The following is a 993,481-nucleotide window of genomic DNA, read 5'->3' as shown; positions in this document are numbered from 1 at the left end:
GAATGAATGAATGAATGAATACGATTGAGTGAATGAATGAATGACTGAGAGCCCACTGTTGGGTGGGGACCGTGTCTAGATAGGGCCCATTTTCCCTTCCCAAGCGCTTAGTCCAGTGCTCTGCACACAGTAAGCGCTCAATAAGTACGATTGAGTGAATGAGTGAATGAATGAATGAGTGAGAGCCTGTTGGTGGGTGGGGACTGTGTCTAAATGGTGCCCATTCGTCCTTCCCAAGCATTTAGTCCAGTGCTCTTCACACAGTAAGCGCTCAATAAATACGATTGATTGAATGGATGAATCAGTGAGAGCCCGTTGTTGGGTGTGGGGCCCGTGTCTACATGGGGCCCATTCGTCCTCTCCCAAGCGCTTAGTCCAGCGCTCTGCACACACTAAGCGCTCAATAAATACGATTGAGTGAATGAATGAATGAGTGAGAGCCCGTTGTTGGGTGGGGCCCGTGTCTAGACGGGGCCCATTCGTCCTCTCCCAAGAGCTTAGTCCAGCGCTCTGCACACAGTAAGTGCTCAATAAATACGACTGAATGAATGAATGAATAAATACGATTGAGTGAATGAATGAATGAGTGAGAGCCCGTTGTTGGGTGTGGGGACCGTGTCTAGATGGGGCCCATTTGTCCTCTCCCAAGCGCTTAGTCCAGTGTTCTGCACACAGTAAGCTCTCAATAAATACCATTGAGTGAATGAATGAATGAATGAATGAATGAGTGAGAGCCCGTTGTTGGGTGGGGACCGTGTCCAGATGGTGCCTATTTTCCCTTCCCGAGCGCTTAGTCCAGTGCTCTGCACACAGTAAGCGCTCATCAATACATACGATTGAGTGAATGAGTGAATGAATGAATGAGTGAGAGCCCGTTGTTGGGTGGGGACCGTGTCTAGATGGTGCCTATTTTCCCTTCCCAAGCGCTTTGTCCAGTGCTCTGCACACAGTAAGCGCTCAATACATACGATTGAGTGAATGAGTGAATGAATGAATGAGTGAGAGCCCGTTGTTGGGTGGGGACCGTGTCTAGATGGGGCCTATTTTCCCTTCCCAAGCGCTTAGTCCAGTGCTCTGCACACAGTAAGCGCTCAATAAATACGATTGAGTGAATGAATGAGTGAGAGCCCGTTGTTGGGTGGGGACCGTGTCTAGATGGGGCCTATTTTCCCTTCCCAATTGCTCAGTCCAGTGTTCTGCACACAGTAAGCGCTCAATAATAATAATAATAATAATAATAATGGCATTTATTAAGCGCTTACTATGTGCAAAGCACCGTTCTAAGCGCTGGGGAGTTTACAAGGTGATTTGGTTGTCCCACGTGGGGCTCCCAGTCTTCATCCCCATTTTACAGATGAGGGAACCGAGGGCCAGAGAAGTTAAGTGACTTGCCCAAGGTCACACAGCTGATAAGTGGCAGAATCGGGATTTGAACCCATAACCTCTGACTCCAAAGCCCGGGCTCTTTCCACTGAGCCACGCTGCTTCTCAAGACATACGATTGCGTGAATGAGTGAATGAGTGAATGAATGAATGAGTGAGAGCCCGTTGTTGGGTGGGGACCGTGTCCTGATGGTGCCCATTTTCCCTTCCCAAGCGTTTAGTCCAGTGCTCTGCACACAGTAAGCGCTCAATAAGTACGATTGAGTGAATGAATGAATGAGTGAGAGCCCGTTGTTGGGTGTGGGGCCCGTGTCTAGAGGGGGCCCACTCGTCCTCTCCCAAGCGCTTAGTCCAGTGTTCTGCACACAGTAAGTGCTCAGTACATGCGACTGAGTGAAAATGAATGAATGATTGAGTGAGAGCCCGTTGTTGGGTGTGGGGCCCGTGTGTAGATGGGGCCCATTCGTCCTCTCCCAAGCGCTTAGTGCAGCGCTCTGCACACAGTAAACGCTCAATAAATACGATTGAGTGAATGAATGAATGAATGAATGAATGAATAAGAGCCCGTTGTTGGGTGGGGACCGTGTCTAGAGGGGGCCCATTCGTCCTCTCCCAAGCGTTTAGTGCAGTGCTCTGCACAGGGTAAGCGCTCCATAAATACGATTGAGTGAATGAATGAATGAGTGAGAGGCCGTTGTTGGGTGGGGGCTGTGTCTGGATGGGGCCCATTCGCCCTCTCCCAAGCGCTTAGTGCAGCGTTCTGCACACAGTAAGCGCTCACTAAATACGATTGAGTGAATGAATGAGTGAGTGAGAGCCCCTTGTTGGGTGTGGGGCCCGTGTGTAGATGGGGCCCATTCGTCCTCTCCCAAGCGCTTCGTCCAGTGCTCTGCACACAGTAAGCTCTCAATAAATACTATTGAGTGAATGAATGAATGAATGAATGAATGAATGAGAGCCCGTTGTTGGGTGGGGACCGTGTCTAGAGGGGGCCCATTCATCCTCTCCCAAGCGCTTAGTCCAGCGCTCTGCACACAGTAAGCGCTCAATAAATACGACTGAGTGAATGAATGAATGAATGAGTGAAAGCCCGTTGTTGGGTGGAGACCCTGTCTAGATGGGGCCCATTCGTCCTTCCCAAGCACTTAGTGCAGCGCTCTGCACACAGTAAGTGCTCAATAAAAACGACTGAGTGAATGAATGAATGAGTGAGAGCCTGTTGTTGGGTGTGGGGACCGTGTCTAGACGGGGCCCATTTGTCCTTCCCAAGCGCTTAGTCCAGTGTTCTGCACACAGTAAGCGCTCAATAAATACTATTGAATGAATGAATGCATGCATGAATGAATGAATGAGAGCCCGTTGTTGGGTGGGGACCGTGTCTGGTTGGGGCCCATTCGTCCTCTCCCAAGCGCTTTGTCCAGTGTTCTGTACACAGTAAGTGTTCATTAAATACAATTGAGTGAATGAACAAGTGAGTGAGAGCCCGTTGTTGGGTGTGGGGCCCGTGTGTAGATGGGGCCCATTTGTCCTCTCCCAAGCGCTTAGTCCAGTGCTCTGCACACAGTAAGCGCTCAATAAATACTATTGAATGAATGCATGCATGCATGAATGAATGAATGAATGAATGAATGAGAGCCCGTTGTTGGGTGGGGCCCGTGTCTAGAGGGGGCCCACTCGTCCTCTCCCAAGCGCTTAGTCCAGTGTTCTGCACACAGTAAGCTCTCAATAAATACTATTGAGTGAATGAATGAATGAATGACTGAGTGAGAGCCCGTTGTTGGGTGGTGACCGTGTGTAGATGGGGCCCATTTGTCCTCTCCCAAGCGCTTCGTCCAGTGTTCTGCACACAGTAAGCTCTCAATAAGTACTATTGAGTGAATGAATGAATGAATGAATGAATGAATGAGTGAGAGCCCGTTGTTGGGTGGGGCCCGTGTCTAGAGGGGGCCCATTCGTCCTCTCCCAAGCGCTTAGTGCAGTGCTCTGCACACAGTAAGCTCTCACTGAATACTATTGAGTGAATGAATGAATGAATGAATGAATGAATGAATGAATGAGAGCCCGTTGTTGGGTGGGGACCGTGTCTAGAGGGGGCCCATTCGTCCTCTCTTCCAAGCGTTTAGTGCAGTGCTCTGCACACAGTAAGCACTCAATAAATACTATTGAGTGAATGAATGAATGAATGAATGAGTGAGAGCCCGTAGTTGGGTGGGGGCCGTGTCTGGATGGGGCCCATTCGTCCTCTCCCAAGCGCTTAGTCCAGTGCTCTGCACACAGTAAGCGCTCAATAAATACTATTGAGTGAATGAATGAATGAATGAATGAATGAGAGCCCGTTGTTGGGTGGGGACCGTGTCTAGAGGGGGCCCATTCGTCCTCTCCCAAGCGCTTAGTGCAGTGCTCTGCACACAGTAAGCGCTCACTAAATACGATTGAGTGAATGAATGAATGAGTGAGTGGGAGCCCGTTGTTGGCTGTGGGGCCCGTGTGTAGATGGGGCCCATTCGTCCTTTCCCAAGCGCTTAGTCCAGCGCTCTGCACACAGTAAATGCTCAATAAATACGATTGAGTGAATGAATGAATGAATGAATGAATGAATGAATGAAGAGTGAGAGCCCGTTGTTGGGTGGGGCCCGTGTCTAGAGGGGGCCCACTCGTCCTCTCCCAAGCGCTTAGTGCAGCGCTCTGCACACAGTAAGCGCTCAATAAATACGACTGAGTGAATGAATGAATGAATGAATGAATGAATGAATGAGTGAGAGCCCGTTGTTGGGTGTGGGGACCGTGTCTGGTTGGGGCCCATTTGTCCTTCCCAAGCGCTTCGTCCAGTGCTCTGCACGCGGTAAGCGCTCAGTACATACTATTGAATGAATGCATGCATGAATGCATGAATGCATGCATGCATGAATGAGTGAGAGCCCGTTGTTGGGTGGGGACCGTGTCTGGTTGGGGCCCATTCGTCCTCTCCTAAGCGCTTCGTCCAGTGTTCTGCACACAGTAAGCGCTCAATAAATAGTATTAAGTGAATGAATGAATGAATGAATGAATGAATGAATGAATGAATGAAAGCCCGTTGTTGGGTGGGGACCGTGTCTAGAGGGGGCCCATTCGTCCTCTCCCAAGCGCTTAGTCCAGTGTTCTGCACACAGTAAGCGCTCGATAAATACTATTGAGTGAATGAATGAATGAATGAATGAATGAATGAATGAGAGCCCGTTGTTGGGTGGGGACCGTGTCTAGAGGGGGCCCATTCGTCCTCTCCCAAGCGCTTAGTGCAGTGCTCTGCACACAGTAAGCGCTCAATAAATACGACTGAGTGAATGAATGAATGAATGAATGACTGAGTGAGAGCCCGTTGTTGGGTGTGGGGACCGTGTCTGGTTGGGGCCCATTTGTCCTTCCCAAGCGCTTAGTCCAGTGTTCTGCACACAGTAAGCGCTCCATAAATACGATTGAGTGAATGAATGAATGAATGAATGAATGAATGAAGAGTGAGAGCCCGTTGTTGGGTGGGGCCCGTGTCTAGAGGGGGCCCACTCGTCCTCTCCCAAGCGCCTAGTGCAGCGCTCTGCACACAGTAAGCGCTCAATAAATACGACTGAGTGAATGAATGAATGAATGAATGAATGAATGAATGTGAATGAGAGCCCGTTGTTGGGTGGGGACCGTGTCTGGTTGGGGCCCATTCGTCCTCTCCCAAGCGCTTAGTCCAGTGCTCTGCACACAGTAAGCGCTCAATAAACACTATTGAGTGAATGAATGAATGAATGAGTGAGAGCCCGTTGTTGGGTGTGGGGACCGTGTCTGGTTGGGGCCCATTTGTCCTTCCCAAGCGCTTCGTCCAGTGCTCTGCACGCGGTAAGCGCTCAGTACATACTATTGAATGAATGCATGCATGCATGAATGACTGAGAGCCCGTTGTTGGGTGGGGACCGTGTCTGGTTGGGGCCCGTTCGTCCTCTCCCAAGCGCTTAGTGCAGGGCTGTGCACACAGTAAGCGCTCACTAAGTAGGATTGAGTGAATGAATGAGTGAGTGAGAGCCCGTTGCTGGGGGTGGGGCCCGGGTGCAGAGGGGGCCCCCTCGTCCTCTCCGAAGCGCTTAGTGCAGCGCCGTGCACTTGGGGAGCGCCCAATACATCGGCTCGAAGGGCTAGTCTGCGTGCAGGGGCCGGGCCAAGCACAGGCGCGCGCACAGATGCGCGCACCCACACCGCCCGCCCGGCAGAGCCCCCCCCCATCCCATCCCATCCCATCCCATCCCATCCCATCCCGTCCCGTCCCATCCCATCCCGTCCCGTCCCATCCCATCCCATCCCGGCTGACCTGGGCCGGACGGCCGGGACCTCCCCTCCTCCCGCCGCCGACAACGCTCTGCCAAGGGCCCGGGCTGCGGCGCCCTCACACACACACACACACACACCACACACACCACACACACCACACACACACATTCATTCATTCAGTGGAAAGAGCCCGGGCTTTGCAGTCAGAGGTCATGGGTTCAAATCCCGCTTCTGCCAACTGTCAGCTGGGTGACTCCGGGCAAGGCACTTCACTTCTCTGGGCCTCAGTTCCCTCAACTGTCAAACGGGGACGAAGACTGTGAGCCCCCCGTGGGACAACCTGATCACCTTGTAAACTCCCCAGCGCTTAGAACAGTGCTTCGCACATAGTAAGCGCTTAATAAACGCCACCATTATTATTATTATTATTATTGTTATTATGGGTTCAAATCCCAGCTCCACCGCTTGTCAGCTAGGTGACTCTGGACAACTCACTTCACTTCTCTGGGCCTATTACCGCATCTGGAAAATGGGGATGAAGACTGTGAGCCCCCCGTGGGACAACCTGATCACCTTGTAAACTCCCCAGCGCTTAGAACAGTGCTTCACACATAGTAAGCGCTTAATAAACGCCATCATTATTATTATTATTATTATTATTGTTATTATGGGTTCAAATCCCGGCTCTGCCAGCTGTCAGCTGGGTGACTGTGGACAACTCACCTCACTTCTCTGGGCCTCAGTTCCCTCACCTGTCAAATGAGGACGAAGACTGTGAGCCCCCCGTGGGACCACCTCATCACCTTGTGACCTCCCCAGCGCTTGGAACAGTGCTTTGCACATGGTTAGCGCTTAATAAATGCCATCATCATCATTATTATTATTATTATGAGTTCAAATCCCGGCTCTGCCACTTGTCAGCTGGGTGACTTCGGGCAAGTCACTTAACTTCTCTGGGCCTGCTACCTCATCTGTAAAATGGGGATTAAGGCTGTGTGCCCCCCATGGGACAACCTGATCACCTTGGAACATCCACAGCCCTTAGAACTGTGCTTTGCACATAGAAAGTGCTTAGTAAATGTATTATTATTATTATTATTATTATTATTATTATTATTATTATTTTATTAGTTCAAATCCCGGCTCCACCACTTGTCAGCTGGGTGACTCTGGGCACTGCTGCCAACTTGTACTTCCCAAGCGCGTAGTGCAGTGCTCTGCACACAGTAAGCACTCAATAAATACGGTTGAATGAATGAATGAATGAACTTCTCTGTGCCTGTTACCTCATCTGTAAAATGGGGATTAAGGCTGTGAGCCCCCCGTGAGACAACCTGATCACCTTGGAACCTCCCCAGTGCTTAGAACAGTGCTTTGCATGTAGTAAGCACTTAATAAATGCCATCATCATTATTATTATTGTTATTATTATTATTATCATGGGTTCAAATCCCCACCACTTGTCAGCTGGGTGACTCTGGGCAAGTCACTTCACTTCTCTGGGCCTCAGTTGCCTCATCTGTAAAATGGGGATTAAGATTGTGAGCCCCCCGTGGGACAACCTGATCACCTTGGAACCTCCCCAGCACTTAGAACAGTGCTTTGCACATACTAAGCGCTTAATAAATGCCATTATTGTTATTATTAGGGATTAAGACTGTGAGCCCCCCATGGGACAACCTCATCACCTTGTAACCTCCCCAGCACTTAGAACAGTCTCGTCTAGTCTAGTCTAGTTATTCCCCTGGCCTGGAATGCCCTCCCTCCGCACATCTGCCAAGCTAGCTCTCTTCCTCCCTTCAAAGCCCTCCTGAGAGCTCACCTCCTCCAGGAGGCCTTCCCAGACTGAGCCCCTCCTTCCTCTCCCCCTCCTCCGCCTCCCCATCCACCCCACCTTACCTCCTTCCCTTTCCCACAGCACCTGTATATATGTATATACGTTTGTACATATTTATTACTCCATTTATTTTATTTGTACATATTTATTCTATTTATTTTATTTTGTTAATATGTTTGGTTTTGTTCTCTGTCTCCCCCTTCTAGACCGTGAGCCCACTGTTGGGTAGGGACCGTCTCTATATGCTGCCAACTTGGACTCCCCAAGTGCTTAGTCCAGTGCTCTGCACACAGTAAGCGCTCAATAAATATGATTGAATGAATGAATGAATAGAAGGGGGAGACAGACGATGAAACAAAACATGGAGACAGGGGTCAAAACCGTCAGAACTAATAGAATTAAAGCTAGATTCAGTCATTCAATCATATTTATTGAGCACTGACTGTGCGCACAGCACTGCACTAAGGGTTTGGGAAGGACAAATCATGAACGTATAGAGCCGGTCCCGACCCAACAACGGGCTCCCAGTCTAGAAGGGAGAGACAGACGGCAAAACAAAACATGGAGACAGGTGTCAAAACTGCCAGAATAAATGGAATTATAGCTACATTCGTTAATTCATGCAATCGTATTTATTTAGCACTTACTGTGTGCAGAGCACTGTACTAAGCACTTGGGAAGTACAAGTTGGCAACATATAGAGACGGTCCCTACCCAACAGCGGGCTCACAGTCTAGAAGGGGGAGACAGACAACAAAACAAAACATGGAGACAGGTGTCAAAACTGCCAGAATAAATAGAATTATAGCTATATGCACATCATTAATAAAATTAATAGAGTCGGCAACATCTAGAGACAGTCCCGACCCAACCACGGGCTCACAGTCTAGAAGGGGGAGAGAGACAACAAAACAAAACATGGAGACAGGTGTCAAAACTGCCAGAATAAATAGAATTATAGCTATATGCACATCATTAATAAAATTAATAGAATAGTAAGTATTCATTCATTCATTCAGTCGTATTTATTGAGCGCTTACAATATGCAGAGCACTGCATTGAGCGCTTACAGTGTGCAGAGCACTGCACTAAGCGCTTGGGAAGGACAAGTCGGCAACAGATAGAGACGGTCCCTACCCAACAACTGGCTCCCAGTCTAGAAGGGGGAGACAGATGAAAAAACAAAACATGGAGACACGTGTCAAAATCAATCAGAACAAATAGAATTAAAGCTAGATTCTATCATTCAATCATATTTACTGAGCGCTGACTATGTGCAGAGCACTGGACTAAGTGCTTAGGAAGTGCAAATCATAAAGACTGTGAGCCCCATGTGGGACAACCTGATCACCATGTATCCTCCCCAGCTCTTAGAACAGTGCTTGGCATATAGTAAGCGCTTAACAAATGCCATTATTTATTATTATTATTATTATTATTATTATTATTATTATCAATGTATGGAGCTGGTCCCTACCCAACAACGGGCTCACAGTCTAGAAGGGGGAGACAGACTAACAAAACAAAGCATGGAGACAGGTGTCAAACTGCCAGAATAAATAGAATTATAGCTATATGCACATTATTAATAAAATTAATAGAGTCGGCAACATCTAGAGACTGGTCCCTACCCAACCACAGGCTCACAGTCTAGAAGGGGGAGAGAGACAACAAAACAAAACATGGAGACAGGTGTCAAAACTGCCAGAATAAATAGAATTATAGCTATATGCACATCATTAATAAAATTAATAGAATAGTAAGTATTCATTCATTCATTCAGTCGTATTTATTGAGCGCTTACAGTTTGCAGAGCACTGCACTAAGCGCTTGGGAAGGACAAGTTGGCCACAGATAGAGACAGTCCCTACCCAACAACTGGCTCCCAGTCTAGAAGGGGGAGACAGATGAAAAAACAAAACATGGAGACACGTGTCAAAATCAATCAGAACAAATAGAATTAAAGCTAGATTCTATCATTCAATCATATTTACTGAGCGCTGACTGTGTGCAGAGCACTGGACTAAGCGCTTAGGAAGTGCAAATCATAAAGACTGTGAGCCCCATGTGGGACAACCTGATCACCTTGTATCCTCCCCAGCTCTTAGAACAGTGCTTGGCATATAGTAAGCGCTTAACAAATGCCATTATTATTATTATTATTATTATTATTATTATTATTATCAATGTATGGAGCTGGTCCCTACCCAACAACGGGCTCACAGTCTAGAAGGGGGAGACAGACTAACAAAACAAAGCATGGAGACAGGTGTCAAACTGCCAGAATAAATAGAATTATAGCTATATGCACATTATTAATAAAATTAATAGAGTCGGCAACATCTAGAGACTGGTCCCTACCCAACCACAGGCTCACAGTCTAGAAGCGGGAGAGAGACAACAAAACAAAACATGGAGACAGGTGTCTAAACTGCTAGAATAAATAGAATTATAGCTATATGCACATCATTAATAAAATTAATAGAATAGTAAGTATTCACTCATTCTATCGTATTTATTGAGCACTTACTGTGTGCAGAGCACTGCACTAAGCGCTTGGGAAGGACAAGTTGGCAACAGATAGAGACAGTCCCTACCCAACAACTGGCTCCCAGTCTAGAAGGGGGAGACAGACGAAAAAACAAAACATGGAGACACATGTCAGAATCGTCAGAACAAATAGAATTAAAGCTAGATTCAATCGTTCAATCGTATTTATTGAGCGCTGACTGTGTGCAGATCACTGGACTAAGTGCTTGGGAAGTGCAAATCATAAAGACTGTGAGCCCCATGTGGGACAACCTGATCACCTTGTATCCTCCCCAGCGCTTAGAACAATGCTTGGCACATAGTAAGCGCTTAACAAATGCCATTATTATTATTATTATTATCCATGTATGGAGCGGGTCCCTACCCAACAACGTGCTCACAGTCTAGAAGGGGGAGACAGACAACAAAACGAATCATGGAGACAGGTGTCAAAACTGCCAGAATAAATAGAATTATAGCTATATGCACATCATTAATAAAATTAATAGAGTAGTAAGTATTCATTCACTCACTCAATCATATTTATTGAGTGCTTACAGTGTGAAGAGCACTGCACTAAGAGCTTGGGAAGGAAAAGTCAGCAACAGAGATGGTCCCTACCCAACAACTGGCTCACAGTCTAGAAGGGGGAGATGGACAACAAAACAAAACATGGAGACAGGGGTCAAAATCGTCAGAACAAATAGAATTAAAACTATACTCAATCGTTCAATCGTATTTATTGAGCGCTGACTGTGCAGAGCACTGGACTAAGCACTTGGGAAGTGCAAATCATAAAGACTGTGAGCCCCATGTGGGACAAGCTGATCACCTTGTATCCTCCCCAGCGCTTAGAACCGTGCTTTGCACATAGTAAGCACTTAACAAATGCCATCATTATTATTATTATTATCAATGTATAATTGATAATGGAGACATGGAGACAGGTGTCAAAACTGTCAATAAATAGAATTAGAGCTATATTCAATCGTTCAGTTGTCTCCCCCTTCTAGACTGTGAGCCCACGGTTGGGTAGGGACTGTCTCTATATGTTGCCAACTTGTACTTCCCAAGCGCTTAGTACAGTGCTCTGCACACAGTAAGTGCTCAATAAATACGATTGATGATGATGATGATTTATTGAGCGCTTACTGTGTGCAGAGCATTGGACAAAGGGCTTGGGAAGTACAAGTTGGCAACAGCTAGAGCCGGTCCCTACCCAACAACGGGCTCACAATCTAGAAGGGGGAGACAGACAGCAAAACAAAACATGGAGACAGGTGTCAAAACTGTCCAAATAAATAAAATTATCATTAATAAACTAGAGTAGTAAGTATTCATTCATTCAATCGTATTTATTGAGCACTTACAGTGTGCAGAGCACTGCACTAAGCACTTGGGAAGGACAACAGAGACAGTCCCGACCCAACAACGGGCTCACAGTCTAGAAGGGGGAGACAGAACACAAAACAAATCATGGAGACAGGTGTCAGAACTGTCAATAAATAGAATTAAAGCTATATTCAATCGTTCAATTGTATTTATTGAGCGCTTACTGTGTGCAGAGCATTGGACGAAGGGCTTGGGAAGTACAAGTCGGCAGCAGATAGAGCCGGTCCCTACCCAACATGGGGCTCACAGTCTAGAAGGGGGAGACAGACAGCAAAACAAAACATGGAGACAGGTGTCAAAACCATCCGAATAAATAGAATTATCATTAATAAAATGAATAGAGTAGTAAGTATTCATTCATTCATTCATTCAATCGTATTTATTGAGCGCTTACAGTGTGCAGAGCACTGCACTAAGCACTTGGGAAGGACAACAGAGACAGTCCCGACCCAACAACGGCCTCACAGTCTAGAAGGGGGAGACAGAACACAAAACAAAACATGGAGACAGGTGTCAGAACTGTCAATAAATAGAATTAAAGCTATATTCAATCGTTCAGTTGTATTTATTGAGCGCTTACTGTGTGCAGAGCATTGGACGAAGGGCTTGGGAAGTACAAGTCGGCAGCAGATAGAGCCGGTCCCTACCCAACATGGGGCTCACAGTCTAGAAGGGGGAGACAGACAGCAAAACAAAACATGGAGACAGGTGTCAAAACCATCCGAATAAATAGAATTATCATTAATAAAATGAATAGAGTAGTAAGTATTCATTCATTCATTCATTCAATCGTATTTATTGAGCGCTTACAGTGTGCAGAGCACTGCACTAAGCACTTGGGAAGGACAACAGAGACAGTCCCGACCCAACAACGGCCTCACAGTCTAGAAGGGGGAGACAGAACACAAAACAAAACATGGAGACAGGTGTCAGAACTGTCAATAAATAGAATTAAAGCTATATTCAATCGTTCAGTTGTATTTATTGAGCGCTTACTGTGTGCAGAGCATTGGACGAAGGGCTTGGGAAGTTCAAGTCGGCAACAAATAGAGACGGTCCCTACCCAACAAGGGGCTCACAGTCTATAAGGGGGAGACAGACAACAAAACAAAGCATGCGGACAGGTGTCAAGTCATCAGAATAAATAGAAATAAAGCTAGATGCACATCATTAACAAAATAAATAGAATAGTAAATATGTACAAGTAAAATAAATAGAGTGATAAATCTGTACAAATATATATACCAGTGCTGTGGGTTGGGTAGGGACTGTCTCTATATGTTGCCGACTTGTGCTTCCTAAGTGCTTAGTACAGTGCTCTGCACACAGTAAGCGCTCAATAAATATGATTGAATGAATGAAACGAATGAGGGCAAGGAGGTAGGGCCGGGGGGAGGGAGGAGAGGAAAGTGGGGACACACACTCACATTCATTCATTCATTCAATTGTATTTACTGAGCGCTTACTGTGTGCAGAGCACTGTACTAAGCGCTTGGAGAAGCAGTGTGGCTCAGTGGAAAGAGCCCGGGCTTTGGAGTCAAAGGTCATGGGTTCAAATCCCAGCTTCGCCAATTGTCAGCTGTGTGACTTCGGGCAAGTCACTTCACTTCTCTGGGCCTCAGTTCCCTCAACTGTAAAATGGGGATTAAAACTCTGAGCCCCCCGTGGGACAACCTGATCACCTTGTAACCTCCCCAGCGCTTAGAACAGTGCTTCGCACATAGTAAGCGCTTAACAAATACCATCATCATTATTATTATTATTGGGAAGTCCAAGTTGGCAACACATAGAGACGGTCCCTACCCAACAGCGGGCTCACAGTCTAGAAGGGGGGAGACAGACAACAAAACATAGTAACAAATTAAAATAAATATGGACAAGTAAAATAGACTGTGAGCCCGCTGTGGGGTAGGGACCGTCTCTATATGTTGCCAACTTGGACTTCCCAAGCGCTTAGTACAGTGCTCTGCACACAGTAAGTGCTCAATAAATACGATTGATAATATGTACAAACATATATACATATATGCAGGTGCACCCCCTCTCCCCCCCACACACACCCCACACCAGCGGTGGCAGTGCCCTGACCTACGCCACCTTTGCCCACCCCATCCCCACGGCTGGACTCCCCCCCGCCGCTTAGAAGAGAAGCAAAGTGGCTCAGTGGAAAGAGCAAGGGCTTGGGAGTCGGAGGTCATGGGTTCGAATCCCTCCAGCTGGGTGACCTTGGGCAAGCCACTTCACTTCTCTGGGCCTCAGGGACCTCCTCTGGAAAATGGGGATTAAAAGTGTGAGCCCCACGTGGGACAACCTGATCACCTCGTATCCCCTGCCAGGGCTTAGAACAGTGCTTCGCACAGAGTAAATGCCATTATTATTATTCTTATATCAGAACCCTAATAACAATGATGGTATTATCCGCTCAATAAATACGACTGATGATTTGTGAAGCGCTTACTATGTGCAAAGCACTGTCGTAAGCGCTGGGGAGGTTACAAGGTGATCAGGTGGTCCCACGGGGGGCTCACAGTCTTAATCCCCATTTTACAGCTGAGGTCACTGAGGCCTAGAGAAGTGAAGTGACTTGCCCAAAGTCACACAGCTGACAATCGGTGGAGCCGGGATTTGAACCCATGACCTCTGACTCCCAAGCCCGGGCTCTTTCCACGGAGGCACGCTGCTTCTGATCCCACCTCTGCCACTTGTCAGCCGGGTGACTTGGGGCCACTCCACTTCTCTGGGCCTCAGTGACCTCATCTGTCAAATGGGGATGAAGACTGTGAGCCCCCCGTGGGACAACCTGATCACCTTGTATTCCCCCAGCGCTTAGAACAGTGCTTCACACATAGTAAGCACTTAACAAATGCCATTATTATTATTATTATTATTATTAGGGTTCTGATCCCACCTCCAGCACTTGTCAGCCGGGTGACTTGGGGCCACTGGGCTTCTCTGGGCCTCAGTGACCTCATCTGGAAAATGGGGATGAAGACTGGGAGCCCCACCGGGGACAACCTAATCACCTTGTATACCCCCCCAGCGCTTAGAACAGTGCTTTGCACATAGAAAGTGCTTAACAAACACCATCATTATTATTATTATTATTAGGGTTCTGATCCCACCTCCGCCACTTGTCAGCCGGGTGACCTGGGGCCAGTCACTTCGCTTCTCTGGGCCTCAGGGACCTCATCTGGAAAATGGGCATCCCCATTGTGTTGTATCCCCCCACCAGCGCTTAGAACAGTGCCTGGCACATAGTAAGCGCTTCACAAATACCATTATTATTATTATTACAGTATATATGTTGCCGATTTGTACTTCATCATCATCATCATCATCAATCGTATTTATTGAGCGCTTACTGTGTGCAGAGCACTGTGCTAAGCGCTTGGGAAGTACAAGTTGGCAACATATAGAGACGGTCCCTACCCAACAGTGGGCTCACAGTCTAGAAGGGGGAGACAGAGAACAAAACCAAACATACTAACAAAATAAAATAAATAGAATAGATATGTACAAAATAAATAAATAAATAAATAAATAAATAGAGTAACAAATATGTACAAACATATATACATATATATCCCAAGCGCTTCGCCTAGTGCTCTGCACACAGTAAGCGCTCAGTTAATACAATTGAATGAATGAATGAATGCTCCACACATAGGAAGCGCTCCATAATACCGTGGGATTGGGTGGATCAATGCACCCTCGCTGCCTGGGTTCCTTCTAATAATAACGATAATAATGATGGGATTTGGTAAGCGACTACTATGTGCCAAGCTCTGTGCTAAGAGCCTGTTGTTAGGCAGCGGTGGTCTCTGTTGCCGAATTGGACTTTCCAAGCGCTTAGTACAGTGCTCCGCACACAGGAAGTGCTCCATAAATACCATGGGATGATCAAAGGACTCCAGCGGCGGCATCCCGCCGCCTAGGTTCCTTCTAATAATAACAATAATAATGATGGTATTTGGTAAGCGCTCACTCTGTGCCAAGCACTGTTCTAAGAGCCCATTGTTAGGTAGGGGTGGTCTCTATTTGTTGCCGAATTGGACTTTCCAAGCGCTTAGTAGAGTGCTCTCTGCGCACAGGAAGAGCTCCAAAAGTACAACTGAGAAAATGAATGAATCCGGAGGGCTGCTGGACCCATTCGGGCCTGGGAATCAGAAGGTCATGGGTTCTAATCCTCCCTCCGCCGCTCAGAGTTCAAGTCACTTTACTCATTCATTCACTCCTATTTATGGAATGCTTACTGTGTGCAGAGCACTGTACCGAACGCTTGGAAAGCACAATTCGGCAACAGAGACAATCCCTACCCAACAACGGGCTCACATTTGTACATATCTATTCTATTTATTTTATTTTGTTAGCATGTTTGGTTTTGTTCTCTGTCTCCCCCTTTAAGACTGTGCCCACTGTTGGGTAGGGACTGTCTCTATGTGTTGCCAACTTGTACTTCTCAAGCGCTTAGTACAGTGCTCTGCACACAGTAAGCACTCAATAAATACGATTGATGATGATGATGATGATGCTTCACACATAGTAAGCGCTTAACAAATGCCATCATATATGTATATTTATTGTATATATATATATATAGGAGCTAATCCAATCCATGTTCCCCTTGGGGCTCCTAGTTTTCACCCCCATTTTTCAGATGCGGGAGGCATGGAGGAGTTACCCAAGATCACACAGGAGATACGTGGCGGAGCCGGGATTAGAACCCAGATCCTCTGAGACCCAGGCCTGGGCTCTTCCCACAGGGCCACGCTGCTTCTTCTCCTGCCAAGGGAGACCACCTGGAGAGGGCAAATGCAAGGGAGGAAAGGCTGGCCCTCCTCATGAATGATTATGGTATTTGTTAAGTGTTGCCTGTGTGCCAGGCACTGTTCTAAGCGCTGGGGTGGATACAAGCAAATCGGGTTGGACCCAGTCCCTTGTCTCACGTGGGACTGTGAGCCCATTGTGGGGTAGGGATTGTCTCTATTTGTTGCTGAATTGTACTTTCCGAGCATTTACTACAGTGCTCTGCACACAGTAAGTGCTCAATAAATATGATTGAATGAATGAATGAATGAATGAATGAATGGGGCTCCCAGTCTTGATCCCCATTTTCCAGATGAGGTCACTGAGGCCCAGAGAGGGCATGTCACTCCCCTCCTCAAAAATCTCCAGTGGCTGCCTGTCAACCTACGAATCAAGCAAAAACTCCTCACTCTCGGCTTCAAGGCTGTCCATCACCTTGCCCCCTCCTACCTCACCTCTCTTCTCTCCTTTCTTTTTTTACTGACATTTATTAAGTGCTTACTACGTGCAAAGCACTGTTCTAAGCGCTGGGTTGGTTCCAAGGTGATCAGGTTGTCCCACAGGGGGCTCACAGTCTTAATCCCCATTTTACAGATGAGGTACCTGAGGCACAGCAAAGTGAAGTGACTTGCCCAAAGTCACACAGATGACAGTTGGCGGAGCGGGGATTTGAACCCATGACCTCTGACTCCAGAGCCCGGGCTCTTTCCACTGAGCCACGCTGCTTCTCATGCTGCCCACTGCTCTCCTTCTCCAGCCCGGCCCGCACCCTCCGCTCCTCTGCCGCTCACCTCCTCACCGGGCCTCATTCTCGCCCGTCCCGCCGTCGACCCCCGGCCCATGTCCTACTTCTGTCATCATCATCATCATCATCAATCATATTTATTGAGCGCTTACTGTGTGCAGAGCACTGTACTAAGCGCTTGGGAAGTACAAGTTGGCAACATATAGAGACAGTCCCTACCCAACAGTGGGCTCACAGTCTAAAAGGGGGAGTCAGAGAACAAAACCAAACATACTAATAAAACAAATTCTGTCCTGGTATGCCCTCCGTCCTCACATCCTCCCAACTAGCTCTTTTCCTCCCTCCAAAGCCCTACTGAGAGCTCACCTCCTCCAGGAGGCCTTCCCACATTGAGCCCCCCTTTTCCTCTGCTCCTCCTCCCCTCCCCATCGTCTCGACTCCCTCCCACTGCTCTTCCCCCTTCACCTCCCCACGGCACTTGGGTATATTTGTACGTATTTATTATTCTATTTATTTTATTAATGATGTGTATACATCTATAATTTTATGTATTTATTTTGTTGCTATTGACACCTGTCTGCTTCTTTTGTTGTCTGCCTTCCCCTTCTAGACTGTGAGCCCGTTCTTCTTCATCATCATCATCATCATCATCAATCGTATTTATTGAGCGCTTACTGTGTGCAGAGCACTGTACTAAGTGCTTGGGAAGTACAAGTTGGCAACATATAGAGACAGTCCCTACCCAACAGTGGGCTCACAGTCTAAAAGGGGGAGACAGTAATAAATAAATAAATAAATAGAAGCACTGTTCTAAGCTCTGGGGTGGATACAAGGTGATCAGGTTGTCCCATGTGGAGCTCACAGTCTTAATCCCCATTTTACAGATGGGGTAACTGAGGCCCAGATTAGTTAAGTGACTTGCCCAAAGTCACACAGCTGACAAGCGGCGGAGCTGGGATTTGAACCCTTGGCCTCTGACACCCAAGTCCAGGCTCTTTCCACTGAGCCACGCTGCTTCTCTGTACTAAGCGCTTCCATCTACCGCAGCGCTCAGTATAGTGCCTGGCATTTGTTTAGCGCTTACTGTGGGCATAGCACCATACTAAACGTTGGGGAGAGTACAGCATAACTAGAGTTGGTTGACACATTCCCTACCTACAACACATAGTAATCGATTAATCAATCAACCAGTTATATTTATTGAGCACTTACTACATGCATTCATTCATTCATTCATTCAATCACATTTATTGAGCGCTTACTGTGTGCAGAGCACTGTACTAAGCGCTTGGGAAGTACAAGTTGGTAACATATAGAGACGGTCCCTACCCAACAGCAGGCCCCCAGTCTAGAAGGGGGAGACAGCCAATAAAACATGGAGACAGGTGTCAAAATCGTCAGAACAGATAGAATTATAGCTATATGCACATCATTAACAAAATAAATAGAATAGTAAATATGTACAAGTAAAATAAATGCAGTAATAAATCTGTTCAAATATATACAAGTGCTGCGGGGAGGGGAAGGAGGTAGGGCAGAAGGGGGGAAGGGGAGGAGGAGGAGAAGAACAAGGGGGCTCAGTCTGGGAAGGCCTCCTGGAGGAGGTGAGCTCTCAGTAGGGCTTTGAAGGGAGGAAGAGAGCTAGTTTGGCGGATGTGTGCAGAGCACTGTACTAAGCGTTTGGGAGAGTACAACCAGAATTAGCAGACAGGTTGACAAGTTCTTAGCGTGCTTAAAAAATATTATTTGAAAAAAGGCAGGGAATGAAGGGGCAGAGCTTAGAGAGGGGAAGCTTCTCAGATTCAGATCAAAAATGGGATAAATGCAGCTCGAGTCTAGCAAGGAAACAAATACTGTGAAGGAGCCGGGGGCCAGGACGTTGGCTCGGCCTCCCCTTCAACATTCAGGTTTCTCAAGCCCCTCTTAGAAGTCTGGTCGTTTACTTCAGTGTCTTCTGATTCTCCTTCCCCTGCCCTTAGGGACAACTAATAATAATAATGGTGGTATTTGTTAAGCGCTTACTATGTGCGAGCACTGTTCTAAGCTCTGGGGGGATACAAGGTGATCAGGTTGTTCCACGTGGGGCTCCCAGTCTTAATCCCCATTTTACAGATGAGGAAACTGAGGCACAGAGAAGTTAAGTGGCTTGCTCAAGGTCACACAGCTGAAAAGTGGCTGAGCCGGGATTCAAACCCATGACCTCTGACTCCCAAGCCCAAGCCCTTTCCACTGAGCCAACTACCTGAGCAGCAGCGTGACTCAGTGGAAAAGATCCCGGGCTTTGGAGTCGGTGGTCATGGGTTCAAATCCCGGCTCTGCCAACTGTCAGCTGTGTGACTTTGGGCAAGTCACTTCACTTCTCTGGGCCTCAGTTCCCTCATCTGTAAAATGGGGATTGACTGTGAGCCCCACCGTGGGACAACCTGATCACCTTGTATCCCCCCAGTGCTTAGAACAGTGCTTTGCACATAGTAAGCACTTAATAAATGCTATTATTATTATTATTATTATTATTATTATTATTATTATTACTTTCCCAGGGTGGGCCCCCCAAAGTAAGGTTAAAGTGAGGAATGGCTTTTGGAAGGAAAAGTCCCCTGAGAGAGAAAGTTCCTTCCCTGGAGTGTGGATTCCCAGCCGAAAAAGCGTGGCTTAGTGGAAAGAGCCCGGGCTCGGGAGTCAGAGGACGTGGGTTCTATTCCTGGCTCTGCCACTTGTCTGCTGGGTGACGTTGGGCAAGCCGCTTAACCTCTCTGGGCCTCATGTACCTCATCTGTAAAACGAGGATTAAGACTGTGAGCCCCACGTGGGACAACCTGATTACCTTGTATCTACCCCCAGTGCTTAGAATAGTGCTTGGTACATAGTAAGTGTGTAACAAATTATTATTATTATAAATAAAAGACGGAGGTCAGGGTATACTACCTGTAATATATCCGAGATACAGAACAGTTTGGGGAGCTGATCAGAGTATGTGGGTTAAGTGGAGGGGAAATGTGAGGAAAGACATTGAGAGAGCAATAAACTTTAACCTGTTCATATGGCTAGAATGTCCCCTGTTGGAGTTTATAGCCACTCCAGGTAAGGAAGTACTACCTACCTTCAAAGTCTAACCCCATCAATCATATTTATTGAGCGCTTACTAAGCGCTTGGGAGAGAACAGTATAACAGAGTTGGTAGACAAATTCCCTGCCCACAACGAATTTACAGTCTAGCAACCACCCTATTGCACAGGATCGGCATCATGTTGCAATCGCTTTGTCCATAAATTTCTTGCATTGTGCTGAACTACTGTGCTGTGCTGTGCTGAACTACTGACTGCGACTCACTTCTTTCCACTTAGAGAAGCAGCGTGGCTCAGTGGAAAGAGCACCGGCTTGGGAGTTAGAGATCATGGGTTCTAATCCCAGCTCTGCTGCTTGTCAGCTGTGTGACTTTGGGCAAGTCACTTAACTTCTCTGGGCCTCATCTGTAAAATGGAAATTAAGACTGTGCGCCCCACATGGAACAACCTGATCATCTTTTCATTCATTCATTCATTCAATCATATTTATTGAGTGCTTACTAATAATAATAATGGCATTTACTAAGCGCTTTGACTGCGACTCACTTCTTTCTACTTAGGGAAGCAGCGTGGCTCAGTGGAAAGAGCACCGGCTTGGGAGTTAGAGATCATGGGTTCTAATCCCAGCTCTGCTGCTTGTCAGCTGTGTGACTTTGGGCAAGTCACTTAACTTCTCTGTGCCTCATCTGTAAAATGGAAATTAAGACTGTGCACCCCACGTGGAACAACCTGATCATCTTTTCAGTCATTCATTCAATCATATTTATTGAGTGCTTACTAATAATAACAATGGCATTTACTAAGCGCTTACTATGTGTAAAGCACTGTTCTAAGCACTGGGGAAGTTACAAGGTGATCAGGTTGTCCCACAGGGGGCTCACAGTCTTAATCTCCATTTTACAGATGAGGTAACTGAGGCCCAGAGAAGTGAAGTGACTTGCCCAAAGTCACACAGCTGACAATTGGTGGAGCTGGGATTTGAACCCATGATCTCTGACTCCCAAGCCCGTGCTCTTTCCACTGAGCCACGCTGCTTACTGTGTGCAGAGCACTGTATTAAGCACTCGGCAACATATAGAGATGGTCCCTACCCAACAACGGGCTCTCAGTCTAGAAGGGGGAGACGGACAACAAAAGAAAACATGTAGACAGGGGTCAAAATCATCAGAACAAATAGAATTATAGCTATATGCACATTATTAACAAAATAAATAGAATAGTGAATATGTACAAGTAAAATAAATAGAGTACTAAATCTGTACAAATATATACAAGTGTTGTGGGGAGGGGAAGGAGGTAGGGCAGAAGGGGGGTGGGGAAGAGAGGAAAAAGGGGGCTCAGTCTGGGAAGGCCTGCTGGAGGAGGTGAGCTCTCAGTAGGGCTTTGAAGGGAGGAAGAGAGCTAGCTTGGCGGATGTGTGGAGGGAGGGCATTCGGGGCCAGGGGAAGGACGTGGGCCGGGGGTCGACGGCGGGACGGGCGAGAATGAGGCCCAGTGAGGAGGTTAGCGGCAGAGGAGTGGAGGGTGCGGGCTGGGCTGGAGAAAGAGAGAAGGGAGGTGAGGTAGGAGGGGGCGAGGGGATGGACAGCCTTAAAGCCCAGGGTGAGGAGTTTCTGCCTGATGCGCAGATTGATTGGCAGCCACTGGAGATTTTTGAGGAGGGAGTGACATGCCCAGAGCATTTCTGTACAAAGATAATCCGGGCAGCAGAGTGAAGTATAGACTGAAGCGGGGAGAGACAAGAGGATGGGAGATCCAAGAGGAGGCTGATGCAGTAATCTTTTATCCCCCACAGCGCTTAGAACAGTGCTTCACACATAGTAACCACTTAACAAAAACCATCATTGTTATTATTATTATTATTATTGTTATTATTATTGTTATTGTTACATCCACTGTCCCACCAGGAACTTATCTGGCAGGGATGAAAGAGAAACAGTGGGACCATAAACGTCTTGTAGGCAGGCATCACATTTACCAACTCTTATTACTTTGCAGCATGGCTTAGCAGAAGGAACATGGACTTGGAAGTCGGAGGATGTGGGTTCTAATCCCGCCTCCGCCACTTGTCTGCTGTGTGACCTTGGGCAAGTCACTTAACTTCTCTGGGCCTCAGTTACCTCAGCTGTAAAATGGGGATTAAAAATGTGAGCCCCATGTGGGACAACCTGATCACCCTGTATCTACCCCAGCGCTTAGAACAGTGCTTGCTTGGCACATAGTAAATGCCTAACAAATACCATCATTATTATTATTATTACTACTTCCCCAAGTGCTAGTACGGAGCTCTGCCCCCAATAAGCGCTCAATCAATCAATCAATCGTATTTATTGAGCGCTTACTGTGGGCAGAGCACTGTACTAAGCGCTTGGGAAGTACAAGTTGGCAACATATAGAGACAGACCCTACCCAATAAATAGCATTGATCGAGTGGTGCTACACAGCCCCCTCACACTAAAATCCCTATAATCGCTTTCTTTGTTCTTCGTCCCAGAGTCTTCTTGGCAGGACTGAGCCCTTTCTGTCACTGTCAGGGCGAGACTCCTTAATCATCCTCACTGCCCTCAATTTCATGTATAGAGCCTCCTTCGTGTACAACGAAGTCTCTCCAGAATCGTGACCTGCCTAAGCGTTTCAATCTAATGGACCGTCTTCTGGCTTAGTCCTACATCTTTCAGTCCAGTCACCGACTCGCAGTTTTTGTTTTCCCTCTCCATCTGCTTCTCAGTTTGGTGTTCAGCACACTGTAAGCGCTCAGTGAATTCCATTGATGGACTGATTGATTACTTCTACATCCTTAATATCTGTCTCCCCCTCTATCAATTCAGTTACATTGCCCTCTCCTAAGAGCTTAGTACAGTGTTCTGCACAGTAAATGCTCAATAAATACCATTGACTGACTGACTCCCTCTCTTGACTATAAGCTCAATGTGGGCAGGGAACGTGTCTACCAACTCTGTTGTATTGTACCTCTCCCAAGCACTTAGCACAGTGCTGTGCACGCTGATACAATGCAGGCCAGCCCGCATCCTCTGCTCCTCTGCCGCTAATCTGCTCACCGTGCCTTGTTATCGCCCATCCCGCCGTCGACCCCCGGCCCACGTCATCCCCCTGGCCTGGAATGTCCTCCCTCTGCCCATCCGCCAAGCTAGCTCTCTTCCTCCCTTCAAGACCCTACTGAGAGCTCACCTCCTCCAGGAGGCCTTCCCAGTCTGAGCCCCCTCCTTCCTCTCCCCATCGTCCCCCTCTCCATCCCCCCCGTCTTACCTCCTTCCCTTCCCCACAGCACCTGTATATATGTATATATGTTTGTACATATTTATTACTCTATTTTACTTGTACATATCTATTCTATTTATTTTATTTTGTTAATATGTTTGGTTTTGTTCTGTCTCCCCCTTCTAGACTGTGAGCCCACTGTTGGGTAGGGACTGTCTCTATATGTTGCCAACTTGTATTTCCCAAGCGCTTAGTACAGTGCTCTGCACACAGTAAGCGCTCAATAAATATGATTGATTGATTGATTGATTGATTCTCAGTTTCCCCTGCTGGCTCTTCCACCTCCCATCTCCTTTAACTGTGGGGATCCCGTGAGATTCATTTCTGGGCCTTGAACTCAGTCTCTCACTCTCTTGGGAAGCTTATCCCTCCCATAGTTGTAGCTACCATCTGCGGTAGGGAACTCCCAAATCCAAACCTCCAACTCCGACTTTCAGATTCACTTTTCCTCCTGCCCTCAGGACTCTGTCGCAATGATGCACTGATCAACAAAGTCAACACATCTTCCTTTCTAAACATTCTCCACCCATTTGTTTTATTTTGTTAGTATGTTTGGTTTTGTTCTCTGTCTCCCCCTTTTAGACTGTGAGCCCACTGTTGGGTAGGGACTGTCTCTATATGTTGCCAATTTGTACTTCCCAAGCGCTTAGTACAGTGCTCTGCACATAGTAAGAGCTCAATAAATACGATTGATGATGATCCAGGAGGACACCACCATCCTCCTTGCTATGGGATTTGTACAGATTTATTACTCTATTTATTTTACTTGTACATATTTACTACGCTATTTTGTTAATGATGTGCATATAGCTGTAATTCTATTTATTCTGATGGTTTTGACACCTGTCTACATATTTTGTTTTGTTGTCTCCCCTTCTAGACTGTGAGCCCGTTGTTGGGTAGGGACTGTCTCTATATGTTGCCAACTTGTATTTCCCAAGCATTTAGTACAGTGCTCTGCACACAGTAAGCGCTCAGTAAATACGATTGAATGAATTTTTTTCTTCTTTTTTTTCTTCTTGCTCATACTGAGAAGTTTCTTGGCCTGGTTGGAAAGAACCTGGTTCTGGGAGTCAGAAGGACCTGGGTTCTAATTCCAGCTCTGCAGTCTGTCTGCTGTGTGACCTTGGGCAAGTCACTTCACTTCTCTGGGCCTCTGTTACCTCATCTGGAAAAATGGGGGTTGAGACTGTGAACCCCAAGTGGGACAGGGACTGTGCCCAACCCGATTTGTTTGTATTCACCCAGCGCTTAGTACGGTGCCTGGCATATAGTAAGCACTTAACAAATACTACAGTTATTATTATTATTATTTCATTCATTCATTCATTCAATCGTATTTATTGAGCGCTTACTGTGCCCAGAGCACTGGACTAAGCGCTTGGAAAGTACAATTTGGCAACAGATAGAGACAATCCCTACCCAACAACGGGCTTAAGCTCACCGCCTCAAATGTCATTATTCAGTCTTTCTAAATGCTACTGGAGCTTCCTCTTAAATATGTTATCAATACACCCTTGCACCCACCACCCTAGGATATGCTCTCAATCAGTCGATGGTATTTACTGAATGCTTGTTGTGTGAGAAGCACTGTACTAAGCTCTCCTGTCTGTATATTTATCTCCCTGCCTCTGGCTTCTCCCCTTTTCAGTCCATTTAATAGTAATAATAATAATGATAATATTGGTATTTGTTAAGTGCTATGTGCAAAGCACTATTCTAAGCGCTGGGGTAGATACAAGGTTATCAGGTTGTCCCACGTGGGGCTCACAGTCTTCATCCCCATTTTACAGATGAGGGAACTGAGGCCTTGAGAAGTTAAATGACTTGCCCAAAGTCACACAGCAGACAAGTGGCGGAGCCGGGATTAGAACCCATGACTTCTGACTCCCAAGCCCGGGCTCTTTCCACTGAGCCACGCTGCTTCTCTTTCTAATATTCATCTTTCTAAAATTCATCTTTCTAAAATACTAGAACCTGGTAAAACTGTTTGCCTTGTAATTACTCCAGTACTCCACTACTGTAATTACTCCAGAGAAGCAGCGTGGCTCAGTGGAAAGAGCCCAGGCTCGGGAGTCAGAGGTCATGGGTTCAAATCCTGGCTCCACCAATTGTCAGCTGTGTGACTTTGGGCAAGTCACTTCACTTCTCTGGGCCTCAGTTACCTCATCTGGAAAATGGGGAATAAGACTGTGAGCCCCCCGTGGGACAACCTGATCACCTTGTATCCTCCCCAGCGCTTAGAACAGTGCTTTGCACATAGTAAGCGCTTAACAAATACCATCATTATTATTATTATTATTACTCAGCTCGCTACTTCACACACAGTAAGTAATCGATCAATCATACCTATTGAGTGCTTATCGTGTGCAGAGCACTGTACTAAGTGCTTAGGAGAGTACGATATAACAGAGTTAGTACACATGTACCCTGCCTACAAGGAGCTAATTCATTCATTCGATCATATTTATTGAGCGCTTACTTTGTGCACAGCACTGTACTAAGCAGTACAATACTAAGTGGAAAGAGCCCGGGCTTGGGAGTCAGAAGTCATGGGTTCTAATCCCGGCTCCGCCACTTGTCTGCTGTGTGACTTTGGGCAAGTCATTTAACTTCTCAAGGCCTCAGTTCCCTCATCTGTAAAATGGGGATGAAGACTGTGGGCCCCACGTGGGACAACCTGATAACCTTGTATCTACCCCAGCGCTTAGAATGGTGCTTTGCACATAGCACTTAACAAATACCAATACCAATTCAATACCTAAGAAAGTACAATACAGCAGTAAAGAGTGAAAATCCCTGCACACAATGAGCTCACAGTCTGGGGTGGGGGGAGACAGACATCAGTACAAATAAACGGATGTCAATATAAATAAATAAAATTACAGATCTATATATAAGTGCTAAGGAGTAGGGGTAGGGGGGAAGACCAAAGGGAAGGAGAAAGGGTGACGCAGAAGGGAGTGGGAGATGAGGTAAAGGGGGGTTTAGTCTGGGAAGGCCTCTTGGAGGAGAAGTGCCTTCGGTAAGGCTTTGAAGGTGGGGAGCATAATTGTCTGGTGGATTTGAGCGCTTAGAACAGTGCTCAGTGCTTAGAACAGTGCTTTGCACATAGTAAGCGCTTACTGAGAGCTCACCTCCTCCAGGAGGCCTTCCCAGACTGAGCCCCTTCCTTCCTCTCCCCCTCGTCCCCCTCTCCATCCCCCCATCTTACCTCCTTCCCTTCCCCACAGCACCTGTTTATATGTATATATGTTTGCACGGATTTGTTACTCCATATATTTATTTATTTTACTTGTACATATCTATTCTATTTATTTTATTTTGTTAGTATGTTTGGTTTTGTTCTCCGTCTCCCCCTTTTAGACTGTGAGCCCACTGTTGGGTAGGGACTGTCTCTATATGTTGCCAACTTGTACTTCCCAAGCGCTTAATACAGTGTTCTGCACACAGTAAGCGCTCAATAAATACGATTGACGATGATGATGAACATTTCGGTAAAGAGATGATCCAGGCAGCAGAGTGAAGTTTGGACTGGAGTGGGGAGAGGCAGGAGGTTGGGAGGTCAGCAAGGAGGCTGATGCTGTAATCTAGGTGGGATAGGATGAGTGATTGTATTAATGTGGTAGCCATTTGGGTGGAGAGGGAAGGGCGAATTTTAACGATGTTGTGAAGGTAAGACCGACAGGATTTGGTGATGGATTGAATGTGTGGATTGATCACTAAATCCTTGGGAGAGTACAATATAATGGAGTTAGTAATAATAATAATAATATTGGTATTTGTTAAGCATTTACTATGGGCCAAGCAGTGTTCTAAGGTCTGGTGGGTGGAGGGGTGGAGGGGATACAAGGTAATAATAATAATAATAATAATAATAATGGCATTTATTAAGCGCTTACTATGTGCAAAGCACTGTTCTAAGCGCTGGGGAGGTTACAAGGTGATCAGGTTGTCCCACGTGGGGCTCACAGTCTTAACCCCCATTTTACAGATGAGGTAACTGAGACTCAGAGAAGTTAAGTGACTTGCCCAAAGTCACACAGCTGACAGGTAATCAAGGCTGTCCCACGTGGGGCTCACAGTCTTAATCCCCATTTTCAGAGGAGGGAACTGAGGCACAGGGAAGTTAAGGGACTTGCCCAAAGTCACACAGCTGACAGGTGGCGGAGTCAGGATTAGAGCCCATGACCTCTGACTCCCGAGCCCGGGCTCTTTCCACTGAGCCCCGCTGTTCCCTGCCTTCGAAGAGCTTACAGTCTAGAGGGGGAGACAGATATGAACATATATGAATAAATTACGGATGTGCACATAAGTGCTGGGTGGCTGGAGGGGTGGCGGTGATTAAAGGGAGCAAATCCAAGTAGAAGGGGTTGGCAGCGGGGTAGACGAGATGAAGGTACAGAGAGTAGGTTGGTGTTAGAGGAGTAAAGTGTGCGGGCTGGGTCGGAGGAGGAGAGCAGCAAGTATAAGTGGGAGCAGGGGAGCTGACTGAGCGCTTCGTCCCAGCTCTGGCACTGGCCTGCTTCGTGACCTTCGTGCCTTAGTTCCTTCATCTAGAAAATGGGAACGAAACCCTTGTCCTCCCTCTCTTTTAGACTGTGAATCTCATGTGGGATAGGGACTGTGTCCCATCTGAGGGACTTGGGTTCTTAATCCTGGCTCCACCACTTGTCTGCTGTGTGACCTTGGCCAGGTCACTTGGCTTCCTTGGGTCTCACTTGCCTCATCTGTAAAATGGGGATTAAGACTGTGAGCCTCATGGCTCCCAGTGACTGTGACTGTGACTGTGAGCTTCTCATAGAGAAGCAGTGTGGCTCAGTGGAAAGAGCCCAGGCTTTGGAGTCAGAGGTCATGGGTTCAAATCCCGACTCCGCCACTTGTCAGCTGTGTGACTTCGGGCAAGTCACTTCACTTCTCTGGGCCTCAGTTACCTCATCTGTAAAATGGGAATTAAGACTATGAGCCCCCCATGGGACAGCTTGATCACCTTGTAACCTCCCCAGCGCTTAGAACAGTGCTTTGCACATAGTAAGCACTTAATAAATGCCATTATTATTATTATTATTATTATTATGGGGGACAGGGACTTGGTCCAACCCAATCTGCTTGTTGTAATAATAATGATGGCATTTGTTAAGCGCTTAAGAAGCAGCGTGGCTCAGTGGAAGAAGCAGCGTGGCTCAGTGGAAAGAGCCCGGGCTTTGGAGTCAGAGGTCATGGGTTCGAATCCCGGCTCTGCCACGCGTCTGCTGTGTGACCTTGGGTAAGTCACTTAACATCTCTGAGCCTCAGTGACCTCATCTGTAAAATGGGGATTATGACTGTGAGCCCCACGTGGGACAACCTGATCACCTTGTATCCCCCCCAGTGCTTAGAACAGTGCTTTGCACATAGTAAGCGCTTAACAAATGCCGTCGTTATTATTATTACTATGTGCAAAGTACTGTTCTAAGCACTGGGGAGGATACAAGGTGATCAGGTTGTCCCATGTGGCACTCGCAGTCTTCATCCCCCTTTTCCAGACGAGGGAACTGAGGCACAGGGAAGTTAAATGGCTTGCCCAAAGTCACACAGCTGACAAGTGGTGGAGCCGGGATTAGAACCCATGACCCCTGACTCCCAAGCCTGGGCTCTTTCCACTGAGCCACACTGCTTCTCTTGTATCACTCCAACGTTTGGCACAGTGTCTGGCACATAGTAAGAGCTTAACAAATACCACAATCATTATTATCATTATACATTCAATCATATTTATTGAGCACTTACTGTGTGCAGAGCACTATTCTAAGAGCTCGGGAGAGTACGATACAGCAGTAAACAGTCCCATTCCCTGCCCACAATGAGCTTACAATCTAGAGGATAAAACTTGAAGGGGGGAGGACAGAGAAAATTGCTTAATAAATAGTACAATTCTTCTTTTTCTTCTGTATGCTTCCCAAGCATCTGGTACATTGTTCAGCACAATGGAGATCTGTTTCTTCCCATCACCTTAATAACTGCTGTCTCCTTGGTCAACACTCTAAATGTAGACAAGCCTTCCCACACTGATAATAATAATAATAATGGCATTTATTAAGTGCTTACCATGTGCCAAGCACTGTTCTAAGCACTGGGGAGGTTACAAGGTGATCAGGTTGTCCCACGGGGGGCTCAAAGTCTTAATCCCCATTTTCCAGATGAGGTAACTGAGGCACAGCGAAGTGAAGTGACTTGCCCAAGGTCACACAGCAGAGGGGTGGCGGACCCGGGATTTGAACCCACGACCTCTGACTCCAAAACCCGGGCTCTTTCCACTGAGCCACGCTGCTTCTCTTAATAACTGCTGTCTCCTTGGTCAACACTCTAAATATAGACAAGCCTTCCCGCACTGATAATAATAATAATAATGGCATTTATTAAGTGCTTACTATGTGCCAAGCACTGTTCTAAGCACTGGGGAGGTTACAAGGTAATCAGGTTGTCCCACGGGGGGCTCAAAAGTCTTAATCCCCATTTTCCAGATGAGGTAACTGAGGCACAAAGAAGTGAAGTGACTTGCCCAAAGTCACACAGCTGACAGTTGGCGGAGCCGGGATTTGAACCCATGACCTCTGACTCCAAAGCCCGGGCTCTTTCCACTGAGCCACACTGCTTCTCCACCTCACCCATTTTGAATATCTGAAATCCTTATGATTCTCATCACCACCATTGCCTTCCTTTACAGAGGCTAAGGGACAGTTGACCCGACCGACTCGAGAACCTGGTGCTTTGCAAGGGTCTTTAAAAATGAAGCTTTCGTGACAAAAAATCCCAGTTCTTCCATTATTAAAATTGGACTGCAGCGTGAGTTGCAACATTATACTGACTTTGGTCACAGTTTCCATTGTAAACCCCCTTTTTATAAACAGTTTATTACTTGGTGGTTGAGGAAGGAACTCAAATCTGTTTCGCCTGAAAACTTGCTGCGGTTGAAGGTCTCAGTCCGGGAAACGAAAGCGCTGAGGGAAAACTCAAAAATCTGTTGGATTTCTTTTTAAGCTTCGAGAGCGTTAAAACAAAGAGTAGGTTAGGTATCTTTGGATATTTATTTTCCCATTCTCTTTTATTATTTTGGAATCAGGGGAGCCTGGTGGAAATAGCAGAGGCCTGGGGATCAGAGGCCCTGGGTTCTAATTCTGATTCTTCCATTTACCTGCCATGTGTGAACTTGGGCAACTCACTTGACTTCTCTATGCCTCAGTTCCCTCATCTGCAAAATGGGAAGGCAATGTCTGTTCTTCCTCCTACTTCGACTGCGAGCCCTGCGTGGGACCTGATTATCTTGTATCAACCTGAGTGCTTAATACAGTGCTAAGAATATAGTAAGCATTTAACAAATACCATCATTACTATTATTATCATCATCATCATCGATCGTATTTATTGAGCGCTTACTGTGTGCAGAGCACTGTACTAAGAGCTTGGGAAGTACAAGTTGGCAACATATAGAGACAGTCCCTAACCAACAGTGGGCTCACAGTCTAAAAGGGGGAGACAGAGAACAAAACCAAACATACTAACAAAATAAAATAAATAGAATAGATATGTACAAGTAAAATAAAATAAATAAATAAATAGAGTAATAACTATTTACCTTCCTAAAACACTTGTGTAAGATGAAGTTTAGCTGTTTTTTGTCCACCAGACGGGCTAAATAATTTAAATAGTTGAAAGGGAGAACATAGGTGGCGGATTGGAGGAGGATTTGTGAGTGCAAGTGCCCAAACATTTTAGCTCCTGAACCACATTTGAGTCCTACTAGCAGGACTATAAATCAATCAGTCAACCAATACTATTTATTGGTCACCTTCTATAATAATAATGATGGCATTTGTTAAGCACTTACTATGTGCAAAGCACTGTTCTAAGCACTGAGGAGGGTGCAAGGTGATCAGATGGTCCCACATGGGGCTCACAGTCTTCACCCCCATTTTACAGATGAGGTAACTGAGGTACAGCACTGCATTTACAGCTTTGGAAAATACAATAAAGGTAAAAGGCACAGTCACTGCCCTCCAGTTGCTTAAAATCTAACCTAAAGCAACATAGAAAGCTTAAATAGTAGAGGATGTGATTGAAATGTAGAGACATGATTCAGGTGGCTCTGAGTAGCTTAAATTATAAATACCTGGAAGACAGGGATCATGTTTTCTTAATTATGGTAGTCTCCCGGGCGTTTATTACAACACTCTGCCCACCACGGACACTCAAAAAATGATTTTGACTTACTATTCTAATTTATTTTGTTAATGTGGCGCATCTAGCTTTATTTCTATTTGTCCTGATGACTTGACACCTGTCCATATGTTTTGTTTTATTGTCCGCCTCCCCCCTTCTAGACTGTGAGCCCGTTGTTGGGTAGGGACCGTCTCTACATGTTGCCGACTTGTACTTCCCAAGCGCTTAGTACAGTGCTCAGCACACAGTAAGCGCTCAATAAATACGATTGAATGAATGAATGAGTGAATGAATGAGTCTCCAAGTACCGAGGCGATAGCAGGGAAGCTATGAGCTGGGGAGAAGGAAACGAATGGAGGAACGCTTCCTGGAAGAGGTGGGAATTTCAGAAGGAATTTTGAAGATGGGTAAAGATGGGTCTGGCCGATCTGAAGAGGGACGGGGCTCCGGACAAAGCGGGAGGGAATGAGCAAGGTGGGAAAGGTGGAAAGAGTCCACAACTGGGAGGCAGAATAACTTGAGTTCTAATCCCAGCTCCGCCACTTTTCTGCTGGGTGACCTTGGACAAGTCCCTTAACGTCTCTGGGCCTCATTTACCTCATCCGTAAAGTGGGGATTAAGACTGGAGCCCCACGTGGATCACGGACTGGGTCCAACCTGATTAGCTTGTATCTATCCCAACAGTTAGTACAGTGTCTGGCACATAGGAAGTGCTTCACAAATGCTATTAAAAAGAAAAAACAAAGGAGTGAGAGCAAGGTGCAGTAAGAATCAATCAATCAATCGTATTTATTGAGCGCTTACTATGTGCAGAGCACTGTACAACCTTCCTGCCAAGAAGGTTTGCTTGGCAGGAAGAGAGATGGTGGGACTGCGGAGTAGTTGGTAGAGGGGTAGGGACCGTCTCTATATGTTGCCGACTTGTACTTCCCAAGCGCTTAGTACAGTGCTCTGCACACAGTAAGCTCTCAATAGATACGATTGAATGAATGAATGAGGGGCCAGAATTGAAGGAGAGAGCTGGTGGAAAGCCTTGAAGCCAATGATCAAAAAATGTTGTTGGGTGCAGGAGGAAATTCATTCATTCATTCATTCAGTCGCATTTATTGAGCGCTTACTGTGTGCAGAGCACTCATTAAAAGTTTTTGAGGAAGGGAGAGGTGAGAGCGGATTTCCATTTTAGGAAGATAATCTAGACAGTGGAGGATGGAGAGGACAGGGAGGAGGCTGACATAGTAATCTAATTGAAAGATGATGAGACTGTGAGCCCGCTGGTGGGTAGGGACTGTCTCTAAATGTTGCCAACTTGTACTTCCCAAGCGCTTAGTACAGTGCTCTGCACACAGTAAGCGCTCAATAGATACGATTGAATGAATGAATGAGGGGCCAGAATTGAAGGAGAGAGCTGGTGGAAAGCCTTGAAGCCAATGATCAGAAAATGTTGTTGGGTGCAGGAGGAAATTCATTCATTCATTCATTCAATCGCATTTATTGAGCGCTTACTGTGTGCAGAGCACTCATTAAAAGTTTTTGAGGAAGGGAGAGGTGAGAGCGGATTTCCATTTTAGGAAGATAATCTAGACAGTGGAGGATGGAAGGGACAGGGAGGAGGCTGACATAGTAATCTAATTGAAAGATGATGAGACTGTGAGCCCGCTGGTGGGTAGGGACCGTCTCTAAATGTTGCCAACTTGTACTTCCCAAGCGCTTAGTACAGTGCTCTGCACAGAGTAAGCGCTCAATAGATACGATTGAATGAATAAATGAGGGGCCAGAATTGAAGGAGAGAGCTGGTGGAAAGCCTTGAAGCCAATGATCAGAAAATGTTGTTGGGTGCAGGAGGAAATTCATTCATTCATTCATTCAATCGCATTTATTGAGCGCTTACTGTGTGCAGAGCACTCATTAAAAGTTTTTGAGGAAGGGAGAGGTGAGAGCGGATTTCCATTTTAGGAAGATAATCTAGACAGTGGAGGATGGAGGGGACAGGGAGGAGGCTGACATAGTAATCTAATTGAAAGATGATGAGACTGTGAGCCCGCTGTTGGGTAGGGACTGTCTTTAAATGTTGCCAACTTGTACTTCCCAAGCGCTTAGTACAGTGCTCTGCACATAGTAAGCGCTCAATAAATACGATTGAATGAATGAATGAATGAGAGCTTGGACCAGGGAGGGGGTCATTTGCTTTGGCTGATCCAAGAACAATAATAACTCTATTTATTTATTTATTTTATTTATTTTTACATATCTATTCTATTTATTTTATTTTGTTAGTATGTTTGGTTTTGTTCTCTGTCTCCCCATTTTTAGACTGTGAGCCCACTGTTGGGTAGGACTGTATATGTTGCCAATTTGTACTTCCCAAGTGCTTAGTACAGTGCTCTGCACATAGTAAGCGCTCAATAAATACGATTGATGATGATGATGATGATGATGATAATAACGATGAGAACTACGGTATATGTTAAGCACTGTTTGAAGCTGATAGAAGATCATCAGGTGGGACACAGTCCCTGTCCTTCATAGGGCTCACGGTCTAAGTAGGAGGGAGAGCAGGAATTGAAACCCCACTTTACAGATGAGGAAACTGAGGCACAGAGAAATAAAGTGACTTGCCCAAGGTCACACAGCAGACAAGTGATGGAACTTGGATGAGAATTCAGGTCCTCTGACTCCCAGGGTCACTTGGTCTGGCATAGTGAATAGAGCACCAGCCTGGGAGTCTGAAGGTCTTGGGTTCAAACATGACTACACCACTAGTTTGCTGTGTGACTTGGGCATGTCACTTTACTTCTCTGGGCCTCAGTTACTTCATCTGTAACATTGGGATTTAGACTGTGAACCCCATTTGGGACAGAGACTGTGTCCAACCCGATTTGCTCGTATCCACACCAGTGCTTAGTACAGTGGCTGGCACGTAGTAAGCATTTAACAAATACCAGAAATAATTAATTGATTAATTAATTTCCACTAGGCCATGCTGTTCCTAAGAATTATCTGGCAGAATTTAGTGTTACTGACTGAAGGTGAGGGTTAGAATATGGGAGTCAGAGACACCGAGGTTTTGAGTTTCTGGGACAAGGAAGGTGGTGGAAAACGAATCACATCTTAAATAAAAATGGCTTTTAATATCCCAAATCTGTTGCATTTAAAGGTGCAACAGAGACAAATCAAATCAACTGATATTTTAGAATGTGGGGATTTATGTGCCTTTTACACACATCCGCTCAAACTGTAAGCCCATTATGGGCAGGGAACGTGTCTGCTAATTGTATTGTACTGCTTAGTACAGTGCTCTGCACATAAGAAGTGCTCAATAAATATCATTTTTTGATTGACTGATCACTATCATCATCATCATCATCAATCGTATTTATTGAGTGCTTACTATGTGCAGAGCACTGTACTAAGCGCTTGGGAAGTACAAATTGGCAACATATAGAGATAGTCCCTACCCAACAGTGGGCTCACAGTCTAAAAGGGGGAGACAGAGAACAGAACCAAACATACTAACAAAATAAAATAAATAGGATAGATATGTACAAGTAAAATAAATAAATAGAGTAATAAATATCACTAGTATCCCACATGGATTCCTAATGCAATAAGAAGTAAATAGACTTCTTAGGGTATAATAGGTCTATTAGTAATTGTATTCAGAGATAATAATAATAATGAAGGCATTTATTAAGCACTTACTATGTGCAAAGCACTGTTCTAAGCGCTGGGGAGGTTACAAGGTGATCAGGTTGTCCCACGGGGGGCTCACAGTCTTCATCCCCGTTTTACAGATGAGGGAACTGAGGCCCAGAGAAGTGAAGCGACTTGTCCAAAGTCACACACCTGACAAGTGGCGGAGCCGGGATTTGAACCCATGACCTCTGACTCCAAAGCCCGGGCTCTTTCCACTGAGTCACACTGCTTCTCTAATTGCTAATTGTATTGTACTGCTTAGTACAGTGCTCTGCACATAATAAGTGCTCAATCAATATCATTTTTTGATTGACTGATCACTAGTATTTCACATGGATTCCTAATGCAACAAGAAGTAAATAGACCTCTTAGGGTATAATAGGTCTATTAGTAATTGTATTCAGAGATAATAATGATAATAATAATGAAGGCATTTATTAAGCACTTACTATGTGCAAAGCACCATTCTAAGCGCTGGGGAGGTTACAAGGTGATCAGGTTGTCGCACGGGGGGCTCACAGTCTTCATCCTCATTTTACAGATGAGGGAACTGAGGCCCAGAGAAGTGAAGCGACTTACCCAAAGTCACACAGCTGACAAGTGGCGGAGCCGGGATTTGAACCCATGACCTCTGACTCCAAAGCCCGGGCTGTTTCCACTCAGCCACGTTGCTTCTCTACCGTGTCAGAGATCATCATCAATCGTATTTATTGAACGCTTACTGTGTGCAGAGCACTGTACTAAGCGCTTGGGAAGTACAAATTGGCAACATATAGAGACAGTCCCTACCCAACAGTGGGCTCACAGTCTAAAAGATGACACGGTCTGATTGAAGGAACAAATTGTGAGAGTTGTTAAGAGGCAGCCTTAAGCCAACTAGCACATTGTGTCCACAAAAATATAGTAGGGCATGTGTTGCCCCTCGGACCGAGTACTGCTTCCCCAAGAATGCAGTTGCAAACCCTGCTGCCTCTCCCTCAATAATAATAATAATAATGGCATTTGTTAAGCGCTTACTATGTGCAGAGCACTGTTCTAAGCGCTTGGGGGGATACAAGGTGATCAGGTTGTCCCACGTGGGGCTCCCAGTCTTCATCCCCATTTTACAGATGAGGTAACTGAGGCTCAGAGAAGTGAAGTGACTTGCCCAAGGTCACACAGCAGACATGTGGCGGAGCCGGGATTCGAACCCATGACCTCTGACTCCAAAGCCCGGGCTCTTTTCCACTGAGCCACGCTGCTTCTCAATAAGAGATCTGACCGATGCTGGCCGAGCTTCCTAACACAGTTCATTCATTTAGTCGCTTAGTACAGTGCTCTGCACATAGTAAGCGCTCAATAAATACAATTGATGATGATGATTTAGTCGTATTTATTGAGCGTTTCCTGGGTAATAATAATAATAATAATGGCATTTATTAAGCGCTTACTATGTGCAAAGCACCGTTCTAAGCGCTGGGGAGGTTACGAGGTGATCAGGTCCCACATGGGGCTCACAGTCTCAATCCCCATTTTACAGATGAGGTCACTGAGGCACAGAGAAGTGAAGTGACTTGCCCCAAGTTTGGGAGAGTACACTGCAACAATAGACAAACACATTCCCTGCCCTCGGTGAGTTGCCCTCGGTGAGTGACTTTTAGACTGTGAGTCCACTGTTGGGTAGGGACTGTCTCTATGTGTTGCCAATTTGTACTTCCCAAGCGCTTAGTACAGTGCTCTGCACATAGTAAGCGCTCAATAAATACGATTGATTGATTTCAGGTCACTGGCAGGGCTGGCAGGCAAAGCCTGTGGATCTGGAAACAGCATCTTAAAAAAAAAAAAAGATGGTATTTGTTAAGCGCTTACTATGTGCAAAGCACTGTCCTAAGCGCCGGGGAGGTTACAAGGTGCTCAAGTTGTCCCACGGGGAGCTCAAAGTCTAAATACCACCATTATCATTATTAATCCCCCCATTTTACAGTTGAGGTAACTGAGGCCCAGAGAAGTGACTTGCCCAAGGTCACCCAGCTGACAATTGGGGGAGCCGGGGATTTGAACCCATGACCTCTGACTCCAAAGCCCAGGCTCTTTCTTTTATCAATCAATCAATCGTATTTATTGAGCGCTTACTATGTGCAGAGCACTGTACTAAGCGCTTGGGAAGTACAAATTGGCAACACATAGAGACAGTCCCTACCCAACAGTGGGCTCACAGTCTAAAAAGTGGGCTCACAGTCTAAAACACGGTCACAGTTGTACCTATTTATTACTCTATTTATTTATTTATTTATTTATTTATTTTACTTGTACATTTCTATCCTATTTATTTTATTTTGTTGGTATGTTTGGTTTTGTTCTCTGTCTCCCCCTTTTAGACTGTGAGCCCACTGTTGGGTAGGGACTGTCTCTATATGTTGCCAACTTGGACTTCCCAAGCGCTTAGTACAGTGCTCTGCACACAGTAAGCGCTCAATAAATACGATTGATTGATTGATTGATTTCCACCGAGCCACGCTGCTTCTCGAGATTTTACGAGACTTCGTCAGCAGTGGGCACCAATTGGTGGTCCTTCACCAATTTTTTGGGGGTCTTTGTTAAGTGCCTACTCTGTGCCAGGCACTGTACTAAGTGCTGGGGTAGATACAAGCTAATCAGTTTGGACAAAGTCCCACGTGGGGATCATACAGTCTTAATCCCCATTTTACAGATGAGGTAACTGAGGCATAGAGAAGTGAAGTGGTAATGGGGTAGAAGGTTTTGAAAGCCGAATAGCTTTTGCGTTAGAGATAGTGCCTGGCGCATAATAAGTGTTCAATAATAATGACTGTGGTATTTGTTCAGCGCTTACTATGTGCCGGGCACTGTCAGTCGAGCAATCATATGTACTGAGCACTCACTGTGTGCAGAGCACTGTACTAAACACTTGGGAGGGTACAATATAACAATATAACAGAAACACTCCCCGCTCACAACAAGCTTACATCATCATCATCATCAATCGTATTTATTGAGCGCTTACTGTGTGCAGAGCACTGTACTGAGCGCTTGGGAAGTCCAAGTTGGCGACATATAGAGACAGTCCCTACCCAACAGTGGGCTCACAGTCTAAAAGGGGGAGACAGAGAACAAAACCAAACATACTAACAAAATAAAATAAATAGTTGTCATTTGGTTGGAGAAGGTCATTCATTCATTCATTCATTCAATCGTATTTATTGAGCTCTTACTGTGTGCAGAGCACTGTACTGAGCACTTGGGAAGTCCAAGTTGGCGACATATAGAGACAGTCCCCACCCAACAGTGGGCTCACAGTCTAAAAGGGGGAGACAGAGAACAAAACCAAACATACTAACAAAATAAAATAAATAGAATAGATAGGTACGAGTAAAATACAGTTTAGAGAGGTAGACTGCCCTAAAGGCTGGGGTAGATACAGGCAAATCAGGTTGGACACAATCCCCGACCCACATGGGGTTCACGGTCTTAATCTTCATTTTTCAGATGAGGTAACTGAGGCACAGAGAAGTCAGGTGATTTGCCCAAGGTCACACAGCAGACAAGTGGCAGAGCTGGAATTAAAACCCAGTTCCTTCTGACTCCCGGGCCTGTGCTCTATCCACTACGCTTCTTCTCTCCTAACCATAAGGCCAGTGGAGGCCGAAAAGATACTGAACCTCACTAAACAGAGATGGCTTCCCTCTAGACTGTAAGCCCATTAAGGGCAGGGAACATGTTGGCTAATTCTGTTGTGTCGTACTCTTCTAAGCACTTAGTACAGTACAGTAAGCACTCAATAAATACGATTGAATGAATGAATGAATGTTGTGCACATAGTAAGTGCTCAATAAATACCACTGATTGATTGATTGGTTGATTACACTACTTGGTGCTTTCCCATTGCCTGGCTCTCCCATCACACTTAACTGGATCATTACTCTACTGTAGGAATAATAATAATAATGATAATAATAATAATAATGGCATTTCTTAAGCACTTACTATGTGCAAAGCACTGTTCTCTTTCAGGATAGGCTGCTATGCCTACAACATTAGCACCACAATCAATTATTTTGCAGAGATTCTTGGCCCCCAAATTTTCGTGACTGGACTAAAGCTTAAGCCTCTGCTGGCCTTCATTTTGGGGACAGTAATCAATCAATCAATCAGTGGTATTTATCGAATGCTTGCAGTGTACAGGGCACTGTACTAAGCACTTGGAAGAGGACAATACAACAGAGTTGGTAGACGCATTCCCTGCCCACAAGGAATGTACCGTAATGAGAGAATCCATTCACTTTGAATTTTGAGTTTCCTCAATTGGGTCATAAACCCAATATTCAGTTACAGTGGTTTAGAGGAGAACAGGAATGTGTTGTTTTCCATCTATTTTCATTCATTCAATCGTATTTATTTAGTGCTTGCACTGTACTTAGAGAAGCAACGTGGCTCAGTGGAAAGAGCATGGGCTTGGGAGTCAGAGGACGTGGGTTCTAATCCTGCTCTGCCACTAGTCTGCTGTCCAACCTTGGGCAAGCCACTTAACTTCTCGGTGCCTCAGTTACCTCATCTGTAAAATGGGGATTAAGACTGTGAACCCCATGTGGGACAACCTGATTACCTTGTATTTATCCCAGCGTTTGGAACAGTGCTCGGCACACAATAAGCGCTTAACAAATACCATAATTATTATTACAATAGAACAATAAACAGACTCATTCCCTGCCCACAACAAGCTTCCCAATTCCTTGTCCATATTATGTATGGGGCTTTCTTCTGGAGGAATAATCTCACTGGGGGCAGGGAACGTATCCACCAACTCTGTTACCTCCTCCTCTCCCAAGAGCTTAATACTGCTCAGCAAACAGTAAGCACCCTATAAAAATGACGGATTGATTGATTGATTGGAGATGGAAAAACAAAGCAGGTGCTCTGTAAATGCAAATAGTTGGTGATAAAAAAGCAAACACCCAGGATTTCAGTGTTTTTCATTCATTCGTTCATTTGATCACATTTATTAAGCGCTTACCCTGTGCAGAGCACTGTACTAAGCAGTTGGGGAAGTACAATACAACAATTAACAATAACAATAAAGTTAGTAAAGTAAGGAGATTTTTTTGGAAGAACAGCTGTGTCCTTGCCACTACGGAATAGCCATTCCCCATCTCCCTGGCTCCAGTTTCTCAGACCAACTTCACTGAGGAGCCTCTCTCCTCCTCTTTTTTCTCCCCGTCTTTCCCTTCGTCTCATAACCAGGATCAGGCCCAGGCATCAGTAGTTCTCCTTATTTGTGAGTGTGTGCATCTGTAAAGACATATAAACATTTCCATATGCATGTGCCCACAATGTTGCTTAGAGATACAAAGGTCACCCCAGAATCAATCAATCAATCAATCGTATTTATTGAGCGCTTACTATGTGCACAGCACTGTACAAAGCGCTTGGGAAGTACAAGTTGGCAACATATAGAGACGGTCCCTACCCAACAGTGGGCTCACAGTCTAAAAGGGGGAGACAGAGAACAAAACCAAACATACTAACAAAATAAAATAAATAGTTGTCATTTGGTTTGAGAAGGTCATTCATTCATTCAATTGTATTTATTGAGCACTTACTGTGTGCAGAGCACTGTACTAAGCGCTTGGGAAGTCCAAGTTGGCAACATATAGAGCCGGTCCCTACCCAACAACGGGCTCACAGTCTAGACGGGGGAGACAGACAACAAAACAAAACATGTGTCAAGTCGTCAGAACAAATAGAACTAAAGCTAGATGCACATCATTAAGAAAATAAATAGAATAGTAAATATGTACAAGTAAAATCAATAGAGTAATAAATCTGCACAAACATATATACAGGTGCTGTGGGGAGGGGGAGGAGGAGAGGAAAAAGGGGCCTCAGTCTGGGAAGGCCTCCTGGAGGAGGTGAGCTCTCAGTAGGGCTTTGAAGGGAGGAAGAGAGTTAGCTTGGCAGGTGTGTGGAGGGAGGATGTTCCAGGCCAGGGGGAGGACGTGGGCCGGGGGTCGATGGCGGGACAGGCAAGAACGAGGTATAGGCGAGAACGAGGTAATTTAGGACATTGCCTCTCTAGCAGTTAAGGATTAATTTATATCCATCCTCGGCACTTTCATAATCGCTTCTAGACTGTGAGCCCACTGTTGGGTAGGGACCGTCTCTATACGTTGCCAACTTGTACTTCCCAAGCGCTTAGTACAGTGCTCTGCACACAGTAAGCGCTCAATAAATACGATTGAATGAATGAATGAATATTTTTTCTAGTTACACAACCCTCTCAAGCTCAACCTCATCTATCTTGCTGCCAATCTCTCACCCATGTCCTGCCTCTGGTCCAGGATCCTACTAATAATAATTGTATTTTCCAAGTGCTTAGTATGTGCCAAGCACTATTCTAAGCACTGGGGTAGATACAGAGTAATCAGGTTGTCCCACGTGGGCTCACAGTTTTAATCCCCATTTTACAGATGAGGTAACTGAAGCACAGAGAAGTTAAGTGGCCTGCCCAAGGTCACCCAGCACACAAGCGGCGGGTTGCCCTCCCTCCTCAAATCCGACAGACAATTATTCTCTCCACCTTCAAAGGTTTATTGAAGGCACATCTCCTCCAAGAGGCCTTCCTTGACTAAGCCCTCCTTTCCCCTTCTCCCACTCCCTCCTGGTTCACCCTTTCACTTGGATTTGCTCCCTTATTCACCCCTCCCTCCATCCCACAGTTCTTATGTACATATTTTTATTTAATTTATTTACACTGTTGTCTGTCTCCCCTACTAGACTGTAAGCTTTTTGTGGACAGGGAACATATCTACCAACTCTGTTCTATCGTACTCTCCCAAGCACTTGTTATAGTCATTCATTCATTCAATCGTATTTATTGAGCACTTACTGTGTGCGGAGCACTGTACTAAGCGCTTGGGAAGTACAATCAATCAATCAATCATATTTATTGAGCACTTACTGTGTGCAGAGCACTGTACTAAGTGCTTGGGAAGTACAAGCTGGCAACATATAGAGATGGTCCCTACCCAACAGCGGGCTCAATCAATCAATCACTCAATCGTATTTATTGAGCGCTTACTGGGTGCAGAGCACTGTACTAAGCACTTGGGAAGTACAAGTTGGTAACATATAGAGACGGTCCCTACCCAACAGTGGGCTCACAGTCTAGAAGATTGTCAGCTGTGTGACTTTGGGCAAGTCACTTCACTTCTCTGTGCCTCAATTACCTCATCTGTAAAATGGGGATTGACTGTGAGCCACCCGTGGGACAAGCTGATCACCTTGTAGCCTCCCCAGCACTTAGAACAGTGCTTTGCACATAACAAGCACTTAATGAATGCCATCATTATTATTAGTATTACCTCAGTGCTTAGAATAGTGCTTGGCACATAGTAAGCACTTAACAAATACCATTATTATTATTATTATTATTACTACTATTACTCCATAAGTATTCCCTCATCCTATGATGCGCATATAGCTTTAGTTCTCTTCCTCCCTTCAAGGCCCTACTGAGAGCTCACCTCCTCCAGGAGGCCTTCCCAGACTGAGCCCCCTCCTTCCTCTCCCCCTCGTCCCCCTCTCCACCCCCCCCGCCTTACCTCCTTCCCTTCCCCACAGCACCTGTATATATGTATATATGTTTGTACATATTTATTACTCTATTTATTCATTTACTTTACTTGTACATATCTATTCTATTTATTTTATTTTGTTAATATGTTTGGTTTTGTTCTCTGTCTCCCCCTTCTAGACTGTGAGCCCACTGTTGGGTAGGGACCGTCTCTATATGTTGCCAACTTGTACTTCCCAAGCGCTTAGTGCAGTGCTCTGCACACAGTAAGCGCTCCATAAATACGATTGATTGATTGATATTGATTGATTCTATTTGTTCTGCTGATTCTGACCCCTGTCTCCATGTTTTGTTTTCTTGTCTGTCTCCCCCTTCTAGACTGTGAGCCCGCTGTTGGGTAGGGACTGTCTCTAGATGTTGCCGACTTGTACTTCCCAAGCGCTTAGTACAGTGCTCTGCACACAGTAAGTGCTCAATAAATACAACTGAAAGAATGAATCCTTATCAGTTACATCTCAATTTCTTTACTTAGGTGAATTGCACAATGTTGAAGTTACCATTAGAAACGCGCTTGCGATTGTCTGTGCCCTGCGACACGGATCAGTAACCTGTTCACGAACACAGGCCACACATAACCTTTCACGGTTGGTCGGGAGCTGAATAGCCAGAGGCAGTCCTGCCTTCATCATCATCATCAATCGTATTTATTGAGCGCTTACTGTGTGCAGAGCACTGTACTAAGCGCTTGTCCTCTGCGGCTGCCGGTCACCCAAATCCCCAAATCCTTCATCCGGTGCAAGGCACACACTTTTGGCTGCTCAGCCCACCCAACTGAAAATGGATTTTCTTCCGTCTCTAAGGTTTTGATCTCTAGCTTCCAGCCCATGGGCTCAAGGCCTGTGTGTCCTACCCTTGGGTTGCAGCTGAATTGTCCATTCATTCATTCATTCGATCGTATTTATTGAGCACTTACTGTGTGCAGGGCACTGTACTAAGCGCTTGGGAAGTCCAAGTTGGCAACATATAGAGATGGTCCCTACCCAACAGTGGGCTCACAGTCTAGAAGGGGGAGACAGACAACAAAACAAAACATATTAACAAAATAAAATAAATAGAATAACTGTGTGTCCTACCCTTGGGTTGCAGCTGAATTGTCCATTCATTCATTCATTCGATTGTATTTATTGAGCACTTACTGTGTGCAGGGCACTGTACTAAGCGCTTGGGAAGTCCAAGTTGGCAACATATAGAGACGGTCCCTACCCAACATCGGGCTCACAGACTAGAAGGGGGAGACAGACAACAAAACAAAACATATTAACAAAATAAAATAAATAGAATAAATATGTACAAGTAAAATAAATAGAGTAATAAATATGTACAAACATATATACATATATACAGGTGCAGTGGGGAGGGGAAGGAGGTAAGGCGAGGGGGATGGGGAGAGAGGAGGGGGAGAGGAAGGAGGGGGTTCAGTCTCGGAAGGCCTCCTGGAGGAGATGAGCTCTCAGTAGGGCTTTGAAGGGAGGAAGAGAGCTAGCTTGGCGGATGTGTGGAGAGAGGGCATTCCAGGCCAGGGGGAGGACGTGGGCCGGGGGTCGACAGTGGGATAGGAGAGAACGAGGCACGGTTAGGAGATTATTTTGTTAGTATGTTTGGTTTTGTTCTCTGTCTCCCCCTTTTAGACTGTGAGCCCACTGTTGGGTAGGGACTGTCTCTATATGTTGCCAACTTGTACTTCCCAAGCGCTTATTACAGTGCTCTGCACACAGTAAGCGCTCAATAAATACGATTGATGATGATGATGATTAGCGGCAGAGGAGTGGAGGGTGCGGGCTGGGCTGGAGATAGAGAGAAGGGAGGTGAGGTAGGAGGGGGCGAGGGGATGGACAGCCTGGAAGCCCAGGGTGAGGAGTTTCTGCCTGATGCTCAGATTGATCGGTAGCCACTGGAGATTTTTGAGGAGGGGAGTAATATGCCCAGAGCGTTTCTGGACAAAGACAATCCGGGCAGCGGCATGAAGTATAGACTGAAGTGGGAAGAGACAGAAGGATGGGAGATCAGAGAGGAGGCTGATGCAGTAATCCAGTCGGGATAGGATGAGAGCTTGAACGAGCAGGGTAGCGGTTTGGATGGAGAGGAAAGGGCGGATCTTGGCAATGTTGCGGAGGTGAGACTGGCAGGTTTTGGTGACGGATTGGATGTGAGGGGTGAACGAGAGAGCTGAGTCGAGGATGATACCACGGTTGCGGGTTTGTGAGATGGGAAGGATGGTAGTGCCGTCAATAGTGATGGGAAAGTCAGGGAGAGGGCAGGGTTTGGGAGGGAAGATAAGGAGGTCAGTCTTGGACATATTGAGTTTTAGATGGCGGGCAGACATCCAGATGGAGATGTCCATTCCTGTTAACACCAGGGTACTCAAGCAGCGTGGCTCAGTGGAAAAGAGCCTGGGCTTTGGAGTCAGAGGTCATGGGTTCAAATCCCGTTTCCTCCACTTGTCAGCTGTGTGACTTTGGGCAAGTCACTTCACTTCTCTGGGCCTCAGTTCCCTCATCTGTAAAATGGGGATGAAGACTGTGAGTCCCACATGGGACAATCTCATGACCTTGTATCCCCCCAGCGCTTAGAACAGTGCTTTGCACATACTAAGCGCTTAATAAATGCCATCATCATCATCAATCAATCAATCATATTTATTGAGCACTTACTGTGTGCAGAACACTGTACTAAGTGCTTGGGAAGTACAAGTCAGCAACACATAGAGACAGTCCCTACCCAACAGTGGGCTCACAGTCTAGAAGGGGGAGACATAGAACAAAACCAAACATACTAACCAAATAAAATAAATAGAATAGATAGGTACAAGTATGATAGATAAATAGAGTAATAAATATGTACAAACATATATACATATATACAGGTGCTGTGCGGAAGGGAAGGAGGTAAGATGGGGGGGATGGAGAGGGGGACGAGGGGGCGAGGAAGGAAGGGGCTCAGTCTGGGAAGGCCTCCTGGAGGAGGTGAGCTCTCAGCAGGGCCTTGAAGGGAGGAAGAGAGCTAGCTTGGCGGATGGGCAGAAGGAGGGCATTCCAGGCCCAGGGGATGACGTGGGCCGGGGGTCGAGGCGAGAACGAGGCACGGGAGCGGAGGGTGCGGGCTGGGCTGGAGAAGGACAGGAGGGAGGTGAGGTAGGAGGGAGCGAGGGGATGGACAGCCTGGAAGCCCAGGGTGAGGAGTTTCTGCCTGATGCGCAGATTGATTGGGAGCCACTGGAGATTTTTGAGGAGGGGAGTAATATGTCCAGAGCGTTTCTGGACAAAGACAATCCGGGCAGCAGCATGAAGTATGGATTGAAGTGGGGAGAGACACGAGGATGGGATTGTCTCTATTTGTTGCTGAATTGTACTTTCCAAGCGCCTAGTACAGTGCTCTGCACACAGTAAGTGCTCAATAATAGTAATAATAATTATGGTATTTGTTAAGCGCTTACTTACTATGCGCTGAGCACCATTTTAAGCGCTGGGGAGGATACAAGGTGATCAGGTTGTCCCACGTGGGGCTCACAATCTTAATCGCCATTTTTCAGATGAGGTAACTGAGGCCCAGAGAAGCTAAGTGACATACCCAAAGTCACAGAACTGACAATGATAATAATAATAATAATAATAATAATAATAATAATGGCATTTGTTAAGTGCTTACTATGTGCAAAGCACTGTTCTAAGCACTGGGGGGGGGGGATAAAAAGTGATCAGGTTGTCCCACATGGGGTTCACAGTCTTAATCTCCATTTCACAGATGAGGTAACTGAGGCACAGAGAAGTTAAGTGACGTGCCCAAAGTCACACAGCTGACAAGTGGCGGAGCCAGGATAAATATGACTTAATGAATTGAGAAGCAGCATAGCCTGGTGGAAAGAGCATGGTCCTGGGGGGCAGAGGATCTGGGTTCCAATCCCACCTTCGCCACTTGTCTGCTGCGTGACCTTGGGCAAGTCACTTCGCTTCTCTGTTGCCTCATCTGCAAAATGGGGACGCAATACCCGTTCTCCCTCCTGCTTAGACTGTGAGCTCTATGTGGGACCTGTTGATTTTGTATCTACCCCAGCGTTTAGTGCAAGAGTGATTGCAGATGGAGGTGGAGCGTTCTGGGAGAAACGTGTCCACGGCGAAGCTATGGGGCAGAGATTCATTCATTCAATCGTATTTATTGAGCGCTTATTGAGTGCAGAGCACTGTACTAAGCGCTTGGGAAGTACAAGTCAGCAACATATAGAGACGGTCCCTACCCAACGACGGGCTCACAGTCTAGAAGGGGGAGACAGACAACAAAACAAAACATGTGGACAGGCGTCAAGTCGTCAGAACAAATAGAATTAAAGCTAAATGCACATCATTAACAAAATAAATAGAATAGTAAATATGTACAAGTAAAATAGAGTAATGAATCTGTACAAACATATATACAGGTGCTGTGGGGAGGGGAAGGAAGTAGGGCTGGGGGGATGGGGAGGAGGAGAGGAAAAAGGGGGCTCAGTCCGGGAAGGCCTCTTGGAGGAGGTGAGCTTTCAGTAGGGCTTTGAAGGGAGGAAGAGAGCTAGTTTGGTGGATGTGTGGACGGAGGGCATGCCAGGACAGGGGAAGGACGTGGGCCGGGGGTCGATGGTGGGACAGGGGAGAACGAGGCCCAGTGAGGAGGTTAGCAGCAGAGAAGCGGAGGGTGCGGGCTGGGCTGGAGAAGGACAGAAGGGAGGTGAGATGACCAAACAGTTTAGCAAATACCACAATTCGTAGTCAAAAGGGTGGATTTAGGGGATAGTTCAGCGTTTCATTCTCACTGGGGCGTTTCAGGCAAGCAGTCATCTGACAAGCCTTCCCACATTAGCAAATCCATAAATTATGTATTGTCTAAAACTCTCCCCTTGGGTGGAAAATTTGCCTCTCAAGTAGGATTGTAAACCCTTAGAGGGTAACAGCCATTTCTGTTTACATTGATGTGTAAAACATCACCTGTAGGGCCACATGCCGATGGGGACTTGATTAGAATGTACAGTAGTTTTACTTAGAGGGCAGTTTCCACCAATTAGTTTGTTTACCCCTTTTTTATGGTACTAAGCGCTTATTATATGCTTGGCACTCTTCTGAGCACTGAGGTGGATACAAGCTAATTAGGTGGGACTCCCTGTAACAATAATAATAATAATAATAATATTAATGGCATTTGTTAAGCACTTACTATGTGCAAAGCACTGTTCTAAGCGCTGGGAGGATACAAGGTGATCAGGTTATCCCACGTGGGGCTCACAGTCTTAATCCCCATTTTACAGATGAGGGAACTGAGGCCCAGAGAAGTGAAGTGACTTGCCCAAAGTCACACAGCTGACAATTGGTGGAGTTGGGATTTGAACCCATGACCTCTGACTCCAAAGCCCGCACTCTTTCCACTGAGCCATGCTGCTTCTCTAATGGGGCTCAAAGTCTTAATCCCCATTTTACAGATGAGGGAACTGAGGCACAGAGAAGTGAAGTGGTTTGCCCAAGGTCACACAACAGACAAGTGGAAGAGGTGGGATTAGAACCCAGGTCCTTCTGACTTCCAGGCCCAGACTCTGTCTACTAGGCCATGATCAATCAATCAATCAATCAATCAATCATATTTATTGAGCGCTTACTGTGTGCAGAGCACTGTACTAAGAGCTTGGGAAGTCCAAGTTGGCAACATATAGAGACAGTCCCTACCCAACAGTGGGCTCACAGTCTAGAAGGGGGAGACAGAGAACAAAACCAAACATACTAGCAAAATAAAATAAATAAAATAAATAGAATAGATATGTACAAGTAAAATAAACAAATAAATAGAGTAATAAATATGTACAAACATATATACATATATACAGGTGCTGTGGGGAAGAGAAGGAGGTAAGAGAGGGGGACGAGGGGGAGAGGAAGGAAGGGGCTCAGTCTGGGAAGGCCTCCTGGAGGAGGTGAGCTCTCAGTAGGGCCTTGAAGGGAGGAAGAGAGCTTCTCATAGACTTTGCCCCCTCACAGACTTTGGGTGTTACCTTGGTTCATCTGGGGTAACAATTCCAGAAAGATGGCCATTTAGTAGGCAGGAACATTTCATTGGTTGAAAAAGATCTGGGCTGCGACATGTAAATCAAGAAGTTGTGATAGCTAGAGGAAAAGAGGCCTGCCTCATAAAAGCCTGCACATTCCTGTTCCACAGGGCAGGGAGAAGCACTTCTCCTCCCCAGTAATAATAATAATAATAATCAATCAATCGTATTTATTGAGCGCTTTCTGTGTGCAGAGCACTGTACTAAGCACTTGGGAAGTACAAGTTGGCAACATATAGAGACAGTCCCTACCCAACAGTGGGCTCACAATCTAATAATGGCATTTATTAAGCACTTACTATGTGCAAAGCACTGTTCTAAGCCCTGGGGAGGTTACAAGGTGATCAGGTTGTCTCACAGAAGGCGCACAGTCTTCATTCCCATTTTACAGATGAGGTAACTGAGGCCCAGAGAAGTTAAGTGACTTGCCCAAAGTCACACAGCTGACACTTGGCAGAGCCAGGACTTGAACCCATGACCTCCGACTCCAAAGCCCGTGCTCTTTCCACTGAGCCACGCTGCTTCTCACTAGTGAGTACTCACCAGTACTCACTTCTTTCTGGAACCAAGGCACCAAACCTAAATTTGGAAACCGAAGAGGTCAGAACAGGGGAATAGGGACAGTTAAGATGGAAGAAGAAGCGATTCACCAAGAAGAATAAAGGAACGAGGAGCAGCATGGCCTAGTGGAAAGAGCACATACCCGGGAGTCGAAGGATCTGAGTTCTACTCCTGGTTCTGCCCAGTGCCTGTCACGTATCCTCGAGCAAATCATTTAACTTCTCCGTGATTCAGTTACCTCATCTGTAAAATATGGATTGTTAGACTGTGATTGTGATGCTAGACTGTGGGCTCATTGTGGCCAGGGACTGTCACTGTATATTGTTGTATTCATTCATTCATTCATTCAATTGTATTTATTGAGCGCTTACTGTGTGCAGAGCGCTTGGGAAGTACAAGTTGGCAACATATAGAGATGGTCCCTACCCAACAATGGGATCACAATCTAGAAGGGGGAGACAGACAACAAAACAAAGCAAGTAGACAGGTGTCAAAACCACCAGAATATGTTGTATTGTACTTTCCCAAGTGCTTAGTACAGTGCTCTTCACACAGTAAGAGCTTAATAAATACGATTGAATGAATGAAGAAATGATTCCAAGATTGGATACTTATATTGTGAGCCCTGTGGGAGCCTGGGACTGTTTCTGACCTGATTATCTTCTATCTTCTCCAGGGCTTAGAACAGTGCTTGACACATAGTAAGTGCTTAACAAATACCACAGTTATTATTATTAGGAGTTGCTTGCTCAGTCATTAGCTTGACTGGGTCATTAACCAACGGAAACACATAACAATCCACAGTCAGTCAGTCAGTCAATCAATCAACACTTAATGAACACCCACTCTACTAGGCCTTGAGCCAAGAATAAGGAAACTTTCCTTAACCCAAGGAGAAGAGGAAGAATTGGAGTGAAGACAGTTGGATTGATGTCAGGATCACTTCCAAGCATAAGGACCTAAAAGACAATAAAGGAGTCAATCCCAAGGGAGGCAGTATTACATGAGCTTTTTCAAACTAATAGGTGAAATTTCCTTCCCTGGAAACATATAAGGACACTAGAGAATCCAGCTCTAGTTTTAGCTTCAGCCCTACTTAGAGGAAAGGGGTTGTGTGAGATAAGCCCTGTAGTGTCCTACCAGTTCTATAATTCTTGTCTAATGCCATCAAGTCGTTTCTGACCCATAGAGACACCATGGACATTTCTACCAGAAAGCCCCATTCTCCATCTGCAATCGTTCTGGTAGTGTATCCATAGAGTTTTCCTGGTAAAAATACGGAATTGGTTTACCATAGCCTCCTTCCGCTCAGTAAATTCGAGTCTCTGCCCTCGACTTGCATGCCCAGCATGCGTGAGTTTTGACTTGCAGCAGATTGCCTTCCACTCGCTAGCCACTGGCCAAGCTAGGAATGGAATGGGTAGGCCTCCTTCCCGAAGCCAAGACTGGTAGAGTACTGGAAAACTCTCCTGATGCGACCCTGAGAGGGGTCTATCATTCTTACTATCCTTTATTTTCAATGAGTCCAGAACATTCTTCAATTAACTTAAATTCATTCAATGGTCTTTATTGAGTGCTTACTGTCTGCCGAGCACTGTACTAAGCTCTTGGAAAGCAAATTGCTACATTACGTTCCCTTAGGGCCCCTGAAGCAGGACTCACTTTCTCAGGTAGTGGAATGACTAAGCCCTCATTTCCTTTTAATAATAATAATGGTATTTATTAAATGTCTGCTATGTGCCATTCATTCATACAATCGTATTTATTGAGCGCTTACTATGTGCAGAGCACTGTATTAAGTACTTGGGAAGTACAAGTTGGCAACAGATAGAGACGGTCCCTACCCAACAGATGACATTTATTAAGCGCTTACTATGTGCCAAGCACTGTCCAAAGGGCTGGGGTAGATACAAGGTAATTGTGTTATTCCACGTGGGGCTCACAGTTTTAATCGCCATTTTACTGATGAGGTAATTGAGGCACAGAGAAGCCAAGTGACTTTCCCAAAGTCATACAACTAAGAGGCAGAGCCAGGATTAGAACCCATGACCTTCTGAAGCTCAGGCCCGTGCTCTATCCACTATGCTCTAGACTGTGAGCTCCTTGTAGGTGGGGAATGTCACTGTTAATTGTTGTATGGTACTTTCCCAAGCGCTTAGTACAGTGCTCTGCACACAGTAAGTGCTCAATAAATATGATCAAATGAAGGAATGAACTATAGGCTCCACATTAGCCTTTCCAGTCAAGCACACGCTACTCACGGATTAATACCACCTTCAGTATCATCTTCCAGTATAAAGGACAGTTATACATATTTAACTACTGCCACAGTTAGAAAGTTCTTTAATCTATGTTACCTAACTCTCCTCTGCTACAATTTAAGGCCATTTTCTTCAGTTCTCTGTAAAAATAGAGAACATCTGGTTAACCCCCTCAAAATGATAACTTCTCATATTTGAAGAAAATTATATAGCCACCTTTCAGTTTTCTTCAGGGGAAATAATCCCAGTTCCTTTCATTTTTCTTCACAGGAACGATTGTTCAACCAACTCTCTATTCAATTCTCTGGGCCTCAGTTACCTCATCTATAAAATGGGGATTAAGACTGTGATCCCCCTGTGGGACAACCTGATCACCTTGTAACCTCCCCAGCACTTAGAACAGTGCTTTGCACATAGTAAGCGCTTAATAAATGCCATTATTATTATTATTTTTATGGCATTTGTTAAGTGCTTACTATGTGTATGTGCGAGGCAACATGTGTAAATAATGATAATAATAATGATGGTATTTTTCAAGTGCTTACTATGTGCCAAGCACTGTTCTAAGTGTTGGGGAAGATACAAGGTAATCAGGTTGTCCTACGTGGGGCTCACAGTCATCATCATCATCATCAATCGTATTTATTGAGTGCTTACTATGTGCAGAGCACTGTACTAAGCGCTTGGGAAGTACAAATTGGCAACATATAGAGACAGTCCTTCATCCCCATTATACAGATGAGGTAACTGAGGCACAGAGAAGTTAAGTGACTTGCCCAAAGTCACTCAACTGACAAGTGGCAGGACCGGGATTAGAACCCATGACCTCTGGCTCTCAAGCCCAGGCACTTTCCACTAAGCCATGCTGCTTCTCACTGGGGTATTCATTCATTCATTCACTTGTATTTATTTTTTTAAATGGCATTTATTAAGCATTTACTACGTGCAAAGCACTGTTCTAAGCGCTGCAGGGCACTGTACTAAGCACTTGGGAAGTACAAGTCAGCAACATATAGAGACGGTCCTTACCCAACAACGATCTCACAGTCTAGGAGGGGTAGATACAAACTAGTCATGAATCTCACAGTCTTAATCCCGAGTTTACAGGTGAGTTAACAGAGGCACATAGAAGTAAAGTGACTTGCCCAAGGTCTCACAGCAGATAAGCGGCAGAGCCGGGATCTGACTCCCAAGCCCCTGCTCTATCCACTAAGCCACACTGCTTCTCATTGACCCTCTCTCCTTCTCTTGTGGACCTCACTGGTTCACATGAGTTCACATGGAGAAACAGCGTGGCTCAGTGGAAAGAGCACGGACTTTGGAGTCAGAGGTCATGGGTTCGAATACCAGCTCCACCACTTGTCAGCTGTGGGGCCTTGGGCAAGCCACTTAACTTCTCGGAGCCTCAGTTACCTCATCTGTAAGATGGGATTAAGACTGTGAGCCCCACGTGGGACAACCTGATCACCTTGTATCCCCCAGTGCTTAGAACAGTGCTTTGCACATAGTAAGCGCTTAATAAATGCCATTATTATTATGAGTTCTCAAAAATGGTTAACTGGTGGCCGGTTCTTTGAGTGCCCCAGAGTGAAAGCCAGCACTGAAACAGAAAGTGGAACATATCCAGGTTAGTTATGCCTTACATCATGAGTTCTTTCCTCCTTGACTTCCTGCTCTTCCATTTGGTGAAAAGTCTGTTCTATTTTTATTTTATAGTTGACATTTTCTGGAAAGGCTGAGCTCTAAAACGACAATAACAAAAAACCCTTAAAGCCTCAGTCTTTCCGTGGTTATCTGTTATTTGCTTTCCATCCCATATTAATAAGATTTTCTCTATCTTCTTCTTGTGCTTAATGTAGTTCAAGATCTTAATCTCTCGATGTGCTTTAAAAGCACTTAGCCCTCAGCATCTCAGTTATGATCTAGAGTGGAGAATTGTATTATCATCTTTCAATCATAGGTATCTATTGAGGATAAAGCCATGTAGGAAGTGCCAGGGAGAGTATAACAGAAGAAAAACATATGTCCCCTGACCTCAAGGAGTTTTCAATCCCTATTTTATTGCCAGCTCACCTTCAGCAAGGAATTTTCTACTAGCTAATCATTTCTGAGAACTCATGGGGAACTGGTGAGGTCCATAAGAGCAGTGAAAATGCCTATTTCACAGGCAAGCAGACTGAAAGCCGGAGAGATCATTCTGTAGAGTTCATGACAGAACTAGGATTAGAACTCAGAGCTCTGATGGCCTCAAATCTTCCTTCTCCCACTCAGCTGGTCTGCATTATGTGAGAACTTTGCAAGAGTAGAACTTTGTGGAGGAAACATTTGAAACCCTTTCAAGTGTCTGAAGTTGGCTTGATATACTACTAGCTGGATCAACTAAGACAGAATTGCTCTTTTTAATCCTTCTGGTGTCCTGGCTAGCCTGCCCCGCCTCCACTTATTTGCTGATTTCTTTTTTTTTTTACAGCAGTTAAGCACTTACTGTGTACCAGGCACTATACTAAGCACTGGGGTAGATTCATTCATTCATTCATTCAGTTGTATTTATTGAGCTCTTATTGGGGTGTAGACCACTGTACTAAGCGCTTGGAAAGTACAATTTAGCAATAAAGAGAGACAGTCCCTGTACACACCAAGTTTACAGTCTAGAAGGGAGGAGACATCAAAACAAGTAAACAGGTATCAGTATAAATAAATAGAATTATACACATATGCACGTGGTGTGGGGAGGGGAGTGGGGGATAAAGGGAGTGAGTTGAGGCGACGTGGAGAGGAGGGGGAACTGAGGAAAAGAGGGGCTTAGTCTGGAAAGGCCTCTTGAAGGAGGTGAGCCTTCAGTAGGACTTTGAAGTGGGGAAGAGTGATTGTTTGGCGGATTTGTAGAGGGAGGGTGTTCCAGGCCAGAGGTAGGATCTGGGTAAGGGACTGATGGTGGGACAGGTGAGAATGAGGCACAGTGAGAAGGTTAGTACCAGAGGAGAGGAGTGTGCGGGCTTGGATGTAGAAGGAGAGAAAGGAGGTGAGGTAAGAAGGGGCAAGGTGATGGAGAGCTTTGAAGCCAATAATAAGGAGTTTATTTGATATGGAGGTTGATAGACAACCCCTGGAGATTTTTGAGGAGAGGGGTGACACGTCCAGAACATCTCTGTAGAAAGATAATCCAGGCAGCAACGTGAAGCATAGACTGAAGTGGGGAGAGACAGGAGGTAGGGAGGTCAGAGAGGAGATGGATGCAGTAATCCAGTCAGGATAGGATGAGTGATTGTACTAACATGGTAACGGTTTGGATGGAGAGGAAAGGGAGGATCTTGGTGATGTGATGAAGTTGAGACCAGCAGGCTTTGGTGACGGACTGGATAAGTGAGGTGAATGAAAGAGTGGAGTCAAGGTTGCGGGTTTGTGTGATACGAAGATTGGTTGTGCCGTCCACAATTGGGGAAAAGTTCGGGAGAGGACAGGGTATGGGAGGGAAGATAAGGAGCTCTGTCTTGGACATGTTGAGTTTTAGGTGGTGGGAGGGCATCCAAGTAGAGATGTCTTGAAGGCAGGACGAGATGCAAGCCTGGAGGAAGGGACAGGCCAAGCATATTGGACACAGTCCCTGTCCCGCCTGACCCTCACAGTCTTAATTTTACAGATGAGATAACTGAGGACCAGAACTGTTAAGTGACTTGCCCAAGGTCACACAGCAAACAAGTGGCGGAACCCGGATTAGAACTCAGATCCTTCTGATTCCTAGGCCCATGCTCTAACCCCTAGGCCATGCTACTTCTAAACTCTAGTCTCAGGGATAGAGATTTTGTTTATCTCTCAATATCTTTTAGTGGTTTCTTTTCCCTTTCTCCTTGCAATCTGTAAATGTGATTTTGCAGTGAAACTTGGTTTTAGGCTGTAGAGTGATAATATCCACCAGTCAAAGAGACAAAAGATTAAACAGCACCAAGCACTACAAGTATTAAACATAAAATCACAAAGGACAACTTTTTTGTGTGCACGATGTGGCCGGGACTGGTTCCTGAGTTAGCCTTGTCAAACGCACACACAGATTAATTTCAGTCAATGATGTCTTCTAATACAAATCAGTTAATCATATTTGAGTGCTCGCTGTGTACAGCACTGTAACTAAATGCTTGGGAGAGTACAATATGACAGAGATGGTAGACACATGCCCTGCCCATAATGAGTTTACAGTCTAGACGGGGTTACAGTCATTAATATAAATTATGGATATGTACATAGGGGCTGTGGGGCTGAAGAGGGCTTATTAATTCATTCAGTTGTATTTATTGAGCACTTACTGTGTGCAGAACACTGTACTGAACACTTGGGAGTGCACAATACGACAACAGACACATTCCCTGCCCACAACAAGGGTGCCAATCCAAATACAAGTGCAATACAAAGGACAACTATATGCTTTCTACTTTGATTTTTTTTCATTTTATGGTATGTGTTAAACATTTAATATTGGCCAGGCACTGTACTAAATTCTAGGATAGATAATAATAATAATAACAATGGTGCTTATTAAGCGCTTACTATGTGCTAAGCACTGTTCTAAGTGCTGGGGAGGTTACAAGGTGATCAGGTTGTCCCATGGGGGGCTCACAGTTTTAATCCCCATTTTACAGATTTTACTGAGGTACAGAGAAGTTAAGTGACTTGCCCAAGGTCAAACAGCCCCTGCTCACCCAGGTGCATTCATTCATTCAGTCGTAGGTGTGGAGCGCGCACTGTTCGTGGAGCACTGGGCTAAGTGCTCGGGAGAGGACATTCATTCATTCAGTCGTATTTATGGAGTGCTTACTGTGCGCAGAGCACTGGACTAAGCGCTCGGTAGAGGACATTCATTTATTTATTCAACCATATTTGTGGAGCACGCACTGTGCACGGAGCACTGGGCTAAGCACTCGGGAGAGGACATTCATTCATTCATTCAACCGTATTTGTGGAGCGCGCACTGTGTCACTCCACTGACAGCTGGCGGAGCTGGGATTTGAACTAATCAGGTTGGACAGAGTCCATGTCCCAAATGGGGCTCCCAGTCTTAATCCCCATTTTCCAGATGAGGTCACTGAGGCACGGAGAAGTTAAATGTCTTGCCCCAGGTTCCACAGCAGACATGTGGTTGAGCTGGGATAAGAACCCAGGTCTTTCTGACTCCCAAGACCATGCTCTATCCATTAGACGATGCTGGGCTCCGTCAAGAAGAATGAACAAACTCGACATCTCATTTTTTCTTTTTCTCAGCACATTCACCATGCTATTGTACTACCTTTACTGACACAATGAAGAATGGCATTGAAAAATGCGAAAGGATCAGTTTATCCAAGTCAGTAAAACAGCTGTAATCAGTGGAGTATCTCAGCTCCTTCCTGCTAAAATCCTGCTGAGTTTTGGTAGAGGAGGAGAGAAGGTAGAAGAAACCATTTTAACACCTCAGCTTGGCTTTGTTAGCTTTCAAGTAATTAACTCTCCACTCACTATCAGATGACTGTTTCTTCAGGTTCAGGTTTCCTTCCTGCTGTTCTTTTAGGTATATTGGGTTGTCAGTCTTGAAGGGAGGGAATTACACTCAAAGGGCAAGTAAATCTTGTTTCACTGCTCCCTAGTACTGTTTCCTGAGTTCTGAAGGAAGGCCAGAGTGGAGTTCATTCGTAAAATAAACATGGCACTTGTTTCTTTCCCCATGCTGAGCTGAGAACATGGAGATTTTCTGTCCCCTTTATCATCTTGAACTATCATGCCATCTTGGGTAATGTCTGGGTGGTCTTACCAAATGGGTGGGGGCACGGTGGTGTCTGTTACTGCTGCTGACGTCTTAGAGATATTCCGTTCTGGATCACAGACTGTACCCATTCTCCTGACCAGCCACCTTGCAATATGTAAGGCTGGGCAGGAGAGAGTGAATGGTTCAGCACAAACCATCACCGCTACGGAAAAGAGCAAAACAAACAAACAAAAAACAACTGAAGCACACTTCCAGTTGATGTTAGGTCAGATTTTTCCCCTCTTTACCATTGGCATTGAGAAATGTTGATCCTAATGGCAAGGAACAAGAAAGGGGAGAGTGGGGGTACTACTGTATTTCAATGCACAAAGAAGCAGTGTGGCCGAGGGGATAGAGTTCGAGCCTGATAATCAGAAGGATCTGGGTTCTATTCCTGCTTCTGCCACTTGTCTGCTGTGTGATCTTGGGCAAGTCACTTATCCCCCCGCTAAGTTACCTCATTAATCAATCAATTGCATTTATTGAGCGCTTACTGTGTGCAGAGTGTTCTACTAAGAACTTGGGAGAATACAACATAACAGAGTTGGTAAATATGTTCCCTGGCCACAACGAGCTTGCAGTCTAGAGGGAGAGACAGACATTAATATAAATACATAAATTACGGATCCGTACCAAAGTGCTGTGGGGCTGAGGAGAGGGGTAGGGCTGTGTGAATATATGAAGACTGAGAGTCCCATGTAGGACATGGACTGTGTCCAACCTATCTTGTCTCTACCCCATATCTATTCTATTTATTTTATTTTGTTAGTATGTTTGGTTTTGTTCTCTGTCTCCCCCTTCTAGACTGTGAGCCCACTGTTGGGTAGGGACTGTCTCTATATGTTGCCAACTTGTACTTCCCAAGCGCTTAGTACAGTGCTCTGCACACAGTAAGCGCTCAATAAATACGATTGATTGATTGATTGATTGATTGATTGATTGATACCCCAGCACTTAGTACAGTGTCTGGCACAAAGTATGTAACAAATACAATTAATTAAATAAATAGGTAAAAAATCTCCTCTACCCTGGACATTCACACTTACAAATGCAGTCTCATTTTTGGCAGCTTCATCTTCAAGTTGAAGGATGACTCAACTACAGCTTTGCCAGTCAACCTTTAGAACCAAATCCACAGGTTGAGGTTAGGTTGCCACTCACTAACTAATTTAGCCAGATAACTCTCAGAAAGCTCTCTGGTCAACTACCACCTAGCTTACTCTCTGATGAATCCTTCCCCTCTAATTACAATCACATCCACATCTCCCCCATCCTAAAAACCAAAAACCAAAAAACCAAAACTTTCTCCAGATCCCACTACTCCATCCAGCTGTCACCATTTATCCCTCTTTCCATTCCTATCCAAACTCCTTGAATGGGTCATACACTTTCTCACCTTCAATTCCTTATTGACCTTTTACAATCCAGTTTCTGCTCTCTTCACCTCACTGAGACTGTTCTGTTGTTTCAGTCACCAATGACTTCCTTCTTGCTGAATCTAACAGACTTTACTATTCAGCCTTTCTCAGCTTCCTTCTACTGGGAACCTTAATTTTGGTTTTTCTGATACAGTCCCTGAGGGATTCTCTCTCCTCTCTGGCTAATCCTTCTCATTTTCTTTTGCTGATTTTTCCTCCCACGCCCTAACTGCGGGTGTCCTTCAGGGCTTCGTCTTGGGTCCCCTTCTCTTCTCATTCCCTAGGGGAGCTCATCTGCTCCCACGATTTCAACCACTATCCCTCTGCAGATGACTCCTAATTCTACCTCGGAAGCTCTTGATCGCTCTCCTCAGCAAACTCAAAATTCCCCCTGCCACCAGGACATCTACACAAAGATGTCCCTCCTGCGCCTCAAGCTCCGCATGGCCAAAACTGAACTGAACTTTCCTCCCAAATCCTCTCCTTCAGCTGACTTCTGTATTACAGTAGACAACACTACCAACCTTCCTGTTTCTCTAACCCGCAACCTCAGCATTATCCTTGACTCTTACCCTCTTCTTTCAACCCCTATAATTAATCTGTCCCCGAATCCTGCCCATTCATTCATTCATTCATATTCATTGAGCGCTTACTGTGTGCAGAGCTTGGAAAGTGCAATTTAGCAATAAATGGGGACAATCCCTGCCCACAACGGGCTTAAAGTCTAGAAGTTCTACCTCAACAACATTTCCAGAATCCACCATCACTCTACCACTAACCGGGTTGGTTTAGGCACTTCTGGTATCCCAATTTGACTTCAGGATCAGCCTCTCTCTTGATCTACCTGCCTCCAGTTCATGCTTTAGACTCTATTACTTCCTCCTAATTGTAATTTATTTTAGCCTCCATCTTCCCTGGTAGAACTCCTTGAGAGCAGGAATCCTGACTAAAAATTCTATAGTACACTCCCAAGCATTTAGTGCAGTGCTCTGCACACAGTCGGTGCTCAATAAATGCTTTTGATCAAACCAGAACTCCTCACCACTGGCTTTAAAGCATTTGATCACCTTGCCCGCTCTTACTCCACCTTGCTACTCTCCTACTACAATGCTAACCTTCTCACTGTACCTCGATCTAATCTATCTCGCTGCCAACCTCTCTCCCACATCCTGCTACTGGTCTGGAATGCCCTCCCTCTTCAGATCAGACAGGTAATTTCTCTCCCTCATTTCAAAGCCTTATTGAAAACACATCTCCTCCATGAAGCCTTCCCTGGCTAAACCCTTCTCACCTCTCTGCCCACCGTCTTCTGTGTCACCCTGACTTTCTCCCTTCCTTCATCGTCCCTCCTCCCTCCCAGCTCCACAGCACATATGCATTTTCATTTATATATTTGTTCATTCATTCAATCGTATTTATTGAGCGCTTACTGTGTGCAGATCACCGTACTAAGTGCTTGGAAAGTACAATTCAGCAATAAGGAGAGACAATCCCTGCCCACAACAGGCTCACAGTCTAGAAGGGGGGAGACAGACATCAACACAAGTAGACAGGCATCCATTCATTCATTCAATCATATTTATTGAGCACTTACTGTGTGTGGAGCACTGTACTAAGCACTTGGGAAGTACAAGTCAGCAACATATAGAGATGGTCCCTACCCCAAAACGGGCTCACAGTCTAGAAATAGCATCAATATTAATAAATAGAATTATAGACACAGGAGGTGAGCCTTCAATAGGGCTTTGAAGGGAGAAAGTGTGATTGTTGCTGGATTTGAGGAGGGAGGGCATTCCAGGCCAGAGGTAGGATGTGGGCCAGGGCTCGACGATGGTATAGGCGAGAACGAGGCACAGTGAGAAGGTTAGCCCTAGAGAAGCAGAGTGTGTGGGCTGGGCTGCTGAAGGAGAGAAGGGAGGTGACGTAGGAGGGGACAAGGTGATGGAGAGCTTTGAAGCCAATAGTGAGGAGTTTTTACTTGATACGAGGTTGATAGGCAACCATTGGAGATTTTTGAGGTAGGGGGTGACATGCCCAGGGTGTTTCTATAGAAAGATAAACCAGGCAGCACAGTGAAGTACAGATTGAAGTGGGGAGAGACAGGAGGTTGGGAGGTCAGAAAGGAGGCTGATGCAGTAATCCAGTCGGTATAGGATGAGAGATCATACTAATGTGGTAGCGGTTTGGATGGAGAGGAAAGGGCGGATCTTGGCCGTGTCATGAAAGTGAGACAGGCAGGCTTGGTAACGGATTGGATATGTGAGGTGAATGAGAGAGTGGAGTCAAGGATAACACCAAGGTTGCAGACCTGTGATATGGGAAGGATGGTAGTACCATCCACAGTGACGGGAAAGTCAGGGAGCGGACAGGGTTTGGGAGGGAAGATAAGGAGCTCATTTATTTATTTATGTAAGTATGTAGATTAATGTCAGTCTCCCTTTCTAGGACTGTGACTTCACTGTGGGCAGGGAATGTGTCTGTTGTTCTATTGTAATAATAATAATAGTAATAAATTATGGCATTTGTTAAGCGATTACTATGTGCCAGGCACTGTTCTAAGCGCTGGGGCAAATACAAGATAATCGGGTTGTCCCACATGGGGCTCACAGTCTCAATCCCCATTTTACAGATGAGGTACCTGTGGCACAGAGAAGTTAAGTGACTTGCCTAAGGTCACACAGCAGACAAATAGCGATTAGAACCCATGACCTCTGACTCTTGCCACTAGGCCATGCTGCTCCTCTACTCTCCCAAACGCTTAGTACAGTGCTTTGCACCAAGTAGCACTCAATAAATACAACTGAATGAATAAATGAATGATGGATAACCCAAAGTGAAGCAGGCCATACTAAAAGTGGCCCATAGCTCACTTCTCGAGAGGAGGGCACTAGAGCAATCGTCTCCGGATTTCTGGTCCCTACTCTCCACCACACCAACTCCCGGGATGTGAGTTCTGGGCCATTACTAGTTTGGCTTCATTTGCTGGTGCCCCCATTGCTGATACTGAACTAAGCTGGGTAGGACCAGGAAGATGTCAATCCTGGACAGGAAATGGACAATGGAAATGGAACCAAGCCAAGCCTTGGATATCAACAAATCAGCTCGTCTTTAGACCGTAAGCTCATCGTGGGCAGGGAATTAATCAAAGCTGGGGTGTTTGTTAAGCGCTTACTGTGTGCCAGGCACAGACTAAGTGCTGGAGTGGATACAAGCCAATAATAATGATGGCATTTATTAAGTGCTTACTATGTGCAAAGCACTGTTCTAAGCGCTGGGGAGGTTACAAGGCAATCAGGTTGTCCCACAGGGGGCTCACAGGCTTAATCCCCATTTTACAGATGAGGTAACTGAGGCCCAGAGAAGTTAAGTGACTCGCCCAAAGTCACACAGCTGACAATTGGTGGAACTGGGATTTGAACCCATGACCTCTGACTCCAAAGCCCGGGCTCTTTCCACTGAGCCACACTGCTTCCCAAGCAAATCAGGTTGGACACAGTCCCTGTCCCACGTGGGGCTCAATCAATCAATCAATCAATTGTATTTATTGAGCGCTTACTGTGTGCAAAGCACTGTACTAAGCGCTTGGTAAGTACAAGTTGGCAACATATAGAGACAGTCCCTACCCAACAGTGGGCTCACAGTCTAAAAGGGGGAGACAGAGAACAAAACCAAACATGCTAACAAAATAAAATAAATAGAATAGATAATGTACAAGTAAAATAAATAATAGAGTAATAAATATGTACAACCATATATACATATATACAGGTGCTGTGGGGAAGGGAAGGAGGTAAGATGGGGGGATGGAGAGGGGGACGAGGGGGAGAGGAAGGAAGGGGCTCAATCTGGGAAGGCCTCCTGGAGGAGGTGAGCTCTCAGTAGGGCCTTGAAGGGAGGAAGAGAGCTAGCTTGGCGGATGGGCAGAGGGAGGGCATTCCAGGCCCGGGGGATGACGTGGGCCGGGGGTCGATGGCGGGACAGGCGAGAACGAGGCCTAACGGTGAGGAGATTAACGGCGGAGGAGCGGTGGGTGCGGGCTGAGCTGGAGAAAGAGAGAAGGGAGGTGAGGTAGGAGGGGGACTGGGGGGCTCCCAGTCTCAATCCCCATTTTACAGTTAGGGTAACTGAGGCACCAAGAAGTGAAGCGACTTGCCCAAGGTCACACAGCAGACAAGTGGCAGAGCCAGGTTTAGTACTCCCCAGCCCATGATCTATCTGCCACACCACACTGTTTACTCTTCTATTGTACTCTCCCAAGCACATAATACAGAGCTCTGCACACAGTAAGCATTCATTAAATACAATTGAACTGAATGAATAATATTTACTGAGCACTTGCCATGTGCTATGTACACTATGTACTATGTGCTAGTACTATGTGCTATGTACACTTGCCATGTGTATATATGTATATATGGTTGTACATATTTATTACTCTATTTGTTTATCTTGTACATATCTATTCTTCTATTTATTTTATTTTGTTAGTATGTTTGGTTTTGTTCTCTGTCTCCCCCTTCTAGACTGTGAGCCCGCTGTTGGGTAGGGACTTTCTCTATGTGTTGCCAACTTGTACTTCCCAAGCGCTTAGTACAGTGCTCTGCACACAGTAAGTGCTCAATAAATACAATTGATTGATTGATTGATTATTAAACACTTAGGAGAACACACTACAAAAAACTTGGCAGACATTCCCTGACCACAACAAGCTTACCGTCTACAGCGGGGATATCCAGTCCATGCAGGATGGTCTTCACTAATAATAATAATGATGGCATTTATTAAGCACTATGTGCAAAGCACTGTTCTAAGCGCTGGGGTAGGTTCAAGGTGATCAGGTTGTCCCACGGGGGGCTCGCAGTCTTAACCCCCCTTTTACAGATGAGGGAACTGAGGCCCAGAGAAGTTAAGTGACTTGCCCAAAGTCACACAGCTGACAATTGGCAGAGCCGGGATGGGGGAGCCTCGTTCGTAAGGGGAGCCTGGATGCTTGGTATCGGAATGGTGGTGTTCCGGGGAAGAGGCAGACAGAGCCTATCATCATGATGGGCCGATTCTGGATCAGGAAAGCATTCAAGTGCCTGTGGCATTTGACTTCCAGTACGTACCACAATGAGATTTTTCCATGAGAAAAAGACAACCCTCTCCAAAGCAGTAGTATGGGGGTGTTGGAAGAGAGAAGGCATACCTCCTTCCCTTCCCCACAGCACCTGTATATATGTTTGTACATATACATTACTCTATTTATTTTACTTGTACATATCTATTCTATTTATTTTATTTTGTTAATATGTTTGGTTTTTTTCTCTGTCTCCCCCTTCTAGACTGTGAGCCTACTGACTGTCTCTATATGTTGCCAACTTGTACTTCCCAAGCACTTAGTACAGTGCTCTGCACACAGTAAGTGCTCAATAAATAAAATTGATTGATTTGATTTGGCTGACAAAGTAAACATAGACTCATGTGGAAAGTGGGCCCTTGGCCAGTAGCTTTTTGGTGTTACTGACTTTGGGCTCTGGCCCTGGGCCCAGGCCAACCTTTCTCCCGGCCACCTTGAGCCCACCACCAGGAAAGGGGAAGGGAGTAAAAATGCATACCTCAAGCAAAGCCCTGCCTTGCCTCTGCCCTCCTCATCTAAGTGCAGCCCAAATCGAAGCATTTCTCATCGAGCCTCTCCAAGCGTTTAATAAGCCTCAATTAATTGTTCCCGGCCACTGCCTGGGAGATAGGTGTGATTAGCCATTAATTACAGGTGGGTTTACTAAGTGACTTGAGACTGAACCCAAGCCCATCCGCTGGGTAACCCAGCCTGCTGCTTCTGCTCCCGAAAGGCAGGCTGGATGCGTTTGACCGGTTTTATAGAGGAGTGGCGGGGGTAAGCGCATGAAAAAATTGTTATAAATAGGAGGAAACACCCTGGTGCTGAAAGCACAAGGCCATTCTCTCCCCGCTATTCAATAGCCCACTTGAACAGTAAAATCCAGTGGCACCAGAGACCTCTCGTCTCTTTTTAAGGCTGGCAGGCTCCGAGTGGCTCACAGGGACACGAGGGAGAGACCCGTTCTGGCACACAGAAGCCTTTTGTTTAATTCCTAGTGAAATTATTTTTTAAAAAAATGTTCTCAATCCCGGGGCCGCTCCAACCGCTGGCAGGCCCACAACTCTCCCCGCTGCTGTTCTGTGTGAGTCCCCCACCCCGGCCTGACTCCCCTCGCCAGCCTGATGCTTTCCGCCTTTGTTATTCTGTATCCCACAGTGCCAGCTAAGTCAGTCGGTTGTCACAATCAGCGCCGGTGCTGCAGGATACAGAATAGCTACGGAAAAGAAAAAAAAACACGGGAAAGGTTGGGGGCGGGGAGGTGAAGGGGCCTGCCGATGGGGGAAGTGGGCCAATTTTTGTGAAAACAGTAGCACCAGCTGCATCTTGCAAGTTGCTAAATTAGCCAGGCTGTTGTTTTTCTTTGAATTTTCGGGTGAATTCAAGAATAGGTCGGAGATGTCTTGGCAGCTTGTGAATAAGGCCCTTTATGAAAGAATTCACCTTGCAGAAGGGCCGCTGTCAAGCACACCAGCTTCACTCGATGAATTAGGCTTTCACCGAGGGTCCCTTCTCCTGTTTTCCCTCCTCGTCACCCTGGCTAATCATAGCATGGATTTTTCCCTCTACCTCCACGTGTGCCTAAGTCTCTTGGCGAGTGATTTCAGAGGACCTCCCTGATTCAGGGCTACCATTTCACCTCCTTATTAAAGCACCAGGTTCTTCTAACAGCTGCTAGCCCTCCTCACTCTCTTTGGGCCCAGAGGATGGGAGAGGAGCATTTTTTCTCAGGAAGGTGAGTGGGTTCTTCGCCAAAAGTGTCCTATCAGTACAGTCATGCTGCTGGACTCCTCTTTCCCCCAACCCCTGTCCCTGTCTCTGTCTGACACACACACAAACACGCAAAAAAACAACAACCCACAGACCCCACCACTGTCACCTCTGGGACACTCTCAGGATCTCTGGAAGCTTAGAGTGACCACTCTGCCAGCCCAGTCTCCCATTCCCCCAACGGCCAGGTTCCTCTAAGATGTGGTATTTATTCCTCTTCCTTCCCACACCATGGAAAGATCTAAACATTGCAGGAAGCGAATTCATCCCATTTGGAGAGGTGTCCTGCGGTGAAATAGCTAACCATGGAAGGAAAAAGTCAGTTAGTCAATTGTATTTACTGAGAGCTTCCTGTGTGCAGAGCACTGTACTGAGCGCTTGGAGCTTGGAGGCCTTCCCAGACTGAGCCCCTTCCTTCCTCTCCCCCTCGTCCCCCTCTCCATCCCCCCCATCTTACCTCCTTCCCTTCCCCACAGCACCTGTATATATGTATATATGTTTGGACATATTTATTACTCTATTTATTTATTTATTTTATTTGTACATATCTATTCTATTTATTTTATTTTGTTAGTATGTTTGGTTTTGTTCTCTGTCTCCCCCTTTTAGACTGTGAGCCCACTGTTGGGTAGGGACTGTCTCTGTATGTTGCCAATTTGTACTTCCCAAGCGCTTAGTACAGTGCTCTGCACATAGTAAGCGCTCAATAAATACGATTGATGATGATGATGATGGAGCTTATTTGATAGAGCATGGGCCTGGAGGGTAGAAGGTCATGGGTTCTAATCCCAGCTCCGCCACTTGTCTGCTGCGTGGCCTTGGGGAAGTCACTTCACTTCTCTGTGCCTCAGTTACCTCATCTGTAAAATGGGGAGTGAGACTGTGAGCCCTACATGGCTCAGGGAAGGTGTCCAACCCAACAAACTTGTATGTACTCTAGTGCTTAGAACAGTGCTTGACATATAGTAAGCGCTTAACAAATACCAAAAACCAAGCAACCAATTTGCTTGTATCCACCTCAGTGCTTAGTACAATGCCATGCGCATAATAAGCACTTAACAAATACCATAATTATTCTCACAATATAACAGACCACATCCCCTGCCCGTGAATAGTCTCAAAAGAGAAGCAGCGTGGCTCAGTGGAAAGAGCCCGGGCTTTGGAGTCAGAGGTCATGGGTTCAAATCCCGGCTCTGCCAATTGTCAGCTGTGTGACTTTGGGCGAGTCACTTAACTTCTCTGTGCCTCAGTTACCTCGTCTGTAAAATGGGGATTAAGACTGTGAGCCCCCTGAGGGACAACCTGATCGCCTTGTAACTTCCCCGGTGCTTAGAACAGTGCTTTGCACATAGTAAGCACTTAATAAATGCCATCATCATTATTATTATTAAAACAAATGGTGCCACTGTCCTAGGTAATTGCTTTATTCAGATACTTCCAGTTTCTCAGACACCTCAGCATGGGGATTCCAAAATAATAATAATGATTAGGGTATTTGTTAAGCAACTACTATGCACCAAACACTATGCTAAGCACTGAGGTAGATACCATACAATCCGATCAGGCACAGTCCCTGTCCCACATGGGGCTCAGAGTCTAAAGGCGGTGAGGTGGGGGCAGGGAAGATAATAGGTATTATTTAATCCCCATTTTACAGAGGATGGAACTGAGGCTCGGAGAAACTATGTGATTTTCCAAGATGACACAAGTAGGAAAGTGGTGGACTTGACATTAGAACCCAAGACTCCTGACTCCTAAATCCATGCTCTTTCCACTAGCTGCTTCTCCGCACTTTACAACCAACTCCCAAATGGATGAAACAGAAGAAAAAGTTCATTCAGATGGCTTCAAATTGCTATGATAGTACTTGGTGAATGTTGTTTTTTGAAAAACTCGTCACAGCTCTCTTTTGGCTGGCTTTCCCCCATTTAAATGCAGAACAGTTTCCCTGAAGCTCCCAAAACCCACTGTTGCTCTGCAGGATGGAGTAGGTGGGGGGTGAGAGGGGAAAGGGGAGGAGGGCTTGAGGACTGAAAAACCCTTCTCGGGGCTGCTTGTTTTTCCACTTGAACAGTCCCTTTCCTGACACTTCTATATGACTCTGCCCTTAGAAATTACATAGAATGACTAATTGCCTTTTAAAGATCTACAGTCCCCTTTTTGTTGGAAACTTGGAAATCCTTTACAGCTAGCCATACCGGCAAGCCAACTGGGGGTTCTGTAAGTATGTTGCACAATAAACATGAAAATGGTCTCATTTGATATTCGATTAATCCATAAACCAGCCATGCTTCAAGTGTAGCTTAAGCCCAGAAAAATCAAGGAGATTTACAATTCAGACGGACATGGCCACTTCAGTTTGGGTGGCAGAAGACCACCTATGGCAGAGCTCCATCCCGCTGCCCACCAAACCCCAGAATTTAGGGATGGCAGCTGGGAGGGCTGCATTTATCTTGCCTTCTAATTGTTCACCACTGCTGGCTTAGAAACAGTATTTTCATTTCTCTGAAATGACTTCAATTAAAAAGCACTGCAATACTAATCTATAGGAATTAGAGACAAATGTCCCGAGAAGAGCCATTTTGGGCATTGAAGGCTCAAATCTCAGTCTCATTCCAGAATGTTCCCAAGAACTCTGCCAACCTGGTTCCAATGAGTCAACAAGAGTTTATTGCCTGCCCCTAGGCTGGGTAGCACTGGACTCAACTTCAATCATCCCAAGTGGCCCTGGCCTGCTCCTTGCTTTATTAACATTGTCCCAGTTTTTCAAATGGGGAAACTGGGGGGAGGAGATTGCTGCAAGTCGGGAAAAGCCTCTTGTAAAATGTAATTTTTCCCTCCCAGGAACAGGAACTTACTAACATGGAAGACTTATTTATAGCTTTAGTCATTACTCTGCTTGGAAATTGGACTAGAATACTTTGGAATTTGATTTTTCCACTTTTTCCCGGAGTTAAAGCATTGGCCAGTTACATTAAAATCACTCAGGTGTAGAAGACTGAGAGATGATTTAGACACTTAGAAGGGAATCTCACTTGCACCTGTGATGCTGGAACTGGTCTGCTTGTTTTGTGTTGGTGGCTAACTGGACTGCTCCATAGCTTGTAATAATAATAATAATAATTAATATCAATAATTGTAGTATTTGTAAAGTACTTACTATGTGCCAGGCATTGTACTAAAAGCTGGGGTACATACAAGGAAATCAAGTTGGACCCAGTCCCTTTCCCACAAAGGGCTCACAGTCTTAATCCCCATTATACAGATAAGGTAACTAAAGGATAGAGAATCGACTTGCCCAAGGTCACATACCAGGCAAGTGGAGGAGCCAGGATTAGAACCCAGGTCCCTTGACTCCTGCTGCTTGGGAAAGCAGAACATCTTCTGAAGATTGTGTTTGCTGGTGATGGTTTATTTCCCTAACACAAATATTATGGTTATCACTAGACTATCGTCTGAGGGAGTTCCATGCCAGGAAAATCCAGAACCCTGGTGTTTAGGCACTCTTGGGTTTTGTTTCGATTTTTTAATGGTATTTGTTAAACGTTTACTATGTACCAGGCACTGTACCAAGCGGTGGGGTGGATACGAGCAAATGGAAGGAGTACGGGCTTTGGAGTCAGAGGTCATGGGTTCAAATCCCAGCTCCACCAATTGTCAGCTGTGTGACTTTGGGCAAGTCACTTCACTTCTCTGGGCCTCAGTGATCTCATCTGTAAAATGGGGATTGAGACTGTGAGCCCCCCGAGGGACAACCTGATCACCTTGTAACCTCCCCAGTGCTTAGAACAGTGCTTTGCACATAGTAAGCACTTAATAGATGCCATTATTATGATGATGATTATTATACAGTCCCTGTCCCACACAGGGTTCACAGTCATATTCCCCATTTTACAGAGGCGGTAATTGATGCCTAAAGAAGTGAAGTGACTTGCCTAAGGTCGCACAGCAGAGAAGTGGCGGAGCAGGATTAGAACCCATGACCTTCTGACTCCCAAGCCCATGATCTATCCACTATGCGATGCTGCTTCTCTTACTATAGATTGAGAAACCTACAGTATTTAACTGCCATGCCTTTAGGGTTTGTTCCAGCATTCATTCATTCATTCATTCAATCGTATTTATTGAGCGCTTACTGTGTGCAGAGCACTGTACTAAGCGCTTGAGAAGTACAAGTCGGCAACATATAGAGACGGTCCCTACCCACCAACGGGCTCACGGTCTAGAAGGGGGAGACAGACAACAAGACAAAACATGTGGTCAGGTACCAAGTCATCAGAATAAATAGAGATAAAGCTAGATGCACATCATTGACAAAATAAATAGAATAGTAAATATGTACAAGTAAAATCAATAGAGTAATAAATCTGTACAAACATATATACAGGTGCTGTGGGGAGGGGAAGGAGGTAGGGCGGGGGAGATGGAGGGGGGAGAGGAAAAAGGGGGCTCAGTCTGGGGCCCCTGTACTCTGTTCTCTTGGAAATTCGGATGAAGAGGAGCTTCCTTCTTCTATCTCAGGCTCAATAATAGTAATAATAATAATGATGGCATTTGTTAAGTGCTTACTATGTGCAAAACACTATTCTAAGCTCTGAGGGGGAAACAAGGTGATCAGGTTGTCCCACGTGGGGCTCACAGTTTTAATCCCCATTTTACAGATGAGGTAACTGAGGCTCACAGAAGTTGTGACTTGTCCAAGGTCACACAGCAGACATGTGGCGGAGTCAGGATTAGAACCCATGACCTCTGACTCCTAAGCCTGTGCTCTTTCCACTAAGCCACGCTGCTTCTGCTCAAGAAATCTGCTACTCTGGTTTGATCAATTTTAAGCCTTCAGTCTATTCAAGCAGTAGTATTTATTGAGTACTTACTATGTGCAGAGCACTGTACTATCAATCAATCAATCAATCGTATTTATTGAGCGCTTACTATGTGCAGAGCACTGTACTAAGCGCTTGGGAAGTACAAATTGGCATCACATAGAGACAGTCCCTACCCAACAGTGGGCTCACAGTCTAAAAGGGGGAGACAGAGAACAGAACCAAACATACCAACAAAATAAAATAAGTAGGATAGAAATGTACAAGTAAAATAAATAAATAAATAAATAAATAGAGTAATAAATATGTACAACCATATATACATATATACAGGTGCTGTGGGGAAGGGAAGGAGGTAAGACGGGGGGATGGAGAGGGGGACGAGGGGAGAGGAAAGAAGGGGCTCAGTCTGGGAAGGCCTCCTGGAGGAGGTGAGCTCTCAGCAGGGCCTTGGTACTAAGTACTAAGTGCTTGAGGGAGTAAACTACAGTATCTTGAGAACTGATGTTTTTTCCCTCAGGGTTTTCTTTGAAAGCATTTTAAAATTTATGAAATCACATTTGCTGTTAAAGGACAATGAAGTATTTCCTTTTCTCCTTAAATAAACAGTCTAACTCAAGGGGACAGAAAGCTTCACGTTTTCTGCCTGTGTGTGACCTTGGCAAGTCACTTGACTGCTCAGTTTCCTCATCTGTAAAATGAAGATTCATATCTCTTCTCTCTTTCTCTTAGGCTGGGAAGTCCACTTGGGACAAGGACTGTGTCCAATCTGCTTATCTTGCACTTAGTAGGGTGCTTGGCCCACAGTAAGCATTTAACAAATACCCCAATTATTATTATTATTGTTTCATCCAATTGCTAGTTACAGAGCCATCAGTAGTTTTTAAAAGTGTCTAAAGTGAGAACGCGAACTGTTTATTTCCACCCTTCTCTCAGCCTAGAATGTGTGGGAATTAGTTTTGTTTTAAAAGAGTGGCAGATGCTATATCTGAGGCTAACGAAGAGATCTTGCAGGATAAGAGGGGGGAGGTTAGAAAAGTTCCACCCCTCTCTGGCTGGCTCCCAAAAGCCCCGTATTGCTTCTTCTGTCCTATCAATCAATCAATCAATCGTATTTATTGAGCGCTTACTATGTGCAGAGCACTGTACTAAGCGCTTGGCACTGTACTAAGCGCTTGAGCCAGCTCTCCGATGTCTTTCATCCTCACCTATAATTATCAGGGAAGAACACTTCACATTAACATTACGGAGAGGAAATGTCTTCCCCTTAGACTAAAAGCTGTATGTGGGCAGCGATTGTCTTTACCCACTCTACTGTATTACTGATGTGATGTCAGTGATGTCAATCAGTGATTTTTATTGAGCACTTGCTATGTGCAAAGCACTATACTCGGGCTTAGTGGGTAGAGCATGGGCCTGGGAAGTCAGAAGGTCATGCATTCTAATCCCTACTCCCCCACTTGTCTGCTGTGTGCCCTTGGGCAAGATACTTCGCTTCTCTGTGCCGCAGTTACTTCATCTATAAAATGGAGATTGAGACTGTGAGCCCCACGTGAGACAGGGATTGGGTCCAGCCAGATTTGCTTGATTCCACCCCAGCACTTAGTATGCCTGACACATCATCATCATCATCATCAATCGTATTTATTGAGCGCTTACTATGTGCAGAGCACTGTACTAAGCGCTTGGGAAGTACAAATTGACACATAGTAAGCGCTTAACAAATACCTCAATTAGTATTATCATTTTTCTCACTAAGTGTTTGGGAGAGTACAATATGAAACAGAGTTGGTAGACGCATCCCCTGACAACAGTGAGCTCACAGTCTAGACCTTAATATAAATAAATAAATTAGGGATATGTGTGTGTATGTGTTTCCCTAGTCATTGGGAAGAAACTCGTCTCCTGAGAGGTACACAGATCCCTTAGGCCACACAGAAACTTGAACCTTAGAGGGAGGTGGAAGGGAAGGGTGACGATGATGACGGTTTCTGTTAAGCGCTTACTATGTGCCAAGCACTGTTCGAAGTGCTGGGGTAGATACAACGTAATCAGATTGTCCCACGTGGGGCTCACAGTCTTAATCCCCATTTTACAGATGAGGTAACTGAGGCACAGGGAAGGGAAGTGACTTGCCCAAGGTCACACAGCTGATGAGTGGTGGAGCCGGGATTAGAACCCACAACCTCTGACTCCCAAGCCTGTGCTCTTTCCACTAAGCCACGCTGCTTCTGGAGGCTCTCTGGGGCCTTTCCTCATCTGCTGCAACCTGTGGCAGTGGAGACTATGTCTCCGTAACACATGAGGCAGTTCCCCGGCCCAGGCCCTGGTCTAAATCATCATCTTGACTCCTCATTTCACCGACTTGACTTTCTCCCAAGTCTGCTCCCTGCTCTCATGCTGGTTGTGTGGTCAGCTGAAAGATCCGTTCACACCGTGGGAAGGGAATGTGTCCATTTACTGTTCTATTGTACTTCCCAAGTGCTTAGTACAGTGGTCTGCACAAAGTAAGTGCTCAGTAAATATGACTGAATGAATATGGACTGTTTCAACCAATTGCCTTTAAGATGGTCCTGATCCTGACTGTCCAACAACCTGCCTAACATAGACTTAGTGAAGTGCATGTCAAGATCTATCAATCAATCAATCAATCAATCAATCGTATTTATTGAGCACTTACTGTGTGCAGAGCACTGTACTAAGCGCTTGGGAAGTACAAGATGGCAACATATAGAGACAGTCCCTACCCAACAGTGGGCTCACAGTCTAAAAGGGGGAGACAGAGAACAAAACCAAACATACTAACAAAATAAAATAGAATAGATATGTACAAGTAAAATAAATAAATAGAGTAATAAATATGTACAGACATATATACATATATACAGTTGCACAGGCATTGACATAGATCTAGTTAGAACTCAATCAATCCATGGTATTTATAATAATTATTATTATCACATTTGTTCAGCACTTACTATGTGCCAGGCACTGTTCTCAACTCTGGAGTGGATACCAGCAAATTGGGTAGGACACAGTCCTTGCCCCATGTGGGGCTCACAGTCTCAATCACCATTTTACAGGTGAAGTAACTGAGGCCCAGAGAAGTGAAGTGACTTGCTCGAGGTCACACAGCAGATGAGTGGCGGAGCCGGGTCTAGAACACGTGGTCTTTTGACTCCCAGTCCTGTGCTCTATCTGCTACATTATGCTGCTTCATAGTTATTGAGTGCTAACTGTGTGCAGGGAACTGGATTAATCGCTTAGGAGAGTACAGGTGCAGCAGAGATAGTAGACATGCTGCCTGACCGCAATGAGCTTATGGTCTAGAGGGGGAGACAGGCATTAATATAAATAAATAAATTACGGATACGTTGTTGACTCTTATTGATCACTCTGATTACGGCCTAGAGGGAGAGCCAGACATTAATATCAATTTAAAAATTACGGATATGTTGTTGACTCTAGTTGACCATTCCCATTTCAAGTCGGTGAGCCATTTGTATCTGGGAGCCCAGTTATCCAAGGGTTATTGTAGTAAAAGACTTCATGGCCTTCTAGTCAGAACTCGACTTGTACTTTCCAAGCACTTAGTACAGTGCTCTGCACACCGTAAGCGCTCAATAAATACGATTGAATGAATGAGTGAATGATTGAATGAAATGAATGAATGAATTGGGCCTTTTATAGATGAAGGGGACTCAAGCCATTCATCCTTCAAAGATCTTTAAACCTTCCCCAGGAAAAGGCGAGGAGGAGGGATGCCATTAGTGTGCCTTCCAAATGGAGCCATGTTTGGCAAGATAATCTGCCTCTGAGGCTCCATTACTTCTTCCATTACTTCTATTACTTCTGTAGGAGCAATCCAGGAAACAGGAGGGTAAGACACCTCTCTCTTTATTTTGGAAATTTTTTTTTACTTCCCCTGGCTTGGCCCAGAAAGGAAGGTGGAGAAGGGAGAAGCACTGGAAAATATAATTCTCCTATTCTACGTGTGTTTTACTTTTTCTTTCCCACTTCTTCACTCTCTACAGAAATTTTGGGGGGACATTTTGTCAGTTGTCTGTGTGGTAGATGCAAATATCTCAATCATCAACTGCATATAAACCATTGCACTTAGAACAGTGCTTGGCACATAGTAAGCGCTTAACAAATACCAAAATTATTATTATTATTGAGAACACCACAGGGTCTCCTCCTGACAATGGCACACAGAGAAATTTTGTTTTAGGGGTGCAAAACTATGATTCCTTGGGGAAAACCTCCATAAAGGATAAAGCATTTAACAACATTTGTAGACTCAATCTCCAGAAATTGACTAGGAAATCTGACTGTCTAGAAAAGACAATCAGAAAATGGATGTGTGGAAGAATAAGTGCTTAAATAGAAGAGTACGCAAGTCTTTAAGTATAGAAGCAGTATGGCCTAGTGGATAGATCACCAGCCTGGGAGTCAGAAGGACCAGGATTCTAACCGCGATTCCGTCACTTGTTTGCTGTGTGACTTTGGGCAAACAGGTCACTTAACTTCTCTGTGTCAGTTACTTCATCTATAAAATGGAAGACCGTGAGCCCCATGTGTCCAACCTGATTATCTTGTATCTAGCCCAGTGCTTAGTACAGTTCCTCGCACATAGTGAGCACTTAACAAACGCCATAGAAGAAAAGTGATTGCTTATATGTGGAGTGGCCCCAAGGTGCTAAGCGGAGTCATTGGGAGGATATGCCTTGGGAAGAAGAAAAATTAAGCAGGGAAGAGCTGTCTCCCCTCTAGACTGTAAGCTCCTTGTGAGCAGCGAACTCTGTTGTATTGTACTCTCCCAAACTCTTAGTACAACACTCTGCACACAGTAAGCATTCAATAAATACCATTGATTGATTGATTGGCTGGTTGATAGATCGAGGAGGGACTTAAGTGCTTAGAAAATGGGGAGAACCATGCTCTGAAAGATTGAAAAAGGGAGGGGCAGGAGGAAGGGCATGAAGGTCAAAGGTGGAAGAGTCGAGAATGAGGCACAGTAAGAAGGTAGCTTCAGTGGAACAAAAACTGCAAACTGGGGTGTATGGGAGGAGCAAGAGGATAAGTAAGAGGGAGAGAGTGGTAGTAATAGTATTTATTAAGCACTTACTGCGTGCAGAGTGCCGTACCAAGTGCTGGAAAAGAATACACATATGGGCATTAGACAGTCCCCATCTCTTAGGGGGCTTACTATCTAAATAGTTGGTAGTGTACGTTGAAGTCAGGATCTTGAAGTTTCAACTCAACAGTCTATGAGCATCATTCTAGAAACTGTTAGAGATGGTCATTCAAGAATTGCTGTAAGCAAACAGCTGGAACCTAGTGGAACACACCCAAGAAGATATGCAAATGGTGGTAAACCCCTTTCAGAATCAGCCAGACACTATGGACTGATGAAAAGTCTAAGGAAAACCCAAGTTATTATTAGCTTGAAGTAGGGGAAAACTATACCCAAATAAAGCTCTTCATCGCCAACCTGAAACTAAATATTGTCATAGTATTTGGCTACTGTGTCAATACACTGTATAACAATTGAACTGCTAGTAGAAAATCACATCAAAAAAGCCAGTGCATTCCTGGGAGACTGTCAGATAAAATAAGGCAGCAGCGGGGAATCTAATTTCAGATCAAACTGAAAATCTACAGACTTACAATGCTTTCCAACTTTCTAATAATAACCATAGCACTAATAACTCCTCTCAGAGTCTCACCTGGAGAGTTTCCAGTACTCTACCAGTCTCCGCTATGGGAGGGGAGTCAAGCCTCTAGAGGCATACCCGTTCCCTTCCTAGTTTGAACGGTGGTTAGCGAGTGGAAGGTAATCTACTACAAGTCAAAACTCACCTGTGCTAGGCAGCAGCGGCATGGGGCAGAGTCAAAAGCGGAGACTCAAGTTTACTGCGCGGAAGAAGGCAATGCTAAACCACTTCCGTATTTTTACCAAGAAAACTCTATGGATACACTACCAGAACGATTGCAGGTGGAGGTGGGGCATTCTTGGAGAGATGTGTCCATCCATGGCAACGCTATGGATCCGAGATGACTCGCCAGCACAAGACAAAAGCAATAATAATAATAATGGCATTCAGTACTTACATTATGCTAAGCCCTTGTGTTAAGTGACAAAGTATGCAAAATAGCTAGGATCCGATCTCTGTCCCACCTGGGGATTAGAATTTAAGAAGGAGGAAGAATAGGTGTTTTATCCCCCAGTTTGCAGATGAGGGAATTGAGGCACAGGGAGGTTAAATGCTTTGCCCAGGGTCATCCAGGAGTCAGGTGGAAGAGCCAGGACTAGAACCTGCATTTTCTTATTCTTAGGCCCAGGCTCTTTCCATTAGACCATGTCAGAAGTGATTCATTCAATGGTATTTATTGAGTTTACTGCATGCAGAGCACTGTACTAAGTGATTGCCAACAGACACCCTAGCCGACCCCTTGAGCAATTTCATCAGCATCACTTTTGGGTCAACTCAATTAACATAGTCACCTGACTGCCCCTTAAGCTCTGCTCACTTCAACATAATTCCCCTGGGTGAGACACATGCTGACCATAGGAAGCCCAAATAGCTGCCTTATGATGAGCTGAAATGGAGCACCTCAAAACTAGGGGAATTAGAAGAAAGGAAAGGGAAGAGAATAATGGCATGGAGTCAAAAACTGGAAACAACTGCAGCAGACAGGTTTCTCAAATGCTTAGTACAGTGCTCTGCACACAGTAAGTGCTCAATAAATACAATTGAATGAATATGATGCACTGCAGTCAGAAAAAGAGTGTCTCTCTGAGAATCAGAATACAACCAACGTACCAGTGCATTGAAGGCTGGTGTTTGTTTTCGTACAGTGTAGTCAGGATTGCAGGTCCCAAATCAGCCTTTTCAGCCACTCAGAGGTTGTACTTCACTGACAAGTAGCATCTTTTTTGCGTATAAAGGACACTTGCAGACACTGACTAATCTAGTTTTTTTCTTACCCTTCTATTCTGACCCCTTCTTGGAGTTGTTTTTTAGGTTGGTTCCTGAAACGTTAGCTTTTTGGTTCTTCATTGGAGGGACTTGCTTTTTATTTTTTTCCTTTGTCCCCTTTAATTGTCTTTCAATTATTGGATAGGATGATTGGCTCACCTTGTAAAGCTCAGTATTTTCTGCCTCTCTTCTTAGTTTCTCACTCTAAATTTCTAGAGTTGAATTTTCTTGGGTAACCCCGCCTAACCATGACTGCTATAAACAATCAATCAATAGCATTTATTGAGCACTTACTGTGGCAGAGCACTGTATTAAGCGTTTGGGACAGTAGACTACCAGAGTTGGTAGATTAGTTCCCTGCCCACAAGAAGTTTACAAAACCATGTTGTACTAGTCTTGGAATGACCTCCTTCTTGCCAAATCCAATGGCTTGTACTGTATCCTAATCCTCCTCGACCTCTCAGCTGCCTTCGACACTGTGGACCATCCCCTTCTCCTCAACACATTATCCAACCTTGGCTTCAAGACTCCGTCCTCTCCTGGTTCTCCTCTTATCTCTCTGGCTGTACATTCTCAGTCTCCTTCGAGAGCCCCTCCTCCCCCTCCCATCTCCTTACTGTAGGGGTTCCTCAAGGGTCAGTTCTTGATCCCCTTCTGTTCTCCATCTATACTCACTCCATTGGTGAACACATTCGCTCGCACGGCTTCAACTATCATCTCTAGGTAGATGACATCCAAATCTACATCTCCTTCCCTGTTCTCTCTCCCTCCCTCCAGACTCGTATCTCCTCCTGCCTTCAGGACATTTCCACCTGGATGTCCACCTGCCACCTAAAGCTCAACATGTCCAAGACTGAGCTCCTTATCTTTCCTCCTAAACCCTTTCCACTCCTTCACTTTCTCATCACTGTGGATGGCACTACCATCCTTACCATCTCACAAGCCCGCAACCTTGGTATCATCCTTGACTCCTCTCTCTCATTCACCTCTCACAACCAATCTGTTACCAAAATGTGTTGGTCTCACCTTTGCAACATCACCAAGATCCGTCATTTCCAAACCGCTTCCTTGTTGGTTCAATCTCTCATCCTATCCCGACTGGATTACTACATCAGCCTCCTCTCTGATCTCCCATCCTCCTGTCTCTCTCCACTTCAGTCTATATTTCTCTCTGCTGCCCAGATTATCTTTGTTCAGAAACGCTCTGGGCCTGTCACTCCCCTCCTCAAAAATCCCCAGTGGTTGTCTATCAACCTTCACATGAAGCTTGAACACATGAACTCCTCACTCTCGGCTTCAAGGCTGTCCATCACCTCACCCCCTCCTACCTCACCTCCCTTCTCTCTTTCTACGGCCCAGCCCGCACACTCTGCTTCTTTACTGCTAACCTCCTCACTGGGACTCGTTCTCACCTGTCCTACCGTAGACTCCCAGCCCACATCCTACCTCTGGCCTGGAATGCCCTCCCTCCACACATCCGCCAAACTAGCTCTCTTCCTCCCTTCAAAGCCCTACTGAGAGCTCACCTCCTGCAGGATGTCTTCCCAGACTGAGTTCCCCCTTTTCCTCTGCTCCTCCTTCCCTCCCCATCACCCCCACTCCCTCCCTCTGCCCTGCCCCTTTCCCCTCCCCACAGCACTTGTGTTTATTTGTACATATTTATTACCCTATTTTATTAATGATGTGTATATAGCTATAATTCTATTTATTCTGATGGTTTTTGACACCTGTCCACTTGTTTTGTTTTGTTGTCTGTCTCCCCCTTCTAGACTGTAAGCCCATTGTTGGCTAGAGACCATCTCTATAGGTTGCTGATTTGTACTTCCCAAGTGCTTAGTACAGTGCTCTGCACACAGTAAGCACTCAATAAATATGATTGAATGAATGAATGAAATCCCTTTATGACACTGGCTCTTTATCAATTCTCCTATATTCACTATTCCTATGGCATGACTATTCATATTATTTTATGTTTATATGCATACTTGTCTTTGAGTGGTGAGTGTTTATATGGTTCCCCCTTACATTTCACTTTCTTAGTTATTAATTTTCTTCATCATTTAACATCAAAATGATAAATTTTTATGGCACTTATTAAGCGCTTGCTATGTGTCAGGCGCTGTACTAAACCCTGGAGTAGATACAAACTAATCAGATTGGACACAGTCCATATCCCACCTGGGGTTTATAGTCTTAATCCCCATTTTACAAATGAGGGAACTGAGGCCCAGAGAAGTGAAGTGACTTGCCCAAGGTCACACAGCAGACAAGTGGCAGAGCTTGGATTTAGAACCCAGGTCCTTCTTACTCCCAGGCCTGTGCCCTATCCACTAGGCCATGCTGCTTCTCTAATGTCATTATGAGTCTTTTTCCCCTGTTGTCTGGAATTTTTGTGAATTAGGATTGCTCTTTATTCTCTTGGAATTGGTCACATCTGGCCAAATACAGCAAGTTGACAGCCACTTGCTATTAGCGATTCCCGATTGTGTGGATTTGTTGAGAGTCCTGGATGAAGCCTATAGCTTTGAAGAAGAAGCTCTAGTGGATTAATGGAGACAGGGAACAGCCCAAGCAATGGAACCATGGAATTAATATGCAGACCCTAGTCTCCAAATGGAATATCAGATTAAGGAAAGGCCCAGTTGACAACTTGATTCCATCTGGTAAGGGAAACATCTAATTATTCCCAATTAGTTCAGGATCTGGTTTTTATGCTGCAGATACCAAAGTATCTGTAAAAGGCTCTAGTAGAAATTTTTCATGGGAAATATATTTCATAATTATGTCATTGCTGCTGATTTTCAATTTCCATTATAAACAACTTTTCTGAGTGGTTCATAACTTGTCTTCTTAAATTCTAATAAAACTGCTACTTAGGAAATAAGTTGTTAGCCTAGTTGCAAATTCTCTCTCCAGACGAAGAGATTGTTCTATTGCAGCTGAAAAGAATAAGGAAAACAGACCAAAAACTAGGTTGTTTTTTCAGGGTCCTGGTGAGTTTTTCGTTGGTGTTGTTGCTCTGCTAAAGCAAAAGGCTCACACAGGATGAAACTTGGTTTTCATTCTTTCAAAATACGGATGAGAGCCTCCTGAAAACCAGCTCACGCTATCCTACCTATTACCCCTGAATTTTCTGTTTCAAGATTTGCCTGGACCATAGAAGCCCTCTCAAAATAAATAGAAGCAGTGTGAGTGCCCCCTAAATACGTTGTGATTTAGGCTTTCCAGCCCCATTACATTCACACCCCAGAAGAGATTGCACCACTCACTAACAGGATCCAGTGGATAATGGGTTCTTTTCACCTGAAAGGTAACCTTTCCACGGGTCTTCAGAGTTCACCTTCATTGCAGGGAGTTCTTGCATCCCTGGCTCAACCCTGCTCCCTTCGATCTTGTTGCTTGGCCAGGGATTAGTCAGAAAAATGCGATGAGCCCCCAAGTGTGGCTTTTAGGGGACTTTCAGTCATTCGATCGTATTTATTGAGCACTTACTGTGTGCAGAGCACTATACTAAGCACTTGGAAAGTATAATTCAGCAATAAAGAGAGATAATCCCTGCCCACAACAGGCTCACAGTCTAAAGGCGGGGAGACAGACGTCAATACAAGTAAACAGGCAACAATATAAATAAGTAGAATTATATATACATATACGTCTATATACATATGTATATAACTTGGGCAGAAGGTGACCTCTACGTTAGCAATCAGGTCTGTAAGCTCTGGTGACCTTAAATAAGCAATATGAGCAGGGTGGCCTAGTGGAAAGAGCACCGGCTTGGTAGTCAGAGGACCTGGGTTCTAATCAAGTATTATTATTATTAGTATCCCAGGTCTGCCACTCATTTGCTGTGGGAACTGGGCTTTGGTTTCCTCCTCTGTAAAATGGGGATTCAATACCTAAATAATAATAATAATAACTGTGGTATTTGTTAAGTACTTACTATGTGCCAGGCACTATACTAAGCTCTATTCACTATGCCATAACCTCTCTTCTACTTTAGCCTGGGAATATGATGTATCTGCCTATTAACTAATTAACTTTTATCTGCCCATGCTGCTTCTCTAATAACTGTGGTATTTGTTAAGCGCTTACTATGTGCCAGGCACTATACTAAGCTCTATTCACTACACCATAACCTCTCTTCTACTTTAGCCTGGGAATACGATATATCTGCCTATTAACTAATTAACTTTTATCTGCCCATGCTGCTTCTCTGAATAAAGAAAAGTCTTTTCTAGTGGTTAAAGCATGGGCCTGAGAGTCAGAGGGACCTGGGTTCTAATCCTGCCTTTACCACTCATCTGCTGTGTGACCCTAGACAAGTCACTTCACTCCTCTGTGCCTCAGTTCCCTCATCCGTAAAATGGGGATTGAGACTATGAGCCCCATGTGGATCAGGGACTGAACCCAACCCAATTTGTTTGCATCTATCCCAGCACTTAGTACAGTGCCTAGCCTAGTGCATATTAGAGAAGCAGCGTGGCTCAGTGGAAAGAGCACGGGCTTTGGAGTCAGAGGTCATGGGTTCAAATCCCTGCTCCACCAATTGTCAGCTGTGTGACTTTGGGCAAGTCTTCTCTGTGCCTTAGTTACCTCATCTGGAAAATGGGGATTAAGACTGTGAGCCCCCCCGTGGGACAACCTGATCACCTTGTAACTGCCCAGAGCTTAGAACAGTGCTTTGCATATAGTAAGCGCTTAATAAATGCCATCATTATTATTATTATTATATTGAACACTTAACAAATACCATATAGTATTTGGTGATTTTGACAAGGTTCTTATCCCTCACTCTTCCGTTTGCTTTCTCTACCACTGCTAAAGGAAAATGCCAATGCCTCAGTGAAGCTGCAAGCCCCACACTAACTGGAGAACATCTGTAGGCTTGGTGAGGTCTTAGGAGAGATTTCACTGCAACATCCTAATATATGTCGCCAACTTGTACTTCCCAAGCGCTTAGTACAGTGCTCTGCACACAGTAAGCGCTCAATAAATACGATTGATTGATTGATTGATTCCTCACCTCTTATCTCACTTGAGATCTTCTTTTACCACAATCCCAATGAAGGTTAGCTTTCCTGAAGAACATTTTCTTGAAGCTACCTAGATGAGAAAGATCCTCGGGAGAAGGGATCATGTCTACCAACTTTTTTGCATTGTAGTCTCACTCTTTTACATTTTCCTCTCTCAACCGCTTAGTCCAGTGCTCCATACACGATAAGCGCTCAGTAAATACCAGACATTGATCAGAAGGGGGTTTGGTATTCAGTCTGTTGAATCCCAAAACATGACCTGACTGGCAGGAATCTAAGCTGTGAGAATTTACTCCAACTTGATACTCTGAGAGTCCAAAGTGGTCAGCTAGGAGACATCCCCTTAGGTGAACAGGGCATGATTTGTTAATCTCTGAAATCAGTAATTTGGAAATCCTTTTAAAAATGGAGTTGCCCAGTTGACTGTGTTAAAAGGATGGGCAGGGTTCATACCCAGGGCAGAACTTTGGCACTTTTTAAAGATCTATCTATTTCAGCCTATATGGCATTCAGTTTTAAATCCATGTGTCCCCTTCTGGGCTGGGATCCTGTTTTGAGAGACGTCCGCCTTGTAGGTAGTAATTGGGAGAGTGGTTTGCTATCCTTGAGTGAAGGAATTGAGTGACGCTTAGAATACTGGGAAGCAGAGATAGAAAACACAGGTGGTCTCTGTATGGACTAGGCACAGCAAGGCAGTTAGAAAACTGTCTTTATGTGCCCCAAATGAGAAAGCCTGTTTTAATCAAGTAAAAGTCCTTTCAGCTGCACAAATATATGAATATATAGAGAGAGAGGGAGAGAGGGGGACAGAGAGACAGAAAGGGAGAGGGAGGGTCCCTTGTTCTTGAAGAAATGTCAATGACAGTAAAATTCACCTATGAGTTGGTGTGACTGAAAAAGTTATTGTGGGGCCCACAATCCCAAGATCACTTTTTTATGGTATTTCAGCGGGGAATCCAGGTCTCACACCTGTAGAGAAAGTTGGCCATCACTATAGCTCGTTAGACCTTTAGTTTGATCTAGAACCTACAGCCATGCTCCTGCTACACCGTGACAGTCTCCCAGACTACTTAAGGAACAGAACTTGTGACAACATTAAGCTTTTACTTGTACATACTTAGTACTCTATTTTATTAATGATGCATATATAGCCATAATTCTATTTATTCTGATGGTTCTGAAACCTGTCTACTTGTTTTGTTTTGTTGTCCGTCTCCCCCTTCTAGACTGTGATCCCATTGTTGGGTAGGGACTGTCTCTATATGTTGCCAACTTGTACTTCCCAAGCGCTCTGCACACAGTAAGGGCTCAATAAATACAATTGAATGAATGAATTTAGCTATGTGGTGCCTATATATATATAGATATATATCTATATATATATTGGCACCACATAGCTAAATTCATTCATTCAATTGTATATATATGTACATAATTCATTCAATTATATATATATGTGTGTGTGTGTGTAAATGTACATATATATACATAGATGTATACATACATATATATGTATACACACATATATTATATATATACATATTGTGTGTACAGCTTCCCTGGTGCAGGCTAAGTTACCTTTAGCTTTATCATCAATTTGTCATGCCTCACTGATTTGGCGAAAAGATTTACAGTCACTGGTGACAGAAGAATACTGAAATGCTGCCACCATCTCGTCAGCATTTTTTCTCTGTAATAAGGCTGGAACCACCTACACCCTTTGGAGATGCCGTGAAGGAAATTATACTGTCATTCCCCTAGGAGACAGGGACTGTGGGCCTAATTAACTTCTTTCTACCATAGAGCTTACAACAGTGCTTGAAACGTAATAGGTGCTTAACACATGCAACAATAATAATGGTGAAATTATTTCTGATATGACTGACTGGGAGAAAACTGTGAATTGGTATAAGGAGATGGTGACACTAGTACAAATTTACCTTTTCTGTAAAATGAGGATTAAGAGTGTGAGCCTCATGTGGGACAGGGACTCTGTCCAACCTGATTCACCTGTATCAACCCCAGCACTTAGAACAGTGCTTGGAACATAGTAAGAACTTAACAAGTACCATTATTATTATTATTATTACAAAGTTGAATGCTCTTTGTGGACAATTTGAGGCAAACTGGTCACTGTGGAGGAGAAAATAGGGAAATGATTTCCAGGAAAAAGTGCAATTTAGGTTTGTTTTGAGATGGCTATTGGCTGCACAGTGACCATTCTGCTAAATCTGTTGTATTGTACTCTCCCAAGCGCTTAGTACAGTGCTCTGCACATAGTAAGTATTCAGTAAATAAGATTTGATTGGTATTTCAGATGGCCCAAGTTTAGAGGTGAACTTCTCAAAATCCAGCCATCTCCCAGGAAGGGGTGCCTAGTTGATTAGGAAAGAAATTCAAATCCAACTAAATTCTTAGCACCTATGATTACTTGGCATCAGACCACTCCCTGGTGTTTCGAAATTTAACTCTGCGTTTGGCACTTTGCAAACAACTGAAATTGTAGGAGAGGATGTTTTTATACTTTGGACAATCAATCCATCAGTGGTATTTATTGAGGATTTCCTGTGAGCAGAGCACTGTACTAAGCACTGGGGAGGGTACAATACAAAAGAGTGGTAGACATGTTCCCTGCCCACAAGGAGCTTACAATCCAGGGACAAGCTCACAGTCTAACTTGATTGAGAGGACTCTGCAGTTGAAACTCATCTGAATGACTCCTTCCATCATGCTCACCATCTTGTTGACAATAGCAATGACTTTTTGAGTTTGCTCTATAAGATTGATAAAGTTTGTATTGACGAGACAAACTGACATCATCTACAGATCTACAGCACACATATAGGGAAGAGTTTAGAATAATAATGATGGCATTTGTTAAGCGCTTAGTATGTGCAAGCACTATTCTTAGAGAGGCAGCATGGCTCAGTGGAAAGAGCCTGGGCTTTGGAGTCAGAAGTCGTGGGTTCAAATCCCGGCTCCGCCACTTGTCAGCTGTGTGACTTTGGGCAAGTCACTTCACTTCTCTGGGCCTCAGTGACCTCATCTGTAAAATGGGGATGAAGACTGTGAGCCCCACATGGGACAACCTGATTACCTTGTATCTACCCCAGCGCTTAGAACAGTGCTTTGCACATAGTAAGCGCTTAACAAATACCAACATTATTATTATTATTATTATTATTCTAAGTGCTGGGGAGGATACAAGGTGATCAGGTTGCCCCTTGTGGGGCTCACAGTATTAATCCCCATTTTATAGATAAGGTAACTGAGGCCCAGAGAAGTTAAGCGACTTGCCCAAGGTCACACAGCTGACAAACGGCAGAGCCGGAATTAGAACCCACAACCTCTGACTCCCAAGCCCAGGCTCTTATGGCTGAGCCACACTGCCTCTCTAATAATTAGAAGGGAGATATGGCTAGAGGAGCAGAACTTCTCCTTGCGATTCAGAATCCACAGCATTGGCTACCACAGCCACTAGCTTTACTGAGGTTATATGAGGTCTCATGAGGCAGATATTGTTCTCCTTCCCTATGAGGTGGTGAAATGCAGGACAGGATGGGGTCTCCTCGAGGATGTGAAGGAAAGCTGGTGACAGTTGTGGTTGGGTAGGGACCGTCTCTATATGTTGCCAACTTGTACTTCCTGAGCGCTTAGTACAGTGCTCTGCACACAGTAAGCGCTCAATAAATATGATTGAATTGATTGTGGGGAAGGAAGGCCGTTGGCTAGGCCTTGGTGAGGGGGGCCAAAAGCATGCAGATAAGTGAGGCGGCAAATGCTGGATGGGTCATTTGGCTCCTGAGGTAAAGAGGGGCTGAGAAAGGACAGCGATTCATTCATTCATTCATTCATTCATTCATTCATTCATTCATTCATTCAATCGTATTTATTGAGCGCTTACTGTGTGCAGAGCACTGTACTAAGCGCTCGGTAAGTACAAGTTGGCAACATATAGAGATGGTCCCTACCGAACAACATGCTCACAGTCTAGAGGAGGGGAGTCAGACAACAAAACAAAACATGTGGACTGGTGTCAAGTCATCAGAATAAATAGAAAGAAAGCTTAGGTGCACGTCGTTCACAAAATAAGTAGAATAGTAAATATGTACAAGTACAGAGATGACTTTTCTACCTGGCCTGGTGTGCACAGAGCATGCCGTGGGCAGGCAGAGCGCTCCTCGGCCTCGGTGGGAGGATCAAGGGCACACAAGGACCACCTTTTGCTCAGTTGCAATGAAAGAAAGGAGTTGAAGAAGCATGGCACTGCCTTTTTACTCCGATCCCAGTCCTCACGGAGTATGCTGGAGACAAACTGGGTATTTCCTTAGGGTCCACTGCCCTCAGGGCCGGGGTCTGGGTGGGGAGGAGGGGTGGTCCCCTGTGACCATCGGGAAGGCCCACTGCTGCCAACTCCCAAGTACGTTAACTGCTCTGCTCCACTTATTCATTCATTCATTCATTCAATCATATTTATTGAGCGCTTACTGTGTGCAGAGCACTGTACTAAGCGCTTTGGAAGTACAAGTCGACAACATATAGAGACGGTCCCTACTTACTGTGCTTTCTGAAATTTTGTTGGGGATGGAAGGATGGGGGAGAAGGTGTGCTCTCTGAAGCCTCCGATTTCCACTGCCCAGGTCCCTCAGTCTGAAACTAGCCTGCCCTACTATTCTGTGGCCTCTTCAATATACCCCCAACCCCCCACCAAAAAAAAAAAAAAAAATCCATAGTATTATTTAGGGAGAGGCTGTCTTTATCTGGATACTTTTCCTGGACTATTAAAAACAATTAGCAGAGCCATAGAAGAGCCTAAACATTTTTTCAGGAGATCCTCAGCAAACGAGCAGTATGAGAAGTTGCTCTACTACCCCTCCTCGTCTGATAGTGAGAAATGACTAACTACCATGTCTTCAGACTAAGCGAATGCTACATTTAACAGGATAAAGACAAAGCAAAAGAAAAAAATGGCCTAGCACAGTGCCGAGAGACATCAAACAATTCCTCAGATGGGGTAGCGGCAGGGCTGAGAGAATGCTGAGGTTGTTTCTGGTAGCAACGGTGAGCAGTAGTGATCGGTGGTGAGAAGGTGTTTCATGGTTTAAGGTGTTGGAAGGGGTGGGCTCGGGTCAGGCCCCGGCAGGGCAGTCGAACAGTCTGCTCGGCCCTCAGAGAGCTTGGAGTGGAAGTTGCCACCATGGTTCCACCTCTAAGCCCTTCCCCTTCCGGCATCATTTTTTCAACGGTATTTGTTAATCAATCGATCAATCAATCAATCGTATTTATTGAGCGCTTACTGTGTGCAGAGCACTGTACTTATGTGCCAGGCACTGTACTACGTACCGGGGTAGATACAGGTTAATTGGGTTAGACACCATCCATTTGCCATATGCTCAGTGGCTCTGAGTGCTCTGGCTTTGGAGTCAGAGGCCATGGGTTCAAATCCCGGCTCCGCCACTTGTCAGCTGTGTGACTTTGGGCAAGTCGCTTCACTTCTCTGTGCCTCAGTTCCCTCATCTGTAAAATGGAGATTAAGACTGTGAGCCCTCCGTGGGACGACCTGATCACCTTGTAACCTCCCCGATGCTTAGAACAGTGTTTTGCACATAGTAAGCACTTAATAAATTCCATCATCGTTATTATTATTATATGGGGCTTCCTTCCTCTCTATCGCCCCCCATCTTACCTCCTTCCCTTCCCCACAGCACCTGTATATATGTATATATGTTTGTACATATTTATTACTCTATTTATTTATTTATTTATTTTACTTGTACATATCTATTCTATTTATTTTATTTTGCTAGTATGTTTGGTTTTGTTCTCTGTCTCCCCCTTTTAGACCGTGAGCCCACTGTTGGGTAGGGACTGTCTCTATATGTTGCCAACTTGTACTTCCCAAGCGCTTAGTACAGTGCTCTGCACACAGTAAGCGCTCAATAAGAGAAGCAGCGTGGCTCAGTGGAAAAAGCCCGGGCTTTGGAGTCAGAGGTCATGGGTTCAAATCCCGGCTCCACCACTTGTCAACGGTGTGACTTTGGGCAAGTCACTTAACTTCTCTGGGCCTCAGTTCCCTCATCTGTAAAATGGGGATGAAGACTGTGAGCCCCACGTGGGACAACCTGATCACCTTGTAAATTCCCCAGCGCTTAGAACGGTGCTCTGCACATAGTAAGCGCTTAATAAATGCCATTAAAAAAATAAATAAATATGATTGATGATGATGGGGCTCACAGTTTTAATCCCCATTTTACAGACGACAGAACTGAGGCACGGGGAAGCGAAGTGACTTGCCCAAGGTCACAGAGGAGACGAGTGGCGGAGTCAGGATTAGAACCCAGGTCCTTCTGGCTTCCAGGCCCGTTCTCTATCCACGAGGCCTCAGTGCTTCCTAAGGGCTTCCCACTCCTTTCAACTTTCCATCCCCTCTGCTAGCAGCCAAGCGATAGAGAGGCATGGCGGGCTTTCCCTCATCCAGGCTCTCGTGGAGGCCGGAGGACACCTCGCCTGCTGACCACCCCCTGCCAGTTCGCTGAGATGGAACAAAACAATTTTCACACTGGAACAATCATTCCAGGAGACTTTCCTTCACTAGAGCCGAGTTCCAGCCCGCTCCGTTTTTTTTTCCGGCACCATGTAGCGGTGACTATATAGGCCATCCGTTGGTACGATTGTCCGTCTCCAGAGACTCATTAACACTGTTTAAGTGTTCTCGCACTTCAGCAGGGAAAGAGTCTACTTCTGTGCAGCTGAAGGTAACACTATACCATCTCCTCTCCGCACAGCCATCCCAAATTATTCACAAGGAAGATCTTGTTTACCCCCTTAGACTTTAATTCTTTCAACAGGATCGTCTCATCATTCACCAGCGATTCATGCGCCTGCAAACCCAAACTGCAAGGCTCTGTTTGTCGGAAATTCAGGCTGATTGGCTTGGAGGGTTATTTTGTTGTGTGTTTGGCTTCTGCTTGTCAGTTGGAGCCTTGCTCTGGCAATTTCCAGCAGAATATTCTGATGGAAAGTGATAAAACGGATCTGGCTGCAGAACTTAAATGAGAAAAGACTTTGGAGTAGTATGGCTATAATTATGTTTTTCTTGACTTTTTTTAAAATTTTCTATCTGATAAAAGTAAACAACTGGGGGTGGAAAGAGTGAGTGCTCCAAAACAACATTTAGACTTTAGTGAGATAATTAACTCAGCAATTAGCCATATTTTGTATTCTGGGTTTGTCCTTCGTAACATGCAGCATATGTGGCATTCTGTTCCTTCCTTCAGAATCTTGACTCGGGCTGCCGTTCCTTGGCCAGGCAACAGCTGTGGGTCCCACTGGAAGCTCTCGTTCTCCCGGACAGTGATTCTAAAACTTTTCACCTCGAATCCTCTGGCAAGTCTGGGCGGTGTGGGCCTGCAGGATCTGAAGGAGAGGAGGAATCAAATCAATCAATCAATCACTTGTATTTATTGAGCACTTACTGTGTGCAGAGCACTGTACTAAGCACTTGGGAAGTACAAGTTGGCAACATATAGAGACCGTCCCTACCCAACAGTGGGCTCACAGTCTAAAAGGGGGAGACAGAGAACAAAACCAAACACACTAACAAAATAAAATAAATAGAATAGATATGTACAAGTAAAATAAATAAATAGAGTAATAAATATGTACAAACATATATACATATATACAGGTGCTTTGGGGAAGGGCAGGAGGTAAGATGAGGGGGATGGAGAGTGGGAACCCACGGTCTAACCCTGGCAGTGGCTGGTGGTTTGAGTTCCCATCCGGTTCTGCAACTCTCTTTTCGGTGACATTATCATCATCATCAATCGTATTTATTGAGCGCTTACTGTGTACAGAGCACTGTACTAAGCGCTTGGGAAGTACAAATTGGCAACATATAGAGACAGTCCCTACCCAACAGTGGGCTCACAGTCTAACGTTTCACAAATAATGATAATAATAATGGCATTTATTAAGTGCTTACTATGTGGAAAGCACTGTTTTAAGCGCTGGGCACAGTTCTAAGCACTGGAGCACTGACTGCTCAGATGTGATTTTAGGGAGCTGATAAAGAAGGCTCTGGATGATGACGCTCATACACCGTGACCTGGTGGATAGAGCACCAGCCTGGGAATCAGAACGACCTGAGTTCCCAGCTCTGCCACTTGTCTGCTGTGCGACCTCGGGAAAGTCACTTTATTTCCCTCATCGTAAAATGGGGATTAAGACTCTGCACCCTGCGTAGGACAGGGACTGTATACAACCTGAATACCTTGTATCTACCCCCAAGAGCTTACTTAGCACAGAGTAAGTCTTTAATAAATACCATAAACAAAAAAGCAAGCTGGGTGAGGAGGCAGAAACCTGCTGTCACGGCCTGAAGAGCCCAGGACCTTTTCCCGGTGCGGCAAAATAATAATAATAATGGCATTTATTAAGCGCTTACTATGTGCAAAGCACTGTTCTAAGCACCGGGGAGGTTACAAGGTGATCAGGTTGTCCCACAGGGGGCTCACAGTCTTAATCCCCATTTTACAGATGAGGTAACCGAGGCACAGAGAAGTTAAGTGACTTGCCCAAAGTCCCACAGCTGACAATTGGCAGAGCCAGGATTTGAACCCATGACCTCTGACTCCAAATTCCATGTACTTTCCACTGAGCCATGCTGCTTCTCCAAAAGAGCACAAGAGGCCACACTCCTTGGAGTTTTGCATTTAAGTGTATGTCCTTTGGGATCTAGCTGCCAGATCTGCAGATCATGACACAGAGGAATAGGTGAACTCAGCTGTATGACAGAGAAGTGGGGAGCAACCAGATTTAACCATTACTAGTTTGTTGGGATTGGTCAAGAAATCAATCAGTGGTATTTATTTAGCACTTTTGATGACATTTAAGCACTTACTATGTACCAGGCACAATACTAAGCGCTGGGGTAGATATAAACTAATCAGGTTGGACCCAATCCATGTCCCACATGGGCTCACAGTATTAATCGCCATTTTACAGATGAGGCACAGAGAAATTAAATGACTTCTAAACACACGGTTAGATACATGTTAATCAGAGCGGACACAGTCCCTGCCCCACAAAGGTCTCAGAGTCTAAGTACAGGTGAGGAACTTGGGCTACAGAGAAGTTAAGCGACTTGCCCAAGGTCACACAATAGAATAGTGGTGGGGCTGGGATTAGAACCCAAGTCCTGTGCTCTTTCATTCACTCATTCAATTGTATTTATTGAGCGCTTACTGTGTGCAGAGCACTGTATTAAGCGCTTGGGAAGTACAAGTTGGCAACATATAGAGACGGTCCCTACCCAACAGTGGGCTCACAGTCTAGAAGGGGGAGACAGAGAACAAAACAAAACATATTAACAGAATAAAATAAATAGAATAAATATGTACTAGTAAAATAAATAATAGAGTAGTAAATACGTACAAACATATATACATATATACAGGTGCTGTGGGGAAGGGAAGGAGGTAAGGCAGGGGGGATGGAGAGGGGGACGAGGGGGAGAGGAAGGAGGGGGCTCAGTCTGGGAAGGCCTCTTGGAGGAGGTGAGCTCTCAGTAGGGCCTTGAAGGGAGGAAGAGAGCTAGTTTGGTGGATGGGCAGAGGGAGGGCATTCCAGGCCAGGAGGATGATGTGGGCTGGGGGGTCGACGGTGGGACAGGCGAGAACGAGGCCCAGTGAGGAGAATAGCGGCAGAGGAGCAGAGGGTGCGGGCTGGGCTGGAGAAGGACAGAAGGGAGGTGAGGTAGGAGGGGGCGAGGTGATTGACAGCCTTGAAGCCCAGGGTGAGGATTTTCTGCCTGATGCGTAGGTTGATTGGTAGACACTGGAGATTTTTGAGGAGGGAGTAACATGCCCAGAGAGTTTCTGGACAAAGACAATCCGGGCAGCGGCGTGAAGTATGGATTGAAGTGGGGAGAGACAGGAGGATGGGAGATCGGAGAGGAGGCTGCCAGCTTAGGTACCAGCCCCCATCTCCCACCTTCACCTTTAATACACCTACCCCCACCTTTAATCCAGGCTGGACAATGGCCAAACCCAAAGTTGCGTTTTTTTAGTGACTGCTCCCACAGATGGCCAGTTCCCGCCTGCATCCAGCCAAGGGAGAACCTACCTGTGGTTTTGCCTCACCCCCTGCATGGCTCATGGTCTGCTCACCACACTGATCTCAGAGAAAGTCAGGAGTCACCGGTTGTCATCACTGGACACCCTTCACTGGACATTCATCCCCCAGGCCGCATGACGTCCACTAAGCCCTGCAGGAGATGGTTTGGCTGGCTCAGGACCCAGAATTGAGGTCCACTGGCAGGGGCTGCTCTTCCCAGTGGGGAGCAGAGGCCCGGAGCTGAGCCTCATCGAATCCCCACTCTGTGCCTTGTGTGCAATTCTTCATCCACATCACACCTTGGGCCGGGGGAATTGGGACCGGGAAGAGAGACAGAGAGAGAATAGGGATGTGGTGTTGGGGAGATCATGGTGAAGTTCTTCAGCTTCCAAGCCCTGGTCCTGTCACAATTCGGCTTCCAATTTCTCCTTGTGGCTTATAATACCAGGAATAATTGTGGTACTAAGGGCTTACTATGTCCCAAACAATATACTAAGTGCTGGGCAGATACAGTAGAATCTAATCAGGTGAGTCTCTCAAGGGACTCATAGTCTGAGGGAGCAGAGAACAGGTAACTGAGGAAACTGAAGCAGAGAAAAGTTAAATGACTCACCCAGGGTCATACCGCAGGTAAGCAGCAGAGCCAAGACTAGAACTCAGGAGCTCTCCCTCTCAGGCTCATTCTCTTGTAGGTCTTTCATGCGTCCGGTAGTCTGTAGGCTGATTCATTCATTCAATCGTATTTATTGAGCGCTTACTGTGTGCAGAGCACTGTACTAAGCGCTTGGGAAGTACAAGTTGGCAACATATAGAGACGGTCCCTACCCAACAATGGGCTCACAGTCTAGAAGGGGGAGACAGAGAACAAAACAAAAGATATTAACAAAATGAAAGAAGTAGAATAAATATGTTCAAGTAAAATAACTAGAGTAATAAATACATACAAACATATATACATATATACAGGTGCTGTCTGATGTTAGGGGAGAGCGAGGCAGTGGCCGGGGGTGGTTTGCAGGGGCTTGTGGGGAGGGATTGTTCTTCCATATCCTACTGCTGATGTGTTCTTCGGTGTTGTGTGGCTGATTCTGAGTGTGGCGATGGTGTGCGGTGGCTTTTAAAGTAATCAATCAATCAATCGTATTTATTGAGCACTTACTATGTACAGAGCACTGTACTAAGCACATGGGAGAGTACAACAGATTTGGTTGTACTCTCACAAAAGGCACGCAGGCTCATATCAAATACCTAAAGAAACCTTAAATGTAGCCTATATTGGATGTTTCTGTGGCTTTCCTGAAGCACCCATGAGGAGGAAATGAAAATAGGACAGAGGCAGACATCATCTTTGTTCCTGAGCTAAAGATGGCGGCTGCTGCCCTTAGTTTCCTAAACCCTGTCATCCCTGCCCCTAATAATAATAATAATAGTAACTGTGGTACTTATTAAGTGTATACTACCTGCCAAGCACTGGACTAAGGGCTGGGGTGGATACAAGCAAAGCAAATCAGGTTGAACACAGTCCCTGTCCCACGTGGGGCTCACAGTCTCAATCCCCATTTTACAGATGAGGTAACTGAGGACAGAAAAGTGAAGTGACTTGTCTAAGGTCACACAGCAGACATGTGGCAGAGCCAGTATTAGATAGAACCCATGACCTTGACTCCCAAGCCCCTGCTCTATCCACTGAGCCACGCTGCTCCTCTTCCCTCTCTTCCTTGCAGCTATAAAGACAATTAACTATTACCCTAAATTCAGGCTTGGACACTCAACCTGTTGAAATTACCTGTTCTAATAATTCCTCTGTTTAGCTAATGAACTACTTACACAAATACAGTAGCAAACAATGTGATCAGAGTGCTAGAGGTAAGGCCTGCTCTGGAGGTTGGGAAAACTGGTTGTTCAAAACCATAGACTGTAGTAGCCAAAATGGTATGAAGGATATCAAGTGCTGGAAATCATTTCTGCGGTCTTGTGCATTTTCATTACATCATTTGCACACATGGATTGTGAAAATAGGGGAAGCGTAGTTACTGTAAAATGTGACTGTAAGTCAACTGTAACATGATGGGGCTCTGGCGAGAATGCCGTTTCAGGGAGGGGACAGGGTCATTTGGAAATCCTGTTATCGATCTTTCATTAGCATATTATAGGGAACACATCTGCAGGTATTTCCAACTTCTTGTTTCATAGAAACTGATTTTAAATGTTAAGTTTAGAAAACTGATTTTAGGCAGTGCAAATTAGTTCCCTGTGAGGTTCTATTGACCACTGATAAGTACAGAGAATGTCAGAGGAACAAGCTTTATAAGGATGAAACCTGAAGTGAGACAAATTCCATAAAATTCTTTTCATCTTTTTCAACGTTCTTGAATTTCACACTTTGAACCATCTCCCCACTAACAACAGCTTGTTTCCTATTGAAACCACTGCTGACATAAAATGATTCTTGGGTTCCTGCACTTTGCAGGAGCACCAATACCGTGTTCAGGATTAATACCTGAGCTTAAAACTGGTTGGCTAAGGAAAATCACTCTAACAGAGGTATTTCTTGAGCATTTACTGTGTGCAGAGCACTCTACCTAAGTGCTTGGGAAAGCACAATATAGCAGAGTCAGTAGACGCTTCGAGACTGTGTACCACCCTCTTCTCGAAACATCCAACCCTGGCTTCGCTGACAAAGTCCTCTCCTGGTTCTCCTCCTAGCTTTCAGACCACTCCCTCTCAGTCTCTTTTGCCAGTTCATTCATTCATTTTATTCATTCAATCGTATTTATTGAGCACTTACTGTGTGCAGAACACTGTACTAAGCGCTTGGGAAGTACAAGTTGGCAATATATAGAGATGGTCCCTACGCAACAGTGGGCTCACAGTCTAGAAGGGGGAGACAGAGAACAAAACAAAACATATTAACAAAATGAAAGAAGTAGAATAAATATGTACAAGTAAAATAACTAGAGTAATAAATATGTACAAACATATATACATCATCATCATCATCATCATCAATTGTATTTATTGAGTGCTTACTGTGTGCAGAGCACTGTACTAAGCACTTGGGAAGGACAAGTTGGCAACATATAGAGACAGTCCCTACCCAACAGTGGGCTCACAGTCTAAAAGGGGGAGACAGAGAACAAAACCATACTAACAAAATAAAATAAATAGAATAGATATGTACAAGTAAAATAAATACATAAATAAATAGAGTAATAAATATGTACAAACATATATGCTTATATACAGGTGCTGTGGGGAAGGGAAGGAGGTAAGGCGGGGGGGATGGTGAGGGAGAGGAGGGGGAGAGGAAGGAGGGGGCTCAGTCTGGGAAGGCCTCCTGGAGGAGGTGAGCTCTCAGTAGGGTCTTGAAGGGAGGAAGAGAGCTAGCTTGGTGGATGGGCAGAGGGAGGGCATTCCAGGCCCAGGGGGATGATGTGGGCCGGGGGTCGACGGCGGGACGGGTGAGAACGAGGCACGGGGAGGAGATTAGCGGCAGAGGAGCGGAGGGTGTGGGCTGGGCTGGAGAAGGAGAGAAGGCCTCCTGCCCTCTGACAGTGGGTTCCCTCCAGGCTCAGTTCTGGATCTCCTTCTAGTCTCCATCTACAACCACTCCCTTGGAGAACTCATTTGCTCCCATTGCTTGAACTACCATCTTTTTTTTTAAAAATGATACTTATTGAGTGCTGTGTGTGGAACACTGTACTAAGCGCTTGGGAGAGTAGAATAGAACAATAGAACAGACACATTCCCTGCCCACAATGAGCTTACAGTCTGAAAGGGGAGACAGACATTAATAGAAATAAAATGACAGATATGGACATAGATGTTGTGGGGCTGGGAGGGAGGATGTCCCGGCTCTGCCACTTGTCTGCTGTGTGACCTTGGGCAAGTCACTTCACTTCCCTGGGCCTCAGCCACCTCATCTGTAAAATGGGGACTATGACTGTGAGCTGTGGGACAGCTGTGGATGAGGTATTTCTCTGACACCGTGTAGATGGAGATAACTCCGGACCCATTATCCGGGAAAATCCCAATCTGGTGGATGGGAAGTAGCATGGCTCAGCGGAAAACAGCCCGGGCTTTGGAGTCAGAGGTCATGGGTTCAAGTCCCGGCTCTGCCACTTGTCAGCTGTGTGACTTTGGGTAAGTCACTTCACTTCTCTGTGCCTCAGTTGCCTCATCTGTAAAATGGGGTTTAAGACTGTGAGCCCCCCGTGGGACAACCTGATCACCTTGTAACCTCCCCAGCACTTAGAACAGTGCTTTGCACATAGTAAGCGCTTAACAAATGCCATTATTATTATTATTATTATTATTATTATTATTATTATTATTATTATTGTGAGTTGGCTGAAGGGGGCGATCCAGAAACTGTCCCCACTTCTAGACTGGAAGGCCATTCAGTGAAAAGGTGTCCCCTGGGGCAACTGGCACGTTGTTCTTCCTGCTCATCGACTGGTAACACACGGCCACCTCCCACTCCAGTTTGTCTCCCACCTCCACCTCCCAGGAGTGCCGCCCTTAGGTGAACACCGGGGAGCCCAGAACGCTGCCACAATTGTCGAATTAGTCCTGGTGGTCGGGCACATCCTGCGGGGCCTCCACGAATGTCACACCCCTCTGATCCTGTGACATGATGAGACGAGATCATCTTCACGCAGATGATTTCCAAATTTGCCTCTCCAGGCCTGACCTCTCTCCTTTGCAGTTTCACATTTCCTCCTGCCTTCAGGACATCTCTACCTGGATGTCCCACTGACACCTCAAACTAAATATGTCCAAAACAGAACTCCTTATCTTCCCACCCAAACCCTGTCCTCCCCTGACTTTCCCATCACTGTAGACGGCACCGCCATCCTCCCTGTGTCAGAAGCCCATAACCTTCGCATTATCCTAGACTCGACTCTCTCATTCAACCCGCACATTCGATCTGCCACCAAATTCGATCAGTTCAGCCGAAATCCACCTTTTCCTTTCCATTCAAACTGCTAGTATGCTGAGCCAAGCACTTATCACATCCCACTTTGACTATTGCATCTGCATGTTTGCTGGCTTCCCTGCCATCTGTCTCTCCTGACTCCATCTCACATCAGGCAGAAACTCCTCACCCTGGGCTTCAAGGCTGTCCATCACCTCGCCCCCTCCTACCTCACCTCCCTTCTCTCCCTCTATAGCCCAGCCCGCACCCTCCGCTCCTCTGCTGCTAATCTCCTCACCGTTAGGCCTCGTTCTCGCCTGTCCCGCCATCGACCCCCGGCCCATGCCATCCCCTGGGCCTGGAACGCCCTCCCTCTGCCCATCCGCCAAGCTAGCTCTCTTCCTCCCTTCAAGGCCCTACTGAGAGCTCACCTCCTCCAGGAGGCCTTCCCAGACTGAGCCCCTTCCTTCCTCTCCCGCTCGTCCCCCTCTCCATCCCCCCATCTTACCTCCTTCCCTTCCCCACAGCACCTGTATATGTTTGTACATATTTATTACTCTATTTATTTTACTTGTACATATCTATTCTATTTATATTATTTTGTTAGTATGTTTGGTTTTGTTCTCTGTCTCTCCCTTTTAGACTGTAAGCTCACTGTTGGGCAGGGACTGTCTCTATCTGTTGCCAATTTGTACTTCCCAAGTGCTTAGTACAGTGCTCTGCACACAGTAAGCGCTCAATAAATACGATTGATGATGATGATGATGATGCCCAGAATGTTTTTCTAAAAAAACAATTCATTCATTCATTCAATCGTATTTATTGAGCGCTTACTGTGTGCAGAGCAGTATACTAAGCACTTAATTCAGTCATCATCTCTCCACTCTCAAGAACCTCCAGTGATTGCCCATCCACCTCCACATCAAACAGAAACTCCTTACTACCGGATGTAAACCCATCAATCTCGCACCCTCTCCTACCTTGCCTCACTGATGTTCTACTATAATCCAGCCCTCACACTTCACTCCTCTGGCACCAGCTTGCTCACTGGGCCTTGATCTCATCAATCTCGCCGCCAATCCCTTTCCCACGTCTTCCCTCTGGCCTGGAACTCCCTGGCCCTCCATAAATGCCAGACCACCACTCTCCACCTTCAAAGCCTTATTAAGGTCACATCTCCAAGAAGCCTTCCCCCACTAAGCTCTCTTTTCTCCAATTTCTGTGCCGTCTATGCACTTGGATCTGTACTTGCTATATTCATCCCACCCTCAATCCCACAGATCCACATAACTGTAATTTATTTATATTAATATCTGTCTTCCCCACCGGACTGTAAGCTCCTTGAAGGCAGGGAATGTGTCTACTGACACCTCTGTCGTATTGTACCCTCATTCATTCATTCAATCGTATTTATTGAGCGGGTACTGTGTGCAGAGTACTGTACTAAGCGCTTGCCCAAATGCTTAGTAATAATAATAATGGTATGTGTTAAGCACTTACTATGTGTGAAGCACTGTTCTAAGCACTTGCCCAAATGCTTAGTAATAATAATTATGTTATTTGTTAAGCACTTACTATGTGTCAAGCACTGTTCTAAGCACTTGCCCAAATGCTTAGTAATAATAATTATGTTATTTGTTAAGCACTTACTATGTGCCAAGCACTGTTCTAAGCGCTAAGCACTGGGAACTGTTCTAAGCGCTGAGCACTGTTCTAGTACAGTGATCAGCACATGGTTAGTGCTCAATAAATACCACTAATTGGTTGATTGTGTGCTTTGGCCATCCAATACACCGAAAAGACTCTGTCTTTTCAAAGGAATCGATAAAGACAGATTTGTTTGTACATTCAAGAAGTTTCCACCAAACAGATTTGCTCAGTTTTCCTTCCACTTATCCTATTTGTATCACCGTTCAGAAAAAAATGAAATAATTATAGCCTGAGGATTGACTTTTGATTCCATGATTCCCAACACCTTTCGGGCCTGAGAGCATCCTTATCCTCACTTCTTAAATGGAGACATTCGAGCCAGAGAGAAGGGAACCGGCATCAACCACATTCAATGCAGAACTTTGCCTTCCTCAAACCAAAACTGTTTCTATCCTTTTTGATCAAAACAGTGGTGATTATATGCATTATTCAATAGACACAAAAGTAATGCCCAGTAATAACCTCTACTTCTTGTAATAATAATAATGATGATGGTATTTGTTAAGTGCTTAGTATGTGTTAAGCACTGTTCTAAGCAGTGGGAAGGTTACAAGGTGATCAGGTTGTCCCACGGGGGGCTCACAGTCTTAATCCCCATTTTACAGATGAGGTAACTGAGGGCCAGAGAAGTTGAGTGACTTGCCCAAAGTCACACAGCTGACAATTGGCGGAGCCAGGATTTGAACCCATGACCTCTGACTCCAAAGCCTGGGCTCTTTCCACTGTGCCACGCTGCTTCTCTGGAAGCTCTTCATGCACGAGCTTTCAGCCACAAAGATAATAAGAAGCGGTTTTGGCTTTTTTTTTAAATTGTTAAGCACTTATACATGCTAAGCCACTCATGAAGCACTGGGGTGGTTACAAGGTTGGGCACAGTTTGTGCCCCCCATGGGGCTCACGGTTTTAACCCCCATTTTATAGTTGTGGAAACAGGCATGGAGAAGTGAAGGGACTTGACCAAAATCTCAGGGCAGACAAGTAGAGGAACCAGAATGCCACTGTTAATTGTCACTGTAGACAGCACTACCATCCTTCCCGTCTCACAAACCTGCAACCTTGGGGTCATCCAACTCCACTCTCTCATTCACCCCACACATCCAATCCGTCACCAAAACCTGCCAGTCTCAGCTCTGCAACATTGCCAAAATCCACCCTTTCCTCTTCATCCAAACCGCTACCTTGCTGGTTCAATCTCTTATCCTATCCGAACTGGATTACCGCAATGGCCTTCTCTCTGATCTCCCATCCTCCTGCCTCTCCCCACTTCAGTCTATACTTCACACTGCTGCCTGGATTATCTTTGTGCAGAAATGCTCTGGGCATGTCACATCCCTCCTCAAAAATCTCCAGTGGCTGCCTGTCAACCTATGATTCAAGCAAAAACTCCTCACTCTCGGCTTCAAGGCTGTCCATCACCTCACCCCCTCCTACCTCAGCTCCCTTCTCGCCTTCCACAGCCCAGCCCGCACCCTCCGCTCCTCTGCCACCACTAACCTCCTCACTGTACCTCGTTCTCGCCTGTCCCGCCATCGACCCCCAGCCCATGTCCTTCCCCTGGCCTGGAATGCCCTCCCTCCACACATCAATCAATCAATCGTATTTATTGAGCGCTTACTGTGTGCAGAGCACTGTACTAAGCACTTGGGAAGTACAAGTTGGCAACATATGCTCTGCACATAGTAAGCGCTCAATAAATACGATTGATTGATATAGAGACAGTCCCTACCCAACAGTGGGCTCACAGTCTAGCAGGGGGAGACAGAGAACAAAACCAAACATACTAACAAAATAAAATAAATAGATAAATAAATAAATAAAGTTGGCAACATGCTCTGCACATAGTAAGCGCTCAATAAATACGATTGATTGATATAGAGACAGTCCCTACCCAACAGTGGGCTCACAGTCTAGCAGGGGGAGACAGAGAACAAAACCAAACATACTAACAAAATAAAATAAATAGAATAGATATGTACAAGTAAGATAAATAAATAAATAAATAAAAAACACATCCGCCAAGCTAGCTCTCTTCCTCCCTTCAAAGCCCTACTGAGAGCTCACCTCCTCCAGGAGGCCTTCCCAGACTGAGCCCCCTCTTTCCTCTCCCCACAGCACCTGTATATATACATGTACAGATTTATTATTCTATTTTACTTGTACATATTTACTATTCTATTTATTTTGCTAATGATGTGCATCTAGCTTTAATTCTATTTGTTCTGACGATTTTGACCCCTGTCTACATGTTTCGTTTTGTTGTCTGTCTCCCCCTTCTAGACTGTGAGCCCGGTGTTGGGTAGGGACCGTCTCTATATGTTGCTGACTTGTACTTCCCAAGCGCTTAGTACAGTGCTCTGCATACAGTAAGCGCTCACTAAATATGATCGAATGAATAAGTGCATTTCTTGTACACCAGAAGCTATCGAATGGCAAATGCCATCCGTTTCCATCAGATTGGACTCATAAAAAATGTGGTTCACCAGAAGGCCTTATTACAAGAAGCTTCAGAGACTTGATCCTTCTCATCACTTCTTTAGGCGACAAAACTGCAAGAGATGAGCATGCAAATTATTTACCTAGTACAAGTGTTTGAATTCCTAGGGCTGACAGATCTCATTCATAATTCTTGTTACTTCTGGGATTAGAATTGGCATTGTGAATAATACCTAATCACATACTTTAAATATAACTAGAGATCAGAATGTCCCATGGCATCCAAAGCCAAGAACCAAAATGCAAATTTCATCTTCGGGAGCACTCTCTGAATTTACCTGTCCCATTTCCAACACTGTGAAATCAAGGGCTGGGTTTCAGGAGCAGCTGAAATACTCTTCCTAGAATTACTGAGAGAAAGCCAAGGACACCTAATTCCTGTATGACAATATTTTATTTTCAGTAACAAATTACATAGTACCATAAGGAAGTGTCGGATTCATTCTTGAATACTGTAATACAACCTAAAACTTGGCAAGTTTTTTAATTATCCAAAACATACTACAGGTTTTACGTGTGCATTGAAATTATTTGGCATACCTTGGCAAGATGTTTAGCATAAATATTTCTGTACCTCCTTTTATATATATATATATATATACATATATATATATATATGATATATATACGCACCTAAATTAACTATATCATATAAAAATCTTAAATTGAAGTTAGAATTAAGATATATTCATATCTATTAAATCATTAAATTGTCTCTGTATCCAAAGCGAAGTTTTTTTTTTATTTGTTGAATCAGTCAGTTTGATAGATGCGTATGATTTTACAAATTAATTGGCCTGCCTGGCTAAAGGGTTGCTACAGAAATGAAATAACACTGTGAATCAACTGCATTTAAATGGGGACAACTGTAAAGTATTGTAAGTGGTGTAAATAATAACACCTTTTCAGGTTGATGAGACAGTAAGTGGTCTATTTAGTACTGTTTCCCTTAAATTAAGAAGAATATCACCAGAATAGGAAAAGGTTGCGGATGTGTTGTTTTTTTTTTTTCTATAATTAAATGAGCATGGAAGCCTCAGTGTAAATAACTGGCAGGAATTGATTTAGGCAGCAATCTGTTCACACAGGGTTTTCTCTCCGACTCTCTCAGTGAAAGTCTGGTTTCTCTGGGAAGGTGCAGCCAGAGCGTTTAATGATGACACTGGCAGCGTAGTGGCCGGCCCGGATGCACTCGGTCAGGGGACGGTCGTAAACCAGCTGGGACAGAAAACCTGTAGCACAAAAAGGAAAGGAGAAAAGGTGAGCTTGGGGCAGCCAGCTCAGGAATCCTGCCCATTTTCTTACTCCACGCTGTCAAGAAACCACCCAAATGAGCTTAATTGAGCCAATCCTCTCTCTCCTTACCTGCCTGTAAGGGTGCAGAGAAAGATGCACACTTAGCCTGGCAATATGGCTCTAATTCTAGCCACCCCCGCCTCCCTCTCTCCTTCCCCCCTCCACCGATTATTACCCAGGCTAGTACTATTAACAGCAGGCCAGTGTCCTTTGAACTGAATTCCACCATAGTCTTGATGCTTCTTCAGATGTGCCAGTGTTCCCCCCCTCAACCCTAAACCACCTCCCCTCCAGGGCCTAGAAGAGAACAGCTTGTTTTTTTGAACTGTGATAGAATTTCTAGGAATTTCAGGGCCACTGGAAATTCTTGGGAATTATGAAGAAGTGGAAAGAAATGTGGGATTACGAACAAGAGGTCAAGGATGGAGAGATCCGGGACTCACTCGAGGAGTTCTGCTATGATCTGAGATATGACTGGCCCCTGCAGATCTGCCTAGGACAGATGACAATGAGAAATGGTTTTCCAGGGTCCCCTGGGGCACCTTTATCATTGTGAACCACATAGGTGAAGGTTAAGTGAGAAATGGTGTTAAAATGACCTAGAGATGTCTACACAGGAGTTACAGCCACCGCCCCCCCCCCCGCCCCCCCAACCCATCTACCACTACTGATCGCCAGGGATTTTCTCTGCCAGACTTGGAAAGCAGCCTGTGGGTCTGGCAGAGTTGAGTGAGAGCTCTCGGTTGAATGATTCAAAGGAGCCGATTTATTTTTAGATTGAGTCATTTCTTAGAAGAAATATTCCAGGGAATTTAAATCGTTCTCTCCCCCTGTCAACCAGTTTGCCACTGAATCTCCAGGTGGTAAAACTCAATGGTTATTGCAGAGTTAATATCAAATTGGGGGATTAAAAATATCCAATCTTACATTACCTGAAGGATGTTTTTAAGTACGCCTTCATTCATTCATTCAATCATATTTATTGAGCACTTACTGTGTGCAAAGCACTGTACTAACTGCTTGGAAGAGTACAGTACAACACTAAACAGACACGTTCCCTGCCCACAATGAGCTTACAGTCTAGAGGACGGAAGATAGACATTAATACAAATAGATAAATTACAGATATGTACATAAGATATGTGGAGCTGGGAGGGGGGAAGAACAAAGGGAGCAAGACAGGGCAGTGCAGAAGGGAGTGGAAGACGAAAGGGGGGGCTTAATCAGGGAAGGCTTCCTAGAGTAGGGTGATATGTCCTGAGCATCAGAACACAACCCCAAAAATCTAGCAATATGAAGGAGCACATAAACAGTTTTTAATCCTCCTCGACCTCTCAGCTGCCTTCGACACTGTGGACCACCTCCTTCTCCTCAACACGCTACCCAACCTTGCCTTCACTGACTCCGTCCTCTCCTGGTTCTCCTCTTATCTCTCTGGCCGTTCATTCTCAGTCTCTTTTGCAGGCTCCTCCTCCCCCTCCCATGCCCTTACTGTAGGGGTTCCTCAAGGGTCAGTTCTTGGTCCCCTTCTGTTCTCTAACTACACTCACTCCCTTGGTTAACTCATTCGCTCCCATGGCTTCAACTATCATCTCTATGCGGATGACACCCAAATCTACATCTCTGCCCCTGCTCTCTCTTCCTCCCTTCAGGCTCATGTCTCCTTCTGCTTTCAAGATATCTCCATCTGGATGTCCGCCCGCCATCTAAAACTCAATATGTCCAAGACTGAACTCCTTATCTTCCTTCCCAAACCCTGCCTTCTCCCTGACTTTCCCATCACTATTGATGGTACTACCATCCCTCCCATCTCACAAGCCCACAACCTTGGTGCCATCCTCGACTCCGCTCTCTTGTTCACCCCTCACATCCAATCCGTCACCAAAACCTGCTGGTCTCACCTCCGCAACATCGCCAAGATCCGCCCTTTCCTCTCCATCCAAACCGCTACCCTGCTGGTTCAATCTCTCATCCAATCCTGACTGAATTACTGCATCAGCCTCCTCTCTGATCTCCCAACCTCCTGTCTCTCCCCACTTCAATCTATACTTCACGCTGCTGCCCGGATCATCTTTGTGCAGAAACACTCTGGGCATGTTACTCCCCTCCTCAAAAATCTCCAGTGGCTACCAATCAACCTACGCACCAAGCAAAAATTCCTCACCCTGGGCTTCAAGGCTGTCCATCACCTTGCCCCCTCCTACCTCACCTCCCTTCTCTCCTTCTCCAGTCCAGCCCACACCCTCCACTCTTCAGCCACTAAACTCCTCACCGGGACTCATTATCACCTGTCCCGCCGTCGACCCCCAGCCCGCGTCCTCCCCCTGGCCTGGAATGCCCTCCCTCTGCACATCCGCCAAGCTAGCTCTCTTCCTCCCTTCAAAGCCCTACTGAGAGCTCACCTTCTCCAGGAGGCCTTCCCAGACTGAGCCCCCTCCTTCCTTTCCCCCTCCTCCCCCTCCCCACCCCCCCACCTTACCTCCTTCCCCTCCCCACAGCACCTCTGTATATATGTTTGTACATATTTATTACTCTATTTATTTTACTTGTACATATTTATTACATTTATTTTATTTTGTTAATATGTTTTGCTTTGTTGTCTGTCTCCCCCTTCTAGATTGTGAGCCCGCTGTTGGGTAGGGACCGTCTCTATATGTTGCCAACTTGCACTTCCCAAGCACTTAGTACAGTGCTCTGCACACAGTAAGCGCTCAATAAATACGACTGAATGAATGAATGAATGAAGCATATATTTTCTCCCTGGACTCAACTCTGATTATAAGAAGAATGTGAGACAACCCATCTCCACCAACCACCAACTCTGCCTCCCTTCCCCCGCCATCCGTATTATCTTCTGCTAAATTGGCACTGTCCTCCAATACCTTCTACTAGGGAAATGACTGAGGTGGAATACAGATAGTGTTATGAAGACTTTACAGCCATAGTTCTGAAATTTCTGATATTGACTATGGATACTAAAAGATGCCAGCTAAAAGTCTGCTCTAGGTCATTTCATAGGAACTGAAAACAAGAAAAATGACATTATCAAGTGAAGAAACACCATTTTGCGCAAGTCTCCCCGTCTTCTCAACATCTTCCAATGGTTGCCCAGTCCTCTCCGCATAATAATAATAATTATGGTTTTTGTTAAGTGCTTACTATGTGCCAGACACTGTACACAGTGGAAACAAGCAAATCATGTTGGACACAGTCCCTGTCCCATGTGGGGCTCCCAGTCTCAATCCCCATTTTATAGATGAGGTAACAGGCCCAGAGAAGTGAAGTGACTTGCCATGGTTACACAGCAGACAAGTGGCAGAGCTGGGATTAGAACCCATGACCTTCGGAGTCCCAGGCCCGTGCTCTAGCCATTGTTCCAGGCTGCTTCAAGTAGAAACTCCTGACCATTGGTATTTCGACTCTTAATCAGCTCATTACCTGCTATCCTTGCTCTTCTCCCACTACAACCTGCCACCCACACTCCAAATCATCTCAGAGGTGGGCTGGCGATTAGCTTCTGCTTTTAATAGGGGAACTATTTTAAAGATGGCTAAATTACGTGCCCTTTCCCAAACCACCACCACCACCACCATCAGTATCACCAAATCATCATCACCAGTCATCAGTGGGATTTACTGAGTGTTCAATGAGTATGATAACCCGTGTAGCCTAGTGGAAAGAGCACAGGCCTAGGAGTCAGAGGGCTTTGGTTTTAACTCATTCGTTCAATCATATTTATTGAGCGCTTACTGTGTGCAGAGCACTGTACTAAGCGCTTGGGAAGTACAAATTGGCAACATATAGACATGGTCCCTACCCAACAATGGGCTCACGGTCTAGAAGGGGGAGACAGACAACAAAACAAAACAAGTGGACAGGTGTCAAGACGTCAGAACAAAATTCTGGCTCTGCCCCTTGCCTCCTGTGGGACTTGCGCAAATCACAACTTCTCTGTGCTTCTGTTTTCTCATCTGTGGAATGGGGATTCAAAAGCTTTTCTCTCTTCTGCTTAGACGAGGAATCCCATGTAGCACAGGGACTGTGTCTAATCTGATTATCTTGTATCTACCCTAGCGCTTAATGCAATGCTTGGCATGTAATGAAACTTTAACAGATTCCAAAATTATTATTATTATTATTATGAAGCACTGTACCAAGCACTTAGGAGAGAATAACAGGCAAACACTGAAAACCAGGAGTTTCAGACATTCATTATGGGTTTTCCATTCCGTTCTACTTGGAAGTGACATTTTCCCTTGTCCTCCTTTTTGGCTAATATTACTGAATAATTTTTTTGGTTATCTTTTACATCTTGTGCTGGCGGCACCTCCTTTGCAGTCTTTCTTTTTCCAACTTTGTCCTGACGTAAATGTGCTATTTCTTTGAGTTCTATTCCTGTTTCTAATTTGGTCCAATTTCTGCTTTTTGAAGCTTTTCCCATTTGCCTTTCAGATCCCTCGAGAGTTCTTGGCAAACTTGGCACCTGGTTCTCCTCCTTGACCCTCCTTTGCACTGGTGTCATTTGTTCCTGAACCTGCAGAAGTGACTTTGTAAATGGCAGACGGTTTTTCCTTGGTGTTCTCGGCCAATTAGGTTTTCCTCCCTTCCCATTAAAATTTACTTTCTTCCCGTTTGTATCTGTCAGACCATGTCTCTCCCAACCTTCAAACAGCCACCTCCTCCGAGAGGGATTCTCCATTGAATTCTCACTTCCTCTGATCCTATCATCCCATCAGTTGGCTTGTACGCTGCCCAGATAACAGAATTCCATAAAGGCACTTATCTCTGGGCAGGCCACAAACCCCTTCAGTTGTACGTTTTCCTGGTGCAGGCACATATCATCATCATCATCATCAATCGTATTTATTGAGCGATTACTGTGTGCAGAGCACTGTACTAAGCGCTTGGGAAGTCCAAGTTGGCAACATATAGAGACAGTCCCTACCCAACAGTGGGCTCACAGTCTAAAAGGGGGAGATAGAGAACAAAACCAAACATACTAACAAAATAAAATAAATGGTGGCTCCAAAGTGACAGGTAGTTTCAATAATAATAATAATAATAATTTGGGCATTTGTTAAGCGCTGATTATAAACCAAGCACTGCATGTAGATGCAAGATAACCAGGTCTCACATGGGGCTCAACTCTAAGTAGGAGGGAGATCAGGTTTTGAATCCCCATTTTACAGAGGAGGGAACTGAGGCACAGATTAGTGAAGTGACTTGCCCAGGATCACACAGAACATAAGTGATGGAGTCAGGATTAGAGCCTAGGCCCAATGTTCTTTCCACTGGGCAACACTGTTTTCCTGTTTCAACAAAGCAGCTTACAATTGTTTGCATATTTTCTCAAGTGTGGGCCTCCAGAGCAGTTACCTGGCACAATCAATCAATCAGTCGTATTTATTGAGCGCTTACTGTGTGCAGAGCACTGTACTAAGCGCTTGGGAAGTACAAGTTGGCAACATATAGAGACAGTCCCCACCCAGCAGTGGGCTCACAGTCTAAAAAGGAGGAGACAGAGAACAAAACCAAACATACTAACAAAATAAAATAAATAGAATAGATATGTACAAGTAAAATAAATAAATAAATAGAGTAATAAATATGTGCAAACATATATACATATATATAGGCACAGGGCAACCTCTGATGGGCTCTCTGTAGGACTTGTAGTTTGTTGAGTTGGAAGAGTTTTCCCCAAGGGTTTATAATAAAAAGTTGAAGATTACAAAGGTTTTATAATAAAAAGCCATTTTTACCGATAATAATAATAATGATGGCATTTGTTGGGTGCTTACTATGTGCAAAGCACTGCTCTAAGCGCTGGGGGGGATACAAGGCGATCAGGTTGTTCCACGTGGGGCTCACAGTCTTAATCCCCATTTTACAGATGAGGTAACTGAGGCCCAGAGAAACTAAGTGACTTGCCCAAAGTCACACAGCTGACAAGTGGAGGAGCCGGGATTAGAACCCATGACCTCTGACTCCCAAGCCCGGGCTCTTTCCACTGAGCCACGCTGCTTCTCTAATAGCGATGTAGTTTTTTATAAGGTTAATCCATCCCCCCGTCTTACCTCCTTCCCTTCCCCACAGCACCTGTATATATGTATATATGGTTGTACATATTTATTACTCTATTTATTTATTTATTTTACTTGTACATTTCTATCCTACTTATTTTATTTTGTTGGTATGTTTGGTTCTGTTCTCTGTCTCCCCCTTTTAGACTGTGAGCCCACTGTTGGGTAGGGACTGTCTCTATGTGATGCCAATTTGTACTTCCCAAGCGCTTAGTACAGTGCTCTGCACATAGTAAGCGCTCAATAAATACGATTGATTGATTGATTGATTGATTAATTGGAAATATTTAGAGATTCTCAATTTATTCAAACCTAAATTCCTAAAAAAGTGGTTTGAAAAGTTACTTTGCAATTATGAATTTCACGTTGTTTTGCTTAACCCGGAAATTCTAAAAAGCAATGAAGAGTTGAGGGAGGATTCTAAACGGCTTGATTTCAAGTTAAAAGACGAAAGAAAATAAGAGTTCGCCAGCTACCCACTGGCGTTTGCTAATTAGGTCCATTGAAAGCTCAATCATCAATTGGCCATAATTACCCGTCAGCAGAGGTACAATGAAATTTGTTGCTCTTCAGGGATGATGCCTTAAGAACAAAGCCTTTAAAAAACTTTAATATGCTCCAGTCACTGTAAAGTCCCGAATTCAAGGACAGCTCTCCCTCAGTCTGAGTTCAATAGCTGCCATCAGGGGGAAGGAAGATGGCCCAACCTCTCACAGTACAATTTTCATAGCAACAATTACCTTTAAATCCCTGGGCAAAATCTCAACTGGGCTTTATCAATAAAGAGTAGGTGTGTAACCCTCATTCTGCCAGTATCTCTGTGTCTCCTAGCACCTCCCACATCTTTCCCATTCCAGCCAACACCGCTCACCAACCTCCCTGTCCCAGAAAGCCCACGACTTTGGCATTCTTGACGCTTCACCACCATTCAACAATCACATTCAGTCTGCTGCCAAATCCTGCCAGTCTCTTCCTTTTCCTAATGGTATTTTCTTCCCATCTGACCCTGCTCTAGCCTGGGAAAGATTAAGAAACACCAGCAATAATAATAATAATAATGATGGCATTTATTAAGTGCTTACTATGTGCAAAGCACTGTTCTAAGCGCTGGGGAGGTTACAAGGTGATCAGGTTGTCCCACTGGGGGCTCACAGTCTTAATCCTCATTTTACAGATGAGGTAACTGAGGCCCAGAGAAGTGAAGTGACTTGCCCAAAGTCACACAGCTGACAATTGGCGGAGCCGGGATTTGAACCCATGACCTCTGACTCCAAAGCCAGACACGGTCTCTGTCCCACAGAGGGCTTACTGTCCTAATCCCCATTTTTCAGATGAGGCCCAGAGAAGTAAAGTGACTTGACCAAAGTCACCTGGCAGACAACTGGCGGAGCTTGGATTAGAACCTCCTCCAGGAAGCCTTCCCAGACTAAGCCCCCCTTTTCCTCTGCTCCTCCTTCCCTCCCCCTTACCCCGACTCCCTCCCTCTGCTCTACCCGCCCCCCCCCACACTTGTGTATATATGTACATATTTATTATTCTATTTATTTTATTAAAGGTGTGTATATATAAATAATTCTATTTATTTAAAATAATAATTATTATTATGGTATTTGTTAAGTGCTTACTATGTGCCAAGCACTGTTCAAAGCACTGGGGTAGATACAAGGTAATCAGGTTGTCCCATGTGGGGCTCACAGTCTTAATCCCCATTTTCCAGATGAGGTAACTGAGGCACGTTAAGTGACTTGTCTAAGGTCACACGGCAGACAAGTAATGGAGCCGGGATTAGAACCCACATCCTCTGACTCCCAAGCCCGGGCTCTTTCCACTAGACCATGCTGCTTCTTATGTGGATTCTACTGATGCCTGTTTACTTGTTTTGATGTCTGTCTCCCCGCTTCTAGACTGTGGGTAGGGATTGTCTCTCTTTGAATTGTACTTTCCAAGTGCTTAGTACAGTGCTCTGCACACAGTAAGTGCTGAATAAATACGACTGAATGAATGAATGAACCCAGGTCCTCTGACTCTCAGGCCGGTGCTCTTTCCACTAGGCTACGCTGTGGTATTTGTTAAGCGTTTACTATGTGCCTGACACTACACTAAACACTGAGGTAAGTATGAGATAATCAGTTCAGACACAGCCCCTGTCCCCCATGAGGTTCACAGTCTAAGCAGGAAGGAGAACAGCTATTCAATTCCCATTTTACGGAGGAGGACACTGAGGAACAGAGAAGTCAAACGATTTTGCCCAAGGTCACTCAGCAGGCAGGTGGAGGAGCTAGGATTAGAACCCAGGTCTTCAGATTCCCAGGTCCCTTGCTCATTCCACTAAACTATGTTGCTTCGACTTTTCTCTTGCAGTCATTCATAAAAGCTTCAAAATCCACACTGAAGATCCTTCTAACACTCTTGCCTCACAATTTTTCACTCCCCTGACTTTTTCTGACCCGGGTGGGCTAATCATTCATTCATTCATTCAATCGTATTTATTGAGCGCTTACTGTGTGCAGAGCACTGTACTAAGCGCTTGGGAAGTCCAAGTTGGCAACATATAGAGACGGTCCCTATCCAACCGTGGGCTCACAGTCTAGAAGGGGGAGACAGAGAACAAAACAAAACATGTTAACAAAATAAAATAAATAGAATAAACATGTACAAATAAAATAGAGTAATAAACATGAACAAACGTATATACATATATACAGGTGCTGTGGGGAGGGGAAGGAGGTATGGAGGGGGGGATGGGAGGGGGAGAAGGGCTTCAAATCCACCATGCGCTTCATAATCCACCATGGGCTTCAAAATCACAAAGTGATGCTCTGTTTCTGAGTTCATAAATGAAGCTCGCTGTATGTCCAACTCTGAGCCTTTTGTCTGTGCTCACCATCTCCAAACTTGCTTCTCGGTCCACTCTCCCCTCCCCACCACCACCGATTTTAGTGTATTTTTTGTCCCAACGATATTTTCAGTCTCAACCATTTCCCAGGTAAAGCCTCTTCCTCCTCCATAGACCTGGCGGGGCACATGGACATCACTACTGCTCTCAACTCTCTTGTCCCCTCACGCTGAAGGTGTGTAGAAGCTAAGATGGCTCTGAGTTTTAGGCATGGCCAGTTATAACCAGTTGTCTCCTCCAACGCTGCTGCTGCTGCTGCTGCTTCAAAGGTGCTCTGGGAGGGAAAGCTGAGGTTCACTGGATTGTAAGCTTCTGCTAAGCGATACTCTACGGCACTCTCACAAGTGCTCTGCAGTGCGTGGCACACTATAAGTGCTCAGTAAATGCAACTGACTAATTGTCTCTCACAGTTCCAGTGCAAAAACTATTGTCACGCTGTGAAAGTAGTAGTAGCTGCACCACAATGAGGAAACTGAAGGTAGGATTCGGAGTTGAGAAGGGCCATCCTGATTCAAGGTTCTTACCCCAACGGGCTTCATCCGATCGTGACCGCTTTTAGCCCTTGTCTCCCTTTTGTCCCGGGCCATGGATAGCCCACCTCCCCCCCAGGCCCACCAACAGTCCAATCTAGACCATGTCCCTCACCCTACAATCAGCCCAATTACCCCAATCCCACTGAGGCAACTGACTTGAGCCCACTGTTGGGTAGGGACTGTCTCTATATGTTGCTAACTTGTACTTCCCAAGTGCTTAGTACAGTGCTCTACACACAGTAAGCGCTCAATAAATACAATTGATTGATTGATTGACTTATCAAACCCTAGCCTTGCCTGCATTCCTCCAACCATGTCTGTCCTTCAAGCCTGTACAGGAAGCATGCCTGATTTTAAGAGGAGGGCTAAAAAGCTGCTATTTTGCATCTTTATAACCATGACTGGAAATTGTCAGGTTTTATCAGAGACTCTTAAGAGGGAATGTAACCTACTCTGTTGCAGTGTACTCTCCCATTCATTCATTATTGAGTGTTTACTGTGTGCAAAGCACTGTACTAAGCGCTTGCTTAGTATAATGGTCTGCAAATAGTAAGTGCTCAATAGGTATGATTAACTGGGATACGCAAGGCTTGGAGTCCAGCTACGAAAGGAATCAGGGACAGTCACCCCCATCGCCCCCAAGGAGTCAGCACCAATAGTTTCTACTAAGAATCTGAAGGATGGGAGAGCTAAGCATTTAATACAGTGCTTTGCACACAGTAAGCTCTCAATAACTACGACTGAATAAATGGATTTGTGATGAAGGAACCACAGGTGCAAGGGCATGTCATGCCAAGCTTTCAAAAGAGTTTTTTTCTAAACGGATTTATTTCAGTATCTCAAAGACTCATCCGGTTCAGGCTCAGGGATGCTCGATGCAATGATCAGATATATTTTTTTCCATCCCTAATTGCTAAGATTTTGTGAGAGTCCTTCTTCTGAAGGCTTGTCCAGGTTCAATACACAGGAATACTACAAAAAGCCTTATCAGTATACAGTCGTGGCAAGTTAATTACATAGTACTGAGAGATAAAGAAGAGATGATAATGTCAATTAATAATTACCATTGTTCTTAGAGGAGTTATTGTGTAATTAAAGTAAAGCCCATGTAATATTTCACTACAACTCTGTCATTAACTGCATTTCCTTAATCAAAAAATTTGAACTGCAGTCCAACCTTTGCTCACAGCCTCTTTTCAGGTCACCAATCTAACTTTTCACATCATCCAGAGTTTACCATCATTCTCGCATTCACCTATATTTTAGTGACATGCAGTCAGGGCACTAAGTTATGTGGTGTATGCCAAACCAGAAATTCAAAAACACTAGGATAAAAAGCCTAGTTTTTTTATTATGATGTACATGCACTGCAATTACTTTTTTCGGGTCAGCTAAACTCGTGAGCTCAGCACATATTCAAAGCCCTACTAGAATCCTATCTCCTCTAAGAAGTCTTCCATGATTAACCTCTCATTTCCCCACCCTATTCGCCCTCCCAACTGTGTCACCTAGGCACTTAGGTCTGTACCCTTTAAAGCATTTTGATACTCACCATCCCCAGTACTTATATCCATATCCCTACACTCTGCCGATTCCCATATCTGCAATTTATTTCCAATGTCTGTCTCTATCACCGGATTGCACTGATCCCCCACTGGATCACGTTTACCAACTCTACTGCAGAGCAACTCTCCCAAGCGCTTAGTACAATGCCTTGTACTCAGTTAGCACTCAGTATTTATTGAATGCTTACTGTGTACAGAGCAGCACTGCACTAAGCTCTTGGGAGAGTACGATACAACAGAGTCGGTAGAACCGCTCCCTGCCCGCGATGAGCTTACAGTCTAGAGGGGGAATCTTTGCACAACTTGGGTTCTTCATAGGATGTCAAAGCCACATCTTCTAAATACAACTTAGAAAGTCGAACTGCGTTAAAATAATTTACTGCATGTGCAGAAATTATGAAGGCAGTCCAGGGACCCAGGGTGGGGGGAAGGACTGAGCCTAGAGAAAGAGGGACAGGGCAAGAGGTAAGATTAGCAGGGAAGGAAAATAGGACACAAGCAACTAGTCATCGTTTTTGCTTATCTAATGATTAATGGCTATTGCTGCTGGTGTCCTATTTTCCCTTCTGTCGAGGGGTGCGACGGAGGAGTCGGGAAAGCCCCTCGTGTGGGCTAGTCTCTTTTTTAAGATTTGCTACGCTGTCGTCCTGCCCGATGCCTTTCAAAATCCCCTGCGTACATTTCCTAAATTGTACTGACTGCTCTCCTCAAACGGCTATTTGTCTCCTGTAATAGACTTTTCAGACCTCTCACCCTCTCTATCGATGGCAACCTCCACTGCACCCATACTATGCTTCCTCCACAGAAGTGTGGCAGCCAACTGGCGGGTTCCCGATGCTGTTCCCGTCGCTGTCTGGAATAGCAGGCCCAGGCAGGGGATGGGATAGTAAAAGCCACCTCTTCCACCGGGTCACATCTGCTCCTTCCAGAGCCACCTCTGTTTATGGTTGTGGCAGTGGAGGAAATGTGGTTGTAAACCCAACTGCTTTATTATCGGCTTAGCCATGTGTAAATGACAGCTTGGGTTAGAATCTCAGCAAATGACCCTGGAACTAGATTACATTCTGGGCCCCACGAGCATCAGTGTCACAGGTGTCTCGGCTATTCAGTCGGACAGCCGTTATCTCCGAAATACCGCCCGCGTTCGGGCCCCAGTGGGGCTTTGAAATTGGGTGATGCTTTCGCGAGGACGGTTTAATTTTGTTATTAAAAATACATTTCATTGGGAGAAATGTGATTTCTCCCTTGAACTTTAATACAGCAAAAGGAACTAAACACACCCACTTCAGACCCATGTCCCGCTCTGCCTCCTGAAAAATTAAATGAAACGTCTCTGCCCTCTCAGGCAACTTACAACCCGACGCTAGCTGGGGAACTCAAATATTCATGACTTGAGGTGCAACAGCGTGTACCGCAGAATTTGTCAACTGTCTTTCTGAGAACCTTGAAAGGGCATTTCTAAGGCAGAGAACACGCCCAACCCGGCACCTTTTTATGGTTTTCCTGTCACATCCCAGCTGCTAAGAACCTGTCACCGGGCAGCCAGTCATAAGCTCCCTCGCTAGCTATTCAGGCTGGGCTCTGGCTGAATTGCGAAAGGGTTAGGGGAAAGAGGGAGGAAGAGGGAAGTGATGCATTTGAAAGCAATACAGAGCTATTAGAGAGTTGGGGGAAGGGGAGGATGGGGAGGGGTGTCAAATCCTCTATGGCCAAACTTTAGAACTTATTTAAAAAACCATCAACACACAAAACACAATACCACCCACCCACATTTGCTTTCTCTCAGGATTAGTCGTCTCCAGGACCGCTGACCTCAGGCCAGGGCAACTAATAATAGAGTTGCTTAGTGGAAAGAGCACAGCCTTGGGAGTCAGAGGTTGTGGGTTCTACTCTCAGCTCCCTCCACTTATAATAATAATAATGGCATTTATTAAGTGCTTACTATGTGCAAAGCACTGTTCTAAGCGCTGGGGAGGTTACAAGAAGATCGGGTTGGCCCACGGGGGGCTCACAGTCTTAACCCCCATTTTACAGATGAGATAACTGAGGCACAGAGAAGTTAAGTGACTTGCCCAAAGTCACACAGCTGACAATTGGCAGAGCCAGGATTTGAACCCATAACCCATAACCCATAACCTTTGGCCGTGCCACGGCCACGTGCGCTCATCATCATCATCATCATCAATCGTATTTATTGAGCGCTTACTGTGTGCAGAGCACTGTACTAAGCGCTTGGGAAGTACAAGTTGGCAACATATAGAGACAGTCCCTACCCAACAGCTCGTTCTGGGGTTATGATGAGGCCGTGAGGGTAACAACTCTGAACCCCAAATCCCAAAGAGCCCAGGGCCAAACCCAAGACACCTCTGCTTGTAATGTTCCGCTGGTTCTTTGGACCAGGTGAGGTTGGGTGGCCACACTTATTCATTCAGTCGTATCTATGGAGTGCTTTCTATGTGCAGAGCACTGTACTAAACACTTGAAAGAGTACAATATGGCAAGAAACAGATACATTCTCTGCCCACAATGAGCACAGTCATTTAGCAGCTGTGAAAAACAAACTCTCCTTAAAATAAAAATACAACTCTGTCCACTCCCTCCTTATCTTTCAGGAAAAACCAGCATCTCTGCTATACAAGAACATTCCGATAGCTCTCTGTTGAATTAGACTTTGCTCTAATTGTGTTCTAGTGCTAGCCTAATTACCATGGAAATAAAGAGTCTAAAAAACCCACAGTCATTAAATTCATATATCTAACAAGTCACAACCTTGAAATCTTGCTCTAGCTGAAAGCACAGTTAAAAGCGCCTGACTTTATTAGTAGAGGAAAGTTTTAATAAAAACTAATTAAGCTACAAAAATCCCAAGTGGTTAACTGATTTTAGGGGCTAAATTTCTGGCACTTCTAATTACCCTCTAGTGGCTTTACTTAGTGTTTCACAACCATGACAGATGACAATGAAAAACTGCAGTTGAATTCATCCATCCTGACACCGTGCTAAGCACTGGCTTCTCCTTCTCCAAGTAAAATCAATACTGTGTTTCAGTAAACACGTTACAGCTTTATTAGGATGCCTTGCTTGTTCTCAAACAGCTACTTGAAGCCGAGGTAACAAATCGACTCGACTCAGTTAAACCTAGAGAGCTGGGTAAGAGGCCCGTCGATAAGATTGTTATAAAAATAAACTGCAGGAGATCAGAAGGCTGGAGCCAACAGTTGGGTAAATGTCAATATTTTTCCTTCCCAAGTATGATAGGACAGTGAGATCACTAATAAGAGGGTTGGAAAGAGCATTTTTCCTTCCTCAAAAAATGATTCTTGGTCCAGCCAGGGGCAGTTTTCTTATTTTCAGAGCATTCTTTCATTTCCAACAGCTATATGAAGGCTGCATAAAACATGCACTCAAGCAAAGTAGCTTTTGCTTTTACTGCCATCACCAACGCATCGTCTGCCTTCCTGTTCATGGACCCACTTTGCATCTGGACAGTTTCTTCAACTCTTGGTGTGTGACGTGTGTGTGTGTGTGTGTGTGTGTGTGTGTGTGTGTGTGTGTGTTGTGTGTGATTGGTCATTTTGTGTGTGTGACTGGTCATTTCTTAGCCTTGTTTTGTGACCTGCCTTCGGGAAGTTCATGCTTACTGCGTTTTGCCAAAAAGAAAGATTTTACACTGAGGAGGTATTTCCTGTGTCGGATTGCAGATATTGAGACATAGAGCTTCTCCGTGCTATGAAGTCTAGCTGTAAACCAAATCGATTCTCAGGACATCCAAGACTGTCAAAAGTGAGATAGTTATAGGCTACGTGGATTCTCAGTAAGTCAGCCAGGCAAGTGGGTTTGGGCCCCAAAGGCCCATGGACTGAAAGAAATGGAGCTTCAAAAGTAGAGTCAGTTGCAAGCAGAATCGAAAATTGGCCCTTCAGCCCTGAGTCATGCTCTCTTTGCCATCAGATATTTTAGTGTGGGAGGAAAGCGTGTTAAGGCGTGGGGAACATTTTTGTGGGCTGATAGATTCAACAGTATCTGCTGAGCTGTGATAGTGAATTCAACCTGCAAACATTTCACATCTTAAACACAGACGAGGGCACCTGCAGACTGAACCCCAAATGTCATAAGTGTAGCCCGTGCCCTACCTCAGGCTGAAATCATTGTCAAAATAAACACATTTTTGTCTGTCTGTCTCTTCCCTGGCTTTGGAAGTAGATAAATAAGGCTAGTCCTTGCCAGCCTCTTATTTCATCTTGGTGGAAACCAAGTCTTTCGGTAAGTTTGAAACATTTTAAGGACGTTGTTTACATTTCCGTGCCAAAACTATGCAATAGGATTTGGGAGCAGATGTTATATCTCATTAAAAAGGGAGAGAAAGAGCGTCCCATCCCCCATTGTCATGCAAGATGGAACTGGTCTGTATGGAAAGGTGTGCTAGACTGTAAGCTAGTTATGGCCAGGGAACGTGTCGGTTAATTGACCGTGTTGTACTGCCCCAAGCTCTTTTTCATTGCTCTGTGCATAGTAAGTGCTCTCATCTTGTCTTATGCCACCCAGTCATCTCCAACCCATAGCGACTCCATGGATACATCACTCCCAGAATGGCCCGCCTCCACCTGCAATCGTTCTAGTAGTTTATCTACACTTTTCTTGGTAAAAACTGATTGATTGATTGAGGAAACATCCCTCACTTTCAAATTCTTTGGGTGATGCCATTCCCTTTGGATGACTAAATCCATTAAGTTAGATTTTTTGGAGCCTAAAGTTTTGCACTGGGCCAACATCTGGAAGGAAATTCCTTTATGCACTTTAGTCTCTCCAGATGAGGAAAAAGTGTTGGTTTTCCCCAGCAAAGAGATTTTTTTTCTTTTCTTTTTTTGTTTGTTCTCTCTGCAGATTTTGGGTAATTTGTTTTCATTTCTGATTGGTCGTGGACTACCCGAAAAGTGTTGTTCAAGTTCTCCAGCCCACCCATTTTTTGCAAGAAATCAACAAGAATTAGCATAATATAATTTAAAAATGATCTTTTAACCAAGGTCAGACGTGTGACTGCAGGTACGTGCACAAGGAAATCACAAGCAAAAATGGTGTGTCACAGTGCTGCAACCGCTGCGACTTTACAGACAGAAGCAGGAAGTTAACTCATAGTAAAGGTTACCTCAGTAACCATAACTCAGCCACAGCACACAAATAGTCTGAGGCATGGCTGTGAGAACTTTAACTTTGAATTTCCTGTCTTTTATGGGTTTCGATTCTCAACCATACAGTTCCTTTAACACGGCCTGCGGTGCTAAATATGTAAAATGAGAATTAAAATAAAAATCCAAACCATACCTATACTAGACAAGAGGGGGACAAAAAAAACTTCTGACAAACACTAGGCTGGGGCAAATGGGTAAAATATCCCTCTCTCTGGGCCCTGACGACTCCTCTTTACCAAAATCATGTATTTTGTACAAAATCGCGTAGAGAAGCAGCGTGTCTTAGTGGAAAGAGCCTAGGCTTGGGAATCAGAGGACATGGGTTCTAATCTCGGCTCCGCCGCTTGTCTGCTGTGTGATCTTGGGCAAGACACTTAACTTCACTGTGCCTCAGTTACCTCATCTGTAAAATGGGGATTACGACTGTGAGCCCCACGTGGGACAGCCTGATGACCTTGTATCTACTCCAGTGCTTAGAATAGTGGTTGGCACATAGTAAGTGCTTAACAAATACCATTATTATTATTATTGTTTTCACTGAAGATGAACTATTCGAGGACAATTAGCTCTGGCTGGGTTTGACTATTCCAAGTGTAGCATATTGGTTTAGTGGGCTTGCCAACATTCAGTTCTTACGGACGCTTTTGTTGACCGATCAGAAGTACATCCGACAATCCCTGAAATATCTGCTCCCCTGAGAAAACAACTTGAAGGGCAGCTATAGACAACAGCTGATGCACAGCCCTTATTAAGCCCGGGATTCGGAGTCAGAGGTCATGGGTTCTAATCCCAGCTCCGCCACTTGTCAGCTGTGTGACTTTGGGCAAGTCGCTTGACTTCTCTGTGTCTCAGTTCCCTCATCTGTAAAATGGGGATTGAGACTGTGAGCCCCACATGGGACAACTGGATGACCTTGTATCTACCCCAGCGCTTAGAACAGTGCCTGGCACAGAGTAAGTGCTAAACAAATGCCATAATTATTTATTAGCATTATTACTGAGAAGTCCCAATGTGAAAATCTGGAAATCTGTTTGATTTCCTCCATACTGTATGCTCCTGGTGGATAGGGAACGGTTCTACTGACTTTTTTTACTTTTAATGGCAATTGTTAATTTCCTCCCATGTGCCAGGCACTGTTCGAAGATTTGGGGTAAAGACAAGCGAATCGGGTTGGATACAGTCCCCATCCCACGTGGGGCTCCTAGTCTTAATCCCCATTTTACAGCTGACGTAACTGAGGCCCAGAGAAGTGAAGTGACTTGGCCAAGGTCACGGAATAGATCAATCAATCGTATTTATTGAGTGCTTACTGTGTGCAGAGCACTGTACTAAGCGCTTGGGAAGTACAAGTTGGCAACATATAGAGACAGTCCCTACCCAACAGTGGGCTCACAGTCTAAAAGGGGGAGACAGAGAACAAAACCAAACATACTAACAAAATAAAAAAAATAGAATAGATATGCACAAGCAAAATAAATAAATAAATAAATAGGGTAATAAATATGTACAAACATATATACATATATACAGGTGCTGTGGGGAAGGGAAGGAGGTAAGATGGGGGGGATGGAGAGGGGGATGAGGGGGAGAGGAAGGAAGGGGCTCAGTTTGGGAAGGCCTCCTGGAGGAGGTGAGCTCTCAGTAGGGCCTTGATGAATAGCGGAGCCGGCATTAGAACTCAAGCCCTCCGACTCTGTAGTGCTGGACACGCCCAAGAGCTTAGTACAGTGCTCTGCACTCAGTAAGTGCTCAAGAAATCCTATGGACTGATTGATTGATTTCACATTTGATTTTGATGTGGTTCTTCTAGGTCCAGGACCGGGGAGTGGTGCAAGGAGAATCAAAAATATGTCAGTTTTCTACTTGCCATTTATCTCTCAGTGGGATGATAGGTTACAGCAGTGACGTCGCCAGAAGTGTGCTGAGAATCCCTGCCACCTCATCCACCTGGCAGGCAAAGGCTGTTGACAGCTCAGCTGCTACCAGCACCGTGTATACCCAACAGTATGTAAAATGGGGAAACAGACTGCCAGTTCAAACGCTTATGATGTTATCAAAGTGCAATTATCTTAACACTTAGTGCATCAAAAGCCATAATTTCACTGATGCCATAAAACCAGCAGGATTTGTTGAGATAATTATTATCCAGGTATAAATATTATACGAGTGAAAAATAGATAACAGATCGCTTCTGTTGTTTCTCTCCAGGCATATGGGAAGACAAAATGTATTTACAGAGTACGTCTATTAGGTTGTTGGAAAAAAAAGTCTACCGCTAGATAACCTAACGTTTGGCACTGTTACGAGAGAGCAGTATTAATTGCTGGGAATATTACAGGCCAGAGGCATGGTTTAAAGTAACCATTTGGCGAGGCGACTGGCAAGCGTACTGTTTATCTCATGTTTCAACTCCATTCCCAACAATGAATTTTTCACAGCTGTTTGGGAAACATGACTTGTTTAAAGGATATTTTACCTGTGTTTTCACTAAGTAAATCTTCTGCAAACAAATAAGCAATAAAATGGGGGATCGGTTTTCCCAACATTTTCTTAGAATGTAAAAATAGTAGTTAATTACAGCAATGTGGGAATATCTGATGATTCAGATGTTAAGGGTCTAATGTCCAAACTTCATTTTCGTGCTTCCAAACCACCCAAATTCCAGCATCGGAGATCCTTTGATCTCGCTTAACTATTTATGTTCCCTTAAAATGTAAACACCAGGGAATCACTGGAGTGTTATTCCTCTGAGAAATTCTTCAGGGTACTGCACTTCTAGGACAAGGGAGAGAAACCCTTTGATAACCTCAGTCTCTTTGGGAGAGCTTAACCAGCACCAAGGGAATTGGGTAATTCCCAGAGGTACACACATTTATCCTCACAGACATTTCCTACGTTTAGGAAAACGTAGAGGGAAATCACCCACAACCAATTTGAATCTTTTCAACTTCAGCTTATTGGAGTTTTTGTTGGGGCCTCGGTAATTAGGTGTCGTGTCAGTTTTCTAGGCCACTGAGAATGTCGGAGGAAGCCTGAGATAGAAAGAACCTCTTTTTTTTTATATTGATTATTTCATATACACTGTGACTATCGCAACAATGCAAACTCCTGCTTGTAGGGCATGTCCTCTGCCTTGTTGGTCTTAAGAAAATTCCTCTTGAGACAGGAAAGGTGGAAAAGTCTTATAGATTTTTTTCCCCCTGGGGTGTGGCTAGTGGAAAAAGAAAAGATAAACAGAGTGGTACTGAAATATTATCGGTAACTAGTCAGCAAGTTCAAATGGAGGATTTGGCTTTGTGGTTCCAAACTTAAATTAGGATAGACTAAAACAAACCACAGACACACATGAATTGAAATTTGAACAGGAAAAAGGGGGGTGTTCTGCCCTTCCATTCTGATAATGGGGGAGAGGAGGAAGAGGGGCCACCAATCTGCACTAGCAGAAATGTGGCACCTGAAAAGAATAAGGAAAATCAATGGGTGCAAATCAACCAGATATGTACAATCCATGACTTAGTGGAAAGAGCATGGGCTTGAGAGTCAGAGGACGTGGGTTCTAATCCCACCTCTGCCACTTGTTTGCTGTGTGACCCTCTGCAAGTCACTTAATTTCTCTGTGCCTCTGTTACCTCATCTATAAAATGGGGACGATGACTGTGGGCTCCACTTGGGACAACCTGATAACCTTGTATCCACCCCAGTGCTTAGAACAGTGCTTGGCACATAGTAAACACTTAGCAAATACCATTATTATTATTATTAGAAATAAGAAATGACTATCAGAGATATATTTAGGTGCAAAAAGATGACAATGGATCATTTTGTTCTCTAAAATGCCACTTTTTAACCCAAATTATTTTCTGAAAATGGATAGCTTCCCAAGAGTTAGATTAATTAATTAATTGATTAAATGAGAAGTAGATAGAGCATGAGCCTGTCAGGAGGATTTGGGTTCTAATCCTGGCTCCTCTACTTTTCTGCTGTGTGTGTGTGTGTGCGTGTGTGTGCGACCTTGGGCAAATCACTTAACTTCTTCATGCCTCAGTTACTTCATCTGTAAAATGGGGAATCAGATTGTGAGTCCCATTAGGGCTACGGACTGTGTCAAACAATAATAATAATAATGATGGCATTCTTTAAGAGTTTACTATGTGCAAAGCACTGTTCTAAGTGCTGGGGAGGATACAAGGTGATCAGGTTGTCCTACATGGGGCTCACAGTCTTAATCCCCATTTTACAGATGAGGTAACTGAGGCACAGAGAAGTTAAGTGACTTGCCCGAAGTCACACAGCTGATAAGTGGCAGAGCCGGGATTAGAACCCATGACCTCTGGCTCCCAAGCCCAGGCTCCTTCCACTGAGCCACGCTGCTTCCCTAGCCTGATTAGCTTGAATCTAACCCAGCAGTTAGTACAGTAAACACTTAACAAACACCATTAAAAAAAAGGCTTTTTATTAAGGGAGGGAATAACTGGGGTAATTGTTTATCACGTCAGGGCCAAGGAATAATAATAATAATAATGGCATTTATTAAGCGCTTACTATGTGCTAAGCACTGTTCTAAGCGCTGGGGAGGTTACAAGGTGATCAGGTTGTCCCACGGGGGGCTCACAGTCTTAATCCCCATTTTACAGATGAGGGAACTGAGGCGCAGAGAAGTGACTTGCCCAAAGTCACACAGCTGACAATTGGCGGAGCCGGGATTTGAACCCATGACCTCTGACTTCAGAGCCCGCGCTCTTTTCCACTGAGCCACGCGGCTTCTCTTAAAGGACCTTAAAGGAAGCTCATTTAAGATCCATTTTTATTCTGTGGTTAATATGGAGGGCTCCCTCTCTCTGCTAAAGCTCCGGCTGGGATCTTGAAAATAAGAGTTTTGAGTGTTCCTTTGATATTGGCCAGAGGAAAGTGTGCTGAGATGAGCTTTGGCACCTAATGGCACTTAATGAAGTTGCTTTCATCTCAAGAATTCTGGCCCTGGGGATTTTCAGCCCTAGGACTAGGAACATGATACCCGGGCAATGATCTGTCAGCGGTGCATTTCCTACTAACAATGATTCTAGTCCATACCCTAACAGTTGCTCTATAACATACAACTAAATCGTATTAGATTAACACAGACCAGTATTGACAGCCCTGTGGGAACTTATTGATTGGGGCCCTTTTCTTGCTATTTGTTATGATTTTTCTTCCTAGTTCCATTTACTGGACAGACACCGGGGGAGAGATTCACAGGCAACAATGACAGAGCCTGTCACAAAATGTTCTCAATGTTTTCATTTGTTACTATGGCGGTGACAAAGAGGGTTCCAAGTGAAAAGGCAGGCCTGCTGTGACAAAGCACAGCAGGACAACAGCAAGGAATCGTCTTCTGACCTGGGAAATTAGGAAATCACATTGAGTTTAGATTATAGAATTGTCTCCATTTCCCAGTGCACGGTCCTATTATTGGAGCTCTCAAGCAGAGATGGCTGGGAGGATGGTTCAGTCAAGGTGGCGAGAGAAAAATAAAGTGCAAAAATTAGGACTGGGGTATGATTTTGTTCACTTTAAAAATTAATACAAGTGGGAAGAGGCAATGAGAAGATTTGATTTGTGTTTTTTTTTAAATCCAGGTCAAAATCGAGTTTAGATTTCACCTTTTATTTTAGCTTTCGTTTTTATGATTCATGGAAAACATTTCTAATAGATGCCCCTTCTCCTCCATCCAAATGGTCACCATGCCTGTCCACGCAGGAACTTCTCATAACCTGGCTTGATTATCACATCAGCCTCTTTGCTGATCGCCCTGCCTCCACTCCTTCTCTTCTCCAAGACATATTTCCCTCTACCTCTGAAATGTATTGCACACAACTTCCGTTTTCTCAAAAACCTCCAATTTCCTTTTAATGGTATTTGCTAAGCACTTACTATGTGCCAGGCCCTGTTCTAAGTGCACGGGTAAGTACATGCTAATCAGGTTGGACACAGTCCATGTCCCACATGGAGCTCATGATCTTAATCCCCATTTTACAGATGAGGTAACTGAGGCACAGAGAAGTGAAGTGACTTGCTCAAGGTCAGAGAGTAGACAAGGATTAAAACCCAGGTCCTCTGACTACAAGGCCCGTGGTCTAGCGACTAGGCTATGCTGCTTTTCAATGGTTGCCTCGTTCTCTCTGAATTGAGCAGAAACTCCTGGCCCCTGGCAAATCAACTTCTACATGCCTCAGTTTTCTCATATGTAAAATGGGCCCTGAGTTCCTGTTCTTGCTCCCCCTTGGACTGTGAACCCTATGTGTGACAGGGACTGTGTCTGCTCTGACTGCATTGTATCTACCCCAGTGCCTAGTACCAAACTCGGCACATAGAAAGGTCTTAACGCATACCACAGTTATGATTATTAGTCAGTGCTTAACTATAAAACCATCAAAGTAATGGCAGCATTTTATGAATGGCGATACTGATCATGAAATCAACCATATCAAACCAAAGCCGTCACAAGCTATCTTTTTCATCTCCCTTTGATATTTATAAGCCTGTTTCTCCTCAATATTCATAGGAAGAAGGATCCCTTAGAATTACCTTCAAAGCCCTACTGAGAGCTCACCTCCTCCAGGAGGCCTTCCCAGACTGAGCCCCATTTTTCCTCTCCTCCCCACCTCCCCTCCCCTAATTCCTTCCCCTCCCCACAGCACTTGCATATATTTGTACAGATTTATTACTCTATTTATTTTACTTGTACATATTTATGATTCTTTTGTTAATGATGTGCATATAGCTATAATTCTATTTGTTTTGACAATTTTGACACCTGTCTACATGTTTTGTTTTGTTGTCTGTCTCCCCCTTCTAGACTGTGAGCCCGTTGTTGGGTAGGGACCATCTCTATATGTTGCCGAGTGCTTAGTACAGTGCTCTGCACACAGTAAGCACTCAATAAATATGATTGAATGAATGAATGAATGAACTACCACATAGCCCCTTTTAAGAAACCATGACATATCCTACACTTGACCAGAGTTTCAGTAATCAAAACACTTCTGAAATAACTTAGATGAACCTAAAGTCCATCAAACCCTCCCAGCCTCATCTTTCAGCACTTTCTCCCAAACAGTTAACTCTATGAATGGCTACTAGGCTTGCATTTGTTTTAGTTTAAATAAGGCTAAATTTAACCCTTTCTCCTATGGAAAAGGCCAAATACTTAATCAAGAAACAGACGCTCTGCCAAAATTCCATTATCGGGATATTACCCTCAGCTACTGGCATCCTGCTAAATATCCACTACAACCTGCTTTAAAGAACAACAATGTATTAACATTTAAGCCTGAAGGGCCTTGATTACATTCTATATTGTATTGGATGCAGCTTGTTCATGCACTATTCTGACAGATTCAATTCATCTCATGAAAATGACCAAGACGGATCTGTACATATCATCTTTTAAGTCACACGGCACATTCTCCTCCTTCAATAATAAACACCTCATAAAAGACGGAGCAGACGCTGATGTAAAGAACATTAAAGGTTACTTTCAAAGGCAGTTTTAATCTCAGGTCTGCAAAACGCCTGAGATTTCAAAGCAGGAATGTCCAGGATTAAGGGAAAAGTTTTGTATTCGAATAAGGGTGAGATAATTAATTATGTACCTCCAACAAAGGCATCTCCGGCTCCATTGGTGTCAACGATTTCACTCTGGTCCTGATCCAAGACTTGGAAAGTGTTTACTTCATTGGCTGGAATGAAGCAAAAAAAAAAACAATCAAAACTTACTGACCCATTTAACATAGCATAATACCAACAGGTATGTCCCAAAGTAAGGGTTCAAAGAGATCAAGATGTCAAGCAACAACACTGACTGGTTGTGAAGACGTTATAAGCAAAAATAAAAATGTGTTTGAATGGACTCATTCCCTAGTCCTCCTAAACTCCAAGCTAGGTTCCCCTAGTATGATTGTTTCCCACAGAATGATATTTGCCAGAAAGTTTTGTTAGGATTTTAATGCTGAAAATGAAACATGTTTTGTTTTGTTGTCTGTCTCCCCCCTTCTAGACTGTGAGCCTGTTGTTGGGTAGGGACTGTCTCTATATGTTGCCAACTTGTACTTCCCAAGCGCTTAGTCCAGTGCTCTGCACACAGTAAGCGCTCAATAAATATGATTGAATGAATGACAGCCTGTGTCCAACCTGATTTGCTTGTATCCACCGTAGTGCTTGGCTCATAGTAAGCTCTTAATATTTATTACTTCTATTTTATTTTTACATCATCATCAATTGTATTTATTGAGCGCTTACTATGTGCAGAGCACTGTACTAAGCGCTTGGGAAGTACAAATTGGCAACATATATTTATTCTATTTATTTTATTTGTTAATATGTTTTGTTTCGTTCTCCGGCCCCCACTTCTAGACTGTGAGCCCGCTGTTGGGTGGGGACCGTCTCTGTTGCCAACTTGTACTTCCCAAGCGCTTAGTCCAGTGCTCTGCACACAGTAAGCGCTCAATAAATACGATTGAATGAATGAATGATTGAAATATGAAAACAGTGAGTTCTCTCAGAGAGGGCAGAAGGCCACTTCGAGTCTTTTCCTAACCCGTTAAGGGCAGCCCACATAACGTTCCCGGAGGTCACGCTGAAGAGTGGTGGAGAGGGGGAGTTGAGAGGTAGAAGTGCCTGGGCCTGCGCCTGCCATGGCCCAAAAACGGACCCTGAGTCTGTTGCAGATCTAGTCAGCAACCCCCAACTGCTGTAGCCATCCCAGCTCCTGGCTGTGAGGGCTGATGCTCAGATCCAGTCTGTGGGCCCCAGGGAACCAATTTGGTAGCCAAATCTGACCCACGGGCCCGATTTTTGACCCATGGCGATGAGCTGCCAAATTAGCTCACTTCCTCCCTTCAGAGCCCTACTGAGAGCTCCCAGACTGAGTCTCCCCTTCTCTTCTGCTCCTCCTCCCCTCCCCATCACCCTCTCTCTGCCCTACCCCTTCCCCACCCCACAGCACTTGTGTATATTTGTACATACTTATTACTTTATTTTATTAATGACGTGTATGTAGCTATAATTCTATTTATTCTGATGGAATTGACACCTATCTACTTGTTTTGTCGTCTGTCTCCCCCTTCTAGACTGAGCCCGTTGTTGGGTAGGGACCGTCTCTATATAATGATAATGACGGCATTTGTTAAGGGCTTACTATGTGCAAAGCACTGTTCTGAGCGCTGGGGAGGATACAAGGTGATCAGGTTGTCCCACGTGGGGCACACAGTCTTAATCCCCATTTTACAGAAGAGGTAACTGAGGCACAGAGAAGTTAAGTGACTTGCCCAAGGTCACACAGCTGACAATTGGCAGAGCCGGGATTTGAACCCATGACCTCTGACTCCTAAGCCCATGCTCTTTCCATTGAGCCATGCTGCTTCACAAATACCATTAAAAAAAAAAAAAATGACCAGCCCTGCTCTAGAACTTTCCTTCAGCGAATATCAAGATGGCAGGAGAGTAACTGCTACTTTATCACAGTGCATTTTATTGGACTAAATTACCCTGACCACAAAGCTTTTGAAAGTCTAACTAGAGCTGAAAGGTATCCTTAAAGTGGTTCATCCCAAATACTAACCAACAATAATAAAATAATCTAGTAAGCTATTAACAGAGTATCTATTAGAAAAATAAATTAACTGCTGGTGAAATGGAATGCATTTTCCTTTAAAATATGACGTGAATAGAAGCAGCTTGGTCTAGTGGATAGAGCATGGGCCTGGGAGTTAGAAGGACCTGGGTTCTAATCCCAGCTCTGCCAATTGTCTGGTGTGTGACCTTGGGCAAGTCACTTCACTTCTCTGGGCCTCAGTTACCTCATCTGTGAAATGGGGATTAAGATTCAAAAATCTCCAGTGGCTACCAATCAACTTACGCATCAGGCAGAAACTCCTCACCCTGAGCTTCAAGGTTGTCCATCCCCTCGCCCCCTCCTACCTCACCTCCCTTCTGTCCTTCTCCAGCCCAGCCCGCACCCTCCGCTCCTCTGCTGCTAATCTCCTCACTGTGCCTCCTTCTCGCCTGTCCTGCCGTCGACCCCCGGCCCACGTCCTCCCCCGGCCTGGAATGCCCTCCCTCCGCACATCCGCCAAGCTAGCTCTCTTCCTCCCTTCAAGGCCCTACTGAGAGCTCACCTCCTCCAGGAGGCCTTCCCAGACTGAGCCCCCTCCTTCCTCACCCCCTCTTCCCCCCTCCACCTTACCTCCTTCCCCTCCCCATAGCACCTGTATTTATGTATATATGTTTGTGTGTATTCATTACTCTATTTATGTATTTATTTTATTTGTACATATTTATTCTCTTTATTTTATTTAGTTAATATGTTTTGTTTTGTTCTCTGTCTCCCCCTTCTACACTGTGAGCCCACTGTTGGGTAGGGACTGTCTCTATATGTTGCCAGCTTGTACTTCCCAAGTGCTTAGTACAGTGGTCTGCACACAGTAAGCGCTCAATAAACATGATTGAATGAATGAATGAATGACTGTGTCCAAACTGATTAGCTTGTACCTAGTCCAGCTCTCAGTACAGTGGCTGTCCATCCACTTCCAAATCAAACAGAAACTCCTCGCTATTGACTTTAAATCACTCCATCAGCTCAACCCCTCCTACCTCACCTCACTAATCTACTGCAGCCCAGCCCGCACACTCTGCTCCTCTGGTGCCAGTTTACTCACTGTGTGCCAATCTCGTCTCTCTCGACGCTAACCCCTTTCACACATCCTCCCCATAGCCTCTGACTCCCTCCCCCTCCAATCATGCCAGACCACCACTCTCTCCACCTTCAGAGTATTACTGAGGTCACATCTCCTCCAAGAGGCCTTCTCCGATTAAGCCCTCTTTTCCCTGGCTCGCTCTCATTCATTCATTCAATCGCATTTATTGAGCTAGAACTAGATGAGAGAATCTTCTTCCAACGATGTGAGCCTGTTTGGGCTTGGCATATCAAGAAAACTGGGCATACTTCTTTGTTGTATTTACTAAGTGCTCACTACATGCCAGGCACTGTATTAAGTGCTGTGGTAGATACAAGCTAACCAGGTTGGACACAGTCCATGTCCCTCATGGGGCTCACAGTCCTAATCCTTAATTTAAAATGAGGTAACTGAGGCACAGAAAAGTTAAATGACTTGCCAAGGTCACAGAGAGGACAAGTGGCAGAGTCAGGATTAATAATAATAACAATAATTATAATGATGGTATTTGTTAAGCGCTTACTTAGAACAGTGCTTTGCACATAGTAAGCGCTTAACAAATGCTATCATTATTACTATTATTATGCGCCAAACACTGTTCTAAGTGCTGGGGTAGATACAAGGTAATCAGGTTGTCCCACATGGGGCTCAGAGTTTTCATCCCCATTTTACAGATGAGGGAACTGAGGCACAGATAAATTAAGTGACTTGCCTCAAGTCACACAGCTGGTAAGTGGCGGAGTTGGGATTAGAACCCACAACCTCTGGCTCCATGCTCTTTCCACTAAGCCACGCTGATTATTATTATTATTCTATAATAATACATTATAATAATTGTATGATATTATAATTATATAGTATAATAGCGATGGGATTTGTTAGGCGTTTACTACGTGCCAGGCACTGTACTAAGCACTGGGATGGATACAAGCAAATCAAGTTGGTCACAGTCCCTGCCTCACATGGGGCTCACAGTTTCAATCCTCATTTTACAGGTGAGGTAACTGAGGCCCAGAGAAGTAAAGTGACTTGCCCAAGCTCTCCCAGCAGACAAGTGGTGGAGCTGAGATTAGAACCCACGACCTTCTGACACCCAGACCCGAGCTCTATCCACCACGTCACGCTGCTTCTCACACTGATTCCTACTGATACTGATGCTATGGGCTATAATTAGGCTCCTTGGATCCAACCCAATAAGGTTTCCCAAGGATCGATTGAAGAATACACTGTCACAATTTTCCCTTTAATTTGCAAGCAGTACTTTACAGGTGAGGGTCCCTGCTACCACTGCAGTCAATCAATCCATCAATCAATCAATCAACTGTATTTATTGAGCGCTTACTGTGTGCAGAGCACTGTACTAAGCGCTTGGGAAGTACAAGTTGGCAACACGTAGAGACAGTCCCTACCCAACAGTGGGCTCACAGTCTAGAAGGGGGAGACAGAGAACAAAACCAAACATATTAACAAAATAAAATAAATAGAATAGATATGCACAAGATAAATAAATAGAGTAATAAATATGTACAAACTTTTATACAGGTGCTGTGGGGAAGGGAAGGAGGTAAGATGGGGGGGGAATGGAGAGGGGGACGAGGGGGAGAGGAAGGAAGGGGCTCAGTCTGGGAAGGCCTCCTGGAGGAGGTGAGATCTCAGTAGGGCCTTGAAGGGAGGAAGAGGGCTAGCTTGGCGGATGGGCCGAGTGAAAGCCGCCCTTCCCTAGGGAGAAGGCTGTTTTAGACTGTGAGCCCACTGTTGGGTAGGGACTGTCTCTATATGTTGCCAACTTGTACTTCCCCACGGTAGTTAAACTACTTACTTAGCAGAGACTCCTATTATAAAATGGTTGAAAAGAAAACGTTCAGTGGTAGCCCATCTGGTGGCTTGCTTTAGGGCGGTTAATGTAATTTAAGTGTTCTGGGTGTAGGGGCAACATAAATACCACTCACCTCCTGAGCCCAGACCAAGTAACAGGGAAGCAGCTAGTTTAGTGGATAGAGCACAGGCCTGGAGGTCAGATGGGCTGGGGTTGTAATCCCGGCTCTGCCACTTGTCTTCTGAGTGACAAGTGCACAGTGCTTTGCACATAGTAAGTGCTTAATAAATGCCATCAAAAAAAAGTGCAAGTCATTCCCTTCTTTGTGCCTCAGTTAGCTCATCTGTAAAATGGGAATTAAGACTGTGAGCCTCACGTGGGACAACCTGATTACCTTGTATCTCCCTAGTGCTTAGAACAGTGCTTGGCACATTCATTCATTCAATCATATTTACTGAGCACTTACTGTGTGCAGAGCACTGTACTAAGCGCTTGGGAAGTGCAGGTGGTGACATACAGAGACAGTCCCTACCCAACAACAGGCTCACAGTCTAGAAGGGGGAGACAGACAACAAAACAAACATGTGGACAGGAGTCAAGTAAGCACTTAACAAATATTATTATTATTACATTATTATTATTACACATTCCCACTTTTGTTTCAGCATGGCCACAAGTGGAACGAGGTGTAGGCTGATATGAAGTCAGGGGTCGGGCTTGAGGTTCCGTGGTGGTCCGCTCCAACCTGAAGAATGAATCCTATGTACCGATAGACCCCGCCTTAGTGGTTGCCTGGTCTCCCCTTCATATTTTCACAGAGCCACAAGATTCCCGGAAACGAGGCGAGGGCTCCCTAAACCTCAAATGGCTTTGGAGCCCCAGAACAATCCCAAAGAGTCTGGTTGGCCTTGAGACACCTGCGGTCACTTCCCAACTTATCACACATCAATAAATACCACTGACGGATTGATTGATGGAAGTTGCGAACCCAGTGCCGGGAGAATTAGGAGAGACAAATATTGGGGAATTTGCTTCTGTGTTGATGTATTTTTACACTATGAATCTTGACTAGGGCACCGTTAGGTAATTAGAGAATGATCCTCTGCTGTTGTGAGCCCTTTTTTCGCTAGGTGCATCGGGTCAAAACCAAGGAGTTCTAGAATACTAGTCTTCCTTTAACGCGGGGTTTGGCGAGACGGCCACCCGGGCATTAAAGTAGAACTACAAGGACTCAGAGATGGACCCCTAGCTGATCTGTTCCCAGGGGCTGCAAGTGGTGAGCGATGAGATGCGATGAAAGGAAATCCACAGACAAGGAGAGATTGACCCCATTAAAAGCTAATTTTCTAATACTGTATTGGCCTGAAAGATCCTGCTGGATCAATCACTCAATCGATGGTATTTATTGAGAGCTTACTTGCGCAGAGTATTCTATTAAGCATTTGGGAATGAACAATACAGCAGAGTTGGTAGCCACGTTCCCTGCCCACTTAGTGTTTGGGTGATCACTAGATAGCTAGTATGATACTGATGTATGGGATGCTCCTAGGAAATGGCACCCGGCATGGCTACAGATTCAGGGCTCAATTCCATATGGGATATGGTGGCCAAAGGAATGATCATTCAAGCCTGCTTAATAGGTTTTGGTCTCCTTCTTGACTCTCTACAACCATCAAACTCCACATGGAAGTTGTGAGCCCAGTCACAGGAGAATTAGGAGAGGTAAATATTGGGGAATTGGGTCCAAGGTATTGGGGTTGTGGGATCAACTGAGAGGCACTTGATATTCACGCCACCCTCTGCCCCTCAGCAATATGTACATATCCCTACACTCTGCCATTTCCCCTATCTATAATTGATTTTAATGTCTGCCTGCCCCTCTAGATGCTAAGCTCTTTGTGGCCAGAGATTGGGGCTACCAATTCTATTGTACTGTATGTAGCCTCCCAAGTGCTTAGTACAGTGCTCTGGGCACAGGCAATGCTCAATAAATACCACTGACTGACTGGTTGATAAATGTTCTTACTCTAGATTGTGTATTAGGGACTTGGTTTAAAAATTCACTCTTGGGAAACTGGGTGGCCATTACCAGGGAGGTTAGGTATGTGGAGAGAGGCAGACCTTCTGTTTGGGCAAAAGCCCTTTTAAAACACTGAACATGCTTGGACTGTGGAATCCATATTTTATTATCCCCATTATAATGGTTTTTCCTGGGGTTCAGGTTCAGAACAGAGTGGGCCCAAAGGACTACTTCTGCCCCACATCAGGTTACTCACTTCCTAAGTGGGCTGATCCTTCCTTGCCTAGAGACATCATATTTGACTCATACAGGTTTCTGATTGGATTTGGGAGGGTTTCTGAGAACTGCAAGGTCTCCAGAATGACCTTGCAGTCCCCTTTTCCTCTCCTCCTCCCCATCGCCCCCCCCGCCCTACCTCCTTCCCCTCCCCACAGCGCTTGTATATATTAGCACATATTTATTACTCTACATTTTACTTGTACATATTTATTACTCTAATTAATGATGTGTATATAGTTATTCTATTTATTCTGATGGTATTGACACCTGTCTACTTGTTTTGTTTTGTTGTCTGTCTCCCCCTTCTAGACTGTGAGCCCATTGTTGGGTAGGGACCATCTCTATATGTTGCTGACTTGTACTTCCTAAACATTTAGTACAGTGCTCTGCACACAGTAAGCGCTCAATAAATACAATTGAATGAATGAATGAATGAATGACCCTGAGAAAAGGGAAAATGCTGGACACCAAGCTACCACTTGCCACTGACTCATAGATGCTGCTACTGACAGAGCTACCTCCTGTACTGAGGAGCCCCCAGCTAAACATTTGCTTAAGCACTTTATAGTAAGAATGACAAATGGGTTTGAACTTGCATCAAGAAAGTCACACTAGACACTAGTGTAGCTAGAGTGCTATTTAATTTTTTTTTTTTAATGGAGCGGACAGGACCTTGGGACAAAAAAGAATTACAGCAAGACTCATCCGCATGGTTGTGAAGCCTTTCATTCCATTTCCAGAATGTTCTACCGATACTTAGGGCAATTTTAGTTGAAATGGTGCCTAGACCTAATCCTGTAGAGCAATTCTGGGAGATAAGCAATCTTTCTTTTGGCTCTGGATAGAACGATGAAATTAAACTTCCCAAATTAAGGGAACCAATTTCATGGGACACCTTGACATAATCAAATACTGATGATAGTTATGAGTGATATACATCATCCGATAACATAAATGACATTCACAGACTACTTGTCTACTTGGAGTCAGTAATAAACACCAGCAAACAACCATTACATCCAATTACGCTGAGCACATTTCTTTACTGGGTCATTTACCAATCACTCTTGCTCTTTAGAGTAGATTAAATGTGTAAACTTACAGCTAATTACCGGTAACAAAACTCTTAAGTAGAACATTTTATATTGCCTTTAAAGGGTGGTTATATTTCTCACCACATTTTGCAAATCAAATCCCAGGATTTCAACAAAAGTTTGGTGAAAAATAATACCTGGAGGATTATTTTTTTGTCTCTTACCTGAAAAAGGATCTGCATTTGATGTGGGAGAGGTTAGGTTTATTTGATTCTTGACTAAAAATCAAATGTCAATGGTGTCAAAAGGAATTTCTAATAAAATTTAGCACCTGGCAGACCTCTGCCCCCAGCAGAGAGGAGGTGCTTTAACTCAGAGCCACTCTCAGGTTTGTCATTCCGTTTGGATTGATGGGTTTAAAGGGCTGTTTTAAGCACTGCTTTTCTTTTAATTGTTGCTGTGAAAGAGTCAAACTTCAAGGGGGAACAGGAAGGATAGCTGTAACGTGTTAGGATTACGGTCCATTAGTTTCTTCATCAGTAGCTTTTGTTGAGTGTCTCCTATGTGCAGAATACTGATCTAAATGCTTGGGAAAGTTCAATCAATCAATGGTACTTATTGAGTGCTTACTGTGTGCAGAGTGCTCTACTAAGCCTTTAGGAGAGGTTAGTATAACAGTTAATCTAAGGCATCTCTGCCCTCAAGAAGCAGAGGAAAGAGAGGGAAAGGAAAGAAGAAAGAGTCTTTCGAACTGTGCGAGAGTTTGGAAGAGCTGTGGGAACGCCCTTCAGGATCATACGTTTTATAATGGCACAAACACCATCTCCCCTCCAAATTTTCTTCCTCTTTCTTCCAGATGTTTAGGAGCGAGCAACAGAGAGACCATCTCTTGTTGCAATTATTACCCCCAAATTCATTAAATAGAAGTAACTTGCCCCACATATCAGTGACGAGTGACCAGAATAAGCCTAGCTCTTAGAGCCTTACTCTCATCCACCAAACTACAAGCAGGTTTGGTGGGTTTAAGAGGGTTTCTGTCATAACTGTATATTTATCTGTCATAACTGTATATTTATCTCTGCTATCTGTTACTTCAGTCACTGCTCGGGCAAATTGATTTCAAAGGCTCAATGAAATATTATGTTGTCTTGCATATATTTCAGCGTGAAAATGAAGCTGAATTCAAGCAGCTTGGTAAGTAGCAGATCTTTGGCCAGCCCCTTGCCACTTACTTATAAAATTTTAATAACACTTTACACTTATCAGTGCCTTTCTTCCCCAGGTTCCAAGGTCAAGCCCATTGAAAGCATCTGAACTGAATAACCAACGTGAGTTACATACCCAGATAAGCATTCTTTTCAGCAGTCACCAACCATAAACACTGAACGGCTTCAAAAGGCAATTTTAGTTGCTCTAAGCTTTCAGAAATCCAAATGGGATTTTTTTTTCCCACTGAATTGAGGCCTGAAGGAATTCATTTGCAGGACTTCATACCCAAACCTGGACAAGAAAATAAGGATATGTGCCCCCAAATCCTGGTCTTTCAGACACTGTGGATTTGACTCCAAATCCAAACATTTGATTAACTTCAATCATAATCAAAGGGAAAGATGAAAGAAGCACTAAATTTGGGTTTTAGTTTTATAGCTCACAACGGAAAACAGCTTCCACCAAATTAACTAGAAATATTGTTTTCAGATCCACAGAAACGTTTAAAGTTTCAATCTGCAGTGACCTAGGGAGGCAAGCCCCTCCCTCCCCCTAAGAACACCCCCTTTGCAACTGGGATGGCTTCTCAGAAGACCCTCAGCATATTTCAGAATCAAACAGTAGTAGTTACTGAGCATTTACTCTGTGCAGAGCACTATACTAAGCATTTGGAAGAGTACCATACAACAGAATTAGTGGACACACTCACAGCCCTTAATGAGCTTATAGTCTAGAGGGGACATTTTCAATCAATCAATGACATTTATTGAGCACTTACAGTGTGCTGAGCACTATGCTAAGCGCTTGTGAGAATACAACAGAGTTAGCAGATACCACGAGTCTACAGTCTAGAGGGGGCTCGCATGACTGCTTGAGGGGGAAGAAAGCACTGAATCCAACTCTGTCTTCACCCAGAGAGCAAGAAAGATTCTGAGGTTTGAGAGTCAAACTGGAATAGAATAATAAGTCATGGGAGAGAACCATACAGGCCTACTGTGAAAATGGGATTTTCTTTCTGGGATGACGGTAATAAAAACACCACTATTCAAAAAGCTTCTCACTGAGAGCTCAGGACAGCAATTTACAGTGAATCAAAAACTCTCTCATGGACACCGAGTGTACCTTCACTTCTAATCAAGCCCTGTCACTGCATGTTTCATTAAACCACAAATCATATTTATTTATAAGATTAAACCATGTTCAAGTGAACTTCTCTTATATTCACCCCTACAATTCTCTGTTCTGTCTCCCACCAAATACCTCTTTGTCCTTTTCTGGAATTTTTCCCCTTAAAATTTTGGTAGCATAACAATTGTTCATTCGAAAACAAATATATTCGATATTCTAAAATTAACAAACCGATTCCCATTTAATCCTCTGAACTCTCTTTTCACTGTAGTTGACCGTAAAAAAATATTCTTTCCCCTTTCTTCTCAATATTGCCATTATTCTCCTGTACTCCAGCACTGTCGAGAAGGAGGGTTTTCAGTATGTTTTACCTGCCGTGCCTTGCATGCCCAGCTAGCTCTGTCATTTTTTTTCCAAGTTTGCACCATGCAGTTAGGCTAGAACGATGTTAAGGGATTAGGGGATGTTCGTCAGAAAATGTGAACCTGTTTGGATACAGTATATGTACATATACACATGCAGTTGTGTAACAGGTGAATAACGCAGTATGAGTATACTCTTCTTAAAGCACAGTTTGGCAAGACCGAGACTCCCAGAGAATTATCTAGCCCACTGTTGGGTAGGGACTGTCTCTATATGTTGCCAACTTGTACTTCCCAAGCGCTTAGTACAGTGCTCTGCACACAGTAAGCGCTCAATAAATACGGTTGATGATGATCTAGCATTTCTCTGCGCCCCCCAGCAAGACACACACACCCTCTCCAGTCCTCTTTCTTCTCCCTAACAAATCCTGAATACTGCCTCTTCCCCCTTGACATCATATACTTACTTTCTTTATAACAACGCCCGTTTTCTTCCCACATCCTTTTCTTTTTGTTTTTCCATCATCCTATTACCATTCAAGGATATTTCCTTTATTAGCTTTACTCTCAAATATAAAATTTTAAATTACTCCCTCAAACTTCATAGGTGACCAGTGGAGATCTCAATCCTAAGTGTGATTCAAGATTTTAGGAGTGTCAAACATACAATCTTTCCAGAATCTGTCTATGGGAATATTCACCTATCAATTTCACTGGGGCTAGCCTGCTTGGGAAGTATAGTTCATAAATAATATTTTATTGCCCGTTCTCTGGTACAAAATGATCTATCTTGACAAAATAGACTTAATACAAGTTGACTGAAAATTCAATATTTCCTGAATCAGTATGATTGGAAGCCTATGATATGACCATCACGAGATTTCAATTTTCTCAATCACTATTAATCTCTGGCCAATTCCGAACATCACCTTCTCTTCTTTGGCATTTCTCCTTATCCAAGTGGTCCTCATGTATTCATGCTGATGTAGCTTATCTTAGGGTAGAGGCACTTACTATGTGTCAAGCACTGTGTTCGCTGGGGAAATTGACCCCAGATGGGCAAGTGTCTTGCTCAAGGACAAGATGGAGATGATATTAGAACCTTTATCGCTTAACTCCCCAATCCTCTGCTCTATCCATGCACCTTCTACTACCTACTTATTGGACATGCCCCATTTAAATCATCATCATATTGCTAATAATTGTGGTATTTGTTAAGTGCTTATATTATGTGCCTAACACTGTACTAAGCACTGGGATAGATACAAGATCATCAGGTCCCACATGGGGCACACAGCCTAAGTAGGAGGGAGAACAGGTATCGATCGAACCCCCACTTTACAGATGAAGGATCAGAGGCACAGAGAAGCGACCTGCCCAAGGTCACTTAATCATGACTATTTAATCGTATTTATTAATACGATTATTAAGAGAAGCAGCGTGGCTCAGTGGAAAGAGCACGGGCTTGGGAGCCAGGTCATGGGTTCTAATCCCAGCTCTGCCACTTGTCAGCTGTGTGACTTTGGGCAAGTCACTTAACTTCTCTGGGCCTCACGTACCTCATCTGTAAAATGGGGATTAAGACTGTGAGCCATCTGTGGGACAACCTGATCACCTTGTAACCTCCCCAGCGCTTAGAACAGTGCTTTGCACAGAGTAAGCACTTAATAAATGCCATCATTATTATTATCATTCTCTGTGCCTCAGTTCCCTCATCTGGAAAATGGGGATTAAGACTGTGAGCCCCACGAGGGACAACCTGATCGCCCTGTATCCTCCCCAGAGCTTAGAACAGTGCTTTGCATATAGTAAGTGCTTAACAAATGCCATTATTATTATTATTATTATTATTAAGTGCACACTGTGTGCAGAGCACTGTATTAAGCACCTGGGAGTGTACAAAGTAACAATAAACAGACACATTCCCTGACTACAATGAGTTTACGAGCTAAACTAACAACTTAATGGCATAAAATTCTCATTGGGATATATTCCAACTTAACCTCATCCGTCATTTTTTTTCACTGCATTGTTTTGATGATAACGGTTTCAGAAAAAAGTCCACATTTTAGTTATCATTTCAAACTACATTTACACCTATGATATCCAAATTGAGTTTTCAAATCTGCATACTTTCATCATATGCAAATAAGTGATCTCTCTAGGGTAAAAAAACAGCTTCATGAGGTTGACAAAATAGCCTTTGCAATTGTTAAAGCAGAACAAAATTTTTCTCCTGTTGTTTACTGATGATTTCTGACTAGTTTCTGCAAATATGACCTTCCATGCAAAGGCAAGTGCTAAAGCCGCTATCTGAGCAAAATGTCTCTTTGTCAGAGGTAGTGTGTGTCGGGGGAGCGGGGGGATGAGGTCTCTACTTGGACTCAAATTTCTATGGAAGCACTGGTTACTGTTTACTAATTAGAAATGGAGTGATTTTCTTAGAGGGAATGTTTTGAGAATATTGTAACACCTAGAAATATGAACATGAGGCCAGGAATTGAGGGTAGCAAAAGTGATAGTACAGCAAAGGATATTACATACAGACAGTTTGAGGAAGGGATTACTGGCCACATACAGGTTTTATCAGCTATGCTTGATCAAATCATACAGCAAGTAGTGCTATCTTCTAACCCCAAAGTGTGGACACGCATACACAAACACACACACACATCCAGAAACTGCAGCGATTTTGCTAGACTTAGCTGTTAAGTAAATATTTAACAACAGATTTGAAACAGGTTAAAATTTAAACCGATTGGCAGTGTGTCTGACTTACCAGGTGCTGAGTGGTAAATAATCCTAACTGACCTTTTCCACATTGCTGTTGGAATGAAGCAAGGCCACGCAGTAGATCCAGTCCTATTCAACTGATTCTATGCTATCCTGCTTCAGGATTCAATAAGAATAATTGTGGTATTTGTTAAGCTGTACTAAGCGCTGGGGTGAAGACAAGCCAATCAAGTTGGACAAAGTCCCTGTCCCCTGTGGGGCTCACTGTCCTGAACCCCATTTTACAGATGAGGTAACTGAGACCCGGAGAAGTGAAGTGACTTGCCCAAGATCACACACAGATAAGTGGCGGAGCTGGGATTAGAACCCATGACCCACGGCCCAGTACACCATGCTCTTCTCTAAGAGCTCTGAGTGCTAGCATTAGACTACTTTTCCTCAATGGGCAAGGAGCATCGTTAAAAGTTTTGAGAAGGTGGCTTGAGAAAGCGGATTGAGAACGGTTACATACAAATGACTATGCTCTATAGGCACACACAATAAGACGTGCCCATAATTATGAATTTCTTGGCAAATCCAATGCAGGGCTTTATACGGACAATAAACTTGAAGAAAACTCAAGTGATGCTTCAACCTACGCACCCTACAATCAAAAGGAAAACTGCTGCATAAAAAGATTTTCATTAACAATACAGCACTTAATGACTTCGGCAAGTCCTAAATGGTTTCCTACCCGGTGATGCCAGCTTGACTGAGTACAAAACACCGTCAAAAAGTACAGCTTGGCTTGAAGCAGAGCATAAAAAAGAGTTCATTGGCAATGAGCATCAAGCTTCATAACACGGTGAATGTGTATTAAGCCCATTACTCATTTAATCATTCAGTCGTATTTATTGAGAAGCAGCATGGCTCAACGGAAAGAGCCCGGGCTTTGGAGTCAGAGGTCACGGGTTCAAATCCCGGCTCCTCCAACTGTCAGCTGAGTGACTTTGGGCAAGTCACTTCACTTCTCTGTGCCTCAGTTCCCTCATCTGTAAAATGGGGATTAAGACTGTGGGACAACCTGATCACCTTGTAACCTCCCCAGTGCTTAGAACAGTGCTTTGCACATAGTAAGCGCTTAACAAATACCATCATTATCATTGAGTGCTTACTGTGTGCAAAACACTGCACTATGAGCTTGGGAGAGTACATTATAACAATAAACAAATATATTCCCTGCCCACAAAGAGCTTACATGACGTCCAATTGATGTCCAGTTGTTTATTTTGCTGCAGACCTCTAGCCCACATTCTGCCTCCAGCCTGGAACGCCATCCCTTCTCATATCCGACAGACAATTACTCTCCGCCCCTGCAAGGCCTTACTGAAGGCACATCTCCTCCAAGAGGTCTTCCCTGACTAAGTCCTCATTTCCTCTTTTCCCACCCTCTTCTGCGTTCCCCTGACTTGCTCCCTTTATTCACCACCCCGGCCCCAGCACAGCGCTTATGTACATATCCATAATTTATTTATTTATTTTACTGTCTGTCTCCCACTCTAGACTGTAAACTCGTTATGGGCAGGGAATGTGTCTGTTGCATTATTGTTTGTACTCTCCCAAGTGCTTTATACAGTGCCCTGCACATAATAAGTGCTCAATAAATATGACTGAAAGATACTGCTACAGAAAAAGCAGCATAATGGGTGGCAATCCAGAAAGGCTGATTGTGTGCGCTCTCTCTTTCTCCTCCACTTCCCCTTTCTCTCTCATTAGTCATGAGAACTGACACTAAACTGATAAAGATAGTACTGACTTGTTACCTTTTTTCAAAAATAGAACAGTGCTTAGCAGATAGTAATGAGCCAGGCACTGTACTGGGAAGCAGCGTGGCTCAGTGGAAAGAGCCTGGGCTTTGGAGCCAGAGGTCATGGGTTCAAATCCCAGCTCCGCCAACTGTCAGCTGCGTGACTTTGGGCAAGTCACTTTTAACTTCTCTTTGCCTCAGTTACCTCATCTGTAAAATGGGGATTAAGACTGTGAGCCCCCCGTGGGGCAACTTGATCGCCTTGTAACCTCCCCAGCGCTAGGAACAGTGCTTTGCACATAGTAAGCGCTTAATAAATACCATTAGTATTATTATTATTACTAAGCCCAGGGGTAGACACAAGCTAATCAGGTCGGACTCAGACCTGTCCTACATTGGGTCACAGTCTTCATCCCCATTTTACAGATGAGGTAACTGAAGCACAGGGAAGTTAAGTGACTAGCCCAAGGTCACACAGCAGACAACCAGGGGAACCGGGATTAGGACCGAGGCCCTTCTCACTCCCAGGCCCACGCTCTATCCACCAGGCAACACTGCCTTTCCTGAAGCAAAGCCTTCATGAAGATAGGGACACTAAAAGACTGCTCAAAAACAGAGACAGGCCCTTTATGGGACAAACCCATTAGCGCAGAAATAATTTATCCGTGTGAGAAATAGGTGACAATTAGGCTAATTGTCAATCCATACATCTTTACTCATTCCGTAAAGTGGTTCACACTCAATCCTCTGCATGTCCTCTCTTGTTTGAGACTTGTACAGAGACAGTCCCATACGACTGTTTTGAGGTAATTTTAAAGATGCTCAGCCTACATTTGGAAAAATGGTTGGGTCATTGAAATCATATTTTTACACCAGTTCACAGCTTCCTTTATGGAACTCTGAGTACTGCTGCATAGTACAGGTTGAACGAAACTAAGTTTATACATACCCCTACTTCACTCCTGTTGTTGGTCAGTCAATCAATTGAATTTATTAAGTGTCTTTTGGGTGTGCAGAACACTGTACTAAATGCTGGGAACATTACAGTGGGCCCAGTATGGGACACGGACTGTGTCCAACCAGTTTGACTTCTATCTTCCCCAGCACTTAGTAGAGTGGCTGGCGCATAGTAAGACCTTAACAAATACCATTAAACAACAACAACAGTAGAATTACTAGATATGATTCCTATTGTTGAGGAACTTACCAATTAGTAGGACAGAAAGAGAGAAGGAAGAATGGGGGTGTAAGTGCTACTATTATTATTATTAATAAATAAATAAATTATGGATATGTACATAAGTTACTTTGAGATTACAGGAGGGGTGAATAAAGGGTGCATAACCAAATGGAAGGGTGAGGCACAAGGGAGTGGAAGAATTAGGAAGGAGAGATAGAAATCTTAAAATATAGCCAACGACAGCGAAGAGCATGTTTGTTAGTAAGGCGAATGTCAGCCGGGTCACGGCACTAAGAGACAGCGTTGACGCTATGCTGAAATACTTGGGGAAATAAATGAGATCTCCACGTAAACAACCTTGCCATAGACCTTGCATCACGCTGCACCCCTGTCTGCCTTCTTGCCTACTTGTCCCTTCTGTCCCAGTGGGAAAACAACTAGCAGAGAAGAGAGAGTAGCCCACTAACGTTACAATCAATTCCTCCAGGCTTTCGGGAGACTCTACCCACTCCGACATTTCATATTAGCCTCCCATGCCAATTGGAACTGCTTTCATTCATTTTTATATTTCTTTTCTGTTTATATAAATTGGCAGCGATGATCTTCTGGTTCACCGTTAGCTGCTCCAGAGTGCTTGCACCGTTTGGTCATGGGTTCTAATCCAACCCCTGCCACCTGTCTGCTGTGTGACCTTGGGCAAGTTACTTCACTTCTCTGGGTCTCGGTTACCTCATCTGGAAAATGGGGACTGAGACTGTGAACCCCCACACGGGACAGGGACTGTGTCCAACCCCCTTTGCTTGTCTGCACCCCAGTGCTTAGAACAATGCCTGGCACAGACCAAGCTTTTAACAAATGCCATCATTATTATTATTATTTACTCTTATTTTTTGGTTCTGATCTTCCCATGGCTATTAAAAATGAAGTCAAAATAATTTTTTCAAATTGCCAGGGACAGGATTTTCTAAATGCAGAGCCTAGAGCATAGTTAATGGTGGCAAGCCATGTCATTCCTATATTCAATGTTCTATCACGTTTTTGTATTTATTCCTTCTTAGCCAAATTGTGGTTATCCTCTGCCCATAACTCTGTCCACTGATGCCTCTCATCAATTACATATGCTTTAAATTCAACTGCCAGACAAGATTATGTTTTTGTTTAAATTCAGTTCTTTCACTTGAGCTGATTTTTCTGTTTCTTATTCCAGTCCTTCTGTGATAAGGAATCTATAGAATTCCAAAATTCCAAAATCTGACAAATTCTTTAGCACTATTGGGTAAGTTCCAAAAGTGACATCTTTCCCCAAATAGCATACAGAATTTCAATCTGTAAAAGTGATTCTGAAACCTCCGAATGATCACGTTATAACTATTTTTCTCAGGCTCTCATAGATTAAGGCCACTGACAGCTCCTCTGTCATTACATTACAAATAGTACAACTGCTTTTAGGTTCATTCTGCTTCTTCTTGACAAGTCAAAATCCCTTTTAAAAGGTTTCTGGTACTGAGCAGAGAGAACCAACTTTAGTGTTAAGTCCTTTTAGCTATTTCATCCCTAAAGAGTCCTCTTTGTTAATTTACCAATCTGCATTTTCTTTTCAATTTTCTGGTATGGCAATGATAATAATAATAATAATTGTGGTATTTGTTAAGCACTTTGTGCCAGGCACTGTTCTATGCGCTGGGGTAGATACAAGGTAATTGGGTTGGACACAGTCCCTGTCCCATATTAGGCTCACTGTCTTAATTCCCATTTTACAGATGAGGTAACTGAGGCACAGAGAAGTGAAATGACTTGCCCAAGGTCACACAGCAGACAAGTGGAAGCATCAGGATTAGAACCCAGGTCCTTCTGACTCCCAGCCCCATGCTCTATCAACTAGGCCATGCTGGGACTTCATTTATAATCAGGTCAATAAGGGCATATTTATTAAGCAACAAATACTTTGTTCATTCAAATTATATAACTACATGAAACTGAGCAGTGCTCTTGCTCACTTCTTCGGTTTGCAGCTTGCTCCCCTAGAATTTCTCTCCCTCTCTAAAATTTACAATTTTAATCAGTCAATCAACAGTTTGTAGGGTACTATACAATGAGCTTAGGAGAATACAAGAGAAGACAAGATCCTGCCCACGAAGAACTTGCAACCTGGCTGGAAAGAAAATCAAGAAATAATTTACCCAGAGGAGGAAGTGCTCAAGTAGTATAGTATTATAAAATAATATGTACTAAAGTACAACGCAAAGTAATGAGTACAAAAGTCCCAAGGTAGGGCCAAAGTATGGGGCTGGCAGAATAGAGGATGTGATCTGGGAAGAAGAAAAATTAACCAGGAAAATCCCCACCCCATGAAAACCACCAATGCTTGTCCATTCACCTCTGTATCATTCATTCATTCAATCGTATTTATTGAGCGCTTACTGTGTGCAGAGCACTGTACTAAGCGCTTGGGAAGTCCAAGTTGGCAACATATAGAGATGGTCCCTACCCAACAGTGGGCTCACAGTCTAGAAGGGGAAGACAGAGAACAAAACAAAACATATTAACAAAACAAAATAAATAGAATAAATATGTACAGATAAAGTAAATGAATAAATAGAGTAATAAATATGTACAGACATATATACATATATACAGGTGCTGTGGGGAGGGGAAGGCGGTAAGGCGGGGGGGGGATGGGGAGGGGGAGGAGGGGGAAGAGGGGGAGAGGAAGGAGGGGACTCAGCCTGGGAAGGCCCCCTGGAGGAGGTGAGCTCTCAGTAGGGCTTTGAAGGGAGGAAGAGAGCTAGCTTGGCAGATGTGAGGAGGGAGGGCATTTCAGGCCAGGGAGAGGATGTGGGCCGGGGGTCGACGGTGGGACAGATGAGAACGAGGCCCGGTAAGGAGATTAGCGGCAGAGGAGCAGAGGGTGCGGGCTGGGCTGGAGAAGGAAAGAAGGGAGGTGAGGTAGGAGGGGGCGAGGTGATGGACAGCCTTGAGGGTGAGGGTGAGGAGTTTTTGCCTGATGCGTAGGTTGATTGGAAGCCACTGGAGATCAGAACAGAACAGAAACTCCTAACCACTGGTGTTAAAGTCACTTAATCAGCTCTCCCCAACCTATCTTAACTTGCGGGACTCCCCCTGTAAACTATAAGCTCCTTGAGGACAACGATCACATCTACCAATTTCACTGTATTGTACTTTTCTAAATTCTTAGTCCAGTGCTTTATAAATACTATTGATTGACTGATTGATTGATTACTACAACCCAGCCCATACACTTCACTCCTCTAACACCAACCTAGTCAGTGTACCTCAATCTCATCTGTCTTGCCGCTGACCCCTTGCCCACGTTCTCCCTCTGGCCTGGAACTCCCTTCCCCTTATCGAGTCACTTATTAAAATCACATCTCCACTAAGAGGCTTCCCCTAAGACCTCATTTTCCCAACCTCCCCTCCCCTCTGTGTTGCCTATACAATTGGAGCTGCATTCCTTAAGTGACTGATATTCACCTCATCCCTCACTGCACTTATGCATATATCTGCTTCTCATGTCTATATCTGTAATTTCTTCATTTATATTAGTATCTGTCTGCTCCTCTAGACTGCAAGACGTTTCAAGGATTAATCAATCAATCAATCATATTTACTGACTGCATACCATGTGCAGAGCACTGCACTAAGTGCTTGGGAGAGTACAATGTAACAACATAACAGAGTTGTTAGTCATGTTCCCCGTCCACAGTGAGCTTGCAGTCTAGAGCGGGAGACAGACATTATATAAATAAATTACAGATATGGCACGGAATGTGTCTGTTTATTGTTATATTGTACTTTCCCTAGCACATAGTACACTGCTCTGCACACAGTAAGTGCTCAATAAATACGACTGAATGATTTAACTGAATGAATTCAACCCACGTATTCAATCTGTAATAAAATCCTGTCAGTTCTACCTTCAGAACAATGTTAAAATCTTCCCTTGCCTCTCGCCCCCACCCCGCTTCAAAAAACCCAAAAGATGGTACTATGTTACCGCTACTATGCTGATGCAGGCATTTAATCTATCCCTTATCCTCCAGACCGTAAGCTCGTTGTGGGCAAGGAATGTGTCTATCGACTCTGTTATACTGTACTCTCCCAAGCGCTTTGGACAGTGTTCTGCACACAGTAAGCACTCACTCAGTACAATTGATTGATCCCACCTTGACTATGATATCAGCTGCGGCCCTGACCCCCCTGCCTCCTATCTCTCCCCACCCCAGTCCTAACTTCACTTGGCTGCCTAGAACATTTTTTTTTTTTAAAGTTCAGGCCAAAACTTTCCAGTCCTCAAGAACCTCCTGTGGTTGCTCACATGGCTCCCAACAGAAATTCCCTATCATTGGCTATAAAGCACTCAATCGACTTGCCCGCTCCTACCTCACCTCACTAATTTCCTACTATCTCCCAGCCCGCTTTGCTTCTCCCACGCCAACTGACAATCTGTACCTCAATCTCGTCTACACATATTCACCTGTGTCCTGCCTCTGGCCTGGAATTCCCCCTTCCATTTTATATGGCCGACCACCCCTCTGGCCACCTTCATAGTCTTATTAAAACCACATCTCTTCCAAGAGGCCTTCCCCGACCAAGTCCTAATTTTTCCTACTCCCTCTCCCTCTGCATCACTCTTGCACTTGGATTTGCACCCTTTAAGCCCTTGACATTCATCACATCCTCAGCCCTATGGCAATGATGTACATATATTCATTCAATAGTATTTATTGAGCACTTACTGTGTGCAGAGCACTGTACTAAGTGCTTGGAAAGTACAATTCAGCAATAAAGAGAGACAATCCTTGCCCACAATGGGCTTATACTCTGGGGGGGATGGGGAGACAGACATCAAAACTAGTAAACAGGCATCGATATGAATAAATAGAATTTATTTATTTAAAATTTAAAATATTAATATATAATATTCATATGTATTTACATCAATATACTAATGTCTGTCTCCCTGGCTAGACTGTAAACTCCTTGTGGCCCAGGAAAGTGTCTACCAACTCTGTTATACAGTCCTCTCCCAAGCATGTAGTACAGTGCTCTACATACAGTAAGTGCTCAATACATACAGTTGATTGAGCTTATAAGAGGTCACTCTGGATAATGAAAAACTGTGTTCACAAGCACTTAGTACAGTATTAAGCATTCAATAAATACAATAAATTGGTCCAAGTAAGATGAGGAAGAAAAGATGAATATTAATGGCTGCTACATTAGGCATTAGGAATCGATTTTTCAATTTTTACTCCACGACTTTATTCTAGAAGAAAATCCCATTATATAGGGGATGGCATTTATGCTATATGCAAGGTAAGGCATTTTTCCGCGAAAAAAAGGATAAGGATATGCTGATTGGCTCTAGGACAAATAATTACACAAACCTATGCGCTTTGGAATCACCTAAATCATATCAAATGATTCTAATTAGAAAGAAATTAAATGCATAAGATTCTTCGCTTCTCAAGATAATTACGTGGGCATTGTAACGTAAATTATGGAACATGAATTTGTACTTTATTGATTACTCCCAAAACACTGCACGGGGACTCATTAGGACAGTATTTATAATAACAGTTCTGAGAAACAATTCCTAGCGAGGAGTAGTGTGGCCTAGTGGAGAGAGTACGGGCCTAGGAGGCAGAGGGTCTGGGTTCTAATTCTGGCTCTGCCAAATTGCTTGATGTGGGACCATGGGCAAGTCACTTAACTTCTCTGTGCCTCAATTTCCTCAACTGTAAAATGTGGATACCTGTTTTCCCTCCTACTCAGACTGTGTGCGACCTAACTTGTACCTTCCCCAGCACTTAGAACAGTGTTTGACACATAGTAAATGCTTAGTTAAATGAGAAGCAGTGTGGCTTACTGGCTTAGTGGAAAGAGTATGGACTTGAAAGTCAGAGGTTGTGGGTTCTGCTGTTAGGCTCTGCCACTTGTCAGCTGTGTGACTTTGGGCAATTTCACTTAACTTCTCTGAGCCTCAGTTACCTCATCTGTAAAATGGGGATTAAAACTGTGAGCCCCATCTGGGACAACCTGATTACCTTGTATCCCCCCCAGCGCTTAGAACAATGCTTGGCACATAGTAAGCGCTTAACAAATACCATTATTATTATTAATAACCAATACCATAAAAGAGAGGCCCTGAATTTTTGTTTGCCCAGCTCTTTATAACAATCAATTGGCATTTACTGAATGCTATCAGGCTTGGAAAAGTACAATACAATAAAGTTGATGGACGTGATCCTTGCTCTCAAGGAGTTTACAGTCTACAGGCATGGTAGAACAGACGCACTCAGAAAGGTAGCTCATCAGATTTCAGAGTGCATAGGTCATCACAATTACAGGAAACCCTGAGGCTCTAAGCACTGGCTGCTTGATGCCAAGCAGAGGAGAATGAAAATGAACACCCACCCCATCCTCTGCAAATCAGCAACTTGGTCAACTTTCTGCTACAGACTGTCATTTTTAATTACTCTTCTTTCAAGGATTTATTCCTATTCTATTAACTACAGCTTAGCGTTTTACACAGTACTATCAATCAATCAATCAATCGTATTTATTGAGTGCTTACTGTGTGCAGAGCACTGTACTAAGCGCTTGGGAAGTACAAGTTGGCAACATATAGAGACAGTCCCTACCCAACAGTGGGCTCACAGTCTAGAAGGGGGAGACAGAGAACAAAACTGAACACATTAACAAAATAAAATAAATAGAATAGATATGCACAAGATAAATAAATAAATAGAGTAATAAATATGTACAAACATATATACATATACACAGGTGCTGTGAGGAAGGGAAGGAGATAAGACGGGGGGATGGAAAGGGGGACGAGGGGGAGAGGAAGGAGAGGGCTTAGTCTGCGAAGGCCTCCTGGAGGAGGTGAGCTCTCAGTAGGGCCTTGAAGGGAGGAAGAGAGCTAGCTTGGCGGATGGGCAGAGGGAGGGCATTCCAGGCCCGGGGGATGACGTGGGCCGGGGGTCGACGGCGGGACAGGTGAGAACGAGGCCTGGTGAGGAGATTAGCGGCACAAGAGCAGAGGGTGCGGGCTGGGCAGGGAGGTGAGGTAGGAGGAGGTGAGGTGATGGACAGCCGTGAAGCCCAGAGTGAGGAGTTTCTGCCTGATGTGCAGACTGATTGGTAGCCACTGGAGATTTTTGAGGAGGGGAGTAACATGCCCAGAGCGTTTCTGGACAAAGATAATCCGGGCAGCAGCATTAAGTATGGATTGAAGTGGGGAGAGACACGAGGATGGGAGATCAGAGAGAAGGCTGATGCAGTAGTCCAGACGGGATAGGATGAGAGCTTGAACAAGCAGGGTAGCGGTATGGATGGAGAGGAAAGGGCGGATCTTGGCAATGTTGCGGAGCTGAGACCAGCAGGTTTTGGTGACGGCTTGGATGTGGGGGTGAATGAGGGAGCGGAGTCGAGGATGACACCAAGGTTGCGGGCTTGTGAGACGGGAAGGATGGTAGTGCCGTCAACAGTGATGGCTACCTTTGATAGCCCATTTCTTGGCTTTTAAAAATGGGAGAAAATCAAAGTTTAACTAGCAAATTAAGAAGGCTCAAGCTGTGCTCACTATGCCAAAAAAAGATCATACTAAGGAAACACTCTGTATCATCTTCTGGTCTATGGACACTTTGCTACTGCAGCTGCTAGCAATTTATTATACAAAGTCAGACATAGGAGAAGCAAAATCTGCTGTTAAAGCACAAATAAAGTATTATTAAATGCATAAATACAGATGTTTCAAACCTGTGCATGAGAAAAACTTCTATTACCTTGGAATAAGTCAGGATGGGGAGGGTTGAAATGGCTGTTCAAAGTTTAAAGTAAAAAAGTCTGATTCGGGCGAGGTTGCTGAAATTCAGGTTCCTATGACACTTTCCAGAGGAACACAATTCACATTCTGAAATACTGCAAGTGTACTTTTATGGTACTTCTAGACTGTGAGCCCGTTGTTGGGTAGGGACCGTCTCTATATGTTGCCAATTTGTACTTCCCAAGCGCTTAATACAGTGTTCTGCACACAGTAAGTGCTCAATAAATACGATTGAATGAATGAATGGTACCATTACACATTTGGCGCTAAAAGATGTTGACTGAATACAAGAGAAAAGGTTGGATTTCCAAATTCATGTTTCCTCCTTTTAGATCACCCCCACTCCTTAACTTTCCCTCTTTGCTAGCAAACAAATCCTCTGAGTGCATGAATAAAGGCTATTGCGGTCAATGTTCTGTGGAAAGTTTCCCATCAGCCTGAATGTTCCCGGGATAACCCTGCCAAGAGAAAATCTCCCTCCTCAAAAGAAGCTCTTCTAAGGAACCCTTTGGCTGCTGAGAAAAACTTGAGAGTAGTTCAAGACTACTCTGGGTTTTACTGTGCTAAGGACAGAAAGAAAGGTGAGGCAGATAGGCACCGGTTCTCAACACTGCATCCTGGGTTTTTTAATCTTCCTCCAATCTCGACCGCATTGATACTCACTTGCTGGTTATTTCTTTACTTTTCCTGCTTCAATCTGAAGCCCCCTCGGCATATTTTTTTCCCTTTCACTCACTAACTCTGTCCCTGGCAACCATCTGAATATCTATTTTTTTTAAATTGTATTTTAAGGAGCACACCCTCCTTTTCCTACCCATCTGCCTCCCGTCTGCCTCCAGCTGATAGCTGCCCTCCCCCTCCCCCAACGATCCTGTGGGAAAGCCTAAATGAGATCTCCGGATCCAACCTTCTCCAGGAGACTCCTGAACTCAATTGGCTCTAATCTGAAACCCACAGAGCGAATGGGGTATCATCCAAGTGTCTACATTAGAGTACCTGAATATCTGCACTGTGCGAGTAATGTTACCGGGAATTGTATGTGCAAATACAGATCACAATTTAGAGCCTTGTAATAACTTGACACAGCATATTAGGCATTCTAATCTAGTCAGGTCTCATTACCGAAATTATGGATGAGGTTGCTGGCGATAAATAAGTCGAGCATTAGGATATTAATATTTTACTCTTAAATGACTGAGAAGGCTGTTGATTGCCTTCCGCTGTATCCTCAGCTAATAAGATCGACGTTGCAGATGTTCATGTATGCGGCATTGATGTTTAATGGTGCATATGATGCTCTTAGGTGGTTCCCATAACCTTGCTTTGTCTGCTATGAGCTGACTCAATTGATATGATAATAGAGAAAAGAGGCCTGAAACAAGCTGGGCTGTACTGGCACAATTTGCATAGCCTTTAAATTTGCCATTATCGGATAGCCAACTGCTCCTAAACATTCTTGCTCAGTTGTCACTGACGACACTGTGTTAGGCTGGGGAAGAGGAACAATATTTTGAAACCGGCCACGATGGTGGGGGTATCACTTCCTGCAGGGTTTTGTTTTCTCTCCATCAAACGAGGGGCTCTCCAAGCGCGCTTGGAAAGCCAATGCTTGGAAGTTTTACAATGCCCCTTGTGATCAATTGCTATAAGCAAAACTACGGAGTGGGCAGACATCGTTTAAAAGGGCCAAAGCTATGGAGTAGGCAGACATCATTTAAAAGGGCCACAGTCCAATGATTGCAGCTGCAGCTTTTTACTGAGATTATATTTGGGCGAAATTCAGATTCCCTATCTGGAACATCAGAAATGAATCTGTTAATTCTGAGCCACCTTGCTAATTCTGAATTTTCAGTGCATTCCTAGCTGAAGGGTATCCTCCTTTGGGATTTAGCTGCTCATATATTGGTTAGATGACAGATGTATAGAGATATTCTGTAGATATTTTTGTACCATCAAAGAAGTTTCTACTGCACAGCTTTGAAATAAATAAAACAGAGACTCCATCAAAAAGAAAGCAAGCTGTTCTAGAAAATTAGAAGAAGAACTGGTTAAGGATACGAAAAGGGGGTTGTTCAGTGGCACCTCAATGATGCACAGAAATAAATTTGTACTTCCAATTTGTACTTCCCAAGCGCTTAGTACAGTGCTCTGCACACAGTAAGCGCTCAATAAATACGATTGATGATGATGATGATAAATTCTAAAGCAAATCTTGGGCAGTTGCTGGTCCTGAACAAAAATGAGAAGCATTTGGGAAAACAGGAAATCATACAAGTACTAAGACTCTTTGAGGGTGGAATAGTTGGGAGTAGCCTAGAACATTGGGATGAAAGGTCAGCAAATTACCACTTTCCAAAAAACGAAGTGAGAGGAGCAAGAAATAGCACCCTGTCAAACAGGGAAGCAAGAAAAAACAAGTTGCTAACAAATTGGATGGGAAAAGGAATTTAAAATCCGAAAGTGGACGATATGCTGTGAATTCATTTTTTCAATTAAGAAAAACCATGAGCAACCCAGTAGAATGCAAGGCCTTGTAATTACACTGTAATACCTTGTAATTAGAACAGCAAACCTTGGAAAAAGACTTGGTTCAAAGGCATCTAAGGGAATATTTGGCATGCTAAAGTTAATGGAATTTTTGAACCCATTCACTGGCAGGTCCAGACCAGATATAACCCTTGTTTGACAACTAATTTAGAAGAAGGATGAACTAACCTACTTAATGAAACTAGAGAAATATCAGAAGGCTGGTAATATGCAAATGCAGAACTTCAAAAACCGTTAGAAAATGATCCTAAAGACGGTTTGTAAACGTGGTCATCGACATTAACATAAATTCCATGGATTTGTAAGTGTTTTTTCAAACTAACTTCAAAACTGTTGAAAGAAGGTGAGAAAAACGGCATACTTGGATTTGACACTCTCTCCCATTTAGCCTGAATTTTGTATAGACAATCTGATGGGAAAGGTTTAAAAAAACATAAAAGATGAATGCTGACACACCCAGACGGAAAGAAGATCAGTGTGGCTGCCAGTGACCTGCCAGTGAGCGTGGAGTCAGAGGTCATGGGTTCAAATCCCGGCTCCACCACTTGTCAGCTGTGTGACTTTGGGCAAGTCACTTCACTTCTCTGTGCCTCAGTTACCTCTCTGTAAAATGGGAATTAAGACTGTGAGCCCCACATGGGACAACCTGATCACCTTGTAAATTCCCCAGCGCTTAGAACAGTGCTTTGCACATAGTAAGCACTTAATAAATGCCATTATCATTATTATTAAGATGCCTAGCAGGATGAAGCTAAGAGCTAATTTTATTTTACAGGTTTCTTAATAGCTAGAAGAGGGAATGAGCAGCCTCGCTACTGGAATTTCAATTAAGCACATTCATTGAGCACTTACTGTGTGCACAGCACTGCACTAATAATAATAATGATGGCATTTATTAAGCGCTTACTATGTGCAAAGCACTGTTCTAAGCACTGGGGAGGTTACAAGGTGATCAGGTTGTCCCATGGGGGGCTCACAGTCTTACTCCCCATTTTACAGATGAGGTAACTGAGGCACACAGAGAAGTAAAATCATCATCAATCGTATTTATTGAGCGCTTAGTATGTGCAGAGCACTGTATTAAGTGCTTGGGAAGTACAAATTGGCAACATATAGAGACAGTCCCTACCCAACAGTGGGCTCACAGTCTAAAAGTTAAATGACTTGTCCAAAGTCACACAGCTGACACTTGGCAGAGCCGGGATTTGAACCCATGATCTCTGATTCTAAAGCCCGTGCTCTTTCCACTGAGCCATGCTGCTTCTCCACTAAATACTTGGGAGAGTACAACATGACAGAGTTGGTAGATACGTTCCCTGCCCACAGTGAGTTTAGTCTTACACCTGTTACCTGCACTTCCTCGCCTTCAATTCTCTCTGTGACCCCCTCTGGTGTGGCTTCCACCCCCTTCATTCTGTGGAAACTGCCCTCTCTCAAAGTCACCAGTGATATCCTTCTTCCAAATCCAATGGCCTTTACTCCAATCTAACCCCTCCTCTGAATTTTTACCAAGAAAACTCTCTGGACACACTACCAGAACGACTGCAGATGGAAGTGGGGTGTTCCAGGATAGAGGTGTCCATGGTGTCTCTATGGGTCGGACATGACTCAACAGCATAAAACAACAACAATCCCTCCTCAATCTCTCAGCTGCCTTTGACACTGTGGCCCACCCCCTTCTCCTAAAACACATTATCAATCAATCAAAGTATTTATTGAGCACTTACTGTGTGCAGAGCACTGTACTAAGCGCTTGGGAAGTACAAGTTGGCAACATATAGAGACAGTCCCTACCCAACAGTGGGCTCACTGTCTAGAAGACATTATCTAAATTTGGCTTCATTGACACTGTCCTTTCCTGATTCTCAGAGAAGCAGTATGGCCTAGTTGCAAGAGCACAGGCTTGGGAGCCAGAAGTTGTGGGTTCTAATCCCGGCTCCGCCGCTAGTCTGCTGTGTGACTTTGGGCCAGTCACTTAACTTCTCTGTGGCTCAGTTACCTCATCTGTAAAATGGGGATTAAGACTGAGAGCCCCATGTAGTACAGCCTGATGACTGTGTATCTACCCCAGCACTTAGAATAGTGCTTGGCACATAGTAAGCGCTTAACAAATGCCATTATTATTATTAGTATATTATTATAGAGATGATCCTTTTTTAAAAAAATGGTATATAAGCTAACCAGATTGGAAAAGGCCATTTCCCACACGGGGCTCCCTCTTACTCCCCATTTTCCAAATGAGGTAACTGAGGCACCGAGAAGTTAAGTGACTTGCCCAAGGTCATGCAGCTGGTGAGTGGTGAAGCCAGGATACTTGCTTTTCCCTATCTCACAGAAATTTTGTGAGGACAAAAATGAGATAAATAATGTAGAGAGGTTTATATATATCACTTTTATTCCCAAATCTCTCTACATTATTTACCTCATTTATATGTATTATATATAATATACATATATATAAAATCAGGGTTCTTAGACATCAAATCCCCAAAACAAGCACTATTGGTGGCAATGGAACTAGCCATCCTCCTTTTTTTTCTTGGATCTTAGTTTTAGTGTGAAATGTTTCTTGCAGAGTTCTGATTTATAGTCTGTCTAAGCCTAACCAATAGACTTAATCACTGAGTAACTAGAGTTATAAGTTCACATTTTTCTCAACCTTGGCCTGGAGGACATTATCAGAAAGCCATTAACAGGTTGGAATGAAAAGAAAAGCTAATTTATAAAAGCAAAAGGGTAAAAAGGTAAAAAAGGAAGTTTTATGAATAGTATTGATTATGACCTAGGGCACCAGAGGCATTAATTTCTCTGCAGCCCTCCTACGACAAAATGTTAATGCCAACATTTAACTGATCTTCTATGAAACCTGTTTAATACTCAATTTAGAAATGTTATACACTGAAAGCAACCACAAAGAATTAGCCCAATACAAATATCAATCGATGATAATAATAATAACTATGGCATTTGTTAAGCACTTACTTTGTGCCAGACACTGTACTAAGTGCTGGGGTAGATATAAGCAAATCGGGTTGGACACAGTCCCTGTCCCACGTGGGGCTCACAGTCTCGATCCCCATTTTACGGATGAGATAACTGAGGTATGGAGAAGCGAAGTGATGTGCCCAAGGTCACACAGCAGATAAGTGGCAGCGCCGGAATCAGAATCCATGACCTTCTGACTCGCAGCCCCATGCTCTATCCACTGTCCGCTGCTTCTCATGATGTTTATTGAGTGCTTAATATGAGCAGAACACTATTCTAAGAACTTGGAGAGTACAATAAAACAGAATTAGCAGACATGTTCCCTGAACAAAACGAGCTCAGTATAGTTTTTAAAGCTCTGCAAGCAAATTCTCCTTAAGAAGATGAGTCCAAGCTGCAGACTGTGAACCCATTGTTGGGTAGGGACCGTCTCTATATGTTGCCAACTTGTACTTCCCAAGCGCTTAGTACAGTGCTCTGCACACAGTAAGCGCTCATTAAATATGATTGAATGAATGAATACTACCAAACATGATTCATCCTGACTTGGGTGGCAGAGTGCTGCTTCTCCAAAAGCAAACTGGCTGTATAAGAAAAGTGATTCAGTGATTACTGCATTTTCTAAGGCTATGGCTAGAGGATTTGAAAGACTCCATAATTGCATTTAGGTTAACTTCATCTTTAATGTGAACCTATACTGATTAGTGTATTAAGGTTTTCAGAGAGTTGGCCTGGCGTTAAAGACAGAATATCCTGAGAGTGGCTAGGGAAATCCCTGCAGTAATACTATTCCAACTCTGATTTCAGGAACCATTTCTATACACAGAGGGGCTTTTGAAAGCTTTAGGGTCTGTTGTAAGATTTTTTTTTTCCCTCAGCCACAACAAAAACCTTTCCAGGTCTATTGCACCTTTAGTGGAATGGACTTATATTTCTTATAGAATATTACTCTTCTAAAGTATCTTTCCTTGGCCTGTGTTTCTGTATTCACTTCAGGGATTTAACAGAACAGCTGCAGCTCGGCTTCTCCCAAGAACGCTACCAGTGTGAATTTCCTAAACACCACACCAATCTCTAGTTTAATGGGCCCCATTTGGGTGTGATGGACTTCAAAGTCAAGCAGAAAATGCCTATGTCATGTTGCCATACATACCTCAGAAAACTTCCCAAATTTGGCCTACACTAGCCTCCTTTTAATGACCATTAGTAGGCAACAAAAACTGGACACTAGCAACAACAGCCATTATCTTAGCTGTTGATCTAAAAATAATGGCCGTTCTGCAAGCGAACTACATCCTATTTCATTCCCTACATATTTCCCCCCCCGGTCTCCCCCCAACTAAAACCACATCAGCCACAAGGCTGCAGGATTCGCCCTTTCTTCAGGGAAGGGAGCCGGCCCTCTGTCTTGTTTTGACAATCCACATAAGCCGTTTCTGCACACGCATGTAACATCTTGAGCCGGGCTGAATTTCCAAGGCGTGAATTTGACAAGACTGTATTGGGAGTATGGGAAAATTCTGTAGAGTTCACACAGAATATCATGAACTTAGAAAAGCATACTTGTGTCATCTCAGTCTAAATCAGGAAGTTGGCTCATAAGTAATGTCTGGCTCAGCTTGTGAGTACAGGCTTTCCCCCTCTTGCCCCCGATGCTTTTCTCGCAGAGCTTTGGGGGCAGGAATTAGCCGGCCAGTTCCACTCAGCCCCTTTGAGCCGGAGAGGGGCCAAGCTAGAACCAAGAGAGCCGCTCCAATCTTTGTTCTCTTTGGGTCGGAGGCGGACTCATCCAGCCTGACGGCTGGTGGGAATACCGTCCTCCTCAAAGACAGGCAGAGCGAGTTGGAGCTGCTCTCATCCTTTCCCCCACCCCTCAGTCCCCTGCCAAGATGGAGAGCTGCCTCCTTGTCCCGCTCCGACTCCGCGCTGGCGGCCCACCTGCCCTCAGCAACTGGTAACAGGGCAAAGATGGACCAGCCACGGGTCCATGGGTGCCCCATGGTAGGCGGAAAGAGCAGCCCTAGAAAAGAGGAAGATTTATTGTCTGAAACACGCCAGGTCTGGAGCAGCTAAGTTACATGGCAGCAGCGGCACAGAAGGAGTAGGAGGAGGGCCAGAGTGAGACGGCAATAATTTAACAGGCAAGGAACTTTACAACTCTGGAAACTTCCCTCCCCACTTCCCAAAAGAAAACAAGAATAAGTTAATTCTCCCTCTTTCCCGCTACAATCTTTCTTTTTCTCCTCTCCTTCCTCCCCCTCTCTTTTTTTTTAATGGCATTTATTAAGCGCTTACTACGTGCAAAGCACTGTTCTAAGTGCTGGAGAGGTTACAAGGTGATCAGGTTGTCCCACGGAGGGCTCACAGTCTTAATCCCCATTTTCCAGATGAGGTAACTGAGGCCCAGAGAAGTGAAGTGACTTGCCCAAAGTCACACAGCTGACAATTGGCGGAGCCGGGATTTGAACCCATGACCTCTGACTCCAAAGCCCGCGCTCTTTCCATTGAGCCACGCTGCTTCTCCTCTCTTCCTCTTCATCCTCCTTTATCCCTCACCCTTTCCCTCTCTTTCCTGCTCTCTACCTCTCTGTCCTTTCTAAATTCCATCGGAAATGGCAACGAATGTATAATATTAACTTTAGATTCTTCTTAGCAGTATTATCTCATAATTAGGCTCCCACAGTAAAATCAGCTACATTAATGTGTTTAAATTGCGTGATTGGTACTTTGGGAGGCAACTGCTCAAAGCTTTATTGAGTTTAGCTCTTCGGAAAGAAAAGGTTGCCCACCTTTGGTTTAAAGAATCTAAGCAAAGTGAATGGAAAGAGCTAGCATTGGGGCATGGAAGATGTGCTCTTTTCCCCTTGACATGGACCTGTTTCATTCTATTTCACTCCAGGGTGACTATTATAATGGTATTTATTGAGCAGCAGCATGGCCTAGTGAAAAGAGCACAAGCCTGGGAGTCAGAGGTCCTGGGTTCTAATTCTGGTTCTGCTACCTGTCTGCTGTGTGACCTTTGGAAAGTTACTTGGCTTTTATGTGCCTCAGTTTCCTCATCTGTCAAATTAAGATTAAATCCTAATCCCTCCTACTTAGCCTGGGAGCCCCGTGTGAACAGGGACTCTGTCCACCCTGATTATTTTGTTTCCACCTTAGTGCTTAGTACAGTGCTTGGCACACAGTAAGCACTCGACTACCACCATCATTTATTAAATGCTTACTAAGTACCAAGCACTGTGCTAAATACTGGGGCAGATGCAACATAATCATATTGGATACAGTAGAGGCTCACCACCTAAGAGGAAGGGAGAGCAAGTATCCTAAACTCTCTGTGCCTCAGTTTCTTCACCTGCAAAAAGGGGACATGACCTGCCCTTGGCTCTTCAGCAGACCAGTGGTGATGGGCTGGGTGACTAGAACCCAGGTGTTCGAATTCCTCATCAATGCTCTTTCCCCTTGGCCATCCTGCCTAACAAATCATCTTTAACAATCCAAAAACATCATTACCATCATCACTGGTCCATTGATTGCAAACCGGCATGTGCGTGGCCCACGAAATGATACTGTAATGCGACAACAATGTATGCTCCTCAACAACATCTCTAAATTGCATATCCAAAGAGTAACAGCAGAGCCAGTGAGCATCTGATGGGTGCCAGCCCTCTGTTGATACTGCCAGCCTTGTCATTCAGAAATGCGTAATTACACACTTTCGTCATTAACTGCTGCTTGGGAGTTCCTCAAACAAAAATATTTGAAACCAATTGAACAATAAATGATTTTCAATGATTATACACCCAGTTCTCCTATGACCCACGGTTGCATTCTTGAAAAACTCACATTCTAGTATTCATCCTGATGCTACACGTAGGCACACAAACCATGTGGGCTGAATCTGATCAGGCTGCCTTGTGGGATGAACATTTCCTGGTTTTCTAAGAACATTCCAGCCAAAATACAAGGTGAAAACACAGGCTATGGCCCACCTGGCCATAATAGGGTTGCTGGAGCATTTAGATCTTCTCTCTAATTATTTCACATGTGCTCAATGATGTTTGTTTTTAAAGAACAAATCATTCCTTCTCTCTCACAGCCCACACATTTATAACAACCAGTCCCTATGCCAGTCCACGGTAGTAAATTTGGTCACTGAATCTAATCTAGCTTTTTCCAATTTTTAGACTGTTTTGTGTAATATAAGCCTTGTATGGTTGTCTCATTCACAAAAAACAGCCTCAACTGGTATGTCAATTTTGCCCTAGATGTATGACAGCCTTTCCTAGAGCTTCGGACCTCTATGACATTTTGAGAGCATAATTCAGTTTCTTTCTTGAACATGCCATTTTCCATCCCCGCCTTCCTCTCAAACTTCCAAGCTCCCAGACCATTTGGAAACCCTCTTTTGTCTGCATGGAGTTGTGAGGAGACGGCAGGGTGGGTGACACTGTATTATGGTAAGCTCACTGTGGGCAGCGAATGTAACTGCTAATTTTGTTGTATCGTGCTCTTCCAAGTGCTTAGCACAGGGCCCTGCACAACGCAAATGCTCAATAAATACCGCTGATTGACTAATTGTTTGATTGGGGAAGGTGAGTCCCACCCGAAGGCTTGAGGGAAGTCAGAAGTCCAGGGCAAATAGCCTTGCAGCTCTTCCTCTGACGGAGTGTGGGTGTCTATTGGGAGTCGCCTGGTGTGTGTGTAAGTGGGAGGGTGGGGGGGAAGCCACTTCCTATCCTGCCATCTATCATCATGGCAGATATTACTATTATCATTATTATTGTATTATTATTATTATTATTATTATATCAAGCACGTTCTAAGTGCTGGGGTAGATACATGGGGCTCACAGTCTGAGTAGGAAGGAGAACAGGTATTTAATCCCCATTTTACAGTTGCGGGAACTGAAGCACAGAGAAGAGACTTGCCCAAGGTCACTCAGCAAGCAATTAGCAGAGCCAGGATTAGAACTCAGGTCATCTAACTCCCAGGCCCTGGCTCTTCCCACACGGCCTCTCTAGTCTGTGAGCTCTTTGTGGGCAGGGAATGTGTATTTACCAACTCTGTTAAATTGTAACCCTCCCAATCAGTCAATCAATCAATCGGTTCATCAATGGTATTCACTGAGTACTTACTATGTGCACAGCACTGTACTAAGTGGATGGGAGAGTACAATACCATGGAATTAGTGGACATGTTCCCTGCCCATAATGCACGTACAGACCAAGCATTTAATACACTGCTCTGCATACAGTAATCACTCAATAAATACGGCTGATTGAATGAGTTTCCCAAGGTCACTTAGCAAGGAATTGGCAGAGCAGGGATTAGAACCCAAATCCTTTGATTTTACTAGGTCTGTGCTCTTTCTACTAGGTCATGCTGCTCTCTGAGATAAGCCTCGTTCCCTGCTGGGGAGCAGACAGAGGCTACCTTCCGGACCTTTGAAAACTGGGGGAAGGTAGGGGTACTTTCACACTAAGGACTGCCTGTCTCGAGTGCTGAGCTATTTGAAGGATGTTTTGTTTTGTTGTCTGTCACCCTCTTCTAGACTGTGAGCCCGTTGTTGGGTAGGGATCATCTCTACATGTTGCCGATTTGTACTTCCCAAGCGCTTAGTACAGTGCTGTGCGCACAGTAAGCACTCAATAAATACGATTGAATTAATACCATCTCTCCCCCCGCCCTGTTTTGAGTGTTGATTTTTTCTGCAACTGCCCTAGGCTTAGTGCATTGCCCAGTTGCACAGAGGCAATTAGTAAATGTGGTGATGATAATAATCATAAAAATAATGACAGTGACCAAAATATAGCCTACATTCCCCCCTGAAAAATAATGATATAATAACAATAATGATAATAATAGTAATAATACTTTTGTTATTTGTTGTGCCCTTACCATAAACCATGCACTGTAATAATAATAATAATGATGGCATTTGTTAAGCGCTATGTGCAAAGCACTGTTCTAAGCGCTGGAGGAAATACAAGGTGATCAGGTTGTCCCACGTGGGGCTCAAAGTCTTAATCCCCATTGTACAGATGAGGCTCACAGATGAGGTAACTGAGGCTCCGAGAAGTTAAGCGACTTGCCCAAGGTCACACAGCAGACATGTGGCAGAGCCAGGATTCGAACCCATGACCTCTGACTCCAAAGCCTGTGCTCTTTTCACTGAGCCACTGTACTAAGCGCTTGGGTGAATACAAGCAAATCGGGATGGACACAGTCCCTGTCCCACATAGGGCTCAGAGTCTCAATCCCCATTTTACAAATGAGGTAACTAGGCTCAGAGAAATGAAGTGACTTGCCCAAGGTCACACAGCAGACAAGTGGAAGAGCTGGGATTAGAACCCATGACCTTTTGACTTCCAGGCCTGTAATCTATCCACTACACTACGCCGCTTCTCTAAAAAGAGTATAATTAGAACAATTTTATTCCTTATGGATAAAGACTGAATTAAGACCATTAAATGCACAATCACCTAAGGAAAGGTCTGTTGAAAACACATCCAAGTTTAAATGTCAGTTTGGTTGATATTATGGCATTTATTTTTATTATGGTATTTGTTAATAATAATATTAACAACAATAATAATAATTGCCATACTTGTTAAGTACTTACTATGTGCCAGGCAATGTACTAAGCGCTGGGGTGGATACAAGGTTGGACATAGTACCTGCCCCATGTGGGGCTCACAGACTGAATCCTCATTTTACAGATGAGGTAACAGGCACAGAGAAGTGACTTGCCCAAGGTCACCCAGCAGACAAGTGTCAGAGGCAGGATTAGAACCCATGACCTTCTAACTCCCAAGCCTGTACCCTATCCACTATGCCATGTTAAGCCCTTACTATGTGCCAGGCACTTTTCTAAGTACTGGAGTACAAGCTAATCAATTTAGATGCAGTCCATGTCCTATACAGTCTTAATCCCCATTTTACAGGTGATGTAATAATAATAATAATGATAATATGATAATATTGCTATTTGTTAAGCGCTTACTATGTGACAAGCACTGTTCTAAGCACTGAGGTAAACACAGTTATCAGGTTGTTCCACGGTGGCTCTGTCTTAACCTGCATTTTACAGATGAGGTAACTGAGGCACAAAGAAGTGAGTGACTTGCCCAAGGTCACACAATAGACAAGCGGTGGTGCCGGGATTAAAACCCAGGTCCTTCGGACTCCCTGGACCGTCTTCTGCCCCCAAAATTTAAAGATAAGTTTACAAACAGCAGCCCGTCAAAGAGAGCCCTATGACCTCTATTAAGAAATACTTCAGATGCTAATACACGAAAACTATGCTCCCAAAGGCTTACTGAGACAACTGTTCAGTTGAGTGAAAAATGATTAATTTCTTTAACTTTCATAACTTCAGTGAGCACTTTAAAAAAACACACACCTGACTATAGATATATCAAAATGATATTATGGCACAATCCAGCAAACACAAAGCAATTTTGGATGAAAGTCTTTTGACTCTTCCTATTGTGACTCAGTACCCAAAGGGTCTTGATAAAAAAAAAAAAAGCCAAAGAGAAGAAGGATTTGCAAAGCTTACATATGGATTTGACATAAGGGCTTCAGGTCCCAAATCCCTCACAGAATCCAGAATAATGATGACTGAAATATTCCTGTTTATTGGATCGTAATAAATCACAATCCCGCTCTTTCCTACAGGGCATCCACACACTGAACCGAATTAACGATGAGAAGTCAGTGATGAAACAAAATAAGAGGCGACTGAACTAGATAGAGTAAGATAAATCACATAATTCCTTCCAGGAAATACTGTCATGTGAAGAATAGGTTCTGTAGGTAATGAGATTTTTCTTTTTAACCAAGGCCAAAGTACACATAACACTAGCTAGAAGCTTCACTGAATACACCTTTTAAACATCCTCCAGCAAATAGCTTGTCCTCTCGTCTAGTTATTCTTTCTATTTATTCTTTCCAGAGGTAGAGTCCAAAAAGGATACTTGACTATGTAGTGTTAGTCGCAAACTGTGGTGAAGGGGTGGTGATCAGTGGCAATTCTAGATCGCGTTTGGAGTGGACTCCGGTCAGGTTAGACATTATCAGCTTGTGTGTCCTCTACAAACATCAGAGAGGTTCAGCATTGAACTGAGCCTTCCCAGACTGAGCCCCCTCCTTCCTCTCCCCCTCCCCATCCCCCCACCTTACCTCCTTCCCCTCCCCACAGCACCTGTATATATGTTTATACATATTTATTGCTCTATTTTACGTGTACATATTTCTTATTCTATTTATTTTATTTTGTTAATAAGGTTTGTTTTGTTGTCTGTCTCCCCCTTCTAGACTGTGAGCCCGCTGTTGGGTAGGGACCGCCTCTATATGTTGCCAACTTAGACTTCCCAAGCGCTTAGTACAGTGCTCTGCACACAGTAAGCGCTCAATAAATACGATTGAATGAATGAATGAATACATATTCATGGCTAGTACATACGGACAAGAACCTTTCAGGTCACTCTCAGAATTTGGTAGGGGGCTGGTTGCTAGATATGCCCAATCAATCAATCAATCATATTTATTGAGCGCTTACTGTGTGCAGAGCACTGTACTAAGCGCTTGGGAAGTACAAGTTGGCAACATATAGAGATGGTCCCTACCCAACAGTGGGCTCCCAATGTGTCACTTGGCCCTAACCAACCTCTCTCTGATCATAAAAACCCCATTTTACACCTGGAGCTCTCCCCTGAGTGCAGACGGTTGCCTTGCAAAGATTATATGGTTCAAGAAGCATAATTACCATGAGCTAATTCGTAAATCAAACTGAGAGGTTTACCTAGACTTTTAAAAAAATCTCAGCGTTCAGAAATTAGAAAATAAACATACATAGCTATATATCTATAGGTGTATATAACTATCCCTCTATATAGATAACTATATATACACAGAATGTTTCCCAAAATTAAAGTACTTTCACATCAGCCTGCTAGATTGCACAATTCCCTAGGCCCCATACGCTGTTCATTTTGCAATGATGTCTGACATTACACTTTGGAAGCTCTAGTTCCTTACCCTTTTTGCCTCTTGGCAATGAAAACATTTCTGCCTACACAGGTACTAATTTCATAGACTGATGCTATGTTTGGATGGCAGAAACAAAGGATATCTAATTTTATTTTTTCTTGACACTATTTCTAATCTCTCCGGATCCATCAGCATTATGTCTGGGTCCTCACTGGGGATTTTGCAATACCTCCCATAAAATGTCACTACCACAATACTTTCTTTTCTTGACCATAACGAAAGGTAATGAAAGGTGTTTAATAAGATCCAATCACTTTGCTACAAACTTCTCCCGCACCTGGATGTTCACCTTTTATAGATGACTCTTTATGTACAGCCCTTAATGCATGTAACAGGGTTTATAATCTAGTCAATTATTAAAATCGAGGCAAAATACATTCTTGCCTCCAGTACCCTCCTGAAGGTCAAGCACATAGTGGGAAGCAGTGTGACCTAGTGGAAAGAGCACAGACCTCGGAGTCAGAGGACTGGGTTCTAATCCCAGCTCCACCACTTCTCTGCTGTATGACCTTGGCCAAGTCACTTCACTTTTCTGTGCTTCAGTTTGCTCATCTATAAAATGGAAATTCAATACCTGTTCTCCCTTCCAATTAATCTGAGAGATCCATGTGGGCCCTGATTATCTTGTATCTACCTTAGTGCTTAGTACAGTGCTTGGCACGTACAAAGCAATCAACTATTATTATTATTATTTATGATAATAACTTTGATACATTAATAATAATAAGCACCAGAGTATCTCCTTCATTTCATTATTTCTAGCAAGTATTATTCACACTACCCCTTCAACACAGATATCTCTTTACCTCCAGGCGATGGTTAGATTCCAAAAAGTGGTCCCCCGGCTCTGTGGCCAAATTCGTTAGAACTTAATTTGCAACAGATTTTAGAAGAAAAAACCCCCTCCACAAATCAGTACTAATTATACTGCCTAAAGTTAATAGGAAGGTAGAAACAAAGTAAGAAATTTCCATGTATGTGACATAATGACAAAGGCTGACAGCATTTCCAGTGCTTTTTAGGAGGGGCACATTTGACAGGCATTTTATGAACAATAATGCCATTTTCTGTCCAAAGCAATCACCCTGAAATAAGTTGTTTAATGGAACAGATGGGCTGAAGAGGATAAGGTGCTTCTCCCATCTCTCCACCAAAAAACATCTAGACTGTGCTCATTTCCCTTCGACACATCTCCCTGCACATTTTAGCAGCATCTCTGACCCGCAAATCTGAGGATCCAAACATACTTTAGGCAAGGATAAACTATGGAAGGTGGCAGGATCATTGATTTCCTTTTACTTGGGAGGGATTAAGTCATTCTCTGCTGAACTCTGCAAATTATGAGAGGGGCAAGAGGAACCACTACCCCTACATCAAATTATGTCTCATAGCTACCATATTCAAGTGCTGTAGCAAAAATTGTTCATATCATAGACCTTACCTCCTCTCTGCTCTGCTGATCTTTTCATTTTTGAGTAAACGGAAAGTGTTGACTTCAGACTAGACTGTAGGCTCCTTATGGAAAGGGATTGTGTCTACCAATACTATCATACTGTACTCTCCCAAGCGCTTAGTACACTGGTAGGGACCATCTCTATATGTTGCCAACTTGTACTTCCCAAGTGCCTAGTACAGTGCTCTGCACACAGTAAGCTCTCAATAAATACGATTGAATGAATGAATGAATGAATGCTCTGCATACAGTGGGCATTTAATGAACACGACTGACTGATTGACTTGTTACTAACCTATCATCTCCCCCAATAAAGACTTTAAACTCCTCAAAGAGGAGGACTAAGTCCTTTAGCACTGGCACATAAAAATAAAAATAATTATTATTTATAATAATAACAATAATAATAATGATAGTTATTAAAGCACTTTGTGTCAAGCACTGCTGTAAGCACCGGTGAAGATACAAGGTGATCGAGTTGGACACAGTCCCCGTCCCACAAGAAGCTCAGAGTAAATCTGAGGGAAGGGGATTTAATCCTTATTTTGTTCATTCATTCAACGTATTTATTGAGCACTTACCGTGCGCAGAGCACTGTACTAAGCACTTGAAAAGTACAATTCAGCAACAGAGACAATCCCTCCCCACAATGGGCTCACAGACTAAGCACTTGGAAAGTACAATTCAGCAACAAAGAGAGACAATCCCTGCCCACAATGGGCTCACAGTCTAGAAGGGGGAGAAAGACATCGAGACATGTAAACAGGCATCGATAGCATCAATATAAATAGAATCAAAGATATATATACACATCAAAACAACAGACATTAATATAAATAAATAGAATTATAGATATGTACATATATACGCAGATGAGGTAACAGGCATAGAAGCTAAGTGTCTTGCCCAAGGTCATACACCAGGCAAGTAGTGGAGGCTGGATTAGAATCCAGGTCCTCCATTTCCCAGGCCCGGGCTCTTTCCACTATGCTACGCTGCTTCCCTAGTGCCTAGAACAAAATATATTTGCTTTTATTTATAGCTGTTTTTCCAGCTTGAAGAAGTTGCCGCTGAGAATGAAATTCACCTATGGTGGTGGAAGCCCCTCTAGGGTAGGGACCATGTCTTCTTCATTTATTGCATTGTCCCAAGTACTTAGTACAGTGCTCTGCACACAGTGGGCACTCAATAAATACCGATAATGATGATGTTTATCAGCTCATAGCGATTCCCAGTCATCGATGAGGTGGAATCAAAACTGAAATCTGGGCTTCAAGACTCTCTATCATCTGATCTCTCACTAAGCTACTCCCCTTCATCTCTCCAACATGTTGGCTTCTGCTCTGTCACCCAGGTTCAATCAATTGATCAATCAATTGTATTTATTGAGTGCTTACTTTGTGCAGAGCACTGTACTAAGCACCTGGGAGAGGACAACAGCATTGGTAGACTCGTTCCCTAGCCATAACAGATTTGCAATCTAAAGGGGTGGACAGACATTAATAGGAATGAATAATTTATACTATATAATTTATAGATATATACGTAAGAGCTGTGGGGCTGAGGGTGGCTAGGAGAGTCTGCTAAAGGGCCCATTTCTGAACCTTGGTTTATAACTATTTCCATTTCCATCTTGTCAAACCACACCTAACCCATTCTTCAAAATTCCACTGAAGTCTCAGAGACTCATGCGGTTTTCTGGAATTAATGTCTCCTGGCTGTGGGCATTTCAATGGCAGCTTCCTGCAGCACTTAATCATCTCTAGAAAGTAATCATATGTTCATGTTGACTCCCATCCCCACTGCCCACAGCAGCAGCTGATTCAGACTTTAAGCATCTTCCGCAAACTCCCTCTTCCCCTGCCTTCCCCATCTCTACTCCCCAGTGACCTAGACATACACTTTGTTGATAAAACTGAATCCTTTAGACATGGCCTCCCTAAAATCTCCCCTGCTCTTCTCCAAGTCTCTTTCTCTTCTTGCCCACTCTTTGACTCTTCCGTCCTTCCCGGCAGTACCTCAAGAGGAGATCTTTCTCCTCTAAAAGTCTACCCCCACAACCCATTCTCATTGTCAGTCCCTTTTGTGGGTTCCTCTTCTGCCTCCCAACCTCTAACTGTGGGAGTCCCTCAAGGCTCAGTTCTGGGTCCCCTTCTATTCTCCATTACCCTCATTCCTGGGGGAATTCATTCACTTCGCTTAGTACAGTGCTTTGCACACAGTAAGCGCTCAATAAATACGATTGATGACTTCCAGATGGAAGTGATGCAGATGATTCCAAATCTAACTTTCCAGACCTGACCTCTCTCCTTCTCTGCAGGCTCACATTTCCTCCTGCTTTCAGGACACCGCTACTTGGATGTTCCACCGATACCTCAAATTTGACATGTCCAAAACAAAACTCCTCGTTTTCCTACCCAAATCCTGTCCTAGCTTTCCTTTCACTGTAGACAGCACCACCACACCACCCCCCTTCCCATCTTTACTCCTCTCTCATTCAAGTCAATCTGTCACAAAAATCTCATTGGTTCAACCCTCACAACATTGCTAAAATGCACCCAAACTGCTACCACACTGGTCCAAGTTCTTATCCTATCCCCTCCTTGACTACTGCATCAGCCAACTTGCTGACCTCCCGCCCTCCTTTCTCTTCCCTCTCCAGTCCACACTTCATTCTGTTGCTCAGGTCATTTTTCTTAAAAAAAAAAATGTCTCCACTCTCCACTCATCAAGAAGCTCCAGGATTGCCCCTCAGCCTCTGTATCGAACAGAAACTCCTTACCACCATCTTTAAAGCACTCAATTAACTGCGCTCTCTCTCCTTACCTTACCTTACTGATTTACTACAACCCAGCCCATACATTTCCCACCTCTAATGTCAATATGCTCATTGTACCTAATCCATCTCGCTGCCGACCCCTTGTCTATGTCCTGCCTCTGAGCTGGAACTCCCTCTCCCTTCATATCTGACAGAGCAACACTCTCCCCATCTTCCAAGCTTTATTAAAGTCCCATCTCCTCCAAGGCACCTTCCCCAACTAAGCCCTCTTATTCCCTACTCTCCCTTCTGCGTTGCCGTTGCAAATTTACATCTTTCATTCACCCGATCATCATCATCAATAAATACGATGGATGATGATCATCTTTCATTCACCCCACAGCACTTACGTACATATCCATAATTTTATTTTGTCCGTTTTCCCATCTAGACGACTGTGGGCAGGGAATGTGTCTACCAACTCTGTTACACCGTACTCTCTCAAGCGCTTAGTACAGTGTTCTGCACACACTAAGTGTTCAATAAATACAATCAATTGATTGACTGACATCCTTATGCCCTATTTCCCCTATTTGTAGTTATTTTAATATCCGTCTCCCTCTCCCTGTGGGCAGGGATCTGTTCTATTGTACTCTGCCAGGTGTTTAGTACAGTGCTCTGCACATAGTAAGAGCTCAATAAACACTATCCATTTGATTGACTGACCCAGTTAATGGAATTCCAGTATTTCATTTGTGCCATGACTTATGTCACTTGCAAATTTAATCTACTTGTATATTGGTGTTAATTCTACCTCAACTCCCTGAAAGGTTTCACCCAATGGAAATGACTAAACACTGGGGTAGATACAACCTAATCAGATTATATAGTTTAAATTGCAAATTTGTTTTATCAGTCACTTGCCTACAGGAATAAATGTTTACCGATAAAATTAATGTTGCATAATGCTCTGGATAAGAGTTACACTCTCACCTTTCTTTCAGTTTTAAATGACAACTGGGTTTACTGGGGTCACACAATGAAAAAAACATTTTAAGGTGGGTGGTCCTATTCTTGATAGAATTTGGAACTTCACCCCTTCATCATGGTTTATCTAAACTCCACACTCTTGGTTTTCAGGGTGCCAGTTCTTCCACCATACGGCACTGTGAAATGTTGATATCGAGATAAAAATAAAGGACTAAATGGATGATCTACACTGAAAGCATCTATGATCTAGGGATCCTAAATACCTGAAAAGTCTGGCATCACTCAAAGTTTTGTTACCCCAGGCAGAAACGAAGGAAAAAACTCAGTTGTTCTCACTCTTGCTTAGTTGCTAGAATCAGATGGTAATCCAAATCATAAAAAGAAACGATTGGAGGTAGTTATTGCTGAGGCTTAATTTAAAAAAAAAATGCCCCAAAGTTAGTCTGACCAAGACAGCTTCATTCTATCTCGTTTGTAACTGCGTTTTTGTTTCCTTTTGTCGAGAAATTTTTAACTTGTCAGGCATCTGACGGACTTTTCTATGACCCACTGAGATTTTTATCTGAATGGAAATATTTGGGATTGAGTCTTTCAGGAAGAAAACATTTTGTAGTCATCAGCCTTACGAAAACACATTTTAGAGTCTAACAGAAATGCTGAAAGAACACTCAGTCAAAATGATTATCCTTAATACGTCACCTTAATTAAACAACAATTTGTAGCTGTAATTTCAAGAGCTAGCCAATTACAGCAATTGACTACTTGGAGTTTCAAAGTAAAACGAATAAACCAAGCATTTAACCTCTCCATACCTCAATTTCCTCAGGTGTAAAATGGGGATAAGATACCTGTTCTCCTGACCTGCTAAACTTTGCACCCGTTGGCTGAGCTGGTTATCTTGTGCCTGCCTCAGCACTTAGCACAATGTTTTGCCTAAAGTGCTTAATAAATACCATTATCATAAAAGAATTCCTGAAGAACAACTTAGGCCAATGGTCATAAACCTGAGTCCTGAAGCAGAGAAAGATAAGTGCATAGATGAAGGTTGAGGGTGCAGAGGTTTCTGCTGCTGTTGAAGTCCCTGCTATAACACCATAGACATGTACCTGCTTAGCTCTATCAGCCACCTCACAATGCAGGCTCTTGGTAATAGAAGGGACCATTGCAAACTATCCTTGTCAATCAATAATATTTATTGCATGCTTATTATGTGTAGAGCACTGTACTAACTGCTTGAGAAAATACAACAGAGTTGGTAGACATTATCACTGCCCAAGAGGAGCTTAATGTCTAGAGGGGAAGAAGGAAATTAAAATAAATTACAGATAGGGGAAATGACAGGATATAAGGATATGTCTACTTAAGTGCTAAGGGTGGGGTAGATATCAAGTGCTTAAGGGATATAGGGGGAAGTGCCTAGGTGATGCAGAAGGGAGAGAGAAGGCTTAGTCAGGGAGGGCCTCTTGGAGGAGATGTAACTTTAGGAGGCCTTCGAAGGTGGGGAGAGTGGTGGACTATCAGATTTGAAGGAGGAAATAATGTCAAGCCTGAGGGAGGATATGGATGAGTGGGTGGCAGAGGGATAGATGAGACTGAGGTACAGAGAGTACACTGGTGTTAGAAGGGTAAAGTGTATCAATCAATCAATCAATCAATCGTATTTATTGAGCGCTTACTGTGTGCAGAGCACTGTACTAAATGCTTGGGAAGTACAAGTTGGCAACATATATAGCAGTCCCTACCCAACAGTGGGCTCACAGTCTATAAGGGGGAGACAGAGAACAAGATCAAACATACTAGCAAAATAAAATAAATACAATAGATATGTACAAGTAAAATAAATAAATAAATAGAGTAATAAATATGTACAAACATATATACATATATACAGGTGCTGTGGGGAAGGGAAGGAGGTAAGATGGGGGGGATGGAGAGGGGGACGAGGGGATGCGCTCAGTTGTAGTAAGTGACCAGCGAGGTAAGGTAAGAGGGGGCGAGCTGAATGAGTACCTTACAGTCAAATTCAAGCGAATCTCCTGCTGGCATTAGAATGTACCTTTCCTCCGTTAAGCATGGCTATCCCCCGAATACCCTCTCAGGGTCACACCTGGGGAGTTCCCAGTACTCTACCAGTCTCAACTACAGGAGGGAGAGTCAGGCAGAGGCATATCCAGTCCATTCCTAGCGAGTGGACGGCAATCTGCTATAAGTCAGCGTGGCTCAGTGGAAAGAGCACGGGCTTTGGAGTCAGAGGTCATGGGTTCGAATCCCGGCTCCACCACATGTCTGCTGTGTGACCTTGGGCAAGTCGCTTAACTTCTCGGAGCCTCAGTTACCTCATCTGTAAAATGGGGATGATGACTGTGAGCCCCACGCGGGACAACCTGATCACCTTGTATCCCCCCAGCTTAGAACAGTGCTTTGCACATAGTAAGCGCTTAACAAATGCCATTATCATTTGTCTAGCGCTCAGAACAGTGCTTTGCACATAGTAAGCGCTTAATAAATGCCATCATTATTATAAGTCAAAATTCACCTGTTCTGGGCAGCAGCGGCATGGGAGAGAGGCGAAGGTGAAGACTCAAGTTTACTGAGTGAAAGAAGGCAATGTAAACCACTCCTGTATTTTTACCAAGAAAACTCTATGGATATGCTACCAGAACGTTTGCAGATGGAGGTAGGGCGTTCTGGGAGAGACGTGTCCATGGCATCGCTATGGGTCAAAGATGATTCAACGGCATAAGACAAGATCACCCAAATGGCAGGAGACAGAAAATGTGCACTACTGAATTTTCTTGGGCACAGTATGCATCAATACAAAGATAATGTCAGCATTATCTCAAACCCATGGACACAATCTCACCAGTGGCAGCGTCGTCTTCGAACCAAAGGACATCTCTAAATGAAAAAATCATATTTAGTGATACATACAGATAACCTTTACTAATGAAGATAATAATAATAATAATTTTGGTATTTGTTAAGCGCTTACTATGTGCAGAGCACTGTTCTAAGCGCTGGGGAGGATACAAGGTGAGCAGGTTGTCCCATGTGGGGCTCACAATCTTAACCCCCATTTTAAAGATGAGGTAACTGAGGCACAGAGAAATTAAGTGACTTGCCCAAAGTCACACAGCCAACAAGCTGAAGAGCCGGGCTTTGAACCCATGACCTCTGACTCCCAAGCCCGAGCTCTTTCCACTGAGCCACGCTGCTTCTCTGAGGTTTTATTAAAATTAGTGTGCGAAAGTGACCAACAGTTCCTTCCACTCTGTGGTCCTGCAAAGATTGCCTCTTGATTCTTAGGTGCATTTATTCAACCTACCACAGTTCTAGGTTTTTTTTGTCTTGGTGTCACAATTCCCCTGAAGTCTCTGTACTACGACAGTCATCCTATTTCTATTTGCTGTTCATTTGCTGACCTTATGGGACTAGTGGAAAGAACACGGGCCTGGGAAAAAGAGTACCTGAGTTCTAGTCCCAGCTCTGCCACTTGCCTGCTGTGTGACCTTGAGCGAGTCACTTAACTTCTTTGTGCTTCAGTTACCTCATCTGTAAAATGGGGATTAAGACTCTGAGCCCCATGTGGGACATGGACTACGTCCAGTCTGATTAGCTTATATCTACCCCAGTGTTTAGTACAGTGCTTGGCACATTGTAAGCATTTAACCAACACCACCAAAAAAGCAAAAAACAAAGCAAAGCAAGACAAAAAACACTCCATGGCTCTGAAGCCTCCCATTGTGGCGTTCTTTGACTCCCCCCTCTCTTTCAACCCCCATGGTCTGTCACCAAATCCTGTGAAATTTTCCTCCACAACATTTCTGGGGCCCACCCTTTCCTCTCCAATGATGTAGCCATCGTGCTAGTTCAGGCACATGAACGAGTTCCAGTATGAGATCCGCATCAGCCTCCTCGCTGGTCTCCTTTCCTCATCTCCCCTTTTACAGTTTACACTTCACTCTGCTGCCCAGATCATTTTTCTGAAACACTGCTTTCCACTCCTTAGAAACTTCCAATGTTTACCTATCCTTGTCTGCATCAAGCAGAAAAACCACTGGACTTAAGGTCCTCATCAGCTTTCCCCGCCTCATTTTCTTCTCCTTCTAGACCCCATCAGTCAATCAGTATTTACTGAGCACTTACTGTGTACAGAGAACAGTACTACTGAGCGCTTGGGAGATACAATAGAGCTGGTAGACATGATCCTACCCTTCAAAGAGCTTATAATCTTACAAACTTTGCTCCTTTCAAGTCAACCTACTCACTGTGGCTTGTCTCAACTATCCCACCTGTGATGCCCGGCCCGCACTCTTTCTTCTTCCCTACTGGGAATTCCCTCCCCCTTTAAATCCAACAGAAGACAGCACTTCCTTTTGAAATCACACCTCCTGCGTAAGACCTTCCCCAGTTTATCTCTACTTCTCCCAGAATATATCCTTTGACTTCAATGCCACATCCATAGTTCTGCGCTACCTAGAGCCTGGGGGTCAGAAGGACCTGGGATCTAATCCCAGCTCTGCCACTTGACCTTGGGCAAGTCCCTTAACTTCTCTGTGCCTCAGTTTCTTCATCTGCAAAATGGGGATTGACTGTGAGCCCCATGTGGGACACGGAATGTGTCCAACCCAATTACCTTGTTCTACTCCAGCGCTTAGTACAGTGCCTGACACAAGTGCTTAACAAATACCACAATTATTATTTTTATTACACGCTTAACTACTTGACTGCCAACAGCATTTATGTACATATTTTACACTCCCTATTACATGAGCATTATCTCTTATACTTATTCCCTTTTCCTTCTTCCTCCATTTATAAATTACTGTAACATCTGCCATCCCTGCTAGATTCTACATTCATTGAGGGCAGTGATCAAGGCTACTACCTCTACTGTATTCTCTCAGGTGCTTATTACAGTACTCTTCATAGGGGAAGGCGCTCATTAAATAGTACTGATGAATTGACTGAGGAGTGCTGTAATAGGGAAGCAGCATGGCTCAGTGGAAAGAGCGGGGGCTTGGGAGTCAGAGGTCATGGGTTCGAATCCCAGCTCCGCCATTTGTCAGCTGTGTGACCTTGGGCAAGCCATTTAACTTCTCTGTGCCTCAGTTACCTCATCTGTAAAATGGGGATTATGACTGTGGGCCCCAAGTGGGACAAACTGATCACCTTGTACCCACCCAGCGCTTAGAACAGTGCTTTGCACATAGTAAGCGCTTAACAAATATCACCATTATTATTATTATTAACCTTACCCATTGAAGTCTTTTTTCCCCAGTCACTTCATACTAATCTTTAATTGTAAGGGAGATAGGATAATGTGAGGGAAAGGGGGTGAGGGGACCTAGATTCAGCGTCATACAATATCCATGCCCATGCCCTCCTCACCCATTGGCCACACTGTTAATGCCCTCTAGGATCTTCGGCTGAGTCTCTAGACAAGAAAGCAACAACTTCTATTTTTGCGTGATTTTTTTCACCCATTTTTCAGTACTTATTGTCTTAACGCTGTTGAGCTGTCTCCAACCCATAGCGATGCCACAGACAGATCTCTCCCAGAACGCCCCACTTCCACCTGCAATCGAGCGTGGCTCAGTGGAAAGAGCCCGGGCTTTGGAGTCGGAGGTCATGGGTTCAAATCCCGGCTCCACCACATGTCCGCTGTGTGACCTTGGGCAAGTCACTTAACTTCTCTGAGCCTGTTACCTCATCTGTAAAATGGGGATTAAGACTGTGAGCCCCACATGGGACAACCTGATCACCTTGTATCCACCCCAGAGCTTAGAACAGTGCTTTGCACATAGTAAGTGCTTAATAAATGCCATCATTATTATATCCATAGTTTTCTTGGTAAAAATACGGAAGTGGTTTACCATTCCCTCCTTCCGCGCAGGAAACGAGTCTCTGACCTCGACTCTCTCCCATGCCGCCGCTGCCCAGCACTGGTGAGTTCTGACTTGTAGCAGATTGCCTTCCACTCACTAGCCGCTGCCCAAGCTAGGAATGGAATGGGTAGGCCTCTGCTGGACTCTCCCACCTATAGTCGTAACTGGTAGAGTACTGGAAACTCTTCAAGTGCGACCCTGAGAGAAGCAGTGTGGCTCAGTGGAAAGAGCAAGGGCTTGGGAGTCAGAGGTCATGGGTTCAAATTCCAGCTCCGCCAATTGCCAGCTATGTGACTTTGGGCAACTCACAACTTCTCTGTGCCTCAGTTACCTCATCTGTAAAATGGGGATTAAGACTGTGAGTCCCCGTGGGAAAACCTGATCACCTTGTAACCTCCCCAGTGCTTAGAACAGCAATTTGCACAAAGTAAGTGCTTAATAAATGCCGTCATTATTATTGTTCAGTACTATTTAATCTTATTTGCCTTATCTGGGTGGGATCATTTAAAAGTGAAACAAGAGCTTAGCAAGTGTGAAGCCACACCCCATCTGAGACATTCATATTTGACATATAGATACATATATACCCATTTCTATATAAATACGCACACATATAATAATAACAATAATAATAATAATAATAATAATAATAATAATGGGATTTGTTAAGCGCTAAGCGCAAAGCACTGTTTTAAGCGCTGGGGATGATACAAGGTGATCAGGTTGTCCCACGTGGGGCTCACAATCTTAATTTCCATTTTACAGATGAGGTAACTGAGGCACAGAGAAGTTAAGTGACTTGCCCAAAGTCACACAGCTGACAAGTGGCGGAGCTGGGATTAGAACCCATGACCTCTGACTCCCAAGCCCGTGCTCTTTCCACTGAACCACGCTGCTTCTCTTTTATATATATATATATGTATATATATATATATACACACACATATATAGAGAGAATCTCTCTATATACATATATAGAGAGAATCTGTTATATGTATAACATTTGAATATGAAGGATAACTATATACACATACACACACACGACTACCTGATAAACAGTTTTCATCCTTTTCCACAAATGCCTAATTCCAACATCTGGGAAGAATGCTACTGGGCTGGATCTGTCTATACTGCCACCAAACTGCCAGCAATAACAGCATTTAAAATTGCTTTGGCTGGGATGCAGACATGATTTCAGAATGATTAATAACAGCATTTTGTAGTAGCAGAAGTCATCATGATAGGATGGCATTATTCTTCCAGCTGCTGGGATTGCTTTCCTTTGAGAGCTCATGTATCCTACTGCCTGCTTTCTGCACTTCTTGTTTACCAGAACCGGCAGGTCTCACTGCTGCTCCTCTGAAGGGTGATTGCAAGCACTAAATTCATTCATTCAATCGTATTTATTGAGCGCTTACTGTGTGCAGAGCACTGTACTAATACGAGGCAAGTATACCAGCTTCCACTTTCCTACAAAACTCATGAAGTTTGAAAAAAATCCCTCTATCCATCACAATTTCTGTTTACTTCAGGGTCGAACGCTGTTGTCTGTGTTCTATAATGAATAATCTAGATTACGTGGTAACATGACTTCTGAATATTTTGCTCAGTTGCCATCACCTTAATGACAAAGGAAAACTTGAGAGGTCAACTAGGGAGACCCTACCTTTAGGCAGCAGTGACTGACACCAGCCCAGAGAGCGGAGGCATGGGATCAAGACAAGACATTCCATGCATGAACAACCAGAAATCTAAATATTAAATATTAAAAAGCCTATTTCTTTGTCATTGTGGTCATTTCCTTCGGGCCGCTGTGGTTTAAGTGTGTAGTTCAGTACTGTGTGGACTCAGCGTGACCACTAACTTGGTATCTGATGTGGTGACCAAGTCTGATCTTAGAAATTCAGTTCAAGTCACGCTGGGCCCAAACAGCTCAGTGCATTTGCAGAAATTGTCTAGGTGGGTCAGAGGGAAGTTCAGGCCTGGGACTTGGTAGAGCTGAGGTCCTTTCAGCCTCGGGACCGTTCTGGAGCTGCTGCCGGAGGCAAGTAGGAAAGTATGAAGGGACTGGAAATAGGGAGCCGGCAGTAACAATGATCATCTCTACCTCAACCACAAAGATGACGGCTTTTGCTGGAGGGGGTCCTGTTTTTGGTCCCAGTTAATGGGTGCTTTGGGGAGATCAGAAAACCCCCTGCACAAGATACCCGCTGTTCTTAGTCCATACAGGTGTCAGACAGTACTTATCCTATTTTTAAAGCTACACTGAATGAAGGAGCATTATACACCTATCTGAATTACTTTAGACTTAATACAAAAATTGTTCTTTAGTGCTGAAGGATAAACTTGAAAAAAAAAACTCAACAGAAGGCGAAAAATGGAACACAGAGGGAGAAGTTTTGATTCCCCTCACCAACAAACTACGGCCCTAAGTGGCTTCCTACAGTTTGGGCAGATGATGCCTCTACCTTTCATGCTTCTGAGGCATTTGTTCCTATGTTTATCTGACTGAAGCTGAGTTTTCTTGAGGAAATTCCCACATGACGTCACAGGTTCCGGAGCTGTATTATTTGATCATGAGAACTGACCCTAAACTGCTAAAGATAGTACTGATTTGTTTCCTTTACTTAAAATAGTGTTTGCAAAGCACTTACTATGTGCCAGTCACTCTACTGTGCAATAGAGTAGATACAAGCTAATCAAGTTGGACACAGTCCATGTCCCTCTCACATGGGACTCACAGTCTTAATCCTCAGTATACAGATGAGGGAACTGAGGCAAAGAGAAGTGAAGTGACTTACCCAAGGTCACGAAACAGAGAAGTGGCGGAGCTGGGATTAGAACCCAGGTCCTACTGACCCCAGACCCACTACACCAGGCTGCTTGTTTTTCCGGGTTATGCCGGGCACCCCTTGTATGTTTTCATCTCCTTTAAGAAGCTCCTCATTTTTCTCAGACCGAACAACCCCCTTGGTGATAAGCCACAGTGCTAAAGAGATGCCATGATGAAAACCAACCCCTTACAATATTCTTCTAATCTCCAGGTTCTTAGGAAAGTTGAATCCGGTTGAAATAAACACCCGGGATCGGCTTTAAAAACAGAAATGTAAATTATTCTTAGATACTCGCTCGACTCCAGAGTCTGCTTTTGACTAGAACTGCAGTATCCTCCAAAAGATCTGGGGCGACTGAGTGTGCCCTGGGTTAGCTCTTAAGCACAAAATCAGAAAGATTGACTTTGTACAGTTAATTGCTAAATGTAGCAGTAATCGTTTATAAGCACTTTACCGTTTGCGGTTTAAAGCACAAGGAGCCCTAATTAGGGATTTAATAAGTGTGTTAGAACTGCCCTGTGCCATTCTGGAATGTCACTGTATGGTAAATTAGGGGACACTTTTTTTCCATCTTTCATTAGTACTTTAATGCTAGGAGGTGGGAAAAGGCTGATCCATATTCAAGAGGAGAGAAGGGGGAAAACAATAACAAATTGGCATCTCTTTGGAGAATTGCCCCACAGGCCAAGCATTTTTATGTTCTTAATCATTATTAAATGACTTAACATGACACACAGAGCCTGCCGAATGATTGCATCCTGACATGAGAACGAATTACAAATGAAATGAAAGATCAAGCCGTATTAGAGGACTGCCTCTGGGAAATGAAAATCTTTAATTCTCTTTTATTATTGACATTTATTTGGCTGCCATGAATAACAACATAGGAAAGAGATTCAGCTATGCTTGTGCACTGAATAGCTTATCCCAGGGCTCAAAACTGCATTAACATTTATCATGTTTGCTTTTGTAGCTGACATCCCGGCCCAGATTCTCTATCCATCTTGTATTTATCATGCACTGCAGATAGAGAGCAGCCTCTAATTTAAGTTAATTTTCACACAGAACAAATAGCAAAGATTAACAAGTGTCCTTCCTCAAAATAAGCTCCTGATTGTAAACATACCAAAGAACAGATTAATGGATCTGCTACCATCAGCTGAAGGAATAAAATGAGTGCACAGGGACAATTCAACTGCAAAACAGAGGGGTTGAATTTTGAATATTTAAATTTTTGAAAAACGATTGCAATCTCCCATTATTGGAGGTGCAACTAATGTGGTTCATTCCAAATAAAATGTCCTAAAATGACCATTCCCAAACACTTTTTTTAACCTGTTCAAACAGAATTTGCTGCCAGCACAGACGAGGCTATATGTTACAGAAAAAAGCAATTATGATTGCTTCACTAAATGATTAGGAATGCAACAACATCTCTTCTTTGTGGATTTTGCAGAATTCACAGCAAAAGTGGCTTTTATGCAACGAATAAAACTACACTGTATTAGCCCGAATGCCTAGGAAAGAGGAAAAACCAATTGTCAGAGGGAAGGCAGTCATTTTGGCCAGGTCACTTTACGACATTTCAGACAGAAAGACCCACCTGCCTGCTCATTAGGACAGCTGTTTCACCTGCTCCTCTTGGCTGTGCTGAGAAAAGCTGGATGTGACATTTTTGCTCAAAGCAAAAATTCTGGGACTTCAGCTAGTCTTGGATTTGGATTTTTTGCCTTCACTTTCACAACTGTTCAAATGCACTTTGTTTTCTGAGCAGCTGCTTATCTCAAATATTGGCTGTTTCTCATTTGTAGCAAAGATGCTTATACGTTCTACCCCTTGAAATGAGCTACTGTATTCCCTTAGAACATCACCCTCTAAAATGAGATTATACAAGGCCGGAAAACTGACAAATATTTTTTACCAATGTAAAAATCCTGATGGACAGATTATTTTGAATATACAACAGAATCAAGTTTTTTAATGGTATTTGTTGAACACTTACTATATATATTTGTCAGGGACTGTACTAAGCCCTGGGGAAGACCCAAGCTAAGTAGGTTGGACACAGTGCAGGGCCCTAGTGAGACTCAGTTTTCATCTCCATTTTACAGATGAGGTAGCTAAGGCACTGAAAAGTGAAGTAACTTGCCCAAGATTATGCAGCAGACAAGTGACAGAGCCAGGATAAGAACCCAGGTCGTCTGATTCCCAGGCTCATGCTCTTTCCATTAGGCCACGCTGCTTTGCACTTGTGTGAGAAGTGACAGAAATTAAATATTTTAACAGATACGGACAAATTATTTTGAATACATAACAGAATCAACTTTGTTGAGGTGATAAAAACATGATTAAGCTCCACAATACAACATATACCACACAGCTCCAATGCGTACCTGTAGCCACTACAGTGTCATATTTCCCTTGAGTGAAGATTACAATTCGCTGCTTTTTTGAGTTCAACTTTGGCAGGGCTTGGGCTTTCCGGGCTATCTCTTTAATGTCTTCAGTCTATGAAAAGAAATGGAGAGAACATTCTTACAACCAGCAAAGTACAACTTTATTAGTAGATCAAAGATTTAGCTTCATTTGCTCAAAATAAAAGAGACTTCATTATCTTCTGAGAAAGGTTTTAAAAAGTGACAAGGTTTCATTCTTGTAAAGGTTTATATAGTATAATCATGGTATTCACTTTCATTTTCGAAGTTCTACTTTGGTTAAAACCAACTAACAACTGAAGTCAAACGAAGAAATGTCTTCCTTTGAGTCTGTCTTGCCAAAGACTTGATATTTTTTTAGAAAGAGAAATAATAATAATAATAATGGTATTTGTTAAGCGCTTACTATGTGCCAGGTTCTAAGCGCTGGGGCGAATACAAGCTAATCAGGTTGAACAAAGTCCATGTCCCACAAGGGAGTCACAGTCTTAACCTCCATTTTACAGATGAGGTAACTGAGGTCCAGGGAAGTTAAATGACTTGCCCAAGGTCACACAGCAGACAAGTGGCAGAGCTGGAACTAGAACGGAAGACCTTCTAATTCCCAGGCTCGTACCTTATCCATTAGGCCATGCTAAGAGTCACTGCATGGATGCCATTTTCTATATCATCTAAGTAGCCTGCATTACATTCAAATTTTGTTTATATATCACAGGTTAGTGGGGGGATTGGATTTGGGATTTTGGATCCCTAGAGTTAGTATTTAGGGTGATTTCTTTTGAAAAGCAGATCTAAAAACCAAATGGAGCATCTACTAAGCATCCTTATATACTGTGTTCTAGATATAAGTAAATTAATAAATGGTTGGCCAGGGTGACAGGGAGGAAAGCATGGAAACAATAAAAGAAATGTTGGGGAATAAATACCAGGTACGAAGGGATATATGACTGAGTGACTTTAAGTGCTCAGTACTGTGCTCAGCTCGGAGCAAACAGTCAATAAATATCATTGATTGGTTTGAGAAAGGGTGAATCAAGTTAGCACTAAAAATAGATTGTGTAGTGAGATGGACCAGTAAAGAGCAAAATCAGTGGAGGGCAAATTTGCAAGGCTGTAGAAACAAGGCACAGAGCCCAGAAGTGAATAATTCCTATTTATTGAAAATCTAATGAGAGAGAGAGATGTGAAAAGTAGGCAAAAAATATATGTACAAATTTACAGAGATAACACAACTCATGAAGGGAAACTCGAGTGGCTAGAAAGCTCAGAGTTAAATGAGGTTAATCCAGGAAGGCCCCTTGAAGGCAGAAGAATGCTTAGCATCTCTGAACTGGTGAAAGGGCACTGTAGTCCAGGCAGGAGAATGATATCTTAGTGTTTGAAGAAATAAAAAATATCTCCCTCAGTATGAGGCAAGGACAGCAGGGTAAAGGAAGCCGACTGTTGGAGAAATGCGAAACTTGAAAAACAATCTGACGGGCAGGGTGGTATCCCTGTCAGAGTGATGCTTGAAGATGAATTCTTGCAGAACTATGAAGGCTAGATTGAAGTAGGTAGAGGACTGAGATGAAGAGATCACCAAAAAAGCTATTTTGGTAATCTAGGCATGAAGCTGTAGGGGATGGAGATTGAATTTGCAGTGGACTCTAGACTCTGAGCTTCTTTTGGGTCTGGAACATGCCTACCAACTTCGTTATACTGTACTCTCAAGCACTTAGCTCAGTGCTCCGTACAGTAAACATCCAATAAATGTGATGGGTTAATTGCAAGGGGCTTGGAAAGCTAATGGAAATGACCCACTTAGTGAGGATGCCACAATAAAAAAAGCTCAAGATCAGTAACACTACCTTATATCTTCTAAATGAAAGACATCAAGAACGTAACCCAAGTTATACACAATGGTATATCATCGATTACACTATCATCTGACAGTGGAACTTGAAAGATGAAGGGGATCATTGCAGTCATGTGAGTGCTGCCAATTTGACTAAGCAAAGGCTCATGTGTCCTTCCTTGAACGAGTAATCAACCAATGATTGAAAAGTGACATTCGAACAGAAGAATCCTCAGGTCCCATCACAGAGATCCAAGAAACATGAAGTGCTATGCAACAAAGTAACAAAACGCCACTAAACGAATTGTGATGTGACAATCAAATTGAGCTTAGAAATAGGTGCGACCAGTGGGGTGATGTCAAAATTGAAGAGATTTGGGTAAAAGGCTTTGGCTCATCACTAAAAAAGAGACAGGGCCCCATCCACACTATCACGTTAGCACTAAAGAGTATATACGGAAATACCCTCAACAAGGACAAAGAAGGAATCTTATTCAGATGGCAAGAACATTAAGCATATTCATTCATTCATTCAATCGTATTTATTGAGTGCTTACTGTGTGCAGAGCACTGTACTAAGCGCTTGAGAAGTACAAGTTGGCAACATATAGAGACGGTCCCCACCCAACAACGGGCTCACAGATTGAGCACTTACTGTGGGCAGAGCACTGTACTAAGCACCTGGGAGAGCACAACAGTGGAAAGAGCACGGGTTTGGGAGTCAGAGGTCGTGGGTTCGAATCCGGCTCCGCCACTTATCAGCTGTGTGACTTTGGACAAGTCACTTAACTTCTCTGTGTCTCAGATACCCCATCTGTAAAATGGGGATTAAAACTGTGAGCCCTGTGTGGGACAGCCTGATTACCCTATATCTACCCCAGCACTCAGAACAGTGCTTGGCACATAGTAAGCCCTTAACAAATACCATCATTATTATCATTACAATACAACAGAGTTGGGAGACAGGTTCCCTGCCCAGAATGAGCTTAAGGGGGAGGGCTCTTATCACATCACAGTGAACCTCTGAACATATTTTTCAATATTTTTTAAAAAAGCCCTGGGAAGCATAAAAACCGGCCAAATTTTAAAGCTCCTGAAAAATGGCTGAGCAGTTTGATCTGATGGCATTCCTACAGAAACCTATAAGCAAAAAAAAAAAACCCAACAATCTTTAGATATCTGCATGAACTCTCCCTCAGACTAGGTGACTTTAAAGATGTCACCATAAATTACAGTCTTCAAGAAGAAAGGTGAGAGAGTCGACTGTGTAAACTACTGGGGTGTCTAAACTGCTTTTATATTTATGGCAAGATTCTCTCGAGAATCCCTCTGGGCAGGCTACTGAGGAAGAGAGTTAGCCATGCACATGAATTACAAGGAGGTTTTGACACCATCAACTGATCTGAGTGCTGGAAACTATTAGGCAAATTTAGGCCTTTAAAGTAGTCTGTGGTGTGCTAGAGTCCATTCCCCATCACAATGAAGACGAGAAGTGCCATCTGGTAGGCCTAGTGCTGTTTATCCTATTCTATTCTGCCATACTAGTTATGTGACCCCCGAGCACGCCAGACCATCACTCTCCCCACTTCCAAAGCCTCATTAAAATCACATCTCTTCCAAGAGGCCATCCCCGATAAAGTCCTCTTTTCCTGATTCCCTCTCCCTTCTGCATCACCTATGCACTTGGATCTGTACTATTTAAGCACTTGATATTCACCCCACCCTCAGCCCCATAGCACTTATTTACATATCCATAATATATTCAGATTAATGTCCGCCTCCTCCTCTAGCCTGTAACCTTTTTGTGGGCAGGGAACATTACTACCAATGTGTTGTACTGCATTCTCCCAACCACTTAACATACAGTGCTCTGTACACAGTACGTGCTCGGTAAATGCCACTGACTGGTAACTGAGGACGCGACAAGAATCTAAGGAGCTAGTCAGAATCTGCTTCTGATTCGCCAAGAAACTCTTCCAATTCCACATCCTTCAAACATCATTGAAAATCTTGGAGAAAGTCACCTAAAACTGCAGCTTGATGAATGTTGGTGAATGTGCTCTTGAGGAACATACACTTGAAGGTACTTATGAATCACTCTGTGGTTGTAGCATAACTATAGGGACTAACAGTGATCCTGAAGAAACCTAAAATTATTCTCCTGTTTACTTCTGGGAAGGCCGAAACCCCAACACAAACTTTTAGTCAGCAATAAAGAACCTATCATTACCACTGAATTCTGCTACCTAGGCAATCACAGACTGAAAGCTACTTGTGAGCAGGGAACACGTACTTTTCTCCTGATGCACTTTCCCAAGCATTTTGTACTACGCGTTGAACTCAGCAGGCAGTCGATACACCCGACCATTACATAACACCGCATGCATACGCAAAAACAATACAAAAACAACCCGCAGTTTGGAAGACATTGACGGAGTTTGGCAAAGTTGAAGGCATTTCAGTTGTAAGGAGAACTGAAAGGCACTGTACTTCAGTAAATAGGAAAAATTCAAATTTCTAGACACGATGAAGCATACTGAAGTCACAAGTGATGGTACAGCAGTGAACTGTTAGGAATGTAAAGACCAGCTTGGTGAGCAGCAATCAGTAAAGGGGATGGAAGATACTAGAAGGATATTTTCTGGAATCCCACGAGGTGTTCTTGAGAAGAATGACGGGCTTTTTTAGTGGTAAATGTATCAGGAGAGAAAGGAACCATCTTTGGGTGCTCTCAAAGTCGAAATGTCACACATCAGACTTTTCGACTACACCTAAACCAGGATATGATCTTGACACTAGAAGGGTAATTTTAGAGAATAAAGGATAGCTTATATGTGGTATGTATAGATAAAAACAGCAATAATAAAAAAAATCCATTAATAGCCAATCAATAAATGGTTTTTCTCCAGTGCTTCCTGTGTGCAGAGCATTGTACTAAGCACTTGGGAGAGAGCAATGTAACAGAGCTGGCAGATGTGGTCCCTGTCCACAGTGAGCTTACAGTCTAGCGGGGAAGACAAGTATGAATATAAATATGTAATTTAAAATATATAGTTTATAGATAGGCACATAAGTGCTATGGGGCTGAGGGTAGGGTGAATTCCAAATGCCCAAAGATCACAGACGCTAGGGTAGTGATGATGCAGAAGGGAGAGGGAGCCGAGGAAAACACAGTTTAATCAGGGAAGGCCTCTTGGAAGAGAAATGAACTTAATAAGTATTTGAAGGTGGGAGAGTGATGACCTGGCAGCGTGGCAGTGGAAAGAGCATGGGCTTTGGAGTCAGAGGTCATGAGTTCAAATCCCAGCTCCGCCAATTGTCAGCTGTGTGACTTTGGGCAAGTCACAACTTCTCTGTGCCTCAGTTCGCTCATCTGTAAAATGGGGATGAAGACTGTGAGCCCCCCGTGGGACAACCTGATCATCTTGTAACCTCCCCAGCACATAGAAAAGTGCTTTGCATATAGTAAGCACTTAATAAATGCCATTATTATTATTATTATTATTATTGTTATTATTATATAGAGGGGGAGGGAGTTCCAGGCCACTAATAAATTTCCTCTTAGCCACCCTTCTTCTGGTTAAATAATTCTAGTTCTTTCTGGATTCCCTTACAGATAATAATAATTGTGGTATTTGTTAAGTGCTTACTGTGTGCCAAGCACTGTACAAAGCCCTGAGGTAGAAACCAAATAATCAGGTCAGACAAAGTCTCTGTCCCAAACGGGGCTCAACAGCCTATGTAGGAGGGAGAACAGGTATTAATAATGAAGGTACTTGTTAAGCGCTAACTATGTACCACACACTGTTCTAAGCACTGGGGGAGATACAAGGTAACCAGGTTGTCCCACAAGGGGCTCACAGTCTTAATCCCCATTTTACAGATGAGGTAATTCAGGCATAGAGAAAATGTTAAATGACTTGCTCAAAGTCACACAGCAGACAAGTGGCAGAGCCGGATTAGAACCCACAACCTCTGACTCCCAAGCCTGTGCTCTCTCCACTAAGTCACGCTGAATCCCCATTTTTCAGATGATGAAAGAGACACTCAGAAGTTAAATGACTTGTCACACAGCAGGTAAACGGCAGAGGCAAGATTAGAACCTAGTTCCTCTGATTCCCAGGCTCGTACTCCTTCCATGCCATGCTGTTTTTTGGTTTCCAATCTTTAGTCATCTTTGTGCCTCCATATTCAACCCTGTTGAAGTTTTCCAAATCCCTTTTCAGTGCATCGTCTAACACTGCTCATAGAATGGTATTCAAGTACTTGCAGGAATGAAGGTATCCACCGAACCCCCCCGTCATATAGATCCTTGCCCTTTTCTTCTATATTGTTTTGTGTTTTTGTTGTTTCACTCTTCCTTATGTATCTGTCACCTATCCCCGTTCCCGTTCCTTATTGTGAGCTCCTTTAGGGCCAAGCACAGTGTATAATTTTCACCTGCGAAGAACAGGACTTTACACCAAGTAAGCACTTAATAAGTATCATTACTCCTTCTCCTAGTACTACTACAACTAAGTGCTTGGGGAAAATACAAAAAAAAGAATGAGTCATATTTCTTGACAACAAAAGGATGTGGGAGGTAGACAGGGTAGTGGAAATAAAACAAAATTGACTGTACAATCAGTCATGCCTTTATCACGTTGAGGGAGGACATAAGTAAATGCAGACGTGCTATTGGTGGCTGATGGGTTGGACTCTGCTATACTGTATTCTCCCATGTGTTTAATAGAGTGCTCTGCACAAAGTAAGAACTTGATAGATACCATTGATTGATTGATTTGATTTGGGTTTGGTGAGTTGATCAGGGAAAGACTGTTAGAGAGGGGGGGATTTTAAGTGGAATTCGAAAGAGGGGAGAGCTGTAGTTAATCATATTTATTGAGGGCTTACTCTGTGTAAAGCTGAATATTTGGGAGAGAACCCCAGAACAAGTATCCTTGGCCTGTAGGATCTTAGCTAGGCAGCATCTATAGCACCAGTCTGCTGGATTCTATTTGTTGCTGAATTGTACTTTCCAAGTGCTTAGTACAGTGCTCTGCATACAGTAACCACTCAATAAATACAATTGAATGCCAAAAGGAGGGTGCTCCAAGCTGGTTGAGAAATGAGAATGAGGAGACAGTTAGGAGAGTTGAGAAAGATGTAGAGCTAGAAGGATGGCTTGAGAGGAACAAAGAGAGCAGGTTTGAAGGTGGGAAGAGAATTCCAGGCAGGGGGAAGTGCATGAGCAAGGGATTCAAAGCGGGAAAGACAAAAAAAAACAGAGGTAGAATGAATAGGTTAACTCAGGAGGAACTAGAAGCAAGAGTTGAGGGATAGTGGAAGAAGAGAGAGAGAGCGAGAGTGAGAGAAAGAAAAGTAGGTAAGAGAGTTGATTGACTACCTGAAAGCTAATCATCAGGATATTTTTAATTAAAGAGGGTTTTTGAGGAGAGGGGAGATATGTCCAAGACTATGTTTTAGAAAAATGATCCTTGAATTGTGCGGTATTCACTCATTCATTCAATCATATATTACAAATTTACTATTCTGTTTATTTTATTTTGTTAATATGTTTTGTTTTGTTGTCTGTCCTCCCCTTCTAGACTGTGAGCCCACTGTTGGGTAGGGACTGTCTCTATATGTTGCCAACTTGTACTTCCCAAGCCCTTAGTACGGTGCTCTGCACACAGTAAGTGCTCAATAAATATGATTGAATGAATGAATGAATGAATGAATTTGAAGTGTGTGCTGGAAAGGGGAGAGACCAAAGGCGGGGAGACCTGTGATGAGGCTGATGCAGTAGTTGGAATACGGTGAGTGTGGCCATTTAGATGGAGAAAAAGGGGTAGATTCTGAAAACGGAGCAACACCAACTGGACTTAGCAGAAGGAACATGGGAAGACAGTCAAGGATAATGCCGTGGCAAGTAGGCTGCAAGTTTGAGGGCAGGGACTATGTCTATCAACTCTACTACAGTGTCCTTTCCTAAGTGCTGGCACAATCCACTGCACACAGCAAGTGCTCAATAAATGCCCCTGATTGATTGGTTGTGGGCTTCAGAGATTGGGAGGATGATTTTGTTGTCAACAGGAAAGGTTAGACAGAAGAGAGGGTAGAGGAGGAAAGATAATAACAACAATAATAATGGTATTTGTAAGCACTTACTATGTGCCAAGCACCATTCTAAGCTCTGGGGGGGATACAAGGTAATCAGGTTGTCCCACATGGGGCTCACAGTCTTAATCCCCATTTTACAGATGAGGTAACTGAGGCACAGAAGTTAAGTAACTTGCCCAAAGTCACACAGCTGACAAGTGGTGAAGCCGGGATTAGAACCTATGACCTCTGACTCCAAAGCCAGTGCTCTTTCCACTGAGGCATGCTGCTTCTCTAAGATGAAAGAGCACATCTCTTCCAAGAGGGCTTCCCCAACTAAGCCCTCACTTCCCTGAATTGGAGCACTTCCTTCTGCACTGTCTATGCATTTGGGCATGTTTTCCTTAGGCACTTGAATCAATCAATCAATTAATCAATCAGTGGAATTTATCGAACATTTATGTGGTACAGAGCACTGTACTAAGTGCTTGGGAGAGTACAATACAAAAGAACTAGCAGACACATTCCCTACCCATAACACAGTCTATATTCACCTTTCCCCCAGCCCTACTGCACTTATGTATATATTCATCCATAATTTATTTTCATATCTATTTCCCCTTCTAGTCTGTATGATTTTTGTAGGTGGGGATCATGACTACCTAGGGAAGCAGCATGGCATAGTGAAAAAAGCCCAGGCTTGGTAGTCAGAGGTCATGGGTTCTAATCCTGGATCCTCCACTTATCAGATGTGTGACTTTGGGCAAGTCACTTAACTTCTCTGGGCCTCAGTTACCTCATCTGTAAAATGGGGATTAAGACTGTGAGCCCCATGTGGCACAACCTGATTACCTTGCATCTACCCCAGTGCTTAGAACAGTGCTCGGCACATAGTAAGCGCTTAACAGATACATTATTATTATTATTATTGTGGCTCTACCACTTTACTGTGTGACCTTGGGCAAGTCACTTTACTTTTCTGTGCCTCAGTTACTTCATCTGTAAAATGGGGATTGAGACTGTGAGCCCCATTTGGAACAGGGACTGCATCCAACCCAATTTGCTTATATCTATCCCAGTGCATATTATGGTGCCTGGCACATAGTAAGCACTTAACAAATACCATCATTACTATAACTCTTCTGTACTGTATGTTTCCCAAGCCCTTAGTACAGTGCTCTGCACAGAGTAAGCGTTTAATAATAATAATAATGATGGCATTTATTAAGTGCTTACTATGTGCAAAGCACTGTTCTAAGTGCTGGGGAGGTTACAAGGTGATCAGGTTGTCCCATGGGGGGCTCGCAGTCTTAATCCCCATTTTACAGAAGAGGTAACTGAGGAACAGAGAAGTTAAGTGACTTGCCCAAAGTCACACAGCTGACAAGTGGAGGAGCCAAGATTTGAACCCATGACCTCTGACTCCAAAGTCTGGGCTCTTTCCACTGAGCCACGACTGATTGGTTGAGCTTAGTTTTTGATATACTGAATTTGAGGTGCCAGTGGGACATCCATGTGGAAACAGCAGCTCCACTTCCCCAAAGCGGCCATGGAACCGATCAATTGGGGGGACCAGATTAATCAATCAATTGACTAGTACTAAGTAAGCACTTGACCAGATCTCCCAGGGCTTCCATTCATACGTCAGATGTCCTCTTCGGTTGGAATTTTATCCACTCCTAGTCTTTACAAAAGGGAAGAAATACCCCAAGTGAGGAGGTCTAAACTGTAATACATCTTTGGCACTGTTTTCACAGAGGAGAATACTAAATCCCTTTACATCTGAGTGGTCTACCAAGTAAGTTTTGGGTGGGTTTCTCATATTTTATTTAAACCAATCCAATAAAATAGCAGGGGTCTCTACACATGCTTTTAAGCAAATTTTGTTCAATCCTCCTTTTAATAATCAGTCATTCAATGGCATTTATTGAGCACTTGCTATGTACTGAGTCCTGCACTAAGCACTTGGGAGAGTACCATACAACAGAATCTCTGCCAACTTTCTCTGCTTACAGTAGAATGCAAATCCTTAATTATTTCAGCCCAATTAAAAGGTAGGACTGTTCGCAACATTTCAGGTAGAACTGATTTTCTAAAGGAAAAGAACTTATGAAACTTTATCCAGCGTACTGACATTTTAAATTCTTAGCAGAGCTGTTATTTAAATCTGGCACCAGGCAATTTTCCATCACCTACATAAAAAATACCCTCTCTTCTTCATATTTTGCTCTGCCCAGCTTCAGTTCTTATCTCATTCTCCAGTACCCTGCTAGCTCTCTCCTTTAACTGCAAATTACTCAATCCATTTTAAAGATTGAAGATTTTTTTAAAGGAAAGATTATCCAAAATTTAAAGGGAAACTAACTACAGTATCACGCCCAGCCACTGCCAGCAAAGCAACATTTCCTGGTAACTGAAAAGTGGCCACTATCTCGGTCTTTCACCCACTTGTGACTCAGACCCTGCCTGATTAGGAGCTGCAAATGAGGAGGAAGAAGGAAGATGGAAGCAGACCGAACATTTTCTTTCTCCTTTTTCCTCTCTTTGCACTCTCTCTCCTACCTCAAGTTCTGATTGTTCTAAAATGTCCCCCATGAAATCTCTGCAGTTAGCCGATTGTCTCCAAACACAAGGAAATAACATTAATGATGGAAACTAATAATAGTGATAATGTGGTATTTATTAAGCACTTGCTAAGAAGCAGCATGGCCTAGCAGAAAGAGCACAGGCCTGGGAATCAGATGACCTGGGTTCTAATTCTGACTCTGATATTTGTCTGCTGTGTGACCTGAACTTCTCTGTGCTTCAGTTTCCTCATCTGTATAATGGGAATCAAATACCAGTTCTCCCTCTTACTTAAGACTGTGAACTCCCTGTGGGATAGGGATGACATCCAGCCTGATTAGACTGTGAGCCCGTTGTTGGGTAGGGACCATCTCTATATACTGCCGACTTGTACTTCCCAAGCGCTTAGTGCAGTGCTCTGCACACAGTCAGCGCTCAATAAATACGACTGAATAAATGAATGAATAAATACAATTGAATGAATGAATGATTAAACTGTATTTTTCCCAGTGTTTAGAACAGTGCTTGATCATAATTATTACTTATTACATGCCAAACACTGTATTAAACATGCAGACAGATACAAGATAGTCTGGTCAGACACAGCTACTGTCCCACTTGCAGCTCCCTGCTTTAACAGGAGGAAGAATAGATTTCCCCATTTTACAGATGAGAAATCTGAGGAATGGATGAGTTAAGTGATTTATGGTACACAAAAGGTATTAGTGTTCCCTTTGTGCCAAACACTGTGCTAAGAACTGAGGTAATAATAATAATGATAGCATTTATTAAGCACTTACTATGTGCAAAGCACTGTTCTAGCACTGGGGAGGTTACAAGGTGATCAGGTTGTCCCACAGGGCGCTCACAGTCTTAATCCCCATTTTACAGATGAGGTAATTGAGGCACAGAGAAGTTAAGTGACTTGCCCAAAGTCACACAACTGACAATTGGCAGAGCCAGAATTTGAACCCATGACCTCTGACTCCAAAAGCCCGCTCTCTTTCCACTGAGCCACGCTGCTTCTCTGACAGAAGACAGAAGATAATCAGATCAAACAGAGTCCCTGTCCCACACTGAGCTCACAGTTGAAGAGAAGCAGCGTGGCCTAGTGGATATAGCACAGCCCTGGGAGTCAGAATAATAATTTAATAATTTTGCTATTTGTTAAGCACTATGTGCAAAGCACTGTTCTAAGCGCTCGAGGACCTGGGTTCTAATTCCAGCTCCACCTCTTGTCTGCCGTGTGACCGCGGACAAGCCATGTAACATCTCTGTGCCTCAGCAGTTACTTCATCTGTAAAACAGGGATTAAGACTGTGAATCCCATTTGCAACAGGGACTGTGTCCAACCTGATTATCTTGTATCCACCCCAGTGCTAAGGAAACTGCCTGGCATATAATATGCACTTAACAAATACCATCCTATGAAAAAGAGAGGTGTTCTATCCCCCTTTTACCACTGAGAAAATGGAATCACTAAAAAGTTAGGTGAATTGCACAAGGTCACATGGCAGACAAGTGGTGGAGCCAGGATTAGAACCTGGGTCCCCTGGATTCTGGCCCTGTCTCCTTTCCACTAAGCAAGTTGCCTCTCAGCCCACTACTTCCAGGAATCTATTGGGGTTTGGATGTATTTTTAAATATACTATTCACTTACACTTAACTGTTCTGCTAAATGCTAGCATTTTCACCTCACACTATCCTTTGCATTTTATTATATTTATGTTTCGTTTTTTTGCAAGCTCCTTGAGGGCAGAGATCATGCCTGCTAATTTTATTGTACTCTACCAAATACTTAGGACAGTGCTCTGCAAATAGCAGGCACACAATAAATAGTATTGCTTAACTGAGGTTTATCTGTGGTTTCCCTGACTACCTCATTATATTGTATGTTGCTGAGCTGCTCAGGACCTGTTCTTTGTAATAATGAAGATAATAATAATAATGATGGTGTTTGTTAAGTGCTTACTATATGCCAGGAACTGTATTAAGCACTGGGGTGGATACAAGCAAATCAAATTGGACGCATTCCCTGTCCCATGTGGGGCTCACAGTCTCAATCCCCATTTAACAGTTGAAGTAACTGAGGCCCAGAAGTGAAGTGACTTGCCCAAGGCCACAAAGAAGAGAAGTGGTGAAGCCGGCATTAGAACCCAGGCCTGTGGTCTACCCACTACACCACACTGCTTCCCTAGACTCTAAGCTTCTTCTAGGCAGGTACACCAAGTTCGGCCATATCGTTCAATCAATGGTATTTATTGAGCGCTGACTGTGTGCAGAGCAACAAAGCCAGTAGACACGGTCCCTGTCCACGAGGAGCTTAGGGTCCAGCCATATAATAATAACGGCATTTATTAAGCGCTTACTATGTGCAAAACACTGTTTTAAGTGCTGGGGAGGTTACAAGGTGATCAGGTTGTCCCACGGAGGGCTCACAGTCTTAAACCCCATTTTACAGATGAGGTAACTGAGGCACAGAGAAGTTAAGTTGTGTTGCCAACTTGTACTTCCCAAGTGCTTAGTACAGTGCTCTGCACACAGTAAGTGCTCAATAAATACGACTGATTGATTAAGTGACTTGCCCAAAGTCACACAGCTGACAACTGGCGGAGCCGGGATTTGAACCCACGACCTCTGACTCCAAAGCCCGTGCTCTTTCCACTGCATTTTGGCTAGAATGCGATGAGGGTATTAGGGGGAATGCTCCCCCAACATGAGCCTGCTTAGGCTGGCTGGGCGACATGTTTGAAGAAACCACCTGTTCTCACGCGCACATCATAACCCGGTCGGCTGTCCCACCGGGTGCTTTCCGTAAGAAGAGGTTCTGAAAGAACGCAGCCCCCGCCGTGTACCTCCTCTGCCATCATTATAGTATGGTGCTGCTCTGCACATAGTAAGCGCTTAACAAATACCATTATTATTATTATTAAAGCCAGGACACTCAACAAATACCGCTCACTGCCCAGTTGAGCACTGAGCACTAGGCGTGAGGGTGGGGAAGCACAACCCAAAGAGCTTCACGAGGCTTCAAAACATTCGATTAATTTAAATACCTCGGAAAAGTCACACCTTTTCAGGTACTGCCGTGGTCAGAACAGAACTGCCAAGACGTTCAGAAATCTGAGAGAACCGGCTTAACTTTTCCAGCCTGTTCCTCACAGACGGATGGTTTTAGTATTAATGAAAGAGCTAACCAAAGTTATCCCGCTTATTCTCCCTGCTCATCACTCAGTGCTGCTTAGGGGAAACTCTGACAGGAGAACACCTGCTCACAGCACCCTGTGGGCACGGCAAATTTGGCCCAGCACTATCACAAGGCCGACGTGTCCGTTTGTGCTGGGGAAAGGGGTAATAAGCAAGGAGATGATAATCACTGGGCACTTTGCTGAAACGCTGTAATCAAATATGGCAGATTTAAGATGCTTAGAAGAAACTGTGCTGGAATGTAAGTGGAACGCTAATGGAAAGGTTAATACGATGGTGGTTAGGAGCAGCGGCAAAAGCAGCTTGTCACTGAGGCTGAACTGAAACCATGCATATTCAATGTCTGTGGCCCAAGAGGGCAATCAAAATACAAAATGGGTAGGATTAATAAACTGTTTCCTTTTTTTTTAAATTATCCAGGTACCCCAAGATCAAGATAATGTTATACTATAGCTCCATTTCAAAGCCTCTGCCGCAAAATGGATTTACTTGACAAAATAAGCCGAAAGGATTTTCTGTATTAAAACATATAACCCAAACTGGCAGCACGGGGGAAGCCCACAGTCCCACAGGGTCAGTATCTGCGGAGAATCGATACAAACAGAAGCGTATAAGCATTCATTTTTAATATTCAAATATAGTATAATCCTGAATGCAACTTAAAAATCAGCTCTGGGAATAGATGATTCGGTTCTCATGATCGCAACATTTGCCTCCTAAAATAAGCATTCTGTTGACTGCATTAATCTGTTACTTTGCTGGAGAACTTTCAAATTGAAATCTAAATTGCAGGGAAAAACATGTAAATGCCTTCCCCCTTTCCTCCATTTGAATCAGGCCAACGTGAACTGGAATAAATCGAAACAAATATGTAAACAGTTTCCTGAATGTTTTGTAGTGAAAAACAGTTCTTATGAACACTAGTGGCAGAAGGGGTAATTTCCAGGGGTTTAGGAGCTGTGGCTGGGAATCCACATCTCAGGGTTCCGTCGTGAGGCCAGACAAGAATCTTGACGCGTGACCTTGGGAAAGTCACTTACGCTCTGCCTCGTTTTCCCCATCAGTGGGTGGAAAAGCACCGTTCCCGCTTTGTTCCGTGTGGGCGACACGGGTGACAGGCCGCCTGGGAGTCCGCGCTCTCATTACCGCACAGCTCAATGATAAAAACCGGCTGCGATGTGTATTAATAACAGCACTACGATGAATTCAGGTAACCCCTTTCTCTTAGAAGCTCGAAGTGCTGTATGAACACTACTTACATCCATCTGCACAGTTTCTCCAGAAATTGGCTAACGGGAGGATGGAAAGACAGGCAAGAGAAACTGCTGGCCCTTTTCATTTAGATAGGGCTGGATTCATTATCACTTCACATTCTGAACAACAGCAGCGTGTAAAGGCATCATACCTATCACGGCACCCCTGCATCTAACTGTAGCAAACACTGTTTGTTCTGGAATCATAGCCAACGGCGGTCCCCACCCACTAAATCTGAAAGACAAGACCTATAAACCCAAGGATAGGTTCATTCACTCGGTTAAATTGGTTTAGATTAGCGGCAGAGATTTCCAACATCCCGTTCTGGGACTAGAGCCTATGGCTAATAACTTTGGTTGTGGTCATGACAGCTTTTGAAGGAATCCATCAACATGGAGAGCTTAGCCATTAAAAGACATGATAAAGATAACAATGCTGTCAGGAACGCAGAATCACGATCTGTACTTCACCATGAAACACGAGTGCCTATTTGGGAAATTTACGGTCCGAATAAAATCCCATTTTAAGCAAAGATATGAAAAACACCAACTTGTGGGTATTCGCAACTGCACATAAAACCCCCACAAACCGGCAATTTGTATACGCAAGGTTTAAATTAATCAGTTCCTAACAACTTTAAATACAACCTTTTTAAAATTCGTTTGCCTGATGATAATCCGCATGTGGCAGGGCTGAAGTTATTTAAACGGTATTATATTTCACTATTTAGTCTTGCTTCACCACTGCTTTAGCAGCAAATCCTTATGGAGTGTAATGCAGCTAATGAGGTAGCTTTTTAACTGAACAAACTGACAGGCCCCATATCTGCAGAGGCAGCTTGAAACCATGCCCAACCTCTTGGCTTCCCAAGAGGCTTTTCAAAATTCAATAAATAACATCTGTAGGCGATGTTGGGTGCAGACCTAGCAGAGTGCGTCATAACACTGAGCTGGCAGAACAAAGAAACCATGACGACTGCCAGGTTTCCATAGCAACCGCTGCGAGGCTCGGAGAGTATAATAGCACATCAATCACTGTCCAAAAGAACTTCATTATCAGCAAGAAAAAACCTTTAGGATCTGTTTAGTGTGCAATTGTGGGTTAACTCACCTCAAAGCCTTGCTCTCTAGCAAAAGTGGCAGCTTCCTGAAATAAAAAAAAGAACAGTTAATTATAAAGTGCTAGATAATGAAGAAATAACCCATTTTGAAGCTCATTCAGGCAGTCTTCTTTTTACACAATTATCTCGATATACCCATAGAGTTCAATTTTGATTCTTGCACTAAAAGGGCTCCTTTTTCTCCCTGGTAAAAAAGCAGCATAATGTCAACATACTTCACAAGTTCAAATGAGGAGGATGCAGTTAGTGTTTTCACTCCAACTGGCAGGGTGAGTTTGGGTGATCTGACCTTAACGACTAAAGACAACCGTTTCAAACCCAAGCACCCAACTGACGGTTAAATTTAATTTTCACCATCTTGGTTAGTCATGTAACCTCAGGTGAACTAAAGTTAAAAACTTACCCACTGCACCAACCCCTCCAAAATCAAGATTTTCTGGGTAATAAAATGGTATTACTTATGCCATTTTGCCTTTTACTACAGAATAAATCTTATGGTTCTTAATTCAGGACCCATAGAAAATGGTAGCATTTTACATTTCAATCTGGTTCCCTCTTTAACGTGAAAAAATACTGCAGCAGACAACTGTCAAGAGTCCTTACATCTTAACTTGCATTCCTTCAAATTATCTCTGCCAAGAGATATTAATAGAAGGTTGGGATTTGAGCCTGACTAGTGAGCTGATCCAACTCAACTAAAACAACTGCTATACCCAACCATGTAAGGGAGTAAATACAGTCAAGTGCCTCTCAGCACAACTCTGGGTACTCTCTACATTTTGGGTGTTGCGCATCGCCAAATGAAATACTATCGAATGGAATTTTTTTCATGACTTTGAGACTGTGGAAAACATAAAATGTACATTGAAGGTGATGAGCTCAAAAGCCCAACTTCTCCAGCCGCTTACTAAAGAAACATGAGACTGACCAAGTTGGCTTTAGCTGATGGGGACAAAAAACAACAACAACTGAATCACAGCCTGGACAATTGGGTTGCGGGCAAGGTTAGCCACTTAGACAATTACTTACAATAGAATTCCTTCTTGTACATCACACAGCCAGTGACATTTGTTGGCTGGGCTGACAAGGAGGAGTGTAAGGTTCAAGAGATATCAATGCAGTGTTTTCCCAGACTGGCATGTGATTAGCCAAGCTCATTGTCATGAAAAAGACGCCCTGAAAGGCCTCCACTGGAACTCCATCACAAGCAGGGAACACTTTCTTGGGACTGAAATTCAGTACTAAAAGGAGAGTATTGGAAGCCAGGTGCTTAATGAAATTAAAATCTCATATTGTCATCAGATTCCTATTTAAAATGGTGGTTTCAGTCACACAAATGAGGAAGAAATTAGGATGATCTATATCATATGGCATTACTGTCCTAAAACAGCAAGGCATTTGCCTCCAGGTTAAACCATTAAGTCATGGTTTGGCAGGGAAACGACATCTCAATACATTTTTACATCTGCAAGGTCAGTGTATTCCAAGAAACAGCATTTATATTTTCCTTTGAGGAAGAAAGTCAAGCTGATTTTCGAGAGCTGCACACACCCTCACAAAACTCGGGAGGTTTGAAGCCTTGCTCTGTCACCGGAATGGCTGCGCACTTGTTCTGTGGCTTTAAAAGATCTTATCTTCAGATTTCCTCCCTCCCGGCCCCCTCCCACCTTCTTTTTATCTTGGTCTGGCGCCCACTTCACTCCATTAGAGATGGTAACTGGCTCATGTCACTGTAGACTTTCCCACAGCTGACCTCTGATCTCAAGGTGTTCGAAGGCTTAATGGAGCAACAACATTTATTTTTCCCTCTCAGTAAAGCCATCAGACACACACACACACACACACACACACACACACACACATGCACGCACGCACGCACACAATTTGCCTTAGAAATAATTTTAGGCAGAACAATAATCCTTAAGTTATCATAGTGCAGCGAACAATAAAACCTAAACCCCAGATTTAGAGCATGTCATTTGGGCTTTAGCTTTGGACAGAAACGGGAGGCAGGTTCCAAACACCGGGGGCCATTCCAAGTGAATCAGGCAGACAAAAATGAAGAGTGCGTGCTGCAGTGTCTCTGCACAGCGAGCGAGAAAGAGAGAAGGAAACAAGCAGTGCCCATCTGTGCTGCCCTGGGGGCACCTCACACTGAGTTTCCCATATCTAATAAAGTAGTCAGCCTAAAAATCTAACCTCGGAGTGGCTCAGATGGGAAGAATGGCCATGGCTAGGACTGGGATCTACTGTATTGCCTAACACAGGTGATTATCCGTGTGATAATCATTATATTTACAAGCTTTCCATTTTAAAGCTGACATCAGGCATCACAGAGGAGGAGAGATTAAGGAAATAAACAACCGACACAGAGGCTTTACTGCTCCCCTGAGAGTGCTGCACTTTCATTCATGCGTGGCCTGCGACAGCAGCCAACCCAAAGAATTTCGGAGGAGATTGGATTTCACGTTCATACTCCTTTCCACTTTGATACCTCTCACTCTGATCATGATTCTCAGGGTCTGTCATCAGTTTCTGAACTCCCCGTGCGTTGCCTCGGGTTGAATAGTTTCACTTTGTTTACAATTAATGATGGTTTCCCCATGTCCCTTTCACCATAAACAAATCACTCCCAACCCAGACATGACTGCTGGAAATAAAATGGTCAATTCCGGAGAGGGAAATGGCCGTCCGGTCTCTGACCCATGGCCTGGGAGTCAGAAGGTCATGGGTTCTAATCCCGGCTTCTCCACTTGTCTGTTGTGTGACCTTGGGCAAGTCACTTTACTTCTCTGGGCCTCAGTTACCTCATCTGGAAAATGGGGATTGAGACTGCGAGCCCCACGTGGGACAGGAACTGTGTCCAACCCGATTTGTTTCTGTCCACCTCAGCGCTTAGTACAGTGCCTTAGTACACTTAGTACTGCAAGCACTTAACAAATGCCATCATCGTTATTATTATTCTTGTTAGTGGTGAGGGATGAAGGCCAAATGGCACAGAAACTGGAGTCCCGGGAGAAGTGGGGGCTTCCTGACAGTGCCATCATGTGACCCTTCCCCTCAACATTTTTCCCCGCATCCCCTCCCACCACAAGCTCTCGCAATCCCTGCAGAAGCACCTGATCGAAACCATGTCATTTTTCACTCCACTCCACAGTATGTTTGCTGCCTCAAAATGGCATCGGTGTCTCAACGACTCAAACTCATTAGCAGAATATCCAACACGGGAGCAAAAAGAAAGCTTATCAACTTGTGAAAATGTATAGGTAAAAACTGCAAGATATTCTGTATAAAAATATCGTTTGATGTAACTAGCATACCGTTACCCAAAAGTACACACCCTCTCTGTTGGCACAGCATGAACATTTACACAGGAAAGGGGAGATTAAACCCTAGAGATAGCTATACATAAAAGTCAAATCCCTTTAGCATTAGCTCTAGCTGAAAACTATGCTTTTTCAAACATTTCATTTGTTTCCTACACAGTGCTTATTTCAAAAGTAGTGCTTCCTCAATCTAGATGAAACTTGAGTCTCAAAGTTTGCACTGAACAGTATTAACCCAAACCTATTTTTACAATTTCAAAATGAAAGAATGCCTGTCATGAACTCTGAGTCTGGACAGGCTTTGCATAACAAGGAAAATGTTTAATTAATCGGTAACTATATCTTCTCATACACCAGAAAGTGTTATATCATTGCTGGCATTTACTGAGGGCTGAGATGTGTCCATGGAGTCGCTATGGGTCAGAAACGACTCGAAAGCATGAGATGGGACCGTATGCAGGGCGATGTTAATACACTTAATAGTGCTTGGGAGAGTACCATGCAACAGAGTGGGCAGACACATTTCCCGCCCACCACGAGCTTCCAGTCTAGAGGACTGTTATCCTAGGAGGTCTATTTTTGTTTATCTTGGGAAAATAATGTATGGGTTTCTAGGTAAAAGGAGAGGCAGCATGGCCTAGTGCAAAGGTCTTGGTCCCAGCTCTTCCACTTATCTGCTGTGTGACCTTGGCCAAGTCACTTAACTTCTCCTTGCCTCATTTCCTCATCTGTAAAATGGAGATAAAATGTCTGTTCTCTACCAATCTAACAATCATATTTACTGAGAGCTTACTACGTGCAGGGCACTGGACCAAGCACTTGGGAAAGTATAGCACATTACGGCAGACAACTTCCCAGGCCACAGTGAGCACTTGGCCCTCTTGGACTATGAGACATATGTGGGACAGGGGCTGTGATCACCATTTTCTTTCTACCCTTGGGTTGAGCCCAAAGTTTTCATTCATTCATTCAATCATATTTATTGAGCCCTTACTGTGTGCAGAGCACTGTACTAAGCGCTTGGGAAGTACAAGTTGGCAACATATAGAGACAGTCCTTACCCAACAACGGGCTCACAGCCTAGAAGGGGGAGCTTCTGTGCCAAAGCTTGGCACAGAAGGAGTGCTAAATATATACAAATATTATAATCAACAGGAATAAAGCTGTATTTTGACTAATAAAATGAAACTAGCGATGACCAATTCAATAAATACTTTGCGCTGCCAATATAGCCAATTCTAGATTTTCAAAACAAACTACAGGACTTTGTATGGAAAGAATTAAGTACCCTAAGCAAATAATTAATGGAATTAATGTTGCAATAAAGTACGTACTTTCATCATACTAGGAAATGAATTAAGGATGCAGGGGTAATCCTGTTAAAAGGAAAATGAGATTACAGATTGTGGTCTTTTTTTTGTGCAATATAATATTCCACTTCTCAATTTGGGTTACCTTGCCATGGCAAAAATTGGTAACATTTGGAATTTCAAAGGAATCTCAGTAATGTAACCATGAAGCAGGCATATCTATCATCAAAGCACACAAACAGGATGATGCCTAAAATATTTTCACATGAAATTTAACAAGTACCATAGTTTCAAATTGCAGAGTTCATAGGCAATGGAATGGGCAAACCTGTTCTGTCTGTCAATGGATATTTGCTGAATTCCAGGTCTTAGGGTGGGATGAAGATGTCTTGAAATAAGAGGTTCCTGGGAATCCAACAGTCCACCCTTGGTCTCTAGTTTCAGGGATTATATAGACCAGCATGGGGACAAAGCCTTCTTCAGGGAAAATATGCTAAATGGATCCCTTCTCCTGGAGGGTTACTTCTAGTATATGACATGACTAGAATTTAATAGTGATGGTATTTATTAAGCACTTACTATATTCATTCATTCAATCGTATTTATTGAACACTTACTGTGTGCAGAGCACTGTACTGTTTGGAAAGTACAATTCAGCAACAAATAAGACAATTCCTGCCCACAACGGGCTCACAGTCTAGAAGCAGGATGGCCTAGTGGGAAGGTCTAATCCCTGCACTGGACCTTGGGCAAGTCACTTAACTTCTCTGGGACTCAGTTTCCTCATTTGTACAATGAGGGTTAAAATTCTACGCCCTTCTACCTAAACTATAAGCCCAATGTGGGACAGGGCAGGGTCCAACCTGATAGCGTTCTCTGATTTCCAGACCCTCCCTCTTTCTGCTAAATCACACTACTTCCCATATTTAACTCTGATTTCAGAACGGGGGGGATTTAAAATGATCAATAAATATTTGATCTAAGTATCAGTGACTGATCTTAACTCTTTGTGCTATGGAGTAGAGTTATTAATCTCAACAGAAGATTTATTAATGAGTAAAGGCTCATATTTCAGGCTGGGCTCATTTCCTGCATTAATTTCGGTTTTAACCCGCAATATTGTTTCCTACCTTAAAATAGCAGCTTAACAGGAGAGTGGCTAGTGCCAGAATCATAATTATGAGTCAGTATGTACAACTGAATCAAAATCAATGTGCTAACCATTTCTATAACAGCTGTAGTAGTGCTATATGTCTGAGTCATTCTGGAAACTTTTGATGGCTAAAGAGCTACCTATTGTTATTTCTCTGAATTCCACACATCATAATACAAAGAAAGACACTGACTATTTCTCTTCCTGCCAACACTGTTGTTATATGCTGAATTTCCTATTCTACCATTCTAAATTACTGGTTCGTTTTCATTTATCCAAAGACAAACAGAAGAATATTATAAATTTTGCAAAACAGGATTCTCAGGAGAGGTAAATGCAAATCAAGCAAGGACTAAAGCAAATCTACAAGTATGAAATGAACTCAGCAAATTCTTTTTCACCTCACCCCTCACTCCCACCCCCCCCATTGCGTTAAGGCTTTTTGAGGTTTGCAACAAAGATTTTTTCAGGGTTCACAGCCTGTCTCCTGACTTTTATCAAGATCCATTTCCTGTGTGATGGATGCCAAATAGAATTATCAAACGGTCATTCAGTGGCTGAAAATGAGGCTGGATCTACAACCAATTAATTTGTAAATAAAGTGTTTCTCTAGGAAGCAAGTTCATTCATTCAATCGCATTTATTGAGCGCTTCCTGTGTGCAGAGCACTATACTAAGTGCTTGGGAAGTACAAGTTGGCAACATATAGAGACGGTCCCTACCCAACAATGGGCTCACAGTCTAGAAGTTCACCCTAAGCATGCTCTGTGGATGCAACCGGGTAGGAAGAAAGAGAAATCAAAAGAGAAACTGGTTCTTCGAAAAATGTACTGACAAAATTTGGACCAAAATTTTACCTGTTTTAAAAAAAAGCAAAACAAAACAAAACAAAACAAAAGGCAAAGAAAGTAACCCCATCAAAAGCATTTCCTCAACGTAGTCAGGATAAGTGTAGACATTTTGACTGGGGGTCCTGGATTTCTTTGACAGAAGAAGCTCCTGTCAAAGGATATTTTCTATAGCTCTAATAATAATGATGATAATTATGGTATTTGTTAAGCGCTTACTATATGCCAAGCATTGTTCTAAGTGCTGGGGTAGATACAAGGTAATCAGGTTGTCCCACGTGGGGCTCACGGTCTTAACCCCCATTTTACAGATGAGGTAACTGAGGCACAGAGAAGTTAAATGACTTGCCAAAGGTCACACAGCAGACAAGCGTGGAGCCGGGATTAGAACCCAGGTCCTCTGACTCCAAAGCTCAAGCTCTTGTCGCCAGGCCATGCTGCTTCTGCTTCTCTGCACCCTTTCCCCTTTAGATGGTAAGCTTGCTGGGCAGGAAACGTGCCTGTTATAACTCTGGTGTATTTTACTCCCCCAAGCGTTTAGCACAGCGCTCTGCACACAGTAAGGGCTCGATAACTTCTATCGATTGATTGCTGTGTATAAGGTTATGTCAACTTGTGAGGGAAAATAGGAGCGTGGGCTCAAAATTCATTCAATCGTATTTGTCTCCCCCTTCTAGACTGTGAGCCCACTGTTGGGTAGGGACTGTCTCTATGTGTTGCCAGCTTGTACTTCCCAAGTGCTTAGTACAGTGCTCTGTAAGCGCTCAATAAATACGATTGATGATGATGATGATCTTTAAGTCCCAGAAGGTCACTGACTATGTAACTAGAGAACAACATGAATCATCTTCCAGAGAAGTCCAGTGATACATAGCAGGAAATGTTCTAGTCTCTGGATGACTGTCTTAAAAGCTTTCTATTCTCCCCAGGATATATCCCTACAACTGCCACTTCAGCACTCTTTTTTCCACCTAAGTTTTCATAACCTGCATTTATGCATATAGCTTATATACTCCATTAATTCCTCCCATCCGTAATTTATTTTAGTTTCTGTTTTCCCTGCTGGACTGTAAACTCCTTGAGGATCATGTAATCTAATTCTATTATATTTCCCTAAGTGTTTAGTACAGTGTTTTGCATATATTAGGTATTCTACAAATACCATGGATGAATAGATTGATTGGTCATGGTAAGACAGGCCCTAGCTTCAGGTGCTTTGCTTTGCTTTGACCTTTTTATTTCAATGAAGCGTAGAACAAGTAAAAGAACTACATTCATTATAACAAACTGACGACATCTAAAGGAAAAGAGGATCAAATATATGACGGCTAACAATCTACAGGGATTAGATGCCTGAGAAAGCTGAACTGCACTGTTGACCTGAGTTTCACCATGGCTGGAAAAATATAAATGCTTCTTCACTTCTGGCTGCTACATGGAATCTTCTGAATTCTCTGAACCCAATATTTGGGCAAGTCACTTACCTTCTCTGTGCCTCAGTTACCTCATCTGTAAAATGGGGATTAAAACTGTGAGCCCCCCATGGGACAACCTGATCACCTAGTAAACTCCCCAGCGCTTAGAACAGTGCTTTGCACATAGTAAGCGCTTAACAAATACCATTATTATTATTATTAGTCTAGATTATGAAACAGCATTCATTATCATTCCCAGTTTCCACTTACTGCTTCTCTGTCTCGGTTTATACCTGAACAAAATCTACCCATAAAGAAGGGCACCCCATTCCCGCCTCCCTGAAACACTCACACCTGACAAAATGACTAAATTGTCCTGTACCTTTTTATCAATTGATCAATCAATCACATTTATTAAGTGCTTACTACATGCAGAGCACCTTGCTAAGCACTATACTAAGCATGTGGGAATGTACAATTTCACATGAGTAGCCGTGTCAGCCTGTGGAAAGAGCACAGGTCTTGGAGTCTGAGGACCTGGGTTCTCATCCTGGCTCTGCTACATGTCTGCTGCGTGACCTTGGCAAGTCAATTAACTTCTCTGTGCCTCAGTTACCTCATCTGCAAAATGGGGATTAAATCCTACTCCTCCTACTTAGACTGTGAGCCCCAAGTAGGATAATGCTGTGTCTACCCCAGCACTTAGAACAGGGCTTGGCACACAGTAAGTGCTTAACAAGTACCATAATTATTAATACAACAGAGTTAACAGATACGATCCCTGCAAACAAACAGCTTACAGCTAGCAGGGGGAAGACAGACATTGAAGTAGATTAAGGATAGGGGAAATAACAGCATAACAAAATATTTACATAAGTATTGTGGGATCTGGAGGAGTATCTGCGTGCTCAAGGGTAACGCAACCATTTTCATAGTTGATGTAGAGTGGAGGTTGGATGGAGGAAATAAAGAACTTAGTCGGGGAAGGCCTCCTGGAGAAGATGCTCAATAAATACCACTGATTGACTGAATTCCATCACGCTATGTTATTTCTATAGCCGTTGGGGTGAGTGGTGGACTAACTGGATACGTACGGGGAGGGATTTCCAGGCCCAAAGGAGATTGTGGATAAAGGGTTGATGGCAGGATACCCACTGTCAAGGGCAGCCATGCCCAGATCTTTTCACCAGGTAACTGGGCAATAGCAATGCCATCTATTAAAGGAACAGTCAACAGTCATATAGCGTTCTAAAACAGTCAGAGAAAAGCAGGTCGTATGAAAAATTAAATGAATAAATGCTAATTCATTCATTCAATCGTATTTATTGAGTGCTTACTGTGTGCAGAGCACTGTACTAAGCGCTTGGGAAGTACAAGTTGGCAACATATAGAGACGGTCCCTACCCAACAGTGGGCTCCCAGTCTACGTACATATATACAAATAGAGTAATAAATTCATTTATTCATTCAATCGTATTTATTGAGCGCTTACTGTGTGCAGAGCACTGTACTAAGCGCTTGGGAAGTCCAAGTTGGCAACATATAGAGACGGTCCCTACCCAACAGTGGGCTCACAGTCTACGTACATATATACAAATAGAGTAATAAATTCATTTATTCATTCAATCGTATTTATTGAGCGCTTACTGTGTGCACAGCACTGTACTAAGCGCTTGGGAAGTACAAGTTGGCAACATATAGAGACGGTCCCTACCCAACAGTGGGCTCCCAGTCTACGTACATATATACATATATACAGGTGCTGTGGGGAGGGGAAGGAGAGGAGAGGAAGGAGACCTAATGTTCTTTTTGCTTAAAAAAGTCAATAAGACACATCGATTGAAAGCAGGGTATCATTAGATCTTCCTCATTCTAGAGATTAAGAACTCGAGGTGGTCTTCTCAATGAGCAGGGCTGAAGGACTCAAACTGCACTTGAAACTCAGAATTTCACCTGTTCTTTAACCTAGGAGCAAGACCTCCCTGAGTCAGGAATGACTTCTTGCCAGAATCTGGTTGTCATATATGTCTAAAGCTTCCTAGTTGGACTGCTCATATCCTTTATGACAGAGGACCAATACTGAGTACAAACAACACACTAATCCCTGCACATAACATAGCAGAGACCCTGATTTAAGGGTCTACACAAACTTAAAATACAAAGAACATGCAACCAAGAGGAATGAAATGATGATGATGGTATTTGTTAAGTGCTTACTATGTGCCAAGCACTGTTCTAAGCGCTGGGGGGATACGAGGTAATCAGGTTGGCCCAAGTGGGGCTCACAGTCTTAATTTCCATTTTACGGATGAGGTAACTGAGGCCCAGAGAAGTGAAGTGACTTGGCCAAAGTCACACAGCTGACAAGTGGGGGAGCCAGGATTAGAACCCACGACCTCTGACTCCCAAGCCCGTGTTCTTGCCACTAGGCTATGCTGCTTCTCATAAAAGAGAGCATGTTCATGAGAAGGTCATTATTTACAGGGTGAAAAATTCATTCCATGAGATTCAAGGAAAGACAATGGCTGCTTCAGTGGCCCTAAAGTAGAAAAGCTAATGTAGTCAAAGTATAAAACCAGTGAGAGAAGCAGCGTGGCTCAGTGGAAAGAGCACAGGCTTGGGAGTCAGAGGTCATGAGTTCTAATCCTGGCTCCGCCACTTATCGGCTGAGTGATCTTGGGCAATTCACTTAACTTCTCTGTGTCTCAGTTACCTCATCTGTAAAATGGGGATTAAAACTGTGAGCCCCATGTGGGACAACCTGATTATCATGTATCTACCCCAGCACTTAGAATAGTGCTTGGCACATAGTAAGCACTTAACAAATACCATCATTATTATCATTATTATAAAAGGCGATCTTAGTTGGCTAAGTATTACATTTTTAATGCTTTCATTCCCTGGCATTCTAGGTTCACCCTGATGTTCAAGGTTGATGGGTTTATTCATCTCTTTATTCATTTGTTCACCTCTAAAACTGAGTTTTAGATGAAAGACCAAGACAGAGTCTTTCTAAGAAACTGAAAACTCATGTGATCACATTTCCTCTTGCCTTCAAGACATCTCTACTTGGATGTCCTCCTGTCACCTCTGGTTTAACATGTCCAATAGTGAACTCCTTATCTTCCCGCCCAAACCCTGTCTTCCCCCCGACTTTCCCATCACTGGGGATGGCACCAACACCCTTCCTATCTCACAAGCCCGTAACCTTGGCATTATCTTTGCCGCCTCTCTGTCATTCAACCCATATTTTCAATCCATCACTAAATCCGGTGGGTCCCACCTTCCCAACTTCGTTAAAACCTGCCCTTTCCTCTCCATCCAAAGAAGCAGCGTGGCTCAGTGGAAAGAGCACAGGCTTGGGAGTCAGAGGTCCAGGCTCTGCCACCTGTCAGTTGTGTGACTTTGGGGAAGTCACTTAACTTCTCTGTGCCTCAGTTCCCTCATATGTACAATGGGGACTAAGACTGTGAGGCCCACGTGGGACAACCTTGATTACCCTGTATCCCCCCTGCACTTAGAACAGTGCTTGGCAAATAGTAAGTGCTTAACAAATACCAACATTATTATTATTAATAATAATAATAATAATAAAATCACTCATCCTATCCCACCTGGATTACTGCATCAATCAATCAGTCAATCGTATTTATTGAGCGCTTACTACGTGCAGAGCACTGTACTAAGCGCTTGGGAAGTACAAATTGGCAACACATAGAGACAGTCCCTACCCAACAGTGGGCTCACAGTCTAAAAGGGGGAGACAGAGAACAGAACCAAACATACCAACAGAATTAAATAAATAGGATAGAAATGTACAAGTAAAATAAATAAATAAATAAATAAATAGAGTAATAAATATGTACAACCATATATACATATATACAGGTGCTGTGGGGAAGGGAAGGAGGTAAGATGGGGGGATGGAGAGGGGGACAAGGGGGAGAGGAAGGAAGGGGCTCAGTCTAGGAAGGCCTCCTGGAGGAGGTGAGCCTCCTTGCTGACCTCCCAGCCTCCTCTCTCTCTCCACTCCAGTCCATACTTCACTCTGCTGCCCAGATCATTTTTCTACAAAAACATTCTGGACATGTCACCCCACTCCTCATAAAACTCCAGTGGTTGCCCATCCACCTCCGTATCAAAAAAAAGCTCCTCACCATTGGCTTTAAAGCACTCCATCACCTTATCCCCACCCTCCCTCACCTCACTACTCTCCTTCTACAACCCAGCCTGCACACATCACCTTCTCTAGTGCTAAACCTTCTCACTGTGCCTCAGTCTAGCCTGTCTCAATGCTGACCCCGGCCCAACTCCTGACTCAGACCAGGAACACCCTCCCTCCTCAAATCTAACAGACCATTACTCTCCCCCACTTCAAAGCCTTATTGAAGGCCCATCTCCTCCCCACATCCTCTTCTACCTCTCCCTTCTGCATCACCCTGACTTGCTTCATTTGTTCTTCCCCCCTCCCAGCCCCAAAGTGCTAATGGACACAACTGTAATTTATTTATTTGTATTGGTATCTGTCTCCCCCTTCTAGACTGTAAACTTGTTGAGGGCAGAGAAGGTGTTCATTGTATTATACTTTCCTAAGCACTTAGTACAGTGCTCTGCACACAGTAAGCGTTCAATAAACAAGACTGATTGAATGAATGAATGAATGAATGCGCTCTCCTCTACACCTTAAAGTTTCCATCGGACAGTTTTAGTAACAGTCTGCAAAGATGAAATAAAGTAGAAAACAAATAAACCTGAAACATGAAAATTCAACATGTTACTAACAGTTCAAATCACAAAAGGTTCCTATTTAATCTTGTAGACATCCAATTTAATCAGCATTTTAACCATCAGTGATGCACTGTTCTAAACTTTCTGGAGATTAATGTTCTAAAAATATTGTATTAAGAATTTATAACAGAACTAATTATAACAATAACTACAATATTTGTTAAATGCTTACTATGTGCCAAGATTTGTATGTACAAAGCACTTGTGTGGAGACACGTTTATTGGGTTGGACACAATGCCTGTCCCATATGGGGCTCACAGTCAAAGTAGAAGAGAGAACAGGTACTGAACTTCCATTTTCCAGATGGGGAAACTAAAGCATAGGGAAGGCAAGTGACATATTCAAGGTCACACAGCAGGCTAGAGGCACAGCTGGAATTAGAACCCAGGACTTGGCTCCTCCTTCTAGACTGTAAGCTCATTATAGGCAGGGAACGTTTCTGCTAATTCTGTTGCCTTGAACTCTCCCAAGTACTTAGTAATAATAATAAGGGCATTTATTAAGCGCTTATTATGTTCAAAGCACTGTTCTAAGCGCTGGATAGTTTACAAGGGGATCAGGTTGTCCCATGGGGGGCTCACAGTCTTAAGCCCCATTTTACAGATGAGGTAACTGGGGCACACAGAAGTGAAGTGACTTGCCCAAAGTCACACAGCTGAGTGGCGGAGCCGGGATTTGAACCCATGACCTCTGACTCCAAAGCCCTGGCTCTTTCCACTGAGCCATGCTGCTTCTCAATGAGACCACTGATAGTACAGTGCTCTATCCATAGTAAGTGCTCAATAAATACCATTCATTGATCCATTTCCATTAGGCTATATTATTTTCATAGTAAATAAATGAAAAGACACGTTCAACTGAATCTCATCACACCAAACAGTGCCCACTAGTGTCCACGATATTAAAGATTACACACACATATACAAACTCTAAACCATGTTATTTTTTCCCCTTCATCATCGGTAACATTAACGGAACATCTACAATGGGCAAAGTATTGTATCAGGCATGGGGAGATGTATAAGGAAAATATTAGAGTACCTTCCTGAAGGTTACGCTACGATGGAGGAGATAACCAAAGAGAAAACAAACATTGGGGTTAGAAGGAAATGGGCATAGATTCAAAAATGATCCTCACAAAGAAATGGGTAACATATTCCAAGGGAACACAACTCCACGGTGAATGGCCGGGATGGAGGAAGTGGGCAGGGTCTGAGGAAAAGGCCACTGCCAGTTCGGGTAAAGCAGTCCTCCAGTGCCATGCCACCCCAGCACAAAGCTAGTGCCCTGTTCCTCCACTGGCTCTCCATTCCAGGTGTAGCAAGTAGCTTGGAGCCAGAGGTTGGATTGACCTTTCTCAGGAGCGGGCATGACATCGTAAATTGCCACCCATTTGGGCCAGGGACTGCGTTGGAAGTGACTTTCTGGTACGGACCCCAGTGTGTAATATGGCGCTTGGCACGGCTTAACAAATACTGCAATTATTATTCTTACTGGTATTCAATCAATCAATCAATCATATTTATTGAGCACTTACTGTGTGCACAGCACTGTACTAAGCGCTTGGGAAGTACAAGTTGGCAACATATAGAGACGGTCCCTACCCAACATTCATTCATTCAATCGCATTTATTGAGCGCTTACATTGTGCAGAGCACTGTACTAAGCGCTTGGGAAGTACAAGTCGGCAACATATAGAGACGGTCCCTACCCAACAGTGGGCTCACAGTCTAGAAGGGGGAGACAGAGAACAAAACAAAACATATTAACAGAATAAAATAAATAGAATAAATATGTACAAGTTAAATAAATAAATAGAGTAATAAATGCGTACAAGCATATATACATATATACAGGTGCTGTGGGGAAGGGAAGGGGGGAAGGCGGGAGGGATGGAGGGGGGAGGAGATTACAGTGTAGCTTTATTATACTATGCTATGTATGAAGTGCTTACACAACAGTGGGCTCACAGTCTAGAAGGGGAGACAGAGAACAAAAACAAACATATTAACAAAATAAAATAAATAGAATAGATATGTACCAGTAAAATTAATAGAGTAATAAATATGTACAAACATATATACATGTGCTGTGGGGAAGGGAAGGAGGTAAGATGGGGGGATGGAGAGGGGGAGGAGGGGGAGAGAAAGAAGGGGGCTCAGTCTGGGAAGGCCTCCTGGAGGAGGTGAGCTCTCAGTAGGGCCTTGAAGTGGGGAAGAGAGCTAGCTTGGCAGATGTGTGGAGGGAGGGCACTCCAGCCCAGGTGGATGACGTGGGCCGGGGGTCGATGGCGGGACAGATGAGAACGGGGCATGGTGAGGAGATTAGCGGCGGAGGAGCGGAGAGTGCGGGCTGGGCTGGAGAAGGAGAGAAGGGAGGTGAAGTAGGAGGGGGCGAGGTGATGGACAGCCTTGAAGCCCAGGGTGAGGAATTTCTGCCTGATGTGTAGGTTGATTGGTAATCACTGGAGATTTTTGAGGAGGGGAGTAACATGTCCAGAGCGTTTTTGGACAAAGACAATCCGGGCAGCGGCGTGAAGTATGGATTGAAGTGGGGAGAGACAAGAGGATGGGAGATCAGAGGAGGCTGATACAGTAGTCCAGATGGGATAGGATGAGAGCTTGAACGAGCAGGGTAGTGGTATGGATGGAGAGGAAAGGGCGGATCTTGGCAATGTTGTGGAACTGAGAATGGCAGGTTTTGGTGACGGCTTGGATGTGAGGGGTGAACGAGAGAGCGGAGTCGAGGATGACACCAAGGTTGCGGGCCTGTGAGACGGGACGGATGGTAGTGCCGTCAACAGTGATGGGAAAGTCAGGGAGAGGGCAGGGTTTGGGAGGGAAGGCAAGGAGTTTAGTCTTGGACACGTTGAGTTTTAGGTGGTGGGCAGACATCCAGACGGAGATGTCCTGAAGGCATCATACCAAGAATCATACCAACTGCTTTGGCTTATTGGGGAGTACAAGACAGCAAACCATGAATTATTCATTGGAGAGTGTAGTAAGTAACAAACCACAAACTTGCTTCCACACTTTTCTAGACTGTCTTTAAGCCCGTTGTTGAGTAGGGACTGTCTCTATACGTTGCCAACTTGTACTTTCGAAGCACTTAGTACAGTGCTCTGCACACAGTGAGCGCTCAATAAATACAATTGAATGGGTGAATGAATGAATGAGAAAGGCATGTGACCGATGATGACTTCGAGTCGCTGCCAATTATGGTTACATGGGTGGATGTTATGCGGAAGGCAAAGACTTTCTAATTGGTCACTAATTATGAGGACCACCGAATCCCCAAATCATTGGAAATTTAATTCGGGGATCAATTTTTTAGACATAGTTAAGTAAAAAAAAAATTATCATTTGCTCTTGCTTAGGTGTCTACATTACAAAAATAAAGTTTTGAGGAGCAGTGTGGTCTAGTGGAAAGATCCCAGGCTTGGGGGTCAGAAGACCTGAGTTCTAATCCCAGCTCTGCCAATGTGCCCCACTGTGTGATCTTCGGCAGGACACTTAACTTCTCTGTGCCTCAGTATCCTCATCTGTAAAACGGAGATTCAATACTTGTTCTTCCTCTTAGACGGTGAGCCCCATGTGGGACAGGGACTGAGTTATTTATACATCCCAGCACTTAGCACATATAATACAACAATGATTAATATTATTATTTAGTGGGAAAAACTTCTTTCTAGGAAATGAAATTCATGTCTTTTTCCCTAACAAATTTGAAACATACTCTGCCAAGAAAAACTGTAAACTACAGACACTGGAAAATGTGCATCACTGACATCAGAAGAAAAAACAACACCCTATGTTTAATAAATTTCCCGCTTCACTCGGCTATTGGATCCTACTAAGATTAAATCTTCACTCAATAAGAACTTTTGGTCTTACCCATATCGATCAATCACTGCTAAGTATATTCACATTTCAAAATAAATACCAAGTATTGTAGAAATTGTTTTATGGTTAAATTGGAAGGAAAGAATGGTGCAACAAATGAGGGGGCAGACAGGTAAGGTAGAATTTTGAAAAATAAGTTGTGTTTGCCATTATAAATTTCAACTACATTAAATAGCTTTGTAGTTCAATTGAAAACACTATATTCCCATGACGAACATTTTGTACTTGGAATTTTGAATTTCTACTGTGGCAAAAGATTTAATAGCTGTAGAGCTGAGTACTTGGGAAGTGCAGAATCAAGAAGTGATAGGTTCTTGTTCACGTGGAGTAGACACTTTAAAGGGGAAGACAACATAAAAATATTTACAACTAGAATGTCAAAATAAATCCTTGAGAAGCATCTTGGCCTAATGGAAAGAGTACTGGCTTGGGAGTCAGAGAACTTGGGTGGCAATCTCACCTCTGCCAATGCCTGCTGTGTGACCTTGGACAAGTCATTTAACATCCCTTTGTTTCAGTTTCCTCATCTGTAGAAGGGGGATTCACTATCTGTTCTCCCTCCTACTTAAGACTATGAGCCCCATGCAGGACAAGGCTTGTGTCCAATCTGAATAACCTGTCTCTATCCCAGTACTTAATACAGTGCTTGGCACATAGTAAGCAATTGACAAATGCCATAACAATAATGATTATTGACTATATATATGTATGTATTTATATATATATATATATGAATAAATGATGTGTATGGGTATAAATATGTTCATAAGGGCTCATGGGTTAGCTTATTGGTTTTCAAGTAAATATTATGTTGGACAAGGACCATGTCCAAATTTATTATTTGTGCATACACCAGTACTTAAGCACATTGCTTGGCTCACAGTAAGTGTTTAATAAAAGCCATAATTAAGATGCTGACCATTAATTAATTCATCCTCCCCCTCCCAGCCCCACAGCAATTGTGCATATATCTGTAATTTATTTATATTAATGTCTGTCTCCCCCTCTAGACTGTGAGTTTGTTTTGGGTCGGGAATGAGTCTGTTTAGTGTTATATTGGGCTCTCCCAAGTGCTTAATCGAGTGCTCTGCAAACAGTAAGAGCTCAATAAGTACAATTGAATGAATGAATGAATGGAGGAAGGCAGTTGGAGGAGGCAGGCTTTTAGATGTGGTCTGTGGGGATGAGGGGAGTTTCAGGCTGGGGAGAAGAGCATGAGTGAGGGAATGGCGCTTAATACAGTGTTTTGTGCTCAATAAATGATTGAATGAATGAATGAATGGAGGTGGGAGAGAGGAGAGAGCGACAGAGCTAGAAGATTGGCTCACAAAGAATAAAGACTGTGAGTTGGCAAATAGCAGATGAAGAGAGAGGATGGGTAAGATGAGGTGAGATGGCGGAGCGCCTTGATGTCAATTGTGAAGAGTTTTTATTTGATGTGGAGAGACAGAGGAAGCAGTGGAGGGTTTTGAAGAGAGGAGAGATGTGGGCTGCATGACGTATGAGGAAGCCTATTTGTGTAGCAATATGTAGTCTAGATTGGAGGGTGGAGAGGCTTGAAACCGGAACACCAATGAGGAGGCTGATACAATAGTCAGCCTGCACATATAACCAGAGTCTGTAGTACGGTGGGCACAGAGGAAGGGGCAGACCCAAGCGGCATTGGGCAAGGAAAAAGCAATAGGATTTGGCAGTAGCCTAAATGTGAGAGTTGAAAGGTAGTGAGTAAAGTGCTATAAAAGGGGACATAATGATTTCGAGAAAACAGATACTTGGCCGTAAAAAGTCATCCCAGGTTCCTAAGGATTTTGAATCGAATAGAAATAAGTGGCACAAACCTGAAAATAACCTGGTTTATAAGTCTGTAGAATTAAACTGGATGTTTTTCTCCACCTCTTTAAAGGTCACACGTTAAGATTATCAAAATGGGTATTCTCTCAAATAGAACCTTAAAATTTCCTACAGTTCTCCTCCTAAATCCCTCATCACTCATTTTAACTTGAAACTGAACAGAACTGTAGGTAGTCAAGCTGATTTATTTTAATTATTAAGAGCTTCAGTTGAGTTGATTGGTACATTGATTCCATTGATTGGTAATTATACTGATTACAATTTTCATTGATTGGTAATCAATATATATTTATTTGTTATTACAACACTGTGCCAGCCCTCACTTCACTGCTAGGGTGTGGTACTGTCTGGCTTTTCAGATTACTCTGAAATATGTGGCGGAATGTGTAGCAAAACTAGCCCAGAACCTTGTGGGAAGCAAAATGGTACAGAGGCTCTCAGATGTTACATTACATTCAGGGTCCTTGCGACTCCTAAATCCTAACTAGATACATAAACATTGCACTTGGAAACCAACCTTATTCTTGTCCTTAAATGTGACCTGCTAACAAGATCAATGTTTAGAATGTATATGGCAGTTAGGGCATCAAAAGTACGACTTTCCACTGAAAATACACATTTGTTTTCTTTTTTGATTCAAAGCTGGTGTCTTTCCAAAGTACAACTGGTCCATTAAGCATAATCCTCAAATTCCACGCACCAGATTTGACCAATTCTAATCTCAAATTTTTCAACTTTGCTAGAAGCCTGGATTAGATGGCAAGAGACTGGTCAGTTTATTTCTGAAAACTGAGCAGCTGATGGGCGTTTTGACAAGCAGAGCTTGGTGGATGAGACTGTCAGTCATACCTTGGTTCTTTTGGCCATGTTGGCACACACTAATAAAATGTCCACATCTTCCAATTTGAAGAGCACGCTCCACCCCCACCTCTCACAGACCTGCAATAGTGTAAAGCCTAGACTTCTAAGAAACTCTAAAACTGAGCTGGGGAATGCTCTAAAAGCCGAATGGAAAGCGGGGAACCTTGGTTTACAGTTTTCTTTGAAGCATTTTGTCTGAGGGAAGTCCTAGGGTGGGTGGGTTAAGGTCAGGCCTGGCTCAGAATCAGATGCATCCTGGCAGGGTGATAAAGTATATAGATCTATAGAAAGACTCTGGGGGAGAGTGGGAAAGTGGAAGGGGGAGCTCAGGTTAGACTTAACGCATGCCTTGATGTAGCACCATCACAGAAATTAATCTTCTAGAAGTGTCACAATCAGGGGGCGACAGCAACTGGGATTAGTGGGAAAAGATGCATTGAAGCAGGAGAATATGGAGCTAAACCTCACTCCCCATTACTGGCACAGTGAAACAAAGTGACCCCAACAGATGAACGTAACTACTTTCTTTCCGGGAAGGAACAGCAGGGTGAGGAAAGTGGTCCACTACTCAAAACTGAATAAATGTATTTACCTACTTCCTTCTGAAGTTGTTCCCCTCTCAGGGTCGCACCTCGAGAGTTTCCGGTACCCTACCAGTCTCGGGTACGGGAGGGAGAGTCAAGCAGAGGCCTACCCATTTCATTCATATCTTGGGCAGTGGCTAGAGAGTGGAAGGGAATCTGCTACAAGTCAAAACTCACCCACGCTGGGCAGCAGCGGCAAGGGACAGAGAGGAGGGCGGAGGCTCGAGTTTACTGCGGGGAAGGTGGCAATGGTAAAGCACTTCTGGATATTTACCAAGAAAACTCTATGGATACAATACCGCAACAATTGCAGATGGACAGCGGGGCATTCTTGGAGAGATGTGTCCATGGTGTCGCTATGGATCGGAAACAACTGGACATTATAAGACATGACAAGACAAGCCTGAATTTGTGCCCCTCCTGAAACCTTTCAATATTACCTTGAGATTCCAGCCACCACTGCCACTTACAGAGCTCCTTATCTTCCCTCTCAAACCCTGAACTTTGTCCCTTCTTATCTCACCTCCCTTCTCTCCTTCTTCAGCCCAGCCCACACACTCCACTCCTCTGCTGCTAACCTTCTCACTGTGCCTCGATCTCACCTGTCCCGCTGTCGACCCCTGGCCCGCATCCTACCTCCGGCCTGGAATGCCCTCCCTCCTCAAATCTGCCAAATAAATAAATCAAATCAAATCCATAGAGAAGCAGCATGGCTCAGTAGAAAGAGCACGGGCTTTGGAGTCAGGGGTCATGGGTTCGAATCCCGGCTCTGCCAATTAGCTGTGTGACTTTGGGAAAGTCACTTCACTTCTCTGTGCCTCAGTTCCCTCATCTGTAAAATGGGGATTAAGACTGTGAGCCCCCATGGGACAACCTGATCTCCCTGTAACCTCCCCAGCGCTTAGAATGGTGCTTTGCACATAATAGCGCTTAATAAATGCCATTATTATTATTATTATTATTAAATCCCCCTCCTTCAAAGCCTTACTGAAGGCTCACCTCCTCCAAGAGGCCTTCCCAGACTAAGCCTCTCTTTTCCTCAGGTCCCCCTTTTCCGCATCACCTCAACTCGCTCCCTTTGCTCTTCCCCCCTCTCTCTGCTCCACGGCACTTAGGTATATATGTGTATGTCTATAATTGTATTTATTTATATTGATGACTGCTTACTTGTTTTGATGTGTATGTATCTATAATTCTTTTTATTTATTTTGATGCCTGTTTACTTGTTTTGATGTCTGGCTCTCCCCTTCTAGACTGTAAGCCTGGTGTGGGCAGCAGGGATTGTCTCTCTATTGCTGAACTGTACTTTCCAAGTGCTTAGTACAGTGCTCTGCACACAGTAAGCACTCAATAAATACAACTGACTGAATGGATGACTTTTATCTGCTTCATTAAATTACTTAAATACTAAAATGTACAGTGTACTTAAACTACTTCAATGTACAGTTCCCAATCTTGCCCTGGTCCTGGTTTAGTTTACTGTTTTCTCTACTGAACAACTCATATTCTATTCAAAGTGAATGGAGAGATTTTTCCTTGGGGTTCATTTTCAGGAGGAAGGGCGGCCAATCAACCTCCCTCAAACTGAAGCTGGCAGGTTTGGCGCGATGTGGCCCATCAGATTCTCCAAACCTCAACGTGTAGCAGGGTAAACTGAAATCTGAGGGAAATAATATCTAGTTTCATCTATGGGTAAATAATACTGCATTATCTCAAAACCTCAAAATAGCTATGTATTTTCAAACCTTTCCCTGTTCCAGTTACCAGAATGAGATGGAATTCAGATGGATTGGGGTTAGAGACTTTCCCTGGCTGCATTTTAACTTAACACATATTTTTCTGGGACAAAAGGCATAAACTAAAGGCAGCCAAGGTTTACAAGTCTCAGTTTCTCGCTTACAAGGGAAGGCCAGAGAACTATTCTTTCTGCTTCTTGTGGCAGGAAAATATGTCCTCTTCTCTGGAGTTCATTAGAACTTCACCTGTCCGCATGTTTTGTTTTGTTGTCTGTCTCCCCCTTCTAGACTGTGAGCCCATTGTTGGGTAGGGACCGTCTCTAGATGTTGCCAACTTGTACTTCCCAAGAGCTTAGTACAGTGCTCTGCACACAGTAAGTGCTCAATAAATACGATTGAATGAATGAATGATGTGTGTGGCAGTCCCTGGTTCTAAAATGACTGGATAACTGAGTTTGGGTGGGATTATCATGTTTTCGAGATTTTGTCCTGCCGTCCAGAGGCCTAAATCGGACCAGAACCCCTCTGAAGCTGGGGCTGCTCTTTCTGCCTCTGGAGAGAAGTGGGAAAGGAGAAAAAAGAAGAAAAAGATTTCAAGTATCTTCAGCAGTGGTGACAGCATCTGTCACTGTAGTTGCAATCACTACTGTGGCAGAGCTGACTTTTCAGGGTTGAACAAAGGCCTTTCTAACGCGGTCCCAGGATGTGTTTCTGGCATTCTGGAAAAACCTATTCTAGACCTAGGAAGGCCAGAATTGGCCCAGCCGAGGGACTACAATTTTTCCTGGCAACAAAGAATTGCCACCTGCACTTGCCAAAACTGCTGAAGTCAAGTTGAAAGGAAAGAAAAACAGCCTAGTGGATAGAGCAGGGGCCGGGAGTCAGAGAACCAGGATTTCAATCCCAGCTCTGACACTTATCTGTGTGACCTTGGGCAAATGACTTCACAGCTCCGTGCCTCAGTTTCCCCATCAGTAAAATGGGGATTAAATCTTACTCCCTGAACGAACCTGTCCCCAGGTGATGGGTGACAACTTATCTGTAATTTATTTGTATTGATATCTATCTAGGAGAAAGATACAACTAAGCTGGGAATTAATTAAAGAGCACCTTCAGAAATCCCAGAATGATTTTGATCTTGCGCCTTGGTAAAACTCCTGAACTTTTTCATGTATTCCTAGGAGATTTTAAATCTGAATGGAAGACTCAGTGTACTGTACTTAGTGGACAAAATATACTAAAGTGTCAGAGGCTGGTTAGAGTTCCCAAAAGAGATGTTTTAATGGGATGTAGAAGTTATTTTTCACCCGCTTTCCCTTTTCTTATATGATCTACTTTTGTTTTGTTGTCTGTCTACCCCTTCTAGACTGTGAGCCCATTGTTGGGTAGGGACTGTCTCTATATATGACTGAATGAATGAATATCTGTCTCTCCTCCTCTAGACTGTAAGTTTGTTGTGGGCAGCGATTGTGTCTGTATATTGTTGCGCTGTACTCTCCTAAGCGCTTAATACAGTGCTCTGTATGCAGTAAGCACTCAATAAATGATTGAATCGAATGAATGAATAAAGGAATACTTGGACTTTGAGCCTCATATGCGATGTAGACTGCGTCCAACCTGATTATCAAGTGCTTAGTACAGTGCTCTGCACAAGTAAGCGCTCAATAAATACGAATGAATGAATTATCTTGGATCAATCCCAGTGAATGGCACAAAGTAGGTGATTAAAAAGTACCTCAAAATAAAAAAAGAGAACAGTCCTCTCTACACTGCAAGGTTTTTGTGGGCTGGGAACGTGTCTGCTAACTCTATTGTATCTCCCAACTGTTCAGTATGGTGTTCTGTACATATTAAGCACTCAATTAATACCGTTGATTGACTGATTGATTGACAGGGACAGTGGAGCTATTAAGTCCTGCATCCTCATCCCTTTCCTATCTTCCTCTTTTCCCCATCTCTGTTCCCTGCCCTTTTTTGAGGGTGTTGTCCCCTGGAGCCCCACTCTCCTCCTGTCCAAAGTGAACAAATTTCGGCTAACCTTATTAATCAATCAATCAATCAATCAATCGTATTTATTGAGTGCTTACTGTGTGCAGAGCACTGTACTAAGTGCTTGGGAAGTACAAGTTGGCAACATATAGAGACAGTCCCTACCCAACAGTGGGCTCACAAATTCATTCAATTTTATTTATTGAGCACTTACTGTATGCAGACCACTGTACTAAGTGCTTGGGAAGTACATGTATTCCCAGACTGGGTTAAAGAAGTGCATCAGGGACAATGGGAACAATAAGAGCAGAAGCAAGAAGGTCACAGGGCTATGGTTTTGTGATATTATGTTAGTAACAGCACTCCTCATGGTTAGTAATTTATAGGCTAGGAGGCAGAATGACGTTTAGAGTTCACGTGTTCTGCTTTTGCCCAAGGAAAAGGTGTGCGTTTTCCTAAATCCAGCTCTATAACTATGGTAATTCATTCATTTATTCAATCGTATTTATTGAGCGCTTACTGTGTGCAGATCACTGTACTAAGCAATTGGGAAGTACAAGTTGGCAACAAATAGAGACGGTCCCTACCCAACAACAGGCTCACAGTCTAGAAAGGGGAGACAGACAACCAAACAAAACATGTGGACAGGTGTCAAGTCATCAGAACAAATAGAATTAAAGCTAAATACACATCATTAACAAAATAAACAGAATAGTAAACATGTACAAGTAAAATGAATAGAGTAATAAATCTGTACAAACATATACACAGGTGCTGTGGGGAGGGGAAGGAGGAAGGACAGGGGGATGGGGAGGAGGAGAGGAAAAAGGGGGTAATGACAAATACATTCAAAGACCAAATCATGTGAATATATTATAAGGCCACATGTTTGGAATAACGATAATGACAACAATAATAATAATTGTGGCATTTGTTAAGCACTTTCTATGTACCAAGCATTTTTCTAAGCACTGGGGTAGATGCAATACAATCTGGTCAGACAGAGTGCCTGTCCCACATCAGGTCTCAGTGGGAGGGAGAACAGGCACAGAGGTTAAGTGATTTGCCCAAGGTCACCCAGAAGGAAAGTGTCAGAATTGGGACTAGAGCCTAGAAAGCGGGAAATATTTCAATCGCTAATGAAAAACATCATATTTATGGGTGTGCACGTGTAACAAGATGGGCTGGAGAGAAGGCAAGAAAGCTGAATGAATCAATGCAAATGAAAATTCTTTAGAGCCTCTATATAGTTTTTCTTTGGCTTAAAGACGGTACCACTAAATTTACATGTGCGAGGCTGAAAGGCAAGTGTTCAACCAACAATTAATGTGTCATAATGTAAAGATAGCGCTTGATTAAGCTTCTGTGTATTCTATTTGCAATGTCTAGAGCTGTTGTTGAACCAGCCTCTAAGTCTGACGATCTTCCTGAAAATTCTGCTCAAGGGAAGTCACTCCTCTTCTGGTTGTTGCATACCACCATGACCTATCTGGCCTTGTTGTCCCTTGACTCGGTAGTGCTATAATAATGATGGCATTTGTTAAGCGCGTACTATGTGCCGAACACTGTTCTAAGCACTGGATAATGTTATTTGATGACGATAATGGTACTTGTTAAATGCTTACTATGTGCCAAGCACTGTTCTAAGCACTGGGGTAGATACAAGGTAATGAGACTGTCCCACATGGGGCTCACAGTCTTTATCCTCATTTTACAGATGAGGTAACTGTGGCATAGAGAAGTTAAGTGGCTTGCCCAGGATCACACAGAAGACAAGTGGGAGTGCCAGGATTAGAACCTACATCCTCTGACTCCCAAGCCTGTGCTCTTCCCACTAAGCCATGGTGCTATACCATACTGTTTGAAGTAGTGGCTTACTCTGTCCTGCAGCTGCTTGGGTAACAGCTGTAAATGCAGCCATAGAGAAAATTGAATTGCATTTACTAACTCTACTGGACTGTCCTAAGGGCGTAGTATAGTGTTCTATACAAAATGTTCAATAAATATTACTGATTGATTAGACACCATTAAAACTTGATGACTTACTACTGTTATCCGGTTATTCTTCTGAAGGTCACCATCAATCGTATTTATTGAGTGCTTACTGTATGCAGAACACTGTACTAAGCATTTGGGAAGTACAAGTTGGTAACATATAGAGACAGTCCCTACCCAGCAGTTGGCTCACAGTCTAAATCATATTGATTTCACTGATTCAGTGTTTACTTCTTCGCTTATATGGGAATCATTGGACAGAGTGTTACTAAGTAGCAGAATTCAGTGTAAGCAACCAGTTCTTGGTCACCAACTTTGATTGTGTGTCAAGTTTTTCCTGAGGTGGCTCGGTAAATAGCCATCCTCAAGATGGCAGCATCGAATTGGTTGCATAAGGATGAATCAACTCCTTAGGCCTTATTAAATCCATTAGTGTTTGGGAAAGGAACAGATGAGCCATCTTCAGCTCTGATTGGGCTTGCCAACTCATCACACCTCGGAGTAAAGGATGGATGATATTCTTCAATAAAAGGACAATAAAATCTGGCTGGCAATGGAGGAAGCGTTGGCCTAGCTGAAAAAGCATGGTCCAAGGGAGTCGGGAGACATATGTCCATTCATTCATTCATTCATTCATATTTATCATCATCATCATCATCAATCGTATTTATTGAGCGCTTACTATGTGCAGAGCACTGTACTAAGCGCTTGGGAAGTACAAATTGGCAACATATAGAGACAGTCCCTACCCAACAGTGGGCTCACAGTCTAAAAGGGGGAGACAGAGAACAAAACCAAACATACTAACAAAATAAATAGAATAGATATGTACAAATAAATTAAATAAATAAATAAATAAATAGAGTACAAAAATATGTACAAACATATATATATATATATATGTATACAGGTGCTGTGGGGAAGGGAGGGAGGTAAGATGGGGGGATGGTGAGGGGGACGAGGGGGAGAGGAAGGAAGGGGCTCAGTCTGGGAAGGCCTCCTGGAGGAGGTGAGCTCTCAGCAGGGCCTTGAAGGGAGGAAGAGAGTGAGTATTTAGTGCTTACTGTGTGCAGAGCACTGTACTAAGCACTTTGGAAGTACAAGGCAACAACATATAGAAATGATCCCTACCCAACAACAGGCACTATTCCCGGTTCTTCTACCTGCCTGCTGAGTGACCTGGGAGATGCTCTCTGTGCCTCAGTTTCTGCAACTGTAAAATGGGGATAAAGTCCCTACTCTCCTTATCTCTTAAAAAAGACAAGAGCCATGTATGGGACAAGGACTATGCCCATATCTGATTATTTTGTATCTATCTCAGGGCTCAGCAAAGTTTTTGGCACCCAGTAGGTACTTAATAAATACTACTGTTGAGGCAAAGCAGACAGATGTCACCATTTGATCTACAGCTTGATTAGCCCCATGTGGGACAGGGACTGTGTCCAACCCAATTTGCTTGTATCCACCCCAGCACTTAGTTCAGGCCTGGCACATAGTAAGCCCTTAAAGAATACCACAATTATGATTATTATTATCATCATCACCTCCCTTCTTATTGAAGAAGTTTGTTTTTGAAGTCCTGTACCAGTGCTTCATTTATTGAAGAAAAGACCTTATAGAGATACCTAAATAGCAAAATCCCATAATATTTGTAGATTTCAGCAGAAAATCCATCAAATTGGGGGATTTTACTTCCAGCAGTGGCTAATGGCGCTCTCTAAATTTCCAGAACAGAACTTTTGGTTGCTCTGATTTTATTTTATTTATACATGAGGGCAGTAAGGGAAAGCTTCTAACTGATCAAAAATTACTTAATAAAATGAGAAAATGAAGGCAATACATCTTTACCCATGACAGACCAGTGAAAGACATGGATATTATAGAAAATATTTGGTTAAATGTACAGTAGCAGAGTCCCTGTTGGTTGAAGTAAGCAAAGCTCTCTTTCAGCTCGGCAACAAAGAATTGACACTGTAAACCCCACCCCACCCCCCCACCCCCGCAAAAACACAAAAAACAACCCCCCCAAACAGAAACCCCTCCAAAACCAGAAAATAAAATTGTTGACCTCAAAGTTCTTCTCAATCGCCTTTCACTCTGAAATGTTTAAATCAATATTTCCTATCTGTGCTGAAAAGGGTATAGGCTATCCCAAAGTTACATGCAGTTCTAATGTAGAAAATAGCTACAGTTCACATGGCATATTGCTGCTCTGTATTTCAAAACTAGCCCAGGGACGATGTCATGTGTCCATTGCTATGGTAACTACTCTTCAATAGCGAACAGTAGAGCAAATAGACATGTAAAACATGTATAAATTGTCAGTATATAAGTTACTGCTGCCCCGGAGCTGCAATAACTTGCTTTCCTTTCCTCATTTTATAACAGTTAAATCCTGGCATAAATACTTGGACTAAATCTCCTTCCTCCCAATTTATTTTTCCCGTGATTAACGAGCCTTTATTCTCCAACCTAGAGCCTCGCTGTGAACTAACCAGCTTCTCCCCATCTGAAGGTTCATCCAAGTTAGTGCTATCATTTCAAATGTGCATATTTTATACACGATAGCTCAAGCAAACACACAGCCCTCTAGACTGTAAGCTTGTCATGGGCAGGGAACGTATCTACCAACTCTCTTATAATGTTTTCACCCAAGCGCTTAGTACAGTGCTCTACACACAGTAAGCGCTCAATAAACATGATTGACTGTGGCCAGTATGAATATAGCCACTTCTCTTATAACGTGTTGAATACATTTTGACAGGAGAAATAGGACATGGTCTTCTGATAATGCAACTCTGGCTGGATAGAACATGATACAACACTAAAAGAAGCATTTGTTCCCACATGCCAAGGCAGGAATACTTACTACGGTCATATCTCCTCCAAAAGACGTTTCTCAATAAAGCCCTCTTTTCACCGGTTACCTCTCCCTTCTACATCATCTATGCACTTGGATTTGAGACCTTTGGACATTTCATACTCACCCTACCCTCAACCCCACGGCACCTATGGACACGTCTATAAAATATATTATGGATTAGTTATTTGAGTATTCCACAAAGTGGGGTTCTTCAAGAGCACTCTTGAAAAACGCAACTTCTGGGTTACGGGAGAACTGACTGTAAACAAATCTGTAGTCATACACATTTGAGGAGCAAGGAATATGACCAGAAAAAGGTTTTTAAAGGGCAAAACTTCTGACAATGAAGCAGAGAGGTGGGGAAAACAGGGAAATGGCAGCAGAAGTCAGACCAACCTGGTATACAATTAGAAATGAGGTGACTCTCTTTTCAGAGCAGAGGTTTTTGAGAAAAGCATGATACCAAGACAGAGAAAACAAAGCAGTGCCAGACATTCTGGGTCCAATGCCGTAGGGTAGCAAGGAACAATTTTTATACGCACACAGTGCGGAAGGGATTGGTCAGTCACTAAGTGGTTTCAAAACACACACACAAACACACATGCACACACTCATACACTCGCTCTGTGATAAAAATCTCACCAACAGTAGTGTCATTCTCCAACTGTAAAGGACAGCCAAATATGACTATTTGACAGTTGTTTTAACTTAGAAAGTGTACTTCATACATACCCATGCAGAAAGTAACTTAAAAAAGATTGGCTTATGTAGCACAGACTAATTTGTACTTTAAGCTGTTTCAGCAGTCTTCAACTATTTTCTTCAAAATCCCTGGCTCAGTAGTACTAACCATATGAGCATGTTGAACTTAAGATACCATGACTGTGTCCAAGACAGATCTCGCTCCGGCATGCTAAAATTTTCCACCCGGTAACTGTAATTTTAAGAATAAAATTCACAACCTAAAGTTTTTAAAAAGGTGCATAGTTTACCAAAGTGAACAAAGATAAATGGAAAAAATGGAGAGCAAAGAGTTGAGTGATCCTTTCAATGAATCAATTAAATTTAATGAGGGCTTACTTAATGCAGAACACATTCATTCATTCATTCAACTGTATTTATTGAGCACTTACTGTGTGCAGAGCACTGTACTAAGCGCTTGGGAAGTACAGTTGGCACAGTACTAAGCACTTGGAATAGTACAATGGAGTACAGAGATGGTATTTGTTACTATGTGCCATGCACTGTACTAAGCACTGGGGTGGATACAAGCAAATCGGGTTGGACACAGTCCCTGTCCCTTGAGGGGCTCACAGTCTCAATCCCCATTTTACAGATGAGGTAACTGAGGTCCAAAGAAGTGAAGTGACTTGTCCAAGGTCACACAGAAGACAAGTGGCAGAGCCGGAATTAGAACCCAGGACCTTCTGACTCTCAGGACCGTGTTCTATCCATTATGCCATGCTGCTTCTCATATGACCCCTACCCTGAAGGAGCTTACAATCTACCATTCATTCATTCATTCATTCATTCAATCGTATTTACTGGGCACTTACTGTGCGCAGAGCACTGTACTAAGTGCTTGGGAAGTACAAGTTGGCAACATATAGAGATGGTCCCTACCCAACAGCGGGCTCACAGTCTAAAAGGGGGAGACAGACAACAAAAAAAAACATATTAGCAAAATAAAATAATAGAATAAATATGTACAAGTAAAATAGAGTAATAAATATGTGCAAACATATATACATATATACAGGTGCTGTGGGGAGGGGAAGGAGGTAAGGAGGGGGATGGGAGGGGGGAGAGGAAGGAGGGGGCTCAGTCTGGGAAGGCCTCCTGGAGGAGGTGAGCTCTCAGTAGGGCTTTGAAGGGAGGAAGAGAGCTAGCTTAAAAATATGGAACCCTTCACGAATTTGTGTGTCATCCAGACTGGGTTGATTTGTTGATGATTCTGATGAAGCTGAATATATAATCCATGACTAAGGTGTGCATGAGGATCACTTCCATAACTGGAACCAAGTAGCGGCGCCGAGGAAACCCATTCGTTCTGCAATAATTTTTCTCTCCTCTTTCATAAATCCAAAATTTAATAAAGAAGCTGAACAGCTAACTGGCTTCATTTACAATATAAATTACCAAAGGCCAGCGACTCAAATTTTTTAAAAAAGTAATAAACAATGGGCTGCTGCCTTCATGCTTGTTGATCACAATTATTGCTGCATTTGCCACTAACAAGGGTGTGCCGTGAATAAGGGTTTGTGGAATTCAGATATGTTTCAAAAATGAATCAGGGTGAAAATGGGGCTGCTAATCCTGGGTTATAAATGAATGGACCCAGATACAAAAAGTACTTGACCTAAATGTTCATACATAGTAAACAGAAATACAAGAAAATTATTGTGACTACTAAGTAAATATGTATATATGTTTGTACATATTTATTACTCTATTTATTTATTTTACTTGTACATATCTATTCTATTTATTTTATTTTGTTAGTATGTTTGGTTTTGTTCTCTGTCTCCCCCTTTTAGACTGTGAGCCCACTGTTGGGTAGGGACTGTCTCTATATGTTGCCAATTTGTACTTCCCAAGCACTTAGTACAGTGCTCTGCACACAGTAAGTGCTCAATAAATACGATTGATGATGATGATGAAGTAAACGGCACAAAATTGTAGCAAATGGAGCCCTGAACTTTATTCTGGCATCCCAGGGCAAAAGTAATCCACAGTATATTTCTCAAGTTCTGCATCACCATCACCAGTTTTATCACCTTTACTGCTCCAGTTAGTGGTAACCCTTCTTACCCATAAGAGTACTTTTCTTTCTTAAGAGCTTAAAGCACTTCATATGATACTCTGAATGCTGGAAGCAAAACATATATGAATTTTCTTGAAAGGAATATAGAAAGCATTTCACCTTGGCAGTGGCCTATATTATTAGCCATCTAAGCTTAGCCAGAGAGGAAGATTCTGCCCACTGTTCTGAGGCCTTATAAACTAAAGCACAGATCCCAGGGAACAAGGACGGATCTTTTCAGTACTTTGCATGTAGAATTTGAGAGTTCAGAGCTGACCCTGCAATATGGCTGTGGTATACATCCAGATCTTCAATAATGCAGTGATTACATTCCTGACAGGCCTAATTCATTCAAGCTCTAGGTAGGTAACAGTTCTGGGGAGGCTGAAATGGAGAGTTAGCGCTAAGTGCCTTCAGCACATCGGTGGGATCCCAGTCCTTTTTTGCTCTCCAATTGGTGTCCTTAGAAGCAGAAGTATTTGGCAGAAATTAGCAGGTTTGGATGGGTTGGAAGTGAATGAGGTGGCATTCTGAAGACCAGTGGGAGAAAAAAATGATTACTGAATTTACCAAGTGTTTACTGGGTGCTAAGAGCTGGGGTAGAGACAGGGTAATCACATGAAACCCAGTCCCTGACCAACATGAGGCTCACAGTTTAAGAGGTAGGGGGAAGCAGTATTTTAACCCAATTTTACAAAGGAAGAAGCTGAAGCTCAGAGAGAGGTGAAGTGACTATCCCAGGAGCACAGGGAAGCCCAGTGACAGAGCTGGGATGACAACCCCAGGTCTCCTGACTCCCAGGTGCTGGGGTCTTTCCAACAAGTGGGTGAGCAGTACACCTGGGGAAAATCCCCAACTCTTACCCTCCCTGAACTCTAGAAACTTTTGGAAGCTTGACGGGGAGGGGGCGGGGGAAGATGCTCTGCTTGAACTGCAGCTGTTATGACAGGATAACCCGTTGTCACACAACTGAAACTTAAACATTTCTCTGTTGTTGAAAGTGGCTTCAGGTTATAAAAACATAATGAGAAAAAGAGGGGCTTAGCTTGTCTAATGTTCCCCGCCCATCTTGTGCCCATCACTCAAAGGCACAAGAATCGGGAAATCCTCTTCTACGTTTGTCAGTGAACCTAGGCCCGGAGGGCGGCTATGACTGACTGACATGCCGAGCGATGATAGCTGAGCTACATGAAAGCTACATGACAAGATTTAATGGGCCTATTTTCAGTACCCTGCACACAAGGTCTTTGAAATCAAGAACCCTTACTAATAGTCAGAAAAATGGCAAGGCCCAGAACTAAGAGAACTCACCTTTTAGAAAACAGCTGTTGCCATTACACACCTTCTCAGAATATGGTTTGATGTATGTTTTGACTGGGAAATGACATTTCGGTCTCTTTGACTGGCAGACATTTTACTCTGCCCTCCTCAAAACTCAGACTACTTGACTCCAGTTACTGCACAAATAACATCTGATCTGGATTCTTTCAGCTGAAGAGCCTAAACGTGTCATCTTCACTCAGGTGGTGGGAGCTGAGGTCCTTGATCCAGCCTCTTCAGTAACAGCACCTTATTCAGAGGGCAATGAACTTCTGTTCACTTAGGGCTTGACACATATATAGCTGCCTTCAAGCCGCCAATTACTTCAAAAACCCTGACACGTAAGTGACTGAGCGTTAAAAAAAAAAGAGGGAGGATCAGGATTTGGTGAGAAAAGTTGAAAAGGAGAGAAGACAAAGCCTTCATTCAGGGACAAAATGGACCTTCAATCATTTTTCTTCCGTAGTTGGGGAGAAATCAACAATAACAAAGCACTACTTTAAGATTTCCTGATATAACTTGGATGCCATCTTCGTGATCAGATAAAAGGACTAAATCTGCCATAAAGTGTTACTTTCCCTCCAGCTCATAAGAATCTTTCTTCAGATGGTAGGAAACTTGTCCTCAATCAATCAATTGTATTTACTGAGTGCTTACCATGGGCAGAGCACTGTACTAAGCTCTTGAGAAAGTATAATATAACAGAGTTTTGTATACACATTCCCTGTCAACAGTGGGCCTGCAGTCTAGAGGAGGAGAAAGATATTAATATAAATTAATTCATTATGGATATGTACATAATTCAATTCAGCCATATTTACTGAGCGCTTACTGTATGCAAAGCACTGTACTAAGCACTTGGGAGAATATAATATAACCATAAACAGACACATTCCTGCCCACAACGAGCTCACAGTCTAGAGGCAGAGATAGAAATTAATATAAATAAATTCTACAAGAAGCAGTATGGTGTAGTGGCTAGAGCATGGGCCTGAGAGTCAAAAGGTCATGGATTCTAATTCTGGCTCTGACACTCGTCTGCTCTGTGACCTTGGGCAAGTCATCTCACTTCGTGTGCCTCAGTTCCCTCATCTGTAAAATGGGGACTGAAACTGTGAACCCTAGGAGAAACAGCGTGGCTCAGTGGAAAGAACCCGGGCTTTGGAGTCAGAGGTCAGGAGTTCAAATCCCAGCTCTGCCAATTGTCAGCTGTGTGACTTTGGGCAGGTCACTTCACTTCTCTGGGCCTCAGTTACCTCATCAGTAAAATGGGGATGAAGACTGTGAGCTCCCTGTGGAACAACCTGTTCACCTTGTAACCTCCTCAGCGCTTAGAACAGTGCTTTGCACATAGTAAGCGCTTAACAAATACCATTATTATTATTATTATTATGTGGGACAGAGACTGTGTCCAACCCGATTTACTTGTATCCACCCCAGCACTCAGTACAATGCCTAGAACATAGTAAGCTTAACAAATACCATTATCATTATTATTATTATTATCTGTTCCAAGTTCCGGGGTAGATCCAAGCTAATCAGGTTGGACACAGTCCCCTTCCCACATGGGGCTCACAGTTTAACTCCCATTTCACAGATGAGGGAACTGCGGCTCAAGGAAGTGAAATGACTTGCCCAAGGTTACACAGCGGACAAGTGGTGGAGCTGGAATTAGAACTCAGGTCCTTCTGACTCCCAGGACCATATTTTATCCACCAGGCCATGCTGCTTCCTACTAAATACTACTAGTACCTTCATTAAAATTCAGAGGGCTCACAGAAGAGTGTATGAGTGTGGAGGGAGGAAACGACTACAGGTCCTAAATACAGGAGGGGGAATCCATAAGCCATATTAGTGCACCCCTTGAAAAGGCGGTTCTCCACATTTTGGATAGGATGATGTTAGGGAATTATGGTACGTTCTTTAGACAATACACATCTATTTGAACAGAACGCAGTGAGGTATCAGAATACCTTTTTTTAAAAAATAAAATGATTCTTTTTAAGTATTTACTATATATGCCAAGTACTGTACTATGTGCTGGGGTAGATACAAGCTAATAAGGCTGGACACAGTCTATGTCCCACATGGAGCTCACAGAATGAATCCCTGTTTTACAGATGAGGTAGCTGTGGCACAGATAAGTTAAATGACTTGGCCAAGGTCACACAGCAGACAAGTGGCAGAGCTGGGATTAGAACCCAGGTCCTTCCAACTCCCAAGCCAGTGCTCTATCCATTAGGCAACACTGCTTCTGCACAAGTGGAGTGTCAATCAAGATTCTTCAAGAACATAATCTTCACTTTACTGTATAATCTTTTCCCACTTCCAAAATGAACATAACTCAATTTATTCAAATCTTTTTTTAATGGCATTTATTAAGCACTTACTATGTGTAAAGCACTGTTCTAAGCACTGGGATGGTTACATGGTGATGATCAGGTTGTCCCACGGGGGGCTCACAGTCTTAATCCCCACTTTACAGATGAGGTAACTGAGGCACAGAGAAGTGAAGTGACTTGCCCAAAGTCCCACAGCTGACAATTGGTGGAGTTGGGATTTGAACCTATGACCTCTGACTCCAAAGCCCGGGCTCTTTCCACTGAGCCAACTGAAGTGTTGGGAATAGGAATATTTATTTGTGGAAGAATAAGAATATTTATCCGTGCAAGTCCAAGATCCTGCCTCATGCAATGAACTCACTAAAATCACCCATTTTCAAACGCCAAGTAGGTCTTATAAATCTTCCAATTCTTTCATTTGTTAGTTTCAAAAGTGATTTAGAGGGATGTCTGAAAAATGTACTCCTGAATTAAATACTTTCCCAATGTGATAATGTCCCTCTGTAGCTCAATACACATTTCTTTCCCATTCTATATCAGTCCAAATACTCTCTGCAAGAAGCTGTGGTTCTGCTAATTTATGCAGCGGTATCTATGGTTCCGCTGATTGGGAAGCAGTGTGGCTCAGTGGAAAGAGCACGGGCTTTGGAGTCAAAGGTCATGGGTTCAAATACCGATTCCGCCAATTGTCAGCTGTGTGACTTTGGGCAAGTCACTTCACTTCTCTGTGCCTCAGTTTCCTCATCTGTAAACTGGAGATTAAGACTGTGAGCCTCCTGTGGGACAAACCGATCACCTTGTAACTCCCCAGTGCTTAAAACAGTGCTTTGCACATAGTAAGCGCTTAGTAAATGCCATCATTAATATGTAGCAGTGCTCCAAGAGAGCCACTTCTACGTTCCACACAACAAGATAAGCTCTGATTTAAGATTAAGCTTGAATAAAGAAATAGTAAATGGCATTTATATTCCAATCAGAATTTTATTCCTAGGAAGATGGAGGATCCTAACAGATCAATTGTGACTTAATGCCCTAATACTGAAAAGCAAAATATCATTTACCACATGCAGAAAAGGGACATACTTTAAAGTGGCAATACTAATGTCATTTCAAGGTGGCTGTCTTTGAGATAAAAGGATATAGATATGAACAAAGATTTCCAGTTGGACTTAAATTAAAAAGGTCAGGTGTACAGCCCATAGACAGGCAACTCCATGTTTCATCTTTTGTTGGAATCCAGATGTGTCCTGGAAGTTAAGTAAAAATGACCCACCTCTGCCTTTTGCCAGAGGGATCCAAGACGGATGACTTTCTATTTTTTCTTAAGGACCTCCAAGTATGGAGGCGACTCTTTAACCTCTCTTGAAAGCCCATTCCAGGATTTCATCACCCTGAGAGTTCTTCCTTCCAACCAACTAAATTCCTGCCTGCATTAATTTAAGCCATTTAATAATTTTAAATAATCAGTGGTCACAGAGTAATAATGATAATAATGGCATTTATTAAGCGCTTACTATGTGCAAAACACTGTTCTAAGCGATGGGGGGTATACAAGGTGATCAGGTTGTCCCACATGGGGCTCAGAGTCTTAATCCCCATTTTCCAGATGAGGTAACTGAGGCACAGAGAAGTTAAGTGACTTGCCCAAAGTCACCCAGCTGACAATCAATCAATCAATTGTATTTATTGAGTGCTTACTGTGTGCAGAGCACTGTACTAAGGGCTTGGGAAGTACAAGTTGGCAACATATAGAGACAGTCCCTACCCAACAGTGGGCTCACAGTCTAAAAGACAAGTGGCAGAGCCGGGATTTGAACCCACCACCTCTGACTCCAAAGCCCATGCTCTTTCCACTGAGCCAAGCTGCTTCTCATGCAAGTAGCTAGAATCCTTCCAATGAAATCCCTATATATACTTGAAAGTACATAGTAATCAATCAGTAGTACTTATTAGGTGCTTACTCTCAGGGAATAGAATATATTCCCTAATGTAATCTACAGTATAACAGAGTTGAATACACTTGATCTCTAAGAGTAAATACTATTGAGTGCTTACTCCTAGGGAACATGTCCACCAATTCTGTTGTACTATACTTTCCCACAGTACTTAGTAGAGTGCTCTGCACAAAGGTAAGCACTCAGTCAATCAATCCAGTGTGCACAGCACTGGACTAATCATTTGGGAGAGTACAATACAATAGAGTCGATAGACATGTTCCCTGCCTACAATAAATACTACTGATTGATTGATTATTCTGTGAAGGGCATTACACTACGCATTTGGGAGAGTACAAGAGTTGGTAGACACAATCCCTATCTTTAGAACCAGCATTGCATAATGGAGAGAGCCCGGGCCTGGGGGTTAGAAGGTCCTGGGTTCTAATCCTGGCTCCAACACTTATCTGCTGGGTGATCTTGGGCAAGTAACTTCTCTAGGCTTCAGTTCTCTCATCTGTCAGATGGAGATTGAGAATGTGTCCCAAGTGGGACAGGGACCATATCCAACCTGATATGTTTGTATCCACACCAGTGCTTAATACAGTGCCTGCCACATAGCGCTTACCAAATACCATTATTATTATTAAAGGAACTTACAATATAGGAGAGATTTATAATAAATTACCAGGAAAGGGAAGCAATAAGTGCAACTGGTGGGGAGAAGGAGGAGAATATCTATACACTGGTGAACACAGTGTGGTAGTGACAGTTGACGATGGAGAGATAGGATCCCCGGCCCAAGTCCTTCCCCTGGCCTGAAATGCCCTCCCTCCACACATCCGCCAAGCTAGCTCTCTTCCTCCCTTCAAAGCCCTACTGAGAGCTCACCTCCTCCAGGACGCCTTCCCAGACTGAGCCCCCCTTTCCCTCTACTCCTCCCCATCCCCACCTCCGTTTCCTCCCCACAACACTTGTATATATTTGTACAGATTTAATACTCTATTTATTACTTGTACATATTTACTATTTATTTTGTTAATGATGTGCATATAGCTTTAATTCTATTTGTTCTGATTTTGACACCTGTCTACACGTTTTGTTTTGTTGTCTGTCTCCCCCTTCTAGACTGTGAGCCCGTTGTTGGGTAGGGACCGTCTCTATATTTTGCCAACTTGTACTTCCCAAGCACTTAGTACAGTGCTCTGCACACAGTTAAGTGCTCAATAAATACGACTGAATGAATGAATGAATATGGGGATAGGAGATTAATCGGGGAAGGCCTCTGAGAGGAGATGTGATTTCAGAAGGGCCTGGAAGCTGGGGAGAGCAGTTATCTGTTGGATTTGAAGTTTAAGCCCGTTGTGGGCAGGGAACGTGTCTGCTATTGTTGTACTGTACAATCCCAAGCACTTAGTACAGAGCTTTGCACACAGTAAGCGCTCGATAAATATGAACGATGAAGATATAATAATAATAATGATGGTATTTGTTAAGCGCTATGTGCAAAGCACTGTTCGAAGCGCTGGGGAGGTTATAAGGTGATCAGGTTGTCCCACGGGGGGCTCACAGTTTTAATCCCCATTTTACAGATGAGGTAACTGAGGCACAGAGATGTTAAGTGGCTTGCCCAAAGTCACACAGCTGACAGTTGGTGGAGCTGGGATTTGAACCCATGACCTCTGACTCCAAAGCTTGTGCTTTTTCCACTGAGCCACGTGGCTTTTCTAAGTGAGTGGGAGTTCCAGGCAGAAGGGAGGGTGTGAGCATAATGAGCAGGCTGGCATGAAAGGAATCAAGGGCACAAGCTGGGGGGTGGCGAGAGAGGAACAAGAATAAGAGGTGGAAGAGAGCGCTAATTGAGTGCCAGGGTTACAGCCAATGGTCAGGAGTTTTGGCTTAGCGCTTAGTACAGTGCTCTGCACACAGTAAGCGCTCAATAAATACGACTGATTGATTGATTAATGTGGTGTGGAAAGGGATCACCATTGGAGGTTTCTGAGGGGTACTTAGTGGTGTGGCTTAGTGGCAAGAGACCAGACTTGGGAATCAGAGGTCACAGGTTCTAATTCCAGCACTTGTCTGCTGTGTGACCTTGGGCAAGTCACTTAACTTCTCTGCACCTCAGTTACCTCATCTGTAAAATGAGGATTAAGGCTGTGAGCCCCACATGGGACAACCTGCTTACATTGTATCTACCCCAGTGGCTAAGAACAGTGCTTGGCACAGAGTAAGTGTTTAACAAATGCCATTATTATTATATCATTATTATATCTGTAACTTATGTACAATCTGAAATTTATTTATTTATGTTAGTGTCTGTCTCCCCTTCTAGATTGTAAATTGTGGGCAGGGAATGTGTCTGTTTACTGCTATACTGTACTTTCCCAAGCTCTTAATACAGTGCTTTGTACATATTCAGCGCTCAATAAATACAACTGAATGAATGAAAGGAGTGGGGAGACATGCTCAGGAGAATGTTTTAATTAATCCATTGGCCTTCTCTTTTCCAGGTTAAAAACTGAAAGTAATTATTTTTAATCTTGGCTCACAGAAAGAATGAAGTCCTATCAGCTCATTGATGAGGAAGCCTCTGCCAGGTGATTTCTGGAAAGAATCTAATTCATGAAGTGATAAAACATATTCGTATTTAAGCAAAGCAATGTGGCCTAGGAATAAGAAGGACCTGAGTTCTAATCCTGGCTTTGCCGCTTGTCTGCTGTGTGACCTTGAGCAAGTCACTCTAGACTGTGAGCCCACTGCTGGGTAGGGACCATCTCTATATGTTGCCAACTTGTACTTCCCAAGCACTGCACACAGTAAGCGCTCAATAAAAGCGATTGAATGAATGAATGAAAGTCACTTCATTTCTCCGGGCCTCAGTTACCTCATCAGTAAAATGGGGACAGAGACTGTGAGCCCCTTGTGGGACAGGGACTGTGTCCAACCTGATTACCTTGTATCTACCCCAGTGCTTAGAAAAGTGCCTGGCACATAATAAGTGCTTAACAAACACCACATGAGAAATGATACCCAAGTACCTGTTTTCTGAAATTCATAAAACATTTTAGGCTTTTTGCATCTTAAAGGTGCAATGAAATGATCTGCTTTGTAATTTTTTTAAATTTGTCATTTGAATCAGCACTGCTGTATTGGGTGGTAGTGCTATAGATTGGAAAGGTAGCCTGGGCCAGAAATCTGGGCGGATAATCATCTGAAACACAGCTGGCTGTACTTCAAAGGCAGTTCTATCATTCACGGGAATAAGCTAAGCCAGTGCATAAAAAGAAAAAGAGCAACAAAATGCTAGGTTGGCTAAAGCAGCATGGCCTGGTGGATAGAGTATGGGCCTGAGAGTCAGAAGGTCATGGGTTCTAATCTCGACTCTACTGCTTGTCTGCTGTGTGACCTTGGGTGTGTCACTTCACTTCTCTGGGCTTCAGTTACCTCATCTGTAAAATGCGACTGTGAGCCCTAGGTGGGACAGGGACTGTGTCAAACTCGATTTGCTTGTATCCACTTCATCATCATCATCATCATCAATCGTATTTATTGAGCGCTTACGATGTGCAAAGCACTGTACTAAGCACTTGGGAAGTACAAATTGGCAACATATAGAGACAGTCCCTACCCAACAGTGGGCTCACAGTCTAAAAGGGGGAGACAGAGAACAAAACCAAACATACTAACAAAATAAAATAAATAGAATAAAATAAATAGAATAGATATGTACAAATAAAATAAATAAATAAATAAATAGAGTAAAAAATATGTACAAACATATATACATATATACTTCAGTGCTTAGTGCAGTGCCTGGGACACAGTAAGTGCTCAACAAATACCAGAAATTATTATTACTATTATTAATAAGCAGAAGGGCTGGTAAGAAAGCTTCTAAAAATTCATAGGGGCCAGGTCCCAGAGAAGGATGAGATTAGAGAAGATGAAGTCCAAATGGAAATGTACTTTGCCTGAAATTATAAAAAGTCTACAATTATATTAGATGAAAGAGAAGGGCCAAAGAAAATAATAATGCCATACAGTATTGTAAACACAGAAGCACTGGCATTATTCCAAATTTCTTTCACATTGCCCTTCTTGTTTTGTCTCTCAAAATCCCTGAGGTCGGGAGATCTGGATATTCATATCCCCATTTTACTTATGATGGAGTGATGTCCTATAATGCTTAGTGACCAAGGTCATGCAATGATAGAGCTAGGACTAGAACTCAGGTCCTCTGTTTCATCAGAGAAGAGGCATGGCTCAGTGGAAACAGCACGCACATGGGAGTCAGAAGTCTTCGGTTCAAATCCCAGCTCCGCTGCTTGTCAGCTGTGTGACTTTGGGCAAGTCACTAAACTTCTCTGTGCCTCAGTTACCTCATTTGTAAAATGGGGATTAAGATTGTGAGCCCCACATGGGACAACCTGATCACCTTGTATCCTCCCCAGTGCTTAGAACAGTGCTTTGCACATAGTAAGCGCTTAATATCAAAATTATTATTACTATTATTGGAGCCCACTGCTTCTTGTCTTCTCCCCAAAAGAAAGGGAAAACTGAGAAAATTAAGAGGTGGTCAGTCCCCCGTCACCACTTCTCTTTCCATGAAAAAAGTCAAATATGATCAACCAGCAAAATCTTGGCAGGTATAGCATCTGCTTCTGAAGGGAAAGAGATTGCAACGGGATCAGTGCACAGAAAAATCGACAAGTGGAATTTAGTTCATTCAGGTGGTGAAGTACCATGAAGATGCTAATAAACTGCAGCAAGATCTCATAAAAGCAGGCCTGGGCAGAAAAATGGCAGATGAGCTCTCCTGTGAACCAATACAAGGTAATACATCAAGGTAAAAATAGCCCAAATTTCAATTCCATGTTGACTGCTTTGAGCAATCAGTCACAATGCAAGAAAGACATCGTGGAGAATCAACCATACTATTCTTTAAAGTCACTGGATCAATATGTAGCAAAAGCAAAATTGGAAATACCAAATGTTGGACATCATCTAGAAAGACAAAATTTTGCCACTGTAATAAATCCATGGTGATTCTGCATGTGGATAACTGAGACAACTGAGAACAGCTCTGGATACTGCATTTTAGGAAAGATGTAGTAGAGCTAGAGAAAATAAGGAGAAGGACAAGCAAAAAAATCATGGGGGTGAAGAAGTTTCTGAAAGACGATATGCTGGAAAGATCTAGACTCTTCAGTCTGGAAAGGTGAAGACTGGAATAGGGAATGATAAAAATTTACAAAATAAATGAAGAGAGTGGGATTATTACTCCCCAATCCCGTAACGACAGACTATTGCTTTCCACACCTTCAAAACCTTATTAAAAGTACATCTCCTTCCAAGAGACCTTCTCCAACTAAGCCCTCATGTCCTCTTTTCCCATTTGCTTCTGTGTTGCCCTGGCTTTGGGAAAATCACTTGGCTTTTCTGTGTCTCAGTTATATGACTGTGAGCCCCATGAGGGCCTGGCCTGTGTCCAACCTGCTTATCTTGAATCCACCCCAGTGCTTACATATACTAAGCTTGATACATAGTAAGCGCTTAAAAATGCCACCAACATCATCATCATCACTTGACTTTACACCCTTTATTCAACCCACCCTCAACTCCAAAGGGTTTATGTATATACCTGTAATTTATTTATATTAATGTCAGTCTCCCCCCTAAAACAGGAAGCTTGTTGTGGTACAGGAACATGCCTTCTAGACCGTAAGCCCGCTGCTGGGTAGGGACCATCTCTATATGTTGCCAACTTGTACTTCCCAAGCGCTTAGTACAGTGCTCTGCACACAGTAAGTGCTCAATAAATACGATTGAATGAACTCTCTTGTATTGTATTCTCCCAAGTGCTTAGTTCAGTGCTACGCATATATGAAGCGCTCAATAAATACAATTGGTTGACTGTTCAACAGTCAGCACCATTTAAACTTGGGATGGTTGGTCTAAAACAAACAAAAAGAAATAATGCTTCCATAGGGGTGGTAAGTATATGGACTTCACTGTCACAGAGAGTTATTCATGCCAAAAACACCGGCAAGCTTAAGAGGGGTTTGGATAAATTCATAAACAAGTGATTCACAAAGGCTAATTTGAAATGATCTTGACAAATGGGCTTTTAAAATATAGATTTCAATTTCCTAGGGACATATACCACAGTGAAAACTTAGAGATAATAAAAATACTGTTAATTATAGTACTTGTTAAGCACTTACTATGTGACGAGCACTGTTCTAAGCACAGGAGTAGATATAAGTGAATCGGGTTGGACACAGTTCCTGTCCTGCATTGGGCTCACAATCTTAATCCCCATTTTTCACAGATGAGGTAAATGAAGCACAGAAAAGTCAAGTGATTTGATCATGTCACACAGCAGACAAGAGGAGGAGTCAGTATTAGAACCCATGACCTTCTGGCTCCCAGGCACGTGCTCTATCCACTATACATGGTGCTTCTCTGAAAAAGAGATACCAAAAATTTAGGCTGGGAAAGTCTCATGGGGACGTCAGAAAAAGAGTGTGGTGGTGAGGGGGAAAAGGGGTTATGGCTGATCACAAAGTCAAGTCACTTAATTTCTCTGTGCCTCTGTTACCTCATCTGTAAAATAGGGATTAAGATTGTGAGCCCCACATGGGACAACCTGATCACCTTGTAAAACTCCCCAGCACTTAGAACAGTGCTTTGCACATAGTAAGCATTTAATAAATGCCATTATTATTAGCAATAGTAGTAGTAATGGAAGTCAACAGTATGTACCATTATTTAAAAAAGCCAACAGGCGTAAAGCATGCAAGTGCAAGGAAGAAATCCAATTTTATTTTGCACTGATCAGATCCCTATTAGAATATTCTTTCTTCTTCTAGTCACTAGTTTGAAAGGTAGAGAAACTGGAGAATGACTGGAGAGAAGAGTGACAAAAATAATTAAAGGCTTACAAAACAGGTCCTTTGAGGAAAAGTGAAAGGAATATGGGTTCTAAAGCAGGCAGAAGAGAAAGACTAAGGGATCATTTGAAAACTGTCAGCAAATAGAAGGGCTTCATGAAGAGGATTCTGACCTGATATTCTTTTTGCCTATAGGGGATTAAACAAGAGGAAATGGACCTCAACTAAACCAGAATCGATTTTGGTTAGACATAAGGGTAAAATCACGTTTGTCAGGGTGATAAAATCCTGGAACAGGCTACCAATGGAAGTGGTGGAATCTCAATCTCTGAAGAATTCTATGAAAAAAATAGACAACCATCTGTCCTTGATGGTCTAATCATTCCTCTGCTTGAAGGCAGGGGCTCTACAAGATGATCTTTCAAGGTGCCTTCCGATTCTATTATTCAGTTGTTTAATGATTAAATGCTTTTGTGGTCAACATCTTTTATAAATGATCAACAGGCAATTCCCGCATCAGAGCTGTCACTGTGCTTCTAGATAAACAGAAGGAATGAAAAGGAGTAGCATCTAACCTAAATTCATCTTATTTTCTGCAGTTTCCATCTTTGGGAGGCATAGTAAATTCTCATAGTGCCTTATAAACAGCAGTTGAATTATGCTTTGAACTCACTTTGCTTATTAGAAAGGGTTGTATATGCCCATTGCCTTCGCTTCCTCTTCACTAAATTTCTCCTTGACCCACTCAAATCAGGTTTTGACCCGCTTCTGTCCACTGAGACGGCACTCTCTAATAACCGTCTCATAACCAAGTCCAATAGATTCTAATCTCTTCTAACCCTCCCTCCTTGACCCCTCGGACACTTTATGACCCCGTGGACCATTCCCTCCTACTTAAAACATTTTCAGACCGAGGTTTTTCTGGCACTGTACTCACCTGGGTGATCCACCTACTGACTGCTACTTCTCAGTCTCACTTTTTGCTCCTCTTGCACCTAGGTTTCCACAAATGTGGGCATTCCACAAAAGTCTGTTATTCTTCATGATCTACACTCATTTGAAAGGCTCACATGGCTGCAGCTACAACCTCTCTAGACAGATGACTCTGAAATCTACCAGTCCAATCAAGACTTCTCTCCTACTATGCATCCTCCCAGTTCCTCTGAGTCTTAGGTCACCTTGGGGTGACCCCTTTGGATGGCCCATTGGCACTTCAAACTCAACATGTCCAAAAGTGAACTCCTCGTCTTCCTTCTGGAACCCTCCCCTGCCCCCAGACCTTCCCAACGCTCTTGGCAACCGCCCTGCTCCCTCTCTCACAAGCCCACAACCGGGCCATTTTCCACAATCAGGCCAGTATGAAATTTCCTCCCCCTTCAAATCCTCAGACTATAGCTCCCCCAACTTCATAGCCATCCTAAAAATCCCTCTCTTTGCCAGGAAGCCTTCCTCAATTAGTCATCTAAACCCAACAGCCATCCATAACCAATAAATAGTTTATTCTTGTCTTCAGCATTTATGGACCTATGCATATTTATTTATATATTTGTCTGTTCAGTTATTTATTCAGCCATTTCATCCTGACATATTTTTACTACAACCTGTCATAGCCTTGTTCTTCCTGCTCCCACTATTCACAAACTTCCTTAGCACAGTGTTTTTGGCTCAGTATGGCTCAATCAATTGATCAACGATCAATACTGAGAGCTTGCTTATCGGTTGCAGAGCACTTTACTAAGCGCTTGGAAGAGTACAACTCAGGTGGCGGACATGTTCCCTGCCCACAAGGAGCTTACAGTCTAAAAGGAGAGAAATGAATAGCTCTGATTGACCAACTCAATGAGGAAGATATTCTACGTATAGCAAATGAATAAACCGAAGCACAAAAATGGAAGTTTGTTACAGATCAGTATGTGGGATTCCACAGAATAGTATCCAAGAGCTTGATTTGCAAACCTAAATTCTAAGCCACCACCCCTTTAAAATCACATTAAAATGTATAGGCTACAATTATGATTTTCATAAAAGTATACCCATTTCCTCCAATGATCAATCAGTCAGTCATATTTATTGAGCACTTACTGTGTGTAGAACACTGTATTAAGCACTTGGGAAAGTACAATATAATAGAGTTTAGACTGTGAGCCACATGTGGGACAGGGACTGTGTCTGACCTGACTGATTTATATCTAAACCAGGGCTTAGAATGGTGCTTGACACATACTAAGTGTTTGACAAATACCATTTAAAAAAAATATCAGTAGGTGCAAGCCATGTCACAAGGACCTTACTTACAGCTTAAAGGGGGAGAGGGACATTTGTGGCCAAAGCAATAATAAATACAAGCCTAAATATTCGCTTATCTTTCCTTTTTCATGTGCAATAAATTAAGCAAACTACATTAAAATGATTACTTCTGAATGAATAATTGCACAAAGATTTGTACTACAGCACTGAGACAATGTAGATAAATAAGAAGATTAATCGGAACAGAATGAATCACATGGAACGATTTCGTTGTGAAAGGTATGAGTAACTCTACAGTGATTCAGATCATTTCAAATCACACGGCTTTTTACCAGTGACGGATGTTAGTTTGAAAAATGATTTAAATTCATTTCATCTTCAGAAACCCAGTGCAGTTCATGGAGGAAAGGGGTGGGAGGGAGAGAGAAAGGTGAGTCAGAGGGAGGGAGAGAAGAGAGTCAGGATGTTCAGCTAAAATAGCCTTCGGCTGTTTCTGAATCCTCCCCACAACACATCTTTACAACAAGCCACTGCCATTAGAAGCCTCCCTTATGCTATATTGAGCCTCATTTTTCAGTTGAGTACAATTTATCAGATAGTCAGACCCTGAGGAGAAAGCTGATTCTGTGAATTTAGCAAGAATATTATGACACCTTAGCCTTCCCATAATTGAAATTTTAATATCTCCCAGAAAATAAGCACAAAGATTTTGCAAAGGGAACATACGATAGTTTCTGGCCATTATATATTTTCCCCCTGTGACAATGCATCTTTTAGGTAATTTTTTTCCGGTAACTGATCTTAAAACAACTTTATATCTGAGCAGTGAAGCTGTTCTTTCTTATAGCAAAACAGAGAAACGGAACAAAAAGATTCAGGCCTCAGTACAGGAGACACCTACCATTCCTGGGAAGCCATTTTTAGCCCAAAGATACTTAATAGGATAGAACCTGCATTTTCCCCAAACATGTTCCACTAGTGGTAGCCTAGTCACAGGAAAGTAAAAATGTGTCTCTGTCCTACAGGCCCAAAAGGTTGCCGCCTCAACGACTGGTCAGGGAAGTATTGTCACATTAGACTGTAAGCTCACTGTGGGCAGGGAATGTGTCTGTTATAGTGTACTTTCCCCAGGGCTTAGTACAGTGCTTTGTGCACACTAAGTGCTCTGCACACATTAAGTGCTCAATAAATACGACTGACTGCCTGCCCTGGAAGTAACTATATATGAAAATAAAGATGGAAGGTTTTTTGATGGTTTTTTTAAGCAAGTTAGCCCTTGCCAGCTCTCATTCTTGCAGGCCTTCACAGTTTTAACAGTTCTTCCACCTGACTTTGAGAAGCCCATATAATAAATGTAAACAAGGTGACACTAGAGATAATCTAGGAGTCCTAGAAAATCATCTAAACCAAAGGAGGATAACCTGAATAGGCCTGTAGGCATATGTTTTACAGACGCACATTCTACCATCATAATGAACACAGATTGGACTGCACTTCTTTCCATGTCAAATGTACAAGTGTCTCATATTTTATTTGAAAAATGTAGACATTACAGGTAATTAATGACATAATATAAAGTTCCAAAGGTTATTTAGAGAATTACTAGTGACTGCCTCTGAATTGAAAGGCATTTTACCTGATTTTCACTACAAACTTGCCTTTAAGGACAAGACATTATAAAAAACACATATATTCATGCCAGTTTAGACTAATGTGCTCACTGTGGGCAGGGAACTCATTGTGGGCAGGGAATGTGTCAACCAACTCAATTGTATTATATTCTCCCAGGCGCTTAGTACACTGCTCTGCACATTGTAAGAACTCAATAAGTACTACTCATAATGATAAGAGCCTCCCCACTCCCTCAAAACATACATATAACTGATGAAACAAAGTTCAATATAAAGAAATATAGGCATTCGCACTGTTTTTAGATTAATTTATTTTCCCCCTTCCTTGTCAATGAAAAGCAGCAGCACGGCCTCCTAGAAAGAGACAGGCCTGGGAGGGAGGCAGAGAATCTGGGTTCTAATCCCTGTTGGTTGTTGTGTGACCTTGGGCAAGTCCCAACTTCTTTGTGTCTCAGTTTCCTCAACTGTAAAATGGGGATTAAAATACCTGTACTCTGGGTGAGCCCCATGTGGCTAAAGGACTGAGTCCCACCTGATGATCTTGTAGCTATCTCAACGCTAAGAACAGTGTTTGGCACACCTTAAGCACTTAAATACCATAATAGTGATAGTAACAAAAATGGAATTTATGTGCTAGTAAAATAGGCAGAAATATAAAACCCGAATGAAAATCCAGGACCTCTAGGAAATTTTGCAAAATCTTTCCCCAAGATTATCATTTAATACTTTGTAAAATTTGCAAGCATTTTAATACGAGGCAGCAGACTACTCTACTTTAGAATGCCTATTAAGTCCAATTAAGATTATATAGGATTGTTTTATATTTGTAGACACTTACACCTATTCATTAAAGCTCAAGCTACATAGCCTGAGACTATTATTAATGCTTTTATTGCTTTCCCAAACGTAAAAGTCTTTCAACTATCCTTCTTTCTTCTTGTCCCAGTGAGGGCATGCTTGTAGTTGCACCCAATGTAATTGCAGAATTCTGAATCGTTGCCCTGTAATTAGCTTCTTCATATAAAAGGCAAATTTTTGGCAAATGGGCCAAAAATTATAACATCGCTCATAGAAGAAGAGCCTTTCAGCTTTCCCAAGTAGTGCTGCTGATTTATGAATTTAGGTTTTGCCGGGGAGGGGGGTGGGTGGGTGGGTGGGCAAAGGTTGTGGGAAACAGGTTTTCACTTTTCTTGACTTTTCTGGCTACTTCGGGGCAAGTAGTTTGCTGGAAACCAAATCTTACAGCTGAATTGCAGTTGAATGACATCTTAACAGTTGGGACTGATTTGATCTGTAATAACAATAATAAAAATAATAAATTATGGTAGTTGTTAAACACTTACATGTGCCAGGCATTGTACTAAGCAATGGGGTGGATACAAGCAAATCCGGCCAGACACAGTCCCTCTCGCATATGGGGCTCACAATCTTAATCCCCACTCTACAGATGAGGTAACTGAGGCATAGAGAAATGAAGTGACTTGCCCAAGGTCACACAGCAGACAAGTGGTGGAGCTGGGACAAAGCTGTAAAGACAGCTTTCCCCCATCACACCGCTCTCCAGTTAAATGTAATTTTTCAGATTTTCATTCCTCTACCCAATTTCTAATCAGATTTTATCATTCAAAGTTGGAAAGACTTCATTCTAAGGTGAACTTCGGCAGCGTAATTAAGCAGTAGCTGTGACAAAAGCAGTTATCATGAGATAATTGACCTTATTTGAGAGTTAAGCATCCTGAGGCTAAATTGAGGGTGTTTAATCCAGGCCGGTTAATTATGAAGTGATTATGGTGCCTCAATAGGTATTTCTGCTAAAAACCATTTAGAAAATGGAACTAATAAAAAAAAACTTTTAAAATTAATTGAAATGAAAACTGATGAGAATCATCTAATTCTCAAATCATGTATCGCTGGCTAATAACTGCTCAACAATTGTAACCTGATATCAACAATGGTTACGTGATTGCCAATATGCTAAATATCTTGTATTGTCATTATACAGAAGTTCAGTTCAGTGGTTGGCACTTAGGATAAAATAATGTATCTGAATTCATACAAATATCAAAAATATAATAACACATTTAAAGAGGTTTCTAGTTTACTTCCGTATCTGCTACCATAACCTAGAACAAACCCGTCGCAACTTAAATGTACATTTTTCATAAGTACAAAATGCCATTTTACAATCAGGCAATTGTCTTTCCTTTTAGAAAAGCAGAATTTCAAATTTTTTTACCTTGCAGGCTAATGTACTGCTATTTTCAGAATTGGAATCTGAATAGGCCATCAAACCCTTCCTAATCGATTGCTGAAGTACTCCTGGTTGGAAAGTGCTCATTTTTGTGTTTCCTACACTTTCACTTTGAGCACTACAGTGAGGCTTATGAACAGCAGTAAGCAAGAGATATCTGCATATGTACATACGAATCAGAAAAGCAAAATCACAGGAACTGGAATTTTCAGAGAATAAAATGATTCTTCTATTCCAGAGAAAATAAGGATGTGGCCCCTCAGCCTAATTCATTGATTTCATTCATTCAATCGTATTTATTGAGCGCTCACTGTGTGCACAGCACACAGAGCACTTTACTAAGCACTTGGTAAGTACAAGTTGGCAACATAATTGAAACTAGATTTTACTTGCTCTTAAAGATTCACTAGGTAGAGAGACTAAATGAATGATATAATGTCTTAGCTGCCATGCCAATTTGCTTTAAGATGTCCTTGCGCTAACCACTCGGGTTTTGAAAGTATCCTCTACATAGCTCATTCAATTGTATTTATTGAGCGCTTACTGTGTCTACAGCACTGTACTAGGTGCTTGGGAGAGTACAATATAACAATAAAAAGATACATTCCCTGCCCAAAATTAGCTTACAGTCAAGAAGGGGAGCCAGACATTAATATAAATAAATCAACTGGTCTGAAGGGAATGCTACTTCTTTCACCACCGTGTTTGAGAATGTACCTGGCCAGACCAGTATGCAACCTACGATCCTTTTGTCGTCGCTGCCCTACGAGATGGTTCTTCGTTGCATTTGCCACCCACAGTGCCTGATGTTAATTTTGTTTCTTTCGCATTGTCTCACAGACTTCTCAAAGCCTCTAAGACTCACCCCGTTTCGAACTGCCAAACGCAGGGTCTCCTAGTGTCTCCCAACTGTTCCAGGCTGTACCATTGTTTGAGATTTTCCTTAATTGCATCGTTAAAATGCTTTTCTGCCTCATTTCAGCTCCCTATACAGCGGCTGGTGGGGTATCCTGCTGTTGTCCATTTGCCGCACACGTTCCGCTGAGTGAAGATATAATACAGTGAGCATTGCTTCGGTGTTGGTGGACTAATTTCCGGGACCTCACTGTTTGCGATTGTTGTCATGAGAGGCTAAGTGTGGGACTTAGAGTGATAGAGTGACACTAAGAAACTTGACACAGGGTCTGTGGTAAACTCAAGCATCATGACCATTGTCAAAGGTGGAATGTACCTACCAACGTGGTTGTGCTGTACCCTCCCAAGAGTGCAATACAGGGCTCGGCACATGGTGGGTGCTCAATAAAACCTCACGCTGGTCTTAATCTTGATGCCATATAAGTGCCAAGTTGCAGTCTTCTGGAAGACATATTAGCCTAGTGGTTAGAGCACGGGCCCAGGAGTTAGAAGGACCTGGGTTCTAATTCCGGCTCCGCTACTTGTCTGATGTGTGACCTTGGGCAAGTCACTTCACTTCTCTGGGCCTCAGTTACCTCATCTGTAAAATGGGGATGGAGACTGTGAGCCCCACGGCCCTTCTGCGTGGCTTAGTGGAAAGAGCACGGGCTTGGGAGTCAGAGGTCGTGGGTTCTAATTCTGGTTTTGCCACTTGTCAGCTGTGTGCCCTCGGGCAAGTCACTTCATTCATTTATTCAATCGTATTTACGTACTAAGCACTTGGAAAGTACCATTCGGCAACAGATAGAGACAATCCCTACCCAACAAAGGGTTCACAGTCTAGAAGCGCTTAGTACAGTGCTCTGCACACAGTAAGCACTCAATAAATACGATTGAATGAATAGAAGGGGGAGAAAGACAACAAAACAAGTACACAGGCATCAATAGCATAACTTCACTTCTCTGTGCCTCGTTCCCTCGTATGTAAAATGGGGATGAAGACTGTGAGCCCCATGTGGGAGAACCTGATTAGCTTGTATCTACCCCAACGCTTAGCAGTGCTTCACACATAGTAAGAGCTTAACAAATACCAACATTGTTATTATTATGTGGGACAGGGACTGTGTCCAACCCGACTTACTTTTCATTCAATCATATTTATTGAAAGCTTACTGTGTGCAGAGCACTGTACTAAGCGACTGGGAAGTATAAGTCGGCAACATATAGACGTGACAGTCTCTACCCAACAGCGGGCTCACAGTCTAGAAGGTGGAGACAGACAACAAAACCCCAGCGCCTAGAACACTTCCCGGCACATAGTAAGCGCTTGACAAATACCATAATTATTATTATTACTATTATTATTATTGATTTGACTTTGAATCTTTACTTATTCCTTGTCTCATTGGGCACTGTGCTGCCTTGATGCAGCGTGGCTCAGTGGAAAGAGCATGGGCTTCTTCTAGACTGTGAGCCCACTGTTGGGTAGGGACCGTCTCTATATGTTTCCAACTTGTACTTCCCAAGCACTTAGTACAGTGCTCTGCACACAGTAAGTGCTCAATAAATACGATTCATTGATTGATTGATTGGGAGTCAGAGATCATGGGTTCTAATCTCAGCTCCGCCAATTGCCAGCTGTGTGACTTTGGGCAAGTCACTTCACTTCTCTGGGCCTCAGTTACCTCATCTGTAAAATGGGGATGAAGACTGTGAGCACCCCGTGGGACAACCTGATCACCTTGTAACTTCCCCAGTGCTTAGAACAGTACTTTGCACACAGTAAGCGCTTACTAAATGCTATCATTATTATTATTATTGTTATTACTGAGGGCACATCTCCTCCAAGAGGTCTTCTCTGACTAAGCCCCCATTTCCTCTTTTACCACTCCCTTCTTTGTCACCCTTACACTTGGATTTACTCCCTTCTTTTCACCCATCCCTCAGCCCCACAGCACTTGTGTTCATGTCTGTAATTTATTTATTTATATTAATGTCTGTCTCCCTCTTTAGACTGTAAGCACCCTGTGAGCAGGGAACATGTTTATCAACTCTATTATACTGTACTCTCCCAAGTGCTTAGTACGTTGCTCTGCATACAGCTGTAAGTGCTCAATGAATGCGACGGACTGATTGGAAAGAGCATGGGCCTGGGACCGAGAAGACATGAGTTCTACTCCCCAACTCCACCACTTCCTTGCTGTGTGTTCATGGACAAGTCGGTTGACTTCTCTCTGCTTGTTTCTTCATCTGAAAAATGGAAATTAAATACCTGTTCTCCTTCCCCCTTAAACTGTGAACCCCATATGGGAAGCGGATTGTATCTGACCTCATTATTTTATATCTCACCCTCTAGACTGTGTAAACTCGTTGTGGGCAGGGAACATATCTACCAACTCTGTTATATTGTACTCTGAAGCTCTTACTATAGTGCTCTGCACACAGTAGGCACTCAATAAACATAATTGATTGATATCTACCCCAATACTTGGCACAGAATAAGTGCTTAACAAATCCAGTTATTAGTCCTGGCTCTGGCAATTGCCTATTGGGTGTCCCTTTGACTTCTCTGTGCCTCAGTTTCCTCATTTGAAAGTCTCATGTGGAACACAGACTGTGTCGAATATGATGATCGTGTGTCTACCCCAGTGTTTAGCAAACTGCCGGGAATATAGTAAGCTTTTAATAGCACTGTTATTATATCTACCTGGGTTATCTACCTGGGTATTGTCTTGCCAAATGTGGCTAGATGTGACCTAGATGTTTCTCATGCTAACTGCCTGCATACGCTTCACTAATTCTGAAGTGGTTCAAAACATCTCCAAATTTTCATGTGTTTCTGCTTCTAATACACAATCGAAAGCATGGAGGAGGCCCTATTTGAATGATTCAAGGGTGGGGGTGAAAAAAGACTGAAAGTCCAAATGTAAGAGCAAAGCAAAAGGGAGTTGGAGAGGAGGAAATGAAGACTAAGTCAGGGAAGGCCTCTGGGAGGGGATGTGGTTTTAAACAGGCTTAGGAGGTGGTGCCCCTTTCAGGGTCGCACTTGGAGAGTCTCCACTACTCTACCAGTCTTGGCTGTGGGAGGGAGAGTCAGGCAGAGGCCTATTCATTCCTAGCTTGGGCAGTGGCTAGTGAGTAGAAGGCAATCTGCTATAAGTCAATCAATCAATCAATCAATCAATCGTATTTATTGAGCACTTACTGTGTGCAGAGCACTGTACTAAGTGCTTGGGAAGTACAAGATGGCAACATACAGAGACAGTCCCTACCCAACAGTGGGCTCACAGTCTCAAAACTCACCCATGCTGGGCAGCAGCGGCACGGGAGTGAATCGAGGGTGGAGACTGAAGCTTACTGCGCGGAAGGAGGCAGTGATAAACCACTTCCAGATTTTTACCAAGAAAACTCTTTGGATACACTACCAGAATGGTTGCAGATGGACAGCGGGGCATTCTGGGAGAGCTGTGTCCGTGGTGTCGCTATGTGTCAGAAACGACTTGATCAATCAATCAACCGTATTTATTGAGCGCTTACTGTGTGCAGAGCACTGTACTAAGCACTTGGGAAGTACAAGTTGGCAACATATAGAGACAGTCCCTCCCCAACAGTGGGCTCACAGTCTAAAAGGGGGAGACAGAGAACAAAACCAAACATACTAACAAAATAAATAGAATAGATATGTACAAGCAAAATAAATAAATAGAGTAATAAATATTCACAAACATATATACATATATACTGGCATAAGACATGACAAGGAGGTGGCGGGAGTGACTGTCTGTTGGATATGAAGGGGGAGGGAGTTCCAGGACACAAACAGGACATGGGCAAGGGGTCAGTGGCAAGACAGACTAGATCAAGATCAGATGAGTAAGTTGACACTAGAGGAATGAAGAATGCGGGTTGGGCTGCAGCAGAAGATCAGAGAGGTAAGGCAGGAGGAGGCAAGATGATCAAGTGCTTAAGCCAATGGTAAGGAGTTTCTGTTTGATACCGAGATAGATGCAATCACTGGACGTCACCTCTCATCCAAGAGGTCTTCCTCAATTAAGCTTTCCTTTCCCTGGCTCCCTCTCCCTTCTGCATCAGCTATGCACTTGGAGTCTGTTGTGGGCAAGGCCTGTCTCTCTTTGTTGCTGAACTGTACTTTCCAAGCGCTTAGTACAGTGCTCTGCACACAGTAAACACTCAATAAATACGATTGAATGAATGAATCTGTACTCTATTAGCCCTTGAATATTCACCCCACCCTCAGCTCCACAGCACTTACATACATGTCTGTAAATGATCTGCATTCATGTCTGTCTATCCCTCTAGACTGTAAGCTCCTTGTGGGCAAGGAATGTGCTTACCAACTCTGGTGTATTGGACTTTTCCAAGTGCCCTGCACATGGGTAAGTATTCCATAAATACTATAGATTGAGTGATTAATTGATTGAGGGTGGTTCTGATTCTTTTAAGGACTAGAATGACAAGCATGAGGTGTGAACCACCTAATAGTTTAACTCATTAGCTGTTTCTGAACATGTACATTCTTTTAAATCGTCACTTTACCATCTAGAAAGCAAAGGTGAAGTGATATGACAGAATACTGTAATCATTCTTCAAAAAACTCAAGGAGTTGTAGAAAACAATAAAATTTCAATTGCATGAAAAGGTAAGATGATCTTGCCCAGAGTGAGAAAAAAGTCTGCACTGTTGTCCTGTATCAGAGACACTGTATAAGTTCATTAGCATTAGCAATGTTGCTTTTCTCAGGAAACACTGTAAGAGTGAACATTAAACACTTAAAATTGGTTCCCTATACAAAGCTATTAGCAGCGATCTGCTTGAAAGTATTCCTGAGCAAAGGCAAATCTCATTATGGCCAATTCCTGGCCACATTACAGTAGTACTCGGCACATAGTAAGCGCTTAACAAATGCCATCATTATTATTATTAGTAGTACACCCTCTGATACTGGTTTCTTGGTACATAAGAAGGCAGCATCACCGTTCACTAATATTACAAAATATTCCATTTTAGGAATACAATCCTGAACATGGAAGGGAATGGGAAAGGTTCCTAAAAACTGCTTGCCTTGGTCAAACCAACAAGACTGTGAGCCCGCTGTTGAGTAGGGACCGTCTCTATATGTTGCAAACTTGTACTTCCCAAGCGCTTAGTACAGTGCTCTGCACACAGTAAGCGCTCAATAAATACGATTGAATGAATGAACAATAACCGACATTATTATAAATCAATAATATTTACTCAGTGCTTACTGTGTGCAGAGCCTGGTACTAAGCACTTGGGAGGGTACAATACAACAGAGTTGGTAGACAAATTCTCTGCCCACAAGGACCTTACAATCTAGAGGGTTGTTATGGGAAGGGCTTAATTACTGTAGAATTAAGGCTGACAAATTAATAAGAACTGTAAATTCCTTGTGGGTAGGGAATATGTCTACCAACTGCTATACTGCAGTCTCATAAGCACTTTGTACAGTACTCTACACATAGTAAGGGCTCAATAAATTCGATTGATTGTTTGAAAACAGCTCCAAATGAAGCAAATTTTAAGCACAATGGTACGTCAAAAAACCAATGTTTGGGGGGTATTTATCAGCCTCACTAACACATGAATAAAGGACACTGATTTATATTTCTCCCAGAACCATTTCTACAGTGGAAAAGGGAGAAAGAGCAAAGACTGGGACTGCATGGGAGTGAAGCCCCAGGGGCTAATGCCCTGCCATTCATTCATTCATTAATTCAATAGTATTTATTGAGCGCTTATGTGTGCTGAGTACTGTACTAAGCGCTTGGGAAGTACAAGTTGGCAACATATAGAGATGGTCCCTACCCAACAGTGAGCTCACAGTCTAGAAGGGGGAGACAGAGAACAAAACAAAACATATTAACAAAATAAAATAAGTAGAATAAATATGCACAAATAGAGTAATAAATTAATACAAACATATACATATATACAGGTGCTGTAGGGAGGGGAAGGAGGTAAGGCTGGGGGATGGGGAGGGGGAAGAGGGGGAGAGGAAGGAGGGGGCTCAGTCTGGGAAGGCCTCCTGGAGGAGGTGAGCTCTCAGTAGGGCCTTGAAGGGAGGAAGAGAGCTAGCTTGGCGGATGTGCGGAGGGAGGGCATTCCAGGCCAGGGGGAGGACATGGGCTGGGGGTCGACGGCCGGACAGGCGAGAACGAGGCACGGTGAGGAGATTAGTGGCAGAGGAGCAGAGGGTGCGGGCTGGGCTGCTATGACAGCACGTTGACGAGATGGAAGTTACCAGACGCAAATTTCCCCAAGGGACACTTTCATCACCTTGATTGTTTCCCTCAGCACGAGCAGATCTATTCATAAAATAGAATCCCTCCACCTTTTGGGACCCATCTTCAACCTTTCACTCTCACCGCCAGCTTCCAGAGAAGATCAAGTCTCCTCACGCTACAAAAAGCTAAAGGACACCTGCTCTCACCTTCCTACTCCTCAGTACAGTGATGGCACCAGTGGGAGCTCAATAAACGCTATTACTTCTACTCCTCCCTATCCTGTGTCGACTCCTTGAATGGGTGTCCGAGTCTACCTTCACTTCTAAACTCTTTTCTCTACCCACTGCAATCTAGATTTCATTCTTTTCACGTTATTGAAAGCATAGTCAAAGTCTTTCATAAACTCCTTATGAGTTCTACAGTCCTAATCTTCCCTGGCATCTTGGCTGCCTTTGGAACTACTGACTCCTCCCTCCCTCTTAGAATCTCTCTCCAACACTGGCTTAAGCACTACGGTATTCTCCTGCTGCTTTTTCTAGCTCTTTGAACTTTCCTGAATTTACTTTGCTAAGTCTTTATTCCACCTTCACCTTTGAACTGAGAGAGCTCTGGATCCACTGTTCTTCTGGTTTTTCTCAAACTCTCAGGGAATACTTCCTCTCACAAGGTTTCAGCTCCTTTTGTGTCAATGACTTCCAAATCTGTGCCTTTAGTACTGTCTTTTCACCCACTTAACAATTTCTCCTTGTGTTCAGGTTAATTACACCTGGGTGACAGGCAAGCCCACCTTCTAGAAAATCACGTCCGTCATAAAGCATTTGTTGACTAATCAATCAATTGCATTTATTGAGTGCTCACTGTGTGCAGAACACTATACTAAGCGCTTGGGAGACTGCACTCTAACAGTGTTTCTGGACATGTTCCCTGCACACAGGGAGCTTAGACTCTAAAGGTGGAGAATTCCCTCTCCATTTTGAGAGTGTCCCTTATCAGCCATCAAAGCAACAAGTGTATTGGTTTTCATTTCATCCTTTTCCTACTGCATATTTGTCACTTTATATCCAGCCACCTTACTGGTCTCCCTCACTCCAGTCTTTCCCCATCTGGTCATTCATTCCTTCAATAGTATTTATTGAGCACTTACTGAGTGCAAAGCACTGTACTAAGCAGTTGGGAAAGTACAATACAGTCATTAGGAGAGAAAATCCCTGCCCACAATGAGCTCACAGTCTAGATGGGGGGAGACAGACTTCAATACGAGTGAACACACATCAATATAAATAAATATTTATTTATAAATAAATAAAAATACGGTTATATACATAAGTATATTTATTTATTTATTTTATTTGTACATATTTATTCTATTTATTTTATTTTGTTAATATGTTTTGTTTTGTTCTCTGTCTCCCCCTTCTAGACTGCGAGCCCACTGTTGGGTAGGGACCGTCTCAATATGTTGCCAACTTGTACTTCCCAAGCGCTTAGTACAATGCTCTGCACACAGTAAGCGCTCAATAAATGATTGAATGAATTGAATGAATGAATGAATGAGTGCTGTGGGGTGGGGAGAGGGGGGATGACTTCCACCCTGCATGTTTCCCCTCTCTTCAAAAATGTACAATGTTTCCTCGTCAAGCAGAAACTCCTGAAGCAGTTTTAAAGCACTTCATTAGCCTCCACCTCTTACTAATCCCAGCTCCCACTCTTCATTAATCCCGGTGCCACATTCTCAACCCCCTTATCTTCAATCCCTTATTCATGTTCTTTCTCCTGCCTGAAACTCCCTTTCCCTTCAAATACCCCAGACTATATTACTCATCCATACTGAAGTCCCTTTGAAACCTCATCTCCTCTGGGAGGCTTTCTCCAACTACATTTTCTTCACCCATTTCATATCTTCCCAGTGACCACCTCACTGGGAAGTTTGGTGCCAACTCTTTAAACACTTCTGCACATACTGACACACCCACGCTACTATTTTAGCACTTACTCATCCACATCTCATGTTGGTCTTTCCTCTTATCCATAATTCAAGCCGACGAATACTAGTATTTATTGAGAGCAGATCCCATTGAGAGCATTTCACTAAGTACTTGAAAGTACAATCTAGTGAGGCAGACAGGCACAAAATAAGCCTGTAAGCTTCCTGAGGGAAGGGATCCTGTCTACCATGTATTTAGTGCAGTGCTGAAAATGTTTACTTTGCACTCTGGCCAGGTTGTTAATACATAAACAACAACAAAAATGGAAACACAGGGTAGAAGTCTAATAAAAAAAGGTTCCAGAGAGCCTTTTGGTATATTTATAATGAAAAATAAACGAATCTTTGAGCATTTGGACCTGGCTTTAAGATGTATGCAGATGCTCATGAAACACACTGTACGCAAACAAATTTTAAAATGGTAACTCACCGTCTCATTTCCAAAAAGGATGTCAATGTAAGGTAACACTTTCATCATAGGCTCCTTGAAGAACTGGCTAATAAATGGAGCAGAAAGATTCAAAGTGAAGAGCTTGTTCTTTTCGGCAGCATGGCTAGCCACTTTCAATATTGCTTCTGGTGAAACAGTAAGGAAAAAGCCCTGCAAAGAAGAACCAAGTGAATGCTAATTAGAAACATATTCTCAAAACATTTTGCTCATAAGAATAAAAAAGCCAGCCATCTATAGATCCATATAAAAAGGTGTAAAACACCACTGAAATATCATTACCTATGAGAAGAGAATCATGTCTAGAAGAGATTTCCACCAGAACTTTCCCATGACATTAGCAGACAGGGAGCAGCATTCTTTATTTATTAGCTTGCTAAAATGCCCTCGGTGCCCACAAAATTCCTAGACACTTGCAGAAGAAAAATAAAGTTTGAAAGCAAATTTGAATTCAAAGCAGCAATCACCTGAAAGGCTCATGAACCCAAAGAAAGTAAGCCAGAGGGAATGCTATCTCTCGGTAGCCTGGGAAAGCCATCCTGAAAACAGGCCTCACACTGAGTCCTGAAGAACAGCCAGAGCCAAACATTTTATTGACTATAAATACCATTGCTTGAATGGTGGAAATCCAAATCTGGATTCCAAAAGAGATTTGAAGAAGAACCAAATCAAAGTAGGGGCTCTGGCACCTAGCTGGTGACTAATGCTGCAGAAGTAGATGAAATCACTCTGTCTATACATCTCTGAATATAGATAAATTGATACAGATATATCAATTACATTTATTGAGTACTTACTGTGCGCAGAGCTCTGCACTAAGCACTTGGGGAAATACAATTTAACAGAGTTGGTAGACATGCAACCTGCCCACAATGAGCTTATGGTCACCTGCTCCAGGAGGCCTTCCCAGACTGAGCCCCCCTTTTCCTCTGCTCCTCCTCCCCTTCCCATCCCCCTAGTCCCTCCCTCTGCTCTACCCCCGTCCCACAGCACTTGTGTCTATTTGTACATATTTATTATTCTATTTTATTAATGATGTGCATATAGAAATATATAATCCTATTTCTCTATTTTGATGCTACTGATGCCTCTGCATTTGTTTTGTTTTGTTGCCTGTCTCTCCCCTTCTAGACTGTGAGCCCATTGTTGGGTAGGGATTGTCTCTATCTGTTGCAGAATTGTACTTTCCAAGCACTTAGTACAGTGCTCTGCACACAGTATGCACTCAATAAATATGACTGAATGAATGAATGGAGATATGGACTGTATATAGCTATGGGTAGATAGACATATATATATACACACACACATATATTTACAGTCTACATCTATCTATATAGACAGATAACTATGTCTGCCCTGAAATTTATTTTAGTGTTTGTTTCATCCACAAGATCATAGGCTCCTCAAGAGCAGGGATGGTGTCTACTAACTATGTGGTATTTTCCCAAGAGCCTAGTACAATGCTTGACTCAGAGTAAGTGCTCAGTGAATACTCTTGATTGACTTAGCACTTTTTATGGTATTTGTTGAGTGCTTACTATGTGCCAGGTACTGCACTAAGCACTGGGATAGATACGAGCTAATCCGGTTGGAAACAGTCCCTGTCCCAATGGGGCTCAGAGTCTTAATCTCCATTTTACAGATGAGGTAATCGAGGCCCAGAGAAGTTAAGTGACTTGCCCAAGGTGACAGAGCAACCCAAGTCCTTCTGACTCCCGGGCCTATGCTCTATCTCCTCCAAGAAACCTTTCCTGATAAACCCTCCTCTTCTCTTCTCCCACTCCCTTCTGCACCCGCTCTTACTTCTTCCTTCATTCATCCTCCCTCCCATCCCCACAGCACATTTGTATATATATTAGTTATTTATTTGTTTATTTATATTAATGTCTACCTCCCTCTCTAGACTATGAGCTCGTTGTGGGCAGGGAATTTGCCTGTTCTTGTATTGTACTCTCCCAAGTGCTTAGTACAGTGCTTTGCACATTGTAAATGCTCAATAAATGATTGAATGAATAAAGAACTGTGTTCTCTCAACCTGTCACAACACATCTCACACACCCCATTACTTCAATACTAACTCATACACATATCCCCTTTATCCCTCCTCCCATCTGTAAATCATTTAATGTCTGTCTCCTCCGTTCGACTGCAAGCTCCATGAAGGCGAGGGTTACGTCTGCTAAGTCTAACGTAACAGGAGCCTAGTACAGTGTTCTGCTCACAGCAGGCCTTAATAAATACTATCAATTGGGTCAGTTTTGAGCCTTAAGGATTTATCAATAGGCACCTTGACAACTCAAGGGAAATAAAGTCAGGATGATTTCCTTCATTTTTCAGGCTTTCCATCTAACAGTTAAAGCCAGAACAAAGAAGAAAGTTAAAATACCTTCCCCACCGCTGCTAAGGGAATCCACTCTAGACTGTGAGCCCACTGGTGGGTAGGGACTGTCTCTATATGTTGCCACCTTGTACTTCCCAAGCGCTTAGTACAGTGCTCTGCACACAGTAAGCGCTCAATAAATACGATTGATTGATTGATTGATTGAATATGCAGGCCAGAGGTCTGTAGCAACGTGTAAAGGATCCTTGTCCATTTACCAGTCCTCACTACTTTACAATGTATGGGCTTATGCTAGCCAGATCTCAGAATTTCAATCCTTGTCAGACTTCGGTCAGGTTCAGGTCGAGGACAGAGCAAGTCACATTTGGTCCTGATAATACGGTCAGTGCAGAAATAGCCTGAGAGACTCCATTTGGGGGTTTTCATTCATTCATTCATATTTATTGAGCGCTTATTATGTGCAGCACTTGGAAAGTACAATTCAGCAACAGATTGAGACAATCCCTACCCTGAGGGTAGGTTTTGTGCAGAGATCTCCTGGGAGTTTCACTCGGGGGCTTTTCCGCTCTCAACACTACCATCTACTATCTACTGTATAAGTGTTTTGACCAGTGCTCTTTGCACCGTAAGTGCAGTGAATTCCAATCCACTGAATTGACTGACGGATTGACTGAATGATCTTTACAAAACCTGTTGGCTTCAGAGCAGGCCTATAAGCTGAGCACAGGAATAATGGGGTGAGGGTGGGGAGAATAGGGCTGCCAGCCCCCCTAAACAGGAGCTAGAGACAAAAAAATACCCTACCTGGACAATTTCAATCTAGCACTTTTAAGTCTTATGCACTGAATTGCTACAAAATTTCTATTATTAAACACCCTAACATTACTAACAATCCAAATATCATTAGTACCATTAAAGAACAGGTGAATATTTTTCAACCTGGCACTGGATTTGCCTTATGCAGCTGCAGACATGGATTTTAAAAAAAGGGTACAGGCAGAAGTGCTTATTCTGTGTAGGCTGATCATGCAAAAACAGCAAGGAAAAGACCCAGGTTCCTTCAGAAAGTAATAAAAAAACCAATGAATTGCTTAGTGATGAACAAAGGACTAAGAAGTAGCATGGCCTTCAGGAAAGATCACAGGCCTGGGAGTGAGAGGACCTGGGTTCTAAACCCAGTTTCACCACTACTGTGCAACCTTGGGCAAGTTGTTCAACCGTGCCTCAGTTTCCTCATCTGATTAAATCCTCCTCCCTCTGGCAGATGGTGAGCCCCAAGTGAGGCAGGGATTGTGTCCAACCTATAATAATAATAATAATAATAATGGCATTTATTAAGCGCTTACTATGTGCAGAGCACTGTTCTAAGCGCTGGGGAATTTACAAGGTGATCAGGTTGTCCCCCGTGGGGCTCACAGTGTTAATCCCCATTTTACAGATGAGGTAACTGAGGCCGAGAGCAGTTAAGTGACTTGCCCAAAGTCACACAGCTGATGAGTGGTGGAGCCAGGATTTGAACCCATGACCTCTGACTCCAAAGCCCAGGCTCTTTCCACTGAGCCACGCTGCTTCTCTGCTCTCCTCCGCCGCTCAGGGCCCCTCCAACCTCCCCCCCTCACCATCTTCCTCTGTCAATTCTTTCATTCAGGTAACCTCTTCTGTAGAATGGGGATTATACTATAATAATGATGGTATTTGCTAAGCGCTTACTATGTTCCAAGCACTGTTCTAACCACTGGGGGAGATACAAGTTTATCAGGTTGTCCCACGTGGGGCTCACAGTCTTCCTCCCCATTTTACAGACGAGGTTACTGAGGCCCAGAGAAGTGAAGACTGTGAGCCCCATGTGGGACAATCTGATGACCAGTATCGGACGCTTCCAAGCGCTTAGTACAGTGCTCCGCACATAATAAACGCTCAATAAATACCACTGATTGAATCTACCGCAGTGTAGCGCTTAACAGAGAAGCAGCATGGTTCAGTGGAAAGAGCCCGGGCTTTGGAGCCAGAGGTCATGGGTTCAAATCCCAGCTCTGCCAATTGTCAGCTGTGTGACTTTGGGCAAGTCACTTCACTTCTCTGGGCCTCAGTTCCCTCATCTGTAAAATGGGGATTCATTCATTCAATCAATCGTATTGATTGAGCACTTACTGTGTGCAGAGCACTGTACTGTACTATCATGTATCTACTCCAGCTCTCAGTACATCACCTTGGCATATAACACTTAACAAATGCTATAAAAAAGGACTCTCCACTTTTCCTAACAGTAACGACAAAATTAAAAATGAGATGTATCCAGTCTTTTGGTGCATTTGGTACAAACTCTCCCTGATTGCAGAGGCCATTTGTGGCAGGATCCAGCTGGAAGATTGACAGTCCAAAGGAACTAGAAATAGGGATTTTAAATGCCTTGCTTTGCTAGTGTGACAAAATAATAAGCATGATAGTAAAAGTCATATTCCCTGGCCTATATAACATTTTCTCATCATCTGAGTTCTGATCCAGTTCTTTACTAAAAATCAAGAAGGACTTTGGTAAAGGTAGGAAGTTTTCTTAGGCAAATCCTAAAATTTCAAAAAAACAAACAACAATTAATCTTTCACCGAAGTGTCCTTTACAAATTGTGTGCAGTATCCAAGATGGTTCTTTGCTATTCTTGAGACTTTGGGATAAAAAGAATAGTAAATATGATATCTTGTTTCCACATAATTTGTACAGGCTTTCAGTGTTTCATTTAATGAACAGGGTTTATAGCATTTAAAAAAAATTGCTTTCTTTTAAAACTGTTCCAGCATAAAATGGAAATCTCTCAGAGCTAGCATGTTGCCAGCTCTGAATCAACCACAGATAGCTGTGGAGTGGCCCACATAAATAGTGCCCTGGTGAAATAATTAGTCTTCTCACCAATTTCGGCTGAAAACTTTGATCTTTGCCAAAATACATCTGATTGTAATTTAGGGGCAGAGTAGTATTTATGCTCTTAGGGACTAATTCAGGCTTTCTTCCAGGGTTGTGTGGTCACTTTAAAATCCAACACAGGGATATTGTACTGCTACAGATAGTGGGACTTGTATTTCAACTCTTGTATAGTAAAGTCATAAATAAATACAAGCCCAACCTGTTTTTAAGGTAGACCTCACAATTTAACCTATTTCAATTTTCCAGTGTCTTCTTTCCATATAAATCACCTTTTCTAAACATATTTACATAATGTGTCATCTATGTACTTGGATTAGTACCCTTTGAGCACTTGATATTCACTGTACCTTCAGCCCCACGGCAGTTATGTTCATATGTGGAATTTATATTAATGCCTGTCTTCTCCTCTAGACTGTAAGCTTCTTGTGGAGCCCGTTGTTGGGTAGGCACCGTCTCTATATGTTGCCAACTTGTACTTCCCAAGCGCTAGTACAGTGCTCTGCACACAGTAAGCGCTCAATAAATATGACTGACTGCAAGAATGAATGACGGGGAATGTGTTCACCAACTCTGATTCATTCATTCATTCCATCGTATTTATTGAGTGCTTATTGTGTGCACAGCACTGTAATGCATTGCCTCTCCCAAATAATAGTAATAGTAATGGTAATGATGGTATCTGTTAAGCACTTACTATGTGTCAAGCACTGTTCTAAGCATTGGGGTAGATACAAACAAATGAGGTCGGACAAAGGCCATATCCCACACTGGACTCACAGTCTTAATCTCCATTTTACAGATGAGGTAACTGAGGCCCAAAGAAGTTAAGTGATTTACCCAAGGTCAAACGGCAGACGAGTGCCAGAGCCGGGATTAGAACCCAGGCCCTTCTGACTCCCAAGCTCATGCTTGGACTTTCTAGACTGTGAGCCTGTTGTTGGGTAGGGACCGTCCCGATATGTTGCCAACTTGTACTTCCCAAGCGCTTAGTACAGTGATCTGCACACAGTAAGCCCTCAGTAAATACAACTGAATGAATGAGTGAATGCTTTATCCAGTAGATCATGCTGCTTCTTGTACAGTGTATAGAAGTACACTTAGTACAGTGCTCCGCACAAAGTGCTCAATAAATGTCACTGATTGATCACTCAAGGAATCATTCAATCCTATTTATTGGGCACATACCTGATGCAGAGCACTGTACTAAGCACTTGGAAGAGTACACTATAACAGAGTTGGTAGAAACGTTCCCAGCCCATAGCTAGCTTTACAGTCTAGAGGGAGACGAGCTTGCTAAAATGGGTGAAGACATTCGTGGCAGGGACAAGAGAGAACAAGAGATACTGTGCAACCTGCTAGCATGAGAATCCATTCATTTGCACAGGTGTTTGGCCCTGCACTTGGAGGTCCAAGGTTCATCTCCTGTTATGATGGGGGACACCACCACCACCAACAGAGTGCTTCGAGTGCTCTATATGCAGGAAAGCCTTCCCGGAGGAGGTAAGTTTTAGGAAGGATTTGAATCAGTCAGTCAATGGAATTTACTGAATGCTTACTGGGGCACGGGGGAGAACTATGACCTGGTGGATTTGAAGTTAAGAGACAGTAGGGAGGGTGGAGACAGAACTAGGAGAGCAGAAAGAAAGGTACAAGTATGTGGTTCACTTGGAATTAGTGTACAGAGCAGGCTAAAAATAATAACAATAATTGCATTTGTTAAGCCCTTACGATGTGAAGTGCTGGGGTGGATAAAAGCAAATTGGGTTGGACACAGTCCCTGACCCACATGGGGCTCACAGGCTCAATGCTATATTGTACTCTCCCAAGTGCTTAGTATGGTGCTCTGCACACAGTTATGTGCTCAATAAATACCCTTGATTGATCAACTGACACTGTCCGCTCCTACTTTTCATCCTATCTCTCTGGCTGCTCATTCCTAATCTCTTTCACACCCTCTGCCTCTCAAACACAGACAAGGCTCAGTTCTGGGTCCCCTTCTATTCTCCATCTCCACTCACTTCCTTGGAGAACTCAGTCACTCCCATGGCTTCAACTACCATGCCTTCACAGAAGATTACAAAATCTTCACCTCCACTCTGTAGTCTTGCATTTCCTCCTACCTTGAGAACATCTCTACTTGGATGTCCCGCCGACACCTCAAACTTAACATGTCCAAAACAGAACTCTTCATCTTCTCACCCAAACCCTATCCTCTCTGTCTTTCCCATCACTGAAGACAACATCACTATCCTCCCTGTCTCACAAGCCCATAACTTGGGCATTACCCTCGACTCATCTCTCTCATTCAAACCATATATTCAATCTGTCACCAAATTCCATCAGTTCTACCTTAACGACATCCTAAAATCTGGCTTTTCACTTCCATCCATATTTTCCCACTAATCCAGAATCGCCAGTGGTTGCCCAGCCACCTCTGCACCAGACAGAAACTCCTTACCATCGACTTTTAAGCATTCAATCAGCTTGCCCCCTCCGACATTCCCTTGCTTCTTTCCAACTACAAGCCAGCTCATATACTTTGCTTCTCTACTGCCAGCCACTCACTGTACCTCAGTCTTGCCCATTTCACTGCCGATCCCTTGGCCACTTGTTCCCTCTGGCTTGCAACCAATAAATACGATTGATGATGATGATGATGACAGACTTCCAGTCTCTGCACCTTCAAAGGCATTAAAATTGAACCTTCTCCAAGAGGCCTTCCCCTCTTAAGCCCCTTCTCCATTCCCTCTCCCTTCCGCATCACCTATGCACTTGGATCTGTACCCTTTAAGCACTTGATATTCACCCAATTCTCACTCCCACAGCACTTATGTACATATCTGTTATTTACTTATTCATTTACGGATTTATCTATTTATTTATCTGTTTCCCAACTAGATTGTAAGCCCCTTGTGGGCAGGGAATGTGTTTCCCAATTCTGTTGTACTGTACTCTCCCTAGCTCTTAGTACAATCCTTTGCACAGTTACTGCTCAATATATACCACTGATTGATTGAATGACTGATAGAGAACAATACCCAAATTTCTAATATGTATTCAATGAATTAGAAAAGCACCCAACATACATCATTGAAGCTTGTTGTGGACGAGGGAACGTGTCTACCAATTCTGTTGTATTGTACTCTCCAAAGCACTTGGTACAGTGCTCTGCACACAGTAAGCGGTCAATGAATACCATTGATAATGAAGACCATCATCATTACACCAGGAGTACAGCACTTAGTAAGCAGTAACCTTCTCAATGTGCCTTGGTCTGAAGGCTCACCTCCTCAAGGAGGGCTTCCCAGACTAAGCCCCCTTTTCCTCAGCTCCTTCTCCCCTCCCCATCACCCTGACTCGCTCCCTTTGCTCTACCCTTCCTCCCCACCCCACAGCACTTTTGTTTATATGTACATATCTATACTCACTCCCTTGGTGAACTCATTTGCTCCCATGGCTTCAACTAACAACTCTCCGCAGATGACACCCAAATCTACATCTCCTTTTCGTTCTCTCTCCCTCCCTCCAGGCTCGTATCTCCTCCTGCCTTCAGGACATCTCCAACTGGATGTCTGCCCACCACCTAAAACTCAACATATCCAAAACTGAGCTCCTTAACTTCCCTCCCAAACCCTGTTCTCTCCCTGACTTTCCCCTCACTGTGGACGGCACTATCATCCTTCCCATCTCACAAGCCTGCAACCTCAGTGTCATTCCCGACTCTGTTCTCTCATTCATTCCACACATCCAATCTGTCACCAAAACCTGCCGATCTCACCTTCATCACCAAGATCCGCCCTTTCTTCTCCACCCAAACCACCACCTTGTTGGTTCAATCTCTCATCCTATCCCAACTGGATTATTGCATTAGTCTCCTTGCTGATCTCCCATCCTCCTGTCTCTCCACGCTTCAGTCTATACTTCACTCTGCTGCCTGGATTATCTTTCTACAGAAACGCTCTGGGCATGTCACTTCCCTACTCAAAAATCTCCAGTGGTTGCTTATCAACCTTCAAATGAAGCAAAAACTCCTCATTATTGGCTTCAAAGCTCTCCATCACCTCACCCCCTCCTACCTCACCTCCTTTCTCTCCTTCTCCAGCCCAGCCCACACCCTCCACTCCTCTGCCGCTAACCTCCTCATTGTGCCTCGTTCTCGCCCGTCCCGCCGTCGACACCTGGCCCACATCCTACCTCTGGCCTGGAATGCCCTCCCTCCACACATCTGCCAAACTGGCTCTCTTCCTCCCTTCAAAGCCCTACTGAGAGCTCACCTCCTCCAGGAGGCCTTCCCAGACTGAGCCCCCCCCTTTTCCCCTGCTCCTCCTCCCCTCCCCATTGCCTCCACTTCCTCCCTGTACCCTACCCCCCCCCCCCCCCATAGTACTAGAAGCAGCTGGCTCAGTGGAAAGAGCACAGGCTTGGGACTCAGAGGTCATGGGGTCTAATCCCGGCTCTGCCAATTGTCAGCTGTGTGACTTTGGGCAAGTCACTTAATTTCCCTGTGCCTCAGTTACCTCATCTGTAAAATGGGGATTAAGCCTGTGAGCCCCACATGGGACAACCTGATCACCTTGTATCCCTTCCCCAACACTTAGAACAGTACTTTGCACAGAGTAAGCGCTTAACAAATGCCATCATCATCATATTTGTACATAATTATTACTCTATTTTATTAATGATGTGTATATATCTATAATTCTATTTATCTATTTTGATGGTATTGACACCTGTCTACTTGTTTTGTTTTGTTGTCTGTTTCCCCCTTCTAGACTGTGAGCCTGTTGTTGGGTAGGGACTGTCTCTATCTGCTGTCGAATTGTACTTTCCAAGTGCTTAGAACAGTGTTCTGCATACAGTAAGTACTCAATAAATACGATTGAATGAATGATTCTATATATTTACATTAATGCCTGTTTACTTGTTTTGATGTTTATATATCTATAATTCTGTTTATTTATATTGATGCCTGTTTACTTGTTTTGATGTCTGTCTCTCCCCTTCTAGACTGTGAGCCCACTGTGGGCAGGGATTGTCTCTGTTGCTAAACTGCATTTTCCAAGCGCTTAGTACAGTGCTCTGCACACAGTAAGAGCTCAATAAATACGATTGAATGAATCTAGAGGTGACCTAACATGCTACTATCAACTGACCTTTCATACAGTTGCTGAACTGTCTTTTCCAAGCACTTAGTACAGTGGTCTGCACACAGTAAGCGCTCAATAAACACGATTGAATGAATGAATAAGTTTGACTATCTAGAGGTGACCTAACATGCTACTATCAACTGACCTTTCATCGATAGAATAAAACACCATCATTTAAAAGTTCATCTTAATTGACCTATCTTATGTAGTGATGCTGAAAGATGCAGTAACGAACCTAGAAACTGCACTAAGAATACTCTTTTCCTGGGAAATGCAACCGAATCAACAGTCCACATGCATCATCAAACAACCTTTAGGCAGCTATCCATGATGAAACTGTACTCTGAAAGTCCAGAGGCAAGAAAACAACATGCCCAGGATTACAAAAGAGTTAGTACAACTCTGGATGAGCCCTAGCTTGAAAAGGACTAGGATTAGGTTCTAGAAGCCAGGTAAATCCTTACACAAAGCCGTGTTAAAAGAGGGAGGGAAAGTTGTTGAAAGATTTTGCTACCTAGTTGACACACTATTAATGAAAGAAAAAGATAATAGAAGATATTTTGTACGTCTTTTGGGAGAGTAGCTGAAAGACGAGCTCCAACGTGGCAATGAGATCTAGGCCAAAGGTCAACAACTCATGTGGAAGAGGTTTGAAAACCAAGCTGGGGCTGGAGCAACCGTGTTTATTTCTGGGTGGCGACAATCCTTTCAGGTCTCAAAAGTTATTCCAGACACTGAGGCGAACATTCCACCCCAATATTCTCTGCACCCCCTTTGGCTTTTACTTCAAGCTCTCCGCAGATCTGGAAGCTGCAGGGCAGGAGGAGTCAGGATGACAAAAGTTTGGTGACAGTCACAGTCCTAAAGCCCTGGAAGTGGCAATGCTCTTATCAGAGTGCACTGTACCCAATGAGGTGCTCGGTAACTCCCTCTCCCCCTCTTCAATCGATCAGTGGTATTTCTACAGAAGCAGCGTGGCCCAGTGGAAAGAGCCCGGGCTTAGGAGTCAGAGGTTGTGGGTTCTAATCCCGGCTCTGCCACTTGTCAGCTGTGTGACTTTGGGCAAGTCACTTAACTTCTCTGGGCCTCAGTTCCCTCATCTGTAAAATGGGGATGAAGAATGTGAGCCCCACGTGGGACAAACTTGATTACCTTGTATCCCCCCTCAGCACTTAGAACAGTGCTTGGCACATAGTAAGTGCTTAACAAATACCAACATTATTATTATTATTGAGAGCTTACTATGTGAGGAAAACTGTACTAAGCACTTGACAGAGAGTAGTACAACAGGGTTAGGAGACACATTCCCTGCCCACCTTGGGCTTCTAACCCTCCCATTTCTTTGTTCATCCCACATATTGGAATGGCGACCATTTTCAAAAGCTAACGTCCACTCCTGATCAACGGAAAGCCTGGATCTCCCATGATAGTTTTCCCCGAAAGGACTGTGGTCAAATGTTAGAAACTAAATGGCTTAATGTAATTAAAGAAAAACGAATTATCTCCTTTGCTGCCCTCCATTGTGGTCCTAAGTGACTTGAGGTTAATATTTTGCAAGCTACAGACTAAACAATGTTAAAGAACTGAACTAGAGTTTTTGCCTTCGACCTCTATGATTATTTCGGAGTATAGGCTTGTAAGTTAATCTTTTCTGGTTTAGATAGCAGATACATTTTTGATTTCCAATAGGAATAATTTTAAAATCATCAGGACCCTAAAGAATCTTCATCCACTACAATTCATTAGCAGTGTATCAGGGAACTAAACATAAGTAACCGTCATCAATTAATAATATCATAATGATATATTGAAAGGGAAATAAAAATGCCCTTTTCATCACGGTGAATTCACCAAGAAAGAAGATGGTGTGCCTAATCCAATTCAGAGAGAAAAAGCAGAGTAAAAATAGCATTGGTTGAGTCTGTATTGCTTACTGTGTATGCAGATTAGAGTCAGAAGCGGGATAGATTAAATATGAATTTAGTGACAAAAACAACTATGGATCGAAGTGAAAGGAAAAATGGAAGAAAGCTTTGTTGTACCAGATAAATATTCAGAAAACTGTGAGACGACCTTAAAAGGCACTGTTCCTTAGGCATGCATACTGGGTGTCGAGAGTACCAGATGCTTATGCCTCATGATATGCCACTATTTGTCTGCTCCAAAGAGTGTAATTAGCCTGTCTGTTTTCCGTGCCACAAGTAAGGTGCCATAGTAACACTGGCCAGATTCTGGGGTTGAAAAAAGGAATAAATTAGGAAACAAAGAAAGAAGAAAGTAAAATGCAAACCCTCCCCTTCCTTCCCGCAACCCCCAAACAACAAAAAAAACCCAACCCAACAATATATTAAACAAACAAAAAAAAAACAAAAGGAAACCCAAGGCAACCATAGTACATCTCTCCCCTTTTATATCCTGTAAAGGTTACTTCGATGACAATGAAGGGTAATGCTTATAGCTACTTGTTTATTACTGGAAAGCCTTCATAATTACAGTGTTACAATACACTGCACTTCACACCAATGATAGCACCACAGGCAATAAAGACTGCAAAGCTGATTTCCTCTCACATATTTTAAAGGCCTAAATCCAGGAAAGTGATATGTCATTGAATGGAAATAGGACATATGAGCAGGAGGAAAACTGGAGTGGAAGTCTGGAAATAGGTGAGGACAAAGTAGAAAGCAAGGAGAATGCTGTTAGGCATTACTGAAATTACAAAAGAAATCTGAATAAGATGGCAATCTAGGAAGTGGCTTTCTCCCTCAGAGTCATCAGCAGCGTAAAGCATTTGAAATAGTTGCATGGTGAAACAGTTTTATACATTCACATGGAATTTAAAGTCACACTAATCTCAGTGCGGTGCTTCCTTGCAATGGATGCAATTTGCCAGTGCTCTCAGACTACCGCCAGCTCTTAACTGTTCCTGAATTCTGAGCCCACTTTTACATTTCAATTAAATGAGCATTAGCAAAAACATGGTGTTGGGAAGACAAGATCTTAATTCTCCCCACATTCTAAGCTAAGCCAGGTTTAATAGGGGGTCAGAAAGAGAACCCAGATACTTCTTTCTTGGAACAGGAGATGGACTAAAAATAATCCTCTCTAGTTCAGAGTTTTCCCTCTCAGGGTCGCACCTGGAGAGTTTCCAGCACTCTACCACTCTTGACTAGGGGAGGGAGAGTCAAGCAGAGGCATATCCATTCCATTCCTACCTTGGGCGGTGTCTAGCGATTGGAAGGCAATATACTACAAGTCAAAACTCCCCCTTGCTGGGCAGCAGCAGCACAGTAGAGAATCAAGGGCAGAGACTCAAGTTGATTGCGCAGAAGGAGGCAACGGTAAACCACTTCCATATTTTTTACCAAGGAAGCCCTATAGATACACTACTAGAACGACTGCAGATCGAGACAGGGTGTTCTGGGAGAGATGTGACCATGACGTCGCTATGGGTCGGAGACGACTCGACAGCATAAGACATGTTCAGAGTTTGTAGGTGCAGAGGGGACTTCTGAGCCCTATCTGTGATCCTGAGATGGGATCCAATCCTTCTATACAGAAAACACACTGCGTTCATCCTTCCGTAGGAAATAATCGGTCATGTTTACTAAGAGGCTCTGACTGAGCATCACTTGGTATATTGTGAAAGACCACTGCCAGTATTAGCACTGATGATTAAAAAAGGCAATGGACTATGTGCTTAACTTCATTTACCTCAACAATCCCACCTTTTAATACCTATAAGATATCCAAAACTATCATAACCTGAGAGATATTTGGGGCCTAACAGGTCTGACAGCAAACTGAAAGTAAAGAACTTAACAGATCATCAGACTGAGAAGACATTTTGGGGGATGTTGGTTTGACTTTAGGCACCTGGCTGATTTTGAGCAATCCTGGCAATATCCTCGACATCTCTCTCTTTCAAATTGCATATTCGATATATCACCAAATATTTAGCAATCTCTAAAACCCACCCTTGGCTCTCCATCCAAACTGCTGCCACGCTGATCCAAGCACTTATATCCCACCTTGACTACTGCATCAGCCTCCTTGCTGACCTCCCTGCCTCCTGACTCTCCCCATTCCAGTCCTACTTCACTCTGCTGCCTGGATCATTTTTGCAACATATAGAGACAGTCCCTACGTAACAACGGGCTCACAGTCTAGAAGGGGGAGACAGACAACAAAAGAAAACATGTAGACCGGTGTCAAAATCATCAGAACAAATAGAATTAAAGCTACATTCATTCATTCAATTGTATTTATTGAGCGCTTACTGTGTGCAGAGCACTGTACTAAGCTCTTGGGAAATACAAGTTGGCAACATATAGAGACGGTCCTTACCCAACAGCAGGCTCACAGTTTAGAAGGGGGAGACAGACAACAAAACAAAACATATTAACAAAATACAATAAATAGAACAGTAAATATGTACAAGTAAAATAGAGTAATAAATCTGTACAAACATATATACAGGTGCTGTGGGGAGGGGAAGGATGTAGGGCGGGGGGGGGCGGGGAGGGGGAGAGGAATGGGGGGAAATAAGTAATAAATCTGTACAAGCATATATACAGGTTATATATACCCCATTTTAAAGATGAGGTAACTGAGGCCCAGAGAAGTGAAGTGACTTGCCCAAGTCCCACAGCTGACAAGTGGCGGAACCGGAATTTGAACCCATGACCTCTGACTCCAAAGCCCGTGCTCTTTTCACTGAGCTACACATCATTAACAAAATAAATAGAATAGTCAATATGTACAAGTAAAATAAGTAGAGTAATAAATCTGTACAAATATATACAAGTGCTGTGGGGAGGGGAAGGAGGTAGGGCTGGGGGGGATAGTCGTCAGCCCACCACCCTTCCCACCTTCAGAGTCCTTCTAGAATCACATCTCATTCATGCATTCAATCATATTTGAGCACTTACTGTGTGCACAGCACTGTACTAAGCACTTGGAAAATACAATTCAGCAATAAAGAGAGGCAATCCCTGCCCACACAGGGCTTACATCTCCTCCAAGAGGCCAGCCTCGATAAATCCTCACTTCCCCTATACACCCTCCCTTCTGCATCACCTATGCACTTGGATCTGTACCACTTAAGCACTTATGTACATAATTCTATACTCTCCCATTTCCCCTATCTATAATTTATTTTAATGTCATCTCCCATGGGAACAGATTGTGTCTACAACTCGATTTCATTATTCACTCCCAAGTACTTATTAGAGTGCTTGGAACACAGTACACATTCAGTAAATACCATTGGTATTTACATATTGGATGCTTACTGTGTGTTGAGCACTGCACTAAGCGCTTTGGAGAGTACCGTAGAGTTGGTATATATATGATCCCTGCCCTCAAGTAGTTAACAGATTGGAGGGTGAGGGGGTGGGTGGTTAGGGGAGAGGAATAAACCAGTTGCCAAGACTCTCCTATCCCCATCTTACAGAAAAACATTTAGGAGACTGTGTTGTTATAACTGCATTTTTTTTTTTTGCAAAGCTTAAAACATCCTCATAATTCAAAATATCTGTATAATTGCAAAGAAAGCAAAAATGTTAGGAAAAACAAATGAACTATATCTATGACAACTGAAGGAATAGAAAAAAAATTCTAGGAATTTATTACACAACAATCAAGGCAGAACACCCACTTTGAAAATGTTTAGAAAGTTAATGGGTTCAGTGTCTAAAAGATGTCCTCACAGGGAGCTCCCATTATTCAAAGGGAATAGGGAACTGAGTTGATCTTTAAGTACCTTTGCAAGACTCATTGTTCTTTCAGCAGCATTTTATCTTGAAGTGATCGGTAAGTGGTTACTTAATGGAATATAAACCACCGATTTCCACCCCGCCTCCCCTCTCCCCCCCCCACAATGCCTACTGGACACAGTTGTTTTAAATCAGAGTACAAGGATGGCAAAAATGCAAGTATTTCTCTGAGTAATTGTTTTGGCTCTCTGAAGTTTGCATTGTTTATTTCTATGGAAGTATCACTTTATAACTGGAAAATGACTAAGCTGTAAGCTATTGTGTTATCGCTCTAAGTGGCCAGTGTCTCTGTTTTCAAACCATTTTCTATAAAATAGGAAAAAACTTAACTGTCAGTAAATGTGCTTACATTGACCCTGCCATTTTCCTCTACGGTGCTGCCAGCATGTCAGGAGAGGGTTTGCTTTCAGCTTTGAACAAATGCTTTGTTGCTTAAGTAAACTCTGATTGCTGCCATATTAATTCTATCAGATCACAACAGTAGCTCAAGAAGTGTCACAGGTAGAGAACTTTTTGAACAAAGGTTACCGCACTTCATTTCACATCAGGACCATATATTTTCATTAAAAACAACTGTACAGAAAAAGTACACTTTTCAGTCTTTTAAATTTGTTCTAATATTCCAAAAAATGCCCAGATCTTCACAGTTAAAGCTAGCTAGGAATGTGGTTTTTTTGTTTATTTATTAAGTGCTTACTAGGCACTGCTTTAAGCACGGGGGTAGATATAAGCTAATCAGATTGGACATAGTCCCTTGGCCCACATAGGGCTCACAGTCTAAGTCGGAAGGAGGAAATGAGGTAACTGAGGCACAGAAAAGTTGAGTGACAACCAAGGTCACACAGCAGACACGTGGCACAGCCGGGATTAAGAGCCCAGTCTTTTCATTCATTCATTCAATGGTATTTATTGGGCACTTACTGTGTGCAGAACACTGTACTAAGCGCTTGGGAAGTACAAGTTGGCAACATATAGAGACGGTCCCTATCCAACAACAAACTCACAGTCTAGAAGGGGGAGACAGAAGGGGGATGTCAGTCTTCTGACATCCATGCCCATGCTCTTTCCACTAGACCACGCTGCTTCTCAATGGTTGCTTCTAGTAAAGTGCCAGAGAACAAAGGAGATGGTACTTCCTCCCATAAAGTACAGCATATTGTACTAGGAAGCGGCTTGCTTAGAAACTTGTAATTTGAATTTGGGTCACTAAAATGAAGTGCAACTAGCCTGTAAGTCTGAAATAGACCTTCTACATTCAATTATCTGGGAAGCATTTTCTAGTCTCTTGCAGCCTGGAAATTTACTTCAACGGCTACATTGTCATCTCAAAACTGACTCATGGCTTTTACATTCCATCGGGGCCAGACAGGGGCCACTTGTTTGGAAACACAATACTTAATAACAGACTGCACTGAAATCAAATACCACTAAACCAATAGGTGTAAAACTCATCATGGCACAGCAGATAGAGCATGGGCCTGGGGGTCAAAAGGTCACGGGTTCTAATCCTGGCTCCACCGCTTGTCTGCTGTGTGACCTTGGACAGGTCGCTTCACTTCTCTGTGCCTCAGTTATGTCACCTAGGAAATGGGGATTGAGACTGTAGGCCCCATATGGAACAGTGACTGTGTCTAACCCGGTTTGCTTGTACTCACCCCAGCACTTAATAAGAATTAATCATAATTATTCTGATATTTGTTAAGCACTTACTGTGTGCCTGGCACTGTACTAAGTGCTGTACTACATTGCCTGGCACACAGTAACTGCTTAACAAATAACAAATTATTATTATTATTATTATTGTTAGTAGTAGTAGTAGTAGTAGTAGTAGTAGTAGTAGTAGTAGGCATTTCATTTAAAGCCATTTGGTTATGAATTTGGGCACTATCTGTAAATAGCATGATCAGCCAAACACAATTCAAACCTCCAGTGATCTCTCAACAGATTGTATAAATAAATACACTGTAAAAGCTCTAGTGCACCAATGCTTTTCCGGATAAATCTGTTATGTCTTCTGCATCTAAATTTGATCAATGGCCACGTGACGATACGGCCAGGGTCTGCCACTCTTGCTGCTACAAGTTAGGTTATAATTTTCTTCTGGTTGAGGAAGATGACACTGCAGTTCAAATATATTTACTATAAAATATTTACTGAAATGGGTGTGGCCACTTTAAAGTTAGAAGTTAAGGAGATTTTTGTATGCAATTTTTGAGTTGTTTCCATCTACCTGCTTAGTAGAATTTGATTGATACACAAGTGTAATTGTGACTCTTCTGAGCAGAAACTGCACAAGGATTGAGAGATGAGAAGGTAAAACTGAAAAAGGCACAGGGTGCTATGACCAAAAAATTTCACGAGAAAGTAAGGGTAAATCTTTGTGTGTGCATACAGTGGAAAAAACTATGAGTCCCACTTTGACTTTTTAAGTCACACACACACATTTTTATTGAGTTTTCTTGTTGGTGGCATCTTCCTTTAGTACGAATGATGACTTTACGCATATAATTTGCAATTCTCTATATGGAAATGATGAGAGTGAAAAGTGTTCACCTTTACTTTCCCCACCCGTCTCCTCACCAATGGCTGTACTTTCTCAAGATGAAACATACAATAACTCCACTTGGTTACAATGTGAATGTCTCCATCTGGCCTTTGGAATACATCTGGAAAACATGTTACAGATGTCCCAAGATAGTGTATTAGGTAAACCTAGCCTGGGCATTCGCCTCCCTCTAATTCAGCCAAAATTATTTCACCGACCATCTTGAAAGTCCCAGACAAAGTATTTGCTATTGCCTCTTACTTCCTTATAGTTCTGAAGAAAATGAAACGTCTTTCAATTTCATGAGTGCCTGCCAAATGGACTCTCTCATTAGGAATGATGAGAGGCATCAGAGAAGTATTAGAGAAGCAGCGTAGCTTAGTGGAGCGCACAGACTTGGGAGTCGGTTCTAAGCTTGGCTCTGCCACGTGTCTGCTGTGTGACCCTGGGCAAGTCACTTCACTTCTCTGGGCCTCAGTTACCTCAGCTGTAAAATAGGGATTAAGAGTGCGAGCCTCATGTGGGACAGGGGCTGAGTCCAACCTGATAAACTTGTATCACCCCAATGCTTAGAACAGTGCTTGGCTCATAGTGAGCGCTTAACAAGTACCACAATAATGATAATAATAATTATTATGATGGATGAGCCTTGGACCTGAGACTTCAGCACTGAAAACCTGGTCCGAGGAATTGAACTTAGTCCTGGTGACTTGTGCAGTTGCCAATCATTCATTCATTCATTCAATCGCATTTATTGAGCGCTTACTGTGTGCAGAGCTCTGTACTAAGCGCCTGGAAAGTATAAGTTGGCAACATATAGAGACGGTCCATACCCAACAACGGGCTCACAGTCTAGAAGGGGGAGACAGACAAAAAAACAAAGCATGAAGACAGGTGTCAAAATTGTCCAAACAAATAGAATTATAAATATATGCACATCATTAACAAAATGAACAGAATAGTAAATATATACAAGTAAAATAAATAGAGTGATAAATCTGTACAAACATATATACAGGTGCTGTGGGGAGGGGAAGGAGGTAGGGTGGGGGGATAGGGAGGAGGAGAGGAAAAAGGGGGCTCAGTCTGGGAAGGTCTCTTGGAGGAGGTGAGCGCTCAGTAGGGCTTTGAAGGGAGGAAGAGAGCTAGCTTGGCAGATGGGCAGAGGGAGGGCATTCCAGGCCAGGGGAAGGACGTGGGCCGGGGGTCGACGGCAGGACAGGCGAGAACAAGGTACAGTGAGGAGGTTAGTAGCAGAGGAGCGGAGGGTGCGGGCTAGGCTGGAGAAGAAGAGAAGGGAGGTGAGGTGGGAGGGGGCGAGGTGATGGAGAGCCTTGAAGCAGACAGTGAGGAGTTTTTGCACACATATTCTTATCCCGGTCAGTCACATTCCCATGGACCGAATGGGAAAGCAGGTGAGTAAAGGGGCACAAAAGTGCCCATGCGGCCACGGTCCAAGTTAGCTGGAAACAGGACTAGACCTCATTCATTCATTCATTCAATCGTATTCACTGGCACTTAATGTGTGCAGAGCACTGTACTAAGTACTTAGGAGAGTACAATACAACAATAATCAGACATATTGCCTGCTCACCTTGAGATTCTACTGGACTAAAAGCAGGGCCCTCTGTCATAATTGGAACTTGAAATCTATTATTTACTCATGCTTCACCTGAAGAAGAAGCAGGTTTTTTGGGAAAAAACCAAAAAGTCAAATAATGTTAAGGAAACCAGGCATCTCCTTAGTGACTAATACCAAAATGGTCTCAGAATAGTTGGCAAACTTGTTCTGACTAATAGCGGTACTTCCTTTAAAGAGTAGGGTAAGAAGGCACTCAAATAGGCAAAGAGGTAGTTTCCCATAATGTAGGATTGTGGATTATCTGTGGTATCAACGCTTTGTACCAGGGGAGCATATTGAATCATTATTTCCGTTACCGGTGGGCGAAATGAGGACCAATGAGGTCATATCAGTGACTGACTAAATGTCACGGTTTTAACTGCAGCAAGAGAAGGATGGTGCACTTGAGACTGGAAAGGGCAAGCCATGAGAGCAGAGAAACAAAAAACTCTGTCAAAATTTCCAACCCATCCTCTTCCCTCCCTGGTCATAAAATGAGAAGCAGTGCAGCCTAGAAGAAAGGGCCCAGACCCTGGAGTCAGAAGACCTGAGTTCTAATCCCTCTGCCATTTGTCTGCTGTGTGACCTTGGGCAAGTCACTTAACTTCTCTGTGACTGAGTTACCTCATCTGTAAAATGGGGATGAAGACTGTGAGCCCCATGTACAAAATGGGATGTGTCCCAACTAATTATCATGTATCTGCCCCAGCACACAGTACGGTGTCTGGCACATAGTAAGTATTTAACAAATACCATAAAAAGAAAAAAAAATGCAACTACTCAGATGCTGACTCACAGTGTGGAAATAATAATATGTTGCCTTTTATATAGTGCTTTTATTCCTAGAGCACTCTTACATTACATTGCTTTTGTACTCTCAACATCTCTTGTGAGGTACAGAAAGGCAGGAATAATTGTTCCCACTTCACAAATGAGGGAACCGAGACACAGAGTGGTTAAATGACTTGACCAAGGTCAAATGGCAGGTTACTGGAAAATCTGGAGTTAGAAACTGGGCCCTCAACCTCCCAAGCAGAACCCCACTGGAGACCTGGAAATTTTCTGTTCCCCACAACATTTTCCTTGTACCTGAAATATGGGATAATTTTTTGGTCTTTGTTCCACTTGTGCTTTTGCTTCAAAGAGAAAACAAAAACCAAACAAAACACACTATAATAATGGAACCCTTTGATGTCGGGGTGCCAAGCAGAAACAGACCAATAAAGAACATTCAGGAGCCACTGCTTTCCTCGTTGATGGTCATAAAATGATAATAATAATAATGATGGTATTTGTGAAGCTCTTACTATGTGCAAAGCACTGTTCTAAGCGCTGGGAAGGTTACGAGGTGATCAGGTTGTCCCACCTGGGGCTCACAGTCTTAATACCGATTTTACAGATCAATCAATCAATCAATCGTATTTATTGAGCGCTTACTGTGTGCAGAGCACTGTACTAAGCGCTTGGGAAGTACAAGTTGGCAACATATAGAGACGGTCCCTACCCAACAGTGGGCTCACAGTCTAGAAGGGGGAGACAGAGAACAAAACGAAACATATTAACAAAATAAAATAAATAGAATAAATATGTACAAATAAAATAAATAGAGTGATCAGGTTGTCCCACGGGGGGCTCACAGTCAATCCCCATTTTACAGATGAGGGAACTGAGGCCCAGAGAAGTTAAGTGGCTTGCCCAAAGTCACACTGCTGACAATTGGCGGAGGCGGCATTTGAACCCACGATCTTGGTGGGGAGTAGGAGTTTCTGTGCCTTGCAGAACCTGAGAACCCAAGAATCTCTAGGGAAATCTACACAGTTCTAGACCTTCCCGGGGAGGCAAAGAAGAGTGTGGGTCTGCTTTGCGAGTTTTTAGTCCAGTGGGGTGAATTGAATGAATGAATGAATGTACCCTCGAACCCGGGGACGGGGGGTCCAGATCCTAATGATCCTCTGGAATCTTTACATCTCTTTGGCCTTGTCTGAAACTGTAGGCCAGTTGCAAGGCGACTGGGTGGAACCAGCCCACTTCCTAATAAAAAAGGGAGGGAACAGCTGAGCTAATCATTTTGAGGCTATTCAGTTCCAGCTCCCATGACACAATCGGTAATATCTCGGTTCAACAGCACAGTATTTCGTTCTCGATTTTCAACTCTAATTTCCTTCCTTTTGTTTGATTTAACTGGCTTCACGATGCTGGTACAAAATTGGTAGGTTTTTTGCTTTGTGTGGCTAACATAATTTTGCATTATCACTAATTACTTAATATGTACCATATGTGGACTAATTCAAGTTACGTACATACAGTATGTATGCATATATACAGAACAGCATTTACAAAGCATTGATAAAATCAATATCATCATGAACTTATTAAGATGATTTTTCAGCTTCAAACTTTTTTTATCTAATACAAAATATCTTTTCTGAAATATTTTAAAAATAAACATATTTTGTTGCTTGTGTAAATACACCAATGGACTTGGTTGCCTTGGATTGGAAAGGAGTGAGCAGAAATAATTTAAAATCACACAGAATTTCGATGGGCACAATAGAGCTCCTCAATAAAAGGGTTAAATATTCTATCACTTGAAAAAAATGTTGGCCCATTCACAATTACATTACTTATTAGAATTATCATTGGCTCTCTGTGTACATGAAAGCTTATAAAAAGTTAGATCATTTTACAAAATTTTACACATCTCTTAAGAAAACATTTCCAAACCAGTTGGTTATTCCTTCCTCACACAAGGCTTTCTTCTTTTATTTCTTTTCAGGCCTCAAAATGCCAAGAAAGGAATAGATTTTATTCCTTGTGGGTGAAAAAATTTCAACTGGGTAGTGACAAGTTACTTTAATTTGGAGAGTGGGAAAAGTGGAGCTTGGACTAAATAGGAGAGCAAGTTTGTTCACCGAAGTTAGGTTGAGTCACTGCGCTGCCCGAGTGCTCTGGGTTTCCTGGTCTGTGCATGGTACAACTAAAGCATTGATCAATCAATGACATTTATTGAGCACTTACTATCTGCAAAGCACTGTTCGTTCGTTCAATCGTATTTATTGAGCGCTTACTGTGTGCAGAGCACTGTACTAAGCGCTTGGAACTACAAGTTGGCAACATATAGAGACAGCCCCGACCCAACAGTGGGCTCACTGTTCCAAGAGCTTGGGAGAGTATGATACAAGAGAAACTAGCAGTCACCTTCCCTGCCCATAGTGAGCTTACAGAGGAAGTTTTTTATGAACTGATTGTCCTAACTGGAATCCTGAGAAACAGCAAAATGGAGGATGAGACACTTCTAAATGGAAAAGAAAGAACTACCTGGGTGAATCCATTCAAAAACTAAAACATGAGCCACACTAATTGAAGATGACCAGATATCCTGATTTGATCAGGGTGGCCAATGGGTTCTGCCACCCAAAAGACCTGAAGCAGACAGGTCCTACTAGCTTCCTAGTTTCCCTCAGCTGCAGTAGTGATGGTGACGGTAGCTGCTCTTCAGAGCTAAAGATAAGAACTCTTCCTCTTCCCTGTTTGCAACAATAGTCAGAGCCTCCATGGAGGCTTCTGGATTGATTGACTGATTGATCGACTGGATGGAAGTTGCCAGCATTGTCACAATCAAACCATTCCGCTTCAGCCCTGTGGGTAGGTCAGCTTTTGAGGGGGCAAGTGTTCCTGCTACTTGTTCCTCTTGCTGCTGTCTACTGCTAACTGGTTTAAGGGATGGCAGTCATGATGGGGACAGTTGTGACGGGGCTGTCTTTCCCAGACTGAGCCCCGCCTTTTCCTCTGCTTCTCCTTCCCTCCCCATCGCCCCTACTCCCTCTCTCTGCTCTACCCCCTTCCCCTCCCACAGCACTTGTGTCGAGGAGTCATCCTCGACTCCGCTCTCTCGTTCACCCCACACATCCAATCCGTCACCAAAACCTACCAGTCTCACCTCCACAACATCGCCAGGATCCGCCCTTTCCTCTCCATCCGAACCGCTACCTTGCTGGTTCAATCTCTCATCCCGTCCCGACTGGATTACTGCATCAGCCTCCTCTCTGATCTTCCATCCTCCTGTCTCTCCCCATTTCAGTCTATACTTCACGCTGCTGCCTGTCTATCTGTCTGTTTCCCCTTCTAGACTGTGAGCCCGCTGTAGGGACCGTCTCTATATGTCGCCAACTTGTACTTCCCAAGCGCTTCGTACGGTGCTCTGCAAACAGTGCATGCTCAATAAGTACAACTGAAATAAGATTGAATATTTGTACATATTTATTACTCTATTTTATTAATGATGTGTATATATCTATAATTCTATTTATCTATTTTGATGGTATTGATGCCTGTCTACTTGTTTTGTTCTGTTGTCAGCCTCCCCCCTTCTAGATTGTGAGCCCGTTGTCGGGTCGGGATTATCTCTATCTGTTGCAGAATTGTACTTTCCAAGTGCTTAGTACAGTGCTCTGCACACAGTAAGTGCTCAACAAATAAGTGCTCAATAAATACGATTGAATGAACGAACAGAAATGCTGGGGGAGTTGGCAGGAAGAAGTACAGTGGTGGGGAAGCATCCCCCATCCTTAGCTCTTGCCCTCCATTATTTTGTTCCCCCTCTTCACTGTGGCCCCATTTCTCACTTTAGGGATGTGCATGGGTGGTCTAGCCTACCTAGGGAAGCAGTGTGCCCTAGTGGATGGGACACAGGCCCAGGAGTCATGAGGACCTGGGTTCTAGTCCCGGCTCCGCCACTTGTCTGCTGTGTGACCTTGGGCAAGTCACTGAATTTCTCTCGGCCTCAGTTACCACATCCGTAAAATGGGGATTAAGTCTGTGAGTCTCATGAAGCAGCGTGGCTCAGTGGTAAGAGCCCGGGCTTGGGAGTCAGAGGTCGTGGGTTCTAATCCCACCTCTGCCACTTGTCTGCTGTGTGACTTTGGGCAAGTCACCTAACTTCTGTGTGCCTCAGTTACCTCATCTGTAAAATGGGGATTAAGACTGTGAGCTCCATGTGGGACAACCTGTTTACCTTGTATCCCCCCAGCACCTAGAACTGTGCTTAACACATAGTAAGCACTTAGCAAATGTCAGTATTATTATTATTATTATTGTTATGTAGGACAAGGACTGTGTCCAACCTGATCAGCTTGTATCTACCCCAGCGCTTAGAACAGTGCTTGACACACAGTCAGTGCTTAACAAATACCATCATTACTATTACCTCCTGAAAAGGGAAGAAAAACATGAATAAATTGAATGTAACATATGTTGCACATATCCTGATAGGTATATCATTCAGTCAATCAGTAGACTGTATTTACTGAGGACTTACTGTGTGCAGAGCATCTGTCCTAAGTTCTTGGGAGAGTATAACAGAGATAGTAGTAATGATTATGGTATTTCTTAAGTGCTTACTATGTGCCAGGCACTGTACTAAGCTCTGCATGGATATTTATTTATTTTACTTGTACATATCTATTCTATTTATTTTATTTTGTTAATATGTTTTGTTTTGTTCTCTATCTCCCTGTTCTAGACTGTGAGCCCACTGTTGGGAAGGTACTGTCTCTATATGTTGCCAATTTGTACTTCCCAAGTGCTTAGTACAGTGCTCTGCACACAGTAAGTGCTCAATAAATATGATTGATTGATTGATACAAGCAAATTGGGTTGGACACAGTCCTTCTCTTGCTTAGGGGTCACAGTCTTCATCCCCATTTTACAGATGAGGTAACTGAGGCCCAGAGAAGTGAAGTGACTTGCCCAAGGTCACACAGCAGACAAGTGGCGGCGCTGGGATTAGAACCCATGACCTTCTAACTCCCAGGCCTGGGCTCTATCCACTACATCATGCTGCTTCCCTGCCCACAACAGGTTCCTAGAGGCCACACAATCTTTCTGGCATGGGATTTCAATGCTTGTGGGAGGGGGATTTTGCTATTCTGAACTACTGCTGATAATAACTCTTCTTTTGTCCTCTCCTCTGCTGCCTTGGTTTTCAATTTTATATTGGAAAAACTCCCTGATAAAACCCCTCTATATAGATCCATAAGCTCCTCAGGGGCAAATCACACACAAAAAAACGAATAATGGCAAGCAAATACACAGAATACTTTGTGAGAAACAAAAAAAAACCTACAACATTATTTTTACATTGGGGATAAAAACAGATCTTAGAACTTATAAACTATACAAAAGTTAGACTTCTCAAAACTAAGGCTCAAAATTTTGTTCAGTAGGCAACAACCACCACACACAAAAAAATCACACCCTGAAAACAGAGCCAAAGTCAATTTCATCCCAACTTTAAACTGCTGAGGATGAATGGATTTTATTTATATTGCTCAAAGGAACATTATTTCCAAGAGCAGCAGTGGTATTTAGCTCCTGGGAAAACTGGTTCTGGAAGTCTCCTATATTTTATACAAACTTTTCCAGTTGTCACTGCACTCTACAACCACCCCAAACCAAGAGGCCCTCTTGGGTTTAAAATTCTGCCATGCAAAGCACACCGTGTATAGGCTCTATTTGCATGGAATTAAACTGGTGGGTAGCTGTGACAACAGGTCATGAATAAACATTTCAATTAATTAAATGTCAACAATTCGGCTCTGTCTTTATATTGACCATTTTACCAACAAGTTGGCGATCACATAATAGATCGCATGAGTTCTATGCAGCACATTACTTGAAAAATAATATTATTAAAAGATGGGAGGTATTCTAATGCACTTCATCAGAATAATGGAAACAAATCACAGCGTAAAAGGGAAATTCAAGAAATAGAAAAAAACTGAATTAAGACTATAGACTTCACCAAGGGAATTGATTTGTTCTGAATTTCCTTATCATTCCAACGTACTTGTTACAGTTTCATCCTTTCTTTTGCAACTTATCTCTTCCACAACCTGATGCCTTCAACCACAAATTTGCAAATTATTTTACAATAAATACTATATTTAGCATGAACAAGCAATTAGGTCTTAATCACTTGGATTAATTGCCACAGCAGGGCTTACTATAAAACATTTATTGCTATCCCTTTCCTATGTTGAATTGCATTATTTTAAACAGCATTAAGCTGGTGTTTGAGGTTATAATTTTTTTTATGCTACGTCTACCCTTGCTTCGGCAAGTTCATTTTCAAGACACTGGGACTCTTCCACACCTACTAAGTCCTATAATAACAAAGTAGCACCTCTGACGTTATGGTTGAAATCAGAATAAAAAAGAAAATCAATGGCAATTTCTGAAAAGGGCATAATTGCGTAAACCAAACTACTAACACATACAGATCTGCAGAATGTTCAAATAATTTGTTATGAACACTTCTGATAGTTAGGGGAAAAAGGCCAGAGAAATAAAACAAATAGATGTTACAGGCATTGTATTCCAGATACAGAGAAGTGATGATCTCTGCAGTAAAGATCAATCAATCATATTTATTGATCGCTGTGTGTACAGCACTGTACTAAGCACGTGGGAGAGTTCAACATAACAATATAATGGAGTTGGTAGACACGTTTCCTGCTCGTGACGAGTTTACAGACTAGAGGACAAGCTTACAGTCTAGAAATCTGCACATATCCGACATATACTCAGAATCTGGACCCACCAGGCACTCAGAGATACACAATCCGCACTCACAAAATCATTGATTCAATCACGTTTATTGATCGATTACTATGTGCTGACTACTCTACTAAGAGCTTGTATTGCTTCTCTCACACCCTTCTGCATTGCCTTGACTTGCTCCCTTTATTCATCCCCCCCCCCCAGCTCCATAAAACTTATGCACATATCTGTAATTTATATTACTGTCTGTCTCCTACTCTACCTTGTAAACTCATTTAGGGCAGGGAATGTGTCTTTTTATTGTTATATTGTAATCTCTCAAGAGTTTAGTACAGTGCTCTGAAAAAAGTAAGCATTCAATAAATATGACTGAATGAATGAATGATGATGATGATGATGGTATTTGCTAAGTGTTTACTATATGCCAAGTTCTGTTCTAAGTGCTGGGGTAGATACAAGGTAATCAGGTTGTCCCACATGGGGCTCACAGTCTTAATCCTCATTTTACAGATGAGGTAACAGGCACAGAGATGTTAAGTGGCTTGCCCACTTAATCCCTTTTAGACTGTGAGCCCACTGTTGGGTAGGGACTGTCTCTATATGTTGCCAACTTGTACTTCCCAAGCGCTTAGTACAGTGCTCTGCACACAGTAAGCGCTCAGTAAATACGATTGATTGATTGATTGATTGTGGCAAGAGACAAAAAGATGAGAGGTAGGCCCAGTGAGTGGGATGGGATCTAGTAGGACAGGAATGAAGTTAGATAGGAGGGAGAGAGCTGATTGAGTGCTTTACAGCCGATGGGAAGTAGTATCTATTAGATATGGCCCAGCGCTTAGAACAGTGCTTTGCACATAGTAAGCGCTTAATAAATACCAAAATTATAAATTATATATGGCGATGAATGGACAGTCATTGGACGTTTTTGAGCATACAGGGAGACATGCTTCAATTCTCACCATGTTCATGACACGGAGGCTTTGGAGAAGGCCTCTGCCCACTTCTTGTTATTCTTCCTGTGGGTTCTCATCCTTTAGCATTTCTTTCTCCTATTTTTCTCCTTTCAATACAGATCGTTCAACGTACTCCTAAAAGAATCATCTAAGTTATCTACTGGATCTGTTTTCCCTCCTAGGACATGGCCTTGGCTAGCTTCCCTTTCTCTTATTGTCCTATTAACAAACCTAGGTTGAAGTAGAAGAGTTGGCTAACCACCTCTTACCAGTGGTTCTGTGAACAAAGCACCTTTCTCACTAAGACTAAACTACAGGGTAAAAGAAACTCAAAAAAACAACTTAGTGCCAGTTTTAAGTCATACCTGCTGGGTGGTCCTCAAAGTTATTTGTTACAAAGGATGATGATGATGATGGCACTTATTAAGCACTTACTATGTGCAAAGCACTGTTCTAAGCGCTGGGGAGGTTACAAGGTGATCAGGTTGTTCCACGGGGGGCTCACAGTCAAGCCCCATTTTACAGATGAGGTAACTGAGGCACAGAGAAGTTAAGTGACTTGCCCAAAGTCACACAGCTGACAATTGGAGGAGCTGGGATTTGAGCCCATGAACTCTGACTCCAAAGCCCTTGCTCTTTCCACTGAGCCACGCTGCTTCTCTATGAATTTCCTTTCCTATCTTACAAAATGGCATTATTTTCTGGAGGCCACGTTGATAAGGAAAGCATATTTAACACAAAATGACAAAAATCTGATAGGTCTCTGTAAGGCTGGGATACTAGACAGCTATTCAGTTAATGAATGTCTACTTTATGGCTTAGCTACCACCTGAATTATATGTGCATACATCCCTTTTTGAAAACTTTTGTTCCGCCCAAGCTTGTTTTTCTAAAAGACTGATTGGAACAGCATTACCATTATCCCTCTTGAAAACAACAATCAATTACCGTTAGTTCCCGACCAAAGCAAATTTGAATCCATCTATGGGAGGGCCTTGATATGGTAGGGAAGAATTTCCTGCTGTCTCTAGTGAGACACAATCAGAAAAGCTCAGCCCTCTTCATTTCACAGAATGGTAATGTAGTTACCATGCCCAAGTAGAACAATTACCCACTTCTTCAAAACCAGATAGAGAAATTTATGGCACCAGAGTAACCCCAGATTTCAAGGGTATATAATGGGGACAAGATCCTCTTCAATTGATGATGATGACATTTGTTAAGCGCTTACTATGTGCAAAGCACTGTTCTAAGCACTGGGGGGATACAAGGTGATCAGATTGTCCCTCGTGGGGCTCAAAGTCTCAATCCCCATTTTACAGATGAGGTACCTGAGGCACAGAGAAGTTAAGTGACTTGCCCAAAGTCACACAGCTGACAAGTGGCAGAGCCAGGATTAGAACCCACAACCTCTGGCTCCCAAGCCCGGGCTCTTTCCACTGAGCCACACTGCTTCAATGCCCCCGCCCTTAATCTATGGAAAGAATGATTCTCTTATTTTGTGCCAGACAGACTGATTGATAATCAATCAATCCAACAATCAGTGGTATTTACTGATTGCTATCTGTAATTTATTTATATTAATATCTGTCTCCCCCTCTAGACTGTGAGCAGGAATGTGTCTGTTGTTATACAATAATGATAATAATAATGATGGTATTTGTTAAGCGCTTACTATGTGCCAAGCACTGTTCTAAGCACTGGGGTAGATACAAGGTCATCAGGTTGTCCCACATGGGGCTCACAGTCTTAATCCCCATTTGACAGATGAGGTTACTGAGCCACAGGGACTTAAAGTGACTTGCCCAAAGTCACACAGCTGATAAGTGGAGGAGCCAGGATTAGAACCCATGACCTCTGACTCCCAAGCCCATACTTGGTCCACTAAGCCACCCTGCTTCTCATTATACTCTCCCAAGCGCTTAGTACAGTGCTTTGCACACAGTAAGTGCTCGATAAATATGTCTGAATGAACATGCACCGTTGTACTGTACTCTCCCAAGGGCTTTGCACAGTGCTCTTCACATAGTAAGCACTCAATAAATACCACTGATTGACTAACTGCTCAAACACCATTTAAAGCCATTTTATCCAGTCTGTCTGATACCAATCTGTCTGGTGCCAATACCTAGGAATGCCCATGGATTGGCCTGGAAAGTGGCCAGAAGAGCTGCCTGACTCTTGGTAGAATCAATCAATCAATCAATCGTATTTATTGAGTGCTTACTATATGCAGAGCACTGTACTAAGCGCTTGGGAAGTACAAGTTGGCAACATATAGAGACAGTCCCTACCCCAACGGTGGGCTCACAGTCTAGAAGGGGGAGACAGAGAACAAAACCGAACATATTAACAAAATAAAATAAAATAAAATAAAATAAAATAAAATAAAATAAAATAAAATAAAATAAAATAGGGGTGGCTACCTTGACCTCCTCACTGCCCCTTCCTCAACCTGAGAGGTGCAGGCAGGATTGGAGGCCTGGATGGAAAGACGAGGACAGGAAGGGAAAGAGATGGAATGACCTTATGCTGGGGCATCTCTTTTACTCCTTTACTCAATTCACTCCCGGTTTACCGTACCCGATTACCTGATTTGACTTGCAAAGTTGCTCAATGGTCACGTAAAATATGGATAAATAGATCTGTCCTCTACACTCAAGGACCTAACAATCAAATACAGATATTTATCACACGAGCCCTCAGCCCCCGCAATCTCCACTATATATTTAAAATTAATTTCCATGCCTAAGTTGTTTTTAGGAGGTTGAGTGGTGACTGAAATAGGAAAATCCAAGTGTAAAAGTAAATATTAATGGCTAAATTATTAACTTGAACCATGTTCTTCAATAGGCCCCATTTGCCTAAAGGACTAATTTAGCTTGTACGATTGCAAAGGTCAAACTGGTCTTCTTCCAAGAAAGACTAGAATAAAATGAAAGTTAGAATGGGTCCCAAGATAAATGATCCTTTGGGGTGAATGGAAGAGGGAAAGGGAATGGTTTTACTGCATGGATAGTGCTATTGGAAAAGAGTAAGTGCAAAGAATATTGCTTCCTAAATAGTGCAAGATTGTTCCCAGCCTGATTCTTCCTACTTGATTTTGCCTCTTTTTGATTTCCTCCGTGATGAATAAACTTTTTCTAAGACTGATCCTCTAACTGCAAAGGAGCACAAGTCCAGCTTGACAGTCAAAAACCTCGCCTTAGAGGATAGGAAGGTGCCACCAATGAAATACAAAGGAAAATCAGCTTCCCTAAATGAATAAAAACTAAGAATGTTAATATCAAATTCATATTCTCAGGTTGTAACACAAAGACTAATCACTTCAATGAAGATATAAAGAGGAAATATGGCTACTCTCAATCCCAAAATTTTTTGTAAAATCTGTTTTCATTTTGGCTTATTATTACTAAACAAAGGGTTAAGCCAATTGTCAGTAGTGATTAAAAAACAACAAAAAAATACATGGAAATTCCACCTTGCCTCCTCCTCATGCAACATGATCAGAAGCAATTATGAATTTTCACAGAAGATGTCAGTTTCTCAGGGTAATCTACATACCATCTGACATTACCATTCTCCAATTTGTGTGAATTTCAACAGTTATCACATTGTTCATATGTCACCATAGACAACATAATCAATCATCTTCATAATTTACTGTTCACAATTTCTGTAATAGTGAATTCTTACAATGCTCCCATTTTTTTCTCACGTGAAATGAGTTTCCTCCCCAAACTCTGTGAGGTAGGTGTTTACACCCCCTGCCTCCACCCTCTCTCCTCCAATCCTCTCCTTGACCTGCAATCTGGTTTCCGCCCCCTTCACTCCACAGAAACTGCCCTCTCAAACATCAACAATGATTTCTTTGCCAAATCCAGTGGCCTCTACTCGATCCTAATCCTCCATGACCTCCCACCTGCCTTTGACACTGTGGACCACCCCCTTCTACCACCTCTAAGTGGATGATTCCCAACCTATGCACTAACTCTTTTCCTTTAGCACTATCCATCTATGCGGATGAATCCCAAATCTACATCTCCAGCCCTGATCACTCGCCTTCTCTGAAGTCTCACATTTCCTCCTTCAGGACACGTTCACTAAGGATGTACTACTGACACCTCAAATGCAACATGTCCAAAACGGAACTTCTCACCTTCCCACCCAAATCCTGCCTGACCCCTGAATTTCCCATCACACAGACAGAACCACCATCACACAAACATGTCACCTTGGCGTTATCCTCGACTCATTTCTGTCATTTAACCCACATAGTCAACCTGCCACCGCAGCACTTAGAACAGTGCTCAGCGCGTACAACAGTGCCAGCACTTAGAACTGTGCTTTGCACATAGTAAGCACTTAACAAATACCATTATTATTATTATTATTATCCTATGGGTTCAACATTCGCAATATCGCTAAAATCCACCCCTTCCTCTCCATCCAAACTAATATGTTAATCCAAGCATTTATGCTATCCCACCTTGATTTCTGCATCAGTCTCCTTGCTGACCTTCCTGCCTCCTGTCTCTCCCCACTCCAGTCCGTACTTCACAAAACATCGGCCCATATCATCCCCCAACTTCTTAAAATTCATTCAATTGTATTTATTGAGTGCTTACTGTGTGCAGAGCACTGTACTAAGCGCTTGGGAAGCACAAGTAGGCAACATATAGAGATGGTCCCTACCCAACAACGGGCTCACAATTTAGAAGGGGGAGTCACAGTTTAGAAGAGGGAGAATGATGGCATTTGTGTGAAGGACTGTTCTAAGCCCTGGGACGAGAAAATCAGGGTGTTCCACGTGGAGCTCAGTCAATCCCCATTTTACAGAGGAGGTAACTGAGGCTCAGAGAAGTTAAGTGACTTGCCCAAGGTCACACAGCAGACATGTGGCAGAGCTGGGATTAGAACTCATGACCTCTGACTCCCAAGCCTGTGCTCTTTCCACTGTGCTTCTCTAAAATCCTACGGTGGCTGTCCATCCACCTCTGCGTCAAACAAAAACTCCTTACTTCTGACTTTAAGGCATTCAATTAACTCCTCCGGCCAGCCCTCCTTCCCCTCCCACTTCCCCTGGGAGAGCCCCTGCCTCCACCCCCTCTTCCCCAGAATAGCTCCGGGCCGGGCTTGGGAGTCAGGTCATAGGTTCAAATCCCAGCTCTGCCACTTAGCTGGGTGACTTTGGGCAAGTCACTTAACTTCCCTGGGCCTCACTTACCTCATCTGGAAAATGGGGATTAAGACTGTGAGCCCCACGTGGGACAACCAGATCACCTTGTACCCTCCCCAGAGCTTTGCCCATAGTAAGTGCTTAACAAATGCCACTACTATTATTATTATTATTACCTCACTGGTCTCCTACTACACATCCCAGCCCACAAAGTTTGCTCCTCTGACCCCACCATACATGCTTCAACTACCACCTCTATGCTGATGACACCCAAATCTACATCTCCAGCCCTGATCTCTCTCCCTCTCTAAAATCTTGCATTTCTTCCTGCCTTCAAGACATCTCTACTTGGATGCCCTTCCGTCACCTCAAACTTCTCCATCCAAACTGCTACCACGTTAATACAATCACTCTTATCTCACCTGGGATACTGCGTCAGCCTCTCTGCTGACCTCCCAGCCTCCTGTCTCTCCACACACCAGCCCATACTTTACACTGGTGTCCGGATCATTTTTCTACAAAAATGTTCAGGACGTGTCATCCCCCCGTCCTCAAAACCTCCAGTAGTTGTCCATCCACCTCCACATCAAACAAAAACTCCTCTCATTGGCTTTAAAGCAGTCCATCATCTTGCCCCCTTCTACCTCCCCTCGCTTCTCTCCTTCTACAACCCAACCCGCACACTCTAGGGCTAACCTCTGCCTTGATCTTACCTGTCTGGCCGCTGACCGCTAGCCCACATCCCGCCTCTGGCCTGGAATGCCCTCCCTCCTCTAATCTGTCAAATAACCATTCTCCCATGCTTCAAAGCCTTATTGAAGCCTTACCAAGAGGCTTTCCCAGATTAAGCCCCATTTTTCCTGATCTCCCACTCCCTTCTGCATAGCCCTGACTTGCTCCCTTTGTTCCTCCGCCCCCCACTCCCAGCTCCAAAGCACTTATGTACATATCTGTAATTTTATTTATTTGTATTGACGTTTGCCTCCCCTGCTCTAGACAGTGAGCTCATTGTGGGCAGGGAATGTCACTGTTTATTGTTGTGTTTTACTTTCCCAAGCGCTTAGTACAGCGCTCTGCACACAGTAAGCACTCAATAAATACGACTGAATGAACGAATGACCTTAGACAAGTCTTTATGCTTCAGTTACATCAACTGTAAAATGGTAGGAATTAAGATTGTGAGCCCTGTGTGGGACAGAGACTGTGTCCAACCAAATTACCCTTTATGTACCACAGTGTTTAGTATAGTGGCTGGCACATAGTAAGCACTTAACAAATACCACAATTATTATTAATAATAATAATAATAATGATGGCATTTGTTAAGCACTTACTATGTGCAAAGCACTGTTCTAAGTGCTGGGGAGGTTACAAGGTGATCAGGTCATCCCAGTTTTAATCCCCATTTTACAGATGAGATTACTGAGGCACAGAGAAGTTAAGTGACTTGCCCAAAGTCACACAGCTGACAGTTGGCAGAGCTGGGATTTGAACTCATGACCTCTGACTCCAAAGCCCGTGCTCTTTCCACTGAGCCACGCTGCTTCCCATTAACCCTTCACTCACATGCTCTCTTGAGCCTGGAACTCCACACCTTGGCCTAGTGGAAAGAGCACGGTCCTGGGAGTCAGAGGTCATGGATTCTAATCCCGGCTCTGCTACATGTCTGTTGTGTGACCTTGGATAAATCCCTGCTCTGTGCCTCAGTTACCGCATCTGTAAAATGGGTATCAAGATTGTGAGTCCCATGAGGGACATGGACTTTGTCCAATCTGGTTACCTTGTATCTACCCTAGCTCTTAGAACAGTGCTTGGCACATAGTAAGTGCTTAACCAATACCACAATTATTATTATTATTATCATTATTATTATTATTATATTAATAATAATAATAATCGGCATTCCACTATTTTCCCCATGTTCAAACCCCTCAAAAATGACATTTTCTCCAATAGGCCTTCCCCTGCTCCTTCTTGGAAAAGCAGTGTGGCTTAGCGGAAAGAGCACAGGCTTGGGAGTCAGAGGACGTGGGTTCTAAGCCTGGCTCCGCCACTTGTCTGCTGTGTGACCTTGGGCAAGTCACTTCCCTTCCCTGTGCCTCAGTTACCTCATCTGTAAAACGGGGATTAAGACTGCGAGCCCCACGTGGGACAACCTGATTACCTTGTATCTACACCAGCGCTTACAATAGTGCTTGGCTGAGAATAAGTGCTTAACAAATACCATCATTATTAATTATTATTATTATTCTCCCTTTTGTGTCACCTATGCACTTGATATTTTAATCACTTTTAAGCACTTGATAGTCACCCACTCTCAGCCATACAGCACTTGTATACATAGCCATACCTTATTATTTTAATAACTGCCTCCTCCACTAAACTGTAAGTTCTATGTGGACAGGGAACATGTCTACTAACTTTATTGTATTGTACCCTCTCAAATACTTAATACAGTGCTCTGAACACAGCGCTGAATAAATGCCACTGATTGACTGATTGCACACTTTTCTCCTTATTTCATTTTCCCTAATCGTTAATTCAAGGAAAAATGTGAATGAGGCAGGGAGGAAAGTGATTAAATTAAAAGAGTGTTGGATCATCTAGCCTGTAGAAAATGTGTGACAGCTTGGTCTAGTGGATAGAGCACAGGCCTGGGAGATAGAAGGACTTGAGTTCTAATCCCCGATCCACCACATGTCTGCTGTGGGACCTTGGGGAAGTCATTTAACTTCTCTGTGCCTCAGTTTCCTCACCTGTAAAATGGGGATTAAGAGTGTGAGCCCCATGTGGGACACGGACTGATTAACTTAATAATAATAATAATAATGATATTTGTTAAGCACTTCTATGTGCCAAGCACTGTTCTAAGCGCTGGGGTAGATACAAGGTAATCAGGTTGTCCTGCGTGGGGCTTATGGTCTTAATTCCCCTTTGACAGATGAGGGAACTGAGGCACAGAGAAATTAGATGACTTGCCCAAAGTCACACAGCTGACAAGTGGTGGAGCTGTGATTAGAACTCACGACCTCTGACTCTCAAGCCTGTGCTTTTTCCACTAAGCCATGCTGCTTCACTACCCCAGTGCTTAGACCAGTGCTTGGCACATAGTAAGTGCTGAACAAGTACTGTTATCACTATTGTGTGTGATATCTGTAAAGAGACATTTGGTAGAGTGTATACTATGAGGACCATTAAGAAAAAGTGATGTTGTCCAGGCTGAGATGGACTAGAACCATTAACTCCATTTGTTTCATAAGCTTTTCATTTTACATGTCACAGTTTGGATAATCCTGGGGAATTTCAGGATCCCAAATTACAGCAGCTGATGAGGGAAATCTATAAATGCATACCTTAGGTTAGTTACAACCTCGCCATGATATTACCACCCTGCAGATACAACCGGCATTTGCGTCAGATCTTTACAGCACTAAAGAGACCCCTGGGCAGATAATCAAAGAAGCTATTGAACTGGGGAGGCAACTTAATGTAGAAATGAATTAGCTAACGGCATCTCATTCAGAGGAATCACTGTCTAATGAGGACCATGTCTGACTTCGATAACCCAGTGTATCATTACAAGATATGAAAATGGATGAAGATGGAGGTTGGAATTCTACATCGCGCCGGGTAAAATTTGGGGATTTAAAAAAATCTTGCACCAGTTTTTGAGTAAGAAGATAAATGTGTAAGTATGACTGAAGAACCAAATGGAGAGAGGGGTTTGAAGATGTGCAGGTGTTAAGTAGTTATCATTGGTAGTCAGCTCCCAGGTGTGTTGACATGCATTCAATTCTTTCATTCAATCATATTTATTGAGCGCTTACTGTGTGCAGAGCACTGTACTAAGCGTTTGGGAAGTACAAGTCAGGAATATATAGAGATGGTCCCTACCCAACAATGGGATGAGGATTAAATATGTGTTCTCCCCTTCCTTTAGACTGGAAGCTGCAAGTGAAGCAGGCACTCTGCATCGACCCAACGCTCAGTACAGTTCAGTACAAATACCACAATTACTATTATGAAGAATAGAATCAACCAATGGTATTTACTAAGCGTTTCCCGTGTGCTGGGGAGAGTACACTACAACAGAACTGGTAGACATGTTCCGTGCCTAAGAGGAGCTTACGGCCTAGAGAGGAGATAAGAGACTGCCTTAAAAGGCTGCTGTTCAACCCGAGTTGGACAAATTCTTCCCTAAAGCTGAAAAGACATGACCAGAGGGTAGAACAAGTTGCAACTTCTGTAGCCTACTGCAATGACTCAGAATCACATTTTAATCCTTTATTTATTTATTATTGTAATGCTATGCTTTGAATTTCTCAAAGATTCAACTATACTTTAGGGGTGTTGATCATTACGGTTAGAGCACCTGAAGGAATCTCATATTATTTTTAGACATTCTATAACGAGTCCTATTTTATAACATGCAAGGCTATCGGAAAATGTATCTTAAAATATAAACCCCATCTTCCAATCAGTTTCTTCACCTGCCACATAGTAGGTATTTAACAATTACCACAGCGATTATTGTTATCAATCAATCAGTAGTATTTACTGAGCGCTGACTATGCAGAGCACTACATTAAGCACTTGGGAGAATATAATATTTCTCTTAGAAGACACAATCCCTGACCTCAAAGGATTTACCATCTAGCAGAGGATGAAGACTCTAAAATAAATTAGTTAGGGAAGCAACTGAGCATAAGCATATGTACTAGAGTGTTAAATAGTGAGTTTTAGGGTCTTCAAACAACTTCCAGGAACATAAACACAGTTGTATCACAGTATAAATCTGTGCATCAACGTTCTATTTTCTGATACCAACTTGTACTTCCCAAGTGCCTAGTACAGTGCTCTGCACACAGTAAGTGCTCAAAAAATATGATTGAATGAATGAATGATAATAATAATAATGGCATTTGTTAAGCGCTTACTATGTGCAAAGCACTGTTCTAAGCGCTGGGGTATACAAGGTGATCAGGTTGTCCCACGTGGGGCTCACAGTCTTAATCCCCGTTTTACAGATGAGGTAACTGAGTCTCAGAGAAGTTAAGTGACTTACCCAAGGTCACACAGCAGACATGAGGCAGAGCCGGTATTAGAACCCATGACCACTGACTCCCAAGCCTGTGCTCTTTCCACTGAGCCACACTTCTTCTCATGACATGACAATCTCCTGCCTAACAGGTGATAGAGAAACAGCACAGCAGAAAGAGCACGGGCCTGGGAATCCGAGGACCTGGGTTCTAAACCTGCCTCTGCCACTTGCCTGCTGTGTGACCTTGGGCAAGTCACTTCACTTTTTCTGGGCCTCAGCTACTTCATCTGTAAAATGGGGATTCAATACCTCTTCTCCCTCCTACTTACAATGTGAGCCCCTGATTAGCCTGTATCTATGCCAGCACTTAGTACAGTGTTTGGCACACAGTAAGCACTTAACAAATACAATAATAATAATCACAGTATTTGTTTAGCGCTTACTCTGTGTTGAGCACTATTCCAAGTGCTGGGATAGATACAAGCTAATCAGGTTGGACATAGTCCCTGTCCCACATGGGGCTCACACTCCCCATTTTACAGATGAGGTAACTGAGGCACAGAGAAGTTGAGTGACTTCCCTGAGGTCACACAGCAGACAAGTAGCGGAGGCGGGATTAGAACCTAGATCCAGTCCCTCCCAGGCCCGGGCTCCAACCACTTGGCCACACTGTTTCATGCTGCTCCCACAATCTACCCAGAGATGCGCTATTGATTATAGCACTGTGTAGCAAGGGACATTCAGATCAGAGCACCCCCACTTTGAGCAGAGGGATGGGTTGCCCGCTGACTGGTAATCTCCAAACCCAGCATGTCAATTAAATTGCAAGCTCAAAAAGAGACCACCAAACCACAAAGGTGACTAATATTAGGCTTCTTGGTAATAAAGACTCCTGAAAAGAATGCTTCAGTGATATTACAGCAATCCTGCTGCAACAAGGAATTCCAACCACAATCTCCAACATCAATGGCGATATTTTGTCTGCTCTGAAGGTACTGGGCATGGCCAGTCAAAGTCACAAAGACTAATTCAATAATTCAATAAATATGATTCAGTGATGAAAAGAAGCCCAGATTAGAAAAAAAAATACTAATAATTAACTACTAATTAACAACAAAGAATGAGTGCCAACAATACTGATGTATCAACCACGAGCTGACATTAGAAACATATCAGCAAAATTAATGATTGCCTAGCCAAGTTGATAGGAACAATGTGTGATTTGAGATCTTCCGTACTAAGGGGCCATGATTCAGGACAAAGATATCTGTGGTCACTCCTATGTGAAAATTTTTATGAGGTGCCAAATTTGCTCTCAACCTAGCGCTTGACCCTGAGAGCCATTTAGGTATCAATGCTGATCTAAGCCTGAAGAATGCTCAACACTCGACACTCATGAAAAGAACTGCTCAAATTAACGCCATGATTCTACAAAAGGACCACCTCTTATTTTGAGGATTCTAATAAAAGGCAGCTGGCTTTAAAGAGCACTAAAGAGATAATTATGTTACAGGTATGAGCTCATTCAAGGGCCACTTAGAAAGCAATCTAGCTAGACAAGTAAAATAAAATGGACCAGAGGTTGGGAAGTGACTTGCCCAAGGTAACACAGCAGACAAGGGGCAGAGCCGGGATTAGAACATGATCCTTCTCATTCCAACGCCCTTGCTCTATACCTGCCCGCCACTCTGCCTCTCATTAAAGAGTCATTCATTCAATTGTATTTATTGAGCGCATACTGTGCGCAGAGTACTGTACTAAGCCCTTGGGAAAAGCACTTCTAGACCGTGAGCCTGTTTTTGGGTAGGAACCATCTCTATATGTTGCCAACTTGTACTTCCCAATAAATACAATTGAATGAATGAATGAATACAACAATAAACTGTGACATTTCCTGCCCACCACGGGCTCACTGTCTAGGTGGGGGAGACAGACATCAATACAAATATATAACATTACAGATACGTACGTAAGTGCTTTGGGGCTGTGAGGGGGGAAGAGCAAGTCAGGGCAATACAGAAGGGAGCGGAATATGGAAGAGGAAAAGTGGCGCTTAGTTTGGGAAGGCCTTGAGGAGATGTGCCTTCAATAAGGCTCTGAAGCGGAGGAGAGTAGTTGTCTGCCGGATTAGAGGACGGAGGGCGTCCCAGGCCAGAGGTAGGATGTGGGCTAGATGGGACTCATTCACCACATCTAAGAAATCACTTGACACTATATTTTCCCCACTGTTCCCTGCTTTATCCTAACTTAAATGTTAAATGACCATGGGCACAACAGTCCTATCAAATGTTCTTAATAAGTGATGACTATAACAGTTTCTTGAGTGGCTTGCCTCAGTAGACCTCTCAAATCAATGACTCCCGGCCCCCAGACAGTCAAACTTCTAGGAAGGGTTCTTTCTGACAGACTGGAAAGATCTGATGAGGCCATCAGATATGTCTACTTAGGTGACAATTTAGAAGGGGTACCGAAAATCCAAAAGCACTTTACGTAGGTCCTGAAATTTCATAAATAGTCTACCTAACATGGCATTTCATTACATGCTATAAAGTACATAAGGCCAATATATACTATTCAATCACTACATTTCTTGGAACAGAGCAATTGAGTGAAAACATGACATTTCAGCTCACATAGAAAAAAACATACATGTGTAAGAAGTCTTATTTTGGAAAGAGAAAACCTTTAAAGGAGGCCTCTACATTTTGCAAAAATCAGCAAGTTTATTCTATCCACTTTCCTTTGACCTTTAAACTCAACCTGGAAAAAATGCTCAGCTACATAAATTTGATCTCAAAAGGCCTGCTGCAGATCTCATTTTCTGCTGTTTTTCCATTAGGCATTTATGAGACTTGCTGGTGTTACAAGGGACTAGTAAAACGTCAAAGTAATCCTGCAGTTCCTGTGTATGAATTCAGCTTTTCCCTGCGAGATGATAATTTTTTTTTTTTTTGCCTAGACCTTTTCAGATACTTGACTACAGGACAAAACCATAGGTGTGATGTTTTTTCTTGGGGGTTGAGGAGAGGGGGAGGAACATTAACCAGATCTAGCAGTTCAACTGTTGAAACGCAAGAATTCTGTTTTGAACCAATGAAATGGTTTGCTGCCCATTTGCCCTAATTGAAATCACAGCATGCTTATAAAGGATAGGCCCCGAATCCAGGCACTACAGAGGATTTGAAGATCTCGGTTGTAGACGCACATTCTCTTAAGCACAGAGGAAACCAGCTGCTTCCATTTATGTACATTTTTGGACATATGTGCTTCAGCATGCCCATGACATAATGTGTAATTCAGTACTTTTAAAAAATGTAGCCAAAAAACCCCAAACTAACATTTGAGCAAGGAAAGAAAAAAGAACTTGCTTCCAAAGAAAGAGTTCTTGAACCATAAGATATGTTTCCTATTCCTTGGTTTACACTCTAATCACTAATACTACGTAGACCTGCTTAGGAAAAATGAAGGGCAGCACAGTTTTATTCTTTGCTTTCAAATGAGGAAGTTTTCCAAAGAAAGAGATTAAAGAGGCAGGAGAAACTGTTGTCCTGGCCAATAACGTTTTGTGTGGGCCTCAGCCCCGGCACACACAGGCTAGTTTTGCTGTTTAGCCGGCAATCTGTGCCACCGCCTGACCCCTACCTCCACTCCGGGCCCTCTCTTCCTCTCTCCCTCCCTCCTTCCCAATCTGCTTGGCTCAATCTCAGCAGGAAACACCAGTAGTAGTTGTCTGCACCTCAGACTCCCAAACCACCAGAGAGTTGGGCTGGTAACCTGTGCTGCATTAATAATAATAATAAGAATGATTTTGGTATGTGTTAAGCGCTTACTATGTGCAAAGCACTGTTCTAAGTGCTGGGGAGGATGCAAGGTGATCAGGTTGTCCCATGTGGGGCTCACAATCTTAATCCCCATTTTACAGATGAGGTAACTGAGGTCCAGAGAAGTGAAGTGACTTGCCCAAAGTCACACAGCTGACAAGCGGCAGAGCCGGGATGTGAACCCATGACCATGTATTATCATTATCATGCGTTATCATTCATTCACTCAGTCATATTTACTGAGCATTTACTGTGTACGGAGCACTGTACTAAGTGCTTGGGAGAGTAAGGTGCAACGATCAACGGACACATCCTGTCATGCTGGGGCCTGACTCCTTCGTGACCATGTGCCAACTCTGTCTCCTCCACAAAATGTACACCGGTGGAAATGCTTCATGATTCTCTCTGATGCTAACACAGCTATTGAAGCCTGCCCCACAAGTACTCTGAAACTCTCAGGATGAGGAAACTGAGGCACAGAAGTGAAGTGACTTTCCTAAAATCACACTGCAAGCAATTAGCAGAGCTGGAATTAGAAGTCCAAGTCCTCTGACTCCCAGTTGGGATTATCGCTAACAATTTCCTAAATTTAACTATTCCACTAAATTATCTAGTGTTTTTCTCCCTTGCAATTCTGTAAACGTCTCAAGAACAGGGATTATATCTTCCAATATACATCTTCCTCCTCCTCCTCTTCCTTTTCCTTCTCTTCCTCTTCTTCTTCTTCCTCCTCCTCCTATGTGCTGCTGCTGTCAGAGAAGTTTCTATTGCCTTCATGGGGCTTCCCGACTAGGTTAAAGGCATAAACCTGCCTCATTCCCTGTCAGGCTGGGTGGGTGCTCCTCAGAGAAGAAGGAGAAGCAGCCTGGCCTGGTGGACGGGGCCCGGGCCTGGGAATCAGAAGGTCATGGGTTCTAATCCCGACTCCACCACTTGTCTGATGTGTGACCCTGGGCAAGCTACTTAACTTCTCTGTGCCTCAGTGACCTCATCTAGAAAATGGGGATGAAGACCGTGAGCCCCACGTGGGACAACCTAATTACCTTGTACCTACCCCAGTGCTTAGAACAGTGATTTGCACATAGTAAGCACTTGAAAATATCTTAATTATTATTATTATTATTCACTTCTCTAGGACTCAGTTCCCTCATCTATAAAAATGGGGATTAAGACTGTGAGCTCCAGGTGGGACAGGGACTGTGTCCAACCTGATTAGCTTGTATCTACCCCAGCGCTTAGAACAGTGCTTGACACTTGGTAAGCACTTAACCAATACCATGATTATTATATTATTTTGTGTGAGGGGACCACAGAGCTCCTGCACAGGCAGTTTAAACATCACGGGGTCATATAGTTACCATGCCCTTACCGGCACTCAGAACATGACACTGGTTGGTTAAGTGGCAGTAGCTGGGAGTTCCAGGCCCAAAGCAACTGTGGCTAGACTTTCTGCTCCCCAAATAATAATAATAATAATAATAATAATAATAATAATAATAATAGCATTTATTAAGCGCTTTCTAAGTGCAAAGCACTGTTCTAATGGCAGGGCCAATCATCTGGGTGTGATGGCTACTCTCCTGGTCTCCAAGGGGTTGGCGTCTGAGGTTGGGAAGCATATGATAAAGCATGAAACTGACAATGGGACACGGAATTAAAGAGGTAAGTGAGAATGAGGAGGAGGAGGAGATGAAGGAATTGAAGTAGATTGGGCCAGCTGGTTGAAGACACAGAAGCCAACTTTTGAGGGGATGGAAAGGAGGCAGAACTCCTGGGGGAGTGGGAGAGCGAGCCTGAGAGGTCACAGGGAATTGTAGATTAGCTGAGAGGTCAGAGCGGGAGGGGAGACTTGAGAGTCATCCACAAAGAGGTGGTAGCTGAAGCTGAGAGTGAATGAGTGGCCTGAGAGTGATAATTCAACCCACATATTTAATCTATCACTAAATTCTGTCAGTTCAGCCTTCACAACACCACTCAATACTGCCCTTTCCTCTTTATCCTAATTGTGACCATGTTAACCCAAGCTCTTTTCCTACCCCGTCCTGATTACTGTATCAGCCTCCTCGCTGAACTCCTTGCCTCCTGTCTCTCCTCACACTAGTGCGTACTTCACCCTGGTGCCTGGATCATTTTTCTACAAAAACATTCAGTCCCTGTTTCTTCACTCCTCAAGAACCTCCGGGAGTTCCTATCCACCTCCACATCAAACAGAAACTCCCTACCATCGACTTTAAAGCACTCAATCACCTCGTCCCCACCTATCACACCTTGCTACTCTTCTACTAGAACCCAGCCCATACACTTCATTCTTCTGATTCCAACTCCCTCACTGTACCTGGATCTCATCAAGATAGCCACCGACCTCTCAGCCACATCCTTCCTCTGGTCTGGAATGCCTTCCCTTTTCATATCTGACAGACAATTATTCTCCCCCACTCCTTCAGCGCCAACTTGTACTTCCCAAGCGCTTAGTTCAGTGTAATCGCTCAATAAATACGATTGAATGAATATTGAAGGCACATCTCCTCCAAGAGGCCTTCCCTGACTAGGCCCTCATTTTCTCTTATCCCACTACCTTCTGCTTCACCCTGTCTTACTCCCTTTAATAATAATAGTGATGGCATTTATTAAGCACTTACTACGTGCAAAGCACTGCTCTAAGCACTGGGGATGTTACAAAGTGATCAGGTTGTCCTACAGTGGGCTCACAGTCTTAATCCCCATTTTACAGATGAGGTAACTGAGGCCCAGAGAAGTTAAGTGACTTGCCCAAAGTCACATAGCTGACAACTGGCGGAGCTGGGATTTGAACCCATGACCTCTGACTCCAAAGCCCGCGCTCTTTCCACTGAGCCCCCAGCCCCATAGCACTTATGTACATATCCGCAATTTTTATTAGTCTACAATTTTTACAGTCTAGAGACTATAAACACACTGTGGGCATGGAATGTGCCTGTTATATTGTCGTTTGTATTCTAAGTTCTTACTACAGTGCTCTGCACACATTGTGCTCAATAAATATGATTGATTGATCGATAAAAGCAACCTTGTGGGACACCTGCAACTGGGGGTGGAAGGCAGGAGGGAAGCCAAGTGAACCAAGCTGTGAACTGTCTGAGAGGTAAGAAGGAACCCACATATTCAATCTGTCATTGAATCCTGTTGGTTCCACCTTCACATCACTGCTAAAATCTTCCCTTTCCTCTCCATCAAAACTACCACTATGCTGATCCAAGCACTTATCCTAGCCCACCTAGAGTATTGTATCTACCTCCCCCTGACCTTCCTGCCTCCTGTCGCTTCCCACTCCACTCTGTACATCATTCTGCTGCCGAAATCATTTTTCTAAAAAAATGCTCAGTCCACTTCTCCTCACACCTCAAGTTGCCCATTCACCTGTGCATCAAACAGAAACTCCTTACCATCGGCTTTAGGGCACACCTTGCCTCCTCCTACCTTACCTCACTGATCTAATACAGCCCAACCTGCATGCTTCACTCTTCTCGCACCAACTTGCTCACTGTGTCCCAATCTCCTCCATCTCTCCACTGACCCCTTTCCCACATCCACCCCCATCCCAAAACTCCCTCCACTTCCTTTTCATCAGATCACCATTCCCCCCCACCTTAAAAGCCTTATTAAAGTCACATCTCCTTCAAGAAGCCTTCCCCGATTAAGCTCTCTATACCCTGATTCCCTCTCCCTTTTAATATAATAATAACAATGATGGCATTTGTTAAGCGCTTACTATGTGCAAAGCACTGTTCTAAAGCACTGCGGGGGGGATACAAGGTGATCAGGTTGTCCCAAGTGGGGCTCACAGTCTTCATCCCCATTTTACAGATGAGGTAACTGAGGCTCCGAGAAGTTAAGTGACTTGCCCAAGATCACACAGCAGACATCCAATTTGTACTTCCCAAGCGCTTAGTACAGAGCTCTGCACACAGTAAGCGCTCAATAAATATGATTGATGATGTGGCGGAGCCGGGATTCGAACCCATGATCTCTGACTCCGAAGCCCATGCTCTTTCCACTGAGCCAAGCTCACATAAGTACGGAGAGCTGTATCATTTGGACACTAGGCATTTAATCCACCTTCAGCCCCACTGCACTAAAGAAATATCCATAACATTTATTTATATTAATGTCCATTTCCCCCTCAAGAAGCTCACTGAGGGCAGGGAATACATCTACCAACTCTATTGCAATGTACTCTCGCAAGGAATAAGAACAGTGCTCTGCATACAGTAAGTTCTCATTACATACCACTGATTGATTGAAGAGAACCAGATTAACATGGCATCCGCAAAACTGAGGCATGGTAGTGTTTCAAGGAGGGTTGAGGAGTACACAGTGTTAAAGGCGGACATGACATCGAGGAGGATAACTGGTAGTGAGGAGGTCCTTGATGAAGACAAGCAGTGTGGCTCAGTGGAAAGAGCACGGGCTTTGGAGTCAGAGGTCATGGGTTCAAATACTGACTCTGCCACTTATCAGCTGTGTGACTTTGGGCATGTCACTTAACTTCTCTGTGCCTCAGTTACCTCATCTGTAAAATGGGGATGAAGACTGTGAGCCCCCCGTGGGACAACCTGATCACCTTGTAACCTCCCCAGCGCTTAGAACAGTGCTTTGCAAATAGTAATAGCTTAATTAATGCCATTATTATTATTATTATTTGAGAGAGTGCCATTTTGGTGGAGTGAAAGGGTCTAAAATTGATTGAATTAAATCAAAATTAGAGTTGGTGAAAAGGAAGTGAAGGCAGTGAGTGTATGTGATCACAAATGAAATGCCTGCAGTGCGAGACGAGAAAGGGAAAAGAAATCTAAAAGTTCCGGAGAGGCCTCCATTTGCTTCAGTTAATTGTTAAGAAAACCACTCTGGGGCAAAAGGAGGTGCAGCCAGGATGTCTGGAAGACAAAATAGGCGGGAGAACAATTTGTTCTTTTAAAGCTACTTAGCTACCCCTCCCAGAGAAAATTGTGGTAGAAGGATAGACAGGTTTAGTTCAGATCCAGGGAGAATTATTCAGAATAGAACTTTGGGGAAAGGTGTGTATGTGGTTGGGTGGGCGGGGTTACAGACAAAAGGAGATGGGTATAAGAGGGAAGCAGAAAAATGATACCTTTAATACTCTGAGGAGATGCCTAAACCTCCTCTGATCTTTAGCCGAAGGATTCAGAAAGCGGAACTAGAGCATTGACTAGACTGAGCCCCCTCCTTCCTCTTCCCCTCCTCTCCCTCCCCCCGCCTTACCTCCTTCCCCTCCCCACAGCACCTGTATATATGTTTATACATATTTATTACTCTATTTATTTTATTTGTATATATGTACTATTCTATTTATTTTATTTTGTTCATATGTTTTGTTTTGTTGTCTGTCTCCCCCTTCTAGACTGTGAGCCCGCTGTTGGGTAGGGACCGTCTCTATATGTTGCCAACTTGTACTTCCCAAGCACTTAGTACAGTGCTCTGCACACAGTAAGCGCTCAATAAATACGATTGAATGAATGAATGAATTGACTAGGAAGTAGAAAGCAGCAGATGAAATGGACCAAAGATCTTAAGTAAAGAAGGATCACTTGTACTCATGTTGTAGAAACTTGAAATGGCTAGGTGCTTTTTTTTTTAATGGTATTTGTTAAGCATTTACTGTGTGTCAAGCACTGTTCTATAAGGTAATCCCTATCCCACGCAGGGCTCAAAGTCTTAATCCGCATTTTACAGATGAGATACCTGAAGTAAAGAGAAGTTAACTGAGTCGCCCAAGGATCCAGGATTAGCACCCCCAAGCCCTCTGACTCCCAAGCCCAGGCTCTTTCCACAAGGATACACTGCTTCTCTAGAGCAGATTTGGTTTTGTCTGGTATTTATGCAGAGATTGTTATCCCTTAAGTACCCCTATTAGAGCAAACCTTGTTCACCTATTTCCCTGGTCACCTGTTTATTATTATTATTACTATGGTATTTTTTAAGTGCTTACTATGTGCCAAGGACTGTTCTAAGCACTGGGGCAGACACAAGGTAATCAGGTTGTCCCACATGGGGCTCACATCCTAATCCCCATTTTACAGATGCGGTAACTGAGGCCCAGAGAAGTTAAGTGGCTTGCCCAAGGTCATATAGCAGACAAGTGACGGAGCCAGGGTTAGAACCAAAGTCCTCTGACTCTTTCCGCTAAGCCAAGCTGCTTCTCTGTTTATTAGGCGGGAAAGTGAGCAAGACTAGAGCTCCAGAGTAAAGGGATTTTTCTGGCAAGGGAGAGAAAGGCTTTAGATTTCTCCAAATCAAACAGAAACCCTTCACCATCAGCTTTAAAGCCACTTGATCGGCTCTCCTCAGCCTAACCTCACTGCTCTCCTACTACAAGCAGCCTGCACAGCTCGCCCCTACGAAACCCAACCTACTCAGTGTGCCTCGACCTCATCTCACATTGTTGAACCCTCGGAAGCGCTCAATAAATATAGCTGACTGATCGCTCATGATCTCCCGCCCGTGTGGCATCCCTCCGACACACCTCTATATTTGAAGGACCACCACTCTCCCTATTTTCAAAGCCCTACTAAAATAATGTCTCCTCCAGGAAACTTCCTGCTATATTGGAAGCTAACTGTGGGAAAGGAACTTGTCTAACAATTCTGTCAAATTATACTCCTCCAAGCGCTTAATATAGGCAAACAGGTAGTGCTCAATAATTGATTGACTGAACTCTTCTCATTCATTCACTGAATCGTATTTATTGAGCGCTTATTGTGTGCAGAGCACTGTACTAAGCATTTGGGAAAAAATGATGGCATTTGTTAAGCGCTTACTATGTGCAAAGCACTGTTCTAAGCGCTGGGGAGGACACAAGGTGTTCAGGTTGTCCCACATGGGGCTCACAGTCTTAATCCCCATTGTACAGATGAGGTAACTGAGGCACAGAGGAGTTAAGTGACTTGCCCAAGGTCACACAGTTGACAACTGGAGGAGATGGGATTTGAACCCATGATCTCTGACTCCCAATCCCGTGCTCTTTCCATTGAGCCACGCTGCTTCTCAATAATAATAATAATAATGATGGCATTTATTAAGTGCTTACTATGTGCAAAGCACTGTTCTAAGCGCTGAGCGTTCTCAAGCGTGGGAAGTACAATTCAGCAACAAATCCTTGCCCACAATGGGCTCACAGTCTAGAACGGGGGAGACAGACTTCAAAACAAGTAAACAGGCATCAGTAGCATTATTATGTATACAAATGATTATAGATATATACACATCATTGATAAAAATAAATCAACTGTAATTATAAATATGTACAGATATACACAAGTGCTGTGGGGCGGGTAGAGCAAAGGGAGTCATCTCTCCACCCTATTCTCCTTCCTTTCTGTTGCTATCCATATACTTGGGTCAATATCCCTTAAACCCACAGATACTCAGCCATGTCCTCCCCACTTGGCCAAGAATAAATGTATATATAATTCTGCTGTACTATACTCTCCCAAGTGCTGAGTACAGTGCTCTGCACATAATAAACACTTGATAAATACCACTGATTGATTGACTAGTATCTCTCCTAACTACAACCAGCCTGCACAATTTGTTCCTCTAATACCAACCTACCTAGAGTACCTTTTTTTTTGGCATTTATTAAGCGCTTACTATGTGCAAAGCACTGTTCTAAGCGCTGGGGAGGTTACAAGGTGATCAGGTTGTCCCATGGGGGGCTCAGTCTCAATCCCCATTTTACAGATGAGGTAACTGAGGCACAGAGAAGTTAAGTGACTTGCCCAAAGTCACACAGCTGACAATTAGCGGAGCCGACGTTTGAACCCATGACCTCTGACTCCAAAGCCCGGGCTCTTCTCCACTGAGCCACGCTGCTTCTCACCTTGATCTCATCTATCTCACCACTGACCTGCCTCTAGCCTGGAATGCCCTCCCTTTTTATATCAGACAATTACTCTCCCCACCTTCAAAGGTCTATTGAAGGCACACCTCCTCCAAGAGGTCTTCCCTGAAAAGCTTTCATTTCCTCTTTTCCCACTCCCTTCTGCGTCACCCTGACTTGCTTCCTTTATTCACCACTTCCCCCACCCAGCCCCACAGCACATGTACATATCCATAACTTATTTGTTTATATCAATGTCTGTCTCCCCCTCTAGACTGTAAGCTTGTTGTGGGCAGGGAATGTTTCAGTTGTATTGTTGTGTTTTACTCTCCCAAGTGCTTAGTACAGTGCTCTGCACACATTAAGCGCTCAATAAATAGGATTGATTGATTGATTGAAAGAGGCCACCAGATGGTACATGCAACTATCTTCTAGAGTTTTGATAGGCATGAGCTAGTTACTTAGTAAAGTGCTTTGCACAGAGTTGCAAAGTGCTCAGTGACTACGACTGAACGAGTTAGGGAGATGAGATGATACAAAGAAACACATCTTAGTGATATTCAACTGGAAATACCAGATACATCGAATTTGAGAAGTCCTATAAACAAAGCGAGAGCTGTAATTTATGTATTTATAATCAATGTCTGCCTCCCCCAGCCCCTAGACTGTAAGCAGGGAATGTGTCTGTTTATTGTTATATTGTACTTTCCCAAGCCCTTAGTACAGTGGCCTGCACAGAGTAAGCGTTCAATAAATATGATTGAATGAATGAGTGAATGACGAACTGGATCGAGGAACAGCGGTCCAAGTCAATGAGCCTACTCAGGGATAAATCTTAAGCGGGGCAAAAATGGAAGTCCCAACAAGTTACAGTTTCACTATACAGTACTGTGAGAACAAAATCAAGGAAAGGACATTGGTTCTGATAATCCAGAACAACTAAATTTAGACCTCCTAAATATCAGTTTCAATTTCATTCATTCATTTATTCAATCGTATTTATTGAGCACTTACTGTATGCAGAGCACTGTTCTAAGCGCTTGGGAAGTACAAGTTGGCAACATATAGAGACGGTCCCTACCCAACAGCGGGCTCACAGTCTAGAATTTCAAAGCAATACAGTCAACCTCACAACCTGCATTCACCAAATCTAGAGTACTGCTGGGCATTACAGCAATACACACATTTCTGTGGGGGATAAATGTGGCTTGTGTTGGTATGGGTTTCAAAAACAACCTTCAGAATTCACTGTATTGACATACTCTACAAAAACAGTTTTTGATCCACAGAAAAGTTAGGGAACATAAGAGAATGAAGTAAATAAGACAAACACTGGATTAAATTATTACTATTTTGAATAGTAACTAGTACAAAAATGGACCTAACACTTCGGAAAGGAATCCTTTGTTCCAAATTTGAGTAGAAAGAGCATAGGCCTACGAGTCAGAGGTCCAGGGTCCTAATGTCAGTTCGGCCACTTGCCTGCTGTGTGACCTCGGGCCAGTCATTTCATTTTTCTAAGCTTCAGTTTCCTTTTCCTTAAGATTTGGGGGACAGGGGGAGGGAAGTGGATTCACTACCTGTTCTCCCTCCTACTTAGACTGCGAACCCAATAAAGAACAGGGACTGTGTCTATTCTAATTATCTTGTTTCCACCACAGCTTAGGAGAATGCTTGGCATAGAGTCAACATTTCAGAAATACTTTTTAAATTATTATTACTTCTACCAAAAGACCAGAAAACTAGGGAATCTTTTGATTAAATTTTAGAGTTACAACACCATCTTCCCTACTGCCTTCTAAATTTCCTCCTGAATCGAGAAAGCTAAAAATAAAACATTCAAATGTTAATATTAGATCCTCTGCTAGTTTTGCAAAAGAATCGTCTCATTTTGACTGATAAGAAAGGTGAGGAAAAGACAATTTGGTGTCACACTCTAGACCAAAATTTAATGTCATACATAGTAACGAGGCAATTTCCAACAGAATGGAATGATAAACGTAGGGACTTGCCAAACTGGTTTCAAAATTCAGCCACCTGAAAAAGGCTTTCCTTTCTTCTGGAGAGGTAAGAATGTGCAGAAATATCGTTTGGAGTCAGTACAGGAACATATAATGATGCTTTCAAGTACTATAAGAGTTTAGCAATCACTGTTCAATAGTTATTTAAATTGTGATGAAACAAAATATTGAAATTCAATTATACAGCATTTTAAAAATGTTTTTAAAGAAGGCGTATGGCCCAGCAGAAAGAGCATGGTCCTAGGAGTCAGAGAACCTGGTATCTCATCCTGGTTCTGCCACTTTGCTGTGTGACCTGGAACAAGCCACTTAACTTCTCTGTGCCTCAGTTTCCTGTAAAATGGGGATTACATCCTACTTCACACCCTCCTGTTTAGCATGTGGGCCCGATGAGAGACAGGGACTGTGTCCATCCTTATTATACTGTCTTTACCCTGGTGCTTAGCACACAGCAAGTGCCCAAGAAGTACCATAAATTTTTTTTGTAAAATTTACTAAAAAAAGAAACCTCTACATTATTAAAGAAATTCCTAAAACCCACCCTAAAAATGATTTGCAACAAAATGATTAATAAATTACTCCAAATTTCACGTAGTGACAATTCAGCAGACTAAAATGTATATATCAAGACAGGTTCATTTATTACCTTAGTCCCAAGAACTCAACTATTATGATCAATATTTCATGACACTTGGTTTGAAAGAAAGAATAAAAAAGAGCAGGTTGTATCTGCCTAGTTCAGGCTGGGAAGAGAGTTTGAAAATCTCTTACACACGCCAGTTTTCTCTTTTTCCTCCCACTTCACTCTGTCTTTTGGAGAAAGAAGATGATATTACCATGGAAAGATTTTAAGAGTGTGTGCAAGTAGGGACGATAAGAATAATGCATGACTGACCATTCCTTCTGTGTCATGTACAAGGAAAGATAGTACCTTATTATGTTCAAGCCCTTGTCACCCACTGTTCGCCTTATCCTATTTTTGTTGCTATTTTGGTGTCACAGTCTTCTCAAAGATACTGACAAAAGACAGAGGCACTGCAGTTTTAATTGCTGGTCCGCCTCCCGTTTCTATCTCCCAATTGTTCCCATCATCTGAGGTTTTGATTCCCTTTATCTTTAAATGTTCCTTATGGCTTCCTTGTTAATGTTCCCTTCCCTTTACCCCCACCTTTTCAGCTCAAAAGAAAGCTATCGTTTGTGTATCGTGATGTTGTTCGTATCTTCAAGTGACCCACTCACCAGACCAAAATGCACTGCTTTGATACTGCTCCATTATGACAGTTTTTTGTGATTCTGTCCTGAGCTTTTACGTTAAAAATGGCAAATGGCCTGTACTAGAAGGGCCTGCATTAGAAGTCTGTTGAAGCATTTCTAGAAGAAGCGACGTGGCATAGTGGATAGAGCACAGGCTTGGGAGTCAGAAAGTCACGGGTTCTAATCCCGGCTCCGCCGCTTGTCTGCTGTGTGACCTTGGGGAAGTCACTTAATTTCTCTGTGCCTCAATTCCCTCATCTCTAAAATAGGGATTAAGACTGAGCTCCATGTGGGCCAGGGATTATGTCCCACCCAATTATCTTGTATCTACCCCAGCGCTTAGAACTGTGCCCAGCAAATGGTAATCGCTTAACAAGTACCACAATCATTATTATTATTATTGTTTTTTAAAAGGCAGAGCAGGATGAATGCTTGGATTAACATGGTATGAGTTTGGATGGAGAGGAAAGGGAAGATTTTAGCAATGCTCGGAAGGATGAACCGATAGGAGTTGGTGACACTGAATATGTTGACTTAATAATAATAATAATAATGGCATTTATTAAGCACTTACTATGTGCAAAGCACTGTTCGAAGTGCTGAGGAAGATACAAGGTGATCACGTTGTCCCACGGGGGGGCTCACAGTCTTAATCCCCATTTTACAGATGAGGTAACTGAGGCCCAGAGAAGTTGAGTGACTTGCCCAAAGTCACCCAGCTGACAAGTGGCGGAGCCGGGATTTAAACCCATGACCTCTGACTCCAAAGCCCGGGCTCTTTCCACTGAGCCACGCTGAGTCAAACATAATGCTGAGGCAAGTCGGAATTTGATGCTTTCATCACATGATGTTGGCACCTGGTTGTTAGGGTAGTAATAGTAATAACTGTGGTATTTGTTCAATTCTTACTATGTGCCAAGCACTGAACTAAGCACTGTGGGAGATTTAAGATCATCAGGTCTCACAGTCTAAGTAGAAGGGGGAACCAGGTAGAGAATCCCCATTTTACAAATGAGGGAACGGAGGCACAGAGAAGCTAAGTGGTTTGCCCAAGGTCACACAGCAGGTACGTGGCAGAGTCGTGATTAGAACACTTCTAGACTGTGAGCACAGGGATTATCTCTATTTGTTGCAGAATTGTTCTTCCCAAGTGCTTAGTACAGTGCTCTGCACACAGTAAGAGAAGCAGAGAGGCTCAGTGGAAAGAGCACGGGCGTTGGAGTCAGAGGTCATGGGTTCAAATCCCGGCTCTGCCAATTACCAGCTGTGTGACTTGGGCAAGTCACTTCATCATCATCATCATCAATCGTATTTATTGAGTGCTTACTGTGTGCAGAGCACTGTACTAAGCGCTTGGGAAGTACAAGCTGGCAACATATAGAGACAGTCCCTACCCAGCAGTGGGCTCACAGTCTAAAAGGGGGAGACAGAGAACAAAACCAAACATACTAACAAAATAAAATAAATAGAATAGATATGTACAAGTAAAATAAATAAATAAATAAATAAATAAATAGAGTAATAAATATGTACAAACATATATACATATATACAGGTGCTGTGGGGAAGGGAAGGAGGTAAGATGGGATGGAGAGGGGGATGAGGGGGAGAGGAAGGGAGGCCCACTTCTCTGGGCCTCAGTTACCTCATCTGTAAAATGGCGATTAAGACTGTGAGCCCCCCGTGGGACAACCTGATCACCTTGTAACCTCCCCAGTGCTTAGAACAGTGCTTTGTACATAGTAAGCGCTTAATAAATGCCATTATTATTATTATTATTATTAAGAGCTTAATAAATACGATTGAATGAAAGGACCCAAGTCCAATAACTTCCAGTCCCATGGTCTTCCCACAAGGCCATACTGCTTCTCTAAGGGTGCTAGGAGGTGGGTGGGAGGATCCAGCAGGCCCCTCTTCAGGCTCAGGCTGAGCAGCTGCAACTGCCCCATCTCTTCTCTGTTCCCAATATCCCCCAGGAATACAGATGAATACATATCTAGTTGGAGAGACTTCAGGAGGAAAAATAGTGAAGAAATAACATGGCTATCAGTTACTGAAATCCCAACACTGAGCGTTTGGGAGCCAGAGCAGTCATTTGGACTTCAATCAATCTATCAATCAATCGTATTTATTGAGCGCTTATTATGTGCAGAGCACTGTACTAAGTGCTTGGGAAGTACAAATTGGCAACATATAGAGACAGTCCCTACCCAACAGTGGGCTCACAGTCTAAAAGACTTCAAAGCATTACTACGGTCACACCTCCTCCAAAAGCTCTTCCTCAATTAAGCCCTCCGTTCCCCAGGTCACTCTCCTTTCGGCATTGCCTATGCGCTTCAATCTTTGACATTTGGATACTCAATATTCACCCCAACCAACCCAAAGCACCTATGTACTTACCTTTAAATGATATATTATTTATTACTTATTTATTCATATTAATGTTTGTCTCCCCCTCTAGACTGCGTTTCCTATGGGCAGGGCATGTGTCTGCTAATTCTGTAGTATTGTATGCTCCCAAGTGCTTAGCCTGCGTAAAGTAAGTGCTCAAAAAATACAACTGATTCCTTAACTGATTGATTGATTGATTGGATGGCCAATACCACAAAGGGCAGGCCAGCAGCTGCGCTGGCACGTGGCCCAGTGCAAGGTACAGAAGCAGGAAAATGGAGCCCTAGGGAACACCTAAATCGGAGGCATCCTACGAGGTGATGGATGACGGCCAGGTAAATCAAAATCATTAGAGCAAGCCACGATACACCAACAGTGACATTACATCAGCTTGTAAATATGTAATTTTAAAAATTGGTTCCAGTTCTCCTACAAGGCAGGGGTCACATTCCCGCAGAACCCCCTAACAGGGAAACTTGAGTTTTAGTATTCCCTGTGTCCAGGGCCAAACATGCATGTTGGGAAAAAACAAACAAAAGAAAAACGATTTCTTCCATTGTGCTGAATCCAGACAAGCCCATGTTGTCGGAGAAACAATCCCTAATTCTGCCACTGTTCTTTAGCCAAGATTTGTAGTGTGTCCTATCTGCTTCTACTGTTTCAACCCTGATGGTGGTTACGGTATTTGTGACTGTAAGCTCGGTATGGGCAGAGTGCATGTCCGCTAACTCTGTTATGGTGTACTCTCCTAAGCACTTAGTACAGTGCTCTGCATAGAGTAAGAGCTCAATAAATACCTATCCTTGACTCTTCTCTGTCATTCAACCCACATATTCAATCCATCACCAAATCCTGTAGGTCCCACCTTTACAACATTGTCAAAATTGCCCTTTCCTTTCCATCCAAACTGCTACCACATTAATATAGTCACTCATCCTATCCCACCTGGATTACTGCATCAGCCTCTTTGCTGACCTCCCAGCCTCCTGTCTCTCCCCAGTACAGTCCATACTTCACCCTGCTGCCCGGATCATTTTTCTACAAAAGAGTTCAGGACATATCATCCCTGTCCTCAAAAAACTTCAGTAGTTGCCCACCCACCTCCGTATCAAACAAAAACTCCTCACCATTGGCTACAACACACTCCATCACTTTGCCCCCTCCTACCTCACCTTGCTTCTCTTCTTAATGCAACCCACACACTTCACTCCTCTAATGCTGTCCTTCTCACTGTGCCTCTATCTCTTCTGTCTCACCACCAACCCCTAGCCCACATCCTGCCCCTAGCCTGGAACGTCCTCCCTCCTCAAATCCGACAGACAATTATTCTCCCCCTTTTCAAAGCCTTATTGAAGGCACATCTCCTCCAAGAGGCCATTTCAGACTAAGCCCCACTTTTCATCTCCCATTCCCTTCTGCATCACTCTGACTTGCTCCCTTTGCTCTTACCCTCTTCCAGCCTCCCAGCACTTATTCATTCATTCATTCAATCGTATTTATTGAGCGCTTACTGTGTGCAGAGCACTGTACTAAGCGCTTGGGAAGTACAAGTTGGCAACATATAGACACGGTCCCTACCCAACAGTGGGCTCACAGTCTAGAAGGGGGAGACAGACAACAAAACAAAACATATTAACAAAATAAAATAAACAGAATAAATATGTACAAATAAAATAAATGAATAGAGTAATAAATACGAACAAACATATACATATATACAGGTGCTGTGGGGAGGGGAAGAAGGTAAGGTGGGGGGATGGAGAGGAGGAGGAGGGGGAGAGGAAGGAGGGGGCTCAATCTGGGAAGGCTTCCTGGAGGAGGTGAGCTCTCAGTAGGGCCTGGAAGGGAAGAAGAGAGCTAGCTTCTCGGATGGGCGGAGGGAGGGCATTCCAGGCCAGGGGGATGACGTGGGCCGGGGGTCGACGGTGGGACAGGCGAGAATGAGGAACGGTGAGGAGATTAGCGGCAGAGGAGCGGAGGGTGTGGGCTGGGCTGTAGAAGGAGAGAAGGGAGGTGAGGTAGGAGGGGGCGAGGTGATGGACAGCCTTGAAGCCAAGGGTGAGGAGTTTCTGCCTGATGCATAGGTTGACTGGTAGCCACTGGAGATTTTTGAGGAGGGGAGTAACATGCCCAGAGTGTTTCTGGACAAAGACAATCCGGGCAGCTGCATGAACTATGGATTGAAGTGGGGAAAGACAGGAGGATGGGAGATCGGAGAGGAGGCTGATACAGTAATTAAGACAGGATAGGATGAGAGCTTGAATGAGCAGGGTAGCAGTTTGGATGGAGAGGAAAGGCCGGATCTTGGCAATGTTGCGGAGGTGAGACCGGAAGGTTTTGGTGACGGATTGGACATGAGGGGTGAACGAGAGAGCAGAGTCGAGGATGACACCAAGGTTGCGGGCTTGTGAGACGGGAAGGATGGTAGTGCCGTACTGATGTCTGTCTCCCCCCTCTACACTGTAAACTCACTGTAGGCAGGGAATATCACTGTTTATTGTTGTACTGTTCTTTCCCAAGTGCTTAGTACAGTGCTCTGCACACAGTAAGCACTCAATAAATCTGAATAAATGAATGACTGATTGATTGTTAAGTGCTAATCATATGTCAACCACCTTTCTAAGCAATAGAGTGGATATGAGTTTATCAGGTTGGACAAAGTCCCCATCTCTCATGGGGCTCGCGGTGCTTGGAACATGGTAGGAGCTAACAAATAGCACAGTTATTAAAATACATGTTATGGTAGAATGGAGTATATTTAGTGCTATGAGACATGTAGTTCCACTGGTCAAGAATAGTTATATAATTCATCTGAAAATAGTGGCTTCATCTGAAAATAGTGGCCCTATCCTGGTACTAGAAAAAGGTCACAGTATGTTGAAAACAATGAGTATAAAACCCAAAATGATCAATATATGAGACAGAAACCAGAGAAAAAAGAACACAGATGAGAACAGCTCAAAAAGTCAATAACTATTGTGGTATTAAGGGAACTCTAAGACTATTATAAGACAAGAAGTGAGTGGCACATGGAGTGAGTTAGAAACTCAATTTTTAGCTTTTATGGAGGTCAAATAAATGTGTCATGAACATAATACACCAAAAGACCAATGATTATCAGTGAACTTAGACCAGTTTCAATGGAGCAACCCAAAATCTAATGGATAACAGTCTACAATTTACACAAAAATAATTTTCACCCATGTTCTGACACTGGACCAAAGCATCATTTACAATGGCTCAGATCAACTGATGTTGCCATTTGAGCGGAAAACTGTCACTGCACAAAAGGCCAAGTTAAAAGCATTAGAGAAGCCAACTCAAAAGTGCCAATTTAATGAAGAAGCGTTTGCAGAGGAATTATGTGCCGGGAACTTCATATATAGCTCAAGCAAGGGGAAAAGAATCGATGGAAATGCATTCCTTACACAAATATGGCAAAAGTGATAATAGCACATAGAAAGGAACGAAGGGGAAAGGAGGAAGAGTGGGAAGTTATGGCAACTAAGTCAAAGGCAAAACTGATGAGGAGTGCCCTGAGAGACAGAAACCATATCTCATAACCACCTGTGTATTCTCTCTCACAGTGCTTTGTACAGTGCTCTGCATACTGTAAGCACGTGATCAATACTATTACTACCACTACTGAAATAAAGTTTCCAAATGGCGCTGAAAGATGACAATGGAGAGCTGACAGACTTAAAATGGACGATATGCATACAAAACTTCACAATGGTCTCTGCCCTTATAAAATCAAGGAGAAGCTCATTTATCCAAGAGAGAACCTGGAACCGGTTAGCCCAGCAATTGGCACGTAGCAAGCATGTAACAAATACCATAATTAACTTAGAAGGAGGCTGAATTTGTCAAAAATATCCAGGCATAACTTTTTATGGTACAGGCACAACAGTCTCATGTTGGGAAACAGGATGGCCTAGTGGAAACAGCACAGGCCTGGGAGCCAAAGGACTTTGGTTCTAATCCTGACTCCATCACTTATATGCTCTGTGACCTTGGGCAAGTCATTTAACTTCTCTGTTCCTCAGTTACCTCATCTGTAGAATGGGGTTTAAGACTGGGTCCCATGTAGGACATGGACTGTGTCCAACCTTGCATCTACTCCAGTGCTTAGTAATAATAATACTAATGAAAATAATAATGGCACTTGAGCGTTTACTATGTGCCAAGCACTGTTCAAAGCACTGGGAGAGATACAAAGTAATCAGGTGTAATCAGGTTGTCCCATGTGGGGCTTACAGCCTTAATCCCTATTTTACAGATGAGGGAACTGAGGCACAGAGTAGTTAAGCAGCGTGGCAAGCTTGGAAAGCAGCGTGGCTCAGTGGAAAGAGCACGGGCTTTGGAGTCCGAGGCCGTGGGTTCAAATCCCAGCACCGCCACTTGTCAGCTGTGTGACTTTGGGCAAGTCACTGCACTTCTCTGGGCCTCAGTTCCCTCATCCACAAAATGGGGATGAGGACTGTGAGCCCCTCGTGGGACAACCTGATTACCTTGTATCTACCCCAGTGCTTAGAACAGTGCTTTGCACATAGTAAGTGCTTAACAAATACCAACATTATTATTATTATTATTATTGAGTGACTTGCCCAAAGTCACTTAGCTGACAAGTGACAGAGCAGGGATTAGAACCCATGACCTCCGACTCCCAAGCCAGTGCTCTTAAGTCCCGCTGCTTCTCTAGTACAGTGCCTGGCACGGCATAAGCACTTAAATACCATTTTTTTAAAGTACCTATCACAAGAAAAACCACAAAGAAATGCATGAAAAAGGATAGTTTGATTTAAATAAAGGAGATTGTGAATATCTTCAAAACCACCATTCCAGAACTGCTCCCTCATAAAGTCTTTTACAAACCTAACCCATTGTCCAACTACACATGAACACACACTGCATCCCCAAGGAATAACCTGGATTCTGCTTGGGATACTCAACTACCAATGACATCCACCCTCTTTATCAGCTGGAGGAAAATCACAGAAAATATCAAATTCCAGTTTACTTTGGGTTCATTGATCACAGGAAAATATTTGGCTGAGGTAGCTGTTTTAAATGTACTTGCTAAAGCGGGAGTAGTTGTCCTGGAAGAGAAGAACTGTTCTTGTGTAAAAGAAATCATGATATCCAACCAACCATGTCGTACAAACTTACTCAGGAGCAAAGCAAGTTGACACAATCACAACGAAACGGCTTCAAACACACCAGGTTGGTAATTCAGCTGGGAAAAAGGAATCAATATCAATGTGAGCAACTGATAAGCCTCCTCTTCAGTGACAACTGTGTTATATTTACAAATGATACATAACGCCAGAAAGGACATTACAAGAATTGCAGGTATCGTTGCACAAAGCTGTATCTCCCGCTCTACTCTGTAAATTCCTTGTGGACAGGAAATACGTCTACCAACTCTGTTTTATTACACTCTCGCAAGGGTTTAGTACAATCCTCTGCAGATAATAAGTGTTCAATAAATACCACTGCTTGATTACAGACGATTCAAAGATCAAGCAGATGCCCAAAAGATTGTGGCTGCATCTATCAATGGTATTTACTGAATCCGTATTAATAATAATAATAATAACGATGGTATTTGTTAAGCTCTTACTATGTGCCAAGCACTGATCTAAGCACTGGGGTAGACACAAGGTAACCAGGTTGTCCCACGTGGGGCTCACAGTCTTAATCCCCATTTTACAGATGAGATTACTGAGGTACAGAGAAGTTAAGGGACTTGCCCAAAGTCACACAGCTGATAAGTGGCAGAGTTGGCATTAGAACCCAGTCTTCTAGACTATGAGCCCACTGTTGGGTAGGGACCATCTCTATATGTTGCCAACTTGTACTTCCGAAGCGCTTAGTACAGTGCTCTGCACACAGTAAGTGCTCAATAAATACGACTGAATGAATGAATGAACCCATGACCTCTGCCGCCCAAGCCGGTGCTCTTGCCACTAAGCCACGCTGCTTGTATGCAGAGCACTGTACTGAGCACTTGGGAGAGTACAACAGAGTTGATGCACACATTCCCTGCTCACAAGGAGTTTCCAGTCTACGGGGGAGAAGGACAGTAATATAAATAAATAAATTACAGACATATGCTTAAGTGGTGTGAGGCTGTGGGGGGAGGAATATCAAGTGCTTGAAGTGCATAGGTTGACACAGAAGGGAGAGGGAATAAATCACCTCTAGAAATAGCTTGGCTTTGTTCCCTACCCACAAGGAACTTACAATTATTCATATGGATGGGACAGAAATCGACAAAGTGAAAAACTACATCAATTCAGTCAGGAATTCTGTCTGTGGATAAAGGTAGAGAAAAAGATCATGGGTCAGTTTCAATAAAATCAGAACAATATTGATGGATACTGAACTGCCCGTGAAGAAGAGATTTCTGCTTCCACTGCCTTGTATTAACTGATGAAATAGATACTATTGCCCATGTCGTTCCCCAGGCCTGGAATGCCCTCCCTCCCCACATCCACCAAGCTAGCTCTCTTCCTCCCTTCAAAGCCCTACTGAAAGCTCACCTCCTCCAGGAGGCCTTCCCAGACTGAGCCCCCTTTTTCCTCTCCTCCTCCCCATTCCCCCCGCCCTACCCCCTTCCCCTCCCCACAGCACCTGTATATATGTTTGTACAGATTTATTACTCTATTTTACTTGTACATATTTACTATTCTATTTATTTTGTTAATGATGTGCATATATTTATAATTCTATTTGTTCTGACGATTTGGACTCCCGTCTACATGTTTTGTTTTGTTGTCTGTCTCCCCCTTCTAGACTGTGAGCCCGTTGTTGGGTAGGGACCGTCTCTATATGTTGCCGACTTGTACTTCCCAAGCACTTGGTACAGTGCTCTGCACACAGTAAGTGCTCAATAAATACGACTGATTGAATGAATGCACCAAGAGAAAATCATCATCAATTGTATTTATATTTATTTAGAGAAAATACTATAAATCAAAAGAGCAATGGAGCCAAGCATAAGTAAAGTCTGCTTTAAAACACCTTTCTTAAGGACAAGAAGCAAAGGGCTCTCAAAGAGAAGATGCAAGTTACCCAAAAACAAACACAAAGGAAGTGGATGAACTAATAGCTTTGCAGCAAGACAGAAAAACTGATGAGCCTTCTGTCTGAGCATAAGTAACTTCTGCTTTAAAACACCTTTCTTAAGGACAAGAAGCAAAGGGCTCTCAAAGAGAAGATGCAAGTTACCCAAAAACAAACACAAAGGAAGTGGATGAACTAAAAGCTTTGCAGCAAGACAGAAAAACTGATAAGCCTTCTGTCTGAGATCTAAGAGAGAAAGCTGCAGTCCTGGGGCTGCAGTCTTAAATCTCAAGCTCTTAGTAAGTGCTCCGCACACAGAAGGCACACAATAAACACCACTAATTGATAGACTGACTGATCTTGGAATAGTGAGTTATTTTGCTCTCCTGTTCCTTTGCTGCCTCTGATCTCTTCTGCCCATCCTCTCTGTTTGGAAAAAAAGGAGCCTTAGTCCCTGGGAAGTGGTCTTCTCAGATGTTTTATGGGAGAAGCATCGATTAGGCAAAGGTTTCAACCTCCACTTTTTCTGTTAATTCTAGTCTTCGGATTAAATCATTGCTTCTGTTCTAGAGGACGTACTCTTTGAAGGTACATACTAGTGCCTTCAAAGGATTTATTAACACAATTTATCTAGATTTTTCTGGCTGGGTAGGAATTTTAAAAGTCTTTTGAGATAACTCATGATCGATAATCTCCTTTTTGCCGAATCCAGTGGTCTCTACTCCATCCTAATGCTCCTCGACCTCTCAGCTGCCTTCGACATTGTGGACCACCCCCCTCTCCTGGAAACATCATTCAACTTGGCTTCATTGGCACTGTCTTTTCCTGGTTCTCCTCCTATCTCTCTGGCCGCTCCTTCCCAACCTTATGAGACCCTCCTCTACCTCCCACCCCCTCAATGTGGGAGTCCCACACGGCTCAGTTCTGGGTTCCCTTCTATTCTCCATCTACACCCACTCCCTTGGAGAACTTATTCACTCCCATGACTTCAACTACCACCTCTATGCAGATGATTCTCAAACCTACATCTCCAGCTCTGATGTCTGGATTACTTTTAGACTGTTAGCCCGCTGTTGCGTAGGGACTGTCTCTATGTGTGGCCAACTTGTACTTCCCAAGCGCTTAGTACAGTGCTCTGCACACAGTAAGCACTCAGTAAATACGATTGATTGATTGATGTTTATCCTTCTCTGCAGTCTCACATTTCCTCCTGCCTTTAGGACATCCCGTCGACACCTCAAACTTAACAAGTCGAAACAGAACTCCCTATCTAGAGAAGCAGTGTGGCTCAGTGGAAAGAGCAAGGACTTTGGAGTCAGAGGTCATGGGTTCAAATCCCGGCTCTGCCAACTGTCAGCTGTGTGACTTTGGGCAAGTCACTTAACTTCTCTGTGCCTCAGTTACCTCATCTGTAAAATGAGGATGAAGACTGTGAGCCCACTTGTCAGCTGTGTGACTTTGGGCAAGTCACTTAACTTCTCTGTGCCTCAGTGACCTCATCTGCAAAATGGGGATGAAGACTGTGAGCCCCCCGTGGGACAACCTGATCACCTTGTAACCTCCTCAGTGCTTAGAACAGTGCTTTGCACATAGTAAGTGCTTAATAAATGCCATTATCATCATCCTCATCATCACACAGTAAGCGCTGAATAAATACGATTGGATTAATGAATCCTTAAAAAATAATTATTATTAAGCACTTAATATGTGCCAAGCACTGTTCTAAGCACTGAATATTTCAATCCCCATTTTTCAGATGAGGTAACTGAGGCACAGATAAGTGATGTGCCCAAGGTCACACAGCAGATAAGTGGCAGAGCCAGGATTAGAACCTATGTCCTTCTGATTCCCAGGCCTGTGCTCTATCCACTACACTATGCTGAAGTTCTGTGTCGCCCTGATTGGCCCCGTTTACACATCCCCCCTCCCAGTCCCACACACTTACGTACATATCTGTTATTTCTTTATATTACTGTCTGCCTCCCCACTCTATTCTGTAAACTCACTCTGGACAAGGAATGTGTCTTTTTATTGTTTTACTATATTCTAGTATAGTGGGCCAGGGGTATAGTATAGTGCTCTGCACACAGTAAGCACTCAATAAATACGATTGAGTGAATGAACGAGTATGTCTTTTCTGTGAGCGGGTGAGATGTTTGTGGGCAGATAACGTGTCTTGTGCTTCCATGGTACTTCTTGAGCCCTCAGTATACTGGCACTCAGCAGACACTTGATAAATACCATTTCTAATAATAATAATAATAACGATGGCATTTATTAAGCGCTTACCATGTGCAAAGTACTGTTCTAAGCACTGGGGAGGTTACAAGGTGATCGGGTTGTCCCACAGGGGGCTCACAGTCTTAATCTCCATTTTACAGATGAGGGAACTGAGGCACAGGGAGTGAGGTGACTTGCTCAAAGTCACACAGCTGACAATTGGTGGAGCTGGGGTTTGAACCCATGACCTCTGACTCCAAAGCCCGTGCTCTTTCCACTGAGCCACGCTGCTTCTACTACTACCACTACCACTACTATCCCATAAGCAATCCAAGCCCCTGGTACTTTGCCATTTTCCCTCTGCAATTCAATTTAATGTCTGTCTCTCCATCTAGACTGTAAGCTCACTGTGGGCAGGGAACGTGTCTTCCAACTATTCTGTTGCACTGTTCTCTCCCAAGAACTTAGTATAGTGCTCTGCACACAGTAAATGCTCAATGACTACCACCGATTAATTGACTGGATTAATCCCGACTGGATTACTGCATCAGCCTCCTTTCTGATCTCCCATCCTCCTGTCTCTCCCCGCGTCACTCTGCTGACCGGATTATCTTTGTACAGAAACGCTCTGAGTATGTCACTCCCCTTCTCGTAAATCTCCAGTGGTTGCCTGTCAATCTTCGAATCAAGCAAATACTCCTCACTTTCAGCTTCAAGGCTGTCCATCACCTCGCCCCCTTCTACCTCACCTCCCTTCTCTCATTCTACAGCCCAGCCTGCCCCCTCCGCTCCTCTGCCACTAGCCTCCTCACTGTGCCTCGTTCTCACCTGTCCTGCCATCGACCCCCGGTCCACGTCCTCCCTCTGACCTGGAATGCCCTCCCTCCACACATCTGCCAAACTAGCTCTAGTCCTCTCTTCAAAGCCCTACTGAGAGCTCACCTCCTCCAGGAGGCCTTCCCAGACTGAGCTCCCCCTTTTTCCACTCCTCCTTCCCTCCCCATCGCCCACCCACCCTACCTCCTTCCCCTCCCCACACCACTTGTTTATATTTGTACATATTTATTACTCTATTTTATTTGTACATACTTATTACTTTATTTTATTAATGATGTGTATATAGCTATAATTATATTTATTCTGATGGTATTAACACCTGTCTACTTGTTTTGTTTTGTTGTCTGTCTCCCCCTTCTAGGCTGTGAGCCCACTGTTGGGTAAGGACCGTCTCTATATGTTGCCAATTTGTACTTCCCAAGCACTTAGCACAGTGCTCTGCACACAGTAAGCCACTCAATAAATACGACTGAATGAATGAATGAATTCCAGGTGGGGGAAGCACTGGAGCATTAAGATACATGAAATGGCGGTGGAGGAGGGACTGTACTTACAAATTCAGTGGTGCAAAATTCTGAAGGGGTAGAGGGGGGTTGGGTTTGGCTATATGTTTTTATTTCCTTTTATAACAAACTTATAAGTCCTGTACCAACAATTTGAATTTTCTGCTTCCTTCTAAGACATTGTCTTTAGTCAGAAAATTTGATTACCTTTTCATGTAAGTTTTTACTAATAGAAATTTAATCCTCACCACCTGAAACGTTATTTGGCGGTTGATAATGTAAAGAAATATAGCCAAAGAAACAACAGGTCTCCAATGAATAATGAAAATGTGAAAACTATTCTTTTTCATTAAAATAACATAGGAAAGACGTATTACAGATTGAACTTCCTCTTGGAAATTTAAGTGGTCCTAGGAGAGAATGTAGTATATAAGTTTTCATACTGGGATAAATCCACACAGTTTTGTTAAGGTCTTAAAACAAAACTTGAAATGATCTCTTTGGAGTTGTGTATTTTACAAGATGTTTTGTTTTACTTTTTCCTCGAGTACTCGCAAGCCAATTTTAATATCTAATTCAATTGAGTGCTTTGTATGTGTTTCTGGTTGATTTATGCTTTTTTCCCCCTACACTGACCTACAGAAAGGGTTGAAAAGTTAGAGACGGAGGTATTTATCTAGTTAAAAAGAATCTTCTAATTATGTTTTGAAACCTTCGAGAGCTATGTTTTAAATTTGCTCCTGCTTTTTGGCTAGGGTTTGTGGTGTTAAAAAAGTCCAGATTAAAGTTACAGACTGTTCTGAAAAACTGTAAGGAATTCACGTAAGATTTAAAACAGACACAGGCTTTTAAAGTTGAGAACTTTCAAATGCTGCAGCTAATCCACCCAATAATTCACCAACCAATGTGGATTCAAATTCCTAACAGATACCATATGCAACCTGAAGAAAATACTGCAAAAAGGTAGTGCAGCAATGGGATAATTTCATTTTTCACTTTATAGTTCCATTAACTTTTAACTAACCAACAACCATAAGGTGCATGAAGTGATGAAGTCATTGTGCACACAATCCTAAAAGTGACAAGAAGATTGAAGAGAGCATGAAACCCTTGATTAAAAAATAGCTTTTTCTATTTTTTTCTATAATGATATGTTCAGATGCTAAAGTGAATTCTATGTTATATTTTGGAGGAATATATCATGTACTTCTGAATATACAGGAAAACATTTGCACCTTGGAGTGTAGTGAAAAGCTGAATAGGAAGGAGACGGACCTTATTATGCAAAGAAATGCCAAACTCTTCGAGGGATACCAAATCACTTGGATGAGGGAAACCTGTTCAGAAACAATCAATCAATTGATCAATTGTATTTATTGAGCACTTACTTTGTGCACAGCACTGTACTAAGTGCTTGGGAAGTACAAGCCGGCAACATATAGAAACAGTCCCTACCCAACAGTGGGCTCACAGTCTAGAAGGGGGAGACAGAGAACAAAACCAAACATACTAACAAAATAAAATAAATAGAATAGATATGTACAAGTAAAATAAATAAATAGAGTAATAAATATGTACAAACATATATACATATATACAGGTGCTGTGGGGAAGGGAAGGAGGTAAGATGGGGGGGATGGAGAGCAGTCTTCAGTAAAAGAAATTTTCAACCCTAACACTAAAGATTATCACCACACTCCAAATACAGGTACCGCTACCTTTCAATCTGGGCCCCTCACAATAATTATTTCGCTGAAATAAATAATGAAACACCTTTGTGACCTCAGAATGGGGGCTATTTACTTAAAACAGTAATACTAAGGCTTCAAACTACTCTGGCTAGGCATAGAACGTGGCAGACCTGACGGGAAGGAAGTTATCAACTTGGCTGATTGACAACGGTATGTGTGACAAAGGAAGTTCTTTCCAACAGCTGAATCAACAGAGGCTGAAGACTTAAATGGAGATTTTAAAGAGAAGGATTGGTTCCAATGCTCCTTAAGAACACGGGTTTACTCTAAGCAATTATTCCTTACTTTCATCACAGAACATGGCCTGGGAGTCCATTTTCTGTAAGACAGAAAATTGGCATCCCCCCATTAGTAGCATTTCAGCATTACAATAGTGTCTTTCACTGCAAACTTAGCCCTTCTAATTCATTCATTTGCTAGACAGCCCTTCCTGGCCAGAAGTCCATTGTGATAGCATAAATTCTGACAAAGGAGGGCTCAGTGAAATGGAGACTACTTGGACGGATCATTAAGGTTTTACTGAAAATGTTTTCTTACTGTTTGCATGAAGGGAATGGAAATATCGGTTCCCTGGTTCATCTACTTTACGTCTTCACAACCAGAGGCAACAGCTTAATAGGGGAAACTTGGTGTGTGGCATGTGTTTTAGAGACAAGAAGCAATCTGTCTCCTTCTTACTGATTAATAATGGTGTTATTGGACATATATGGAGCATCTAAGCACGTAGAACATTGTGCAAAAAGGTTTACTGTCTGCTATGCACAGATGATAAGACACTGAAAATTTGGGAGTCACTGGGGAGAGACAAGAGAAAACAAGCAAGGGTTTAATTGTAGCACCTCCATATGCCTGCCCTTTCTCTATACTCTGCCTGATGACTACTTGGAAGTTTAGCTTTGGTCACTCAATTCAATCATATTTACTGAACTCTTACTGTGTGCAGAGCACTGTATTAAGCGCTTGGGAGAGTACAATACAACAAAAGCAGACACATTCTCTGCCCACAATGAGCTTACAGTCTAGAGACGGGGTGGGGTGGGGGGGACAGACATCAATACGAATAAATAAATGACAGAATTGGACATAAGTGCTGTGGGGCTGGGAGTGGGGAAGAACAAAGGGAGAAAGTCAGGGCAATGTGGAACAGAGTGGGAGAAGAGGAAAGGATGGGCTTAATCTGGGCATTTATTGAGTGTATGCTGTGTTCACAGTACTGTACTAAGCACTTGGGAGAGCTCAATACGAAAGAGCTGAAAGACACATTCCCTTTTCACGACAAGCTCACAGTCTCCTAAATCCTGATTTTCCTCAAGGTTGGTGTTAGTAATGAAAGAAATGACTGAATGATCAATCAATCAATCATATTTAGTGAGCCTTTACTGTGTGCACGGCACTTTAGTAAGCACTTGGGAGAGTACAATACAACAGCATTGGGAGACAAGTTCCTAGCTTACAGCCTAAAGGGAAAAAATGGTACTTGCTAAGCACTTACTAAGCACCAAGCATTGTACTAAGTGCTGGGGTGATTGGGTTGGACAAAGTCCATGTCCCACATGGGACTTAGTCTTAATTCCCATTTTACAGCTGAGGTAACGGGCCCAGAGAAATGAAGTGACTTGAAGAACTCAGTCCTGGGAGTAAGATGGTTCCAAGTTCTAATTCCAGCTCCACCATTGGTCTATTGTCACAACTTTTTTGTGCCTCAGTTACCTCATCTGTATAATTCATTCATTCAATCCTATTTATTGAGCACTTACTGTGTGCAGAGCACAGTACTAAGCACTTGGGAAAGTACATTACAACAATAAACAGTGACATTCCCTGCCCATATGGGGATTACGACTGTAAGCCCCATGTGGATCAGGGACTGTGTCCAACCTGGTTAGCTTGTATCAATCCCAGAGCTTAATACAGTGTCTGGCACACAGTAAGCACTTTTCAAATCCCGTTTTTTTAAAAAACAAAGCAACAACAAACCCCCCCGACAAAAACTTGCCCAAGGTCACACAGCAGACAGGTTGGCAGAGCAGTTATTAGAACCCAGGTCTTTTGACCCCTAGGCCTAGGCTCTTTCCACTAGGAAAGGCTTTGATTTCTAAAAGGCGATTCTTTACAAGGCGAAGATTTATTTAATGATATCACATTTTGAGGCAGTTATTATTCTCTTTGGTGTTGAACTTGTTACCAGCTGAAAAGTACCTGTTAGCATGAACTGTTTGACAGACTGGGGTGAAAACCCCCCGACCTCTGGGCTAGTTTAGATCCTGGCAGACAAGATGTCTAGTTTGGGGGACTGGTTCCTCATTCGTTCTATTTGACTGGCTTAGGAGGGCTTGTGGTTGACAGCAGATGCCTGGGAAGTTCTTGCAGCCCTATATTCCGCCCCATGCACCGCACAAGAATACTGGAGTCAGTGGTGGCCAGGTCTCAGTTGTTCTCCATTAATCAAGATGCCACTGAGATGGCAGGGATCCTCACTGTTAGACTGCTAGACTGGAGGTAAGTGATGTGGATCATATCCCAGAGAATAGCATCTATGCAATCAATCAATCAAGCAATCGTATTTATTGAGTGCTTACTGTGTGCAGAGCACTATACTAAGCGCTTGGGAAGTACAAGTTGGCAACATACAGAGACAGTCCCTACCCAACAGTGGGCTCACAGTCTAAAAGGGGGAGACAGAGAACAAAACCAAACATACAACAAACATAAACAAAATAAAATAAATAGAATAAATATGTACAAGTCTATTCAATGATAGTTGTTAAGCATTGAATATGGAAGCAGAGATAAAAAAGCACAAACAATGATTATAGCATATTATACACAGCCCTACATGCTGACCTACCATCATGCAGGTTCTTAATTTATCCCATCTCACCTTGATTACTACATCAGCCTCCTTACTGAACTCCCTGCCTTCTGTCTCTCCCTACTCCAGGCCACTCTGCTGTCCAGACCACTTTTGGCTTAGTCATAAGAGCATGGGCTTGGGAGTCAGAGGTCATGGGTTCTAATCCCGGCTCTGCCACTTGTCAACTGTGTGACTTTGAGCAAGTCACTTCACTTCTCTGTGCCTCAGCTACTTCATCTGTAAAATGGGGATGAAGACTGTGAGCCCCATGTGGGACAACCTGATAACCTCTCCGCCACTTGTCAGCTGTGTGACTTTGGGCAAGTCACAACTTCTCTGTGCTTCAGTTCCCTCATCCGTAAAATGGGGATTAAAACTGTGAGGGCCCCCAGGACAATCTGATCACCTTGTAACCTCCCCAGAGCTTAGAACAGTGCTTTGCACATAGGAGGCGCTTAATAAATGCCATCATTATTATCATTACCCCAGCGCTTACAACAGTGCTTGGCACATTATAAGTGCTTAACAAATACCACCATTATTATTATTATTACTGCTAGAAAATCGTTCAGTTCATGTTTCTCCACTCCTCAAGAATCCCCAGTGGTTCCTCAGTCACCACTGCAAAGAGAGATTCCTTACCACTGGCTTTAAAGCACTCAATCACCTTGCCCCCTCCTACCTTACCTTCCTGATTTGCTTCTAGAATATAGCTCACACATTCCGTTCCTCTAGCTCCAGCTTATTCACCATGCCCCGATCTCGGCTTTCTCACCACCAACCACTTTTTCACGCCCTCTCCCTCCATATATACCAGACCACCACTTTCCCCACCTTCAAAGCATTATTAAGGTCACATCTCCTCCGAGAGGCCTTCCCTGATTAAGCCATCCTTTTCCCGGCTTGCTCTCCCTTTTGTGTCGCCTAATCACTTGGATCGCTGACCATTAGATATCTGCCCTACCTCCAACCCCAAATCACTTATGTACATACCTTTAAATTATATATTACAAATTACTTATAGTGATGTCTGTCAGTCGACCAATCATATTTATTCAGAGCTTACTGTATGCAGAGCACTATACTATGCATTTGGGAGAGTACAGCACAACAACTTAGACACATTCCCTGCTCACAGTGAACTTATGGTCTAGAGGGGGAGACAGACATTAATATGAATGCATAAATTATGGACATGTATATAAGCGCTGTGGGGCTGAGGGCGAGAGGGCAAATAAAGGGAGCAAGTCAGGACAACAGAGAAGGGAGTGGGGAAAAAAGGAATTGAGGACTAAGTCGGCAAAGGCTTCTTGGAGGAGATGTGTCTTCAATTAGGCTTTGAAGAGGTGGAGAGTAATTGTCTGTCGGATATGAAAAGGGAAGGCGTTCCAGGTCAGAGGCAGTACATGGGCAAGGGGACGGCGGTGAGATAGACGAGATCAAGATACTGTGAGTAGGTTTGCCTAGGGGAGCGAAATGTGAGGTAGGAGAGGGCAAGGTGATTGAGTGCTTTAAAGCCCATGGTAAGGAGTTTCTGTTTTCATTCATTCATTCAATCGTATTTATTGAGCGCTTACTGTGTGCAGAGCACTGTACTAAGCACTTGGGAAGTACAAGTTGGTAACATATAAAGACGGTCCCTACCCAACAACAGGCTCACAGTCTAGAAGGGGGAGACAGAAGACAAACCAAAACATGTAGACAGGTCTCAAAATCATCTGCATCTCTTTGATGCAGCATGGATAGGCAACCACGGAAGGTTCTTGAGGAGTGGAGAAACTGTAGAAAAATGATCTGGGCAGCAGAGTGAAACATGGTCTGGAGTTGGGAGAGATGAGAGGCAGGAAGGTCAGCAAGGAGGCTGATAAAGTAATCAGGGAAGGATATGAAAAGTGCTTGGATTAACATGGTAGCAGTTTGGATGGCGAGGAAAGGGCAGACTTTAGTCATGTTGTGTAGGTTGAACTGACAATTTAGTGATAGATTGAATATGAGGGTTGAAAGAGAGAAGAATCGAGGATAACGCTGAGGTTACATGCTTGTGAGACAGGAAGGATGGTGGTGCTGTCTACAGCGATGGAAAAGTCATGGGGAGGACAGGGTAGGGGTGGAAAGATAAGAAGTTCTGTTTTAGACATGGTAAGTTTCAGGTGATGGCAGGACATCCAAGTAGAGATGTCCTGAAGGTAGGAAGAAATGTGAGACTGAAGAGAAAGAGAGAAAGAAAGAGAGGGGGAGAGAGGGGGAGGGGGGGGGGGGGAGAGAGAGAGAGAGAGAGAGAGAGAGAGAGAGAGAGAGAGAGAGAGAGAGAGATCAGGGCTGGAGATGTAGATTTGGGAATCATCCACATAGAGATGGGAGTTGAAGTCTTCTCCCCTTCTAGACAATAAACTCATTATGGACAAAGAACGTGTCTGCTAATTCTGTATTGTACTCTCCCAAGTGCTTAGTACAGTGCTCTGCATGTAATAAGTGCTCAAAAAATATCATGGATAGATTTGACTATAATTTACTTATATAATGTCTGTCTCCCCCTATAGACTATAATCTCCTTGTGGGCAGGGAACATGTTTACCAACTCACTGTTGAACTCTCCCAAGCGCTTAGCACAGTGCACTGCACAAAGTGCTCAATCAATATTACAGACTGATCAAATTTCACTAGAACACTGGTAGAGAACGAGGAACTGCTCATGTGGCAATGCAAACCAGTTTGGATACTGATCACTGTGGTATCAGAAGTAGTTTTTTGTTTACATCCGGAGCATTAGAATGGTAAATACTACAGTCTGAGTTTGCCTCAAATGGGGTTTTCAATTCCAGGAGTGGAGGGTGTAAACAAACTCACCAAAAATAAAAAGCCCTTATATACCAACACAAGAATGTAATTTCTTCTCAGAGAAATGAATTGGCAGAGTATCAAAACTGGCATAAATTCACAGAAGAGAGATTCATCTGGGGCACTCGAGGGAAAGTTCAGGATATTAGTTCACCACGATCTCCAGAATGGATGTCAAAGAAGGGCAGATCTGTTTCTGTAAGCATTTTGTTGCAGCTGCAAATCAATACTGGCCTGGATAAATCATTGGTCAGACCCAGTAATTGCACTGCTTATATGTTTTTAGGCTCTTATCAGTGAACATCTGACAACTTATAGAAAGGAAATCCGGAGCCTGAGGAACTGAACTCTGGCCAGGTAAAATCTGTTGAGTCTGGGAGAGCAGATTTTCATTTGATGAACCAATTGTAGTACAGATCCTGAAGCACTCAGTGAAATTCTAGTCTTAAAATTCCCAGCCCAAAAAGCCTCATTTCTGGAAGACGCTGCCCAGCAAAACTTTGCACAAAGGAAGCACTCAATAAATATGACTGAAGGAATGAATGAACCTTACGTTACGGATTTTGTTTTGACAAAACGAAAATACACCAAAGTAGTACAAACTAATAAAAATGTTCTTTAGCAATTAATAGTAATTGTGGCATTTGTTAAGCACTTTCTATGTGCCAAGCCCTGGGGTGGATACAAGTTAATAATAATGATAATAATAATAATGATGGCATTTATTAAGCGCTTACTATGTGCAAAGCACTGTTCTAAGCGCTGGGGAGGTTACAAGGTGATCAGGTTGTCCCATGGGGGGCTCACAGTCTTCATCTCCATTTTACAGATGAGGTAACTGAGGCACAGAGAAGTTAAGTGACTTGCCCAAAGTCACACAGCTGACAATTGGTGGAACTGGGATTTGAACCCATGATCTCTGACTCCAAAGCCCATGCTCTTTCCATTAAGCCACGCTGCTTCCCCCATTGAGCCACACTGCTAATCAGGTTGGGCACAGTCCCTGTCCCGCTTGGGGCTAACAGTCTTAATCCCCATTTTACAGATGAGGTAATTGAGGCTCAGGGAAGTTAAATAACTTGCCCAAGGCCACACAGCAGGCAAGTGGTAGAGCTGGGATTAGCACTCATGACCTTCTGACTCCTGGGCCTATGTTCTATCCACTATGCCATGCTGCTTCTGCAATTAGTCATTTCTTAGGCTCAAATGATTTTAGAACTAATAATTGAATCTCTGGAAATAGATATTTTTTTTTCAAGAATGAACTCTATCTGTTGGCTTGTCAATGTAGCAAAACCTGGTGCTTCTGCTCCCTTCTTCTTGATTAACAAATACCCCTTCCCTTTACATCCATATATTGATTTCTCCGGTTCAACAAGGTGTTTCTGGTCTGCCAACTAATGGGCGATGATGCTATTTACTCAACTACAAACAGTGACACTTCAGAGACCGGAGTGGAGCCTGATGGATCTCATTACTTATTTTAACAAATCTTGGAAATTCATTCGGGAATACCTTTGGGAAGCAACATTATCAAAGCAGGCCAATTTCACAGGGGTTTAGGAGCAAAAAGCACGACCATTTCCCCTATCCCTAGCATACGCAACCCTTCAGTCTGCTTCTAAATGCTAATTTGGCCCACACCCAGAACCATGCTGTGAAAGACAGAAAATTTATAGTGGGGAATGGAAATTGTGCACTGGCCAGAGCTAAAATTAGCTACGAGCAAGGACCAAGCCTCTTGCTCCAAACACGTGATCAACGGCACCCAGGCAGAACCTGGACTCCAGCGACTCAGGGAGTAGACGATATTTACTTGAAATGAGAGAGGTAAAATACTTGTAGCTTTGACTCTCTGAACAAGTCCAAGAGAAAGAATCCTACCCAGGGCTGGAGATGTTGAGCCTCCCTGATTTGGCCTGGACTCCCCCATACCTAGCCTGAACTGATCATGAGAAGCAGAGTGGCTCAGGGGATAGAGCACGGGCCTGGGAATCAGAAGGACCTGGGTTCTAATCCCGGCTCTGCCGCATGTCTGCCGAGTGATGTTGGGCAAGTGACATAACTTCTCTGTGCCTGTTACCTCAACTGTAAAATGGGGATTAAGAGTGTGAGTCCCATGTGTGACAGGGACTGTGCCCAACGTAATTAACTTGCATCTACCCTAGCACTTAGAACAGTGCTTGGAACATAGTAAGTGCATAACAAGTACTATTAAAAAAACCTGATCCTGGAGCTGTGACATCTGAGAAGGAGCAGATCTCTGTGACAACAGAGAAGCAGCGTGGCTCAGTGGAAAGAGCAAGGGCTTTGGAGTCAGAAGTCATGGGTTCAAATCTCGGCTCTGCCAATTATCAGCTGTGTGACTTTGGGCAAGTCACTTCACTTCTCTGTGCCTCAGTTACCTCATCTGTAAAATGGGGATTAAGACTGTGAGCCCCCCGTGGGACAACCTAGTCACCTTGTAACCTCCCCAGTGCTTAGAACAGTGCTTTGCACATAGTAAGCGCTTAATAAATGTCATAATCATCATCATCATTAACTTCTCTGAGTCTCAGTTACCTCATCTGTAAAATGGGGATTAAGACTGTGAGCCCCATGTGGGACAACCTGATCACCTTGTATCACCCCCCCAGCACTTAGTACAATGTTTTGCACATAGTAAGCGCTTAACAAATGCCATCATTATTATTATTATTATTATTATTATTATCTGAGTACAGACTGGATTCGAACAAAACCAAGAATCCAAGGGAGCACGGGTCTAACTTTGCTTTCTGAATGGCTGCGCCTCAAGTCATTTTGTCAGTTAGTCTGTCATATTTACTGAGCATTTACTGTGTGCAGAGTACTGTACTAAGTGCTTGGGAAAGAACAGTAGAACACTATAACAGGTACATTCCCTGCCTGCAACAAGCTTACAGTCTAGTACTCCCAAATAGGGAGAGAAGTACAGGGGTACACAGCGATGGCCCAAGTTGGCTGAATTTGACCTTGGGCTAACGATCTGACCCCCAGCTCGGCCATACTCGTGCAGGACTCTCCAAAGATTCCTTCATTCATTCAATCGTATTTACTGAGCGCTTACTGTGTGCAGAGCACTGTACTAAGTGCTTGGGAAGTACAAGTTGGCAACATATAGAGATGGTCCCTACCCAACACCGGGCTCACAGTCTAGAAGGGGAAGACAGACAACAAAACATATTAACAAAATAAAATAAATAGAATAGTAAATATGTACAAGTAACATAGAGTAATAAATATGTACAAACATATATACAGGTGCTGTGGGGAGGGGAAGGAGGTAGGGCGGGGGGGATGGGGAGGGGGTGGAGGGGGAGAGGAAGCAGGAGGAGAGGAAGGAGGGGGCTCAGTCTGGGAAGGCCTTCTGGAGGAGGTGAGCTCTCAGTAGGACTTTGAAGGGAGGAAGAGGGCTAGCTTGGCGGATGCGTGGAGGGAAGGCATTCCAGGCCAGGGGGAGGACATGGGCCAGGGGTAGATGGTGGGACAGGTGAGAATGAGGCACGGTGAGGAGGTTAGCGGCAGAGGAGCGGAGGGTGCGAGCTGGGCTGGAGAAGGAAAGAAGGGGGTTGAGGTAGGAGGGGCGAGGTGATGGACAGCCTTGAAGCCCAGGGTGAGGAGTTTTTGCCTGATGTGTAGGTTGATTGGTAGCCACTGGAGATTTTTGTGGAGGGGAGTAACATGTCCAGAGTGTTTCTGCACAAAGATGATCTGGGCAGCAGCGTGAAGTATAGACTGAAGTGGGGAGAGACAGGAGGATGGGAGATTGGAGAGGAGGCTGATGCAGTAATCCAGTCGGGATAGGATGAGATCAGAAAGATCAGAAAGCTGCATGGCCTAGTGGATAAAGCACGGGCCTGGGATCAGAGGACTTGGGTTCTAATCCAGGTTCCACCATCAGCCTGCTGTGTTATCTTGGGCAAGTCAAGTCACTGCTCTGTTTGTGCCTCAGTTTTCTCATATACAAAATGGACATTCATTACCTGCTCTCTCCCCTAGACTGTAAGCCCTATGAGGGACAGGGACTGTGTCCAACCTGATTAATGTAGATGTACCCCTGCACTTAGAACAGTGCTTGACACACAGTAAGCACTTAACACACACCCTTAAGAAATGTTTGCAGAGAAAAACGCTTCAAAATGTTTATCACTCTGAACATTATTCATTCATGCAATCGTATTTATTGAGCGCTTACTGCATGCAGAGCAATTCGGCAACAAATAGAGACAATCCCTACCCAACAATGGGCTCACAGTCTAGAAATTATACTTCATAGTAATGATTATTTCCCTCATTAATGTCCAGAGGGTTAAACAAACCAAAAGAATTCATACAAAAGAATTAAAAAGAATTCATTCAATTAAAACAAATAGACTACTTCAATTGCCAAACATAGCCACCGAATTATAAGTTTTAAAATTATTTACTGATTTATGGAGAACACTGATTGAATTTGCAATTTTAGTTCTTTGTTCTAGAGTTAACAACCACAGGAAAAGTAGATCACAAAATGAAGCAATTCTTAAAAGCAAAATTATTGAGTGATCAGTAGTAACTTCAAGTGAAATGCTGTAGAAAAAAAAAGCTTTTAATTTGTGAAAAACTACCCAGGAGATCAACAAATTCACATCAATGAGCTGCATTATGCTAGTGAGAGAACCCTTGGGCTGAGGCCAGGCAGAACAAGCAGAATGGACCATTCTCTCTTGGTTGCAAATTATCCAAAAGCAAGAGAAAAGGATAGCGTTAAAGTGACATGTTTGCATGGTGGGAAAAAGATCAAATATTGATCGTCCAAGCTGAGGTAATTAGAGCGGTTGTCAAGGAGATGGGATGCATGTCATTAGCCTTACAGAAATTCATCTTTTGTTCTACACTCTCACTGAATTAGCTGTTCATCACTTGGAATTTTTGAAAAGCTTCTGTGAAACATCTAGGGGATACATAGGCCTGTACTTAAAAACAAACAACTTCTTGACCCTTAGTGAAATAGATTATTTCAAATATGTATTTCTGAATGACCATTTGTTCACTTGCCATTGAATTTAAGATAGAGAATAAATGCTCTTCTACTAACCAGCTTATCTTCCCAGTACTTCTCATAGTTCATTCATTCATTCAATCGTATTTATTGAGCACTTACTGTGTGCAGAGCACTGTACTAAGCGCTTGGGAAGTACAAATCGGCAACATATAGATACGGTCCCTACCAAACAGCAGGCTCACAGTCTAAGTGTTCAACATATATCTGACAAGAAAAGACTAAGAGGGTTGCAATTTGAAGGGCAATACACCATCATCATCAATCGTATTTATTGAGCGCTTACTGTGTGCAGAGCACTGTACTAAGTGCTTGGGAAGTACAAGTTGGCAACATATAGAGACAGTCCCTACCCAACAGTGGGCTCATAGTCTAAAAGGGGGAGACAGAGAACAAAGCCAAACATACTAACAAAATAAAATAAATAGAATAGATATGTACAAGTAAAATAAATAAATAAATAGAGTAACACATATGTACAAACATATACACATATATACAGGTGCATTGGGGAAGGGAAGGAGGTAAGATGGGGGGGCAGATGGAGAGGGGGACACCAATTCGTATGTACCATAATTAAAGAATAACCAAGGCATTTCCACTTTTATTATATCATGTTTGTACTTTCATTTTGGAACTTTTTGATAATGTTGACAGGGAAAATAATTAAACATATTAGGGAAGCTCTTGGAGCAAGAGGCCTACTCTAAGGCACCGTACCCATCATTTGTTTATAAGTGCTTACAGTATATATACTATATCCATAAAAATTCCAATAATGGCAGAAAAAAATCATCTATATTTGTTGCCCAAGAATGCCAACAAAATGCAGTGTATCACTGGAAAATACAGAGAAAAAAAAAAAACTACAGAACCATGATCTGTGCTCATCTAGAATATAGCATCCAGTTTTGATCACGACATCTTAATGAGGATGTAATAGAGCTGCCGAAATTACAACTTCGGCCTTGAGTCATGTAGCACTGGGGTTCCAGGCACTGCTTTGGTGGTTCCTTAGCACTGGTTTTTCTTCCCTTTTCTTTCCTACCCATCCACCCCAAAGAGGAGAATATCCATGCCAGAGAGACGTAGCAGGCCAAAGTCTCCCATTTCAATTTTTAAACATTAGGAGGGTTGTGATCGTTTTGATTTTGGGCAGTCCTGCTTGATTTGGGGAAGCCCAAGGGCCCTTCTCTCCCAGCAAAAATGGAATTTATTAAGCACTCACTGTGTGCAGAACACTGCAGGAAGCATTGGGTGGGATTTAGATACAGTCCCCAGCCCTCAGAGGGCTCTTTTTCTTGCTTCTTGATTTTCTTCTTTCCACTGGGTCTACCCTTCCCTTCCGTACATCTTTAAGGCTATGGGACAGGATGCAGGTTTGAATCAAGCTCTTTGTACTTTACCTGAATGCTCGGTATGGCGCTCCCTTGCAAACAGTAGGGGCTCAACAAATGTCAAAACTAAATGGAAAGGCCAACTGAAACCATCACGGAGAAGAAGATTGGGACAAAAAGGAACATGATTGAAGTTACAAAACCACGAAAAATAAAGACAAGGAAAAGGCCAAATTATTGTCAATTATTCCCCAGTATGGCACAAGAGGTCGTCCACTGAAGCTTGCAGATGATACTGGTTCAAAACAAATGAAAGGAAATGCAATGGAATTAACCCAGGAAGTCTTGAGTATTGCAGGTGGAAAATATGAAGGCATAAATGTATATAAAGTATAAATTATAAATCGATCACTTTGATTAAAAATGATGCTCCCATTTGTTGATTTAATAGGTAAGAAAAACACAACCAAAACATTAATCTGATATTTGGTAACTATGTCAACTCTAGCACTATAATCAATGTCACCTTTTGGCCTCAGACATAAACTTCTTGACTGGGCTTAGCTTGCTAATAATAATAACAATAATAATAATAATAATAACAATAATAATGTTGGTATTTGTTAAGCGCTTACTATGTGCCAAGCACTGTTCTAAGCGCTGGGGGGGATACAAGGTAATCAAGGTTGTCCCATGTGGGGCTCACAGTCTTAATCCCCATTTACAGAGGAGGGAACTGAGGCACAGAGAAGTTAAGTGTCTTACCCAAGGTCCCACAGCAGACAAGTGACAGAGCCGGGATTAGAACCCATGACCTCTGACTCCCAAGCCCACGCTCCTTCCACTGAGTCATGCTGCTTCTCAGAAATGATGACATTTTTTAAGCACTCAGCATGTGCAAAGCACTGTTCTAAGCACTGCGGAGGATACAAGGTGATCAGATTGTCCCTCGTGGGGCTCACAGTCTTAATCCCCATTTTACACATGTGTGAACTGAGGGACAGAGAAGTGAAGTGACTTGCCCAAAGTCACAGCTGACAAGCGACAGAGCCGGGATTTGAACCCAATGATAATCATCACAGACCATAACACTTTATTTTGATATTGTACTCTCCCAAGCGCTTAGTATAGTGCTCTGCACATACTAAGCCCTCAATAAATAGACTTTTAGACTGTGAGCCCACTGTTGGGTAGGGACTGTCTCTATATGTTGCCAACTTGTACTTCCCAAGCGCTTAGTACAGTGCTCTGCACACAGTAAGCGCTCAATAAATACGATTGACTGATTGATTGATTGAATAAATACGACCGACTGACTGATGGATAAAGCGTCCGATGTTCGACCTCACAGGAAAACCAACGTATCTAACATCATGTTTTAATCACAGAGTTTTACTCTTTGTAAGATCATGCAGAGATTACCGATCACAGAGTAGGGCGGAAACTGCAAGTCACAGACTCGGCCTTGAAGTGGGAGACCCACAGCTTCCTCATTCAGTTCTCACCTCAAGTGCACTTTAGCAGAGGAGGAGGAAGTTTTTAGTAGAGGCAGAAATGTCTCTTTCTCTCAGCCTCGGTCATAGCGCTCTTCCGCCTGAGAAGGGTGGCCTGGTAAATTCTCCTCACTGTCTGCCCACCAGGGCAAGAGAGAGAAGGGGGAGGAATAAGGGGGCTACATGCTGCACTGTCCCTCAGTTCTTCCCCGTGTCTTAAACCTGGCTGCTTCGCAGTCAGGGGTTCTGGACTCCAGAGGGGAACAGAAGTCTTTTTGGGGACCAGACACATAGGATTAGGTCACAAGAAGTCATCAGCAAGCAAGTAAATCCCCTCTCTCTCTCTTTGTAATTTTTCTTTTGACCTCCATATCTCTCTCCGCTGGCTCAGTCCGAGAAAAGGAGGGTCTTCTGGAGAAGGATGATATTTTCCTGCCCCGGGCCTCCTAGTAGTGGGAAAGAGTGCTTTCTTATGCTTTCATGGGCTACAACTGACGCCTCCGTTATTTCCAAACCCCTTTTAATTTCAAATATTTTGAAATATTGAGTTTGAGTTTGAAATATTTGAGTTTGAGTTTGAAATATTGCGTTTGAGTACCCAGTTGAGTACAAGCAGAATCCAGGTAACAGTCTGACTGACAAAAGTGATCAAAAATGATTTAGAGTCTTAAACACATACACACACACACACACACACACACACACACGTATGTATATGTGTATATATATATATACACACACACCCACACACACCCTTATTTATGTGTATATAGAGTTACTTCAGCATATATGATTTTTGAATGTAAGCATCACCAGCTAGAGAAAAGACTGCCACGATTATCATCCGATTAATGATAACAGCTCTCCCCATGAAAGAGACAATAAAGAAAAAGGGTGCAAGAACTCTGTTTTTAGAATACCTCCAGGAGGAAATGGAAAAAGTAAATATTTTCACTCCAGTAAATGAAAAATATCTTCGGTTTTAAATAAACTTAGTTTTAAACAGGGGCCCAGTTACTCTTTCTCTTTTGATGGTTTTCTAAATGCTTAATTAGAAGAGGTAACACACTGAGAAATAAACCAATTTCTATGCATTAGTAGGCCATTGACCTACAGATTACTTCAGACGGTAATAAGATAGCACAGTTAATTAGTCTTTGAACCATTTATCTCCAAAACCTCTAATCCCTAAACAAATATTTGTTCATAGTAGGATAAAAATAAAGAAACTTTATATTTTCCATTAAATCCCTTTGCCTTGTTTCCCTGGAGACTCTATGCCTGGTATAGGACAGTGTATCAGGGAGCACATACACTGTGCAAAACTTTAAGACACGGGAGGCAAGCTCCAACTGCTGCAGCTTCCAAAATGTGAAAACAGGTGTACTATGAATCCTCTCATTGCTCTAATGCAAATCTATTAGTTCTGGTTCTTCTATGAGCCCCACAAGCAATGCTTAAAAATCAGGTATATAAATCACTCATTCATTCATTCAAACGTATTTATTCATCATCAATCGTATTTATTGAGCGCTTACTATGTGCAGAGCACTGTACTAAGCGCTTGGGAAGTACAAATTGGCAACATATAGAGACAGTCCCTACCCAGCATTGGGCTCACAGTCTAAAAGGGGGAGACAGAGAACAAAACCAAACATACTAACAAAATAAAATAAATAGAATAGATATGTACAAGTAAAATAGAGTAATAAATATGTACAAACATATATACATTGAGCTCTTACTGTGTGCAGAGCACTGTACTAAGCGCTTGGGAAGTACAAGTTGGCAACATATAGAGACGGTCCCTACCCAACAGTGGGCTCAGTCTAGAAGGGGGAGGCGGACAACAAAACAAAGCATATTAACAAAATAAAATAAATAGAATAAATATGTACAAATAAATAAATAAATAGAGTAATAAATACACACAAACATATATACAGGTAAATGAATCCGTCGGCCCCAGAGGCGGGGGATGGGACCCGGGATTATCTAGCGAAGGAGGGGGGGACCAGAGGGGAATCAACCGCCGGCCTCACTCTCCCAATTAATTCCATGCATCCAAGTTGGGTAAATCTATTAGCAATCACTAGCCCTTAGGAGGTTATTGATATCCATCTGCAGCACACACACTCTTATTCAGTTATACATTTGATTATTTTCTTTAACATTTATAAATATTTTTATTCTTCCCTCTCCCCGATACAGTGTTAATCTTTGTGGGCAGGGAATGAGGCACTTCTTTCTTTAATACTTCCCAAGCTCTTAGTACAGTGTGCAGTACCAAGTGAGTACCCAATAAATGCCAATACTACCTCTATTACTCCTACTTTTGTTTTCTCCAAGTTCCCACTCAGACATGAAAATTTGGATTTTACAAACTGAAGGCCTGTCTTTTCTTAAAGGGAATCCTTTCTAGTGCCTGAGAACCAAAAGGTGAGTTTCAATCAACAGATCGGTTTTGCCATTCCTAGGTATTTGCCCCACTCAACTTCCAAATTGCTACTACGATTTTTTTTAAAAAAAGAAGTTGCCAGTGAAAGACAGACGGGTTGCGAATCAATATTGAACTACAAATATGAAAAATCCAATATGATGATGATTGTCAAAGAAAAGATATTTTTAATTGTATTTGTTAAGTGCTCTCTATGTGTCAAATACTGTTCTAAGCACTGGGATGAATAAAAGCCAATCAGGTCATTCATTCATCCATTCAGTTGTATTTATTGAGCGCTTACTGTGCTCAGAGCACCGTACTAAGCGCCTGGGTAGTTCAAATTGGCAACATATAAAGATGATTCCTACCCAACAACGGGCTCACAGTCTACAGGCATAGTACTTGGCCCGGCTGGGAGGAGGGAGAAAGAACAGGTAAAGAGTGTGGGCCTGAGAGAACCCCTAAGTAAGAGGAAAACAGAATAGGTATTGAAACTCCATTTTACAGATGAGGAAACTGAGGTAAAGAGAAGTTAAGTGATTTGCCCAAGGTCACCCAGCAGGCTTAACAGGTAAGCAGATGGTCTAGTGGAAAGACCATGCGCCTGAGAGCCAGACTGCGTTCCAATTCTGACTCCACCACCTGTCTGCTGCGTGATCTTGGGCAAGTCACTTAACTTCTCTGAGCCTCAGTTTAATCATCTGCAAAATGGGGATTAAATGCTTCTCCCTCCTACTTGACCATGAGTCCCACGTGGGACAGGGACTACGGCCAACGTGATTATCGTGTATGTCCCGCTGTGCTTAGTACAGTGCTCGGGAGACAGTAAGAGATTAACGAGTGCCATTTAAAAAAGCGGCCTATCACTAGGCAGAGGGGAAAATTTACTCTACTCCAGTCTCTTATCTTTATTCTGTCCTTTCCCCAAAATTGGCTGACATCAATAAAAATGCTGGGGTTTTGCTGTGTGCCCTCATCTTTAACTCACCCACATCTCTTCCTTCCTCTTCATTTCCTCTCCTACATTTACATCTCCCTCTTACCTGCCTGTCACCTTTGTTGTTCTCCCCATTTCTCTGCTTCTCCACAGTGACAGGGGATATCTAAATCAAACCCCAACCCTATCCCTGTCACTAATCTTACCTTTTTCTAAGGGCGCTCGACGATCGATATCTGAGTGATCTCTTTTCTATGTGGGCCAAGGCTTGGCTGGTGTGCTCCCAGATCTGATCTCCTTTTTGATCTGTGCCCCCACCCTATTTGACTATAAATACTCTACAGCTATCTCAATAAACAGCAGGTGTGCAACGAAGGTAGAGGCAGCCCAAGAAAAGTGAGTCACTGGGAGGGAGGTTTCACAGCCAAAGTGCCTGAAGATATTAAAACGTAATTGATGGCACATATTTGGGAAAATCAACATCCAAATCCTCTAAATTTACAAGACAAAGATCAAGAGCTATGTAATAGCTACACTTAGATTTTAATGTGCTTTGAAGTGCTCAGTACAGTGCTCTGCACAAAGTATGTGGTTAATAAGATATTAAAACGTAATTGATGGCACATATTTGGGAAAATCAACATCCAAATCCTCTAAATTTACAAGATAAAGATCAAGAGCTATGTAATAGCTACACTAAGATTTTAATGTGCTTTGAAGTGCTCAGTACAGTGCTCTGCACAAAGTATGTGGTTAATAATAATAATAATAATGGGATTTGTAAAGGGGTTATTATGTGCCAGGTGCTGTTCTAAGTGCTGGGGTAGATACGAGATAATCGGGTTGGACACAGTCCCTGTTCCACCTAGGGCTCAGTCTTAATACCCATTTTACAGATGAGGGAACTGAGACACAGAGAAGTAGAAGTGATTTGCCCAAGGTCAAACAGCAGACAAGTAGCACATCCGGGATTAGAACACAGGTCCTTTTAACGCCCAGGCTCATGCTCTATTCACAAGGCCATGCTGCTTCTAAATACCACCAATCGACTGATTGAAGGGAATCAGGAAATGTTCTACAGGTGACACACATCTACCTGGATAGGACGTGATTGCAATGTCAGAAAAAACAAGTAATAATAATAGTAATAATGATGGCATTTGTTAAGCACCTACTATGTGCCAAACACTGTTCTAAACACTGGGGGAGATACAAGGTAATCAGGTTGTCCCACATGGGGCTCACAGTCTTAATTCCCATTTTACAGATGAGGTAACTGAGGTCCAGAGAAGTGAAGTCACTTGCCCAAAGCCACACAGCTGACAGGTGGCAGAGCCGGGATTAGAACCCACAACGTCTGACTTCCAAGCTTGTGCTCTTTTCACTGAGCCACGCTGCATCCAAGAGCATGTATTTCCCTTAACCCGGGGGGTTCATTGAGAATATAGCCCCTGTGCTACAGGAGATCTGAGCCCATCATCACTAGGCATATAAAGCAGATTCATTTGTTTTATCAGGTCTCTTCACACTTCCAAGCTTTAAACACATGGAATATGTGGGTAAATTAATAACCCTGGTTGAAGAATCCTAAATTCAAGGCCACTATTGGAATTGCCTAAGGCACAATTCACATTTGTCCAGGCATTTGTGATTTGGCAAAACCTTTCCATTTATGTGGTTATCATTTATTTCTGGAATTTAAGTAACTTCCTTTGTGCAAAGCACTGTACTAAGCACTGAAGAAAGGTACAAATATATTGAATGAGTCTCAATGCCCAGTCATCCTGGGTGTATATGTGGGGATTAGGGTGGGGGGGAGAGAGGGAGAGGGTGTGCACGAAGAGCCAGATTTAATGTGAGCTCTAGACTGTGAGTTCGTTGTGGGCAGGGACTGTGTCCGTTGTTGTATTGTACTCTCGCAAGTGCTTAGTACAATGCTTTGCACACATTAAGCTCTCAATAAATATGACTGACTGAATGAATGAACTTGCCGGGGAAAAAATAAGGAGGCAAGTTCCATAAAACACAACCACTTAAAGCACTTAATATCAACAAGAACAGCAGTACGTTATTTGCGGCGAGAGAATTGTCTTTAGACTCCTCACCACCCCAGTGGAAAACAGTGACCTTCTCACTGTTCATTCGTGCTCCTGCCCATCCCGCTCCAGCTGAAATTGTGACTACTGCGAAAAACCTTTCTCTCCGCTCCAGACTGCCATGGAAGACTATTAGGCAAATAAAGCTAAAATATATTACCTGATTTGTTAATGGACCGGATAATGAGCAACATATGCTTTAGATGTACAGCTTTTGTAGACATAGTACCTCTTTCAGTCATCAAGAACCTAACTTTCCAGATTCTATCTTGGAAAAGAGATTTTTTTTTTTATACCTCCAACTGACATCTCTGCAGCAGGATGGGAAGTCCTAGAATTCCCCACAATTCATCACTCATTCTTGGCCCTAGAGGAAGCCAGGTGTGGGATTCACAGTGGGGTCTTTCTTGTTCAACTTACTTATCGATACTGTAAATTACCCTCCTGGCACAGACTGGAACAGACATTCTACCATGGTAAGAACCCAAAAGGTTTGTTGATGTAATCAACATCTAGGACATAAACGGACAAGAATTAATGCACCTTGTAAATACCTGATTTTAAATTTGTTAACAGCGTTTTTGAGCCAATAAGATCTGGTCAAACAGGCTCATCAGAACAAACAGTCCGCCGTGTATTTGATACTGAACTACAACAGTGAATGGCCAATATTCTGACTCCAAATAATTATGAATATTTATGGTGAAAATCTAAAAATGTAAGCAACATTGATATCTCCACTGGACTAAAATGACTATAACAATTTTGAGAAAATGACAAAGAGCTTTAGTATCCCACCTACTGACTTCAGGGTGCCGTGCCTTGCGGATTGAGTACCCTGTTCTGCAAAGGGACTGAACTCAAGGCATTTATGGGATGATCTGAGGAACCATCTCAACCCTACCATGGAGTCACCCTCAGGGCGGGAACTGTTTGAGAGAATTCCTCAACACTGTCCCACTCCCCGAAAATCTTCTGACCTCCCCAATTGATGATGATGATGATGGTATTTGTTGTGCTTACTATGTGCAAAGCACTGTTCTAAGCACCGGGGGGGGGATACAAGGTGATCAGGTTGTCCCATGTGGGGCACACAGTCTTAATGACATTTTACAGATGAGGGAACTGAGGCCCAGAGAAGTTAAGTGACTTGTCCAAGGTGCCACAGCTGACAAGTGGCAGAGCCGGGATTCGAACCCTTCTAGACTGTGACACCAATGTTGGGTAGGGACCGTCTCTATATGTTGACAGCTTGTACTTCCCAAGCGCTTAGTACAGTACTCTGCACACAGTAAGCGCTCAATTAATACGATTGATTGATTGATTGATCGAACCCATTACCTCTGACTTCAAAGCCCGTGCTCTTTCCACTGAGCCCCGCTGCTTCTCCAATTCCACCCCCTTTCCCCACACCCACCCTCCCAGCAGGCCAGAGTGCATCAAAATTCCCACAGGGAAATCAGGATAGGAGATTCTATGCACACCCTAAAGCAGGCAAGCTAGGAGCAAAAAAGAAAGTCAATGATTCACTTATCACTTAGTGCCGAAAAATTGGAGAAGGGGTTATAATGATATCAGTGCAATACCAAAAGTCTGTGCCATGAAGAATCTAAAGACATCTGCATTTTCCTTTCCCCCACAATACTCCTATACGTAAAGTAACGATAATATACACAGGTCTACTGTGATGTAGGTAAATACGACCAGCAACTCCTACAAGAAAAACTAAATGAAGCTCAGTGCCTCAAACCCCAGCACTGATGGGGTGCTGAGCCCACTGAAAAGCAGTACGGTCTAGCAGATAAAGCACAGACCTGAAGTCAGAAGGAGCTGGGTTCTAATTCTCGCTCTGCCACATGTCTTCTGTGTGACCTTAGGCAAGTCACTTCACTTCTCTGTGCCTCATTTGCCTCACCTATAAAATGGGGATTAAGACTGTGAGCCTCATATGGGACATGGACTGTGTCCAACCTGATTAGCTTTTATCTACCCCAGCGCTTAGTACAGTGCCTGGCACACAGTAAGCATTTAACAATAACCATTAAAAAAACAAAACTGTGAGCTGTTTAATTCTTTCCCTCTGGCAGGTGCAAATTCAATGAGGAGTGATGGAACACAGAATCCCTGGCCACGTCTTTTAGATTACAGTTGCTTTCCCTTTCCCAAGGGGAAGTCATTATGGGAAAAAAAAAATCATGGTTGCAGCAGACTTACCCAATGATAAAACTGAGGATTGTGAGAAATTCAACTTTAAAGTATGACTTGTGGAAAGAATGGTTTGCGCTTTACGAAGTTAGCAAAAATTGATTTAAATCAACTTAGTGATAATTACTTAGCAGTCACCACTTAACTATAAACATGTAAATGCTTGCTTCGGTGAATAAGTTAATCATCAAAAGGTATTTAATATTGTAATTAAGAATGGATATATTAATGACATCCAACACGTGTTGCTAATATACATAATTAATCATTCTAAGTGCTTATTACGTTTCAGGGTATATACAGCTGATGTTCACTGCAGATTCTATCTGATATTTTCAGCCTTTACTGGGAAGAAGGAGGAGAGAACTATCTTTTGGAGAAGATTTTGAGCAAGCACTATAAATGTATAGCAGTTTTACATTTGATCTTTAATGCTTATGGAAAAGCATAAGTATACTGTTTAGAAACTGTTCTGATAAACAAGAAATCATTTCTACTTCCCTCTTTTAAAATGAGTGATATTGAGATGAAAAAACTGTTTATTCTTCAGAGGTACTTAGATGCCAGCTGCTTATTCCCCACCTGAAATGATGATCTTATGTTTTAGCAATACAACTAAGTTATGTTAATTATTATGTGTTCTACAAAAAACATTTTGTGATTTCAAGCAGGAAATAAATAGGAGCAAAGCAGTCATTCGAAGAAGAAAAGATTCATATTTTTCATTGAAATACCCTAGCGAGGTCCATTTTTTAAGACATTTAAATGAACTACTGAATCATTCTTTTCTATTTTCATCTCACCTAAAATCCAACAATATGGGTCAAGCTTGAAATCACAGCAGCATTTTAACACAAGCCTTTACTGGTTGCCTCAACACCCATACTGAAAACACTTAGTTGAATTACTGCTCCAATCAAAGGAACATTTACTAATCTGTCAAGTGAAGGAATTAAAAACAATTAGAATAATCTTCAAGCATAGGTTTCAAAGTTGAAATGTATGTACAGATATGGACGGGATATCTTGAAAGGCTAATGAACAGCTCCGCATACCAAGCATAATTAGAATGATAGATATCCTATATCCTTCAACTTGGAGAAATGAAACTCAGGTTTTTATGGACAATTCAGAATATAATGGAAACTGAAGCAAGATTAAGTTTCCAATTTATAGACCACTATGAAAGTTTATGGGTGGCATACGAATAATTGAATCACGCTCATACTACATGTTGAACAATATACTGAAGTCAAAGTCAGCTTTTCCTTTGCAATCCAACTGCATTGTGATGCCACAGGATCGTTCCAAATCCTCCCTAGCAATACTGAAACCTCATATACAATCAGGACCACCGCCAGGAGATGTGAAATCAAAATAAAGTAGTTCATTTCATTGCTTCCCTCACTCATCCATCATTTTTAAGCAGTACTTTTAATGTGTCAAAAAATGTAAAAGGTCCAACATCACAGATTCGAGACTAAAGTGAAAAGCATGGTCTGAAGTGAGAAACATTTAGGGGCTGGTCTTTTCATTGCTGAGTAGTTCACTTGCAAATTCATTTCATAATATTCCAATAAACAATAAAGGAACTTTATGCCTTCCCTCTTGATCCGGAACCAGAATGGTCTAACCCTTATTTTTTTTTTCTTTTAGTCGGCATAAGAGGTCCCACTACCAGTTTTCCTATCATTTATTTTTCAAAATGCCAAGAGAAATCACACTGCTATGGCAATTTACAAGTAACCCTATTAAGACTGGCAGATCTAAAAAGTTTGTTATTAGCATATAAACAGAAGTTAGATAGAAAAACAGAAAACAAAAGTCGCTTTCTCGCTTTTCTAATTTCAGCTCAAAATGAGTTTTTTTTAAAATAATGCCCCTTTCCAAGTTATCACACCGCCAAATTAAGATGAGAGTACTGAAGCAATTCAACCAAAGCATTACAAGAGGCTATAATATTATAAAACTGATTCGGGCTGTAAAAACCATTAGGTTATTCTCCAAAACTCTTGTTGGGAATTCTGTGGTATTGCTGTAGAACACAAAGACACATGACTGTGATACAAAGACACAAAAGACATTGCCTGTATCCACCCCAGCGCTTAGTACAGTGCCTGGCACATAGTAAGTGCTTAACAAATACCATAAGCATTGTTATTATTATTATTACTATTATTACTTGATGAAGGACAGTTCCCACAGAAGGGTCTGCAAACCCCTCCACTTCCAAAAAGTGCATCAGATTTGTCAAGATTCTTTATCTTTAATAATAATAATAATAATGGTATTTGGTAAGTGCTTAATATGTGCTAGGCACTGTATTATGTGTTAGCGTAGATACAATCTCTGTCCCACATTAAGCTCAGTCTTAATCCTCATTTTCCAGAGGAGGTAACAAACACAGAGAAGTAAAGTGACTTGCGCAAGGTCACACAGCACACTCACGATGAAGCTGCTATTAGAAACAAGGTCCTTGTGATGCCCAGGCCTGTATTCTAGAAAAGCAGTGTGGCTCAGTGGAAAGAGCCCGGGCTTGGGAGTCAGAGGTCATGGGTTCTAATCCCAACTCCACCAATTGTCAGCTGTGTGACTTTGGGCAAGAAACTTAATTTCTCTGTGCCTCAGTTACCTCATCTGTAAAATGGGGATTAAGACCATGAGCCCTTGAGGGACAACCTGATCACCTTGTAACCTCCCCAGTGCTTAGAACAGTGCTTTGCACATAGTAGGCGCTTAACACATGCCATCATTATTATTATTACTAGACCACACTGCTTCCGATATTCATTTATTCATTCAATCGCATTTAGTGAGCGCTTACTGTGTGCAGAGCACTGTACTAATAATAATAATAATAATAATGATGGCATTTATTAAGCGCTTACTATGTGCAAAGCACTGTTCTAAGCGCTGGGGAGGTTACAAGGTAATCAGATTGTCCCGCGGGGGGCTCACAGTCTTCATCCCCATTTTACAGATGAGGTAACTGAGGCCCAGAGAAGTGAAGTGACTTGCCCAAAGTCACACAGCTGACAATTGGCGGAGCCAGGATTTGAACCCATGACCTTTGACTCCAAAGCCCAGGCTCTTTTCCACTGAGCCACGCTGCTTCTCTAGTAAGCACTGTACCAAGCACTGTACTAAGTGCTTGGGAAAGTACAACCTCAAACATGCCTCTAAAACCAAAGTTTTTGCCTTGCTGCTATCATCACTAAATATGCTCTCATACTGATGAACATTGACAAAAAGGACAAAATACACACACGGAACAGAGAGATTTATTGGGGAGGCTCCTCTTCATATCAGATACATAATTACTCTCCCAATCAACCAATAGTATTTATTGAGCGCATGCTTTGTGCAGAGAACTGTACTAAGCACTTGGAAGTGTACCATACAACATAATTAGCAGACACATTCCAAGCCTATAACGACCTTCAAAGCCTTATTGAAGGCACATCTCCTCCGAGATCGTCCTTGACTAAGCCCTCATTTCCTCGTCTCTTGTTCCCTTCTGTGTCACCCTGATTTGCTCCTTTCATTCACCCCTTCACCCGCCGCCCCCCCCCCCCCAGTACTTAGGTACATATCCGTAATTCATTTCTTTATATTTATGTCCATCTCCCCCTCTTGGCTGTAAGCTCATTGTGGGCAGGAACATGGCTACCAACTCTTTCTTTTTTTGTAAAACTGTACTCTCCCAAACACTTATAATAGTGCTCTGTGCAAAGGAAACGCTCGATAAATATGATTGACTGATGTGGTTCTAGAACTCGATCAGCTCGATAGCCTTGTACTTATTCACTAGTGATGCAGCACGACCTATGTGAGAAACATAGGAAAGCAAGATTCCCAAACGGTTGTTTGCACAGTGAATTTAAACTGGGGGGACCTAAGCTGGGGCGGATAGACATTTTTAAAAGATTCAGTGAATCCCAGCCTCCAGTGATTTAACAGAGTAGTGGACTATAAGGAGAAAAGTGCAGCAGGAAGGGGAAACTGGTATGCAGCCAGTGGAAAGGGAGTTGATCTTCTCGAGGATCAACTAGACCAGGCGACACTAGAAAGCAAGAAGTAGATTTCACTGATATTGCAACCAGTAAGCCCTTTAGCAAGGCAAAAGGCTATCTTTACAAACGCATAGTAACGGGTGGTATTGTCGATAGTGCATGTGTGTGCGCGTGTTGTGTGTGTAAAAAAAAATGTAAATATGCCTTTTTAGTCACACTCCCAAGTGCTTAGTACAGTGCTCGGCACACAGTAGGCACTCAATAAATACCACTGATTGATTGATTTCCAAATAACTAACGGCTCACACCGTCAACTGTGTTGGCTTCAAAGACTGACAGCTGATTATCTGCCATTAACTCATAATGGAAGCAGACTTCCCAGAATTAAGGTCAAGAAGAGTTGTGAAGCTAATTTTTAATTATTCCACAATAATCCTGTAATTGTATTAGAACATCTTAATTTAAGACCATTTTGTAAGAATTCACCCCATGACAGAATTGTATCCATTCTTAGGGCCCCTTAGTATCGATAGTAAAAAGCATGTTTCTCAGAGTTACCATTTTCAATATGAACTCAGATTGTCTTTATGAAGTGAAGTAAGATTATAATCCATTAATATCTCTTGCAAAAAAAAATAGGATGAAATCTTCCACTGCTTAGGCTGATAAACACTTTCGTGTCAAAACTAAGCCTCTTTATCATGATAACCCAGAGTAATGGTCTGCGGCTCCAGGCACTTTATCTACTTTACAGATGAAAAATCAGTTCTACTTTCATGGAATTAGATTAATGCCATAACAGGAAATACTACTGGGGTTGAACTTGCTTCATACCTTCAAAGCTGGCTGTAAATTTAAAGTACTTCCTGAACTCCACAGATAAGACCAGAGAGGAAAAAGAAACAGTGGAGTGACCCTCTTTCTGGAGAAAAAATATTGCTCCCTGAAAAAGCTATCGAAAGCTACTTGCTAAGGGCATTATGTTCCAGAAGGCCTAGGGCAAATATAGTTTAGTTGAACATGAGGATTCTGGGTATTTATCAGACAGTTGCTATAAATCTGTTCTTTCTGTAATCCTTTTTGATCAACTTTTTCTTTAAGTCATCTTACTTGGAAAAGGCTAAAGTAATAACTTTCTCAGCTTTTACCAAATGCAAAATAGCTTGCTATTTTATGTACAATATTTTTAAAGGATTAAAGTTCCCCAAGAATTGAAAAATGCTGACCTCCCCCTACCACCAAAGCTCCAGAAGGACACTTCAACATGGAAAATAACTCCCAAGCTGCAAATCTAGTTGACACCTTCCGCTCTAACTGAAAGGGTCTTTTATTATGAAACAAAAAGCCTTAAGAATAATTTCGTATCTAAAACAAATCAAATTTGGAGCATCATTTGATAAGGTCAAAGAAGATTATATTAGCAGATGGGTGAAAATTTAGAAGCAACTTAAGGTTTGATAATAGGGTAAAAGCATGATGGCCATATTCACTTAATCCAATACATGCTATTACAAAATCAATCTCAATGCTGCTTTTTCCGTCGATCAATGGTATTTACTGAGTGCTTGCTGTGCTCGGAGCACTGTACTAAGCTCTTGGGAGAGATCAATACAACAGAGTTGGTAGGCACGTTCCCTGCCCAATGAGCTTGCAGTCTAGAGGACTGCAAGAGTTTAATGCAATGCCTTGCATATAGTAAGTTGCCCAATAAATACAACTGATTGACTGATCAACAGTTTAAGCATTTGATTAGTCCCAAGCGGTTGAGATGAATATACTTAACTATTCAGTTTCTCCAAGCTTACTGACATGACAGAGTTTATTCACTTGGAAAGTGTTTTATATCATTTGCAGAGAAAAATGTTATTTTTGAAGCAACAATTCTGCTAAGTACCTTTAGGAGTACTAGCAACCAGCAACACCTGGCCCACTTCCTACCTCTGGCCTGGAATGCCCTCCCTCCACAAATCTGCCAAGCAATCACACTTCCCCCCATTCAAAGCCTTACTGAAGGTTCACCTCCTCCAAGAGGTCTTCCCAGACTAAGCCCGCCCCTTTTCCTCAGCTCCCCCCCATTTCCCCTACTCGCTCCCTTTGCTCTAACCCCCCCTCCCCGCCCCACAGCAGTTATGTACCAGGGCTTAGAACAGTGCTTGGCACATAGTAAGTGCTGAACAAATACCATCATCATGTACATATCAATAATTCTATATTAATGCCTGTTTACTCGCTTTAATGTGTATATATCAACAATTCTACTTATTTATATTGATGCTACTGATGCCTGTTTCCTTGTTTTTATGTCTGTCTCTTCCCTTCTAGACAACCTGTTGTGGGCAGGGATTGTCTTTCTTTATTGCTGAATGGTACTTTCCAAGCGCTTAGTACCGTGCTCTGCACACAGTAAGCGCTCAAGAAATACAACTGAATAAATGAATGAAAAACAGTGAGCCTCCTGTGCGACAGGGACTGTCTGATTATTTATCTGATCATTTGTACCTTCTGCAGGCATGGCCCAGTACTAAGTGCCTAGTAAACATTTGCTAAATACCAGGGCTATTACTCTTTTGCGAGTTGGACATGTTCCCCAAAAGATTTGGAATGGGTCTCTTCCCATGAAGAATCTGTCAGAGCTAGGACTTCCAGGTTTAGAACTACGATAACGTACATTAGTAAAATAACTTTCACGGTCAACCCTTTGCTCATGGCCACCTGGAAGTTCCCCATCTTCACATCACTGTTCTGTCCAACTTCAAAGCCATCCTAAAATGGCATCTTCTCCAGGAAACCTTCCCTGATCTCTCCACCCTATTTCCCCCTCCTACTATTCTAGTGCATCATTAATTTTTGGGTCCTCACCCTCTTCCAATCCCATAGCGCTCTGGTCCAAATGTTTAAACACTGTTGCTTCCCCTTACCTGCAATAATTTTAGTGTCTGTCTTCCCTGTTAGATAGCAAGACACTTGAGGGCAGGTATTGGTGTCTACTAACTCTATTCCCCTTTTTTAATGGTATTTCTTAAGCACTTATTATGTGCCCGGCACTCTTTGAAGCACTAGGGTAGGTACGAGCTAATCAGGTTGGACACAGTCCCTGTCCTACATGGAGCTAACAGTCTTAACCACCATTTTACCGCCCTGTAGGTTGCCATCTTGTACTTCCCAAGCGCTAAGTACAGTGCTCTGCACACAGTAAGTGCTCAACAGATATGATTGAATGAATGAAGGAATGAATGAAGGGTAAGCTACAAAACCCTGAAAGTTCATTTTTAAAGAACATTTACGTCTGCGTGTCCTCTTGCGTTCAAGAGAGATCAGGTCAAAAATATGGGGTCTTGTCAGTGGAGTCAAGATTAATTTCTGCTCATGCAGAGGTCCTGGTAAATATCTCCCCCTTCTAGACTGTGAGCCCGTTGTTGGGTAGGGACCGTCTCCATATGTTTCCTACTTATACTTACCAAGTGCTTAGTACAGTGCTCTGCACACAGTAAGTGCTCAATAAATACAATTGAATGAATGAATGAATGAATGAATTTTACAGATGAGGTAACTGAAGTCCAGGGAAGTGATGTGACTTGCCCAAGTTCATAAAGCAGATACGTGGTGGAGTCAGGATTAGACCCCAAGTCCTTCTGACTCTCAGGTCTGTGCTCTTTCTACTTGGCCAATGGACACAGACATATCGTAGACATACCATGTCTAAAATAGCTACAGCGCTATCACCTCTGGAGCTCACTGTCCTCTTATCTACTGTAAATATTTTGGGATAGCAGGCAGCAAAGTGGATCCAGGTTGGGCAACCCAGGGTAGGATTCAGGTAATCTGTACCACCATTACCTTATCTCTTGCCCCATTACAGTGGTAGCAACTCACTTTATTACACCAATCATGCCAAGCCTGGATAGTGGCACCATTAAATCAGATAGAATACAGAGTCATCTTTAGCTGTTCTTGACAGGATGCACATATCCTTTGTCGCTCAATTCAGTTCCGTCCAATTTTACATGCTAACAAGCAAACTGACCCAAAGGTGGAGTGAATTTGACAAACAGTGGAGTGTGTCTACCGGACTAAGAAATCCATAATTCCCTCTTGCAACTAGTATTTTCCTCATTTCAATTAATACATTTTTCCAATTCTGAAGATGACAGCGTAATTTTCATGTGCCGATAATGCATCGATCTTGCCATTTTCTACTGATGGCTTAACCCCATCTCGCTCTCATCTTTCCTCTCGAGCTCGGCTCTTAATCAAAACGCTTGTGTGTGCCAGGATCACGGGGATCTGCTTAATGATGACCACCTGCCCCTTCCTGCCCCATGCAGATAGTAGACACATTCCCTGCCCTCACCTCCCTTCTCTCCTTCTCCAGCCCAGCCCTCACCCTCCGCTCCCCTGCCGCTAACCTCCTCACTGCACCTCGCTCTCGCCCGTCCCGCCATCAATCCCCGGCCCACGTCCTTCCCCTGGCCTGGAATGCCTTCCCTCCACACATCTGCCAAGCTAGCTCTCTTCCTCCCTTCAAAGCCCTACTGAAAGCTCACCTCCTCCAAGAAGCCTTCCCAGACTGAGACCTTTTTCCTCTCCTCCTCCCCATCCCCCCCACCTTACCTCCTTCCCCTCCCCACAGCACTTGTATATATATTTGTACAGATTTATTACTCTATTTATTTTACTTGTACATATTTGCTATTTTATTTATTTTGATAATGATGTGCATATCGCTTTAATTCTATTTGTTCTGACGACTTAGACACTTGTCTACATGTTTTGCTTTGTTGTCTGTCTCCCCCGTCTAGACTGTGAGCCTGTTTTTGGGTAGGGACCGTCTTTATATGTTGCCAACTTGTACCTCCCAAGTGCTTAGTAAAGTGCTCTGCACACAGTAAGCGCTCAATAAATACGATTGAATGAATGAATGAACAAGGAGTTTACCATCTAGAAGGAATTAAGTTTGTTTCAGGTTGAGATCAAGCAGATAGATCCCAAATTCCTGAAGCATGGACAGATCCCATTCCCATGGAAACAGTGCATAACTTTCCAGCAGCTCTGCTTAATCCTAATAGTTTTCCTAATTGTGATACTGTAAACAGTGAATAGATAACTTCATAATACTGAATAATAATAATAATGATGGCATTTATTAAGTGCTTACTATGTGCCAAGCACTGTTCTAAGCGCTGGAGAGGTTACAAGGTGATCAGGTTGTCCCACGGGGCGCTCACAGTCTTCATCCCCATTTTCCTGATGAGGGAACTGAGGCCCAGAGAAGTAAAGTGACTTGGCCAAAGTCACCCAGCTGACAAGTGGTGGAGCTGGGATTTGAACCCATGACCTCTGACTCCAAAGCCCAGGCTCTTTCCACTGAGCCACGCTGAATGACAGATCAACCTGCCATCAGCAGAATAAACTGATAACAGCAGGCAGGGATTGACTCGTTAACAATTACTTGAAGATTCCCACTCCTGCCAATATTCGAAAATTCAAAAACTGAATTAGAGAGGTCAAGTGCCTCGCTCAAGACTGTAAACCAGTGATAAAATTAATATCAAGTCACCTTAGTATCAAATCAATCAATCAATCAATCAATCGTATTTATTGAGCGCTTACTGTGTGCAGAGCAGTGTACTAAGCGCTTGGGAAGTACAAGTTGGCAACATATAGAGACAGTCCCTACCCAACGGTGGGCTCACAGTCTAGAATGGGGAGACAGAGAACAAAACCAAACATATTAACAAAATAAAATCAATCAATCAATCAATCAATCGTATTTATTGAGCGCTTACTATGTGCAGAGCACTGTACTAAGCGCTTGGGAAGTACAAATTGGCATCACATAGAGACAGTCCCTACCCAACAGTGGGCTCACAGTCTAAAAGGGGGAGACAGAGAACAGAACCAAACATACCAACAAAATAAAATAAGTAGGATAGAAATGTACAAGTAAAATAAATAAATAAATAAATAAATAGAGTAATAAATATGTACAACCATATATACATATATACAGGTGCTGTGGGGAAGGGAAGGAGGTAAGACGGGGGGATGGAGAGGGGGACGAGGGGAGAGGAAAGAAGGAAAGAAGGAAGGAAAGAGAAAAATAAATAGAATAGATATGTACAAGTAAAATAAATAAATAAATAGAGTAATAAATATGTACAAACATATATACATATATACAGGTGCTGTGCGGAAGGGAAGGAGGTAAGATGGGGGGATGGAGAGGGGGGCGAGGGGGAGAGGAAGGGGGGGGCTCAGTCTGGGAAGGCCTCCTGGGGGAGGTGAGCTCTCAGTAGAGCCTTGAAGGGAGGAAGAGAGCTAGCTTGGCGGTTGCGCAGAGGGAGGGCATTCCAGGCCAGGGGGATGACGTGGGCCGGGGGTCAACAGCGGGACAGGTGAGAACGAGGCACGGTGAGGAGATTAGCGGCAGAGGAGCAGAGGGTGCGGGCTGGGCTGGAGAAGGAGAGAAGGGAGGTGAGGTAGGAGGGGGTGAGGTGATGGACAGCCTTGAGGGTGAGGAGTTTCTGCCTGATGCACAGATTGATTGGTAGCCAGAGTGTATTTACACTAGCTGGATTACACAGAGTTGGAAGGAATAAAGACAAAGGGAATCAATGACACAACCTACTCACAGGGACACCCATATGCATATAAACACCCCACTAACTCAGCACTCCTATTCATTCAATCATTCATTCATTCAATTGTATTTATTGAGCGTTTACTGTGTGCAAAGCATTGTACTAAGTGCTTCGAGGAGTACAATATAACAATAAACAGACATATTCCCCACCTACAACATTTGACACTGCCTTTGCCTGTGCCTGGCCCACAACTCTCACCCAACCCTTTTCCCTCTCCCACAGTTCTCTCTCCCTTCATCTCCCTGCCCATCATCTAGGTTTCTAATACATTCATCCACCAAACTCTGCAACTTCGGTACAGATGGGAGTAGAAGCAGCAGGAGATATGAGGAGATGCTTCAGGCAGGCTAGACAGGGCACTAATTGTAGTTTCTCTTCTAACCTACCTCTGCCACTGCTGCTCAGGTTTTTTTTTTCCCGTTTTCACAGATAAGGTAACGGATAATAATAATAGTAGTAATAATAATAATAATAATAATGGCATTTATTAAGCACTTACTTTGTGCAAAGCACTGTTCTAAGTGCTGGAGGAGGTTACAAGGTGATCAGGTTGTCCCACAGGGGGCTCACAGTCTTCATCCCCATTTTACAGATGATGTAGCTGAGGCACAGAGAAATTAAGAGACTTGCCCAAAGTCACCCAGCTGACAATTGGAGGAGCCAGGATTTGAACCCATGACTTCTGACTCCAAAGCCTGTGCTCTTTCCACTGAGCCACGCTGCTTCTCTATAAAGACTGTGAGCCCCATGTGGGACAACCTGATAACCTTCCACTGAGTGACGCTGCTTCTCAATGTGCAGAAGTGAAGTGACTTGCCCCAGGTCACACAGCAGACAAGTGGCGGAGCCAGGATTAGAACCCAGGTCCTTTGACTCCCAGATCCGGGTGCTCTGCACTAGGCAACACTGCTGGGCTCCCCACTACCCACAATGTGCACGCTGCAGTCGATAAAGAATTCTGTTAATGGACTTACCACAACTTGGAAGAACGTGCATGCTGCCTTTCACATTTGCATATAATAATAATAATAATGGCATTTATTAAGCGCTTACTATGTGCAAAGCACTGTTCTAAGCGCTGGAGAGGATACAAGGTGATCAGGTTGTCCCACGTGGAGCTCACAGTCTTCATCCCCATTTTCCAGATGAGGGAACTGAGGCCCAGAGAAGTGAAGTGACTTGTCCAAAGTCACACGGCTGACAATTGCCAGAGCCGGAATTTGAACCCATGACCTCTGACTCCAAAGCCCGTGCTCTTTTCCACTGAGCCACGCTATGATCCAAAAGGGTCTTTTGGAAGTGAGATAAAAGCCTTTACCCAAGGCATTCATTCATTCATTCAATTGTATTGATTGAGCATTTACTGTGTGCAGAGCACTGTACTAAGCGCTTGGAAAGTACAATTCAGCAAAAAAGAGAGACAATCCCTGCCCACAATGGGCTCACACTCTAGAATAATGATGGCATTTGTTAAGCACTTACTATGTGCGAAGCACTGTTCTAAGCGCTGGGCGGGGGGGGGGAGACAAGGTGATCAGGTTGTCCCACATGGGGCTCACAGTCTTCATCCTCATTTTACAGATGAGATAACTGAGGCTCAGAAGTTAAATGACTTGCCCAACGTCAGAGAGCAGACGTGGCGGCGCCGGGATTAGAACCCATGACTCACAAGCCCATGCTCTTTCCACTGAGCCAAGCTGCTTCTCTAGAAGGGGGGAGACAGACATCAAAACAAGTAAACAGGCATCAATATAAATAGAATTACAGCTATGAACATATATACACAAGTGCTGTGAGGTGGGGAGGGGGGGTAGAGCAAAGGGGGTGAGTGGGGGCAAGCTGAGGAAAAGGCGAGCTTTGTCTGGGAAGGCCTCCTGGAGGAGGTGAGCCTGCAGTAGGGATTTGAAAGAGAGAAGACATGAACACTTACTTCCATTCTCGCCAGGCTGTCCATCCCCTCGCCCCCTCCTACCTCACCTCCCTTCTCTCCTTCTCCAGCCCAGCCCGCACCCTCCGCTCCTCCGCCGCTAATCTCCTCACCGTACCTCGTTCTCGCCTGTCCCACCATCAACCCCCGGCCCACGTCATCCCCCGGGCCTGGAATGCCCTCCCTCTGCCCATCTGCCAAGCTAGCTCTCTTTCTCTCTTCAAGGCCCTACTGAGGGCTCACCTCCTCCAGGAGGCCTTCCCAGACTGAGCCCCTTCCTTCCTCTCCCCCTCGACCCCTCTCCATCCCCCCATCTTACCTCCTTCCCTTCCCCACAGCACCTGTATATATGTATATATGCGTATATGTTTGTACATATTTATTACTCTATTTATTTATTTATTTATTTTACTTGTACATATCTATTCTATTTATTTTATTTTGTTAGTATGTTTGGTTTTGTTCTCTGTCTCCCCCTTTTAGACTGTGAGCCCACTGTTGGGTAGGGACTGTCTCTATATGTTGCCAATTTGTACTTCCCAAGCGCTTAGTACAGTGCTCTGCACATAGTAAGCACTCAATAAATACGATTGATGATGATGATGATGATGATACATGCTACTTTTTGCACTAGGGTGGAACCAAGGAGGTGGAAATGTGACTCACTCCTATCTAGACTTTGAACCCCATGTGGTACAGGGACTATGTCCAACCTGACAACCTGATGCCTACCCCAATGCTTAATACAGTGCCTGCCATATAGTAAGCACTTAAGAAATATTATTATTAGTGTTGTTATTCACAACTCAACATACCCACATCTCTACACATGGAAACATACAGCTTCATTAATAGGAAAAAAGCAAAATGGAAATACAGTGCATGAAGAGATTTGCCATTTTGGAGTTTCATAAATTCTCTTCCCACTGGTATCCCTGAAGGGGAAAAAAACTGGCAAAAGCTGAATCAATCAGATGTATTAGCTCATGTACTTGTTTTTAACCTCAGGACAATTCTATGAAATTAATATGACAAGAACAAATGAAATTAAGAAAGAAACACTGGTAGTTTAAATTGCTTTTCACTTGATCTGTTGCCAAGCATCCAATACTGAGATTTTACAAATTAACAGAAAAACTAAACTTTTACTGATCCTCTTTATAGCCAAGCCTGGTGAATTAAACAAAGATTTTATGGAGATTTTAAAATATGCATATATATAATAATAATAATGGCATTTATTAAGCACTTACTATGTGCAAAGCACTGTTCTAAGAGCTGGGGAGGTAACAAGGTGATCAGGTTGTCCCACGGGGGGGCTCACAGTCTTAATCCCCATTTTACAGATTAGGGAATTGAGGCACAGAGAAGTTAAGTGACTTGCCCAAAATCACACAGCTGACAGTTGGTGGAGCTGGGATTTGAACCCATGACCTCTGACTTCAAAGCCCGGGCTCTTTCCATTGAGCCACGCTGCTTCTCCATACTTGTACATATATACATAAGGCAAAACTAGCTTGTGTATGAACAGTTTGCTTTAATATTATTTTGAAATCATCTTCGACGGCATCCTAAACTACCAAGAAAAATTATAATCAAAACTACAGGGTAAATAAAAACTATGGAGTATTAACAAACTCTCTTTTAAATGAGAGTTAATAGCCACATTTTCTCATGGATGACATTAAATATACACACGAGGAAAAGAGCTAATCTTCTTTGGAACACACTGAAAAGTAATTCAAGAAATTCACTAGCATCATTTTAAAGCCTCACAATAAAATCCATCACTGTGCATAAATTCATTGTTGGGTTGTTACCCATCCTGTTTCTAGATTACCATGGAGAAGAATCTGCCTAAAACTGTATGCAATTCAAGCATCTCAATCTCCTTTGGTAACAAAATATCTGTACTGCAATTTTTTTTTACAGTTAAATTGGCCTCCCAAATATGACTGCCTGCTCTGAGGACCAAAAAAAAAAAAAAGAACCTCAAATACCACTCAACCCAAATTGGATTTAAAATTCCGTAATCATCTGATTAAGATTAAATCGTAATGCACTGTAAAACTGCTTATTTAGAGAAAAATGTATACATGTCATAAGGAACAAAAATATCTTTGTTGTATACATTTAATTCAGAAAAATACAATCAAATATTTGCAGAATTACAAAAGCATTCCATGGTCAATATGGTGCTCACAGCTTTTGGAAATGATATGAAGGGGGGTGTCAGTCTGTGATGGATAATAAACCACTCTAACAAGCAGTCAATGATTTTTGGCAATAAAAATTCCAAGACAGTTGTATTTCATCCCCATTTCAGTACCAATTCCAAATGTGCTCACAATAGTTCAAGGCAAGTCAACTACTTCTATCTAAGGGCTGTTACAAGTCAGCAATTTTCACTGTGCTCTAGCTGCAATTTTCTTGGGGAAAAATGTTTTTTTTCCATCATTCTTAACCAATAACATACTTACAGGAGAACCCCAACATTAATAACCAAATGCAACCCTCCACTGGCTGGCAGAAAGTCTGAAATACTTCAATATATGCCATTTGGAGGAAGTTTTTTCATACTATATTGCCCTCCCTGATTTTCTGGTAGCAAAGGTTACTTTCCAGTCTGTGGCAAGTCCCTGACAATGAAATTCACCTAGGGGTGAATTTCTCCCCCTTCTAGAGTGTCTCTCCCCTTCTAGACTGTCTCCTCCTTCTAGACCGTGAGCCCGTTGTTGGGTAGGGACCGTCTCTATATGTTGCCAACTTGTACTTCCCAAGCACTTAGTACAGTGCTCTGCACACAGTAAGCGCTCAATAAATCCGACTGAATGAATGAATGAATTCAAAACTGTACATACGCAATGAGTGCCCCTTCCTGGGCCCATGTTTCTCCTTGAGATCAATGCTTTGCACTTATTGAGTGCTTACTGTGTGAAGAATACTGTTCTAAGCACTTAGGAGAGTGCAACACAATGGAATTGGTAGCCACATTCCCTTCCCACAATGCCCATTTAGAGAGGGAAACAGACATTGATATAAATAAATTACAGGGATGTACATAAGTGCAGTAGGGATGAGGGAGTGAATGAAGAGAGCAAATCCAAGTGCAAGGGCAAATTTGTACTTCCCAAGCGCTTAGTACAGTGCTCTGCACACAGTAAGTGCTCAATAAATACGATTGATGATGACGCAGAAGGGAATGGGAGAAGAGGAAATGGGGGCTTACTCAGGGAAGGCCTCTTGGAGGAGATGCACCTTCCACAAGGCTTTGAAGGTGGAGATATGAAGAGGGAGAGCGTTCCAGGCCAGAGGCAGGATGCGGGAAAGAGGTTGGTAGTGAGACAGACACGACCGAGGAACAGTGAAAGAGGCTCTTCTTTCTTGACTACCATGATTTGTTGATTAATACCCAGAGCCCCTTATGGAGGAGGTAACTAACAAGTGCAGGCAAGCATCCTAAATGGGGTTAGCATTCCAGCTAGCTGGATTTCATCTCCAAAAAGTAATCTAAATCATCCACAGGGAGAGGATTCTTTTGTTACTGTTCCTCTTCTAGCTCTTCGCCAACTTTGTTGGTTATATAAGCATAACTCTCAAGATCCTGACGACTTAATAATTTTGCGTTTTAGTAATTGAGAACACATTTTCTTCAATTCGTAGACCAAGGCAGCAGCATATTTTTTTTTGCCCTTAACATTTTGGTTTCGTCCAAATGGCTGCATTTCTGGAGTCAAGAAATTATGCTGTCAATCAGGTATTTGAAGGCACGTTCTGAGTAATACAGCTAAAGGATAGAGATAGGTCACCCAACTTTTACAGGATGCTTTAAGGACTAGTATCGATTACTTGATTTCAACTTCATAAAGTGCCCTACTTTTCAAAGGGAAGAGGTTAAATCAAACAGGAAAAAATAAAGAATTTGGCAGTCAACAACATCAGCAGTCACGCTGTTGACTTGGGGATGAATATCGTATTCCATGACAGTGGCACTTTTCTTGTTCATGGAGGAACAAAAAAAGGAATCTGATTTTTAACTTGTCTGTTCACTTGGGTGTGGGGAGGAAAGTGTTTTGGTCATAAGGTTATTTTTGGAGTGCTAACTGCACCTCAAGCAACCAGAACAACTTGTAACTCTGTGGGACTTCGTCCTTCATCCCAAGTTGCTCTGACCAGAACATCAAAATATTCAACCAACTTTTTACTCCTTTAAGACACAGATTAAGGGAGAGATAATTATTTTCCTCACATGGTGACTCTATACAATTTAGGAAACCACAAGAACTATCAATTACCTTAAACATGTACAAACATATTTTCTGAACCATCAACAGATAGCAATGACACTCCTTTCTGCCATAGCGTGTATTTTCCCTGTATATTCGCCTAGAACATCGTTGAGGAATTAGGGTAAGTTGATCCAACAACACAAAGTTGTTTGGCCACCGCACATGGGGCTGGGATAGACAACTTGTAATAATAATAATGATGGCATTTATTAAGCACTTACCATGTCCAAAGCACTGTTCTAAGCGCTGGGGAGATTACAAGGTGATCAGGTTGTCCCACGGGGGGCTCACAGTCTTAATCCCCATTTTGCAGATGAGGTAACGGAGGCCCAGAGAAGTGAAGTGACTTGCCCAAGGTCACACAGCTGACAACTGGCAGAGTCAGGATTTGAACCCATGACCTCAGACTCTAAAGCCCGTGCTCTTTCCACTGAGCCATGCTGCTTCTCTAGCAATGTGTAGGCATGTGTGCAGAGTTGGATATACTGTCAAGAGTTTTCCTTAATGTGGGTTTTTCCAAGAATCAAGCCCTGTGATACAGGAGCATTAGGTGAATTTTTCAATGTTGTTTGACAAATACTTCAGCATAAGAAGAAACATTTCCTAGCAACTGTTTAAGTAGAAGCTAATGAATACTTTATGCATTTCATAAGACCTTTAAAAAATGGAGCCAAAGTTCTTTAAGTTAAGCAGATTTGACAATTCCATGAAATTTTGAACTTATGTATAATAATCTGTCCAATTCACAATGCTTCATGTCTGCATTCAATAACTGTAGAATGTTTTTCCAAACAATGTTTAATTACATTTCCATAAAAACATAATTAAAGCCCATATGTAGAGGATAAAGAGCATAAACAGTGAAACTCTGATTTTTCTTGTTTAGCTCCAGGCAATTGTTGCCCTTCTAGGAGATATGAGTCAGCCTATATAATACAGTGGTTTTGTGCCAATGACTAGGTTGACAAAAAACATGGCTCAGTGTTTATACTTTATTTTCCTTCTTAGGGAAAAGCATAACAACTTAGAAGAAGTTTTAAAGTGGCATGCCAAAGACATAGCTACGAATGAAAATGATCGTGCTACCTGACCCTCGAAGAGCAAAGATCAATATTGAGGACTTAGACATTTAGAGCCCATCTAAACGGAAGGAGGGTGGTAACCTCCTCATGGGCAAGCTGGAAGTTCAATCAGTCAATCAATCGTATTTATTGAGCGCTTACTGTGTGCCGAGCACTGTACTAAGCGCTTGGGAAGTACAAGTTGGCAACATATAGAGACAGTCCCTACCCAACAGTGGGCTCACAGTATAAAAGGGGCAGACAGAGAACAAAACCAAACATACTAACAAAATAAAATAAATAGAATATATATGTACAAGTAAAATAAATTGAGTAATAAATATGTACAAACATATATACATGTGCTGTGGGGAAGGGAAGGAGGTAAGATGAGGTAAGTTCCCAATCCACTGTTGGCGGGAAGGGCCTGAGCTTGGCAAAGCACCTCTCTATGCCCCAGAATGCCACCATAGTGGATCCCTTTCCCTTTTCTCCTTCCTCGCCTCCTCTCCCTCTCTCCCAAATCCATCCTCATTGTCGTACCCTTCCCTACCTTCCTTGTTCTAGGAACTAGATTCATCTAGAAGCAGTGTGGCTTAGTGGAAAGAGCACGGACTTAGGAGTCAGAGGTTGTGGGTTCTAATCCTGACTCCGCCATTCGTCAGCTGTATGAGTTTGGGCAAGTCATTTCACTTCTCGGTGCCTCAGTTACCTCATCTGCAAAATGGGGATTGAGACTGTGAGCCCCACGTGGGGCAACCTCATTACTCTATATCTACCCCAGTGCCTAGAACACTGCTCGGCACATAGTAAGTGCTTAACAAATACCAACATTATTATTATTATCTATGAATTCACTAACACGAATATTTTTCTGCAGTGAGTGCTAAACATTTTGACTTGTTCAAGTTCTTCTTTGTCATATGTACTTTTGTATTATTACCCCCAAATCATTTTATGTTTAAGGTTTATTTGAGAGTATAATATTAATTTTTGCACCAAATTCAACTCAGACTTTGATATTAGTGAAAACCTATTGATGAACATAATAGCAATACTTTTTTAGAATCCAAGATTAATTTCTTAAGTGGTTTTGTGTGTGTGGCGGGGGGAATACTACTATTCAGAATGCTACTATTCGTAAGAAGAATTTCAGCTCTGTGTACCTGCAATGCTCTTGTGGTAATAACTAGAAGAAAAGAAAATGTTTTAAAGAGAGGTAAAGAAGAAATGTAAGTGTTTGGACAAAATACATCCATAATCTCAGTGCCAAAGACTTCAATGAGAAGAATAAAAGCAATTTACTTATTGCAAACCAACCCCAACACACACAACACACACAAACACACAAACACTTTCTTTTGATCAGTGAATTTGAAAATTTCTAAATCAATTATTTACTTTTAAGTTGTTGGGGTTTTTTTGAAACATAGTAAAACCAATAATTTAGGATGAAGGCTAAGGAAAACATTGTGTGGCTAAGCCTTTTAAAACATTTGACCATTTTGAAAGCCCCGGAGGACAGCCAACCCTCACCATAGAAAACTGGCATGTGATTCACTGGAACTGAGAAGAAGGTCATCTGTTAAGCAGCCAACAGCAGGTACCACACCAAGAAACTCAACCTTTGACATGCACACTTCAGTGTACCACACACTCTTTCTTAAGAAGCTCGCTACAGCTTTAGGAGACTGGATCAGGAATTAATTCAAAGGCTGCAGGCTTGCAGCTCTGACTAAATGCTAGTTACAGGGAATTCAACTGAAACAGCTGTCTGACCGTCTACTTGGACTCCCATTCGTGACCAATACACACCTATTCACTTTACCCTGGGTCTTTTGTTCACTCTTGACTTGGAAAACGACTCTTTCCCTTTTTGGCTGGTTGGAGACAAGGTGTCAGGTGAAGTAATATGGCCTGCTGGATAGAAGACAAGCTTGGGAGTCAGAAGAACCTGGGGTCTAATTGCACTTGGCTGCTGGGTGACCTTGGACGAGTCCCTTCATTGGGCGTCAATTACTTCTGAGGCCTTCTCCCCCTCTCCTCCCCTCCCCATCACCCCAACTCGCTCCCTTTGCTCTACACCCCTCCCCTCCCCAAAGCACTTATGTATATATGTACATATTTATGATTATAATTCTATTAACTTTTATTAATGATGTGTATATAATCTATAATTCCATTTATTTACAATGATGCTACTGATGCCTGTTTCCTTGTTTTGATGTCTGCCTCTCCCATTCTAGATTGTGAGCCCATTGTGGGCAGGGATTGCCTCTATTTTTTGCTGAATTGTGCTTTCCAAGCACTTAGTAGAGTGCTCTTCACACAGTAAGCGCTCTATAAATACGACTGAATGAATGAACTTCATCTGTAAAATGGGGATTAATTATAGTAATGATGGCATTTGTTAAGCACTTACTATGTACAAAGCACTTGTGAGACATGGACTGTGTCCAATTTGATTATCTTGTACTTACCCCAGTGCTTAGTACAGTGTCTGGAACATAGTATGAGCTTAACAAAGACTGTAGAAAAAAAAAGGAGGTAGAAGGTAGGGGAATAGGAATTGAGGGAGTAGTGGCAAGGGCTGTTGCCAGTAATATCACAATGAAAATTTAACGAAAGAAAATTAGTATGGGACACTTCCATTCTCCTAAAATGTGCAAGTGGCATTTTGGGCAAAACCCACATTAAAGAAACCTCTCAGAATCTCACCTGGAGAGTTTCCATTACTCCACGAGCCTCGGCTTCGGGAGGGAGAGTCAAGCAGAGGCATACCCATTTCATTCCTAGCTTGGGCAGTGGCTAGCTAGTAGAAGGCCATTTGCAACAAGTCAAAACTCACTTGTGTTGGGCAGCAGTGGCATGGGAGAGACTCAAGAGCAGAGACTCAAGTTTACCGCGCGGAAGGAGGCAATGGTAAACCAGTTTCGTATTTTTACCAAGAAAACTCACTGGATCCACTACCAGAACGATTGCAGATGGAGTCAGGGCGTTCAGGGAGGGATGTGTCCATGGCGTCGCTACGGGTCGGACAGGACTCGACAGCATAAGACAACAACAACACATTAAAGAAGACGTGTGACATAGTGCTAATGGTGTCTGGAGTCAGTCGGTCAGTCAATCAATCACATTTACTGAGCAGTTTCTGTTTGGAGATAACTGTACTAAGCGCTTGAAAGCACAATATACAATATAACAGACACATTCCCTGCCCACAAGGAACTAATGCACTTGTGATCAACTGTTTCTTCCACGCAATATGTTCTGCTGAACCTAGATAGCGTTACATTACTAGAAGACTGTTCCCTATTTCTACCATCATATTCTAACCAAAACATGTAGGGAGGGAAAGCACTGTTCTGACAGAACTGAGTGTACCGTTAAGAAGGAGTATAGGGAGACGGGGGTCAAGCTCAATATTCGGGGTTAAGGGAGGAGGGAATCAAGTTACCTACAACCATCAAGCCATATGTGTGACATCCCCAGGGTGGATCTATAGAGAGCGGGCTTATCCCACTGTAGGCTTGTATGGCCATTTTATTTTTATAAATGCTAGTGGACCACGTGATTTGCCATGAAGAGCAGAATTTGGCTCACTGGGGACACTAGGAAAGCCAGAGTTAATATATTACTAGAAAGGAAAAACAGTGTTCTTAGGTTGCAGGTAACACTTCATTGTAGTGGACTTATATTAGAAAGCCAGTAAGAGTCATCTGAATTACAGGGCATTTTAGAAGATTGTTTCCAAACCTTTCCAGGGAAGTTTCGGGCCATGTTATTACTGATATTTATTTATTTATTTATTTAATAAATTTATTTAATAAATTTATTTATTTATTTATTTAATAAATGCCATTATTATTATTATTAATATGGATATGGAGCAACCGCTGCTGTCAGCACGTACAACCCAGTCACAGATGACAGATAATAATAATAATTATGGTATTTGTGAAGCACTTACTATGTGCCAGGCACTGTTCTAAGTGCTGGGGTGGATATAAGCAATTTGGGTTGGACACAGTCCCTGTTCCACATAGTGCTCACAGTCTCAATCCCCATTTTACGGATGAGGTAACTGAGGCACAGAGAAGTGAAGAGCTTGCCCAAGGCCACAGAGCAGACAAGTGGCGGAGCTGGGAGCAGAACCCATGACCTCCTGACTCTCAGGACCAGGCTCTATTATGCCATGCTCCCTGAATAATCCCACCTCCCACTGGAGTTCGCTCCGGAGAACTTTCAATAACAATAAGGGCAGCAGTGTCACCTGTGCCCAAATAGCCTTCAGAGAAGTATATTGTCTCATTATTACCTGCAGCCCATGAAAGGCAACAAACCAAATGAATAATAATTATAATTATGGTATTTGTTAAGTGTTTACTATGGGCCGAGCACTGCTCTAAGCACTGGGATAGATAGGGGGTAATCAGGTTGGCCCACGTGGGGCTCACAGTCAATTCCCATTTTACAGATGAGGTAACTGAGGCACAAAGAAGTTAAGTGGCTTGCCCAAGGTCACCCAGCAGACAAGTGGCAGAGGCAGGATTAGAACCCATGTCCTCTGACTCCCAAACCCATGCCCTTTCCACTGAGCCACACTGCTTCTCTGTATGGAACTCTAGACTTGTAAGCTTTTTATGAGAAGGCCACTAACTCTGTTGTATTGTAGTCTTACCAATCGCTTAGAACGGTGCTCTGCACATAGTAAGTGCTCAGTAAATACCACTGATTGAATGAAAGCCACAACCCAGAGATAAACAGCTCTTTAAGTCTCCTGGTTTCAACTGGATTTTCCCAAGACCTTAGAAAAGGACTGATAAAGTATTTTCATTGCTTAAAGAATGTTTGGGCTCAAAATAACTCAATGCTTTCCAAAAATTGTACTCTATACTCACGGTTCCATTATTATATTCCATTAATATAACCTCCTCACCCAAACTGCTCTATAACCTAGGCTATTTTCACAAATTTAACAATATTCCTGCTGGTATTACCCTTAGATGAACTACATTCTAGCCTCCTGCTGTTCCTGGAAATGCATTAAAACAGGTCACGTGGAGTTCCTCATGTCAACAAATGATGGCTCAATTAGGCAGATAAGTATCTACAGCCCTCAGCAGATTCTCTCTTCAGCTGATTCTCAGCAGTTTAAAACAGCAATGCTGGAGGGTTAAGGAAAGAACAATTGCCACACTTAAAGAAACTTTTGCTCCATAATATGTTACTTGTGAATGAACTTTTATTGCAAATGAAAACTCTAAAATCCAGTCCATGGTAAAATGAGCTATGTTGATTAATCAGAAATCTCGTGTATCAGTTTCTGGATAAAACCTGTCTCAGGTATTCGTCACCCCCCACCTGTACTACTATTTAGCTGGTCTTCCCAGCTTGTCACCTGTGAGTCATTTTAAATTTTTTTCAATTATTTATATCCCCACTTCCAGTCCTACCGATCTATCCTCAGATACGATTGTAGAATCTGCCTCTTCTTCTCTGTTTCAATGGACCAAGCTCTAGCCTAATTCATACTTGCAACAACGCAGCAGTCTTCTTTCTGGTTTACTGATTCCCAACATTTCTGTTCATGCCACACCCCTTCTCCATTACTACACAAATGCCTCTTCTGAGAATAGGTTTCAAAGAGCATCAGTGAAGATATTCCTGGTTTGATATGTTTACAAACTATGACAAAAAGATTAGACGACTAAATGGAATGTAGGACTATAATGAACGCAAATGGAGAAATTAATAACAAATAAACCAGCAGTGACTAAAGGGATAGAGGTTGGGAGAGTAGGAGACTTAATCATTCCCCTATCTGCCTGAGTCATTTAACTTCCCCTGGAACCAGAGGGTCATGTTTGCTTGAGAAGCATTTTGAGGTTCTCCAGTACAGAAGATTACATTGCTCCAATAGATTCATTCCACAAAGGAAGTTTATCTCAAGCCTGAATCCCCAAAACTCAGAGTATCTTTTATATTCTCCCTCCTACTTAGACTTTGAGCCCCATTTGTGATAGGGGCCTGTATCTGACCTGCCTAACCTGTATCAACCCCAGTAGGTAGAAAGGTTCTTGACACATAGTAAGTACTAAACAAATACAATAATAATAATTCTCATGAATCAAGGTTCTAACATAATATTGGATGAGGTACAATTTTAACTCTCCTGCCCGACTCCAAATTCTGATGTCTAAAATGTGAATTACTCATTGAAACGCACATAAAAATTTACAGGGAATTTAAGATTCCAGGTAATCTGCTCCACTTCTCCACTCCACCTCCTATCAGCATGCCTCAGTCAGTGGTATTTTCTGAACACATACTGTGTGCAGAGCACTGTTCTAAGTGCTTGGGAGAGTACTTCATAATAATGATGGTATTTGTTATGCTCTTACTATGTGCCAAGCACTGTTTTAAGTGCTGGGGTAGATACAAGGTAATCAGGTTGTCCCACGTGGGCTAAAGTGCCCATTTTATAGAAGAGGTAAATGAGGCCCAGAAGTTGTGACTTTCCCAAAGTCACACAGCTGATAAGTGGTGGAGTCCGGATAAGAACTCATGACCTGACTCCCAAGCCCATACTCTTTCCACTAAGCCACGCTGCTTCTCTAAGATATGTGCCCTCAAGGAGCTTAAAATCTGTTTTTTGAGAGGACAGGCTAGACGTTGTCTACTGAAAAGAGGTGCTTTGCCCAGGGAGCCACCCAAACCCAAGGAGGAATCTCAAAATAAGCTCCACCTTGCCCCTATTTAGCCCTTTTAGATTATGAGCCTCCCAAGGGATAGTTAATTCCCACCTGAAAATTCCTTCCCAGTGCTTAGTACTGTGTTATGCATACTGTAGGCACTTAATAAATACTACTACTATGGTGGCTACTACTACTACAACCACTACTGCTTTACTCTTTTCTATCCCCATTTGGCTCCCTCAACTAGTTTCTGAACTCTCCAGGCAACCACTCCCCATTTTGCTGCCCACTGGGCCTCACTTTGAGAAAGGATTCTCAAAGAATGAGGAGGGGCGTTTTTTCAATATCTAAAATTAATTTTGACTTTATATCACATTAAAAATTAATTTTAAAAATCACTTCATTCAATCATATTTATTGAGCACTTACTCTGTGCAGAGCACTGTACTAAGTGCTTGGAAAGTACAATTCTCATTAACATGTAATGTAAAAAGTGAAGGGATGAAACACATCAAGTCAGTAATCCGATGTCAGACACGGATTCTGTATGTACACTTTGATGGGAGTGTTCTTTGGCGCTAATTCCCGAAATTGATTTTTTTTCTTGTAGTAACAGCTTCACAAGGAATTGCAAGGTAACTCTGTTCTAAGTTTTAGAGCCATCGGCTAAATTCCAAAGTTGGCACATGGACCCAGAATCTTTTCCTTTCCTAAGAAAACGGAGGAGTCAAGGTTACCTGAAGCCAGAAGACGTATGGTGAAGGCGTCTATTTCTATTCTATTTCTAAATCCTGCCTCTGGCCTGGAATGCCCTCTCCTCCTCACATCCGACAATTACTCTCCCCTGCTTCAAAGCCTTATTGAAGGCACAGCTCCTACAAGAGGTCTTCCCTGACTAAACCTCTTCTCTTCCTCTTCTCTCACTTCCTTCTGCATCACCGACTCACTCCCTTTATTCCTGCCCCTTGCCCAGCCCTATGGTACTTATGTATAGTTCTGTAATTCATTTATTTACATTAACGCCTATTTCATTTTTAAGGGATTTCTTAAGTTTCTGCCAACAATTTAGGTACCTAAAAACCTGGAACTTTTTCCTTTCTTTGTCTATACAAGCACTAACTGCGAACCTCTCATCTCATTCTTAACAGAAAAGCCTCTCAAAGATATGTATGAAGATGAGTTTTCAAAATTTAAGAACTACTCCTTAGTAGAAAAATGCTGAAATATTCAGAGTCATTGCTTCCAAATGGGTTTTTCGAATATTACCATAGCTTTATATGGTAAAACCACTTGTCCTCGAATGTTAGCTCTTTAGAAATAAGTTGAGAATTAGAATAAAAATAAGCATCATTGAATTGCTTCTATCCATTTCCTATTCCATTCACTGGGGTAGGTTGGCTTTCACTCCTATTTCCATTATATAGCGGGTCTTGTGATCACAGATTTTCATAGAAATTTTCTCAAGTTCCCTAAGGCAGTTTCAGCTGGGGAAAAAAAAGCCAAATACTTCGTCCTTCACGGGGTTATCTCTGCGCAAGAAAGTGAGATCAGTAATGATTTATTGTCTGTGGTGTTCTCCCCCTGGTGTTAGTTAGGGGCTTATCATTATATTCACCCAGTTAACTGAACAGTTTTTACCATTGATACATGGTATAACAGGTAGGCAACTCTGGAATTCATGCTGATTTTCTCCAGAATGCAATTACAACCATGACATCACTGAAAACTGCATGCTGAGCTTAGCGCTGTGGGTATCTACCAAATGCAAAACTTATAGAAGGTCTTCAGCGTAATAATGAGGTTTTATCATTTTAATTCCAAAACCTAAAAAAATATATATAAAGTGAAATGCTTGGGGTACTCTAAATTAACCTTAGCTTGTTAGCCCCAAGAGGTGTAAAACTAGAATGAGCTACCAAATTTGACCATAGTAATAGCAGCTGCCTTCATGCCTTGAGGAAGTTGGGTATTTAACCAAGTAGACAGCTTGGCATTGGCATCTGATTAGCAGCATGTGTATTGTCAGATAGAATACGCCTGGTTCTATTGTTTCAGAGTTTGATTAGAAATCTGGGGTGCTATGGAATCGTGTAGCTGTGCACTTCAGCTTTTACAGAGTAAAAGGATCACGATGCTCTCCCTGGTGGCGTAAGAGAAATAGGTGGTCTTTGCTTCGCTCTTGTACGCCTCGCAAAACACTGGAAAATTTAAGCATCGGCTTTTCTGCTTCTTCGCCCCTAATAATATACAAGACTTGGCAGCCATAATTTTTTTTCCCCAGAGACAAACCGATTGGAAAGATGAATATCTCTTATGAATATTCTTTCACTTCTGGGTGTTTGAATTCAATCAAGTCTTTCTGAAGACAGAGGGGACAACAAGAATATGTTTATTTCTGTTACTCTGAGTTCAGCACGAATCTTCGGCATGCTGAGGGTGCAAATGATGATTCAGTCTCCTAAGATTTAACTTACCTATCTGAACGTCACTCTTCCAGGAAGCAGCACTGTCTGCTAGGGCAATAGTACTCTGCCTTAGTTGCATACACTTAAAATTACTAAAATCGAGTCCCGTTCCCTCGCCCCCTCCCCCAGCCTTCTACCGCTACAAACCTTTAAAAATCTTTCGGGTACTTGTTGGCACAGTTCAAATCAGCGAACTCCTTGGAAACAGTCTACTTCAGCTAGAAGTACATTCTTTTACTCTATCAAATCCATCGAAGGTAATCAGACTGGATGTTTTATTCAACAGGGCTGAAGAAAATTGTTCCACAATAGGTTAATTCAAAATGGCAGCATAGAAAATGCATCTGTCAGTGGGGATCAAATTACAGGGCAAGCGCCTCTCAATGCTTAGAAAAACAAGTCTGCAGTTCTACAGATTATGTGCATGTGTGTGTTTAAAGGGGTGGGAAAGGAGCTAAATATCTCAGCTAACCTCCAATTAAAGTCAATCATAAAAACAGCCAATTTAATGAGTGCGGATTTCTTTGGGTAATTATAACACCAACCACTTTTTTCTCTTTTAAATCTGTAATTCTGCCTTCTTGTTATTGCTTGCTTTGTCATTAATCGCCTCAGGACCTTGATTTCCTAGCAACAGACTGCCACCAAACATTTGGCTCCTGTTCAACATTTTCTTTGTGAAAAATGGCACTGCTGTTCCTGCCCGAGCTGCTGCAGCTAGATTGGCTGTGTAAGTGCTCTAATCATGTATTCTTCTTAAAAATCACATGATACAGGGAGCAATGGCTGAGCTCCGTTAATTACTGTGCTGAAGAAGTTGATCTGAAATATAAAGACTATCTAGAGTCTACTCTGTGTGTGTGTGTGTGTGCGCGCGCGTGGGGTGGGGGGCGACAGGGGGGCAGACAGTCCTTCTGTCAATTATTTAAAGATGAACACTTACAAATAACCTTTTATTTTAGGTTTACTAGGTTACCGACAAATTTTTGGGAAAGGGAAGGACAGACAGCAGTAACTAAATGTATTGTTTCTCCAAAAAGAACCACTATCAAACCATATCAAAGAGCTGGTTATCTTCGATCTTAGGTTGCCAAAATTTTTAAAAAGTATATTAACCTAGGTATCTGTCAGCTGCTTTCCCAGCTAGCCTACTTAGGGAAAAGCAATTAAGACATCTGTGCGTGCAAACACATGGTGAGACGGCAGAGTAAGGTTTCATTGTATATCTTCATAACATGTAACATGATGCTAAAATGGAGAATGTGGTGATTCAATGTACTTTACTCCATTTCCAATATTTATGTAAGTGCCATGTCAGTCAAACATTTAGTAGATGAAGAGACAAAACAATGCCTATCATTTCAGGGAATGTGTCTGTTTATTGTTATATTGTACTCGCCCAAGCGCTTAGTAGAGTATACACAGTAAGTGCTCCATAAATACGACTGAATGAATGGATGAATTTCCTTATAAAAAATAGGGCAAGCATATCTGCAAAAATGTGGGTACTACGGAAACAAAATGATAAGGTAGATATTTTCCTCTGTGTCCAGGACGTGTTACCGAAATTCTTACATGTTTCTCGGAAATGCTACACCCTCCCCTGGAACAGTAGTAGTTTCAGAAATAACATGGCATTTCAGATATGGCTGGCGGGGACCCAGGGTGGATACTCAGAAATATGGCTTTGTAAGAGTGACAAGCTCGGGGACTGCTGGAAAAACTCATGTTATAAAGGCATTTATGAAACCAAGAGCAATTAGTAGAGATTTTCATTTACATTCCAAAAAAATGTCTATATTTAGAGAGGGAGATGCCTAGTAAAGTATAAATGTGAAAAGAGGAGAGCAAGTGAACCTTCACGAGAGTGCTGTCCTTCACATTAGAAGATAATGGCACTGCTGGGGGCCTCCGCAACACACACACAGACACACACACACACTCACACTCACTCATGGTGTGAAGCACCACACCGAAAAGACTTGTGTACACAGAAAAGTCCCTTGGTGATGACTTTGGCACTTACAGCAATGGTCATTTGAGAATCTGCCTTTTAGTATCCTGAGGTTCCCAAAGAGTTTTCTATTGGTTATGTGTCACTGCGAGGTTAAAACCCCATGAGACATAGTCCTCTAATAAGTGCACAAACAGCATGTTTTTCAAAAAAGCAATGTGCCTTACCAATTCGTTTCAACCCCCAAAATATCAGCCCTCTGGAAACCACAGCAACTGTGGCCACAAATGGCAATAAAATTGATTTTTCTGAACAACCATATATAATGGGAGAGCAGCACAAGAGCCCCTTCGTTAACTCTCCCACTGTTATAATTATTAGCTCATTTTGGGAAGCAAAATACCTGAAATCCACATGATATGATTCAGGAATATTATTTGAGCAGTACTACACACGGCTGACATAAATCCTCTGTTTTCGAAGACAATCTTGCCTGAAAGCATATAACTGTACCAACAAAACCACTATTGAGCCCCAGCCTTGCATGGCCAAAATGTAGGCAATATAAAAATACACAGTGTATGAAATCAACGCAATTAGAAAAATGCGTGTATACACACCTTAATAACTGAGATTAGGCAAGGTTTTCTATTTCCATTATATTCCTGAGTTTACAAGTATAGCCCGGTTTATATTTGAGGAAATCCTCAGAATTTTCACGGTAAATCTCATCCTTCCTCATGACCTAACTAGGAAACAATAAATTGCAAACAGAATGGCAAGGAATATAGAAACCCCCAAAATGGCAATGGAATTCCCCAAGGAGCACTGAATCAATCAACCAAGTAGTGTCAATCTGCAAGTGCTGTCCTTAAAAAAACTAAAAGGAAAGGAATAAGTGTAGAGAAAGAGTGGTGTAAAACTTCCTATTTAATTACCTGCTGAACAGCGATATTAGGTAAACTCCAAAAAGCATTTTGGATGCTTTTGCTTTGATATGCAAGGCATTATACATATGGCTGTATTAATAACTCATTGTCTTTTCATAGAATCAACAGACTCAGGGCAAAGGGGCATTTTACTGCCAGACCACATATATTATCTATGGAAGACTTCCAAAGGAAAGCTTTTGGGATGATTATGCCATGCATGGTATTTACACATTCCTTCTTCATATTGCCCTTTCTTTCGATGTCTCCAGGATTTCTATTTCCCTTCCCTTTACCAAGCTCAACGTGCCCCTTCCCACTTTTTAACTCCATCTTTACGAGACGATCACTCCTGGCATCATTAGTGCCCTTCCTGGGGATTCTTGAATATATTACAAGGAGGATACCAGATGTCATTGTTCATGTTGGAGAGACCAAAATCACACTGATATTTTCCCCTGCAAACTGAGGTTGACTTTCACGCCCTGGCTTCATGCAGAACGCCTTCCAAATACTAAGTGTTTTGAAGAGTACTTTCTCCCAGTTGTCCAGCTGCCAGAAACTCTGTGTTTCCAGGATTGTCCCATATTCTGTGAAAAGTCCTGGCAGGAGGTGATTACGACATGTGCCCTGCCAACCTGTGTGAGCAGAATGGGGCAAAGCCAGACTGCATCCAGTCTCCCATGTTCCCACCAGGTCTTTCCTTCTGAAATGGGACTCAAGTGCTAACAAATGCTCATATTATTTTCAGTCTTCAATGTGGCACCTGCTTCCCTCTCCGGTTTTCGGACCACTGACAAAGATATTCAACCTACTGCCTTTGGCAATAACTGTACACCGAGTAAAAATGTTCTCGAATACCCTCAAAAACAACGACTGTGTCGTGACCTATTTACATACCGGAGAGAATATTATTTATGATGATTATTACCCATCTTTGCAAGGCACAGTATTTCAATCAATGCTACAGATGCCTACAATAGAAATCGTTTTGCAAATAAGATTTCCTAAGGTAATTACTAAACCCTTTAGCCCTATCCCATTTCTAAATATCCACTTCAGTTCTCCATATGAATTCTCCACTGAATTATGAATAATTCTAGTTGGCTTTGCAGCTCTGTTATCTCAGTCATAAAATATTCTCACAAATGTGGCCAATTCAAGTAATGCGGCTTGAATTACAAAGAACAAGGACTTTTCGTTTTTTTGTATCTCTCTCTCTCTCTCTCTCACACACACGCACACACAAATGCTGCCTCAAAGGACAAGTTAGTCCCCCAAAGAACTTGACTACAAGATCATATAAATAAATATCAAACTCAGCAGTCAAGAGGTAATTATTTGAAAATGTACTAAAAGACTACATTAAAAATGAGCACACTTCAAAAAAACCCAAAAAACTTCTTCCTGAAATGTTTCTCAAACAAATGGCAGCAGCTATAGGATGCTTTTCCTTTGCATAACCTTCTAAGTGTCAGTATTTGTTTGACAGTTATAAAGAAGCAGGCCTGGCTATACACAAGAATCAATAACAGGCATGTAAAGCCTACAGCAGTGCACACTAACAGGCTGTAGGAGACATTAACACTAGCTGAAAGAAATAACTATTTTCAATGAATGTGTTTCCTCTGGATAATCAATTTTTTACACTTTTAACAGCTGTTCCCACATAGCTCAGGTAACAGAATGGCAGCAGCTGTGACGCCAAACCACATATTATATGCATATTATGTGTTTTTCATCTTTCATAGGTGCTTTATTCACTGGCTAATTGTGATCAGACACATCTCTCGGCATAAGGATGTAAACACACTGACTACTTATTCAGAATGCAATCTCTACCAACAGGGTAAAGACGGTTGATTAATTCAATAAGAATTCACAAAAGCCGTCAATACATCTACTCATCAGGATACTGAATTTTGCCAATATTTTCCACACCACAATCCAGAAGCTTTCATCATTAAAATACTAGTCTGCTCCCCTGCCCAGATTCAAGAGACTTGTCATGATCAATGTTTCTGAAATATTGAATTATAAGGTGTCGTGGTAATTACTATGGAATAAATAGCAATTAAGATTTTTCAGGCAAATAAGCTCAAACTGTTTGCAGTGAATAATTATGCTAATAGTGTTTTTCTACATAATCCGTGCATCCTTCACAACAATTTGCCTGAAAATGTGAAATGTAAATTTGCAGCACTATTACAAAAGCTCTTAAGAGGTTAGTTTACTATGACTCCCTGTGCTCAGTTCAAGAAAGCATCTATCTACAATGTACCCAAACAGATGTAAACCTGAAGGTAAACAATTCAAATGGAATTACCATATGATGGTCATACTTTCCACCATAAAAGCTCTCCCAACATATGCTCTAACTATGCATACATCATGTGCAGCAGGAGTATTGCAAAACAGGAGACAAGCACTGTTATAGGTAAATAAGTCCCACAAATTGAAATTAAACCATACTTACTGCTATATAATAAACCTTGGCTTTCTCTACCAACTTCCAGTTCTTCTCCAAATCAAGATGTTTTTCCTTTTTATAACAATTGGCAGCAGCAAGATTGGCCACCAAGGACCTGAATGATCAAAAACACAGATTTCAAACATACGGATGCTTATTATTTTTCACGACACTCAAATTACCATGGAAGATACAGGAAAGAGATTTGCAAGACTTTGAAATCAGGTATTCTGAATGAAAAGACATTTCCCAGTTTAAAATGCACTAAACAGCACAAAAAACCTATAAAGAAAGGTCTATCACCACCTAATACCAACTAACCCACAATTACAAAATAATTTATCCGTGAGGCTTATACTTCCAAAGACAAGTCTTCCATATAGCAAGCTGTATGGGTTGTCTTTTCTATAGCTGCAATGAGGACCATTACATTTTAAGAAATAGATTAAATTAAAATAAGTTTCCCCAGGTGCCAACCCTCTGGGTTTCTTTGGTATTGCAGCTGTAGTTTGAAGGATTCATCAGGTCTAATCCTACCCAAAATGTCATATTTGTATTTTCATTTTTGCCCAACAGTTAAATCAAATGATAATTTCAGATAAAATAAGATCTGAGAAGCATAAGGCCCATCCTATCTTAACTGAAGATAGAACTATTAAAAGAAAATGAAGGTGGGGCAGAAATGACAAGTGACTGTCTCCTCTCATCATTTTAGACTCTGTAACTAAAAAAAGATTTCTTTTCACTTCAATTTATTACTGACAGATATCTCTGAACTGCCATCTACTGCCATCTCTTCAGGAAGAGAGAAACCTGAAGAGTAAAAGCATCAATCATTCTAGACCCCAAAAAAATCAGGACCAGCTACTTCAGGTTCCAGAAAAAGCCAATCTCCTGAAAACATATTTTTTAATTATCCTGAGTTTAGAATTACAAAATAAAACAAAATGCTTTGGAATCCAGAATAAGATGACTTCTGTTGTATACTACTAGAGTAATATTGCAATTATGTCATCGAATGTTAGGGAAGCAGTATGGCCTCGTAGGCATAGATCGGGACCGGGAGTCTGAAGGACCTGGGTTCGAATGCCAATTCCACCACTGCTGGGTTACCTTGGGTAAAGTCACTTCACTTCCTCTGTGCCTCAGTTACTTCATCTGAAAAATGGGGATCAAGACTGTGAGTCCCATGTGGGATGGGAGCTGTGCTCAACCCAATTTACTTGAGTCTACCCTAGCACTCAGTACTGTGTCTGGCACATAGCAAGTGTTTAACAAATACCGTAATTATTTCGACTATCATCATCATCATCATCATCAATCGCATTTATTGAGCGATTATTATTATTATTAAATGTTATTTAATATTATTATTAAATGTTAGAAAACAAGACCCCGACCTGGTACTGTTTGCAAATTGGAAATAACGGAGTGGGTTTGCCAAAAGAAGAAAGGGTTAGAGGGAGGAAACACATTCCGAGGGTTGGAAAGTTGCACGGACCAGAAATTTCCAGCACTACCTTCCCTCCTGTCATCCTGTGCCCAGCCTGAGCGGAGCCCTAGGCTGGGACATAACTGTCTGATCCTGATGTTGCATGGAGTGGCACAAGTTCACCCGGAACCAGAATTAACTTGGGCCATAATTCCAGGGGACTTGGTTGCATCTGTGTGCTAGCCCTTTTGAACTGTTCTGGGAGTTCAAAACCATGGGATAGACTTTCTATTAGTTTTATACCTCAATTAAAAAAGGCTTAACTTCTAAAGTAGGTATCTGTATTATAATTACTTGCTAAACACTGACCAACTCCAAGATAAGGGTTTCCATTATAGCTTGGTAGGAGTCAAAAATGGAAGTGAGGGGAAAATAGTTAAAAGACCTTAATTAGTGGTCTCTGGTCCTATGGATTGAATCATTAAAGCTTCAAAAACTAGACTAGCCATGATGTATGAGATACATTAAAATGTATCTCATTTTAAAATGGCCCTACTGAGAGCTCACCTCCTCCAGGAGGCCTTCCCAGACTGAGCCCGTTCCTTCCTCTCCCCCTCATCCCCCTCTCCATCCCCCCATCTTACCTCCTTCCCTTCCCCACAGCACCTGTATATATGTTTGTACATATTTATTACTCTATTTATTTATTTAACTTGTACATATCTGTTCTATTTGTTTTATTTTGTTAGTATGTTTGTTTTTGTTCTCTGTCTCCCCCTTTTAGACTGTGAGTCCACTGTTGGGTAGGGACTGTCTCTATATATTGCCAACTTGTACATCCCAAGCTCTTAGTACAGTGCTCTGCACACAGTAAGCACTCAATAAATACGATTGATTGATTGACTGATTAAAATGTATTTCATTTAAAGCTATGTGGGCTATAGAGAGATGAACATACCCTCTCAGCTGATTGTATTTTATCATTATGCATTTAATCAATGAGAAATCACCACTATCAATAGTGAATCTTCTTCGGTCGTACTTACTGAGTGCTTCTTGTGTGCAGAGCACTGTACTAAGCACTTGGGAGAGTGCAATATAACAATAAACAGACACATCCCCTGCCCACAACAAGCTTACAGTCTAAATTTCATATTAATTTTTTCCATGCTTGATAAACCATAAAGTAATGAGAGAGAATGTCCAGTTAAGGAAGTCCCAAGCGCTTAGTACAGTGCTCTGCACACAGTAAGCACTCAATAAATACCATTGAATGAGTGAATGAATGAAGTGACACCAGTGAAGAGAGCTCTAATTTAAGAAGGTAAGGAACTGGAAAGGGGAGAGTAATAATCTCCTTTTACCTCAAGTTTCGGTAGCTTTAGTTCAACTGACTTCCAAAGACAGTTCTTGGGTTCTGTACTCTCCCAAGAGCTTAGTGCAGTGTTCTGCACATAGTAACTGCTCAATAAATACAACTGATTGATGACAAACATTCTCATTACTCAAATTTACTTGAGTATGCCTATGTAGTATAACTATTATATAAGTAAGGCCATAAGGTAGCAAGGCTGGAAAAAAATGGAGACGAAAATGCCTTCTACAAATATGTGAGACCCGGCAGATATTATGCATAAAACATAAATTTACTGACAAGGAAAGGAGATTTCAATTTTTTTGATAAGGAAAATCTCTATCCAAAGAACATTAAGCCTCTCTCCCTTTGGCCATTTCACTGTTCATTAGCACCTCCACTGAATGACAGGTGGGGAAAAGAGAGTCAAAGCTGTGCATTTTTCTCCTCATTAGCAAGTTTAGTAATAACTACATTGGAAACAGAAAACAATCGCTAAAATATGAAGATTGTATTTATCGGTACCTCGCCTTCCTGATCATTTGCACTTATCAGGATTGATGGTTAGGCTGGTTGTGGGCAGGGAATGTATGTTTACTGTTATATTGTACTCTCCCAAGCGCTCAGTACAGTGCTCTGCACACAGTAAGTGCTCATAAAAATGAATGAATTGAATGAGCTGGATGACAACAGTTTGACGAATACTGATTTGTTACGGACAATACAAAAATCGCTCTCCAACTTTACTGTGTACCACTAGCAGCCAAATCACAACCGAAATGAAGCACTTTCAGAGTAACACAATAATAATAATCATAATGGCATTTATTAAGCACTTACTATGTGCCAAGCACTGTTCTAAGCGCTGGGGAGGTAACTAGGTGATCAGGTTGTCCCATGGGGGGGCTCACAGTCTTAATCCCCTTTTTACAGATGAGGTCACTGAGGCACAGAGAAGTTAAGTGACTTGCCCAAAGCCTCACAGCTGACAAGTGGCGGAACTGGGATTTGAACCCATGACCTCAGACTCCAAAGCCCAGGCTCTTTCCACTGAGCCACGCTGTGCCCCAAGAGACTAGTTAATTAAGTGCTTAGTACACTGTTCTGCACACAGTAAGCGCTCAATAAATATGACTGAATGAATAATGATCATATTTTATTAAGTCCTTACTATGTGCCAGGCATGTATTCCTGCCTCTGGTATAACACTCTGACACTGGGGCTCAGAAGTGGTAACTGATAAATTGGTAGGTGAGAACTCATGGTCATGAGGCAACAACAGCCAAAGCCACTGGTGAGTAGCTATCATTAAGCTAACTTTTATGAATAATAATAACAATGGTATATATTAAGTGTTTACTATGTGCCAGGCAGTGTTCTAAGCTCTGGGGGTGGATACATCATTTTTATATAAGAATACATTTAAACAGTCTAAATTTTACTATCCCAAATATCAAAAAATAGTATCCCTGAAAACACTCCCAAGATAAAACCTTTTTTTTAAAATGGCATTTATTACGCGCTTACTATGTGCAAAGCACTGTTGTAAGCACTAGGGAGGTTACAAGGTGATGAGGTTGTCCCACGGGGGGCTCACAGTCTTAATCCCCATTTTACAGATGAGGTCTCTGAGGCACAGAGAAGTTAAGTGAGTTGCCCAAAGTCACACAGCTGACAGTTGGCGGAGCTGGGATTTGAACCCCTGACCTCTGACTCCAAAGCTCGGGCTCTTTCCACTGACCCATGCTGCTTCTCATAACGAGGATAGCATATCGGTAGTACCCCTTATTTCGGGTGGGGGGAGGGAGGCGCAGAATGATTTTACGTTATGAAGACAGAAGGAAAACATGATAACGTTATTAAGATGAAAGATGTCGAGAAGTATCATGACCCAGGGGAAAAACCAGAAGCCTGGGATTCAGAGGACTTTGGGTTTGTTTTGGGGGTTTTGGGGGGGTATTTGTTCATCACTTACTATGTGCCAGGCACTGTTCTAAGCACAGGGGTACACAGTAAGCTAATCAGGGTGGACACAGTTCATGTCCCTCATGGGGCTCACAGTCTCAATTCATATATGAGGAAACTGCGGCACAGAGAAGTTAATGACTTGCCTAAGGTCACACAGCAGACAAGTGGCACGGCTGGGATTAGAACCCAGGTCCTTCTAACTTCCAGGCCCGTGCTCTATCCATTAGGCCATGCTGCGTTTCAGAGGACCTGGGTTCTAATCCTGCTCTGCCACTTGCCTATTGTATGACTTTGGACAAGTCATTTTACTTCTCTGTACCTCCAATTCCTCATCTGTAAAATGGGGATTAAATGGCTGTTCTCCCTCCCCATTGTTCTGTGAACCCCATGTGAGACAGGGTCTGTGTCTGACCGGATTACCCTGTACCTACCCCATGCTATGTGCAGTCATTGGCACTTAGTAAGCATCTATTAATTACTCAGGTAGCAGCTCATTGTGGGCATGGCATTTATTTTATTTTGTTAGTATGTTTGGTTTTGTTCTCCGTCTCCCCCTTTTAGACTGTGAGCCCACTGTTGGGTAGGGACTGTCTCTATATGTTGCCAACTTGTACTTCCCAAGCGCTTAGTACAGTGCTCTGCACACAGTAAGCGCTCAATAAATATGATTGATTGACTGATTGATGTGTCTACCAACTCTGATGGACTGTACTCTCCAAATGCTGAGTACAGTGCTCTGCACATAGTAAGCACTCAGTAAACATCACTGGTGATGATGATGAGAATAAGTCAAGAACAATATAAATATCTGTACTTGAAATATTTATTATTATGTAACATATTAATCTGATTTAGATCCAGCCTTCTTCCTTTAACTGGCAATTAAGGATTACTGCTTAATGATACAAATAGCCTGCTCTTAAAAAATAAAATTCAAATGAATTGATTTCACTAAAAGATAATAACTGAGTTATTTGTGAATCAGATACCTGCAGGTCTATTTGAATAAAGCTTTAGAAAGAAACACTAAAGTGCAGGCTATCTTTGAAAAAAATAGGTCACTCCAATTCTTTTAGAAAACATCTAATTTAAATAATAATAATGGCATTTGTTAAGTGCTTACTATGTGCCAGGCACTGTTCTAAGCGCTGGAGTAGACACAGGGTAATCAGGTTGTCCCACGTGGGGCTCACACTCTTAATCCCCATTTTACAGATGAGGGAACAGAGACACAGAGAAGGTAAGTGACTTGCCCAAAGTCACCCAGCAGACATGTGGCAGAGGCGGAATTAGAACAAGGATCTCTGACTCCCAAGTCCGTGCTCTTTCCACTAAGCCACGTTGCTTCTCAGGATTTAAGGATCAAGTATTCCCGAGCAAAGAATGAATAAGGAAATTCTACCATATTTGCAGGCACAAATTCCATGCCAATTTCAGCTTAGTAGTATTCCATCTTGATAGAACTTTAATAAACTGTCCTCTATATTAGGCAACAAAGTGTCGGTGAGTGAAGAAAATGGCAATTTCACTAAAACAGGAGGGGAGAACACAAATAGAGGTTGGAGTGGGCTGTGAGCTCCCTGTGGGACAGAGACTGTTCAACCTGATTAACTTGAATCTACCCCAGTGCTTAGAATATTGCTTGACACAGCGTAAGCACTTAAGTACCATTAAAAAAATGTTGTACTAGCAGCTCATGGGCCAATTCAAAACCCTGCAAAATAGAGGCAACATATACTCCTCGCAAGCACACTATTTAGCTCTCCATTATTCTTGAGGGTTCACATGCAAGGTTAGACGGTGACTCGTTTATTTTCTGTTTTTCCAGAATGTGGTAGTGGTGTACCCACTAAAGTTGGCAGGGGGGTAGATAGGGGTGCTCACAGACCATGAAGGGGAGGTCTTTCTGTGCAACCTCTAACATCCTCTGGTGCCCTGAACTTTAGATATGTACCAACCAAGACCAACTATCATAATACTACTACTAATAATAATAATAATGGTATTTATTAGGTTCTTACTATGTGCCAAGCACTTTTCTAAGCACTGGGGTAGATACAAGGTAATCAGGTTGTCCCACATGGGGCTCACAGTCTTAATCCCCATTTTACAGATGAGGTAACTGAGCCCCAGAGAAGTTAAGTGGCTTGCCCAAGGTCACGCAGCAGAAGAACCCACGACCTCTGACTCCCAAGGCCGGGCTCTTTCCACTAAACCACGCTGGATTAGAGGACTGGATTTTTTTTTTTTTTACGGTACTTGTTAAGTGTTTATTCTGTGCCAGGCACCGTTGGACACAAGCTAATCAGGTTGGGCACAGTCCCTGTCCCACAAAGAGCTCACAATCTCAATGCCCATTTTACAGATGAGGTAACTGAGGCCCAGAGAAGTGAAGTGACTTGACCAAGGTCACACGGCAGACAAATGGCAGAGCCGGGATTAGACTCAAGGTCCTTCTGACTTCCAGATCCGTACTCTATCCACTAAGCCAGGGGTGAGGAAGTGGGTGAGTGACTTGTCCAAGGTCATGCAGCAGACAAGTGGCGGAGCCGGGATTAGAATGAAAGTGAACGAAAGAGTTAGAAAGTAGGAGAGGAAGTGGAGTAAGGATGAAGGAATGAAGGAGAAGGCAAAGGAAGAACAACCAGAGAAAGCACTGGGACAGAAAATGACTATTTCTAGTAGCAAGTACACAGAATGTTACTTTAGTATTCATTTTACAAGTATATATACTAACAAACACTTAAACACTTTTTCTCTAGGGGATAAAAAGAATGAAGAATGTCCATTTCTCTTATTCAATTAAGAAAAAAGGAAATACTTTTAATAAAGGTTAAACAACGATTTATATCCTGCAATTGCGCTTAGTACAGTGTTAAGTGCTTAGTACAGTGCTCTGCACACAGTTAAGCGCTCAATAAATATGACTGAATGAATGAATTGCTGAAGATAGTAGTGTTTTAAAATGAGCTCTCTGTAAGGTAAATATCTCCAAATCAATGTGCAAGAAAAACAGAACATTCAGCAAGCCCAAAGAATGCGTCCAAACAATTCCTCTTTACTACATATGAATTGGAATTTTGACGGTCATGAAGACGCAATTTCCAATCTGAATGTGGCTTTCTACTTATCCGTCTTGACACACTAATTACTACTGCACGTTCAGAGTAAAAGCAGTCTCTGACCGATTGTCGCTGGTGATGCAGACAGCGCAAGTTCCTGTTGGTTCATCACTCTGTTCGTAATAATGGGCATCCACGTGGACTTCAGCGGTTTTCTTCTTCAGGATCTCCCCAAACCTATCGGTCCCGATGCAGCCAAAAAAAGTTGCCGCCTTGTGTGGTCTCTGAATCATCCACTGCAAACAAATAAAATACTCATTATTCATAATTCTCCTTAGAATACCAACAAGTCCATCCCCGCACCTCTCTTTTCTTATTATTCTTGGCAAACATAATGAATCTGATGCAGTGAAGCGATGGAAACGACTGCTCAGGTAGTCAGTCTCTCCAGGAACTAAATTTCCTTGGACTGCTAGTGTTGCACTACTGATCTTATAATTAGAACAGAGATTTTATCTAACAGCTGATCTCCCTTTTTCCATTCTACCCTAAATTCCTCAAGCAGATTGTCTACACCGTCAGCCTGCACTCCTCTTCCAACTCCCTTCCTGGTCCTCTATAATCTGGTTCCGGCCTCCTTTATTCCACCATGGCAGGTATCTTCAGGGCACCAATGACCACCTTCTTCCCAAATCTATTCTGTCCTAATCCTCCTCGATCTCTTGGTTGCCTTCGAAACTGAAGCCCACTCTCTTCTTCTGGAAACATGAATTGGCCTTGGATTTTCAGGCACAGAACTCTCCTGGCTCTAGTCTCACCTCTCTGGTTGCTCCTTCTCAGCCTCCTTGGCTGACTTTCACTCACCCTCTAACTGTGGATGTTCCCCAAGGGTCTGTTCTGGACTCTCTTCTACTTTCACATTATGTTTGCTCTCTTGGGGAGCTCATCTACTCCGATGGTTTCAGCTGCCATCTCTGGACGTGTGACTGCCCAATCTACTCGATAGCCCTGACCTCTATCACTGAAATCTCACATTTCCTGCCGCCTCTAGGACACCTCGGGAGGTTGGGGCGAGGAGGGCCCACGAGTACCTCCAGCACAACATCATAGCCTAGTGGAACAAGTATGGGCCCAGGAGTCAGAGGACCTGGGTTCTAATCCTAATTCTGCCAATTTCTTGCTGTGTGACCTTGGGGAAGTCACTTAATTTCTCTGGGCCAACACAGTCATTCATTCAATCGAATTTATTAAGCGCTAACTGTGTGCAGAGCACTGTCCAAAGTGCGTGGGAAAGCACAATACAATGATAAACAGTGGCAATCCCTGCTCAGAACGAGCTCGCAGTCTAGACATGGGATGATGATGATGGCATTTGTTAAGCCCTTTACTATGTGCCAAGCAATGTTCTAAGCGCTGGGCACTGTTCTAAGCACTGGAGACAGAAATCAATACAAATAAATAAAATTCCAGATGTATACTGTGGGGGTTGGGGGGGGGCGGTGAGGAAGAGCAAAGGAAGCAAGTCAGGGAGAGGCAGAAGGGAGTGGGAGCTGAGGAAAAGTGGGGTTTAGTCCGGCAAGGCCTCTTGGAGGAGATGTGCCTTCAACGAGGTTTTGAAATTTGGGGGAGAGTAATTGTCTGTCAGATTTGAGGAGGGAGGGCGTTCCAGGCCAGAGGCAGGACGTAGGCCAGGGGTTGACAGCGAGACAGGCAGGAACTAGGCACACTGAGAAGGTTAGCATTAGAGGGAAGTATGCGGGCTAGGTTATAAGAGAGAGGCAAGGTGAAGTAGGAGGGGGAAAGGTGATGGAGTGCTTGAAGGCCAATGGTGACGAGTTTTTCCTTGATACAGAGTTGGACAGGCAACCACTAGAGATTTTTGAGAACTCCTGTTCTCCCTCCTACTTACGCTGTGAGCCCCATGCGGGACAGGAATTGTGTCCACCCCAATTAACTTGTGTCTATCGCAATGCTTAGAACAGGGTTGGACACAAAGTAAGCGCTTAATGAGTCCCATAAAAAAAGTCCAAAACTGAACTCCTCTCATTTCCTCCCACATCCCCTCCGCTACCCAACTTTATCATCACAGTTGAGAACAACAACCGCCTCCCTGTCTCAAGCCCTCTCTCTTCTCTTTCAACCCACATATTCAGTTTATGCCAAATCCCGTCTTTTTTTTTTACCTCCACAATACTTCCGTGGTCTGTCCCTTCCTCTCCATCCAAAAGACCACCACACTATCAGGGCTTGACTACTATATCAGCCTCTTCACTGATCCCCCTCTTTCCAGTATCTCCCCAATCTCCAGTCTGTACTGTACTCTGCTCCCCAGAGCACTTTTCTAAAAAGTCATTCTGCACATATAAACCTCCTCCTCAAATACCTCTGAAGGCAGAAATTTCTACTTCTTTGAGAAAGGAAGGGGCAGCAGCATTTTAAGGTACTCATTCATTCATTCATTCATTCAATCGTATTTATTAGGTGCTTACTGTGTGCAGAGCACTGTACCAAGCGCTTGGAAAATACAATTCAGAGACAGAGACAATCCCTGCCCACAAAGTGCTCACAGTCTAGAAAGGGGGTAGGGAGAGACAGACATCAAAACAAGTAAACAGGCATCAGTAGCAGTCGCATCATTATAAATAAATAGAATTATAGATACTTACACATCATTAATAAAATAAATAGAATTATAAATACGTACATATATACACAAGTGCTGTGCAGTGGGAAGGGGGTAGAGCAAAGGGATCAGGTTGGGGTGAAGGGGAGGGGAAGCAGAGGAAAAGGGGGGCTTAGTCTGGGAAGGCCTCCTGGAGGAGGTGAGGTTTCAGTAGGGCTTTGAAAGGGGAAATGTGCTAGTTTGGCAGATTTGAGGAGGGAGGGTATTCCAGGCCAGAAGTAGGACATAGGCCAGGGGTCAATGGCGGGACAGGCGAGAATGAGATACAATGTCCTCTCATTAAGCTCGTTTGCAGGCCTACCAACTCTGTACCCAGTAAGAATTTAATACATATGACTGACTGACTTTCATGCTTTATAGCTAACCTCTCACTACACCTCTTCTCTTTTAATAATAATAATATTTATGGAATTTGTTAAGTGCTTACTTTGTGCCAGGCACTGTACTAAGCACTGGGGTAGAAACAAGCTAATCAGGTTGGAAACCGGCCCTGTCCCATGCAGGGCTCACAGTCTCAATCCCCACTTTACAGATGAGGTAACTGAGGCACAGAGAAGCAAAGTGACTTGCCCATTGTCACACAGCAGACAAGTGTAGGAGCCGGGATTAGAACCCATGACCTTCTGCTCTATTTACTACTCCATGCTGTTCCAGTCTTTGATCCTTGTTCATGCCTTCCCCAACCCATACTTTCCCACTCTGCAGACCATAGCTTTAGACACCTTTAAACCTTCTGAAATCACATTTCCTCCAGGAAGCCTTCTGAATCATTTCTAATCTCTCCACTTTGTATCCCAAACTTCCACCTATGCACCTAAATACTCACAACCTCCCCGGAGCAGTAATGCCCATACCATATATTCTATTATTTTCGCCTAACTGTGATATATTTTAGTGTTTGCCTCCCCTGCCATATCATAAGCTCCCCAAGGGCAGGGATCATGTCTAGTAATTCCATTGTACTCAGCCAATAATTTAATTCAGTGCTCCGCCACATCTGCTGTGTGACCTTGGGCATGTCATTTTACTTCCCTGTGCCTAAGTACCTCATCTGTAAAATGAGGATTAAGACTGTGTTCCCCATGCTGGGCAGGGACTGGTCTAACCTGATTGGTTTTTGGTTTGTACATATAGTAAGTGCTTAACAAAGCTCTTTAACTGTAAGCTTGTCTTGAGACTGTAAGCTCGTTGTGGGCAGGGAATGTGTCTGTTCATCGTTATACTGTACTCTTTCAAGCAATATAGTGCTCTGCACACAGTAAGTGCTCAATACGACTGAATGAATGAAAATACAAGCAAATTCAATAAATACAGTTGATTGATTATAAAGAAAGTGAAAAATACAGAATAAGAGAAATTCTAAATTTCAATACTACTACAGTGTAGTAGGTGTCAACAACTCAAATGATAAAACACTGGACTGTATATCCCACCTCATAGAAGGAATAGACTGGAATTGTACAAGGGCTCCTAATAATAATAATGATGGCATTTGTTAAGCACTTACTATGCGCCAAGCACTGTTCTAAGTACAGGTAATCAGGTTGTCCCACGTGGGGCTAACAGGGAAACCCTAGTAAAAAAGAATTATTGCACCCAAAAAGAAACAATGGAGCCTAGTGGTAAGAGCACAGGACTGGGTGTCAGAAGACTTGGTTCTAATCCTGGCTCTGCCACTTGTCTGCTGTTTGACCTTGGGCAAGGCATGTCACTTTCTGGGCCTCAGTCACCTCATCTGTCAAATGGGGATTAAGACTGTGAAGCCCCATAATAATAATAATAATGATAATAGCATTTATTAAGCGCTTACTATGTGCAAAGCACTGTTCTAAGCGCTGGGGAGGTTACAAGGTAATCAGGTTGTCCCACATGGGGCTCACAGTACCCTACCCTGGAATACTCTACCCTGTCCATGTAGGACAGGGACTGTGTGCAACACAATTACCGTGTACAGTGCCTGGCACATAATATGCACTTAACAAATACAATTATTATTATTATTATTGCTACTTAACTTCTCTGTGCCTCAGTTCCCTAACTGCAAAATGGTGATTCAATACATGTTCTCTCTCCTACTTAGACTATGAGCCCTACAAAGGACCTGATCATCTTGTATCTACCCTATCAATCAATCAATCAATCAATCGTATTTATTCAGCGCTTACTATGTGCAGAGCACTGTACTAAGCGCTTGGGAAGTACAAATTGGCAACACATAGAGACAGTCCCTACCCAACAGTGGGCTCACAGTCTAAAAGGGGGAGACAGAGAACAGAACCAAACATACTAACAAAATAAAATAAATAGGATAGAAATGTACAAGTAAAATAAACAAATAAATAAATAAATAGAGAAATAAATATGTACAACCATATATACATATATACAGGTGCTGTGGGGAAGGGAAGGAGGTAAGATGGGGGGATGGAGAGGGGGACGAGGGGGAGAGGAAGGAAGGGGCTCTGTCTGGGAAGGCCTCCTGGAGGAGGTGAGCTCTCAGCAGGGCCTTGAAGGGAGGAAGAGAGCTAGCTTGGTGGAGGGGCAGAGGGAGGGCATTCCAGGCCCGGGGGATGACGTGGGCCGGGGGTCAACGGCGGGACAGCCGAGAACGAGGTACAGTGAGGAGATTAGCGGTGGAGGAGCGGAGGGTGCGGGCTGGGCTGGAGAAGGAGAGAAGGGAGGTGAGGTAGGAGGGGGCGAGGGGATGGACAGCCTTGAAGCCCAGGGTGAGGAGTTTCTGCCTGATACGCAGATTGATTGGTAGCCACTGGAGATTTTTGAGGAGGGGAGTAATAAGCCCAGAGCGTTTCTCGACAAAGATAATCCGGGCAGCAGCATGAAGTATGGATTGAAGTGGAAAGAGACACGAGGATGGGAGATCAGAGAGAAGGCTGGTGCAGTAGTCCAGACGGGATAGGATGAGAGCTTGAATGAGCAGGGTAGCAGTTTGGATGGAGAGGAAAGGGCGGATCTTGGCAATGTTGCGGAGCTGAGACCGGCAGGTTTTGGTGACGGCTTGGATGTGAGGGGTGAATGAGAGAGCGGAGTCGAGGATGACACCAAGGTTGCGGGCTTGTGAGACGGGAAGGATGGTAGTGCCGTCAACAGGGATGGGAAAGTCAGGGAGAGGACAAGGTTTGGGAGGGAAGACAAGGAGCTCAGTCTTCGACATGTTGAGCTTTAGGTGGCGGGCGGACATCCAGATGGAGATGTCCTGAAGGCAGGAGGAGATGCGAGCCCGGAGGGAGGGGGAGAGAGCAGGGGCAGAGATGTAGATCTGGGTGTCATCAGCGTAGAGATGATAGTTGAAGCCGTGGGAGCGAATGAGGTCACCAAGGGAGTGAGTGTAGATTGAGAACAGAAGGGGACCAAGCACTGAACCTTGGGGAACCCCCACAGTAAGAGGATGGGAGGGGGAGGAGGAGCCTGCAAAAGAGACTGAGAAAGAACGACCGGAGAGATAAGAGGAGAACCAGGAGAGGACGGAGTCTGTGAAGCCAAGGTCAGATAGCGTGTTGAGGAGAAGGGGGTGGTCCACAGTGTCAAAGGCAGCTGAGAGGTCGAGGAGGATTAGGACAGAATATGAGCCGTTGGATTTGGCAAGCAGGAGGTCATTGGTGACCTTTGAGAGGGCAGTTTCCGTGGAATGAAGGGGACGGAAGCCAGACTGGAGGGGGTCGAGGAGAGAGTTGTTGTTGAACCTACCGCTTAGTATAGTGCTTGATATTGTGTAAGTGCTTAACAAATGCCACAATTAGAATTATTACTACTCAAGGAATTTTCAGGCTAATAGGCAGAAGGAACAAACATGAATTCAAGACAAATATGCACAGAAAAATAAAATTCCAAAAGTGAACCATGAGAGGGATCTTGCTTGCTGGTTGGGAGACTAAAGGGATATAATAGAGCACAGAGGAAAAGGGGAAGTTGTGTTGGCAAAGCCTGGTTAGGAAAATGGAGGCACAACTAAGGTCAGTAGACGGCAGCACCTATTGCCTAGTACGCTGATCGCCCTCCTGCTCACTCATGGGTAGCACGGTTAAACTTAGTGCCTTTTATGCTAATATAATAGTGCGTGGGTATAATAAAGCCTACATAACTATATAAGTATGTAACTATTTGTAGTTGGCTTAGCGTCTCCCTCTCTTTTCTCTTTATAAAAATAATGATGGCATTTGTTAAGTGCTTACTATGGGCAAAGCACTGTTCTAAGCACTGGGGAGGATACAAGGTGATCAGTTTGTCCCACGTGGGGCTCACTGTCTAAATCCCTATTTTACAGGTGAGGTAACTGAGGCACAGAGAAGTGAAGTGACTTGCCCAAAGTCACACAGCTGACAATTGGCAGAGCCGGGATTTGAACCCATGACCTCTGACTCCCAAGCCCGTGCTCTTTCCATTGAGCCACACTACTTTATCTGTATTACACAATGGTATTTATTGAGTGCCTATTATGAGCAGAGCACTGTACTAAGAGACTGAGACAGTGCAAGTCAACAGTGTTGGCAGACACATTTGCAGCCCACAAGGAGCTTACAGCCCAGAGGGGGAGACGACCATTAATGTACAATTCTATGTTATAAATTATTCATTTATATTTACATTGATGTCTGTCTCCCCCGCTAGACTATAAGCTCACTGTGGGCTGGGAACATGTCTACCACCCGATTGTGTATTATCCCATTCATTCACTCAATTATATTTATTGAGCGCTTACTGTGTGCAGAGCACTGTACTAAAGACTTGGAAAGTACAATTCAGCAACAGAGAAAATCCTTGCTCACAACCATGCACTTAGCATAGTGTTCCACACACAGTAACTGCTCAATAAACACCACTGATGATGATGATGATGGTATTTGTTAAGTGCTTACTATATGCCAAGTACTGTTCTAAGCGTTGGGGGAGATACAAGGTAATCAGGGTGTCCCACGTGGGGCTCAGTCTTAATCCCCATTTGACAGATAAGGTAACTGAGGCACAGAGAAGTTAAGTGGCTTGCCCAAGGTCTCACAGCAGACAAGTGGCAGAGCCGGAATTAGAACCCATGACTGCTGACTCCCAAGCCCGGGCTCTTTCTACTGAGTCTGGTTGCTTTTCATGAGGATGATGATGATACATAAATAATTATATTAATTAATTAATTATAATAAATATAATATAATATTATATAATAGATATGTAATGCATATAACTATAAATAATAATAAATAACATACATAAATGCTGTGGGTGAGGTACAATCTGTACCAAATGGCCAAAGGCTACATATCCAAGTGCACAGATGATGCAGAGCTAAAGTTTTGTTTCTAAGTTCTGAACAGTTGGGAATATCTGGAGGAACCATGAACTTTTCACAGGTTTACTGCCCCAGTAATCTAGACAGAGTAGCTCTCAAACCAGCAATAATTAGTTTTGTGCTTTGGATTTTGTTCTAAAGAGTCCAACATGTTGTTTCAGGCATACAGACGGAGCAAGAAGTTAGCAGGGGTCTATGCATGTCCAAAGTCTCAGTGGGAAGCTCAAGCAAAGAGGAATGGGACTTTTCAAACAACATTAATGAAGAAGGAGCTGGGCTTGGTAGTTGGGTGCCTGACAGTCAATGATTAGTTCCGAGACTGCTCCACGGTTCTGTAACTGGATTTCCCTCCAGTAATTGGAGGGTGAAAACACTGCATGAAGATTTACCAGAAGAATAAAAAGAAACGAAATGAAAGGGTAACCCTTAAATGCAAAATTAACTGATAAGTATTTGCAGTATCCTTGGTACATTTAATTGCAGCAAAAACGTGATATTCGCATAGTAGAAAAATAGAGGGATTTGCCACTTGAAATTAGCCTGTGATCAATTTAAAAAATGATTAAACGTGCATTACAGAAAAGTATAGTGTGGAAACCTCTAATAAAAGCATGTTCTTTTTTATGCTTTACTTCTGTAAACAGATCACTCAACTGTATCTGTTTAATGTAGTTATAAAAAAACTGACTGATTTAAAACATGAGAAATGCCATGAACACAACAGAAAACTCTTTTCAGTTATCCAGTCTGAGTCGAGTCAATCAAATGAAGTCATACAATTCTATCTAATTGCAGACAGTAAGCTTTATCCACTCAATCTATAGTAGGAATTAGGACGATATTAATTTACTGCCAGGCTCAAACCCTACTTATAATTATTTCCTAACTGAGATCAAAAGAAATGATAATGTCTCCAGCAAAAACGGGCATTAATGAGATCTATAGGTTGAAGAAAGGTCAGGTAACTGCGTTAGAAAAACAAGCTTAGTCGTAGCTCCACTCTTCAACATTCCAGGAAGGGATGGATAAAAACAACCACCCACTTTGTGCTACAGACCTCTTTATTAATGACACCTCCCTGGAAAGCTGCATTCACCCGATCAAAACTAGGTACTAAGCTTTCTGATTAAGCTACAAGATCAGTGAGTAGCGAGAAACTCCATGCCCACTGTTCTGCTCTGAGAATCCAAGAAAACTGTTGGGGCAAGTGGAGAGAGCATCCTGACTTTCCCATCACTGTTGACGGCACTTCCATCCTTCCTGTCTCACAAGCCCTCAACCTTGGTGTCATCCTCGACTCCGCTCTCTCGTTCACCCCTCACATCCAATCCGTCACCAAAACCTGCCAGTCTCACCTTCGCAACATTGCCAAGATCTGCCCTTTCCTCTCCATCCAAACCGCTATCCTGCTCGTTCAATCGCTCATCCTATCCCCACTGGATTACTGCATCAGCCTCCTCTCTGATCTCCCATCCTCCTGTCTCTCCCCACTTCAATCCATACTGCACGCCGCTGCCCGGATCGTCTTTGTGCAGAAATGCTCTGGGCATGTTACTGCCCTCCTCAAAAATCTCCAGTGGCTACCAATCAACCTACGCATCAGGCAAAAACTCCTCATCCTCGGCTTCAAGGCTCTCCATCCCCTCGCCCCCTCCTACCTCACCTCTTTTCTCTCCGCTCCTCTGCATCTAATCTCCTCACTGTGCCTCGTTCTCGCCTGTCCCGCCGTCGACCTCCGGCCCATGTCATCCCCCTGACCCGGAATGCCCTCCCTCCGCACATCTGCCAAGCTAGCTCTCTTCCTCCCTTCAAAGCCCTACTGAGAGCTCACCTCCTCCAGGAGGCCTTCCCAGACTGAGCCCCCTCCTTCCTCCCCCCTCCTCCCCCTCCCCATCCCCCCGTCTTACCTCCTTCCCTTCACCACGGCACCTGTATATATGCCTGTACGTATTTATTACTCTATTTATTTATTTATTTTATTTGTACATATTTATTCTATTTTCTTTTGCTAATATGTTTGGTTTTGTTCTCTGTCTCCCATGTTGAGCCCGCTGTTGGGTAGGGACCATCTCTATATGTTGCCAACTTGTACTTCCCAAGCGCTTAGTACAGTGCTCTGCACACAGTAAGCGCTCAATAAATATGATTGAATGAATGAATGAATGAATGAATCCTCTCCATTCAGAAGAGAGTCTCTTCTTGAGAGGTACAAATTCAGAATGGCGCGGTTTCTCAATGCTCCTAATTTTGCTGCAGGATCCCTGCTCCTTCTTTCTGCAGTCCCAAATGGAGAGCTTTGAGAAGCAGTATGGCCAAGTGGGTAGAGAACGGTCCTGGGAGTCAGAAGGACCTGGGTTCTAATCCCAGCTCTGCCACTTGTCTGTTGGGTGACCCTGGGCAAGTCACTTCCCTTCTCTGTGCCACAGTTACTTCATCTGTAAAATGGGGATTAAGGTTGTGAGCCCTATGTGAGACAGGGACTGTGTCCAATGTGATTAGCCTGTATCTACCCCAACGTTTAATATGGTGCCTGGCACAAAATATGCACTTAATACCATAAAAAGAAAAAAAAAGAGGGTCTTCAAAAGGCAGGGAGTTGGGGTTAAGGGTTGGCTAGGTAGTTACGAAGCCTGCATTTGGCTTTCTATCCAAAAAATGGATAACCATGGCAGCGACACTCCTGGCTTAATCTCATCTATCTCCCAACAGATCCGTCGCCCACGTGGACTCTCTGGTCTGAAACTCCCTCCACCTTCATAACTGACAGACAGTCACTCGCTCCACCTTCAAAGCCTTAAAAACACATCTCCTGCAAGATGACTTACGCACCTGAACCCTAATTTCCTCTTCTCCCACTCCCTTCTGAGTCACCCTTCCCCTTGGATTTCCACCCTATATTCACCCCACCCTCGGGCCCACAGGCTGGGAATGTGTCTACCAACTGATAAACCGAATCCTCCCAAGTGCTTAGTACAAGTGTTCTGCACTGAGTACTCAGTAAATATGACTGATTGACTGAATGCACACAGTGAGCACTCAATAAATATGATTGCTTAATCCTGGCTATGACTGCCTCATAGAACTCAGGTTCAAAAAAGATGAAGCAGTGTAGCTTAGTGGAAAGAGGTCGTGGGTTCTAATCCCAGCTCTGCCATTTATCAGCTGACTGACTTCGGGCAAGTCACTTAACTTCTCTGTGCTTCAGTTACCTCATCTGTCAAATGGGGATTAAGACTGTGAGCTCCACGTGGGACAACCTGATTACCTTGTATCTACCCCAGCGCTCAGAACAATGCTTGGCACATAGTAAGCACTTAACAAATACCATCATCATTATCATCATCATCATCACCACCACATGCATACAGGTGAAACTCTGCAACATGTAAAGGCTGTCACATTTCAGACTATCATATTTATTGAGCGCTTACTGTGTGCAGAGCACTGTATTAAGTGCTTGGGGGAGTTCAATATAACAATAAACAGACACATTCCCTGATCACAGTGAGCTTACAGTCTAGAGGGGGAATAGTACTGTGTGCTGTTTTTACAATTTTGCTTCTTGGATTTTATGTTCTTCCTAAAAAGAACAAAAGAGTTACTGCATTTCTGATGGTTACATACCAGGCTCTTCTGTTTGCTTGTTACTGTTTCAAAGCAGGTCACCAAGCCCTGAGGGTTCCATCACTTGATCATTAGAGATTGTGCTTCACTGCATATTTAAAACATTCCTTTGGATCTTCTTGAACAAAGGTTACCCATCTCAGTTCATCACACAGAAGCAGTATGAATATCCTAATATAATTGAGTTGCTTCACATGACCACATCTGGGTTGCAACAAGCATTCCTTTGATGTTATGGGCTGGTTTGTGAATCCTGCTTGCCGTTTGGTAATAATAATAATATCTGTGGTATTTGTTAAGTGCTTATGATGTGCCTGGCACTGTATTAAGTGCTGGGGTAGTTACAAACAGATCAGGTTGGACACAATCCCGGTCCCAAATGGGGCTCACAGTCTCAATCCCCATTTTACAGATGTGGTAACTGGGGTACAGAAGTGAAGTGACTTGTCCAAGGTCACGCAGCAGACAAGTGGTGGAGCTGGGATTAGAACCCATGACCTTCTGATTCCCAGGCCTGTGCTCTCTCCACTTTGCCATGCTGCTGTAGGTGACACAGGGAGGCTTTAAAAATTGGAGAAGAGTCTATAGTTAGTCCAGCATCCCCCAGTCATAGAAAGGGTGGGGCACAACAACTGTAGACCACAAATTCGATCAGAGATTTGCTGCCACTCCACTGCCAACTCTCTGTTTCCCAAGTGACATGTCAGTATCCCGTACTCATCTTTCATTTCTTCACTTACCTCTGCACCTTTGGACACAGTGTGATGCCCAGGGAATCAAATTTAGACATTCACCTCTCAATCACCAATGATGATTGCTCATCATGCGTGAGGCTAACTGAATGCAAAATGGCTCAAGCTAATTTTGACAGGATAGCCAAAACATATTGCAGCTGCTTGAATTCAAGGCTGCTGAATATGCCAAATACCTTTTATCAGACTTCAGAATCTGTGTGGTGGCTTTGGAGTTCTCTGCTTGGCTTCTGTACTTGAAGTGTAGCAAAGATCATGGTTATTGAGTCGGATAGTGGGCCAAAGCCATATTACTATTCAACGTGCCAATTTAACAATGCTCTTTAATGGCCTAGAGATTCTGGCAATGAAGAATATTGGACTCGAGGCTATTGCCTCATGAGGTTAAAACTGGGACTATTTGGTTGCCTACCCCCAAATTACGACTGAAATTAGCCACCCTCCATTTCAGGCCACTAAAAGGGGATCTGAAATTAGGAACTTCATCCAGGATGCAACGGAGAAGTTTGTGGAGACTGTAAACTCCTTGTGGGCAGGGATTGCGTCTGGCAACTCTATTGTACTTTGTTTCCCAAGAGGTTAGTTAAGTGTTCTACACACTCAGTAAAGACTACTGATTGCCTATGTAGGTCTCAGTCATGGCTGGATCAGTTTCTCAAAGAAGATAATGATCAAAATCAAGATTTAACTAGTATCGCTAATAGAAAAGATCACAATGGAAAATGGCAGAGTGGAGGTTTGCAAGATAATTCGTAGAGACACTGAGGTTCAAGATTGTCGGGGACAAGCTGAGGATCTAACTAAGAGGTCAAAAGGCACGTACTTAGGCCATGTGGCTAACTGAGAGCTCACTTATGGAAATGGTCAAAAACAGGGTTTGGTTCAAAATAATGTCCAGAATAATTTACCCTAGCTTCACTTTTATCCCAGGAACAGCTTAGGTCGAGAGAAATTTGTGACTATAGGAAACTTCTGACATGTTGAGACAGGAGAACAGCCAGCAAGAAGCTCCAAGCGCCTGACTTCACTGTGCCCTCAGAGAGGCCAATGTCCTCCCAGAATGTTCTAAAGATTCGGCAGGGAGAAGAGGAGAGGTGTAGAGGAGGAAATAGTTTGTCGTTCTGCCTGACCTGTGATCTTGTCGTTGAACAGAAGACTAGACGCCACGATAGCTTCCAAAATCTGTTTTCTCACCTTTTTTTTTGGCAATGGGAAGATGGTGTGGCATCTTCAGAGTTATGTGAGATTTCAATTGGAAAAAGCATTCGCAGCACAGGCTTCTGGGTTAAGAAATCACAAATGTAATGTCATCAAATCTGATTGATGAAACATTCTGTATGGTATTAATTGCTGAGGTTGCATCATCATAACTCTCCATGGAGAAAGGTCTATTAGTAAGAGTGCTGATATTAAAAAGCCAACAGAGACCAAGGATGAATTAATATGCGTAGGGTCTATAGTCCCACTGCATACGTCAGATCCTCATTAAAGTCTTATGTGTATCATGTTCAATTAATTTTGAAAAGGATGAAGATCCTGGACAAATCGAGGAGCAGTGTGGCCTAGTTGATAGAGCGTGGGGCTGGGAGTCAGAGTCAGAAGGACCTGCATTCTAATTCTGGCTCTGCCATTTGCTGGGTGACCTTGGGCAAGTCACTTGACTTCTCTGTGCCTCATTTGTAAAATGGTGATTAAAAGACTGTGAGCGCCATGTGGGACAAGGACTGTGTCCAACATGTGTCTACCCCAGCAGTTAGTACAGTGCCTGGCTCATAGTAAGCGCTGAACAAGTACCATAAAAAATACAACAAAGATATAGGAAAGTGGTCAAGGAACTGTGATGAGAAGAGACGGCTCAAATCCCAGCTGTTATCTCATCTGTAAAATGGGGATTAAGACTGTGAGACCCAGGTGGGACATGGACTGTGTCCAATCTGATTAACTTCGATCTAGTCCAGCACTTAGAACAATGTGCGGCACAGTGCTTAAAACTACTTTTTTAAAGAGTTCTGTTCAATATGGAAGGAACTTCTTTCTTAAAAGAAATTGTTTTTGTAAGAGCTTTGTTTATGTTAAGAACTTTTCTAAGATACAAGATTCAGGTTGGACAAAGCCCTTGTCCCACATGGGGCTCATAATCTAATTAGGAGGGAATTCCCATTTTATAGTTGAGGAATCTGAGGCACAGAGGAGTTAAGTGACTTACCCATGATCACACAGAAAACAAAACCGTAATTAGAACCCAGGTCCTTTGACTCCTGGGCCCATGTTCTTTCCACTAGGCATATTGCTTCTTGCTGATAAAATACTAAAATAGGCAACCATGGGAGGCTGTGACTTTATCCCTAAATGGTTAATAAAAGAATAGCTAAGCACCGCCTCTGTTTCAGCTGCTTGGGCCAGAGGCCTGCATCAGACAGATGACCCCTCGAGATACTTTCCGTAGGAGCCTCATCAAACGAGGTAATTAAGATTCTCCTTCCCCAGAGTTAGATGCTGTCTAGCTCATACGCACTCAGCAACTTTGGAGGATCCATTCTAATCTGGGTTCCAAACAACCCAGATCCCGCAGTTTCTCTCCATGTGCCAGGCGCTGTACTAAGAGCTGGGGTGGATACACGCAAATCAGGGTGGACACAGTCCCTGTCTCACGTGGGGCTCAGAGTCTCGATCCCCATTTTACAGATGAGGTAACTGAGGTACAGAGAAATGACTTGCCCAAGGTCACAGAGCAGACAAGTGGCAGAGTCTGGATTAGAACCTATGACCTTCTGACTCCTCCAGGAGGCCTTCCCAAACTGAGCCCCTTCCTTCCTCTCCCCCTCGTCCCCCTCTCCATCACCCCCATCTTACCTCCTTCCCTTCCCCACAGCACCTGTATATATGTATATATGTTTGTATATATTTATTACTCTATTTATTGATTTATTTATTTTACTTGTACATATCTATTCTATTTATTTTATTTTGTTAATATGTTTGGTTTTGTTCTCTGTCTCCCCCTTTTAGACTGTGAGCCCACTGTTGGGTAGGGACTGTCTCTATATATTGCCAACTTGTACTTCCCAAGCGCTTAGTACAGTGCTCTGCACACAGTAAGCGCTCAATAAATACGATTGATTGATTGATTGACTCCCAGCCCCATGCTCTGGGGGGGCAGCATGACCTAGATCGCTAGGGGTTGGCCGGAACCAGTTTGGCCTCCATGGGAGTAGAGAACTGTTGGGAACAGTAGGGAACTGTTGGCTGGGGCGATCAATCCCCTTATGGCATTTGAGTTTTATCAGTTACCACACAGCCAATTCTCCTCTACCCGCCAGCCTCATTAAGAGCTTCTGGACCTCCTGAGCCCATTTCCGTGCTCAAGCCTCAACTCTCCCCTTTCCAGATTGATTTTACTGTTGCGAGCTTAGCAGAGAGAGCATGTCTTTGGTCCCGCCAATACCCATAACAACTAGCAGCACCACCTGCTCCTTCCATTTAGGGGAGAAATATGTGGATAGAGACGAAGCTCTCATCTGTTCACACCTAATGTGCAATTATTATAGTTCAAAGCGTTCATTACTAAAGCATTGGGGGAGCTTTGTGGGGGTTTTTTTGGTAAAATCATTTTACTCTAAGCGACAATGGACAAAATATATGGTTTTCAGAACTCACAAATGAAATACTCTACCGAGACGAAACATCAGACATTTCCTTCACAAATTGCAAGCTATTTTTAACCACAAAAAACACAGCTTTCATAAGTTCTACATTACAAAATTAGTGAGATTGAAATTTAACAATCAAAAAAAAGCTACCCATAGTAAACATTGGCCAATAGTAGGTTTCTTCAGTACAGCCTGTGGTGGAAGTGCTTGGTAAATACCCCTCGACTGATTGAATTTACCTCAATAGCCAGATTGCTACATTACTTGTGAAAGGGATAATTGCACTTCCAGTTATGAAGAAACAAATTTCAAAATTAAGGGATCAATGAAGATAAAATGCACCTTTCTTTTGCAAATAATTGTTAATAAAGTGGATCACAACATCTCTAATCACTGTAAAGTCACTGTAAAGTCACCAAGCACTGAAATTCTACTATTCAATCACAACCTCCTGACCTGCCTTCTCCCACAAATCTGCCCTTTCTACACAGAGACCTCTGATCTTTTGATCCCCTTCTGTTTTTCTTTTTTATATCATGCCCCATTGGTCTCCATAGGCAACCTACCCTCACTTACCACACAAATCCATGCCCTCAACTCTGTCCTCTCCACTGAACTCAACTCCCTCTTCCTTCCTTCATTCATTCATTCAATTAAGCGCTTCATTCTATTCTTCATTCTTCATTCTATTATCTATTATTCTATAAGCGCTTCATTCTATTAAGCGCTTACTGTGTGCAGAGCACTGTACTAAGCGCTTGGGAAAGAACAATAAAACAATAAACAGTGACAATCCCTGCCCACAACGAGCTCAAAGTCTAGAAGGAGGAAGACAGACATCAATACAAATAAATAAAATTACAGATATATACCTAAGTGCTGTGGGGAAGGCGGGGAGAGCAAGGGGAGCAAGTTACGGTGACCCCTATACCCTCCGCACACTTACAACCTGCAACCGTAGCTCAGCTCGGCAGTAGGTTTCCCGCGTTGCTGTACACGAGCCAGAATGCCGGTGGTGGAAATCAAGATGTCAAGCCGACCTCATCCACCACAAATTCATCCTCACCTGTATAAATCTGCTCTCTCCTCAGCCTGGCCACAATACTTCTCCATACTTATTGGCTCCTTTGCCCTTAGTCTGTGTCAGGTTCCTTCCTCAAACAGCATGTCTTCCTCCATCACATGCCCTTAATTCATTCATTCATTCAATCGTATTTATTGAGCGTTTACTGTGTGCAAAGCACTGTACTAAGCGCTTGGGAAGTACAAGTTGGTAACATATAGAGACGGTCCCTACCCAATAGTGGGCTCACAGTCTAGAAGGGAAGTTTAAGAAGCAGCAGCAGCAGCAGTAATGACTTTGAGAATTCACTGATAACATTGAAATCATCAGGAGTGATCTTGCTAAAATTTCCACTGCTCCTCTCCAGACCCTCCAATCCTTCCCAGCAGTATAATAATAATAATGATGATGGCATTTGTTAAGCGCTTACTTTGTGCAAAGCACTGTTCTAAGCACTGTGGAGGATACAAGGTGATCAGAAGCAGCATGGCTCAGTGGAAGAAGCACGGGCTTTGGAGTCATAGGTCATGGGTTCAAACCCTGGCTCCACCAATTGTCAACTTTGTGACTTTGGGCAAGTCACTTAACTTCTCTGGGCCTCAGTTACCTCATCTGTAAAATGGGGATTAAGACTGTGAGCCCCCCGTGGGACAATCTGATCACCTTGTAAACTCCCCAGCGCTTAGAGCAGTGCTTTGCACATAGTAAGCGCTAAATAAATGCCATCATTATATCTCCCCCTTCTAGACTAGAGCCTGTTGGGTAGGAACCGCCTCTATATGTTGCCAACTTGTACTTTCCAAGCACTTAGTACAGTGCTCTGCACACAGTAAGCACTCAATAAATACGATTGGATGAATGAATGAATGAATCAGATAGTCCCACATGGGGCTCACAGTCTTCATCCCCATTTTACAGATGAGGGAACTGAGGCCCAGAGAAGTTAAGTGCCTTGCCCAAAGTCACACAGCTGGCAATTGGCAGAGCCGGAATTTGAACCCATGACCTCTGACTCCCAAGCCCGTGCTCTTTCCATTGAACCATGCTGCTTCTCTGAGATCTCCCACCACCTCTCAAATTCCACCCCTTCCACCTATACCTCCAACCCCATCCTTTCTTATGCTTGTTCCTTTCCTTCTTCCCTCCCTGACCGCAATATTTAATGCCTCACTATCTGACGGCTCTTTCCCCACTACCTTCAAGCATGCCCATGTATCCCCTGTCCTAAGAAAGACCCCCTCTTTGACCCCACGGCACCCTTCGGTTATTGCCACATCTCCCTCCTACCATTCCACTTCAAACTCCTTGAGCGAGTTGTCTTCACCTGCTGCCTCCATCTCCTCTCTCCTTGATCTCCTGCAATGTGGCTTCTGCCTGCTTCACTTCAAGGAAACAGTCCCAAGGTCACCAAGGACCTCCTTCTTGTCAAATCTAAAGGTCTCTACTCCATCTTAAACCTTCTCTATTGCACAGTTGCCTTCAACACCATGGACCACTCCCTTCTCCTGGCTACATTATCCAACCTCGGCTTTGCTGACACTGTCCTCTCCTGGTTGTACTTTCCAAGTGCTTAGTACAGTGCTCTACGATCACTCTACTAGAAGCTCTACTTGAAACTCTAGTTGAAGCTCTACTATCGGCTTCAACTATCATCTCTACGCTGATGACACCCAAATCTACATCTCCACCCCTGCTCTCTCTCCCTCCCTCCAGGCTCCTATCTCCACCTGCCTTCAAGACATCTCCATCTGGATGTCTGCCTGCCATCTAAAACTCAACATGTCCAAGACTGAGCTCCTTATCTTCCCTCCCAAACCCTGCCCTCTCCCTAACTTTCCCGTCACTGTAGATGACACTACCATCCTTCCTGTCTCACAAGCCCGCAACCTTGGTGTCATCCTCGACTCCGCTCTCCTGTTCACCCCACACATCCTATTTGTCACCAAAACCTGCCGGTCTCACCTCCACAACATCGCCAAGATCCACCCTTTCCTCTCCATCCAAACTGCTACCCTGCTAGTTCAATCTCTCATCCTATCCCAACTGGATTACTGCATCAGCCTCCTCTTTGATCTCCCATCCTCCTGTCTCTCTCCACTTTAGTCTATACTTCACTCTGCTACCCGGATTATCTTTGTTCAAAAACACCATGGGCATGTCACTCCCCTCCTCAAAAATCTCCAGTGGTTGCCTGTCAACGTACAAATCAAGCAAAAACTCCTCACTCTCGACTTCAAGGCTGTCCATCACCTCGCCCCCTCCTACCTCACCTCCCTTCTCTCCTTCTACAGCCCAGCCTGCACACTCCACTCCTCTGCCACTAATCTGCGCACTGTGCCACTTTCTCGCCTGTCCCGCTGTCTACTCCCGGCCCACGTCCTTTCCCTGCCTAGAATCCACTGTTGGGTAGGGACCATCTCTATATGCTGCCAACTTGTACTTCCCAAGTGCTTAGTACAGTGCTCTGCACACAGTAAGCGCTCAATAAATATGACTGAATGAATGAATGGAATGCGCTCCCTCCACACATCCACCAAACTAGCTCTCTTCCTTCCTTCAAAGCCCTACTGAGAGCTCACCTCCTCCAAGAGGCCTTCCCAGACTGAGCCCCCTTTTTCCTCTCCTCCTCCTCCCCTCCCTCTCCATCACCCTCCCGCGCCCTAGAGCACTTGTATATATTTGTACAGATTTATTATTCTATTTATTTTACTTGTACATATTTACTATTCTATTTATTTTGTTAATGATGTGCATATATTTATAATTCTACTTGTTCTGACGACTTGGACACCCATCTACATGTTTTGTTTTGTTGTCTGTCTCCCCCTTCTAGACTGTGAGCCCGTTGTTGGGTAGGGACCATCTCTATATGTTGCCAACTTGTACTTTCCAAGCGCTTAAGTTCAGTGCTCTGCACGCAGTAAGCGCCCAATAAATGATTGAATGAATGAATGCTCTGCATACAGCAAGCGCTCAATAAATACGATTGAATGAATGAATGAATGGTTTGCCTCATATCTGACTGCTCCTTCTCGGTCTCTTTTGCAGGCTCTTCCTCCACCTCCCACACTCTAAATGTTGGGCATCCCACAAATATCATATTTGGATCCTCTTTTATTCTCCATCTACACCCACTCCCTTGGAGATCTTACTTGCTCCCATGGTTTCAACTACCATCTTTACGTGGATGAGTCAGAAATCTGTCTCTCCAGCTCTGACTGCTCTCCTTCTCTGCAGTCAGTCAGTCGTACTTATTGAGCACTTACTGCGTGCAGAACACTGTACTAAACATTTGGGAAAGTACAATATAACAGACACATTCCTTGCCCACAGTGAGCTTAGAGTCTAGTGGGGGAGACAGACATGAATATAAATAATTTATAGGTATGTATGTAAGTGCTATTGGACTGAGAGGGGGAATGAATAAAGAGAGCAAGTCAGTGTGATGCAGAAGGGAGTGAAGGAAAGGAAAAGAGGGCTTAGTCAGGGAAGGCCTCTTGGAGATGTGCTTTCAGTGAAGCTTTGAAAGTGGGGAGAATCATTTTCCGCCAGACATGAGGGAGGGCGTTTCAGGGCAGAGGCAGGATGTGGGCGAGAGGTCAGAGGAGTGATGGGTAAGATCAGGAACAGTGAGAAGGTTAGCATTAGAAGAGCAAAGTGTACGGGCTGCGCTGTAGTAGTAGAGTAGTGGAGTGAGGTAGGAGGGAGCAAGGTGATTGAATGATTTCAAGTCAATGGTGAGGAGTTTCTGTTTGATGTGGAGGTGGAAGGGCAACCACTGGAGGTTCTTGAGGAGTGGAGAAATAGGAATTGTGTGTGACCTTACACTTATGAGTAGCCTCTATGTAACTCCACCACAACTTTCCTTAAGAAGTTTGGTAGATACTTCTTTTGAACCACCAGTACATCAATAATAATAATAATAATAATAATGACATTTATTAAGCACTTGCTATATGCAAAGCACTGTTCTAAGCGCCGGGGAGGTTACAAGGTGATCAGGTTGCCCCATGGGGGGGCTAACAGTCTTAATCCCCATTTTACAGATGAGGTAACTGAGGGACAGAGAAGTGAAGTGACTTGCCCAAAGTCCCACAGCTGACAATTGGCAGAGGCGGGATTTGAACCCATGACCTCTGACTCCAAAGTCCAGGCTCTTTCCACTGTATTTCTGGAGCACTTACTGGGTGCGGAGTACTGTATTTTGTAAGTAAAATACAACAGAGTGGGTAGACATATTCCCTGTCTGCAAGTAGCTTACAGTCTGTGAGCCCCGCCTTGGGACAACCTGATCATCTTGTAACCTCCCCAGCGCTTAGAACAGTGTTTTGCACACTGTAAGCACTTAATAAATGCTATCATCATTATTGTTATTATTACTACTACCACAGCATCTCAATTCCCATTTTCGCCCTATCCCGCAACCATTCAACTCCTCCTTGTTAGTTTTTTTCGTTTACATCAAAAAAGGGAATGGCTGCTGGACTTCAAATTGAAATGAGAATTCTTGAAAAAATACATAGGCCAATATTCCTCTACAGGATAGTTTTTATGGTATCATACAAAATTCTAGTTTCTGAAATTATTTGAGTGCCTCCAAAAAATAGCTAAGTAACTAACAATGTCAGTGAACTTCAAGGCACTTCAAATCACAGGAGTAATTTTAGGACGTAGTGATATCATATTATTTAATGTCAGCACAAGCGAAGACTCTCAAAAGAAAATCAGATGTGTTTTCCATTTTTTTAAGGATGGTCTAGGAAATCCTAGTCCAATGTAGCATTTTTGCACCACTAATTGAAGCTGCCAAGTCTCCTTCCATAGGGAAATGATTTTATTAAAATATGACACTACCCTCAAGCAACTTCAAACTAAATGAGATAGCAGTGATAATTCCCCTCGAGGTGAAATGACTTTTGTTAAACCATATATTTAAGAATGACAGCTGCATTTTATTTTCTTCAACATTCTCAAATGCTCCACTTCAGCACATCCTGTCTTTTAGGAGGCGCTAAAGAAACCAACATTAAGCATGCCATGGTGCCTTAATGATAATTTTACATAATTGCCAGATGCATGAACTGCATATTTCTCAAATATAAAACATGTATATTATGCTTGGTTCCACATCTACTGGATACCTAGAAACAAAATTTTTAAAAATTGATTTACAGAGAAAAAATATTTCACCAAAAATGTTTAACAGGCACCACAGTGGAATAGCACAAGCTGGCACTAATGATTGAAATAATTTTTTGAAGGGAACAGGGTGTTCCTTCAGTTCAATAGATTTTTAGGGAACAATTTTCATGGCAGATTGAACTGATAGTGAAACAATCAAATGAAAGCTTTACAAACTTGGAAAACCAATTTCTGTAGTTTCTGACAAGCGAAATGTGGCAATCTTGTGTCTGCAAAGACACTCCACAAACACTAAACAAACCATCACCTAATCACAGAAAAATCTACTTTGGAATTGGAAAGAGGAAAGACTCTTATCCTTTCTATCTATACTCCGCAATTTGCAAAAAGCAAAACCCTTTAAACCCTTTAAACAGTAAACATCTGACCATCACCACCTATTGATGACAACATCAAAAGTGGACCGTAAAGGTCAAGTCAAAGTTTATTGACAATGACGAACTTTGACAGCCTCTATTAAATTACCTCTTCCTTCAAGGTGTGTGTGATCAAAACAGCTACGAGATTTTCATTCAGTCATATAACAAGCTATTTGTTGAGATTGAAACATCTGGTCAATATCTCCTAACACTGCAATTTCATGCACAGTTGGCAACAGGGCACATTTCTTCTCCTCTTCTTCCAGGGTCCATAAGGGTGGCACATATGGCTGATCGTTTCATTCGAAAGGGATTCAATTCAAGGCATTACACACAATGGTTTCTGTGCTTTATGGTGTTTTAAGTCTACCTGCCATCATTTTCCATCATCATTGCTGACTGCTGTACTCTTCTGCTATAAAAGCCTGCAAATATGACAGAGCACTTAAAGCTTAACGGCTTTTGACTACTGGAGTTAGAAAGCATTTAAGGCAGGGGAGTCTTTAAAGTGGCAGGTCTTCATCTATTGTCAAGAACTCCCAATACATTAAATTATTTACCATTTAGCAAAGATATAATAACAGCCCGTAAAAGTCATTTTAGTTGTCAAATCAAATGCTTAACTTTGAGCATGACTGAACCATTAAAACACATTCCTTTGACTATTACTTTCATACTCATTTTTTAAAAAAATCTCAGGGCATTTATATTGATCTCTAGCAATAGTTTCAGGAAAAATTATTTTTAAAAACTTGGCAAGGAATATTCTGCTGAAATGGAATGAATGAAAATTCTGAAAAATTTCCTCTTGTAATTTATGAATTTGTTGTCAAGGAAACAAGCTGCAGATCTAAATCCTTTACAGTAACGATCCTGAACTCACAACCCAGATTTCTCTTTTCTCTCCCTACTTCATTTAAGATAATAAACAAGGGAAGAAAACGGCACAAAATTGATCTACAAGCTATCTTCTCATTTCCTTAGGAATATTTATTCATTCAATCGTATTTATTGAGCGATTACCGCGTGCAGAGCACTGTACTAAGCGCTTGGGAAGTACAAGTTGGCAACATATAGAGATGGTCCCTACCCAACAGCAGGCTCACAGTCTAGAATATTTATCCCACAAACAGTAAAGTAGCAAGAAAAAAAAAAGAAAAGACAACCAAGAGCTCTTTTATCCTTGGAACTTTGGCAAAGCTTGAATGATGGAGTCTCCCATCTAGAAAGACAGGTGAGTCTCAACCCTTGGGCTGAGAACCTGGGAGAAAGAATTGTTTAAAGTACCTGTGTTTTGTGTAGCAATCAATCAATCAATCTCTCCAGTCACATTCTCTTTTCCCTGGTATGATTATAATGAGTGAGTATGCAGGCTGGGGAGCAGCACATTGTGAAACACGAGCAAAGGGTTTTTTTTGGTTTTGTTTTATATGCTAGATCCACTTAGAGCTAAAGTGACTGCAGCATAGAGATGCTGCTCTGGCCTAGTGCCATAAATCAGCAGGCAGTTGCTTTGATAATAATCAAAATAATAATTATGGTATTTATTAAGTGCTTACTATGTGCCAGGCACCGTATTAAGCTCTGGGGTGGATAGAGCAAATTGGGTTGGACAGTCCTTGCCCTATGTGGGGCTCACAGTCTCAATCCCCATTTTACAGATGGGTTAACTGAGAAAAAACGAGATAGAAAGAACATTGATTCTTTTGAAATGTGGTGTTGGAGAAGGCTCTTGCGAATACCATGGACTGCCCGAAAGACAAATAAATGGATTTTAGAGCAAGGTAAACCAAAGTGGTCTTTGGAAGGCCAAATGACTCGACTTAGATTAACTTAGCTTATTTTGGACACATAATCAGTAGGACTAATTCTCTGGACAAGACACTATTGCTAGGAAAAGTCCAGGGAAAACATGGAAGCGGCAGACCGGCAGCTAGATGGATTTAGACCATAACAATAACGGAAGAACCATTAGAAAGGTTGTGGATTATGGCAGAGGACAGGAAATTCTGGAGAAAGTATATCCATGGAGTCTCTAAGAATCGGAACTGACGGCACTTAATAGTAACTGAGGCACAGGGAAGTGAAGGTCACACAGAAGACAAGTGGCAGAGCTGGGATTAGAACCCATGACCATAGCCCCAGCTATCTTCACTGCCTGAGTCAACCTGTTATTTTCCAGGATTCCTCCTGGCCTTCTCCATCTCAATGGGCATCCTCATTGATCCTTGGATCAGAAGACTTCACCACTGACTGCAGCGTCCTGAAGGCACTTTTTTTGTTCTAAGGGTATCTGTTAGTTGCTCACTCTCTGCCAGACACTGTAACTAATCAGTCAATCAATCCATCGTATTTACTGAGTGCTTAATGTGTGCAGAGCTCTGTACTAAGCACTTGGGAGAGGACAATACAATAAAGTTGGGAGATGCAATCTCTGCCCACCAGAAACCTAAAGCCTACAAGGAAGACAGATGTTAAAATGAATTACTCGCTTCGAGGGCTCTGGATTTTTCCTTTTGAGAACTGGCGATCTCATGAAGGTGGCAGTGAGGTGTGGAGAAGGGTGGTGAGCAGTGAAGTGAGAAGAGTGAAAGAGGAGGAGGAGGAGGAGGAGGAGAGGGAGGAGAAGGAGCCAGAAAATAGATGATCAAGAATGACTACATTGAAAATAGCCAAAATACGCATGCAAACAAACTAGAATTGCAGTGAAGAAGCTGAGTTAACATGAGGGAGAACACAGGGAAGGAAAGCCCAGCTGCTCCCCAATGGCAAAATTAAGAGAGTCAACAGCTCCAATCAATCAATCAATCAATCGTATTTATTGAGCGCTTACTATGTGCAGAGCACTGTACTAAGCGCTTGGGAAGTACAAATTGGCATCACATAGAGACAGTCCCTACCCAACAGTGGGCTCACAGTCTAAAAGGGGGAGACAGAGAACAGAACCAAACATACCAACAAAATAAAATAAGTAGGATAGAAATGTACAAGTAAAATAAATAAATAAATAAATAGAGTAATAAATATGTACAACCATATATACATATATACAGGTGCTGTGGGGAAGGGAAGGAGGTAAGACGGGGGGATGGAGAGGGGGACGAGGGGGAGAGGAAAGAAGGGGCTCAGTCTGGGAAGGCCTCCTGGAGGAGGTGAGCTCTCAGCAGGGCCTTGAAGGGAGGAAGAGAGCTAGCTTGGCGGATGGGCAGAGGGAGGGCATTCCAGGCCCGGGGGATGACGTGGGCCGGGGGTCGATGGCGGGACAGGCGAGAGCGAGGTACAGTGAGGAGATTAGTGGTGGAGGAGCGGAGGGTGCGGGCTGGGCAGTAGAAGGAGAGAAGGGAGGTGAGGTAGGAGGGGGCGAGGTGATGGAGAGCCTTGAAGCCCAGGGTGAGGAGTTTCTGCCTGATGCGCAGATTGATCGGTAGCCATTGGAGGTTTTTGAGGAGGGGAGTAATATGTCCAGAGCGTTTCTGGACAAAGATAATCCAGGCAGCAGCATGAAGTATGGATTGAAGTGGAGAGAGACACGAGGATGGGAGATCAGAGAGAAGGCTAGTGCAGTAGTCCAGACGGGATAGGATGAGAGCTTGAATGAGCAGGGTAGCAGTTTGGATGGAGAGGAAAGGGCGGATCTTGGCAATGTTGCGGAGCTGAGCCCGGCCGGTTTTGGTGACGGCTTGGATGTGAGGGGTGAATGAGAGAGCGGAGTCGAGGATGACACCAAGGTTGCGGGCTTGTGAGACGGGAAGGATGGTAGTGCCGTCAACAGAGATGGGAAAGTCAGGGAGAGGACAAGGTTTGGGAGGGAAGACAAGGAGCTCCATGTGCAAGAAAGGTGCCTTTAGTCCCACTTAGGACTTTAACACCTATGAGGGGCAGGGTCTGTGTCCAATCTGATTATCTTCTATCTACCCCAGTGCCCAATTTAGCAGCCGGCACACCAAAAGCACTCACCAAAACTATTATTAGTATCGCTACTATTATTACTACTACTGCTAATAACTACACTTATCTCCAGCTAGCCATGAACAAAGCTAGAGGCAGAGGAGAAGAAGCAATTTATACGAAGCGCTGGGGTAGATGCAAGATAACCACAGTGGACACCACCCCGTCCCACATGGGGCTCAAGGTCTAAATTGGAGAATGGAGAATTCAATCCCTGTTTTATAGACGAGGTAACTGAGGCACTGAGAATTAAGTGACGACTTGTCTAAGGTCCCACAGCAGAGAAGTAGTGGAGCCGGGATTAAAACCGAGGTCCTCTGACACCAAGCAAGCCCTGTCTCTTTCCATTAGGCCACGTTGCTGCCCTTATCCCAAATGGCAGTCAGATGTAGAATGCCACAGGCCTCATCCACCCGATCCAATTCATACTCAGGCCACTTTCCTGGTAATGCTTGCCAACCCGTCATCCTGGGACACCCATCCTGATCTGTCCTGCTCCAGTTTCCTCAACTATAAAACAGAATTTCTCTTCCTCACTTGATTATCGTGCCCCTAGCCCAGGGCTTAGTACAGTGGTATTGTGCCAAGGTGAACCAGGGCAGCCGCCATCTCAAGGCCAAAGTGCTATCCATGACTTCCTGAGCCAACACTCTTGTACATATTTACTATTCTATTCATTTTGTTAATGATGTGCATTTAGCATTAATTCTATTTATTCTGACGACTTCACACCTGTCCACATGTTTTTGTTGTCTGTCTCCCCCTTCTAGACTGTGAGCCCATTGTTGGATAGGGACCGTCTCTATATTTCGCCAACTTGTACTCCCCAAGCACTTAGTACAGTGCTCTGCACACAGTAAGCGCTCAATAAATACGACTGACTCGAATGAATGAATGAATGAACACAGTGGGACTTGAAAGCATGGGTGGGGTCCCACAACCAAAACCACTAGACATTCTCGGGTTCAGGAAAAAATAAGTTGGTGACCCTTGTCCCCAGGCTGATCAAATACGGTATGAAGGAGGGAGATTGGTCAAGTGGAAACTGATAGCCCAAATGGCCTGGAAGGACATGTAATAGACACCTGCCACCTCCGACGCTCTGGGCAGCGGATCAAGACTTGCAGCAGCCAGCTGTGGGTCGTGACTGCCCAGAATGTGGGATGCCCACTACTTCTGCACCAAGTGGGGGGCTGTGGGACAGACCAGTGTCCTGCTGAGCACTCATGGAGCTGGCAGCTAAATGCTTTGTCACCTGCACGTAACGCATAAACGTATTCCTCCGGATTTCATGGGCGGAACCTAAGTGCTTCGCCACGTGCAAGTAACACCTAAGTATATTCCTCCCGAGCGGAAGTTCAATTCGCCACATGTGAATAACCAAAAATAAGTGTATTCCTCCTGAAAGTGAAGTCAATTTGCCATGTGGAATAAATTTCGCATGGCGCAGCCTTTCGGACTCGGGTCTGTCACAGTGCTGATCTTCAATCCCGTCCCTGCGTAAGGGGTGAGAGCTTGGCACATGGTATGCGCTCAACAAAGACCACCATTATCATTATTCATTCATTCATTCAATCATATTTATTAAGCGCTTATTGTGTGCAGAGCACTGTACTAAGTGCTTGGGAAGTACAAGTTGGCAACGTATAAAGACGGTCCCTACCCAACAATGGGCTCACAGTCTAGAAGGGGGAGACAGACAACAAAACAAAACATATGGACAGGTGTCAAAGTCGTCAGAACAAATACAATTAAAGCTATATGCACATCGTTAACAAAATAAATAGAATAGTAAATATGTACAAGTAAAATCAACAGAGTAACAAATCTGTACAAATACATATACAAGTGCCGTTGGGAGGGGAAGGAGGAGAGGAAAAAGGGGGCTCAATCTGGGAAGGCCTCCTGGAGGAGGTAAGCTCTTAGTAGGGCTTTGAAGGGAGGAAGAGAGCTAGCTTGGTGGATGTGTGGAGGGAGGGCGTTCCAGCCAGGAGAAGGACGTTGGCCGGGGGTCGACGGCGGGACAGGCGAGAATGAGGCATGGTGAGGAGGTTAGCGGCAGAAGAGCGGAGGGTGCGGGCTGGGCTGGAGAAGGAGAGAAGGGAGGTGAGGTAGGATGGGGCGAGGTGATGGAGAGCTTTGAAGCCAAGAGTGAGGGGTTTTGCTTGATTACTTTCCTAATTGAAGCAGCGGCAGTAGGGCTCCACCACAAAATGGAGAATTATTGGAAGGCACTATTTGAGGAGGACGTTATTGCTGCAGAGAAGACTAAAAATCTGAACTGAAAGACGGTTGAAATTCTTCTCACTGGCCACAGTACCCAATGACATTTATATTGTTGTATTTATCCACCCCTGTTCTCATCTTTTATGGTGATTTTGTGACGCCCCCTCTAGATTGTAACCCCCCTCTAGACTGTAAGCTTATTGTGGGCTGGGAATTATTATTAATAATGGTAATAATAATTCTAGTATTTATTAAGCAGTTACTATGTGCCAGACACTGTACTAAGCACTGGAGTAGATACGAACAAATCATGATGGACACAGTCCCTGTCCCAGTTGGGGCCCACAGTCTTAATCCCCACTTAACAGATGAGGTAACCGAGGGACAGTGACTTGCCCACGGTCACACAGCAGACAAGTGTTGGAGTTGAGATTAGAACCCAGGTCCTCTGACTCCCAAACCCGGGCTGCTATACTGCACTCTCCCAAGCGCTTGGTACACTGCTCTGCACACAGAAAGTGCTCAGTAAATACCACTGGTCTCTAAATTTCCAGAGCTATGTTCATTTCACTGGGCCAAAATAAGTGAGACTAAGTGTTATATATATAGCAACAGTTGTCCTGTAAGGTTAATGAAAAGGAATAACTGCCCACATGTGCATCTACGGCAGGGAAGAGTGACGTATGATTCACAATTTGCTACTGATTTGAGGTTATAGCTTCCGCCTGCTTTTGTGATGTGGAGTCTGGCCAAAACCGTCAAAGTCAAATCAAATCCTTACTGCTATACACCAGATCAATCACTCGATCAATCAATGGTATCTACTGAGTGCTTACTATGTGCAGAGCACTATACTAAGTGCTCCATTCATTCATTCAATCGTATTTATTGAGCGCTTACTGTGTGCAGAGCACTGTACTAAGCGTTTGGGAAGTACAAGTTGGCAACATATAGAGACGGTCCCTACCTAATGGTGGGCTCACAGTCTATAAGGGGGAGACAGAGAACAAAACATATTAACAAAATAAAATAAATAGAATATGTACAAGTAAAATAGAGTAATAAATACATAAAAACATATATACATATATACAGGTGCTGTGGGGAAGGGAAGGAGGTAAGGCGGGGGGAATGGAGAGGGGGAAGAGAGGGAGAGGAAAGAGGGGGCTCAGTCTGGGAAGGCCTCCAGGAGGAGGTGAGCTCTCAGTAGGGCCTTGAAGGGAGGAAGAGAGCTAGCTTGGCAGATGTGCGGAGGGAGGGCATTCCAGGCCAGGGGGATGACGTGGGCCTGGGGTCGACGGCCCAGAGAGTAAAGTACAACAGAATTAGCAGACATGCTCTGTAAACATGACAAGTTTACTGTCCAGAGGGGGAGACACATTACCATGAATATGAATAACTCAATTTATAATGCATAATTTAAAGACATGTTCCTAAGTGCTGTGGGGTTGAGGGTGGGGTGAATACTGTCTTCTGGGGAAATCACCATGCAATTTATACCCGAAAAAAGAACTGGATGGTCACCTACTGGACCTCAGCTAATCACCTCCAAGCCTGGTTCATTTCTATCCTGGGTTAAAAATAGTTTGGCAGTTGCCTTCCCAGCCGGCAGGGATTTGGGTGCTATTTCTACTCCAAGGACCTGGGCGTGGCTCCAAGTCAAGGCTCTGGTGGCAGAACAGGCCTGAAGGCTAAGACTTACCTCAAATTTCGGGCCAAGGTTCTTTGCACCTAGGCAAGAAGCCACCAGAAGGCCTCCCATCTGGTCCTTGGTCTCCCACCCCAGGAGGTCAAAAGCGTTCAGCCCACCCCTCCAACAATGGCACAGTGGACTCAACAGGCCTGGCATCTTGAGGCCAAGAAGCCCCAGTTGACACAGCCCCAAAGACATTTGTCCTGAGAGGTAAGGACTGACTGTGCTGCTGGAAACTGAGGCCGCTTGCCCCTCCGCGTCCCCCATGGAACAGAGAGTGTAAACGTTTTCCCAATCAATCCACCAGTGGTATGTATTAAGTGTTTACTGAGTGCAAAGCACTGCACTAAGTGCGTGGCAGAGCCCAATATGATGGAGTTGGTAGACATGATCCCTACCCACGAGGAGCTTAGAAGCAGCGTGACTTAGTGGAAAGAGCACAGGCTTGGGAGTCAGAGGTCCCAATCCCCACTTCACAGATGAAGTCACTGAGGCCCAGAGAAGTGAAGTAGGGCTTTTAAGGAGGGGAGAGTGGTGGTCTTTTGGATACGAAGGTGTGGGGGTGTGAAGGCAGGACGTGGGGTGGCAGTGAGATGAGATCAAGGTTCAATGAGTAGCTTGGCATTAGAGGAGTGAAATGTGAGGGCTGGGTTGCATTTATTGAAGGCCTCCTGTGTGCAGAGCACTGTACTAAATGCTTGAAAGAGTATAATTGAATTAATAGATGTCAGCTCCTTGTGGACAGGGATCATGCTTATCAGCCCTACCGTTTGAAGTCTCCCAAGAGCTTACTATAGTGCTTTGCACACAGTAGGCACACAATAAACGACATTGATTAATCTCTGCCTTCAGTGAGTTTCTAGTTCGGTAGAGCAGTGTGGCTCAGTGGAAAGGGCCCGGGCTTGGGAGTCAGAGGTCATGGGTTCTAATCCCGGCTCTGCCACTTGTCTTCTGTGTGACTTTGGGCAAGTCACTTAACTTCTCTGTGCCTCAGTTACTACCTCATCTGTAAAATGTGGGTGAGGACTGTGAGCCCCATGTGGGACAACCTGATTACCTTGTATCTCTCCCAGTGCTTAGAACAGTGCTTGGCACATAGTAAGTGCTTAACAAATACCATTATTATTATTATTAGTGGGATCGGATGATAAAATAAATAACAGAGAGGAAGAGGGCATAGAAAGATTAAAGGGGGGCGATTTAAACTGGGGAGATTAGGAATCTACCGGGATGGCTTCCTGGAGAAGTGACTGCAGATGGGTTTTGAAGATGGGGAGAGTTGTGGTATGATGGATAAAAAGCGGGAAGTAGACCCAGGTAGTGGGGTGGGGAAAGGCATGAGGAAGAGGCTAATCGCACGAGAGATGAGAACAAGGTAGAGTAAGTAGGGCAGTTTAAGAGAAACAAAGTGCCAGTTGGGGGGTAGTGGGAAAAGAGAGTAGATAAGTAGGAGGAAGAAAGCTAAGTGCTTTAAAGCCAAACGGCTCAGAGTTTCTAAATCCCATTGAGAGAGGAATAGGCAATCATTTGAGGTTTTTGAGGACTGGGAAGACACCTATTGTACTACTCCAAGCCCTTCAGAATCTTTTAAGGCAACGGTAAGAGTTTTTGAATAAAATGAAAACTACATTATCTAGAAGTGATGGAGTTGCTGATAGGAGGGCTGAAACAGGACTTTCTGCTCTAAGCTAAAAGATGGCCTCTAGTTAACTCTCTAACTAGCTGCAACACAGACTAGTCGGGGGAAGCAGGATTAGACTGCAACTGCCATAGACTATAAAAGCCCGTATCTTCGCATAAAATCTTTGTTCACTGACTGGATCTAATGTTTCAATGGCTTCAAATCTTTAGTATTCCATTAAGTGTAATTTTCCAAATTACAAGAAATTTGAGGTGAAGGCAAGAAACATTTCAATATGATAAAGTAAAGAGAAGTGGAAAGTATTGAAAGTGATTAACAAAACCTTCATAGAAGAAAAAGACACGTGTAGTTCAAAAATTCTTAGGGCTTTTATATTAGTATTATTTGGAAACATACAGAGCCTGTATGTAATTTTGCTAACCAGGCTACTAATATGTGAGCTACATGATTTCCCAACTAGCACAACATGTAATTCTGTTTATTTCTTTTCTATAGAGACTGGAAAAGAAAGAAGTAGATTAAGGAGCTGTCAAATCGAAAAAGCAATAGCTAATGCAAATTTATTTTTGCAATATAGCATGTAAGATTTGTAAATGCTATTTAAGACAGAATCTGCAAAGTGGCTTCAGGCACTGAATGGATTTTTTTTAATAGAGAGAAATTAAAATAATGACTGAAACAACTGAGGAAAAATTCAGCAAGGCTCTGTCTAAACTGCATTACTAGGAGGACCTGTCAATAAATCAAGCCAGTATGAAAAACACCAGGATGAAATTACTCAAACAGCTATTAAGTAGCAAAACTAGAAATTCAAGAGAATCACATGAAACTCCAGTCAGAAGAAAACTCTATCACGTACATTCCCGAAACGATTAATAGTAAATTAATGCACATCTTCAATATTTGGTTATTTTTCTGTTATTCCGCCTAGCTATTTGCTTGTTTTACACAAGGGCAGATTTCTTCATGCATTTTTGTGATAGTTTAGTTTTCGCTATGAATTTCAGCTGATAAACATGTACCCAACTGTTGGCAAGAATATTAACAGAGCTGCTTACTCCCAAAACAGGCAGAGTCCCTGTCAAAACTGAGACAAAGAGAAATTCGTTTAGTTTTTTATTTTTTAATACGGTATTTGTTAGGTGTTTACTATGTACCATGCATTAACTAAGCACTGTAAGAAGCAGCATGGCACAGTGGCTACAGCATGTGCCTGAGAGTCAGAAGGTTATGGGTTCTAATGCCGGCTCCGCCACTTACCAGCTCTGTGACCTTGGGCAAGTCACTCAACTTCTCTGTGCCTCAGTTACCTCATCTGTAAAGTGGGAAGCGAGACTGTGCACCCCACATGGGACAGGGACTGTGTCCACCGCGATTTGCTTGTACCTCCCCAGTGATACCACAATTATTATCATTATTAGAGATAAACAGGATGGACAAAGTCCATGTGCCACACAGGGCTTCACTGTCATAATCTCCATTTTACAGATATAGTGCTAAGTGTTTAGTACAGGGCTCTACACATAGTAAGGGCTCATTGTCTGGTTGATTGATGAAGTAGCTGAAGTACAGAAGATAATGACATGCCCAAGGTCACAGAGCAAACAAGTCAAGGAGCTGGGATTAGATCCCAGGTTTCCTGATTCCCAGTCCTGTGTTCTTTTCACTAGGATCTGAGAGTGCACTGCACACAGGAGGCACTCAAATGCTATTTTGATGGATTGATTTTGAATACATATCAAATGCCACTTTCCCTTAGCAGCAGCAGCAAGAAGCTTTGCTTCTTGATTTTCATCAGGTCTCTGTATTGCACTCATTGCTAGAATTTCCTGCTAGTAGGGATTGCTTTCCAGTTAGTTTGATCGATTAAATGTGCTTGAAGAGTAGACTTCGGAGCATCTTATATCCCTTGAGTGGCCAGGTTTGTGAGCACTCAGCAGTCATTAACTGTCGATAGAAGACTGATTTTGGCAGTATGCCATTTGGAAAAACACATTAAATGCTCTTGTATATGCCCAAGGACAGAGAATGGCCCATCGCAGTCCCACTATGACAAAATGCCTTTGACTGCATTAAGATCACACAGATGAAGATCTTTTTCCGAATAATGGTCAGATTTCATGAAAAAGAAATCCTTTAATTAAAAAAGAAAGGAGTTCTCAAGTCTCCATCCTTGGAAATCTAAGGAGAGTGACACAAAAAATCAGATATAAAATATCTTTTGAAGACCCATCTAGCTCTTATTGTGTGATCTCACTGAAAATGGCGGCTTTAGAGAAAAGGAGTACTTTGAGTGTTACACAGTTTCAATGATAGTAAACTTTTTACAAGCATGCTAATCTTTAGTCGCTGAATCTACCCATTTTGATAATTTGTAAGTTGAGGCAATTTTACTCCAAGGACCCAAGCTCTTTGGTTTACTAGTTGGAAGTTCCTTTCCTCTAAGGTTTCTTTACCCCCTCCTTGCCCATCCCGCTCCCCAAAACGTGACGAGAAACAATAGGCCTAAGAGTCACTATCAATCGACAAATGGTATTTGTTGAGTGCTTACTTTGTGTAGAGCACTGTACTAAGCACTTCGGAGAGTCCAATACAGCTGATCCCTACCCTCAAGGAGCTTACAGTCAGATGGGGAAGAGAGACATTAAAATAAATTACAGGTGAGGAAAGGAACCAAATACAAGCATATGTACATAAGTCCTGAGGGGGATGGGGTGAGGGTAAGATCACCCAAGTGTTGGGTAGAGGGGTGGGAGACTAAGTGTATGGGAGAGGCAATGGGGGGAAAAAAAGAAGCAGCACAGTCTAGTGGATAGAGCATGGGCCTGGGAATCAGAAGGACCTGGGTTCTAATCCTGGCTCTGTCACTTACCTGCTGTATGACCTTGGGCAACTCAATAATAATAATAATAATAATAATTATTATTATTATTATTATTTATAATAATTATTAATTATTATTCTTATGGTATTTGTTAAGTGTTTACCATGTGCCAGGCACTTTACTAAGCGCTGGAATGGATACAAGCAAATTGGGTGGGACACAGTCCCTGTCCCGCATAGGTCTCACAGTCTTAATTCCCATTTTACAGTTAAGGTAACTGAGGCACAGGGAAGTGAAGTGAGTTACCCAAGGTCACACATCAGACGAACGGCAGAGCCGGGATGCTTTTTTTTACCTCATCTGTAAAATGGGGATTGATATTGTGAACAGTCTGTGGGAAAGGGACTATGTCCAACCTGATTAGCTTGGATCTACTTCAATGCATAGTATAGTGCCTGGCACACAGTAAGACCTTAACAAATACCACAGAAAAAATGGGACAGAGGTAACGAGATAGTAGTCCAGCAAGCGTTCCTGAAGGAGATTTAATTTTAGTAAGACTTAAAAGATGGGGAGAGTGCTGGTCCGTCAGACTTAAAAGATGGGGAGAGTGCTGGTCCGTCAGATGTGTAGAAGAAGTGAGTTCCAGGTAGGAGGAAGGATGTGAGAAAGGACGAAGCGTGAGTTAGGGACAGTGGAGTAGGTTGGTTTTAAAAGAACATTAAAAGCATGTGGGCCGAGTTTTAGTGGGAGTGGGGCACAGGTATGGGGTAGAGCTCTGAATGCCTTGAATCCAAGGCTTAGGAGTTTCTGCTTGATGCAGAGATGGATGGGCAACCACTAAAGCCACTTGAAGAGTGGGGAGACGTGAGCAGAATGATTTTTAGAAAACATGTATATTCCTAAGTGTTCTGCACCCAATAAGCACTCAATAAACATCACCGATTGATTTCTGAGAGAGATGAGTCGAGGAGAATGAGAAAGGGAGGATGGTGGTGCTGTCTACAGTGTTCAGAAAGTCAGGGGGAAGACACGGTTTGGGAGGGAAGATGAGGGGTTCTGTTTTGGACATGTTAAATTTGAGGTGTTGTTGGGACATCCAAGTAGAGATAACCTAAAGGCAGTAGGAAATCAAGCAAACAATTGATCACACTTATTGAGCACTTTGCAGAGCAAGATATTGATCACTTGTGAGAGTACAACATAACAGAGTTGGTAGACATGTTCCCAGCCCACAACGAGCTTACAGTCTACAGAAAATCAGGGAAATGAGGGACTGCAGAGCAGGAGAGTTTGGTTTGGGAATCATCAGCTTAGAGATGTAGTTCGAACTATCTTAAAATCTAGAAATCAACAACCAATAAGTGTAAGGAAAGGAAGTGGATTTCTCAGGCGCTTGAGAGAACAATTCAGCAAGCTACATGCAGCACACAGGTTGGACACAGTGATTGATGTACATCTATTTTCCTAAGCATTTTCTTTCATTCAATTTTTCCCAAGTGCATAAAGTAACACCAGCAATTCTACACATCAGCTGTTTCTAACACCCTGATAAATGCTATTGATATAAGTAGGCTTCATGTTTACACCCTCAGGCTCTGCCAGAATTCACAGCTGTGATCTGAGCTTCTGTGGAAAATACCATCCCGTGCTCGACCTAGGTACACTGGAGTGTTGTTTCATTTCAGGATAGACTCTGGAATCCATATTTAACTGGACTTATTAGAATGGAGAATAGAGAAGTAGTGTGGCCTTGTGGATACAGCATGGTCCAGGAAATCAGAAGGACCAGAGTTCTAATCCTGGCTCTGCCATTTATCTTCTGTGTGACCTTGGGCAAGCCATTTCCACTTCTGTGTGCCTCAGTTACTTAACCTGTAAAATGGGAATTGAGGCTGTAAACCCTTAATCATTACTATCATTCCATCATATTCAAGTTTTTAGCTAGTTCGGCAGATTAAGCACTTGCCAGAATGCCCAGGTGGAGTCTACCCTACCTCCCCACTAAGCTTCTATAGTCACTCGTTATAACTTCCAGATACCAAGTCAAAGTGAATCACTGATTCATTCATTAGCAGCCGTCATAAAGTGTTTTATTTTTCTAGAATGTTAAATAACCTGATTCTCCCAGTTCATAAAGTTACTTGCTGTTACTAAATTGGACTCATTAGGAGGAACATTAATTCTTACTATGGAACTTTGCAATGCTTTGTTGCAATGAATAAATAAATAACGTCAGGGGCAATGTAGCAGTTCCTAATGTTAGCCTAAAAGAGATTAAGCTCCACTCCAAGTGGGCAGTTGACAACCAGGAGAAAGTCAGGATCAAATCAATCAATCAGTCAATCAATGGCATTTACTGAGCAATCACTATGTGCAAAGCACTGGATTAATTGCTTGGGAGAGTAGAATACAGCAGTCAACGAGTTTACAGTCGAGAGATTAGTTTAAGGCCAGAGGCATAAGTAACTCGCTACATCACCTTACTGGAGGATAGTAATCCATGCTGGTTTTCATACTTTCCTTAAAGCTTTTGATTGCCTGGGTATAAGACCTTAACTATTTGCACAGAATAATTATTTCCAAAATCTAAAATGAGCCTGCGTGAAATTTTTATTGTGAGATATGTAAACAAAGGTTCTTAATGAAGAGATCATGATAAGTCTGCCTGAACAATATTTTAATATTACGATCCATTGTTCATATTACAGAGGATAATGAATTCACAAGGAAATTAGATATAGTCCCTAGATTAATAACAATTTCTCTTCTTGGCTTTCAGAGAGACAGACTAAAAATAGGTAAAGTAATTATATCTCGAGTCACTTTCAAGTTGGGGAGTGACCATAACCACATTGTTTTCCCTGCATTTGTCACTGTAAATTTTTTGCAATGTTAAAATACTGATTTAGACTATAATTTTTAAAAGTCAGGTGTTTATTTTGTCTTCCCTACAAAAAGAAAAAAAAAAAACGGGAGGCTCTGCCAAAATACTGGCTCAGCTATTTCCTCATTTAGTTTCTGAGGGATTGTTCCTTTCCAAGAAATGATCATTTATCCTTAATGAACATTCAGTTCAGGACCTGACTTGTGTCAGCCTGTAAGGCCTGAAGAGGGCCGGTCTGGAGATAATAATAAATCCAGATTCAAAAGAGTTGTGTGAATGATGATAAGGACATCCTTCAAATTAAGTCAGAGGGTTTGGATATGGGCTCTAAATTCAATTTTCTTGCCCTTCCTTCCGCCTCAATGGGGACAGTTTCAGAATATATAGTCCCTGGTTTTTTTCCCCTCCTTCACCGTAAAGAAAATTATATCAATCTGCTCTTACAAAAGGAGGATAAATGTGATTTGCATGAAATGAAGGCATATTTGACACTCTCTTTCCATTCCCCTGCTCTTAATTTTCTATTCCTGATGGTACCTGATACTTTTTTAGCAGACGCCTGGTTGGAGCAAGCAAGAGGGAAATGTAATTGGAATTTTTGCATCCTGAGCACTATACTAAGTGTTTGGGAGAGTATAACAGAGGTAGAAAATGTGATCCCTGGTCCCAGGGAGCTAATGGTCTATCAGGGAAGACAGACATAAAATAAATAAATGATGAGTACTGCATTCCCTTGGAGAAGTAAGAAGCAGTGTGGCCTAATGGATGGAGCACAGGGCTGGTAGTCAGTAGGACCAGGTTTCTAATACAGACTCTAACATTTATCTTCTGTGGGACCTTGGGCAAGTCACTTCCTTTCTCTGTGCTTCAGTTACCTCATCTATAAAATGGGGATTAAGACTGGGGCCCCATGTGGGACATGGACTGCGTCCAACATGATTAGCTTTTATCTACCCCAGTGCTTAGTACAGTGCCTGGCACATAGTAAGCAATTAAAAAATACATTAAAAAAAAGAAAAAAGAGGGAAAAAAAAGGAGTCATTACACTGGATTCATTCATTCATTCAATCGTATTTATTGAGCGCTTACTGTGTGCAGAGTACTGTACTAAGCGCTTGGGAAGTACAAGTTGGCAACATATAGAGACGGTCCCTACCCAACAACAAGCTCACAGTCGAAGTAGAAGGGGGAGACAGACAACAAAACAAAACAGGGAGACGGGTGTCAAGTCGTCAGAACAAACAGAATTAAAGCTAAATGCACATCATTAACAAAATAAATAGAATAGTAAATATGTACAAGTAAAATGAATAGAGTAATAAATCTGTACAAACATATATACAGGTGCGGGTGGGGAGAAGAAGGAGGTAGGGCGAGGGGATGGGGAGGAGGAGAGGAAAAAGGGGGCTCAGTCTGGGAAGGCCTCTTGGAGGAGGTGAGTTCTCAATAGGGCTTTGAAGGGAGGAAGAGAGCTAGCTTGGCGGATGTGGGGAGGGAGGGCATTTCAGGCCAGGGGGAGGATGTGGGCCGGGGGTCGACAGCGAGACAGGCGAGAATGAGGCACGGTGAGGAGGTTAGCGGCAGAGGAGCGGAGGGTGCGGGCTGGGCTGTAGAAGGAGACAAGGGAGGTGAGGTAGGAGGGGGTGAGGTGATGGACAGCCTTGAAGCCCAGAGTGTGGAAACCTCAGGAAACTCACCCCCTAATTTCCCAACAACCCAATGATTCAACTGACGCAATTACAGCAGTCTCAGAACACAACTACAGTGAAATAAGGAGGCTCAATTTCAGAGCTCAATGTAGGCGATTTCCAAGGCCACCTGTCCCAACTCTGACTTGTCTTATTCCTCCTGATCACCTACTAGAACACAGCCTACAAACTTCCCTCCTCTTGCACCAACCTTCTTCTCCCTGTGCCTCGATGTCTTTTGCTCATCACCAACCCCATGCCCTCATCCTCCCTCTGGCCATGAACTCCCTACCCCTTCAGATCTGATAGACCACCACTCTCCCCATCTCCAAACCCTTACTAAAATCAGATCTCCGGCAAGAGGCCTTCCCTGATTAAGAATTCTCTCCCCCATCCGTCCTCCCTTCTGCACTTCTTAAGCCTGGTGTAGTGGAGACAGCCTGGGCCTGGGAATCCAAAGGTCATGGGTTCTAACACCGTCTCTGCCACTTCTCTGCTGTGTGACCCTGGGCAAGTCACTTCACTTCTCCATGCCTCAGTTCCCTCATCTGTGAAATGGGAATTGAGACTGTGAGCCCCACATGGGACAGGGATTGTGTCCACCCTGATTTGCTTGTATCCATCCCAGCACTTAGTACAGTGTCTGGCACATAACAGTTTAACAAATATCATTATTATTACTGTTGTTGTTGTCATTAATAAGCACTTTGATAATCACTCCACCCGCTGCTCCAACAGTGCTTATGCACATATCCTTATACCCTATCACTTCCCCAATTAGTAATTCATTTTAACATTTGTCTCCCCCTCTAGTCTGGAAGTTCTTTGTAGACAGGGATTGTGTCTACCAACTTTATTGCATGGTACTCTCCTAAGTGCTTAGCATAGTGCCCTGCACACAAACAGCACTCAACTGATACCTCTGATTGACTGACTGGCTAACTGAACCAGGGACAATTTTAGTATTTTACCTATAGTTATCTGCACAGTCTCACCCTTAAATACCTACCACCATCCTGTGACTTCCAGATATGTATCCCAAATGGCATAAGAAGTATATACACACCATAAGATGGGCAGTATTATGTACGTATATATATATGATGTATATTATATATATATATACATGCATGTATATATAATACTGCCCACCTTATTGTGTGTGCATATATGTGCTATATATAATAATTCTGTTTCTGCTTGTAAACATTTCTACATCTCCCCTATTAGAGTGAAAACTCCTTGTGGGCAGGGAAGGTTTCTTACATGTCTCTTGAACTTTCCCTGTACGGTACTTGGTACTGTGTATAGCATTTAGTCAGCACTCAGTAAACATCATTACTACTACTACTACTACTAATAATAATAATAATGATGGCATTTGTTAAGCGCTTACTATGTGCAAAGCACTGTTCTAAGCGCTCGGGAGGATACATGGTGATCAGATCGTCCCACGTGAGGCTCACAGTCATCATCCCCATTTTACAGAGGAGGTAACTGAGGCCCAGAGAAGTGAAGTGACTTGCCCAAAGTATCAAAACTGACAATTGGCAGAGCCAGGATTTGAACCCATGACCTCTGACTCCTGAGCCCAGGCTCTTTCCATTGAGCCACGCTGCTTCTCAGAAGTAGTAATAGTAATTACTACTACTAGCTTAGTACTACTAACTACTATTACTAGTTAGCCTGTTCTGCTTTGAGAAAGCTGGTTTCTGGTGGATTGACGATTCATTCATTCAATCATATTTACTGAGTGGTGCTTACTGTGTGCACAGCACTCCAGACCTTGTCCTATAATGTTTCCCCACAGACACTAATGGTTAGAGATGACAATTTGTTTTAATTAGCTAAGGCTTAAAAATGATAGTTTAACCTTATTAAACTAAAGATGTAAATGAATTCAAAATTTAATGGGAACTTCCCCTAAAGCTGAAAGCTTCGCAAAAACAGGTAACTTGTCCCTTCTGGAACCCTCTTACTTTCCTGCGGTGGTCTTGAGGTTTGTTTCTGATCGGCAGTGTTTTCATTTCTGTATGTGGACTGACAATGTTGTAGATGCTTCATAATATTTTGATATTATTGATGGTTTTCATCATTGAAGTCAGCAAAAACTGCGTGAACTATTGAAAAGCACTGACCTTAATTCATTGTTGCTCCAGTCTAGTAAGAAAAGTTGCTTTGAAAGACTGCCAAAAACACTTTTATACATGATATGTAACTGAAACATCAACTTGCTACATGTCTGGCGAAGCAATAGATGTAAAAAAAAATTAAGCGAACAAAAGAACAAACAGCTGCAAGCACTTAACCTTGCATTTTGCTATGACAGTTAACGATTGACAAAGGGAGTTACACCCACTTTATAATAGTATATTTGGGTGTAAAGAAATGCCAAATGGAAATCTTCCAACACTGAAACTTCCAAGAGGTATTAGGTGAATCACCCAAAATATAAAAAGTTAAGTAAATTATTAATATCTCTGCAGGTTGGTTCAAGTTCAAATAAAATTGGGGAATTTATTTTACATAAGAATAGTTACCTGCATTAATATTTTCAGAATACACCCACTTCTACCAGATTACATTTTTTCGGCGATTTAGAAGTAAGATGACAGCAGAATTAGGAATGTTCTCCCGACAATATGCTTCTGTCTGGAGCCGATGCGACAACGGTGTTGAAAGAAGCAATTATGCACACATCAAAAATGGGACAAGTACCACAATTAAAGTGTTCCTTAACTCTGGGTTCTGCAAGAATGCAACCCCCAAGTTCTGAAGAGCTGGGTGTGCCCCTTGTTTCTGCTCCACTCATAAAGTTTATAAAGTCAGATGTGCTTGGAGAAGCAGCGTGGCTCAGTGGAAAGAGCCCGGGCTTTGGAGTCAGAGGTCATGGGTTCGAATCCCAACTCCACCAATTGTCAGCTGTGTGACTTTGGGCAAGTCATTTCACTTCTCTGGGCCTCAGTTACCTCATCTGTAAAATGGGGATTAAGACTGTGAGCCCCACGTGGGACAACCTGATCACCTTGTAACCTCCCCAGCGCTTAGAACAGTGCTTTGCACATAGTAAGTGCTTAATAAATGCCATCATTATTATTATTATTATTATTATTATAATGGGGATGAAGACTGTGAGCCCCACATGGGACAAGCTGATAACCTTGTATCTACCCCAGTGCTTAGAATAGTGCTTGGCACATAATAAGCACTTAACAGATATTATTATTATTATTATTATTATTATTATTATTATTATTATTATTGTTATTATGACAGTTCGTCTTGGTTGGAACAGATCTAAAGTTCAGGGCACCAGAGAATGTTAGAGGTTGCACAGATACCAGCTACCATAACAGATAACAGATACCATAATTATTATTATGCTAAATGTAAATAATGAAACCTTTGAAATCTGCAAATAGAAATAACATTTAATAATAATAATGACGGCATTTATTAGGCACTTGCTGTGTGCAAAGCACTGAGCGACACACACTGTAGAAACATAGTTGCTGCCCTGTAAGCAACCTCGTAAGAATATCAATCAACCAAATTTATTGAGCATTCACTGTGCGTAGAGCACTGACCTAAGTGCTTGGGAGAGCACAATATAACAATGTGTCATATTCCCCACCCACAACACGCTTACTGTCTAGAGGTGGGGACAGAAAATAGTAAGACAGTTGGACAGTCTTCACACCCCACCCAAGTCCTGGGCCACTGCCATCACTGCCAAGCAAACAGTGGCCAATCTGGCTCAGCTGGTCCATCTCGGTTTGCCAAGGGGCAAATGCACCTTGGTTTGTGATGGCCGCAGCAGAGGGGAATGGTGGCTCCCCAGCCAGGAGTGGGTGTAGAGGCTGGCCAGCCCCACGGCACCGGGGCCAAGAGTGAGAAAAATCTCTGACACTGGGGCCTGGTGAAGAAGAGAGAAGTGGTGTCTGCGGAGGAGGACAAGTTGGCTCGTTCACTGAGTGTCCCGGGTATAACGTACCATTCTTAGGTTTGGGAGAATACCATGAACATAAAAGGACGCTGCTTTCAAGAGCCCTCTTACAATTCTCTCACTCCTCTCAATTTTGCCTTTCTCTTGAGGTGAGACTACACTCCATTTTCCTCACCTCCTCCTCCCTCCTTTTCACCTTTATCGCTGAACTCTGCTCTACTATTTTGCCATCGTGTGTGACACCATCAGTGGCGAAGGAGTACACAATGTCAAAGCCTTCGGCAACAGTTAAAAAAACAACAGGTTTCTGACCAGAGGCTTCTGACCTATTGCCTGGCCCACCTCTCCTAATAGGATAAAATCAGTTGTATTCTTCTCCATAGCCTTTTTGGGTGATAGAACAAGGGATCTTAATGGTATCTATATAAGACTAGTGCGATGGGAAGGTGGGGAAAGGGGGAAAAGGAGAAGAGGGTTGATCCAAGGAAGATCATTCTGAGCTGGGAGGAAGAGAAGCAGAGAGGTTGCTGAGAAGAGCCAGGATCATGGGGCTTAGCTTGGCTTCCTGTCTCCCTGTTTCTCTTGCCACTTCTCCATGAAATCTCCCGGGGCTCCCTCCCTTCCTGGCCCACAGCAAGTTAAAAGTAGCGAGAATAGAAACTCCTAACAAAAGCACAGGAATTTTTGATGAAAAAACATATCCTTGTACTCTTGTATTTTCCATGTAACTCTGTCACTTCAACAAGTTTCCCAAGGCAGTCTTTCTTTAACTTTATGATGTGAGGGCTACTTTCCAGACCTTCATGTGAGGAGATATTCAGTGATTATGGATTATAGTCAGTTCCCTGCCCAAGGTCACACAGCAGACAAATGGCGGAGCTGGGATTAGAACACACAACCTCCGACTCCCAAGCCGGCCTCCCAAGCTCTTTCCACTAAAAAAATCCTACTTTCTTCCCCACTAACTTTCCAGTGCCCTTTTTATTCCATCTCCTATCACTTTCTTAACACTTACTGTACATATCTCTATTATCATGTGATAGAAGGTTCTTTCTGTGTAACCCTGGGTAAGTCCCTCAACATGTCTAGGCCTTAGTTTTTCCATCTGCACAGTGGGGGTAAAACAACCTGCTCTGATTATCTCATAACCTTCCCCAGTGCTTTGCACAGCACTCAGCACCTAATACCATTATTGTTACTATGTAGCATTTATTCATTCAACATCATCATTCATTTTTCAAAAGCATTACCACAGAAATTCTCATTCTTAAAATGTCTATTTTATAACGTTCTATTTTAAATGGCTTATGAACCTGATTATTCTTGCCTTCTCCATTGTATTCTTAACAATGAAATCTCAGATACTAAGTTTCCAAAAGGAATCAAATTAACTGAATATCAAGAAATTGATTGTCTTTCTTTGAAAATGAAAGTTTTTCATTCTCAATTCCAAAATTTTTAATAGATTTTTGTCCAAGTGTTACAGAGGTTAACCTTTCAGAATGGCAAGAAAACTGCCTGCCAACTAGATTTAAAAGCAGGAAAATGTAAGTATTTAGGTTGGATTAATATCCGGATGTTAAAAATGATAATGGCAGTAATAATGGTAATTTGAAAATCCATGCAGAATTATAAGCCTGCTAAAAATTTTAGTCACTCATCACAATTCCTAAAGTAACCTTCCTCATGATAGTTAATTTACCACTAGCTCGCCTATTAAGATCACAAGACCCATACCCAGAACACAGAAAACTTAAGTAGTCAACTTCAAAATAATGTTTCACACTCATGTTTATTAATGATTCTTGGAGGTGGTATAACATAATGCAATGGAAAGAATTTTTGACAAAGATGACAAACTGATAATGGAGGGGAAATGAGGCTCATTCATTGATTTTTTTTTTTAAAAGAAGATTAAAGACCAGGGAAAATGCATCCAACAAGGATCTAAAAACAAAAATTACCAATATACTGAAAGGTATAAATACTTGGATGCCATGTGTGTGTGTGTGTGTGTGTGTGTGTGTGTGTGTGTGTGTGTGCGTGTTTGTAAGGATCACTCCAATTTTTTCCAGTGACAAAATTAAAACGATTTAGCCTAGAAAGGCAAACGTTGAAGGGGTATATTACTTAAATCACATAGTGGCATTTATTATGGGTGGAGCACTGTTTGAAGCACTTGGGAAAGTACAATGAAAGAGAATTAGTAGACACTTTAGTAGACCAGGGAAAATGCATCCAACAAGGATCTAAAAACAAAAATTACCAATATACTGAAAGGTATAAATACCTGGATGCCGTGTGTGTGTGCGTGCGTGCGTGTGTGTGTGTGTGTGTGTGTGTGTGTGTTTGTAAGGATCACTCCAATTTTATCCAGTGACAAAATTAAAATGATTTAGTCTGGAAAGGCAAGGGTTGCAGGGGTATATTACTTAAATCACTTAGTGGCATTTATTATGTGTGGAGCACTGTTCTAAGCACTTGGGAAAGTACAATGAAAGAGAATTAGTAGACACATTCCCTGCCCATAATAAGTTTACATTTACAGAAGAATAAAAAAGGTGAATGAGGGAACGTAGAACTGGTAAGGAGCATGGCCTCGTGGAGCAAGCACGGCCCTGTGAGGCAGAAGATATGGGTTCTAATCCTAGATCTCCCACTTGCTTGTTATGACTCTGGCAAGTCATTTAATTTCTTTGTTAAGTGAGGAAACTGAACCTCAGTCTCCTCATCTGTAAAAAGGGGATTACATCTCCGTTCTCCTTCCTACAATGGAAGCTCTGTGTGGGACAGGGACAACATCTGATCTGATGATCTGAAGCAGTGCGGCTTAGTGGAAAGAGCACGGGCTTGGGAGTCAGAGGAGGTGGGTTCTAATCCCGGCTCCGCCACTTGTCTCTTGTGTGGCCTTGGGCAAGACACTTAACTTCTCTGTGCCTCAGTTACCTCATGTCTCCCCCCATCTAGACTGTAAGCCCATTGTTGGGTAGGGATTGTCTCTGTTGCCGAATTCTACTTTCCAAGCGCTCAGTACAGTGCTCTGCACACAGTAAGCTCTCAATAATATGAATGAATGAATGATTGTGTAAAATGGGGATTAAGACTGTGAGCCCCAAGTGGGACAACCTGATAATAATAATAATAATAATAATGTCGGTATTTGTTAAGCGCTTACTATGTGCAAAGCACTGTTCTAAGCGCTGGGGAGGCTACAAGGTGATCAGGTTGTCCCACGGGGGGCTCACAATTTTAATCCCCATTTTACAGATGAGGTAACAGGCACAGAGAAGTTAAGCGACTTGCCCAAAGTCACACAGCTGACAGTTGGCAGAGCTGGGATTTGAACCCATGACCTCTGACTCCAAAGCCCAAGCTCTTTCCACTCTGCCACGACAGCTTCTCCTGTATCTACCCCAGCGCTTAGAATAGTGCTTGGCATATAGTAAGTGCTTAACAAATACCATCATTATTATTATCACGTATCTACCCCAGCATTTAGTACAGTGCTTGGCACACAGAAAGTGATTATATAAAGAAATATATAAATATTTCTTGAAACATCACTCCAAATGGCACACCGCTTTGCCAACAAAAAAAACAAACAGATGGTCTCTAAGGACATAGGGGCCAAGTTCAACATGTGCCTTGATTGTGATGATATTGTTTCATTCACCAATTCATTCAATACATTCATTTAATCTGTGTGCAGAGCACTCTACGAAGCTCCTGGGAGGGCACAACAATAAACAGACACATTCCCTGCCCACAATGAGTTTACAGTACTCTGCCAGGTACTTAGTACTGCACACAGTAAGGGCTCAATCAATATTATTGATTGACTGATAGCAATACTGGTATTTACTGAGTGTACAGCACTATACTAAGCACATGGGAAAGTCTAAAAGAAGCACATCTTGGTGCTGTGGATCACACTAAAGGGTAATACTGAGAGCCCACCTCCTCCAGGAGGCCTTTCCAGACTGACGCCCCTTTTTCCTCTCCTCCTCCCCATCCTCCCCGCCCTACCTCCTTCCCCTCCCCATAGCACCTGTATATGTTTGTACAGATTTATTACTCTATTGTACTTGTACATACTTACTATTCTTTTTATTTTGTTAATGATAATAATAATAATGATGGTACTTGTTAAGCGCTTACTATGTGCAAAGCACTGTTCTAAGCGCTGGGAGATGCAAGGTGATCAGGTTGTCCCACGTGGGGCTCACAGTATTAATCCCCATTTTACAGGTGAGGGAACTGAGGCACAGAGAAGTGAAGTGCCTTGCCCAAAGTCACACAACTGACATTTGGCGGAGCGGGGATTTGAACCCATGACCTCTGACTCCAAAGCCCATGCTCTTTCCACTGAGCCACACTGCTTCTCAATGCACATTTAGATGATGTGCATCTAGCTTTATTCTATTTATTCTGATGACACCTGTCCACACGTTTTGTTTTGTTTTCTGTCTCCCCCTTCTAGACTGTGAGCCCGTTGTTGGGTAGGGACCGTCTCTATATGTTGCCAACTTGTACTCCCAAGCACTTAGTACAGTGCTCTGCACACAGTAAGCGCTCAATGAATATGATTGAATGAATGAATGAATAATAGTAAGAATAACTGTGATACTTGTTTAGTGCTGACTATGTACCAAGCACTGTATTAAATGCTGATGATAATCAGACCAGATATTATCCTTGTCCCAAGCAGAGTTCCCAATCAAGGAAGGAGCACAGACATTTAATCAAATGTCCTAGCCCTACTTGGAGCTCATCTCCTCCAGGAGGCCTTCCCAGACTGAGCCCCCCTTCCCCTCCACCTCCTTCCCCTCCCCACAGCACCTGTATATATGTTTGTACATATTTATTACTCTATTTTACTTGTACAGATTTACTATTCTATTTTATTTTGTTAATATGTTTTGTTTTGTTGTCTGTCTCCCCTTTCTAGACTGTGAGCCCGCTGTTGGGTAGGGACCGTCTCTATATGTTGCCAACTTGTACTTCCCAAGCACTTAGTACAGTGCTCTGCACACAGTAAGCGCTCAATAAATATGATTGAATGAATGAATGAATTTAATCCCCATTCTACAGAAGAGGATTGCAAGGTATAAAGTTATATGACTTGCCCGTCGTCAAATAACAGGCAAGTGGTGGTGGAGCTAGTGAAGATACAGGAAACTCAGACAGATACAGTCCCTTGTCCCTAATGGGACTGGCAGCCTAATATAGAGGAGCTGGGATTTACTCCCCATTTTAAAATTAGTAATAATAATAATTATGGTAATTGTTAAGCACTTACTATGTGCCAAGCACTGTTCTAAGAGCTGGGGTACATACAAGGAAATCAGGTTGTCCCATACGGGGCTCAGTCTTAATCCCCGTTCTACAGATGAGGTAACTGAGGCACAGAGAAGTTAAATGACTCTCAAGCCTGGGCTCTTTCAATCAATCAATCAATCAATCGTATTTATTGAGCGCTTACTGTGTGCAGAGCACTGTACTAAGCACTTGGGAAGTACAAATCGGCAACACATAGAGACAGTCCCTACCCAACAGCGGGCTCACAGTCTAGAAGGGGGAGACAGAGAACAAAACCAAACATAGTAACAAAATAAAATAAATAGAATAGATATGAACAAGTAAGATAAATAGAGTAATAAATATGTACAAACATATATACATATATACAGGTGCTGTGGGGAAGGGAAGGAGGTACTAAGCCATGCTGAAACTGAGGCACAGAGAAGTTAAATGATTTGCCCAAAGTCACACAGCTGACCAGTGGTGGAGCCGGAATTAGAACCCATGACCTCTGACTCTCAAGCATGGGCTCTTTCCACTGAGCCATGCTGAAACTGAGGCACAGAGAAGTTAAGTGTCTTGCTCAGGGTCACACAGCAGGCAAGTTTGTAGAGGAGAAAATTTTGATCTCTTTAATTAATTTACTTGTTTCCAAAACTCATTCACACTTAAAGCAGCAACAGAATGACGGTGACTGAGGGAAGTTACGGTCACTGAAGTCAATTTATGCACCAAAAGTCACATGCTTCTTTCAGCATTTGATATAATGTTGACAATAAGTAACCAATATGATCATTTATCGCCTAGGTATGTCATTAATCAATCCATGCTATTTATTGAGTGTCTTTCCGATGCTGTACTGAGCAATTGGGAGAGTGCAATACAGAGATAGCAGACACATTCCCTGCCCACCACTAGCTGTTACGCAGTAGATTTTAAAGCTGGGCAACAAGAATAGTGCCTCACCCTATACCTCAATTATTTTTTTTTTCCTCCACCATCTCTGTTCTGCCCATTACAAGGGAATGAAAATGAGACAGGAGCAGTACAGCCAGCAACTTATGTTGAGAAGCAGCATGGCTTGGGAGTCAGAAGAACCTGGATTCTGACCCCAGCTCCTCCACGTGTCTGCTGTGTGACCTTGGGCAGTGCAATTCACTTCTCTGGGCCTCAGTTACCTCATCTCTAAAATGGGGATTAAGACTGTGAGCCCCATGGGGGACAGGGATTGTGTCCAACCTGAGTCACTTGTATCTACCCCAACACAAACAGGGCTCAGCACATAAGTGCTTTACAAGTACCATAATTACTGCCCTAAAAATGGCATGTTATAACTAGTGTTATCAATCCCTAATCAATCGATGGTTTCTATTGAGCACTTACTATGTACAAAGCACTGTAGTAAGTGCTTGGGAGAGTAGAACGCAACAGAGTTAGAAGACCTGTTCCCTGATCATAACAAGTTTGTATCCCCAACCTAATTCCCACCCACCCAACCGCTCTGAATCAGACATAAGGCTGTCTCACCTTTGGCACTCAGCATCCTACACAAATTACTCCTGCAGTTAACCTAGCGCCATTTGAGCTAAATTTCCGAGGTGTGGATTTGAAGTCAGATTAAAGACTAAGGCTATGATAGCCACAGTACTTGTTGTTAATAATAATGAGAAGCAGTGTGGCTCAGTGGAAAGGGCATGGTCTTGGGAGGCAGAGGACATGGGTTCTAATCCTGCCACCACCACCTGTCTGCTGTGTGGCCTTGGGCAGGCCACTTCACTGCTCTGGGTCTCAGTTACCTCATCTGGAAAATGGGGATAAAGACTGTGAGCCCCACGTGGGACAACCTGATTACACTGTATCTATCCCAGCGCTTAGAACAGTGTTCGGCACAGACTAAGCGCTTAACAAATACTATTATTATTATGTTATGCACTTACTCTGTGTCAAGCACTATGCCAAGTACCTGAGCACATGCAATACAATCAGATCAGAAGCAGTCTCTGTACCAACTGAGGAATAAGGGAGAAAAAGATCAGAAAGCAGTTCTGAGCTCATATGGATAACTCTCCAATCAAGTGACATTATAATAATAATAATGACAATGACAGTATTTGTTAAGAATTTACCATGTGCCAAGCACTGTTCTAAGCACTGGGGTAGATGTAAGGTAATCAGGTTGTCCCACGTGGGGCTCAGTCTTAATCCCCATTTTACAGATGAGATAACTGAGGCACAGAGAAGCTAAGTGGCTTACCCAAGGTCACACAGCAGATGAGTGGCAAAGCTGACATTAGAACCCACATCCTCTGACTCCAGGGCTCATACTCTCTCCACTAAGCCACAGTCTACTTGAGCTGGTTGGGCTCAAAGAAGAAGGCACACAGAAGATACATTATAACTAATTGCTATTTTGTAATAATAATAACCATAATAATAGCACTTACTATGTGCCAAGCACTTTTCTAAGCCCTAGGGTAGAAACAAGTTAACCAGGTTGGACACAGTCCCTGTCCCAACATGGAGCTCACACTCTTAATCCTCATTTTCCAGATAAGGTAACTGAGGGCCGGAGAAGTTAAGTGACTTGCCCAAGGTATCTTCTTCTTGCAGAAGGCTATTTCCACAATGCTATGTTTCTAGTTAATCCTGCACCAGAAGACTTTCAGGTCTCTGTAGTATAAGTACACAGGAAATTACGATTCGTTCCATCTATCTATTTTTGACCCAAACCTGCATGGACCAACAACAAACCTCTGCAATGCTGGCTCCTTGCAGACAAACAAAATGCTTTTGGCGCATTATACGAGTCCCACCTCAGAGCCCAGTCGGAGAATTGTCAGCACATTTGCCTGCCTTCCACAGAGATAAAGTATTTCAGGCTTTTTTGACCTACTGTCTCCCAGGCCTACTGCAGAATCTTCTTCCTCCACGGGAAGCTCGGGAAAAATCAAAGCCCTCAACAAATAAAAATGTTCAAGGCACTGGAAAAAGTGGGGCTACCAGGAAACGCTGTTGAGTTTTACAACATTTCAAAAGAATATCTCTGCCTGTTATTGACTAACATAGCTGGAGGAGATCATCACTGTCATTACAATCAGTATTTATTGAATACTTATTGTGTGTAGAACACAGTACTAGGCGCTTGGGAGAAGACTCTACAATAAAAAGAAAATTTACAGTCTCTGTACAAGCTAATGGGGAAGAGAGACAGACAAGGTTTTACTCATAAAATGGGACTGGGCGGAAAAACTTAAAACAAAAGTAGACGAAACTTAACAAATGAAGGAACTAAATGATGGAATAACTACACCATGAGAGACATAACTGCTGAGGGTGACTGGTGAGATGACAACACCAGGGAGGAAGGTTTGGCTGGGGAATGAAATGATCACTACTGGAAAGAGAAATCTCCCCAAAGTGGGGGAAAAAAAACCCTATCTCAGAAGCCTCCAACCTTGGTGTCATCCCTCACTCTTGGCTATTGTTCAAATCTCAAATCCGGTCTACTGCCAAATCCTGCCACTTTTCCAGCAGAATATCTCCGGCAAGACTGTGAGCGCACCGTTGGGGAGGGACAGTCTCTATATGTTGCCAACTTGTACTTCCCAAGCGCTTAGTACAGTGCTCTGCACACAGTAAGCGCTCAATAAATACGATTGATTGATTGATTGATCCACCCCTCCCTCTCCACCCAAACTGTCACCACTCTGGAACGAGCGCTGGGCTTTCCTCACTAAATGAGTGTATTCCCTTCTTCACTGGTCTCCCAAGCCTCCTTTATATGCATCACTTTAAAATCTCTAGTTGAGTGCGACACATCAGGTGAATCCGATCACAGACATATACCGCTGTCATGCCAGAATGTCCATTTTCACTACAAGCTGTGGTAGTATAATAAGGGAATGTTCTTCCAACCACGAGTGAGCCGAGCGGTGCAGTGTCGAAACCAAAGATTGTGATCATGTATAATAATAATAATAAAAATGATGGCATTTGTTAAGCGCTTACTATGTGCAGAGCACTGTTCTAAGCGCTGGGGGTGGATACAAGGTGATCAAGTTGTCCCACATGGGGCTCACAGTCTTAATCCCCATTTTACAGATGAGGGAACTGAGGCTCAGAGAAGTTAAGTGACTTGCCCAAGGTCACACAGCAGACATGTGGCGGAGCCGGGATTCGAACCCATGACCTCTGATTCCAAAGCCCGTGCTCTTCTCCACTGAGCCACGCTGCTCCTCTATGTCCAGTGTATGTGACACTGGACATGGCACAGTGGAAAGAGCCCGGGCTTTAGAGTCAGAGGTCATGGGTTCAAATCCCAGCTCTGCCACTTGTCAACTGTGTGACTTTGGGCAAGTCACTTAACTTCTCCGTGCCTCAGTTACCTCATCTGAGCCCATTGTTGGGTAGGGACCGTCTCTGTATGTTGCCAACTTGTCCTTCCCAAGAGCTTAGTAGAGTGCGCTGCACATAGTAAGCGCTCAATAAATATGATTGAATGAATGGGGATTAAGACTGTGAGCCCCACATGGGACAACCTGATCGCCTTGTAACCTCCCCAGCGCTTAGAACAGTGCTTTGCACATAGAAAGTGCTTAATAAATGCTATTATTATTACAAGGTAAGGTTTTTCTTTTAGGCGGGCTTTCTGCGAGAATGTTCTCCTTCACTTTGAGTGAAATGGGTGGACTTAAAAATATGCATCATTGCACTACACAATATAAGGAACTTGCAAAAAATAACACACATCTTCACCAAAGCACCTTCCTCCCATTCCATAAGCAGTAGGGAATAATAATAATAATAATAATGATAATGGCATTTATTAAGCTCTTACTATGTGCAAAGCACTGTTCTAAGTGCTGGGGAGATTACAAGGTGATCAGGTTGTCCCACGGGGGGCTCACAGCCTTAATCCCCATTTTACAGATGAGGTAACTGAGGCCCAGAGAAGTTAAGTGACTTGTCCAACGTCACACAGCTGACAATGTGCGGAGTTGGGATTTGAACCCATGACCTCTGACTCCAGAGCCCGGGCTCTTTCCACTGAGCCGTAATCAGGTGGGAAACGGTCCGTGCATGGGGCTTATAGTCTTTATCTCCATTTTACAGATGAGGTAACTTTGGCACAGAGAAGTGAAGTGACTTCCCCGAGATCACACAGCAGTCAAGTGGCAGAGCTGGGATTAGAACCCAGGTCTTTCAGACTCCCAGGTCTGTGGTCTATCCACAAGGTCACAATGCTGGGCCAAGCCACTGACTCACTGTTACTTTCATTCAATCAATCAATCAATCAATCAATCCATCAATCAATCCAACAAAAGTGAGGGTGGGGGTGACTATATGCCATCACTGGGGAAGCAGCGTGGCTTGGTGGAAAGAGCCCGGATTTGGGAGTCAGAGATCATGGGTTCTAATCCTGACCGCGCCACTTCTCAGCTGTATGACTTTGGGCAAGTCACTTAACTTCTCTGTGCCTCTAATATCTGTAAAATGGGAATTAAGACTGTGAGCCCCACGTGGGACAATCTCATTACCTTGTATCTAACCCAGCACTTAGAACAGTGCTTGGGACGTAGTAAGCGCTTAATACCATAATTATTATTATTATTATTACTATCTTTAAGTTCCCCTTTCCCACTTCCCTATTCAAAAAAATGAAAAGTTTTTTTGGCTATTTTTTAACTAACATTTTGAAGGATCGCATTTTCTCCAGTGTCGATGTTAAAGTAACAGCTGTGGCAGGATTTATAATAGTTTCAAACTGAATTTGATATTTTCAGAAGAGGATTGAAAGCAATGAGAAAGTGAATTTTTTACTTGCAAAAACATTTTTTTCCTTATCAGACATGTAAATCCATTACCTGTATTACCTGTATTGGGCACCTAGTTGACTCCAAAAAATTATATAAGCATCCTTCTCATTGTAAATGTATAAAAGGTAATCTTCTAGAGTGTAAAGTCATCGTGGGCAGGGTATATGTCTACCAACTGTATCGTATTTTACTTTCCCAAGCATTACACTGATCTACACACAATAAGTGCTCAATAAATACCACTGATTCATCTGAGAATGTCAGGGGAAAAATGATATTCTATAGGTTACACACACTGACAAATTAATCTGTTTTTTTTTTAGAAAAATTCAGGACTTGTGGTGCAAAATACATATATAGTTCTTTAGGTTTTCAATACAGCAAGATTTCCTTTAGGGTCATCTTTCTATTTTCAGTTACTAGACCAACGTCAAAATCAAATGGAACCTCAAACTTCCATATTTTGGGATTCCTGACAAATCCCAATGACCAAAGTAGCAGCGTGGCCTAGTGGAAACAGTACAGGCCCGGGAGCCGGAGGAATTCGGTTCTAATCCTAGCTCTGCCAACTGCTTGTTGTGTGACCAAGTGCAAGTCACTTAACTGCTCTGTGCCCCAGTTTCCACAACTGTGAAATGGGGATTAAATACCTGCTCTTCCTCCTATTTAGACTGTGAGCCTCATGTGGGACAAGGGGCTGTGTCCAGCCTAATTAACTTGTTCTTACCCCAGTGCTTAGCACACACAGTAAGCACTTATCAATTACCTCCCTCCACACATCTGCCAAGCTAGCTCTCTTCCTCCCTTCAAAGCCCTACTGAGAGCTCACCTCCTCCAGGAGGCCTTTCCAGACTGAGCGCCTTTTTCCCTCTCCTCCTCCCCATCCCCTCAGCCCTACTTCCTTCCCCTCCCCCCAGCACTTGTATATATTTATACAGATTTATTACTCTATTTATTTTACTTGTACATACTTACTATTCTATTTATTTTGTTAATGATGTGCATATAGCTTTAATTCTATTTGTTCTGATGATTTTGACACCTGTCTACATGTTTTGTTTTGTTGTCTGTCTCCCCCTACTAGACTGTGAGCCTGTTGTTGGGTAGGGACCGTCTCTATATGTTGCCGACTTGTACTTTCCAAGCCCTTAGTAGAGTGCTCTGCACACAGAGAAGCAGCGTGGCTCAGTGGAAAGAGCCCGGACTTTGGAGTCAGAGGTCACGGGTTCAAATCCCGCTCCTCCAACTGTCAGCTGTGTGACTTTGGGCAAGTCACTTAACTTCTCTGTGCCTTAGTTACCTCATCTGCAAAAGGAGTATTAAGACTGTGAGCCCCACGTGGGACAACCTGATCACCTTGTATCCCCCCAGTGCTTAGAACAGTGCTTTGCACATAGTAAGCGCTTAACAAATACCATTATTATTATTAGTAGTAGTAGTAGTAAGTGCTCAATAAATACGATAGAATGAATGAATGAATTAATTAAAAAACTCTACCTGTGGAGGTGTAACCTGGCACACATCATTCCCTGAAGATGGTGATTCCTGGAGCCTTCCCTTATGGAATCACTGCCGCACAGGAAAAATCCTCCAAGAATTCAGTTTCAGTTTAGAAACAAACCACTCCACCCGGTGGTTGGGACCACCCCCACCCACCCAGCAAGGATTTCATTCATTCAATCGTATTTATTGAGCTTTTACTGTGTGCAGAGCACTGTACTAAGCTCTTGGGAAGTACAAGTTGGAAACATATAGAGACGGTCCCTACCCAACAACGGGCTCACAGTCTTGAAGGGGGAGACAGACAACAAAACAAAACATGTGGACAGGTGTCAAGTCGGCAAAACAAGGATGGCCCTTAACCCTCGCTGATGATCTGCAGTGGCCCCTACATTTTGCCCTTTGTCAAAAAACAAACAGAATTCCCCTTCAGGCTCCCTTTTTTTCATACCCCACAGTCCCCTACCTGATGCCATGGGATACGATTGTAAATCTAGTGCAAAATTAATTTAAATCCTTGTTACTTCCATGAATATAATGGCAATTTATGCCAGCAGATCAAATTCTTTGGTAATTGGAAGGACAGTATCCAGTTAAAATGAAACTTCTTTCCATCCACCAGTTAAACAATTATAGAGCAATGCAGAAAATTGCTCTTTTCATTGTTCAGAATTGTAACATAGGCATAGGCAAGTAACCATATATTAAAGAAATTTCTATCCCAATAAATCATTTCCAAGAAAATGGGAAGTCTGCAAATCTATGAAAGCCATCCATCTTCAGGTGAGCAAAATGAACACCAATTGATCCTGTGTCTAGGGAGTGATTCTTCTTCTGAGAGTCACAGACATATTTCTGTTAAATATCACCATACTACGGCTGGGTGGTCTAATATAGTGAATAATTTATTTATGGATTTAGTATTTAGGGCCGTGTTCTGAATTTTTATACCAATCTAGCTATATTCAAGGTTTGACACACGTATCTTTAAGGGTTTGTTGAGCACTTTATCTGCCCATTACTTTATCCTTCCAGGTAATTCAGAAGGGATTTTTAATACCCCTTTATTGAAAAATGTTTTAAAAGAACCTGGGAAAACACCTACTTCTGATATTTAGTGGACAAGTTCAGTAAAGGAGGAAGAGAAGCTAAAACTATGACACAGGGATTTGAACACAAATGTCACAGGGAGGGTGAAATGTTAGCAACTATATCATGGTTTTTCCTTTTTATGGTATTTGTAAAGTGTTTATTATCTATCAGCCAATCAATCAATGGTATTTACTGAGCACTTACTACATGCAGAACACTGGACTGAACACTTGGGAGAGAAGCGGCATGGCTCAGTGGAAAAAACACGGGCTTGGGAGTCAGAGGTCATGGGTTCAAATCCCGGCTCTGCCGCTTGTCAGCTGTGTGAGTTTGGGCAAGTCACTTAACTTCTCTGTGCCTCAGTTACCTCATTGGTAAAATGGGAATGAAGACTGTGGGCCCCTCATGGGACAACTTCATCACCTTGTAACTTCTCCAGCACTTAGAACAGTGCCTTGCACATAACGCCTAATAAATTCCATTTTTATTGTAATTATTATTACAACAGAATTAGTGGACCACACTCCCTTCCCATAACGAGTTTATAGTCTAAAGATTGTCTGCAATGTACTAAGCACCATGGTAAATACAAGATAATCAGGTGGGACACAATCCCTGTCCCACATGGGGCTCTTCATTTTAATCCCCATTTTACGGAGGAGGTAACTGAGGCACAAGAGAAGCTATGTCGTTTGCCCGAGGTCATAGAGCAGACCAGTACTTCAAAACTAAATAGCTAGATTTAAAATTTTCTAAGGTTTTCAAGAAAAACTAGAATGTAAGCTCGTCCTCTAAACTGGAAGCTTGTGAGCAGGGAATGAGTCTACCAACTCTGTTATAATGGGCTCTTCAAAGTGCTTAGTACAGTGCTGTATATATGCATATATGTTTGTACATATTTATTACTCTATTTATTTATTTATCTATTCATTTTACCTGTACATATCTATTCTATTTAGTTTATTTTGTTAGTATGTTTGGTTTTGTTCTCTGTCTCCCCCTTTTAGACTGTGAGCCCACTGTTGGGTAGGGACTGTCTCTATATGTTGCCAACTTGTACTTCCCAAGCGCTTAGTACAGTAATCTGCACACAGTAAGCGCTCAATAAATATGATTGATTGATTGCTCTGCACACGGTAAGCATTCAATGAATATGATCGATTGATTGAAAAACCACAATGTACTTGGGAGAGTACAATATTACCTCCTGTTCTGAAAACAGTAGGCGCTCAATAAATATCACCCAGTCAATGGCAATAATTTCACAAAAGAGTGACTACGACACAGACTAGGTCTATAGACATATGACTTGTGAGGAAGGAGACATTCTACAGCAGGAGATTCAAAACTGACGAAGGAGAGAAGACAGAGGTGGCTATAACTAAAGAAGCACATTCAGTTTCAATGTTTCACAACACACCAAAGCATTTGAAAGTTTATACCACCTATCCTGGAAAATAAACAAAGCTTGTTAAATGTGTTCAGATCTCTTAGCGAAAGGCACTTCTACAATAATTATAACATATTAGTAGCAATTTTTTCAATGATGATGCATCCTGTTACACAGCATTCACATTATTAGCTTTGATTGATATGAATCAAAATTATAGGATATGGAAGTCTATTTTGCAATCTTCTTTTCCAGGTCTAACGGGGAAGTATGAAGTCCAATTATTAACTTCCGATTGCACGTTATTTACAGTGACCAATGTTCTTACAAGTAGGTTTCCAGTGGCCAATACCATTGACTTTCTGTTACACCTGAGAGAGAACTAAATTTTACCATCTGACTGGATTATTGATATTTATGCTCTTCTTCTTCTACCCGCAGACTGGCTCTTTTCATTTTAGGGTCTTTGGACTTTCCAGGCTACAAAAAGTGTCCTGTTTATATGTTCAATAGAAGAGATGCCATGATTTCAGCATCATTGTACTCAAGCCCAAATGCAGATATTATCCTCTTTAACTGATGATAAATTTGGGGGAACATTTCCTGTCAATCAATCAATCAATCAATCAATCATATTTATTGAGCGCTTACTATGTGCAGAGCACTGTACTAAGCGCTTGGGAAGTACAAATTGGCAACACATAGAGACAGTCCCTACCCAACAGTGGGCTCACAGTCTAAAAGGGGGAGACAGAGAACAGAACCAAACAAACCAACAAAATAAAATAAATAGGATAGAAATGTACAAGTAAAATAAATAAATAAATAAATAGAGTAATAAATATGTACAACCATAATGTCAAAATGTCAAAATGTCAAAAGTCGTTGGATTGTTTTCAGTTACTGAATTTGAATGGTAACATTTTTGGAGTCTATTAGCCACATTTCCTATGTTAACAATTTACATTTTACAAATACCAGAAATGTTTTCTCCAAAGGACAAATGTTCACTGGATCCAAAGGGGAGAGGCACTTTCCACCTTATTCACATTACATTACTAACGTTCCCTTCCTGGATATTCCTCTTCATCAGGGATTAAGTTAATTCCCTCTGTATAACCAGTGCCTGAACTCATGTTTCATGTTGGAGAGAAAGAGCAGACACAGTCGGAGAGAAGCCCCAGAGAAGACAGAGTCCCGGCACTTGGCATTCTTGTCTTACAAACACCCCTGGGGCCAAATATGCACACATTTTGCACCAGCTTCAAAATTCAGGTGATGTCCTGTTTCAGGAAATGTTGGCTACAACAGTGTCCCTTTGAATAAACACTTCTCTACCAGGAGGGGAAATCTTGCTTACCCTCCACTACTTTTTATTGACTGGTTCCAAAAGAGATATTTTCTGCCAGGACTTTCAAAACCCACAGCACTCCTTCAAACATGTGTTCCTATACAGAAATAATTTTAAAGCCTTCTGAAGTTGCTCTGCCATCTTTCAGTTTCTAAAATTATTTTGAGACTAGCCTAAGGCAATAATGTATATTGGGCAATAAGATGGAGAAAATGATTTTCTTAGTTAGGCCTTACTCTTTCATTACTTTGTAGAATTTTTCTGGATTTGCAATTTTTTTTCAATTTTCTCTGAGTACATCATTGCTATTGCCTTCAAATTAGCCCTTATAATAATAATAATGTTGGCATTTGTTAAGCGCTTACTATGTGCAAAGCACTGTTCTAAGCGCTGGGGGGGATACAAAGTGATCAGGTTGTCCCATGTGGGGTTCACGGTCTTAATCCCCATTTTACAGATGAGGGAACTGAGGATCAGAGAAGTGAAGGGACTTGCCCAAGGTCACACAGCAGACATGTGGCGGAGTCGGGATAAGTCCCTCTCCTTTATTCAGAAAAATTACTTGGGTTCTAGACCACTGGCTTTTTTTTTTGCTTTTGCCAATATGCGTATTGCGCTTTTGTGCGCTGAAAATTTTCTCATGAATAATTATATGACCTCCATAAAGAGATACTTTCATTTTTTTCTTAGATTCTCCAATAAAACATCATTCTCTGATTCTATGCCATTATAAAAATGGTGTTAGGGGCATTAAGTGCTCAGAACATAATGTAATTAAACAAGATACCACACCATTATCACCTTTTCATAATATTAGACTGAATTTTCATGAATATGCTGTTTAACACCAGATTAACAGGGTGAAAAATTACTAATCACACACTGTGTCAATATGGTTATATTAGCATTAAAAATAATTCAGAAAATGGGTTGACAATAAACAAACTAAAAAATGCAAATGAACCCGAATTACAAAAACTGAAAAGAGGCAAGTACTTCCCCAGACTACTTGCACTGACGCAATACAGCCACACAGTCAAATGGGTTTATGAGATGACATAACGACATTACTGCTGCCCTTCTGCTTTGAATGCCGAGAAAAATTTAGCTGGCCCTTAGAAATTGGATTGATTTCTCCAGTTGGTATGGCAAAACCCATTTAAAGAGGGGATAATCTAGCTCATCTGGGATAGTATAGGTCAGAAAAGCATCACCTTGCCCCCTTAAAAGCTGTAGTCCCATATCTGATCCAATTATCCTGTGCCTACCCCAGTTCTTAACATGCAGTAAACACCTAATAGATTACACAATTGTCATTTGAGGCAGCAGTGCCGATTAATAGCATATGGCAAGGGAGTCGGATGATCTGGGTTCTAATCCCAGCTCAACCACTGCTGTGTGACTCTGGACGAGTCATTTAATTGTCTGGACCTCAGTTACCTCAGCTGTAAAATGGGGATTAAGTTCTCACTAAGTCAACTTCAGTAATAAGCCTTGTGCATTTAAAGCAACATTGATTAAAAGGCATTACCAACAGCAATGTGGAAGTAGATTATAAATAACACTAATTTTTGGGACAAGTCTGAAATCAGAATTTTCTCTTTAAAATTTATGGTTTAACAACATTAAAATTAACGTAAAAAATGTATCAGTTTTGCCAAATAACTGGAAAATATTTAGCTTGGCTTTAAATCACAGATTTTAAAAGCTGCAGTTATTTCTCCTGTTCTTTCACACAACATTTGCACACAAAAGTCACCCCACTGCTGTAATTCACTACCTGAACACTTAGCTTTCTAAAAAATGAATGCTGTAATTAAAGCTACTTAATTTATTTCAAAAGATCTCCTGCTTTAGACTTTTTGAAAAGAATAAAGTAGCTATAATCAACTAACTACTGCAGGCTATAGATGTGAAAGTGAAGTACAGTCACAAAAGGCTATTTCTAGTAAACTTGAGGTGTGATTTCCTGGGATTTAAGGCAAATTTAAAAATTACTGGCCAATGAACTGCACAATTAATTTTGTAATTCAAAATTTCCTGTCAAAAATCATACTGAATTCCAAATTCTCACATATCTTTTCAAAGAATTCTGAAAGATTTCCCAATGTATCATTTTTTACCTTGTAAAAACTCAAAATTGTCCGTTGATGGAGCGGATTTATAGGTATAATTAGAAAAACACTTATCAAACACTCTTTGCCTATCTATTTATTCTCTCTTGGATAATATTACATAGGAGTTAGGGGGGTTACTGTGGCACCTAAAATGATTTGCTGTGTTTACTCTATTCACAAACATCAGTATCAGGATAATTTCTAAGGTCCCAGCTTAAGACACAATAGCAAAGTACTGAATGAGCTCTTAAATACTTATGCTTTGCACATAGTAAGCGCTTAATAAATGCCATTATTATTATTATTATTCTCACCTCAGGTTCGCAGTGGTAGAGTTTTCAGTATTCTACCATCTCAAGTAAGGCAGAGGCATATCCATCCCATTCCTAGCTTGGGCAGTGGCTATCGAGTGGAAGGCAATCTGCTACAAGTCAACACCCACCTGTGCTGGGCAGCAGTGGCTTGGGAGAGAGTCAAGGGTGGAAAAGCCACGTTTCCCATGGGGGAAAGAGGCAATGGTAAACTACTTGCATAGTTTTTCCAAGAAAACTCTATGGATACACCACCAGGATGATTGCAAATGGAGGTGGGGCGTTCTGGGAGGGATGTGCACATGGCATTGCTGGGGGTCAGAGACAACTCAACAGCATAAGAAAAGACAATTACTTATTCTAGTATATATAGGCAATGATTTTTATATATGCATAAACATTTCCCCTATATATCGCTAGTATCATAACAGCCTGAATTAGTCCGGGCTCTGCCACTTGTCTCCTGCGTGACCTTGGGCAAGGCAGTTTAATTCTCTGGGCCTCAGTTACCTCATCTGAAAAATGGGGATTGAGACTGTGAGCCCCATGTGGGACAGGGACTATGTCCAACATGATTTGCTTGTAACCACCCTGGTGCTTAACTGCTTAAATACCACAATTACTATTATATTATTACGGCAGAGTACAAATGAATCCTCAAATTGGGAAAATCCCTATTAAGTGAGTATTTCTATTATCTAGACTGTGTCATACATAGCTGTCTGCCAGACTCAGAATCTCAGTTCACTTGACTTTGACACAAAAGACCACAAACCCAAGACAGTCTGAACAGAATGCACGGAAAATGGTAAATGGTAAAGCCGATGGTAAATGCATAGAATTTTCAGTCAAAACAACTACCTCACAGAGTAAAAATAACTGTTATGCTTATAGTAGCCATTTCTCCAAACCATCAAGCTAAGATTCAAGTGCTTAATGTATATGTCGGATTTCCACTTGTCCCTACTAAATTTACTGGTACAAGCAAAAGTATTTCACTTATACAACTTCAGAGGCATGGGTAGAATCCACTCTATAATGAAGACTTGTCTTTCTGGGGATCCTGAGAAGCACTGGGGATTAAGACTGTGAGCCCGAAGAGGGGGCATGGATTGTGTCCAACCTGATTAGCATGTATGTACTCCAGAGCTTAGTACAGTGCCTACACATAATAAGCCCATATTAAATACTATGAAAAGTACTATAACATATATATCATTTCAAGATATGTAAATGAGTGGTGTGGGGTTGAGGGTAGGATGAATATCAGATGTTCAGAAGTCACAGATTCAAGCGCACACATGACGCAAAAGGGAGAGCGAGCCAGGGAAAAGAAGGTTTAATACAGGAAGGCCTCTTGGAGGAGATGTAGCCTTAATAATGCTTCGAACACTGGAGAGTGTGGTAGTCTGGTGTTCTGGAGGGGGAGGGAGTCCCAGGCTACTGGGCGAGGATGTGGGCGAGTGGTCAATGGTGAGATAGATGAGACTGGGGCACAGAGACTAAGTTGGCGCTAGAGGAACTAGGCTGTAGTAGAAAATCAGTGAGGAAGGATGGGGCGAGCTCACTGAGTGCTTTAAAGCCAATGGTATGGAGTTTCTGTTTGATGCAGCAGTGATATATAGCCAGAACGAGAAAAGGTAGGAGGCATGGTGCCCAGGGAGAACTCCATCACCAATTATCATCATGTTCATGACACTGGGGCTTTGGAGGAGATCTCTGCCCATTCCTTGCCATTTATCCTGTGGGTTCCTATTCTTTCGAATTTTTTCTTACATTTTATTTCTTTCACTACAGATCATTCAATTTCATCTTAAAAGAATCATCTTGGTTATTACTGGATCTTTTCCCTCCTGTAGGATGAATACTTGGTTAGTTTTCCTTTTTTCTATCTCTATTCTACTGGCATAATACCAAGGTCAAAGTAGAAGAATTGGCTAAAAGCATCTTACCAGTGGTTCTGTGAACATGGCACCTCTATCTCTAGGACTAAACTCATTTTTGAGTTTAAATATGCAGATTAAATCTATAAAACGGTTTATATCTCGGTCAGTTCTGAAGTCAGACCTTGGGTTCTACTGAGGGGTTACCCAAATTATTCATTACCGCATATGATGAATGTCCCAATATCACCAGTATTTGTGAGACTAAACCACAGGGCACCAAACACAAAAGTCATTAAATCAATTTGTATATTGCAAGAAGAAAGGAGGGATTTGCCATAAGTTCTTTTTGTTGATCTGGCCATAGAGTTGCACAATTTTATTAAATTTGTAAAACAAACAACTTTAAATATACGTGCTTTCCTCTACTTTGAAATTGGAATCCAGATTTGTTTTTGAAGAGTTTAAGTTCCGATCATAAATAAGACTCTTGGTAATCAATCATATTTACTGATCAATTAATTCAAATTTATTGATTTATATGGTACTAAAGAAGGCTTTTTGACATATGCCTGACACTGCTTTGAGATTTCCTTTGGCTTGGAAGTCTTACAAAGGTTAGAGGATACTATAATTTTATTATTTAGCATCTGGTTGGCACATTCTATAAACAAAGGAAACCACCAGCTGACCTTTCAAAAAATTTCCAGAATTGACTTTTGTCTCACATTACAGAGCCTCAGCAAAGAATATGCTAAACACAGTATTAAAAATCGAGGTTCTGACAACAAAATCCTGCTTCCCCTCTCTCCATTTCATCAAAGAACAATTAGGTGCATAATCTTATCAGCTTCAAGTGGAAGGACTGCAGGTGGAAGTCAGGCTTTCTTTTAACCTTTATTTTGGAAGGCCTGAGTTGCTTGAAGTTACTCATTAATCTTCAAATCAGTGCTAACAGGCACCTTCCAAACATCACATGCTGTTTAATGGCAGGAAGGTCTGATGTGAACTCTGTGTTGCATCACCATCTGCTACATCCTGCTCGGATATTTATAAATCTAGTCAGGGCTGTTGACATTTCCACAACTGGCCCAGGTGTGAGCCATTAGACCAGACAACTCACTTTGATCACTTCAGTGTCAATCCTTCTTTTTAGATCTAAGCAGATCTGGCCTGCTTCCAGTTTCCCAGAGCAACACCTAATAAAAGACTTTTTAACTTCTAACCTGTTTTTCCAGGTGAAATAGGTCATTCAGAGAAATAATCGGAGGTTTATTTGACATCAGTGTGTACACGTAATTTAATGTACGTATTGGACAAAATAGGTCAAAAAGAAAAAAAAAACTTTACTTTTGAAAATTTCAACTGTATGAGAACGATAGAAACTTCATGAGACTTGCTCAGAAGGTTCAGATTCCTTTTCCTCTCATCCAGCAAGTTTTTATTTGTTCAAAAATTACCTTTCATTTTTTTAAAAAAATCTAAGGATATTTTAATCTTCACAAAAGATTTAGAAAGCGTTTTATTGAAGAGTCAGGCACACATGCAATAACTCTGCCTATCCCCAAATCAACCAATTTTTGCTACTTATTTAAAATGTCCACAAAATAACGGAAGCAAAACAATGATGCTTCTGAAAGAGAAAGAATTCAGTATTTGCTGCAAACAGATCCAAGATCCAAGTCAGGTGAGAAAGGAGGATCTAATCACTTCGATACCAAAAAGTAGAGAGAAAATCCAAAACTCTGGAACTGCTGTGAAAGAAGAATCAAACTGATTTGGCAAAAGTTTACTTTGTTCAGCATTAGAGAACTCCAAAATGATTCGGAGAGTGATTTCAGCAGTTACAGAGGAGTGGGGAAAAGTAACGTTTCAAGCATTTAAAAAAAAAAGTGGTATTTGATCAGTACTTACCATGTGCCAGGCACTGTACTGAGCGCTGGAATAGATATAAGTTAATCATGTTGGACATAGTCCATGTCCCACATGGGGCTCAGTCTTAAGCCTCATTTTACACATGGGGTTACAGAGGCAGAAATGTCAAGTGACTTGCCCAAGGTTACACAGCAGATAAGTGGTGGAGCCAGGATTAGAAACCAGGCCCTCCAACTCCCAGGCCCCTGATCTTTCCATCAGGCCCTGCTGCTTCTCACATTTCCCCTTGAAGATTTAAACCAGCAAAATAAATAATACTTGTCAAGCAGATAACCGTTAATTAGGTAGCTGGCAGAATGCTTGAAGTTTATTCTTGGGAGATGCGGTGGGTGGGAGTGCTTTATATTCGAAATGGATAAGGCAAATTGAGCATAGGCCTATTTGGTCTATCATAAACATGTTTGGTCAGTAAATTCATAAACTGATATCGTACTGTGTTTTTTCAAGAAATCAGTGATTACTGATTTGCCTATACACAATTTAATAGCAAGAAAACTGGAGTTGCAGATACAGAATTGTCTTTAAGGCACAGATTTAAATGCAATATAAGTGGGCATCCATGCAAAAATGTAAACAAACATAATATGAGCCTCAGAAAAAAAATGTAGGAAAGACATGAAAAAGTATTAAACATAGTAGAAGTATAAGAGAAATGTCCTATGCTAAGTGTTTGGGACGTACAACAGCAGCACTAACCCAGAATTTAGAATAGTAAGCACTTAACACCATAAAGAGAAAAACAAGTATTTCCCTGCCCACAAGGAGTTTATAATCTAATGGGTGTTTAGACATGTTAGCAAACAGAGAAGCAGAGTGGCTCAGTGGAAAGAGCACAGGCTTGGGAGTCAGAGGTCATGAGTTCTAATCCTGGCTCCGCCACTTGTCAGCTGTGTGACTTTGGGTCACTTAACTTCTCTGTGCCTCGGTTCCCTCATCTGTAAAATGGGGATTGAGACTGTGAGCCCCAAGCGGGACAACCTGATCACCTTTTATTCATTCATTCATTCAGTTGTATTTATTGAGCACTTACTGTGTGCAGAGCACTGTACTAAGCGCTTGGGAAGTACAAGTCGACAACATACAGAGACAGTCCCTGCCCAACAACGGGCTCACAGTCTAGAAGGGGGATCTTGTACATGTACTTGTAAGCCCATAGTAAGCACTTAACAAATACCATCATTATTATTATTTTATAGGTACACATAATGACTTTGGTTCTCGCCCTCTATTCTACCCCCTTCCCAGCCCCATAGCATTTATGTACATATCTGTAATTTATTTTTTTCTGTCTGTCTCCCCCGCTCTAGACTGTAAACTCATTGTGGGCAGGGAATGTGTCTGTTGTTGCGTTGTACTCTCCCACATGCTTAGTACAGTGCTCTGTACACAGTAAGCGCTCAGTAAATATGACTGTATGAATGATCTACAGATATTGCATAAGAACAAGACTTGTGGTTGACATGTCAGATTAGTGCCCTGTGAGGAGAGAGACTGCAGCAGAGGCAGCATTACATAGCCGCCATCCTTCTGTATCACCAAATTATGCTGACTGGGGTCTGTAGCACCTGCCCTCCCCTCCAGGATACTTATCAAACACTGTACTAATCACTGAGTTGATTTAAAAAAAACGATCAGATCAGGCATAGTCCCAATCACACCTAAACCTGACAATTTATTTTATTTCCATATTACAGATAATGAAACTGAGGCCCAGACAGGTTAAATGATTTGCCCAAGGTCCCACAGCTGGCCCGACTCTCAGTCCTAAACTCTTTCTATTAAGACAGGTTACACCATCGGTCCGGGATAACTAAATTTCCTAGATAGTGTCAATAGTTTACAACCCCCGCAAACTGCAGATTATTTCCTTAATTGCACATTTATTTCTGTCCCCCCTGGACCGGCAGTTATACCTGTGTCTAGCCAGAGAGGCCTAAAATATTAATATAAATGTTCTGAAAACAGGCAGGTAGAAAAGTTCAGTTTCTCTGCATGACAAATGGAAAATGTCATGGCTGCCCTAAAACCTGATCATTACCTTTAAGCTTTCTCACCAGACCCCAAAACACTACAACTGAATTACCAGCATGGGTTATACATTCATTCGTTCAATTCACTGGAATTTATCCAACACCTGTATGCTAAGCATACGTTTGCAATTCATGGCTAATTTGGAGACTCAGAGTAATAATGACTTAAGGAGACTAGTGCTCAAAATTCTACGGTCGCCACTTCCAACAATATAGGAATGGACCTCCCCCTTCACTCTCCTGTCAAGACTTGTCAGGTCTACCTCTTAATTTTTACCTCAAAACCAATAGAGGAGAATTAATGAAAGAATCAAGGAAAACAGTATTGGTGTTTAGGTGAGAAGATGACCCACTTGACTGGATATATATCAACATATTTTCTAGTGCCTCCAACTTGTAGAAAACTTTTAAATTGTAACTGAAAAAAAAAACAAAACAACAAACAATCCCTGCCATGTTAATTGCAAACAGACGTAAAATTGTGGACAGGAAGCAGTATTCTCCCACTTTATAATGAAAGAAAAATGTCGCCTGACAAAACCTGTTGAGAAAGAAGTTTTAGAAAGCAGGCTGATCAAAACTGGAGCCACGCCACCAGAGAATTCACGTGGTGGTCCAGGTGGAGCAGAGGGCAGCTAAATGCTCTTCCTCCAACAAGCCGTCCCCGATTTGTCCCTAGTTGTACAAACCCAGCAGCATCCCCCCAGGACTTCTGCACTTATTTATACACATCCTGAGCATGAGTATTTGGTATATGTCACTTAATCCTACCTTTATTACTAATAATCGTGGTACTTTTAACTGCTTACTAAGTGCCAGACACTGTACTAAGTATTGGAGTAGATACAAGGTAATTGGGTTGGACACAGTCCCTGTCCCATCTAGGGCTCACCGTCTTAATCCTCATTTTACAGATGAATTACTTAAGGCACAGAAGTTAAGTGACTTGCTCAAGGTCACACAGTAGACAAGTGGTCAGGTCCTCCTGACTCCTAGGCCATGCTCTATCCACTAGACCACGCTGCTTCTCATACTTTACTTGATTTCTCTATTTGGAATATTTTTTATGTCCCTTCCCCCCACATTGATACAGCATGGCCTAGTGTTTAGAGGATGGGCTTGAGAGTCAAAAGGTTCTAAACCTGGGTCCGCCACGTATCTGCTGTATGACCTAGGACAAGCCGTGTAATAATAATAATAATGATGGCATTTATTAAGCGCTTACTATGTGCAAAGCACTGTTCTAATAGCTGGGGAGGTTACAAGGTGATCAGGTTGTCCCACGGGGGGCTCACAGTCTTCATCCCCATTTTACAGATGAGGTAACTGAGGCACAGAAAAGTTAAGTGATTTACCCAAGGTCACACAGCTGACAATTGGTGGAGCCGGGATTTGAACCCATGACCTCCTACTCCAAAACCCAGGCTCTTTCCACTGAGCCATGCTGCTTCTCTAACTTCTCTGTGCCTCAGTTCTATCATCTGTAAAAGGGGGATTAAGACTGTGAGCCCTGTGTCAGGCAGGCAATGTTGTCAAACCCAATTATCTTATATCTACCCCAGTGCTTAGAACAGCGCCTGGCACATAGTAAGTGCTTAACAAATACCACAATTATTAAAAGCGTAAGCTCCTTGTGGGCAGGAAAGGTGTCGCTTGGCTGTTTAGAACTTCCCAAGCGTTTAGTACAGTGCACTGCACCAGTGGGTGAGCAATAAATGCTTTTACTACTTCTACGGCTCAGTGGAAAGAGCCCAGGCTTTGGAGTCAGGCATCATGGGTTCAAATCCCAGCTCGGCCAATTGTCAGCTGTGTGACTTTGGGCAAGTCACTTAACTTCTCTGTGCCTTAGTTCCCTCTTCTGTAAAATAGGGATTAAGACTGTGAGCCCCACATGGGACAACCTGATCACCTTGTATTCCCCCAGCACTTAGAACAGTGCTTTGCACATAGTAAGAGCTTAACAAATACCATCATTATTATTATTACTCCCCTCGAGGGCTACTTACCTTAGCTTTTGCACAATAAAGGTAAGGAATATGTATGCTGGTAACCTTGTTGAATACTGTGTAATGAAATGTTTAGGGAAAAGGAGGTCTGGGAAGCAAGTCAAGGTGCAGCTTTTCAAACCCCTATCTCTTAAAAATGGAATAATGAGCACCCAAACAAACATTTTGGGCAATAAAATTCTAAAATGAAAGTTGATGGCTTCCTCCCTTTTGCTGTATGCAATCTGAGGTCAGGAACTCAAGCCTAATCTGCTACTCTGAACTTCCTAGAGTGCAACAGAGTGTTCCGCACCAAGAGGGAACTCCGTAAATAACTGTGAAGAAAAACTCTGAAAGTTTGTTTCTAAATAGATTTGATGCTGGCAAAGAAGTGGCAGATAGGCTTGAAATGCAACAATATGCCCTTTGGATGTCATATAAAAAAATGGGACATGAAGACTTAAGACAAAGGTACTTTTCACTCTTAAAAATCTCACAAAATTTATCTGGGTATAACAGAAAAATGATTAAGGCGGTTAGGACTGAATTATTTGAGATGTAGAGCATGAGGGATGGGAGCTACTGAATGTGTTAAAGCCCAAGTTGCTGGTCGTGGCTGTGGAGTTTGGCATAAATGAGTAGGAAGGTTTCAGACTGTAAGCACATTGAGGGCAAGGAACGTGTCTGTTTATTGTTATATTGTACTCTCCCAAGTGCTTAGTACAGTGCTCTGCACACAGTAAGTGCTCATTAAATGTGACTGAATGAAGATTGGTCTCTGTGCAATGAGGCAGAGCCAGTTCTTTAGCAAACCAGGTAGCCCTTCAATGAATGCTTACTGTGGCTTTCACACAGGACAGGACTGAGCCTATGTCCCCACAGATAATAATAATAATAATGATGGCATTTATTAAGTGCTTACTATGTGCAAAGCACTGTTCTAAGAACTGGGGTGCTTACAAGGTGATCAGGTTGTCCTATGGGGGGCTCACAGTCTTAATCCCCATTTTACAGATAACTGAGGCACAGAGAAGCTGACTTGCCCCAAGTCACATAGCTAACAACTGGCGGAGCCAGGATTTGAATCCATGACCTCTGACTCCAAAGCCCGTGCTCTTTCCACTGAGCCACGCTGCAGGACTGACCATATGTTGAGGTGGCTGATTTGGCAAGCCAAGAGAAGGGCAGTAAGGCTTTTCGGGGACTGATCGACTGAAACATCCTTATGTGAACTGGTCGGGGTCTAAGTATTGGGAGAGATGGGGTTCCAGAAGGCTCCATTCCAGAAGAAATGGAGAACAGTTGAAGGCAGTGTGCACAGGTGTCTGAGGAGAATGTATCACTGTCTATCTTTATTAAGAGTCTAGTGTGGTGACCTGACCTGTTCACTAAAGTGTTCGTCTGCTTTGCTAAAGAACCGGACCCGCTTCATTACCCAGAGCCCAATCTGAATCCTCCCTACTTGTTTCTGACAAACTGCATTGCTTGACTGACTGCCTGGATGTGTTCTGATTTTCCCAGTTTCCATAAAAGGATTTTTAGGTAATTATGGATAAGCATCACCTGGAGTAAACTAATGTGGAAGAAAACCTCCAGAAAACTGGAGGAGAAATGGAAATCTTTACTTCTGCTGAGTGGAGAAGATGCCTGAGGGGGCAAGAGAGAGGAGAATCAATCAATCAATCAATCAATCGTATTTATTGAGTGCTTACTGTGTGCAGAGCACTGTACTAAGCGCTTGGGAAGTACAAGTTGGCAACATATAGAGACAGTCCCTACCCAACAGTGGGCTCACCGTCTAAAAGTCTAAAAGTCACAGTCTATCCACACTCACTCCCTTGGTGAACTCATTTGCTCCCACGGGGACGGGGACATTGCTTGCATGTGCCCCTCTAATTTTTTTTTTGTACTTGTTAAGTGCTTACTCAGTGCTTGGGAGAGTACAATGCAACAGAATTAGCAAACAAATTCCCTGTGAATAATAATAATAATAATGGCATTTGTTAAGCACTTACTACGAGCCAAGCACTTTTCTAAGCCCTGGGGGAGATACAAGGTAAACAGGCTGTCCCACTTGGGGCTCACAGTCTTAGTCCCCATTTTACAGATGCAGTAACTGAGCCACAGAGAAGTTTAAGTGACTTGTCCAAAGTCACACAGCTGATGAGTCACGGAGCCGGGATTAGAATCCAGGACCTCTGACTCCCAAGCCCGTGCTCTTTCCACTGAGACACGTTGCTTCTCTAATGCCCACAATGAGGCTTACAGTCTAGAGGGGGAGACATATAATGTATAATTCAAAGATATGTATGTAAGAAGCATGGAGAAGTATAGAGAAGCAGCGTGGCTCAGTAGAAAGAGCCCGGTCTTTGGAGTCAGATGTCATGGGTTCAAATCCTGGTTCCACCAATTGTCAGCTGTGTGGCTTTGGGCACATCACTTAACTTCTCTAGGCCTGTTATCTCATCTGTAAAATGGGGATGAAGACTGTGAGTCCCCATGGGACAATCTAATTACCTTGTATCTACCCCAGTGCTTAGAACAGTGCTTTGCACATAGGAACTGCTTAATAAATGCCCTTATTATATTATTATTATAAGTGCTGTGGGATTGAGTAAAAATCAAATGTCCAAAAGTCACAGATCGAGGTGCACAGATTCAATCGTATTTATTGAGCACTTACTGTGTGCAGAGCACTGTACTAAGCACTTGGAGGAGTACAATATAACAGAGGATGCAGAAGGGAGAGCGAGCTGGGGGAAAGAGGGCCTAATTGGGGAAGGCTTCTTGGAAGAGATGTCACCTTAGTAATGCTTTGAAGGTGGAGAGTGGTGGTCTGGAGTATATGGAAGCGGAGGGAGTTCCAAGGGGAGGATGTGGGAAAAGGGTTGGCAGTGAGACAGATGAGATTGGGGCACAATGAATGAACTAGGGCTAGAGGAGAGGAGTGTGTGGGCTGGGCTGTAGTGGGAGATTTAGTGAAGTGAGGTAGAATGGCTTCAACTATCATCTCTGCGCTGATGACACCCAAATCTACATCTCCAGCCCTGTTCTCTCTCCCTCCCTCCAGGCTTGTATCTCCTCCTGCCTTCAAGACATCTCCATCTGGATGCCTGCCCACCATCTAAAACTCAACACGTCCAAGACTGAACTCTTTATCTTCCCTCCCAAACCCTGTAACCTCCCTGACTTTCCCGTCACTGTAGACGGCACCACCATCCTTCCCGTCTCACAAGACCGCTACCTTGGTGTCATCCTTGACTCTGCTTTCTCATTCACCCCACACATCCAAACCCGTCACCAAAACCTGCCAGTCTCACCTCCACAACATCGCCAAGACCTGCCCTTTCCTCTCCATCCAAACCACTACCTTTCTCATTCAATCTCTCATCCTACCCCTCCTCTCCCTCTCCATCCCACACACCTTACCTCCTTTCCCTCCCCACAGCACCTGTATATATGTTTGTACGCATTTATTACTCTATTTATTTATTTATTTTATTTGTACATATTTATTCTATTTATTTTATTTTGTTAATATGTTTTGTTTTGTTGTATGTCTCCCCCTTCTAGACTGTGAGCCCGTTGTTGGGTAGGGACCATCTCTATATGTTACCGATTTGTACTTCCCAAGCGCTTAGTACAGTGCTCTGCACACAGTATGCGCTCAATAAATATGATTGAATGAATCCATTGGTGGCTGCAGTGGTGGTTGGCGAGGCTATGGGGTTTGCCTTAAGGAGCCTGAAATTGTCCCGTCACAACACCCTGCTGATTGTAGTTTGTATTTTGAGTATGTATCCTTGCCTTTTATGTTGCTTTAATATTTGGTTGTTTCTTTGCTCCTCATGCGTCTTTCTCCGGTCATTCAATTATATTTACTGAGCGCTTAACTGTGTGCAGAGCACTGACAACAATAAACAGTCACATTCCCGGCCCACAATGACCTTACAGTCAGGGTGCCCAGGGTGCGGAGAAAGGCGGGAAAGAGTCATCAATCCAAATAAATAAAATTACAGATAAGAACATAAATGCAGTGGGGCCGGGAGGGGGGTCATTTCTCTCCCTTCACAGTCTAAGATTGGGAGCTACTTGAGGGCAGGGACTGTGTCTAATTCCCATCGCGATATAGTTTCCAAGAGCTTAAGGTGCTCTGCATACATGATGAGAGCTCAATAAATACTACTACTGCTACTACTACCACTAACACTATGTACATACCTGTACTTTACTTATATTATGCCTGTTTCCCCCTATAGACTGTAAGCTCATTTTGGGCAGGGAATGTGTACGTTTATTGTTATATTGTACTCTCCCAAACACTTAGTACAGTGCTCTGTACAGAGGAAGCACTCAATAAATACAACTGGCTGGCTACTATTACCACCATCACCAGATGCTTTAAACGTCTTAAGGGACATGTCTTTTCCTTCACGTATACCCTCGTAAGCATTTACTTGAGTGAGGCTTGGGATTCAATGAAAGATGGACTGAATTCTAAAGTCAGCTCTTTAGCTGAAGAAGGAAATCTCGTTTTGAGGAATGTTATTTAATCTATTATTATCTTGAGGCTTGTAAACTGGTACTTGAAAATGAATTTTTCCAGGCATCCTAACCTCCCGCAGCAATCCAATTCAAAGTGCCCCTCTTCGGTGGGGCTGCTTTCAAATGAACAAACCTATCAACTACTAGCTCTTAAAAAACTATTATGGTGAAAATGAACACCATATTGACATACAGAGAACATAAGAGAATAAAAGAGGAAAAGACCGAAGATACGTTCCATTTAGAAATTCTCCTACAAGGGATATATACCTGTCATTGTTTTCAAACGATAAAGCTTAATCTATTATTATGTAACAAATCCCTTCTTTAACAATGAAACAGAGAACTTGGATTAATAAGATGGAATTACTTAAGGCACGATTGTCTAAAATTCAATTCCTTGAATGAACTAACCTGGGCAACTTTAATGGAATTCTGAGTAGATCCACCAGCATGATATTCAACTTTAAACTTTTTCACAAGTTCTTCAAACCTGCAAGAAACCACAGGGAAAAAAAAGGTTATAAATTTCTGCAATTTTTCATAACATGCAATGTTGGGAGCACTTATATTAGAAATGAATGAGTTCACACTATAAACTGGAAATGTAAACATGCCAACTCTTTCACTAGGCCATAGCTGAGAAAAGCAAACAAATGAGTAGTATATTCTAACCGCAATAAAAAACGAACTATTTGCTGAATTACAACACAAAACAATTTGACAAGCATTTTGTATGCCTAAGAAATGCATTTCATAAAAACAATATCTTATTCAAGCATAGCATCTAGACAGGAGAACCCTTGGAGATTACTACAAGTCATTCTTTTGCCACTCCAAAAAAAAATGCCATCGCCCCCACATTTCAAGTTTTCTTCCTTGATCAATATTATTTAAAAATATTTAACTTTACTCAGAAAATAATCAAGGTGTGGTCTATGGCATCTTTAAATTTACTTCTCATTACAAAAAAGGACAATATTCATAGCCTAAAATTCCAGTGAAACCTATTGAAATTGTGGCTATTTCACCAAAATGCCCTCCTCTCATTGGCTTTGCCAGTCCCATTTTGAGCAATGAGGCTTTTCTGTCAGAAACAGGGACAGCCAGCAGGATGGGAGTTAAGCAATTCCACGTTTTAGCCCATATACTTCTTGATTTGTAAACACCCATCATTCCTTCTCTCTGCCTTCAATTATCCATTCAGTGCTAATCGTTTCAGTATATGAAGCCACTCCATCTCCTCAGCTATTTTGCTTGTCCTTACCCATATGTTTTTTTAGTTCTATTCTGTCCTTGCTAAAATGAATCAGTCAGTCAATGGTATTTATGGAGCACTTACTGTGTGCAAAATGAAGCAATCAAAACTCCATGCAGGGGTGCAGGTACTATTTTATTTTGTATTCCATCCCCTTTTGGATGTTCCCACACACTTCTGGCCTTTTTGGCTACCACCAATGATTGAACAATCAATAGTGACTCCAAGTACTCTTTTCTGTGTCGTGGCAAATAGGCTAGATAGAGCCTATCATGCCATTTTTGTTCATTCATATACATTCGTATACATTCTTCTGATTTAAAAGAAATTCCAAAGTTTTTTTGTTCCACACCCCTCTGGAACGTGTAATAATAATAATAATAATAATAATAATAATAATAATAATAATAATAATAATAATATGTGACAAGCACCATTCTAAGCACTGGGGTAGATATAAGGTAATCAGGTTGTCCCACATGGGGGCTCAGAGTCTTAATCCCCATTTTACAGATGAGGTAACTGAGGCACAGAGAAGTTAAGTGACTTGCCCAAAGTTACACAGCTGACAAGTGGCGGAGCCGGGATTAGAACCCACGACCTCTGACTCCCAAGCCTGGGCTCTTTCCACTAAGCCATGCCAAGCTGCTACACACACACACACACACACACCCCTCCTCCCCAAATGACTACTGACATGCAAAAGACAAACTGAAGTAAATAATGATACTGGTTTCAAAGAAGACATTTTCTTCAGGAGTATGCAAATACATAGGAAAACATGCTCAACACAACTTTCCCAGATTCTGAGGTTTAATACAATCACTGACTTCATAAGCATGTGTAAAATTTAACTTTTTTCTCCTTGCTGTTGGAAACTTCTACAACTGCGGGTTTATGTCACTTGTGGGAAAGTTTTAAACTAAACGTGCAAACAATATAAAGCTAAAAGTAGTCCTTAGAATAATTTTCACATCAAGGCTCCAGGAATGTCATTTCTAGCATTTAGGGATGCACATTCTGGCCAATTTAAATGAGGGATTTACTAGATATTGACTCAAAATTATTGTAATGATTATATTGAATTACCCAAACCTAAAATTCTGGGCAGAAGACCACGTTCAAACAGACTATTAGCTAATTCCCTTTATTTTCTGTCTCTTCTTCCCAATTTTCTACTCTCTCTTCTAAAGTGTAACAAAAATGATTGTAATGGGATTTTGTGGCCATTTTATATTTTGCAAAAGTCCTTTCTTGTTGCAATTGCCGACGCCTTCTTTGGAATCTGGAAGTCTAGGCCGCATTTTCACCCCCAGAGATCAAGGAAGGCCTGATGAAGCCCATCCCAGAGACAGGAAAAGCACCTGCCCTGTCCATTGTTTTTTGGGGGCCCCAATTTGTGCCTGGAAGGCAGAGATGCAAGATGAGTACTGGCTGCCTGATTCTGGGGTGAGTCCATGGCAAATGCAGAAAAGAGGAGATGACTGCCCTATTCCTGATCCAACTTTAGAGATGAAACCCAGGCATCCCAAAGTTCTCATGCCACTTGAACGGAGCAGACTAAGACAGGAGTAGGCTGGATGTGTAGGGATAGACTAGCTTCATAAATGCTTTGACTGCACAACTGAACAGACCCACGGCAAGAGGTGAGGCTGGATACGAAACCAAAGGGCTGAGAAGAAAGGAAAAGAACAAGTGGGTAGCATCCGCTCGAGGAGTGCAGACAGGAATCGGGGTAGGGAGATGGGACGACGGGGATCGGGAATTAGAGACAGCCTTTTGAGTGTAGGGGAGAGGTGAGCAAGTTGGAAGGAAAAAGAGCTAGAGCCATTGAGACTGAAAGGAAAGGAGTGCTATCACCAAAGGATAGAATTTGCCACGTTCTTGTATGGAAATCAGAAGAGAACTGAAAATGAAATAGTCGCGTACTCCAAAAAAAACCTCTATAATTGGCATGCTATGCAGCAATCAATCAAGCTACCATATTTATTGTTCACTCATTCAATCATATTTATTGAGCGCTTACTGTGTGGAGAAGTACTGTACTAAGCACTTGGAAAGTACAATTCGGCAATTGCTGCCCACACTAGGCTTACAGTATAGAAGGTGGAAGACAAACATCAGAACAAGTAAAACAGGCATCAATATAAAGAAACAGAATTATAGCTATATACATACGTGCTGTGGGGCGGGGAGCTGGGGGGTGGGGGGGAGAGCAAAAATGAGCGAGTCGAGGTGTCTCCCAATGGAGGGGGAGCTGAGACTCACCTGTCTACTTGTTTTGTTGTCTTTCTCCCCTGTCTAGACGGAGAGCCCGTTGTTGGGTAGGGATCGTTTCTATATGTTGCTGATTTGTACTTCCCGAACGCTTAGTACAGTGCTCTGCACACAGTAAGCGCTTAATATGATTGAATGAATGAACGAATGAATAAATGAATGAATGAATGAATAGGGGGGCTTAGTCTGGGAAGGCCTGTTGTGTACTAAGCTCTTAGGAGAGTACAACAGAAGAATTGGTAGATATGTTCTCTGCCCACATAAAGCTTCCAGTCTAGAGGGGGAGACAGATTACAGATAAATTACAGATATGTAAATGAGTGGTGGGGGCCCAGAATGGGATGAATGAAGGATGCAAAGCCAAGTGCAAATCCAGAGGCACCGTGGTTCAGTTGAAAGAGCACAGGCCTTGGAGCCAGAGGTCATGGGTTCGAATCCCAGCTCTGCCAATTGTCAGCTGTGTGACTCTGGGCAAGTTACTTAACTTCTCTGGGCCTCAGTTACCTCATCTGTAAAATGAGGATTAAGATTGTGAGCCCCATGTGGGACAACAGGCGCTTAGTACAGTGCTCTGCACACAGTAAGTGCTCAATAAATACGATTGATGATGACAACCTGATCACCTTGTAACCTCCCCAGCGCTTAGAACAGTTCTTTGAACATAGTAAGCGCTTAATAAATGCCATTGTTATTATTATTATTATTTTTATCATTAAGTGTAAGGGCGACACAAAAGGCAGAGAGTGCTGAAGGAAAATGAGGGCTAAGTCAAGGAAATCCTCTGGGAAGAGCTGTGCTTTTGATAAGAATTTGAAAATAGGGAGAGTGAAAGTCTGTCAGATATGAAGAGGGTGGGAGGTCCAGGCCAGAGGCAGGATGTGGATGAGTCGGCCCCAAGACAGGCAAAATCTAAGAACAGTTGCCATTAAAAGAGCGAAGTGTGGGCAGTGGGTTCTAGTAGGAAATCAGAGAAATAAGGAAGGAGGGGCCAAAGATGATTGAGCGCTTTAAGCTAATGGCAAGGAGTTTCTGTTAGATGCGGAGGTGGATGGGCCACCGGAGGTTCTTGAGGAGTGGGGAAACGTGGACTGAACAAGTCTGTGCAAAAATGATCCAGGCAGCAGAGTGAAATATAGACTGAAGCGGGGAAAGACAGGAGGCAAGGAGGTCAGCAAAGAGGCTGATGGAGAAGTCAAGATGGGATAGGATAAATGCTTGGATTAACATGGTATTAGTTTGGATGGAGAGGAAAGGACAGCATTTAGTGATATTGTGAAGTTTGAACCGGCAGGATTTGGTGACAATGAATATGTGGGCTGCAAAAGGATATGAGCCTGTTGTTGGGTAGGGACCATCTCTATATGTTGCCAATTTATAGTTCCCAAGCGCTTAGTACAGTGCTCTGAACACAGTAAGTCCTCAATAAATACGATTGAATGAATGAAAAGAATAATGCCACAGTTATGGGTTTTAAGACAGGGAGGATAGTGATGTTGTCTACAATGGAGAAGCATTGGAGAAGCAGCGTTGCTCAGTGGAAAGAGCATGGGCTTTGGAGTCAGGGGTCATGGGTTCAAATCCCAGCTCCACAAATTGTCAGCTGTGTGACTTTGGGCAAGTCACTTAACTTCTCTAGGCCTCAGTTCCCTCATCTGTAAAATTGGGATTAAGACTGTGAGCCCCAGTGGGACAACCTGATCACCTTGTATCCCCCCAGCGCTTAGAACAGTGCTTTCAACATAGTAAGCGCTTACAAATACCATCATTATTATTATTATTATTACAATGGTGGGAAAGATAGGGGGCTGGGGTTTGGTTGAGAAGATGAGGAGTTCTGCTTGGGTAATTTCGGTTTGAGGTGTTGGCGGGACATCCAAGTAGAGCTGTCGAAGCCAGGAGGAAATTTGAGACTACAGAGAAAGAGAGAGAGCACGGCTGGAGGTGTAGATTTGGGGTGTGCTTTTGATAAGAATTTGAAAGGGGGGAGACTGAAGGTCTGTCAGATATGAAGAGGGCCATATAGAGATGGTAGTCGAGGGCCATAGGAGCAAATGAGTTCTCAGAGAGATTGTAGTTGAAGCCATGTGAACAAATGAGTTCTCCAAGGGAGTGGGCGTAGAGGGACACTATACTCTTCTAAGTGCTTAGTATAGTGTTCTGCATACAGTATGTGCTCAATAAATACGACTGATTGATTACAACACTGAGTTGGGATACACAATCCCAGCCCTCAGAGTGCTTACTACACCTCCACCTTCCACATCAAGCAAAAACTAATGATAGGTTTCAAAACTTGGAGAAGCAGCATGGCCTAGTTTTTTTTCCTTTTTTTTTCAATCATCATCATCATCATCATCAATCACATTTATTGAGCGCTTACTGTGTGCAGAGCACTGTACTAAGCGCTTGGTAAGTACAAATTGGTAGAGCACGAGCCTAGGAGTCAAAAAGAACTGGGTTCTCAACCACTTGTGTTGTGTGTGACCTTGGGAAAGTCACTTTGCTTCTGTGCCTCAGTTACCTCAGCTGTGAAATGGAGATTCAAACTGTGAGCCCCATGTGGAACATGGACTGTGTCCAACCTAATTAGCCTGTATCTACTCCAGCGGTTAGTACAGTGCCTGTCACATAGTAAGCACTTAAATACCATAAAAGAAGGTTGTCTGTCAATTAATCTCCCCAATAACGTGTAAGCCCAGAAGGTCAAGGAATGCATGTGCCACTTTTATCTCTCTGGTTGTAATAATAATAATAATAATAATAATAATAATAATGATAATAATAGCATTTATTAAGCACTTAATATGTGCAAAGCACTGTTCTAAGCACTGGTAAGGTTACAAGGTGATTAGGTTGTACCACCTGGGGCTCACAGTCTTAATCCCCATTTTACAGATGAGGGAACTGAGGCACAGAGAAGTTAAGTGACTTGCCCAAAGTCACACAACTGACAAGTGATGGAGCCGGGATTTGAACCCATGACCTCTAACTCCAAAGACCGGGCTCTTTCCACTGAGCCACGCTGCTTCTCTACTTTCCCAAGCACTCAGTATAGTGCATTGCCTCCAGTGGGAGCTCAATAAATACTATTATTACTTCCACCATTATTTCTTACCAGAGCCACAGACACCCATAAAAATTTGCCCTACCAAAAAAAAAAAACCAAAAAAAAAAAACTATTGCTATCTAAGCCTGATTGTGAGACTGAAGGGGCATAATAGAATTCTTCAATAATAATGGATTTGGAGACCAGCAGTTTCACGTAATCAGGGGTAGAATGGTACTTTATAAAAAATTCTTCCCTCCATCTTCTGAGACCTGGTGTTTGCACTCCAGCTGCTGTCATTTATTCAGTCAGTCAGTCATATTTATTGAGCACTTACTGCATTCAGAGCGCGGTAATAATAATAATGGCATTTGTTAAGCATTTACCATGTGCCAGGCACTGTTCTAAGTGCTAGGGTAGATGTTAACAAATTGGGTTGGACACAGTTCCTATCCTACGTGGGGCTCACAGTCTCAATCCTCATTTTTGGATGAGGCAACCGAGGCCCAGAGAAGTACAGTGACTTGCCCAAGGTCAAACAGCAGACAAGTGGTAGAGTCAGGATTAGAACCCATGACCTTCTGACTCCAAGGCTTGTGCTCTACCCACTATGCCATGCTGCTTCTGTACTAAGTGCTTGGGAGTGTATGATAATAGAAACATTCTTTGCCCATAAGGAGCTTACAGTCTAGAGGGGAGTGAGGACCTATTGTGCACTGTTCCCTTCCTCCACACCAGAGAAACTAGAAAACTGTTCCTAATCATTCCTAAAATGAATAAAAAATAAAGAATAGGCATATACCTTGGCCTTAGAATTCTACAATGTCAAAACACAATGATAACCTTTCACTTGTAAGAAAGTGGCACTAATCTGCAAAATTCTATGGTATTTTTCACGTCAACTTTGTAGCCACCGGCACTTTCAACATATATTTAGTCAAATCAACACACGCATTACATTTTAATATCTTGGTAAAGAAAATGATAGTGGTGTGGATTTTATTTCCATAATATATTGTTAGTTAAAAATGAATGGATAATAAGACACTTGCCATAATATGCTACCCATGGGAAGACAATTAAGAAAAAATGCACAAAATTACTCCATCTGCTTTTCATGGATATGCACACTACTAATTATCTATCATGCTGATGTTAGACAATTACAACCTCAATTGATTGCAAGTTCCTTAGCTTTAAAAGGGGAAAAATATTAGTCAAGATAAGCCTTCCAACAGCTGCTTCTGAGGAGAAGCAGCATCTACGGAGACAATAGTTTTAAAATAATTTTGATGTCTTAAATTTTTATATTTCCTATTTATGGAAATGTAGTCTCCAAACCATGGAAGTGCAAGGGAAGTTAGAGGGTTAAATCTGCAGCTATTGAAAATAAGATGAAGACACTCTTTCCTCCTACCTGGAATATTCTGGAATGACCTAAACAAGTGTCAATTCACAGACGATGCGGAAACGACTTTAAGCCATTTCGCTTTCTCTACCGTGTAAACTATTTGACCAGGAGAGTGGATTTATATCTTCTTTTTAATAAAACAAGGAGACGGAGACATTTGGTGCATATAATTATGCCCGCAGTGAAGCAAAATCTAGTTGATAAATTTTCCTGAGTGTGAATTTAATGGGATAACTGGCATTTAGACTCTGCTTTTACCTTACTATTATGAGCCACATCTGAGAAGAGACAAAAGCCCAGCAAAATCCCAGGGGACAGATTGAGAGGAATGCTAATTCTCTAACTACTCTGTATATAAAACGATCCATGTGTATCAATCCAGCACCCTGCCTGCAGAATAACCTTGCAAGAATACAGAATAAAACTGAGCAAATCTACCCCAAGTTTTGGGAGGCAATTTCTATGCTTTAGTTCAGTAAATGAGAAGTGGATGAGAAATGAATATCAAGATGTATTGGGATAGCGTGCCACACTTAGAAAATGTTTGACAATGATTTAATGACCATCTGACTCCCTCTAAAGTTCAATGAATGGCAATTAATGCAGGTGTTGCCACTTTCTTGCATATGGTCAACTTAAGGGCAATTATGGAACCATAACGCAATGATTTCTGAATGCAGCAAGGCACAGAATCAGTGAAGAAAACAGTTTTTGACTTTTGAAATAGTAGGCATAAAGGCAGTAGCATTTATTGGACACCCACTTGGTGCAGTGCACTAGACTAGGAACCCGGGAATAAAGAAATGACATGTTCTCTGTCCAAAAAGTTTATATGAACATAGAAATATTTCCAACTAGAGCAGTCAAAATTAATTGAGCCAACGCATATACATAGGTACTAAGGAGGGGGAAATAAGTTCATAAGTGCTAGATTAGCTGAAAGGATGATATATTAATAATGATAATAATAATGATAATAATAATGTTGTTATTCATTAGGCACTTACGATGTGCCAAGCACTGTTCAAAGCACTGAACAAGCAGCATGGCTCAATGGAAAGATCACGGGCTTTGGAGTCAGAGGTCATTGGTTCAAATCCCGGCTCCACCAATTGTCAGCTGTGTGACTTTGGGCAAGTCACTTAACTTCTCTGGGCCTCAGTTACCTCATTTGTAAAATGGGGATTAAGACTGTGAGCCCCCTGGGGGGACAACCTGATCACCTTGTAACTTCCCCAGCTCTTAGAACAGTGCTTTGCACATAGTAAGGGCTTAATAAATGAGCCCATTCCTTCCTCTCCCCTTCCCCATCCCTCCGCCCTACCTCCTTCCCCTCCCAACACCTGTATATATGTTTGAACAGATTTCTTACTCTATTTATTTTACTTGTACATATTTACTATTCTATTTATTTTATTTTGTTAATATGTTTTGTTTTGTTGTCTGTCTCCCCCCTTCTAGACTGTGAGCCTGCTGTGAGGTAGGGACCGTCTATATATGTTGCCAACCTGTACTTCCCAAGCACTTAGTACAGTGCTCTGCACACAGTAAGCGCTCAATAAATATGAATGAATGAACGAATGAGTAAATGCCATCATTATTATTATTATTATTACAAGGAAATCAGGTTGGACACAGTCCCTGTCCCACTTGGGGCTCACAGTCTCAATCATCATTTGACAGATGAGGTAACTGAGGTAACTGATGCATAGAGAAGTGACTTGCCCAAGATCACAGAGTAGACAAGTGGTGGAGCCAGGATTAGAACCCATGTCCTCTGACTCCCAAGCCTGTGCTTCTCAGTATGGCAACAAGGTGCCTAAAAATTATTCAAGTAAAGTTTCTTGGGTGAGGTGTTGAATATGGGGAGAGCTATTCTCCATTTAATATGGGGAGGGAGGGAGCGCCAAGTCAAGGGAGTTGTGTGAATGAAGGGACAGAGGAGGGAGAGTTGAGATTCTAAGCTTTTTGAGGTCAGGGATCATGTCTACCAACTCCATTGTGCTCTCCCAAGTGCCTAGTACAGTGCTTTGCACTCAAGAAGTGCTCCAGAAATACCACAGATGGATTGAGACGAAGGTGCAAGGTTGGGGATGAAGAGTGTACACAGGTAAAGTGGGGCGAGGTGGGGGAGAATTTTGAAACTGATTGTGAGGTTTCACTACATCTCCCTCCTTATTGATTCCCACGTCCATTGTCCCCGGTGGCTGTTTCAGCCACCGGGGACAATGGATGTGGAAATCAATAAGTGAATGAAACACCCACTTTTAACTCCCTCCTCGAACAACTCCCAGAGCAACCACCACCCCATGCCCCTAATCACCTTAGAATATACTTCATCAACAAAATTGAAACCATTAGGCTTAAAATATCCCAGGTCCTTCCTCCACTCTCCCATCCTTCCCATGACTATCATCATCAATCGTATTTATTGAGCGCTTACTATGTGCAGAGCACTGTACTAAGCGCTTTCTATCTATCTTGAGAGACTATCATCTGCCTCCTCTTAAATTCTAGCGCCCTCCACCTAGGCCTCTGACTCCATCCCTTCCCACCTTATCGAAGCAATTGGTCCCTCCCTCATTCCTTTCTTGACCACAATCTTCATTCACTCACTTTCCAATGGCTCCATCCCCACTGCATTCAACCATGCTCACGTAAACCCTACCATAAAAGAAATCCTCCTTAATCCCATGGCACCCTCCAGATATCACCCCATCCCCTATTATTCCTTCCCGAACTCCTTGAGTAAGTTGTCTTCACCTGCTGCCTCCCATTCTTCTCCTCCACCAACCCTGTCCTCCCCTCAAATTCCCTATCACTGTAGACAACACCACCACCATCCTCCTTGTCAAAAGCCTGTAACTGTGGCACTATCCTCAACAATCTAACATTTAACCCACACAGTCAAATTCTGTCAGTTCTACCTCACCACATCTTTAGAATCCACCCTTTCCTCTCCATCTAAACTGCTACTATGCTGATCCACGTTGCTCAGTGGAAAGAGCACGGACTTTGGAGTCAGAGGTCAGGGGTTCAAATCTCGGCACCGTCAATTGTCAGCTGTGTGACTTTGGGCAAGTCACTTAACTTCTCTATGCCTCAGTTACCTCATTTGTAAAATGGGAATGAAGACTGTGATCCCTAAGTGGGACAACCTGATTACCTTGTATCTACCCCAGTGCTTAGAACAGTGCTTTGCACATAGTAAGTGCTTAATAAATGCCATCATTATCCTTCTAGACTGTGAGCCCGTTGTTGGGTAGGGACCGTCTCTATATGTTGCCAACTTGTACTTCCAAGCACTTAGTACAGTGCTCTGCACACAGTAAGCACTCAATAAATACAACTGAATGAATGAATGAATGAATCAGCCTCCGCAATGACCTCCCTGTCTCCTATCTCTCCCCTCTGAGCAGAGTGGCCAAATGGGAAGAACATGGGCCTAGGACAAAGAGGATCTGGATCCTAATTCCAGCTCTGCCATATACCTGCTGAGTGACACTGGATAAAGCACTTTACTTCTCGGCACCTCAGTTACCCGGTCTGTAAAATGAAGATTCAAGCCTTATTCTCCCTCCTGTTTACATTCTGAGCCCTGTGTGGCTCTATGACTGGCCTGATAATTCAGTATCTTCCACAGGGCTTTAGAACTACTACTGTTGATGATACTAGAGATGATACTGATGATATATACTATATATATGTACATGTTTGTACGTATTTATTACTCTGTACGTATTTATTACTCTATTTATTTTACTTGTACATATTTATTCTATTTATTTTATTTTGTTAATATGTTTTGTTTTGTTGTCTGTCTCCCCCTTCTAGACTGTGAGCCCACTGTTGGGTAGGGACTGTCTCTATATGTTGCCAGCTTGTACTTCCCAAGCGCTTAGTACAGTGCTCTGCACACAGTAAGCGCTCAATAAATACATTTGAATGAATGAATGAATGAACTAGAGAAGCAGCGTGGCTCAGTGGAAAGAGCCCGGGCTTGGGAGTCAGAGGTCATGGGTTCTAATCCCGACTCCGCCACTTGTCAGCTGTGTGACTTTGGGCAAGTCACTTCACTTCTCTGTGCCTCAGTTCCCTCATCTGGGAAATGGGGATTAAGACTGTGAGCCTGTCCCAAGGTACCAGCCATCTCCAGGTCAAATGCTATCTCGTGGCCACTTGAGCCAGCAGGCAGAACTTGGAAGCGAGGGTGGGATACCGCTAGATTGACAGCCCAAGCTGGGAATACAGAAGGTGTCCCTCGCCCCCGTGCCAATCATATTAGGTATGGAGGAGCGGGGGAGGGCAGAGATTGGATAAACTGGGAAGCTGGAATGCCCTAGGAGCACAAGTGATAAATACCTGCAGCCTCTGGCCTTCTAGGCAGAGGATCGAGACTTGCAGCAGATGGCTGCACGGTGCCCCGTCCAGAGCGTGAGAAGCCCCGGGATGGGGAAGTGAGAGTCCCATCCCAATGGATGCTCTTGGGGCTGGAAGCCAGCTGCTTCACCATGGATATATAACTAATGAATGGATTCCTCCCAATGGAAAATCCTCGTGGGTGGGAGCTAGGGGCTTCCCCCATGGGTGTGTAACTCAAGTGGATTCCTCCCGAGTGGGAAGTGCACATGAGTGCAAACAAACTGTAAGGGAATTCCGCCTGGGTGGGACCTGGGGGGCTCTGCCGTGCGTGAGTAATGATACGTGTGTTCCTCCCATTAGGGAAGCTCTAATATTACTAATTGATTACATTTTTCCTGAAAGGGAAGTTCAATCCATTGCGCCTAAACGATTACATAATTCAATTCGCCTCGCAGAATTTTACATAAAACTCAAGCTTCCCGTCCCCAGTCTCTCTCTCTCTCTCTCCTGCCGCGCCGATTACTGAACCAACCCATCTCCCCAAACGACGGGTGACAGAGCCCCACCTGGGACAACCTGATCACTTTTTATCCTCCACAGTGCTTAGAACAGTGCTTTTTTATATATAATGGCATTTACTAAGTGCTTACTATGTGCAAAGCACTATTCTAAGCGCTGGGGAGGTTACTAGGTGATCAGGTTGTCCCACAGGGGACTGACAGTTTTAATTCCCATTTTACATATGAGGTAACTGAGACACACAGAAATTACGTAAATTGCCCAAAGTCTCACAGCTGACAATTGGCAGAGCTGGAATTTGAACCCATGACTTCTGACTCCAAAGCCCATGCTCTTCCCACTGAGCCACGCTGCTTCTCATAGCTTTGCACTATCATTATTATTATTATTATTATTGTGACTATTCACTCTGTTGCAAGGATCATTTTTCAGGAAAAACCATTCGCTCCATGTCTCCCACAACTGGCTTCCTTTTGGAAACAGCCTTCAGACTAGCCTCTTTTGGGGAGGGCAGTTAATGATAGTATTTATTAAGCACTTATTATGTGCAAAGCACTGTTCTAAGCGCTGGAGAGGTTACAAGGTGATGAGGTTGTCCCATGAGAGGCTCACAGTCTTCATCCCCATTTTACATATGAGGGAAATGAGGCTCAGAGAAGTGAAGTGACTTGCCCAAAGTAACAGAGCTGACAAGTGGCGGAGCCTGGATTTGAACCCACAGCACCTAACTCCAAAGCCCGTGCTCTTTCCACTAAGCCATGCTGCTTCTTTACCTGAACCTCGGCTTTTGTTGGGGGGCCATGAGGGTCTTCTGTTCATTCATTCAATCATATTTATTGAGTGCTTACTGTGTGCAGAGGACTGTACTAAGCACTTGGGAAGTACACGTTGGCAACATATAGAGACAGTCCCTACCCAACAGTGGGCTCACAGTCTAGAAGGGGGAGACAGAGAACAAAACAAAACATATTAACAAAATAAAATAGAGTAGATATGTACAAGTAGAATAAATAAATAGAGTAATAAATGCGAACAAACATATATACATATATACAGGTGCTGTGGGGAAGGGAAGGAGGTAAGGCGGGGGGGACAAAGGGAGGGAGGAGGAGAGGAAGGAGGGGGCTCAGTCTGGGAAGGCCTCCTGGAAGAGGTGAGCTCTCAGTAGGACTTTGAAGGGAGGAAGAGAGCTAGCTTGGCGGATGTGCAGAGGGAGGGCATTCCGGGCCAGGGGGATGAAGTGAGCCGGGGGTCGATGGCGGGACAGGCGAGAACGAGGCCTAATGGTGAGGAGATTAGTGGCAGAGGAGCGGAGGGTGCGGGCTGGGCTGGAGAAGGACAGAAGGGAGGAGAGGTAGGAGGGGACGAGGTGATGGACAGCCTTGAAGCCGAGGGTGAGGAGTTTTTGCCTGATGCGTAGGTTGATTGGTAGCCACTGGAGATTTCTGAGGAGGGGAGTAACATGACCAGAGCGTTTCTGGACAAAGACAATCCGGGCAGCGGCGTAAAGTATGGATTGAAGTGGGGAGAGACAGGAGGATGGGAGATCGGAGAGGAGGCTGATACAGTAATCCGGACGGGATAGGATGACAGCTTGAAGGAGCAGGGTAGCGGTTTGGATGGAGAGGAAAGGGTGGATCTTGGCAATGTTGCGGAAGTGAGACTGGCAGGTTTTGGTGATGGCTTGGATGTCAGGGGTGAACAAGAGAGCGGAGTCAAGGATGACACCAAGCTTGCGGGCTTGTGAGACGGGAAGGATGGTAGTGCCGTCAACAGTGATGGGAAAGTCAGGGAGAGGGCAGGGTTAGGTCTTCTGTTAGGAGGCTGGTTGCCTATTCTGTGTTTGTGTGTGTTTGGGTGGGCGGGGGGCGGGGGTTTCTTCCAGATGATGTTTTGGGAGCACAAAATCTGCCAAGTCTCTTTTGGGAACCTGCCTCCCGAGTCTCTACTTTTGGAGGGGGCACCTGCTTCTATTTTGGGGGCAGGGGCTGCCCGACTTTGGTTTTGATGGGTGCCCCATGAATCTATGTGTTTTGGTCAGGATTGGATAGGTGGACTTTTTTTTTAATGGTGATTTGTTCAGTGCCTACTATGTGCCAGGCACAGAGCTTAACATGTGGATAGATATAAAGTAATCAGGTTGGACTCAATCCCTATCCCACATGGGGCTCCTCAGGACTAGATTGTTTTGAGCAGCCCAGTGCCCAAATCTCTGCTTTTGGAGTGACACCTGCCAGACCAATGCAGCAACGTCCTCACTGACCTCTGGGCCTCCTGTGTGTCTCTTCTCCAGTCGTTACTTCGCACTGCTGCAGGGATCATTTTTCTACCCACTCCTCAAAAACCTCCAATATTTTGCCAATCCACCTTCGCATTAAACTGGAACCCATCACCTTTGACTTCAAGGCATTCAATCAGCTCTCTTCCTCTGACCTTACCTCACTGATATCCTACCACAATACACTCCCCGTCCCTCCCCATCCCCCGAATTCAATCCATCTATCCCACAACCAAACCTGTGCCCTTGTCCAAACTCTAGCCTGGAACTCCCACCCACTTCATATCCGGCAGTCCACCGCTCTCTCCATGACCAAAACCATTCTAAAATCACGTCTCCTCCAAGAGACCTTCCTTGAAAAAGCCCTCATTTCCCTTCCCACCCTCCCCTCTGCCTCACCTATGCACTTGTCTATGAACCTCTTAAGCACTTTGATACTTGCCCCAGCTGCAAAGAATTTACGTACATGTCTTTATACTCTCTTATAAGCATATAAGCACTTAGAACAGTGTATGGCACATAGTAAGCTAATGTACTAACCTAATACCATCATTACCAGTAACTAATACCAGTAACTAATACCATCATTATTGTTATACAATTGTGCTCTGCACATGGTAAATGCTCTTTTTTTTAAATGGTATTTGTTAAGCACTTATTATGTGATGGGTACTGAACTAAGCACTGGGGTAGAGATAAGCAAATCAAGTTGCACACGGTCCATATCCCAAATGGGGCTCATAGTCTTCATCCCCATTTGACAGATGAGGTAACTGAGGCACAGAGAAATGAAGTAACTTGCCCAAGGCCACACAGTAGACAAGTGGTGGAGCTAGGATTAGAACGCAGGTCACTCTGATACCCAGGCCCGAACTCTATACTCTAGACCATGCTGTTTCTCAATTGATTGACTGAGGAGTGAAGTCAGTGGAGGACTCTGAGAAGAGATGTGAGCCACGCAATTTTTCCAGCATCTTGCCTCTACAGTCCATACTTAACTTTGCTGCCTGCATTATTTTTCTAAAATATCATTTTTGTGCACCTCATTCCCCTCTTCAAAAACCTCTAAATTGTTACCCGTCCAACTGTGCATCTAACAAATTCCTCATATTGACTTTAAGACAATCGGTCAGCTTCATTTTTTGACAGTATTTATTTAGCGCTTACTATGTGCCATGCACTGTACTAAGGGCTAGAGTAGAGACAAGCCAATCAGGTTAGACACAGTCCATCTCCCACATGGGGCTCACAGTCTTAATCCCATTTTAAGACATGACATAACAGGCACAGAGAAGTTAAGTGACTTACTCAACTTCACATAGCAGACAAGAAGCGGAGCCTGGATTAGAATCAATCAATGGTGTTTATTGAGCACTTACTATGTGCCAAGCACTGTACTAAGTGCTTGGGGGAGTACAATATAACATAATTAGTGGACACATTCCCTGCCCACAAGTTTACATTCTAGAAACTAGAACCCATATCCTTCTGTCTCCCAGACCCATTCTCTGCCAGGCCAATAAATATGTCAATAGGTCAATAAATACGATCAGTCAATCAATCAATTGTATTTATTGAGTGCTTACTGTGTGCAGAGCACTGTACTAAGCGCTTGGGAAGTACAAGTTGGCAACATATAGAGACAGTCCCTACCCAACGGTGGGCTCACAGTCTAGAAGGGGGAGACAGAGAACAAAACAAAACATATTAACAAAATAAAATAAATACGACTGAATGAATGCTGCTTCTTGCTACTTCTTACGCTTACTCCTCAGTGGGCAAGTGTGAGGGCTCCTTCTAAGAACTTGTTCATTTACTTGTCTTAGCATTGTTGTTTTGGTAACACTGTTCATTCATTCATTCAATCGTATTTATTGAGCGCTTACTATGTGCAGAGCACTGTACTAAGCACTTGGGAAGTACAAGTCGGCAACATATAGAGAAAGTCCCTATCCAACAATGGGCTCCACTGCTTGTTATTGTCTGCAATCCACTATACTGAGTGCCCCAAGTGGGATAAGGGCTGTGTCCAACATGTTAAATTTGTTGACTAAAATCAGTCAGTCATATTTATTGAGAGCTTACTATTTGGAGAGCACTGTACTAAGCACTTGGAAAGTACAATTTGGCAACAGAGAAAATCCCTACCCAACAACAGGCTCACAGTCTAGAAAACTAAGGACAATCTAGAAGAGTACAACATAATAAACAGACACACTTCCTGCCCACAATGAGCTGACAGTCTTAGGGGAGCGGGGTGACAGGGGTGGGGGGAAATAGACAATGATATAAATAAATAAATTGTAGATACATAATATATAAGTGTTTTGGGGCTGGGAGGGGGATGAATAAAGGGAGCAAGTAGGTGCAACACAGAAGGGAGTGGGAGAAGAGTTAAGGAGGGCATGTCGGGAAGGTCTCTTGGAGGAGATGTGCCTTCAATAAGGATTTGAAGCCAGGGAGAGTAATTGCCATTGGATATGAAGAGGGAGGGCATTCCATGCTAGAGGTAGGACAACGGTGAGAGGTCAATCAATCAATCAATCAATCAATCGTATTTATTGAGCGCTTACTGTGTGCAGAGCACTGTACTAAGCGCTTGGGAAGTACAAGTTGGCAACATATAGAGACGGTCCCTACCCAACAGTGGGCTCACAGTCTAGAAGGGGGAGACAGAGAACAAAATAAAACATATTAACAAAATAAAATAAATAGAATAGATATCAAGCAATCATATTTATTAAGCGCTTACTGTGTGCAGAGCACTGTACTAAGCACTTGGGAAGTACAAGTTGGCAACATATAGAGACGGTCCCTACCCAACAGTGGGCTCACAGTCTAGAAGGGGGAGACAGAGAACAAAATAAAACATATTAACAAAATAAAATAAATAGAATAGATATCAAGCAATCATATTTATTAAGCGCTTACTGTGTGCAGAGCACTGTACTAAGCCCTTGGGAAGTACAAGTTGGCAACATATAGAGACGGTCCCTACCCAACAGTGGGCTCACAGTCTAGAAGGGGGAGACAGAGAACAAAACAAAACATACTAACAAAATAAAATAAATAGAATAGATATGTACAAGTAAAATAGAGTAACTTGTCTGTGTCTCAGTTACCCCATCTGTAAAATGGAGATTAAGAGGGTGAGCCCCATGTGGGACAACCTAATTACCTTGTATCCCCCCCCCCTCCCCCCCGTGCTTAGAACAGTACTTGGCACACAGTAAGTGATTAACAAATGCCATCATTATTATTAGACCGGGGGGAGACTGATAGCAATACAAGTAAACAGACACCAATATAACTAAATAAAATGACAGATATATAGATAAATGCTGCGGGGACGGGCGGCGGGGGAGAGCAAAAGGGGAGAGAGTGATGCAGAAAGGAATGGGAGAGGAGGAAAAATGGGGTTTCGTCTGGGAGGGTCCCCTGCTCCACCGACTGTCTAGGTCTGTGCCTAGACAAAAGAGATCGAGTCCCTGTCCCACATGGGGCCAGTCTAAGAAGGAGAGTAAATTACCTATCATGAATTATTTATTTATATTACTGACTGAGCCCCCTCCCTCCTCTCCCCCTCCTCGCCCCCCCACCTTACCTCCTTCCCCTCCCCACAGCACCTGCATATATGTATATATGTTTGTACATATTTATTACTCCATTTACTTATTTAGTTTACTTGTACAGTCATATGTATATATGTTTGTATATATTTATTACTCTATTTTACTTGTACATATTTATTCTATTTATTTTATTTTGTTAATATGTTTTGTTTTGTTGTCTGTCTCCCCCTTCTAGACTGTGAGCCCGCTGGTGGGTAGGGACCGTCTCTATATGTTGCCAACTTGTAGTTCCCAAGCGCTTAGTACAGTGCTCTGCACACAGTAAGCACTCAATAAATATTATTGAATGAATGAATGAATGAATTACTGCCTGTCTCCCTTCCTAGACTGTAAGCTCACTGAGAAAAGGCACGGCCTAGTGGAAAGAGCACAGCCCTGGGAGTCAGAGACCTTGATCCAAAACCTGGCTCCACCACTTGTCTTCTGGGTGACCACGGACAAGTCACTTCACTTTTCTGGGCCTCAGTTACCTCTTCTGGAAAATGGGGATTAAGAATGTGAGCCCATGTGGGACGTGGACTGTGTCCAATCTGATTAGCTTGTATCTACTCCCCGCTGAGTACAGAGCCTGGCACATAGAAAGGGCATAACAAATACCATTTTTTTAAAAAAGCACCCACCAACTGTGTTGTATTGTACTCTCCCAAGGGCTCAGTGGAGTCCCCTGCACACAGTAAGCACTCAATAAATACCACTGATGATGATAAGAAGTACTGAATCCCTGTTTCACAGAAGAGGAAACTGAAGCATATATTGTTCTGCCCAAAGTTACAAGGCAGGCAAGTGGCAGAAGAAGGAGTAGAAGCCAGATTCCCTGACCCCTAGGCCCATGCTCTTTTCACTAAACCACACTGTTTTTCTAAATGCTGACGCATTTGTTATTTGCTGTATTGGCATTGTTTTCAAACTTGCCTGTTGCTGCCTCTTTCCAGAGCCTCTACTCTAAAAATATTAATCCTTTTCTGATTTCCACAGACTTTGTTGTTCCGTCTGTCAGAAGGACCCGGGTTCTCATCCCGACTCTACCTCTTGTCTGCCGTGTGATCTTGGGCAAGTCACTTTACCTCTCTGGACCTCAGTTACTTCATCCATCAAATGGGGATTGAGACTGTGAACTCTTCGTGAGACAGGGATTGGGTCTGACCCGATTTGTTTGTATCCACCACATCGTTTAGTGTAGTGCCTGGCACAAAGTAAGAGCTTAACAAATACCAGTTATTATTATTATTATCTTCCAATAGTTCTCAGCTCTGTCCCATCACCTGAAGGAGTGTTTAATTGCTTTCAAAAGTATTTCTCCAGCCCCCTACCACTCAGCTACTTGTGAGTTCTGTGGTTATTCCTTCTTATCATCATCATCAATCGTATTTATTGAGCGCTTACTGTGTGCAGAGCGCTGTACTAAGAGCTTGGGAAGTACAAGTTGGCAACATATAGAGACAGTCCCCACCCAACAGTGGGCTCACAGTCTAAAAGGGGGAGACACAGTCTTATACAACTCACCCAGCAAGGCTGTGTTGCAAGGACAGTGCTAGTAGACTGTAGTCTAGGGTTTCAGTGTTTTTTTTTTATTTTCTTTGGAACATACGTGATGCTGATAAGATCCCAAAAAGTTGAATGCTATGTCATTAGTGTGGCCAGGCCACAAAATTCTTTATTTTCTGAAAGCCTTCCGCTGATGGGACACTGATATCATACTCTACCATGTAAAAGCTTTGGTTCTCTGGAGGGGTTCCCTAACTTGTTAACCAACGTTGGTCTTCACTGGGCCAACTGTTCAAACGATAGGACTTTGCTGATACTGCAATGCCGCAGCTGGAGTTCACACTCATTTACATATATCCTTCTGCGTGTTTACCCAGAGCCCAGATGGCATCAGCTAGCGCCTACCCTTTCAAGTTGGAAGAATTTCCCAAAAGACTGAAGATAACTTTTTAGAATCAGTTTTCTGGCCTCTCACCAGATCTGCAAGAGGTACATGGAAGGTGGTTGGTTAACTCCAAAGCCTTGGTTAACTCCAAAGGAAATTAGGAAATGTTCACACCAGATGGCTATCTGAAATGCTGACATAATAATGATGGCATCTGTTAAGCGTGCCAAGCACTATTCTAAGCACTGGGGTAGATAACAGGCAGCATGGCTTAGTGGAAAGAGCATGGTTTTGGGAGTCAGAGGTCGTGGGTTCTAATCCCAGCACTGTCACTTATCAGCTGTGTGACTTTGGGCAAGTCACTTAACTGTGCTCTATGCCTCAGTTACCTAATTTGTAAAATGGGGATTAAGACGGTGAACCCTAAGTGGGACAACTTAATTACCTTGTATCTACCCCAGCACTTAGAACAGTGCTTGTCACATAGTAAGCGTTTAACAAATACCATTATTATTATTATTATTATCATGTTAGATGCAGTACCTGACCCACTTAGGACTCACAGTCTTAATCCCCATTTTATAGATGAGGTAACTGAGGCCCAGAGAAGAAGTGACTTGCTCAAAGTATACAGCAGACAAGTCACAAAGCAGACAAGGAGCAGAGCTGGGATTAGAACCCAGGTCCTTCTGATTCCCAGGCATGTACGCTATCCCTTATGCCACGCTTCTCATGATCAACCCTGTCACCATGACACCACAGAGTACCTAATTCAGGGAAGACTTGGCTAATATTCCTCAATAGCCAGTTAAAAACCATTCTGGCCAAGATTTAACCAGGATTAAAGAAAGAATTTACATCTTTCTCAGATTTTAGGTACCTTGCTATATTATTTTCCACCATTTAACAAGGCTATGATCTTGACAGTTATATACAAGGCACTTGAAAGCTAAATAAGGACTCTTATAAGGATATCACACATTAAATAAGATTTTAAAAAGAGGAAAGATTCCAATTTAAGATCTAAATAGATAGTGAAGTTGAAAAGGAATTAATTGTATGGTTAAACAAATGTAGTTGCCCCAATTAGAATATAAAATTTTTATATACATATGCACGCAAATATAAATGTCTTTACACCTATATTTTTTTCATCATTCATTTATTCAATAATATTTGGTGAGCATTTACTGTGTGCAGAACACTGTACTAAGTGCTTGGGAGAGTACAATATAAAAATAAACAGACACATTCCCTGCCCACAATGTAGAAATACTATCTCATTTCCTTTGGCATTCCACATGGAAAATAATTCTTTACTATAATACAGAAACTATTTATGAGAGAAAGAGACAACCACTGAGCTTTTCTAGTTTGTTACATCTCAACTTATCAAATGCCGCCAAAAGCAAACATTGAGTAATTTGCCAATTCACCTACTCTTTGAACCTGATAGAAAATTATTTTATTTATTTTACACTACTAATCACATGTTCTTGTCTACAGGCCAGAATTCCTTCAATTGGAAGTACTACAAACAGTAAAATCTACATGAAATACTTCCTTTTTCCATTCCAGCAAGGGGCAATCATTCAGTTTCCACTTTTCATAAAATCATCCAATCAATAGTATTTACCGAGCACTTACTATTCATTCATTCAATCATATTCACTGAGCGCTTACTGTGTGCAGAGCACTGTACTAAGCGCTTAGTAAGTAAGTATAAGTCAGCAACATATAGGGACGGTCCCTACCCAACAACGGGCTCACAGTCTAGAAGGGGGAGATAGACAACAAAACAATACATGTAGACAGGTGTCAAAATCGTCAGAACAAATAGAATTAGAGCTATATGCACATCATTAACAAAATAAGTAGAATAGCAAATGTGTAGTACTAAAATAGAGTAATAAATCTGTACAAATATATATACGAGTGCTGTCGGGAGGGGAAGGAGGTAGGGTGGGGGGGGATGGGGAGGAGGAGAGGAAAAAGGGGGCTCAGTCTGTTCGGAAGGCCTCCTGGAGGAGGTGAGCTCTCAGTAGGGCTTTGAAGGGAGGAAGAGAGCTAGCTTGGCGGATGTGCAGAGGGAGAGCATTCCAGGCCAGGGGGATGATGTGGGCTGGGGGTCGATGGCGGGACAGGCGAGAACGAGGCCTAATGGTGAGGAGGTTAGCGGTAGAGGAGCAGAGGGTGCGGGCTGGGCTGTAGAAGGAGAGAAGGGAGGTGAGGTAGGAGGGGGCGAGGTGATGGACAGCCTTGAAGCCAAGAGTGAGGAGTTTTTGTTTGATCCGTAGGTTGACTGGCAGCCACTGGACAGACAGCCACATAAGTGAAACTTACAAAGTACTATGAGAAGCAGTGTGGCTTAGTGGAAAGAGCACCGGCTTGGGAGTCAGAAGACACGGGTTCTAATGACACCTCTGCCACTTGTCTGCTGTATGACCTTAGGCAAGCCACTTAACTTCTTAGTTCTTAACTTCTTAGCCACTTAACGCCTTAGTTACCTCATCTGTAAAATGGGGAATAAGACTGTGAGCCCCACATAGGACAACCTGATTACCTTGTATCCACCCCAGTGCTTAGAAAAATGCTTGGCACATCGTAAGCGCTTAACAAATACCATAATTATTATGATTATTACAGGCAGAGCACTTTACTAAGAACTTGGGAGAGTTATAACATTTGTAGTTTACAAAAAGTAATGAGACGGGAACAAGATAATGCAAAAGAAAAAATGGAACTGTTCTCTTTGCACCCTAAAGACCACTATATTCATTAGTGTAAATTGCTCTGGGTATTTCTGAATAGTGGCAACATTATAGTTTAATAAACGGGATTATGTTTTCAGTGGCGCTCAGAAAACAAAAGTTTGCCATGGAAGTATTTAGTCCTGCAAACTAGGATTTCACATGAAGTTCTTCCCTAACCACCTCATCCAAATAAACAGCAAATGAAAACATGTCAGTAATTCTCAACCGGTTATACTTATGAGCACCAAATGTTAATATAGGAAAGAGGGAAAAAATTCATAGGCAAATTGTAAGAAACATTGCTTTGAAATCTTTGACCACAAATGCTAGTGAGGTTGAAAAAAATGCACTTAAATGTCAGTTTGATAAAAGCCAAAAGAACGTTTTCCACATGTGTTTATATTTAACCATATTAAAACAAGATGGAAAAAGTAAGTCATTCAAAACTAAGGTTAGAACATCAGCTTTAAGGATCATGATTTAAAGTCATTTCTCCAACTTCTAATTTTTTTTCATTGGTAAGTAGGGCAGTTTTTTGCCTGTGTTCTCTGATAAACCTTGAATGGGGAAGGTCCTTAATAATAGTAATAATAATAATGGCATTGACTAAGCACTTACTATGTGCAAAGCACTGTTCTAAGCACTGGGGAGGTTACAAGGTGACCAGGTTGTCCCACGGGGGGCTCATAGTCTTAATCCCCATTTTACAGGTGAGGTAACTGAGGCACAGAGAAGTGAAGTGACTTGCCCAAAGTCACACAGCTGACAATTGGCGGAGCTGGGATTTGAATCCATGACCTCTGACTCCAAAGCCTGTGCTCTTTCCACTGAACCACACTGCTTCTCTTATTGTAATCTAAATAGTCCAATGGTTCATTTTTCTTAGTAATTCATCTCTGAATAAATAATCAATAGACCTTCCATTGTCAGGTCAGCTGAATGCATTATTGAGAATAAGCAGGGAGTGTGGCAAACTTAACTTAAATAGCTCATTAAAGATATCTCTAAATTTGGAGAATGATCTATGCACTTGATTTGCACTTTGTGGTATTATAAGAGATGCTAAGAACAATGCCCCCTCAGAACTCTCATCTAGACATCTCATCAGCTATTGTGTTCACAAAAAACCATAACATTCCAAGTTAAAACCTTTAAACAAGGGTCAATAACTGAAGTTTTAACACAAAACAGAAGTCTGCCGGATGAAATAGAGGTAGAAGTGAATCAATACTTGGGGACTATGTCCCAAGAAATCTAAGAAGAAAGAAAGTTTGTCAAGGTGACAGATCAAGTAAAGTCCCTCTTTACTCATAGGAATAGAAATAGGTAGATTTAGAAAGTGGATAACTAGTTTTGGAATCATCTATTACACAAGCAAAACCTCTAGTGACTTATGGCAGTGCTGGGAGGAAGGGGAGGATACTAGAAATGATGTGATATGTTGCCAACTTGTACTTCCCAAGCGCTTGGTACAGTGCTCTGCACACAGTAAGCACTCAATAAATATAATTGAATGAATGTGACAGTTGAACCAGTAGGATTTTGTGACTAACTGAATATGGGGGTTGAAAAGACAAGAGTTGAGGAGAAGGTCAAGGCTGGGGGCCTGGGAGACAGGGGAGCATGGTGGTGCTGTTAACAGTGATGGGAAAGTCAGGGGCAGGAAAGGGCTTGGGTGGAAAGAGGAAGAGAACTGTTTTGGACATGTTAAGTTTGAGGTGTCTGCGGGTCATTCAAGTAGAGATGTCCTGAAGACAGGGGAACTGCAAGTCTGCAGAGAAAGACAGAGGTGAGAGCTGAAGAGGTGGATGTGGGAGTCATCTGCATGGAGATGAAGCCAGGGAAGCAAATGAGGTCTCCAAAGGAGTGGGTGTAGATGGAGAATAGAACGGGTCCCAGAACAGAACTTTGAGGGACACATGTGTTCATCATCATCAATCGTATTTATTGAGCGCTTACTGTGTGCAGAGCACTGTACTAAGCGCTTGGGAAGTACAAGTTGGCAACATATAGAGACAGTCCCTACCCAGCAGTGGGCTCACAGTCTACAAGGGGGAGACAGAGAACAAAACCAAACATACTAACAAAATAAAATAAATAGAACAGATATGTACAAGTAAAATAAATAGAGTAATAAATATGTACAAACATATATACAGGTGCTGTGGGGAAGGGAAGGAGGTAAGATGGGGGGATGGAGAGGGGGACGAGGGGGAAAGGAAGGAAGGGGCTCAGCCTGGGAAGGCCTCCTGGAGGAGGTGAGCTCTCAGTAGGGCCTTGAAGGGAGGAAGAGAGCTAGCTTGGAGGATGGGCAGAGGGAGGACATTCCAGGCCCGGGGGATGATGTGGGCCGGGGGTCGATGGCGGGACAGGCGAGAAACAAGGTACAGTGAGGAGATTAGCAGCAGAGGAGCGGAGGGTGCGGGGTGGACTGTAGAAGGAGAGAAAGGAGGTGAGGTAGGAGGGGGCGAGGTGATAGGGGGAAGCCATGAAAGGGGGAGCAAGTCCAAGTGAAAGGGCAATGCAGAAGGGAGTGGGAGAAGTGGAAATGAGGACTTAGTCGGGGAGGGCCTCTTGGAGGAGATGTTCCTTCAGTAAATCTTTGAAGGTGGAGAGAATAGTTGTCTACTGAATATGAAAAAGGAGGGTGTTCCAGGCCATGGGCAGGACTTGGGTACAAGACCGGAGATGACTCAGGACTTCAGGATGCTGGGAAAAGATCATCAGAGGGACGGAGGTGCAAAGGAGTTGAGTTCAGCTGATAGGGCAGGGTTGAAGACAGGGATCTATCCCTCAGGAGGGTGAATTTTGATTGTATTTACCGGTTCCTGTGCTTGAGTTATTTCTACACCAACTAAATAGGACATTTTCTATCACACACATTTTAATTTATTTTATTCAGTTTCACATCTGCTACAAATATTGCCACAATCGTCCTATTGTAAAAACAATATACAAGTGTTTAAGTAGTACCAGTATATTACAAGAAACCATGGGCAGATTATTTGTTCCAGTGGAGTTCTGAAGATTAATTCTGAGCATTCATAAAGTTCTGATTTCATTTATTAACTTTATAAATATGCTGAGGAATAACATTTACTTTAGTACCCATGAATGGGAAATCTAATTCAGCTACACTCTGAATTAGCTTCATACTCAAACCTAGACCATTTTTCATACTTTGAATATTTCCTATCCGATCTGGCTTCACAAATTCTTCGCTTTTCACTGCTAAGTGCTCAGTGCTACTGCTGTCATTTTTGATCGATTGGATATGCTGTATCTCTTTTCCTGGAAACTCTTTACTATTACAAATTAATAAAAAATGATCACAGTCATTGTAAGAGATGGAATTTTTCAATAACAGGATATCTTTGTGGTTGCCATTTTTCATTTTATCCATATTTTCCTGTTCTCTAAATCCCCTCGGCCAAATCCTGGTTATTCTCTGTTATATAACCAGGTCTCTTAGTATTACCCATCAGTTGTAAACTTTCTACCTTTACCTGCTTGACATATTTATGATTTGTTTAAATCAAACTCATTCTTTTTGCAGTGGTTTTTTAGTCCTCATTTCCTGGTCCAGTCATTAAATGATCACTAATGAAGGTATCTACTAGAGATCAAAGGATCAGCAGCAGCTTAAGGGAAAGGCCAGGCCTGAGAGTCAGAGGACCTGGATTCTAATCAGGCTCTGCCATTTGCCTGCTGAGTGACCTTAAGCAAGTCACTTAACTTCTCTGGCACTCAGTTTCCTCATCTGTAAAATAAGGATTCAATGCCTTTTCTCCCACTTAGAGCGTGACTCCCATGATTAACTTTTATATACCCCAGTGCTAGGAGTAGTGCTTGACACATAGTAAGTGCTTAACAAATACCAATACTATCATCGTTGCCAAAAGTTTACATCAATTTCAAGATCCCGACCATCTTGTACTTCGGCAAACTGTCCTCTGGAAATCGATAGGACAACCATGCTAGAATCACTCTCAGGGTCTGATGGGTTAAAGCTGAAGTAGCTCTTTCCCTGCTATTATTAGATAACGAATCCCCTTCTGAGCATTGTCATCAGATCAGTGTTCTCGGAACAGGTCAAGCTCCTGTATAAAATGTTTTTGGTCACGAGCAGCAACTCAGATGACTTCTACCTGCTCAAATTCCATAAAAGTAGTACTATATGGGACTCTTTTCAATTTGCTCCAGGTAACAAGTAAGGTATCCTCATGTGGCTCTCGTTATTTATCTCTATGGGTGTTTCTCCTGTTCCACTCTTCTGTTGTTTGTGTTGGGCTGGCATAGGCACTAGCAGTCTCTTCAAGTGAGCACATCTATCAATCAATCAGCCGCATTTATCGAGTGCTTAGTGTGTGCAGAGAACTTTACTAAGCACCTGGGAGAGGACAATATAACGAGTTTGTAGACATATGTGCATTCAATAAGGCTTTGGAGGTGGGGAGAGTAATTGTCTGTCTGATATGAAGAGGGAGGGCATTCCAGGACAGAGGCAGGACATGGGCGACGGGTTAGCAGCAAGAAAGACAAGATCAAGATAGTGTGAGTGGGTTGGTTTTAGAGAGGAGCAAAGTGTGCAGGCTAGGTTGTATTAGGAAATCAGGGAGGTAAGGTAGAAGTGGGCATGGCCATCGAGCACAATAAAGCCAAGAGTAAGGAGCTTCTGTGTGGTGTGGAGGAAGATGGGCAATCACTGGAGGTTCTTGAGTAGTGTGGAAACATGCACTGAACGGTTCTGTAGAAAAATAATCTGGGCAGCAGAGTGGAGTATGGTCTGAAGTGGGGAGAGACAGAAGGCAGGGAGGTCAGAGTGTAGGCTGATGCAATAATCAAGGTGGGATAGGACAAGTTCTTGGAATCACGTGGTAACAGTTGGGAAGGAGTGACCTTGGGCAAGTCACTTAACCTCTCTGTGCCTCAGTTACTTCATCGGTAAAATGGGGATTAAGAATGTGAGCCCCACGTGGGACAACCTGAATGCCTTGTATCCCCCCCCCCCCGTGCTTAGAACAGTGCTTTGCACATAGTAAGCGCTTAACAAATGCCATCATTATGATTATGGAGAGGAAAAGGCAGATTGTAGATATGTTGTAAAGTAAGAACAGATAGGATTTGGTGACAGAATATGCAGATTGAATGGGAGAGATGTTGAGGATAAACACCAAGGATACAGGCTTGTGAGACAGGGATGGCGGTGGTAGTGTTGTCTACAGTGAGGGAAAATCATGGGGAGGACGGCGTTGGTGTGGGAATATGAGGAGTTCCAATTTGGGCAAGTTAGGTTTGAGGTGTTGGCAGGACATCCAAGTAGAGATCACCCAAAGGAAGGAGGAAACGTGAGTCTGCAGAGAACGAGAGATATCAGGGCTGGAAATGTAAATTTGGGAATCATCCGAACAGAGATGGTAACGGAAAGCTTGGGAGCGAACAACTTATTCAAGGGAGTGGATGGAGATGGAGAATTGAAGGGGACCCAGAACCGAGCCTTCAGGGACTCCCACAGTTAGAGAGACAGGAGGACAACATCTATTTCAACAGGAGGTATGGCTGTGCACATGCCTGTGACTCCTATCAACTGGCTTCCATGAGAGCGTGAATTTTGGTGCCGTGGCGTTTGTCGGGAACACTACCCCCCTGACCTGGCACCATAATTAACGGGCAGTGACTGTTTTAAAACCCCAGAATTGGCTTTTTATTTGCACACCGTAGAACTTTCATCTTTTTCCAATATCAGTAATGTCGACAGCATTAATTGAGCACCCACTGAGTACAGTGCACTGAATTTAGCAAATATCCTCAGCTCTTCTGAAAGGTGAGGGTTATATTCATCATGACTAACTGAAACAAGTGGGGTCGAGTGGGAAGATGTCAGGCCTGGAGTCAGATGACCTGCGTTCTAATCTTGGCTCTGCCACTTGCCTGCTGTGTGGCCCTTGGCATTTCACCTCACTTCTCTGTACCTCAGTTACCTCATCTGAAAAAATGGGGGTGAAATACCCCGTATCTCACCCTCCCAAGTGGGGCAGGGATTACATCCGACCTATGTGCTATCTACCATGGTGTTTGCCACACAGTAAGCACCTAGCAAAATACCACTATTGTTATTGCCACAGGGAGGTATGCAGGACAAAAATGTAAGCTCTAAGCTCCCTCTAGATTATAAACTCATTGTGGGCAGGGAACGGGTCTGCCAACTCTGCTGTATTGTACTCTCCCAAGTGCTTACTCTAGTGCTGTGCATACAGTAAGTTCTCAATGAATACCACTGATTGAGCTCTTTGAAAATACAAAACAAAAAAATGACATATTCCCTGCCCACAGGGAGCTTGTGTGCTAATGGAAGAGACATCAAAATCTTTACAAATATAGTCAAAATAAATCATTGAATACAGCTGAGTAAACATACACCAAATCGCTGAGGGTGGGTATAAATAAATCCAGAAGTGCTAGGGACGGGTGATTCATTCACTCAACTGTATTTATCAAGCGCTTACTGTGTGCAAAGCGCTGTACTAAGGGCTTGGGAGAGTACTCTATAACACTAAACAGATAGGTTTCCTGCCCACAGCAAGCTTGATGGGTCCCCCATGGCCGAGCAAAGCAAGTGGTAACTGCCGCCTTCCCGCCTGCCCCGCTGTGTGGGTACCAGGCCACGGAGGTGAAAGCCGCCCACTGCCTGCTCTCAGCAGCGTCCCCCGTCCCTCCACAGGGGACCAGCAGTCACGCCATCTCCCTGGAAACTGGCCCCGGGTCCCTTCCACGTCAAGAAGGAGATACCAGCCTGGACTGCCTTCCACCACTTTGGCCGGAAAGAAGAGAGCGTAAAACACCCACAGGCATAAGGCCTCCCCCAGACCCCAGGGGGGCTGATGGAGCAGTTGCTGTGGCCTTGGATTCTGAGCCACAGGGAGCATGAAATGCTGACCCTCTAGCCACAGCGCTCAATCAATCAATCAATCGTATTTATTGAACGCTTACTGTGTGCAGAGCACTGTACTAAGCGCTTGGGAAGTACAAGTTGGCAACATATAAAGACAGTCCCTACCCTACAGTGGGCTCACAGTCTAAAAGGGGGAGACAGAGAACAAAACCAAACATACTAACAAAATAAAATAAATAGAATAGATATGTACAAGAAAAATAAATAAATAGAGTAATAAATATGTACAAACATATATACATATATACAGGTGCTGTGGGGAAGGGAAGGAGGTAAGATGAGGGGGATGGAGAGGGGGGCGAGGGGGAGAGGAAGGAAGGGGCTCAGTCTGGGAAGGCCTCCTGGAGGAGGTGAGCTCTCAGTAGGGCCTTGAGGGGAGGAAGAGAGCTAGCTTGGCGGATGGGCAGAGGGAGGGCATTCCAGGCCGGAATGGATTTTTGGTCGGATTTGGCGAATCCATATTTTCCTCTTATGCTGTTTTAGTGTGTCATTGCTCCTTTAGTGCCTGTCTCCAGTTCCCTCCCCGCACTTAGAGTCTTCAATTGTGAGTGCCAGAGGGACAGGGACTGTGTCTAATTTCCACCTGTGCATTCTTTCCCAGTGCTTAGAAGAGTGCTTTGCACAGCAAGCGTTTGATAAATTCTATTACGGCTATGACTAAGGGTGCAAGGAACTAATCACGGAAGGCTTGTTGGAGGTGTCTTCCTGTCTCCCCAGGTCTCTAATGGGCAAAGTTTTACCGCAAAACAAAATGATATTCTCAAATACAATAAAGAGGAAATACTTATTCAATATGTACCAACACAGATTAGACAGTATAATGCACATGTTTATTAAGTGCAAATATATACGACAATCTAATTCTTCTGTAATTTTAACCTGGATATTTTAAGCTGTGATACAGAGATTGTGAAAGGATCCGTCCTGGCATTTCCACCTTATGCCTGACTTTGTAGCAGTACGCCTTAAACTAATACGAAAAACATTGTAGTATTTGGGAGGTGTTTCTTTTCATCTTTTACAATACTAACAAAGATTCCAAAGAAGAAAACCACAAGCTTTCTGAAGTCAAAAACATCTGGGGACTATCCCAGGTCCACAAAGTTACACACATTAAAGTACAGCCTGAAGGGCTAACTATATATCTAGTCAAAAAAGGAAATGTGCTTTTAAGCCCTTTTATCCTTAGTGGGTTTATTTCATTCCAAAAAAAGATGCAAAAAGGGTGTCAAGAAATAATTAATGCTTTGGAAAATGAGTAAATTATTCAAAATGGAAAAAAATTACGGGATCAAATCCTAATTGTCTAACCAACATGAGACTACTGTGCTGAACGGAAAACATTGCAAGAAGAGACCAGGTGTTATTAGTAAATGCTAATTGAAATTTCACCAGCATTGAGTTACTCCAGATCACATCAAAGTGAAAATGTTTCATTTTAAAAAACATTTGCCACGATTGTTTAATAAGAAAATGTCAAGACAACATAGAAAAGCCATTAGATATCCTCTTTCCCCAGAATTAAATAAAAAAGCACTAGAAAAACTAACTTATTAAAACAAGATGAACTAATTAATCTCCCTACCTTCTTACTTATCCCATCCTCTCATTTATCCGATTGTTATAAAAGTATAAATGAATACAACATTGGCATCTATTCTCAAATACACACAACTATAGACCTCCCTCAATATTCATCCTTAATTGATCCCTCCTGACTGACAAAGCCAAAAGATGAATACCAAAAGATATTTTCCCAAGGATACAAGATGCAAAGGGCTAATGCAGATCTGGACCCCCCACCAATATCACATTGAAGTGACTTTATTTAAAAGTTCCTATAAGCCTTTTTCTGGAATATAAAATACACAGTTGAGCAATTTCAATGTAAAAGATGAAAACTGCTGGAGGTACAATAATAATGATGGCATTTGTTAAGCGCTTACTATAATAATAATAATGGCATTTATTAAGCGCTTACAAAGTGCAAAGCAATGTTCTATGTGCAAAGGATCCAGAAGAACGGTCCAAGCCAGCGACTCTAATAATAATAATGATGATAACTATAATTTTGATATTGGCTAAGTGCTTAAGCACTGCTCTAAACGCTGGGGTAGATACAAGGTAATCAGGTCAGATACAGAACTCAGTCTCAATCCTCATTTTACAGATGAGGTAACTGAAGCACAGACGTGAAATAACTTGCCCAAGGTCACACAGGAGTCACACTGCAGAGCCGGGATTAGAACCCACATCCTCTGACTTCTAGGCTTGCGCTCTTTCCGCTAGGCCACACTGCTTCTAGTGCTGAGAGAGGGGCCCAGATAAATCAAACAATCAATGGTATTTAGTGAGTGTTTACTGTGTACTGAGCACAACTGAACAATTACAGTCGAGTTCATCGGCACGCTCCTTGACCATGGGGTACTTAAGAGTCCAGCAAGAATTCTTCTGCAAAACCCATTTTGACCAATCCCACTGTTCTATCTAAATCTCATCTTTCCCCAACCCGGGCTCCTTTAAATCCACTCATTCTGCCCAAATGCAATATCATGCCTCAGAACAAGATGCAGGACTATGTGATGGGAAAATGAGGCAAGGAATAAACTAAGGAGTAGTTTGGCTATAAATGGTTGTAGGCCAATATATGAAATGATGAAAAACAGGATGACGAATAGCATGGATTCCTGCTTTTCTCTTAGTTGATGAAAGTCTCTCATACAGACATTCATATAAACAATTTACATGATATAATTTATAGATATGTGCATAAAATGTTATGGGGCTGAGTATGGGGCAAATACCAAATGCCCAATAAATAAATAAGTCATTCCATCAGTGGTATTTCTGAGTCTTTATTGTGTCAAAAGCACTGAACTAAGCACTTGGGAGAGTTCAAGGAGATTACAAACTAGGAGTTGGAATAGCAGGCCTGGAAAGAAGGCATGAATAGAATCCTTGGCTTCCGATTACCATTTTTGTTCCTCCTGCCCCATGACGATGGTATTCCCTCAAGTTACTCAAAGGATTGTTCTCTAAAAGCTATTGCTTACATGACAAGAAATTGCGTTGGTTGTGGAATCTTTTGTCTGAAAATAACACTGACAGGAAATATTCAAGGAGCAAATAGAGCCCAACACAGGAGCACTTTTGACCTTGACCCAAAACAGCACCTGCCCTGGGCCAAATTACCTTTGTGGGCCTGGAAGAAGGATTTTGACAATTGTTTGGATTACCATTCTAAAGTTCAACCCATGGAAATGATGCACTAAGTCTGCAGTTACGCATCTCTAGAAAAACCATGATTTCTGTGGACATGATTCCAAAGGAATTTCCATCAGTAATTAATTTGCATCGAAAAAGTCATGGACAAAATACCCGTTCTCCAGGTGTGCATATTATACATATGAGTAATACAAATCATGTCAAAAATTATTTTCTACTTGATGTTTCATCTGACAGAATAGCTCTCAAAGTGTTTAACATTATTTGTGGCAGACTCTTCCTAAAAGCAAGAAGAATCACAGTTTCTCCAGATGACTAGTTAATCAGCCCAGCAGAATGAAGTGTTCCAACTTAAAATACCAACAGCTAAAAATAACCTCTCCCACAACCTTCTAAAATTCAATCTGTCTCCTTATTCTAAAAGAGTGATCTTAAAGAGTCACCTTTAGAAAGCAAATTACATAGATAGTGAAAAACAATCCCCACCAAATGGAATCAAAAGCATCACACACATACAAAAACCATGAGGGGGCAGAGGAAACTCCCTAAATTGCAAAAATGCAAAGTTTATTTTTTTCAATAGCCTAAAGTTAAAGACAGACCTTATACACCGAAAACTCCTTATGGACAAGGAATGTGTCTACCAACTCTGTTGTATTATACTCTCCCAAGCACTTAGTACAGTGCTCTGCATATAGTAAATCTGATTGCTGTATTGACTGATTGAATAAAAAAAGTTAATCATCACAGTGCACAGGATTGATCTGGGTCTATATACAAAGATGATGCTAATGTATACATTTTAATGGGCCAGAAACAGGCCCATTCCGTATTTTTTCCAAACCCATTAACATCCAAGACCTCAGGTGCTCCATGTTGAGGAGCACCATGCCTCAGTGGACAGAGCACAGGCTCGAGAGTCAGAAGGACCTGGATTCTAATCCCACTCCGCGACTTGTCTGCTGTGTGACCTTGGGCAAGTCACTTCACTTCTCTGGGCCTCAGTTACCTCATCTGTAAAATAGGGATTAAGAGTGTGAACCCCATGTGGGACAGGGACCGTGTCCAACCTGATTAATTTGTATCTACCCCAGCGCTTAGAACAGTGCTTGGCACATAGTAAGCAATTAACAGGTACTATTATTATTATTATCATAATTAAGACAACAGCCATCCCAGCCCTCACAAGGCCCTCCTTTCCCTGTACAAGTGGAGAAAACTCCGGTTTCCTGACTCTTTTCAACTGGCAATATCTCCCCACTACAGCAGAAAGCCGTTGTCTCCCTCTTGCTCCCTTACTACTCCAAGTGGACCAAATCTGTCGACCTTTGCCACAATCCCCGCCTCACACAATTTCCCACAGAAACAAAGAGGACCTTTTTGTACCTAAGTGCTACAGGGGAAAGGAGGTGAGAATCCATCAACAAGCAACATGGCCTAGTGGAAGGACCCTGGATTCTAATCCGGACTCTGCCACTTGTCTGCTGTGTGACTTCGGGCAAATCACTTAACTTTACTGTGCCTCAGCTACCTCATCTGTAAAATGGGGATTAAGAGTGTGCGCCCCATATGGGATAGGGGCTGGGTCCAACCTGATGAGCTTCCCCAGTGCTTACTACAGTTCCTAGCGCATAATAAGCGCTTAAGAGATATTTGAGAGAGAGAAAAATGCTGAAATGATAATAGGAGGGGGGAAGGTGATTAATTAATCACAAAAGCTTTCCTGGAAATGTAATTTCAGATGAGCCTTGAAGACGAGGAGTGGAGTGGTCTGCCGGATTTTAAGGAAGAGGGAGTTCCAGGCCGGATAGGGGGTACAAGCCAGAAATTGGTGGTGAAAGAAGCAGCATGGCCTAGTGGCAAGAGCCTGGGCTTGGGAGTCAGAGGACATGGGTTCTAATCCCGGCTCCACCACTTGTCTGCTGTGTGACCTTGGGCACGTCACCTAACTTCTCTGTGCCTCAGTTACCTCATCTGCAAAATGGGGATTAAGAATGTGAGCCCCACGTGGGACAACCTGATTACCGTGTATCTACCCCAGTGCTTAGAACAGTGCTTGGCATGTAGAAAGCACTTAACAAATACTATAATTATTATTATCATTATTATTACTATTGAAGCACGATTGACACAAATCAATTAGGGTGGCTAGAGAGAAGTAAACTGGGGAGTAGTGGGTGAGGAGAGAGATTAAGCAGGTGGGAGGAGAGATCTGACTGTTAATTACACTCTCCCAACTGATTAATTGATTAGTTGATTGAATGTCTTAAAGCAATGATCAGGAGTTTCTGCATGATAAAGTCAGGAATAGGCAACCATTGGAGGTTTCTGAGGAGTGGAGAGATGTGCGCAGAACGAGGGTTTTAGAAAAATGATCCGGTTGGTAGAGTGAAATATAGCCTGGAGAAGGAGAGATCGGAGGCGGTGAAGTCTGCAAGGAGGATGATGCAATAGGCAAGTCTTTTCTGTCAATTTTCTTCCCACGGTCAGTCAGCTTCGAAATTCTGTTGGTTCTTCTACAATAACATTCCATGGATCTGACGCTTCCTCTCAACCCCTCATACCCTAGAGAAGCAGCATGGCTCAGTGGAAAGAGCATGGGCTTTGGAGTCAGAGGTCATGGGTTCAAATTCCGGCTCGACTAATTGTCAGCTGTGTGACTTTGAGCAAGTCACTTCACTTCTCTGGGCCTCAGTTACCTCATCTGTAAAATGGGGATTAAGACTGTGAGCCCCCCGTGGGACAACCTGATCACCTTGTAACCTCCCCAGCACTTAGAACAATGTTTTGCACATAGTAAGTGCTTAATAAATGCCATCATTATTATTACTATATTATACCACCCTGATTCACGTCCTTTTCATTTCCTGGGTGGAATACTGTAGCAGCCTCATTACCAGTCTTCCTCCTCAAGCCTCTTTCATCTTCAGCATGGCTCAGTGGAAAGAGCACGGGCTTGGGAGTCAGAGGTCATGGGTACAACCCCCGGCTCCGCCAATTGCCAGCTGTGTGACTCTGGGCAAGTCACTTAACTTCTCTGGGCCTAAGTTCCCTCATCTGTAAAATGGGGATTAAAACTGTGAGCCCCCCATGGGACAATCTGATCACCTTGTAACCTCCCCAGTGCTTAGAACAGTGCTTTGCACATAGTAAGCGCTTAATAAATACCATCATTATTATTATCATTATTATTATTCATTCTTGCATACATCAAGCTCCACGTTTATTTTAGAAACCCCTTTTGGAACCACGTCACCACCCTCCAGTGGTGGTCCATTTCCTCTCAAGTAAAACAGAAACTCCTGACCATCAACTTCAAGATCCTACATCATCATTCTCTTCCTCCTTATCTGCTCTCGTCTGCCATACCCTTCCCGACAGTCAATCAATCAATCAATCGTATTTATTGAGCGCTTACTGTGTGCAGAGCACTGTACTAAGCGCTTGGGAAGTACAAGTTGGCAACATATAGAGACGGTCCCTACCCAACAGTGGGCTCACAGTCTAAAAGTCTTCACTGTTTCCCAGTTCATCTTCTAACTGTATTTCCCTTGCCATGGTCCTGCCTCTTACCCACTGTGTATACCTTTTCCCCTAGATGAAAGCCCAATTCCTCTACTGCCACCTCCAACACCCCAACAATCCTCCATACTCTCCTCTTCCCCTTCCTTCATCAGAAGCTTCATCGGCCACACAGAAGCAGCGTGGCTGTGGAAAGAGCACGGGCTTTGGAGCCAGAGGTCATGGGTTCAAATCCTGGCGGCACCAATTGTCAGCTGTGTGACCTTGGGCAAGTCACTTAACTTCTCTGGGCCTCAGTTCCCTCATCTATAAAACGGGCATTAAGACTGTGAGCCCCCCGTGGGACAACCTGATCGCCTTGTAGCCTCCCCAGCGCTTAGAACAGTGCTTTGCACATAGTAAGCGCTTAATAAATGCCATCATTATTATTATTATTTATTATGGGTTCTAATCCCGGCTCTGCCACTTGCCAGCTGTGTGACTTTAGACAAGTCACTTTAACTTCTCTGTGCCTCAGTTACCTCACCGGCAAAATGGGGATTAAGACTGTGAGCTCCACAAAGGACAACCTGATGACCTTGTATCCCACCCAGCACTTAGAAAAGTGCTTGCAACATAGTAAGCACTTAACAAATACCATTATTATTATCATTATTCATCACAGCTGTGAATTTTTTCCTCAACTCTGGGGATTAACCACACCCTATCTCCTTGATGACTGGGCAGCTCCCAGCAGGAGCTAGAAGGGAATGTGGCACCAGCTATTGGGGCCTTTTGACTGCATATCACTAGTTTTGAAAGAGGTGAGGAAGAGTGCCTGGGGAGGGGAAATGGGTGAAGAAGGGTCAGAGTTAGGAGTCTGAAGCGGAAGGAAAACTGCTCAGAATAGGGCAGAGCAGGAATGTAAAAGTGCAAGGGGATGTGAGGGTGGGGAGGGAGATGACTTGTCAGCAGTAATTGAATGTAATGTTGGGTGGAGTTTACAAATCCTGGGTTATGCCAGCAATTAATGTGTGATATAATTCCAGATTTTCTATGTTGGGGTCAGTGAGAACCAGGGATGCGCCTGTATTTTACAAGTGCTTTGTCTATTTTAGTGAGGTTTCCTCATATCTGTGATGAAACCTTTCTCTGGACATCCTGAGGGTCAATGGGAAAATGTGACGATACTCTGTGGCCATGATTCAGACGTGGCAATGGTCTACTCTGTAGCAGCCATTATGTCAAAATTTTGAAGCATTCTCATTGTGGGCAGGGAATGTACCACCATACTCTGTTATACTGTTCTCTCCCAAGGGCTTAGCACAGTACTCTGCACACAGGAAGTGCTCAATAAATACCACTGATTAATTAATTCTCCATATTGGTTCACTTTTGACATGGGAATAGGTTCTTAAAGCAGAGGAAACATTTATGTGAGCAAGGAAAAGGAGGAATAAAACCAGCCACTAGGGTTGGCAGAGAATAAAAATAGCTGTTGTCATCCCTAGTATGGTCTGAATCTGGGGCACAGTTAAACAGCTGTGCAGCCCTATCCTTGATTAGGGGTCGCTTTTGCAGACTGAGGATTTTAGTTTGAAATTTGTTGAACCTCTCTAAGGACAGTTCAACTACTGCCATGGCGTAGTGGAAAGAGCCATGTCAGAGAATGTGCTTCTAATCCTGGCTCTGCCATTTGTCTACTGGGTACCCTCAGGCAAGCCACTTAGCTGCTCTGTGTCTCAGTTTCCCCATCTGTAAAATGGGAATTCAATCGGTTTTCCACCCTACTGTGAGCCCCGTCTGCAACAGGAGCTGTTTTTGACCCGATTATCCTGTAACTACCCCGTGCTTAGTGCAGTGCTTGTCACCTCGAAAACACTTAAATGCCTCTTGACAAATTCCCAATTTCTCAGTAGTGTGAGCATGACTCAGTGGAAACATCACCGTGCTTGGGAGTCAGAGGTCATGGGTTCTAATCCCAGCTCTGCCACTCTGTCAGCTGTGTGACTTTGGGCAAGTCAATCAATCAATCAATCAATCATATTTATTGAGCGCTTACTGTGTGCAGAGCACTGTACTAAGCGCTTGGGAAGTACAAGTTGGCAACATATAGAGACAGTCCCTACCCAACAGTGGGCTCACAGTCTAAAGTCACTGTCACTTAACTTCTCTGGGCCTCAGTTACCTCATCTGGAAAATGGGGATTAAGACTGTAAGCCCCACATGGGACAACCTGATTACCCTATATCTACTCCAATGTTTAGAACAGTGCTTGGCACAAAGTAAGCACTTAACAAATGCCATTATTATTAATTATTATTATTATTATTATTATTATCAGTCCCGTTCTTTATGAGGCTCAGCTCCATCCCAGTCAAAGGGCAGAACCATCTAGACTGAAAGAATCACCTGCAATTGAGTCTCAATCAACCCTGAGAATCAGTGGCTCAACCCTCCAGTTCTAGGGTGGTGGTGGAAGGAGGGTGGCAGAACCGCTGCAAGGGTAATACTTAAATTATATAACTCATACTGCATTCTTGAAAGCAAAGGGAGAAAATACCACTATAAGAATTAAAACAAATGGGTACTCAATTTTTAAAAATTATTTTCTTCTCAGAAATGTTTACATGGATAAGCACATCTAGGCAACTTCCCACTGCTTCGGGAATAACGGTAAATAGAAAAGGAAATTTCTAGAAATTAGAAACTGTAATCTCAATTTAACTGTCTAACTTTTCCTGGAAATTTTAGTATATGCAGCACCTTGGCTCCAATTCTTAAATACAGTTGGTTTTATGGTGATTAGATCCACCTCGGGCTTGTCTCCAGTGAATCCAGAAACCATGAGTATTAAATATTTGGTTCATGTTTGGAAAAGTCATTAAGATTCCCAGAGGAAAAGCAAAGCATAAGTTCAAAGTCAACATCAAAAGATTTACTGCTTTCAACGGTTTAGAAAAACACCACCTATCTAGGACTTCTAAAAGGTTAAACAACAAAATATTAGGTTATGCCGAATGGGGTAACTGGCCTGCTACTTTTGTTGAAGTATTCTTAAATTCAAATGTGATCATTTTCTCCTAGAATAAAGTTATGAAAAATAACACCAAGAGAGGATCTAGATGGGAAGATAAAAACACAACAGCTAAACCTAGGGATTTTTCCCAAGTTACTAGAAGCCAAAAAGAACAAATTCTTACTTCTGAATTGCCCTGAGGTAGCTCAGTAAGTATAAACAGCAGTGGTGTTTAGTGACCTTTGAGAAGTTAAAGAACATCTTTACAGTAAAATTTCAGCAATTACCCACAATGTCAACAATAAAGGAAAACCTGTGAGTTTGAAAAAGACCTCGCTCTCTACACAGAAGACTACCAAGTTTAACTCTCTAGCCCCGGCCTCTCATTTCCTCTGTAGCCTTCCACTTCCTCCCAACCCCTGAACATTTCCGTATGGATGCCTGAGCTTATTACCTTCAATCCCAAACCCTCCATCTAATTTTCTCATCACAGTCGACAACGCTAGCACTCTGCCGGTCCCAGGAGAATCCCACAATTTTGATACTTCCCTTGACTCCTCGCTGTCTTTCAACTTTCACATTCAATCTGGTTGTTGAGTTCTCTATCAGGGAATTTAGGGTTTGGTGGGGGAACAACTTTGCAAACAACTAGACTGTGAGCCCGTTGATGGGTAGGGACCATCTCCATATGTTCCCGATTTGCACATCCCAAGCACTTAGTACAGTGCTCTGCACACAGTAAACATTCAATAAATACAATTGAATGAACTAAGGGGAGTAAACCCAACAAGACAATTGTTCACATTTAGAGCCCAAGCGTAGGGGAATTATTACATTTTTATGACTATTTATAACAATATAATTTAACTGACAAGTAGAATGTTTTTCTTTGTACAAATACGTTGGCATTACTATGGGCTTGAACCTACCCTTCTCCTAGTTTGTAGGAACAAAGCAGTTTTGAATCACCAACAGTACCCTGCAGTCAAATACATTCATGAGGTATTAATTTACAACTTCATCTGTGATGAGTTAAACTGCATGTGAAATCTTAAGCATCTTTAAAAAAAACTCACCACAAATAGTTCAATAAGGGATTTTTGCAGTAACATTACTTTAACAAAAACCATGTAAGATTAACCTCTATTGTAAAATGAAACCAAATGGAAGTTGTTTTTTCAAGTCCCGGTTTTACTCACAAAGCAATCTTTCAAGGTATGTCATCATCTTTCCATATCTCCGATATTAATTAATAATAAAATTCCTGCTGGTCAAAAAAATCATTGATGCCTCTATTCTATTTTTCCATTTCTGAAGGTAAAGCCAACTACAAAATGAAGAATAATAATAAACATTCTATTTACTTTTTTAGCCACTGATCACAATCTAGTAGAAAGCTCACAGTACTAATCATGCGAAAACAAAGATTAAAAGTTCCAGTTCACTAACATTTCAAATATTGGAACAGGCCAGAATGTGTCCCAGGTATCATAACATGGAAGTTCAGAGATAAACGTGAGCACAGAGGTTTCCAGTCTAATTTATTTTAATGCATGTTAAATAAACGGCTGAACCTTCAGGAATTTGGAGTTGTGGTTCTCTAGGAATATATTTTGCATCAGTGTGTGTGGATTTGATTGCTTGAAATGGCCACACTGGCATCGGTTGGTATTGGCTAGTACGTCTTGGAACAAGTCACAATTTTAAAGACTCACAGAATTTTCTGATCTCAAAAGAAACATTATCTAGAAACACAAACTTTTGTGGCTGTGTACTCGAGTAATCCAACCGCCTGACTTGGCAACCATTTTTATTCTTGGCCCTAGAATACCTTGCTGCACACTATCAAAGCAAGTCTCTACATGTGGGTCGGGGGCTGTTCTGGAGTGGGCAGCCGAGAAATCCAGCTCAATTTATCCTTTTCCTACTCTTCCTCCAAATCCCACACACCCAACCTCCTTCCCAACCATCCCACTCCTGCAGCAAGACTTCCCAATGATGATGACGATAATAATAATATTACCAATAGTATTTGTTAAGCACTTACTATATTAGTTTTTTCTGGCACTGCCAGTTCAGTGAGATAAAAGTCTACACTTAATTGCTCCTCTGCTGAACAGTTCTGGGGGCTTTGCTGATGATAATTCCTCAGGTGTGATGTAACACAAGATTTCCATTTCCAGTTTGACTACAACTATTGTGAAACTAGGGAATAAGGGAGTTAGGGTTCTTCTGGAATGCACATTTCTGGATACAGCCTTATTCAGTATAAGGCTCACCTCCTCCAAGAGGCCTTCCCAGACTGAGCCCCCTCCTTCCTCTCCCCCTCCCAATCCCCCCGCCCTACCTCCTTCCCCTCCCCACAGCACCTGTATATATGTTTGTACAGATTTATTACCGTATTGATTTTACTTGTATATATTTATTATTCTATTTATTTTGTTAATGATGTGCACCTAGCTTTACTGATGACTTGACACCTGTCTACATGTTTTGTTTTGTTGTCTGTCTCCCCCTTCTAGACTGTGAGCCCGTTGTTGGGTAGGGACCGTCTCTATATGTTGCCAACTTGTACTTCCCAAGCGCTTAGTACAGTGGTCTGCACACAGTAAGTGCTCAATAAATACGATTGAATTAATGAAACACTAAGACTAAGCCACCCCCCTTTTCCTCAGCTCCCCCTCCTCCCCATCGCCCCGACTTGCTCCCTTTGTTCTACCCCCTCGCCCCACAGCACTTGTGTACTTATGAACATATCTATGATTCTATTTAGATTAATTCCTGCTTACTTGTTTCAAAGCGTATATGTATATATATATATATATATATATACACTATAATTCTATTTATATTGATGCTATTAATGCCTGTTTACTTGTTTTGATGTCTGTCTCCCCCCTTCTAAACTGTGAGCCCACTGTGTGGGCAGGGATTGTCTCTCTCTGTTGCTGAATTGTACTTTCCAAGCACTTAGAAGAGTGCTCTGCACACAGTAAGTGCTCAATAAATACAACTTAATGAATGGAATGAATGAATATAGGAAGAAACGGTTTTGCAAATGTGCACAGCATCAAAGAGGGAGAACTAAACACAAAATTTCTTTAACTTGGTGATCTTTAGGAAGAAAACCTCCAGGTTATAACTGAATGTTGGCATTGCCACTCTCCTCACCTCATGTCCAAAATCACAAAAGGACAAAAATCCCAATAATAATAATGACAATAATAATGATAACTGTGTAACTTGGTAAAGTGCTCACCATGCCTCAAGCACTGTTCTTAATGCTGGGGAGAACAAAAAAAGATAACTGGTCACACACAGTCACTGTCCCATACAGGGCTCCCAATCTAAGTAAGAAGAAGAACGGGTATTGAATCCCCATTTCGCAGATGAGGTGACTACGGCAAAGAAAAGATAAATGACTTGCCCAAGGTTAAACAGCAGGCCCGAGGCGGAGCCAGGATTAGAACCCAGGGCCGCTGACTCAGGCCCATGCTCTTTCCAGTAGGCCACGCTACTCCTCGTGAATTTTTACTGAAGTAGATGAAAGATTTAGGATGAGAGGAAAAACTCTCCAATTGGGAAATATTAATTTCAGAAATAAGATTACATCTTGCAAAAGCAAGACTTTGATTCAGTTACATTATACACAGTCAACAAATCATCTCCACAACAAAACATAACTGTATGCTCAGTAATTATTTCCTCAGATGCTACATTCTGAAAAGTATTCTCGAGGGAACAAAAATATTCTTAGTTTCATAAATGCATTCGTTTCATCGTCCATGGTTAATCAACACATGCAGTTCAAGATAAGGTGAATTTCTTACTAATTGGTTATAGTTTTGGTAGTTAGTAACACCATTGTCCTAAAATACTGTACTTCAAATACAAAAAATACTTTTAAATATACTTAATGATTTGGAAGGACATAACATGCCTTCCTCCAAAAAAAGCTATAGGGCCCAGCAAGTTCTAATGTTTATTATTATTATCTTAATTATCACACGTTGTGTCATGGAACATTAGTTTCTTTGAAATGATATTCTGACATATCACAATTGAATAGAAAAGCAGCATCAAATGTGTTAAAAGTCCTTTAAGTTCTTCAAGTAATATTTCCTAATAAAGATGAATGGTAATTGAAAATTAATATAGTCAAAATACCTTCTTGACTATGTACACAGTTACAGAGTGTTCTAATTAAAAAAGGAGTGCAAACTGTATTTAATCATTCATCTTTCTCTCTCGCTGCCAATTCTTTTCCATTTTCACAAATGAGAAGCAGTATATATTTCCTCTAAGCAATGAAATCATTTATCATCATTTCACTGTATTGTAATCCCTTAAAAGCAATTTGTATCCTCCTACACAGATTAATTACTAAAATCTTCTATGGGCAAAATGTGTGAATTCAGAAAAAGAATAACTATGACAAGAATTAAATGACTAGCTATCAGTTGCATTTATAAAGCAATGAAAGCAGAAATCATTGATAAAATGATTATAAAATCATTGATTTGATAAAATCAATAATAATGATAATCAATATAAAATCAATATAATCAGTATAAAATCAATAATGATAAAATGATTATAAAATCATTGATTTTATAAAATCAATAAAATAAAATAATGTTGCCAATTTGTACTTCCCAAGCGCTTAGTACAGTGTTCTGCACACAGTAAGAGCTCAATAAATACAACTGAATGAATGAATAAAAGAAAATTTATTATTTTAGAACTAGTTACTGTAAACCACCACCAACTTGAGTATTTTGAAGTGATGGTCAATGTTCATACGCCCATGAAGGAGGAATAACAAGAACACTTTGCTCTTAGCAATATTCTGTGTGCCCTACAAAATTCCCATGAGGTAGGTCTGTATAATCATCCATTTAGAGGTAAAGAAACTGTAACCTACCTGTAATTAAGAAAGCTGTCACTGGCACATTTCAACAGAAAGAACAAACGGAAATTAGCCCGATTCCTTACTTCAAAACACAATAAATGCCATCGATTGAGTGACTGGGGTGCAGAATTGAAGATTTCACCTTCTGAAAAACTTCACTGGCAGTTACTGCTCACTGCCTTCACAAAATCTCTCACAGCCTTCCTTTCCTCACCAGCCAAATGGCTACCATGCTGATCCAAGCAATTATCTGAAAGACTTCGCTGGCAGTTACTGATCACTGCCTTCACAAAAATCTCTCACAGCCTTCCTTTCCTCACCACCCCAAACGGCTACCATGCTGATCCAAGCAATTATCATCATCCCGCTTCGACTATTGCATCAGTCTACTCACAGACCTCCCTGCCTCACTGCAGCCCCTCCTTTACTCTGCTGCCTGGATCATTTTTCTAAAAACCCATTCAGTCCATGTCTTCCCACACTTCAAAAATCTCCAAGGGTTGTCCACCCACCAGTGGATCAAACAGAAACTCATTATCATTGAGTTTTAAGGCACTCAATCACCCACCTACTGATTTCCTACTACAACCAAGACTGTCCAATTTGCTTCTCTAATGCCAGCTTATTCACTGTACCTCGACTGCATCCATCTCTCAGCAGAGCCCTTGCTCACATCCTCCTGCTTCATATTCAAGAGACCACCACTCTCCCCACTTCTTTCAAAGACCTACTAAATCTCCAAGGGGCCTTCTCCAACTAAGCCCTCATTTCCCCTACATTCTTTCCCCCTTCTGCATCACCTGTGCACTAGGATCTATGCCATTTAAGCACTTGATATTCACCCCACACTCTCATGTACATATTCACAATTTATTTTAATGTCTGTCCCCTCCTCTCCAAACCCAGCTTCCTGTGGACAGGGCATGTGTCTGCCAACTTTATGGTATTATGCTCACTCAACAAATACCACTGACTGACTGATCGACTGAGGGGGATTCACTCAAACGTATTTATTGAGCGCTTAGTTTGTGCAGAGAGCCCACTGTTGGGTAGGGACTGTCTCTATATGTTGCCAATTTGTACTTCCCAAGCACTTAGTACAGTGCTCTGCACATAGTAAGCGCTCAATAAATACGATTGATGATGATGATGATGATGCAGAGCACTGTACTAAACACTTGAGAGAGTAGAAAACAACAATAAACACATTCCCTGCCCACAACGAGCTTACAGTCTAGAGGGGGCAGTTACCTGGGAGAATTCCCTGGAATCACATTCACTTTAACCTCTCCACAAAGCAAAGAAAAAGAAGCAAAGCCACACCCTCTGCCCCAGGCTGGTGTCACCCTGGGTCAACTAGAGTACAGATAATTGTTCTTTTTGTAGAAATCAATCAATCATATTTGTTCATTTATTTATTTAATTTAAATAGATTTAAATGGATAATTTGTTCTCTTTATCTCAACCAATGGTATTTATTGAGCACTAAGCATTCTGAGGGTACAAGAGAGTAGGCTGACATGATTCCTGCCCTCAAAGAGTTTACAATTTTGTGGGTGTTTACAATCCAATCAATCAATGGTATTTATGGAGGGCTTACCGTGTGCAGAACACTGAACTAAGTGCTTGGGCATGTAAAATATAACAGAGTTGGTAGACAAATTCCATGCCCACAACGAGATTAAAGTTTAGAGGTCTTGCCACTATCTGTTATATCACTGGTCTTTTTCCTGCTTACCCTATATGAAAGAAAAAATGTGTGCCTGCTTGTCTTCTACCCATTTCTGTCCCTTCCTCACATTCTGCCACTGAGAAAGGACTAACATATGCCTATGAGCAACTACTGAAAATAGCCTAAATATGTTTCCCATAAATTGCTATTGCTACTACTCTATATTTCCATTGATTCATTAAGAATTGAGAACTAAAAAGGCTGCCGAAGTTCAAATAGTAATGGCTCTAAAATCAACAATAAATACTTGTGGCATTTTGTTAGGTGCTCACTACTTGCCAAACACTATCCTGAGCCCTGGAGCGCTCTCCTTCTCCACCTAACCTCACTCTTCTTTCATGACAACAGAGGCGTGGCTCAGTGGAAAAAGCATGGGCTTTGGAGTCAGAGGTCATGGGTTCAAATCCCAGCTCTGCCACTTGTCAGCTGTGTGACTTTGGGCAAGTCACTTCACTTCTCTACGCCTCAGTTCCCTCATCTGTAAAATGGGGATGAAGACTGTGAGCCCCATGAGGGACAACTTGATCACCTTGTAACCTCCCCAGTGCTTAGAACAGTGCTTTGCACATAGTAAGTGCTTAACAAATGCCATCATTATTAACAAATGCCATCATTATGCTCCTCTAATACTAACTTATTCACTGTGCCTCACTCGTCTTTCTCACCACCAACCCATTGTGCACATCCTCCCTGCGACCTGCAACACCCAACGCCTTCAAATTAGACAGATCACAACTAAAAATCATATCTCCTCCAAGATGCCTTCACTAAGCTCTCCTCTGTGCTGTCTAGACACTTGGGTCTGTACTCCCCTTAAGCACTTTGCTACCCCACCCCAAGCCCCAACTCACTTACGTACAAACCCTCATACTCCGCTACTTCTCCTATCTGTAATTTATGTTCATGTCTCCCCCGCTAGATTGTAAGATCCTTGAGCTGTACTGTATGTTACTCTCCCAAGTGCTGAGTCCAAGGCTCTTCATATGGGTCTGTGCTAATAAATATCATTGATTGATTGCTGGATTGATGGACTGGGTAGGTAAATGGTAACCAAGCCAGACACAGTCCCTGTCCCGCTTAGGGATCACTGTCTACAGCACAAGAGAGAACAGGCATTTAATCCCCATTTTGCAGATGAGGAAACTGAAGCACAGAAGATAAGTGACTTGCTCAAGATCACACACAGCAGGTCGTGGCAGAGAGCGCGGATTAGAATTCAGGCTCTCTAACTCCCAGGCCCATTCTCTTTCCACTAGACCATGATGGTTCCTAGAAGGTAGCCTCATAGAGATGGTTTTCTACAGGGAATAAAGTGAGATGGTCTTCAAGTCTTTAGCAGAATTTATGAAAAAGGATTCTACACTATCTGCCTTATTTGATCTAAGCAATGCACTGACCCTGTTCTCCCCAGTTTAGGAAGACATACAGAGATATGCAACTGTTTTTGGCACTTTCAAGAAGTGGGCAGAAACACTGAGAGCAGTTTGGAAGAAGAGAGAAAAAACTCCGAAACATCACCCCAGTGCTACAATATCCCCAAATCGAATTGCGAGGCGTACCTTTTAAAAAGAGGTTATTGGGGAGAGGGGACTAATACATACAGCTCCAGGTTGTAATTTTAAATTACAAATTAGAATTGGATCATTTTTAATGCCTGTGGAAATAAAGTATCGCTTATTTAAAATACGGTCAATATAAATCATTAAATACTCATTTCTTCCCATCTCATATGGCTTACAGATATCCTGTTAATACCCAAAATGTGGTACCCATGTGAGGGTGTAACCTAATCAATAATGCTCCTGTGATAGAGCAAATAAAAGTTATTAAAATTTTGATTTTTACTTCCAGCTCAGTGCAATAAAACAAGCACTTTATCCTCATGACTTATCAGCTGCTTGGTCAATTCCACTGCTCAGTATCATGGGAGCTATCGAAAGAAAGTGCAAGATTAAGTATTTTCAGCAAGGAAAGGTCTTCACTACAAGAATAACCCTTGGGATAACTGGCAGATTCCTGAACCGAACCACTCAGTTATACGGCCAACTCACCATGTGTTTTAAATAACACAGTCCATTTTCCCCAAGTCCATATTAAATGTTTATGTTTTGAAGCAATTGAAGGAATCACCAGGACCTCATTAGAGCCTTTGAGGCAAACAATTACAACCTCTGCTCCAGCTCTGATTCTGGAAACCAAAAGCTGAAAGCATAAATTCATGGAAAAATAGCAAAGTGGCCATCACCACCACGTTTCAGTATTGCTCTACCCCAGTTAGTGCTCTTAACTGGTTCCAAGAAAATGGGGTGTTAAATGAAAGAGCACTAAATGAATACAGTTTCCCACAGGAAGTACTGTGAAGGGCATTAATCCATTCCCAAGAACCAAAACACTGACCGACAACTACCAAATATTTAAAAAATTGGAAGTGGATTATTTTGCGTGCACACTTAAATAAAGTAGCTTCCAAGGTGTTATCTTTCACATCCTACTGAGCAAAAAGTTTCCTCGAATTTGAAATGGGCTACGATCACAAGTTTGTCAAAGCAACTCCAAGAATGGGAAAGCAAGTGCTTAAGCCAAGGTAAATTTACCAGCTTTATTGAAAACTGACAGGGCGCTGTTCATAGTGCCAGCATTTAAAAAGAGCAGTAAAAAAGGAGCAGCGTAATGGGGAATAGGTTATTTAAGTGTTCTCAGACAAAATCATTCCCTGCTACTAGAGAAGCAGCACTGTGTAGTGGATAGAGTACGGGCCTTGGGGTCAGAGGGCCATGGTTTTAATGCCGGATCCACCACTTGTCTGTTGGGTGACCTTGGGCAAGTCACTTCACTTCTCTGGGCCTCAGTTACCTCATCTGTAAAATGGGAATTGAGACTGTGAGCCCCATGTGGGACAGGGACTGTGTCCAACCCGATTTGCTCATATCCACCCGAGTGCTTAGAACAGAGCCTGGCACATAAGAAGTGCTTAACAAATACCATAATTTCTGGTATTATTATTATTTTTACTATTATTACTGAGAAGTCGAAATGTGCACATTTTTTCCACAGGCCACTTGCCCATACATCTCCTTCATGGTGCTGAAGATCTCAGATCTTCCCCTTTCAGACTGTGAGCCCACTGTTGGGTAGGGACTGTCTCTATATGTTGCCAATTTGTACTTCCCAAGCGCTTAGTACAGTGCTCTGCACATAGTAAGCGCTCAATAAATACGATTGATGATGATGATGATACTGAAAGACCTCCCACTCGATTGTGGTTCGGGGTCCCCCGAATTTCCACCTGAAGAAGCAACAAGGACCGATCCCAGTGACAGACCCAAATGGGTCTTCTAGACTGTGAGCCCGTTGTATGGACTGTCTCTATCTGTTGCCGAACTGTACTTTCTAAGCACTTAGTACAGTGCTCTGCACACAGAAGAGCTCAATAAATACAATTGAATGAATGAAATGGAGAAATAATGCGACCTATTGGATAGAGCATGGGCTTGGGAGCCAAAGGGCCTGGGTTCTAATCTCAGTTCTGCCCCCTGTCTGCTTTGTGACCTTGGGTAAGCCACTTCATTTCTCCGGGCCTTGAGTTCCCTCATCAGTAAAACGATGATTAAGACTGTGAACCCTATGAAGGACAGGGACTGTGTCCAACCTGATTATCTTGTAACTACCCCAGCACTTAGTACAGTGCCTGGCACATACTAAGCACTTAATAAATACCATAAAAAAGGCAAGCAAAAGGGAGAACAGAACAGCCTCTCCCCTCCCCATTCTCACTCGTCCAACTTATTTCTGAACTGTTCCTCCTTCATGTCGTACTGCACTTCAAAGCTGAACTCTATTAATCAATAGTAACAGCTCTGCACACAGTAAGCGCTCAATAAATATGACTGAATTGAATAGTATACACTGAGCACCCACTGACAATAGAGCACTGAATGGCACTTGGGAAAGTTCAACAGAAGAGGACATGATTCTGGGCCATAGGAAGTTTACACTCAGGCAGGAGACATATGAACAAAATGCTCAGACAGTAGATACAACAATATGTCCAAAAGTGTTGGGATGACAGTAGGACAAATGTGTTCTGGGAGAAGTAAAATTAATCTGGGGAAACCTCTAGAATTGTGCTGTTACTATGTGCCAAAAACTGTGCTAAGTGCTGGGTTAGACACATGATAATTAAATTGGGCACAGTCCCTATTCCACATGGGGCTCACCCCATAATAATAATAATAATAATAATAATAATAATAATAATAATAATAATAATAATAATAATAGCATTTGTTAAGCGCTTACTATGTGCCGAGCACTGTTCTAAGCACTGGGGTACATACAAGGTGATCAGGTTGTCCCACGTGGGCTCAGTCTTCATCCCCATTTTACAGATGAGGGAACTGAGGCACAGAAGTCAAGTGACTTGCCCAAAGTCACACAGCTGACAAGTGGCAGAGCCGGGATTAGAACCCATATCCTCTGACTCCTAAGCCCGTGTCCTTTCCATTAAGCCACGCTGCTTCTCCCTACGGAGAACAGGTATTTAATCCCCATTTTACAGACGAGGAAACAGGCACCAGGAAGTTAAGAAACTTGCCCAAGGTCACCCAGCATGCCAATGACAGAGTTTGGGATTAGAATCCGGGTCCTCTGGCTCCCAGGACTGTGCCCTTTTCCCTAGGCCACGGAACTTCAGGAGGAGGTGGGGTTTCAGAAGGGATTTGAATGAAGATCAGGAGTGCTGTGGTCTGGTGTATTTGAAAGTAGGAGACAAGGGTATGATCAAGGAATTGGATGAAGGGAGAGCCAGGAAGGAGGCAAAGCGTGAGTAGTAAGCTTAAGAGGAAAGGAAAGTTGGCGGAAAGTAGGAAAGTGGAGTGTTTAGTTATAATAATAATGGCATTTATTAAGCGCTTACTATGTGCAAAGCACTGTTCTAAGCGCTGGGGAGGTTACAAGGTGATCAGGTTGTCCCACAGGGGGATCACAGTCTTAATCCCCATTTTATAGATGAGGTAACTGAGGCCCAGAGAAGTGAAGTGACTTGCACAAAGTCACACAGCTGACAATTAGCAGAGACAGGATTCGAACCCATGACCTCTGACTCCAAAGCCCGTGCTCTTTCCACTGAGCCACGAAGAGGAAGTGAGTCGATGGAATGCCTTCAATGGTCATGAGTTGCTGTTTGATGCGAGGATAAATAGGTAACCATTGGAGGATTTTGTCGAGCGGAGAGTCAGGTACCAAATCAATCAATCAATCAATCAATCGCATTTATTGAGTGCTTACTGTGTGCAGAGCACTGTACTAAGCGCTTGGGAAGTACAAGTTGGTAACATATAGAGACGGTCCCTACCCAACAGTGGGCTCACAGTCTAAAAGATAGCGAAGTTTAGAATGGAGAGGAAAGATGCTGGAGACAAAAGGATGAAAACATGGCAAATAACCACTCTTAACTGAGGACATCAATTCTATTTTTATTTCCTGTTCTTGGCAATTACTAAGAAATAAACCAACTGATTTACTAAGAGAACAGCTCTAGGAAATTATAGAATCAAATTTGGGAAAGACCTCACATTCATGCATGTTTATTTTATAAAACTGCCAAAAGTTCTCATATATTGACCAAATGAAACCAATAATGGAGAGCTAAAGAAGTCCAACGCTGTGCAAAAAAAGGCATAGCTGGAAAAAAAAGTCAGCTGAAATTCACTTGCCCTGATAATTAAAGACGGAGAAGAATCTACATTTAGGGGACTGAAGAGCAAGTTGGGGCATGGGTTCTACTAAAACCCGGCTAGCTCCAGATGGAAAAAACTTAAATTCAGGCTAAAACACTCCTAGGAAATTCACCTTTTTTTTGTCAGTTCTACTGACAGCTAAATAGCGACGTGCTGTTAGAAGAACATACACCAAGATTCTTAGGCTATTCAATAGTGATGTAATTGGTCAAAGGCGCTCTTTTTGACCCTTTCGCCAAATCATCAGCTCACAATACCCAAGTGAGTTAAGTGAGTTTCCTATAAAACAAGTAGGAATACACCTTGTTTTGTAACAATCAAATGTCCTGCCCTGTAACTTAAATTTGAACTTTTCAAATCGACCAGACATAACATCAAAACTTGTTAACCCAAACATATTCTGTATCTTGTTATTTTAATTATTTCTTTCCCTGTGACACCTTAGCTTATTGATTTCCCATCACACATCTTTCTCTGGTTACCTTAGTGGAGAAAGAAAAAGGGAAAATGGGTGAGAAATGAAACAGAAGGGAAGAGGAAAACGCGGAAATATAGAAGGAGTATTCGGAAGAGCCTCTCTCAGGGTCGTACCTGAAGAGTTTCCAGTACTCTATCAGTTTCAACTACGGGAGGGAGAGTCGAGCACAGGCATATCCAATCCATTCCTAGCTTGGGCAGTGGCTAACAAGTGGAAGGCAATCTGCTACAAGTCAAAACTTACCTATGCTGGGCAGCAGTGGCACGGGAGAGAGTTGAAGGCAGAGACTCAAGTTGACTGCGCGGAAGGAGGCAATGGTAAATCACTTCCTTATTTTTACTGAGAAAACACTACCAGAACGACTGCAGATAGAAGTGGGGCATTCTGGTAGAGATGTGTCCATGGCATCGATAATGGCTCGGACACGATTCAACAGCATATGACAACAACATTCGGGAAGAGAGTGAGAGTAAAGGAGAGTAAAGAGTAAATGCCTACTAAAATTATAACTCTTTCAGCAAGCCTTCCCTGATTAACCTCATCTCACCACCTTATTCTCCCTTCCTTCTTCGTAATCTATGCACGCGGGCCTGTTAAGCACTTTGATTCTAACGCTTACCTCCACTTCTCTTTACCACAGTTTCCTTAGCTGCAAAATGGGGAATCAATACCTGTCCTCCCTCCGACTTAGACTGTGTCCAACCTGATTATTTTGTACCTAAGAAGCAGCGTGGCTTAGTGGTAAGAGCCCGGGCTTGGGAGTCACTCCTCCTCCTCCTCAACATCACTGAAATTTGGCTCTTTCCTCATGGCACGGTCTCCCCGTCTGCTGCTCTCTTTAGGAGATCTTCATCTACTCCCACTCCCCTAGAGTCACTGGGAAAGGAGGTAGTGTTGGCTTCCTTCTCATGTCACAGTGCCACTTTTGCAACATTCCACCTCCCCCATCCCTTTCTTTTCTTTCGAAGCCCACATCAACCGCCTCTCCCACCCACTCTAGATTCTAGTAATGGTCATCCAAACCCTCCCCACCCCACCTTCACTCCCATCCTCCAACTTTTTTAACCATTTTGATCCCTTTCTCACACTCCTCCTCTCTTTCTCCATCCCTGCATTGATCCTTGGGGACTCTGATATCCACCTATATTCATTCATTCATTCATATTGATTGAGCGCTTACTGTGTGCAAAGCACTGTACTAAGCGGCTTGGGAAGTACAAGTTGGCAACATACAGAGACGGTCCCTACCCAACAGCGGGCTGACAGTCTAGAAGGGGGAAACAGACAACAAAACAAAACATATTAACAAGATAGAATAAATATGTACAAATAAAATAGAGTAATAAATACGTACAAACATATATACATATATACAGGTGCTGTGGGAAGGGGAAGGAGGTTAAGGCGGGGGGAGTGGGGAGGGGGAAGGGGGAGAGGAAAGAGGGGGCTCCGTGTGGGAAGGCCCCCTGGAGGAGGTGAGCTCTCAGTAGGGCTTTGAAGGGAGGAAGAGAGCTAGCTTGGCGGATGTGCGGAGGGAGGGCATTCCAGGCCAGGGGAATGTTCCTGTATGTTCCTGTATATGTATATGTTCCTGATGACCCTTCTGCTGCCCACTTTCAATCACTCCTCAACTCCACCAACCTCCTGCTCCATCCTTTCACCCACTTGGACATTCACTCATTCATTCGTACTGTGTGCAGAGCACTGTACTAAGTGCTCACACACACGATCTTATCATCTGTAGCCACTGCACAATTTCTACCCTCACCAACGCTGAAATCCCTCTGTCTGACCACAACCTTCTTAACTAGCTTGGTTTAGTGGAAAGAGCATGGGCTTGGGAGTCAGAGGTCGTGGGTTCCAATCCCAGCTTTGCCACTCTTCAGCTGTGTAACTTTGGGCAAGTCACAACTTCTCTGAGCCTCAGTTACCTCATCTGTAAATGGGGATTAATTCTGTGAGCCCCAGGTGGGACAACCTGATTACCTTGTATCTACCCAAGTGCTTAGAACAGTGCTTGGCACAAAGTAAGCACTTAACAAATACCATCATTATTATTATTATAGTAAATGTTTAATACCATGATCATTATTATTATTGTTGCTATTATTATTATCATTACTACTAAACTCTGCTGCATTTCCTATCTTTAACTGAATTTAATGTTTGTCGGCTGCACTAGATTGTAAGGGCAGGGGTCATATCTAACAACTGTACTTTCCCAAGAAGATAGTACAATGCTTTTATACACACAGCAAGTGCTCAATCAATACCACTGAATGATACCAATTGCATTTATTGAGCACTTACTATGTGCAGAGCACTGTACTAAGAACTTGGGAGGGTACAATGTAACAGACTTAATAGACACATTCCTTGCCTACCACGAGCTATGAGAAAGATGGAGGACATAATAACGATTGTGGTATTTTTAAGCACTTACCGTGTGCCTGCACTATATTAAGGGTGGGGTGGATACAAGCAATTTGGGTTGGACCCAGTCCCTGTCAATAATAATAATAATGGTGGTATTTGTTAAGTGCTATGTGCCAAACACTGTTCTAAGCGCTGGGGTAGATACAAGGTAATCAGACTGCCCCACCTGGGGCTCATAGTCTTAATCCCCACTTTACAGATGAGAAGTTAAATGACTTGCCCAAAGTCACACACATGACAAGCGGCAGAGCAGGGATTAGAACTCACGACCTGTGACTTCCAAGCCCGTGCTCTTTCCGCTAAGCCACGCTGTTTCTCACAGTCTCAATCCCCATTTTACAGATGAGGTAACAGCCACAGAGAAGTGGAGTGACTTGCCCAAATTCACACAGCAGAGAAGTGGCAGAGCCGGAATTAGACCCCATGACCTTCTGACTTCCTGGCTCATGCTTTATCCACTATGCCAAAAGAGTTTTGGGTTTTTTTTCACTTTAAGGTTTTTCGGCCCTCTCCATATCTTCAAAGAAACAGGAGGTAAGATAAATCTGGAAATTCTAGCATCCAAGCATTCTAGTCAAGACAGAAACAGATCAAAGTGATAGATCTCGATCTTCCCATAGGTATCTATTGTCAGCTTTCATTCATTCAATCGTATTTATTGAGCACTTAGCGTGTGCAGAGCACTGTAGTAAGCGCTTGGGAAGTACAAGTTGGCAACATATAGAGACGGTCCCTACCCAACAGTGGGTTCACAGTCTAGAAGGGGGAGACAGACAACAAAACAAAGCATATTAACAAAATAAAATAAATAGAATAAATACGTACAAGTAAAATAGAGTAACAAAAATATGTACAAACATATATACATATATATATCGGTGCTGTGGGGAGGGGAAGGAGGTAAAGCGGGGGGATGGGGAGGGGGAGAGGAAGTAGGGGGCTCAGTCTGGGAAGGCCTCCTGGAGGAGGTGAGCTCTCAGTATGGCTTTGAGGGCTGCTAGGGCTTTATGGCTTTATCGGAAAGGCCCATCCAGGCCTTGTTCATTCAGGAAAACATTTCATTTGGTCCTTCTCTTTTAGCTACCATGACTAAATAATTTTTTTAAACTTATATCATACTGTTTTACTGTCACTTTGTGGCTTTAGGTTTTCTAATCTTGTCCAAAAGAATCGTATATTCTTTAGTGATGTGACAATTATCCTATTTTTGGAGGTTTCCCATTTGACCTTCAAATTTCTAGGCCTCTAGGTAACTTGTTATCCACTATCATTGTATCAATTAATGGTATTTATTGAGCACTTACTGTGTCCAGACCCCTGTATAAGAGTTGGTAGACACGATCCCTACAGCATCGTCTAGTGGAAAGAGCATTGACCTGGGGGTCAGAAGAACCTGGGTTCTAATCCTGACTCTTCCTATTGCTTGCTGTGTTGAGCTTGGCCAAGTCACTTAAGTCTCTATGCCTCAGTTTCCTCAACTGTAAAACGGCTATTAAATACCTGTTCTCTCTCCTACTTAGACCTTATGCCCAATGTGGGAAAGAGACTGTGTCCACAAGTGATTAACTTGTAGCCATTGCCCATGTTCTCCTTTTGGCTTGGAACTCCTACCCTCTTCACATCTGACAGTTCACCATGCTCTCCACCTTCGAAACCCTCCTAAATTCACATCTCCTCCAAAAGGCCTTCCCTGATTAAGCCTTCATTTCCCCAACTCACCCTCCCCAGTGCATAACCTTTACACTTGGCTGTGTGACCCTTAATTGTGGTATTTGTTAAGTGCTTACTATGTGCACTGTATTAAGCACTGGGGTAGATACAAGATAAACTGGGTTAGACAAGAGTCCCTGTACCATGTATTCATTCATTCATTCATTCAATCGTATTTACTGAGCGCTTACTGTGTGCACAGCACTGTACTAAGCGCTTGGGAAGTACAAGTCGGTAACACATAGCCATGTAGGGCTCAGTCTTAATCCCCATTTTACAGATGAAGGAACCAAAGCCCAGAAGTTAAGTGATTTGCCCAAGGACACCCAGGGGTGGAGTCAGAATTATAACTCAGGTCTTCTGACTCCCAGGAGGTGCTCTTTCCACTAGGCCATGCTGCTTCTCATACTTAAGTACTCTGATTCTCACTCCAGCCCCACAGCACTTATGCACATATTATACTCTTCTATTTCCCCTAGCTGTAATTTATTTTAATGTCTGACTTCTCCCTGTAGCCTCTATAACTCCTTTGTGGGCAGGAATGTGTCTACCAACATTCTTTTATTTTCCTGTACTTTGCCAAGCACTTACTGTGCATTCAGTAAACGCACAGTAAGTAGCATGGATTAACTGGTGGCTTAAGGGGTACCGGCCCAAGAGCATGGGTGATGCAGAGGGGAGGGTGAGTAGAGTGGGGAAATAAAGGTGAGGCCTCTTGGAAGAGATTGATTTTAATAGGGATTTGAAGATGGGGAGAGGGGAAGTCTGTCAGATACACTCTGTACCGTGCTCTGCAGACAGTAAGCGCTCAATAAATTCCAATGACTGACTGAAGGAATTTACAGAGCATGGGCTCAGGAGTCAGAGAACCTGGGTTCTAATCCCGGCTCTGCGAATCACTTGCTCTGTGACTTTAGGCAAGTCACTTAACTTCTTTGGGCCTCAGTTCTCCTGTTCTCCCTCCTACTTGGAATGGAAGCTCCTTTCTGGATAGGGACTATGTCCAACTTAATTAACTGGCATCTACCCCAGTGCTTAGAACTGTGTTTGACACATAGTAAGTGCTTAACAAATATCACAAAAAATAAGGAGGATGTAGGAAAGAGGTTAGCAGGAATTATATAGTTATTAATACTTTCTAAAACTGTCTACAAACACAGAGAAGCAGCATGGTCTAGTGCAAAGAGCATGGGCTTGGGAGTTCGAAGATGTGGGTTCTAATCCCAACTCTACCACACGTCTACTGTGACCTTGGGCAAGTCGCAACTTCTCTGGGCCTCAGTTGCCTTATCTCTAAATTGGGGATCAAGCCTGTGAGTCCCATGTGGGACAGGAACTGGGTCCATCCTGATTCACCTTGCATCTACCCCAGTCCTTAGGACAGTGCTTGGCACAAAGTAAGCACTCAAATACCACAATCATTATTATTATTACACAGGAGAGGAGGAAGAGAAGTGAATAAGAATTTCCATAGGGACTCATCAGTTCAAGCTTGGAGAGCTACTGTTGGATTATCACAGTAACAAAACTTATTGAGGAAACAGTTTATCTGCAGAATATTTTCTGCCACGCAGATTTGACAGAAATAAAAGATTCTTTCATGAAGGAGAATGGCATTAAGTTCCCAATTTCCTCTGATTATTTCAACACAAAATCAAAGATCTTCTCCTCCTGGGTGTTGATATACCATACTAAATTGGCCACCACTAATCAATAATCATTCTCCTGGTTGTTGTCAGACTGAGGCATTATAACAGAATACTTAGGTAACTGTTCCCTGAGATAAACACAGAATAGGTTCAATCAACTAAATAATACACACTATCTTCTCCCTCAGAAGATAGTTGATGCGATCAGCCCCATTTCTGAACACACACTGGGCAAACCGCCTGTTACTGAAAATGAAAAGGCTCTCCAACACTTATTGCTCCTGGTAATGAAGTCCACTGGGATAAAGTTGTAAACCTCATTATTTGGAAGAAATGGCAAAGATACCTTAAATTGAAAGCAGAAAGAGGGTGAAGAATGGCAAGGCTCCCAGATAATAAAGCTGTACAGCAAGCTTAACAATGCACCAATATCCCTAACAACTTACATAGACCAACAATCCATAATCTTGCAATACCACCCACCCAAGCAAAAGTATTTAAAGAGTGTGAATCCGTGAACTCTAGATACCCAAAGGTTTGTCTACTCCTTAAGATAAACGGCATGGGTATTTCTTATTCTTATTTTTAATCTGTGACTGCCCAAACAGCTCTTTTGAGTGAGTCAAGTGTGATGATAAAAAACAAAAAAACAAATCTAATGCGGGGGTCACAAAATATGAAAATATGTTCAAGCACAGTAGTCTGCCTGTCAAATTTGAGTGAAAAATTCATCTCCCAAAAATGTGTTTCAATTGACCATCGTCACAGCTCTTATCCCCATAAAATAGCATTCTTCCACTGTTCTTAATTTAAGGTACTTGTTTAGCACTTAATACGTGCCAAGCACTGTTGAGGACATCGAGTTGGATGTCAAGAGAAGGTAGTTTGGCTATGTGACATGTGGGGGAGGTGAACATTAAAATAGTTACTGGAGCAGTCAAAATAAGCAACGTACAATAGAATATATATTCATATATAGACAAGAGTGATGAGAATGTACATAAATCAGTTTATAAGTCCTACAATTGGTGGCTGACTGGGACATAAATCAGCAGAGGTTTACTGGAAGAGGTGGGATTTTAGGAAGGCTCTGGGTGAGGGGAGAGCCGTGATGTGTTAGATTTGGAAAGGGAAGAACAGTGTGAGTGGGGGGACTAGGGTAGAAGAGTTGAGAGCAAGGAACAGCTAATCAGTTGGCTTGGGAGGATGGGTTAATTAATTAACAATTAATCACAGTATTTGTTAGGCGCTTACTCTGTGCCAGGCACTATACTAAGTGCTGAGGTAGACAAAAGATAACCAGTCTGGACACGGTCCCTCTCCCACAAGGGGCTCACCGTCTTAATCCCCATTTTACAGATGAGGTAGCCGGGGCACAGTGAAGTAAAGTTCATTCAATCGTATTTATTGAGTGCTTACTGTGTGCGGAGCACTGTACTAAGCGCTTGGAAGGTACAATTCAGCAACAAATAGAGACAATCCCTGCCCAACCACGGGTTCACAGTCTAGAAGCGGAGAGACAGACATCAAAATAAGTAAACAGGCATTGACAGCATCAATATAAATATAGAATTATAGATATATATACGCATCATTAATAAAATAAATAGAATGAATATGTACAAATATACACAAGTGCTGTGGTGCGGGGAAGAGGGTAGAGCAGAGGGAGGGAGTCGGGGTGATGGGGAGGGGAGGAGGAGCAGAGGAAAAGGGAGCCTAGTCTGGGAAGACCTCTTGGAGGAGGTGAGCTCTCAGTAGGGCTTTGAAGGAGGAGAAGTGGGCTAGCTTGGCGGATTTGAGGAGGGAGGGCATTCCAGGCCAGAGGTAGGACATGGGCAAGGGGTCCATGGTGGGACAGGCCAGAGCGAGGCACGGTGAGAAGGTTAGAACCAGAGGAGCGGAGTGTGAGGGCTGGGCTGTAGAAGGAGAGAAGGGAGGTGAGGTAGGAGGGGGCACGGTGATGGAGAGCTTTGCTTGATACGGTGACGGCTTAGTCACCTAGTTATGAGTGAGTGGGCTCGAAAGATTTTTCCACCCCTGGAGTAATAGAAATCCGGCCCACTAAGAAAAGTTACTTCCAGGTGGATGAGACTATGCATTCTTGCTCTCATACACACGCGTACATACATGCCCACGGCGCCTAACTGCTTCATCCTGATTTTCTGAGGAGGAAATTCAAGGTTATTTTTTGAACCACATAACTGCATGCAGTGATAGCTGATAGATGTGGAAGGGAAGTAGTGTGAGCGGATAGGTGAAAACAGGAAAAAGCAGGAGGGGGTAGTGAATTCATAGGGATAGCCCTGACCAAAGTAGAGGGAGCAGAAGCATGAAATCAGGGGTAATAATAAATAATAATAACTATGGTATTTGTTAAGCACTTACTATGTGCCGACCACTGTTCTAAATGCTGGGGTAGATACAAAGTAATCAGACTGTCCCACGTGAGGCTCACAGTCTTAATCCCCATTTTACAGATGAGGTAACTGAGGCACAGAAGTTAAGTGGCTTGCCCAAGGTCACAAGTAGACAAGTGGCAGTCAGGATTAGAACCCACATCCTCTGAGTCCCAAGCCCGGATAACACAGTCGAGTTGCGGGGGGTGGGGGGGAGGGAGGAGAAATAGTGCATGCTGCATTTGTGAGCAATAGAAGTAACAGAGTTACTGGTGCCCCGTGCCGCCTTCTTCCTTTTCCCCTCCTTTCTCTTGTTTCGTTACCGCTACACTTAGTAATGATGTGATTTGTTAAGTGCTTACTATGTGTCAAGCACTGTTCTAAGCACTGGGGTAGAAACAAGCTAATCAGGTTGGACACAGTCCTTGTCCCGCATGGGGCTCACAGTTTTAATCCCCATTTTCCAGATGAGGTAACTGAGGCCCAGAGAAGGGAAGTCACTTGCCCAAGGTCACAGAGCAGACGAGTGGTTGGGCAGGGACTGGAACCCAGGTCCTTCTGATTTCCAGGCCCATGCTCTTTACACTAGGTCAGGCCACTTCTCTCCTGCCAATAGCCACCCCCCTGTTCAGAGTTAATGAAACTTAATGCAACAAGTGGGGCAATCACACAAGTAAATACAGTATAGAGATAGCCTTGTAAAACATGTCCAAAACAGAACGCCTCATCTTCACAACCGTTCATTCATTCATTCAATCGCATTTATTGTGCGCTTACTGTGTGCAGAGCACTGTACTAAGCACTTGGGAAGTACAAGTTGGCAACATATAGAGACGGTCCCTACCCAACAACGGGCTCAGTCTAGAAGGGGGAGACAGAGAACAAAACAAAACGTGGACAGGTGTCAAGTCATCAGAATAAATAGAAATAAAGCTAGATGCACATCATTAACAAAATAAATAGAATAGTAAATATGTACAAGTAAAATAGAGTAATAAATCTGTACAAACGTATAAACAGGTATTGTGGGGGGGGTAGGGTGGGGTGGATGGGGAGGAGGAGAGGAAAAATGGGGCTCAGTCTGGGAAGGCCTCCTGGAGGAGGTGAGCGCTCAGTAGGGCTTTGAAGGGGGGAAGAGAGCCAACTAGGTGGATGTGTGGAGGGAGGGCATTCTAGGCCAGGGGGAACCAAACTCTGTCCGCTCCCTGACTTTCCCATCACTGTAGACGGCACCACCATCTTCCCTGTCTCGTAACCTTGGCATTATCCAACTTGTTTCTCTCAATCAACCCACATCTTCAATCCGTCACCAAATCCTGTCACTTAAACCTTCAAAACATCACTAAAATCCACCCTTTCCTCTCCATCCAAACTGCTGCTACACCAGCCAATCAATTAAGAAATTGTATTTATTGAGTGCACGCTGCGTGCAGAACACTGTACTAAATGCTTGGGAGAGTACAATATAACAGAGTTGTTAGACATATCCCCTGCCCACAGGTAGCTTATAGTCAAGAAACAAACACTTTTCCTATTCCATCTTGACTACTAGAATCAGCATCCCTGCCGATCTTCCTGCTTCCTGTCTCTCCTCACTCCAGTCCATACTTCCCTCTGCCGCCCAGATAATTTTTTACGAAACCATTCAATCCATGTTTCTCCACTCCTCGAGAACCCTCCGGTGGTTGCCCATCCACCACTGCATCAAACAGAAACTCCTTACCATGGTATTTAAAGAGTCAATCAACTCATCCCCTCATCTTACTTTGCAGAATTCCTACTACAGCCCAGAGCTCACACACCACTCCTCTAACACCAACCTACTCATTCTACCTTGATTTTGTCTATATCTCATCACCAATCCCTCACCCGCAGCCTGTCTCTGGCCTGGACCTCCCTCCCATTTCATATCCAACAGACCATCACTCTCTCCAGCAACGTTAGGAAAATCGCATCTCCTCCAAAAGGCCTTCCCCGACTAAGCCCTCATTTCCCCTGCTCCTTCTCCCTTCTGCTCTGCCCTAACATTTGGATTTGCACACTTTATTCACCCCACCCTCAGCCCCACAGCACTTAGGTACATACCCATAGTTTATATTAACGTCTGTCTCCCCCTCTAGACTGTAAGCTCCTTGTGGGCAAGGAATGTGCCCACCAATTGTTATGGTTTTCTCTTTCAAGTGCTTAGTTCAGTGCTGTGCATACAGTAAATGATCAACAAATAAGATAGATTAATCCCTCACAGCATAATGAGCCCGTTGTTGGGTAGGGACTGTCTCTATATGTTGCCAATTTGTACTTTCCAAGCGCTTAGTACAGTGCTCTGCACGCAGTAAGCGCTCAGTAAATACGATTGAATGAATGAATGGATGTGTGTGTAGCTGAGAAGACCAACAGAAGGGCCCATAATCCAGGTTGCTGCTGAGTCACTTGATCTGTATGAAATAGCTTCAAGAAAAAAAAAGCTTCCACAGCCCCCACAATTTGAGCAAGCATCAACCATTTTCTAATAAGAACATTAGGACTATTTCAATGACACCGGTCCAAACTAGACTATTTACTTCCACTTACATTTCTTACTTTTTCTCTGCTTCATCTTAAATCTTAAATTATTGGATGTCTTCATTATAACTCTTTGAGAATTTAGAGCACTCTGATAAAAAAAAAAATTCTCCCTTCGGTTATCACCATAATTTTGCCCCTTGCAAACTATCTCATGCTTTCCGAAAAACACATTAAGGTAAATTGCAGCTCAGTGCAATATTGTGGCGGCACGACTGAACAGCGAAAAAAGGAAACAAGATGAAAATCTGTTCCCAAAATTCTCCAAAAAAGCAAATGGGAAATGAGGGTGGGAGGAATTCATTAAGGCCTAATAGCATAATTTCTAATTGGCCACTAGCTTCACTGCTCAATTGCCATGGGCAATGTAACTTCTGGGAAATTTCATTTACAACTGCTCACTTGAATAACGTTCAGAATGAATCAATTCTCAACATCAGATAATTATGAAATGTATACTGAATATGAACTATGAGCTGCCTGAACATGTTACACAATCAGTAGTTTCAACCCACAGCATTAATCTTCTCAAGAGAAGAAAACTGATCTCGACTGTGCTCTTTAGTTGAAGGGTGAACCTTTCTGTAGGACACGGCATTACCATGCGCTATTTGACATTACGATCTCATTCATTTTTTCTCCTAATCAAACACCCTGAATTCTGTTTAATATTAAATCTGTTGTATTAAGTTTGAAGCTGATTAACGATGTACGGTATCCTACTAAGTAGAATTAAATTAGTGTGTAATTGATTAGAGTGTAATTGGAGCAATGTTGCAGATTTACCAACTCCAATTAGGATGGCTTATTACAGATAATTTACACTATAATATCAAACAGAAAATAGAAGCAAGAGTTTCATCAGAAACTCAAATTAAGATTAGGCAGACCATTTTATGGATTAGCGAAGCAAATGACTAATGCCCTGCCAGTTTTTTATGGAGTAAACAACGTTAAACCAGGTTCTTTACGGAGAGCACATTTGATGAATAACTTTTAGACCTATATTTTTTAAAAATTAGGCTACTTATGTTCATTTGAGCTACGTAAGTGGTGCTAAGCGAAGTGGTTGATTCCAAATATAGAAGAATATCACACCTTATATTTTGCCTGACTATAACACTGGATCATAACAAACAGCCCAAATCCACACAGAGGCTTCTATTAATTTAACCTTCTAAGAACTGTAAAGCAAAATATCTATATTTGTGATGGAAAATTGATGATTTATTGCAATAAAAATGGAGCATTAATTCATTAATAAAGAAAAATCAGAGGCGCGGAATCTCAATAACAAGACGCTGTAGCAATGCCTGCAGTTTTCTCAATTCTCCTGTGGGTGGTAACTACAGCCCAGAACGTTCGACGTGAATTGCTCACTCCCACGAGTGTAACACCATAGTAATTAGGCTCATTATGTTGCATGCTAATGACACAGAGATAATAAGCTTGCAGTGAATAATTCATAAACTGCCAGGTCCCACTATGTTGTTCATTGCTAACAGTTTATTTACAGTACGCGTTACACTGCATTTTTTTCTCCCATTTGAATTTACTGCATAAATAAATAGGAACTGTTTAGGTTACTCCACTACAATATAATATCCTTTAATGCTATTAAAGTTATCATTAAATGCTAATAAAGCCAACTAGTGGTTTGCTTATTTACAGTAAAAATCATTTTCACACTACAAATAAAACGCTGTGCAGACTAGTTTGGAAACGATACCACTGAGGTGCAATTTTGAAGTGCCTATAGCTTTTCCTGTTAAACATGATTTTACAACAGCGTCCGGTTACTGCCTCTTCATAATAATTATGTTCTTTATCAAGTCCTTATTACATGCAGGACACTGGAATAGATAACTGCTAATCAGATCTGACCCAGGAGAATTCACGCTCCTAAAACGCAGATATATATCAGATGTGTAGAGTTATCAATGCTTAGAACGGTGCTTGACACACAGTAAGCATTTAAATAGCTTAATTATTTTTATTAGAGTTAACAAAGAAAATCTGTATGGTTGCCAAGTATATTACTTTAATACACAGATTCCAAGACGGATTGAGTGCCTTATTCAATTTCTCTGAGTCGGTGAACTTTTCCCAAATTAGTACAGAACTCAAAGGCCAGTGCATCTGTGAGCATGAGTCACTCTGGGTTATGTTGCCTCCAAGCAGATCCTTACTTGCGCAAGGAAAGCAAGTATTCATTGGAAGTCAGTTAAAAGAGCAATACCAGTAAAAGAGTGCCTGCCAATCCCATTGTGCTCCCACACACTCACTATGGCAACCGAACTTAAGTGATTGGTCATCGTCACCTATTTTATAAAGGTCATTTTGACAGTGGAGGAAATTTTACCCAGGCAAATGTGGTGAATTTGAATCCACTGAAAAATGGTTTCTAATGGCAAGCTCCCATAAATCATCTCAAAACCTACACGCACTGACACAACCTATGCCAACGTACACCTCTCCATCCAAATCGCTACCACGTTAGTACAATCTCTCATCCTATCCCGACTGAATTACTGCATCAGCATCCTTTTTGACCTCCCAACCTCCTGCCTCTCCCCACTTCAGTCTATACTTCACTCTGCTGCCCGATTATCTTTCTTCAGAAAAGTGGTTGCCTATCCACCTCCTTATCAAGCAAAAACTCCTCACTATTAGCTTCAAAGCTCTCCATCCCCTCGCCCCCTCCTGCCTCACCTCCCTTCTCTCCTTCTACAGCCCAGCCTGTACACTCTGCTCCTCTGCCACTAATCTCCTCACTGTGCCTCGTTCTCGTCTGTTCCACCGTCGACCCCTGGCCCATCCTACCTCTGGCCTGGAACGCCCTCCCTCCTCAAATCCGCCAATCCCACTTCCCCTCTTCAAAGCCCTACTGAAGGCTCACCTCCTCCAAGAGGCCTTCCCAGACTAAGCCTCCCCTTTTCCTCAGTTCCCCCTCCCCACCCTACAGCACTTGTGTATATTTGTACATATCTATAATTCGATATGTTTACATTAATACCAGCTTACTTGGTTTGATGTCTGACTCCCCCTTTCTAGACTGTAAGCCCGTTGTGGGGAGTGACTGTCTCTATTGCTGAATTGTACTTTCCAAGCACTTAATACAGTGCTCTGCACACAGTAAGTGCTCAATAAATATGATTGAATGAATGAATGTACCTGAAAAACCATGATTCCCGGAAGGCCCGATCACTCAAAAGACCCAATAATTTGCACATAATTTCTGTTGTACATCTGCAATGACTTCTGGTAAAAAAAAAAAAAAGTCTTCTCAAGTAATCAATAGCATTAACTGATCTATATACAGAGCACTGTACTGAGGACTTGGGAGGGTACAACGATCAATGGCATTTACTGAGTGCTTATTGTGGGCAGAGCACTGTGCCAAGCACTTAGGAGGCACAACCTCTGACCTCAAGGAGCTTACAGTCCAGTGGAACAATGAGGTATTAGTCCTGCTTCTGTACAGTTGACTGTTTAGAAGTTGTCCTTTGATAACGGAAAAATTGCGATTGATTTTTTTCAATCCCAGTAACCACTACTTTGTAAACTAAAAGCTTTCTCTCTAGTAATATTAAGACCTCATGTAAAGAATAAGTCACTTCCAATCAAGTTTAAGAACGTGAAAAATCCATCACCGTTAAGGAATGAACTGCACAGCCAGATCTGCCCATATGTTTACGTACAGTATCCAAAATGTTTAGAACAAGAGAGAATTCATTGGTTAAAAACCCCAGTGAAACTCTGCAGCTGCAGAGGTAACTTCTAATTCATAGTGGAATGCATTTCCTTTTTTGCCGCTGAGGAATGCCACAATTCAGTGTTTCATCTGTCCCCTTCCCAAGAGTGGAGTTTGGAATGCAGTTCAAGCCTTGGATTAATCATCTGCTAAAAATGAGCTCTTAGAAATAAAAACAGTAACTCACTAAGACAACTTATCTACCTCACAAGGGAGTTATGAAGATTAATTAGGTAATGTTTGTTAAGTATTTTGAAGAAGAGCACTGCAGTGCTCAAGTAATATAATTCATCATCATCATCAATGAGTCCCTTACATTTAAAAGGCGTTATCAGTTTTTCCCCAGCTAGCAATGGCTGTCAAAAAAAATATTGCTTCAGCCAAATCCCCATTCGTCTGGTGCTTCCCCTTCTTCGTCTTACTTGTTACTGAGAGAAAGGAAGCAGGGGCCCATCTGTATATGTCCCAGGTTCAGGACACTGACAGAATGAATACTTCCAAGTTTTGATCATCTGAGAAAAGGAAACGATACCCATTGTAAATGTAGCCCACAGAAAGGGAAGTCATGACAGCAATTTAGAGAAGCAGTGTGGCTCAGTGGAAAGAGCACAGGCTTTGGAGTCAGAGGTCATAGGTTCAAATCCCGGCTCCACCACTTGTCAGCTGTGTGACTTTGAGCAAGTCACTTCACTTCTCTGTGCCTCAGTTACCTCATCTGTAAAATGAGAATGAAGTCTGTGAGCCTCACGTGGGACAACCTGATCACCTTGTAACCTCCCTAGCGCTTAGAACAGTGCTTGGCACATAGTAAGCGCTTAATAAATGCCATCATTATTATTATTATTATTTAGCACTACAATCTTTAGGACACATACAATCAAATCATATTTATTGAGTGCTTACTGTGTGCAGAGCACTGTATTAAGCGGAGTATACGAACACTGAAAGTTAGAAATTACCAGCTCAATTTGCTTGTGCTTTTTTTCTTTAACCACATGGGCCCAAAAAGTCCCATTTAGTGGAATGATTTTTGAAAATTTTGTGTTAGTGTCCATGTGTTCCTCTGTGTTTTTGCAGATGTGAGTGCACTACTCTTCATCTTCAGCTCTCTCGGCTCTATTCATCTCAAGTGACATTTAGAGGGGGTCTGTCCACGCTGAGTCACAGGGGGCACACCTCCTGATGACTAAGGCTCATTCTCTCATCCCTAGCAACAGCTGAAGAGCTTCCATCCTCCGCCCCCTCTCCAGAGTTTCTTGTAACCCGAATGGCAATCACTGTGGCATCCCCCTGGCATGCTTTCCTCTCCCTCTGGCTACCAGGACAGTGCTGGTTGACAGAAACGCCACAGCTATTCCTACACAGATAAACGTACGGTCCTAAAATGGGAACAGCTTGCACGTTCTTCCCATAGTAATCTAGAATCAACTGGTTCAATACTAGAGAAATCAATCCATACATAGTAGTTCCTGATCACTTGTGCTAAGCGCTTGGGATACGACAACAGAAATGGTAAACATGACCCTTGTCCTCAAGGACCTTACAATCTAGCAAAGGAGGCAGATAAAATTAATTACAGCTAGAAGGAAGTGACAGATTATAAAGATATATAGATACAGCTATAGCTATCTATAGATGTATAGATATAAGTGCCATGGCTGAGTGCTCATGTGACGTGAAGGTGCTAGGGGCTCCCCTTTCCCTTCACCGCTCTCGTACCACTAACCCACAACCTTGGATCACTGCCACTGTCCGCCTCCTTCGCTCTTATGCTCAAACTGCTGAACGATGCTGGTGAAAGTCTAAACACCAAGCCAAACTTGTTCACTTTAAGTTTATCCTTTCCTGCCTTAACTCTGCCCTCTCCTCTGCCAGGCAAAAATATTTTTCTTCCCTTATTGACACCCATGCCCATCACCCCCATCAGCTGTTCCGGACATTTAACTCCCTCCTCAGGCCCCCTCCTGTCCCTCCCCCTCCTCCATCTCTCACCCCCAATGATTTGGCCACCTACTTCATGAGTAAAATTAAGACCATAAGGTCTGAGCTTCCCGAAGTCACCCTCCACCTTCTCCATCCCCCTGGCTCTCAACCCTCTCCTCAACTTTCTCATCCTTCCCAGCAGTACCTTCAGATGAGATCTCCTCCCTCTTCTCAAGTGCCACCCCATCCACCTGTGCTTCACACCCCATTCTCTCTCACCTTATGAAAACTTTCACCCCTCCCCTCCTCCCCTCCTTAACTTCCATCTTCAACCGCTCACTCTCCACTGGTTCCTTCCCCTCTGCCTTCAGACACGCCCACATCTCCCCCATCCTAAAAAAACCCTCTCTTGACCCCACTGACCCTTTTAGTAATTGCTCTATCTCCCTCCTACCCTTCATTTCCAAAATCCTAGAATGAGTATACACTCACTGCCTCAAATTCCTCAAGTCCAACTCTCTCCTAGACCCCCTCCAATCTGACTTCCGTCCTCTGCACTCCACCGAAACTGCCCTCTCAAAGGTCACCAACGACCTCCTTCTTGCCAAATCCAATGGCTCCTACTCTATTCTAATCCTCCTCAACCTCTCAGCTGCCTTCGACACTAGACCATCCCCTTCTCCACAACATGCTATCCAATCTTGGTTTCACAGAATCCGTCCTCTCCTGGTTCTCTTCATCTCTCTGGCCATTCATTCTCCTTTGCGGGCTCCTCCTCTCCCTCCCAACCCCTTACTGTAGGGGTTCCTCAAGGGTCAGTTCTTGGTCCCCTTCTGTTCTCCAAATATACTCACTCCCTTGGTGAACTCATTTGCTCCCACGGCTTCAACTATCATCTCTACGCTGATGACACCCAAATCTACATCTCCACCCCTGTTCTCTCTCCCTCCCTTCTGGCTCATATCTCCTCCTGCCTTCAGGACATCTCCCTCAGGATGTCTGCCCACCATCTACAACTCAAAATGTACAAATGTCAAAATGTCCTTATCTTCCCTCCCAAACCCTGTCCTTTCCCTGACTTTCCCATCACCGTGGACTGCACTACCATCCTTCCCGTCTCACAAGCCCACAACCTTGGTGTCATCCTCAACTCTGCCTCTTGTTCACCCCACACATCCAATCCGTCACCAAAACCTGCTGGTCTCACCTCCGCAACTTCGCCAAGATCTGCCCTTTCCTCTCCATCCAAACCGCTACCTTGCTGGTTCAATCTCATCCTATTTCGACTGGATTACTGCATCAGCCTCCCTTCTGATCTCCCATCCTCCTGTCTCTCCCCGCTTCAGTGTATATTTCACTCTGCTGCCTGGATTATGTTTCTACAGAAACACGCTGGGCATGTCACTCCCCTCCTCAAAAGTCTCCAGTGGTTGCCTATCAACCTTCGAATCAAGCAAAAACTCACTCTTGGCTTCAAAGCTCTCCAAAGCTTTGGTTTTGTTCTCTGTCTCCCCCTTCTAGACTGTGAGCCCATTGTTGGGTAGGGACCATCTCTATATGTTGCCACGGCCCTCCTGAGAGCTCACCTCCTCCAGGAGGCCTTCCCAGAATGAGCCCCCTCCTTCCTCTCCCCCTCTTCCCCCTCTCCATCCACCCCACCTTACCTCCTTCCCTTCCCCACAGCACCTGTATATATGTATATATGTTTGTACGTATTTATTACTCTATTTATTTTATTTGTACATATTTATTCTATTCATTTTATTTTGTTAATATGTTTTGTTTTGTTCTCTGTCTCCCCCTTCTAGACTGTGAGCCCACTGTTGGGTAGGGACCAACTCTGTATGTTGCCAACTTGTACTTCCCAAGCACTTAGTACAGTGCTCTGCACACAGTAAGTGCTCAATAAATACGATTGAATGAATGAATGAACTTGTACTTCCCAAGCACTTAGTACAGTGCTCTGTACACAGTAAGCGCTCAATAAATACAACTGAATGTATGAATGAAAAACAAAACATGTAGACAGGTGTCAAAACAGTCAGAATAAATAGAATTACAGCACATCATTAATAAAATATAGTAAATATTCATTCATTCATTCTAAGCCCATGCTCTTTCCACTGAGCCACGCTGCTTCTCCTATGTGGGAGAAGCTTCCCATGTAGGACAGGGACTGTGTCCAGCCCTATTTGCTTATATCCAACCCAGTGCTTAGTACAGTGTCCAGCACATGGTAAACTCTTAACAAATACCACCACTGTTGTTGTTATTATTATCATTATTATCTGGACATTATGGGCAATGTGAGAGAAGCAGTGTGGCTTAGTGGAAAGAGCACAGGCTTGGGAGTCAGAGGTCGAGGGTTCTAATTCCAGCTCTGCCACTTGTCAGCTGTGTGACTTTGGGCAAGTCACTTCACTTTTCTGTGCTTCAGTTACCTCATCTGGAAAATGGGGATTAAGACTGTGAGCCCCACGTGGGACAACCTGATTACCTTGTGTCTACCCCAGTGCTTAGAACAGTGCTTGGCACATAGTAAGCACTTAAATACCATCATCATCATCATGTCTAGGAAGGCTGTATACACAGTATACACAGTGTGGATATATGAATATACCACTCCTACTTAGACTGTGAGCCCCATGTGGGATTCATTCATTCATACAATCATATTTACTGAGCGCTTACTGTGTGCAGAGCACTGTACTAAGCACTTGGGAAGTCCTGTGTCCACCCTGATGATCTTGTATCTACCCCAGCACTTAGTACAGTGATTGCTACATGGTAAGCACTTAAGTACCAAAAAAAAGTGCAGTTTTTAATTTTAAATTATTCCTGTTCTTTCAAGCAGAATGCTCTTTGCAAAGACATTTGTGCCACAAATTATTTTTGGCACAGATTCTATTTAAAGGTTAAACTTTCAAGTTCTCCCAATAAAGCATCTGCTCAACACAGACCACCATGACACTGAAACGAAGGGGAAAAAAAATTTAGTGAAAGTAAAATTGGCTTGGAAGTCTGAGCACTGAAAATAATGCATTTCGATGCATTAAAAGTACGCTTTATCTGGTTTAAGCATTGTTGGGCTTCAGCGGACCACAAAAGAAAATATTTCCCTACCCATCCTTAACGACAATATCTTTATTATCTACTTTGCCATCATGTGCTCCAATTCTCTTTCAATAAATCATCCTCTAAAAGAAAAACCCGTTCCATTCTTAAATTATGAAATTTAGATCAATTTTCTAGCACTTTAAATCAGTGTAACTAATGGGCCAATTTCAAATCAATTTGGTGCACGTAATTTACAACAGGCAGTCTTTCCACTGCAAGGCAAACAAATGAGTTTTTCAATGACCTCACTGCGATTACAACGGGAATTTAAACAAGTTTAGAATGGGCAGCTATAAAGCAAAAACAATTGAATCTTGGGGAAATCTTACCCAAGAGCTGCGACAGCAAAGGTCAAAACGCTACACTTCACCAGAGAGATCCAAATAAACCATCAACCCTTTCCGGGTACGTGAAAGTAGGTCAGTTTTCTACTGCTTAGGTCTTCTGACATTTTGATAGATGATGGTGCTCCTCTGTGGTGTTTTTCTACAGTTTTACTGCTTAACTGCTTTCTCTCTCAAGTTTAATAGAGACATACTATAACACTCACCTGAAACTTAAACACCCCAATGACTTTTTGGGTGACAGACTATTTGCCTGGTATATGAGATACAAGCTTAATATGTCCCAGTTCTGGAGAAAAGGGGTCTATAGTAAGATAAGCTACTGAAAGGTAATAGGAAGCACTTCCTCACAAATACCTGACCTGAATTCCCATAAAACATTATTCTTGAGGAACAGTGAATGTGTACACTCAATTATTTGTTTTGAGAACTATTTGTAAATATTTTTATGTTTCTCATCCCCCTTAGAATGTATAAGATTCTTGTGAACAGGGAATCAATAAGTCAATCAGAAGGATTTACAGGGGGATTACTCTGTGCAGAGCCCCGCGCTAAAGTCTAGGGAGACTACATTAAAAAGGTGATCTAAGAATACTTCAGGATCAATCCCTGTAAAAATTCAAAGGGATTCCTGCTAGGGAATGAGAGAAATAACACAGTGGGATCCAGCTTGGTCCCACCTAAGTAGACCTATAGCTGGTTCACACTCTTCTCCCACTTCTGTTTCCTGGTTCTGGAGAGAGAAGAACTCCATAATTCTTCTTCAAGGATTAAGAAATCTTCGGTATGAAGCAGAGCCCCCAGGGTCAAGGGTAGAATGTGTGCTCTCAATCAACCAATTAATCAATCCTTGGTGTTTTTTGAGCACTTAGTGAGAGCTGAGCACTGGACTAAGTAAGCCCTTGGAAGAGGAAGATGATACAAGACAGTGAGGACAGGTGTCCCTGCCCAAAGGCAGGTTAAAGAAGAAAGCGGAATATCTCATCCCTGCCTCGGTGGCATGACGAATTTCTGGGAGTTTTCTTCTTGGCCCATTGTCAGTCACTCATACTTACTGAGCACTTATATGCAAAGCACTGTACTAAGCGCTCGGGAGAGTACAATGCAACAGACACGGTCCCTGCCCACAACAAGATTACAGTCTAGAAGCCCATTGTCTGCTAAGGCTCTAGCACAACTGCTAGACTATAAGCCCCTTGTCGGCAGGTAACGTATCTACCAATTCTGTCATATTGCACTCTCCATAGCACTTAGGACAGTGCCCTGCATATAATAAGTGCTCAATAAACACAACTGATTAAGTAAGGTTCCCTCAAGAGAAGAAACTTATTTTTATTTTAATGGTATTTGTTGAGCATTTCCTATGTATCCAGCACTGTTCTAAGTGCTGGGGTAGAAACAAGTTTACAAACATCCCAGATTCATTATTGTTATTAGTAACTCCATGGATATACTTTCTCCAGAACATCCTGTCCTCTGCCAAAATCCACAACCTTTCTAATGGTTCTTCTGTTATCGTTGTTATGGTCTCCTATCCATCTAGCTGCTGGTCTACACCTTCCACATTTTCCCTGGACTTATCCTAGCATTAGTGTTTTCTAGGGAGTCCAGTCCAGACTTCTAGTCCAGTCTCCCTGCCTTATTCATTCATTCATTCAATCAATCGTATTTATTGAGCGCTTACTGTGTGCACAACACTGTACTAAGCGCTTGGGAGGTACGTCTAGCAACTCTGTTATACTGAACTCTCCCAAGCACTTCTTATATAGTGCTCTGCATAGAGTAATTGCTCAATGCATTTGACTGATTGAACTCACAAAGGTGGGGAGAAGACATAACTTTGTCCTCATTTTACCAATGAAGAAATTCGAGGCAGAGAGATAGTAAATGACCTGCCCAAAGTCACACAGCCGGCCAGTGACTGAGCTGGGACTAGGATCCGTGAGAAGCAGCATGGCCTAGTGGAAAGAGCATGCCCTTGGGAGTGCTTGGTGCAGTGCTCTGCACACAGTAAGCGCTCAATAAATACGATTGATTGATTGATATTGATTGGCTGATTGATTGTTGGGTAGGGACCATCTCTATATGTTGTCAACTTGTACTTCCCAAGCGCTTAGTACAGTGCTCTGCACACAGTAAGCGCTCAATAAATACCATTGAATGAATGAATGAGTCAGGAGACCTGGCTTCTAATCCCAGCTCCACCACCTACTGGCTCTGTGACCTTAAGTAAGTCCCTTAACTTGTCTGTGGGCCTCAGTTTCCTCACCTTCTCCTTCCCTCTTAGACTGTGTACCCCATGTGGTACAGGGAGCACATCCAATCCGATTGTGTTGTATGTACCCCTGCACCTAGTACCTGGCACATGGCAAGAGTTTAACAAATACCATTGTTTTATACTATTTATACTATGAAATAGTATTTATAATATAAAATACTATTATTTTATCTCCAGATTCCTGTGTTCTTTCCACTAGGCCAAGAGGCCTCCCATGTTCCTCTCCCTTTAATTCCACCAAATCCTAAATTCCACTCTACATTCAAAGCCCTCCTAAAATGTGATATCCTCATGAAGGCATTTCCAGACTAATCCTCACCTCTGGCGTCACTCATTCAATTGTATTTATTGAGCACTTACAGTGTGCACAGCACTGTACTAAGCCCTTGGGAAAGTACACTATAACCGAGTGGGAAGACATGTTCCCTGCTCACAAGAAGCTTACAGTCTAGAAGAGCTAACAGTCTAGATTCATTCAATAGTATTTATCGAGCGCTTACTGTGTGCAGAGCACTGTACTAAGCCCTTGGGAAAGTACAATACAGCAATAAACAGTAACACTACCTGCCCACAATGAGCTCACTTACCTATTGGTCCCATTCCCGAACACAACTACTGAGCTCAATGCAGGAATGGGCTTACAACCTATCAGTGTATATTGCCAGGTGTGCGGTGGGAGCAGAAAGCCAGTGTAGAGTTACCTACTTTGATTTCTACAGGTCGTATTTATGCTTTAGCTCCTGTGGTAAATTTATAATTTATGTCTACCTATTTCCTCCCCTGCCTCCATTAGACTGCAAGCTCTTAGAGAAAAGGACCATGTCCACATTTATAGTTAAGTTCCCATTGTTCTGTAGATTGTGAGGGCACGGTGAGCAGGGAATCATATCTACCAGCTCTATTATATTGTACTCTCCCAAGCACTTAGTACTGTGCTCTGCATACGGTAAGCGTTCAATGAATAGAAGCGATTGTTTCCCAAATGCTTAACAGTACTCTGTAATAATTGTGGTATTTGTTATGTGTTTATTATGCATCAAGCACTGTACTATGCACTGGGGAAGACACGAGATAATCAGGCCCCACATGGGGCTCAGAGTCTAAGTAGGAAGGAGAACAGGCATTGAAACCCCATTTTGCAGATGAGGGACTGAGGCCCAAAGAAGTTAAGTGACTTGTTCTTTCTGTAATTTATTTAAATGTCTGCCTCCCCACGCTAGACTGTAAGCTCTTTGAGGGCACAGATAATGATAATAATAATTATCATTAGTACAGTACAGTAAATAGTAAATAGTACAGTGCTCTGCACATAGTAAGCGCTCAATAAATACGATTGATGATAATAATAATTATGGTAATTGTTAAGCATTTACTATGTGCCAAGCACTGTTCTAAGCATTGGGGTAGATACAAGGTAGTAAGGTTGGACACAATTCCTGTCCCACACAGCGCTCTCGCTTTTAATCCCCATTTTACAGTTGAGGTAACTGAGACCCGGAGAAGGGAAGTGACTTGCCCAAGGTCACACAGCAGACATGTGGGGGAGCCGGGATTAGAACCCATGACCTTCTGACTCCGAGGCCCGTGCTCTCTCTACTAAGCCACATTGCTTCTATCAACTCTATCGTACTTTTTCAAATGCTCAGTACAGTGCTCTGCGTCATCAATGGTATTGACTGAGCACTTACTGTGCACAGAGCACTGAACTAAGCGCTTGGGAGAGTACAGAGTCCTGCCTACAGTAATTGCTCATTAAATACCAGTGCTTGGTCTACAGAGTTGATTCACAACCTTGAAGCCAATTCGGAGGAGATTTCCCCTGATGTGAAGTGAGATGGCTCGCTCCTGGAAAAGACTGGACACTATTAAAGCTTCGAAGATCTTTAGTTCTGTCTGCCACGTTCTGACAGCTCACCAAGGGATATCCTGGCAGTCTAAATCCAACTTTATACTTGTTCGTCTAAATGTTGCATCATTGACCAGTGTACGGCCTACGTAAAAAGTTACACGGTCCAATACATGCTACAATTTGGGGGAAACAGAATTCTAAACTGACCATGTTAACTTCAGTGTTCAGAGGAAAAAAAATGTTCAATACGATGCTGTTCACAGAGGAGTCAATCAGACATTCTAGGAGGAAACAGCAAGAAGAAAGCTAAGGAAGGCTTGTGTACATGCCACAGAGTGGAAAAAGAACTAGAAATTATATTGCAACCCATGCTAAACATGAGTCAGGATTTACAGCATTGTTTAAAAAGTACCATACTAGAAGCCACAGCAGGGGATAAAGACGTTGAAAACCTAAACAAGAATCCTCCCCTCGTAGTCAACGGAGATAGAGCCTGACTGAAGGGACTGGAGAATCTGAAGAGGGTCCACAGTAAAATCATTGGTTGAAAAATAATATCTATTAGAAGAGGGTAACAGAAGTGGGCTCAAGGGAATTGAATAATGGTCTTTAATGTATGAAGATGGTTTCTATCATTCTGAAATAGTGAGGACTGTTGCAACATTAGAGTGAATTGTAACATTGGAATTCGGGATTCTTTTGTTCCCTGGAGTTCTACAAACATGGAATAGGCTAGGTTCCTAAGTTTCCTAGGTTCCTGAAAATGTCACGATGTGATCCGATGTGGAACAGGATGGATGTGAAGACACATTCCTTGCCCCCAGCAAGCTTACAGTCTAGTGGGGAGGGAGACATCAATAGAAATAGGAGAGGGGTCACAGGTCCAACAGGTGACACAGTTTGGGTCCTGCAGAATTCCATGTGCTGAACCAGAGGGTATGCCAGATTTTTTAAATGGTATTTGTGAAGTGTTTACTCTGTAATATAGGCACTACACTAAACACTGGGGTAGATACAAGATAATTCAGATGGGGACAGTCCGTGTCCCCCATGGACCTCACCATCTTAATCCTTATTTTACAGAGGATATAACTGAGGCACAGAGTGACTTAAGTATCTTATTTAAAGTCACACAGCAGGCCAGTGACAAAGCTGGGACTGGAATCGAATCTCTTGGCTCTCACAGCCATGTTTTTCCACTACACTACAATGACTTCAACAATTCTACAAACTAATTTCTATGAAATTTTGAAGAGTAAAACTACACGATTTCCCAGAACCTTAAGGCCAGTGAATTGTGTTTTAACAGGTATGCTACAAGATCAGTCCGAAATTTCTTGCCATTAACTTCAAAGTGAACATTACTTAGAGAAGCCTACCCTCGATGACACAACCATAATGAAAATGTTACTATATCGTGGGCCCCATTCTCCCATAGACTCAAATGCAATTTTAAAGGCTCCCTACCTGAATTGATGACTGACTTCCTCTGACAAAAATTTCATTCCAAGTAACATCCCATGACCTCTCTGACCTCTTCGATTTCCACCAGTGATCCATCTTGAGTGTTTACTATATGCAGAGAACACTGCTTACTCTTGGGAAAATACAACAGACTTAGCGGGGACATTTGCTACCCATAATATGAGCTTAGAGGGGGACATAGACATTAATATAAATATTTCCCGCTCCTTGGGGCTTTCTTGCCCAACTGTACCCCAAACTCAGCACTCCCGCCATTTCCCCAACTCATGAGAAGCAGTGTGGCTCAGTGGAAAGAGCACAGGCTTTGGAGTCAGAGGTCATGGGTTCAAACCCCGGCTCCACCAATTGTCAGCTGTGTGACTTTGGGCAAGTCACTTCAATTCTCTGTGCCTCAGTTACCTCATCTGGAAAATGGGGATTAAGACTGTGAGCCCCACGTGGGACAACCTGGTCACCTTGTAACCTCCTCAGTGCTTAGAACAGTGCTTTGCACATAGTAAGCGCTTAATAAATGCCATCATTATTATTATTATGTTCTCCTATTTATTTTTGAACTTTGTAAATAACCACAACTGGTGCTGTCAGTACAGCTAGCCCCGTTGTGCTCCCGCAGACGGAAAGAGGAAAGGCAATGGGGGAGAAGGCACTGACATTCACATCAAGAGCAACTGCTATTGCACCCATCCTTCTCCTGACGCCTTCCCCTGTCTCCATTCCTACAGCGTGGTTTGCGGTCAAGAGGTGAGGAGAATAATAATAATAATAATAATAATAATAATAATAATAATAATAATAATTGCATTTATTAAGCGCTTACTATGTGAAAAGCACTGTTCTAAGCACTGGGGAGGTTTTGTTCTGACGACTTGACACCTGCCCACATGTTTTGTTGTCTATCTCCCCATTCTAGACTGTGAGCCCGCTGTTGGGTAGGGACCGTCTCTATATGTTGCCAACTTGTACTTCCCAAGCGCTTAGTACAGTGCTCTGCACACAGTAAGCACTCAACAAATACGATTGAATGAATGAATGACCTCTGACTCCAAAGCCCGTGCTCGTTCCACTGAGCCACGCTGCTTCTCTAGCAGCATGGCCCAATGGATAAAGCGCGGGCCTGGGGCTCAGAAGGACCCGGGTTCTAATCCCGACTCGGCCACTTGTCTGCTGTGTGACCTAGGGCAAGTCGCTTCACTTCTCCTTGCCTCAGTTCCCTCAGCTGTAAAACAGGGTTTAAGACTGAGTGTCCCATGTGGGACACAGACTGTGTCCAACCTGATTAGCTTGCATCTACCTCAGCGCTGAGTACAGCGCCTGGCACATTATGAGTGCTTAACAAATATCATAAAAAATAATAAGTAGATAAGTAAAATAAAAAGGGAAGAGGGTAGAGCCACACAGATTCGGTCGCAGTGAGAGGGGGTATGTTGGGTATAGTATCTTGCGCAGGACTGGGGGCTCAATCCAGCCAGGCTCCCAGGCAGCCTGTGGTACCCCCAATTTGAGGCGGGCTACAGTAGCAGGGCCAGGGCCGTGCCCACTGTGGCACCACGGGTGCCACGAGGCTTAACTGAAATCCCCACAGCAGATGGATGTAACATCAGCGTCATCAATCAATCCATCAATCGTATTTATTGAGCGCTTACTGTGTGCAGAGCACTGTACTAAGCACTTGGGAAGTACAAGTTGGCAACATATAGAGACAGTCCCTACCCAACAGTGGGCTCACAGTCTAAAAGTCATCGGTTCTAATTCCGGCTCCATCATTATTTGTCTTCTGTGTGATCTTGGGCAAATCACCTCGCTTCTCTGTGCCTTACTTGACTCATCTGAAAAATGGGGAATGCAACTGGGAGCCTCACGTGGGACAGGAACTGCGTCCAACCCAATATGCTTGTATCAAACCCAGTGCTCAGTACAGTGCCTGGCACATAGCAAGCACGTGGCTCAGTGGAAAGAGCCCGGGCTTTGGAGTCGGAGATCACGGGTTCAAATCCCGGCTCTGCCAACTGTCAGCTGTGTGACTTTGGGCAAGTCACTTAACTTCTCTGTGCCTCAGTTACCCCATCTGGAAAATGGGGAGTAAAACTGTGAGCCCCCCATGGGACAACCTGATCACTTTGTAACCTCCCCAGCACTTAGAACAGTGCTTCGCACATGGTAAGCACTTAAATACCGTCATTATTATTATTAAATACCACAATTATTATTATTATTACCATTATCAGGGTGCTAGGGCTATCATCTTAGGCTTCATTTTTAAACTAGGAAAAGGAAAGTCTCCAATGGACAAACGGCCAATTCCTCGCTCCCAGTTCCATATTTGACACCACAGGTATACTATTTCATGTATACTATTTCATGAGAAGCAGCATGGCTCAGTGGAAAGAGCACGGGCTTGGGAGTCAGGTCATGGGCTCTAATCCCAGCTCTGCTGCTTGTCAGCTGTGTGTCTTTGGGCAACTCACGTAACTTCTCTGTGCTTCAGTTACCTCATCTGTAAAATGGGGATTAAGACTGTGAGCCCCACGTGGGACAACCTGATCACTTTGTATCCACCCCAGCGCTTAGAACAGTGCTTCACACATAGTAAGCACTTAACAAATGCCCTCGTCATTATGCCTAGGTACTGCAGTTTGGAACAACAACCTCTACAAAAGGTCTAGATACGTGAAGAATAGAATTTGGATGTTGAGAATCTTCTTGGCCTGAAGAATGATACTCTGATGCAGATTCCACACCCCCAAGCACAACTGTATTAAATACGGAGCTTTCTTGGATGCCGTTTCATGATATTTGGGTCGTTTAATCTCCTTTGTTGTCCTTATTACCCCCGTTCACCAGTGTCTCCCATCTGTAAAATGGGCTTAATGAATCAGACATCCGCAGCAAGTTTATGCGATGTTGATGCGTCTGTTCATTTGAGAGATGGCCCAGGGGCAGGCGGGGGCGGAGAGTGGGTGTGATGCGTTTGGGCTTCTTGTGGCAATACTGGCATGGTTGTGGTCAGAAGGGACCTTTGTCACCACTTGTGATGCAATTCCAAACACCCACTCAGTGATCCCACTACCTGATTAGAAGCGGGAAGAGATGGAGGACAGCAGTACTGGTGAGGGAAGAAGGCTGGGAGGGCATCTCAGTAATAATAATTGTGCTATTCATGACACCTGTCTACATGCTTTGCTTTGTTGTCTGTCTCCCCCTTCTAGACTGTGAGCCCGTTGTTGGGTAGGAACTGTCTCTATATGTTGCCGACTTGTCCTTCCCAAGCGCTTAGTACAGTGCTCTGCACACAGTAAGCGCTCAATAAATACGATTGAATTGAATAAATGAATGAATGTATCAATCCCCTTTATCACTTACAGTGTTCAGTTTCCAATGGGGTTTTAACTAGACATTTTACAAAATAGTGACTACCACCATTTTATTGCTCATACAAAGCTAAAGTGCTTTTTTTGATTTACTCACATACTTAATAAAGCTCCAGCATCTAATGGCATACAAAAGGTAACATTTGCAGTTAGACGCTAGAGAGGGTAGTAAAAAGAAATGGTCTATGTATAAACCCACATTAGCCTATACTGTTTATGAGGAGCAGCATGGTTCAGTGGAAAGAGCACAGGCTTTGGAGTCAGAGGTCATGGGTTCAAACCCCAGCTCCGCCAATTGTCAGCTGTGTGACTTTGGGCAAGTCACTTCACTTCTCTGTTGCCTCGGTTACCTCACCTGTAAAATGGGGATTAAGACTGTGAGCCCCCCATGGGACAACCTGATCACCTTGTAACCTCCCCAGCACTTAGAACAGTGCTTTGTACATAGTAAGTGCTTAATAAATGCCATTATTATTATTATTATTATGGAGTGATCATTCATACAGTACTGCTACAGAACCAAATGCCTTTATGTCCAGCATTTTTACTAAGTGCCAACCTCCCTCTGCCTTGATTCCTGCTGCTCAGAAGTGGGATCTATCTTTAGGGAGGACTTGGGAAATCTTAATGGCTCCAGGGCAAGCAAGGAAGCAGCGTGGCCCGATAGAAAGAGCACAGGCCTGAGCGTCAGAAGGATTTGGGTTTTAATTCCAGCTCTGCCACTTGTCTGTTGAATGACCTTGGGCAAGTCACTTCACTTCTTTGGGCCTCAGTTACCTCATTTATAAAATTCATTCAATCATAATTATTGAGCGCTCTTTGTGTGCAGAGCACTGTACTAGGTGCTTGGAAAGTACAATTTGAGGATTAAGACTGTGAGCTCCACGTCCCACAGTCCTTGTGTCCTACCGCATAATCTTGCATCCACCCCAGCACTTAGTACAGTGCCTGGCATATAGTAAGCACTTCACAAATACTCTAAAAAAAAAATTACAAATGGAGGAATTCCTGACTCAGACCTGGGCTCTTTCCTCTAGGTACGCTACTCAGTATCTATCAGTCATATTTACTGAACACTTACTGTGTGCAGAGCACTCTACTAAGTGGGAGGGAGAGTACAATATAAGAGAATTGAATGACACATTCCTTGCCCCCAGCAAGCTTACAGTCTAGTGGGGAGGGAGACATCAATAGAAATAGGAGAGGGGTCACAGGTCCAACAGGTGACACAGTTTGGGTCCTGCAGAATTCCAACAAGAAATGTGTTATGTGTTCTTAAGACTGAACCGTGCTTTGCACATAGTAAGCGCTTAACAAATACCAAAATTATTATTATTATTACTTATCAAACACATTTATTGAGCACTTATAAGGTGCAGAGCACTGAACTAAGTGCTAGGGGAGAGTACAATAAAACAATGTCAGTATAATTAATAACTGTGCTATTTGTTTCTTCTAATTTCTAGACTGTGAGCCCACTGTTGGGTAGGGACTGTCTCTATATGTTGCCAACTTGTACTTCCCAAGCGCTTAGTACAGTGCTCTGCACACAGTAAGCGCTCAATAAATACGATTGATTGATTGATTGACAAGCATTGGACTAAGAGCTATGGTAGATAACAAGGCAATCAGGTCGGGCATAGTTGCTTCATTTTATCTCAGGGTGTTTGGTTTCTCAAGTCAGCGGCCAGGCTACGTAGGGACCACCATCTTGGAATATCCATGCATTGGGACAGACAGGATCCAAAAAAGAGCATAGCAAAGGGACCCTTTCTGCCATCTGCTGCTGCCTCTTAGAGAAGCAGCATGGCTCAGTGGAGTCAGAGGTCATGGGTTCAAATCCCACCTCTGCCAACTGTCAGCTGTGTGACTTTGGGCAAGTCACTTAACTTCTCTGGGCCTCGATTCCCTCATCTGTAAAATGGGGATTAAGACCGTGAGCCCCCCGTGGGACAACCTGATCACCTTGAAACCACCCCAGTGCTCAGAACAGTGCTTTGCACATAATAAGCACTTAATAAATGCCTTTATGATTATTATTATTATTACTAAGGAAGTGTCATAACTTGGGAGTAAGGGATGGGGAGGGGGGGAGGAGGAAGGGACAGGAACAAAAGGTTGTGTTTATTCCTCCCCTGCCAAGCTCGTTGTGGGCAGGGAATGTGTCTACCAACTCTGTTGCATTGTACCCTCTTCTAGACATCCCCTTCTCCTCCTTCTTCTTCACCCCCCTCTAGACTGTGAGGCTGCTGTTGGGTAGGGATCATCTCTGTTGCCAAATTGTACTTTCCAAGCACTTAGTACAGTGCCTTGCACACAGTAAGCACTCAATAAATACGACTGAATGAATGAATACTCTCCCAAGCATTGAGTACAGTGCTCTGCATACAAAAAGCAGTCAATACATACTATTGATTGATTAACTGTTGTCTTTTAGGGCAGTCCCACCCCTTGATGGCTCACTCATTCATTCAATTCATTCAATAGTATTTATTGAGTGCTTACTGTGTGCACAGCACTGTACTAAGCGCTTGGAAAGTACAAGTTGGCAACATATAAAGATGGTCCCTACCCAAAAATGGGCTTACAGTCTGAAGAGTAAAGGTTAAGAGGAGCAGCATGGCCTAGTGGCAAGAGCACGGGCTTGGGAGCCAGAGGTTGTGGGTTCTAATCCCAGTTCCACTACTTGTCTGCTGTGTGACCTTGGGCAAGTCACTTAACTTCTCAGAGCCTCAGTTACCTCATCTGTACAATGGGGATTGAGACTGTGAGCCCCATGTGGAACAACCTGATTACCTTGTATTTACTCCAGCGCTTAGACAGTTATGCTGACTGTTAAGTGCTTAACAAGTGCCATAATAATTATTATTTAGATTCTTCCTTTGAGAATCTCAATCTTCCTTAAATCCTGGGCTGAAAGATTTTTCCCATATGAATATATCCCAATACGCCACCATGTTCACCCAGATTTGAGTGCAGCCACATCAGGAGGCCTTCCCAGACTGAGCCCCTTCCTTCCTCTCCCCCTCGTCCCCCTCTCCATCCCCCTCATCTTACCTCCTTCCCTTCCCAACGGCACCTGTATCTATGTATATATGTTTGTACATATTTATTACTCTATTTATTTTACTTGTACATATCTATTCTATTTATTTTATTTTGTTAGTATGTTTGGTTTTGTTCTCTGTCTCCCCCTTCTAGACTGTGAGCCCACTGTTGGGTAGGGACTGTCTCTATATGTTGCCAACTTGTACTTCCCAAGCGCTTAGTACAGTGCTCTGCACACAGTAAGCGCTCAATAAATATGATTGATTGATTACTCTAGCACAATCTTGCCGACACAAGAGCCTGGAAAGAACTGGTCCTAGAAGAACTTAGCCTGAAGGCAAGTAGGACTTTTTGGTATTTCCAACTTGAAGAATTCTCCGCCACCCTTGACAGCATTCTGAAAATCCATTTTTCCTTACCGGCTCTAACGACATTCCCCCCAAAAGCCTACTGCCTTTAGCAAGGTTTGATACTTGTACTTTCCTACCACAATTCAGCCCAGTAGGTTGAGAAGAAGGCATTTTTGCCGGGAGATTGGCGGGCCCCACAGGGCCCCAGGAGATTTCTTGGGCCTGCCGTTCCCTGTGGTCTCTCTCTTCCCCTTGCCAACCTTTCTGTATTCGGAGAACCATTCAGAGCCTCCCCCAGAGCAGTAGCAGAATGAGGAAACCGGGCTTGGAGCGCAAAAAATTAGAAATTCTATCTGACAATCAGGCAGGCTTTCAGGACTCCTGGGGCAGGCTGGAAAGGGGAACAAATGGCATGTGGCTCCAAAAGTATTATTCCTTTTTGCAGCCTGTAATTCCTGCTAATATTTGCTTGGTACCCACCGTTTGCCCCATGCAGACATCACAGAGCCATAAAACATGTGCTCCTGGGCCAGCGTGGCCGCGGTGAAAGACGGGTTAATGGATATCTGTGTGGAATTGTAGAATTCTTTTGTCCTACCTGGAAGATGGCTTGGGCTTTGAAGATTTTAAAAGGACATCATAAGAAGGATTGGGGATTATGCTGCTTGAGTGCCTAAACAGCTGTAGGGCAAACTCTGCGGAGCGTTTAGCCCAAGTGGAATCTTGGTATTATTTAATGATCATCATCATCATCATCAATCGTATTTATTGAGCGCTTACTGTGTGCAGAGCACTGTACTAAGCGCTTGGGAAGTACAAGTTGGCAACATATAGAGACAGTCCCTACCCAACAGTGGGCTCACAGTCTAAAAGGGGGAGACAGAGAACAAAACTAAACATACTAACAAAATAAAATAAATAGAATAGATATGCACAAGTAAAATAAATAAATAAATAGAGTAACAAATATGTACAAACATATATACATATATACAGGTGCTGTGGGGAAGGGAAGGAGGTAAGATGGGGGGGATGGAGAGGGGGATGAGGGGGAGAGGAAGGAAGGGGCTCAATTATGATGATAATTGAATCGCACAAGCAAAACTAGCAAATTCACAAACTAGGCCGGGGGTACTGGATTGGGAAGAAATCCTTAGGCTACTACCTGAGAAGGAGTTTGTGATCTGTGTTTTGAATAATAGAGGGCTGAACTCAATGCAGCCAGCAAGTAGCCTCTTCTGAACAATCAGCGCAAGGTTTGAAAGTAAATTTATTGCCCCGCCATGGATGTGTCACTAAAATCAGTGAGGGCGCCCACAAATTCCGATTAGCAGATGCTCGCAACAGCACTGTATACCTTATGCTGCAGTTCTTGCAGGCAGATGCAAAAATGAAGAGAATAAAGACAGAGGCACCAGATATGCACAGGATTATTTAGACCGTGAGTACTGGGTGCGCTTTTACAACACTATGACCAGAAGGTCTAGCTAGTTAATAAAGTCGGCATCATTTTAACGTGCAATCTGTCCTAACACTGAGGACAATAAATTCATTCACTCATTCATTCAATTGTGTTTACTGAGCACTCAGTGCGTACAGAGCACTGTACTAAGCACTTGGGAAGTACAAGTTAGCAACATATAACATAACATATAACACGGCAACATATGGAGTAGCAGCATAGCTCAGTGGAAAGAGCACAGGCTTTGGAGCCAGAGGTCACGGGTTCAAATCCCGGCTCCACCAATTGTCAGCTGTGTGACTTTGGACAAGTCTGGGCCTCAGTTACCTCATCTGTAAAATGGGGATTAAAACTGTGAGTCCCCCATGGGACAACCTGATCACCTTGCAACCTCCCCAACTCTTAGAACAGTGTTTTGCACGTAGTAAGCGCTTAACAAATACCATCATTATTATTATTATTATATAAAGACGGTCCCTACCCCAAAACGGGCTCACAGCTACTGAATCGATCACTCACTCAGATCTGAGCGCTGACTGTGTGCACAGCACTGTACTAAGCGCTTGGTAGAGTGCAATATAACAGCAGACACGTTCCGTGCCCACAAGAAGCTTACTGTCTAGAGCGGAAAGCAGACACTACCGTAAATTACGGATATCTACAGAAGTGCGGTGGGGCTGAGGGTGGGCGAATAAAGGGTACAAATCCCAGTTGCAATGGTGATGCGGAACAGAAAGGGAGTAGGGGAAGTGAAGGCTTAGTCGGGAAGGGAGATGAATTGAATATGGCTTTGAAGGTGGGGAGAACGGCTGTCTCTGTCATATATATACCTATGTCTTATAGATATGACATATATATATGTCTTACATATATATCTTTCATATATAAAGGGGAATAGAGATCCAGGCCAGAGGCACGCGATGTGGGCAAGAGGTCAGCGGTGCAAGAGACAAGAACGAGGCTCAGTGAGCGGGCTGGCACTAGAGGACTGAAGTGGGCACGCTGAGTGGTAGTAGAAAGTCAGTGAGGTAAGACAGGAAGGGGCAAAGTGATTGAGTGCTTTAAAGTCAATAGCCAAAAGTACTTCTTGAGAGGCATATTTCAAGAAAAGGAAAATATTCCCTGCCTTGTCCTCCCATAAAAAAAGAAAGGTTTCCACAGTTGATTGATATATCCCAACGCAAGTCAAAAGCAAAAATTATATGCAAAAGACAGTCAAAACTTTTTTTAAAAATCAATCGATCATATGCATTGAGTGCTCACTGTGTGAAGAGTACTGTACTAAGCGCTTGGGAGAGTACAATATAATACAATCGGTAGACATATTCCCTGTCCCCTACAAACTTACGGCCTAGAAGGGGACACAGACGTTAACATAGATAAATTACAGATAGCAATCAATCATATTTATTGAGCACTTACTATGTGCACAGCACACTGATTAGAGAAGCAGCATGGTTTAATGGAAAGCGCATAGGCTTGGGAGTCAGAGAACATGGGTTCTAAACCCGGCTCCACCACTTGTCTGCTGTGTGACCTTGGGCAAGCCACTGACTTCTCTGTGCCTCAGTTACCTCATCTGTAAAATGGGGATTAAGACTGTGAGCCCCACGTGGGACAACTGATTACCTTGTATCTACCCCAGCGCTTAGAACAGTACTTGGCACATAGTAAGCGTTTAACAAATACCACATTTAGCATTATTATATCAATCAATATACATTGAGCACTATGTGCAGAGCACTGTACTAAGCGCTTGGGAGAGTATAATATAATACAGTTGGTAGGCACATCCCCTACATGCTTGCGGCCTGCATGCTTACATTCCCTACATGCTTATGGCGTAGAGGGGGAGACAGACGTTAACATAAATTACAGATATCATTCAATTCTATTTATTGGGCACTTACTCTGTGCAGAGCACTGTACTAAGCACTTGGCACTGTACTGATCATGCACTTAAGTGCTAGGGGCTAAGGGAGGGTTGAATAAAGGGAGCAAATTCAAGTGCAAGGGCAACATGGAAAGAAGTGGGAGAAGAAAAAATGAGGGTTTAGTCAGGGAAGGTCTCTTGGAGGAGACGTGCCTTCAATAAAGCTCTGAACTGAATAAAATATCCTATTACGTAGATAACTAAGTGACTCCTGTAATTTTAAAAGACAGTACCCTTATTAGAACATTCAGAATGACAGTTTCAGCAACTCAGCACTCTTTTTACAGATAGCTTGTATCGATGAATATTCAGATATCAGATTGCTGATTGGTTTTACACCTCCCTCTCCTTCAAGAATAGTACCTACTTAAGTCCCTTTTAGAACGGCATACTGCCAAAATTGGCACATTCAAGACTTATCAGAACACAAAATTTAATCAGTATCAATCAACAATATTTACTGAGCACCTACAATACTAAACCTTGGAAGACTATACTAGAATAAGTAGACAAGTCCTGCAACATCCAAATACTTTCCATCATCTGACCCTCTATAAAGAGCCAGAGAGAAGTTATGTTTTCTCTAACCCTAACCACGACTCCAGATTTCCTCTCCTAATAGCCTACTGCTGTTTTTGTTTTGTTTTTTTCCCCCCTTAGTACAAATCTCCTCTCCGTAGGTCTAAATCCAACCATCTGGCAGGGGATCTCTAGTCATGAAGGCAGGCGAGTCCAACTGTGAGCCCACTGTTGGGTAGGGACTGTCTCTATATGTTGCCAATTTGTACTTCCCAAGCGCTTAGTACAGTGCTCTGCACATAGTAAGCGCTCAATAAATACGATTGATGATGATGAAGTGGGAAAGCAGGATCAGAATGGACATTTATCATTCATTCATTAAATTGTATTTATTAAGAGCTTACTGTGTGCAGAGCACTGTACCTAGCACTTGGGAAGGTATAATACAACAATAAAGAGTGACATTCACTGCCCACAACAAGCTCACAGTCTAGGAGGGGAGACAAACATCTATATAAATAGACATCAATACAAATAAATAAAATTACATAAATATATATATTTATATACATATATATATATATACACACAATAGTGCTGTGGGGCTGGGAGAGGGTGAAAGAGCAAAGGGAGAAAGTCAGGGTGTCACAGAAAGGAGTAGAAGATGAGGAAGAGTGGGGTTTAGTCTGGGAAGGCCTCCTGGAGGAGATGTACCTTCAGTAAGGCTTTGAAGGGGGGTAGAGTAACTGTCTGACGGATTTGAGGAGGGAGGGCATTCCAGGCCAGAGGCAGAACATGGGCCAGGGGTTGGCGGCGAGATAGGTGAAATCGAGGCACATGTATGATGGATGGATGAGCCAGGGACTGATGGTTGGCAATGAGGAGGAGGCCTGATCAATTAATCAATCAATCAATCGTATTTATTGAGCGCTTACTGTGTGCAGAGCACTGCACTAAGCGCTTGGGAAGTACAAGTTGGCAACATATGGAGACAGTCCCTACCCAACAGTGGGCTCACAGTCTAGAAGGGGGAGACAGAGAACAAAACCAAACATATTAACAAAATAAAATAGATATGTACAAGTAAAATAGAGTAATAAATATGTACAAACATATATACATATATACAGGTGCTGTGGGGAAGGGAAGGAGGTAAGAACGGGGGGATGGAGAGGGGGATGAGGGGGAGAGGAAGGAGTGGGCTCAGTCTGGGAAGGCCTCCTGGAGGAGGTGAGCTCTCAGTAGGGCCTTGAAGGGACGATGAAAGGAGCACAGCAGGCCTAGCATTAACAAGAAAGGCGGAAAGAAAAGGGAAGGGTTCAGAGGAGGCTTTGAGAGGCTTTCACAGGAGGCAGGGGGCAAGAAGACAGCCAAGAGGGGCAGTTGCCAAAAATCCCAACAAAATGCTGGGGATAGAAATCAATCAATCAATCAATCGTATTTATTGAGCGCTTACTATGTGCAGAGCACTGTACTAAGCGCTTGGGAAGTACAAATTGGCATCACACAGAGACAGTCCCTACCCAACAGTGGGCTCACAGTCTAAAAGGGGGAGACAGAGAACAGAACCAAACATACCAACAAAATAAAATAAGTAGGATAGAAATGTACAAGTAAAATAAATAAATAAATAAATAAATAGAGTAATAAATATGTACAACCATATATACATATATACAGGTGCTGTGGGGAAGGGAAGGAGGTAAGACGGGGGGATGGAGAGGGGGACGAGGGGAGAGGAAAGAAGGGGCTCAGTCTGGGAAGGCCTCCTGGAGGAGGTGAGCTCTCAGCAGGGCCTTGAAGGGAGGAAGAGAGCTAGCTTGGCGGATGGGCAGAGGGAGGGCATTCCAGGCCCGGGGGATGACGTGGGCCGGGGGTCGATGGCGGGACAGGCGAGAGCGAGGTACAGTGAGGAGATTAGTGGTGGAGGAGCGGAGGGTACGGGCTGGGCAGTAGAAGGAGAGAAGGGAGGTGAGGTAGGAGGGGGCGAGGTGATGGAGAGCCTTGAAGCCCAGGGTGAGGAGTTTCTGCTTGATGCGCAGATTGATCGGTAGCCATTGGAGGTTTTTGAGGAGGGGAGTAATATGTCCAGAGCGTTTCTGGACAAAGATAATCCGGGCCGCAGCATGAAGTATGGATTGAAGTGGAGAGAGACACGAGGATGGGAGATCAGAGAGAAGGCTAGTGCAGTAGTCCAGACGGGATAGGATGAGAGCTTGAATTAGCAGGGTAGCGGTTTGGATGGAGAGGAAAGGGCGGATCTTGGCAATGTTGCGGAGCTGAGACCGGCAGGTTTTGGTGACGGCTTGGATGTGAGGGGTGAATGAGAGAGCGGAGTCGAGGATGATACCAAGGTTGCGGGCTTGTGAGACGGGAAGGATGGTAGTGCCGTCAACAGAGATGGGAAAGTCAGGGAGAGGACAAGGTTTGGGAGGGAAGACAAGGAGCTCAGTCTTCGACATGTTGAGCTTTAGGTGGCGGGCGGACATCCAGATGGAGATGTCCTGAAGGCAGGAGGAGATGCGAGCCTGGAGGGAGGGGGAGAGAGCAGGGGCAGAGATGGAGATCTGGGTGTCATCGGCGTAGAGATGATAGTTGAAGCCGTGGGAGCGAATGAGGTCACCAAGGGAGTGAGTGTATATGGAGAACAGAAGGGGACCAAGCACTGAACCTTGGGGAACCCCCACCGTAAGAGGATGGGAGGGGGAGGAGGAGCCTGCAAAAGAGACTGAGAAAGAACGACCGGAGAGATAAGAGGAGAACCAGGAGAGGACGGAGTCTGTGAAGCCAAGGTCAGATAACGTGTGGAGGAGAAGGGGGTGGTCCACAGTGTCAAAGGCAGCTGAGAGGTCGAGGAGGATTAGGATGGAGTATGAGCTGTTGGATTTGGCAAGCAGGAGGTCATTGGTGACCTTTGAGAGCGCAGTTTCCGTGGAATGAAGGGGACGGAAGCCAGACTGGAGGGGGTCGAGGAGAGAGTTGTTGTTGAGGAATTCTAGGCAGCGCGTGTAGACAACTCGTTCAAGGAGTTTGGAAAGGAATGGTAGGAGGGATATGGGACGATAACTAGAAGGTGAGGTGGGGTCAAGAGAGGGTTTTTTTAGGATGGGAGAGACATGGGCATGTTTGAAGGCAGAGGGGAAGGAACCAGTGGAGAGTGAGCGGTTGAAGATGGAAGTTAAGGAGGGGAGAAGGGATGGAGCGAGAGATTTCATAAGATGAGAGGGAATGGGGTCAGAAGCACAGGTGGCCGGAGTAGCACTTGAGAGGAGGGAGGAGAGTTCCTCTGAGGATACCGCTGGGAAGGATGGGAGAGTAGCAGAGAGTGTTGAGAGCCGGGGGGTTGGAGAAAGGGGGGAAGAGACTTTGGGGAGGTCGGACCTGATGGATTGAATTTTGTTAATGAAGTAGGAGGCCAGATCGTTGGGGGTGAGGGAAGGAGGAGGGGGAGGAACCGGGGGCCTGAGAAGGGAGTTGAATGTACGGAAGAGCTGGCGGGGGTGATGGGCATGGGTGTCAATAAGGGAGGAGAAATAGTTTTGTCTGGCAGAAGAGAGGGCTGAGTTAAGGCAGGAAAGGATAAACTTGAAGTGAACGAGGTTGGCATGGTGTTTAGACTTTCGCCAACAGCGTTCAGCAGCTCGAGCATAAGAGCGAAGGAGGCGGACAGTGGCAGTGATCCAGGGCTGTGGGTTAGTGGTGCGAGAGCGGCGAAGGGAAAGGGGAGCGAGCGAGTCTAGCTGAGTAGAAAGGGTAGAGTTGAGAGCAGTAATCTGATCATCAAGACTGGGTAGAGAGGAGAGGGCGGCGAGGTGGGGTGTGAGGCGCTCCGAAAGATGGGTGGGGTCCAGAGAGCGGAGATCTCTGTGAGGGAGTAATACGGATTTACAGGGGAAAGGAGTGTGAGTGAGGAGGCAGGTGAGAAGATTATGATCAGAGAGAGGGATCACAGAGTTGGTGAGGGTGGACACAGTGCAGCGGTAGGAGATGATGAGGTCGAGGGTATGACCAAGTTGGTGAGTGGGTGAGGTGGGGTGGAGGAAGAGGTTGGCAGCGTCAAGGAGAGATAGAAGGCGGGCGGCAGAGGAGTCGTTAGGGATATCCATGTGGATATTGAAGTCTCCGAGGATCAGAGTGGGCATGGAGAAGGAGAGAAGGAATGTGAGGAAGGGGTCAAAGTCATTAAAGAAGTTGGAAGTGGGGCCCGGAGGGCGGTAGATGACGGCTACAAGAATCTGGAGGGGGTGGTAGAGGCGAATAATGTGGGCTTCAAAGGAAGGGAAGGAAAGGGAAGGGGGAGGAGGGATAGTGCGAAAGCGACATTGGGGGGCGAGAAGGAAACCGACACCTCCTCCTTTTCCGGTGAGTCTGGGGGAGTGGGAGAAGAAAGTAAAATAAGAAAGCCTGCCTCTAGTGAAAAACCACAGGATGATAATAATAATAATAATACTGGCATTTATTAAGCACTTACTATATGCAAAGCACTGTTCTAAGCGCTGGGGAGGTTACAAGGTGATCGGGTTGTCCCACAGGGGGCTCACAGTCTTAATCCCCATTTTACAGATGAGGGAACTGTGGCCCTGAGAAGTGAGGTGACTTGCCCAAAGTCACACAGCTGACAATTGGCAGAGCCGGGATTTGAACCCATGACCTCTGACTCCAAAGCCCATGCTCTTTCCACTGAGCCACGCTGCTTCTCCTGATGATGTACAATCGTGGAGGGCACACCTTTGGACAAAAAGAATTGTCAGTAAAGGACAACTAAGATGACCTGGGAGCTGAAGTTGCTTCGTTCTGGTGTTCGTATGAAATGACTAGGAAACTTCATTTGGGAAAGACAAAGCTGGTGAGAAGCGTAACAGAAATAAACAAAATCAAGAAACTACCAAATCCGATAATATCAGGACTGATGACATCCACTGAGGCTTGGAAGTAGAAATAATCATATTTATTGAGCGTTTACTATGTGCTGAGTACAATACAACAGAATTAGCAGAAACATTCCCTGCTCATAACAGATTTACAATCTAGGAGAGACAGACATTATTATGAATAAATAAGTAATTTATAGTATATAGTTAAAAGAGATGTATGTTAAGTGCTGCGGTTTGGGGTGGGGAGAATATCTAGTGTCCAAAGGAAATAAGTATGAAAAAAAGAGAAATACTTTCATAATTGACTCCTGGCAAACCTTATGAAAGTCATACCTCTCAAAGTTGAGTAGGCCAAAAATATCAATAGGCTTGAGAAATTTTTAAATTCATGACGAGAGATTGTAATCTAATTCATAATCATGGTCATAATCATAAAAAAGCAGTGTGGCCTAGTGGAAAGAACACAGGCCTGGGAATCAAAGGATCTGGGTTCTAATCCCAGCTCTGCCCCTTGTCTGCTCCGTGACCTTGGGCACGTCACTTCACTTCTCTGTACCTCCATTCCTTCATCTGAAAATGGAGATTAAAGCTGTGAGCCCCACGTGGGACACGGACGGTGTCCAACCTGACTGGCTCGAATCTACTCCAGTGCTTTGAACACTGCCTGGAACGAAGGCTTAACAAATACAATCAATAAATAAATCAACAAATGATGTCAAATGGAGCATTTATAACCCATAAGATGGATGGGAGGGAGGTCACCTTCAGTGGATGTACTCAAGACGATTACTACGGGGCTAGTCGACTGGGCTGAATCGGAACGGCATTTCCTCTTTCTTACGTGCATGAGAGGGAGGGACAAGAACTGGGGAGAAAATGGCCTGAGAGAAGGGGATGTAAATGGGCAGATAGAGAAACGGTTCACGTTTCCAGTAGTTTAGGAGGATGCGAGCTATTCCTGGTGCTCCTCCTGGGCTCAGACCAAGTGATTGGTTGGAATAACAATGGCCCCATCTCGTGGCAGCACATATAGTCACAAATCTTCTCTATCATTTTTAGTACTTTCCTCAAACGGAAGACTGTCACCTCTTTAGAAGAAATAAAATCTGGGGCAGTCAGTCTCTAGCAGAAAGATCATAAATGCACTTAAGTCATTATCAACAGCATTTAACAAGATCCTTCTACACGCAGAGCGCTGGAGCATGTGCTGAAGCCAATCAACGGAAATCAAAATCCATGGTCTTTGACCTCGAAGAACTGACAATCCGGTGAAGCTAATTATCTGGAAAGAGTCCTGGATTGCTGAAATGATCATTCTGGCATGGGGAGGTAGTTGTAAGCCTATTACACTTTTTTTTTTTAGCTCAGTTGACTGTCTGACGCATAAACCTCTCTGTCTCTACTTTAAAAAGGATTTATACAAAATAAAGTAAACCCGGACACCATTCTTAAGGGAAATTATATAGGGGGAGGGGCAGAGATGTTCCATTTTTTGAAATGCGGCAGCTCTATTTCATCTGCATTTCAAGAAGTGCCCAACCTTATGGGAAGGCACACGCTTCCTGAAGGTCTGTAAAAGACTGCGGAGCCCTGCTAAGCCTAAGCGGAGCACACCCTAAAACACACGTCCACCCTCTGGAACCCAAGATAACGCCCGGGGATCTGAAAAATTGGGGTACCAACACCCCCTTAAAGATCCAGGTGCCAAAAGAACAGAGACCGGTGATGGCAACCTGTACTATATGGATCTGTTCCACACCAGTAGCCATTTCTGGTTGATGAGTACTAAGTAATTCGGTAGATTTTGTAACGTGGCAAAGGCACCAAAAAGGCAAAATTGCACAAAGACACGACATTTTCTGGTGGCTCTGAAGAAAGGCGTAGACCAGGCGCCACCTTATGGCTAATTCTAACGACAGCCGTTCTTCTGATTTCCTAAAGTGGTGGAAACCCAGCATTTTCATGTTTTATCACAAAATGGTCTTTTATTTAAAATGGCTGTAAGCGGCAGCCCTACCCCACAAGGCCTGCTCCTACGGGGCTCAATTTAATCCCTGCAGATGTGGCTCTGATCACTTCTGAAGTGGGGAGTCTTCACAGAAGAAACAGCATCATCGCTAGGCTGAAAAGCGCTTCGAAAAGAGTCCGTGTAAATGAGCCCCCCACAACTGATTTCGCCGACAGGGCTAGCCGGGAGGCCGACTCAAATCAAACAAATCGTTACTTTTTATGAAAAAATATCCATTCCGCAATATTTTGAAACAGTTTAGGTAAAGGAAGAGAGGTCCTGGGAGAATAAGTGCAATCAGCAAATGTGTAGGGGCAGTGCTTTGCATCACTGGGCACCGATTCTTCCACACAATTAAGCACAATACGAAATGATTTGAGTTATCGAGGAGACAGATGCAAGGTTTAACAGGACCAAAATTTAATCATCAAGTGAAAATGTGAAAAGCTGGCTGATTTTCCTTACCACAAAACAAAGATGGGAAAATACCTGAAAAGACTATACAACAGCGCACCTACCTCTGAACTCCTGATTTTGCAATCCTTTTAAAAAGTGCGTGGATTAAACAAGCTTTCATGCTGTTAAAAATAACACTGATTTTATATAGTTTTCATATTAGTTACTCTGCTAACCTCGGGGATCTGCAAATATACTATCTCTGAGCTAAATGTTTCAAGGATTGCTTGCATATAATGACCTTGCATATGAATATGAAGCCTGGAAAAAAAATAGACAAGTTCATTATGGGCAGGGAATCTGTCTGCTAATTCTGCTGTCTTGTACTCTCCCAAGCGCTTAGTACAGTAAGCGCTCAATAAATAGACTGTAGATTTCTAGACTGTGAGCCTGTTGTTGGGTAGGGACCGTCTCTGTATGTTGCCAACTTGTACTTCCCAAGCGCTTAGTACAGTGCTCTGCACACAGTAAGCGCTCAATAAACATGATTGAATGAATGAATGAAATACCACTGACTGATGGAGAAAATAGGTATTTCTCATATTTACAATAAATTTTACAAAATCACAATAATTATATTACATGCTGTGGTGTTTAATTACACAGTTGTTTTATTGTGCATAATTCAATTTATGGTAAACTTGATTTTTAAATATAGAAGTAATCTTTTTAAGCACGTACCACTTACCAAACACTGTACTAAAAGCTGGTCGGACACAGTCCCTGTCCTACTCAGGGCTCACAGTCTAGTGGTGAAGAAACACAGGTATTTAATTTCCATTTTAGAAATGAGGAAACTGAGGCACAGAGCGGTTACGTGACTTGCCCAGCATCACACAGCTGGCCAATGGCAAAGCCAGAATTAGAACCCAGGTTTTCTGACTTCCAGGCTGTTGTTCTTTCCTCTAGACCACACTGCTTCCACTGAATATCAACCAATTGATAGAATTTACTGAGCAATTACTTTGTGCACAGCATTGTGCCAAGGGCATGGTGGGAGAATATGATTGAGATAAAGATATATCTTTAAATTATATATTATAAATTATTTATATTAATGTCTGTTGCCCTCACTACGGTGCAAACATTGTGGACAGGGAACGGATCTGCCAACTCTGTTGTACAGTACTTAGTACAGTGCTGTGCACATAGTAAGTGCTCAATAAATACCACTGATGAACTGATCGATTGATTGATTAAATAAAAGAAACAATTCCTGCTCTCAAACAGCTAACCCTCTAATAAGCAGGGCACATCTTAAACGATTTAAGCATGTTTGAGTTTTACCAGTACTTAGATGGGGGGGATACCTAGAAATATTATCAATGTTGTTCCCCGACAAGGAGGCAGGGAATTTTAATTCTTGATCTCTCAAGATTCCTTCCTCTTCTTTGATACTATATAATTGAGTGGCAGCTGACAGCCACAATAAATGCTACTTATCTCCCAGCACAACTGAATTTGATAGCAAAGTAAGGGGCAATTCTTTTCCTATGAATATTTTTACCTATAGGGAATATATTTACCACACTCACTCACATTGTTTCTTGAATTTCAAGATAGCAGTGTTGATTGCAAATATATGTATATGCTACGGCCAAAGACGACAATAAAAGTTTTTCCAGGGTCATTGTACTCTGCCAGCACGCACTTGTGGCATTTTAATATAAAAACCCCCCGTCTATTTCAGTGAAAAGCACAGGGTAAATATTTGATAATGAAAAACAGAAGAGGTACCAAACAATTAATAAATATACTCCAAATCCACTGTGAGGAATGGGTAATCAATCAACCAGTCACATTCATTGAGCATTGTACTAATTGCCTGGAAAAGTACAATAGAGTTGATAGCCACAATCCTTATTCATTCACTCATATTTCTTGAGCGCTTACTGTGTGCAAAGCACTGTGCTAAGCGCTTGGGAGAGTACACTATAACAACTAATACACATTCCTGCCCACAACGCGCTCACAGACTAGTCTATCGTCAAGGAGCACACAATCTAGCATAGAAAGAGCATACAATCGAGAAGCAGCATGGTGGCCTTTCAGTCAGAAGGTCAAAGGTTCTAATCTCGCTCTGCCGCTTGTCTGCTGTGTGACCTCGGGCAAATCACTTCACTTCTCTGTGCCTCAGTTACCTCATCTGTAAAATGGGGATTGAGACTAAAGACCTCACCTGGGACAGGGACCGTGTTCAACTTGATTTGCTCAGATCCAACCTAGTGCTTAGTACAGTGCCAGGCACATACGAAGTGCTTAACAATCAATCAATTGCATTTATTCAGCGCTTACTGTGTGCAGAGCACTGTACTAAGCGCTTGGGAGGTACAAGCTGCCAACATATAGAGACAGTCCCTACCCAACAGTGGGCTCACAGTCTAGAAGGGGGAGACAGAGAACAAAACCAAACATACTAACAAAATCAAATAAATAGAATAGATACCACGATTACTATTATTATTATTAGTGGTGAGACAAGTTAAATGTACAAGGATGTGTTTGTAAGTGATGTTGGGGTGGGGTGAGTATTTACAAGGTGCAGAGCCAAAGGGTGATATAGAAAGGAGGATGATTAGGGTGGGGACAGGGGAAGGGCTCATGGAGGAGATATGACTTTTGTTGGGCTTTGAAGGTGGGAAGAGTGATCATCTGTCAGCTATGAAGGTGGGGAGAGTTCCAGGTGAGAGGGAGGGCATAAGCAACAGGTTGATGAGGAGACAAGATCACAATACCTCACTCACATTGTTTCTTGAATTTTAAGAGCCCCCTCCTTCCTCTCCCCCTCCCCATCCCCCCCGCCCTACCTCCTTCCCCTCCCCACAGCACCCGTATATGTTTGTACAGATTTATTACTCTATTTTACTTGTACATATTTACTATTCTATTTATTTTATTTTGTTAATATGCTTTGTTTTGTTGTCTGTCCCCCCCTTCTAGCCTGTGAGCCCACTGTTGGGTAGGGACCGTCTCTATCTGTTGCCAACTTGTCCTTCCCAAGCGCTTAGTACAGTGCTCTGCACACAGTAAGCGCTCAATAAATACGATTGAATGAATGAACGATACAGTAAGTAGGTTGGTGTTAGAGCAGCATAGTGTGTGGGCTGGGTTGTAGTGAAAGACAAGTGAAGTTAGGTAGGAGCGGAAGAGGTGACTGAATGCCTTAAATCCAATGGCACGGAGTTGCTGTTTGATGAGGAGATGGGCAGGTATCCACTGGAAGCTCTTAAAGATGTGCTCCTCAAGAGCACATACGAGAAGCAGAGTGGCTTAGTAGCAAGAGCAAAGGCTTGGGAGTCAGAGGTCATGGGTTCTAATCTCAACTCCGCCACTTGTCTGCTATGTGACCTTGGGCAAGTTACTTAACTTCTCTGTGCATCAGTTCCCTCACCTGTAAAGTGGGGAATAAGACTGTGAACTCCACGTGGGACAACCTGATTACCCTGTATCTACCCCAGTGAACAGAACAGTGCTTGGAACATAGTAAGCACTTAACAAAAACCATCATTATTATTATTTGCATAGAATAATTTTTTTAAAAATCCAGGCATCAAAGATAAGTACGGACTGGTGTGGGGAGAGGCTGAGGAGGTCAGCGTCCTCCCCCTGGCCTGGAATGCCCTGCCTCCGCACATCCGCCAAGCTAGCTCTCTTCCTCCCTTCAAAGCCCTACTGAGAGCTCACCTCCTCCAGAAGGCCTTCCCAGACTGAGCCCCCTTTTTCCTCTACCCCTCCCCATCCCCCCCGCCCTACCTCCTTCCCCTCCCCACAACACCTGTATATATGTTTGTACAGATTTATTACTCTATTGATTTTACTTGTACATATTTACTATTCTATTTTGCTAATGATGTGCATCTAGCTTTACTTCTATTTATTCTGATGACTTGACACCTGTCCACATGTTTTGTTTTCAGTCTCCCCCCTCTAGACTGTGAGCCCCTTGTTGGGTAGTGACCATTTCTATATGTTGCCAACTTGTCCTTCCCAAGTGCTTAGTCCAGTGCTCTGCACACAGTAAGCGCTCAATACATACGATTGAATGAATGAATGAAAGTAGCTTGCACCTATCTTACCCCATTCTTCAATCAAGAATAAAACAGGCAACAAAAAAAGGGAATCTGTACTTTCAGATGAAATGACTCTCACTTGAAAGATCGGTTAATTTTGATGATAATAATAATAATAATAATAATGGTATTTGTTAAGCGCTTACTATGTGCAAAGCACTGTTCTAAGCACTGGGGTAGGTACAAGGTAATCAGGTTGCCCCACGAGGGGCTCACAGTCTTCATCCCCATTTTACAGATGAGGGAACTGAGGCCCAGGGAAGTGAAGTGACTTCAACATTACACAGCTGACAAGTGGCGGGGCCAGGATTTGAACCCACGACCTCTGACCTCTGACTCCAAAGCCCGTGCTCTTTCCACTGAGCCACGCTGCTTCCCCTTACTTCCCTTTCCCCTTGATGTCCTTACTCTTCTAGTCAACTTAGGTCCATGCCTTATACCGCTTTTGCCGTATAAAAATGATGAGTACAATTCCAACTAAATTTAGAAACATGTTAAGAATTGTTGTATTTGACTTTTTTTGGTACTTGTTAAGTGCTTACTATGTGCAAAGCACTGTTCTAAGCGCTGGGGAGGTTACAAGGTGATCAGGCTGTCCCACGGAGGGGGGGCTCACAGTTTTAATCCCCATTTTACAGATGAGGTAACTGGGGCCCAGAGAACAATAATAATAATAATAATAATAATAATAATTGGCATTTGTTAAGCGCTTACTATGTGCAAAGCACTGTTCTAAGCGCTGGGGAGGATACAGGGTGATCAGGTTGTCCCACGTGGGGCTCACAGTCTTAATCCCCATTTTACAGATGAGGTAACTGAGGCCCAGAAAAGTGAAGTGACTTGCCCAAGATCACACAGCAGACATGTGGCGGAGTCAGGATTCGAACCCATGACCTCTGACTCCAAAGCCCGGGCTCTTTCCACTGAGAAGTTAAGTGACTTGCCCAAAGTCACACAGCTGACAGTTGGCGGGGCCGGGATTTGAACCCATGGACTCTGCCTCCAAAGCCCGGGCTCTTCCCACTAGGCCACGCTGCTTTTTGAAACCCTGAAATGGGTAGATCAGGGAGAGAAATCTGAGTTTCAACTGAAAAAACCCAGCTTCTATTTTGCCACACTGTAATTAGACATCTCCACATGCAACTTTAACGAAGTTCCACAGAGGGAGCCTCGATCACAAAGAAAGCAAACTGCAGTGCAGCATTCTCTATTCGGTACAGAGATCGGCAGCAGCTCATTTCAATTATCAGCCTTCCTTTCACTAAAGCCGAATTGAGGTCACCCACTAAAACTTTATTTGAACCATCAGCTCAAGCGGGAAAGCCAGATTCCTGCGGTTGACTTCCCGTGGGCGATATCTACCAAACTTCATTACAGAAACCTGGTATCCATTTTAAGAACATTTTCAAAGAAGTGTGAAAAATAAAATCATCAAACCGAAAAAGGGAAGTCTTCTAGGACTTGGGGTTTCCTAGAGCTGAGAGGGAAAAGCAACTAAGGACAGGCTGAAGAAAATGTTCAGTTCACGTAGAAAGTTATTAAAAATCTTGCCTTCACACAAGTAACAATAATGAAGCAATGAATAAATGTATGGCCCCAGTTCTTACAAACTCATTTTAGATTGTAAATTCAGAATATTAAAGTTCTAGTGCTTAAGGCATCACCCATAAAATGATGAATAGAGAATCACTTTCACAAGAAAAAAACTTATCTTTTATTTGCATGTCTCCCGTATTAAAAATTTGAGAGATTTTAATAAGATTCCAGATTGCACCTAGATAAACTGGCCATTAAAGCAATCACAAGCCTTCCCCGATTAACTACAAATTCCCAAATTTAACCAACTTGACAGCTATCTTCAACATTTACGTAAGCTCATTGTGGGCACGGAATGTGTCCATTTATTGTTGCATTGTAGTCTCCCGAGAGCTTAGTAAGTGCTTTGCACACAGTAAGCGCTCAACAAATACGACTGAATATTTGTTCCCTTTCCTCAGCACATGTGTATATGTATGATCAACTGCATAATTACTTACTCCAGCTAGTCTTTGTAATTTTTTAATGTTTGTCATCTGAATGCAAACGCAATGTGGGCAGGCTTCTGTTGTACTCTCACAAAAGGTTAAATGCCAAATGCCCAACAAATACCATTAAAACCATTACTACTTATCACAGTTTTATGCCGGAATTTCAAACAGAAAGATAGAGCCAGCGTTTTTTAATGGTGTCTGTTAAGCAGACACTTTACTAAGCATTGCGGTTTTGTCTTGCCAGCTTGTACTTGTACTTCCCAAGCGCTTAGTACAGTGCCCTGCACACAGTAAGCGCTCAATAAATACAACTGATTGATTGATTGTCTTATGCCGTAGAGTCGTTCCCAACCCGTGGCAACACCATGGACACATCTCTCTGAGAATGCCCTGCTCTCCATCTGCAATGGTTCGGTAGTGTATCCATAGAGTTTTCTTAGTAAAAAGGTAGATAGAAGATAATTAGGTTGGACGGAGTCCATGCCCCACATGAGGTTCAGTCATCCCCATTTTACAGATGAGGTAACTGAGGCAGAGAGTTAAGAGACTTGCCCAAGGTCACCCAGCAGACATGTGGCAGAGCAGGGACTGGAACCCAGGGCCTCCGACTCCCAGGCTCGTTCTCCATCGGCTAGGCCATGCTGTTATCCTCATTCCGACCTGAGGAGTTAGATGTTCATTCACTCATTGATTCAACCGTATTTATTGAGCGCTTACTGTGTGCAGAGTACTGTACTAAGTGCTTGGTAAGTACAAGTCGGCAACATATAGAGACGGTCCCGACCCAACAGCAGGCTCACAGTCTAGAAGGGGGGGAACAGCATGTGCCTCGTCCACTAAATTCAATTTATACCTAGGCCTGAACTCTTTCCACTATGCCACGCTGCTTCCCCAAACCAATTTTCTCTTATAGTAGTAGTAACAGCAATTACTGAGTGCACTGAACTGTTTGAAGAATTTGGGAAATAAATGTTCCCTACCCACAAGGAGCTTACAGTCTAATGGGGAAGACACAAATATTTACAATAAGAGAAATCAAATTAATACTTGAATGTACAAGCAAATAAGCATTCTATTGGTACTCTGTCTTTGGTTTCTGGCATCTTTAGACCCAGTCTTGTTGTCAAGGCTGAAATCAACCTATCAGTGGTATTTCTTGAGCACTTACTGTGTGCCAAGCACTGTCCAAGCCATCTGAGAAAATGACCAGTACAATAGAGTTGACAGACACATTTCCTGCCCACAAGGGGTTTATAGTGAAAGGAAGTATTTATTTCTGCTGGTCAGTTAGTCAATCAAATTTACTGAGTGCTTACGGGTGAGGAGAACTGTACTAGGTGCTTAGTAGAACAGAACCATAACACAGACATATTCCCTGCCTATAACGAGCTTACTGTCTAGAGGGGGAGTAAGACATTAAAAGAAATGACAGCTATGTACAAAAGTGCTGTAGGGCTGGGGATGAGGGGGCAGGGGAGTGAAGGAAGCAAGTCAGGGCAACACAGAAGGGAGAGGGTTCACTTTGGGCAGAGAGTTGTACTATGTACAGAGATAATGATTTAAACATTATTTAAAAGTGTGATCAGTGTCAAAGTATCATAAAATGGGGAGAAGCAGCAGCATGGTGTAGTGGGTCAGCTCTTAAAACAGCGCTTTGCACATAGTAAGCGCTTAACAAATGCCATCATTATTATAATGCCCGGGCCTGGGAATCAGAAGATTATGGATTCTAATCCCAGTTCCGCCACTTAATAATGATAGCATTTATTAAGCGCTTACTATGTGCCATAGTATACTATGTGTATACTGTATATATGTATATATGTTTGTACATATTTTTTTAACTCTATTTATTTATTTAATTTATTTGTACACATCTATTCTATTTATTTTATTTTGTTAGTATGTTTGGTTTTGTTCTCTGTCTCCCCCTTTTAGACTGTGAGCCCACTGCTGGGTAGGGACTGTCTCTATATGTTGCCAATTTGTACTTCCCAAGCGCTTAGTACAGTGCTCTGCACATAGTAAGCGCTCAATAAATACGATTGATGATGATGATGATGATGCCAAGCACTGTTCTAAGCCACTTGTCTGCTGTGTGACCTTGAGCAAATCACTTCACTTCTCTGGACCGCAGTTCCATCTTTAAAATGGGGAGTGGGATTGTGAGCCCAACATGGGACAGGGACTGTGTCCAACCCAATTTGATTGTATCCGCCCCAGCACTTAGTACAGTGCTTGGCACATAGTAAGCGCTTGCTTAACAAAATACCATAATATTATTATAGATCCACTGGAAAAGAAACAGCGGGACCAATCTATTGATTGGCAATTCAATTACCAAAATAAGAAAAGTAGCAGTATATTACTTCTGGAAGGGCCTAATTCTTGGGCTTTGCACAATCAGTGGCATTTATTGAGTGCTTAGCAAGTGCAGAGCACTGTACTAAGCGCCTGGGAGAGTACAATATAACAGAGTTGGTAGACACATTCCCCACCCACAATGAACAACTCCTGTGAGAGCCATCACCTCAAATGGCTCAACCTTCCCAAAATTCTGACTGTTCAAAAACTGAGCTTCTTTCTGCCTGCTCCCCTCCAATTAGACGGGGTTTTTTTTCCTTGCAATGGAGGATGGAGGGGTGTATGTATGGGGTTTTTTTGGGGGTGGGGGTGGAGTTCCACGATCACAGATTTTACCTGCCAGACTCTGAAGGCCCATTGGCAAGGAATCCTGGGCTCTATGGCAGCCACAGCTTCTGCCTTCTAGACTGTGAGCCCATTGCTGGGTAGGGACCGTCTCTATATGTTGCCAACTTGTACCTCCCAAGCGCTTAATACAGTGCTCTGCACAAAGTAAGTGCTCAATATATACAATTGAATCAATGTTGCAATAGAAACCACCATGGCCTAATGGAAAGATGGGAGTCAGAGGACCTGTATTCTAATCCCAGCTTCGCAACTTGTCTGCTATGTGACCTTTGGCAAGTCACTCAAGTTCTCTGGGCCTCAGCTGCTCATATCTAAAATGGGAATTAAATCCTACTCACTCCTATTTAGACTTGTGGGATAGGGACTGTGTCCAATCTCACTGTCTTGGACCTACCCCAGTGCTCAGTACAGTGCGTAGCACATAAAAAGTGTTTAGCAAGTACAATTTAAGGTGGGGGGAGGGGGGAGAAGGGGAAGAAATCAAGAATGGTTCAGGAACTTTAACTATGCACTTAGTAAGGTGATTTATCTATGGCATTGTCTTCCACTCATCTCCCTCCTTTGACATACATAATACTTAATCTGTTACCAAATCCTATCAGCTCCACGTTCACAACATCTCTAATTCCTCTCCATCTAAACTGCTCCCATGCTGATCCAAGCATTGATTATATCCTTGACTCCTGGTTCAGCCTCCTCACTGACCTCCCTGCCTTCTGTCTCTCCATGCTCCAGTACATTTTCCTAAAAATACTTTCAGCCCATGTCGCCCCACTTATCAAAAAACCTTGCCTATCCATCTCCGCATCAAACAGAAACTCCTTACCAATAATAATTATAATAGTGGCATTTGTTAAGTGCTTACTATGTGCAAAGCACTGTTCTAAGCGCTGGGGAGGATACAAGGTGATCAGATTGTCCCATGTGGGGCTGTCTTCATCCCCATTTTACAGATGAGGTAACTGGGGCCCAGAGAAGTGAAGTGACTTGCCCAAAGTCATGCAGCTGACAAGTGGCAGAGCTGGGATTTGAACCCATGACCTCTGACTCCCAAGCCTGTGCCCTTTCCATTGGGCCACGCTGATCAACTGATGATTTTAAGGCACTCATTCAGCTCTCCCCATCTTAACTTGCCTCACGGTTCTCTTCCTTGCAACCGAGCCTACACACTTTGCTCTTCTAAAGCCAACCAACTCACTGTACCTCGATCTCATCTGTCTCGCTTCTGACCCCCTTGCTAACGTCCTTCCCGGAGAAGCAGCATGGTGAAATAGATAGACATGCGCCTATTTGTTTTACTTGTACATATCTATTCTATTTATTTTATTTTGTTAGTATGTTTGGTTTTGTTCTCTGTCTCCCCCTTTTAGACTGTGAGCCCACTGTTGGGTAGGGACTGTCTCTATGTGTTGCCAATTTGTACTTCCCAAGCGCTTAGTACAGTGCTCTGCACATAGTAGGTGCTCAATAAATATGATTGATTGATTGACTGATTGAGTCAGAGGCCATGAGTTCTAATCCCAGCTCCACCACCAGTCTGCTGTGTCCTTGGGCAAATCACTTCTCTGTGCCTCAGTTACCCCATCGGGAAAATGGGGATCAAGACTGGGAGCCCCATGTGGGACAGGGACTGTGTCCAACTCAATTTGCTTGTATCCACCCCAGCATTTACCACGGTGCCTGGCACACAAATACCACAATTAAAATTGTTATCCAACAGACAACCACTTTCCCCAAAGTCGAAACTCTACTCAAATGACATCTTCTCCAAGAGGTTTTCCCCGACTCTGTCCCCATTTCCCATATTCGCTCTCTTCTTCATCACCTATGCCCTTGAATTTGTACCCTTTAAGCACTTGTTGTTATTATTATTATTATTGTGGCATTTAAGCACTTGGATCTGTACGCTGTTGATATTACTATGATTATTGTTATTATGGCATTTGTTAAGAGTTTATATGCTTCAAGCACTGTTCTAAGCGCTGGGGTAGATACAAATTAATCAGGTTTGACACAGTCCCTGTCCCACATGGGGTTTACAGTCTACCTAGGACCATTTTACAGTTGAAGAAACTGAGACCCAGAGAGGTTAAGTGACTTGCCCAAGATCACACAGCAAGCAATTAGCAATCAGGATTAGATCCCAGGTCCTCCCTCCACCCTCAGCCCCACAGCACTTATGGATATATGCTCATACCCTACCATTTCCCATGTCTGTGTTGACGTATTTCAATGTCTTTCTCCCCGACTAGACTGTAAACTCCTTGTGGTCAGGAAGAGTGTCCATCAGTGGGCATCATATTGTAGTCTCCCAAGCGCTTCGTACAGAGCACTGCATATAGTAAGCGCTCAGTAAATACTACTGATTGGAATGGGAACAGAGCCTAAGAAGGGCAGGGGCAGAGACAGAAGGGAGAGAAAGAAGCTCCCAAGCACAGATATGGTATTGCTTTGGGTAGTTGTGGGATTGGTGATGTCATCAGGTTGTTCAAGTTTTTGGAAACATTCTTCCCACAATAAATTCAAGTTTGTTCTACGGGAGTTATCCCTAAAGAAACTTGTGTCACTGAAAATGTCGATTAAGTACTCAGGCCTTAACCGACATTGGGTGCATGGGTTAAACTTTCTTCCAACAACCACGTTTTGGGGGAAGAACATTTCCAAATAGTGTTCTATTCAAAATGTATAATATTAACACACAATCTAAAATAATAATAATAATAAGAATAACAGTAGTATTGATTAAGTGCTAACCATGTGCCAGGCACTGTACTAAGTGCTGAGACAGATATAAGAAAATTAGGTCAGGCACGGTTGTAGGAGGGAGAACACATGTTGATTCCCGTTTTACAGATAAGGAAATTGAGGCACAGAGAAATTGAGTGACACTTATCCAAGGTCATACAGCAGACAGATGACGGGGCTGAGATTAGAAGCCAGGTCCTCAAACTCCTTTGTCGTGAAGTGTGCAGTCACCTTTTGAATTCAACTTTTTAATAACCATTTCAATAACTTTTTCATATGGGCATTCAAAAAGTATTTTACTCAATTTGTAGGCAGAGACGATTAATGCAGGAGTAGATGTTCCAAAAAGGTTTGAGCATTCACTGCATCACCAAGATGAAAGGGCAATATTTGTTTTTAAGAAAATGGAAACACTTTGGGGAGCAGTGACCCCTTTTCCAAGTACAAACGTATTTGTGCATCATTTGTTCATGTGATTTGTGTATTTCGAAAGTTTTAACTTGTTGTGCCAACATGTTTCCCTTCCTCTCCCTCCTTCCCCTCTTTCTATCTCAACTGTGCACTTTGACCAGGACAGTTTAGTTACCTTGGTGTTTGTTTCCTTCATTTAAGATAATAGTGCTAATAACAGGAAAAGCAACGGGATTTTGACATATGAACAAAATGAGGCTTGTATTGCAACCTCTTGCTTTCATTTTATCCCTTTTCTGAGATGTATGAGAGTAAGGAGAAAAGAATGGCCATGTGGGGGGGGAGAAAAGGAAAGCTCATCTTAGGATATGCACAACCACAAAGAATCATACCCAAATTTTTGCATTAGATAGCATCAGGATGGAGTTCTTTGAGGGGTAGGGAAGAGTGGTCTTTTAATCTTGCCTCTGGATTAGCTGCTTTTATCTCATAAACTTAAGTCTGACATGAGTGTGGGCCTGTGAGCCCACTGTTGGGTAGGGACCGTCTCTACATGTTGCCAACTTGTACTTCCCAAGCGCTTAGTACAGTGCTCTGCACACAGTAAGCGCTCAATAAATACGATTGAATGAATGAATAACTAATTCTCCTATACCGTACTCTCCCAAGTGCTTGGCAGAGAGCTCTGTACCTAGTAAGTGCTCAATAAATACCACTGATTAATTGAAATAATTCAGTCCCCTAATTGGTCATTCCCCGATTCTATAGTTGGGGAAGATTTAACCCATCAATTTTTGTCCAAACTGATTTCAAATATTTAAATCAATCAATCAATCAATCAATTAAATTTAATTTAATGCCTTTTTAATGCGGAGGTGGTGGGAAAGGTTATTGGATGATCAACCAAAAAAGCTCCCAGAGGGAAGAGATTTTCTTCTAATTCTGTTATATTCCCTCAAGGGCAGAGAATTGTACTTTTGTACCAGTAGGTTCTTTTGTAACCAGTAGGTTAGAGAAGCAGTGTAGCTCAGTGGAAAGAGCTCAGGCTTTGGAGTCAGAGGTCATGGGTTCAAATCCCGGCTCCACCAACTGTCAGCTGTGTGACTTTGGGCAAGTCACTTCACTTCTCTGTGCCTCAGTTACCTCATCTGGAAAATGGGGATTAAGACTGTGAGCCCCCCTTGGGACAACCTGATCACCTTGTAACCTTCCCAGCACTTAGAACAGTGCATTGCACATAGTAAGCGCTTAATAAATGCCATCATTATTATTATTCTCAATCAATACTACTGCTTGATTATTCAGGAGACCCATGATGAGGCCTGGGGGTGGGAGAGTGAACAGATTGTGGAAAGCCACGCCTTTCCACATCTCCACTGCTGAGCTGGAGGAAAAAGTTGCCCAGCTTTCCCCAGTCCTTTGGACTGGGTCCTGGGAAATTTTGGGAATACAAAGCAATGTCCCAGCACATGGATCTATGACCTTTAGGCATTTTATATCCGTCCCACCTTCAGCCGCACAGCACTTACGTACATATCAACATTAACGTCTGCCTCCCGCACTAAACTATGAGCTCTTTGTGGGCAGGATACGTGTCTACCAACTCTATTGTACTCTCTCAAGCGCTTAGTATAGGGAATGCTCCGCACACAGTAATCACTCGGTATATACCACTGATTGACTAGTGTGACTCAGTGTTGACACAGAGCACCTCCAATTTCTTCTCTCGGTCCTTGGCGGTAGAAGAGCAGGTTTTTGTGTGATCTCTGAGGCTGAGCCCAGTAGCTTCTTCACCTACTGTTACTCATTCATTCAATCCTATTTATTGAGCGCTTACTGTGCGCAGAGTACTGTACTAAGCGCTTGGGAATTACAAGTCGGCAACATATAGAGACTACTCAACAACGGGCTCACAGTCTAGAAGGGGGAGACAGACAACAAAACAAAACATGTAGATAGGTATCAAAATAGACAGAACAAATAGAATTAAAGCTATATGCACAACTCCTGTTCCCTAGGACAGGAGGGGCCTTGCTGGGAAGGGTAGGTTGTCGCATGGCCTCAGAACACCCTCCTCCAGAACTTGTAAACTCGTTGTGGGCAGGGAACATGTCTACCAACTCTCTTATACTGGACACTCTCAAGCACTTAGTACAGTGTTCTGCACACAGTAAGTGCACAATAAATACCATTCCTTCTCACTGTGCCTCAATCTCGCCTATCTCACTGCCACCCCCTGGCCCACTCCTACCTCTGGTCTGGAATGCCCTCCCTCCTCAAATCAGACAATTACTCTCCCCACCTTCAAAGCCTTATTATGGAAGGCACACCTCCTCCAAGAGGCCTTCCCAGACTAAGCCCCTCCTTTCTTCTTCTCCCCCTCCCTTCTGCCTCACTATGACCTGCTTCCTTGGTTCTTCCCCTCTCCCAGCCCCACAGCAGTCATGCACATATCTGTAATGTATTTATTTGCATTGATGTGTTTCCCCCGCTCTAGACTGTAAGCTCATTATGGGTAAGGAATGTGTCTGTTTATTGTATTTTACATGCCCAAGCACTTAATACAGTGCTCTGCACACAGTAAGCACTCAATAAATACAACTGAATGAATGAATGGATTGATTCTTACCTATCAATCAGAATTTCACAATGTAGGGCTCCCTTTTAGTTTTCCTCCACGGACATCTCCCATTTCCAGAAACATTTTGTGGAGTGACAGTTTTAAAACTGATTTCTTACTCCATACTTTCCAATAGCTGCATATTCTAGGATTAGAATTATAATGCAAAACACCTTGTTCTGACTCACACCACTAGCTTCTCGGCTGTCAAATTGCATGCTTCTAGACTGTGAGCCCGTTGCCGGGTAGGGACCGTCTCTATGTTGCCAACTTGTACTTCCCAAGCGCTTAGTACAGTGCTCTGCACACAGTAAGCGCTCAATAAATACGATTGAATGAATGAATGCTTTGCTCTCAGCTGTGATAGTCCGCTTTCTCTATATACTTGTACTTCCCAAGCGCTCTGCACACAGTAAGCGCTCAATAAGCATTGAGCATTGAATAGGGCATTCATTCAACCGTATTTATTGAAGCAGCGTGGCTCAGTGGAAAGAGCCCGGGCTTTGGAGTCAGAGGTCATGGGTTCGAATCCCAGCTCCGCCACTTCTCAGCTGTGTGACTTTGGGCAAGTCACTTCACTTCTCTGGGCCTCAGTTCCCTCATCTGGAAAATGGGGACTAAGTCTGTGAGCCCCACGTGGGACAACTCGATTATCTTGTATCTACCCCAGCGCTTAGAACAGTGCTTTGCACATAGTAAGCACTTAATAAATGCCATCATTAATAAATATGACTGAATGAATATACTTGATTTCGGGAGTTAAGCTTCAGTAGAGTTGGTAGGACCCTCTCAGGGTCGAACCTGGAGAGTTTCCAGGACTCTAGGAGCCTTGACTGTGGGAGGGAGAGGGAAGCAGAGGCCTACACATTCCTAGCTTGGGCAGGGGCTAGCGAGCGGAAATCAATCAATCAATTAATCGTATTTATTGAGTGCTTACTATGTGCAGAGCACTGTACTAAGCGCTTGGGAAGTACAAATTGGCAACACATAGAGACAGTCCCTACCCAACAGTGGGCTCACAGTCTAAAAGGGGGAGACAGAGAACAGAACCAAACATACCAACAAAATAAAATAAATAGGATAGAAATGTACAAGTAAAATAAATAAATAAATAAATAGAGTAATAAATATGTACAACCATATATACATATATACAGGTGCTGTGGGGAAGGGAAGGAGGTAAGATGGGGGGATGGAGAGGGGGACGAGGGGGAGAGGAGGGAAGGGGCTCAGTCTGGGAAGGCCTCCTGGAGGAGGTGAGCTCTCAACAGGGCCTTGAAGGGAGGAAGAGAGCTAGCTTGGCGGAGGGGGAGAGGGAGGTCATTCCAGGCCCGGGGGATGACGTGGGCCGGGGGTCGACGGCGGGACAGGCGAGAACGAGGTACAGTGAGGAGATTAGCGGTGGAGGAGCGGAGGGTGCGGGCTGGGCAGTAGAAGGAGAGAAGGGAGGTGAGGTAGGAGGGGGCGAGGTGATGGACAGCCTTGAAGCCCAGGGTGAGGAGTTTCTGCCTGGTGCGCAGATTGATTGGTAGCCACTGGAGATTTTTGAGGAGGGGAGTAATATGCCCAGAGCGTTTCTGGACAAAGATAATCCGGGCAGCAGCATGAAGTATGCATGCTGCTACAAGCAATCTGCTACAAGTCAAAACTCACATGTGCTGGGCAGCAGTGGTGTGGGAGAGAGTCAAGGGTGGAGACAACTTTACTGCTTGGAAGGAGGGAATGGTAAAACACTTCCTTACTTTTACCAAGAAAACTCTATGGATACACTACCAGAATGATTGCAGATGGAGGTGGGACTTTCTGGGAGAGATGTGTCCGTGGTGTCGCTATGGGTCGGAGATGACTCGCCGGAATACGACAAGACAAAGAACGGCAGGTAACATGCAGTGTGGCCTAGTGGATAGAGCCCAGGCCTGGGAGTAGGAAGGACCTGGGTTCTAATTCCAGCTCTGCCACTTGTCTGTTGTGTGACCTCGGGCAAGTCACCTCATTTGTCTGCGCCTCAGTGATCTCACCTGTAAAATGGGGATTAAGACTGTGAGCCCTATGTGGGACAGGGACAGTTTCCAACCCGATTAGCTCCTATCTAACTCAGCACTTAAAACAGTGCCAGGTACATAATAAACACTTAAAAATAGACTGTGAGCCCACTGTTGGGTAGGGACTGTCTCTATATGTTGCCAACTTGTACTTCCCAAGCGCTTAGTACAGTGCTCTGCACACAGTAAGCGCTCAATAAATACGATTGATTGATTAAAAATATCACAATTATTATTAATAATAATAACAGCATTTGTTAAGTGCTTACTATGTGCAAAGCACTGTTCTAAGCGCTGGGGGGATACAAGGTGATCAGGTTGTCCCACGGGGGGCTCACAGTCTTCATCCCCCTTTTACAGATGAGGTAACTGAGGCTCCGAGAAGTTAAGCGACTTGCCCAGGGTCACACAGCAGACATGTGGCGGAGCCGGGATTCAAACCCACGACCTCTGACTCCAAAGCCCGGGCTCTGTCCACTGAGCCACGCTACTTCTCTACTATTATTACTGTTGTTGCTTCCAAATCTGAATTTGGTATTCCACTGAGCCCCGCTACTTCTCTACTATTATTATTGTTGTTGCTTCCAAACCCGAATTTGGTATTGAACAAAGAAGCAGTGTTGTCTAGTGGAAAGAGAACAGGCTTGGGAGTCAGAGGATCTGGATTCTAAACATCATCATCATCAATCGTATTTATTGAGCGCTTACTATGTGCAGAGCACTGTACTAAGCGCTTGGGAAGTACAAATTGGCAACATATAGAGACAGTCCCTACCCAACAGTGGGCTCACAGTCTAAAAGGGGGAGACAGAGAACAAAATCAAACATACCAACAAAATAAAATAAATAGAATAGATATGTACAAATAAAACAAATAAATAAATAGAGTAATAAATATGTACAAACATATATACATATATACAGGTGCTGTGGGGAAGGGAAGGAGGTAAGATGGGGGGATGGAGAGGGGGACGAGGGGGAGAGGAAGGAAGGGGCTCAGTCTGGGAAGGCCTCCTGGAGGAGGTGAGCTCTCAGCAGGGCCTTGAAGGGAGGAAGAGAGCTAGCTTGGCGGATGGGCAGAGGGAGGGCATTCCAGGCCCGGGGGATGACGTGGGCCGGGGGTCGATGGCGGGACAGGCGAGAGCGAGGTATGGTGAGGAGATTAGCGGCGGAGGAGCGGAGGGTGTGGGCTGGGCTGCAGAAGGAGAGAAGGGAGGTGAGGTAGGAGGGGGCGAGGGGATGGACAGCCTTGAAGCCCAGGGTGAGGAGCTCACCACTCCCGCTTGTCTGCTGTGTGGTCTTGGATCAATCACTTCACTAGTCTCCTGTGGGACAGGGACTATGTCCAACCTGATTATCTTGTGTCTACCTCACCGCTTAGTACATTGCCTGGTACATGGTAAACATTTGACAAAATATTGTGAAAGAATTAACAAATACCAGGCTTTTCGATGTGACCACAGCAAAAACATTAGCCGCTCAATGAGTGCAGAAACTGCACTAGTTGTATAAATGTCTCACTGGCTATCCTTAGCCTTCCCCAAGATCCCCTAGGCCAGCTCTTTGGCCACTGTCCTCTCTCCAAAGCTGATGTTGCCATTACAGTCTCCTTTCCTGTCTTTCTGCGGCCACAGGGCCAGTCATTTAAAGGGGTCATTAGTCCAGTGTCTACTTACATAATACTACCTCTCACCCCTTTAGATTGTAAACTCGTTATGGTCAGGGAACGTGTCTGCTAATTCTGTTGTATTGCACTATCCCAAGACTTTAGTAGTGTTCTGTACACAGTAAGTGTTCAATAAATACCACTGATTGATTGATTGATTATGTTACAGTGTTTTGGCACCAACATCAACCATGCTGGGCTTTCTATCCCAAGACTTCAGTAGTGTTCTGTACACAGTAAGTGTTCAATAAATACCACTGATTGATTGATTGATTGATTATGTTACAGTGTTTTGGCACCAACACCAACCATGCTGGGCTTTCTATCCCAAGACTTTAGTAGTGTTCTGTACACAGTAAGTGTTCAATAAATACCAATGATTGATTGATTGATTATGTTATAGTGTTTTGGCACCAACACCAACCATGCTGGGCTCTTTAAGAGGGACATTTATTCTTATGGATGCTTTGGAAAGAACTCATGACCGGTTGAATTGGTCACAGTATTCCTTCATGTATTTATGTACTAAGTATATTTTGACTTTGAGTTTCCTTTACCCAAAACCACTGGTGATTCAGAGTTCATACAACCTTACTCATGTTCCTAAAAAACTAACAAACATACTCATTTCTTCTATATCTGTGGGTGGCTGGCATGGAACAAAACAAGAACGCTTTGTTCAGAAACTTTGCAGTCACTTGGGCTTATCCTGTGTTTTTTTTTTAAACCCAACATATTTTTCTTTATTTCCTGTTTCTCTTTTCAGATCCATAAACTCTTAAACTTACCTTTTCTCTGTGAATAAGGAAGACGATTTTCAGTCTGCAAACTAAGTTACTAAAACTTTAATGGGGGATTTATGCTTGCTGACTGCTGATTAAGCTACTCTTCCTTTAACAATCTTACTGAAATCTACCTGAAAATGTACATCAATAAAGATGAAATTAAAAGCATCAGTAAAGTTTCTACCTCACTGAACTAACAGGAAGAATGTTAATGTCTAGACATGAGCTCAACAAAGTCCAATTTCCACATCCTAATGCCATGATGGCCCAGATAAAAGGTTCCAATAATTCGCAGCTAATTAGCTTGTTTGTGCATATGTGCGCACACTTGTATATACGTGCATGCACTTGAATAATAATAATAATAATGTTGGTATTTGTTAAGCGCTTACTATGTGCAAAGCACTGTTCTAAGCGCTGTGGTAGATACAAGGTAATCAGGTTGTCCCACGTGGGGCTCACAGTCTTCATCCCCATTTTACAGATGAGGGAACTGAGGCCCAGAGAAGTTAAGTGACTTGCCCAAAGTCACACAGCAGACAAGTGGCGGAGCAGGATTTGAACCCACGACCTCTTGACTCAAAGCCCGTGCTCTTTCCACTGAGCCACGCTGCTTCTCGAATACACACACACACACACACACACACACACACACAATGTCTTCACTTGTTTAGCACAGCATCTGACCCAGAACAGTACATATGCAGGCACTTCATATTATTTAATCATTTATAAACGCCCTTATCACTTAGTCAATTCAGACCTAGCTCAACAACTTTGTCGATTAATTAATCAACCAATGGTATTTACTGAGCACTTACTGTGTGCAGAGCACTGTACTAATGATTGGGAGAGTACAATACACTAGCATTGGTAGAAACATTCCTCTGTCGTTGGAGGAACCCCTGAAGAAAGTGGCCAGAAGCAGGAAAACCAATTTATCAATCAATGGCAGTTACTGAGCGCTTACCTGGAGCACAGCACTGTGCTAAGAGATCGGGAGAGTTCAATTTACCAGAGTTGGTCAACACATTCCCAGCCTTAATAGGAAGATGATGAGGACCGCACAGACTGTGAGCTCATTGTGGGCAGAGACTGCCTCACTTTAGTGCTGTATTGTACTTTCCCAAGAGCTTAGTACAGTGCTCTGCTCACAATAAGCGCTCAATAAACATGAGAATGGATGAGTGGAGATTTTGAAGAGAGCTCCCCGCAGGTTTGGGCAGGAGACTGGGAGCTCATAGTGGGCAGGGAACTTGTCTACCAACTCTCGTGTACTGTACTCTCCCAGCCGCTTAGCACAGTGCTCTGCACACAGTAAGTGCTCAGTAAATACAATTGATTGTATCGTCCACCTAGGCCAAAACGGCTTTAAAAATACCGTATGGTAATGGAGCATGAGGGAAGAGAGGAAGAGAGAAGGGGGAGGCTAAATCCGGGCTGTGGGTGAATGAAAAACTGCTCGGCCCAGGGGATGGAGGGAAAGGTTCAAAGCAAGAGGAGGAGGAGGGGACTGGATGGAATGTCAAGAGGGCTCATAGATCCTGGCCACATCATCAATTTAAAATAATAATAATAATAATTGTGGCACTTAAGCGCTTACTATATGCCAAGCACAGTTCTATGTACTGGGGTAGACACAAGTTAGATTCATTCATTCATTCAATCATATTTATTGATCAGTTGGACACAGTCCCTGTCCTACATGGGGTTCACACTCTTATCCCCGTTTTACAGAATAGGTAACTGAGGCACAGAGAGGTGAAGTGACTTGCCCCAGGTCACACAGCATCATGTAGTACCTCGGGAGTATGCATACTGTGGGCCTTTGGAAACAGGGGCATCCATTCCTATACTTTGATTGATCAATCATTTAAACTAAGAAGGGTTAAGTATGAATCAGTAAACAATCTAAAATTCTAAACTGCAAAAAGAAATTAAAATACAGTACTGGGGTGCGCATCTTTGTGTCTTGGCTTTCCGTCCCCCAGCCTTCCTTTTCTTCTACCACCTCTGACCTACTTTGAAAGGCAGCCTGGTCTTGTGGATAAGAGCACAGTCCTGGGAGAGAAGGACCTGGGTTCTAATCCTGGTTCCCACCAGTTGTCTTGCTGTCTGTGACCTTGGGCAAGTCACTTCGCTTCTCTGTGCCTCAGTGCCCTCATCTGTAAAATGGGGATTAAGACTGTGAGCCCTCTGTGGGACAGGGACTGTGTCCAACCCGATTACTTTGCATCTACCCCAGTGTTTAGAACAGTGCCTGGCACATGGTAAGCGCTTAACAAATACCATTACTATGATTATCATTATTATCACTTCTACATGACTCCTTACAGCTTAATTTATGGTAACCACTGTGTAGATAAAATTTTCTTTACTTGACGGGAATAAAGAAGGTAAAAAGGAGACGTGAGGGTCAAAAATTCACAAATTTTGAATTTAGTGTAAGCCTTTTGTGGGCAGGGAACCTGTCTACCAACTCTGCTGTATTGTACTTTCCCAAGTGCTTAGCTGCACACAGTAAGCACTCAATAAACATGACTGACTGATTGATAGTGACACCCAATAATGATAAACCATGTTCTTGACAAAAAGATGCTAGTTCACCAAATTACAATACAGAAAAATTAACCTGAATTCCCTAGCAATGTAGGGATTTGAACCGACATTAGGTGGTTTGGAACAGGTTCCCTTCCAAACCCCAGATTCAGGCACGAGATGGGCTGAAGTTAGAAAACTTGTCTTCTCCCAGTCAGAGTATGAGAGCACCAAGATAAAGCAGTGTGCCTTCTCCTACCCTTGCAGGGATTGGGAAGGGCAACCCAAAGGGAGCCTGATCCCCCTGTAGCCCCAAAATCCACGATGAAAACCTCAAGAATCTCACCCCGTAATTTCCCAACAACCCAATGATTCAGCTGACGCAATTACAGCAGTCGCAAGACACAACTACAGTGAAATAAGGAGGTTTATTGCACTTCAATCATAGTGCTACTTTAAAAACCATGATTACCAATCTTATGTTAAGGAAAATTCTCTTATCGGTAGGGCTAGTTGCACACTGAGGCTATCGGGCTACAATCCCAGATTGGAGCTTGGGGGCTTTGCCACTTGCCAGCTGTGTGACCTTGGGCACTTAACTTCCCTGTGGCTCATCTGCAAAATGGGGATTCATTAGTAGCATGGCTTAGTGGATCGAGCATGGGCCTGGGATTCAGGTCATGGGTCCTCATCCCGGCTCTGCCGCTTATCTGCTGTGTGACCTTGGGCAAGTTACTTCACTTCTCTGGGCCTCAGTCACCTCATCTGTAAAATGGGGATGGAGACTGTGAGCCCCACATGGGACAGGGACTGGGTCCAACCCGATTTGCTTGTTTCCACCCCAGCACTTAGTACTTTGCCTGGCATATAGTAAGAGCTTAACAAATACCACAATTATTATTGTCAGTATTATTCTCCCTCCCACTTAGACTGTGAGGTCCAAGGGGGACAGAGACTGTGTTCAACCTGACAATCCTGTACCTATCCCAGTGCTTAGTACAGCATGTAGCAAATGCTTACCAAATGCCATCATCATCCCCCAGAGGTGTGCCGATTGACCCTACTGCCGCCACTCCTTCACAAGATAATCAGGCGTCACCGAATGCTACCAACGTTGAGTCTCCTTGGGGCATTCCAAAGATGGCTCACAGACCAGACCTTTCTGCCCATGGTCAGAGAGGGGGGGATAACACCGGAACCAACCTCCAGTCCCCATCGGCGACTGGCCTTAGCCACGGCCATTTAAAATTTCTCTATCGGTGAAGGGCAGGGGGACGACGACTGAAGAAACGGGGAGGAGACCGTACGGGGCCATGGCTTCGGAGTTCAACTCCGGCCCACAAATGCTGCCCTGGGGTGACCCTGGCTTTGCCATCCCTGTACCCCCAGCCATCGTCCAGCCAAGCACAGGCCAAGTGATAAGATGGCCTGCTCTCTGCCCCAACCCCAGGCAGCCCCAGGGGCTGCCTCTTAAAGAAGATGCCGCCCTTGAAAGTGGTTCCTTCCCAGCTGGGGGCAAACGTGGGGATGACTATGTGCCTAGTACAGTGCTCTGCACACAGCAATCGCTCAATATATATGATTAAATGATTGAATGAATGAATGACTAGCCCCAAAGAGGGGCCTAAATGCCCTCCAGAAGAGTCAGTGGATGAAGTGGGTCTGGAGGATTCCCTCAGGCTCACCTCCCCCATTCCTGGTCAGAGGACAAGCTCTGGAGGGAGCCTGGGGGAGACTGTGGAGGGGTGAAGAATGGTGGGGGGGAGGGGGGCAAGCACGACAATCTGGGCTTCTGCCAGGAGGCATCGCTGTCCAGGCTCACTCCCTCCATCATATGTGCCCGCTGACTCTACAGCCCATCCCTGGGGCCAGGGTCGGGACGGGATCCTCGGTTGAACATATGGGTCTTACTTAGGCCCTGCCTAGACGATGATCACCTCCTGAGAGCTCACCTCCTCCAGGAGGCCTTCCCAGACTGAGCCCCTTCCTTCCTTTCCCCCTCGTCCCCCTCTCCATCCCCCCCATCTTACCTCCTTCCCTTCCCCACAGCACCTGTATATATGTATATATGTTTGTACATATTTTTTTACTCTATTTATTTATTTATTTATTTGTACATATCTATTCTATTTATTTTATTTTGTTAGTATGTTTGGTTTTGTTCTCTGTCTCCCCCTTTTAGACTGTGAGCCCACTGTTGGGTAGGGACTGTCTCTATATGTTGCCAATTTGTACTTCCCAAGCGCTTAGTACAGTGCTCTGCACATAGTAAGCATTCAATAAATACGATTGATGATGATGATGATGCTGATGATGATCACATGATTAAGACTGTGAGCCCCATGTGGGACAGGGACTGTGTCCAATACAATTTGCTTGTAACCCCCCAGCCTAGCACCTCGTATAGCACCTGGCACATAATAAGCGTTTAATAAATACCACACATTCTTATTAATCAATCACATTTATTGAGTGCTTACTGTGTGCAGGGCACTCGACTAACATCTTGGGAGAGTACGACCTAACGATATAACAGACGCATTCCCTGCCCACCCTATTCCCACCACAATGACGTCAAAGAAGTGATTATTCCTTACACAGATTGAAAAGACCGAGTATTCTGTAAAAGAAATCACTTACAGTTCCTTGTGTTTGTCCTCAGCCAAAATTTGATCATTGGGCTTCAGGCCATACCTGGAGGATGAGAAAAGAATGTTCGGTCACACAAAGAATAATTTCAGATTTTTTGTAAACTCGCCCACCCCAGGAAAGTATGCTCGGTCACAGTTTTATGGGAGAATCAACAGAATTACACAGGAAGCCAATCAGTATCACTCAACTTGATAAACTAAGGAGGACAGTGTGAGGATTTTTTTTAACTTCACACTTTTCTTCTAAAGAGTAATTCCTTAATCTACTCAATTCACTCATATGCAATCCCAGAAGGGTGCAATTGATTTCCAGCTGAATTTTCAAATATCTGAAACATGGTCTCCAAGGTCCACAATCAGTTCAGCCTCCTTTGCCTTCTTTGTCGTCCCTTCTATTGAGTTGGAAGTAGACTAAAAATATCTCCTTCCAGTGCAAAAAATGAGGCTGCAACTAGCAAAGGGGACTCTTGGGTTAGAAATGGGACCTCTTCCCAGGCTTGGAAAAGAAGGCATTTCTGGTAGTCCCCCCCCACCCCATCATCACAGGTCAATCAATTAATCAATCATATTTACTGGGCGAGCGCTTGCTGTCAGTCGGTCAATTTATTGGGCGCTTACTGCATGCAGAGCACTGTACTAAGTGCTTGGGAGAGTATATTACACCAATAAACACACACATTCCCTGCCCACGCCAAGCGTACAGTCTTGAGGGTGAACTGTGTTCAGAGCACTGTACTATGCGCTTGGGAGTTCAACACAACCGAGATGTAGACACGTTCCCTGTCCACAACAAGCTTACAGTCACGGGAAGACAGACATTAATACAAGGAAAGAAAATGCACATATTGTACATAAGCGCCGTGGGACTAGGGAAGGGTCTGCTTGTAGACTGACTGTCTACTTGTTTTGTTATCTGTCACCCCCTTCTAGACTGTGAGCCCATTGTTGGGTAGGGACTGCCTCTGTTGCCAAATTGTACTTTCCAAGCGCTTAGTATAGTGCTCTGCACACAGTCAGCGCTCAATAGATACGATTGAATGAATGAATGAAGGGGTGAATAAAGGGTGCAAATCCAAGTGTGAGGCGGAAGGGAGTGGGAGAAGAGGGAATGGGGGCTTAGTCACGGAAGGCCTCATGGAGGAGATGTGCTTTCAATATGGCTTTGAAGGTGGGGATAAGTGATCACCTGTCACATAAGAGGACGAAGGGCATTCCAGGCCAGAGACAGGATGTGTCGACTTGTACTTCCCAAGCGCTTAGTACAGTGCTCTGCACACAGTAAGCGCTCGATAAATACGATTGATTGATTGACTGATTGATTGATTGATGTGGGCGAGAGGCTGGCAGTGAAATCGACAAGAATGAGGCACAGTGAATAGGTAGGCATTACAGGAGCAAATTGTGCGGGCTGAGTTGTAGTAAGAGAGCAGCAAGGTAAGGTAGGAGGGGGCAAAGTGATCGAGTGCTTTAAAGTAAGGAGTTTTTGCTTGATGAGGAGGTGGATGGGCAACCACTGAAGGTTCCTGAGTAGCAGGGAAACATGCCCTGAAAGGTTCTGCAGAAACATGATCTGAATGGCAGCGTGAAATACGGACTGAAGCGGGGAGAGACAATAAGCAGGGAGATCAGCAAGGGAGAATGATACAGAATGAAGTTTAGTTAAATCTGCCAATTTTTCTAAACCAAAGTATGATAAAACTGTCTAGTATTGCATGAAAGTACCACCTGTATTGCTAGGTGCCAGGAACTTTTTGGGGTTTTTTTAAGTGAGCCTTGTTAAGCGCTTACTGCGGGCCAAGCATTGTAGTAAGCACTGGAGTAAACACAAGAAAATCAGGTTGGACACAGTCCCTGTCCAACAGGGGGTTCACGGTCTAGGAAACAGGGAGTAGGACTTAATCCCAATTTTACAGATGAGGTAACAGAGCCACACAGAAGTGACTTGTCCAAGGTCACCTCATAGACAAGTGGCAGAGGTGGGATTAAAACCCAGTTCCCCTGCCCCCCTAGACTGTAAGCCTGTTGTGGGTAGGGAATGTGTCTGTTATATTGTCCTCACACAAGAGTTTAGTACAGTGCTCTGCATGGAGTAAGCGCCCAATAAATACGACTGATGGATTGAGATCTTCTGACTTCCAGAGGACCGTGTCAAGAAGCTGAAGGTGACCATGATCTCAAGTAGAAGTGTCATACCTGCCAAGCCAAAGCCTTAGCTACCCAAGGCAACTTGCACAGTCAGGAACACAATACTCTGGGCAGCAGCGGCCCGGCTCCCTTCCCACCCCTCAGTGCCCCAAAACAAGCATGGAGGGATCGTGGGAAATCACAGCCCAGGTCCAGCCCGGTCCGCCCCAAGTCAGGGTTTGTCCTGGGGGTGTCTTAATGGAGGCTCTTGAACAGAGGAGAACGGAAAATGTCTTTTGTTGCACCACTAGTGAGCTCTCAAACAGTGGGTAATCCATCATTTGCTCAATCAATGCTATTTATTGACCATCTGTGTGTGGAACACTGTAGTAAGCACTTGGGAGAGTACGATGTAACAGAGTTGGTAGACCCATTTCCTGCCCACAACAAGCTTACAGTATAGAAGGGAACACCAAGTGCACAGAAGTAGAAAACTAACAGGAGGGTCGTCGTGCCTTGGACGAAGTAGAACTGAGAGTTTAATGTCAAAGCTGCAACTTAAAAGAAAACGTACTGTTCACTCAACTTTATAAACATGAGTCGTGAGTTGATATGGGGATCATATTCAGTTTCTGGCCTAGCCAGCTTGTGTCGGTGATACCCTCTTGTGATAAAAGTGCTAAGTGATAATAGAGCAAGTAGACAACATCCCCCCCATCCCCCTTAAAAAGAGTACAGAATAGAGAAGTAGTGTGAAATAGCGGATAAAGCACAGGCCTGGCTGAGGTCCTAAAGCATCATCTCTTAAACAGGGTATGAAGACTCGCGGAAAGATGGGAGAAAACCCAAGGCTCTTGAAGCTTCCTCAATCCACAGGGACAGCTACTTGTGAGCCGCAGGAGCCGGCCCCAAGCGAACTTTGTGAATTCTTGTCCAGAAGTGCTTTGCACTGAACTCCATCACAACAATTCTAGACAATTATAGAGTCCTACTTAGATGGGGTGGGGCCAGAGCCAGAAAAGCCACATTTTCAGCCACCATACAGCTCTACCACACAAAGTTTCTCTAGTTGGTTGGTTTGTTTCCTTTTTGGCTTCATTTCATTTTCTGTGGTATTTGTTAACCATTTTCTATGTGCCAGGCACTGTACCAGGTGCTTGATCACCTTGTAACCTCCCCAGCGCTTAGAACAGTGCCTTGCACATAGTAAGCACTTAATAAATGCCATCATTATTATTATTGTTGTCAATCCCAGAGTTCAGTACAGTGCCTGACACATAGTAAGCACTCAACAAATGACATTACTACTATTACTGGAAAGAGCATGAGCTTGGGAGTCATAGGACATGCGTTCTACTCCAGGCTCCGCCACTTGTCTGCTGTGTGACCTTGGGCAAGCCACTTAATTTCTCTGTGCCTCTGTTACCTCATCTGTAAAATGGGGATTAAGACTGTGAGACCCACGTGGGACAACCTGATTACCCTGTATCTTCCCCAGTGCTTAGAACAGTGCTTGGCACATAGCAAGAGCGTAACAAATACCATAATTATTATTATGAATATTATCATTATCATTAAGCAGGACATTCAGGATCTTTCTGAAATACCCAGAATCTGGAAGACTCCACTTGAATACCAAGAGTTTCTGTACTTCTGATTTTTATGTAAACTGTACAATAACTCAGTTTCCCCTTCCAAAGGTCATTTGCTGCTTCCAATTACTAGAGATACTTCTAAAGCTAATTTTGGTGATACTATTGCCAATAGAAAAATGAAAGACATTTGGAAAAATTCCGAACTGGTACTTTTCAAAATAAAAGAGGCTCCATTAAGTGTAAAACACAGCAAATGCAGTGACTCAGGTAGAGCTTTTAAAATCCCAGAAGAGATTCTCGGAAACTCTGTTTTGCACAAGTGGTAGGACCAGGGATTTTTTTTTTTTAATTTAATGACTGTAATCACAGAGCTAAAGGAGGTCCGGAGGAGGAGGAGCAGAACAAGCAATGCAAAGTGTGCTGAACTGCTTTGTAATAGCAGGGGGAGATTTTTGCAGTGTGTAGGTTCCTCCACTGAAATCAGGCCTCTTGAAGCGATTCTAAGTCTCACCCAAAGAAACTTGCTGCTCAACGTTACTATGCTACTTATTAAGCCTTTACTATGTACCAAGCACTGGGGAGGATACCCAGTTGAACAGAGTCCCTGTCCCGCATGGGGTTCCCAGTGTAAGTAATCATCATCTCTCGCTTTTAAAGCCTAATGTGTACGGATTGGAAAACGAACCACCCAAGTCAGAAGTGGCGTCCCTGCTTTGAGGGATCTTTCAATCTCATGAGGGTAATGAGCAAACATGCATTCCATATCTACTTAATGTAAAAGAAAAAGAGCTTTGATACAAATGATAAACACCAAAAGCTCCAGAAAGGCCCAGAAAAGGTAAGTGATTTGCCCGAAGTCACACAGTTGACAAGTGGCAGAGGCGGAATTCATTCATTCAATCGTATTTATTGAGCGCTTACTGTGTGCACAGCACTGTACTAAGCGCTTGGGAAGTACAAATTGGCAACATATGAGACGGTTTGAACCCATGACCTCTGACTCCAAAGCCCGTGCTCTTTCCACTGAGGCACGCTGCTTCTAGCGTTTGGGAGAGTACAACAATAAACAGGCATATTCCCGGCTCACGATGAGCTTACATTCTAGAAGGGGAGAGAGACAGATATCAATAGATATCATGAGTGCTGTGGGGCTGGGATGGGGGGGGTGAATAAAGGGAGCAAGTCAGGGCGATGCAAAAGGGAATGGGAGACAAGGAAAGGAGGGCTTATTCAGGAAAACCCTCTTGGAGGAGATGTGCCTACAATAAGGCTTTGAAGGCGGGAAGAGATGATCTGGGAGGTACGGATTAAACAAGAAATGTCTCGTGGAAAGACTGTAAACTTGGGGTGGGCAGGGAATGGGTCTACCAACTCTGTTATATTCTACCCTCCTAACCGCTTAGTACAGTGTTCTGCGCACAATCAGCACTCTATAGAGAAGCAGCATGGCTCGGCGGAAAAATCACGGGCTTGGGAGTCACAGGTCATGGCGTCTAATCCTGGCTCTGCCATTTGTCAGCTGTGTGACTTTGGGCAAGTCACTTCACTTCTCTGTGCCTCAGTTCCCCCATCTGCAAAATGGGGATTAAGACTGTGAGCCCCACGTGGGACAACCTGATTGCCTTGTATCCCGCCCAGTGCTTAGAACAGTGCTTGGAACATAGTAAGCACTTAACAAATACCATTATTGTTATTATTGTTATTATTATTATTAATAATAATGATAATAATAATAAATACCACTGAATGGCTGAGTGATTCAAAGAGCAGCCTTTAAGGAAGGCTTGGAAAGTGGGAGAAAGACTGTGAGCTCTAACTGTGCGTTTGTTGTGAGCAAGGATTGCCACTCTTTGTTGCTGTATTGTACTTTCCCAAGCGCTTAGTACAGTGCACTGCACACAGTAAGTGCTCAATAAATACAACTGAATGAATGAATGTGTGGCTTGATGAATGAGTAGGGGAGAGGTTTATGCGGGTGGAAAGTTAGAGATGGGAGGACCATGAGTGAGTTACCATTAGAAGATCAGCTTGGGAAGAAGCCAAGAGCCAGAGCCCAGGGTGGAGCGGGGAAAAGAGACTCTTTGCAAATCTGAAAATTCTCAATCTTCTCTGGTTAATCGGTTACTTGGGCCATTCGGTAAAACATTATAGGAGAGTTTGCATAAGAGGAAAATAAGTTTTAGACTTTCAGAGAATTGTGAACATTTCAGAGAATTGTGAACATTTCAGAAGAAAAAGGCTAATTCGATTTACCTGAATATAGACCTTGAAGAGACTTCCCCATCATATGATCTGTAAACAGTAAGGGCTTTGTAGGTAGGGATGATGTCTACTCACTTTCTATATGTTCCCAAGCACTTGGTATAGTGCTCTGCCCACAGTAAGCGCACAGTGAATACCACTAATTCACTGACGCATCAACAGTCTTCCCCTACATCAAGGCCTTTGCACCCAAGGGAGAGACTGCGTGCTGGGTGAGTTGGCTAGCGCTTGGCATTCAGAGCACTCCCCATGGCACTCCCCATCCACCCTCAACTGTTGAGACAGTTGAGGGTGGATGTGGCAACAAATATGTATTTCAGAGTATTGGAGTGGGTGGAGATGGCAGCAAGAAACTGGGCCAGGATGGCCATCTCTGACCAAACTATTCCAGGCAGATGAATTTCTTAGTAATATATCCAAAGAAGGAGGAACGAATCAAACCATGGTACTTATTGAGTGAATACTGTGTTCAGAGCACTTTACTAAGCACTTGGGAGAGGAGAGGAGAGTTGGTAGACATCTCCCCTGCCCACAAGGAGCTTACAGCCTAGAGGGAGAGATCATCATCATCAGTGGTGTTTATGGAGCACTTATTGTGGGCAGAATATGGTACTAAGCAGTTCTCACTTGGGAGAGTACAAAGCAACAGAGTTGGTAGAAACGTTCCCTGCCCACAACGAGCTTACAGTCTAAACTAGCTCTCTTCCTCCCTTCAAAGCCCGACAGAGCTCACCTCCTCCAAGAGGCCTTCCCAGACTGAGCCCCTTCCTTCCTCTCCCCCTCGTCCCCCTCTCCATCCCCCCCACCTTACCTCCTTCCCTTCCCCACAGCACCTGTATATATGTATATATGTTTGTACATATTTATTACTCTATTTATTTTATTTGTACGTATCTATTCTATTTATTTTATTTTGTTAGTATGCTTGGTTTTGTTCTCTGTCTCCCCCTTTTAAACTGTGAGCCCACTGTTGGGTAGGGACTGTCTCTATACGTTGCCAATTTGTGCTTCCCAAGCGCTTAGTACAGTGCTCTGCACATAGTAAGCGCTCAATAAATACGATTGATTGATTGATTGATTGATCCCTTCCCAGACGGAGCCCCCTTTTTCCTCTCCTCCTCCCCATCCCTCCCCGCCCTACCTCCTTCCCCTCCCCACAGCACTTGTATATATTTGTACAGATATATTACTCAATTTTACTTGTACATATTTACTACTCTACTTATTTTATTAATGATGTGCATATAGCTATAATTCTATTTATTCTGATGGTTTTGACACCCGTCTACATGTTTTGTTTTGTTGTCTGTCTCTCCCTTCTAGACTGTGAGCCCGTTTTTGGGTAGGGACCGTCTCTATATGTTGCTGACTTGTACTTCCCAAGTGCTTAGTACAGTTCTCTGCACACAGTAAGCGCTCAATAAATACAACTGAATGAATGGAGGGACATTTAAAATACATCACAGAATGGGGACGTGGGGGTATAAGGATAGGTACATAAAGTGCTATGGGGTTGAGAGGCAGTGGGGTAACTATCAAGAGCTTAGAAAAGCGGCATGGCTCAGTGGAAAGAGCCCGGGCTTGGGAGTCAGAAGTCATGGGTTCTAATCACGGCCCTGCCTCTTGTGAGTTGTGTGACTTTGGGCAAGTCACTTCACTTCTCTGTGCCTCAGTTCCCTCATCTGTAAAACGGGTATTAAGACTGTGAGCCCCATGTGGGACAACCTGATTACCTTGTATTTCCCCCAGCGATTAAAACAGTGCTTAGCACAGAGTAAGCGCTTAACAAATACCAAAATTATTGTTATTATTATTATTATTATGATTCAAGTTCATGCATGAGGCAGAAGGGACAGTGAATGGGAGAAATGAAGGCTTAGTCAAGGAAGGCCCACAACAAACTGCCTTATTAGTGACTGTCTGTGATCCTGTGAACAACAACAAGGAAGAGACTCGCGAAGGCACTGATGGGCTCTACTTGAGGACGGGTGGTTTCCAGTCCATGGTGGGTGGAGCATGGAGGAAGTAATGGCCTTCTCTCCCTGCCCTACCCAGTATTGGGCCTGGATCAATCAATCACTGCCATGTAGAGCCACAGCTGTGACACCTAAGGTGGACAAAAGGTGGTTGCTTTGAATGGTGAGGAGAAAAGAAAGCAGGAGAAGCAGAAGAAGGCAGCAATAGGAGGAAGCAGTGTTCGGAGGAGGCTTGCAGTGTCAGCGGTCCATGTTGCCAGGAACTCCGCAACAGGATGGGCAGAACAGACTCCCTTGACCAGCAGACTGGTACTGGACCCTTGGAGTGGAGTGAGTGAGAGTGTGCATGTGTCACTTCCTTGCACACTGGTAACACTAAGTAAAAGACTTTCCACAGTAACTTTGGTGGTTGGTGGTGTGGTTCGACACTCTTTGTGTCACTGAGGCTCCCCGGGTACAGGGGAGTCCTGGTTGGTACAAGCTGGGAGCTCGTGACATAAAAGATGTGATTTGGGGAGGATTTAAGTTGGGGAGAGTAGTGGACTGTCGTATATAAAGAGGGAGGAAGTTCCAGGCCATAGGGAGGATGTGGACAAGGGGTCAGCAGTGAGACAGATGAAATCGAGGTACAGACAGTAGGTCAGTGTTAGAGAAGTGAAGTGTGCGAGTGGAAGTAGGAAATTAGCAAGGTAAGGTAAGAGGGAGAGAGCAGACTGAGTGAGAGGGCAGAATGAATGAGGGGTCCTTCAGATTCCCTGACTGCCACTTATGGAGAAATTCAGACCGCTAAGCAGCTATCAATTATTGAAACAGATTAAGAGGGCTTTGGAAATCAAGAACAAAACACTGATTAAAGCAAGATTATGAAAACTGGACAAAGTAAAAGCACGCTAATCACTACACTGAAGCACATTAATGTGTTTTGGCAAAGGTCACCCTTTCCACTTTAGATTGAAATATAGAAGGATTATCAAAAAAAGATTATGATTAAACTACGGGATCAAGAAAATAATTCATCCATACTGGTTGTAATGACTACTTACCACTAGATTTAAAGCCCTCAATCAGCTCTCTCTCCCTACTACTTAGCTTCACTCCACTAACACCAACCGACTAGTTTACCTCAATCTCACCTCTCGCTGTCGTCCCCTTGCTTACATCTTCCCTCTGGCCCACAACTCCCTCCCGCTTTCATGCCTGACAGACCACCGCTCTCCCCACCTTCCAAGCCCTACTAACGTCATATCTCCACCAAAAAGTTTGATTAACCTCTCATTTCCCCACCCTATTCCCCACCCCTTCCCTCTAGACTGTAAGCCTGGGGCAGGCAGGGCACATGTCTACCAACTCTGTTATGTTGTACTCTCCCAAGCACTTAGGACAGTGCTCTGCACATAACACCCCTCTCAGGGTCACACCTGGAGAGTTTCCAGTACTCTACCAGTCTTAGCTACGGGAGGGAGAGTCAAGCAGAGGCCTATCCATTCCATTCCTAGCTTGGGCAGTGGCAGCGAGTGGAAGGCAATCTGCTCGACTCTCTCCCTTGCTGTTGCTGCCCAGCGTGGGTGAGTTTTGGAGAGTCGAGGATGGGGACACGAGTTTACTGCCTGGAAGGCGGCAATGGTAAACCACTTCTGGATTTCTACCAAGGAAACTCTATGAATACACCACCAGAACGATTGCAGATGGAGAACGGGGCATTGGGGGATAGATGTGTCCCTGGTGTCGCTAAGCGTTGGAAACGACTCGACAGCAAAAGACAAGACTGCACACAATAGATGCTCAATAAATAGGACTGATCAACTGATTGGCCCTCCATTTTGCACTACCAAGGCACTTGGGAATGTCCCCTTCAAACATTTTGCTTCCCAACCCCAAGTCCCACTTGTGTACAGATCTTTACACTCTGCTGCTTCCCCTAGCTCTAATTTATTTTAATGTCTGTGTCCCCACTGGATTATAAGTTCCTTGAAGGCAGGGATCAATAGTAATTCAATATTAATGAATCCTCCCAAGTGTTCAATTCAGTTATCTGCATACACTATGTGCGCAATAAATACGAATGATTGATTTACCAACAGCAGGTTTCACCTCCATCCCAACTGCACAGGGCCTGTACAGTGGTGAGGGGAAAGGAGAGAACTGTCCATCCAAACCACATCCTTTTTGTGGTTTCACTGAAAATGGAGGAAGAAACCATATGCCCGAAAAAGGGAAAGCAATGAGAAAGTCCTCAATCAATCAATCAATCAATCAATCGTATTTATTGAGCGCTTACTATGTGCAGAGCACTGTACTAAGCGCTTGGGAAGTACAAATTGGCATCACATAGAGACAGTCCCTACCCGATAGTGGGCTCACAGTCTAAAAGGGGGAGACAGAGAACAGAACCAAACATACCAACAAAATAAAATAAGTAGGATAGAAATGTACAAGTAAAATAAATAAATAAATAAATAAACAGAGTAATAAATATGTACAGGAAAGGAGGACAACGTGGGGGGTGAAAAGAAGGGAGTGAAACAAAGGCCAGGGGAGAAGGGGAAGAAGACAAGAAGAGAAAGAAGAGGAGAGAAGGGGAATTCTCTTCCTTCCAAATGAAGCATACTACACGACAATAGTCACGCAGATCTCTGTTAACTTAGACTTTGCTGTTATGAAATACTTTACTTGAGGCCAGTCCTGCAGGATACCCAGAAATTCGAATTCTCGAAGGCACATGAATGTACCCTGGGAGTAAAATGTGGGTCAATAGTTACTCAGACTGGAGGTTCCCTCTATAGACTGTAAGCTCACTGTGGGCAGGAAACCTGACTGCCAACTCTGTGGCACTGGACCCTCCCAAGTGCTTAGTACAGTGCTCTGCACACAGTAAGCGCTCAATAAATATCACTGATTGATACATTTTAAGTACGTTTGGAAGTACGCAGTCTCCACAATTTGCAGTGACTGAATTTGTATTTCCTTGGACTGCTTTACTTGTGTATTCATTCATTCAATCATATTTATTGAGCGCTTACTGTGTGCAGAGTACTATACTAAGCACTTGGAAAGTACAATTCTGCAACAGATAAAGACAATCCCTACCCAACAACAGACTTCAGTAGTATTTGTTATATCTTTACGGATATTATTCCAGTTGCATCCATGTTCTTCTTCCAATAGCTTAAGCCAAAGTACCATGATACACTGATTTACAACAGATGTGTTGAACTTCTAGGGCCACACTCGCACCTCTCCTTTTCATTCATCATCATCAATCGTATTTATTGAGCGCTTACTATGTGCAGAGCACTGTACTAAGAGCTTGGGAAGTACAAATTGGCAACATATAGAGACAGTCCCTACCCAACAGTGGGTTCCTGGCCTTCCTGCTTCTCAAGTTCATTATTACCACTGTGAAACACTAAATTAGGCAAAGCATAAATTCCGGGTACTTGCGTTTTAAGTACCTCAAGTACCTCAGCAAGTACTCTTCTCCTTTAGCAATAGGCAAATTCTTGAAATGTGGAATCTTGAATTTTATATTCTATTTCTACATAGGCATACATTTGTCATCAGGAGTCTTGTCCCTGTAGAGGCAGCAGAGTCAGGTTGATGAAGGAGGCTTAAGTAGTTCTTGGAACTGACAATTAGAATGGCCTCTCTTTCCTTTCAGCCCACCCGCCAAAGAAAATGGAGCTAGGAGAGAAGCTGGGAATTGCTCCAATCCAGTATTTGAGCATCCCTGCTCAATAAAAGACTAAATTTAAATCAACCTAAAGCAGACTTTTCCAGGTTTTGTTCTAATCTCCAGCAATTCTGCAAACACAATTGAAACTGAGGCTCCGGGTAGGAGGAGTATCAAGTGGAGACCCAAGTGCATAGGTAATAGGCAATATAAAAGGGAGGGTGAAAAAGGCAGTCTGGAATAGGTCAATGAGGAAAGAGAATTAGGATTATAACCAATCAATGCTATTTATTGAACGTTTAAAGTGCTGGGAGACTAGGGGTAGGAGGAGTAACAAATGGAGACCCAAGTGCATGGCAATATAGAAGGGAGGGGGGAAAAGGCAGACTGGAATAGATCAATGAGGAAAGAGAGACTTGGGATTATAACCAATCCTATTTATTGAACATCTACTGTGTGCAGAGCACTATACTAAGCATTTGGGAGAGTACAATGTAACAGTGTCAGTAGACGCGTTCCCTGCTCACTGATTCTGATAAATAAGCCAAGTAATGCAGATTTTACAGTATAAATATTATCTTGATGCTTTAAACCTGCAGTTTGTACAAATCAGCTCTGGCTGATACGTTTTCCTTACTTCCATTCTTATTACTAGCACTTAATACCTACATAGTCCCCTTATACTAATGCCTTGCGTTTGCTATTTTTTCTAAGTGCTTTCACATAAACAATTACATTTTACTCCCACAAGGGAAGGGCAGCTTCAGTTTCGAAGATCTATTTCCCTTTTGTAGAACAGGAATGAATGATTTGCCCTAGGTTACCAGTCCACCAGTGACGGAGCTTGAACTAGAACCCAGGTGCCGAATCGTAATGATATTAACTGAGCATTCACTGGTGCAATGAACTTTCCAGAGCCCCTGACAAAGGACGATGACACACCAAAAAATGTATCCTGCCCACAATCTCTCAATCGTATTTATCGAGCAATTATTGTGTGCAGAATACTGTATTAGTGGTTGGGAGAGTGCAATATAACATAGTTGGTAGATGTGTTCCCTGCCCACCAGAAATTTACACTCTAATAGGGGAGACAGACACAGAAATATTTACAAACAGAGTAATTCCTGACTTCTACACCAGTGTTCTTCCCTCTAGGTATGCCACCCAGTACCAATCAATCGATCAAACAGATTTATTGGGGGCTTACTGTGTGCAGAGGACTGTACTAAAGGTTTGGGAGAATACAATGTAACAGAGTTAGGACACCCATTTCCTGGCCACGATGAGGTTACAGTCTAGACGAGGAGATAGACATTAATATAAGTAGACTAAATTACAGATATGTACCTAAGTGCTATGGGGTTGAGGGAGGGGTAATAAAGTGTGCAAATCCAAGCTCAAGGGTGATGCAGAAGGGAGTAGGAGAAGAGGAAATGAGGGTTGAGTTGGGGAAGACCTCTCGGAGGAAATGTGCTTTTAATAATAATAATAATGGCATTTGTTAAGCGCTTACTATGTGCAAAGCACTGTTCTAAGCACTGCGGAGGTTACAAGGTGATCAGGTTTTCCCATGGGGGGCTTACAGTCTTAATCCCCATTTTACAGTTGAGGTAACTGAGGCACAGAGAAGGTGAAGAAAATGAACGTCTGTCAGACATTCATTCATTCATATTTACTGAACGCTTACTGTGTGCCGAGCACTGTACGGACAGGAAGAGGGATGGAGTTCCAGGGCTGAGGCAGAACACAGCTGAGGAACTGGTGTCAAGATAGACAAGATCGAAGTACAGTGAGTAGGTTGGCATTAGAGGAGGCGTTAGTAGGAAATGAGGGAGGTATGGTAATAATAATAATAATAATAATAATAATGTTGGTATTTGTTAAGCGCTTACTATGTGCCAAGCACTGTTCTAAGTGCTGGGGGACACACAAAGTAATCAGGATTGTCCCACGTGGGGCTCACAGTCTTGATCCCCATTTTACAGATGAGGGAACTGAGGCACAGAGAAGTGAAGTGACTTGCCCAAAGTCACACAGCTGACAATTAGCAGAGCCAGGATTTGAACCCATGACCTGTGACTCCATAGCCCGGGTTCTTTCCACAGAGCCACGCTGCTTCTCAGCATGGTAGGAGGGGGAAAGATTATTGAGTGCTATGAAGCCTATAAGGAATTTCTGTTTGATGAGGAGGTGAATGAGCAATCAATGGAGATTCTTGAGGAGCAATGTGAAGTAAACATTTTTGTAGAAAAATGATCTGAGCAGCAGAGTGAGGTATGGACTAAAGTGGGGAGAGACAGGAAACAGGGAGATCAGAGGAGGCTGATGCAGTAACCAAGGCAGGCTAGGATAAATACCTGGATTAACGTGGTAGTAGCTTGGACGGAGAGAAAAGGGCAGATTTTAGTGATGTTGTTGTGAAGGCAGAACCGACAGGATTTGGTAACACTGAATATGTGGTTGAATGAGAAGGATGAGTCAAGGATAACGCCAAGGTTATGGGCCTATGAGTCAGGGAGGATGGTGGGGCTGTCTGCAATGATGGGAAAGTCACGGGGAGGACAGTGTCTGGGAGAGAACGGAGGAGCTCTGTTTTGGGAATGTTAAACTGAGGTGTCCTGAAGGCAGGAGGATATGTGAAACTGCAAAGAAGGAGCGAGATTAGCACTGGAGATGTAGACTGGGGAACCATCCAAACAGAGATGGCAGTTAAAGCCACGGGAATAAATGAGTTAGTTCTCCAAGGAAGTGGGTGGAGATGGAGATACCCAGTACCTCTTTTGCCTCTCCGAATGACATAAATTCTTATTTTAAGCTGTTTCAGTTGATATTTCAGGCTGTCTTCTGTGTTCTGTTCTTAGTTGTCCTGACTCTCAATTTGATTTTTTATGGCATTTGTGTTAAGTGCTTAATATGTGCCAGGAACTGTACTGAGTGCTGGGGTACTAATCAGGTAGGACACAGTCCCTGTCCCATGTGGGGCTCACACTCTTAATCCCCATTTTACAGATGAGTTAACTGGGGCACAGGGTAGTGAAGTGAAATGCCCAAGTTGACACAAGTGGCAGAGCCAGGATTAGAACCCAGGTCCTTCTGATTCCCAGGCCTGTGCTCTTTCCGCTAGGCCATGCTCCTTCTCACTAAGCCATATTGCTTCTCAAATTATTATATGAGAAATTATTTCTCATATTTTCACCTGTAGGCATAGGTATGTTCATCGTCCTTGTACAGAGTGCTTTCAAAAACACTGTTGTTATTGGCTAGAGTTACATTCTTAGTGAATACTAGATGTAAATGCAGTTTTTTGAAGTTCAGTCCCTTTATATAGTAATACAATCTTGACACTTCCCATATAACATGCCAATATTTTTCATTTAACTTAGTCAACCTTAGCCAACTGTCTTTGAGGAAACTAGGAGAACGGCTGTTATGTAAGTGTTTTTTGCATTTTCTCAGCACTCTGATAGAATTACATAACCTCACGCTCATCAGTTTCATTTCCAGATTTGTTAGAAGCCTAATTTTGATTTTCTTCCCAATTGAGTCCCCAGGTGTGATCACATTATTGCAATGCCAAATCTCTGAACCTTTGGTCTTTCCTAATATCCTCTTAATTATTCACCTAATTTTTGCTCACCTATAGAATGCAGGTGGCCTGGGCTATAAGTGGCATAGCAATGATCATTTGCATTCCCTCAAATAGTCTGCTGAGTAGATGAAAGTGATATCACAAAGGAAATATTTGCTAGAGCTTAGGTTACTGTCAGCGTTACTTATACCCTTCATTTTACCTGCACACCCATTCATTAGCATTTCCAAAAGTTATACTGCAGTTTCTTTTCACAGGCTAGAAAAACAATACAAGAGTGATACAGACATCTGGAGAACTGTAATAATAATAATAATAATAATAATAATGGGATTTGTTACACGCTTACTATGTGCTAAGCACTGTTCTAAGCGCAGGGGGCGATACAAGGTGATCAAGTTGCCCCATGTGGGGCTCACAGTCTTAATCCCCATTTTACAGATGAGGTAACTGAGGCTCAGAGAAGTTAAGTGACTTGCCCAAAGTCACACAGCAGACATGTGGCAGAGCTGGGATTAGAACCCATGACCTCTGACTCCCAAGCCCGGGCTCCTTCCACTGAGCCACGCTGCTTCTCTAGCCTAACCAAACTAACCAGAGGATAGATCATGGGCCTGGGAATCAAAACGTCATAGGTTCTAATCCCGGTTCTGCCACTTGTCTGCTGTGTGACCTTGGGCATATCACTTCACTTCTCTGGGCCTCAGTTACCTCATCTGTAAAATGGGGATTGCGACTGTGAACCCCACGTGGGACAGGGACTGTGTCCAACCCGATTAACTTGTATTCACCCCAGTGCTTAGTACAGTGCCTGGCACATAAGTGCTTAACAAATGCCACAATTACTATTATTATTACTGCAGATGGTGAAATTCACTGATAGGTGCTTGTGTGGCCATAAAGGCCAATGTGAGATCCACAATCCCAACTACACTGTGCATAGAGAGCTTGTCCTTTGCCGTGTGTGACAGTATAATTTAAACTCAAAATGAATGTAACCAGGATGAATTGATTGTATTACCAGTTCTAAAACAAGAGGTTTGTGGTGAGATTGTATCAGGCTAAAACCCTGCATTAAGGCACACTGGTGCTGTAAAACTCCCCAATTTTCCAGTGCATGCCCACAAGCCATTTCTTATGACATCATAAGCACCCTGCATAGCAACAGGCTAGTGTTGTCAGACAAATGGTTCCCAAGCAATGTTCTATTCAAAAGAAATGACAGAAGTAAATGCATCCACATCTGGAAATTCAATTGTTACCTAAGACACAAATTACTTTATGCAGTGAATGGCATAATCATTTGAGAATTTGTGTGTGTGTTGTATTTGTTAAGCGAGGACTGCGTGCCAGACACTGATCTAAGCACTGGGGTAGTTTCAAGACACAGTCCCTTTCCCACAAAGGACTCACAGTCTTAATCCCCATTTCATAAATGAGGTTACTGAGGCACAGAGAAGTAACGTGAGTTGCCCGTGGCCACCCAGCAGACAAGTGGAAGAGTGGGGATAGAAACGTAGGTCCTTCTGACTCTGGCAAAGCTGCTTCTTTTGACTAAATTCATGTTACACCATCATTTAATCACTGTCTGTAAAATGAAACCAAAAAAAATGAATACAGACATAATTAAGAAAAGAAAAATACCTCGCATCCATGAATATACCAGCTTGACTACCTATGGCCAGGAACAGGCCAGGAACTGTTTCTAGACTGTGAGCCCTTTGTTGGGTAGGGACCATCTCTATATGTTGCCAACTTGTATTTACCAAGCGCTTAGTACAGTGCTCTGCACGCAGTTAGTGCTCAATAAATACAATTTAAAAAAGCGCTTAGTACAGTGCTTTGCACACAGTAAGCACTCAATAAATACGATTGAATGAACAATAACTGTCTAAATAATGACCTCTAATCTATAATTATAATTGATAATCTAGCAAAGCCCTTTATTTATATTCAGTTTTTTTTTTTAATTTACAAATTTAGCTATCTGTTTTTGTCCCCACAGGACACTGTCATGTTTGTTTCTGATCATTTCTGCAAAACATTGGACTTGGGTGGAGAATGCCATATGTTCTGTACCCTTAGCAGAAAAACAAGGAACCACTGATATTAACATGTGAGCATGAGTTTCGAACTAGTAGAACTCTCAGTTACAGATCCTGACATGCTTTAAGTTATTTAAAACTTTATCTCAATATGATTAATGGAGCCTATGGCTTATCAATTGAGGTATCGAAAATGGCCTACTGAGTCAGAGGATCTGGGTTCTGCTTCACTTCTGCCACTTGCCTGCTGGGTGACCTTGGGCAAGTCACTTAACATTTCTGGGCCTCAGATCCTCAACTGTATAATGGGGATTCCAATATCTGATCTCCCTCCTACTTAGACTGTATGAGCCCCATGTGGGAAAGGGACTGTGTCCAACCTGATAAATGTGTATTTAACCCAGTGCTTAGTACAATGCTTGACACACAGTAAGTGCTTAAATACCACTAAAAAAAATTCCATTGTTGACTTCTTTTGCACACAAGATTTAAAGTCACAGATATCCATAATGCAATACTCTGTTGCTTAGTTATTTTCCGATTACAAAAAAGAGATGACTTCCAATTTAGTTCTTGAAAACTGAAAACTGGCTGATCCTGCCAATTTCAGCCTGCAATAATCTGAAGCAGCTGGGACTTCAATCTGACTGCCACCAAACAAAAATTAAATAAAATAAAGGCCATCCAGGACTGGAGTTCAGGGTTAAACTGCTGTGCTCTTTGCTCACCCTTCCTTCCCAGCTTCAAACTGATCCAACTTCATGACCTTGAACAGAAAGGTTAAGAAGCAGCAGCATAGCACAGTGGATAGAACATGAGCCTGGGAGTTAGAACATCATGGGTTCTAATCCTGGCTAGGCTCTATCACTTGTCTGCTCTGTGACCTTGGGGAAGTCACTTCACCTCCCTGTGCCTCAGTTACCTCATCTGTAAAATGGGGATTGAGACTCTGAGCCCCATGTGGGACAGTGACTGTGTCCAACATGATTATCTTGTATCTACCTCAGCGCTCAGTAGAGTGCCTGAAACACAGTAAGTGCTTAACACATCCCACATCCTCCCCCTAGCCTAAAACTCCTTCACCCTTCATATATGCCAGACCAATACTCTCCCCACCTACAGGGCCTTATTAGAGAAGAATCGTGGCATAATGGATAGAGCATGGGGTTGGGAGTCAGGAGGACATGGGTTCTAATCCTGGCTCCACCATTTGTCTGCCGAATGACTTTGGGCAAGTCACTTCACTGTGCCTCAGTTACCTCATCTGTAAACTACGGACTGACACTGTGAGCCCACGTGGGACATATACATATATACCTGTATATATGTATATATGTTTGTACATATTTATTACTCTATTTATTTATTTATTTTACTTGTACATATCTATTCTATTTATTTTATTTTGTTAGTATGTTTGGTTTTGTTCTCTGTCTCCCCCTTTTAGACTGTGAACCCACTGTTGGGTAGGGACTGTCTATATGTTGCCAACCTGTACTTCCCAAGCGCTTAGTGTGCTGTGCTGTAAGCACTCAATAAATACGATTGATTGATTGATTGACAAGGGAAGCAGCGTGGCTCAGTGGAAAGAGCACGGGCTTGGGAGTCAGAGGTCATGGGTTCGAATCCCAGCTCTGCCACTTATCGGCTGTGTGACTTTGGGCAAGTCACTTAACTTCTCTGTGCCTCAGTTACCTCATCTGTAAAATGGGGATTAAGATTGTGAGCCCCCCGTGGGACAACCTGATCACCTTGTATCTCCCCCAGCACTTAGAACAGTGCTTTGCACATAGTAAGCGCTTAATAAATGCCATCATTATTATTATTATTATTATTATCCAACCCGATTTGCTTGTATCCACCCCCTCACTTATTACAGTGCCTGGTACATAGTAAATGCTTAATAGATACCATAATTAAGGGAAGCAGACTGGCCTAGTGGATACAGCACGAGTCTGAGAGCCCAAAGGTCATGGTTCTAATCCTGGCTCTGCCACTTGTCTGCTGTGTGGCCTCTGGCAAGTCACTTCACTTCTCTGTGCTTCAGATACCTCATCTGTAAAATGGGGACTGAGACTTTAAGCCCCACATGGGACAGGGACTGAGTCCAACCAGATTTGCTTATCTCCACCCCAGTGCTTAGCAGAGTGCATGGCACATAGTAAGTGCTTAATAAATACCATGATCTCCTCCAAGAGGCCTTCCCCAATTAAGCCCCTCCTTTTCCAAAACTTTCTCTCCCTTCTACCTCATCTATGTACCTGGATGTGTGACCTTTGGGCATTTGATATTTGATATCCCCAACCACACAACACTTTTGTACATTCATATAAATTATACATTATACATTTTTTATTTATATTAACGTTTGTCTCTCCCTATAGACTGTAAGCTAGTTGTGGGCAGGGATCTTGTTTACCAATTCTGTTGTACTGTACTCTTCCACGCGCTTAGTACAGTTCTCTGCACACAGCACTCAAATGCCATAGGTGATGATGATTAACAAATACCATAAGCAAAAAAAAAAAAGGTTTCTATTTAACACGATGTTTTTCCTGTCCCTCATCAACTGCCACAGGAGAATGACAGGCAAGGCTCCCTCGAACAACAATCTGGTCAATATGAGTGAAAAGATAGATCCTGTGAAACAACCCCAGCTCTGCCACTTGTCTGCTGTGTGATCTTGGGCAAGTCACTTCACTTCTCTATGCCTCAATTACCTCATCTGTAAAATAGGGGTTAAGATTGTGAGACCCATGAGGGATGTGGACTGTGTCTAACTTGATAATTTTGTATCTATCCCAGTGTTTAGTGCAGCACCTGGCACACAGTAAGCACTTAAATACCACAAAATAAAACCTCATGCCCCTGAGTGATCTTTCTTGCAGGTAGCAAGGTGGCCCAGGCATTTTCTCAGCAATATACTAGTTATCAAAACCAGGGAGAGGAGCACAAACTACTGCAGAAACTGATGAAAATCATGGCACAGGTGGAACTACCTTTTGGGTGCTACAAACTGCTTAAAGAGGCACAGAAGTGTAACTTCATTCTTCCCGTCTCACAAGCCCGCAACCTTGGTGTCATCCTCTATTCTGCTCTCTCATTCATCCCTCACATCCAATCCGTCACCAAAACCTGCCGGTCTCACGTCCGCAACATCGCCAAGATCCGCCCTTTCCTCTCCATCCAAACCGCTACCTTGCTGGTTCTATCTCTCATCCTATCCCGACTGGATTACTGCAACAGCCTCCTCTCTGATCTCCCATCCTTCTGTCTCTTCCCACTTCAGTCTATACTTCATGCTGCTGCCCGGATCATCTTTGTGCAGAAACACTCTGGGCATGTTACTCCCCTCCTCAAAAATCTCCAGTGATTACCAGTCAACCTACGCATCAAGCAAAACTCCTCACTCTCGGCTTCAAGGCTCTCCATCACCTCACCCCCTCCTACCTCACCTCCCTTCTCTCCTTCTACAGCCCAGCCCGCACCCTCCGCTCCTCTACTGCTAACCTCCTCACCGTGCCTCGTTCTCGCCTGTCCCGCCATCGACCCCCGGCCCACGTCCTCCCCTGGGCCCGGAATGCCCTCCCTCTGCCCATCCGCCAAGCTAGCTCTCTTCCTCCCTTCAAAGCCCTAATGAGAGCTCACCTTCTCCAGGAGGCCTTCCCAGACTGAGCCCCCTTTTTCCTCTCCTCCTCCCCATCCCCCCCACCCTGCCTCCTTCCCCTCCCCACAGCACCTGTATATATGCTTGTACAGATTTATTACTCTACTGATTTTATTTGGACATATTTACTATTCTATTTATTTTGTTAATGATGTGCATCTAACTTTACTTCTATTTATTCTGATGACTTGACACCTGTCCACATGTTTTGTTTCGTTGTCTGTCTTCCCCTTCTAGACTGTGAGCCCATTGTTGGGTAGGGACCGTCTCTATATGTTGCCAACTTCTACCTCCCAAGCGCTTAGTCCAGTGCTCTGCACACAGTAAGCGCTCAATAAATACGATTGAATGAATGAAAGAACTGTTCTACCCCCTCCCTCTCTCCACAGCACTTGTGTATATTTGTATGTATTACTCTAATTATTTTATTATTGATGTGTATATAGCTATAATTCTATTTATTCTGATTGTATTGACACCTGTCTACTTGTTTTGTTTTCTGTCTCCCCCTTTTACACTGAGAGCCCGTCGCTAGGTGGGGACCATCTCTGTATGTTGCCAATTTGTACTTCCCAAGTGCTTAGTCCAGTGCTCTGCACACAGTAAGTGCTCAATAAATACGACTGAATGAATGAATGATAGATGCTGTACTTTTCTTATTGTATCTGTTAAGCTCTTAGAATGTGCAGACTGTTCTCTTCTCCAGGCTCCCTGTAATTCATTCAATCGTATTTATTGATCACTTACAGTTTGCAGAGCACTGTACTCTGCACTTGGGAGAATATAATACAACAATAAACAGACACATTCCATGCCCCTCCTCCTTCTTGCTTCCCTTGTCATTCTCCTCCTTTCTATCTAGATTCCTCCAACTCATCTGTTACCTGACTCTTCCTCTCTCCGTTCATCTGTCATGCTTCTTCATTCCTGCCACTCTCTATTTATTGGTATTTCTGCACCACTATTCCCCGTGCTACTCCTGTCTTCTCCACATTCCCTCTAGTTTTTGTTTTTGTCTCTACTGTTTTTTTTGTTACTTTACAGCCTCTCTCTTTTTTTGCCTTTACTACTACTCACCCTATCAATCAATCGTATTTATTGAGCGCTTACTGTGTGCAGAGCACTGGACTAAGCGCTTGGGAAGTACAAGCTGTCAACATATAGAGACGGTCCCTACCCAACAGTGGGCACCCTACCCATGGAAGACCTCTTGCCCATGTCCTACCTCCGGCCTGGAATGCCCTCCCTCTTCCTATCTGATAGACCACCAATCTTCCCACCTTCAAAGCCTTATTAAAAGTACATCTCCTCCAAAAGGCCTTCCCCAGCTAAGCCCTCTTTTCCCACTCCCCACCCAATCGCCCTTGCACTTGGCTTTGCACCCTTTATTCACCCCTACCTCAGCCCCACAGCATTTATTTATCTTAATGCCTGTCTCCTCCACTAGACTATAAGCTCACTGTGGGCAGGGAATGTGATCTCCCAACCTCTTGTCTCTCCCCACTTCAGTCTATACTTCACTGTGCTGCCTGGATTATCTTTCTACAGAAACGTTCTGGGCATATCACACACACCCCCACCTCAAAAATCTCCAGTGGTTGCCTATCAACCTCTGTATCAAGGAAAAACTCCTCACCATTGGCTTCAAAGCTCTCCATCACCTTGCTCCTTCATTCCTCACCTCCCTTCTCTCTTACATCCCAACCCACACACTTCGCTCCTCTGGTACTAACCTTCTCACTGTGCCTCGTTCTCATTTGTCCCATCATCGACCCCTGGCCCATGTCCTACCTCTGGCCTGGAATGCCTCACATCTGCCAAACTAATACACTTCCCCCATTTAAAGCCCTACTGAAAGTTCACCTCTTCCGGAAGGCCTTCCCAGACTAAGCCCCCACTTTTTCTCTCCCCCCGACTTTCCCACTGCCCCAACCCACTTCCTTTACTCTATCCCCATTCCCCACCCCACAGCATTTGTGTATATTTGTACACATAATTAAAATTCTATTTACTTTTTTTAATGATGTGTATATAACTATAATTCTATTTATTTGTAATGATGCTACTGATGCCTATTTAATAATAACAATAATAATGATGGCATTTATTAAGCGCTTACTATGTGCAAAGCACTGTTCTAAGCGCTGGGGTAGATACAAGGTAATCATGTTGTCCCACGTGGGGCTCACAGACTTAATCCCTATTTTCCAGATGAGGTAACTGAGGCACAGAGAAGTTAAGTGACTTGCCCAAAGTCACACAGCTGACAAGTGGTGGAGCCGGAATTTGAACCCATGATCTCTGACTCCAAAGCCTGGGCTCTTTTCCACTGAGCCACGCTGTTACTTGTTTTGTTGTCTGTCTCCCCTGTTCTAGACTGTGAACCCATTGTGGGCAGGAATTGTCTCTGTTGCTGAATTGTACTTCCCAAGCACTTAGTATAGTGCTCTGCATACAGTAAGCGCTCAATACAACTGAATGAATGAATGTTCACCAACACTTGGTAGATTGTACTCTCCCAAGCGCTTAGTACAGCGCTCGCCACACAGTTAAGAGCTCAATACCATGGATTGATTGATTTTCTTCCCTTCTTCCACTCTGCCAGACACTCTCCCAATTCATTTATCACTATTTCTCTTTCTCTCTACCCACTTTCTACCAGTGACAGTAATAGGAATAACAGCAATAATAATAATAATAATAATAATAATGGCATTTGTTAAATGCTTACCACGTACCAGGCACTGTTCTAACCGTGGGGTAGATAATCGAGTTGGACACAGTCCCTGTCCCACATAGGGCTCACAGTCTTAATCCCTATTTTACAGATGAGGTAACTGAGGCATGGAGAAGTGCAGTGACTTGCCTAAAGTCACACAGCAGACAAGTGGAGGAGCCGGGATTAGAACCCATAACCTTCTCACTCCCAGGCCCGTGCTCTAACCACTACATCACGCTGCTTATTCCCATTAGAGGCAGGGCTGCCACAGTGGTGGCATAAAAGAGAGTGCAGCTGGCCATTGCCATCCAAAGAACACTGCAAGGAAATTTCAGAGTCACAAGGCAATATTTGGATTGGGGAATTTTCTCCAAAACACAAGCTCTGAAGCTTCACCAGAAAGGGTATATACAGCTGTCCTTTGTATTCTAAAGGTGCTATGTATGCTCGGCACTGAGTTGATGCTCAATAAACACCACTGATGGATGCCAGTGGAGATGAAATTCAGTTGTGCATGCACAAGTAGCTCGACTTTTAGACTGTGAGCCCGTTGTTGGGTAGGGACCGTCTCTATATGTTGCCAACTTGTACTTCCCAAGTGCTTGGTACAGTGCTCTGCACACAGTAAGCGCTCAAAAAATATGACTGAATGAATAAATGAATGAATGGAACCGAGGCCAATAATAGGACTTCCAGGCTCCACCAGAGCATTCACATATACAAAGACTGTCCTTTATTATGTAGGAGGTGGCTGGCCCTCTACTTGCTTTTCTCTCCTGGTCTCATGATCTTTTCAAAGCTTCTGGCCCAAGACAGCCACACACAGCAAGAAAGACATTCACTCTCTCAGTTCCTCTCAAACCAGCCCCCTGGCTCTATCTCCCTCTGGTCTCTTCTCCAATCCATCCCCTCAGGCCTGGGAGCCAGAAGGTTGTTGGTTCTAATCGCAGCTCTGCCACTTGGCTGTGTGACCTTTGGCAAGTCATTTAACTTCTCTGTTCCTCAGTTACCTTAACTGTGAAATGGGGAATAAGACTGCGAGTCCTGTGTGGGACCAGGACTGTGTCCAACCCAATTTGCTTGTATCCAACCCAATTTGCTTGTATCCACCCCAACGCTTAGTACAGTGCCTGGCACATAGTAACAAGTGCCATAATTATTATTATTATTATAATTAAAGCAGACAAAGTCCAAAGCCCCACCTCCTCCAACAAGTCTTCCCAGCTGAATTTCTCAGAACCCAGAGCCGTGCATAAGCCAATCAACAAACTCTAGCATTTAGGGATTTGGTTTTACCCATTCTCAGCACTCAACTGACTGAATCGATTAATGCTATTTAATGAGCACCTGTGGTCATGGGCAGAATACTGTACTAATCAATCAATCGTATTTATTGAGCACTTACTGTGTGCAGAGCACTGTACTAAGCGCTTGGGAAGGAAAAGTTGGCAACACACATACGGTCCCTACCCAACAGTGGGCTCACAGTCTAGAAGGGGGAGACAGAGAAGAAAACAAAACATATTAACAAAATAAAATAAATAGAATAGATATGTACAAGTAAAATAGAGTAATAAGTACGTACAAACATATATACATATATACAGGTGCTGTGGGGAAGGGAAGGAGGTAAGGCGGGGGGGATGGAGAGGGAGAGGAGGGGGAGAGGAAGGAGGGGTCTCAGTCTGGGAAGGCCCCCTGGAGGAGGTGAGCTCTCAGTAGGGCATTGAAGGGAGGAAGAGAGCTAGCTTGGCGGATGTGGGGAGGGCGGGCATTCCAGGCCAGGGGGATGTACTAAATGGGAGAGTATAATCCAGCAGCGTTGGCAGAAATGTTCCCGGCCCACATGTTTATTTAGTTATTCACTGAGACCACTCTAACAGTAAATAGCTTTACCTTTGTCTCCCCTGTTAGAGTGTAAGCTCCTTATGGGCAGGGAACATGCCACTCACCTTACCCTGAACTTCCCAAGTGCCTAGTACAATCCATTGCCCTAAAAGCCATTATTATTATTATTATTATTATTATTATTATTATTATAAATGGACATTCAATAAGTTCAACTATTACTATATCCTCAGGGCCAAGGAATTCTTCTCTGGGACAAAACAGGAGTGGCTTTGGAAGGGTTTTGAAGATGAAGAGAGCAGAAGTCTTCCAGATTTGAGGGGAGGAGGGAGTTTTTTTATGGCATTTATTAAGCACTTACTATGTGCAAAGCACTGTTCTAAGCCCTGGGGAGGTTACAAGGTGATCAGGTTGTCTCAAGTGGGGCTCACAGTCTTCATCCCCATTTTACAGATGAGGGAACTGAGGCCTAGAAGTTAAGTGACTTGTCCAAAGTCACACAGCTAAGTGGCAGAGCCGGGATTTGAACCCATGACCTCTGACTCCAAAGCCCATGCTCATTCCACTGAGCCACACTGCTTCTCTGAGTTCCAGGCAGGAGGGGAAGGCATGAGAGACCAAAGTGAGGTAGAGGGAGTAGGATAGCTTGAGAGGCATAAAGACTGGAAACAGGAAAAATGAGAGAAAACTAGACTGTAAACTCTTTGTGGGCAGGGAATGTGTCTATCACCTCTGTTTTCTGCACTCTCCCAAAAACTCAGTACTCTGCACACAATAAGCACTCAACAAATACCATTAACTGACTGACTGATTGAGAGTATTACATGCTCTCCTACCAAGCCATCTATTTGAAAGCCAAACCACTACAGGGGCCCAGGTTTTATTGAAAGATAGGGAGCCAGGGAGGAAGAGAGCGCACAGGATTATTATTTATGTATATACACACAATGTTAGTTTTCAAGTTCTAATATGGGTTTTGTGCAGGGCATTCAACTGTTAAAATCCTTCTATTATTTTTTTTGGGGGGGAGGAAACTAAGTTTTGCAATATTCATACAAAGGGATTTTTCACAGCAGTGAGTTTTGGTTACTCGGCTAGCCATTCGAAGCCTCATGGCAATGTCCTGTTCTGGAGCCCATTCAATCAATTCTCGGCAATCTACCAACCTCTCACTTCAGGGACACTCTTATTCCCTCCCTTGAATACAAAGTGAATCAGAAGTTGGGTGCTATTAGGAGACCCAAAAACAGGCCAACTGCTTTCCCTACCACTACTCAAAATAAAGATAATGTACTAAACAATTATCTGACTCCCTTATTCTCCCCCTTTTAGACCGTGAGCCCACTGTTGGGTAGGGACTATCTCTATATGTTGCCAATTTGTACTTCCCAAGCGCTTAGTACAGTGCTCTGCACACAGTAAGTGCTCAATAAATACGATTGATGATGATGATTTGACCCTACTATCCCGGTTTAAAGAGCAAATCCAGTCCTATGCATAGACCAAAGATCCTATGCGTAGACCAAAGATGCAAGTCTGCCCAAAAACCACAATGTCCAGTTCACAAAACCTCAAGCCAAGATAACCCAAAGGGCTAGATCTTACCTATTCTTCAGAATGTGGGAGAAAATTTTTTAAAAATATATTGTTAGTCAATTCCTTCACTTTTTTAAAAAAAATCTAATTCACATTGTTTCTTTTTCATTCTATGGGCCCTTCTTAATATGCAATCTCCAATCAGTCCAGGTGGATTTGAGCTTAACTTTTCATGTTTTTCCCTGCAACAGGCGATGCCATCACCAAACCCCTTATGGTTGCCAATAGTTTGTACTTCGGAAGTGAAAGTCTCCTTTGACAATAGTGTATAAGCTGGATCTAGGCAACGAGAGGGCAGCAAGCCACTTCTCTCCTCAAGTACCTTCACCAGCCTAATCCCACAATGGAAGCTTTGGGATAATCAAAGTTCCCCAGCTCCTGCTGCTGTGGGGCACAATGGAGATTTTTCCCATTTTCCAGCCTACTCATTCACTACCTTCAAGTGCCCCTTCCAAGATGCACCCACACTGGCTAAGGCCCTGGAGGACGACAAGAATTCATGATCTCTTGCAATGGCCTGCCTGGGGGTGACGTCAACATCTCAGCGGCGGGGGAGACTCTCCAGCACGAGGACGGCGGGCTCATGGAGTAGGGATCTGGGTGCACCTTGTTTCAGAAGAGATCTTCTTACATCTCCAAGGAACTGACAAGGGAGTGATTTCACAGTCAAAGAATCTGCCCAAAGGCAGGGGCCTGGGGGTGCGATACCCTCCCCTGGAATGATATCCCCTCAACTGCACATTCCCTGCACCGATGTTCCTAGTGTTTTCCAACTCTGTCTCCTTTGGGCATGGGACAAGTGTGCATTTTTGTTGTTGTTCTTTAGGGCTCTTCTGGTTTTTGCAATAAATTGAAAAAGATCCCCTCACCAATACAAACTAAAAGAATAGTTTACCAAATGAGTGAGGGCTAGAATGTTCTGTGACCACCGATTCCACCCTCTCCCCCCACCGCCAGCCAGCCATCTCACAGTGCTTGCCACTGGACATGACCCAAGGGGACCAGATGAGAAAGTGTGGCTGGCACAAAAAATCAGCACTATTCATTCATTCATTCATTCGTATTTATTGAGCGCTTACTGTGTGCAGAGCACTGTACTAAGCGCTTGGGAAGAACAAGTTGGCAACATATAGAGACAGTCCCTACCCAACAGCGGGCTCACAGTCCAGAAGTCTACTGCAAAAACAACTCATCTGCCCACCCTGCTAATGGTAGGACATATGCCTTTTTTCCTTTAACCAGTGGGGTCTGTGCAATGCTCGAATGAAGGGCAGGGCTCCAGTTAAGATGCATTTCTAGCTTTTCACAGACAGCGTGTGAAAGAGAACTTCTCTCAAAGACACTCACACTCAAGGATACAATTTGTACTTCCCAAGTGCTCTGCACACAGTAAGCGCTCAATACGACTGAATGAATGAATACATTTTCACAATTAGTAACATCTTCTCCACACCAGAAGACAATCCTGGACTTCCCTTGGCTGAAACCACAGATTTTGTGACCTAATCATATTGTACGGGAAGTAGCACGGCCTTGTGGATAGAGCACAGGGCAGGGTATCAGAAGAACTTGGGTTCTAACCCCAGCTCCGCCACTTGTCTGGTGTGTCACCTTGGACAAGTCACTTCACTTCTCTGTGACTCAAGGTACCTCATCTGTAAAATGGGGATGAAAACTGAGCCCCATGTGGGACAGGAACTGTGTCCAACCTATTTGACTTGGATCTACCCAGTGCTTAGAACAGTGATTAACACATAGTAAGCCCCCAACAAATACCATCATTAATTATATCTTTTGTTTCACCACCTATGGAAACAATCAATATAGTAATTAAGCACCTAACTGTGCAGACCCTGTATTAAGCACTCAGGAACTTAAATAACAGGTACATACAATCCTGCCCCCCATGGAGCTTACAATTTATATACATACCTTTAAATTATTTATATTAAATGTCTGTCTTCTGCTCTTGACTGTAAGCCCATTCATTCATTCAATCGTATTTATTGAGCGCTTACTGTGTGCAGAGCACCGTACTAAGCACTTGGGAAGTACAAGTTGGCAACATACATATAGAGACAGTCCCTCCCAACAGCGGGCTCACAGTCTAGAATAATAATAATAATAATGTTGGCATTTGTTAAGCGCTTACTACATGCAAAGCACTGTTCTAAGCGCTGGGGAGAATACAAGGTGCCTCAGTTCCCTCATCAGTCTAGAAGCAGGCAGGGAACATGTCTTCCAACTCTGTTGTATTATATTCTCCCAATTGCTTAGAACAGCACTTTGTACACAGTAAGTACTCAATAAATAGCATTGATTGGTTTAATGGAGAAGTCAGAACCACAATGATTTCGTAAGGAGGAGAAAGAGAATGGAAACAGGTGAATAAATCAGTGCTTAAACTGCGCATGGGTAAATCGGTAAGTGTAACGGGTGGCTGTGAGTACTTGAGTGCTGAAGTAGCAGTTGGGTGGAAGGGACCTGGGTTGGTAACCTTTCAGGAGGGCTTTGAAGCCGATTTTGAAATAGGAGGGAGTTGAAGGCACAGAGAAGGCCTGAACAAAAGACCAGAGAGGGTCAGGGAGAAGATCGGTTTGGGAAGAATGAAGAATATGGGCTGGGGAGTAGCAGAAGAGGAAAGAGATTTAAGGAAAAAGCCAATGAAGCCTCCTGAAGCTTATCCTCCGGGGTTTCTTTCCCAGACAATGTCCTGTAAGGTAGCTCTATAGAAACAAAACCTAGAAGTAAAACAATAATTCTTCCTTCTCTCCCCACCCCATTTCCCTCCCTAGTGCAGGCTCTGTACACTTGAGTCCTTATCCTTTAAGCATCAGGTATTGACAACACCCCCTCTCTGTTCAGCATTTATGTACATGTCTTTATACTCGGCTGCTACCTCTACTTGTACTTTATTTTAATGCCCGTTTACTCTGTTGGATTGTAAGCTACTAAAGGGCAGAGATCATGTCCGTGAACTCTCTAATACTTTCCCCAAGTGCTCAGTACAGTGCTCTGCCCAAAGTAAGTGCTCAATAAATACCACAGATTGACAGAAGAGTTCCGTACTGTAAACTCAAACTTTTGTAGAAAAAAATGTTTGGATATTTATGCGAACTCACCACATTACCACAGAAAAATATTCTGTTAAATCCAGAAAGAGTGCAAAACATGAGCTCTAAAAGGAAAACAACTTATTTGGGGTAAGAATTAAGTTACAACTATTTAGCATTTTCCAAAAACTCAATCCTGCAATCTTAAAATATTCTTTCACTTAGAGGAAACCTTTTCCAGATAAAGATAACTGAATTCCCCTCTAAGCCCCATCATTAGCTACTTAATGATCAATCTGTACTCCATTTTCATTCTTAAAGGGCTTCAGAAATGTATTTACCTAGGGTATTAGACAAAGAAAAATGTATTTAAATAATAGCTCGCTGAGTAGAGTGCACATTACTCATTCTTCTGAAGGTACTGCCCTTCAGATTTTCTCAAGTCATCCTGGCTCATTTAGTGTCCATCCCCAAGCTACTTTCTCTTAAAGCACAAATCGATGTTCTTGACAACAGCTTCCCCACTAACCTTAACTCCCTCGTTCGCCTGGCCCTCCACCAATCTCATACCCCTAACTAGGAGAAGTAGCATGGCCTAATGAATACAGCACAGGCCTGAGAGTCAGAGGACCTGGGTTCTAATGACTATTCTGCCCCTTGTCTGCTGTATGACCTTGGACAAGTCAATTCACTTCTCTGGGCTCAGTTACCTCATCTGTAAAGTGAGGATTAAGCCCCACATGCGACATGGACTTTGTCCAGCCTGATTAGCTTGTAACTACTCCAGCATTTAATACAGTGCCTGGTACTTAGTAAGCGCTTAAATGCTACAAATAAAAAATAGAAAACCCACAACCCCGGATTAAATCCACAGTACGCTTCCTCCACTCAAGTGCATGAGCTGCAGAATGTTGCTGGTAGAAATCCAGACACCTAGCTGGCCTCACCCATTTCATATTCCTCCTCATATGCTTTCATTCTGGCCTCTCCCCCTCGAAAACAATACTTCTCTATCCTTATTAATTCCCATACCCACTGCCCGCATGACCTGTTAACTCCCTCCTCTAACCCCATACCCCACTACCCCCACATATCTTTTCCCTAAAAACCTGGCCACACACTTTATTGATAAAATTGAGACCATCAGGTGTGATCTCCCTAAAATCTCCCCAGCTCCTCACCAGTCCCTCCTCCCTCCTGGGTCTTCTGGGACTCTCAATATTTCCATTAGCATATCAAGAACAGATCTTTCATCTCTTCTCAAAATCTACCCCCTCCACCTGTGCCTCTGATCCCATTCCTTCACACTTTACCAAAACACTTGCCCCCTCCCCCTTCCCTCCTTGACCACCATCTTCAACCATTCACTTTCCAATGGCTTCTTCCCCACTGCTTTCAAACATGTCCATGTAGCCCCTATTCTAAAAATCCCTTTAATCCCACAACTCCTTCCAGTTATTGCCCCATTTCCCTCTTAACACTCCTCCTTGATCATGCTATCTTAACTTTGCTGTCTCCACTTCCTCTCCTCTGCTCATTCTCAGTCTCCTTCCCAAGTCCTCCTCCCACCCTCTAAATGTGGGAGTCCCTCAAGGTTCAGCTCTGGGTTCCCTTCTAATCTCCAATTACACCCAGTCCCTTGAAGAAGGCATTCGCTCCCATGGCTTCAACTACCATCTCTATGCGAATGAATCCCAAATCTACATCTCCAACCCTGCTATTTCTCCCTCTCTCCAGTCTCCTATTTCCTCCTGCTTTCAGGACATCTCTATTGGGATATTCTCCCGACATCTCGAGCTTAACCTGTCCAACAGAACTCCTCGTCTCTCCACTCAAACCATTCCTCTCCCTGACTTTCCCGTCATTGTAGACAGAACCACCATCCTCCTTGTCTCACAAGTCTATAGCCTTGGCCTTATCCTCAACACATCACTCTCATTCTACCCACACAGTCAATCTGTCACCGAATCTCGCTGGTCCTACTTCCACAACATCGCTAAAATCCACCCTTTCCCCTCCATCCCAGCTACTACCATGTTGATCCAAACAAATCCTATCACTCCTTGACCACTCCTGACCTCCCTGCCTCCTGTTTCTCCTCACTCCAGATCACACTTCATTCACCCTGCTGCCCAGATCATTTTTCTAAAAAACTGTTCGATCTGTGTCTCCCCCTTCCTCAAGTACCTCCAGTGGTTGCCCATCCCCGCCTCATCAAAATGGAAACTCCTTACCATTGGCTTTAAAGCACTCGCTCCTCTAACACCAACTTACTCACTGTACCTTCACCACATTCATTCATATTAATTGCGTCAATCTCACTGCCGACCCCTTGCCCACATCCAACCTCCGGCCTGGAACTCCCTCCAACATATTCAACCGGACTGCGACTTTCCCCACCTTTAAAGGCTTATTTAGATCACATCTCCTCCAAAAAGCCTTCCCTGACTGAGCCCTCTTTACTCCCTCTCCCTTCTGTGTCACCTCTGCACTTGGATCTGTTCCCTATAAGCACTTGATATTCACCCACCCTCAGTCCCAAAGCACTGCAGATATATCCATGATTTATTAATGTATACTACTGTCTGTATCCCCATCTAGACTGTAAATTCCTTGTGAGCAGGGAACGTGTCTACCAATTCTGTTATACTGCACTCTATAAAATGCTTACTCAGTGCTCTGCACACAGTAAGTACTCAATAAATAACATTGACTGATTGCTACTGAGAGCCTGAGACCATCCTGCTAAACAAGGTCATCTGTAGAGCAACAAAAAAGTACTGCAACCAAAAAAAAAGCCAGGAATATAAGTTTTTATAATTTTCCTTAACACAGCATTCCACAACTTCACTTTCAGATCCCAACCACTGAGACTAAGAGGAGATACTATTTTAGGGAAATCATAAAAATCAAACAGCAAATAAAAAGCAGGTATGGAGTTACAGAACAATATCAAGGATTTGATTGAACGGGGGTAGAACAGTACATCATTTTCAAAATTAATTAGTATGCAATAGCCAATGTATTGACTGATGAGCTTAATATTCAGTATGAAGCTTCAGAAGAACTTAAGTTGCCCCATCTATAAAATGGGAATAAGGCCTACTTTTCATTGATAACACTAGGACAAACTGAGATCAGTGATGTGACAACATTTTGAAAATAAAATGCCTAAAAATGCAAAGTATAACTGAAGTTTTTCCCACATGGGGTTATGTAAGCTTCATATCTGACAGAATTACTTTCCCCATCTTCAAAGCCTTCCCTAAGTCCTTATTTTCCTCTTCAGCCACTCCCTTCTGCCTCTCCCTCAGCCCAACACACATACATATCCATAATTACTTCATGTATATCAATATCTGTCTCCCCTAGCCTGCAAACTCGTTGTGGGCAGGGAACGCATCTACCAACTCTATTTCACATTGTACTCTCCCAAGCATTTAGCACAGTGCTTTGCACACAGACAGTGGTCAATAGATATGATTGATTGCTAGTGCACTACGGAACACAGAAGACATTATTTTCTACAATCAAGTCACCCATTGATTGTAGTTTTGAAATCATGCATATAATTCACAGTGACTTGGTCCCCCCGGATAGTTTGGAGAAGCAGTCTTAGGAGCTTTCTGAGTGAAAACATAAGTATGCTTAGTAAATATGACTGAATAAATAAATGAAAAGGGGACGTGGACTTGGGTCAGTGGAATCTGCAGAAAGCCCCAGTCTGGAACTTCTATTGCAAATGATTAACAATGAAACAACAATCTGTCAAACATCAACAAATCCAATCAAATAAATGCAAGTCACTAGCAGTCTATCAATCTAGTCCCATCATTAATCCTTTAAGTTCAAAATAAGTGCCTTCATAGGTCCCACTAGTCCAGCCTATCAAAGCAGGACATGGAGAGGGGAAGTCCATAAGGAGTTAAGGTGCAGGATTTCTTGCAAGATGAAAATGAAAGTTTCTAAACTACATTCAAAATTCTGGTAATTCAGGGACCACAAACCAAAGTTTCGAGAACACAATGAGGAAACTACAGCTTCTTTAAAAAAAAACTGAAAAGATATGAAACCATTTGCCTATTAGGTAAGAGTCTTAAGAACCTGACTAAAAGAATTTGTCCTTTAGAATTTTCTTAATTTTCCATCACTTTTTCATTCTCAGCAAATTTCTTAAGTTTTAAAAACCAGTATATACTTACTTATCAAGGAAATCCTTGTCCACCACAGCGGATATGTCAAGAAGAGGATTTCCCATTCCAAAAAGAACATTTTCACTGGGGGGGAAAAAAACAAAAACACACCAATTTGAAAATATACAAGATGGTTGAAAACAAAACTTGAAATACCTTTAAAAAATACAATGAAATTTTCACAACTATAAAAGTCCATATAATCGTTAAAATCAAAGTCTCATTTTTCAATCATACAAAAGGCAGTTCAACTCAAATGTCACAAAAGTGGTTTAGCAATAAAATCATTCATTAATTCAATCGTATTTATTGAGCGCCTACAGTGTGCACAGCACTGTACTAAGCGCTTGGGAAGTACAAGTCAGCAACATATAGAGATGGTCCCTAACCAACAACGGGCTCACAGTCTAGAATGGGGAATCATGATATTCCTTTAATGCCTTCCGTGTGCACTAAGTGCTAAACTAATAGGGTGAGTGTCGGGTGCTTCATAGGGAATGGATTTGTGAATGCCTGTGTTTTGGGGGGGATGGGGGTGGAGAGGGGGAAAACAGACTGCTCTTTGTTTTCATGAATATCAGGAAGCAATGTGGCCTACTAGGAAAAGCACAAGCCTGAGAGTCACAGATCCTGGGTTCTAACCTGGATCTGCCACTTACGGACTGTGTAACCATGGGCACTTAACTTCTCTAGGCCTCAGTTCCCTTCTCTGCCAAATGAGGATTCAATCCCTATTCTCCCTCCTGCCTAGACTGTAAATCCCATTTGGGCTCTAATTATCTTGTATCTACCCCAGTACTTAGTACAGTACTTGATAAAAAGTAAACATTTAATGCATCCAAACTGCTACCATGCTAGTCCAAACATTTATTCTACCCAGTCTTGATTACTGTATCAGCCTCCCTGCCTCCTGTCTCTCCCCACTCCGGTCCATACTCTAGTGGTTGCCCACCACCTCCACATTCATTCATTTAATCGTATTTATTGAGCGCTTACTGTGTCAAACAAAAACTCCTTATCATCGACTTTAAAGCATTCAGTCACTTTGCCCCCTCCTACCTCAGCTCGTTCCTCTCCTACTACAACCCAGCCCTCACACCTCTCTCCTATAACATCAACTTACTCACTGTACCTTGATTTCACCTATTTGCGACAACCTCTCTCCCACATTCTGCCTCTGGCCTCCCTCTTCATATCTTACAATTATTCTCCCCCACTTCAAAGCCTTATTGAAGGCACATCTCCTCCAACAGGCCTTCCCCAACTGAGTCCTCTTTTTCTTTTTTTTTCCTCCCATTCCCTTCTGCATGACCCTGATTTGCTCCCTTTATTCATCACCCCCGCCCCACAGCACTTATGTACATATCAATACTTTACATTAATGTCTGTCTCCACCTCTAGACTATAAGCCCATTGTGTGCTGGGAATGTGTCTGTTACATTGTTACAGTAGACTCTCCCAAGCACTTTGTAGTGTCCTGCACACAGGAAGCACTCAATAAATACGACTGATGGACTGATTAATAAATACCACAATTATTATTATGATCAGCAAAGTTTCACCAGCCCAGCCTGTCCCTGGAAAGATGCTGCCTGAAAGTGGAGAGGATCTCAGGAGAAAGGCCCAGGATGGCTCTGCCTTGAGTGAAGACAATTCATTCAGTCAGTCATTCAATCGTATTTATTGAGTGCTTACTGTGTGCAGAGCACTGTACTAAGTGCTTGGGAAAGTACAATAAAACAATAAACAGTGATATTCCCTGCCCAAAATGAGCTTACAGTCTAGATGGAGGAGAAAGACATCAATACAAATAAATAAAACTAGTAATAATAATAATAATAGTATTTAAGTGCTTACTATGTGCAAAGCACTGTCCTAAGCGCTGGGGGGATACAAGGTGATCAGGTTATCCCACGTGGGGCTCACAGTCTTAATCCCCATTTTACAGATGAGGGAATTGAGGCACAGAGAAGTTAAGTGACTTGCCCAAAGTCACACAGCTGACAACTGGCGGAGCCAGGATTTGAACCCATGGCCTCTGACTCCAAAGCCCGTGCTCTTTCCACTCAGCCACGCTCTTTCCACTCAGCCACGCTCTTTCCACTCAGCCACGCTGCTTCTCTATTACAGATACATACATTACAGATGTACTACATAAATTAGATACATACATAAGTGCTGTGGGGCAGGGAGGGGGGAAGAGCAAAGGGAGCAAGTCAGGGTGAACCAGATGGGAGTGGGAGATGGGGAAAAGTGGGGCTTAGTCTGGGAAGGCCTCTTGGAGGAAATGGGTCTTCAATAAGGCTTTGAAGGTGGGGGAGAGTAATTGTCTGTTGGATTTGAGGAGGGAGGGAGCTCCAGGCCAGAGGCAGGATGTGGGCCAGGGTCCCACATTGAGATGGAGGCAGAGTGGGAAGTGACTACAGAACCCAAATACTGCTGTGGGGCTGAGAGAATACTTGGTCAGCAGCTGGAGCCTCTCTGGATCAAAGGTGCCTTGCTTAGGCCATTGAGCATGGTTGACTGGAGAAGAGTCAACCCCCTCCTTCCTCTCCCCCTCCCCACCACCCCCACCCTACCTCCTTCCCCTCCCCACAGCACCTGTATATATGTTTGTACGGATTTATTACTCTAACTTGTACATATTTACTATTCTATTTATTTTATTTTGTTAATGATGTGCATCTAGCTTTACTTCTATTTATTCTGCTGACTTGACACGTGTTCACATGTTTTGTTTTGTTGTCTGTCTCCCCCTTCTATCAATCAATCAATTGTATTTATTGAGTGCTTACTGTGTGCAGAGCACTGTACTAAGGGCTTGGGAAGTACAAGCTGGCAACAAAGACTGTGGCTCTAGACTGTGAGCCCGTTGTTGGGCAGGGATCGTCTCTATATGTTGCCAACTTGTACTTCCCAAGCGCTTGGTACAGTGCTCTGCACACAGTAAGCGCTCAATAAATTCGACTGAATAAGTGCCATGCTCTTTTGCCTCCAGCCCTCTATGCTTGCTGCTAGAGACTTTCTGCATGGGAAACTTGCTTCTTTCCAGCATTGCCGAGTGGAGAAAGCTTGGGCCTGGGAGTCAAGAGGATCTGGGTTCTAAATCTGGCTCTGTCACTTACCTGCTGTGTGAGCTGGGGTAAGTCCCCTAATCCGTCTCCTCCCATCAGCTGCCTTCTAAACTGTGACCCACCCCCTTCCCCTTGAAACATTAGCATCCAATCTTGGCTTCACTGACAGTGTTCTCCTCATCCTCTGACCACTCCTCAGTCTCTTTCACAGACTCCTCTTCTGTTTTCCGCCTGTTAACTGTGGGGGTCCCTTCAAGGCTCAGCTGTGGTTCTTTTGGAGAACTCATTCACTCCCAGGACATCAACTGCCATCTCTACGTGAATGATTCCCAAATCTAAATCCCCAGCCCTGATCTTTCTCCTCCTCTGTACTCTCAGATTTCCTCCAGCCTTCAGGACAATTCCACCTGACTGTCCCACCATCTAAATGCAATTGAAACAGAACTCCTCATCTTGCCATCCAAATCCAGTCCTCTGCCTTTCCCTTCACTGTAGACAATACCACCATCTCACAAGTCCTTGCATACAGTACATGATCAATAAATACCACTGAATGAATGAATCTCATTCAATAATAATAATGATGACATTTATTAAGTGTTTACTATGTGCAAAGCACTGTTCTAGGCGCTGGGGAGGTTACAAGGTGATCAGGTTGTCCCACTGGGGGCTCACAGTCTTAATCCCCATTTTACAGATGTGGTAACAGACACAGAGAAGTTAAGTGACTTGCCCAAAGTCACACAGCTGACAAGTGGAGGAGCCTGGATTTGAACCCATGACCTCTGACTCCAAAGCCTGTGCTCTTTCCACTGAGCCACACTGCTTCTCAACCCACACAGTCAATATGTCAACAGATTCTCTTGGTTCTACCTTCACAATATTGCTAAAATTTGCACTTTCCTCTCCATCCACACTGCTACTATGCCAATCCAGAGACCTATCCTAACCCACATTGGCTACTGCATCCGCCTCCTCATTGACCTCCCTGCCACTTATCTCTTCCCTACTCTTTTCCATACTTCAATCTGCTGCCTGGATCATTTTTCTAAGAAAACCTCAGTCTTGAACTTCCTCTCCCTTCATATCTGACACACAATCACACTCCCCACCTTCAAAGTCTTAAAAATCACATCTCCTCCAAACGGCCTTTCCCAACTAAGCCCTCATTTCCCCTTTTCCCACTCCCTTCTGTGTCACCCTTGTACTTGGATTTGCTCCTTTTATACACCCCATCCTCAACTCCTCAGTACTTATGTATATACCCTTTAAATTACATTAATGTTTGTCTCTCCCTCTAGACTGTAAGCATCTTGTGGGCAAAGAACATGTCTACCAACTCTGTTATATTGTAATCAATCAATTGTATTTAGCGAATGCTTACTGTGTGCAGATAACTGTACTAAGCACTTGGGAGAGGTAGAATGTAACAACGTACCAGTTTGTAGACACATTCCCTGTCCACAACAAGCTACTCTCCCAAGCACTTAGTACAGTGCTATGCACACAGTAAGCACTCAATAAATACTATTAATTGATTGATTCAATCTACACCTTCCCACTCCTCAAGAAGCCCCAATGGTTGCCCCTCCACCTCAAACAGGAGCTCCTTACCATGGGCTTTCAAGCACTCAATCAGCTTGCCCCCTCATCTTACTTCACTGACTTTCTACTACAACCCAGCCCACAGTTCACTCCTCTAATCATCATCATCAATCGTATTTATTGAGCGCTTACTGTGTGCAGAGCACTGTACTAAGCGCTTGGGAAGTACAAGTTTGCAACATATAGAGACAGTCCCTACACTTCGATCTCATCTAGCTCACCACCAACCCCTTGTCCACATCCTCCCTCTGGCTCTCCCTCCACCTCCATATTCAACCAAGCCCCACTCTCCACACCTTTAAAGGCTTATTTAGATCACATCTCCTCCAAGAGGCCTTCCCCGATTAAGCCCTCTTTTCCCCTATTCCCCTTCCCTTGTGTCACCTACGCACTTGGAGCTATACCCCTTAAGCATTTGATATTCACCCCACCCTTAGCCCATAGCACTATATGCCCAAAATTTATTTATATTAATGTCTGTCTCCCCCTCTACACTGTAATAATAATAATGGCATTTATTAAGTGCTTACTATGTGCAAAGCACTGTTCTAAGTGCTGGGGAGGTTACAAGGTGATCAGGTTGTCCCACAGGGGGCTCACAGTCAATCACCATTTTACAGATGAGGCAACTGAGGCACAGAGAAGTTAAGTGACTTGCCCAAAGTCACACAGCTAACAATTGGCAGAGCCAGGATTTGAACCCATGACCTCTGACTCCAAAACCTGTGCTCTTTCCACTGAGCCATGCTGCTTCTCTAAGCTCTGTATGTCTTCTGTAAGCTCCCTATGGGCAGGGCAGATGTCTACCAACTGTTATAGTGTACTCTACTAAACACTTAGTACAGTGTTCTGCAAACAGTAAGCACCTAATAAATACCACTGATTACTATTGTGCACCTTATGGGACCACCCTGTTAAACAAGGTCAACAACAAAAAATAACGAAAAAGAAAAGAACTTCTAGTCTTAGGTCTAGGACTAGACCTGGGGCAAGTGATTTAGCTCTTCTGTGCCTCAGTTTCCTCACCTGCAAAATGGGGATTTGTTACCTGTTCCCCTTCCTATTTAAACTTAGAGGCCCACATCAGGCAGGAGATGGGTCTGACATGATTAACTTGTATCTCTCCTTCAGTAAAGTATGTACGTAAGTGCTACTCATGCTTGCGTGAATATAAAATGTTTAGTTAGCAAAGAAGTACTGAGGTAATAATGATCATCATAATGGTATTAATCACTTTTTGCGCCAAACTTTTTGTGCTGAGTGATGGGGTTGATACAAGATAATCAAATTGGAAATAATCCCTGACTTCCTTGGGGCTCACAGACTAAGAAACAGGCTGTTTCATCCCCATTTTACAGATGAGGAGACTGAGGGAGGGGCTAAAAGACTTGCCCATGGCCTCAAAGCAGGAAAGTGAAGAAGCTGGGATTAGAATAATAATAATAATAATGTTGGTATTTATTAAGCACTTACTATGTGCAAAGCACTGTTCTAAGCGCTGGAGAAGTCACAAGGTGATCAGGTTGTCCCACAAGGGGCTCACAGTCTTAATCCCCATTTTACAGATGAGGTAACTGAGGCACAGAGAAGTTAAGTGACTTGTCCAAAGTCACACAGCTGACAACTAGTGGAGCTGGGACTTGAACCCATGACCTCTGACTCCAAAGCCCGTGCTCTTTCCACTGAGCCACATGGTCTTCGAACTCACTGTTCTATGTTCTTTCACTGGGCCATGCTGTCTAAAGTGGTTGAGAGGACATAGCCTAGGAAGAATAGATATTAATCACAAAAAACCTCCTGAAGCAGATGTGAAAATGTTACCAGGGTTCTGACTCAGCCTTTGCTGGGGGCTGGACCCTTGGGTCCTTGGGCCTCCTTGCCCAAAGCTACAAGAAAATGGCTTGGTTACATATGGTGGGAGCAGGTGAAACAATGAGGATATTAGTGGTGTGAATATACCAGAATGAGTGCACTGAATAAATAACTGAATGTACCCAAGCACTAAGAGTGGCTGTGGGTTGAGGCGATTAAGGTGTTGGGAATTAGGGAAGACTTTCTGGAGGAAAGGGACCGTAGCAGTGGGGCTTTGAAGATGGCAGAGCGCTAAAATCTGTAAGATTTAGCAGTAGAAAGAGTTCCACAAGGAGGAACAGTGAAAGTAAGGGATCATGGGTGAGAGTCAGGAGTAAGGTAGCTAGAAAGAGTTTGGAAGGAACAACTAAAGTGACGTGATATGCAAGAAGGGGGAAAGCTGGTGGCAGAGAGCCTTAAAACTAATGGTAAAGAATCAGAACTGAGGATCTGTCAGCAGAGACTCCCTTTCAATCCATCAATCCATGATATTTATTGAGCACTTAAATGAGGCCTGTACTAAGTGCTTGGTTGAATACAATAGAATATGCAGACTCAATCCCTGCCCACAAGAAGTTTACAGACTAAAGGGGGAGATAGGCATTAAAATAAACTACACTTAGGGAAAATGAGCGAGAATAGGGACCTATACATACTGGTATTTGTTAAGCACTTAGTATGTGCCAAACACTGGAGTGGATACAAGCAAGTCGGGTTGGACACAGTCCCACATGGGGCTCACAGTCTCAATCCCCATTTTACAGATGAAGTAAATGAGGCACCAAAGTCACACAGCAGACAAGTGGCAGAGTCACGATTAGAACCTTTAACCTTCTGACTCCCAAGCCTGTGCTCTATCCACTGAATCATGCTGTTTCTTATAAATGCATTAGGCGTGGGGTGCATATCCTTCAACTCAGTTGTGAATAACTTTATCCAAACTTGGCTTGCACTAAGGCTCAAAATTTTATATTTCATTCATTCATTCAATCGCATTTATTGAGGGCTTACTGTGTGCAGAGCACTGTACTAAGCGCTTGGGAAGTACAAGTTGGCAACATATGGAGACGGTCCCTACAAAACAGTGGGCTCACAGTCTAGAAGGGGGAGACAGACAACAAAACAAAACACAGTAACAAAATAAAATAAATAGAATAAATATGTACAAGTAAAATAGAGTAATAAATACGTACAAACATATATACAGGTGCTGTGGGGAGGGGAAGGAGGTAAGGCGGGGGGATGGGGAGGGGGACGGGGGACATTTCATTAATGTCTGTGTTCCTGTCTAAACTGTAAGCTCCTTGTGGGCCAGAAAGGTGCCTGCCAACTCCACTGCATTGTACTCTTCCAAGCACACACAAAAAACACTCAAATACCATTGATGATAATAATGATGATCTCCACATTTTAACACTGATAAGAGAGGAATACAACCAAAATTGGTTTTAAAGGAGTAACAAACAAAGCTAACCACACTGGATGATCAACAAAGCTCTAAAGGTTTATTTTCCGCTTAGAGGTATAATGACATTTGTTTGCTATTTCTAAACAGACACAGTTCATAGAATTTGCCATTCTAACAAGGAAATGACTTAAATGCTTCCTCAAAGATGACCCATTTATAAGGAATTAACAGCTCAGTACCATTGTATGCTTTTCTGTGAAAGCAGAGCTTAAAGTTTAGAACGGTACACACTCGAAGGAACATTTTGACTATTTTAAATCTCATTTGCTTTGCTAAGTACGGTTTAAGTTTTGAATACAACATACTGAGGGAAACTGGAGTGACAGTTTGCTCAGTCAGGGATGTTCTCATGGAGGTGCTGACAATTAAAAGTGGATTCAGCAAAAGAGTTTAAGACAAACTTCAATGCTATTACAACCTACACAGTCTTGGGGAACCATTCCACATCCTGCAGAAAGCCAGCAGGAGCTGATAACTAGTTCTAAAACTCCCTTCAGAAACCTGTTAGCTTGGTAAGGACTGCAAGGAGCTAGAGCTTCCTACCCAGAGCTTGCTAGCTTGAACCCATCAGTCAGTGGCATTTATGAAGCACTTACTATGTGCAGAGCACCATTCCGAGTGCTTGGGAGAGTACACTAAAACAGAGTTGCCAGACAAATTCCCTGCCCACAACGAACAACCCCTGGTACAAGATGCAAGGCTGGAGCATCAATGAGCTTAAGGTCCTTCAGTGTTTCCAAGAGATGCAACAGGCCTAGGTTGCAGGGCAGTCTGTCATCGTCACTCTCCTTAAGGAAGCTATTTGGTAGCTTCCTAGGGAAGCTTTAGGCAGCTCACAGTAGTGATAGATTCCAGCTCTTCATTCGATCATATTCCTTGAGCACTTACTGTGTGCAGAGCACTGTACTAAGCTATGTGTACCAGGGAGCCGCCTTAGTGGAAAGAGCTTGGGGCTGGGAGTCAGAGGACCTGGGTTCTAATTCCAGCTCCAGCACTTGTCTGCTGTGTGACCTTGGGCAAATCACTTCTCTGTGCCTCAATTCCCACAGGTGTAAAATGGGGATTAAGACTGTGAGCCCCATGTGGGGCACGGACTGTGTCCAACTTGAGGAACTTGGATCTACCCCAGGGCTTAGAACAGTGCCTGGCACATAGTATGTGCTTGATACTTTAAAAAAAAAAAAAAGGGTGTGGTTGGCACATAGTAAACTCTTAATAAAAACCATTAGAACAAAAAGGCAATGGCCCTCAGACACAACAGAGAGAGGAACTGGAGTTCTAGGGGGCAGGGCTAGGTATCCCACTAGACTGTAAACTCATCCTTCAGACTGTAAGCTCATTGTGGGCAGAGAATGTGTCTACCAACTCTGCTATATTTTACTCTTCCAAGCACGTAGTAAAGTGGTCTGCACACAGTAAGCACTCAATAAATACGACTGAATGAATGAATGTTACCTACCAGCCCTGAAGGCAAGGAACTCGTCACAGCCACAGAGAGTACCCACCCCAAACACCAAACCTAACAATAATAATGATGATGATAATGATAATAATATTTAAGGGCTTATTTTGTGCCAAGCACCAGAGTAGGGTACAACACAATCAGATGAAACAGAGTCTCAGTTCCACACAGTGTTCACAGTCTAAATGGGGAGTGGGGTGGGAAAGAGAACCAGTAATCCCCATTTTATAGATGGTGAAACTGAAGTACAGAGATGTTAAGCGACTTGCCCAAGGTCACAACTCAGACATGTGACAGGGCTGGCATTAGACTCCAGGTCTTTTGACTCCCGGTTCTATGTCCTGGGCCACGGCAGGGCAAGACAGAGACTTTGAGCCAATACAATGCTTTGTGGAAGAAGCTCAGACCTGGAGGAAATCATCCCCAACATCAGCAGCATGGCCTAGTAGAAAGAGCCCGGGCCTTGGGGGTCAGAGGACCTGGTTTCTAATCCTGTCTCTGACAACTGCTTGCTGTGTGACCTTGGGCAAATCACCTAAGTTTTCTGTGCCTCAGTTTCCTCAACTGTAAAATGGGGGTGCAATCCAACTCCCTCCTACTTAGACTGTGAGCCCCAGGTGGGACAGGGACTGTGTCCAACCTGGTAAACTTGTATTAACACAGCTGTTAGACCAGTGCTTGACACATAGTAAGTGCTTAAATACCATTTTTAAAAAAAACCAACACAACAAAAGTTCTTCTAAAATCTCACCTCTCCCAGAAAACTTTACCTGATTAATTTTTCTTCTCCCCAGGGTTACTTCCTCTCAAATATCTTCTCAGCACTTTTATTACACTCACAACCTCCAACTGCACTTTGGACATATCAAATACTCCAAGCACTTCCACCTATGTTTTTATGTCGCCCCCTTTAAACTGTATGTGCCATGTTTCCCCCAATGCTTGGTGCAGTTTTCTGCTCAAAGCAGGCACTCAACTACTACTGATTGGTTGAAATGCTCTAAAATTTTGACATCTATAGTCTTCTGAACCCAGGGTTGACACATTTTTGTTGGCACAGCTAACATACTACCCATTAGGTTTTACTGCTCCCCAAATTTACTCATTATATATGTAGCAAAAGTGCAGGGATAGGATCTACCAACTCTATTGTATCGTTCTTTCCCAAGGGCTTAGTTCAGTACTCTGCACACTGTTAGAGCTCAGTATAGACCACTGACTGATTCTTCTTATATCACTGAATCCACATCATTACTTTAATACCCCATTTTTCAAAAGTCACATTTATGTCTCATGTAAGAAGAAACTACTCAGAAGTCAGAACTAACTGTGAAACGACTAGCAGGTGTAACATTACATTCACGCACTTTCAAAATCGTTACTTTATAGAATATGCTGGAAGCCTTTGGCAATTTCATATCTTCATAAACCCGCCGATGGCCCCAGGGTAACAGGTGCTTTAGAGATGGAGAAAAAGGGATTGTTTTTATACTTTCCTTCCACACAGCTTAACTACCATTTCTTCCCAATTTCAGTTACTCACTAATAAATTATAACATTCCCTCTGCAAACCTCACTCTCACCGGATTTCCTAATACAGAACAGTCAGTTCCATAAAGATGCTTCAAGATTAAAAGATGTACTAGTACTTGGATTTTTTTCCACAGTAAGTCAAACAGGATTGCTGTCCAACTTTACAAAAAGCTTAGTAAACACCACCACATTTATCTAGCCCTTAATAGAAGGGGAATATTCTCCAATCACTAGATAAAAACAGCCAAGACTTTCAACCTATTATATTAGGACTGTATAGTAAATGCACAGGGCAATAGCTCAGCATCAGAACTACAAACAATTCCCCCATCTTTCCCCACTGACTATGGATCACTCTGCCACCTTGAATAATCAAATTTATTGAGCTCTTACTGTGTGCACAGCACTGTACTAAGCACTTGGGAGAGTACAATATGACACAGTTGGTAGACACACTAAGAATGCCACATTTTTAGTATCCCTGTTTCTCCATCAATACAGAGAGTAAATACTTGTCCGATTTATGGGAGACTGTGGAAATTACTGAACACATTTTGAAAAGCATTTTGCGATATTAAAATCAATCAATCAATCGTATTTATTGAGCGCTTACTGTGTGCAGAGCACTGGACTAAGCGCTTGGGAAGTACAAGTTGGCAACATATAGAGACAGTCCCTACCCAACAGTGGGCTCACAGTCTAGAAGGGGGAGACAGAGAACAAAACCAAACATATTAACAAAATAAAATAAATAGAATAGATATGTACAAGTAAAATAAATAGAGTAATTAGTATGTACAAACATATATACATATATACAGGTGCTGTCGGGAAGGGAAGGAGGTAAAACGGTGGGGATGGAGAGGGGGACAAGGGGGAGAGGAAGGAGGGGGCTCGGTCTGGGAAGGCCTCCAAAGGAGGATAGCTATCCGTAATGAAGGATGGCTATCCAAATTTTAACCCATTAACCTGCCTCCCATTAAGAACGAAGCTCAAACCTTGTGGAGCACTGCCACGGCAGAAAAGAAATTCCATTTCATCATTTATTTCTATCATCACACTCCCCCACTATCTTACAGAACTCATTCCTCTCCGCACTTGGCTCTGACAATCAGGCAAATTAAGATGATGTTTTGGAAACACAAGGTGCAGTGCTTATTATTCTTGTCAATAGCCAAGTACTCTGAGGAAACATCTAATTTGGATCCTAGTTCCATTCAATTCCAAAAAGAAGCCAACCACCCAGAAATAATTCTGGGAACGAATGAAGTTTCTGTCGGATATCATTAGCATAAGGGCAGGCAGGGACCTATACCCTGGCTGTGTATAGGTCTCATCGTATTCCATAAAGCCCTGGACCCCCAAGGGAGAGTGGTCAACTACATTTTTAAAGAAATGCTTGCCCCACAATAGGGAATGACCTTAGCCCTGGGTGAAGAAGTGATGAGGTTTGCAGTGGGCAGAGTAAATGAGGCGGGGAGAAGCAGCGTGCCTAATGGAAAGAGCATGGGAGTCAGAGAATCTGGGTTCCCATCCCAGCTGCCACTTATCTGCTGGGTGACCTTGGGCAAGTTACTTCATTTCTCTGTGCTTCTGTTACTTGATCTGTAAAATGAGGATCAAATCCTCCTCCCTCCAACTTAGACTGTGAGCCCCATGTGGGAAGGCACTGTGTATAACTGGCTTGTCTTTAATAATAATGATAGTATTTGTTAAGCGCTTAGTATGTGACAAGCACTGTTCTAAGTGCTGGGGTAGTAACAATAGTAGTGATGGCATTTTACTATGTGCCAAGCACTGTTTCTAAGCACTGGGGTAGATACAAGGTATTCAGGCGGTCCCACGTGGGGCTCACGGTCTTCATCCCCCTTTTACAGATGATGAAACTGAGGCCCAGACAAGTTAAGTGAATTGCCCAAAGTCACACATCTGACAAGTAGCAAAGCCAGGATTAGAACCAGTGCCCGGCACATAGTAAGTGCTTTACCAGTGCCATTAAAAAAAAAAAAGGGTGGGGAAAAAAAAAGTAAAGTGATTACCGACGGGATTTGTATTTTTTTCCACCGCCTCAAACCTTCCATAGCTAACCAGATGGGAAAGAGCAGGAGACGGCACGGGGGTGAAAATAGTAACAATAATGATATTTGTTCAGCACTTACTATGTGCCAAGCACTGTTCTAAGCTCTGGGGAGGATACAAGGTGATCAGGTTGTCCCACGCGGGGGGGCTCACAGTCTTCATCCCCATTTTCCAGATGAGGTAACTGAGACCCAGAGAAGTGAAGCGACTTGCCCAAAGTCACCCAGCAGACAATTGGCGGAGCCAGGATTCGAACCCATGACCTCTGACTCCCAAGCTCAGGCTCTTTCCACTGAGCCCTGCTGCTTCTCTAAGGGTGAGAAGGGGGTAGGTGCCCGGCAGGGGCGAGAAGCAGCCGGGAGAGGGAGGAGGAGGAGGAGGAGGAAGCAGCAAAAAGCCCCCAGACAAAGCAGCTCCATGAGCAAGGTGATGATGATATTTGGTAAGCGCTTACTATATGCCAAGTACTGTTCTAAGCGTGGCCCAGTGGAAAGAGCCTGGGCTTGGGACCCAGAGGTCGTTGGTTCTAATCCCAACTCTGCCACTTCTCAGCTCTGTGACCTTGGGCAAGTCATTTAACTTCTCTGTACCTCAGTGACCTCATCTGTGAAATGGGGATTAAGACTGTGAGCCCTACATGGAACAACCTTGATTACCTTGTATCCCCCCCAGCGCTTAGAACAATGCTTGGCACATAGTAAGCGCTTAACAAATACCAACATTATTATTACAAGATAATCAGGTTGTCCCACTTGGGGTTCACAGTCTTCATCCCCACTTTCCAGATGAGGGAACTGAGGCCCAGAGATGTGAAGCAACTTGCCCGAGGTCACACAGCAGACAAATGGCGGGGCCGGGATTAGAACCCATGACCTCTGACTCCCAAGCCCGGGCTCTTCATTCATTCCATTGTATTTATTGAGCGCTGACTGTGTGCAGAGCACTGGACTAAGCGCTTGGGAAGGACAAGTCAGTAACAGAGTGGGTCCCTCCCCTGGGCCACGCTGCTTCTCTAGGAGGTGGCTCCAGCTGCCCCCCACTCATTCAATCACATTTATTGAGCGCCCACTGTGTGCAGAGCACTGTACTAAGCGCTTGGGTAGTACAAGTTGGCAACATATAGGGACGGTCCCTACGCAACAACAGGCTCACAGTCTTCATCCCCACTTTCCAGATGAAGGAACTGAGACCCAGAGAAATAAAGCGACTTGCCCAAAGTCACACAGCAGACAAATGGCGGAGTCAGAATTAGAACCCATAACCTCTGACTCCCAAGCCCGGGCTCTTCATTCATTCATTCATTCATTCAATCGTATTTATCGAGCGCTGTGTGCAGAGCACTGGACTGAGCGCTTGGGAAGGACAAGTGGGCAACAGATAGAGCCGGTCCCTCCCCTGGGCCACGCTGCTTCTCTAGGTGGCTCCAGCTGCCCCCCATTCATTCATTCAATCGTATTTACTGAGCGCTGACTGTGCAGAGCACTGTACTAAGCGCTTGGGTAGCACAAGTTGGCAACATATAGGGACGGTCCCTACACAACAACAGGCTCACAGTCTTCATCCCCACTTTCCAGATGAAGGAACTTCATCCTTCCCCCTCCCGCTTCTAGACTGTGAGCCCGCTGCTGGGTAGGGACCATCTCTATATGTTGCCAACTTGTACTTCCCAAGCGCTTAGTACAGTGCTCTACACACAGTAAGCGCTCAATAAATACGATTGAATGAATGAAGGAAGGAACTGAGGCCCAGAGAAGTGAAGCGACTTGCCCAAGGTCACACAGCAGACAAATGGCGGGGCCGGGATTAGAACCCATAACCTCTGACTCCCAAGCCCGTGCTCTTCATTCATTCAATCGTATTTATTGAGCACTGACTGTGTGCAGAGCACTGGACTGAGCGCTTGGGAAGGACAAGTCAGCAACAGATAGGGCCGGTCCCTCCCCTGGGCCACACTGCTTCTCTAGGAGATGTCTCCTAGAGCTCTCATTCATTCAATCGTATTTACTGAGCGCTGTGTGCAGAGCACTGTACTAAGCGCTTGGGGAGTACAAGTTGGCAACATATAGGGACTGTCCCTACCCAACAACGGCCTCACGTCTTCACCCCCACTTTCCAGGTGAAGGCACTGAGGCCCAGAGAAGTGAAGTGACTTCTCCAAGGTCACACAGCAGACAAATGGCGGGGCTGGGATTAGAACCCATAACCTCTGACTCCCAAACCCGTGCTCTTCATTCATTCATTCAATCATATTTATTGGGCGCTGTGTGCAGAGCACTGGAGTAAGCACTTGGGAAGGACAAGTCGGCAACAGATAGAGCCCGTCCCTCCTTTGGGCCACGCTGCTTTTCATCCAATCGTACTTATTGAGCACTTACTGTGTGCAGAGCACTGTACTAAGCGCTTGGGAAGTAAAAGTTGGCAACATATAGAGACAGTCCCTACCCAACAGCGGTCCCTCCCTGGGCCACGCTGCTTCTCTAGGAGATGGCTCCTAGACCTCTCATTCATTCAATCGTATTTACTGAGCGCTGACTGTGTGCAGAGCACTGTACTAAGCGCTTGGGTAGTACAAGTTGGCAACATATAGGGACGGTCTCTACCCAACAACGGGCTCACAGTCTTCATCCCCACTTTCCTGATGAAGGAACTGAGGCCCAGAGAAGTGAAGCGACTTGCCCAAGGTCACACAGCAGACAAATGGCGGAGCCAGGATTAGAACCCATAACCTCTGACCCCCAAGCCCGTGCTCTTCATTCATTCAATCGTATTTATTGAGCGCTGTCTGTGTGCAGAGCACTGGACTAGGCGCTTGGGAAGGACAAGTCGGCAACAGATAGAACCAGTCCCTCCCTTGGGCCCCGCTGCTTTTCATTCAATCGTATTTACTGAGCGCTGACTGTGTGCAGAACACTGTACTAAGCGCTTGGGAAGTACAAGTTGGCAACAGATAGAGCCGGTCCCTCCCTTGGGCCACGCTGCTTTTCATCCAATCGTACTTATTGAGCGCTTACTGTGTGCAGAACACTGTACTAAGCGCTTGGGAAGTACAAGTTGGCAACATATAGAGACAGTCCCTACCCAACAGCGGTCCCTCCCTGGGCCACGCTGCTTCTCTAGGAGATGGCTCCTAGAGCTCTCATTCATTCAATCCTATTTACTGAGCGCTGACTGTGTGCAGGGCACTGTACTAAGCGCTTGGGTAGTACAAGTTGGCAACATATAGAGACGGTCCCTACTCAACACCTGTCTCTCCATGGGCCACGTTGCTTCTCTAGATGACTCCTAGAGCTCTCATTCATTCAATCCTACTTACTGAGCGCTGACTGTGTGCAGGGCACTGTACTAAGCCCTTGGGTAGAGAAGCAGCGTGGCTCAGTGGAAAGAGCCCGGGCTTTGGAGTCAGAGGTCATGGGTTCAAATCCCGGCTCCGCCAACTGCCAGCTGGGTGACTTTGGGCAAGTCACTTCTTCACTTCTCTGGGCCTCAGTTGCCTCATCTGTAAAATGGGGATTAATCAATCAATCAATCGTATTTATTGAGTGCTTACTGTGTGCAGAGCATTCACTCATTCATTCAATTGTATTTATTGAGCGCTTACTGTGTGCAGAGCACTGTACTAAGCGCTTGGGAAGTACAAGTTGGCAACATATAGAGACAGTCCCCTACCCAACAGTGGGCTCACAGTCTAGAAGATGAAGACTGTGAGCCCCCCGGGGGACAACCTGATCAATCAATCAATCAATCATATTTATTGAGCGCTTACTGTGTGCACAGCACTGGACTAAGCGCTTGGGAAGTCCAAGTTGGCAACATATAGAGACAGTCCCCTAGCCAACAGTGGGCTCCCAGTCTATAAGATGAAGCCTGTGAGCCCCCCGGGGGACAACCTGATCAATCAATCAATCGTATTTATTGAGCGCTTACTGTGTGCAGAGCACTGTACTAAGCACTTGGGAAGTACAAGTTGGCAACATATAGAGACAGTCCCTACCCAACAGTGGGCTCACAGTCTAGAAGATGAAGACTGTGAGCCCCCCGGGGGACAACCTAATCAATCAATTGTATTTATTGAGCGCTTACTGTGTGCAGAGCACTGTACTAAGCGCTTGGGAAGTACAAGTTGGCAACATATAGAGACAGTCCCTACCCAACAGTGGGCTCACAGTCTAGAAGATGAAGCCTGTGGGCCCCCCGGGGGACCACCTGATCAATCAATCGTATTTACTGAGTGCTTACTGTGTGCAGAGCACTGTACTAAGCGCTTGGGAAGTACAAGTTGGCAACATATAGAGACGGTCCCCTACCCATCAGTGGGCTCACAGTCTAGAAGATGAAGCCTGTGAGCCCCCCGGGGGACAACCTGATCAATCAATCGTATTTACTGAGTGCTTACTGTGTGCAGAGCACTGTACTAAGCGCTTGGGAAGTACAAGTTGGCAACATATAGAGACAGTCCCTACCCAACAGTGGGCTCACAGTCTAGAAGATGAAGCCTGTGAGCCCCCGGGGGGACAACCTGATCCCCTTGTAACCTCCCCACTTTTGCACGTGGTGCGCGCTTAATAAATGCCATCGTGATTGTTGCAAGTTGGCAGCATATAGGGCCGGTCCCTACCCAACAACGGGCTCCCAGTCTAGAAGGGGCACCCATCATCATCATCATCATCATCAATCGTACTTATTGAGCGCTTACTATGTGCAGAGCACTGTACTGAGCGCTTGGGAAGTACAAATTGGCAACATCGAGCCCACTGTTGGGTAGGGACCGTCTCTATATGTTGCCAACTTGTACTTCCCAAGCGCTTAGTACAGTGCTCTGCACACAGTAAGCGCTCAATAAATACGATTGATGATGATGATGATCTAGAGACAGTCCCTACCCAGCAGTGGGCTCGCAGTCTAAAAGGGGGAGACAAGAGAACAAAACCAAACACACTCCCAAAATAAAATAAATAGGATGGATATGTACAAGTACCTTAGGGCTGGCATGGCTTCCCCTGCTGGGCACGGCCAGGTAGCATGCAAAGCACCAAAAGGCGGGTGCAGGCAGTGCAGCACAGTGTTGCAGCACAGTGTTGCAGTTGCAGCAGCAGCAGCAGCCCCGCGCTCCGGCTCAGCCTCGCTCCGCCGGGCAGCGCTCGCGCGCGCGCGCGCTCACCCACACTCACACACACACACACGCTCTCACACACAGCCACGAGACCAGGGCAGCCCCGGCCCCGCCCCGCGCGCTGATTGGCTGCGGCCCGGAGTGGGCGGGCCCGCCTCGCGCCTCGGCCGGCAGGGAGACTCCGGCGGGCCGGCGGCCATCTTGGACGAGGGGAGAGGCCTCCCCTCACACCAGGCCCGACGGCCCCAAAGATGGCCACCCCGGCCGCCCCTTAACCCTGTTTTTTTTTTAAAAAAAAAGTTATATTTATATTATAAATAGTTATATAGTTGTATTTTTGTCACATGGTCGTCCTCTCGCCCTCCCCTCGGGCGACTGCTCCCTCCTTCCTCTCCCCCTCGCCTTACCTCCTTCCCTTCCCCACAGCACCTGTATATATGTATATATTACATGCATATGTATGTATATTATATTATATGTACATATTACTCTATTTATTTATTTTACTGTACATGTCTATGTCTTTGTACATATCTCGTCCCCCTCTCCATTCCCCCATCTTACCTCCTTCCCTTCCCCACAGCACCTGTATATATGTATATATTACATATGTACATATTATGTACATATGTATGTATATTATATTATATGTACATATTATGTACATATTACTCTATTTATTTTACTTGTACATATCTATGTCTTTGTACATGTCGTCCCCCTCTCCATTCCCCCATCATACCTCCTTCCATTCCCCACATCACCTGTATATATGTATATATTACATATGCACATATTATGTACATATGTATGTATATTATATTATGTGTACATATTATGTACATATTACTCTACTTATTTATTTATTTTACTTGTACATATCTATGTCTTTGTACGTATCTCGTCCCCCTCTCCATTCCCCCCATCTTACCTCCTTCCCTTCGCCACAGCACCTGTATATATGTATATATTACATATGTACATATGTACGTATTATGTACGTATGTATATTATATTATATGTACATATTATGTACACATTACTCTATTTATTTTACTTGTATATATCTATGTCTTTGTACATCTCGTCCCCCTCTCCATTCCCCCATCTTACCTCCTTCCCTTCCCCACAGCACCTGTATATATGTAGATATTACATATGTACATATGTACACATTATGCACATATGTATGTATATTATATGTACATATTACTCTATTTATTTATTTTACTTGTACATATCTATGTCTTTGTACATATCTCGTCCCCCTCTCCATTCCCCCCATCTTACCTCCTTCCCTTCCCCACAGCACCTGTATATATGTATGTATATTATATGTACATATTATGTACATATTACTCTATTTTACTTGTACATATCTATTCTTTGTACATATCTATGTCTTTGTACATATCTCATCCCCCTCTCCATCCCCCCATCTTACCTCCTTCCCTTCCCCACAGCACCTGTATATATGTATATATGTTTGTACATATTACTCTATTTATTTTACTTGTACATATCTATTCTTTGTACACATCTATGTCTTTGTACATATCTCGTCCCCCTCTCCATCCCCCCATCTTACCTCCTTCCCTTCCCCACAGCACCTGTATAGATGTTTGTACAGATTTATTATTCTATTTATTTATTTATTTTACTTGTACATATCTATTCTATTTATTTTATTTTGTTAGTATGTTTGGTTTTGTTCTCTGTCTCCCCCCTTTTAGACTGTGAGCCCACTGTTGGGTAGGGACTGTCTCTATATGTTGCCAACTTGTACTTCCCAAGCGCTTAGTACAGTGCTCTGCACACAGTAAACGCTCAATAAATATGACTGATTGATTGATTGATTCTATTTGGTGGGTCAGTGGAAAGAGCCCGGGCTTTGGAGTCAGAGGTCATGGGTTCAAATCCCCGCTCTGCCAATTGTCAGCTATGTGACTTTGGGCAAGTCCATTCACTTCTCTGTGAAGTTAACTCATCTGTAAAATGGGGATTAAAACTGTGAGCTCCATGTGGGATAACCTGATCACCTTGTAACCTCCCCAGCACTTAGTGCTTTGCACATAGTAAGCGCTTAATAAAAGTCATTATTTATTTTGTTAATATGTTTTGTTTTGTTTTGTTCTCTGTCTCCCCCTTCTAGACTGTGAGCCCACTATTGGGTAGGGACCGTCCCTATATGTTGCCAACTTGTACTTCCCAAGCACTTACTACAGTGCTCTGCACACAGTAAGCGCTCAATAAATATGATTGATTGATTCTCTGTCTCCCCCTTCTAGATTGTGAGCCCACTGTTGGGTAGGGACCATCTCTATATGTTGCCAACTTGTACTTCCCAAGTGCTTAGTAATAATAATAATAATAATAATAATGGCATTAATTAAGCACTTACTATGTGCAAGGCACTGTTCTAAGCGCTGGGGAGGTTACAAGGTGATCAGGTTGTCCCACGTGGGTGTCACAGCCTTCATCCCCATTTTGCAGATGAGGGAACTGAGGCTCAGAGAAGTGAAGTGACTTGCCCAAAGTCACATAGCTGACGAGTGGCGGAGCTGGGATTTGAACCCATGACCTCTGACTCCAAAGCCCGGGCTCTTTCCACTGAGCCACGCTGCTTCCCTTCCCCACAGCACCTGTATATATGTATATATGTTTGTACATTTTATTACTCTATTTATGTATTTATTTTACTTGTACATATCTATTCTTTGTACATATCTATTCTATTTATTTTGTTAATATGTTTGGTTTTGTTCTCTGTCTCCCCCTTCTAGACTGTGAGCCCACTGTTGGGTAGGGACCGTCTCTATATGTTGCCAACTTGTACTTCCCAAGTGCTTACTACAGTGCTCTGCACACAGTAAGCGCTCAATAAATATGATTGATTGATTCTCTGTCTCCCCCTTCTAGATTGTGAGCCCCCCACTGTTGGGTAGGGACCATCTCTATATGTTGCCAACTTGTACTTCCCAAGCTCTTAGTACAGTGCTCTGCACACAGTAAGCGCTCAATAAATACGATTGATTGATTGATTGATTGATTCTCTGTCTCCCCCTTCTAGACTGTGAGCCCACTGTTGGGTAGGGACCATCTCTATATGTTGCCAACTTGTACTTCCCAAACGCTTAGTACAGTGCTCTGCACACAGTAAGCGCTCAATAAATACGATTGATTTATTTATTAAGCGCTTACTATGGGCAAAGCACTGTTCTAAGCGCTGGAGAGTAAGCGCTCAATAAATACGATTGATTGATTGAGTCTCTGTCTCCCCCTTCTAGACTGTGAGCCCACTGTTGGGTAGGGACCGTCTCTATATGTTGCCAACTTGTACTTCCCAAGCGCTTAGTACAGTGCTCTGCACACAGTAAGTGCTCAATAAATACGATTGATTGACTGGCACTCCTCGTTTTGGCAGCTACCCACCGACGGTGGCGAAGGGCAGTCTGACGCAGCTGGCGACCTGGAGGGCAACCATCCTGCCCTCGGCTACTTAACTATTTGGGACGCTCGAAAGGGTCCGACCTGACACAACCACGGGGAGAAACGAGCAGGCTTCGTCCTTCACAGCTTTGAAAGGTCGTAATAATAATAACGATGGCATTTATTAGACTTCTAGACAGTGAGCCCACTGTTGGGTAGGGATCGTCTCTATATGTCGCCAACTTGTACTTCCCAAGCGCTTAGTACAGTGCTCTGCACACAGTAAGCTCTCAATAAATACGATTAATTGATTGATTAAGGGCTTACTATGGGCAAAGCACTGTTCTAAGCGCTGGGGAGGTTACAAGGTGATCAGGTTGTCCCATGGGGGGCTCAGAGGCTTAATCCCCATTTTACAGATGAGAGAACTGAGGCTCAGAGAAGTTAAGTGACTTGCCCAAAGTCACACAGCTGACAATTGGCGGAGTCGGGATTTGAACCCATGACCTCTGACTCCAAAGCCAGTGCTCTTTCCACTGAGCCACGCTGCTCCTCAGCCACCCTCTCGCCCCCAGGCAGTGTGGGGGGGTCCCTGGTCTCTCCCAGCCTGATTATTGCCTTTTAATTTAAATTTCTTTTTACAGTGGGATGACCCATCCTGAGTGATATTAACTGTGCTATATTAGGTGCCAAGTACTGAGTAGATCCAAGATAATAGATCCTTCCAGACTGTGAGCCCACTGTTGGGTAGAGACCATCTCTATATGTTGCCAACTTGTACTTCCCAAGCGCTTAGTACAGTGCTCTGCACACAGTAAGCGTTCAATAAATACCATTGAATGAATGAAGATAATCAGGCCCCAAGGGTTGGGGGGGCTCACAGTCTAAAGAGGAGAGCAGCTCTAGGATCACCATTTTGCTGATGAGGGAACTGAGGCACAGAGAAGTTAAGTGGTGGTGGTGATGGTATTTGTTAAGCGCTTACTATGTGCCATGCACTATTCTAAGAGCTGGGGTAGATACAGGGTAATCAGGTTGTCCCACGTGGAGCTCACAGGCTAAAGAGAAGCTGAGAAGCAGCATGGCTTTGGAGTCAGAAGTCATGGGTTCAAATCCCAGCTCTACCAGTTGTCAGCTGTGTGACTTTGGGCAAGTCACTTCACTTCTCTGAGCCTGTTACCTCATCCGTAATATGCGGATTAAGTCTGTGAGCCCCCTGTGGGACAACCTGATCACCTTCTAACCCCCCCAGCGCTTAGAACAGTGCTTTGCCCATAGTAAGTGCTTAATAAATGCCATTATTATTATTATTATTAATCCCCATTTTACAGATGAGGTAACTGAGGCACAGAGAAGTGACTTGCCCAAAGTCACACAGCTGATCAGGGGCAGAGCCGGGATTAGAACCCTCGACCTCTGACTCCCAAGCCCGTGCTCTTTCCACTAAGCCACGCTGCTTTTCTAAGTGAAGTGACTTGTCCAAGGTCACGCTGGAGGGAAATGGTGAAGGTGGGATTAGGACACAGGGTCTCCGACTCCCAGGCCTGTGTTCCTTCCACTAGGAGAGGGAACGGTCTGTGGGTCTCTCTTCCTCCCTTCAAGGCCCTACTGAGAGCTCACCTCCTCCAGGAGGCCTTCCCAGACTGAGCCCCTTCCTTCCTCTCCCCCTCGTCCCCCTCTCCATCCCCCCATCTTACCTCCTTCCCTTCCCCACAGCACCTGTATATATGTTTGTATATATTTCTTATTCTATTTATTTATTTATTTTACTTGTACATATCTATTCTATTTATTTTATTTTGTTAGTATGTTTGGTTTTGTTCTCTGTCTCCCCCTTTTTGACTGTGATGTGAGCCCACTGTTGGGTAGGGACTGTCTCTATCTGTTGCCAACTTGTACTTCCCAAGCATTTAGTACAGTGCTCTGCACACAATAAGTGCTCAATAAATACAATTGATTGATTGATTGTGGGCAGATTAGACTGAACCCTGAAAATCTGGGGCTTGCACAAATAGAATAAACAGTAACAGAATTAAGTGCTTATTGTGTGCAAAACACTGTGCTAAGCTCTGGGAGAAAATACACAGGTGGGGATTAAGGCCCCTGTCCCTCACAGGCTCACAATCAATCCTATTTATTGAGCTTCTAGACTGTGAGCCCGCTGTTGGATAGGGACCGTCTCTATATGTTGCCAACTTGTACTTCCCAAGCGCTTAGTACAGTGCTCTGCACACAGTAAGCGCTCAATAAATATGATTGAATGAATGAGCACTTACTGTGTGCAGAGCACTGAACTAAGTGCTGGGAAGCGTGCGTCATCATCATCAATCGTATTTATTCAGCACTTACTATGTGCAGAGCACTGTACTAAGCGCTTGGGAAGTACAAATTGGCAACATATAGAGACAGTCCCTACCCAACAGTGGGCTCATAGTCTAAAAGGGGGAGAAAGAGAACAAAACCAAACATACTAACAAAATAAAATAAAATAAAATAACAACAGTACATATAACAGACACATTCCCTACCCACAACGAGGTTACTATTTAGAGGCAGTAAAACCAGTTCCCAGAGGGCCTAGATACTACAGGTGAGGAGCTAAAATGATTGTGAACTGATTAGAATACAAAACAGGATACCAGGGTTCTAATGTCTTGAGGGAAAATAAATACTGAGGAAACAAACTAATCTAGAAACAATGCCTGAGTTATTAAAATTAAGGTGATTGGAACTTGACTTGATCTGATGACTTTTTCAAGAAGACGGGTAAGGATAATGGCAATTGGAAATGTGAAAATACTAATTTTGTTGCCTTGAATTTTTGCAAAGCCCAGTGCAAAATAAATTGTCTAAAAACTCCATAATAAATAAGATCCTCCAACTAGTTAGGGAATATACATTATTTTTTTAAATAATAGCCAATGACAACGTGGAACCAAATACGTGAGGCTCCTGGGCTGCAAGAAGCAGGGTGGCATGTTGTTGTCCAATTTGAGTTCCTTAACCCTAAAGCACAGCTTCTAAGGTTCCAAGTTTAAAGTTTCCTCGAAGGGTATTTAGACATGGTTATCTTTTACCCTAACAAGTGCCCAGAATGATGCCCATTGTCAAAACCCTAAGGTTTAAAGCCTATCATCGTGTCGGAAAGGATAAAGTTACAACATCATCCTCATCATCATCAATCATATTTATTGAGCGCTTACTATGTGCAGAGCACTGTACTAAGTGCTTGGGAAGTACAAATTGGCAACATATAGAGACAGTCCCTACCCAACAGTGGGCTCACAGTCTAAAACATACTCCATCCTCTGCCTGCCACCCGCACCTCCGCCAAAAAAAGGTTAAAGATGTTCCTTAATAGCAAAAGTGTACGGTTTTCTTTCGGATGAGGTAATTGGCAAAGAGTAAACTTGGTCATATTTGAATCAGCAGTTTCCGTGGTTAAACTGTAAACTCCTTAAGGGCATGACTGGTGTCCTTTACCTCTAGTGAACTCTCCCAAGTGCTTAAAACAGTGTTCTAAACATTGGAAGCAATAAATAACATCGAATGTCACTCAAATGAGGTCTACTGCCCTGGAGCAATGGAGGTAGGCTGCAATCAATCAGCGGTATTTATTAAGCATTGACTATAAGCACAGCACTGTAGGCAGCAATGTGGAGGATCAAGGGTGGAGGCTGAAAAAGCCCAAACTGCTCTCTAAGTGAGCAAACATGTTGGCATCATGGTTTCCTGGCTAGGTTGTGGAGCAGGGTTAGAAATACATGGTTTTAAAGACATCTCCACTGTCTGCACAGTGTCTTACCACAAGTGCTGGGTTGACTTAAAGTGTAGATTACAGCTGGGAGAGGAATTTTCCACTAGGACCAGGCTTAAAATATACTCTCCCCCAGGCAGATCCAGCCACTCAATAGTTTCAGTTGGTGTGAGCTTGGCTTGGCAATTGAAATATTTAGTTGTTCCTCCACAGGAAATATGAACTGAGTCAAACTGCCTGACAGGTTGAAATGGAGAGAGAAATGTCCACTTTGATTAGGTTTTTTTGCCTCCCTCTAGATTTTTAAATTATAAAAAACAGTCCACACTAAAAAAAGTTATGTCTTGGAATAATCTTTGGAAACCAAATGTTTCAATATCCTGTTTTAATCATTCTAGGAAAAAATACTTGATTAACGAGAAACGTATTTCTCTTATCAAGAAACTAACGTGTGTTCAGCCCAGAGAAAAATAGAACAAGTATTTGAGTAATCGTGTATGTACACAGCCCAGTATTTCCTGAACACATTTGGAGATTGTAACAGTAATAAGACATGCCTTTCCACTTGGAAATAGGGCAGACATTTTATTTTTTTAATGATTTTTAACAGTACAGCCCAAAGTATTGTTATCATTAATACTTCTCTTTTCAAGCTGAGGAAGGAATAGGCCATGATGATGTTCTGTGGCTGGTGTCACTTTCTTCTCTGGTTTGCATATGACATACATTTTTATTATTGCACTGTCAAGGGCAAAGATTCATTTATTTTCCAGGTAAAAAGATTTTTCTTTCTCCACATCCAGAAACATCATCTGCCATTAGATGGCAAGCCAAAATGAACTCAAATAAAACCTTTGGTCAACAATCAACAATTCATGAATTTTCACCTTCATCTTTCAAGCTGAAATTGAGGGCCTTTAATAAGAAGATAAAAGTATACGGAAAAATCAGTAACTAGACAACCCCAACCTTGACTCCTGTTTATTCAGTCAGTATTATCAGGAACAAACTGTGAACTTCCCAGGGCTGTTCTGTCAAGCATTACTGAAGCTGTACCCTAACCCCTTGGCAGCTGAACCTTATGACATTTTAGAGGTTGGCAAAAGTTAGGATGTGGAAGCGCAAGCATAATTTCAAATGGAGGTCTTGCTAGTGGTGATGGAAAATGTGATCAGTCACTAATCAATATTTTGTGTCAAATTCTTAAAATATGCCTACTGGCCTCCATTTTTCTTAACCTAATTTTTCAAAGGTGCAGTCAATCATTCAATGTCAGTCCCCCAAAATACGCTGGCTGAAATAGCGACTACAAAAAACCTTTGAGAAACACTGTTATAGGTTTTACAGTACAGTGTGTTTTATTTAGTTGACTGAATTTACCTTTGTGAGGAAAAAGCAATGGAGATCTTTAGGAGAGCTTATGTTTCTGAAGTTCCTTAAGTCTTTTTTCTTGGGATACTTATTTTAACTCTCAAAGAACAGGCAATCTGTTTGTGCATCACTTTTTTTTTTGGTGGGCCTGTTGGAATTAGTGCTCTTTCAGCATGTGCAAAGTTAATTAAGATTCTTTGCTGTAATTACCTTTGGCAAAGATTTAGCTATAATTCTATTATCTTGATTTGACTTTTAATTGGGTGTGTGTGCATTCCTAATAGTACCTTTCCCTGGTAATGAGGGGCTCAAACAGGGAAAGCAATCAGTATGTGAAATCTGGTGGATTTTTGTTTCCAAAGAGGATTTAAAATGTGTAACAGTATTTGAGCTGGGCAGGGTGGACCCTGTGTTTCCTGGAAAGAAAACTGATGACAATTTTCTCTTCCCTGATTGATGGGAGTTTCCCACTGACAACAACAGATGAGCCTCAGCGCTGAGACTTCGGGACCAAGAACCTCCGCGGAGGAATTCATTATAGTACTAGTGGTTTGTGCCAATTAAGCATAGTTGGGAGTGCAAAGTGTTATCACCGCCCTCACCTCTATGACACAGATTAGGAAAGAGGATTTGTGGCTTGGGTGGTGGGAAAGGATCAGTTTTAACACTAGGAGAAAAGCCTTAAGTGAGTTATATCCCACCCTCATTCCCTGGCTGAGGGCATGGCAATTCTAATCCAAGGGGCCATACCTCACGTTGTTCAGTTGCCCCTGAGGGTTTATAAGAGTTGAGTCCTAGCATGCCACAAGACTTCTAGGCATAAACAAAATGAACTCACATGCTCAGAAGCATCCTTTGAAAGATTAACTCAAGTCAGCTTCCAAGCTTTTACCCTTCCCAGACCAAACATGCAGGAGGAGGTAAGGTGTGCGGAAGGGGGCTAGAGAGACAATAGAAGAGCACTCAAGCCTGGCCTGAACCCAACTAGATTTTGACTTTGGGCCACCCACCTCCTCATCAAATAAAAAACACCTCACTTTTGGCTTTAAAGCACTCAATCACCTTGCCCTCTCCTACCTCATCTCGCTATTTACTCCTACAACCAGCCCGCACACTTAGCTCCTCTAATGCTAACCTTCTCACTGTGCCTCCATCTCACCTCAGACCCTTCACCCAAATCCTGCCTCTGGCGTGGAACACCCTCCCTCCCAAAATCTGACAATTATTCTCCCCACCTTCAAAGCCTCACTGAAGGCACATGTCCTCCAACAGGCCTTCCGACTAACCCCCTGCCCCATCCTCTTCTCCCACTCCCTTCTGTGTCTCCTTGACTTCCTTCCTTTGTTCTTCCCCAACCCACCGCACAGCACTTATGTTTGTATCTGCAATTTATTTACATATATTAATGTCTGTCTCCCTCCTCCAAACTGAAAGCTTGTTGTGGGTAGGAAATGTGTCTGTTCGTTGTTCTATTTTACTCTCCCAAGTGCTTAGAACAGTGCTTTGCACATAGTAAGCGCTTTATAAATGCCATTATTATTAAATAATAATAAATTATTATTAAGTAATAATAACAAACACGATTGAATGAATGAATTAATGAACTAAATACGACTGGATGAATGAATGACTCCAAGTCTGGCCTGGGACAGCAGGACATGGGAAGAGCTCATGCTCTGAACCTTGGACAGATGTGGGGAAGATTCAGGAAGGATCTAGACTGTGAGCCCACTGTTGGGTAGGGACCATCTCTATATGTTGCCAACTTGTACTTCCCAAGTGCTTAGTACAGTGCTCTGCACACAGTAAGGGCTCAATAAATATGATTGATTGATTGATTGATTGATCCTTGAAAGTTCCAAGTCCAGTGACTGGGGCTCTGGAAGGGCAAGAGGGCGAGCAGTACCAGGGCACAGACAGAGAAGTACAGAGGGTCCTGGAGAGGGAGAGATCCAGGGAAAGACTGTTTGAACTGGATATGTTTCCAATTGTTACCATATTAAGAACGTATTAAATATTGTTCAGATCTCAGATCTTGGTGTCTGCCTATGGTAGGGCCTGGAGGAGAAGATCCAGGAGCCAGGGAGACACATGGACTTAAGAAATTGTGGGAAGGAATACTTTGTGAGCTTCCAGCAGCTAACCCTGGGGATGGTGGCGAGGAATAATAATAATAATAATAATAATAATGATGTCATTTCTTAAGCGCTTACTATGTGCAAAGCACTGTTCTAAGCACTGGGGAGGAACACTTTGTGAGCTTCCTGCAGCTAGCCCTGGGGATGGTGGCGGGGAATAATAATAATAACAATAATGATGTCATTTGTTAAGCGCTTACTATGTGCAAAGCACTGTTCTAAGCACTGGGGAGGAACACTTTGTGAGCTTCCTGCAGCTAGCCCTGGGGATGGTGGCGGGGAATAATAATAATAACAATAATGATGTCATTTGTTAAGCGCTTACTATGTGCAAAGCACTGTTCTAAGCACTGGGGAGGAACACTTTGTGAGCTTCCTGCAGCTAGCCCTGGGGATGGTGGCGGGGAATAATAATAATAACAGTAATGATGTCATTTGTTAAGCGCTTACCATGTGCAAAGCACTGTTCTCAGCACTGGGGAGGAAACAAGTGATCAGATTGTCCCACGTGGGGCTCACAGTCTTCATCCCCATTTTACAGAAGAGGTAGCTGAGGCACAGAGAAGTCAAGTGACTTGCCCAAAATCACACAGCTGACAATTGGCAGCGTTGGAATTTGAACCCACGACCACTGACTCCCAAGCCCCGGCTCTTTCCATTGAGCCACGCTGCTTCCCTTATATACAGAAGTGCCATGGGTCAGGGAGAGGGGGCTAGAGCAAAGAGGGTGAGTCGGGGCGATGCTGAGGAAGAGGGGGGCTTCGTCTGGAAAGGGCTCTTGGAGGAGGCAAGCCTTCAATAGGGATTTGAAGGTGGGGGAAGTGTGATTGAAGGATTTGCGGGAGGGAGGGCATTTCAGTCCACCAGTATAAGATGGACGGGGGTCAATATTGGGACAGGAGAGAATGAGTCACTGCGAAGAGGTTAGCACCAGACGGCAAGGATGACGAGGGGGCGGAGGGCGATGAGGACAAGGGGGTGGAGGGCAACAAGCAGGCTGGTTCCAGATGACTTGTGCTCATTTGGGGAGGCACCTGGGCTTCAGCCATAGAGTGGTGGCAGTTATAGGGGTGCATGGACTTGGGGAGCAGTGAGGTAAAACACCCCCAAAATCTACTTTAGAAGAGTATGGGAAAACTTAGGGGCATCAGGACCCAGTGGAAGCTGACCAGAGTCCCAGTGCTCCTTCAGCGGCTCCAGGGGCTTTTTCAGCCAGGATTTGGGGATGAAAACTGGGAAAAATAATAATTAAGGTATTTAAGTACTTACTATGTGCCAAGCACTGTACTAAGTGCAAGGGGTCTCCCCTTCTAGAGACCCTTCTAGACTGTGAGCCCGTTGTTGGGTAGGGACGGTCTCTTTATGTTGCCAACTTGTACTTCCCAAGCGCCTTAGTACAGTGCTCTGCACACAGTAAGCACTCAAGAAATACAATTGAATGAATGAATGAAAGGGGTTCAACTGCTAGGACAGGAGGGATGTGGGAGGATCTTTATGATAGCGCTTAGAACAGTGCTTTGCTCATAGTAAACGCTTTATAAATACCATTATTATTATTATGATTATTATGCTAAGAGGGCAGGGATTGTGTCTACCTACTTTTTTGAACTCTCCCAAGGACTTAGTACAGTGTATTGCACACAGTCAGCACTCAGTAAATACTACTGATTGACTGGTATGCTGCTGGGTGGGAAGGACTGGAGGCGCTAAGTGTAGGGAGCTAGGAAATGATTGAGAAATTTATTTATCTATCTATTTATTTATTTATTTTACTTGTACATATCTATTCTATTTTGTAGTATGTTTGGTTTTGTCTCCCCCTTTTAGACTGTGAGCCCACTGTTGGGTAGGGACTGTCTCTATATGTTGCCAATTTGTACTTCCCAAACGCTTAGTACAGTGCTCTGCACACAGTAAGCGCTCAATAAATATGATTGATGATGATGATGATGATGATGCTGATCTGAATAATCTGGATAGGCACTGCTGGACATAATAGGCTAAAGAAATTCTCTGAGGATGGGCAGCTAGACTGGAGAAGCAGGCCAGGATTGGGAGACACGCCACAGCAGAGAAAAGAATTCTGTACAATGAGTCAGACATACTTGCATTTCTTCATTTGTCTGAGTTTACAACATGTGTTACTGAGTTACTTGCATTGAATGTTGCAAACTCTTTTTTTGGAGGGGAGGGGCATGCACAATGAAGGGTTTGGGGGGATCTTCCTCATCTTACCCCCTAACTAAAGTTTGTCCCTCCAAGCTCTCTGTTTTGGGTCCCCCGGTCTTCTCATTTTGTGCTCACCCCCTCAAGGAACTCATTTGATCCCAAAGACCACCTGTATTCAGAGGACTCTCACATCTATCTTGAAGCAAGGCCCTACTTCTCTTCTGCCGGCACCTCAGGATCCCATTCACTCCCATGGCTTCAACTACCATCGCTACACGGATAATTCCCCAATCTACCTCTCCAGCCATGAACTCTCCTTCTTTGCAGTCTTGCATTTCCTCCTGGCATCAGCACATCTGTTCTTGGATGGCCCACTGGACACCTGAAACTTAACGTTTTGAAAAACAGGATTCCTCATCTTCCCACCTAACCCTGTCCTCCCCAAGACTTTCCCATAACTGTCTCAATGGCATTTACTGAGTGTTGTGTGTCAAGGTGGGATATAAGAGCTTAGATCAGCCTGGTACACTGCAGACACCATCACCATCCTCCCTGTTTCACAAGCCCATAAATCTGGGATTATCTTTGATTCATCTCTCTCATTCAACTCACACATTCAGTCTATCACCAAATTCTGTCAGTTTTACCTTCACAGCATCTCTAGAAGCTGCCCCTTCTCCATCCAAACTGCTACCATGCAGATGCAAGCCCTCAACATCTCCCACCTTGACTGCTGCATCAGCCTCCTCACTGACCTCCTAGCCTCCTGTCTCTGCTCTCTCTAACCCAAACTTCACTCTGATGCCCAGAACATTTTTCTAATATACCACCCCGTCCACATCTCCTGTCTTCGCAAAAACATCCAACAGTTGCCCATTCACGCCTACATCAAATTCCTTTCCACAAGCTTTAAGGCACTTAATTAGCTCCCCCCTACTTTATGTGCTGATCACCTACTACAACCCAACCCACACACTTCACTCCTTTAACACCAACCTACTCACTGGACCATGATCTCATCTTTCTCACGGTGGACCCCTTGCCACATCCTCCCCACTGAGCACTTAGGTATTCAGTCATTCTTCTCCCCATTGCAACACTTCCGTACATATCTTAAACTCTGTTGACTTATCCCTTCTTGTAATGCATTTTAGTGTCTGTCTTTCCTTCCTAAACTAAGGGCAAGGATCTTGTCTAACTCTATTATACTTTCCCAAGTGTTCACTGCTCTGCACAAAGGAAGTGCTCAGTAAATACTATTGATTGACCGATATTTCCAATCACTTATTTTTCCTCTCACATTCCTCGCTTACATTTATCCATTCCTCCCCAGCTCCCCTTCTCATTGCACCTCATTCTTGACTCTCCCACCAGTTACCCCTGGCTCATGTCCTTTTTCCTACCTGGAATCCCCTCCCCATTCATATACCCTAGACTTCAGTTCTATGCATCTTCAAGGTCCTTTTGAAGTCCCACTTCTACGAGGAGGCTTTCTTCAATTCCATTTTCTTTTCTTCGTGTCATATCCTTCCAACTATTAGCTCAGCACTTTTGCACCACCGGACCAATTATAAACTTGCAACTTTCTGAAACACTTTTGATTTGCATACTCTACTATTTAAGCATTTCTGTCTCCTAATTGTAAATTACTTTTGTTTCGGTCTCTCCTGTTAACCTGTAAGATACTTAAAGGCAGGCTTCACATCTTCGACCCCTCCCTATTGTACTTTCCCAAATACTTAGTCCAATGATCTGCATGCACACTTTACCTCATTTTCCTACCTTATTCTCCCTCTGAGTCACCAATGGAGTTTGGTCTTTACCCACTAAGCACTCTGACACCCCCCCCAATCTCCATGGCAGAGCACGTATGTACTTGTCTTTATACTCAGTTGCTTCCCTTATGTGTCCAACCTGATTAGCTTGAATCTACCCCAGTGCTTAGAACAGTGCTTGACACACAGTAAGTGCTTAACAAATACCATCATCAATCGTATTTACAATGTGCAGAGCACCATACTAAGATTTGGAAGAGTACAATGTAACAGAGTTGGCAATGTGTTCCCTGCCCACGAGGAGCTTACAATCAAAAGGGGGGGACAGACAATAAAATAAATTACAGATATGTGCATAAGTGCTGTGGGCCTGAGACTGGGGTGAATAAAAGGTACAAATCCAAGTGCAAAAGATTGTAAACGCCTTGAGGACGGGCTCAGGTTTACCAACTCTATTGGACTGTACTCTCGTAAGAGCTGAGTACAGCGCTCTACACCTAGTAAGCACTCGATAAATATATAGCATGTACTAAATGTTTGAGAAGATACAACAGAAGTAAGAGATACACATTCCTTGCCCACAAGGACCTTACCCTCTAATTCGGAAGACAAACATAAAAATAGTAACAAAATAAGATAATCAAAATAAATAATGTACAAGTGAAATAAAATATACAGGTGTTAAAAATGGAGACGTGGCTGTTGGGCTGATACAGCTTGGGGTGTTGGGAGTTAATCAAAGAAGGTTTTTGGAGGAAGTGGGATTTTGAGAGGATGGAGGAGCTAGATGGAGGATATGACAAGAGCCAAGCATTTTTTTAAACATTTCATTTTGGCTACACATTTTCTTTGGAATTTACACATTTAGTAAGATTTAGGAGTTCTGGTGCAAATTTTTTAACGGAAGACGAATTTCAAGGTCCCGCAGGAAATTTGCAGTTTTCTTCAAACTTCTGTCTTCGTCAAAGATCTAACCGGAAAACACTTAAACTCTTATAGGAACTAACCCAGTTGAAAGTCCAGTTTGGGCAAGGATTGTCGCTCTTTATTTCTGAATTGTACTTTCCAAGCGCTTAGTACATTGCTCTGCACACAGTAAGTGCTCAATAAATACGATTGAATGAATGAATGACATTTTAAAAGACTGAACCATTCTCATTTCAGAAATAGGGCTGGGACTGGGACAAGATAAAGGGTTAAATTTAAAGTGAAGAGGAAGCTTTTGTCTTTGGTTCAGCATGGTTTGCTAAAGAACTGGGTACTTACCACAGAAATATCTGGAAAAATGTGTGGAGACTGAATTATGGAAAACATAGAAAACATTCCATGGCTCAGTGGAAAGAGCACGGGGTTCAAATCCAGGCTCCACCACTTGTCAGCTGTGTGACTTTGGGCAAGTCACTTCACTTCTCTGTGCCTCATTTCCCTCATCTGCAAAATGGGGATTAAGACTGTGAGCCCCACGTGGGACAACCTGATCACCTTGTAACCTCCCCAGTGCTTAGAACAGTGCTTTGCACATAGTAAATGCTTAATAAATGCCATCATTATTATTATTATGGAACATGATTAAGAAAGAATCGTCACTGGACTTGGACGGGCTAAGTAAACTTTTCTAGAGTTTTATGGCTCAAACTAAAGTTTAGGGGAAAGTCTGGAGAAGGGAAAGATTGTGCTTTTAAGCAGGATTTTATTTTGTGCTCTTTGTGCCCAGAACTGATACTCTGCAGAATTATAAGGCCAGAACTTGCTTCAGGTCAATGACTTTCTTTTTTGTTACTTAATGTTCATATCTACATATCCACCTTTGCTTTAAACTATTTTTTTATAGATTTAAGGTGAAATTCCTCCACATTTGGGGTTCTGGGTAGCCAAAACCTTTTTCTAATCACTAGACTAGAAAGTCAGCTACAGAGTTAACATTGAACCACAGTTGTTTCCTCTGCTAGTTTGGAGGGGTGGGGGGGGTCATTTTTTCAAGTCACTGGATGGTAATGGGGAATACCATGCCATCTTGGGATACTCTAACTGGGTAATGCTCCCTAACTAGAGTAGAAGGCTGAGGATAGTGCATGACAAAAACTTCGAACATGCTCAGATGAAATGAAGAAAGTCTTGGGATTTGCAGGTTAAGGTCAGGTCAGTCCTGATGAATCTTCCAAGGGCTTCATTTGGAGAATTCCCTGAAGTACAATGTGCCTAATCATCCAAAGGTTAAGCTACAACAAAGATCCTTAACAGGGGCTCAGTGATGACCCAGCAGCAGAGTTCATGCCCTGTTGATTTACGTTTAGGCCTTTCAGCCATAATTGCACATAGATAGCAAACAATTAGTGCAAATTGTTATTTACCTCCACCTTACTTAGCAGATTTCTTACCCAACCCAAACAGGTTTAACTCCCCTCCTCAAACTGCCTGTCTCCCCCACCATTTCCCCCATCCCTTTTCCCTAATGACCTGCCTACCTACTATATTGAGAAAACTGAAACTATCCGGCATGATCTCCTTAAAATCTCTCCTGCTCCTCTCCAGTCCCTCCATCCTCCTGCCCCATCCTGCCCAGGAGCATCTCAAGAGATCTCTTACCTCCTCTCAAAATCCACCCCTTTCACCTGAGCATCTGCCCCCATCCCTTCACACCTAGCAAAGCACCTGCCCTTTCCCTTTCTTCTCTCCCTGTCATCTTCAACTGTTCCTTCTCTAATGGCTTCTTCACTGCTTTCAAACACGCTCATGTCTCCCCTACCCTAAAAAAACCCCTCCCTTGACCCCACAGCTCCCTCCAGTTATCGCCCTATCTTCATCCTACCATTCCTCTTCAAACTCCTTGAGCAAGTTGTCTGGCACAGTGGATAGAACACAGGCCTGGGAATCAGAAGATCATTCATTCATTCAACCATATTTATTGAGCACTTACTGTGTATAGAGCACTGTACTAAGTGCTTGGAAGGTACAATACAGCAATAAAGAGAGACAATCCCTGCCCACAACAGGCGTACACTAATCCAGGCTCCACCACTTGTCTGCTGGGTGAGCCTGGGCAAATCACTTCACTTCTCTGTGCCTCAGGTACCTCATCTGTAAAATGGGGATTGAGACACTGAGCCCCATGTGGAGCAGGGATTGTGTCCAATCCAATTTGTTTGTATCCACCCCAGGGCTTAGTACAGTGCCTGGCACATGGCAAGTGCTTAACGAATACCAGAATTATTATTATTATTATACCCACTGTCTCAAGTTCCTCTCCTCCAATTCTATCCTTGATCCCCTCCAATTTGGTTTATGTGCCCTTTGCTCCACAGAAACCACCCTCTCAAAGCTCACAAATGATCTACTTCTTGCCAAATCCAACAGCCTCTATTGCACTCTAACCTTCCTCGACCTCTCAGCTGCCTTCGACAATGCCGACCATCCACTTCTCCGGGAAACATTACCCAACTTTGGCTTCATTGACACTACCCCCTCCCAGTTCTCCTCCTATCTCTCTGCCCACTCATTCACAGTCGCTTTTGTGGGCACCTCCTCTGCCTCCCACCCCCAAACTGTGGTGATCTCTCAAGGCTCAATTTTGGGTCCCCTTCTATTCTCCATCTACACCCACTCCCTTGGAGAACTCATTCGCTCACACGGCTTCAACTACGAACAGTGCTTGGCACATAGTAAGCGCTTAAAAAATACCATCATTATTATTACCACCTCTATGCGGATGATTCCCAAATCTGTATCTCCAGCCCTGATGACTCTCCCTCTCTGTACTGTAGCATTTCCTCTTGCCTTCAAGACATCTCTACTTGGATTCATTCATTCATTTGTGCTTATTGAGAGCTTACTGTGTGCAAAGCAATGTACTAAGTGCTTGGGAGAGTACAGTACAACAGTAAACTGACACATTCCCTGCCCACAATGAGCTCACAATCTAGAGAGGGAGACAGACATTAATATAAATAATTATATTATGGATATGTATATAAATGCTGTGGGGCTGGGAGGGGGGATGAATAAAGGGAGCAAGGCAGGGCGATGCAGAAGGAAGTGGGAGAAGAAGAAAAGGGGGCTTAGTCAGGGAAGGCCTCTTGGAGAAGATGTGCTTTCTCTAAGATGTGCCTTCGAGAAGCAGTGTGGCTTAATGAAAAAAGCCCGGGCTTGGGAGTCAGAGGTCATGGGTTCTAATCCCAGCTCTAACACTTGTCAGCTGTGTGACTTTTGGCAAGTCACTTAACATCTCTCGGCCTCAGTCACCTCATCTGTAAAGTGGGGATTAAGACTGTGAGCCCCACGTGGGACAACCTGATTACCCTGTATCTACCCCAGTGCTTAGAATAGTGCTTGGCACATAGTAAGCATTTAACAAACACCTTCATTACTAAGGCTTTGAAGTAGGGAAGAGTAACTGTCAGATTTGAGGAGGGAGGACGTTCCAGGCCAGAGGCAGGATGTGGGCTAGGGCTCGGCGAGATAAATGAGATCGAGGGACAGTGAGTAGGTTGAGTAGGTTAGCATTAGAGGAACGAAGTATGCGGGCTGGGTTGTAGTTGGACAGTAGTGAGGTGAGGAAGGATGGGGCAAGGTGATTGAGTGCTTTAAAGCCAATGGTAAGGAGTTTTTGTTTGATGCGGAGGTGGATGGGCAACCACTGGAGTTTCTTGAGCGGGGAAACATGTCCTGAATGTTTTCGTAGAAAAATGATCTGAGCAGCAGAGTGAAGTATGGACTGGAGTGGGGAGAGACAGGAGGCAGGGAGGTCAGCAAGGAGGCTGATACGGTAATCAAGGCAGGATAGGTTAAGTGATTGGATTAATGTGGGGACTTGTGAGATAGGAAGGAGTATGGTGCCATCTACAGTGATGGGAAAGTCAGAGGGAGGACAGGGAAGGATGTCCTGCCATCTCCTTAAACTTAACATGTCCAAAACAGAACTCCTTACCTTCCCACCCATCCTGCCCTCCCTCTGACTTTCCTATCACTGTAATCAGCACCACCATCCTTCCTATAATAATAATAATAATAATGATGGCATTTATTAAGCACTTACTATGTGCAAAGCACTGTTCTAAGCGCTGGGGAGGTTACAAGGTGATCAGGTTGTCCCACGGGGGGGCTCACAGTCTTAATCCCCATTTTCCAGATGAGGTAACTGAGGCACAGAGAAGTGAAGTGACTTGCCCAAAGTCACACAGCTGACAATTGGCGGAGCCAGGATTTGAACCCATCCTATCTCACAAGCCTGTAACCTGGACATTATCCTTGACTCCTCTCTCTCATTCAAAGGTGACATAGCAGACAAGTGGCGGAGCAGGAATTACAACCCATGACCTTCTGACTTCCACTATGCCTTGCTTCTAGACAGTGCCCTTGCCTGTGTATCTGTCTATATTTTTTAAGCTTCTTCTAATGAAGAAGGTTCTTTTTAACCTCTCCTACTGAGAGCTCACCTCCTACCTCTCCCCCCCCACCCCTCGCCTTACCTCCTTCCCCTCCCCACAGCACCTGTATATATGTATATATGTTTGTACGTATTTATTACTCTATTTATTGATTTATTTTACTTGTACATATTTATTCTATTTGTTTTATTTTGTTAATATGTTTTGTTTTATTGTCTGTCTCCCCCTTCTAGACTGTAAGCCCACTGTTGGGTAGGGACCGTCTCCATATGTTGCCAACTTGTACTTCCCAAGCGCTTAGTACAGTGCTGTGCACACAGTAAGCGCTCAATAAATATGATTGAATGAATGAATGAATTCAACCCATATATTCAATCTATCACTAAATCCTGTCGGTTCAACAACATCGCTAAAACCCGTGCTTTCCTCTTTAACCACGTTAATCCAAGCACTTGATTACTGTATCAGCCTCCTTGCTGGCCTCCCAGCCTCCTGTCTCTCCCCTCTCCTGTGCATACTTCACTCTGCTGCCCGGATCATTTTTCTAAAAAACGTTCAGTCCATGTTTCCCCACTCAAGAACCTCCAGTGTTTTCCCATCCACCTCCACATCAAACTCCTCACCATTGACTCTTCTACCTCACCTCACTACTCTTATCATCATCATCATCAATCGTATTTATTGAGCGCTTACTGTGTGCAGAGCACTGTACTAAGCGCTTGGAAAGTACAAATTGGTAACATATAGAGACAGTCCCTACACACTTCATTCCTCTGATGCCAACCTACTCACTGTACCTCGATCTTTTCTATCTCACCACCAACAACATTCATTCATTCAATTGTATTTATTGAGCACTTATTGTGCACAAAGCACTGTACTAAGCACTTATGAAAGTACAGCACAGTAATAAACAGTGACATTTCCTGCCCATAACGAATTTACAGTCTGGGGAGATAATAATAATAATAATGATGGCATTTATTAAGCGCTTACTATGTGCAAAGCACTGTTCTAAGTGCTGGAGAGGTTACAAGGTGATCAGGTTGTCCCACGGGGGGCTCACAGTCTTAATCCCCATTTTCCAGATGAGGTAACTGAGGCACAGAGAAGTTAAGAAGTTAAGAGAAGCAGCGTGGCTCAGTGGAAAGAGCATGGTCTTGGGAGCCAGAGGTCATGGGTTCTAATCCCGGCTCCGCCACTTGTCAGCTGTGTGATTTTGGGCAAGTCACTTAACTTCTCTGGGCCTCAGTTTCCTCATCTGTAAAATGGGGATTAAGACTGTGAGCCCCATGTGGGACAACCTGATCACCTTGTCTCCCCCCAGCACTTAGAACAGTGCTTTGCACATAGTAAGCGCTTAACAAATGCCATCATTATTATTGTTATTATTAAGTGACTTGCCCAGTCACACAGCTGACAATTGGCGGAGCCGGGATTTGAACCCATGACCTCTGACTCCAAAGCTCGGGCTCTTTCCAGATAGACTTCAATACATATGAATACAATTACAGATATGTACATTAAGTGCTGTGGGGCTGGGACCGGAGAACAGCAAAGAGAGCAAGTCAGGATGACACAGAAGGGAGTGAAAGGTGAGGAAAAGTGGGGCTTAATCTGGGAAGGCATCTTGGAGATGTACCTCCCATAAGGCTATCATCATCATTAGTATTTATTGAGCACTTACTGTGTGCAGAGCACTGTACTAAGTGCTTGGGAAGTACAAATTTGCAACATATAGAGAGAAATTGTCAGGTTTGTGGAGGCAGGGCGTGAGCTAGGGGATGAGACAGAGATCATCAAGCCTCTGGCCTGGAACACCCTACCTTTTCATATCTGACAGAAAATTACTCTCCTCTCCTTCAAAGCCTTATTGAAGGCACATCTTCAAGAGGCTTTTCCTAACTAAGCCCTCATTTCCTCTTTTCCCACTCCCTTCTGTGTCGCCCTGACTTGCTCCCTTTATTCACCAGCCCCACAGCACTTATGTACATATTCTAATTTATTTACATTAATATCTTTCTTTTAGACTGTGGGCAGGGAATGTATATTTTGCATTGTACTCTCCCAAGCGCTTTGTACAGTGCTTTGCACACAGTAAGCACTCAAGCAAAGACTCCTCACTCTCAGCTTCAAGGCTGTCCATCACCTCGCCCCCTCCTACCTCACCTCCCTTCTGTCCTTCTCCAGCCCAGCCCGCACCCTCCGCTCCTCTGCCGCTAACCTCCTCACTGTGCCTCGTTCTCGCCTGTCCCACCGTCGACTCCCTCCCCCTGGCACGGAATGCCCTCCCTCTGCACATCCGCCAAGCTAGCTCTCTTCCTCCCTTCAAAGCCCTACAGAGAGCTCACCCCCTTCCCAGACTGAGCCCCCTTTATCCTCTCCCCCTCCTCCTTCCCCTCCCCACAGCACCTGTATATATGTTTGTACAGATTTATTACTCTATTTTATTTGTACATATTTACTATTTATTTTGTCAATGATGTGCTTCTAGCTTTACTTCTGTTTATTCTAATGACGTGACACCTGACCACATGTTTCGTTTTGTTGTCTGTCTCCCCCTTCTAGACTGTGAGCCCGTTGTTGGATAGGGATCGGCTCTATATGTTGCCAACTTGTACTTCCCAAGCACTTAGTACAGTGTTCTGCACACAGTAAGCGCTCAATAAATATGACAATGAATGAATAAATACGATTGATTGATCGCTCACTTCAGTCCTCTAACACCAACCTGATCACTGTACCTCCGTCTCACCTGTCTCACCGCCAGCCCCTTGCCACATGGACCTCCCTCTGGCCTGAAACTCACACTCCCTTATACCTAAAACAGACTACCTCTCTCCCCTCCTTCAAAGTCATCCTAAAATCACTCCTCCTCCAAGAGGCCTTCCCCAACGAGGCCCTCATTGCTCCAATTCACCCTCGATTCTGTGTCACCTATGGCCTTGGATCAGTATCCCTTAGAGCACTTGAGAGTCACCCCATCCCCAGCCTCACAATACTTAAATACATATCCTTATTATAATAATAGTAATGATGATAATGGTATTTGTTAAGCACTATGTGCCAAGCACCATTCCCCTATCAGAAATTTATTCTAATATCTGTCTCTCCCTGTAGACTGTAAGCTCCTTCTCAGCAGGGAACATGTCTATCAACTCTACTGTACAGTTTTCTCCCAAGCACTGAGTACGGTGCTCAGCACTCAGTAAGCTCTCTAATACCACTGACTGATTGAAAGGCTGCTAAAAAGGACAAATAAGAAAATGTCCTTCTATTTCAACTGTAAGCATTAACCAGGTACTTTTAGGGCTTTGCATGATAGCTTTGATGCTGCATAATCTCAAACAAGAATAGACACCAAACAGGCTGGACTTAACAGTGTCTGTCACTTGAAACAAGCCCTCTATTCCCTCACTCGCTCTCCCTCTGTGTGGTCTATGCCCTTGGATCTGTATCCTTTGGGCATCCAATCTGGCTTCCGTCCCCTACATTCCACGGAAACTGCCCTCTCAAAGGTCACCAATGACCTCCTGCTTGCCAAATCCAACGGCTCATACTCTATCCTAATCCTCCTCGACCTCTCAGCTGCCTTCGACACTGTGGACCACCCCCTTCTCCTCAAAACGCTATCCGACCTTGGCTTCACAGACTCTGTCCTCTCCTGGTTCTCCTCTTATCTCTCCGGTCGTTCATTCTCAGTCTCTTTTGCAGGCTCCTCCTCCCCCTCCCATCCCCTTACTGTAGGGGTTCCTCAAGGTTCAGTTCTTGGTCCCTTTCTGTTCTCAATCTACACTCACTCCCTTGGTGACCTCATTCGCTCCCACGGCTTCAACTATCATCTCTACGCAGATGACACCCAAATCTACATCTCTGCCCCGCTCTCTCCCCCTCCCTCCAGGCTCGCATCTCCTCCTGCCTTCAGGACATCTCCACCTGGATGTCTGCCCACCACCTAAAACTCAACATGTTGAAGACTGAACTCCTTGTCTTCCCTCCCAAACCCTGCCCTCTCCCTGACTTTCCCATCTCTGTTGACAGCACTACCATCCTTCCCGTTTCACAAGCCCGTAACCTTGGTGTCATCCTCGAATCCGCTCTCTCGTTCACCCCTCACATCCAAGCCGTCACCAAAACCTGCCGGTCGCAGCTCTGCAACATTGCCAAGCTCCGCCCTTTCCTGTCCATCCAAACCGCTACCCTGCTCGTTCAAGCTCTCATCCTATCCCATCTGGATTACTGTATCAGCCTCCTCTCCGATCTCCCATCCTCCTGTCTCTCCCCTCTTCAATCCATACTTCACGCCGCTGCCCGGGTTGTCTTTGTCCAGAAACACTCTGGGCATGTTACTCCCCTCCTCAAAAATCTCCAGTGGCTACCAATCAACCTATACATCAGGCAAAAACTCCTCACCCTGGGCTTCCAGGCTGTCCATCACCTCGCCCCCTCCTACCTCACCTCCCTTCTCTCCTTCTCCAGCCCAGCCCACACCCTCCACTTCTCCGCCGCTAATCTCCTCACCTCACCGTGACTCCTTCTCGCCTGTCCTGCAGTCGACCCCTGGCCCACGTCATCCCCCGGGCCTGGAATACCCTCCCTCTGCCCATCCGCCATGCTAGCTCTCTTCCTCCCTTCAAGGCCCTACTGAGAGCTCACCTCCTCCAGGAGGCCTTCCCAGACTGAGCCCCCTCCTTCCTCTCCCCCTCCTCCCCCTTTCCCTCCCCCTGCCTTACCTCCTTCCCCTCCCCACAGCATCTGTATATATGTATGTTTGTATGTATTTATTACTCTATTTATTTATTTATTTTATTTGTACATATTTATTCTATTTATTTTATTTTGTTAACATGTTTTGTTTTGTTCTCTGTCTCCCCCTTCTAGACTGTGAGCCCACTGTTGGGTAAGAACTGTCTCTATTTGTTGCCCACTTGTACTTCCCAAGCACTTAGTACAGTGCTCTGCACACAGTAAGCGCTCAATAAATACAATTGAATGAATGAATTTGATATTCACACCACTCTCAGCCCCACGGCACTTTATGTACATCACTATAAATGATTCTTTTATATTAAAGTCTGTCTCCCCCACTAGACTGTAAGGTCGCTGTGAGCGGGGAACGGGTCTACCAACTCTCTTGTATTCTACTCTCCCAAGCGCTTGGTACAGTGCTGTGCACACAGTAAGCACTCAATAAATACTCCTTGTAACCTCCCCAGCGCTTAGAACAGTGCTTTGCACATAGTAAGTGCTTAATAAATGCCATTACAATAAATACCATTGATTGATCCTCCGTCCTGACACTTCGGGACCAAGACCCTGCACGGGGGAACTGTCTCTAGTGCTAACGGCTTGCACAGCTCCACACATGCTCTCTCATCCATAATAATAATGTTATATTTGTTAAGTGCTTGAGTCGGACTGCAGGACGTGAGACTTTTGCACAACAATGGAGGTTGGGGATGCTAAACTTCAAGGCCCTACTGAGAGCTCACCTCCTCCAGGAGGCCTTCCCAGACTGAGCCCCTTTCTTCCTCTCCCCCTCGTCCCCCTCTCCATCCCCCCATCTTACCTCCTTCCCTTCCCCACAGCACCTGTATATATGTATATATGTTTGTACATATTTATTACTCTATTTATTTATTTTACTTGTACATATCTATTCTATTTATTTTATTTTGTTAGTATGTTTGGTTTTATCTCCCCCTTTTAGACTGTGAGCCCACTGTTGGGTAGGGACTGTCTCTATATGTTGCCAATTTGTACTTCCCAAGCGCTTAGTACAGTGCTCTGCACACAGTAAGCGCTCAATAAATACGATTGATGATGACGATGATGATGTACCACGCACTGTAGTAAGCGCTGAGGTAGTGTCAAGATAATGAGGTCCCACATGGGGCTCCTCTTTTTATTCAAGTACAATCAGTTCAGCAAGAAGCAGCACAGTCTACTTAAAAGGGCATGTCAGGGGACTGGGTTCTAATCCTGCCTCCGTCACTTGCCTGCTGTGTGACTTAACTTCTCTGAGCCTTTTGGGCAAGTCACTTCACTTCTCTGTGCCTCAGTGACCTCATCTGTAAAACGGGGATGAAGACAGTCCATGCGGGATTGAAAACAAGTCTTGAATCCCCATTCTGCAGAAGATCAGACTGAAGCCCAGAGAAGCGACATGGCAAGTAAGTGATGGAGAGGGGATTGGAACCCAGGTCCTCGGACTCCTAGGCCTGTGCTCCTTTTTTGTGGGCCACGCTGCTTCTGGACCAGATATGTTCCTAGGATACTAGTGGTACACAAAGTGCAGTGAGGGGGTGGGCAGAAATGGAGCATGTGGGAAAGTGCCAGGGTGGTCTTTGTCCAAATTCGCCAGCTACAGCAGAGCCAGGGGCTTGTGACTCCCAAATCACTTCTCCCCTCACTAAAGTAGAAGCCTAGGTGGGCTGGGTTAATAATGCTCAAAGCAAACACGGTAACCTCAAACCAAATAAAACACACCAACCATCTGATTTCTGATAGAAATGTCTTAAAGTCCCACGAAGGATATGCCCAACTGGCTTTCCCAAGAGTGTTTACATTTATACAAAACGATCTGCTTAACATTCAACCTCCTAGCAATCAGTCATTCCTTTTACAAGATGCAAAGCACCACAGTCTTTATACACGATAGTAATAGTCTCACAGAAAGAAATTGCACGCATACTTCAAGGAAAGAAAACTATGTCATCCTGTTCCCGATCCAAAGTATTATGTCATCTGAAGACATTCATTTGCTTTTTAGAAGGTTTAATAAGACTAAACTCAAAAGAAGCTTAACCTCTTTAAGAGGTGTGAAAAGCATTAAAGGGAATTTATTTCTAGCTTGGCATCTTGAGTCCCTGAGCCAAAAATATATCCTTATGCAAGAAGTTCACAAGTTCTAGTCTACTGTAAGCAGCAGTGAATGTCATAAACTAAGCTGAACTTAACAAAATGAAAGATGACAAATAGTCTCAATGTAATTGATAGTGCAAATACATGCTATAAAAACCTCTTTTTATTCAAGTACAATCAGTTCAGCAAGAGGCAGCACAGTCTACTAAAAAGGGCATGTCAGGGGACTGGGTTCTAATCCTGCCTCCGTCACTTGCCTGCTGTGTGACTTAACTTCTCTGAGCCTTTTGGGCAAGTCACTTCACTTCTCTGTGCCTCAGTGACCTCATCTGTAAAATGGGGATGAAGACTGTGAGCCACCCGTAGGACAATCTGTTCACCTTGTAACCTCCCCAGCGCTTAGAACAGTGCTTTGCACATAGTAAGCGCTTTATAAATGCCATGGTTATTATCTCCATCCTACATGGACTATGAGTCCTATATGCAGCTGGGACCGTCTGACCTTTCATTCATTCATTCAGTTGTATTTCTTGAGCGTTTACTGTGTGCAGAGCACTGTACTAAGCCCTTGGGAGAGTACAATGCAACAATAAACCTTGTGTCTACCTCAGGGCTTAGTACAGGGCTTGACACAAAGTAAGCACTTAAATATTACTCTATTTATTTTACTTGTACATATTTACTACTCTATTTTATTCAAGATGTGCATATAACTATAATTCTAATTATTCTGATGGTTTTGACACCTGTCTACATGTTTTGTTTTGTTGTCCATCTCCCACTTCTAGACTGTGATCCCATTGTTGGGTAGGGACCGTCTATATATGCTGCCGACTTGTACTTCCCAAGTGCTTAGTACATTGCTCTGCACACAGTAAGTGCTCAATAAATACAATTGAATGAATGAATGAAATATCAGTCAATTGTATTTATTGATCATTAACTGTGTGCCATGCACTGTACTAGGTGCTTAGGAGAGAACAGTAAAGTTGACTGACATGTTCCCTGCCCACAAGATGCTTACAGTGTATATCACAGGTTTTATTACTACCACATAATTATTAATAAATATTATAATTAGGTCATCCCATAATACACATTTGCACTAGATGTTTTGGATGAAACACTTCGCCATGTCGTGAATGGCATAAATTTAAATGAATTTTCCATAACATGAGGAAATCCAAATCCAAAAGGTGAGTCTCTGACTTGATTCTCCTTGAACTCTTAACTGCTTTTCAAAGTTCATCTTTGAAACATCTCAAGCCTCAATTTTGCTGACAGGGTACTACTACTGGCCACGTCTCAGTTTCACTGACTGGCTCTTCTTCCTATGGGCACTGTGTAAGGCTATGACTCCTCCTGGACCTTCTCATCCACTCTGTTCCTTCCCTGTCAGCTCTCTAAGGAGATCTCCATTTCAAAATCCACCTCCATCTGTGCCTCCGACCCCATTCCTTCACACTTCAAACATTTGCATCCGCCCTTCTTCCTTCCACTACCACCTCTTTAACCACTCTCTCTTCAATGGTTCCTTCCCCTCCACTTTCAAACATCACCTCACATCTTTTAGCCTAACAAAACCCTCCCTCATCCCTACTACACCCTCCAGCTACTGCCCCATCTCCTTCCCACCACTCCTGCCCAAAGTCCTCGAATGGGTGAGTTACTCCCACTGCCTCCACTTACTCTTCTGCAACTCCCTCCCTGACCCCCTGCTTTTCCCCCTCCACTCCACTGAAACTGCTTTCTCCAAAGTCCTTCTTCTTGCCAAATCTTATGCAATATCGCCAAGATCCACCCTTTCCTCTCCACCCAAACCGCTACCTTGCTGGTTCAATCTCTCATCCTACCCCGACTGGATTACTGCATCAGCCTCCTCTCTGATCTCCCATCCTCCTGTCTCTCCCCACTTCAATCTACAATTCACGCTGCTGTCCAGATCATCTTTGTGCAGAAACGCTCTGGGCATGTTACTCCCCTCCTCCAAAATCTCCAACGGCTGCCAGTCAACCTATGCATCAGGCAAAAACTCCTTACCCTGGGCTTCAAGCTCTCCATCACCTCGCCCCCTCCTACCTCCCCTCCCTCCTCTCTTTCTCCAGCCCAGCCCGCACCCTCCGCTCCTCTGCCACTAACCTCCTCACCGTTCCTCGTTCTCACCTGTCCCACCGTCGACCCCCGGCCCACGTCCTCCCCCAGCCTGGAATGCTCTCCCTCCGCACATCCGCCAAGCTAGCTCTCCTCCTCCCTAAGCCCTACTGAGAGCTCACCTCCTCCAGGAGGCCTTCCCAGACTGAGCCCCCTTTTTCCTCTCCTCCTCCCCATCCCCCTGCTCTACCTCCTTCCCCTCCCCATAGCACCTGTATATATGTTTGTACAGATTTATTACTCTATTTATTTTACTTGTACATATTTACTATTCTATTTATTTTGTTAATGATGTGCATCTAGCTTTATTTCTATTTATTCTGATGACTTGACACCTGTCCACATGCTTTGTTTTGTTGTCTGTCTCCCCCTTCTAGACTGTGAGCCCACTGTTGGGTAGGGACCATCTCTCTATGTTGCCAACTTGTACTTCCCAAGTGTTTAGTCCAGTGCTCTGCACACAGTAAGCGCTCAATAAATACAATTGAATGAATGAATGAATCTACTCCATGCTAATCCTCCTTGACCTTTCAGCAGGTTTTGACACTGTGGAACCCCCCTTTCTCCTGGAAACACTATCAAACCTTGATTTCTCTGACTCTGTCTCGCCCTGGTTCACCTCCAACCTCTTTGGCCTCTGCTTCTTGGTCTCTTCAGCCAACTCCTCCTCTGCCTCCCACCCCCTAACTGTCGGGCATCCCAGGGGTACAATTCCAAGTCCCCATCTATTTACACCCACTCCCACTCCTTCAACTACCACCTCTACATGACAGACTCCCAAATCTTCCACTCCATTCCAGACCTTGCTCCTTCTCGGTAATTTTGCATTCCTTCCTGCCTTCAAATAATCTCTACCTGAATGTTCTGCCAACACCTCAGTCTTAGCATGTCTAAAATGAACCCCCTCACTCAACCCTCCCACTTCCAAACACTGATCCTGCCATTCGGCCCAGCTGGACCGTCTTCACCAAACCACACCCCTGGAATCCCCTCTTTCAATGTTTTTCTGAAACACCACCTCCTTTAAGAAGCTCTTCCTGATCAATCTTTCAATTATCAATCAATAGTGTTTATTAAGTCTTTACCACGTGGAGAGCACTGTAGTCAGTGCTTGGAAAAGTGCAAAATACAAATACCCATTATAATAATAATAATGATGATGACGGCATTTGTTAAGCGCTTACTATATGCAAAGCACTGTTCTAAGCGCTGGGGAGGATACAAGGTGATCAGGTGGTCCCACGTGGGGCTCACAGTCTTCATCCCCTTTTCCAGATGAGGGAACTGAGGTCCAGAAAAGTGAAGTGACTTGTCCAAAATCAGCCAGCGGACAAGTGGCAAAGCGGGGATTTGAACCCACGACCTCTGACTCCCAAGCCCGAGCTCTTTTCCCTGAGCCCCGCTACTTCTCTAAAGGTGAGAGGGGGTAGGTGCCCGGCAGCGGTGACAAGCAGCCGGGTCCAGGAGGAGGAGGAAGCAAGAAGCCCCGAGACAGAGCAGCTCAAGGAGGGAGGTGACGATGATGACTACAGTATTTGGTAAGTGCTTACTATGCCCACCATCTAAAACTCAACATGTCCACGACTGAGCTCCTTATCTTCCCTCCCACACCCTGTCCTCTCCCTGACTTTCCCGTCACTGTGGACTGCAAAGCAGCGTGGCTCAGCGGGAAGAGCACAGGCTTGGGAATCCGAGGTCATGGGTTCTAATACCAGCTCCGCCAGTTTTCAGCTGTGTGACCTTGGGAAAGTCACTTCACTTCTCTGTGCCTCAGTTACCTCATCTGTAAAACGGGGATTGATGCTGTGAGCCCCGAGTGGGAAAACCTGATCACCCTGTAACCCCCCCATCGCTTAGAACAGTGCTTCGCATATAGTAAGCACAACAAATACTATCATTATTACCATCCTTCCCATCTCACAAGCCCGCAACCTTGCTGTCATCCTTGACTCCACTCTCTCCTTCACCCCACACATCCAATCCGTCACCAAAACCTGCCGGTCTCATCTCCACAACGTCACCAAGATCCGCCCTTTCCTCTCCATCCAAACCGCTATCTTGCTGGCTCAATCTCTCATCCTATGCCGACTGGATTACTGCATCAGCCTCTTCTCTGATCTCCCATCCTCCTTTCTCTCCCCACTTCAGTCTATACTTCACTCTGCTACCCGAACTATCTTTGTACAGAAACGCTCTGGGCATGTCACTCCCCTCCTCAAAAATCTCCAGTGGTTGCCTATCAACCTTCGAATCAAGCAAAAACTCCTCTCAGCTTCAAGGCTCTTCATCCCCTCGCCCCCTCCTACCTCACCTCCCTTCTCTCTTTCTCCAGCCCAGCCCGCACCCTCCGCTCCTCTGCCGCTAACCTCCTCACTGTGCCTCGTTCTTGCCTGTCCCACCGTCAACCCCTGGCCCACGTCCTACCTCTGGCCTGAAATGCCCTCCCTCCACACATCTGCCAAACTGGCTCTCTTCCTCCCTTCAAAGCCCCTTCCTGAGAGCTCACCTCCTCCAGGAGGCCTTCCCAGACTGAGCCCCTTTTCCTCTCCTCCTCCCCTCATCGCCCTTTCGCTCCCTACAGCACTTGTGTATATCTGTACATATTTATTACTATATTTATTTTATTAATAATGTGTATATTATTCTATTCTAATAATAATTCTATTTATAATAGAATTATATATTATCTATTGATAATAGAATTTAAAATTCTATTTATTCTGTTGGTATTGACACCTGTCTACTTGCTTTGTTTTGCTGTCTGTCTCCCCCTTCTAGACTGTGGACCCGTTGTTGGGTAGGGACCACATCTATATGTTGCCAACTTGTACTTCCCAAGCACTTAGTACAGTGCTCTGCACACAGTAGGTGCTCAATAAATACGACTGACTGAATGAATGACTACTAAGTGCAATACAACAGAGTGCACAGTAAGTGCTCAGGATATGTACAAAAGTGCGCTGGGGCGAGTACGAGTTTGCATAAGGGAGAAGCAGCATGGGACTGCGAGTCATAAGGTCATGGGTTCTAATCCCCATTCAGTCACTTGTCTGCTATGTGACCTTGGACAAGTCATTTCACTTCTCCCTGCCTGTTATGTCATCTGTGAAATGGGGATTGAAATTGTGAGCCCATGTGGGACAGGGACTGTGTCCAACCTGATCTGCTTATATTCACCCCAGCACTTAGTAGTCTAGTGCCTGGTGCATAAAACCAATACCACAATTAGTACTATCATTATTTTTATTATAAGGGGTCCCTCACGCAAGTGTCTGGTCGCAGCAGAGGGGAGAGCTGATGGGGAAATGAGGGCTTAGTTAGGGAAGGCCTCTTGGAGATGATTATTTCTAGGAGGGTCTTGAAAACAAACCTTAAATTAAGAAAGCGAGGTGGCCGGGGTCTGCCCTGGACCGAGGGCCTCCGACAATGAGGACTTTCAAGGCACACTCTGAAGCGACCCTGGGCCACGGCCGGGTGGCACGACTCGTTGGCTGTGTGACTCTGGGCAAGTCACTTCACTTCTCTGTGCCTCAGTTCCCTCATCTGTAAAACAGGGATTAAAACTGTGAGCCCCACGTGGGACAACCTGATCACCTTGCGTTTAGAACAATGCACAGTGCTTGGCATATAGTAAACTAGACTGTGAGCCTGCTGTTGGGTAGGGACCGTCTCTACATGTTGCCAGCTTGTACTTCCCAAGCGCTTAGTACAGTGCTCTGCACACAGTAAGCGTTCAATACGATTGAATGAATGAATGAACTAATGCACTAACTCTCCCCCTCCCCATCCGCCTTACCTCCTTCCCCTCCCCACAGCACCTGTATATATGTTTGTACATATTTATTACTCTATTTTACTTTTACATATTTACTACTCTATTGATTTTATTTTGTTAATATGTTTTGTTTTGTTGTCTATCTCCCCCTTCTAGACTGTGAGCCTGCTGTTGGGTAGGGACCGTCTCTATATGTTGACAACTTGTACTTCATTCATTCATTCATTCAATCGTATTTATTGAGCGCTTCCCAAGCACTTAGTACAGTGTTCTGCACACCGTAAGCGCTAAATAAATACGATTGAATGAATGAACTAATGCCGCCATAATTATTATTATTATATCCCCCCAGTGCTTAGAACAGTGCTTGGCACATAGTAGGCGCTTAACAAATGCCATCATTATTACTATGTCCTTTCTTGTCACCTTTCCCGACGACCCCGACTCCTCACCCTTGGCTTCAAGGCTGTCCATCACCTCGCCCCCTCCTACCTCACCTCCCTTCTGTCCTTCAGCCCACCCTACACCCTCCGCTCCTCTGCCACTGCTAACCTCCTCACCGTGCCTCGTTCTCGCCTGTCCCGCCATCGACCCCCCGCCCACGTCATCCCCGGGGCCTGGAATGCCCTCCCTCTGCCCATCCGCCAAGCTAGCTCTCTTCCTCCCTTCAAGGCCCTACTGAGAGCTCACCTCTTCCAGGAGGCCTTCCCAGACTGAGCCCCCTCCTTCCTCACCCCCTCGTCCCCCTCTCCATCCCCCCGTCTTACTTCCTTCCCTTCCCCACAGCACCTGCATATATATATATATAGATATATATCTGTTTGTACATATATACATATATATGTATATATATACATATATGTGTGTGCACACATACACATACATATACACACACATATATATATGTGCATATATATACATATATATGTGTATATACATATATGTGTATATATATATATACAAACTATATGCATATATCGGGGAAGCAGCATAGCTCATGGGGAAGCAGCGTGGCTCATTGGAAAGACCACGGGCTTTGGAGTCAGAGGTCATGGGTTCAAATCCCGGCTCCACCAATTGTCAGCTGTGTGACTTTGGGCAAGTCACTTCACTTCTCTGGGCCTCAGTTACCTCATCTGTAAAATGGGGATTAAGACTGTGAGCCCCAAGTGGGACAACCTGATCACCTTGTATCCCGCCAGTGCTTATAACAGTGCTTTGCACATAGTAAGCACTTAACAAATTCCATCATTATTATTATTATTATTATTTATTAAATTTATTTTACTTGTACATATCTATTCTATTTATTTTATTTTGTTAACATGTTTGGTTTTGTTCTGTCTCCCCCTTCTAGACTGTGAGCCCACTGTTGGGTAGGGACGGTCTCTATATGTTGCCAATTTGTACTTCCCAAGCGCTTAGAACAGTGCTTTGCACATAGTAAGCACTTAAATGCCATTATTATTATTATTATTATTTATTACTCTATTTATTCATTTATTTTACTTGTACATATCTATTCTATTTATTTTATTTTGCTAACATGTTTGGTTTTGCTCTGTCTCTCCCTTCTAGACTGTGAGCCCACTGTTGGGTAGGGACGGTCTCCCTAAGTTGCCAACCTGTACTTCCCAAGCGCTTGATCCAGTGCTCTGCACACAGTAAGCGCTCAATAAATACGATTGATTGATTGATTGATTGATTGACCCTCCACTTCTGTCCCTGCCCCGACCTGCGGGCGGGGGCCTGGGCTTTCCGTGTGAGGCATTTCTGGTCAAAGGTGCCCGCTCTCGTTACCTTGTTTCCCCTCCCCAGCGCTTAGAACAGTGCTTTGCACATAGTAAGCGCTTAACAAATGCTATTATTATTATTATTATTATTATTATTACTATTATTATTATTCCCAGGCGACCTAACCGTGGCGGTGATTGACCGCTAGGCCAGCCGAGGCTACCACGCTGGCCTTGGCGCGCAGCGCGCGCCTGCGCACGGGCCCGCCGGGGCGGCCCCCCTCGGACTGCGCCTGCGCGCGGGCCCCGCGGGGGGGGCGCCCGCGGCCCTTGGGGGCGCGCATGCGCGCAGCCTCCTGACTCATTCATTCATTCATTCACTCATTCCATCGTATTTATTGAGCGCTTACTGTGTGCAGGGCACTGTACTGAGCGCTTGGGAAGGACAAGTCGGCAACAGATTAGAGACGGTCCCGACCCAACCACGGGCTCACAGTGCTTGGCACGTAGTCAGCGCTTAAGAAAGGCTGTCATTATCATTATATTATTATCCTATTAATAATAATATTAATATTATGGCAACACTGTGATAATTATATTATCATGCTATATACTATCATATAATTATGATAATATTGATAGTGGTAGTATTAATAATCATTATTATCAATAATATTAATGTTAATGATAATTGACTATCAATCATATTGATGTTAAAGATAATATATATCATTATATTATGATATACTATTATATAATTATATAATGTTAAATTATCATACTAATTATAATAATATTAATAGCGGTAGTGTTAATAATGTTAATATTAATAATTGATTATCGATAGCATTAATGTTAATAATTAGTTATGGATATTATTCAATCATTCATTCGATCGTATTTATTAAGCGCTTACTGTGTGCAGGGCACTGGACTAAGCGCTTGGGAAGTACAAGTCGGCAACAGATTAGAGATGGTCCCGACCCAACTACGGGCTCACAGTGCTTGGCACGTGGTCAGTGCCTAAGAAAGGCTGTCATTATTATTATATTATTATCCTATTAATAATAATATTAATATTATGACAATATTGTGCTAATTATATCATATATTATTGCATTATATACTATTATATAATTATATAATGTGTTATTACACTAATTATAATATTATTAATAATGGTAGTAGAACAGTAATGTTAATAATTAATTATCGATAATATTAACGTTAATAGTGATTAATTATTAATATTGTGAATATTATTCATGCATTCAATCGTATTTATTGAGCGCTTACTGTGTGCAGAGCACTGTACTAAGCGCTTGGGAAGTACAAGTTGGCAACATCTAGAGACGGTCCCGACCCAACAGCGGGCTCACAGTCTAGAAGGGGGAGACAGACAACAAAACAAAACAGATTAACAAAATAAAATAAAATACTAATAATATATTATTATTATATACAAGTGGTGTGGTGAGAGGAAGGGGGTAGGGCAGGGGCGGGGAGGAGGAAAGGGAAAAGGGGACCCCTGGCCTCAGGCGGGCAGCTCAGAGAAGCAGCGTGGCTCAGTGGAAAGAGCCCGGGCTTGGGAGACAGAGGTCGTGGGTTCTACGTCCCCTTCATTCCACGGAAACTGCGCTCTCAAAGGTCACCAATGACCTCCTGCTTGCCAAATCCAACGGCTCATACTCTGTCCTAATCCTCCTCGACCTCTCAGCTGCCTTTGACACTGTGGACCACCCCCTTCTCCTCAACACGTTATCTGACCTTGGCTTCACAGACTCCGTCCTCTCCTGGTTCTCCTCTTATCTCTCCGGTCGTTCTTTCTCAGTCTCTTTTGCAGGCTCCTCCTCCCCCTCCCATCCTCTTACTGTGGGAGTTCCCCAAGGTTCAGTGCTTGGTCCCCTTCTGTTCTCAATCTACACTCACTCCCTTGGTGACCTCATTCGCTCCCACGGCTTCAACTATCACCTCTACGCTGATGACACCCAGATCTACATCTCTGCCCCTGCTCTCTCCCCCTCCCTCCAGGCTCGCATCTCCTCCTGCCTTCAGGACATCTCCATCTGGATGTCCGCCCGCCACCTAAAGCTCAACATGTCGAAGACTGAGCTCCTTGTCTTCCCTCCCAAACCTTGTCCTCTCCCTGACTTTCCCATCTCTGTTGACGGCACTACCATCCTTCCCGTCTCACAAGCCCGCAACCTTGGTGTCATCCTCGACTCCGCTCTCTCATTCACCCCTCACATCCAAGCCGTCACCAAAACCTGCCGGTCTCAGCTCCGCAACATTGCCAAGATCCGCCCTTTCCTCTCCATCCAAACCGCTACCCTGCTAATTCAAGCTCTCATCCTATCCCGTCTGGACTACTGCACTAGCCTTCTCTCTGATCTCCCATCCTCGTGTCTCTCTCCACTTCAATCCATACTTCATGCTGCTGCCCGGATTATCTTTGTCCAGAAACGCTCTGGACATATCACTCCCCTCCTCAAAAACCTCCAATGGCTACCGATCAATCTGCGCATCAGGCAGAAACTCCTCACCCTGGGCTTCAAGGCTCTCCATCACCTCGCCCCCTCCTACCTCACCGCCCTTCTCTCCTTCTACTGCCCAGCCCGCACCCTCCGCTCCTCCACCACTAATCTCCTCACTGTACCTCGCTCTCGCCTGTCCCGCCATCGACCCCCGGCCCACGTCATCCCCCGGGCCTGGAATGCCCTCCCTCTGCCCATCCGCCAAGCTAGCTCTCTTCCTCCCTTCAAGGCCCTCCTGAGAGCTCACCTCCTCCAGGAGGCCTTCCCAGATTGAGCCCCTTCTTTCCTCTCCCCCTCGTCCCCCTCTCCATCCCCCCCGCCTTACCGCCTTCCCCTCCCCACAGCACCTGTATATATGTATATATGGTTGTACATATTTATTACTCTGTTTATTTATTTATTTATTTATTTTACTTGTACATTTCTATCCTACTTATTTTATTTTGTTGGTATGTTTGGTTCTGTTCTCTGTCTCCCCCTTTTAGACTGTGAGCCCACTATCGGGTAGGGACTGTCTCTATGTGATGCCAATTTGTACTTCCCAAGCGCTTAGTACAGTGCTCTGCACATAGTAAGCGCTCAATAAATACGATTGATTGATTGATTGATTGATTGATTGATTCTAATTCTGACACTGCCAACTGTCAACCGGGTGACTTTGGGCAAGTCCCTTCACTTCTCTGGCCCTCAGTGACCTCATCTGTAAAAATGGGGATGAAGGCTGTGAGCCCGCCACCGTGGGACAACCTGATCACCTTGTAACCTCCCCAACGCTTAGAACCGTGCTTGGCACATTCATTCATTTCATTCATTCAATCGTATTTATTGAGCGCTTACTGTGTGCCGAGCACTGGACTAAGCGCTTGGGAAGTACAAGTCGGCAACCTATAGAGCCGGTCCCTACCCAATAATGGGCTCACAGTCTAGAAGGGGGAGATAGACAGCAAAACCAAACACATGGTAAGCGCTTAATAAATGCGATCATTATTAATCAATTAATCGTATTTATTGAGCACTTACTGTGTGCAGAGCACTGTACTAAGCGCTTGGGAAGTACTGTAAGCACTCAATCAATATGACTGAATGAATTCACTCATTCAATCGTATTGATTGAGCGCTTACTGTGTGCAGAGCACTGTACTAAGCGCTGGGAAGTACTGTAAGCACTCAATCAATACGACTGAATGAATTCACTCATTCAGTCAATCGTATTGATTGAGCGCTTACTGTGTGCAGAGCACTGGACTAAGCGCTTGGGAAGTACAAGTCGGCAACATATAAGGTCGGTCCCTACCCAATAATGGGCTCACAATCTAGAAGGGGGAGATAGATAGACAGCAAAACCAAACACATAGTAAGCGCTTTTCATTCATTCATTCATTCAGTCGTATTTATTGAGAGATTACTGTGTGCAGAGCACTGTATTAAGCGCTTGGGAAGTACAAGTTGGCAACATATAGAGACGGTCCCTACCCAACAGTGGGCTCACAGTCTAGAAGGGGGAGACAGACAACAAAACAAAACATATTAACAAAATAATAAATGCGATCGTTATTAAGCGGTTAGTCCAGTGCTCTGCACACTGTAAGCGCTCAATCAATACGATTGAATTCATTCATTCATTCAATCATTCATTCGATCGTATTTAGTGAGCGCTTACTGTGTGCAGAGCACTGGACTAGGCGCTTGGGAAGTACAAGTCGGCAACATATAGACAGTCCCTACCCAACAGCGGGCTCACAGTCTAGAAGAGGGAGATAGCAAAACCGAACACATAGTAAGCGCTTAATAAATGTGATCATTATTAAGCGGTTAGTCCAGTGCTCTGCACACTGTAAGCGCTCAATCAATACGATTGAATTCATTCATTCACTCATTCATTCACTCATTCATTCAATTGTATTGATTGAGCGCTTACAGTGTGCAGAGCACTGGACTAAGCGCTTGGGAAGGACAACTCAGCAACCTACAGAGCCGGTCCCTACCCAATAACGGGCTCACAGTCTAGAAGGGGGAGATAGACCGCAAAACCAAACACATAGTAAGCGCTTAATAAACACGATCGTTATTAAGCGGTTAGTCCAGTGCTCTGCACACTGTAAGCGCTCAATCAATACGATTGAAATGAATTCATTCATTCATTCAATCGTATTGATTGAGCGCTTACTGTGTGCAGAGCACTGTACTAAGCGCTTGGGAAGTACAAGTCGGCAACATATAGAGCCGGTCCCTACCCAACAGCGGGCTCACAGTCTAGAAGGGGGAGATAGACCGCAAAACCAAACACATAGAAAGCGCTTATTAAACGCGATCATTATTAAGCGGTTAGTACAGTGCTCTGCACACTGTAAGCGCTCAATCAATACGATTCAATCGTATTGATTGAGCGCTTACAGTGTGCAGAGCACTGGACTAAGCGCTTGGGAAGTACAAGTTGGCAACATATAGAGACGGTCCCTACCCAATAATGGGCTCACAGTCTAGAAGGGGGAGATAGCCAAACCAAACACATAGTAAGCGCTTAATAAATGCTATCATTATTATAGCGGTTAGTCCAGCGCTCTGCACACTGTAAGCACTCAATCAATACGATTTCATTCATTCATTCATTCAATCGTATTGATTGAGCACTTACTGTGTGAGGAGCACTGGACTAAGCGCTCGACAAGTACAATAATAATGACGGACCCGCTGCCCGGGGTAAGTCGCGGCCCGGCCCCGGCGGGCTCGGGGGTGGGTGGGTTTGGTTTAGTCCTCTGTCTCCCCCTTCTAGACTGTGAGCCCGTTGTTGAGCAGGGACCGTCTCTATATGTTGCCGACTTGTCCTTTCCAAGCGCTTAGTACAGAGCTCCGCACACAGCGCTCAGTAAATACGATTGAATCTAGCTTTAATTCTATTTGTTCTGACGATTTTGACCCCTGTCTCCTTGTTTTGTCGTCCGTCTCCCCCCTTCTACACTGGGCCCAACTTGTACTTCCCAAGCGCTTAGTACAGTGCTCTGCACACAGTAAGCGCTCAATAAATACGATTGAATGAATGAATACGATTGAATGAATGAATGATGGTATTTGTTAAGTGCTTACTATGTGCAAAGCACTGTTCTAAGTGCTGGGGAGGTTACAAGGTGATGAGGTTGTCCCACGGGGGGCTCACAGTCTTCATCCCCATTTGACAGATGAGGGAACTGAGGCCCAGAGAAGTGAAGTGACTTGCCCAAAGTCACACCCCTGACAAGTGGCAGAGCCGGGATTTGCCCCATCCCCCTCATCTTACCTCCTTCCCATCTCCACAGCACCTGTATATATGTATATATGTTTGTACATATTTATTACTCTATTTATTTATTTTACCTGTACATATCTATTCTATTTTATTTTGTTAGTATGTTTGGTTTTGTTCTCTGTCTCCCCCTTTTAGACTGTGAGCCCACTGTTGGGTAGGTACTGTCTCTATATGTTGCCAATTTGTACTTCCCAAGCGCTTAGTACAGTGCCCTGCACATAGTAAGCGCTCAATAAATACGATTGATGATGATGATGAATAAATACGACTGAATGAATGAATAAATACGATTGAATGAATGAATACGATTGAATGAATGAATGATGGTATTTGTTAAGCGCTTAATATGTGCAAAGCACTGTTCTAAGCGCTGGGGAGGTTACAAGGTGATCAGGTTGTCCCACGGGGGGCTCACAGTCTTCATCCCCATTTGACAGATGAGGGAACTGAGGCCCAGAGAAGTGAAGTGACTTGCCCAGAGTCACACAGCTGACAAGTGGCAGAGCCGGGATTTGAACCCACGACCTCTGACTCCAAAGCCCGGGCTCTTTCCACTGAGCCACGCTACGGTTGGCAACATACAGAGATGGTCCCTACAACCATGGGGAGAAAGGAGCAGGCTTCGTCCTTCACAGCTCTGAAATCAATCAATCAATCAATCAATCGTATTTATTGAGCGCTTACTATGTGCAGAGCACTGTACTAAGCGCTTGGGAAGTACAAATTGGCAACACATAGAGACAGTCCCTACCCAACAGTGGGCTCACAGTCTAAAAGGGGAAAAAATCTTAGGTGACCTATTCTAAACCCTCCTAGGTATTTACAATCTTTTTTCACTTCTCATACCAGAGGGGGGATTAGAACCCAGGCCTCCAACCTTTCAAGGTTGTTACTTTCCCTCTGAGCCACCACAGGCCTCACAGCCACCACAGGCCTCACCCTCGCCCCCAAAGCACGGGCGGGGTGGGGTGGGTGGGGGGTTCCTGGTCTATCTCAGCCTGATTATTGCCTTTTTATTTAAATTTCTTTTCACAGTGGGATGACCCTTCCTGAGTGATAATATTAACTGCGCTATATTAGGCGCTTAGTATGTGCCAAGTACTGGAGTAGATCCAAAATAACAGATCCTTCTAGACTGTGAGCCCACTGTTAGGCAGGGACCATCTCTATATGTTGCCAACTTGGACTTCCCAAGCGCTTAGTACAGTGCTCTGCGCACAGGAAGCGCTCAATAAATACGATTGAATGAATGAATGAATGCCAAGTACTGGAGTACTGTGAGCCCGCTGTTGGGTAGGGACTGGCTCTATGTGTTGCCAACTTGGACTTCCCAAGCGCTTAGTACAGTGCTCTGCACACAGTAAGCGCTCAATAAATACGACTGATTGATTGATTGCGTAGATCCAAAATAATAGATCCTTCTATACTGTGAGCCCACTGTTGGGTAGGGACCGTCTCTATATGTTGCCAACTTGGACTTCCCAAGCGCTTAGTACAGTGCTCTGCACACAGTAAGCGCTCAATAAATACGACAATGAATGAATGATGGTATTTGTTAAGCGCTTGCTATGTGCAAAGCACTGTTCTAAGCGCTGGGGAGGATACAAGGCGATCAGGTTGTCCCACGGGGGGCTCACAGTCTTCATCCCCATTTTAATAATAATGGCATTTATTAAGCGCTTACTATGTGCAAAGCACCGTTCTAAGCGCTGGGGAGGTTACAAGGTGATCAGGTTGTCCCACGGGGGGCTCACAGTCTTAATCCCCATTTTACAGATGAGGTAACTGAGGCCCAGAGAAGTGAAGTGACTTGCCCAAGGTCACCCGGCTGACAAGCGGCGGAACCAGAATTCGAACCCACGACCTCTGCCTCCAAAGCCCGCGCTCTTTCCACTGAGCCACGCTGCTTCCCAGAGAATAATAATAATCATATATTATAATAATACAATATTGTATTATGTTATATTATGATGTTTTGTGTTATAGTATATTTTGTATTATATTATAATAGACTATTATATTATATAATTATATATTGTATATATAATCATATTATATTATATTTTAGACTGTGAGCCCACTGTTGGGTAGGGACTGTCTCTATATGTCGCCAATTTGTCCTTCCCAAGCGCTTAGTCCAGTGCTCTGCACACAGTAAGCGCTCAATAAATACGATTGATGATGATATTATAATAATGGTATTTATTAAGCGCTTACTACGTGCAAAGCACCGTTCTAAGCGCTGGGGAGGTTCCAAGGTGATCAGGTTGTCCCACGTGGGGCTCCCAGTCTTGATCCCCATTTTACAGATGAGGTAACAGAGGCGCAGAGAAGTGAAGTGACTTGCCTAAGGTCACCCGGCTGGCAAGCGGCGGAGGCGGGATTCGAACCCACGCCCTCTGCCTCCAAAGCCCGGGCTCTTTCCCCTGAGCCACGCTGCTTCCCAGAGAATAATAATAATCATATATCATAATAACACAATATTATATTATGTATTATAATATAATAATAATGGCATTTATTAAGCGCTTACTATGTGCAAAGCACCGTTCTAAGCGCCGGGGAGGTTCCAAGGTGATCGGGTTGTCCCACGTGGGGCTCCCAGTCTTCATCCCCATTTTACAGATGAGGTAACAGAGGCACAGAGAAGTGAAGTGACTTGCCCAAGGTCACCCGGCTGGCAAGCGGCGGAACCGGAATTCGAACCCCCGACCTCTGCCTCCAAAGCCCGGGCTCTTTCCCCTGAGCCACGCTGCTTCCCAGAGAATAATAATAATAATATGTTATAATACACTGTTGTATTATATTATATTTTGTATTATATTATATTATTATATTATAATAGTGGCATTTATTAAGCGCTCATTATGTGCAAAGCACCGTTCTAAGCGCTGGGGAGGTTCCAAGGTGATCATGTTGTCCCACGTGGGGCTCCCAATCTTAATCCCCATTTTCCAGATGAGAGAACTGAGGCCCACAGAAGTGAAGTGACTTGCCCAAAGTCACCCGGCTGGCAAGCGGCGGAACCGGAATTCGAACCCACGCCCTCTGCCTCCAAAGCCCGGGCTCTTTCCCCTGAGCCACGCTGCTTCCCAGAGAATAATAATAATCATATATTATAATAATACAATATTATATTATATATTATAATATAATAATAATGGTATTTATTAAGCCCTTACTATGTGCAAAGCACCGTTCTAAGCGCTGGGGAGGTTCCAAGGTGATGAGGTTGTCCCACGTGGGGCTCCCAATCTTAATCCCCATTTTCCAGATGAGAGAATTGAGGCGCAGGGAAGTGAAGTGACCTGCCCAAGGTCACCCGGCTGGCCAGCGGCGGAGGCGGGATTCGAACCCACGCCCTCTGCCTCCAAAGCCCGGGCTCTTTCCACTGAGCCACGCTGCTTCCCAGAGAATAATAATAATCATATATTATAATAATACAATATTATATTATGTATTATAATATAATACAATATTATATTATGTATTATACTATAATAATAATGGAATTTATCAAGCCCTTACTATGTGCAAAGAACCGTTCTAAGCGCTGGGGAGGTTACAAGGTGATCAGGTTGTCCCACGTGGGGCTCCCAGTCTTCATCCCCATTTTACAGATGAGGTAACAGAGGCGCAGGGAAGTGAAGTGACCTGCCCAAGGTCACCCGGCTGGCAAGCGGCGGAGGCGGGATTCGAACCCACGACCTCTGCCTCCAAAGCCCGGGCTCTTTCCACTGAGCCAAACTACAGTCAGACCGTCTCCATCTGTTGCCAACTTGTCCTTCCCAAGCGCTTAGTCCAGCGCTCTGCACACAGTAAGTGCTCAATAAATACGATTGAATGAATGAATGAATGAATGAATATGTAGTCATGAATATTCATTCATTCATACAAGGTGATCAGGTTGTCCCACGTGGGGCTCCCAGTCTTAATCCCCATTTTACAGATGAGGTAATAGAGGCGCAGAGAAGTGAAGTAACTTGCCCAAGGTCACCCGGCTGACAAGTGGCAGAGGTGGAATTCGAACCCCCGGCCTCTGCCTCCAAAGCCCGGGCTCTTTCCACTGAGCCACGCTGCTTCCCAGAGAATAATAATAATAATAATAATATATTATAATAATACAATATTATATTATATATAATAATAATAATGACATTTATTAAGCGCTTACTATGTGCAAAGCACCGTTCTAAGCGCTGGGGAGGTTCCAAGGTGATCAGGTTGTCCCACGTGGGGCTCCCAATCTTAATCCCCATTTTCCAGATGAGAGAACAGAGGCGCAGGGAAGTGAAGTGACCTGCCCAAGGTCACCCGGCTGGCCAGCGGCGGAGGCGGGATTCGAACCCACGCCCTCTGCCTCCAAAGCCCGGGCTCTTTCCCCTGAGCCACGCTGCTTCCCAGAGAATAATACAATAATAATACAATATTATATTATATTATATTTTGTATTATAATAATAATGGAATTTACCAAGCCCTTACTATGTGCAAAGCACCGTTCTAAGCGCTGGGGAGGTTCCAAGGTGATCAGGTTGTCCCACGTGGGGCTCCCAATCTTCATCCCCATTTTCCAGATGAGAGAATTGAGGCGCAGGGAAGTGAAGTGACCTGCCCAAGGTCACCCGGCTGGCCAGCGGCGGAGGTGGGATTCGAACCCACGCCCTCTGCCTCCAAAGGCCGGGCTCTTTCCCCTGAGCCACGCTGCTTCCCAGAGAGTAATAATAATAATATATTACAATAATACAATATTATATTATGTATTATAATATAATAATACAATATTATATTGTGTATTATAATATAATAATACAATATTATATTGTGTATTATAATATAATAATAATGGCATTTATTAAGCCCTTACTATGTTCAAAGAACCGTTCTAAGCGCTGGGGAGGTTCCAAGGTGATCATGTTCATGATCATGATCACGTGATCATGAATAATAATAATCATATATTATAATAACACAATATTATATTATGTATTATAATATAATAATAATGGCATTTATTAAGCGCTTACTATGTGCAAAGCACCGTTCTAAGCGCTGGGGAGGTTCCAAGGTGATCAGGTTGTCCCACGTGGGGCTCCCAATCTTCATCCCCATTTTCCAGATGAGAGAACTGAGGCGCAGGGAAGTGAAGTGACCTGCCCAAGGTCACCCACCTGGCCAGCGGCGGAGGCGGGATTCGAACCCACGCCCTCTGCCTCCAAAGCCCGGGCTCTTTCCCCTGAGCCACGCTGCTTCCCAGAGAATAATAATAATCATATATTATAATAATACAATATTATATTATATTATAATGGTATTTATTAAGCGCTTACTATGTGCAAAGCACCGTTCTAAGCGCTGGGGAGGTTCCAAGGTGATCAGGTTGTCCCACGTGGGGCTCCCAATCTTCATCCCCATTTTCCAGATGAGAGAACTGAGGCGCAGGGAAGTGAAGTGACCTGCCCAAGGTCACCCACCTGGCCAGCGGCGGAGGCGGGATTCGAACCCACGCCCTCTGCCTCCAAAGCCCGGGCTCTTTCCCCTGAGCCACGCTGCTTCCCAGAGAATAATACAATAATAATACAATATTATATTATATTATATTTTGTATTATAATAATAATGGAATTTACCAAGCCCTTACTATGTGCAAAGCACCGTTCTAAGCGCTGGGGAGGTTCCAAGGTGATCGGGTTGTCCCACGTGGGGCTCCCAGTCTTCATCCCCATTTTCCAGATGAGAGAACAGAGGCGCAGGGAAGTGAAGTGACCTGCCCAAGGTCACCCATCTGGCCAGCGGCGGAGGCGGGATTCGAACCCACGCCCTCTGCCTCCAAAGCCCGGGCTCTTTCCCGGGAGCCACGGTGCAGCTGAGCGGCCGGCGGGTGGGCTCCCGGGGTCCGCGGGCTTTCCGCGGCCTTTCCGCGCCGGCCCCGCGGTTCGGGCCGCCCTCACCTCAACGCGCAGAGGTCCAGCTTCGGCTTCTTGGGCTTCGGTGCTCCGTCGGCCGCGGCCATGGTGCTCCCGGGGCCGGCCTGCCCTCCCCGTGCCCGCCCCCGTGCCCACCCCCGTGCCCGCCCCCCCCGGAGGACCGCCCGCCCCCCGCCGTGCCCACCTCCCCCCGCCCCCGGTGCACCGGGCCCAACCGGCCCTAACGCCCGGAGCAGGCAGCGTATTGGACACCCCAACCGGCGGGGTCCTCCACGCCGCCCCGGCCCCGTCGCGGAGCCCGCCCTGCGCCAACGCGGACCCGCTGCCCCCGGTGAGTGCGGGTCTCTAACGTAACCGTGGCATTTAGCAAGCGCTTACCATGTGCAAAGCACTGTTCTAAGCGCTGGGGAGGTTGCAAGGCGGTCAGATTGCCCCACGGGGGGCTCACTGTCTCCACCCCCGTTTTACAGATGAGGGAACTGAGGCACAGAGGAGTGGGACTTGCCCAAAGTCACACGGCTGACAATTAATAATGATAATAATGGCATTTATTAAGCGCTTACTATGTGCAGAGCACTGTTCTAAGCGCTGGGGAGGTCGCAGGGCGGTCAGGTGGCCCCACGGGGGGCTCACAGTCTTCACCCCCGTTTTACAGATGAAGGAACTGAGGCACGGAGAAGTGGGCCTTGCCCAAAGTCACACGGCTGACAATTAATAATGATAATAATAATGATGGCGTTTATTAAGCGCTTACTATGTGCGGAGCACTGTTCTAAGCGCTGGGGAGGTCGCAGGGCGGTCAGGTGGCCCCACGGGGGGCTCACAGTCTTCACCCCCGTTTTACAGATGAAGGAACTGAGGCACGGAGAAGTGGGCCTTGCCCAAAGTCACACGGCTGACAATTAATAATGATAATAATAATGATGGCGTTTATTAAGCGCTTACTATGTGCGGAGCACTGTTCTAAGCGCTCGGGAGGTTGCAGGGCGGTCAGGTTGCCCCACGGGGGGCTCACAGTCTTCACCCCCGTTTTACAGATGAAGGAACTGAGGCACGGAGAAGTGGGCCTTGCCCAAAGTCACACGGCTGACAATTAATAATGATAATAATAATGATGGCGTTTATTAAGCGCTTACTATGTGCAGAGCACTGTTCTAAGCGCTCGGGAGGTTGCAGGGCGGTCAGGTTGCCCCACGGGGGGCTCACAGTCTTCACCCCCGTTTTACAGATGAAGGAACTGAGGCACAGCGAAGTGGGACTTGCCCAAAGTCACACAGCTTACAACAATGATAATAATAATGATGGCGTTTATTAAGCGCTTACTATGTGCAGAGCACTGTTCTAAGCACTGGGGAGGTCGCAAGGCGGTCAGGTTGCCCCAGGGGGGCTCACAGTCTTCACCCCCATTTTACAGATGAAGGAACGGAGGCACAGCGAAGTGGGACTTGCCCAAAGGCACACAGCTGACAATTAATAATAATAATAATAATGGCATTTATTAAGCGCTTACTATGTGCAAAGCACTGTCCTCGTGGCAGTGGGTCTCTAACGTAACCGTGGCGTTTAGGAAGCGCTTACTATGTGCAAGGCACTGTTCTAAGCGCTGGGGAGGTCACAGGGCGGTCAGGTTGCCCCGCGGGGTCTCACAGTCTTCACCCCCGTTTTACAGATGAAGGAACTGAGGCACAGAGGAGTGGGCCTTGCCCAAAGTCACACGGCTGACAATTAATAATGATAATAATAATGATGGCGTTTATTAAGCGCTTACTATGTGCAAAGCACTGTCCTCGTGGCGGTGGGTCTCTAACGTAACCGTGGCATTTAGGAAGCGCTTACCATGTGCAAAGCACTGTTCTAAGCGCTGGGGAGGTTGCAGGGTGGTCAGGTTGTCCCACGGGGGGCTCACAGTCTTCACCCCCGTTTTACAGATGAGGGAACTGAGGCACAGAGGAGTGGGACTTGCCCAAAGTCACACGGCTGACAATTAATAATGATAATAATAATGATGGCGTTTATTAAGCGTTTACTATGTGCAGAGCACTGTTCTAAGCGCTGGGGAGGTTGCAAGGCGGTCATGTGGCCCCACGGGGGGCTCACAGTCTTCACCCCCGTTTTACAGATGAGGGAACTGAGGCACAGAGGAGTGGGGCTTGCCCAAAGTCACACAGCTGACAATTAATAATGATAATAATGGCATTTATTAAGCACTCACTATGTGCAGAGCACTGTTCTAAGCGCTGGGGAGGTTGCAAGGCGGTCAGGTTGCCCCACGGGGGGCTCACAGTCTTCACCCCCGTTTTACAGATGAAGGAACTGAGGCACAGAGAAGTGGGCCTTGCCCAAAGTCACACGGCTGGCAATTAATATTAATAATAATAATAATGGCATGTATTAAGCGCTTACTTTGTGCACAGCACTGTCCTCGTGGCAGTGGGTCTCTAACGTAACGATGGCACTTAGTAAGCACTTACTATGTGCAAAGCACTGTTCTAAGCGCTGGGGAGGCTGCAAGGCGGTCAGGTTGCCCCACGGGGGGCTCACAGTCTTCACCCCCGTTTTACAGATGAAGGAACTGAGGCACAGAGAAGTGGGCCTTGCCCAAAGTCACACAGCTGGCAATTAATAATAATAATAATAATAATGGCATTTATTAAGCGCTTAATATGTGCAAAGCACTGTCCTCGTGGCGGTGGGTCTCTAACGTAACGATGGCATTTATTACGCGCTTACTATGTGCAAAGCACTGTCCTCGTGGCGGTGGGTCGCTAACGTAACCATGGCATTTAGGAAGAGCTTAGTATGTGCAAAGCACTGTTCTAAGCGCTGGGGAGGTTGCAAGGCGGTCAGGTTGCCCCACGGGGGGCTCTCAGTCTTCACCCCCGTTTTACAGATGAAGGAACTGAGGCACAGAGAAGTGGAACTTGCCCAAAGTCACACAGCTGGCAATTAATATTAATGATAAAGTCACACAGCTGACAATTAATAATGATAATAATAATAATGGCATTTATTAAGCGCTTACTCTGTGCAAGGCACTGTCCTCCTGGAGGTGGGTCTCTAGCGTAACAATGGCATTTAGGAAGCGCTTAGTATGTGCAAAGCACTGTTCTAAGCGCTGGGGAGGTTGCAAGGCGGTCAGGTTGCCCCACGGGGGGCTCACAGTCTTCACCCCCATTTTACAGATGAGGGAACTGAGGCACAGAGAAGTGGGACTTGCCCAAAGTCACACAGCTGACAATTAATAATGATGATAATAATGATGGCATTTATTAAGCGCTTACTATGTGCAAAGCACTGTTCTCGTGGCGGTGGGTCTCTAGCGTAACGATGGCATTTAGGAAGCGCTTACCATGTGCAAAGCACTGTTCTAAGCGCTGGGGAGGTTGCAAGGCGGTCAGGTTGCCCCACGGGGGGCTCTCAGTCTTCACCCCCGTTTTACAGATGAGGGAACTGAGGCACAGAGAAGTGGGACTTGCCCAAAGTCACACAGCTGACAATTAATAATGATGATAATAATGATGGCATTTATTAAGCGCTTACTATGTGCAAAGCACTGTTCTCGTGGCGGTGGGTCTCTAGCGTAACGATGGCATTTAGGAAGCGCTTACCATGTGCAAAGCACTGTTCTAAGCGCTGGGGAGGTTGCAAGGCGGTCAGGTTGCCCCACGGGGGGCTCTCAGTCTTCACCCCCGTTTTACAGATGAGGGAACTGAGGCACAGAGAAGTGGGACTTGCCCAAAGTCACACAGCTGACAATTAATAATGATGATAATAATGATGGCATTTATTAAGCGCTTACTATGTGCAAAGCACTGTTCTTGTGGCGGTGGGTCTCTAGCGTAACGATGGCATTTAGGAAGCGCTTACCATGTGCAAAGCACTGTTCTAAGCGCTGGGGAGGTTGCAAGGCGGTCAGGTTGCCCCAAGGGGGGCTCTCAGTCTTCACCCCCGTTTTACAGATGAGGGAACTGAGGCACAGAGAAGTGGGACTTGCCCAAAGTCACACGGCTGGCAATTAATAATGATAATAATAATGATGGCATTTATTAAGCGCTTACTATGTGCAAAGCACTGTCCTCGTGGCGGTGGGTCTCTAACGTAACCGTGGCATTTAGGAAGCGCTTACTATGTGCAAAGCACTGTTCTAAGCGCTGGGGAGGTCGCAGGGCAGTCAGGTTGCCTCACGGGGGGCTCACAGTCTTCACCCCCGTTTTACAGATGAAGGAACTGAGGCACGGAGAAGTAGGGCTTGCCCAAAGTCACACAGCTGACAATAATGATAATAATAATGATGGCGTTTATTAAGCGCTTACTGTGTGCAAAGCACTGTCCTCGTGGCGGTGGGTCTCTAACGTAACCATGGCATTTAGGAAGCGCTTACCATGTGCAAAGCACTGTTCTAAGCGCTGGGGAGGTTGCAAGGCGGTCAGGTTGCCCCACGGGGGGCTCTCAGTCTTCACCCCCGTTTTACAGATGAGGGAACTGAGGCACAGAGAAGTGGGACTTGCCCAAAGTCACACGGCTGACAATTAATAATGATAATAATAATGATGGCGTTTATTAAGCGCTTACTATGTGCAGAGCACTGTTCTAAGCGCTGGGGAGGTTGCAAGGCGGTCAGGTTGCCCCACGGGGGGCTCACAGTCTTAACCCCCATTTTACAGATGAGGGAACTGAGGCACAGCGAAGTGGGACTTGCCCAAAGTCACACAGCTGACAACAATGGTAATAATAATGATGGCGTTTATAAGCGCTTACTATGTGCAGAGCACTGTTCTAAGCGCTGGGGAGGTTGCAAGGCGGTCAGGTTGCCCCAGGGGGGCTCACAGTCTTCACCCCCATTTTACAGATGAAGGAACAGAGGCACAGAGAAGTGGAACTTGCCCAAAGTCACACGGCTGACAATTAATAATGATAATAATAATGATGGCATTTATTAAGCGCTTACTGTGTGCAAAGCACTGTTCTCATGGCGGTGGGTCTCTAACGTAACGATGGCATTTAGGAAGCGCTTACTATGTGCCAAGCACTGTTCTCGTGGCGGTGGGTCTCTAACGTAACGATGGCATTTAGGAAGCGCTTACTATGTGCCAAGCACTGTTCTCGTGGCAGTGGGTCTCTAACGTAACGATGGCATTTAGGAAGTGCTTACTATGTGCAAAGCACTGTCCTTCTAGCGGTGGGTCTCTAACGTAACGATGGCATTTAGTAAGCGCTTAGTATGTGCAAAGCACTGTTCTAAGCGCTGGGGAGGTTGCAAGGCGGTCAGGTTGCCCCACGGGGGGCTCACAGTCTTCACCCCCATTTTACAGATGAAGGAATGGAGGCACAGAGGAGTGGGACTTGCCCAAAGTCACACAGCTGACAATTAATAATGATAATAATAATGATGGCATTTAGTAAGCGCTTACTATATGCAAAGCACTGTCCTTCTGGCGGTGAGTCTCTAACGTAACGATGGCATTTAGTAAGCATTTACTATGTGCCAAGCATTGTTCTCGTGGCGGTGGGTCTCTAATGTAACAATGGCATTTAGTAAGCGCTTACTATGTGCAAAGCACTGTTCTAAGCACTGGGGAGGTTGCAAGGCGGTCAGGTTGCCCCACGGGGGGCGCACAGTCTTCACCCCCGTTTTACAGATGAAGGAACTGAGGCACAGAGAAGTGGGACTTGCCCAAAGTCACACAGCTGACAATTATTAATGATAATAATAACAATAATGGCATTTATTAAGCGCTTACTATGTGCAAAGCGCTGTTCACCCGCTGCCCGGGGTGAGTCGCCGCCGGGCCCTGGCGGGATCGGGGCGGTGGGTTTGTAACTTAACGATGGCATTTAGTAAGCGCTTACTATGTGCAAAGCACTGTTCTAAGTGCTGGGGAGGTTGCAAGGCGATCAGGTTGTCCCACGGGGGGCTCACAGCCTTCATCCCCATTTTACAGATGAGGGAACTGAGGCACAGAGAAGTTTCTAGACTGTGAGCCCACTGTTGGGTAGGGACTGTCTCAATGTGTTGCCAACTTGCACTTCCCAAGCGCTTAGTACAGTGCTCTGCACACAGTAAGCGCTCGATAAATATGATTGATTGTGACTTGCCCAAAGTCACACAGCTGACAATTAATAATAATAATAATGATGGCATTTATTAAGCGCTTACTATGTGCAAAGCACTGCTCACTCGCTGCCCGGGGTGAGTCGCTGGCGGGATCGGGGCGGTGGGTTTGCAACGTAACGATGGCATTTAGCAAGCGCTTACTGTGTGCAAAGCACTGTTCTCGTGGCGGTGGGCTTGTAACGTAACGATGGCATTTAGTAAGCGCTTACTATGTGCTAAGTCCTGTTGTAAGCGCTGGGGGGAAAACAAGGAGATGACATTGTCCCACGGGGGGCTCACAGTCTTAATCCCCATTTTACAGATGAGGGAACTGAGGCACAGAGAAGTGAAGTGATTTGCCCAATGTAACGATGGCACTTATTAAGCACTTACTATGTGCAAAGCCCTGTTCTAAGCGCTGGGGAGGTTGCAAGGTGGTCAGGTTGTCCCACGTGGGGGCTCACAGTCTTAATCTCCATTTTACAGATGAGGTCACTGAGGCACAGAGAATTTAAGTTCATTCAGCCGTATTTATTGAGTGCTTACTGTATGCAGAGCACTGGACTAAGCGCTTGGGAAGTACAAGTTGGCAACATATAGAGACGGTCATTCATTCAGCTGTATTTATTGATCACTTACTGTGTGCAGAGCACTGCACTAAGCGCTTGGGAAGTACAAGTTGGCAACATCTAGAAATGGTCATTCATTCATTCAATCGTATTTATTGAGCGCTTACTGTGTGCAGAGCACTGGACTAAGCACTTGGGAAGTACAACTGGGCAACATATAGAGACGGTCATTCATTCATTCAGTCGTATTTATTGAGCGCTTACCGTGTGCAGAGCGCTGGACTAAGCGCTTGGGAAGTACAAGTTGGCAACATATAGAGACGGTCCCTACCCAACAGTGGGCTCACAGTCTAGAAGGGGGAGACAGAGAACAAAACATAGTAACAAAATAAAATAAATAGAATATGTACGAGTGAAATAGGGTAGTAAATACGTACAAACATATATACATATATACAGGTGCTGTGGGGAAGGGAAGGAGGTAAGGCCGGGTGGATGGAGAGGGGGTGCAGGGGGAGAGGAAGGAGGGGGCTCAGTCTGGAAAGGCCTCCTGGAGGAGGTGAGCTCTCAGTAGGGCCTTGAAGGGAGGAAGAGAGCTAGAGAGCACACAGTAGGCGCTCACTAAATAATAATAATGGCATTTACTAAGTGCTTACTATGTGCAAAGCACTGTTCTAAGCACTGGGGAGGTTGCAAGGTGATCAGGTTGTCCCACAGGGAGCTCACAGTCTTAATCCCCATTTTACAGATGAGGTAACTGAGGCACAGAGAAGTTCAGTGACTTGCCCAAAGTCACACAGCTGACAATTAATAATAATAATGGTGGCATTTATTAAGCGCTTACTATGTGCAAAGCACTGCTCTAAGCACTGGGGAGGTTACAAGGTGATCAGGTTGCCCCACGGGGGGCTCACAGTCTTAATCCCCATTTTACAGATGAGGTAACTGAGGTTCAGAGAAGTTAAGTGACTTGCCCAAACTCACATAGCTGACAAGTGGCGGAGCCGGGATTTGAACCCATGACCTCTGACTCCAAAGCCCGGGCTCTTTTCCAGCAAGCCACGCTGGATTTGTCCACTGTCTCCCCCTTCTACACTGGAAGGCCGTTTTGAGCAGAGACCGTCTCTATATGTTGCCGACTTGTCCTTTCCAAGCACTTAGTACAGAGCTCCAGACACAGCGCTCAATAAATATGATTGAATCTAGCTTTAATTCTATTTGTTTTGACGATTTTGACCCGTCTCCATGTTTTGTTTCGTTGTCCGTCTCCGCCTTCTAGACTGGAGCCCGTTGTTGAGCAGGGACCGTCTCTATATGTTGCCCACTTGTCCTTTCCAAGCGCTTAGTACAGAGCTCCAGATACAGTGCTTAATAAATACGATTGAATCTAGCTTTTATTCTATTTGTTCTGACGATTTTGACTCCTGTCTCCATGTTTTGTTTCATTGTCTGTCTCCCCCTTCTAGACTGGAGCCCGTTGTTGAGCAGGGACCGTCTCTATATGTTGCCCACTTGTCCTTTCCAAGCACTTAGTACAGAGCACCAGACATAGTGCTCAATAAATACGATTGAATCTAGCTTTAATTCTATTCTGACGATTTTGACCTCTGTCTCCTTGTCTTGTTTTGTCGTCCATCTCTCGCTTCTACATTGGGAGCCCGTTGTTGAGCAGGGACCGTCTCCATATGTTGCTGACTTGTCCTTTCCAAGCGCTTAGTACAGAGCTCCAAACACAGCGCTCAATAAATACAATTGAATCTAGCTTTAATTCTGTTTGTTCTGACAATTTTGACCCCTGTCTCCATGTTTTGTTTTGTCGTCCGTCTCCCTCTTCTACACTGGGAGCCCATCGTTGAGCAGGGACTGTCGCTATATGTAGCTGACTTGTGCTTTCCAAGCGCTTAGTACAGAGCTCGGCACACAGCGCTCAATAAATACGATTGAATCTAGCTTTAATTCTGTTTGTTCTGACAATTTTGACCCCTGTCTCCATGTTTTGTTTTGTCGTCCGTCTCCCCCTTCTTGATTGGGAGCCTGTTGTTGGGTCGGGACAAGCCCTCGACGTTGCCGGCTTGTCCTTCCCAAGCACTTAGTCCAGTGCTCTGCACGCTGTAAGCGCTCAATAAATACGATTGATTGAATGAAGGAATGAATATTTACTGCTCTATTTTATTAATGATGTGCATATAACTATAGTTCTACTTATTCGGACAGTTTTGACTCCTATTACATGTTTTGTTTTGTCGTCTCTCTCCCCCTTCTAGACTGTGGGCCTGCTGTTGGGTCGGGACTGTCTCTATCTGTTGCCGACTTGTCCTTCCCAAGCGCTTAGTCCAGTGCTCTGCACACTGTCAGCGCTCAATAAATACGATTGAATGAATTAATGAATATTTACTACTCTATTTTATTAATGATGTGCATATACCTATAACTCCATTCGGACGGTTTTAACCCCTGTCTCCATGTTTTGTTTTGTTGTCTTGTCACCCCCTTCTACACTGTGAGCCCGGTGTTGGGTAAGGACCGGCTCTAGATGTTGCCGACTTGTACTTCCCGAGCGCTTTGCCCAGTGCTCTGCGCACTGTAAGCGCTCAATAAACACGATTGAACGAATGAATGAATGAATGAATGAATGAATGGGGGTGGGATAGGTGGGAGCTGTACTTCTGGCCTTGGCTCCAACGGATCAGCGAAGCAGCGTGGCTCAGTGGAAAGAGCCCGGGCTTTGGAGTCCGAGGTCATGGGTTCAAATCCCGGCTCTGCCAATTGTCCGCTGTGTGACTTTGGGCAAGTCACTTAACTTCTCTGTGCCTCAGTTCCCTTATCTGTAAAATGGGGATTAAGACTGCGAGCCCCCTGTGGGACAACCTGATCACCTTGTAACCTCCCCAGCGCTTAGAACAGTGCTTTGCACATAGTAAGCGCTTAATAAATGCCATTATTATTATCAGGGGCCCCTTGGACCCCGTTGGCCCCTTCCCCAGCCCACGGGGCCGGACGTAGCCGGCAGGCCCCACAGCCCCTCCTGGACATTCATTCTTTCAATCGCAGTATTGAGCATTCACTGTGTGCAGAGCACTGTTCTAAGGCAACAACGAAGGCACCAGGAAATAGTATCCTCGCCCCCTGCCCAGGAAACGTGGGCCAGGAAACTGGCCCCGGGCCCCCCGGCCAGCCAGAGGCCCCTCTTCCCCCGTCCCCCCCCGCCGTGGGGTGACATGACCTTCCTCAGCAACTTCCTCCTGCCTCACTTCTCTCCTACGACAACCCAGCCCAAGTACTTCGCTCCTCTAACGCCAACAAGCTCTGTGGAAAGAGCAAGGGCTTTGGAGTCAGAGGTCATGGGTTCAAATCCCGGCCCTGCCGATTAGCTGTGTGACTTTGGGAAAGTCATTTCACTTCTCTGGGCCTCAGTGACCTCATCTGTAAAATGGGGATTAAGACTGTGAGCCCCCTTTGGGACAGCCTCATCTCCTTGTTACCTCCCCAGAACTTAGAACAGTGCTTTGCACATAGTAAATGCCATCATTATTATTATTATTCTCACTGTACCTCCATCTCATCTAGCTCGCCGCCGGCCTCTCGCCCACCTCCTGCCTCTGGCCTGGAACGCCCTCCCTCCTCATATCAGACAGAGAATAATAATAATGATGGTGTTTATTAAGTGCTTACTATGTGCCAAGCACTGTTCTAAGCGCTGGGATAGATAAAAGGTAATCAGGTTGTCTCTTGTGGGGCTCACAGACTTAATCCCCATTTTACAGATGAGGTCACTGAGGCCCAGAGAAGTGAAGTGACTTGCCCAAAGTCACACAGGTGATAAGTGGAGGAGCAGGGCTGAGAACCCACAACCTCAGACTCCCAAACCCGTGCTCTTGCTACTAGGCTACGCTGCTTCTCTAATCGCTCTCCCCCACTTCAAAACCTTATTCATTCATTCAGTCGTATTTATTAAGTGCTCACTATGTGCAGAGCACTGTACTAAGCACTTGGGAAAGTGCAAGACAACAATAAACAACAACGAGCTCACAGTTGAGACCGGGGGAGACAGACATCATTCATTCATTCAATCATATTTATTGAGCGTTTACTGTGTGCAGAGCACTGTACTAAGCGCTTGGGAAGTACAGGTTGGCAACATATAGAGACGGTTCCTACCCAACAGCGGGCTCACAGTCTAGAAGGGGGAGACAGACAACAAAACAAAACATATTAACAAAATAAAATAAATAGAATAAATATGTACAAATAAATACAAATTACAAAGTACAAATAAATGTACAAATAAACAAATGTACAAATAAATATGAACAAACATGTACAAATAAAATAGAGGAATAAATCCGTCCAAACATATATACATATGTAGAGGGGCTGTGGGGAGGGGAAGGAGGTAAGGGGGGGATGGGGAGGAGGGGGAGAGGAAGGAGGGGGCTGAGTGTGGGAAGGCCTCCTGGAGGAGGTGAGCTCTCAATAGGGAAAATATGGGAGGATCCCCCAAGGCCTGAGGCCCACTCTGCCCACATCAATATAAATAAGTAAAATTACAGATAAGTATATAAGTGCTGTGAGTCTGGGGCTGTGGGAGGAAGAGCAAAGGGAGCAAGTCAGGACGATGCAGAACAGAGGGGAAGATGTGGAAAAGTGGGACTTAGGGAAGACCGCTTGGAGGAGATGGAGGGGGAGATGAGGAAAAGTGGGACTTAGGGAAGACCGCTTGGAGGAGATGGGCCTTCAATAAGGCTTTGCAGTGGGGGAGAGTAATTGGCGGATTTGAGGAGGGAGGGCATTCCAGGCCAGAGGTAGGACGTGGGCCAGGGCAAGACAGGCGGGAATGAAGCACAGTAAGAAGGTTAACACCGGAGGAGCGAAGTGTGCGACCTGGGTTGTAGAAGGAGAGAAGCGAGGTGAGGTAGTAGGAGGGGGCAAGGTGATGGAGTGCATTAAAGCCAGTGGTGATGAGTTTTTGTTTGATATTGAGGTGGATAGGCAACCACTGGTGATCTTTTTTTGGCGGGGGTGGGGGGTGACACGTCCTGAACGTTTCTGTGGAAAGATGATCCGGGCAGCAGAGGGAAGTATGGACTGGAATAGGGAGAGGCAGGAGGTTGGGAGGTCAGAAAGGAGGCTGATGCTGTGATCTAGGCAGGATAGGATGAGTGATTGTACTAACGTGGTAGCAGTTTGGATGGAGAGGAAAGGGCATATTTTAGCAATGTTGTGAAGATGGGACCGACAGGATTTGGTGACGGATTGAATGTGTGGGTTCAGTGAGAGAGTGGAGTCGAGGATAACACCAACACCAAGGTTGTGGGCTTGTGAGACAGGAAGGATGGTAGTGCCATCTACAGTGATGGGAAAGTCGGGGAGAGGACGGTGTTTGGGTGGGAAAATAAGGAGCTCCGTCTTGGACATGTTGAGTTTGAGATGACGGGAGGACATCCCCATAGAGATGTCTCGAAGGCAGGAGGAGGTGCGAGCCTGGAGAGAGGGAGAGAGATCAGGGGAGGAGATGTAGATTTGGGAATCATGTGCCTAGAGATGGTAGTTGAAGCCATGGGCGTGAATGAGCTCTCCAAAGAAGTGAGTGTAGATGGAGACTAGAAGGGGATCCAGAACTGAGCCTTGAGGGACCCCCACAGTTAGGGGGTTGAAGGCAGAGGAGGAGCCCGCGAAGGAGACTGAGAATGAATGGCCAGAGAGATATGTGGAGAACCAGGAGAGGACAGAGTCAGTGAAAACAGGGTTGGATAATGTTTCCAGAAGGGGGTGGTCCACAGTGTCGAAGGCAGCTGAGAGGTCAAGGATGATTAGGATGGAGTAGAGGATGTGCCTTATTGAAGGCACATCTCCTCCAAGAAGCCTTCCCTGACTAAGCCCTCTTCTTTCACTCCCTTCTGCACCACTCTTATATTTGCTGCTTCATTCATCCTCCCTCTCATCCCCATAACACGTATGTTTGTATCTGTAATTCATTTATTTATCTATATATATTAATGTCTATCTCCCCCTCTAAACTGTGAGCTTGTTGAGGGCAGGAGTGTGTCTCCTGTCTCTAACTACAACCTGTGATAGAACCTACGGTTCTGGTGGAAGGCGAAGAAGACTGCTGAAAGCCTTTGCCTTAGATTTCAGAGATGGAATTAGTAATATAAGAATAGCAGTAAAAGAGTTTAATCTTATTGTTTGGAAAGGGAACAATTCTGCCAGATTTAGAGTCCAGGCATTTACTGCGCTCCATCCCCAAAGCTGAGAGTTTAGTGATAAGTGTTCAGGGCAGTAGTGTATAGAAGGTGAAACCTACAAATTTATACTCTGTCCTAGCCAACTGGCAGGTATCCCTAACCTTCCCTGACCAAGCCCTCCCTTCCTCTTCTCCCCCTCCTTTACGTGTTGCCCTGACTTGCTCCCTTCATTCAGCCCGGGCTTGGGAGTCAGAGGTCGTGGGTTCTAATCCTGGCTCCGCCATTTGTCTGCTGTGTGACCTTGAACAAGTCACTTAACTTCTCTGAGCCTCAGTTACCTCATCTGGGAAATGGGGATAAAGACCGTGAGCCCCACGTGGGACAACCTGATCACTGTAGCCCCCCAGCACTTAGAACGGTGCTTTGCACATAGTAAGCACTTAACAAATGCCATCATTATTATTATTATTCTCCATCCCAACCTCACTGCACTTATATACATATCTGTAATTTATTTATTTATATTCATGCCTGTGTCCCCCTCTAGATTGTAAGCTCCTTGTAGGCAGGGAATGTGTTTGTTATATTGTACTCTCCCAAGCGCTCAGTACAATGCTCTGCACACAGTAATCCTCGATGAGAAACAGCATGGCTCAGTGGAAATAGCACAGGCTTTGGAGTCAGAGGTCATGGGTTCAAATCCCAGCTCCACCACTTGTCAGCTGTGTGACTTTGGGCAAGTCACTTAACTTTTCTGTGCCTCAGTTACCTCATCTGTAAAATGGGGATTAAGACTGTGAGCCCCCTGTGGGACAACCTGATCACCTTGTAACCTCCCCCGCGTTTAGAACAATGCTTTGCACAAAGCCCACTGTTGGGTAGGGACTGTCTCTATATGTTGCCAGCTTGTACTTCCCAAGCGCTTAGTACAGTGCTCTGCACCCAGTAAGCGCTCAATAAATACGATTGATTGATTGATTAAGCGCTTAATAAATGTCATTATTATTATTAAATGTGATTGAATGAATGAATAGCTAGCAAAATGTCAGATAAAGTCAGCTGCATTTAATGAATGAATGAATTCATGCATGCATACATGCATATATATATATATATATATATATATATGCATTAATGATTGGGAGAGTAACTGTCACTGCCAGGATACCTCTAGTAAACCATAGCTGTCCCACATCCATCTCCCATTTTTCAATCTCTCTTCCCACTCATGTCCCCACTCACTCATTTCCCACTACTTTGTACTTAGATGAGGACACGAGGGCAGCAGCTTTTACACCAACCTACGGAATGGTTGTGAGGTCTGTAGGCCACCATTGTGCCTGCTCTCCCGAATAAGACCCACAGTTTACCCTTCCAGCCCACAGGTACCCGCACCAAAGTTGCAGGTTGGAGTGGGGAGACTGAGGGGCCTAAATATTCCAGCAGTAATCCTAAATGCCTATATTTAGTAGCGTGTGCAGTAAAGTTCCTAATATAAAACAAACTATTTTATAGACAGTTTCTGTATCCTTACTTAGCTGATCTTTCTCTTGAATGAGGTTTTAAAAAGATGGATGGATGGATTGTCCTTATAATAATAATAATAATAATAATAATAATAATAATAATGATGGTATTTGTTAAGCGCTTATTATGTGCAAAGCAGGCTGGCGTAACAGAGAGAGGGCTCATAGTGCTGTCCCATTACCACTGAGTTTATTGCAGCTTTGGTGTCGGGGCCACCAAAATTGTGCAGGGCCCCAGATACCGGAGGCAACCTCAGGGTTCCCAAGGACCACCCTAGAGAGCTTGGTTCTAGGCCAATGGAAGCAAATTCAAGTTTAGGGATTTCACAGGCCGAAATGGTGATCTTTGGATGCTCCCTTGCGTTTGGTCTGCTTCTGGAGAGCATCTAGCTTTCAGACCCTCCTATTAACTGATCAGGAGCCCTGGTACCCCCTTTGAGGTACCCTTGGGCCAAGAGGATAAAATATATTAAAAGTTTTGTGTGGGACAAGGAGAGGACCGTGTCAGTTCTGATTATCTTGTATCTACTAAACACTTAGCACGCACTTAATAAATATTATCGTCATGATCAGAACCCAGAAATAAAATAATAGTGGCATTTGTTTAGCACTTACTATATGCCAACCCCCAAGGTAGATATAAGGTAATTAGATCAGGCCCAGTTCCTGTCCCACATGGGGCTCACAGTCTGAGAGAAGGAGAAAGTATCTTATCCCCGTTTTAACTGTTGAGGAAAAATGAGGCACAGAGAACTTAAGTGGCCTTCCCAAGGTGTCACAGCAGGTACAGGGAGAAGCTGGGATTAGAATTTAGATCTCCTGACTCCTCGGCCACATTGCTTCTCTCTGAATACTTTGAGTGTTTTTCTTAATCAGTCAATCAGTCGTAGTTATTGAGTGCAGAGCTCTATACTAAGCACTTTAGAGAGTATAATATAACAGACTTAGTAGACATGTACCCTGCCCGCAACAAGCTGACAGTCTGGAGGGGAAGACAGACATTAATATAAATAAATTACGGATATGTACATAGTGCTGTGGGGCTGAGGGAAGGGTGAATAAATGGTGTAAATCCAAGTACTAGAGTGACGCCTGGGGGAGTAGAAAAAGAGGAAATGAGGGCCTACTTGGGGAAAGGCTTCTTGGAAGAGATGTCCCTTCATTAAGGCTTTGAAGGTGGGGAGAGTGATCAGCCGTCAGCTATGAAAAAAGGAAGGCGTTCTGGACCAGAGGCAGGACGTGGGCACGAGTTCGGTGGGGAAATAGATAAGATTGAGGTACAGCGTATAGGTCAGCGTTAGAGGAGCAAAATGTGCGGGCTGGGTTGTAGTAGGAAAGCAACAAAGTAAGATAGGAGGGGGCAAGGGGATTGAGTGCCCTAAAGAGAATGGTGAGACAGTGCTCTTTGATGTGGAGGTGGATGGGCAGTCAGTGGAGGTTCTTCAGGAGTGGGGAAACATGGCCTGAACATTTTTGAAGAAAACTGATTCAGACTGTCAAGCGTATTTATTATTTACTGTGTGCAGAACACTTTACTAAGTGCTTGGGATAGTACAGTATAACAGGCACATTCCCTGCCCGCAACGAGCTTACAGTCTAGAGGGGGAGCCAGACATTAGTATAAATAAATAAGTTACAGATAGGTACAGAAGTGCTGTGAGGCTGGAAGCAGGGGTGAATAAAGGGAGCAAGTCAGGGTGATGCAGAAAGGAACTAGAGAAGAGGAAAGGAGGGCTTAGGGAAGGCCTGTTGGAGGAACTGCGTCTTCACTGAGGCTTCAGAGCGGGGCAGGATCCAGGCAGTAGAGTGAAGTGTTGACTGGACTGGGGAGAGATAGGAGGCAGGGAGGTCAGCCTTTTATAGGAGAGAATCACTTGCAGAACAAGGCTAGTTTTCCCACTGTCATGCAAGTTCTTAAAATGAAGGGTGCAATGGAGTTTGCTTTACTAAAGTAAAATTACAGCACTTAAAGTGGCCAAATCACTCTCATGAGTAAGGAAATATTCCAGGAGGACTCTTGACTTTGTATACAGAGTTTTTTGGCAGGGACCTGTGAGGATGTTTCCTATCCTGGTTACCATTCACCTCAGAAAAATTACCTCTGATTTCAGTTTCCTCATCCGAACAATGAGGAAAGTTTCCTCTTTCCTCATTTTCCCCCCCCTTATTTAACAAGGTTAGTTTTGAGTTTTTTTAAAAAACTTTGGTAAAGCATTTTGAACTCTTTGGGTGATCAAGTATATGAAATAATACTTCCTGAGCAAATAATAATAATGAAAATGGTATTTGTTAAGCACTTACTATGTGTCAAGTACTGTTCTGAGTGCTGGGGTAGATACACGCTAATCAATGTGGACACAGTCCCTGTCCCACATGGGACTCATGGTCTCAATCCCCATTTTACAAGTGAGGTAGCTGAGGCACAGAGAAATTAAGTGACTTGCCCAAGGTCACACAACAGACAAGTGGCGGAGCTGGGATTAGAATCCAGGTCCTTCTGATTCCCAGGCCCGTGCCCTAGCCACATGTTGCTTCTGTTCCTTACCATACTGGACATTTCACTTGTCAAAGAAGACTTGTCAAAGAAGACTTTGTTCTGATGACTTGACACCTGCCCACATGTTTTGCTTTGTCGTCTGTCTCCCCCTTCTAGACTGTGAGCCCGTTGTTGGTTGGGGACCGTCTCTATATGTTCCCAAGCTCTTAGTACAATACTCTGCACACAGTAAGTGCTCAATAAATACGATTGAATGAATGAATGAATGAACAGGAAAGAAACAGAGCTGAAAGGACCCAATTTCAAGAAATCCACTGAACTTCTCAAAATTTAATATTTAAAAATTTGCTGAAGTCAACTATTTCCAATTTGCAGGTAGAAGGCATGTGCTTTATCTATTGAAAAAGGTCGTTCCATTTGTAGAAAGAGGATTACAATTGCAGAACATAGTATAGAATAGTATATAGAGAGAAGCAGTGGGGTTTAGTGGAAGGAGCCCGGGCTTGGGAGTCAGAAGTTGTGGGTTCTCATCCCCAAACGCTTAGTACAGTGCTCTGCACATAGTAAGCGCTCAATAAATACGATTGATGATGATCCTGGCTCCAGCACTTATTCATTCATTCATTCATTCATTCATATTTATTGAATGCTTACTGTGTTCATAGCACTGTACTAAGCGCTTGGGAAGTGCAAGTCGGCAACATATAGAGACGGTCCCTACCCAACAACAGGCTCATGTATCAGCTGTGTGACTGGGCAAGTCAGTTAACCTCTCTGTCCCTCAGTTACCTCATCTGTAAAATGGGGATTAAGACTGTGAGCCCTGTGTGGGACAACCTGATAACCTCATATCCACCCCAGCGCTTAGAACAGTGCTTGGCACATAGTAAGTGCTTAACAAATGCTATTATTATTATTATACTTAACACATTGATCCTCGATCAATTCAGTGGCTTTCAGACAGTTGTTTCCCCTGGTTGTCTTGATGCTTAGTTTTGGAAAAGTGATGTCTTGCCCCAGAAGAGGACTCTTCAATCTTGTTTTTAGACTAGACCACTATTCTTTCTTTCTCAGTTTAGTCCCTCTGGGGAAAGAACGGCTTCTAAGATCAAAGCTGTTTGAACCTGCTTATATGGGTGGCTCTCCAGGTCCCTGGGGGAGCACAGTAAGGTAGATAGACCAACAATCTGGATTTACTGAAGTTAACTTTTATGCTGAGATGAAAACATCGCACTTGTGATTCTCAATGGTATCTAACTAAAGTTTCAACTGGAATTTCTGCAGCAGGATTGGTGGATTTAATCCATCTGTCCACATCAAAACTAGGACACCTAATCCATAGTACCACTAAATGCCGTCTACTGCTACCACTGCAGTTTCTGTTATATCAAAGTCCAAACATCATAACATTTCATGAGCCACTCCTCCACAGCCCTTTCTGTTGACGCCGCTTCATTTATGCGCTTGATAACCCCCGATAAACAATTATTATAATTATGGTACTTGTTAAGCACTTATTTGCTAGGTGCTGTTCTAAGCGCTGGCGTAGATACAAGTTAATCAGGTTGAACACAGTCCCTGTCCCTCAGGGGGCTCACACTCTAAAATCCTTCTCCAGCCCAGCCCGCTCCCTCCGCTCCTCCGCCACTGATCTCCTCACCGTACCTCATTCTCGCCTGTCCTGCCATCGACCTGCGGCCCACGTCATCCCCCGGGCCTGGAATGCCCTCCCTCTGCCCATCCGCCAAGCTAGCTCTCTTCCTCCCTTCAAGGCCCTGCTGAGAGCTCACCTCCTCCAGGAGGCCTTCCCAGACTGAGCCCCTTCCTTCCTCTCCCCCTCGTCCCCCTCTCCATCCCCACCATCTTACCTCCTTCCCTTCCCCACAGCACCTGTATATATGTATATATGTTTGTACATATTTTTTACTCTATTTATTTATTTTACTTGTACATATCTATTCTATTTATTTTATTTTGTTAGTATGTTTGGTTTTGTCCTCTGTCTCCCCCTTTTAGACTGTGAGCCCACTGTTGGGTAGGGACTGTCTCTGTATGTTGCCAATTTGTACTTCCCAAGCGCTTAGTACAGTGCTCTGCACATAGTAAGCGCTCAATAAATACGATTGATTGATTGATTGATTAAAATCATGGGTTCTAGGTTCCTCATCTGTAAAATGGGGATCAAGACTGCGAGCCCCCTGTGCGACAGGGACTGTGTCCACCCTGATAAACTTGTACCTACCCCCAGGGCTTAATGCAGTGCCTGGCACATAGTGCTTAACAAATGAACCACAGTTACTCCCTAGGTTACAAATGAGGTAACTGAGGCCAAGAGAAGTTAAGTGGCTTGCCCAAGGTCACACAGCAGACACGCGGCAGAGCCAGTTAGAACACAGGTCCTTCCGATTGGGGGTCCTTCTTACTCCTAGGCCCATTCCCTGTCCACTAAGCCACGCTGCTTTCCTCAAGCTCTTGGGTGAAAGACAGGCTTACAAGTGCAGTACCCTGAACTGTGTAAGTCCTAATGCACCTTTCAAAAAGACCTTGAATATAATCGGTTTGTCACATGACACCCAGCGCCCTCAGAAGAGAACAAGATTCCTCAAGTTGACCTTTCTGAATGTCCTGCTCTCTGCCGAAGTCAGACGTTGCAAGTTTTCCAGGTGCTGATTATGATTCAAGGGAAAATCGAAAAAGAAAGATTACAGTGTATTGGCAGAGAAGCAGCGAGGTCTAGTGGGTAGCGTACAGGCCTGGGTGTCAGAAGGACCTGTGTTCTCATTTCCGGCTTATATAATTGCCAGTTTACAGCGCTTTGTCTGCTGTTCGACCGGGGGCAAATCACTTAACATCTCTGCGCCTCATTAATAATAATAATAATAATAATGGCATTTATTAAGAGCTTACTGTGTGCAAAGCACTGTTCTAAGCACTGGAGAGGTTACAGGGTGATCAAGTTGTCCCATGTGGGGCTCACAGTCTTAATCCCCACTTTACAGATGAGGGAACTGTGGCCCAGAGAAGTGAAGTGACCTGCCCAAAGTCCCACAGCTGACAGTTGGCGGAGTCGGGATTTGAACCCACGACCTCTGACTCCAAAGCCCGTGCTCTTTCCACTGAGCCACGCTGCTTCTCATTACCTCCTCTGCAAGACTAGACTGTAAGCTCGTTGTGGGCAGGAAACGTGTCTGCTTATTGTTGTACTGTACTCTCCCAAGTGCTTAGTTCGGTGCTCTGCTCACAGTAAGTGCTCAATAAATACGATTGAATGAATGAATCTGTAAAATGGGGATTAAGACTGGGAGCTCCAAATGGATCATGGATTGTGCCTAACCTGATTACCTTGTTCTACCCCACCGCTTAGTACAGTGCCTGGCACATAATACCTTGTAAAGTTGTAGCCATTTGCCTACAGCCAATCTCTGCCATAGACCTGGGCATCTTAGTACAGTGCTGTGCACACAGTAAGCGCTCAATAAATACGATTGATTGATTGATTGATCTTGGGGTTACTGTGGTATTTGGACCCGCAGATAAAAATGACTCTGCCCCGAAATAATCCTACTCTAAAAGCCCCTGTGTGGGCCAAGACTGTGAGATCCATGTGGGGTGGGGAAGTGTGTCCAATCTGCTTATAGTGTATCAACCCCTGTGCTTAGTACAGTGCTTGGCACATTGTAAGTGCTTAAGAAATGCCATAATTGTTAGTATCATTGTTATTTTTAAGACTAAAAACATAGGCAGTGCCTGTTATAATCGGTCCCACACTTCTTTTATTGAAGTTAGCTTCATATGTAGTTAATTGCTTGTAAATAAGGGGGAAATACACTTATTTACTAACACTCCAGTGGCCGTACTGAAAATATGTTAATACCAGGAAAACACTATTGAAAAACTTCTTAAACTACTCGCTTGTCAATTTGGGAAACATTTTCAGCAGCTTTTAGGTAACAGGTATGGCTTCAGCCCAGTTTCAAAAGGACAGATCTCCTACAACTACTGACAGTTGGATTGCCTGCTTCGGTAGAAATGCCTGTGTCTGAATGATGCATGAAAGTTGAACTACTCATTCAATCTTAGTAGATCTTCCCTTTCACAAAAAGCAGATGGTTCAGGGACTTGATTAGCTTTAAAGTACTTTTACGAACTAAAATACTTTTGCGTTTGTGTTGCCTTTAACATTCAAGGATGACAAGCAGCGATTAGAGAAGCAGCGTGGCTCAATGGATAGAGCACGGGCTTTGGAGTCAGAGGTCATAGGTTCAAATCTCCGCTCCACCTCCTCCAGGAGGCCTTCCCAGGCTCCTCTCCCCCTCCTCCCCCTCTCCATCCCCTCCGCCATACCTCCTTCCCCTCCCCACAGCACCTGTATAATAATAATGGCGTTTGTTAAGCGCTTACTATGTGCCAAGCACTGTTCTAAGCACTGGGGGGGCGGATACAAGGTGATCGGGTTGTCCCACGTGGGGCTCACAGTTTTAATCCCCATTTTACAGATGAGGGAACTGAGGCTCAGAGAAGTGAAGTGACTTGCCCAAGGTCACACAGCAGACATGTGGTGGAGCCGGGATTCGAACCTATGACCTCTGACTCCAAAGCCCGTGCTCTTTCCACTACCTGTATATCTGTATATATGTTTGTACGTATTTATTACTCTATTTTATTTGTACATATTTATTCTATTTTATTTTGTTAATATGTTTTGTTTTGTTCTCTGTCTCCCCCTTCTAGACTGTGAGCCCACTGTTGGGTAGGGACCGTCTCTATATGTTGCCAACTTGTACTTCCCAAGCGCTTAGTACAGTGCTCTGCACACAGCACGCGCTCAATAAATACGATTGAATGAATGAATGGTCAGCTGTGTGACTTTGGGCAAGTCACTTAACTTCTCTGTGCCTCAGTTACCTCATCTGAAGAATGGAGATTAAGACTGTGAGCCCCCCGTGGGACACCCTGATCACCTTGTAGCCACCACAGTGCCTAGAACAGTGCTGGCACATAGTAAGCGCTTAATAAATGCCATCATTATTATGACATATTAACCAGCAGAATGGGCCTCTAGGGTGGTTATCTTTGTTCCAGATGTGTTATTTGGAGAATCATTTTGACGTCATTTTGAGAAGCAGCCTGGCTTAGTGGATAGAACACAGGCCTGGAAGCCAGAAGGATCTGGGCCATAGTCCCGGTTCCACCGCATGTCCGCTTTGTAACCTTGGGCAAGTCACTTAACTTCTCTGCACCTCAGTTATGTCATCTTTAAAATGAGGACGCAGAAAGCTCCTTGTGAGAGAGGGACTGTGTCCAATCTGATTAACTTGCATCTCCCCCAGTACTTAGAACAGTGCTTGGCACCTAGTAAGTGCTTAACAAGTACCATAATTATTGTTATTCTAGAGTAATTGGACAAGTTAAAAGGTTTGGTTATATGTGGACTGTGCTTTTGATAAAGAAGAAACTAATATGATTAATATGTACTTTTTTTGACGGTGACTTTTTAAAACTCAAGCCTACCCTTCTGTCTCCTCCCACAGAAAATGATCCACAGTTTGTTTCTCATCAACTGCTCGGGAGACATATTCCTGGAGAAGCACTGGAAAAGCGTTGTGAGCCAATCAGTCTGTGACTATTTCTTTGAAGCTCAGGAGAAAGCTGCTGATGTTGAGAATGTGCCACCTGTAATCTCAACACCTCACCACTACCTCATCAGTATCTACAGGGATAAGCTTTTTTTTGTGTCCGTCATTCAGAGTGAAGTGCCACCTCTTTTTGTAATTGAGTTCCTTCACCGGGTTGCTGACACTTTCCAGGTTTGTTACTAGTAAATTCTTCGGGTTTTTCCATTTTATTTCTAGGCAAATTGACTGTTAATTGGGCGTGTAAGGATTAACGATTACCAAATGAGTGTTGTTCTTTTTCCGGTTTCTGTTTGTACTTTCTGTGAAATTTACATTTTGGTTTTTCTGATATATTCTTAGACAATACTTTAGGTGTTCATTTTTGCATAATTAGTTGAGGTGTGAATATTGTGGCAGCTACGGAAATAAGAATGTATCAAGATCATAAGACTCCTATATGATGATAGATCCAATCTCATCTGAATTGAGCTTGTAAATTCTTTATGGGCAGAGAACCTGTCTACCAACTGTGATGCTGTACCCTCCCAAGCCCTTAGTACAGTGCTGTGCACACAAGCACTCAATAAGCACGATTGATTGATTGATTGTGTTGAAGGTGACTTGTCTGACCCATTTCGCATCACTAATAGAGTAAAGCAGAGTGGGATGATAGTTCCTTTCTTGTTCAACCTGTTCTCTTCAGTTGTGCTTCAGGGTGCAACAAGAAACCTGGAAGTTGGTGTTAGAATGTGCTTCTGCTCCTCTGAGAAATTTTCCGGCTCATCAGGTTAAACACATCTTAAAGGAGCTGCAATACGTGGATGAACGTGTTCTGTAAATATGTTGTTTACACGGAAATTGTTTTGTGTAGTCAGCAAGAGCTACGGTTCAACTGTTCACATTCAACTGAAGAATGTGTTCCAGCCAGAACCCGTCAAGCCCGGGACAAAATCCAAAATTTCTGCTGAGGGGCTAGCAGAATTCAGTGACAGCATTACTTCTACCTAACCCTCTCTTTGCTCAAGAGTCATGGATAGACAAATCTGAAAACATTAAGCAGGGTCAGCATGTTCATTTTGGGAGGTTGGCCTCCCACTCTAGCAATGTGACATCAAGCTGCCTGCCAAGCCTAAGGTCTACAAAACAGTTGTAGTGTGTCCAATTGCAAGATCTGGACCTACTACAGACGTCACATCTAGCTTCTTGAGCAGTTCAGTCAGCATTTTATACTATGTGCTGTATTCAAAAACAAACAAGGAAGGGTCACCGATAAAGAAGTCTTGCAATTCTTGTCATTACCCAGTAAATTTGAAGAGGTTGGCTAATGGCCACTTATCCAGATACCTGCCAAATGGTGAATAGATGGAGGGGGACCCTAAGCAAGGAAGGAAGAACACATATTTTAGTAGTGTGATGAAGCCCTGCCTGAATCAAGGAATCAGTCGATCATGTTTATTGAGTGCTTACTTCATGCAGAGCACTTGGAAGAGTACAATATAATAGAGTTGGTAGACACATTCCCTGCCTACAAGGAGTTTACAGTCTAGAGGGGGAGACAAACATTGAAATAACTTACAGATATGTACAAGAGTGCGATGGGGCTGAGAGTGGGGAGAATATCAAGTGTTTAAAGGGTACAGATCAGATCCAAGGGCATAGAGGAAATAAATGAAATGAGGGCTTAGGGGAGGCCTCTTGAAGGAGATGTGATTTTAATAAGGCTTTAATGGGGCAGAGCTGTGCCCTCCTGGAAAACAACAGCAATGGACAGTCCGGCCTGGTTTTCAGCAATTAGAAAAGGAGTGACTATCCTGGAGCCCAAATTTTGGAAATGTTGGGATACCAAAAGGCAGAAAAGAAAGCAAATCAGGCACAGTAGGTTGAAAACACAAGGGGCTGGTGCAATTGTGAAAGGCAGTAGTGGATATACGTGGGTCTTTTCAGTTCCATCTGCACTCAGAGTTAAAATCTCGCCATCAGTAATATCAACTCTGTATCTAAAATACTGATTGGTATGCTTTACAAACAGTTATTTCTCTATGCGTAGATCAATTAATGGTATTCATTACAGTATTAAAGAGAAACCAGAGTTCATTTTTAAGTTGCTCGTAAAATGTCATTTTATAATATAGTAGGCCTTGTAAGCATATGGTAATCAAAATTGTTGAAGAGCATAATGAATCAGGAATATTTTTTTTTTCGTTTACTTTGCCCACACATTTATTGCAATCCTCAATATTAATAAAAACTCATGAAATTTTATGTACATTTTGTTAGGATTACTTTGGTGAATGTTCAGAGACTGCAATTAAGGACAATGTGGTCATAGTTTATGAGCTCTTGGAGGAAATGTTAGATAATGGATTTCCACTCGCAACTGAGTCCAACATCCTGAAAGAACTTATTAAACCCCCAACAATTCTACGCTCTGTCGTCAATTCTATCACAGGTATGGTTAAGTTCATAACTTTAAATAAAGATGGTCAGGGTAATGTTTGGATAGCAGAAAATAACTGTACAATTTTATTTTAAGTGGTATTAAGTTCATACTAGGTGCCAGACCCTGTACTAAGCTCTGGGTTAGATACAGAGTAATCAAGGAGGACTCAGTCTTTGTCCCACATTGGGGTCGCAGTCTTAATCTTCATTTTGCAGATGAGGTAACTGAGGCACAAAGAAGTTTAGTAATTTTCCCAAGGTCACACAACAGACAAGTAGCCGAGCCAGGATTAGAACCCAGATGCTCGGACTCTTAGGCTCGTGCTCTTTCCATTAGGCTACACTGCTTCCCGTATTTTAAAACCACTCCCTTCATGGTGAGTTTTGTGGTCATAGCTCTTGCTATTTTTATGCTAACAGGCCCTCCTTCTCTAATGGTGACATGCCAGGGCTGTATGAATGCCAAACCTTCTCGGGGAAGTCACTGAGTTAAGTGACTGAAAGTCTGGGAAATGGTTAATTTGGAGGTTTAGACCAGGCATCGTTGATGCAACGGTTGCTGTATAACCATGTGCTGTGTACGTAGAGTTCCCACTTATCCAGAAGTGATAAAGAAAAATAAAAAGGAACAACCTCCTGTAATGTTAATCTTCATTTTACAGATGCGGTAACTGAGGCACAGATAAATTTAGTAATTTGCCCAAGGTCACACAACAGACAAGTAGCAGAGCCGGGATTAGAACCCAGATGCTCTGACTCTTAGGCCTGTGCTCTTTCCGTTAGGCCACACTGATTCCCGTGTTTTAAAACCACCCTCTGGATAGTGAAAAAGGTTTTATTCTTTAGCTAAAGCTAATCCTTCTCAGAAGCAGGGACTAATAATCAACTTGAAGTGTTATTTCTCTTTGAAATCTCAAAGTGCTTCAGTAGTGGCGATTTGGACTCTCCTTCAGGTGACAGCAGCACTTTTACTATTGTGTAAGAATCCAGAGCATGTGAAGCACTTAAGAAACACAATGTCCAAATATTATGTCCCTTCCTAATCTACAAGATCTGTACACTAGCCAGGGTTTAAAAAAACTTTAGAAAATATGAGCCGCTGTACTGCAAAGCACTTGCTACCACCTCAGAACTTGCAATATGTTCATATAGCTTTTACTGGAGCAATTTGGAGTCTGTGGTCATTTTAGAAACAGCATAATACATGTTCATAAATTGCTGCACTTAGTTACATTAATTAGTGAAAAAGGGCTGGAATTCTGTCTGAGGGTTGCAACCTGCGGAATGTTAGACAGCACTGTAGGCACACATTTCATATAGATGACTCATTAACTACATGGATATGTGTATGTGTATATGTCCATGTTACCAGTCTGTGCTTTAAAGAGTGAAAGTGCCTGAACAGGTTCTTCCTCAGTTTCAAATCTTAGTACCTGATCTGTAGGGCTCCATTTTGATGCAGTGCCCCCATATTTGATGAAGACCTAGTTACCACTTTGGCAGTCCAACAGGGGCTTTAATTGAGGTGGTGTCACAATACAGGGTTCTGAAACAACCCTTTTGGTCGTAGTGGCAGTGGATTAAGGTTTTGTTGTCCAGCTACTGGGATTTTACTACCCTTAACCTCCAGAAGGCATATTTCCCTAGAAGGTCAGCAGATGTGTTTGTGCCGGTTTGGAAAGCGGGTGGAGGTCTGTTTCTATCCTCCTGTAATTTGTTACATTCTTTTGGATGCGTCAGCCCCTGTCTTGATTTAAAAAAAAGAGAAAACGGTACATTTTGGGTGAAGCAGGAACTCTGTTTAATAGCCAAGTTTGGAGTGTGGAGGAATAAAGACTTCCAATGCCGTTTTGTGTGGTGGTTCTAACGTTTTCCTTTGCTCGTTTCCCAGGCAGCAGTAATGTGGGAGAAACCCTCCCCACCGGCCAGCTCTCCAACATTCCGTGGCGCCGGGCTGGTGTAAAGTACACCAACAATGAAGCCTATTTTGATGTCATTGAAGAAATAGATGCAATTATAGACAAATCAGGTAAAAGTGCAGGCGTTTTATTGACTTGCGCGGGAAAGTTGTTTCTCATTGGCAAGTTGCATGGGAAATGGAAAGTAAGGTACCCTTATTAATACAAAAGACAATAGGTTCTTCATTTTAAATCCAAGCTTTAGAGAAACAGCATGGCGTAGTGGATAGAGCACGGGCCTGGAATTCAGAAAGTCATGGGATCTATCCTTGGCTCTGCCACTTCTCCGCTGGGTGACCCTGGGCAAGTCACTTCACTTTTCTGGGCCTGAGTCCCCTCATCTGGAAAATGGAGATCAGGACCGTGAGCCCCACGTGACACACCGACTGTGTCCAACCCATTTAGCTTGTATTTACTCCTGCGCTAGTACAGTGCCTGGCACAGAGTGAGTGCTTAACAAATACCATAATAATTATTATTATTATTCTAGCTTTTATTTGCACTTCATTAGCAAATACTTGTTTTGCAATTGGAAAGAAGTTAGCCATAATCTTTTCGTAGTCAGGGAGCCGATTAAGATTTATTAGAGAAGTGTGCATTTTCCTGTGCATCGTCAGCTTCAAGTGGGTATTGGCAGTGGCAGTCAGTCAATTAATGGTATTTATTGAGCACTTAGTGTGTGCAGAACACTGTCCTCAGTGCTTGGGAGAGTACAACATAGCAGAGTTGACAGACACGTTCAGTACCCACAGTGATCGGCACTTGGTAGCTGTTCGAGCTGGTGAACATACCATATTTCAGTTGCAGCCTTGTTCCTTTGATTGGTTTAAAGTGGCTCAAAGCCTTCCAGAAGTCTAATATCCTGGGGGTGGTACCCACAGTTATGCTAAGTACAGAACTGTCTTCAACGAAGTATATAGTACTAGGTTCAGTGGACGTGGACAGAGTTTTTCCAATTTACCATTGATATTTTTATTTATTCAGGTTCCACAGTCTTTGCAGAAATTCAAGGAGTTATCGATGCTTGCATCAAGCTGTCTGGAATGCCTGATCTTTCCCTTTCCTTCATGGTGAGTTTCGGGGTCATAGCTCTTGCTATTTTTATGCTAACAGGCCCTCCTTCTCTAAAGGTGACGTGCCAGGGCTGTATGAATGCCAGACCTTCTCCGGGAAGTCACTGAGTTAAGTGACTGAAAGTCTGGGAAATGGTTAATTTGGAGGTTTAGACCAGGCATCGTTAATGCAACTGTTGCTGTATAACCATGTGCTGTGTACGTAGAGTGTTCCCACTTATCCAGAAGTGATAAAGAAAAATAAAGAGGAACAACTTCCTATAATGTTTGTTTTAGAATTCAATATTAAAAACACGTAATGGAAGTGGGTCCGTATCTTTTATGTTTTCTGTAGAATCCAAGGCTTCTAGATGATGTCAGTTTCCACCCTTGTATTCGGTTTAAGCGCTGGGAATCCGAACGAGTTTTGTCATTTATCCCTCCAGATGGAAGCTTTCGACTGATCTCCTACCGCGTCAGCTCGCAAAAGTACGTTGCAATCGCTAATGATATTAGCTAAAGAAATGAGACTTGGAACTTCCAGTCTGCCTAATTTAATTTGCTTTTTTTCTGTCCTGGTAGCTTGTCATTTACCCCATAGAGTACCTTTGGATGTAGTCAGGGCTGATATTCGCCTCCAGCCACCAGGCTCAAGTTGGCAAAGAGAAATTTTACTTCCAGAAAAGACACCTTAGTGAAAGCAACAGAGCAAGGGCAGCATTTTGGTGGCCAGGGGAATTACCCGACAAGGGGTTCCTTCAGAGGCATAGGGAACTCTCCCAAGCCCCAGTAGTTCTGCCTGCTGCATATGTCCGGAACTGAGTCAAACTGAACCATTCCGAGAGAGTGGCTTGGAGAGAGTGGCTTGGAGTGTGTGCACTGGAAATGTGGGTAACTCAAACAGTGAGTGCTTTAAAAGCCCTGGGGACATAACACAATCAATCCACTTTTACTTTCTTCTCCTTCTCCCCTTAATTTCACATTCACAACTCCTGGCCTTCAGCTTAAAGGTTGCCTCAGGCCCACACGTTCAGCTAACTAGAGTAGGAACAGGTATATATCTGTCTGTGGGGAAAGCTCTGTTCACAAAGAGACAGTAGCTCTTTGGAAATTACCAAAGGGAAAGACAGACATTTCCAAACTTGCCTACGACTGGAAGGTCCATTTTGAGGGAAACTCAGATTTACTGAGATCCTATCCAAATTCCCCTTGTAACAGTATAACCAGAGGTGACTGGAAAACACACAACATGGGCTCTCCTAGAACTTCCCCTCTCAGACAGACCTAATGTGCGTCTTTCTGTAATCTGGATTGAGATGAAAGATGCTACGATGCAGAAATGGGGAAGAAGGGTATGGGGCCACGGTCGGGCTCAGGTACCAGGGAATTATTTCTTGGCCGTCTCAGCCAGTCAGTCCTATTTAAAGAGCGCTTCCTGTGTGCAGAACACTGTATTAAGCACTTGGGAGAGTACAATACAACAGTAAACAGACACATTCCCTGTCCACAATAAGCTTATATAGCAAAGCTTTAGATCTAAAATGGAGCAGCTGGTTAGAACACCCCTTTCCACTGCAAGGCTTCTATTATGATCAGTATGATGAGCAAAGGCACAGGACTTCCCTTTTCTTGTATTTTGCAATGGTGGTGTATTTATTAGCTATTTGCCCCATGGCGGCTTTATCGAGGGGATCACTTTTCCAGTAAACCAAGAAATGAGAGAAAGGCTAATGAATATCCTTAGCCTTAACCTGTAGGCCCTTCTGAAACGTCTGTCACTGTGAAATGTAGGCTTTGCACTCCTATTCTGAGGGCATGAATGTCTTTTTGTATCATTTTACATTTTTTAAAAAAGGACCCAACGGATTCAGCTGACAACACAGTAGCTGACCCCAGAATCCTTGCTTTCAACCACTGTCATTTCAGCCTCCATTTTTTATAAGCTACTATGCACAATTTTAACTGGGCTTTGGGAAAACTGCCATTTCCATAGCCCCTTTTTAGGATTAGAAAACAGTCTAGTCATAGTCTGCCATTTTCTGCTGCCTTATTTCTTTTAGGGAGTATATAATAATTGTGGTGTTTGTTAAGTGCTTACTGTGTGCCAAGCACTGTTCTACACACTGGGGAAGATACAAGATATCAATCAGGTCACAGACAGTCTCTGTCCCACAACCTAAGCAGGAGGGAGGATCAGGTATTAAACCCTCATTTTGCAGATGAGGTAATTGAGGCACAGAGAAGGTAAGTGATTTGCCCAAGGTCACCCAGCAGGCACATGGCGGAGTCGGAATTAGAACCCTGGTTCTCTGACTCACAGGCCTATTATCTTTCCGCTAAGCCACGCTGTTCCTTAACAGTAACAAGTATGGTATTTGTTAAGTGCTTAATAAGTACCAGGCACTGTACTAAGCGCTGGGGGTAGATACAGGCTAATAGGGTTGGACCCAGTCCCACATAATAATAATGGTATTTATAGGGCTCACAGTCTCAAACCCAATTTTATACATGAGGTAACTGAGGCTCAGAGAAGCCAAGTGACTTGCCCAAGGTCACATGGCAGACAGTTGGCAGAGCCAGGATTAGAACCCAGGTCCTTCTGACTCCCTAGGCCGCATTGCTTCTTCTTATGTATCTGATATACAAGGTATCTATCTGATTGCCCTCCTAATACCATCTTTCTCTTTAGTTTGGTGGCAATTCCAGTGTACGTCAAACACAACATCAGCTTTAAGGAAAACAGTTCCTGTGGTCGATTTGATGTTACGGTTGGACCAAAACAAAATATGGGGAAAACAATTGAAGGAATCACAGTGACGGTTCATATGCCAAAAGCTGTACTTAATATGAATCTCTCTCCAACCCAAGGCAGCTACACATTTGATCCAGTCACCAAGGTATGTCTCTTTTGAGGACTGATTTAATGTCAGCCCCTATGCTTGGCCAACAGACCTTTATCCAGAATGATCATAATGACAGTGGTGATTATGTCAAATAGCTCTCTTCTTTCCTACAAGTATCAAAAACTCTGGCAAAACCCTCCGTGTGTGTGCCATTAATTTTCTGAAGTCAGTTTGGTTTGTCAAACATGAGAATCCCATCAAAAAACTAAGATGAGCTGTGGTTTGTGGGGCAAATACTTTCTGTTTGTAACAAACTGCCCACATGGGATCCAGCTATCTTGCTGAAGATGCTTGGGGTTTTTTTTATTTTTTATTTGGTGGCGTGGGTTTTTTTGGATCACTCTGGCATGTTTCAAATTACTTTTTAACTTGGATTTGGTTATTAAGTGAAGCCGGTGGCCAAATCAACAAAAAGTGTGCCTGGAAATAAAAATTAAAACTTTAATTGCCAATCCTGAAATTCAGTGTATACTTATTTCCCCTTTCACCTGATTCTGGTTAAAAAAAATAGTTTCTGCCAGAGTTCTGGTTCAAGATGAATCCATTTCCCTGGCCTGGAATGCCCTCCCTCCGCACATCCGCCAAGCTAGCTCTCTTCCTCCCTTCAAGACCCTACTGAGAGCTCACCTCCTCCAGGAGGCCTTCCCAGACTGAGCCCCCTCCCCCCCCGCCTTACCTCCTTCCCCTCCCCACAGCACCTGTATATATGTATATACGTTTGTACGTATTTATTACTCTATTTTATCTGTACATATTCTATTTATTTTATTTTGTTAATATGTTTTGTTTTGTTCTCTGTCTCCCCCTTCTAGACTGTGAGCCCGCTGTTGGGTAGGGACCGTCTCTATCTGTTGCCAACATGTACTTCCCAAGCGCTTAGTCCAGTGCTCTGCACACAGTAAGCGTTCAGTAAATACGATTGAATGAATGAATGAATTTCAAGGCAAAATGTTAATAAGCTTACCGAGTAGAGTTTCCCAAATTAAATTTTCATTCAGAACTGCTTTCAGTGCTATTGGACCCAAGTTTAGATAAAGGAACCATCTGGGAATTTCTAATATACATTAATTAAAAATCAGTCTCCATTTCCAGGATGTGATAAACAGGCTTACTGCTCAGCTGAAGGTAATTTGGGGCCAAGTGGAAAGCTGAAGAGCAAATCAATCAGTGGTATTTATTGAACACTTTCATTCATTCATTCAATCGTATTTATTGAGCGCTTACTGTGTGCAGAGCACTATAGTAAGCGCTTGGGAAGTCCAAGTTGGTAACATATAGAGACGGTCCCTACCCAACAGCGGGCTCACAGTCTAGAAGGGGGAGATAGACAACAAAACAAAACATATTAACAAAATAAAATAAATAGAATAAATATGTACAAATAAAGTAATAAATACGTACAAACATATATACATATATACAGGTGCTGTGGGGAGGGGAAGGAGGTAAGGCGGGAGGATGAGGATGGGGAGGAGAGGGAGAGGAAGGAGGGGGCTCAGTCTGGGAAGGCCTCCTGGAGGAGGTGAGCTCTCAGTAGGGCTTTGAAGGGAGGAAGAGAGCCTGTCCATAAGGAGTTTACAGTGTAGAGGGGGAAACAGACATGAAAATAAAAGCAAAGAGGTAGTGTCTGCCAGGGTCCAGAATCTAGGTGTAACTCCGATTTTTGGACAACTTCTTTAGCATTGAATAAGGGAAGGGCGGGGTGGGGGGTGCTAACGGTCCCTTAGTTAACCAGAGGTCAGTCAGCACTGTATTTGATTTTTAGTTGAATCTTATTAACAGTTGAGCCTCTTTTCCCTCTAATATAATGCTGCCTAGAGGCATTATTACAGTCCACTCCTCAAGGCCTCCGTGAAGCGATACACACTTTTTATAAATGGGCTTCTTGCTGGAAATGCACAGCTGGGTTTCTTAGAGAAAATATGAAAGTATTTCAGAAATGCCTCCCTTCCTCCACACATCCACTAAAATGAGTCAATCAATGGTATTTATTGAGCACTTACTGCGTGCAGAGCACTGAACTAAGGGCGTGGGAGAGTATAATCTTTTAGACTGTGAGCCCACCTTTTAGACTGTGAGCTCACTGTTGGTTAGGGACTGTCTCTATATGTTGCCAATTTGTACTTCCCAAGCGCTTAGTACAGTGCTCTGCACATAGTAAGCACTCAATAAATACGATTGATGATGATGATGATAATGCAACAGAGTTGGTAGACATGTTCCCTGTCCACAACCAGCGTAAAGTCTAGAAGGGGAGACAGATATTAATATAAATTAATTTACAGTATAATTTATAGATATGGACACAAGTGCGGCGGGGGGGAAGGTCACAGATACAGGTGCATAGACGATGCAGGTGGCAGAGGGAGCTGGAGAAGAGGACTTAATTGGGGAAGGCCTCTTGAAGGAAATGTGACTTTATTAAGGCTTTGAAGGTGGGGAAAGTGGTGGTCTGGCATATATGGAGGTGGGGAGAGTTTCAGGCCAGAGGGAGGATGTGGGAAAGAGGTTGGCGGCGAGATAGATGAGATCAGGGAACATTGAGCAAGCTGGCGGTAGAGGAACAAAGTGTGCTGGCCAGGCCGTAGTAGGAGATCTGTGAGGTAAGGAACGGCAGGGTCAAGCTGACTGAATGCTTCAAAGCTGATGGTAAGGAGTTTCTGTGGGTTCCTCTTTGTTTCCTGCTGTGAATAGTGCCCCTCATTCAACAACCGCATACCCAAGCCGTGAGGGTATTTCACAACATAGAACTCCTGGAATAGAGAATTCTGGTCTAATTTGATTAACTTTGAAAATCTCCTGGTGATCATTTGCATGTGTGTGTGTGTGTGTGTGTGTGTGTTTTCTTTTTTTGTAAAGGTGTTAACGTGGGATGTTGGAAAAATCGCCCCGCAGAAGCTCCCAGGTCTTAAGGGAATGGTGAATTTACAATCTGGAGCCCCCAAACCCGAAGAGAATCCAAGTCTAAATATTCAGTTCAAGATCCAGCAACTAGCTATTTCAGGTGGGTCACTCGGAGGAAGCGTTTTGAGGCAGGGGAGAGCTGCTCCGGGTCGGGATATTCTCATGCCAGAAACAACCTGGTTTCTTCCCATCCTGTTTGGCATTCAGTTAGACTGACCTGAGCCCAACATTGTGGCCTAGTGGATAGAGCATAGACTTGGGAGTCAGAGGGACCTGGGTTCTAATCCTGGCTCTGCCACTTGTCTGCTGTGTGCCCTTGGGCAAGTCACTTAACTTCTCTGTACCTCAGTCCTCTCATCTGTAAAATGGGGATTAAGACTGGGCCCTAAGTGGGACAGGGACTGTGTCCAGCCTGCTTTTCTAGTATCTACTTCAGTGCTTAGAACAGTGCCTGGTACAGTACAGTAAAGTACAAGCGCTTAGTACAGTGCTCTGCACACAGTAAGCGCTCAATAAATGATTGATTGGTACATAGTAAGCACTTAAATACTATTATCATTATTGTGATGATTATTATTCATTCAGTCGTATTTATTGAGCGCTTACTGTGTGCAGATCACGGTACTAAGCGCTTGGGAAGTACAAGCGCTTATGTCCTGCTTATTGTGTCCTGCTGATCACTAACAGTACTCTCCTGGTGGGGAGTTCTTGGGGATTGAGTGATAGTCATATTTATTAAGCTCATATTTGTCTGCAGACACTGCACTGAGCGCTTGGGAGAGTACAATATACTAGAGTTGGTAGACATGTTCCCTGCCCACAAGGAACATTCATTCATTCATTCAATCGTATTTATTGAGCACTTACTGTGTGCAGAGCATGTTTAGAGGGGAAGACAGATGATTAAATAAATTACAGCTATGTAAGTAAATGCTATGGCGCTGAGGGTGGGGTGAATGAAGGGTACACATCTGAAATGCAAGGCTAACGCAGAAGGGAGAGGGAGTAGGGGACAGGAAGGTTTAGTCGGGGAAGGCCGCTTAGAGGAGATGTGCCTTTAATAAGGTTTTTGTCCCCAACGCTCACGCCCTGTGGAGAAAAGTAGAATTAAAGCCGAAGATGTAGTTGTCATGCATTAGAGGGCACATCCCAAGCGCTTAGTACAGTGCTATGCCCACAGTAAGCGCTCAATAAATACGATTGAATGAATGACCTTGACCACTCACCCCTGGGGGAGCAGCTTCCACTGGGGATTCTGCCGACATTGGCTGGGTGCGTAGGCTGCCCTCAGAGCCAGAACACAATTAGCTTTCTTCCCTTCCGAAGGGTGAGGGATGGCTCGTTATTTCACATCCAATTTCTGTGGTCATGCTTCCGTTCTGCAGTTTCTATTTTTGTCATTGTTTATGATGTGAGAACATTACGCTTAATCCCTTGTCTTCTCATTCTCCTGTTACACAGGCCTGAAAGTCAACCGTCTTGATATGTATGGGGAGAAATATAAGCCATTTAAAGGAGTCAAATACATCACCAAAGCAGGAAAATTCCAAGTGCGGACATGAGAAGATACCGTCACCCCTTAAGGCGTGCTGATGTTTTCTGAGTATCGTTGAAATGTATGCTTAATGACTTAGGTGGCTCTTAGGTTCCAGAAGGATAATATACACGTTAAAGCATTTGCGTACAACTACTTCCATAAAAAGGTGGCTTACTAATTGGTGTAGCTTTCTTAAATAGCTTTAAGCTAAGGAAACTTTTCTAATGATGTTGCCTATTTTTTCCTTTTTTTTTTTTTAAACAAAAAATTTCAAAGGTGACCATTTAGTAAGATGCTACACTCAGTTACAGAGCATAATCAGGAGCATGGAGAACTAAGATAAATAAGAACAAAAACGACCTACTGGAGTAAGCCACGTAGCTGCGACTGTCTTTTGCCAAGGCGGAAATGCTGATTTTCTGATCTAAGTTGTGTGCTGAAGGGTGTAACTGATCCTTATATTTCTGATCTCGTCCATCCCATAGAAATGTCTTTCCTGAAGCAGGCAAATTCCTTCCCACAGAAGTTTACAGAAAACTGCCTCTTCAAGTGTTTGCCTTACTCAGCTTTTCACTTGTGCCATTAGCAAGCGAGGTGGTTAAAGTCCCTTTACAATCATCCTGGCAAGTAGGGTTGCTTCATTCTCACTGTACTTGCTATTGTATTTTTTATAAAGGAGATTTTTACGTCAAGCTTAGACTTTGATTTACAGAGATCTTGCTGCAGTAAATGTACCCGAGTTTGTGCCATCAGTTCAGTTCTTAGATATCACTGTAAGCAAACATTTATATCATAGGGGATGCATGCTTTATCAAGATAAAGGGAACACTACTTTGGCATTTATGAAGTTGCAAGCACAAGCTTATGAGCTCTTCAAAAAAGAAGTTAGTACCCTAAAAGGCACAGTAGCAGCAGAGAACTTGCCACTTAAATGTTTTGTAAATTAGCCGAAAATTGCTTTAACCAGAGGCTTCCTTAATATTTAACCCACTCTGGTCTTGGCATTAACAAAGGACAAGTGTGCCTGCCAAAATTTCAACTCCAAGTACCCTAGTTTAAAAAAGAAATCCTTAATGTGTGGCGTTTGGTAAAGCAGGGAGCTATCTCTGTGTAATATGTCAACTGGCAGCTCACGGGTAGTTCAATATAAGAGGCTTGTCTAACCCACTGCTTTCTCTGGGGTTCGGCCTGGTTCAGCGTGGATGAATGGGGAAGTTTAAGGACGGAGTCACCACAACTGTCCTTTGTTGCCTGTTCTTGCACTGCAGTGACGGAATAGCAACCTCACTCTCCTTCGGTCTGTTTCCATGTTCCCCCTAACTGTCCAGACCATACTTTAATGCAGTTAAGATGACTTATTTGCCTACCTTTCTCTGGGCCCGCTCCCATTCCCTGTCCGGCACCGGATTTGGTAACCGCTTGGGGTGGGGCTGGATGCTGTAGTGCCCTGTACCAGTGTCTTCAGCTCCAGCTGCTGTGCGAGGTTGTGTCCCCCAACCTGACATTTTCCCCACTCCAGGTGCAGATGCCACATTGGATGTCCTACTCCCCACCCCAGCCACCTATAGATTAACACATCTCACCCTTCTTGGTTCATGGGCTTTGCCTCTTTCACACTGCCCCCATCCTTTAAATCGAGATGTTTCCTTTCCCCACAGGGTGACCTCTTGACTCAACTACCTCTTCCCGGTTCTCTGTTCAGCATTGTTCTTCACAGTCTCTTACGACTTTTGAGATACTGCCCTTGGCCCGCTCTCCCTCCTATGGTGGCTGCAGCCCTGATACCATTTGCTGACTTTGTCTATTCACGTCTTCCTCCCGTGCCTTTTCTCTCATAATCCCCAAGTCCCTTGGGCCCCAAGTAATCCCCCTTGCCTCTCACTTTTCTTTCCAGAAAGCCTTTTCCTACCAGTCGTTTCCCCTTTGTGTTTTTAAGTTAATGAATTATTTGTCAGCATTAGATAGCTCCTTGAAACAGGACTTCCCTTACGTGTTTGTACAGGACTGTGTACGCTATCAATAAAGACATGGAAGCAATACACGCATGGCCTTTGCACACTAACTTCGATTAAAGCACGCGGCAGGGCCGGGGGAGCTCCTGCCAGCTTTGGTCTTAAGCATAGCTGTGTTTCATCTCCTGCCTCATGACAGGTGAGTCCAACTAAAGAGTGCACTCCCCCACCCGCTTAAGTCCTTGGATCCACAGTGTGTTTGAGGAAAATAACTTCAGGTACCTTTCTGGTCATCCTTGAGGGCTCAAATGTCTGATCAAAGTCACTTTCCTCATAGCTGTTCGTTTAAAATGTTGCTAAAACATGCAGCATAATTCAAAAATGTATTCGGTTAAATTCTCCACCATCAACAACTGTATTTACTGAGCATCTGCAGCGTGCAAATCCCTGAACCGGACAAACTCCTCTATCGGGATTCTGGGCATGGGAGAAATATCACCCTGTCAACTCATATCTCTACCCCCCGCCCCAGGAACAGCTGAGTAACCAAAGTTCTCCCAGGGTGACAGCTGTGATGTGCGCACAAACATCACATCCACAGCAGAGCTGCAGGCCTCCTTAGGGGAGCCAACTCTATGACTAGATTTAAATAACTCAAGTCACCCAACAACACGATTGGAGCATAAGCAATTCAGCTTGGGAAGAAGTCCTAATATAGCACCAAAAAACTTCCCAGCATTCCCACTGTAAACAAATTCAGTGGGGTGGAAGGGTCTGGAATGCACTTTCAGATCTCATTGCAAAACTGGGCTCAGTTTGCATCTCAAGGGACTGGCCCTGCTTCGTCCAGCAGTGACTAGTACCCTTGAAATGGCAGACAGTCACAAGGAAGGACTTCTCTTTACTCCCTACTTACCGAAGATCACTCATCCTGGTGGAAAGAATCTCCCCAGAAAGGACTCTAGTGTGCCAGCAAAGACAGCACTATTCTGCAGGCCAGTATCTGTTTACTGCCCTTTTCCTTCTTACGGTATTTGTTAAGCACTTACTATGTGCCAGGCACTGCACTAGGCGCAGGAGTAGTCCACGTCCCACAAGGGGATCAGTGTTACATCCCATTTCAGATGAAGAAACGGGCCCAGAGAAGTGAAGTGACTTGCCCAAGGTCACACAGCAGACAAGTGGCAGAGCTTTTATCCTTCTGACTCCCAGGCTAATGCTGTATCCCCTAGGCCACGCTGCTTCTCAGTATCATCTGGAAAATGGGGATTAAGGCCCTACTGAGAGCTCACCTCCTCCAGGAGGCCTTCCCAGACTGAGCCCCTTCCTTCCTCTCCCCCTCGTCCCCCGCTCCATCCCCCCCATCTTACCTCCTTCCCTTCCCCACAGCACCTGTATATATGTACATATTTATTTCTCTATTAATTTATTTATTTTACTTGTACTTATCTATTCTATTTATTTTATTTTCTTGGTATGTTTGGTTTTGCTGTCTCCCCCCTTTTAGACTGTGAGCCCCCTATTGGGTAGGGACTGTATATGTTGCCAACTTGTACTTCCCAAGCGCTTAGTACTTCCCAAGTGCTCTGCACACAGTAAGCGCTCAATAAATACGATTGATGATGATGATGATTAAGACTGTGAGCTCCCCGTGGGAAAACCTGATCACCTCGTAACCTCCCCCAGTGCTTTGAACAGTGCTTTGCACATAGTAAGCGCTTAATAAATGCTATTATTATTATTATTATCAGAAGTGACAGAGCCATATGTTTAAGGGGAGAAACTGACATGGCCCCTGTCTGCTGGGAAGGAGCCACTTGACTGTTCTCTCTGCACTCTTGGAAACAAGATGCACTCAGCTATTCCTGTTCATCTCCGACTTTCCTCAGCAGAGCCTCTCAGAGACCATTGTGGATCAATCAATCAATCAATCGTATTTATTGAGCACTTACTGTGTGCAGAGCACTGTACTAAGCACTTGAGAAGTACAAGTTGGCAACATATAGAGACGGTCCCTACCCAACAGTGGGCTCACAGTCTAGAAGGGGGAGATCCCAGGACAACATGATTTTACAGAGAATATAGCTTCCTACTGATAAGACAGTGATCATTTTGGTTTCTAGCTCCTTTTCTCTGCTAGCCCTTATCTGGTCTCTCTCTTCCTAAAGAGGTTAGGGTTTTTTTTATGCTTTTTTAACTAAAATCCCTGTCAAAAATTTCAGTGTATATTACTCCTGAGGGTTCAACTGACACACCATAGATCTACAAAAATTTTAAGCTTGTCTAACTCCATCTCCAGCATCATCATGGCCAAAGAGCCCTGGACTGAGAGTCAGGAGACCAGGAGTCTTAACTCACAAGCTCTGCCACTTACTTGAGTCCTTTCACTTTTGTGCCTCAGCTGCTTCATCTGAAAAATGAGGAAAAATCATCATCATCATCATCATCAATCGTATTTATTGAGCGCTATGTGCAGAGCACTGTACTAAGCGCTTGGGAAGTACAAATTGGCAACATTAGAGACAGTCCCTACCCAACAGTGGGCTCACAATGTTCTCCTTCCCTTCATTCAATCATGCACTCATTCATTCAATTATATTTGAGGCTTACTTTGTGCAAAGCACTGTACTAAGCGCTTGGGAGAGCACAATATAACAGACATTCCCTACCCACAATGAGCTTATACTGAGCTCCATGTGGGACAGGAATGGTGTCTAATTCCGATTATTTTGTATCTACCTGAGTGCTTAGCACGTAGTATCAGTGGAAAAAGCGCGGGCTTGGGAGTACAGAGGTCATGGGTTCTAATCCCAGCTCCCCACTTGTCAGCTGTGTGATTTTGGGCAAGTCACTTCACTTCCCTGGACCTCAGTTACCTCATCAGTAAAATGGGGATTAAGACTGTGAGTCCCACATGGGACAACCTGATTACCTTGTATCCTCCCAGCGCTAGTAAGCGCTTAGCAAATGCCACCTTAAATACCAGTGTTCTTATTTTTACCATTAGAAGCTCCAGGACTTTCACACTTACAGGATCCAAGACTGACATCCATCCTCCAAAACAAAGGAAACGGTTATCTAAATTCCTATCATTAAAATAATCAATCCTTTATTTGAAGTGTTATTTATACAAATGCATTTTATTGTTTTAACAGAATGAGAGGGCAGAAAATATTTGCCTATAACAAATCCTTGTTTATAAACATAGTATTTTAGTGATAGCACTTCTAACCAACATTCACGGTCTTTTTTATTTTAATTTACTTCATCATATTCTGAGTAATGGTGTTCAGAAAAGCACAAACTGCATAAAGTGTACTACAGCATTGATAAAACGTTCGAAGACTTGGATAGCAAACATGACTGATCATATTTCTCCCAAGTATTCTTTAGTAAAAGAAAGTGATCTTTGGCATAAGTTCATGTTTTAAAGGCATTAATATTGCATTTATATCAGTTAAGCAACTAAAAATGTGCTAATGACATGAACACGGGTGTCTAGAAAGAAACAGAGGAAGACGCTTTGCAGGATCACCTTACGACAGTGTTGACGGACTTTGTTAGACTCCACATGGATCAAGAAAAACAAGGACATTCAGGCTAAGGCTCTCTCACTCAGTCCTTCACTCATCCTGTAGTGGCTAATTATTGGAAGAGGCAGAAATATTTGCATTCAGGAATACTTAGGCAGAAAGGATGAGCAAAGGATAAGACAGGTGCTAAATCTTACTTTGGCTATCTTGAGGCATGTTATGTTAATGAAGAAAATGTTACACATTATAACTTCCCTTTTTTCAATTAACAGTACAAGAACGGGGAGGAAAAAAAAAAAGGTAGCTGGTTTGTCCACTAGTGAGTAGCCAGCAGATTGATTCACATCTTACCATGGCGTTGGACCCGGCCTCCTGTGGATTGTTAACATTTCAGTTGAGGTGAGAGTCCTAACATTAATATTTTGTTTGTAATGGTTTTCATAATAGGCAAAGTCAGGAAGAGTCAAGCCTAGAAAAGCAGCGTGGCTCGGTGGAAAGAGCCCGGGCTTGGGAGTCAGAGGTCATGGGTTCAAATCCCAGCTCCACCGCTTGTCAGCTGTGTGACTTTGGACAAGTCACAACTTCCCTGTGCCTTAGTGACCTCACCTGTAAAATGGGGATTAAGATTGTGAGCCCCACATGGGACAACCTGATCACCTTGTATCCTCCCCAGCGCTTAGAACAGTGCTTTGCACATAGTAGGTGCTTAACAAATACCAAAATTATATTATTCCAGGGGTCAAGTGCAACCTGCACAGTTTATTCATAAAGTCTGGATTCAGTCTAAAATTATTTCCTTTTTGCTTTTAACTCTGGAAGTGCTGCTACCTTCATCTAGTTGGTGGCGGTGGGGTGGGGTGGGGGAGTTGGGGAGGAGGGAGGAAGACTCCTGAAGTTTTGGGGGTGGAGGAAGTAAGCCAACAAGCAAACCTTTCAAATCCTAGCAATTTATGGAGGAAAAATGACTAGGCCTAAGAGTTCAAAGGCAGCGTTTCAGCTCAGAAAGGACATAAGCCCTTGAAGGAGTCTCCTCTGTGGTAGCAGCAGAGATCCCAGTGGCTGAGAGGGGCTGCTTGCTCTGGGTCCCAGCAGGAAAATGTCCTTGCAGTTCTGGTCCAAGAGCAAGCAGAAGAAAGAGCACCATGACATACAGCACAATGACTAAGGAACGCTGGGGGTGGAGGACTGCAAAGGGGACAGACCAAGCCAACCTGTTCCGAGGGCTCTCCTAGCCCCGTCACTTCTTAGACGCATGACTCAGTGGCTTGGTTTCATCATTTTCTATAGAAGAAAAAAATTGAACAAACACCTGTGTCCACTGAAACTGGGAGCGAAGTTTGTGTGTGGGGTGGGGGAAGCAATTTGTGCTAGGATAAATCGTTACCGGGAAGCAGCAGCCTATACTCCTTCGTCTCTGGGGATGGTGAGTTCAAGGGGACTCTGATTTGTGGAGGTGGTTTGGTGTGCCTTTTTGTGTTTGCCCACACTAGACGGGTTTGAGGATTTATTTTGCTTTTCCAGTCTTCCCCTCCCACAGCCATTTCACTTTGCTGATTGGACAAAATGTTACAGAAGAAAAAATGTCCCTGGCCTCCCTCCTCCCACCATGCCAGATGGGTTGGGTGCAAGCTGGGAAGGTGGTGACGGTGGTGAGAAAGGGGTGGCAAATGGTTTATTCCCTGAATGGCCGCAGGCAGAGGGACAGCGGGACCTGGTGGAACAAGCACGGGCTGAGGAGTCGGTGGCCCTGGGTTCCAATTCTGACACAGGCCCTTGCCTGCTGTGTGACCTTGAGCTTCACTTATCTATGCCTCAGTTTCCTCACCTGTAAAATGGAGATTGGTAGCTGTTCTCCCTCCAGGACTGTGAGCCCCACGTGGGATAGGGATGGTGTCCAACCTGAATATCTCGTATATACCCCAGTGCTCAGTACAGATCTTGCTCCATAGTAAGCACTTGAAGACCATAATTATGGTCAGGACTGTTTTCCAGCTATCGATGGTGTAGCGGATCCCATCTGCCCTTCCACAGCAAAGCCTAGATCTGGATGTGCCCTACCAAGGCCCAGGGAAATGGAATATTGAGTCCAATGATCAGCATGATAATAATAATAATGGTATTTGTTAAGCGCTTACTATGTGCAAAGCACTGTTCTAAGCGCTGGCTCACCAAGAACATCCAGAGTAAGGAAAGAGGTTTTCTTATCTCAAGTGATTTCCCCTTTGTGGGGCTTTATCTCCCATGTACATGTGCCCCCAATCCTAGGGGAGGGTGAGCAAGATGCTTATTACTGGGAGGCAGAAAGGGGGGGGTCCACAGGGCAGCTGAACTGGATGAAAGTACTACCCCCCACCCTCCCCACCCCCGGTAGTGTTCCAAACTGCAGTTGAGCTTACGTGATGCCCGTGTGCTATATTCACGGACTGGCGGTTGTGATATACGATGCGCAACGGGATAACTGGGTTGGAGAATACACACTTTTCTATGGCAATACATCAGAAAGAAATCCTCAAAAGCAAAAGAGAACGTAAAGTTTCAAATGTGAGCAAGCCAAATATGGAGATTTTTGCTTCTGAGCCCGGGCATCATGGCAAATGCCCTGAGGACGAGGCACGACCCAGAAACGTGTGCTGCCCTAGCAGCAGCTGAAAATATTCTCTTCTGCTTAAAAGGTGTGTTTCTAGAAGGGGTGGCATTGCACCCTGGGGCACAGCCAGTGTCTACTGGTACCATGGAGTTTTTCTAACCCAGCGCAGAGTGAATCCAGCGTCTGTTCGAATCTTAATCGAAGCTGCTTCTGCTTCTCTGACGGTCTCCTTCACTGATTGCATAAGGTTCTGTGCATTATGAACCAACATCTCGGTTGCCTGCAAAAGAAAGATTTCTCTTTAGGTAATGAATGGGACAGAACCACAAATATGAAATCTTAGGCAACCCAAGCCTAGAAACGTGTAGGTCCCTGGGAGAGCAAAGCTAGTGGAGCTTGGCTAACACTCCAGATTTTAGGCCAAAGCTCCAAAGAGGATCTGGATTAAATTGAATGCACAATGAAATCTGACCTTGTAGGAGCCTTCCCCCTTTAGCCATCACCTCTCCCATGTCTGAAATCAAAGTTAGTTGGTGTGGCAGAAACAAATCCCAGAGTTCAGACCTTTAACGGACACTAGACAACCTGGCTGAAGAATGGTTTACAGCCTGGGTGAAAGTTACGTGCTTTCAAACCCTCAACACAAGCTTGTAAAGAGCTGGCCCAGGATTTGCAGCAAAGAAAGGAAAACTACATGACTCAGGAAACACAGGGGTGAGTTGTCTACATTTCCCAGAGACTCCTGGGACCTTCTGGGAGGAGTTTGCCTTGCCAAATCCAACGGCTCCTACTCTATCCTAATCCTCCTTGACCTCTCAGTTGCCTTTAATCAATCAATCGTATTTAACACTGTTGACCACCCCCTTCTCCTCAACACGTTATACAACCTTTGCTTCACAGACTCTGTCCTCTCCTGGTTCTCTTTTCTCTCTGGCTGTACATTCTCAGTCGCCTTTGTGGGCTCCTCCTCCCTCTCCCATCCCCTAACTGTAGGGCATCCTCAATGGTCAGTTCTTTGTCCCCTTCTGTTCTCCACCTATACTCACTCCCTTGAACTCACTCACTCTCACAGCTTCATCTATCATCTCTACGCAGATGACACCCAAATCTACATCTCCTCCCGTTCTCCCTCACTCTAAGCTTGTATCTCCTACTGACTTCAGGACCTCTTCACCTGGATGTCTGCCCGCCACCAAAAGCTCAACATGTCTAAGACTGAGTTCCTTATCTTCCCTCCCAAACCCTGTCCTCTCCCTGACTTTCCTGTCACTGTGGACAGCACTACCATCCTTCCCATCTCACAAGCCCACAACCTTGGTGTCTTCCTTGACTCCGCTTCTCTTTCACCCCACACATCCAATCGTCACCAAAACCTGCTGGTCTCATCTTCACAACATCGCCAAGATCCGCCCTTTCCTCCCCATTCAAACCGCTACCATGTTAGTACAATCTCTCATCCTATCCCAACTGGATTACTGCATCAGCCTCCTTTCTGATCTCCCAACCTCCTGTCTCTGCCCACTTCAGTCTATACTTCACTCTGCTGCCTGGATTATCTATCTACAGAAACACTCTGGGCATGTCACCCCTCTCCTCAAAAATCTCCAGTGGTTGCCTATCAACCTTCGCACAAAGCAAAAACTCCTCACTACTGGCTTCAAAGCTCTCCATCACCTCACCCCCTCCTACCTCACCTCCCTTCTCTCCTTTTACAGCCCAGCCTGCACACTCCGCTCCTCTGCCGCTAGCCTCCTCTCTGTGCCTCCTTCTCACCTGTCTCACCATCTACCCCAGGCCCATGTCCTACCTTAGATCCGCAAAACTAGCTCTCTTCCCCTTTTCAAAGCCCTACTGAGAGCTCACCTCCTCCAGGAGGCCTTCCCAGACTGAGCCCCCACCTTTTCCTCTGCTCCTCCTCCCCCCCTCTGCTCTACCCCTTTCCCTGCCCCACAGTACTTGTGTATATTTGTACATATTGATTATTCTATTTTTACTAATGACGTGTATATATCAATAATTCTATTTATCTATTTTGATGCTATTGATGCCTGTCTACTTGCTTTGTTTTCAGTCTCCCCCTCCTAGATTGTGAGCCCATTATTGGGTAGGGGCTGTCCCTGTTTCCAAGCGCTTAGTACAGTGCTCTGCACACAGTAAGTGCTCAATAAATACGACTGAATGAATGAATGGAAACCTACACCTACATCTAGGGTGGGGCTAAATGTTGATGTGAAATTACCCAAAGGCAAAACCTCTCTCTCTGCTGGTGCTGCTCTACCACTTGATTCCCCAGCTTTTGTTCTGACAAAAGTTTGTATTGCTCAGTTAAACCAATAATCAGGGTAAAATAGGCTAGAAACCTAAGTATTTGGGGCATTCCGGCAGGGAACATATCTATGTCTACTCCTTTTCCAAACACAAGTCTCAGACTAAAGCTTTTGATATCTTTTGATAATCCTTGGGTCTACAGTTGCAAAGTTCAGGCTATGACTGTGTTGACATTCTTTTCCACTGTAATACTGATTAAACATTGACTCTGGATATTTTCTGCTCAGGAAGCTATTTCAGCTATTGAGCACTTACTACGGGCAGGCTATTGTATTAAGTGCTCAATACAAATGCAAACTGCAGTGCTGCCCTCGATGAGGTGACAATCTAATACAAACATTAAAATAAATGACAGCTGGGGGAAGCAGCAAAATACAAAGACTTGTGGGATGAGTGTTAAGGGCCTTAATAATGATGGCATTTGTTAAGCGCTTACTATGTGCCAAGCACTATTCTAAGCGCTGGGGGGGATACAAGGTGATCAGGTTGTCCCACGTGGGGCTCACAGTCTTAATCCCCATTTGACAGATGAGATATAGTTCAAAGTGCACAGAAAGGAGTAAGAACAGGGTGGGGAAGAAGTTACTGAGGGAAGGCCTCTTAGAGGACATATGATTTCAGTAGGATTTTTAAGGTGGGGAGAGAGGTGACCTGTCATATGAAAGGGGAGGCTGTTTTTACAGCCTCCCAAGGAATCTTGCCCAGACCTCCTGTTCCCTGATTCTTTCGCAATGCATTTGATGCAGGAAAATCTCCTCAAAAATCTCCAGTGGTTGCCTATCAACTTTCATATCAAGCAAAAACTCCTCACTATTGGCTTCAAAGCTCTCCATCACATTGCCCCCTCCTACCTCACCTCCCTTTTCGTCGTCTTACAGCCCAGCCTGCACATACCGCTCCTCTGGTGCTTACCTTCTCACTCTACCTCGTTCTCCCCATCCCACCATCGACCCCTGGCCCACGTCCTACCTCTGGCCTGGAATGCTCTCCCTCCTCACATTCGCCGAACTAGCTCTCTTCCCCTTTTCAAAGCCCTACTGAAAGCTCACCTCCTCCAGGAGGCCTTCCCAGACTGGGCTGCCCCTTCTCCTCTGCTCCTCCTCCCCTCCCCATCATCCCGACTCGCTCCCTCTGCTGTTACCCCTTTCCCCGCCACACAGCACTTGTATATATATGTACATATTTATTATTCTATTTTATTAATGTCGTGTGGATATCTATAATTCTATTTATTTATATTGATGTTGTTGAGGCCTGTTTACTTGTTTTGATGTCTGTCTCCCCCGTTCTAGACTGTGAGCCCGTTTTGGGGCAAGTGCTTAGTACGGTGCTCTGCACACATAAGTGCTCAATAAACATGACTGAATGAATGAATGCAGGAAGGTTAATGTGCTTCATATTGTCCCTCCTTGTCTAGTATAAGACAAGGTGGCCTCATGACATAGGAGTCTAATAAGGTGAAGTGGAACAAATGTGCCCTGGCTCAGGTCCCCAAAGAACAGCCCTCTTGGCTCACAATCCTGACAGTCCTTGAGCCGAATTGGCAAGGGCCCTGATGCCTCAATTTGGAGCTGAGCACAAACAAAAATATACTTCTGGTGGGGCCTCAAACAATGCTAACTTAAGAAGTGGGACGAAGAAGCAGGAGACCAGACCAACTTGAAATGGACCATGTGGAACTTGGTCTCAGAGATCCTCTCCCCCTAATACCACTCCAGGAGGTTATGACTTTAAGTAGAAAAAAAATTCCTTTAAAAGAAGGTGCCTCCTAAGAGAGGTGTTTGCCTTAGATGTGAAAAGCCCATATCCTCCCGGACGTCTTCCCTGATTAAGCTCTCATCTCCCCACCCCATTTCACATCAGCACTTCCGCATCACCTAAACACTTGGGGAGTCACCCAGCTCTCCCCTCCTGGGTGAACACTTAGGAAAATAACTTTCCACTCTGACGCTTCCGCTTGTAGTTCATTTTAGTGTCTGTCTCCTACGCTGGATTGTAAATTCCTTGAGGGCATGGATTGTGACTACCTACTTACTCTTTGGCGCTCTCCCAAGTGCTTAGTGATCCAGCGCTCAGAACAGTGCCCAGCGCTTAGATCACTGCTTTGCACATAGTAAGCGCTTAACAAATGCCTTCATTATTATAGTGCTCTGATTGCTTTACAGGGCAAAATCAGCCACAGAACCCTCCTGGGAAGGCTATCACTGCCAGAAGACTTGAGCAAGAATTCCAGGTGTAAGAGAGGGTCTTCAATTCTCACATTTGTAATCAGACTCCTTCCACTACTCTCCCTCAAGTCTATAATATAATAATTGTATTTGTTAAGCACTTACTATGTGCCAGGCACTGTACTAAGCTCATTGTGGGCAGGGAAGATGTCTTTGTCTACCAACTGTTATACTGTACTCTCCCAAGCACTTAGTAATAATAATGATGGTATTTGTTAAGCTCTTACTATGTGCAAAGCACTGTTCTAAGCACTGGAGTGCTTTGCACATAGTAAGAGCTAAGTAAATACCACTGATGATGAAATAGCTATAGATCCGGGCCTAAAAGGAGGTCATGGGAAATGCTGAAATCCTTTATCTTCAATTACGAGGAAGACCCTACTGGCACTGTTCATCTCAGAGCGATGAGGAGCTTATGCCCAGTCTAGAAAATGGCTAGCCCTTCCTAGGAAGGCAAAATAGAAGTCTGACTGAGAAAGGTTCACTCTCTAACAGAATTGGACCTGGCTTCCTCCGCTAGAATGAATCTAAAGAGGCCAAATGCACCTGCTAAGTGGAATGCTAGATTTGGGTTTAGATTCTTTAGAACTAAGCTTTTGTGTCCTGAAGCCACACTTCACTTGCTAGAAAACTGAGGCTGAACGATCGAGGTTCTTTCTGTGAGATCTCTGGGGTAGTACAAGGTGGGAGTTACCTGCTCCGACTCCTCATCACTGATGTTGGTCCTTCCCAGCATCGTGGCTTTGACCGTGGACAGGATTTTGAGCTGTGTACTGATGGTTGGGATCCGCTCACAGACCTGAAGATAAAGTGAAGCTTGAACAACTTAAATGTCACTTTAAAAAAAAGAACAAACAGGCAAGGGTCACCCCTGCCCCAGAACATTTCTGCCCCACTATTTTAAGCTCACTTTTCAGACATATATTCTCAAGTTTATATTCTTAAATACATTATAAGGGCCACAAACTCCACAAGCACCAGACTCCCTCACGAGCCCTCTGCAAGGTTCTTCCTTTTCTTTCCCCTCCCTCCCAGAAACAGCCGTGGGAGAAAGACAGGAATTAGAATTCTCGTTTTTTCTTTAAGATTAAAATAGAATCCTTTCCTTTCACTCATCTCCTGCTCTCTCCATTACTGTTCCTCGGGAGCGCTGCCCCCCACTTCTCTCCCCTCGCCCTTCAATTCTCCAGCTCTGTGTTGCCTTCCCCTAACTTCCCCTCCCTGACCCGAGTCTCTCAGTTCCATCCCCTTTGTCCCCCAGACCTGTAAAAGGTTGGTCCGGATGCGCTTGTCCGTGCACTGCTTGGCGACCTCCTTTGCCAACCGCGTCACCTCATCGGATGCTTTCGCGATGTCTTTGGCACACTGGATCAGGGCCCTCTTGGTGCCACTGCCCCCCCTCACCAGACGAGACATCTCGGCCATCAGAAGGGCCATCCTCTTTGCGGCTGCAATGATGTCATTCCCCTAGAGAGAGAGAGAGACAGAGAGAGCGCAGGCAATGGCCATGAGGTTCAGAGCCTGGCAGGGGAATTGGGAGGAAATGGAAAACACACAATGAAGAAGACAGGTGCCTGGTGTTCTAGGACTCTTCGGAGAGGAACGCAAGTGGCACTTGATGAGCCCAATGAGGAGTGCTGGACAGATGGACCAAAGAGGTTAGTGAGACGGACGGTTCTCCCCAGCACCGAGCAATGGAAAGGAAGGAGCTTGACAATTGAAAAGAGCAGAGACCAAAGGGTTAGTAGGACCGGGAAGGAGGGCCATTCTCGGCGTGCCACGTTCAACAAGCACTTTGGCAACCACAGGTTAATCACTTCAAGGAACTGGGATGGGTTAAATGGACATTTCTGTTGACATCTATCTGGAGAGAAGCAACAGTGCTCCCTAAAGGGAAAAGCACTAAGCAACAAATGGGCATATCCAAGAAGCACCAAACAGCTTGAGGTCAACTGAATTAAAGGTCTCTTCGCAGTGACCATCTTTAGGGGATGGCAGAAAAGGACTCACGTTCCCAGAGAGGATATCAAACGACCTGAAGGATAGCCGGTCCTATCCTTCTCCGTGAGTAATGTCAGGAGGTCTCATCTTGAGCTGGATAGCTAATAACTCCACTTTCACTCACTTCTCATCTAGCCAGCCTCACTACTTCTGGAGGAAAAGTGTACTTGGAGTTCCCATCTCAAAGGGGGCCAGATGTCAGAGCCCCATCATCACTAAAATCAGAGTGAAATGGCCACTGCCTGCTGTCCAGCCAGAAATAGGCAGTGGAAAATCAGGCATCAAAAGTATGTGGCATATGTATTTACCACGCATCCCCGAATTTCCCTAAAGACCAACAGCCATTTGCCAAAAACAAAGATCCCGGCTCCCACCACCAAGTGAGACCCAGGTCATAATTAGGGGCTGTGGGGTTTAGGTCCTAAAAGCCAAACGAGACCAGGGATGTCGGTACTTTTTTCACCTTATCCCGGACATACTCAACTTCAAGTCTGTAAAAACAGCAAGCGGATTAACATCCGTAGAATAGAAAGCGAATGCTGAAAACCCGTAAAAAGTCAGATCCAAGTAATTTTCCCCTCAAGCTCTCCAGTTCGGTTTTTAGACAATATAGTGAAGAAATTACAAGCACACACACCACTGCAGGATACACAGAAGATGAAGTATTGTGCCAGAGGACGCTGAGCAGTTTGTAGATGGTTTGTTCTCTCAGGCAGAAAGTGTGCCACTGCTCAGATAAAAGATTACCGATACAGAGAACACATAAGGGAGAAGCGGGTGGCACGGGTCTTTGGAAGTAAATCACCATCAACAGTCACATGCCAAAAATCTCCACGGCGAACATATAACCGGAGTCATAATACACCTCTTTAATACAGACCTGGGGTTTCCAAGACTGACGTACAGACATTTCAAACCTGGGATTAGTTATCGGACATCAACCACGTTCACCTTGCAGCATGCCAGTCCCCAAAAGAAAAGAGAAAAAGTGACCAGCCTCACAGACTCGGGTTTGTGTTTCGTCTCCAAGGCCCAGGACGCTGCTCCTGCCAGTTCCACACCGATGCCTGAACCTAGCGCATTCAGTGGGGCCCCCTTGGCTGTGTTCTCCAGCCGGGGCCGGCGCTTGCGATACAGCCAAGTGTGATGCGGTAATCTCCCTTTGATTCATGGGCCATACCAAGCCATTCCTTACCTCACAGCCTTTACTTAGTCTAAGTCCTCGATGAAGGCAGCAGAGGCGCAAAGCACTAGAGTCAGGTTAAACGGTTTCTCTAACGGGCTGAAAGAGTTCCCGAATCCGGGAGTCGTGGCTTCCCGTGTGGTGCAAAGACTCAACTCTGGCCAGGAAGTCAAAATGGAAAAAGGCAGGTGTGCGACTAGAGGGAAAGGAAGCTCTTCAGAGTGTGACCCTCTCACCCCACCGCTCCGCTCCCCCAAATGCAGCTTTACCTGGCACTGACAGACCTAAGGAACTTGTGCAGCCACTCTCAGTCCTTACAATAAAGTGCAGACAGGCACCTCCCCGCTCAAGACTCCCGGACCAGCACGGATCACGAGTGATGCAATGTGTCAACGCTGCGCACGGAGAGATGCAGACGGAGTCATCCCCAAGCGGTGGGGGGGAGGGGAGTCACTGAGGAGGAGTACCTTACTAGACCACTTCGTTGCTTCCCGATGCAGAGACTGAGCAGCGGCCAGAATGGGCTGGTTAACGGGCTGACTGGTTGGCATTAACAGCAGCTCGGGCTCGTAATCATCTTCCAAGTCAGAGGGGAGAGTGTACTCAACAGCGTCTGCATCGTCCACCTCAGCTACACCTATACCAGCCTCAGCGGCTTCCTTACCCGGCTTTGGGGGTGGCAGGGGAGGGTGGAGAAACAGGGACAGAGTTAGGAGGAAAAGCAGGACTCGGGAAAAGAGCAGGAACTGAGCTCCAGCTGGTTTAGTAGTCGAGGCTCCTCTAGCACAGGGAGGAAATTGCAAGAGTCTCCAGGGGACAAATCAGGAAGATCACAGGAGGGGAGCTTTCCGCACTCAACCTGTAAGGTCGCTTTACTGCAAGGGAAACTGAAACTTACCAAGGTTACAGGGGAAGGGAAGGGAACGGTGATCCCAAAGAAGCAAAACCTATCCATCCTTTAGACACTTACTGCCAAAGGCCGTTTTCATGCGTTTCACATCCACACTTTTGTTTTCCCCTGACCAAGAAAGAGTTAACGGTAACTTAAAAAAAAAAACCCACCAGAGGAGAAAACCCAACATGCACAGCAGGGACCCTCCACTGGCAGGAAGGCAGCTCTGATTAGAACAAATGAACACTCGGTTTATGAGGATGCTATATTACATTAGGACTATGATCAGTGAAGCAGCTGGTAGATATGGATTTCTGTTCTCTGTGCTCATCAGGAACAGAGATATGTTAGCAAAACGCCCCAGGATGCACACTTACACAAAATACCAAATCTAGATGGGGAAAGGATCAGGAGGGGAACTAACTTTCTGTGGGAGTGCATTTAAGGTGCCAGGAAGGAACATGCGTATATTTGTACATATTTATTACTCTATTTATTTTATTAATGGTGTGTACAAAGCTATAATTCTATTTATTCTGATGGTACTGACACCTGTCTACTTGTTTTGTTGTCTGTCACCCCCTTGTAGACTGTGAACCCGTTGTTGGATAGGGACCGTCTCTATATGTACTTCCCAAGCGCTTAGAACAGTGCTCTGCACATAGTAAGCGCTCAATAAATACGACAATGAATGAATAAGCATCAGAAGACCATCTGGTTCAGCCCTTCGACTCCAGGCAGGAACCCACCCAACTTATTCTAGATGGGTTGTTGTTTTTTCCTCCCACCTTATGGGGCCTCAGTAACTGAAATGCCACAATCTCTCCTAGTATCCTGAGAGAATAAAACACCCAACACCCAGAGTGGTGGAAAAAATCGGGATGGGGTAGGGTGGGGTGGTTGGGAGGGAAGGAGGAGATAAGAGGGAAAAGAGGATTTTTAGAAAGGACACAATTGATGGCAATGGAGATATATGCATGGGTGGGTTTAAAGTGATTTTATCAAAGGGGAGAGGAGGAGATGATTTTGGTTTTTTCATCTCCCCGGTGGTTTGTTATACCGGAGCCAAACCCCTCCTAACCAGGGGCCTCCATATCTGAAAAACTTCATCGATCCCTCGTTTCATTTTGTATTGAGTTCAATGCAATGAACAGCTCAAGAAAACATCTTGAATTTGCTATTTAAATACCAAGATGATAACGCTGGGCAAAGAAAATCTAATATGAGAACCAGGACACTAGGAAGTCCCAGAGGACTTTAGAATTCCTTACAAACTTTTATCACCTGATGAGCAGAAAAAAGAAAAGAAAATCAAAATAATGGGCAACTTAGGTTAAATCAGTTTCTTTTCACTGGTAGTTTGCTGATGAGAAGAGCACTCAAAATCAATATATGGTTAATATTTATATAACTATACATAATATACATATATATACACCATATATATATATATATATATATATATATATATATATACAATATACTGTACAATAGTTACAATATATACAATATACTACTGTGTGTGTATATATATATATACACATACAATAGTTGGACCAGAGGTAGATATAGAACACCAAGCTCTGTAAAAGCTCCACTGGCTACATTAATAATTTTGAGTTTACATTTATTACCTATACTCTAAACTTCTTGTAGGCAGGAATTGTGTCTACCAACTCTATTGTACCTTACTTTCTCAAGAGCTTAGTATAGTGCTCTCCACAAAGTAAGCGCTCAAGAAATATCACCAACTGATTTTCTGAAAAGTTACCCAAATGCTGCATTTAGTGCAAGAGTTTTAAAAGAACTCTGAAAATAGAATGCACAACTCCTTCACTTCCAAGGCAAGAAGGAAAATAAAACCAACTAGTCATAAAATACCTCGTCAAAAATCATTTTCATGATTCTTGTTCTTAAAACCAGCAAAGGGCGATTATTTTCCATTCTGCAAACAGGAGAAACAATGCTAAATTTGATTTCTGAAGAACAAGAAGCAGCCCATTATCAGGGCATCAACACCCCTAGTAGATACTTTTTTCAGTGAGCACATTCCGCTTTGCCTTTCTAGAGCCACGGAATACCTCTACACTCACTGCTTACCTAACTCACTCTCAGAGAGGGGAATGATTACATCCCTCAAGCATCACTGAACTGTTCCTTTTTAATAATAATAATGATGGCATTTGTTAAGCGCTTACTATGCGCAAAGCACTGTTCTAAGCGCTTTTTAGACTGTAAGCTCGCTGTGGGCAGGGAACGTGTCTAACCTGCTGTATTGTATTCTCCTGAGCACTTAGTACAATGCTCTGCACATAGTAGGCACTCAATCATCATCATAATAATGATGGTATTTGTTAAGGGCTTACTATGTGTCAAGCACTGTTCTAAGCGCTGGGGTAGATACACACTAATCAGGTTGAACACAGTCCATCTCCTATACGGGGCTCATAGTCTTGATCCCCATTTTACAAGTAATTGAGGCCCAGAGAAATTAAGTGACTTGCCCAAGGCCACATAGCAAACATCTGGTGGAGTCGGGATTAGAATCTAGATCCTTCCGACTCCCAGGACTGTACTCTATCCACATTGATTGATTGACTGTTCCAGAATGGTCTGGATCTCAAAATGTCGGGACAAGATCCTAATCATTTCACGGCTGTGCCTTCCCGGGAAGGCCTTCTTTCCCGTAGAAGTTCCAAGCAGCAAGAGAAGCTGGGAATGGCTTTAAACTCTTACCTTACTAGACCATTTGCGAGCTTCATCATGGAGCTGCCTGGCAGCCATCATCATTGGCTGGTTAATCATCTCCCCCGCCTTCTGCTCAGGAAATTCTTCATCTTTCTCTTCAGGTGGTGGGGGTCTGGGTGGGGGGACCTCTCCCTCGGGCAGAGGGGGTTTGGGAGGAGCAAGCTCATCAGTCAGCTAGAAGAGAAGCAGTCATTATTACATCCAGATTCCCAAGAGGCATTCCCAATGTAAAAGGCTGTTCTCAGACAAAAACTGTTAGTTGCTAAATGACCACCTTCCAACCCAAAGCAAAACCCCGCAACTGAGTGTCCACACCGAGTGCACGGCAGTCATGCAGACTCAACCAGATAGAAGTTTTTTCACCCTTCCCCGCAAAAACGAATTGCTTCAGTTCTTCCCAAGACTAGGTAGGTGCTTAGCACAAACACCATGTCCCTGAGGATGCAGAACAAAAATTTTTAAGAAATGAGGTGTTTGGTCCGCGCCACAAAAACATCACCGTTCCAGAAATTCTCACAGCCCATAACAGCATTTACATTAGAACCCTGCCAAGTCAGATGCATTTGAAGGAGGAACACTAGGGGAATGGAAATCAATCGTATTTATTGAGCGCTTACTGCGTGCAGAGCACTGTATTAAATACTTGGGAGAGTACAATTGAACAGAGTTGGCAGACACGCTCCCTGCCCACAACGAGCTTAAAGTCTAGGAGGGGAGACAGGCATTAATATAAATAAACTATGGATACGAACCTAAGTGCTATGGGGCTGAGGGAGGGGTGGATAAAGGGTGAAAATCCAAGTACAAGGGCAATGCTGAAGGGAGTGGGAGAAGAGGACATGAGGATCTAGCCAAGGAAGGCCTCTTGGAGGAGATGTGCCTTCAATAAGGCTTTGAAAGTGGGGAGAGTGATCATCTGTCAGCTACGAAGAGGAAGGAAGTTCCAGGACAGAGGCAGGATGTGGGCGAGAGGTCAGTGAGAGGGAACAGGCCCATTCAAAGCCTGGCATCTACTAGGCTGTAGGCCTGGTGAGCTTCAGGAGTGTGTTTCCAAAGGACCTCCTCTGGCCTCACACTCTGTACAACCTGGTCTGGTTGGGAACAGGCATCTTTTACCAACAACACTTTTATAAACCACTGCTTTATAAAAATACAACACAGTAGCTTCAAATTATATTCAGGCACCCCTAGCATTAGTGATCAATTCATAGCCAATTAGTTTGACATGGTGCTCTCAAAACACTAGGAGAGAAGACTAAGATAAATTAAGTTGCTCTTTTGGTTTGCTTTGTAGAAAAAAAAAATCTATGAAACACAAAAGGTATTTTCTGGGCCCAAAATACTGATCCCGCAGATTTGAAAGATGTGGTCTCCACCCCAGAATAATGACCCAGGAGAAATTCAAAAACATCTGCATGCCTAGACGTATAAATATTTTCCATTCACCACGTGCATTATTACCCAAACTCCCACTTCTCTGGTCTACACTGTAAGCTCGTTGTGGACGGGGAACCTGTCTACCAACTTTGTTATACTGGACTCTCCAGTGCTCAATAAATACATTTGATTGATTTCTCATATCTCTAAAAAATAAGAAACAAAGCAACTGCCCAGAGCAAAATTCCCTAAGGTTGCCCCAGACACAAAATTCCACGGAATCCAAAATAAAAAGTCAAAAGAAAGATGAGGCTTAGCTTCTTTCGTTTCTTTTAGGCTTGACACCAGATTGTTTTTAGACACACATGCTGAAATGGGGCTATGCTCATTTGTAAAACAGGGATAATATCTGCTGCTGCTTCCCCACACAGGGGTGTTTTGAGGATAAAATGAGATAACTGTTGTGAAAATGCTATTGGGAATTAAAGTGCAATACAAATTGTGTTGTTTAAATATTTAGTTACAACAGTGACAAGTGGCCGAATAAAATTTAAAGGTGGATCACCAACTCCACAGGGAAACAACAGTTAAAGTCACAAAAGAAAATGAGCTTCAGACCCATTCTAGACACTGGACAACCCTCTGCCATAGCAATCCCAGCACATAAAGCTTCTTTCGCTCTACTAGAGCAGAATTCCCTTACCCGGAGATGTTCCAGATCAGGGGGAGGAGGAGGAAAGTCAGGCTCTTGAGGTTGAAAGGCTTCTCTGACCTTGGCCACAGCTCCCAGAATCCGATATCCTGAATCTAAAAAGCTCTTCTGCAGTCCTAAATGGGATACAGTCATCCTTACTTCCAGATGCTCAGGTCAGCTCTGCAAGCAGTGGTGCTCAATGTCGCATGAATGTACGAATGAATGGAATCCACACATGTAGCTTCATCACTGGAGCTGGTGGGACTTGGGATATGAGAAAGACCTCCTAGATGCGCGACAAAAGTCGGCAGAGTGCTCAAGATATAAGTCCCCTGTCCCTGTCTGCTTGCTACTTCAAATAAGCTGGATTCTACTTCTGCTAACACTGAAATTCACATTTGATTGAAATCATTTACATAGCGAAATAGCATAGAAATCAGACATTTCTGAGTCAGGAGAGCATGATTCCTATGCATGTACATGAAAACTATCTTGTAATGGAAAAGACCACCAAAAATTCAACCTAAAGGAAACTAGTCTTCTGAGCAATGAAAATTGGACCTAACTGCTTGCAGAATAAGCGTTATGCATATGTGGGGAGTGAGCTGTTTTCACACAACCCTTTGGGCTACTCAAAGGAGAAAACTGAAAGAAGCAGCCAACATTTTATAGGGTAAGAATTATACACCGCTATAGGAATTAGAGCAGCCACTTAATTCAGCATTTGGTAAATAATGTTTTCAAGCCTTGGGCCTCCTAGAATACAATCAGAATTTACTGACATCATTTTTTCAGAGGGCCTAGTGCTACTTGAATAAACTGCATCCATGAGTGCACAGAATACAACTCCCAAACACAAGAGGAGGGAAGGCCAGGGAAGACCAGGTGGGGAAAAAAAAAAGTATAACAACCATTTTCTAGAATAACCATTTAGGAAAGCCAACTTAAATGTAGCATATCAACTACAAACCAAATTCAGTAAAAGCCTTATCCTGAGGCAAAAATAAGCTCTATTTAGAGAATTCAAGCTGTCCAGGTACTAACATTAGAGTAGTCCTGCTACACTCTCTAAATATAAGCCTGACTGTATTCAGATATTGACTACATTCAGTTACTGGAACTGGACTGTTTGCTGATCGGATTGGGAGAAGATCTAGCTGTTGAAACAGTTCAAAGGAAATACTATTTGGTAATCACATTAACAGAGCAGCAAAACCAACCTGAAGTCAGAAAGAAGGAATTTATTGACTGAAGATGATCAAAAACTGTTTTTTAATCAGATTATGCAGATATCCAACAAAAATCCCAAGAGAGCTATAAAGGCTAGGAGAAGGCAAGTATTCTAAATGCCTTCACCAAAGTGGAACGATAGACCAGGTTTCCCTAATTGTTGAGAGCTTTCTGGTTGGTAATATCCTGGGCAATGAGCCTTTCCTGAATGTATTTTCTGGTTACCCTACAGAACATGGGAAGGAAATGGATTCCCCAGAACAGTAGATAATCCTAGATGAGCAGCATGGCCTAGCAAAGTACAGGCCTGGGAATCAAAAGGACCTAAGTTCTAAACGCGGCTTCACCACCTGTCTGCTATGTGACCTTGGACAAGTCACTTCACTTCTCTGGACCTCTGTTCCCTCACCTGTAAAATGGGGATTAAGACTGTGAGCCTAATGTGGGACAGGGACTGTGTCCAACCTGATTTGCTTGCATCTACCCCAGCGCTTAGTACAGTGCCTGACACACAGTAAGCGCTTAACAAGTACCACAATTAGCATCATTATCATTATGAGCCCCTCGGTGCTTACCAGGGTCAGATATGTTTCCTGCCACAGCCTTAGCATCCATTACCATTGGGGAGATGGTTTTGCTTAGTTCATCAGAAGCAGCTTTCACAGCTTCCCGAAATTTAGGATCCTCTGAGTTTTCCACCTCCCGTTTGGCTACCAAAAGAATCCGGTTGGCTCGTCGAGCAATGCTGGTGGCCCCAGCCACCAACATCTGGGGTTGGATGTTGGCCATGGCTACTTTACATTTATCAAGATCTTTTTTAATTGCCTCCTCTGATGCATCCAGAAGTGACTTGGTATCAATGGCTTCGTCCACCAAACCTGCCAGAGAGAGAAGAACGGCATTTAGTTTGCCCTTCAGAAAAATATATCCTCCACTTTTCCATGGCTCACTCGACTTACATGTTTAAGTTGAAACTGCTGGAATTCTTTCCTCTATGTCTGGGCTCTTCCTAACATTCAAACCCTCTTAAATGAATACAGCCTTATTAAAGAGACCAGTGGTCACTGACACTGATCCTGAAGTCCAGTATCTAATGGCAACAATTCTGAATGGTCTTCCAATCCCCATGCTGTCATCCAAGAAGCAACCTAACCTGAAACCATCACACCACACTGCATCATTTGTTAATGACATTTTTTCTTCCCTTCTTACCCCCCTAATATTCTTCTTGGAAATGCTCCTGCTGCCCCAGGTGGCCAGCTGAGTGACTCCTAAAGCAAATACTAAGACTGCCCTGACTTGTTTCTATCACCTTATTTCAATCACCTCATTTGCCCCACTTTTATTCCTGGCCAGTTACAGCATACTGTTCCAACAGATTCTGCATTGCCTTCCTCTTCTTCTCTGCCTTCTCTCTCTCAGTGCAGAATGAGGAAGATTAGGAGATGCTACTTAAATTAGACGGGGTTTTTTTCCCTTTTTTGTGCGGGGGAGGAGGTGGTTGTGTGTGATGTGTGCTCCGTTTTTATTTGGTTTTCAAACTACGTAGCTGATAAGCTGGGAGGAAGTCCTGAAACCTGCTGTGTAAAATGTCGCTATTGTGATTCCTTATTAATGTGAATACTTGAAATGTGAATCTACTGAAAAAAGACAGGGGCACCGACTGTAGCCACAGAACCAGCTCCACCCACTGAAACTAGACACTGGCTTGGACCGGGCAGAGACGTTATTCAATAAGAAGGTAGGAACTGCAACAATGAACTGAAGCAAACACCGGCACTGTAAGGGAGCTATTAAAATAGAAAGCCTCTCTTCAGACGGAGTTGGGAGATTTGCATGGGAGGACAGTAGTCACTGATTTTAGCAAAGCACAGCCCATGACCGCATACTCATCAGATTACCGCCAGAAAGCTCAGTCAGTCACGCTGAAGTTTCTGACAGCTCTCATCACTCAGAGTGGAGGTCACAAGGAATGGACAATAATTTCCCATAACACTTTACCTGTCATTTTTTCTACATTATCAATCCACTGGTTCTTCATGGTTTCAAAATGTTCATAAGCAGCTTGATTTCCAGGATTTCTTAGTAAAATGCGGGCAGCTGAGACTACCTGCCAATGACAGGGGCATCTTTAAGCGTTATTCTAGCATCAAAAGGATACAAACCATGGGGAAGCCCTACTCTGTTCTTTTATGATGCTTCTCTATTTTCTGAGGGAAGAAGATGATATCTCCTCACATGGAAAAGCAGCATCAGAAGGACTAAAATTCCTCAAGTAATTTTCACATCTAAATCCATAAATAATAGCTCCTCAAACAGAACAGTTCAAGCACAGTCCAGCTCTGCTTTTGCAATACAACAGTATTGACTATTTCTGCAGTAAAATACTAGAAGCAAAATTTTCAGTACATCAGACTGACAAAACTTGTTCTGTCATTGCAAATAGTTATTCCTTCACGCTTCAGAGACTAAAATAGAAATACAAATAATTAACCCCTAAAACTAAAATGTGCTCCATCGTGAAATGTTATTCGCAGATATTAAATCACTGAAAATTAACTTTTTCGGTTAGCCGCTAAGGAGAACCTGTAACTTGGCCAATTTAGCTTTACGATTGGCTTACACAAAGGGACAGGTACATTATCTGCATTCCAGGAAAGCAGCCCCTCTTTAAAAGAAAGTGAGTCTCCAAGAAGGGACTGAAGCTGACTCAGAAGTATTCAAATTTATCGGCATGTGTCTTGGAGCAATCCCCACTGTCAGAATGGCCATCTATAACAGATCGCCTCCTTACATATTCTCCTCAGGCAAACATTCATATCTCAAACAGAAAGAGTTAAGGGTGGTATAGCATATGAACAAAATTCATTTTGGAAAACAAAGAAAGATTTACCAAAGTAATTATCAGGACATGAATACCTAATTCAACATATTCTTTCGCTACCCAATCCTCCTGGGAACATTACTGCACCATAGTCGATGAGTCAGTACAGTAATGTCTGAAAAGAGGCTCAGTTATTTGGCATAAACTCTGTCTAAAAATATAGTCATGGGTCAATCTGTAAAACAAAGTTGAATGAGAATAGAGAAGCAGCGCGTCTCAGTGGAAACAGCGCAGGCTTGGGAGCCAGAGGTCAAGGGTTCTATTCCCAGCTCTGCCACTTATCAGCTGTGTGACTTTGGGTAAGTCACTTAACTTCTCTGGGCCTCAGTTACCTCATCTGTAAAATGGGGGTTAAGACTGTGAGCCCCTCGTGGGACAACCTGATCACCTCGCATCCCCCCCTCCAGCGCTTAGAACAGTGCTTGGCACATTGTAAGCGCTTAACAAATGCCATCATTATTATTATGAAAATTCCAGCATCCACTAGTATAATCCAGGGGCTGGCAGGACCATGGCATGGCAAGGAAAGACTGAACCCTGAAGGCTACCCATCCCAATTTTCATTCTTACAATTAATTTAAATGGCTACAAGGTAGAGAAGGAGCATGGCCTAGTGGACAAAGCACAGGCCTGAGAGTCGGAAGGACCTGGGTTCTACTCCCGGCTCTGCCACTTGTCTGCTGTGTGACCTTGGGCAAGTCACTTCACTTATCTGTGCTTCAGTTACCTCATTTGTACAATGGGGATTAAGACTGTAAATCCCATGTGGGACAAGGACTGTGTCCAACTTGATTAGTTGCATATATCTCAGTGCTTAGAACAGTGCCTGGCACATAGTAAGAACTTAATAAATACCACAAAAAAAGAAAAAGACAGACCTGGGGTGTGAGTTCTCTTGCGGTCTTCACTGAAGCTTGAATACCTTCAACCGTTGTTTTATTAGCAGTTCCGACTGCAGCCGCCTTCTCTGCTGTTGCACCAAGCCTTCCTGAGTGATTTTCAAAGTTAGTTGCCCTTTCTTCAAACACCTTTAGAGAAAACAAACACATTCTGACAATTTTCCTGAAACAGCAAGGGGACAAGAAGCCTGAGAAAATGCTGCTGGAGAACATACCAATGCTTACTGTGTGAAGGGGACAAGCCAAATTTCTACTGTCATAGACTTTAGACTCCGACCTGAAGGGCCTTTTCCATGTGAATTTCTCACACGCTCATGAAATGCAAGTTCCTGCTGATTTTCATCAATTAAAATACACTGAGTCCAGAATACATGACACTATATTTCGTGCTGTTGTGAGTTTGCAGCCTGTGGAAAATATCCAATCCTTGTCCTTAAGGAATTTTCAATCTAATTTTAAGCTTACACAAGGTATTCAAACCCACTGCCATGACTTTTACTCACGATAGTTACAGTTTCCAAATATGTTAAGCGGGGAAACATAAGACATCGACATTCTTCTGTCTAATGACTGAAACTCCCTGAAGAAGTTGGGCTTTGAACTGGGATCTGACGGACAGAAATCACTGTCAAAGGCCACGCTGAACAAACAGTTCGTCATGGACATAGGAGAAACTGGGCATGGATGAGATGGATAAGATGAGCACGCTAGTTTGACATGACAGTACCAGCAAATGAGGTGAGAAATGAGTGGAAAATTAAAATTATGACATACCACTCACATAAAATACTGCCATCTTTCTTCAGTGCCTCATTAAAGCTCCTAATATTTCAGGTCTTTAGCAGACATCAGTACTAAGACTCTCCCCTGAAGTGATGGATTATGAAGGCAACACTTACAGAAGGTGTACTTACCTAAAAGACATACTCGTATATAACAAAATATCAGAGTCATGGAAAACTTCAAGAATACTGACCTCGTCTCTGCTGGGTGTATCAGGAGGAGCAGTGGCTGCTACCGCTAAGAGCTTGATGGGAGTTGTAGTGTCACTGAAAACATCCGACACTTCCTGAGTCATAGCCTCCTGCATCCTCGATTTTAGATCCTTAAAGACATTGTTAAAAAAAGAAAACATTAGAATTACTAAAGCATAAATATTTAGCACCTGAGTTGCAGAGAACTGTACTAAGTGCTTGGAGGAGTACATCACCTGTAAAATGGGGATTAAGACTGTGAGCCCCATTTGGGACAAACTGATCACCTTCTAACCTCCCCAGCGCTTAGAACAGTGCTTTGCACACAGTAAGCGCTTAACAAATACCATCATCATAATCAAAAGAATTAGCATCAATCAATCCATCAGTCACATTTATTGGTGCTTATTTTGTGCAAAGCACTGTTAAAGGGCTTGGGAGAGTACAACATAACAGAGTTGGTGGACACATTCTCTGCCCACAACGAGCTTACAGTCTAGAGGGGGAGAAAGATATTTATATAAATAAGAAAATCACAGATAGGTACATAAGTGCTGTGGAGTTGCGAGTGGGGTGAATAAAGAGTACAAACCCAAGTGCAAAGGCAATGTGGAACAGAGTGAGAAGAGGAAATGATGGCTTAGCCTGGAAGGCCTCCTGAAGAGGTGCTTTTAACACGACTTTGAAGGTGGGGAGAGTGATCGTCTGTCAGATATGAAGGGGGAGGGAGTTACAGGCCAAAGGCAGGATGTGGGTGAGTGGTTGGTGGAGAGATGGATGAGTTCAGGGTACAGTGAATAGGTTGGCATTGGAAGAGCAAAGTGCGTGGGCAGGGTTATAGTAAGAGAGCAGTGAGCTGTGGTAGGAGGGGACAAGGTGATTGGGGGCTTTAAAGGAGTTTCAATTTGATGCGAAAGTAGATGGGCAACCACTGGAGGTTCTTGAGGAGTGGGGAAACATGGACTTAATGGCTTTGTAGAAAAATGATCTGGGCAGCAAAATGAACTGTGGACTGAAGTGGGGAGAGATAGAAAGCAGGGCGGTCAGCAAGAAGGCTGATGTGATTTAAGATCACACAGCACACAAGTGGCAGGGTTGGAATTAGAACCCATAACCTCTGACTCTCTATCAAGCCCTTGCTCTATCTGCTATGCCACGCTGAGTTTTCTCAGTACTCTCAGACAGATGCCAATGATTACTCAATCAATCAAACGGCATTTACTGAATTGTGTACAATTCCATCTTCCATGAGTGACAACACAAGTACTTTCTTGGCAGATACCTAAAATTTCAATTAAATAATTCCTCTCAATTAATAATAACAATAATAATAATAATGGCATTTATTAAGCGCTTACTATGTGCAAAGTACTGTTCTAAGCTCTGGGGAGGTTACACAGTGATCAAGTTGTCCCACGGGGGGCTCACAGTCTTAATCCCCCATTCTACAGATGAGGTACCTGAGGCATAGAGAAATTAAGTGACTTGCCCAAAGTCACACAGCTGACAATTGGCAGAGCTGGGATTTGAACCCATGACCTCTGACTCCAAAGCCTGGGCTCTTTCCACTGAGCCATGCTGCTTCTCCAATTGCAAAGCATTGCTTCCAACTAGAAAGCTATTAGTAATAATGGTATTTATTAAGTAATAGTAACAATAATGGTATTTGTTAAGCGCTTACTCTGTACCACACACTGTACTAAGTGCTAGGGTGGATTCAAACCCATCGGGCTGGACACAGCCCCCGTTCCACACGGGGCTCACAATTTTAATCACCACTTTACAAATGAGGTAACTGAAGCACAGAGAAGTTAAGTGACTTGCCCAAAGCCACATAGCACACGAGTGGCAGAGCCAGGATTAGAGCCCATGATCTTCTGATTCTCAGGCCCATGCCCTATCCACTATATCACGCTGCTTCCTTTTCATGTGTGCCAAGCACTGGGCTAAGGGCTAGGATAAACATAAGAGAAGCATATTGGGCTCAGCCACTGATGCATATGGGGCTCGCAGCCTGAAAGGGGGGCAGAAAGGTATTTTATCCCCATTTTAGAGACAAGGAATCTGAGATTCAGTGAAAAAGTGACGTGCCATAAGTCACACGGCAGGTAAATGACAGAGTCTTAATCCTAATCCCGTGCTCCTTCCAGTTTAGTTTCCATTTAATTTTCATGTCTTCCCTTTGGAGATGATGCCACAGAGACGGGTAGACTTCCCTATGAGATTTTTCCTATTAGACCAGGAATTTATCTTTTCTTTTTGATCACAGTCTTTAACATCTTTACTCACTATATATGGTATAAAGAATTTCCTCTTTTCTCGACCTTTTAATCATAAGAAAAACATTAACTCTAATATTGTGTAACTGCCTACCTTTAAGGAATCCTGGAGTTGAGAAGCAAGAGCCCTGGCCTGAGGACTCTCTCCTTCTCCTCTTGCAGCCAGATCAGCTAGCTGGGCTGCTAGCTGATCCACTCGGTCACATTTAGCAAGAAGATCTTGACGATAAGGTCCCATCATGACATTGGCAAGACGATGCCCTTCTGCCACAAGGCCCCGTATTGCAGCCTGACCTATACAATGAGAAAAGTGCTTACTATTTTATAAGCCCAAAAAGCCAGACCAATTGTTAAAGCTACAATCAGGAGGTCAAATGGCCCGGGTCCTTGGATCTTTTGGGAATCCAGGCTTGGACAGCATAAATTATGGTATTTTCTGCTTATAATAAATGCTTTATAACTCTACATTCCTGGTTTGTTACAGCGAGAGCAGTATCTCACACCTTCCCAGTGTGGTAGTGTGGGTTACCAGCAATCCTGATTCCTCTGAAAGAGAACAATACTCTTGGTTGAACACTGCCTCAGGAATTTCTAATTTAACCAATCACTCAGGCATATTTACTGAACGCTTACTGTGTGCAGAGCACTGTACTAAGCGCTTGGGAGAGTACAATATAATGGAGTTCGAAGGCACGTTCCCTGCCCACAACCAAAATCATATTTCAATCAATCAACTGCATTTTTTGAGCACTAACTGTGCTAAGCACTCTACTAGACTATAGACTAGACTAGACTCTGTAAGCTCGTTGTGGGCAGGGAATGTGTCTGTTATATTGCTGTATTGTACTCACCCAAGTGCTTAGTATATAGTGCTCTACACACACTAAGCACTCAATAAATACAAACTGACTACTAAGCATTTGGGAGAGTACAATGTATCAGAGTTGGCAGACTTTTCCTGCCCACAATGCGCTTGCAGTCTAAAGGGGGAAATACACATTAATATCAATAAATAATTTACAAATATGTACATAAGTGCTGTGAAGCTGGTGAAGGGTGGTGAATAATAATAATGATGGTATTTGTTAAGCGCTTACTATGTGTGAAGCACTGTTCTAAGCGCTGGGGGGATACAAGGTAATCAGGTTGTCCCACATGGGCTCACAGTCTTAATTCCCATTTTACAAATGAGGTAACTGAGGCCCAGAGAATTCAAGTGACTTGCCCCAAGTCACCCAGCTGACAAATGGCGGAGTCGGAATTAGAACCCATGACCTCTGATTCCCAAGCCCGTGTTCTTTCCACTAAGCCACACTACTTCTAATCGGGGTGACAAAGAAGGGAGTGGGAGACGAGGAAATGAGGGCTTAGTCAGGGAAGTCCTCTACAAGCTTTCCACTAGAATCACATAACTGGGACTCAGGGATTTAGAGTTTCCATTCAAAATAAACAACATTGAGCTGTAGCTAAACCATTTATTCTTAGTGGGAGTATTGGTATTCAATCAATCAATTGTATTTATTGAGCGCTTACTGTGTGCAGAGCACTGTACTAAGTGCTTGGGAAGTACAAGTTGGCAACATATAGAGACAGTCCCTACCCAACAGTGGGCTCACAGTCTAGAAGGGGGAGACAGAGAACAAAACCAAACATATTAACAAAATAAAATAAATAGAATAGATATGTACAAGTAAAATAAATAAATAAATTAGAGTAATAAATATGTACAAACATATATACATATATACAGGTGCTGTGGGGAAGGGAAGGAGGTAAGATGGGGGGATGGAGAGGGGGGCGAGGGGGAGAGGAAGAAGGGGGCTAGTGATCAAACAGTCTGGGGGAAAGAACTATATTTGAATTAGCTGATCAGTGACTACTGAGGAATGATCTGGGCACGTAGGAGGCAACCAGTTACGGGTAATCAGACAGTCAATGCGATGAGACTGAAATCCAGTGAAAATCTTACCCACACCACGGTCATCTACTGTAGGATTATCAATCCACCTGTGGGCCTGCTCAATCTTGCCCTCTAAATGAACGGCAGCTTTGACAGGTCTACTGTTGGCCACAGCCCTGTTGGTTTTCGACTGAAGATTCTGCAGTGCTGTGGCTACTTGCTTAGCCAGAGCCCGGGCCTCTGGAGAGTCTCCTTTCCCTCTGTGGATGAATAAAGTGACCTATTTCCAACACACATTCCTTTGAATGAACATAATGAGTTATTCAGAACAACAAAAGTCGCCAATCAATTGATGGTATTTATTTAGTACCTACGTGTAAAGCACTGTACTAAGGATTTGAGAAAGTACAATATGAAATGTTAGATGGGATCCTTGCCCACAAGGAGCTTACAGTCTATAGAAGGAGAGAGACATTAAAATGAATGTTAAGGAAATTAGGCATTGAGGTTGAGGGACCCAGTGGCCGATGTTAGGATACTCAAACTGTATGTATGGGGACTACTGGAAGAAGCAGGAGAATGGAGGTGGTGGGTATGCAGTTCCTCACAGTATTACAAAAGGCAGGTACCAAGAGCCACAAAATAGTAAAAAGAACACAAAGATGATGGGCAAAACCGGGAATGGGCAAGGAGTGTTCGGGTTGGGGGAGGTCCAGGGGGCAATCACTGGTCTTTGCTCTGTGGGCCAGAGTCCACTGATTTCTACACCAATACAAAGGCAAGCCAGTAAACTTCATTGTCATGGACCTCTTGACGTCATCTCGTTCTTGGATTGGTAATTATATCAGGGTGGGTTCTTTTCCTTTTTTGGGGGTTCTTTTACAGGAACCCCAGGACATTCTTGATGGGAGGTGGTTGTCAACAATAACAACAACAACCAAAATGAAATTGATGATGATAAAGCAACTAATGAACCGAGAGGGTGCTTTGGCTATAAGTAGTTCCAAGAAGCTAGTCTTCTAAATGAGTAGTGAGCAAACTATAGCCTGTAGGCCATATCCATAACAGGAGTTTTTAATTCAGCCCCTAGAAAAGAGTGCCTTAGTCTTTCACCTGTGATATAAACACAGGTTCTGGGGAAGCCAGCTCATGGCTTGGTTCTCACCGAAGCAGAGTTTGAGGAAAAAAAGAGGAGCCAGTCAACTTCCACTGGGCCTGGCTGCCTGAATCCTCCAAGGCCACATCCTCTTTCCTCCTCCACCTCAGCCAACGGGACACGGGAGGCCGGTCCCCTCAAAGGAGTCGAGAAGGGAAGTCGGAACTTCCGGCCACCTAGGCCCTCATGAACTTTTCATGCCAAAGGCTTTTGCCCACCCCTGTTCTAAACACCATGGACATCTTATAGCATCATCTCATTACATACTGTCGCCGTAGATCCGAGAGTTTAGTGGTCAGAGCAGAGATTTCCCCAAGAGAGCGCAGAATATCATCTCTTTCTTTAGGATCATCACATAGTTCTGCGATTTTCCTGGCTTCGGCCAAAACTCCTCGGATCTGTTCTTCTCCTTCGGGACCCCCATTTGGATCAGCAAGCCAGTTCTAAACACATATGGAAAAGGAGTTACCAGCTATTAATTATTTAACAATTCTCAAAGGGAACGGGACACCTCTCAAGATTCTTCACAGCATTTCCCATCAGCTGTTTCAAGCAATAGCAATCCTATCACCAACTGCAATGATTTCATGCAATTTTACATGACCTCTTTATTCAGTCAAGACTTAGTCAATTCCTGTTTAAAGAACAAAAAAAGATGCTGTTTCTTCTCAAGCAGAATAGTCTTCTAAAGAAGTAGTGTATGTTTTTCCTCATTTACGTAGAGGTTTTCACACCAGATAGCCTAGGTATGGATTAACTGTCCTGTTAAATGTTTTAAAAATTTTTTAAAAGCTAGTCCCCAAACATACTAGACTCTTTGTAGGACTGGTCAAATACACCAGTAGCTTCTGAAATAAAATTGTGAATTTCAAATTCTCCAACAGCAAAATTAGGACTCCTTCAGCACCGGCTAGCTATAGAAAAAAGTATTAGCCTAAACTGTTTTTTTTAAAAAAAAAAAACCTTGCCTCACTATCACATGAATCCTTTTCTCATACCACATAACATAAAGCTAATAACCATATACAAGCAAGAAGAGCAACCGCGCCCCTCCACTGAATAACAGCAACTCTCTCTCCCACTCACAGGTGACAGAGAGGCATTTTGAGATATTTATATGGAATCATTCACTTAAAAAAAAAAATCAATACCTGAGCAGCATCAATCTTTTTAGCAATGCTCTGCTTTGAGTTGGTCATAGCTTCCAGCTTGCGAGCAGCATTTTCCACTTTTGCCGTAAGCATATCTAACCCCTGAGATATCTGCTGAGCTTTCTGCATGGCCGTTGGTGTGCCTCCTTGTCCTCTATTCAAGACAGAGACACGATGTCATTATGCTCTTCTCAAGACTTAACAGCAAAATGTTCTATTAACAAGCAAGTACAAGTAGTTTTGTTTTAGTTCTTAATTTGTCTTTTGCGTTTCCCTAAAAGTCTGGAACAGCAAAAGAGCACCCAGAGACAAACAAAATTCAACAACCAACCCATCTGTTTCCTCCTTTGCTGTAAATGCATACTGAATCAAAATATCTACATAACGGTTCTAGAGGCTGCATTGGAAAAACATATTAACTCACAGACTTCAAAGCATCAGGTAACAAACCATTTTTACTCTATATGCTCATTATATAATCAAATCTGAACTTTAAAGAAAAATGTGCTTTAAAATCTGTTATAAAAATCTGTTTCCATAGTAATGTGTTTCTGAAAAGTCCACTGCAACCTATTATTATTTGCAAGTGAACAACCCCAATATAACTGAATTTACCACTGCTATATGAAAATCTGTTGATTTTATTATAAAATTCTGTCTGTCCTAATGAGACTTGTGCATGTCCAATAAGTGTCTGGACAAATGTTTTAATGAAAAGAGACCCTGATAAGAGATAAGGAGAAAGCACTGAGTTATTTGATAGAGGTGCTTCATAAAGGACTTTTACTGTTTCCTTGATTTCCTTAAAGAGAAGTTTATCTGAGTTCACTTAACAATTCACAGTTCATGTATTAGTTTAGAGGAGCAACATGACCTACTGGAGAAAGCATACGCCTGGGAGTCAGAGGACCTGGGTTCCAACCCCAGCTCTGTCAGTTGCCTGCTGTGTGACCTTCACCAAGTCACTTAACTTCTCTGCGCTTCAGTTTTCTCATCTGTAAAATGGGGTTTCTATGCCTGGTCTCCCTCCTATGAGCTCCATGTGAGACAGGGCCTGTGTGTCTGGCCTGATTACCTTGTATCTACCCAAGTGCATAAAACATTGTTTGAAGCATAGTAAGTGCTTACCCAATACCATAATAAAAATAACGTATGGATGTTTCTCTATGGAAAAAAGCTCTCAGACATCTTGAGGAAATGTTCCCTTTTCTGCAACTCTAAGTCACATGAACTTAGGGAAGCAGCGTGGCTCAGTGGTAAGAGCATGGGCTTTGGAGTCAGGGGTCATGGGTTCAAATCCAGGCTCTGCCAATTGCCAGCTGTATGACTTTGGGAAAGCCACTTAACTTCTCTGTGCCTCAGTTCCCTCATCTGTAAAATGGGGATTTAGACTGTGAGCCCCCTGTGGGACAACCTGATCACTCTGTAACCTCCCCAGCGCTTAGAACAGTGCCTTGCTCATAGTAAGCGCTTAATAAATGCTATCATTATTATTATTATTATTATTATGAACAGAACCAAAAATGTACCAGCAATTGTAGAGAGGCTTATAATAAGGAAAGCAGTCAATGAATTTAACTGGAGAAATAAAAGAGCTTTTTGAGACAATGAACTCTGTTGCCCTGAGATTTTTTTAAAAAAACAGAAACTCAAACTTCATTCACTCAATAGTATTTATTGAGCGCTTACTGTGTGCAGAGCACTGTACTAAGCACTTGGGAAAGCACAATACAACAATAAACAGTAACATTCCCTGCCCACAACGAGCTCACTTGCCTATTGGTCCGATTCCCGAACACAACTACTGAGCTCAATGCAGGAATGGACTTACCTGGCTCGGAAGTCAGCCACCTGATCAGTCATTTGCCCCAGTACTTTACAGGTTCCTAAGATCTCTCTGCGTTCTTTGCCTGCACAGAGTTCGCCAACTTTTCCCGCTTCGTCCAAGATCTGTCGTATGGCCTGCTCACCGGCATCTCCTGATATGCAAATACAGTCAATATCAATCGTTTGACACATTCATTATTTTGAATCTAAGTGTCATTTCATCCGTGGAAGAATGGACATTTCTTTAAATCGTAGGACATGGGCCCAGAGAGCTGGCAACAAAACAATGTCTAGGCAGTGTTTCAGTGCTGCTCTTCACAGAGGAGGCAAGAAGGAGTACATTGGGTTCAGTCCATTTTCAACCAAAAAACAATTTACAAGTTAAAAATATGATTTGTGAGAATTTACTGAAAATGAATACTGTTCAGTGCCACCAATCTCCATTAAGATTTTTCACACTCTTTCAAATATTCAAGACAGAAAATACTGGGAAGAAAATTTTCACTTAGTAACCTATCCAATTCTTGCCTGTCCATTAATTTATGTGGTAGATCGTTTGCTTTGCATCATTTGCTTATACCTGAGGATTGAAAATGCCACAAATGTGGCAATATGTTGGGTTACCTGGAGAGGCACTGGGATCCCGAAGCCAACCTTTAGCCTGGTTCAGTTTGGAATCTATGGAGGCCAATGCCCTCTTCATGGCTTCCGTATCCTTTAAAGAGAACAATCCACAGTCATTTTCTTAACAAAATTCTGAAAGCGCAATGAAAAGCAAACAGAGAAAATGAAGCAAACATGGAATAACTAGGAGATGCCAAGAAACAAGCATCTTTTTTGAATAATCTAATCACACCACAACTCTTGATTGTACATGCAAATCTTCAGTGAATTCTGTTCATTTCCTTGGTTTCCCTACTGCTCTAATTCCTGAAACCAAAAGGTTCTTGATGACTACAGTAATGGAAAGGAACCCTTTGCACTGTCTTTAGTACCTCCTCCCCCTTTACAGTCTACAACATTCATCTCATGATACCTTAAACCAATCTCTTCTATTTGCAGTGAAGCTTCCTTAGTTTGTCATCTCACACTGAAACACACATTACCCTAATGAGGTTTCACTGTATTTAATAAAGAGACACTTTGAATTGCTGGCTCATAAAAACTGATGTATAATTTAGCAGCATGTTTACAATCCTTCTTAAAAATTGGGATTTTTTTTTTCCTGAGTTAAATTTTTTTTTTCTCCCTTCAGAAGGACCAAAGTAAGTGGATTCCAAATTATTGCTCTGAGAAACAGCGTGGCTTAATGAGTAGAGCACAGGCCTGGGTGTCAGAAGGACCTTGGTTCTAATCCCGGCTCTGCCACATGTCTGCTGTGTGACCTTGGGCAAGTCACTTAACTTCTCGGGGCCTCAGTTACCTCAGCTGGAAAATGGGGATTAAGAGTGTGAGCCCCATGTGAGACAGGAACTGTGACCAACCTCATTAACTTGTATCTACCCCAGTGCTTGGAACAGTGCTTGGCACATAGTAAGCACTTCAGAAGGTCCATAGTTACTATTAGTATCGTTTTCTGTCTCCCCCTTCTAGACTGTGAGCCCATTGTTGGGTAGGTACCGTCTTTACATGTTGCCGATTTGTACTTCCCAAGCGCTTAGTACAGTGCTCTGCACACAATAAGCGCTCAATAAATATGATTGAATGAATGAATATTATTATTAGAGAAGCAGCGTGGCTCAGTGGAAAGAGTCCGGGCTTTGGAGTCAGAGGTCATGGGTTCAAATCCCGGCTCCGCCACTTGTCCGCTGTGTGACTTTGGGCAAGTCACTTCTCTGGGCCTCAGTTCCCTCATCTGTAAAATGGGGATGAAGGCTGTGAGCCCACGTGGGGCAACCTGATCATCTTGTATTCCCCCCCCAGCGCTTAGAACAGTGTTGCGCACATAGTAAGTGCTTAATAAATGCCATTATTATTACTATTATTATTATTATTGTTAACTAAGCCAGGGGACATGCAAATTATTGAAAATACTAACAATTATACTTAGGGCCTTTTAAACCTGTCTCTCTTTTTTTAAAAAAAAAAATGTCATCTTTTATGTCACTGCAGGGGAACAGACTGTGATGGGTGCTTCGGGGAAAAAATTCAGGCAGTTGGATCACAATTCCACCCCCGGGGAGTTCTTCATGAAAGAGCAGCTCATCAACCAACCCTCCCTTCTTCTACTCTAACTATTATTGCAGCATTAGGCCTCCACAGGAGGGCACCAAGAGAATCCCCTCTGCATGCATAATCAGAGAACAAAACAATTAGCAGGCATCAACACCTTTAGGACAAAAGATCCTAAAGAATCAAGCAGCACAGCAGGTTCTAGCAAAGGTCTGCAGAATGTCAAATCAAATATACACCCAGGTATATTTGGTTTCGGATTCCTCCCCTGACAAGAGCTCAATAACAGCTATCTATGGAAACTGGGTAAATGCTTATCTCTTGGGCCAGGGAATGAACAGAAGACAAATCACAACCCTTACATCGGAAGCATGTAAAGTATCACACGGTCCGGGAATGTGTAATTACTTTTAGAAACCAGAAACAAAATTGAAATTAGGGAGATTCAGTTACTTAGAATGTGATTCAACATTCTAATCCAGTTTTCAATCAATCCACAATTTCGACCCACGTAGCTGTTAAGGACTCTTCCACTTTAACTGGTTTTGACTACAATAGCCATAATTCTGCCTGCTTAATTTAAATTTTAAACCCACACCCATGAAAAAAATCTATTCTCAAATATTCTGCTCTAAAAGCAGAACTCTCACCACTGAATTCTCTTGATTCTCATTGCTTACCCTTTGAATTCCTAGTTTGATAAAGGATTTGACATCGAAAGGATTAAAAATAAATCTTGTTTAGTGCTGCTAATAAGGTTGATAACTAAAACTCTGAAAGGAAACACTGCATTTCTTACTAAAGTAACATAAGTCCTGCGTGAAAGAAACGGCAAGATGTTCACATTATCTATGTTTTTGTCTACCAGAATATTGGACAAATTTTATGTATGAGAAAGCACTTTGACGCTGTGAATTTTAAGTACCAAAATTCAACAGGGCAGATTTGGGAAGATTAAATATTTTTTAAAAGTTAATTTAAAAATAATCAATTTTACCAAATCCCCTCCACCTGACAAAAAGAAAAAAATGGATTTTTTTTTTTCCCTGGGAAGAGAAGAGAAGCAGTGTGGTCTAGTGGAAAGAGCATGGGCCTAAGAGTCAGAGGAACCAGGTTTTAATCCCAGCTCTGCCACTTATCTGTTGGGTGACCTTGGGCCAGTCACTTCACTTCTTTGTACCTTAGTTCCCTCACCTGCAAAATGGGGATGCAATACCTGTTCTTCCTTCTACTCAGACTGTGAGCCCCATATGGGTCCTGATTATCTTGCATCTTCTCAACTGTTTAGTAAAGTGCTTGACAGGTAGTAAGCACTTAACAAATTCATTCATTCAACAGTATTTATTGAGCGCTTACTGTGTGCAGAGCACTGTACTAAGTGCTTGGGAAGTAATAATAATAATGACATGTTAAGCACTTACTATGTGCAAAGCACTGTTCTAAGCACTGGGGGGGATACAAGGTGATCAGGTTGTCCCTCGTGGGGCTCACAGTCTTAATCCCCATTTTACAGATGAGGTAACTGAGGCCCAGAGAAGTTAAGAGACTTGCCCAAAGTCACACAGCTGACTAGTGGCGGAGCCAGGATTAGAACCCACGTCCTCTGGCTCCCAAGCCCGGGCTCGTTCCACTGAGCCACGCTGTACAAATCAGCAACATACAGAGACGGTCCCTACCCAACAACGGGCTCACAGTCTAGAAGGGGGAGACAGACAACAAAACATGATAATAATGATGGTACTGGTTAAGCGCTTACTATGTGCCAAGCACCTTTCTAAGCGCTGGGGTAGATCCAAGGGAATGAGGTTGTCCCAAGTGGGATGAGGTCCGCGGGCTGCAGCCTGCGAGGCCCGCCCTCCTTCTGCGGGGGGGGGCCGGCTGGCTTGGCACGGCTAGCGCCGGTCACGGTGTCCCCGGTGGTGTGTATCCCTGGTGGTTTCCCCGTGCCCACCCCACTACTATTATTATAATAATGATAGCTATTATTATTATGATAAAGCCAGTGACTTCCTGGCACTAGAGGAAGCAGCACGGCCTGGGGTTGGAAGACTCCCAAGCACAGGCCTGGGAGTTAAAAGGACCTGGGTTCGAATTCTAGCTCTGCCACTTGTCTGATGTGACACCTTGGGTAAGTCACTTAATTTCTCTGTGCCCAAGTTACCTCATCTGTAAAATGAGGATTAACAGTAAGAGCCCCATGTGGGACCGATCTGATTAGCTTGTCTCTACCAGGCATTTAGTACAGTGCCTGGCAAATAGTGAACATTTAACAAATACCATTAAAAAAAAAAAAAATAGAAAGTTCACTAGGAAGTGAAATGAGAAAATGATTGTCGTTCAGGAACATTAAACTTCAAAAAATTGATTGCTAGGAAGTAAGAGCATCCTCCCAACTGCGCAAAAATAAAAAAGAGGTACTTTTTTCGGTGTGTAATAATGCCAGCTAAAACAAGCCCTTCTGATGTAGAAATACTAGACGATTTGGAGGAATCCCACATAACTTCAGTTTTGTTTTGTTTTTAATGTTAAATTCAGCCATCAAATAGCTGGGCTCTGCAGTAAGGAAAAGCTTTATATTTCTGCACTTCCTTACCAACATTCCCATCTTTGGTAAAGCACAGTAAGTCAAATTCCCTGGCAGGACATCTGGCTTAGTCATCACATTAACTCGTTACAGGCTTACAACTGTTTAGCCAAAAAGGGAGGAACCATGAGGTAACACACTACAGCATCAAATTCCATGTTTCAGAATAGGAGAAAATGCCTAAAGGTAGTGAGACCAGCATGAGATCATTTGAAAGTTTGTGTGCTTTTATCACTGGCACATCTTTTCAGTTCCTTTCACTCCTCTCTCAGCATGGGTTGAGGCAAGTAACTGAATATATCAGGAAAGACCACGACCCTTATTAAAATAGAGAAGAGAATGAGGATAAAAGCAGAGAAATGTCAACAGGATGACACCCCAAATTCTTCTATTTAACAAAGAAATCTCAGGAAACAAAATTACAATTCACTTACATAAACAATTTATAAATTCCAATAAAATTCCTTATTTAAGCAGGGGGCAAGCTATCAGTTAAATTATTAACAAACTGTTAGGTCTATAATTTAAATGTAAGAATCTAGGTCTAAATGATCGGTTATGCGAGTATTTCCTCCTTAAGGGATGTGTTCATTAGGCAATACAGTTTCTTTTACCCCAAGAACTTTTTCCACTTACTTTCTTCCCCCACTTTCTGGAGGAATCATCACTTCCCAGGAGAAGCCTGCACCAATGGAGAAGCGTGCAACAGGTATGGCAAGAAAAAGTTAATTATTTTTTTTGTCGGGGTGGAAAGAGGGAGCGATACTAAATGCGCTAAATGGAAAGTGAACTCAATGGCCACAGAATAGATACACCTGCCTCATTTTCACTACTAGGAGGAGCCCAGTTTTAACACCGATCTCCAAAGCAGTTCAGTATGCTGACAGCCTGTCCGAAACCTGAAAACTGCAGGGCTAAAATGTATTAAAAATATATCTACAAATTACACATACTTTTCATAATTTTCCACTCAAATATCATGATAGAAATAGATCTACACATTCCCTGCCTGTGTTATCATTAGATTCTTTAAATTCTTTCTGTTAATCCTATTTTCTATCCTTAGTACTATGTTTAAGGTCTGCACGCACTCAGTTGCACAGATTGGCTCCCCCAGAACAAGGAAGGGGTGTTTTAAATACCACACTGCAGGATTTAAGAATGGGGGAAATGGGACTCCAAAAATGAAATCAGAACTTTTCCTACTCACTATAATCCCTCCTTCATGTCTCCTTAATTAAAAAGGGATGAGAATGGGAACAAAGAGATGGAGCTAGGGAACATATGGGCAAAAGGAAACATGACTGAGTGGGCCTTTCCAACTGCCTCCGCTCATGGCAGAAAGACAATAGATTATCTTTTCTTAACCAAGTAAATTTAGGGAAAAAAAATCTCTCTAGGGTCATTTTTCCTATCAAGCACTGGAAGACTGAAGAGAGTACGTGGCTTAGTGGAAAAAGCACGGGTTTGGAAGTCAGAGGACGTTGGTTCCAATCCCGTCTCTGCCACTTGTCAGCTGTATGACTCTGATCAAGTCACAACTTCTCTGTGCCTCAGTTACTTCAATCTGTAAAATAGGGATTAAGACTGTAAGCCCCACATGGGACAACCTGATTACCTTGTATCTACCCCAGCGCTTAGAAGACTGCATGGCACACAGTAAGCGCTTAACAAATACCATTATTATTATTACCAAAGAAAAGGTGGATATAATTCATCTGTTAAAATTTAGAAGTCTTCAATGGGTGACGGTACAACGTCTCCAAAGGAGATTTGGGGCAGAGGGCGAGGGAAGAAAGAGGAGATGGCAGTGGATAGTAACACAGGAATCACCCAGAAACGCCCATCAGAAACTAGTAAAAGTAGTAGGAAAGCAAGAGGCAGGAATTTTGGCCAAGATGAAGGGTGCTCTAGATTCAGAAAGCCTGACTTGTTACAGTGGTGTACATTTTTTCAGTGCCTCACGATGGTTAAACCATAGTAGACTATTTGGCTGTCACAGCACTGAGATCCATGTTAAACTACATCACATGTACTCCAGTTCAGTGTTACACATTGGCACACGGAATAATGCACAGCACACAGTCCGCACACAGCACAAAAATCTCACGGACATGCTTTTTTCTATTTAGTAAAAGACTGAAGGGGGTGAAAAAGCTTACCTTCTAAACGTGAGAAAAGAATAAAACGAACAAGAGAACAAAAACAAAGATGCATAAAGAAGTCATAACAAGGAAGTGAAAGTGGCAAAAGTATTTCAAAAGCAAAAGTTATACACTCAAAGACTAAAATGATTTCAATGTACAGATTAGAATATAGCCTTGGGAGTTTTGTAAGAACTTCACATCTCATGGGAAAAGTCTCAACAAATTTCCAGTCAAATTAGAACACTTTTATTTTGCTCTCAAAAAAAAAAAAGGAAACCTATCTACACATCTCTAAAATTATGGAAAAGTGGGCCACAAAAATGGGCCAAGGATTGGGGGAAGGATGGAAAGGGCTTCAAGCCCCATACTTGTTTCAATTTCAATTTTCATCTTACCTTGACCTGTTATAGGGAAGCAAAGCAGCAGAGCTCAACTGGAAGAGCACAAAACTTGGCAGTCCTAGTCTCTGGTCAGTCAATCGCTCAATGGTATTTATTGAGCGCTTACTATGTGCAGAGCACTGTACGCTTGGAAGAGTACAATACAACACAATTAGCGGACACAGTTGCCAGCCTGGTCCTAAACCCAATCTAGTTAGACATGCTGTTTGGCCTTGGTTATGTGTCTTCAAGAGGACAGGCTTCAGAAATTTACGAAGGTTAGGCTTATTCAAGATGCCTACACCTCTGGCTTCTAGTAGGCAGGTGTATATTCAAGTTCATCTATTCCCCCAACCCAGCAGAAATACAGGACATGTTGACAGTACAAGACCACTGTTGAGAGGCTCAATAAAGAACCTGGCTAACCTTCTATGGTCAGAAAAGAGGTCTCAGAGAAAGGAGAGAACAGAAGGAATCGTAGAGAATTTCTCAATCCAAGAAGTCACTATCAAAAATCGTTAGGCAACTGAACTTTCGGTTATTTCCTTTGGGTAAGTAGAACAGAATTGCGCAAAATAATCCATCTGAGAATTCCCAAAGTTACTTCTGTAGCTTTCCTTGGGTCAAAGGATAAACTGGGGAAGTTTTCCATGGTACTGACAGAGCCTCAGAGGAGATTACTTGGATTTTAACTTAGTCCCTTTCAGGGGCAACACCAGGATTCAGACCACCCTCTTCCAAAAAGAATGCATAATCACATGAGCCCAGGGAGTAAGCGCTTTGACCTGAAGGCAAAGCTAGAAAGGTTTGTCATCACAGCACATCCTCCAGATAGACTATTCAGAGTAATTACTCTACCCTGAATATCTTGGGGATTAGCAGATACTGGAGAGACAGTAAGTCAGTCGGTCACAGAACAGATTTAAAGAGAAAGCTGCATAGAGATTATTTCTAGAGAAATCTCCATGAAGTCTTCTGCTGTACATGGTAGGGCAGTCAAGCAAAAGGGAGGAAGTAAAAGGGAGGTCCCTTTGGAACCCCTTAATAGAGAGGAATGATGAAGGATATTTATTATTTGTTCTCCCCAGACACAATACCTTGCTAGCCCATGCATCTTCATCCCAGGAGGTAAGCTGTAACACACGGATGATTTCATTGATTTCAGCACTCATCTTTTCCACTGTAAAGTTGCGATTTTTCAAGGCTTCTTCTATACCTTGGCTCTTTGAGTTTTTTGTGGTTACAAAAATCTTCATGGCTGTAAAATTAGACTTCAGGTTATAAATTAAGTTCAGAATTTACTCTCTTCCTCCATTATTTTCCTCACCAGGAGCCAAAAGCACAAAACACGTTGCCTCTAAAGGAATATAAACAAGGCAGGAGGATACACTCGGCACAAGGCGTCTGATACTTTATAATTACTTTGACTTACACATACTTCTTTTCTGCTGACCTCTGCCCTCTGAGCGTACCACGATCAATATGAGAACCAGTTAGTCTTAGACCAGTGATGTACACTTGGGCTTATAATTCTATTCTCTGAATAAAAGTCCAGATAGAGATTCAGAACTACATACTTAGAAAGTTGCTCAAAAGCTGATTAGAAAAACACTAAAATAATCCTTCAGAGCTACAAATAGATGGAAAAGGACAAAACAGAGCTCCAGCTTAACAAACATTTGTAAATACCCTGGTTATAATGCACATTATCTCTATCCTCTTCCACTACCTCGAAAGGCAGAAGACTGAATTTACACAAAGAACTAAACTTTTGGGGCAAAAGACAAAAAAAATTACTGAAATTATCACCATCTATCAAAAGGCAATCTACTCAAAATTGGCATTGTACATTAATATTTTCTAATAATGTAAATTTCCCGGGCATAAGGTACCTGAAATGAGGACTGGCAGCAACTCTTTCACCATGTTCATTGAATTCACCAACATGACTCTGTGTTCCTGATGAGTCAGCTCCTGCTGCCTTTCATCAATCATTTTTGCCATCTTTGTCATTCCTGTTTCAAAGTACGCATCACATGAAAAGAGTAGTTCTATGGCCCCTGGATTAATGTTCTTTATGCAAAAATGTTTAATTAAAGCCTCACACAAAACACAATTCACTTGGGAAAAGTCCTAAAGAATGGAAATGATGACATTCTAGGCACTTAGTTTGGAATTCTATTAATCTGACATCCTGACATTTAAGTGGTTGCATTTATACATCCATTCTTTTTTTTTTTTTGGACCCTGGAAAACTTCAAGACAGTTTAAGGACCGTATCTGATAAAAACCCACTTTGGTCACAAATTTCTGTAATGTCTTCTGACCTTCCAGAAACTTAGCCTTTGGGTGTTTCAGGGTGACCCAAGACTTAGACTGGGGGGATCCATGCAGGATAGGGGTGCTGTGATCAATCCGATTATCTTGTATCTACCCCAGTGCCTAGTGCAGTGCTTGACAAACAGTAAGTGCTTAACAAAAAACACAATTATTATTGTTATCAATCAACTGAATTTACTGAGACTTAACTGTGTGCAGAGCTCTGAACTAAGCGTTCGGGAAAGTACAGTATAACAGAATTAGTAGCCCCGTCCCCTGCTCACAGTGAGCATAGTCTACTAGAATTGTTATGAATAGGACCAGGCCAACCTGAACATCCCAAACTCCTGAATGTATGTCAGTGAGTAATCCCACCACCCAAGCAACCCCCACCCCCTCATTTCAGGCAGAGTACCAAGGAATGACAGGTAATGGGGAGTGGAAAGATCAGCATTCGGGATGGCCTTCACCATTACAGTAATGGACAGCTATTTCCTAGACTCTCAATAATAATAATGTTGGTATTTGTTAAGCGCTTACTATGTGCCAAGCACTGTTCTAAGCACTGGGGTAGATACAAGGTAATCAGGTTGTCCCACATGGGGCTCACAGTCTTCATCCCCATTTTACAGATGAGGTCACTGAGGCACAAAGAAGTTAAGTGACTTGCCCAAGGTCACACAGCAGACAAGTGGCAGAGTTGGGATTAGAACCCATGACCTCTGATTCCCAAACCCGGGCTCTTTCCACTAAGCCACGGTGCTTCTCAATCTACATTTAACACACATACATTAATGCCACTTCACTGAACGGGATTAGAATAGAGAGAGAACAGATGTTTTGCTTTCAGCATCGGGCTACACCGAGCATCAGTAACTTCTGGCAAGTGCAATTCGGGCTGGGGTGCCACTTTGTGGCATAGGCAGATTTTACTGTCATTCCCCCTGCAGCCCTGGAGTTCCTCAAGACTACTATGAAGTACCACTGCCTCCGGTTCCCCACTATCGCCCAGGGACCCCCAATCCTCTCCCCTGTTTAGTGCCTCACCTCAGGGATCCAGGCAGTAGTGACCCACTTCAGGCTGTATTTCACTCTGCTGCCCAGGTTATCTTTCTACAGAAATGCCCTGGGCATGTCACTCCCCTCCTCAAAAATGTCCAGTGGTTGCCTATCAACCTTCACACGAAGGAAAAAACTCCTCACTCTCCGCTTCAAAGCTCTCCATCACCTTGACGCCTCCTACCTCACCTCTCTTCTCTTTCTCCAGCCCAGCCCGCCCACTCCGCTCCTCTGCTGCTCAGCTCCTCACTGGGCCTTGTTCTCACCTGTCCCACCATCGACCCCTGGCCCACGTCCTTCCTCTGTCCTGGAATGCCCTCCCTCCTCACGTCTGCCAAACTAGCTCTCTTCCCCCCTTCAAAGCTCTACTGAGAGCTCATCTCCTCCAGTGAAAGGTCAAAGCAAGATCAAGGCAGGCCCTAGCCTTGTCAGTGTCTTCATTCCTTTCCTTGGAGGCTTTGCTTCTAGACTGTGAGCCCACTGTTGGGTAGGGACTGTCTCTATATGCTGCCAACTTGTACTTCCCAAGCGCTTAGTACAGTGCTCTGCACACAGTAAGCGCTCAATAAATACAATTGATTGATTCTGACGACTCATCAGGCTACGCAGACAGCATGGGACTAGGAGTCAGGAGACCCAGGTTCTACTCCCAGCTTTGCCACTGCCCTGCTGTGTGGCTGTGGGCATATTATTTAACCTCTCTGGGTTTCTATTTTCATCTGTAAAATGGAGATAAATATCTCCTCTCCCAGTCTCTTAGACTGTGAACCCCAAGTGGGTCTGTTCTGACCGTCTCATGCATACCTCACCTCTGAACCCAGTGCTTTGGTACAAAGTAACCACCTAAGGCTATTATTGTTATTATTAGACACATAGTCTACCTGATTTTTATAGTCTAATTGGGAATTACCATTAGATTCAGGGAAAAAAAACCTTCTATATTCACTTTGCTAGAGAAAGGCAACAATGGAGTGAATTTCTTAGGGTACTGAAAATGCCCAACCTGGCCCCAGATTCTTTGTGTATGTAACCAAATCCTCCATAGTCTCCACCACCTCTGCCACCGTCAGATATTCCAAAATTCCTTTGCACACACGGATGATTTTGCGGACCTAAAAGAAAAGTGAATATGTTAGATCAAGCGAAGATAAAGCATGTTAGAGTGAAGAATGATACTGATGGGTATATGCGCATCGTATTTCACCACCCTAAAGGTCTCTCTATGCTTTACAAATTTCATTCTTTAATTTTTCCACATTGCCATCACTTCAGGATTGAGATTCTTGTACAAACATGCCCAGATCTGAGAAGCAGTATGACCTACTGTAAAGAACATGGGCCTGGGAATCAGAAGGATCTGGGTTCTAAATCCCAGCTCTGCCACTTTTTCCGTTTTGTGACCTTGGACAAGTCACTTAATTGTTCTGTGCCTCAGTTACCTCGCTTGTAAAATGGGGACTAAGACTGTGAGGCACTTAGTTCACTTAGTTCAGTGCCTGGAACAGTAAAAGCAGTGGATTAGTGGGTAGACCAGGGGCCTGAGAGTCTGAAGGACCTGGGTTCTAATTCTGGCTCCACCACTTGTCTGCTGTGCTCTTGGGCAAGTCACTTCACTTCTCTGTGCCTCAGCTCCCTCATCTGTAAACTGGGAATTAAGATTGTGAGGCCCTTATGGGACCTGGACTGTGACTGAGCTAATAAGCTGACATCTACCCCAGCTCTTAGAACGGTGCTTGGCACACAGTAAGCATTTAACAAGTACCATAATAATAATGAAAAAATACCGTTAAAAAAGGCTGGGTGGGCAGGAGTCTTATGAGTTTTATTAATCCAAAAGGCATCCTGATTAGGGAAAAGGTCCCAAGCAAAGTCCCTATTAATTAATTAATGATGGTACTTATTAAGTGCTTACTATGGGCCAAGCACTGTTCTAAACACTGGAGTAGATTCAAGTTAATTAGGTCAGACAGTCCCTGTCCCACATGGGGCTCACACTCTTACCCCCATTTTATGGATGAGGTAACTGAGGCCCGGAGAAGTGAAGTGACTTGTCCAAGGTCACACAGCAGACAAGTGTCAGAGCCAGGATTAGAACTCTGATCCTTCTGACTCCCAGTCTCATGCACTATCCACTAGGCCACACTGCTAATAAAACAGTCGAGGTGGAACTCAACTGTGTGCTGTTGTAAAGCTGAAGTGGGGTGTAAGGGCCACCACTGAGCCATGCTGCTTCTCTAAACAGGCATCAATAGCATCAATATAAAGAAATAGAATTATAGATATAGACACATCAAATCCAGTAAACAAGCATTACTATAAATAGAATTCTAGATGTGTAGATTTCTCCCCCTCCTCCCTCCTCCATCCCCCCCGCCTTACCTCCTTCCCTTCCCCACAGCACCTGTATAATGTCTATATGTTTGTACGTATTTATTACTCTATTTATTTATTTATTTATTTACTTGTACATATCTATTCTATTTATTTTATTTTGTTAATATGTTTTGTTTTGTTCTCTGTCTCCCACTTCTTAGACTGTGAGCCCACTGTTGGGTAGGGACCGTCTCTATATGTTGCCAACTTGTACTTCCCAAGCGCTTAGTACAGTGCTGTGCACACAGTAAGCGCTCAATAAATACGATTGATTGATTGATTCATCACAACTTGAACTGTCTTGAATTGAAGACTGTCTGTACTTTGGGGTGGAGAGAGAGGGGATGTTTTTGACCACCATTGGTGATTTATTCAGTAACCTTTACTGGGTATGAATTCCTCTACTAAGTGCCTGGGAATTCATGGGTGAAGGCCCTGGGCTCACAATCTACTCACAAAATGCCCACTTTTTGCACACACACACCCCCACCAAAAAAAAGCCTTTAGAGATCTTGACCTTGTAGGGAACTTGAATGCAAACCTTGCCCCAGTACATACTTTTACTCAGAGTTAAGTACTCTTTTTGAGAACAAGAATTTTAAAACTTCAGATAATAAATGCCATCATTATTTAGCTTTAATTCTGTTTATTCTGACAACTTGACACCAGTCCACATGTTTTGTTTTGTTGTCTGTCTCCCCCTTCTAGACTATGAGCCCGTTGTTGGGTAGGGACCGTCTCTGTATGTCACCAACTTGTACTTCCCAAGTGCTTAGTACAGTGCTCTGCACACAGTAAGCACTCAATAAATACGACTGAATGAATGAATGAACACCAGAAGCATGGAAGAAAAAAAGCACAAATTCCATGACTTGAGGGTGACAGGAATGCATGTGACTCACTGGAAAAAGCACAGACTTTGGAGTCAGAGGTCATGGGTTCAAATCCCGCTCCGCCAATTGTCAGCTGTGTGAATTTGGGCAAGTCACTTAACTTCTCTGTGCCTCAATTACCTCATCTGTAAAATGGGGATTAAGATTGTGAGCCCCCTGTGGGACAACCTGATCACCTTGTAACCTCCCCAGCACTTAGAATAGTGCTTTGCACATAGTAAGCACTTAATAAATGCCATCATTATTATTATCATCAGCCACAGATACTCAATTCATTCTGCAGCGTCTAGTCCGGACACCAAGAGTTCAATATTTCAATACCAAGGCAGATAAGCAGCGTGGCTCAGTGGAAAGAGCACGGGTTTGGGAGTCAGAGGTCATGGGTTCTAATCCTGACTCCGCTACATGTCTGCTGTGTGACCTTGGGCAAATCACTCAACTTCTCTGAGCCTCAGTTACCTCACCTGTAAAATGGGGCTTAGGACTGGGAGCCCCATGTGGGACAACCTGATCACCTTGTATCCCCCCCAGCGCTTAGTACAGTGCTCTGCACACAGTAAGCGCTCAATAAATACGATTGATGATAGTAAGCGCTTAACAAATGCCATTATTATTATTATTATTATTATTATTATTATTATTATTATTATAAGTATGCTTTGACAGACTACAGGCTGCCTACCTCGGCCTCGTCAAAGGTAAGCAGGAGGTCCGATGTTCCAGAGAGGATGCCCCTGGATCCGTCAATAAGATAATCACGAGCCGGCACAGAATAAGGATCAGCTTGAAGCATCTGGGCCGCCTGGACAAGCTTGGTGCAAGCATTTTCCACCCTGCAGAGACCAGAAGAGTCATTAATGCCAACAGGAAGAACACAAGAAGATAGAAGAGACCCTAAATTAATCCATTTACTGGGCATTTCCAAGGAAGTCATCATTTCCATAACGGTTCCAGAGCACAGTTGACAAAATGACCTCTCCTTTGAGATATTATTCTTAAGGTCAGACTCGTGTATGGTTTATTTGTTCTGTTGCTGTAACCTGGTTGCAGAAAATGGAGAAAAATAGCTTCTTTGTTTCATTTTTGCTTTATACAATCATCCATATTTACTGAGCGCTTACTGTGTGCCGAGCACTGCACTACGTGCTAGGGATAATATAACAAATCTGGATTCAGGACAAAATAACTCACTCCCTGATATTACAGTGTCCTCAAAGTATGTAAATCTAAGGACATTTTACTTATATAAGATATAAAATTGAGGAGAGAAGATGGAAACTGAATTCAAAAATGAAGTGAGATCATTTATTAGAGTAGAAAAGTAGGAAGACCTATAGAAGAGGAAAGTACAAAGTCTCTGAAATAAGGAGAGCTTAAGGAAGTTCCCAGAAACTTGGTAAATTGGAGGCCTGACAAGTGGATTCAAAATGTATCTATCTGAATACAGCAGCCTTTAGCAATTTGTGCTGAATGAAACCAGATCTACTAAAAATCTAAAAAAAAAAGTTTGTTCAAAGGAAAATTTTGTAACTCATTAAGCAGCATGACTTAGTGGAAAGACCTCAGGCCTGAGTTCTAATCCTGGCTCCACCACTTGTCTGCTATGTGGCTTTGGGCAAGTCACAACTTCTCTGTGCTACAGTTACCTCTTCTGTAAAATGGTGATTAAATCCTCCTCCCTCCAATTTAACACTGTGAGCCCTATGTGGGACAGGGACTGCTTCCAACCTGATATTCTGTATGTAACCCAGTGCTTAGAAAAGTGCTTGACACATAATAATAATGATAGTATTTGTTAAGTGCTTACTATGTTCATTCATTCATTCAGTCGTATTTACTGAACGCTTACTGCGAGCAAAGCACTGTACTAAGCATTTGGGAAAAACAAATCGGCAACATATAGGGACAGTACCTACCCAACAACGGGCTCACAGTCTGGAAGGGGGAGACAGACAACAAAACAAAACATGTAGACAAATGTCAATACCATCAGAATAAATAAAATTATAGCTATATACACATCATTAATAAAATGAATAGAGCAATTCATATGTACAAATAAAGTAGAGTAATAAATATGTACAAGTATACACAAGTGCTGTGGGGAGGGGAAGGTGATAGGGCAGAGGGAGGGATGGGGTGATGGGGAGGGGAAGAGGAGAGGGAAAAGGTGGGGCTCAGTCTGGGACGGCCTCCTGGAGGAGGTGGGCTCTCAGGAGGGCTTTGAAGGGGGGAAGAGAGCTAGTTTGGCGGATGTGAGGAGGGAGGGCATTCCAGGCTAGGGGGAGGACGTGGGCCGGGGGTCAACGGCGGGACAGGTGAGAACGAGGCACAGTGAGGAGGTTGGCAGCAGAGGAGCGGAGTGTACGGGCTGGGCCGTAGAAGGAGAGAAAGGATGTGAGGTAGGAGGGGGCGAGGTGATGGACAGCCTTGAAGCCAAGAGTGAGGAGTTTTTGCTTGATTCAAAGGTTGATAGGCAACCACTGGAGATTTTTGAGGAGGGGAGTGACATGCCCAGAGCATTTCTGTACAAAGATAATCTGGGCAGCAGAGTGAAGTACAGACTGAAGTGGGGAGAGACAGGAGGATGGGAGATCAGAAAGGAGGCTGATCCAGTAATCCAGTCGGGATACGATGAGAGATTGAACCAGCAAGGTAGTGGTTTGGATGGAGAGGAAAGGGCAGATGTTGGCAATGTTGTGGAGGTGAGACCGGCAGGTTTTGGTGACAGACTGGATGTGTGGGGTGAATGAGAGCACGAAGTCAAGGATGACACCAAGGTTGCGGGCTTTGTAAGATGGGAAAGATGGAAGTGCCGTCCACGGTGACGGGAAAGTCAGGGAGAGGACAGGGTTTGGGAGGGAAGATAAGGAGCTCAGTCTTGGACATATTGAGTTTTAGATGGCGGGCAGACATCCAGATGGTGATGTCCTGAAGGCAGGAGGAGATACAAGCTGGGAGGGAGGGAGAGAGAACAGGGGTGGAGATATAGATGTGGGTGTCATCAGCATAGAGATGATAGTTGAAGCCATGGGACCGAATGAGTTCACCAAGAAGGTGAGTATAGATGGAGAATGGAAGGGGACTAAGAACTGATCCTCGAGGATCCCCTACAATAAGGGGATGGGAGGGGAAGGAGGAGCCCACGAAGGAGACTATGTGCCAAGCATTTAACAAATACCATTAAAAACAACAACAGCAACAACAAAAAATTGCAGCATTTGATTCCCTAAACCTCCCTGTGGATGATTTCTAAAAACATGTTAATCCCAAAGCCAAATTTATTTTTTTTAATAATTACAATAATAGACGTAAATCAATCAATAGTATTTATTGAGCATTCATTTTGTGCAGAGTACTGTACTAAGCACTTCGTTCAACTGTATTTATGGAGCACTTACTGTGTGCAAAGCACTGTACTAAGAGCTTGGAGAGTACGATGCTTAGAACAGGGTTTGTCACATAGTAAGTGCTTAATAATACTAATAATATTAATAATAATGGCATTTATTAAGCGCTTACTATGTGCAAAGCACTGTTCTAAGCGCTGGGGAGGTTACAAGGAGATCAGGTTGTCCCACAGGGGGCTCACAGTCTTAATCCCCATTTTACAGATGAGGGAACTGAGGCACAGAGAAATTAAGTGACTTGCCCAAAGTCACACAGCTGACAATTGGCAGAGCCGGAATTTGAACCCATGACCCCTGATTCCAAAGCCCGTGCTCTTTCCACTGAGCCACACTGTAACAAATACCACCATTAACATTACAATATAGAAGCAGCATGGCCTATTGGAAAGAGCACGGGCTTGCGAGTCAGAGGTAATGGGTTCTAATCCAGGCTCTGCCACACGTCTGCTGTGTGACCTTGGGCAAGTCATTTAACTTCTGTGTGCTGCAGTTACCTCATCTGTAAAATGGGTATCAAGATTGTGAGCCCCATGAGGGACATGGCCTGTGTCCAACATGATGACCTTGTTTCTGCCCCAGCACTTAGAACAGTACTTGGCACACTGTAAACACTTAACAAATACTACAATTATTATTATTATTATTATTATATAACAACAGACACATTCTCTTCCCACAGCAAGCTCACAGTCAGAGTACAATACAAAAAACTTGGTAGACACCATCCCCGCCCTGAAGAAGCTTACTGTCTAGTGGAATAGCTTTGAGTTTGTCTTGTTCAATATCTGATCGGTGACAATCAGAGACTTTTCCACAAAAGTAAAGCATAGTCCACTTTATTGAGGTAGGTAAGGTTCGCTTTTCCTTACATACTTTTCCAATAATTATACTGAATGATAAGACTTCTGTGTCCACTCTGACATGTAAGGCCATAAACCAAAATTACAGGCTCATTTTATCCCCAAAGGACATTAACTGATTAATTAATTGAAGGACACAGTTCCTTAACGACTTGGCCAAAATACCTAAAAACTCAGTGGGAACCATTTTACATTCACTTTAAATACTCCACTGTAAATGTTCCTTGTGTAGAAAGGGAAAATAGCCTCTGATAAACAGAAAATTGAGGGGAATAAAGGAAGAAGGAATATGAAATAAAAAATAATTTCTATGAACTGTGCTAATTCTTAATGATTCCCCTGTATATTAAGACAGAACTAAAATGAATCCTGATAGAAGTTTCCTCTCAAAATTGCAGTTGGTCTCTAGACTGTGAGCCCATTGTTGGGTAGGGACCGTCTCTATATGTTGCCAACTTGTACTTCCCAAGTGCTTAGTACAGTGGTCTGCACACACGAAGCGCTCAATAAATACGACTGAATGAATGAATAGTAAAAGTAGTAGCATGGTGTGGAGGATAGAGCGTGGGCCTGAGTCAGAAGGTCGTGAGTTCTAATCCTTGCTCCACCATTTGTCTGCTGTGTGACCTTGGGCTCGCCACTTCACTTCTCTGGGCCTCAGTTCCCTCATCTGTAAAATGGGGATTGAGAATGGGAGCCCCTTGTGGGACAGGGACTGTGTCCAACCTGATTTGCTTTTATATTTACCCCAGCGCTTAGTACAGTGCCTGGCACAAAGTAAGTGTGTAACAAATACCACAATTAGTATTAAGAGTCAGAAACAGGAATAATCCTGTCCTGAAAAAAAATGATTTATTTAAACACTGAGATTAACATGCCGTAGTTTGAATAACTTCTTCGCTCGTAATAACTCTTAAAACACAAAATTCAGTTTCTGACACACTAGAGGAAGGCATTAATCAAGTGTTCAATTCAAAATTATTGGTTCAAAAATTCCTGAATCCCCAAAGATAAATTCCATTGCCATTACTTGACTAGAAAAAGGCCAGCGAGCACTGGACAGTCTAGAACACTAAATATTAGTGATGGAGATGTTCTAAAATTTTGCAAAAAAGAAACGGAATAGGAACCATTTCTCTCATAGTGCTAAACTTGTTTGCAGTTGATGGTATTGGGCTTGTTTCTATAAAACTAATCATCAACATCTATCTTATTTGATATTGATATTCACTCCACCCTCGGCCCCACATCACTTACGTACATACCTGTAATATTTATTTCTACTAATGTCCATCCCCCCCTCTAGACTGTAAGCTCAATGTTGGCAGGGAACGTCCATCAACTCTTGCACCCTCCCAAGTGCTTAGTACAGTGTTCTGCACAAAGTGCTCAGTAAATACCATTCATTGATTGACTGATTAATGTCTTTGCCCTCTAATACACTGTATTTTCCCAAGTGCTTATTAAGGTGCTCTGTACATAGTAAGCACTCAATAAATACCATTGATTAATAGGTAAAGAGAATATATTAGAGTTCTCCAAGAGAGGTTTCAGCACACCTAACAAGAAGAAAATAGGGACTGCATTCCCTCCCGTATTCTATTCTCCCCAGCATGCCACAACCGACACTCAGCAAAGGGATTTTACACTACTTTCTTGCCTCGTCACCCCCAAGAAACACCTGCATTCAGTCAGTTCTACTGCAGGTGAAGGGCCAGAAGCATACTAGTAGGAAGGCACTACTAAAAATTCTGCTGCAAGGATGACTGATGCTAAGTCATCCCCAATTAAACGCTTACCAAAAACCCCTGGAAAAATTCATTTGCAGAAGATAGACTGGAGAAAACTACACATGATGATGTTTCACAACTCCAAAGGGCTCACTATTGTCCCTTCAAAGCTGTGAAACTAGAAAAGGGCCTTCTAGATATATTTGGTGGGCTAGCCTAGCAAAAGACTTTACCAAAAAGCTTGATTCTGTCCATAATGAAAGACTGAGACAAAAACAAGTTAAATTTTATCTCCAAAAACAAGTGATGTACAAGCTTGCCTTCCATGCCTACAGTAGTTTCCTACCAAATTCAATTTTTCAATTAAATGTAGCCCTAGACATGAGCACCAGTTAATTATGACATCTCCAGTGTCTCGAATTCTAAAACCAGACAGCACCAAAGTATGTTGATGATGGTTTGTTTCAGACCTATTGGATCAAACTCTAGAAAATCTGATTACTTATAGACACCCCAGTGCCAGGTACTCAAGGAAAAGCTATTCATTATATTATGGTACCTCTCTAATTGTGAGAATTAAATTGATGCCCTCTAGACTGTAAGCTCTCTATTGGCAGGGAACGTATCTGCTAATTCTGTTGTATGGTACTCTCCCAAGCACTTAGTAAAGGGTTCTGCACATAGTAAATGTGACTGAGTGATTAATGCATATACTGTTTTTTTAAAGAATACAGATAGGACTGATGAAGCTCTCCAATGCTTCAGTGTCAGTATGAGCAGAAACTGTTTGTTTTAATGGTATTTGTTAAGTGCTTATTATGTGCCAGGCAATGTACTAAGTGCTGGGAAAGATACAAGCTAATCATGTTGGACACAGTCCATGTCCCACATGGGGCTCACAGTCTTCATCCCAATTTTACAGACGAGGTAACTGACCCGTAGAGAAGGTAAGTGACTTGCCCAAGCTCACACAACAGAAAAGTGGCAGAGCCAGGAGTAGAAATCAGGCCCTTCTGACTCTGAGGCCCATGCTCTATCCACTAGGTCACGCAGCTTCCCTAATTTTTTCTCAGCTAGACACAATCTTACTTTTTAGTGCCACAGCAACAGTAAAGTTTCCTTCCTTTCTATCACCCTCCCAGCCAGTGTTTTATATCTTATAATGTTGCTATTTTAGGAAAGGTCAAGGATTCTACACTATTAGTCATCCATAAACCTTGGTTGTGGCCACAAGCACAAAGTTACAATGTATAGAAATGTACACCCCAAATGCAAGTGGGAAAGTGGTGTTTCAGTCACCATCAGTTATGTTTCACCATGTATCAAATGAAGACAAAAGGAACAGTCAAACGTACTGATTATCAGAGTTCGTTATGGGGAGGGAATGTGTCTGTTTATTGCTATACTGTATTCTCTCAAGTGCTCAGTATAGTGCTTTGCACATAATAATCAATACAATTGAATGAGTGAATAAAAGCACTGTATTGTTGCAAGCCCCTTGCTCCAAGGATTCCAACTTCTATTTGCCCCATTAGTGAATTATACCTTGATCTATCTGACCTGGTAAATATGCTCTCTTACTCTATTAACTTCCAACAGTGAGTCATGCTGAAAGCATCCACACTCATAACAGCGCTCTTTACTTTTCCATGCCAAGAAATTGCATGCTGTGATAGCTATTAAACAACTTCATCCGGGCTCTAGTGTATCTAGATTCTTTCACTTACACTGGGTACACGGGTGCATCTGAATGCTCCATTCCACCCTTCCCTTCCATCAGAACCTGGAAGCCATCTGCAGACACCAGCGGTAACCAAAGCAGAGCTGATAATATACATCGGCTTCTGTTCCTGGTCCAGTTGCCGTCAGTGAGAGTTATGTTTCTGTTCTCTCTGTGTGCTCCTTAATCGGCGCAGGCATTCTATTTAAGAGACTAGAGATTCAGAAGCACTTTGAATTCTCTCTAAAGTTTATAATTCTGGGGTCCCTGGTGACTTCGAGCAAGTCCTGCAAATGATCGCTTGGGAGTTGGTCTCTAAATAATAATTATTCAATTTGTTAAGCGCTTACTATGTCCCAAGCACTAAGCGCTGGGGTAGCTATAATAATAATAATAATGAAATTTAAGATGACCAGGTCCCACCTGGGGCACCCAGTCTAAGTGGGAGGAACTGCAGATATTGAATACCCATTTTGCAGATGAGGGAACTGAGGCCCTAAAATGAAGGGGCTTGCCCAAGGTCACCCAGCACGTCAAGTGGCGGAGCCGGGATTAGAACCAGGTCCTCTGATTCCCAAGCCTGTGCTGCTCTATCCACTAGGCAATGCAGCTTCCTCTAAATCCTAGAGGTTATTCCTCTGTAAAAGTTCTTCTCACCCTTACAACTATCTACAAAGCGGTTCTTCTTATTTGAAGACACCACCACAGAGGGTGAAATTCATTTATGAGTAGGTGAGTAGCTAAAACGGACAGCATGGGAAACAATTATGGCTACACTGTATGCACCCAAAAGTCATTAATAATAATAACAGTGGTCTATGTTAAGTGCTTACTATGCACAGGCACTGTACTAAGCGCTGGGGTGGATACAAGCAAATCGAATTGGATACAATCTCTGACCTTACATGGGCTTCACAGTCTCAATCCCCATTGAATAGATGAGGAAACTCTGTGCCCACGGTCACACAGCAGCCAAATGGTAGAGCCAGGATTCATTCATTCATTCACTCAATCGTATTTATTAATAGTAATAATAATGATGGCATTTATTAAGCGCTTACTATGTGCAAAGCACTGTTCTAAGAGCTAGGGAGGTTACAATGTGATCAGCTTGTCAATCAAACAATCAATCATATTTATTGAGTGCTTACTGCGTGCACAGCACTGTACTAAGCACTTGGGAAGTACAAATTGGGTTGTCCCATGTGGGGCTCACAGTCTTAATCTCCATTTTACAGATGAGGTAACTGAGGCACAGAGAAGTTAAGTGACTTGCCCAAAGTCACACAGCTGACAAGTGGCGGAGTGGGGATCTGAACCCATGACCTCTGACTCCGAAGCCCATGCTCTTTCCACTGAGCCACGTCCCTTGGTTTGCAGCACCTGGCTCAGTTTCTCCTTTGCCCCTTGTCTCCCTTTCCACAGGAGGCCTTTGGTGAGAACCACTCCCTTCTTGTTGGCAGCATACCACACAGATCTGTCTTCAGCCACTGGGCTCCTTGTTTCCCTGGGGAATACAGCCCCCGTGACCTTAGTTTCAACTTTAGTACAATAGCCGCTTTAGTTCAACGCTTCATCCTCCCTCAACCCAAGCAAAACAAATCCTGTAAAACTTCACTCATTTGGAATAGAGGCCTGTCCAAGAAGAGGTCCTAAACACAGCACCTGAATTTCGTCCAAGCTAAAGCCAGAAATTAACCCACTTCTCACCTGCAGCGTTCCCTGGAAGTTAAAGGCTGGGCCTCTTTCAGTTTGGCTTCTACTAAATTCCGGTCTGGCAGACCCACCCAAATTAAAAACCTTGAATTGGGGAAGAGTCATGTGAAACTGATCCAGACCTAAGCAGGCTTAGTTCTGTGCCAGACTGGCCCAACCACATGTATTTTAGACCCAGAATCCTGTGAAAGGATCCCAGCTCTAATTCTTATTCAAGGAAGTGTATTAACTTTGGCCTTTCCCACCTGAAGTCAACTGTCTGTCTTTCTGTAGCTCTTTAAGTCTGTCTATATGGCAGGAAGGCTATCTAAGTCATCATCATCATCATCATCAATCGTATTTACTGAGCGCTTACTGTGTGCAGAGCACTGTACTAAGCGCTTGGGAAGTACAAGTTGGTAACATATAGAGACAGTCCCTACCCAGCAGTGGGCTCACAGTCTAAAAGGGGGGGTCCCTATCCCCATCCTTCCTCACTTTGCCTTTGCACATTCTCCTGCCACTGGCTGACTGGAAGCTTGTGAACCGCTACTTTGGATTAAAAACTGACTTCTCAATCACAAATTCTAGACTAATAGGGGCTGATTTAATGAGGTATCACTACAGAGCCCATAGGAACAGTGATTCTCCTTGCACACCTAGCTTCATTGGAGCATCATATTCAATTTCAAACTCCATAACTGAAGTATGATGCAAATTTGAAGATGAGCAAAAGAGCAACCAAAATAATGGAACAGATTAAGAAATAACTCCTATTCAGAAAGACTACAAAATAATGGAACAGATTAAGAAATAACTCCTATTCAGAAAGACTACAAAACTCTAAACTAAAGGCTGATGTTTAATACCTCTTCATATCTATCTAAGGATATTCTATGACAGATAGAGTAACTTTGTTTTCACTGAGGACTTTAGATGGGATAATTTTAAGATGTTAGATTTAGAAAAGCCTTTCAGATTTAAAAAAACAGCAAGTCATTGAAATGTATTATCCAAAGAGGTTACGTAGAGTTTTTTGTTTGGTGACATAACTTACTACATTTCTGGGATGATTTAAGTACAGATGGACTACAGTCAATGACACATCTTTAAGGTGTCTTCCAGCCCATAATTTGCTCATATGTAATTAAATGAATAAATTTAGATGAATTTAATAATAGACAAAAACAACTTGTATTTCACACATCTGACTGAAAATAATAGACATAATGCCATTATGGTGTCATTATTAGAATGCTTAGAAATCTTCTACAAGATAAGACAATTCAGGAATTTATTGTGGCAAAGATTTTGCTCAAGACACAACACGTTTGTTTAGGGAAGTTTGTGAAAAGCAATAGTATCCAACTGAGCTTAAAGATCAAAGGTGAACTATTTAAAGCTTGAGAGCCTGCTCTAAGTCAAAAATATATAGAGCCAGCTGTTAAATGTGCATGAATATTTAAAGAAAACCTGGTCACAAGTGCTTAGAGACATAGTCTTCTATTATATCAGAGTGGAAAAAGTCATTGGAAACTCATGTGAAAAAGAAATTAAAATAGCACATACTTAAAGAGAGGTTAAATGTGCAACATACACACACATTTAAGAATTCTTGTCTTGTTCAACTGCAAAGTACCACTGAAATCCATATTTTTAATCCAAATTTAGTTTGAGTGTTCAATATCAAGAGCAAATAAAGATAACTACATGAACTGAAAATCTAGGAAACTTGTTGTTTGCCCTTGCACTGCTTTAATCCTAGTAAATTTTGCTTTTACCAACAATGTCCATATCACATGAGCATTTTCAACACTGTACAATGAACATGGTAAATGATGGGCCCAAAGTGGGCATGGGTCCAAGGAATGTACAGAACAAGAGAAATAACTTGTAGCAGAAGGCGCAAAATAGAATAAGGCCAACAATTAGACGCCGGTCTAGACATTATCATATGCTTCTGGAATAGTCCAAGTTAGAAAACTGTTATAAAAATTTTTCAAAATACCTTAGCAATGAGCCTTATAGAGACTGGATTTTTCCTGATTTGATCAACTAAACCCAGCCAGTTCAACGTGGGGCCCAATCATCCAACTCCAGTCCAGGTACTGCGAATAGTATTTAAGTGCTTACTGTGTGCACAGCACTGTACTAAGTGCTTGGGAGAAAACACTTAAGTGCAAATTCAACACCATCCCTGTCAATCAAGTAGCTCACAATCTAAAAGTTTAGGTGGGGTGAAGGGACTGGAAGTAGACACCACAGGAGTGATGAAACATTAAAACACAACACACTAGAGTAGCAGTGCGGTCTAGTAGATACAGCCCGGGCCCGGGACTTGGGTTCTATTCCCGACCCCACCACTTGGCTGCTGGGTGACCTTAGGCCAATCACTTAACTTCTCTGTGCCTCAGTTACCACATTTGTAAAATGGGAATTAAGACTGTGAACCCCATGTGGGAAATGGACTGTGTCCAACCTTGTATCCACCCCAGCGCTTAGTACAGTTAGTACAGTACTGTGCTTAGTACAGCATTTACATAGTAAATGCTTAAATACCATAAAAAATAAACCAAATCAAAAATACCACCAATAGACAAAATAACCTCCAAGTCTCAGTAGTGATGGAATAGCCTGAGAGCCTGTGGGAGCAATCCAGGAGCAGGGACCCTCAATGGCAGGAGGAAAGCGGCAGTCACTGTGGTACTTTTTTTGGAGACAATGGGCACGGTCCAATAAAAAAACAGAAGAGAAATTGGGTCAAACTTTTCAGGTCATACTGAAGGGAGGAATTTGCGATGGGGATAAAATGGCTAACCTGGGTTTGACAGGAGGGGTCTACTAAGCCTCATATTTAACTGAAATTGGAGGGGGTGACGGGCTCAGCCCGGGAAAACTCTAATGTGGGTGCAACTAAATTAACAAAATAAAGGAACAAGAGAGAAAACAGAAGGAAAATCCCATGGCTATTTGAAATGTTTGCCTCCCCAGCAAAGTGCCTGGATAACAGACAAGAGGAACTGAAGGTTAGCACAGGACCAGTTTATGTTTCCATTCAAATTTCTGAAACCTTTTGGGGCAACATTCACAAAAGAAAGTACTGAATTATAGATAAGGGCATCAGCTGTTCAGGAGGGACAGGCAAGGGAAATGAAATGGAGGGCTAAATTAAACATTGAGAAGTATAAATGCCCAGAAGCCCATAAAACAAGAAGCCAACAAGTAGAAACGCCTACTTTAAAGTGAAAAGCTTAAATAATAAAAAGATCCTGAAGATGTCCATATTATACCTCCGAACAAGAAAGACCAGGTAGTTGAGGCCTTTTTTTTTTTTTTTTTACAGTCAATTCTCCAAATCAATCTCCAAATGGAAAGCTGCAGGGCCTAGTCGATAAAACCTGAGCCCAGGAGTCAGAGGACTTGGGTTCTAATCCCAGCTCTGTCACTTGCTTGCTGTGTGATCTTGGGCAAGTCACTTAACTTCTCTGTGCCTCAGTTTCCTAAATTGCAAAATGGGGATTCAATGCCTGTTCTCCCTCCTACTTAGATTATGAGACCAAAGTGGGATTGGTACTTTATCCGGCCTGATTAACTTGTGCCGACTCCAGTGCTTAGAACACTGCTTGACACATATTAAGCACTTAAATACCATAAAAAGAAGAAATTAACCAATCAGGGTATTTAAGAGCAACTACTAAGGACTAGGCACTTCTGTAAGCACTTGGGAAAGTACAACAGTCGCACAACGCATACCCCTTACCCTCAAAAAGCTTACAATTAATGAGGAGACAAAAATCATTAATGGATAGTGAAAACAGAAAGAAGTACCAAGACGAAGCAGGAAGCAATACCACACATGATGTAACAGCTGAACAAAAACAATCAATTATATTTATTGGGCACTTTGTGCAGGGCACAATACCAAGTGCTTGGGAGAGTACAATATAAGAGAGTTGGTAGAAGCATTCCCTGTCCACAAAGAGCTTACAGTTTAGAGGGAGAGACAGACATTAATATAAATTAATAAATTATGGCTATGTACATAAGTGCTGTGGGGCTGCGGGAGGGGTGAGTAACGGGAGCAAATCCTGGTAAAAAGGTGACACAGAAGGGAGTGGAAGAAGAGAAAATGAGGGCTTAGTCAGGGAAGGCGTATTGGAGGAGACATGTCTTCGATAAGGCTTTGAAGATAGAAGGAGTGATTGTCTGTTGGATATGAACAGAGAGGGTGTCACGAGCCGGAGGCAGATGTGGGTGAGAGGCCAGTGGCAAGATAGACAAGATCAAAGTATAGTGGGTAGGTTGGCATTTGAGGAGCAAAGTGAGCGGGCTGAGTTGTAGCAGGAGAGCAGCAAGGTAAGAGAGGAGGGGTAAAGGTGACTGACTGCTTCAGAGCCGATGGTGTTTGATGCAGAGATGGATGGGCAACCACTGGAGGTTTTTGAGGAGTGGGGAAACATGGGCTGAATATTTTTGTAGAAAAATGATCCAGGCTGCAGAGTATAGTATGAATTGGAGTGGGGAGAGACGGGAGGCAGGGAGGTCAGCAGAGAGGCTAACAAAAGTAATCAAGGCGGGATAATGTAAGTGCTTGGATTAAAAAGGATGAGCCGACGGGATTTAGCGATGGATTGAATATGTGGGTTGAATGAGAGAGAGTCAAGGATAATGCTAAGGTTCATTCATTCATTCATTCAATCGGATTTATTGAGCGCTTACTGTGTGCAGAGCACTGTAATTAGCACTTGGGAAGTACAAGTTGGCAACATATAGAGACGGTTCCTACCCAACTGCGGGCTCGCAGTCTAGAAGGGGGAGACAGACAACAGAACATATTAACAAAATAAAATTAACAGAATAAATATGTACAAGTAAAATAAATAGAGTACGAAATATGTACAGACATATATACATATATACAGGTGCTGTGGGAACGGGAAGGAGGTAAGGCGGGGGGATGGGGAGGGGGAGGAGGGGGAAAGGAAGGAGGAGGCTCAGTCTGGGAAGGCTTACTGGAGGAGGTGGGCTCTCAGTAGGGCTTTGAAGGGAAAAAAGGTTACAGGCTTATGAGACAGGAAAGATAGTGGTGTCGTCTACAGGGATAGAAAAGTGAGGGCAAGGACAGGGTTTGGGTGAGAAGCAGTTCTGTTTAGAACATGTTTAGAACATGAGGTGTCAGCAGGGCATCCAAGTAGAGATGTCCTGAAGCCTGAAGCAAATGCGTGACCACAAGGGAGAAAAATCAGGGTTGGATACGTAGATTTGGGAGTCATAGATCAGGGCTGAAGATGTAGATTTAGAATCATAGATCAGGGCTGGAGATATAGATTTGGGAATAATCCATACAGAGCTAGTTGAAGCTATGGAAGTGAATGAGTTCTCCAAGGGAGAGGGTGCAGTTGGAGAATAGAAGGCGACCCAGAACTGAACCTGGAGGGACTCTCACAGTTTTGGGGTGGGAGGCAGAGAAGCCTGCAAAAGAGACCGAGAATGAGCCAGAGAGCTAGGAGGAGAACCAGGAGAGGACAGTGTCAGTGAAGATAATGTAGGAATAAAACAGCTCAAGAAATAACTGAATGTACAGGTGTGTAAAATGTATTAAAAGTATACCTACGTACATTAGTGCTGAGGAATAAAATACACAAATGCAAATGGTGGATGTTGGGCTGATTCCAGTTAAGTATTATAAAGTAATCAGGGAAGGCTTCTTGGAGAAGATAGGCCTTTTCGCTAGACATTGATATTAGGAGAATAGTTTCGGTCTGGTGGGTTTGTGTGGGGAGGGAATTCTAGGCTGGGGGAACAGCACAGGCTGTTGGGATTTGATTGACTGATTTGATCCTCAAATCAATACTATTTACTTTGTGCAGAGCACTTTCCAGGTACTTAATAACAGAGACAAATTAAAGACCCAAGGAAGTCATCAGAAGAGGACTAAAAATCCTACATGAAAAGGAGGAGAAAAGAAAGTAAAATTAAAAAAATGAATTTAAGAAAAACAGGATTTAGGGCATTAGTAGAAAAGACCCAAAGCCTCTACTTAGACTATGAGCCCCAACTGGGACAGGGACTTTATCTGACCTTACAATTTTGTATCTACCCCAGCGCTTAGTACAGTTCTTGGCACACATAAGCACTTAACAAATTTAATAACAACGGCCCAAGAGGTAAAACAGCACAAGAGAGTTAGCTGGCTGTTCTTCTAAAAGCAGTGTGCTCTAGTAGAAAGATCATGGGCCTGGGAGCCAAGGGATCTGGGTTCTAATCCTGGCTCCACCACTTGCTTGCTATGTGACCTTGGGAAAGTCACTTACTTTCTCTGTGCCTCAGTTTTCTTATCTGTAAAATGGAGATTCAATACCCATTCTTTCTCCTACTTAGACTGTGAGCCCCATGTGGGACAGGGACTGTGTCCTAATTATCTTGCCCCTACCCCAATGGTCAGTACAGTGCGTAAATGCCACAACCATTAGAAATCAGTTTGTTGGGTCAGGGACAACTGCCACAGAAAGGATAAGGAGGGTAATAAGATGACAAGTTGGCTAAATAGAAAACTCTACAGAGATCTGAAAGACAAAATGAGAAAGCTGCAAAAAGTAGAAATTAGGCTAAAATCGACAAATTATTAATAAACAGAAATAGAATGACTGGGCAGTGTTAAAATTAAAAGAGCCAAATCTGGCCAAGAGATATAAATAGGCAGAAATGACTGTATCAGACAAAATCCTAGTCCAGGAGCGGCCCATGGCAAAGAATTGCCAAATCATAACTGCCCAGGGCCTTCCATGGGACCTGGAATTTGTTTAGATGGCACAAATCCAGAGTTTTTTAATCAATCAATTAATCGTATTTATTGAGCGCTTACTGTGTGCAGAGCACTGTACTAAGCGCTTGGGAAGTACAAGTTGGCAACATATAGAGACAGTCCCTACCCAACAGTGGGCTCACAGTCTAGTTTAAGCATACCATTTTCTCAAATATACACCATTATACATTCTTCCCTACCATTTATGCAAGACTCATTGTTAACAGCAATACTTCTAATAATAGTATTTGTTAAGCACTTACTATGTGCTAAGACTGCACTAAGAGCTAGGGTAGATACAAGACAATCAGGTTGGGCACAGCTCCTGTCTCACATTGGGCTTCCAGTCGTCGGAGGGAGAATAAGAATTGAATCCCCATCCTACAGATGATGATACAGAGGCAGAGAGAAATTAGGTGAGTTGCCCATGCTCACACAGGAGGCAAGTGGCAGTGCTCATATTAGAACCCAGGACCTTTGACCCCCAGGCTCGTGCTCTTTCCACTAGGCTATGCTGTGTCTCTTAAATCTAGGCATTATCCATCAACAGCTGCAAAATCTCCCTTGGAGGTCTTTAAAAAAATTGGATGATTACCATCTGCCTTAGCTTGTTTAGGTGTGGTCCTGTCGGAAGTTGATAGGGCAGAGGGGGGAAAGGGGGCTGGCAGATCAGGTGGTCTCTTAAGGGCCCTTCCAACCCCAAATTTCTATTTTAGATGCCCAATTAAGTACAAGGATTTAAACATTTTGTTTTTAAAAGGTTGTTTTGTATCCACCATGTATCTATGTAAAAGTTGAAATGCAGAGGAAACTGCAGCTGAACATGCTGTGGAACCTTCCAAACACTAACCATCTAGCCAAAAGAATGTGCTGCTGAACAGTTCCAAGTATGTCATTAATTGCTTCCATCTGTTTCCCTCCACCCCCAACCCCCAGTCCTGTTTCTACAAGAAAGGGCATCTATTCAAGTCAATTCCAGCTTCATTTTTCTTTTAAGGAAAGCAGATATTGCAAAAGAGTTAGATTTTTAAAATTATTTAAATATTTATATTTTTTGATAGTGATTTTTTTTAATTGAGCCACAGTGCCCTTTGCATTAATCGATCTTGCAGTCAACTCCTTTTCCATGTCCTTCAATCTGGAACCCCCTCCCCTTTTATATACAGCAGACCACCACTCTCCGCTCCTTCAAAGCCACCCTAAAAATCACATATCCACGAAGAGGCATTACCCGACTATCCCTTCATTTTCCCTTGCTTTCCCCTCTGCATCACTTAAGCACACAGATTTGTACCCTTTAATCACTTCATATTCACTGCACCCTCAGCTCCACAGCACTTACATACATATTCTTATACTCTGCCTTTCCCCCTATTTGTATTTCAATGTCTATCTCCCCCTCTAAACTGTAAGCTCCATATAAGCTGGGATATATATAGCCTATCAACTCTATCACACTGTACTCTCCCAAGCGCTTAGTACAGTAACTCTGCACACAATAAGTGCTCAATAAATACCACTGATTGATTTGGATTATGTTTCAAAAAACAACCTTTGAATTTTTTAAAAATTAAAATTAACTCATTCATTCGATCGTATTTACTGAGCGCTGCGTGCAGAGCACTGCACTAAGCGCTTGGGAGAGTACAAAACAATACTAAACAGTCACATTCCCTGCCCACAATGAGCTTACAGTTTAGAGGGGAATAAATTAGGTTGGGTCCTTCTTTTACATCTTTTAAACAAAAACCCCCAAGGGACTCTGTGATAGGTCACTGGAGTATTTCAAGTTAGATCTCTTTATAATTAAGTAAAGCCAACACTTAATAGGGTGCAATGAGGTAAAACAAGGTCCTTGATTAAGATCTTTCCATTTGACAATGAGGTAGCAATTTAATGAAAACTGGAATGAAAACCACATTCAACCAAGGACAAACCAGAGACGAAAACAATTTGTGTTTCAGAGAGATGAATGTAATTTGATTTGACTGTTGATTAGATACTAAAGTTAAACTTCAAAAATGACTAAGACTAAGCAATGACAAATGACCAAGGGAAGTCACATAATATTATTAAAGGTTTTCCCATACAACAGAAGGACACACTAATAGCAGATATTTTCTATGGCAATTTCTGAAAACTAAAGGTCCTCTATAACATGGAGACTGGGTTCTTGCAATGTTGCATTACCATGTGTTCAGTGCCACAAACATGCATGTAACCACTTCTTCTGACACTATTTTGTGCTGGATATATATATATATATATAGAGAGAGAGAGAGAGAGAGAGACACACACACACACACACAGAGGATGTTCCCTAGATCTCCCATCACACTGTATTTGAAACCTTAGTAAAACCCCACCTTCTGACAAAATGATACGTGACTAGACATCTGTCCTAGTGAAAAAAAAAATACCCACATATCACCTTACTATCTTACAAATGTGGCTAAGCACAAGAATCTGATGCAGTGGTCAATTTTAATCTCTCAATTAAAAAGCCTTCTACCTCTGCTTGAGACACATTTGCTTTACCAAACATCGCTGTAGCTTTCTAGTCTATAAAATGGAAGGGTGCTAAAAGCAAAATTTATTGGGCATGTAGCTCTTGTGGAGATTATGGTCAATGTAATTCTTTATCAATAAAGAAAATGCTTTTCTTTATAAGACAATTATTAACAAAACCCTTAGGGAATGCTTTCCAGAATTTGCTTTGGGCTCAGTCCTGCCATTTTCATATTGAGTTTCTGATTTGTTTTTTCCTCCCTCAACCTTGTCTGCTGGAATAAAAATGACCACAAATGGAAGAAAATGTCTAATGTAAATTACCTAATATAGATACAACCTTAAGAAAAACATCTGCTTCTGGGATAAATTACTTTTCCATTCTAACCATGCTGTTTCTTCATGATGGCGTTCTGCATCACAAAAGAGCTGTTAATCACCTACTTAATAAAAGCTGGTGGCATGTCCCTTTTCAAAATCTGATCCTCCGTTGTCTGTACAGTCTCTTTTCCAACCTAGAAAAAGGAAAAAAGAAAAACAAAAAGAATAATGAGGAACCGTCTTCTCTTACAAGTCTACTGTCTACCCTTTTGCCCCCATTTTATTCTCAGAATGTCAGCCTCCTGGGGACCACAGACCATGTCTAATTAATTATCACGGCACCTTAGTGGGAAGAACCTAATGAGTCAGAAGACCTGGGTTCTCAACCCAGCTCTGCTAGTTGCCTGCTGTGCGATCAGGGGCAGGTCACAACTTCTCCTTGCCTCAGCTTCCTCTTCTGTAAAATAGGGATTCAATAACTGTTCTACTTAGACTGTAAGCCCAATGAGGAACAAGGACTGTGTCCAAGCTGATTATTTTGTACCCCAGCACTTAATACAGTGCTTGATAAACAGTAAGGGGCAGCTTAGATACCATCATTGTTATTATTGTATATTTCTTCCTGGTGCTTAATACAGTACTTTGCACAGTAAGAGCTTAAAAACAGTACTGAAATGAAAAAAAAAGTAATGATTAAGTTCCACATTCTAAAAAAGTTAAAAATGTTATACACATTCCACGATCAAGATCTATTAATAGCTCTAGCCCGAAAGGGACCTTACTCCAAAAAAAATTTTGCAGTTGGCTGAAAGTATGAGCATTTTCAGGATGGCTATGAGTATTTTCAGGACTCAACCAATGGAACTACAACAATAAAAGTAATGTTTTTAAATTCCTGAATTACTAGTTCACCATAAATTAGTTCTAATGAATTTCTAAATTAGTTATTTGGTGTAGGAGTCCTTGATTAGATCAAGTAGGGCACAACTGAAGTTTTGGAGCACTGAAGTTCATTGTAAATCATCTTAAATTACCATTTATAAGACATCTGATTATAATAATTCATCTCAAAGATAGGGGTGTAGATTTAAGTGTTAGTTACCACAGTCATTTCACAAGAAATACTGGCATAAACACAAAAAAATTAGATGGTTGTAGTTAAATTTAAGGGTCTGCAAATTCACTTTATTTTAGAAAACTAATATATTTTGTAGGATTTACATGGATATATTTTCTTTTACTAAAACAAGTAGGGTACTGTACTAAATAGTTTCTTAGAAGCACTATTACTGTACTATAAATTATAAAGTACTTTGCCAATAGGAAATTGACTATTATGCTACCTATTAAGCAATTACTATTTGCCAAAAATTATTTATGAGGTAAATAAAGGATGATCACATCAGATACATGTGCTCAAAGCTCACTCTTCTATTACTACAGAAAAACGCAACTTTCTTCCCTCAGAGACTTGAAGATTTTTGAAAATACCCAAAGAAAAAAAAAATCTCACATCTGCCATTTGACCTGACTAGCCCCAGTGAGAGAAAGCGGGAGAGGAAAAGGGAGAAGGGGGGGTGAGGGGAGGGAGGAGAGGGTAGAAAGAGATGGAGGAGGGAGAACAGAACTGAGAAAAAGAAAGCCAAAAAAAAATCCCTAAATGCACAGCATCCACAGCTAAAGAAAACACAAGATAAACTCTTCTCAGGCAACACAAGTCAAGCATAAGGTTTTTCCCTCCTAAGTTAATAGCTCAAAGAAAGGGTTGGGGGGAGGGATGAACAACAGGGTAATATTCATTGCTTTGGTATACAGTAGATCTTCTGTAAGACAATAAAAGCCTTTCAACTCAGCAGCCGGTTCTCTAGGGTTTCTCAGATCTAAACATGACGGAATATTTCCAGATGTATTGTTCACTATATCGTCCAAATGAAACAAACCATTCAACTTCATCTTGCAGTAAAATAAGCTCTTCCTCAAAGCATCCAATTCACCCCAAGTAAAAAGGGCCTATGAAGCGACATTTACATATTTGAGGACTAGTCTTTATACAAATGTCAAGCAAACTCCTCTTATCTTCAATAAAAGGGGCATGAAAGTAAAACATGTATAATAACTGGAACAAAAGTAAAAAGCAATTCCTTCCCATTATGGGCAGAGCATGCCGGACAAATACAACGATTACCAATTTTTACTTTATTATTTGACTGCCTCACATTATCCTAGGGAGAGTAGCTGATCATAAAATACTAGGGGGTTCATTCATTTTTCAAATTCCGCATTCACAGACATAATCAAAACTGTAACTCAGTGCTACAGTCCACATTATTTATTAACTTTTGGTAAGCTAACTGTGGGCAGGGAACACTGTCATACTGTCCCAAGCGCTTAGTTCAGTGCTCTGCGCACAGTGAGTGCTCAATAAATGTCATCGGTTAATTGATTAACTCTAACATAGGACAATTTGATCACCCTTTCTGTGTTAATTTTCCATATCTATAATAGAGACTCTACATGCACCTCACCATTAAAGATTATTAAGAGCAAAAACTCAGAGCATTTCCAGGATGGGTAAAACAATTGTTGGGGAAGTTGCTACCCCTCAGTTTGAGATCTTTGTAACAACAGTCCCCTCTTGCCAGCCCTCCCAGCCTCATTGATTCCTGCCCAGGGTATCCTAATCTTGAAGTTGGGAAAAGTGGACAACCAAGTTGGAAAAGTTCACCAGGGCCTGGAACAGTCTATAGCACTGGCAGTGGCACCCAGCCCAGTAATAAATAACAATAATATAATATTTAAGTGCTTCCTATATGTCAAGTGCTCCAACACTTGTCTGTCATGCGCCCTTGGGCAAATTGCTTTACTTCTCCAGGCCTCAATTACTTTATCTGCAAAATAGGGATTGAGACTGTGAGCCTCATGTGGGACAGAGACTGTGTCCAACTCGATTTGCTTGTATCCACCCAAGCACTTAGTACAGTGTCTAACATATAAAAAGTGCTGAACAAGTACTATAATTATTATTATTACTGTTAAGCGGTGGGGTAGACAGAAAATAATCTGGTCCCACTTGGGCTCACACTTTAAGTAGGAGACAGAACAGATATTGTACTGCTGTGTTGTACTGTACAACTGTCAGAAGATGTAGGTTCTAATCCCAGCTCCTCCACTTATCAGCTGTGTGACTTAACATCTCTGTGTCTCAGTTACCCATCTGTAAAATGGGGATTAAGACTGTGAGCCCTGTATGGGACAACCTGATGACCCTGTATCTACCCCAGTGCTTAGAACAGTGCTTGGCACGTAGTATGCGCTTAACAAATACCATCATCATTATTATTATTACTGAATGTTCCCAAGCGCTAAGGACAGCACTCTGCACATAGTAAGCACGCAATAAATGAACAGGTACTGAATCCCCATTAGGTCTATGAAGGAACTGAAGCACAGAGAAGTTAAGTGACTTGCCCAGGGTCACACAGCAGCTTTGTAATAGAGCTGGGATTAGAACACAGGTCCTCTGGCTCCTAGGTCCATGCTCTATCCACTGGACCAAGCTGCTTCTCGACAGTTTTGTATGGGAACTAGAAGATGATACACCCCACTGTTGCCCCAAAAGGTCTTCCCGTCCAGGGCTGGTATTTCTATTTCTGCTGTCAACTTCTTCTAGCCCCTGGGCAGAACTTTCGCCCAGCAATTACCACTATCCAAGCTGGAACAATTGGTAAAAGGGCAGAGACAGAAGCAGCGGGCTGATGCTCCAGGTTCCACCCATACCCACCCCAGGATTTCTTTTAGGAAGCTGCTGCCGCAATGGGTGGTATCTTGCTCGGGGGTAACAGGGTGAGGTAAGAGGAAACTGTTCATTGCATAAAAGGTAGCATCCTGGCCTATCTGAATTCATTGTGGCCCTTCTGGAAAGCTACATCAAAAAGTAAAGGCCTTATGTAAAGCCTAGAGCGTTGCGAAATGTGATGTCAATTTTTGGCATCTCCTGTGGTTTTTTCCCTGAGGGGATGGGCAAATTTTATTTGGCCCACACTGGCTGCCTCGAAGGTAGGGCCTACAGTAAACTGACACATAGCTGAAACATGTTCAGACGGATAAAAAAAAAAATTCAGAATACATGGGAGTTTGCAAATAACATTGTGGCTCAATTTGTTCTTTTATTGAGGAGAAGGAGGGAGTAAGGCACCTACTCCCTTCAAAGGGAAAAAAATAGACAAATGTTATTATTATTATAGTGATAATTATGGTATTTGTTAAGCGTTTACTAAGTGCAAGGCATTGTACTAAGTGCTGGGGTGGATATAAGCAAATTGGGTTGGATATAGTCCCTGTCCTACGCGGGGCTCACAGTCTCAATCTCCATTTTACAGATGAGGTATCTGAGGCACAGAGAAGTGAAGTGACTTGCCCAAGGTTACACTGATAAATGCTAAACAGAAGGCAGGGAATACGATTCCTAAATTTGAATCATAGACAAAAACATGGTACTAGAGATAGTGTTTTAAAAACACTGAGAAAAACTGTTTCTAGAATCTAACAAAATAAGGAAATGGATAAAATGACTAGTTAAATTCCAGATTTGACTGAGTGAGCATGGAAAATGAATGGACAGAGTCACAGAACGTTTTGCATTACCCTATCTGGGGTCAAGAGCACAAAAGTCCTAGAATCCTGCACGCTCTTGTGCCTGGACTGAAACAAAATGCCAAAGTTTTATGGAGAGCATCTCTGGAAATAAATTTATGGAAAGAATCAAAAAATTATAAATTGCCAAAATATACCAAAACTATATATTTCTACAACCCCCATTTCTACTGTCTTGTCTTACTATGTGGAAATAATTATTGTCTTCCTTATATGCCCAATTTTCAGTGACAAGAGAGTATATTAGAACTGAAATTTCTGGCTCTGGCTATGATTAGTCTCCGGGGCCACACTACTTTCAAAGATCTAAATGAATTTAAGTGAACAAGAGCCACATGAGGATGTTGTGAGCCAGTCAATTTCCAGTTCATGCTTTCCTAATAGAATTATTCACCAGTACGAATGGGCTGACAGTCTACTCTCTCCCCTGTGAACAATTTTTATGTTATCAGTATTTGCTTCCTGTTACCACCTCACTTTCATTCGTTCATTCAATCGTATTTATTGAGCGCTTACTGTGTGCAGATCACTGTACTAAGCACTTGGGAAGTACAAGGAGAGAGTTGGCATTGAGGAATTCGAGGCAGCAAGTGTAGACGACTCGTTCTAGGAGTTTGGAAAGGAAGGGTAGGAGGGAGATAGGGCGATAACTAGAAGGGGAGGTGGGGTCAAGAGGGGTTTTTTTTTAGGATGGGAGAGACGTGGGCATGTTTGAAGGCAGAGGGGAAGGAACCAGTGGAGAGTGAGCGGTTGAAGATGGATGTTAAGGAGGGGAGGAGGGAAGGGGAGAGAGTTTTCATAAGATCATCATCATCATCACCAATCGTATTTATTGAGCGCTTACTGTGTGCAGAGCACCGTACTAAGCGCTTGGGAAGTACAAGTTGGCAACATATAGAGACAGTCCCTACCCAACAGTGGGCTCACAGTCTAAAAGGGGGAGACAGAGAACAAAACCAAACATACTAACAAAATAAAATAAATAGGATATGGACAAGTAAAATAAATAAATAAATAAATAGAGTAATAAATATGTACAAGATGAGAGGGAATGGGGTCTGAAGCACAGGTGGATGGAGTAGCACTTGAGACGAGGGAGGAGATCTCATCTGAAGGTACTATTGGGAAGGATAGGAGAGTAGTGGAGAGGGTTGTGGGGGGGGGATGGAGAAGGGGGAGGGGTGACTTTGGGAAGCTCAGACCTGATGGAGTTAATTTTACTAATGAAATAGGAGGCCAGATCGTTGGGGCTGAGGGATGGAGGAGAGGGAGGAACAGGGGGCCTGAGAAGGGAGTTAAATGTCCGGAACAGCTGTCGGGGATGATGGGCATGGGTGTCATTAAAGGAGGAAAAATAGTTTTGCCTGGCAGAGGAGAGGGCAGAGTTAAGGCAGGAAAGGATAAACTTAAAGTGAACAAAGCTGGCTTGGTGTTTTGACTTTCACCAGCAGCCTTGAGCAGCTCGAGCATAACAGAGAAGGAGGCAGACAGTGGCAGTGATCTAAGGCTGTGGGTTAGTGGTGCAAGAGCGGCAAAAGGAAAGGGGAGCGAGCAAGTTGAGTAGAGAGGGTGGAGTTGAGAGCAGTAATCACACGTCTCGTGTGAAACTCCTAAATTAACACCCAAAGCTGTAATAATAATAATAATGATGGCATTTGTTAAGCGCTTGCTGTGTGTACAAAGCACTGTTCTAAGCACTGGGGAGGATACAGGGTGATCAGGTTGTCCCACGTGGGGCTCACTGTCAATCCCCAATTTACAGATGAGGTAACTAAAGCACAGAGAAGTTAAGTGACTTGCCCAAAGTCACACAGCTGACAATAGGCGGAGCAGGGATTTGGACCTCTGACTCCCAAGCCCATGCTCTTTCCACTGAACCATGCTGCTTCTCTGTAGATTTTAGAAGTTACCCAAAGCAGAAAATTTGAATGCTCCAAATCTAATTCCCAGAAATTCTATTTCACTGAAAAATTAAGTAAAAAACGTTTCCTAAAGAAGCAAAAGACACAGGAGAACAGGGAGGACAACGTGTGTCTATTTTGACAGGTAGCAGCAATTGAGACTAGCCTAAGTCATGGCTTCAGGCTTTTAACAGTCTAACCATCAGGAAATGCAATAGTTGCTATTTAGAAAATTATGAAGCCAGGCCTGTTTGTGGTACTGGTCTCTTCCTAACAAAGGATATAAGAAAGCAACAACTAAAAATAAGTTTAGTCCTTATGATCGGCGTAATGAGAAAACATATCCTACAACCATCAAATGCAAACAAAAAAATTTGCAACCTGGGAGGTTTTCTTTTTTTGTTTTCTGTTTTTTTATATAAAAAAGAGAAAAGTTGGTGGATCCTGTATTGAAACAAAGCCATGAAAAACAGGTTCTGGGTGGGCCTTCAAGGCCAGAATATGAAGATCATAAAAACATTCTACTAGTAAACCCACCAGTTTCTTATTACTTTGAAAAGATGTGTCCTACGAGGTGACACAGGCACCCTAAAAGAAGATTCTGTGACCCAGAAGATCACAACAGGCAAGGACAAGAGAAAGCAAGTGGTACTGCGCAAATCACTATCACTACAATCAATTCCTTTGTGCAGGCTCCCATCCTGAAGTCTCAGACCAAAGTTCACCCACTATTTTTAACAGAAAACTCCATTCACATTTTTTATTAAACTTCTCATTTCACTCATGTTTCATTTCATGTCTTACAGTACTTGAATTCTTACACATTTCACAATATGATTTGCTCCCCAAACCTGAAATAATTAAAAAAGTAACTCTGTTTTACAAGGAACAGACTTATGGGTTAAGGGGCAAAAAATCCCTGAAGGAAGAAAAATGACTTGGTGGCCACTGTTCTAGCCTCAGAACTAAGGAGGGTTATTTAGGAGATATTCATCAAAAAGTCTACAAAAAACAGTTAGTTCACAAGGCTTTAAATCTTAATGCAAATATATTTTATTTTTAACATTTTCATCAGAAATGTAGATCAGCTGGTACCTGCACCTCAGAGAACTGGTTTCAATAACTTCTAGGAAGAGATTAAAATAGGAAATAAAAAGTCTCTAGGTGCAGGTACTTGTTGACATGTTAAAAAATAGACATAAATCAATATCATAATATTAAGAGGTTCCAGACCATTTTTGTGGAAGTGCCAGGGAAAGATGTTTCCTTTGAAAGAATCTGGCTTTGTTCAGAAAGTTCATTTAAATAGCTTTTGTCCAACATGAGACTATTTTGAAATTGGGGGAGGGGGCTCTTTGACTTCTGGTGTTATTTATTATTACCCCTTTCAACACAATCACTACCTCTTATCTACTCTATTTGACTCAACAATAAAGAGTACTTTGATTGCTTTCCAACACACAAGTGTCTGGCGGTGTTCAAGCCACTGGAGATTGAAAACTATGCTAATGACGATGTCTCTCTTCACAGGGCAATATGCAAAAGGAAACTATAGTACAAAATACAGAAACTCACATTACATAAGTATACAATATTGACCCTTATTATATAATGATAATAATAATAATTATTATGGTACTTGTTAAGCACTTACTATGTGCCAAGCACTGTTCTAAGGGCTGGGGTGGATACAAGATAAGGTTGGACACAGTCCCTGTCCTACATGGGGCTCACAGTCTTAATCCCCATTTCACAGATGAGGGAACTGAGAACCAGAGAAGTAAAACGACTTGCCCAAGGTCACACAGCAGACAAGTGGCGGAGCTGGGATTAGAATCCAGGAAATCCCAGGCCCATGCTCTACACACTAAGCCACGCTGCTTCTCCAGCATTTAGGAATGAGAAAAAAGCTTCAGCCAAAAGTTGTCCTGTGTCAACTCGTTACTGAGAAACTCTCATGTTCACTTTAATGGTGAGCCAAAGCTGGATATTTCATACTTCTTGGTAAATCACTTAATCTTTTGGGTTGGGTCATGCACTCATTCCCCTAAGTCAACTCATCTGTTTGCTTATTTGTTACTGATTTATTTACCCACTTGTTTATCATTTATATTTAAATTCAGGCTCTTTATCATATATTCATCAAATTAAATATCCTTGTCTTCTCCATTAAACTTTAAACTCCCTGGGCAGAAGTCACATCATATATCTCTTCAATGCATTCTCTTGCTCCTGCTGATAAAGATTACCACCCCTATATTGGATGAGATATTGGGTAACATTTTATTCATTCATTCACTCGAATTTATTGAGCGCTTTCTGTGTGCAGAGCACTGTACTAAGCGCTTGGGAAGTGCAAGTCGGCAACATATAGAGATGGTCCCTACCCAACAACGGGCTCACAGTTTAGAAGGGGGAGACAGACAACAAAACATGTAGACAGGTGTCAGAATCGTCAGAACAAATAGAATTATAGCAATATGCACATCAGTAACAAAGTAAATAGAATAGTAAATGTGTATAAGTAAAATAGAGTAATAAATCTGTACAAATATATACAAGTGCTATGGGGAGGGGAAGGAGGTAGGAAGGAGGGGAGGAGGAGAGGAAAAAGGGGGCTCAGTCTGGGAAGGCCTCCTGGAGGAGGTGAGTTCTCAGTAGGGCTTTGAAGGGGGGGAAAGAGAGCTAGCTTGGCAAATGTGTGGAGGGGGGGCATTCCGGGTCAGGGGAGGACGCGGGCCGGGGGTCGACAGCGGGACAGGCAAGAACGAGGTACAGTGAGGAGGTTAGCGGCAGAGGAGCGGAGGGTGCAGGCTGGGCTGTAGGAGGAGAGAAGGGAGGTGAGGTAGGAGGGGGCAAGGTGATGGACAGCCTTGAAGCCGAGAGTGAGGAGTTTCTGCCTGATTCGTAGGTTGACAGGCAACCATTGGAGAATTTTGAGGAGGGGAGTGACATGCCCAGAGTGTTTCTGTACAAAGATGACCCAGGCAGCAGAGTTAAGTATACACTGAAGTGGGGAGAGACAGGAGCATGGGAGATCAGAGAGGAGGCTGATGCAGTAATCCAGTCGGGATAGGATGACAGACTGAACCAGCAAGGTAGAGGTTTGGATGGAGAGGAAAGGGCGGATCTTGGCGATGTCGTGGAGGTGAGACTGGCAGGTTTGGGTGATGGATTGGATGTGTGGGGTGAATGAGAGAGCGGAGTCGAGAATGACACCAAGGTTGCGGGCTTGTGAGACGGGAAGGATGGTAGTGCCGTCTACAGTGACAGGAAAGTCAGGGAGAGGACAGGGTTTGGGAGGGAAGATAAGGAGTTCAGTCTTGGACATACTGAGTTTTAGATGGCGGGCAGACAACCAGATGGAGATGTCCTGAAGGCAAGAGGAGATATAAGTCTGGAGGGAGAGAGAGAGAGAGCAGGGGCAGCGATGTAAACTTGGGTGTCATCAGTGTAGAGATGATAATTGAAGCCGTGGGAGTGAATGAGTTCACCAGGGGAGTGAGTGTAGATAGAGAACAGAAGTGGACCAAGAACTGACCCCTGAGGAACCCCTACAGTAAGGGGATGGGAGAAGGAGCCCATAAAGGAGGAGGAGCCCGCAAAGGAGACTAAGAATGAACAGCCGGAGAGATAAGAGGAGAACCAGGAGAGGATGGAGTCTGTGAAGCCAAGGTTGGATAGCGTGTTGAGAAGGGGGTGATCCACAGTGTTGAAGGCAGCTGAGAGGTCGAGGAGGATTAAGATAGAGTAGGAGTCATTGGATTGGGCAAGAAGGAGGTCATTGGTGACCTTTGAGAGAGCACTTTCGGTGGAGTGTAGGGGACGGAAGCCAGATTGGAGGGGGTCAAGCAGAGAGTTGGCGTTGAGGAATTCGAGGCAGCGAGGGAAGACGACTCATTCTAGGAGTTTGGAAAGGAAGGCAGGAGGGAGATAGGGCAATAACTAGAATGTTATCTTCTAAAATACTAAATTTTACCCTTGCTTGCCTCATTTTTCCAACCACACAAATGCGGCTCATGGGATAATCTGGCTAACTGGTGGTATGTCACGATTCAAACTCATCTTCTCGAGAGGAATAACTGTAAATCCCAAAACAGCCATAAAACCAATATATCTAGAGAATCCTAACTACAGGAGTTTGGTATAAATTAAGTTCTCTCACAGCATAAGCTTCTTGAATCACTCGCCGAGACTAAATTGCTTATGCTAACTCCAAGACTGAACACTTACTCTGAACAATAATGCTTGTATATAACAGAGTCCATGGTAATACCAAAATACTGCAATGCGTTAATAGAAAGCACAGAATTATTCAAAACCCAAGTCACAGCTGGCCAAAAAATTACCATCTCAAAAACCTTTGTCTTTAGAGATTATCACAAATTAAAAATCGGGGACCTAGATGCCCCAGTTGGTGAGAATGAAGTGTCAGTTTCAGCATAACAGCAACAGTATTTATTAAGCACTACTGTCATAAGGGTCATAGGAATCAATCAGTCAACTTATTTACTGAGCACTTATTATTGCGTGCATTCATTCATTCATTCAATCATATTTATTGAGCGCTTACTGTGTGCAGAGCACTGTACTAAGCACTTGGGAAGTACAAGTTGGCAACATATAGAGATGGTCCCTACCCAACAGCAGGCTCACAGTCTAGAAGGGGGAGAGAGACAACAAAACAAAACATATTAACAAAATAAAATAAATAGAATAAATATGTACAAGTAAAATAAATGGAGTAATAAATGCGTACAAACATATATACAGGTGCTGTGGGGAGGGGAAGGAGGTAATGCGGGGGGGATGGGGAGGAGGAGGAGAGGGAGAGGAAGGAGGGAGCTCAGTCTGGGAAAGCCTCCTGGAGGAGGTGAGCTCTCAGTAGGGCTTTGAAGGGAGGTAGAGAGCTAGCTTGGCGGATGTGCGGAGGGAGGGCATTCCAGGCCACGGGGATGACGTGGCCCGGGGGTCGACGGCAGGACAGGCACAGGAAGAGAATGAGGCACAGTGAGGAGATTAGTGGCAGAGGAGCAAAGGGTGCGGGCTGGGCTGTAGAAGGAGATAAGGGAGGTGAGGTAGGAGGGGGCAAAGTGATGGAGAGCCTTGAATCCGAACTATACTAAGCGCTTGGGAGAATATAATCTACCAGAATTATAGGAAGAACCAAAACAATATTACCAAGATTAATATTGCCCTACTATAGCTCTTTCCCCAATACTTTCATTAAAAAGGGGCAATAGAATTTAACTTATTTTAGTGACAACCAAAAAAATTTTTTTCAAGTATTTGAGTGTTAGCAATAGGAATGAACAATTCAGAATAAAACAGGAAAAAGGCTCATAAAATTTCCTGAAATAAGATTCAATCACAAGGATTGAAAACTGGCTGAATTTAATCAACTGCCAGCTTGTATACATTTACTCAGCTGTTGCCAATACCTTTTTCACGGACTGATAAGAAGCTGGCCTAATGCCAGTGCAGTATCGTTTTCAAATCCCAATACTCACCAGATATATGAGCCTGAGGCTCTTTTAAGATTACTTAACTCTACAAAGGAAGAGATTCAACTGAAAGGGATGGCTCAGCACCTTTAGGCTTCTAATGGGTGGATAGCTTGTGGCCACTTTAAGCTCTGCCACAAGCTGCAGTTTAATTCTCCATCGATTCACTCAATTGTATTTATTGAGTGCTTACTGTATGCAAAACACTGTACTAAGCACTTGGGAGAGTAGAATACAACAATAAACAGACACACATTCCCTGCCCGTATGGAGCTTACAGTCAATTATCAAAGGTATTTGAGTGTTTACTATGTGCAGGACAATCAATCATATTTAATTGAACAATCACTGTGTGCAGGGCACTGTACCAAGGACTTCGGAGAGGACGACACAATATAACACATTCCCTGCCCACAACAAGCTTACCGTCTAGAAGGGGAGACCGACATTAATATAAATAAATCAATTATGGATAGATATATAAGTGCTGTGGGGCTGGTGTGGGGAGAGGTGAATAAAGGGAGAGAATCAGGGTGACACAGAAGGAAGTAGGAAAAGAGGAAATGAGGGCATAGTCAAAGAAAGCCTTTTGGAGGAGAGGTGCCTTCAAGAAGGCTTTGAAGGTGGGGAGAGTAACAATCTGTCAGAATATGAAAAAGAAGGACGTTCCAGACCAGAGGCCGGACGTGAGTGAGAGACTGGTGGCGACATAGACAAGACTGAGGTACGGTGAGTAGGTTGGCATTAGAGAAGCAAAGTATACAGGCTGGGTTGTAGTAATAATAATAATGATAATGGAATTTATTAAGCGCTTACTATGCACAAAGCACTGTTCTAAGCACTGGGGGGGGGGGGATACAAGGTGATCAGGTTGTCCCACATGGGGCTCACAGTCTTAATCCCCATTTTACAGATGAGGTAACTGAGGCACAGAGAAGCTAAGTGACTTGCTCAAAGTCACACAGCTGACAAGTGGCGGAGCTGGGATTTGAACCCACAACCTCTGACTCCAAAGCCCATGCTCTTTCCGCTGAGCCACGAAGAGTAGTGAGGTGAGGTAGGAGGGGACAAGGTGACAGTGCTTTAAAGCCCATGGTAAGGAGCTTCTGTTGATGTGGAGGTGGACAGGCAACCACTGGAGGTTCTTGAAGAGTGGGGGAAACATACTGAATGTTTTTGTACAAAAATGATCTGGGTAGCAGTGTGAAATACGGACTGGAGTAGGGAGAGACAGGAGGCAGGGAGGTCAGCAAGATGACTGATACTGTAATCAAGGCGGGATATGATAAGTGCTTGGAGTGCTGTACTAAGTGCTTAGGAGAGTACAACAGAGTTGGCAGACACATTCCCGGCCCACAACGAGCTTACGCTCTAGAGGGTATTATTCAAGGTCTCTTCTCTCTGGATACTCGTGTGGTCCTTTTCCTGCACAGAACCTTCCAACTCAGCTTTGTGATGAGGGTTACCAGGTTTTGAAAAAGACAACCAAATGTTACAAGCATAAGTAGCCATATTAGTCCTAGAAAAATGAAGTTCCATCTGTAATTTAGGTTGCTCCTTTCTACATCCACTAGGCGCTGAACTGAGAAACTCTGGCTTTTTCCACTACTTGGGAGGTCAAATTTGACTCTGAGAGCAAAGTCTTTATATTCCATTACTATTTTAGAAGCATGCTGCTTTGTAATTTGATGCTATTCATATTCACTTTTACAACAAATTAATTATATTGGGTTCTACTGGTGAAATGGGCAGTAGATCCATAAAACCGGGTCCATGCCATTATGCACTTAAGTAACTGCAATTACTGGTTAGTACTGGCAAACACTTGCAGGATCAGAAATTAGTTGTCTAGTAGCCTCCAGGTGCCCATCACAAAGAAACCATCATATCGAGTAGTGTTCACGGAGACCATTTTATTTATTCTTAGGTAATGTTTTCCCCATGTAGAACAATCTGAAATTTGATGTAGTTTACTCTTCCTGGAAAACAAGAATTCCTACTCCCACAAAAGCAAAGCCACACAAACCTTCCCTATAACCAACCTGAATTGTTTATACTTTTTAACATTTCCAGTATGCTTTTGAATCACAGCATATATAATTTACTCTCTCTTCATTTAAAATGAAGAAGATGTAATTCTAAACCTGCTGAAGTGAAAGAAAAAAAAAAAAACACGGGAGAGTTTCTGCAGCTGTCTGGGGTGGTTCACGTGAGACATTTGCTGAAGGCCGGAAGAAGCGTGAGACTAGAAGAAAAAAGATTGGGAAGCACTAGAGAAGCAATCTGTAATCACCACCTACCAGAAGCCAATGGGGAATGGACTAGACCATCTCCCAGAGAAGGTAGGCAAATTTCCACTACCCCAGGCCACTGGGCAGGGGTTCAAAACAAAGGCATCTTCTAACTATAAATATTCTAGGAAGGAACAGGAGCTGCAGTAATCACGGTATTTATTGAAATAATGACAATTGTGATATTTGTTAAGTGCTTACTATGTGCCATGCACTGTACTAAGTACTGGGGTGGACAGAAGCAAATTGGGTTGGACACATGGGGCTCACAGTCTCGATCTCCATTTTATAGATGAGGTAACTAGGCACAATAAAGTGAAGTGACTTACCCAAGGTCACACAGGGGACAAGTGGTGGAGCTGGCTCCTAGGCCCGTGCTCTATCAACTAGGCCATGTTGTAAACCCCATTAGGTACAGTGCATTGAGCTTAGTGCTTGGAAAAGTACCACAGAAGTAGGAAATCCATTCCCTGTCCACAAGGAGCTTACGGTCTCATAGGAAAACTGACTGAAAAATATTTACGCGTTGAATAACCACAAGAAATAATTCACTATATACATAAGCACTACACATATACACAAGTGCTGAAAAAGGGTATAAAGGAATATGGAAGATTAATGCTCGAGCTAGTGAATTAATACATTAAATACTTAATACCAAGACAAGAAAAGCGATAAGGAATCAATTGGTCATGAAGTGGGGAAAAAAGGTATCTTATCAGAAACAGTAGGGTGAGGGAAGATGGTGTGGATAAGCTCGTTATGGGTAGGAAACGTGCCTGCTAATTCTACTGTATTGCACTCTCCCAAGCACTTAGTACAGTACTCTGCACATACTAAGTGCTCAATAAATACAACTGACTGACTGATTGACTGATTGCAGAGGTGAATGCTAGAAAGGATATATAGTCAGGTAAGTGACCAAAGGAAACTAGCACCAAAAGGAATTACTAGGCTATTGATGAAATGGCATTTTTCTATTGCAGATGATGGATTTTATGTAAATCATAAAATCGAGGACCTAACTCTTTGACACTATCTCATCAATGTTTTTTCCAAATTTTGCCATCATCGTTGAAATTATCTGTTGAGAACTGCAGTACAGCCAAACTGTTCTCGGCACTGGGAGAAGTGCAATGAGAATTAGGCAACATGAATGAAAATTAGGCAACATGGCCCCTGCCCTCTAAGAGAGTAAGCGCTCAATAAATACGATTGATGATAGTCTCAAATCAATCAATCACATTTATTTAGCACTGTGTGCAGAATACTCTAATAAGTGATTGGGAGAGTACAACACAACAATATAGCAGACACATTCCCTGCCCATAATGAGCTTACAGTCTAGAGGAGAGAGCACACAAAGAAAGAACTCCTCTTTCTCTTCTTTCTTGCTTTCATTTTTACTGTATTCCAGCTCCCTCTTCTTGGGTTCTGTTCTCCTGAACATTTCCTGTTGTCCTATGTTTCCCTACTTTTTGTTGCTCTACTCTCCAACCCTGCTCCCTGTCAACTCTTGTTTTATTTTTTTGGCCTCTCCTATTTTTCTTTCTTTTTCTTCAGTATTTTTTTCTTTATTGCCCTGTTTTCTTTCTTTCATATTCAGTTCTTTTCCTAATAAAACTTTTTCCTCTTTTCTCTCTCTCTGTATGCCTTCATCCCTCTCACTGGCCCAAAGAACTGGTCCCCCCCCTCACTGATCCCAATGTTGAAGTGTTTCGCTTCCGAGGAATAGAAGATGTCACAATGCACAAGAACAGTAGACAATGTGTGCATAGATTTCCACTCCCAGCAGGACTTGGAGACTGGAAAGGAATAAGGGAGAATTTGGAAGAGAAGCCTACAGAACAAGCTCAGGGGCCATCAAGAGTCTGGCTGAAAGCCTGGTGTACTCCAAAACAGATGAATGGAGCTGTTCTCTCTCTCTCTCTCCTCATCAAATTTCTGATGCAGAACTTCCTGGCCTCCCTCACTGGCAATGTCCATGAGGTTATGCTGCTGGGAAGCAGATCAATTAACCAATTAATTGTACCTATTGAGCACTTACTGCATGCAGAGCACTGTAATAAGAGCTTGGGAGAGTACAATCAGAGTTGGTAAACACATTCCCTGCCCACAAGGAGCTAACAGTCGAGAGGGCGAGAAAGACATTAATACAAATGAATGTACATAAGTGCTGTGGGACTGAGGGCGGAATGAATCAAGGGAGCAAATCAGGGCGACACAGAAGGGAGTGGGAAAAGAGGAAATGAGGGCTTAGTCAGGGAAGGCCACTTGGAGGAGAGGTGCCTGGAATAAGGCTTTGAAGATGAGGAAAGTGGCTGTCTGTCTTACAAGCCCGTAACTTTGGCATTATCCTTGACTCATGAAGAGGGAGGAAGTTCCAAACCAAAGGTGTGGGTGAGAGGCCAGCGGGTAGATAGACAAGATCGAGATACAGTGAGTAGGGTGGCATTAAAGGAGCAAACTGAGAGGGCTGAGTTGTAGGAGAGCAGAGGGGTGACGTAGGAGGGGGCAAGGTGATGGAGCGCTTTAAAGCCAATTGTAAGGAGTTTCTGTTTGATGCGGAGGTAGAAGGGGAACTACTGGAGGTTCTCGAGAAGTGGCGAAAGATGGACTGAATGTTTTTGTTGAAAAATGATCCGGGCAGCAGAGTGAAGTATGCACTGGAGTGGGGAGAGACAAGAGGCATGGAGGTCAGCAAGGAGGCTGACAAAGTAATCAGGGAAGGATAGGATAAGTGCTTGGACTAACATGTAGCAGTTTAAATGGCGAGGGAAGGGTAGATATTAGCCTGGATGTTGCGACGGTTGAACCGACAAGATTTAGTGATAGTCTAAATACGTGGGTTGAATGAGAGAGATGAGTCAAGGATAACACCAGAGTTTCGGGCTTACAAGATAGGAAGGATGGTGGTGCTATTTACAGTGAAAGGAATAACAGGGGGAGGACAGGGTTTGGGTGGGAAGAAATGGAGTTCCGTTGTTCTGCTTTGGACATGTTAAGTTTGGGGTGTCACTGGGATGTCCAAGTAGAGATGTCTTGAAGGAAGGAGGAAATGCAAGACTGCAGAGAGGGAGAGCGATCTGGGCTGGAGATTTAGATTTGGGAATCATCTGCGTAGAGGTGGTAGTTGAAGCCACGGGAGCAAATGAGTTCTCCAGGAGATTGGGTGTAGATGGAGATTGGAAGAGGACTCAGAACTGAACCTTGAGGGACTCACGCAGTTAGACGATGGGACACAGAGGAGGAGCCCACAAAAGAGGCTTGAATGAGCGGCCAGAGAAATAGGAGAAGAACCAGGAGAGGACAGTTTCCAGGAGAAGGGGAGGGTAAACAGTGCTGAAGGCAGCTGAGAGGTCGAGGAAGATTAGCAGTGAGCAGAGGCCACTGGATTTGGCAAGAAGGAGATAATTTGTAACCTCTGAGAAGGCAGTTCCTGTGAAGCGAAGGGGTTGGAAGTCAGTTTGCAGGGGGTCAAGGAAAGAATGAGCGGAGAGGACCTTGAGTCACTGAATGTAGACAACTCACTCAAGAAGTTTGGAGATAAATGGTAGGAGGGCGATGGGGAGATAATTGGAGGGAGCCATGGAGTCAAAGGAAGATTTTTTTTTAGGATGGGGAGACATGGGTTTGTTTGAAAGCAGTGGGTAAGCCACCACTGGAGAGCAAACAGTTGAAGATGGTAGTCAGGGAGGAGTTAGGGAGGGAGCAAGTGTTTTGATAAGGTGTAAAGGGATGAGGTCATGGGTTCAAATCCTGGCTCCGCCACATGTCTGCTGTGTGACTTCGGGCAAGTCACTTAACTTTTCTGGGCCTCAGTTACCTCATATGTAAAATGGGAATGAAGACTGTTAGCCCCAGGTGGGACAACCTGATCATCTTGTAAGCTCCCCAGCGCTTAGAACAGTGCTTTGCACATAGTAAGCACTTTACAAATGCCATTATTATTATTATTATTATTATTATGAGGTCGGTCGTGCAGGTTGAAGGGGTGAACTTTGAGTTCTACTCTGGAGATACTGCTGGGAAAGATGGGACAGTTGTAGAAGGGGCACAAGGAGGGAGGGACTGCAGACAAGCAGGGGAGATGTTACGAAAATCACGCCTGATAGTTTCACTTTTGTCAATAAAGGAGGTGGCCAGGTCATTAGGGGCAAAGGATGGGAGAGGTGGAGGGGCAGGGGGTTTGAGGAGAGAACAACTGGTGAAGGTAATGGGCACGAGTGTCAATAAGGATGGAGAAATTGTTTCACCAGGCAGAGTTAAAGCATGCAATGATAAACTTCAAGTGGAGGAGGTGGGCCTGATCTGGAGTTCCACCAGCAGCACTCCGCAGCCTGTGCATAAGAACTAAGGAAGCAGACTGCAGAGGTGATCCAGGGCTGTGGGTTGGTGATATGAAGGGATATGGGAGAAAGTGAGTTGGGCTCAGTAGAAAGGGTGGTGTTGAGCGCATCAGTTTAGTCATCAAGGGAAGGGAGTTTGGGTATCTTGCAACAGAGCAACTGGACTGCCATCTATGATCTCATTCTGCATGCACAGGCCCACTTCCATGCTTGAGAGTGTGCCAATGCATGCACAATCCGATCAAAGATGGAAAAAAGGCAAAATCTTGGAGTTTCCTGGGTATTTCCCGCAGTTCAACAAAGGGCCTGGGCACATGAGAGGGAAGCATTACACTGGACAACTTCTCAAATAAACCCATTACAGTTCAAGGGATTAAGTAACATTTCAACATTGTTAAAGTATGCACAGAAAGAGAGTAAGAGACACAGTTATAGTTTGAAAGTTCAAGACACTAGATTACTAGATTTAAGCCTTTCCTCATTAAGATTTCAAATGTATTCCAGGGTTACGGGTCCACTGAAAGACCCCTTTGGAATAAAACGTACTTATGTCAATCAACTGAGAAGCAGTGTGGCCCAGTGGAAAGAGCACAGGCCAGAGAATCAGAGGACCTGGGTTCTAAATCCAGCTTTGCCGCTTATCTATGTGTCCTCGGGCAAGTCACTTCACTTCTCTGTGACTGAGTTACCTCATCTGAAAAATGGGAATTAAGATTGTGAGCTCCAGGTGCGACATGGACTGTGTCCAACCTGATTGGCCTACAAGCTACAGCTACAGCGGCACTTGGTACACTACCTTGCACATAGGATGGGCTTAACATACACCATTTAAAAATGGTATTTATTGAGCATTTACTGTGTGCAGAGCAGTGAACAAAAAGCACTTGGAAGAGTATATTAAATAGACATGACTCATGCCCTCAAGGAGATAACCATCTAGTCAGGCAGAGAGACATTAAAATTAATTACAAATAGAGTACATATATACTTAAGCACTTAAATAGAATAGCAATAGTAATCATAATAAAAATACCAAATAATCATAATAATCATCATCATAATAATACTACTAATGTGCTTAGGGGATATGGACTTAAGTGCATAGGTAACACAGAAAGGAAGGAAAATAGGAGGTGGAGATGAGAGATTAGTCAGGGATGGGTGGCTTTCTAGAGGAGATGTGATTTTAGGAGGGCTCTGAAGGTGGGGAGAGTGTAAGGAAGGCATCGATAGTGAGAGAGACGAGACTGGGGCATAGTGAGTAGGTTAGTGTTAGAGGAACAAAATGTCGGGGCTGGTTTATAGTGGGAAAGGACCAAAGAGACCTAGTAAGGAGAAAGGTAACTGCCTTAAAGCTGATGGAGAGGAGTTTCTGCTTGAAACTGAGGTGGATGGGCAGCAATTGTGGGGTTTTGAGGAGTGAGCAGCAGAGAGAAATACGGACTGGAAGGGGGAGATGCTAGAGGCAGGAAGGTCTGCAAGGCGGCTGATGCAGCAGTCAAGATGAGATATGAAAAGTGCTCAGACCAATACGATAGTAGTTTGGAGGGAGAGAAAGGGGTGGACTCTAGAGATGTTGTGAAGACAGAACTGACATTATTTTGTGAGTGAATACGCAGGTTGAAGGAGATGAATCAAGGATAATGCCATGGCTTGTGGACTTGTGAGACAGGGCTGATGGTGGTCTTTGAACAGTAATGGGAAATTCATGGGGAGGAGAGGGTTTGGGTGAGAAGACTGTTTCTGTTTTGGACATGTTGAGGTGTCGGGAAGACGTCCACGTGGAGATGTTCAGTAGGTAGGAGGAAATATGAATTTGCAGAGGAGTGAGGTTGTGTCTGGAGAGGTAGATTTGGGAGTAATCTGTTTAGAGATGACAGCTGAAACCATGGGAGCAGATAAGTTATCCAAGAGAGCGGATAAAGATGGAGAATAGAAGGGGACCCAGAACTGAGCCTTGAGAGACTCCAACTTTGGAGAGACTCCACAGAGGGAGAGAAAGGAGGAGCCTGTAAAAGGGGCACAAAAGATGGGTCAGAGAGATATGAGGAGAACCAGGAAGGGACTGTGTCAATGAAACCAAGGTTAGTGCTTCCAGGAAAAAGAGTTGGTCAAAATATTGAGAGCTGCTGTTGTTGCTGCTGCTGTTGAGAGGTCTAGGAGGATTATGATTGCTCAAATTTCTGGTAGATCTTGCTTAAGTATTCAAGTCTTTGCTATGTGGTTATACAAAAGAACTAGCATACTTCCAGGGTTGTAGAGTAGGTGGCTCTTTATGAAATGGTGTGGTAGTTTTGCTTAGATGACTTTTTGGCACCCATCCCAAGTTACGAGAAATAATTCACCCATTTCTTTTTTTTAGACGTACAACTGTACTTAGCACTGAAGATCAGCCTGAGAACGCATGAGTCAGTATTCATCTCTTCGTCAGCAGCTGAGCTTTTTGTGAGGATTCAGAGTTTCCCTCAGAGTTCATACCTAAGTTAGTTATGGTATTTATTACGTGCATATAATGCACCAATTTCTGGGGGTACATAATCAGATCACAGTCCCTGTCCCATACGGGCAGAAAAAGAGGGTATCTTAGCCTTTTTTGTCAGATGTAGAAACTAAAACCCAGAGAGGTTAAATGACTTTCCCAAAATTACACAGCAGGCCAGTGGCCAATGGGAGCAGAACCTGCATTTCCTTACTCCAAATCCCATACTTTTTCCACCAGGTAATGCTGCTTCTAATGAGTCACATTTGGAACAGGGACTGCCCAATGTGATTATCTTTTAACTACACTAGCACTCGCAACAGTGCTTGGCATATAATAAGCACTAGTAAATCAATCAATCAATAAATGGGTTACTGAGTTCTTACTATGTGCAGAGCACTGTACTAAGCACTTGAGAGACTACAACAAAGGTGGTAAACACATTCCCTGCCCACAAATATCTAACAACAATAATAGTATTACAGAGTATTTACCTGAAATTTAAATAAACAGATTTCATGTCCCACTTAGGGCTCACAGTCTTAATCCCCACTTTCCAGATGAGATAACTGAGGCACCAAGAAGTTAAGCGACCTGCCCAAGATCACACAGCAGACAAGTGGAAGAGCTGGGATAATAATAATAATAATAATAATAATAATAATAATAATGACATTTATTAAGGACTTACTATGTGCAAAGCACTGTTCTAAGCGCCAGGGAGGTTACAAGGTGATCGGGTTGTCCCACGTGGGGCTCCCAGTCTTAATCCCCATTTTACAGATGAGGGAAATGAGACACAGAGAAGTGAAGTGACTTGCCCAAAGTCACACAGCTGACAATTGGCGGAGCCGGGATTTGAACCCACGACCTCTGACTCCAAAGCCCAGGCTCCTTCCACTGAGCCACTCTGCTTCTCAGGTCCCAGGTCCTCCTGATTCCCAGGCCCGTGATCTATCCACCAGGTCACACAGTTCTTTTGAAAGTTTACCTAGGCAAAGCCACTTACACCTGACAACCTTTTCATAGACTTGTATATTTTATAGTTTTACAAAATGAATGAAAGGATGTGGAAGACATCTTTCGTTTCCGTACACTGACTTCAGCTCTACTAGATTAAATCTGAGGTGAATCCCTGAGATGTCTTACCACTCGAGATACCCACCAGATGCAGTTTGTATGAAGGTTAACGCACCCTCTGCTCATTCCTGCATGACTCATAATAGAGGCTTAATGTCACTATTGCGGCCTAACTGTCCACCCTATCTTTATACTCATCATCATCATCATCAATCGTATTTATTGAGCGCTTACTATGTGCAGAGCACTGTACTAAGCGCTTGGGAAGTACAAATTGGCAACATATAGAGACAGTCCCTACCCAACAGTGGGCTCACAGTCTAAAAGGGGGAGACAGAGAACAAAACCAAACATACTAACAAAATAAAATAACTAGAATAGATATGTACAAGTAAAATAAATAAATAAATAAATTGAGTAATAAATATGTACAAACATATATACATATATGCAGGTGCTGTGGGGAAGGGAAGGAGGTAAGATGGGGGGATGGAGAGGGGGACGAGGGGGAGAGGAAGGAAGGGGCTCAGTCTGGGAAGGCCTCCTGGAGGAGGTGAGCTCTCAGTAGGGCCTTGAAGGGAGCACTGCAACTCGAGCACTGCAACATATGGAGTGGAGACCCTTTGACACAGGGTCTGTAGTGGACGGTCTAATGACCAAGGGGGTGCCCCCTCCCCATCACCACCCAACACCATAGCAGCACCCCCGTCCCCCCACAGTACAGCCCCCTCTCTCTCCTTTGGAGCAAAGGGAAGGCAAAAGTCCTACTTTCTCACCATAATAATAATGATGGTATTTATTGAGCACTTACTATGTGCAAAGCACTGTTCTAAGTGCTGGGGAGGTTACAAGGTGATCCCCATTTTACAGATGAGGTAACAGGCACAGAAAAGTTGTGTGACTTGCCCAAAGTCACACAGCTGACAATTGGCAAAGCCGGGATTTGAACCCGTGACCTCTGACTCCAAAGCCCGTGCTTTTTCCACTGAGCCACACTGCTTCTCTAGCCACGCGGCTTCCTTGGGAATGTTGTGGCCATTCACAGACAGACGGGTATGGAGTGATGAGGATTCTGAGGGCCACTTTTTTTTAATGGTATCTGTAATGCCCTTCTTATGTGTCAAACCCTGTTCTAAGCCCCGGGGTGGATACAAGATAATCAGATTGGACACAATCCCTGCCCCACATAGTATAAATTAGAGGGAGGCGGATTTAATCCCCATTTTACAGATGAGGTAACTGAGGCACACAGAAGTTATGGGACTCACCCAAGGTCACACAACAGAGAAGTGGTGAAGCCAGAATTAAAACTCAGGTCTTCTGACACCCAGGCCTGTGCTCTTTTCCCGAGACCACATTGTTTCTCTATTGGCCATCATCATCATCAATCGTATTTATTGAGCACTTACTGTGTGCAGAGCACTGTACTACGCGCTTAAAGTCACACATCCTCTCCAAACACTAACCATGTGTTATATATTTAACACTTTACTTTCAATTTGTTAAATTTAGTCTACTGTCTGATAGTGCTTTTTAATTTTTTCTGTGTCAGTGCCTCTTTAGAGCATTGGCTCTTTAACGAAAATGATCATATCGTCAAGTCAGAAATTCCCAAATGCTTAAGAGAGAAGCAGCGTGGCTCAGTGGAAAGAGCCCGGGCTTTGGAGCCAGAGGTCGTGGGTTCAAATCCCGGCTCTGCCAATTGTCAGCTGTGTGACTTTGGGCAAGTCACTTCACTTCTCGGGGCCTCAGTTCCCTCATCTGGAAAATGGGGGTGGAGACTGTGAGCCCCACGTGGGACAACCTGATCACCTTGTATCCCCCCAGCACTTAGAACAGTGCTTTGCACATAGTAAGTGCTTAACAAATACCGTCATCATCAAAGAGTACAGGCTTGGGAGTCAGAGGTCATGGGTTCTAATCCTGTCTCCGCCACTTGTCTTCTATGTGACTCTGGGCATGTCACTTAACTTCTCTGTGCCTCAGTCACCTCATCTGTAAAATGGGGATTAAGACTGTGAGCCTCACGCGGGACAATCTGATAACCTGGTATCTATCCCAGAGCTTAGAAGAGTGCCTGGCACAAAGCACTAACAAATACTATCATTATTTCATGTAGTGCAATACTTATGAACATTAACTGGGTTTGTTTGATTTGCATTTGGAATATCACACACGTGTCATGGCTGGCACAGGAGAACACGAGGAACTTATACCAGGCTGCCTGAACACAGCTCTGACCTCCTTATTTGAATCTGAATATGTTCTCATCAACCCATCCCACCCCATACACCCATGGTCTTTGCTCTGGGCTTTTCTGCTCCTCACTTGCTTGTCTATTAACTAATTCCATGCTGTGCCCCAGTGGGATCAGGACAAGCCAGACTGAGAGAATACAACTATCACTCCAATTCTTTCACCCAAGTTCAGGGTCCTAAAGTTTTAGAACTAAGATTCATCCATACTATTCTCAACAGCAGTATCCATCAACACTCTTATTTTTATGGCACTTGTTAAGCTTACTGTGTGCCAAGCACTGTACTAAGTGCTTGGGTACATACAAACTAATCAGATTGAACACAGTCCCTGTCCCACATAAGGCTCACAGTCTTAATTTCCATTTTACAGGAGAGGTAACTGAGGCATAGAGAAGTTAATGACTTGCCCGAATTTGCAAAGCGGACAAGTGACAGAGCCAGGATTAGAATACAGGCTCTCTGTTTCCCACGCCTGTGGTGTTTCCATTAGACGGTGATGCTTCTCACTTAATGTCCACTTGATAGTGGATACAATAATAATAGTAGTAGTATTTCTTGAGCATTTGTGCCAAGCCTGCACTAAACAAGGGGTAGATGTAATATAATCTAATATAATAGACACAATATAATATAATAGACACAATCCCTGACACACCTAGGATCACAGTTTAAGTATGAGGGAAGACCTCCTTCCCTTCCCCACAGCACCTGTATATATGTTTGTACATATTTATTACTCTATTTATTTATTTTACTTGTACATACCTATTCCATTTATTTTATGTTGTTAATATGTTCGGTTTTGTTCTCTGTTTCCCCCTTCTAGACTGTGAGCCCACTGTTGGGTAGGGACTGTCTCTATATGTTGCCAACTTGTACTTCCCAAGCGCTTAGTACAGTGCTCTGCACACAGTAAGTGCTCAATAAATACGATTGATGATGATGATGACTGTCTCTATATGTTGCCAACTTGCACTTCCCAAGCGCTTAGTACAGTGCTCTGCACACAGTAAGCACTCAATAAATACGATTGATTGACTGATTGAGCAGATATTTAATTCCCTTTTTCAGAAAAAGAAACTAAGGTTCAGAGAAGTTGTTACTTGCCCAAGATCACAAAACAGGTTATTGGCAGAGCACGGATTTTTTTATGGTACTTATTAAGTGTTTACTATGTTCCAGGAACAGTACTAAGCACTGGGATAGATAAGATACAAGTCAATCAAGTTGGCCACAGTCTCTGTCCCACACGGGTTTCACATTCTTACTCTCCATTTTACAGATGAGGTAACTGAGGCACAGAAGTTAAGTGACTTGCCCAAGTCACACAGCAGACAAATGGCAGAGCCAGGATTAGATCTCAAGTCCTTCTAACTCCCAGGCCCAAGCTCAAGCTGCTTCTCTTTGGATGAAAACACCATATTTAGAAATACTACATACTTGCATCATGCAGAGCACTGTATTCGTTGCTGGGAGAGAACTGGATATGATTCCTGGCCCACAAGGGGCTCCCAAATTAAGGGTGACTTTAGTCCAACAGGTCTCCCCTCTCCATCGAAAATTAAGCCTGTTTAAGCACGAGAAGAAAAGCCTGGTAATGTGGATGTTATGGGCACAGAAAATATCTAGCAACTCTGCTGTATTGTACTATCCCAAGGGCTTAGTGCAGTGTTCCTCACACAGTAAGCACTCAATAAATACCATTGATGGACTGACTGAGCCAAATGGTAGAGGTCCTCAATGTTTTAAAACCATCATCCTCCTTTATGTTCAAAATAAGTCGGGTCAAATCCACCACCATTCATTCATTCAATCGTATTTATTGAGCACTTACTGTGTGCAGAGCACTGTACTAAGCGCTTGGGATGTACAAGTTGGCAACATATAGAGACGGTCCCTACCCAACAGCGGGCTCACAGTCTAGAAGGGGGAGACAGACAACAAAACAAAACATATTAACAAAATAAAATAAAGAGAATAAATATGTACAAATAAGAGTAATAAATATGTACAAATATATATATACAAATATACAGATGCTATGGGGAGGGGAAGGAGGAAAGGCGGGGGGGATGAGGAGGGGGCTCAGTCTGGGAAGGCCTCCTGGAGGAGGTGAGCTCTCAGTAGGGCTTTGAAGGGAGCTAGCTTGGCAGATGAACGAAGGGAGGGCATTCCAGGCCAGGGGGGTGACGTGGGCCAGGGGTCGACGGCGGGACAGGCGAGAACGAGGCACAGTGAGGAGATTAGCGGCAGAGGAGCGGAGGGTGCGGGCTGGGCTGGAGAAGGAGAGAAGGGAGGTGAGATAGGAGGGGGTGAGGTGATGGACAGCCTTGGAGCCGAGGTGAACATCGGCCCTGGGCAGTGGGTAAAACTGGACCTGGGACCCCAGCTGCCTGGCCCTTAAGGATGAGGTGATGAATTTCCAGAGGAACTGCCACCCCCTCAGGCCTTCTCTGACCATTTTACAGAAGCCTAGTCTCCTTCCCGACCCACACAAATCCTGGAAAGCTGGAGGCCAGTCCTTAATTTATGCTGCTTCCTGGGGAAAAAAACATTCTGGGGTGTATCTAGCACAAAGTCAGTCAGTTGTATTTGTTGAGTGCTTACAGTGTGCAGAACACTGTACTAAGTGCTTGGGAGAGAACATCAGACACATTCCCTGCCCACAACGAGCTTACAGTTTAGAGGGAGAGACAGACATTAATATAAAGAAATTACAGTGTGCAAGTGATTCCCTAAAAGACTCTTAGCGTTCGTAGATGCAGTCTCCCCATTAGCAGTGTCAACTTTGAATCCAAGTCTACGATTCCCAAACCAACTATCTGTCACAGATAGTTAAAGGTCATCATTTATGCCCAAAGACAAGGTCCTGATTTGGACTGCAGTCTAATGTGACAATCATGCACTGCAATGAAATTCAGGCTCTTTCTTCGTTTCCCACAATTAAGAAATATTTTCATATTTCCTTAATAAAAAGCTAATTTGGGGCTCTTTTTTAGGAAGCCACACTTTTACTGCTACCCCGAGAAAAAATTTTTGGAATGTCTTAAAAACCATAATGTCTAAAACTGAGCCTACGGGCCCAGATTACCTGGATAATTTAGGGTCATAAAATACCCTTTTACCATGAACTCTCCAGATGGAAAAATCAGGACTTTTAGGCTTCGGAGTTTAATATGGAAACAGTCTAAAATTAGTGAAAACAAATGAAGTCATTTACATTTATTAAGAGTTTAAGAAGTTTTGGGGTTTTTTCTTCTTTGTGATGATACTGGCATTATATGACTTAGCTGGCATTACTCTCAGGCAGCAACAGAAAAAGGAGCATGGCCTAGAGGAAAGAGCTGAAGCCTAGGAGTCAGAGGACCCGGGTTCTAATCCTGGCTCCGCAATTTGCCTGCTGGGTGACCACGGGCAAGTCACTGAACTTCTTTATGCCTTAATGTCTTCTTTTGTAAAATGAGGACTCAATATCTGCTCTCACTCCTACTCAAACTGTGAGCCCCATGTGGGGCTGGGACAGTGTCCGAGCCCCATGTGGGGCTGGGACAGTGTCCAACCTGATTAACTTGTATCTACCCCAGCACTTGGAACAGTGTTTGGCACAAAATAAGTGCTTAAATACCTTTTTTTTAAAAAGTCACGCCTTCAGGAGGGAACATTGGAGGATGATGTGAGACTCTCTAATTTTTACCAAAGAGTACTGACTGCCTATTTGAGTGTGCACAGCATTTGACTAAGGGCTCAACAGATGGTTCCTTCCCTCCAGGAACCTCTAGCACAAAGGCACTTTCTTCCTCTGGCGGGTCTTTCCACGTATTGCTAGCCTGCTGAAGCCAGATTGAAGTCCACATTGTGCCATCTCCTGCACTCTTTTATGGAGGATGAGGCCACAGAGTAGTCTCTGAGCTCCTTGTGCACATCACAGTTATTCCAATGAAACTGGACCCAAAAACCCAGGTGCTACTTTCATTTGGCTCACTGGTGTTCACCTTCTAAATGGATTAAACCACCCAAGAAGGATCCTGATTTTCACCCAAACGGCTGATTTCCACCCAGTCTGGAATTGGGTTAAACCTCCTAGAAAAACTCATTCAGGATAGGAATGAATCTGACCCGGTTCATACCTATTCATTCATTCATTCAATCGTATTTATTGAGCGCTGACTGTGTGCAGAGCACTGCACTAAGTGCTTGGGAAGTATAAGTTGGCAACATATAGAGACGGTCCCTACCCAACAGCGGGCTCACAGTCTAGAAGAGGCTCACAGTCTATGCAGAAATGACCCCTGGAACGGCTGTGACAGTCCAGCAATCCAAAGTTGCCCACTTCATTCAGCCTACAACTGGACAAATGAGTTGGGAAGAGCGCAAAATAATGACTCCCACAATATCAGGAACCATTCTGAATACTGTAGAGGTATAAATGCAGAGGATTTATTGAGTACCTACTGTGTGCAGACCATTCTACTAAGTGTGTGGAAGAGTACAAGAGAGTTAGTATACATGATCCCTGCCATCAAGGAGTTCACAGTCAAGTGATTATTTCTTTTCCAAAAATTATAGAAAAAGACCTTCCTTAGAATTGGAATTACTCCTCAATTATTAAGAGACAAGGACAGCATGGCTAATTAAGATACCCAAACAATCCTAAAAATCTCCGGTTAGACATGTGTTTCAACCTACACATCCAAAAAGATGAGTAAATTTGCTATCAGCAAAATCAACTAATTAAGATTCCTCACCTCTTCGTACACAATTTCCCTGGGGATATGTACAAGAAATAAGTGAAAGGCAGGCTACAAAGGAAGATTTAGGAGTAACAGGCTTGGATAATTCTGAATTACCCAGTCAAACCTCTGTATAACTCAGAGTTGTAAAATTCCAATCATCCTACCTTCTCTTCTTGAGATTCCCAACTAAACTTACTTAAAAGCAGATATCAAGCATGTTGAAGAAATGAGGTGTTCGTTGGACATTCCTTTAGCTCCGTTTTTCTCAGTTCCACTTTGTATCACGGCAGGACAATTTTAGGTCACATAAAAGGAATTATTGATGGAAACTGAGGCAGGTTACCACTGGAATGGTTTCCTGAAGATCACTGTATAATCTTTGCTGAATGTTTTTAAAAAGGATGTTCAACTGCTCTACTCTTACATTTCTATAATCACAAAACTACCTTGGACACATGACTCTGATCTTGGTTGAAACTTCAATATGTTATAATCACTTACATTCACCTGGTGTCAGGACTGCTGATGTATTTGTGAATCTGTTCTCCTAATAACTTCTAAGATCCAACCTATTCCTCTCTGTGGACCGGCATTCAAAACCACGCCACCACCTGTGGCTCATTTGTCATTTATTCTAGGAGACACTGAAGTTTTGGACAATGGGATCTCACCCATGTCAACTGAAGAACAGTTTCTTCCCAGAGTGCCACAATCTTTAAACGTTTATGAAACACGAGGGCACAGTAATGTCTGAGGAAGAGATATTCTGTTCACCGCGGAAGAGATGTTAATAATTATGGTACTTGTTAAGTGCTTACTATATTCATTCAATCGTATTTATTGAGCACTTACTGTGTGCAGAGCACTGTACTAAGCGCTTGGGAAGTACAAGTTGGCAACATATAGAGACGGTCCCTACCCAACAGTGGGCTCACAGTCTAGAAGGGGGAGACAGACAACAAAACAAAACATATTAACAAAATAAAATAGAATAGTAAATATGTACAAGTTAAAGCACCAGGTACTGTTCTAAACGCTGGGGTAGATACAAGCGTGGCTCAGTGGAAAGAGCACGGGCTTTGGAGTCAGAGGTCTTGGGTTCAAATCCTGGCTCCACCACATGTCTGCTGTGTGACCTTGGGCAAGTCACTTAACTTCTCTGAGCTTGTTACCTCATCTGTAAAATGGGGATAGACTGTGAGCCCCACGTGGGACAGCCTGATCACGTTGTATCCCCCCCAGCGCTTAGAACAGTGCGTTGCACATAGTAAGCACTTAACAAATGCCATTATTATTACTATTATACAAGGCAATCAGGTTGGACACGGTAAGGTAATCAGGTTGGACAAGGTCCCTCTGCCACATAGGGCTCACAGTCTCGATTCCCATTTTACAGATGACGTCACTGAGGCACAGAGAAGTTAAGTGACTTGCCCAAAGTCACCCAGCAAACAGGTGGTGGAGCCAGGATTGGAATCCACATCCTCTCACTCCCGAGCTCATGCTCTTGTCACTAGGCCAAGCAGTTCCACAACCAGGGATTACAACCTCTCCTGCTACAGGCTGTCTCCCCTCACAGGCTAGGGACTGGGAGAGACTGTGGATGTCACAGGGCAACTCATCATACATTTAGTTGAAGGCATGTCATCTTTATGGGAAGCACCTTTGTCACTTGACTAGTTCTCAAGAAAGCCAAGGTCTTTTTAAGGAATCCACAAGTCAATGCATGATATGCAAAACTGGTTGAGCAGCACAAACACAAGAGTCTGAGAGCTACAGCATTTTACTGCTCTGAGTTATTGAGTGCAACATTCAATTCTCTCTCAAAAAGATCTTTCAATTGTAAGATTCTCTGGCCTCCAAAGGCTCTGAGCAAAATTGTGTTACCATTAAAACACATTCCTAGTAAGATCATGTGAAATCCTACTCTGAAAACCACTTTCAGATAAGAAGCTGTGTTCTTATTCTTAGGTTATTAATTTAGTAAATGACCAGCATAGTTGGAATGACATTGAAAAAAGAATGCTAACCCAAAATAGACTGCACCCTCTGTTATCTTAAATCCTGGGCAACCGACCTCCGCATCCACCCTGCTCGGCCCTCCAGATTATCTTTTAATAATTTTACTTTCAGTATCTCATTTGACTTATGCCCCTTTAATATGCTCTCAAACCTAAATACTTTATCACTTCTGAATTAGGGAAATGTTGTTTATGGCATGGCTCAAGGAAAGCATTTATCCCAGTTAACTTATCTCTACATAATTATTGACAATATCAATCACGGTAACAATGCTGGAAACATCCAATGTGTCTCCAGAGTTTTTCTGTGAGTTTAGGGAAATAAGAAATAACTGTTTCTTCTGGGATTTCTCTTGGGGAAATTGTTTTCAAGGTGGAAATTCACTGGCTCTGATAGCCAGTTCTAACAGATATCAAGCCAACTCAATGATCACATATAAATGCCTCGGTTCAGTTAGCATATTTTACACTTTCATTCATTAATAAGGGTGACTTGGGGAGGGTATGCTGTTCTATGAAATTTAAAATTGGATTTCTAACCTAAAGCCATTCTTCTCACCTATTCACATCTGCAAAAAATACCCTAATAAATGTTTCCAAAAAAACAATGGGAAGGTTACAACATAACTGTCATTATCCAAAGACAAAACAGTAAAAACCTGTAAACCAACTTCCAAAACGGATTCACTGTTTCACTTTGAGTACAGGACTTTAACTTAGATAAAGGGTCATCGAGAGGAAAAGAAAATCTCCTCACCATCTACGAAAATCTTCCATTGCTTACTCTATCTGCACCTCCTCTACTCTTTTGTGCCTTGTCTCCATTTTTGCCTTCCTGTTTTCCACATTATTACCACGTATTCCCCTACCAATCTTGCTCTTGCTTTGTTATTTTATTTTGGAAACGTTCACTGGTTAAAAGTTCCTTTTGAGGCCCCTTTTCCTCTTTAGAAGAAAGATGCAGTAAGTAAAAAAACTTGTTCCCACTACCTCATTACAAGGGCTGGAGGAGAGGGCCAGGGAAAAACCAGAGAGAAGTTGTCCTGATATGGGAGGATGCCCGCAATTGCAACATTTATAACTGGCAAAACTGAAGGCTGAAACCATTTAAAGACACAGCAAGCAAGCAAGCAAGCACTAACAAGAAGTCATTCTAAACTTGAAATTTCTGGAAGTGCTACTACAACAGATACACTCTAATTGGCTCTATATCTTTGCAAAGAAGACATGTTGCTGTATTTCAGTATTTCTCCTCCACTAAAGAACCACTGGCAAAATTAGAATGCTTATTTTTAAAAATCTAGGCCCAGGATTCTACCTCGAAATAAGCTTGTACCCTTTCTGATGTACTAAACACCATTAAATATTTCTTACAGGTATATTACTGCATTATCATGGGCAGGGAACGTATCTGCTAATTCTGCTGAACTCTCCCAAGCACTACAGTGCTCTGCACACAGTAAGAACTCAATAAATACCACTAATTGATGATTATAATGTAGCACTTGGACTAAGCAAATCTCACAGAACATCAGAAGCGAAAGGACTGCAGACCGTCCGTCATTTTTTGACAGATTCCATAACAATGTAGTAGGTGATTTTCAGATAATTCTAGTTCCGATATTTAGTTACCGGCTTTGTGAGGAAATCAGTGTACTATTCATTTTTACACCTTAGTTTATTCAATTCGAATACCCAGGGTGATAATGGTTGGGTGGTAATAAAAATTTGGAAACTCCTAAAGCTGTAGCCCTTTCTAAAGAACTGGTTATAAAAGGCAGGGATGCTCTGAAATCACTGGTTCCAGAGGACCCACCAGATTGAAGGCGTCTTTCAGCTGTTTAAGTGACAATCCTGAAATCTGCCAAATGCCAACTGCAGAAACTCTCTGACAAGATCGATCAGTCAATCAGTCAGTGGCATTTACTAAGTGCTTCCTATATGCAGAGCACTGTATTACACGTTTGGGAAGGTACAAGACAAAGGAGCTGTGTTATAATAATTACGGTATCTGTTAAGCGCTTACTATGTGCCAAGCACTGTTTGAAGCGCTAGGCACAATTTACCTGCCCAACAGGATTTTACAGTCTCGATGGGGAGACAGGCCTAAGTATAAATATATTACAGATTCAATGTTCTAGTCTGAGCAGGAGAGAATAGGATTTAATCCCCATTCCACAGATGAGGAAACCGAGGCCCAGAGACTTGCCCAAATCTAAAGAACAGATAAAGCAAATGAATTCCCTACCCAGGTGATTCCTGTGTCCAGTCTGATAATAATAATAATCATAATAATGATGGCATTTATTAAGCGCTTACTATGTGCAAAGCACTGTTCTAAGTACTGGGGAATTTACAAGGTGATCAGGTATCCCACATGGGGCTCACAGTCTTAATCCCCATTTTACAGAGGAGGTAACTGAGGCCCAGAGAAGTGAAGTGACTTGCCCAAAGTCACACAGCTGACAAGTGGCAGAGCCGGGATTTGAACCGATGACCTCTGACTTCAAAGCCCAGGCTCTTTCCGCAGAGCCACACTGCTTCCCTACTTCCCAAGTGCTTAGTACAGTGCTCTGCACACAGTAAGCACTCGATAAATATGACGGAATGAATGAATGAATGAATGAATGAATGAATGAATGAATGAATGAAGCACTGTTCTAAGCGCTAGGGGGTTACAAGGTGATCAGGTTGCCCCCCGCGGGCCTCACAGTCTTCATCCCCGTTTTACAGAAGAGGTAACTGAGGCCCAGAGAAGTGAAGTGACTTGCCCAAAGTCACACAGCTGACAAGTGCGTCCACCAAGTACCCACATCAGAGCAGAAGGGCCTGTTTTCTGGGGCCCCCGAAGTGCCCAGGGATGGCTTCGCAGGACAGCCACTCCTCTTGCTAAAAGTACATCACTACTTTTGGGGGGCGGGAGGGGGAATCTTCCGAACTATTTCCAAAACGGCTCATTCTGTGCAACGGCGGTCTGAGTCATCCTTGAGGTTGCACAGAGAGAGAGAGAGAGATAATCGTAAAATAAAATATGGGGGAATGGGGGCGGCGGGGGGAGCTTTGAGGAAGTAAGAGAAGAAAGGAGACGGTTATTATCATTAGGACACTCTGCATCCCACTTCACCACGACCTCTATCACCCCCTTCCCTCTCTACTAGTAAATTCATGAATCCGTCTCTGCTTGGGAAACTTCACTGATCCGTCTGTATGCTTGGGAAACTCAATGGCTCCCTGAAAGCCTGGAAAAGTTTGCTGCTCCGTGCAAGCCGTGAGCTGGTTGTGGGCAGGGAATTAATTCAGTCGGACTTACTGAATGCACACTTACTGTGTGCAGGGAATGTGTTTGATGTTATACTGTATTCTCCCAAGCGCTGAGTACAGTGCTTTGCGCATAGTAAACGCTCAATACGATCATTATTATTAACAAGCTGGTCGGGAAGACTGTAAGGGGGGGGGGCCTCCCTGCCCTTTCCTGCCTTCCTGTTCATCCCAGAGGAGGCCGCTCCATTTTGCTTCCCGCCCACAGAAGGAAGGAAGAAGAGGAATCTTGCAATATTGGGCAGGAGGAGCTAACAGCAGGTAAGAGGAAGTGGGACCTGAAAAAAAGTCTCTAGTGCAAACTGGAAGTACGGGTGAACCAGAAGATAGTGCCCACACATAGTAGGTGCTTAACAAATACCGTCAGTATTATAGTAAGCGCTTAACAAATACCATAATAATAACAGTGCTGAAGAACCGGGAAGAGACTTTAGGTGGGCCATGCACGGGCTGAAGGGGGAGGGGGGAAAAATCAGGCCTGGAGGAGAAATGGTGGCAGCGGGGAGGGACGGGGCAGGGGAAAATTCATTCATTCATTCAATCGTATTTATTGAGCACTTACTGTGTGCGGGGCACTGTACTAAGCGCTTGGGAAGTATAAGTCGGCAACACATAGAGACGGTCCCGACCCAACAACGGTCTAGAAATTGATATGGTTTGGGACGGTGAGGGGCAATTGGTGGCAAAGGTCGGGGGAGGCGTGGGAGAGGAAGGGCAGGAGAGACAGGGTGACGGGCTTCCAAGCCAGGTAAAATTCATTCATTCATTCAATCGTATTTATTGAGCGCCTACTGTGTGCAGAGCGCTGGACTAACCGCTTGGGAGAGGACAAGTCGGCAACATCTAGAGACGGTCCCGACCCGACAACGGGCTCACATTCACTCATTCATATTTATTGAGTGCTTACTGTGTGCAGAGCACTGTACTAAGCGCTTGGGAGAGGACAAATTGGCAACATCTGAAGACGGTCCCGACCCGACAACGGGCTCACATTCATTCACTCATTCAATCGTATTTATTGAGCGCCTAATGTGTGCAGAGCACTGTACTAAGTGCTTGGGAAGGCCAAGAAGGCAACATCTAGAGATGGTCCTGACCCGACAACAGGCTCACATTCATTCATTCGCTTGTATTTATTGAGCACCTACTGTGTGCAGAGCACTGTACTAAGTGCTTGGGAAGGGCAAGTCGGCAACAGATAGAGATGGTCCCGACCCAACAATGGGCTCACATTCATTCATTCACTCACCCAACAATGGGCTCACATTCATTCACTCACTCAGTGGTATTTATTGAGCGCCGACTGTGTGCAGAGCACTGTACTAAGCGCTTGGGAAGGACAAGTCGACATCTAGAGATGGTCCCGACCCAACAACGGGCTGACATTCATTCATTCATTCACTCAATCGTATTTATGGAGCGCCTACTGTGTGCAGAGCACTGTACTAAGCGCTTGGGAAGGACAAGTCGGCAACATCTAGAGACGGTCCCGACCCAACAACGGGCTCGCATTCATTCACTCAATTGTATTTATTGAGCGCCTGCTGTGAGCAGAGCACTGTACTAAGTGCTTGGGAAGGACACGGCAATATCTAGAGACGGTCCTGACCCAACAACGGGCTCACATTCGTTCATTCATTCACTCAATCGTATTTATTGAGCACCTGCTGTGAGCAGAGCACTGTACCAAGCGCTTGGGAAGGACAAGGCAACATCTAGAGACGGTCCCGACCCAACAACGGGCTCACATTCACTCATTCATATTTATTGAGCAAATACTGTGTGTACAGCACTGTACTAAGCGCTTGGGAAGGACAAGTCGACATCGAGAGACAGGCCCGACCCGACAACGGGCTCACATTCACTCATATTTATTGAGCGCCTACTGTGTGCAGAGCACTGTACTAAGCGCTTGGGAAGGACTAGTCGATATCTAGAGATGGTCCCAACCCAACAACGGGCTCACATTCACTCATTCATATTTATTGAGCACCTACTATGTGCAGAACACTGGACTAAGAGCTTGGGAAGAACAAGTCGACATCTAGAGACGGTCCCGACCCGACAACGGGCTCACATTCACTCACTCATATTTACTGAGCGCCTACCGTTTGCAGAGCACTGTACTAAGCGCTTGGGAAGGACAAGTCGGCGACATCTAGAGACGGTCCCGACCCGACAATGGGCTCACATTCACTCAATCGTATTTATGGAGCGCCTACTGTGTGCAGAGCACTGTACTAAGCACTTGGGAAGGACAAGTCGACATCGAGAGACGGTCCCGACCCAACAACGGGCTCACATTCACTCATTCATATTTATTGAGCACCTACTATGTGCAGAACACTGGACTAAGCGCTTGGGAAGGACAAATCGGTGACATCTAGAGACGGTCCCGACCCGACAACGGGCTCACATTCACTCAATCGTATTTATGGAGCGCCTACTGTGTGCAGAGCACTGTACTAAGCACTTGGGAAGGACAAGTCGACATCGAGAGACGGTCCCGACCCAACAACAGGCTCACATTCACTCATTCATATTTATTGAGCGCCTACTATGTGCAGAACACTGGACTAAGCGCTTGGGAAGGACAAATCGGTGACATCTAGAGACGGTCCCGACCCGAAAATGGGCTCACATTCACTCACTCCTATTTATTGAGCGCCTACTGTGTGCAGAGCACTGTACTAAGTGCTTGGGAAGGACAAGTTGGCAACATCTAGAGACGGTCCCAACCCGACAACGGGCTCACATGCATTCACTCAACGGTCTTGATTGAGCGCCTACTGTGCGCAAAGCACTGTACTAAGCGCTTGGGGAGTCGGCAATGGATAGAGCCGGTCCCGACCCGATCCTGTATATATGTCTATATGTTTGTACATATTTATTACTCCATTTATTTACTTATTTTACTTGTACATATCGATTCTATTTATTTTATTTTGTTAGTATGTTTGGTTTTGTTGTCTGTCTCCCACTTCTAGACTGTGAGCCCGCTGTTGGGTCGGGACCGGCTCTAGATGTTGCCAACTTGGACTTCCCAAGCGCTTCGTCCAGTGCTCTGCACACAGTAAGCGCTCAATAAATAATAATAATAATGGCATTTGTTAAGCGCTTACTATGTGTAGAGACTGTTCTAAGCACTGGGGGGATACAAGGTGATCAAGTGGCCCCATAATAATAATAATAATGATGACGCATTTGTTAAGTGCTTACTATGTGCAGAGCACTGTTCTAAGCACTGGGGGGGATACAAGGTGATCAAGTTGCCCCACGTGGGGCTCACAATCTTAATCCCCATTTTCCAGATGAGGTCACTGAGGCTCAGAGAAGTGAAGTGACTTGCCCAAGGTCACCCAGCAGTCATGCGGCAAAGCCGGAATTCGAACCCACGACCTCTGACTCCAAAGCCCGGGCTCTTTCCACTGAGCCATGCTGCTTCTCTAAATACGATTGATTGACCCCGGGGAGGGTTCGGCGGGGAGCGGGCAAGCGCTTAGTCCAGTGCCCTGCACACAGTAAGCGCTCAATAAATAATAATAATAATAATAATAATAATGATGGCATTTGTTAAGCGCTTACTGTGCTTAAGCTCACAATCTTAATCCCCATTTTCCAGATGAGGTCACTGAGGCTCAGAGAAGTGAAGTGACTTGCCCAAGGTCACCCAGCAGTCATGCGGCGGAGCCGGAATTCTAACCCAAGACCTCTGCCTCCAAAGCCCGGGCTCTTTCCCTCTTTCCACTGAGCCACGCTGCTTCTCTAAATACAAATGACTGATTGATCCTGGGGAGGGTTCGGCGGAGAGCGGGCAAGCGCTTAGTCCAGTGCACTGCACACAGTAAGCGCTCAATAAATAATAATAATAATAATGGCATAATAATAATAATAATGGCAATAAATAATAATAATAATAATAATAATGGCATTTGTTAAGCGCTTACTGTGTGCAGAGAACTGTTCTAAGCGCTGGTGGGGGGGGATACATGGTGATCGGGGATTCGAACCCACGACCTCTGCCTCCAAAGCCCGGGCTCTTTCCCTCTTTCCACTGAGCCACGCTACTTCTCTAAATCAATCAATCAATCGTATTTATTGAGCGCTTACTGTGTGCAGAGCACTGGACTAAGCCCTTGGGAAGTCCAAGTTGGCAACATCTAGAGACAGTCCCTACCCAACAGTGGGCTCACAGTCTAAAAGGGGGAGACAGAGAACAAAGCCAAACATACTAACAAAATAAAATAGAATAGATATGTACAAGTAAAATAAATAAATAAATAGAGTAATAAATCTGGCAACATCTAGAGACAGTCCCTACCCAACAGTGGGCTCACAGTCTAAAAGGGGGAGACAGAGAACAAAACCAAACATACTAACAAAATAAAATAAATAGAACAGATATGTACAAGTAAAATAAATAGAGTAATAAATCTGTACAAACATATATACAGGTGCTGTGGGGAAGGGAAGGAGATAAGATGGTGGGGGGGATGGAGAGGGGGACGAGGGGGAGAAGAAGGAAGGGGCTCAGTTTGGGAAGGCCTCCTAGAGGAGGTGAGCTCTCAGTAATACGATTGATTGATTGATCCTGGGGAGGGTTCAATCAATCAATCATATTTACTGAGCGCTTACTGTGTGCAGAGCACTGTACCAAACGCTTGGGAAGTACAAACTGGCAACATATAGAGACAGTCCCTACCCAACAGTGGGCTCACAGTCTAGAAGGGGGAGACAGAGAACAAAACCAAACATACTAACAAAATAAAATAAATAGAATAGATATGTACAAGTAAAATAAATAAAGAGTAACAAATGTGTACAAATGTATATGTATATGGGTTCGGCGGGGAGCGGGCAAGCGCTTAGTCCAGTGCCCTGCATCAACATCAATCGTATTTATTGAGCGCTTACTGTGTGCAGAGCACTGTACTAAGCGCTTGGGAAGTACAAGTTGGCAACATATAGAGACAGTCCCTACCCACCAGTGGGCTCACAGTCTAGAAGGAGGAGACAGAGAACAAAACCAAACATACTAACAAAATAAAATAAATAGAATAGATATGTACAAGTAAAATAAATAAATAAATAAATAACAGTCTAGAAGGGGGAGACAGAGAACAAAACCAAACATACTAACAACATAAAATAAATAGAATAGATATGTACAAGTAAAATAAACAGAGTAACAAATATGTACAAATGCATATGTATATGTGTCTGGGTTCGGCGGGGAGCGGGCAAGCGCTTAGTCCAGTGCCCTGCATCATCATCATCCTCATCAATCGTATTTATTGAGCGCTTACCGTGTGCAGAGCACTGGACTAAGCGCTTGGGAAGTCCAAGTTGGCAACATAGAGAGACAGTCTAGGAGGGGGAGACAGAGAACAAAACCAAACACACTAACAAAATAAAATAAATAGAATAGATATGTACAAGTAAAATAAATAGAGTAACAAATATGTACAAATGTATATGTATATGGGTTCGGCGGGGAGCGGGCAAGCGCTTAGTCCAGTGCCCTGCATCATCATCATCCTCATCATCATCAATCGTATTTATTGAGCGCTTACTATGTGCAGAGCACTGGACTAAGCGCTTCGGAAGCAACATATAGAGACAGTCCCTCCCCAACAGTGGGCTCACAGTCTAGAAGGGGGAGACAGAGAACAAAACCAAACATACTAACAAAATAAAATAAATAGAATAGATATGTACAAGTAAAATAAATAAATGGAGTAATAAATCTGTACAAACATATATACAGGTGCTGTGGGGAAGGGAAGGAGGTAAAATGGGGGGGATGGAGAGGGGGACAAGGGGGAGAGGAAGGAAGGGGCTTAGTCTGGGAAGGCCTCCTGGAGGAGGTGAGCTCTCAGTAATCCGATTGACTGATTGATCCTGGGGAGGGTTCAATCAATCAATCAATCGTATTTACTGAGTGCTTACTGTGTGCAGAGCACTGTACTAAGCGCTTGGGAAGTACAAGTCGGCAACACATGGAGACAGTCCCTACCCAACAGTGGGCTCACAGTCTAAAAGGGGGAGACAGAGAACAAAACCAAACATACTAACAAAATAAAATAAATAGAATAGATATGTACAAGTAAAATAATTAAATAAATAAATAGAGTAACAAATATGTACAAATGCATATGTATATGTGTATGGGTTCGGTGGGGAGCGGGCAAGCGCTTAGTCCAGTTCCCTGCATCATCATCAGCATCATCATCACCAATCGTATTTATTGAGCGCTTACTATGTGCAGAGCACTGTACTAAGCGCTTGGGAAGTACAAATTGGCAACATATAGAGACAGTCCCTCCCCACCAGTGGGCTCACAGTCTAGAAGGGGGAGACAGAGAACAAAACCAAACATACTAACAAAATAAAATAAATAGAATAGATATGTACAAGTAAAATAAATAAATACAGTAACAAATATGTACAAATGTATATGTATATGGGTTCGGCGGGTAGCGGGCAAGCGCTTAGTCCAGTGCCCTGCATCATCATCAGTCGTATTTATTGAGCGCTTACTGTGTGCAGAGGACTGTACTAAGCGCTTGGAAAGCAACATATAGAGACGGTCCCTACCCAACAGTGGGCTCACAGTCTAAAAGGGGGGAGACAGAGAACAAAACCGAACATACTAACAAAATAAAATAAATAGAATAGATATGTACAAGTAAAATAAATAAATAAATGACAGTCTAGAAGGGGGAGACAGAGAACAAAACCAAACATACTAACAAAATAAAATAAATAGAATAGATATGTACAAGTAAAATAAATAGTGACAAATATGTACAAATGTATATGTATATGTGTATGGGTTCGGCGGGGAGCGGGAAAGCGCTTAGTCCAGTGCCCTGCGTCATCATCATCAGTCGTATTTACTGAGCGCTTCCTATGTGCAGAGCACTGTATTAAGCGCTTGGGAAGTACAAATTGGCAACATATAGAGACAGTCTCTACCCACCAGTGGGCTCACAGTCTAGAAGGGGGAGACAGAGAACAAAACCAAACATACTAACAAAATAAAATAAATAGAATAGATATGTACAAGTAAAATAAATAGTGACAAATAAGTACAAATGTATATGTATATGTGTATGGGTTCTGCGGGGAGCGGGCAAGCGCTTAGTCCAGTTCCCTGCATCATCATCATCCTCATCAGTCGTATTTATTGAGCGCTTACTATGTGCAGAGCACTGTACTAAGCGCTTGGGAAGTACAAATTGGCAACATATAGAGACAGTCCCTCCCCACCGGTGGGCTCACAGTCTAGAAGGGGGAGACAGAGAACAAAACCGAACATACTAACAAAATAAAATAGAATAGATAGGTACAAGTAAAATAAATAAGTAAATAGAGTAATAAATATGTACAAACATATATATATATATGTTCGGCGGGGAGCGGGCAAGCGCTTAGTCCAGTGCCCTGCATCATCATCATCCTCATCAGTCGTACATATTTATTACTCTATTTATTTTACTTGTACATTTCTATCCTATTTATTTTATTTTGTTGGTATGTTTGGTTTTGTTCTCTGCCTCCCCCTTTTAGACTGTGAGCCCACCGCTGGGTAGGGACTGTCTCTATGTGTTGCCAACTTGGACCTCCCAAGCGCTTAGTACAGTGCTCTGCACATAGTAAGCGCTCAATAAATACGATTGATTGATTGATTGATTGAGCGCTTACTGTGTGCAGAGCACTGGGCTAAGCGCTCAATAAGTAGGACTGAGTGACTGGAGGGGAGGGGAGCGGGCAAGCGCTTAGTCCAGTGCCCTGAATCATCATCCTCCTCATCAGTCGTATTTATTGAGCGCTTATTGTGTGCAGAGCACTGTACTAAGCGCTCAGTAAGTAGGACTGAGTGATTGGAGGGGAGCGGGCAAGCGCTTAGTCCAGTGCCCTGCATCATCATCCTCCTCATCAGTCGTATTTATTGAGCGCTTACTGTGTGCAGAGCACTGGACTAAGCGCTCAATAAGTAGGACTGAGTGACTGGAGGGGAGGGGAGCGGGCAAGCGCTTAGTCCAGTGCCCTGCATCATCCTCCTCCTCATCAGTCGTATTTATTGAGCGCTTACTGTGTGCAGAGCACTGTACTAAGCGCTCAGTAAGTAGGACTGACTGAGTGACTGGAGGGGAGGGGAGCGGGCAAGCGCTTAGTCCAGTGCCCTGCATCATCATCCTCCTCCTCATCAGTCGTATTTATTGAGCGCTTACTGTGTGCAGAGCACTGTACTAAGCGCTCAGTAAGTAGGACTGAGTGACTGGAGGGGAGCGGGCAAGCGCTTAGTCCAGTGCCCTGCATCATCATCCTCCTCATCAGTCGTATTTATTGAGCGCTTATTGTGTGCAGAGCACTGTACTAAGCTCTCAATAAGTAGGACTGAGTGACTGGAGGGGAGGGGAGCGGGCAAGCGCTTAGTCCAGTGCCCTGCATCATCATCCTCCTCATCAGTCGTATTTATTGAGCGCTCACTGTGTGCAGAGCAGTGTACTAAGCGCTCAATAAGTAGGACTGACTGAGTGACTGGAGGGGAGGGGAGCGGGCAAGCGCTTAGTCCAGTGCCCTGCATCATCATCCTCCTCCTCATCAGTCGTATTTATTGAGCGCTTACTGTGTGCAGAGCACCGGACTAGGCACTCAATAAGTAGGACTGAGTGACTGGAGGGGAGCGGGCAAGCGCTTAGTCCAGTGCCCTGCATCATCATCCTCCTCATCAGTCGTATTTATTGAGCGCTCACTGTGTGCAGAGCAGTGTACTAAGCGCTCAATAAGTAGGACTGACTGAGTGACTGGAGGGGAAGGGAGCGGGCAAGCGCTTAGTCCAGTGCCCTGCATCATCATCCTCCTCATCAGTCGTATTTATTGAGCGCTTACTGTGTGCAGAGCACCGGACTAGGCGCTCAATAAGTACGACTGAGTGACTGGAGGGGAGGGGAGCGGGCAAGCGCTTAGTCCAGTGCCCTGCATCATCATCCTCCTCATCAGTCGTATTTATTGAGCGCTCACTGTGTGCAGAGCAGTGTACTAAGCGCTCAATAAGTAGGACTGACTGAGTGACTGGAGGGGAAGGGAGCGGGCAAGCGCTTAGTCCAGTGCCCTGCATCATCATCATCCTCCTCATCAGTCGTATTTATTGAGCGCTTACTGTGTGCAGAGCACTGTACTAAGCGCTCAATAAGTAGGACTGACTGAGTGACTGGAGGGGAAGGGAGCGGGCAAGCGCTTAGTCCAGTGCCCTGCATCATCCTCCTCCTCATCAGTCGTATTTATTGAGCGCTCACTGTGTGCAGAGCACCGGACTAAGCGCTCAGTAAGTAGGACTGAGTGACTGGAGGGGAGCGGGCAAGCGCTTAGTCCAGTGCCCTGCATCATCATCCTCCTCATCAGTCGTATTTATTGAGCGCTTGCTGTGTGCAGAGCACTGTACTAAGCGCTCAATAAGTAGGACTGAGTGACTGGAGGGGAGCGGGCAAGCGCTTAGTCCAGTGCCCTGCATCATCATCCTCCTCATCAGTCGTATTTATTGAGCGCTTACTGTGTGCAGAGCACTGTACTAAGCGCTCAGTAAGTAGGACTGAGTGACTGGAGGGGAGCGGGCAAGCGCTTAGTCCAGTGCCCTGCATCATCCTCCTCCTCATCAGTCGTATTTATTGAGCGCTTACTGTGTGCAGAGCACTGTACTAAGCGCTCAGTAAGTAGGACTGAGTGACTGGAGGGGAGCGGGCAAGCGCTTAGTCCAGTGCCCTGCATCATCATCATCCTCATCAGTCGTATTTATTGAGCGCTTACTGTGTGCAGAGCACTGTACTAAGCGCTCAGTAAGTAGGACTGAGTGACTGGAGGGGAGCGGGCAAGCGCTTAGTCCAGTGCCCTGCATCATCCTCCTCCTCATCAGTCGTATTTATTGAGCGCTTACTGTGTGCAGAGCACTGTACTAAGCGCTCAATAAGTAGGACTGAGTGACTGGAGGGGAGCGGGCAAGCGCTTAGTCCAGTGCCCTGCATCATCATCATCCTCCTCAATCGTATTTATTGAGCGCTTACTGTGTGCAGATCACTGTACTAAGCGCTCAGTAAGTAGGACTGAGTGACTGGAGGGGAGCGGGCAAGCGCTTAGTCCAGTGCCCTGCATCATCATCCTCCTCATCAGTCGTATTTATTGAGCGCTCACTGTGTGCAGAGCAGTGTACTAAGCGCTCAATAAGTAGGACTGACTGAGTGACTGGAGGGGAAGGGAGCGGGCAAGCGCTTAGTCCAGTGCCCTGCATCATCATCATCCTCCTCATCAGTCGTATTTATTGAGCGCTTACTGTGTGCAGAGCACTGTACTAAGCGCTCAGTAAGTAGGACTGAGTGACTGGAGGGGAGCGGGCAAGCGCTTAGTCCAGTGCCCTGCATCATCATCCTCCTCATCAGTCGTATTTATTGAGCGCTCACTGTGTGCAGAGCACTGGACTAAGCGCTCAGTAAGTAGGACTGAGTGACTGGAGGGGAGCGGGCAAGCGCTTAGTCCAGTGCCCTGCATCATCATCCTCCTCATCAGTCGTATTTATTGAGCGCTTACTGTGTGCAGATCACTGTACTAAGCGCTCAGTAAGTAGGACTGAGTGACTGGAGGGGAGCGGGCAAGCGCTTAGTCCAGTGCCCTGCATCATCATCCTCCTCATCAGTCGTATTTATTGAGCGCTTACTGTGTGCAGAGCACCGGACTAGGCGCTCAATAAGTAGGACTGACTGAGTGACTGGAGGGGAAGGGAGCGGGCAAGCGCTTAGTCCAGTGCCCTGCATCATCATCCTCCTCATCAGTCGTATTTATTGAGCGCTCACTGTGTGCAGAGCACCGGACTAGGCGCTCAATAAGTACGACTGAGTGACTGGAGGGGAGGGGAGCGGGCAAGTGCTTAGTCCAGTGCCCTGCATCATCCTCCTCCTCATCAGTCGTATTTATTGAGCGCTTACTGTGTGCAGAGCACTGTACTAAGCGCTCAGTAAGTAGGACTGAGTGACTGGAGGGGAGCGGGCAAGCGCTTAGTCCAGTGCCCTGCATCATCCTCCTCCTCATCAGTCGTATTTATTGAGCGCTTACTGTGTGCAGAGCACTGTACTAAGCGCTCAGTAAGTAGGACTGAGTGACTGGAGGGGAGCGGGCAAGCGCTTAGTCCAGTGCCCTGCATCATCCTCCTCCTCCTCATCAGTCGTATTTATTGAGCGCTCACTGTGTGCAGAGCACCGGACTAGGCGCTCAATAAGTACGACTGAGTGACTGGAGGGGAGCGGGCAAGCGCTTAGTCCGGTGCCCTGCATCATCATCCTCCTCATCAGTCGTATTTATTGAGCGCTCACTGTGTGCAGAGCACCGGACTAGGCGCTCAATAAGTAGGACTGACTGAGTGACTGGAGGGGAAGGGAGCGGGCAAGCGCTTAGTCCAGTGCCCTGCATCATCCTCCTCCTCCTCATCAGTCGTATTTATTGAGCGCTCACTGTGTGCAGAGCAGTGTACTAAGCGCTCAATAAGTAGGACTGACTGAGTGACTGGAGGGGAAGGGAGCGGGCAAGCGCTTAGTCCAGTGCCCTGCATCATCATCATCCTCCTCATCAGTCGTATTTATTGAGCGCTTACTGTGTGCAGAGCACTGTACTAGGCGCTCAATAAGTAGGACTGACTGAGTGACTGGAGGGGAAGGGAGCGGGCAAGCGCTTAGTCCAGTGCCCTGCATCATCATCATCCTCCTCATCAGTCGTATTTATTGAGCGCTTACTGTGTGCAGAGCACCGGACTAGGCGCTCAATAAGTAGGACTGAGTGACTGGAGGGGAGGGGAGCGGGCAAGCGCTTAGTCCAGTGCCCTGCATCATCATCCTCCTCATCAGTCGTATTTATTGAGCGCTCACTGTGTGCAGAGCACCGGACTAGGCGCTCAATAAGTAGGACTGAGTGACTGGAGGGGAGCGGGCAAGCGCTTAGTCCAGTGCCCTGCATCATCATCATCCTCCTCATCAGTCGTATTTATTGAGCGCTTACTATGTGCAGAGCACCGGACTAGGCGCTCAATAAGTAGGACTGAGTGACTGGAGGGGAGCGGGCAAGCGCTTAGTCCAGTGCCCTGCATCATCCTCCTCCTCATCAGTCGTATTTATTGAGCGCTCACTGTGTGCAGAGCACCGGACTAGGCGCTCAATAAGTAGGACTGACTGGAGGGGAGGGGAGGGGAGGGGAGGGGAGGGCTCACCCGGACGAGGTTGCTGACGGCCGCCTGCACGGCGGCCACGGGCGCGGTGAGGTCGGGGATGGCCTTGCCGTCCACTTCGCCCTCCTCGTGCATGATCACCAGGTGCGAGATCTGCTGCGCCACCGGCTCCAGGATGCTCTCGATCGTGCGCGTGTGAAACACCGGCATCGTGGCGGCGGCGGCGGCGACCGAGCGGGCGAGCGGGGGTCCGTCCGTGCGACCACGAAGGCGAGCGGCCTCCGACTGCGGGCCGGGCCGCGCCACCTCCCCCGCCGCGGCCGGGACACGCCCCCTCCCCGCGCGGCGGCCAATGGGGAGCCGGCCAGGCCCCGCCCCTCCTCTCCCATTGGTCCGCCCGCCCCAGGCCACGCCCCCATTCCCACGGGCGGGGCCGCGCCGCCGGGCCGGCGCGCGGGCCGTCCATATAAGGGCATGGACGGAGCGGGGGGCGCCCCCCCCCAAACCCCACCCTCGTCCCGCCTTTTCCATTCAGTCATCCCATCGCATTTATTAATCAATCAGTCAATCAGTCGTATAGAGCACTGTACTAATCAATCAATCAATCGTATTTATTGAGCGCTTACTGTGTGTATTTATTTAGACTGAGCCCCTTCCTTCCTCTCCCCCTCGTCCCCCGCTCCATCCCCCCCATCTTACCTCCTTCCCTTCCCCACAGCACCTGGATATATGTTTGTACAGATTTATTACTCCATTTATTTATTTTACTTGTACGTATCTGTTCTATTTATTTTATTTTGTTAGTATGTTTGGTTTTGTTCTCTGTCTCCCCCCTTTAGACTGTGAGCCCACTGTTGGGTAGGGACTGTCTCTAGATGTTGCCAGATTTATTACTCTATTTATTTTACTTGTACATATCTGTTCTATTTATTTTATTTTGTTAGTATGTTTGGTTTTTTTTTTCTCTGTCTCCCCCTTTTAGACTGTGAGCCCACTGTTGGGTAGGGACTGTCTCTAGATGTTGCCAGATTTATTACTCTATTTATTTTACTTGTACATATCTGTTCTGTTTATTTTATTTTATTAGTATGTTTGGGGTTTTTTTTCTCTGTCTCCCCCTTTTAGACTGTGAGCCCACTGTTGGGTAGGGACTGTCTCTAGATGTTGCCAGATTTATTACTCTATTGTACTTGTACATATCTGTTCTATTTATTTTATTTTGTTAGTATGTTTGGTTTTGTTCTCTGTCCCCCTTTTAGACTGTGAGCCCACTGTTGGGTAGGGACTGTCTCTAGATGTTGCCAGATTTATTACTCTATTTATTTTACTCGTACATATCTGTTCTATTTATTTTATTTTGTTAGTATGTTTGGTTTTGTTCTCTGTCTCCCCCTTTTAGACTGTGAGCCCACTGTTGGGTAGGGACTGTCTCTAGATGTTGCCAGATTTATTACTCTATTTATTTTACTTGTACATATCTGTTCTATTTATTTTATTTTGTTAGTGTGTTTGGTTTTGTTCTCTGTCTCCCCCTTTTAGACTGTGAGCCCACTGTTGGGTAGGGACTGTCTCTAGATGTTGCCAGATTTATTACTCTATTTTACTTGTACATATCTGTTCTATTTATTTTATTTTGCTAGTATGTTTGGTTTTGTTCTCTGTCTCCCCCTTTTAGACTGTGAGCCCACTGTTGGGTAGGGACTGTCTCTAGATGTTGCCAGATTTATTACTCTATTTATTTTACTCGTACATATCTGTTCTATTTATTTTATTTTGCTAGTATGTTTGGTTTTGTTCTCTGTCTCCCCCTTTTAGACTGTGAGCCCACTGTTGGGTAGGGACTGTCTCTAGATGTTGCCAGATTTATTACTCTATTTATTTTACTTGTACATATCTGTTCTATTTATTTTATTTTGTTAGTATGTTTGGTTTTGTTCTCTGTCTCCCCCTTTTAGACTGTGAGCCCACTGTTGGGTAGGGACCGTCTCTAGATGTTGCCAGATTTGTTACTCTATTTATTTTACTTGTACATATCTGTTCTATTTATTTTATTTTGTTAGTATGTTTGGTTTTGTTCTCTGTCTCCCCCTTTTAGACTGTGAGCCCACTGTTGGGTAGGGACTGTCTCTAGATGTTGCCAGATTTATTACTCTATTTATTTTACTTGTACATATCTATTCTATTTATTTTATTTTGTTAGTATGTTTGGTTTTGTTCTCTGTCTCCCCCTTTTAGACTGTGAGCCCACTGTTGGGTAGGGACCGTCTCTAGATGTTGCCAGATTTATTACTCTATTTATTTTACTTGTACATATCTGTTCTATTTATTTTATTTTGTTAGCATGTTTGGTTTTGTTCTCTGTCTCCCCCTTTTAGACTGTGAGCCCACTGTTGGGTAGGGACTGTCTCTAGATGTTGCCAGATTTATTACTCTATTTTATTCGTACATATCTATTCTATTTATTTTATTTTGTTAGTATGTTTGGTTTTGTTCTCTGTCTCCCCCTTTTAGACTGTGAGCCCACTGTTGGGTAGGGACTGTCTCTAGATGTTGCCAGATTTATTACTTTATTTATTTTACTTGTACATATCTATTCTATTTATTTTATTTTGTTGGTATGTTTGGTTTTGTTCTCTGTCTCCCCCTTTTAGACTGTGAGCCCACTGTTGGGTAGGGACTGTCTCTAGATGTTGCCAGATTTATTACTCTATTTTACTTGTACATATCTGCTCTATTTATTTTATTTTGTTAGTATGTTTGGTTTTGTTCTCTGTCTCCCCCTTTTAGACTGTGAGCCCACTGGTGGGTAGGGACTGTCTCTAGATGTTGCCAGATTTATTGCTCTATTTATTTTACTTGTACCTATCTATTCTATTTTATTTTGTTAGTATGTTTGGTTTTTTTTTCTCTGTCTCCCCCTTTTAGACTGTGAGCCCACTGTTGGGTAGGGACTGTCTCTATATGTTGCCAATTTGTACTTCCCAAGCGCTTAGTACAGTGCTCTGCACATAGTAAGCGCTCAATAAATATGATTGATTGATTGATTGATTTTACTTGTACCTATCCTATTTATTTTATTTTGTGAGTATGTTTGGTTTTGTTCTCCGTCTCCCCCTTTTAGACTGGGAGCCCACTGTTGGGTAGGGACTGTCTCTAGGTGTTGCCAACTTGGGCAAGTCACTTCACTTCTCTAAGCCTCAGTTACCTCATCTGTAAAATGGGGATGAAGACTGTGAGCCCCACATGGGACAACCTGATCACCTTGTAACCTCCCCATAGCTTAGAACAGTGCTTTGCACATAGTAAGCACTTAATAAGTGCCATTATTATTTTTATTATTATTCCCAAGCACTTAGCACAGTGCTCTGCACACAGTAAGCGCTCAATAAATATGATTGATTGATTGATTGCAGAGCACTGGACTAAGCGCTTGGGAAGTACACGTTGGCAACATAAGGAGACAGTCCCTACCCAGCAGTGGGCTCACAGTCTAAAAGGGGGAGACAGAGAACAAAACCAAACATACTAACAAAATAAAATAAATAGAACAGATATGTGCAAGTAAAATAAATAAATAAATAGAGTAATAAATATGTACAAACATATATACATATATACAGGTGCTGTGGGGAAGGGAAGGAGGTAAGATGGATACTAAGGATACTAATCAACCAACCAATCAATCGTATTTATTGAGCGCTTACTGTGTGCAGAGCACTGTACTAAGTGCTTGGGAAGTACAAGTTGGCAACATATGGAGACAGTCCCTACCCAACAGTGGGCTCACAGTCTAGAAGGGGGAGACAGAGAACAAAAACAAACATACTAACAAAATAAAATAAATAGAACAGATATGTACAAGTAAAATAAATAAATAAAATAGAGTAATAAATATGTACAAACATATAAACATGTATACAGGTGCTGTGGGGAAGGGTAGGAGGTAAGATGGATACTAAGGATACTAATCAATCAATCAATTGTATTTATTGAGTGTTTACTGTGTGCAGAGCACTGTACTAAGCGCTTGGGAAGTACACATTGGCAACATCTAGAGACAGTCCCTACCCAACAGTGGGCTCACAGTCTAGAAGGGGGAGACAGAGAACAAAACCAAACATACTAACAAAATAAAATAAATAGAATAGATATGTACAAGTAAAATAAATAAATAGAGTAATAAATATGTACAAATAATCAATTGATCATATTTATCAAGCGCTTACTGTGCGCAGAGCACTGTACTAAGGGCTTGGGAAGCACAAGTTGGCAACATAGAGAGACAGTCCCTACCCAACAGTGGGCTCACAGTCTAGAAGGGGGAGACAGAGAACAAAACCAAACATACTAACAAAATAAAATAAATAGAATAGATATGTACAAGTAAAATAAATAAATAAATAGAGTAATAAATATGTACAAACATATATACATATATACAGGTGCTGTGGAGAAGGGAAGGAGGTAAGATGGATACTAAGGATACTAATCAATCAATCAATCAATTGTAGTTATTGAGCGCTTACTGTGTGCAGAGCACTGTACTAAGCGCTTGCGAAGTACACGTTGGCAACATAGAGAGACAGTCCCTACCCAACAGTGGGCTCACAGTCTAGAAGGGGGAGACAGAGAACAAAACCAAACATACTAACAAAATAAAATAAATAGAATAGATATGTACAAGAAAAATAAATAAATAAATAAATAGTGTAATAAATATGTACAAACATATATACATATATACAGGTGCTGTGGGGAAGGGAAGGAAGTAAGATGGATACTAAGGATACTAAGCACTTGGGAAGTACACGTTGCAACATATAGAGACAGTCCCTACCCAACAGTGGGCTCATAGTCTAGAAGCAATAATAATAATAATGATGGCATTTATTAAGCGCTTACTATGCCCTACTGGGAGCTCACCTCCTCCAGGAGGCCTTCCCAGACTGAGTCCCCTCCTGCCTCTCCCCGGCCTTACCTCCTTCCCTTCCCCACAGCACCTGTATATATGTCTATATGTTTGTATGCATTTATTACTCTATTTATTTATTTTACTTGTACATATTTATTCTATATATTTTATTCTGTTAATATGTTTTGTTTCGTTCTCCGTCTCCCCCTTCTAGACTGTGAGCCCACTGTTGGGTAGGGACCGTCTCTATATGTTGCCAACTTGGACTTCCCAAGCGCTTAGTCCAGTGCTCTGCACACAGTAAGCGCTCAATAAATACGATTGAATGAATGAATGAATGCAGAGCACTGTTCTAAGCGCTGGGGAGGTTACGAGGTGATCAGGTTTGTCCCATGGCGGAGCTCACAGTCTTCATCCCCATTTTACAGATGAGGGAACTGAGGCCCAGAGAAGCGAAGTGACTTGCCCAAAGTCACACAGCTGACAGTTGGCGGAGCCGGGATTTGAACCCCTGACCTCTGACTCCAAAGCCTGGCCTCTTTCCACTGAGCCACGCTGCTTTATTGAGCGCTCACTGTGTACAGGGCACTGGACTAAGCGCTTGGGAAGTCCAAGTTGTCAACATTTTCCCTTCCTTCCCTTTCCGGCTGGGAGGGAACAGGAGGCCTTCCCAGACTGAGCCCCCTCCTTCCTCTCCCCATCCCCCCACTTATCCCCTTCATTCATTCAATCGTATTTATTGAGCGCTTACTGTGTGCAGAGCACTGTACTAAGCGCTTGGGAAGTCCAAGTTGGCAACATATAGAGACGGTCCCTACCCAACAGCGGGCTCACAGTCTAGAAGAGGGAGACGGAGAACAAAACAAAACATACTAACAAAACAAAATGAATAGAATAAATATGTACAAATAAAATAAATAAATAGAGTAATAAATACGTACAAACATGTACATATATACAGGTGCTGTGGGGAGGGGAAGGAGGTAAGGCGAGGGGAATGGGGAGGGGAAGGAAGCACCTGTATATATGTATATATGTTTGTACGTATTTATTACTCTATTTATTTTATTTGTACATATTTATTCTATTTTATTTTGTTAATATGTTTTGTTTTGTTCTCTGTCTCCCCCTTCTAGACTGTGAGCCCACTGTTGGGTAGGGACCGTCCCTATATGTTGCCAACTTGTACTTCCCAAGCGCTTAGTACAGTGCTCTGCATACAGTAAACGCTCAATAAATACGATTGAATGAATGAATGAATGAATGAATGAACAGTCCTGCTGCGGTTCCCCGACTTCTCCTCCTCCTCTCCCGGCAGCCTGGCACAGTAAGCGCTCAATAAATACGGTTGAATGAATGAATAGGGACCGTCCTTATATGTTGCCGATTTGTAATAATAATAATAATGATATTAATGATGATATTAATAATGATAAGCGCTTAGTACAGTGCTCTGCACATAGTAAGCGCTCAATAAATACGATTGATGATGATGGCATTTATTAAGTGCTTACTATGCGCAAAGCACTGTTCTAAGCGCTGGGGGGTACAACCTGATTCATTCATTCATTCAATGGTATTTATTGAGCGCTTACTGTGTGCAGAGCACTGGACTAAGCATTTGGGAAGTCCAAGTTGGCAACATCTAGAGACGGTCCCTACCCAACAGCGGGCTCACAGTCTAGAAGGGGGAGAGAGACAACAAAACAAAACGTATTAACAAAATAATATAAATAGAATAAATATGTAAAAGTAAGATAAATAAATAGAGTAATAAATATGTACAAACATTTACACATATATACAGGTGCGGTGGGGAGGGGAAGGAGGTAAGGCGGGGGAGAGGAAGGGGGCGCTCAGTCTGGGAAGGCCTCCTGGAGGAGGTGATCACCTTGTAACCTCCCCAGCGCTTAGAACGGTGCTTTGCACATAGTAAGCACTTAACAAATACCGTCTTCATTATTATTATTAGAAAGTAATCATGTTGTCCCCCGGGGGGCTCACAGGGTTCATCCCCATTTTACAAATGAGGGAACTGAGGCCCAGAGAAGTGAAGTGAGTTGCCCAAAGTCACACAGCTGACAATTGGTGGAGTCGGAAATTGAACCCATGACCTCTGACTCCAAAGCCTGGGCTCTTTTCATTGAACCACGCTACTTCCCAAGCGCTTAGTCCAGTGCTCTGTGCACAGTAAGCGCTCAATAAATACGTCTGAATTATTATAATGTTGCGTCACATACACAGTACTTCCCAGCGCAGCTCAGTGGAAAGAGCACGGGCTTTGGAGTCAGAGGTCGTGGGTTCAAATCCTGACTCCACCAATTGTCAGCTATGTGACTTTGGACAAGTCACTTGGCTTCTCTGGGCCTCAGTTCCCTCCTCTGGAAAATGGGGATGAAGACAGTGAGCTACCCGTGGGACAACACTGTATCTACCCCGGCGCTTAGAACAGTGGTTGGCACATAGTAAGTGCTTAATAAATGCCATCATTATTATTCATTCAATCATATTTATTGAGCACTTACTGTGTGCAGAGCACTGTACTAAGCGCTTGGGAAGTACAAGTTGGCAACATATAGAGACGGTCCCTACCCAACAACGGGCTCACAGTCTAGAAGGGGGAGACAGACAACAAAACAATACACTGTTCTAAGCGCTGGGGTAGATACAAGGTCATCAGGTGGTCCCATGGGGGGGGCTCACAGTATTCATCCCCATTTTACAGAGGAAGGAACTGAGGTCCAAAGAAGTGACTTCCTTCCCAGACTGAGCCCCCTTTTTCCTCTCCTCCTCCGCATCACCCCCCTCGCACCTACCTCCTTCCCCTCCCCACAGCAGTTGTATATATTTGTACAGATTTATTACTCTATTTATTTTACTTGTACATATTGACTATTCTATTTATTTTGTTAATGATGTGCATTGGGAATCAGTGTGGCTAGAGAAGCAGAGTGGCTCAGTGGAAAGAGCGTGGGCTTTGGAGTCAGAGGTCATGGGTTCAAATCCCAGCTCCACCCATTGTCAGCTGTGTGACTTTGGACAAGTCACTTCACTTCTCTGGGCCTCAGTTCCCTCCTCTGGAAAATGGGGATGAAGACTGTGAGCCCCATGTGGAACAACCTGATCACTTTGTATCCCCCCAGTGCTTAGAACAGTGCTTAGCACATAGCAATCACATAACAAATACCACCATCATTATTATATAGCTTTAATTCTATTTGTTCTTATGATTTTGACACCTATCTACATGTTTTGTTTTGTTGTCTGTCTCCCCCTTCTAGACTGTGGGCCCATTGTTGGGTCAGGATTGTCCAGATGTGTTGCCGACTTGTACTTCCCAAGCAGTTAGTACAGTGCTCTGCACATAGTAAGCGCTCGATAAATACGATTGAATGAATGAATGAATAATGATGATGGCATTTATTAAGCACTTACTATGTGCGAAGCACGGTTCTAAGCGCTGGGGTAGATACAGTGTTGTCCCACGGGGGGCCCACAGTCTTAATCCCCATTTTACAGAGGAGGGAACTGAGGCCCAGAGAAGCCAAGTGACTTGCCCAAAGTCACACAGCTGACAATTGGTGGAGCCGGGATTTGAACCCGTGACCTCTGACTCCAAAGCCCGTGCTCTTTCCACTGAGCCATGCTGGGGAGCACTGTGTACGTGATGCAATATTTTAATAATTCAGTCGTATTTATTGAGCGCTTACTGTGCGCAGAGCACTGAACTAAACACTTGGGAAGTACAAATTGGCAACATATAGAGACAGTCCCTACCTAACAGTGGGCTCACAGTCTTGAAGGGACTAATAATAATGATGGTGGTATTTGTTAAGGACTTACTATGTGCCAGACACTGTACTAAGTGCTGGGATAGATACAAGCTTAGTGGAAAGAGCCCGGGCTTGGGAGTCAGAGGTTGTGGGTTCTAATCCTGGCTCCGCCAATTGTCAACTGCGTGACGTTGGGCAAGTCACTTCACTTCTCGGGCCTCAGTTACCTCATCTGGAAAATGGAGATGAAGACCGTGAGCCCCGTGTGGGACAACATGATTACTTTCTATCTATCTATCTATCTATCTATCTATCTATCTATCTATCTATATGATGGCATTTATTAAGCGCTTACTATATGCAAAGCACTGTTCTAAGCGCTGGGGAGGTTACAAGGTGATCAGGTGAGCCAAAGGGGGCTCACAGTCTTAATCCTCATTTTACAGATGAGGTAACTGAGGCACAGAGGAGTTAAGTGACTTGCCCAAAGTCACACAGCTGACAATTGGCAGAGCCGGGATTTGAACCCATGACCTCTGACTCCAAAGCCCGTGCTCTATCTACCCCAGTGCTTGGCACATAGTAAGCACTTAAAAAATACCATCATCATCATCACATGGGGCTCACAGTCTTCATCCCCATTTTACACATGAGGGAACTGAGGCCTGGAGAAGCAAAGTGACTCATCCAAGGTCACATAGCAGATAAGTACCGGAGCTGGGATTAGAACCCATGACCTCTGACTCCCAAGCCTGGGCTCTTTCCACTAAGCTTGCATCTATCCCAGCACTTAGTACAGTGCCTGGCACAAAGTAAGTCCTTAACAAATGCCACCATCATTATTATTAGTCTCTTCTAGACTGTGAGCCCACTATTGGGTAGGGACTGTCTCTATATGTTGCCGATTTGTACTTCCCAAGTGTTTAGTTCAGTGCTCTGCTTTATCCAGTACACCACCCTGCTTTTCGCTACTCCATGCTACTTCTCACTATGGCATGCTACTTCTCTTTTAAGAGTAGCAGTAGTTGCATCTCACCCTCCCCTTCTTCATATCTATTCTCTTTTCATTAATTCACTCCATCATATTATTGAGCGCTTACTGGGTGCAGAGCACTGTACTAAGCTCTTGGAAAGTACAGTTCGTCAACAGATAGAGCCAATCCCTACCCAACAACGGGCTTCTCGCTGATCCCTCACAGCAGCTCTGTGAGGTGGAAGACGGCGTGGATGAATGTTTTCCGTGTTACCGGTGGGAAAACTGGAGCTCTTCCGCTTGTCTGCTTTGTGACCTTAGGCAAGTCACTTTGCTTCTCTGGGCCTCATTCCCTCATCTGGGATTGAGACTGTGAGCCCTATGGGGAACAGGGACTGTGTCCAACCTAATCACCTTCTATCTTTCCCAGCACTTAGAACAGCACATAGTAAGGGCTTAACAAATACCATAATTATCACTATTATTATTATTAAAATTCAGAAGCCGGGATTATTCCCAAGGTCCTTCCCATCCCCACCCCAACCCCCTGGGGAGCCGGGAGAGAGCTGGGATAATCTCCCACTCCGACTCTGAGCAAAGCGCGACCCCTCAGCGTCCGAGAGTCTCAGTGGGTTACCCACTGGGTGTGGGTTGGGTCAACCTCTAGACTTTAAGCTCATTGTGGACAGGGAATGTATCTGTTTAGTGTTGTATTGTGCTCTCCCGAGAGCTCAGTACAGTGCTATGCTCACAGGAAGTGCTCAATAAATAAGATTGAGTGAATGAGTGAATGAACCTCACTACTCTAGGGCTTGATTCCATGTACACAGTCCTGAAGACCCCAGCCTGCCTGTCTTCCTTACCCCAAAAACCAGCCTTCACCGCAGAAACATATACGTTTCTACCAACTCTGTTGTATTGGATTCTCCCCAGCATTCATTCATTCAATCGTACTTATTGAGCGCTTACCGTGTGCAGAGCACTGTACTAAGCGCTTGGAAAGTACAAGTTGGCAACATATAGAGACGGTCCTGACCCAACAATGGGCTCACATCTAGAAGGGGGAGACAGACAACAAAACAAAACATGTGTACAGGTGTCAAGTCGTCAGAACAAACAGACGACTGCACACAGACAGCACTCAATCAATCAATCAGTCGTATTTATTGAGCAGTTACTGTGTGCAGAGCACTGGGAAGCGCTTGGGAAGTACAAGTTGGCAACATATAGAGACAGTCCCTACCCAACAGTGGGCTCACAGTCTAAAAGATATGATAAATCTTTCATAATAAATATGATCACCACCCCACTGTCCACACTGCCCACTGGCCCTTCTTCAGGGCTCAAGCAATGACTGTTCATGCCTCTCTCCTCTCCCCTAAGATTGCTGACATACAGGCCACCTCATAAACCACACTGGGTGGGGGAGCTAAAAAAAAAACCACTTCCCTTCTCGTTTTGAATGATGTTTTAACCTTAAAGAAGTTAGGTGATGACTCCCCTCTTCCCTTCTACCAATTCCCTTTTAAAAATAAATCTGCCATTCACTTTGCAGTGTGGTCTCTATATGTTGCCAACTTGTACTTCCCAAGTGCTTAGTACAGTCCTCTGCACACAGTAAGCGCTCAATAAATACAATTGATGATGATGCTGATGATGATGGTCTAGTGAAAAGAACGCGGGGTACGGGAGTCTGAGGAACTAGGTTCTAATTCTGGAACTGCCATGTACTTGCTGTGTGTAAACTCATCGTGAGCAGGGATTGTGTCTGTTATATTGTTATATAGTACTCTCCCAAGTGCCCTACACACAGTAAATGCTTTGTAAATACATCTGGTTGATGGACTAACTTCCCTTCTCTGCGTCTCAGTTGCCTGATCTGCAAAATGGGGATTCAATGCCTGTTCATTCAATCGTATTTATGGAGCGCTTACTGTGTGCAGAGCACTGGACTAAGCACTTGGGAAGTACAAGTTGGCAACATATAGAGACGGTCCCTACCCAACAACGGGCTCACAGTCTAGAAGGGGGAGACAGACAATGAAACAAAACATGTGGGCAGGTGTCAAGTCATTAGAACAAATGGAAGTAAAGCTAAATGCACATCATTAACAAAATAAATAGAATAGTAAATATGTACAAGTAAAATAGAGTAGTAAATCTGCACAAACATGTATGCAGGTACTGTGGGGAGGGGAAGGAGGTAGGGCAGGGGGGATGGGGAGAAGGAGAGGAAAAAGGGGGCTCAGTCCGGGAAGGCTTCCTGGAGGAGGTGAGCGCTCAGTAGGGCTTTGAAGGGAGGAAGAGAGCTAGCTTGGCGGATGTGTGGAGAGAGGGAATTCCAGGCCAGGGAGAGGACGTGGGCCGGGGGTCGAAGGCAGGACAGGCGAGAACGAGGTACACTGTGAGCCCCATGTGGGACCTGATTATCTTGTATCTACCTCAGTGCTTAGAACAGTGCTTGACATGTAGTAAGTGCTTAACAAATACCACAATTTTTTAATGGTATTTCTGAATCACTTACTATGTTCCAGGCACTGTTCTAAGCGCTGGAGTAGATACAAGATAATCGAATTGGACTTATTCCTTGTCCCACAGGAGGCTTACAGTTTTAATCCCCATTTTACAGATTAAGCAACCGAGGCCCAGAGAAGTAAAATGCCTTGCCCAAGGTCACACAGCAGACAAGAGACAGTGCCATCACTGTAGACGGCACTACCATCCTTCCTGTCTCACAAGCCCGCAAACTTGGTGTCATCCTCGACTCTGCTCTCTCGTCACCAAATCCGTCACCAAAACCTGCTGGTCTCACCTCCGCAACATCACCAAGATCTGCCCTTTCCTCTCCATCCAAACGGCTACCCTGCTTGTTCAATCTCTCATCCTATCCCTATTGGATTACTGCATCAGCCTCCTCTCTGATCTCCCATCCTCCTGTCTCTCCCCACTTCAGTCTATACTTCAACCTGCTGCCCGGATCATCTTTGTGCATGTTACTCTGGGCATGTTATTCCCCTCCTCAAAAATCTCCAGTGGCTACCAGTCAACCTACGCATCAGGCAAAAACTCCTCACTCTCAGGTTCAAGGCTGTCCATCACCTCGCCCCCTCCTACCTCACCTCCCTGTTTTCCTTCTTCAGACCAGCCCGCACCCTCCGCTCCTCTGCCGCTAACCTCCTCACTGGGCCTCGTTCTCTCCTGTCCCGCCGTCAACCTCTGGCCCACATCCTGCCTCTGGCCTGGAATGCCCTCCCTCCGCACAACCGCCAAGCTACCTCTCTTCCTCCCTTCAAAGCCCTACTGAGAGCTCACCTCCTCCAGGAGGCCTTCCCAGACTGAGCCCCCTCCTTCCTCTCCACCTCCCCATCCCCTCCGCCCTACCTCCTTCCCCTCCCCACAGCACCTGTATATATGTTTGTACAGATTTATTACTCTATTTATTTTACTTGTACATATTTACTATTCTATTTATTTTCTTAATGATGTGCATCTAGCTTTACTTCTATTTATTCTGATGACTTGACACCTGTCCACATGTTTTGTTTTGTTGTCTGTCTCCCCCTTTTAGACTGTGAGCCCGTTGTTGGGTAGGGACCCCCTCTATATGTTGCCAACTTGTACTTCCCAAGCACTTAGTCCAGTGCTCTGCACACAGTAAGCACTCAATAAATACGATTGAATGAATGAATGAAAGAGGCAGAATGAGGACTGGAACCCAGGTCCTTCTGACTTGAGTTCGGGACAGGGAACATGATTACCAACTCTTATATCACACTCCCCCAGTATAGTGCACTGGGCACAGTTAGTCCTCAATAAATGCAAGTGTTTGATTAAAGAGGGTCTTTCAAGGAATCAGTCATTTTCTCTGCCTGTTTAACCTTTCCCTGCTATTTTATAATTATTTTGCTAATGTTTAAACATTGAAAATAAAGAAATAAAAACATTCTAAGTGTTGTCTTAGGCTGTGTTGTTCATTCATTTCTCAGCTCTGCAAAGTTCTTTATAAAAATTCTCAAATGGAAAAATATGCATCAAGGTCCAGCTACCCAGAACCAATACCTCTCAGTGCTTCACCCCATTCAATTTATATAGCCGGTTTAGGCCTTCCAATCAATCACTCAAAAGTATGTGTTGACATTCACTGTGTAGAGCCCAGTACAAAGTCCTTGGGAGAGTACAACAGAGTTGGGAGATGTGCTCCCTGCCCACATGGAGCTTACAGCCTAGACTGGAGTTTAGAGTCCCAACATAATTTGATATAACCTAGCTTCCATTATAAAAACAAGATTGATAATAAAAGGGGTGAGGTAATGAAGATGCCAATTGCAGAGAGCGAATGAGTGGGAGAGGTAAAAAATAAATTTGAGATATGTGAAGTCCACTCCTGTTGAACTCCTCGTTCTACTCCAAGTTAGTCAGAAGCCTCACCTACTTTCCTGGGCTGAATCAGCATAGGGTCATGGAGGTCAAAAGAAAAAAACAGGGAGTGGGTTTACCCTGTTTGCTGCCCTCCAGCTGCCTAATTCTGGGTTTCTCAGCACAATTTGCCGGGCACCGAATTCCTTATGCACATATACGCATATCTATAAATCTTCAGTATTTAAAAACATTGTTTCCTAGTCTTACGAGCTGGGTTGGCTAAAATAATTTTTTGCCTTTCCCGGTTCCAGCCCCACAGCACATATGTACATATCTGTAATTTATTTACTTGTATTGATGTCGATCTCCTCCTCTCTAGACCGCAAGCTCCTTGTGGGCAGGGAATGTGTCTGCTTATTTTTGTATTCTATTCTCCCAAGTGCTTAGTACAGTGCTCTGCACACGGTAAGCTCTCAGTAAATATGTTTGAACGAATAATCCATTCCAAACTGGGTGCCTGTAACAATGATATTTCGCCACACTGGTGGGCTTACCCTTGAGGTGCCCAGAGCTGCCTTTTGGTGTTTTTACTTTCTCAAAACCATTCAAGGAGAGCAACCCCTCTCTTGAGCGCCACACACCAGGTTGCTCAGTCTGTGGCACTGGGTTATCAGGAGTCTATGCCACTGCTCATTTCCTACCTCATTTGAGACTTCACTTCACTCTGTTTTATTAATGTTTATTCTGACCTCCCACTTGCATGTACATCCTCTTAGTTCAGCAAATAGCAGCTCCTTGGGCATCCCACTAACACCCATTCTTCTCATGGGCCATACTCAGAAAGCTGTGTTGCAGTAAGCATGGCTGTAACGCAGGTGAATGGATTATTCCGAGACCTCACTCCTGGTAATCCTGCCTCATCCTTTGATTTTGACTATCTGATGTGCCAGGGAAACCATAGATCCAACCAAATATTTTCACTGGCAGCAAAGAACTTAATGCTGTTACAGAATTCTGCTATCTTAGTTTATTAATCAACTTTATTCAAATACACAGTACTAAGAGGTAGAAAACCAAGTCAAGAAGCAGCATGGCCTAGCGGAAAGAGCACGGGCCTGGGGATCAGAGGACCTGAGGTCTAATCCTGCTCCACCACTTGCCTGCTGTGCGACCTTGGGCAAGTCACTTGCCTCACTTGCTCTGTGCCTCAGTTCCCTCAACTGCAAAATGGGGATTCAATGCCTATTCTCATTCCTATTTAGATTGTGAGTCCCATGCAGGACCTGATTAGCTTGTATCTACACCAGTGATTAGAGCAGAGCTTGGCACATAGCACTTAAAAATATTATTATTGTTATTGTCATTAGTGTTACTAAGGCCAGAATAATAATAATTTTAATAGTATTTGTTAAGCGCTTACTATGTGCCAGACACTGTACTAAGTGCTGGGGTGAATACAAGCAAGTCAGGTTGGGTACAGTCCCTGTCGCAGGTGGGGCTCACAGTCTCGATCCCCATTTTCCAGATGAGGTAACTGAGGCACAGAGAAGTGAAATGACTTGCTCGAGGTCACACAGCAGACGAGTGCCTGAGGCGGGATTAGAACCCGTGACCTTCTGACTCCCAAGCCCATGCTCTACCCACTATGCCATGCTGCTTTTCTGTGCCAAGGCTTGGCACTTACTCTGTGCCAAGCATTGTACCAAGCGCTGGGGTAGATACAAGATAATCAGATCGCACATGGGGCTCACAGTTTAAGTTAGAGGGAGAACACGTATTCAATAGAATAGAATTCAATTCTATAGAATTCTGCTACCTAAGCAGTTTATTAGTCAACGTTATACAAATACAGTCAATCAATCAATCAATCATATTTATTGAGCGCTTACTGTGTGCAGAGCACTGTACTAAGCACTTGGGAAGTACAAGTTGGCAACATAGTACTAAGAGTTATAAAACCAAATCGAGAAGTAGCCTGGCCTAGTGGATACAGCACAGGCCTGCGAGTCAGAAGGTCATGGGTTCTAATCCTTCCTCTGCCACTTGTCTGCTGTGTGACCTTGGGCAAGTCACTTGACTGCTCTGTGCCTCAGATCCCTCATCTTCAAAATGGATACTAAGACTTTGAGCCCTATGTGGGACAGGGACTGTGTCCCACTTGATTATCTTGTCTCTGCCCCAGCGCTTAGAACAGTGCCTGACATGTAATGTGTGCTTAATAAATACCATAATTACTAAATACCACAATTATTATTGAAGTTATCCAGAAGGGGGATTGGTCACCATCTCACCTTTAAAAATGTTCAGTTATATATGAAGCTTTGTGTCACTAAGCACTGTCAACTCCCTGAATGCCACACACCAAGTTGGTCTGCCTGCAGCACGTGGATACTACTACTAATAATAATAATGATGGTATTTGTTAAGCGCTTACTATGTGCAAGGCACTGTTTTAAGCGCTGGGGGGATACAAGGTGATCAGGTTGTCCCATGTGGGGCTCACAGTCTTAATCCCCATTTTAAAGATGAGAGAACTGAGGCATGGAGAAGCTAAGTGACTTGCCCAAAGTCACACAGCTGACAATTGGCAGAGCCGGGATTTGAACCCATGACCTCTGACTCCAAAGCCGGTGCTTTTTCCACTGAGCCACACTGCTTCTCTGTGGATATTGGGAGTCTATGCCACTGCTCCTTTCCTACTTTGTTTGAGACTTGGCTTCACTCTGTTTTATTAATGTTCATCCTAACCTCCCAGCTTGCACATGCAAGCTAGGCGGGACAGGGACTGTGTCTAACCTGTTTAGCTCGTGTCTACTCCAGCGCTTAATACAATGCCTGGAACATAGTAAGCGCTTAACAAATACGATAAAAAGCCAAAAGTGACTTGCTCGAGGTTACTCAGCAGTATTGTGGCAGAGCTGAGACTAGAACCCATCTGTTTTTTTCCATTAAAGCTCACTGTCTCTATTTGCACCAAACCCACAGTGTCAAGGAAGTGACCAGTCCTCCCCCTGACATCCGGGGCTTGGCTCCTGACTTGCCTGGGCTGAGGAGGCCCACGGAGGAGACATGAAGTCTGTGCTGCCAGTGAAAATCTTTGGTCAGATCTACAGTTTCCCTGGTACACCGGATAGTCGAAATCAAATGACGAGGCAGGATTATCAAGAATGAGTTCTTGGAATAATCCGTTCACCTGCGATGCTTATTGCAACACAGCTTTCTGAGTAAGCCCCATGAGAAGAATAGATGCTAGCAGGATGCCCAAGGAGCTGCTATTTGCTGAATTAAATGGTTGTATTTGGAAGCTGGGAGGTCAAAATGAAAATTAATAAAATATAGTGAAGTCTCAAACAGGGTAGGAAAGGAGCAGTCACATAGACTCCTGATATCCACGTGCTTCAGACAGACCAACCTGGTGTGCGGCACTCGGGGAGTTAACAGTGTTTAGTGACTTGAAGCTTCATACAAAACTGAACATTTTAAAGGTGAGATGGTGACTCCCTTTTAGATAGCTTTAATAACAATTTGTGATATTTGTTAAGAACTAACTCTGTGCCAAGCCTTGTACCAAGCATTAGGGTAGATATCATCACCAATCGTATTTACTGAGCGCTTACTGTGTGCAGAGCACTGTACTAAGCGCTTGGGAAGTATAAATTGGCAACATATAGAGACAGTCCCTACCCAACAGTGGGCTCACAGTCTAAATCTATATCTAGATATAAGATAATCAGGTCCCACATGGGGCTCAGAGTTTAAGTAGGAGGGAGAACAGGTATTGAATCTCCATTTTGTAGATGAAGGAACTGAGGCCCAGAAGTTCAGTGACTTACCCAAGGTCACCCAGAAGGTCAAGTGGTGAAGTCAGAACTAGAACCCAGGTCCTCTGACTACCAGTCCCGTGCTCTTTCCACTAGGCCACGATTCCTTTCTGAATTGGCTAAAATCTTCCTTTCCATCTTTAATTTGTCATATTCTAATGCTAAACTGTCCATGCATGCATGATTTTGTGGCAACATTTTTCCCTGGTACATTAATGTCTACATAGTTGCTTCTAGTCTAAATATTTTCTTGAAATAACATTGTGGATTTTAATCATTATCATCATCATCAATTAATACACACTTAGAATCCACTGTAATAAGAAGAAACATTAATCAGGTTTGTAGAACAAAACCCCCAGGGCATACAGATTGAAATACTGAGTTGTGCATTGCATTCTTTGAAAAGAAATAAACCTAAAAATTGAATTATATTTACAAGGTTTTCAGATTGGCCTTTCACTAAGTAAAACCAGGAGAATGGAAAATACTAATCTACTGATATTAATCCTTCCATATTTGCTGTTTTTCATTTTATAAATTTAATCATCATCAATCGTATTTATTGAGCGCTTACTATGTGCAGAGCACTGTACTAAGCGCTTGGGAAGTACAAATTGGCAACATATAGGGACTGTCCCTACCCAACAGTGGGCTCACAGTCTAAAAGGGGGAGACAGAGAACAAAACCAAACATACTAACAAAATAAAATAAATAGAATAGATATGTACAAGTAAAATAAATAAATAAATGAATAAATAGAGTAATAAATATGTACAAACATATATACATATATACAGGTGCTGTGGGGAAGGGAAGGAGGTAAGATGGGGGGATGGAGAGGGGGGCGAGGGGGAGAGGAAGGAAGGGGCTCAGTCTGGGAAGACCTCCTTTTTAATGAAAAAGAATAGACAATGTTTGGGAATTTAGGATCCTGTCCACAATATTCTAACCAAAAATGGTACTGAAATGCTGCTAACATTCCTGGCATTTATCCCCCTTCCCAACAGAACATTACTCCTATTGATGAATTTATTTTAGCAATTTGTAAATCTAATCCATAGTGCAAAAAATTATAACTAAATTTTATTTTGAATTTCATAGTTTCAACAATCACTTTCTTTGAAACATTAATAATCAAACTTCACATCATGAAGATTCCCCATCCTCCTTCAATTAGTGATGTACTCAGACTATCATGATGTAGGTTTTAGATTATTATGTGTGCCTATTTTGTGATAAACATTTCATAAAACATTGGATTCATAACTTTTAGGAGTGTAGTACTGCACTCCATTTCTTCTGAGATTCTCAGTCTTAAATAACAATCCTTTTAAGGTCATTCTTAACCTAATTCTGTAACCTAGCAAATTTACCTATTTAAAAAATTAACAGCAGTAATGAAAATATAATATTATTAGAGAAGTAATTGAATCTTATTAACTAGTTGCTTCTTATATTCTGCCCTGGGAATTATTCATGAGTATATGGAATGGAGGGTTGATATTCATTCATTCAATCGTATTTATTGAGCGATATGAAGCGCTTAGTACAGTGCTCTGCACACAGTAAATGCTCAATAAATACGATTGAATGAATGAATGAATATGAAAGCAGACTGTGTCAAATGCTAGGACTAGACTTGTTTTCTTTCCATTCCATTCCCTGCCTTTGTTCAGTGTGGGCAGTTGAAGACCTTTGATGTTTTCAGATTTATCATAGTTGGTGTAAAACTGAACTATTCCTCTAAGACTGGATGCAGAAGGGAGGTACTCCTTGTGAGGTGGTTGGACAATCAGCTTCCCCCAGCTCCTGGGTAATAATAATAATAATAATAATCTGTAAGCTCATTGTGGGCAGGGAATGTGTCTATTATATTGTACTCTCTCAAGCACTTACTACAGTACTCTGCACACAGTAAGCACTCGATAACTACGATTGGCTGACAAATAATAATAATAATAATCATATTTGTTAAGCACTTACGGTGTGCCAAGCTCTATACTAAGCACTGGGGATGATACAATATGAATAGATTGGACACAGTTCCTATCCCACATAATAATAATAATAATAATAATAATGTTGGCATTTGTTAAACGCTTACTATGTGCAAAGCACGGCTCTAAGTGCTGGGGAGGTTACAAGGTGATCAGGTTGTCCCACAGGGGGCTCACAGTCTTCATCCCCATTTTACATATGAGGTAACTGAGGCGCGGAGAAGTGACTCACCCAAATCAATCAATCAATCGTATTTATTGAGCGCTTACTATGTGCAGAGCACTTTACTAAGCGCTTGGGAAGTACAAATTGGCAACACATAGAGACAGTCCCTACCCAACAGTGGGCTCACAGTCTAAAAGTCACACAGCTGACAATTGGCAGAGCTGGGATTCAAACCCATGATCTTGGACTCCAAAGCCTGGGCTCTTTCCACTGAGCCATGCTGCTTCATCTAAGAGGGGGAGAGAACAGGTAACTTATCCCTATTTTGCAAATAAAGTGAGGCACAGAAAAATTAAGTGAATTGCTCGATTGAATAAATGAATGAATGAATTAGCATAGAGTAGGAGCCGTTGGATTTGGCAAGAAGGAGGTCATTGGTGACCTTTGAGAACGCAGTTTCAGTGAAATGTAGGGGATGGAAGCCAGATTGGAGAGGGTCGAGGAGAGAGTTGGCATCGAGGAATTCGAGGCAGCCGGTGTAGATGACTCGTTCAAGGAGTTTGGAAAGGAATGGTAGGAGGGAGATAGGGTGATAACTAGAAGGGGAGGTGGGGTCAAGAGAGGGTTTTTTTAGGATGGGGGAGACATGGGCATGTTTGAAGGCAGAGGGGAAGGAACCAGTGGAGAGTGAGCGGTTGAAGATGGAAGTTAAGGAGGGGAGGAAGGAAGGGGCGAGAGATTTCATATCATGAGAGGGAATGGGGTCAGAAGCACAGGTGGCCGGAGTAGCACTTGAGAGGAGGGAGGAGATCTCTAAGCCTGGCTCTTCCACTTGTCTGCTCTATGACCCTAGGCAAGTCACTTAACTGCTCTGGGCTTCAGTTACTTTATCTGTAAAATGGGGATTAAATCCTTTTCTCTCCTACCTAGACTGTGAGCCCCCTGTGGGACAGAGACTGTGTCCAGAGTGATTCTGTTATATCTACCCCAGCGCTTGGTACACAGTAAGAGCTTAATGAATACCATTTAAAAAACAATTAAGAAGGAAGGGATGGGACAGGTTTTTTCTCTTTGCTTTGGAGAAGGAGTTGGGGATGGTACTGGGGGAGGAGGGGCAGGATCAGCCTGGTTTCCCGGGGCTTGGGGAGGGAAGATACAGGGGAATCAGAGAACAGAAACGTAAAGGACTAAATGTAAAGGGTGGGAAAGTGGAGAGGTGAAGTAGCATGGCATAGTAGATAGAGCATGGGCCTGGGAGAAGGTCATGGGTTCTAATCCTCGCTCTGCCACTTCACTCATTCATTCAACCGTATTTATTGAGCACTTACTGCGTGCAGAGCACTGTACTAAGCACTTGGGAAGTACAAATCGGCAACATATAGAGACGGTCCCTACCCAACAGCGGGCTCACATGTCTGCTGTGTGACCTTGGGTAAGCCATTTAACTGTACCTTAGTTACCTCATCTATAAAATGGGGATTGAGACTGTGAGCCCCACTTGGGACATGGATTGTCTCCAACCCGATTTGCTTGTATCCACCCCAGTGCTTAGTACAGTTCCTGGCACATAATAGGTTCTTAACAAATACCACTATTGTTGTTATTGTTATTAGGTGGAGTAGAGTGGAGGGGGCAGGGAAAGCTCCCCTGCCATCATGGAATTCTAGATATTCTGAAATCATTAAAAAAATGTTCGATACCATTTTGTGTTTTTTCTGTATTATGGTTATTTAGTCCAAGTTTCATTTCAGAAGCCACTGTCCCTGCTCCATTTGTCATTCTGTGGGTAATGGGCTGAGTCAAGGGATTTAGTTTGTGGGTCACGCCCTGCTAGTCAGAGTTTTTAATCTCTTCCTGCCCTGCAGGAAGGAGAGGACAGAGGAGGACTCGCTTAGATTGTGAACCTTGTGTGGAACAGGGACAGTGTAACAGAGATGGTCGACACGTTCCTGCCCACAAGGAACTTGCAGTTTAAAGGGGAAATCAGAGGGGGAGACAGACATGAAAATGAATTATGGCTATGTACATAATAATAATAATAATAATAATAATAAAGGTATTTGTTAAGTGCTTACTACATGCAGCATGAGAAGCATGAGAACATGAGAAGCAGCGTGGCTCAGTGGAGAAGAGGACGGGCTTTAGAGTCAGAGGTCATGGGTTCAAACCCCGGCTCCACCAATTGTCAGCTGTGTGACTTTGGGCAAGTCACTTAACTTCTCTGTGCCTCAGTTACCTCATCTGTAAAATGGGGATTGAGATTGTGAGCCCCATGTGGGACAACCTGATCACCTTGTAACCTCCCCAGCGCTTAGAACAGTGCTTGGCACATAGTAAGCACTTAATAAATGCCATTATTATTATGCTAACCACTGTTCTAAGCATTGGGGTAGATACAACGTAATCAGGTTGTCCCACATGGGGCTCAGTCTTAATTATTTATTTCATTTGTACATATTTATTCTATTTATTTTATTTTGTTAATATATTTTGTTTTGTTCTCTGTCTCCTCCTTCTAGACTGTGAGCCCACTGTTGGGTAGGAACCGTCTCTATATGTTGCCAACTTGTACTTCCCATGCGCTTAGTACAGTGCTCTGCACACAGTAAGCGCTCAATAAATACGATTGATTGATTGATTGATTGATTTTACAGATGAGGTAACTGAAGCACAGAGAAGTGAAGCAACTAGCCCAAGGTCACACAGCAAACAAGTGGCTGAGCCAGGATTAGAACCCACACCCTCTGACTCCAAGCCCAGGCTCTTGCCACTAGGCCATGCTGCTTCTCTGTGCTGTGGGGTTGAAGGTGTCATGAATAAAGGGTATGAATCTAAGCGCAGAGGCGACGCAGAAGGGAGAGGGAGTAGTAGAAATGAGGAAGACCTCCTGAAGGAGATGAGATTTTAATAAAGCTTTGAAGGTGGGGAGAGCGAAGGTCTAAACAGATATGAAAGGGGAAGAAGCTCCAGACCAGAGGGAGGACATGGGCGAGGAGTCGACAATGATATAGTCGAGATCGAGGTAAAGTGAGTAGGTTGGTGTTTGGGGAACAAAGCGAGTGGGCTCGCAGTAGGAAATCAATGAGGTAAGATAGGAGGGGGCGAGGTGATTGAGTGCTTTAAAGTCCCTGTTAAGGAGTTTCTGTTTGGTGCAGAGGTGGATGGGCAACCACTGGAGCTTCTTGAGGAGTGGGAAAATACACGGTGAATTTTTTTTAGAAAAATGATCCGGGCAGCAGAGTGTAGTATCAATCAGTCAGTCAACACTGTACTAAGCACTTGGGAGAGTACAATATGAGAGAGTTGGAAGACACATTTCCTGCCCACAAGGAGCTTACAGTCTAGTATACACTCCAATATGACTGGAGTGGGGAGAGGAGAGGCAGTCAGGGATGGGTCGTGTCAGCCCATCGAGGACACCTACACCGACAAGAAGTGCCCGTTTACCAGAAATGTGTCCAACCATGGCCTTATCCTTTCTGCCCAGCCCTCACACTCCACTCCTCTGCCACTAACCTCCTCACTGTGCCTCGTTCTCACCTGTCCTGCCGTCGACCTCTGGCCCACATTCTGCCTCTGGCCTGGAATAATAATAATAATGTTGGTATTTGTTAAGCGCTTACTATGTGCAAAGCACTGTTCTAAGCGCTGGGGGGAACACAAGGAGATGAGGTTGTCCCATGTGGGGCTCACAGTCTTAATCCCCATTTTACAGATGAGGGAACTGAGGCACAGAGAAGTGAAGTGACTTGCCCAAGGTCACACAGCAGACATGTGGGGGAGGTGGGATTCAAACCCATGACCTCTGACTCCCAAGCCCGCGCTCTTTCCACTGAGCCACGCTGGAATGCCCTCCCTCCACACATCTGCCAAACTAGCTCTCTTCCTCCCTTCAAAGCCCTACTGAGAGCTCACCTCCTTCAGGAGGCCTTCCCAGACTGAGCCCCCCCGCCCTTTTTCCTCTGCCCCTCTTCCCCTCCCCATTGCCCCCACTCCCTCCCTCTGACCTACCCTTTTCCCCTCCCCACAGAACTTGTGTATATTTGTACATATTTATTACTCTATTTTATTAATTATATGATATATCTATAATTCTATTTATCTATTTTGATGATATTGACACCTGTCTACTTGTTTTGTTGCCCATCTCCTCCTTGTAGACTGTGAGCCCGCTGTTGGGTAGGGACCATCTCTGTTGCCTAATTGTACTTTCCAAGCGCTTAGTACAGTGCTCTGTACATACTAAGCACTCAATAAATATGATTGAATGAACGAATGAATGAATGAGGCAGGGAGGTCGCCAAGGAGGCTGTTGCAGGATTCAAGGTGGAATAGGATAAGTGCTTGGATTAACATGGTAGTAGTGAGGATGGAGAGGAAAGGGAGGATTTTAGTGATGTTGTGAAGGTAGAAAGATTGAATATTTGGGTTAAATGAGAGGTATGAGTAGAGGATAATGCCAAGTTTACGTACTTGTGAGACAGGGAGGATGGTGGTGCTGTCTACAGTGATGGGAAATTCAGGGTGGGGACAGGATTTAGGTGGGAAGACCAGGAGTTCTGTTCTGGACATATTGTTAAAGGCATTGTCTGAACATCCAAATAAAGATGTCCTTAAGGCAGGGGGAAATCACCATATCTAATTACCCTGTGTGCTTTTCAAAATGAATCTGTTTTGATTTACCAATCAAAAAATTTGTATCAGAAAATGATATAACATCAGTGTTTTAAAATTACCCACAGTACATATAATCTTAACTGATTTGGTTGGCATACAAACTTTTTTTTAATGTTATTTGTTATGAGTTTACTATGTGCCAAGCACTGTTCTAAGCGCTGACTGCCCCATATTGGTGTTTTTCTGTTATCCAAGTTGGCTGAGCCAGAGCATGAGCCTGTTAATCTTGAGTTTGGTTTATTTTCAATCGAGTGTTAGTTCAGGTTTCAGGAGTGCTACAGTTTTCCTCCCCAACTCCTGGATTAGAAGCAACTATTTTCCCAACACTAAAGACCCCCTTTTCCTCCCCCAAAACCTGTCCTCCAGAAAGGTGGCTGCCTCACTCTATGTAGTACAATTGTTCTGCAGCAGCAGTTTTTCTATCAGTCAGTCAGTCAGTGGTACTTATTGAGCGCTTACTAGGTGCTGAGCAACGTACTAAGCACTTGGGATGGACAGACACATTCCCTGCCCATAACGAGCTTACAGTCAAGATGGGGAGACAGACATTAATCTCGATACACAAATTCATAGCATATAATTTGCAGATATAATAACAATAATAATGATGATGGTATTTGTTAAGTGCTTACTATGTGCAAAGCACTGTTCTAAGCACTGGGGGGATACAAGGTGATTAGGTTGTCCCACGAGGGGCTCACAGTCTTAATCCCCATTTTACAGATGAGGCAACTGAGGCACAGAGAATAATAATAAAAATAATAATAATGGTATTTATTAAGCGCTTACTATGTGCAAAGCACTGTTCTAAGCGCTGGGGAGGTTGCAAGGTGATCAGGTTGTCCCACATGGGGCTCACAGTCTCAATCCCCATTTTACAAATGAGGTAACTGAGGCACAGAGAAGTTAAGTGACTTGCCCAAAGTCACACAACTGACAATTGGCAGAGCCGGGATTTGAACCCATGGCCTCCGACTCCAAAGCCCAGCCTTTATCCAGTGAGCCACGCTGCTTCTGTGTACATAAGTGCTATGGGATTGGGGGTGGGATGAATATCAAATGTCCAAGGATCACAGATCCAAGCGCATAGACAACACAGAAGGGAGAGAGAGCCAGGAAAGGAGGGTTTATTAGGAGAAGGCCTCTTGGAGATGTGACCTTAATAATGCTTTGATGGTGGAGAGAGTGTTGGTCTGGCTTATAAGGAGGGGGAGGGAATTTCAGGCTAGAGGGAGGATATAGGAAAGGTGTCGGTGGTGAGATAGCTCCAACCAACTCCAACAAACTCAGTTTTAGATAGCTTTCTACTTCCTTAATTACTGCCACCCCAAATTCATGGGCTGACTGAAACTTCTGGGGAGGGGTCCTGAATGCTCCCCAAAAGATGGGACCAGGCCTGGACAGGGAGTCATTTCACGCAAAAGTTCCTCAACCTCATTTCTTGCCCCCAGGACCTCTTTTTTTTTAATGGTATTTCTTAAGCACATACTGTGTGCCAGGCACTGGTACTGAACATTAGAGTAGGGTACAAGATAATCAGGTTGGACTCAGTCTTTTTCCCACAGGGGGCTCACAATTTTAATTCCCATTTTGCAGATGAGGTAAATGAGGCATAGAAAAGTTAAGTGACTTTCCCAAGGCCACACAATAGATAAGTGGCAGAAGAGGGATTAGAACCCAAGGTCTCCAACTCCCAGGCTTATGCTCTTTCCATTAGGCCATGCTGCTTCTCTTGAATAAGGTGATCATGTTTTCCTGAGTTTAAAGTGGAACAGGGGTGGGTTGCCAGGAGCTCAGTCAAAGGCCCAAGCATAGCGGAAGAGAAATACATAGAGACACAAGAAAGGGTGCAATCTCACTCCCACTTACAAAAATACAAGTTGGACAATTACTGGGTCATTCACTCGATCATTCAACCATATTTATTGACTGCTTACTGTGTGCAAAGAACACTGTACTAAGTGCTTGGGAGAGTACAATACAACAATAATAATAATAGTAATTACGGTATTTATTAAGTGCTTACTATGTGCCAGGCACTGTACTAAGCACTGGGGTGGATACAAGCGACTCAGATTGGACACAGCCCCTGTCCCACGTGGGGCTCACAGTCTCAATCAATCAATCAATCAATCAATCAATCAATCGTATTTATTGAGCGCTTACTGTGTGCAGAGCACTGTACTAAGCGCTTGGGAAGTACAAGTCGGCAACACATAAAGAAGGTCCCTACCCAACAGTGGGCTCACAGTCTAGAAGGGGGAGACAGAGAACAGAACCAAACATACTAACAAAATAAAATAAATAGAATAGATATGTACAAGTAAGATAAATAAATAAATAAATAGAGTAATAAATCTGTACAAACATATATACATATATACAGGTGCTGTGGGGAAGGGAAGGAGGTAAGATGGGGGGGGATGGAGGGGGGGACCAATGGATAAAATCTATCCATTTTATAGATCAGGTAACTGAGGCCCAGAGAAGTGAAGTGACTTGCCCAAGGTCACACAGCAGATAAGTGGCAGAGCCGGGATTAGAACCCAGGACCTTCTGAGTCCCAGGCCCATGCTCTATCCACTACGCTATGCTGCTTCTTAATAGTCAGAACAAAAGTCCAATTCAGTTCCACGTTCTTTCTCTGACAATGGCAACTGTATACCTGGAGAAACAATGTGATGATTCCTCTCTTTATAATAATCATGGTATTTGTTAAACGTTTACTATATGCCAAGCACTGTTCTAAATACTGGGGTAGATACAGGGTAATCAAGTTGTCCCATGTGGGGCTCACAGTCTCAATCCACATTTGACAGATAACTGAGGCAGAGAGAAGTTAAGTGACTTGCCCAAGGTCACACAGCAAACAAGTGGTGGAGCCAGGATTAGAACCCATGTCATCTGACTCCTAAACCTGTGCTCTTGCCACTTAGCCTCACTGCCTCCCCTTGACATCCAGCTCTTGAACTTCCCATCTAGGTTTGTATCTTTTAATAACTGTATTAGTTAAGTATTTACTATGTGCCAAGCACTATACTATGCATTGGCTTAGATACAAGTTAATCAGGTCAGATGCAGTACCTGCCCCACTTGGGACTCACAGGCTAGAGGAGAGGTAGAACAGGTATTGAATCCCCATTTTACAGATAAGGAAATTAAGGCACAGAGAGGTTAAGTGACTTGCTCAAGGTCACACAGGAGGCAAGTGACAGAACTGACTGGGATTAGAACCCAGGTCCTCTACTCACAGGCCAGTGCTCTATCCACTAGACTATGCTGTTTAAGTTTTTTCCTCCTATTTTTAGCTCCTGGGAACCGACTTCAGTGCTCTGCAACATAGTTTAGATGCTCAATGAGCAGCGTGGCTCAGTGGAAAGAGCTTTGGAGTCAGAGGTCATGGGTTCAAATCCCAGCTCCACCACTTGTCAGCTGTGTGACTTTGGGCAAGCCACTTAACTTCTCTGGGCCTCAGTTCCCTCATCTGTAAAATGGGGATTAAGACTGTGAGCCCCCCGTGGGACAACCTGATCACCTTGTAACCTCCCCGGCGCTTAGAACAGTGCTTTACACATAGGAAGTACTTAATAAATGCCATTATTATTATTATTATATTATGATGATGATCACTGTCATAAATATTCTTTTTGAGCTTCTACTATGTTCAGTGTGTACTGTAGTAGTTGATTAGAAGGCATACAGAACAATTATAAAATGCAGTCCTTGCCCTCAAGCAGTTTACCATCTAATGGACAAGATAAGCACATAATCAATAAATGGTATTTATTGAGTGATTACTGTGTGCTAAGCCCTTGGGAAAGTACAATGCAACAGAGTTGGTGGGAACAATTCCTGCCAACAAAATCTTATAGTCTGGAGTGAGGAGCTTACAGTCTCGAGGGAGTTTAAATGTACATATCCCATACAAATATACTATACAAACATAGTATTCAGCAAAACCAGCTCCTTATCTACACCATAACGGGTCAGTAGGCTGATTCTTCTAAATGTCACCAGGAGGAAAGTGACAGAAAGTTAGTTAATACATCATATTTATTGAGTACTTACTGCGTGTGGAGCACTGTACTAAGCGCTTGGGAGAGTATAATATAACAATAATTATAATAATAACGGCATTTATTAAGTGCTTACTATGTGCAAAGCACTGTTCTAAGCACTGGGGAGGTTACAAGGTGATCAGGTTTTCCCACGGGGGGCTCACAGTCTTCATCCCCATTTTACAGATGAGGTAACTGAGGCCCAGAGAAGTTAAGTGACTTGCCCATAGTCATACAGCTGACAATTGGCGGAGCCAGGATTTGAACCCACGACCTCTGACTCCAAAGCCTGTGCTCTTTCCACTAAGCCACGCTGCTTCTCATAACAGACACATTCAGTACTGAGGTTTGAACTCAAGTTGACCTTAGCCAGAATGTTTAAAGACCTCAAGACACAAATGTGGCTAGCCACAAATAACCTCAATGCAGGTTCAATCAAAATGAGGTGCAAGCACTATGGGCGGATATCACCAATGAGGAGATTTTGTCAAATGCTTCACACAATGCTCTGCACACAATACTATGGATTGATTGATTTCCCTCCTTCAGATAACAATAATAATAGTAATTGTGGTATTTATTAAGCAATTACTGTGTGCCAGGCACTGAATAAGCACTGGGGTGGGTGCAAGCAAATCAGGTTGGACACAGTCCCTGTCCCAAGTGGGGCTCACGGTCTCAATCCCCATTTTACAGATGAAGTAACTGTGGAGAAGTAAAGTGACTAGCCCAAGGTAACATGGCAGACATGTGGCGGAGCAGGAATTAGAACCCATGACCTTCTGACTCACAGGCTTGAGTTCTCTCCACTATGCCAGGCAGTGGCCCACAGCCTGACCTGTTGGACATGAATAGGTTCTGAAGAGATTTGGGGCTGTAATGACGGTCTATTGTCCTGTCTGGTTTCTGCCTTAGAAAACAGCTGGAGCATCTTACAGGCCTAAGGGCCTTCTCAGATACCTTAAGGAATAATAATGATAACAATAATAATGGCATTTGTTAAGCACTTATTATGTGCCAAGCACTGTTCTAAGCTCTGGGGGGATACACGCTGCTGTCCGGATCATCTCTGTGCAGAAACGCTCTGGGCATGTTACTCCCCTCCTCAAAAATCTCCAGTGGCTCCGTCAAGTGTCAGCTGTGTGACTTTGGGCAAATTACTTAACTTCTCTGTGCCTTAGTTACCTCATCTGTAAAATGGGGATTAAAACTGTGAGCCCCCGGTGGGACAACCTGATCACCTTGTAACCTCCCCAGAGCTTAGAACAGTGCTTTGCACATAGTAAGTGCTTAACAAATACCATTATTATTATTATTATTATTATTAAGTCCATGAAGCAATGAGACTAATAATGATCGGAGACATTTGCAATATCAAACTGAGCCAAGGAAGCAGTATTGAGATTGACGGAAGGCTGGGAAATGACAAAGGGACAAAGAGTGACAGTGCTTGGCACATAGTAAGCATTTAACAAATACCATAATCATTAAATAAAACGTTATCTGGAAATCCCAATTATGTCTGTGCAACAGCAGGAGAAGCTGAGAGTAAAACAGGTTTTTTTTTAATTGTTAGGTCCTGTATCGGTCATGTTGACACAGGGAGTGGACTGCATATTGATTTGACCCAACAATCATCATAGCTGTGTGGAGTTGGTCTTACACAGAAGAAGCAGTGTGGCCTAGTGGAGAGAGCAAGGGCCTGGGATTCAGAAGGACCTGGGTTCCAATCCCACCTCTGCCACTTACCTGCTGTGTGATCTCAGGCAAGTCACTTCACTTCTCCGTGGCTCATTTGTTCAATTGTATTTATTGAGTGCTTACTAAGAGCTTGGCTACCTCTTTGATAAAATGGGGACAGGGACTGTGTCCAACCCAATTACCTTGTATATACCTCAATGCTTAGAACAGTGCCTGTCACACAGAAAGTGCTTAACAAATACCACAGTTACGATTTCTCTTCCTCGTCCTCCCGCCCTCCACCACACACGAAGCCGGAGAGGAGATGGCAACGACACCATAGGTTGCCCCTGTCTTCTTCCTCCTCCTCCTCCTAAGGTGTTGGTGTCTGCAGCTCCTTCTCCTCCACACTGGCTTCGAGCCCAGCTCCTTCCTGTTCCCCTCGTCGGCCCTGCTGTGGGGAGAGACAGAGCAGGGCCTCAATCCATTAAAGAATGAGCAGGGCCCACTTGGCATTCCTCAGATAGAGCGGGGCCTGAGGTGGGCCCTGAGGTGGTGGGTGGGTTGGTGACACCTGCTTTCCTCTCTCTCCCCACAGTCCTCAGCAAGAGACACTTTCTGTCTCTCGCGTCTCCCAACCGACCTGTCCAAGAAGCCCCAGGTGGGGCTGGGAATTCACCTGAGGATGGATGATGGAGGATGGGGTGGGTGGGTAGGCCTGCCACGCTATAGGGCTCCCTCTTGGACCCCCAGCTCGGGGTGGGGGGCAACAGGAAGAGGAAGGCCAGGTGGGCCCTTGGAGGGAAACGGCGCTTTCCTCTGGGCACCGTCCTCTTGGAAAGGGTTGCTATAGTAAGCATCTGGCCGTTGTGAACTAACAACTGCTTTTCCGAGTTTGGTTTTTCCCAGGAAGGTTTGCAGGAGGCAGCCCGTCCTGGGGGGGGGAAGGAAGTTTCCCTTATGTTGCCAATTTGTACTTCCCAAGCGCTTAGTACAGTGCTCTGCACACAATAAGCACTCAATAAATACGATTGAATGAATGAATGAATGAAATACACAAAGCCACATAAAAACTCTCAGTGTGCGGAAAGTTACAATAGCCCCCAGTACTGACATCTGCCCAACAGGGAAAGACAGGAGACTGCTTAGGGACTAAGTCCTGATAATGATGGCCCCCACAGCTGTTTGAACTCAACCCTCAGCCTCATTCAGCCCAGGTGTCTGTCAAGGTTAGAAAGTTTTCAGTCAGGGCTGGGAAGACCCTAAATGGTGGCTTTCTGGCCTGTTGGAACTTAGAATCTGTTCCCGATTAGTCTCACTGTCTCTGCTCCAAGCCTTCCTTGTCCTCTTTTCACTCCTGTTCCAAAAAAGTTCGCACCCACTGGGGACAGCCCAGCCCACACTGTCCTGTAGAAAACTGGAAAAATGACCATCCTAGGTAGAGGCTTAGGTATAAACCCTGCCAGAATATACTGGTTCTATAGGCAGCTGTCAGGGCAAACAGGCAAGGCTTAGGCCCGAGAAGCAACCAATAAGTCAACGGTATTTATTAAGCATTTACTATGCACAGAGCACTTTACTAAGTACTTGGGAGGGTGCAGTGCAACGAAGTTGGTAGAAACATTCCCTGGCCACAAGAAGCTTCAGTCAAGTTGGGGAGACGGACATTCATATAAATAAATAAATTACGAATATGTATGTAAGTGTTGTGAGGCTGAGCTGTCCTGTTACAGTCCTTCATGGTTAGAGAAATCATTTGTTTTTCTTTTCAATACTGATATTTGGGGCCTGAGCTAGATGACAGTATCACCTTTGATTTATTTACTCATTTTTTTAATACTAGCCTGCTCAGATGCTGTTTTTGAAAACCAAAACTTACTCTTTAGTATGAACTTTGTAAATTTCTCAAGAATTTTTTTTTATATTTGTTCATTCATTCATTCATTCAATCGTATTTGTCAAGCGCTTACTATGTGCAGAGCACTGTACTAAGCGCCTGGAAAGTACAATTCAGCAGCAAATAGAGACAATCCCTACCCAACAACGGGCTTACAGTCTAGAAGGGGGGAGATAGTCAACAAAACAAAACAGGTACAACTAAATAGGCATCAATAGCATCAATATAAATAAATAGAATTATAGATATATACACATCATTAATAAAATAAATAGAATAATAAATATGTACATATATATACAAGTGAAGAAGAAGCAGCCTGGCTCAGTGGAAAGAGCACGGGCTTTGGAGTCAGAGGTCATGGGTTCAAATCCCAGCTCCGCCAATTGTCGGCTGTGTGACTTTGAGCAAGTCACTTAACTTCTCTGTGCCTCAGTTACCTCATCTGTAAAATGGGGATTAAGAATGTGAGCCCCCCGTGGGACAACCTGATCACCTTGTAACCTCCCCAGCACTTAGAACAGTGCTGTGCACATAGTAAGCACTTAATAAATGCCATTATTATTATTATTATTAAGTGCTGTGGGGCAGGGAAGGGGGTGGAGCAGAGCGAGGGAGTTGGGGCGATGGGGAGGGGAGGAGGAACAGAGGAAAAGGGGGGTTAGTCTGGGAAAGCCTCCTGGAGGAGGCGAGCTTTCATTAGGGCTTTGAAGGGGGCAAGTGTGCTAGTTTGGCGGTTGTGAGGAGGGAGGACATTCCAGGCCAGAGGTAGGACATGGGCCAGAGGTCGATAGTGGGACAGGCGAGATCGAGGCACAGTGAGAAGGTTAGCACCAGAGGAGCAGAGTGTGTGGGCTGGGCTGTAGAAGGAGAGAAGGGAGGTGATGTAAGAGGGGACAAGGTGATGGAGAGCTTTGAAGCCTATAGTGAGGAGTTTTTGCTAGGCAACACTGGAGATTTTTGCTGAAGGGGGTGACATGCTAAGCACCTATTATGTGCCAGGCACTGTACTAAGCACTGCAGTGGAAACAAGCAAATCTGGTGGGACACAGTCCCTGTCCCACTTGGGGCTCACAGTCTTAACTCTCATTTCACCGATGAGGTAGCTGAGACTGAGAAGTTAAGTGACTTGCTCAGGGTCACTCAGCGGCAAATGGCAGAGACAGGATTAGAACCCTGATCAAAGAATCAAATTTCTTCTCTTTTGGCAGTAAAGTGTAATTGATACAGGAGACAATAGCCTTGTTATTTAATTACAGTTTACTTACCAACTGACATGCTTCCCCAAGGAAGGAACTTATCAGGCTCTGACTCATGCTTTCTGCATATTGGACTGGAGGAAATGATAATGTATATAATACTGGCTCTGGAATTTTAAACAGAAACCCACATGGCTCTTCCAAGTTGCAGGCTAACTCCCAAATAAGGAGAATATGTGCTGCCACCGTGGCCGAGAGAGATACTCCCAGTGTGACAACAAGCTAACCACACAGCCCTCTGCGTCCTGGCCTATGCAGGACGGTGGACTTTAAAATGATCTTAGAGGCCATTGTGCTGCTTCTCAGGCCAAAGAAGTAGTGATAATACTTACTAAGCACTGTACTAAGCATTGGGAAGTCATTCTTTGGTGAGAAATAGATTGGGTCTCCAACCCTCAGGAGGCTCACGATCTAAGAGAAACCACAAAATCTTGCAAAGTAAGGGAATAACAGGAATTTGGGCCTTTTTCTTGAAGGAAAAATATGGCACAGTTGTTACTACTAAAGGGAAGTGATACAACAGTGCTGGTTAGAAGCCAGAGCTAGAGGGGAATGAGTCCAGTATAAGAAAAATGCTCTTCCAAAAACACACATTCCAAGATGGCTATGCCAGGACTGGTGTTTGCCTGTGGGACTGTGAGCCCACTGTTGGGTAGGGACTGTCTCTGTATGTTGCCAACTTGTACTTCCCAAGCGCTTAGTACAGTGCTCTGCACACAGTAAGCGCTCAATAAATAGGATTGATGATGATGATGTGGGACAGAGGGGGGAGCTGGGATATCCAGGCCTGATCTAAACCCCTATTGTCACCTGTCTCTCTAGTTGCCAGAAGCCATGGCCGGCTTTGGATGGTAAATAAGGGAAGCGGTCGCCTCAGGGCAGCATGTGGCAGGTTGTAACATAGAGCATCCAACACTCTCAAGATGACTACTGCTTGGGACATTCAAAATGGTGCCTACAGCAAACTTTCTCCTCAAGATGGCCACCGTGTGTGCTCAGAATCATCGCCCTCATCCTCTTTCTGTGACTGTGTGGCAGCCATCTTCAGTTTCATTTTTACATGGATTTTTTTCTTCCCCCTTCCAAGAAATAAAGGAGTATTTTTAAAATAATTGACTGTCATTCAAGTATTTTAAGTGCTGGGGAGATTTCCCTCCATTCCCCCTTCCCCTCCTATCTGTGAGCCCCATGTGGGACAGAGACCTCCTGACCTAACTATCCTGTATCTACCCTAATGCTTAGAACATGGCTTGTCACATAGTAAGTGCTTAATGAATGCCATAACAATAATGATTACTATTATTATCTCTTCAGGCCCCAGGGGTGGCAGGAACCAGAGATTCTTTTCATGAAAGGTGGCCCAGGTCTGGGGTCCAGAGTGGGGAATGCCACCCAGGCTCATCTTACCCTACTGTGGAGTCCCCGGGGGTTCACAGGGCTACAGATAAGCTAGTTGGACTGGGTGTTGGAGCATTTAGGGTTGGAAGACGGTTAGCTGGCTGAGGAGATGGTAAGCTCCCTCTAGACTGTAAGCTTGTTGTGGGCAGGGAATGTGCTTATTGTTGTACTGTATTGTACTGTATTATTGTATGGTACTGTACTCTCCCAAGTGCTTATTACAGTGACTGCACATGTGAGCCCGTTGTTGTGTAGGGACCATCTCTATATGTTGCCAATTTGTACTACCCAAGCACTTAGTACAGTGCTCTGCACACAGTAAGAGCTCAATAAATACGATTGAATAAATGAATGAATAACAATAATAATAATAATAATAATGGTATTTGTTAAGCACTTACTATGTGCAAAGCACTGTTCTAAGCACTGGAGGATACAAGGTGATGAGATTGTCCCACGTGTGGCTCACAGTCTTAATCCCCATTTTCCAGATGAGGTAACTGAGGCCCAGAGAAGTTGTGACTTGCCCAAGGTCACACAGCTGACAAGTGTTGGAGCCGGGATTCAAGCCTATGTCCTCTGACTTCCAAGCCTAGGCTCCTTCCACTGAGCCATGCTGCTTCTCTATAAATAAGCACTTAAATACAATTTAAAGATTCTTTTTTATTCACCCTGGGCCGGGGACACTGAGGTCCGGGAGAGAGGCTGGGTCCCCGACTAGTGCGCAGGAATTGTCTCTCTTAATTGCTGTATTGTACTTTCTCAAGTGCTTAGTACAGTGCTCTACACACAGTATGCACTCGATAAATGCAAATGAATGAATGAAAGAATGGTGGGGTGGTGAGTAGGGGGCGATGGATTGGTGGTTCTCCATGCTCAGGGAAGGTGGCGGGGGAGCTGGAGCTCAAGTGTTCCCAACAGGAATCCAGCATCTCGGGGCCTGACAAACCCGAGCTTCCCAGTCCCCACCAGAACAGAGACAGCTGAGGAGAGGAAGTGGCAAATGAGCTATTTGCAGCCCTGAGATCCCACCCTGTGTACCCTTGGAATGGGCCCCCTCAGACGGAGAACAGAGCGGTGAGAAAGGAGGGAAAAGGGTAGATATGATAGTGACGGGGCCGCAGGCAGGATCAGCTGACTTGACAGCAAGCTCCATTTGTTCCGTGGACCACGGCGAGGCCGCAGGCAGCCGTGCAGCACGGGCCAGGGGTAGGGCTACAGTTAGGAGGTTCAACTCAGTGAAAATGGCCACTTCTTTCTCTGACCAAACAGCATGGAAGTTTGATGACACTGTGTGCTGTGCTTGTGACATCACCATAGCGCATCCTACGTATGTCGTAGCCTGGTACATCCTCTGTCACGTGAAAGGTGGCAGTTTGAACTCCTGCTTCAGGAGGCATGGAGGCCTGAAGACAGCCTTGCCAACAGCTACAAACCCACCTCATCCATTTGACTGGTGCCCGAAGCCCCGAGCAGAGTGCCCAGAGTTCTCGTCAGTGAGTGGCTCGACCCCCCTGGAGGCTGCTGACTGAATCCTGAGCCCCTCATCCGGTGTCCTCCCGGTGCCTGCCACCTCTCTGAAGCACTTCTTGGAGGCTCTGCCGTCAAGATGTCCTAAGCGCTGCAGCCCAATTGCATGGACTTAAGCGCTCAATAAATTCAAGTAACTGATTGACCGCCCCAAGAGGCCGCCTTCAACTTGTCCCCAGCCGTTGACCTCGCCCCAGATTGGATTTCCCTCATCTCTAGCCCTGCGTTCTCCCCCAGCCCCCTCCCATCTAGCTTCCTTCTCGAGTGTCCCCTGCATTAGTACAGGTAATTCAGCCCCGGAGGCATCTGGGAATTGTTTTGTTGTCTGTCTCCCCCTTCTAGACTGTGAGCCCGTTGGTGGGTAGGGGCCATCTCTATATGTTGCCAACTTGGGCTTCCCAAGTGCTTAGTCCAGCGCTCTGCACACAGTAAGCGCTCCATAAATACGATTGAATGAACAGGCATTGAATCCACATTTTGCAGATCAGGCAACTGAGACACAGAGAAGTGAAGTTAGGCAATCAACCAGATGTATTTACTAAGCATTTACTTATTCTTCCCAAGCGCTTAGTACAGTGTTGTGCACACAGTAAGCGTTCAATAAATACAATCGCATGAATGAATTGCACCTGGACCCTTCTACCAGCATCCTCCTGTGCCTGTTGCTCCCCATCGCAGCTTTCATGGCCCTCTACCAGACCACCACACTCCTTCCATGGGTCCCACCTTGGTTCTCCTCCACAATGCCAAGGAACCTCCAACCCAACCTCCTTCCACCACCCTGGCAGGATAGAGGAAAGAAGCTATGAGCCTTGGGCTGCCTCCACGAAACTTTGGAAAAACTGGGCGGCTGCACACCTTCTAGACTGTAAGCTCATTGTGGGAAGGGAATGTGCCTGTTTATTGTTATACTGTACTCTCTCAAGCATTTAGTACAGTGCTCTGGACTCACTAAGCGCTCAGTAAATTCGATTGAATGAATGAATGAATGAACGGTGTAGCACTCACTGTGGTCGAGGCTGTGGCTGTGACTGAGCCACGAGAGGCCTGAAATTCTGCTTCTCTAGCCAGGTTGCCCTACTGACCTCTATTTTTGTCTTTATGTTGCCTCAGTGTTTAGTTTCCACTCTCCTTATGTGTCTATCGCCAGTCTCCTCTCCCACTTTTTATTTTTAGGCTATGAGCCCCACAAAGGACAGGGGTGGTGTCTAATTCCTAACTGTGTATTCCTTTCCCGGTACTTAGTCCAGTACTCTGCACTACTGGAAGCCCACTTGCCACAGGAATGGCAGGAGTCTTGGGAATAGCAAGAATTCTGGTTAGAATTTTATTTTTTTACTTTCAGTGCCACACTACAGGAACAGTTTATCTTTTTAAATTTCATAATTTTATGTTGAGGTGTAACACCTGCCAGCAGATCGCTCATATTGAGGGTATCCCATAATAATAATAATAATGATGATGGTATTTCTTCAGTGCTTACTACGTGCAAAGCACTGTTCTAGGCGCTGGGGAGGTTACAAGGTGATCAGGTTGTCCCACAGGGGGCTCACAGTCTTAATCTCCATTTTACAGATGAGGGAACTGGGGCCCAGAGAAGGGAAGTGACTTGCCCAAAGTCACACAGCTGACAAGTGGTGGAGCCGGGATTTGAACCCATGACCTCTGACTCCAAAGCCCGGGCTCTGTCCACTGAGCCACGCTGCTTCTCAATAATAGAGAAGCAGTGCGGCTGATGGAAACGGCCTGGTCCTAGGAATCAGAGGACCAGGGTTCTAATCCCAGCTCTGTACCTTGTCTGCTGTGTGACCTTGGGCATGGTACTTCACTTCTCTGTGCCTCAATTTCCTCATCTGTAAAATGGGGATTAAATCCTACTCCCTCCTACTTAGACTGTGGGACAGGGTTTGTGTCCAACCTGATTATCTTGTACCTACCCCAAAACTTGATGCAGTGCTTGGCACATAGTACGTGCTTAACAGGTACGATAATAATAATAACTCAGATTCCTTGCCCTTTATTTTTCTTACCAAAGAAACCCTGACCCACCCTGATCTGCACCTGCCAAATTAGGAAAGACTAGAAAGAAATCTCTGGTCTGGTTAGGACTCACAAGATGGCCTACTTAATCCAGGTTGAGAGCTCTCTGAGAACCATATTGGAGCTGTCTGATCCAGCTCTGGCTTCAGGCAATTCATTATCGTTTTTTTCCCCCCATGGGATTGTAAACTCCCTGAGGACAGGGATCATGTCTACTCATCCAAGCGCTCAGTACAGTGCTCTGCACACAGTAAGTGCTCAATAAATATGATTGAATGAATGAATTTATTGTATTCTCCCAAGCACTCAGTACGGTGCTCAGCGTATTTTATCATCATCATCATCAATCATATTTATTGAGCGCTTACTATGTGCAGAGCACTGTACTAAGCGCTTGGGAAGTACAATTTTAGGCACTCAATGCTTTTAATTCACTGATTCAGATGACGTTGGAGAGGCAGGTGCCTCAGTGTGCATTTCCAGATCTTCAGTTGCATTGCAGGCTCAAGCAAAATTCTGCCAATTTCATTCAGTTAGAAAGTAAGCTGCTTTTGAGCAGGGAATTAGTCATTTTATTTTCTTGTACTTCCCAATGTCTACTAAATTGAACTGCACCAGATGAATAGGTACATCCCAGGATCTGAAATTGCCCAGATTGTTCCACAAACCCAATCTACTTCACAAGCTTGAATATTTCATACTGGCATCATCCACTAAACCAGCATATATTCAGGATCAAAAGTGATGTGGTTATTTATCAATAATTCTATAGCCTTCAGTCAAGTAAAAACAAATAAGGAAATAAATAACAAATGAAAGAATTGAGAAGCAGCATGGTCTAGTGAATAGAGCCCCTGCCTGGGAGTCAGAAGGACCTGGGTTGTAATCCCAGCTCTGCTACTTGTCTGCTTTATGACCTTGGGCAAATCATTTCACTTCTCTGTACCTTAATTACCTCATCTGTAAAATGGGGATTAAGACCATGAGCCCCACCTGGGTCATGAACTGTGTCCAACCTGATTCGCTTATACCTAACCCACTGCTTAGTACAGTTTAGAGGGGTAGGAAAGGGTGGATATCAGCAATATTGTGAAAGTTGAACTGACAGGATTTAATGATAGATTGAATATGTGGGTTGAATTAGAGAGAGGAGTCAAGAGTAACACCAAGGTTACACGTTTGTGAGACAGGAAGGATGATGGTGCTGGGAAAGTCAAGGGGAGGACAGGGAAGATAAAGAGTTCTGTTTTGGACATATTAAGTTTAAGGTGACATCCAAGTAGAGATGTTTTGGAAGCAGGAGGAAATCTGAGACTGCAGAGAGGGACAGAGATCAGGGCTCAAGATGCAGATTTGGGAATCATCCACATGGAGATGGTAGTTGAAGCCGTGTGAGCAAATGAGTTCTCCAAGGGAGTGGGAGTCTCAAGGGAGATTAGAAGGGGACCCAGAACTGAACTTTGAGGGCCCCCCTGTTAGGGGGTGGGAGGTAGAGGAGGAACCCACAAAAGAGACTGAGAATAAGCAGCTAGATAGATAGGTGGAGAACCAGGAGACCAAACTGGTCACTTCCCTGGCTATTTTCTGAACATTTCTGTCCCAGCTCCTTTGATGCATTTCTAGCTATGTCAGAGACCTCCAATATAGAGCCTATCAATCAATTGATTAATCAATGGCATTGATTGAGCACTTACTGTGTGCAAAGCCCTCTATTAAGTACTTGAGAGAGTATGAGTTGGTAAAAGCACCTGCCCACAGCAAGCTTACAGTCTAGAGGGGGAGGCAGACATTAAAATAAATAAATTACAGATGTGTACATAAGTGCTGTGAGGCTGAGGGAGGGGTGAAAAAAGGGTGCAAATCCCAGTGCAAGGGTGACACAGAAGGGAGTGGGGAGAGAGGAAATGAGGGCTTAGTCAGGGAAGGCCTCTTGGAGGAGATGTGCCTTCAGAAAGGCTTCGACATGTCAGCAGAGCCTGCCACTACAACTCAAGAAGCAACCAAGCTCCCACCACCTCAGGGCAGATGATGGGGAAGAGGCAGCCACAGCTGCATAAGGGCTGCGTGGATGTATGTGGCTCTGGAACCTGCCTTCCCACGCATCTCTTCATTCATTCAATCATATTTATTGAGCTCTTGCTGTGTGCAAAGCACTGTACTAAGTGCTTGGCAGAGCTGCGTGGCTTAGTGGAAAGAGCACGGGCTTGGGAGTCAGAGGACGTGGGTTCTAAACTTGGCTCCTCCACTTGTCTGCTGTGTGACCTTGGGTAAGCCACTTAACTGCTCGGTGCCTCAGTTACCTCATCTGTAAACTGGGGATTGAGACTGTGAGCCCCACGTGGGACAACCTGATTACCTTGTATTTACCCTGGTGCTTAGAACAGTGCTTGGCACAAAGTAAGTGGCTTAACAAGTATCATAATAGTACTAATAATACAATATAGCAACAGACGCATTCCTGCCCACAATGAGCTCAATCAATCTAACAGTCAGTCGGTCATATTTCTTGAGCATTTACTGTGTGCAAAGTACTGTACTAAGCACTTGGGTGAGGACAATATAATACAGAGTTGGTAGACATGTTCCCTGCCCACAACAAGCTTACAGTCTCCCTTTCCTTCCCTACTCTCTAATGACCCTTTCTTTCTCTCTGCCTCTTTCACACTCTTTTTGTCTCTGCCTCTGTCTCTCTATTATTGCTCCTCAATCTATCAGGACTCTCTACTATGTGCAGAGCACTGCGTTAAGCATTTAGGAGAGTGGTTACTGCCCCGCTCTGATTCTCTCTTTCTATCTTCCTTCTTAGCCTTTTCAATTCTGCCCCTTGGAGACCCTATTCCCTGGTAGCTATGATCCTTATCAATCAGTCACTCAGTGGTATTTATTGAGCACTTACTATGTTCAAAGTACTGTACTAAGCTCTTGGGAGAGTACAATACAGCAGAATTATGGCACATATTCCCTGCCCATAGCGAGCCTATCCCCTTTGAACTCCCCTTACTTCATGTCTCCAAATGCTTTTATTTTGCAGAGTCCTCTAAATAGAGACTCTGATCACCAAGGAGCCCAAGACACTTTCTGCAAGAAAATCACCATTTTGCTGTGGTATCCTAGTGACAATCTTCTCCATCCCTTCTGGGAGATAGGCAACTCTGCAGTTCCTATTCTACTCAGCACAGCTGTTAAATAATAGCTCTGTGCTCCTCCTCCTTCAGATTCTTCTTTGTTACAAAATTAAGTGCAGTATCATAATCTGTAGTACAAGCATCCATATAGCAACACTGAAAATGAAGCAGTAGTCATGTAAGGTGAGCACAGAGTAGAAAGGACTTTTTCTGTAGAGGGTGATAAGGTATTTCAGGGTGCACAGCAGGGAGCAGGATAAGCCAGGAATAAAGTACTCACAAAAAGTTGAAATGTGAGCTCTAAAATGACCACAGTAAAAGTAGTTATAAGCTTCTAGAATGGTCGAAGTGTCAACTTGAGTTAATGATGGACTTAACAGCTCTAGTTTTCTCTTACTGGGATGGGTAAGATAAGTCTCTATCTAGTAGGACATTTGATGGTTCATGGACTTTTATTGTGTGTTCTAAAATAATGCCAATGATTGATTTTTTTAATGTTTTTTCATATTGATTAGGTTCCTCTGGGCACATGTCTTATGCAGTCAATATATAACTTCTCCAGGGCATTATGCAGTGCTTTCTTCACTCTTCAGATAGGCCTCAAAGGGTATTTTAAAATAAGATAACGACTTTCTGCCTTTCTGTCAAGGACACCGCCCTTGTCTCCTCCTTGAAGGAAATTTGCTGTTTTATAGCAATGTACCCAGTAGAGGACAGCACTGGATTGGACTCATACAAACTTCTGCCATCCCTAACACCGTATACAAGTTTAATTTGTATGTGGGAAGCTATTTTTATGCTTTTTTTCTCTTTACAAAACAAATTGCCAAAGTCCAGTACATTCCTTGCCTGAATAGAGGTTCTTTAATCTGGCTGATTCGCATCATGTCATGTCATTCAAGTCAAATGGGTGGAAATCTGAGGGTGGTAGCTAAATTATTCAGTGAGATAAGTAAATGGAGGTTTCTCCTCTGCTCAATTCTTAGGCCTAAATCACACTGGATTAACAGGGATATTTGCTTTTTACAGAATCATGGATTCAAAGTCCATGTAAAATGAGTAGTGTGACCTAGTGGAAAGAGCCCTACCCTGGGAGTCAGAGGACCTGAGGTCTAATCCCTGCTCCTCCATTTTTCTGCTGTGTGACTTTGGGCGGGTCATTTAATTTCTCTGTGTCTCAAGTGCCTCAACCATAAAATGGGAATTAAATCCTACTCCCTTGTGCTTAGCCTGTAAACCCAATCCTACTTCTCCACAGAAGCTTAAACAATAGACAACAGAAGCAGCGTTGCCTAGTGGATACAGCACAGGTTTGGGAGTCGAAAGGACCTGGGCTCTAATCCCAGCTCTGTCACTTACCTGCTGAAATAATAATAATATAATATTTGTTAAGCACTTACGGCGAAGCAGCGTGGCTCAGTGGAAAGGGCATGGGCTTTGGAGTCAGAGGTCATGGGTTCAAGTCCCGGCTCCACCACTTGTCAGCTGTGCGGTCACTTCACTTCTCTGGGCCTTAATTACCTCTTCTGTAAAATGGGGATTAAGATTGTGAGCCCCCTGTGGGACAACCTGATCATCTTGTAACCTCCCCAGAGCTTTGAACAGTGCTTTACACATAGTAAGCACTTAATAAATGCCAGCATCATTATTATTATTATGTGCTAACCACTGTTCTAAGTGCTGGGGTAGATACAAGGTAATCAGGTTGTCCCACGTGGGGCTCACAATCTTAATCCCCATTTTACAGATGAGGTAACTGAGGCACAGAGAAGTTAAGTGACTTGCCCAAAGTCACACAGCTGACAAGCAGCAGGGCAGAGAGTAGAACCCATGACCTCTGACTCCCAAGCCCGTGTTCTTTCTGCTAAGCCACACTGCTGTATGACCTTGGGCAAGTCACCTCACTTATCTGTGCCTCAAGTCCCTCATCTGTAAAATGGGGATAAACACTGTAAGCCCCATGTGAGACAGGTACTGTGTCCAGCCTGAATCATTTGTATCTACTCTAATAATAATAATAATGATGATGATGGCATTTGTTAAGCGCTTACTATGTGCAAAGCACTGTTCTAAGCTCTGGGGGATGCAAGGTAATCAGCTTGTCCCACATGGGGCTCACAGTCTTTATCCCCATTTTCCAGATGAGGGAACTGAGGCCCAGAGAAGTGAAGTGACTTGCCCAAAACACAGCTGACATGTGGCAGAGTCAGGATTTGAACCCATGACCTCTGACTCCAAAGCCCGGGCTCTTCCCACTGAGCCATGCTGCTTCTCTAGTGCTTAGTAGAGTACCTGGCACATTGTAAGTGCTCAACAAATACCGCAATTATTAATTATTATTATTTAATGCACGGGTGAGCTAAAGAGCAATTTATAAGGGAGTTCTACCTTTTACTGCTAACATAAGCATTGTAATATTATCCAGTAAGCAAATGAATATTTTGAAAGAGCCAGGAGGGTGTTTTTTTCTGTGGCAGTAACAAGAAACCCAAGTGAGCTAATGGGCGGTTATTTTCAGGTCACAGATTAACAGCTGCTACTGCTGCTTCCTGTTCATAATGTCATGAATCTTCTCTCCAGCCATTAGTGGCCCTTGGTAGTTGGAGATGCATTGGCGATTTATGGTCTGTTGCAGTTGTTGTGGACTTTACAAATAGTAGCGCTTAACAAATACTATTATTATTATTATTATTATTATTATTATTATTATTATTATGGCCTTGTGGATATAGCTTGACCTGGGAGTCAGAAAGACCTGGGTTCTATCCCGGCTCCACCACTTTATCTGCTGCATGACCTTGGGCAAGTCACTTCACTTCTCTGTGCCTTATTTACCTCATCTGTAAAATGGAGATTGAGACTGGGAGCCCCATGTGGGACAGGGACTGTGCCTTACTCGATTTGCTTATATCCTCCTCAGTGTTTAGTACAGTGCGTGGCACATAGTAAGCACTTAACAATTACTGCATTTATTATTATTAACAAATACCATCTAAAAAAAGAGAGTACCTGTAAGTGCTGCCTGGGCCATGCCAGTGGAGAGCCTGTTGACATCTCTTGGCCTATGCCAGTAAGACTTCTGCGGGGTATCCCGAGAGGGAATGCAGGGCTGAAAAACTTTCCTCTTGAAAGTCACACCCCTTTAATACCCTTCTTCAGGTCTGCCCCTCTTTCTCCCTTCCTGGAATTGGTGGGAAACAATAGCAGCTGATAATAATAATAATAATAGCATTTATTAAGTGCTTACTGTGTGCAAAGCACAGTTCTAAGTGCTTGAGAGGTTACAAGGTGATCAGGTTGTTCCACGGGGGACTCACAGTCTTAATCCCCATTTTAGAGTTGAGGTAACTGAGGCACAGAGAAGTTAAGTGACTTTCCCAAAGTCACACAGCTGGCAATTGGCAGAGCAGGGATTTGAGCCCATGACCTCTGACTCCAAAGCCCATGCTCTTTCCACTGAGCCACACTGCTACAGATAGACATGCAGCAATCAGAAACAGCATTGTTTTGTGGGGTTTTTTTTAACTAAAGTTATTTAAGATGTAGTGGAACTGAACTAAGCTCTATGAATAGCAGCTGCAATGACACAGACCTAGCCATCCCAGGGATGAAGCACAGCACTAAAAGAAATAACAGAGTGGAGAAGCAGTGTGGCCTGGTGGAAAGAACCCAGGCCAGATAGTCAGAGGACCTGGGTTCTAATCCCAGCTCTGCCACTTGTCTGCTGCGTGACCTTCTGCAAGTCACTTCACTTCTCTGTGCCTGTTTCCTCATATGTAAAATGAGGATTAAGACTGGGAGTCCCATGTGGAACAGGGATTGTGTCCAACCTCATGATCTTGTATCCTTAATACAGTGCTTGACACCTAGTAAATGCTTAACACTGTAATTATTATTATTATTATTATTGTAGCCACATTCCATGATACAACTTGGTGAAGTTCCTTGAAAATGCAATTGTATCGTGACTTGTTTATGCACAGGATATTTTTTCCTATAGATTTTGATGTTATAAATTCGAATCCATTCCAGAACCTCCAGAAAAAAATGTATGAAACTTCTTTGTGCGTTAAATACTGTAATGACCGTCACTAAACTATTGTTTAATATTTAACAAAGTAATCCAGAGTGTAGCATTACAATATTAAATAAATAAAGGAGTTGTAATGTGATTATGAGGCTTTGCAGGAGACTGCAAGACTATGTGCTTTCTCTGCTGTCTGTGGTAGTGGTTTTGTCAAATTTAGTGAACAATTTATCCAACCTGGGTGGAATTACAGCTTCCTTTTTTTTTCTTTTTCAAGCAAGCTTTGGCAGATCAACTCCTTCTGAACAAACACCTCTATACACCTTTAAATTCCTCTCTGCGTTAGGATCTACATTTACAGTATAAACAGGGAAGCAGTGTATCCTAAGGGAAAGAGCACGGGTTTGGGAGTCAGAGGTCCTAGGTGACCTTGGACAAGTCACTTAACAACTCTCTGCCTCAGTTTCCTCATCTGTAAAGTGGTGTTTCAATACCTATTCTCCTTCCTTCTTAGACTGGGACACCCACAAGGGACAGGGACTATGTCCAACCTGATTATCTTGAATCTTGGGAGAAGCAGCGTGGCTCAGTGGAAAGAGCACGGGCTTGGGAGTCAGAGGTCATGGGTTCTAATCCCAGCTCCCCCATTGTCAGCAGTGTGACTTCGGGCAAGTCACTTCACTTCTCTGTGCCTCAGTTTACCTCATCTGTAAAATGGGGATTAAGCCTGTAAGCCCCCCATGAGACAACCTGATCACCTTATAACCTCCTCAACGGTTAGAACAGTGTTTTGTACATAGTAAGCGCTTAATAAATGCCATCATTATTATTGTTATTATTATCTAACCTAGTGGTGTATTGTCTCCCCCTGTAGACTGTAAACTCACTGTGGGCAGGGTAAGCACTCAATACATATGACAATAATAATAATAATGATGGCATTTGTTGAGTGCTTACTATGTGCAAAGCACTGTTCTAAGCGCTGGGGAGGATACAAGGTGATCAGGTTGTCCCACATGGGGCTCACAGTCTTAATCCCCATTTTAAAGATGAGGTAACTGAGGCACAGAGAAGTTAAGTGACTTGCCCAAAGTCACACAGCTGACAATTGGTGGAGCTGGGATTAGAACCCATGACCCCTGACTCCCAAGCCTGTGCTCTTTCCACTGAGCCATGCTGCTTCTTGTAAGCACTTAACAAATACCCCAATTATTTTTATTTCAATACATATTTACATGCTCATACACTCTTGAAAATCGATCCATAATGTTTTAATCATTTATTTTAGCTGATAGAGGAGAAACCATGAGTTCTCCATCTGTCAGAGGACTTGGCAGTGATGCATTGAATCGTCAAAGTTCGATGTGGTCTTCATTGGACAAAAATTCCTCTGAATGAGATGCAATTCACTCATCCAAATCTGCATTATCCATTTCTAAATTCAGTTCAACAACGTCTTTATCTGCTCTGGGGTCCCTTCAACAACTTGAAAATCTGAGACAAGCTGTGGGAAGAAGTTCCTCTAAAGATCCACCTATGGTTTACTGTTTAATCTTCTCAGTTCCTTCTCTGACTTCTCCTCAGCTACTGGCCCCCTCGCTGTGGGTGTAGCCCAAGGCTTTGCTTTCGGTCCTTTACTCTTCCTGCTTTAAACTCTCTCTCCTCTGCTCACATGGCTTCAGTTACCACAACTATGCAGCCGACTCCCAAATCTATCTCTCTATTCCTGAACTCTCATCTGACCTGCAAATCCCATCTCCCCTTGCCTCCTGGACATTTCCACTTTGATATGCAAGCAGCAGCATAGAGAAGCAGTGTGGCTCAGTGGAAAGAGCCCGGGCTTTGGAGTCAGAATTCATGAGTTCAAATCCCGGCTCTGCCAAATTGTCAGCTGTGTGACTTTGGGCAAGTCACTTAACTTCTCGGTGCCTCAGTTACCTCATCTGTAAAATGGGGGTTAATATTGTGAGCCCCACGTGGGACAACCTGATCACCTCGTAACATCCCCAGCGCTTAGAACAGTGCTTTGCATATAGTAAGCACTTAATAAATGCCATTATTATTATTATTATTATTATTATTATTATAAGGCAGTATGAAATTAGAAGCAGCATGATGTAATGGATACATACAGCACAGGCCTGGAAATCAGAAGGTCATGGGTTCTAATTCTGGCTCAACCACTTCACTGTTGTGTGACCTTGGGGAAGTCATTTCACTTTTCTGTGCCTCAGTTACCTTATCTGTAAAAGAGGTATTGAGACTGAGAGCCCCACATGGGACAGGAACTGTGTCCAACCCGATTTGCTTGTATCTACCTCAGTGCTTAGTACAGTGCTTGGCACATAGTAAGCGCTTGGTAAATGCCGCAATTCATCTTGAATTCAACATATCTAAAACAGAGCTCCTCATTTTCCTCACTTAGCCACTCTATCCCAAACTTTCCCATCTCAATAAATAAAACCACCACCCTCCCTGTCCCAGAAGCCTGTAAACTTATTCATTCATTCATATTTATTGAGTGCTCACTGTGCGCAGAGCACTGTACTAGGTGCTTTGGAAGAGTACAGTATAACAATATAACAGCAAACAGACAAATTCTGATTGTACATATGTACAGTGCAGCTTAGTGGAAAGAGCATGGACTTGAGAGTCAGAGGATGTGGGTTCTAATCCCGCTCCTCCACTTGTCTGCTGTGTGACCTTGGGCAAGCCACTTAACTTCACAGCGCCTCGGTTACCTCATTTGTAAAATGGGGATTCAGACTGTGAGCCCCACACGGGACAGTCTGGTACCTTGTACCAGAGTAGGTACCTACTCCAGTGCTTAGAACAGTGCTTGGCACATAGTAAACACCTTAACAAATACCATAATTATTATTAGTAGTATATAAATGTTGTGGGACTGAGAGTGGGGTGAATATCAATTGCTTAAAGAGTACAGATCCAAGTGCATAGGTGAAGAGAGCAGAAGGGAGAGGGACTCTGCTATCATTCAGCTCCCTCATTCAGTTTACTGCCCAATACTGCCGATTCTTTCTGCACAACATCTCCCGACACTTCCCCCTTACTCTTCACCAAAATACCTGGCACAACATATAAGCTCTGGTCTTACCACAGGTAGACAACTGAATTAGCCCCTTTGCTGGCCTCCCAGGCTGTAGTCTCTCCTCATTCCAATCTGTTTTACACACTGCTGCACAGATCATCTTCCTGAAGCATCGATTGCCCACATCTCTCTTCCCCTCGAAACCCTCCCCTGGCTTCCTGTGTCTCTCTGTCTCAAATAAAAACTCTTCACAACCGGCTTCAAGGCTCTCTGCTACCCTGTTGCTTTCTTCACCTTCCATTCCACAACTCACTGTTTCAGTTCCTCCCAAGCTGTGCCTCACTCTAGACAATCCCGCCTCCATCTCCTCTTCTAGCTGTTTGCACTGATTTGGAACTCCCTTTCTTCCCCACATCAGCCAAACCACAGCTTTTCCCTCATTCAAATCCCTCCTAAAGTCCCACCTTCTCCAACAAGCTTTCCCTGATTAATTTCCCAGGACCTTGAGCCTTAGCCTCCCTTCAGTCATCACTACCACCTATCATCATCGTCATGGTGATTAAATGCTTTTTCTGTGCCAAACACTATTATAAGCACTGGGGTAGATACAAGTTAATCAGGTCAGACACAGTCCCTATCCCACATGAAGTTTACAGTCTGAGTGGGAGGGAGAACGGGCATTGAATGTCCATTTTACAAGCAAAGAAACTGAGGTACAGACAGTTAAGTGATTTTCCCAAGATCATACAGCAGACAACTGGCAGAGTCAGGATTAAAAACTAGGTCCTCTGATTCCGAGGCCCAAACATTTGAATTTATTTATACCATCCTTAGCACTTGTGTAAGTGTGTACTCAATATTTATTTTGTTCACTCTATTTGTAAATACTTCTATGTTTGAATCCACCCTTAGAGTATAAACTCCTTAAGGGCAGAGAATGTTTCACTTCTTTTTTTTGTACTTCCCAAATGTCTGGTACAGTGCACTTCACCGAGTGGACACTAACAAATTCTGCTGCTGCTACTACCATTATTACTACTACTACTACTTCTACCAGTCCAGGCATTTAATAAATACTATAATCATTCATTCATTCATTCAATCATATTTATTGAGCACTTACTGTGCGCAGAGCACTGTACAAAGTGCTTGGGAAGTACAAGTTGGCAACATATACAGATGGTCCCTACCCAACAGCGGGCTCACAGACTAGAAGGGGGAGACAGACAACAAAACAAAACATATTAACAAAGTAAAATAAATAGAATAGTAATTATTATTATCATGGCATTTGTTAAGCGCTTACTATGTGCAAAGCACTGTTCTAAGCACTGGGGAGGTTACAAGGTGATCAGATTGCCCCACGTGGGGCACACAGTCCTAATCCCCATTTTACAGTTGAGGTAACTGAGGCACAGAGAAGCTAAGTGACCTTCCCAAGATCACACAGCTGACAACTGGCGGAGCCGGGATTTGAACCCATGACCTCTGACTCCAAAGCCCGGGCTCTTTCCACTGAGCCACGCTGCTTCTGTAGTACAATATGTACTATGTACTATGTACTATTGTTCTCTAGTACAAATATGTACAAGTAAATATGTACAAATAGAGTAATAAATCTGTACAAACATATATGCAGGTGCTGTGGGGAGGGGAAGGATGTAGGGTGGGGGGATGGGGAGGGGGAGAGGAATGGGGGGCTCAGTCTGGGAAGGCCTCCTGGAGGAGGTGAGCTCTCAGTAGGGCTTTGAAGGGAGGAAGAGAGCTAGCTTGGCAGATGTGAGGAGGGAGGGCATTTCAGGCCAGGGAGAGGATGTGGGCTGGGGGTTGACGGCAGGACAGGCGAGAATGAGGCACAGTGAGGAGATTGGCGGCAGAGGAGCGGAGGGTGCAGGCTGGGCTGGAGAAGGAGAGAAGGGACGTGAGGTAGGAGGGGGCGAGGGGATGGACAGCCTTGAAGCCGTAATCAAATCAAAGGCTCAGGCCAGTGGGATGTAAATTTGCAGTAAAGCATTAAACAGTATTAGTTGTAATCCTGGGGTAATTGTATCACAAAGTTGTGGAACGTGCGTGTGTGTGTGTGTGTGTGTGTGTGTGTGTGTATGTGTGAGAGAGAGAGAGAGAGAGAGAGTGTACAGGTATACACAAAGCAAATGCAATTGGAATCAATCAATCGTATTTATTGAGCGCTTACTATGTGCAGAGTACTGTACTAAGCGCTTGGGAAGTACAAATTGGCAACACATAGAGACAGTTCCTACCCAACAGTGGGCTCACAGTCTAAAAGAAGTAATTGGAAGTAATAGATAACTTCTTTGTTTTCTGTTGTTTCTTTGTTCTGTATAGTTTTACCTGGGTTTTAACATCTGATAACCATTCTTTGAATTTCAACATACAATCCTTCTCAATACAGAAAATTTTGCAAAGAGGAGCCAACTTTTTTAAAAAGGCAAAAATCAATCAGTTAATCAATCAGTCATATTTATTGAGGGCTGCCCATGTGCAGAGCGCTGTACTAAGCACTTGTGAGAGTATAACAGAATTAGCAGATATGAGCCCTGCCCATAAAGAGCAATGAAAGAAACCTAAGCTGAATTCTCCTCTAATTCATGACCAAACTGCTCAATTCACCTCAAGTTTATCTTCACTTGTTTCTTCTATTTTAAGACTGAAATATGAAAGAAATTTCCTGTGTCTGAAAAACAAATTTAGTCCTATAAAACAATCTGACATCTTGCACTCCAGCCAGTTTATGTTCTGATCACTTAAGAAACAGAGTGTACCAAATCTTTCCCAGATCTACCATCAAGTATGATGGGGAGGGGAGAAGACATTATGCATGATCCTTTTAGAGTCGTCTCCCAGATTTTTTTCCCAAATATTTCTGTTTCTCCCAAGCCTAGTGCTCCTGCTTTGAGACCTCAGGTGAGAAATCGAATCCAAGCATTTTTGACTCAGTTGATGATGATGATGGCATTTTTTAAGCACTTACCAGGTCAGACACTGTACCAAGGGCTGGGGTGGATACAACCAAAATGTGTTGGACACAGTCCCTGTCCCATGTGGGGCTCACAGTCTCAATCCCCATTTTCCAGATGAAGTAACTGAGGCCCAGAGAAGTGAAATGACTTGCCCAAAGTCACACAGCAGAGAAATGATGGAGTCAGGATTAGAACCCATGACCATCTGATTCCCAGGCTCATGCTCTCTCCACTTGGCCATACTGCTTCATACTGCTGACGCAGTTATCAACTATTCTGACAAATTAAGATGAAAAATCTAGAGAACTTTGATGAAGGAATTTCAATCTAACAATCAGGAATATTTATTATTAATAATGATAATAATAATGGCATTTATTAAGCACTTACTATTTGCAAAGCACAGTTCTAAGCGCCGGGGAGGTTACAAGGTGATCAGGTTGTCCCACGGGGGGCTCATAATCTTAATCCCCATTTTACAGATGAGGTAACTGAGGCACAGAGAAGTAAAGTGACTTGCCCGAAGTCACACAGCTGACAATTGACGGAGCCAGGATTCGAACCCATGACCTCTGACTCCAAAGCCCGTGCTCTTTCCATTGAGCTATGCTGCTTCTCCGTTATTATTACTACTATTATTATTACTATTTATTGAGCTCTTACTGTGCACAGATCACTGTACTAAGCTCTTCAGAGAGTAAAATCCAACAGAGTTCATAGACAAATTCCCCGTCCACAAAAAACTTATAGCACTATAGTACTAGTATAGTATAGTATTATAGTACTTATATTACTACTACTACAACTACTACTACTAATAATGGTATTTGTTAAGTGCTTTCTACATGCCAAGCATTGTCCTAAGAGCCGGGGTAGATAGAAAGGAGTCAGGTTTAGAGGGGGAGACAGATCCAAGAGTATAAGCAATGCAGGAGGGAGAGGGAGTAGGGGAAATGAGGGCTTAGTGGGGGAAGGCCTCTTGGAGGAGGTGTGATTTTAATAAGACTTTGAAAGTAGGGAGAGTGGTGGTCTGTCATACATAAAGGGGGAGGAAGGTCCAGTCCAGAAGGAGGATGTGGGCAAGGGGTCGACGGTGAGTTAGACAAGACTGAGGTACAATGAGTAAGTTGGCAATAGAGGAGTGAAGTGAGCTTGCTGGGTTGTAGTAGGAAATCAGCAAGGTAAGATAGGAGAGGGCAAGGTGACAGTGTTTTAAAGCCAATGGTCGGGAGTGTCTGTTTGATACAGAGCTAAATTCATTCATTCATTCATTCAATCATATTTATTGAGCATTTACTGTGTGCAGAGCACTGTACTAAGCACTTGGGAAGTATAAGTTGGCAACGTATAGAGACGGTCCCTACCCAACAAGGTTTCACAGTCTATAGGGAGGAGACAGACAACAAAACAAAACATGTGGACAGGTGTCAAGTCACCAGAATAAATAGAATAAAGCTAGATGCACATCATTAAGAAAATAAATAGAATAGTAAATATGTACAAGTAAAATAAATAGAGTAATAAACCTGTACAAACATATATACAGGTGCTGTGGGGAGGGGAAGGAGGTAGGGCCGGGGGGATGGGGAGGAGGAGAGGAAAAGGCAACCATTAGAGGTTTATAAGGAGCGGGAAAGCATTCTCCACATCTGTTCCCTTCCCGTTCCTGTGAAAGCATATTATTACATATATTCTTCCAAAAAAGGCATCACATCTGAAATCCTGTGAAATCCCATCTGATTTAGACTTTACGCTTAAGTGGGCTTGATGTCCAGAGGGCCTGTGCTTCCGGAAAGCTACCTGGAGACTCTGGGAGCTGACCTTTACAAATGAGATTCATGTTCCAGTAATGCAGATGATCTGCATTTGGCAAAGATCGCATTTTCCCTTCCCCCTGGTCCTGCCTTCCTTTCTCCTCATCACTGTTTTGTTTCATTTTTCTGTTTCTTTTCAGAGCTGCATTAATAGTGAGACAATTTGTTTTTGAAAGCAATCCTCGCAGAGAGGAAATTGAGCATCTCTAACAGCCAATGCTTCTGGCAAGAGCAGTACGCCCTAAAGCAATCCCATCCACATCTGCTTTGTTTAGTTTGGAAGATTAAAGAGATCCAGAGCTAATGTGGAGACACCCCCAAGGGTTTAGGGCTGGCTGAAAGCAGCCAACTCAATACATCAGGAGTATATGGAGAACTCTAAGTCACACTGACTGGACGCTGAGCGAAGCTTCCTGAATGCTGGTGATATTCCGGGAGTCAAACACTTTATTCCCGGTCTCCCAGCCTTCACCGTGAAGAAGTGGATAGAGCCTGGTCCTGGGTTTTAATCCCGGTTCTGCCCCTTGTCCGCTGCGTGACCCTGGGCAAGTCACTTCATTTCCCTGTGCCTAAATTACCTCATCTGTACAATGGGGATTAAGAGTAGGAGCCCCAGGTGGGACAAGGAGGCAGCTTGGCTCAGTGGAAAGAGCCTGGGCTTTGGAGTCAGAGGTCATGGGTTCAAACCCTGGCTCTGCCACTTGGCAGCTGTGTGACTTTGGGCAAGTCACTTTGCTTCTCTGGGCCTCAGTTCCCTCATCTGTAAATGAGTATGAAGACTGTGAGCCCCACGTGGGGCAACCTGATCACCTTGTATGCTCCCCAGTGCTTAGAACAGTGCTTTGCACATAGTCAGTGCTTAACAAATGCCATTATTATTATTATTATGGATGTGTCCGACCTGATTACCTGGTATCTACCCCAGTGCTTAGAACAGTGCTTGGCACATAGTAAGCATTTAACAAGAACCATAATTATTATTCACTATTATTAAGCAGGGAGTTCTGTCTTCTTTTTTATGGTATTTGTTAAGAGCTTACTATGCCAGATACTATACTAAGCACTGGGGTAGATACAAGCTAATCAAGTTGGTCACAGTCCCTGTCCCACATGGGGCTCACAATCTCAATCCTCATTTTACAGATGAGGTCACTGAGGCACAGAGAAGTGAAATGACTTGCCCAAGGTCACACAGCAGACAAGTGGCACAGCTGGGATTAGAACCCATGACCTTCTGACTCCGAGGCCCGTGCTCTACCTACTAGGCCATGCTGCTTCCCAACCTTTCCTTTGTTTGTACACATGCATGTAAGTAAGCACAGATCATCATCATCATCAATCGTATTTATTGAGCACTTACTATGTGCAGAGCACTGTACTAAGCGCTTGGGAAGTACAAATTGGCAACATATAGAGACAGTCCCTACCCAACAGTGGGCTCACAGTCTAAAAGGGGGAGACAGAGAACAAAACCAAACATACTAACAAAATAAAATAGAATAGATATGTAGAAAAAAATTAAATAAATAAATAAATAGAGTAAAAAAAATATGTACAAACATATATACATATATACAGGTGCTGTGGGGAAGGGAGGGAGGTAAGATGGGGGGATGGAGGGGGGACGAGGGGGAGAGGAAGGAAGGGGCTCAGTCTGGGAAGGCCTCCTGGAGGAGGTGAGCTCTCAGAAGGGCCTTGAAGGGAGGAAGAGAGCTAGCTTGGCGGATGGGCAGAGGGAGGGCATTCCAGGCCCGGGGGATGACGTGGGCCGGGGGTCGATGGCGGGACAGGCGAGAGCGAGGTACGGTGAGGAGATCAGCGGTGGAGGAGCGGAGGGTGCGGACTGGGCTGTAGAAGGAGAGAAGGGAGGTGAGGTAGGAGGGGGCGAGGGGATGGACAGCCTTGAAGCCCAGGGTGAGGAGTTTCTGCCTGATGCGCAGATTGATTGGTAGCCACTGGAGATTTTTGAGGAGGGGAGTGATATGCCCAGAGCGTTTCTGGACAAAGATAATCCGGGCAGCAGTATGAAGTATGGATTGAAGTGGAGAGAGACACGAGGATGGGAGATCAGAGAGAAGGCTGATGCAGTAGTCCAGACGGGATAGGATGAGAGCTTGAATGAGCAGGGTAGCAGTATGGATGGAGAGGAAAGGGCGGATCTTGGCAATGTTGCGGAGCTGAGACCGGCAGGTTTTGGTGACGGCTTGGATGTGAGGGGTGAATGAGAGAGCGGAGTCGAGGATGACACCAAGTTTGCGGGCTTGTGAGACGGGAAGGATGGTAGTGCCGTCAACAGAGATGGGAAAGTCAGGGAGAGGGCAAGGTTTGGGAGGGAAGACAAGGAGTTCAGTCTTCGACATGTTGAGCTTTAGGTGGCGGGCAGACATCCAAATGGAGATGTCCTGAAGGCAGGAGGAGATGCGAGCCTGGAGAGAGGGGGGAGAGAGCAGGGGCAGAGATGTAGATCTGGGTGTCATCAGCGTAGAGATGATAGTTGAAGCCGTGGGAGCGAATGAGGTCGCCAAGGGAGGGAGTGCAGATCGAGAACAGAAGGGGACCAAGCACTGAACCTTGGGGAACCCCCACAGTGAGAGAATGGGAGGGGGAGGAGGAGCCTGCAAAAGAGACTGAGAAAGAATGACCGGAGAGGTAAGAGGAGAACCAGGAGAGGATGGAGTCTGTGAAGCCAAGGTCAGATAGCATGTTGAGGAGAAGGGGGTGGTCCACAGTGTCAAAGGCAGCTGAGAGGTCGAGGAGGATTAGGACAGAGTAGGAGCCGTTGGATTTGGCAAGCAGGAGGTCATTGGTGACCTTTGAGAGGGCAGTTTCCGTGGAATGTAGGGGACGGAAGCCAGACTGGAGGGGGTCGAGGAGAGAGTTGTTATTGAGGAATTCTAGGCAGCGAGTGTAGACAACTCGTTCAAGGAGTTTGGAAAGGAATGGCAGGAGGGATATGGGACGATAACTAGAAGGTGAGGTGGGGTCAAGAGAGGGTGAGAGATGAAAGAATGGTCTCTGCAGCTGAGGAACCCTTAGGGTGAAGGTACTCTATTGTCCTGATTACAGGATTCTAGAGCTCATATTTAGTGCTCAAACCTTGAAAGTGCTGAAAACCCTCCCCTATGTGTTAAACAACAATAATAATAATAATAATGGCATTTATTAAGCGCTTACTATGTGCAAAGCACTGTTCTAAGTGCTGGAGAGGTTACAAGGTGATCAGCTTGTCCCACAGGGGGCTCACAGACTTAATCCCCATTTTACAGATGAGGTAACTGAGGCACAGAGAAGTTTAGTGACTTGCCCAAAGTCACACAGCTGACAGTTGGCAGAGGCAAAGCACCTGTCCTGAACTTTGGATGACCCAGGGAGACCTCAGAATGAGCTGGACCTAGCCTGAGATGTTGAGCCCCTAACGTCGGGGTGGGTTGGTCCAAAGCCAACTTGGAAAGGCTTACTTCTTCTGCTGCCCTTGGTTACAGGCGGGTAATAATAATAGTTAAAAAATAATAATACTACTAATAATAATGGTACTTGTTAAGCACCTACTATGTGTCAAGTGCTGGGATAGACTGTGAGCCCGCTGTTGGGTAGGGACCATCTCTAGATGTTGCCAACTTGTACTTCCCAAGTGCTTAGTACAGTGCTCTGCACACAGTAAGTTCTCAATAAATACGATTGAATGAATGAATGAATGGTCGATACAAGTTAATCAGATTGGACAGAGTCCCTGTTCCACAAGGGGCTCACACTGTTAAACCCCATTTTGCAGAAGAGGTAAACTGAGGCCCAGAGAAGTTAAGCGATTTTCCCAAGGTCACATAGATGCCACAGAATGGCACCACTGAACTAGAAGCAGATCTATTGGGTGTATTCATTCATTCATTCAATCGTATTTATTGAGTGCTTACTGTGTGCAGAGCACTGTACTAAGCACTTGGGAAGTACAAGTTGGCAACATATAGAGACTGTCCCCACCCAATAACGGGCTCACAGTCTAGAAGGGGGAGACAGACAACAAAACTTTGTTTCTTTTAGACTGTGAGCCCACTGTTGGGTAGGGACTGTCTCTATATGTTGCCGATTTGTACTTTCCAAGCGCTTAGTACAGTGCTCTGCACATAGTAAGCGCTCAATAAATACGATTGATGATGATGATGAACAAAACAAAACATGTAGACAGGTGTATCCAACCGGATTATCTTCTCTCTTCCTCCAGCATGTAGAACAGGGCAGTTGCCCCAGTATGGTAACACTGAACTAGGAACAGATCTAGTGAGTGCCTCCAACTTGATAATCTTGTATCTCCCTATCCCAAGGTGACTCTGGGGTACCCACCATCTCAAGGTCAAATGCTATCTTATGACCGCCCAAGCCATGATGGCAGAACTCAGAAGTGCAGGTGGGATCCCGCCCCCAAAATGAAAACTGCTAGATTCACAACCCAAGCAGGGACTACAGAAGGTATCCCTTGCCCCTGTGCCAATTAAATTAGGTATGGAGGAGGGGGGAGGGTAGGGATTGGATAAACCGAGGCCAGAAGCTGGAATGGCCTAGGAGCACAGGTAATAAATATCTGCGGCCTTTGACCTTCTGTGCAGCGGATCGAGACTTGCAGCAGCCAGCTGCGGTTCACCTCTGCCCAGAACGTGGGATACCCGCTCTGCCTGCACCAAGTGAGGAGCCGTGGGATGGGGGAGTGTCCCTCTGAATGCTCATAGGTGGGAGCTAGCCGCTTCACCACCTGTGAACACACCATAAGTGAATTACTCCTGGATGGGACCTGGATGTTTTACCATGCATGAGTAACACAAGTATATTCCTCCCAATAGGGAAGCTCTAATAATCATATTCCTCCTGAAAGGGAGGTTCATTTCACCACGTCCAAAAATAATCAAATAATTCAATTTACCTCACGGAGTAAATTTTGTATAAAACTCAGCCTTCCTGCCCCCCGCCGCCCCCCCCCCAGTCTGTCTCTCTGTCTCTCTCTCACCATGCCGATTCTCAAACGAATCTGTCCCCCACAACACTCCCCCAGAGTTTAAAACAGGGCTTGACACATAGTAAGTGCTTGACAAATGTCATCATTATTACTTGGGCTAAACTAAAACTGGCTTAGGACTCAGTGCCTGGGATGACTACTGCCCATATCAGTTGTCCTGCAGTTTCTTGGATTGATCCCAGCAGCTGGTGAGACAGTTGCATAAGCCTGGTAGGTAATCCTGGGCCATCTCTTTGACAGCCCAGACTCATTTCTGGTCCAGCTCCATCTTCAAATCAATCAATCAATCAATCACACTTACTGAGCACTTACTGTGTGCAGAACACTGTAATAAGCGCTTGGGAGAGGACAACACAACTGTGTAAAAGACGCATTCCCTGCCCACAAATGCTGACAAAGAGCCAGTGCTGGGCCAGACACCAGGTCAAGCTGGGCATAGGGAGGAACTGGGGAGGCGAGCCAGGATCTGAATTTCCACGGTTTATGTTTTCATTTATTCGTTTTTGACACCTGTCTACATGTTTTGTTTTGTTGTCTGTCTCCCCCTTCTAGACTGTAAGCCCATTGATGGGTCGGGACCGTCTCTGTAGGTTGCCAACTTGTACTTCCCAAGTGCTTAGTACAGTGCTCTGCACACAGTAAGCGCTCAATAAATATGATTGAATGAATTTATTTGCTACCTCCTCCTCCTTCTCCTGCTGCTGCTGCTACTGCAGTTCTACAGTAGCCCTGATGCACCTTTGGGCTGCCATCACTACTGATAGTAACAATAATAATAATAATTATTATTATTATTATTACGGTACTTGTTAAGGGCTTACTATGTGCCAAGCACTGTTCTAAGCACTGGAGTAGATACAAGTTAATCAGGCTGGACACAGCCTCTGTCCCAAATGGGGCTCACTGTCTTAATCCCCATTTTACAGATAAGGGACCTGAGGCATGGAGAAGTGAAGTGACTTGCCCAAGGTCTCACAGCAGATATGTGGCAGAGCAGGATTAGAACCCAGGTGGCTCTCAGGCCCATGTTGTATCGACTAAGCTACACTGGTCCTTGGATGCTGCTACAGGACAGAAGAATACAGGGAGTCATTCATTTGGGAGGTAGGGAATAAATCAATCGATTAGCCAGTAGTATTTATTGAGACTTACTGTGTGCAGAGCACTAAACTAGGTGCTTGGGAAAGTGTAATACTACAGAGTTGATAGACATGATCCCTGCTCATAAGGAGCATGGAGTTTAGAGTGGAGGCAGACTTTAAAATAGATTACAGAGAGGGGAAATAGCAGAGTATAAGTGTATAGACATAAGTTCTACAGGGCTGGTGGTGGTGGGGCGGTGCTTATGAAGGGCTAAAGGGGTTCAGAACCAAATGCATAGGAGATGCAGAAGGGAGGGTGAATTAGGGAAAACCTCACAAGAGGAGATGTGATTTAGTAGGGCCTTGAAGATGGGGAGAGTGGTGATCTGTCGACCTAGGGCGGACATGGGCAAGCGGCCAGCAGCAAGATAGATGAGATTAAGGTACAGAGAGAAAGTTGGCAGTAGGGGCATGAAGTATGTGTGTTGGGTTGTAGTAGGAGATTACTGAGGTTAGGTGGAACTGGGAGAGATGATTGAGCGCCTTAAAGCCGATAGGAAGGAGCTTCTTTTTGATGTGGAGGTGGATGGGCAACTGTTAGAGGTTTCTGAGGACAGGGGAGACAAAGACTCAAGGGTTTTCTAGAAAAATGTTCTGGTCAGCAGAGTGAAGTACAGACTGGAGAAGGGAGAGACTGGAGGCAGGGAGGTCAGCAAGGAGGTCGATGCAGTAATCGAGGCAGGCTACGATAAATGCTTGGATCAGTGTGGTAGCAGTTTGGATGGAGAGGAAGGGGCAGATTCCAGAGAGTTTGTGAAGGTAGAACTGGCAGAAAGCAAAAAAAAAAAAAAAAAGGCAGCAGTAGCCAGTGGTGAAGTGGAGTTTGAATCCTGAGCCTAAAGTACTAAATTAAGGGCATCTAAAGAAAGTTCAGGGGCTCTGGACCACCTTGCTGGCCCTTCTAAACTCCACAACCAGAAAGCAGTGAGGAGCTCCAGGGCTCCAAACTGCAGCATCCAACTGATTTCCCCCCAGTTTATCTCTCACATCCAGCAAAACCTCATAAACCTAGTAGCGCAGCCTAGAGAGAAGCACCTTGGCCTAGTGGGAAGCAGCGAGGCGTAGTGGAAAGAGTGCGTGCCTGGGATTCAGAGGCTGTGAGTTCCAATATCCACTCCACTCCTTGTCTGCTATGTGACCTTGAGCCAGTCATTTAACTTCTTGGGGCCGCAATAACCTCATCTGTAAAATGGGGATTCAGGTGTAAGCCTCATGTGGGATATGGACTGTGTCCAGTCTGATTCTTTGTGAGCAGGGAATGTGTCTGTTTATTGTTATATTGAACTCTCCCAAGCGCTTAGTACAGTACTCTGAACACATATTATTATATTATAGGGTTAGAGCTGGGATTGTGACTTAAATATGACTGACTAAATGAATGAACGAATGAATTGGCTTGCATCTCCCCCAGCACTTAGTATAGCACCTGGCACATAATAAGCACTTAAATACCATTACATATAAATAAATAAATACCATCCTTGGAATCCAGAACCTAACAGAAACTTGAAAATTCTGAATTAGGGAAATTTAAGGAATATGAAGAGCCTAGCTATTATTTCATTTCAGAGAAGCAGTGTGGCTCAATGGAAAGAGCACAGGCTTGGGAGTCAGAAGTCATGGGTTCTAATCCCAGCCCCGCCACTTGCCAGCTGTGTTAAGTGGGCAAGTCACTTAATCAATCAATCAATCAATCGTATTTATTGAGTGCTTACTGTGTGCAGAGCACTGTACTAAGCGCTTGGAAAGTACAAGTCGGCGACATGTAGAGACGGTCCCTACCCAACAGCGGGCTCACAGTCTAGAAGAGGGAGACAGACAACAAAACAAAGCATATTAACTAAATAGAATAAATATGTACAAGTAAAATAGAGTAATAAATATGTACAAACATATATACAGGTGCTGTGGGGAGGGGAAGGAGGTGCCTCAGTTACCTCATCTGCAAAATGGGGATTAAGACTGTGAGACCCACGTGGGACACCCTGATTACCTTGTATCTACCCCTGCGATTAGAACAGTGTGTGGCACATAGTAAGTGCTTAACAAATAGCATTATTATAATTATTATTATTATTGGATCTTTTTTTCCTATTGCACCATACACCTTATATTTTGTACCTTAGATAGTCTCCAGTAAATTTAGTACTTGTGACAGTACTAAAAGGACTATAAGTTAAAATATTTGCTTTTAGTGTACTTAGCAATTATACCAGCAAGCCAAATAAGTTTTTATTCAAGGTTCAAATCCCATACAAAGCCCATACAAACAGAAAAGCACATCCAAGCACTACGAAGGCAAACGGGGGACTGAGCTGGCAAACAAAAACAATGGCTGTTGCCAGGTCTTTGGTGAAGTTTCTGGATTACATGGAAGTTTGCTTTTAATGTAATGCTTTTTAAAAGTATCGGATTTATGAGAGTTCTGGAATTTTGAGAACCAAGTAATGAAGTTCTATTGTACTGTTGAAATCAGCATGGCTCAGTGGAAAGAACCCGGGCTTTGGAGTCAGAGGTCACGGGTTCAAATTCCGGCTTCGCCAATTGTCAGCTGTGTGACTTTAGGCAAGTCACTTAACTTCTTAACTTCTTAACTTTTTCTAGGCTGTGAGCCCGCTGTTGGGTAGGGACCATCTCTATATGTTGCCAACTTGTACTTCCCAAGCGCTTAGTACAGTGCTGTGCACACAGTAGGCACTCAGTAAAAACGATTGAATGAATGAATTAATGAATTCTCTGGGCCTCAGTTACCTCAACTGTGAAATGGGGATTAAGACTGTGAGCCCCCCGTGGGACAGTCTGGTCACCTTGTAACCTCCCCACCGCTCAGAACAGTGCTTTGCACCTAGTAAGCGCTTAATAAATGCCATTATAATTATTATTATTATTATTATTATTATTATTATTATCACTGACGGTCCCTAAGGGAAGGTCTGTTCATTCTAAGCAGTGTGGCCTAGAGATCACGGTCCTGGGAGTCAAAAAGACGTGGGTTCTAATTCCAGCTCTGCCACTTGTCTGCCGGGTGACCTTGGGCAAGTCACTTCACCTCTCTGGGCCTCAATTACCTCATCTGTAAAATGGGGATGAAGACTTTGAGCCCCATGTGGGTCATTCATTCATTTATTCATTCAATTGTATTTATTGAGTGTTTACTGTGTGCAGAGCACTGTTCTAAGTCGGCAACAGACAGAGACAGTCCCTACCCAACAACGGACTCACAGTCTAGAAGGGGGAGGCAGACAACAAAACAAAACAAGTAGACGTGTCAATACCATCAAAATAGATAAATAGAATTATAGATATAAACCAACTTGTACTTCCCAAGTGCTTAGTACAGTGCTCTGCACACAGTAAGTGCTCAATAAATACGATTGATGATGATGATGATCATTAATAAAATAGAGTAGGAAGTATGTACAAAAATCCACAAATGCTGTGAGGAGGGGAAGGGGGTAGGGCAGAGGGAGGGAGTAGGGGCAATGAGGAGGAGGAGAAGAAAAGGGGAGGCTCAGTCTGGGAAGGCCTCCTGGAGGAGGTGAGCTCTCAGTAGGGCTTTGAAGGGAGGAAGAGAGCTGGTTTGGCGGATGTGGGAAGGGAGGGCATTCAAGGCCAGAGGCCAGAGGTAGGACGTGGACTGTGTAATCAATCAATCAATCAATCGTATTTATTTATTTTATTTTGTTAGTATGTTTGGTTTTGTTCTCTGTCTCCCCCTTTTAGACTGTGAGCCCACTGTTGGGTAGGGACTGTCTCTATATGTTGCCAATCTGTACTTCCCAAGCGCTCAGTACAGTGCTCTGCACATAGTAAGCGCTCAATAAATACGATTGATGATGATGATGATGATTGAGCGCTTACTGTGTGCAGAGCACTGTACTAAGCGCTTGGGAAGCACAACGGACTGCGTCCTACCTGATTAGTTTGTATCTACCCCAGCGCTTAGAATAAAATGCCTGGCACATAGTAAGTACTTAACAAATACCATAAAAACAACTAGCCCCGGCTTATTCCAAATCTCAGGGCTAACGCTAAGCAAATTTCCGACTGGACACTTTCACATTCACCCCAGGAGAGGGAGCCAGTGTGATTCTGTTAATATTTGATATTAAAAGATAAAAACTGAATTTTTTCCCACGGAACAAGCAGGCAGAATAATAATCAAAATGAAGGCTGGGGATCCCACTATTGGAATAGCATATTTTTTCATAGTAACCCACCATTCTGTTGCATCCAGCACCTAGAACAGCGCTTTGCACATAGTAAGCGCTTAACAAATACCATCATTATTATTACCTTTGGGGAAGCCGCGTGGCCCAGTGAAAAGAGCACTGGACTGAGAGTCAGGAAGACCTTTCATTCACTCATTCAATCGTATTTATTGAGCGCTTACTGTGTGCAGAGCACTGTGCTAAGCGCTTGGGAAGTACAAGTTGGCAACATACAGAGGCGTTCCCTGCCCAATAACGGGCTCACAGTCTAGAAGGGGGAGACGGATGACAAAACAAAACATATTAACCAAATAAAATAAATAGAATAAATATGTACAAGTAAAATGGAGTACTAAATATGTACAAAGATATATTCATTCATTCATTCAATTGTATTTATTGAGTGCTTACTGTGTGTAGAGCACTGTACTAAGCGCTTGGGAAGTACAAGACCTGGGTTCTAATGCTGGCTCTGCCACTTGTCTTCTGGGTGACTTAACTTCTCTGGGCCTCAGTTTCCGCACCTGTAAAATGGGCATTAAATCCTGCTCCCTGTATTTAGACTGTGATTACCAGGTGGGATGGGGACTCTGTCCAATTTGAATAACCCATATCAATCACAGCACTTAGCACAGGGCTTGAACATGGCATAGTGGCCTGGAAGTCAGAAGGTCATGGGTTCTAATCCCAACTCTTCTTGTCTGCTGTGTGGCCTTAGGCAAGCCACTTCACTTCTCTGTGCCTCAGTTACTTCATCTGTAAAATGGGGAATAAAACTGTAAGCCCTATGGGGGACAGGGAATGTGTTCAACCCAATTTGTTTGTAATAACAATAATAATAATGACGGCATTTGTAAAGTGCTTACTATGCGCAAAGCACTGTTCTAAGCACTGGGGGGGATACAAGGTGATCAGGTTGTCCCACATGGGGCTCACAGTTATCATCCCCATTTTACAGATGAGATAACTGAGGCTCTGAGAAGTTAAGTGACTTGCCCAAGGTCACACAGCAGACATGTGGTGGAGCCGGGGTTCGAACCCATGACCTCTGGCTCCAAAGCCTGGGCTCTTTCCACTGAGCCACGCTGCTTCATCCACCCCAGCTCTTAGTACACTGCCTGGCACATAGTAAGTGCTTAACAAACACCATTATAATTATTATTATTATTATTGGAGAAGCAGCCTGGTTCAGTGGAAAGAGCCCGGGCTTTGGAGTCAGAGTTCATGGGTTCGAATCCCGGCTCCACCAATTGTCAGCTGTGTGACTTTGGGCAAGTCACTCAACTTCTCTGTGCCTCAGTTAACTCATCTGCAAAATGGGGATTAAGATTCTGAGCCCACCGTGGGACAACCTGATCACCTTGTAACCTCCCCAGTGCTTTGCACATAGTAAGCGCTTAATAAATGCCATTATTATTATTATCATTACATAGTAAGAATTTAACCGATACTACAATTATTACCTAAGTTTATCTTCAACCTCTTTCCACTTTCACCTATGGTAATGATGATGGTATTTGTTAAGCACTTACTATGTGTCAAGTGCTGTTCTAAGCATTGGGGGAGATACAGGTAATCAGGTTGTCCCATGTGGGGCTCACAATCCCCATTTTACAGATGAGGTAACTGAGGCACAGAGAAGAGAAGTGACTTGCCCAAAGTCACACAGCAGACAAACGGTGAAGCAGTGGTGGCTCAGTGGAAAGATCCCAGGCTTTGGAGTCAGAGGTCATGGGTTCAAATCCCAGCTCCACCAATTGTCAGCTGTGTGCCTTTGGGCAAGTCACTTCACTTCTCTCCCCCTCGTCCCCCTCTCCATCCCCCCCATCTTACCTCCTTCCCTTCCCCACAGCACCTGTATATATGTTTGTACATATTTATTACTCTATTTATTTATTTTATTTGTACATATCTATTCTATTTATTTTATTTTGTTAGTATGTTTGCTTTTGTTCTCTGTCTCCCCCTTTTAGACTGTGAGCCCACTGTTGGGTAGGGACTGTCTCTATATGGTGCCAATTTGTACTTCCCAAGCGCTTAGTACAGTGCTCTGCACATAGTAAGCGCTCAATAAATACGATTGATTGATTGATTGATTCTCTGTGCCTCAGTTACCTCATTTGTAAAATGGGGATTAAGACTGTGAGCCCCCCGTGGGGCAACCTGATCACCTTGTAACCTCCCCAGTGCTTAGAACAGTGCTTTGCACATAGTAAGCACTTAATAAATGCTATCATTATTATTATTATTATTATTATTATTAAGCAGAGGAGCTGGAATTAGAACCCGTGATCTCTGACTCCCAAGCCCGTGCTCTGTCCACCGAGCAATGCTGCTTCTCACAATAATAATAATGATAATAGATACTGGATTCAATATGTAGTAATGTTGGAACTGCCCACAACCATTCCACATTCAGCACTGAAACTAGAAAGAGGAATTGCTGGGGAATCCACCCAAGCCGTGTGGAGTAAAAACTGAGTAGCACCAACTACACGGCTGCTTTGGTAGGAGAAAGAGCCTCCCACACCCTTCTATGGCTGAGATTCCCAAAGTCCAGAGGAATGAACCGCAGAATGCTCTCAGAGACTAATTCTAGCAATCGATCAATCAATCACATTTATTGAGCCCTTACCGTATGCAGAGCGCTGTATTAAGTGCTTGGGAGAGTATAGATTCGTTCCTTTCTCACAACAAGCTTACAGTCTAGACGGAATCCTAGCTTAGAAATCTTTTTTTTTTGTTCGGGCCAGTAACATCTTGGGGCCAGAGAAGTAGTGTGGCTCAGTGGAAAGAGCATGGGCTTTGGAGTTAGAGGTCATGGGCTCAAATCCCAGCTCCACCACTTGTCAGTTGTGTGCCTTTGGGCAAGTCGCTTAACTTCTCTGTGCCTCAGTTCCTTCATCTGTAAAATGGGGATGAAGACTGTGAGCCCCCCGTGGGACCTGATCACCTTGTAACCTACCCTGTGCTTAGAACAACAACAACAACAACAATCGTATTTATGGAGCGCTTACTGTGTGCAGAGCACTGTACTAAGCGCTTGGGAAGTACAAGTTGGCAACATATAGAGATGGTCCCTACCCAACAGTGGGCTCACAGTCTAAAAGGGGGGAGACAGAGAACAAAACCAAACATACAAACAAAAATCGTATTTATTGAGTGCTTACTGTGTGCAGAGCACTGTACTAAGCGCTTGGGAAGTACAAGTTGGCAACATATAGAGACGGTCCCTACCCAACAGTGGGCTCACAGTCTAAAAAGGGGAGACAGAGAACAAAAGCAAACATACTAACAAAATAAAATAAATAGAATAGATATGTACAAGTAAAATAAATAAATAAATAAATAGAGTAATAAATATGTACAATGTGCTTTGCACATAGTAAGTGCTTAATAAATGCCATTATTATTATTATCTTTCTGTGATTATGTGATTATGTTTCCCCACAACAGGGAAACTAAGAGTTACTGCCATCACCTGTGCGGTTCTGAGAGTTCATAGTTATGAGAAATGTGTTTTGTGGGTTGGTCAGTACGAAAGGGAAAGACTTGGGCCCTTGCTCCCTGGAGTCCATGTGTTCCTTTCTCCAAGCACCTGCTTCCCTCTCAGAAACTGATAGGGCTATTTTCTGCATCACAGGGGGCATCTGTGCTAAATAGGGAGAGGAGGAGGAGGTACATGTGGTCTGCTCACGGAGGGATGGGGACCTTTTCAGCTCACCTGATTGGGAGTCAGCCCAGGACAATAGCCTTACAGTAAAGCAGCCCGACTTGAGTAGTACCAGGTTACAGGCGATTGGAGTTTCGCAGGCAACGATTATGACATGACCTTCTGATGATTGCTGAACTCAAAAGGACACCAAGCTAAAAACAAAAGCCTCATTATTTCAAAGGGATGGAACCTAGCTGATCGCAGAGAGAGAGAGAGAGTCTCTTCTAACTGACCACTGTAAACACCACAGCAAGATTTGGGCCCATAGTTTCTGACGTCTGTTAAAAATGGGGGACTCCTCAGTGGGCAGGATGAGGGACTTATATTCTTAAACTTGGCAGCCAAAATAATAATAATGATGATGATGGAGTTTGTTAAGCACGTACTAAGTGCTGGGGTAGGTCAAACTAATCAGTTTGGACATGGTCCCTGTCTCACATGGGGCTCACAGTCTTAATCCCCATTTACAGATTAGGTAATTGAGGCACAGAGAATAATAATGATGGCATTTATTAAGCACTTACTATGTGCAAAGCACTGTTCTAAGCACTGGGGAGGTTACAAGGTGATCAGGTTGTCCCATGGGGGGGCTCACAGTCTTAATCCTCATTTTACAGATAAGGTAACTGAGACCCAGAGAAGTGAAGTGACTTGTCCAGGGTCACACAGCTGGCAATTGGCAGAGCTGGGATTTGAACCCATGACCCCTGACTCCAAAGCCCGTGCTCTTTCCACTGAGCCACACTGCTTCACTTCAGAGAAGTGAAGTGACTTCCTCAACGTCACACAGTGCTCTGTTGCCTGGATCATTTTCATTCAATTCATTCATTCATTCAATCATATTTATTGAGCGCTTACTGTGTGCAGAGCACTATACTAAGCGCTTGGGAAGTACAAGTTGGCAACATATAGAGACGGTCCCTACCCAACAACGGGCTCACAGTCTAGAAGGGGGAGACAGACAACAAAACAAAACATGTGGACAGGTGTCAAGTCATCAGAATAAATAGAAATAAAGCTAGATGCACATCATTAAGAAAATAAATAGAATGGTAAATATGTACAAGTAAAATAAATAGAGTAATAAATCTGTACAAACATATACAGGTGCTGTGGGGAGGGGAAGGAGGTAGGTCAGGAGGGATGGGGAGGAGGAGAGGAAAAAGGGGGCTCAGTCTGTGAAGGCCTCTTGGAGGAGGTGAGCTTTCAGTAGGGCTTTGAAGGGAGGAATAGAGCTAACTTGGTGGATGTGTGGAGGGAGGGCATTCCAGGCCAGGGGGAGGACGTGGGCCAGGGGTCAATGGTGGGACAGGCGAGAACAAGGCACAGTGAGAAGGTTAGTGCCAGAGGAGCAGAGTGTGTGGGATGTGCTGTAGAAGGAGAGAAGGGAGGTGAGGTAGGAGGGAGAGAGGTGATAGAGAGCTTTGAAGCCAATAGTGAAGAGTGTTAGCTTGTTACGGAGGTTGATAGGCAACCACTGGAGATTTTTGAAGAGGGGGGTGATATGCCAGATCGTTTCTGTAGAAAGACAATCTGGGCAGCAGAGTGAAATATAGACTGAAGCGGGGAGAGACAGGAGGTTGGGAAATCAGAAAGGAGGTTGATGCAGTAATCCTGTCGGGATATGAAGAGTGATTGTACTTACAAGGTAGTGGTTTGGATGAAGAGGAAAGGGCGGATCTTGGTGATGTTGTAGAGGTGAGACTGGCAGGTTTTGGTGATGGATTGGATGTGTGAGGTGAATGAGAGAGCGGAGTCAAGGATGACGCCAAGGTTGCGGGCTTGTGAGATGGGAAGAATGGTAGTGCCATCCACAGTGATGGGAAAGTCAGGGAGAGGACAGGGTTTGGGAGGGAAGATAAGGAGTTCAGTCTTGGACATGTTGAGTTTTAGGTGGCAGGAAGACATACAGATGGAGATGTCCTGAAGGAAGGAGGAGATAATAATAATGTTGGCCTTTGTTAAGTGCTTACTATGTGCAAAGCACTGTTCTAAGCACTGGATGTGAGCCTGGAGGGAGAGAGAGAGAACAGGGGAGGAGCTGTAGATTTGGTGTCATCTACGTAGAGATGATAGTTGAAGCTGTGGGGGCAAATGAGTTCACCAAGGGAGTGAGTATAGATGGAGAACAGAAGGGGACCAAGATCTGACCCTTTCATTCATTCTTTCATTCATTCATTCAGTGGTATTTATTGAGTGCTTACTGTGTGCAGAGCACTGTACTAAGCACTTGGAAAGTACCATTTGGCAACAGATAGAGAAAACCCTTACCTAACAACGGGCTCACAGTCTAGAAGGGGGAGACAGACAACAAAACAAAACAAGTAGACAGGCATCAATAGCATCAAAATAGATAAATAGAATTATAGATATATACACATCATTAATAAAATAAATAGAATAATAAGTACACACAAATATACACAAGTTCTGTGGGACAGGGAAGGGGGTAAAGCAAAGGGAGAGAGTAAGGTCAATGGGGAGGGGAGGAGGAGCAGAGGAAAATGGGGGCTCAGTCTGGGAAGGCCTCCTGGAAGAGATGAGCTCTCAGTAGGGCTTTGAAGGGAGGAAGAGAGCTAGCTTGGTGGATGTGAGGAGGGAGGGCATTCCAGGCCAGAAGTAGGATGTGGGCCAGGGGTGGACGGCGGGACAGGCGAGAACGAGGCACAGAGAGGAGGTTAGCGGCAGAGGGCTGGGCTGTAAAAGGAGAAAAGGGAGATGAAGTAATAATAATAATAATAATAATGATGATGGCATTTGTTAAGCACTTACTATGTGCAGAGCACTGTTCTAAGCACTGGGGGGATACAAGGTGATCAAGTTGCCCCATGTGGGGCTCACAATCTTAATTCCCATTTTACAGATGAGGGAACTGAGGCTCAGAGAAGTTAAGTGACTTGCCCAAGGTCACACAGCAGTCATGTGGTGGAGCCGGGATTCGAACCCATGACCTCTTACTCCAAAGCCCGTGCTCCTTCCACTGAGCCACGCTGCTTCTCTAAGGGGGCAAGGGCATGGAGAGCTTTGAAGACAATAGTGAGGAGTTTTTGCTTCATGAGAAGGTTGATAGGCAGCCACTGGAGATTTTTGAGGAGGGGGTTGACATGCCCAGACCCTTGAGAAACCCCTACAGTTAAGGGATGGGAGGGGGAGGAGGAGCCCATGAAGGAGACTGAGATTGAACGGCCAGAAAAATAAGAGGAGAACCAGGAGAGGACGGAATCATTGAAACCAAGGTTGGATTACGTGTTGAGGAGAAGGGGATGGTCAACAGTGTCAAAGGCAGCTGAGAGGTCGAAGAGGATTAGGATAGAGTAGGAACTGTTGGATTTGGCAAGAAGGAGGTCATTGGTGACCTTTGAGAGGGTGGTTTCAGTGGAGTTGAGGGGACAGAAGCCAGATTGGAGGGAGTCCAGGAGAGTGTTGGAGGAGAGGAATTTGAGGCAGCGAGTGTAGAAAACTCACTCCAGGAGTTTGGAAAGGAAGGGTAGGAAGAAGATGGGGCGATAGCTGGAGAGGGCTTTGGGGTCAAGGGAGGGTTTTTTTAGGATGGAGGACATGTGGGCATGTTTGAAGGCAAAGGGGAAGAAGCCGTTGGAGGGTGAGCAGTTGAAGATGGAAGTTGAGGAGGGGAGGATGGAAGGAGTAAGAGTTTTTGTAAATTGAGAGGGAATGGGGTCAGAAGCTCAAGTGGAGGGGTGGCACTTGAGAGGAGGGAGGAGATCTCCTCTGAAGATACTGCTTAACTGTGGGTACCCTTCAGGGTTTGGTTCTGGGTTCCCTTTTTTTCCTCAGTCGATGACCAGTCCCACAGCTGCAACTACCACCTCTACGCAGATGATTTCCAAATCTGCGTCATTAGCCCAGACCTTTTTCCTTCTTCGCAATCTTGCATTTCCTTCTACCTTCGGGACATGTCTGCTTGGATGTCTCACTGACACCTCAAACTCAACGTATTCAAAATCAAACTCCTCACCTCCCTTCCCAAACCCTCTCCTCCCCACAACTTTCCCATCACCATTGACAACACCATCACCCTCCCTGTCTCACACGCCTGTAACCTTGGCATTATCTTTGACTCACCTCTTTCCTTCAACCCCTGTGTTGTCAGTCACTAAATCCTGTTGGCTCTTCCTACATAGAATCTCCCTTCTGTTTCCACCCAAACTGCCTCCGTGTAGTTCAAACACTTGTCACGTCTTGACTTGCTTACTGCATCAGCCTCCTCACAGACCTCCCTACCTCCAACCTCTCACTTCTCCCGTCCATATTTCACTCTGTTGCCTGGATCATTTTCATTCAGTTTATTCATTCATTCATTCATTCATTCCTTCATTCAATTGTATTTATTGAGCGCTTACTGTGTGCAGAGCACTGTACTAAGCGCTTGGGAAGTACAAGTTGGCAACATATAGGGACGGTCTCTACCCAACAATGGGCTCACAGTCTAGAAGGGGGAGACAGACAACAAAACAAAGCATGTAGACAGGTGTCAAGTCATCAGAATAAATAGAAATAAAGCTAGATGCACATCATTAAGAAAATAAATAGAATGGTAAATATGTACAAGTAAAATAAATAGAGTAATAAATCTGCACAAACATAAATACAGATGCTGTGGGGAGGGGAAGGAGGTAGGGCCAGGGGGATGGGGAGGAGGAGAGGAAAAAGTCTGGGAAGGCCTCTTGGAGGAAGTGAGCTTTCAGTAGGGCTTTGAAGGGAGGAAGAGAGCTAACTTGGTGGATGTGTGGAGAGAGGGCATTCCAGGCCAGGGGGAGAACGTGGGCCGGGGGTTGACGGCAGGACAGGTGAGAATGAGGTACAGGGAGGAGGTTACAGGCGGCTCCACCACATATCAGCTATGTGACTTTGGGCAAATCGCTTCACTTCTCTGTGCCTCAGTTACCTCATCTGTAAAATGGGGATTAAGACTGTGAGCCCCACATGGGACAACCTCATTACCTTGTATCTACCCCGGCATTTAGAACTGTACTTGGCACATAGTAAGCACTTAACAAATACCACTATTATTATTATTATTATTATATGTGGGAGATGGATGGAAAAATGAGGAGCAGGCAGAGCATGGCAGATATAGTACAGAGGTAACCTCTTTCCTTTCTGTTCTGCTTATAGCAAGAAGTGGGAGTACAACTAACTGAAACATTGTAATGCAATTTACAGCTTCTTTATTTGCCATCACTATGGGTCTCCCAGCAGGTGGAAAGTTGGCTCTTGGGGACTTCAAAGCAAAATTTACTACTGCTTGAATTAAGTATAGTTCTGCAGCAAAGGGTTACCATCTTTCTCAATATATTCCTCCCAAGGGCAGCTATCTAGGGTTCAGACATAAAGGTCTAACCTGGCCAAGACATCTCTGGGATCTTCCCTTTCCTCTCCATTCCAACTGCTACCATATTGATTCACCCACTTATTTCCCACCTTGACTACAGTAGCTGCCTCTTCGCTGACCTCCCTGCCTCCTGTCTCTCCCTCCTCCAGTTCATATTTCACTCCGTCTGGATTATTTTTCTGAAAAATTGTTCAATCTATATCTCCTAGTTCTCATAAACCTCCAATGGTTGCCCAATCATTTCCACATTAACCCTTTACCACCAAATGTAAGGCACTCAATCAGCTCTCCCCTTCCTAGCTTATCTCGCTGATGTCCTACTACAACTCAATCTGCATACTTCACTCTTGTAATGCCAACCTTCTCATTGCACCTTAATCTCATCTATCTCACCACTGACCCCTTGCACACATCCTCTTTCTGGCCTGGAATTCTCTCCCCCTTCATATCCAAATGTCCCCCATTCTCTCCACCTTCAAAACCCAAATAAAATTACATCTCCAAGGAGTTTCCCCCAACCAAGTCCTTATTTCCCCATCCACTTTCCTCTGTGTTGCCTTGGATGTGTCCCCTTAAAAACACAGCTCTTATAACAATAATAATAATAAAAATAGTGGTATTTGTTAAGTGCTAAGTACAGGCCAAGCACTGAACTAAGCGCTGGGCTAGTTACAAGATAGTAAAGTCCTACATAGGGCTCACAGTCTAGTGGGAAGAAAAACGGGCACTGAATCCCCATTTTGCAGATGGGGGAACTGAGGCCCAAAGAAATTCAGTGACTTGCCCACAGTCACACAACAAGTAAGTATCAAAGCTGGGATTCGAATTCAGGTCCTCTGATTCCCAGGCCTGAAGTCTTTTCACTATGTGATAGTGCTTCCCATGTGGATGTACATATGTATGTACATAGGAACTTAGGTACAGGTACTTTCATTCTGCCATTTCTCTATTCTGTAATTTATTTTAATGTCTACCTCCCTCTGTAGACTGTAAACTCCTTGTGGGGAAGGATCACATCTACCAACTCTTGTATTGTACTTTCCCAGTATGCAGCAAGCATCGACTATCACTGATCGATTCATTGATTCATTGATGGAGACGGGATGGGTGGGTAGCTATGGCTGCAAAGATTGAGAGTGCAAAAGGATCTGCTAATGCTACCAAAGAGTTTAGGATGAACAAGAAAATAATTTACAAACACAATGAACCTGTCTCATTCATTCATTCATATTTATTGAGTGCTTACTGTGTGCAGAGCACTGTACTAAGCACTTGGAAAGTACAATTAGGCAACAGATAGAGACAATCCCTACCCAACACGGGCTCCTTGCTTCCTTTGTTCATCCCCCAACCCGGCCTCACAGCAATCAATCAATCAATCAATAGTATTTATTGAGCGCTTACTGTGTGCAGAGCACTGTACTAAGCTCTTGGGAAGTACAAGTTGGCAACACATAGAGACAGTCCCTACCCAACAGTGGGATCACAGTCTAAAAGTGGGAGAAAGAGAACAAAACCAAACATACTAACAAAATAAAATAAATAGAATAGATATGTACAAGTAAAATAAATAAACAAATATATACAGCACTTATGTAGCTCGTTGTGGGGAGAAAATGTGCCTGTTTGTTGTTGTATTGTACTCTCCCAAGCACTTAGTACAGTGCTTTGTACACAGTAAGCACTCAATAAATATGACTGAATGAACATAACTGTAATTTATTTATATTAATGTCCGTCACCCCCCCACCCAGACTGTAAGCTCATTGTGGACAGGGGAGGTGAATATGTCTTTATATTGTTGTATTATTACTTTACCAAACACTTAGTATAGTGCTCTGCTCACAGTAAGCACTCAACAAATACAACTGAATGGTGAATGAATTTTAAACTGCCCCTGCAGATCATGTGAACTTTTTTGAAAACCTGGATAAATACAGTATTTCCTTCCCTTGTTTTGAATATAGCTATTAGCAGTAAAATATTACAATCACTCCAAACATACACATCTTTTTTGGTTGTTCAAAAACAGCCAACTCCCTGAAACACTGTATCCTTCCTCCCATGTGACCCACATGAGAAAGTCTGGAATGAAGCAGTAGTAATGGGCTCATTTTCCCAACTCACCCAGAAGAGACAGGGCAGCCTCTGAATTATTTAACACTTCCCACCTCTTACCAAATATGAGAGGGTGGTGTGCGGGGAGGATCCCCAAGTAGTAAGAAATTAGTAGCATTTTATCAGAGTTCCCCATCCTGACAATAATAAAGTAACCACCCCTGTGAATGCTTCTGGGTTTTTTGTTGTTTTTTAAGTGCACCGCTGTACGGCTAAAGAGAAGATGCACATCCAATGGGGTATTAAGAAATAAAAAATAGCCATAGCTTTGTGTCCCACTCTGAAAAATATCTGTTTCAAGGTAGATGGCAACACCACCTGCTGCCCGGTATTTCAGAGCTGTTAAAATGGCTGAATGCTGGATACCAAAAATCAAGACGACACCCTGAAGAAATACAGGAAAAGATTCATGTTTATTTTACTTCACCTGTCCAAGAAGGAGACAGCGGAAGGAGCATTTCTGGACAGGCCGAAGCCTTCTAGGGCATGCAGGGCAGTAGACGGGCAATGGCTCTCTAGCAAAATTCTCCGTGGCAGGAGAGGGATTCAGAGCCCCTGTTTCTCTACTTCAACCCACCCCAGCCCTCACTTTGCCCTTCCCTCTCTTTTGAACAATAATCATATTTCTCTAGACAGTAATAATAATAATTGTGGTATTTGTTAAGCGCTTATTATATGCCAGGCACTATATTAAGAGCTGGAGGGTATACAAGCAAATTGGGTTGCCTGTCTCATGTGGGGCTCTCAGTCTCAATCCCCATTTTACAGATGACGTAACTGAGGCACAAAGAAGTTAAGTAATAATAATAATAATAATGGCATTTATTAAGCATTTACTATGTGCAAAGCACTGTTCTAAACACTGGGGAGGTTACAAGGTGATTAGGTTGTCTACTGGGGGCTCACAGTCTTAATCCCCATTTTACAGATGAGGTAACTGAGGCCCAAAGAAGTTAAGTGACTTGCCCAAGGTCACACAGCAGACAGTGGAGGAGCTAGAATTAGAACCCATAACCTTCTGACTCCCGGGCCTGGCTCTATCCACTACGCCATGACCAAGAGTAGCCAGTCAAAGCGGTGGTGGGTTTTTTTTTAAACAAGTCTGCATTTACAAAAAAGGGTTGGCATGAATGAAAACAAGTAAGACAGCATAGGACTGAAGTGTGGATGACAGTTACTAATTGAATGACATGTGGATATTTGACAGAAATAAACAAATAGTTTTTCAACAACTTACCAAATCACTAGTAACTGCTTTTGAAGAGGTATGAGGAACCGTAGAAGGGCTGTGTCTGAAGACTGAAAGAGTCTTCCAATTAAAAAAAAAGGAGAACCTGGGCAATGCTCATCTAGAAGTCGGCTTCAATGCCTGGCCCGTGTTTTGGGCTTGTCTTGTCACCCCTCAGAAACATCAAATGGTTGCCTATTCTTCTCCAAATCTAGTAGAAACTCCACACTGTTGTCTTTAAGGTACTCAATTAGCTCTCTTTCCTTTACTTATCCTTGCTCCCACTAGGCCTCAGCTGGCATGTTTTGCTCCTCTCAAGCCAACCTACTCATTGTACCTCATTCTTCTCTCTCTGACCACTGACCTCTTGCTCGCAACCTCCCTTCTTCCTGGAACTTCTTCTCTGTTCACATTCTGCACCCTACTGCTCTCCCCGTCTTCAAGGCCCTTCTGAAATAACATTTCCTCCAAGCAGCCTTTCCTGATTAATCTCTCATGTTCCCACCCTTTTCCTCCTACCAGCTGCAACTTCAGCACTTCTGCAACAGCTAATCAATTGAGTTTTCACACTACTTGGTAGCACTTATTCACATATCTCTACACTCTAAGAGCCATCTATATTCTATTACTTCCCCTACCTGTACTTTATTTTAATGCCTGTCCTCTGCTAGATACCTTGGAGGAAGGTATCATGTATAATAACTCTACTCTCCCAGTTAGTACAGTGTTCTGCACAGAGTAAGCATTTAATAAATACCGATGATTGGTTGACTATTAACCCCAGGGGAAAACTGAAGCAGAATGTCCACAGTTATCATGGAGCCATCTTGACACCGGTCCTCTGAAGTTGTGTCCACATGGACTGGAACTCATAATCTGCTTTACAACCCCAGCCTCCCCAAGAGCTTTACCTTTACTCTCTATAGCCCTTAGTAACCTCTATTCTTCCTCAGATGGATACTGTTTGGTGGAAATATCACTAGGAAGCAGCATTGCCTAGTGGAGAGAGCACATACCTGGGAATATGAAGGACCTGGGTTCTAATCCTGGCCTCGCCACTTGTCCACTGTGTGACCTTGGGCAAGTTACTTACCTTCTCTGTGCTTCAATTCCCTCATCTGTAAAATGGGGATTAAGACTGTGAGCCCTATGTGGGACAGGGACCATGTCCAGACCAATTACCTCGTATCTACCCCAGTGCTTAGTACTGTGGCTGGAACATAGTAAGTGCTTAACAAATGCCATTATTATTATTATTGTTATTACTGAGAAGGTGTTCATTATTTATTATTATTATTATTACTGCTATTATTATTCTTTATTCTGTTAAGCACTTACTATGCATCAAACACTGTTCTAAATGCTGAGGTAGATCCAAGGTAATGGGGTCAGACACAATGTCTTCCCTATATGAGCCCCACAGTCTAAGTAGAAGGCAGAACAGATATTGAAATGCTATTTTACAGATGAGAAAAGCAAGGCCCAGAGAAGTAAGGTGACTTTCCCAAAGTCATTCATTCATTCATTCAGTCGTATTTATTGAGCGCTCACTGTGTTCAGAGCACTGTACTAAGCGCTTAGGAAGTACAAATCGGCAACATATAGAGATGGTCCCCACCCAACAACGAGCTCACAGTCTAGAAGGGACTAGAAGGGTCCAAACCTAGCCCTTCATTGCAAGGTGCATTTCTCACCCAGAAGGCAAATGGCAGAGTCAAAATTAGAACCCAGGTCCTCTGACTCTGAGGCCCAGGTTCTTTCCACTATGCTATATCTCAGGTTGTTGGTGGCTGGGCAGTTTGTAAGAAAGAGGAAAGTGCTGAGCTGAATGGGCCTTCAGGGTACTTTGTTATCTTTGACTTTGATTCAAGGAACCTCAGTCAATCAGTGGTATTTATTGAGCGCTTACTATGCTCAGGGCTCTGTTCTAAGGCCTTGGGAGAGTACAATACAGCAAAATTAGTAGACAAGTTACCAGCCAGTAATGAGTTTACACCCCAGTAGCCAATCCAATCCCACCCAGTTCGGCCTGTCCTACTGCAAGGGAGGGGAGAGGCAGCTGTGAGCACATCAGAGAAGAAAACCATCAAGGGACCTACTAGGGAATCTATCCCTGCCTCTGGTGGGTCTCACTGGTCACAGTTTTGCATTTCCTATTAAACTTTGAATTAACTTCCCTTTTAATTACCTTTTATTAAATGGAACCCAAATTTGCGATGGACTCCAGGAAACCACAAGGGACTAAACCAATCTGGCTCCATTCTGTGTGATGGTCTGAAATGGGAGCAGAAGCATGTGGCCATTGGGTATGACAGATCTTATTTTAGTAGGGCCATGCCCTTGGTGCCCAGCCTCAGGGCAGAGGGTGGTAGAAGGCAGAAGTGAGGTTGACAATCATGATAGGAACAGAAGAAAGTATTGTCCATAGCCTTAGTACCTTAAAGGCAAGAGTGTTTGTTGTTTTTTAAAATGGTTTTTGTTAAGCGCTTACCATGTTCCAGGCACTGTACTAAGCCCAGGGGTAGATACAAGCTAATCAGTTTGGAAATAGTCAGTGTCCCTCATGAGGCTCACAGTCTCAATCCCCATTTTATAGATGAGGTAACTGAGGCCCGGAGAAGTGAAGTGACTTGCCCAAAGTCACACAGCTGACAATTGGCTGTCGGCATTTGAATCCATGACCTCTGAACCCATGACCCATGACCTCTGACTCCAAAGCCCATGCTCTTTCCACTGAGCTACGCTGCTTCTCTTGATATTGATGTTGACTTGAAATTGACCCCATCGTTAGCCTCACAGCATATGTAAATATCTTTAAACTCTGCCATTTCTCTAATCTGTAATTTATTATAATGTCTGTCTCCCCCTTTATACTCTAAGCTCCTTTTTGATAGGTAACAGCAAAAACCTCCTCACTCTCAGCTTCAAGGCTGTCCACCACCTCGCCCCCTCCTACCTCACCTCTCTTCTTTCCTTCTCCAGCCCAGCCCACACCCTCAGCTCCTCTGCCACTAACCTCCTCACTGTGCCTCGTTCTCACCTGTCCCGCTGTCGACCCCCGGCCCACGTCCTCCCCCTGGCCTGGAATGCCCTCCCTCCGCACATCCGCCAACAGAGCTCTCTTCCTCCCCTCAAAGCCCTACTGAGAGCTCACCTCCTCCAGGAGGCCTTCCCATACTGAGCCCCCTTTTTCCTCAACTCCTCCCCATCCCCCCCACCCTACCTCCTTCCCCACAACACCTGTATATATGTTTGTACAGATTTATTACTTGATTTATTTTACTTGTATATATTTACTCTTGTATTTATTTTCTTAATGATGTGCACCTAGCTGTATTTCTATTTATTCTGATGACTTGACACTTGTCCACATGCTTTGTTTTGTTGTCTGTCTCCCCCTTCTAGACCATGAGCCCATTGTTGGGTAGGGACCGTCTCTATATGTTGCCAACTTGTACTTCCCAAGCGCTTAGTACAGTGCCCTGCACACGGTAAGTGCTCAATAAATACGATTGAATGAATGAATGAATGAATGAATGAAAGGTATCATGTCTACCAACTTGATTGCAGCAATCAATCAATCAATCAATCGTATTTATTGAGCGCTTACTATGTGCAGAGCACGCAGCACACAGTACTCTCAATAAATACCACTGTTTGACTGATTGGTCGATTGATTGAATATCACTGATTGATTGTCTATTCAGCGGTGTTTAATTTTTGTTTTAAGAACAAGGCATTTAAGGGTATTCTCAACTCCTCCTACTTCTTGACTTCAGTAGCTCCAACCGCAGTCGTATGAGTTAATAGAACTCTTTCTTAAAGTGTTGTCTCTCAACACCGTCAACAAAGAAGCAGCGTGGCTCAGTGGAAAGAGTATGGGCTTGGGAGTCCGAGGTCATGGGTTCTAATCCTGACTCCACCACTTGTCTGCTGTGTAACTTTGGGCAAGTCACTTCACTTCTCTATGCCTCAGTTACCTCAACTGTAAAATGGGGATGAAGACTGTGAGCCCCACATGGGACAACCTAATCATCTTGTGTCCCCCCCAGCACTTAGAACAGTGCTTCGCACATAGTAAGTGCTTAACAAATACCATCATTATTATTATTATTCGTATCTGGATGAAAGACTAAGCCCAGATTGGCCAGTTACACTAGTACACTCTACTTGGAGTCCTCAGGATCCCACAGCCTCTTCCACCTAATAATAACAATGCGCCATGCACCATACTAAAAGCTGGGATAGACACAAGATAATCTTGTCAGACACAGAGCCTGAAATGGGATTCACAGTCTAAGTACATATCTATTCTATTTATTTTATTTTGTTAGTATGTTTGGTCTTGCTCTCTGTCTCCCACTTTTAGACTGTGAGCCCAATGTTGGGTAGGGACTGTCTCTATATGTTGCCAATTTGTACTTCCCAAGCGCTTAGTACAGTGCTCTGCACATAGTAAGCGCTCAATAATTACGATTGATGATGATGATGATGATGAAGTAGGTAGGAGAACAGCTACTGGAACCTCATTTACAGATCCAGCGCTTAGAACAGTGTTTTGCACATAGTAAGCGCTTAATAAATGCCATCATTATTATTATTATTATGAGGAAACAGAGGCACAGAGAACTGAAGGGACTTTTTATGGCACTTGTTAGGCACTTACCATGTGCCAGGCACTGTGCTAAGCATTGCGGTAGATACAAGCTTACCAGGTTGGACACAGTCCCTGTCCCTCATGGAGCTCACAGTCTTAGTCCCCATTTTACGATGCGGTAACTGAAGTACAGAGAAGTTAAGTGACTTGCCCAAAGTTTCATAGCAGGCTAGTGGCAGAGCCAGAATTAGAACCCAGCTCCTCTGACTCTAAAGTTCACTCTCAGTTTAACTAACAGCGATGATGTTCTTTGCATTTGAGACTTGTTCCTGATATCGGCTGCTGGAACCATCCTTTAGACTGTAAGCTCAGTGTTGTCAGGGAACATGACTGACTACTCTGTTGTACTCTCCCAGGCACTTAGTCTAGTGCTTGGCACCTAGTAAAGGTGTGATAAATACCACTGGCAATGATGATGATGATCTATTCATTCATCATTCCCAGCCCGCACCCTCCGCTCCTCTGCTGCTAATCTCCTCACCGTGCCTGGTTCTCGCCTGTCCCGCCATCGCCCCCCAGCCCACGTCATCCCCCTGGCCTGGAATGCCCTCCCTCCACACATCCGCCAAGCTAGCTCTCCTCCTCCCTTCAAAGCCCTACTGAGAGCTCACCTCCTCCAGGAGGCCTTCCCAGACTGAGCCCCGTCCTTCCTCTCCCCCTCCTCCCCCTCCCCATCCCCCCCGCCTTACCTCCTTCCCCTCCCCACAGCACCTGTATATATGTATATATGTTTGTACGTATTTATTACTCTATTTATTTATTTTATTTGTACATATTTATTCTATTTATTTTATTTTGTTAATACATTTTGTTTTGTTCTCTGTCTCCCCCTTCTAGACTATGAGCCCACTGTTGGGTAGGGACTGTCTCTATATGTTGCCAACTTGTACTTCCCAAGTGCTTAGTACAGTGCTCTGCACACAGTAAGCGCTCAATAAATACGATTGAATGAATGAATGAATCATTCATTCAATCACTCAATCATCTTTAGTGAGTGTTACTGTGTGCAGAACACTGTACTAAGCGCTTGGGAGAGTACAATACAACAATAAGCAGACACATTCCCTGCCCACAGTGAGTTTACAGTCTAGAGCTTACAGTCTAGATCCATGAGGATGAACACTCATTAACCTTAGAATTCTTCAACCATCCATAAGGCAACTTGTTCCTCTGTATAAATTTCTTTATAAATCTCCCATCAGCATCAAAAGATGATAATAATAATTGAAGTATATGTTAAACTCTTACTACGCTAAGTGTGCTGGGGTCTTCTTCTTCAAATGCTGTCGAGTTGTTTCCAACACTTAACGACTCCATGGATACACCCTCTGCAGAATGTCCCATCTTCTGTCATAAGGTCATTTTGGTATGTGCATCTGTAGAGTTTATTATTATTGTTATTTATGGTATTTGTTAAGCGTTTACTATATGCCAAGTGCTGTTCTAAGCACTGGGGGAGATACAAGGTAATCAGGTTGTCTCACGTGGGGCTCACAATCCCCATTTTACAGATGAGGTAACTGAAGCACAGAGAAGTTAAGTGGCTTGAAGTTAAGCAGCTTGCCCAAGGTCACACAGTAGACAAGTGGTGGAGCCGGGATCTGGACCCATAACCTCTGACTGCCAAGCTCAGGCTCTTTCCACCAAGCTACACTACTTCTCTGGTATTTGTTAAACACTTACTATGTACCAAGCACTGTTCTAAGTGCTAGGGGGGTTATAAGGTGATCAGGTTGTCCCATGTGGGGCTCACAGTCTTAATCCCCATTTTACAGATGAGGGAACTGAGGCACAGAGAAGTTAAGTAACTTGCCCAAAGTCACACAGCCGACAAGTGGTGGAGCCGGGATTAGGACCCACGACCTCTGACTCCCAAGCCTGGGCTCTTTCCACTGTGCCACGCTGCTTCGCTTACTTCTCTTACCAAGTTCCCTTGGTTAAGATACAGAAGTGGTTGACCATTGCCTTCTTCCACGCAGTAAAAACTTGAGCCTCTGCCTTTGTCTTTGATCAACGTTTCAATCATTTGATCATCTGCCTGTGACTCTCCCATGCCGCTGCTGCACAGAATAGGTGAATAGACTTTGATGCTTTGGCTTAGAATTTTCCATAATGGGTAACACTATATGGCTTAACTCTAAACTTCAACGGCATATGCAAACTCTCCTGCCATGATAAGGCATAGAGCCATAGGAGAGAAGCACTGGGATAGATACAAGATAATAAAGTCCCACGTGGCACTCACAGTCTTAGGAGGAGGGAGGACAGGTACTGAATCCCCATTTTGCAGATGAGGAAACTGAGGAACAGAGAAGTTAAATGACTTGCTCAAGGTCACCCAGCAGGCAAGTGGCAGAGCTGGGATTCGAAGCCGGGTCCTCTGATTCCCAGGCCTGTGCTCTTTCCACTAAGCCGTAATGCTTCACTGCTCTGTGTTTAATGAAAGTCACAGAGCAGCATAGATGGAACAGAGAGAAAACACTCTCTCCCTCTTGAAGAGGTAGGGCTGTGGCCTCTAGTACAAAGGAAAGGGCAAAATGGTAGCCCTCTTAGAAGTTTTATTATAGAAAAGCAGAACTAGTACTACTTCGAGAGAGCAGAAACTCTAAATCATTGACCACAGATGGATATTTAGGGCCTATTTGCATTTTCTGTGGTTTTCTTGATGACACATTTCTTCAAAATACTGACTTCTCTGACCTATGTGGAGAGGGTCTCAAGGGAAGAGATTTTCCTAGGAGAGAAGTAAAATCCAACTAGGCATCTTATTCAAGGAGAGAGGAGACTTTTGGTAAGATCAGTGCTCCTTAGTTCCCTTAATCCTAAAATCTGAACTTCAGGCCCAAACCCAGACTAGAATTTTTGGTAGGAACCAGATCCTTCCTTATCCCACAATTCAAGATGCAGCTGTCTCCACTGCCAACAGACTCATGCGGAGCCACTTGACCAGTTCAATAAAATAATTAGTGGTATTTATTGAGCATTTACTATGCACAGAGCACTGTACTAAGTGCTGGGGAGAGTAAAATACAGTGTGGCTTAGTGGAAAGAGCATGGGTTTGGGAGTCAGAGGATGTGGGTTCTAATCCCGGCTCTGCCACTTCTCTGCTCTGTGACTTTAGGCAAGCCACTTAACTTCTCTGTGTCTCAATTACCTCATCTGTGAAATGGGGATTAAGATTGTGAGCCCTAAGTGGGACAACCCAATTATCTTGCATCTACCCCAGTGCTTAGAGCGGTGCTTGGCATATAGTAAGTGCTTAACAAATGCCATAATTATTATTATAATGCAACAGAGTTAGCAGTCACCTTCCCTGTCCACAGTGAGCTTGGTGGGGGGGAGACAGACATTAATATAAATAAGTAATTTATAATATGTAATTTATAAATTTAATTTAAAGATATGCACATAAGAGCTATAGAGTTGAGGATGGGGTGAATATCTAATGCCCAAAGTTCTCAGGTCAAGTATAGTTGAAGTATAATTAATTTTCTCTCAGCATGATAAACCCTGCAGACACATTTCTTTTAGGTTATTCTAGATGAGTTCTGGAAAAACAAACTGCACAAGTTTCCAAATCTCTTTCCTTTTGACAGAGTAGTGTGAAACTGCTCTTAGGCAGGGCGGCAGCTGTGTGTTCCAGTTACCTCAGACCCAGGTGAGTACAGCGGAAATTTCCTCATTGGAATGAGCCGAAGAAAAGGGAATCCAATTTCCCTTCCTCATCTGAGGCCAGCCCTGAGAGTGAGGCAGTGTCTGAAACATGCTGAGCACTTGTTCTATATATTCAGAGACCCGGTACAACCTTTCCCTAGATCCTCAGGGAAAAGATTTCAGCCATGAGAAACCCTAACTCAATTCCTACCCCTCTGCTCCCCTCAGTCCAGTTTGACACCACAGTAATTCTTCCTGGAGAAGCAGAGAGATCGGAGAAAACCGTGTCCAATCTCTTGGCTCCCTGCAGTTCTGGACATGTTGCTTGCTTAGTCATTTCCTAGCTGGGTTGGGCCAAACCTGTAGGTCTGAGTCAGGTCATAAACACTCTGTGGCATATGTGCTGAGGCAAATGACTCTCTCAGGTTTCAAATCTTGCTGCCAGAGGGTGAATTCTGTGGCCCAAAATACAATTGAGTACTCCAAGGGAATGCAGGACTTTTCTCCTCCAGCTATTCACAGAATGAAAAATCAAGACCCCTTAGTCATAATGATAATGATAAAAATAATAATCTTTGTTAAGCACTTAATTTATGCCAAACACTGTATTAATAATAAATAACATATATTGAGCACTTAACATGTGCCAGTACACTGTACTTAGCACTTGGGAGAGTATAGTACTACTGAGTTGGTAAACCCGTTTCCTGCCCATCATCATCATCATCAATCGTATTTATTGAGCGCTTACTGTGTGCAGAGCACTGTACTAAGCGCTTGGGAAGTACAAGTTGGTAACATATAGAGACAGTCCCTACCCAGCAGTGGGCTCACAGTCTAAAAAGTGCTCAGGATGAGCTTACAGTCTAGAGTGCTTACTAGATACAAGATAATCAGGTCCCACATGTGGATCACCATCTAAATAGAAGGGAGAACAGATATTGAATCCCCATTTTACAGATGAGGGAACTGAAACGCAGAGAAGTTGTGACTTGCCCAAGCTCACCCAGCAAACAAGTGGCGGAGGTTAAGATTAGAACTCAGGTCTTCTAACTCCCAGGCTCATGCTCGTCTCACTAGGCCATACTGCTTTTCTAACCCTTGTTGCTCAATATCCAGGCAAAGATGCTGGTTTTGTTTCTCCCTAACCCTGCTGTCCCCACATCCCACCTCCCTAGTGCAATCTGCATCTCACCCACTGCATCTCAACCCAGGGCTGTGGCAGAGGTGGGTGGACAAGAGAGGGAGACCTAATAATAATAATAATAATAATAATAATAATAATAATAATAATAATAACAATGGTGTTTGTTAAGCACTTACTATATGCACTTATATAATACTATACTATCACTATTCTATTTATTTTGTTAATGATGTGCATCTAGCTTTACTTCTATTTATTCTGATGACTTGACACCTGTCCACATGCTTTGTTTTGTTATCTGTCTCCCCCTTCTAAACTGTGAGCCTGTTGTTGGGTAGGGACCGTCTCTATATGTTGCCAACTTGTACTTCCCAAGCGCTTAGTACAGTGCTCTGCACACAGTAAGCACTCAATACGATTGAATGAATGAATGAATGAATATGCCAAGCACTCTTCAAAGTGCTGGGGTAGATACAGGGCAATCAGGTTGTCCCACGTGGGCCTCACAGTCTTAATCCCCATTTTACAGATGAGGTAACTGAGGCACAGAGAAGTTAAGTGGCTTGTCCAAGGTCTTTCAGTAGACAAGTGGTGGAGCCAGGATTAGAACCAATGTCCTCTGTCTCCCAAGCCCGTGCTCTTTCCACTAAGCCACGATGCTTACCCAATCTTCCCTGGCTCCCAGACTTGAGGAAAGTCCCAACCTGGCTGAACGCCCATGCTAAGTGGCAGCTCCTCACCAAATTCCTGGCTGTTCAACTGCTTATAATGGCATATATTAGGCACTTACTATGTGCAAAGCACTGTTCTAAGTGCTGGGGAGGTTACAAGGTGATCAGGTTGTCCCACAGGGGGCTCACAGTCTTAATCCCCATTTTTACAGATGAGGTAACTGAGGCCCAGAGAAGTGAAGTGACTTGCCCAAAGTGACACAGCTGACAATTGGCAGAGCCAGGATTTGAACCCATGACCTCTGACTCTGAAGCCCGGGCTCTTTTCCACTGAGCCATGCTGCTTCTGTTGGGCAGCCTGAGATAGTGCAGAGCAACAGCGGCAACAGCTGGGCTTCTTCGTGGAAGACTCCAATCTGGGTCATGCCAACTATGGCGCACCAGCCCAGAGACTCATCTCAATTGTCCCTCAGCAGTATAACAATAATAATAATAGTAATAGTGATCATAATCATGGTAGTTATTAACTTTTTCCTGGGTGACAAGCACCGCACTAAGCACTGAGAGAGATAAGATGAGGCATCTGGCAACTGAAGAAATAGGAATAGCTGATATCCTCTTTCCATTTTACAGATGAAGAAATCGAGGTCCAGAGAGGCTAAGTGGCTTTCTGAGGTCATACAGCAGACCAGTAACCGAGTGGGATAAGAACCCACATTTCCGGACCCCCAGTCATGTGCTCTTCCCAGTAGGCTATTCTGCCTCCCAGAGCTAGTTTTAAGTTTTAAAAATCTCCACAGGGCTGGCCAGCTCCAACATTCAGTTCTCCAGTGTGGTAAGACCAACTGGACCGAGCACTGCCAGAGTCCCAAGTAGAGAGCTAGGCCTGTTCTAATCATTCTGAAGCAGCATCGCTTAGTGGAAAGAGCACGGGCCTGGGATTCAGAAGGACCTGGGTTCTAATCCCAGCTCCACTGCATATCTGCTGTGTGTGACCTTGGGCAAGTCACTTAACTTCTCTGGGTCTCAGTCACCTCATCTGTAAAATGAGGATTAAGATTGTGAGCCCCATGTGGGTCATGGACTGTGTCCAACCTGATTAACTTGTATTTACCCCAGTGCTTAGCACAGTGCTTGGCAAATAGTAAGCACTTAACAAGTGCCATAATTATTATTATCATTATTATTATAAGCAGCGTGGCTCACTGGAAAGAGCATGGGCTTTGGAGTCAGAGGTCATGGGTTCAAATCCCGGCTTCACCACTTGTCAGCTGTGTGACTTTGGGCAAGTTGCTTAATTTATCTGTGCCTCAGTTACCTCATCTGTAAAATGGGGATTAAGACTGTGAGCCCCATGTGGGACAACCTGATCACCTTGTAACCTCCCTAGCGCTTAGAACAGTGCTTTGCACATAGTAAGCACTTAATAAATGCCATCATTATTATTATTATTATTATTATTATCATTCTGAGTGTAACCATTCACATCACCTTTCCAAGAGCTGGATTTCCAGCTCGGGGGAGATCACATCGTGGCTCGGTGGAAAGAGCACGGGCTTTGGAGTCAGGGTTCATGGGTTTGAATCCCGGCTCTGCCAATTGTCAGCTGTGTGACTTTGGGCAAGTCACTTAACTTCTCTGTGCCTCAGTTCCATCATCTGGAAAATGAGGATTAAGACTGTGAGCCCCCCGTGGGGCAACCTGATCTCCTTGTAACTTCCCCAGTGCTTAGAACAGTGCTTTGCACATAGTAAGTGCTTAATAAATGCCATCATTATCATTATTATCATTATTATCCAGCAAAGTGGAGCCAAAGTCCTGAGCATGCCAGTAAAAGCACGGATTGCTCTGTGGACAGCAGCAAGAAAATGGAAGAACTGTGTGGCACTGGGCTGTCAGAATGTGGGCAGGGATCATGTCTACCTACAAACACTTAGTACTCTGTACACAGTAAGCACTCAATCAATACCATTGATTGATGTTCTGGAAGACTTTTTGGCTCTTACTCTTCTCTGACTTGCAGCAATACTGCTACTCGAAGGCCCAGCATCCCGTCCCACTTCCCTTTCTCTCTCCTACTCCCTACTCCTTCTGTCGCTCTCTTTTCCCCTTCTCTGTTCTCTCAAATCTCTTCCTCTGCACCTCCCACGTTGCACATGTCAACATCATGAGCTCCTGGGGCAGCCACAGAGCTGCATGAGGTGTGAATTAGTTCCCAAAGGTCAATTTTCCTTGATAAACTGCTCTACAGCTCAAGAGAGAGGAAGGAGAGTGGATTCACCCAGGGACTGAGGTGGCACTATGCTGTTTTGTTTTGTCAATCAACCAATTCATAGTATGTACTGAGCCCTTACTCTTTCCAGCGCTTAGAACAGTGCTCGGCACATAGTAAGTGCTTAACAAATACCATCATTATTATTATTCAGAGCAGTGTACTAAGCTCTGGGAAAGGCACAATGTGGTTAGCAATAATAATAATAACAATAATTGTGGTATTTGTTAAGTGCTTACTAGGCACCAAGTAGTATTCTAAATACTGGGGCAGATATAAGATAATCAGGTTGGAATCATGCCCTGTTCCAGTGGGAATCACAGTCTAAGAAGGAGAAGAGGCATCAACTCCCATTTTACAGATGAGGAAACTGAGGTCTAGAGAAATGAAATGACCTACCCAAGATTGGACAGCAAGGAAGTGGCAAAACTCAAATTAGAACCCAGGACTTTGCTCATTCCACTAGGCCTCACTGCTTCTTTTTTTCTGGTATTTGTTAAGCCAAGCACTGTTCTAAGGACTGGGATAGACAATAATGATAATAATAATAATAATAATAACAATAATAATAATAGTAGTATTTGGTAATCAATCAATCAATCGTATTTATTGAGTGCTTACTATGTGCAGAGCACTGTACTAAGCGCTTGGGAAGTACAAATTGGCAACACATGGAGACAGTCCCTACCCAACAGTGGGCTCACAGTCTAAAAGGGGGAGACAGAGAACAGAACCAAACATACCAACAAAATAAAATAAATAGGATAGAAATGTACAAGTGAAATAAATAAATAAATAAATAGAGTAATAAATATGTACAACCATACATACATATATACAGGTGCTGTGGGGAAGGGAAGGAGGTATGATGGGGGGATGGCGAGGGGGACGAGGGGGAGAGGAAGGAAGGGGCTCAGCCTGGGAAGGCCTCCTGGAGGAGGTGAGCTCTCAGCAGGGCCTTGAAGGGATGAAGAGAGCTAGCTTGGCGGAGGGGCAGAGGGAGGGCATTCCAGGCCCGGGGGATGACGTGGGCTGGGGGTCGATGGCGGGACAGGCGAGAACGAAGTACAGTGAGGAGATTAGCGATGGAGGAGCGGAGGGTGCGGGCTGGGCAGTAGAAGGAGAAAAGGGAGGTGAGGTAGGAGGGGGCGAGGTGATGGAGAGCCTTGAAGCCCAGGGTGAGGAGTTTCTGCCTGATGCACAGATTGATTGGTAGCCACTGGAGATTTTTGAGGAGGGGAGTAATATGCCCAGAGCGTTTCTGGACAAAAATAATCTGGGCAGCAGCATGAAGTATGGATTGAAGTGGAGAGAGACACGAGGATGGGAGATCAGAGAGAAGGCTGGTGCAGTAGTCCAGACGGGATAGGATGAGAGCTTGAATTAGCAGGGTAGCGGTTTGGATGGAGAGGAAAGGGCCAATCTTGGCAATGTTGCGGAGCTGAGACCGGCAGGCTTTGGTGACGGCTTGGATGTGAGGGGTGAATGAGAGAGCGGAGTCGAGGATGACACCAAGGTTGCGGGCTTGTGAGACGGGAAGGATGGTAGTGCCGTCAACAGCGATGGGAAAGTCAGGGAGAGGACAAGGTTTGGGAGGGAAGACAAGGAGCTCAGTCTTCGACATGTTGAGCTTTAGGTGGCGGGCGGACATCCAGATGGATTGTTAAGTATTTGCCAGGCACTGTACTAAGCACTGGGGTGGATATAAGCAAATTAGGTTGGACACAGTCCTTGTCCCACAAGGGGCTCACAGTCTCAATCTTCATTTTACAGATTAGGAAACTGAGGCACAGAGAAGTGAAGTGACTTGCCCGAGGTCACACAGCAGACAAGTGGCGGAGCCGAGATTATTCATTCATTAATTCATTCATTCAATTGTATTTATTGAGCACTTACTGTGTGCAGAGCACTATACTAAGCTCTTGCGAAGTACAAATGGGCAACATATAGAGACAATCCCTACCCAACAATGGACTAGCAGCCTAGAAGGGGGAGACAGGCAACAAAACAAAACAAATAGACAAGTGTCAATACCATCAGAATAAATAGAATTATAGCTATATATACATCTTTAATAAAATAGAGTAATAAATATGTACAAATATACACAAGTGCTGTGGGGAGGGGAAAGGGGTAGAGCGGGGGGCAATGGGGAAGGGAAAAGGAGGAGATGAAACGGGGGAATCAGTCTGGGAAGGTCTCCTGGAGGAGGTGAGCTCTCAGTAGGGCTTTGAAGGGAGGAAGAAAGCTAGTTTGGCAGATGTGTGGAGGGAGGGCATTCCAGGCCAGAGGCAGGTCGTGGGCCAGGGGTCAATGGTGGGACAGGCAAAAACGAGGCACAGTGAGGAGGTTAGTGGCAGAGGAGCAGAGTTTGTGGACTGGGCTATAGAAGGAAAGAAGGAGGTGAGGTAGGAGGGTCAAGGTGATGGAGAGCTTTGAAGCGGAGAGTGAGGAGTTTTTGCTTGATTCGAAGGTTGATAGGCAACCACTGGAGATTTTTGAGGAGGGGAGTGATATGCACAGAGCACTTCTGCAGAAAGACAATCCGGGCAGCAGAGTGAAATATAGACTGAAGCGGGGAGAGAAAGGAGGATTGGAAATCAGAAAGAAGGCTAATGCAGTAATCCAGTTGGGATAGGATGAGAGATTGAACCAGCAAGCTAGCAGTTTGGATGGAGAGGAAAGGGCTGATCTTGGCGATGTTGTGGAGGTGAGACCGCAAGGTTTTGGTGACAGATTGGATGTGTGGGGTGAATGAGAGAGTGGAGTCAAGGATGACACCAAGGTTGCGAGCTTGTGAGACGGGAAGGATGATAGTGCCATCCACAGTGACGGGAAAGTCAGAGAGAGGACAGGTTTGGAAGGGAAGATAAGGAGCTCAGTCTTGGACGTGTTGAGTTTTAGATGGCAGGCAGACATCCAGATGGAGATGTCCTGAAGGCAGAAGGAGATACGAGCCTGGAGAGAGGGAGAGAGAGCAGGGGCAGAGATGTAGATTTGGGTGTCATCAGTGTAGAGATGATAGTTGAAGCCATGGGAGCGAATGAGTTCACCAAGGGAGTGAGTATAGATTAGAACCCAGGTCCTCCTGACAGCCAGACCGATGTTCTATCCACTAGGATACTCTGCTTCTTTAGTAAACATGAACCCTACCCTCAAGGATTTTACAATCTAGTGGGGAGGCAGACTGTAAAATAAATCACAGGTAGGGCGGATGCAATAGAGATTAAAGATATGTGCATTAGCCATGAGGGGCATGGGGTGTGGAGGAGGTGGGGTGATGATTCAAGTGCATAGACAATGCAGTAGAGTGTGGTATATGGTGGGAAGATAAGCGATTAATCAGGGAAGGGCCCCTGAAGAAGATGAGATCTTAGAAGGGCCTTGAAGATGGAGAAAGCAGTGGTCCTCTGGATAAGAAAAGGGAGGGAGTTCTAAGGCAGGAGGGAAGAGATCTTTCTCGATAGTGAGAGAGTTGAGAATGAATCACAGTGAGTAGGTTGATTCCCGACCCTGGGGAGAGGCGCCTTCTCCACCGCACCCGTCCTCGGTGCCAGCCTGCTGCCCGGTGTCATGATGCCCCAGAGCCCGCCGCAAGAGGCTAGGGGGCCTCCCAGCTCACCTCCGGCTAGCCCATCAGCCCCAACCATCCCGACTCCCGGAAACTACAGCATCTCCAGGCATGGTGAGGAGATGGGCTCTCTCTCCTCTTTGCTGCCTGCCAGGGTGCAGAGGGCAGGAAGCTGGGGGGAGAAAGAGCAGTCCTGGGCCAGGCCGGGAGAGGTTGAGTTGTTACCCCCACTCTGGTTCCCTTCCCCACCCCATCCCCGGTCCCCCCAATCTGGTGCTCCAAAGAGGTGGAGGCCCTCAGTGATTCCCTCTGCTGCTCCGTCCCAGCGTAGCCAGCCTCGGGCTCCTCCGCCATTTTTAGCATCGCCATGTGGAGACGGCGGCACTCTGGCTTGTGCTCCCTTCCCTGCGGGATGGACTCTCGGTGGCTGGGCTAGAGCTAAGGACCCGGAGGGCCAGCAAGGAAGCTGATGGAGAGCTCAAAAAATCTCTGACCATGGGGGTCAGAGTTCGCCCCCTGAGCCAGTGCGCACACTTGCACACACTCATCCCACACTCATCCCTCACTCATCCAAAGGGAGTGAGGTTGGGCATCCACTCTGATGGGTCATATCCCTTCCCTCTGGTCCCCTCACAGGAAGCTCCCAGGGCTGATGGGTGGGTTTAGAACTCCAACCAAGGGGCTGCAGCCCTACCACCGGGACAACTCGGACTACGGATGCTCCCACTGTTTCCGGCATCCAGTCGGGCCTCGGCAGGAGGCGTGGCATTCCAGGCATACAACACTCCTTTATCCAAGGAAGGCTTGGTGTGTCGTGACCCAGTTGAGGAAACTGTAGAAAAGGACCTGGACCACCTCATCCTTTAGTGAAGAAGATTCCCTCAAAAAGTGCTCTACAGAAGAGAAGGCTAAAAAAAAATTGAAGAACTACTAGCCAATCTCCTGGAGAGGTGATTTTTCCCTCTTTCTTGTGATTTATATTTTGTTGATATGGAGTGAGTAGTTGTTGCTTTATTTTTATATATTAAAAATCAAGTTCAAAGCAAAAAAAATCTTAATCATAGGAATGGGAATTCCTTATGTGATTTATTACAAGAAGCAAGGCGTGTCCTGACTCGTCCCAATATTTGACATAGAATAACTTTAACATAGCAACTCTACTACTAGACCTCACCTCTTGAACTATAAAGGTCCTGTGTCTTTCTGCAACTGAATTCCTCCAGTCCTGTGCCAGTTCTTTCCTGCAGCAGGCCCCCAGGTCTGATCTGTCCCCTGCTCTTGTAGCCATCTGCTTCTCTGTCTCCTCCTCCTTTTTCTCCTCTTCCTCTTCCTCATCTTCCTCATCTCCAGCTCCTTATCTCGTCTTTAGACCATGTGGCACAGCTTCTCTCTTCAAGGAGACGATTCCTCATGTCAAGGTTGAGGACCGGGAGGTGTTCTGGGGAAGAAGGCATGAGCATCTCATTCAGTTTCCCTTTTCTTCCCTACCCTGCTTCAGATAATGAAGAGCAGAGTGAGGTGACCTGACCAATAATAATAATAATAATTTTGGTATTTGTTCACAGTGTATTATGTGCCAAGCATTGCACTGGGGTAGATACAATTCTGTATAGTCAGGTAAAGCACAATCCCTGTTCCTCATGGGGCTCCTAGTCCAAAGGGGGAGGGAGAACAGGTATTTTAATCTTATTGTTATAGCTGAGGAACAGAGGCATGGAAAACGTTAAGTTACTTACCCAAGGTCATACAGTAGGTGAAAGAACTAAATGGCCAAGTGGACTATCATCTAACTCTCACTATAGAGAAGCAGCGTGGCTCAGTGGAAATAGCCTGGGCTTTTGAGTCAGAGGTCATGGGTTCAAATCCCGGCTCTGCCACTTGACAGCTGTGTGACTTTGGGCAAGTCACTTAACTTCTCTGTGCCTCAGCTCATCTGTAAAATGGGGATTAAAACTGTGAGCCCCCCGTGGGACAACCTGATCACCTTGTAACCTCCCCAGTGCTTAGAACAGTGCTTTGCACATAGTAAGTGCTTAATAAATGCTATTATTATTATGTGTGAATATATTAACCACAGTGATTTTTAATATGTGTGAGTAATTCCCAAAGGCAGTAAGCCCAGTGTGGGAAGGGATTGTCTCTCTTTATTGCTGAATTGTACTTTCCAAGCACTTAGTACAGTGCTCTGCTCACAGTAAGCATTCAATAAATATGATTGAATGAATGAATGAACTATTTTATCGACCAAGGTGGATAAGCCCTGTCCCAAAGTAGATCTACCAATCTTCCAGCAAATGTTTTACCCATTCATTTACCTCCATTCCCCTCTCCCCCTACCAGAGTGGGACTTGGGAGGGGGAATAATTAAACCCTGAATGTGTTGATCTCAACATGGTACAGAACATTTTGTATATCCCAAGCCCTTTCTATGCCCAATTGCTATTCTCTCCTTCCCATTAGTAACTGGGAGAGGATGGAATAAACTGTACCTTTGGCCTAGGTATTGCAATGGTATTTGTTAAGAGCTTACTATGTGTCGAACACTGTTCTAAGCACTGAGGTAGATACAAGTTTGTCAGGTTGGACACAGTCCTTGTCCCACATAAAGTTCACCATCTAAGTAGGAGTGGAGGTCAGCCTGAGAAAGGAAGACCTGATATCCCCTGAGGTCAGTATAACCAGCCCCATCTCTCCAGAAATTGTCCCAAGCAGCTGGTGGACTCCAAAGCTGAGCACACCAAATTAGTTGCCCTCAGCTTTTCACTAAGGGTATCCAACTCTAAATATAGTAAAACATGTATCTGGGGGCAGGGAAGTGTATAATCCAGCTGCATTGTCTTTGTCAGCCTGGTCTCACTGGGGACTGTCAGTACAGGCCTTCCCTAACTAAGCCCCCCTTTCCTCTTCTCCCTCTCCCTCCGCGTTGCCCTGACTTGTTCCCTTCATTCATCCCCCCTCCCAGCTCCACGGCACTTATGTACATACTTGTAATTTATTTATATTAACGTCTGTCTCCCCCTCTAAGCTCTTTGTTGGCAGGGAATGTGTCTGTATATTGGACTCTCCCAAGCGCTTCGTGTAGTGCTCTTTGAACAGTAAGCACTCAATAAATATGATTGACTGACTGTGAGAGATCAGGGTTATGCTCATTTGCCCCATGTCTTTTAAACTGAGTGGCCCTGTTGACCAACTCATGGGCCAGGAAAACTACAAGAAACATGGCTCCCCAGCTTCCAGGGCTAGCAACTTTACAGGGCACAGGCTAAGCAGCCTCCTTTACTCGTGGAAGTGCTCCACCAACTCAACAATTTGGATTCTATTTTTAGCACCCAAGACTAATATTGTCCATCAACACTGTGTTCTTGTAGTCTCCCAAGCACTCACAGCATAGTACTCTGCACACAGTAAGTTCTCAATAAATACCATTGATTGATTGATAACGGTTATCACTCAATGTCTTAAGTGTAATACAGGACACTCCCAATTATCAGCCTGAAATTGTTCATATTCTCCCAGGCCTTCACACCAGTTCCCAGTGTGACCTCCTGCTTCCCATCTAGTCCTGGGCCCCCACTCTTCACTCTCCCCTGATCCTCTGCTCTTGTCTTAAAATGAGAGATCACTAAAGTGGAATAAGAGTGTCTCAGGCTGAAGTCATCTACTTACATGAAAGCAGCCTATGTACCAGAATGGGGCGGCTGTCAAAGGAAAATAATCAAATACGGGACAACGAAGGAGCCAGTGGTCCTCCCCCTGCAGTTTGTTGCTGAGTGGACAGGCCAAATTAGAATAAGAGGGTTCTTTTTGGCCCGGAGGAGCGCTTCTTGTCCCTAAACAGCCTTTCCTGGCTTTGCTATTTCTAGCAGTCACTTCCCTTTACCCACCCTGCTTGGAAACCAGTTCATTGTCACTGTAAAAATGACCTCTAAGCCCTTTCCTTTTCCTGTCACAAGAAATGGGTTTTTAATCTGTGATTAAGGATTTTGTGGGCTAGTATGCCTTTTCACTAGTGTGAATATGTTGCCGATTTGTACTTCCCAAGCGCTTAGTACAGTGCTCTGCACACAATAAGCGCTCAATAAATATGATTGAATGAATGAATGACCTGGATAGTTAGCCTTTGGATTAGAAAAGGGCACCACCGACAGTGACGTCATCTCCAAGTGTGTGTGTCTGTGTGGGTCTGTGTCTGTGTGTGTGACCAGTGTGGGACCCACAGTCCTCACAGCCTCATTGGGCACCCCAAAAAAGTTGTCCCTTGTTGGGTGGAGAAAGGGATAAAATGCTTTCAATTATTTGCTAACTACGGGGAGTCCCTAACAATAATAATAATAATATTTGTTAAGCGCTTACTATGTGCCAAGTGACAGATCAGAAAGAGCCCCTAGCCCATGTGGGGCTCACAGCCTAAGGGGGAGGCAGACCAGGTATTGAATCCCCATTTAACAGAGGAGGAAACAGATTCACAGCAAAGTGAAGTGACTTGCCCAAGACCACACAGTGGGCAAGTGGCAGAGGCGGGATTGGAACTCAGGTCCCCCAACTCCTGGTCTCATGCCAGAAACGAAACGTTCTTCCATTTCAGTGGCTCTTCTGGCCAGAGAGCTGACCTCATCCTTACAGTGGGGTTAGGGAACTGACCCTTTTTCACTCCCAACATCCTCTGGTGCAGCGAACTTCCCGCCGCGGTCCCTATAGCCCTGTCCCTTTCAGCCGTAAAGCCCTGCGCTACTGGGGCAAAGAGGCCGCACTAGCCTTACAAAAACCAGTTCGCTAGTCCTCGAAAACCTCCAACCCATCCACCTCCACATCAAACAGAAATTCCTCACCATCGGCTTTGACGCACGCAATTAGCTCACCCCGTCCTGCCTTATGCTGATCCTACTATGACCCAGCCTACACACTTCACTCTAACTCCAACTCACTCCTTGTAACTCAGTCTCATCTATCTCAATGCCGACCCCTTGCCCACATCCTCCCTTCCTCCCCCTTCGTCTCCAACAGACCACCACTCTCCCCAAATTCAAAGCCTCATTAAAATCACTTCTCCTCCAAGAGGTCTCTCCCGACTATGCTCTCATTTCCCCTACTTGCTCTCCCTTCTGAATCACTTGTATCTGTACCCTTTAAACATTTTGATATTCACTCCACATCCTCAGCTCCATGGCACTTAGGTACATACTGTTGTTATACCCTACCATTTTTCCTCTCCTCCTCCCCATTCCCCCACCGCCCTACCTCCCTCCCCTCCCCACATCACTTGCATGTATTTGTACAGATTTACTACTCTATTTTATTTGTACCTATTTACTATTCTATTAATTTTGTTAATGATGTGCATATAGCTTTAATTCTATTTGTTCTGAAGATTCTGACCCCTGTCTACATAGTTTGTTTTGTTGTCTGTCTCCCCCTTCTAGACTGGGAGCCTGCTGTAGGGTAGGGACTGTCTCTATATGCTGCCGACTTGTACTTCCCAAGCGCTTAGTACAGTGCTCTGCACACAGTAAGCGCTCAATAAATATGAATGAATGAATTTGAGAAGAGTGAGGTGTGGGGACTGGGTTACAGTGGGAGAGGACAAAAGACTATGGCCTACTGGCCCTGTCTCACCTCTGCCCTTGAGAATAGGTAATGAATGCATGACAAAGATGCTTTAGCAGAGCCTGGTAGTAGAAGTGGCATTTATTGAGCACTTAATGAGTAAATAGCTCTGTACTAAGAGCTTGGGGAAGTACAAAAGAAGCGAAGGAGAAACAGTTTGGTCTAGGGGATAGAGCATAGGCCTGGGAGCCAGAAAAACCCAAGTTCTCATCCTGGTTCCACCTCTTGTCTGCTCTGCAACCCTGGGCAAATCACTTCACTTCTCTGTGCCTTAGTTACATCATCTGTAAACTAAAGATGAAGACTGTGAGCCCTATGTGGGACATGGACTGTGTCCAACCCAATTACCTTGTTATCCCAGCACTTAGAACAATGCTTTGCATATAGTAAGGGCTTAACAAATACTTAACAAATATGAATTATTAGATAATAATAATAATTATTATTATTATTTTTATTTTTACTATTCTTAATAGACACATTCTCAGCCAATGAGAAACCTAGAGGGATCTTTCTGGGAAATAGACATTTAGGCTGGCTGCTGCAGAAGGGCCTTTGAGACACAAATGCATGAGCATTTCTTAAGTGCTCACTGTGTGCCAGGCACTGTTCTAAGCACTGGGGTAGATACAGAGTAATCAAGTTGGATATAGTCTAAAGGCTAAAGGGACTGGGGATTTGCATACTAGAGATTTGGGATACTAGTTTTCAGCAGTGGTGGAATCCTAGAAAGGGACTGTGGCCAAAATCAAATGAGAAATGTATAAAAAACTGTAATGCCTCTGGATTGTGCATTTAGGTCCTTGCCATTGTATTCATCCTCTCAGATTCAGTAGGGAGGGAGAGAGTGACATAGAGGCAGGGAAGGGCCAGGAGTTATTCTAATTTTTCAAAAAGGAAAACTAAGGCTCAGAGGTAAAGGGGACTTGCCCATAGCAGCAGAGCAAGTCTGGGGCCGAGCTAAAGGCTTGGTGAGGACACCCTCCCTCCCAGCCCTGAGCTTTCTACTCAGTGCCAGCTGGGAATTCATCATAATGGCAAGCAGGGACTTGTTTTGAGGAGCTAGAAGGGGTTTGCTGAGTAATTTCAAATTGTCTTCTATTGTATTTATAGTAATGAGTCACCTGTACTGTGAGATTCTGGTGCCAAGCACTTAGTATAGTGCTCTGCACATAGTAAGTACTCAGTAAATACCCTGACTGATTTATAGATGTGTGTGCATGCGTGTGTATATGCACATACATGGCTGGAGAGGGTGGTGGAAAGGGAAACAGAAAAGAAGCAACGGGGCTTAGCAGAAAGACCACAGGACCTGGGGGTCGGGAAGCCTGGGTTCTAGTCCTGGCTCCACCACTTGCCAGCTGTGTGACTTTTAAGTCACTTAAATCTCTCTGTGCCTCAGTTTCCTCACCTGTTCTCCTTATCCCTTGTACTCTGGGACAGGGATTAGGTCTGATCTGGTTACACTGTACCTACCCTAGTGCTTGGCATATAGAATAAGCCTTAGCAAATACCCAAATTGTGCATGTTACAAAATGCTTGGGAGAGTAAAATAGAGTTAGTAGACATGATCTCCTGCCCTCAAGAAATGTGCAATCTAACTGGGGAGATAGACACTAAAATAGATTGCTGGAAGAGGGAATCAAGTGGTTAGGGTCTCAAGTGCTTAAGTGATGTGATCTGCAGCAGTAGTCGGGTAAATAGGGTGGGGAGATGAAAGGATTAGTCAGGGAAGGCCTCCTGCAAGACATGGAGTTTTAAAAGAGCTTTGAGATAGGGAGAGTAGGGAACTACTGGACATGAGGGGGAGGGAATTCCAGGAAAAAGGGAGGGGTGAGCAAGAGGTCTGCCGCTAAAGAGAAGAACAAAGCAGATTGAGTTCACTGGCATTAGAGAAGTGAAGTGTGAGAGCTATGTTTTAGTGGAAGAGGAGTGAGGACTAGATGAAGGAGAGAGCTGACTGAATGCCTTAAAGATAATGGCGAGGAATTTCTACTTGCGGCTGAGAGGAATGGGTAGCCATTGGAAAGTTTCGAGGAGTAAGGAGATGAGTGCAAAATGATGTTTTAGAAAAGTGATCCAGGTAGCAGAGTGAACTGCAGACTGGAGAGGGGAGAGGCTGGAGATGGGATGGTCAGTGAAGAGACTGATGCAGTAATTGTCTAGTGGAATGGCAGTTTTGATAAAGAGAAAGGGGTAGATTCTGGAGATGCTGAGGAGGTAGAACTATCTGGATCTGCGAGTGACTGGATATGCAGGATGAAAGAGAGAGAGGAGAGTCAAAAAAGTATCTCTCCTCACACTCTGCAGCTAGAGGTCAGGAACCATAGTAGCCCCCTGAGATGACATGAAAATAGGGTAAAAAGAAAGTGTGAGGCATGGAGACAGAGCTAGAGCCCAGTGAGGAAGAGAAAATTGGAAAACTGCTGAAACAAAACCCAACCTATCAGAGCAGGAGAGACTGAGGTAAGCGCAAGAAGAAACAGGACAGTAAACATATAAGACAGGCCGTTTTTGAGGATGGGTTAGTTGTAGCCTTGCCTGGAGGCAGAAGACTGAACTATCTGTAAGTGCTTGTTTACATAGAAAAATCCAATGACTCTGTGTGTGTTTGTGTGTGTGTGTGTGTGTGCGCGCGCGCACGCGCGCGCGTATGTGTGTTGTGAAGAGGTAGGGAGGTCACACGGGGGAAACAGGGAGGAGTGCTTGCCCAAGAAACCAGCACTGGGGCAGCAAGCATCAGATGTACACCCAGCCCCACCTCAAAGTGGGCATCTTTTTGGAAGGGACAGTTTGAGAGTTGAGTCTGTTGTCCACTAGCGGACTTGACATGACTGACTCCATTTTGTGCATGCTGACAGTAACCCTCCATTTTGTGCAGGCCAAGAGAACAACTCCTTTTTTTTTTGTATTTTATGCAAGGCTTAACAACAGAATGTCTTCAAGGCCAGTAACAAGTAACACCTATCTATGCAAGATCATAGGGCAGATAACAACATCCTGCACAAGACACTAAAAACAGAGAATAATGAGAATTTATAACATCCTGTCGGTCCTAATTGAATTCCTGAGATTCCCAATTGCTCACCCCCGCTTTGCTGTAACTCAATAAAAGACACAGTGGGAATGGGATCGGGGCTGCTTGTCACTCGTACCTCTCTCGGGAGGTGAACGGGCAGGTAGCCACTTTCCTCCTTTACTGCTCTACCTTAGCTCATGTCTCCGAGTCATTTTTCCTATCCGCGTCACCACCTTGGGTTCTCGAACCCTGCCGCCGATTTACACCGGTGGTTCGGGGCGTTGCAGTCACTCATACCCCATCGGGTGAACGGGCTGCTCGCCACTTTCCTACTGACCTGATCTATGACTCGTTCTCTCGGAGTCACTCGTCTCTTCATCAACTAAACGAACCCATATGTTAACCCTTTTTGTCGATAACAAGTCCCATCTTGGTCTTCCCTAACGGAATAAAACCAGTTCGAGAATCACTTTATGATGAGTCTAATTTTCATAAATCAGGAATCAAGAAGTCCGATTCAGGGAAGGAAAGCCCAGCTGGGGAAGGAAGGTTTAGTAACTGGGAAATTGTTTAAAAAGATAGTTTGCTGCAGAATTGCTCAACGTGCCATCAGCACCAAATTTCCTGTTTTTCTTTTCTCTGCGGCAACCTACATTGTGTTGCTCTGCGAAAGTCATGCCTGGACAGGATGGGTTTTCCTGCTCCTGGGGACTTGAAGAATTAGAAAAAGGATTCCGCACCTAGCCTGCTCCTGGTACTTTCTTTATAAATGATTGCTGTAAAATTCCCAAAAATTTCCATGATCATTTTAAGTGGGGAAGCCGAGGAACAAGCTTCAGATCTCCATTTCTTTGGACAGGAAACTATGCACAATGACTATAGATAGAATTGCAGACGTGGGCTCTTTTCAGAGTATGTTCTAACAGCTGCAGACTTCACTCCCACTCCAGCTGAGGTTGAGACTTATGCAGAGCTAAACCGGCTGCCTCAGTTCCATTGTCTTCTTACACATGGGTGATTATGATAGGAATCATTTCCTTGTGGCTGATTCAGCTAACTTGCCAATGCCCTTTATTGGACCCTCCCACCTCACCTAAAGAGGGTTGAGGATCCAGCCTCCCCTACAGAGCTCTGAAGTGATAGGTAGCCACGTTATAGGGACCCTGCTTGGAAATGGGTCCTGGCTACTGGAGCCCAAGATGGTAACAGTAATTCAAGGTGGGGGTTCATTCTCTCATGAGAAACTAAGATCTCCACTTCTGACTTATTGCTGGCAGGCAGAGGAAGTGGGAGTGAGGCAGAATTAGAGCCTGATGTATTCTCCCAGGGATAGTAAGGTGGTGCTTCCTCCCCCATTGTTATAACTACTATTGCTATTAATCAAATGCTGTCGAGTCATTTCTGATTCACGACAACTCAATGGATATATTTTCTCCAGGATGTCTTATCTTCTACCATAATCTGTGACCTTCCTAATCGTTCTTCTGTTATCGTTGTTAGGGTTTCTAGCCATCTATCTGTTGGTTTCTACATTTTCCCTGAACTTTTCCTAGCATTAGTGTCTTCTCCAGAGAATTAGTCCTCCTGTTGTTGTGTTCAAAATATGCTAATCTAAGTTGAGTTATTGGCCTTCCAAAGGCCACATGGGCTTAATTTACTCCAAAACCCATTTGTTTGTTTTTTGGGCAGTCCATTACCCCCATTATAGAGCCAAAAATGGATACTGAGCACAACTACAATAACAATAGTAATAATAATAATAATAATGGCATTTGTTAAGCACTTACTATGTACCAAGCACTGTTCTAAGCACTGGGGGGATACAAGGTGATCAGCTTGTCCCCCGTGGGGCTCACAGTCTTAATCCTCATTTTATAGATGAGGTAACTGAAGCCCAGAGAAGTTAAGTGACTTGCCCAAAGTCACACAACTGACAAGTGGTGGAGCCAGAATTAGATATAAAAATTATGGTATTTGTTAAGCACTTACTATGTGCCAGGCACCGTGCTAAGGGCTGGGATGGATACAAATAAATCAGATTGGACACAGTCCCTGTCCCGCATGGGGCTCCCAGTCTTAATCCCCTTTTTAGAGATGAAGTAACTGAGGCACAGAGAAGTAAAGTGACATATCCAAGGTCACACATTAGAGAAGTCGCAAAGCCTGGATTAAAACCCAGGTCCTTCTGTCTCCCAGCTCCCAGGCCTGGGCTCTATCCACTAGACTATGCTGCTTCTCTATAACTTACCCCGGGGCCAAACTGCTCAGAGGATAACACCACCCAGGCTGGCAGCAGGTGGGCTACCCTCCTAAAGGGCCTGTGGGTCTTTCCTGGAGGGGGGTGAGGTCCTCTACAAGCAAACTAGAGGGATGCAAGATCTTCAAATCCTGGAGCTAACAGAACCAGGAACTCTGGGTCACAATCCAGCCTCCTCCCTGCCCTTACGTAGGATCTGGGCCAAATCCCAGGACCTCCTTGAGCCGTAATATCCATTAGTGATCATCCCCAAATGGGTCCCGAGCAGGTTTTTAGGGTTGTCACATGTCTTCAAGTTTTTGAACCTTCCTTCTCAGAGAAATGGGCATCTTTCAACTCACTCAGAGAACCTGATCTTCTTTCTCATTCTCTAGTTTTTTGAATAAATCAGTGGTATTTATTGAGCACTGTATTAAGCGCTCTCTCCTCTCAGGATTGCACCTGGAGAGTTTCCGGTCTCTACCAGCCTCGGCTACGGGAGGGTGAGTCAAGCAGACGCATTCCCATTCCATTCCTAGTTTGAGCAGTGGCTAGCAAGTGGAAACAAGTCAAAACTCACCTGTGCTGGGCAGCAGTGGCATGGGAGAGAGTCGAGGGCGGAGATTCAAATTTACTGCATGGAAGAAGGCAATGGTATACCACCTCCATGTTTTCACCAAGAAAACTTCGTAATAATAATAATAGTAATGGCATTTATTAAGTGCTTACTATGTGCAAAGCACTATTCTAAAAGCTGAGGAGGTTACAAGGTGATCAGGTTGTCCCAGTCTTAATCCCCATTTTACAGATGAGGTAACTGAGGCACAGAGAAGTGAAGTGACTTGCCCAAAGTCACACAGCTGACAATTGGCGGGGCTGGGATTTGAACCCATGACCCCTAACTCCAAAGCCCAGGCTCTTTCCACTGAGCCACACCGCTTCTATGGTTACACTACCAGAACAATTACAGATGGAGGTGGGCATTCTAGGAGAGATGCGCCCATAGAGTCGCCATGGGTTGGAGATGACAGCGTAAAACAAGACTAATCGCTCAAGAGAGTAGACTGTAACAGAATTTTAGCAGACGTGTTCCCTACCCATTAAGAGCTTACAGTCTAGTTTGTAGAAGGCACTTAAAGAGAGCGGAGTGACCAAAGGTTAAGCCACCACAGTAAGAGCCCTGCCAAGGATCCCAGAACCCTGATATTCAGAACCTTGCCCAGAGAATAACATTTTGGGAGAAGCCTGGTTAAGACTACCTCAGGAGGGTGCTGACACTGCTGCTCTTACTTTCAGCCTTGAATAGAGAGAGCCAGAGTCTTTGAAAAATAAGGGTTTTTTTTATTGAGATGTCATAAAAAAATAAATTAAATACAGCAGAAAAATAATTATTAAATATTAAATGCTAAAGGACTAGTCCTCCCACCACATAGAGTGCAGGTCCTTTAAACAAAAAAGCTGGTGAGACAGAGAAATGTAACTGGCCACTGTGAGTCTTAGGAAATGAGGTCCTTTCACAGAAAAGAGGAATCAGTCTAAATCGTTAATCCATATTCACAATGTGATGATCACAGTCAAGGGTCTCCATTTGTCCCTGTTCCACAGGGAAGAGTGAAACTCCCCCGCCCCCCACCACACCCCAGCAAGGGTTACAGTTGGAGTGTCCTTACAGGGACAAGACTAGGCCCTCAGGAGGAGAGGAAACAGACAGCTCTGAGAAGAAGTCAAACTGTGGGGCTGGAAACTCTCAATACACATATCTGTACCACTCAATAGTCTGGCCAACTCTCTGACTACAACCAAACCCTCATAAGCAAGCCGGTCTCCTTGCCCCAGGCTCCTAATAGCCATCTCTGCCTGGTCTGGCTTGTACTTTGCAGTACAGTGGCATATTAAATTCCACTTGGAGGGGTTGAGGGTTTTGCTACACTTCCCGATTGAGTTTTCCCATTGCCCTTGGCTACAGATTAAATGTTCATCTGCCACCAGAGAAATGGTTCAGAGCTATCTCTTCTTCAGATGTGCTATAGAATTCAAGGTTAAAAAGTTATCAGCGGGTGGTACTTCATTTAAAAAATATATATATTAATGAAAGTCTCTGAAATGTAGTGACCTTCAAAGCCCAGCTACGTAGCAGGGAGCTACCCAGTTTGGAGTGCGGGAAAACCAATTCTCCTTCTTAATTTAAATCCTGAATTTAATCTCCCTGGAGTCCTTGTGGAGAAACCACTGGCAGAGGTAGAAGAACATGTATCTATCTATCTATATATATAGATAGATACATGCATATATATAATATATATTATATACATGCACATGTACACACATGTACGTGTACTATATCCATGGGAAAATATTTCTTCAGGAAATATGTTTCCATTCAGCAAAGCTGAAGGTGAAAGAGCAGATGTAAGGCAGCAGAACTTCATTCCCCCTTCAGACCAACACCTCCAGGCCACCAAGAATGTTTCTTCACATACAAAGGTTTCTTCACAGGAACCCATAGCCCCTTCTGGAGTAGAGTGAGGTGTTGATGCCAGTATGGTTTCTGATCCAAAGCAGGTATTGGGAAACCCGAGTATATACTCCTGGCTTGTTCTCTGCAGCACAGTCTTCTCCCCAGCTGACGATGCCATACAGTACCATGCGGTCTTGATCCTGGCAGATCAAGGGGCCCCCAGAGTCTCCCTGAAAAGTTAAACACATCCACAGGCACATTAGTCAAGTTCTTTTTTTTTTTCCTTGTTCTCCGGGAAAAGACTTCTTCTGCAGGACAGCTGACCCTAGGACTTCTGAAAAAGGGCAGCATCAGCTGCTCGCACATGACGCTGAAAGATTCTGCCTGAGAACAAGGCATCTGCTCTTCTCAAGCCAAGGACTGCACTGACTCTCCCCAGATTTCATGAGGGAAAGAGGAACAGAATGCCTTCCACAGAAGACAGCTAAGCACTTCAGGAGAGAAGTGGAACCGGGAACTGGGGGAACCAGTCACCACTTTTTTCTTGCCTGGTTTTTCTAGCTCTGGAGTGGAACCATAATCTGTCATGCTCTTGCAGGACAGAAGGAAAAATAGTGAAGTCTTTCCCTGTCAGTGTGGGTTCCCTGGGTCTGTCTTTTGGAAATTTGGGCTAGGGGAGCCCCTGGATTTGGGCTGTTTGGAACTGTTCTCTGTGACATGTTCTAAAGGTAACCTAAGTCCCTGCTCCCCAGTAACTGGTCCTGGGGAAAATCCTGCCAGCTGCCCCTCATACTTAAAGGAGCACAGGGGACCAGGACAGTGCTTACCTGGCAAGCATCAGTTTCCCACTTGGGATCTCCTGCACACAGCATATTTTTGGTCACTTCAGAGCCATAGTAGGAGGGCTGCTGGCACACATGTCGGGGAATTAAACTCACCATCCCCGTTTTCAGGTCATTCGAGTACATGTAATTACCTACCAAAGATGAAAGGGAGTAGTTGAGCGTCTGCACACCAAAGAGTTTAGTGCCTGGGGTCATGAAATCTGCTCCACTTCTCTGGGAATCTCAAGTTTTATCTTCCAGAAAGGCCCCACGCAGGCCAGAGTTGTCCCAAACGGCCTGATGTCCAACGCCTAATGCCCCCTCAACCCTAATGCAGACCGAACCCCTACTCGCTCCATGATTGTGACCCTTAGAAAGTCACCATCCACCCTCTAACCTCTAAAGCTGTGACCCACCCACCCACCTCCAAGGCCTTGACTTGCCCGGCATCCCTGCCTCATCTCCATGAGCTGGCTCAGAGATGCTTCTGGCTGAGCTCTACATCTTGGTTCTTATTTAGCACCTGATTTTTTTAAGAATCAATCAATGGCATTTATTGAGCGCTTACAGTAAGCAGAGCACTGCACTAAGAGCTTGGAAGAGAACAATAGAACAGAGTTGACAGACACATTCCCTGCCCACGACAAGTTTACAGTCTAGAGGGAGGGTACATGGCTTTGGCCACCTCAGACCCCAAATGGTCCCCGATCTCATCGCGTAAAATATCACTTACGAGAATCTTCATTCCCGTAGCCTGACACTTCACAGACTGTGCCTGGGGTGGGTTCCCTATTACTAGATGGCAGACAGATAGTCTGGATGTTGTCAGAGGGCTCGGCACAATCCCCAGAATCAGAGAGCAGTTTCAGCAGGGCTGCAAGAAAACAGGAGGAGGTTAGAACAAGGGAATTGCCTGACCCAGAGGCATCCTGAGGAAGAGATTTAAATGTGCTGTTTTGTCAGACTATTAGAGGTGGAGATTGCATTAAATCAAATAAATAAATAATAAATTACAGATATAGGCCTTTTCTAGTGGAGTAGCAGGTCAATTAAGGATCAGGGTAAAGGGGAGGCTCTTGGAGTGAGAATACAAATGCATTTTATTCCTCCTTGAGTGTGCTATGAACAGAATGACAGCAAAAGCTGGCTCTTGTCTGAACGCCCCAAGCAAGGAGCACCCCACCCAATCCTAGCCAGAGGTTGGGAGTCCAGGAAAGACACTTGCAATGACTTACTATGATAATCCTTGTGTCCATCAGGGAAATCCAATCACAAGCCAACATCCTCTTTGCCAAATAGGAGGAAGAGGGGGTAGGGGGGAGTCTCTCTTTTGTGTCCCATTCCCTCCTCAAGGGGACCCTCACTGCCCCCACCCCCCCACCCTGCCCCTTGGGTCCTGGGAAACCCTCACCAATGTCATTGTGGTGGGAAAGGGTCTCTGAGTAGTACTCCTTGTGCAGGATCACCTGGGTAACCTTAAACCTGTGTCTCCCATTCTTGCTCTTCGTATTGCTGCTCCCCAGATACACAGAGTAGCGGTTGTTTTTGATTTCCCTGTCAGAAGAAGAAGGGAGAGTGGAGGGAAGATCCCAAATTCTCCAATAATCCCAGCCCACCCTGCAGAAGCATGTACTCCCATCTAACAGAGTGTGAGTATTGCTTTTCACCCCAGCGCCGAAGGAGAGGCCTGAAGCATCTGAGAGGCAGAGTGGGCAAAGAGCCCAAGCAAGACAAGCTCCCACTGGCCTTGGAGTGCTTCGATTTGCTAAACCTTCCCCTCCACCCACCAACATTTTGACCAGGAGCCTCTTTCAACCAGACACAGGACAGGGGGTAAAGGAGGTGGAGGAAGAAGGGACAGAGATGATGACAGAACAGGAGAAAAGGGTTCTCAAAAAACATTCCCAGTTTTCAAGCAAGAGATCCTGTCAGAGATGATTGCGGCTGCTGGAGAGGCCAGAGAGAAAGCCGCTAAGGCCGATTCCAGGGGAAGGGCTCTTGGTCCCAGGAAAGCAGCCTTTGCCAAGGGGATACTTTGAGATGGGGGAGTATTCATCAGCCCCCTCTCCTGAACTGTCAGTACCCCAGAAGCCAAGCATCTGAGGGCTGGCAGAGGCTGAAGCCTGAAATTAGGCAAGGCCAGTGGTGAAAGAGGAGGAAAGGATAGGTGGAATTTCCACTCGTACTCATTATTTTTTTCTGGTTTATAACCTGTTTTTTTTTTAAGATCTTGTTAGTTTCTTTCAGGTCCTGCCATAGGACCTTATCCTTATTTTTCTGATGGCACTAGAGTCAGAGGAAATTAGTCGTGGAATTAGGAGAGAGGGCTTACCTGAAGCAGTGAGCAGCACTAAGGACCCAGCAGGCACTGATGAGGCTGCCCCCGCAAAAGAACTCTTCCATCCCTTTGGTCTCGCGATAGATGGCAGCAATCCAGGGCTGGGAATCGATGGACATCCTTTCCCCACCAACAATCTTGAAGTATTGATTGCTTCTCCTCTGGCCACACTTGAATTCTGCAAAGAGAACCACTGCTGTTACAGGCAGCTCTGCACCCCGTAGTATTTGAAAGCAAGGAAAGAAGAGAGAGAAGGAGAGTGGGAAACGGGGAGAGAGGCAAAATGAGGGAGAGAGAAAATCAAGGGAGGGAACAAATATATGTTGGGTATTTTCCCTCTCCCAGATAATCCAACCAAGAACTGCTACCCTGCCAGTCTCCTGTCTCAGTGGTCAGCATGGCTTAGTGAAAAAAGCACAGGTCTGGGAATCCGAGGACCTGAGTTTTAATTCCATCCCTGCCAGTTGCCTGGTGTGTGCCTTTGGGCAAGACCCTTTTTTTAAATAACATGAGAAGCAGCGTGTCTCAGTGGAAAGAGCACGGGCTTTGGAGTCAGAGGTCATGGGTTCAAATTCCGGCTCCGCCACTTGTCAGCTGTGTGACTTTGGGCAAGTCACTTAACTTCTCTGTGCCTCAGTTACTTCATCTGTAAAATGGGGATTAAGACTGTGAGCCCCACAAGGGACAACCTGATCACTTTGTAACCTCCCCAGTGCTTAGAACAGTGCTCTGCACATAGTAAGCACTTAATAAATGCCATCATTATTATCATTATTAATAACAATAACTTAACAATATTTGTTAAGTACTTACTATGTGCCAAGCACTGTTCTAAGTGCTGGGGTAGATACAAGGTAATCAGGTTGGACACAGTCCCTGTCCCATAAATCACAGTCTCAATCCCCATTTTACAGAAGATGTAATTGAGGCACAGAGAAGTGAAGTGAGATACCCAAGGTCACACAGCAGACAAAGGGCAGAGATGGGATTAAAATCCACGACCCCTGACTCCCAAGACCATGCCACTAGGGCCTCAGTTTCCTCATCTCTAAAACTGGGATTCAATACTTGTTCTCCCTCCTGCTTAGACTGTGAGCCCCATGTGGGATGGAGACTGTGTCTGACCGGATTATCTTGTAATAATAATAATAATAATAATGGCATTTATTAAGCGCTTACTATGTGCAAAGCACTGTTCTAAGCACTGTGGAGGTTACAAGGTGATCAAGTTGTCCCACGGGGGGCTCACAGTCTTAATCCCCTTTTTACAGATGAGGTAACTGAGGCCCAGAGAAGTTAAGTGACTTGCCCGAAGTCACACAGCTGACACGTGGCGGAGCCGGGATTTGAACCCATGACCTCCGACTCCAAAGCCCGGGCTCTTTCCACTGAGCCACGCTGCTTCTCTTGTACCTACCACAGCGCTTGGCACATAGTAAGCACTTAACAAATACCACAGTTTTTTATACCTGGGAGTCACCAAGCCAGGCAGGAACACCTTTCTATCCCAGATGAAGCCTGGTTCTTGCCAGGAGCTCGAGGACAGTGTAGCGGTTAAGCAACAAATGGGCAGTAGAAGAGGGATGATAGAAGAGAAAGGAATAGGGGTCACCCTCCTTTAATTCATTCATTCAATCGTATTTATTGAGCACTTACTGTGTGCAGAGCACTGTACTAAGCGCTTGGGAAGTACAAGTTGGCAACATATAGAGATGGTCCCTACCCAACAGTGGGCTCACAGTCTAGAAGGGGGGGACAGACAACAAAACAAAACATATTAACAAAATAAAATGAATAGAATAAACATGTACAAATAAAATAAATAAATAAATAAATAGAGTAATAAATACGTACAAATATATATACAGGTGCTTTGGGGATGGGAAGGAGGTAAGGCAGGGGGGATGGGGAGGGGAAGGAGGGGGAGAGGAAGGAGGGGGCTCAATCTGGGAAGGCCTTCTTCTGAGCACTCCCTTTCCCAAGCAGTCTCTGTGCAGAAGTCAAGGGCCAGCCCCTAGTCCTTGGGTCACGGGTCACTCACCTTGTTTCTTTTTGGAGCAGGAGGGCACATCGCAATCTCGGACAAACTGCCTTAGACCAATCTGCACATAGCACCAAGGCTTCTCCTTCCGGTTAGGATTCCTGAAAAACAAAGCAACATGGTTTAGTGGAAAGGGGACTGAGCCCCCTTTTCCCTCTCCTCCTCCCCATCCCCCCCCACCCTACCTCCTTCCCCTCCACACAGCACCTGTATATATGTTTGTACAGATTTATTACTCTATTTATTTTACTTGTTCATATTTACTATTCTATTTATTTTGTTAATTGATGTGCATTTAGCTTTAATTCTATTTGTTCTGACGACTTGACACCTGTCCACATGCTTTGTTTTGTTGTCTGTCTCCCCGTCCTAGACTGTGAGCCTGTTGTTGGGTAGGGACCATCTCTATATGTTGCCAACTTGTACTTCCCAAGCGCTTGGTACAGTGCTCTGCACACAGTAAGCACTCAACAAATATGACTGAATGAAAGAATGAATGGAAAGGTCTTGGGGCTGAGAGTCAAAGGACCTGGGTTTCTAATCCTGGCTCTGCCAATTGTTTGCTGCATGACTTTGGCCAAATCACTTTACTTCTCTGGGCCTCAGTTTCCTCAACTGTTCTCCCCCCTACGTAGACTGGGAGGCCCCTATGGAACAAGGGATTACGGCCTATTTGACTTGATTCTAGCGCTTAGTACAGTGCTCTGCACACAGTAAGTGCTCAATAAATACGACTGAATGACTGACTGAATGAATGAATTCTACCCCAGCACTTAGAGCAGTGCTTGACACATAGTAAGCGCTTAACACACACCATAATTATTATTAATTATTATCCCAGAACATCCCCTAATCTGGAGCCTGATTCCCTGTCCCTGGTGAACCCCTCCTTCAGGTCCATTTCAAAGAGTTAAGCTAGTAAGGGCCTGGTCTTGATGTGGGAGATTACTACTGCAGGGATAGAGACCAGAGAGGGTGACTTGAATTAGCAATGGGCTACTATCTATCACCTTTGGGCTACTCCCACTTAATGAGCATCCCAGACATGACACCAGGCCTGGCTGCTGTCAAAGAGCCAAGGGGAATGCCCAGGGGTTGTATGCTCTTGCCCCACCTTCCTCACCTGCAATAGTTGTGTTTGCCCAGCCCAAGCTGCAGGGCATCTTTCCTGCTGGCATTGAACGGCATTTTAAGCACGTTAACTGAGTCCCAGGGCAGACACTGCCGACCAAATTCACCCCGATGTGCTGTCCCACGATAGGACTCTCCATTGCCGTTGTAGCATTGTTCCCGAGAATCTGTTGGAAGAGGGGAACTGTTAGAGATGCTGCAAAATTCTAGCTCAGGAAGGTACAAGGAAGCCCTACCTTCACTCAGAGCTTGCTAAACTGCCTTCTCCTAGGATTTCTTATCATATGCACACTAATGGCAGATGTTGGTTTTACCTGGTTCACTCCCTCAACTTCCTCACCAGCCCCAGGGACAGAGATGGTGACTGTGCTTCTCCTGCCCCATATGGGATAGGGAGAGTGTCTGATCTGCTTATTCTTGTATCTACCCTAGCATTTAATACAGTTCTTGGCACATAGTGAGTGCTCAACAATTACTATTATTATTACTGTTATTGTTATTCATTGGCAGTCCCTCAAAACAAGCCAAAACTGGACAGGTCATTAAGGCCCATAAAAACATTTCAATGTCCATAAATCCAGGTAAGCACCCCATCGAGGTAGCGGCAGAAGGAATCTCAGAGCATCATCCTGTTGCCACCACTTTAGCTGCTTAGCTGCCGGCTACTCATTCAGAGTGGAGGAACCTGGAGGTGGAGTTTGTCATGAGGCCGGCATACTGCTCTCCCACCACATCTCCCTGGGGAACATCTACTCTCTCCACTTTTGATCCGCTAGTAAAAAAGTTTGAAAGTCAGTAACTGATTCATTTTGTTTGTAAAAATCAGGCCCTGCCACTGGCAACCCCACTCCCCTTACAAAGGGGAGACTAAGAACATGGTCCAGGAGCCATTCAGGGCAGCCTAACTGTGTTCTGGTCACACATTGGCCAGTGAGCCAGATCTGCCTGAAGCTTGCTTTGGACATCATTAATAATAATAATAATAATAATAATAATAATAATAATAATGGCATTTATTAAGCGCTAACTATGTGCAAAGCACTGTTCTAAGTGCTGGGGAGGTTACAAGGTGATCAGCTTGTCCCACGGTGGGCTCACAGTCTTCATCCCCATTTTACAGATGAGGGAACTGAGGCCCAGAGAAGTTAAGTGACTTGCCCAAAGTCACACAGCTGACAATTGGCGGATTTGAACCCATGACCTCTGACTCCAAAGCCCGTGCTCTTTCCACTGAGCCACGCTGCTTCTCTAAGGCAGGAAGCACAGTGGCTTTTGTTTTACCTTAATGGTATTTGTTAAGTGCCTCACTCTCTCTCATTCTCAAACAACCCAGTCCTTGGGCAGATGGGCAGGTCGTCCGTGAACAGATATGGTACCTATTTCACAGTGCTCTCCCTCGAATCCTTTGGGACAGTTACAGCGGTGAATCTTGGAGAACAGCTTGTAGCTCACACACTCGCCTCCGTTCTGGCATTGGCAAGCTAAGGAGAAGGGAGAAAAAGCCAGGGTTACTGCTTTGGAGTGGAGGCAGCAGTGCTGCAGACAGGAGAAGATTTGCTCATCGTGGCCCATCCCAGGGTGGGAGTGTCTTAATGCCCGAATGCTGTGCCAGGAGTGGAGGGAGGTGGGGACGCTCACCTTTCTTGGGCAGATTTGTTTTGTGATTGGCCTGGAACAGAAAGGAATAGAAAAGATAATGAGAAGCGAAGTAAACTGAGGAGGTGGAGTCTGGGTGTCCCAACCACTCTGGGGTTCTAGAGTGTCTTCGCCCTGGTTTTTCCCAGTGCACCCTGAGACTGATCTTCCACCAGGAACAATACAAAGCCCTTCCCTTCCCTTCCCTCCACCCATTTCTGGCTTTTTAAATTTTGGTTGGAATGCCAGGGCCTCAATAATTCATTCATTCATTCAATCGTATTTATTGTGCACTTACTGTGTGCAGAGCACTGTGCTAGCGCTTGGGAAGTACAAGTTGGCAACGTATGGAGCCGGTCCCTACCAAACAATGGGCTCACAGTCTAGAAGGGCGAGACAGACAACAAAACAAAGTGCCCTAGCGGGCTTGGCATGGAGCAATGGGTGGTTCGGCTCATGGGGAACACTCACTTGACTGCCGATGACCACGGCACACAGCAGCAGGGGCAGTGCCAGCTGGCAGCTGACCAGGAGCCTCATGGCGAGATTGGGGTGCAGGTCCCTCTGTGCCAGGTGGGTGGGCGGGCTCTGAGAGGGAAGGAGTCATCGGGGGATTCACTCATTCATTCAATTCATTCAATCGTATTTATTGAGCACTTTCTGTGGGCAGAGCACTGAACTAGGTGCTTGGAAAGTACAATTCAGCAATAAAGAGAGACCATCCCTGCCCACACAGGGCTTACAGTCTAGAATTGGGGAGACAGGCATCAAAACAAGTAAACAGGCATCAATATAAATAAATAGAATTATAGGTCTCTACACACCAAAACAAGTGAACAGGGATTGGGGCTGGGGGAGTCTGCTCTCAAGGTGGGAGGATCGGGGCCGGGAGTCTTTGTTGGGGGGCAAGGGAGGGGTCTGGGCCTGGAAAAGAGAAGGGGAGGGGGCCTGCCCGCCGGTGGAGCGCTCGGCCTGCTCCAGGTTTGGGGGTGGGGGGTGGGAAGGGGTCCGGAGAGCTCGGGGTGCGGGTCCGGCCGGGAGCTGGACCTCGAAACGCCCTGGGCCCACTAGCCACCGGGCCCAGTCCGGGGGGCGGCCCGAGAAGGGGGAAGAGGGGGACACTGTAGGAGTTCAATAAACGCTAGTGGTTGAGGGATGGCGGAACAGGGAAGGAGGAGCAGGTGGAGATGGAGGACAAGGAGGACGAGGACGAGAGGGAGGACAAGGAGGAGAGGGAGGAGAAGAAGGAGGAGGAGGAGGACAAGAAGGAGAAGGACAAGGAGGAGGGGAAGGAGGAGGAGGAGAGTTTAGGCAAGAAGAAGGACGACAAGAAGAAGGAGGAGGAGGAGGGGAAGAGGAGAAGGAGGACAAGAAGAAGGAGGAGGAGGAGGGGAAGAGGAGGACAAAGAGGACAAGGAGAAGGAGGAGGAGGGGAAGAGGAGGAGAAGGAGGATAAGAAGGAGGAGGACAAGAAGAAGGAGGAGAAGGAGGACAAGAAGGAGAAGGAGGAAGAGGAGATGGAGGACAAGAAGAAGAAGGAGAAGAAGGACAAGAAGAAGGAGGAGGAGGAGGAGGGTGTGGAATGCTGGGGGGAGGACGAGCTGCGGATTCACTCACCGGTTGAGGGGGGGGCCCGTGTGGCCGAGCGGAAGGTCTGGTCGGGTCTGGTGGGAGATGGCCGGGGGCCGGGGGGCCTGGGGGCCGGGGGGCCGGGGGGCCTGGGGGCTGGGGCCGGCTCGGGGGCCGGAGCTGGGGGGTGTGGGCGCTGGGATGCCGGGGCTGTTGAGCGGCTGTGGGCTCCGCAGCGCCGCCGACAGCTCCCTATATGGGCTCCAGCGGGCCGGACCCGCCCCCAGGACCCCGGGACCCGCCCCCCGGGCCCCGGGCCCCGCCCCCAGGACCCCGCCCCTGCCCCTGCCCCTGCCGGGGGGCTGGACGCCCACCTCCCTCCGCCCCGGGGCTTCCCCCACCTCCCTCCAGGCCCGAGCGCCCGCCTCCCCCCCGGGCCGGGGTGCCTGCCTCCTCCCCGGGCCGGGGTGCCCGCCTCCACCTCCCCCCGGGCCGGGGTGCCCATCTCCCCCCGGGCCGGGGTGCCCACCTCCACCTCCCCCCGGGCCGGGGTGCCCATCTCCCCCCGGGCCGGGGTGCCCACCTGCCCCCGGTCCTGGGTGCCCACCTCCCTCCCGGGCCTGGGTGCCCACCTCCCTCTGAGCAGGGGTGCCTATCTCCAGCCGGGCCTGGGTGCCCACCTCCCTCTGGGCCGGGGTGCCCACATCCCTCTGGGCCGGGGTGTCCCCCCCCCCCCCCCCCCCCCCCCCGGGCCTAGGTGCCCACCTCCCCCCGGGCCTGGGTGCCCATCGCCCCCCGGGCCTGGGTGCCCACCTCCCCCCGGTCCTGGGTGCCCATCTCCCCCCGGGCCTGGGTGCCCACCTCCCCCCGGTCCTGGGTGCCCATCTCCCCCCGGGCCGGGGTGCCCACCTCCCCCCGGGCCTGGGTGCCCACCACCCCCCGACCCCGGAGCCCTGACTCTGGCTCTGGCTTTGGGAAGAGCCACTCTGCCCACTAGGATGTGCCCTGGGGGCGGCGGGGCCTGAGCCTGGAGAAGACCCCAAGACCCTAACCACCAGCACTGTTCAGTGCCCAGATGGGGACCCTCAGCCTGAAGGCACAGCTGCTGCTGCTGCTGCTGGGCTAGGTTGGTCTGGGTGCCAACGGGCAACGCGCACTGGAGAATTGTGCATTGGAGAATCAAGGGATTTATCCAAATCACTGAAATAAAAGATCTGCTGTCCAAACATTTTTTTCCCCAGTTTGTCTCTGGACAACTGACCTGATCGTAGCAAGGCGGTGGAAGGGCACCTGGGGCTAACAGCCTGAAATCCCTCTGTGCAGATGTCGACCCGTTGCACATGGACAGATGGACAGTTCTCATGTCCCTCAATCTTTTTCAGGAACGGAGCCTGAAACTCTTCATCACAGCCCTTGTCTTTTATGTTGTTTTTATATTTTTATTGTTTCAACTTTCCTTAGGTGCCCATCACCAACCTCCAGCCGCCCACACTCCCACTTTATTCTTAGATCGTCAGCAGCCCCCAGGGTCCAGGGAAAGTGTCATCTAATTCTCAGCGTTATATATTTTTTCTGGTGCTTAGTACAGTGCTTTGCACCCAATATGTGTTCAATAAATTTGATATTTAATACTACTACTATTCATTCATTCAATTGTATTTATGGAGCACTTTCTGTATGTGGAGCACTGTACTGCTTGGGAGAGTAAAATATAATAATAAACGGACACATTCCCTGCTCCCAACATGCTTACTACTGCAATTTCTACTTCTGCTGCATTGTTGGGTAGGGACCGTCTCTATATGTTGCCGACTTGCACTTCCCAAGCACTTAGTACAGTGATCTGCACACAGTAAGCGCTCAATAAATACGATTGAATGAATGAATGAATGCTGCTATCACCATTACTAGTACTACTACTATCAATACTATTACTGCTACTGAAAAAAGTTGCTTAAACATAGCATAAAAGGAAAGTTACCAGGTTGCTGTGGAAGAGCCCTGTGAGGGACAGGTATTATGTCTGATCTGATTATCTGCATTTACCCCAGTGCTTAGCACAGTACTTTGGCACATAAAACATGCTTAATAAACAGGATAATTAAAGTAATTATATTTAAAGTGAGGGATTATTTGACACTCAGACATTCATTCATTCATTCAATTGTATTTATTGAGCACTTACTGTGTGCAGAGCACTGTACTAAGTGCTTGGGAAGTACACGTCGGCAACATCTAGAGACAGTCCCTACCCAACAATGGGCTCACAGTCTAGAAGGGGGAAACAGACAACAAAACAAAACATGGAGACAGGTGTCAAAACCGTCAGAATAAATAGAATTATAGCTATGGACATGGACTAGATTTGGAATTTAGACCTTGGTCTCTGACATAGATATCAACTTTGCAGGGTGTAGGTAGGGAGAGGTAGTATCTATTGTATTGTATTGTATTGTGTTGAGTTGTATTGTAGTGTAGTGTAGTGTAGTGTATTCTTCCAAGCACTTGGTACATATGCTCCCGACATCCAGTGCTCAATAAATACTGATTGATTGATTGATTGATTGATTGATTGTCCTCATGCACAGAACCATGTCTTACTTTTATGGATGCTCCCAAGCACCTAGTACAATGGTTTGCACACAATAAAGAGCTCAATAGACATTAATAATAATGGGTTCGGGCCTGCTTGTGTTTATAATTAAAAAGATTTTCTCTAGGAAGCACTTATTGTAGGCTAAATGCTGGAATAGATATAAATGCAATCAGACTGGACAAAGTGTCTTTCCCACATGGTACTTCTAATCATAGAAGTAGGGAGAGCAGGTATCTTATCTGAATTTTACCAATGAGGAAACAGAGGCACAGAGAAGTTAAATGGCTTTTCTGAGATCCCAGGGCAGGCCAGAGGCAGAACTGGGATTAGAAGCCAGGTCTTCTGACTCAACCTGCATTCTCTTTCCTCTAGGCCATGTCTTTTCCCATGAAGTACTCTTTTACTGAGCTGTCTGATCCAAAGTGACGGAGCTTGTTCTGTGGTTCCTCACTTATGTACAATTAGGCCCTTCATCTCTTGCAGCAAATCTCTGGATTGTACCAAATTATGACAACAGAGACCCTTGGATTGTATTACCAATAAGCACATATAAACCTGATCATTCATTCATTCATTCAATCGTATTTATTGAGCACTTACTGTGTGCAGAGCACTGTACTAAGCACTTGGGAAGTACAAGTTGGCAACATATAACAACATATCACAATGTAAACAGACATGGCATCACACTCCGAAACTACAGAGCCAATACTTAATTTTCAGGAAATTCCCCGTGGCACAGAGAAACTGAAAACACGGCATGATTCATGAGGAGCCCTGTGTGTAGCTCTCATGACTCTGGATTACTCTCCCTCTAGCTGTCATACTAATCGAAGAGAGAAGTGATGAACTCATTTCCTTCCAGAAACAGTTCAATTCCTTGGATTTCTCCTTCTGTTTCCTCCTAGCCTCCTTTGTGTTTCAGTTTTTGAGGAATGGCTGCAGGGTTGGGTGCAGAATTTATCAGACCCAGTGTCTTTCAGGGCTCTTCAAAAGGCCAAAACGTAGTGGTAATAATAATAATAATAATAATAATGGCATTTATTAAGCTCTTACTATGTGCAAAGCACTGTTCTAAGCACTGGGGAGGTTACAAGGTGATCAGGTTGTCCCATGGAGGGCTCACAGTCTTAATCCCCATTTTACAGATGAGGTAACTGAGGCCCAGAGAAGTTAAGTGACTTGCCCAAAGTCACACAGCTGACAGTTGGCAGAGCTGGGATTTGAACTCACGACCTCTGACTCCAAAGCCCGTGCTCTTTCCAGAGAGCCACGCTGCTTCCCCTGGTCAATGAGAAATTATGAGAAATTGAGAAATGAGAAATATGGTCAATGAGAAATTACTAGTAATTATTATTACTAGTAATAGTAATAATAAGAATTAAAATAATAATTATGGTATTTGTTGAGCACTTACTGCGTGTCAAGCACCGTTCTAATCACTAGGGTAGGAACAAGTTAATCCACAATCTTAATCCCCATTTTCCAGATGAGGTAATTGAGGCCTAGAGAGGTTAAGTGACTTGCCCAAGGTCACACACATTTGGTGGAGTCTGGATTAGAACCTAGGTCTTTCTGACTCCCAGCCCCGTGCTTTATCCACTAAGCCATCCTGCTTCTTGTATTTCTGTTTAGTAATAATAATAATAATAGCATTTGTTAAGCACTTACTATGCGCCAAGCACTGTTCTAAGCACTGGGGAGGTTACAAGGTGATCAGGTTGTCCCACGGGGGGCTCACAGTCTTAACCCCCATTTTACAGATGAGGTAACTGAGGCACAGAGAAGTCAAGTGACTTGCCCAAAGTCACACAGCTGTTTGGTGGCAGAACTGGGATTAGAACCCACGACCCCTGACTTCCAAGCCCGTGCTCTTTCCACTGAGCCACGCTAGTAGTAACGGTATTTACTGATCTGTAAAATGGGGATTCAATATCTGTTCTCCTGCTTATTCAGTCAGTGCGCTCCAGGTTGGACAGGGACTCTGTCTGGCCCAATTACCTTGTACCTACCCTAGTGCTTAGAACACTGTTTGACCCATAAGTAAGTGCTTAATAATGATAATAATAATGATAATAATAATGATGGCATTTGTTAAGCGCTTACTGTTCTAAGCGCTGGGATAAATGCCCTAATTATTATTACTGAGTGAAACGCACTGTACTAGGCACATGGAAAGGACACAGAGGTGCAATCAATCTACCAATCAATCAGTGGTATTTATTCAGCACCTACTGTGTGCAGAGCACTGTGCTAAGAGCTTGGGAGAGTACCGAAAAGTAGAGTTGGAAGATGTGATCCCCGCCCATAAGGAGCTTCCCCTGCCCACACTTAGACTTTACAGTCTAACAGGGGAATGGAAGATTGAATACTCTCCCTGAAGCTTCTGTTGCCCTTCTCCCCAAAGGAAGACTAGTATGGTCAATGAGAAAATCCTGCCAGTGCTGTACAAGAAACCATCTGGTATTGGCTCAGTAATCACGGGTGATGGAGAGTTCAGGGATCACTGTTTGGCCCAAGTAGGAGGAAGGGAGTGGCCTACTCTTTCTTGTATCATCTTGCCCCTGACTCAATCAATCAATCAATCAATCAATCAATCAATTGTATTTATTGAGCGCTTACTGTGTGCAGAGCACTGTACTAAGCACTTGGGAAGTACAAGTTGGCAACATATAGAGACAGTCCCTACCCAACAGTGGGCTCGCAGTCTAGAAGGGGGAGACGGAGAACAAAACCAAACATCCAAACTGCTACCCTGCTACCCTGCTCATTCAAGCTCTCATCCTATCCCGTCTGGACTACTGCACTAGCCTTCTCTCTGATCTCCCATCCTCGTGTCTCTCTCCACTTCAATCCATACTTCATGCTGCTGCCCGGATTATCTTTGTCCAGAAACGCTCTGGACATATTACTCCCCTCCTCAAAAACCTCCAATGGCTACCGATCAATCTGCGCATCAAGCAGAAACTCCTCACCCTGGGCTTCAAGGCTCTCCATCACCTCGCCCCCTCCTACCTCACCTCCCTTCTCTCCTTCTACTGCCCAGCCCGCACCCTCCGCTCCTCCACCACTAATCTCCTCACTGTACCTCGCTCTCGCCTGTCCCGCCATCGACCCCCGGCCCACGTCATTCCCCGGGCCTGGAATGCCCTCCCTCTGCCCATCCGCCAAGCTAGCTCTCTTCCTCCCTTCAAGGCCCTGCTGAGAGCTCACCTCCTCCAGGAGGCCTTCCCAGACTGAGCCCCTTCTTTCCTCTCCCCTCGTCCCCCTCTCCATCCCCCCGTCTTACCTCCTTCCCTTCCCCACAGCACCTGTATATATGTATATATGGTTGTACATATTTATTACTCTATTTATTTATTTATTCATTTATTTTACTTGTACATTTCTATCCTACTTATTTTATTTTGTTGGTATGTTTGGTTCTGTTCTCTGTCTCCCCCTTTTAGACTGTGAGCCCACTGTTGGGTAGGGACTGTCTCTATGTGATGCCAATTTGTACTTCCCAAGCGCTTAGTACAGTGCTCTGCACATAGTAAGCGCTCAATAAATACGATTGATTGATTGATTGATATTAACAAAATAAAATAAATAGAATAGATATGTACAAGTAAAGTAAATAATAGAGTAATATGTACAAACATATATACATATATATAGGTGCTGTGGGGAAGGGAAGGAGGTAAGACGGGGGGGATGGAGAGGGGGATGAGGGGGGAAGGCCTCTTGAAGAAGATGTGCCCTCAGGCTCAGAACGGAGGAGACTGACTGTCAAATATGAAAAGGGAAGATTTTCCCGGCTCTGGTCTCTCCATCTAGATTGTAAGCTCGTTGTGGCCATGGGAGGTGTCGGTTTATCGTTATATTGTATTCTCCCTAGCGCTTAGTACAGTGTCTGCACACTTAACACTCAATAAATATGACTGACTGACTCAGGAGCCCGGAGAGATTCTATGACCTGCCCGAGGTCACGCAGCATTCATTCATTCATTCATTCAATCAATCATATTTATTGAGCGCTTACTGTGTGGAGAGCACCGTACTAAGCACTTGGGAAGTAGGCCACGCAGAGCCGGGATGAGAACCCAGGCCTCCTGTTTCCAACTCGGTGAGAATTTTTAGAACAATTTAAATGGAATGTGCTCTTATCCTCTAATTGAGATTTCTGCATGTACCAACGGAAAAATATTCGAACAAAAATCTTTGCCTTTTAGGCAGAACTCGGCTTACTATCCTGAAGTGATTGTAGACAGGACAGAAGGCAGATGGAGCTAAAGGAGGCAAGTGGCTGGGCAGACAGGGAGGATGGCGGGCAGTGGAGTTAATGAGCCGTCCCTGTCCTGATTTCCTGAAGTTCTTTCTAGAGCGCCCTTATTCTGGATAACCTACCAGGACCAATCTCTTCTAGACCAAAAGGAAGGGAGGAGGCACTAAGCAAACCCAGGCATGCGCAGCGATTTCTCTCAGACAGAATTGCCCCACCTTTCCTTTCCCACAAGTGGAAGGAGGATTCCTGCAGGGCACCTCCTCCCTTCACTTTTCATTCTGCCGCGTGAACGTCTTTACCCTGCCTTACTTCTCCACCTGCCCCAACGGGGCTGGCTTCAGATGGTAAGCGAGGTCAGCCATCATGACGTGGCATTATGTGGCGAGGATCCACAAGGGATCTTCCAAAAATGGCGAGGCCACTGCCCTTCTCGAAGATGGAGGCAGGACAGAAGTGATCCGTTAGTGGGTCGCAGATTGGGGTCTTGAAGCCAAGTTCATTCATTCATTCATTCAATCGTATTTACTGAGCGCTTACTGTCTGCAGAGCACTAGATTAAGCGCTTGGGAAGTACAAGCTGGCAACATATAGAGACGGTCCCTACCCAACAGTGGGCTCACGGTCTAGAAGGGGGAGACAGAAGAGCACCAAGTTGTCCTTGGTGCTCAGGCAAGTGGTGGCCGCTAGAATAGAGTGACTGTGGAAGCAGCCGGGGTGGTAGGGACGTGTAGATAAACGGCATGACGTGATGGTGTAATGAAGTCAGTCAATCTTATCTTTCAGACAATCGTATTTATTGAGTGCTTAGTGTGCAGAGCAGTGTACTAAGTGCTTGGAAGAGTACAATATAACAATAAAACAGACATTTCCCGCCCACAATGAGCTTACAGTTTAGTCTAGAGGATGAGTTTAGTCTAGAGGAGTGTGGGGGTGGCCCTCTTGGCCCTCCTGTGGGTGACCAAATATCTGAAACCAATGCTGCTCTTGCTCCCCTCTTGCTCCTAAGCTGAGTCCTGATTGGTTGGTTTAGATACATTTTGTATCAAATACCATATTTACAAATACCGTAATTATGATTTTGTAATATAGCCTATTAAAACCCCACATGCCCCCTTCGAGAGACTTCCTTTATGAAATACTGGATGTGGTCCTGGGCCAAGGATGCCAGAGCCCAGTTTCCCTGAAGAAAAGCAACTATGAAAAAGCTGAATTTACTGGGAACAGTTAGTGCCCGAAAAGGCAGAAAGCTGGATCAAGGGTCAGAGAATCATAAATGAAAACTGACCAACTCAATCAGCACTCCCTTTCCTACGTTACCTCACTGATTTCCTATTACATCCCAGCCGGCACACTTCACTCTTCTGTGTACTTTAACCTTGCCTATCTCACCGCCATCCTCTGACCACATCCTCCTTCTGGTCTGGCCGTCCCTCCCCCGTCATATCTAACAGACCACCACTCTCCCCACTTTCAAAGCCCTACTAAAACTCCTATCTCTTCCAAGAAGTCTTCCCCAACTAACCCCTTATTTCCCCACCCTGTCACCCTCCCCTCTGTATTGCCTTTGCAACTGGGGCTGTAACTCTTAAACACTTTGATACCTGGGTCCTACAGCACTTATATACCTATCCTTATACTCTGCAGTTTCCCTTGTCTGTAATTTATTTTGTTTATCTCCCCTGACTAGACTGTAAGCTCCTTGAAGGGCAAGGATCATGTCTACCAATTCTATTGTATTACACCTTCCCAAGTGCTTAGTACAGTGCTCTGCACATAGTAAGATCTCAATAAATACCAGTGATGGATTGGTTGGTAGATTGATTGACTCAGTCCATTTGAATTGATAATGAAAAAATTAATCAAGTAGATCTCATTTGGATGCCTTAGTCTTTCCGTTGGTCTGCGCTTCAGACCTCAATCAATCCAGTCCAGGCTGAGGGGAGTCTCTCCCATGTGAGCTCCTTGTAGGCAGAGAACGTATCTACCAACTCTGTTATATTGTGCTCTTCCAAGAGCTTACCACCACAGTGCTCTGCCCACAGTAAGTGCTCAATAGATGCAACTGATCGATTGATGTTGAGGGCTCTCCTAGGAAGGAGAACTGTTCATCCCTGACTGTCAAAAGGTTCCTACTTGTTCTAACCTAAATCTCTCCTGCCATAATTTAAGCCTGTTTCCTTTTGATATGGCCTTAGGGTAGATGGCAAAAAACAACTTACCGTTTTCCATTAAACGAAGCTTTATAAAATTTAAGGCTGTTATTGTCAACCTGCATCCGCCCCTTCAGTAGTCTAAATAATACTACTGTCCACAGACTTCACCTCTTAGCTGATTAATCATCTCTGAACCTTTCCCAGTAACTCTTTGCCTTCCTTATATTGTGAAAGCCAGGACTGGTTACAGACCTCTATTAAGAGTTTAATGAGAAAACAATGACTTTTAAGCTGGATTATAAACTCCCCACTAGACTGTAAACTCCTTGAAGACATGGATCCTGTCTACCAAATTCTATTGTCTTGTACTCTACCTAGCACTTAGTACAGTGCTCTGCACACAGTAAGCACTCAATAAATCCTTTTGAACGATTGATTGAATGAAGAGTCTGGATCAGAGGAAGATGCCTCCCTGTTCAGCTTGAACTCTGTCTCTTGTTCTCTGGGTAGTCCTAAGAGACTCCCTTCCTGCCCAGTGCCTCAGTTTCCCCTCCATAAGGAGGAATGCTAAGCTTAGTACAGTGTTCTGTACCCAGTAAGTGTTCAATAAATACCACTGATTGATTGATTAATTGCTAGGGAGGAGTGTCTGGACCAACATGAATTCCTGGATCCACGAAACAGTGTCACAAACCCCTGGTTGAAGTGGGGATCAGCGGGAGTGTGTTCTCCTTGTCCCCGGGGTCCCCTGCTGATGGGAACGAGGAAGCAGCATGGCTCAGTGGAAAGAGCCCGGGCTTTGGAGTCAGAGTTCATGGGTTCAAATCCTAACAAAAGTGGGGCTCCATTCTGGGCTAGTTCCTAATCCGATCAAATGAGTCTGAGTGGAACTGCTCTAATATTTGCTTCACAGAAAGTCAGATGGCCATTCATCCCCCTGCAGTTGGCTCCCAACTAGGCCCTGACACCCGGACCTTGCCCATAAACAGAGGAACTGGATGAGGAATGTCTTCTTCGTAGACAAGAACCCCGAGGTCACATGAATATGGAACTGAGTCACATTTACAGGTGTGGCAAATCTCATGCTTTTAGGGGTTCGTTTTTTTGTTTGTTTGTGGCAGGTTGAAGCTCTAAGATCAAGGGACTTGGGGCAGCGAGGCACCAGATTTCTCCTCCTCCTGGCCAGATTCCCTTGGACCTGGATAGATCACGCTAAGGGAAGGACTGAGGAAAACAAGGCTGAGAGAGTCCAGGCCACTGTCTTGACAAGGAACTCCCAAAAGCCAATGAGAGCAGAGAGGGCCAATGAGACACTAAGGCTCACCAGCAGACTGGGTACTCAAAGGCTAATTATTCACCTCCTGACTCTGCTCCTGACTCACCATGTGATTTTTGGGCAAGTTGCTTCTTAACTATGTGCCTCAGTTTCTTCACCTGGCCGTGCAGTTGCCTCCCCCACTCGGTTGTTTGTTTTGAGAATAATTAATGACATAGAAGGTTGAGGAAGTCCCCTGCAGATCTGCACCAGTGGTCCACAAGAAGGGAAGAGTAGTTCTAAAGGCGGGAACTGTTTAGTCATAAGAAGGGAATGCCAGTTCCTGGGTCAAAAGGCCAACGGACTCCAAACTGCGGTTATTATAAATTGAGGGAGAGGTCTGTGAAAGCGATCTGGGGATCATCCCTGAGGGCCACACGTCACTGTGGGGTAGAAGAGGCAAACAGGAGTCAAAGAGGAACTAGGTTGAGGAGCTCAATACTTTAGCCTTATTTCAGGCACATCTCCTCCAAGAGGTCTTCCCTAACTAAGCCCTCATTTCTTCTTCTCCCACTTCCTTCTTTGTCACTCTTACACTGGGATTTGCTCCCTTTGGTCACCCCTCCCTCAGCCCCTCCACATTAATGTCCATATCCCTAATTTATTTATATTAATGTCTGCCTCCCCCTTTAGAATGTAAGCTTGTTATGGGCAGGAACATGTCTACCAACTCTGCTGTATTGTGCTCACCCAAGTGCTTAGTACAGTGGCTCTGCACATAATAAGTGTTCAGTAAATACTATTGATTGATTGTTTGGGTATAGGAACCAAGATCAGTAGCTGACTAGATCCGAATCCTTAGCTGGGATTAGAATTTAGGAAAGGGATTTCTGGGTCCAGCTGGTTTCTTGAACTTCAGTTTCTCAACATCCCAAGTGGATCAGTAATTGGGGCTGGAAGTTGAGAGATCAGGTTTCCAGTTGTCCTCTCTCGCCAGCCCAAAGCACTTACTTTCATACCTGCAATTGATTTATTTATATTAATGTCTGTCTCACCCTCTAGACTGTAAACTCACTGTGGGTGGGGAATATTGCTGTTAGAGTGTTATATTGGCGTGGTGCAGTGGAAAGAGCACGGGCTTTGGAGTCAGAAGTCATGGGTTCAAATCCCGGCTCTGCCACTTGTCAGCTGTGTGACTTTGGACAAGTCACTTCACTTGTCTGGGCCTCAAGTACCTCATCTGTAAAATGGGGATGAAGACTGTGAACCCCCCATGGGACAACCTGATCACCTTGTAACCTCTCCAGTGCTTAGAACAGTGCTTTGCACATAGTAAGCACTTAATAAATGCCATTATTATTATTATTATTATTATAGAGAAAGCACTCAGTAAATGCAATTGACTGACTGACTGACTGACTGACTCTGGGGTCCCTCTAGTTCACAACTCCTCTGTAGTCATGTCTAGCCAAGGGTGTCTGGGCTTTCTGACCTTTCTGACCTCCCAAAGGGTAACTGGACAAGACAGGAGCACTGAGTACTGGTAGAACAGGGCATCTGTGCTCCCTCCAACTAGGCTAACTTCCACCTCTATTCAGGGAGAGCTTGGGAGATCAAGTTGGCCTGAGCTCTTTACCACAGAGCATAGAGGGATATGGATGCAGAAATCTCTGAACCATAATCATAAATTTTGGATCATGCAGGTGATGCAGGGAGTGACTGGAAACTAGACACTGGGGCAAGGGGTGGAGGATGAATTGTGGGGTGCTGGGGATGGTTTGGCTCCAGGTAATAATAATAATGGCATTGGTTAAGTGCTTACTATGTGCAAAGCACTGTTCTAAGCGCTGGGGGAATACAAAGTGATCAGGTTGTCCCACCGGGGGCTCACAGCTTTAATCCCCATTTTACAGATGAGGGAGCTGAGGCACAGAGAAGTGAAGTGACTTGCCCAAAGTCACACAGCTGACAGTGGGCGGAGCCGGGATTTGAACCCATGACCTCTGACTCCAAAGCCCGGGCTCTTTCCACTGAGCCACACTGCTTCTCAATAATGGTATTTCTTAAGCACTTACTATGTGCCAAGCACTATTCTATATGCTGGGGTAGATACAAGGTAATGAGGCTGTCCCACGTGGGGCTCAGTCTCAATCCCCATTTTACAGATGAGGTAACTGAGGCACAGAGAAATTAAGTGATTTGCCCAAGGTCACACAGCAGACAAGTGGCAGAGGCGGGATTAGAACCCACGACCTCTAGACTCCCAAGGCCATGCTCTTGCCACTAGGCCATGCTGTTTTGTAAAGATAATAAGGATGGTATTTGTTAAGCACTTACTATGTGCCTAGCACTGTTCTAAGCGCTGGGGTAGATACAAGGTAAGCGTGCTGTCCCATGTGGGGCTCACAGTCTTAATCCCCATTGTACAGATGAGGTCACTGAGGCACAGAGAAGTTAAGTGGCTTGACCAAGATCACACAGCAGACGAGTGGTAGAGGCGGGATTAGAACCCATGACCTCTGACTCCAAAGTCCGTGCTCTTTCCACTAAACCTTGCTGCTTCTCTACTAAGCCACGTAGTAATAATTATTATGGTACGTGTTAAGCGCTTACTCTGTGCCAAGCCCTGTTCCTTGTGCTGAGGTAGAAACAAGTTAACCAAGTTGGACACAGTCCCTGCTCACATGGGACTAACACTCTTAATCCCCATTTTATGGATGAGGTAACTGAGGCCCAAAGAAGTGAAGTGATTTGCCCAAGGTCACACAGCAGGCATGTGATGGAGCCAGGATTAGAACCCAGGTCCTTTTGACTCTCAGGTTCATGCTCTATCTACTAAGCTCCACTGGAGTAGCACAGTTAGGTCATCTTCTTGGAAGGTCAGGCCTGGGGACTGCTGTCCCAGGAATAGTTTGATTAGTCAACCTGCGGTATTTATTGAGCACCTGCCAAGCACCATGTAAATGCTTGGGAGAGTACAACAAAAGCAAAACACATCATCATCATCATCATCAATCGTATTTATTGAGCGCTTACTGTGTGCAGAGCACTGTACTAAGCGCTTGGGAAGTACAAGTTGGTAACATACAGAGACAGTCCCTACCCAACAGTGGGCTCACAGTCTAAAAGGGGGAGACAGAGAACAAAACCAAACATCCTAACAAAATAAAATAAATAGAATAGATATGGACAAGTAAAATAAATAAATAAAAAGAGTAATAAATATGTACAAACATATATACATATATACAGGTGCTGTGGGGAAGGGAAGGAGGTAAGATGGGGGGATGGGGAGGGGGACGAGGGGGAGAGGAAGGAAGGGGCTCAGTCTGGGAAGGCCTCCTGGAGGAGGTGAGCTCTCAGTAGGGCCTTGAACACATGTACCCTGCCCTCAGTGGGTTTATAATGTAACCGGGGGAGACAGACAAAAATTATTTATAAATTGTGGGAACAGGAGGAAGAATGAGGCTATAACAGCAGCACAGATATCTGTATGAACTAGCTGAATTAAATAACCAAATATACTATGGAATATACTATGGATTTAATCCTGGGCTGCCTGCTGTCACTGGAGCAACTCAAGGCTAAAGCTCCTATCTCTACTGTAATAATAATAATGGTATTTGTTAAGGGCTTACTATGCGCAAAGCACTGTTTTAAGCGCTGGGGGGATTACAAGGTGATCAGGTTGTCCCATGGGGGGCTCACAGTTTTAGTCCCCATTTTGCAGCTGAGGTAACTGAGGCACAGAGAAGTGAAGTGACTTGGCAGAGCCAGGATTTGAACCCATGACCTCTGACTCCAAAGCCCGTGCTCTTTCCACTGAGCCACGCTGCTTCCACATACTGTACTCTTCCATGCACTTAGTTCAGTGCTCTCTAAAGAATAAGCAATCAATAAATACTGAGTGATTCATTCATTCTTTCCAGCAGCAGAGATCACTAGAGCTTGACCTGAGACTTATCCCATAACCACTTCCACCTCATCACCCACTTCCTTGAGAGTGGAACTTTCCATCCTCTCACATTCTAGACTCCTGGGCTTCTTGGGTTCCTCTTAGTACTCTAGAAGTGGGATACTGGGTATAAGGATGGCTTTAACTTGCTCCATGCATTCATTCAACCGTATTTACTGAGGGCTTACTGTACTAAGTGCTTGGGAAGTACAAGTTGGCAACAGAGGAGGAGAATATGGACCTGTTCGCTTTTCCACTCCAAATCCAGTCTTTCTCTCTTGGTTTTTTTCTGAAAGGAGAGGGAAGATAGGAAAGATGAATGGTGATTGCCTCTCATTCTCTTCTCTCTTCCCTCTCTCTCTGCTTCTGGACCCCACTGGGAGATGCTCTCAAATTAGTATTCTGGATAATATAGATGTAGGCCTTCCCAGACTGAGCCTCCTCCTTCCTCTCCCCCTCCTCCCCCTCTCCATTCCCTCTGCCTTACCTCCTTCCCTTCCCCACAGCACCTGTATATATGTATATATGTTTGTACGTATTTATTACTCTATTTATTTTACTTGTACATATCTATTCTATTTATTTTATTTTGTTAATATGTTTGGTTTTGTTCTCTGTCTCCCCCTTCTAGACTGTGAGCTCACTGTTGGGTAGGGATCGTCTCTATATGTTCCCAACTTGTACTTCCCAAGCGCTTAGTACAGTGCTCTGCACACAGTAAGCGCTCAATAAATACGATTGATTGATTGATTGATTGATTGAATGTACATTTTGCCACAACTCTGAATAGATGGGGACAGTTTGTTATGGGCAGGGAACCTGTCTACTAATTCTGTTGTATTGAACTCTCCCAAGTGCTTAGTTTGGTGATCTGCACATTCTAAGTGCTCAATAAATCCCATTGATTGATTGACAAGGACATTCAGCTTATTATTATTATTCAGCTGCCCAAGGCAGCCCCACAAAACAGGAAAGGAGTAATCAGAGGACAGCAGATTGAAGGGCAGTGAGGTACAGGATAGCTTCTTTTATGGCCCACTGAATGTACTTCAAAACCTAACAGGAGGTCTGTTAAAACAAAACCCCAACCTGCCCCCTCACTCTCCCCCTAATCAAGTAATCAAATTAGAGAAACACCACGGCCTATTGAAAAGAGCATGGGCCTGGGATTCAAAGGACCTGTGTTCTAATCCCAACTCGACCACGTATGTATTGTGTGACCATGGGCAAGTCATTTAACTTCTCTGTGCCTCAGTTCTCCTGCTCACCCTCCTACTTAGACTGTGAACCCCACGTAGGACAGGGACTGTGTCCAACCTAGTTAACTTGTATCTACCCCAGCACTTAGAATAATACTTGACACAGAATAAGTGAAAATGCTTAACTTCTACCATAAGAAAAAAAAAAACCCAAATGCCGCAGTTAAGTGGGCTGTCACCATTTTCTCTTGGAATCCCCAGACCTGGGAAGGAAGAGAAACTGGGTCACAGTAATTTGGACAGATGCTCTGAGCACCCCAAAATACTCTTTCTTCACCTCCTCCCCCTGTAGGAATCCCAGGACTAGAGGAGGGGATGGGGCAGGTTGGGTGTAGAAGCTGGAGGTGAAGATTAGCTCTGCAGGAGCACACTACATGCCTGGAGGGGAGAAAGTGTGCCCTGTGTGTTAGAGAGAACAGAAACTCCCTGGGGCTTGGCGAGTTATTTGCCTGACCACACCACACCCAGCTCAGCTCTGAGTCTTTCATTCGGGGACAGGTGTGACAGGAAATGTGGAAGAAACCAAGAAATAATCAATTACTTTCAAAGTTCCTGCTTCCGCTGCTGCAGTAAGTTTTCTGTTCTCCATCCAACTGGGTGGGTGGGCATGGGGACTTTCCCTGTAGCACCATGATGCTCTTGAGTCTGCACTATAGTTGGGGGCCATAAAGAAAAAAAAAAACATTTTTAGACTGAAAAGGAATCCCTAGCATTCAGCTAGAACCAAGCTAGTTTCAGATAAATATTTGTTTGAGCTGCTCAACTTGTTTATTCCTTGTTAGAAAGCATCCTCAGTAACTTCTGGCCTCAGTCCTCCACCAAAGAAGGTAATACTAAACAACAACCAGTGATAATAATATTTGTTACACGCACACAGAACACTGGAATAGATATGAGCCCCACATGTGAGCCCCACATGTGAGCCCCATGTGAGACAACCTGATCGCCTTGTAACCTCCCCAGCGTTTAGAACAGTGCTTTGCACATAGTAAGTGCTTAATAAATGGCATCATTATTATTATTATTAGTTACAAAATGATTAGGTCAGACACAGTATTCGTCCCACATGGAAATCACTGTCTAAAGGAAGGGGAACAGGTATTGATTAATCACTGGGGTGGACACAAAATAATCAAGTCGGATACAGTCCCTGTCCCACAAAGGGACTCACTGTCTTAGGAGGTGGAACGGGTATTGAATCTCAAGGCTAAAACTCTAACTCTACTGTATTCATTCATTCATTCAATCGTATTTATTGAGCGCTTACTGTGTGCAGAGCACTGCACTAAGCATTTGGGAAGTACAAGTCGGCAACATATAGAGACGGGCGTATTCTTCCAAGCACTTATTTCAGTGCTCCCTACAGAATAATCCATCAATCAATACTATTGATTTTACAGATGAGGAAACGGAGACACAAAGAAGCTAAGTGACCTGCCTAAGTGACAGCAGCAAGGTCTAGTGGTTTGAGCATGGCCCTGAGAGTCAGAAGGACCTGGATTCTAATCCAGGTTGGTTCTAATCCAGGCTCTGTCACTTGTCCCATTTGTGACTTTGGGCAAATCACTTAACTCTCTGTGCCTCAGTTACCTGATCTATGAGATGGGAATTAAAAGTGTGAGCCCCATGTGGGACATGGATTGTGTCCAACCTGATTAGCTTGTATCTACCCCTACTCTTAGTACAGTGCCTGGGACATAGTAAGCACTTAATGAATACCATAAAAAAGAGGCAGATTTGGGATTAGAATTTAAGGCTTCTGATTCAACCAGTGGTGTTTTTTGATCACTTACTGTGTGCAGTGTACTGTACTTAGTGCTTGAGAGACTCCCAGGCCTGTGATCTTTCCACTAGGCCACACTGCTCCCACAGCCTGGTATAAAGGAGGCATTGACTATAGCCTCTCACCTGCCTCTTCATTCCCATTCCAAGAGGAATACTTAGGCATTGTTTTGCTATAATAATAACGATGGTATTTGTTAAGCACTTACTATATGTCCAAGACTGATCTCCTTATCTTCCCTCCCAAACCCTGCCTTCTCCCTGACTTTCCCATCACTGTAGATGGCACTACCATCCTTTCCTCCTCACAAGCCTACAACCTCGGTGTCGTCCTCAACTCCGCTCTCTCATTCACCCCTCACACCCAGTCCATCACCAAAACCTGCCAGTCTCACCTTCACAACATCGCTAAGATCCGCCCTTTCCTCTCCATCCAAACTGCTACCTTGCTGGTTCAGTCTCTCATCCTATCCCAACTGGATTACTGCATCAGCCTCCTCTCTGATCTCCCATCCTCCTGTCTCTCCCCACTTCAGTCTATACTTCACGCTGTTGCCCAGATCATCTGTGTGCAGGAACACTATGGGCATGTTACTCCCCTCCTCAAAAATCTCCAGTGGCTGCCAGTCAACCTACGCAATGAGCAAAAACTCCTCACTCTCGGCTTCAAGGCTCTCGATCACCTTGCCCCCTCCTACCTCACCTCCCTTCTCTCCTTCTACAGCCCAGCCCTCACCCTCCACTCCTCTGCCGCTAACCTCCGCACCGTACCTCGTTCTCGCCCATCCCGCTGTCGACCCCCGGCCCACGTCCTCCCCCTGGCCTGGAATGCCCTCCCTCCATACATCCGCCAAACTAGCTCTCTTCCTCCCTTCAAAGCCCTAGTGAGAGCTCACCTCCTCCAAGAGGCCTTCCCAGACTGAGCCCCCCTTTTCCTGTCCTCCCCACCCCCAGCCCTGCCTCCCTCCTCTCCCCACAGCACCTGTATATATGTCTGTACAGATTTATTACTCTATTTATTTTACTTGTACATATTTACTATTCTATTTTGTTAATGATGTGCATATAGCTTTAATTCTATTTGTTCTAACACCTGTATATACGTATATATGTTTGTACGTATTTATTACTCTATTTATTTATTTATTTTACTCGTACATATTTATTCTATTTATTTTATTTTGTTAATATGTTTTGTTTTGTTCTCTGTCTCCCCCTTCTAGACTGCGAGCCCACTGTTGGGTAGGGACCGTCTCTATATGTTGCCAACTTGTACTTCCCAAGCGCTTAGTACAGTGCTCTGCACACAGTAAGCGCTCAATAAATACGATTGAATGAATGAATGAATAAATGAACTTGACACCTGTGTACAGGTTTTGTTTTGTTGTCTGTCTCCCCCTTCTAGACTGTGAGCCCGTTGTTGGGTAGAGACTGTCTCTATATGTTGCCAACTTGTACTTCCCAAGCGCTCTGCACACAGTTAGCGCTCAATAAATACGATTGATTGAATGAATGAATGAATATTGGCACTGTTCTCAGTGACCTGTATCTCCTGCCTCTTTTTCCCAGCTCCAAGATGAGTGCCCATGGGGATGGGAATGTTGATGTTGACAGTGAAGACCTGTGCCACAAGCTGTCATAGCCCTTCTCAGTTACACCCGTGCCTACCAGCAATGGCAGAGGCACCTATCCCCGACCCATCCCGGAAGGTCAAGCTGTGATTCATGTCTACCCACTCTACTGCACTGTCCCCTCCCAAGTGCTTAGTATAGTGCTCTTGTGGTACCTTAAGAACCACTTGGAAGAAGTGTGGCCTAGTGGAAAGAACACGAACCTGGCAGTCAGAGGACCTGGGTTCTAATTCTGTCTCTGCCAACTGCTTGCTGTGTGACATTGGGCAAGTCACTTAACTTCTCTGTGCCTCAATTTTCCTGTCCTTCCCACTCAGACTGTAAGCCCCATCTGGGACAAGGGACTGTGTCCAACCTAATTCACTTGCATATGCCCCAGGTCTTAGAATAGTGTTTGACATATAGTAAGAGCTAAACAAATTCCATTTAGAAAAAAAACCCACTCAGAAGTCTTGTGAGAGGCATCACAATGCAAAGCTAATCAATCAATCAATCATATTTATTGAGCGCTTACTGTGTGCAAAGCACTGTACTAAGCGCTTGGGAAGTACAAGTTGGCAACATATAGAGACAGTCCCTACCCAACAGTGGGCTCACAGTCTAAAAGGGGGAGACCGAGAACAAAACCAAACGTACTAACAAAATAAAATCAATAGAATAGACATGTACAAGTAAAATAAATAAATAAATAAATAGAGTAATAAATATGTACAAACATATATACAGGTGCTGTGGGAAAGGGAAGGAGGTAAGATGGGGGGGATGGAGACGGGGACGAGGGGGAGAGGAGGGAAGGGGCTCAGTCTGGGAAGGCCTCCTGGAGGAGGTGAGCTCTCAGTAGGGCCTAGAAGGGAGGAAGAGAGCTAGCTTGGCGAATGTGCAGAGGGAGGGCATTCCAGGCCTGGGGGATGACATGGGCCAGAGGTCGATGGAGGGACAGGCGAGAATGAGGTATGGTGAGGAGATTAGCAGCAGAGGAGCGGAGGGTGTGGGCTGGGCTGGAGAAGGAGAGAAGGGAGGTGAGATAGGAGGGGGCGAGGGGATGGACAGCCTTGAAGCCCAGGGTGAGGAGTTTCTGCCTGATGCGCAGATTGATTGGTAGCCACTGGAGATTTTTGAGGAGGGGAGTAACATGCCCAGAGTGTTTCTGGACAAAGACAATCCGGGCAGCAGCATGAGGTATGGATTGAAGTGGGGAGAGACACGAGGGTGGGAGATCAGAGAGAAGGCTGATGCAATAGTCCAGACGGGATAGGATGAGAGCTTGAACAAGCAGGGTAGCGGTGTGGATGGAGAGGAAAGAGTGGATCTTGGCAATGTTGCGGAGCTGTGACCGGCAGGTTTTGGTGACGGCTTGGATGTGAGGGGTGAACGAGAGAGCGGAGTCAAGGATGACACCAGGGTTGTGGGCTTGTGAGATGGGAAGGATGGTAGTGCCGTCAACAGAGATGGGAAAGTCAGGGAGAGGGCAGGGTTTGGGAGGAAAGACAAGAAGTTCAGTCTTGGACATGTTGAGTTTTAGGTGGCGGGCAGACATCCAGATGGAGATGTCCTGAAGGCAGGAGGAGATGCGAGCCTGGAGAGAGGGGGAGAGAGCAGGGGCAGAGATGTAGATCTGGGTGTCATCAGCGTGGAGATGATAGTTGAAGCCGTGGGAGCGAATGAGGTCACCAAGGGAGTGCATGTAGATCGAGAACAGAAGGGGACCAAGCACTGAACCTTGGGGAACCCCCACAGTCAGGGGATGGGAGGGGGAGGAGGCTTTGGTGAATGATTTAATGACCATCTTTATCCATTAGCATATGGCAATAGGCAGTGTCAAGGCGATCTGTCTCTCTCAGGACAGTGATCTTGGTTTTTACACTATTGTTCCACAATGCAGCCTTCTCCCAAGAGGTACTCTTTGCAAGCACCCTTGTACATCCAAGATCTCCTTGACACCAACACTCATCACTGTGGGCAGGGAATTCATTCATTCATTCAATCGTATTTATTGAGCGCTTACTGTGTGCAAAGCACTGTAGTAAGCACTTGGGAAGTGAAAGTTGGCAACACATACAGACGGTCCCTACCCAACAGCGGGCTCACAGTCTAGAAGGGGGAGACAGACAATGAAACAAAACATATTAACAAAATAAAATAAATAGAATAAATATGTACAAATAAAATAGAGTAATAAATACGTACAACATATATACATATATACAGGTGCTGTGGGGAGGGGAAGGAGGTAAGGTGGTGGGGATGGGAAGGGGGAAGACAGGGAGAGGAAGGAGGGAGCTCAGTCTGGGAAGGCCTACTGGAGGAGGTGAGCTCTCAGTAGGGCTTTGAAGGGAGGAAGAGAGCTAGCTTGGCGGATGTGCGGAGGGAAAGCATTCCAGGCCGGGGGATGACGTGGGCCGGGGGAATGTGTCTGTGTGTTGTTGTATTCTCCACATCACTTAGTACGGTGCTTTGCACACAGTAAATGCTCACAAAATACAATTGAATGAATTAATTCATTCATCATTAATGACTTCACCCCTGGCATTTTGATAGGCTCTTATATTATTGTTCTGTTACTATTCTGTTCCCAATAGGCTGTCCACACATTCTAGAATATCCTCATTTACAGTATTTCTAGGTAGTGAGGCATGCAGTACTCTCTGAATTCCCACCAAAGTCTGACCCACACCTCACCACTATTATGGGTGAAGTAGGGGAATGCCCGCCTAGGCCGTGTCATCAATGGTGCAAGTTTCTGACCAAAGAGCCACCAAAGAAGACCACAGCGGTTACCAAAGCAACTTCTCAGGCAATAGTCTGCTGGTCTATGTTGCTACAGCTCAGTGGCAACATTATGCTGTGGTCACTCTGTGTGAAAAATTGTTTGAAATCCTGTTTTTCTCTTTGCTTGACCTGCCCTCTGCCCCAGTGAGAACATCACTGAGAAGGACAAGAAAGTGTAAGTCCTAGGGGTATATAAACCACTGGCACTATAATCAATTCCTCCAAGCAGATTCTCAGGCTCGAAGTTTTCATGAGTGTACTGAGGCTCCTCCCTCATTTGTTGTGTAAGACTCCATCGTCACCATTATCAGCATCATCATCCTTTCTGATTCCTGAATTCTCACAGATTACGTTCCTCACTGAATCTTTGTTTATCTACATCATCCTTTCTGATTCCTGAATTCTCACAGATTACGTTCCTCACTGAATCTTTGCTATCTACCACTTATAATGCAAAAGGCATTCTAGTATAATGCAAAGCAACTTGTGGGAAAGATGTTGTGTGACATAATATAGCCATCTCTACCTTCTGTGGTCCCCTGAAACAATCATGCCTCCTAGGCCCTGCGACCTCAGACGAGGGGCATAACTTGCCCCACCCTCGAAGAGAAACCACGATCTCTGGATTCAAAGCTCATTGTGGTTCAGGGGACGTGTCTTCCACCTCAGTTATACTGTACTCTCCCAAGTGCTTAATACAATGCTCTGCACCCAGTAAACGCTCAATAAATATGATTGATTGATCCTGAGAACTTGGGCAAGGAGAAGACCAGCATGGGGCACTGAAGGTAGGGCCAGAACCAGGGCAGAAGAGGAGCTGCCGATCGGCCATCAGATCACGAGCCAAGGGGTGGGTGACAGGAAGGATAAGGGATGAACCCAGGCCGGGATTAAGGTGAGGGAGGGGTGGTTTGAGACCTGGATTTGAGTAGAACCAGCTGAGTTTGGCTGCAGCACCGGGGCAGAGTGAAGCCAGGTGATCATGCTAGTGGGCAACTGCAGGTTGGCTCAGTCTCGGGGATAGTCAGTTGCCCTGAAGCATGGAGGCTCAGTGCCAAAGACAGACCTAGGTTTAGTCCCTGCTGGCTACCAACTAGTTGTCGTAAATGCCAACTTCAGATTGTGAGTGTATTTTGAGTGTATATATGATTCATATATCGTTAGATTATATTTATATTTGTACATGTAGATCCACATCCACACACATGCATCTACATATAATTGTCGTTCATATTTGAAGAAAACACACTGACAGTGAAATTCACCCACAAGTGGATGTGTGTCTGAAAAGGCTAATGTGGGCCACATGGTCCTGATCACATTATGACACCAAAAACCTTGTTGTGTTGTCACGCTTGACATTTGCAGAATCTGGCACTGTTTTCTTATTTGCCTCCTTGTCTCTTATTCCTTATGAAGCTTTTGCTCGATGAAAGCAAGTCCTCTCTTCATAGCAGAATGCCCCGCTAGTCCATCCTCAACATTTGACTCCCAGATTTCCGGTGGGATGCAGCATTGTCTGAGGTTTTGTTTTTCTGAAACTCCCCTCTCAGAGGACACCAATGGCCTCTACCCCATACTAATCTTCCTCAACCTCTCATCTACCCTAGACACTGCCGACAACCCCCTTATCCTGATCATATGACCCAACCTCAGTTTCGCAGACACTGCCCTCTCCTAGTTCTCCTCCTATCTCTCTGGCTGCTCATTCTCAGCCTCCTTCACAGTCTCCTTCTCTGGCTCCTACCTCTTAACTGTGGGAGTCCCTCAAGGCTCAGTTCTCAGTCCCCCTCTGTTCTCCATCTACATCCACTCCCTTGGAGAACTCATTGATTCCCATGGCTTCAACTATCATCTCTATGGAGATGATTCCCGAATCTACATTTCCAGTCCTGATCTCTCTCCCTCTCTGCACTCTTGCATTTCCTCTTGCCTACAAGACATCTCTATTTGGATGTTCTGCTGTCACCTCAAAGTTAACGTGTCCAAAACTCCTTGTCTTCCCACCTAAACCCTGTCCTCACCCTGACTTTCCCATTACTGTAGATGGTACCACCATTCTTCCTGCCTCACAAGCTTGTCTCCTTGGCCTTATCCTCAATTCATCTCTGTCATTCAACCCACATTTTCAATTTGTCACCAAATCTTCTTGGTTCTACTTTCCTTAATATTGCCAAAATTCACCCTTTCCTCTTCATCCATAGTGCTGTTGATCCAAGTACTTGTCCTCTCCCACCGTGACCAATACATCAGCCTCCATGCTGACCTCCCTGCCTTCTGTCTCTCTCCACTCCAGTCTGTACTTTATTATGACGTCTAGTTCATTTTTCTAAGAAATCATTCAGTCCATATTTCCCCACTCCTCAAGAACCTCCAGTAGTTGTCCATCCACCTCCACATCAAACAGAAACTCCTTACCATTGACTTTAAAGGACTCAATTATCTTGTTCCTTCCTACCTTGTTGTTGTCTTAGGCTGTCGAGTTGTGTCTGACCCATAGTGACGCCATGGTCACATCTCTCCCAGAACACCCCACCTCCATTTGCAATCGTCCTGATAGTGGTCCATAGAGTTTTCTTGGTAAAAATACAGAAGTGGTTTGCCATCGCTTCCTTCTGCACAGTAAACGTGAGCCTCTGCCCTTGACTCTCCCATGCCACCGCTGCCCAGCACAGGTGAGTTTTGACTTGTAGTAGATTCCCTTCCACTCGCTGGCCACTGACCAAGCTAGGAATGGAATGGGTATGTCACTGCTTGACTCTCCCTCCTGTAGCCAAGACTGGTAGAGTACTGGAAACTCTCCAGGTGTGACCCTGAGAGGCCTCCTATCTTACCTCCCTGATTTCCTCCTATAATTCAGCCCACTTGCTTCACTACTCTAACGTCAACCTACTCAGTGAACCTCAATCTCGTCTATCTCTCCACTGACACTTTGCCCACATAATAATAATAATTTTGGTACTTGTTAAGAGCTTACTCTGTGCCAAGCACTGTTCTAAGCACTGGGGGAGATACAAGGTAAGCAGGTTGCCCCACATGGGGCTCACAGTCTTAATCCCCATTTTCCAGGTGAGGTAACTGAGGCACAGAGAAATTAAGTGACTTGCCCAAAGTCACACAGCTGATGTGGCAGATCTGGGATTAGAACCCATGACCTCTGACTCCCAAGTCCACGCTCTTTCCACTGAGCCACACTGCTTCTCTAATAATAATGATAGTATTTGTTAAGTGCTTATTAGGTGCCAAGCACTGTTCTAAGCGCTGGGGTAGATACAAGGTTATCAGGTTGTCTCACATTGACCTCACAGTCTTAGTCCCCATTTTGCAGAAGAGGAAACTGAGGCACAGAGAAATTAATTGACTTGCCCAAAGTCACCCAGCTGACAAGTGGCAGTCAGAATTCGAACCCTTGACCTCTGACTCCAAAGTCCATGCTTTTTCCACTGAGTCCCCCTGCATAACCTCAAAGCCATCATTCTCTCACTCTCTCTGCCTTCAAAGCCTTCTTCTTTTTAACAGTATTTGTTAAGTATTTACTATGTGCCAGGCACTGTACTAAGGGCTGAGATAGATACAAACTAATCTGGTTGTACACAGTCCATGTCCCACATGGGGCTCACAGTCTCAATCCCCATTATACAGATGAAGTAACTGATGCATAGAGGAAGTAAAATGACTCGTCCAAGATCACCCAGCAGACAAGTGGTGGGGACAGGATTAACTTATGTTCTTCTGACTCCAAGACCCATGGTCTAGCCACTAGGCCATGCTGTTTCTTAGAAATCACATCTCCCCCAAGAGTTCTTCGTTAACTAAGCCCTCATTTTCCTCTACTCCCTCTCCTTTTTGTGTCACCTTTGCACTCCGGCTTGTACCCTTTATTTACACCTCCCTCAGCCCCAAATCCCTTAGGTACATATCCTCCCCTAGGCTGTAAGCTCACTGTGGGCAGGGAATGTGTATGTTACATTGCTATATTGTACTCTCCCAAGGGCTTAATACAGTGCTTTGCATGCAGTAGTACTCAATTAATATGATTGATAGATATCCTTAACCTATTTACTTGTATCAATGTCTCTCTCCCCCTCAAGACTGTAACCTCCTTGTGGGCAGGGAATGTGTTTACCAACTCCACTATATTGACTCTCCCAAGCACTTAGTACAGTGCTCTGCACACAGTAAGTGCTCAATAAATATGATTGTTTCCCACGTCCTTGAAACATTTCCTCTGCCCTCCATGCTTTCAGTTTCTCAATTTCAACGCCCTATATAGGAAATATTACGCATTCCTCTCAGGTGTTCCCACCCAGCATAGCTGTGTTAAAGTGAGTATAGCTTCAATTTTAGGCTATTAACTGCATTTTATTAACTTTATTGTTCATGATCTTGTCATGTGATAATGAGTGTGATCTGTAAATTACACTGATGGATCTGTTCAAGAACTCAGATTTAGAATCTGTGTGAGGGCTAAGTCTCTCATCATAGAGAAGGTTGGACAATACTAAGGCGTTACTAAAATTTTCATTTTGTCTTGAGTACAATTCTCTGATTAACGATCTCCCAAAAGTGTGCTGGCCTTTTCTCATTCATTCATTCATTCATTCAATCGTATTTATTGAGCGTTTACTGTGTACAGAGCACTGTACTAAGCACTTGAGAAGTACAAGTCGGCAACATATAGAGACGGTCCCTACCCAACAATGGGCTCACAGTCTAGAAGGGGGAGACAGACAACGAAACAAAACATGGAAACAGGTGTCAAAATCGTCAGAACAAATAGAATTAAAGCTATATGCACATGATTAACAAAATAAATAGAATAGTAAAGATGTAAAAGTAAAATAGAGCAATAAATCTGTACAAATATATATACGAGTGCTGTGGGGAGGGGAAAGAGGTGGGAGGGGATGGGGAGAAGGAGAGAAAAAAGGGGACTCAGTCTGGGAAGGCCTTCTGGAGGAGGTAGGGCTTTGAAGGGAGGAAGAGAGCTGTCTTGGCGGATGTGTGTAGGGAGGGCATTCCAGGCCAGGGGAAGGATGTGGGCTGGGGGTCAATGGCAGGACAGGCGAGAACGAGGTGCAGTGAGGTGGTTAATGGCAGAGGAGTGGACGGTGCAGGCTAGGCTGGAGAAGAAGAGGAGGGAGGTGAGGTAGGAGGGGGTGAGGTGACGGCGAGCTTTGAAGCCGAGAGTGAGGAGTTTTTGCTTGATTCATAGGTTGACAGGCAGCCACTGGAGATTTTTGAGGAGGGATGTGACATGCCCAGAGCGTTTCTGCACAAAGATAATCCGGGCAGCGGAGTGAAGTAAAAACTGAATTTGGGAGAGACAGAAGAATGGGAGATCAGAGAGAAGGCTGATACAGTAATCCAGTCGGGATAGGATGAGAGATTGAACCAGCAAGGTAGCGGTTTGGATGGAGAGGAAAGGGCGGATCTTGGCGATGTTGTGGAGGTGAGATCGGCAGGTTTGGGTGATGGACTGGATGTGTGGGGTGAATGAAAGAGTGGAGTCGAGGATGACACCAAGGTTGCTGGCTTGTGAGACAGGAGGGATGGTTGTACCATCTACAGTGACAGGAAAGTCAAGGAGAGGGCAGGGTTTGGGAGGGAAGATAAGGAGTTCAGTCTCCGACATATTGAGTTTTAGATGGTGGGCAGACATCCACATGGAGAGGTCCTGAAGGCAGGAGGACACATGAGCCTGGAGGGAGGGAGAGAGAGCAGGGGCAGAGATGTAGATTTGGGTGTCATCAGCGTAGAGATGATAGTTGAAGCCGTGGGAATGAATGAGTTCACCAAGGAAGTGAGTGTTTAACTTCCTTGTCTATCGTTGCTTCATAGGTCATGATGTTAGTAATAATAATTATTATGGTATTTGTTAAGCGCTTAATTTGTGCCAGGTGTCACAAACCCCTGGTTCGTACCAACTGGGACTTTCCTGGACCAGGGAAGCCTCAGTGACACATAGTAGAAGTCAAACCACACCACTGATCACTAAGGTTAATGTGTAAAGTTTTTTACTTAGTTTTACCAAAGTGCAGGGGAGTGACACAAACACACACACTCACTCACTCCACTCCATCCAGGGTCCAATACCAGTTTGTGGTCAAAGGAGCCCGTTTTGCCAAAGCTTCTTCTTTCTGCTTCCAAGGGCTGCTGCCTTCTGCTGCATTCAAGTGCTGCTCTCCTGCAGGTGCTTCCCTCTGCTTCTCTGCCTTTTCTCCTTCTGCGGGCCTGCATGCTGTCTCCAGGTGCTCCCTCATGATTCAAAACGACCACCTTTTATCTGCCTTTGGCATCGCAGTTGGAGCTTTACGTAGCAGTCATTGATTGATCCAGGCCCGTTACTGGGAAGAACTTTCATTCATTCATTCATTCAGTCGCATTTATTGAGCGCTTACTGTGTGCAGAGCACTTTACTAAGCACTTGGAAAGTACAAATCGACAAAATATGGAGACGGTCCCTACCCAACAAGGGGCTCACAGTCTAGAAGGGGGAGAGAGACAACGAAAGAAAACAAGTAGACAGGTGTCAATACTGTCAGGATAAATAGAATTATAGAACAGGGAGAGAGAGCCATGCCTCCCTCATGCTCCGCCCCCACATGCCAGCAAGCACCTGTCTCAGGTAGAGCCCATCAGTGGCTTTGCTAAGTCCCTCTCTTGTTGTTTTTGTTCATGGGGTCATAAACAGTCATTAATAAGGCAGCTTGTTGTGGGATCACCATACCAGGCACTGTACTAAGCGCCAGGGTGGAGACAAGCAAGTCGGGTTGGACACAGTCCCTGTCCCACGTGGGGCTCACAGGCTCAATCCCCATTTTACAGATGAAGTCACTGAGGCCCAGAGAATCAATCAATCAATCAATCAATCGTATTTATTGAATGCTTACTATGTGCAGAACACTGTACTAAGCGCTTGGGAAGTACAGATTGGCATCACATAGAGACAGTCCCTACCCAACAGTGGGCTCACAGTCTAAAAGGGGGAGACAGAGAACAGAACCAAACATACCAACAAAATAAAATAAGTAGGATAGAAATGTACAAGTAAAATAAATAAATAAATAAATAAATAGAGTAATAAATATGTATTTATTACATATAAAGAAGTAAAGTGACTTGCCCAAGGTCACACAGCAGACAAGATGCTATCCAGGTAACTAAATTCCATCACAGCTTTTAGCTTTGTGTTGCACCTATGTAGGTCAAATTCTGCCCAAATCCCAATAATGAGAGGCATTACCCCAATTTAAATTTTACTAGTCTAGTCTTGTCTTATGCCATCGAGTTGTTTCCAACCCATAGTGACACACGGACACATCTCTCCCAGAATGCCCCTTTCTCCATCTGCAATTGTTTTGGTAGTGTATCCATAGAGTTTTCTTGGTAAAAATCCAGAAGTGGTTTTCCATTGCCTCCTTCTGCATAGTAAACTTGAGTCCCTGCCCTCGACTCTCTCCCATGCCGCTGCTGCCCAGCTCAGGTGAGTTTTGACTTGTAGCAGATTGCCTGCCACTCGCTAGCCACTGGCCAAGGTTAGGAATGGAATGGGTAGGCCTCTGCTTGACTCTCCCTCCCATAGCCGAGAGTGATAGAGTACTGGAAACTCTCCAGGTGCGACCCAGAGAGGTGTTAAATTTATTATTAATAATAATAAATAATGATGGGATTTATTAAGTGCTTACTATGTGCAAAGCACTGTCCTAAGCACTGGGGAGATTACAAGGTGATCAGGTTGTCCCACGGGGGGCTCACAGTCTTAATCCCCATTTTACAGATGAGGTAACTGAAGCACAGAGAAGTTAAGTGACTTGCCCAAAGTCACACAGCTGACAATTGGCAGAGCTGGGATTTGAACCCATGACCTCTGACTCCAAAGCCCGTGTTCTTTCCACTGAGCCACACTGAGACCTAAAATGGCAGTCTACCTTCAGAGGATTATTAAGGTCACATCTCCTCCAAGAGACCTTCCCTGAATAAGCCTTCTTTTCCCTGGCTTGCTCTCCCTTCTGCGTCTATGCACTTGGATCTGTGACTGTGGGATAGTAGGCATTTGCCCCACGCCTAGCCCCACAGTACTTATGTATATAACTTTAAATTATACATTATAAATCACTTATTTATTCATATGAATATCTGTCTCCCCCTCTAGCCTGTGAATTCGATGTGGACAGGGAATGTGTCTGCTAATTCTGTTGTATTGCACTCTCCCAAGTGCTCAGTACAGTGCTCTGAATACTACTACTACTAATAATAATAATAATAATGGCATTTATTAAGCGCTTACTATGTGCAAAGCACTGTTCTAAGTGCTGGGGAGGTTACAAGGTGATCAGGTTGTCCAACGTGGGGCTCAAAGTCTTAATCCCCATTTTACAAATGAGGTAACTGAGGCCCGGAGAAGTTAAGTGACTTGCCCAAAGTCACACAGCTGACAATTGGCAAAGCCAGGATTTGAACATAGTAAGCCCTCAATAAATACCACTGGTTGTTTGGTTGGTTGAAGCGTCCAGCCCTGCCACCACCAACACTATCACCTGTTTATATGAAGAGTACCTTGGAACACACTCATTTCCAGGAAATGAAGAGTTCCTGTGGTTAGTATGGTGGGTAAGAGTTTTTGTCAGACTTTTTCCCCATCTCTGTCTCTAGTGCTGGTGAATCACTGCCCCGCCTATGCTTTAGCTCTGCCACCTCGATGGGAGGATAGCGGAGGACAAGGAGAGAAGAGGCTGAAGGAGGGAGAGACATATACCAGTGATGTGCTGGGTTAAGCGCTGTGAGGTCAAAGAGACAAAAACTGCGTGCAATCTGAGGCAAGACAGATACGCAGGATGTCCGCTTGTGATCCCAGCTCTGACTTCATCCCTCCGGACAGTAGAGGTCTGTAGAGAGGATTAAGTCCATTAAGTAGTGTAAACACATGTGAATGGATTGCCCCAGAGAACTTGGATTCCTGGAAAAAGAACGGGATTCTTGTCAAAAATTCCAGGTCCCCACATTCCTCCGCAGGAGTCATCGAGATCTCGTAGAAGGGTGAGTCACCATCCCCAAGGTCTGAACCAGCTACGTCTACGCTCGCTTCGCTCCTCTAACACCAACCGACTCCCTGTACCTCAATCTCATCTATCTCACCACCGACCCCTTGCCCACGGCCTGCCTCTGGCCTAGAATTTACTCCCCCTTCATATCCGACACACCAGCCCTCGACCCTCCTTCAAAGCCCATCTAAAGTCACAGCTCCTCCAAGAAGCCATCCCCAACAAAGTCCCCATTCCCCCATGCCCTCTCCCTTCTGCATCATCCTTGCACTTGGATCTGAACTCTTTATTTACCCCACCCTCAGCCCCATTGCACTTATGTCCATATCCATAATTTATTCGTTTATAATAATGTCTGTTTCCCCCTCTAAACCACAATCTCACTGTGGGTGGGGAACGTGTCTACCACCTCTTGTATTGTATTTTCCCAATCACTTAGTACAGAGCTCTGCATGCAGTAAAAGCTCAGTAAATACTATTGATTTATCATTTTCAATCCCTTCTGGACTAGCTAATAATAGTAATTGGAATAGTATCCCTTTCCTTCCTTGATTAATTCCCAATCTCCCCACTTCCTAATCTCCTAACTCACAAAGTAGGACTTTTACACCTCCTAAGCACTTTAGTCCCCTCTCAGGGTCTCACCTGGAGAGTTTCCAGTACTCTATCAGTCTCGACTACAGGAGGGAGAGTCAAGCAGAGGCATACCCATTCCATTCCTAGCTTGGGCAGTGACTAGCAAGTGGAAGCCAATCTTCTACAAGTCAAAACTCCCCTTTGATGGGCAGCAACCGCATGGGAGAGTCAAAGGTGGAGAAGGCTCAAATTTGCTGCGTGGAGGGAGGCAATGGCAAACCACTTTCATATTTTTACCAAGAAAACTCTATGGATGCACTACCAAAATGATTGCAGAACGAGTGGGGGTGTTCTGGGAGAGATGTGTCCACTGTATCACTATGGGTCGGAGACAACTCGACGGTATAAGACAAGACAAGCACTTTAGTACTCATAACCCCCATATGTACATATCTTCCTACTCTGGTGCTTCCTCCCATCAGTAATTTTCTTTAGGGATTTATCTCCCCTGCTTGATTTTAACTTCCTGGAGAGCAGGGATCACACTTACTAATTCCATTGTACTTTTACAAGCACTTAGTATAGTACATAGCTTGGATTAGGTGTTCAGTACTTGTTCCTGATGGATAGATTAGTTATTTATTTATTATGCACTTTCTATGTGTTAAGCACCATAGATTACAAGATAATCCAATCAGGCACTGTCCCTGTCCCCCATGAGGCTCACACTGTAAGAGGTAGGGAAAGCAGATAACATTCCCATTTTACAAACAATAATAATAGTGGTATTAGATTGTGAGCCCGTTGCTGGGTAGGGATTGTCTCTATCTATTGCCAAATTGTACTTTCCAAGCATTTAGTACAGTACTCTGCACAAAGTAAGCACTGAATAAATACGATTGAATGAATGAATGAATGAATGAATGAATAAAGCATTTACTCTTTTCCAAGCACTGTGCTAAATGCTGGGTTAAATACAAAATAATTAGATCTCTGTCCCACATGGAGCTGCAACCTAAGAGGGAGGGAGGTCAGGTATTTTATTCCCATTTTCAAGCTGAGGGAAATGAGGTACGTGACCTAATGGTTAGAGCACAGACCTGGGAGCCAGAAGGATCTGGGTGTTTAATCCCTACTCTGCCACTTGTCTGCTGTGTGACCTTGGGCAAGTCACTTCACTTCTCTGGGTCTCAGTTACCTCATCTGTAAAATGAGAATTAAGACTGTGCACCTCATGCGGGACATGGGATGAGTCCAACTTGATTAGCTCATATTCATTCATTCATTCATTCAATCATATTTATTGAGCGCTTACTGTGTGCAGAGCACTGTACTAAGCGCTTGGGAAGTACAGGTTGGCAACATATGCTCATATCTACCGCCACACTTAGTACAGTGCCTGGCCCAGAGTAGCCGCTTAAGAAACACTGTTAAAAAAAACGAGGTTAAGTGACTTGTCTAAAGTCACACACGGGCAAGTAAGACGAGCTGGGACTAGAACCCAGGGCTCCCAAAGGCCAGTCCTGTGGTTTTTCCACTAGGCCAGGCTGCCTGCTGAGATGGCCATCGAGCCAAACAGAACCTGAGCTATCATGATGGGACAGCCTAGGGACTGAACCTAGTAAAGTAAGGAGCAAAGCCAGTGCAGACTGGGGGTCTTTTCCCAGGGTTCTGGAATTTTATTGTCGGCAGGGTGGGGTGGTGGATCTTGAATGCTGATATGTCCACAGTCATTATGGCCCCTTTGGGTGCCAGGTTGCCATGGAGGCTGGCCTCTTGGGATGTTGGCATGACCACTTTGGTGGTCTATGGGGTGGAGAGAGGGAAGCCACTGCCAAGTTCTCCTTCAGAATGGAACTGCTCCTGGTATCACCTCATCGAGCATCTCCCGATCAAGCTCTAGGGAAAATTCCAGATCCAGGCATTGGGATCCATGCCGAGTTGTGGAGATAGCTGCCCATATGTCCCCAGGAAGCTGAGGTCAGCCTGGGAAAGTTAGGATTTCATTTTCTTCACTGTCCCTCTGGGCCTTCTGGGTTTCACTAGCCGCAAGGAGCCTTGGGCATAGCCCAAGAAGGAGGGGTTTAGTAGTGACAATGACTATTCCCCTTTATGAGCCTTACCCCCTGCACCCTCCATCCACATCTGGATTACTTCATGCTCTGTGAATCCCCCAGCCCCTCATTCATTCATTCATTCAATCGTATTTATTGAGCGCTTACTGTGTGCAGAGCACTGTGCTAAGCACTTAATAATGATGGTATTTGTTAAGCGCTTACTATATGCCAAGCACTGGGGGGATACAAGGTGATCAGGTTGTCCCACGTGGGGCTCACAGTCTTTGTCCCCATTTTACAGGTGAGGTAACTGAAGCCCAGAGAAGTGAAGTGACTTGCCCAAGATCACACAACAGACAAGTGGCGCAGCCGGGTTTAGAACCCATGACCTCCAACTCCCAAGCCCAGGCTCTTGCCACTAAGCCCCTGTGGTTGTTCGGTGCCACAGTTCCAGTAATACCAGTTGAAGTAGCAATGGTAGCAGTAGAAGAACTAGAAGTAGGAGAAGGAGGAGATTGAGGAGAGTGAGGAGGAGGAGGAGGAGGAGTCATAAGAGTAGTAGTAGCAATTGTAAAGTAGTAATTTATTTATTATTTATATAAAGTAGTCATTTATTTATATTAATAGCTGTCTCCCCCTCCAGACTGTAAGCTTGTCTTGGGCAGGAAATGTGTCTACCAACTCTATCTCAAGTGCTTAGTGCAGTAAGTGCTCAGTAAATAACATTGGTTGGTTGATTGATTGATTGATTGCCCTTCCTGCTCTGGGAGCTTTCTTAAGCCTTATTTCATTCGCTCAATCATGTTTATTGAGAGCTTTATGAGTGTGCAGAGGGAGTGCATTCCAGGCCAGTGGTAGGTCGTGGGCGAGGGGGCAGCAGTTATATAGACGAGATCGAAGTACAGTGAGAAGAATGGCATTACCCTCTAACTCTGTGAAGGCCATCCCAGTCAGGGTGCAATAAGTGCTTGGGAAAGAACAACAGAAATATGAGTTATATCTTAGTACAGTGTCCACATACAGTAGGCACTTAATAAAAATAATAATGATAACAATTATGGCATTTGTTAAGTGCTTGCTACGTGCCAGGCACTGTTCAAAGCACTGGGGTAGATTCAAGATAATCGAATTGGACACAGTCCCTGTCCCACGTAGTGCTTGCAGTCTTAATCCCCATTTTACAGATGAGGGAACTGAGGCACAGAGAAGTTAAATGACTTGTCCAAGGCCACAGAGCAGACAAGTGGCAGAGTCAGGATTAAAACCCATTACGCGTGCCCTATCCACTAAGCCATAATAAATACCAATGATTGATTGATTGATTGATCCCCTGCCCACAAAGAGCTTATATTTTAATATGGGGCCCAGATATAAAAATATTTACAAATGGGGCATTCAGGTTAAATAATACTCGAACATATTATAATCAGGTTATAATCGATCATATGTATGTTTTTTCATATACATATATACCTAAATCCTGAGGGAGGACATAAATGTGTAAAGGTGTGAAGTGTCTAATGGCTGGTGCGATTTGGGGTTTTGGGAGATAACCAAGGCTTTTCGGAAGAGTGGTCTGGTGTGTGACCTTGGGCAAGTCACTTAACTTCTCCGTGTCTCAGTTATCTCATCTGTGAAATGGGGATTAAGACTGTTAGCACCCTTTTTACGGTATTTGTTGGAGCACTTACTATGTGCCAGGCTCTGTACTAAGCGCTGGGGTAGATACAAGTTTATCAGGTTGGACACAGTCCCTGTCCCACATGGGGCTCACAGTTTTTATTCCCCATTTTACAGATGAGGTAACTGAGGCACGGAGAAGTTAAGTGGCTTGCCCAAGGTCACACAGCAGACAAGTGGAGGAGCCATGACTAGAACCTCCCAGGCCTGTGCTCTATCCACTAGGCCGTCCTGCTTTGACTGTATCCAACCTGATTAGCTTGTATCTACCCCAGCTCTTAGTTCAGTGCCTGGTACAGATTAAGAGCTTAACAAATACTGTAAAAAAAGGCGGGATTTTGAAAGTGGGGAGACCCGTGATCTCTTAGATTACTGCCGGGAGGAACTGAACGGTATGAATGAGGGAACAAAGGCAAGAGAGTCAAGAGAAAAGTCCAGCTAGAAGGTGATCTTGGGAGGAATAAAGAGAGTGAGTTGGAAAGCAGTGGGTGAAGAGGGCTGATACATAAGATGGGAAGAGTTTTGGGAAAACTTGAGGCTGACAGCAAGGAGATTTTGCTTGATTCATTCATTCACTCAGTCAGTTGCATTTATTGAGCACTTACTGTGTGCAGAGCACTGTACTAAGCACTTGGAAAGTACAATTCAGCAATAGAGACAAACTCTGCCCACACCAGGCTTACAGTCTGAAAGGGGGGGAGACAGACTTCAAAACAAGTAAACAGGTTGTTTACAATGTAAATAAATAGAATTATAGATATATACATATATACACAAGTGCTGTGGGGCAGGGAGCGGGGGGAGAGCAAAGGGAGCATGTTGGAGCGATGCGGAGGAGAGGGGGAGCTGAGGAAAAGGGGGGCTTAGTCTGGGAAGGCCTCTTGGAGGAGGTGAGCCTTCAGTATGGCTTTGAAGGGGGGAATTTTGATTCTTTGGCGGATTTGAGGAGGGAGTGCGTTCCAGGTCAGAGGTAGGACGTGGGCCAGGGGTCGACAGCGGGACAGGTGAGAACGAGGCACAGTGAGAAGGTTAGCACCAGAGGAATGGAGTGCGTGGGCTGAGCTGTAGAAGGAGAGAAGGGAGGTGAAGTAAGAAGGGGCAAGGTGATGGAGAGCTTTGAAGCCAATAGTGAGGAGTTTTTGTTTGATACGGATGTTGATAGGCAACCACTGGAGATTTTCGAGGAGAGGGGTGACATGCCCAGAACGTTTCTGTAGAAAGATAATCCAGGCAGCAGAGTGAAGTATGGACTGAAGTGGGGAGAGACAGGAGGTTGGGAGGTCAGCAAGGGGGCTGATGCAATAATCCAGTCGGGACAAGATGAGTGATTGTACTAATGTGGTAGCGGTTTGGATAGAGAGGAAAGGGCAGATCTTGGCGATGTTGTGAAGGTGAGACCTGCAGGCGCTGGTGACGGATTGGATATGTGAGGTAAATGAGAGAGCAGAGTCAAGGATGACGCCACGGTTGCGGGCTTGTGATACGGGACGGATGGCAGTGCTGTCCACAGTGATGAGAAAATCAGGGAGAGGACAGGATTTGGGAGGGAAGATGCTACCCAGATTATCTTTGTACAGAAATGCTCTGGGCATGTCCCTCCCCTCTTCAAAAATGTCCAGTGGTTGCCTCTCAACCTACAAATCAAGCAAAAACTCCTCACTCTCAGCTTCAAGGTTCTCCATCACCTCACCCCCTCCTAACTCACCTCCCTTCTCTCCTTTCCCAGCCCAGCCCACACCCTCCGCTCCTCTTCCGCTAACCTCCTCACTGTGCCTCGTTCTCGCCTGTCCCACCGTCGACCCCTAGCCCATGTCCTTCCCCTAGCCTGGAATGCCCTCCCTCCACACATCCGCCAAGCTAGCTCTCATCCTCTCTTCAAAGCCCTACTGAGCACTCACCTCCTCCAGGAGGCCTTCCCAGACTGAGCTTCCTTTTTCTTCTCCTCCTCCCCATCTCCCTGTCCTACCTCCTTCCACTCCCCACAGCACTTGTATATATTTGTACAGATTTATTACTCTATTTATTTTACTTATACATATTTACTATTCTATTTATTTTGTTAATGATGTTCATATAGCCATAATTCTATTTGTTCTGATGATTTTGACACCTGTCTACATGTTTTGTTCTGTTTTGATGTCTGTCTCCCCCTTCTAGACTGTGAGCCCGTTATTGGGTAGGAACTGTCTCTACATGTTGCCGACTTGTACTTCCCAAGCGCTTAGTACAGTGCTCTGCACACAGTAAGCGCTCAATAAATATGATTGAATGAATGAATGAATAAGGAGCTCTGTCTTGGACAGGTTGAGTTTTAGGTGGCGGAAGGACATCCAAGTAGAGATGTTCTGAAGGCAGGAGGAGATGCGAGCCAGGAGGGAGGAAGAGAGAACAGGGGAGGAGATATAGATTTGGGGGCCATCCGCTTAGAGATGATAGTTGAAGCCATGGGAGCGAATGAGTTCTCCAAGGAAGTGAGAGAAGATGGAGACTAGAAGGGGACCAAGAACTGACCCTTGAGGGACACCTACAGTTAAGGAAGGGAGGAAGAGGAGGAGCCTGCTAAGGAGACTGAGACTTGATGTAGACGGAAAAGCATTTGAGTGAGTTGAAAAGAAGGGAGATTCATTCATTCATTCAATCGTATTTATTGAGCGCTTACTGTGTGCAGAGCACTGTAATAAGTGCTTGGGAAGTACAAGTTGGCAACATATAGAGACGGTTCCTACCCAACATCGGGCTCACAGTCTAGAAGATGTGCCATGAGCAATGGTTCAGGGAGATCATTTAAGAAGCTGTGTGTAGGATGGATTGGAGTGAGGAGGGCCTGGAGGTAGGGAGGCAAGCAAAGAAGCTGATTCCAATGTGGGAGGGGGCTGGATATCAAAAACAGTATAGGGAAAGTCAGGAAGGAGAAGGGAGAAGGGGACAAATCAGAACAGCAGATTAGGGACAGACTTGGAGAGCCCAGTGCTGAGCCAGAATTTGAGGCTGAACCCTTAATTCCATGCCTGAGGCAGGGGCTGGAACAAGGATTTCCACCAAACTTCTACGCGGATTCTCCAGAACTTTCGAATGGAAAGGGGGAAACCGATCTCTGATGCTTCCCGCCAGGGCTGGTTCCTGTCAGACCTCATAGTGAGTCAGTCCCAGCCAAAGCCTGACTCACTTTGGACCCAGTTTTTCTTCCAATTAGTTGGGGAACGGAGAGGCCCTGCTTTTTGGGTGGCGGATGGAGGATAAGGTCAAGAAAGCTTATTGGGGGCTGTGAACTGAATGACCATTCGGCTTGTGTTCCTGAAGCAGATTAAGTATCTACTAAATCCACTGGGCTTGAATGGGTCTTGTCCAGTCTGGTCCTAGCCCCTGTTTTAAAAATGTCCCTTAGGGATCTGAACTTTCCCTCATCTCCTAGACTGTGAGCCCGTTGTGGGCAGGGTTTGTCTCTCTTTGTTGCTGAATTATACTTCCCAAGCACTTAGTACAGTGCTCTGCACACAGTAAGTGTTCAATAAATACGATTGAATGAATGAATGAGAATGGCCATTCATTCATTCACTCATTCATTCAGTCATATTAATTGAGTGCTTACTGTGTGTGGAGAACTGTACTAACTGCTTGGGGGAGTACAATACAACAATAAACAGACAGTCACTGTCACTGTGCTAGCCATGGTCTTGAGGGCCTAGAGCAGTTCAAAATGGGAAGAGGGGTGGTTATGGGCCTCCCCATCATGAACTCTACTTGCCTTGCTGTGACTCGAGGGTCACGTCACATCTCCCCTTTTTTTTACGGTATTTGTCAAGTGCTTACCAAGCACTGGGGTTGGTACAAGGTAATCAGCTGGACATAGTCTACGTCCCACATGGGACTCACAGTCTAAAACCCTATTTTACGGATAACTGAGGCACAGAGAAGTGACTTGCCCAAGATCATGCAGCCGACGAGTGATGGAGCTGAGGTTAGAACCTGGTCCTTCTGACTCCCAGATAATAATAATGATAGCATTTATTAAGCACTTACTGGGTGCAAAGCACAGTTCTAAGCGCTGGGGAGGTTACAAGGTGATCAGGTTGTCCCACGGGGGCTCGCAGTCTTCATCCCCATTTTACAGATGAGGGAAATGAGGCCCAGAGAAGTGAAGTGACTTGCCCAAAGTCACACAGCTGGCAATTGGCAAAGCCGGGCCACCAGGGCACACTGCTTCCCAAATCACTCCAGTGGTTTTCTCTCTATATCAGTCAAAACCTCCTTGCTATCAGCTTCAGGTTCTCCAACAACTCTTCCCACCTTACGTATCATTTACTGCTCTCCAACTCATTCTCTTCATCCCTTCCAAGACCATCTTTTAGCTGGACCTTTCTCTTGACTCTCCTGCCTCCGTCCCCTCCCTCTCTACCATAATTTAACATGCCACTGCTCTCCCCACTTTCTACTCCAAGCATGGGCTTTGGAGTCAGAGGTCATGGGTTCAAATCCCTGCTCCACCAATTGTCAGCTGTGTGACTTTGGGCAAGTCACTTAACTTCTCTGTGCCTCAGTTACCTCATCTGTAAAATGGGGATGAAGACTGTGAACCCCACGTGGGACAACCTGATCACCTTGTAACCTCCCCAGTGCTTAGAACAGTGCTTTTCACATAGTAAGCGCTTAATAAATGTCATCATTATTTATTATTTATTTATTTCTAAACCCATGATCAGAGAAGCAGTGTGGCCTAGTGAACAGAGAACAGGCTTGGGACTCAGAGGACCTGGGTTCTAATTCCGGCTCTGCCACATGTCTGTTGTGATCATTAGTAGAGCTTGGAAGGTATTTAAAACTTCTCCGTGACTCAGTTACCTCATCTGTAAAATGGGGTTTCAATCCTACTTCCTCCTACTTAGAACTGTGAGCCCCATGTGAGATAGGGACTGAATCCAACCTGATTAATTTGAATCTAAGCTATTGCTTAGAACAATGGTAGGCACAAAATAAGCACTTAACAAGTACCGTAATTATTATTATTAGATCCAGAGACCTTCTAAGTGCCGTAGAAATGGATCAGCTGAAACCGGAACCAAGGAAATTTAACTGGAACTAAATCCTTAGGAATTCAGCAAACAGATGCCAGGAACATATCTTCTGTGGGAGGATGTCTGGAGCCTTAATAGTAATCATTTACTGGGCACCTATTGTGTGCAACCCACTGTACTTAGTGTTTAGGAGAGTAAGTAAAATACAGTTTGTGGACACAATCCCTGCCCAAGAGGAGCTTACAGTCCAGAGGGGAAGATAGACATTAAAATATACTACAGTAAGGGGAAATGGAAGAGCATAAGGATATGTATTTAAGTGCTCTGGGGCTAGGAGTGGGATGAATATCAAGTGCTGCACATAGAAAATGCTAAATAAATACGATTGAAAGAGTGGTACAGATGCAGGGCAAAGGTGATGCAGAACAGAGGGTGAATAGGAGAAATGAGGGCTTTGTCAGGGATGGCCCTTTGGAGGAGATGTGGTTTTAAGTAGAGCTTGGAAGGAAGGGAGAGCAATGATAGGTAGCAGAGTAGTTTCCTTTCTCCTCTCCAGTTTAACGGGAACAAAGTCCCTGAGTGCCAGGGAGGGAGGGCTTGATTTCATGAGCAGAGAGGCAGTCCTGAGTGCTTATGGGAGCGGCTGCAGGGCAAAGTGGTACCCAATGCCTCCTGATTCCCTGAATCTGACCCAAGGAGGCACAGCGTCAGGGGTGGACAGGGACATGAGTAGGTAGGATAGATGTTAGCCAGCATTGGATTTGGAGGGGTAAATGGGGTTAGGATTGCACTTGGCTTTGGAAATGGGGCTGGAACTAGGGCCAGGCGCTGTGTGCAGTGACTGGGCCCGGAGGGGATTCTGTGGTACGCTGTGGTGACTCAGAGGCGGCCGCTCTCCTGTAGCCGGAGGTCTGATCCAAGGAGCGTCTATGGAAAGTGCAACCTAATGCTCGTCGAGCCCCAAAGCTGCGGACTTCCCACGCTATACCGAGCAGCCCCCTGTGGAGCTCATTGACGCCACAAATGCGGCCAAGCAGAAGAAGAGGTCACCTCATCTTTGGGTGAGACATCCACATCTGGATCTGAACAGGGGCTTGTAGCCTCCACCCTGGTGTTGAGCCGGCACCATAACCCTGAGCATGTAGCATCTCCTCTCACAGTGTTACAGCCTCACTCAAGGGACTTTGCTGGATCGGCCCACCCTGTTTGTGGTCACTGGTCTCAGGGGAGGAAACCCAAAGAGAGTCACTGCCTCCCGGGTCATGGGAGCAGGGAGGGTGGGCTCAGGGCCACAGAAAACATTATGCCCCTGGTTCAGAGACCCAGTAATAGAGATTTTCTTAATGGTATTTGTTAAGCACTTACTATATGCTAGGCCCTGACCTAAGTTCTGAGGTAGATACAAGCTAATTAGATCGGACACAGTCCATGTCCCACATGGGGCTCACAGTTGTAAACCCCCTTTTACAGATGAGCTAACGGAGGCACAGAGAAGTTAAGCGACTTGCCCGAGGTCACAGAGCAGACAAGGGGTGGAGTCGAGATTAGAACTCAGGTCCTCTGACTCCCAGTTCCAGGCTCTTTCCACTAGGCCACACCACTTCTCAATGAACCAATACAGACAAATGCATATTTACATTTGGATTGTAAGAAATAGCAGTAGTGACCGACCTGGGTAACTCCCCTAGTTAAACATCTTGCAGAGTCAGTGGGGATGGAGATGGCATGAAATCTTGGGCTGATCAAGCGCTTAGTATAGTCAAGTGCTTAGTACAGTGCTCTGCACACAGTAAGTGCTCAATAAATATGATTGAATGAATGGTCCTGGAGATGATTGTAGCCTAGGCAGCTGGGTGGGATGGCAACAGTATGATGGAGAAGACCCTCACCGGGGGCATCCAAGCAGAATGAAAGTTCGCTGTGTGCAGGGAACGTGCTTGTTTATTGTTATACTGTACTCTCCCAAGCACTTAGAACAATGTTCTGCACACAGTGAGTGCTCAATAAATGCAACTGAATGAATGAACTGAAACCTGAAGCAGATGTGGGACTGTAAAAGAAGCTGTTGGAGATGCTTGCCTTATGGCTCAGAATACTAAGCCTCCCAAACTTGTTCTACAGCTGCAGGGACAAGCTAGGGCCTGTTAGCTTCAGGGGCCCTCATGCCAGCCATTCTCTGCTGGGACCCAATCTTGTGCTGGGCTTCCCTCCCCAGGGCACAGAACTCCTGCTGCTGCTGCTGCTGCTGCTGCAGCTGCTGCTGCTGTTGCTGCTGTGACTACTTACAGGTCTTGGTTGGACTATCAATCAATCCATGACTTATTTTTTATGGTATTTGTAAAGCAAGGTGTCAGACACCGTTTTAAGAGCTGGGGTAGATACAAGATAACTAGGTGGGAAACAGTCCCTGTCCTGCAGGAGGCTTACAGTCTAAGTAGGAGGGAGAACAGGAGAACTGAGGCATAAAGAAGTGGAATGACTTGCCCAAGATCACGCAGCAAGCAATCGGCAGAGCGAGATTAGAACCCAGGTCCTCTGATTCCCAGGCATGTGCACTCTTTCCACTAGGCCATGCTGTTCTTCAGTGACAATCCAACACCTGCAATTCTCCCCTTTCCACCCCTGACTCTCCATCCACGGAACCAGACCAGGCGCTTTGTCTGTGGCTCCGTCCACACCCTTAGGAATCTGCTGGTGGTTCAGTCCACACAGCCCAGCCCCGTATCCTTGCAAATGCATCGGAGGGTGCCTTGCTTGACCAAGGATGAGCACCACCAGTCTGGGCAAGGGAGGAGGCCAGCAAGGGAGCGCCTAATCATAATCATAATGATAATAATAATAATATTTGTTAAGCACTTACTATGTGCCAAGTATTGTTCTAAGTGCTGGAGTCCCTGTCCCTCATGGGACTCACAGTCCCATTTTCCAGGTGAGGAAACTGAGGAACAGAGAAGTGAAGTGACTTGCCCAAGATCACACAGCAGACAAGCAGCGGATCCAGGATTAGAAGCCCCATCCTTTGGTTCCCAGGTCCTTGCTCTTGCCATCAAGCCATGCTGCTTCTACTTGAAATCAAGCTCTTGGAAACGACTGATGGAATAATAATAATAATGATGATGGCATTTGTTAAGCGCTTACTATGTGCCACGCACCGTTCTAAGTGCTGGGGTAGATACAACATTGTGAGGTTGTCCCACATGGGGTCCAGAGTCTTAATCCCCATTTTACAGATGAGGTAACTGAGGAACAGAGAGGTGAAGTGACTGGCCCAAAGTCACACAGCTGGTAAGCGGCAGAGTCGGGATTAGAACCCATGACTTCTGATTCCCAAGCCCTTTCCACTGAGCCACACTGCTTCTCTATTGTCAAACAGGACAATAGCTCAGACCAAGTCAAGAGGCTTCCCCGATCCCTACCCACAGTCCCGCTGGCCCTCGCCCCCTCTCAGATCAGCTGCGGCCTCCAGTTCTGGGTCCTCTGGTGGGGGCGAGGAGAGTCAAGGTGGCGGTGGTCAGTGACCATTTGAGGGACTGGGACTGTCCTGGAGCCCAGTCCAAGCCACTCTGCTCTCACGCTGGCCACTGCTAAAGACCGAGACACTCAGGCAGGAAGGTGAGGAGGATCTGACTGAGGTGGTGGACAGTGGGCGGATGCAAGTTCTCCTCTAGGTCAGCGGGCGTGTGCCAGGGATGGGGGTGGCGATGAGGGACAGGGCCAGGACTCCTCTGAGGAGGAAGGGGGCATAATCATCATCCACAGGGCTGGAGGGAGCCCACATCTGGAACTACAGCTCCTTCCAGGGTTGGGATTCAATCACTTCTTGATGCCAACGAGTTGCTAGAACCAGGAGGCTGTGCACAGGAAGTCACTATGGACGGAGAAGGCAGCAGCGATCAGCAGATTCAGGAGCACCAACAGAGGAGCACTTACTGTGTGCAGAGCACTGTACTAAGCGCTTGGGAGAGTACAGTACCACATAGTTGGTAGACACGTTCCCTACCCACAGTGAGCTTACACCCTTATGTTTCCTGGACTTTACCCTGTCGATAAAATTCTTCCGGCAGAGATCTGGTCCAGGAAACTTGGCCTTTCCTTAGGTCTTTTTTGCCAAGCGGTAATGTCAAGTGAGAAGGCCAGGAGTAGTGTGGAAAGTGTAGTGTTTCCAAGACTATGGGAGACAGAGGACTTAGGTTCTAATCCTCATTCCACCACTTGCCTTCCCTGGGACCTTCTCTGTGCCTCAGTTTCCTCATTTGTAAAAATAGGGATTCAATTCCTGTTCTCCCTCCTACTTGGATTGTGAGCCCCACGTGGGAAAGGGACTGTGTCCAACCTGATTATCTTGTATCCAGTCCAGTAATTAGTATAGTCCTTGACTCATAGTAAGTGCTTAACAAATAACACAATCATTGTTAGGAATAGATAGTTGATGACCTCCTCCCCAAGTGCTGTGCCCAAAGCCAAGCCTGCTGCTTGGGCAAACCCCTGTGCCACTACCCAAGGCTCTAAGGCAGGAAAATGTGGTACTGCTCAGAGTTCTGCACAAAGAAGAACTGGTTCAATCAATCAATCAGTGGTAGAGAAGCAGTGT

The 993,481-nt window shown here is 43.9% G+C and overlaps 4 protein-coding genes and 5 non-coding genes across 13 annotated transcripts; 3 read left to right on the top strand and 6 right to left on the bottom strand.

Annotated features, from left to right (window-relative positions):
- Window positions 1-102,869: 102,869 nt before the first annotated feature.
- ADK (adenosine kinase) lies at window positions 102,870-682,932 on the bottom strand. Of its 2 annotated transcripts, none has more exons than XM_038744078.1 (11): window positions 682,863-682,932; window positions 618,378-618,452; window positions 584,018-584,071; window positions 463,686-463,764; window positions 388,653-388,825; window positions 380,720-380,828; window positions 258,156-258,326; window positions 198,526-198,561; window positions 182,433-182,547; window positions 127,051-127,137; window positions 102,870-103,089 (listed from the first exon to the last, which is right to left on the bottom strand). In XM_038744078.1, exons 1-11 carry the CDS (start codon window positions 682,922-682,924, stop codon window positions 102,965-102,967), a joined length of 1,086 nt encoding a protein of 361 aa, XP_038600006.1. In that variant the 5' UTR covers window positions 682,925-682,932; the 3' UTR covers window positions 102,870-102,964. The 2 variants fall into 2 exon arrangements, with proteins under 2 accessions (XP_038600006.1, XP_038600007.1); XM_038744079.1 differs by lacking the exon at window positions 682,863-682,932 and adding an exon at window positions 636,416-636,569.
- Window positions 177,276-177,413, bottom strand: LOC119926207. Its single transcript, XR_005450102.1, has one exon. It is a non-coding gene; the product is annotated as a small nucleolar RNA SNORA7 (small nucleolar RNA).
- Window positions 593,386-593,522, top strand: LOC119926355. The gene has a single exon (XR_005450240.1). It is a non-coding gene; the product is annotated as a small nucleolar RNA SNORA7 (small nucleolar RNA).
- A 151-nt stretch (window positions 682,933-683,083) lies between the features above and the next one.
- Window positions 683,084-720,155, top strand: AP3M1 (adaptor related protein complex 3 subunit mu 1). Of its 2 annotated transcripts, none has more exons than XM_038743915.1 (9): window positions 683,084-683,169; window positions 705,241-705,516; window positions 707,602-707,773; window positions 709,655-709,792; window positions 710,706-710,791; window positions 711,129-711,262; window positions 713,463-713,670; window positions 716,536-716,680; window positions 718,042-720,155. In XM_038743915.1, the coding sequence occupies exons 2-9, from the start codon at window positions 705,244-705,246 to the stop codon at window positions 718,140-718,142; spliced, it is 1,257 nt and encodes a 418-aa protein (XP_038599843.1). In that variant the 5' UTR covers window positions 683,084-683,169; window positions 705,241-705,243; the 3' UTR covers window positions 718,143-720,155. The 2 variants fall into 2 exon arrangements, with proteins under 2 accessions (XP_038599843.1, XP_038599842.1); XM_038743914.1 differs by lacking the exon at window positions 683,084-683,169 and adding an exon at window positions 697,012-697,092.
- A 5,334-nt stretch (window positions 720,156-725,489) lies between these two features.
- VCL (vinculin) lies at window positions 725,490-833,955 on the bottom strand. Of its 3 annotated transcripts, XM_038743629.1 has the most exons (22): window positions 833,757-833,955; window positions 787,040-787,110; window positions 768,550-768,700; window positions 765,605-765,713; window positions 763,116-763,238; window positions 762,321-762,481; window positions 754,565-754,655; window positions 753,945-754,092; window positions 752,114-752,267; window positions 751,230-751,405; window positions 749,876-750,066; window positions 748,001-748,200; window positions 745,630-745,758; window positions 744,633-744,782; window positions 742,872-742,980; window positions 741,446-741,748; window positions 739,650-739,774; window positions 737,558-737,743; window positions 734,397-734,597; window positions 732,009-732,212; window positions 731,440-731,544; window positions 725,490-726,469 (listed from the first exon to the last, which is right to left on the bottom strand). In XM_038743629.1, exons 1-22 carry the CDS (start codon window positions 833,922-833,924, stop codon window positions 726,323-726,325), a joined length of 3,402 nt encoding a protein of 1,133 aa, XP_038599557.1. In that variant the 5' UTR covers window positions 833,925-833,955; the 3' UTR covers window positions 725,490-726,322. The 3 variants fall into 3 exon arrangements, with proteins under 3 accessions (XP_038599557.1, XP_038599555.1, XP_038599556.1); XM_038743627.1 differs by lacking the exon at window positions 734,397-734,597 and having other exon boundaries at window positions 754,565-754,658; XM_038743628.1 differs by lacking the exon at window positions 734,397-734,597 and having other exon boundaries at window positions 726,323-726,469; window positions 833,757-833,924.
- Window positions 833,956-938,200: 104,245 nt separating this feature from the next.
- PLAU (plasminogen activator, urokinase) lies at window positions 938,201-948,944 on the bottom strand. Its single transcript, XM_038744249.1, has 11 exons — window positions 948,903-948,944; window positions 947,757-947,873; window positions 947,289-947,319; window positions 947,027-947,131; window positions 945,643-945,817; window positions 944,520-944,620; window positions 942,473-942,656; window positions 941,552-941,694; window positions 940,874-941,014; window positions 940,144-940,292; window positions 938,201-939,546 (listed from the first exon to the last, which is right to left on the bottom strand). The coding sequence occupies exons 2-11, from the start codon at window positions 947,823-947,825 to the stop codon at window positions 939,349-939,351; spliced, it is 1,296 nt and encodes a 431-aa protein (XP_038600177.1). The 5' UTR covers window positions 947,826-947,873; window positions 948,903-948,944; the 3' UTR covers window positions 938,201-939,348.
- Window positions 948,945-973,206: 24,262 nt separating this feature from the next.
- LOC119926084 lies at window positions 973,207-973,344 on the bottom strand. The gene has a single exon (XR_005449996.1). It is a non-coding gene; the product is annotated as a small nucleolar RNA SNORA7 (small nucleolar RNA).
- Window positions 973,345-978,017: 4,673 nt separating this feature from the next.
- Window positions 978,018-978,156, bottom strand: LOC119926371. The gene has a single exon (XR_005450253.1). It is a non-coding gene; the product is annotated as a small nucleolar RNA SNORA7 (small nucleolar RNA).
- A 2,036-nt stretch (window positions 978,157-980,192) lies between these two features.
- On the top strand, window positions 980,193-980,330 carry LOC119926304. Its single transcript, XR_005450191.1, has one exon. It is a non-coding gene; the product is annotated as a small nucleolar RNA SNORA7 (small nucleolar RNA).
- Window positions 980,331-993,481: the final 13,151 nt, after the last annotated feature.

Source organism: Tachyglossus aculeatus, chromosome 3 (genome assembly GCF_015852505.1).
Source record: "Tachyglossus aculeatus isolate mTacAcu1 chromosome 3, mTacAcu1.pri, whole genome shotgun sequence".
NCBI lineage: Eukaryota > Metazoa > Chordata > Mammalia > Monotremata > Tachyglossidae > Tachyglossus > Tachyglossus aculeatus.
The sequence above is the reverse complement of the archived record's forward strand: the minus strand, read 5'-3'. Positions and strand labels throughout refer to the sequence as shown.

Excerpts from the sequence above, each read along its gene's own strand:
- ADK (XM_038744078.1), bottom strand. The coding sequence starts at position 682,924 with ATGGCCGCGGCCGACGGAGCACCGAAGCCCAAGAAGCCGAAGCTGGAC. Across the intron at positions 388,826-463,685 it reads ATTCCATTAAAGTTGCCCAG|TGGATGATTCAGAGACCACA; the intron begins GTTAGTTCATTC and ends ATTTGTTTGCAG. Across the intron at positions 182,548-198,525 it reads CTAGAGAGCAAGGCTTTGAG|ACTGAAGACATTAAAGAGAT; the intron begins GTGAGTTAACCC and ends TTCTTTTCATAG.
- AP3M1 (XM_038743915.1), top strand. The coding sequence starts at position 705,244 with ATGATCCACAGTTTGTTTCTCATCAACTGCTCGGGAGACATATTCCTG. Across the intron at positions 707,774-709,654 it reads TGTCGTCAATTCTATCACAG|GCAGCAGTAATGTGGGAGAA; the intron begins GTATGGTTAAGT and ends CTCGTTTCCCAG. Across the intron at positions 711,263-713,462 it reads TACCGCGTCAGCTCGCAAAA|TTTGGTGGCAATTCCAGTGT; the intron begins GTACGTTGCAAT and ends CTTTCTCTTTAG.
- PLAU (XM_038744249.1), bottom strand. The coding sequence starts at position 947,825 with ATGAGGCTCCTGGTCAGCTGCCAGCTGGCACTGCCCCTGCTGCTGTGT. Across the intron at positions 947,132-947,288 it reads AACAAATCTGCCCAAGAAAG|CTTGCCAATGCCAGAACGGA; the intron begins GTGAGCGTCCCC and ends CCTTCTCCTTAG. Across the intron at positions 939,547-940,143 it reads GGGAAACTGATGCTTGCCAG|GGAGACTCTGGGGGCCCCTT; the intron begins GTAAGCACTGTC and ends TTAACTTTTCAG.
- VCL (XM_038743629.1), bottom strand. The coding sequence starts at position 833,924 with ATGCCGGTGTTTCACACGCGCACGATCGAGAGCATCCTGGAGCCGGTG. Across the intron at positions 787,111-833,756 it reads CCGTCAGCAACCTCGTCCGG|GTTGGAAAAGAGACTGTACA; the intron begins GTGAGCCCTCCC and ends TCCTTTTTCTAG. Across the intron at positions 731,545-732,008 it reads TCCGGACCAACCTTTTACAG|GTCTGTGAGCGGATCCCAAC; the intron begins GTCTGGGGGACA and ends CTTTATCTTCAG.